The 963,081-nt window shown below is 33.2% G+C and overlaps 5 protein-coding genes and 2 non-coding genes across 15 annotated transcripts; 5 read left to right on the forward strand and 2 right to left on the reverse strand.

The window, feature by feature from the left end:
• Window positions 1-11,554: 11,554 nt before the first annotated feature.
• LOC118188372 (nuclear receptor-binding protein-like) lies at window positions 11,555-75,226 on the reverse strand. Its single transcript, XM_035358787.2, has 13 exons — window positions 74,947-75,226; window positions 52,099-52,221; window positions 47,084-47,275; window positions 46,956-46,996; window positions 43,062-43,156; window positions 42,828-42,920; window positions 36,962-37,017; window positions 36,747-36,848; window positions 33,022-33,154; window positions 31,629-31,791; window positions 24,281-24,467; window positions 15,842-15,961; window positions 11,555-15,451 (listed from the first exon to the last, which is right to left on the reverse strand). Exons 1-13 carry the CDS (start codon window positions 75,067-75,069, stop codon window positions 15,356-15,358), a joined length of 1,524 nt encoding a protein of 507 aa, XP_035214678.1. The 5' UTR covers window positions 75,070-75,226; the 3' UTR covers window positions 11,555-15,355.
• Window positions 75,227-154,418: 79,192 nt separating this feature from the next.
• On the forward strand, window positions 154,419-546,077 carry Ptp99A (Protein tyrosine phosphatase 99A). 3 transcript variants are annotated; one of them, XM_085807688.1, is made up of 25 exons: window positions 154,420-154,765; window positions 271,911-272,207; window positions 409,185-409,308; window positions 437,261-437,442; window positions 442,818-443,002; window positions 447,262-447,376; window positions 457,082-457,279; window positions 459,513-459,608; window positions 459,695-459,882; window positions 460,194-460,335; window positions 460,428-460,545; window positions 460,859-460,938; window positions 465,139-465,236; window positions 470,252-470,345; window positions 472,352-472,431; window positions 475,876-476,010; window positions 482,236-482,370; window positions 490,232-490,383; window positions 490,517-490,652; window positions 490,728-490,886; window positions 501,296-501,466; window positions 523,689-523,817; window positions 525,495-525,766; window positions 535,126-535,261; window positions 540,469-546,077. In XM_085807688.1, exons 1-25 carry the CDS (start codon window positions 154,687-154,689, stop codon window positions 540,628-540,630), a joined length of 3,663 nt encoding a protein of 1,220 aa, XP_085663814.1. In that variant the 5' UTR covers window positions 154,420-154,686; the 3' UTR covers window positions 540,631-546,077. The 3 variants fall into 3 exon arrangements, with proteins under 3 accessions (XP_085663817.1, XP_085663814.1, XP_085663815.1); XM_085807689.1 differs by lacking the exons at window positions 154,420-154,765; window positions 271,911-272,207 and adding an exon at window positions 362,161-362,215; XM_085807691.1 differs by lacking the exons at window positions 523,689-523,817; window positions 525,495-525,766; window positions 535,126-535,261; window positions 540,469-546,077 and adding an exon at window positions 505,079-505,427 and having other exon boundaries at window positions 154,419-154,765.
• Window positions 546,078-546,167: 90 nt separating this feature from the next.
• On the reverse strand, window positions 546,168-906,098 carry LOC118194027 (uncharacterized). 5 transcript variants are annotated; one of them, XM_035365210.2, is made up of 19 exons: window positions 905,961-906,098; window positions 781,424-781,476; window positions 777,544-777,639; window positions 757,708-757,902; window positions 634,254-635,676; window positions 596,891-597,297; window positions 585,764-585,808; window positions 585,508-585,648; window positions 582,704-582,796; window positions 580,906-581,043; window positions 573,574-573,634; window positions 573,137-573,188; window positions 568,058-568,154; window positions 565,466-565,546; window positions 561,789-561,981; window positions 554,411-554,504; window positions 549,274-549,438; window positions 547,175-547,421; window positions 546,168-546,835 (listed from the first exon to the last, which is right to left on the reverse strand). In XM_035365210.2, the coding sequence occupies exons 2-19, from the start codon at window positions 781,445-781,447 to the stop codon at window positions 546,692-546,694; spliced, it is 3,696 nt and encodes a 1,231-aa protein (XP_035221101.1). In that variant the 5' UTR covers window positions 781,448-781,476; window positions 905,961-906,098; the 3' UTR covers window positions 546,168-546,691. The 5 variants fall into 5 exon arrangements, with proteins under 5 accessions (XP_035221101.1, XP_035221100.1, XP_035221102.1 ...); XM_035365209.2 differs by lacking the exon at window positions 905,961-906,098 and adding an exon at window positions 867,926-868,689; XM_035365211.2 differs by lacking the exons at window positions 757,708-757,902; window positions 777,544-777,639; window positions 781,424-781,476; window positions 905,961-906,098 and adding an exon at window positions 700,253-700,384.
• TRNAT-AGU (transfer RNA threonine (anticodon AGU)) lies at window positions 663,885-663,958 on the forward strand. The gene has a single exon. It is a non-coding gene; the product is annotated as a tRNA-Thr (tRNA).
• LOC118194032 (uncharacterized) lies at window positions 716,251-734,733 on the forward strand. Of its 3 annotated transcripts, none has more exons than XM_085807692.1 (3): window positions 716,276-716,443; window positions 732,410-732,972; window positions 733,950-734,733. In XM_085807692.1, the coding sequence occupies exons 1-2, from the start codon at window positions 716,362-716,364 to the stop codon at window positions 732,958-732,960; spliced, it is 633 nt and encodes a 210-aa protein (XP_085663818.1). In that variant the 5' UTR covers window positions 716,276-716,361; the 3' UTR covers window positions 732,961-732,972; window positions 733,950-734,733. The 3 variants fall into 3 exon arrangements, 2 of the variants coding, with proteins under 2 accessions (XP_035221109.1, XP_085663818.1); XR_015038531.1 differs by having other exon boundaries at window positions 716,278-716,443; window positions 732,410-733,422; XM_035365218.2 differs by lacking the exon at window positions 732,410-732,972 and having other exon boundaries at window positions 716,251-716,443.
• Window positions 735,658-737,884, forward strand: LOC118194033 (uncharacterized). Its single transcript, XM_085807693.1, has 2 exons — window positions 735,658-736,230; window positions 737,103-737,884. The coding sequence occupies exon 1, from the start codon at window positions 735,781-735,783 to the stop codon at window positions 736,216-736,218; it is 438 nt and encodes a 145-aa protein (XP_085663819.1). The 5' UTR covers window positions 735,658-735,780; the 3' UTR covers window positions 736,219-736,230; window positions 737,103-737,884.
• A 33,656-nt stretch (window positions 906,099-939,754) lies between the features above and the next one.
• Window positions 939,755-939,826, forward strand: TRNAA-CGC (transfer RNA alanine (anticodon CGC)). The gene has a single exon. It is a non-coding gene; the product is annotated as a tRNA-Ala (tRNA).
• The last annotated feature ends 23,255 nt before the right edge of the window (window positions 939,827-963,081 follow it).

Raw genomic sequence — 963,081 nt, forward strand, 5'->3', positions numbered from 1 at the left:
ACTGATCCAATTCACAAAGATATCTTACTGAATATGAACAGAAGTTGGAAAACATATCAAGAGGACTTAAAAACATGTATTTCAGATGAGTCACCTATAAAAGTCTCTGAAAAAACTTCTACATTAGCAGAAAAGCAAACTACTTCTACCTCTGCATGTGCAGTGCTCGAGGAAATTTCTTCAACTGTAAATGAGGAAAATAAAAGTCAACCTTCCTGCAATTATGCAGTTCACAAAAGAAAGACAAGCCCACAAACATCAGAAAATAAAAAAAGCAGCAGAAATTAGATAATTTTTTTTAAAGAATTAATTCAGGTAATTATATTTACATAAAATGTAGTAGTTTATATGTTTGAAAATTTATGGTTATTAATTTTGCAAAAAAAGTAATTCATTGAACTTTTATAATTAGGTCATTCAATACTTCATAATTGTAATTTTTCATTTCTCTCCCCCCCTTCTCGAAACTCCAAAATGTCGGTAGTAAGTCCGTAAAAGTTTCAGGGGATTTTTGGGGTCCCACAAACACCCCTGGGGTTCGTACCAGTGCTTAAATTACGGCGGAGCCTGGCTCCGGTACTTCTCAATTTTTAAGATAAATTACAATTTTAGCCGGAGTGCACCGGAGCCTTAAACAAGATGAGCTCTGGTACTTCTTTTTATAAAACTGAGCCACAATTTCAAGAAAAAAATTTAGAATTCCTAACGTTTTAGTTTAACAGTAAGCAGACTTTGCAATACTCTATTTCCCTAAAAATATGAACTCATGAGAACATAAGACGTTCAAGTAAAGTCCCCTCACTCACATGCGGAAACCTTTCCCTTTAAGAAGGGCAATAAATTTGGTGGAGTTTGTTCAGGAACGTGTACATTTCTCGCCATGCCATTGTATCTAGTGTATTGTTATCGATGCTTACAGTTAATTATCATCGCAGGAAGGAAAGTTTGTGTTCTTAAATGTGCGTTAAGTGACAGCGAGTACAATAAGAGGGAAGTACTGAGATAAACTGCACAAGCACTTCCTATACAAAGTCTTCCCACAGTATCCACTAATGGGGAGGGGGAAAGCGTAACCAGCAACTTTTACTTTCATCCTTAGGAGTCAAATTCAGGACTCATTTTACACCTGACACACATCTGCTTGATGGTTATAATTATAGCAGCAGAGAGTCGCATTCAAAGAGAACGTTCTTTCTCACCAAGATTCCCCTCATTTTTTTATTTCCACCCACTCATATTCTGTTTCGCCGTGGAATTTTCATCAGCTATACTTTAAGTATATATAATTCTTGTGATGATAAAAAGAACTCCCCTCTACGATCAGAGTTTAAATTGGGCCGGAGCCCAAGAGTTCGGCTCCGGTACTTCTTAGTTTATGTAATAAATCATAATTCTAGCCGGAAGGCACCGGAGCCCTGTGAATAAGAAGGCTTTTTTATGTAATTGAATAATAATTTCAGTAGAAATTTTATCTCGAAAATTTTATTTTAACAATAAAATTATATTAAAAATTGGTTTTAAAATTTCACTTTATCTCTTTACATTTGATTTAATTTTAATTACTTAATTCTTTAATTATTTCAATAAATAATAATTATCAATTAAATTATAATTAATTATCTAATAATTGTCAATTAAATTACATAATAATTATTGATTAAATGACACTTTATAAACAGTAAATACCTATTAATTAATTTTATAATAATTAGCTATTTAATTTAAAAATTATTAATGAATTTATTGGTCATTTTATTTATTTCTTTACTCTTGTTCCTCTTTGCTGACGTTCTTCCATAGGGCTCCGGCACTTCTAATCTTAGAAATTAAGCCCTGGTTAGTACACATTTCTGCACATTGATATTAAGTACTTTTAAGGGACCATTAAGGGGAAAAAATTAAGGACCTATCAGCAAAGGGAATTTACCTATACCCAAACTTCAATTTTGCAATACTGTTCTAAGAATAAAATAAATCCGTAAGTAGGATACATTATTATTAAATATAATCTAATACTTAACATAACTATAAAACAAATTTGAGAATAAAATTAACTTTGTAAAATTTTTCAGGTAATTAGCATAAAATTAAAAAGTTCTCCAAAATTTACTTACATTATGTATATTTTACACTTATAATAGTGATATTTTAAAGCATAATGACAGTTTAATAACAATTAGTTTTATGTTGATTCTTTCTTTTATGCCTCATTTTGTCATGTACTCGCTCAGTACAGAGGTTTATGGAAATTTTATGTCAAGTGGTATAAGTTAAATTGAGAAGTAAATTCATAACCAGTATGATTTGTAGCAGAAGCCCGGCTGTTGCTGCCTTTACTGCTGTTTAAATTTAGTTGTGCTTTGTCTTTCTGACCCATTTAGTTAGCATAGTTTCGCACAGAGTTGCTGGAGTTAGAATACAGTTATCATTAGCTGTAAGGAATAGTGTTTTATGTTAATTTTCCCATTTTTGTGTTGTATCTTACACTAACAGTAAGAATTATGGAAAGAGAATAATTCATCTCAACACGTAGAGGTAACTTCTAAGGGTAAGAAATTAATTACAAATACTTATATACCTAGTTACTCTGAGTCATTATAGATTTACATAGTCACTACTTATTTTTTAATTTCTAAAACGTATCTGTTAAAAGACGCTATTCAAATCATAATCTAAGAACATTACAGTATAAAATATAAACTACAGTATAAATGCTACGCATGTAATTTATACCCTTCATTCTAAATTAGTAGATGAAAAAATGCTGCAAAACATGCATGTTTCATAGCAACAAACTATCTGTTCATCTTTTTAATTTGAAAAGTTTCAGATTTTTTTTAGCTAATTTACACCAATTTTCTTCTCTTTAACACCTTTTTTGTTTCAATAAACAAATCAATATTCCTGCTAGTCCCTCCTTCCTCCCCTAATTTGTTAGTTTTAACAATATACCTTTGAAGAATCATTTTCTTTTTCTTTATGTAATCAACAAGTTTCCTCTAAATTTTAGAATTTCAGATTTAATTGAAAATTTCTGTTAGTCTAAAGAACTGCATGTATTTAGAATGCATAGAAGATGCTAATTGTATTTCTTTAATACTACTGACAATTGAGAATAAATATGAAATAATACACAGTTACAGCACCAGAGCAATTATGGCAGAGTTTTTTAAATTAGTGAAGCAATGAACAACAAAATTTAGAGCTGGCAAAATTTTTAGAATTCAGGACAGACACTGAGCTGCAGAATGTAGGACCCATAGAGACTGCGCCTAGTGGCAAAATGCCTGTGTACGTGCAGCGAGACATATAACATGAATGTTTTAAATTGTAAGTTTTTAATTTCTTTATTAATAGAAAAATTCCTTACTGCAGATGCCTGTCCATGTGACAGGATTAGAAATAATTTTTGAAAATAAAATTAATCTTTTTGAAAATAAAATCTTTGATTAGAAATATTTTTTATGCTTGTGTCTAATGAAAAGATGAGAAAATAAACAGATGATAAATATGTTAAGAAGGCGTCTAGGATCAAAAGCAGAAAATCTAAAAACTTTGTTTTCACTGTTCTTCCAAAAATTTTCCATAAAATAAAAAATTCATCAAAAATCTCCTAAAACACACATTCATTAAACATCTTTCATTTGGTCATATTTTTCTGGAATTGTAGATCTGTAAATCTTGCTTTCAAATCCTTTTAAACCTTCTAAAATGTAGTCTAAAAATTATCCCTGCTAACTCTAAAAGGAAAAGCCAGAAGATTTTTGAATAAAAAATTCAGAAAAGAAAACTAAGTGAATTTTTAAGAGAAGGATATACGTTTGAATACTCCGAGACAACTGCGCAAGGAAAATATTCTAATGAAAAAATATAAAAACAGAAAAATGAAATTAATTTTAAAATAACTAAAGTAGTTGTTTTGCTTTTGTTAAGAAGTGTTTCATAGCATTTATTATCTTTCTTATTTTTCAGAGTCAAAATATATATAAGTCATCGAAATGGAAAGCAATGCCATTTTAAAATGGGACATGGGAAAATGTTTTATTTTAATACTATTTCTTAATTGTAATTTTAATTTACCATTTTAAATGTTATTTATCAATTTTATCATGTTTGAAAAAAAATTCGTAAATATTCGGATTAAAAATATTGTATACAAATTAGTCTTGAAATTGCCCAATTTAACACAGCATAATGAAAGAAATCATAACTCAAAGAGGGAAAGATATGTTTTCGGTATTAAATTTTATGAACTCTTCACTCTCAAAAAAAAAAAAAATGTTAATGTTTCGATCAAGGTAGAGCCTCATGCCCTATCAAGAAGGAAGAAAAATAATTCATATAATACAATCATAAAAAACGGACAGATCTGATGAGTAAAATTAAGGTCCTTTTACACAGGGTTCATAGCCACATTTTAGTTAAAAGAAAAAAAGCACCTATAAGCACCTTTCAAGCACATTTTAAGAAAAAAATAAGCACCTGTCTACTTACATCATACACAACTGCAACCTTACAAATAACTAATTACAACACAACCTTACAAATTAGACTTGTAATTTAAAATATGAGAAATGAAGTACTTATTAAGAGAGAATAAGCATTATCTCAACAATGGAAAGAAATTATTTTTTTGTTTTGTTTTTAATTTTAAATAATAGTTTAATTTACAGAACTAGTTTACAATGAGAGGAAAAAAAAAAACTATGAAGAACTAAATTATATTACAAGATTTAATGATGAAATTTCAGTTCAAAAATAGAGAAAATAAATAATAATAAGGCATATTTATTGTATTCGCTTGGAACCTAATAATAAATACAATTTATTTTTCCATTCATATTGATATTTAAATAATTTAAAACTAAATTCTAAACATTTTCTAAATTTTCATTGTGTATCAATTTTTTCTCTTAACAGATATTGCAAGCAAAGTAATTTAAGTAAAAAAGAGGAACATTTCTGAAATCAGAAGACAGAAAATTTGCTTCATGCAGTCATCTTTAAGCTTAACTAACCCGCATACTTGGAAATTGGCGAATATTCGGACAGTCGAGCGTAACTTGAATGAGCGGATGTGTGTGTGTGGGGGGGGATGGACTGTAGCCGCTCTTTAGATTTTTCCGCTAAATAAATGCTTTTGAAATTTCAATATGTGCATCATATAAAATAAACCAACGGAACTAAAAAATATCCTGCTTAGCAAGCACAGTAAAACTCTTTTAAGTGTTCATAAACAAATCTCGAACTGAGCATCAAAATTAATTATCTCTGCAAAATATCGCAAACGTTATTGCGCAATACGTGCGCCGTAATTCTTCCCTAGGTGATATTACGCAATCGGAATTAACAACTACCGGTATTGGGAGAATAAAGAACTAAATAACTGGGGTGTTTTTTATTCTAATTTTCAACAGACGGCGTTAAATTTCCGGAATAGAATCATTCTTTGGGTTGGTAGACCGCAGAACTTTTAGTCCTATTCAATCCAGATTGGGTAAAATCCTAGTATACGGTGCAGCCTTGGCGCTATTTTGAAAATTATCGCCAACACCAAAAATGACCCAAACAACGTCTATGTACTATACACTATATACATACCCAAACAACGTCTATGTACTATACACTATATACATACCCAAACAACGTCTATGTACTATACACTATATACATACCCAAACAACGTCTATGTATATACTATACACTATATACATACCCAAACAACGTCTATGTATATACTATACACTATATACTAAGTATATACTATGTATAACTATAATATATTCTTTGAATGACCCGTTTACTACTCATCGTATATGTCCCGTTTTTATTGCTCATTATAAAGTCGCCAAATCCCGTGTGCACCGGATACTAGGATTAAACCCCAGATTGGAAAGTGACCAATAAATAAATAAATAAATGAAATAAAAAAGGTCCGTTGCTTGTTTTACAGCGAACTGTAACAGTTTCAATATTCAAGATTTTGCGGAGAAAGGGGAGACCTCCCAACCTTCGTACTGTATAATGTATTGGCCAAAAAAAATTAAATTATTTTGACTATTCGATTACTTTATTTAAGACATTCCGAATATTATTCCTTAGAAAGCTAATCTGTGTTAAAACACAACCATTTTTGGAAGTTTACTACACTTCAGCAGTTACTGCAACTATGTTATTATAAACATTCATACATATGCTCATAATATAAGCATAACGATCATAATAAACGCGAATATGAACTGAACAAGCAGAACGAGAATGCAAATTTTTAAGATCTTGATAGAAATTCAAGCGTGTGTAGTATTTGGTTGGGAGGAAAAGAATGCCGAATGCACCGGAATTTTCTACTGCTTTCGCAATTCTTTGACCAATAGAACGACGGGCACCTGTCTGTACTCTTCGTGAACACTAAAGGTTATGTTAAGGCAGAGAAAGGGGGAAAAGCTATTTCCGGGAGTATGACTCACCATCTGACATTCCATATTAGACAGAAAAGCTGTTTATTTAGTTTCGGCTTTGGTACGGGGAAAATAGCGCGTTCATTAAAAAAAAAAAAAAAAAAGCACTAAAAGCAAAAAAATAAGGGCTTTAAAGAAAAAGTAAGCACCTATAAGGGCCTTTATATTTTATTTTCAAATATAAGGACTTATAAGCACTTATAAGGACCGCTACGAACCCTGTTTACAAATTTGAGCCAAAATTAAGGGCTTTCAAGGCCAAAAATCGTTTCCAAAAAACACCTAAGGACATTTAAGTACTTTTAAGGTCAGGGATAACCTTGTATAAAAGCGCGTGCATCTGCCGAAGTATGTTGCTATATTATTTCCAGAAGCTTTAACTTGAAATTTAAACAATGAAATATGCGACAGATATGCCTGCATAGCGCACTAAAAAAGACCATTTTGGCCCATGGTTGAAACTATTTGCCCATCTAAAGTAATGTGAGGGAAATTTAATTTTTTATTTAGATTTTATTTCAACAAATATAAAACGCATTTTTAGCACATTAAAGTAAACACTTGGTTCATTTCTATTTAATAGAAATGAACCAAGTGTAAATAATAAGATAAAATTGTTTTATTTATTGTAAACCTTGAAACTAAACTGTTTTTTTCCTTCTTTCTAAAAACCAAAGAAATATTCCATCACATAAAACAAAAACTATTTCTGTCCAATTAAAATGAGATTTTTTTTACTGATTTAAAATAATAAAAATATAATGAATGTTATTAAATTTTTGCATTTACAGTTTGCAGTAAATTTCATTTTAAAGAGAAAGTTAAAAAAATAGCTGCTAGTTTTGTTGTTGAGGTGTAAACACATAGTATAAGATATTTCTGTGCTATATTGTATAGATACTGAAATATGCATTATACTTATCTTTTGTATTATTTAAATTAATATAGAAATAAGAAACGCAAAAAAAAAAAGTTTAATTTAGCTTGAAAATTGAAGTTCTATTATAATGGTAGTTTAGATTCTCATGTCATTCCCATCAGAATGAAAGAAATGCTAGTGTTGAATATGCATGCATAAGGATGTTTCAGTGGAATTTATGTTCTTCCATCACATTATAATTTTCTGCAGATAATGACATATAGCACTTCTGCAATTAGGATTTGACTTATTCTATAATGAATAAACTATTTTAATAAAAGTTGTTAATCATGAAAAAGCTGAATGAATTTTAGCAAGCAAATGACATACTGATTACTTTGCAAATCTTTTTCAACTGGTTCTTGCCATAACTATTCAACTTTTGAGTAAGAAAGTATTATGAAATACTGATGAATTTAATAAAATATTTTTACGCTAGGGAGGTGGGTTCTTTTTCTTAATTATGTCCAATATATGATGGCAGCTTCCATGGAATATATTTGAATACAAGAGCTTCTAACAAGTATATGCAGGCTGAATGAGACTTGTTACGTTTTATTTCATTTCTTTGATTGTCTTGGATTCAATTTATAACTTCTTACTGGAGGCAAACAATGTTTCGAGATATCTCCATTTCTTAAGCATGAGTACTGCATTCTAAACTTAAAAAATTAAGATACTAAGAAATGTATAATTTCCAAAGATTTCAAAATACAATGTATAAAAATACATATTCAAATCTTGTATATGCTTTTAAGACTTAACAGATAGGAGAAAATTGGAAACTGGCATCAAAAAAGATAACTTGAAAACTACGCAGAATCTCAAAATTAATTTAAAATGAAATGACCGAAGTATTAGGCTTTTTATATACAGCATCTTCAGTAGCAGTGTGAAAAAAATTATTTAAATGGTTTATTAAAATGAAAAATTTATTTATAAATAAATTCTAGACCTTGTTTTACCGTTAATATTTATGAGCCTGCTTCTTTCATTAGGCACCCACCAGTGGCTGAGAGGCACTGAAAACTAGTAGTTAGACCCATGTTCAAAGCTTGGCAAATAGACTGACTGCGTGAGTTTTCATAGCTTTCTCCATGTGTAATGTGAATACAAGACTATTGCAGTAGAAAGTCCTCCTCAGAGGCATCCCTTAGGTAGATAGCCTGCCATAATCCAAATAACGAAACAATAATACAACAACAACAAAAAAAAACTTTTGTGGGTTATAAAACAATGTTTGTCATGAAAAAGAAGGCAGAGAAAAGTTACATGATATATACTGTGTTCTAAAAATGAAATTTACTGCATATTATTAAAATGCAGAAGAACAGAATTAAATCGAATTGGGTACTAAGAGAGTTCATATAATTCTAAAATTTTAGTTATCAAAAGACAAAGTTATGATCAACATAACAAAATCAAAAAGCTATTTCAAAATGAGTTGATTTCAAACTCCTACATATTATTATGTACTAGAAAAAATAATCTCACTTTCCTCACCCCACCTCTGATTGAAATCTTTGACCAATCAACTTCATAAAAACCCCAGAATTTTTCAGAATAATTTGTGTTTAACAGTTTGAAATGGAAAGTAATAAGCCTGCTATTGCATATTGTTTACTGTACAAGTTTAAGAAAGGTACTAATGCAGTCTTGATTTATCAAATGTTTAGGAAAGATGCAATTAACAGGGATATATACTGCTACCAGTTTCATAAATTCCAAGATAATAACAGAAGTCCTAAAGATGAATCATGTTCTGAATTTCCATCAGGTTTTAGTGATGCAAAAGGAAAACTTGATCATATTTACTCATACATAACATAAATTTCTTTGTCACATTTAATGTATCTGTCCCTACTTCACAAAAAATTAGACTGAAATGTATTATTACAAAATATTCATTTAGAACTTAAAAGTGTACAAAACTATAGAAACTTTTTATTCTTTAGCAAAGGAAGACATTTGAAATTTCTTTCAGCAGTACAGAATATAACTGGCATTTCCATATGTGAAATTTAATAACAGGGCTTGTAGTTTGGAAACAAAAACAATTCTTGCATGCACATTTAAAGGAAAGCCTTTACCATAAATAAAAAATATTTGGAATAAGTATCTAAATCATTTTTGCTTTTCACCAGAATAATGGAGAAAAGCCTATAATTCCTTAATAAGTATACTTGTATATGTAGATAAAAAAATCAAACAAATTTAAGTTTTAGAACAATTTTTATTCATCAAAATCTTATACGTAAACAATGAAAAAAATAACACAAAAAAGACATTGAAAACAAAATGAACATGTCTTTTAAATCTTGATCCTCATAATCAGAAACTGAAAACTGATTTTTAAGTAATCAGGTTCAAAAAGCTTATATATATAAAAAAAATTAATAAAATAAACTCATTACAGGAATGAATATATATATATATATATATGTGTGTATAATGAAAAAGATTGCAATATTGATGGTTTAGAATATCGACTCCATAATGAACAGCAGGAATTTTGATTACATAGAACACAGTTTCTTAAACTGTGAATTGCCAAAAATTTTACCAATTTTGATATTTAACTTATAATGATTTTACAATTACCAAATATTTTTACACAATGTACCTGAAAATAGATAAAACGCAAACGTTTCGACGCATTTGTTTTATAATATAAACGTTTATTTTACGTGCTTTGCAAGTGATGCTGTCATTTCATTTGTTACTTATTTAAAGTTTTCACATTGTTCTGTCTTAAAATTAGAGATTAATGACTTAAAACTGCAATAGTATATTACAGTAAAGTGAAAAAATTGACAGTTTCACTCCGGTGTGTGTGGGATTTGCGCAATGTTTATGGAGTCTTACAAAATTTTCGTAAGCATTATGGGGTCCAGGGGTTGCGGGAAAAATCTATGATAAAAAGGGGTTGCGACTGAAAAAAAGTTTAAGAAGCCCTGACGTAGAACATTGGCAGCTGAGGAAAATTAAATATTTACCTTTATTTTAAAAAACACATGGCCACAAACAACTTTGCACATTCCTTGTACCTATTTTCAAATTGTACACTTTTGACAGATTTCCAATAAGAAGACAGTAGCAGGCAGCACTTCAGCTAGGCCAAAATGTAGAAAGGAAATGTTTTGTGTTCAGGAAGAACTCTTAATTCAGACTTGAGTGAGTTTTGGTTTTCAATGCATTTTGATTGGATAATTAATACTGCTATATAATTATTATTTTCTGTTTTGAGTTTTAGTTCCATACGCTCTCGCTGCATATCTCACGGTTTCCACAGGCAACATAGAAGTAGCAAAATTTGTGCAACCCATGATTTCCGCGGAGATGCATGTTTTTTGTTTATTTAACTGTGCAACCTTTTCCCGTTCATGGTTTCATTCCGGCTTTTCTGTGATGTTTAATTATTTATTCAGATCTTGGGTTAACAGATGGCATTAGTTGTCTATATTTTTGCAAAATATACAAACACATTTTGCACCACTTTGTGTGCTCTTTTCAAAGCTCGAAGATATCTGTAGTTCAACTCTCAATCACATGAGACTAACTGCTCGACAATTTGCTAGATATATATCCCCCAATTTCATCAAGAAAGAAACTCTTAGACATTGTGCTGTTTGTTTCTAAACAAAAGAATTGAAACTGGCAAAAAAATTCTCAAAGAAATGCGCATTTGGTGCAAAGATGAGGAGTTAGGATGCCTCAAGCCTTGTTTCAAAGTTTATCATTTTACTCTTCATTTCTAATAAATGTTTTATAAATATTTTGCATATTTTCATTAGTATAAACATTTTACCATTATATTTTATAAAATAAATCATAATTTAACCAAGATTAATTTTCAAAATTTTTCTTTTATATGATTATTCTTCAGTTTAAACTTTCCGACAACCTTTTTTTATGAGCTAATTCTAAACTGGGGGGGAAAAAAAAAAAAAAAAAAAAAAAAAAACTTTTTGTATATTAACTTTAAAATATATGTAGATTTGAAATATGCAATTTTCAAACCTATTTTGATAAAAAAAAATTACGCAGTGAGAGGGTTAACATCTTCAGTCTTATATAAGAGTTACATACATAGATTAGTGTGGCAGTGCAGAAAGAAATTACTATTTTTAGAATAAAGAGTGGAAATTATTTTCGCATTAAGAAGCTATTGGTAATATAAATTATAATTTATCTTTTATTTAACTTACACACACACATATATATAGTTATGATATGATCGAAGTAAAAGACGAAAAATAACATTACCAAAGGGCAGTAAGCTACTTGTAAATACTACACAAAATAAACAATAAATTCTCTAATATAATATACAGTCCAGAATATTAAAATTTTATCTTCAAATTTAACTACCAAAAATATTTATTCAAAAATATATGAGCTCATTATCAAGGAAATTCATTTCCTTGTATCTTGTTTGAAATACAACTTAAATATAAATACCAAACATGAGCAGAAATTTCAAATTCTCTAAATCCATGTTAATTATATGAAAGTAACAAAAGATAAGTAACTTTGAAAACAAAAAATATACTATAATTCCTACAAACATTTTAAACATATTTTCAGTCTTTGCTACAACAGTACAGCAAATAACAAGATAAAATCAAGCTCTTTCATAAAATGGCATTCAAGCTCATTTACAATAACATTAAGGTTCTGTATTCTATACGCAACTCCCATTCAGATCAGTTCATTAAATAAAATGAAAAATACAAATATCACATTTCATTTATTAGTTAATGTTTCACATCGTTATTTTTTAAAATGTAACCATTTACAAGTAAATCTGCATTAAAAAAGATTACAAAATGAAGGTACAGCACATCAAGATGCTGCAAACAGCATGTATTACAAGTGAAAGACATAACATTCAGTTACAAATTCACAGGAAGCAATAAGTAAAATAACTGAAATGACTTGAAATGCCAGTTTTAACCATTAAATGCTATCATAGAATTTTTAATTAAACAAAAGTCACAAACATATATAAATTTTAACATTGATCACTATGTGATTAGCTCCACAGATGATTCATAAAATATAAATTTTCAACTATCTCACACCTAAGAATACTCTATTTAACAAATCATACACAAGGCTGATTTACATACAAAGCAAACTAGGCAATGGCAAAGGCTTCAGTACCAAAAAATACACATTTTCACACAAGCACAATGTATTTATTCACTTATTTTACTAGACGATAAATTTAATAACAGCATCCCCCCAAAGAAAATTTTTGATGATTAATCATGGCTTCAAAGTATAGTTTAAGATCAGCAAGCATGTTTACAGTTTATTCCACAATTATATTGAGGGACTTTTGTACTTTTTATTTAACATAAAAATATTTATGTAAATGTACTGCATTAATGCAGTAAAATATGTCCAAGGTTAAAGTGATTATATTACCACTTCAATATAATATATATCAAACAGTAAATAGAATTAGTAGAGAGGAAAAGGTTATGATTTATATTCTAATAAATGCTTTGAGACTTACATCCTCAGTTTCTTGATATCTTAGACACTTTTCAAGCAACGTCCTTATCAAAGGTTTTTTCTGTCATTACAAATAATTTTACTTTTTATAATGTTCAAAAACAAATCTTTTACCTATACACAAAAGTTAAGAAAATTAGTCATTTAATTTCTGAAAAGATACTTTATCGTATTTTAGAACATAAAAACATTAAGGCTTGATAAAATTGTGCTATAAGACAAACAGTTTAAAAACAGACTTCACATAATTACTGAAAATAAATATAACACACATTTCCAGAAAATTAAGAAAATATTTTACAGTATATGAATTTCAAACTGAAATCACACCAAGAATTATGATTTTAAGAAAATATTCCTTTTTCATTAACAAACAATAAGGAGATGTAAGAATAGTTCTCACTGCAATAAATTTCTGCTGCCCCCTAAAGACTTATTGATTAAGAATAGAGTAGCAATTTTATTACAACCTGCATTCCCATGACTTAAAGTCTAATTTGAGATTTTGCTGTAATTGCTCAATTGAATTTGGAAACTTGCTTTTTCCTTATTCTTCTTTAATTTCCATTATTAATACTGGGTTAGTTCAATAGATAATTAATTTTAACATTTAAAGTTTAAATATTAAGGACACAAATTTCTCCTGAAATTTTTAGTGCAATTCCTATGCCACAGAATTTTTGCACACTTGTAAATGCCCTAGAATTTCAACTTTTCGTTCCTTTGATAAAATTACTGTTTTAACCATGAATACAGCCATAAGGTTTTAAAATATTCAACTGAAACAATTTAACCAGTCTCAGTAAAACATAATTAATAACTGTGTGAACAAAAAATGAAGAAAAAAGTTTGTTAAAACTGTATACAATCTATATAAGTTAGAAAGAAATGAAAATAGGTTTTGTATCAGTAATGTAAGCAAAAGGCATTTTTACTATACTGTTCCTTTAATTTCATGTATTCATAAAAAGTAATAATCCTACAATCTTATGGTCTTGCATCAACTATTCTAAGTATATCCTTTCAAATAAAACCATTTTATACATTTCATAGTGTTTAATGTATTTCAGCTCACATATAATAAATTTTAAGCTTTGCAACTAAAATCAAATTTGGCCGATGAATGGGGAAATGTATATGAACACTTAAATCTGGTAGTCTGATACAAGTTTCAATCCTAGTGACGCAGGCTATATTCATTACTTTCCCCATGCATCCTTTACAAGCCCATTTACCTCATAAAGTCCTTCAGGAAAACATCCCTTACATATGTAGTTCTTATGTGCTTTGCCATATTCAATTAATCACACAAATAAACACAATAAAATTTTTGCAATCTAAATCAATTTTTTACACTAAAATACTTAGCATTTAAGATATATTAGCACTGTCACCCTATTGTACCTGGATAGATATCACATGGTCAGTAAATATAAAATGGCAGTCATGTAATAATGTACTATGGTTTCTCAATTATATGTTGGTTTCTCTAGAGTTCACCAAATTTTCAGGTACATTTAAAAATGCTCTATCAGATTTTCAGAAACTGTGAAAAATAATTATGTAGCTGCAACAGTAATCTATTAGAGCATGCTAAAGGCTGCTACATTCATTACATAATGGCATCACATTACTTTACCATAGTATAGTTTATAATACTCTCATTTATCACACTTTGCATTTAACATGGATTGAGGTCAATGCCAAAAAAAATGTGATAAATGCGAGACAATAGAAAAATTTAATATAACTATAAAAATTCACTGATATTATCATGCTAGAGAACATGTATGAAATTTGGGATGCCGGGTGGCCTCTAGCCTAATCTCAGACATTCCCTACCTACTTGAATATTCTTGTATAAATCTGTCAACGGATATTTGAGAGCTGAGTAACAAAAGTACAGATAGAGAATTACTTTTGTACATTAGTAAGAATGTACAAAAATACTCATTTTTATTCAAGTTATTAGTTTTAATGGTACTTTGAAAATACGTTTAGCAGGTAGTAAACATACTTTCAACACATTCTCTAAAACATATTTTATTGCATTCTGCATTTATGCAATAAAGCATAATTAAAGTACTACATTCTATACCTATACCATTGCCTAGAACCTAGCATGCTTATCTAGACAAACTGACCACACAGTAAACATATGAAACAGGTTGACTTGTCCATATTGCCAATACAAAAAACACTAGAATATCAATATACCATTGCTTAAGGCCTAGAAACTTTTGTTCAAGACCCAACCACATGGTTTTGAAAAGTACATTCAGACTTGTCCAAATTGGTAACACAAGGAATATAAATACCAATCATCTTTATAACACAAAGAATACAATACCAACCTTTCAAATGGAAGCAAATTACAAGTGTTCTCAACACATGGCACGAATAATTTTGAGCAATGACAACTACACAGATGAATATTCTAAAATGCTTGGCTTCATTATGTTGTATTACCTGGTGCTATAACAGGAAGGTCAGGAATATGCCTACGGCTTAATGTATCACCAATTAAAGTAGCAACCATTTCACGATCAGCCTGCAAAGATATATAATATATATTTTACTAACTGGAAATGTTAGGAAATAAAAGCTTATGAAAACACTGCAAGGGAAACAGTTTCTTCTAAAAGTATATTCATCAATTTAATATCCAAAAATACATCCTCATTGTTTATTAGCCATTATATTTGGAAGACTATAAGTCAGATTTTTTTTAAATGCTTCACATAAAATAATACAACAAAATAATTTTTTCTGTTGCATAGCACCAGATAATTCATGAAACCCATCATGTTAAAACTTTAAGAAAATAATTTTGACTTAAATTTTAATTGTTTTTTAAACAAGCAAATAAAATAATTTCTCTAAACTGATTACATTTATTTACTATATGGACAGAATGTTTTAAGTTCTAAATTCTACCCACCTGATTAATGAAACCATGAAATACCAATTCTTCAGCCAAATCAGAAGGCGTATCTTTTTGTGTAACTTCACATGACAGCTGCCTATTCATTTTATCATCCATCCTCAATAGAACCGTCATCTATGAAAAGCATTTTACACTTTACATATGAGACAAATACCTGATACAAGAAACTGAAACTTTAGAATTAAGGATTGCTTCCTTATATTAACATAAAAATTCACGCATGATAACATGTAAAGTATGGCTACCTTTCGATAAGGTTTACACAAAAATACTATAATTGTGAGAAAATACAGAAGAAAATTTGACTTTGCTTGCAAAGAGCAAATTTAACATTCAAATAAAAAATAGCTGCAGAAAAGGTCAAACAAAACAAATCTGTTTTATTACCTATAAAGAGATATATTCTAGCAGATATTTTATATGTCACACAAATGAGATACCATAACAACAACCAGATATTTTATAGCAATATATTACAATCAAAGGCTGCAAAATCTTTATATAAATCAAATTCATGGCTCTGTAGACCATTATTGCGATTTATAATTAAAATTTTTAAGATTTATTATTCTTCAAACCATTATAGTATCGATGGTACTATTTAAAAATTTTTCAGTATTAAGATTTACTCTATGTATTTTATTACTTGTCGCCAGTCACCGGTGGCACCCACGGTGCTGTAGCCAAGTCGAGTGCCGGTCACCAGTGACCTCCATGGCAGTCAACATGTTAAATAATAATTCATATTTTTCTAAAGTGCTGCGAATGTTCAATGTTAGATGTATTCAGCATACTGAAATATAAATTCTTGCCCTTTACTATTAGCAGTCTGCAAAGAATATAGTACATCGGATATTCAGATAATTCCCTGCTTTAAACACTTAATAATATAATTTTTTATTTATAAAAATAAATACTATTTTTTAGATTTTTATCTGGAGTGTTTTCATTTTTGTAAGCTTATCTTGGTATACTGGGGGTAATCAAAAATGAGCAGATTATTTTTAAGCATTTATATTATACTCACATATTTTGGCCCTGTTCAATCAATTCTCCACATACACTACTTCCAATGATTTGCTCACTTTTGTAAACATGAAAACCAGTCAGGAATTCTTGACACAGAATATTACTGAAAGCAAGCAATATATTTTCTTGTACCTCATTCAGATCACTGAATTGCTTTGAAAGCTTTCCTTATCCATGGAAATAAAAAAGTAATAGACAAGAAAATTCAATGAGTAGCATGGTTGAGACGTAATCACTTTGTTCTTCCTAAAGAACTGCCACATAGCCAGTTTCTTCAAAAATCTAATGAATGGTCTTCAATGATCTTTAATAGTAACTTGTCATATTTTCCTTACTGTTTTCTTTTCTGCTCACCAATGGATGAACAAGTAAAAGAAGAAGACTGCTACAAGTCTTCTTTTGATATATCAACATTTAATTTGGAAAACTACTTATGTATTTGCCATTCACTCAAAGCATCATCTTAACAGGTTTGTTAAAACAACAGCAGTCTCTACTGCATTTCATTTGACACAAAGCAAACTTTCAAGTACACTTCTTAAACTTTGTGGTCACACATAATGCCAGGATGCTGAGAACAGGAACATACAAATCAACACTCAGGACAAACCACTCTACTCAGATTGATGTCACTTCATGAATAAGTGCAGGCAAACAAGGTCTAGTGCCACGATCTGTAATTACAAAATGCTCGCTTACAGAGATATCATTCTAGAATTTCTGAGTACCTACCTCTATGCATTAATTCTTTTACTACTCAAAAATGTATGTTCAGCTTTGATTGCCTCACCTGTCTAAGAATGCCTTTCATCCACCATGAAAACTGCAAGTTTTAAATCTAACTTATCAATAAAATTTAATAAATGCAAATTAAATTTTTGACATCTATCATCTAACCTATAAATTTTAAGTCTTTAAAAACTCTTTTTAACTTTTTCATGTGGAAAATATCTAATTTTTTCTAATAATTTACATGCTAATTTGGCTTTTAATTCAAACAACTGCAATATGAACTTCTATGGCAAAAAAACTTCAGTCTCAGCAGAAAACTAATTTACCATTACATAAAATAAATGAATGTAAATGACAATGCAGAATTTTAGGGTTTCATCTGTTAAATATCAGAACTGCATAGTCATTCAATAAAATTATACAAATTGTTGATTGCAATTTTTTCAGTTATCAGTAGAATAATAATAATAATAATACAGAAAGCAGAACTCAATACCCATGCAATTACACTTACATATTAAAAAAAAAACTTTTAATTCACAGAGCTGAATAAGCAAACCTAAGCAAAAAAAGCAGAATTAACAAAAAATAAATAAACAAAAAGCATCTAAAAGATATGCCAGATGGGGGAAAATGGATTGTGTATCAAATATGAGTTCTGGAAGTAGAATTAAATCATTATTCACAGCAATAAACAGTTTACAATCACTCATTTAGAAATCAATTTTCAGCAGCTAATTTAATTATTAATCATTTAATAATACACTTTCTAAGAAAAAATTTCTGAAGCACTTTAAGTGTAACTCTAGTGATAGAAATTACAAAAACCTCTGCTGATAAGTTTTCAGCAGGAATAAAGTGACTTTGAGTAAAAATTATAGTCTGTGTTTACAGTGCTCAAGCCAAAAACTGATGACTGTTTTGGTATCACACACAATAGTTTTGATATACTATAGTAGATTTTTTTTTTTTTTAATTTATATAAGTTTAAGTACTCAAATACATTTTACTCTTGTCTCACTAAAAACAGTTTTATTGCTTCACAAATATACTCCCAGAAAAGAACAAATGAACACAGAATTCAACAAAACTCACAAAACTTCAGACTCTCAAAAAGTATTCTCATTCTTCAAATCATGAAATACAGTTTCATTCCAATTCTTCTTAAACTTAATTAGAAATTAACATATACAACCCAGAAAAATGTTACATTTAACAAGTAATAATTTTAACCAAAATATACATAAATGAAAATACTATGAAGTTAGCAGGAAGCTTCTAAAGAAATTTTGTTTACTACCTTAGAGACCATTTCCATAATGCAGGTCCATACCTCCAGAGACCAGTTCCGTAATGTATGGTTGCAGACACATATTTCCAGTTATAAAAATATTTTAAATGATAAAAATATTCATATTTTGAATACTTAAATTTAAAAGAAAATAAATAAAAAAAAATTATGAAATCTTAGCTTTTTATAAATTTTTTTACTTATATTTTGGAAAATGTTATACTTATGGTTAAAAAAAAATAAAATACAAAATGTGCAATTAACATATGACAAAAATTCATCAAGATATTTAATTTTAAAGTTTCACATAACTTTTTTTTTTTCTTTACACTCAGGGGTCATTATACAAAGTGCAGAGAGTCATACTTAAATTTTTATTTAACTGAATATTGGCTTACAAAGACATCTCTAACATTAACATATTAAATGATCAAAGCTGAAATGCAGATTGTCATGCAAAGTTGTGATAAAGACAAAATTTTTTAACATATCACAATATTTAGGACAGAATGGCAAACAGCATGAGTAAATGGCAAAATATTTCTCTAAATGAAAGAATCAATACGGATATTTTTTAGAGAAACAAAATTTAAAGATGGAGAGATATTTTTTAATAATCAATAATCAACACATTCAAATTCAAAGATTGACAGAAAAAACTCTCAGTTACTGTAAGATCAGATATTAAAAATATAAAAAAAACTCATATTTGGTAATACACAATAACAGACAAAAAAATAAAAATAATTCATGAAGCTGAAAAATAGTTTAAGCTAATATTAAAAAAGGAGGGACATCCTCATAATTCTTATCACTTGAAAAAAAATCATAAAATGAAAAATGTTAAGGAGAAAGCTAAACCAACTGAATGATTTTAGCATGATATTTGTTCAAACTGTCTGCTGTCAGCTAATAAAAGTTGTGCCCATAAAATTAAGTACTCCTGAAATTCCCTTAATAAGACTAATGCTACACACTTGCTGTTAATGTACAATTAAAGCAGGTCTAACAACTAGTTGATTCTAGCTTTGTTTTCAAAAAAGCCCCAGAGAAAAAAAATTAAGTGGGTTTAAATCAGGTCATCATGGTGGATATTTCCTGGACTCCCATCCTCGATATCCAATAATTATTAGTTCCAAATACAATTCTCAAAAAATTGTGCGGCCCCATAGTTTTAAGTGCAAAAGCAACTTCATACCAAAACTACACAGTTGATAAAACATTTGAAATAGTTAATTATAAAAATTATAAATTACAGAAGCTAGACATATATCATAAATAAATCACAGATACATATCATTGAATGACCCTAATGAAATTGAAAAGAGCCTTGTACATTATATATAATGTTGTATGATCTTAAATTCACTTAGTGCGAAATCTAGTTATTCTACTACTTGTGCAATAGCTGTACTTTGCAGCTATTGCGCAAGAAGTAGAATACCTAGATTTTGCACTAAACGAATTTAAGATCATACAACATTTGTACATAGTGTAATTACAAAGCTGTATATAATGTAAAAAGCTAATTGTCTTCAGACTTATGCTGATACTAAAAAAATGGGCCTATTTCATAATCTTAGTCTGTCAAATAGCTCTTTGACAGTGAAAATTCCTTTTTTCCTTTTCGTCCTCGTTACGACACAACAATTAGCCGGAAATTAATTCATTTCCATTCACTAGTATATTCAAAAATTTTTACAGACGGTTTCACTCAAATAAGAACTCCATAACATACATCCCTCAAGCATTCCTAGTCACTCCCTCTCCCATAAATTACTTCACACAAGCTTCGCTGACTGAAATAATTCAAAGCCCCCACTGCCGATAAAGAATTTCGGAAACACAACCCTTCTGAGTAAGACGTGAAGAGAACACTTTGCCCACTTCCCACTAGAAAGAATGTAAGTTAATTAATGCTTTTTCTGGCCTTTTATATCTTCATGTACATTCCCTTTTCTTATTATATATTTTTTAAATTTAAATTTTTATTTTTTGATTTGTTTTTGCAAACATTGCATTATATTTCGTAATTTCCTAATGTTTATTTCAATTACTTTGAGTTCTATTTCATAATGCTAATTTCCAATGTTTAATTTTTTACAAACAGTTTTTAATTAAAATGCATAAACACGAGGGTGTCAGGGGACAATTACTCAAGTAATTTATCAATTTTACTGCATAAACTGATTTTTCACTCAAAATTGAACTAGCAAAAATGCTTAATCAGAATGAGTTCTTTAGTTCTCTGCATTGGTTTTTGATCCCTTCAATTCACGGAAATATTTGGCCTAACTTAAATTGCCAGTTTAGCATCACCTGATTACTTGAGTAAAGGACGAAACACCTTTGTATTTATTTCTTAATTATTGTTCATTGAACGGGAGTTAGTTTGTTCCCCTTGAAAAGTCAACTAATTTCCGATCAATGGCAATGATTAATTGCTTTTAATTTAATTTCTTTTTACAATTGACATTTTGTTATTCATAATTTAATTCAAGTCCTCATTAAACATTTTTAACAATTTACATTCAAGTTACTTTAAAACCATTTTCTGAATTAAACTTACTATGGATTCACTCTTTTTAGATAATTCTACTAAAACTAATCTTATGAGATAATATAATCAATATTTCTTTAGTAAATATATATATACATATATACTTACAAGGTGACCAGAAAAAAATTTCCTTGACATAAAAAAACTCCTAGTGACCTATCCACTCGACCAATCAAAATGAAATTTCAGATAGCATGATGTGACAGTATGTGCTTGAGAATGTGAGGATTTAAAACAAGAGTTCTCATGGTTATATAGTGGGTTATATATCACAAGAGGTTCATACATCGAGAAAGTATTTTCATGAGCACCATGTACATGGTACTCCATCAAGATTGCATAAACTTAGCAGGGTGAGGACCTGTGCTCAAAATTCATAGAAAAATTACCTGAAGACCTATACAACCCACAGTTTCTGAGAAAAATGCAAAAAATACCTGATGTCACATCTATTGTATAGAAAATATGCTTTAGTGGAAACATGAGAAACTTTAGAATGGAGGAGAATAAAATAAATGCATGTTTTACCCATCATTAAGCTTGGAAAATGGAAAAATGTTTATAAGTAATTGATATAACATGATATATCCATTATTCATCACTTTCATTGGGCTCAAAAAAGTGGCATCTGGAAAGTGGCAGATAACAGCCAATCTCTGCATGTATTCCTTTTCCGAATATTCACATTTACTTCCTGTTTTGCCAGTGCTTTACTTTCTTTTTTGGTAACACAATGAACTATATGGGGAAAAATTCATTACATTATCGTCCCAAGTTTATTTTCAGTAGCCTGAAAAGTGCTGGAAACATTCTCCTGAAAGAAGATCTGCACCATATTGGTGGCAAAATACACGGTATTCTTCATGGGAAGTGTAACACTGTGAATCGATACTAAAACAGCTAAGCTAAGAGCTAAGCACATATGCATTTTAAGGCAAGCACTACTGTGCCTAGGCAGCAAGATTGTACCCATTTCACTATACTACTGTGTTAAATCTACATTCAAATGAGTTTCATTGGTACATTTACTTTTTGACTACTGCAGTAATATGAAGCTGACAACCACTGTACATCATGTGGACAGATGAACCATATTTTCATATGTTACAGGATCTTTCATAGTTACAACAGCTATTATGCGATCATCGCCTAAATCTCATGCAATAATAAAACAGAGCACTTTTTTCACAACTGATATTAATTTCTACTCTTAAATGAATTTCGATCAAAATTCTTTAGAAATAACCCTCAAAAACTTAAGTTATTGGATAGACGTATCAGTAATCTATGAAAAATTATCAAGAAAAATTGACACACAACATTGTATCCAACTTGTTAACCAAATACAAAATGGAGGCAAGGGTGGCAGAAGCAACTTGATAGATACATTATTGGTACGAGGTGTATTCGGAAACTAAGTACCGTTTTGAAAAAAAAAAAAAAAAAAACAGTAAAACAATTTTTTCGAATCCAATTTTATTTTTACATGAAAATACATGTCTTAAACTATTTTTCAACATAGTTTCCGCCAATGATCAAACACTTGTCATAGCGAGTGACCAGTTTTTGTATACCATCGTCAAAGAAACTTCCCGCCAGTTTCAATTACCACGATTCTACAGCATTTTTCGTGTCATCGTCAGATCCAAAGCGCTTGCCACCAAGCTCGCACTTCATGTGCAGGAACAAGTGATAGTTGGACGGCGCCAAGTCCAAGCTGTACGGCGGGTGATCGAACTGCTCCCAATGAAACTGTCGAATTAACGATTGAGTGACACCAGCAGTATGGGGCCGAGCATTGTCATGGAGCAACACAATTCCTTTACTGAGCATTCCTCTTCGTTTGTTTTAAATGGCACGCCTTAGTTTTGTTAGTCTCACAATATCGTGCCGCATTAATGGTTTCACCTCTGGGAAGAAATTCAGTAAGCAAAACGCCTTTCCTATCCAAGAAGACAGTGTACATGATTTTTTGTGATGACATTGTCACTTTGAACTTTTGTTTTTTCGGAGAATGAGTGTGTCTCCACTCCATCAATTGTTGTTTCGATTCTGGTGTGAAATGACACACCCAAGTTTCATCACCTGTCACAATTTGGTTAAAAAAGTTTTTTCCCTCATCACTGTACCGCGTGAGAAATGTCAGGGCACTACCAAGTCGCTTTCTTTTGTGAACATCAGTGAGCATTTTTGGAAACCATCGGGAACACAGTTTGCGATAATTCAAGTGGTCAGACACAATTTCGAACAAAACAGTACGTGAAATTTGTGGAAATGCCTCTGAAAGAGTTGTCATTGTGAAGCGTCTGTTCTCATGAATTGCTTCATCAACTTTCCTTACCAAATCATCGGTGACAACAGAAGGCTGACCACTCCGAGCCTCGGCGTGGACATTTGTTCGACCTGCATTAAACATTCTTACCCACTTTCTCACCATTCCATCACTTATTGCGTATTCACCATAAACTTCTGTCACCTGACGATAAATTTCGGCCTCTTTAACATTCCTTGCGTTCAAAAATTTAATCACAGCACGAATCTCACAGTCAGCGGGAGAACTAATTGTCTTAAACATTTTGAATGTGCACAGAAAACTGAAAACACAACATAGAGCAACCAAAATGGCGACAATTGAAAGTCAGTGAATAAGAAAGACTAGTGCGCATGCGTGGGACGCCTACCACAGCGCTGCGACAGCGCTAGAATGAAATGGTACTTAGTTTCCGAATAAATTGAGCAATATATAACCCACTACTACACTGACTACATATTTTACTCCAAACCTAATTTTAATTAAAAATGTAATATAAATCAGAATTACCATTAAGTTTTGGCTTTCTTCTTGAGGCTTTATGTTGCACATGATATTAATTATTCTTCGAGTTTCTAGTTCATAAGCTTCAGGAGATTTCAATTTCATAGAGTCTGACATTTCTGGTGAAGAAGTTCTTTGCTGTATAACAGGACGATGTGTGGCAGCATAGGAAGTCAAGGGATATATTCCATTCCTAGTGACAAAATACAATACTGTCCTTAACTAAATCTTACTTTACAAATAAACACAACAATGATTTATCACATCTATCAATTCTGCTGTTTGGACTAAAAAGAAATTAATTCTTATTGGTCATATTCTCACCTAAAATACAATATTGCAACTTTTCTGCATTCGGGCATTATCAAGTGGAAGGTCATCAGATTTAACATGCGAAACATGTTGATTGCAAATGGTTCTCTTTTGTATTTGAATTTTCACAAAGAAAGAGGTAAAAGGTTAAGTAACTTTTAAATCGATATTTTATGCAACATTTAATATTTTAGAGATCCTAAAAATGAATAAAGAAAATTATAACAATTTGTTAACCAACAGTGATAACAGCAGTGAAATTTCTGAAAAGTCACAACTAAAGAAGTGACTTTGATTCCTGGTTAGGTTATTTAAACATAGAAAAGCACATGAGAGCTCTTGGCCTAAGAGTAGAGATACCTTTGTGTAGCACACTGTAAAGGTTCAGCAGTGTGGTACTGGAAAGCATTAAAATTTTATTCTTTGTCATCCTCCGAGATACACTACATCATACAGTAGTATACTTACAAAATTTGATAGAGAAAATGCAATAAATACTATGAAGATTTATATGTATAATTATGCAAATTACAAGGAATACACAGTTGAAAGATCTATGTAAATGATCTGAAATGCAAGTTTGACACAAATTAGCAAGATCAAACTCTTAACTCTCTGTTGCTTTGGGAATCATGTTTTTTCAGATGTCATCTCAGAAGACGTATGCAGTTGAAGAAATAATAAGAATTCCACAAGGCAGATGACATCACAGTCAGTTTTAAGAAGAGAGAACATTTTACGATGGGTTTTGTTTCAGGCATGTAAATGCCTGCTTGGACATGCACTCTTACTGCAGTTGAAACATACCTACATGCATCCACTACGCAAAGGGTTTGGAGGAGATAGCTAGAAGAAGGGAATTTGAATCATGCCAGGGGTACTGATACATCTAGATGAATGTCAGCACACTTGGACTGACAAGTCTAAAGGCATCAGATATTTTCATATTCAAAAGCTTCATGCTGTAGAACTGTAATGTGACACTGTTTGTGTCAAAAATTGTACTTCAGATGTGTTTTATCAAGTTGAAAAAGATCTTTTAACAGAAATACATTCAATAAGTAATCTAATTGGCTATGGAAGTGATAATTGTGCTACCATGATGGATACTAAGTGTGGGATCCAGTCATTGCTGAAAAAAGGATACACCATCAGTATTCGTAATGAGATATGTTTACCATTCTTTTCATAATGGAACACTCATTCAAAGTACTATCATCACCTCTAGAAATATTTATAAAAAATACAACTTATTTCTTCCGTAGTAGTATAATACTGCTAAGTTTAAGATCCTCAAGTACATGCAAACATGTTGGCTGTCCTGCAGCAATGTAATAAAAATTATTATTCAGCAGTGGGATGCCTTAGTTCTTTATTTTTAGTCTCAATCAAAAACGGACAGACGTAGAGAGAATATCACCAAAAGAAATATGCATGTACTTCAATTTATGATTTCAAATTACATTCACTTCATTCAATTGTTTCAACTAAGTATAAAATTATTCTCAGTTTTTCAAAAAAGAAAAGAATGAAAACATTTTAAAGTTTTTTCCATAAAAGTATGAAAAATTCTTAATTTTTTTATAAAAGAAAGCATTACTTAGGGCAAGCTGATTCCAATTGATCTAAGCAATGCAATAAATCACAAACTCTGAATAAAATACATTTGTGTGGCCATTCTTTGGCCTTATTAAATTTAACGCCACTTTGTTACAGTGAAAGCAAGTTTAAAAATGATTATTTTTTCACTTTGAATGCAAATGAGAAAGAGATTTCCTCTAAATGATGGTTGACTTACTATATACATTGCAGCAATAGTAAATTATTGTACCAAATCAAACTTTCCTTAATTTTCCACTTGTAATGCCGTTCCATCACTTTGTTTCTGAAGACAAATCAGATCTTCTAGTTGATTAACCCTCTGAATGGCCAGGGTTTTCACTAAGAAAGCACAAAGTTCCCAAAATTACTATGAGGATAAATTATCTTTTTGATTTTACTGTGAAAGCTCTGCTGGTATTTCATGCCTGGATTGCAGTACTTATATATATTGCCTTAATTTCTTTGACATATTTTAATATACACGTATATATGTTCTTACAGATGTCACAAAAAATATTCTAGGCCATATTTATATGGTCTTGCCGCTTAGAGGGTTAAGGATGCATTCCATTTGTTTGGGATGAACAAAATGTTCCCAAAATTTATTCTATCTTGTTTACCACTAAAGAAAAATACATATCCCCCTTTCACAAAAAAAGGGTTGTTAATTTTTAACCAGTTAGCAATCAGCTTTGAATCTACCATTATCATGATGGAGAAATAACTTCACCTTTACATGGTAACCCAAAACTGATCTGTGGTGACTGGCTGTTTTATATTATGGCAAAGCAGAAAAACTGTCTAAAATGTTGCTCTTTTAAAGTATTTTGAATGTGTGATATGGCCATAATGAAACTCGTTCCATTTTATTCAATTTTTAAATCTCTCTTACAAACCATCCCTGAATTTTTACATTTGTTACATAAAATAAAAAATGGATTTAATAATTCTAAATATGAGATATTATCTAATTTTAAGACCAGCTTAACTATTTTATCTAACTGTTTGGCTAGCATAGAAAAAAAATCTTTTCCCAAGTAAACCATATAAAAATAAAAGCCACAAACTCAATTAAAAAAAGTTGAAAGATTGACTAACAGAAAACCAGTGGATAAATAAATGTAATTGAAATTACAGCATATGGGAACTTAAATCAGAAATAAGTCATATAAGGAATTTGGTGAAGCGTTTCCATTACCTTCTTAAATGTGAAGAAAATGACCCTTTTCAGAAGCATATGGTCACTGGTGATGAGAAATGGATTGTGTACAATAATGTCGCACGCAAGCAGTCTTGGAAACAGTGCGATGAACCACCTCAATTCACTTTTAAAGCTAACATTCGCCAGAAAAAGGTCATGCTGTCAGTGTGGTGGGATTTCAAAGTACACAGCTGAATTAATCTTGAAAGGTGTTGTGCATTTCAAGCTCTTACCAAGGAATCAAACTATTAATTCAGCAATTGGAAAAATTGAACAATGCAATAAATCAAAAGCAGCCAGAACTCGTGAATCGTAAAGGCATTGTGTTTCACCAATACAATGCAAGACCACACACGAGTTTGGTTACCCATCAAAAGTTGTTGGAGCTTGGTTGGGATGTGTTGCCCCACACACCATACTCGCCTGACCTTGAACCTTCAGATAACCATTTGTTTTGCTCTTTTCAGAATTTCTTGAATCAAAAAACATTCGATTCCGATGAGGCTATAAATCGGCACCTGGTACAGTTTTTCGCTTTTAAAGACAGGTCATTCTACCAGCATGGAATTATGAACCTTGTTGAACGATGGAAAAATGTCATCAAACAAAATGACCAATACATTATTGATTGACTTCTTATTTTTGTAGGAATAAATTAGCTTTGAAAAACATAGTAAAACTATGCCATGCTTTTCCGATCAGGTGGATAGAAACAAAATTATTAGCACATTTCAGAATAAATTCCAGGAGTAAAATCCTTACAGAAAATAATTTTAATCCTGCTGATGCATGCTTTTCTATGGCACACACAACTTTTTCCTCTTTAAAATTAGCCATTTATACAAGGTGATTTGCTACCACATGTATGAATACCTAGCCTGGATAGGTTACCAATGACAAATCCAAATCAGATCGTAGCACTGTGTTGGAAATGCCATCATCATGTGCAAGTGTGTAGAAAACATGAGAAATGAAAGAGCAACACATAATGTGAAGAACATCATTCTATTCATCAAAATGTTTAACAACTGGGATATTAAGTGCAGTCACAGAACGTGTCTGAAATTTCGGCCACCAACTGCAACACAAGCCTTAGATCAGAACAATGGATGTTTTGAAATATTTCACGACTCTTAAACATTCATAGCATCTATGGCAAATGCATATGAGAAGTTTCTCCTTACTATTGGCAGGTGTATCATACATTAGATCTTTCATGCAACCCCAGAAAAGAAATCCAGGAAGGATACATGTCATGATTATGTATGCCAACGTTTGGGACCATCATGCTCCATCTACTGTTGTCCAAGTGTTGCTAGGACCCCTATCATGTTGGAACCATATATATTATCATGGCTGCTAGATCTGTTGGTCATTTCAAAAGTTCAGACAACTTCCTCAAAAAAAAAAAAAAAAAAAACTTATAACACCAATCATCCAAATGAATAGGCAAGCTATATCGGTCTATTAAATTGTCTCTTACGATGCATAACCAAATACTGAAAGCAAATGAGCGTTGAGTTGCACGTTAGTGTCACATGGGGCTCTTCACTGCCCACATATGAGAGTTATATGAATTATAGGAATTTTGCTGCTGAATTATGACTTTTCTGTGAATAGTGTGTTTGCTGCAGTCTTCTAGATATATCAATCTTGGTAATCATCACACTGCAGTAACTATATGCACTGCTCTTGCTATGCAAATTGTTTCACTTCATAATCCTCCAAACAGGTATAGGTTGAAGCAATCCATGTAGTGCATGTAGGCATATTAAGTATTGACGGGCCTTGCTAACTGTTCAGCTTCCACCCCATTTGAATTTAGAGAAGTGGTCTGAGGGTCTCCCACTTTTCTTTCCCTACCACTAACCTCTCAAGAGGATTTCAGCTAGTTGTGCATTTTGAGTGCTTTGTTGCTGCACAGACGTTATATGCTTACAAACTTCTATGCATTCTCCTGGGTTTGAAACCAGGCCCTCAGTATGGCAGTCAGTGTCACTAACACTCCCTCACCTGGGAAGCAAAATGAATCAACCATCAAGCTGCATCATCCAGACAGTGTTTTGAAGAAGACTATAACAAGAAACGATTGCTTGTCATTGTCTGCATAACAAAGTACCATTTCTTTGATTTCAAGAAGCCTATGCCATTCATTCTCAGCTCATGGTACATCTTCTGCAGGAATCTGTTTCACAAAATCTTTGATGTAACTGTGCAAATATCTGGTAGTTCTGAATATGCTTCATCAGGCAGCAGTGACTGATACATGTGACTGTGGTTCACCCATTACATGCAAACAGTGGTTCACCCATATAAGTCGTTAATTCAGACACCCATAATCCGGAATGATCTATAATCCGGACCTCAAAGCTAAAATCTTTCTGCACATGCGGCGCGTTGACGCATGCGCATAGGCGTTTACGCGTGCACGCAAGACCTTTACGACTGCGCAAGCGCAGAATACGTTTTCGCATGCGCGTTTAATGTATAACGGACGTTATAAGCTAAAATTATCTAATTATCTGTTTCAGTTAATGTTGATAATTGCGTTGTTCCTTAATCTTCGAATTGGATCCGGCTTATTATTTTTTGCAGACTGTAAGAGCAATTTTATAAAAGTAAGCTTGAACTTTTGATTATGTCAAATAGAATTTACGATGCTGGAGCTCCCAAAGGATCTAGAAAACGAAAGTATGTTTCTATGTCCATCAAACAAAAAACAAATTGCTACAAAAAATGGATAAAGGCATATCCTTTGTTTATCTAACCGTTCCGAAATCTGTTTATCAATTTCATGCTGCTCTGCGCGGGGGGGGGGGACGTCGCGGCGCGCAATGAACTGGAAGTTGATCTGTCAGCACTATCATTATCTTCAGAGCAGATATTTTTATTTTATTTGGCTTATAATTCCTTACTAAATGTAGTATTTAATCTCGATGTACTCTGTCTTTGATATGATTTAAATCAAATTCCTCATCATTATAAATATCACGAATACAAATCAAACAGTTTTCTGGTTGCAATTTTTTAATTTCGGCTATGCGTAAGGTATGCTTTACGCATGCGCGCATTGAAAGAAATGTTTAATAAAGTAAACAAATAAATATTAAGCTTCTTTTTTTGTAAATTTTGATATCCTTTGGATCATAATTGCTCATTTTACGGTTTCATATTTTTAATTTTATAATTTCTGCATGCCATCTTACCAGATTTAAACTGATGATCTATAATCCGGAAAAATCGATAATCCGGAATAGCCGAAGTCCCGACGAGTCCGGATTAAAGACTTTTGACTGTATCAGCAGCTCCATATGCTCGATGCATATTTGCTAACTCTAAGAAATTTATCAAAGTTTTCCTGCACAGACATTTTACTGGTTCTCCAACAATTCCCATCATTGCATTAGAATTGTGCTTCTGATCCTACACTCCTATCTCATCCTAATTTGTTTTTGAGTAGCCTACCCTTCACAGAACTTTGTACATGCAGTAGCAATGTATCAACTCTAAGAGCTAGACATCTTTGTCAGAAGCATACTGAATGAAAAAATAAGGAAAACATGCAATCAGTGTGGCTTCAGAGAATAACACATGAAGAGACACACATAACTTTAGAGAATAACACACTTTAATTCCACTTTGTTGGACCTAATGAAGCAATATAAGACTTCAGGAAAAATGTTCCGATCTTAACACAACTGTCTAGAATTAATAAAGTTATGTCCTAAAGAAATGGTACAGAAAAAAAACATTTTTTCATATGATAGCATATAAAAGGCAAACATGCAGCAGTAGTCATAAAATGGTGGTGTATTTAATTATGGCAAAGCATACTAGGGCTGTCTGCCTAAGGGGAGGGATGCCTTCGTGGAGGACTTTCTAAGGGAAACTGGCTCGTATACACGTTACACATCGGGAAAACCACGAAAACGCCCATGCAGCCAGCCCGTTCGTGGGATTCGAACCTCGGACTGAACTACCAGTGTTCAGCGACTTTACCACTCAGCCGCTGGTGGGCTCAGTCATAAAATGGTGATCAACAATAAATAAAATATAAACACATGAATGCATAGCACTCCAGACATTTACTAAAAAGCTTTACATTATTATTATTATTATTATTTTGCATGCATACAAGTAGGAAGAAACATAAAAGGAAAAGAATTTTTTTTTAAAGAATAGATAAGCCATTTAAGTATTCCTCAAGCTATCTGGTAAAAGAGATGGAATAATTCATACCTCACATCATCCAGAAACTTTTCAACCTCTAGCTTTGGAACACTTGTTCTTGTTAAAGATGGGCCTGGTTTACCTCCTTTATATGGCACATAAGCTATGATATCTGTTTGATGATTATATCTGGAACGCAGTGCTTCATCAGTTAACTGATCTGGTTGATAAGCTAAAATGAAATGTTGATATAATATCAATGACAATAACTATGCAAAAAGCCATTAGCAAATATACTAAAGTAACTAGTAAGGTACAAGGTAACCAAAAAAATTCTTGCTGTTTCTGACATGACATTGGAAGAGTGAACCCCAACATAAAAATAGTCACCAAACCTGGTGATGAAGTGGTTAGGCTGGGAGTCTGGACATTGACCAAGAGTATAAAAGTGCGTTGCATCAGTACTTCAAACATAACTCACACAGCGACTGATTGAAATGAATGCGTCAAAGGCACTCATTCTGAGTTATTTGCTGTATGATTTTAAAGTGGGCCTGTCAGCAGCAAAATCAAGTCACCGAATTCACCAGGCCTTTGGGGATGATGTCGTTAATGAAAAAACCGCTAAATTTTGAAAAAAATTTTGAAAAATTCAATATTTTTAAGTATTTATGATTCTAAACATTGCATTAATATTACAAAATGCATCAAAATAAAACTGGAAATATGACAAAAATTATGAGCTAACATTTATATACTACTTGCATGTAACAAAGCAGAATGTCTTTCATTGCTCTATCACTGAGGAACTCTGTAAACAAGTGGTTAAAATTATATTTTAGAAGAAGAGAAATATGTATAAAGAAATTTTCACCTCATTAGGGTCAAAGATTTAGGGAGCTAGTGAACAGAGATCAGACTTCCCTTCCTAATCAATAACTAGTTAGAGCTCAAATTCCATTTGAGTTTTCTTAGTGGTATACTTGTTCAGCTCACATTATCAGACAGAAGCAGAAATCAATCTTCAAGAAGTTACAGCAGAGATGTCAGTCTTTACCAGAACTACACTGAAAATTTGGCACTTTTTTTCAGTCAAGAATTACAAAGTGGTGATTGTAAAGAGATTTATTTATAGCTTGAGACTTTGAAATTTTGCATAAGACCTTTCAACAAAAAGCATTGTACAGAAAATTAACCTTGGTTACCCATGATAACCTTGAAATTAATCGAGCTACTTGGAGTCGCTGCCTAACGTAGCCTGTGAAAAAGTTCTCAAGGCACTTAAGTTCATTTTATTATAATTTAAAAATAAATTTATAAACATTAATGTACTAAAAGCATGTTCTATAGTCATTAAACCATACAATAAAAAATGAAAATTAAGAAGGGATAACAAGGTAGAAATTAACAAATTTGAGAAAAGTGCAAAAATTTTTCAAAAATGTTTTAATTTTTTACTTACATGCAGTATTCACTATTACATGAGCTGCGAGCAGTTTAAGAGAATGAACTTCAAATATTACAGGATGGAATAACAATTTTCGAGCTGATGGCCGTTCTGAAGCACTTTTTCTGAGACATTGTTTTATAAAATCCTGCAAATCAAAACTTTGTTTAAGATTCATATGAGGGAGGCATGTGTTAAGGTAAATATTTAATACATTCAAATCATGCAAAAACTTGTGCCCTTGACAAAATATTTCACAATTAATTACACATAATGAAACATGTTTAAAGTTATGTTTAAAGTTATATCTCCCTACCAGACTGACAAAGCTGACCACTTTAATAAAAGTTGTAACTTCAAAGAACTAATTACAATAAACTTTTTTGTAACTTGAAATTTAAGAAAGCCTAAATTTTAAAAAGACATAAAAAAAAAGCTAGACAAGATCTAAAGCACGTATCTAGATACTTTTGCATATTCTGCAGCATGCGCCGACTTAACTCGTCCGCTGGTTTAGAATTTGAAATCTCAAAGCTCCTTATAAAAAGGTCATCAGAAAAGTGTAATTTCTTGATTATAACTCTAAAATGATCTTGTGACTTTGCGCCAAGCCAATATACAGCCCTAATGACCTAAAAACTTTTCAAAATCCTGACATAAATAGGTAAAGGTATTATGATAAATACAGCTGAACATGTAAAATATGTACAGCTTGGCCAGCTGAAGGGTAATGCCAACAGGGGCATGATCACAGTTTACATCTTATATTAGGCAACCTGATATTTCCCTTAAAAAATAATGCACTACCATACTGACTAGATTAAAATCATGCGCAAAACCTAAAGATGTGAATTCTATTGCATGTGATACCACCAAAAAGACATCGATTTTTTCATTTCAACATTAGGACTTGATTGCATTGACTAAAGTTCTTATTATCTTCATTTTAATCGTTTTTGAATTAATTAAACTATCAATGTGAGATGTTAATCATCAAAATTCACAAACTTTTGTATACCTGCGCATTGATCATCTGACTGCTGCTTATGAATAACATGCAGCATATGCCAATACTATCAACATTGGAAATGTTATCATCACAAAGATCACATGAAGGTTTCCCAAGAAAATCACATTTTCAAAAGAAGTTAACAACTGAACATGTATGTACCTGCTTCGATTGTCCACAATATACCATTTAGAAATATTTAGAGACATGACATTTCTGCATCTAGATTAACGATTGTTCTTAAATGTTGAGAGTATAGCTTGCAGTAGATATGTTCTGTTAGAAAGCTTGAATTCATCACAGTCAAAGTGTTGCAAGTATGGTTAAGCTGAAGAAACTGTCACTTGGAAGGGGAGGAGGATAAATCATTAAAGTGAGCAAAATACTTGTATGTATTCAAAATATTTCTCCTTTTTAAATCATTATTTTTTTAACCATTCTGTTCAAATGAAAGCAGAAATACAAACTTTATTATTACTACAGTAGAGGTAAGTATCAACAAATAATATAGATTTTTAAATAGTGTGTTATTTTAGTTTAGACTGTAACAAGATGCTTTATAGATGCTTTATTTTCCTTCCCTGCATTTAAAACAAGACAGACAGCTAAGTATTGCTTTAAAAATTGTCCGTTCTTCCTCTAATCATGAACTCTTTCTAAAGTTTTCCTATGCATTGGCAAAACCAATCCATACTCACCTACTTCAAAGATATAATTTTGCTCCTATGATGCTCGTATTCTTTCCATAAGCACATATATTATTTTAACATACATATTCCATTTAAACATCAGTTTACCATATAAAACTTTCTGAGAAATCTTTTTCTCGAAAGACTCAATCCATATACCTGATTCTGTGAATTCCTCTAAATTTAAGATTTTTTTTATCCGTTCTATAGAATGGGTTCTGAAATATGTGCATTCATTTAATCTCTTAAGCTACTTAAAAACAGTTTGTTTACCTCACATTTTTGGTTTAATGAATATTTGTGGCTGCAATGCAAGATTCATTTCTTACATAGCTTACCAGCTCCTCAACTGTAGAACATTAGTTTCATTTTTATTGTTCTTGTTAACAATTCTCACTCACTGACCCTGCTCATATAATTTTACACATTTCCAAACTTGCTGCAGATGTTCTGTGACCAGTATTTTTTAAGAAATTTTAAGCGTTCACTTTTTCCTTCTTTGCTTAATTTTATTATTCAAAGACAGTATGTCTCACTAGCCAAAAAAAAGGGGGGATAGAAATGTTCAGGTTTAACAAGAAATTCCTTTAGAGATAGCTATACACAAAAATAATATTAGAGATTTTATCTCACTAGGTTAAGCAACTAATGCAAGTAAAAAAATTCAAATGAGTCCATTTTTATAAACCTACAGAACTGTTTCTCTTCTGTTACTGTATGCAATGTTATGCTTCCTAACCTCTACCAACAAAATTTGAATCCACCTAATAAAAGCCTAGTTGGTTAATTAATTATGGCAAATCATAAGAGCACAATCTGCCTTAGAAAGGATCCTCCAGGGAGGACCTTTCAAAGGAAAACCTCATGTTCATGTTTAACATGAGAAAAAACATGCAAACCCTTTGCAGTCAAAAACAGTCAAAAAACCTGCTGAAAACCGAATTCACGAAGAACTACTAGTGTAAATATTAAATTATCTTCTTTTCCTTTACTAAAGGATGAACACCTGCTTCATAAAAGAAATAATTTTAAACTGCATGAATATGATCAATCCTTAAAATGCATTATTCCTCTCTTATCACTAAGTTGTTAAAGAGTCTAAAAGGAGTTAATTTAAAAGCTTCTATCAAGAGTAAAAAGATGGACCAGACAAGAGATCACATTTACAGGTTGAGTTAGCATTCATTTGGTAGATAACTGATCATTTGATTCATTTGGTAGATAACTGATATGTACTGAACAAGCAGCCACTTCAAGGGATATTTTGACATCAATTGCTTACAGCCCAAGATAATTTTAAGAAAAGTCACATAGATTATGTGGAATTCTACTAAGTAGCCACTTTCCAGCTTCCTCTACATAAAAACAACAAACAATACTAGTCACAAACTAATATATTTTTATTTTCAAAAGTCTTCAGAAATATGAATGAATTCACTAAATTAAAAGAATCATCCAGCAAATCTAGTCATGTGGATTTCTCAAAGGCCTAATGGCTTATGATTGCTAATGCTGGGAAATTTTGCCCAATGATTTAAAATAGCTGTCTTAAGACTAGTATTGACAAGGTTAATATCCTAAATGAGAGCAGCTTATCTGCCTGTATTTTAGAGATGTGCATAAAGTATTTTTTGAAAATTAACACAAATCTTAGCTAAATTTTCACAAATTTTAAATTCAAAGCCCAGATTGTCCCTCTTCACCCACATCTATCAGTGTACTGATATTAACTAATAAACCATAATGAATTACCTAAAATACGTCTTGTCATTTTAAATTTTCACTCTACAAATTCTTAATTACAGGCCCACCAGCGGCCGAGTGGTAAAAGCCGCTGAACACTGGTAGTTTGGTCCGGGGTTTGGGCTGGTTGCATGGGCGTTTTCATGGTTTTTCCCATGTGTAACGTAGATATGAGCCAGTTTCTCTTAAAAAGACCTCCAAGGGCATCCCTCCCTTTCCGTGTAGTACCTAAGGGCGGAGCACGTAATAAGCAAAAAAAAATTCTTAATTACTAATACAACTGAATTCATGAAATCTACCTTTTGTAAAGGATTTTCCAAAGCTTCAATGGTTCGATTCACAACATCTTCAGTCACTTGACTTCCACATTCCCCATTTCCTGAAATTTCTAGGGCAGCCATCTGAAACAATAAATGAACATTGAGTTAATCTACAATTTCATTATTTAAAAGCAAGTATGAATAACCTTGACAATGTAAAATTAAAAAAGTACCTGTAGGTAAGAATAACTTACCTCCAAAGCACACATGCCAAAAGCGTATATGTCAACTGCAGGAGTTACCATGGAAACTGTAAATTTACCAGGAAGGACTTGAGTAAATCAAATTAAGTAAGGTTTTAAACTGTTTCATATAACAGTTCTGATGAGAATTCATTTCATTGAAAACTAATAACTGATTTATTCTTTTCAACGGCAGTCTAACAAAAGCTCAAATTATAAAAATTTGATATTTATCAAATCTTTATATTCAGTTAAGAACCACCTTTCATTTAAAAAAGATTATCACCCTCCCCAACTGACAGAAAACATACAATTCAGCAATGAAACATAACAGAATAAAGTGAACTTAATCTAAAATATCAACATTACAACAAGAACCATTATAAACACCCCACAAAGAAAGCAAAGTTAGGAAACAACATTTTAGCAGGTTTAGAATATAGGCTGTAATGAATATTTTAAAGAAGAGTAATGCAATAATGTAAGATATTTAATTCTAAACAATCTAACAGTATTATAACTCAATTTTTAGCTACATTTAAAATTGCAGAATTCTGTTTTATATCACAAATTTAACACAAAAAGTTTCCTTAACTGAAATTATACATAACAATGCTAGATTCATGCACAGAGTAACTTAATTCCTAAACCATTTTATATACATATATATATATAGAGAGAGAGAGAGAGAGCTACAGTACAAAATTTGAGATCTGGACTGATCAGGACTTCAGTGATTCTAGATTTCGGAAATTTTAGATCATCAGTTTAAATCTACTAAGATGACAAGTAAACATGGCAACACAGAGATTTATTGCTTACGCCAGATAGAAAAATGTCACCTATCTCCCCATAGAGCCTGAGAAGGCTCAACTGCTGTGGCCATAAACAAGTGTCAGAATTTAGGGAGTAAAAAACTATGGAAGGCTGAATTCTTAGAATTTAGATGAGGCACTGGTCAGTATAATTTAAGGGCACTGAAATTTTTAGAATTTGTGGAGATACCAGGCAGCAAAATTTAGATTTTCCACACAGATTGCACCAGGCGGCAAAATGCACTCAAGGGACGAAAGCGTCCTGCCAACATCAAAACAATGTCACTCAATACATTGTTATTGGCCATTCAAGCCAGAAGGTGTTTAAAGGTGACATGTAGAAATCTCAACCAGTACAAAGAAAAATCACATTTTCAGCAGATTCACCTACTTTTGTTACTATATTTTCCATTCATAGACTTTGCAAGGGAGGATTTTTTTATTATTTATATATACACACACACATATATTTGGCTGGTGATCCGAAGTCTGGATTCTGGACATTCGGATTTCAGAATTTGTACTATAATATATATATATATATATAACAAATTAGAAATGAATGATATTACTCCTTACATAAAATTTTCTTCCATTTTTACAGATAAATCATGAAACACAATAGAAAACCAGTATAACTTACTAAGAATAAAATACGAATTATTCCAATCAAAAAAATAAAATGCAAAATTTTTATATCATTCAAACTCATTCCAGTAGTAATTCTTTCATAAATAATCTGAGAAATACATACATACATTTGTTGATTTTTTAGACAAAGTAATAAGGAAAATAATGTCACCAAAATTAGGCAACATAACATAGCAATAGCAATAGCAAATCAAAAAAATCAAACTTAATGGAAAAACAAGAACTTACTTTATTTCCAAGAATACAAATTCCTACTTAAATAAATAAATAAAAAGTTTTATTTTTCAGGTAGCTGCAAACTGAAAATATGAGGTTACCTATCAGGAATACAATTTTTGAAGATGCGAATCATTTAGTGATGCAAAGTTCTTAATTTTTTCACACTGCATCTACATACCATTTCTACGGTTCGATATAATTTCAATTCCTGCTTGTTTTTGCAAACTGAGGTAGATATTAAAATAGCTCTTCCTTGGAAGAAAGCAAAAGCTTAATTTTCACTTGATGATAAATTGAAAATTGTCATTATTTTGAATCCAAAAAAGAACTTCCTACAAGCTTTTTAGAAATTTCTAGAAATGATAGAAAACAATTCTTATTACTTGGTTTTGGATTTGATTTTTAGAGAAAATACATGAGTACTTTACAAGTATGAAGATGGACTGAAGAAAAATCTCTAATTCAAACTTAAAGCTTGTGCACAAATTTTTATCGTAAGAGAAGAGAACGCACCCAAAAAATGATGTCATTTGGTGATAAATGCCACCAAACTGGGCGATTAAAAACATAGTTACCAATTAACCAACAAATACCTTATATTTATATGCATAAAAGTCAGAAAACGATCAGAGCATCTTTATGTAAATGAACCCTTATCTTCTATGGTTTATAATTATTCAGAATATTTCAGTAAGAGATATGTTTGCCAAGACATAAAATATATATTCAGAAACTTGTACACAAAGAAAAGTGTTTGTAAATTATCTTACTACCAAGTAAAAAAAAAATAAGGTGCTACAAATAACAAAAAGTAATGCTCATGAAAGTTTTAATCACGTATGTCACTTGACTAAAACCTTCACAAAAGAAAGAAAATATAATAATGCAGAAAACACTGAATGAACCCAAAGCATTCCTGATGTGAGTCTTGTACAGAAACTTAGGGAATGGAAATGGGAAGGAGCCAAACAGAAGTTCTTAACCAAAGGGATATTAAGAGCAACTATATTTAAATGTTAGCTTAAATTTACACCAAATGAATGCAAACAATACCTTCAAAGCCAAAAATATATATTTTTTATAATAGCCCAAAAATATATTAATTGTTTTAAAATGTGTGCAAGACAATTTATTTCTACCATCTTTATTTCTACTCATATCTTTATTTCTATCTCATACTTTATTTCTACCATCAATTTCTTTAAAATATTTTCCATAAAATGAAATTTATGTTTTATCCTAAAACTTGTTTCATATTGCCCCATACAAGACAAATTTATTTGCATTCCTATGTTAATTACAAATACAGTCTGACAAGTAGTCTCAAACACATGTGGGTTGAATGTACAATTTGAAAGCAGCTAGCCAGCAAATATTTTTTCAACAAAATAATTTTAAATTATATAAATACTTATCAAAACATACATAATCATCAGTAATAATAATGTAAAAGAAAATATTCAAATTTATATTTATTTTCTACCTGCAATCTAAAGGTAATGCAAGAAATTTTTGTTGGTTATACTTTGTTATTCAAATATACAGACAGTTAAATATAAATTTTCGAATTCATAGTTCATAGCAGCATTCATTCATAGTTATGCCTCTGAGCCATAACTATGAATGCTGATCACTCTCAGAAACCACATTCACTTTAAATAATACTATAGACTGGAACTCCAACATATGTCCACCACATTTTCAATCACCAGACTTGCATATTTCTGGTACTAATGTGTGCATGGAAGTGCAATTTTGCGTTCAATTATATTTAATTAACATAAATAAGTACAACCTTGGACACTGGTTGCAACATTAACTTAGTGAGCATTTTTTTCTCATTGTCCTTTAGTTTTGATGACCAGTGTATTATATCCTGTTCTTTTTTAGCATGTATTTTGTAAAAGTATTTCCTTGTTAAAATGACTACTTTCGTCAATCTCCAGAACTTGAAAAAATTGCAATATCATAACAACAGTAAAAGTAAACTTGTAATGCATTATGTAATGCACCTAATGTTTGTGTATGTTGTATAACTCTGATTTTTTTTAACATGAAAACAGATTGCCATGTACATAGAGAGAACAACAATGATGAATCATATAATACAGTATGTATAATGTATATTTTATCATATTCTCTTTAAGCTTAATGTCTTAAGAACAATTTTTAAAAAATTAATTTCTTTTGATCTGATGTCAATCTGTCTATAAAAAAATGATACTTTGTTCTCCCCATGTGCACAGTGATCCATTTTTGCTTAGAAAACATCAGAACATTTACACAAATTCGGCATTGCATACATTAAACATTACATATATTATGCAGGGTGAGGGAGAAAGACCTTCTCGATTTGGGAAGCTAATAAAATCCAAACTAAATATAAGATATGAAGATTTTCTTTTTAATTTTTTGAAAGTACATATAATGCCCTTTTACATAATGTTTTTTTTTTTTTTTAACAAAACATCACTCAAGTGGTTTAGGGACTGATTCAGCCTTTCTTGGTAGCAATTTCCTGCTGTATCATCTCCTTCAGTGTTTTCAAACTTGGACATCCAATAGCAAGTCTTCCCCCCCCCCCGCCTCAAAAACAGGGATCAAACGAAGTCTATCAAAAGGCAAGCTGTGTTATTGGAGATACAAAAACATGATGTTCTCTTGACCAATTTATGCCTACTCTGAAATGGTTGAGTCATTATTCGATGGTATGCTCCCTCGATGGTATCACTATAACTTTTCCCGAACTCTAGTTATGCTTTTCCCAAATAGGATAGTTCTATTGTACCATGTATGATGTGGTCTTCATTTTTTTTAAGGTTGCCACAATGCTTTCAAGATTTCGCCAAATTCATTTTAAATGACATCAAATTTCGACTGTTTGTACTGGCTGCTTTATCAAGGAAGTACCTTTGCATCTTATGAATAAATTATTTCTTGAATTTTCAAAATTCTGGGGATCATAGATACTGAATCAGCAGATACATGGCATTTGACAGTTTTTTGTATTTACTGACACTATAATAGACACTAAAAAATAAAAAAATATCTAGTATTTGAAGCAGTGTGAGGAAGCTATGCTTCATCTGCTTAAAATTTCAAATGCTTTGAAAATCATGATTAATGCACAACTGAAACTACTTATATTCTAGATATGATTGAATTTTTGAACAAGACAGAGAATTCCAGACAATAAAGAGTATACTGAAACGTCATTAAAAGGATTTATGGACGACCATTAAAATGAATTTACAATGCTAAGTTTCTGACAAGTATGAAGATATTTCAGAAAAACAATGAAGATAAATTTTTAGATAAAATTGAATCTGCATACAAACTGATAATCCTGCAGTTACAAATAATAATCATAGTTCATATAAAAAAGAATAAAAAGATCTTTTAATTACAAGAAGCCTTAGTTAATCACTGTGTCAGCCACATTGAACCCTTCTTTGACTAACATTTATTAAAAAAAATAATTTAACAAACTCTTTTATCACTATGTCTTTTCCCACAGCTGGTCTCTCATGACATCTATATATCATGGGTGAATGGTCACAGGGAAACCAAGCTGCCTTCGCTATGGTTAAAATCGTCATTTACACAGTGGTCTGTACGAGACTCATAATGGTATTGTCAAGTTCGATTCAGACTGTGTGTATTGCTGCATATAATTTAGATATTATCTGGTGGGCAAGTATCCCAAATCTCTCTATGGACAGCATCGCTGTCTGGGTCAGGAGCTTGTCTGCTGGAATACTGTCACTATTTCTTAATTCTGAAGATTACAATAGCATATCATCATTCTTAGCTGAATTTTTTATCGCTCTGTATTGCCTCTAAATATTAAAGCTTTCAGATGAACTCTTTCATAGACTTTTCCTTACTACATATAGCTTTAGAAACTTTTTTTTAAATTTTGCCAAGATATATTCTTAAAGCCTGTTAAGTTGAAAATTTCATTTGATTTGTTTTATTTTGATTTAAAATGTTATAATCAATCAGATAACAAAAGCAGGGTTCTACTAAATAAAACACAGGTAACAAGGAAGCATGAGGTTGTTTTTTTCTTTTTCTTTTTCTTTTTTTCTTTTCTTTTTTAAACAGAGTAATTATCTTCAAATAATTAATATGATAAACTGGAATGAAACTTTAACAAGACATTGACAGACAATGACAGAAATTTAACATACATGTTTTAATTCCATATTCAGGTGCTATGAAATGCATATTCATCAGATCCTCCCGGCAAGTCTTAACATGATGATGGATTGCATCTGGTGCAACTAAAAAAAAAATGTTTTTAAATGCACTATTACAAAACATATTTAAAGTTACATTTTAGAATGCTTCTATTTGCATTGAAAGTTATGTTTACTGCAAAGAAACAGAAAAACTTAAATCTTCCTGAAAAATGCAACACTTACCTGAGCCAATTTTTATCAGCCCATTATGCTGAATGAAAATTGTATCACAAGTCAGATTTCCATGAAGAATAGGAGGTGCGCAAGAATGCAGGTAACTGTAAAAATAAGCATAAACTATTCTATTTAAATGTATTAAAGCACTGCTGAAGAAGGGAAAACAAGTATAGCTTCTAATGCAAAAACTCTACAATACTCAATAAGAAAAATCCTTTCTGATGAATACATAAAACTCCTTTTCACTACATTTAAAAACTAAATTTTATTTTAACAAGGTCATCTATAATTAGATTACATGTAATAATTCTTGACTCTCCACACATACTTCCCTTAGGGATATTTTTATTAAAAAAACCTGCCCAAATTTTTTGCATTTGTTACTGTATTCATAAACTCTGCAAAGGTGACATTAAATATCTTTGATTAAAACTAAATAACAAAAGCTATCAATTAAAATTATGAACACAGTCTGATAGATCATTCTCTACTTGAACAATATACTCTTCAGCAATATTTAAATTTACCTAAATTAACTCATTTGTATTCTCAGAAGAATTTTAAGAACATTTAAAGGTCACAATTATATAATGAATTCCCTTGCTATGTCTTCCTGTCAACCTGTAATATTCATATATTCTGTAAGTCTACAATAAATGCTACAATCATCAATGGTTTGGAGAAATCTTAATAAATATTCAGATATAAAAATAACTTTGGTCACAAAAACTTATCTAAAAATAAAACCACATAACTACAAGAGTAACAGCATGAGAATTTTTACTTAAGTTTCTTTTGAATGAACAAATATAGCACATGTTACCTGTACACCACAAAAAATATAATGCAGCTTAAATTTATATTTTAAAAAATCCCATCTCTACAGCTAAGCTATTACCAATTACATCATTCACGTAGAATGACAGCCTAATTCATCAGTCATTGAACTGCCTAAGGAGCACAAGTGGGTCATAGACAAGAAGGAGGAAAAACCAACAGAGCCAAATTTTAAACAAGTATCAAAACTTCACTCTTGATTTTATTGGCATTTACATAACCCTAACCAATAAACTACTGGACAGCCAAAGAAAAAAATGAAAAAAAATATTAAGTGGCAATTTCAAACTAATATCTTTACATTTTGTTTTATCAGACACCTAACGTTTTCTGATTTCTTTACGATATCATTTCCAAACTATATTATAAAGACAGAATTATGCAAAATCTTTGAAAGTACAACCCACTTTGGTCTACTATTCAGCAGATATGTATATAATTATAATCAGTTCTGAGGCTAATAATATATTACAATGTAATATTATAATAAATTGCTAATCTTGGAACTAAATTGTTGTTAAGACGAAAAGAAGAGCAAATACTGTGTTTCTTAAAATTTGCCTTAAAAATATTTTCTCCTTTGCCCTCTTAGTTAAGTAATGAAAGTAATTAACCACTTGCGCTAAAAAGACGTGCCACGCACGTCGAGATGCTTTTGTCTCAAACCGCACACAAAAATGAAAATGACGTGGTGCACACATCGCCTAACAACGAGATTGTTTATTGAGTTACAGCTCTGGATTGCACTCCCAGATGCAGAGCGGCGTAAATGAGACACTTTACCGCTTGTTATATTGTATATTGTAGCGTAATGCACCACAACCGTGAAGTTTAGTCATAGCGCTAGTGGTTAATCTAGCACATGCGGAAATTCAACAGCGTTTTAACGGAAGGTATTTGTGATCAGAACTTCTAGGGTAATTTGATAAAGGCAAGTAACACAGTAATTAAAGAGAAGTACAGACTTACATTGATGTAAATGCCTTGCACTGGAAAAAGGAAATTAAATAATAAAGGGCAGATAATATATCAATCAAAATAAAGAAATCCAGGGGAAAACATACCTTATCTATTAAAATGACATTATTTGATAACCATATCCATAATTTATCGATAATATTAGCATATGGTAAATCATGGCGATGATAATTTTGGTAGTTTCTTTGAAATCCCTTCAGAGTCATCTGGTTTCAAAGAAACTGCATATGTTTCTACCACGGGTGAAAGCTTGAAAAAGGATAGCTGAAGCACTCAAAATTGTAGCACATTCATTCTTTTGGAACACGACAGCAATAATCAGGGCTGGCAATGGAGCACATGCAACCGATGCAGCTGCACTAGCTGCCAAATATTTTTTTTTAAATTAAAGCAGGAACTGGGAAGCAGAATTTCGGAGGAAGTTTGCACTGAGCAATAAAAAGTCTAGCACCAGCTTTGGCAGCAATTTAAAAATCTTACATGCACAGAGCTGACAAACTAATGCCTAACAGGGCTATCAAACATAATTATTTTCAACCAAATAAAAACTAGAAAAGATATGAAAACTTGGTCTCAAAAAGATTTGCTGCACTCTGCTGATTAATGACTTAATCACCTGGGAAAACTTAGTGTTTATAATCCTATTTGTTTACAAGTTCACTGAGAAAAATCAAAATAGTGATGATAAGGAAAAGTTTGGTTAGAGTTGACTTTAGGGTACCCTTTGTATTATCGCAAAGTTGTTTCATTTATCACCAAGCTGTTGTTTTGTTTATCGCCAAGTTGTTGTTTCATTTATGGTAACCTGAATTGTTGAATGTTATGGTAACCTGAGTTGTTGAATGTTATGGAAACCCTATTATGACATAAGCGTTTGCATTATTCCGGAAAATTTTGAGTCATGAGATGTTTTGTAATGGCTTTTGTGGTGTGTGTTTGTGGTGAGGAAGTAAATTGCTTGTTTCATTGTTTAGATGGTAGAATGGCTGAATGTAGTAAGATTAAATTGAAGTTTCTGTACAATTTGGAACGAAAGGGAAAAAGTGCATTAATTGACTGGTGTGTAAATGAAGGTTTACTTAGCAGCCATTTTCCGGACAGTCCAGAATACGTAGGATACTTTTTACTCTTATTTTCGTGAATTTATGTGGTGACGCCAATATACGGATTCTAGTTTAGATAATTTTAGGAAGTTTTTGCATGCTGTTAAGGAATTTTGTGTGCCACATAGGTAAGTGGATATTTGCTTAGTGTAATGCTTAAATGCATAACAGGTTTTTCTTTTTTATGTTATTTTATTGTTTGGTTTAAAATGTAGTTTATTGAGATTATGTATTTTTTGTTTGCCTCTACTGTAGAATTAGGTGCTTCTTTGACTTTTTAAGTGAAAATATATCGATGTGTACATGGACAAACTCAAGGGAGTGCACAATGCCTAGTTTGTGCAATTCTGATGTTTTTTTTTAAGTGAAAATAGGTCAATGTGTACATGGATAAAGTCAAGGAAGTGTGCAATGCTATTTTTTGTGCAATTCTGGAATGTTTTTTTAAGTGAAAATAGGTCGATGTGTACATGGATACTGAGTTTGTGCATTTTCTTGTCTAGTTACTTTGTGTAGCGACGATTTTTGGCGCAAAAATCGCTGCTATGCAAGCCAAAATAACATGTCAAAGAATTGCACAAATTCGGTATCCATGTACCGCCAAAAATCGCCAAGTTTCGCCAAGGGGTACCCTAAAATATACTTTTACCAAAAGTTTAATTACATATTTGAAATTAAAAAATTAACTAAGCCAGCAAATTTACAAAAAACTGGACTTAGAATTTCTACTAAACATTCTTAAGGACAGTGTCAATATGAAGCCTTAAATTAGCTAATTTAGCAGGTATGTTAAAATGTCAGTAATTTACATCTGCTAGTCACTGAATTAAACAGAATGTTACTACAAAACTGCACTGAATCTGTTAAAATAATTTTGCAACTGTAACAATCAAAAATGTTTTGTGTACTATTAGGGATGTACTTGTCATTCAGAGCAAATTTGCAGTATAAAACTGCAAATAACCAACTGAAGAATATTTACCTCAAAGCAGATAGAATCTGTGAGCACCAACGTTTCCAAGCCTAACAAAAAATAAAGATTAAAATTTCTAAATACAAAAATTATTACACTGTGATTTAAACTTTGGGAAAGACATTAGAAATGCTTACTTGAATTGGTAATTTAATAACATTTCGCTTAGTTTTTTTCAAAAACTGTTTCAAAGAGCCACTAGACATGTACTCAGTAATAAAAATAACTCTTGGTTTTTCAGAATCCTTATCAATCCAGTACTTATGAAGCTTCACAATATTTGGATGATCGAGTTGAGTTAGACTATCAAAAACACCTCTTATCTTTTCCTAAAACATAGAAATGTAATATGTAAGATAAAACATTATACATTTGATCATTTAATACTTGAATATGTTTTGTGGCTCTTGTTTTAAGCTTAATATTTGTTGGTAGCCATTTGAGGATAATTTTTTAACACATTAAATTACTGAAATAATACAGTGAACAAGTATGTAAATTTTCCTCTAAATAGTCTCAGATATTTCATACATCATTTCAACAAAATGTATCTATTACTTCAAAATTTACACAATAATTAAAAATTTACTAACATGCACATGCATAGATTAAAAATTTATTAACATGCACATATTAGTTTGTGATTTTATATATCAAGCATAAAACTATACTGAAGACATTTTGTAAGATAATGTTACATTATTTTTGCCTTCACCAAAATTTAAAAAAAAAAAAAAAAAAAAAAGCACACAAAGTAACACATGAAATGGAAGCACATGCATACATATACAGACAATTTTAACTATCAATAAAATTCAACCTTAGGTGATATTAATTTCAATAACAAATAACATATTTCAAACTGCATTCTTTGAAATATGTTATTTGTGAAATAAAACTGTAATATAAACTTTAAACTCTGAAAAATATTACTTTAAAGCAAAACTGTATAATTTACAAGACAGTTTCAAAAATGTTCATAAATATTTTAACTCATTATTTGCAATTAACAGTCAACTATTTTTGCCCTGAAAAATATAACAATTTTTCCATTCTACAAACAAGATACTAAACAAAAGGTGGGTATAGTTTTAATTCCTTGAATACTGACCCTAGGCAGATACTTTCAATTATAATGTTTCTTAAAATAATATGCAAAATTTTTATGAAAGGAAATTCCATACTGGAGTTTAGAAGAGTTCCGTTAAAAAATTTAGCTTTTTATATGATCCTTATATAATTAAAACCTCCATTAACTTCATTACTTAAAGAAAATGTTGACCTTCATTGAATAATTTATAAAATTTTTCAAGAGAAAATATACTAATTTAAATAATTTTCCTCTATCATAAAATCCTTGAGAACAAATTCTGGAAGGAGATACCACAAAAAAAGGGGGCTCATTTAAAAACACCCCAAGCAAATTTTTCATACTTTCTTTTCTTATGAAGCTCCATAATTGACTATGTCTGTCTACAACAAACATTTAAAGAAATAACACTTGCAGCAGATTTTTTTTAATACCTTGTATGACCTTGATGCAGCCATAATGATACCTCCCCTCCTACACACACACACACACACACACACACACACACACACACACACAAACACACACACACACACACACAAAAAAAAAAAAAAAAAAGAGAGATTATAAGACAGGCTTTTATAGCAAAAGTGGATTTAATGTACTCTCATCAGGGATTTTTGTACCAGTGACAGAATGATTGGCTATAAGAAACAGTAGTTGTAGCGAGCACTAACTATACTTAACATGAAATTTCAATATGCACCATTGTACAGCCCATGGAAAATGAAAGCCCTTATGCAGAGAGTTTATCAATAAAATCATATTCAGCTGTCAAGGGTAGAGAACACACTATTTAACCACTTAGTTCTTATCACTTATAAAAAAACTCAAAGTTTGATTTTTATAGCTTCGTTCTCATATGATAAACCTGATTTTCTATGAATAAACATATTTAACTGAAAATGCAAGGTCTTTAGAAATCATATACCTGAATTCAATATATATGTATACATGTAATATATATATTTACATAATATATGTATGTAAAATTACATATATATGTAAATTTAATAAATTATTAAATTTATGAATAAAAAAATAAACTATCGAAAATTCTGCTGATGTGAGCGCAGAAACTTATAGGGCAAGATAATATACAAGAAACTATGAAGTCATGAATCAAAAATGTCAGTATACACAAACACGATTCTTACACAATTTGATGTTAAGCTTAATGATCGCCACGTGAAGCAGTCAGCCCACAACAGTACCTGAGAAAGCACACAACGGCACTAAAATGCCTTCTTATACAGTCATATATAGAAACTGCATACGTTTGCAACTAATATACAAAAATATAATACATGTACAGAAAATATTATGCAACTAATATACAGGTGAGTAATATTCAGAAACATGTAGCAGAAACATTGGAGGGTACAGTCCAGGTATTAACCGCTTCCCTTACAAATTTTTTTGAAAAAAATTGCAAAAAATCATCACATTTTTTTATTTTATTATTAAATACAACGAAATGAAACAAATCAAAATATGTAGATTTTAAGTTGAATTTTTAATTTTTTGAAGGTGTAAAAGCATTTAGTTTTAATATTAGTTTACTATCCCGAGTTATCTTGGGCAAATGAAAAAAGTTAAATATTAGTCTTTGTATGATAGTTTTTCAAACAAGGAACAACACGAAGTGATACCTGACATTCTACACTGCTATGTGGTCTCTTTTCTTACTGGCTTACAGCTGGAATCTCTTTCAAGGAAGCATAGAGTACACTATCTCGTTGGATTTCATTTTTAAAAAAAAAATTTTCCACCTCTTCATAATCACTATCTGAAAAATCATCGCTTTCTCTATCTTGCATCATCGCCATTATTTTATTTTTTTTTTAAGGCATGTATCCTTTTTTATGCATTATTAATCCACAAGCTGACGTATACAGTACAATAGGGAAACACGTAACCAGTCTTTCCAAAAAAAACTATGCAACCAACAAAATTCGGCAAACTGCCAATCAAAGCTGAATATTTCCTTTAATTTCCTCCAGGCCGAGTAAAACCGTGATGAAACAAATCGTACTAACAAATTCTGCTTTGCCCAAGTTTTCACGGGATAATAATTAACTGCAATAAATACGAACCCGAGATAACTTTGGATAATCAGGCAAGCGGTTAAAGGATGCCCAATCTATCTTATAGAAGCTGTGCAAGCAAGATTACCAACCAGTGTGCATTGTGGAGGCAGTAAGATGTTAAATGTAATGAAATTCATGCCGCTCTGCAAATTGTGAAGAACTTATCCCAGAATCCTACTGAACATACCAACCTCAACCTATTATTCAAAAAAAAAAAAAAAAAAAAAAATTATTAGCACACAGCTAATATAATTTTAATTTTCAGCACCAAAGTTGTCTTCAACATTTCCTGGCTACTGTTTGCTATGCAGATGGTACATTTTCAATATCACAACCATTATTTGCTCAAGTTTGTACAGTGATGGCAATAAAAAACAAGGGCGTCGATCCCGTATTTTATGCCTACACAGCAAACAAGTAACATATAACGAGATATTTAGTATGATTAAAGAACTAATATTAAATGTGGCACCTTCGGAAATTCACTGTGATATTGAGCAGGCAGCTTTCACAGCAATCAAGGAGAGCTTCTCAGATACTAAGATAAATGGACTTTTTTTTTTTTTATTTGGTACAAAACACGAAAAAACATTTGGATGAAATCGTTGATTACAATAATAATCCCCAATTCATATTATAGGGAAGGAAGATAATTTGCCTGGTATTTTACTTGTGGAACCGCAACCACTTCTCGACTGGTTTCAAGATAATGGATGCCTGAACAGGCAAGGCTATGGTAAGTGTCCACCACTTTTTGCTCATGACATGCTAGACCTATATCATAGGACATTAAATGGCCAAGATCAAACAACCATACAGAGGTGGCCCACAAAATACTACAGTTGGAATTAATAATGGATCATCAAATGATATGGAAATTCACCAAGCATATTAAAAGAGTTCAAAGGGACAACCTGTAGCTGGTAATTTTCCGCCCTTAAAAGTGAAATAGCATAGACTAGCATGAAAGAATTTCATCACAAGTCAATAATTTTGGAAACAATAATATAACAGAATATCTCAGAAATTTAGCCCATAATTACGAAATACGATAATTTTGTCATATTTGATACTGACATAAATTTCCAAATATGTATAATTTCATTATATCCCATATTTGTAAACAATTATAGTATATTACAAGCAACCTTCATTACGTATTTTATTTCTACTAAATGGGAAAATGGCTCATGAGAGTCATGGGCGACGGATTGCCCTGTCACCGAAAGGGTGATGGCTGAAAATCCTTGAACATATTCCTTTTAGGCAAGTGTAAATTTTAATTTTCAGCCTTGACAGAAGAGTAAAAAAAAACTGTCATATTGCCATCCTATAAAAATGAATGTTTTTGCAATGATAAAAATTGAAAGGAAAGTTAGAAAAAAATCAAAAGTATATTTCAAAAAAATCCTTCCCAGGTTTTTTTCAACTGAAATCAGTGATATTTATCTATTTATTATAGCTGTAAGACAAGGCATGCAAATTACTTCAGTCTTTGAAGGTAATTCACAATTTAAGATTCATATTTTCTGGCATTTTTTTTAAGACTTAAGATACTTTTGTGATCATTTCATTACTTATGTGTAACATTACCTTGTTACTTATTTTGAATTATATAACATCAACCTACTACAAATGATTTGGTAAGGAACATCATATAAACTCTATAGTTACATCTTTGCTTTGAAAAAAAAAAAAAAAAAAAAAAGCAATTTTACACCTTGCTGATACTATTGTTTGCTATGACAAAATTTATAAATTCTCATGCAACATATCTTTAAAAAAAATACGTAGTATATCTGGGCACGTTTTTCTACAAAACTGAGAAAATTTTGAAAATTAACATTTTAAATTCCAACTTTATGCTAATTCCCATCTTAACTGTGTGTTAACATGTAATGTTTTGTTAATCTTAAAACAAATGAATAAAGTTTAACTAATTGCACATATAAATGCTTAATTTCAAACTTACTTCTTGATATCTAAAACTCTTTCGTTCTGAAAATAAAACTTCATTCCACACAACTTCAACACCTTCTTCTGTATCCATCGCAAGATAAGCAGCATCAATACCTGGTATATCTCGCTGCTGAACCTATTAAAAAATTAAATACATGCTATAAAATAAAAATTGTTCTAATATTGCTATGGAAAATTTATTAAAGAAAAATGTTTTCGAAATATCTTTTTCAATTAATAAATATTTTATATGTGGTTCATTTATTATATGTATTAAGTCATTCCAAAAATTATGCTGTTTCATTAGCAAACACAAAGTAAATCCCGAAGTGATTACTGATATCAAATCATTTAAAAATGTCTGCCACTTTTTGACACCTCATTAGTAATTGGCTCATTTGTCATATAAACTGCATATGCATATGGATGTACCATATACCATATGCAAGCTTTAATCTATTTGGCAATTCAGCTTCAAATAACATATACCAATTTAAACTGACACAAAAAAAAAAAAAAAAAAAAAAAAAAAAAAAAAGACTGTAAAACTGTTCACACCAAAATTTAAAAAAGAGAACTTGCACTGTTTCGTTTTGAGTTCACACAAGGTCATACTGAGACTACAACTAGTCAAAATAAGTGCCAAGTGATGATCAGAATGCACAGTCAATTACGAAAGCACAATTCTGGTTTGCAAGGCCATGAATAACCAAAGTTTGGGTGAGGGACTGTCACTAATGAAGATGCTACAGTGTGGTTTGCAGAGACCAAGCCTGTAAAGAAATAAATATTAAAGAAATAACTATTCAGTTATTAAGGACAGAGAAAACTAAGCAGCCAATTCCATGCAGATTGTAATTTTTTTTTTTTTATTCCGAATGGATAATTTGTTAGCAGGCTAACAAATTGTTTTACTTTGACACCTGTCCGTTATTATTATAATAACTGAAGAAACACAAAAAGTGTTAGTAGCAACTTATGCTAGTAGATACTATTTATAAAACTATGTCATTAACTATCAGATAGGATGCAGCATACTTCTGTGTTTTGGCTTTGGCTAGGCTTTCACCTGTTAATGTAATTTTCTTTCTCAATGATGAAGCATTCTTTGTCAATCTATACTGTAATTACTTTAGTACCCTTCTAACTATAATAATCATTGTTAAGCTGGGGAAGGCTGAAGCTCCTGGAATTGGGAGTCAGGTGTTTAAGATGGAGATCCTCTGTACAAGGACAAACCAGGAAGAGGTAGAGTGTGCTGGCTTGGCTGCCTTCTTTTCCACATGCAGAGGCTACTTTTTTTCCACAGGAACTGGACATTGCGTGCAGGGAACATTCCATGGTTCTGTGCACACTTGAACAAAGTGGTGGGCTGCTTTTATTCTTTTCGTATTTACTAACGGGAAGATTCTGACAGTAAGTCATCATGTGTCCTCTTCCTGCTATTCCACAAGCACCAGTTTCTGATGACCCCCTTCATAACATCTTCCAAGGTGGGGAGGTCAGCATCTGTCTCTGGCTTTGTCATTCCTGCTTTGGCTAAAACATCTGCTCTTTCATTTCCTTTTGCACCTATGTGCACTGGACCCAGTTTAGGGTGAGTGGGTGGTTATTAGAATTTTCTTTTAGTGTAGCAGTTCCTTTGCTTTGATATGAGGGATCTTGTGTACTCTTTTATTAAGAACCAATAATATGCTCATACTATTCGTGTAGAATCTCACTCCACGTTCCTGCTCTACATGTGCCTAAAGCACTGCTTTTCGGAGGGTGAAAGATTAAACCAAGAACACAGTTGTTTAATTGGAAAATCTGTAATATTCATTATGGATTTTGTTGTTCTCTTTCAGCACACTGAGTGCCATGCCTATGTGTTCTTCCACTTTTGATTCATCTGTGAATATTTTGCACTACACTGATTCTTCATCCAGCGGATGTTATAAATCTGAGTTGGGTAGCTATGCTATGTTCAGATCTTCTTTTCAACATAGTTACTATTTAATAGGGAATGCATTCCCCTTCTAATGCAATAGTCAATAAATTATTCTTTTTGATTGGGCTTTAAGGTATAGTGCAGGTGTTCTCAAGCTTTTTTGCCCCATGCATCCCTTTCACCACTGCTAAAAGTTCATTCTCTCTCCTTTTTCAAAACTTGAAATATATATATTGGTTTAGATTATTTTTAATGTGCTTTATTAATCAAACAACAAAAAGTACAAAAACGTTAATAAATATCAAAACCTAAAAGTAGTTTTCTTTATTTTCATAAACTAAAACTAACAGTTAAATAAAAGGTTGACCACATTTCTTCCCTAAAACTGGGAAATTCCCTCTGGTTGAGAACCTCTGTTCTAATATAATGGTGCTGTTTGATATGTATTTAATATTTGCATATTTTTTGTGAATGGCAACAATATTTATATTTTATGTTTATTGTTCTAGTATGAAAACAAAACAGCATAGTTTTCTTAGCCTCACTGCGCCGCAGGCATGTTTCTGTTTAATATTTCATGTTTTAGAATGTTAGCAAAGTTTCTGTGTCTACAAAGCTCATTCGTTTAGTGCAATTATTATTGGTTCAGCAGGTGAGGCATGTTAAACAGGAAATATGCATACTTTAGAATTCTCTTTAACAAACTTTAGTAATATTGAGGATCATTTGGATGCTGTTAGAAAGACAAGTGGAAATATTTTTTACTATCCAATTACCTTGTCGAATTTATTTTATGTTTATTAATCAATATTCATAGTAATAATGACTAATTAAAATGAAGCTGATCTTAGAAGATTAAAAGGACAAGCAAAATCAACCCTAACTTCGCTTAACAATAGTTTTAATAATCAGTCAAGCCTAATGGAATTAAAAGCACAATTGGAAAGAATCAAAGAAATATTTAAAGAATTTGACCAATATGATGCCGTTTTATGCAAAGAAACTTCTGAAATTGCAGAATTCAGAGCTAAATATTTTGAAACAAAGGTAACGTATTTACCGTCAGGAGTGTTCCAATTTCAGATCTCCCTGCAGTTGAGGATAGCTTTAAATTTCCTCGTTTAAAAATTCCAAGTTTCAATGGTAAATATAGTGATTGGCTTAATTTTAAAGATCAGCACCTTACGACAGTTCAATCATTAGTAAAAATTAAAAAATTCCAATATTCAATAGGATTTTTAAAAGGATGAACCAGCTACTATTATTAAGCAGATTCCGATTTCCGAAACTACCCATGATGAGGCTTGGGACAAATTAATCAATCGTTATGATGGAAAAAAATCAAATTGTCATGTCACTTGTCAGAGCATTCCTTGAGCAACCCAGAATTGCTAACGCTGATTCCGTCAATCTAAGAAAACTATGTGATATATCTGATAAAGTTGTCTGTGGATTAAAATCTCTGGCAAAAAAGCTTCGTCTACAAATGTTTGGCTAATTTATTTTTTGTTAGAAAAGGTCAATCCTGAAATGTGCCATTTATGGTCACAAAACATTGGTGAAGAAGAATTTCCTAAATTAGAATGTTTTTCCTATATGAAAAATATTGGAAATATGAAACCGATATTGTGAAAATAGTAAAGGCATCTCGTATCAAATAGCTGGGCCATGTGTTTAGACATAATGAGGCATTTCTAAAATATCAGCACTGCAATGGTTCTCATACTTTATCAAAGTGTTATAGATTTAAGAGGGCAAGTACAGTACAAAGCCCGTAATCCGGACGTCCATTATCCGGAATGATCTATAATCCGGACCTCAAAGCCACAAACTTACGAATGCGCATAACGCGTTTACGTATGTGCATGCGCGCTTCCGATAGTGAAGAAAGTGACAGAGAGGTTATTGAAAATGAAAAAATTTCGATTGACAAGTTAGTCGGTATTCTCGACATGGCAATTACAGGACTTCAACAGTGGAACTTTGTAACTGAACAAGAAATTATGTCTGTTTATAGAATTAAAGAGAAAGTATTAGCACAAAAAATGAAGCAACTTAAACAACTTACATTATAGAAGTATTAGCACAAAAAATGAAGCAACTTAAACAACTTACATTATAGAAATGTTTATAAAATAAACAAATAAATATAAAGCTTTTTTTGTAAATTTTGATACCCTTTAGATCATACTTGCTCTTTATTTCATAAATTTCGGTTTCATAATTTTAAATGTATAATTTCTGCATACCATCTTACCAGATTTAAATTGATGATCTATAATCCGGAAAAAAACCCAATCCGGAATCCCCAAAGTCCCGACGAGTCCGGATTCCGAACTTTGTACTGTGCTACAAATAGGAAAAATATCATCTGGAAGAATTTATTGTGCTTCAATTGTTTTGGGAATCATCAAGTAAAATTTTGTTCATTGCAAATTTTATGTTTTATTTGTAAAGGAAAAGACCATACTTTACAGCATGAAGATATTAAAAGTAATAATGCAGTGTTGTCAAATTCATCTCCATCTGATGAACAACTTTGTAACTGAGCCAAACAAAATAATATTTCGAGTTTTTCTGTCCAGGGTCAGAGTATTTCATTTTTACAAACAGTGGCAGTAATAATTTGTGATTCTGCTGGTCACGAATGTATTATCCTTTTTGACAGTGGAAGTTAAACTTCTTTCATCAGTGAATCATTTATTTCACAATTAACAATTCAAAGACAAATTCCCCACATTTGCATAAAGGGACCTGGTGATTCTGAAGCAGCATCGATAAACATGTAATATTATGTCTCAAATCTGAGTTAGGAAAAAAAAAAAAAAAAACAGTGTTTTAATACAAGCAATATATTCTTAAAAAATTAACTTCACATTTGCCTTTGGAAAAAGTTGACAGCAATGCCTATTCGAATTTCAATGCGCCCAAACAGAGAGACATGATAATTGGAGCTGACCATTTCTTTTCTCTGATTTAGTCACGGAAAATTGTTGTGTATAAAATTTTAGTTGCTAAAAATACCATTTTCGGTTGGGTTGTATACGGCTGAATTAAAATAGAAGGCTGTGCTCTGCATCTCATTGGTGTTAATCACAATAGTTTGCATATTGAGGATAATGTTGATGCAACACTTAAATATTTTTGGGGGTTGTAATTAACACTCTAAAACCAGAATTCAACAGTTAAGAAGTTTTGTGAGAAGCATTTTAAGCAAAACTATCGAATACACGAAAACGGAAGATTTGTCATCCAACTGCCCATTTTCAGTAAAGCTGAGGAATTAGGCAACTCCAAACCTTTGGCTATTTTCCGTCTTCTATACACGGAAAGAACGTTTGATTTAGATAAAGAGCTTGGTAGGCAATACGAGGAGTTCATGCAAGAATTTGAAACTTTAAATCAAATGGCTCCAGTTGTTCAGACTGAAGAAAATAATCAAGTATATTATCTACCGCATCACGCTGTCGCATAATCAAGTTGCTCTACCACTAAACTTCCTGTAGTATTTGACGGATCATGTAAACCTAAAAATTCAATATATTTTCAATATTACCTGATTTTCGTATACATAAAATAAAATTTTCTTCCGACACAGAAAACATTTACCACCAAATTTTAGTAGATAATGAGGATCAACATTTATAAAGAACTTTTTGGAAAGAATCAGCTAATTAAAAAATGCAGATACATAAATTATGTACAGTTGCTCATGGCACTGCATCTGCCCCACTCTTAGCGACAAGATGTTTGTGGCATATTGCTTTGGATTCAGAACAGAATCATTCTCATGTATCCTCTGATCTTAAAAACTATTTCTATGTAGATGATTGTTTATCTGAATCAAATAATTCAGAGGAAGCAGTTGACTCTATGCTTTAAACTTTCACAATTAATACAGAAACATGGATTTAATTTGAGAAAATGGAGATCAAATTGTCTACAGCTTCTTGAAAATTCATGCATTGATAGCCAGGAAGAAAATGACCTGGGGTTTCACTCAGATGATTATGACAAACCTTAAGGGCTCTTTTGCAACTCTACAAGAGACATATTCTTATTTAACATTCCTATAGATTTTGGGACTGAGATTGCTAAAAGCAAATTCATTTATTACTCTCCTAAGATCTTTGACCCTCTTGGCTTGCAGTCGCCATGTACAGACAAGTTGAAACTGTTTTATCAGCAACTGTGGCTTTTAGAACTTGACTAGAATGCCCCACTTCCTAAAGAATAGAAAGATATGTTGCAGCGACTTCAAGAAGATCTTAAGGTTCTCAGTAATGTAAAAATTTCCAGGTGGCTTCAAACAACATCTAAGCACATTTATCTGCATGATTTTGTGACACATCAGAATCTGCTTATGCTACTGTCATCTACTGCGTTCAACCAACATCTCACGACAGAAATGAAGTCAATTTGGTGGTTGCTAAAATCAAAGGCACATCCATTAAGCAAGCATTTACACCTAGACTGGAACTCCTAGGCACATTGCTACTTGAAAGACTAATCAAAGATGTAAGGTCTTCTTCAATACTGAAATTTTCTTCAAAGCTTGGATTGACTCTAAAGTGGTTTTATGTTGGTTAGCAGCTCACCCTCGAAAATAGAAGTTTTTTGTGGCAAAAAAGACTTCAGAAATATTAGAGGATATTTTCTATCAACAACAGAACTATATTTCATTGAAACAGAACCCTGCTGATTTTGCTTTTAGGGGGATCAATCCTAAAATCCTATTAAACATATCCCTTTGATGGCATGAGCCACCTTTCTTAGCACTTCAAAGTGGCCTCTATAATGTTCTGTCAGAAATGAGATCAGAAGTGATTCAACTTTCTTAGCTGAACAAAGGGCAAAATCAATTTTTTGCACAACTTATTTGACTAATGGCATTCTGGATAACATTTCAGAACTGTTCTTTATCTAAAATAGTTAATGTAATTTCTGTTTTCTTCAAATTTATTTCTAGGTACAAAGAACAGGGCTTTGGTTCTGAAGATAATAAGTTAAAAATTCCTGCAGTAGTACCTTCATCTAACGAAAGGCAAGAAGCTATGAAGTTGATCAATAAGTGGATCCAATTTGTGCACTTCCATAATGACATAAAGGTTCTAAAAAGTAGTCGATCCTAAAGTCCTAAAAGTGTTTTAAGCTTACTTTCTGCTTTTCTAAATGATAATGGTGTTTTACAGGAAAGCCTTCTGCAAAATTCTTACTTGCTATTCAAAGTCAAACATCCTATAATTATCTCTTATAGTAAAAAAAAGTCCCCCCCCCCTCAAAAAAAAATGGAAAGAAGAATACCAGAAAAAAAGGAAATGGAAAATATGTCACCATTATTTTGCAATGGGAAAAATAAGGTATGTTTAGAAATATCGTCAAGCTAGAAAAGTTTTATTACAAAAACCATAACTTTGGACTAGCGGAAACTTCAGACAATGATTGAAAGAAGATGTGCCAGCTGTTGGCCTGTCTGATAGTAAAATAGAGGGGTTGTCCAGCAGATCATTGGCAGGTCATCAATAATTGCTTTTCTTGCACACCCCCCCACAGTATAGCCTTAAACTGTGGTTCAGTAAAATATCGACTGTTGCATAATTGAATAAGAGTTCCTCTGAGCATTGGTAAAAAAGCAGTATTATAGTACACTGTGGTAACCGGCGGCAGGTTGTGCTAAAGACTCCATGTAATGATTAGTACATTTGTTGAGGTTGCATATTACTTACTGCATTTTTTTTAACACAAAATATATTTATTACAAATTTATGAGAAACTGCTATACAATATATCATAACATGGAAACCACAGAACAATTAATGTAGGTATGATTACTGTCCTCATTATATGAGGATCTTGCTAACGGTGGGTCTCTCTAGCAAAAAGTTCCAGAGAATTCTGGCATGTTGTTCAGTTAGAAACAATCTGAAGACTGAATTAGCGATGACTCCTTAATTTTTCAGTTGTATTTTACATCCTCTGATTCATTATATCTGGAATGATATTAGAGGAAAACATGATCATTGGTTCATCAGCCTTCCTGAAATCGAGAGACTTTAATGACAACTCAGTGCAGAACACTAAAATCTCTTGACACTTGTTGTGAAGTTATGTCTCTTGTACTGTCAGCTGGAAAGAATTATTGGATCTACAATGTCAGACCATGTTGTGTCACTTATCATAACAACTTGAAAACAGCAACTTGTGGGGGACTTCACAAGCAACTAGTGGGGAACTTCACACACGATTTTCTCATCTCTGTGTGGTCCACTACAACACTGTTATAGATACAATTTGAAGTCACGATTTGTGATAAGAATATTACTCAATTGTAAGCTAATTAAGTATCGCAATTTTTTCTTCTCATTTGATTTTAACTAAAAGAAATGTACTTTCACAGAAAACAATTGCTTAATTTTGCATTTAACTCTGAATACGAAAACAAGAAAATTACAGCTAGCAAAAATTAAGAAGTTTACTTCAAACTTAGATTAAATTCTAAAAATCTAATTAAAATGGATCCTATAGCCACACTTCTCTAAGACAGCCACCTCCACTGAAGACCAAAATAATTAGAAACGTGGATGTTCATCTCAGAGAGGATTTAATATATTTTACAATGCACCAATGCGAGATCACTCTGATTCATACGATCTAGTAGTCCATACACAGTTGGCAATCACTTCTAAAAATGACCAGCATTTCGAAAAGTATAAAAAAACACTTGCACTGAACATGTTTCTAAGATGATCACCTCCACAGAAGAAAAAAATCAACTAGAAACATGGATGGATATATTAGGGAAAAAATGGGATAATTCTTAAGAACTCAGCATGGTGAATTCAGGGAAGGAAGAAGAGCTACTTAACTTGAGATGTCATCAAAATTAACAAAAATACTACCACAAAAATATTAAAATTTTGAAGATATATTAATTAAGCAATGATATTTAACATTAATGATACTTCAAATATTTTTTAAATTAATTTCTTCAATGTTTTTCTCAGTAAAAAAATGTGTATTTCTTCTGAAATACTCTAAAGAAATATATAATTTTATTTTTGGATCAACTGTTGGTATGCTATTTAACACAGCAAAAAAATCAGCATATCTGTATCATTTCCCAACCAAGAATACATAGTCTGCAAATGAGAAAAAAACAGTATGATTATGATGAAAATTTTTTGGATGTTTGCAAATTTAGTACTGAGGAACATGCACAGAGAAAACTCAATTTTGAGAAACTTACCAAACCCATGTCAAGAATCAAATAAAATAAATGCAATATTGGGGGTCAAGAAATGTAAATGAGTATCACAGACAATTTGAGTAAAGGGTTTATGAAATAGAAAAATAATTTCAACAGAAGAGAGAGAATTAAGAAATACAGTAAAATACCGAAAATCCGCCAACTCCTGAAATCCTCGTTGCCTCTCAAAATATAAACTTTTTTCTTCGACTGATGTTGGCCACCTGACTTTCACTTTCGTCTTTTTGTTTTACTGATGTTCATCAGGTGATACAGAGTAAAAGGAGGCGCTGCTTTCTGAAACTCAAATTCACTATATGTTCTTAGTAGAAAATATAAACATTCAGTTTATACGTTCCGGAAACCGCAACATTGAGTACGAAATATCAAAGAAAAAATACTTACCGAATAATGACATCGTAATTAACGAATAATAATGAGTCCTAACGGAAATACCAAATTATTGATATCATGATAAAAGTTTTTTTCCCCTCTAATCTGCATCGAGGTAAAAACGCAGATAATTCACTCAACTCTTATTTCAAGTTCACGATTTACGTTGTTGTATTTTCTGAGCTTTGTTATTTCACGAGATTATTTAGTGCTGCCTTTTTTTAATGCGGATATTTTGTGGATAAATTAAGAATATTTTAAATTTCAGCCCTTTTTAATACAATTACAGATGAGAAACACACTCATGATTGTACTGCTTGCAACGTTGAAAAACGTAAACACGTTGCATTGACGGTAAATGCAAAATGTGCAAATTCTGCAAAAGATGGAGATAGGTGACTTTTATAGTAGAATCGGTTTATAGCAGAATTATATGGAATTGCGATACGATTTTGTATGATATACGGGAAAATAAAGAAAAGCTGTTGAAATTTTACAGCAACAGTGATTCTAACACCGGAATCGGAATTCTTTGCATGAGGCGAAATCGGCAAACCTCGATGCTGTCTATATATAATACAATGAATAATATAATCAATTTATATATGTAATAATAATTTAATGCATATAATAAGCTATTGCAATAATGTATATAACAATTTAATTAAATGTATCTAATACGCCTTATTTATTTTGCACTTTTAGTCTGAATATTATGATTTATCTTTTCTGTGTCCTGAAATCCACAAAATCCTAAAATACGCACAACCTTTGGTCCCAAGCTTTGCGGATTTCTGGACTTCTACTGTATTAGAAAATTAACTTTACAACAAAAATGGAGAATATATCAGATATATGGAAAAAAAAAAAAACACCCACAAGGAGATCAGAAAGAATGTAAACAACTTTGAAATCTAGAATGAGAATTATGTGAAGAAGTTATGCACACCTCTGACACACAGGTGCTTAATGAGAACTCCCTGTTTTATTCAGAGACTAATCGTCAGTTAGAACATTGAGGAAAGGTGTTAAGGAAATCCCCTGGAGCGGTTTCCGAACATAATTACCCCATTCCAGGTATTTCCGACAAAATGTTTAACAAAACGAGAGAGGGCTTTTTGTGCGAGTTTTTTTATGTAGTGAAAGACTTGGAAGAAGACGCAATGAGCATCGCAGCTGCATTCAGCGGCCATCGTTTGTATCATGGCTGTAATGGTTGATTATGCTATTTATTAGTAATAAAGAAATTCTTATTAAGTTTTTAAAATAAATATTTAAAAGACAACTGTTCTTTCTTTTCACAAAACATGGGTGTTCAGACGTTACAGCTTTATTAAAATGGTGGAGAGGTAAAGATAAGAAAATCCATGCAGAGATTACAGACCATCAGGTTTTGAATTTCCATGAAAAGTTACGAATATCAGTTAAAAAAAAGTGAATACAGTTGTTCATTAAGCAAGTGTGATTAGAAATCTGCGAAAAGGTTACGGACAACAGTCCGGTTAAAGTGATTACAGCTCTTCGAAGCAGGTGGATTCGCAAATACACGGGAAAAGTTATGGATGCCAGATTTTCTATCTACTGAATTTTGGCCATATCCAGATATTGTCAGCAATTTTTATAATTTGTGCTTGAGAAAATTTAGTGCAGTGAAGTGTATGGGACAGTCGTTGTCCGAAGATCATCAGATTATTGTGAATTTGTAGTGTAGTTATAAAAGTGATACAGCTGTATGAATCATCAGCATCTATATATTGGTAGTGAATTGTGTGATGCGTGTGATAAGTGATAAAAGAGTCAAATATAATCAGTATTCCACCAGTGCACCAAGTGTCTACAAATTCAGGCGGGTAAGTACCTTGGATTTTTTATATTGAGGCAGTTAAGTCGTTCACTGTTTTCCATAAAACTTAAAGAAAGGTGTTGTTTGGTTTATTTTTATATTAAGAAGCATAAAATTTAGGTTTGAATCTGTGTTCATAGATAGTTAAAATCTAAAAGGTTACATGTTGCGATGTTATTAAGCTTATAAAATTGAATGTTTTAAATGTTAAAAATTTCAGTAAGGTGTAAAATTTTATTTTAAGAACTGAACATTTCTTTTTGGTTCTCTGTTGAACTGGTAAAAAGGAAAGCTAGAAACCCCAGTGTCTTATATTTTAACTGTATGTGTGAAATTAATGTTTAATTATAAGCATGTGAATATGTGTTGTGTAATTTATTGTACTTTTGAATGCATACAGTACAAAGTCCGTAATCCAGACCTCAAAGCCACAAACTTTTTTTTTGTATGCTTTACGTATGCACATAATGCGTTTATGCATTCCAGCATCAGATCTTTAATTTTTCTGATGTGGGGCAAAAGCTAAAACTGCCGCCCTAACCCATCATCCTTTAAGTTTCTCTAACAGATTTTAATTTGTTTAATAAATACAGAAATAGATAGGGTTTGAGGTAAAAACCTAAGCTCCATTTTATACTAAATTCTTCACGTGCCTCTTTTTTTTTTGTTATAAAGGAAAAATATGTACGAAAGTTACATAATTAGAAAATCGTCCCCTTCTAGGAGAATCACCTTTCAGTTGAGCTTACTTTCGGATTCAGTCCTAATCCTAAGTGCTTCTAACCCTCCATTCCTCGCCACCATTCGTTCTTCCGCTCTAGGGGGAACAGGCATCTCCTAAGATTCTCATTACTCCATATTATTGCATACTGGTTAAATTAGGTTAGGTTTATGACAAAGACAGGAAAGCTATCTGCTTAGAGGAGAGGTGCTTTCGTGGAGAAACTTTTTAAAGGAAACTGGCTCGTATTCACGCTACACATGAGGAAATCCACGAAAACAAACCATGCAGCCATCCCCTCCTGGGTTTGAAAACAGGCAAGGTCGAACTACCAGTATTCAGCAGTCTTAATCATTTGGCCACTGCTGAGGACCATTTGTCTGATTATTTACTATGTATTTCGCCATTAGGCACTGCATGGGAAAGGAGGAACGCCCAGTGGGAAAAAATTGAAAGAGAAACTAGGTCGTATCTATGTTACACACGGTAAAATCGGGGAAATGCTAATACAGACAGCACATTCACATATACTTGACCCTCGGACCGAACTACTAGTGCTCAGTAGCTTTTATTGTTCAGCCACTAATGGGAAAATTACCGAGAAATGCCTATTGTTGAAAGGAAATATCCGAAAAAGATTATACAGAATATAGGTTATTACTGAGAGTATTCGTGCTTCCTGTCTTGTTTTTCATACTTCCTATTTTATAAGTAATTTTAATTCTTACCTGCCTTAATGCTATTAAAATATCCCGGAATTATGAATGAAAATTAAAATTTTACTCTGTAAGCCTTTAGTTCTGAAAATAAATGCATGGAATCGTCATAATTAGATCTGCGGTTTGATTTTTGGTTGCCAGAATCGCAAGACTTGATAAAAGCTCCTGGCTCACCGATGATCGTAGATATTTTTTAATATATTTTAATTTGCTGAAACTTTGATGTGAACAGGTTGACGTGTTCATGATTCATCCTCAAACAGTTCATTAGATTGCTATTTGTGCTTTGGAATTTTTTCTTTGTCAGAATAGACTCAACAGCAAGTTTTTCGGCTACTGTTTTAAACTCTTGTATCCAATATTCCATAGGATTTCTCTCTCATTTTTTATAAATCCTTAGTTTTGGTCAGCTCTTTCGTTAACTACACAAAATGCGGAAGAAGAATTCCTTTTGAATATCTATATTTACTCGATTGAATTCTGGAAAAATATTTGGTCAAATTTTCAAGTAGATAGTAAATTCAAAATTTTTCACAGCATGTACGAGATATCCTACCTCGTGCTTTGATTCTGCATCGAGAGAAATAGCTTTAATTTCTTTTAAATATTTTATATTTCCGGTAAATTTATTAGAAGGACTTTCACAGCCACATATTTTGCCCAACATTTCATCTGGCTGCTTCTTTTAAATTGTATTTTGTACATTGTTTCATAATACACCATCGAGTAGTGCATCCGACAAAAAAGCGAAGTATTTTCTGAGTAATTCTAAACAGATTAACTGCTTCCGTGCATGAAGAAGCAGAATGCACACCGACAAGATATGAGGAGCGAGCCAAACATGGCACAAATTCCTCCAGCTTATTCATTTCTGTAATCCTAGCTTATACTGATTTAGAAATGCCATCCATATTAGACCCGTTATCGTAAGACTGACATCGACATTGTCCAATATATCTAAACTATCAAGTGTCAATTAAGACACTAATTTTCTACAATGCGTTCAGAAATACATTCTCCTGTCTTTCCATCAACTTCTATGAAATCAATTAAATTTCTTTTTATCTCGCACACATCACCATACGTTTTTACGTATTGAAGCACCTGGTTAATTTTTTTTCTGTATGAGACACATATTGAATGAAATTGAGCATTATTGTGTAGTATTCGGCTTCTTCAATATCGTTTAAAATGCTACTTCAGACTGTTTTGCCTTTAAGTTAATAACTTATTTGAATTATCTTTGATAAATATGATTCCTTTCCCTTTGTTAGGTGCTTTGACTGGTACCTAAGAGTTGAATTATGTTTGACAAGTGGAGAGATTAAATTCAGAAAATTTCCTTGGCTAGGTCGAGGACACTTTGTGAACAGGCTACTTGGGATTTCATCAAACCCAACAAAAAAAAAAAAAAAAAAAAGATAGTTTGTTGAAAGATACAGTCCCACATCCATGACTATATAGAATTTCTCTCCATATTTCTTTCTTTCTCTGTGTCAATGAGTTACTCAGTGTCGTGATCGATGCCTTCGCACGATTTCATTTGTTGTACTCGAATTTTCCACTTAATCATGCACCTCTGTGGATTTCAGACACTTCATGCTCAGTTAATCTTGCTAAAACTTTTTTCCAATTAATGAATCCTCAAGTATAGTGTAGTGGCAGCACCATGTTTCTGATAAATCTCGCAGGGTGTACAAAATATTGCATTCTTGTCTTTAGAATATGTAAACCAAGATCTTCTAAGCTTTTCATTATTTACTAATGTTCTGTATCACATGTCAAATGTCTGCCATCACTTTCAATGGGACTGAGGTTTATGTTTTCAGGATGTTTACCGGCTAATAATACTGATTAACTGCTTCAGAAAGATTGTTGGTGATCGTTCATTTTTTTCTATGTCCAGCCGACTGCATGGGTCCAACAAATCAAAAACTTTTAGTTTTTCGTCTTTCTGCTGCCCGCTCCCATCTAAATGAAGAGATCTTTATATCATGGTTTCATGTCCTCCAGCTATTCATTTGGTGTCGATGAAGAAGGTTGTTCTTTCAAATGCTGACTTGTAGATTGTTTGGGGATGATATATGGAGTCATGTTTGATCGTGCAAATTTCAAGAAATATTAATACCCTCTAGAATCTCAGTATAATCCGAATTGCGGCAGGGTCTTAAGGTTTACTTTTTCCGTGGAGTTATTTCTTCATCTTAGCTGAAATTTGTTTTCTTTGTTTGTCCTTATCTTTGGCTCATTTTCTATATTCCACTTTTCTCCCCCTCGGCACGCAGATGTTTTCTTTTAATCTAAATGAAATTCACTATGAATTTCCTTAATAAGAATAACTAAGAATTAACATAATTACACTGAACAGTCCTAAATAAATGGTTGCGTCTCGCTAAATATAGTGTGGGCTGTTAAAAGCAAGCATATCTAAAAAAAAGGAAAAAAGACCGAAAAAAGAGTACAGAAGAGACCTGAAAACTAAAAAGAAACCATAAAAATAATAAATCTAGCTTTAAAATCTAAAATGCGATCCAACATTCCGAAACAAACCAAAAGCGAGCCTAAGTTGCCGACTGGCTGCAAAACAATCTAAATGCCTTGCTTCATCTTGCAGACATAATGACAGTGTCTTCTATATACTCGACGAATATTAATTTGAATTATTTCATTTGTTCAGGATGGCCCAAGGTTAACCTTTTGGGGTTAGCTTTTAGAAAAAAGTTACAATGCTTCTCCATTTCCCAGCAGACATTGCTATGGAAACCAGGCGACTTCTTCAACAAGCTATCGTTCTATTTCTCATTTGAATACAACCCGCCTGGGCAGGAAACGATAGAAGGACTTTAGACGTTACTGATAGGGTCAGTCCGATTCTAACATGACGCATGGAGTCCTTTTATTGTCCTCTTTCTGATCTTATATTTATAGTTGTAATCAGCTGTACTTTATTTTAATTCATGTTCCTTTAAAAGGGTTCCTAGTATTTAATTATAAATCTTCTTAAAAGCTACGCTTACGTAAAGGGGATATTGCTTAAAAGGTTTAAGCTTAGTCCAGAAAAATTTTGCATCAAATTTACAGAATCCCAAAAAACACTCAAACCACTTGGAGAGATTTTGCTTTTGAATTAAGAAATTATTTTGAAGAATGGATTGCAGGTTTGGAAAAACAGATTTTGAACTTTTAAAAGATCTCATGAAGGGATGTGTAAATGTCGAAGTGCGGCAGCATTTTATTGACGAATGGTCGAAGATAACGACTCCAGAAAAATTAGCATAAATACTAGAAGAGTATGAATAAGTACGTGAAGCCCGGAAGAAGATCTCTCCTCGGGGAGGAGAGGGGTTGTAACATATGCAGACCTCTGAAACACAGGTGCTTAATGAGAAGAACTTCCTGTTTTGTTCAGAGACTAATCATCAGTTAGAACTTTGAGGAAAGGTGTTGCGGAAATCCCCTGGTGTGGTTTCTGTACATAAGGGACTTAGTAATTACCTCTTTCCAGGTATTTCGTTTAACAAAATGAAAGAGAGGGCTTTTTGTGCGAGTTTTTTATGTAGTGAAAAACTTGGAAGAAGACACAACGAGCATCGCGGCTGCATTCAGTGGCCATTGTTTGTATCATGGCTGTAATGGTTGATTATATTATTTATTAGTAATCAAGAAATTCTTATTAAGTTTTTAAAATAAATATTTAAAAGACAACTGTTCTTTTTTTTACCCAACACGGGCGTTCAGACATTACAGTAGTTTAAAAAAAGCAGGTGAAATAGTTAAGAAAATTGCATTTGACCAACTCCGGAAACACAGAAGAATCAAAAAACGGAAGCTAATAAAAACTGAAAAACTGCAAGGTAAAAAAAAAATATATACAGCAAGAAAAAAAAATAAAAGTCACAGAGATTCCAACAATAAGAAATAGCAAGCAATCATTTGAAGAAAGGAAACTTTGTCAAATAATGAATATTTAATTGATTTGGAAAAGAAATAGTTGAAGAATATATGTGTTTTAGGTGTATAAGCTTAACTGAAAAGACAAAAATACATTCTAAAAACAAAATTAAGTCACAAATTAATAAAATTAAGTAACAAATTAATACACCAAAATAATAACAACTGTATAATTGAATTTAATTAACGCTTGCACCCACTCTCAGCTCTATCAATAACGGCACCTAATTAGTAGAGATGGCATTCCTATAAATTCAACATTTTATCCATCTTGACTTTATCCATCTACACTGCTATTTTCTCATAAATTACAAAAACTTGCACGAAAATGCAGGAAAATTTTCTGAATCTTAAAACTCGATAAAAAGCACATATATGAAATTACCTGATCGCGAAAAAATATATACCCTTTCCAAGGATGAACATTTCCACGTATAAAATAAATAAAATATCCAAAAACTTTTACCTCTAAATTATCTATTATAAACGTCACCAACGAATTTATAACGCAAACATTAAAAATGGTTGCAAATACTTAGTGTCAAATATTTAAATTATTTCCATGCACGTTTACTTCCACTGAAACATATACCAAATTGGTACAAACATATAATTCAAAAAATAACTATCATTTAATTAAAATATAATTAAACCATGTACACGTCGACTTATTTTTACTTAAAAAAACATCCCAGAATTGCACAAAAATGGCATTGCGCACACTCTTCACTATATCCATGTACACTGCTTTTTTCTCATAAATTAGAAAAATTTCACGAAAATGCATGAAAATTTTGTGAATCTTTAAATTTGGTAAAAAGGACATATATCAAATTACCTGATCGCGAAAAAGTATATACCCTTTCCAAGGATGAACATTTGCACGTATAAAATAAATAAAATATCCAAAAACTTTTCCCTCTAAATTATCTATTATAAACATCACCTGCCAATTTATAACGCAAACATTAAATATTGTTGCAAATACTTAGTGGGAAATATTTAAATTATTTCCATGCACGTTTACTTCTATTGAAACGTATTCCAAAATGCTAGAAACATATATTTCACAAAATAACTATAATTTAATTAAAATATAATTAAATTAAAAAACACTACTTAAAATATAAATAAACACATACATTAAATTAGTAAAAATTAGCTTCAAATCTTAATTACTTTAAACTAATTCATCGCTAATAACAATTTTCCAATAATACCATATTAATTTATTTCCTTACATTTAGAACAATGCATAAAAATAATATCCTCAAATGATTAAAAATACGGTTGATCTTTACAATATGGTAACTGGTAGTTTGGCGACATTTTGGAGGCGATAAAGGTTACTACCTGGGACTTTGGTAATAATGTGAGCAGTACTCAGTTCCGATTACGCATTATTTTGTGTGAGGGAAATGAGAGATCATGGGATATGTCATGTGATATTAATGGACGAATTACGGTTCTTTAATCGGAAAAGGGGGGAAATCGGGAAAAAATCTGGAAGTTTTGTATTTGGCTTTATTCTGTGTTGTGTGAAACAGTGTTCGTGAATTTTTGGATCCCATGGCCGTAACTAAAGTGAATTCGAAATGGGTATTTATGTATGTATTAATTTAATGTATGTGCTCATTTATATTTTAAGTAGTGTTTTTGAATTTAATTATATTTTAATTAAATGATAGTTATTTTGTGAATTTTATGTTTGTAGGAATTTGGTATACGTTTTAGTTGAAGTAAACGTGCATGGAAATAATTTAAATATCTGACACTAAGTATTTGTAATGGTTGCGGTATGAATTCGTTGGTGATGTGTATAATGTAATAGATGATTTAGAGGTAAAAGTTTTTGGATATTTTATTTATTTTATATGTGGAAATGTTCATATTTGGAAAGGATAAATACTTTTTCGCGATCAGGTAATTTCATATATGTTGTTTTTACCGGGTTTAAAGATTGAGAAAATTGTCATGTATTTTCGTGAAATTTTTCTAATTTATGAGAAAAAAGCAGTGTACATGGATATAGTGAAGAGTGTGAGCAATGCCATTTTTGTGCAATTCTGGAATGTTTTTTTAGGTAAAAATAAGTCGGCGTGTACATGGTTTATGTGTATGTGTTATTTTGAAAAATGCGTAAGGAGTATGGTATTGTGCACTTTTTCCCAATTTTGCAGTGAATATTTGTCACGATTAAGCAGTTTTGTTAGATAAAATTTCTAGCATAAGTGTAATTCGGCTAGTAGATTGTTGGAAGAAGTGTTCAGTAGATAAAAAGAAAAGAAACATGTCTTTACTTCATGAAGACAAAATGGCGGCGGGAAAAAAAAATAGAGGGTTGCTGTAGGAGAGTTGGTCGCCAAATTTTCGCCAAAGAAACGCCAAGTTACCATAATGTAAAGATCAACCAAAAATACTAACTTACCTAATCTTCTTCAGAATCTTGAGTGCATAGCGGATAAACGTTTTTTATGGATTCAATAAAATCATTGAATGATTTTTTCTGGTAATTTTTCTGCCATACTTCCTCTGCTAAATAAAAAGCAATATTCTCCTATCATAATGCTTCTGAATAGCACTTTTTATAGCACCCCACGTGCCCTCAATCGTATTCGTATGTCCATTTTCACCAGATTTCTTTCACCGCCATTGAAACTTATCAGTAATATCCTTCCTCAAATTCACTTTACATAGGGCCATGACATCCAAAAATTAATCAACACTGTTTCACACAATACATAATGAAGCTAAATACCAAATGCTAAACGCAATAAAAATTTCAAATTCACTTTACATAGGGCCATGGGATCAAAAATTAAGGAACACTCTTTCACACAACATGAATACAATGAACATAAATACAAAATGCTATAAAGAACTGCAGATATTTTTCTAAATTTTCCCCCTTTTTCGATTAAACAACTGTGATTCGTCCATAAATGTCACATGACATATCTCATGATCTCTCATTTCTCTCACGCAAAATAATGCGTAATTGGAACTCGGTACTTCTCACATTATTGCCAAAGTCCTAGGTAGTAACCTTTATCGACTACCAAAATGTCGCCAAACTGCCTGTTTTCCATATTCCAAAGATTAGCCAAAAAAAAAAAACTAGCAGGTTGCTGTAGCAGGGTTGGTCGCCAAAAAATCACCGAGTTACCATAATCCGAAGATTCACCGGATATCTAAATTTTAGCAGCAAACAGCATGGTAGCATATATACATACAAAAGCACATATCCCTGACATTCCAAATTATCAACCGTACAACTCTGATATGCGCCCTAATTTCACCAAATGTGGCGATATGTGTTCTGCGCTGGTTTCTGGCGCGATTGCGTGTTGTATGGCAACCCTGTTGATGTTGATAAAATCTTTCGCTGGAGCTCGTTGGTTTGTTGGTTCGCATCTGTGTCTCAGAAGATAGGGGGGAAAGATAAAATGGTGGGAGTTATTGAATTGAAGTTTGGAACTACTCTGATATGCGCCCTCAAGTCGCCAAATTTCGCGCCAAATATTTTTGGCGAGAAACTTCACGCTGCCATATTACTATCTAAATTTTTTGTCTACATTTCGAACTTTTAGCCTAAAATGTCTCTAAAAACGCAGTTTTCGCACATGCAAAAACTATGTTTTCAACATACAATTTAGCTAAAAATCCGAAACAAAAAAAAAAAATTTAGATAGCAAAAACATAAAGTTTCTAACCAAAAATATTTGACAAGAATCCATGTACACAGCGACATGTTTTAACTTAAAAAAACATCTACGAATGGCACAATGTAGGCAACAAACGAATCTAGAAACTACGCACATCTCGCTTTAATAAATTAACATAACGACAATAAATTTCAAAGAATACCATGTACACAGCATCCCGTTTAAACTTAAAAAAAATTCTACGAATTGCACAATTTAGGCAAGGAAGGAATCTACGATCTACGCACTCCTTGCTTTAATAAAATAACATAACAACAATAAATGTCAAATAATACACAGCGTTCTGTTTCAACTTTAAAAAACATCTATGAATTGCGCAGTCTAGACACTAAACAACTAAAATAATAATAAACTAAAATAAATTTCAAACAATATAAAAAAACAACAATAACGACAGAAATTCATACTAAAGAACCAATGAACATAACATTCTACAAAATAAGAACAAGGATAAAATAAAATGCACTTACCATGAATTAATGCGTTTTCGAATAGCAGAAATATAAATTTCATACCGCCTTTAACATGCCGCCACATAATCACTATCGTATTTACATGACAGCCAGACACACTATCCAGAAAATTTATACTATGGTTCACAAATAAATAAAATTACAAATCCCTACTTCTATCATGCACTGCCATTAAAAATAATCTCCCAGACCCTCTTTCCACACTTCCAAATACCCACTACCCCTCAACAGGATAGCCACAATGATATTCCCTTTTGCCGAACTTCAATTCAACAACTACCATTTTATCTTTCCCTCCCATCTTCTCAGACACAGAAGCGAATCAACGAGCTCCAGCAAAAGATTTTTCAATGTCAACAGGGTTGCCATAGAACACGCAATCGTGCCAAAAACCAGCGCAGAACACATATCGCCACATTTGGTGAAATTAGGGCGTATATTAGAGTTGTACCAAAACGAAATATCATTGTGGCTATCCTGTTGAGGGGAGTGGGTATTTGGAGGTGTGGAAAGAGGGTCTGGGAGATTATTTTTAGTGGCTGTGCATGATATAGAAATAGGGATTTATGATTATTTGTGAACCATAGTATGAATTTTCTGGATAGTGTATCTGGCTCTCATATAAATACGATAGTGATTACGTGGAGGCATGTTAAAGGCGGTATGAAATTGGTATTTCTGCTGTTCGAAAAAGCATTAATTCATGGTAAGTGCATTTTATTTTATTCTTATTTTGTAGAATGTTATGTTCATTGTTTTTTTGGTATGAATTTCTGTCGTTATTGTTGTTTTTTTAATCGTTTGAAATTTATTTTAGTTTATTTTGTTGATTACTGCGTAGTGTCTAGATTGTGCAATTCATAGGCATTTTTTAAAGTTGAAACAGAACACTGTGTACATGGTATTCTTTGAAATTTATTAATTTATTGTTAATTTATTAAAGTGAGGCATGTGTAGTTCGTAGATTCGTTCGTTGCCTAAATCGCGCAATTCGTAGACGATTTTTTTAAAGTTTAAACAGGATGCTGTGTGGATGGTTATTCTTTGAAATTTATTGTTATGTTAATATATTAAAGTGAGGTGTTCGTAGATTCATTCGTTGCACAGATTGTGGCAATCTCAATTTTTTTGTTTTTGTTTCGGATTTTTAGCTTAAATTGTGTGTTCATAACGTAGTTTTTGCATGTGCGAAAACCGCGTTTTTGGAGACATTTTAGGCTTAAAGTTCAAAATGTAGACAAAAAATTTAGATAGTAATATGGCAGCGGGGAGTTTCTCGCCAAAAATGTTTGGCGTCTTGAGGGCGCATATCAGAGTAGTTCCTTATCATCATAACAGATCTTAATACAAGATGAGTGACACATAGTAGAATCTGGACATCGCTATATATTTTTTGAACAGTGATATGTTAACTATCAACAACTAAGTGTTCAACAGTATGTGAAACAAAATATTTTTCTCCGAAATTAAAATTTAACGGATTTCTTCCACTAAAACACCAATGTTTATTCTAGTCACAGTATTCTTTTATTAAAGAATTAATTGCGACAACACACGGACCGCAATACATTAACGTTAGTTATACCAATAGAGAAATAAATCCAGCTGGTTAGATACAAATCGATTAGACATGGTTTAGAAAAAGAGGGAGAAAAAGGAGAGAGAACTACTTAGGAGATGATAAATTCAAGGATATTTAAATTATTATTCATAATTTATCATTAAGAAACCATACATGTATCAGCGAAAAATTTCGCCAATATTAGATGACTTTACAGATGAAATACAGAATCCATTTTCAAAGAAGTGCAAAGAATCGGAAAACACTCCAGTTGTTTATGAAGAAATAAACGGTCTTACCTCCTCTCTTCTCTTCAACCAACGACCGCATGGACTCTCTTCTAAATTTTCACTTTCGTCTTCAGATTCATCACCACTCTCTCTTTTATTATTCAAATCGCGACAAATATCAATATTAGCCATGATTCTGATGATCTTAAATTCCTACAAACTTATAACTTAGTAAGAAAGAAAAGGAAAATTATTTACAACCCAGACCGTAGGTGTCACAGGTTACTACAACATGCTATTTCAACAGCGACTCCTCAGGCGACAAATAAATCTTGACAGAAGCAAAACCTTGATACCGAATCTAATGGCATCACTTCAGTTCTTATCAGCGAAACATTTCGCCTTCGCATGAGAGCATAACATACAGCTAGACTATTATTTAAAAGGAAATTCATTCCATTTGATCCTTAATTTAAAATATACTGCACCCATTAAAATACCGATTCGAAACTGTAGTAACAAATCAGTAAAATTTTCATATGTCAAACAGACAGTGGAACAGCTAGGGAAGTCAAGGATCTCTCTCTTGACACTCGTGGATAAAATGCGATCTTCATCATCGGGCGCAGTATTCAGGAGGGGCCTAATTTATGTTCCCCTTTGTATTTTGGCAAACAGGAGGGGGAGGCAAAAAATTTTCACTTTTTGAAAACCCTATTTAAGCTTCTGCAACCAGGGAACCGTAGTCTGGACCAACGAGATAGTATACTGGTAGAGAGCGTATTGCAACCTTCAACCGGTTCCAACATTAGTGTCACGTGACTGCTGCGCGAATTCCGAAAGTCCGGAAATACTTTACATTGCTTTCTATGGGACGAAAGACTGCTGCTCTGCTTGGTCACATAAAATTTAAGTAAAAATGGTTATTCGCTGCAGCGCCTACGGATGTAAAGAAAGTTTCGTGAAAGGAGGACTTGTAACCTTTCATAGGTAAGTTAAAACTGCATGATTTATTATTTTATTTTCAGTATTTTTGTCATTTTACTATCTCTGTTTAATTGGTTGGAAAGTTTCAGCCATATTGTATAAGAAAATTGCCGCCGTATATGACATTTTCAGCATGTATTATTAGCATCAAAATGTATTAAATACTGTGACACTATTTACTGGAATCACCCTTTACAAATAATTGAATTTTATATGTTTTTTCCGTGTATTCCGTTGAAATAGAAAGCTGCGCCAATTGGCGTTAACTTTTTTTCGCCAAGTTGTACGCGTTTTGATTTCATAAACAATTACTGCCTGCAATAAAGAAAAGAAAAATGCTATTATTAGCATTAAATTATTGAGAAAAGATTGTGCGATATGTTTACTTTGTTAAAAAAAATGCTGAAGATCTTGATTCATGCAACCATGAACGTAAACAGTTAAACAGCATTATTTTAAAAATCAGATTACTTTTATAAAGCTCAATGCTTTATCATTATTTTCTATAAAATCAATTAAAATAATCTGGATTATAATTCTGTCTCATCTACGATGCTATTAGAAATTTATTGTAATTGAAAAAATGTGATGTGAAAAACTTACCATATTTTAAATAGTATTTAAAAAAAAGGAGAGTGAGAGAATTTTTAACTGTAATATCGTTTTGATCCTAATAATAAATACTGAGTTGAAGTTTGTTACCGTTTGATACATATTCATAATAAAATATTTGTTATAGTTAATAAATTTAAACAAATTTAAATTTAATTTTTAACAAATACGTATAAAAGTAAAAAAGCAAATTTAAATCCTAAAAAAAGCCAAAATAGTTTTTAAAAAAAATGTGCAAACATATAAAAGATTTAATACTCGAACTAATCTACAATATCATTTAAATTCAGAAGCATAAGCAAATCAAGTGCAAAATCAATCCATTATTTGTTAAAAATTATCATTATTTGTTAAAACTTTATTAATTATTTGTTAAATTAATTAATTATTTGTTAAAATTAATTAATTATTTGTTAAAATCATCATTGTTTGTTAAAAATTAAATTTAAATTTGTTTAAATTTAAATTTCATTCCTTGCAGCAATGGCGCAAAGAATATATAATTAAATTTGTATTTAAATTTAATTTTTTTAATTAAATTCAATTTATTCTTATGAAACAATGTTATAGTTAATAAGATGTAATGATCCCCGCCATGACATGAGTGTGGAAATCAGTAATTAAGATTGCATTATTTTGTCCCAGTAATATAATCTCAAGAAAAGAGAGTGCATTATTTTGTTCCAGTAATATAATCTCAAGAAAAGAGAGGCAATCAATGGCATCAATACATATAATACAATGTGATTTTCTTTTTCTCTTTAGGATGCAATGCATTAAAATTAAACGAGATTTTTTTACCTTCTCAAATATTATAACAGTAGTGCAATTAATTTTTTAACGTTATTCAAAATTAAAGTTTCCATCTCAATTTTTTATTATTTATTTTATATTTTCTTCCTAAAATTATTTAACCTAAACATCTTAAACAATGGTGCAAATAATTTAAAGCGATTATTAAAAATATAGATAAAATATTCAGGAAAAAAGGCGTTAAGTTATATCTAAATATAATTGTAAAAAATCGAACAACCTAATTCGAGGCCGTTGTCTGCTGACTGCTAGCAGACGGAAATAAAAAGCGCTGCCTGCCATATCAAAAGCGGGCCAAACTGGCGATGAACAGCCTAAGCTATCACTCCCCAAGAGCGCCAAGAGCATTAGTCACGTGGTATATGTTGGAGACACGCTAGCAGACGAATTCTCTGTGGGTGAGCCGTCTACCTGTTATATGAAGTCGTTGGTCTGGACACCGTCGAGCTGGAAGAACGGGTCATTTTTGGCGATCTACTCGACAGAGAACGAGTCTGGTGTCATCGTTTCGATCATTACAGAGATCGAGATGCGTCCGAAATTTTTCCGTCGTCTGGGTAGCTGCCGTTTAAGTTTCTGACTGTCGTTTTAGAGCTAAACTGGAGAAGCGGAGGTCGCGGATAGTTTTTGTAAGTGTGCGTAATGGATATTTTAATTTCTTAAGATTTGCGAAAAACTCGAGTGTTTCGCGATAGAAATAACGCATTTGATGCTGACGATTCTACTTTTATTGGATTATTTCGACTTACCAAACCCATAGCATGAACCCTTATTAATAAATCAGAGCCATACTTTACCGGAGCATCCACATAAAAGACAGCAATAACTCCTGAATTAAAGGTAAGGAATAATTCGCTTGATTTCCTATCTGTATGATATAGGCTTCTGGCTATTGATCTATCAGATAAGCAATTCCTTAATTCATTTTTAGTGAAAATAATATATTTGGGTTTTTCCTTATTCACATAATAAAGAAGGAGTGCTTACTTTTAATTTAAAATTGTAATTTTTAAACTAATGTACTTAATTTCATATTTTGATGAGTAATTTATAAATTTTATGTTTTAAGTTATACTGCATTTTCCTCTACTTTTATTTTAATTTGAAGTGTGTAAAAATGTAATACATTAACAAATGCATTAAAGAATATGGAGTATATATTCAAATTATCCTAAATTCAACATTCATATTAAATTGCTTTGAGTTAAAAAATATATTTAAGTAGTTTTACCTGTACCGATATAAATGTCAATTTCGAATAGTTTTTAGAATCTCCTGTATGGGAAGGGCGCTGTGATCATCAACACAGGCCTTCGCACTTTTGTAGCGCTCCGGAAAAAACGTTATTTTTTGCAATAAATTCATATCTCCTGGAATAAATTTACTTTTTTCCTATTCAGGATTGTCTTTAGCGTGGCAGGGAAATTGTTACCCCGATTATTGTTGGCTGTTATAACTTCCAACTGTGGCTTTCATAACTCTGGAGAGATATCAAAACCAAGGGCGAGTAAGTAGCATTTCTTTTGTACCAAATTAATTGCTCTACTAAATTAGTGGTTGTTATCCTACCCTGTTCGGTATTTTTAGATTTTTTTTCCCTTTTTCCGTTTTTTTTCAGATGATTTTATCCTTTTATTTGTATGGATTTCCTCATATGCCATACCCAAACAAGGGGACCTCTTATCAGTAATGCATCTTTCATCGGCTCCCCTTCCAGGCCCCTCTATACGCCTGACACTAGAGTCAGGAACTTCTGGGGCAAGAGAGGTATCTGGGCCAAAGAGTTCTTTGTCTGGGCGTTGGCCCATGTATACCACAATACAATCCCCGCCCAAATGTTTCGCATAAATTGCTAGTTTTCCTTTCTTTTCTTTTTTTTTTAAAGTTTATTTCAGGTTTCATTTCCTTAGTGTTCTTGAATTCTAGACGACATATTCATCATGCGATTATTGCTATGATTACCTCATTCGAATTTATAGCACCTCATTTGAAAACTAGGTAAGAAAATTTTCTCATAAAATCCCCCCTTTATTATTATTATTTTCATTATTGTTACTGTTATTACTTTTATTAACATCGATCTTATTTAATGTCTATCGCTGACTCTGTATCTTTCCCCCCTCCAATGTCTTCATTAAATGGATTACTCACTTTCTGAAAAAAAAAATGATAATAAAAATTATATTGATTATGGTTTTGGTATGTATTATTTCCCTTCTCTGACTTATCCGCTTATTATTATTATCATTATTAAATTGTATTATTATTGGAGTTTTTTTTAGTCACAGTGATAAATTGTAAATTTTGGTGATATTACTATAATAACTATTAATGATGCTTGATATTTATAAAAACTACTAAGAGTAATTTTAAATTTTCTCTTTAGCTTCTATTCCTTGTATACCCCTCCCCCAAAGAAATTATTGCACTAGCTTTTAGTTATTCTTCCTGTCGATAGATGGCGCATTTTGTTCAGACGTCCATCTCCCAGCAGGATATCATCAGCCTCACCTGAGAGGGCTACGCTCTCAATGCACTGTATTTCTTAATATTTGTCATTACACTTAACGCCTACTCTCAAAAGAATTAGGCAAAAATCGAAATAGACTACTGTTTACGGTTCATTCTTTCTCACAGTTTTCTATTTATTTTTAATTCATTTCATATTTAAAAATTATAATTTTTAGAGTTGCTGATTGTATTTGTTCACTTTAAATAGCAACCATTTTACATAAATATGCTACGTAATTAAATATGAAGGTACAAAGTGCAAATTATTAATTTATTCCATCACTATTTTTATTTCCTTTTTATTTTCTCTTCTGAGCATGGTGTTTGTTCTTCCGGATCACTACGCTGTTATGAGAATTTTAACATTTTAATTAAGACACGGTGACAATTAATTTTTTATTTTATAATTTTTGTATGTGTACATTGTATTTGGACAATTAAAATGTTCTCATTTCACACTACGGCTAGCTATAACAATAGTTTTTCCTTATTCTTCACTTGTTAGCATTCATTTATGTGCAGGTGTTTTGTACTCAGGCAAACATCATACTTGGAAACCCTGTGTCACCTACAAAACGCTGACTGCGTATCGACACTTGGTAACTTTTCTACTGTTTAAGTCTTATAACGTCTTATACCCTCCCACTATATACGCCCACTTATTAAAACAACTTCAGTCGGAATTTTTAGAATGCTTTTCTACAATTTCTTTCTTAAATTTAATAACTTCTTTACACAGCTTTCCCTTATTTAGTAAATTTTTCTCATTTTCAATTTAGTAGCTTTCTTGCAACGCCTTTTCCCCCTCCCTTTACTTGAGCCCTCTTTTATAAAATACCTGCCGCGTCGAAATTTTTAATTTTTTCTACAAAATCTTTCTTATCCTTTATCTTTTTCCTCATAAATTACCTTGTAATAGGAATCTCCGCAGGTGACGATGACTAGTCAAAGCTCATGAGGCAAAATCGTCTTCCGTCTCCGGTACCCCACTCTAAATCAATGAAGGATTGGCTTCTTATTAGGAGGCGGGGCCTTCTTCTTTAAATTTTTCCCCCTTTTTTCCTGTGTAAATTGGTAAATGATACTTCTTCAATCTCTTCCTCTTTCTTTCTGCTCTCCCCAAAAAAACTGGTGTTTGATACCACTGCCTTTAGGTGAAGATCTCCAGTCTATGATTTTGTAGCAAGAGCCTGGCTTGCTTTAGTTATAATTATTCTAGTTTTTAGTTATTTTTCTGCCCATAAATGGCGCTTTTAGCTCAAATGTCCAACTCCGAGCTAGGCTTCGCGTACAAAAGGCAGCGCACATTATCCTTAATTAATATTTCATTTATGCACACTTTTAAGAGAAAAAGGCAAAAATTTAGTTTAATTTTTGTCTGCTGATTCCTCTCAGTTTCTCTATTTATTTATTAAAATTTTATATTTAATAACTAAACTTTCAAAATTGCTTTTAGTAATTTTGAGCCTTAAATAACAACTGATAAATGACCTAAACAAGCTATTTATATAAATATGAAGGTACAAAAGGTCTATAAATCACGCCTCGGTTTATTTATTTATTCTTACTATTATTTTTATTTATTGTTATTGCTATTTATTTTCTCTTCTGAGTATGCTTTTTATTCCACCGAATTATTACGTAGTTCTGAAAACTTTTAACATTTTATACGGTAAGTAAAATTTTATACGGTAAGACACGGTAAGTAAATATTTATTAATTTGTATTATCCTTTTGTGTATATTGCATTTAGTCAATACACAACTGTACTTCTACATACAAACGCTGGTTTACTAAAATAATAATATTCCTTTAATTCTCAGTTGTTAGCATTATTTTATATACAGGTGTTTCGTACTGTGTTATATTCAAGCATAATATTTAAATACCTCGTGTCCTTCATCTTAGGCAAAGCTGATCTTGCCTTTTCCTTCCGAGAAATATCGTCTGCTGATGACGTGCTGCGAGGATGTAAACACTTTTTTTTCTTTTTCCTTTTTTCCTTTAAGTGTTATTCTCTGCTTAAATGCTTAAATGCTAATTGCTTATGCTTATATTAGCCCTGTTGGGCTTTAATAAGCTATATTGATCTAATCCCCTAAGGACAATCAGAATGTCAACTATCAGCTAGTTCCCAGCCGGGAAATTGGAGCGGGTAAGGAAAAGAGGGCCCATCGGCCATAGTAACAAAGTCCAATCATCAAAGTAACTTAACTCTTACCCCTGAGACAAGAGTAATAATCACGTGTATGGAGCTATGAAGATGCAAAAGAAATGAAAATACATGAAATGTGCATAGGATACAGTGTTGAACATGTAATAAACAAATGAAAGTGAAGTAATGTACGCATAAAAATGTGTTATTTACATATTTGAAAACGAGTGGACTAAGTGACAAAATTGTGATCCCTCATTCTGTGAGCCGTGAAAGGCCTGATATTGTAGTCCTCAGGAATGCAGACATAGTTCAGTACAGCATTAAAGTTTCCTTTACTGCAATTCAAGCCTTTGTCAAAGAACTTGCTGTTAAGTTTTTGCAGATATTTGTCAATATATTCAACTTGTAAATCATCGTGCAGGAGTTTGTTACGGATGTAAAAATGCGCTCCTGTCATGGTGCGTAAGATTGTGTTTTGAGTCACCTGCAATTTGTTGATATCTGAGCTCGTAGCAGTCGCCCAGACAGGGGACGCATAACACATAATTGGTCTTAAAATGGAAATATAAATCTGTCTTTTCCTTCTCGGATCTAACTGTGAGCTGCGCCCTAGCAGTACTTGTAATTGTTGAGCAATTCCTCTGGTCTTGTTTGCAATGTAATTGACATGCGTACTCCACGTGAGTCTTCGATTCAAGTAAACACCTAAATACTTGGTCTTGTTTACCATCGGGACACGTTGGCCGAATAGGTAAAGTGGCTGAACTGAGACCAGTATTTTCTTCCTTCTAACAAGAAGTAGCTGTGATTTAGTCGCATTGATGGAAATCTTCCACCTGGAGCACCACTCCTCAATGTCCATAATTATATCCTGCATAACAGAAATTGCCTTGTTAGGCTGAATAGATCTGACCGCTACAGCGGTGTCATCCGCATAGCAGGCCAGCAATGTATTTCTGTTGAGTTTATCCCGCGGGAAATCAGCCGCATAGAAAAGATAGAGTACTGGGCCAAGACAGGACCCCTGGGGGACGCCTGCAGCGATAGTTTTGTATCCAGAATGACTTTGCTTGCAGCTAACAGCAAAGTAACGATTTGCAATATAAGATCTGGTGAGTAAGATCAGTTCTCTAGGCAAATTCATCATTATCAATTTATATATTAAGCCCTCATGCCAGACACGGTCAAATGCTTTGGCCACGTCCAGCATGAGCACTGCAGTACAACTCTTATGATGCAGAGCAGAGCCGATAAATCCCACAAGCCTAATCAGTTGTTTAGATGTGCAAAGTTCGCTCCTAAATCCGTACTGATCTTCCGGAAGTACCTGTAAATAAGGCTGGAATTTCCTTAAAATTATTCGTTCAAAGATCTTGCCTATATTAGAGAGCAAGCTTATGGGCCTGTGATTCTCCGCCTTAGTGATGTCTTTTGCAGGCTTCGGTAGTAGGAAAACTTTTGCGTACTTCCAGCAGTCCGGGAAGTAGCATAACGTAATGCATGTATTAAAAATGCTGGAAAGTCTTGTGATTCCACCGTGCGGGAGGTTCCTGATCATTAAATTTGTAACTCCATCAATACTTGGGGCTTTCTTGGGGTTCAATTTGGAGATAATATCCGTAACTTCTCTTGGATTAGTTAAACCATCGGCATTTAGAACCGTGGGAGCACCTAGCCATTCTTCTACTTTCATTCTGACTTGGGTCTCAAAGTGAATATTACGAGGTGTCTGATTGGGAGAAAACTGCTTTTCAAGATGTGAAGCGAAAATCTGACATTTGTCAGTATCTGAATAAACAGTCACGCCGTTGGCAATAATTGGCCTATCACACTGATGCGTCCTCTTTAACATTTTTGTAAACTGCCAGAAGGCATCACTGTCTAAGTTTAACTCCTCCATTTTATCATTCCAAGCCTCACACTTTAATTTATGCATTTCAAGCTTAATATGCTTACTGATCCTATTTAACTCCGTTTTAATAATTGGGTCCCAGGTGATATTATACCTCCTTCGCAGCCTGTTTCTTTCGGCTATGAGAGATTTGATGTACCTTGGAATCTTAGCGATTTTACAAGACCTTTGAGTAACCTTGGTGGCCTCATAGTAAGAGTCATTAAGACATGTAGTAAATTTATCAATCTCCTTGTCAATATCAGAAGGGCTTTTCATAGCACCTAATTTAGGGAGCCTCAATTTCACAACATTGTGGTACATTCTCCAGTCGGTATGGGTCTTAACATTCGTATAATTAATACTGGTGACCCCTAGTGTAGCCATCACAGGAGTATGATCAGAGCTTAAGTCGTCTCGAACCTGCAGCACCATATTAATTCCTGTATTAGTCAAGATGATATCTAGAATATCAGGAGTGTACCTGATGTTGCTGGGCCTGAACGTCGGCACGTCAGGCGCAAATATACCAACTGGGTGGTCACTAATATACTCTCTCAGTACTTTACCATTGTGATTGGTGCTGCGGCAGCCCCAATCTTTATGCTTACTATTGAGGTCGCCACCAACAATCATTATTGAGGAATCCGGAATAATATTTTGTAACATTTCCTCAGTTAGCCTATTAGGAGGGGGGTTGTAGATTGCCGCAAATAAGGTATCTCCAATCTTAGGCAAGCTAATAGAGGCAATCACAATTTCATAGCCCTTGTCTCTTTCAGTCGAAATTAAACAAGATGAATATTTACAATGAACGTAGATGAGTGCTCCACCTCCTCTGTGATGTAACCTATCACATCGGTAGGTTCTATAATTTTTGATGCTAACTCTGTTTCCTGGGGTGATGTGCGTCTCGGAGATCAGGCAAATATCAATGTCGTTCTCATACATAAAGTCCTCCAACTCATCTTTCTTTCCTCTCATGTTGTTAGCATTCCACACTAACATCTTGATTGGCCTAAAATTATTATCTTTCCTATCCATGATTGGGTTCATTATTGATCGCGTTGAAACTACTAGCATTTGCGCTAGGATCTAAATTTACTTGTAGAATGCCGGAAGCCTTAATAGCCTCAACAAGGTTTTTAAGCCCTTCAAAAATACTTCTAGCTTCATCTAGAGTATTCGTTGTTTGCCCGCCAACAGCGGCAGCATAAGATTTATTGATAATTACTCTATCACTGAAATTCTTCAAAGGCGGATTTTGAGTATTTATTTTGGGAAAATTCGGGCAACCCCTGTAGTTGCTTGTATGATCTAATTGGCAATTTATACACTTATGTTTATCTTCTCTTGGCTTGGGGCAGTCTTTTGAATAATGATCGCCAGCGCATTTCATGCATTTCGGGTCATGCATACATCCTGCCTGGGCATGATGAAATGCCTGACACCGAAAGCATTGTACCGGCCCTTTCCTTCCTTTGTAAGCTTCTACTTTAACATTCAGCAAACATAATTTAGTTATATTATGTATCCCTCTCGCTCTTTCATTCCTCTTCAAAATAACTAGAAACAGGGGCAGATTGAATTTTTCTCCATTTCTGCGTCTTACTAATTGCGAGACTCGTTCAAGTGGGAAACCTCTATCTATCAGTTCATCAGATATCTCTGAGGTTGGCGTGTCGATCGGTAAGCTGCGTATAACAACTTTAACCTTCTTGTTTTCGGGTAAAATAAATGAGTGATATTTCACTCCTTTGGCATTAAGTAATGCAGTTAAACTCTTATGAGTTTCTATACTGTCAACTTTTAGCTCATAGTGGTCTTGAGCTTTCATTATACCTGATTTTAGCTTAATTCCTGCATCTTTAAACATTTCCCTATATTTTAACCAGGAGTATTTACCATCTTGTATAATAATCGGGGGAGCTTTATTGCTCACTTTATTTGGATGTATGAATTTATCCACATCCTGCTCATTATTTTCGGCAGAATTGGTACCATTTTCATGATCATGAGCATCACCTATTAGCCCAGCCGGGCACGTGACCTCATCTGCAGCACCGATAGGCCGCACCATGCTTTCCGTCTAAGACGTACTCGCAGCCGGCTTTTCGGGGATCTCACTAGATGGAACCACATTAGCGTGGGCTGTATCCATATTATCCACGTCTGGGGCTGTATCCATATTATCAGAGTGTTATTCTCAATTTATGCACTCTCTATTTCTACAAATTCCAATTCCACATAGCCACGCCTTCCCGCCATCTTGGGTCGCCAGCTCGAACCGCCAATGTCAACACATTTGATTACGCCGTATCGGCGAAGAGTTTACCGCTTGTAATTCTTTAATTTTTTTTATTATTTTTATATTCCAGCGTCTCAGAGCAATCTTCCAAAACTATGGGTAAAAGCAGCGATGTTCACACCGTCTGCATCATCATGTCACAAGTACAAGTTATCCTACTTACGCCCTCCCACTGCTTACGCCCACTCATTATTACCATTTTCTCTATCGGAAATTTTTGGTTGCCTTTTTATAAAATTTCCTTTTAAATTTTTTCCCCTTCATAACTTACCTTGAAGTATGTTATAAATCCTTGCAGGTGCCGATGACCTGTAATAGTTAAGGGAATATCGGCGTCTCATACACCTTTTTTAATCCGATGAAGGCGTGGCCACCTTTTAGGAAGAGGGCCTAGTTTTGTTTATTTTTTTTTACGTATTTCTCGTTACTTTACCGCTTGTTTATTTACTTATTTCTCCTCCCTCTTACTAAAATACTTTTAATCAACGTGAATTAGCTTTTAAGAGGTTTTCCTGTTTCCCATGAAGATGCGGCTACCTTTGATGGGCGGGGCCTTATGCCACTTTCGGAAATCTGGATATTGCTACAGCATCTACTGATGCTCTTTCATTAATCTTACTTCTTTCCTTCATTGAAGGTACAACTAGCTGATATCATTATAATAAGAAGTTTTCTCTTTTTTTTTTCCGCTAAAGACCTTACTTACAGGTTCTTGATTGCTGCAATACAAAGTGCTGAAACAGCTTCAACGTTTCAGAAACCAGTCATACTAAATTATCCTTCAAACGACGAATGGGGATCTCAAGATGAAAAACAGTTTGTATAAGTATTGACTGACTGACTGATAACTTATAGCCATAATACCACTGAGATCAGTAGTTTATCTGGCTCAATCAAATTTATGCCAGATGGGCACAATGACATAGAACTATCTTCACATAATGTCCGCAGTAAGGAGGAGCAAAGACGGATAAAGAATAGGAAGACCAGCAACGCAAGAGCTCACTAGCAAGTAACCGGCCCGGTAAAGGCGTGACTAAGTGGGAGTCATAAAATGAGTTTAGAATGTGAATAAAACTAGTGAATTTAAGAAATACACAGTACAATAAATGAGTAAGATACAAAATTGAGAATGCTAATAAACACATTGGGTACATTATTTACAGGTGGGCACTAGGTGGGAAAGTTCGGGTCCCTGATAAGGTGGGCCGCAAGTGGGCGCAGTTTGGCGTCCTCATTCAATATTTCGTAGGTAAAGATATCAAAAGTTCTCATATGGTCACAGTTCAGAGCTTTCGTGAAGAATTTCCTGTTGATCTTATTCAGGTGCTCTTCTAGAGTGTCCAGTTTTAAGTCACAGTGCAGTGTAGCATTGCTTACAAAAAAGTGAGCATGGGTGATAAGCCTTAATCCCTTCGCGCCGACTGTCGCGTATACGTGCCAGCAACGAACGCACTTATCTACCGGCCGACACGCAGGCGTGCCAGAGGATTGTTGCGTTCTCTACCGACTGTCACGTATTTGTGCCAGTACTTTGGAACGTTTTTCAAACTATAATTTCTGCCACAAGATGGCACATATGGTCTCAGATACATGTAAATTAGACCTTCTACTCGAAATGAGAGAAGCATGACTCACATACACGTGTTTTTGATTATATAAACAAACGGAGAAATAAATGTTTCCGAATGGCGTGATTTATGACGTCTCTTTAAATCGCACTTTATTCGCATGTGGTAGTTGTTTACTGTAAGTAGAGAAGTTTTATTTGCTCTAAAGCGTTGGGTATTTCGGTTTGCAGTTCAGTTTTTAGAAAATAATTAGATCTTGTTAGACGTGAATTCTTTGTTTTTACCGTTGCAATGTCGAAGCGTCGAAAATGTTTAACAGAGCATGAAATAGCAGAAATGATGCAAAATATTTCAGATATTGATTCTGAAATTCTGATATTCTGATATTGATTCTGAAAGATTAACTAAAGACATTTTCCAAAACTTTGTTCAGAAGAGACTGATAAGAAAATGAGACGACGATGCTTCGTTTGTTCACATTCCCGGAAAAATCCTCCAAAACGGCAAATGAGTTATTACGAATGCAAGGAATGTAACGTAGGACTGTGTGTAGATCCCTGTTTTCAAATTTTTCATACGAAAAGAGAATTTTAAGTAATATATTTAGTTTTCAGATGTATAATGTTAAAATTCATAAAATGGTGAGTAATTAAAATAAAATGTGTAAAATATGCATTTAAATAAGAAATAAGGTAATTAAAGTATATATATAAAAATATTTATAAAGCATAAGCCGTTTAAATACTCTATAGAGCATTATTAAACAATGCGTTGATACTTCGGAAATTTCATGGATTTAGGCTTAGTAGCAAAAAAGCCCCCGGCCCTGGAGAGACGCTCGCGTAAGATACTGCCGGCCTCAGCGATGAGCGCGCGTTTTCGCTACCCGGCTCGAAGGGGTTAAGACTTTGTTTTGCATGAAGTCTTTTTATATCCTCCTTGGTAGCCGTGCACCAGGCCGGCGACGCATAACTCATCAATGGCCTAATTGCCGTGATATATACTAGCCTCTTTTTCCTGAGGTCTAAGCTAGAATAATTACCCAATATAGGGATGAGACTATTTACAACAGTGAAAATTTTTCTTCTGACCTCTGTTATATGATCTCCCCATTTTAATCTTTCATTTAGCATTACTCCTAAATATTTCGCCTTACTAACTCTAGGAATCTCTTCAGAGAATAAGAAGAGCTTGCTATTAATAGTCAACTGTGTATTTTTCCTCCTTATCAATAATAATTGCGACTTGCTGGCATTAATAGCAATTCTCCAAGTCGTACACCACTTGGTCGCCGCTTTTTCGGATGGCCCAAACTTTCCTTTTACTATCGATCGGCAGACGTATGTCATCGATAATGAAATAGCCGTTGTTTATCGATTACGAAGGTTTTAATGTTTTGTATTCGTGTATGAACTTTGTCAGATGGAAAATGAATATCGCGAAACCTTGCAATTTAAAGGAATACATTGCAGACACGATGTAGAAACTGTTAAAAAAATTTGCGTACTATAGAAAATCATTCGATGATAAGAATATGTTATGTATGATACAAGTTATGAAAGTAAATGTAAAGATAACGCTTTATTTGGTCATCTAGTTAAAAGTATGGCCATTTTGTTCTTAAGTACTTATCAACATAAATTTTTATTAATTTTATTGCCTAATATCTAGTTGATGGTTCGAGATCTGGTCCAAGTAAAAAAGTTTATAGGCGTTCATATTCATTAATTTTGTTGCATAACGTGTAATAGAGTTCTGTTTGATTTTTATTTGGTTTCATTGTCAGCTATTGCATACTTTTTTTTTAAATAGCTGATGCTTTACAAAACTATACTATATTAAACATACTATATTACACATTAAACAAGGTACACTGTGTTAGATTTGAAAACTGTTATTGTTTCTTCGGAAACTCAACAATTGCCTCAATGACTACGGTATTTTTCATCTTGTCTTATTGTATAATTGCAATCTGTTGATTTAAAATATAATAATTTAACAGTTAGTGTGTAAAGAAAATTCATTCTTTAGTTTTATCACGTACAACAATTTTCAAAATAATCTTATAATTAAACACAACCAATTCAAAAAAATATTCTGTTTAAGTTAATAGTTCACCATAAAATTACATGCATTGAAATATCAGGAAGTTATAATAATGAAGATATTGACACTTTTGGAAAACAGGAAAGTTTTCTGAAGTGTATTTATTTCTTTAGTGATCTATAAGTCAATGCTACTTAGCTTGTATAATATTACATTACTGTCTATTTTGACTGGCGCCAGTAGACTAGCAGATAAGATAGCTGCATGGGAATTTTCCTGTTTCTCCTCATGTATTATGTGAATACAAGTCAATTTCTCATAGAAATACCTTCTCAAAGGCATCCCTTTACTTAAGGTACATAGCTCTTATTGTACGTTACCTTGTTTTGTGTAACTTAGCATAGCCATCAACACCTTAATAATTTTAATACAAATATTTTTTGCTACCATATTACCACAACAAATTTCTCAGGATGCACCAAACTGTGTCAACCATGTGTATGTGCATATAACAATTCTTCAGTTTTTAATAAGCAGCATCCCCATTTTTATGTTTTTATTTTCCTTTTTTTGTATGTATTTGTCCAAGTTACAATGATTTTTATAACTAATTTTCTTAACTTCTAATTTTAAGGAATAATCATGGAGTCTATACTGTTACATAGAAGATGCTAAAAAAATACTTAACAGGAAGTTTCACATTATTCATGCAACAAAGGAGCTGAAGTTCATTGCAGTTTTAACAATATGTTAAAACTCATACAAGCATTTATTTCTTTTATTATAGATGTAAATCAATGACCAGTTCCTAAAGTATTGAAAGATAAAAGTCAAGGAAAAAATTCTCTGTTCATTGTGCCAAAGTATTTTGTTAATAATGATAAAATTCAATTAAAAAATATTACTCATGTTATTATGTAAAATTGATGCTAAAATTCTATATTAGAAAAAAATATCGATTAATTGTGTTAGGTAGAATTAACAGTCGGGCGGAAATTTATTTAAATGCATAAAACATAGCAAAAGCCAGGGCTGTATTTATTCATCCATTTAAAAAACTGTGGCTTTTCTATCCAAATGTCTACAAATCTGTAAATTCAGAAAAATCTTTAAAATTGTAATTTTTACCTGAGAAGCATTTCCATCCTCAGAAAAATAAATGTTAAAAAAGAATTGAATACAAAATTTGTGCATTTTATGCAGAAAGTGAAAAAAAAATAATTATTTCATTATAATTTTAATCATAAAACAGATCTGCTTAATATTATTTTTTGTAACAATAACAATAGAAAAAAAATATTTCTTTCTTTTAAGTATGTCCAGTGATATTAAAAATTGTTTTAAATTTTGATTTTGACTTGCAGATGCCCCAGAGGAGTTGCATGATATCTAAAATTTCTCTGAAACATAATTTAAAAACCTTCAAATTATGTGAAAAAAGAAAGGTAGATGTAAACAGCAGTGATTAAAAAGTTTTAATGACCAAAATATTTTAATTCCATCAGATTTTTCGTTTATTTTGAAAAAGACACTGTAGAGACATTAGGATTTTTTTGGAAGCAGAGAGACATGAAAAACGAGCAATGCCCTCCCGCGACTCGAACCAAGGACCTCTCGAATATATGCCGAGGCATGCTACGAAGGCAGGAGAAATAATATATATATATATATATATATATATATATATATATATATATATTATATATATATATATATTTTATATATATATATATATATATATATATTTTATATATATAAATATATTCATATTCATATTGCATATATACAAGCCTATACCATAAATTGTAACATATATAAAATTCTTGGATTATCTAATGGAAAAAAGTAATAAATGTAAATATTAATATATAAGAAGGAATAAATGTAAATATTTCAATAAATGAATGGATAAAAAATGCCCTTAAACAACCTCATGTTTAAATTACTTAGAGAAATTAATGCCAACAGAAACATTATGGTATTAAACAAATGGTAGATAAACACAAATTGCCTAATGTATTTAATTTGAATATCTGTTTTGGAACAAAAGGTGTAAACAGCCTTAACGTACTTAATAACAGAGAATAAGGAAGCCTATTTAGTGCTTGAACATACTATTTAGTGCCTTCCAGTAACAGCCACAGAGATCCTATACAAAGAGAGCTATGCATTTTGCAGGTGGTGGAGGTTGTATCTTGGGCCTTTATTACAAAGGATGGTCACAGAATTTTTAAATAGAAAGGTTTTTCTGAATAATGACCGGTTAAAAGATAAGTTATTATAATGGAATTAGCCTTTGGGTATCAGAAATGGACATGTAGTTGAAGAACAAAAGCTTGCTTTAAATTACAGAGATTTCTAATACATTAATTTAATATATTTTTAAAAATATTTTAATAATATAATACTTTTCTAATATATTTATTTTATTACCCAAAATTATTTTCTAATTAACAGAAAGGTACGGCGTACGTTTCAGTGATCAATTGTCAAAAAGGCTTCTTCTGGATGTGTTAATAATAATACAAGGAAATAAGCTTATTTTACACATGCCTTATGGCATAAGAAAAGGAACTTCTGAAGTATATTAAAAACTAAAAAGATGTACACATACCACAGAAATGATTTTTAACTCTAAACAAAATTACTGGTTAACGTTTCAGAAACAAAATTCAATACTTGCCCATAGTAAGACCAACTTGTGAAAGCTTTTTTGCTAAACTGCAAATCATTGTGTAATGAGAAAAATGTCCAAAAGCCATTTTGAAGTTTTTCATAATATGACTAATAATCATAAGATACTACTTTTTGATCAGTAACATGAGTTGTTTGAACTAACTAAGAAAAAAATTTTAACTTGTATCAGTAATATAACGAGCTAATTAATTTTAAATCACAAAATACAGTGAACCATCTGTAAGACAATCAGACACAGCTGCTATAAAAAATTTTCTATGGAAGTGGTTGTCTTAGGTAGGGGATAATTGATACCAATGTTATTTATGTTGTTAAATTACCACTTTTGTCATTCTGGTACTGTTCTCTGTCTATACATTTTGAATCTGAAATAATGCATTCAGCACGACATGCACACTGGGTGTTAGGAAAGTTCAATTCAATAAATCCAAATCTATTCAGATACAGAAATAATTGTATGATTAAAATGCACAGAAAATAATGAAAGTATATAGTTTCTTTTTTTTAATAATTATCTGATATAAACAATGCATAAATCTTAACACTAAGCAGGATTATAATTTCTAAAGAAATCAATAAAAAAAAAAAAAGAATCAACAAAATGTTTGTAAACTTGAAGCACTACAGGTCTGAGTATTAAACATACTGCTGCAAGAATGAAAAATCAGCATGTGCCTACATGAGAAGCAACAAAAAGGAACTGGAAAGTATGGTTAAATGATAAAAACCAAATCCTTAATACCACTATTTGAGAGAAAGAGACCAAAATGCAAATAAGAAGCAAATTTCCTTAAAGCTAAGAATGAAGAGGGATCAAAATTAGGATCAATGGTTAAAACTATGGGATTTTTATTGATATAAAACATCAAATGCCAAGTAAAATGGTGTCTCCCCCCCCCCGGTATAATTTTTCGATGTGGAGAAATGGAAAAAATGTTTTTTTAACTGGCAATCATAGGCAATGCAGAATTTATGAATTTCTTTTCTTTGAACATAATTTTGTGTTGTTCAGTACAAAATTTGGGACATGCATCTCTGCTGTTTGGAGGAAACATAAAAAAAAAAAAAAAAAAAAAAAAAAAAAGAAAGAACTCCGTGAATATAATTAAAAAAAATATGGGTCACTAAAATAAATAAAAATTCAGATTCTAACATATGTAATTATTACTTCAGTAGATTCTATTATTTTTTAATCATGCATTATTACTACTTAGGCAACAATACAGACATATATAAATTTTCACTATATTTTACTGTCATTACATGCACAATTGCTGTTTTTTATTAACAAGAGAACTGAACAAAGCATATCAATACTTTTGTATCAGAAATATGAGTAACTTTGTCATAACATTGCAGGGCAGATTTCTAAGTGCGTGATTATTAATACTGTCAATGCCAGGGGCCTTTTTGACTTTAAGCTTCTTTGTGATTTCTTTGATCTCACTGGGGGTAGCAGTGGCCATGTATCTCTTAGCAGTGTGGGCATTAAGCCAATCCCTAACAAAGTAGCATGCCTCATTGACAAAATTAATGTCCATGGGCGTTATGTTAGGTCTGAACTGCTCTTCTAAATGGTCCGCAAGGACCGTCGATTTGTCTTTATTATTGAGAGCAACAGAGGTTTCAGTATAAATCGGCTTATTGCATGTACGCTGCCTTTTCAAGTTACGCATGAACGTCCAGAGAGTGCCATTATTCGGACTAAGATTCTGAATTTTTTCCTCCCATACATCTCTCTTATGCTCTTCCATTTTCTTTTTAATTAATTTATTTAATTTGTTCATAGCTCTTTTAACGTGAGGGCTTCATGTAAGGTGTCACGCTTTCCTCATCCTATTCCGGTCCTTAATCATCTCTCTAATTTCGTGTGGCAGAATGCCAGCGTTATTATTTCTTCTCACGTGTCTAGATGCATTTTCAATAGCATTATTGATTGAATCAGTGAGGGTATCAACTGCATCATCTATATCTTTCCGCGAGTTCAGAGTATCAAAGATGGGCGGATTCTGACTGAGAAACTTCTGGAACTTATTCCAGTCAGTCGTACGGATCATTTCATTTTCTGCCTCTTTAGTAGTGCCTAGGTAAGCAATGACCGGTATATGGTCAGAGCTCAATTCGTGCTTTACTTCAGTATAAATAGGGGTTGAAGTATTTGTCAGAAGAATATCAAGAAGGTCTGCATTTCTTGGGTTCTGTGGTCTGTACGTATACTCCTCAGTAACATGCAAGGCAACTGGGTGATTATTTATAAATTCATAGAGGACCTTACCATTTTGGTTAGTTTTACGGCACCCCCACTCGGAGTGCTTTGCGTTGAGAACACCCGTTAGGATATACTTATTAGCGTCAGAGAGAAGTTTGGAAAGAACACTTTCCGTCAGTAGTTTCCTGGGCGGATTATAAAATGAAATGAAATTCGGATTACCATATTGCGGTAAGTACACTGAGGCTGTGACCATCTCATGTCCGTCGTTTCTATCTTGGCTAATCAAACAGGACTGTAGCGAGTTTCGCACATAAATTGCGCCCCCCACCCCGGTTACTCAAACGATCGCACCTATATGTGCGGTAATTAGGCAAATTTATACACACGCATGGCGTGGGAAAAGTCTCTGTTACAAGGGCAATATCAATATTGTGATTGTTAAGGAAGTTTAAAAACTCCGTCAACTTGTTCTGAATGGCATGAGCATTCCAGAATGCTAATTTTATGGGATCTCCTTGTGTGGTGTACCTATCCATTAAGATCTTGATTTATGGTAGTTTTGTCCTTATGAGTAGGTACATTTTGTCCTATTTGCTGTGTTAAAGAAAGCCGGAGCTTTTAATGACCGATACAAGCTCGGCCAGGTGTGCAAAAACAGTTTTTGCTTCCTTGATCGTGTCTGCATACAAACCAGTAGACAGGGCTTGTGCAAATGATTTATTTTCTATAACCCTACTAGTATAGACTTTTGGCTTATCCTGTTTCTTTGTAGGGAACATCTCACACCCCCTAAAGTTCGAGGTGTGAGATTGTTTACAGTTCGCACAACATGGTGGCAAGTCAGAGTTTTTATTAGGGCATTCAAAGGACAAATGTCCCTCTCCGCATCTCACGCACTTGGGTGCATAGTTACAACCAGTTTACGTATGATGAAATCCTTGGTACCTAAAGCATTGTAGCGTGCCCGATCTACCTTTATAATTTTCGACTTTAATTCCTAGGTCACATAAGTGAGTTTCTTTGTGTATATCTTTGGATTTGGGTTTCTTAGGCAGAGTAACTAAAAATAGCGGGAGTTTAATAACCTCCCCTTTTCTTCTGCGCGAAAGTTGCTTAACTGATTCAACTGTGTATCCTAAATGTATACGTATTTACCGGTAAGGTTTTCTTTATATTAGCATGCCTTGTCTTCCCAGTGGTGCTCAAAACTATATGATATATTACATACCTTATAAGTCACAAACTAAAACTCCTTTATATGCTCATTTACAAAATTATGCTAGGGTATCTATATATTCCAAACTTATGTTAATTTTGTTTACTTCACGTTACATTCCTAATCAGAGGAGTTTTTTAGTTTTTTTTTTTGGGGGGGGGCGGTTTTTGACATATCCATACACACACACCAATGGACGCTATAACATATCAAGATAGTTTCTACTTCTCTTCCTCTTCCTCTCGAGGCCCATTTTTTTTAATCCTTTCCTTTCTACTGTTACTACTATGGGCCATTTATTTTTAAATTTATTTTGTCCCAATTTTTCATCCAGGCCTTTTGAACTCGTATAAAACAATACGAAGTTCTTTTTACTCTTCTCTGGAAACCGAAATTGCCCCCCTTTCTATATATCTTTCGTTCCCACCTAAGCTTGATTTTTCGCCCATCGGTGCAGAGAGACTTAGCGGGTGCAAAACAAGACATCTGTCTTTTCTGTCGGTCAGAATCTCCTGTATAAATTCAAGTTAAATTTATATATACTTTTCAGTTAAATTAATAATTAATAATAACTTGTAAATATATTAATGCATGATTTCTAATTAATTATCAGATTATTTTTATGTGATCTGCTTTTAGATATTACATCAGTTCTGCGTATTTTGTATTAAGATTTAAAAAGTATTTGGTTTTACGTGTTTACGGCAAAGCCTCGAGGACTATATGATTAAGGTGAGAGTTGCCTTCGTGGAGGACTTTCTAAAAGAAACTAGCTTGCATACATATTCACATGGGGAAAAGCCACGAAAACGCCCATGCAGCCAGCCCGTTCGCGAGATTCGAGCCTCGGACCGAACTACCAATGTTTAGCGATTTTACCGCTCAGCCGCTGGTGGGATTGAATTAAAAAGGATATAACTTGTAATATGTACTGCTATTTCTTTTACTGCATATGTTAATATATTTATAATACAGTTTTATATATATATATTTAAAACAGGTTTTGTGTCTTGCTTAAACTTTGCTTCTGGAAAGTTACCAGAGATATGTTGGTAATGACAGATACATTGGTAATGACACCCATACAGCCAGCACGTTAACGGGATTCGAACCTCCGACCGAATTACCAGTGCTCAGCGATTTTACCGCTCGGCTGCTAGTGGGGTCGATTGAAAAAGTGTATAAATAGGAATATGTACTGCAATTTCTTTCACTGCATATGTTAATATATTTATAATACAGTTATATATGTATATATATGAAATGTAGAATCTCATAAATTATTTGTGTTGTGCAGCCGGGGCAACAGGAATGAGACAAATTTCGGAATATAAAGTGATACGTTTATTTTAGCATCCATCTCACAAGCATTCCTCCTGTACTTTTGATACTTGTCCAAGTTCCGAGTTCCACTTATGCCGAGATTATCAAGCATTCTACTTGATGTGTTCCGGCTGTCATCAGATGTTTGCTCTGTGGGCACTGAAGAGAAAATGAGTTCGAAGTGTGAGTCCAGAAGGGCAGGAGCTAATGGCAGAGGGGAGTGACCAATTGTCACATGGACTGCAAGCTGACTTAAGATTGGTTGCGAGTTTTCGAAGGAATACCTCGCTAAAATGGCAATTAAATACAATACAAAACATGTATGAAAAGCAGAAATAGTAAAAATAATTACATCAATCAGTCTTCTAAATTATTTACATATGTATATTAGTCCAAGTCCGTCAGAAGATAAACACGAGGCGTGGGAAGATGAGCCCGTAAGTCACATGGGTAGTCATCCACCCAAGTTGAGGCTTAGACGCTTGCTGCTTCAGTTAGGTGTCACTGAAAGTAGATATGTGGCGTTCCGACAGGTACTTCAACTTCTATTCATGAGATGGCGCCACGTGTAAAATCCAGTTCTTAATCGGAGCAGCAAAGCGACATCTTTACTCACTCAGACTTCTCGTCACACAAGTGTACGCGACGCTAGCACGAACTGTGTTCCGAGCTCTGTGTTGATCTCTGCAATGTAATTTAAATTGTAATTTAGTACTTAATATATTCTTTTGTTATAGGAGATTGTCTACTCTTATTTTCTTTAATTATATCATGCATTAAGCACACACGACCACCAAAAGTGGTGACCTTTTGACTGAGCACGCTACTGAGAATGGATTTTCAACGACCCTAAGCCACGTGCATCCAAGGCATTCTGAAGAACTGACTAAAAATAACAACGAATATGGACATTAAACGTATGCTACAACGTACCCCTTCAATTATTTCTAAAAGTAATGATATATATTGCTTGTGTTTTTTCAAAGTCGTGCATATCATCGCAAGGAGCTTCAGCAAATCATCAATGTGATCTGTTCCGTTCCGCTGACTTCGCCAGTCGTGCAATAATTCTTCGATCATTCAACGACAAATGTGCTACAACAGTGATTTTCGCTAAATGTGCCACATCAGTAACTTTTGTGCAACGTGCTACGGCAAAATTCTTTTCTCAGTGTTCGAAAGTAGTGAATTGTTTTCCCATGTGCTACAGGAGTGATTTCCTTTTTCCTTCTAAAGTGCCTTAGCAGTGTGAAGTGGTGATTTTGTGCGTGCGCAATACAAAATTAACGCATCATTTTTTCTAAAATAGGGATTTCTTTTCAAATGCATTTCGGTAAAATATTATTTGTGTGTGTAATTGCTGACCCTGTATTATTTGTGTGTGTATCGTTACGTAAATTTTTTCTGCATGGTTAAAATATTTATTGTTATCATGGTAAAATATCAATAGTGTATCTTCATGCTACAATATTTGTGCTGATAAGTGTTTATTATTTAAAGTGAAAATTATCAGTATGCCCGACGATATTCCACCAGAGCCACAAATCACACGCGTTGCGGTGAAGCCACCGCCTTTCTGGAAAAATAATCCTTCATTGTGGTTCGCTCAGATCGAAGCACAATTTTCTATCGCTCGCATTAGTGAGGATTCTACAAAATTCAACCACGTAGTTGCAGCAATTGAGTCTGATATTCTGAATTCAGTGCATGACTTAATTCTCAAACCACCTAATTGTGATAAATACTCCAAACTGAAACAGCGGCTCATTGAAATCTATTCAGAAAGTGAATCTTCAAAAATACGTACTTTACTACAAGGACTTGAACTTGGAGATCAGCGACCTTCATACTTGCTGTCACGAATGCGTGATCTGGCAGGAAGCCATTTTAGTGACGACTTGTTGAAGTCATTATGGCTTTCGCGTCTCCCTAATAACATACAAATAATTCTTGCTGCTTCCAATGAAGATCTAACCCGTTTAGCAGCAACGGCTGACAAAATTAATGAACTTGTTACTCCAGCTTATGTCAGTGCTGCTAATGCTCCACCTTCCAGTTTATCCCTCAAACAACAAGTGGCTGAATTGACCAAAAAAGTATCTGAACTCTCTACAAGCCTTCATGCTTCACGGAGATATAATCGATCAAATCAGGGCCCACGTAATAAATTTCGTGCTCGAAGCAGGAATCGATCTCGTCACAATACTCGAACGCAGTACAAAGATCCCACAAGTAGCATATGTTTTTATCATATGAATTTCGGCTCTCAAGCTCGCAAGTGTGCCCCTCCATGCACTTTTGTACAAGCGGGAAACTAAATGGGCGGTCTTCTGCTGGCCAACAGAATGTCCGCCACATCGACAGAATAGTACTGGCTGATCGTTCAACTCAGTTATGTTTTCTAGTAGATACTGGAGCTGACATATCAGTGCTCCCGAGAACTAAAACAAATGCTCACCAACTTAATAAACTTGTACTGTATGCAGCCAATGGTACCCAAATTGCAACCTACGGCACCAAACTATTGACACTTGATTTAAACTTACGCCGGACTTTCAACTGGCCTTTTATTATTGCGGATGTAACTCAAGCAATTATTGGTGTCGACTTCTTGACACATTTCCACCTTCTAGCGGATGTCAAGAATAATTGCTTAATTGATGCTACAACTCAGCTGACATCACAGGGCCAAGCTTCTCACATATCAAACGTACCTACCAACATAAGTGTTTTATCGGGCAGCACACGGTTTCATCGGTTATTAGCAGAATTCCCTGACATTTTAAACCCATCCAAATCAGGGCAGCATACTCATCAGCCAGAAGTGTATCATCACATTGAAACACATGGCCCACCTGTATTTTCCAAGCCTCGTCGTCTTTCTCCAGAGATGCTAAAAGCTGCTCGCAAAGAATTTGAATTCATGCTAGCACAGGGAACCATTCGCCCATCTAAAAGTCCATGGGCCAGTCCACTTCACATGGTTAAAAAGTCTAATGGTGACTGGCGGCCTTGTGGAGATTATCGTCGACTTAATGCCGTCACAGTTCCTGACAGATATCCAGTCCCACATATCCAAGACTGTACCCATCTTTTTCATGGAACAAACATATTTTCTACCCTCGATCTTGCCAGAGCATATCATCAGATCCCAGTGCATGCTGAAGATGTGCCTAAGACCGCAGTGACTACACCATTTGGTCTCTTTGAGTACTTATATATGCCATTTGGCCTTCGCAACGCTGGCCAAACATTTCAGCGTTTCATACACCAAGTACTGTCTGGCCTCGATTTCTGCATTCCATATTTTGATGATATCCTGGTTGCATCTACAGATGCGGAAGAACATTTTCAACATCTGCGTCAGATTTTCAGTCGCCTTAAAGATCATGGATTAAAACTAAATCCATCCAAATGTGTACTTGGTCAACCCTCAGTTTCCTTTCTTGGATGTCTTATCACCCAGAACGGAGTTAAACCTTTACCGGAAAGAGTCAAAGCAATTAACGACCTACCCCAGCCCAAAACCATCTCTGAACTGAAGCGTTTTCTAGCAATGTTAAATTTCTACCGACGCTTTCTGCCAAATGCCGCAAAAACACAAGCCTGCCTACATGAGTTTCTGAAGAATAGCAAAAAAAACGATCAACGAGCTGTCCCTTGGACTGAATCTGCATCTGCAGCATTCGTGCAATGCAAACACGATCTGGCAAATGCAGCCACACTTTCTTATCACTCACCTAGTGATCAGCTCTCTATAATGGTAGATGCATCTGACACGGCCATAGGAGCAGTGCTTCAAGCCCATACCACTAAAGGACTTTCCCCAATGGCATTCTTTTCCAGAAAACTTACTACTGCAGAAAGGAAATACAGCACATATGACAGGGAGCTACTTGCTGTGTACTGTGCTGTTAAATACTTCCGGCACAACTTGGAAGGACACGACTTCATCATTTTCACTGATCATCGACCATTAACCTTCGCTTTTAGAAAAAACTCTGACTCATGTTCTCCTCGTCAGCTTCGACATCTGGATTTCATCGCCCAGTTTAGTACAGATATCAGATATGTCTCTGGTACTGATAATTGTGTCGCTGATGCCTTGTCTCGGGTAAACAATATCAACCTCACTATCCCAGATTTCTCTGAAATTGCAAAAGCTCAATTGCATGATGAGGAACTCAAGAACCTAATCTCAAATCCACAAACCTCCCTTCAGTTACAACCGCTGCACATTGATCCAACGCTTAAAATTTACTGTGACATAGAGAACAATAGAATACGTCCCTATATTCCTGTCAATTTTAGACGTGAAGTGTTTAATGCCTTGCACAATTTGGCACATCCTGGAATCCGTGCCACCAAAAAGCTGATCGCAGACAGATTTGTCTGGCCAGCAATAAATCAAGACATCACAGAATGGACTCGTTCATGTATTAGATGTCAACGGTGTAAAGTATCCCGTCACACTCACAGCCCCATTCAACAATTTAACCTTCCAGCAAGACGCTTTGATCATGTGCACTTAGACTTGGTTGGCCCATTGCCTCCTTCAAATGGTTACACTTACCTCCTCACTTGTATTGATCGGTACACAAGATGGCCTGAAGCCATTCCTATTGAAAATATATCCGCTGAAACTGTAGCTCGAGCATTCATCTCCCAGTGGCTTTCAAGATTTGGCATGCCTACCACCATCACTACTGACCAAGGCCGACAATTTCAATGTCACTTGTTCGCATCCCTCACCTCCCTTCTTGGCATTCGCCATATTCGCACAACACCATACCATCCATCTGGAAATGGGATGGTGGAACGCTTTCACCGATCTCTCAAACAAGGTCTGAAGTGCCACAGTAGCACACACTGGACAGAAGCCTTACCCCTAGTCTTGCTTGGTCTTCGCACAGCGTTCAAAGAAGACATTGGTAGCACTTGTGCCGAAATGTTATATGGTGCAACCCTCCGTCTGCCAGGTGAATTCTTTCACCCAGAATCTACTCCAGTTATCGACCCTCCAACATTCCTTCAAAGTTTACGTGAGACCATGAGCAATATCTCGCCAACCCCAGCATCTTCGCATAACCAGCCAAGCTATTTTGTACATCCTGCGCCTGAGACATCTTCGCACGTATTCGTGCGCAACGATGCAATTAAGCCAACTTTAACACCTTCATATGATGGTAAATTCAAAGTTGTCAAACGAACACCGAAACATTTCACCATCATCTGCAATGGCAAACAATCAGTGATTGGAATCGATCGTCTCAAACCAGCATTTCTAATGCAAGATCCAACAACTTCCTCATCAACATCACTCCCGGAAGAAAGCTTACATCCCGTTAAAGAGCAACCTAAAACTACCAGATCTGGAAGAAAGGTTAAATTTAACCCAAAGTACTTATAACGTACCGATGGTACTTGGGGGGGGAGTACTGTGGCGTTCCGACAGATACTTCAACTTCTATTCATGAGATGGCGCCACGTGTAAAATCCAGTTCTTAATCGGAGCAGCAAAGCGACATCTTTACTCACTCAGACTTCTCGTCACACAAGTGTACGCGACGCTAGCACGAACTGTGTTCCGAGCTCTGTGTTGATCTCTGCAATGTAATTTAAATTGTAATTTAGTACTTAATATATTCTTTTGTTATAGGAGATTGTTTACTCTTATTTTCTTTAATTATATCATGCATTAAGCACACACGACCACCAAAGATACTATCGTGATCATTATTTAATAGACACTAATTAAGTGGAAAAGTCTTGGTTTTCTTTAATGAGGTAAGCAGCATATAGCCCGAGAAACCTATTTTCAGCAAGTATCTCGTAGTGAAACAAGTTTAAAATTCATAAGATGTTCACAATTTACTGCACCATTGAAGAAACTTGCATTAATCTTGCGAATAAATTGATTTAGTGGTTCAATTTTCATGTCTTTATGCAATACTTCGTTTCTGACATAATAGTGGGCATTTGTGCTAATCCTAAGGAACTTGTTCTGCACTTTTTTGGAGTTTCTCTATATCTTGTTTAGCGGCGATAGCCCAGGCTGGCGCCGCATATGTCATAATTGGTCTGATGGTATTAAGATAAATTAGTCTTTTCTTATACAGATCAAATTTTGAAAATGTTCCGATAATTGGGTAGAGACATTGGCTAAATCGCAGAATAGGCTGCATCAGTCGATGCTGTGTTTACTTCTCTTATGCTTGAACACGCCTTTTTATGACGTAATATTGGTTACGCCTCTCCTTAAAAACAAGTTATAAGTATGCTATAGCTTCGTATTTAAAGAAAACTTAAATGAAGTTTTAACTGAGTTGAAATGGTAGGTTTATAATGCTCTGCGCGATATTTTTTTAATTATAAATCTACTTTTATGTGGTGTGTGGTAGTGTTAGCATTTAACGCAACGAATTATCTCTGACGTTTTCAATCATTTGGTATTATTAAGATACCAAACGATTGAAAACGATCATTACCAAACGATTGAAAATATTGAATGCATGAGTTAAAAATTATAACCGTAACTTCTGAAAATACAGAAAAGAATTCTTTTGCTTAAAGAATGTTTTGATTATTGATGAGTGTGTCAAAATCGGTGCTTACTGCAGAATGGATGAGTATCTGAATCTGGATTTTTTTAATCAGTTGGAGCAAAGAGGCAAAAAGACCGTTATTGAGTGGTGTATGGAGAAAAGTTTGATTGCAATATCGTATAAGTGCCCAATTTGACGAAAAAATATGAAACTAGTAGAGAGATGGTTTTGAGATGTATAGATGATTTTGGGTGGTGCGCAATGCCGAGTTTGTGCAACTCTGAGATGCTTTTTTAAGTGAAAATTGATCGATGTGCACATGGGCAAAGCCAATGCTGTGCGCGATGCCCAGTTTGTGCAATTCCGGGATGTTTTTTAAGTGAAAATAAATCGATGTGCTCATGGGCAAAGCTAATGTGGTGCGCGATGCAGAGTTTGTGCAATTCTGGGATTTTTTGAGTGAAAATAGATCGATGTGTAGATGGGCAAGGCCAATGTGGCGCGTAATGCCGAGGTTGTGCGCGATGCCGAGTTTGTGCAATTCTGAGATGTTTTTTGAAGTGAAAATAGATCGATGTGCACATGAGCAAAGCCAATGTGGTGCGCGATGCCGAGTTTGTGCAATTCTGGGATGTTTTTTTAAGTGAAAATAGATCGATGTGCACATGGGCAAAGCCAGTGTGGTGAGCAATGACGAGTTTGTGCAATTCTGGGATTTTTAAGTGAAAATAGATCGATGTGTACATGGGCAAAGCCAATGTGGTGCGGAATGCCGAGGTTGTGCGCGATACCAAATTTGTGCAATTCTGAGATGTCTTTTTAAGTGAAAATAGATCGATGTGCACATGAGCAAAGCCAATGTGGTGCGCAATGCCGAGGTTGTGCAATGCTGGGATTTTTTAAGTGAAAATAGATCGATAAGCACATGGGCAGAGCACTACAGACCAGGCTTCCGGCCTCAGGTATAACCAATCGGAATAGTGCCTGACCTGTAGAAATTATCTACTATCTACTTCCGCCACTGCCAGGGCGAGCCCCGCAAACCAGCGGCATTTATTGAGTCTTAAGTCAGAAGTTACCGATTCACAGTAATGGTTGTTACAATGGCACCTTTGCAGACGTTGTCTGCTACATGAAAAGATGTAAGTGCTGTACTGAGCTGAGTATTATTCATACGCGCGTGTAATTACAATTGCTCTGATTGTGTAATGTTCCATCGGCAGTAATGGGTTAAGAGCACTGCATGAAATTTAGTACTTTGAGTTAGTAAGGTGTCCGGACTTCACTACAAATCGTTATTGGTGAACTTGGCTTAATCTATGCTGCGTATCTGTCCGTGTCACATACTAAAGACATACTGCACATACATACATACATAGCATGATGATATACATAGCATGAAGATTACATACATAGCATGAAGATTATACATAGCACTAAAAATTACACATAGCATTAAAAAAAATATACATAGCATCAAACATTATTACTGTTTTGCTCAATGAACAAATTATATAACCTACTATCCGCACAAATATTGTACTCATTAGTAGCTGTGCACACAGAATATTATAAACATTAAATAGGTCCTAGCAGCCACACGTTATTTACATATTACATAATATATGCGTTTCATAATATGCGCTTACATAATATATAGGATTATAAGATAAATAATAAATACTCGAATGCAGAACATTGCAAATTTCAATAGGTAAGTAAATGAATGATACTGAGATACATTAATAACGATTAATAGTGAGTAACTAAAGAATAGTATTTAATACTAAAGCTCATAAGTGCATAACAAAGTTCACAAATAGTACTATAAGTTCCAAAATTTCTTAATTTAATGCAAAACATACAGCTGTGTTTCAGGAATTTTGTGCGGAAATCGAAATGATGCAAGATGATTTTATAAGCACATGGGCAAAGCCAATGTGGTGCGCAACGCCGAGGTTCTGCGCGAATTCGAGTTTGTGCAATTATGGGATGTTTTTTGAAGTGAAAATAGATCAATGTGCACATGGGCAAGCCAATGTGGTGGCCAAAGTCGAGGTTGTGCAATTCTGGGATGTTTTTTAAGTGAAAAATTGATGGATGTGCACATGGGCAAAGCCAATGCTGTGCGCTATGCCGAGTTTGTTCAATTCTGGGATTTTTTAAGTGAAAATAGATCGATGTGCACATGGGAAACCAATGTGGTGCGCTATGCCGAGTTTGCGCAATTCTGGGATGTTTTTTTGAAGTGAAAATAGATCGATGTGCACATGGGCAAGCCAATGTGGTGGGCAATGTCGAGGTTGTGCAATTCTGGGATGTTTCTTAAGTGAAAATTGATGGATGTGCACATGGGCAAAGCCAATGCTGTGCGCGATGCCGAGTTTGTTCAATTCTGGGTTTTTTAAGTGAAAATAAATCGATGTGCACATGGGAAACAAATGTGGTGCGCTATGCCGAGTTTGTGCAATTCTGGGATGTTTTTTGAAGTGAAAATAGATCGATGTGCACATGGGCAAGCCAATGTGGTGGGCAGTGTCGAGGTTGTGCAATTCTGGGATGTTTTTTAAGTGAAAATTGATCCATGGGCACATGGGCAAAGCCACTGCTGTGCGCGATGCCGAGTTTGTTCAATTCTGGGATTAAGTGAAATAGATCGATGTGTACATGGGCAAAGCCAGTGTGGTGCACAATGCCGAGTTTGTGCAATTCTGGGATTTTTTAAGTGAAAATAGATCGATGCGTACATGGGCGAAGCCAATGTGGTGCGCTATGCCGAGTTTGTTCAATTCTGGGATTTTTTAAGTGAAAATAGATCGATGAGCACATGGGCAAAGCCAGTGTGGTGTGCAAAGCCGAGGTTGTGCGCGATGCCGAATTTGTGCAATACTGGGATTTTTAAGTGAAAATAGATCGATGTACACATGGGCAGAGCCAGTGTGGTGCGCAACACCTAGTTTGTGCAATGCTGGGATGTTTTTTTAAGTGAAAATAGATCGATGAGCACATGGGCAAAGCCAGTGTGGTGTGCAAAGCCGAGGTTGTGCGCTATGCCGAATTTGTGCAATACTGGGATTTTAAGTGAAAATAGATCGATGTACACATGGGCAGAGCCAGTGTGGTGCGCAACACCTAGTTTGTGCAATGCTGGGATGTTTTTTTAAGTGAAAATAGATCGATGTGCACATGGGCAAAGCCAGTGTGGTGCGCAATGCCGAGTTTGTGCAGTTCTGGGATTTTTTAAGTGAAAATAGATCGATAAGCACATGGGCAAAGCCAATGTGGTGCGCAATGCCGAGGTTCTGCGCGATGTCGAGTTTGTGCTATTCTGGGATGTTTTTTGAAGTGAAAATAGGTCGATGTGCACATGGGCAAGCCAATGTGGTGGGCAATGTCGAGGTTGTGCAATTCTGGGATGTTTTTTAAGTGAAAAATTGATGGATGTGCACATGGGCAAATCCAATGCTGTGCGCGATGCCGAGTTTGTTCAATTCTGGGATTTTTTAAGTGAAAATAAATCGATGTGCACATGGGAAACCAATGTGGTGCGCTATGCCGAGTTTGTGCAATTCTGGGATGTTTTTTGTAGTGAAAATAGATCGATGTGCACATGGGCAAGCCAATGTGGTGGGCATTGTCGAGGTTGTGCAATTCTGGGATGTTTTTTAAGTGAAAATTGATCGATGGGCACATGGACAAAGCCAATGTTGTGCGCGATGCCGAGTTTGTTCAATTCTGGGATTTTTTTAAGTGAAAATAGATCGATGTGTACATGGGCAAAGCCAGTGTGGTGCACAATGCCGAGTTTGTGCATTTCTGGGATTTTTTGAGTGAAAATAGATCGATGTGTACATGGGCTAAGCCAATGTGGTGCGCAATGCCGAGATTGTGCGCGATGCCGAGTTTGTGCAATACTGGGATTTTTTAAGTGAAAATAGATCGATGTGCACATGGGCAAAGCCAGTGTGGTGCGCAATGCCGAGGTTGTGCGCGATGTCGAGTTTGTGCAATTCTGGGATGTTTTTTGAAGTGAGAATAGATCGATGTGCACATGGGCAAGCCCATGTGGTGGGCAATGTCGAGGTTGTGCAATTCTGGGATGTTTTTTAAGTGAAAATTGATGGATGTGCACATGGGCAAAGCCAATGCTGTGCGCGATGCCGAGTTTGTTCAATTCTGGGATTTTTTAAGTGAAAATAAATCGATGTGCACATGGGAAACCAATGTGTTGCGCTATGCCGAGTTTATGCAATTCTGGGATGTTTTTTGAAGTGAAAATAGATCGATGTGCACATGTTCAAGCCAATGTGGTGGGCAATGTCGAGGTTGTGCAATTCTGGGATGTTTTTTAAGTGAAAATTGATCGATGGGCACATGGGCAAAGCCACTGCTGTGCGCGATGCCGAGTTTGTTCAATTCTGTTATTTTTTAAGTGAAAATAGATCGATGTGTACATGGGCAAAGCCAGTGTGGTGCACAATGCCGAGTTTGTGCAATTTTGGGATTTTTTAAGTGAAAATAGATCGATGCGTACCTGGGCGAAGCCAATGTGGTGCGCTATGCCGAGGTTGTGCGCGATGCCGTGTTTGTTCAATTCTGGGATTTTTTAAGTGAAAATAGATCGATGTGCACATGGGCAAAGCCAGTGTGGTGTGCAATGCCGAGGTTGTGCGCGATGCCGAATTTGTGCAATACTGGGATTTTTTAAGTGAAAATAGATCGATGTGCACATGGGCAGAGCCAGTGTGGTGCGCAACACCTAGTTTGTGCAATGCTGGGATGTTTTTTTAAGTGAAAATAGATCGATGTGGACATGGGCAAAGCCAGTGTGGTGCGCAATGCCGAGTTTGTGCAATTCTGGGATTTTTTAAGTGAAAATAGATCGATAAGCACATGGGCAAAGCCAATGTGGTGCGCAATGCCGAGGTTCTGCGCGATGTCGAGTTTGTGCTATTCTGGGATGTTTTTTGAAGTGGAAATAGGTCGATGTGCACATGGGCAAGCCAATGTGGTGGGCAATGTCGAGGTTGTGCAATTCTGGGATGTTTTTTAAGTGAAAAATTGATGGATGTGCACATGGGCAAATCCAATGCTGTGCGCGATGCCGAGTTTGTTCAATTCTGGGATTTTTTAAGTGAAAATAAATCGATGTGCACATGGGAAACCAATGTGGTGCGCTATGCCGAGTTTGTGCAATTCTGGGATGTTTTTTGAAGTGAAAATAGATCGATGTGCACATGGGCAAGCCAATGTGGTGGGCATTGTCGAGGTTGTGCAATTCTGGGATGTTTTTTAAGTGAAAATTGATCGATGGGCACATGGACAAAGCCAATGTTGTGCGCGATGCCGAGTTTGTTCAATTCTGGGATTTTTTTAAGTGAAAATAGATCGATGTGTACATGGGCAAAGCCAGTGTGGTGCACAATGCCGAGTTTGTGCATTTCTGGGATTTTTTGAGTGAAAATAGATCGATGTGTACATGGGCTAAGCCAATGTGGTGCGCAATGCCGAGTTTGTGCAATACTGGGATTTTTTAAGTGAAAATAGATCGATGTGCACATGGGCAAAGCCAGTGTGGTGCGCAATGCCGAGGTTGTGCGCGATGTCGAGTTTGTGCAATTCTGGGATGTTTTTTGAAGTGAGAATAGATCGATGTGCACATGGGCAAGCCCATGTGGTGGGCAATGTCGAGGTTGTGCAATTCTGGGATGTTTTTTAAGTGAAAATTGATGGATGTGCACATGGGCAAAGCCAATGCTGTGCGCGATGCCGAGTTTGTTCAATTCTGGGATTTTTTAAGTGAAAATAAATCGATGTGCACATGGGAAACCAATGTGTTGCGCTATGCCGAGTTTATGCAATTCTGGGATGTTTTTTGAAGTGAAAATAGATCGATGTGCACATGTTCAAGCCAATGTGGTGGGCAATGTCGAGGTTGTGCAATTCTGGGATGTTTTTTAAGTGAAAATTGATCGATGGGCACATGGGCAAAGCCACTGCTGTGCGCGATGCCGAGTTTGTTCAATTCTGTTATTTTTTAAGTGAAAATAGATCGATGTGTACATGGGCAAAGCCAGTGTGGTGCACAATGCCGAGTTTGTGCAATTTTGGGATTTTTTAAGTGAAAATAGATCGATGCGTACCTGGGCGAAGCCAATGTGGTGCGCTATGCCGAGGTTGTGCGCGATGCCGTGTTTGTTCAATTCTGGGATTTTTTAAGTGAAAATAGATCGATGTGCACATGGGCAAAGCCAGTGTGGTGTGCAATGCCGAGGTTGTGCGCGATGCCGAATTTGTGCAATACTGGGATTTTTTAAGTGAAAATAGATCGATGTGCACATGGGCAGAGCCAGTGTGGTGCGCAACACCTAGTTTGTGCAATGCTGGGATGTTTTTTTAAGTGAAAATAGATCGATGTGGACATGGGCAAAGCCAGTGTGGTGCGCAATGCCGAGTTTGTGCAATTCTGGGATTTTTTAAGTGAAAATAGATCGATAAGCACATGGGCAAAGCCAATGTGGTGCGCAATGCCGAGGTTCTGCGCGATGTCGAGTTTGTGCTATTCTGGGATGTTTTTTGAAGTGGAAATAGGTCGATGTGCACATGGGCAAGCCAATGTGGTGGGCAATGTCGAGGTTGTGCAATTCTGGGATGTTTTTTAAGTGAAAAATTGATGGATGTGCACATGGGCAAATCCAATGCTGTGCGCGATGCCGAGTTTGTTCAATTCTGGGATTTTTTAAGTGAAAATAAATCGATGTGCACATGGGAAACCAATGTGGTGCGCTATGCCGAGTTTGTGCAATTCTGGGATGTTTTTTGAAGTGAAAATAGATCGATGTGCACATGGGCAAGCCAATGTGGTGGGCATTGTCGAGGTTGTGCAATTCTGGGATGTTTTTTAAGTGAAAATTGATCGATGGGCACATGGACAAAGCCAATGTTGTGCGCGATGCCGAGTTTGTTCAATTCTGGGATTTTTTTAAGTGAAAATAGATCGATGTGTACATGGGCAAAGCCAGTGTGGTGCACAATGCCGAGTTTGTGCATTTCTGGGATTTTTTGAGTGAAAATAGATCGATGTGTACATGGGCTAAGCCAATGTGGTGCGCAATGCCGATATTGTGCGCGATGCCGAGTTTGTGCAATACTGGGATTTTTTAAGTGAAAATAGATCGATGTGCACATGGGCAAAGCCAGTGTGGTGCGCAATGCCGAGGTTGTGCGCGATGTCGAGTTTGTGCAATTCTGGGATGTTTTTTGAAGTGAGAATAGATCGATGTGCACATGGGCAAGCCCATGTGTTGGGCAATGTCAAGGTTGTGCATTTCTGGGATGTTTTTTAAGTGAAAATTGATGGATGTGCACATGGGCAAAGCCAATGCTGTGCGCGATGCCGAGGTTGTTCAATTCTGGGATTTTTTAAGTGAAAATAAATCGATGTGCACATGGGAAACCAATGTGTTGCGCTATGCCGAGTTTGTGCAATTCTGGGATGTTTTTTGAAGTGAAAATAGATCGATGTGCACATGTTCAAGCCAATGTGGTGGGCAATGTCGAGGTTGTGCAATTCTGGGATGTTTTTTAAGTGAAAATTGATGGATGTGCACATGGGCAAAGCCAATGGTGTGCGCGATGCCGAGTTTGTTCAATTCTGGGATTTTTTAAGTGAAAATAAATCGATGTGCACATGGGAAACCAATGTGTTGCGCTATATCGAGTTTGTGCAATTCTGGGATGTTTTTTGAAGTGAAAATAGATCGATGTGCACATGTTCAAGCGAATGTGGTGGGCAATGTCGAGGTTGTGCAATTCTGGGATTTTTTTAAGTGAAAATTGATCGATGGGCACATGGGCAAAGCCAATGCTGTGCGCGATGCCGAGTTTGTTCAATTCTGGGATTTTTTAAGTGTAAATAGATCGATGTGTACATGGGCAAAGCCAGTGTGGTGCACAATGCCGAGTTTGTGCATTTATGGGATTTTTTGAGTGAAAATAGATCGATGTGTACATGGGCAAAGCCAATGTGGTGCGCAATGCCGAGGTTGTGCGCGATGCCGAGTTTGTGCAATATTGGGATTTTTTAAGTGAAAATAGATCGATGTGCACATGGGCAAAGCCAGTGTGGTGCGCAATGCCGAGGTTGTGCGCGATGCCGGGTTTGTGCAATACTGGGATTTTTTTAAGTGAAAATAGATGGTTGTGGACATGGGCAAAGCCAGTGTGGTGCGCAATACCGAGTTTGAGCAATTCTCTGATTTTTCTTTAAGTGAAAATAGATGGATGAGCACATTTACACCGAGTTTGTGGAATTCTTTGATGTTTTTCGAGTGAATACTGATCGTTGTGTAGAAGAGAAAACGAGGTTGTGTGTGATGCCGAGCAGTAATGTAACTTTATTTATGTGCAATGTTTAACATATCGTTAGTGTATTTTAAATTTGTATTGTTTTTTTAATTGGGAATTATATTTAAGACGTCATTTTTCATTATATTGTATTTTTAATTTTTTGGCTTTGATATGTTTATAACGCTTTCCGACTTACGACATATATCGATAGTCCGACGATCTACTCAACTGTAGTAAAATTGTTAACTTTAACTCTTGAAGTAACGTTTACCTCATATTTTAATACGTAGTGTTTGGTATCGTAATTGCACTCGATAATGTGAGTTCACTGATAATATGTGTGTGTGTGCGTATGTGAAGCATTGCTTAGTCTTCGAAGTTTGTAGTATTTATTTTATTATATTATTTTCTTTCATTCTGAGAAATTAGATTTTTTTATTTATTAATGCGTAGAATTCTAGCATGCCTGCACAGAATATGGCGTGATTTAGGAATTTTAGAAACTGATATGAAAGCTGTGTAATGATGTTCATATGCAATAAAAAATATTCTTCTTTTTTTATTAATGTAAAGTTTAAAATTTTTAGAAATAATGAAAATTGTCTAATTATTTGTATGTAAAGAATTATGTCGTTACGTAGCATAGAAGGTAATTTGTAAAAATGATAAAATTGAAATATTCCACAATATGAATTTAAATTTTCAAAAAAGTATTTTATTTGTATAAATAAAAAAATTAATAAAAATAATAATAATTTAATAAAAATCTTTGAAAATATTGAAGCTCTACAAGTATTAGAGACTGCGACTCTATCGTTTTAATAATTGGTAGAATTCGCTCACTGTATCATGGTAATTTTAAATATAAACAATTTGTTATACTTATTATCAGTAACGCCTAAGCTTAAATGCTATAAATGTAAATTAAAAGTAAAGAATTTGATATTAATTAACAATAATAAACAATTCATTATTGTTATTTTTAAGAGAAAATAGAATGTACACGTAGTGTAAATGCGAGACTACATTTTGACGTCATAAGCTTAGTCACACCCATTTATGGACGTCACACAGTTCCTCCTACTGAACTTTGTTGATGCAGCCTCTTCTGCGCTTTTACCGACACATTTCATGACTCTTAGTGCATGGTTACGAACATTCTCAATATGTGCAATCCAGGTAAGTCGATTATTTATAGTTATGCTAAGATATTAACTTTATTGACAATTGGCACTGGTTCGTTAAACAATAACAGTTCCTTTTTAAGGGAGGCATTCCTCTTTCTTTTTCTGATAATGAAGAGTAGCGATTTTTGTGCATTAATCCGGGCTTTCCAGCGTTTGAACCAGTTTTTAATGTAAGGGACGTTTTCCTGTAGTTTTTCGATTGCATGATTAACATTCACTAACTTCAACGCAACACGCAACAGCAGTGTCTTCAGCATAACATGCAAGTATTGCATTATTATTGTAGTGGATTTTCGGGAAATCTGCGACGTAGAATAAGTAGAATATCGGACCCAAAACCGATCCCTGAGGAATACCACTCAGCATGATTCTTTTAGTAGAGAGGGAGTTTCCAACGGAGACTTTAAAATTCCTTTTTGATATGAAAGAAAGTAGCACAGGAATGAGTTTTCTTTCAAAATCAAGATCGATCAATTTGCAAATTAGCCCTCATTCCAAACGCGGTCGAAATGATACTTGTCCAAGTTCCGCTGTGAGCCGCGAATAGCTGGTTGCAATGCCAACTGTATTCCGGCTGTCATAAGGTAGACGCTTCTTCGAGCACATCAGGTGAGGAAATGCATAAATGTGAGTCCAGAGGACGGCTTTGCAGGTGTAGGGGGAGTGACCATTTGTCACGTGAGAGATTTGATGATGTCTGAATGGCTGAGGTAGTTTCAGGCAAGTAACTGAGAATACAGGCTACCCTCAAAATTCCATAGGGATAAACAGTTAAAATGTATTTCTTATATATACACATATGTATATAAGAAAAGTAGTCAAGTTCCTTGATGCTAATATATACGTTATTTACATGCCAGTAAAATGTGTAAGCGATAAGACGAGCTACTCAGTCAGGAGTCCATAATCATGTGATAGTCACTTGAGAGAGTTACCCTCCCGGGTCGTGACCCATGGAGGTACATCTTGAAAGTAGTAAACAGTTCATTACTACTAATGAGCATTCACAATCGAAATTATCAGAACTAGTTGGGGAAGACTTGGTTTTTGCTTACCATAAATGCCGCAAAAGGTCGAAGGTGTTTGTCTTCCGTCAGTATCTCATAATGAAACAAATTGAATGCACTGAGATGATCACACTGTTCTGCACTTTTGTAGAACTTCTCGTTTAGTTTCCGTAAATAGTCCTTGACCGTGTCAATCTTGAGGTCCTGGTGGAGGCTTTTATTTCTTACATAGTAGTGGGTATGACACAATAACACACCGAATAAATACTAATTCAGAAAAGCTGTTTTGCAGCTGAGGATGGTGGTTCGGTAAAACCATCGAAACTAGTCCTGTGAAAATTTTGTAAATATAACGCTGATTTTTGTTGTTTGACTTCTGAAATAGTAATGGGTGTTTGTCATAATCCGTAAATATTTATTTTGCAAGATTTGAAATTTATTTAGGTCTGAGTCCGTGGCGGCAGTCCAGGCTAGGGCAGCATAGGTTATGATGGACCGAATCGTGGAGAGATAAATGAGTCTTTTCTTAAATAAATCCAATCTAGAGTATTTGCCGAAGAGCGGATAGAGGGATTTCATCACTGCAGTTGCTTTTTTGCGGATATGGGTGATTGCGTTGTCCATGTGAGTCTGTCGTTCAGTATAACACCCAAATATTTTGCATGTGGGACTATAGGAACTGGTTCGTTGAAAAGGACCAGATCCTTCTTGACTGGAACGTGTCGTTTCTTCCGTCTTATGATAAGAAATTGTGATTTTGCAGGGTTGATTTGAACTTTCCAATTCCTACACCAGTCCTCTATGAGTGGGATGTTATCTTAAAGCTTTATAATTGCGTGATTTACATTTGCAGACTTTACTGCCAGAGCAGTATCGTCTGCATAACACGCTAGAAGGGAGCTGCCGTGAAGCTGAAGACGAGGAAAGTCGGCAACATAGAACAGGAAAAGAATCGGACTGATCACTGATCCTTGTGGAATGCCACTATAGATACTACCTTCGTAGAAGCTTACTTGGTTAACAGCGACTGTGAATTTCCGGTTGGTTAAGAAAGAAAAGAGTATGAGTACGAGTTCTCTTTCAAATTTCATCTGGATTAGTTTATAGATACCAGATGCGGTCGAAAGCCTTTGCGACGTCTAACGTGGGGATCGCAACTGTTTTTTTACGATGCAGAGCAGCTCCTGCAAACTCTTTGAGCCTTACAAGTTACTTCGTAGTTGACAAATTTGCCCGGAATCCAAGTTGTTCGGGTGGGAGTAGGTTGAGATATATTTTCATTCTGTCAAGAAGAATTCTTTCGAAAATCTTAGCAAATCGCGAGAGTAAACTTATCGGGCGATATCCGTCTGGATTTGTGTGGTCTTTGCCCGGTTTGGGTATCATGACGATTTTAGCGAATTTTCACTTGTCTGGAAAATAGGCAGAGACAAGACATGCATTCAGGATGCTAGCTAATTTGCAGATAATTTTGTTAGGAAGGTGTTTAATTGCTGTATTTGTGATGCCGTCCTTTCCAGGAGCCTTCTTTGGTCGTAATTTTAAAAGACAACTTGCTCCGGGTAAGGATCGAACTCACGACTTTTAGATAACTCTTTCGGCGAGATTATGAGACTGACGCGTTGCTACGGTAGCCAGTAGTCAGTCTACTGCGCTACCGAGGCTTAATGATACTTGTCAGTTAGGCTGGCCTTATTTATAGATATGTTTGCATCATGGTACTCATCCAATCAGCGATATTAATTGAAATCACGAGGTGACGCTTACTTCCCATCAGGAGTGTTCTTAAGGACTTTATGTAATATGACAGATTTATGAGTTTGGCGATTTGGCGGGTGCCAACAAGTTAACATAATTTATAATAAAGAAAGGATTTCGCCAAAATTTAGGAGCAGGGATGCAATTTAGGTAGAGAATCGCCAACACATTACTAAGCAATATGATTAGAATTTAATTTAATCAATTGATTTAAAAATGTCATTACCGCTCAGCCGCTGGTGGGATTGAATTAAAAAGGGTATAACTTGTAATATCTACTGCTATTTCTTTTACTGCATATGTTAATATATATATTTAAAACAGGTTTTGTGTCTTGCTTAAATGTTGCTTCTGGAAAGATACCAGAGATATGTTGGGTAATGACAGATATATTGGTAATGACGCCCATGCAGCCAGCCCGTTGGCGAGATTTGAATCTCGGACCGAACTACCAGTGTTCAGCAATTTTACTGCTCGGCCGTTAGTGGGGTCGATTTAAAAAGGTATAAAAAGGAATATGTATTGCAATTTCTTTCACTGCACATATCAATATATTTATAATACAGTTTTAGATATATATATAGTTATTTATTTATTTAAAACAGGTTTTGCGTGCCTTAAACTTGGAAGTTACCAGAGATACGTTGGTAATGACAGATATATAGGACTGAGCCAGAAATATGTCAGTTGGTCTATTTGAGAAGTTACAGATGCTATTTGTTGTAATTATATATATATATATATATATATATATATATATATATATATATATATATATATATATATAATTACAAAACAATTCTTTTGAAAACAAAATACAAACATGCCTATTTATCTTAGCGCATTAAGCTGCAGAAAAATTATCATTAAAAGCATAAATTAAAATAGAACTAATATTTCACAAAGACCAGAAATTAAAATTCATAATTAATAAATTTCAAATAATCATAGAAATGCAATAATAAATTAAAAATTTTTAAAACCAAAACATTTCAGACAAGCAAAACCCCTCTTCAAAAATTACGAAATTAAAAGAAAAATGAGCAAAAACAGAAGAAGAATTCAATCAGTCACAATGTCACTTCATCGGGGGGGGGGGAGGAACCTTGAAATTAATTGAAATCTCTCTTCTACAAAAATCCTTGCTTTTCTGTATCCAGAATTAGCGGATGAACCATTTCAATGTGTTTAAATTATAATAGTTCATTCGAAAATTCTGGCCCTTCCCCAAAGCAAGGGAATTTTTTTTTTTTTTTTAAATTATATACATTAGAAAAATCTTAAATAAAGGGAATTCTATCCCTTTAAAAGAACTGAAAACGAAAGTGAAAAACAAAAGCGAAAAAACAAAGCTTCAGTGAAAATGATTTTTAATTTAAATGGGAATCTTTAAACAGAAAATCCAATGAACTAAGATGTGGTTGAAAAATCTATTTAGAACAAATCTAAAATCTTGTACGTAAATGTAATTTTGAAACCAAAAGGAAAACGGTAAAATATTTCAAAGAAAATTAAATTTTTTTTTGGTCGAAGAAACAGAAAGCATACTAATTGAATGAAATTAAAGTAAAAATTTTACTGTTGTAAAATACAAAGGGAAATAAATAAAATTATTTAGTGTAAAGCCTAATAAAATTTATAGGGATAGAATTCTCTTTATTTAAGATTTTTCTAATTTTTATATTTAAAAACAAAATTCCCTTGCTTTGGGGAAGGGCCAGAATTTTCGGATGAACTATTATAATTATAATTTAAACACGTTGAAATGGTTCATCGCCTAATTCTGAATACAGAAAAGCAAGGATTTTTTTAGAAGAGAGATTTCAATTAATTTCAAGGTTCCTCCCCCTTGATGCAGTGACATTGGGATTGATTGAATTCCTCTTCTGTTTTTGTTCATTTTTCTTTTAATTTTAAAATTTTTGAAGAGGGATTTTGCTTGTTTGAAATGTTATGGTTTTAAAATTTTAAAATTTATCATTGCATTTCTATGATTATTTGAAATTTATTAATTATGAATTGTTTGAAATGTTTGAAATTTATGTTTGAAATTTATTAATTAAATATTAGTTCTAAATTTCTTACTTTATACATATATATATATATATAATTTATAGGGATAAATGTGAATCTTTAAACAGAAAATCCAATGAACTAAGATGTGGTTGAAAAACCTATTTAGAACAAATCTAAAATCTTGTACGTAAATGTAATTTTGAAACCAAAAGGAAAACGGTAAAATATTTCAAAGAAAATTAAATTTTTTTTTTGGTCGAAGAAACAGAAAGCATACTAATTGAATGAAATTAAAGTAAAAATTTTACTGTTGTAAAATACAAAGGGAAATAAATAAAATTATTTAGTGTAAAGCCTAATAAAATTTATAGGGATAGAATTCTCTTTATTTAAGATTTTTCTAATTTTTATATTTAAAAACAAAATTCCCTTGCTTTGGGGAAGGGCCAGAATTTTCGGATGAACTATTATAATTATAATTTAAACACGTTGAAATGGTTCATCGGCTAATTCTGAATACAGAAAAGCAAGGATTTTTTTAGAAGAGAGATTTCAATTAATTTCAAGGTTCCTCCCCCTTGATGCAGTGACATTGGGATTGATTGAATTCCTCTTCTGTTTTTGTTCATTTTTCTTTTAATTTTAAAATTTTTGAAGAGGGATTTTGCTTGTTTGAAATGTTATGGTTTTAAAATTCTAAAATTTATCATTGCATTTCTATGATTATTTGAAATTTATTAATTATGAATTGTTTGAAATGTTTGAAATTTATGTTTGAAATTTATTAATTAAATATTAGTTCTAAATTTCTTACTTTATACATATATATATATATATAATTTATAGGGATAAATGTGAATCTTTAAACAGAAAATCCAATGAACTAAGATGTGGTTGAAAAACCTATTTAGAACAAATCTAAAATCTTGTACGTAAATGTAATTTTGAAACCAAAAGGAAAACGGTAAAATATTTCAAAGAAAATTAAATTTTTTTTTGGTCGAAGAAACAGAAAGCATACTAATTGAATGAAATTAAAGTAAAAATTTTACTGTTGTAAAATACAAAGGGAAATAAATAAAATTATTTAGTGTAAAGCCTAATAAAATTTATAGGGATAGAATTCTCTTTATTTAAGATTTTTCTAATTTTTATATTTAAAAACAAAATTCCCTTGCTTTGGGGAAGGGCCAGAATTTTCGGATGAACTATTATAATTATAATTTAAACACGTTGAAATGGTTCATCGGCTAATTCTGAATACAGAAAAGCAAGGATTTTTTTAGAAGAGAGATTTCAATTAATTTCAAGGTTCCTCCCCCTTGATGCAGTGACATTGGGATTGATTGAATTCCTCTTCTGTTTTTGTTCATTTTTCTTTTAATTTTAAAATTTTTGAAGAGGGATTTTGCTTGTTTGAAATGTTATGGTTTTAAAATTCTAAAATTTATCATTGCATTTCTATGATTATTTGAAATTTATTAATTATGAATTGTTTGAAATGTTTGAAATTTATGTTTGAAATTTATTAATTAAATATTAGTTCTAAATTTCTTACTTTATACATATATATATATATATATAATTTATAGGGATAAATGTGAATCTTTAAACAGAAAATCCAATGAACTAAGATGTGGTTGAAAAACCTATTTAGAACAAATCTAAAATCTTGTACGTAAATGTAATTTTGAAACCAAAAGGAAAACGGTAAAATATTTCAAAGAAAATTAAATTTTTTTTTGGTCGAAGAAACAGAAAGCATACTAATTGAATGAAATTAAAGTAAAAATTTTACTGTTGTAAAATACAAAGGGAAATAAATAAAATTATTTAGTGTAAAGCCTAATAAAATTTATAGGGATAGAATTCTCTTTATTTAAGATTTTTCTAATTTTTATATTTAAAAACAAAATTCCCTTGCTTTGGGGAAGGGCCAGAATTTTCGGATGAACTATTATAATTATAATTTAAACACGTTGAAATGGTTCATCGGCTAATTCTGAATACAGAAAAGCAAGGATTTTTGTAGAAGAGAGATTTCAATTAATTTCAAGGTTCCTCCCCCTTGATGCAGTGACATTGGGATTGATTGAATTCCTCTTCTGTTTTTGTTCATTTTTCTTTTAATTTTAAAATTTTTGAAGAGGGATTTTGCTTGTTTGAAATGTTATGGTTTTAAAATTCTAAAATTTATCATTGCATTTCTATGATTATTTGAAATTTATTAATTATGAATTGTTTGAAATGTTTGAAATTTATGTTTGAAATTTATTAATTAAATATTAGTTCTAAATTTCTTACTTTATACATATATATATATATATAATGTACCAGCTTTTGTCCGGAATAAATAGATTGGTGAAGAATCATAGATGTAGTCGTAGGTTAAATTATCAGAAGATAAGTTTAAAAAACAGGATCCATTTATTATTGGTCAGGAGAAATAGCAGTTACAAAAAATCATATCTCCGGAGTAAATAAAAAAGAATTACTAATAACTTTTTGTATGAAGTTTACTGCATCGTTACCTTAAGGAAAAGACCCCGATATTCCTTTGCGAGTCCTTTTATAGCCTCTGGAAAGGCGGAGCTTCCAAGAAATGACGTCAGCCTCGTCAGCCATTCCAGTTCGCTTTAAATATCTCCAGAACATTCTATAACTGTACATGTAGAAAAGGAGGGAAAAACAACTTGACTACGGGGCTGTGGATTTAATTTCACATACTTTCAAATAAGAGACCGTCGCCATTAAAAAATTAAAAGAGCATACAGTTAGAAATTTAAGTGTATTTTTGACAATGGAATTTTATTATTACAAATATATATATATATATATGTAAAATAAAAATATATGAATCAAAATTATAGTTTAAACTATAAACATTAACTCTTCCTCTTTATTCAAAAATCGTAATAACTTCTCTGCATTGCGTCATTTCTAGATAATTCTATGGCCCGCGCAGCTCTGATGACGTAATAATTGGGAACTGAAACTGCCATTGTAAACCAAAACTTTTCTCTTCGCCGTGCTTCCATCTTTCATAACTACGCACTTCAGCTTTTGCTCTCTACTGGGCTAAGATGTAATTTCGCTGACTTGCTTTCTATCTCAACAATATCAAAAATGTAAATCTTCTGTGGAAAAGCACGACTAGAGTGGCAAGTGATTGTGGCCACAAATATCAGTTGCAAATAAAAATGGAATTAAAACTGCCTCGACTGCCAAGTTCTTTAGATATTACCAAGTTAGCATTACTAGCATACTACGCAATCAAAATCTTCTTCAATATGGGTTTAATCACGCATCTACAGTGTTCCGTCTTTTCCTTTGCTTTTATTATGACATATACATATATATGTATGTGTGTGTGTGTGCATTTATATGCAAGATGATATGTTTTGTGATTTAATCTATAGTTACACAATTATTTTTATTTTTCTTTCTATTATTTTTGTTAAAAATTTGTTATATTTTTACTCACTAGTACATCGTTTTTTAATGCATCATTCCAAAGTTTTCTTCTTAATGATATCTACGATACATAGTAATATCTATAGTTACGTGATAGGTTTAAGTCATGAATAAATAAAATTATTGATATAATCATGAGTTGCTAAAAATTTTAAAGTTTTGTTTATTCAAATTCAATACGAATATTAAACACGAGTACGCTATGTTATATTTCAATGATTTCATCTATGACATAACCCTTTAAAACAAAAAATATTTTAATCGTAAAATTCCTGTTAACAAATAGTTTACAAACATGTAACCTTTTAGAAAACCTTTTGGTAACCTTTTGTAACCTTTTGGCAAAAGATCATACATAAAATTATGCTTACGTTTCTTCACATACCTGATGTTTTGGAAAGGCCATTTTTTTTTTTTTTTTTTTTTTTTTTTCGTTTAAAATATCCATTAATTCTTCCCATTTCTTTTTTTTTTTTTTCTATGTTTTTTACTGAATACGCTATCCAGTTTATCGCTTAACAGCAGCAGAGTTTTTCGAAAAATTTCACCATTTACTCGAACTGGTTGGTAATTGTTTTTGTTTTTGCTACCGCCATCCTCAGCAATAAGCATGTGCGAAACAGCACTTTTGACAAAAAACTACCCACTTCCTCTGAACCTCGAGCCATATAGAGGTGAAACAGACTGGTAGCTATGCAATAAACGTCACTTCCGTACGGAATTTTCACTTCATTTTTCGCCCACGGAATTTGAAGGGTTCAGACCAACACCTCCTAGAACTAAGTTCTAGGAGGTGTTGTTCAGACTCGCTCTCTCGTCTGCTGACGAGTGAAAAGGGAATCCCAACTGCTTTTCTGACATCGATCTCGACCGGTGTCTAGACTAGACTCTCAGATTTTACAAGTTATACTACTGAAAAATCTCTCGGTGGAATTTTAAATTTCAACAAAATGTATTGCAGTTTTAAAAAATCCACGCCACATTTGTTTTTGGAGATCGCTGCCTGATTATTTTCTAAGATTCAAAAAATTCCCGCTGGTAAATGGAAAAAAAAAAAAAAAAAAAAAAAAAAAAAAAAAAAAAAAATTAAGCTGTGGCTATTATAAGTCTGCATTCGAAAGACTAGTAAAAGAACTCCTCGTAAATTTTAAAAGACCATAGGACCTAAGGATAACAATCAGAATTATAGCCAATAAATTTAACAAAATAAAATATATTCATTTCGGCTAGGAAGGCTATTTCATCGTTTCGCGAATCTCTGAGATTAGTATTGCAAAGGAAACGTTCTAAAATTTCATGAGTATCTACTTATTCTCGAATGTCAAACATGTATGCAAGCTTCATCTATTATTTTAATTCCTGTTTTAATTGTTAAATTATTTTTTATATTTAAATATGTTTAACCCGTATTCACCACAGCTGGTTGACTCATATATCAAAGAATCCATACACTGAAGTGACAAATGTCATGGGATGTCTCCTAATATTTTGTCGGTCCTCCTTTTGCCCGGCGAAGTGCAGCAACTCGACGTGGCATAGACTCAACAAGTCGTTAGAAGTCCCCTGCAGGAATATTGAGCCATGCTACCTCTATAGACGTCCATAATTGTGAAAGTGTTGACGGTGCAGGGTTTTGGGCACGAACTGACCTCTCGATGATGTCCCATAAATGTTCGATGGGATTCATGTCGGGCGATCTAGGTGGCCAGATCATTCGCTGGAATTGTCCAGAATGTTCTTCTAACCAATCGCGAACAATTGTGGCCCGGTGACATGGCACATTGTCATCCATAAAAATCCCATCGTTGTTTGAGTACGTGAAGTCGATGAATGGCTGTAAGTGATCTCCAAGTAGCTGAAGGTATCCATTTCCAGTCAATGATCGGTCCAGTTGCACCAGAGGACTGAGTCCATGCCATGTAAAAACAGCCCAGACCATTATGGAACCACCAGCAGCTTGAACAGTGCCTTGTTGACAACTTGGGTCCATGGCTTCGTGGGGTCTGCGCCACACTCGAACCCTACCATCAGCTCTTACCAACTGAAATCGTGACTCATCTGATCAAGCCACGGTTTTCCATTCGTTTAGGGACCAACCGATATGCTCACGAGCCCACGAGAGTCGCTGTAGGCGATGTCGTGCTGTCAGTAAAGGCACTCGAGTCGGTCTTCTGCTGGCATAGCCCAAGGAAAACAAATTTCGCCGCACTGTCCTATCGGACACGTCCCTCGTACGTCCCACATTGATTTCTGCGGTTATTTGACGCAGTGTTGCTTTCCTGTGAACATTGACAACTCTACGCAGACGTCGCTGGTCTCGGTCTTTAAGTGCAGGTGGTCGGCCACTGCGCTGTCCATGGTGGGATGTTATTACTGACATTAGACACTCTCGGCACACTCTTGACACTGTGGATCTCGGAATGTTGAATTTTTAACGATATCCGAAATGGAATGACCCATTCCAACTACCATTCCTCGTTCAAAGTCTGTTAATTCTCGTCGTGCGGCCATAATCACGTCAAAGCCTCTTCACATGAATAACTTGAACACAAATGAAAGCCCTGCCAAAGCACTTCGCATTTATACATTTTCTACGCGATACTACTGCCATCTGTATATTTGCATATTGCTATCCCATGACTTTTGTCACTTCAGTGTATATCAGAGGTAACTCACTATCTGAGCTATTGTTAGCACATTCGGTGTTCTGCATTGGTAAATTGCGGAAACTGACTCATAGTACAGAATTAGTATCACTGCCTATGAAGAATCATGTGCTTTTCAAAGAAGCAAATAATAGATTCGTGTACATTCGTGCTTTCGTTTAACGCACGGAGAATAAAGAGTTTAAACTCCATTCCGTCATCCCAATGCGCTATATGGGAGAATTTTATTTTAAGTGCTTGAACGAAATGAATTCCTTGAATTAAAAAAATCTGATGTGTACACCACATGACTTCCTTGTACGGAATATTAAATTATACGCATTTTTTCTTGCAATTCATTTAAACTTATTGGATTGAATTAAATCTACTTCGCCGACAACGCATATACCACAATAGAATAAATGCATTCTTTAAAATTCACTCTATTTGTTTACCATAGCGACACTCTGGCGCTAGGTTCGATTAACAGTATTAAATTTCGTTCATATTATAACTCAGAATGCACAAAATTTATATCATTTAAAGAATTATCTAATCATTGCCACATGTTCTATTCAAATACTATAATAAATCTAGAACGATGTATAAAAGAAATTAAGCAAACAAAACAAAAAAGAAACAGTTTTTCACAGACGATTGAGTATTTCTCATTCAATTAATTCAGTTCTCACTTCGCGACAAGACAAAAATACATAAAAACTCAAAATATCTGTATTAAAAATTACGAAGTAAATCTTAAACACTTATTTCCTCGAAAAAATTCCAGAAAGAATTAAGCATGATTTAATTCGCAATAATAAATGAAGGCATCTTTCCTGTACATTTTTGGGATTTAGTAAACAATGATATTTAATAATGATTGTGTTTGGTTGAAAGTGAACAATAAAATAATAATAATTCTTTCTAATTTAATAATGACTATTCTTAGCTTAGCCTATATAGTTCAGTATTAATAACTCTGTAACTATAACATGTATTGTCTATATATTTACTATTAAATAATTCTGTTAAGATATGTATTGTTTCTTATAAAATATCAAGTGGATGTATAAAAGTTAATAATTTATTCATTTTAACAGATTTTATTTAACTCATTTCATCTTCCTTTGCTTCCGTTGTCTTGTTTGTAACATATACAAACACTTACCAAATGTGTGATATATTTTCCGTTGTATATATATATCTATACAGTGGCTCCCAAAAGTGTTCGTACACTTGTGATTTAGGCACTTGTGAAATAGGGCTCTATCCATTAATTAAAAGTAAACTTTCTGAATGAGATTTTAATAATAAGATCTATAATCTATTCGTAACAAAATTACATGAAATATTTTTTTAATATAGCAAAACTTTATTTTTAAGAAATAAATAATCAAAAAATGACAAACATCTTATCTCACAAAAGTCTACGTACACTGAAATATTTTTAGATAAAATCAAAGTTAGAATTATCGTTCGATGCTTTTTTTTAATTTTTGCATTGTGGTGGCATTTAAAAAATCGTTTGCTTTAATTTTTTATTGTTTACATCATAATATTCTAGTTATTATTGAAAAATGGGTCGCAGTCGTAAAGAAATTACAAACAGCATTCGAAAATTGATAATTTTTCACAATAGTAGTGGTAAATCAATTCGAAATATCGCTAAATTTGTTAATTTATCCCATTTTACAGTGCAGTATGTGATAAAACGCTTTAAAGAAGAAAATCAGATTGAAAACAAGGTAAGAAAATGCCGACCGAGAAAGTTAACTAAACGTGATGAGAGATTTATTATTAGAAAATTTGTGAAAAACCCATGTTTGAGTGCTGTAAAAGTTTCTGCAGAATTTAATGCAAAGTTTTCTACCTCAATTTCACCTGAAACTGTTCGACGAGTTCTCAGAGAAGCTGGATTACATGGGCGTTCTGCCCGTAAAAAGTTTTTTTGTTAGTGAGAAAAACAGGAAGCTTAGGCTTTCATTCGAAAAATCAATCATAAATACACCCGAAACGTACTGAAATAATGTCCTATTTGCTGATGAAAGGAAATTTAATATTTTTGGTTCCGATGGTCGAATAACTGTATGGAGGAGAAAAAATGAGGAACTTCATTCTCAGAACTTAGTTGGAACATTAAGCATGGCGATGGAAGTGTTCTTGTGTGGGGGTGCATGGCAGCATCAGGACTAAGTAATTTGGTATTTCTTGATGGCATAATGAATCATTCTATTTATTTAAATATTTTAAGAGACAATTTAAAATTATCAGCCCAAACTTTGGGTATTGGAAACAACTTTATTTTTAATCATGATGACGATCCTAAGAATACGGCTCTCAACGTTCGCCTGTGGTGTCTCTATAATTGTCCACAAGTTTTTTAAAACACCAACTCAGTCTCCAGATTTAAACCGCATAGAACAAATTGGAAAGAACTGGAGGTTAGAGTACGGAAACACAACATCAAAACTAAAAGCGACTCAAAACAGTCATTGAAGAATAAATGAAGACTGATACAGAAGTTACAAAAAAAAAAAAAAAAAAAAAAAACTAGTAAAATCTATTCCAGAATGATTCCAGTCAACAGATTAAAAGCTGTTGTGGATACTAAAGGATATCCTACTAAATATTAATTTAATGAAAAATGAAAATATTTACTATTATGTCAAGATTTTTTTGAAGTTTTTGTGAAATAATATGTTTGTCATTTTTTGAATATTAATTACTTAAAAATAAATTTTCGCTATATTTTAAAAGTATTTCATGTAATTTTGATACAAATAGATTATAGATCTTATTATTAAAATCTCATTCAGAAAGTTTACTTTTAATTAATGGATAGAGCCTTATTTCAATGAAAATCACAAGTGTATGAACACTTTTGGGAGCCACTGTATATGGGGACATATCATGAGTGGCATTACATTCAAAATATGTATTTAAGTTTTAAAGGAAAATTCAATCTGAGAAATATTTTATCATGTAAGAAATGTTAATCAGAAGTAACATAGTTAGGTTATATATTTTGAAAAATCATGTTAAGTAATTATTACATTTATATGTGTTAGGTTTATTTTAGGTTTTAACATTTCCTTGAGTAATTGATTATTACTATCCCTTTAATATCAGATTTAAATAAATTATAAATATATATTTTCTTATTTGGACATAAGTAATTATCATTTCTGTAACTTTTTCTTCATTAGGAGACTGTTAGTTTTCTAACTTTAAAAAATTCTATAATTTAATAACTTGCTCTAATAAGACATGAAAAGTATATTTTATAAGTCATAATGATAGTGTTCCATTTAAAAACTGTTATTAGAAATGTGGGCACTTTCTCTGTTATATGGGCACTGCAAAAAACAGTGTTAAAATATGTGATAACTTGCTGAAGATAGCAACAATGTGATCAGCTAAGTCATCTTGGTTTTATGAGTGAACTAAGCCAAATATTCATGTATTATTATTTGTTCATTACACTTTCTTATTCTCATTAAATAAATATAATTTACATGCCGTACAGCTTGGGTTGTGGCATTTTTCTAATACTAACCATAGTCTTTGTGCATTGGACTGCAATATATAAAGCATTTGTAATGAAATCTAGAAATTGTCCCTTTTGATGTCATTTCAAAACAGAAGATGTAATTTATTTCCCAGTCCTCTATGAAAGCATGCAGAACCTATTTGTCGGGCCCTCTTTGACATTCTCATTCTGAGCATATGCCACAGAAATTAAAAAAATTATGCACGATGTTCCATCGATTTAATTTAATGTCTGCTGGACTTGTTTTTGGCTGTGCTAAGCAGCATTTCCGAAACAACAAAATGTTGTTCAGACCATGAACATCCTTGAAAAAGAAACTGTCTCTGCAATTTTTTATATCCTGTATAGCATGGCTTTATACTGACTGCTGTTAGAGATATGGTACAAAGTCAAAGATTCATGACATTGGCAATTTCAGATTTGAAATTTTGCTGCATATTAGATCTTAAGTTTAAATCCATTAAGATGTTAATTATAAAATTAAAAATATGAAATGGTGATTTATGAAATAACAAAGTATGTATGACCTATGTTTAATTTTTTGTGAAAAAACTTTCTCTTTAATTCTATAGATAGAAATTCTTGTTCAATAGCAAAGTTGCCTGAGATTTACAAAACAAAATGAGGAGGAAGGAGTGAAATTACTACAGGAAAAAGGGATTTTTCATAGCTGATAAAAATAATCCTGAAATGATGTGTTTTACCAATTATGATACACCAAAATAACGTTTTAATCTTGGATCTTGCCCAGAAAAAAGTCTGATCTCGCACTTGGTTTGAATGATCGCATCTAAATTTCCTTGGAGCTGTAAAATTTATGTACCATTGGTACCATGGACTGACCTCAGTTGAGTTTTGTAATATGCAATACAGTTGTTGATTGGAACAATTATATGCAAAAATTTTTTTAACCATTTTATATCTAGGTATGTCTCATGCTTGTTTCTGAAGTCTGTTAATAAATGTTATTTTATCAAATCCTAGCTGATTTCTCATTTAAACTACAACAGTGCACAATTCTAAATGTTGGAAATTATTTCTTACAAATTTTAATTTTTATGAAAATTGTTAAAAAATATATAGAAGCATTTATCATGCCAGCAAATTGGAGTTAATGGTAATCGTATGGACATTGAACAGGTTAAGAGAATTCTTAATCGACATAAGATTTACAACATAGAACCATTTACTGCTAGAACCATTTACTGTAAGAGAAAAATTATTTCTAATGTGTCAGCTAAGTAATTTGACAATTGTAGCTTTTAAATATTAATTACATTGGCAAAATGACAATTTTATGTGCTACCTTTCTTGCAAGAAATATATCTCATTTTAAAAGCATGAAAATATTTTAAGACTTGTTTTTAATATTTTGTTCCCTCTTATTATACAGCAAGGATTATATACACCATAAGTTTGTCATATTGTTACTATTTTAGGTTATGTGCTATTAATATGCACTATGCACTTACAAGAAATAACTATCTTGAAACTTAAAGTTTAAAAATGATGGCAATTATCTTAATTAACAGTGTCAAGCTGATATAATTACAGAACAATTTTCAAATTTTAATTAAAATGACATTTTTTAATACATAATGAAAGCAATCTTTCATTGAACATTTTTATAAACAAAATGGTATATATCAAAGGACTATTTACCATTAATTTAAATAGAAAAAGGTTCTCGGATTAGGGAAAAAAAATTAAAAAAATAAATAAAAACACTTTAAAATTATATTTAAACAAATTAAAATATAAAATATGTAATAAATACATAGTCTAATTAATAATATATATATCTAATTAATAATATATATATCTAATTAATAATATATATATATTATTAATTAGCATTTAAAAGGCCAACAAGTGCATTATAATTACAAGTGTTTGAATAATGATTATGTTTGGTACCCTAAGTTGTCAAAGATCTGATAGTAAAGTATGCAATTTTTTTATGCAGAAAGAAGAACGAGGATCATTTAGTAGTATCTTAACCATTGCTTGAGTATGTACTGTTCCTATGTTTTCTATGCCTGTTTGCTCACAGCACTGGCAATTCAGGTTCATATTGTGTTATGATTAGCATAAAATATTAAAATTAATAAATTCAATAAACAAAAATTTGTTTTCATACATGATCAAAGCATTTTGAAAAAACTGTGTTAGATCAGTATACTTTCTTAAAATTAAGGCATACATTTTTGCAGTCATTACATTAAATAAAAATATTAAATAATAATTTCACTTTTTCATTCTAGAAAAATGAAAATCCATGCTTTCTTTTACAACCCTTAGTTCTTTCTGAGAGTAAATTTAAGACCTTTGTAAAAGAGAAGTGGCATAAAGGATTTAGTTATTATAGTCATATAATTTGGGAATAATAAATTTCCAAATATTTATTAATCCTAAATATTTATTTTTAATATTTAGGAATTGAGTGTGCTTTCTACTAAAAATACAGAACTTGCCATTGTTCAGATATAATTTCATTTTTTCTTTCAAATTATTGAGGTCACATAAGAGATTTTTGAAGAATGAACAAACAGACAAACAAACAAAAAAAATTGAGTACCACATATATTTTTGTTTTGATGCACTGTATTCATATGATAAATCTGTATTTATTTTGAAAAGTTTAGAATGAGAATTAAAGGGGTGCAGGTTGGTGGCATTTAAATTTCATTTCACTTTGTGGCATTTGTGTATATAGCAGAGCTTAAATTGCTTCGGTACTTCTCAGTTTTTGAGATAAATTATAATTTCAGCCGGAGCCCTAAATAAAAGGGCTCAGGCACTTTTTTTATGCAAGTGTAGGAATTTTAACACAGAAATTTTGTTTTAATAGTAAACATGCCTTAAAAATCCGATTCTAACTTCTGAATGGAAGCCTGTCTTTCCATCGCACTAAAGCTTTGCACAGAGATTGAGAATTTTGAGGAAAGAAAAGCCTCCAATTATATGTCAAAGGCTTATTCTCCAGGCTATGCAATGAATTTATGAGAGCGGGTAAATGTTGTATTCCTCAAAGAACTAAAAGTGACACTCTGGTCGTAGAAGTTCCATGCTAGTGACTTCCTTCTGCAGAGCTGTAGACTTTCTGAATGATGTAATCAAATGGGGGGACCACAGCTGCCACTTGTACTGAGAAGTTTTATATTTATTCTCACATTGTATTCAGGAAAAGTAATCAGGGAAAATTTCTGCTTGACGGCTAGAATTATATCGACAGAGCATCGCGATTAGGTAGTCTTGAACACTTCCCTCTTTATTTTCAAAGCTACACTTTTCAGTTAAATTGCTTTCCATACCCTCATACTCTTTCTAGAATTCGCACTATTCTCCTTAGTGGAACTTTAATCGTTTTATCTTTTTTCCTTGGTGTGCTGCAAAAAAAAAGAGTGATACTTGTCATCCCTTAGAATAGTACATTGTATGTATAAAAAGGGTTTAAACTCAAACGGAGATTAGCTGAGCTGCTTCTTAGCATGTAAGTGGAATTGTAATTCCGGACAGTGCCTCACATAAGACGAGGTCCGATACATTTTTCCTATTTAACTATTCAAAATTAATTTAATAATTTATTAAATGTCTCTTTATCTTTACATTTTTCTTAACTTAATTAATTAATTTAAATTTATTATCTAATTATTAGCTATTTTAATTATTTATTTTTTTTTCTTTCTTTCGTCACAGTCTTTAATAGGGCTTCGGCACTTCTAATTTTAGAAATTAAGCCCTGGTATATAGCATGGAACAATAAGTCCTCAAGAGTTAATGGGAACGGAAGCAGGGTAGATGATCTTTGGATCTATCTCCTGGTCATTGTTTCAAAATGAGATAGAGCTGGGCAAATTCATATCGTCACCTATAATGTGTCCAAGGTTTAAACTAATGACAGACATAACCAAGTGCACTCTTGGCCAATGATTTTGTAGACGTTTTTGATGTTACTATCAGAGGAGTCTGTGATTATATTTAGAATTTAACTAAATCAAAAGTTACTATGTGTTATTAATTGCTTCAACATTCAATTAATTTATTATTAAATAATCAGTTAGTTAAGTGATTTTTCCTTCTATCGTTTCTGAATAATTTTATATTCTGAAGCTGTCATTTCAATATACATATAGAAATTATAAATTTATTCATTATTCCATAATGTAATGGATGAATTAATATTCTTAAGCATATTAATTCTAAGCAATTGAAATCTAATGTGCTTTCAGCTGTTGCAAAAAATGCCTTCAAAGCTTCTTAACTAGGGCAATTAAAATAATGCCGATATCTTAAGTAAAATTCATTGTACGAAATATGAGGTACTGAATATCACGAAAAGTAATAAAACATATTGCCCATTATTAACAACAATTCTATGTCGTCACCTTTATCATCACCATTTTGACGGTATTTACTAACAGTGAATTCTGTGGATGTATAGCAGAATAAAAATATTATATTATTAATTGTTATTTTACCGGCACGAAAGTAGTTGATGAACACTTCTTTCACCGAATCAATTGGGCGCAAGCTATTCCACGCTTCAGCTACATCACATCGATGTGTATGCCGAAATGAAACTTTAATCAAAGTGCACATATTCTTTTTTACATACTCATCACGACATCTTGTATACTTATTATTTTTTTAAATTCTGACATGCAAAACAGTTAAACATTCTTTATTTCTGAAACTAGCCTCTTTCTTATTTAGTGTTGCATGTTGACACACATGGAAGACACTACTTCGTAGGAATATTCATCAAATAAAATTTTATAAAATTCTTTTCCAACTTCGTTTGAGATACTCGCGGCCATCACAAATTTGGAACATAAACAGACAGCGTTATTTTCTTTTGCGCATGCGCTTGGTGTCATAATTTCGCCAAGACCTAATAAATCGCCAAATTTAATCGCGGGTTGCGTTTCCTAGGGCGGAAGTAAAAATACGCAGACGGGTAGCAGAGTGGATATATATATATATAAATATAAATAATTTATTTCCTAAACAGTATTGATTAATTGATTATATTATCTCTTAAGTTTAATTAAAGTAGAATTATTTTAAAAGTGTGCATCCATACTGGTAAGTTACATTTTGAAAGATGTTTTGAAGTAATTTGAAAGCAAAATGTTAATAATGTTTTAACGGGGACTGGAGTTAAATCATCACGAAGAATTATATTACAATTGTAAAAGGAAAAATTAAAACATGTAATTATTGTTATTGATCGGAAATTAGTTGACTTTTCAAGGGGAACAAACCAACTCCCGTTCAATGAACAATAATTGATAAAAATACGTAAATATGAAAGTGTTTCGTCTTTACTCGAGTTATAAGTTAAAGCCAAACCGGCAATTCTAGTCAGGCCAAATATTTCCGCGAATAGTTGCTACTCAAAGAACTTATTGAGCATTTTAGTCAATTCAATTTGGAGTAAAAATCAATTACTGTAGAGAAATCCTGTAAAACTCGAGTAACCGTCCCCGACACTATCATCTTTATGTATTTGAGTACTATATTATTTGTAGAAATTATACATTGGAAATTGTCATTATGAAATCGAATTCAAAGTAAAGTTGAAATAAACATAGAAGATTTTAAAAAAGATAAATAATGCAAACTTTGTAAAAACAAATCAAAGAAAACATAAAAATAATATAGAAATAATATAGAAAATAATATAAATAAGATCAGTGAATGTACATGAAGATATAAAGGCCAGAAAGGTATTAAGTAACTTACATTCTTTCTAGTGGGGGAGTTGGCAAAGTGTTCTCTTCGTGTCTGACTCAGAAGTGTAGGGTGTCCGAAAATTCTTAGCGGCAGTAGGGGCTTTGAATAATATCAGTCGGTAAGACTTGGGTGAAGTAATTTATGGTAGTGGGTGGGACTTGGAATTCTTGAGGGATGTATTTTGTGGAGTTCTTATCTGAGAGAGACCGTCTGTTAAGATTTTTTTGAAAATACTAGTGAATGGAAATTAATTAATTTCTGGCTAATTGTCGTGTCGCAATGATTAAGAATTTAAGAAAGGAAAAAGGCATTTTCGCTGTCCAAGGGCTAATAGACAGTCTAAAGGCAGGAAATAGGCCCATTTTTTTAGTAACAGTATATGTCTGAAGACAATTAGCTTTTTACAATATATACAATTGAGTAATTACACTATATACAAATCTTTCAACCGACAGTCATCCAACTTATACCGCCTTCTCAGGTTTAGGAATAAATTATCATATCCCTATCAGTTAAATGATTTAGAGTGAGTATTTTATATAATTGCAACCAAAATACGAGGTGCACATCTACATGTTATAGCAGTCCTAGATACAAAATTTCAACGTTCTGAGGCTACTCGTTTTTGAGTTATGCGAGATACGTACGTACGTACATACGTTCGTACAGACGCCACGAAAAATTCTCTTCAGAATTCATTTTAAAGCAGTTTTATAATTTTTTTTGGAGGAAAAGAGTCTTTTATTCTGTCCTTACGTACAGATATCACGCAAAAACTTCGTTAAATTGCATTCGATAGCGGTCAAAATGGATATTTTCGTTGAAATATGCTGCCTGAAACTTTTCGCGATTACAATACTTCCTTTTTACTTCGTACAAGGAAGTAAAAAAGCGATCATAGAAAGCAAAATAAATATGTTAAATGAAATGTATTATTTAAATTAAAGAAGTGCTCGCTTATCCAACGCCAGTTCCATCTAAATCATTAATTGTTGCTGTGAAATGGAGTAATTTGGTATTATTCGGCAATATTTGGTAATACTTATGCAGAAAGAATTAGTGGATATTCTTCGGAGAAAGGGAAAGCAAGGGAGAAACAGTTCAGTATGGTAGATCAGAATATGGTTGTCACAAGGAGGCTAGAATAGAAGGAGGGATGGTCAACTAAAACCTTGAATCTTGACGGCCATGTTACTATTACTACTATGACTTGTGCAAGAAAGTCTGTCATTGCAATATTTTTCATCATGTAGTCAATTTAGTAAAGGTAATTATAGAAAATTATATCTGTGCAAGTTATATATGTTAGGTGAAAATTAAAATAAATGCTGATGAATCTGTTCGACAGCTATACACAAAAGCCATTTTATTCAAAGGGCAGTAAGAAAAAACATACTTTAATACATATGATATATAGTTTATGGAAACAATTATCACTCTGTTTTTGGATATTTAAACTGAAATAGTATATCCCATTGGATATAAAAGCAGAAAGGTAAGTAAATTTATATTTTTTCATAGTTATTTATTTTTGTGTAAAATGTACATCTCGAAATATGTTGAAATACTTGTCAATTTTGTATGTCCCAGAATTATAAAAATATGTTTTTCTGAAGGCATTTGTATGTAAAATTATTAGGATATTTATTCCCTTTTTATAGTTTTCTTCTTAATTTTCTATAAAACATCATCTTTTCATTTAAATGGCCAAGGATATATTTGAGCTATAATTGAATATAATTTATTTTTATAAACATCTTTAGATATCTTTTTAATCTATTAGGAACAGCTGTACTGCGGTATTGTGTGTACTGTTGTAATTTTAATAAAAAATGGACATGTTTATTTTCGCTGTTGCACTTTTTATTCAATATCAAAGACATTTTCCCATTACAAGTAGAAATTTTCTGATCAGGAAAGCATTAGAAATAAGTTAGAATAGAATTTAAATACGTTTTTAATTTTTTTAATGAAACTTGAGATGCACTGAGTTGAGCAACCATCTAAATCCACCATCCCTTAATTAGCTGTCGCTTTTGAAATGTATCATGCAAATCTATTTGCTGTTTATTTTTATTTCTATTTGTTTAGCATTTTAAATTTTCCGATTCCATGAAGTTATTTCATTTAATGTAGCTGAATCAAAATTAACACTTTTTCAACTTTTCGCAAAAACAATCCCCCCCCCACACTGAAAAAAAGTCAATTTATAAATTGATAAAAGTTAAAACGTGTTTTTTAATTGTAAGTAAGTACTTAAATTTTTAAAGTATGCCAATAAATGATTAAAAAAAGAATAAAAATGAAATACTATTTGCATCAAATACCAGTCTCCTGAAATTAGCTATTTTAACAACTGCTATAGTTAATACGAGTAAAAAATATGTGAATTTCTGTTTTAGTGTATTACAACTTAAAGCTAAAGTATTAAGCCATACTAAAATAAAATAACTTTCTTTCCTATCTTTTAAACATTTGCATGTGAACTGATTCATTAATAAATTATGATAATATTGTGAATAAATCAGAAATATCACTTCTTAAAAGAAAAATTGGAAAGTACACCCAACAGGTTGCTAATAAAACCTAAACAAATCCTTGAAGTATTTAGAAATATTATTTTTAGAGGCTTTAATGTTGTACGCATGCATTTCGATTTCGAACTATTTCTTAATAATTTTCTGTACGTAATAAATTATGCATATCATCTTTATTACTTTAAAACAAAGATTCAACAACAACGAGGCATTTCATTGTAAATTTAACATATTTTTACTGGAATACGGAACAGCTTAGAAACACGTATGTTTCACTGCCGTAATGCAATGTTTTGACATTACAAACATGGACGATTATTGTTAGGTAGGGTTTCATCCCCCCCTCCCCCCGATAGTGGAGAAAACTTCTATTCTAACCTCCTTGGGTTGTCATCTGATGACGTACTTCCTCTAGGGAGACAGGCGTGATACTTTTCCCTTTCGTAGTAGCCGGGCAAAATATCCTTGCGTTTGCAATGTTATTAAGAGTATAACAAAGAGTATTAATTAAAATTGGCACATATTTGTTAGCGCATAATTATTGATAATTCAAGTAAAAATACATGTCCTGCACCTGTAAATATTTTTAATGCTTTGATTTATTTTCAGTTTTCATTTGTTTTGTTATGCTTCCCTGTAATCGTCGATGTTCAGAAATGGTTTATTCTATACCTTTTTAGCATCTGTTTATGTGCATTGCAAGTAATCGATTAAAATTTTCTTGTACATCCTCACTGATACCTAAATTTCTATACTCGTAGAGTGTAAATGCTTTGCAAACACGTGCTTCGTACACTACATACACATCTGAGAGAGGAAGAATCATAATAAATGTAAGCTCATCGTGGTCAACACATTAATATAATTAATTTGATATAATAAACTATATAAATAAATGTGCTTTATATATATAATAAATCTTCTGAAACGGGAAGTCTTATAATAAATTCTTTTATTAAAATTCAAACATAGAATACTATGAAGCTAATAAATAGCCTAATATGTTCTGTATTTTATTTCATATTTATTTTATTCGCACTTGAAGATAAATTTTAAAGTTGAAGATTAAATTTAAAATAAATCTGTAAGTATTTCACTATCAATTAAAACTAAACGTAATATTAAAATTTCAAGTTGCATATGAAACGATAAATTCTACTTGAATAGTATACATAAAATGAGATAGTCGGATGAAAATAACTTGTATAACAAAATTTTACTTTAAGATTGTTTATCTTCTACCTCAGACTTTTTCAAATGCTAATACTGGGTTCAAGTCCTGGGAAATGAGTTGGCTGTATGGTAGTTTTCACAATTTTCCCATGCACGATATGAATATGAGCCAGATTATCTTACGAAGGCATGCTACAAAATCATCCCTTTGTAGATGGCCTTCTAAAGATAGTCTTTGTGCGTTTTCCTATAATGCAGTCTAATGTATTCTAATCAAGAGTTATATACCGGTTTCAATCATTATGAAAGAAAGTGATCGATAATTTTGTTGCAAATATTACATTCACATTGCATCCGTACGTTTTCGTAATAGATTCAATGCATACAGGTACGATGATAGGTTGATAAAATGTATCTAATCAAAAGAAACACTTCAGACTTCTAAAACTTCTCAGAGAAATACTCGTACAGGTGCTCACAGTATCAGAGAGTACAATCAGTAGTAACACTTCAAAACTTCTTAAAATGTTAAACACAACGCTATGCAAAGTGCATTTAAAGAGAAAGCTAACTCGGAGATATCTCGGTAGAGAAAATTGTACTAAATTAGCTGAATTTGTAACGATATCATCTAAAATAATGGCTACCGCGAAAATGGATTTGAGAGTGTGGCGTTATGGTCCTTTTCAAGATATTAGATGAAAATGCTACTTTCACTTATCATAGCGAAGGAGTGAGCACAGTTGTTCCTATTCTTGGTCTTAAATGGAACTCTGTTGATGATACTCTTATAGTGCACTCTAAAAATCATTTTAAATTAGAAAAACCCATCAAAGCGGCAAATTATTTCTGTGACTCAAAATATATTTGATCCTCTTGGAATTTTATTTGCTTTCTGCAAATTTATTAGTTCAACAAGCTTGGACTGAAAAATCTTATTGAGATGCGTCTTTGTCTTTGGATATTCAACGTAAATACTTGCGATGGTATAATGAACTTAAGGGAATATATGATATAAAGATTTTCAAATATTCAAATTCTCAATTTTGGGCTAAAAAAATAAAGTAGCCTGAGACGATTCCAAAAATATATAATTTATTCATGTTTAGAAATTTGAAGATCGAAATCTTTCATTAAAAACTGTAAACAAGTACTAGCAAGCCCACCATTTGAGAAGGGACAGATGTTGGTGTGGCAAGAATAAAGCCATATCCGCTGGTAAAAAGTATGTTCATAAACATTCTTTGTTAGAATCTGTTTTATTAGCTGAAAAGAAGTCTTGTCAAATTGCATTCATGAAAGAAGTCAAAACGCACCGCTCAATCGGTGGAGTGGTTAGTGACGCTGACTGCCGTGCCGAAGGACCCGGATTCGAAACTCGGAGAAGGCATTGATGTTTGTAAAAATGTATAGTGTCCGTCCAACATGGAAGCGCCCGAAATATGCGGGGAGGCCTCTCGAGTGGTGGTCTCGAGTGGAGTCATTATACCATCGCAAGGTGGTAGGGAAAGAAGGGTGGGAGACCTTCGGACCCGACCCCTCTGGGGTGCTCTCTATCAAAATTGTGGCGGACCTGAGCTGAATCGCACTGTCACCTGTAAAGTGCTCAAGGCTGCGGCCAATGGCAGGTGCTCCTTGAGCTGCTATATGTCAGACAAGTGAACAAACAACAACTCAAAACCCGAATGAAAGTTTTAATAATTGCATCTGGACAAGTGTACCAAAAACTGTTTTTGTGAATGTCATCACATTAAAATTATGTTTATTAGATGCGGTAATATGTTTTAATGATGGTGCACAAAGCCGCAATAAATAATGGAATTATTTAGAATACAACCAGGGTTTTATACGGTAAATTTTTTGCGAAAATAGATTGCGATTGAATTCTTGCGACCCATCTCTCTTACCAAAAGCTTTCTAAAATGGCCAGAAAGAAACATAAGTTAATAAAACAAAAACAACTAGATGCAGAAATGCCTATTCAAGATGATTATGGTGCAGGAAAATGTTAAAATGAATTTTTTTTATAAATTATTAGTGTTTAAATTGTTTTTTCAGTTTTTCTCAAAACGTGTTTTTTTTTAACTTTCGGTACACTTTCTTGAAAAATGTTCAGCCTAGAAGGTTTAAATTTTCCACAGTTGTTTATCTTAGCATTTATTTGAAACTACGCAGGATATAAAATATATGATAATTAGTTCTGGATATATTAAAAATTTAATACCTTTTTTTTCTATGATTTTCAAAACATTTTACTAATTTATTTTTAATATTTTTTCTTTTACATTTTTATATTTTTATATTTTACATTTTGTATTTTTAATATTTTTAAGTAAAATGTAAAATACTGCTTATTATTCTTAAATTATATGTTTTTAACCATCATGCAAAATTTGAAGGTGTTTGATGCAGTATTTTTAAAGAAAAGTGTACCAAATTAGCACACTGTCACAAAAGATTCGTCAAAGGTAAGAGAAATTAAACAACTGGTTTTTAAAAACATTAAGCTTTAAATTTACATTTTATTTGTTTTATATAATCTACAAGCTGTCTATTTTAAATGAAAAAAAGAATTTAGAGTATACATTTATTTTGAGAAAAGTTATACCGTAATAATCTTTGTCCCGAAATAGTTGCATTTCGCCAGTCGATATGTCACATGTCCCCTTAAAGCACTTTATGAAGTTAAAGTACGTGCTAGAGTAGGATATCCAATCAATTGGACAATGCAAGTTTTTTTTTGTGAGGCAAGTTCAGAAGCGTATGCTACAGTGACTTTTCTATGCTGCAACGATCATGGTGAAATCACTGTGAGCTTTTTAGGATCCAAATGGAAAAGACTAACTATTCCAGGATTGGAATTACTTGTTTGCTATTTAGGTATTCGCTTTTCGAGATACATTGCTGAAGTTCTGAATGTGCGAATCAATAACATAAAGTTTTAATCAGATTCGATCACAGCACTTTCTTGGATCTATAGAAATGACGAATGGAAAACTTTCGTAGAAAATTTTAACCTTAACCGAGCCCTCGCAATCGTCTCACGTTCAACCGCCGATTTAGCCTCGTTTTTATCTCGGGGTTTCACTCCACGATAGATTTTGCGCAGGAAATTGTGGGAGGGATCAGACTTCCTGAGAAGACCTGAAGACAGATGACCGAACGTCGAAATCCTCCAGGACGAAATGGAAATTTCTACTGAGAGAAAGACTTCCTAAATACGAAAGCAAATATTCTTACAAATGGTACGATAAATTTTCTAAATTTTCAAGAATTGTTAGAGTTCTGGCTTGGATGAGAAGATTCATAAATAATTCTCAAAATACAGCCGTCTGTAAAGACCGTCTTCTATCATCTTGCGAAATTCAGGAAGCAGAAAACACATTTTGTTTAATCGTTCAAATAAAATGTTTCCCTGATAATGTCTCTACTAGTAATCTGGTAACATTCAGAGCTAATAACAACACTCAGAGTTAAAACTAAAATAACAGGAAGAGATGATAAATTTTCATTCAGATATCCTATCCTATGAAAGGATATCTGAATGAACAATTTTCATCCATCAGATTCAAATATCAGACAAGTTTCTTCCGTCAAAACATCATATGATTGACTGTCTAGTTATGAAAAGTCATGTAAGTAATTCTCATATGGGTGTTCAAACTCGTATGACTGTTTTAAGAGAGGAATTTTGGATTATATCGTCCAGACGTACTATTAGGAATATTATCAGAAAATATATCAAATATAAGAGATTCACTTCAAAGGCTCCTGTCACTCTACCCATTCAGTTACCTTCCTGCTAGATTAAGGATGCTTCAGCCTTTGAAATTACGGGAATAGATATGTGTGGACTTTTAATGCTTCGAAATAAAATTAAAGCGTGAATCATTATTTTTACAATGTGCAGTATATACACGAATCCACTTGGAACTTGTTACATCCCTTACTTTTGTTTAAGCCCTGGGGAGATTAATTTTTTTTCCAGAAAAGGAAGTCCAGTGATATATATGAAAAATGGTAGCAAGTTTACTGATATATTTTCATAATTGAGAAACTTAAAGTGGGAAGACGTGAATCATACATGAAGCATTTCAACCAAATCAAAGTGGAAATTTATACCTCCCACAGCGGAGTGGAGGGGTGAATGTTGGAAGCGATTGATTCGCTCCATCGAAAACTTGTTAGGTTTTTAGGAAATTCATCGGTGAACTATGTGGAAGCAGTCATTAATAATCGACCTCTTACCTGTGTCTCAGATGAGACGCAAGATTTAGTTCCCCTGAGTCCTTCTATATTTGTTCAGAACATAAAATAAATGGAGAAAAAAAAAAGAAATGTAAAGGAAACATAAAACACAAAAGAAGCGTTCATACATTGTCCGTATATTTAGACCAAACAGATGGTAATAAATTATGAATGAGACAACACCCTTGCTAAGAACTAAGGCAACAGTTAAGAAACAAATTACAAAAGGAATATTTGGGCCAATTAGTTCAGAAAGCCAGAGAAAGAAAATTTGATCTGAAGATTGGGAATATCGTCCTTGTCAATTCAGATAATAAAACCCGATTATCTTGGTCAATGGGAAAAAATTTTTCCGAGTAAAGATAATTCTTCTCGAGTGGCCAGAATAAAAATAGAGAATGGTTCTTTGGTGAGACCGATCCAAAAGCTTATTTCCTAGAGATCTGAAGCAAAGGAGAGTCCAAACATGAGGACACTCTAAATATCTGGCGAGCCGAAAATTCTCTCGAGAGGTTGTGGTAGGGGAACAGCGTTGGGAGACTGTCGGACCAGTCCCCCTAGGATGCTCTTCATCTCAATTCGGAGCGGATCTGAGAGAGTCGTACTGCCACCTGTATGGTGGTTATGGCTCTTGCCAACGACGGGAGAAGTCTCGCTCTCCTTGCCACAATGAACTTCATGGGCTTGTTCTGACGTTACTGTCAGACAATTGAGATAAGTCACGACACACATAGAAATCACTGTGGTAGACTTAAATAAGAAAATAATAAAAAACTTTCACAGAACATAATAAAACATAATAAAAAACTTTCACAGGCATTCACCTTGTGCTCTCAGACCTTTTCATGTTATTTTTCTGTTTAGAGACTTCATTTTCTGTTTATATGTATATATATGTAAGATAAAAAAATGCAAATAAAAATTTTAATTTTAAATGCCTCTTAATTGCTCATTTTTAATTTAGGTACTTTGTCTATAGTAGTAACTTTCTCTAAACTGCGTCATATCTGAAAACGTTTTCCGCATTATGTCATCTTGAAATTTCTGCATTGCCTATAAGTTTTAGCCAGATTAACGAAAAATTTTAGTATAAATATCGTTATACTCCTACTACCCTCCCTAATTTACAAGCGAGTTATTTTGGATAGGCTCAGGCCATTCTTAGACGTACTGCCACCGGAGCAATTCGGGTTTCGCAGTAAACTTTCCACGACGAAGCAACTTGTCAGGCTCGTAGAATTCTGCGGAGATGCTCTACATCATCGTAATAATGTTGCTATCCTCATGTTAGACATGGCAAAAGCTTTTGACCGCGTCTGGAATGAGGGTCTTAGTTACAAATTATTTAATTTCAACATTGATAGAGAATTGATTGAACTTATCGTGTCGTTCATCACTAGGAGGAAATTCACAGTTTCTATAGGTAATTATTTATCTGACACAAAGGAGATCAACGCTGGGGGTCCCTCAAGGGAGCATTATTGGACCCGTGCTCTATCTACTCTACGTTGCCGACTTCCCTAGGGCCCACCTAGACAGGAACAATTTTCTAGGATACTAAGCGGACGACACAGCTTTAGCTGTGAGGTCCGCCAATGCTAATCATGCCGTCAAGAAGCTACAAAGTATCATGCCAAAAATTGAGGATTGGTGTACTAGGTGGAGGATCTCCATTAATGCCCAGAAATCCCAACTTTTAGTAATCAGAAGAAAGCACCCTAAAACGCCTCTCAAAAGAAAACCTCATTTATTCAATGAGGAAGTTCCGCAGGTTAATAAGGCCAAATACCTGAGGCATTGTGATTAACAATAAGCTGAACTGGAACGACCACATCACAAATGTTCGTAAGAAAGCTTACGGTGTGATCAATAGCCTGAAGCCACTTTTAAACAAATTTTCCAGCTTAGACCTACGTAGAAAACATCTCATTTACATGATGAATATCAGGCCAATTATTTCCTATGCTTCTCCGGCTTGGAGTGCAGCGAAGAAAAAAGATCTGCACAGGTTCCAGGTGATTCAAAACACGGTACTCCGTATAATTACAAATGCTCACTTTTTTGTTTGAAATGATACATTGCATAGAGACTTGAAATTCGACCCAATTGAGGCACACTTACAGAAAGTAAATAGAAATTTCTTTACGAAGACATTCAACTGCACTCACCTGCAGAAATTTAATACCTTCGATTATGTCATTCTGAACGAAGACTGCGACAAGCGACCACCAGCGGCCCACCTCGTAAAAGACTCCAATTTTCCGACTTAACACATAGCATTTTATCATTGTATATTTGTACATAGCCGTACATATGTTTATTTAGCGTTTTAGATATCTGTTTGTCTACCTAAATTAATTGTTTTCTGCATCATGTTTCTTTTCCCTTATGATTTCAAAATTTTTATGATACTACTGCCTATGCTTGCTAGCTGAAGGATGTCTCTTGCTTGTCGGCTTTTGTTAAAAATGTAATGCGCCATCATCAAAATTATGGGATGCAGATTGGCTCCCATTGGGAAGTGCAACAAGAAGTAAAGATATATTAAGTGATTTTGTGATTCTTCAAAAGTTCCCATCATCTTCTGCTACGTAATTGACATTTTCAGTGATCTTCTAATTGTCAATACTCGAGACTACAAAATAATGTCTTCCATAGTCAAGCATTCATCTTTCATCAATTTACTGCATTTTACTTACTAAATCTTATCGTTGCATATATATATTAACTTTTATAATTTTTTTCAGTTTGTATATATATATTAACTTTTATAATATGTTTTAAGCTGTATAATGTTTGACTTTATGTTAAAATCGAAGATGGAAGTATATTAAATAATTGCTCACGTGCTCTAATATTATTTGATATCATGTTTAACATTTTTATTTTAGTTTAATATTTTCAAAACAATGTTGCTCAAAATGTTAGTCTAATCGCAACTGTTAGAAAAATCGTTTTCTTTTTGGGTTGATGGAATTTTGATGAATTTTTTGCTGGGTGTAGAATTCAGATAATGTCTCTGTTTCTTTAGCTGGGTGCAAAATGAGAAAAATTTATTTCTGTGTAAATAAATAACTGCGTTGATGTTATGAAAATTATTGTTTCTTTCAATAATAAGCACATTATTTTTTACAAGTAAGTAAATTATTAGCTTTGCATTTCATTAAGTAAAATACGGGTTCGTAGACGGTTAGTCACGGTATCCGAAATATCCTATATTTATGAAAATTCATGAAACTTCAGCATTTTTTCTCCAGAATCTATGAAAGTAAGGATTCCAAATAATTAAATAAACTAATACTTGCTAACCAAAGCTAATTTAGCATCTTCGGTGAGGATTAATGATTTATTTTGCGGAGATGACACAAAAATAGTTCAGAGGTCTAAAAGTAGACAGTGGGAAAGGAGAATCTGCGATACGGGATTGTGTAATTAGTCCGCTGAAATCTCAATCTCAGCTTCATTTGTCGTGTGATTATTATACTATTTGTATTCAGTTTTCTATTATTTTACTAAACGGATACAAAATTCTGAAGCGCGTGCAAAATTAATAGTCAGATGCGAAAGACTAAAATTTTTCCGGGTTGTTATGACTTATTTTTATTATCTTTATAAAAGATATGACCGATTATTTTTGGGAGGCACAAAAATTGCATTAAATTACATTAATAATATCATAAATGACATTTTACTTCTTCACTATATGTTATGTTGTAAATTCAGACATCAGCCTGACCAGAAAAAATAAAACATATGCAGTGAAATCTCTCACAGCAACCCCTTTTGATACGTATTATGCCATTGATTGTTATGATCTCCGAGACGACCACCTGTATACAAGACCAAAATCTTCTGAAGCCATAGGAAATCATCCTAGAATAAAATTTACAGAAGCCGACACTCGTGTTTGGATTTCTGATTAATTAAAGATTGCTTTTATTTTTCAATCACAACCGAAGTAAGTGTAACAAAATATTTAGTCTGAAATGATGAATTTTGAAAATTAATAATTAAAATTAAACTCTAATTATATTATTATAAGTAAAATTTTAATTTCTCTTCCAAAATAGTGAAAGAAAAATAGTCATTAAAATTCCCCCACTGAAGCTTAGAATTATGCTATCATTCAGTAGCTCAGTAGGAATGAAATACCAGATGAAATAAAAAAACATGAAAAAATAAGACTTTTTAAAATATATTTTTATAAAAATCTAGTTTTCACTTGTAATTTGTATGATGGGAATGAGAGCCAGTTTCCTTTAGAAAGTCTCCATCTATTTCTTCAAGTCAGATAGGATTTGCGTGTTCTATTATTAGAGCTTAATTAAACAAATACATTAACATTCACATAGAAGTCAGAAAAAGGATACATTGGTTGAGCATGAGATACTGGGAGTTTGTTGTTTTTGTTACCAATCTCACATGTCTGACAAGGGTCGGCGCAAAACCACAACATTCATCTTGGCAAGAAGTCAAATGCTCCTGTCATTGGCAAGAGCTTTCAGCACCACATAGGTGACAGCCCGACTTTAGCTCAGTTCCGTCACTAGTTTTGAGAGTGAGCATCTCGAGGGTGGAAGACGAGTCCGAGGGTCCCTCCCAAACTGATACTATACAAAATTATATCAAAAAACTTGCAACAATTTTTTTTTACTCTCTGTACTATTACATCCAAACAGCTGTATCAGCTCTTTGCGATGCTCACCTGTATATTCTTACCTAACATTTTGTTAATTATTTGAAGTACCTACTACCTTCCTGATCCAACATTTTATTACATTGCTGGTCTATTTTCATTCATTTCATCTTTCTTCGCCGACTGATGGCGGCTAAGTGAAATATCTCATTCTACCATCTTGATTCTTAATATTTTCCTTTTGTTGTTCCAGACATTCCTTTATCTGATGCAGAGTAAAAGCGCGCTTTCGCACGCTGTCACTCTCTTTCCATTCAACACAAGTCAATCAAGTCTTCCCCTATTACCAACCTCTTGACAGAACCTTCAGCTCGTCGCATATTTAGAGTGCCCCCATGACGCACAGACGCTATACATTAACAAACATCCATGCCTTCTCCGAAATTCGAGCCCTGGCCCTTCGCTACGGTAGTCAGAGTCGTTAACCACTATCACAGTTGGGCGGCACTGGAAGTTTCAAGTATAAGTGATTGATATATTATGGCAAAACAATTGAAGTGCTATCTACTAAAGGGAAGAGTTTCAAGGAATTTTTTTTTCCATTGAATTGTCTTTTATCATTAATTAGATTTTTTGTTGTCACATCTGATAAATGCAGCTTAATGCCATCGAAAGGCTAAGGACTTACAGAGCTTATCTCATGTATTGTCCCTAACATATCGCCTTCATTTTTTATATAATAATTTACATCTACTTAAATTTAAAAAAATAGTATAAGTCTTACCTGCTTCTATAGAAACAATACAAATTGTATTATAATTAGCTTATTTACGGCAAATCAGTCAATGGACGTCTTCTTTGAAAGATCGAATGGTAAACCGCTGAACACTCGAAGGCGGTTCCAGTCCCGGCAAACGGGCTGGCTGTATAAACGATTTCGTGGTTTTTCCTATGTGTAACGAGGATACGAGCCAGTTTCCCTTAGAAAGTCCTCCACGAATGCATCCCTACTCTTAGGCAGGTAGCCCTGGTATGCCTTGGTATAATTAAATAAACCAAAAAAAAAAAAAAAAACTTTCCTTGAAGAATGCATTAGTGGAGAGAATACAGCTCTTTTTTGCATTAACCTTCTAAAAATAAAGACACGAAATCCTATGCAGATAGCTTATTTAGCCCCCTGGACTGAAGCTAAGACCAAATATACCTGAGCTTTCTCCATCTGGTCAATTTTATTACACTTTTTATTATCAGTGTTATTATATGATTATTAATGATAAAATTTTTGAAATGAGGGAATAAAAATTTAAAATGAAATTCTGAATAACCAGGTTAAATTATTAAAAACATTTCATTTTCCTTTCTAAAATCTTTCAGCTCCTGAATATGAAAAGCTCCCACGTATGATTTATTATGCGCAGCCCATAGAACAAAATTAATGAGTTTCCTTAATTTGTTTTATTTGATTAAGGCAAAGCACACGAAGGTGATCTACCTAACAGAATGGATGTTTTCGTGGAGAACTTTATAAGAGAGACTGGCTCGTATCTATGTTATACATAGGGAAAAACCACGAGAACGCTCATGCAGCCATCCGCTTCGCTAGGAGTTGAACACAGATCGAACTACCAGTATTCAGCGGCTTACCGTTCAGTCACTTATAAGCTTCCTTAAGTTTTACACCTGATTGTGATGAATATAACTACTGTGAGTCCTATTAATCTATTCTAAGACGTCCATACACGTTTCTATTTCATTTTTGTCTGCAGTAGAGGTGATCATGCAAGACAGATGATGTTCTGTGCGTTTATTTATACTTTTGAAATACTGGTCGCTTTTGGAAGAGATCGTCTTAAAGAAGTGGTTGTGAAAACAAAATGCTTTATAAATTAATTTATTCAAATGCTTAAAATGCTATCATATTAAATCCTTAAAATTAGTTCTTGTAAAATACATTATAAATTCTTGTAAAATATATTATAAATTCTTGTAAAATATGTTAAATCTTCTCTAAGACGAGCATCCTCGTTCTAATTTATTTTGGTCTTCAGTGGAGGTAGTCGTCTTAGAGAGGTGATGCTCAGTACAAATGTTTGTAGGCGAACTAATCATGGACAAGAGGAGAGAATGAACAGTTTTTGTTAGTACCTAGCACTCCGAGCACCCGAAGGTAGATCTTTTATGCAAGCAGTTTAGTTTCAAAATCTTCCGGATCGATCTCTATCCTCAAAAGTTTGTATCTGTCAATAATATACTGTACTGTAGACTTCGATTTATTAACCATTTCATCAGTTTTTTTTATAAGTAATCTATCACTTCGTAACTCAATCCTCAATTCCCGAATAACTTTAGGAACTTCCATTTTAAGACGATCGAATAGAAGCTAGAATTAAACAATTGTTGCTATCATGTCTTCGTGATGCTTGCATACGACTTACTTTCAAAAATTTACTGCTGGTCAGTTGCAGAAAGCGTCAGGATTAATTTGCATATTGCGCTCGGAAACATTTTTTTGCGAAACATCGCAATATTTTAATTGAAACACTTACCCCGTTTTGTAAGAATGTACATTTGTAGGATGGCATCGTCCATTATAATCGGATGACGCGATAAGCTGTGAAAATAAATCTTTTACTTTCCCGATGACGACGATTCCGTCATATTAAGACGATGACAGTCAGACGATTCCGCCATATTAAGACGATGCGATTAAAGGATCTTTGCATGTAAAAGACGATTCCTTCGCTTCATCTGTAAATAATCTCATCCATTTCCTTCTACGTATGTAATTAGTTTGTGGTTTGTAGCAGTTATTAATGTTTCATTAAATATTCGAGTTATTTATAAGTCTGATTAGTCATTTCAAGCCCCTAGACAGCCACATCTGGAGTAAGTTTACAAACATCATATTCCTAGACAATAAAAACCTATCCTACACATTTATTAGTATAAACTTTAAAGACTTAAGCATATTTTAGAAATTACTGCAGATATGAAGTAAATGTTAGGAATTCTTCCATACGGAATTTTTTTTTTTAACCTGTTATAACCTCTAACTCATTTCGTTCATTCTAACAAAATATGAAGGCAAGTATCCAGATTCTTTGCTGAAATTTCTTTTGGTAAACCCAGAAGATATTTTTTCCTCAGGTTAAAAATGGGGGGGGGGAATCATTCACAGTCATCATTATTACTAGGGATAGCTTCACTTAACTATCAAATATTGTTTTTTGAACAGATTTTGCTGACGTTTTCATTTGAACTGATACACAAAAGAAGTGAAAAATGGAAATCCTTTGAAAATCTAAAGAAATGTAAAATTTGTTTTCAGGATATCTAACTGTTAAGTATGACTAAAAATCACTTGGTACTAAGTATATCAAGAAGAAACAAGAATAATTGAGAATATGTTCTAAAATTTATATTTGAGACCATATAGCAAAAGTCTCAAATTTATATTTGAGAACATATTCTTCATAAGTCTTCTCTCGGAGAAAAGTATAAATTGCTACGCTTTTAAAAAACCTTGGAATTATTAAGGAAACAAGTCCTAATAAAATAACATAAATCTAAGCAAGCATTCTTCTACAGGAAAACAGCAGTTAACAACAATAAATTAGCTGGAAAACCAGCTTTGTCTCGCTTCGAATTTCTAAGCTATGTTTTATTCTTTTTATATATGCTAATTTTATGTTCATGTATCCCTTTGGAAGTAACTGCTTACCTCTGCGGGTAAGGGTACAGTTTAAGAGCCCTTGCTTCAGTGCACAGTTCCATACAGATACTTTCTAAGACAAGCAATTTGATGTATCACGAATAGGTTATCAAACGGAGATAAAACTCGGTAGATGTGATGTACGGAAAAAGAAATGATGACAATGTCAGAAATATTGGATAATTTATTCAAGAGAAAATTAAGTTAGATTATTTCAGTATGTAAAAGCATCAGAGTCTTTTTTACTTAAGAAAAGGGATGCCTTCGTGGAGGATTCTTTAGAGGAAATAAGTTCGTTCACATTACAGGTGCGAAAATTAATCACGCAGCCTGCCGTTCGCCTGAGGTCGAAGTTCGGTCGAGTTCCTAATATTCAGGGGTCTTAACTACTTAGCTACTGGTGAAGTCTTTATTCCCGAGAAAGGCCCATTAAAGTGAGTAGGTGAATAAGGCGTTGGGCCACTTTTGGGACTTCTTGCTAAATTATCCCTAGTTGTCAGCGTCATTCGACCGCATCGTAGGCAGATTTTTGAAAGCGCCTTTTTGAGAGGCTTGTAAATGTATGAGCAAATCAAAAGTTACTATGAACGAGAAGTCTGGTGACTTAATCGACCAATTACGTATTTGGCAAGCTTGAAGTAAAAAAAACAGGCCGATTATCTTATTGGCAAGTAGTTCTGGTTCGGTGCGAAAAGATACAGAACCAATCCCAAAATTTCATCAACGTGTTACATAAAGCTGCCTTGGATGACAACCAGATGGGCTCGGCTATCAAAAGAAATGACATTTCAGACAATAACTACCTATTGATATTGCATCTTCAGGATGCTTGGGATCTCGCACATGACTTCGAGGGTATGATCTCAAAGCTGCCCTGGATGTTTCCAGACACGCCTGCACTGGTCATCGGAAATCACTGAAGACAATTTACAATTTGTCTTCAATCAGTGGTGTTCCAGATCTGTCGAGCAGCACCGTATCATTGCAGTTGCACTTGGTGGTGCTCACTGGTGACGGGTAAGCGGCATAATGGGAGCCGAAAGCATAGATTCCATTCTTGAGTTGCCTGTCAGTGGTCCTAGTGCTCATTTTTCTGGGAATCACATGTCAGATCGTTGATGCGTTTTGTGAGAGCCACTTTGACGGTAAATCTATCTTCCCATTCTAATCTCGCCCTAGGTCGACCACTTCCCTCTTGACTTTGAAATCTGCTGCTGTTCTCCCATTACTCCAAGCATTGTTTAATCGCTGCACCCCTCCCCCCAAGTCCGACGGTAGGGCTCCTTTCAAATTGTGATACATGTTCGTAATGAGCGTGAACCAGTAGAAGAGGCACTCTTACAGTTGGGATGGGTAGTCGTAATAAAGGTTAGGTTATGTGAATACGGCAAAGCATGCAAGGGCTATCTACCTAAGGGAAGGGAAGACATCGTGGTGAACGCTCTGAGGGAAACTGGCTGGTATTCTGGTTATACATGGGTAAAACCACAAAATCAAGCGTGCAACCAGCCTTTTCTCGTAAGATCGAACTCGATAGAACTCCCATGATTCAACAGTTTTAACTACTCGATCACTGGTGGAGCAGTCGCTATCAAAATCTAATGAAAGCTTTCCCCTGACTCGAATTTTGTTCATTTAATACATCTTCAGGATGCTTAGGTCCGATGGCTGGAGTTCCAGTTATTCATTTACGGTCGGTAAATTTTAATCATTTGCATATGTTGAGTCGAGAGGCATTCGCATACGAAGTTTCATTAAAATCGAATACTTTTTTCTAGCTTCACACACTTTTATGTCTAAGAATGTATATTTTTAGAGTTGCGTTCTAGGAATTAATTATGCTTATTACTTGTAAACCTGTAAATTGTTTTCTGCTTAAATATAGGTTTGCTGCGCAATGATTTGTTAATCTTTCTAAGGAAAAATGTAAATGCTATTCCTAAAAAGCCTCTTAGTGGGTTTTGATATAATTGATTAATAAAACAAAAGTAAATTTAATTAAGAAGTTCAGTACTGCAGTTTCTATATCCGGTATCGTATTCATCAGTAATACTCGTACATAACTATGTGAATGTAATATTAAATGCAGTGAATTTAGTTTCATTCCCTGAAATGCGCTGATTTATATAATGCCTCTTTCTGATTAGACCATACTTAATCATTCAATATGTCTGTGAACTGCTCGATACTAACAATGTTCTGAGCAAAATTCCTTGCGTATACTCAATAAACCTATTATTGCAGTGTGCTGGAGTACTATGCTTCAATTTAAAAATAAATATATATTTAAGAAAAAGGCGACTTACAGAAAAATACTGTTACAGTTAAATACAGTGAAAGTACAATAAGCAAAATTTTAGGATTTCGGATTTAATCGAGTTGAAACACTAGTTAGAGACAGGGAAGTTTTGGTTGAAAGCAGGGCTGAAAAGCATTTGAGGGAACAGAATACAACTCCTAGTTAAACAGAAGACTTCAATACTTTTTGATTATTTAAAATACAATCAGACTCTTTCTTTGTTGTGTTCTGTGAAAAGATAATATGCGATTAACTTCCTAACATGAATAACTTAGCTAGGTAGGTAAAAACCAATAAAGCCCATCTAAACTTTTCCGATAAATCGTTGCTAATAACAACGAAAACGTCAAGAACTATTTTTCAGACAATATAAGTACTTTTATATGATTACTTAACTCTAATGTCATAATTACCTGAATTATACGAAGTAATCCTAAAATTTCTTTCACCAACCTTATATGCAAAATTAATAGAAAAATGCCTATATTATTTTTTTTTAATTCTAGCTAGAAAACCGATGTTCCCTGTGTTAAGCAGGGATGTTTTGCATAGAAGATAAATCAGGAGACAAGAAATCGGAAATCTTCACTGAGAGTTGTTGATGAGGGAAAGGAAGACTGTCAGAAGAAGAAACGGCATAATGCTGAGCAAAGGCTGAGAGGAGAAAGGAAAGTACGTATGAACCTTTCATTTCTTCAAAGGTCTGCGTATTCTCATTATAAGGTATTTTCTCCCTTTTTCCCGTATGCCTTCGTGGTGTAACTGGAAGCACACTCGAAACGCATTCAGGAGGTCTGGAGTCAATTTTAAAACCCTGAATAGAAAAGCTGAAATGAGACTGTTTTTAAAAAGGGCCTCAACTGGGAGAGCCTGAAATGGGACATAACCCTTTTTAAATGGTATAGAAATATGAATAGAAAGATTTATAGCAGCCCACGGCATAATTTAATTACTTTCTGTAACAGTTATTTGTTGTATAATTACGTGTCCTCTTAATTAAAGTCTTGTTGAACTTACTCTCTAAATCGAAATCTGGTTGCCCTTACTGGCTTAATCGAAATCCGTCTTAAACAAAAATATGAAAACAATAATACTGAATAAATAGTTCCAAAACTAACCATTTTCAATTTTTTTAAAGCCAAAACTTTTTATTGCTTCCTTTTTTAAAGGTAATATATGCATTTTATAATATCCAAAATCAGAATTATATGGTCATTTATTTAAAGCCGGAAAGGGGAAAGATTAGCTATGCCGTCGCAGGGATTCGAGCTCCGGTTATTCCAACTGCTAGCCGAACAACCCTTCCCTTAGGTAGATGGCCTTCTTGCACTTTGTCGTAATCAAAACAAAACTTACTGAGAAGGATATCATCAGACTGGAAAATCAAATTTATCTAGCAAAAGATTTAAATGTCTTATTATTATCAATGCAATAAAAATATAAAATTTAACAAAAGTTTAACATGAATGCAGTTTATATCCCTTTATGCAAACTCAAATAATTCATTAGTTTCTTTTGGAGGAACTCAGTTTCTCCACATGGGCGTCCCCTCATTCGGAACTGACAACGCTCCTGGAAAGCAAAGTTGTTTGGAACCTTGGATGGTCTTTTTCGTGAAATCTTAGCATGTAATTTCTAAGATCAGAAAAAAATAAGCAGATGAGAGAATTATAAAATTTAAAATATCATTTTTTTTTTTTTTTCGATTTGTTACTTCCATGTAAAATAGATTGATTAATACATTATTTAATTGTTCTAATTGTAATTACAGGTTTGGTTCATTATCATTCGTTAACTAGAAAAATTTATCTCCAAAAGACCGTATTAGTCACGGAGCCCCTGGGGGCCACCACGTCCGCCAGACCCGCCTTCCGTACCTTCTCTAATTAAACTCAAAAACAGTGAAATTCTTAGTAGTTTAACGTATGCTCAGCTTCTAAATGTCTTATAAATACACACTTTATCTTGGACGGGTAAAGAAATAATCTTCAGCATATTGAATAAACTGTTATTATTACATTATTATTAGTAATTGCCTACAAAGTAATTACACCCACACTTACAAAATAATCGTTTTTAAAACATGGCGGAAAATAATGTCAACTGATATACAGTTTTATCTTCTCAACTCAATAAGCTTAAATCCTCTGTCTTCTCAACTCAATAAGCTTAAATCCTCTGTCAGGTCCCCTTCACTTTTCAGATCCCCCGCCGATAAATGGTTCTGCATAATTTTCTGAGTATTGGATAGGGTATTTATTCTCAAATCGTGCGATAGATGGCGCTCGTAACGAAACCAGAGTAACCTCCGAAATCCTAGGTCTGCTGCGGGATCAGACGGTCACAGAATATCGAGGCGAATGATGCAGAGTTTACCATCCCGTGTTGCTGAGCTTAAACTGGCGGATGTTGGCTAAAAACTCGCCTGTGAAACATTCTTATTTATAAATTGTTCGACTAGCAACTCTTTCAGATGTTACTCAAATGATTTTTCTTTTGGATTTTGAACTTAGACCCTTTCTGGGTCATTCGAGTTCTTACAGCTAACTGACATTTGGACAAGTGTGCGGATAATTAGCAAGATTAAGAATGCATCCTATTTGTTGGAGCTTGGCAGTTGTACCCATCATTTTGCAGCTGCATTTTGCTACAACAGCTTTTTATCAAGGTATTATACTTTTTTTAAATTTTTAATACCTATGTTTGTACATATGTATATGTGCTACTTGACAGGCGTCTGAAATGACTCCTTAGAATTGCACTTTTATATATGAAATTAATATCTCAAGTAAGCCAATTCTGTACTATAAAATTTTAATGCTTTCTGAGATCGTAGGTAAAATTTAGCTAATTGTCTTTGAGGACTTGATTTGCATGTAATACTGTTATCTGATAATAATAATTTTTAAAATATCAATCACAAAAGCCGACAGGACTAAATTTAAAATAATTTAATTCATATTTATTGACTAAGAAAAATGATTAGACACAGGTCTCTGACAGCAAAAGACTTGCTCTTTTTAAACTGTGAATCGTGAAGGATGACGGGAGTAAATCTGAATATAATTTAATTCATATTTATTGTCTAAGAAAACTGGTTAGGTGCAGCTTCGTTGGTAGCTAAAGAACTGCTGTATGAAAACACTATGAATACATTTCGATTAGTGTAAATTCTATCATATCCGTAGCATGAATCTGGTTTCAGTTTTTCGATATTGTTAAACCTCTCTTTAATGCTCCAAATAAAAGAGTATCATGCGTAACACCAATGCGAACAAATTTAGTTACGTTTTCGTTATAAATGAATTCGAAGAGTTTCGTGTGTTTTTGTTATAAACTCAGGGATGTTACTTTTGAAGTAGTTATGCGCACTCTTTCCGTAAGGTGTAAATTTGTGGCTTGCAAGTTAAAAGTTAGCTTTGCGATTGTAGGTAATTTAATTTTAAACTGAAAAGTCCTAATGAAATCATGTTTTGAGAGTTCATGTTCGTATAAAACTGCTGAACTTTCTTTCTCGGCGTGAAATAGGAAGTACTACTACACGTTACTTAATCGGTTAACGTCTTGCATGGTGTCAATGCCATTCATTACCTTTGTCATACAGATAAGTCCTATATTATCGTAATAAAAATGATTTCAAATACAGCGCAGCATATCATTCTTATTCTATTCAGATTTTGATGTCTAAAATATGAAGTTAGAGCCCGATTTTTATATCTTTTGTACTGTTGAATAAAACCAAATTTTACATTTATACATGCTTCTTCTGTCGGTCATGAAACACTTTTAGTGTACTAAAATATTACTAATAATTACTAAATAATGAGGCTGTTTGTAATTTAGATTCATTATTTAAAGAATTAAAGACATAATAGTAGTTTTAATTCACAGTTTTATATATAACAGAGAATTGTGAATGAAGTACTGAACTGAATACCAAGCGTTAAAATAAGAAAGATCATCCTTTGTTTAATTAATTCGTATTCAAATGCAAAAATTTTAAAGGAGGGGGGGGAGAATTACGATGGCATTATTTTCGGTTTTTAAATAAGATAGTAGGAGGGTTTTTTTTTTCAACTATTATTTTAAACCATAACAATTGTGATGTTTCTTGAACTTTCATGCATCTTCTAGTTTGTACCCAACTGATATATGTAGATGATAAATGCAATCCTTTCCTGTAGACTTTCGTGAATCTGTATTATTGATAGAAAAGGCGTAATCGATGACTTGAAACTATATCGTTATTATAGTTTTAAGTCATGCTTTTCCATTGCCCTACATTACATAAGTGTTCGCTTTTGTACGTTAGAAATTTTATGTACCCGCTATGCTTACAGAAGAATTAACAACATGAGATTCAATGAATAGTTAATGAACTGAAAAAAAAATGATAGTAGGTTTCACGATTGACCTTGAAGGCATGTTTAAATGCCTGTATTAAATTTGGCATCATAAAAAATCATTAGTGGCCGAGTGAATGGAACCTTGAACACTAATATTTCAACCCTGGTTCAAATCCTGGCGAACGATCTGGGGCCAGGTTAAAGTTTACAATACCGTCGATTAAAGTTATATGGAAAGTTATATGGGTGTTTTTGGTGGTTTCCTTCGTGTGTAACATGAGAACGAACCAGTTTTCTGTAGAAAGGCCTCCACGAAGTCCCCTTCCTTAGGCAGATAACCCTGGTGCCGGGGAAAGTGCAGAATCGCCCACTGCTTGACCCGTTTTTAAGAATTGCACATTCTCGGTATCCATGTACACATCGACCTATTTTCATTTAAAAAACATCCCAGAATTGCACAAAAATGGCATTGCGCACTCCCTTGACTTTATCCATGTACACATTGACCTATTTTCACTTAAAAAGTCAAATAAAATTGACAAAAATCCAATTCTTCTTACTCTTGTAAAAAAGCGCTAAACGCCAATCAAATAAGTGGGCGATTCTGAACTTAGCCCTCGTGCCTCTGCGTTAATCAAATAGTACAGTCCAGTACTATAAAAGTAAATAGAGCAATTGGGAACTCAGCTGACATATAAGTTACATTCTAGAGACTCGATAACTGAGTGATTCTAAGTAATTAGGTTGAAAGAAAATCGCGTTATATTAAATTGCGCCCTATTATTAAAGTAAAATAAGTATTTGACGAGTCCCTCTGCCAAAAGTGTAGTAGTTGCATTAATTGTTAAAATAATCAGCGGTATGTTTAAGAAACGTACTTAGTCTATAATGTAATAGAGAATTTTAGATATAGATTAATTTTAAATAAAAATTTGAGCTTGGATTGGGAATTGGTTAATCTAAAAGAAATTTAATCTGCTTAATTTATAGATTTTTGATTGTTATGAGTTTATATTAAATAGTTGGTGATGTAATTTTTTAATTCAATAGTTAAAAATTTCTCATTCTAGTTTCGGGCTTAAAAGAAGTAAATAAATGCAATAATAAAAATATAAGCATCCATTCAAAAATAGATTTTCATAAATCATTAAATCATTTCATCATTAAATGAATAATCAAAAAACTTTCACCATAATAAATCATGGTTATTTGTTTAAATTTCGTCCTCAATTCCTTAGATTAAAGTTTACTTCTTCCAGGAAAAGTATAAAAATTGAAAACTTTTTTTCGGGAAAAGGGGAAGAGCCCTTCTGTAATCTCTTGCTTAGATCTAATTTCATATTATAAATATGAAGTATATCTTATGAATATATCTTTCTTATTCTGATAAAATTATCTAAAGAGCTGAAAGGAAAAATTACAAAAGATTTGTCTTCAAAGTATTTGGAAAATTCGACGGGGTTGCTGTTACTCTATACAGTTTAAATTTTATTTTAAATTTCTTTCGTGATCGATGTTCGGTTTCTATCACTAGTATGTTTGCTGTTGCAATCAAGTATTGTCATCATATAACTGAATGCGAGTTTGAAATTATATGGAGAATTTGGCGGGGGGGAAGGTAGTATTCATACACTTGGTGCGATTAGAAAGAGTTAAAAATTTTCTGAAAAATATGAATTTAAATATGCTGCTGATACTTAAATAAATGAAATCATCATGTAATTTAACCCCGTAAACATGTAATAAAATTAAAGGCTAATATTATATGCAGTAGAAAAAAGTCTGTGCAAAAAAGTATTCATATACATAACATTATGCTAATATTAAAACAAAGGAATGCACTTAAATACTTAATGCAGTATCCTTTTGCGTTAATAGCGTTTAGGCACTGAATTTACTCAATTCGAGTATACTTCTTTTCTTGTAGTAAATCTTGCTTAAGTCCATATTTATTTTGATATTGGGTAGTTTTGAAGTTTCCTTTTTACTTCTTCCCTTATATGTTTGACTGAGTTAACGTATCGTGACTGTGGTGGACTTCTCAAAATATGTGGTATTCAATGTATGACAACCACTGTTTCACAGTTAATTTGCCCACTTTGTTTTTAGTTACTAAAATGTTAAAGTAACCTTATTGATTCAAAACACCAATTTTGTACAAGTTTCCGACACCATTTGCAACCACAATTATTTATTTACACTATTGCGTTTTATTGTTGTTTTTTTACCTTCTTTCTTCATAGCCTCGCCAGCTTTCTTCCGCACTACGTCCATCCGAGTGCTGAAAATTAAATTTATTTGCATCAAAAAAAATTACTTGGTGCCGAAATTTAGGTTTCTTCATGAATTATTTTGCAGATTCTAATATATTCTCTCTAATGGCTAATTAGGTGGCTATAGTTACACAGTCATGATATTCAGACATTTTTAGCCCAAAAGGGGCTATTAATCTCGAAATGGGGGAACCAGCGGCCGAGCGGTAAAGTTCCTGAATACTGGTGATTCGGCCCGAGGTTGAAATCCCCGCTAACGGGCTGGTTGCACGGGCGTTTTCGTGGTTTTCGCCACGTGTAACGTGTATCCCTTCGAAAGTCCTTCACGAAGGCATCCCGCCGCTGAAGCAGATAACCCATGAGTACTTTGTCACAAATAAACCAAACCAATCTAGAAATGAAGTTTTGCGTCGGTTCACTATAAAAGGCGTATTAGTTTTCAAAGTGTTGCTTACCAGATATTATCGTCCTGTATTACTTTTAAGGAAAATAATGAAGAATTTGCATGTACGTATGTATGTATGGGCTTTGCACTATGAAAAACGACGGCCATCAGATTTTGAATAACGTCGTCTCCTCCACCCGAACATGTGCATCTAGGAGACCGAATTGGAATTTCAAGTTCGTTTTATTATTTATAGCATATTTTGTAAAATTTAATGAATTTTAGATTAACAAACTCAACGATTTGAAAGCGAGCAGTGTCAACACTGTATGAAATAAAACATTTTTATCTCTATCGGAAGTTCTAAAGATGCGCTGTTTTTAAATGTTTTATGATTTTGCTGTTGAATTTTGTGTGACGCAAGTGCGAACAACGTGATATTTAGTACATAAAGTTAACACATAAAAAGTTAATAACAAAAAGATTTAAAAAAATTTAGCCATCTTACTAAGAAAACTGAATATTAATATGATGAACTAAGGAAGAACTGAAAAAAATATGTATAAAATTGTATGCCAGCACGTAACATTGCATTGCGAATTCTAAACATATGCTGTTATGCAGTTTTTAAAAAAAATTGTGATTTTGTTGAGCTGTATGCCTCGTAAGTGCGAATAAATCGATGCTTAATAATAAAGGTAAAAAGACAAGAAAGAGAGGAGTAGCAGGAGTAAGTGCAAAAGCTAACTGGTAGACTTCGAGCTCAGCGAAAGCGTAAAAACCTTAATAAAAAATCTTTTGGGCGGCCGTTAAATCTGAAAACTTTCGGATTATTTTTTTTTTACTCGGATTTCTAATTGTACTAGAATAACTCTCTTCTGATATCTACGCGAAATCTTGATACAATAAAAAAAGAGCTTACAAAAAGTTAGTTTTAACTTCCTTTAAAATGAATTGTTCGTCTGTGTCTGATTACTTTTGTAGGTTTTCCAAAATGATACATATTTTCTATTTTCTACAGTCCCAGTCTTTTTAAACTTACACTGCTCGACATTAAAAATGCAGCAACAAGAAGAAGTGGCTCGAAAATTATGCAAATTTCAGGGTAAACGTATGTCATCGAGTTATGCAAATGATGTGAAATGCGCACGTTAAAGGAGATATAAGGGAAGGAAGCTGCAGAATGTTCAATTTTCGTGCCGTTACTTCTGCTAGAGATATAATCGTAGAAAATTTGTTCCTGTCTATAGCAAAGAATGCCAAGCCGTCGTCAACGGAGGCAGTTACGACAGACGATTGCTAATCCTGTTAGACAGACGATTTTACTAGAGGCATGGTGATCGGACTTGGAAGGACGGGTTGGTTCATACGGCAAATTTCAGCTGACACACACCTAGACGCGTTCATAGTGCACAGCCTGTGGCGACGATGGTTAGAATAAAGAATGTGACAAGTTCGAGGGCTGCTGGTGCAGCCCATTGCAGCGTGTATAATTGTCAAGAAAAAGCTGGTTGTAGCGCCTCATTTCAGAAATTAGAATTTCTACATATTTTTATTTTTGAAATTGAGATTGATTTTTAAAAATTTAACATATTTTTCAAGCATAATTATCGTTCCAAATAATTATAAAGCTATTGCATGCTTTCAGGGCTGGATATACCTTTAGCTTTTCCTGTGCTGTAAGGAAATTTGTAACTATTTCTTTTAGAAAATAATATTTTAAATCTGAACTAATAGAAAATTTTAAACAAGCAATTTTCTCTTGCAATTTGTATGCTTTTTATTGGTGTAAATAAGTAAAAAATAATAAAATATTTAAAAATGAATTTTTGAAAGTTTTGTTTAAAATTCTAAATTGTGCTGCTTTTTTTAAATTATAGATGAGTATTATAGCACAATTTCTATAAAGGAATTTTATTTCTATTATATATCATAATACTTCATAGTGATAAACACTTTTGACTCTTTAAAAATTTTTATACATTTAATTCTAATATTAAAATTGTATTTAACGGTAATAATTAGTTTTGATTGTATTTTACAGCGATTATTTTTTAAAAATTTATTTTTAGTTCTGCATAAGATTTTTTTATTTACTGTTAATTTATTAGCCCAAAGCGGCGGTAGCCCAGAAAGGCTGTTAGTTTCGAAGAGGCATTTTGTGCTGTTTTACTGTAAATGTCCGTGTCTCCTTGCAAATTGTTGTTACCAAATATTATCGCCCTGTATTATATGTAAAGAAATTAAATAATGAAGAATCTCTATGAATACATGTATGTTTCTCGCACTGTGATAAAAACGACAGTATCTAGAGCCATCAAATTTTGAATAATGTAACCTCCTCTCGAATATGGGCATCTGGACGGCGGAATTTCGAATTTGGGTACTTACGTATTAACTAACGCAACCAGGCCAAAATTCGCATAAATCGCCAAATTTGGCGACCCTACTTACGGCAACCCTACGTGTTATACGTAGTTTTTCGTAAAGAAATTATTTTTCTTACTGGTTAGATTGAATGCCTTGAAATACTTTAACTGTGGGTATTTGGGATCTGCCTGCGAGTGAAAAAGATGCTGTTGAATTGTTACAGGAATATGGAATTATACCGAACGAACGTACTTGTAAAAATTCTCATAAAATGAAACTGTATTTTGAAAAGCAAATCTTCTGGAAATGTGACGTCGAAGAGTGCAATCAACATTTGGGTGTGAGAACCGGAAATTGGTTTGAAGGTAGCCGGATTTCATTTGTGACAGCGGTGCGCTTCATTTATTGTTGGTGTAAAGAGTTTACCTTATCGAATTTATATGGCGCCAAGCTCAAGCTGTTAATGGCGAAGACGGTTTTCAATCAGTGCTAAAAGCAATAGCCAAAAGATTTCCGCCGAAAAAATAATTCTGCACCTTATTCAAATTCGAAACCAGAAGGGTTTAATTGCTATTTTATATTTTAAAACAAAATAATATAAAAACTGTATTAAAAATTATCTGTAATTAATAAATGTACATCTTGTTTCTATTCATACTTTTTTACTCAAACTTACAAATCGCGCCAACCTGGTTGCGATAATACGTAAGTACCCGAATTTGTTTTAATCTATTTAATGTTTTGTAAAACTTTAACGAAATTTTGATTAACAAACTCAACGAGTTCTGACCGAGCACTGTACAGAAAATAACAGTTTTATCTCCAGTGCGGAAATTCTAAAGATATGCTGTTTTCAAATGTATGTGGTTTACGGTCGAAGAAGAAAATGATATTCAATATATATATATATAGGGTTACCTATATTATAGAAACACATATGCACAAAACTTTAAAAAAAAATGTTCCTTTTGGGCGTAATATAAAATCTGAGTATTTCTAGATTTTATTTTATTTTTTTTCTTTCCCTTCATTACGCTCAGAAAATTTTATGCTCCGAAATTTATGAATTATTAAAATAACTAATCCACTTTAATGTTAATTTAATGATCATACAATCAAATAAATATGATCGTTTCGTAATGTTATTATAGTTTTGAAAATAACTGCCTGAAAATGTTCATTAAATTTTTTTAAAAAAATTATCAGATCTTGTTTAATTTTACCTTTTTTATTTGAAAGCATCACGTACTATCAATCTTATTTAATTTTACTTTATTTTTACGCAAAATTAAGTTCATAAATTGTGTGCTTAGAGTTTTACAAAAGTAAAGATGTTTTTGCAAGAATTACGCCTGAAAAAATTGCGCGAAATGCATTAAAAAGTGCTTTAATAAGATGTATTCAATCCTATTTGAAAAAACTGAGTTTCATAATCTCATCACTATACAACGTATCACATTTAATAATTAAAAAGAGTTACGTGTTACAAACGCCATAGGTTGCAGTGTTAAAGTAAACCAGATCGTCCCTACTCTTTCTTGCGGACATGTCGGTGACGCGCGTCCCGCCCACTGGGTTAGTCTATCTCTTATAAGGTCCATGGTGATGGGGCAGCCAGAGTCAGCACGTGTGGATCGACGCATCCGCCGACAAGTGGTGGCGCACCGCAAGCCACTTCAACCTCCATTCTGCAGCATGTTCAAGACACCCTGGATGTTCCATTACCGACGAGAACCATTTGTTATCGATTTGTGGCTAGTGGCCTGCACTCTTGGAGTCCGTTAAGAAGACTGTCATTGATCCCATATCGTAGATGGCAACGTCTGCGATGGTGCCGGTCTCGAGCGATGTGGACGACGGAATGACACAGGGTCATTTCTTCAGATGAGTGACACTTCTGTTTCTCCAATGATAGTCGCTGCGGACGAATATGGCATCAATGTGGAAACAGGCCCAATCCAGCAGCAATTGTGGAAACCTCCACCTCGCGAAAACGTGGCATTATGGTTTCGAGCGCAATTGCATACGATTCCAGGTCATCTGTAATTCGTATCCAGGGCACGTTGACAACCCAACGATACGTGGATGATGTGCTACGGTCGGTGGCACTCCCCTGCATTAAGGAGTGCCCAATGCCCTTTATCAGCCTTTTTCTCTCTCCAGCACACTTCTACCTCCACGAGAGAAAATTTCTTTCAGGTTTCTACTCTGTCAGGCCCCACATGGGATCACATCAGGAACTGGCAAGAGAAGGACTTTAATTTCCTGCTGAAAGCCAGTATAACCGCAAAGTTCCAAAGTTCCTTTATCAGCAGGATAACGCCCAACCACACACTGCTGGCATCAGCCAACGTGTTCTGCAAGGTGTACAGATGCTTCTCTGCCCACCGTTCTCTTCTGATCTCTCACCAATAGAACACATTTGGGATGTAATTAGACGCCACTAGCAGACTCTGCCATTGCCGCGTTCAGAAGACGAACTATGGCAAATGGTTGACAGGGAATGGAGAGCCATTCCTCACGTAACCATCCTTAGTCTCATTGACTCTGTACCTAGACATGTTGCTTCGTGTATCGCCGTCCGAGGTGGTCCTACAACTTACTGAGCCGAAGATGTTCTGGCTTTGTATTATGCATATCATTTCGAAATAAAGATCACTTATTGTTCGCTGCTGTCTCTCTCTGTTTGCCGAGTTTCATCACTTTCTGGCCACTCCTCCTTGGTGTTGCGTTTTCACTGTCGATTAGTATACGCAGAACATATTGCGTAGTAGCATGTCTGCTTCTCGTAAAAATTTTCTATTTTTGAACAATTTTGCAATCAGATTTCAGACAACTGTCATTTCACTTTTTTTGGTGCTTTAAAAAAATAATAATAATTGAAATATAGATTCACGCAAGTAAGTAGTAGATTACGTAACAGATTGTGGCTATGGTGAAAAAGTTTGCATAAGAGAAGACTGAAATATTTTAAGTGAGTGAATATTTTTTTCTTTTCAATTTGAAGTATTTTTGATGTTTTAACGGTACTTGCGTACTTTCCCGTCGATAGAAATTCCGGAAATGGTCGATGGTCGATTACTGCGGAATTCTAAAGGACACGGGTCATCTATGATTGGCGCTAATCGCGCTACTTTGGCAGTCGACAGGATAATACGTAAGTACTGTGTTAACAAATACAGTGGTAGCTCGGTATACGTCTGCTTTGAAATAAGTTCAACTTGGTGTACGTCCTGTTTGGAAGCAAAAATGTTTTTCTGGTAAACGAGTTTTGTTTGAAGTGCAGCTCGAGTTGGGTGAGTCACTTATGTGGGCACTACCCTTGTTTACCTCTTTGTGTGGAAGTGCAAAATGTGATTTATGATTGTGAGAAATAAAGATGCTGTTAAATCGGCTAAGATTGCGAAAGTCGATTACCAGAGATCAGAGACATTAGATCATGTTGAAAAATTGCTTTTCCTCTGAATAAACGAAATATAGTCTTTAATTTATGTACAATATATATTTCCTCTACTGCGTTTGTATTTTAGTATTAAACAGTGTTATAATAATAACAACAGGATTTTTTTGGAAATGAAATAGTTGTTTTCCCTTTATTTCGTACTGGAAATGTCCGTGGTACTTGTGGATTAATGCATCGCACGGCGAAATAGCGCGATTTAGCCCAAATGTGGATGACCACTTCTTTGAGAATTCCACAGTAATGACTGGCGATTGGCGACAGTTGCCAAAATTTTCACCAACGGTCGACGGAATAATACGTAAGTACCAAGTTCGTTTGGTATAAGTGCAAGGATCTTATCAGAAATTTACCCCGAATCTTGTTCATAGTGAACGGGTTGGCAGATTAGGAATTTTATGTGTTTCGCATTGTGCAATGTTAATGCGAGCCAGTTTCCCATAGAAAGTTTTCCGTGAAAGCGTACCTTCTGAGAGAGACGGCACCCATGTGCTTTCCCATAATCTATTATCCAATGAGTTTTCACCCGTGGGCCATTTTTAAGCCGGGTGGTTGAAATTCTGGATTCAGCCACCATTGGCTAAAGTGACTGAAGAGTTGGGTAAATTCATCGAAATTCAATCCTTGTGCTGTCTGTATTAATGATGGTCTTGGTTTTCCCCATACTTGTATGAAACACAAATATAAGCCATTTTATTTAATGTTTGGTTTATGTTATTTTTTACTAGAATTTCGCATGTGTTTTTCAATTCAAAATAGTTGGTAGAATAACTTCCTCATATTTTTGCTGTAATCAGTTACATTCTGAAGCTTTCCTACATTCGCTGAGCTAATCTTGGTCTTTTACCATGTGCGTTCCAAATTCATCATTTGGCCATTAATTTCTGACATATTTGACACCTGTCTGCGCTCATTCAACTTTTGTCAATAAGTTCATTTCACTCATAATTTAATCTGATATCGAAAATTTACTGTATAGTTATGTCAGGCTATAAATATTCGCTACTGAAGCTGATATTTTGATTTGTTAATCATATTCCGGAACACAGTTTTATGTAGCTATTCTATTCTCGCATTAGTTTTACAGCTTGCTATTGCTATCAGATTCTCTGTTATATGTTATAAGGACTTTTTAAGTGTAGTTCTTCGTATATTACGTTAGATAAGAAGCAAGGCAATTAAATAAGGCAAGTTCGTCTGTAAAACCGAGGGTGGGCGCTTGGCGTTCTTTTGCATTATGAATAATTCAAAGTATACTGCGCTTTACGAAGAGAACAAGCTTTACGGTTAGGGTGGGGTTGGTCGAGTTAAGGGTTGCACAAAACATCCTTTTCATTTGCCTGTATTTAAAAGCCTGTTGGAAAACAGCTAATTGGACAATAAAATCAGAATTACTCTTTTTCGTGCCGACATTCTTATATTCAAAGCGAAAAGAATGGAATCTCATTGCGGGTATATAGTTTAAAATTTTTTTATCTTGTATTGCGGTACGATTTAATTTTTTATGTACGACTTTAGTTCGGTGGTGAACGCTAGAAGATACAATTGTTTGTTGCCGATTATACGTGGATGGAATTAACGTTGAGGAAGCATTTCCTTTGAAATTCCTCTTAGTTTTCTTTCAGTTGATTTTTGTAAATGATTCGGCCTTCTGTAAAGAGTTATCCAACTATTTGTATATGAGAATTACTTAACTTTCTGCTTGTATAGTACGAGTTTTGGGGGCCCAGAGCCTGTTTAAAACAATCAGATGCTATTCTTCCAGGCTTCCAGCATTGTTTTTGTAGCAAAAAATACAGGTCTGGGAAGAATGAGAGGGTGATATGGGCGCAATCTAAATTCTAGAACCTTAGGGTCTGGCAGTCTAGTACTAGGCATAAATCATAATCGGCCCTTACTGAAGCTTGAATACCACGTGTTTACCTACTACCTTTTGTTTATTTACAGAATTTCTTGTGTACATTCGTTTATTAGATTACGGTAAAAGCACGCTAGGGCTAAGGGAATGGGATGCCTTTATGAAGGATTTTGTAAGGGAAACTGGCTCATATCCATATTACGCATGGAGGAAAGCGCCCGAAACAAACCCAGGTCAAATTACCAGTGTTTAGCGACTGTACCGCTCAGCCGCTGCTGGGCCTCATGTGTGCCATACCGCAGTAAAGTTTTCATTTCATGAGCTAACAGTGCGTTCACCGTTTACCTGGCATTTTTAAGGGGTTTCAAAATAGTATTAATAACAACACATAAATTAGTTTTAAATTGAAATGATGTTATTGTAGTTTTGTTGACTTTATCCCTTTCAAAATGCTGCATGCAAGAATGAACTGTTATATGGTTTATGTTCTTAACGCTTAGCTTTCGATTGGGATAAAGTCGGTCAAGTGCTTACAAAGAGTTTAAGGATAGAAAAATAGTAAGCATACGAATTTCCGAGCATGAAAATCGTTTTGGTTGCGATGTTTTATTTTCATTTTACTACTGCTAATAAAATGGTTAAACAATCTTCAGTAAGAAAGATAGAGATTCACAAAGTTAAAATGCGCGTAATAATGAAAGGGACGAAGTTTCTTGCACATTCATTACGCTTCTAAGAGTTTGTTGCTTTTTTCATTATGTAATAGATATCGTAGATTTCGATTCGTTTCTTGTATTTTCTGTACCATCATTTTTCAGAATATTTATCGGACTTTACCTTAAAACAGAATTGGTAATTATTATATCAGTAACTGATTAGTCGTTTAGAAAAGATTTTTAAAGCTTAACTTTATCTAGGAGCTTGTAGAATCTGAGTATTCTAATTGTACGTAAATTTTTCATCATCAATCCATTATACATAGATTAACTGTAAGTATTTTTCTTGGAGGCTCTTATTAGTTTCTTGCCTCGGAGGCAGCCTGCCCAGGTCGAACTTACTGTTGCTCTACTGCCACTCGGCAACTAGTGAGGCAGTATATGAAAATGAACTAGTGAAGCAGTATTTGAAAGCTGATTTAATAAAGAATAAATTTATACGCTAATTTGGAGGTGCAGATAATGTTCTTTTTTGTTTGCTGTATCTGACATGCCTTATTTAATGACGAGAAGCCAGCTTTGTCGAACAAGAACACAGGAATCCAAGTGTTACCAGTACGTTTACATATCCCTTATTTAAAAAAAAATGAATTTCAACATAACTTGCAGTCTGATTATGAGAGACTGATTTGTTGGAAATTGGAATTACGAATACGAAACACGGTAATTTAACACGAATACGAAATAGGAATGTAACACGAATAAGGAATAGGAATGTAATACGAAATAGGAATGCAACATGAATAGGAATGCAATACGAAATAGGAATGTCACACGACTACGAAATAGGAATGTACGAGAAAAAACACGGTAATTTCTTTCTCTTAGCAAATGAAGGTCGAGGAATCAGGGTGAAAGTATATAGTATACTGTATTTTTTTAACAAAACTAATTACATATCATAAACATTATTGTGGTATGTCTTGTCGAGTAGAGGATGAAGCATTTCCTTTTGATTATGTGATAATATGGCTGGTTAAATTCTATTAAAATTGCTTAAGACAAAAATTAAATGAAAATACTATGTTTTTATCATACAGTGAAAACGGGATACAGAGCAGAATGCGAAAAGTAAAAGCCCAGCTTGAAATGTTTCAATTATTTCTGAAAGAAACCGCCCTTATTTGAATTGTCGCTGTTTGCGTCAAGCTTCTGATTTATTCAAAATGCACAGGTGAGTATTTTGTGCGCAAAAGGCCAGCGCCAGAGCCGGTGCAACCGGTACCGTCGAACCTGGCAGCAGAATTTAGGGACGGCAAGGCATTTAGAATTTAGAAAGAAACCGAGCGTCAGAATTTAGAAGTTGGCAGAGTTTGCACCGGGGATGATAGCCTTATTTATACTTTGTCATCGCCTAAACATGCATACATTCTCATTTCGATGCACTTTTCAGTAGAATGTTTCGTTATTACTCAGTTGTATTCTCTGTAAAGTTTTTAAAGGAAATGACCGTAGACAAAAACAGGGCAATATATGCGTGTTATACGAGTTGGAGCACACTTGTCCTGAAAGCGAGCTTTTATAGATATTTAATCTTGGAAGTAGGTATATTAATCTAATGGATTTGTAAATTTTTGTACGAAATCTGTTATATTTCAGCTTCTTGCAGGAAATGATATTCTTTCGGAAACTTTTATATTGTCTAAATATTAGAAGTTTTACGTGTGTACCAATTTAATAGCATTACTGATGCCTGCAGATTCAATCGTCATATATAAGTATACAGATACTGCACTTCCGAATCTCACTATGCTATTGTTATACGTTTTAATCAGGGCACTGAAATATGGACATTTTCTTTGAAATTAAACCTGAAACTTGCTCACGATGAATGTGAAAAAACAATCTTATCAAGTAATTACATGTGATTTCAAATTATTTTCTGTACATCCACATTCTCGGCTTATAAAGTAAATTCCTTCCTGTTCATTTCCATATTAAAAGCAGTACTCTAACAGTTCCATAGAAAATGTTTTCCTTGCTTAAATTTCTTTGTGAATAGCTAACAACATCGAATATTTAACAACATTTATGAATAAAATAAAGTTGTATCGGAAGAACCGTTATATTTTTAAATCTCGGGAAATAAAATGCTCAGTTACACATATAAACAATTTTTCATTCCGGTATATGGGCTTTAGCTTTGCACAAGCTTGCTGTAACATTTCATTTCTGTTCGTGCTATAGCATTCCAACGCAGTCCTGTTCAGTAAAGAAGCGGTCACGAAAGACCCCTTTTTTTTCTCCCTCCCCGTTTGTTTGAAATGCTACTGTTTGTGTATATCTTTCATGACTTTGGAGATACCACTCTCTTTCTTTCAAACGTTACGCGAAAAGATTTATTTTTGAATTTGTCCTTGGAACCTTATTTCTTGATTCTGTTGCATTGTTTATTGATCCTTAACCTCGTAAACTTGAACACCATGTTAGAGGATTTGCTCGTAGAATTATTGTTCCTTTATGATATCACTGAGCGGGAAACGATGTCTTCGATAGACAGTTTCTACATTTGGCGACTGCGCGACCTTTTCGAAATGACTTCAGGCAACTTCAAGAGGATTTTTTAGACTTGAATCAGAAGCTTGTCTTGAAAAGGAGCGTGTTTTTTTTTCTTTCTTTTCTCTTCCGGTTATCGAAAAGATTAAAAGCGTATAAGCTTGTCAGTTGATTTGCACCACTTTGTGGAAGTGTAGTGCAGTAGAATTCCAAATATCCATACCAGTTTTGGGGACCTGCAGTCCATTCGAAGATTCGAAAAAATCCGGATAATTGGCCGTCTTCCCCTCCTCTCCTTCTTCAGTTTAGTAAACATGTACACTTACTTGGTACTAACGGGAGTTCGCCGACTTCGGATACATTTAGCCGGAGCCTTTTAGTTCGAGAATTTAATTGTTCAGTGTCTTATGATGCCATCTATAGGAACTGTAACATGCGAAATTCATTCGTCCTGTTTTTTGATCTTTCAATCATAATTAAATAGCATATATTCATAATTATATGTTTCGCAAAACTAAATTTGAACTGCATTTAAAAAATTATAGTACGTATAAAGTATATTGTAATTTCTTAGTGTGGCCGCTTAACATAACATCGAATGTCTGCATACTTACAAGATCGTCTCTAGAGCTTTGTAAAATGAAGTTTCGTAATGGTATACTTAATAGTATATACTGGCATAAGATGAGTGTGCTGTACAAATCCTATGAAAGTCTGTAATCCTTCATTAGTTTATTTTCTTATAACTTCTGTCATCCTCATCTTCCTGTTCCTCCTCATCTTTCCCTATACATACGAGGTTATTTCATTGTTATCGAGGGAGAAAAAGTGAACAAAATTTTCTATGTTCAGCATCCAACCAAGCCTGGGCTTTCTCTCCATAAACACTTACTTTCTCTAACTGTGTTATGAAATCAAAAGGCTTAGGATGCAATAAATATTTTAAAGCTATGCTTTTATATTTTTTATTTATCTAAATTTAAATCTTCAGACGTGCATTGTTTTGGTATTAGCGATTAATTAAGTGCTGATTACAAGAGATTGTACTATATTAATTAATGCAAGAATGAAAATTTTATTTTCTGGTGAGCCGTATTTTGCTGCAACAAAGATCATAGAACTGAAAAAAATCTCCACAAAATCAAAATATAAAGCTCTGTTTTAACAATAAAAATACTTTTTTAGATACCTAAACAGCAATACAACTAATCTGTATTACAGCAAAACGAAACAAAAAAAAAAAAAAAAATTGGTTTAAAATGGGGAATAATATTACATTGCCTGTCCCATTACCCCAACTAGTCCACATCCTGTGGTTCGGATTCATTCTACTTTCAGTCATTCTACTTTATTAGAAATACTCAAATATAGAGTTCTTCCAATATTTATATGTACGGTATAAAGCTTGATGTAAAGTCTTGCAATAATTTGTTTCTTAAGAGTCATGATCGATGCTAACAATTTTAAATCTCTAAAAAGCTTTTAAATGCCTTGCGAAAATGATTTATTTTGGTATATTTTAGAAAAACGTATTTGAGTGATCAATTGATATTTTTACATGAGTTTGCAGAACTTTGGAACCGGATGTATTTATAATTTAAAATGAAAGACCAGTAGTTTAAATTGATGTGTACATCTGTAATATTAAGGATGCCTTTAATTTAAAAGGCTTTTTGAAAGTACTTTATCGTGAATAATAATAATGTATCTACCCTGATATTAAAAATTCACATATTTATGAAAAATAGAACATAGATATGTCAATCAATTATGTTTAGATGCTCGGTTCGAAGAGCTTTTGAAAATACTTCAAGAACTATAATGTATCTAGTCTGATATTAAAAGCTTATATATTTAGGAATTTTGAAAAACAGCTTGGTCGTAGCAATCAGTAATGCAGAAATGATCTTTAGATTTATTTACAGTAGAGATATTATTAATAAAAGGTCTTTTGAAAATACTGTATTTAGTCCTGTCTTATAGCTTGGTATTAAAAGTTTTTGTGTGTATGCATTTTGAGGCGTAGAAATGCAGTTCTCTCAGTATACAGTTACAGTATCAGTTACAGTATGAAATGAAACTTTCTGGTTAAAAGAGGAAATATGTGATTTAACCTTTCTTGTCATACACATGTATTTTGAGCACTGAAGTTATTTTAAAAATTATCCTCAGTTCCAAATAATATATCGTTTTAATGACAATTTATCAAAGAACCGCAGTGTTTTTTTAATAGATCTAAAATACAGCATTGCATTAAAATTTATGCTGTAAAGAATCGCCCTGGGTAAATGCAAATAAGGGTTGTTGCAAATAAATTGCGCTAAACTCTATACACTTCTCCATTTTAAATTACGTATATCAATAATTTCAAATTCTAAGCTGCAGTAAAATATGGGAGAAGGAAATGAATAGCTATCAGAGCGGCATACAGAATCAAGTGATTTAAATTAACATATTCAAATCCGTTAACCTTGGGTTAGTTCCCGTTAAGCATCATCACACACTGTCTGGGTCTCGATTCGAAACCTACTAACGCGGCAAAATCCGAGTGGATCATGCAATTGAGTTAAGATAAATAGTCTAATTCAAACAATTCTGGAGTGCTGGAAATAGAGATTTCTTTTTAATTTTGAACTTTAACAATCTTAAAATTTAGTGCTTCAACGTTTACCCATACAGAGGTAACCTCCGTATAACACAGTCGCTGGCTTCTTCGAAAAGCCCTTGTTACGCGAACTCGTGTTATACAGATCAAGCTAGCCTTATTATGTGAATCCGTGTTATACAGAACAAACCAGGTGCTTAAAAATATCGTATTGTGTTATATAAAACAAACTAGATTTTAAAAAAAGTCTCGCATGAAAGGAACCAAGTTCTTAAAAAAAAAAAAAAAGTCTTGCTATATGATTTTGTGATTTACGAAGCAAACAACTCAAGCAGTATCTTCGAATTTTTAAGTTCACAAAATTAACAAAACTTCACTATTTTTCATTTATAAGCTATCATAAATATGACTATTTGAACCACAAATATGATCTATTAATTTTAAACAGTGCAGACTATTTTTTTCCATCATCTTTGCTTAGAAAAATTGCGCTTAAAAATGCGTTCTTTCTGGCAGATCATTCTATTTTTAAGCCCCCCTTTTCCCCCTTCTTTAAATACTTTAAAATTGTAATTTGTCAACTTTGTTCTTATATCGTATTAGAATAAAACTTCTTAGAAATGCTGTCCTGTATGTGACAAACACCTTAACTATACTGTCGTGTAAGCAAAAAGAAATTGTTTTACATTTTTTTTGTATTGGACTTTGAATTTTACGTCAGATGTTTGCATAATGAATGGCACTATACTTGTGAAACGTTAAGTCACGTCCCTGAGTTCTGCGAACTGAGTGTTGGAAGATTCATCTCTTTTCCTGATAATTGCATTCTTAGTGTAATAATCAAGAACATCTGATAATTGCGCTCAGAAAAAAAAAAAATCTATCTTTAGCGAGAATGATTTCACACAATAGATGGAAATATCTCTTCAAGTATGCATCAGGGAAGAAAAAAAAAAAAAAAAAAAAAAGGAAAAATAAGTTTGAATTATCTGTATGAAACGAGATAGGAGGAGGAAAACGAGTCTTCATTAGAAAAAAAAAAAAAAAAAAAAAAAGCAGCAGTTCTCTTAACTAATTGTGCTTTGCTTCTAGGCTAGGTGTATATTTTAATCACACGCATCGCAATCACTTGAATACTCAATGATAATCGTATTTAAAAGGTACCTAAAAGAGCGGGATGAGCGAAGAAAATGAACACAGATGAAATGCAGGGGGGGGGGGAAATAAAAACTTGTAAGAGTCTGGAGTGTGGGTTGTATCACGTCTGGCTCTTTGCAGTATTTTAGTTTATTTTTTTTTTTTAAGATTCATTTGCGGCAGGACTGGTTTTGTAAGATTTTCGAAGCTTTTTTACAGCCAGTGAACCATTGCCACATTCGACCTTGGGTTATGTTTTAAATATTTTAGATTGGGTCTGCTTTAGAAAATGATCCTAGGATTTCATGTGAAGGAATATTTAAGAAATTTTGAACTTTTAAAATTATTCTGCTAAGCTTTCATTTTCAAATAAATTCGAACAAAACGGAATGATTTACTGCAAGTACTGATTAAAGCTTGCTATCCAAATTATGGGAAAGGGCGGGTGCACATAAATTGATAAATAAAAATGCTATGCTAATTAGTTTGCAAAACGAGATTCATATATTAGACATCACTTTTATTTCCATAAACCAAATACATGAGTTTTTACTTTCGGGGATGGGGCAACTCATATTTTCGCTCAGCATGCAGGGTGGACAAAATAAAACTGGCTAGTAAAATGTGCATAATTCTTGTCACTAAATTTACTCTTGTTAATGAACAGGAAAATTGCCCTTCACTATAAAGCCCGCTTCGTGCCATTTTGTCTCTGAGTTTTTTCATTGCATCTTTTTCTGGAGATTTTGCCAAGACACTTCCATGCTTAAACTCTTGTGCAAATAGTTCAGTACATGGTTTTCACGAATTGTGCTTCACGTAGCACTCAACACGTGTTTTTTAGGGGGATGTTCTCATTACTTTAAATGCTACTAATAGAATATTTAGGGGGGAGGAATGCAGAGATGCTTTTATTACATGCTGTTCGACATGATATCTCATAACAAATTCCTTAATACTTTTGAATTACCGTGTTTTTAACAGCTGACAATTTCAGCTGTTTATTTGAATTCGACGAGAAAGTGTTTTCCGTCTCCATGGACTTAAATTTTAATTCAAATAAAATTTATGGTTTATCCAGGAAGAAAACTGGATATTTTATCAGCTAAATTTTAAGAATCCCTATATCTGTCACCAGTGAGAACAGCCAGTAAGCCTGAAAAGATTGGTGGCGACATGTTTGGCGATTGCTTCCCGTCTATAAGAAGGAAACCTACTATATTACCTTTTTATAGTAAAGGGAGCGGTCGAGCGTTTATTTTATGGGTTATTTTTATTGCGGCTGAGTCTTTGGGGGAAAAGAACGCTTTTATTATATGCATGTGTCGTCGCCTTTTACGTGCGACCCTTTTGCTGGGGACACCCCTGTTTTCGTTCCCTTCCGCTTCAGAGAGTTTTGGGGTTTGGGCGGAGGAAAGAATCTAGTAAACTAATGAAATCCCGAATCTCCCTGAAATGAATTATGCCTATCCCCTTTTCGTTCCCCATCCTTTCAGGCTTTGTGCGGTTTAGGGGGACCATTAGGCTCTGCTGCAGTTTTCACATATACTCAGCTCGAGTAGAAGGCTATGCAATGAAAGGCGATTAGAGTCCTCTCAGCGGGTATATCCATTCATCGTTCATATGAAGGCATGAACTAGCTCGACGTATCTGTTGCATGAAATGATTGAGTTATCGGTACCTATATTCTTTTTTGGTATATGTTTCTCTGTGTCTGGTTCGTTGAATTACTCGTAGTAGTTTCAAGCTTGCTTTATGGGCCCACCAGCGGCCGAGCGGTAAAGGCGCTGAACACTGGTAGTTTGGTCTGAGGTTCGAATCCCGCGAACGGGCTGGCTGCATGGGCGTTTTCGTGGTTTTCCCCATGTGTAACGTGTATACGAGCCAGTTTCCCTTAGAAAGTCCTCCACGAAAGGCATCCCTCCCTTTAGGCAGATAGCCCTCGTGTGCTTTGCCATAATTAAATACACCAACACCAACACCAAGCTTGCTTTATGCAATTGTTACTGTAAATCTAAGATTAAATGACAATTCTTAACCTGCTACTCTACTGAAAACATCCTCTTGACAAAGGTGATTTAATATGCCAACCGTTTTTAAGCGAATGGTTTAGAAGAGGGAAGGAAGACTGATTACCTTAGTAACATATTTTAATGATTTCCAGTTTGTTAGTCCAGTGAACTGTATGAGAGTTTTCACGTGTGTAATATGGATCGATTTCATTTATTAAGTCTTACGCAAAGGCATTCCTTTCTTAGGTACATAGATCTAATGTGCGTTGCCATAATTTAATAAATAGAATCCAGTTTTATTTCGTTTCCAAATGCGGTTTATACATTGCAATTGCACAGCTTGTTGCACTTTAATGAATCAAATCGTGTTATGTTTCTATCAGTGCAACCGTATCGTTGTCTGTATGTTTTGTAACAAGACAGTTATGGCAGATTTGCACCTTTCGTCCTCCCTGAGAAGTCCCCCTCACTGAATTAGAATATCAGAAGAGTATTCCTCTTAAACGTAATTTTTGGATAATGGGGTGTAGAATCGATGATGTCCTCTTTCAGTCGAGTGAAAGTTGAGCCAAAAACGAAAACATTCTCCCTCCAGTTCGCCTCAGCGTTCTAAAGAACGAAAGAAAAAAATTTCTCCTTCGGAAGGGCGCTGCTGGACATTTAGCTGAATTTGTTTCGCCTTCCTTCCGTAAAGGGTAAGTTGTAGCAAAGAACGGATTGTAGAAAGGCACCATACATTTGCGAAATAATCTCGATGAGTAGAGGACTGATTCTTGCTTTGTCATAATGAGAAGAGGACGAGGAGGTGACGTTATACGGGACTGTATTAAAAACTGAAATTCTTTACGAAATATCGGCTTTATATCTCCAAATTCTATGATGTACTTTGGGCGCACGTGCAAATGTAGTATACAAATAACCGTGTACGTATACTGTGCGCGGCGTATATACATTTCGGGCACTATACAAGCTGACGGAAAATCATTTTTGGAGCATAATTTCTTAACAAAATTTTTAGCCCAAAGGGCCAATTTTCCCAGAAGGACTATTAATTTCGTTTTGGCATTTTGCGTTGGTTCACTATAAACTTCGTTTTACTTTTCAAATTGTTGCCACCAAATATTAGAGCCTCGCATTATATTTAATGAAATTAAATAATGAAGAATCTGTATGAATGTTTGTATGTTTCTCGCATTGTGAAAAAAACGGTACCTAGAGACATCGAATTCTGAATAACGTAGTCCTCCACTCGAATATCTGGAAGCCCAAGCTTGGAATTTGTTTTATTATCTATTTCATATTTTGTAAAACTTTAGCGAATTTTAGATTAACAAACTCAACGGTTTCAAAGTGAGCAATGGCAACACTGTACGGAAGTGAACACGCGCGCGAGGCTGTGTATCGGAAATTCTAAAGATATGCTAATTTTAAAATTACTTTGCGATATTGCTATTGAATTGAATTTTATGGTTTAAGTGCAAAGAACATGATATTTAATAAATAAAGGTAACACACAAAACATTAAAAAACGCCCCTCTGGGCGTAATATAAGGTTTTTATTTATTAATTTAATTAATTTTTTTTTTAAATATCTGCTTGAAAACACAAATTAAGGAAATCTTTAAACTGCATTGGCCAGTTTATCGATTTCTTACGCATGATATAAAATCTTTGAATTTTAAATAAAGGAGGAGTTAACGTCAAACTTCGTGCCATCCGAAATTTTCTCGTAACACGATTCTCTCTATTTGCGATCATATTTTTCAGTCTCGATATTCAATAAAAGTATTTTAACTTCAGTGAATAAAGGGACGGAGACTTTTTTATTTATTTAAAATTAAAGTCTTTTTGCGTTTATCCTTGGTTTACATTCCCAGAAAAAATATAAAATTTTAAATTGAGAAAACATCTTTGCATTATATTACCTCACAAAAGCAATATCAGATATTTTAAATTTTTTTATAATGGCTTTGTAAATCCTGTGTAGTAGTTATTTAACATCAGAGCATGAAGGGCTAGCGAAGTTATAAATTGTTAGCGAATGAAAATGTATGAAGCAACTAGTCATCTTGAATCTCAATCTTATAATGAAGATATTAAGAGAAACCATTGAATTCTGTTATAATATGGACTCATCTTTTTTTTTTTTTTTTTTTTAGCTGAGTAGATAACCCTAGGATCCACTTGTCGTCTGATAGGCCTGGGTTCGAAATTTGGCGAACGAGCAAATACGGCAAAATAGCCTTTTGAGTTCTTCGTCGTAGTCAATCAAACAGCAAGAGCAACAACGTAAAATTTTGACTTTCATATCTGATGCAAATTTATCGCTTCATTTAAGATAAGCGTTAATTCGTAAGTTAGCATGGAATGCACGTATCAATGCTGCGTGAAATCCAGCAAAGCCTGGAAATAAATGTATACCAGAGCAAAAACGTAGCTTGACCGGTGTAATTGTCTGATACACTTTCTACGCGACTGACAGCTCTTTTAATAGAATATATGTATATTTTTTTCAATAGCGGGCACTGGCCCTTATATATGTTGGCTACTACTAAGGCCGGAAGCGGTGGTCACTTTATTATGGAGGCACCTAAAAGGTGTGCCGCCATTGCCTCCTGTGAAGGAGTTGCGACTTACATCCAATGCCTTCTCCGCAATTCGAACTCTGTTCTTTCGGTATAAAAGTCAGAGTCGCTAACCACTTTCCCGTCCGGGCGGCTAGTAGAAAATATGGAATGAGTAATATTCAGTTTTTAACTTGATTATTAATTTCCAAATAAATAAAATTTATTTCATATTATAAAAGAATTTTAAGGATATTTGCCTTAAGCAGAATAGCTTCAGAGGATCTTCAAAACGACGCTCTCATTTTGATTGTACACATTAGAAAAATCAAGACGTTCCTTATGTAATAAGTAAAATATTGTATATTACCGCATACAATATTTAAGTTATAACGGAAGTTATATGCAGTTTGGAACTATTGTTAAGTTTTTCCGAGCATGTAAAATTCTTTTGTGTGGCTTAACCCGAGCTGAAAACTGGCTTAATCCGAGCCCGAATTCATACTCAAGGTCTTTTAGAGGAAATGGAGGGCGTTAACCTATTTCATGTAATCACAGATAAAAATAAATAAATAAAATAAAAATAAATAATAATAATGAAAAGTTTACCTTGTCTTAAGAGCCGAAATTCCTGCGTTACTCTTACTTAAGATATATAAAAGGAGAAAACGTGTGAAATTTTTAAATTTTATAGTAAATAAAAGTTTTATTCCGAATAGAATATTGGGCCTTTGATATTTATTTAATTAGAGGTAAACTCAGAAAGAATTTTATGTTGAATATTCTGATTATTCATTTTTACTAATGTTTAAAAATTTTCAAGTTAAGGAATCGTTAAGGAGTTTAGTTTGGGAACGAATAACTTTTTTAAGGTGTTACAATTCCGTATTTAGAAAACTAACGTTAAAGAAGACGCTGTTCTGATCCTTTAGCTTTTATCAGGCTCACGATTTATTTTAAATCAACAGATCTGGTCCCTGTTTCTTTCTTTTTTTTTTTCCTAATCGAAGAATTCCTTTTCGGAGTGCGGTGTTTTTACTCAAGTGAGTAGCTTTTTTTAACTCTCATATAAATAGAAGACTATGAAAATCAAATAGTGTTGATTAGAAAACTACCCAACCATTTGTTTTTGATCAGAAATTAACAAAAAGATCGATTTTGGGGATGAATTTTAGATTAATTTTTAAACAGCGAAGTGGGCCTACCAGCGGCCGAGCGGTAAAGACGCCGAACACTGGTAGTTCGGCCCGAGGTTTGAATCCCGCGAACGGGCTGGCTGCATGGGCGTTTTCGTGGTTTTCCCGATGTGTAACGTGCATACGAGCCAGTTTTCCTTAGAAAGTCCTCCACGAAGGCATCCCTCCCTTTAGACAGCCCTCGTGTGCTTTGCCATAATTGAGTAATCCAATCCAATCCTAAACAGAAGTCTTATTTTGGTAGTTAAGACCTGAAAGTAAATTACTTGTAACCAAAAATTATATCTTTAAGCATAAAATTCTTTTATTCTCTTTTCCGTTTACTATCCGTTTTCTATACGTCCATTTCTATTATCTCTAAAATTTAAAGAAAGTTTACTATCTTTGTTAAATTTGTCTAACCGTAGCTTTTAAAATGCTGCCCATATTGAATAAATTCATGTCTTCATTTTCTCGAACTTAGATCATTATCTTTAAATGATATTTTAAACATTTAAAAGTTTATATATATATATGTCCCTTTTTTAACGCATAATATCCAAATAGAAATGTCAGTTATAACCAATTTGTTGCATTTGCTGGACGACATGGTGTTAGCTAGTACAAAATGAGAAGGACATTAAAAATATTATTTGATATTGATAGAAAAATTAGGCAGAAGGAAAAATATTTCTTAAATTTACAAAAACATGGTCGAAAAGTTTATTGCTTCTTTCAGATCCTAGGAATAAAGCTTGTAGAGAGAAGGGAATCTCTAAGGAATATCCACCATGCGCCTATGTTTGAAAGTTTTTACGCGCCTGCGTCAAACCTAATACATTAGTTCTAAAGTCGAGCTATAATAAAGAACCTTTATAAGGTATTTCTCCCGCCTTCTTAGCATGCCTTCGTGGTGTAGTGGGCAGCACGCTTGGCGCGTATTCGAGAGGTCCGTGGTTCGAGTCCCGGCGAAGGCATTGTTCATTTTTTCATGTCTCCTGCTTCAAAAATATCCAATGTCTCTACACCCTGAATGAATTATTGTTTTCTTAAATTTGTTGGCTTATTATATTTCGAAAAGTTAACAATTCTGGGTACAATCTTAATATTCGCATCCCCGCAAAAATTCTTCAACTCATTGGTGACTTTGTGAATTGGCTAAAAACATTTGTTTGACTGACTAGCTTTACGGCTCATAGGTACTGTTCTGTTCATTAATTAAAAGAAGCATTTTGTAAGAAGCAAGATGTTTTATCAGAAAAATCTATACGGCCGATATTTATATCTTTATATCCGGTAGATACTATTCAGCATCAACTATAAAGCATGGAAATCCGTGTGTACTCAAGCACGTGTATGTGTTTGAAACTGAGGAAAATACATATTGTAGTAATTAAAGCATAGATGAAAGTTAGGGTGTTTGGATATGGCTAAGCTCAACAGGAGCTATCTGCCTAAGGATAGAGATGCATTAATGGAGGGCTTTCTAAGGAGTAACTGGCTCTAGTTTATATTAAATTTGGGGAAAACCAACCATGCAACAAGCCAATTCGCCTGGGTTCGAACCTGGGTCGAGTACCAGTATTCAGCCCTCTTAACCGCTCAAATACGTGTATGGTACGTATACTATTGTCGTATTTAAAATGAACCAGAACATGGAAATTACACTGACTGTTGAAACCGAGAGTGTGGATAATCAGAAAGTACCCAATTTTTGTTGTGAAAGCTGAGAAACAAGATCACAATAAAAGTCTTTATGAGTATTTTCTCCACTCCATTGCACTATATCTGTAGGTGAAGGAAAATTTTTGTAAATCCTTGTATGGTAGTGAACTCAGAAATTTAAATTCTTTAGAAAATAACATAGATTGCACAGTTAGATAAGTAATTCTCTCCCATTAGGATACCTCGTAGAAATAAAGTATCCTGAAATTTAACGTAATTATGAAAGAGAGAGTAATTGAGGTAGTTCTTCCAGTTATTATAATCTAAAATATTAAGCATGTCTGGAAAAAATTCTGTAAGTTCTAAAAGACTGTCGTAATGTTCTTGAAATGGTAGAGAAGTGTATAGATTCTCAAAGTCATAGCAAGTGACATTACTTACTTGGAAAATTTTAACTGCATTAATAATAAGCAAGTTTTTATAAATAATCCATCTGTAGTGGAATTTTTCGTTAGATTTTCCAAAAATAAGCTTACCGACCTTCTTCAGTTTAATTGAAATACGAAGCCGAAGTTCTTGTGATTTCTTATTCCATTAGTTATAAATCTGAATACTATCACCGTTTGTGACCGCACTGTCACCTGGCGTGGTGCTCAAGGCTGTTGCCAACGGCAGGCGCAGTTTCGCTTTTTTTGCCGCGATATATCTCGTGGCCTTGTTCTGATGTTACTATCAGACAAGTGAGATAAGTCACAACAGAGCATAAATCTGAATTTAATAGGTTGCTTATGAAATTTGGTGCAGTCTTTTATGGAAAGCATGAAGTTTATTAATAGCAGCTTTTTTTTTACATTTCGAAATACAATAAGTAGTACGTAAATTAAGTTCTGTTTTAAAGAAAAATAAAAGTTTTGGCATCTGAATTATTGCTGGCTTTATCAATTTTTGTAACGGTAAATTTTCTCTTGAGCTCAGAAATTTTCTTTTTTAAATTGATCTAAATACTTATTCCTTGGAGACTATAAACTTTGATTTTCTTCAGGTGCGATTTTGATTTTCATCAGTATTTCTTGCCTCTATTCCATAAAGGTAGAGGTTTCACAGCAATTCTATCACAGGTATTTTTAAAGTAATTTTGTAGTAATAATAGTTGCTTGTTGGTCAATGCATAGAACTGCTTAACAAGATTTTTAGCAAAACCTGTAGTATTTAAACAAATCTCGGAAAAGAATTTTCAGCTTATTAACAGTAATGGCGTTTGTTCGTGCTTTATTTCCTCCTCTAGTTTCTCTGATAATTTTGTTGCTGAAAATGAAAATACCAAATAATTCATAAACTGTAGCATTAGATTCGAAATAGTTATTGTTAATACAAGAAATAAGACCAGGCCACCCAGCCAGTATAGTGATTAGTGACCCTGATTATGTAGCGATGGCTCCGGGTTCGAATTCCGGAGAAGGCATGGTTGTAATTGTTCTAGCCTTCATAGTAGGCAACGGTGTGTCCATAATGAAACGCCTTTGCAGTTGCTTAAGGCTAATGGATATTAAATAAAGCCCCCGATCATTATTAAAAAAATATATAAAAAAAAAAATAAAACCATAAGGGTAGAAAGTTCTTTTTTTTTTTTTTTTTTTTTTTTTTAAATATATAATATGCAGCGTTTCAGTAAAAAGCCTGGTTGTTTGATGAGGAATAACATACAGTGGGTACAAAAAGTATTTGCACACATACATTTTTGTTCACAATTTATAAGAAAAGACATTAAGAAATACAAAAACTGGCATTTAAAAAATAGAATATGCTTATTTATTTAAATTAATTACAAAAAATACAATAATATTAATAAAAAACATTTTTTGCAATAATATTAAAATAGCTTATGTCAAAAAAGTATTTGCACACTCAACTCAACTTTAGCAAATTTGCATTTTTATGCTATTATTTGACAGTCATCCCGCAGTAAATAACATACGTAAGACGACTATAAAAGGAGGTGTTGTCGAAACGTTATCAGTTGATTGTCGATTTCAAACTGTAATGGCACCTAAGAAATCTGAACTGCCGATTTCGTTGCGAGAAAAAATTGTTTCTCTACGTGAAAATGGCCTAAATTATCTAGAAATAGTTAAAGAAGTAAATGTTTGCTTTTCTACTGTTCGGTATATTATAAAACGTCATAAAGAAAGAGGTTCTACATCAAATAACTTGCGCTCTAGAAGCCCAAAGAAACTTTCACTGCGAATAAAGCGAAAATTCATAAGAGAAGCATCGAAAAATCCATTTGTTAGTGCAATTACTTTAGCCAATGATGTCGCTTCAACATCTGGAGTTCAAATCTGTGCCCAAAGTGTTCGAAATGTCCTGCACGATGCACATATTTATGGGAGATCTCCAAGGAAAAAACCTCTCATAACTGAGCGAAATAGACTGAAGAGACTTGAATTCGCTAAGGAATATATCAATATGCCAATTGATTTTTGGAATAATGTCATATTCTCCGACGAGAGTAAGTTCAATATCTTTAAATCAGATGACTGGAAATTAGTTTGGAGAAAACCTTGTACTGCTTTTCATACCAAAAATGTGTTACCTACAGTTAAACATGGAGGAGGTTCTGTTATGATTTGGGGGTGCATGGCTAGCAAAGGAGTTGGTAACTTGTGTTTCATTGATGGGAATATGACAGCTCGAACCTATATTGATGTGTTGCGAGATAACTTGCCACTAAGTGCAATAAAATTGGGTATCAGTAATTCGTACTGTTTTCAGCAAGACAACGATCCCAAGCACACTGCCGGTATAACACGAATGTGGTTGCTTTATAATGTACCCAGAAAAATTGCCACTCCACCACAATCACCAGACTTAAATCCTTTGGAAAATTTGTGGAATTTTTTTGATTTAAAAATAAGAAAAAGGAAGATTTCAAGCAAATCTGCCCTTAAACAAGCCCTTATTGAAGAATGGTCGAATACTGACCCTACTGTTACAGAAAATGTAATTAAATCAATGCCAGCAAGATTACAAGCAGTAATATATGCTAAAGGAATGCATACTAAATATTAGTTATTTGAAATTTGCCTATATATTTTATTTCTTTTGTATTCAGACAGGTGTGCAAATACTTTTTTGATATGAGATATTTTAATTTTTTTACAAAAAAGCATTGTTATTTATATTATTGTAATTTTTCTGTTTGTTTTGGATGACTAAACTTATTCTGATTTGGCAATACAATTTTTTTATTTCTCAATGCTTCTTTTTATGAATTGCAAACAAAAATGTAGGTGTGCAAATACTTTTTTTACCCACTGTACAATATATATATTAGCTTTCATTGCCTTGAAGATAGTTTTAAACCTTTGCAAACTGTATTGAGAAAATTATGAAATAAGAATTACTTGTAGCTACTACGTATTTCCTCTAACTTTATAGATTATTCTGTTGTTTTGCGGAAAATGTATGCATTACTTTTATGGCAGTCACAGTATGCAGATTATTAACACCGAACCTAGAAATATTCAAGTCACATACTTAATGCAAAAATTTTCGTTTTGCGTCTGTTAAACAAAGACAGCTTTTCTGACTTTTAAATCGAAAGTTTGGAAGTGTGGGGGGGAAATGCCGATGAAAGGGAAAGCTTAATTCTATTCTTTTTTTACAGAAAAAAAAAGGGGGGGGGACTGTTGTAATTTTGTTCGACTTCCTGTCTTTCTTTGACATTGTCGTGACGTCAAATAAGGAAACAGAACGGAACTTCAAACAATTGCATCTCGGATTTACTTCTCGTTCAGTTGGAATAAAGATTCTTTATTATGCTTTTTGTTGAAGTGAGCTTGTGCGTGAGATATTGAGATTGCGAAATGCTGTCACTCTTGGCTATGAATCAGATGCCATTCTTCATACCATATGTTCGAATATAAAGTCTGATGCATTAAGTTAGTCATCTAAATGGTGGGATAGTCGCTAAACTGTGAAAGAGGTAATAGTTTGTGGCGCATTCCGTAGCATAGTCTCAGAGAATAAAATGTAAAGTTGATAAAATATATTAGACTATTCAGCAACCTATCAACAATACGTAATTCTATTAATTTCAGAGTTAATTCTTCTGCCGTTACGAAATAATGTAGGTTTCATTCTGAGCCTTTGTAATGGTAGTGACCATTTTCTTCCTTTCTAGAAACCATATTAGTGATGAATTTGGCGCATTCTACACATAACCTATATTTGGACACATAACCTATATTTTCTGTTATCAGTATCTTATAGCACGACATAAAATATAGTAATCACGATAATAATTACATTTATTAACTGATGCGCTCATTTAAAAAAAAAGATTGGAAAATTTTAGAATTTAGTAAAAACTTTGGCAATCCTTACTTGGAAGTGTTAGAATTTTTATAAATATTTAATGTTATCAAGTTTTTAATACATGCATTTGATTTGATTTTGGTTTATATGCAAGTATTTGAGATTATTCAAAAATGCCGCCATCTTGGAAAATTTAAAATATCGGAAATAACATCTTTAATGATTATGGCTTTTATATCAGAACCTCCCATCTTATAGAGTTTGTGATTTAAAAAAAAATTAGAATATAATATTTAGCTTTGTATTGGCTATTTTGATTATATAGAAATTACAAGCAAACATGCGAGCTGGGTATATAATTATGCCAAACTGCAGCGGTATTTTTTAGTTGTAGGTGGATTTTAAAAGTTAAAAGTAGCAAGATAAAAAAAGTAATACTGGTTTTTATGCCTGTATATATTAAATAGCTGAAGATTTATGGTATATCTAATGATTTGAATGCCGTGTATTACTGATCTCTAGGATAGTTAATATTTTGTTTCATGTTTCAGTTTTGCAACTTCAAAGTGTACTGTGCGAATGCATTGGGTGCTTCCAGTAATATTACTGGTAATTCTACTGATGATTTTTTTTTTAAAAGTCGCATACCAGTTTTCTGTTTAAAAATGAAAATATTTATTTTCCTGATGTTTTAACCCTTAGTTTGTGCACAATTTATCTGAGATACAGAGGAACTCATTATTTTATTCGTTTATTTTTGTTTGATTTTTGTAAGCTTTAAATCGATAGTCTTCTAAGAAGTGCATATAGTTTAGTTTCTCCCATACCGTTATGCTGTGAGCATCATTATTTTAAGTTTTGAAAACAGTTAAGCTTAATCTAAGCACTTTCCTATCCTCTCTTTGATTCTAGTTGCTTAGACTAAAAAGATATGCAAATTAAGAGCACACGAAAGACTGTGTTTAGAGTGAAGAGCCGCCGTCCTGCACTGTCTGTTTGGAAAGATTTTTGCAATTGTCGAGGGTCACATCGAATCGCGTTGCTGTTCGAGGTTGTTAAGTAGGTTGTTAGGGCAAAAACAGGCCCTAACAACAGGCCTTGTTTGTGAGGAGTTGATTTTAATAATTATAAGTACCAGGGCAAATCGCCGAAGTTATTGTTAAGAAGTAATCAAACTTCTAGTTATAAACGAGCAAGTTCATGATTCTGTAACGACTCGAATAAGCGAACGCGTGAAACTCGCTACTGTATGAATTGCTTGGGAATGAGAATGGGAGAGTTAAAAAGTAGAGAGTAAATCATTAAAGTTGTATATAGATTTTGAGACTCGGCGATAAGATTAAACGAAATTAAATAATAAATAATTAATATTAAATAAGAATTAGCCGAAGAGGTAGGTCAGTTATTTTATTGTTTCGTTTTACAGTATGACTCTGCGCAACAATGATCAGTAAAGTTAATAAAAGAAATCAATTAATAAAATTAAACAAAAACTTCGCTGTACACAATGTTTCGGGTAGAAATATTGTTAAACGTTAATGAGCATTCATCAGGTGAGTTCGTCCACGCCACACATTTTCCTTTTTCGCCTTTTCTAATACTATAAGAAGCATTAATAAGCATTCATCAGGTGAGTGCGTCCACGCCACACGCATTTTCTTCACTTCGCCTTCTCTAGTCATAATAGTCATAATACAGGGAAGACCCAATCCTCCTAGTCCCACTGGACCATATGACCATAAAGGGTCGACCCCCTCAAGACCACAAAAGGAAAGAAGAGAGAAAAAGAAGCTAATTAACTAAAAATAATTGGAGGTTAATTAACGAACTAAAGGAAGAGACATACAAACAACGAAGCACAGCACGAAACATTCAAAATCCAAAAACAATTAAAAACCCCACTGGCAAACAGAGTGGCGGAAACTATCAAGAAACATTCATTCACATGAATTTTCGGAACAGGCACAGGCGGTCCAAAAGCCATCGAGGAATTCCCAATTTAAATAACCTGTAGAAGGTCAAACCGAATTCCCCACAATATTACTTTAATAGCATATTATTTGTATAATCATAATTCTATTTAAACTATTAATTTATTTCAAAAATTTACTTTAATAGTCCTACCACTATCTGAATTCAAATGTATTAATTATCTTTAATAATCATAGAAAAGAAGCTCCAAGACTGCCAAAAACCAAACCAAAACCAAAACTGGAAAAACTGTTGCCATGTATCATATTAAAACTTTAGTAATTACTCCATTAAGAACAGAATATAAGAAAAATTTTAAAACTTTAAAATTTCAGAACATTTTAAAATCAAAAACTACAATTTAAAATTTAAGAAAAAATATAAAAATTCCATAAAATTTAAAATTTAAAAATCAAATTCCTGAAACTCAAAACCACCATTGATTTCGATAATTTAAATCTGGTAATCCATCAGGATTCTCAACATCTGCAAGGCCACATCCATGCAACAATCAACCGCATCCCCTCGAAACACCACATGCACAAAACATCCACAATGCACTAAATAAAACAATACACAAAAAAATTTCAAAATTTTCGTAGTAAACCTATAAATACTCATAACTGAGAATATAATACATATAATCAAAAGATAAATATACACAATACTAAACAAATATTCCAAATTCAACTCTATTAGAATTAATCAAATTCATTGCACATTTAGAATATGTTTTTAAGATTTCCAAGTTCCATGACTTATCTCCCAAACATTTCTTTCTCAAATTTTCCAATAAGGAACAATGATTCAAGAAGTGATCTGCGTTACCAACTTGATGGCAATGACCACACAAGTCTGAATTTTGTAAATTAAATCTCGAGAGGTACGCGGAAAATCTTTCATGCCCAGTTAAAAACTGGTTTAAATCAATATTACTAATTGGTCGCATACCATTTTGAATTTTAATAGACTTCAAAAGACCCACGCACCTCTCTGATTTATTCCATCTAGTATTCCAAATATCATCATAAAAATTTTTCATGTTTCTAATCGCATAACTTCTCGAACCAGAAATTTCTATATATTCACAATCATCATTAGTGGTCGCCTCTTTAGCCAGCACGTCGGCCCTTTCATTTCCAACAAAGCCAACATGGGCTTTTATCCAGTGTAAATGAATGCACATATTCTGCATCAAAAATTTCAATAGACATTTAATATCAAATATTAATAAATTAGTAGGACGGGCCGAGGTCAAGGATTGAAGCAAAGACATACAATCAGTATATATATGAATAGAATTAACACAAGTCAAATTTTTCTTAACCCATTGAAGGGCTTTAAGTAAAGCATAGCATTCCGATTGAAATACAGAATTTTAATTATTAAGCTTATATTTTTTATATTCAATTTCAGTTCCATAATGATAAATCACAAATGCTGCACCCAATTTATCATCTTGCCTGGACCCGTCAGTATAAATATCCAATTCTCCAATTATTGGAAGTTTACAACAATCAAATTCAAAAACACATAAATCAGAAGGATGTACCAAAATATTATTAATTCTTTCAAACATATGCCTTGTAATCAAAATATCTTTATACAATTTAAAATCAAGTCTACCAGTTCTGAACAAAAATTTTTCAAAATATAATTTATGTAAAATTGAAAGAGGCGGCGTGCCGGCTAGAACGCAAAGCACCTCAGTTGAAACAGTACGGAAACATCTTGTAATCATTAAGCACCAGCTCCTCTGTATCGCATCGAGTTTGTTCCTCAACCTGACCAAATCCCCGGCTCTGGATCCCCAGGCACCAATTCCATAGAAAACTTTAGGGATAATTACATTATTCAAAATATCTTTAAGAATGCATGATTTGTTACAAAGTGTCTCACTAGAAAAAGATCTCCTGTAAAACATTAACATATCATCTGAGAGCCGATGAATTGTTTTAAAATTTGCAATCAATTTTCAACTTGCAATCAATTTTGACTCCCAAATATTTAATAACATCAACGAACTTTATTCTTTTTCCTTGATATCTAAATCGTGGAGCTCTCACTTTGATCCCAGCCCGCGGGAAAATGATTGCAAAAGTTTTTTCTAAGTTCAATTCAAGACCCTCGCCGATTTTCCAGTTTTAACATAACATTCTCAAATGATACATAACATTCTCAATTCGCCTTCTCTAGTATAAGCTCCTCGCTTTGGTTGTAATGCGACGAGAGAGGACAAATGAAATTTGTTAAATTTTAAATTTATGTACAAGCTGATCAGGGCAGTTACTCGCCGATAATAGGATGTAACTTTTCATCTAGCTTCCCTTAATTGGGCAGGCTCCCGTAATTAAGAAGTAATTTAGTAGCAAAGTTACAATGTAGCTAATGGCTATTTTTTTATTAGTAGTAGTATTTACAAGATCTTAAACGTTTATAACAGATATACTATAATTTTATTCAGATGGAAGGTGCGATTAGCAATATTATTATTTATTTACTTTAAATATTCGGAAGAGTTAGTTATCTTTCACACCCCCACAACGTGTTTAATACTTGCTGGTTCATATTCTGGAAAAAGTATAATGTATACTTTCAATTTCTGGGAAGTCTTTGTAGATTATGACTAAAAAGACTTAGGTTTAATGGAAGTCTGTGATCCGGCAAACGCAGATAATGAATCACTTCAATTTGAATTTCCGAAATTTCTTTTCTTAAACCCAACCCTCGGCTGTAAGAGTAATCATTAAAACCAAGCATCAAAATAAACTGACACATAAGAGTAGACTTCTGCGTCGTCGTATGTTTGTGCCGAACCTAGGTGATTGATTGGTTCGACATAACACAATAGGGCTATCTGCATAACACATTAAAGCATATGGCATAATACGTTAGACATATCTGCCTAAGAAAAGGGATGTTTTCGGGGAATACTTTCTAAGAAAAACTTAATCGTGGTACACAAGGTAATCACGAAACGTGGTAATCACGCTTAGCAGCCAGCTCGGTCACGAAACGCTTAGCAGCCAGCTCGGTCACCGATATTTGAAACTCGTATGGGAGTGCCAGTCCTCAGCGGTTTGATCCACACCGTCATTGGTGAGTGCAAAGATGGATGGAACTAAGAAAAGCTCTCAACCTCTATCCTGTGTTGAAAATATACTGCTTTTTATTTTGTACGGAATTTATGCTTAATTTATACTTTTGTGCAAATGGAACTGATATGGTGGTAGAATTTAATATAGAGACATTATACAGCACAATCCATCAGAATCTGCGTGGATAAGATCGCTGAACTGCAGTAGCTCTTCTCGGGCTTGGTCCAGCGAACGGGCCTCCTTTGAAACGAATGCCTTTGTAGGTACTTGTTAGATTTACCGACGACCAGTGATTAATCGCCAAGTTTGGCGGCGCTATCATCAAAAGATATAGCATACCCAGAACATAACCAAAAGTAATAACAACTGAAATATTTTGCTGTCGTAAATCTTTATACGCCTCTCCGCTCGGATTCAAAGTGATGACACTTTTTAATTTTTCATCAAGTAAAAATGACGCTATTGTGTATACGAGCCAATTTCCCTTAGAAAGTCTTCCATGAAGGCATCCCTTCCCTTAGGCTGATAGCTCTCGAGAGCTATCAACCTAAGGGGAGGGATGAGCCTAAGGCCTATCAGCCTAAGGGGAGCCTTTAGAGCTTTGTCGTAATTAAATAAACCATGTGGCGAAAATATAAAGGCTGCGATAACTTATTAGATGCCATATTAGGTGATACTGCTGAGTTGTGGCCACCTGAAAGATAAATTACAACATCTTTTAAAGTAGGAACTTGTCTATTTGGAAATAAATCGAATTTGTTTTATTTTAAATATCTGTTAAAGTTCCATTATTTAAAAGTGTTTTTATGTAATTTATAGAATATTTATTCAACTGATATCAGTTAGGTTATTTCAATATGGTAAAGCCAGGAGGGCTATCTGCCTAAGAGAAGAGATACTTTCGTAGAGGTCTTTCTGAGGAAATTTGGCTATTGTTCACGTTATACATGGGAAAACAATAAAAAAGGGAAGGGGGAAAAAAACTATTCCTTTTGCCTGCGTTTAACCCAAATTAGGTCGAACTACCAGTAGTCAGTGAGTGGACTTGACCACTGGTAAGGCATTCACGCATATGAGATGAATGCGTAAAATTATCTGTTCTGACAATCCCGACGTGAAAAATTTATAAAAATTATTTTAATTATTTTTTAATTGGGCATAGAGATTCAATTGCTTCAGTTATTTTCTGAATGGAATAATTCTTTAAACTTTTTGGCGCAATGTAAAATATTATTTATTGATAATACTTCTTTTCGGGTATTTTTGATTTTCTGTAAGTTTTTTAATAGAAAAGATTTCAGAAATAAGGAATTGAACATGATCATTCCGGAAATACATAACCGTGTTTTAGACCATAAATTTGTAATTAACTGTACAAAGAAATAATAAAAGAATATGCATATACTAAGTGTTGCGAACAAGCTAAAAAATTCAATGGTAACTTTTATTTAACAGGAATATCTTTTCCTAACAGGTTCGTGATAGAATAGAAAGTAAATGAAATGAATAAATAAAGCGGGGCAAAACTTTAAATCAAATTGAATTCTGCGGGTAAGGGGCTAAAGTAACTGAGAAATTGCTGGCATTTGGAAATTGGGAGGTTTCGATGCTTAGTGGTATTTACAGTTTGATTATTTGCGAAAGTTAGGTTAGGTTATTTCGATATGACTGAAACACACGAGAACTGTATGCTTGAGCGGAGGGATGCCTTGCCCACCGGAGCCAACCTCCGGTATTTCTCAGTTTTGAGGTAAACAGTAATTTTAGCCGGAGCACACTGAAGCCCTAAATAAAAGGACTCGAGCACTTTTTTTTATTTAAGTGAAACACAATTTCAGCAGATAAATTTTATTTTAATAACAAATATGCTTTGAAAATGAATTTTAACTTCTGAATACATCCTGCCTTTCTCTGGGGAGCAAACTCTTTCGCGGAGGTTGAGACTTTGAAGGAAAGTTAAGTCCCCAACCACACGTCAAATGTTTATTCTCTAGGTAGTGCAATGAATTTATGAGAGCGAGTAAAATTTTTCCTTCTCGAGAGTATTAAGAGTGATTACCTTAGTGTACATGTCCAAAGCTAGTGACTACCCACTGCAGACTTTCTGCAAATACTTCAACTATGCAACCGAATGCGGAGGACGAAATTGTAACTTTTGCAGACCTTACGCTTGTTCTTATGTTGGTATAGGATTAGATTGGGGGGAATTTTTTTCGCACTCGCATTCTACTTAACAGTCAGAATTATATCGGCAGGGCATCGCGGTCAGAAAGCGTTGGACTCTTTGTTTCCGAAGCTACACTTCTCTGTTAAAAATTCCTTTCCATACTCTCACACTGTTTCTAGCATTCTCTCTATTCTCATTAGTATCGTTTTAATCGTTTTATCTTTCCCTACTGGTGTGCTGAAAAAAGAATGGGTTTTGTTTCTTTCATCTCTTGAAATAGGACGTTATACCGTGCAATTAGGCCTTGAAATCCAACCGGAGGCCGGCTGAGCTATTTCTTAGTTTTAGAATGAAATTTTAGTCAAGCCGGAACCCCAAATAACACGAGGTCCGATATTTTATTTCTTTTATTTAACTATTTATCATGAATTTAATAATTAATTAAATTTTTACTTATATTTTACTCAATTTTAATTTACTTATTAGTTATTTTATTTTTTCCCTTCTTCCTGACGGCCTTCCTTAGGGCTTTGACGTTTTTTTTTTAGAAATTAATCTCTGTTTATGGGAGACTTTCTAAGAGAAATTGGCTCTTATTCACGTTACGCTTGGGAGGACCACTAAAAACACCTATGTAGCCAGCCCGTTCGCGCGAGTTAAAAGCCTGGAGAACTACAAATATAATTACTCAGACATCGGGGGGGGGGGGAGGAGCAATACTTAATAAGGATTAACTGCAAATCTCGTACAACTATCAAAGCTAAAAATAAAAAGTTAATGTCTGTAGAAGCATATCCATTTTTAATAAAACGGAGTTAAACAATTACTTGCTAATGCATTTCCTCTTGATTTTTGTTATTGTACTCCATGGAAATAAAACCGTTATAAGTAGATAAGAAATGGATGATCACATGGACTTTTGATGATATTTCTTCAAGTGTAACAAGCCCATTTGTTGTTTGTTTGTTATTTATTCCAAGCCTACTTGTTAGAAATTCTTCTACGAAGCACACATCCGTAGGGAATGTGCGTTAAGTGCCTTGCAAACCAACTCTGAAAACCTCGAATATTTTGTCGGCAAATTATGAAAACGCGGAGTGCCTTGCCATCAGTGAACCAACCGTCAAATGTTTATTGTACAGAGTACTCAGTAGTCTTAATTGCTCAGAAATCTTTTAAAAATAAAACCTTGCCAACCAAAGAAATACTGAGCAAATACAAAATACTGAGCAGAATAGAAAAATAGAGGTTTCACCATCGAGGGGTAGAAGTCGCTGAACGTTGGTAGTAGACTCGGATTCAAATCCTGGCGAACAGATTGGTTGCATGGATGTTTTCGTGGTTTTCTCTATGTGTAACGTGGATACAAGGCCAGTGTCCCTTAGAAAATCATCCACGACGGCATCCCATCCCTTGGACAGATAGCTTACGAGCTTTGCCATAATCAAACAAATTAAGCAACCAAACCAACTAAATAATGTAGGACTTTTTAGAAGAGTGCTTTGCCAACTTCCTAACCTCGAGTGTCTTGCTATTCAACTGAAATCATAGAAAACTCTTCACAATATTGAGTACAGTAGTGTAAGCTGTGAGAAATAATATTTTTTAATCATTGCTTTGTCAATCAACTAAGTAACCAGGAAAATTTTTCAATATAAAATACACGGTAATGTAAGCGCTCAAAGGTCTTTTTAAAAGAATTGGACGTCTTTGCGTCCATTGCTTTCCCTAACATAATTAAATAATGAATAACCGTAACGTTGCATGCAGAGTTGTAAAAGATTTGCTAGATAGATTTTGTTGCAAAGAAATGTGGAAAGAGGGTAGTGACCGAACACGGGTGTCATGGCGACGTATTCGAAACCGATATAGATAATTGAAGCACTTAACGAGTAATGATTGATCGTATTTGGCAAAACTGACACACTGCCATTTTCTTTTGTTAATACTGAAAGATAGATTCGTGTGAATTATTCCTGATATGGTGTTGCACAAGTCGAGAAAGGAGACTCGAATATCATCAAGGCTGTAGCGGATTGTATGAGAAGGGCAAATTTAAATTTGTGTGAACGGAAAACATCACGTCATATCAGAATAGACTCAGTTCTTATCTAACGTTTCCTGTATCTTATCTTAAAAAAAAAAAAAACATTTCTTTAAAATTTGGGCTATTTCTCTGGTACAAGGACATCCTTTGTTTTCATGAACTGTTTAATATTTCGATTTGAAACTGAAAAAAGAACCAAGGTAACAATATAATATTGTGGCTCACAGAATTTGAAACTGGCCTTCACTTGCATAGAAATTAGCCACCAATGGCGTGAAATATTGATAAACAACGTAGAAAATGGGGGTTCACCTGCCCTGAGTCGCTGAAGCAGTGAAACGTTCGTAAATCGTCCTGGATTTGATTTCCGTTGGCTGATTAACTAGCTATATATTGTTGCGTGCGTACGGGTTCGTAATAGATTGAATTTACAAGTCCGATAATAGGTTAATAAAATTTACTTTTATCAAAAGAAATATTTCAGAACTCTAGAATTTTCCATAGAAATATTCGTACAATTGTTAACAGTATCACACAGCATAATCAGTAGTTACACTTCAAACTACTAAGAACGTTAACACAACGAAATTAAAAGCGCATCTAAAGAGAAAGCTAATCCGATCTCACGCTGAACTCGCAACAATAACAACAGCAGCTAACTAAACAAGAGGTTAGGTTATTTAATTACGGCAAAGCCTTGAGGGCTATCTGCCTAAGGGAAGGGATGCCTTCGTTGAGGACTTTCTAAGGGCAACTGGCTCGTATACACGTTACACATGGGAAAAACCACGAAAACACCCATGCAGCCAGCCCGTTCGTGGGGGTATTCGAACCTCGGACCGAACTACTAGTGTTCAGCGACTTTACCGCTCGGCCGCTGTTGGGCGCTAACTAAACAAGAGAGCAGATCTTCGGCCTTAAATAGCTTTCAACCGGCCGCGAGATATTTCTAATACTTTCTGTTTCTCGAAATTACTGGAAAGCAATACGAGGGTGGAATTACGGTTACAGCTAACATAGTGGTATTCATTTTCAATACAAATTAGTGAGATGCCCATTTACGCAATGTTAAATGCACGTGCCCTTATATTCTTGCTTTTCCGGCATAGATTTCTCTTAAAATTTGTCTTGTGCTACATTACACAGAAAAAATACAATTTAAATTATAATTCTCTTAAAATTACCTATGTAAATACAAAATTCGTAACAATATTTTACTTTCTTTTGCTATACATGCGTATTAGTTTCTTTAAAGAATAATGCACGAAGGCAGGATCTAACTTTAAGCAGATAGTCCTTGAATACTTTATTATTCGAGGGAAGCGCAAAAATTTACCTTACACTGAAGTTATTATTTGAGCTACAGTTTCTCATTTAGGTTTCTTTTCATAGTCACCCCTTATGTCAGTGCTCTTATACATCCTGTGCTGCAGTTTGTTTACAATCGTCTTATAGAGTGTTTTGAATCTCACGCCACTGAATGATCACCTCAGTGTCTTCATCGTATGTGTTGAAGTGACGCTCTCGAAGTGAAATTCTTCGTAACGGGGATTAGATGGACATCTATTCACTAATACCCGTTCTCGTTTTAGTTCTGTGGAACCCATTGAATCGAACTGGATGGATGATAATTCGCACACATTCGATCGAAATCTGCAAATATTCTCTGACACTGTTTTCATAGTCGCTTGACGATCGTCTAGTGCCGGTATTTTTCAGTGTGACTGGCGTCACAAGGCGTCCTTCTCATGGTTCATCCCAAATGCTTTCGCTTCTACGTCTTAAGTCAGTGTCCCTCCGTTTAACAATTGCAAAAGATACGGCTTCTTCATTTCCTATAGCCTGATACCGTAAAAAACGAGAACTACAAGGTTATTTTCCGCCGAATTGTCACCATGAGAACAATAAGCTGTGAAAAAAAGGTCGACTCACTTAATTTTTTCTCCCACTTCATTTCCATTTAGCATGTTTCGCTTCATGAAAAGCACGCAAATGAAGGCTGAGTTAAATAGTTTCAAAATGAGGTGTCTAAAATAAATGCTATGCAGTAATGACACGAGTTATGACCGCGTCCTAAAATTTCGAACTAACACCCTAACAAAATTTCAATTCTCTAGTTAAATCCCAAACCTTTTAAAGCTTCCTGCGCAATTAGCAAATCTAGTTCAACGCTGAAAAATTTCTAAGTGCAGCGTAAAATATGTCAGCAGTTATTGTGCCGAGAATATGTTACACCTAGTCATCATAATTTTGTGTGTGTGGGGGGGGGGGAAATTCGCCATTAGTTGGATTTATTCATATAAAAAGTGCTGTTAACTTTTAACAGATTATTCCGTTAATAATTTTCTTACCGACTGCTATATAAATTTGTTTCCATAACATTAAGAAAGAGTCGTTATGATAACAGTTGATGTCAGCATTGTTCCTGGAGTTCGCAATATTTCATATTGCATGAAAGTCTTTTGGAGTGATAATATTCGTGTCCTCAAAAGCAACCCATTTTTGGAGACCTTTCACATTATTTATCAAAACAAATTAGTTAAAATTTTGTACGCCATGGCAGTTTTCTCCCATTTCTTTCACCATGCATCATCAGAAAGAAGATGGGATTCCTTACTCAACCTTTATAGTCGAAAGGAAGGATTAATCTTTGAAGTGAAAGTAAGCGCCGTGGTGGTTTCGCTGTGTTATTTAAGTTGGTTTTTATGGCGTCGGCCCTTTTTTATTAATTCTTGAGTGAAATGATTATCAGCTGATTAATGATAATACAGTAATGTCCTCATATCCTCGAGTTATACGTTTCGGGACATTCTGCTGTTATATGACGCAGATAATAGCGAAGGCTATTATAGCGAGTTATTCTTGTAAAGCAAGTCATAATCTTTGATAAAATGCTTAGAGCAAGAAATTGCTGATACTAAATCAATTAATAAAGTGTACTGTAACGTTACAGTATATAATATTAACTCCTTTCTATGCGACGGACAGAAATAAGCTGACGGTTCTGTGTAGTGTAGTCTTCAAGAGATGGGAGAGTAATGAAAAAACATTATATTTGCAATAAATAGTATTCTATGTAGTTTGATGGGATGACTGAATAATAAATATGCGCTTCATCAAAATACTGCTTACGGCAACGAAATACCATTTCGAATGGTGCATCCATGTTTGTGCTCATAATGAATAGCCATGAAAATACAGTTATAATGGGCCAAACGGACTCAAATGGCTCGCTGCGTTTCACCATTTTACGGCCCGTTCTCATTTGATGAGCATTTTATAATTTATGAATCAGATTATTTTTTATTTAAGGTAATGCGGATACGTGGAGGTTATGTTAATTGATTAATAAAAATCATATGAGGGCTACCTGTCTAACGGAAGGGGGATGCCTTCGTGGAAGACGTTTTAAGGAAAACTGGCTCATGCTCTCGTTACATATGGAGAGAAATCTCATGCAGCCATCGTTCAGCCCACCCGAGTCGAACTGTTAGTGTTTGGAGATCTTATCCGCTCGGGCACTACGGGGAAGAGACTGTACTCTCAAGATGTCATATGTATGCGTTTATGTTGTGGAAATAAACCTGAAAACAGAAATCTGTATATAAAGCGGATTAGCATAGTCTTTTTATTTTTAAAGGTTGAAAAATAATTTGTTATTAACCGTGAACTTTTGTTAGTTCTTCGATTATAGTAATAATTGAATTTAATAATTATTTATTTATTAATCTTAATAATTTTTCCTTATAATTTCATTTTTGAGGACTTTCCCTGGAGGGGACTCAAAAGAATTTAATATGATTTGTATATTTTTGAATGAGTCCTGATAGTTCAATATCTAAAATCGATAAACGTTTGGTTAAGTTTGAATTGTTTACTGTAAGAATAAGAGAATTAAGGGGAGGTCATTCCCTTATATTATTTTGGAAACAGAAACAGCTATACAGCTGCACTGAAGAAGAAACATCATTCAGAAAAAGAATGCTGATTCGATTCGCAGCTCTGCCATTTCTGAGGTAGCAATTTAGGGAGCAAAATTTTGGGGTCTCGAGAATTTAATTCAGGTACGTGAATTTAAAATTACATTAATGATACTTTCAAAGAAATTATATTAATTAACATTAATGAGATTAATCATTTGCCATATAAAACTCGAAAGAAATTTGTGTAACTATTGAATGACTCAAATCTTGAGTTACCACAAAAATCCGTGACTATTTTGAGTCGGAGTAAGACATGAATTTCGGCCAATTTTTGAAATTTCGTTCGGAAATTCATCTGTTATTCAGCACCACATACTTATATGAAACGGCTCTTGAAGATACTTTACTTCTAAACAGTGTCAAAGTCAAATATTGAACCAATATGTTATGCTAAAAAAAAAAAAAAAAAAAAAAAAAACTAATTTGTTCGTCTCATTAAAAACGAATTCTTTTTCATTAATTTTTGTATATTTGAAACAAATCCAAAAACTACTAGATTTCGCATGCATATTTATTGTCTACTAAAGGAATAAATTATTTATGGAAACTATCTATATTTATCAGTGTTGTCAGATCGTGCCATTTTTCGCAAATATCCTACTTTTCATAAACCTGTGCTACTGAAATTTATGAGTTTTTTTTTAAATTTTCCGCTACTTCAGTATTTCCTTGTGATACTTTTTGCTACTTTAAAATTTTTTGATGTAACATAAAATGCGTATTCATTAAAATAATATATCTATTGAAATGAATTTATAATAAAAAGCAATAATTTATTTAAGCTTAAATAAAAGCTGGCAACTGACAATCCAGCGATCGTAGTGCATGGGTATTCAGTTTTCAACACTAGTCGTTGGTGTTTCCATGCATTTGATTGATTGCTTTAATATTTTTGTGATCTGTGAGTAGTCTTGTATATTATACAGATATTATATTATAGCTGCTGTCTTAACTAAAGTGTAAATTTTGAGTAGCGGAAAAAAATTCAGAACCGTCTTCCATAATGGTTGCTTAGAATAACCATGTTTGAAATCTAGCTAGAAAGACTGAGGCTTATTGCAAGCCATATTAATGTGAACTTAGGTGCCTATAAAACTGATTTAATAAAGTACGCTCGTTCTTGAAAGCATTCGTAGAATTCTCAACAAGACCTGCCTCAACATGATATAAAAAGTTGCATTTCAGAAAGTGAATAGTATAAAGCAATTTGGATTGAAACTTTCTGTATTTGTTTCTTACCATCTATCCATGGTCATCGACCCTTTGAACGAAATTTGTACTAAAGTGTCATCGAATTCATCATATGAAATTTTTCGTTTGCACGGGGCAAAATGCACACCATTTATAAAAGCCATTTTATCTGCGTTGCTAAAAGTAACTGAAATTTTTAAAAAATCACCATTTTCCGTCATGTTGAATGAGCCTACAGACGTTTCATGTTTTAAGCATGTATGCGTAAGTGCACGTTACTGTGATGAAAAGGAAAATAAAATATCGACACCGTCTTTAAGATTGATTGAGGTTGTAGAGATTTAAAAATTAAAGTTAGATCGGATTTCTAAATAACAAAACAAACAAATTTAACAACGAAACGTTATAGTTTCTATTAGAATCTGATGAAGCGAAATAAGTTCAACATTCAGAAAGGAAAATTAACCGAAAAATCTGTAACAAAGTACAGCAAAAAATGGTGAATTAATAAAAATAAACCGTAAACCCAAAGAATAAGTACAACAGCATTAACATTCCAAACGTGAGGATAAACCTAAGAATGTGATTAAATTAACTAACAAAAAAAAAAAAAAAAAAAAAAAACCTTAAGTTAACTGAGAATTAAAAGTAGAGATTTAAACAATGAAAAATTAGCAGCAGATCTTTAAGATTTTCGTCAGAATTAATATAACTGCCTATATATAATAATAAAACCGCCAAGAATGAAATTACAGCCGTAAGTTGCGGAACTAACGGAGACTGAATTTGTGATGTTATGTGAGCTTGTATACCAATGAGTTTATAAAAATCACATGATCTCTGACGTCGCATGCAAATTTTCCTTCTTCTCCTGGTACTTTTAGCTCAAAAATTTCTGGCTATACTGATCTGGGGTCGCGGAAAAAAAAAAGTCGACGTTAAAAGGGATCATGAATGAAAAAAAGTTTAAGAAGCTGTGCTTTTTATCCTGCTGAATATCGTGACGGAAGCTAAAGGTGGAATATGCTCAGAGTTAAAAATAACTCGGACTATATCATTATACTAGCTATTTGGCTTCACGCCAAGTAACACAACTGGAAATTGACTGTATAGATTTTCATGACTTCACGAACATTAGTCTGGTGTTTGCTAATAAACGAGGTAAAGAGTATTACAGGAATGCTCCTCGCATTGTAATCAGTGTCATGCAGTTCCATAAACATAATAAAAATCACAAGACATAGTCGCATTCCGTTGATTCATCTATAAGTACATTCTCTTAGGCGATGATGGGTCATCTTAGAGAATGTGACTGAAGAAAATGTTCAATATAGATTTTTATAATGTTTTGAGAAATACTGGTCACTTTCAGAGATGGTCGCTATAAGAGGTTTTACTGTGTTTAATTCTAGTTTCATCTATTTTAGTGTCATCATTCTAGTGTCTAATCAGTCAGTTAATACTTTTCTTGAAAGAAGTGAGAAGATGAATTGTTAATATAAGACGAGTTGTGTTACATTTTGTATATAGTTGCTTGAACAAATAATAAAAAATTATATAGATGGCTTCAAATCTTGTCCCACTACTTGGATAACTTAATTAATAATATTTCTGATATCAACTGAACAGAATCAAAGATAACAGATTCATTGTACGAATAATCAACAGTTTTGCCCATCATTTATAAACTACCGCTCAATCACTACCTTCTGATTTTTCCCCTTAAGACTCTCACAGTGTTGAGAGAGAGACATGCGAATTGTTGAGATCCATATATCCTATGAAATCTTCGTAAAATTTTGCATTTTATTATTTAAAATTGTAGATTACTCTTTAAAACACTTAAGTAAAAAACCTCTGTTTAGATTATTCTAGTAACTAAGTCTTTGAAATTTTCAAACCTGTTGTGCATAACATTCGAGGAAAACAGAAGTCCAATCTAAATTAGAAAGATTACTCATTTTGTTAAGTGTTTACCAGCGGCCTAGTGGTAACGCCGTTAAACACCGCTAATTTGACTCGGGTTCAAATCTCGTCGAGCGAGCTGGCTGCATGTCCAATTTCGTGGTTTTCTCCGTGTGTAACGTAGATACCAGCCAATTTCCTCTAGAAAGTCCTTCACGAAGGCATCCTTGCCCATAGACAAATAGGCCTCGAATTGCTTTACTATAATAAGTTACCCCATAACCAGTTTTTTAAATGTCTGATGTACTTATTTTTGAAGTAGATTTAGGAAATTAAAAAAATATTAGTTGTATAATAAATGAGTAGACTATATATTACTGAGAAATAGATGAAAGGATTTGCCTAACTGGAGCCATGGGAAAAATAAGTATTAAGTGTAGTATCCATCTTAAAAATCTGTAATATTTTCAACAATAATTACTTTAGTTATCAGCTAACCGTCATAACTTCTTTGTATGTTATGTGGAGTTTGCCGTGGAGTGCAAAGAAGTCAACGTGCTTTTGAAAGTAGTAATTTGTAGCAGTTCCCCTCCCTCTCATCTATCTAATTATCATTTATTCAAACTGTTGTTTTGATTTTCAGATTCTCATTTATCATATAATTCGTTTTTCATTTTCGAGAAGTTTAAACGGCTTGCATCACCTTTTTACTCTAGACTACTCGCAGACTTTGCCATTTTATAAGGTTATTCAGAATGATTGTGTCGATTTCGAAAAGTTTAATTTTTTTTTAATTTAAAAAAGAAGACGCGAAAGTAATGCATGAAATAAAAGAAAATTGCATAAAAGAAAACTTACCCAAGTTTTTGAATTTCTTAAATTAAACGAACACCATCAAGATGACAATAAAATTGGTAATTGGTGCCATACGTGCTCCATCTCATCTGTTGTAACTAGCGCCGCAACGGTAAGAATGCGGATTTTGAAATCATACAGGCCTGTGGGCAAAGGTCGCGCGAATACGTCGCCTTTTAATGTACATACATCCGAAGGAGAAGATTGCGTAGCGTTGAAATCTTGATACAGGACGTCAGCATAAGAATACGAAGTCATTTGATCTGCTGTGAATTACTGAACATGTGCGCTGATCGAAGAAGCACTCTGTTAAGAAACTAACTTTCTATTACAACATTTTGGGGGACATATCTAGTACTTGGATGGTTTATTTTTCAAATGATCTTTAACAAATTAATATGCTGTTAATAGATACGAAATTATGCTTATTTATATCTGGTCACTTATTATTTAATGATCTCAGGTATGTTGTATGCAATGGAGAAATAAGCAATTTACACGATTCATTAAATCAGATTGCATTCTTCGAGCCAAGAAATTATGGTTTCTTTCTCACCTTAAGATTAATTGTACGTCTGGTCATCAGCTTCGGAGGGGGAGGGGAGAATAGTCTGTTAGCTAGATAACTGCTTTAAAATTTCGCATCAAAGCTGCCAATGTTCCTTGCATTTAAAGTACTTTACATCCTATGTTTCTTTCAAGCAGAAAATAGTATATGTAACAAACTGTGGCAAACTGTCGGCAGTGAGAAGCGTCGTCTTATTTTCCAAGCTCAGTAGAAAAACAAGGTTTCCGACCCTCGAGTTCAATGACGTCACTTGACGTACTGAAGTAGGAGAGAAGACAAAGAGAGTAATGAATAGTTACTTTTGAGCAGGCTATGAGTCACTGACGTCATCATTGATCTCATGAAAGAACAAAACTTGTTGAATAAGTAACCTTTATATTTGCTATTAAAAGGAATATCGGTAGCTACCAGATCATTGTGCAGCATTTCCGTGATCACATCTGGAAGAGGTACGATACAAGATTATTCAAAGAAGTATTAGGGAGAGTTTGGGAGATTTAAGAATTAGGTTCTAAAATTGCTGTGAGTTTCCAAGCGTCAAAATTTCTGTGAGTCGTGAATTTTACATCTCTTCTTCTGATGGCTTTGTATAGGCATATTGATTCTAATACTACTTCGAAATGCATTTCTCGAAATTTTAGTTGAAGTAGTTATATTTAATCATATGCTCGACACTGTGAAACTTGTTTGTTTTTTGAAAGCTGTTTTATAACGACTGAGAATATAAACATTAAAACTCTTGTTTCATTCTAAATACTTGGTGTGATTTCTTTATTCTTTTTCGCTCAGGCGATTTAGTAGAAACCATTCTGATCACGTAATAAGCCGGTTTGTCTTGCTTTGATACTGTGTGAAATACTATTTTTATAGTGTCTAGTTAAAAAGAAAGAAATATCCTCAGAATTAGGGTGTCCTGAAAAGGAAAACTTTCATAATCACTCTATTAGAAATGTCAGTTCTTTTACGGCAAAGCTTCGAAGCTTTATCCATTATAAGAATTTTGATAATTTTGCTTGACTGCTTACTGATAGTTACATAATTTAAGCAGTTTTATTCTACTTTCATGCGTTTTTACTTCTTGTATCCGATACACTACCTGGTGAAATGCTAGACCGATGAATTGGTTTCGCAGGCAGCTTTCGGATGGGGCGGGCCCCTTGTATGCTTTACAACTCTCAGGTGACTTATTTAATTAATCAAATAATCCAATCTGGAGTACTTGGGGAAAGTTGCCTATACTTCCATTAAGATAAACAGCCGTGGAGTGCATTAACGTAATAAATAATGCTACTTAACCTAGCTTAGCCTACATAACCGCATCATCATTAAGAAAATTAGTTTAGTATTTTAAAATTAAAAAATAAAAGTATTTAGAAATGCAAAAGTAATTTAGGAAAAGTAAAAAATTATGTGTCAGTCTAAGTTTCGATAACGATAATAAGTGAATCAACTATTTGCAAAAGCAACATTGTAGCGATTCTAAACGATATAACTATACTAAATAAATCAGCAGCTTAAAAATGTAAATGAACACCTAAAATTCAAAAATATTTTTTTTTTCTTTTTTGATTTTAAGCATCTTCCAATTTCCGTACTTATGTTAGTTAAAACAAGCCATTTCTTTTAAAAGCTTAAACGAGTTCCGTTAGAGCGGATGAATTTATATTTCTCCTCCGCCCTCCCCCGAAAAAAAAAAAAAAAGAAAACATTGTTTTGGACTTGTACTGTTTCCTGTACCGATCCATATTTATATATATATATATATATATATATATATATATATATAAATTGATGGATCTCTGTAGTCCAATATACATGGCCCCAAATGGCACATTAAAAGACGTGTCTAACCCATCTCGTCCGTATTCCCCGTTTCACATGGAGTGTTTCCCCTCCTAGGATGGTCTTCTCCCACGATGGCGTAGCCTTTCTTTTTTTTTTTTTTTTTTTTTCCTTTTCTTTTTTCCTCTTGCGAACAGAGAAATCGGAAAAAGAATATTTTACGAGCGCTAAAATAATTGACTGTTTAAAATCATTTGCGAACTCGATCTGTCAGCTTTAATTATTTCTATCCCTCCTCTCCTGCCCCTTAAAAATATATTTCTGTAAATATTTCTGCAGAAATGACAAGTCTTGAGAAGAAATTTACAGATCTTTAATTATGTTCAATAAATCCAGATGTGGTTTCTTGAATTTAGTACAAATTTTAATGTTTTATTCTCAAAAGACAGAAATCTGTTACTATATTTCACAGAAAAATTTAATAATCTGTATTAGGACATACATTTTTTACCAACAGATTTTTGATGCTAAATTATTATTTTACGTCAGACGTTCCATCATGAATACGATGTCTCCGGAGTTTAAAAGAATAATTTTGAATCCCTCTTAAGGCATCAAATCACAGGGAAACGTACACTAGCCCCCACCCTCTGTCCGAGCGGATAAGTTTGCTGAATACTGGTATTTCGATCCCGGCTCTAATCCTATCGAAAAAACTTTCTGCATGGACGTTTACGTGGTTTTCCTTCTGTATAAATTCAATACGAGCAATCTGCCTTAAATATTCTTCCGTGACGCCATCTCATCTTTTACGGAGATAACTCTGCATTCTTTTGCCTTAATCTAAATAAAACAAACGAAACGAAACCTCAAAGAGTCTTTTATGGAAATATCCCTTCCTTAGAGAACAGCTATCGCGTGTTTTCCATTAAAAATAATCTAATCTCACGAAACGTAAAAATGAAATCCAGGTGTGAAAAATTACGGGCATACATGCGTAGCGGAAATGAAGATGACACTGTAAGAGAAATTTACTTATATGTCATTTATTTTACGTAAGTGAAATTACTTAACACCCATTAATGGATTAACAAGGAGAAATATTTCGCTTTCCTTTCCTTTTAATGCAATTAAGAGTTCTTGGTCAAGAAAGAGAGGCTAAAGCTGATTTCACCGTTTTTTTCTTGGCTACATATTAGATGTTACATAAAATTTCATTGCATGTGGGAGTAATTATGAAACTATCTGTTAAATTTTGAAAGATTAACGTTTAAAAATTAATATCTTTAATGTTGCAGATTTTTCCTTGAATAAACCTTGCTAACATACATAATAATAAATTACTCCACTACTTTATTAATTAATACCATTACTTTATTAATTAATAAATTACATAATTACTCAATAATAAAACTTTAAAATTCCTTTTAATGTATTAATAGGAAAATGATAATTTGTAAGTAACCGAAGTTTAAAATAAATTAACTAATTATTTTATCGCCAATTTAGCAGCAATCCATTTACAAGAGGGATGTAACATAATATAAAAAGAGTCGTTTGATTTAACTAATTTGGATAAGAAATAAATTTGTGATTGCAAATTGATTTCTTTATTAGTGTTATAATTTATGTCCATGGTTTCTGGGATAATCTTACTATAAAAATGCTACATTGTTTTAGCTACGGTCGTTAAGGGGTTAATTAAAAAAACATGTTTTAATATAAATAAATCATTATGCTAAATTAACATACAATAAAAATTAATGGAGCAACAATTTTTTTTTCAGTATATTATCTATAATGTAAGCCACTTTGAGGCGAACGCTGATGAGATGTACTGTAAATAAAATTTGTAATTTAGAGAATATTATAACAAAGATAATGGGCTTCTCCCCTTTTTTTCCGCTTTGCTTTGAAAATTACTTTGCCACATGATCTAGTCGCATCTCTCCATTAAGTAAATAGACTCGCCTTATTATAAAAAAGTTATAAAATACTTGAGAAAAAGGAATTCTTTTCGAAACATCAGCAAATTTAATTAATAGCGCTGCCCAAGAGAACACGCGTCACATGATAAAGAAGATGATAAACGAGTCTATGTATTTTCAGAACTTAATGTGCTTCGAACCGAGGTGCCGTGAAGCTCGAATTTCATATGTTCAAAGCGTGCACTCTCTTAATCGGAGTATGTCTAATTGCGTGAATAGATACGGTAGAAATGATAGAAATTAAAAATTTCATCCCACAGTAAATCGAAATGGCTGCCTCTCATTTTTAAAATACAGTTAATATTCTGAAATGATTTACATAAAGGCAGTCTTTTAAAAATCACCAGAAAAATGCACTGATGATAGGAATCGTAAATGATTCATAACTGCAACCCTATATTATAAATCCATTCGATAAGAGCTTATGCTGATAATTTAGATGACAAAATGCATTTCCGAGTTCAAACGAGTTTTCAAAGCATACAACATTTTGGGGGACATATCTAGTACTTGGATGGTTTATTTTTCAAATGATCTTTAACAAATTAATATGCTGTTAATAGATACGAAATTATGCTTATTTATATCTGGTCACTTATTATTTAATGATCTCAGGTATGTTGTATGCAATGGAGAAATAAGCAATTTACACGATTCATTAAATCAGATTGCATTCTTCGAGCCAAGAAATTATGGTTTCTTTCTCACCTTAAGATTAATTGTACGTCTGGTCATCAGCTTCGGAGGGGGAGGGGAGAATAGTCTGTTAGCTAGATAACTGCTTTAAAATTTCGCATCAAAGCTGCCAATGTTCCTTGCATTTAAAGTACTTTACATCCTATGTTTCTTTCAAGCAGAAAATAGTATATGTAACAAACTGTGGCAAACTGTCGGCAGTGAGAAGCGTCGTCTTATTTTCCAAGCTCAGTAGAAAAACAAGGTTTCCGACCCTCGAGTTCAATGACGTCACTTGACGTACTGAAGTAGGAGAGAAGACAAAGAGAGTAATGAATAGTTACTTTTGAGCAGGCTATGAGTCACTGACGTCATCATTGATCTCATGAAAGAACAAAACTTGTTGAATAAGTAACCTTTATATTTGCTATTAAAAGGAATATCGGTAGCTACCAGATCATTGTGCAGCATTTCCGTGATCACATCTGGAAGAGGTACGATACAAGATTATTCAAAGAAGTATTAGGGAGAGTTTGGGAGATTTAAGAATTAGGTTCTAAAATTGCTGTGAGTTTCCAAGCGTCAAAATTTCTGTGAGTCGTGAATTTTACATCTCTTCTTCTGATGGCTTTGTATAGGCATATTGATTCTAATACTACTTCGAAATGCATTTCTCGAAATTTTAGTTGAAGTAGTTATATTTAATCATATGCTCGACACTGTGAAACTTGTTTGTTTTTTGAAAGCTGTTTTATAACGACTGAGAATATAAACATTAAAACTCTTGTTTCATTCTAAATACTTGGTGTGATTTCTTTATTCTTTTTCGCTCAGGCGATTTAGTAGAAACCATTCTGATCACGTAATAAGCCGGTTTGTCTTGCTTTGATACTGTGTGAAATACTATTTTTATAGTGTCTAGTTAAAAAGAAAGAAATATCCTCAGAATTAGGGTGTCCTGAAAAGGAAAACTTTCATAATCACTCTATTAGAAATGTCAGTTCTTTTACGGCAAAGCTTCGAAGCTTTATCCATTATAAGAATTTTGATAATTTTGCTTGACTGCTTACTGATAGTTACATAATTTAAGCAGTTTTATTCTACTTTCATGCGTTTTTACTTCTTGTATCCGATACACTACCTGGTGAAATGCTAGACCGATGAATTGGTTTCGCAGGCAGCTTTCGGATGGGGCGGGCCCCTTGTATGCTTTACAACTCTCAGGTGACTTATTTAATTAATCAAATAATCCAATCTGGAGTACTTGGGGAAAGTTGCCTATACTTCCATTAAGATAAACAGCCGTGGAGTGCATTAACGTAATAAATAATGCTACTTAACCTAGCTTAGCCTACATAACCGCATCATCATTAAGAAAATTAGTTTAGTATTTTAAAATTAAAAAATAAAAGTATTTAGAAATGCAAAAGTAATTTAGGAAAAGTAAAAAATTATGTGTCAGTCTAAGTTTCGATAACGATAATAAGTGAATCAACTATTTGCAAAAGCAACATTGTAGCGATTCTAAACGATATAACTATACTAAATAAATCAGCAGCTTAAAAATGTAAATGAACACCTAAAATTCAAAAATATTTTTTTTTTCTTTTTTGATTTTAAGCATCTTCCAATTTCCGTACTTATGTTAGTTAAAACAAGCCATTTCTTTTAAAAGCTTAAACGAGTTCCGTTAGAGCGGATGAATTTATATTTCTCCTCCGCCCTCCCCCGAAAAAAAAAAAAAAAGAAAACATTGTTTTGGACTTGTACTGTTTCCTGTACCGATCCATATTTATATATATATATATATATATATATATATATATATATATATATAAATTGATGGATCTCTGTAGTCCAATATACATGGCCCCAAATGGCACATTAAAAGACGTGTCTAACCCATCTCGTCCGTATTCCCCGTTTCACATGGAGTGTTTCCCCTCCTAGGATGGTCTTCTCCCACGATGGCGTAGCCTTTCTTTTTTTTTTTTTTTTTTTTTCCTTTTCTTTTTTCCTCTTGCGAACAGAGAAATCGGAAAAAGAATATTTTACGAGCGCTAAAATAATTGACTGTTTAAAATCATTTGCGAACTCGATCTGTCAGCTTTAATTATTTCTATCCCTCCTCTCCTGCCCCTTAAAAATATATTTCTGTAAATATTTCTGCAGAAATGACAAGTCTTGAGAAGAAATTTACAGATCTTTAATTATGTTCAATAAATCCAGATGTGGTTTCTTGAATTTAGTACAAATTTTAATGTTTTATTCTCAAAAGACAGAAATCTGTTACTATATTTCACAGAAAAATTTAATAATCTGTATTAGGACATACATTTTTTACCAACAGATTTTTGATGCTAAATTATTATTTTACGTCAGACGTTCCATCATGAATACGATGTCTCCGGAGTTTAAAAGAATAATTTTGAATCCCTCTTAAGGCATCAAATCACAGGGAAACGTACACTAGCCCCCACCCTCTGTCCGAGCGGATAAGTTTGCTGAATACTGGTATTTCGATCCCGGCTCTAATCCTATCGAAAAAACTTTCTGCATGGACGTTTACGTGGTTTTCCTTCTGTATAAATTCAATACGAGCAATCTGCCTTAAATATTCTTCCGTGACGCCATCTCATCTTTTACGGAGATAACTCTGCATTCTTTTGCCTTAATCTAAATAAAACAAACGAAACGAAACCTCAAAGAGTCTTTTATGGAAATATCCCTTCCTTAGAAAACAGCTATCGCGTGTTTTCCATTAAAAATAATCTAATCTCACGAAACGTAAAAATGAAATCCAGGTGTGAAAAATTACGGGCATACATGCGTAGCGGAAATGAAGATGACACTGTAAGAGAAATTTACTTATATGTCATTTATTTTACGTAAGTGAAATTACTTAACACCCATTAATGGATTAACAAGGAGAAATATTTCGCTTTCCTTTCCTTTTAATGCAATTAAGAGTTCTTGGTCAAGAAAGAGAGGCTAAAGCTGATTTCACCGTTTTTTTCTTGGCTACATATTAGATGTTACATAAAATTTCATTGCATGTGGGAGTAATTATGAAACTATCTGTTAAATTTTGAAAGATTAACGTTTAAAAATTAATATCTTTAATGTTGCAGATTTTTCCTTGAATAAACCTTGCTAACATACATAATAATAAATTACTCCACTACTTTATTAATTAATACCATTACTTTATTAATTAATAAATTACATAATTACTCAATAATAAAACTTTAAAATTCCTTTTAATGTATTAATAGGAAAATGATAATTTGTAAGTAACCGAAGTTTAAAATAAATTAACTAATTATTTTATCGCCAATTTAGCAGCAATCCATTTACAAGAGGGATGTAACATAATATAAAAAGAGTCGTTTGATTTAACTAATTTGGATAAGAAATAAATTTGTGATTGCAAATTGATTTCTTTATTAGTGTTATAATTTATGTCCATGGTTTCTGGGATAATCTTACTATAAAAATGCTACATTGTTTTAGCTACGGTCGTTAAGGGGTTAATTAAAAAAACATGTTTTAATATAAATAAATCATTATGCTAAATTAACATACAATAAAAATTAATGGAGCAACAATTTTTTTTTCAGTATATTATCTATAATGTAAGCCACTTTGAGGCGAACGCTGATGAGATGTACTGTAAATAAAATTTGTAATTTAGAGAATATTATAACAAAGATAATGGGCTTCTCCCCTTTTTTTCCGCTTTGCTTTGAAAATTACTTTGCCACATGATCTAGTCGCATCTCTCCATTAAGTAAATAGACTCGCCTTATTATAAAAAAGTTATAAAATACTTGAGAAAAAGGAATTCTTTTCGAAACATCAGCAAATTTAATTAATAGCGCTGCCCAAGAGAACACGCGTCACATGATAAAGAAGATGATAAACGAGTCTATGTATTTTCAGAACTTAATGTGCTTCGAACCGAGGTGCCGTGAAGCTCGAATTTCATATGTTCAAAGCGTGCACTCTCTTAATCGGAGTATGTCTAATTGCGTGAATAGATACGGTAGAAATGATAGAAATTAAAAATTTCATCCCACAGTAAATCGAAATGGCTGCCTCTCATTTTTAAAATACAGTTAATATTCTGAAATGATTTACATAAAGGCAGTCTTTTAAAAATCACCAGAAAAATGCACTGATGATAGGAATCGTAAATGATTCATAACTGCAACCCTATATTATAAATCCATTCGATAAGAGCTTATGCTGATAATTTAGATGACAAAATGCATTTCCGAGTTCAAACGAGTTTTCAAAGCATACATTAGCATTTCAAAGCATTCAGGTAACTGATTTAACTTTATCACACACTTTTTAATGTAACGTTGTTGCGTGGTACAGGAACTAAAACACGCAGCCGTAGAAGTTTTCGCGAAGTACTGAAAACGAATTGTTGAGTTATAGTAGACAGTTTCAATTATAATCTGATATTTATTGAATCAGGCGTATGAAATCATTCCTCTGTTAGAAACCTTATGCAATAAATACCAGGAGGGATACGTTCAAAATTTAAATGTAAGAGGCCATAAACTGTTTTAACTTACTTGTACTGCTTTGAAACGCAGAATGTCAGAAAATGTTACAAGTTAGCTTGCAAGTTACATTTAATAATGGAAGCGGCTTTAAAAATAATTTTCACATTATTTTAATCTTCACAGAGTATAGAAATTTTATACGGCATTTTATCTGCAGTAGTATTTTCAACATTTGTTATATTTGAAATTCTTCTGATCTCGGATCGGAAGCAATTAAAATCCTGCGGCTTTTGCGGTTGTGACAATTATCCTGTCATTTTTGTTACCGGAAATAGTTACTGAATGATACGAGCGATTACTTGAGATATGTTACATTACGCTCAGTATTTTAGAACTGAAATTTTTCAATGAAGCTGTGAAATGATACGGCAGGGGTCAAAGAGCTACTAGAACTGCGCATTTGAACTTGCTTTCTTTTGAAAATAGTGTTCAATTATATGGCATGAAATTTCAAGCTGACTTTTTTAATAGATTTTATGCAATCGATATTTGCTGTTATGGATTCAAAAACAACGAGAAACTGTAAAGGTTTCTTTCTACAATGCATAGTTGTTAAGAAGTTTAATGCAAAGAGAATTGTAATTATTCTTTAGTCTTTTCCTTTACTTATTAGATTTGGCACCTGCAGACTGTTTTTATATTGAATGAAATATTGAAATCCGCCGAAATCGTCATAGAAAGTTCCCCAACGATGGCAAAATTTCCGATTCGAAACTCTGTTGCAAAATTTGATTGTTGGCTTTTTCTCTCCCTCCCCCCAATTAACGATGTCTGAGTAGTGCTCTAGGTCTAGACTATGCAATGCGTAGTCGAGCATTATTCAGACATGTTTAAATAGTTTTTTAAATCGAATGTTTAAACATTAAATTTAAGTAACTTGTAGATACATTAGGTTAAAGCCGGAAGCAGGAAATATGAAAATCCTTCGCCGGGAATCGAACCACGGACCTCTGGAATACCGGCCCAGCGTGCAGAACCACTACATCACGAAGGCACGCTAGGAAGGCGGAAGAAATACCTTATAAACTGTTTTTACTAACTTCAGTAGTTTTATCCTAAAATATTCATACCTTTTTTTTTTTTTTTTTTTTTTTTTTTTTTTTTTTTTTTTAAATTAACAAGGTTAAACTGTGATAAAAAATTTTAATAGTTTGATACTTTGTGGACGTACATCTTAAATTTGGCGGACTCGTTGTGTATTAAATCAGAGTTCCCCAGCCCGTTTCGATTCTCTCAAGTGACTGAGCGCTATGATCTCACTGCACAAATAGATTATTATTATTAACATACACATATTAATTTGAAATCTTTGTCTGTCACTTTTCGTCAAATTATTTGCATGTTGGTCGTACGTTAAAGGACATGGTTTTATTATTCACAGAGCAACATGACGACATTTTTAAGTTGCGTTTTCTCCGTTTAAATTTCTGTATTTTCTTTAAAAAAATATTGATTTCCACAAATGTAACTAGAAAACGGAAAGACAGTTTTACACCTTGTATTTAAATTAGAAAATTTCGCGACAAATCTCGTGGGATATTAAGATACACCGGTTGGATTGGTTAATTCATTATTGAGAGCATGCAAGCGCTATCTGTTAGAAGGGATATCTTCATGGAAATGTTTCTTAGTGAAATTGGCTTGTATTCATATCTCATATTTTGGAAGTTGCAGTAACGCCATGCAGCCAGCCCGTTCCTTGAGAATCTATAAGCGAAAAACGAAACGACATTTCTCGTTCATATTCGTATTCGAAAAACATTCACTTTCATATTCAGACTTTACCTATTAGGGATAAGCGTTATGAATATGCACTAAAAAACAAACATTCCGTGCTCTCTTTAACGGAATCTTTCTCCCAGATTCCTTTTTGGCTACAGGGAGGAAGGACTAATGAAAGATTTGGAGGGGGGGGGGAATTCTAATGACCCGGTTTCGCAGTCTTGCAGCTGTGGTGCTTGAATGGTAATTTGGACATCATTCCATTAGAGATCGGGCGGTTGACAAATTGATATTTGGGAAGCCCTGATCCACACTTTGAACATTGTAATTTATTCGGCACACTGTGGCTTAGCCGGTAATTAACTTTTATCTCTTTTTCTCCATCTCTTTAGTCGATCCTGTGGTAATGGGGAAAAGGATTTTTTTAATGATCAGACCTAATAATGCGTGCGAAAGGAGACAGAAATAAATGTATGAGAACCTGTAGTTAGTTTCCTACTGTGCAGTTACGTGTCATATATTTGTAATCATTAATTCTCTTATTAATGCCTTCTGATATTTCTTTCTAATTTTTGTTCGGACCAGTATATACCTGACGAGGCTACCATTTTAAGAAATAGTTAGCTCAGCTTTATCATACTTTTCTGCAGTAATATATCATACAACTTTTTAAAAATTTCTTTAAAAGTAGTAATTCCGTTACATCTCACACACTGTAAGCGAAGAGGACTTGCATCTAAGCTTTCGAAAGAAATTAAATATTTTATCTTGCATTACCCTAACGCAGTGGTAACTGGGAACAGTCTTACTTTCGTGTGACATACATCAACGACGAATTCAAATTGGTAATAAAAAATAAAGCAACAACTCTGGTGCCATCTGATGAACAAAATAGAAGGAAGTTATAATTGTCTAAGAATACTTCTTAACGTTAATACTACAACTATATAAATTAAAATTTAAATGAAATCTGACTTAAGCACTTATTTGATAAGCCTGAATTCATTGCTTTGCTTAGTTCCTGATAAGTTTGAAAAGAGAAAGGAAGCGGGTGAACAAATTTTAAGAGTTTTTAAATATTGTCTTCCTCTGGATTTATTTATTTTTTCCATTGTCAGGATTTTTGAAGAAATGCAGCAAATGTATATTGATCTTATTTCATAATTCAAACAACTTTCAGAGAAAGACGTACATTTTTTTAAAAGTTTGCTCATGAAAATTCTCATTTTCTAATATGACTGTAGTGCATCTCGAAAGCCAATACTACACAAGACATAAATAATCTCCATGAAGATGTATGGTCAAAACAATTTTGTCTGCTGCAGAAAAAAACATATCCCGCATACCCCCCCCCCCCACACACACACATACAATAGAGCCTTTCTACCTTTCACTGTTTTTCTCCTGCTTGTTTCCTTCTTTCGTTTCTTTTATCGGACAGGTTGCTGTTTACAACTAAGCTCTGAAAAATAACCCTGCACAAAGGTAACATAAATAAATGCTTGTTTTGGACAGCTAGAAATTTCTTAGTGAAGATCCCCATACGTTTTACAAATTTCCCTTGTCTTTGCGGATACAGTGAGGTTCAAGATTTGTTTTGCTGCTTTTTTGTATAAATTGTCTTCTCAGGGTAAATCGATGTAAAACTTGCGCAGAGTATAATGTTTGTTATTTCCGCGCGGTCGCTTAGAATGACACATTTTGTTTTTTTGCCATCTTACGTGCAAAACAAATGAGCTGTTTCTTTATATTTTTCTTTTTTTGGTATATAAGTAATCGAAAATAATTTTTAGTAGACGGCGTTTTTTACCTTAGCCTATGATTAATGTGATGAAACGTTTGTGAGTTACTGGAATGATCGGTTCGTACAGATCCGTAAAGTTTCGTGCTTCAATTACATAATTAGATATGCATAGAAAGGATTGATATTTTGATTATATTATTATAAAATATGCTCAAATTTCCACTGAAAATAATGAAGATGTTGTGATACTTATTATGGCGGCTACTAAATGAGAAAGTGATCAAGTGAAATTTAGTGCTTATGTTGCGGTACATAGCATACCAGCTGAAGATTAAGTACAACTTCCTATTCAAATAAAATACGCCGCTTATGGAAGTTTCGGATTTCATAAATTAAATTTTGCCTCAATGATAAAAATATTTGGTGTAAAAATGATATAGGGTGTAAAAACAGGGCATAAAAATATAGGGTATGCTTAAAAGAACGCAAGATTTGAAATGAGCACCATACTAGATCTGTCTCTTTGGCAGTTCTGTAATTTTCGTATCTGTCATGTAAATACATTGCGATGGTAATCATGGAAATGCAAATGGCAGATACGAAGTTATAATACATTAACGCTTTGTTCCTTATAAAGCATCAATATTGTAAAAACTTGTATTATAAATGTGGAGAAAACTATGTGGAAACAAATCGCAAAACGCATAGTGTTTACCATTGAAATTTGTTTCATGTTGTCAATAGTTCCAAAGACTGATTAAAGCAATCAAAGTTTACAGATTTGGTTAAGGTCATATAAACTCCGTGTGTACCGAGAAGTTGCTAGAAAAACAGTACCGCAACGAATGTTGCTGAGAACCCGTTAACCTGGCTTATTTTTCAGATAAGCAAGTAATACATCTTCGTTCAAAGCAGATGGAGCCCACCAGCGGCCGAGCGGTAAAGTCGCTGAATACTGGTAGTTCGATCCGAGGCTCGAATCCCACGAATTGGCTGGCGGCATGGGCGTTTTTGTGGTTTACCCCAATGTGTAACGTATATACGATCCATTTCCTTTAAAAAGTCCTCCACGAAGGCATCTCTCCCATTATGCTGATAGCCCTCGAGGCTTTGCTGTAATCACATACTAAGCAAACCGAACCAAACCAGAACAGATGGATATTTGAACTTTCGCGAAATATCTGCATCCTTACAAAATATGAGTAACGTAATCAGATAATTTACAGTGCTGAGGGGTTTTTAGTTTTGTTTTCGGAAATTATGGAGCAGACGAAAATTTTTTAGGAAAAATCATCTTTAACGATGAGGCATGCACAAACATATCAGTTAGCCCTGTTAATTTTTAAATGCTGCATGCATGCACACTAAACAACTATTTGATGCGGATTTTAGGTTGGGGAAGTGAGTGACTGAGTTCGAGAAAGGGCTTCAGCAGCGTCATGGACATTTGTTGGTTATTGTGCTTTATATTTAAGAGCGATGTGTGCATTTTGAACTTAAGTAATAGTATCAGCGGTTTTTAAGTGAAGACATGTTTTATTACAAATTTAAATATGCGTTCTTTTTATGACGTCTTTCATTTAAAAAACATGCAGGGTACTGAAAGAAAATTAGATCAGGAATATGTATACTATTGCAGTGAAGCTTTATTAGTAATATTAATTAGTAACAGTCCGTCATTTTTTACACTAAATCCGGTTGTTATATTTATTTTTTAATCAGAAATCTGCAGTGGCACAAAAATGTCTAGTTTACTTTGAAAACATGTGGAAGGGAAAACTGTACTTGCTTATTTGAAAAATCACCAAGCCATTACGGCTAGGTTACATGCACGATGGAAATAGATTTGCTTAAGGCGAAAAGTGCACCGTATTTGAATGCAGTTTTTTTTTCTATCCATTAGCTATTTTTCAGCCTAATCTTTTTGATGCCAAACAATTCCCTGCTAACCGAAGATAGTTTTTCACATGCGATTGAACCGTAAAGTGATCTGAAGCATATCTTTTCCCTGGAGACAGCGATAGAGAACTAAGGGGCATCTGGGAGAGGGAAAGAAAAAAGAAAATCTCGTTCTGTTTCCGATACTGGGATATTTGGAATCCGTGTTCTTTTTCGTTTTAGAAGTGTTGTTGGACTTAAGAAATGGGTCCTGGGAACAAGTTTACATTTGCTTTCTTGTTGAACAAACTGGTTAAAAATATTGGCAGATTATCTTTTCTACACCGTATTCTAGGTTCTCTAATCGCATGCTTGGCTTGTGTCTTTGAAATTATTTCCGTGACTTGTATACACTTCTATATCTAAAAATGAATGATATGAAATTTTACTGATATAAAAAATAATTGAACTCAGGTACTGTTCGAAAGCTCGCTGGAATCGTGTTCCTGGCATAATTACTTTTTCCCTGCCATGCCTCGACATTGAAAATTGTCAAATGCGGCTGCTTCATCAAATGCTTCCAATATTTAAAAGCAAAATTTCGATAGAAGCGGGAGATATCTTTTTTCATGCTCATAAAATACTTTCATTGAATTTTAGAGGACAAGATTTACTGAGAGTATCAAAGCAACTGTGGTTGAAATATTGGTCGTTTTATTGATAATTACTATCATGTAGTTTGTAAATTTCTTAGCTGTTTTTACTTCATGCTTAAGTGAGAATGTGAAACGAGTAACAGAGAGTCAAAGCAAAAATCCATAGACATACAGATTTATACTATCGTGTTGATAATGCTTGGGCTGGTTATACACGATTCGTTTAGAAAAGGCATTTGGAATAATCTTTCATGTCTAGTATTTCAAAAAGATGTATGATTTGAGAATTGGGGAAGAAACACATATTTTTGGTGCAGTAAATCTAATTGCTTGGAATGAAGTTAAAAATTTTAACCCTGATTATTTATGTCTCCGAGGAGGGTTGAATATATCATCGGAAATGAGGAAGATTCTGATGGTGATGTTACAGTACTAAGTTTTCTTGAAACTATTCTGAATCACTGACTGAAAAGTGGAAGTGAAGGTGAAAGAACAGATGAGGACGGTGGGAGTTACTGAAACCTGTAGACAAGCTGTGTGGGTTAGTAAACTGAAACTGAATTTTATGACCTTATATCTTTCGGTAATATTATCGGCATATTGAAGTTCAGATGGTGAAGTTGCACAGTATTTTTAGATTAAGGCGAGCGTCGAATCACATGATACTGAAATATCACTTGCGGGAGTGTTCTATACTTTGTTAGTTTGCTTTTTAGTGTTATATAATCTAACTGTTTCAAATATTAAGCATTTCATATTGTTCGGTGTCTGAAAGAGTATTGCTTGGCAGCATTGTTTTACGCCAAGCAGAGTTTGGCTTTAGTGTAACCCTAAAGTTATTTCGTTTTTGCTTTATTAGTATGAATGATTTCTGACTTGATGTAAGAGCATATGGTTGCTCGCTCATTAGCTAAGTTACATAGGTAACTATAAGCACATGCGTGTGCTAGTATTCAATAATGTTGTTTTTGTTAAAATAAAATTGTTATTGTTAATATTACAGTCCATTTACTGAAGTTAAGTATCATTAAATAAGTTCGAGCTATCTTCGGCAAGAACAGTTTGGTCTCACGTTAGCCGGAGAAGAAAATGGCTACTAATATTGTTTCATTGAATCGCCAACGCGGCGTAGTGAAAACGAAACTCGGAGCTTTTATAAAATTCCTTGATGAGTATAAAATGGAGGAGAATAAACTCAACCATGATGTTATTATGAAGACTAAATTGGATTCTTTGTTGGAATTAAAATCTCGGGTTAAACAACTCATAGTGGAATATACCAATTTGCCAGAGGAAATTGACTTGAAGGATAATCTAAGCATTACACAAGAATTGGAAGAAAGCATCGAAGAGTTCGAAGTAAGATTTAGAATTTTTCTTTCTAATTGTGAAACAAATAATAAAGATAAATTTGAAACCAAAACTGTTTCTAAATCAAATTTTAAACTGCCTGATTTACCTCTTCCTCAATTTTATGGTAAATATGAAGATTTTAAAAATTTTAAAGTGCAATTTATGTCTATGATTGGTAATAATAATAATTTAAATGATACTGAGAAACTGTTTTATTTGAAAGCATCACTTAAAGGTGAAGCAAAAATGTTAGAATCATGTCAGGATACATTTGAGTCGCTATTTTCTGCACTTGAAAGCAGATATGAAAACAAAAGAGCAGTAGTTGATGCCTTTATCAATAATTTGTTGAAATTTGAAAAAATAAATGACTCACCTTCTCAGTTGAGATCACTGGTAGATAATGTTAAAAGATGTTTGAGATCTTTAAGTGTATTAGAATTTGATAGAAATAATTTATCTGATGTTTTCATATTAAATATTTTATTGCATAAATTAGATAGAGAATCTAGAAAAGCATTTGAACTAAACGTAAAATCAAATGAAATTCCCAAACTTGATGAATTTTTAGAATTTCTCGAAGAAAGAATTCGCATTCTTGAAGAAATAAACAAAGTTAGTTTTCCTAAGCAGAGCTATGCTACTAAAGTATCAAATCAATTAAGTCGCTCTAGAAATTCAAAATCCTTGGTAACTAAAACAAACCCTTTTCGAAAGTGTATTATGTGTAAAGAACCACACCCAATTTATCATTGTTCGAAATTTAAGAGTATTTCTGTTTCTGAGCGGTATGATTTTGTTAAAGAATATAAATTATGCATTAAATGCCTTTCTCCATCACACGTATTATCGCAGTGTAAGGCTAAACTCAATTGTTATGTCTGTAAGAAAGACACACATCATTCGCTGTTACATAAAATTGACGAAAAACAAAATGAATCATCGAAAAAAAATGAATTGACCTTGAACTTTTCGTCAGTGAATAGGAAAGAGGACTGCTCCTCTCCCCCCCACTCAACTTTGATGGCAGCTGCAAATAAATCTAAATTTGTGTTAATAAATACAGCGATTGTTTATCTTCGCGATATTTACGATGAACGAATTCCTTTTAGAGCCGTGCTTGATTCAGCTTCGACTTCTAATTTTTGTACTGTAGGTGTTATGAACTCATTAAGAATAAAAAAAGAACGAGCATTTATTCCAGTTAGTGGAATAGGCAACACTACTTTGAATGTTAAATCGCAAATAAAGACGCGTTTATCGAACTTAGAAAAGGAAAATGAATGGGAAATAGAGTTATTAGTTGTTCCCAAAATAACTGACATGACACCATCGAAATCTATTGATATTTCGAAATTAAATATTCCGAAATGAATAAAGTTAGCTGATGATGAATTTTTCAAGGCAAAAAAGGTAGATTTATTATTAGGTGCGGAATTATTTTTTGAATTTTTAAAAACAGATAAAATACGTTTAGAAGATAATGAGTTACTTCTTCAAAACAGCTGCTTCGGCTTTTTAGTTTCTGGAAGCATTAGAATTCCAAATGTAAAAAATTATGACTTAAATTATTGTTTTTTGTCAACAGAGATTAATTCGTTAAATAACTTAGTAAAGTCATTCTGGGAAGTTGAAGAAGTAAATGAAACTAAATCTACAGTTAATTCTGAATTAAATTATTGCAACGAACTTTTTAAAAACTCATTTTACCGGCATGCGGATGGAAGATATGTGGTTAAAATGCCGTTCAAGCCAGATATTGGTGAAAACATACAATTAGGGGATTCAAAGGAAATCGCTGAAAAAAGACTGAATCAGTTGTGGAAACGTTTGTCGAGTGATTCTGTAATGAAAGAACTTTATGTTTCATTTTTAAGGGAATATGAATCATTAAATCATATGGAGAGGATGGAAGACTATTCTGAAACTGAAGGAGGATATTTTCTTCCTCATCATGGCGTGCTGAAACCTGATAGTAAAACAACAAAGTTACGCGTTGTGTTCGACGCGAGTGCCAAAACTACTAACGGTTGTTCATTGAACGACATATTATGTAAAGGTGGAATGATTCAAGAGGAACTTTTTTCCATCATGATACGATTTAGAAAGCATATTTATGCATTTACTGCCGATATTGAGAAGATGTTTCGACAAATTGAAATATTACCATCGCAGACCAAATATCAGAAAATACTTTGGAAGGAAGATGAAGATAAGCCTATAGAACTATACAGACTCAAAACGGTAACTTATGGCACAGCATGCGCTCCATATTTGGCACAAAGGACTCTTCAACAGTTAGCGAAGGATGAAGAAAGGGATTTTCCTGTAGCATCGAAAGTGGTCTTGGAAGATTTCTATGTAGACGACTGTCTTACTGGATCTTCGAATTTGAAGGAATGCATTCAGCTCCAGAAAGATTTGACAGAATTGCTCCAAAGAGGAGGAATGAAGCTACACAAGTGGTGTACTAGTTTTGATTCTCAGAACTCTGATTTACAGAATTTTTCATTTGATCGTAATAGTAATACAACTGTGAAGACGTTAGGTATGTTGTGGAATAATAAGAAGGATACATTGCAATATAAAGTTACTGTTAATGAAAAGCCTGATGTTACGAAAAGAGATGTTTTATCTCAAATAGCGAGATTATATGATCCTTTAGGCCTACTCGGTCCTATTATTAGCAAGGCAAAGATATTCATGCAAGCACTTTGGTTGCTTAAGCTAGACTGGGCGGAACAGTTACCACCACCTCTTGCCAATGAATGGAATGTGCTTATTAAAACTCTTCAGAGTATAGAAAATATACAAGTACCTCGTTGCATTTTAAAAGAGACCTTTTCAATGCTCATTTTACAGGGATTTGCGGATGCCTCCGAGAAGGCATTTGGGGCAGTGATATATCTTCAAAGCATTACAAGCCCTGGTGAATATTGTAGTAAACTTCTTTGTAGCAAATCTCGTGTAGCACCAATCAAGACTATGACTATTCCTAGATTAGAACTATCAGCATGTCTACTCCTGTCCAAACTTATGCAAAAGGTTTTAGAAGCTTTGAAACTCAAAATTGATGACGTTAAGCTCTGGTCAGATTCAAGCATTGCTTTAGCCTGGATCAATACATCACCGCATCTTTTGAAAACCTTTGTGAGTAATAGAGTCTCACAAATTCAACAACTTACTTCTAACTATCAGTGGGGACATGTGTCTTCAGAAATGAACCCAGCCGACATCATTTCCAGAGGATCAGATGCTACAACTCTTGGATCTAACAAGCTGTGGTGGAAAGGTCCTGATTTTTTAAACAAGGACAATTTTCAAGATAAAAATGGACTTAGTGATGAGCTTTATTCTTCAGAACTGAAACCAGTTACGACTTCCTTGTTGACTTTAAAAACTGATTCATTCTTTGATGACTTCCTAAAAATAACTAATGATTTCTTGAAACTAATACGAATTATTAGTTTACTTTTCAGATTTATCTACAACTGTAGGAACACAAGCGAGAAACGAACAGGTAGTATTAGTATAGATGAAATGGAGCTGTCAAGGAATACACTCCTTAAATATATCCAAGGTAGGTATTTTGCAGAAGAAATTTCTTTGTTGCAGAAAGGTCTACAGATAACATCAAAGAGTAAGTTAAAATATTTTGATCCCTTCTTAGATGAAAAACGTCTGTTAAGGGTAGGTGGTAGGATAAAGAATTCTAATTTAAGTTATAGTCAAAGACATCCCATTATTTTGCCTGCCAAGAATAAGTTAACTGAACTTATATTTATTTATTTTCATGAAAAGGATTTTCATAATGGTCCACAATCACTATTAAATTCTATTAGACAAATTTATTGGCCCATTAATGGCAGGAATATAGCTAGAAAGATAGTCCAAAGCTGCATAATTTGCTTTAAGGCAAAACCAATAATTTCTCAACAACTAATGGGAGAATTACCTAAAGAGAGAATTAATATTAACTTTACATTTAATTGTTGTGCTATTGATTACTGCGGCCCATTTTTGATAAAGTACAAAGGGCAACGCAAGGGTAACTATCATAAGATATATGTTTGTATTTTTGTTTGTATGGTGACAAAAGCAATTCATCTAGAGATTGTCAATGACTTAACCACAGAAGCATTCATTGCTTGTCTGAAGAGGTTCTTTGCCCGACGAGGTAAACCAAAAAAAATATTTAGTGACAATGCAAAAAACTTTGTTAGTGCAAATACAGAAATAAAAAAATTAATGAGTATTTTTCTAAAGCAGAATGGAACTTTAGCTAATTTTCTAGCCGAGGAAGGTATACAATGGAAGTTTATACCCCCAAGAGCACCAAATTTTAATGGTCTATCTGAAGCAGGAGTAAAATCCTTTAAATTTCATTTTAAACGAACAGTAGGAAATTCAGTATTAACCTACGAAGAATTTTTGACAGTAACAGTTCAAGTAGAGGGAATCTTAAATTCTCGCCCTCTTACACCGTTAACTTCTAATATTGATGATTTAAATGTTTTGACCCCTGGTCATTTCCTTATAGGTCGACCGATCAATTCAATAATTGAACCCAATTTAACTGAAGTAGATAATAACAGACTTAGTTTATGGCAAAGAACTACAAAAATGGTACAAAATATATGGAAGAACTGGACTAATAATTACTTGAGCACTTTGATTCAAAGAAATAAATGGATGATTGCTAAACAAAATATTAAAATAGGGGATATGGTAGTGATCAAGGAAGAAAATCTTCCTACCTGTAAATGGTTGTTAGGGAGAATTGTAGATGTGTTTTATGGGAAGGACAACCTTGTGCGAGTTGTCTCTGTCAAAACCAAAAATGGTATTTATAAACGAGCAGTTACTAAAATTGCTGTACTGCCAATTGAGAAATAATGTACGAATTTTTATGTTTATTTGAAGGTTTGAATTGTAATCCATCATATTTGTTCTTTTCACATTGTAATTACTTGTATTATAATTTGTGCATTAATTTACATTGTATCATTTTGTATTGTATGAACATTTATTACTTTTTTGAATTTTACTTATTGTATTGAAATTAATATTTCAACGCCGGGCGGGATGTTCGGTGTCTGAAAGAGTATTGCTTGGCAGCATTGTTTTACGCCAAGCAGAGTTTGGCTTTAGTGTAACCCTAAAGTTATTTCGTTTTTGCTTTATTAGTATGAATGATTTCTGACTTGATGTAAGAGCATATGGTTGCTCGCTCATTAGCTAAGTTACATAGGTAACTATAAGCACATGCGTGTGCTAGTATTCAATAATGTTGTTTTTGTTAAAATAAAATTGTTATTGTTAATATTACAGTCCATTTACTGAAGTTAAGTATCATTAAATAAGTTCGAGCTATCTTCGGCAAGAACACATATATTCGGCTTCTCATTTTTGGCTTTCTATACATTTCTTAGGCATTCTATGTACAATTCTGAATTTCATACAGTGTTGATAACATAACTAAAGAAACCCGAAAATTAAGTTTCATTCGTTGGAAGGATTATTAAATGATTCGGTAATCGGTTAACTATTTAAGCGATACCGAGAAAAATTTGCTCAAAATTGCGATAACAGTATGAAAGTTATTATATGTGTTTCTTAAGTGTTAACGCAACCAGCTTGGCAGGTAAAAGTTATTTATCGGGTCCAAACTGGTGGTTTTTTGCTCCTTTTTTTAGAAAGCTTCGCAAACAAATGATATTTATCATAAAGCAGTAAACATTATCAACATATGAAACGAAAATATATTTTAACAATGTAAAATACAAATTTAAATTATTAAATAGGATTATGTTATACATTAAAAGCAAAACACGTTCTTCTTCAAATCTTTCTGTAATTTCTTTGCGTTATTCTTCTCTCGAAGTACACAACGATCTGGTTTCTCTTTTAAAAATCATCAGAGAGTTGCGGAGACTTAGCTTCGTGCAACCGTCCACAACAGCGACCATCTAGGAAACGCATTTCCTCATTACTCCTTTTAGAAAATTTTCAGCAAAATTCTGTATTCCTGCAGAAATTTTACCGCAACTTCTTCCGTTGCTGGCAAATTCTATAAGCTGATAGTTTAAAACTAAAACAGGAAATATGACGATTTGTTTATAAAAACCGTTTGAACTTGGAATATAACGGGGGGGGGGGAAATACGAAAACGGCGGCGTTGCTTGACTGAAACGATTGTTATGAGCATGGTTGCTGGAAGAATGCACACGGTTGCCAGAGTTTGGCGAATTCTGAAAATTTGGCGACTCTGCTAAGGTATATGCGTTAATACGTAAGTACGTACCTTATATATTTTATATCATTTTATTAACCACTGAAAGGTATTTAGTTAATTGCAATGTGAGCAGTTAGTACACTTTTTCATACAACCCTTTTGATAAATACGAAACTAACCATTTTTATCGATATTTGGCGCATCAACATCGTTTTGAGTTATGCGCCATAAAACTCATCTGACCAAGCAACCTGTAAAACTTTTATATATATTTTAAAGTTGTATCGAATCAGTTGTTCTTGAATTAGTACCCGTCTCTTTTTTTTTTTCTAAACAACATTTGGCTGATTTTTGAAATGGGTCTACAAAAAGAATAGTCGAATCTGAGAGAAGGATGATCATTTTGCAACAAGCTGAAAAATCATTTCATGGAGTTGCTTTAATTTTAACATTTCCTTTACAGTAGTAAATAAAATGATACAGAAGAAGAAAGATGTTTGAATTAAAACAATTGGTACTTACTTTCTCAAGAAACAATTATTATTAGCTTTATTTGCTCAGGGCGCACTTGAAGTACCGTGCCAACCAGTGTGTGTGTGTTTGAAATATTTAGAGTATAATTGGTTATTTATGTAATGGAATGAGAAGACCTGTAGCAAATAGTAGTGGGAAAAGTAATTTAAAAAATTCCTTTCTCTTCAAACAATGCTGTTTAGTTGAAATGTTTTGCCGATTTGTTTTTCGAGTTAAGATTTTTTTTTCAGACTAATAAGAAAAGCGTGCGAAAGGCTTTATTTTTTTTTGGGGGGGGGAGAGGGAAAAAAGTTACTCTTCCGTTCCCCATTCTCATATTAGTGAAGTACGTCGGAAGGTCGAGAATTGGCTGGCTTCTCTAAATAAGCTAAATCCATTCCGCTTTGTAGAAGCCATAAGAAACTGAACGGCTAAAATCCCGACTGAAGGAACTCGGAATTAACTTGTTTTGAAAAAAGAGACTTCGAATTTAGATTCTTAGTCACATAAACCCTATGTAGCTATATTGGGATTATTACAGTTTTCAGAAAGTAATCTTTGGTTTCTTGGGTTTATATATGTATGTTTATTGTATTTTTATATATTTTTTGTTCATATTCTGCATCTGAGACCGTAAATCCATAACGGGTTTACCTTCCCAAAGCATTCTGTAATACCCAATTCCTTATGTAAACAACATTCAGTTACTTCCTTTAAATAATTCCACAATTATTAGTGCATATTCTATCTTCGAATTATGTAATGCATTGTCGTTTTATTAATGTAATAAAACTGGTATAGTTAAATATATATTAACTATATCAAACATGATATTTCTAAAGTGATATTTAAATTATATTTATATGAATTAATAGAAGTAAACATAATTAATAGTTTGTTATAAACTCTATTGCCATTTCGTTGATTGATTGAAATGCATTTATTTCAGTATTCATCGTTAAAAACGCTTTTCTTGTCGTGTAATTGTATAAAATTAACAATTTGTCAACTCTAATAACTTCTTTGAGGCTTAGTGACGATTAACAACGCATAATACCACGTAATTTTGCTTTCTGCCTTTTGATGGTTGTATTACTAATAAAATCTTTAAAGTGTTTTAAAGATCTGATTATCTTTTATCTCCTGAGTGAATGAATCGTACATCATTCTGGTGATGATATTAATTTAAATGCTACTAAATGCAGTTTGTGTATTGAATCTATTAATTTTTTGTTACTTGAATTTAACACGTTGACGGCATCGTGGATATTCATTGTTCTTTTCGTGCGGCGGCGCTTGAATTAGCGGTCCGTTTTGAGGGGCGGCGCAGCTCCAGATTATAAAATTAAAATTTAAAAATTTAAAATTATAAAATTAAAATGATAAAATATAAAATTAAAATTATAAAATTAAATTATTATATTAAACAATTATATATTTTATAACATAATTGTATTTTTTGATATACAAGCGTATTTTAGTATTTTTTGATAGCGTGCTCCCTCGATGAGTCATGCCAGCAGAACAATCAAGCATGACCCACCGGTGGGTCAGGCCGCCCCACGGAACAGACGAGTATGACCCACCGGTGGGTCAGGCCGGCGTTAACGTGTTAAGAAGAGGTATCGAGCAGTGGCCGACGCTGCAAAACACTGGTAGTTCGTTGCTCGCTCTTTTCCTGCAGTTAGATATTTAGCTTTTTCTCATATGAATAGCTCATGAATACGAGCTAGTTTTTCTTAGCCTTCCAGGAGAGCATTCATTCTCGTAGAGCTTTGCCATGGCAAAATATCCTTATCCGCGCATTGATTTCAGCCGCACCTAAATATAGTTTTTGAAATATTAGCAAAATTTTAATAAGTAGCACTTTATATTAATTGTATGTAATTTTATGTTACTTCTTATAAATATTAGCACAAAATAATCAATCATTGTACGATTAGTGTATTAAGAAATAAACACAAGGCTAACTGTAATGGCTTAACTTTTCAAGGTGTGCTGGTTTATCATCATTCGTTTATCAGTCGCAAAGTTGGCATGTAATATAAATCTGCCTGAACCCTTTCTTATCGATTTCAAAACTATCTGTTTCACTTATCTGTTTCAGCAATGCTCTCATCTAACTGTCGGAGACTGCTGAAATTCTGAACATGTTTCCTCGCAATTATATTTCGGAGCTAATGTGTCCGTGGGTAAAGTAGTTGAACCAGATGAACATGAGAAGAATACTTAAGACGACGCGGATTCCCCACTGCCGTTCGAAAACGTAGCCAGTAGTGTCATATTTAGGCCAGCCGTTGCGTTTTCATCGATTAAAGTATTTCAGCTTATCGCATTATTAAAAGAAGATAATTAGTTTTAAAATATTTTAGTTACTTTTGAATTATATATATATATATATATATATATTGTTTTGTTGTTGCTAGGAAGAGCTTAGCATACTTTTGTCTTTAATTTTACTATACTGTAATAAATTAACAGGAAGTTCATTTTTATCTCAAAGAGATAGATAGCGAGCATTAATTAGAGCAGAAATAGAATGATATACTAGACACGATAAATGCATATCTATCTGTGTGTATTTGAAATCCGTTTAGTGTGTTATTTTTATCTAAAACTGTTTTTATAAGAGGTCCACTTTAAGATAAATTTGCTAAATGGCACGTAATATTTTTGGAATATTTGCCATGAATTCTCTGAAATCTGAATAAAATTCATAATTTTGCGTATGAACATGGTAACTGCCTCATTGGAAGAAACACTGATCTTGATTTTATATTTTCGGCAGTAAACAAGTCTTATTACTTTGTTAGCAAACATTTTAAGAGAAAAACTACTGATTGGAATTTGCTGTGGAAATATGTATTTTGCATCTGATAATTATAAAAGCATGGATGAGCTTGTATCATGCTCATGAAAGTATAAAGTGATTCAGAAATAAAGTAGTTCCAGAAGGTTAGAAAATGGGACCGCTCTATTTTTTCTGTTTTAAATCAACGAATTTTTATACTGTTTACAAGGGCTAAAATAATTTAGAAAGCGAACTGTATTTTTCTGCAAATGTGTTTCTTATCCCTGCAAAGTTCTGGGACGGATGTGAAATCGTGGTTTTCTTCAATGCGCAACTTAAATACGAGACGGTTTCCCTTAAAATTTCCTCTACGAAGAAATCCCCTCCTTAGTCAGATAGCCCTGTAGTGTTTTGCTATAATCCAAATAATCCAATCATTAAGCAATCGAGGCCCACAAGAGGCCGAGCGGTAAAGTTGTTGAACACTGGTAGTTCGTCCGAAGTTCGAATCCCGCGAATGGGCTGGCTGCATGGGTGTCTTCGTGGTTTTCTCCATGTTTAACGTGTATACGAGCCAGTTTCCCTTAGGAAGTCCTCCACGAAGGCATCCCTCCTCTTAGGCAGATAGCCCTCGAGGCTCTGCCGTAATTAAATAACCTAACCTAAAGCAATTGGGATATGTCGTGTGGAGATAGAGCACGCCACTGTCCTTTTCTGAATGCACCTGTTTTCGACGTATTCATGTAATAACTCTGTGCGAATGAACACTTTCCATAAAAGTGAACTTGGGCAGAAAGCTTTTGTATTTTATCCATAAAAATGGACTTGGGGCAGAAATCTCCTGTATGTTATCCATAAAAGTGAACGTGGGGCAGTGAACTCTTGTATATTATCCATAAAAGAAAACTGAATTACAATCGGCTTTTCTGAAAAGCCTCATACAGGGGTTAAGATTTCATCTATGCTTCTTACAACGATCAGGTAACCTCATGGAAAGAGGTGGAGCGGCGTTCGTCCATCCATCATGATGCCATCTCGAATCATAACTCAGCATCACCTTTGTGGTCGATTTCTTCGATACTAGATAGATATTTAGCGTAACCTTTCTTTCTGTCTCTAGAAATGAGTCTCCGAGTATGAAGTCTCAGCTGTTCAGATGATAAATATAATACTTAGACATTCTTTGGTAACATTTTTCCATTTTAGCGTTTACACTGCAACAAATGTTTCTTTGAATTTTTAATCTCCCTTCTATGCATTCATAGTGTGATTCATCGATTCTTTTTGAAAATACTTGGTTAATCATAATGCATGAAATTGGGAAATAAATATGAAGAGACAAAAGTGGGGAACGGAATAAAGTCACATGAAGGTGTCTTTGTTGTGTGAAATTTAATTTCATTGTGTATTTATTTAGCAGTGTAATTTATCAACATAGGTATACTTCTGAAACCCTGATACTCTTTTCTTCCCCTCTTTTTTTCATTTAGAACTTTCTTTTTACATAATTTATTTTCAAAATTTGAAGAAAATAATTCAAAGATTTCTTTACTTGGTGATTTTGACCTGAACTGTCAATAAACATCCTTACTTTCTTTCGTGCATTGCGATTTATGTATTTCTGGATTAGCTTCATCTTCTGAACTTCTGCATTGCGAGCTATGATTTTAAGCATTGTGTTTGTTACAGAAGGAGAATCTCGTCACGTACGAAGAAAATTAACTTTTTCCGTTTTGTAAAAGCGGAACGCCCCACTTGTCTCTTTTCAAAACATTGAGTTGGCGCCATTTTGAATATCGACAGTTTTTTCGAGCGCTTGCAAGCATTTGCGGGGTTAACAAACTTGGCTGTCGCTCATGATGAATCTTCTACAAAGGGCGTACGCCAACCATACCCCTGAGTCGCTGCGCACGCATGGTTATGATAATTTAAAATCGGAATTTGGCTAGCGAGTTGCCAAGTGCAATGCACGTCACTTAATAGTTAGTTACCATCATACTTCATCATTTTAGCTGTAGCTGAAATAACAACTTGCTTATATTTTAAAACTATTCACATTCATTTGCAAAATATGCAGTAATTTTACAAATCTTGAGTTACATTTTTGGCATTTTTTGATATCGTCATTCTGTCACGAAACTTTTGTATTTCTGTGAAATTATTTTTGTCTTTTTAGCGTAAAATTTGTTTTGAATGATTTTTTAAACGATAATAATTATCGGTAAAACATTGGCGTTTCTGTTATGTTTTGTGCAATGAGTATACATTAACGTTTCTCTTGGGTTCTTGACATAGTTATTGAAAGAACTGGACGGTGGTAGCGCATTTCAGCTTGATTCTTGCCCTTGGAATGGAATAGCTGCATTATAGATTATATATATATATATATATATATATATATATATATACATACAGAACTGGAATACCATATAGGTACTTTTCCATTATGCCGGCGCAGGCGATAAAGTCGCCAGAACTGGTGTAACCGATACGAAGCGGTATATCCTCGCTGGTAACCTTTTACGCCTCATTTTCAAAACAAGTAGCAGCCATTTCTTATTAGATTGACTGTTTCTTTCAATACTGGAGTAAAATGAAATAGAATTTTTACCAGATAGTTTAATTTTATGCCTAAGGCCATTCGCGGTAATTAAGTCAATTAGGATGTAATCACATCGCTCACCCGAAGGCGAAAATATAGAAAAGGCAAAGTCAAGGGTTAAATTCATCAATTCTAATGACAATGCATTAGCGAAGTAAAGCACTGCGGTTTTACATAATTTCTGCGTAAGCTGTTCGTACGAATTTAAATAATTCCTGCATTTAAATTTGTTGAAATTAATGTAGATAATTAGATTTTTGTAGCGTAGTTTACGTAGATGAGATCACTTGGGGTCACGTGATATGAACCGGAGAATCAGGATATTGTACCGGGAAACCATAGTAAATTCTCAAATTAATGTCTTTCTACAAATTTATTGTCTTTTTTCAAAAATTTAAACGATATTGAAAATTTTATGCCTTCAAAATAATAAACTTTTAGCTATTTGTTAAAATTTTGTTAACATGTATACTGTATGTTGTCGCCAATAAAGTCTGTTTGGCGAGATTTGCGCCGGCGAAACGGAAAAGTACCTATATGGGTATATATATATATATATAATTTATTTCCTAAACAATATTGATATATATATAATATAACATCATTTATTTGCTAAAGAAATATAGATTATATTATCTCCTAATTATATATATATATATATATATATTCCTTTGTCAGGATATTTTATGAAATAAGACTTTTAACGTTTTTATTACTAGTAACTTAGTAACTTAATTTTATTTGGTATTTGCATTTGATACAAAATGTGAGAATCATCAAAGAAGACTATATGGGCTAAATAATGATGAAGTTTGTCTCATTTTACTCTGTATTTTGAATTTATATTATTTTCATCATTAAAATACTAAAACTGAATGTATTTTGCCATAATTAAACAATGCAATTTCTCCGTGCACATGAATGTTTCGTGATTACAGGATTTGATTTACAGATCTATTCGGATTTTGTGTTTTCAGAATTCTCTTTTGTCAGTTCAATTCATGTTCTTACGACTTACCTTGTTGTTTAAGATACATAAATTTAATATAAAGTGGTACAACGGTCATATGCTACAGAAATTTTTAAGTTTTATGATTTTCTAGAGAGATTGCTTGTAATAATATCGTTAGCTTTATAACACGACGTTAGTTTTATCGAGGAAACTTCCTTTCTCGTGTGTTTAATGAAACTGAAATCTGATTCGTGTCAAATATTATAATCAGCCGGAATTTTATAACTTAAAATTAAAGCTCGATGACAATTATTTTGCTTTAAAATTTGGTGACTGATTTGTAGAGAATTCTTTATAGTGGATGCAATAATGTTTGTTTTAGTGATTTTATAGATATTAGCAGATCTGTTTGGGAAAACTGATGTAAAAGTCTAGCTTTAAACCTTTACACTACAGAAGCACCGCAAGAGGGCATAACTATCATATTTCACAAATGCGTCGGCACCGCTGTCAGCAGCGTGGGTTACCAGTGCAGTCCATCAGCAGAATTGAATCCCGAAAGGAACTAATAATATTCATTTGTTTTAACCCTTAGGTTATTTGTGAGCTTCTGTGATGAATGATACTATGTAGCAAAAAAATAAATATCTTTATTTGGAGAAGGTGAGGATCTTAACGACTGAAGTCGTGGGGAAAAACTATCTCGGAATTGAATATCACATATCTTAGAGTCTCAGAGTGCAAAAGATTGGGATGCCTGGTTTCTGTAGCTTAATATACATAGGTGATAGTTTAGATGTTGATGATGGAGTGACAATGCATGAAAGATGAAGCAGCAGTTCTGGCTCACATTTTTATTTCTTGATAAACACACACGTTGGTGTTCTTGACTAAACAATTTCTTGACACACATAAATAAGTTAAAGCAAGACACGGGCGCGTTCTTTAAATAATCGTTACATTTATAACATAATTGCAGTTAAATAAAAAGGACCAGCGATAGCAATCTAGCAAGCAGAGAACGAGTGTGCCGATGATGCCTTGAAGGTCTGGATAAGAGTGATTCAGTTTTGATTCAGCTTCATTTTGTTTCGTTGTTTACTTAATAGATCTGAATACTGTGATTGGTTAAAGCATTATATAAGTGCCTGCATCATTAGTGTTTTCTAAGAATCATATGATACCGATTAATTTTGAAATGACACAACTTAGAGAGATTTATTATTATTATTTTTAGACCTAAAAGGTAACGTAACCAAAGTAAAAAGAAATCCTTAGAAGCCTACGGCAGATTAATATTTTTCTGGTATATTTCTTATTTTATATATTTCGGATAATAGATGAACGTTTATTTGTTAGCGTTCCGTTATCTCGTATATAGTATATATATTAGAAAAGAATCTCTAGCAAGGCACAGCGCTAAACTTTACGCCGCACGGTGCAAACTCTGCAACTTCTAAATTCTGCCACCCAGTTTGTTCTTCTTGTTTGTTAAATTCTAAAAGTTCTGATGCCCAATGCGACTGTACCGGTTGCACCTTCTCTGGCGCCGGCCTGTCTGTAACTACTATTTTTTCCAATACTAATAATAAATTTAAGTACACGTGCTTGAGAGGAGGAAGTATAGGCTCTGAATTGTAAGTATGTTAAAAGTTATAGGAAGTTACCAAATGTTAATTCGGCCCAATAGCGGCCGAGCGGTAAAGTGCTGAACACTGGTAGTTCGGTCCGAGGTTCGAATCCCGCAAACGGGCTGGCAGCATGGGCGTTTTCGTGGTTTTCCCCATGTGTAACGTGTTTACGAGCCAGTTTTCCTTAGAAAGTCCTCCACGAAGGCATCCCTCAGCTTAGGCAGATAGCCGTAGTGTCCTTTGCCATAATTAAATAAACCAAACCAAAACTAAATGTTAAATCTTCACGAATTCGAAAGGATGAAGTAGTCAGGGCCATGCGAAGTCTGTGAAAATTTCAGTTTCTTTTAGCGTAGTAATTGTATTTTCGCTAAATATTGAGGGTCACTATATCTTTCTTACTTACGTATTTTCAACGTCAGAATGACACTTTTGGTTGAATCCGAACTTTTCTGAGCAGTACTTGATCGTCTTTTGTTTATGTGGTTTTACATTTAACTAAATTTTCATATTGAACTAATTCTGTGTTATTTTTGGCTTAGTAACAGCTGTTTCCGAAATACGTGCGATTTATTGCCAAGATGGAAAACGCTAGTGGTTGAAATCTATTGGCTGAGAGCCAAGAACACGCGACAATCGATTCGTTTGGTTCTCCTGCGGCAAGGCAACTGCGCATGTGTCATGGATGCTGCGCGCGAACGGAAGATCTTCATCCTCTTGGTTTTGATATTCGTCTTAAGTAAACCTTGCAGTTATTGGCTCCCCTATTGCAACGTTGCTAAAGTAAACTACATATATATTTAATTAAATGCAAATATCAGTTTTTTTTTTTTTTTTTTTTTTTTTTTTTTTTAAAGTTCAAGTGAAGTATGAAACATTGAAAGAAAAAATCACTTTTCTGCTTTAGAAAATGTCACATGTTTGATACTTCCCTTATCCCTTTATTTTTCGTCTAAAATTTTATTTTAGCCTTTATTTTTAGTATGAATACATAGTACGTCTATCCAGATTAAATCCCATTTTTTTCAACTGGTTCTAGCGAAATTACCGGACGGTAATTAGTGGCAATAATTACTAAAATATCTCAGCTGGTTTTTTTTAGGTAGCGTCTATTTATGGAAAGAAGATTGAACTGTATTTCTCTTGATTTTATGCAACTTATAGCTGCTGTTAACGGGTTAAAATGAGACAAGTTCCCCCTGCCTTTATATTGCAATTATCTTTGAGTTGTTTTTTGCAAAATGAATGTATATATATATGTGTGTGTGTGCTTAGTTGTCCTCCTTATTCCCTAGGCTGGAACTTTTGCCCTTAAGCTCTGTGAAACTGAAAATGAGTTCCGAACTTGCGTAATGATTCAGTATGTGTTATAAGCTTATTTACGTGCTGATTATTAAAGCTTGTTTGCATGCTAGAGATAAAAATATAAAAGGTATGAATTCGTTTTACACTACGTGCTTGTGATCGAATATGTTTATTTTATTCCTTTATCGGGCCTTTTTTTAAATAAGCGTTTTTTAACTGTCTTTTCTGCAATGTAAATTTTTTGTATGCTGTTATCAAGCATTTATTAATTTGAACTTACTCAGGCAGGCTTGTGCATTGTCGTAACAAATGGGCAGACCATAACAATCGCTTAATGTCGAGCAACTCAGCACTGAGAGGTTTAAAATTTTAACAGCATTTCAAAAATTTAAAAAAAATTAAGGCTAGTATATTAATTAATATGTTTAAGAATTAGAATGTTATTGCGTGCAATATTAAATTTAACGGATTGAACCTAAAGCCAAAGGACTTATTTAATATTTGTAAATATTTTTCTATATCTAATTTAGAAGTTTCCTGTTAGTATATAGTTGTATTGAGAAATAAGTGTATTAATCATAAATCTTTTTTTTGTCTTCATGTACTCTATTTGTTTTCTGATTCATGATGTGGTGTAAAGTTTTTTCTGGTATCAGGCCTTATTATGGTTTAACATTTTTTAAAATAAATATGTGAATTAGATATTAATAGGCCAAGTGTAACTTGCATCCATTGAAGACCAATCCTCTGTAAACTTTTTCTGTGTATTTTCCTTTTGCCTTTTTATAATTATTCCCCCCCCTTGCGATGCTCGACCTTGGATCAAGTGGCTAAAGACTAAAACTGCGAAACACATGCAGTTCTTTCTGGTTGTATTTTGAACCTTTAGATCTCTCTTTTTTTTTTTTTTCTTTTGTATTAGCCAACTTCGAGTCACTTTTGTTAAAAAGACCGTCATCAAGGTATTTTTCCTCACAGGATTTTATTATGACAAAGCCCGCTACACCTGAATAAAATACTCCAAGCAATGAAAGTTTTTTTTTTTTTTTTTTTTTTTTTTTTTTTTTTTTTTAAGTTTTAAAAAATGTGAATGAATTTTATTGCCTTAAATCTGTACGTTAAAAATGTGGATAAATTTTATTGCCGTAAATCTGTAAGCAAAAATTTGTGTGTTTTTTTAACGAATTACTGTTGACGCGTCGGTGTCCTCAGATCTGTTACCTGTATTTTGTATAATCTACTTTATGCAACGGATGCGTCTGATACTTTGCCCTTGTATGACCATATAATGTCTTGACTTCGGAGTGTAAATTTAGATAGTTTCGGGATTCGGACGATACCCGATTAGTCTATGCAAGCCTCCCGGGTGTCCGAACCTGCTCTCACCTGTCACCTGTTGACACGTCGGATTAATGACAGCAGCCTTTTTGACTTAGTATTCAAAGCTAGCTCCTTAAGTCACCGGATCTCATATCATGTTCGCTGGTAGTTTAAGTCGGATTCGAATGAATAGTTTGACTTTTGGGGGTGAACGGGTTGACCTATGTGCAACCTGTTTATGAACCAATTTACTGTAAAAGTCCTTTCCAAAGACATCCTTCTTTTTCCTTAGTAGATTGTCTTAATCAGATTTGCCTTATTGAGTGAACAAACTAACTTAGATCATGAGACTTGTTTCTTTGGGGGATCGTTTAACATGTTATCTTATTTGAAGTTGTCCACAAACCTGCTAGAGGATCTCAAACCTCTGACAGCTATTGCTGTGGAGATCGAAACGAAGGATACCTTGGAGCTAGTATGGCAAGATCATGCGAGAAAGATGTCGTATAAAATACTAGTACGTAAATCTACGTTTTCCCTTTCATGTCATGTATTGCTTTTCACTCTATTCAGAAATTTCAAAAATAAAATCATTTGAGGTCGGAACAGTCATTGTAGATTGATTACCTTGTATTCTGCAATGCGAAATGCAGAACAGTATAATTTTTTCATAGGTTCGCTTATCATAGGCTCGCTGTCAAGGCAGGAAATTTCGCGTCGGTTCATTGATGCAGTTTGCAGTCAAGATATCATTTAGGAAGACTGCATCTAACACTAAACTGTCATCGTGGATTTTGCAGAGGTGCCTCACGTGAGCTACCTAAGGTGATAAATGACACAACATGGTGAACAGATTCTGGATTATGTCTCAGCAACGGTGAGTACTGAGTAAAAGTCTTGAAGCGACATGGCGATTGGGCTGATCTCTGTGGTATTTATGGAACATCACTCAGCTCACCATCGCGAAATATTTTGGCATGCCATCATCATTAACAGTTGTTCATTCCCCCCACTTTGCTTCGCTAGTACATTGACGGCATGCCGGTATGTTGATGAGATGCTTCTACCCTTGCACCCATGTTGATGCTTCTTGAACTACCGTATCTCTTGAGTAATGCACAGTTTCAGATAATTATCTGAGACCGTGCATTACTCCCTACACAACAGGCGTCCTGTGAAAGTGCCTAATTGATTCATTGGCCAGCCCTGTCCTCAGATCTCTTGTCTATTGGAGAATGTGTGGGACATTATTTGTCGAATGAATTCTCTTCATCTCTGCATCGTTGGGGATGAACTGTAGTCATAAGCAGATGGCAACCAAGTTAGTATTCAAGCCCTCACTGAATCAATACTGTGCCGATTATCACCCGTAATGTTGGCCGTTGCTGAACTCCGTATAGTTCCAGACGTAATTTTTAGCAGGATCAGGACATATCAGAAAAAAATAGTCAAAGGAAAAGTTTTTTTCATGTTTAAAAGAAACTGAATTTTTTAAATTATAAATTTCAATCATATATTTGATTGTTGAATTAATAAATAACTTGATTACTTTAATTTCGTCATATCCCTATACTTTAATAAAGGTTAGAGTAAAATCAATAAGAACTCCTTTAATTCTTCCCTTCCTCCCCACCTCCACCAGTTACTTTCAGGAAACGTAAGATTACAATTTAAAATGTGGAAGTTCATATTTTATACGAAACAGGTTCTAAACTGAAACCGTGAAAGTAAGTGCACAAAAAGGTGAAATTTTACATAACTTTGAGTGAAAAATACCGAGTTTTTTTGCAGTCTGAAATAACCAGGGTAACGGCAGAAAGATTAGCAGTTTAATTCAAGAACTTCTGGCAAAAATGTAGAGGAATCAAAATAAGGATATTTTATAATGGAATATGTGTGTAGAAATAGCGCATTGGCATGGTACGGAATACTATTAAGAAGTAGATAAAAGTATTCTGCTGGCATAATTCTTTATTTCTCGTGTGAGTATCGAATGGTATGCATCGCTACATGAACGCGGGGTTCGCCTGTAAGTATTTTATCTATGAGGCTGCGGACGGAAACGGAGCATGGTTAGCTGCTTCAGAGATAAAATTGATGTTGATGGGCTCGCGAAATTCGCACGGGGAGTTACGATTAACGTTAGCAGAACAGTTTTATCTACCGCTGAACAGCGCCCTGTGCCACTTTAACGTACCATTTCAGCACACGTATTTCTTTGTGCTTATTTCGATCCCCTGTACATTTTTTGGCAGACACTTTTCAATCCCTCTGTACGTGTCATCGTTACCTATTGGCCACCGTTTAGTTAAATATGTTGTTCGTATCGCTTATTAAAACGAATTTTATTTAAAGTGTTCTTGTTTTCAAAATATTGCCGCTAAAAGTTTATAAACTATATCCTGTAATTCTGTTTTTGTATATTGAAGTAACTGGAATAAGAGATATATTTCTTAGGAACATTTTAGCATTGTCGAAAGGAACTGATGACAAAAGTTTTCTCTTTGGATGTAACAAGATGAAGTGTACAACTTTATGGAGATTATTTAACGCATGTTGTTCTATAATTGAATTGATTATTGCTGAAAGAGCATATGTCCATTTTTGTAAATTTTACACCAGGCAATATAAACATTCTAACATTTTCCAGAATAAAGTTACCCCATATTTCGATCCCCAAATGAAAAGAGATAGTCAAAACGACATTGTAGATACTTTTTCATTGTGCAATTTTTAATCTTGTGGACATGTGCCCTTTTAACAATAAAGAGGCAAAAGGGATAATATGTATGGAATTTCCTTTGAACATTTTATTTTATTTCGATAAAAAAGGCATTTTGCAGCAATCGAAATTAGAAACATGTCACAAAATAAAACAAAACGGCTTATACTGTTTTCGTCCCATTAAAAATGACATTCACTCACTCAGAAATGTATTTTTTTTTTTTTTTCAAAAATCATTAATACTGACCATAATATTGAAACAATATTTAAAACCCAAATATAGTCAAACAATTTTAACCAGCCATATTAAACTTAAGAGTTGTCTTCGTTCTCAGAAAGTGCAGTTGTTGTAGAGGTTGGCCGTAACGTTATGGTGTTGTATAAATTCTTATATTCTCTTGGTAAGTAGTGAATAACTTTTTTTATGTCGTCTACTTTCTTTACGTTAATGACATTCATCCCAGAATAGGCTGGTGCAGAGAGAAACACTATTTCTACCTCCGGTCTCTTCAGTTTTAGAGTTTTTTAATCAAATGATTTAACGTTTTATAGGCAAATAAAACTCCTCCTTCATCTCGAAATAGTTATATCGGATATTTTAAAAGATTGCTTTGCTCCTCTACATCTTCTTTGTGCAATATCCTCCAAAGGCACAACTTGTTTTTTGAAGTATCTTGGCCACCAACTATTGAAGTCTAGGACGATCTTGTTGTTTTTCAGCAATATAGCTGAAGTTTTACCATCAGAACTGCTTTCAGAGATGAGTTTTTTTATACTGGGCTGGTGTGTATACTCGATCCGTTTTTCTAACGTGACGTTTAAAAAAACTGCAAGTCCTGTCACAGGACAGGAAGCTATGTGCCCTTACAGGAAAGTATTGCTTCACAATCAAATTTTTTCCGGTCACGGAAAGAGCTAAGAGGAACCTTAAAACGGGATGATTTCGGTTTTGACCCGTGCAAGCATCCGAAAAAATATGAATTTCTTTTGCTCACGCTGGAATATGTTGTCTCATATAGTCCTAAAAAATGAAGAAACATAAGCAAAAGGATGATACAATGTTTACAAAGACTGCCCAATAAGAGAGAACAATGGGTTTCAACAACGAGAGCTTTCACCTGCGACGCCCGCGCTGTGTTAAGTGGAGAAAAGGCTTACAGGCTGGAGATGTTCCCTTTCAACAATAAACACCATCTTCGACCGCTTACCAGTGCACACAGGAGTTGGGTTAGAGATGTGCCGCTTGAATTCTAAATGCGTCTATATTTGTAGAATGAGAAAACGTTAAAACCTCAAAATCGACAAAATATCATGTGCCCTCTCAACAATAATCGTTTCGATTGAAGAGATCTAAATATTGAATTATAAGGTTATTTCACTGAATACTTTATGTAAAATGTACTTTGAATGTAATATAATTTGTATTAGTGACGCTTACAATGCGTTGAAAAATCTAGAGGGATGGGGCCCTCTATAACAGGCTTGTCCGTGGGCTTCCAGTTCTATACATCAGACTCTGAACATGGTGGTTGGTGAAAGTTATCTTACTAAGTTAAGTTCTTAGAAATTCAAGTTCGAAGCTCGGTCAAAGCATGGATGCTCATGCTTAATGTGGAATGCTTGCCTATTGAGGGTGGTAGAGAAAGATGGATTTTTCTCAGTTAACATTCGTTTGCAGCTTGCACGAATAGTTCTTATGTACTTTGCCCTCATAAAATAACCCGTTCAATTTTTGTAAACGCGAGACTTTAAAGAACTGTATAATTTATTTTTTCGGAAAATTCATATACCGAAGTATTGATAGGAATTACATTGAATAGGAGAAATCGGTTGAACTGATTGATACCGAAGATTTTTCTGTCTCTGTCTAATGTAAGGCGACAATCAGTTGGGATCCCTGGTGTCAGACATAAAAACCAGTAGAAAGAAGGGAGGAGGAGAAAGCCTTTATCGCCGAGAACAGCCATCATCAAAGCTCAGCTCTTTATTTCAAACCTGTTCTATACTCTACCAAATCCTATTCTACAGAAGATAAGTGCGTGGCATTACCTGCACTTTCTCCTTGCTTTAAGAACCGGACGTCAGTGGACAAGTGGGTGGAATTAGCATTCATACTCCGAATAAAGAGGGGGGAAAGAAAAAAAAAAGTTGTCCGATGTAATAACGTATTTCTATAACAATAGAATGATGCTACAAGCAAAGACTGGCCTTTTCCGACCAGAAAGAAGCATTGTCACGTAGTAGTAGACATTCTTTCATGCTTTTTCCCCCCTTTTCTTTTTTTGAAAACTGGAAATGATACTTTACTGAAACTGTAAGGTCGCGTATTACACACGCACGCACGCAAGCACATACACTTTTTTAAGGAACTACTGAAGCGATACAGGTAAGAAAATTGACTTTGAAGTTAAGGCACAAAGATTCCTATCGCAGCCCAACCAACAACCTTTACCTTCGGTCATCGCTTTCTTTGCCTTCTGTAGTTTTTCATAATGCACTTTCTTGAAGTATAAATGCTTTTAGATTTTAAATTAAGATGTAGAAATCGAGTTGTATGAGTATTTGAACTTTGAGGTATAGGTAAATCTTTACCTATTATTTATACATTTTACTTTTTAGCTCGTGTTTATACACCGTTACTGCTTTGTGTTTACACACCGTTACTGCTTTGTGTTTACACATTTTTATAATTGTGAAGCCGGCTGTGGGTGAGGGAACTTCACATTACTAAATACTTAAATTTTATACAAGTGTGCTTGTGTGTGTGCTAGTTACGGCTAAATCTCGAAATCTAAATTAATTTATGAGTATTTCGAGCTTTGGCAGCCTACGCATATATTGTTGGGCCTGCACAATGACTGAATTTTGGGATTTAACCGTAACTTACAGGATACTTTCGTAATTCCTTCGAGGGTTTTGAAAATTTATAGTACACTAAACTATAACTATACAGCTTCTCTGGTGATGTGACAGATATCAATCCTGCCATACATGTGCGAACTTGGTACGATCAATGCACAATTACCTTCGTCATCCTTCCTAGCACTTGTCTTAAATCGTGTGGCAAATGGGGAACAAACACAAAATGTTCGATAGAAAACCCTAAGAAGAAATCACTCCGAGTTATGGTAGATTAGATTCTTACGGCGTTATAGCAGATTCATCCGGAGGCCACAGATAAAGTAAATTATCACGAGAAGTACATCCAAACCAACGGGCAGGAAATTAACAGTGAGCTAAGCCTAAACACCTCAATGAAAATGTGAAGAACTCCACCTTATAAAAATATAAAGTCTTCGATGTCTTTATGCTGTGATGTTAGTCATTCTTGCAGATAGTGTACATATCGTAGTTATAAGGAATTATAGAACTTACTGTACAATAATTGTCTCGTTAATATATATATTTTTAAAAAGAAAGATTAATCTTCAGCTAATTAGATTAGCAACTTTTCAGTAGTAACTTGAAAGAATTACATATACTCTACCAAATCTACAATTATGGAAATCCATGTCTTGGGGAGGGGGGAAGCAATGTACGTTCATTAACTTTTCATTTTGTGCCTATCGTGTGTAAAAACAGAGCTGTGTTTTTAAATGCATAGAAGGAAAAAGCATCAGTATTTTAAGTACTAAATCATATTTTTACATGGATTTTAACGTTGCTGATAATAATAAAATGTATGAGCTTTATGGCCTTAAGACTTACCGGAAAAGTCATTATATTGGATTAGGTAGCTAAGCGTTTAATTTTATTTTCGAATCAGTTTTAATGCTTCTTTTCCAAAATTTATTGCCTCATTATAAGCGACATACGTTAGTTTTCGGGCTCTAAAACTCATTTTGTGTTTTAGGACACATGTTTACTTGATGTGGTTCAAAATAGCATCCAGATAAATTATAAGTTATGATCCAGTATTATTTATGCACGATTTACTATACATGATTAATACTCTAATGTGATTTATCATTATATTAATTAGGTTAGAGTTTAATATTTTTGAAATAACGCGAATAGGTAACTGCATTAAGTTATAATTTTATGTGTGGAATATATGTATCAAATATTTATACTGTAACTGAATCGAAAACTAATGCAAAAGTTTTCAATAGTTTTCCTTCAAATCAGGTTCGTTCAAATTATAGCCTTTCCTCTGATTTAATTTGAATTGAATCATTGGTGCTGCAAGTTTTAAAATTTAATGATATTCATTTTAGATAATTGGACCCATGGCTGATCGCATTCATATAATTGTAAACTGCAGATATACACTGCTGTTCAAAATTAAAATTATAAAAACACATTTTCTGCGATAATTCAAAACAGTTAATATTAGTAGTTTAAAAACTGATGCCATATATAATCTGGGGAACAGAAAATGTGTAATGTACGTGTCTAGGGATCCAGGAATACAGAAGTTAAAAGAATTTTTTCTTTCAAGAAAACATGAATGGGATCGGTTTCCGAATCTGTGATATTCGTCTTCAGAATTTTATTTCCTGCAAGAGAAATCAGAAGACTGACTGATTTAAGTTAAAATGAGTTCTTGCAATTGTTTAGACGTTGGATTAACATGGAGAGCGATCGGCAGGCTTGAGGCTGGCTACTCTCAAGCGGATGTTTCTCAATGATAATGAGCATCTTGAATGGTGGTATCCAGATTGCGGAACTAGTTGTACCATGCCCGCCCAAGGACATTCAAGAACCACGAGATCTACGAAGGATTTACATTCGGCATTAAAGTGTGATAACATAGCAAAATAATGACTAGAGAGCTCTCTCTGGACTTCTCTGGTACATCTAGAACAACAATTCCCAGGCAAACGGTATATAAGCGCCTTATAAAATAGGCCCTTTACGACCAGCGGTATGTGGCCTCCTGAACAGATCACAGAAGACAGCCTGTCTTTTGTGGAGCCAGGCACATTATTCACGGAATACGATTAGGGTCATATGCTTTTGAGTGAAGAGTTGAGATTCAGCGCAAAAAATATCTGTCGGCGAGTCTTCGTATGGAGAGAACCTGAGGCTTGCTGTAATATAAGGAAAATGTTTTAAGGATGAGTTCTTGAATCTTAGTGAGACATTTTAGAGAAGTTATTGCTGTTGTTGAAGAGGTAATTTTATGTACGATAACTCAAGGCCAATCAGAGTTCAGCTGGTTGACGATTTTGTGAAATAATATGATTTTATCCGTATAGTGTGACCAGCGGACCTAAGTCGTATAAAGCTTGTCTGGAGGGTTCTAAGATGAGCCACTGCACGACGTCAGCACACCCCTAGAATCCTTGATGTTTTAATTCTGTATTCCTGGATCCCTGGGCATGCTGGCATAAAAGAGAATGAACTAACGGATATTACATCTAAATCTGCTGGTACAAAGTCCAACCTCCTGGACCATTTTGTGGATATCAGGGCGTTAATCAAACGTAAAATTCTCAATAAATGGCAAATGCAATGGATTGATCAAGTAAACAATGAGCTAAATGTTAAACTCACTGTAGAGTGACAAAGGTCTGTGCTAAACAGAAGGAAAGAAGTTCTCTTAACTCGTTTGAGAACTGGTCACTGCCAACTAACTGACGAGCATCTTCTGGAAAGTGAGAGTGATCCTGTTTGTGTAAACTGTAATGGCATTCTGACAATTCGCCATATTTTACTTGAATGCCAATCTTTTAAATATTTTCGCCGAAAACATTTTAATTCTTTTAATTTGGATGTAGAAAACTTACTTGGAAGACAACTTCATTTTAAATTGTTTGAGTTTTTAAGGCATTTTCTTCCTCTTTCGAGCATGCCTTCATGGTGTAACTGTAGCACATTCAGCGCGTATTCGAGAGGTCTAGGTTCGAGTCCCGGCGAGGCCATTGCTAATTTTTCACTGCTCCAGTTTAAAAAATACCTAATGTCCTATAAGTTTTCAAAAGATATTGGCTTTTGCTATAAAGTATAATCACTGCTAAAATGTGTCATAGCTGCATACATGCAGCATTTTTAAGATAAATTTTGTACTTTGTATTTCCTTAGTTGCTTTTGCCTGACCTCTACTGTGGTGTGTAGTGTTTGCAGTGAGAATTGCTTCATTTTCACTTAGGTTCCATTTTACATATCGTTGTATAGATTGTTTTACCATTTGCTCTGGAGTCTGCATTATTTCTTGAATCATTGGATTCCTGGCAGTTGTCGATTTTATTTCGCTTCAGCCATTGGTTTGGCTCAGATAACCTCGTTAGGTTTTGCGCCAGAAATTGCTGTACAACCAACTGATCTCAAGGCATTAAAGTCCTCGGTTTTAGAAGAATGGAATTTGATACCACGAGTTACGATCAACAACCTCATTGATAGTATGAAGGCCTATTATGAGGCAAGTAAAGCTATACACGTAACCATTATCTTGTAGAGTCATTAGGTTAATTGGAAACAGAAAAGATGAAAAATATGCAACCGCCTTCCGCGGAATCGAACTACGGACCTCTGAAATACCACTACACCACGTGCAGAACCACTACACCACGAAGGCACGCTAGGAAAGTGAAAGAAATACCTTATAATCTGACCATTTTGGAAATATAAAGTGTCATATTTTGGATATTTTGTGTTTCGTTTGCATATCGTAACTCGTTTTTCTCTTGACCGCTGCTAGTCTTTTAGTCGGCACTGTATGGCCAACGATTGTTAACCGGAGGCTCATTAACTGGCACTTTTTTTGGCATTTTTTAATGAAAGATATTTCATAGTGTCTGTTATAATAATTATAATTAAGGCCTGAATATATGCTAGGCTTACAAGGTTCGAGCTTAGAGGTCTATCCTCATGATCTTAAACCCTTATAAAAACATAGCTGCCTTTAGGAGCCTCTGGAAGAACTCAGTGTCCAGTGTTCCAGACTGTCTTAATCGGAACCTGCTTGCGTCTGTGAGTATCGAGTGTATTATGTTTGACGATTAAAAATACCTGAAATTTTTTATGCAATAATGAACGCTGATCCATGATATGCATTCTTTAGGTAGTGGCTAAGAGGTTTACCAGCAGCTATGCGTTAAAGGTGCTGAACATTGGTAGTTCAACCTGGGTTTGGTTCCAGGCGAACGGCCTGGCTGCATGGGCATTTTCATCGTTTTCTCCCATGTGTAACCTGGATACGAGCCAATTCCCCATAGAAACTCCTCTACAAACACATCCCTTCCATTACTCGGATAGCCCTAGATAGATTACGCAGATAGCTTTTCTATAATCAAATAAGCCAAACGTATGGTTAAGAGCGCAGATTCTCATTTGACTTTAAAATTTACTATTTATAATCGTTCAATAAGAGTTCCATTTGTTATTTATGCAGATATATAATGCTTATTAAAAATAACCATTTGGAACCAAATCCTAGATTAGTTTATAAATATGAATTAGTAAGAATTTATAACATAACAGAAGAAGAAATAAATAATGGATTGTATAAATCAATTCTAAAAGATGTAATCTTAGTGATGAAAAAATTAATATAATCGGGTTAAAATTAAATAAAAATTCTAATACACTTCCATATCAAAGCATAATGCATGTGAATTCAGCTATTACATTAAATATAGTAACAAGTATTTTAAATCTCCAGTTTATTATAGGAGTATAAGGATTTCTCCCGCCTTCCTAGCGTGCCTTCGTGGTGTAGTGGTTTTGCACGCTGGGCCGGTATTCCAGAGCTCCGTGGTTCGATTTCCGGCGAAGGCGATTGCTAATTTTTCATTTTGCCTGCTTCCAAAAAAATACCTAATGTCTCTACAAAGGAACTGATGCAGTAAAAAAAATTGTGAATTCTTTAAAAAAAGATACTATTGAAATTGAGAAATTTGTTAAGGAAAAATCAGAAAAATATAAAGATATTAAATCTACGACAGACCTTGATGAAAATCATTATAAAACAAGTAATACATGTCATATATGTGAAAAAGAATTTTTACGAAAAGGTAAAAAAAGTAATTGATCATTGTCATTTAACTGGGAAATACCGAGGACCAGCACACGAAGTATGTAATTTAAACTATAAAATTCCAAATTTATACCTGCAACTATACATAATTTACCTGGTTATGATGCACATTTGTTTATAAAAGAACTTGGATTCGATAATTCTAAATGAAGCGTTATTCCTAGTACTGAAGAAAAATATATATTTTTTTGCTAAAAAATTTAGAAAATATTTAAGATTAATATATTCATTTAAATTTATATCTAGAAGTATAGATGTTTTGGGAAAAATTTTAAGAGAAAATAAAATAATAAAAATTTTAAGAGATAATAATAGAGATAATCCTGATAATTTTAAAGGAATCTATATGGAATATTTGAAATCCATGTTTGAAGAAACTGCAAAATATTTTCCTGACTCCGCTATAGATTTGATAAAGTGAAAAGGTGTTTATTTTTATGAATGTATGGATTCTGAAGATAAATACAAAGAATCTAAATTACCAGCTCAGTAAGAACTTTACAATAGATTGAATGAATGTGATATTAGTAATGATGATTATAAAACTGCACAAAATGTTTAGAAAGCTTTTCATGTTAAAAATTTAACAGAATATTCAGAATTATATTAGAAAAGCGAGCTAGAAGGATCACTAAGACTCTGTCTGATAAACAAGCTGGTAGTACACGCAATGCACCTTTGACTTTGAATGATAGGTAAAATGAGAAGTTAGACTTCGTGCTTACAGAATTATTTGAATCCGAATTTATGCAATTTACATCTTAAGATCTAGTGCTTGCCAAACTGCAGTCAGTAGATATCTTTTAAGTTGCAGTTATTTTTAGTTGCGTATCTGTAAGCTACTAGTTATGGATAACCATTTTAGTCTCCTGTTACTTATTTATGTGGTTAAATGTTTAACATAACATTTTAGCTTTATAAGGAAAAAATTCGCCCAAAACACCGAGAGACTATCTGAAGTAACAGCAGTAAGGTGTTAGAACTTATCTTGAGTTTTACAGATGGTTAGCAATTTTCGAAAATGTTTTCTCTCAAAATAAGTGAAATCAAGTTACAAAAAATAGTGTATGTGAACTAGTATGTTAAAACGCTGATACATTGTGATATAAGATTATTAAAGTTTTCCAGCTCTATTTAATTTATAGAAAATCTTACAGATGCATCATAAATTGTGTTACAGTTGGAAAAAAAATTATTTTGAAGATGAAACTGTGCTAGAATGATCTAATTTGAACTTAATGCTCTGAAAGAGATGAAAAATAGCCTGTTCTGTTGTAAAATTTTTGATGCAGTACATCGTGTTTCATAATGGATCTTTGGATGACAATGAAATTATTTTGTTATTACAGGCGCAAAAAGGTCAAATTTGTTATCAGTTTTAATTTGCAGCAATTATGTGTACCTTGTATTGTGCCAAGTTTGTAATAAAATGTTATTGCTGAATGTATCTGCTTTAATTTTCTTCGGTAGTTCCGTGTTGTCTGACATACTCATCTGTCTGATCACCAGTCAGCCTCGTTTATGGCGGAAAATCAAGATTCTTTCACTATTTTCTTTTTTATTGAAGATCACATTGCATTATTTAAGATTTCATGCTTAAAAAAAATAAAGAAAAGAAAAAGTCGAATGAAACTAGCTGTTTGAAATTCGGCTTATTAGAGGCGTACATTAAGTACATACATATATAAATGCTTGTAATTTCTCTTATAATGCCTTTCAGCTAAAATTTCTACACTGTCCCGAGTAAATTATGAAGACTTTTAATTTGTTAAAAATGTCGTATTTTGTTATTTTTAATGGCCAGAACTGACTTGAATTATTTTTGAAAGTATGTGTGCTTCACAATAAAAGGGGTGTTGCATTAATATACGGTATTCACAAAATATGTGTGCAGTTTCAAACGTTATTATGTTTTAAACATCAAGGTATTTGTGAAAGAAATACGCTTTGAATTAGAAGCTTTATTACTGAAGATCCATGGCAGTTTAGAACTTTCTTAACGTTAAACGTGATCATCTTTCGTAGAAATCGTGTTGATCAATGTTTGTCGGAAGCATTCCTCGTGTATTTAATGATCCATAGACTGCTTTTGTAACACCAGTCATATTCTTTTCTGAAAAATATAACTTTTATGAATAGACAAAATTTTCGGCCATTAAAATTAAAAAAATAATGTAGTGGGGTCATACCAGGTGCACAAGATGACCGAGCAATAGGTCCAGCTCTGTCGATTCGTTTAGGTGGAAAGATGTTTTTAAAACAAAGATTCGGTGCATACTAATGCGGAAGTAAAGTTTTTGAGTGCATTTGCGACGAATTTCTGCCATGCGTAGTTAGAAAATTATTGAGCTGCGTACATTCTATATTTATTTTACGTGCATCATATAGTTCAGATAAGTAGATTCAACATTTAATATTCTATCAAAAAAAAAGGGGGGAACTATTTTGTAGACGTAATGTTTATACATCATTGATTTCTTCAGCGTCTGAAATTATTTATTTTTTGGTTCTAAAATATGTTTCACATTATTTATTTATCGCTTCTAAATTTGCTTCACTAGTATCGATATTTCTCTTTCCAAAGCTCAGCTGCGTGCGCGGAAACAGCCTATCGTGAGACAACCGATTGCAGTCGAGAGATTTTGTTAACAGGGAAATATTTTTGTTCTGAGTACCATCCAGCTCTGAAGCGAAGACCTTTAATGATTGGCAATTGCCTCATATGCGGATGTTGTAATCAAGATGAACGCTGGCAATTTATGAATCACTGAAAATGGAAGCCAACTAAAAAACTTGTAATGGAGACTGAACCTAATTATAAATCCAAAAGATGCGAGGAGAATCTATCCAACTTCGCATGTTCTATCTTGGGTTTAATTGATGGGAAGAAGAATTCATAGTTAAAGTAATTAACCCTTGAATGTTAAAAGAATTTTCAGTTTTGTGGTTTACTCATGCAGGCTAATTTTTTATCTTGATGGAAGTTAACTGATGCATTTATTACGCGATTTAACGATCAAATAAAATTTTAATTGTAAGGAAAAGAACGAAACGGTTAATTTTTGAATAGTATTTACCGTATTAATAATATTTAGATTTTTAGATTTTTCTAAGTGATAATTTGCTTTGGAAGGGAGAAGAAAGTGACATTAATAAAACAAAATTATAAATTTCAAGAATCGTAATTTTTCTTTGGTTTGAACTTTAGCTTGGGTGATAAAATTTTATTAATAAAATAAAAATAATTAACAATTTTAAGGCGAAACCAGATTAGGCTCATTTCAAATGTCTGGAGAAATTTCAGTTTAAATTTTGTAGCCGATTTGAAAGTGTCTTTGTATTCATACGGTAGCACACGTATATTGGTGAATTTTAAGGGGCTCCTCTGTGAATTTTGTGGCCACTTTTTCTTTTCTCGTTCTTTTTTCTTTTCTTCTTTCTTTCTTTTTGTTCATGTCTAAGCGATCATGAGCATAAGAGGTTCAACAAAATAATCATAATCCATTGTATGATTTATTCATTCCTTGCGAAGGGAGAAAGAAAAAGAATCTGCAGTGGTTTAACATTTGGAGGCAAGGAGTAATAAACAAATGCTGTGGCATACACGCCGCTTCTGAGTGACCCTTGCAGAGAAGAGGATAAGGAAAAAATAAGATACGTAGTAAATAACCAAAAGAATGAGACGGAGTTATGGTAACGCCTAGCTCTCCGTTGGCAAGGTGCCAAAATTGTATGTAAGGATTCTTTCCATTCTCTCTATCACTTTTGCTTGAGTCTAGTTCTGATGTTTCCGGCGTTTAGTTGTTACCATGACAACCAGTTCGTCCGTCCTCTCCTGAGTATTCTGGGCAGGAAAAGGGGCCACGGTATGACCTCTGCCGCTGATGGCGTAAAGGGTTTTCTGGGAAGCATTCGAGCTGCCCACCACTGCGCGAAAGTAATCAAATAAAACTGAAACGCCGTGGTGTTCTGCACTTCAGAGAGAGAGAGAGGGGGCATTGAATTGAGTCCGTGTCAAGATCACCTTTTGAGTCGCATTGTACGTTTGGTTCTATGCTATTTAGATGATGCGAACGTAAAAAAATTTATGGGAACGATTGAATCTTTGAGAAATTTAATTTTCAAATCTGTCGACCAGGTTTAAATAAAATATTACGTGAGTGATATAAGCTACCAAATGTTTTGTTTTCTTTGAAAATCATGAAATGAAAAATTTCTGAATAAAAATAATGACTTCAGAAGCTTCTGCATTGTTGTGATGATGAAAATAAACTGTCTTCAGTGCTGAATTAAGCCAGTCTGGGACCCTAGGTACAGCATTTTTTCAGGGGTCCAATCACTCATTTTCCCTGTTTTCAGGAGTAAAAAACAGTATTATGAGAGTCTAATAGGGTTTTGGGCTAGATATCCTTAGACAATAATCAGGTCCTAATAGTCTGATTCATATTTTATTTTATGTTAACTAAAGGAACTAAACTGAGTTTGAAATGAAAAACAAATAAATTAATTAATGTTGACACATCTGTTTAGAATGGATTTTTCTCTTAAACGTGTGGATTAGAATAGCTGGGTTATAGCAAAGCGTTCGAGGTCTATCTGTTCAAGGGGAAGGATGTTTTTGTGGAGTACATTTTAAGGAAAACTGGCTCTTTATACGCGGAGAAATTATTAAAACTCCCATTCAGCCAGTCCGTTCGCACATACTGAAACTCTGGTCGAACTACCAGTGTTCAGCATTCGATCATTTCGATTTCAACATTCTCAGCATTCGATCTGTTTAGAATAGAAAAGGAAAAATAAAATAAAAAATAATAAATAAATAAACCTGTTGTCATTTTTTTTTACGCTTTGATTTAGGCTAATGGCGAAAGATGATAAAGATGTTTAAAAAATTCTGTGAGCATTTCAAATATATTAGCAGTACTTACAGTATCTGCAACTGTTATGTCTTGCGCGGTAAGTTATTTAATCAAGTCCCTAGGTAATCATTTAAAATAAACTTTAAAGGAAAAACAAAAATCGAATATTGCATTTATTCAGCTGACTTTTTCAGTTCGGTGGCGGATGTAAGGAGTTTTGAAAGTTTTTTTCATCTGAATTGATGAAACCTTCTCGTATTCCATGAATTTAAATTTGCATTAAAATGCGCTTTTATATTTATTCGTACGTGGCTTAAATTTACTTCATCGTATTCTTTGAATTTTGATTCATGCAATTTTTTTAAAAAAATTTTATTCGTATGAAACTTAAAATTTTCTCAGAATTTTTTTTCTCTTGAATAGAAAATATTAGTCCTAATACGTTCCAAATCCAAGAGAACAGATAACCAAAAGTAAACTTTATGAATTGACTGATTGTGCACAGAATGAACTCAAGTGATACTTATTATTTGTTTGTGAGCAAACCAAAATTCAGTCAAGCAAATTTTCCCTCAAATTGGCATAATTAATTATTATTATTTACCAGATCTCTGATTATTTCGATGCTTTTTGAGGCTCTGGTTAGTGTTAAAAAGTTAGTTAGTGCCGGATAGGTTTTGTCGGTCATTATTGCTATGAACACTAATTAGCGGAATTTTAATGCTTGAAGGTAGTTTTTTTTTATTCATTAGGAGGATTTACTAAGATGCAGTCTTCAGATAGGAAAACTGTAAATGGTCAAGAAGCCTGGTTCTTTATATATTTATTATTAATTTAATTTTATGGAGACTTCAGGATGGCAGTTTAGGTTTCTTTTCTGGGACGCCATTTTATTACATTCCTGTATGTATATTTCGACAATTTTAATCTGGGGAATTAAAATATTTTCCTGAAACATGAAATTTATTATTTAGCATTTATTTTTGAATATAACTTAAATGTGGGAAGCGAAAATGGGTTAAGTTATTGTAGTTTGCAGTTGTACGTAGAAATAAAAGGTGGTCTTTCTCTCATTCTGCGCTTTTTCGCACTAATATTTTATCAGCTAAACTTTCCAGTCGATCATACATCCTTTTGTATAGTAGATATGCTTAAAATAGTTATTCTGATAACCGGGATCATGAACCTTACAGAACTTAAATAAATGATCTTGCGATCTTAAGAAAAACCGGAGCATCCAGAAATAAATGATCTTGTGCTCTTAAGAAAAACCGGAGCATCCAGGAATGTTTTATTTTCCAAAGATTTGCTGCCAGTTACTGAGCAGAAGATCTTTGATTCTGAATTTTGAACCCTCTCATGGAATCGCATGAGTCCATCAACCAAACGATGGATCGTTTAATTAAGTACATCAACCAAACGATGGATCGTTTAAGTACATCAACCAAATGATCCCTTAAAAAGTAAGTATACCTGCTAAGAGAGATAGGTTTCGCGTGCTTTGCCATAATCAATTAATAGTTTTTCTCTCATTTTGCAGCCCACCAGCGGCTGAGTATTGGGGATTCGACTGGTTTCAAGTCCTGGGCGAACAGGTGTCTGCATTAGTTCTTCCAGTAAATTACATTCCGGAATTATTTGATTATTTAATTAATTTTCCGAAATTATTTGATTATTTAATTAATTTTCCGAAATTATTTAATTCTATTTATAAATATATTTATAAATATGCTATCGTTTACGTAAAGCGTCAAAACCAAAATCCCTGTTGAATTCCTGTCGTTCATTGGTGTGTTCATTCGGCACAGCTCACAAAAGGCCTCGTCGAGTAGCTATTCGAATCTTTTGTTAGATTGCTTCTGGGTAATTACTAATTAAATTGGAGGTCATTCATCTAAAGAATGGACTCGACGATAACTTTGTTATCGTATTTACCAAATAGAAAATGATTTCACCCTCATTGTTTTTTTTTTCGTTCACAGTTCTTAGACCATAGTTCTTAGAAAATCTTAAGACCAACGCATTGTGTCATCCGGATGATTTTTCGAAAAACTTAATCGGTTGTCGCTGAGGCAGTGACACTTAAAGCATTGACGCAATTTCTTGGCACATTTCCACAGGAAATTGCTGTCGTCAGGAGCGTTAACAACGCTCTTTGTTTCAGCCGGGAGAATTATTTAAAAAATTTATAAAGTTTCCTGTTACCTGAAGCTGATTTCCCCGCATTTTTTATTGCTGAATCATCGGTGGTATATTTTTAGATCGGTGGTAAAGTTTTTGTAAAACTATTGAACCATAATCATATATGAAAACTTCTGCTGATTTTCCTTTTCAACAACCATTTTTAAATCCAGGTAGCTTCCGAAAGTTTACAGAACCTTCCTTTCATGTCTGAAATAAATAAACTGACCCATTAGGCGAAACATAATTTGTTTAGAAACCCTTATAATCACATCTCGAAGTGTATCTTAACAGCCATAATGAACACTAGTTTTAATATCAGGAAAAACATGCGCTCGCTTCCGAAAGCTTTTAGGTTTGGTTTGGTTTATTAGATTACGGCAAAGCACTCGAGGGCTATCTGCCTTGAGGGAGGGATGCCTTCGTTGAGGACTTTCTAAGGGAAACTGGCTCGTATACACGTTACACATGGCGAAAACCACGAAAACACCCATGCAACCAGCCCGTTTACTGGGATTCGAACCTCGGACCGAACTACCAGTGTTCAGCGACGTTACCGCTCGGCCGCTGATGGGCCCCGACAGCTTTTAACTGAAGCTTGAATGAATTATTCCCGGAGCAGTTATATTTATTTCATGTTAGCGTGTTGGTTTCTAAGTGAAAAAAAATTAATACACTTTGTATTGAAATTATTGTTGAAAACGCTGCAATTTTTATTTTATTGCATAACGCGTGAAAAAAGGGCAGGGTAAGCTCAATTAAAATTTTGTTGAGACTATGAAGTGTAACTTCGCAGATGGATATACTATACTGGTAGTGTATGTAATTCAGGTGTCGTTAAATAATGCTGATTTTCACACTTTCATGGTAATATATGTAAGTTTTCTTTTCAAATTACGTCCCTTACTTCTGAATATTGATGTGGAAAACGATTTCACTCGCAATCGGTGAACGCGCAATTTCACGACACTGCGTGACTGGAGGATCCTTATGGTGGGCAGCTGGAAGCGACGCCGGTGAAGCTCTTTCCCCAAACAACACGATTACTGCTTGTTTGATTCGTAAACTGACATCATTAAAGGCTGCATGATCTGACTGCCAGGTGTTTCCTCCAGGAACTGGGTCTGTTCAGGCTATTTCTCGTGGGGATTTCGTAATTTCGATGGGAGGCGCTGCTTTCATGCAATCTTAAAGCTTGATACGGAATCACTTTATGGGATTTGCGAAGACTGTTTCGATGTCTGAGAATGAAATTTAATATCTTCGTATAAAGTAACTCCAAATCAATTGCATTAAAATGATGGTAATTTTGATGAAATCTGAATGATTATTCTTACTGTGAAGTATTAATATATATTGTTGTTCCCAGATTTCATGAATACGATTATAAAACAATTTAAATTAATCTAAAACTCGAGATTTTTAAGGTACATTCAATTTCATATTAATGTAATATAGCAGGGTGATTAGGATAAAACAGATGACTGCTTCCCCGGAATTGACTTAATAGAAACTGAAGTTAATCAAATGTAGAACTTCTCTGAACCAACTATTAGTGAAATAAAGTATCCTTCTCCCATGAAATATATTAATATCAATCCTTTTTATCGCTTTTGATTTACTTCGTAATAAAAGTGGTAGTAATTGACACTAACTGACGTAGATCACTAGTACACAATGAGTAAAAAGTGGTTAAAAAAGAGAGAGTATTTCAGTGAATTAAAAAACCTATAATAGTAGTAGCAGTAACGGAGGATGTGGGCACCATCCCTCTACCATGATGGTTAATCGGTTCTGCCCACGTCCGCCTTTGTCTAGTATTTATTAATAGTTATTGAATTTTTACATGGCCATATTGTGGCTGGTTTACAAATAAAGTTTACAATAGAGCATTAGAGAAAAATGCATAAAACTGTTTTTCTTTGAAAGATTATTTTAGGTTAATTTTTTAGTTTCAATTATACCATCTAACCGGCGCTGTATTTCGGAATCTTGAATACATGGCTCATCTTTCGAATTGTTGAGCATTACAGAAACTTCTTATGAAATAGAAATTTTTAGTTTGCAAAAAAGTCAAGCGTTGGATTTTGTAACATTTATGCAAGGTGCATCATCACTGCCTGTTGCTTTTACAGTAAACAGTTTTTTGTCTCAACTCTTGGTGAGAATCGAGGAGTCCAGATCATTAGATCAGTTTTTTTTTTTTTTTTTTTTTTTTTTTTTTTTTTTTTTTTTTTAAGTTTAGGGGGTTTTTAAGTCTTGGGTATGCAGAGATCATTCATCGTATTTTGCAGCTTTGAACACGCTGTCTGCCGGCATGCAGGGCTGCTTGTTAGAGGATCCAAAGTCACGATTTATGTGTTATGACAACAAGGCACATAAGATTACGTTCAACCCAGTTAGAACTTTAAACTTGAAGGCGTCAATGCTTTCTTGTTCTAAAATCATATTCTTACGTAGACAGGACGATTCTGTAAAGGAGAATGAGGTTTTATACGTGGAACTTGTTAATATTATTATGTGGCCCTCGAAATTTGAGTTTTGTGCCCTAAAGACCGCTATTTTTAAAGTTTGAAATAGTAAATGCATATATAGAAATTTTATTAGCTTATATAACATGGGATATCGTTTTCAACGGAAGATTCTTCAATTCATAGTATTTAATGAGCTTAAATTAGCTCTAGGGACTGACCAGGCCTGAAGTAATTTGATGTGCGCCAGCTGTGGATTGCATCCAAATTGAGAATGAATTTAACTTTTATTTTACGATGGTCTGCATATCTATCGTTTAAGTCTGAACTTATGAAGAAGGCGATTTTATCTGCTGCTGATAATTTAAAAACACCTGTCAGCACTTGTAACTGCAAAAGATTCATAAACCTTTTGCAAAATAATCTGAATTGTGTAATGTTAAAACACTAAATCATCTGATTTGACGCAAGAAATTTGGTGCATTCTACTTTAACCATACGTTGATGAGTTTAGGGAGTGAAACGCTCAAATAGCTTGTGTTGTATTTGTAGAGACATTAGGTATTTTTTTGAAAGCAGGATATTTGAAAAATGAGTAATGCCCTCGATGAGACACGAACCACGAGCCTCTCGAATACTCGCCTAGCGTGCTGACCTCTACACCACGAAGGCATGCTAAGAAAGCGGGAGATATGCCTTATTATACTCCCCAAAGGGCGACTGGGATTAGGTGACCCATTCGACAAATTCTGGTGGTGGAGAATCATCATCCACCACCCTTTTAGTTCGGCCGCATGTTGCAATATGAATACGAGCTAGTTTATCTCGGAATGTCCTCCACAAAGGCATCCCTCCTCTTAGGCAAATAGCCCTAGTGACTTTGCTATGTTAAAATAACATAAATTAATCTAATACTTTCTTTTTGTACATTACATAATGTTAGTATAGTGGTTCCGAATACAGTCTGTTCAGTAACCATGCGGGATGCTGTTTCTCAAGGGTTATTATGGGAATGGTTTTATTACATTTAGGAGCTTTAGAATGTGTTTTAGACTTCAATTCCTCAGTGGTTTTGCCAGTATGAACGCTACTGTTACTTAGAACTTATGGTTTAGAGACAGTTAAGCCGCAGTGGGAATGGAATAGAGACTTATCGTATGGATACTGTTATATCTACAGAAACTGAGTAACAAAATGGGTTGGATGCAAGAACTAGTGAGGCTGCTTTATATGTACTTCGTGAGTTCTTCGTGCTTTGTATGTACTTCGTATGTTCAAGTTAAGGAGCTCATTGAAGCTACTTGGGAAAATTTATGTAGTCTGATGGGTGGGGAATAATCTCCTTTAACTCGCTGAAGGAATGCTTCTATTACTTCTTGGCAGAGGACATTCGAGCAAGCTGCCATCTATGTGTCGAGAGGACTTTCGATTCAACAGATTGTAAGTGCCAGCACACTACAAAGACAATATAGTTAATAAATATCCACACCTCACTCGAGATTGGAACTCAACCCCATAGTAGAAAAATTAAGTCAGCCTTAGCTGACTACTGTATTCTCGTAGACAGCTTTCCCTTTCCAGAACTGAACCTGAATAATTTGGCCGTATAACAGATTTTTGTCAAATTTTGCATTTATGGAATTAATGTACTTTTTTTAGATTTAGCAGTTCTTTCAAATACCTTTCGAAATGTACGAAAATTGAGAATTTAAAAGTCTAACTGATGTTTAGATACTTTAAATAACCATTTGTACGTGTTTCATTACTTAATAAATGTTTGCTAATGTGTTTTCAATTTTATTATCAGGTATCTCATACAATGCATTTTGCCTTTGCCCCTCCCCGAAAACGTGTAGAAATTTGACAGTGTTGATTGAAAAAAATACTCTTAAAGTTTTCGTCCTTAAAGCCGTTGAAGATGACTGTTACCATTACCTTTAGAATGTGTAGGAAGCACGAATCATCGGCGTCTGAGATACGAGTACTTAGCATTTTCTTCACCGCCATCCCCTTTATTAGGACATAACCGCTGTTCTGCTCTTTGTTCGTACATATTCTGAAGGTAATTGTGGAGAACGGATCTAAAATACGAGACTGCATTTGAGTACGCCAGAGGCTAATATGTTTGTTGTCTTCTGCCCCCTACTTTTCCCTCTCTCCCTTTTTTTTTTTTTTTTTTTTTTTGAGGGTAGAAGGGGGGGCAGCAACTTCAGCGATGACCTTTAATCCAATCGCCGAAGGCGGCAGATGTTGGGATCGGTAGGTCTTCTTTGCGTGACTATTTTCGAAATTACCAGTGAGTAATTGCATGACTTTGTAAGCTTTCTGAACATTACTAATCAAATGAACGACCTCAGCCAATGATGCGTTGTAATTATCATATTGGCTATAATGTGAGGGGAGGTGGAAAAGTCGATTTAATTTTAAAAAATTTAGCTAGGTAAGCGGTGCTTCGAAACCGCTTTCTTGAGTTTGATGATATGAGTCAGTTTCTTCTATAAAGACATGGCTTCTAGTACAGATATCTCCCACGTGCTTTTTTATAATAAGTTATCCAACGAACAAACTAACCTGTCAACGAACCAGAGTGATTCTTCTAAAGGTAAGTAAATCCAAAAACACGCAATTCACAGTAAATAAGTGCAGCCAGATCCAACTCAGCAATTTGGCAGAAGCAGACTGAAACGTTTAGTAGAGTTTAATTCCGGCAGAAAAATGAAGGCCATCTGTGTTTCATTGAGACCTTGTATTTGGTGGATTATTGATGAGTCATACAGACATGTCAGATAATACGTGTGTTTCGGGCAAAACAGATTTTTTTCAAAATAATTTGTTACTTTTATTTCTTAACCTACAATGCTTTAAGAATGACTGTTTTACTCAATTGTATTCACTCGATTATCTGGATGTATAAAATTCAGTGAATTAACTGGCGATCAACCTCCGGTTTCTCGAGCTCGTCCATATACTACTGGAAGATAACTGGAGCATTTCTTAATAAACACTGGGAGCTTTAGTGATAATTAAGGAATAATCTTGACGATCCTTCTCCTGTTCTGTAGTGATAATTCACTCAAAGTTAAGACAACCGTTTTCAGCTGTGCTTTTTCTTCTAATATGAATTTCAGCTGCGAAATTAATCTCCTAATTATAATAAAATTTAGGTATTTCGTAGCTGGTTGGAAGAAAGAAAGAAATCATTTATTTGACATGAGTTGTAAGTACAATAGGTATCCCGTTTTCTACATTTTGCTTTATGTTTTCCCTCAAACTTGCCTTTTAAGCCGAGACACATAAAAATACACGTTTTTGTAAATATCAGTGTGTCTAACAAAAGCAAACCGTAATTATTAAACAAGTTGCTCTGTTCAGCAGTTATATTTTAACTGGCGAAAGTAAAATGTTCTTAGAAAGTATTCGTACCGAGTCACTTTTCATTTAAAATGTAGTATATGAGAAATAAGATTTCGCTCTTAACCTTGAATATTTAATTTCTGTTATAAGTTATAGCAGCGTTTCCCAACCTTTTTTGGCCAAGGCACACTTGTCGCGGGGAAAAAAATCACGAGGCACACCACCATTAGAAAATGTTAAAAAATTAACTCTGTGCCTATATTGACTATAATAAAGTAATTCTCTTGAATAGGAATCAAATAAGCACAAAGAAAGTATTTTATAATTACTTTATTACGAAATATTAAGTAAACAGAACAGTGAAAAATTATAAAATACTTTCAGTGCGAAACCTGGGCCTGTTTGGCTGAACACAAAGCTGATATTCTGGCTGGAATCGAAGAAAGACACACACGTAGCTCTTCGTCAACAGTTCTCAGTCTCTCTTTGTGTTTGGTTTTCATAGCAATCATGCTTGAAAAGCTAATCTCACACAGATATGTAGTGGAAAAAGGAAGCAATGTCAAAATAGCTTTGTTTGCCAGAAGGGGGAACTCCTTGGCAGTATCCAACCAAAAACTGTCCAAAGGTAGATCAGCAAATCTTAGCTTGCAACCACGATTTTGTCTCAGTTCAATTAGTTCCTCCTGCTCCTGTAAAGTCATTTCCTTTCCAACAACTGATGCTGAGCTATAAGGGTCCCTAACCCAGTCAAGGCATTCAGTGGAGACTGAAGAGAAATAAAATGACAACTTCTCCTCAAGAGTTTTAAAATGCTTAACTATTATCTCACACAGTGCAGCAGTGTGAACACCTTGCCATTGCAAGGTGAGTGTGAACATTTCAAGATTGCCACTTTCCACGTGTTGATGCCAGAGTTGCACCTTTGAACGGAATCCATTTATTTTATCTGTACTTGTAAGCAGGTTTTCATTTCGGCCTTGCATTCGGGTGTTCAATTCATTCAGATGATGAAATATATCTGCCAGGTATGCCAGCCTTGCATACTTCTCATCACTTGCAAGCTGCTTTGCGTAATCTGACCCATCATTTGTCAGAAACACTTTAAGTTCCTCCGGCAGCTCATACACACAAACCAAGACCTTGCCACGCGACAACCACCGGACCTCCGTATGAAACAGCAAGGTTTTATGCTTTGCTCCCATCTCCTCACACAAAGCTGCAAATATGCGACTTTTCATGGGTCGTGACTTTACAATGTTTACCATGCGCACAACATCATCCAACACATGAACTAAGGCTGATGGTAAAGTCTTGGCTACGAGGGCCTCGCGGTGTAAAAAACAATGCGTAATAATCACATCTGGATTTCTTTCCTTCACTCTGCTTACAAAGCCTTTGGTGCGCCCGACCATGGCTGCAGCTCCATCGGTGCAGACACTTGTGCAATTTTCCCACTTAAGTCCTCCTTGTTCAAGGTATTCTGATGTGACCCGAAAAATTTCTTCTCCTGTTGTTTTTTCTGGCAATACCTTGCAAAAAAAGAAGTTTTCTCTAATTGCATCACCATCAACAAAACGCACATTAGCTAAGAGTTGAGCATGTCCACTGATATCAGTAGACTCGTCAAGTTGCAATGCAAATTTCTCACTGATACGGATCTTTTTCAAAACCACACTTTCGATGTCTGCAGACATGTCATTAATACGTCTGGAAATTGTGTTGTTTGAGAGAGGGACTTTGGCTATTTCCTTTGCTGCTTCAGGTCCGAGCATCTCCTCTACAATAGCTTTGCAGGCAGGAAGTATTAAGGTCTCTGCCACAGTGTGCGACTTTTTTGTCTTGGCTATAAGTTCAGCAACTTGATAGCTAGCTTTAAGAGCTCTTTCATTTACCTTTGTTGTTTTTCTCATAAAAGTTGCCTGTTTCTCCATGTTGTCACGCAGGCGAACAAAATAGTCCACATTCTTGTTTTGAAGCAAAGGGTGTTTCGTTTGGAGATGGCGTTTAAGTTTGCTTGGGACCATAGCACTGTTAGCTAGCTTTTCACCACACACCACGCACAGTGGAGTTGGTTTGTGTTCATCTCCAGTGAAAGTAAATCCAACTGAAATATAGCTTTCGCTATATTGCCTTGCGCCAGAGAATTTAACCATCTTTGCTTTCTTTTGACCCCCACTCATACTCGGGCTCTCATCTGGCTCCAGATTTTGTTCAGAGTCCAGTTCTTTCCTTTACAAAAACTTGTCCATCACTGCAGTATCAGTGTCTCTCTCCTCACAGCAGCCGTTGTCTCTCTGACACTGTGTGAGGCGTCTGCCTGCGTCTCATGGGGGCGGGGACACGGCGGACACTTGTCAAGATTGGCAGGGGGAGGAGTTATAGCACTGCACAGCGCCGTCACCACCTATGACACTGGCGGGGGGAGTGACGGGAGGAGTTATAGCGGGCGAACAGCACCGTGACACCCAGACCCGGCGGCACACCACGGTGCTTCAGACGGCACACTGGTGTGCCGCGGAACAGCGGTTGGGAACCGCTGAGTTATAGGATTCAAAATGAGTAGTGCTTCTTCTGTTCTGTGAGATCAGTTAATGAATATTCTGAAAGATAATTGTTTCCTTTTTCACTGACACCTAATTACGTCAGTCCCCCCCCCCAAGCTCGGCTTATGTATTTAGATGGAGTCCGTTTCGTCCCTTCCCTTTTCATCCAGTGGTCAAAATCGTGCCGTTTCATCCACTGCTATCCCCCCAAACCACAACTGAAAAAATCTTTTCCCGTTTCTTCGGCTGCTCTTTCCCATCCCCCTCATCAGTACCATGGATTTCCACGATCAGTATCCCTACTGACGGAGGGTTGAATTTTTCCCGATTCATCCCCTTTACAAAACGTCGCTGTTGAGAGGGTCATTTGAGACAAGGGAACATTATCTGATAATGGCTTTCTTTACACCAGTTACTGTGAAGAAATTTCAGAAAGATGCACAAGCGCTAAATGAAATTTTATTTTCAATCATATGTGATTATACTGAATTCATCTCGGTATTTTCATTCATCTCGGTTTAAAACGTGATCATGAGTTAATCGAAACCTGAATTCATTGCAAACAGATATTGTCATTCAGCTGTAATGTTCGATGGTAAATTATATACATTAAAAAGAAATTAAAAAAATTATCATCCACTACTCATAATGATCTTCATATTATAAGCGAAAAACATTTCTCCTTCCTTTAGTAGACGGTGTCGTGAAAGTTTTCTGTTTCTTTATCGTTTCTCATTCCTTTACAGTGAAAAACCTCATTTACTCTCAGTATAGTTTAAGAAAATTCTTTTCGATATTTTGAACTTATCAGTAGGCGATTTATACACGTTTTAACGGTAGATGCCCTTTTTAAAAACATTCTTGAGTATTCTTAAAATATCACCTTTTTTGGGGTGGGGTCAGCAAAAGTAAAATAATCGAAAACAGAAAATCTTATTTAACCTTAAATATGAAAAAATAACAGACAAATTAGACATCTGCCATAAAAGATGAAGCAAAAGTAAATTGGAAAAATATGAAAGCTTTCATATTACGCCCAAAGGTGCGTTTTTTAACGTTTTGTTTGTTGCCTTTACTTATTAAATAGCATGTTATTCTCATTTAAACCATAAAATTCAGTTCAACAGCAATATCAAAAAATATTTAAAAGAACATACCTTTAGAATTTCCGATACACAGTCTCGCATACTGGAAATAAAAATGCCCTTTTTTCCCGTACAGTGTTGCTATTGCTCGCTTTGAAATCGTTGAGTTTGTTAATAAAAAAATTCTTTAATCTTTGACAAAATATGAAATAGATAATAAAACAAATTCCGAATTCCAAATTTGAGCTTCTAGGTGCCCATATTCGAATGGAGGACTACGTTATTCAGAATTTCATGTCTAGGTGCTTTTGTTTTTTCATAGTGCGAGAAACATACATACATTCATGCAGACTATTCATTATTTAATTTCTTGAAATATAATGCAGGGATCTAATATTTGATGGCAACAATCTGAACAATCAGCAAAGTTATAACGATACTCTGTCACCAGCATAAGATTTGGGACTAGATTTCGTAACAGAAATCCCTAAATTTGAATCTTCAAAATCTTAGACATACATACACCGGCATAATGAATTAAATTTAGCTTTCAAAAGTGGGACACCAGATGATTAATGTATGCAGAACCTGAATAAGAACCTATGAAAAATCCTACTAAGAAACATTAAAATCTATCATGCATATTTATAAGAATGTAAAACGTTTTTGGTTCAGGATAAAATTTAGTGATAAATATGCATCATGTTATTACAGTTTTTAAAGATTTCAAATTATTTCACGTGTAATAGATTTCTAATAAAATTTTATTTTCTAATAAAATCTATTCTGATATGAATAGATATGAGCCATGAGATTCAATTTTAATCGTTTTAGATTCTAAATATATGTAATATTACATAAATTCATCATTCATGAATAGTATTATGTATATATTAACAGAAAATTTACTATTAATGTTTCAGATTTAAATGTTTTAATAAATTGTCTTGCATTTGTTGTATATTTGCTGAATACGCGTGTAACATATTAGTTATATACACTAAAAGTGTACAGAAAATAGTTTACTTACTTAGCATTTAATTGTGAAAGATAATTGACTGTTGTACTGCTCTTAAATCTTTCGTTGTATAAATAGTCGTTTTTTTAATTGACCTCAGATTTAGTTAATTCCATTATCTATCACAAAATAATTATAGTGAATCCTGTATTGGAGATATTGTGTCGCCTTCTGAAAGAGATCTGTATTTCTAAGAACGTAAACAGTAAACATCAGTTGGCAGTAAACATCCCGTTTCTAAGACCACCATATCCACAGAGCTAAAAAATCCTCTAAAACCGTCAATGGTTGCCTTTCAAGAGTGCTTGCTGTATTTTTGATAAAGCATATATATTAATCGTAATTATACATTTGTTACATTTTTTTTTTTCAAAACAGGGAATCGTGATTATATTGTTACAGAAGTACGTGAATAAAAAAAAAAAAAAAAAAAAAAAAGAAAAGAAAAAAGGACACTGTATTAACAAAAAGTTATTAGATTCAGATACAGACATTTTGAACATACCTGAAAGTCATTATTCTTAGAATAAAGGGAATATTTAATAAATATTAGAAATCAAAAACTATGCCATGTCAAAGTAATAAGGGTTATCTCGTCTAAACCATTTTAATTGACGAAATTAGGTGGTCGCTTTATCGTAAAGTGATTGTTTGAACAGCGGATGAAACGGGAAAGAGAAAATCGGTGGGGGAAGGCAGCAGACGGTACGGCACAATTTCGAGCTGAGAATGAAACGGGAAAAGACGAAACGGAACTAAGCCGTTTGGGCATAGCAATTTCGAAGATATGTTAAAAGAAAAAAAAAAAAAAAAAAAAAGGAGAGAGAGAGAGAGAGAGAATGTAAAGAGGAATTTCTTTTGAAATGGAAATGTGTGTTACAAATGGCCTGGAGTAAATAACATCGCAAAGTTAATGTTCTGCATTAACGTATGTGCAATAGATGAAATGAGTTAAACTAGTTTAATCGGGGAATTCTAATTTTATTTCCCATTCTAAGTGTGACATATTTAAAATCGAATGTTTTCGAATGTAAAATCGAATTTTCGAATGCATTCCTGCAAGCATGTATTTACAGACGTGTTCTACCTCTTGTTTGGTATAAGAAAACCTCTGTAAGACGACCGCGTTTCAATACAATTTTGGTACTTTGTGATGATGATGATCTTAGAGACGTCAAGCTGTCTGAAATGCCTGTTTTTTTTTCCGGGGGGGGGAGGTCGTCGTCTTAAGAGGTGGTCGAGAGAGTTCAGTGTATTTACCTGATTCGCGTTCAAACAGAAATTAGAAGAGACTGGTCATCGGCTTCTGCAGCTCGTAGATACTAGACCGAGTCCTAAATCAAAACCCATAATTCTACAGTTAACACTTAAAAAAAAGAAATTTAAATGAATATTTAGCTTCCGGTAAACAAAAACATTAGTGTATTTTGTACTTCACAAAAAAGATGAACTTTAAAAGGTAATTATTGTTAATCATTGAATTGATTCATTTATGACTTGAATCTGTAGCTCATAACATAAAGGGTAGTACAAGAAATTTTCGTAAACCCATAAATTTATAAAGAAAAACTGTTGCCTGGCAAATTTTATTATGGAAACCTCTTTTGAAATGGTATAGGAATTTAAAATATCACCTCTTCCTCAGGTGCAGGATCATAAAAGTAATTCCTTTTAAGTTGCTCATTTCCCAAACTGCATGCGATTTAAATCTGATTTAAACTTGGTTTTATACTTGAAAATTGTCTAAACATTCTATCGCACAAATTCTCATCTTTTATAAAAGTTACCTTTTTTAAATCTAACAATTTTGCGAAATCTTATGTCATATTAATAAGGAACTAAATATTTTATCCGCCATGTGCTGCTCTTCTAGGATGGCTGGAAGCTCCAGAAATGCAATAACGGCCCATTTACGGATACAGTTTTTTTGTGGTTTTATGCAGAAATACTTTCTTAATTATGCCTGCTCTTGTTTGGTGATATCGTAGGCTAATTGCCTTCTTCTTTAGCTTAAACGCTTTTAGTTTTAAAAGAAATTATTTTCAGCACTTTCGTCTGTCAGTAAAAAACTCGAATGCAATTTCCGGCAAGGGAATTTTTCAAGATCCTATATAGCTCAGAAAATCTAATGGCTCTACAATATATTGTCTGATCAATTCCTACATGAAATGGAATCCTGAAATGCACTGGATAAGTTTATAATGTCGCAGTTTGATACCGCTAAAGATTTAGACCAATTTAGAAAAGCAGTAAGGTTAAAATATGACAGCCCGGAGCAGAAAAATAAAGGGCTGGAGTGCGCTGATTTGGCGTTTCGGAGTTGATTTAAGTCTTTAACTTAGACATAAAAATTGGCCGTTATGCTTTTCTTCGGTAGCTGAAAAGCTCAAAAATAAACCGCTTTCTTTGAAAAGAGAGAAAAAAGCAGTGTATTTGAGCGGAAAGGAAGATAATTCACATGCAAAATAAACAAATTTGAATGAAAGCTTCGCTTCATCGTCTATCAGTATCTTAGTTGTGTGTTCATTCTGTTTTTCTTTCTTCCGTTTTGAAGTTTGCTGGAAGCAAAGCACTAGTGATACCAGTTTGTTTGTGTACGCATCCATCCTTGACTGTTTTCTGCTTCCTTTGCAATAAATGAGCTCACCGCAGATCTGCCCTTTTCTGTCAGGATGGCTGGAAGCTCCGGAAATGCAATAACAGCCCATTTACGGATACAGTTTTTTTGTGGTTTTATGCAGAAATACTTTCTTAATTATGCCTGCTCTTGTTTGGTGATATCGTAGGCTTATTGCCTTCTTCTTTAGCTTAACCGCTTTTAGTTTTAAAAGAAATTATTTTCAGATGCTCTTAATTCTCTTTGTTAATGCAACTAGGAAGACATTCTGCGAATTAACACGGTATTTGAATTTTTGCTGAGAAAAATTGCTTGTATTAACTAAGTGCGTAATTGAAGTAAAGCTAAAGACCAGAGTTTTTTACTTTGCGGAGAATATTCCTTTCAACAATATTAAGTTTAGAATACACATGAAAATATCAACCTTACATGTACTCTTAAAATGGATTTAATCTGGTCAATTTAAAAGTCAGGTAGTAAAACTTATTTTTAAATAAGTATAAATTAGTAGGTAATAGAAAAATGGATTTGGGCATCTATATTTGTTATCTCTTCAAATCAAGATTTATATTCCAAATTTTTTTCCGAAGTGAAAATTTTCACAGAGTTGGATAGTGTATTTGATTACGGAAAGCGCACGCGGGCTATCTGCCTGAGGTAAGGGATAGCTTTCGTAGAGGACTTTTTAAGAGAAACTGGCTCGTATACATGTTACAATTGAGGAAAAACCACGGAAACGCCCATGCAGCCAGCCCGTTCGCCGGGGCTCTAACCCCGGACCGAGTTACAAGTGATTAGCGACTTTATCGCTGGGTCGCTGGTCGGCAAATTTTGACAGAGAATAAAAAATAAAACTCGTTGCAAGGAGCCACGCGAACGATTATTCTGTACCGACATGCATCGTGACGCTAAATAATATATTATTAAATGTAGTAACGATGCAAATGTTAATAATTTTTTTTAAAATTTATTCAAGTTTATTCCAGCTTTTTAAAACACTCTTCTTTATTATATTTATCAAGAAATAACTTGAATAACATATAAAATGTCAAACTGAAATGAACCTTAAACATGTGTTTTACTGTAAAAGGCCTGAAAATTGGTAAATTCTGCCATTTACTGTAGTGAGGTGATATAACTGTGCAAAATGCTTGTAAACGCTTCCATTTTGAACTTTTGCAGAACCATTTTAGTAAATGTCAGTACTTACTAATACCAAATAGCAAGAAAATGTTTCATTTGACTCTACTTGTTCCATTTTATATAATTATTAGACCAAAGGGGCTTTGTCCCTGAAGGACTATTGTTTTCGTTTTGCGATTTTGCGATGAATCACTACGATGAATCACTACGCAAACGGCGAATCACTTTTCAAACTGTTGCCACCAAATGTTAGAATCCTACATTATATTTCAAGAAATTAAATAATGAAAAATCTGCATAAATGTATGTATATTTCTCGCATTGTGATAAAACAATGGTACGTAGAGCTATCGAATTTTAAATGACGTAATCCTCTTACGAGTATGGGCATGTGGAAGACCACATTCGGAATTTGTTTCATTACCGATTTCATATTTTTTAAACTTTAACGAATTTTTGAGTAACAAACTCAACGATTTAAAAGCGAGCAATGGCAACACTCTACCGGGGGGGGGGTACTTTTAATCTTCAGCGCGCGGAACTGTGTATCAGAAATTCTAAAGATACGCTCATTTTAAAATTATTTTGCGACATCGCTATTGAATTGAATTTTATGGTTTAAGTGCGAAGAACATGATATTTAATAAATAAAGGTAACACACAAAACGTTAAAAAATGCCCCTTTGGACGTAATTTAAAATCTGAAACCTTTCACAATTTTTTATTGTTATTTTATGTAAAATCTTTTGAACATGCAAATTTTAAAATGTTCGAAGTTTTGCATAATTTTATGAAACTCGATTTATATATATCTGATGTACTAAGTCCCCTTTTTAATTATTATTATTTTTTAAAGAAAAGTCTGTAAATAGAATAGGAAGTTAAAACAGAATTGAGATGAACTTATTATAATACTCTGTATTTTTCACCACAAAATTCACCCATTATAGCAGACTTACTGCTTATTTCGAACTGTTACGAACTTTGTACATATGTAGATAATTTCAGTGAAATTGTGATTTTATTTTATTTATTTTTGTATAATTTAACATGAAAATCTAAAAAGACGATGCTTTGCCGGAAAAGTAAGAATACAGAGTCAAGTCTAAGATTGAGTAAATAGCTATCTCGCTAAACTGGCGAGATATAGCCATACTTGGCAACCATTTGGCGACATTTTGGGAAGCGTGATCTTAACAAAAACACAGATGTATATTTACATAATTAACACACAACGTTCTACAACACAAATTATTACACATTCGCCTTCAGCATTCTAATAGGGTTATCCCAATCGAAATATTTCCGAGGAACGAGACTATCCTTCTCCTTCCTCTGAAGTTTTCTAGCCGAAACATATTTCGTTGAAACCGGTGTCCCGGTTAGTTACGCGGGATTTTTTTAATCTGAACTGAAAATATTTCGCTTGAAGCCCTATCCCTCGTATGTTTTCTCCAAAGAACCGGTTTTCCCGTAAGTCAACCTATCAGATATCTCGAAAACAAAAATTCAGGAAAATTCTTCTTCGACTCGTTGTTGAGAGTAGCTTGTAGATGTGATGCCTGTTTTAGGATTAGCATATTCGTTATTGCATTCCTATTCACAGCTATTCCACCTAGCGTCTGGCGCTATCAATTCATAACATGCCTAAAAGGAGAGATACCTTCGTGGAAGGTTTTCGAACGGAAACTGGCTCGTATTCATTTTGCAATGCAGAAAACTACGATGACTACCAGTATACTGAGTCGTATACCCGAGTAGAACTACCAGTGTTCAGCGGTCACTCAACCACTAGTGAGGTTCAAGCTTTCACGAACTGATGTTCATAAATGGCATTTACTGAAATAGTAGAAGTGTTTACATGCATTTTCGGAATTCTATCAACTGACTCTGTTAAGCGCTAGAATTTGTTAACAGATCTCGAGTTTATAATTTTGTTTTTGTTGTAACATATGCTTTCTAGTGTTTCTATATATCAGAATGGTTTATAAACATATATTTTCATTTGCATTGTTTCTGCCGATAATATTTTTTATGTACGCACATCTTTGTGTTTTATGCGTTGAACAATATGTTCATGTTAAATCTTTTAAAATGTCCGGAAAAAATTCTACGTACTTAAAACTAAAGAGCCGTAAACTGAAATTTTATGTTCGCGTAATTACTTCCTTTTCCTTTTAAACATAAATGCGACTGTAAACATCACTTAATATAAGAACTTTTTACTGCATCAATTTGTTTACAGTTAAGTGTTTTTCTGTATTTTGTTGAAAAATATGTTTTGAGGGGTCTAGAAAAATTGAATTACAAATATCTCCGATTGCAGAAGGTTAAATATGAACATTTTCTATCAGATGAACAAAAATGTAATCTTATGCGCTGAATTTATTGTCTCATTTTACTTATCTGATAGATTTTCCAAAAGACGCTTTGAATTTGCCAAAGTTGCATTTAGTATATAAAATGATCACCGAAACCGACGAAGTCAGTATTAATCCTTTTAATCAATTTTGCGTCTGTGTATGTCTCATTGGTAGTAAAACTGTTAAGTAAGCTTTCATTTCTTCTTTTTTTTTTAAACACTTCTATTTTATTTTTTATTTTCTTCGTTTGCTCTTCTTTCTGTATTTATTTATACTCTACGATTTCTTCTTCTCTGTTTTCTTAATTCTTCTTTATTTAAATATGTCTCCCTTTAAGTGATTAGCAACTGCCAGAAAAACAGTTAAATAAATATTTGCATATAGTTTCTGCGCGAATATCCGTATAAGGATTTTTGTTTCCAGAGTTGTTTAATGGACATTCTTAAGTACCGCAAATTTTATATTGCTTTCTTTTTATTTAAATTTGTATGCTTTTGTACTTGTGATCGTTTTGGTATCCTACTTGAATAATCAAATTTAGCTATAATAATTTAGCTATACCAAAATTTGTACTTTCTTGTAGGTAACGGGGACATACAGAATGAGTACATACGGACGGGCAACAACGCTACGCTGTACTGCCAGCCTGCATCAGACGTCGATAATGTCAACCGCTTGGTATGGTATAAAGAAGATAAAAAGATAATTGAAGTTGTCAACGGTCATAGGACGTTGTGGGAAGCTGGCACTCACGTCTCCCTTCAGCCCCATAACAATGCCCTGTACTTCCGAAGAGTTACTTATCAAGACAGCGGAGAATATTACTGTGAAGTGAATAACAAGAGAACTCGGAATTCCCTCGCTCGATTACTCGTTCAAGGTAAGTTTCGCTTTTTTCTGGTCGAGCTCTCTCCACTTGTTGATCACCATATGTGCGTACAAACTCTAAAGCGACAAGTGCCCCTTTTGTGTCTCTCCTCTTTGAAAACGTAAAATGGCTTTCTCTTTCTCCGAGTTGAACATGCGCTTATTAAAAGGCCGGAACATCGATAGATAAAAGGTGCTCGACAAACGAAGAGCACGCAAGCTATGCAGCTGTTCCGAAGGTCTAACGTTCATCTTTTGTTGTAAATGTTGCCTTCCAACGCCATTTCTAAATTCTAGTTAACCTAACACAGAGTAGTGTTCCCTAATATTAAAAACAGCGGAGAAATAAAATGAGTGTTCCAACAATCGATGTTTAGACGGAGATTTTCGTTAAGAATTTGAAAGACCTGCTTGTTAGATATACCCTTGCTTTATAAAATCTATGCAGAATACAGCACTAAATACACATTAATAAAATAAATCTAATAGACGTAATATCTGTTAAAACATGGCTAGCATTATCGTCTCTGCGACGTATTACCCTCGAAAAATCGAGATTCTTATATGCAAATCAAATCGGCTTTCAGTTTAGTTTATGTTTGAAAGGCATGACAGTGACTTAACGTTAATAATTCGATATAAAATCCTAACGCGTTTTGTTACGTAGGTATTTAACTGTGACGAAGCAAGGGAGGGTTATCGACCTAAGGTGAGATGTTTTTGTGAACGATTTCGTAATAGTAAATAACTTGTGTTTAATTAAACCTGTGAAAGACTGGGCAAAGCTTTGAGCAATTTTGTGATAGTGTTCGAGTTTTAATAGGCAAAAAAATCGTATTAAAATTCCCATAATTATTCATTTTTTCATATTCGGAATATTTCGCTTATAAAATTCAATAAAAAAAATTGGGATGTGTTAGAGTATAATTGCTGATAATATATATTTAATCATTGTGAAAAATGAAATGTCAGTTAAAATGGTTCGCCTTTTATGCGTGTAAAATTCCTAATATAGGGAAAAGAGCAATATTTTTATTTTACCTTCATAAAAAATAAGAAAGTAGAAGAAATTAGGAATGAGCCCATACCCTGATTTGCAAGTTAAAAAAGGGTGGGACTGCCTGTATTATTATTATTATTATTATTATTATTATTATTTTGTGTGTGTGTGTGTGTGTGTGTAGTTGATACATTACATTTATATTAAGAATACTTTATGTGAGAAGTATTACGATAAGAAAACCGACAATTGATTTTTATGCATTCCAATACTGATATAATAGAAACGTTTTCATTGTGAATTCATGTTTCTTTTTAACCCACTTCCTCACATTCGTCACTACAGTTTAGTGTATTAAGACTAAATATGTATCATGGAAAAAATAAATCTTTCCGCCGCAATGCCTCTTAAAACCGTGAGATGTCTTCATGTCTAAAGCACTTCATATAAATCATCATGTGTTGATAGGTTAATGCTTGTGTTCTGTTAGTTTAGTAAGCGGAACTAAGTAGATATGAAGTTTGCTCGAGTTCTTGTATTACTGTTTTTCTTGACAATTTTCTTCAAGTGGGTAAAGAAAAGGCGTTTTTACTTTGTAAAGATAAGGAGTGAAGCCATTCTTACTTTGTAGAAACACAAAAATCTCACTCTTTTCTATATATAATTTTTAGAAACTTCTTTTCATTGGTGCGGAGACGATATTTAGAGCGTAAACGACGTTGCCATTAAAAGCGCATCAAAATTGCAGACAGATTTCTTTGGAGAACATAAATTACTGTGAACTGGACACGTACCGTGTAGTAAAATACCTCTTATAATAGGAAACTTCGAATTTTTAATTTAATTTTGCCATTGTTGCTAATTCATTCGAATTTTTGAAAAAATCGCTTCGAGGTGCACTGGCTGTTGTCTAGATGCACCCATGTACCAAATTTCGTAGCCCTGGGTGTATTAGCTTACGCGCAGCACGAACGAAAGTCGCACAGGCTCTTTCTTTTATGATATATAGAGATTGTTACAACAAATGTTATATATACTGTTACAAAAATAAAGCTCCAAAGTTTAACTGACCGTATGCTGCGTATAAGACAAGACGTTTTGCGTGGAAAGGGAGTTAACGTAATGATGTCATCACATTTATTCACTTTGTTTTTTAGAGAAGGCGTCCTTGTAGTGATACACTGAGTAAATAAAGAACTGTAGATCTGTAAAGTAATGTAAGTATTTTCCCATTAAGATTTATAAACTGCATAATTCTAGATCATTTTAGGCAATCTACATAACGCAGACATGCGTCTAAATTAATTTAATAAATTCGTCAATATATGTGTATTTTTACCTTACTAAATTAATTTATTCAAATGTTCGAAGAAGAATAAACCTTTTAACAGCAAACTTAATTTAATTTGCATAGAAAAAAGAAGCGATCCGGATGTTTAAGAGCTCTGCGTCGTTTATTAGAACCAGATTATTTTTTTTATACGGCTAACTTATTCTTTACTGGCCGAGTAAAATTAAGCTTGTAATTAATTTATTAAAATGTTTTAAACCCCGAACGTCTTCCTGCTCCGAAGTATCTGTTTACAGTCTCTTGAGCAAATTCCTGGAATTATCGTCTCATCCTTTACTCAGAGCCTATAGCAAAAAAAATATTTTGTGTGAAATAAGATACGTGTTATCTTTGTTGTAGTTCTGCAGCTTAAATAGGACAATAACAGCTGATGGCTCATTCATTAAGCTTCAAGATAATAAAAAGAACATCGTAACGGTGAATGAATAGAGGGTTATCAAATTTCAGAATACTATAAATTGGCGTAAACATCAAGCTCATTATCTTAATAGCTGCACCCGAGATCAGTAGACAAGCATAGTAGTATAGTAATAGTAACCTTGGCTGAAGCGAACTAAATTATTTTTTGTTCGAAATGGTTGGCCTTATTTATTAGGTAGGCGCTTTGTAACTTCCGGAAATGACTGATTCATATTTACTCTTAGTGTATTAAATTTGGCATTTCCCTCAAATAACTGCATTAAGTAAATAAAATATGAAAATTTTTATTCACGTTTTCAAAAAATAACGCTAAAATAGGAATCTTCTCAAAAGCACTTAAGAGTTGTGAAAAAATTAATTATGATTATGTCTAAACAGCAAAAATTCCCTAGGAAAATATAGTGTTTCGGAAGTTTAGTATTATAAGTGATTTTCACTTTCGAAATCTAATTCTTGTTATCTTTGGAATGCTGGTTTCAAAAATGCATTTCGGCCCCCTTTTTTTTAAGTCAAACCTTTTTAAATTAAAAACCTAATAAATATTAATGACTAAATATAATGTAAATCAAAATTAATATTTAATCGTTGATTTTGTATATACTTTTGGCGTTTGTTTAGTATAAAATTTTTAACTAATTTAGTAACATAAATTTAAATATAAGCTGTAATCCCAAAATTGCATCAAATAATATGCGATGCAATCCCTATGCGACTTTCACTGTTTGAAATACGTGCTATAGCTCTTTCGTTATTTCCATAGTAATTGCTTGTACAAATGCAGGAAAGAGCTACAAAATCAAGTTACCGTCTTTATTTGCGTAATAGTCGTACTTTTTTGCCAATTTTACATTGTGAAAGTCTAGGCGCGACTATTATGCGGAGAATCTATGACACAATATTGTACACTTTAGATGATTTTTTTTCCCCTTCAAAACGAGGCTGCGACTATTACGTGAGAGTGACAATTACGCGAGTAAATACAGTATTGGGATGTAGTAGGCAAAGAAAACAGAACAGCATACTGTCCTTGAAAACGCGCTTTCATGTGAAAAGGGCAGAAACAGAAAATAATCAAATTAAATATTTGTATTTTATAGGCAATTATATTGTATTTTGTATTTATATATTGTATTTTATAGGAAAATTAAATGCTTGTAGTTTATAGGCTGTAATTTTTTACTCATTAAGATCTCAACAATAATTATGTAAAAAAAAGTTATAAGAAAAGTTTCTCGGATTTTTAAATAAGCCTATCATATTAAAGAATGCGAGTGGCAGCAGGCAGCTGTGCCTCGAAAAAGGGGTTTTACCTGAATCAATATGAAGGGTAACACGCAACACTTTACTCCAAGATCCAAATATTGCGTTAGTTTAGCTAATGAAACACACAATAGAGGATAACCTCGATCCCTCTTTCACCAATGCGAACGGTAAAGGACTTGATGGCCAACTGGATCTACTGACTAAAGAATCAACCTAATTAGATGATCAAAATCGTAAAAACAACCTTGTATTTAGCATAGGTATAATGAAACACTCAATTGATTTCGAGGGCAGCTAAAGGTCCCTCCTCATCAGGAGAAAGAAATACCTAGAAAGAAGAAAATAAAGGAGAAGGAGTCACAGAAATACGTGGTCCTTATCAGCACTGCACGTGGTTATAACTAGATGTTTAATCAGAGTTGCACTGGCCGCCTACTTTTACTGAGCCAGGCTATCTGATCGAGCATGAAAAATTAGCGAAGTTAAAATAGGGAGCGAGGGGCAAATGCACCTTACGCTCAAAATCTGAACTTCAAATAGTGGAAAGTTATTTTCTTCTTTCTAGGTATTTCTTTCTCCTGATGAGGAGGGACCTTTAGCTGCCCTCGAAATCGATTGAGTGTTTCATTATACCTACGCTAAACACAAGGTTGTTTTTACGATTTTGATTGTCACATTAGCATGTTTCTCTTCTAGTCTAATTAGATGAGTAAAGTTTCCGGAAATGTTCCATTTGATAGAGTGTTTTCTAATCTGATATTAGTTGCAGCCGAAGAAATGTTTGAATAACCAAAAAACGAATTAAAGTGTTATAAAATAACTAAAATTTAAAAAAATTAGGAAAACAAAGCGATCCCAGGAACGCAGATGAGATATCATTGACATAAGCTTTTTTGTATATAAGCCATGCATAGGAATGAAGTGATGAAATATGGTGAAAAATGAAACTAGTTTTTCAAAAGAAAGCGCGCTGCAATAGCTTAACTGGATTTTGATTTCCTTACCACTTCCATTATACTTATTGAATGGGATCTGCTCCAGAGCTTGCGTAATCCATTAATACTGAAATGAAGAAGTGTATTCTCTTTCTATTTTTTTTTTTTTTTTTTTTTTTTTTTTTTTTTTTTTTCATGCATTGCACTTGAATGCTTGGTTTAGTGTGTATAGGAGTGGAGGGGTGGATAGCACTTTTCAGAAGGTCGGCTCAACTTTATGGATCGTCTACCTGAATAAAAGGAAGAAAAGCAAGGAAACTTTACCTTTTTCACTTTTTATTCGGATGGGAAAAAATCAGGTTTCCTTTCTGTCCGTTTTTTATTCGAAGGAGAAACGTGAGGTCGTTTTCTATGTACTGATGCAAACAAATGATCTGTAAATTATCATTGTATGAAGTATGCTGATTGATGTACACTGCGGAAAAAAAAGGGGGGCAGTTCTATATTTCCCGTTGTACTGGGCCGATTGACGAAATTAAACGTGCCTTTTTCACGTCTCGAAAGTGCTATTTAGGATATTAGATTTATGTATAGCATTGTTCTAATATAGGTGTTTTGACACAAAATCGGACTTTTTCTGAAATTACATGCCATTTTTTTTCCACATTTCGATTCTACGACTCACAGTATGCCAAAGTGCCAAGTTTTATAAAAATAGTGGGGGTAGGTTTTAAATAATAAACTTTCAAAATTTTAGCTTCTCCATGTTAATTGAATTTGGCATATATTTATTTACATCTCTTTTTGTATTATACTTATTTGATTCTTCCTTCCACATTTCGAAATTTAGGTTAATTCCAAATACAGTTCGCCCATGTTTTATGATTTATTTTTTAAATTTCTATTTTTAAATAAATTTTATAAATTTTTCGAAAAAAATTTTGAATTGTAACCTATAAAATTTTTATCATTATCTTAAAACAGATTTATTTCTAAGCAAACATGCAAAAAATTAGAGTTTTTTTATTCAAAATTTTCTATGATATACGTGAATTTACATATTGGCGCATTTTGAAATTTGGCATATTTGTTGTAAGCGATAATAACGCCAAATGTGGCCAAATGTGTTAAAATTATTTGAAAGTATGAACGATGACGTTTTTTCCACTCGTGTTCACTGAAAAAAGGAAAGGAAAATAGATTGCTATAAATTAAGAAGTTCACCAAGTGAATTATTCTTGGCGCAAACTGAGGAAAAAAAAAAAAAATGCGGCAAAATAAATTTTTTAATTTTTCTGTAAATTTCCCAGCAAATTTTACAAAATTTAATATTTAGGCATAATTTTAGTCGTAGAATTGAAATATGGAAAAAAATTGCCATGTCATTTCAGAAAAAGTCCGATTTTGTGTCAAACTACCTATATTATAACAATGATGTATATAAATCGAATATATAAATTAAATCGTGTTTTCGAGACATGAAAAATGCAATTTAAATTTTATCAATCGGCCCAATACAACGGGAGATGCAGAAATCCCCCCTCTTTTTTTGCGCAGTGCACATTAAATTTTTAGCATTGAGTGACATATGCACATAAAGTAATTAAAATGCTTGTTGTAATGCTGTAAAGATCTTAAATACCTTCTAAACTCAAAATATCTAGCCATTAAAATTTTCTATTCTTTATTTCCGAAATTTTTTTATTCTGAATTTGAGCAGTTATTAAATTGTTGTATTGAATTTCACATTTTCCCCTTAAAATTCAGCTTGAATCGCTGACAGACTTATCTCGCCCTAACTTTCCAGCAACTTAACGTTTCCCATTGCATTATGCACGCGTAATATGAGGATTTAATGCTGTTGCTAAAACACTTGTAATTTGCCGCAAGCTTTGTTCTTTGATGCGAATTGGCTGCCTGCATAGATTTTATTTTTCCCTTGCGCGTAACATGTATACAACTCAATCCCATAGAAAGTCTTCCCCAAAGGATCCCTTTTAATCCTTTGCGGCACACCTAAAAATTTCCTTCTGTACGCACAGAAAAATGGAATGAAAAAGGATTTATAGTTTACTATCGGTTACTCTGAACCTTCTTTATTTATAGTAGATGGCAGCTCAACACAAACCAGTCCATATATTTTAGCTATGTTCTTGTTTTTAAGACCCTCATTTTTCAAAGAAATCTTCCAGATTTTTTTTAGGGTATGAAAGGAATTGTTTGAAAAGAAATTTCTGTTATTTTTTTGGCTATAAGCTAATCTCTTTATTCTCTATTAGTTTTAAATTTTTACCTTGAAATCTTGCCTAAAATCAAACGGCGAACCCTAGGTGTGCCCCGACCGGACTTACCGATAATCTAGGACAACTGAGAGCCTGTATTCTTTGTTTCTCCTCATCTCATTGGTCAGTTCATTGACAACAATGCTCGTTTCAGCACTCTTTTCGAAATTCAATCAGTGTGCCCACTTTGGTCACACCCACAGAATTAAAAGATAAGTGCTATCTTCACAAAATTTTACTTGTGTATTCCTCTAGGCCTAATTAGAATGCCTACCTTTTTTTTTTAAATCAAAACTCCAACTTTAAAAGGTAGCGTGCCGGAAAGGGTTAAAGCCAGATAACCTTCGCGTGCTTTGCTATGATCACTTCTTAAACCAAACAACTAATCCATGAATTCGTACGCTGTAACAATTAGCAACGAAAAACTGAATCTTCGATCTGACAGACCAATAATTCCGTTTTCGACTCTAGATAAGAGGTTAAATTTATTTTTAACCATTATTCAATCAAGGATTCATAATATGCTGTACTTCCCAATATGCTGTGTTATGTAGTAAGTAGTTTGCGAACAAAAATTATAAATATGTTTTAAAACAGAGAATATTTTCAATTTTATTTTATTACGTATTAAAAAAGGCTTTATAAATGGCGTTACTGAAATAAAGATCTTCACATATGTAGCAGGATCCATATTATATGAATTTGCTACGTTTCTCTAACTCTTTATTAGAGTCTTTCTGCTTCGTATCATTCAAAGTGGAATAATATAACTATACTTACCTCGTAAAAAAATTCTGTTCAGATTTCCTTTTTCACCATCTGAAATGGTGCCCCCCCCTTACAACACCAGAGAAATATGGTTACTATCACCTTAGAGCTTGAATTGCGCAGGAGCCCGGCTCTGGTACTCCTTAGTTTTGGGGATGAATCATAATTCTAGCTGGAGTGCACAGGAGCCCTAAATAAGAAGGCTCCGGTACTTTTTTTAGGACTATAATTCCAGTAGAAATTTTATTTTTCGTAATAAAATTATATTGAAAATCTCTTATTAAATTTTAATTTATCTCTTTACATTTTATTAAATTTTAATTATTTAACACGTTGAGCGCCACGCGTATTTCTTGGGCAATCGCGCCGCTTTAAAGTGCTGGTACTGTAGTCTCAGGCGTAATGGCCAGAAAAAAAGACTAAGTTGTCACATTTTGTAATAGCAGTAATGGAGAACCGTTTTTATATCTACCGTGTTTCAATGAAATCCATTAGTTATCTAATGAATCAAAATTAAGTAAATTTTAAATAAATTTTCTGTAATTCCATAAAATAGTGTAAATTTTATAGTTATATATCATGACACACGCTGTCAGCCAGTGGCGGTCGACGCGGCCTAAACGGAAAGTCTAGTGTCGGCCATAGATGGCTGACGCGGCCTAACGGAGAGTCTAGTGTCAGCCACAGATTGCTGACGCGGCCTAAACGGAAAGTCTAGTGTCAGCCACAGGTGGCTGACGTGGCGCTCAACGTGTTAATTACCTTAATTGTTAATTACCTTAATTGTTAAATATTTAATTATTTTAATGCTTAATTATTTAATTTTTTAATTATTAATGATTTCATTATTTATTTTATTTGTTTAGTTATTCTTGTTTCTTTTTCCCGACGGTTTTCCGTAGGGCTCTAATTTTAGAAATTTAAGCCCTGGATCTGCTCGCATTACTGCTGACATTGTAAGATGATTCTTTAAAATTTTTAGTTTAACAGGGCAAATGAAATAATTTTTTTAAGGAAGAAAAACAAAGGCGTACAAAATGAATAGGTTCTCGAAACTGATGACTCAACAGGCAGGAAAAATGTGTCTGTATTAAAAGAAAATATCTCGCTGTTCATCATAAAACTGATGAGGAAATGGGTGATGAATTGATGCAGACAGAAAAAGGATCATTTTATGACGGTTTAAATAACAGTTGGCTTCCTTACAGTTTTCGGTTGCTTAACTGTATCCAAAATGGGAAATCATTACATTTTAATTTGTTCTGTACTGCAAGAGGCGCATTAGGAAGTACAGTATCAACTATATACGGTGATTACTTACCATTAGTTAATAGTATCATTAGTTGTCCAACTTAGAAGGAATACTTGGCGTTCAAAGGTTTAATACATTTTAAAACTTTGTTAGAAAGGGTGTAACGATGCTATTAATGATATTACTTATAGTTTTTTACCATTACTAGTGGTGTAACGAGTTACAAATATTCCTATTTTATTTCAGATGTCAACAACAATGGAATGTAAAATTTTACCATTGTGTATGTGTGCATGCATATACCGGGTGATCCAAAAGAAAAAATTCAATGTTTCGAAAAATGTAGGTAACACCACGATGCGGTTTGCTTTGAAATGCATAGAATGAGATGATACATTTTTAATAACGAAAATTTTTATTGCCAGAAAAGTCGCATTGTTCACCTACATTGACACCATAACGATCCGGAGAACTGGCATTTCATATGGGGCTGTGAGTGAGGATCAGTCGGGATCCTCCTCAAGGTGCAACTTTAAAAAATCCATCTAGTACAGGAACTGAAACCAACCAATTTTAAGAGATCGTATGAATTTTCAAACTCAGCTTTTTAATGGACAGAAAACAATGGAGGATGGTTGACAAACGTCCTGCAGACTAATGAGTCCCGCCTTTGGCTTAATGGAAGTGTAAATACAACTGCCCTATTTGGACAAGAGAACCCCAAACATGACAGTGTGGTGCAGGTTCACTACGTCTTTCGTTATAGGCCACTTTTTCTTTCATGAGGTCCATAGGCAAAGAACTTTGCCTCAGTGGTACATTTCGAACTGACCACAGTGGAGCGTTATGCAGCGTTTTTGAGAGACAGCATTATTCACTCCTCCAGTAGAATGGTGCATCGTGACAACTGGGTACCTGGGCCAAAGGCCCTACCCCTTGCGGAACAATTGGTTTGAAGTTCTAAGGTTGATGAAAAATAACCTGGTGATGAACTTGAATGATTTTGACTTGTAAAATAATGACACGTTGAAAAAAGCATCGAAGATGGTCTAAGTGATGGGAAAGCTGTACAGGAAATTAAGGAAGAAGTGACATACTCGGAAAAAATCAGTTTTCGTCTTCTAAAATTTTCATGATGTACGTGACAACTCTGAAACCTGCAGTAAGTTTGTCGGCAACAGTCCTGGCTTTACGGATCCTTTCGATGAGCATGACAATGTTTTTCAGAAAATCTTGTACCTTTTCATCCAAAATCCATCAAAATCTCCACCTCTTTCAACTTGCGAATTTTGGTTATCGAGCTATTCGAAATTACAATTGTAAAGAGGTCGTCCGACGTTATTGGCTACATTGAAAGAAGTTTTACATCATGTGACAGGAATTACGGCTGAACCTCTTCGATGTTGTGGGTGAGTTGAGCCACGGCTGACGACTAATGAATGACGGCCGTCAGATTGAAGATTTCTAATCCTAGCTGCATTGAGAACTATGCTTGAACTTTTGGCATAACTAAAGCACTGCCTGTCGGTGAAAAAAAGTAACTTTTCTGGCAATAAAATATTTTATTATTAAAAATATCTATATATATATAAATCCCACTTCATTTTGTGACAGCCTTTCTGTGACAGGCGAATAGTGCTACAATTATTATTTTTTCTGTTACTTTTGTATCACTGGATGTATGAAATGAAACCATTTTTGATGGTTAGATGTTAACGATGAAAACGATTCATAAAATAGTAGATGCAACTTCAACATTTCTTTTATTGTAGACAAATATTTTTGTTGCAAACGCAACTAGCTAAATGGGCGCAGAATCGTAACATTGGTACATTTAACATTTTAAAATACATTTCAAGAGAGAAAGAGTAGAAGCAGGAAAAAACTAGCAGGTTAATGAAGCAGTGAAGAAATGCGCGAATCACAGTATGCAAGTCTAGATTTGATTGATACAGTTTTGGTTTGTTTTCATTCTTATTTTCTAATTTATTCTTCAGTTTGCAAATATTAACATTAGTTTTGGTTGAAGCATTATATAAGTATATACGTCATTAGAGTTATAGATAAGAATTATGTGATAAGGATTAATTTTGAGATGACGTTGTTTAGAGAGATGTTACAGCATGCAACAGGGCAGCAGGGGGAAATAACCAAATTAAACGGAAAGCTTCAGGAGCTTTTGTAAATTAAAGTCAGAATTTTATTTTACATATTCTTTATTTTTCATGTATATTAGAGAGAAGGAGAGACATCATGTGCGTGATGTTGATAATGTTTTTAAGGTAATAAAATTATCTGAAGTTCTTATTTCTCTGCATTGTACATAATTAGCTCAGTCGCTTTTATTTAAAAGTAGAATCTCTCTTACGTAACATATCCAAAGAAATGTACGTTTTCCGTCTAATCCTATGTTGAATCTCCATTTGAATGTAAAAATCAATTTCCAAATTGATAAGAAAAGGCTGATATGACAAAAATGCTTTTTTTTAGCTAGTGGAGCTAGCTTTTATTAGAAAGTCATCAATGAAGGCATCTTTCCTGTTTTGACACCGTCAGTTTATAAGATATTTCTCCCGCCTTCTTAGCACGTTTTCGTAGTGTAATGGTCAGCACGCTCGGCGCGTATTCGAGAGGTCCGAGATTCGAGTCCCGGCGAGAGCACTGCTCACTTTTCACGTCTCTAAGCATAAAAAAAAAAAAAAAAAAAACCTAATGTATGTTCAAGTTACCCATCCAAACGATAACAGAAAAACCGCAAATTCAAGAAGAATAAAAAAAAAGTCAGCTATCATAGTCCATAATATTTGCAACTGCATCATGTTATAAAGTCTTTAACTGATAAATAGTCATTCAAGGCCTACCTGTGAATTTTTGTATTTTAAAAAATACATGCAATAGGAAAACTAAAAAGTTTTTTTCCTCCCTACACCTACTTTTTGCAGATCTACGTATAATGTCGGCCATTGATTGTCAAGTGAATAAGACTGTTGAGCGCTTGTAGTTTGACGTTGCTTTGAATACAGAGCGAGGGAGCTGGCTGCATGTGCGTTTTCGTTCATTAACCCATATGCGGCCTTGAATACGAGCCAGTTTTTCTTAGAAAATCCTCCATGAAGCAATTATTTCAGAAAATCTCCCCTCCCACCAAAAGTTTGATTGCCAGATTCACTGAAGTTCCAATATGCAAGTTTAAATGTAACTAAAACTGAAGCTGTAAAACAAAACTTTGAATTGATTTAATAAAACAGTAATAAAGCAATAATTAGAAATCCGTATGTATATGAAAATGTTTACAATGTACCTTCATCGGGAGGTGAAAGGATTGTAATCTTAGGAGTACCATTTTGTATACCTAATTCGCTTGGGAAAACTGAAAGCTGTAAATGGTTTCATTTTCTTTTAATCCTCTGTGAGCAAGAAGAAAATCTTTCCGTTTGTACTAGTACACGATGCTGCGAAAGCTGAAGAGATTTTCCGAAGTAATTGCCAGGATTAATAAGTAATTCTAGGCTTAGTAAGTAACAATAAAGGAAAGCACGGCTGTATTCACTCAAAGGAAAAGCACGTTTCGATGCATAACTATATTGGTATTGTTTAGACAGAATTACTAGATTGCAGCCTGCATTACTCAATTATTAAGACTAATTAGTAAACGCTAACACTTATTAAAGTTAAATTAACTTGCTAAAGAATAAATTATTAAAAGCATCAGTACGGTTACAGAAACTTCCATTTCTGAGAAAATTTCTTGTTTTAAGATTATTTTTGTATTACATTTTATTTTACACAGGAACTCGAATTAATGTTATCAATATCCAATATCGTACGTATTCTCTGTATTGTATTGTAATGACACTTAAAGTCTGTTTGCTTTCTCAGATTACATGCAATAAAGATAAAACAGCAAAATTATTCTGTCATAACTTCAGTCTTTTCAGTTTGTTACTCGAAAATTGAATTTAAACTTTAAAAAATAATAACTCTAGAGAAATGTGTTTCGTAATGATCCGCATTTATGGCCGCATTAGAACAAAATACTTTTTATAAATACAAAATGTCTTTCTAATGATTTCAGCAAACAATTCAGAAAAATGATGTATATAAAACGTCTATTATGATCGAGAGAAGGTAATAGCCAGTTTTTCTAGTCTGTCGTTATCATCCTCGTTCAAAATGTATCTTCTTTCATTCATGTCCTCATTCGTTCACTTCGGTTTCCTTTTCATGAATCAAGTCAGTATTGTGTTATTGAAACCCCCGATATTATTCCCCTTCCCCTTCCTATTCGATGGTTTGGTAAGGGTGTAATTTCTAAAACGAAACTTGAACTCCACATGCTTTTAGGCTAATGGACAAAGTCGAAAACCTCATTATGGTCTGAAGGTCGTAACACTTTTTTTTTTTTTTTTCTTTTGCAATAATTTGAGGAAGATGAATGGTATGAATTTTGCTGATTATTTTCCGTTTATTTTAGCACCAACAAGGAAGAGCAGTTTTCAGATAGTAGCATTTCTTCTTCATATTTTCATTTAAAATAAATTAACACATCTAATTGTCTAAATTATAGAAATTTCTAGAAAAGGTGTCATTTGAAATGTGGATGAAATGTTGAAAAGCTCATATAAGTTGATTTTCATGAAATAGACCATGAACCAAAATTATTTATTCCAGAATTCCTGATCATTGATGCCTATGCTTCTTCATTACAGAGATGGCAATTCTTCATTAAATTGTAAATCTTCTTCATTACATGGTAGCATGGATAAAATTCATGGTAATTCTTCATTCATGCTAATTGTTCTTCATTGCATGGTAGCATGGATTAAAGGGCCCACCAGCGGCCGAGCGGTAAAGTCGCTGAACACTGGTAGTTCGGTTCGAGGTTCGAATCCCGCGAACGGGCTGGCTGCATGGGTGTTTTCGTGGTTTTCCCCATATGTAACGTGTATACGAGCCAGTTTCCCTTAGAAAGTCCTCCACGAAGGCATCCCTCGCCTTAGGCAGATAGCCCTCGAGGCTTTGTCATAATCACACACACAGCATGAATTAAAAAACAGATATTGGAAAATATTACTGAATAGGCTGTAAAACAATTAAAAAAGTTCATTAACAGGATTGCGCATGATTTCAAACTGAGGACTTAATTAGAATGATTTCTGTTGGCGTGGAATGCTGAGATATGCCTATCTTCCTTAGTCAGCAATTATCCTTCTAATGCTGTTTCTCCACGTGAGGGACCAAAAAAGAAATCCTGAAAAACTTTCGATGCTCTGTCTCAAATAAAAGGAGTTATATAACGGCTGTATATAAATATCTGTTCAACGTTTTGAAAATTGTCATTATTATCCCTAAGGTATTAAAAGTTCTTATTAAATAATGACTAAGAACTAGCGGTGATACTTTATCTAATTGTAGTTAAAGCCGCGAAAGTAAAGTAGTAGTACTTTCAAAGTTTGAAATTAGTAGCAGTACTTTAAAAGTCCGAACTTTCCGCAAAGTCCACCTAGAAGTGGTAGTTTTTCTCGAGTTCGGATAATCATCCTATGACTTCATTGTGTTTTTATTTATTTCTCCCTGTGTTTGGAATGCAATAATCTATTAGTACAATGTAAGCCTTCTTTTAGAGGCCACTACTGCAGCGATTATTCTTCGGGGACGGAAAAAAAGAAAACAAATGCAAGTCTTCAAAGGTATTTTTATATTATTAAAGGTTAAAAATTATTAAAGGGTTATTAAAGGTATTTTTAGTCCTTTCTTTTGGAAAACGCTTGCTACTGTTTTTCAGCTGTGCTCTTTTGATACCCCGGACAGGTTCAGTGGTGCTGAAATCAGAGGATTGGTGTAGGGCATGAAAGATATTCAAGCACACTTTTATATTCTTCAATTATGTCGCCTGTTTTGGGATGTAAACTGGTACATTGTTATCTTGGTACAAGGCATTTCTTTTGGGATTCAGTGTTTGAAATTAGTCTGTAGAATACACAATGTTCTTAAAAGTGATGTAACCGTGAAAAATAATCAGTGTTCTTAGAGTCTTTCACGATATTCCGACTCAAATCATCAGTTCATCTCTGTGTTCACTCTGAATATGAAAAAATCTAAATCATACACCTCTGAAAGAATTCTGAACACATAAACTCTACCAGAAATGGGAAAGGTAATTAAAGGTATACATTTTGCATTAGGTATAGTCCAAGTTTTTATCGTGACAGTACTAAAATCGGCATTTAACATGGGCGCTGGTCATAATAGACTTTGCTGTATTTGCCAGAACGTAAATATTAACCACGCGAAGCTTACGATAGGCAGTTTTTGTGAGAAAGAAGAGTTTATGAGAATGTTCAGATATGTCTAATTTGAGAAGCTGCTGTTTATGCTTTATTAATTCAGTTCTTTATTTTTTTACCTCAGCAATTACTCCGGTTGGACGAAGTTTTTCACTTATTTACTGATATGAACCTGCATACTGTGGCCCTCGATACATCTACAAGACCTGTTATCTTGGTAAGAAATTCACCACACGTCTAAGCGAGAACAATTTTTCTTCCTTTGAATTCCGATATACATCCTATAATTCTTCCATATTCTTAATAGCATTGAAAATTCAAACTTCACGCTTTGTTACTGTTGATAAGATTCGAAACCTTTCTTGGTTTCTAACCGGAAATGCGCACGCTAAATTGAAATTTGAAGTGATACGATTCCTAGGTGTTTAAATTTCATTGACTAGCGTCTAGAAATAGGAGCTACTTTCGCTTAGAAAATCTTCGGCGAAGGTATCTTTCCTCTTAAGCAGGGAGTTATGAAATTAATTAACGATGGAATTAATTAACTAACTAAAGATACTTTCCGCTAGGAGTTAAGGAGATAACACTAGTGACGAAATGTCACTCCAAGATAAAGAAAAAAAAGAAATGCAATGATCAGAATCGAGTTTGATGCTCTGCTGAATTATATAAATTCCTAACTTAAATTCAAATCGAAATAAACCCTCGATTGTTACACAGAAAGAATATTTATTAGAAATGTAGAAAAGCTATGGAAACGAGTCTCATTAATTGCTTTTAGCTTCGCTTTTTTTTAATGAACATTTAGCAGAAAACTGCAGTAATATTTTCTTATTAGCTCGGCTGCGTGGATAATTAATAAGTTTCAGGCCATAAAATTATATTTAGCTCCTCGTCCGAGAAACTGCAAAATTTGATCTAAGAGTCGAGTAAACATCGGCCGATATCGTCTATTATTGATTTTAGTGACAGTGTAAAAGATGAAACTGCGCGAAGAAATTGAATTCAGAAAGTCCCGCAATGAATAGTTAGTTGTTTTGGGTGGCAAAAAAGCTATAAATTCTGAATTCTCCTTCCTTATCCCTTTTCATTCGGAGAGCGAAGATAATTTCCATTCCTTTCTCCAACCTTATTTATTTTCCATAATTTCGAAAACGAAATTCTACAAGCACTCTGATGTACGCAGTTTTTCGAAGACTATAGTTATGCTAAATTGGGCCGTTGATGTCTAATTTCTGTAAATACCAGAGGTGTAGTAATAATATTATCTAATAATCTCATTTAAGTGGAATTTTATGAATGTCCAGGTAAATTATAACTGCATTTATTTCGTGGCTAAATGGATAAAGCCCTGGCTTCGTCTGGGTGGCTGAGTGGCCTTCTTTTTGTGTTTTTCTTCCCATGTATAGCATAACTGGCAGCCTAGTTTCCTTTAGAGAGCTCTCTGAGAAGGTATTGCCCCAAAGGGCATTGATCATTTTAAATCACAATAAATATTTTACTACCTGGAATTTTGCTGTAGGGAAATAGTATGAAAATTGTATTTTGTACTTTCAAAACAGTTTTATACGTTAGGGGGCTGAAACTATTCTTAAATTCTGTGCCTTATAGTGGAAAACACATGACTAGAATCAATATTAAAAAGATTTTTTTTTGTGAATGGTGTGCCATAAAATGGACCACAAAATCACTAATCAAAATTAACTAATTAAAATTTATAACATTTAAGTAATTTTTAAGCAGTAATACATAAGTAGTCAAAATGACAAACTAAGTCGATAAACTAAGTTGATAGAAATGATAAACTAAGTCGATAGAAAGTATAAGTGAATGTAATAAATACAAATGTAAATAATGTCAAGTATGAACCGTCAGTGAACCTTGATTAAGATGAAATCTGATTAAACGTTTCAGTTGTTAAAAATACTTTAGTTTCTGAGTTAATGTTACAAAACAACGATTTCCTTAAAATGATGCTGACATGTATCCGATTTCCCGACTGTTGTTGCCATTATTGTCGCAAGTGATCTCTTGTAAAGGCTACTAGGTTTAGGATTTCGCTTTTCTTCTTTTCAGAGACTAGAGGAAAACTGCATGGAATTTGAGAAGATATAAATGCTTTGCTCATTTTCAATTCATCGCTCTTCAATCTTTGAGAAAATAGGACCAATGACCGGAAACTACTAACAGGAAAGATTTGAAAAAAAAAAAAAAAAAAATGAAAGCCTGTACATAACGATGCTTCAGTTGGCAACTCATCATTTAATTATTCTTATTATATATTTATTTCATCGGAATAAATATATAATAATAATAATAATTAAATACCAGAGACAGTGAACTAATCAATTTTCGGATACTGAGCGTGTATCTGCATAAGGGTTATTAACTTCGAAATAGCAGTATATGTAATATTTACGGAAAAGACATTTATAAAATGAAGTGTAACACGTCTTGATACTTGTCTAAAATTTTAAAACATTAAAGCAGAAAACGTGAAGTTTAAACTTGAATATTTAATAAATTATTTAAATTCAGAACTTTTTAATTAGTGTGAACTTTTGTTTGATAAAAACACTTCTTCACATAAAATTTAAAGAAAATTTAGTGAAAGAGAAGTCTTGATATTTAATAAGGAATTCTTCAGATCGCGTTAGAGATTTCATTACATTCTTGCATTCAAATTTAAATTTATGAAAAATATTGTCCTAATTTTAATCTGGCTTACCAGTCGCCTGTTGAATAACACCACTAATTCTTCTTGTCTTCTTTAATGATTTCTTTCATGTGTAATGTGAATATCAGCCAGTTCTCCCTAAAAATGTTCCATTAGGCATCCCTCTAAATGTATGTAATTCTTGGTGTGTTGTGGTGAATCAATTAACTTAATTGCTTGGCAGGAAGATACTCACAAGTTACACATTGGTACCTCAAAGAACTGAAATTGACTGGAGGAGAAGAGAAATCTGAATAAGGATTATGTAATACAAAGCGAACCATCCTTGTTCTGGTTCTCAAACATAAAATACCTATTAATAAATGCTAATCTTAGCAAGGAATGATTCTGAAAGGAGAATATATTGCTCAGGGGTTTTATCCGCTTTGAACTAGTTGACCACAATCTGGAGAGTTTCACTCCTCTCTAAGATCTTTAATATATCCTCAAAATTAAGAAATGTTGTATCTCTCATTGCAAATTGCTTATTGTACATTGCTTTATTTTAGTGACACTGCTTTGCTTAGCTATTTATTTAAATTGCTTACCTATGTGATTTAAAAATATTGTTTTATTTATTTGTAATTTATATCTTGTCTTTAATCTTTAATAATATCTGTAATAGATATAATTCATAGTACCTCTTATTCACATGATTTATGACATATCTAATACTTTTACAAACAATTGTACCATTTTATTAATAATAAGAGCTGTTTTTAAGTTCATATATATCGTATCTAGGCTCAAAATAATTGTTTGCTCGCCGCTTCCCAACGAATTTTTAACAGCTTCTTCGCTGTCTCGCTTAGCGTAGGGAATCAATTTCCTGCGTAATAGTAATCTGATTCTCTATGCGTGAACAGTAAAGGAATTTTACCGACGTGCTTTCTTGATTTTATCGGAAACATTAAGCTGATGGACAGCATTTTAGAATGTTGCTGTGCCACCGAATAAACGGCTCTCGTACTACATGACGCTTCAACCGTAAATGTTCCTGTCTGTGGAAAAGCTTTCTGCTTTGAGACGCGCGTTTATTTCAATTTCAAGGAACTGACTTACAGAATTTCATTTTACAGGAATTTCTGAAGTATTATTGCCGTTATTGTTCGCATTCCTAGTTATCTGTATTTACATGGAGCATATATTCCAGAGTTACAGATGCATTTCCTGGGTACATTTATTTTAGAATATTGCGGTACCATGTAATTTTTTAAGTAAGTATTTATATTTTAATTTGACCGCTCTGAATGATAAAATGGTCTGTAGAATGCATGTACCATTTATGGATTTCTATGGAAGTCATGAACGTTTTGGACAGCGTTTTGTGAATGGGGCATTTATGATCTCTGTGGATCCAAAAGTGCTCTCTAGAAGTTGATTGCAGAAAATTGGTTACTTGGCTTCCGGTTTTCATCTTCTAAGGTGCTTTAAAAATTAAGGGCAGGGAGAAGAGTGTGAAGATTATGGTTTTCATGTGCTTTTGATTTAATTAAATTATATGATCGAAATTTATTTGATGCTTTAGGTGAAAGTAAATGTTGTATGAAGTTTCCGCTAGTGTGCATGTGTGCGTTTATGCATCAAATAACTGGTTCGTTGAAATGTATGAAGAGGCGAATTCGCAACGGAGAGGTGAACTTACCTATATAAGCTAAAACCCGAAATGATCGATCGTCTTTAGCATTATACTAATACCCATCATCATATGAATGAACAGCATGATGGAAGAATGATGAAGGCTACTAAGTGAAACAATCCGTGACTACCTCTTTGACCTCGCCGTCTGTTGTAAAGCTGCATTTTTTTCAATTTTTTCAAGCCTCACCAAAAAATCGGTAGTAGCAAAAGTACGTGTTCCCACCGAGGCCAAATTGAGCAGGACATGTCATCGTTGTGGGGTAAATTGAATGCATGTGGCGTGGGAGGAATGCGGCATTGAAATGTCATGCAAAAGAGTTACATCTTTCGCAAAGCATCCAAAATTGTGCTTATGAGGGCTCTCTGATGTCGTGTGGTCGCGGGTTGCTGGTTCTCATGTGGTTGATACTTGATACTACGTTTTATTGCACAGAGCTCCTTGACAGTATAAAGGCATTTTTCATCTTTTTTTTTTTTTTCTTCCCAAAAACTTGAATGGATGCCCTCTGCATTTTCGGTCGAATCGCTAATTCACAGTTTTCGTTTTTCTATGTAGTCATGTCCATCACGACTATTTCAGAGTTACTCTTACGAGAGCGACAGTTGCTCGTGAAATTTTCTACCTTTGACTACGTCTCTTTCAACGGGAAGTGCCTATTCTATTCCGCTGTTACCGCTACTTTCATTTTAAAGTACTAATAAATATCGCGCGACTAAATTCTTATTTAATTATTGATAACACTAGCATAATTGGAGCTCGTGCGCTGCTTTCTAATTTTTGATTCAGTGGTAGGTCAGAATGGCGTGGATTGTTATCAGTGATGCGTGATGTGGAAGTTAATGAAATAACTTTGTTTTACTTTGCATGTAAAATTCTTAGTGAAAGCATGCAAGTGTTTTGATAAAACAGTTAAACTAATGCAATATTTTAAATACCTTAAATGAGAAACGCTTTACGAGAAATTTAGAATGTTACATAAAGTTTTACCAGTGTGTGTGATGAATGTTCATTGTGTGTTAGCTAAATTTAATTTTATTTATTAGCATAATTAACCAAAATTAAATTTAGGCATCATCTGAAGCTATTGATTGCGCGGGTTTGTCGTTTCATGTTATCCTTATCAGTTCTGCCAAATGAAGGGCAAACCCCTGAAATGTTTTTCTTCTTTTTAATGCAAATTTTTGTTTTCTTGTTATTTGTTCATTGTTTATAGCCTATTAAATTTCAGTTAACTGCAATCTGCTGTCCGTCAGTATGTATTATAACTTCAGACTGTAGCTTTGATTTGTTGTCAGTCTGTATGAAATATTTCTTAGGCTGTCTAAATTTGTAATGCACTTTGGCATATGTTTTAACTTCAAACAGTTAGTAATTTTTAAACTGCAGAAGATGTTTTTTTATCAGTAAAAGAAATTCATTGCAAAATCATGCTTGCAGATTATTTGAAACGTTGCGAGCTAAACAAAAGCTTTAAGTGTTTACACAATCCAGAACTCGCTAAAGTAATCTGTAATTTCCCAAACAAGTAATCATAAAGCAGACCAATATACTTTTTAGAAAGAATCAATTTTATCTTTCTCTTAAATGAAATGTTGCGTGTAAAAGCTTAACAAATACCTGTTCATGAGCGATTTGTTTGTCCAGAATATTAATGGCCCATCTCTCAAACTTTGACTTAAGTGCAGAAACATGTAACAAGACCCGGCGAAAAATCCTCTTAGAATGTTACTTAAAGAATGCATCTACTGACAGCCGGCTGTCCGGAGATCCGGATATCTGCGTTTGCGGAGACATTAACTGCATGGTTTTTAGTATTATGCACAATTTTTTTTAATTCTTAAGGTTATTTATAAAAGCATATTACTACAAATGATAAGTAGGAAATATGTCAAATTTTTTAATAAACTGTTTAAAATTTATAAAAAATGGACGAGATTTTGACTTATCGCAAATACTTCGAGTGTAATTACAAAGAGAAATGGTCCGTCCCTGCAAATTTTTATAGTTAAATTTGAGTTTATGTAAATTTGAAGAAAATGTTTCAAATTCTATTTGATTGACATCACTGTAAAAAAAAGTATCATTGATTAGAGCAGTTAGTGTTTATAGCAATTCCGACTAAAAAAATATTTTAGAAGCTGCATGAATTTTGGATTGTTGTGCATAGGAATTATTGACTTCGACATATTCTGTCTTATTATGTATCTAAGAAGTCTTCGATCAATTTTTTAAACTTCTGCTATGGAAATTGCTAAATTAGATGCTGCTGCTGCTGCTACTACTAGTAGATAGAAGTTTAGTATCACTGTTTTATGTTATGCATGTTTATGTATATTTCTATGACTGAAAAACTAGTAAGCGTTTTTATTACTTTGTACATCTAGAGTAGTTTTATTACATCTAGAGTAGTTTGCTCATCAAGTAAAATTTCGAGCCTATTTAATCAAATTTCTAATCTAATGTCCTTTGTTTTTTGAAACGATTGCTTAGGAAATGATGATTCCATCGTTCATCTAATAATACTCATATAAGTATTTAATAGTTTTATATGCTTTAATTAATTTAATAAGTAAACTATGGTATTTAATGTTACATAATTCTGATTGTTATCACATCCATTATTAGGTATAATTATTTTAATGCTCACAGTAGGGTAATTAAAATTTTAACACATTAATTCCAGGTATCTGTGGGTCATTTATCGGAGAATCCCATTTAGAATTTCAGCTTTTCCTTTTCCTAACTTAATGATTTCGTTTATCGACTGAAATAAGTTAGCAATAGATATTATTTATATAATATTTGGTTGCAAATATTGTCGAAAATATTTCTGTAATCACAGTTTCTAAACCGTAGATAAAATGCTCCCATATGAATATTAATTGGTTTTTTCGATCAATTTACTATCTATATGAAACCATTTAATTAAGATAAGAAGTTTTGATTTTGAATGAAGATGCATAGTTTAAAAACTGAACATGAAAAAGCAGTCAAATTTTCTTTGCGCAATGTAATTGTCTTCAAGCAAGTTTCTTGTAAAGAAAAGTGTAAACGCTGTTAATTATTTCCTTTGGCACTTGTTCACTGCTTAAGTGTTGCTGAAATGGAAATCTGACTTGAAGAATGCCATTCCGAGAGCAGAACGGACATGTTGAATAACCTAACGAAGGACTTTGTTAAACTCGTAACTTGTACGGTGGCATCTAGAAGCTGAACATACCATGCATTTGCATTAATAGACATGTAACAGATTAAACAGTGATAATATTTTTTTCAAATATCGATTTTTTATTAACTTATTTAAAACATTTTTTAGACTCGCACTATGTATTTAGAAAATATTCCAAATCTCAATATCGAAGCAAAACAGCTGCGTAAGAGAAATGTCATGTACATACTAACTTAATTCCTTCACCATGCAGAATACAACAACATACATCAAATAATCTGCATAAATATTTTTATTATGGAAATAACTAAAAACAGGCATTCAAATCTTTGTGCATTTTTCGTCATTCTAATTCTTTGAATATTAGATTAAAAAATGAATAAATAAATTAAAAAAACCGAAAGCTTTCAGTTTTTATATTATGCGAAAGGGGCGTTTTTCATTTACACATACATACACGTTTCGAGAGCATTTCGGCTAACGCCTCTTTGGGCAAAATATATTTAAAAACAGCATAGCTTTAGAATTTCTGACTAATACTCTCGCGCACTAGAGATAAAAATATTTCATTCCGTAAGTATGTTGCCACTGCTCGCTTTGAAATCATTTTGTTTCTTAATGAAAGATTCGTTAAAGTTCAAAAAAATATGATGTGCTTGTATGAGCTTCTAAAATAAATCAATTATTATAACTAAGTTATTGACTCTTCTTATTTTCTGCAGAGAATTTAGCATTTCAAATGCAGTTTTTATCTATGTTAAGTTTTAAAATGGTTCTCTCCACTTATACGCTTGCTTCGATTTTAAGAAAAATCAGGAAAATTGTAAAAAATATGAGCTGTTACTCAAGTATTTTCTTTTCAAATTATGGCTCATACCTCAAGATTCAAGGGTTATATACTTCATTTACTGAATTTATTTTTCTTAGTAAATGTAGATTTAAAAAAAAAAAATCTTTATTCATAAATTTTGTTTTCATTAAGCGCAGATTTCAGCTATTGTTTTAATTAAAAACTTTTAGTATTTAGTTTCCTTTCTTTTTTCTCCTATTATTATTCTCTTATAAAGAACATGAGAAACTGAGGATTCAAATTTGAGAAAATTTAGTATTCGTCCCACATTTTCTAGAAATAACCGAACAATTAGGTATACAGAAGTATCATGTGAGCATCTTTTTTACATAAGTATGAAAATTCTTTCTTTCGTCTTTCAGTTTAAACCGGTGATAATATTCTTCCGCTTCCCCTTTGTTCTTATCAGATAAAAGCTTTGTGGGTGGCCATTTGAAACTATGATTCTTTAGCTTGGAGAGTTTATCTTCCATAAAATACATTTATCTGTCTCTAAATACGTAGGAGCGTCTGAAGCTCATGTTTTATCCTACATTGTGTCATTGTTATCGGTATCAGCGTATCTTTGTGGGTTCACATCCGTGGGTCGTGAAACTCCATCGTGTGCGGTAGGTTACGAAAATTTTGACTCAAGAAATTAGAACTGCCAGACCGATTAATTAAATGACTGACGACCTTAAGAGTAAAATGAGTACCTAGCAAGCACTAAAACCTTATATCTTAACATCCTTATTTAAGTATGCAGTGCTTTTATAGGGTAAATAATCTTTTACTGTAATTATTATTGAGTACAAAAGTATATGCATCACATTGCTGTAATTATTATTCAATACAAAAGCGTATGTGTCACACACAATTAAGTCTTTTAGTAACTAAAAGAAGGGAATACTAATTCAGAAGTCAAACAACAAAAATCAGCGTTATATTTAAAAAATTTTCACAGGACTAGTTTCGATGGTTTTACCGAACCATCATCTTCAGCTGCAAAACCGCAAATGAACAAGATAGGAAATAATGTTTAGATAAGATAAGAAAGCCTGGACAAGAATAAGCAAGTGGCGCCATCTGTTGGCGAAACCAGAACTAAAACATAATTTCTCTAAAAGCCGAAGGCAAATTTGGATTGGAATTAGGATCGTTAACTAGAACAGAAAGATTTTTATGAATGTGAAATGCCTCTAGAAAATCCAGTTCTCCAATGGAAGATGTTTTTTGAATAATTTTGGCAGCAGAAAAATTGAAAGTGTGATTTTCGGACCAACAATGCTGAGCAACAGAAGACTTCTGTGTTTCCTTTTTTCTAACATATGCCTCATGTTCTTTGACGCGAAATTTTAAGGCTCTCTTAGTTTGGCCAATGTAAATTAAACCACACTGGCAAGGAATCCTATAAATACCCCAGGAATTCATATCCGGAATGGGGTCCTTGAGTATAGAAGTTGGAATTTTATTGATGGGAGAGTAAACAACCCGAAAGTTAAATTTCTGCAAAATATGTGCAACTTTATAGCTAATTGATGGAAAGAAGGGAATGACAACAGAATTTTTATAATCTCCTAAAATAAGAGTGTGGCTTTTAGTGTGTTGAGATGAGAATTTTTTAACTGCTTGATTAATAATGTTGGGTGAAAAGCCCCTGTCAATAGCTATTGCTTTTAAATAATTTAGTTCTTCATCAAGGGCTAGTTTGGAGGAGCAAACTTGAAGAGCACGGAAAACATAGGAATAAAATGAAGCTAACTTTTGTTTAGTCGGATGACATGATTTAAAGTGTGGTGGAAGGCAAACCGATGAAGGTTTACGGTAAACTGTAGTACTGAAGTTGGATATGTTACGTGTGACCAGAATGTCGAGAAACGGAAGAGAATTGCAAGTCTCAAGTTCAAAAGTGAACTGAATAGCAGGATCAATAGAATTCATTGTTGAAAGAACTTTATTCAAATCATCTTTATTACCTTCAAACAGGGTAAAAGTATCGTCTACGTAGCGGAACCATGCCGGGAATTTTAAAGTTTCAAACAATTTTGATTCATAATAATGCATGTAGATATCAGCCAGGATGGGACTGAGGGGGCTTCCCATGGCTAATCCCTCAGTTTGCTTGTAATATTTATTTTGGAAACCAGAAACCAGACTTCGCGAATTTCATTTCTCTTGCATCGAAATTGATGAGCTAATTTCTCTCACTCAACTCTGTTTGAAACAAACACATTTTGTTTTCCAAAATAAATATTACAAGCAAACTGAGGGATTAGCCATGGGAAGCCCCCTCAGTCCCATCCTGGCTGATATCTACATGCATTATTATGAATCAAAATTGTTTGAAACTTTAAAATTCCCGGCATGGTTCCGCTACGTAGACGATACTTTTACCCTGTTTGAAGGTAATAAAGATGATTTGAATAAAGTTCTTTCAACAATGAATTCTATTGATCCTGCTATTCAGTTCACTTTTGAACTTGAGACTTGCAATTCTCTTCCGTTTCTCGACATTCTGGTCACACGTAACATATCCAACTTCAGTACTACAGTTTACCGTAAACCTTCATCGGTTTGCCTTCCACCACACTTTAAATCATGTCATCCGACTAAACAAAAGTTAGCTTCATTTTATTCCTAAGTTTTCCGTGCTCTTCAAGTTTGCTCCTCCAAACTAGCCCTTGATGAAGAACTAAATTATTTAAAAGCAATAGCTATTGACAGGGGCTTTTCACCCAACATTATTAATCAAGCAGTTAAAAAATTCTCATCTCAACACACTAAAAGCCACACTCTTATTTTAGGAGATTATAAAAATTCTGTTGTCATTCCCTTCTTTCCATCAATTAGCTATAAAGTTGCACATATTTTGCAGAAATTTAACTTTCGGGTTGTTTACTCTCCCATCAATAAAATTCCAACTTCTATACTCAAGGACCCCATTCCGGATATGAATTCCTGGGGTATTTATAGGATTCCTTGCCAGTGTGGTTTAATTTACATTGGCCAAACTAAGAGAGCCTTAAAATTTCGCGTCAAAGAACATGAGGCATATGTTAGAAAAAAGGAAACACAGAAGTCTTCTGTTGCTCAGCATTGTTGGTCCGAAAATCACACTTTCAATTTTTCTGCTGCCAAAATTATTCAAAAAACATCTTCCATTGGAGAACTGGATTTTCTAGAGGCATTTCACATTCATAAAAATCTTTCTGTTCTAGTTAACGATCCTAATTCCAATCCAAATTTGCCTTCGGCTTTTAGAGAAATTATGTTTTAGTTCTGGTTTCGCCAACAGATGGCGCCACCTGCTTATTCTTGTCCAGGCTTTCTTACCTTATCTAAACATTATTTCCTATCTTGTTCATTTGCGGTTTTGCAGCAGAAGATGATGGTTCGGTAAAACCATCGAAACTAGTCCTGTGAAAATTTTTTAAATATAACGCTGATTTTTGTTGTTTGACTTCTGAATTAGTATTTATTCGGCGTGTTATTGTGTTTTAATTAAAAGAAGGGAAGTCAAATAATCGTTAGTTTGGCTATCCACCAAGTAACATTCCCTTAAGTATATTTTATGCCATGGTTTTAATCCTAGCCTTAATCCTAGCATTAATGCCATTAATCCTAGCATTAGGCTCTACTGAAAGCTCAGAAAAAATTCGAATTTACAAATATGATGTTTTAAGATCGTTTTTGCTTTCAAAACAAACACCAGTGTAAAAAATAAAAAAAATCCCAATCGATTATTATTTTGGATTATAGTCATATTCAGTTCTTTTAAAAGCTATATTTAATTTCCTTACGTGACAAATTAAAATTCTGAAATGTTCATGCTGAGTTAAGAGGATTATGTTAAAAAATGTATGGCATTGTGCATCACAGTAATATAGTATCTGCGTATTAGTAAGGATACTGAAAAATAATATTCATGTAATCTTAAGGTTTGTTAATTATTTTACAGAACGCTTATTCAAATATTTGCGTAAAGAAATCTAGTGTTATAAAATGGTTAAGGAAAATAGACTAGGTATATAGAAAGGTTTGGAAACGCTGAAAGCATGCCATATATTGAATAATTTACTATACCTTTATGTTTAAAAAAGAATTATGTACTGAGAGAATGTTTTCTGTTCTTAATAAGAGAATTTTTTGACTCAATTTATTAAACTATAGATTTGAATTAGCTAAATAACGAACTTCAGAAAGCTGTAACACTCTGGTAGCACAGTATCATCCCGAGTAAGATTCGCGGTGGTTAAACAGACTCTCTAGAAAGGTGTGGTGTGGTGTGGTGGTGTATTTAATTATGGCAAAGCCCACGAGGGCTATCTGCCTAAGGGGAGGGATGCCTTCGTGGAGGACTTTCTAAGGGAAACTGGCTCGTCTCGTATACACGTTACACATGGGGAAAAACCACGAAAACGCCCATGCAGCCAGCCCGTTCGCGGGATTCGCTCTAGAAAGGAGTTTTATGGTTTTTCCTGTGAGTAACATAAAAAGTTGGATTAGTTTTTCCTAGAAAGATATGATAGCTTCCCTTAGGCAGGTAATTCTACCTTGATATGAAGTATTCAGTTAAATCAACATGTCGAATTTTGATTGCTTTCAAAAAAATTGTTTGACGTTTGATAATTATTGGACTTTATCAAATGAGGGAATAAAATCGTAATCTTTATTTAAAAGCGCACATGCGTCTTGACACATTTGCATTGGAATAAAGCTAGTAATTGAAGTATTGATGTCGTATTTCCTGATTTTTTTTTGCAGTGCTCCTTTGTATGATCTCTCTAAAACCTTTCAGCAAATATAAAACCTTTCCGAACAAGCTTCTGGATGTATGTTAAAGCCATAGACCAGCTCTGCTGATTATTTATAATTGTGGAATGGCTTATGCAACGTCATATACAAACTTCGCCTTAGAATTTGTTATTCTAATTCTTATCTATCCTGAAGTGGCATGACAGCCTTTATCTGGTCATGAGATATTTTTTTTTTGTCATTTGATGTATATTATTTTATTATTTAAAGCATTTTATTAAATGTTCTAAATATTAGTTTAATGAATGAAAGTTTATTGAAGCATAGATTAAAATAATTATGCAAATTTAGTAGACGAATGTGGTTTAAATATAGTTAGTTCTTCATAAGCAGATCCAAAACTTCGTGCCATTCAATGTTTTATTTATTTATTTTCAATGGCAAAGTATTCTCCAATTTAATATTCGTTGGGAATGACCGAACTTAGGTCACTTCATCGTTTTGTCATAGAAACGTTGCCAGAGCGCACTGTATTTCACCTGCAAGGAAAAGAGGAGGCAATCAATGAATCCTTACATGGACATCGAACCTTTGGGTGTCACTGTAGTTAAATATCATACTAACCGGAACGGTATCGTAATTTTTACATTAAGATTAGTTTCAGCAGCTTGAAATTATTTTCATTTTAACTATATGAGGATCCTGTAGGTGGTATAGAAAACTGCAAGTCTGCTCTCGACAGCTGTACGAAGAATGACAGTCAGGCGTCCTGTTCCATTCTATTTCCAAGGTTTAGCAGCCCAGGTACTTTGAGTCTAGTTTTCACCGATCTCAATCTTTTATTTTTCTGATGCGTGTTCAGAGCTGTGCCAGAAAACTCGGCTGTTTGGAACGTTGGTCAAGAGTTTTTTGTAATCATTCACTCCTCCCTTCAAACACACACCACTGATCTTGATTTCGAATAGATATGTCGACCGGTTCTTAATGTCATCTTATTCCAGTCATTCCTCCCATTGTTCGTATTTCACACAAATTCGACTTGCTTACCTTTAAATTCTTTTTTATTGCTAGTCACTCGATCTGGAGTTTGGTTCTGAGAAGATTACGCCATTGTTCAGAGTTCATGTAGAGACACAGAAAGGGAAAACTTTAGTCTGCAAATTTGTTAGAATAGAATACTAAATTGAATTTGTACGTGTATAAATAACTAAGCTGAATTCATAGATATGAAATTAGAGCAAATAAGTCAAATTTTTAAATTCAGATTATCATATTTTTTATAGCAAAAACACTTAAAAGCTATTTATCTAAACAGTCTTCATGAGGCTTTCTATGATTAACTATGTGTTATTAACGTTTTGCTATTCTGCAGCAAAATATTATCTCCAAGAGTAAAAACTAGTGGATATTCTTCATAAGGCGGTCTCCTTTTATTACAAAACTAGAATGGGTAAGACCGCTGAATACTTGCAATTTGTTCCAGGTTCAAATTCCGACGAATGAGTTGACTGCATGGGAGTTTCGTGCTTTTCTCTATGTGTAATGCAGATTTCTTTTAGAAGGTCCTCTGCGAAGGTCTACTCATTAGATACATACTCTTCAGTGCTTCGCTTTAGTCAATAAATCAGTTAGTTCGGAACGCTATAAAAGAACTATACCACCTGCCATTTTTGAGAAATATATTTTAATGGTAAAAAAGAATTTTTTGGGAAAGAAAAAGATTGTTATTGGTGCAGATGTTTTTATCATAGGCCACTAACGTGCATATCTATAATTATAATTATTTTCGTAAGCAGCATAAATTAAAATACCCACATCAAATAAAGAAGAACATAGTTTAGTAAATGTGAGCGAAAACTTCATTACCATGGATGATCAAACATTAACTAAGCTAAATTGTCATTTAACTCGATAAACTGGCTCTTTTTTATCGATTCATTCAACATAATTTAAAAAGCAATTTTACTGAACCAACCTTAATGAAAACCAACCAGTACATCATAAACAAATTACCTCTACAGGAAAATATTGTGTCTGATCAGAAAAATTACTTTACTTAAGTGGACAACAGAAAGATTGAGTTGTACCAATTTCATATAAACTTGTGCCTCGTTAAATTTTCTATCAAAGCTATAGATAAGACAACTAGTGGCCGAGCAGTGAAGACGCTGAACGTTGAGAGTTTAATCTGGGTCGATTCCACCCGAACGGGTTAGCTGCATGGCATTTTTGTGATTTTCATCATTCGTAACGTGGATATGAGCCAGTTTTACTTAAAAAGCCCTCCATGAAGACATCCCTCCCTTAGGCAGGCGTCGTCGTATGATTTGCCGTATTCAGTAACCTAATTTAACATCGCGGCGGTAATGAATCAATCGTTCACTAGGAATAAAGCGTTTACTCATGCCCTTCGAGTCGAATGAATAATAAGGTGATGACTACGTAATTAATATTCTGGTTACCAGTTGGACTAGCAAAAAGAACTAAATTTCATGTTACATGAGTGTTGTAACACATTCGACGCGAGCAGTTAAGTTCATTAATTCTGTCTCCCATATCTTCAGCACAAGATAGATTAATAATTAAAAGTGTCCATATGAGTTTTAAGTTTTTCTTTAATTTATATTGTCTGAAGGAAAAAATAAAATGTTATGAGAGATGTAACAAACAAAAATCAAAATTTTTCCTAAAAGCAGTTTTGCAGAATCCCTGGAAGTATTCTTAGAAATCTATTTTAAATGTGACCAAACTATGCTGATAGACATTTATGAGCAGAATATGCAAAGCAGTATACAAAATGCACTGTGTGTATGATTATGTGATGCATGATATAAATGAGATATCACTCCATTTGAAAGAATATTGAAAGTTAGATTAGTTTGAGAGCAAGAGTCGTGTTACGTTCAAAAAAAAAAGGGGGGGGAGTGAGCAACAAGTCGACCAATTAAATTTGCTTAGTACTATTAATTAATTGATTAAGGCAAAGCACACGAGGGCTGTCTGCTTTACAAAGAGAGGCTTTCATGAGAACTTTTTAAACGTGGCTGATATTTATATTCTACGTTGGGAAAGCCACGAAAACCCCATACAACCAGCTTTTTTGCCGGCAATTGAACGTGGAGCGAATTACAAAAGTTCAGTCGTTTTTGTGTATTTGGTTATCGAGAAATGTTTCTTACAATTGGACTCGAGTTATCTGGAGTTCGTGGTTTTCCTCCTCTTTGTAGGAAATAAAATCTAGCTTTTGAAGTTCCGATAAACCCTTTACCGTAACCAATAACATTTCAACTCATGAATGTGTTTCGGAGTTTTAAGAGCATAGCTGCGCTTTGCTGAAATTCAGAAAGCAAGCTGAGAAAGTGATTAATGACTTTCATGGAAACTAGCTTCTCCTATAGAAAATTTCGAGAACTTTCGCCCTCTCTAAGGCGTTATTAATCATGACTTGTATCCTCCAAGGAATCCAATATAAAACGTTTTCAGCAATTTCATTTAGTCTACGGGTGAGCAAAGTGTTCTAAGAGCAATAAAGTAGATTTACTGTTTTGTCTTCGTTGGATAGTGGGGCATGGAAGAATGACCGAGAAAGTGAATGAAAGCAATGTATGTATTCATAAATAATCTCTAGCATTCAGAAAGGAAAGTCATATATGTTCTGTTTTTTTATTTCGCCCGCCCCCTGAGCACGTGAGTAGATAGAAAATGGGGGTTCTGCGGCAGGTGGGTCAGTGGGTCAGGGGGCGTGGTCAATGACATCACAGAGGGCGGGGCCAAAGGCAACGTCATCACACTAGGAGGCGTGGTTTCGAGTGGAGTTGAGTTGTTCGTAGACTACTGATTGAGTTGTAGACCTCCTGCTTTTCATTTAAAGTTAGTTTTTTTTAAATTGGCAACGGGGATTTTTTGAGATATATGCTTATGGCGCCCTCTAGGGACGAAAAAAGAAAATAATCTGTTTAGGAATTGCTCATGGCGTCCTCTACGGACGAAAAAAAGAAAATAATTTATTTTAGAAATTTCTTTTTTTTTTTTTTAAATATTCTATTATTCAAAATATAGAATTGAACTCTCAAACAAAATATCTCACCAGCTCAGTAGTTTGAAGATTTTAACCACTAAGCTGATGTGATACATTCAGATTCAATTAAAAAAGCCTATTTAAGAAAATGGAATTTGAATCGACTCATCAATTTTATTCTGATACTTTTATCCTTTCTAGTTTTCCATGAAACTTTAACTTATTTCTCAGGTTTTCTGTTTTCATAATAACATATTCATTTACTGTCATATTTTTTTAATACTTAACGTTTCTAATTTATAATATTTTATTTAATTTCCACATACTATTTTTTTTTCATACCTTTCATAAATTCCAGCATACCCTGATTTTTAACTTATATGTTATATTTCACAAACGTTCCCGCACGTGCTGTTTATTTGTTACATTACTTAATTTTAGATGCAATTTCACACTTTTTTTAACGTTATAATGTTCAATATATTCTGAATTTTAACTTCATTTAGTTTTTTTAAACCACTCTAGTATTCTATACACTCTTTAACTTAGTGGTTTGAAATTCTATTTAAAAGAAACGCTTATTTTTCGTGATCTTAGTTCTTTGACTAAATTTTCTACAAAATTTCTAATTTCTTTCACATGTTCAACAATATCTTCCTTACATTACCGAATATTTTTTTTTTTAAACTTAAGTCTATAACTGTTAATTGCTTTTCTTACGTTCATGATTTCCCTTCTGTGTTTATATTTCTTAATTCTAGCTTAACTTATTTATTATAATGTTTTTATTTCTGTCTCATCACTCGTAATTCCAACATTTTATCCCTTTTTATTCATTTTAACGATATGGATTGTTTTCATTTACTCCATATTCAAACATTTCCTTACAATTTTTAAAATACTTGTTTTATTCTCCGATTATAATAGATCATCTACAGGTTTTACTCAGAAATTTCCATTCACAACTTTACAGTTTAATACCATTTATATCTAAATGTATTTCTTTCTCATATAGTTTTATGGCCTTCAAAGTGTCTAACATCACGTTTAGTTTTAAATCCCGATTACCTTTAAGTGTGTTGATAATTTTCATTTCTAATTTTACATCCACGTTCAGTGTTTCATCCACACATACCAAAATATTTCTTACATTTTCTGATATTTAGTCTATGTCATATTTCAGTACTTCAAATGAATTTACACTGCTGACACTATTATTTTTTCATGTTTTAGAGACACTGACTATACTAATTTTACTATTTTTCCTACACTAATTGCATCTATGTCAGCACTCATGATAAACTAGCAATTGTTTTGCATCACATGCATAAAGAAATTCTTAAAACCAACTTTTTCAATATCGTACTCAAATTACTGTTTTCCAGATGGGAAATACCAGTATTCTTTGGTTTTACTCTGTTACATCTTTTTAAATTTTAACATCTTACTTTTAATTCTAACACACATCTTTTGAACAGTTTTTTCTTTTAATGATAGCCTTACCTTATTTGTTCAAATTATTCTTTGATTCACCTTCTTTACTACCTTTCAGTACCTTCATAATTCACTATGCAAATGCAATGTCTTTCACTGACATTCTGTTTGATAATACTACAAGTTTCCTTAATTGACAAAAAGCGAATTATTTCTCATTTCAAAATAGAACTACTATATTTTTACCTTCATCCATTCAAGACGCCCCTTAACCTGTAACTGACGTAGCGATAGGAAAGGAGACTCTTATCATATGCTCTTTCGACATTTGAGGTTTTTAGAACTTCTTTGGCAAGTATATCAGTACCATCAGAAAATATACTTGACATTTTTACCCAGTTTAGAGGCAACATACTGTTATAAGAATGGTTTTAGTTAAATTTATCAGACAAATAAACACATTTTGTGCTAAATAGGCATAAACATTTAGATTCAGAATATTTCTTTTAAATCCGATGTAAGACTTGAATTTCATTCATGATACGGATTGTCTCTTGATTTTTTTTTTTTTTTTTTTTTTTTGTTTACCTTACACTAATAGAAAATTTTTATTTTACAAGTTCAGCTTTTAACGAAATAAAAACTACGATACACCTGTTTTTTTTAAGAAAAGGAACTTTGATACATTTCTGGAAATGTAAATGCTTTTAGAGTTTACTTTCAATAACGTTGATTTTCATTACTTTACTAACTTCAATAATTCTCTTATTAGCTAATATGAATGAAACAAGATTGTCAAAAATGTGACACAGTATAATTCTTACGAACATACGTACCTTTACCAGCATACAGATATTATCGATTGAAATGAAGAAAGATACAGATATTTTACTCCAATCTACATTATATTAAAAAAATATTTAAACTTTCATACATTCCAAAGAATAAACGAAAACTCAATAGATATTGTCATGTTTGTATATATGAGATAAAAGTTTTATGAATGGTATTTAAAGTAATGCTTAGAACTTCATAAAAGCGAACATTCACTATGTTAATACACATATCATCAGTTATTTACATTAATCAATGTAATATTAATCATTACATATACTATATGCATATATATTTAAAGTTTAATTGTCTTACAATTGAATAATTAACTATTGAGAGAAAGAGGTTCATATCTTACACTATTTAATTCACATGGAACAAATTTTTCCATCAACCACATTGAACCACGTTTATTAAATTCGCCAAAGCTCTTTTATTTCTGCATTTTCACACTCACGACACATTTTAAATGTAACTATTGATTACCATTTCAAACACCGATATCATAACTCAGTGTAAAACTACATCATAACTCATTTTTTCCCTACTAACTACAATTTTATATATTCAAGAAGTACATCTAAGACATGATCATTTTCTATGTTCTAGCAAATCGATTCAATTGCGAACATACTATTAATATTAAGACTTGCGATTTTAGAAGACTTGCATGTATTAACGATGTCAACGTTTCTTCGTTTTTGTAAGATTCGTATCAAACCATGTCGCATTCGAATGGGGTGTAAGAGATCATTTTTTCTTTTAAACACTTGTAAACAATGGATGCAATTTATAAGAAGAGAAGTATCATGCTGTTTCAAAACATCATCATCAGCATATTTCTGTTTCTTTTGACACCAGCAAAATTAAAAAAAAAAAAAAAAAGAAAAAAAAAAAGAAAAAAAAAGAAAGGTTCGTGAGATTTTCTTCAAATTCTGTTTTACTTGAAAAAATGTCCGAACATTCAATACGATGTAAAGATTCATATTGTTTTAAATTCTTATGCTCACTAAATATTTTTTATCATGATTTACTCTTAAAAGTAACTTTATAAGTTTTCATATCCTTTTTACATGAAAAGAACTTGTGATTATTCACTACAAAATTCTAAGACGAGAAGCTTCGCGACTTTTCAAACTATAAACTTAAATTTCTTAGGACATACACTACATCTGATGTTTCTTTCATGAGATTTCAAATATCTCTTCAGATTACTCGTATTCAAGAAACCTTACAAATATATCACATAAGTTCAGCGAATAATCGCTTCATAAACTCTTAAATTTTCAGCACGAGTGAATCACTTGAAGCATATACTGCACTGTAAACATACAATACTTAAAAAAATTGTTATAAAAAATAAAAATACATTCATTTCACCAAGAAGCTTTTCTATGTAAATACATTTATTTATTTCCAAAGAACAAGTTTCTGTATTACACATAAAATATACTTAGAATTTTCTTACATTAATTAACATCAAATTAACAGCAATATCCATTTACTGACATTTGATATACATGTTTGCTTTAAAATTTAAACTAAAATTTCAATATATTTCTATTAAAAAAAACATAAGGAAAAAAACATAGTCATAACATCAAACAAACACAGAAATTTAAATAGAATAGCTGTACTTATATTAATGCATTTTTATAATCTTCATAACATTTCAATTCAAAAAACCTATCACAAAATAAATGAAAAATTTTTTTCTGCCTTAAAGAATCTCTTATATTTTTAAAATTAATACATAAAAATATATCTTCACCAATATATTTAATTCTATTATCAACACTTATTATAATGCAATCATGTCTTGTTTGTGAAGGATGATTTACAATGCAACCTTCGCATTTAAATAGTTTTTTAATCACTGAATTTAATTCAGTTTTGATAGAGTTTATGAGTTCTTTAAAAAGTTCATCATCATCATCATCACTTACCATATCCGAACAATTGTTTTTACATTTGATTTTCAACGGTAAAATAATTTCAAAAATACTTTTATATAAAGTATTAGATACATCAGGAATAATTTCTTTCAATTTTTTTAAAATATCACAGTTTACTTTTAGGTATGTAGGTTTTAGTTTAAAAGAATTTTCATCTTGTTTAAAAACTTGTTGAAAAATACACTCACCTTCTTTGTTGAAAACTACCAACTCATTATTGCAAATGATGCTGGTACTCGTATAGACAAGATTAAATTCATATATTTTTGAGGAAAATTCTTGCCATGTTGCAGGAGTTATAACAACACCGCGTGTAGTAGGGTATAATATTTTATTTTGTTCCACACATTCACGTAGATGAATGTTCATTCTGTTTTCAAACTGATTTATGGACACAAAATATCCCCAACCAAGAGTCCACTGTGCAATCAACTTCGAACTTTCTTTTTTCTGTTCTCGATTATTCGGCATGAAGATATTTTCAGGAACAGATTTCATATAGTGGGCAAACCAATCATCCTCTGGAAGTTCATCCTCATTATCTTCCAAGCGTCGTTTTTTAATTTTCGAAATTTTTATGTTTCGGAATGTGATACTAATTCTAGCATCTTTAACGTCAGGTTGAGAGGGTATTCCATATTCAGGTTGAGAGGGTCCTCGATATTGCATATATGCATAAGGAGAATCTTAAAAGTATCATCCACTTATCATGATAGAGTTATGGAAAATTTCTAAAACTCTGATAAGCATACGCGCAAGAATGTATTATCTTAAGGTTGTTGTTGCTATTCCAAGTTTGACAGTACATACAGAAGTGAAGGAAGATCCTTGATAAGCGCTGTAGACTTCACGTTATCATGATAACGTGCAGCACTTATCAAGTGTCTTCCTTCACTTCTGTATGTACTGTCAAACTTGGAATAGTAACAACAACCTTAAGATAATACATTCTTTCGCGTATGATTATCAAAGTTTTAGAAATTTTCCATAACTCTATCATGATAAGTGGATGATACTTTTAAGATTCTCCTTATGCATATATGCAATATCGAGGACCCTCTCAACCTGAATATGGAATACCCTCTCAACCTGACGTTAAAGATCCTAGAATTAGTATCACATTCCGAAACATAAAAATTTCGAAAATTAAAAAACGACGCTTGGAAAATAATGAGGATGAACTTCCAGAGGATGATTGGTTTGCCCACTACATGAAATCTGTTCCTGAAAATATCTTCATGCCGAATAATCGAGAACAGAAAAAAGAAAGTTCGAAGTTGATTGCACAGTGGACTCTTGGTTGGGGATATTTTGTGTCCATAAATCAGTTTGAAAACAGAATGAACATTCATCTACGTGAATGTGTGGAACAAAATAAAATATTATACCCTACTACACGCGGTGTTGTTATAACTCCTGCAACATGGCAAGAATTTTCCTCAAAAATATATGAATTTAATCTTGTCTATACGAGTACCAGCATCATTTGCAATAATGAGTTGGTAGTTTTCAACAAAGAAGGTGAGTGTATTTTTCAACAAGTTTTTAAACAAGATGAAAATTCTTTTAAACTAAAACCTACATACCTAAAAGTAAACTGTGATATTTTAAAAAAATTGAAAGAAATTATTCCTGATGTATCTAATACTTTATATAAAAGTATTTTTGAAATTATTTTACCGTTGAAAATCAAATGTAAAAACAATTGTTCGGATATGGTAAGTGATGATGATGATGATGAACTTTTTAAAGAACTCATAAACTCTATCAAAACTGAATTAAATTCAGTGATTAAAAAACTATTTAAATGCGAAGGTTGCATTGTAAATCATCCTTCACAAACAAGACATGATTGCATTATAATAAGTGTTGATAATAGAATTAAATATATTGGTGAAGATATATTTTTATGTATTAATTTTAAAAATATAAGAGATTCTTTAAGGCAGAAAAAATTTTTCATTTATTTTGTGATAGGTTTTTTGAATTGAAATGTTATGAAGATTATAAAAATGCATTAATATAAGTACAGCTATTCTATTTAAATTTCTGTGTTTGTTTGATGTTATGACTATGTTTTTTTCCTTATGTTTTTTTTAATAGAAATATATTGAAATTTTAGTTTAAATTTTAAAGCAAACATGTATATCAAATGTCAGTAAATGGATATTGCTGTTAATTTGATGTTAATTAATGTAAGAAAATTCTAAGTATATTTTATGTGTAATACAGAAACTTGTTCTTTGGAAATAAATAAATGTATTTACATAGAAAAGCTTCTTGGTGAAATGAATGTATTTTTATTTTTTATAACAATTTTTTTAAGTATTGTATGTTTACAGTGCAGTATATGCTTCAAGTGATTCACTCGTGCTGAAAATTTAAGAGTTTATGAAGCGATTATTCGCTGAACTTATGTGATATATTTGTAAGGTTTCTTGAATACGAGTAATCTGAAGAGATATTTGAAATCTCATGAAAGAAACATCAGATGTAGTGTATGTCCTAAGAAATTTAAGTTTATAGTTTGAAAAGTCGCGAAGCTTCTCGTCTTAGAATTTTGTAGTGAATAATCACAAGTTCTTTTCATGTAAAAAGGATATGAAAACTTATAAAGTTACTTTTAAGAGTAAATCATGATAAAAAATATTTAGTGAGCATAAAAATTTAAAACAATATGAATCTTTACATCGTATTGAATGTTCGGACATTTTTTCAAGTAAAACAGAATTTGAAGAAAATCTCACGAACCTTTCTTTTTTTTTCTTTTTTTTTCTTTCTTTTTTTTTTTTTAATTTTGCTGGTGTCAAAAGAAACAGAAATATGCTGATGATGATGTTTTGAAACAGCATGATACTTCTCTTCTTATAAATTGCATCCATTGTTTACAAGTGTTTAAAAGAAAAAATGATCTCTTACACCCCATTCGAATGCGACATGGTTTGATACGAATCTTACAAAAACGAAGAAACGTTGACATCGTTAATACATGCAAGTCTTCTAAAATCGCAAGTCTTAATATTAATAGTATGTTCGCAATTGAATCGATTTGCTAGAACATAGAAAATGATCATGTCTTAGATGTACTTCTTGAATATATAAAATTGTAGTTAGTAGGGAAAAAATGAGTTATGATGTAGTTTTACACTGAGTTATGATATCGGTGTTTGAAATGGTAATCAATAGTTACATTTAAAATGTGTCGTGAGTGTGAAAATGCAGAAATAAAAGAGCTTTGGCGAATTTAATAAACGTGGTTCAATGTGGTTGATGGAAAAATTTGTTCCATGTGAATTAAATAGTGTAAGATATGAACCTCTTTCTCTCAATAGTTAATTATTCAATTGTAAGACAATTAAACTTTAAATATATATGCATATAGTATATGTAATGATTAATATTACATTGATTAATGTAAATAACTGATGATATGTGTATTAACATAGTGAATGTTCGCTTTTATGAAGTTCTAAGCATTACTTTAAATACCATTCATAAAACTTTTATCTCATATATACAAACATGACAATATCTATTGAGTTTTCGTTTATTCTTTGGAATGTATGAAAGTTTAAATATTTTTTTAATTTAATGTAGATTGGAGTAAAATATCTGTATCTTTCTTCATTTTAATCGGTAATATCTGTATGCTGGTAAAGGTACGTATGTTCGTAAGAATTATACTGTGTCACATTTTTGACAATCTTGTTTCATTCATATTAGCTAATAAGAGAATTATTGAAGTTAGTAAAGTAATGAAAATCAACGTTATTGAAAGAAAACTTTAAAAGCATTTACATTTCCAGAAATGTATCAAAGTTCCTTTTCTTAAAAAAACAGGTGTATCGTAGTTTTTATTTCGTTAAAAGCTGAACTTGTAAAATAAAAATTTTCTATTAGTGTAAGGTAAACAAAAAAAAAAAAAAAAAAAAAAATCAAGAGACAATCCGTATCATGAATGAAATTCAAGTCTTACATCGGATTTAAAAGAAATATTCTGAATCTAAATGTTTATGCCTATTTAGCACAAAATGTGTTTATTTGTCTGATAAATTTAACTAAAACCATTCTTATAACAGTATGTTGCCTCTAAACTGGGTAAAAATGTCAAGTATATTTTCTGATGGTACTGATATACTTGCCAAAGAAGTTCTAAAAACCTCAAATGTCGAAAGAGCATATGATAAGAGTCTCCTTTCCTATCGCTACGTCAGTTACAGGTTAAGGGGCGTCTTGAATGGATGAAGGTAAAAATATAGTAGTTCTATTTTGAAATGAGAAATAATTCGCTTTTTGTCAATTAAGGAAACTTGTAGTATTATCAAACAGAATGTCAGTGAAAGACATTGCATTTGCATAGTGAATTATGAAGGTACTGAAAGGTAGTAAAGAAGGTGAATCAAAGAATAATTTGAACAAATAAGGTAAGGCTATCATTAAAAGAAAAAACTATTCAAAAGATGTGTGTTAGAATTAAAAGTAAGATGTTAAAATTTAAAAAGATGTAACAGAGTAAAACCAAAGAATACTGGTATTTCCCATCTGGAAAACAGTAATTTGAGTACGATATTGAAAAAGTTGGTTTTAAGAATTTCTTTATGCATGTGATGCAAAACAATTGCTAGTTTATCATGAGTGCTGACATAGATGCAATTAGTGTAGGAAAAATAGTAAAATTAGTATAGTCAGTGTCTCTAAAACATGAAAAAATAATAGTGTCAGCAGTGTAAATTCATTTGAAGTACTGAAATATGACATAGACTAAATATCAGAAAATGTAAGAAATATTTTGGTATGTGTGGATGAAACACTGAACGTGGATGTAAAATTAGAAATGAAAATTATCAACACACTTAAAGGTAATCGGGATTTAAAACTAAACGTGATGTTAGACACTTTGAAGGCCATAAAACTATATGAGAAAGAAATACATTTAGATATAAATGGTATTAAACTGTAAAGTTGTGAATGGAAATTTCTGAGTAAAACCTGTAGATGATCTATTATAATCGGAGAATAAAACAAGTATTTTAAAAATTGTAAGGAAATGTTTGAATATGGAGTAAATGAAAACAATCCATATCGTTAAAATGAATAAAAAGGGATAAAATGTTGGAATTACGAGTGATGAGACAGAAATAAAAACATTATAATAAATAAGTTAAGCTAGAATTAAGAAATATAAACACAGAAGGGAAATCATGAACGTAAGAAAAGCAATTAACAGTTATAGACTTAAGTTTAAAAAAAAAATATTCGGTAATGTAAGGAAGATATTGTTGAACATGTGAAAGAAATTAGAAATTTTGTAGAAAATTTAGTCAAAGAACTAAGATCACGAAAAATAAGCGTTTCTTTTAAATAGAATTTCAAACCACTAAGTTAAAGAGTGTATAGAATACTAGAGTGGTTTAAAAAAAGTAAATGAAGTTAAAATTCAGAATATATTGAACATTATAACGTTAAAAAAAAGTGTGAAATTGCATCTAAAATTAAGTAATGTAACAAATAAACAGCACGTGCGGGGGAACGTTTGTGAAATATAACATATAAGTTAAAAATCAGGGTATGCTGGAATTTATGAAAGGTATGAAAAAAAATAGTATGTGGAAATTAAATAAAATATTATAAATTAGAAACGTTAAGTATTAAAAAAATATGACAGTAAATGAATATGTTATTATGAAAACAGAAAACCTGAGAAATAAGTTAAAGTTTCATGGAAAACTAGAAACGATAAAAGTATCAGAATAAAATTGATGAGTCGATTCAAATTCCATTTTCTTAAATAGGCTTTTTTACCTGAATCTGAATGTATCACATCAGCTTAGTGGTTAAAATCTTCAAACTACTGAGCTGGTGAGATATTTTGTTTGAGAGTTCAATTCTATATTTTGAATAATAGAATATTTAAAAAAAAAAAAAAAAGAAATTTCTAAAATAAATTATTTTTTTTTTCGTCCGTAGAGGACGCCATGAGCAATTCCTAAACAGATTATTTTCTTTTTTCGTCCCCAGAGGGCGCCATGAGCATATATCTCAAAAAATCCCCGTTGCCAATTTAAAAAAACTAACTTTAAATGAAAAGCAGGAGGTCTACAACTCAATCAGTAGTCTACGAACAACTCAACTCCACTCGAAACCACGCCTCCTAGTGTGATGACGTTGCCTTTGGCCCCGCCCTCTGTGATGTCATTGACCACGCCCCCTGACCCACTGACCCACCTGCCGCAGAACCCCCATTTTCTATCTACTCACGTGGTTGCTGATTTAATAATATACCGCCCAACATGAATCCCGTTTTTCAAAGTAAAATAAGAATGTTGGACAGAGTTATGCATTACATAAGTTTTATAGTGGCGGTGAAGTGTAATCTCGTTAAATGATATTATATGAAAAAATTTGTAAAAATGAAGCAAAATATGCGGTAGGTCGTCTTGGCTGTGGCCTAGAATACTTAGTCGGAATCTATAAATATTCTCGGAAACCAGTATGTGTATTTATGTATGCTAAAAATTAATAACAAGTTTCATTCATAAGTGTACTTGCATTTTAAACAACTTATGAAAAAAACTATCTGCTGTTAAACATCAGACTTTAAGATGGCTAATAGTAAAAATATTTTCTTAAAAGTATTTATGTAAACATGTTAGGTTTACAAATTTCGAAAATTATTAAACTAAAATATGTATTTATTCAACACCTATATAGTTTCTGTCCACCTATATATATATATAGTGGTAGAGTACTCAAACGGATTAGAAACGGTATTCCTCAAAAGGTTCTCCACCAAGATATATCTTCTGTGGCAGACACCTCTGGTGTTCTTTGCCTTCATTAAAGTCAGCTTCAACCGTAGCACGGTGGTGTATTTAGTTATGGCAAAGCACACTAGGGCTATCTGCCTAAGGGGAGGGATGCCTTCGTGGAGGACTTTCTAAGGGAAACTGGCTCGTATACACGTCGCACATGGGGAAAACCACGAAAACGCCCATGCAGCCAGCCCATTCGCGGGATTCGAACCTCGGATCGAACTACCAGTGTTCAGCGACTTTATCGCTCGGCCGCTGGTGGGCCTCAACCGTAGGAAGATCCTGCATTTAATACTGTGTTATTTCATCTCTAACCAGACAAAATTATTCGCATGTTATCTGTGAAATGAATGTCTGAAATCTTGAAGATAACATCAAAAATTTCACTAATGTGAGGTAAGTTGAACTGTATTGCGTGCCTTTTTTAAAAGTATTTAACGTGCAAATTTCGGAGTAGGAATGAAAAAGCCGTATATTAAAGAAATATCAAGTAATGGATTGTTAAAGTGTAAGGTATTAAGAAAGTATTTTTTGCTAGTTAATAGTTAATCTTGATCATATAATTATATTAAAATCTTCAGTTATTAACTCCCAGCCTGTTACGTATTATCCCTTTTTTTCCTCTTTATTATCCAGCGTTATTATCCCACATGTTGCTATCTTATAAAAGTTTTCGACGCATTTATTCCTTTTATTTGTGCACTGGTAAACATCAAAAAGGAATCTCAGTTCTGAATCATGTAACAACGAACATTTCACCATTGTTTTTTTTTTTAAACTGTTACAAAGCGTTTAAACTAACAAATATACCTTATTTCCCATGTCCGTCTTTATTGTTTAAACTTGTCATATTTGCATTGTTTGAAAATGTTTCTAGTTAGCGAAGTGAAAAACTCAATTAGCATTCGTTTCGCCACATCAAATACCCCACGAACTTGGTTGCGGGAATATTTAACGTCCTTGAAGAGCCTTTAATACCGATGACACAATGAGGTATTATGCTGTGCATGCCTTCACAGTTGACCTAGCTGCTCGAAAAGAAATATCACCTTTCATTAATTCTGGTATGAACTGTCATTCCAGTACCCAGAGTAGCGTAATTCTGTGTAAAATAACTATCTGACATTTAATCCTCGACTAAGTATAGACTTTTGGAAGACATTGTTTATAGTGGGCTCAGTCATGCGTGGTTGGGTAAAATTATTAAAAAAATAAGAATATCTTGTCGTTTTAGAGGGAATGACTTATTGTAAAAATTAGTTGTGTTCTCTTGTGTTAGCACTTTTGAAGACAAACCTCGCGTGTTTTGCCGTAAATGATTAAACAGACGTTACTTTTGATTGATTGGTTGGACAGCGGAAATGGCATACCTTGGGTGCTGAATATGACTGTTTTTTTAAATGGCTCACTTCCTGCTCTGTTCTTTCGGGAGCAATTAATTTCCTCTCACTTGCGCATTTCGTAAACTAGGTACAACTAGAACAGTTTTCTTTAGTTGTTGTTGTTGTAGTACCCATAGAAAACAGTTCCAGTTTTACCTACTATTCTTTGAAAGACCCTTCTTAATATGCACTGGAGTGAACATTTAAAATAGGAAAAGCTATCGTAGAGATATCATGAATTATGCCTCCGTATTTTTCGTCGTAACTGCTGTTGCAAGTTCAAAGATAGAAAGAGTGTCAGGATGAATTGGTTTAGTTTTCTGACAGAGAAAAAGGATTTTTTTCATATTTGGTGATGCCACTGTGATTCGGATCGGCTGATTGACTTAAAACTGCGCATCGAAAGGCAACAAAATTAAATAGTCGTAGTTCTAAAAAATAAAATAAGATAGAAATGTATATTTTGAACCAAATCTGCGAAGATTTATTATTTAACTTTATTTCAATTTGAATTTAATAATGTTAGAAGCAGCAGAAATTCTCGACGTTCAGAGTATTTTTCCTCCTCCTCCTCAACGTCGTGACATCATATCTTGTTTTGATATTTTTAACTGAGTTGAAAGTTTAATGAAAAGGAGAATTTGATTCCGCTTTAATATCGAAGCAAAAAATTCGAAAGAATTCATTCGAAAGAATTTTCAAATAATCTTTCATTAAGCAGATGTTTTGAATGAAGTCTCTTATTAAAGTGCTGAAATGTATCAGAAAGATACGTCAAAACGATAAGCGTTCTTTATTCTTTGAACGTGAATAAATTCCTTATGAAGGATTATAGAAAAGATGAAGCTACTTTTCATTGCAAAAATTAATGAAATTTTGATATTCTAATTTGGTCCATTTGGAAATGCCCAGAAATGTTCGCCAGCAACGAAGGCTAAGCATCTGTTTTGTACGAAAATCTAAACAGTTCATTTTGTTGGAAAAGAAATATCACGCCAAGTAAAATTGATTACGAGTCAAATTTATTTTAATGGAATCTCTTTTCAACGAGCGTGCCTTCTTCAGCAGCAACTTGCACTTCAAATAACGTTGTTTTGCTCGCATCAAATTATTACATTCTTAATTAAAAAATATTCTAGGCTCTCGGACTGTTCAAGATTAAAAAATACTTGAGGAAGAGTAGTTATCCAAAGCTCTCGCATACAACATTGGAGTAAGATAACACAATATTTATATTAATGACCGTTCTACATCTCTAGAAAATACAAAAGAAAAGGTACTTACCGTTTCTAATGAATCTAAAGTTTAATTGCTGGTAGCCAAAAAAAAAAAAAAAAAAAAAAAAAAAATAACTGAAGGTTTTTCAGATTTTATATTACGCCCAAATTGGCCTTTCTTTAAAGTTTTGTGTGTTACCTTTATTTATTAAATATCATGTTCTTCGCACTTAAAACACATACAGTGTTGCCATTGTTCACTTTGAAATCGTTGAGTTTGTTAATAAGAAATTTGTTAAAGTATTACAAAATGTAAAATCGGAAATAAAACAAATTCGAAATTACGGCCCATATTCGGTGGAGGATTACGTTATTCAAAATTTGATAGCTCTAGGTACCTTTTTTAAATCACACTGCGAGAAACATACATATATTTATGCAGATTCTTCATTATTTAATTTCTTTAAATATATCACAGAGCGATAATATTTGGTGACAACAATTTGAAAAGTGAAACGGTCATTTAAAGTTTTCGACGCAAAATGTCAAAACGAAATTAATAGCCCTTCTGAGCTAACGCCCTTTGGGCTAAAAAAACATCTTGGAACTGAATGTGATAATGTTGTGTTTGTGTTTATAGAAGGGGAAAGAAGTGAGTTTTATTTTTTTAATTATGGTAGAGCCCATATCCTTCAGATTAGGAAAGAATAACTGAGAGTTGAAAAATGTTTAATTTGTATCTGAGCTTAAATTTACCAAATCATTTTTCTTAGCTGTTTTATTTTTTAATTAACATTTGAGAGAAAAACGTCTGCGACGTGTTACTGTTTTCAGTTTTGATAGAATTACGTTCGAAAAAATAGAAATTGTCACCAACGACTATAGATTAAGATAATCTGTCTTGGATGTTATAAGAAAGTTCATTGCTTAATAATATACCTTGTTATGTATAGCTAAGTTAGTGCTTTAGTAGTACGTTGTTATTGTTAATAATTATAAAATTTTGTAACACCATGCATAATTGCGAGTTCATATAAATAAATATATATATATATATATATATATATATATATATATTTCTATATATGTGATGATTTGATACGTACAAGAAGACAGTGGAAGTTTAACAGCTTTCGATATCCATCATGGTTGGTGGTTAAGGCCTACAGATGAAGGCAACAAAACTGAATTTTGACAAATAAACTGTCTTTATTTTCACATATATCCACTTATATACACTTATTAAGTCATAATTAAATATGATAAATTCCTATATACATTATTATTTTAAAGAAACTACGTAGGCATTTGAGAAGCAAAGCGGAGCGAGGATGTCAGAGCAGCATTTAGGGAAAGGACTGGAACAATGACGTAGTTTATTGTGCGAAGGGTATTTATACTAAGTCTGATGTAATGGTAGAGACAAAGTATGATTGGTTAGTTCGAAGTTGTTACGTAACCTAGAAGGATCTCTAATTTTTGGGAGAACAGATAAATTTAGGGTGAGAGCACCAAATCTAAAATCGTTAATTTTGAGGTCGCCAGTTATTTTTAAAGCAGCTATCGTATTTTCTTATACCTAAGATATATGCAAGTTAAAATATGTAAATCGTAATTATAATTTAAATTGGCAGTAGCCCCTTAATCCCTCATTTTAATTTGGGTACTTTCCGAGTCCAGAGGAAGTTATTCTAAAAATAGTAGTAGTATTTTCTGAACTGCATCATTTCTAGATTAATCCTAGCTATGACTTTTACATAAAGATGATGGCATAGCTAATTCGGAACTAAAACCGAAACCTCTCTTTTAATAAATTTCCGTATTGGATAACTACGCACTTGCTTTCCGTACCTCAGCCTAGATGAACTACTGCTTTCTACTTCCTTTTCTTCCGCAAGCCTATCAAAACTGCAAATGTTTTGAAATAAGCACGATTATAACCAATGAATTGTAGCCGCAAATGTGAATTGAAATAAAATTGATTATTTAATCTGCATCGGCTGCCAAATTTGCCCTTCATTATGGATCAACATATTCAGCATCTACGCTATCAGTATTCCTATATCACTATATCTAAGTCTGCTTCATGCACCAAGAAGGATATATACACTCTTTTGCAAAAAAATCGAAGCTCCAAGAAGGACTTTTGCGATCGTGACGAAATTTGGTATGCAAAAACATCTTGATCGAACATGCAGATGATCAAAGTTTCAAGGCAAATGAACAGGAATTGCGATCGTAGCTCGCATTTCTTGTGCGCAATTCGCAAAGTATAAAACCAGTAACAAAGGCGGAAAATGTATCTTTTTTTTTTTTTTTTTTTTGTTGTTGTTGTTGCTGCCATTGCAATCCCGTAAAGTAAAGAAGCAACTAAGGATACCATTACGACGATGTCGAAGATCTTACAGACAACTAAACGACTTCGAACGTGGTTGCATTGTAGGGTTGCGTGAAGCTGGGTGATCATACCGAGCAATAGGCCGCCACCTGCAGCGTACAGACACTGCTGTGCAAAGATGTTGGCAGCAGTGGTTGCTACAAGGAAATTGTCGACGAAATGAAGGCTCTGGAAGACCAAGGATCACAAATGCGAAGCAAGATAGGCTGATAGTTCGCGAGGCCCGAACCGCCCCAACGGTATCATTATCGACTATTCAACGCACTACAGCCACGCCTATACCGCCCACCATCTCACAGCGCTTCTCTGAGGCGGGGTTACGCTCACAGAGGCCTTTAAAGACGTTTGCCTTTGACCCCACAACATCAAAGGAGTCGTCTGGAGTGGTGTCGCAGCCGATCATCATAGCTGCCATCAGACTGGCGATGAGTTCAGCGATGAATCCCGCTTCACTCTTTAAGCAGATGACCACCGTGTTTGTGTTTGGAGAGGACGGGACCAGCGATTCCAATCAGCCTTTGTTTTACAAAGGCATAATGCCATAACCCCTGGTATGATGGTGTGGGGCGCCATTTCTTATGACAGCAGGTCATCTTTAGTCATCCTCCGTGCATCTTTAACAGCTCAACGATATGCTGATACCATCCTGTGGCCGGTTGCATTACCTCTCATGGCATGTCATCCTGGGGCCGAACTTGTTAGCCTGGGGCCAAGCTAACAAGTTCGCCAGGCGACATACCGCTCGCATATCTCTGGACTGTCTAAGTGTGGTTGATACTCTTCCTTGGCCCGGAAGGTCACCAAACCTTTCAACAATCCAGCATGTCTGGGACATAGTAGGCCGCCAGATTCGGACACGACAAAATATTTCAGATCTGGAGCGACAATTGATGAATGCCTGGTAGAATGTGTTCGCGGGATGATATTAGGTACCTCTACCACTTCTTGCCTCGACGTATTCAAGCATGCATTGCCGCCAGGGGCGTTCGACCAACTACTAATTTGAACACTCAATGGGTGATTGTGATACATGAACAGGCACTATGACCTTGATTTTTGAATCATTTTATTATCTATGTATGAGCTATACACATACTCAGTTTCATCAAAATCAACCACTTCCTTCATGGTACTTCGATTTTTTTTTGCAAAAGAGTGTATATATATATATATATATATATATTATTTTACATAAACGGTAATATACGTTTTCAGTATTTTTACATTCTGTTTCTGCCATTTCAAGTTCCAAAAAAGAGATTCAAAAGCAAGCAGAGCTTTTGAAATTGAATTTCTTTTTAAGCGGAGTTTTATTTTTATTCATTGGTATAAGGTTTAGTTGAATGAGTGGGACTGGAATAGATTTAGATTAATGGTAAAGCGCACGAGAGCTAGCTGCTTAAATGGGAAGATATCTTCATAGAGGACATTTTAAGGAAAGCAGAGTTGTATTAACCTGTCTGGGAAAAACACGAAAATGGTCATGCAGCCAACCCGTTCGCCAGGAACTGAACTCGGTTCGAACTACCAGTGTTCATCGGTTTCCACTGCTCGACTACTAGTGGCTTCTTTTTTGAACTGTAAACATAGAAACTGTAAATATTTTGTTTAAGAGAAGAGAAACGTTTGTATGATATTTTATATTTTTACTTGATGTGTCAGACCAGAATCTGAAATTGTCAGATTGGAATTTACTCTTATTATTTTATACGAAGTGGCTGTTTTCTTTCAATTTATTTTTCCTAAAATGGACCGTTGCCCTTCCGTATTCTTATATTGTGCAGAGTGGTTGTTGGCTCCCATTGAATCAGAGTTTTCACTTGCCCGAAATTTCAATGGCTTACGTGACCTCAGATAACCTGATTCATCTGTGCGTAGCAAATATAAATCTTAATTACTTGAAATATGTGGGTGATGCTTTTGGTTTAATTGCTTTCGTAGTTCCCTGCGATGTGTTTTGATAGCTGTTTGTTTAAAACTCGCAATAAACTTATTTACGATTTCAGTTCGAAATGAATTCTCAGTGCATTAAACCTTATGTATGTCAGAAATGTTGCCAAACAAATTTTGATCTCGGCTCTTGACAGAGAAATGTCAAATAACCGGTATTTCTCTTTTCTCCCTCCCACGTGACGGTGCTGCTCGCAAGACATCAAATTTGGCAGGAGGTTCAAGGAGTGTTATGATATGGTTATTGGATCTGATCAGAAATGTCCATTGGGTCAGGAAGACTATCATTCTTATTTCAGAACTACGTATATTTGAACGACTAGCTTCCACTCGAAGAATTTAATCAGCCCACTCGAGCAACTGTTAAGCAGAAAAGCTTAAGAAGTTTTATATGTCTTTATTCTGTGGAAGTTCTAGAAGTATTCGGACGAAATTTGTCGAGTTTCCGCTAAAATATCTATAGCAAAATGGAAAAAATCAGAAAGGAAGAGATTTATTTATTTATTTATTTAATTTTTAAACTGGAACAGACTATTATTTTAATGATTGTCTGCTTACTGTGGTATTATTCACTAAAGTTAAAAATTTATCTTTCACTTCATTACAGATGAAATAAATGATTTATATAGTTAGTTACATATGTAATGGTTTTAAGAAAAGCTTACGTTTTCACAGCTGAGTGGATGAGACTGAAGTCCCGGCGAACTGCCTGGTTGTATGTGCGTTTTCGCGGTTTTCCCCATTTGTATCATGAATATTAGTCGGTATCCTTAAAAAAGGTCATCCACGCAGGCATCCCATCCCTTATGCAGATAGATTTAGTGTGCTTTGTCTTGATCAGTTAATAAAATTCAATCTAAAACTCGGCGAACTGGCTGGCTGCATGGGTGTTTGCTTAGTTTGCTCCTTCTGGTTCTCATCAAACTGATAATAGGGCCGGATTACGTTTACAAGAAGGTAATTTCATGAAAGGTCTCCAAACTGGACACTTTTCTTGTCTTAACTTGAATCAGCCTCATATAAAAATCGTTTTAACATTCTTTCCTCCATGTTTCTTTAGTATATAAAAGGTTTAAAATTTACAGTCTGAAAACCTAATTATCACACGTCAAAACGGCTTTCCCCTTTCAAAAAAAAAAAAAAAAAAATTACCTTTTGTGCACCACATAGTAGAATTTACCCTTACAAATTAAAAAAAATTAAGCTTATAAAATTATTTTAAAATTCGAATGTTATACATGCATTTTTCACTCTTCGTTTTTTTAGATAAAAACACTTACTACTGCCAGCTACTCACGGAACTAAATCTTTGCAATTAAATTATAAATGAACTCAAAAAGTATTTAAGTATTTCAGTTTTAAAAACTCCGGTGTTTTGTTTCTGCATTTGATTTATATATGTGAAATGGTATGAACAAAAAGTATGAAAATAACAGGAAAGTATATTGCCGTTTAAATTAGATATATAAAAGAAGGATTTTAATCTGTGTTGTTACGAAATTTCATCATTCCCCATTCGATCTAATTTTGGATACAGGTTACGGTGTGTAGTGGTGCCGTCCATCCGGGATGATGATTAGTGACTCTGACTACCGTACCGAAGAGCCCGCCTTCGAGTCCCAGAAAAGGTATGGAGGTTCGTATTAATGTGTGTGCGGCACGGGTGCACTCAAAATATGCGGCGAGTCTTCTCGAGAGGTTGGTAGTAGGGAAAAAGGGGTAGGAGACCCTCTCGCTCGTCGCCCGGGGTGTTCTCCTTCAAACTTAGGTGCGGACCTGTGTCTGTCATACTGTCACCTGTATGGTGCCCAAGGCTCTTTCTTGCCAACGACAGGCGCAATCTAGACTCCTAGCCACGATGAGTTTCCTTGCCTTGCTCTGTTCCAGACAAGAGAGATTAGTCACAACATCAGCAACAGAAGTAGTGGTTAGAAATTACAGGAGCATAGTTAAAAATTTCGTAATCGAAGTGATTGGGTTATTAGATTGATTTATATATTACACTTGTAGTATAAAATAACATTTGCTGCAAAATGTTATTAAGAAGTTCTGACTAAATAACTTCTATGGTGTTACTTTGATTAGAAAGCAGTTTTGTAATTTGGCAGGTAAATACGAGTAAGATTTTATCTAACGTCATTTGACGACAATGATCTTTTATATTCCCGATCTTTAGTTGCAGCGGATAAGAATTTTATGGAAAATTAAAAACAAAGTTGTTAAGAAAGCGTGTTATGTTATTTATACCACCATTCTGTTTATAATATGGCTGGTTAAAACTGAATTTTCTACTAAATAAATTTCAATCAAAACTTAAGTTAATAATTAGTTAAGTTACTAATTAGTTATGAGAAGGAATTTTTGCTTGAAATGTTACGCTGTAGTGCATTATTTTTGAAATACCAGCGCACGTAGCTTTCTTCCCTAAACACGCATTATCGTTAAAACCATCAAATAACATCTTAGAACGATTAAAAATATGCATCAGCGTCAGTATCTGGAGTTCAAAGATTTTTCGTAATTGAGTTCAAGAACACTGTTACTTTTACTCTCAGTCCTGCTTGCGTTAATTTAATAACTTGTAATTGTTTCCCATTATCAAGCTCGTGTAGTTTTTATATTCCCCCTAAGTGCTCGTAGCTTTCTAATATATTGATAAAACCGGATTAGAGGCAATTAAAGCGAGCTGTAGGTAATAAAAGTAGGGAAGAAGGGAACTTATTTTTGTTGTTTGAATTTAGGGCACACTGTGTCCTTGAGAAGGAGAAAGAAAAAAAGAAGCAGAAGCATGTAGAGAGAGAGAACTGAGGGAAAGGTCTCAAGGAACCAAATCGCGCAGTCCTGGCTAGAATCTGACCTCCCCCCCCTCTTTTTTATCAGACGCATTAAGCAGGGGGGGAACCTTCTTCCCCCTGAGTGGTTTTGGCTGTGCGGCGTTAGAGGTCGATATGCCATCTCATTTTTCAACGCTTATTGCGATAGTCTTCCGTGGTAGAGGGGGAGGCAAGAAGGGGAGCTAAAAAAAGTGCCAGCGGCACGCGCTACTCAGTTCTTTGCATGTTGGAGGAAGATTCTTCTTTATTAATGACTTTTCATTTGCATGTATGTTGTTTATAAACCCTCAAGAATAATCAAGAGCCCATTTGTAACATTATTGGGCTTCCAAGATATTGTTATATTTTTAAAATCTCAAACATGTTTATTTTATTTACAGTAGAATATATTTAGTTGTCTAAATGCATTAGAGCTAGAGTATGAATCTTACTACAATACCTGATTGAAAGCATTTTTTTTCCAGATTCTGGATTATGAAATAGGGAATTCCTTTAAGTATTTCAAATCTTTAATTTTCATACATTAATTATTAGTAAACACTTTCTTTCTTAATGCTTATTAAATTTTTTTTTAGTCCAAAGGGGCTTTGTCCCTGAAGGACTATTGTTTTCGTTTTGCGATTTTGCGTTGAATCACTATAAATGTCCGTTTCACTTTTCAAAATTCCAAATAAATGTTTTATTCCAAATTTGGAATTTCAAACTGTTGCCACCAAATGTTAGAGCCCTGCATTATATTTGAAGAAATTAAATAATGAAAAATCGGTATAAATGTATGTATATTTCTCGCATTGTGATAAAACAACGGTAGATAGAGTCATCGAATTTTGAATGACGTAATCCTACTGCGAATATGGGCATGTGGAAGCCCAAATTTGGAATTTGTTTTATTATCGATTTCATATTTTGTGAAACTTTAACGAATTTTTGAGTAACAAACTCAATGATTTGAAAGCGAGCAATGGCACCAATCTACGGGGGGGGGGGTGACTTTTTTTATCTGCAGCGCACGGAACTGTGTATCGGAAATTCTAAAGATAGGCTCATTTTAAAATTATTTTGCGACATTGCTATTGAACTGAAATTTATAGTTTAAGTGCGAAGAACATGATATTTAATAAATAAAGGTAACACACAATACGTTAAGAAAACGCCCCTTTGGACGTAATTTAAAATCTGAAAACTTTCAGGTTTTTTTTAATAATAATTTATTTGTGTAATGTCTTTTGTGAAATGAAATTTTAAACCTGTGTCTGGTATGCAGGTGATTTTAATGTATCTCTCTTTTTGTTGATTTTGTTTGAATTCTAAAAGCGCATTTGAAAAATAATTTGCACATTTTTCATCGTTGGTCCGTATGACTATGAGATACGTTATTTACCTCTACTGTCTCTTAAATATTCAGAAACTCGATAGTGATAATATTTTGATATTTTTTGACGACTGATAATACGAAAGGTTAACATGAATTTTTCTTTTTTTTGGGGGGGGGAGACGGGTGGTCATGCCGATATGCAATTTAGTGGCCTTAATTTAATAAATACGTTTTCTGTTGGCTTTTATCCCCGTAGTTTTAGACCCAAATGAAATTTCTTAAATGTTTTTAGTAGGCTCCGTGATAAAAGCCTGCTGGACGAAAGCGTACGCGACAAAAGTCCACCCCCCCAGAAAAAAATTCATATATTTTTGGGACCCACACAGATGAAAGCAGGGTAAAAAAAAGCGCACATTGAAATAAAGGGACCTATGATTTTTATCAATGTAGAATGCATGATTGTAATTATAATAAATATTGATCGTCATTATAATAAATGGAGTATTTGAGTCTGATTTTTTCATGCTTGAAAAAACATCTGTTTATAATTTTTATCATTACTTTGTTTTGTTTTATTACGTCTAAAACAAACTTTTCTGCTTTCTGATTAAGTAACTAGGGGTAACGTTTCGATGATAAATCTTAAAATTTTACTTACTTATTTAATTTTGCTTTGCTTTGTTAATTTACTTGTTCATTTTATCTGTGTGCACGCGCGTGGAAATGAAAAATATCACTCTGAACTTCATCAAAAGCTATTCTTAATGTTATATGGCTACGACTAATTATAATAATGTTTCAGTTTAAAAAAATGGGGGAAATGTTATTTAATCAAAGAACAGAATAAATTATTTTATAAGTATAACGGAATGTAAGTCTCTTTTAGTTCTTGATGTAAAATGCAAAGCTGTAGCATTGAGAATTTACGCTCATAAAAAAAAGGCATTTCATTTTCCTTAATTGTTTTTATTTAAAATCAGATTAAACGTCTATAACAAGAAGCGTGTGAAAGAAATGAGTAATCTTTGTTCTCAAAACTTTCTTTTGTTTCAAAGAGAGATTTTATTTATTTCTCTCTCTCTCTTTTTCTTTCTCAATGCTACATTATTGAGGCAGGCTTGTATGACAATGTGCATTTGCTTGAGGATTCCAACACGGGGCGCATGGACATTTATCTTCCGAATTACTGAGTGATTTAACGTTTCTTTTAATACTGCTTCCAAGGTATTGCTTTAACGGTTATATAAATTTTTAACCATATGAATGCCAAAATGTAAAATATCACTCTTGCGTAAATTTTGTCATATTTCATTTATTCAAAATAGTTCGATAGTTTTATTTTTAAACGATGCTTTTTTTCCCGATACGTCTAATTAGTTTATCAATAACTTGTTAAAGAGACGTAGTCCTATTAAGAATTGGCATATGTTTCAAGTCTGCAATATTGCCAAAATAATCGATTGCCTGCTTTAAAATGGTGGATTACTTTAAAATTACTTTAATACTTTAAAATGGATATTTCCAAATCATGTCCAATAATATTTTCATTTTTTAAATTGCTGAAAATTCCTTATTATTTGAATTATTTGAAAATTATTATATGTATATATATAAAAAATAATAAAAATTTCTAAAATCCTCTTAAAGAGTAATTTACACAGAAGAGCCAAAACAGCATCACCATATAGTCAAGGAAGCGTTGCGCGATCTTTGGCAAGGAGCGGAACCCTTCGCTCACTGAAGTCAGTCAGTTCTTTTTAACGATTCATCGCTCACTAAGAATGACCTTCATGAATGCTTTCGGAATAGGCGTCGATCAACGATTTCGTTCAACTGTACTTTTGAGATTACCTAAAAAAATTTCTACATAGAACAACAATAAAATTCTGTAATAAAAAAGGCTAAAAGTTAAAAAATAATGAAAACTAAACTAACTTTTGTTTAAGATTACATTACTTTATTACGACAATTGATATTTTGTTGCTGCTACAAAACACAGTGTGAAGATAAACTTTTAGATTAGTGGCAGATATCAAAGAACAGGGAACTGTCTGCTGACAATACAATACCGGCATTTTCCTTTTTTAATTTAATTTGACAAAATGATACCAAATATCGCTCGAGGTTCTTCTGTTCGGCAGGGTCCACATTTTGTTCTGCAACTTCGAAAAAAGTATATTATCGATAGATGGAAAAAATTATATTTATAAATATATGCTAATTCTAAAGAAGATTAAGGAGAAATTCACAGCTCTTGATTACAAGACTTGAGTAAAATAAGTAAATAAATAAAAATATAATTTATTATTATGTATAAATTTTACAGTAATATTGTATAAAAAAGGAAATACCTAATATACATAGGTATACTATGACACAGTTTTCAAAGAATCGAAATGAAACTCAAAGGAACTGCTCTGAGGAAGCGAAAAGAGCAAATAATCAAGACTCAGATTTGCGAGTAGAGCAGGAGCTTGAAAATAGCGGTTAGAGCAGGAGCAAGAAAAGTGCGGATAATCGTGACTTACCTAGGTCTGCGATCTGCGACTAGCGCCGACAGCTGGAAATCTGATAAACTAGTTCCTATAATCTACGTTCTTTAAACAGATCTTCGCACTGCCAAATGGGGGAAAAAAAAAAACCTCTATCCATTTGCAAATAGGGGTGGTCAGTTTCGCTGAGATGCGTCGGTTCATTTATTTATTTTTTAAATATTAGATGGAACACAAGCAAACCTAAAGCACACACATATATATACATACATAACACACATACACACATAAAAAATAGGTCAGAGACCTTTTCCGGTAAGTAATAAAGCAAAGAATGTTTACATTAAGAGGAATCAAATTTTTGGCACGCTTCCCAACAACAGCTCTTGGTGAACTGTTAAAGAACTGCCGTTCCGTTTTCGCCGGAGTGCTGATCATTCGTTCAGTAAAGTGAATCGGCTCCGGAACGGATCGTCCAGCTGTAGCAGTCATGAACAATCGAGATATTCCGATATGGTGGTATATCAGCTCTGAGCTGCCGCTCTATGAAATCCCAAATCTGAGCTATCGGGGTAAGATCCGGCGAGTTAGGTGGCCAGAACATTAATTGGAATCCATCCTTATGCTCCTCGAACCACTCCAACATAATTCGAACCTTGTAACATGGGGCGTTGTCATGCTGGAAGATTCCATTTCCAGTTGGAAATACAGAGAGTCGCAGGTATATTTAGATAATTCACAGCTTTCATGGTGTGTCCTACCACAACTAAGGGTCCCAGAGCCGCCCATGAGAACGTCCCCCAAAGCATAATACAGCCACCACCAGCCTGTGTATGAACTGCTGCACAGGGGGAGCAATTATTCGTCTAAAAGACAGCGTACCTGACACGACCATCGACATGATCAATAAGAAATCGTGATCCATCCAATGAGACAACTGTCTTCCATTTATTCTTGGTCCAGTCTTGTTCCCGAGCCCACTGTAGCAGTTGACAATGGCGCTTGGTCATCAAAGGCATACAAGTGGGACTCTGCTGCGCAGTGCCGTATCGAACAGTGTCCGCTAAACTGTGCATTTCGAAACACTTACACTTGGACCTGCATTGTATTGTGCTGTCAGCTGACCCACTGTCTGGCGCCGATTTTGCTGTACTAAGCGGGACAGTCTCCGACGTCCTTTTTCTTTGATGACGCGTGGACGCCCTATACCTTCACGTCTATTGCTTTTTCACCGTCATTTATCCACTTTACATGTATACTAACAACAGCATATCGTGAACAACCTACTAGTTGTGCAGTTTCGGAGATACTCGTTCCGAATCTTCGGCCATTATAAAAACTGCCCTGTATCAAATCCGCTTAGATCAGCAGCCTTTCTCATCACTCGCAAAAGAAAGTGCAAGTATGATTCCTTACTTTCTCCAGTAGCAGTTAGATACCATTTCTACTTAATCACGTGCCCTGAGCGTCATCCAGATGAGTTCAGTGAAAAATGTGGGGATGGGCATAAAGTTTTGGCTCGTCAGTGTATTTCTCACTGAATCGTAATGGCTTTTCCTATTCACCCCGTTCCCGAGGCCATACTTTGGTGACCTTTTATTTACTGTGCAGCATACAGGCCGACACTGCTTGAGATACGTTGAAATTGTATATCCACAGTTTTTTCCCTGCAGTTTCGAAAGGAATAAGGCAATTAAACAAGATTTTTATCTCTTAAACAACTTCTTCACTTAGTGCTGAGGTAAACAGTTCACCGGCTGTAACGGAATGAACACTGAACAACCAGCGGCTACTTAGAGGATTGCTTGATATAAGCCTACGAGACAAATACCCGCTTAAAAAAGATCACGAAATAAAATTAGGACTTTCTAAGAATTTAAAAAATAATAATCATTATGATTAAATCCGAAGTTTCAAGTTACAGTTAGCTAAATTAAGCAAAAGAAAAATAGCTAAAATTTATCTAAATTATGTGAAAACTTGTTTTAAATTCCTGTTAAAACAGTATTTCTGATTGCGCGCACAAACGTTTACATATAATCACACTACAGAGTACTTTTAGCTCTTTCTTTTCCTTGAGACAAAGTTTGACCTTTTTCTTTTTTTCTGCGATTCTTCTTTCTGCTTATTAAATTCATTATATGCAAAATTTTCAGGAAGTGCTAAATAATTTATAATGTAGTAAAAATTATTCCCTATATATTATGCAAGTTTACATGCAATTTATATTTCTTGTTATTTTTTAGAGTTGGGGGGGTGTTCGGTGTCTGAAAGAGTATTGCTTGGCAGCATTGTTTTACTATCAGGTTTCAGCACGCCATGATGAGGAAGAAAATATCCTCCTTCAAATGGTTGTTAGGGAGAATTGTAGATGTGTTTATGGGAAGGACAACCTTGTGCGAGTTGTCTCTGTCAAAACCAAAAATGGTATTTATAAACGAGCAGTTACTAAAATTGCTGTACTGCCAATTGAGAAATAATGTACGAATTTTTATGTTTATTTGAAGGTTTGAATTGTAATCCATCATATTTGTTCTTTTCACATTGTAATTACATGTATTACATGTAATTACAATGATACAATGACTTCGTAATTACAATGATACAATGACTTCGTAATTACAATGACTTCGATAATTTGTGCATTAATTTACATTGTATCATTTTGTATTGTATGAACATTTATTACTTTTTTGAATTTTACCTATTGTATTGAAATTAATATTTCAACGCCGGGCGGGATGTTCGGTGTCTGAAAGAGTATTGCTTGGCAGCATTGTTTTACGCCAAGCAGAGTTTGGCTTTAGTGTAACCCTAAAGTTATTTCGTTTTTGCTTTATTAGTATGAATGATTTCTGACTTGATGTAAGAGCATATGGTTGCTCGCTCTTAGCTAAGTTACATAGGTAACTATAAGCACATGCGTGTGCTAGTATTCAATAATGTTGTTTTTGTTAAAATAAATTTGTTATTGTTAATATTACAGTCCACTTACTGAAGTTAAGTATCATTAAATAAGTTCGAGCTATCTTCGGCAAGAACAGGGGGAAGCAGTCGCACCCCAAAATGAAATATATTCTGTTATTTACATTTTTATTTAATTAGTTAGCATTAATTTAATATAATTTAATTGAAATTTTATTTATATTATTTACTGAATTTGATTTATATAAACTGAAAATACTGGGAAAATTATCATCTTCCACATGACATATACTGTATTTGTATGGGCTTTCAGTGTGGGCTTATGTCTGTTGGTTTTTGGGTCGCGTAGACAATTATCGCAGTAGAATTTTCTTGTGGCCTTTGTCTTGTGCGCTTTCGTGCGGTGGACTTTTATCCGGTCACCGTTTTAATATATCCAAAAAACACCAGTTAAAAAACATTTATTCGCATTAGTTGAAATTTCTTGGCTTTATAACCCACATGGCCTTCTAGGATCTTCGTTAAAAATATTTTGTTCTGAAATGCTTAAACATTACGCCCCCCCCCCTTCTTTTTTTTTTTTTTTTTTTTTTTGAGGTGGGGATTTCTCTACCTGAACGTTAAGTTAAAAATGAGGATAAATTTAAGTGCATTATTGAATAAATAACTGATAATTTTGATGAGTTGCAGTATCTATAGCATAAATTTTTATTTATATTAATACATTGTTTTTATTAAAAAAATGTACTTAAGAGCAAAATGTTTTTAACTATTATAATATGAGTTTGTGAAAAAAATTTAAAAAAAAAAGAAATTCTCAATAAAGGTGCCAGCATGATTCTTAAGTACGTAAAGCAACTTTCACAATGGAGCCAGCACACTTTTGAAAGTAAGGGTTTAATTTGGTAACGTATACTACCAAAGTGCTCACTGAAAAACTTGTGTATTGCAGTGAACCTGATTATGCGTGAACCTGATTATGCCGCAAATGAAATCATGTACGAGCGTTTTATGTGCATGTACTTTGTGATATATGTTAAATTATGGATTTAACTTTTGTTTTCTTTTAATTATGGTTATTAGTTGAAAACAACAAAGAGAAAGTGTTGAGATTTATTGCAGTTTGATAGTTTTGAATTCAAAATATCACGTTAAGAATGTGAAACACGTTAGTTGCAAAAAAAGGGGGGGATTTTTTTTTTTTTTAAAGTCTGTTAATTACTGAACTCAACTGAAGGTCTTCTCTCTTTGCTATTGTCTACCTAAACCCGTTTAAACTTCTTTGATAGGGAGGGTAAAGATTAGCATTCTGTTGTAGACGAGGATATTTACCTTCCACCACGTTGACAGTGAAATATGGATTCGCCTTTTCTTTTTTCCCCCTTTTACCAGCTTCTCTTTACCTTGTTTTCAGTCTGTGTTTTTACGTTATGAAAGGACAAAATTTCCATATTTATTCGCCTTAGAAAACATGACTTCTTCAACGAAATGCGAATTCCCCCCCCCCTCCAAACTGGAAGAGGTTTTTTCAACCTGCAATGACAAGACAATGATGGCACAACAGCGACTTGAAGAACTCAAAAAAAGAGTGGAAGGCACCCCCCCCCAGACAAATAGCGGACCACTTTCCCCAAAGCATGAATAATTGATGTAAAAGAGCATCCAGCGTTAATACCAAATGATCTTCCGCACACTGTGAATGCTTGTGAAGCCTGCACTGGTAATGATAAAAAGATGATAGAGATTTTGAAACAATTTGCTCCTATTTCTTAAGAGATGACTCCCCCCCCCCTCTTGACTGTTTGCAGAGGATAGCCTTTTCTTTTCCGCACATGAGAAGTTTATTTTTTTAGAGTAATGGTTATTTATTTTTTTTTACGTTTTCTGAAGAGCATTTTGTTTGATTATCCTGATTCGGCAATTTGGAATGTAATGTTCTACCCGCTATTATGTGTACTGTAAGACAGAGGTTCTCAACTTTTTTTACTGTATGCACCCCTTTCACCACTGTGAGAAGTTCATTACCCCCTTCTTTTTAAAATTTGTAAAATGCATGTACATTTATTTAGATATAAATTTTTTGTTATTTGTTTTATTAGTTAAACAACAAAACGTATAGAAAATGTTGAAATACCAAAGCTTGAATAAAAGTGGTCTTTTTTTTTTTTTTCTTTTTAATATTCTTAAACTAAATACTGAACAGCTGAATTAAAGGCTGATGTTCCCCCCCCCCTGGAACTATGAAATTTTCCCCTGGTTGAGAACCCCTGTTCTAAGGTTTAGAAATTTCTTTCTTCTCTTTCTCTTCCTGCCGTTCCAGATCATGTTAAGAAACAGCAAAGGTTCTTATTGCTCAAAGCATATACAAGGTGCCCCTCCCATGATAAACACCGCACTGGAGTTATTCTTAAAAAACAATGAAAAAGGTTATACTATAGCATTTTGTAATTTCTAGAAGGCAATCACGTATTTTTATAGTACAAGATGCTCAATATAATAAATGTTGAATTCTATCACTTTTAAAAGTCGTTATCCAAAAGGGTATTTCAAATTTATGAATGAAATCATAAAAACTTCTCTTAGAAAGAAAATTCCTTTCCGAGCGTTTGTATGAATAGTTTGAATTTAGTTAAGTAATAGTTTTGAGCTAAAAGCGTTCAATTTTTTGTTTTGAACTTTGGAACATAGTCTTTTCATCTGAATTTCAAACTCTGGGAAGTAAAGCAAGATCCGCTAGCAAAGTTCTACTGTGATTAATTATTGAACAGTAGGTATGGTATTTACACTGAACTGAAAGTAAAACTAAAACTGAAAAAAATTAACTTTCCTCTAAATTTTTTGCAGTGTATTCTATACCGTTGCGATAATAACTGTTAACGTAGTGACAGTGGTGACAGAGGTTATAGCCATTTCCAGCTTCATCATTATTCGTTTGCTGAGTTTTCTTGCTTCAAAACGTTTTGGGGCATAAATTGAATCCCCCTCTACATAAGTGTTTTTTCTTTTTTTCTATACATTTTTTACGTTTACTATACATTTAGAACAAGTTAAAGGGGAAATAAAACATAAAGTAAGTTGTGAAAAATGCTTTGAATTGTACAGAATAGATATATGTAAAAATAATTTTGAGTTTTTTTTTCTTTTTTTAAATAGAAGATTATTCTCTGAGAAAGTGCCAATAATCAATGAGATATCGAAAAAAAAGTAGAATTTAGTTAAAAGGAGACCCCGCCCCCGGAAAAAAAAAAAAAAAAAAAAGTCTGTTTTACGCGCAAGAGGATTGCGTTATATCGTTTTCCTGTTCTCGAAGGGTGAACTATGTCAGATGAACCTTTTCTGTTTAATTTATTTTAATCGTCTAAACTATAATTTGTGTTAACGGTTGTTTAAAGTGTCCAGTGCCTGGTAATCGCTTTTAGCACTGAAGCTGTCAAGTGTATGCTTATTGAAAAGGACGTTGTAACTAATATTTTTTCTTTTAATTCCCTAATTTTTGTTGTAAGCACCTAACCTTTTGACTTTCTATCTATTAATCTTGCGTATTTTATTTGCAGCTTTGTACAATACCACATTTAATGGATTTAAGAGACCAGGGTTTCTGAAAAATGTGCGTCGCGAGCGGATCGGAAGATAATTTTTGAGGGCTGAGAATTAGGGCTAGTTTCATCTGATTTATTATGTACATATACATTTATAATTATCAATTAATTAATAATTACTCGTTACTTTTTTATAATTATAAAAGTTGTTTATTTTTTTATGCTTTCTTCTTGCACTGTTCGTTCTCTTCCTGTTTTCTTCTGGAGCAATTAAGGGCAGCTTCACATGGCACTGTGATAGATCGTCAGTGATATATATTAGGAAAAACTCAAATTAGTCTGCCTTTAGTATTCACCACTGGGCGAGTGGTTGAGACCACTGAATACTGATAGTTTGACCTGGTTTGGGTTCGATCCCTGGCAAAACTGCTGGCTGCATGGTTGGTTTTTGTGGTTTTTCTCATGTCTAACCTGAATACGGGTGAGTTTCCTCAGAAAGTCCTCCATTAAGGTATCCATCCCCTTAGGCAGATAGCCCTTGTGACTTTGCCATATTTCAGATAACCTGATCTATCCGACACTAATTCGAAAATTGGCGAACGGGTTGATTGCTTGAGAATTCTCTTCCTCACCACTTTTTGCAGATAACCTTGTAATCGATAACTTTGTATGTTGTTTCAGTGCATGTAATCTAAAATCATTTTCGATGCAGATAAATAGTACATGGTCATTAATAATAAGTGACTGAGTGCGTATTTCTTCTTGCTCCTCATATTTAGTTTCACTTTACGTTGAGATGAAATCAGTTTACTTAATGTGCTTTATTTACGAAAATAATACGAACTCACGAGGCTCACTGGAAATATATTACAAAATTAACGCCTACAATCGGGGCGTGCTTTTAGCCCAGTCGCTGTAGTACTCGCCTTTTAACTTGAAGGTCTGTAGTTCCAAACTCTTGGATGGAAACTACGACTCTTCCAATTCTAGTCAATAGAGGGCGCCACCACTCGATTTTCTCATGAATATCTATGTAGCGGGTCTCTACAAATACTTTAGAAGTTTTGAAAGAAATCAGTGATGCAGCAATTTATAGATGCAAGCACGCTTATTTATTTATAGAAATACGTATATTCTGCGTTCAGAAATGCATCTGATATTTGAAATTTAGTTTTTATTTCTAAAGTTTATAAAAACAATTGTAACGAACTATTGCTTGTTTTATCTCCTAACATGAAAGGCAATCATTTGGAAACATGAAGAACAGCTGTGGTGAGACCTCGGTCAAAGACACGTTTTTGAGGTAAGTTAATAATTTTTGTAATTATAATTGTTTGTTTTAATTATGACTTCCTAATCGCTTATTTAAATAAACAAAAGCATATATCATCCCTAATTTTTCAGTTTATGCTTTCCCAGTTTTAACATTTTTGGAATATATTCTAATAATATTTTCTGTCACAGTAAGAGCTGCATAACGTTCCATAATAATAATAATAATAATTCCTTCTATATTAGTTTTAAGATTATTAGTTTTCAAAAGCCTATTTATCTTTGATACTCAGATATTTTATCCAATTTCCTAATTACAGTTTTAAATCTTTAATTAAAAAATAACTTTCGAAATTAGTCTAAAATTCTTTAAAAATTAATTATACTATTTTTAATGAGGAGTTTAAAATCCTATCGGATATGTGCAGAAAAGGTAGGTTGTCCAGTAGTTGCATATCAGCTGAGCTTAACTTCTAGGTACCGTTGGTTTTCTTCTGCAGTTAGCATGAAGAATACGAGCTTCAGTAATTTTTATCAATATTCTTAAAATGTTTCTTTTTTCGTATATTTTATAGCTTTCACCGTGTTTTATTCATTAATAGCCTGCATGCATCTTCTTTTGAATTCGTGAAATATATAAATCTTATGTCTTTTGCAGATGCTGATTCTTGTGGAATGGAGTGCTGGAAGAAATCGTTTTACATTAGTCCAGCTTTTTTTTTTTATGAATCCTCATATAGAATTTAAATGAGTTTCTTCACCGATGATCTGAAATATCTGCTACGTTAAAAAAAAAAAAAAAAAAAAAAAAAAAAAAAAAAAAGAAGAAGAAGAAGAAGAAGACTACATTGTAGGTTTTTTGTGAAGAGGAATCTTGAAAAACCAACGGTCCCTTCTCCGGCAATCGAAGCTAGAGAATTTCCATTTGCAAGCTCAATGTATTAACAACTACAGCAGAAGGGCGTACGGGGAAAATACCTGTAATATCTTACAGTTAAGATGTCATAACCAGCCCTGCGCACGTCAGAGCAGTGTCTGATGAAATAACAAAAGCAAATCAGTATTTCTGATTCCGTTACTGACAGTGCATCAGGAATGAAATATATCTGTACTAAGGCTTTCGGAAAGTTGCTGCACTGGCTGAAAAAATAAATGCTCTACTTTGCTTATTCTGTTTTGGCTGTCCATCACCTTTAACATAGCTTCCATGTGAATGGATGTAATGATCCTACCAGTTTTTTCAAGTCTGAAAATGCAGTGTGCATGTCTTTTTCTTTTGGGCTGTTGAGGGCCAGGAATGTCGGATTCAACTCGGAAGTGCTCCCTTCCTCTCCAGTCTAGTGAAAAAAGTGGTTATTCGGATTTACTTGCAATCTGGAGTGGAAAAAAAAAGGAAAATCACAGGGAAATGGTTCAATAGAGTGTGTTGTGGCTCAGGCTCAAATTTTTTATTGTTATCTCTGGAATCATCATAGCATTTATGTATTGTTAGACGATGATCTTCCTGTATGTGTTTTCGAATTTTGCCTAACTTTTCCTGCCGTTTTTTTCTCACGCTTGGTCAAATCGAATACTCGTCATTAACTATATGGATCTTGAAATGCGAATGCCATTCAAAAATAGTTATCCGATTAAAAATACCATCATCAAAAACCATACGAATCCTGCCAACAGTATCGGTTGCAGATTTACAAAGTGTCATGGAAAATTTGATTTAAGCAGCTTTTGATATACGTTAGTGAACTGCAGACCAAATGAAAAGTAAAAAAGAATTCCTACAAAACCATAGCGTGCGTTAAAGAGGTAAAATGAAGGTAGTCGAATTATGATCCTGAATGGTTTTTATCTGTCTTTTCAACAATTCAATCGCAGCAGAATTTATCCAAGAATTTTTACAGTAGATGAGGTATACCAGTTTTCGGTGACAGGTAATGGAATCGGATTTTGTTATTGCAAAAAATTACCGACTCCAGATTAGTTATGTGTCCAAAATTACGTTCATTTTATGTATAAGAACTTTTTCCTTTTGACCTGTGAATTGTTTTTGTATTTTCTGTAAATATAATGAAATGTAACTGTTTAAATAAACGTGTTTTATTCATTATGCTAAATAACAAAAAAGTGTATGCTTGAATATCGATGCATTCTTTAATGCGGCTCAACAGTGATGTTCAGAAATATTAAAAGCGCACGGTGATTAAGGGGAGGACTTTCTAAGCTAAATTCATGCATATTCGCGTTACGCATGGGGAAAACCTCGAAAGCTTTCATGCCATCATCCTGCATTCGCCGGCATTTGAACGTGGGTTGACATAATTGTATTATAAGTGTCGAATTAAAAATTACATACTTTAGTGTCATGATTTTAAACAATTTATTTTTTATAAATTTCTATAGTATTTATTTGTAGTTACCAGTTGGCTGGTCATTATTGCACTAGACTGACGGTCCTTGCTTATTAGACAAGTTAACACCAGAGTGCTGTCGAAATGCGGACTCAATCTTCTTGACGTTACTAATTTACCGCATAATTTCGGCGTATAACGCGCACTTTTAATACAAAAATAAGATCATAATTTACGTATGCGCGTTGTACGCCGGATGTAAAATGATAGATTAAGAATAAGGAGAAAACATCATACAAAAATTATATTTTTACATGTACTTAAACGTTATTTATTTTTTAAAAAATGACATGCCTGATAAAACTTAAAATTTTGCTTTATGAAAAGTTCCTCAGATACGTCTTCCGTTATATCTTTAGGCATATCATCAAATTCTGTTTCATCTTCACCATCATTATTACTTTGATCCATAAATAAATAGCATTCTTCCGTTCCATCTTTCACCAACACCAGACATCCTTGCTGCAGCACGATTTACATTTTCATTCACAAACGGAATGACTTTGCATTCGAAACCGGCACTGTGTTGTTCTTTTAGGAGGCCCTTTATGAAGTCTTCCCTTCCTATAGGTAAAAATCACTAGATACCATATTCAACTAATCCAGTAGAGGCCAAGCAAATTCGTTAACTTATGTTATACTAACATCGCATTAGTCATCCATTATTATCCATCATTAGTAGCCTGCCAAATTATTTATTCTGACAGCTTTTTTTGATCTTTCAGCAGAAGATTAAAAAGCAGAAGACGCTGTAAAACTTCATGATGCATTTAGCAGCGACATGATAGTACGCCACCTAGCAATAAAAGGTTTACAAAATTTTTCTCTTTTAGAATACATATGAATATGAGTCCCTGTTAAAATTAAAATAACATAATATATACATTTCCCTTTCGAATTCGTGCGAAAGCCGAATAACGCAATTCAAATATAAGAAAAGCAAGGCAAAATGAACAAAAAACCTAGACTTTAAATATACAAAACATGAACTAAGTGAAAAGAGTGAATCACATGAATCGAATAAATCACGTGAGTTATCAGTCACATAGGTTCCTATTATAAATAGAAAGGTTGAAAAGAGGTGAAAGTCTGTAATTTCATATGTTCTGTTTTTGTGAAGGAAGGATTTAGTTATCCGTAAATCTTAGATCTCCGTGAATTTCCTTATATATGTAAATAATGAATGAATCCTAGAAAATACTATCAGGAATACATTTCTTTTAAAGTAGTAATATGTAGCATATTCATTTATTTATTTTTTATTGTATTGGTTTAAACTGGATTAGAGTGAAGCATACCAGGGCTATCTGTGTAAGAGAAGGGATGTCTACATGGAGGATTTACGTAAGGAAAAGGGCTTGTATCCACGTTACACTTGGGGGGGGGAAACCACGAAAACTCCCGTGCAGTCACCCCTTTCGCCTTAATTTGAAATTAGATTAAATTATCAATGTTCAGTGATTTTACATCTCGGCCGCTGGTGGCATTTTGCTGTGAATGTTACAGCATGTAATAGTTTATTTATGAAATTGAAGTGAAGAGACAGAAAGTGTACGTTCCATAGAAAGCTATCAGGAACGTCTCTTCCCCAATAAACACACAAACAAATGATCCAGCCCAGAGCGCCAAATTTTATATGAACAGAGTTTTTGAAGGAGCAATTTTGTTTCAAAATATTCAATAAATGGAATTTGTGTGTTCCCCCATACTTCTGGCAATTACAGTGTTATTAGCGAAGATGTATGAGAGGATTTATTTGGTGTAATTTGATGACACGAATTAATACCAATTCAGTATGAGTATTCAGTACCAACTCATTCCGAACTAAATGATTTTATTGCCTATTTACTATGTATTCTAGAAGCTTCTAATATTATAATCCTTTTCTATAATGATCTCTTCCTTTTTAATATGAATATGTTATTTTTCAGTTTCTCAGATAATTTATTTTTATGAGAGAAAAGTATCTTAAAAAATTAAATTTTGGGTGTTCTCACTCTCATGTCAATTATTAGGGATAGTGATTTAATAATTTTAGTGACCGATGCATAAAAAGGAAGATTTGCAATTTGTTTTTGTTTGCAACGTACAAAGCTGCTTAACTACTAGCTAAACTCTGCAATGTATGTCCTTGTTTGAATAAATTTTGAGATCTGAATATTATGAGCAAAACAAGGGAGTAGAATTTTGTAACGTGTAGCCAAACAGTACAAGTATTCGTGCCTGTAAACAGAAACATTTCTTATAGGCATTAAAACATTTTCACATGTATCAAGTAAATGTAAGAACGGGTGGGGAGGATATATCTATTCAATTCCTTTGAGTTGTTCTCACATCTGTCTGATTCATATTCAGATCTTTTTCGAAACATTCAAATGGTAAACTTTTCCATGTTGTCAAATTGTAAGCGTAAAGCAGTTACTGTCCGTATGGACTGAAGATTTAAATCAAAAACACATTCTACTGAGTTCAGATGAAAGCAATATAGTCTTTACAATGAGATAAAAGCAAAAGTGGGTATAGATATTGTAAAGGCAGGGATATTATTGAAGTTTTTTTAGCAAGTCTCACCTAGTTTTTTTTTTTATTTTTTTTTATTTTTAAAAACGGATTAGTATTTACATTACTGGAGTATTTTTATCGAATGTGTGAGGATAGCTGTTTCAAAGTGTTCTCGGGTACATTATTTGAGTATTTTTAGCGAATATACGAAGATAGCTGTTTCAAAGTGTTATCGGAAATTAAATGTTTATTTTCTTAATCTTGTGCAATAAGAAAGCATGGATCGCAGAAGTTTTATTTGAAGATAACCTTGTAAGTGTAGAAATTATTTCAGATTCCAAAGTTTTATGCATTTCTGATAGTTCTATGTATTCATCTGAGTGACCTTTATGATTTAAGTTTGATTTAAATAGGTCATGTCTTCTCCTTCTAAACACCTTACATTTAATTCAGTCAATGAGACAGGGTAAAAAGCACATTATTTGCGCCGACGTTCTTCGCAAGTCGTAAAAGCTACAACGTGAGGAAATGTACCGAATTTAATTGAACTTTTGAAAGTCAATAGAAATGTTGTTGAAGATGCATGTGATCACAGCAATTTCCGGCAAGCAATAGGAAGAGATATTTTGCATCATATATAGGATTTTTTGGTTTCCGAACTCATTTCGCAGAAGTAAAGAATAATATTGTGAAACCTGGGAAAGACCTGAATTTGTATCAAATACAAAAGAAAAATAATATAAGATGAACAATCAATTTGCAAAGAAAGGGAGCCGAGTTTGGATAATTATGCAGTGTTAATCAAAATGCCTTCAAAAGAACTGACAAATTAAATAATTTTTGAAAGATTCTGACGCGTTGAAAATCGTTTAGAAAGATTTTATAGAAGTTGGTCTTGGTGCGGAATGAAGTATTTTAATTTTCTGTGTTATAAACAGTGTAGTTAATAGGTAATTAAATAATAGTTAATAGTGTTATAAACAGTGTAGTTTAAACAGTATAGTTAATAATAGTAGTAATTAGTAATAATAATGTGTTATAATAGTGTAGTTAATTAACAATTAATTAACAGTGTAGTTAATATGCTACACTGTTAATTAATAATTAACACTGTTAATTAATATTACTACACTGTTAATTAATAATTAATTAACAGTGTAGTAATATTCAAACATCTGCATGAAGACAACAAACTAATGTAGAAATATGTGCTGCTAGTGCTTCTGCCATTCTTATAAACATAATAAAAATAAAATTTAAATAACTTTTGCTCTTATCATATACTAATAAAATATTTAAATATAATCATCTCGTTTTAGCATTCATTTTTGAAATACTAGCTGCAAAATGTTGACTATGAAATTATAAGAACAGCGCAGTATTCACTATAGTTAATTGTTTGCAGATATGATTTACCTTTAAATGCGTTTATATTTCTTTCTATTGTTGGTTGTACCATGGAGTCTGCATGTGCATAACGGATTTGTTCCGATATTGTGGTAGTTTTTTTTTTTTTTTAAATGATGAAATAGGCTACTCTATCTACGTACATTTTACATGCTATTCACGACATGCCTATTAATGTTTCTTTACCTGTTTGTAAGTTACGAGGTTTGCTTGATTGGTCCCTTTTCCATCAAACTGCTATAAATTTCAAATGATTATTTTAGTACCTAAAAAATATCTCCAGGTAAATAGAACTGCGTAATTCAAACCCATGTTTATACATAGATAAACATAATTTCGATTAAATAACTTCGAGGGAATTGGTTATTAGCTTTCATGTTTAATAGTTCATAGATAACAACAATTATAGTGACCAATAATGCGCTTGTTTTAAAGTAAGTTCTTAAAGCTAAAAAATATTTGGATAAATACGAGTAATATGGCATACTAGTTTTCCCAACGTTAATTTTCAGAACTTACTCAATATTTATATTGTTTTGACAGCGTGATAAAGTCCTTGGCGCTAAATATCCAGTATTGGCAAACGTATTTATCAGGAAAGCGTTCTTACGTGTTGATCGATATTCGTAACTAACCTTATCATTGAAAAACACAAGTCATCAATAGTTTTAAATCCTTCGTTCACCACAGTAGTCAAATCCAATAAAACCCATACTTAATCTTGTCAACAAAAAGCTAAAATGGAAGCAAGCGCGAAAAGCATGTTTATCTTCAACATCTGCTTCGCTTCTATCTCGTGTAAAAATAAATACCGGCAATCCGATTATGAATTAGGTTAAAAAATGTTGATGTTTGAGGATTAGCTGCTGTAAGCGTTGACTTTACCATTCGCGTATCTTCTTCCTTTGGTGTCATCCGTTGTAAGCTGCTATTTCTACAAAACCGCTCAGATATTTTAAAAAGATTTTTTACGAATTCGCTATTTTGAGTGAATTCTGTACTCTAAACTCTAAACAACCTCGCTGCTGCTTTTTTTTTTTTTTTTTTTGGTGAGTGGGTGGGTGCTGATTTAAATGTCATTTTAACTATTTCTTAATTTTAGAAATAGATTGCAGAATAAAATGTTTTTATCCCCCTCCCTCTCCCGAAGTCTTTCCGAATGGGTTGGCTTCTTGGGTGCTTTCCGTAGTGTTCTTCGAAGGCATCTCTCCTTTTACGCAGACGGCCCTCGTGCTTTGTCATATGCAAATAACCTAACCCTACATTTACTGTAAAACAATCATTACCTTCGATCCACTTGATTTCTCACCCTCCTCTGAACTTAGGTAGAAATGCTAGTATGATTTCTTTGATTTAAAAGTTTATTTAGAAAACCAAAAAGATTTCAAACATACCTCTAATGGGATTTTAAAATGAATTGGGGGACCTTGAAGGTATTTGACCTCTTCATTTTTCTGAAGGATGGAATATCATTACATGTTTAAACGCTTGTACAGAATGCGCTAAACATTCAAGACGGTAGATTGTACCATCGAGACTCATTCATTGCCTTTCGCAGAGGACGGTTCTTATGCTCTTCAATATCTTCTTTGGGATGACATCAAATTTTAAGGAGAGAATTGGAATCTTATCAACTTGATAGAAAGAATCACTGCCGCTCATATACGTAGTACTTTGGGCTTCTGTAGTGCCAACCGACTTTCTTTTCGCCATGAGCTGGACAGCTATTCCACCGGCTTTGCATAGCATCCTAATCTGTATGCTCCCAGTCCACGACGAGATGCTGCAAGAGCGCTGACTGAGGTGCTATGATTTATACTGGTATTGCAGAGAGAAAATTAGGTTCAAGGAATGCCAGGAGAAGAGGGCATAATTGCATTGTTTTAGCAAGTGGGTTGTGGCTTGGACTAATGTTATTTTCTGATGCAGTAAATTAACCTATTGGCCATACCTTATGTATGTTGGAAGAAAGTTTTTTTAAAATGTTTTTACCTTAGCCTGTGTCGTTTAACTTTACATACAAGCTGTTACTTGGAATTAACTGCTGTTTCCTTTTTTGTTACTGATGCACTTAAATTTATTGCAGCTGGTGATTTCTTTTTATGCATAAAGACAGAGTTTAAATATCTAATCATGCATGATGTGCATATATTGATGAATTTTAATGCGCGTTGCGTTGAATGTACTTTAATTCTAAAATGTAGGGCTTTTCAAAATGATAAAATTATAGATACGTTACTGAAAAGCTTTTTAGAAATCGATTTTTGTCATCAAAAACAAATAAGAGAATACTGAATTTTATGTGGAGTTAGTTATCATATTAGATCGAATATTTCATGACATCTGCTGTTTCGGAAACCGCACCCGTCTTATCTGTGTAGCGTAAATCAAAATATGTTCTGCTAATTTGTTACGTGTCCCGTAACTTTCACACAAGCGAAAACATATTCGCTTGATTTTTACCTCTAAGTATGATACTTAGATCATTTATTTATCTTACTTGTAGAATTCAAGATATTAAACTCGTACATTGAAAAAAAGGAAAATAAATGTTTTTACTGTACGTTTAACTTCTAGGCAAACTTTTAAAATGGAAACGTGGATATTTACGAAAGGTTTTAGTTTAAGTGAAAGTTTGTATTTTATAGTGATTGTATTCAGTATTCTTACTGCATGTAATTAAATAACGGATAAAATTAAGTAATTACATAGGAGTTGCGCATCGCCAGAAATATTTCCCTAAAACTCTTGATCACTGCTCTATACCGTTCATAGCTTGCTGCATTTTTTCTCATGTCTTTTTTCTCCCCCCCATCATTATTCATAAACTGATAAATTTTGAAGCAGTAATTCTTTTTGAACACTTTTCTTTTATTCGTGTCTGTGCGTTTCCCGAGTTAAAAACAAGTCTTAAAAATTGCTTAAAAATCCAAAAAGTGTTTGTGTCGCAATTTCTTTACCGCAGCAACAGTTTTGTTAACCAAGAGTAAACGAATCGGCCAGAAATTACCACCTTAAGAGAAAAGTAAGCACTCGAGATCTTTTGTAAAGCAGGTGTAAATGTACCATGAAGAGTGTTAACGGCTTTTCTGCGTTTTTAGGCGACTTAACAATGGTAGTTCTGCTTGGATGGAGTGGACACCCAAGTGCTGTGTACATCTGCTGCTTTCTTAGAAGTGCCAAGTTTTCCCAGCTTCACCGAATGCAATGAATAGCCGTGGGATTTAAAAAAATAATAAATAAAAAATAAAAAAAAAGAAATTACATTTCTGTCAAGTGTTTTTGAACATACCAAGTTCATCTAGTATTACGGTACATTATTAATATTTACTTAATGGAAAAAATGAAAACTGAAATTTTAAACTTTTTATTTTAAATCTTTTGGCTGACTGGACTTCTGAAAACAAGCATATTCTCCATCTAAACTGTTATTATATGCTCAAGGGGAAGGGAAATAGTCGCCGTTGCAAAGTTCGCAGCTTCGGCTTCAGGTATAAGATTTTTTTAAAATCACTTATCAAGCATTTATTCTTTTAAGCATTTATGTCCAAGCATTTCGTCTATTTTTCTGAGAGAACCGAGTAATAACCAACAATGATTTTTCACGTGTCAGAGGACTGACCTGGTTAGCTAAAATTTTGATCATAGTTCTTGATAATAATCCTTTTTTACAGCGGAGTTTATCTGAAGTAACGAAGTCGTTGTGTTTAAGTTCAGATTTTTCAGATGAAAAAAAAACTTTAATTTTCAACACCATGGAGCTAAGTCAGCTGTGCGAGATGTCTCCGTTAGCTCAGATAAATCCCATTGTTGACGGCTCTTAGAACAGGGCTTTCAGAAAACCATGAGATGGATCCTTATTTGTTGAGAATTGAGGCAGAATTGAGGCATATTCGCATCGAATCTTGAATGTTGGTGTGCCGAGCAGGGTGAAAGCTGGTTCGTTTTAGGAGATGATATTCTTCCACGTGATCGTGATGACATTTTGAAGGCGCATTATTTACAACTTGCTTAGGAATCGCTATAGTGCCATAAATGTTTCATTTGTGAAGTTCCCTTGCAAATGTAATGACTAATGTTAAAGTCTGCAGTACAGGTGATTTTGGTTGCTGTTGGTTACTATTTGGATGGCCAGTTTGCTTCCCCATTTGCTTCAATCATTCAACTTCTTTTAGTTGTTCCTCAGAGTATGTTTTATCATGAACTCTATTATTATCAGACATTTGGTATCGTAACTCATGAAACAGCCAATACCGTGGAAGTTGTGATGATAGATGCGCAGTCAGATCAGCAAATAGGTTTGACGTTTTTGAAAATCAAAATCTCCACGGTCGGGCATCTTACAGTATCTTACCTTAATCTTGCCTTACGTACCTTAAACTAGCTAGTTGCAGAACGTCTACAGCTTAATGATTGCTAGATGATATTAGCAAATGTCTGTGTTATTTGGAAGAAAATAAAAACAGCTTCAGTATTTATTTTTATGATTACGGTGTGTGGTGTGGTGTATTTAATTATGGCAAAGCACACTAGGGCTATCTGCCTAAGGGGAGGGATGGCTCCGTGGAAGACTTTCTAAGGAAACTGGTTCGTATACACGTTACACGTGGGGAAAAACACGAAAACACCCATGCAGCCAGCCCGTTCGCGGGATTCGAACTTCGGACCGAACTACCAGTGTTCAGCGACTTTACCGCTCGGCCGCTGGTGGGCTTTTATGATTACGAAAACTGTTCTTTTAAAAAAATGTATTGATAAAGGTTTCTGTTATTGTGGTAACGAACTTATACTGAACCTGAATATATTTCAGAACTAACTTCTGGTTCCGGGTAGATAGTCGGATCACTCATCGCCACGTCTCAATCTTCCATATAAATAACTACAAGCTCAGAAGAAGCTTTAAAATAAAACATTTCATTATCGACTGATTTATGATTTACCTTTTATTATATGAGTATCCGTACTAAAGTAGAGGAGGTGAAAAGTAATTCTCTCTCTCTTGTTTAAAACTGTTGTTTCAGCGCATTTTGGACCAAAATTCATTCGTTTTATAAAAAAGTATTAGCATAAGTTATCTTAAATTATTTTAGAATCAAAATACTGTGCAGTCAAATTAAAAGTTTCGCTAGTGTCAGATTCCCGAATTTTTTAACCTTTGCGTAATTTGAATCAGACAGGGAAGTTTATTAGTATACTTTACGGAGTTCGTGTAAAGTGATGAAAAGAAAAATTAATTTTACTTAGCAGAAAGTTGAATTACATTTCACTTCGGTTCTTAAACGTGCTTTATCTTATTTGTTCCGCTTTGTTTGTTCCATCCAATCTTATATTCAGTATTATTTACATCATATTAATAATGCTTTAATTTTTTGCTTACTGAACTCAAAAAAGTAACAATGAGAGATATTTCTTTTGTTTATCATGTTCAGAACGCTGAAAAGAATTTTATTACTACGATTTGCGTAAATCGTTATAAGTACTGTACATTTTCAGATCTGATTTTTAATGCTGCAGTATTTACGAAATTGAAATTAACGTTGTAGGAAGAGAAGGAAACACTGGGAAACACATTTTACAAAACGTTTTCAGTTTTCTGTGAATTGAATTAATCATTCTATTTATTTTCTTTCTGAACATGATGGAAAATTCCTCATCCGCACATTTTCTTATTTCCTTAAATGATTTTTATTTTAAAAGCCCCATTTCTATTATTTTGGCTAATATCCTTTTTTACCAGACATGTTTAATTTTAAATTAACTTTCGTTTACCTGCCTGTGGCTTAAAACAACTTTGTTTGCTTGATGTTACGATTAAAATTTATTTTTAAGTGCTGATCAAAAGAGTTTGTTTATGAATGCAGCGTTTTTAATTATTTTTTGTTTAACGATCTTCTTTCTCTTCCAGATATTTAAAAAAGTAACTAGATGTTATGCAGACGGATTCTGTCTTTGGAATGTTTGTTTTATTTTTTTTACTTTTATGCATAAATGAGAGGCACTGTATTTGATTTATATCAATTTCAAATGCACTGTAGACAAGTCGTTGTCTGGAGAAAGAGGAATATAATCTAAAACATACTGAATATTTTGGACATTCTGTTTTACAGGCTAATTTTAGTGATCTTTATAAAAAAATTTCTCAGCTGGCATTTTAAAGAAAATTTTGAAAGCATGTTGATAAAGTTTATTATAGGGCTTGGCTTTTACATTTGGGTGTTTACATGACGCCATTTAAAGCATAAATATTAAACGCAGGCCTGTCTGAAGTGTATTTGAAATTGCTATAAATCAAATACAATGTTTCACGCTTATGTGGAAAAGTAAAAAAATAATATACCGAGAAACAAGCTGGAACTCTAAGATATTATCAAACGAATATTAGGCCTATGTCGAAAAGATATATTTTTAATGAAATAAGTTATGTGCAAAATATTTGCTACTATTTAACGCTTCTTAAAATACGAAGGCCCACCAGCAGCGAAGCGGTAAAGTCGCTGAACACTGATAGTTTGACTTGGATTCGTTTCTAGATGAACGGGTTGACTGCATGGGCGTTTTTGTGTTCTCCCCCATTTATAGCGTGGATACGAGCCAGTTTCCCTCAGAAAGCCCTTCATGAAAGCATCCTCTTCCTAGGCAGATAGCCCTAGCGTGCTTTGCCATAATCTAATAAACCAAACCATTCTTGAAATACGTAGTAACAAATGTCTACGTATTTCAATTCTACGTATTCAGTTCTGTTGAAGTCTTCTTCATCCATCCACACCACAACATCTGAAAGAAAACTATATTTCTGAAAAGGTAAACATCTGTATTGGACATCACTTTTATAAAATGACCACGTCTACAGAAGACCGAAACTTTAGATGCTTGTCTTAGAGTAACTTAATTACATAAACTTCCAGCAGCGCTGGAGTGACTAATGATGCAAAAATTGTCATCCCCCCGCAATCTAACCTTTGAGCAATTCTGCCAAGATTAATCCCCCCTTATTTGTCTTCTTTGTCTTATTTGTCTTTAAAGGCTTCATTTCAACAGAAATTTTCTGTTTTATAGAACTTGTGTAATAATTGTTTTAATCTTCAGACGAATGTATTATTAATTATCTAAAGCGTAAAAGATATATTTTTATGCATGATTATTGAGTACATGAAGCACAGCGAATTCAATTATGAAAATGAGTTTTTAATTTTATTGAAAACAACTCCGAAAGTCTGCATGAAAAGTAATGACGGAAAAGTGCGGGCATTACGCTTATTGGGACTTAACGCAAAATTAGAGGATTGTTTTGTCCAGTATGATTTTTTTTTTAAATTTCCGCTTGGCATTTTTTTTCTCTTTGACATAATAATTCACTAGCCGAGTCAATTGGGTGCACGATAAATTATATCTTGACTTTCGATTCGAATAGGAAAAAAAGTGTTTCCATGAGAGATAAATAGTAAATATTATATTAATAATAAATAATAGTAATTATAAATAATAGGAATAATAATAAATAATAATAATAATAATAGGCCCAGTGGCGCAGTGGCTAGCGCATCGCGCAGCAGCACCACAGGTCCGGGGTTCGAACCCCGGGCTGGGCAGGGTCGACTCAGCCTTTCATATCTTGGGTCGATAAAATGAGTACCAAGTTCGCTTAGGGACTAAACACTGGGGGGGGGGGTTCCCGAGCGAACTTGGCACTGCGACCAAGCTGACCACTTGTTCAGAGCATATACTTACGCACCCCGGGGCCCACGGTCAAGAAAACAGATTTCGGGGCACTGCAGGCCTTGGCCCATTAGGGCTGTTTGCGCCCTAATGGGCCAAATTGAGTTTAGTTTAATAATAATAATAGTAATAAATGAATAAAAATGAAGAAACTTATGAGGACATTGAGAATTTGAGCGGTATTATCTCACAGTTTTGTTAATTTAATTAGTTTAATTTTGTTAGTTTAATAATAATAATAGTTAAAAAAAAGCATTTGTAGTTATAGATTTTTGGGCTTAAATATACGGTATTACAATTTTTTTAAACATATAAAGATTAATACAAGGATATGAAGCCGTTGATTACCAGTGTCTGTGCATTTGCTTTTACCTCATTATTTATCAATGTCTGTGCAGCTGTTTTACAGCATTTCAAATCCAGTAATATGAATTCGCTTAAAATGCCACATAAAAATAAAATGCAGCCAAATTTGTTTTAGAATTTTGTATTGTTCTGAATTTCATTCTTGAATTTAATGCTTCAATCACACTAAAAATTTGCACAGACGAAGAAGGAAGAGCAAAAATTTTGTTTCCAGACACCAAAACTATATTATATTTGTAATGTGTTTCCAACTGGTTTTTCGTTACGCTTGAATTTAAATATTATTTTACGCTTATTAGAGTACATTTAGTACAAAAAGAAAGTGTGTGGTTAGATATGAGTTACTCCTAAACAATATCGTCGACAAAGATTTTGGCTGGGATGCGGAACTGTAGCGAATTATCCAGCTTTTTACTTATGCCAATGATTTCTTGTTGAAGTTTCAGTTTGAGAAGCAGCTGGAAAATGTAGCATTGATCCTCGGTGAGAAGGTTGAACAAACTCTTGTTACTCGTTGCTTAAAACAACAAAGAGCTCTGGAGTCGGCAATTTCTGATCCTTTGCCAAAACTCATTTCACAAGAAAAAGGCTCGCTCCGCTACTGAGCGATTCATATTACGGCTGTGTGCTCAGTACAGATGGGAAATGTAAAATAAATAATATAATATAAAAAATCATGTTTTAGCTGAGTTTGAGTTCCTGCAAAATGATATATATTTCGCCTGAGAAGCTGTACCTATAGTCTACCGAAAGAAAGTTAAAGATACTTGTGTACAGTTTCAGGCAATCATATTTTGTTACTGACAATAAATATCTTACTTTTCCTTTTAAGAAATATTTTAATTTATCTCCTTTAATGTCCCTTTAAGTCCATTATCCATTTTTTCCTTAAAATGTCCTCCCCAAAGGTATCTTGGGAAGACAGCTGTTACACACTGGTCAAAATCAGAATACTCTTATTCAGACCAGCCTCTTTTTATGTAATATTCATGCGTTGTTTAAAAAAATTAGTTTGAGAAATATTTACAGTTTAGTGTCTTCTCATCCTGATTTTAAGGTAGCAGTGGCCAAGGGGCCTTGAGCCACGAACCACTAGTAGCTTATCTTAGGTTCAGTTCTCAGAAAGTGAACAGTTTGGTTTATTTGGAATTATGGCAAAACACAGGAAGGCTATTTTTCTAAGAATGCCTCAGTGGAGGTCTTCTTAAGGGAAATTGGTTCGCATTCGCGTTACAAATGAGGGAAACCATAAAGACTCGCATGTAGCTGAGACTCGAACCCGGTCGAACTACCAATGTTCAGCGGTTTTACCGCTCGTCGCTGGTGGTCGGAAATCTGAACGAGGGTAGCTGCATGGAGTTTTCATGTTTAACACGGGGAAGTATGCGACTTTAAAAAAGTATTAGTTTATCTTATAAAATCATTCATAAAGGCATTCATTTCTTAGATAGGTGTCCTTCGCTCTTGGATCATTACTTTGCAGCTGGTTTAAAACTACAGAGGGATTTCACCAGTAATTTTTAATTTTCGCCTTACGGCCATTCTCTTTAATTTTTTTGATTAAAGGTGCAGTTGCATCACCCAGAGGCGAAGATAGAAGACTGACAAAGTCATGAAGGGAAGTCGACAAAGCATTCTATTTGAAATAGCATTACTTTCTTATCTGATTTTTTTTTTTCCTCTCCGGTGCTGAGATCCCGTGAAAAACAAAGTAGTCAAGGTGAGGTGAGACGCTACTGCTCTCCAAGCGATACTTCTCATTCGAATGATCCAGACTTGAATGATCTAATCAGTGTGCCCTTTGCGTGTTTTGCCACAATTAACTAATCCCAAATCCTGTTGATTTTTGAGAATTTCTTTATCGCTTTCCTCATTATGTTCTTTTCCCAAGCTTTCTTCCTTAAATGTCTTTTTTTACTACTTGAGTCACGCAACTCCTTCACAGTTCTGTTATATTATTTAAAGAATTTTTTTCCTAAGCGTCAAAAACATTAAAAAAAGGTGATGAAAGGAAATTGAAAATTTTGCAGATTTATTTATACCTCTGAGATTTCCTGAGAAAATTAATATCCATCATGTGGGAAGGAAAAAAGTATCGAGTTGTATTACTTGTCTCAGCTTCATTAAACTTTCGATTTTAATTAAAAAATGTCTTTGAAACTCTTAATTATTTCACGCTTATATTTTTCACCGACAGATTTTTTTCAGTGTCTCTCGAGGACTTGCATAACCAGTAATTCGAGCTGAAAAGATTTGTTAAAAAAATAACGAACCGAGTTATTTTTAAGATTTTTTTAATAACTCATATCGCTCAGTTATTGCTATGATGAAAGAGATTTTAAAAAAATTGCAAAAGTTAGCAAATAGTGCGCCATTAGATAATTGTATTGCAAACGCACTTTTTCGGGAGTTTCCATTAAATTTAAAAGGAAATTAATTCAAAAGTCAATTGAATTACTTGGAAATTGTTTAAATCACATTTTAAAGATAACTTATATAAATGCATTAGTGATGAAAGAATAGGCGGGAACTAGATAGAAGTGCTTCTAAAAGAGGACCCGCAAAAATATGATCTATACGCCAGGTTAGGTTAGTTTATCTTTATATGGCAAAGCACACGAGGGGAAAGGATGCTTTCGGGGCTTCTCGAGGGAAAAAAAGCTGGCTCATATTCACGTAATATGCGTGAAGAAAGTCTCGAAAATCAGCCATGGAGCCAACTTCCTAGTATCGGTATCAACCACTCTGCTACTAGTGTGTATAAAATGCTAGTACATATTCATCATATTATAAATTTCAACAGTAAAACCCTGTTTTTCTTACTTCTACTCAACGAAGCTGGAGTCACATGGAACCATTAGAAGAGTATTTTTATATGCTGCTGATGAATATTTCATAAAACATATATTTAATAATTAAAAACTGAAAGTTAAGCATGACACAGTTGGCGTCTCAATTGGACTCACGTTTGCCCACAGCTGTTTTGAGATGTCCATCGAAACAGCTAATTTAATGTAAATATAACTAGAAACATATAAATAAGTAGTTTCATAGCAACTTGAATTAGGAAAATGCAAATGCTTCTTTTTGAATGCTTTATAATGCAAAAGTTCATTTCATAACATTTCTGAAAGTTATTTGACCGATGCTATATTGCTAACCTTAAAACTCGGAGAACATCCCTCATTCATTGGAAGAGAGTATGGCAAAAAAATTGAAAATTAGACAAAAATCAAGCTTAGTTTAGCATGGATTTTTTTTAAATAGAGGCAGGTGTGATGGGGAATATCTCCGAAAATATTTTGGCTCTTGAAGAAGAGAGACCTGTGTCGGATCATCCTCAAAATCGATAGAGCTATTCAAAATCTACGCCACGTTAAGTTTTTTTTTAAATTAATTTTAAATGGGTGACTAAAATCAAAACCAAGCTGTTTGGCAATTTTATTCCTTACTTGGCGATCTTTATAAACTGTTTCGGCTTTACTTCAGTTTAAAAAAGAAATTATTCTATAATATTTTGATAATATTAACCGAATCGTTGATCACAGTAAGCGATATATTTTCCCCGTTTTTCGACACAAATGGGTCGGGCTTCGGCAGTTCGACAACAATATCTGAATGATAAAAACATTAACCGTGATCACATTAAGCAGCATGTAACTGTAGCTCCGCTTTGCAAATAGATTCAATTTCTTTTCTGCTTTTATTGAAGAAATAGATGACACGATTCGTGGTAATCGTTGTTATGCATTTAAATGCATTAAAAAGGGAAAATAATTTTTTGGCTATAACAACCCACCATTTGGGTAGGATGGATAGAACATAGCCTATGTATATTTAAACGCTGGTAGTAATTTTAACGTTTACATTGAAGGCAGCTGCAGTTGAATCATTGTCAAAGAAAGAGTATTTTTGCTTGATGAAGTTTAAATTAATTCCTTTTTTTTTTTTTTTTTTTTTTTTGCGCTTTGTTTTACGTGTATTTAGGTACTTGGTATTACTTTTCCTCCTCCTTCATCATATATATTATTTCTGTTGTAAACCCCCCTTTTTTCTTTATCAGCGCATTGAAATCGGATAAAAGTGATACTCTTAGGGAGATATTTCAGAAAGATTACAGATGATTAAATATTATTTTGCATACAATCATGTTATTGGAATATATACTTTTTAGATTTCTTTCTTGCTGTTCGTGTTTGAGTCAAAATTTGATATTAAGTTTTGACCTCCTCTCATGAAATTAATTTTCTTGAAATTTTGCGCTTATAGATTTTTGGGATGAAAATATAATACTTGAAAACATAGAGCGAATTTTTTGAAAATTCAGTATAGATTTTTTTAGACTTGAATTTTTCTCATGTATGCTTGCATAGTAATTAAAATAGTTATCACAGAATTTCTAGTCTACACAAACAGACAGACAGACAAACAGACAGGGAAAATAATCTTCCAAATGAATTTTCTTCCTTATCTCCAAATAATTATCATATTTTGGCGGTTTTCTCCGAAGTCATTTGTTTTGTTTTAGATAGCTTGCGGCCGCTAATAATGATGTATTTTTAAATCTAGGTTTAAACTCTTATTATTAGCAGCCCCGTAGTTTTAAGTAGATTTCTAAATCAAACAAAAATTTAAATAAATTGAACGTTATTATTGGATAGATCAAAGGACCTTGAAGAAAAAACGTAACATTACATAATTTCTTGCTGCGCTGATTCAGAGGAAGTAATTTTCTTTATTATTTATGTTTTGTATGGACAATATAAAATACACAAACAGGGTTTCCCAGAACAGAGTCATCATATGCCAGGAGTGAATTTTGCTGCCGAAAGTGAGTAAAAGATATTATTCGATCACATAACGGGAAATGCATTGTTTACAAGTTACAGGATATTAGGGGTCCGTAACAAAAGTTTGCGGAGGCTAGTTACTTTTTCTCGTGAAGGTTATTTCATCCTTTATTATCTAACTCCATGCTTTTTCCGCCTTTTGCCATTGAATCTTGATTCCTCGTATGTGACATATTTCTTAAACATCCAGATCCTTTCTTCAGGAACTTCTGCTGCATGAGAAGAATTTTGTGCAACATTCCGCATGGGGAGGTGCATTCTCCTCTTGTCACTATGTTCAACGTCCCATAACTTAATAACTATGCGTTTCCCAATGTATATTCATAGGGCATTGTTTATCTTCAGCCGCCATTTGGTGACTTTATTTTAGGACATTCTTTACTTGTCATTGATGTTCAGCGTCTGGGTACTAGTAACTATGCGTTTTTCGCGGTATGTACCAGCCACATAACCAGCCAAGGCAATTGCAGCTTGGCTGGTATATTACCAGCCAAACGAATGCACTGCCGGCGTTTCATGTCTTTATTTTTTGGCATTCTGTATATTATGCATCCGCTTGCTATTGATATTCATCGTCTCGTTAGAAGTAAACTGTTTCAAGTAATATGTTCGTAGGACATTTCTTGTTTATCTTTAGTCATAGAATGTACTTCCAGAGTTTCCAGTATTTGACGACTTTTTTCAGGGACACCCTATATACAAATACTCTCATTTTACATTGTTATGCTTAAATGCATTAAAAAGAAAAAATAATTTTTTAGCTATGACAATATTCTTAGTGATGTATGACTAAAAATAAAACCGTGGGTTACTAATAATAACGCATTTCAAATCAAATTTATCACTGCGAAATTTAAGTGAACTGAACATAATTATTATTATTATGTAACTTATTTCTATTCTATCGCGTCTCTTATTTCTTAAATAACCTCTAGTGAGCTATTTGGGTCATTAGATAAAAAAAAATGAGCTGGATTGTAAGATACATGCTTTTTTGTAAACCGTTTTCTCCGATAAATTTTAAATTTTTAAAAATTTTTCTCCAATAAATTTTAAATTTTTAAATTTTAGAAGACATGCTAATTTAAGAGTAATGATGCATTTGGCTTCCGATTTATAAGGTTTGAATGCTTTTCGTACCGAGTTTTAATGATAAAAATAAAGTAGTTTGTATAGTTTCATTTCTGTGAGAGGTAAATATATCTGAAGTGCCGTATAGTGAGGGAAGCATCATATTGCAGAGCTTTTCTATAGCGCATGGGCAAAGAATCGAAGTAAGAGTGTTTAAATTCGATTCCTTCGAGCAAATTTTTTCCCTTGTTTCTTGAATAATTTGTTTACATTGTTTTACGTATACGTTATGTTATTTTTTAGTACATAAAAAAGTGTTATAGGTGAGGAATTAAAGGATAAAAATTAAGTGTGGTTATGTTAGGTTATTTGAATAAGCAAAGTACACGAGGACTATCTGCCTAATGAAAGGAATAGTTTGAATGAAAGGAATACCTAATGAATGAATACGGTGGAGGACTTTTGGATAGACAGTGACTCGTATTTACGTTATACATGAGGTAAACCATGATAAGAGCCACTCAGCCACTGCGCTAGTCGAGGTTCTAACCTAGCTCACGTCGAACAACGCGTGTTCAGCGGTTTTAACCATTGGTCCGTTAGTGGACATTTAAATATGGACTGATTTTTTGTTTTGCTTTAGGTAATTTCCTTAAATCCTTTCGGAAATATTTCTTTATTTATATTATTTTAGTTATATTCATTTTCCAATGCCTAAAAATATCTTATTGTTTAATATTCAAGGATGGAATTTAAGTATGGACCAAGGTATTTTTTCTCTCTTCGATAATTTTCTTAATTTATTTTAGGTGTCTAATTTTATTTTTCATTATATGTTGGCAGTAGTGATGTAAGTTAAACTTCAAAACTTCAACATCCTCGTTTTCTTTTTGCTGCTTTTTAGTGAAGAATTTGATTACGTGGAACTTCATAACTGATGGCATTCATCACAATTTTCTGCTTTTAATATTTCTATTCAACATTATCGAAGACACAGCTTTTGAAAAAGGTCATTGATATTCTTAAAAATTCTGTTTGTTGTCTCGAATTCACATTAAAGCTTCGGTTGGTTATCTTCAAATAACGGCGGGATGTTCTTGGGGACAGTGTGCAGAAGTGGCTTATTTGAGAAAGCGCTGGAAAAGTTTATCGTAAATCACTTCGAACGTCCACCTCTGATCAGCACCCTCTCGAAATCATGTTCCTTTTTTTCAGTTTCCAGGGAGCTGTTATTTCGCTTCTTCCTTCTTTGTAACAGTGTAGATCCACCTAACATTTTCTCCACTTAACCTTCCGTTCTGAGTCGATGACTTGGATACTTTTGAACTAAGGGATTCTTTGGCTGTTTCGACTATTGGAGGGGGGAAAAAAGGAAGGAGCATCATGGAGGTAGGAAAGGGAAGAGGGGCCATTCCGCGCTAGAAGTGAAGCACTGCTTTGAAGCTTGGGTCACCAGACGGGGTGTTATTTGTTTACATTCAGAAGCTCGCTTGACAAGATTCTGGAAGTATTTCGACACACGACAGTTCCATAGAAATCGAAAAAGGGACACTCTCGCATGAAAGAAACATTCATAGTGGGATGGATAATAGCAATTTGTATAGTTTACTGACATTTACGCAAAAATCACATCTTGGTTTATTTTCGATAACTAACAACAGCGATTTTGATTATGAATTTGTTTTATAAAATTCTAAGCTGTTGCACTACAAAAATATAGATTTTAAGAAAATTGCTAAAAGAGATCTGCCAAAATTTATTTTCTAGAAAATTTGAAAAGTTTGAAACTTGATGGCTAAATGTAAATATAAAATTATGTATGTTAAAATATTTGTAATTAGGCACTAGGTCAGATTAAGATTTTATTAAATAGAGTAACGCATGCAAGGGCTATCTGCCTAAAGAGAGAGATGTCGTCGTGGAGGAATTTTGAAGAAAAACTGACCTTTGAGTGGGTATTAAAAATAATACTTATAATTTTCATTCAAATTATATTCATATATATTTTTTATGTAAACTTTCGGGTGTATGCTAAATTAGTGTAAATTACTTTACACGAAAAATATAGTGAATGCACAGAAATTAAAGATTTGCACATGCCGGAAATGATAAATAGGAAATATGTATGGGTATTTATGCATGTGCTTGCAAAAAGCATGTATCTGCCTTTGACAAAATACTTAAATATTCATTAAATTATTTATAAATGTATTTGAAATGAAGAATTTATTCACTTATAAAAAACTGTGAAAGTACTGTGAAGAAATCTAATGATTAAATGTATCTAATTTATAATGATTATAAATATTATCTAAGTATATAATAACCTTAATATTGAATTGTAAACATAAATTGAAATCCTGTTGACAAATACGTTATAAAACTATTTAAGCAAGAATTGTTCGCATTGGAAAGCAATCTGTTAAAAGGTATTGTAAAGCAAATGCTATGAGATGCGCACTTAAGAACGTAATAAAGAGTTTTGGAATATGTATTGTTGAAATGAAGGGTAAAAAAAAAATCTGATAAGTATAATTAAAAGAATTATTCCCTTTACATTTTATAATAACTCAGTTACAAGTTTTAAATAATACTTAAAAAAAAAAAAAAAAAAAACTTATTTTATTCCCTTTCAGAAATGTTCAGAGAAAGTCAAATACTGTTTAATACATATTTAATTATTAGGAATTAGCGAAATACTTATTTAAAGTATTTCGCTAATTCCTAATAATTCTCTAATTTAAAATGAACCGAATAGAGCATTAATTATAAATTGACTTACATTTTTCGATTTAAAAGAAGCCAAAAAATCTTGTCATATTTAAGAAAGTATTTTAGGAAGAAGCTCTATAAATAGAAAAGAAATAATGCATAATTTTAATATTAATAATACAATAAACTTTGATCTTAATTTTTGTACCTTAACCGAATAAAATAGAATTACCTTAATTTTTTTTTCTAATGTAATTAACGAAAACTTGTGAAAATATTTCATTCAAATTAAACCATTCTGAGAAAACTGTCCTGTGAAAAGTATAGCATTTAATTCCGTTCAGAATGAAATGTTGTTTAAAAATATGTTGTTTTCACATACTTAGGACTCTGAAGTGTTGTAGAAAAAGAAAATATATACATTTATATGTATATTTGCGACGTAATTACAAAATATTTACACCCGAACGCGTAAAATCCCATAGAACTCAATGGTAAATGACCCAATGTTTTGGTCACCACGTAGGGATCGCCGGTGCTTCAGAGAAGGGTACGGAGAAACTTGTTTAGGGCGACTCCTTCTTACTTCCTACCTCCATGAGGAGCATGGAGGTAGGATTACCTCCATGGGAAGGAGGAAGGGGAAGAATGAAGATGGAAAGTTTTGTTACGCATTCGGGGAAAAGTAAGGTAGTAGTGCTGAATTTTTTAAAAACTGAGAGTAAAGTGAAGCAAACTTATTGCTGTCTTCGTTGCACTTTTAAATATCGTGACTATTGCTCTTAGCTCTTTTCTTCTCGCCTTCTCTAAACACAATACTCATAAATGCGTGGTTGTCTAGTTTTATAAATTTTTGCAGTGGCAACTCTGTTATTCGTCACTCTTTTAACCGTTATTATTATTATTCAACTTTTGCAACAATCCGTTATACAAAATAAATAAATAATTTTAAAAAGGAATAAAAGTAAGAATGAAAATAAAAAGTTTAATGGAAGGTTTATTTTCTAGTAAAACACGATTCTTTCCGCCACCAATCAGTTGTCGGTGCACATTCACAAGAAGTAATAACACTGAGCACGCTGAATTCAGCAGAATACAAAAACACATCAAATGTAAAATGGTCAGATCTTGAGGGTTTTTTTCAATTTAAAAAGTAAGAGCGCGATCACGCTGGGGATTCAGGATGGTCTGCGGCTGGGGATTAGTTTTTAATCAGCTATTTAGACAGTGTTCGATTAAACATTTTTAAGGTCCTAGCAAATATTTTAAGTCTCAATAGTCCAGATATCCTAAAATAAAGGGGGGCGCAAAAGGATTTTGCGATTCTTTTTTTTTTTTTTTTTTCATTACAGTTCTTAACATTTTAAAACATCTAGGAAACTGGGTTTCATCGACCTTCTTGAAATCATCAAATCTTACCCGCGTGTGCTGTAGTCTGTTGGTTCATTCGTTCGTTATCCCTTGTGTTAGGAAGCTCGCGTCCGTGAGAAAAATCCGTCGTATTCCGTTACCACGAGGAGATGACATTGCTACGCGAATCTTTGTTGAGATTTCTCACGGCAAACTTTCGTCCGACACGTGTACTTTCGCTGTTGTGGGAGCTGTCATCTTGCAAAGAGAGAAAGAAGCACGTGCTTTTGTAAGCTCCGAGTCATTCCCCCATACCCGCTTCTATGATATTTCCTTATTAACGTTACGCGCAGGAAGCCATCCTGTCACGTGCCTCTCCAGTAGCTTATTTGCTCATTTTTTCAACTCTTTTCTGCCTTTATTATCGAGCCTCAGTTCTTTCCATTGTTTACAAGGTTGGATCGCAGTTTGAATGCCACGAAAGAAAAAGAAAAAAGGCTTGAATTGAAATTTCGCAGTTCCATTCTGCGATGGCCCAGAAAATGTGACAGATGGCATGCAGTCTCTCAAACGTGATAGCGGAAATTCATTTTACAGTAGGTGATATTCTTTTTTGTATTATAAAAAGAAAGTGCTATAGCTCTTGTTCACCTTGTTTGATTGCATTTCCTCATTGCGGTGATTTTTTTATGCAATTCGAAGGTGTAGCTGTTATGCCTATCTCTCAGCATGATATTGTCAACGACATTTGCGTGCTTCAGTATTTCTTTAACATTCTGGTAGTTCTTAAAGAATTATATTTAAGTTCTTTCCTTATTTTATTAGGCAAAAATATACTCGAACATTGGTCTTTAGAGTATTCAGGGACTATGCAATCAGCTCCTATTAATCTGTGTAATACATCGATTACCATTAAAGTCTTTTGATAATAGACATGATTTTATCGATAACTAAAAATAACAACTTCTATTTAGCGGGTTTAAAAAAGGTTGTAAGATATTTTCTCCCTCTTTACAGCGTGCCTTCTTGGTATAATTGGGAGCAAGTCCGGCTAGTAATCGGAAACTCCGGAGTTCTCGAGTCCCGTCGGTGGCATTGCACAATTTTTTTTGTTCCCTGCTCCGAAATACCTATTGACTCTACAAGATGACTCATTGAATTGCAATGGAGTGGAACCACACCCGAGGGATGCGTGTACTGTTTTGTTTCAAGCCAGTTAATGAGAAATGGTTATCAACCCAGTTCGTTCGTTATCCCTTGCGTTAGCAATTTGCCTGTGCTTTGTAAACCACATCTGCAGTTTGAGAAAAGAAGTTTCATGACGTGATGTGCCACTTGAGCCTTTCCCTCTTCAGGAAATCTGGAGGTGACAAAAATCCTCCATTTCAGACTTTTCCTTTACCTCTGCAGAAGTCTGATGTTATAGCATAAAAAATTGCAGTCAGAATCATAAAATGTCATCGACTGAATAAGTCTTTAAAAGCCAAGCTACTTTTCTGTAGAATTACTAGGTTTAGAAACAACACGTGATCTCTTTTCTATTGTCGGAAGGAAAATTAAATTGTTTCTGCTTGCAACGTAGTTACGATTGGGGCTAAAGAAAAGAAGTTTGGGCTGCGATAAAAAATGGAAGATTTTCAGAACGTTGAAAGTCGATGTGTGTGTGATTTGTCAAGTTTCCCCTCCGCCTTCTTAAGTGTCTAGTCAGTGTAATCTTTTCGAATATGGAGGATTCAGATCTTATCACTGAAAACAACCATTCTTACTGTGTAGAACAACTGAATTCTGTTTCCTTTTTCTACTTTCCTTTTTCCCTCTGCTTGATTCATGATTGAAACTCCTTTCTTTCTCTGCAGCTCTTTTACGTGACTTTTTATAACTTGACTGCAGTGTGAATTGTGATGACGCAGGCATGCCTAATTTTTTCACGATCTATCGTTTGCGAAAGAATGGAAGTATTTACATTCTTAATCTTGTTTAGGCTTTTCAACTATTTAGATTTTTTAACATAGATTGTTCTTCATTGTTTGTTATTAAAATCTTAAATTACACTTCGTTTTTAAACATATTTTTGCTAGCCGTATTTCAGTAAATAATTATAGTGCACATTTAAAATCTTTCTTTTAGTGATTTTTTTAACTCGCAGAAATATGAACCTTGGTTCCTTTTTTTTTTAAATGTTTATCACCGTAATCTTTTAAACAGCAGATACACTGAATCTTCCCTTTTGTTTACTTTTCAAAGAATTAGTAAGCACTCTTTCCTTTTAGAAAATAATGCTGTGACAATTCTTTGGCTTCATCGTGCATAATTTCTATATGTTTCGTAGTGTTTGGCACTTCTTATTGTGTTTTATTCTTCATTATTTCTTATTGCCTGGAATGGAGTCGATACTAAAAGAAGTCTTTCCAATGAAGAATCATGCTATGCTTATCAACCAGGAGTAGACTATAGCAATCTCTTTCTCATTCTCTGACAATTTCTTATTGAGAAAGCTCCACCCGTGAGCAGGTGGATGTGACCGCTTGATACTTCTCCTTGATCGTGTTCTACATATGCAACATGAATACGAACCAACTTCCCGTAGGACCACGTTTACGTCCCTTATAGTGCAGTTTCGACTAATTTGCTTACTTTGCAATGATTATTTAACCACCTAACCTTTTGTAGAAGCCTTATATTTATTACAATTGATTCTAAAGTTGTAAACTTATGTATACAGATGATCGGATTGTGATTTGATTCCGTTAACCTTTTGTGAAGATTTAACTGAAGAGGAGTTAAAATATTTTTCATGATTAGTTAGATTTGTGAGCGCGCATCTTGTCGACGAGCATCAGATATTAGGAGTTAGCAGTAGCTTGCTCTTATGCACGAGCAGGGAATTTCTGTGGACGAGCTTCTAGCCAACAGAATTAGAATTCTTATACGTTCCTGTGCTTGCTCTTGTAGCTTATACTTATTGTAACTATAGCTGTCCTGTGGCCGAGTTCCTAATCAAGTTAAGTTCTTCCACGTTTTTCAATAGTCTAAAATAAAAAGTAGTCTTTTTATATAATCTATGATAACGAGTATTGTTTGACGTTGTAAGAAAAATACGTCTGGAATTGTCTTTAATACGTATGCAGTTATTCCAAATGAGGAAAATTCAGTACAGAATTAATTCGATGAAATAGGTACATTATAACCGTTAAAAACATTGACTTTTTAAAAAAATATACTAGAGTGCTTCCAAGTATTTCAGCCACTTTCTTAGGTAATTGGTAAATATTTTGAGTGAAAATTACATACGGTAGCGATCTTAAAGCGAGATTTACAGCTAAAGAGATTTATAAATTTTGCTTACTTAAATTAAAGCTGCTAATTAGTGTAACGATTTTCTAACTTTCCTGATTATTTTATGATGCCACTAAAAAGCTGGTGATGCAACGCGTTGAACACTTACTAGAATTTCAGAATTTGCATCAGAAGCTGAAACAATGGAATGGATTGAATTTTCCTCTAAGTTGTACCAGTCTTCTTACTAATTTTAAGTACTTCGTTGATATCTTCTGTATTTGTTTTTCTCGTCGTTCTAATCTATATAGCGTAGGGTTCGAGAACCGTTCACTGTGAAGTCTTGAACTTGTGAGATCAGAAAGCACATGTGTCATTATTTGCCGAATTACCTATGGTGTTAGTATATCGTAGAACAAAATTCAAAACAAGTGTGCATAATGTTATGGAATTACAAGAGGTTAATACAGTGGAAAGTTTTTGTTTCTTTATAATATTTTAAGACAGTAACTCAACTGTGCGCGAATTTCAACCATTCATGACTTTGCATTAAAACGATCGCCACAGAAATCAGTACTTAGCGAATGCTAATGCGATACTACAGTACAGTTTATAAGATTCTGAGTCAAAATCATCATCGCAAAAGTACAGTACTGTACATTTCATGGTATAAGAATAAGTATTGCTGTGATAGAGGTTAGTATTTTTATTACTTGACTGAGTTATAAAATATTAGATATACTCTTGCTTTGTTTTTTTTTTAATACTTCCTTTAGCAATTCCTGAATAAAGGAACAGTTCATGCATAAGAAACTGAGAAGCAGATAATACCATTCTAAGCAAAAATGCTGCCTTTCATAAATTTTTCCACGAAAAATTCATTTTGAGCGAGAAAATAAAAAAAAAAAAAAAAAAAAAATAATTCACGCCTTTTATCTCCAGAATCATCGGAAACTGAGGACTATGAATGCGACATTTGGCTTTTCTTGACATTCTCATTCAATCTGGCAGGTAAAAGAAGACAGAATAAATGCAACTATTGTTGCAGGATAGATTTTTCTTTCATAACCAACGCTAAACAGAAAAAGGAAGAAAGACTCTGTATGATGACTCTGAATCTGCCAACTCCTGTGGCAGAGAGTACTTTTCATCACTCACCGAACTCTCTCGCATTCATTGATCTCATCTCCCTCCCTCCCTCCATCTCTTTCTGAACTCCATCAATTGGAGTCCCCATCACCTCGGCATTGAAATGATGAATTATGGGTACTTTGATGTGCTATATTAGTGGAAGTGGGAAGGAGGGAAAGATCTGTCCTTTTACGCTTCAAGTGTCTCGTCTCCTTTTTTGGTAGACAGCTATTGCAAATGCTGTAGTTATTCCGAATCATTTCCATTCCCCTCGTGCAAGCTGTCTTCGGGAACTTGCTTCGAAATGAATCACATTCACGTGCAGATAATCATAGACTTTGTCAACAAAGAGGGATTCATTTATTCTTGATGAATATACAAGATTCTTTAAAGTATTCTTTCAATTTCCATTTTACGGATTTTCTATAAAAACGTTAGAAACAAAAGTTGGTAGCTAGATTTATAGAACAGTATTAGTGCTTTTTGCATGGAGGTAGGAAGTAAGATGGAGTAGCCCTAAACAAGTTTCTCCGTACCCTGCTCTGAAGCACCGGCGATCCCTACGTGGTGACCAAAACATTGGGTCATTTACCATTGAGTTCTATGGGATTTGACGCGTTCGGGTGTAAATATTTTCTAATTACGTCGCAAATATACATATAAATGTATATATTTTCTTTTTCTACAACACTTCAGAGTCCTAAGTATGTGAAAACAACATATTTTTAAACAACATTTCATTCTGAACGGAATTAAATGTTATACTTTTCACAGGACAGTTTTTCTCAGAATGGTTTAATTTGAATGAAATATTTTCACAAGTTTTCGTTAATTACATTAGAAAAAAAAATTAAGGTAATTCTATTTTATTCGGTTAAGGTACAAAAGTTAAGATCAAAGTTTATTGTATTATTAATATTAAAATTATGCATTATTTCTTTTCTATTTATAGAGCTTCTTCCTAAAATACTTTCTTAAATATGACATGATTTTTTGGCTTCTTTTAAATCGAAAAATGTAAGTCAATTTATAATTAATGCTCTATTCGGTTCATATTAAATTAGAGAATTATTAGGAATTAAATAGTATTTGACTTTCTCTGAACATTTCTGAAAGGGAATAAAATAAGTTTTTTTTTTTTTTTTTTTAAGTATTATTTAAAACTTGTAACTGAGTTATTATAAAATGTAAAGGGAATAATTCTTTTAATTATACTTATCAGATTTTTTTTTACCCTTCATTTCAACAATACATATTCCAAAACTCTTTATTACGTTCTTAAGTGCGCATCTCATAGCATTTGCTTTACAATACCTTTTAACAGATTGCTTTCCAATGCGAACAATTCTTGCTTAAATAGTTTTATAACGTATTTGTCAACAGGATTTCAATTTATGTTTACAATTCAATATTAAGGTTATTATATATTTAGATAACATTTATAATCATTATAAACTAGATACATTTAATAATTAGATTTCTTCACAGTACTTTCACAGTTGTTTATAAGTGAATAAATTCTTCATTTCAAATACATTTATAAATAATTTAATGAATATTTAAGTATTTTGCCAAAGGCAGGTACATGCTTTTTGCAAGCACATGCATAAATACCCATACATATTTCCTATTTTTCATTTCCGGCATGTGCAAATCTTTAATTTCTGTGCATTCACTATATTTTTCGTGTAAAGTAATTTACACTAATTTAGCATACACCCGAAAGTTTTACATAAAAAATATATATGAATATAATTTGAATGAAAATTATAAGTATTATTTTTAATACCCACTCAAAGGTAAGTTTTTCTTCAAAATTCCTTCACGATGGCATCTCTCTCTTTAGGCAGATAGCCCTTGCATGCGTTACTCTATTTAATAAAAACTTAATCTGACCTATGTGCCTAATTACAAATATTTTAACATACATAATTTTATATTTACATTTAGCCATCAAGTTTCAAACTTTTCAAATCTTCTAGAAAATAAATTTTGGCAGATCTCTTTTAGCAATTTTCTTAAAATCTATATTTTTGTAGTGCAACAGCTTAGAATTTTATAAAACAAATTCATAATCAAAATCGCTGTTGTTAGTTATCGAAAAATAACCAAGATGTGATTTTTGCGTAAATGTCAGTAAACTATACAAATTGCTATTATCCATCACACTATGAATGTTTCTTTCATGCGAGAGTGTCCCTTTTTCGATTTCTATGGAACTGTCGTGTGTCGAAATACTATCAGAATCTTGTCAAGCGAGCTTCTGAATGTAAACAAAGAACACCCCGTCTGGTGACCCAAGCTTCCAAGCAGTGCTTCACTTCTAGCGCGGAATGGCCCCTCCTCCCTTTCCTACCTCCATGGCTTTTTGATATACATTGACAAGTTTAGGTATTTGTTCAGTTGCTCAGGAAATTAGGACACCAGAACACCAAATTAGCTATATAGTTTTAAGAGCCATTGTTACACTTTGGAATACCTAGAAAACGTTTTTCTGAAAATAATAGTTTCATAGATGGCAATTTAACGTTTCAGAATGTCGCATTAATAATCATATTTATAACATTATATGAGTGATTTTGGAAATGAGCTCTGTGATAAAGTTTTTTTATAGGTTGCGAAGTTACTATTACTAAAAATCGAAACAATTTTGTTGCAACGCTTTTATTAAATTTACTGTTATTCAAAACTTTTTATTAAAATTTTAAATGAGAATTTTTTTAAATCTTGCTGATTAATTTTTTAATATCCATATTGAGCTGCGGATGAGACAGGTTATTCGATGCATTTTTTGAAACTACTTGTTCCAGATGAAATATTTATCAAACCTGCTTATTTTTGGAGTTGAAGTAATAGTCTGGATCTAATGTATCGTACACTTATTTGTAAGGTTAGGTTAAATGAATATAACAAAACCCACGAAGGCTATATGCCTAAGGGGAAGGCATGACTAAGGAGACAATTCTAGAGAAAACTGACTCGCATTCACGTTACATAGGATAAACCAACCATGCAGCCCATCAGTTATTGAACCAGAAATGAATAAACGATACTGTTAGCTTTGCGAGAATGTATGTATTATGTAAGCTAATATATTGAATCAGAATCAACAGAGAAAATATTCTTAACTGAAAGTAACAGAGCCAATAATTTTTAGATTATTATATCCAGAATTTTCGGACATTTAACTGTTAGGCGTTGTAATGTAGGCAGAGAGAGGTTAACATGATTTTAACTGTACACGTATTAAATGCATATGATTGTAAAACTATAGGCTGTAGGATAAAAGTAATTCAATTAAAGCCGTTGTACCATACAGCAATATTTTTTTAATATTTCTAACTTTTATCGTCTGAATAAGTTAAAAATATGTAAAGTTACAAAAGTATGTTCTACTATTGTAATGCTGGATTTGGTTTAATAATCTGAATTTTTTAGACATTTTGGTATCGGCGGAAGAAAGTGCTGTCCTTCTATTTATAATGTGTCACTTCTTCAGAACCATGATTAAAATCTTTAGAAGAAATTTAAGCTTAAAAGTTTACCACAATAGTACAGGAATTTAAAATATAAATGAACTGACCGAAGTTTCTTAAAATTCGCATTTCAGTTTCCTTATCTTTTTTTCAAATAAAAAAATTTATTTATATAAATAAAACTTTCATCCATCTCCATAATATTCCCAAACCTTTTGAAAGTCTTAGGTTCCTATTCTCTCACTCGGCCAACGGAATAAGTAAATATATTTGATTCAGTGAACTCGAGAAAACTTAAATAATAAGTATTTCCTTATTATCGCGTTGTTGCTTTTATGAATAATGTCGTAAGTAATGTTTTTCATCATTAAAAACCTATGTATTGCTCAACAAATGGTAAATATTCATATTTAATCCAAACGCCTTGTAAAACATGTGCATCGAGCATCGAATATATTTTTCTCGTATTAATTAGCTAAATTAAGCTGTTAGGTTGTTGTTTTTGGAAAAAAAAAAAAAAAAAAAATTCTTTCTGCGAACCTTATGAAAGGCAGATTTTATAATTCAATTACACCAGTTCTTATAGCATCTTCTCTTGGCGTCGTTCTTATTTAGAAGTTAAAATGCACTCGAGTGAAAAAAATAATTGATTAAAATAAGGTTAAAATTCTCATTATTCTGCTGACGGAAGCATGAAATTTGCGCGTAATGCTTACTTTTTTCCTAATGCCTGTATATAAATGTCTTGCAAGCTTTGAATATTTTTTTTAACTTGAGAACGAAAAGAGAAGGGTAAAAAAGAAAAATTAAATAACTATACATAAAAGGATTCGATGCAAAAATTTAATAAAGGCTAATAAGGTATTTATTCACAAAAGAGAAATTCAATAAGGGCCGTGTCTTACAAAATTGGAAACCATTGTTCATACTGTTTATTAGCGTTTCGAACAGGTTTTACCGTGGGGAAGTTCCACAGTTTAAGCTCACTGTTAGCTCTTGAAATGTTTTGGGGAGATCGTGGCAGTGATGTGTTTTGACCTAAAGCGTTTCGGCCGTGTTAAAACAGGACTTGTCTGAAAAGGGTTAACCGTTCTCTGTATACTTTTATTTTGCAAGTACTCAGAGATGAGTGTCATTCGATTAACTCCTGCATTGTCTTCCATTAAGAAAAATTCATCGCTGACATCACCTCTATGAAGTTTAACATATGATTCTGGGTCTCTCCTCAACTTCTCTGAAAAACATGCAAATCTGTGCAGAACTATCCCTTCACTTTTCAACTATCCCTTTGCCATTTTGGAATGCTTTGGGGAATATACCTTTGGCTTTTTATGGATAAATGTTACTAAAATTGTTATTCAGTCGAACTGTAAATTCAGTGGTGAAGAAATGTCGACTGCAAACCGTGGACCAGTATTTAGGATGCTCTTTATAGAATTTAAAATGTGACATCTTGAGGTTTACAGAGAAGAATGTATAAGCGGTGGGTATTTTCGCTCAGATCCTTGGGTGACGCAGTCCTTCATTTAAGTGAAACTTTTTGTGAGATTCTCCATTCGCGTAAGACTGCGGATAAAGTAGAATCAAATATCTTAGCCTCATGTGTCTGTTGTGAGGCGATTCGCGTATTTGTCATCGCTGTTAAATCTGTGAAAATCTCACCGGCTTAGTTGTGGTCCATGGAACCTTTATCCTAAGCGAAGACATACCTCATTTGTCTTTCTAAGTTGTTTCATAATCTAGAGACATATTTTTAATCATTTTTATGCCTTTGACTGATTCTATCCATCTTCCATTATCTCGATCATCGGCTGTTTTTCGCTATCGTTTAAATGCTTTCTCCTGGATGCATACATAAATGCGAAATTCAAAGTTTAATGTCATTAATCGAAGACGTATTTATCAGAGTAGTTTTTGTTCCACTCTCCTGCTGTGCGTATGGTAACGCATTCTTAATTTGCATTTTCGTATAGAAGCAAAAACTTTTGAACCTCTGTTTGTGTAAATCAGATAATCTTAAATTTAGTTACGGGCACCTCGGGGCCTATGATTTAACAGTCAGAGACCCGAGAGTTACTTTTCAAACAAAAATTTTTATTTCATTTTGAAAAAAATGTATTAAATTAGCATCCCAATTATATTTGCTTTTTAAATCGATCAAATCAAAGTATGTAGGTTTTATTTGCTGAAGCGGAGAATAGAGGACTCTGTAAGAGAAACTGGCTTGCATTTACATTACACAGGAGAAAATCACGAAAACGCATATGCAACCAGCTCGTTTCCAAGGTTTCAAACCTGCACCATGCAAGCTAATGGTTAGAAGTCTGTTAAAATGCACATTGTGTGAAAGGATTAATACTTGACTGCTTGTATTTAATATCGAGCATCTTAATCAGATTTTATGTAAAACCTTTTGGAAGAACATGAGTCTAGTTTTTTTCTAGATTATTGTTTAGTTTTTATTCCATTACGTGTGCATTGCATGCAAGAGAGTGAAGCTTGTATAGAGTATGCAGTGCAGAGCTTAGTTCTAAGAAATAGAAGCTGGAAATGTTTTAAGTGTTATTTTAAGTTGTAGAACCCAAATTTAATTATAAAATCCACTTGTATGACGAAAATAACCTGAAGGTGAAAAAAATAAAAGCTGCAAAACAAATTAAGGCTGGAGAAAATAAGCTCAACATTTACTTATTACGGGATGGTACTGTTACCCTCAGGGAAAGGAGGCAAGCTGGAATTTAATGCTTTGCGTTGAACTTTTAAGAAGAAAATATATTTCCTTTACATTCACTGTCTTTGCCTATGGGCTATTGGTTTCCAGCCAAGTCAAATCCAAGTCAATTCCAGCCAAATCAAATCTTTCCTTTTTTTTTTTTTTTTTTTAACCAAGGAATATAAAGAAAAAGGATAAACAAAAGTTATAGTTATTTTGCATTTTAGGTCCAGTCTCTCCCACTCATTTTTAGTCGTAAAACTGAATTTTATATAAATCTTTTTAGTAGTCATAAAATTCAGTTTCACGTTTTATTTCTTATTTATTTACCATGCTATGTGTAACTTGTAGTAAACCGAAATGTTAATTTAGCTTCTGTTAGTTAGCATCGGTGTTTCTCAAAATAATCCTTCCAGGGTGATTTCATCCCTTTAAGGGAGTCTGAATTATCAAGAGAACTCGCTATTTTAAGGAATCAACCGTACTAAAGTCTATTTTATGTCGGTATTATAAAAACATCAGGCGTAATTTATTCAACTGCAACATGTTGTATACAGAATACATTCGTGATTTCTGTTCCTCTTCTCCAAATAATATAATTTTCATCAATATATTAAGTTTTAATGCTATATGCCGTAATTTCACCATATACGTGTGAAATATACTGCCTTTGAAGAGATATATTGCAAGGTAAGACTTAAAACGTATACGGTAAGAATGAGAACTGTAGGCAGAAATAAAAGTTTAAACTACAATATAATTCCTAATTTTTTTTTTTTTTTAAATCTCAGAGAAGTTTTGAAATATATTTCAGGTCACAGGAGGTTTGGGTAAAAGATCTCTTCCCCCCAATATATCTGCCTATTCTGTTTGATATTTTAATTCATTTCTTCCCTTTTTTCTGGGGGGGGGAGGTGGATCTATTTATCGTTCTTTTCGAATCAATTGAACAGCGAGTCAGTCTGTATACAGACTGACATATATTCCCCGTCGTGATGTGTGTAGTGACCAAGTACATCTAGCAAATGAAAAATATGTTGTTCGAAACCTGGCAAGGCGCCAAGACGGGAACGTGGTTAGTGACTCGGACTACCTACCGAAGGACCCGGATTCGAATCTCGGAGAAGGCATGGTTGTAAATTGTGTGTCCCTTCAGAGGAGTTAACGGTGGCCGCCTTTTAGATGCGTCCATAAAATGTCCACCGCTTCTGGCCTTAGTGATGACTAAAGCTCAAATGGCTAGTGGCCGTAATTAACAAAATATTCCCGGCAATTGATTTTTCACCTTTTTTGTATCGGAAAAACGAATAGTCTCTGCAAACTATATATCCAATAGATTAGATCCCGAGTAACGACTTCATTCAAAAGACAATGTTGCTTGGGGCATTGAAAAGCATCGAACCGCCTATCTATGCACTGTAGAATGGATAATTAAAGTATTAAATATTTCATTAATTATAAATACGATTATCAAAATTATTGAATAAAAAACATTTGATGAAACATTTTATGAGGCTAATCTTAAGAACCCTTGAAATCTTTCTACGGAACTCTGTTTAAATATGACTGAACTAGAATGCTGTTTTCAAATCTTAAACTCCAATTCACTGTAATCTTCAGTTTACTGTGAAAGAGCAAACTGAAATTGGAAACCAGCTGTGTTTTCAAATACATGTATCTCATGCGAAAGTCGTTTTAGTTGAAGGAGTAGATAGACTGTACTGAGGCTTTATGTTTTTTAGTCTTCTAACTGCGAGGCAATTTACACCTTATGTAAAAATTAGTTTAATTCTGGGTTCCGCTAGAGAAGCAGTCATAGGTCGCTCTATTCCCCTAATTCATTCATCACCGACGAAGCGAATAACGATCTTTGACAAGGTGTTTCAAATGATCTCATCCCCCTTTCAATTGTTAACCTCGAAAGGCTGAAGTCGCGTTTTAAAGTACATTATCATGCTGTGTCAGGCCTTATAAATGGTTTCACTCGCATTGACTAGGCAATCGCCTCTTTTAAATTGGATTCTATTTAGGAAATCTCATCACTGACTTTTTTTCCTCTATATGCATTTCAAATTTGCTCTGTTGTTACTTTCATAAACAATTAAGAGCACTCGAATTTTTACTTAGTGCTAAATAAAATTTTAAAAAGTAAGTTTCTTTTAAAATTTTTATGAATGGAGCCCGAGAGTTTGATTAAATTCTTGTTTTATTCTTTGCCGACAAATAAGAGTTTATAGAAAAATTCTGAGTAAGACTTACTCATCATTATAAATTTTGCTTCTAGTTATATTTTCTCTACTTCGTGTTGCTTGGATATTTCGCTGTCTGCAGCCATACTGCTGAATAATAAGTGAACCAACAATGTTTCCGAAAAATACCTTACAATTATCTATAAAATAAAAAAAATTAAATTTGAAGTTTGATAATTTTATTATCACCTTACGAACGTCAGTAAGGACGAAACTTACGAAATTTTCATACAAACTCCATTGTTTACACTGATTTTACTACGAGAGTACTCGTATGTTTGTGTCTAATTGTATTTTACGGCATTGTTTTTAGTCTAAAGGGGCAATTTGCCCAGAAGGGCTATTAATTTTATTTTGGCATTTAATTCACTATGAACGGCGAATCCTGTTTTAAATTGTTGCCACCAAATATTAGAGCCCTGTATTATATTTAAAGACATTAAATAATGAAGAATCTGCATAAATGTATGTATGTTTCTCGCATTATGATAAAACAACGGTGACTAGAGCCATCAAATCTTGAATAACGTACCTCTCCACCCGAACAGGGGCATCTGAAAGCCCATATTTGGAATCTGTTTTATTATTTATTTTATATTTTGTAAAGCATTTATGAGTTTTTGATTAATAAACTCAACGATTTCAAAGCGAGCAATGGCAACACTGTACCCCCCAAAAAAATTATCTTCAGCGCTCGAGACTGTGTATCGGAAATTCTAAAGATTAATTAAAGATAAATTCTAGTTCTTCCTTTTAAATATTTTGTGATATTGCTATTGAATTGAATTTTGTGGTTTAAGTACGAAGAACAGGATATTTAATAAATAAAGGTAACACACAAAATGTTAAAAAGACGCCCCTTTGGGGGCGTAATACAAAATCTGAATGCTTTCAGATGTTTTTATTGTCTTTTATTTTATATTGAAATTAAAATTTTTTAATTTTGCAGAACTTCTATTTTTAAGTAATACATCTTTTGTTTCTCAAAATGTGCAAGCGAATTGGCTTTTGATTCTAATTTTCAATAGATCTTTCCATTTTTACGCCCGAATTCGATTTTAAGGATACTTTCAATTTCATGAGTTCTTCAGTTTCTTGCTGAACTCTTAAAACACATTACGAATAACCAAGACAGACGACACAACTGAGATGAAAGACTTAAGAATTAAGGTCTGTAATAATAGTCGCTGCGAAAAGCTTTCATTTTCACTGCTTTGTTCAATTACTGCGAGTAAGTTGGTACATTTCACCATCTTAAGAGTTCTTACATTAAATGACTAGAATGTTAGATTGCATTTTGCTTTCAGAGCTGCTGAAGAGCTGTCGAGAGTCATTTAAAAATCTGAACAGGCCTCTTTAATTTTAGCCCAAATGTATGAAATGTTATTCTCTTCGAATGAGCTCCTGTGAGCTCTTAATTGTGGAACAATGTGAATTGAATTGTCTTGCAGTTTTTCTTTATTAAGTTTTAATTGTGAGAGCCAACAAAAAAGGATTTTTTAGAAGTTTAAAAAATAAGCATAAAGGTCTTTTTTTTTACACCCTCCCCCCGACTCTTTTTCTTTTTTTGTATGTGTTTTCCCCCTTGGCGTTCAAAAAAAGATAATTCAGTTCTTTTTCTTTCGATTCGGGTATGAAATTTTAAGTGTTATCTCGTTTCATGTTTTCTTTGGTTCATTTATAAGGTTTGAAAATTTTTAAGAATAATAACTATTATTATAGTCGCTTAAAAGAATAACTGTTACAGTTTACTTTTATTTTTTCACAAACCGTCAATTATATCGTCATTCTTCCTTCTGCTATCGTATGTGTTAATATTTCCATAGTTTCTCCGTTTTCAAAATACTATACATATATTAAAAAAAGCTCCGTAAAAAGTTTTACTTTTTCTAAATTTTAGGAATAAAATTTCTAACATCTGGGCGGAATAAAATTCTAACATATGTGAATTAGAGTTACTGATTTTATTATCTTTCGAATTTCTACATATCTTCCAATTAAATTTTTATCATGAGCTGCTGTTTTTGTTAAGATTTTGCTCCGAGATTTTTCTGAGAACAATTGTCTTCAATTTTATTTTTGGTACAAAGGAATCGCTCTAATGTTATCCTGTTCAGGTAATAACTCGTAAAAGAAACCAGCTGATCGTCATGCTTTGATTGTTACCTGAGATATCAAAGACTGAGGAAACACTTTAATAATTGATGAAATTCGGGATTGTTTTGCTTTATATAAAACAAAAGTGCTCAGTGTATTTCAGCGACAAGTAACATGGTTATATTTTTTACCTGCCCAATAACATAATTCTGCATTCATAGTCGGTAATGCATGTTTGTATATAATATATACTATATTATATATATATTTCAGATTTATATGTGTTTTAAATATGCACAAGTATGTTGTTATATATTCATAATATTACAGTGTACATAAATCTTATAATATACAAGTATGTATATATGCAATAAATGAATGAACTTATTCGTTCATTCTTATCATATATATTGTTACGAAATGTCCAGCCGCAGTAAAATAGCTTCTCCTCAGAGCAGGTTTTGGGTTGCCAGGAAATGGCACGAAAACGCAGGGTTGCCAGATTTGGCGCAAAATCGCCTATTTGGAGACAGTTGGCAATATGCCATGGGCGGATGGAGAACATTCTAGAGAGCATTCTTACCGGGTTTGGCCCAGAATGTTCTCGAAAGCAGCCCAAAAGCTATATAAAATCTGTTTGCACGCGGAGTGAGGCAGTTAATAGTCAGTCAGTCAGTGCCTCGTCTAGTGAGTTGATCGTCAGTCTAACGTCAAGTTGGTTGTCGAGAGTATTGCGAGTCTAGCGAGTGCATCATCGAGTCTAGCGAGTGCATCATCGAGTCTAGCGAGTGTATCGTCGAGTCTATCGAGTGTATCGTCGAGTGCATCGCGAGTTGTAACGAAGAGAATCTCGAGAACACGTTGAGTTCCGAGAACGATCGAACAGAGTCGGGAGCTGTACTCTGGTGCTTTGCCGTGAAGCTGTCTTCACCGTTAGGTTGTTTGGTTGAAGGTAACACATCGTTTGTGTGTTACGAAGAAAACGTCCCTTTGGGCCTTTTCTTACTTAAATTTCTGGGGTTTCCCTGCATTCATTCATCATTTCTTTCACTTGGTCTATTTGAAAGTTCGAAGTTACCTTGTGAATCCCAATAGTTTACTTAACCGAATATTTAATAACGGGTTGGACTGACTATTTTTCCGTCTGAAGATTCTTCCTCATGAACACTTTCGGTTGCATTACGTTCCGTGTCCAAAGATTTTAGTTATGAACAGGTTCGACTACAGCATTTTCGCACCAATGTTATGAAGGGTTTCGACTGCATTAGTTTTCCTTCCAGCTATTTTTCATTATATAAGGGTTCAAATATTTAAAAAAATACAAAAACACAAATATTGCATATTTTCTAAAGTACAGAATGGATATGGAGTCTTACAGCGCATTACATGCAGTATATTTCGTGACACATTTTGCGTGCTAGATTCACATGCACATTTTTCATGGTGTTCTCTGTCTAACAGTACTAAGATATATTTTGCTTGAATAAACCCAGAACGATTTTCTGATTCGTCATTCGTTTGTTATATGATTCGTGATGGTGGGTGCTGATTCATTCTTTCCTCTGGAAGAGGGTAAATGCAGAGAACTGAGTCCAGTGGGGTTTGGATTGCCCGCCTCTACGGAGGTCGGAAGTACGTTAAAAAAATGGTATGCACTTTCCGTGTTTCTAAATGACCCTTAGTTCTCAGTCTTCCGCCTGATCTCTCTTCTGTTAGAAGAACTATAATCTATAATATTGATTTAAACGGTTTCTGATAGTCTGCTTATTTTTTTTTTTTTCGTTTGGTATGAATCACATTTTTGAATTTTTTCGTATCTTCAGACTTCCTTATATAGTGCTTTCTGGTTTATTATATACTGCTTTCTGGCCTTATTTTTTTGTTTTTTCTTAGAAATCATATTTATATAACTTTTGTTATACTTCAGATGATTTATCTGTGCATTAATTGTGCACAAATTTTAATTTAATTTTAAAGGAAATTTTCTCATTTTTCTTGTATGAAAATGTTGTTTTTAGAGCCTGCTTTTAGGTAAATTTTGTATAGGGCTTTAGGGTAAATTTTGTAGGCATGGTATTTGAACACTGAAGGTGTGATCTTTTTTATGACAGATCTGGAGCATGTCCAAATGTAAATAAGGAACTCATCATTTGTTTTTTGAAGCTAATAGTTTTAGCATGCACAGTGGCTTCAAAAATTGAGGTTATCCCTCTTTGATGTTTAATTTAATAAGGTGGGAAAAAATAGCCATCAAATGAACAAATTTCAATAGAAATCCAAACATTTCATTATCTGTATGGAAAAATAATATTAATTTATGTATGATTGGAGCTAAGAAAGTTCTAAATATTCAGCCAAAATTTAATGGGAGGGGGGTAAGGAAAAAAAAAGACTTTGAATGCATACAAAAAGAAAAATAAGTGTTTTTAAATTACTAACTGTTAAAACTCAAGTTAGATAAGTCAAATTGTTATCAAAATTTGTGAAAGACATTCAGAAATATTGAGAAAAGTATTTCTCGTGATATATTGAAAGTGAAAGACATTTGTAAGAGTTTGTTTGTTTATTTGAAAATGGCAAAGCAAACGAGGGTAAAAGATGCCTTCGTGGAAGACCTTATAAGTGAAATAAATTTTTTTATTTAAGTTAGACATGAAGAAGACCTAAAACAACCATGCAGCTTGCGTGTTGGCTAGGACTCGATAGTTGGCCGACAAAGGGGTATCGTAGATATTTTTTTTTCCAACTTGCTGGACATAATTTAAAGATAACTCGTCAGTAATGACCAGATTCCGTCAGTCATTTAGTCATCTAATCATCGAGAACGTTGTCCATGTTACACCGCAGGGGAACGATCGATATTACACATACGAGAAAGCGGCAAGAACTTGCACATACAGCAGGCTTTATGCGATGACGAACCCACACTTTAGTTCCTACCTCGCAATCAGCGTCCATTCTGTTTATAGAGAGGTCTGCAGAAAATGTAAAATGACGCAAATGAAGTAATAAAATTTGCAAATATTTAGAAGCGTCACTTAATTACTGTAAATAGACATCCAAAAATGCAATAACGCAATATTAAATATCAATTATATACCATCGGAGTTATAATTTATTAGATTACAGTAAAGTACACGAGGACTATCTGCTTAAAAGGGTAAACCTAACCTAACCTAACCTAAAGATAATAAGCCGTGCCGCCAAGCTGGCACAACCGGCAAAGTAAAACAAACCAAATAATGAAAGACTGGAACTAAAACTACAGATGAGAACAAACTCGTCATTCCACTCGCCCTCCGAAGAAGAAGTGTCGGCCTCGCCAACAGGGTCAGCTTCTCTAAAGCTCTTTATTCAGAATAAAGCATATACAAAAAAGAAATGTAGTTCAAATTACGATGTAAACAATTATATTCAGTTACAGACAGCAAGCAAGATAATAACATTAAATATTTCTATTAGTAATAACATAATCACATTTGCGAACATATTTATAACAAATAATATATACAGAGATTTTCTGTCTATATAAAATTCTTACTGTATTACAAAATAATCTAATCATTACTCATATTATAAACTTAATATTACTTAATTCTACGGAGTAATCAATCTTTGATTAACATTGAACAATTCTGGCTTCTATACGTAATTCAAATAGATTTTTACTAATATAACAGTATTTACTGATCTCCTAAAATAAAATATTCATATCTGTTTAAGTTCATCGTAATCCTTGTTAATGCCCATTTTAGCCTTGTCAGTTGTATATAGGAATTTTTCATTAATTTTCGCAATGTTTCCATAATATTCTCTTCGGATAAGTAAGACTGATAGGTTCTGTAAGTGAACAATCCCATATATAGTGTGAAATTGTTGCTAGGTGGCCCAGCTGACCACAGAGACAATTCATGTATCTTATATGAAATCTATAATAGTAATTAGGAAATTGACCATATCTCGTTAATAATTGTTTGAGCAATCTATTACAATATAGTCTTTTCGAGTTAACCTTTGGAAGAACACTATATGCATTCCTCCCAGTTATATCATAGTCCCACCTTTCTTGCCACTTTTGAAATATTTGATCCTGTAAAGTAGTTTAATTGAGTCTATAGATAATGGTGTATAAAATATTTATTAAATTCTTCTTTGTGGCGTCTTTTGCAGGTTGGTCTGCTGCTTCATTTCCTGGTAAAAGGGTAAAGGGAAGGATGCCTCTGTGGAAGCCTTTCTAAGTGTAATGGGTTCGTATTCAGGTTACATATGGGGAATACTACGAAAGCGCCCATGCAGTCATCTTTTTCACCGGGTTTACTTTTTTTTATCTCTATAAGGGAAAAAAAATATTGTTTGAGAAGTATACGATGATTTTGGGATTCCTTTGAATGAAATCTAGAGCTCCTAGACTAGGAGCCTGCTCTTAGGTTAGGAGGTTATTAGTAGGCGATAATATAGGTTTTGACTGTAATAGTAGAGACGGATAACATAAATGAGGAATATTTGCAATCCTATTGATCTACTTGTCTGGAAAGATGTCAATCAGAATCTATCGCACATATAAAACATAGTCATACGTATAAATTGTAATGTTAACTATGCATTTCTATCAAATGTGCAGTTAATATTGCATAAGAATGATATAAACAATATATATATAAATATAACAAACTGTAGACATATCTATATATATAAAGTATAAAAATACATTAATTCACATTTCTCGAATTCCATCTCATATTTTCTTTCTTATATTGAAGCAGAAAATACAGTTAGTCACAAAAGTCTGCTTACAGACTAAATTTTAAATTTAAAAAACACTTAAAGCATAGAAAATGTATTTTAATCATTGCATTTTTTTCTTCTATTAGCTAAAATTGTAAGCTTAAATAAAAAGTAAATAATATCAGCGTAATACTTTTTACATTTTTTCAAAAATATATTTTGTCAAAAAAACTCAGAAATTCCCTCCAATAAGTCTGCGTACACTTAAAAAAAAAAAAAAAAAAAAAAAAAAAAGAGCAAAATATAAGTTTTTTACATTACTTCAATACTTTGTAGGATATCCTTTATTCTTCAAAACAGCTTGCAGACGTCTGGGCATTGACTGAACTAGTTTTTCAGTGTCACCCGACGTAAATTTCGCCCATTCTTCCTGCAATTTACTATTTAGCTTATTTCGCGACGTAATATTGTGTTTTCGAATTCTTTTTTCCAATTTTGCCCACAAATGTTCGATTGGATTGAGGTCTGGTGACTGTGGAGGAGTACGCAACTGTTTTGGAGTGTGATAGAGGAGATATTCCTTCACAATTTTAGCTGTATGTTTCGGGTCGTTGTCTTGTTGGAAAATAAAGGTATTAGAAAGGCTTTAATTTCGGGCACTGTCTCGTAGATTTTTCTTCAGAATGTCCAGATAAACATACTTATCCATGACTTTATCAATAATGTGAAAATTTCCAACTCCTTTCGACGACATACACCCCATACCATCACACCGCCAACTCCATGTTTGACAGTTGGATTTAAATTTCTCAGATTCAGTTCTGTTCCTGGTTTTCTCCATACAATAGGGTGGCCATTAACTTTAAATATTGTAAATTTACTTTCATCTGACCAAATTACATTGTTCCAGAAGTCCTGCGAAGAGTTTAAATATGTTTTGGCAAAAGCAATTCTTTTCTTTCTATTTGTCTCGGAAATGTATGGGCTTAGACCTAGGTTTGCGTCCATGATAATCGGACTTTCGCAGCACTTTTCGTACAGTTTCAGGAGAAATTTCCTTGTTGCTAATCAAAAAAATGTCTTTTGCAATGCTTGCAGCAGAAAGTTTAGGATTTTGTTTAATTCGTAAAAGAATTTTTCTTTCTTCTCTCTGCGTTAGCTTCTTCGGGCTCCCACATCTTGGTTTTACAGCAAGACTACCAGTGTCAAGATAGTTTTGAATAACTCTTTGCATACTAGAAAATGGTTTTACCAATATAACGAAGAGTTTTACCTTCATCTCTCAATTTGATAATTAGTTGTCTCGTAACTAAACGAATTTCTTTATTGGTTGTCATTTTCGTCAAAGAAAATAGAAATAGCAGCTTCCAATCAACGTGAAATTTGCTTCGGAAGTCAATGACCTTGAAAGTGTAACCTTCTTCTCATTCTCAAGTTTGAAGTTTAAAAGTTAGATAAGAAATCTCCCCACCCACCTCCTTCGCATTGTACACAAACTTTATTGGCTTTGATTTCTGGCCACTTATCTTTTAAAAATTAGTGTGCATAAATTATTAGATATGAAAATATTACAGTTAAATAATTTCAAAGTCCCTTATTGAAACTAAATATTTAAAAAATAAAACTTTAAGAAACTACCCTTTTCGCACCTTAAAATTTGGATTTGATATTACTTTTCTTGATGTACGCAGATTTTATTGACTAACTGTATATTGCATTTTACTTTTAAAACGATGAGAAATTGGGAAAGAAACGTCGGAAATAATATGTTTAGGTAAAGGATAAAATTATATGTTTTACGACGTTAAGAAATTTCCCATGGATTATTCTATTTTACTGCAGTTTTCTCTCTGCTATAGAGTTTAAGGCCTGTAATAATGCAGAAATTTTTCATCGAATTGTAACAAATGGGCACCGAAATTTAATGGATTTTGTTCCGGGTTTCTCATTTATGCTATTTTTCAGCTTTGATGAATATCTTAGCATCCATTTTTCTATTCAGATCTAGAATGATTTGTTTTCTGAGAAACCTAATGGACGCCACTTATTCGTAATATACACTGCAGAAATGAAAAATGGGAACATATTTTTCATGTCTTTGTGTTTTGAAAGGATGAAAGCGTTACTAGTTTCCACTCGTGGCTAAAATGTGTGCTTACTTATTTTTTTCCCTTTTTGAGCAGCCGAAACCTCTTTTATAGATTTTGTGCATAGTTTTACTTTTTCTCTTTTTGAATTTCGCATAACATGGCAGAATTCATGGGAGTAATTTATTTATATTATTCAAGTGCACTAAGATCTGGTTATCTTTCACTGTATACTGTATGAAATTTGATGCAGTTTCTTTGCCATTGTTAATTGCTTACTCTCCCGATGTGTAACAATCTATTTGAAACTTCTTTTTATGCTACTATTATTTTTCTAGCGGCATCACCAGTTAATCTATCTTCAGTTTCTTGTGAGTAATTGTATCTCTCTCACTAATATCAGTTTCGTAGCAAGATTCAATACTATATTTATATTGAAAACATTCACATTTTCTTTATACCCTTTAAACTGTGTTAATACTCTTCATATGCTTTAAATGTTATCACCAGTACTTTCAATAGCATGAAAATTATCGCCTCATTTCTTTTCACCATTCTTAGATACCAGAGTGTCAGCTGATAAAAATGCACTTAACATTGAATATTGAAATCTTAGCAGAAGGTATGGTAGAACTTCTTAAATTAGCTTCTCGGTAAGTAAGACTGATTACGAATTGCTTCTTCAGTGCGCAGAAATATGCTGGATAACCAAATACTAGCAAAATGGAATTATACTTGAAAGGCAAATTACAAGTTTTTAAATAATAATGAGAAAGGGATGGCAAAGAATGATAAATGCTTACAATACTTATTTACAACAAATTCATATGTGCAATCACAGGTAAAGATCACACCGGAAAGAATTAATGGTAGCGTAAATCAAATAGTCAACTTCTACAAACGTTTTTTCGGTTTGCATCAGATGATGCAACTAGTTATCTAATGTAAACTAAAATATATGCAGTTTGAAATTCTCTGCATGGGCTTTTCGTGGTTTTTCCCATGCGTAAGCCAAACTAAAACCCATTCCCTCAGAAAGTCTTCGATGAAGGCATCCCTTTTCTTAGGCAAACAGATTCTAAATTTTTAGTTTTTTGAAGCTGTTTAATATATTTGTCGTTTCCATACCTTTTTTATAGTGTAATATTACATTTCAAGTCAATACAATACAAAAGTGTATTTTTAAGCTATCATTAGAAGTTAAAAGCTCGACTTCAACTTTGTGTGTGTGTGTGTGTGTGTGTGTATTTAATTATGGCAAAGCGCACTAGGGCTATCTGCCTAAGGGGAGGGATGCCTTTCGTGGAGGACTTTCTAAGGAAAACTGGCTCGTATACACGTTACACATGGGGAAAACCACGAAAACGCCCATGCAGCCAGCCCGTTCGCGGGATTCGAACCTCGGACCGAACTACCAGTGTTCAGCGTCTTTACCGCTCGGCCGCTGGTGGGCCTCGACTTTAACTTTGAAAATAAGGGTTTTAGTGCCGGTGAATTTTTTTGGGCTGTTATTTATTAAATTTATGCTGTTATTTTCAAAGTTGAATTTTTTGAATCAATGTTGCCAAAAATGGTTTTCATTCTGAAGTCTGGCCGAAGCATTGGCCTGGCCTGAACACTGGAAGTTCGATCCGGGTCCATATTCCAGCGAACGACTGGCTGCATGATGTTTTTGTGGTTTTCCTCCGCATGCAAATACATGGCAGTTTCGCTTAGTAAGCCTTGTTCGAAGAGATTCTTCTTTTCAGCAGATAACCGTCGCATACTTTGCTTTATTCAATTAACCTCAAAATATGTTGAATGCTGAAAATGTCACGGAGTAAAGGGTTAATAACGTCTCAATATTGTCGTTATATCTATCACTTGCTGTTACCTGTGATAAATCTTTGTTAAGCTAATAGTTTATTATTGTTATTTTACTTTGCAGCTATTGCGCAAGTATTAGAATAACTTGTTTTCGAACTAAGTGAATTTAAGATTATATATATATATGGCTTTATGTTCATTTGGTCATTTACAGATGTGATTTTCCACACTTTTTGTACACGAAAGCAACTGAATGTGACTTAAGTGTACGACTAGATTTCTGCATTCATAGCTTCCTATACTGTGGAGAAGCACTTTTTTTATCGACACAGTTTATTTTTGTGGCTTTTCACGCAAGTTCGTTGTAATGAATGTGTTAGAGAGGATGTGAAACGCCAAGAAACTCATTCGTAGGAAATTGGGCAGTAAATGAAGCTGTTCTTGTTTTTGTCTACATTATTAATGTTTGAAAGGCAGGACATCTCGAACAGGAAATTCCCGGAAGAGGTTTTTGAATACAATTACTTCCCCATCCCTTAAAAGTGACGCAACATAATGCATGTTTCTGGTGCGGTGAGACCCTGCGGATGAGAAATTTGAGAGGTAACATAATAGATTTTTAAGGGAGTGGGGTAGAGAGAGAGACCCCCATGGAATCCCCCTTTCGAATAACAGCAGCAAAATATGGGCCGCATTTCGTAAGTTGTCCGCTAATGAGATGTGCATGTCAATGGTGTGATTCATAACGGAACATTTGTGACGATCTGACGTGAAGATTCTAATATTCCTGGCAACAAGCATGGCCCAAAGCAGGGGACTTAAAAAATTTAATGAGGTTGTCACTCTATAGATCGAATGAAGATATTTTGAGGGGAATCTAAAATGATGGATATTGAATTCGTCAGTTCGTTTCACCACTTTACATATAATCGCTGTCTTTTATTTGTAGTTTATTTTTTAATAAAGAATAAAAAAAAGTATTTTCCATTCCCTCTTATAATTAGAAACGGAGGAAGAAAGTCGATGTTGGCTCATTGTCAAACAAACGTCTTAGTTATTTCCCCTCCCTACCTATCTCATTCTACTTCCCTGAGACTGTGTAAATGACCGACATTGAGGATGAAACCGCTTTAATTACAATAGCGCATAAATTTAAATTAATAAACCATATCAAGCATTGTCTTGTTGTTATCTCTGTCTTTTGTTCAAGGGCACGATATGAGCGTCAAAGCAGGTTTAAAAAGCAATGCTTTCTGTGTGTTCTAAACGATTAGAAAGCGATACATACGCTGTGAATAATTTGAATAGTGAACTATTTTTACTTCTGTGACTTCCTCTTCAGAAGTTTTAACCTTGATGAACTCAATTATGAGTTCAGTTACTATGTGTATTGACAATAACGTTATAGATACACTTATTTATACTGTAATTAGTTCATTTATATTACAAGTATAACTTGAAAAGTATTTCTTCTGCCTTCTTAGTATACCTTCGTGGTGTGGTGGTCAGCACAATCGGCGCGTATTAGAGAGGTCCGTTGTTCGAGTCTCGGCGAGGGCATTCTTTATTTTTCATGTCTCCTGCTTCGAAATAACCTAATGTCTCTACAAAATTAAAGTTTATGGTAATTAAATAAAAGTAAATGGTTAAATCTGTTTGGTCTTCAGAAACAGATTTAACCATTTCGTAAGATAAAGTCTGTCAAAGGTAAATGGTATTTGCAGAGATTTGCTGCTACTAATTTTCTTTTTTTTTCTAAAGGTATGGGCTTGAAACTTTAATTTCTAAATTATGGGTAATAATTAGAAACAAGTACAAAAACTGAGTCTGCCGAGGAAAAAGGCATAAAATTAATGTCATACGTTCTTGAGCTTAAACTTGCATAGGTATTCTGTATGGAATTACAAATATTTCAAACTGAGTTCTAATAATAGAACATGTGTAATCACAGTATTATTTACAGTATATCTGTATTGTATTCTGACAGTATCTCTATATAGAGTAAGTCTAAAGATTATTTATACATGTTAAGAAAGCGCAGAGAGAAGTTATTGTCAAATTTAAGGAAAGCAAGGAAAGAAATTATTAATAAATTTGAGAACGCAATTTGCCAACAGAAATTTCACGTAGCCTGTGAAGTAATCCAGTAGAAGCTTTTTAATGTCAATTTTTGCCGGGCTGTAATTATGTAAAAGAATTGCAGCGTGGGAGCAATTTGTGAAAAGTTATGTTTGGTTACAATATATGTAGACTGTAATTTGTTTCTTGTAGTACTTTCGCGTCAGCTCTTACGTGCACCTGGCTATTCATGCGCGCATGGAAATCGGCGTAATAAAAATTATATTCACTTCATTCTGTTACCGCCCCTAGGTGTTGCCGTTTTCTCCTTTCAGCAACTCTATTGTGTTTACTTTCAGACTACTTTTTCTCATTTCTGGGAAGCTTGCCCCATATTGTAGTTCCTTTGTGTTACATTGCAAAAATTAAGTTCAAAATGCTTTTCCCTATATTACTTCAGAAACCGCAGGCTTCCTATTGAAAAGTTGCTACATTCTTCTTAGGAAGCTTCAAATTGTGCAAGAAAACTACCGAAGGGAATATTCTGGATAGAATTTTATTTTCTAAGAGAAGCTTCAGTGACTTCATTCACGAATTCAAAGTAATTATCAGCACAGGACTTTATATCCATGCTGTTGCACATAAACGACCGTCTTTCAGTTCAGATTGAAATTAATTTCAAAAAGATTCATAAGGTAAAAAGCCGGCAATATATATCTAAGAACTGCCGTTACAAATGTGTACTTGTCTGCCCTTTCTCTTAACCTTCAATTCTCAGTTTTGTAAAATGACTGCGAAAAGTGGTCGAATTCAGTTGCTCTTATTTTGTGCACGTTGTATTGCAAAACATGTATAATTCATATCTTCATCAGTTACAGAACTCTTTTTATGTCTTCATCATTAATACACTGAATAATTACAGCGTAGTCTTTATTTCTTTTTTGCACTGTGTCTATTTGCGATTTATAGCTTTTAATCTTCTTTAGTTGATACGTGCAATGTAGTAAGCTGCAATTTAAACGTGATCGTGGATCTTGTTCTATAAATATACTGCTGACACTAAAGTTCTCCAACCTTAGCTTCTTTCTTTCCTTTCGACTGGTATCCCTTCTGGTAGTATCACTTTTTATTAGGAGTAAGTCTCCATTTTTTAATACTTCTTTCCTCTCAGAAGTATCAGAGCTTATTTATTACCTTTGGAGAAAGTGTTACGGGAAGGAAAAAGAAGAAAATGATGTAAAAGATTCGATGTTATAAATTTTCTCGCATTCACGTTCGCAAACTCATAAAATTCCTGTTACCGTTCATTTTACTTTTTTCTTTTCTTTTTTTTTTTTTTAATTTTGTATAAAATAGATAGCGCAAAAAATATTTCGATAAACCTCGTACGTGATATGAGGCTGAAATGGGAAATATTTTCGCAGTCCGACATGTGCGACAATTCGTCGCCAACTGAACGTGACTCCACTTTTTAGCTATCGATTTTGTAATTCTCGACGATGACCCTTCTTTACTTTACGCCGTTGCCTCGCAAAAATAGCAGTAAATAGAAACGCCCCGCGTCTAGGGTATTTTGAACTCGGCTGTAAAATGTGTATGAACGATCCTCTCTTTAAACTCTCACCCTCATCTTTCTCTATCGTCTTACATATTGGAGATCTAAAGAATTACGATACATCTTTTTCGCTTCCACTGCAAATTTAGCGTACTTAACGGAATTTAACAAAAGTCGAAATACAGTAGTTTTCTGTAAAAATTGTGATACTTAATGACTATTTTTTAAGCGTTATTAATTTTAATAAAATAGCAACTGTACTATATTAAAGTGCTTAGTTCCAGCTGTTGTAAAATATTTTTCGAAAACGCAAAAGACACAGACTGTTAACTTTTTCCATTCATATTTTCCATAGGCATGTTTATTGTATTGGCTGGAATTATTTTTGATAGCCCAAATCCAGTCAATTATTGCTAACCATGCAAATTTCATATAGATGAGTTTTCTACTACTTAGTTAGCGGATATTTTATGTGGATTTGACTTCATTGCCAAAATGGCTATCAAATGAAAAATTAGGGAAGAAAGCAAAAGCAACTTCATATTGATTTAGGCTCTTTTATGTTGAACATATCCAAAAATCTTCTTCGTTCGGTGCCCACCAGCGGCCGGACGGTAAAGTCGCTGAACACTGGCAGTTCGGTTTGAGGTTCGAATCCCGCGAACGGGCTGGTTTGCATGGCCGTTTTCGTGGTTTTACCCAAGCGTAACGTGTATACGAGCCAGTTCCCTTAGAAAGTTTTCCACGAAGGCATCCCTCCCCTTAGGCAGATAGCCCTCGACGCTTTGCCGTAATCACGTAAAACCAAACCAATGATCTCTTGGTAAATTAGGTTTAATTAAAACCTTTCACATTCACAAAAATTTTCCCTCCCTCCAATTTGTTTACAATTTACTGGTATGGTTGGCGTATCGTTAACGATATAGATAATAATTTTAAGTATGGGTTTTCTGTAATCTGGAAAGGATTGCTTGTTCTCCTCCGTGAGAGATTAGAGAGAAGTGCTTTAGAACGTCTGTTAGGAAGACATCATTTCTTGTAGAAAATAGCTGTTGAGTGTTTATCTGAAGTTAATAAAAAAATAATTATCTTAACCCTCCTTTAAGAATTAGCATTTTCTTCTGAAAGTTTCTTCAAATCTGGATTTAATCTGGTTAAATTTTTAAGTGGGATTTGAATTGGTATATTAGATTATGGCAAAGCTCTCTAGGCCTGTCTGCCTATGGGCAGAAATGCCTTAGTGAAGGACTTTCTCAGGGGAACTAGCTCGTATTGATGTTTGACAAGGAGAAAACCCCCAAAACTTCCGTGGAGCCAACCGATCATCGGAGTTTGAACCCGCCTGGCCATTTTGGGTGTCCGAAAAATTTGTAAACTGAAGAGATATGTGAATGTAGGTAATCATTCATTTGCATTTTTTTAAATATAATTTGGGGAGGGAAATACTTTTTTTTAATACTAGTCGTGTCAGCCCTTAAATTCCTTTTTACTTAAAGCCCTTAATTGATCTTTGTTTGAAAACTCTTACATTCTACTTCACTTCTGTTATTCCTCTCTATTTAAAAACCCTTAAATTTCTCTTTACTTGAAAATTTGAGTGATAGGTATATTTAAGTTAAATGAGGTTAGGTTAAGTAAAATAAGTAAATATGCCATAAGTAAAATGGTGGCCCAGAAGAGGCCGAGATGATAGGACGTTTGAACACTAGTTGGAATGTTCTTATCCTGACCAAAGGACTGGTTGCATAGGCTTGTCTGCGATTTCCCCATGTGGCAGCGTGGAAACCATTCAGTTTCCTGTAGAAAGCCCTGGACGAAAGCATTCATAATCCTTAGGCAGTAAGCATTCTCGGGGTTTACGTTGATCAGTTTTAAAAAATAACAAATAAAACATCACTGTGTAGGATCTTTATTCTAAGAAAGAGGAAATCTAAATATTTGGTGCGATTACATTTGAAGGCCTTTCATGAAAGATTGGCGCGTTGAAATTTTGAATAAATTAAAGATTTAGTAATTTTCATTAAAAACTGCCAACGATTAATAAGACTCACTAGAACCTAAAAGGTTCAGCAGTAAGGCTGATTCCTTATAGGGGGAGATTCCATATGTGCTTCGTTGTAACTGAATGCTTACTTGTTGATTTCGATTAAGCTTAAAATTTTCTGTTCCTCCGTCATTATTACCGAACGATTAGACTAAAATTATAGCTTTTAAAGGGGGTTATTCGGTATATCCTATTGCTCAATATGAGAGCGCTTTCAATATGTCAAGCTGATTTATGTTATGTGAAGACATGCAAGTTCCTCCGTCCGTTTCTCTTGTAAAACTCATGTGCTTCTACTTGGTCGTATCGGACGTCAAAGTTCCTAGAAATTATCTCTTAATATTATATTTCACCATCCTTAGTTGTAAAGAATGGCATTAAACGTCAGTTCCGCTCAAGTATTGCTTGAAATAAATGAGTTTTGACGTAAAATTTGCAGAGTAATTAATTTAATTTTTTTTAATGTTCTCAACTAGAAACATTTACAAAAAAATGGTGAACTTAATTTAGCAAATCCAGCCATCAATACAACGTCACCCCAGCTGCTTCAGATATGCAAACAGCATTTTAAAATTTCTAGAAGGTTTTGCAATAATGATCGCTTTCGGTGTGGGGTGTGGGGTATAAGGACCCGCAGTTTGGTTAAATTTTAAATCTGTCTTTGTCTATCCAACTCAATAGAAAGAAAGACATAAAGGCAGCACTAACGTGTACATATAGACACGTAAGTTTCAAACTTTTTATTCCTGCAAAGAAGACTGGGGGGGGGGGGGAGGAAGCTCGCTGCATCCAATGCGAAGAGCGAATTTTTTTATATCTGCAGTGTGTTACATTTCTTTATGAACCAAATACTTCTTTTCTATCTCTTCATGGAACAGGCGTTGATAATCAATACTTTGAGAATCGATACATCGGGAGAATTTAGGAATTCCTGAAAATGTTCTATGCGTTTTTTTAAATCTTTTTTATTCCAGTATATACAAACACAGAGAGAGGGAAAAAAATCTACGCATATGGGAGAAAATGCAGCTTGTGTGATATACTAAAAACTGCAGAAAGAAAATTTGTGCGATTTTTCTGTTTATTTTTAGAATACGTTTGCTCAGATGTGTAAGGCCTGCACTGTACACTGAACTAGTTCTCATTTCCTTTGTTTGAAAGAAACTAAATATTTCCAGTATTCTTTTAGATAGAACAAATCTATAATGTTGAAGACATTTTTTCGCTCTTTATTCAGGATAAAAATACGGAAATTCTTGAAAAGAGGAGAATTCAAACACGATGCTACCGTTCAGGGCCGTTCCTAGACCATTGTCCACACGCATACTAAGTACTTGCATATGACAAATTGTTTAAAAAGTTCTTAAATGTGATAAGTACTTAACAATGAATTAAAAATATTTAGTCGTGGTATCACCCCGAGAGTCTGGCCGCCCTGATTTTTGCCGCGCGCGTACTTCTCCGCCCTGCACTCCCGCTAGGAACGGCTCTGATACCGTCACGGCAAGTAAGAAATTTGTACGTTGGTCAATTGCGTCCCGGCAGAACATGGTATTGTTTTGTAAAATGACTCTTTTTCTTATTTTTTTTAATATGCCAGTTAATTTTTAATAAGTTTAATAAGCCAGTTAATTTTTTTTAAGTACCATGTTCTTCTTTCCTCGTTCTTAGGAATCACACAACTCACTGCGAGAATATGCAAATGAAAGACTGCGTTACAATATGGCAGATCTGAGTTGATTTATTGGGCGTCTGCCATTTTGTGAGAGTACAAGAGCTCTGCTAATCTGTTGCTGTGTGAAGTTAGGTGCATTAGATCTCTTCGGTCATTAGGCTAACCCGTTGTTTAATATCATGATTTTTGGACGTTCGTTACCATACTACTGGGCTCGGATTCGAACTCCTGATAACGCATGGGCAGTTTTGACAACAGTATTATTACAGAATGAAGGCGCACAAAGTCCCGAAAGTTCGTTCAAGTAGTTGATTTTAGAGAAAGACGAGAACAAGACCCTCCGATTCCATACTGAGGGATTTTTGATGAAAACTAGAATTTTTTATTAGTTGATTGAAGAAAATTACAAGAGAGCTATCCCTCTAAGGGAAGGCATGTTTTCGTAATAGACTTCCTAAGAGGACACTGTCTCATATTTGCGCACATGTAAAAAACCGCGAAACCAAATACTCTCATGTAGTCAGCCAGTTCCCCGGGACTCGAACCCAGGTCGAACTACCAGTATCCAGCGATCTTTAGTCACTGGGCCACTTCTGGGTAAACTGGAATAAGACCGACAAGTTTGTCCTCATATGCGTAGCTAATCCAAGCCGCTTTGTTAAGTGAGATTTAATGAACCGTTAGCTTGTTGATATATTTATTGAGATTTAAGCTAATTTATCCGTTATGGTTAAGAGCTTCAAAAACTGTTAAATTGTGCATAAATACTGGTTGTTACTGAGATATAAAACGTAAAATATCATATCGAATTATTGGTTTGTAGATTTAAATTATCGAATTACTCGAATTATTGGTTTGTAGGTTTAAGTTATTTGATTTTGTTAGGCTATTAGTTACGAAGAAATTGCTGTCTTTTTATTTAACTGAGTGGACAATTAAAAAATGAATTTTTGCAGCAGCGGTGAATCATGAGTTCTGAAGGACTAATCAGTATCCTTGTTTGAAACTGAATTTTGTGCTATTTACAGTTGAGCCTCCGCCTTGCATTAATAGTTTGACCTGGGTTCAAATCCTAGAGAAAAGACTGGCTGCTTGGGAGTTTTCATGTTTTTCTCCATTTGCAACGTGAGTACGAAGGCAGACAGCCTTCGCGTACTTTGCCATCATCTGATTTTAATGCAGTCCTTTTCATTTGAAATTTCTGAAATGAGATTACAAACTACTTTTCCTTTTCCAGGCTTCTATTAAACGTAAATCCTAAGATCTTTTTTTTTTCATTGCATTTCTCTGTCCCTCCATTTTCATATTGGGTTTCATTTTAACCATAAGCTCTGAGCTGTTCAGGTACTGGGATGGACAATTATTCTTTGCTGGAGAAGAACTGTAGTAGGGTCATGGCGAAGAACGAGCACGCCAAATCAGTGCCACCTTAACAGCATTATGGGCTTTGGGGAAAGCGAGTGTGCTGGTTCCTTATGGCAACTACACACACAAATGAAATGTAAATGAATTAATATGGGGTCCAGGCTGGTGGGACTGTCGAGCAAGTGCCCTCTGGGCCCATGCGCCAAATAGATATGAAGATGAATATTTATAGTAAAAACTGACGCTAGATTTTTTTTTATGTTTCACTTGCATACAATCTATACTTTTATCTATACTGTTATAGCAAATTAATAGGCAATGATATTATAAAAAGCTTTGCAGTCACAGCTATCAATTAATGTTGTGATGAACTGTAATGATTCCAGTTTTCTTGTGCATGCCCCCCCTTATATTTATATTTTTTTTTACCCATAGATTAAATTTGGCTGCAGCTTGTTTACCATTAACGTGTATTTCAAATAAAGTTTTGTGCAACAGATATTGCTACGTATTTTTGTTTGCGCAGTTTTATGAAACATATATCATGAATTACGCATAAAACTCATGCATTTGTCGTATCTCGTGCCGTTGGTTGTTTTGAATGGGCATTCATTTCGGTCAAGACCCGGTTAATAGCGATTAAGTTTTCAAAAGTGGGTAAAGGGAATGAAACCGAAGAGACAAGAAGCATGATTGAGGATGATATCCCGCTGGCATTAACTCATCCTACGTGTATTGTCGTTACCTCTGCTGCCCGTGAAAGCTGAAGTTCAAATTAAAATGAGGTCAAATCTTCGAAGCGTAACGTAGCGCCATCTTTCGGCATATTTATTAAATTATCTATCTATTCATTTTAAAGGTTAGTTGTGTGTAAAATAAATACTCAATACTTGAATATTTTTCTTTCATTTTTGTATTCTAAAATTTATTTCTTCGAAGATTGCTATGATAATGCAGTATATTTTTGGCGGAGGCCTTGGAAAAGCCTTGGAAATAATGAATAATAATTCGCATCACTCACTTCATTTGTGATTTTATGTTTTTATATCAATATTTTTAGTAACGTAATTTATGTGGAGAAAATTTACTTTGAACGGTTATTGAGCAGTCATCCACAACAATGTTATTTCCATACGAATTTATTTATAATTTTGCTTGCTTAATTTTTAATTCCGGTCTTTAAGTTTTAATCTGCATATCAGCATTACGTATATATTTTTTAAAATTATGTATATATTAAGATAATTATGATAAACAATTTAATTTAACTTCTGGAAGGGTTTAAAACTGGTATGATTTTTTCTGACCAATCTAACCATAAATATTATGTTACTATACTTGATAATGATTTTGTTGCACAATCTTTGAATTTTTTGCACTTCCATTCTAGAATCTTGAAATAATTTTAACTTTCCTGATTATGATTTAAGCGGTATTGAAATAGTCTTTAGTGATTTTACTGTTAATTTTAATTTAACTTATTGTGATTTAAGCTGTATTTTCCTATACTTATGTCTCACTGTAAATGAAAATTAAGTAATAAAAATATTTTTTGCCCCACGTCTTAATTTCTTTGATTAGAAGCGCCGAAACTCTATAGAGGGCCGTCAGAAAAAGTAAACAGAAGTAAATAAATAAAATAACGAAACCGATATTATCCCATCCATTGTGAAAGCTGGTTACTGTCGAATAGCGAATATCCCGCCAAAGTTGCGCCAATTGTTTCTGCGGAATTCTGAAGGAACGGACGCTTATTTGCAAACAGTCAGTATTACACCATGGACCTTATAAGAAATTATCTTTTATAAGGTCCATGTATTACACCAGCTTCGCTTTTGCGCTTTCGTCGATGTTAGACCCTCAGATTTTAACAAAAGTCACAATTTTTCACGCTACATCGCCATTTTGTATCCTTTTTGAAATAAAATACCATATTCAGTGGCGTAAATAAGGGAATGCAAGGAATGCCGTTGCATAGGGGCCCGAAGGCTTAGGGGGCCCTTAAATGTCCTGCTGAACTACATTTATTATGTTTAAACTTAAAAGACGGATTCCATTACATATATATAGAAGCGAAGCTTTAATTCATTTTCCCTTGATTAGCTCGGAATTAGAATTTCAATAAAAGAGGATTAATTATTATTTTTATATTTTTTATCTTGTATTTTTTTTTCCTTTTGCTTTTCATTTTTATTTTTAGAATTTGCACTACTATAAATTCTTATTTTAATTTTAATATGTTTTGATTTTGTGTTAAACCCCTTTTGCACGATTGTTAATATTAATATAGTTGAGGAATAGCCTTCATTTGATTCCAATTTACTTTTAGCTTTAGAATCCTTAAGTATATGTAGATAATAGAATTCGTTTACTTTTAAGTTTTTAAGGGCCCCCTACCTATATGGTGCAGTAACGCAATTTTCTGTATGACGCAATTAGGAGGCTCTTGGAAGCACCTGAAACAGCTAAATTCAAGTGTTTGCAAAAATTAAAATTCCAGTATTCGACTATGAAATAATAAAACTTCATGACCTACCCCAGTTTAGGGATAGCAGTGAGCGGAAAATAGGAAAAGTTTCTTTGTATTCCTTAGTCTCAAACCTGAAAATTATTAAAGGCGACCTCCTAAAGGAAAGGTTTCTCCTTTTCCAATCCCATATCAAAAAGCGGAGGAAGTGGAAATTAATTGTAACTATTTATAATAAAGTACTTTTTTTATATATTAATTTGTTTCTGTATAATTTGCATTATCGAATAATCAGTAGACATATTTTCTTCCTTTTCTTAAGGCTGTACGTCGACATGTTCCTTTTTTTATATAGACTTATTCATTTATTATCAGTATGCATCTCAGTGAAAGGAGAGAAAAATCTGTCTCTCGCACTCACACAAAAAGTCTTAACTGAATTAAAATCATCTGACGTCAAATACCCAGACTAAAGCAAATTTTTATTTCACCAGTTGGTCAAGGGAAATTATTTTTCTTTTTATTCTTTCTTCACGTTACGTACCTTTTAACTGGTTCCCCAAGAACGTGCTTTTATTTTTTAACAATTAATCCAGATGGGATAAAAATCATCATGAAAACATTGGCTCCTGGAATCTTTTATTTATTTTTTTTTTAATTTTCGCGTTTTTTATTTATTTTTAAGCACATTAAATTTATTGGGAAAGGGGCCCAGGAAAATTTTTTTGCATAGGGGCCCAAGAGTTCTAGTTACGCCACTGACCATATCGTATATTCCACAGCATTGAAAATAATCCAATGTTTTCTGATATGTAGAATGAGAGCTTCCCAATTTCAATAATGTTTTTCTGAATGTAAAAAAAAAGTACAACAATGACAGTTAATTTATATCGTTTTTCATCAAAACAAAACGCGGCTTATGGAGAATCAGTTAGGGCTGCACCAAACGAAAGTGCAGATGTTATGTATGGCCTTAGTGTGTTTAACTTCACGCTTATCCATAATTGGCGCTATATCCCCAGTTTCACGACCCACAGGATAATATGTATGTACCATAAATTAAAGAAATAAGTACGATATTAATAAATTAAATTAATAACGACTACTTAAATAATGAAATAAAATACCCGAAGTTCATCTTGTTTTGGATTCCGACTAGAATTACGAACTATTCAGACTGAGAAATACCGAAGTGAGGCTCCGGCTGAATTTAAGCCTTGCTTTACGCAGTTCTCAAGTTTTACTTAATGTTTATGGCCTAAGCGCCTTCAATGGCAACAGATGGGGATAATTCTTTTTGAAAAATGTGTTACAATTTATCTGAAAGTTATTTTTATCTTTTTAACTATGATCTGAACTAGCATAATTCCTATCCTCTTTTTCTCAGTTGCTAAACGGACGATTTGTCATTTGAGAAAATCAAATTTCTGTATAATTAGGTATTGGTGGAAATGTGTCGAAACTAGTCGAACAGAATGCTGGATTATGAAATTCGAAATTAATGTTACTTCTTCTCGACTAGTAAATTTTTCAGTTAATTGATTCCCCTTCTTTCTTACTCCCCTCGCATTCGGTTGACTGAAATTAAATTGGATTTGTCTTTCCACCATTTCCTTTGGAAATGCTTTAGCACAAAAATCTTATTTGCGTAATCATCGCCTTTCGTGACTGCATCATTCTTAGTCCAATTTTAAATGCAATTATTCAATCCGATTTTTTTAGATGTATTTTTCCTGTTATTAAATGTCTTTTGTAAATCTAGACGCAAATCTGAAAACTGGCTTAAGCAGCGCTGCAGAAATAATTAAATTTCTTTTCCTTTCTCGAATGAGGCAATAAAAGAAACTACAGAAATTGAAAGATTAAATGTAATAGTCTTCTACCATTGAACTATTTTTGATGGTCATTCGACACTTTAGGACCATAAAAAGCAATTACCACTTTCGCACCCTATCCATTCCTTTATCCGGTACTTTACTTCTTGCCGTTATGTAGAAAGTTTAAAGCTTTTACGTGCTTTGGCCACTTAAGTCAAATAATTAAGTTATATGTTATTTAACTGTTTTTCAAAGCCTTTTAACCAGGACAGTATAGAGATAAATCAATTACTTCGACTCGATGTATGGGGATATTGTTGCATCGAAATGCTTTTGTTCATTCAATCATCAGCATTTGTCATGACGGCTAAGAGTAAGTTTTCTAACCTAGGGTAGTTCTTGCCACGCTTGGAAATAAGATCTAAAACGCACGCCACCCTTTTTATTTATATGTATAATTAATTATCATATAGTTTTAATCTTAAATCGATGTGGAGTTATGTTGTACTGTTCAAAAAAACGGATAGTCCAGTACCGTTATTAAGTAAGCCGTAATAATAATTTATTTCCCGTTTACTTCTAAAATATCTTCCGGCATCCTAAGGGACCACTGTTACGCTGGCTGGAAATCACTGCCTAAGATAATAGCCGGATAATGGAAACTCCTTTCTTAATCCCTCAGTGGCTGAATGGTTAAGACCATTGAATACGAGTAGTTCAACCTGCGTTGGGTTCAAATCCATGTGAATGTGCTAGCTGCATTTTTGGTTTTCTCATGTGTAGCGTGAATACGAGCCAGATTCCGTCAGAAAGTCCTCCACCAAGGCTTTTCTCCTCGTGGCTTTGTTGTTGTTGTCTTGTCCTTATTACATGGAACAATGGTTGCCAGAGCCTACTCCGAAGAGAGGTTGGACTTCTATTTTCCACCCTCCAATTTTGAGAAAGAGCACCCCGGGGGAGGTATCCGGGGGTCCCACCCCTCTTTCCTTCCACCAATCCACACGAGAGGACTTTCGGTTCGCTGCATATTTAGAGTGCCGCCATGCCGCACCGACACTATACATTTACAAACATCCATGTCTTCTCCGAGATTCGAACCCGGGCCCTTCGGTACCGTAGTAGGCTTCCCTAGCCACTATACCATCTGGGCGGCCGTCGTGGCTTTGCCATATTCATATAACCTAATCTAACCTTTCTTGATCACTATTACCATCAGCGGTTGATAGTGAAGATCTATTTTTTGCCATATTACGTCGTATAATAGGGATAAAAATAAAGATTAAAACTGAAAACGAGAATCATTATTGTATCTTAACTTGCTTATTGTTTGCAGTACAAATATAATATTCCAAATCAGTTCAAAATAATGTCTAGTTCAATGCGATAGATATGAAATTAATTTTCTTGGTGGTAATTTAGATTTTTCAACTTAATTTAAAAAAATGTAGTGTTGTATTTTTTACTTATTGCAAAAGCCAAAAGGTCCGTTAACAGTACTTCGAATTAAGACAATTCATCCTCACTAGAACTATGTAATTAAAATATGTACAACGCTGTTGGAACGAGACGGCTCCCCATCTTATGCGACCTTTATGGCGCCAAACGGGATTAAAGGCCGCCCCGCCCTTGATCAATCAACCATGTTGCGACCCCACAGAGCAAGGACAAACAAAGCAGTACCAGTACGGTCCCTGCCGAGCCTTACTCTGTCCTGAGAGCCCTCAGGCTTTTTGTGAAGTCTGTTATTATGCCCCGTGGTTGAGACTGCCTAGGTACAGATCCTAACCAGTACTTCCCAGGCATTCGCCTGAGTCAACCCCCCCGGCGGGGGATTAAAATATGTACAGTAGAATGTTGTTCATATTTTAAATTTACCAAGTATTGCATAAGGTATTTCTCCCACCTTCTTGGCATGCTTTCGTGGTGCGGTGGTCTGCACGCTGGACGCGTATTCCAGAGTTCCCCGGTTCGATTCCCGGCGAAGGTGTTTGCTCATTTTTCTTCTCTCCTGCTTCCAAAAAGTACCTAATGTCTCTACAGTGGCGCCCGAAGTAAAAGGGTGTTGGACGATGATTCTCCACACCCAGGATTTGGCGATTGGGTCCCCTAGAAATCCCAGTCGCCCTTTAAAAGGGAGATTATATATAAGGTATTTCTCCCACCTTCTTGCCATGCCTTCGTAGTGTGATGGTCTGCATGCTGGGCACGTATTCCAGAGATCCGCGGTTCGATTCCCGGCGAAGGCGTTTGTTCATTTTTCATCTCTCCTGCTTCCAAAAAATACCTAATGTCTCTACAACTGTATATAATTTAAGCGTAGAGTGCTTTTAATGGAAGCATTTTTTGTGCAGTTTTATTTGGCAGTATAATACAGTGTTCTTTAAAACAGTGTTTTATTGTCTTGCATTCTAAAAACGGTGACAGAACAACCGTATTACATTACATAGTACAGTGTATTTTAAGTGACTAATTTTTTAAAAATTTAATTTCATTCCCGCTCTCCCTTTTGTGAATTTATTTTGTCTATCGTTTTATCTTAATGGCTAACGGATAGCGTTATACCTTTTCAGATTTAACCATAAATAATGTAAGCAAATGTAGCTTAGCATTTTCCGTTTCGTTTCGTAAAGACTAATTTATCCAAATGTTGTTTATTAAGTGAAAAGTTCTGAAATCATAATAGTGTAAGATATACTATAAGATATATAGAATATAAGAGTGGTCTTCGAATCTCTTTTTAGTTTTAGAATTGTACGCAATATTTGTATACGTTCTTCAGTAAATCTGCTGTGGATAATTTATTAGAAGTACCTTCAAAACTTCTTATAAGAAAGCAGTTTAGATTCAGCTTCTGTTGTCACGGACGTTTTCTAATGTTAAAACGTATTTTCCTTATTCTTGTGGTACATGTGGACTGGAATAAAAAGTTTGAAGTCAGCTGCATTTCTACAATAAACAAATAATTCTTTTTGTGAGTTTTATTGCCGCAAAGTGACATTATTTACGATGCCTTCATTTTATTGTGCCATTTATCCGTATCTTATGTATTCGCGTCTATATGTGCACGTTCAATTAGTTCACGGCAAATAGCCGCATGGGCGTAAATATACTAAAACATATGTTATAGATCTCCATTAATTTCCATTGATATTTTTGTTGAAGTTGGTTGATCATAAAGCTAGTTATTAAACAGCAATCTATAATTTTTTCATTATAATTACTAAAACTGAATTATGCCTAGAGTATTTGCCATCTGTTTCAACGCCCACCAGAGGGCGACTTGATAAAACCACTAAACGCAGATAGTTCGACTTGGGCTCAAATCTTCTCGAGAGGGCCAGCTTTCCCTAGAAAGCCTTCAGCGAAAGTATCTCGCCCCTTAGATATCTCTTACGTATTTTGCTGTTATCAGATAAATCCAATCCTTCTCTTCTAATCACTGAGGGCTACTAATTGCAGTACCTGGTGGCATCCTTAGCGGAAAATAAAAATAGTTCTCTCATTTATTTATCTGAATTAAACTGTATTATGTTATTTCTAATATGTTCCTCATTTAATTCGAATACAGTCAAAAGTCGTTAATTCGGACACCCATAATCCGGAATGATCTATAATCCGGACCTCAAAGCTAAAAACTTTCTGCGCATGCGCCGAGTTGACACATGCGCATAGGCATTTACGAGTGCGCGTAAGACCTTTTACGTCTGCGCATATGCGTGTGCGCAAGCGCAGAATACGTTTTCACGTGCGCGTTTTATGTATAAAGGACGGTATAAACTAAAATTACCTATTTCAGTTAATGTTGATGATTGTGTTGTTCCTTAATTTTCGAATTGGATCCGGCTTATTATTTTTTGCAGACTGTAAGAACAATACTATAAAAGTAAACTTGAACTTTCGATTATGTCAAATAGAATTTCCGATTCTGGAGCTCCCAAAGGATCGTACAAAACGAAAGTATGTTTCGATGTCCATCAAACAAAAAGTGGAATTGCTGCAAAAAATGGATAAAGACATGAAGAATGTGACAGAGAGGTTAGTGAAAACGAAAAAATTTCGATTGACAAGTTAGTCGGTATTCTCGGCACAGCAATTAACGGGACTTGAACAGCGGAACTTTGTAACTGAACAAGAAATTATGTCTGTTTATAGAATTAAAGAGAAAGAATTATCACATAAAACGAAGCAACTTAAACAACTTACATTGAAAGAAATGTTTAATAAAGTAAACAAATAAATATTAAGCTTTTTTTTTTTTTTTTTTTTTTTTTTTTGTAAATTTTGATACCCTTTAGATCATAATTGTTCTTTATTTCATAAATTACGGTTTCATATTTTTAATTTTAGAATTTCTGCATGCCATCTCACGAGATTTAAACTGATGATCTGTAATCCGGAAAAATCGATAATCCGGAATCGCCGAAGTCCCGACGAGTCCGGATTAACGACTTTTGACTGTATATAAGTTTTTCAATTAAATATGGGAATATTGGACTTTCATTATACCTGTAAAATTATATAAAAGCGTTGATGAATGCGTGATACTTCAAAAGCAGGAGTCAGTCCACCACTGGAAAAAAAAACCCTGAACAGTTTTAGTTCGACCCAGGTTCGGATCCTGGTGAACGGCCTGACTATATGGGCATTTTCTTAGTTTTTCTTATGTATAACTGGAATACCAGCCAGCGTCCTTTCGAAAGACATCCACGAAAGCATCACTCCGCTTAGGCAGGTAACTGCAGGGGCTTTGCCGTAATCAAATAATCCAGCCCGATCCAACTTCAAAATCAAATGTCTCGCGCTACACTCAAAAGCCACTTAGTGTCTCTGAAACGTTTTGTTCCTACTGCAACTTTTTTCAAACTACACAAAACTTCCAAATTTACAGGAGAGAAGACATGTTAAATAATAACAGTACATTAGCCTAATTAGTAAGTTGTGGTTATATAATGATCCAAAAATAACTGTCTGTTATGTTTTGAGTATAGAACTGTTTTCTACTAAGGTATTTGCCTATACTTTTAAGCATTTTTCTCCCTTTCTCTCCCTCCCCAGAAAAGGGGGTCAACCTATATTGTAAATTTACTCATTTTGTATCAAATGAATGTTTTCTTTCGTTCATTTCGAGTCAAATGAGCAATGACTATATGTTAGATTAGATCACAACCACCGACTCAACTCACCAGTCGTTATTAGTGACTAATAAACGATTCGAGTCGAACAAGTATTCATAAAAAGTACTCATTTGTTCATCTCTACATCAACAGTATGGGTATTTAAAAATGTTTATGCAGTTTTTTTTAATAATTAAAAACACGAATACGAAATTTTTTAATATCAAATCAGTTAAAAATCTTTTAAAATAATACAATAAACACAAATCTGAATTTGTGTCAGGTATGAGAGCATTTTCCAATGTTCCGTAGCATTTTCTGTAAAATGTTACAAAACACCTGAGAATATTCTACGGAACCTTGTTTGACTATCAGTGAGAGATAGGTAATTGAATTAAGCAATAGGTTATGATATAATTAATTCTATTATACAAAAAATGTCCAGTTATTCTGTAAAGTCATTTTTTTTTTTTTTTTTTTTTTTTTTTTTTAAAGCAGGAGACGTGAAAAATATACGCCCTCGCCGGGACTCAAACCCTGGACCTCTCGATTATGCGTCGAGTATGCTTCCAATTACATCACGAAGGCATGCGGAAAGGAGGGCGAAAATACCTTATAATTCTTCCTTTCACCTCCAAAATATGACAGAAATGTATTAAAAGGTCATATTTATGTGCATCTAGAAATGCTAATTCTAAGTTATTAAAAATTTCACATTTAAAACTGAAACTAAACTTTTACAACTGAAATAAATGGTATTTTAATATTCTTCCGCTAACTCAAATGCTATTTTTTCTCCTTCCTCTCTCCGTAAGACATGGAGATAAGAATAAACTTCTTACCTCCGTGCCGTAAGACGTTGGATATTATCTTTTTATAGTGGGAGTGTCTCGTGTCACTGCCTCAAAAATGAGTAGGTAAGAGTTGTTTACTGGACATTTTAGATTGTTTCATTTCTTTGTCTGTCAAGCGGTATTTTATAACTATTGGTTTCCGTGTTAAATGTGTAGGTAGATGGAGGAACATTGTAATGTGTTTCCTTCCCCATTCATTCTTGAAATGAAAAGGTATAGCATCTGTTTCTGAGTTTTTTTTTTTTTAATCTACTTCTTTAATACATTCTTATTGCTATTTCCACTAGTGGCTAAAAATTTACCATTCCGTTGCAATAAATCGCAGAGTTCAGCGAGAATTAGTCAGTTTTAGTTAGAGAATTTTATATTGGCAAGTTTAAAAATCCATAGTTTAGCCACTTCTCAGCTCTTCAATAAATAATTAAAATAAATAAATAAAATAAAAAATGTCTTTTTTTTATCTATTTTATTTCGGTGACTGCAAGAAAAGCGAGATTTTAGATAAAATAGATGTGAAAAATTTCATGGCCAAAAATAAAATAAATAAGGAGACATATAGAAATTACCATTACCCTTTTAATATTAGATTTTTTTTAACATCTACTAGTGTTAATTATAAACTAATTTTGCTCGGGCATTTCCTTTCCATTGCTCAGTTCTTAATTTCTTAATGCGAGGAGTCAATATTTCAACTCATTGTGGCATGTTTTAAAATAAGGCACAACAGGCTTCTTCTTCTTTACCATGCCTTGCAACATGATCAGCGCGAAAGTCACACGGATTTCATTTAATGTCGTTTGTATCTAATATTTTCTACTGCACCTAATCATTTCGCTGATATAATTATTCAGCGTAACGAATCATTTCCTACAATATCGTGTTTATTACGCCGTTATGAAAAATTGCTCCAAAAATAATGGTATTACCATAGTCTCATCGATGGGTAGTGCTAAAGGATGGAGTGCTAAGAAATGGATACAGTCAAGAGGCGGGTTGAGGATTTCTTACATCAGAATCATAAAATCGCTCAGCCTCTTCTAATCATTATTTGATCTAACTTCATCATCAGAAAATATGTAAAAATCCGAAGAGATTCCTATTTCGCTTGGTAAATTTTCGCTGGCGTTGAGGTCAGAATTCCCGTTGTCACTAGGCCCACCAGCGGCCGAGGGGTAAAATCGCTAAACAGTGGTAGTTCGGTCCGGCCATGTAAATATTTCTTTTAAATCTGACGCCTGGGCGACGGGGTGGGGGTTCCCTATGAGCCTTTGGTTCGTTGAACTACCCTGGGTGGATCCGGCGTTGGGCTTGGGCTCTCTGTGCGCGGCTCTCGTGTGGCCTCTTTGGCTGCTCTAGATCTTTGGGGGCGCGGTGCTGAACTGATTCACCCTATGGTAAAGGTACAGTGCTCGCGTCTTCCGTCAATGGAATGGAATGGAATGGTAGTTCGGTCCGGGTTTCGAATCCCTGTAAACGGGTTGGCTGCATGGGCGTTTTCGTGGGTTTCCCCACGTGTATATGATCCAGTTTCTCTTAGAAAGTCCTCCACGAAGACATCCCTTCCATTAGGGAACTAACCCTTGAGTGCTTTGCCGTAATTAAATAAACTAAACGAAATCCGTATTCATCCATTTTTAATGCACAAGATATATAAACTATATTAAACACAACTTAAATGTCTAATATTTTCACTTAATAAAAAGTTAATAAAATATTTGTTATTAAACTACACTAAGAAAAGTAAATTATTACCCAAAATAAATCATGTGTTTCGCACCACATAAAAGAGTGAAAACGAAAAAGCTCGTTTTACTATTGATTAAGGCCATCTGCGAATCAAAACGCAAGCTAGAATAAATGAAACAGAGTAATCAGAAACCAAAGGCTTGAAAATGAAATTTCCGTGTTATATACGAATAAAAACTCTGCGCAAAAACAAATGTGCTGCTCGAATGACCGTATGGGGAAAACTAAGCTGTTGAACTTGCTTATGTAATAGAATGAAAGGAACCACTTTAAATTATAAGGAAGTAATTTACATTTTTCTGGATTGCATACATCTTAATTATTATTAAATAAAATACACATCAGATTAATAATTCCCTGAAAGGATCTACAGTTTCGTAAAGTATTTAATCTACGTATTAATACTTAAAAACATGCATGCATACATACGTATCGAAAATCGTTCACTGGGAGGGGGGTTGTAAATCTATACGAGATAGCGCCCAATAATCTAATATGCGAAATGAAATCGTTTGAAACGTTTGATACTAAGTTACCCGCATGCTTAGATATAAAAAACACAGAATGCAGTTTTATACTGTGCGTTCATAAATGTTTTATCAAAGGCTGTCTTTAAATGCATCTGTATATACTTTACTTCTTCCCGTATTTAGCTTACTCTAATTTAAAGTTCTTTCAAGCTTAATCCGCTCTTTAATTTAAATTTTAAACTAGGTTCCAATTAAGGAAATTAAGTATAATGTCAAACTTGAAGAAGAATACGGCAGTGTAAAATTAGGCAAAAGAGCAAACTTGGTTTGGAGTAGATTTCGAATAAAACTCTTTCGATTTCGTGCGCGATCAGACGCATGCCCCCTCCTCTTCAGAAGCAAGAAATTTTTTGCTTTAAACAGTTTTTTGCTCCTGTGCATGATTGCTCTCGAAATCGATAGAGTTTTATTCAAAATCTACGCCATACTGTAAGGATCTTAAGTTTTACTAACGTTTATTTTAAAACTTTTCTGTCCTCTCTTATTTTCCACTTTCCACCAGAATAAACGCTTGAATATGTTTATGCAAATTGTACTTGCTAACGCTAAGTATTTAAGTTGTGGCTTTTCGCCAAGAACAGAACAAAGTTAGCTGGAGAGAGAGTGAGCCTCCTTGCCACTGTATTCCACGCGAGCTTTCAATCACTTCCTGTCTGCCTTTAAGGCCAGAGGTTTAGTCCTCTTAATATTTAAAACGTATTGTTACGGATTTGGTATTTAAATAGCTAATGTTAGTTCAATTATAAATTAAATGGTTTTATTTCCCGTGCAGTGCAGCACGTGACGAATATTAAAAGAAGAAAGCTAAGCCGGAAAATTAAAAATACAAGAGCACGTGCATTTAACATTAAATAAATAAATATGTCTTTTTGATTTCGAGAAAGTACGAGAAAATTCTCGCACGCGATTTAAAAATCATATAAAAGGAGGAAAACCTCTCAGTTCATAGTAGTTGCTTAGTTTGTTGTTGTTTAGAAAACTGCTCTTGTTGATTGTAGCGATTCGCGGATTAGCTTTCTTTAGCTGTTTTGAATTACGTTCTATTGGACATTTGAGTAGTTAAAAGATAACTACTGTGAGATATTGTAATACTGCATGATAATTTGAGAAAACTGAAGCATTTTTGTTGTGATAATAATAAATTTTTGTTCATTTTTCATCGGACTTGTGCATTCATTTCATAACGAACCCGTACGCACGCAACAGTATTGTAGTTTTCCGCAGTTTGCGCTCGGATTTCTCCCCCTTTCTAGATTTCTAGATAGGTATTTCTCCCCCTTTCTAGCGTGCCTTCGTGGTGTAGTGGGGGTCTGCACGCTGGACCGGTATTCCAGAGGTCCGTGGTTCGATTCCCGGCGAAGGCGTTTGCTTATTTTTCATCTCTCCTGCTTTCAAAAAACTCCTAATGACTCTACGGTGGCGCCCGAACTAAAAGGGTGTTGGATGAGGTTTCTCCACACGCAGGATTTGGCGATTGGGTCCCCTGAAAACCCCAGTCGCCCTTTAAAAAGGGGAGTATATAAGGTATTTCTCCCACTTTCCTAGCGTGCTTTCGTGGTGTAGTGGTTTTTCACGCTGGGCCGGTATTTCAGAGGTCCGTGGTTCGATTTCCGGCGAAGGCGGTTGCTATTTTTCATCTTTCCTACTTCCAAAAGTATACCTAATGTCTCTACAATATGTAATAAACTAAAAGGCCAACCTTAGTGTTAGTCATCTGTATCAAGTATTCAAAGTTAGCTCTTATTTAAATTTAGTTAGTTAGTAGTTGTGTTAGTAGTGGTTATATTTTTACATTCACACCACAAGTGGTTGGTCTTTGTATCCCGAAGCGCGGGAGCGCCTGTAATATCGCGGAGAATAAAGGGGAATTAAACCCTTCTCATCTTGTCGTCTCTTTTAACTCCATAAGACATAGTTTCTAGTCAGACTCACTGTCTCATCAGGACACTTCATGTTTGCAAAGCAGATAAGGAGGAATAGTAGTCCTGATAAGACTAATGTTGCTCTTTTGTCTATTTCTAAACATAATGTGTATTTATGATAATATAAGTATTCGCGTCAAAAGTAACCAAAATGTTTGTACTCTCAACTAATGACTAACTCAAAATCAACTCTGTAATTAACTGTCAATTTGCGAATTTTAAATTTTCACTTGTCTCACTTCATAAAATTTCCAATACTCCTTTTTGACTATCCCTCGAAAGGCTGGCTGCATGAGCGTTTCATTTGTTTTCACCATGCGTAAAATACTAAATACAAGCCAGTTTCCCTTTAGAAAGCAATCCACGAATCCGTCTTTTCCTTAAGCAGATAACCCTCATATGCTTTGATTTTTCGTATGTCAGTAATATTGGTTGGTACGTCAGTTAAGGAACCAAAAAATAGATATTGCTTTTAAATTCAGTAATAACTCTGATGACCTGGAAAATTTTCACAAATTCTGCTAGATTTTCCCGCGTACGCTACTCCAGGTAGAAATTAATGTTGCTTATATTAACTTTTAATTGTTTCATAAGGTTAACTGTCGTAGTATAAAAGGTAACATAACAACATAACGTGTAAGTAATTGTTATTATTTGATATTTATTTTCAGGCCTTTATTTAGATGATTTCATTTGAAGCCTACCACATTCTGTTTTTTCTGTTTTTTTTTTTTTTTTTTTTTTTTTAAAGTTAAAATTAGTAAAAATGTCTTTAATCTGGGATTGTAAACACTGATTCTGTTGTCTGTTAATTTTCATTATGATTGAGTGAAACTTAGGTATTATTTTTATCTGCAGATATTCCGGATCCAGCTGGAATGCCGCTGATCATGGGTTTCACGTCCCGCTCAGTTAATCTGTCTTGGGCACCCAGTGTTAACAACCACAACAGTCCAATTCTGCACTACATTATACACGTCAGGTAAGTTTTAGCCCCTTTTAACTATCCTGTCTTAGATTATGAACGATTGTTTCAGCGTTGTTATCACTCGCTTCCCGAGTGCTTCGATTTCTAAGTAAACTTTAAACATTTTTACAAATTTCTGACCAAAAAACATGTAAGGAATTACTACTTCCTTCCCTTCCCCAGTGCGTGCTCTTGTGGTATAAACAGTAACACGTCCAGCGATCAGTCGAAAGATCCGTGATTCGAGTCAATAGTTGATTTTACTTTTTTCTCTTGCTCTGTAAAACCTAACACAGTGTTACCTCGGTATACATCCATTTTAAAATACGTCCAATTCGGTATACGTACTGTTTGGAGGAGAAAAATTTTGTTTGCTATATGATATTTGTTTGGAATACGACTCGAGTTCGATGATTAACGATTGCGCCTTGTTTGCTTCTTTCGAGACAATGCCACAATTGCCCGTCAGCGTTAGTGTGCGTGTTGCTTACATTTAACGACCCGCGCTGCAACCGTGAATTTGCAAGAGATTTTGTGTTTTTCTTGTAAAATTTTTGTTGCTTACATGTTAATGCAACCACCTTGGTGCAATCTGACGATTTTTTACAGATGAAAGGGTAAAAGTCACTTATCGGGTGCAAATTGGTGATTTCGCGCCCCTTTTTTTTTTCTTTTAGAAATATTCCCAAACAATCGATATTTATCATAAGTCGGTAAACATGATTAGCATATGAAAAAAAAACATACTTTAGCAATTTAAAATACAGATTTAATAAGGAATACATAATACATTAAAAAAAAATAAAACCCTTAAGTTCGTCTTCAAATGTTTCTATAATTTTTTGCGCTGTTCTTCTCTCGAAGTACACAGGGATCTGTTCTCGCTTTAAAAACATCAGAGAATTGCGGAAACTCGTCTTCGTGCAATCCTCAGCAATCGAGTAACGCATTTCCTCGTTGTTCCTTTCAGAAAAGTTTTAGCAAAATTCTGTATTCCTGCAGAAATTTTAACCGCAGTTTCTTCCATTTCTGGCAAATATCACAACCTTATATTTCAAAACTAAGTTTAAAGCAAAAAATATCACAATTTGTTTATAAAAACAGTTGGAACTTTGAATAACAAAATTAATTAATTAAAAATTAAAAAAAAAAACTCGTACCAAAAATGGCGGCGTTGCTTGACTGAAGGATTTTTATGAGCAAAGTTGACGGAAAACTGGTTATACGCATGGTTACCAGAGTTTGGCATATTCCGAAAATGTGACAACTTCTGCTAAGGGGGTTGCGTTAATACGTAAGTACGAATTTTTTTTAAAATTTATCAACAGTAAATTTTAGGAAAGTTAATTACAAGAGTCAAGCAACGAAGAAAATTATTAGGATCATTATGAAGGCGGAAAAAAAAAAGAATCTTGGAAGGTATAAAGATAGCATGCGTATCCGAGACACAGCTGTTGCATGCTATATGCCGAGTAAGATGTTGTGTGCAACTGAAAAGAATAAAGCCGCTGTTAATTCGGCTAACTTTGCGAAGGGGGCGGAATAGATTGCCGAAGGTCAGAGATGTTAAAACGTTGAAAAATTGCTCTGGGTCTGGATAAAAGAACTTTTATGTAAAGTGTCATGTGCCGTGCTTCATTTATGTACAGTATATAGTATTTCAGCCACTGCATTTGTGCTTTAGTATTAAACTGTCTCATAGTAATAATCATCAGATTTTTTGTAAGAACGGATCGATTATTTTTCCTTTATTTCTGATTGGAAAAGTTTGTTTGGTACATGTCCGATAATCTGGAACGGATTAATGACGTATACCGAAGTACCACTGTAGTTGTATTGAGGCGTACAATTAAAATGGGATTTTTAAATCTCTCTGATCAAAATTATTGCCTTCTCGCCGTGTGTAAGTGGTAACACGTCTGGCTAGCAATCGAAAGATACGTGATTAGAGTCCTGGCGAGGATATAGCTAATTTTTCATGCTTTCTGCTGCTAAAAATGTAGTAGATCAACAGACTGACTCGAGAGAGAGATAATTAAAGTGTAGACTTTGGTGAAAGAATCATTTAGAAATTACTATTAAAAATCGCATCATGTCTTTAAGCATTTTTCTGTAACTAATATTTTGTAACAATACATATTTTATTCTTTTTTCCCCTGATTTTTCTACGTACTAATTATTTGGGAACTGCACAGAATTGCAATGCTTTGAAGTTGTTATTTACGTTAAATGGTTGATTATTTAATGTAGAAACAGTAAAAAAATTCTCTACCTCTCTTAAACGTAATATTTTATACTATGCTTTGTTCGGCTACGTTATAGGAAAGCAGGCTTTGATTTGGGGAATGAATATTTCATATTTACTTATTGGCTTATTATATTATGGGAGAGGAAGGCGGGTACCGTATCGAAGGGGATTTCCCTTTTCATCCTGTGGTCAAAATCATGCCATTTTATACTCTGCTATCCCTCATCTGCCTCATCAGTAAATCCCTACTGACAAAATCTTTCCCATTTCGCCCACTGCTGCTCCCCATCCCCGAATCAGTTCTCTTATTCTCCCCAATTCATCCCCTTTTCAAAATGTCGTTGTTTAGAGGGTCATTTGTTGAGACAGGTAACACTGTGTGATAAATGCCAGTTGGCTTGTTACACTTAACAATCTGATTAATACACCAATTGTTGTCAAGTAATTTAAAACGATGGTACAGGCTTGGAATTATATTTTTAATCATATGTGGTTATTCCGAATTTTATCTTTTGATATATTTAATTCATCTCGCTGTAAAATGTCATCATGAGTTTATCGAAACTTGAATTTACAGCATGGTCATGCAGCTGTAATATTTGAAATTAGATCATATACATTAAAAAAAAAATTTAATAACAACAAACGCTGTATTTTCGGAGAAACCGTGGATGATCGCATTTCAAGAGGGCTCACTGTACTTTCAATAAAGCATGTACAGTAAACGTACTTATACATTTGTTACATTTTTGTTTTCTTTCAAAGCAGTGAAATCGTCGTTCTACTGCTTTAGAAGTAGTACATGAAATGGAAAAAAAAAAAAAAAAAAAAGAGGACACTGTATACTATACATACCAAAACATAACTAGATTCAGATACACACATTTTGAACAAATCTGAAATTCATTATTCTGCTCAGAATAATTTGTGTAAAGGTAGTATTAAGTAAGTATTATAAATCCAAAACTAAAAAAGTCATTTCAAAATAGTAAGAGTCATCTAGTCTTAACCATTTTAATTGATGAAAACAGATGTTCGCTTTATTGTAAAGTAACTCTTCGAACAGCGGATGAAACGGGAAAGAGTGAATCGGTGGGTGTAAGGCAGCTGACAAAATGGCACTTTTAGGGGCTGGGAGTGAAAGGGAAGAAGAGATGGCATTAAGCCATATCAAATATAAGTTAGAAAAAAAGCGAATGTGTTATTCACGCTACAAATTAGAGTCTGAGATTTATTGTAGACGGGGTACGGTTTAAATGGAACTTGGGGGCAATCCGAGGCCAATGACGGGAATCACGTTGCTGAAACCCTTATTTTGGCAAGGCAAGTAATGTCCTGTGGCAAATCTGGCTTGAGCTTTTTCAGCAACAAGGGTATTTATTGTTTATGGTGATGTAGGTAATTTGCATAGCTTAAACTGACTGTTGCTACTTTGTTGATATTACAGGATATCCTGGGATTTTTCTCATACAGAAATGCATTCATTCTTGCAGTAGAGGGAATCCCTTGGAAACGAGTCAGAAAACTGCGCAATTGTTTTGTGCAGGAAAGTATTTTAGATGTGCCACGGCACAAGAACAGTATTGTACTTATATCATTGTACCCCAGAATGGCTGAAGATGGCATTAAAAAAATTCTGGAGTCGAAATGGAATCTAAGCATCTCCTTAATGGTTCCTTTTCTCCCCAAGCTGTTTCTGCTGTTATTGACGCTAAAAGTATTAAAACATAGATTTCTAACTTTATTTTCATCATCTGCCAGCTGATAGTATAAATTTAAGCATATTTTAAAGTTTTATTTTTTACGAGAATTATCTCCCCCCCCCCCCACAAAAACGCTTCACTTGACGTTCAGATTTCCTCGAAACTTTTCACGTTTAATGGAAGCGCCCACTAATGGCCGAGTGATAAAAATTATTGCACACTGATAAGTCGATTCGGGTTTGAGTAAAAATGAATGACTGTATGGCCGTTTTTTTTTTTTTTTTTTTTTTTTTTTCGTTTTGCTCATGTAAAAAATGAGTAAACCCAGTTCTGTTAGACTAGCTGAACACTGGTAGTTCGCCCCGGATTCAAATTTTGGCGAACAAGATGGTTGCAAGGGAATTTTCATAGTTTTCCCTCAAGCGTATTTTGAATATGAGCAGTTTCCCTTAAAAGTCATCCAGAAAAGCATCCCTTCCCTTAAACAGATTATCCTCGTGTGCTTCGCCATGAGTCAAATAACTGTTAATCCTTCGTGAAATCATCCCTCCACTTAGGCAGGTAAGCTTTGTATGCTTTGCCATACAGAGTTAGATAAAATGAACAAACATTAATAATCGTTTTCTCATTTTTTTTAACCGATTTGAATTCTTGTTCATCCCCCCTGCCTTTCGTATTATTCAATAATAATTAATTCGTAATTTATTTTTTTATTTTTTTTATTCGTAATTTATTTTCTTTCCTTTTTCTCATTAAATGAAATTTTGGCGAACAAGATGGTTGCAAGGGAATTTTCATAGTTTTCCCTCAAGCGTATTTTGAATATGAGCAGTTTCCCTTAAAAGTCATCCAGAAAAGCATCCCTTCCCTTAAACAGATTATCCTCGTGTGCTTCGCCATGAGTCAAATAACTGTTAATCCTTCGTGAAATCATCCCTCCACTTAGGCAGGTAAGCTTTGTATGCTTTGCCATACAGAGTTAGATAAAATGAACAAACATTAATAATCGTTTTCTCATTTTTTTAACCGATTTGAATTCTTGTTCATCCCCCCTGCCTTTCGTATTATTCAATAATAATTAATTCGTAATTTATTTTTTATTTTTTTTATTCGTAATTTATTTTCTTTCCTTTTTCTCATTAAATGAAGTTAAGTATCCCCTTCTTTACTACAGATGCAGAAAATGACAGTGCGTTGTAATTTCTCCAAATTTTCTTCGTTCCTTCATTCCCACTTCTTGGTAGATCAGTGACCGAGTGGTAAAATCGCTGATCACTGCGGTAATTCGATGTGGGTTCAAGTCTCAGCGAACGGACTGTCTATATGGGAATCTTCATCGTTTTCCCACGTATAACATCGATACCACTTTGCTTTAGAATGTCCCATCACGAAAGATTACTTCCTTTAGGCAGATAGCCTTCGTATGCTTAGCCGTAGCCCAAAGATTGCCTTCCCCTGATTGAGATAGCTGTTAAATACTTTTACATATCTAACAACTCTCTCATGTGAAATCTGCTGATGAAATCCAGTATACAGAGTGATTCCAATATACCTCGTAAAAATGTAAAGGCAGGTAGAGGGGACCAAAATAAGCAAATTTTGTAATGGAATATGTATACGGAAACGGCGAGTTGAGACGGTACTATGAGCTGTTGAGTAGTAGATAAAAACGTTTTACTGGCGCAAATCTTCAGAAGAACTGGATTTTGCAAAAACATTTCAAAATTATCTCAAATACTGTTATTTTCGGCGACGAATCCAAGTTAGAATTTTTTATCACAAGCAAGAGGAAAATTGTTTGCAAGAAAGCCCAGATCAATGCTTGATCAACACAGTCTAGTACAAAAAACGTTCGATAAAAGTTGAGATGTATACCAGCACCTGAATCGGCTACACTGGGATTTATTGACAGCATTAGGAATCAATATGTAGTATTAAAAGGGAATTTGAAAGCGAGTACTGCTAAATTAAGTTAAACGACGACTTCATTTTCCATTAGGAACAATGAACTGACATGCTGGGTTTTGCATATCAGGGTGTGGATATTTTATGTATTCCTGGACATTTTGGACTATCAGTTACCGAGTGGTTAAGAACTGCTGAATAATGGTAGTTCGACCTGGTTTGGGTTCGATCCCAGGCGAAGGGCTGGCTGCATGGTTGGTTTTGGTAGTTTTTCCGATGTGTAACGTGAATATGAGCCATTTTTCCATTAAAAGCCCTCCTCGAAGGCATGTTTCCTCCTAGACAATTATAGCCTTCGTGGCATTGAGATTTCCTAGTAACCTAACCTGAACATCATGAAACTCTCGTGTGTTTAGTCGCGAGATTTGAGCCTCATTGAAGATTTATGGGAAGAGTTGAAGAGAATCCATTCTATAAACAGAATATCTGTAACAATTCTTAAATATAATTTCTGTAAATAATTAAAAATCGACTGAAACTGTGTCTTTAAACCGAATAGAATGAAACTGTCAGTAATTTGACAGAAATCAGTGCCTTCTAGTCTTAAAGCACTCATACGTACAAGCGACAGTGAAACAAAATATTAATGGTTAAATTGATATTTTCCTTTTTATTTATTTATTTTTTTTAACTGCAGATGGACGAATATATATATATATATATTTGTATTTGGTTAAGACCTTCTTTTTGTTTTCATTTATAATTTTCTTGGACTTTGAGTTTAGTTTTTATTTTTGTATATAATATGTAATAAGTACAAATAGAGAATTTGAGATAATATATTTGTTTTTAATTTTTACTGCATTTAAAATTTTTATTTTAACATTGCAAGATTGGTAAGGTGGCCTAATACTTTCCTGACCCCATTGTATATTGATGTAAACTATAGAGGAAAACTTTTTCTTTATATATTTTATATTCGAATTCCCGAGAAAAGCCCTCACCCAACTTTTAATCTTATCCTTATTGTATATGTCGTTTAATTCTAATAATATATTCCCAAACTCATCTTTTTCATGAAACACGTAATTCACGAGAATTAAGCATAATGTATGTTAAACACTAATGTGAGGCTCAAATGACTGGGATCCATCATAACTAAAATTAATTACAATATATGTAGCATGCAATGATATATAGCCTTCTGTTAAGTACAGCCAAAATACAATAATAAATCGCCAATAAAATTAAACAATATCAGTATTAAAATATTAAAAATCAAAGATGCCAAATCGTTCGATAAATCAGGAAAAAAATGTATTATGTGAGAAAAACTTATGAATTACTTAAATTAAGTAATTACATAAATTTAAAGGAAAAACGTGAAGATTTGTGTGTAGCATTTTACTGACGGAAATTGCAACTGTAAAAGTAGCCCACAAAAATCCTCGGATATAGTGTGTTTGGTATTTGGTGCAAACAGAAAAGTTAAAAATGTCAATAAAAAGTTGGAATAGTTTGAAAATAAAGTGAAAAAAAAAAAAAAGAATTTTCTATTTTACGGCTTTTCGTGTGTTTCTTTTTATATTATTATTATTATTTATCCTTTCTTATGTTCGTTTTTTTTTATATAAACGTAATGTAAGCTGCACTGTGTACCAAAAATTATTTATTTATATTTTTTAATAGCTTCACAATGTAAGTTGTATTCTGTATAAAAAAATAAAACTAATTATTAATAATATTATGCAATTTAGTATGTATTCAACTTTAAAACAAGGTGTATGTATTATTAAGTATTAAATGTAATCAACAAGTATTAAATGAAATCATGATTATTTATATCCGTGTTTAAAAAAAAAAGTGAAGATATAACTTCAGTAAGCTTCAGTTTACGTTTTTTTCAACTATTAAGCGAAAGGTATTTTATTCAGAGTAAATTTACTTTTCCTATCTCCTACTACATTTCTCAATTACTATAATAAATTGAGTCACAAATGAGCTCGGGGAGTTTCGCGAAGCTTTCTAGGGGTATAGAAATTTGCAATTGACCTGAAAACTAATCTTGTGCTTTCTAAATTGATTGTTATTGGTCGTAGTATTTATATGAAGTAATCTGCTTCTTTCAACGGAAGCTGCGTTTAGGGAAAAGAAATTCGTCTTTTTTTGGTCGAAAGAGTAATGTTGCTAGGAGTAACGTTAATATGTCTTTTTTCGTCTTTTTTTTTTTTTTTTTTTTTCTTTCTTTCTTATTTCATGTGTTTTCTGTCGAAAAGAGATTTGCTGGAGTTAATTTAATCGAAAAAATATTTTTCACTTTCATTGTATTGTACAAAAAATAATTTGATGGATAGTCTTATTCCAGACTGTAATTTAGTTTAAAGTCATTTTAAAAATATTAGTTTTGGTTTGGATGATTTTACTATTAGCATTAGTTGAACATAAGCTGGGAATTCGAGAAATAATGGTGGAGTTTTGTGGCGCTTATGTGATAATAAACGTTGCACAATATCTTCTGAAGTAATTTTAATGCAATTTAAAAACCGATGTAGCTGCCTAACTTAGAACTTGTTTCTGCAATGGTAATAGATACGGATCTAATAAAACATTTAAAAATAATGTAAATATTAGAGTAATAATTCTTATCATACGCTTAGACTAGCATCAATAACAGTTTCAGGGATGTCTTTTTCAGAAAAAGATATTCTTTTCCTCTTGTCCATACTGAATATTACTCTGAACGACCACTTTGCAAAATTATAATCATAACACATGTTAGTTGGCTCTGAAGGTTGAAAAAAAAATCATTTTTTATTTCAAAATACTGAAAGAATATATTTTCAGATATAACTGCTTTTTAGTGCATTCGACACTTAAATTTTTTTAAACATTTAATTTTTTTAGACATTATTATATTGGACTAAATTTTTTTCTTTCCTCCCATTTCTAGAGGAGGCAGGGTTCATCGGTCCTTTACCCAAATTCGGCCTTGCAGCAGGAACACTTACTGTACTGAACTAGCCATTCCAGTTCCCTTGATATATAGTTCAGTGTGTGATAATTATTCGTGTAACCGTAACATCAGTTTATGTTCAAATTTTTCGAAGTAATCCTCCACTGGCCGAGTGGGTATGACCGCTAGACACTGGTCCCAGGCTCACTTCTCAGCGAACTGATTATATGGAGTTTTGATGGGTTTTTTTCCACATGAAGATTGAATACAGACAAGTTCCCCTTAGAAGGTCCTCTATGAAAGCATCCGTCGTAAGACAGAAAACCGTCATACGCTTTACCATAAAACATTTAATGCACCAAGAAATCAGTTTTTCAATGTAAGCTCATCAGAAGCCGAATAGATAAAGCCACCAAATGATGTTAAATTCAATGCTAAAACGATGTTCATGTTGGATTCATTTCCCGGCGACTGAATGAGCAGGTTATGCTTGTATGTATATGAGTTAGTTTCCTGTAGAAATTGCTTCATAAAGATATTTCTTTCATGGCTCTTGAGTATACTTTTTGTTGTCAGTAAACTCTAATTTAACCTTACTTTTTCAAGTGGTTTTAAAAGCAAATTATAAATTTTAATCATCTAGAGCGGTTTGATACACTAAGCTTTAAACTGAACTTATTGATTAAAGCGAAAAGAGAAAGAGAGATAAATTTGCTTTCTTGAAGGGCTTTCTAGAGGAAACTGGCGAATGTTACCGAATTTCAGAAAATTTCGAAAATCCCATGTCGGTGGTTTGTGTTGAGATCGCCCGTATAAGGTTTGGTCGTAAGGTCTCGATCTGGTCATTAACTCAAATACCTGATAAATTTGCTCAGCTATGGTAACAGTGATAAAATAATGCATCAATAGTAATCCTATAATGGTTGAAAAGGGAAGATGATCATGATACAATATAAAGTTGGAACAATGCCTCTGTTTTTCTATCAAATTTGTAAAATTTGGAAAAAGGGCCCAGCAAAATTTTCGCTGCGCGAATAATGCAGTATAAAGTATTTGTTTTTCTAACAAATTCTGAAATCGCTGGAAAGCTGACGAGAAAACATATAGATAAAACCTTTTCGTTAAAGTATGTTGCTCCAGTGTTTTAAATGCTCTATAGGCTATATTCCCTTAAATCTGATGCTTAATGATCTCATTAAGTGACTTTTTGATATGGGCTAAAATAAAATGTTATTTTGCAGAGTAAAGTGCAATGTGCTAAAAGTTTTTTACATTGTGTATGTTTCTCCAAACAGTTAAAAGAAAAGTCCACCTCTTGTGGAGTTGTTAAAGCTGCGAATTAATGTTAGCTCACTCAGTTTCGATTCCTGGTAAGGAAACGGACATGGTATTTAGATAAAGCATGGGCTTTCTATCGGTTTGTGTGATCGGTTTCTATCGGTTTTAATGTGATTATGTACAACGTGAATACAAACCAGAATTCTTTAAAGTGTTTTCGACGAAGATATGGCTTCCTTGTCAGATAGTTCTTGTGTGCTTTTCCTTAATTAACCAGCCAACCAACTCTTTTATGTGGTTATGGCTATTGTCGAACGAAACATTAATCTGAAGTTTAAGATGTGATTTGATCTAATTCATTTTGAGACGCATAATTTTTTCTCAGTCGTGATTAACTCTGCGAGAAGCTGTGTGTTTCTTTTTTACTGTACATAACGATCAAAAATTGAGCACGTGACGACCTCTTACTTCAACCGTTAATTTTTTGTTCCTTTTTAGCTTTTTCTTTAGGTTTTTTTTAAAAAGATGTTCTCATGAGGATGCACTTACCCTCTTGATCAGGAAGCTACATAATTTTTAGATAGTAGTGTAAAGCACCACTTATGAGCCAAGATGATTGTGTTATTTTGAATTAGCAGCTATTTAATTTGCACATCATGGCTATTATTTTAGATTAGCAGCCGCTCAGTGAAAACATAATTTTAAATTTTTCTTTTATTTATTTGATATAAATTTAAACTTTAATAACATTTGAAGGACATTAACTCGTTAATATTTCCTTTTCTGTAGCTTATTTATTATACATATACCAATAGCTGAGGAATTTGACTGCTACGTATTGCTTGACTGTCTGTGTTGGTTCATCCTTCATTGCGTGTGCGATATCGATCTATCCTCTGTGTTGCATTCTGGATAACTTTTTCGTTGAACTGATCGATCACATTCTGTGGCGAATACCAAATCAAATGTCCAAAAGTGCGTGCCCATTAGTGGGAAGAAACTATTATACTAAGAACAATAATTCCAGTAAAAAGATTTATTATGTTGAGAAAGTACGAATTGAAAGCAAATTTTAAAAAATATATCCACGAATTCTTTTATTTATGTGAGATAAAAATTGCTTTCTTTTATTTCTTCTGCATGTGTAAGGATTTCAGATTTGAACGCAACCTAAAATTTCACCAAATTAATTTCTATCCAGACATTTATTCATATAATACGTCGCATTGACATTTCAAGCTAGAGTTGTACTACATTAATGCATCAAAATGGGACTTGACACTATTGCATTGATATTTGCTAACGGAAACTGTTCTGTTTTCATTACAGACACATTAACATATTTTAAAACCGTGAAAAGAATATATTTATGAATACAATGTATAATCTAGGCTAATACAAAAAATACCAAATAATACGTTGTTATACGAATGCGTAATCATTTATGCGCTATAGAGCTCTTCTATATTAATTTACAAACACAAAATATATATCTCCGAAGAAAATATAGTCACTGGAAATGAAAAATGCTAAAAAATATCAAGTAGTATTTTGATACTTTAATGCCCGTGATATTTGCCAATTTTTATTTAATTACAAAGATATTAAAAATTCAAAGACCGTTTTATACTCACAAATAACACTAAATGCAAAAGAGAATTTTTTAGACTTTCTTTTTCTTCTGTTTCTTTCAACTTTCCTCAGTGAAAGTTACAAGTAAAATCCTTTTTTTATTTTGCATAATTATAGCGCCTAATCGCATAACAATTACATAGTAGAAAGGTAATTATTATGCAGTTAGACGCTGTTAATTTTCTTTTTGCATATTTAAGACTGAAGAAACAGGTTTATGAGCGGTGAAAATTTCGCTTTTTAATCAAGTGGGCTTTTTAAAATGCATCGTGTCTTGTTTTTAAATATGTTTAATGTATTTAATCGAATGATACTTCTCTCGTTAACAAGCTTAAAAAATACATTTGTTTTGATAGAGTATTTAGAGCAGAACACTTAGATTCATTTTTAACAGCTTTCCATAAATGGCGTTTTGTCTGTTTATTATTTTTTTTTTTTCGAGTTCGGCTGGCCATGTTACATAAGAAAAAGAAAAGGGGAGGTGGACTTCAATTCATACTACATTTCGAAGTTCGTAAGTCTCGATCTTATTTCTTAGAGTGATTTGGCAACAGTCGTTTCAGAGATTTTCTCAAGTTCGTCACGGTTCAGCAAAATTGGTTGGTTCTTTTTCAAATTCTATCTTGCCTCGAAAGTTGATGGAGGGAAGAAATGTTCGAACAGCCAAATAGAGGAAATAAGATTTTTAGTTTTATTTTTTTAACGTATATTTCTGTTTTCTGTTATATCTGTGTAATTAAAGTTAACAAGTTTCCGCCCCCCTCCCTATTCCTCTCCTCATTGCAAGGAACAAACTCTAATTAAAGGAAGAAAGGGAGATTCCTTTTCTAGATTAGTGTTCTTGTCACATTTATTTCGTTTCTTGATCTGTGAAAGCTGATCACGGTGTCAAGATTGAGCTTTTCTCTCTTCGTAAGTCAGATGACATGGTAGAGAGGATACAAGAACGATTTTATGTCACTCCTTATTTTTATCGGGTTATCATTATTAACAGTATTTTTCTTTTGTGTGTCGATAACATATTCTTTTCAAACACTGCATTTCCGAGATACTTAGGGTCCAAAGTAGTTTTCGAATTGGAGTTAATAACCATTTTGATTTAAATGTGTTTCAAGGAAAACGCTGAAATATTTTATTGAAAACTGTGTCGTTGCAACTTTTTTGAAGACATTTTTTTATTTAGTGTTTCAAGAACTTATGTATATTTTTATATGTGTTTTGACCTGCATTCTTTGCATTTTACACACAATTCATACCTTTACAGATATTAATTCATAGATTTTTTTCCCTTGTATTCAGACAATTTTATATATGTTCCAAGCACTATTTTTATAAGTGTTTTTGTAGTAAGTGTTCTTTACTTTATGCTCGAGTCTGTAATTTTTTGAGCGGGATTCATGGAAAATGTTAAAATTGCTTTGTAGGGAAGTATGTGGATGAGTCCTTTATAAATATATATATATATATACATTTTTTAAGTTAAAGGAAATATTAGTGTTCTGTATTAACCAGAAGTTGTTTTGTAAGGATCTTAAGTTTTACTAACGTTTATTTTATTTTAAATCTTTACTATCACTTCTTATTTTCTACTTCCGGCCAGATTAAAAGCGTTAACTTATTTATGCAAAATTTGTCTGGCGAACGCCAAGTACTTAAGTTGTGGCTTTTTGCCAAGCGAGAGAGAGGAAGGAGTTAGTCGAAGCAGGCCGCTTACCTTAGAAGTTTTACTCAGTCGCTGGTTGCCAGAGGTTTAATCCTCGTGATAATTTTTAAACGTATTGTAGTGTTAACAGTTCTCTGTACTACATACGGCTTCCTGTTAATATAAGGCCAATCTTCCACGTAGGCCCTTGTTTATTATTCAAAAGTTAAGTTAGAGTTTAGTTAAATATTTTTATATTCTTACGTTCAGACCACAAGTAGTTGGTCTCTGTATTCCGAAGTACGGAAATTATTGTAAAGAGTGAAAAATAAAGGGTTTCGTATACCCTTCCTGTGTATCTTGTCTACTTCCCACATTTATTGAACATAGCTTTAGTAAGCTCCCTGTTCCGAGTCAGGTCTGTGCATGTTCCCAAAGAAAGTAAGACGGAACATTGAACCTGATAGTTTTAGTAAGAATTTTGTTAATTACGTTATATTCCGACGTTAACTCGCACCTGTAATTTCAAACTACATTTTTTTTTTTTTTTTTTTAAATTTTCGTTATATTCTAAGATCCAGTTCACAACAATTTAAACACTGTATTCTGTAACAAGGAACAGCTTACGCTTATTTGCCTTAAAGTGGGCAAAAAAGAATGCAGATGAAAGTGAAAATTTTAAAGCAGCTTTGAGCTGATGTAGTCGATTTATGGCATGGAATAATTTAGCTCTGCGAGAAAAAACAAAAGTTTCGCAAAGGCTTCTGAAAGATTTGGACAATAAATTGATATGTTTCCTGAAGTATGTTATTGACCTACGAAGGCAAAATAATTATTGGAAATGTGGATAATATTTCATAATGTTTGATATGATAGGAAATAAAACAACTGATATAAAAGCAACAAAAAAGGTTCTCATAAAAATAATAGGTCACGAAAAATCTCACCTCACCGTAGAGATTTCCTGCTTAGTGGACGGTACAAAATTAAAACCTATGGTTATTTTTAAAAGAAAGACGATGCCGAAATGTAATTTCCCAAATGGTGTTTTCATTCATGTTCACGAGAATGTATGGATGGGCGAAATGTGTGAAATTGTGGATAAGAAATGTTTGGCAAAAGCGTCCTGTTGCCTTAGAGAATCCAGGAAGTCTTTTAGTTTCGGACACCTCCATATCCCATTTAAGGGATAATAACAAGAAATTGTTGAAATAGTGTAATACAGACATGGCAATCATTCCAGACGGATTAACTCCATTAGTTCAGAGTGTGTATCAATAAAACCATTGAAAGAAAATTTAAAACGGCACTGGAATACGTAGATGTTAGAGGGAGAAGAAACATTTACAAATGTAAGTCAAATGTGTCATGCCAGTCTAGAAATAGCGTGAGAATGGATTATAAAAGCACGGAATGAAATTAAACGTAGCATAACTGAAAAGTCATTTAAAAATGTAGTATGTATAACAATGTAGTTGGAATGGAAGATGATTATTTATTTATGAATCAGAGTAAAAGTAATGGTGAAAGATGAAACAGAATTCGATAATGAGCCTGAAGATACAATGGAAGACGAGTATCACAAACTTTTCATGCTATCAGAAAGTGGAAATTTTTAAGTTCATAAGGAATATGATTTCTTTTAAACAAACAGCATGTAGGTACATGTAGAAATTTAATATTTAATTTTTGTATGCTCATCTTTTCCTTATTTTTGAATCTATCGTTTTTATAAGCGGCGTGTAACGCCCACCCGTAAATTTCAATCTTATTTTTTGTATTAAAAATGCGCGTTATATACCAGAATATACATTATGTGTTTGCGTTTCTAAAATAGTTTTCTTTCAGTATGCTTGAGGATAGAGCCTTGAGCTGGAAGTTCGCCCGTCATAACAGTTATTGATTTGTAAGGATTAGCAATGCCAGACGTCGCGCCGTTAGAGGATTCTTTTTCATTTTTGCGTAATGTTCTTGCATAATTCTAATACTAAACCATCCCCCCCCTCTTTTTTTTTTTTTTTTTTTTTTTTTTTTTGTCTTTTTAAATCTGTCGAAGAAGGAGTAACGTAAGAAGGCAGACATTCATAAAGGGTTTTCTTCTAGCATGCATTTTTTATTTTTAATGTCTGGCATTATTTTCATTTCTCAGTTAGTTCTGTTTTTTAATTCTGATGTCTGAGTGATTAAAATTGTTGAACTTTGGTAATTCGATCCACGTCTGAATTCCGGCAAACAGGCTGGCTGCATGAATGGTTTCGTGGTTTTCTGCATGTGTAAAATGAATACGAGCAAGTTTCCTTAAAAAATCGTCCGCGAAAGCATTCCGCCGGCAGATAATCTTGGCGCATTTTGCTGTAATTAATTAAATATTTTAAAAATGTGTGGAACGTTTTTCATTTTTAGAAATATGAGCTTCAAAATTGTAGGAAGATTTGCGACATTCCTTACTTTAGTTGGTTCTCATATCAAATTTAGGACTTAAACTATTTCAACAGCTGCATTTTAAAAAGGTAGTTTTGGAATATAGCTTCTTAGATGTTTAAGGTTAATCTTTGAATGTTAAATTAAGTTGCATTAAAGACCATAAAACTAGCTGTGGAAAATAAGTGATGCCTTCATCAAGAGTTTTCGGAAACTGGCTTGTATTCACGTTATAAATGAGGAAAACTTTGAAAATGTCCACGCAGGCTGTCTCTTCATCAGTCAAATGTCAATGTGCAGCGATAATTAGCACTCGGTCACTTGGGCCAGAACTTTTAAAGTAATTTTTTTTAACCGTTTTGTATTTACGTTAGAAAGCATTTTTTTTTTTTTTTTTTTTTTTTTTTTTTTTTTTTTTGTTTTTGTTTTTTACGCACATACAAATTTGCGTCCTATTAAAATAAGAAGCTGATGCTAATCTCTTTAGCATAATACGCATGTGTCATTTTACTTTAAATGGATCTTAACGGCTCACCACCACTGACTGGTGATTCGGCCTAGGCTCAAACTCTAAAGAACGAGTTGGCTGCATAGCTTTTTCGGGTGTACAATGTGAGTAGGAGCCGGTTGCCCTTTATATATATATATATATATATAAACTTCCACGAAAACATTTCTTCCCTTAAGCAGATAACTGTATTATATTTTTGCCATAATCCAATACAGTCCTTAAATCATACCTCGTGAATTTTCATACTCTACACTCCTAATGATTTAAGTCTTACAGAGCCGCAGAGAAACAGGTGAAATAAGAACTTTGAAGGATGACAGCGTAATAATCATGAATGCATTTAGGTAACCTGAGCTGTTGGTTCCTTCTTTACTTTTTGTTTCAATGGCCTAGTAGTTCGAGTCATAGCTGCCATGGGGGTTAACTCCCATTCCGAAAGTTCAAGGTATAAACGCCATATAACAAGGTATAAGCAAACTACCATTTCCCTTAGAGAGAAAGCCTTCCTTCCTACCTAGGCAAGTAGCTCTGGAGTAATTTGTAGTGTGGTTAATTAACCAAAGAGCGGTATTTAAGCGACCAGTTAAAATTTCTATCAGTCCTGACAGAAACTGACGCCATGCGATAAATATGGAAAAAGAAATTAATAATATGACAGTGCACAAAATAAATGTGAACCCTACAATTAGATTAGTCTAACCGAGGAAAATATTACTTTTATTTGGACGTTAAATAATCTTAGAGATTGTTTAATTTTCGCTAAACACACTTTACAGTTTGCTGGTTTAACGAAATTCTTCCTTATCTCATCAGAACTTATTCGTTTTCTATTCATGAACCCTACATTGAAGCAATTTTCTATTTTGTGTGTGTATGTACTACGGTTAATCCAAGTTAACACACACTCATACACTGTGTGCATCACTTTTCCTCCCTCTAATTTAGTTTTGGCGTTAAATGTTGGGCTATAATTAGGTTAGGGTGGGTGCCGTCCGAACGCAGGCTTTAGAGGCAAGTCACCCCTCAATTTCTGTTAATCCGACACTGATTACAACAAAGCAGCCTTGATTAGAATCTCGGCTAGTCTCGTTTGTCAGAATCAACATAACGACATTGAGTAATTTTTGTTACTTGCCGTTAGTGTATTTCTTAAAGATGCGATTGCAATAAGTTTCCCTTAATTTCAATGCACCGGCAACTGGGGTGGGAATAATGTCTAACAAAGTAGAATACTATATTTATGAAATATATATATATATATATATATATATATATATATATGAAATTTTTTTTTAAAATAGAATTCGATTTAAGCTGTTAACGAACGTACTCGCGTATCAGTAGATCTGTTATTCATCATTTCCTTCTAAATTAATATCCAAATTTGATTCATCTGAGCCATGTGTTATCTTAGTCAAAACCCGTCTATTTCACATTTCCCCTGAATCGGCTTTGTACTCCAGTACTTCATTACGTATGTCTCTACTAAGCCACCAAGAGTGTTCGTGTTTCAGCATTTATTCAGTTTTGCTAGTTTCTATTTCAAAAATACACAGTGAGATTGAGTATTTCTTTTAATTATACCTCTGTTTATTTGTAAGATGTGTTTCTTCGCCTGTCTTTCAATCTTGTCTTCCATTGTACTGAGTAATCTAAAAGTCGCGCACTCCAGATTTTCAAAAATTGTGGAAACTCCAAAATGGGTATTATTAACAAGTTGTTTCAATGAACGATATTTTTTTTTGTGTGTGTGTGTGTGTGTGTGTGTGAGAGAGAGAGATGGAGATGAGTTTTTCCCAAAAAGAACGGAATTTTATTAGCATTACTTCGCGATGCATTCTTATGGAAAAGTTTTTGAAGAGAGAACAAGAACCTAACAAGACAGTGATTTTCCGCTTGGTAATCTCATTTCTAGAATGAAGTATCCGCTTGTCTCTTTTGAGTTTGGACATAATGAGCAATCAGGATAAAATGTTGCAATCACCAACAAAGAGTATGAAGTAGAAGGCATCACGATCAAATTCCTGTGCTGTGAAAGAATGCTAACTCATAAAAATTCGTTCTGCTTGAGAAAAAATCATCTCCATCTTGTATAAAAAAAATTTTTAAAGCTAACAATGTAAATTGCAAACAAATATCAATCGATTTCAAAATTTCCGTCCGTAATAATATAATTCATTGAAATAATCTACCATTGAAATCTGGGCTGGATCGCCCATAATTTTTTAAAGTTTGATGCTCACCACTTTTGAATCAGCTTGTATAAAGAACGGTATAACAAAATATTAGCGATATTTACCCTCACAGGATGTTGTAATGGAAATGAGAAGAACTTAACTGCTAATATATACCATGTGAGAATAAAATTTTAATTTGTCACAGCCTCCAATTATTATTATTACTTTTTTAAAATTTTGTTATTTTCCTTTTCTAACCTAAAAGTAGTAAAACGCTTATAAGAAGTCTTTCTGAAGTATGTCATTTTAAAAATAATAGCTATGATACGGTTCATGTATAATGCAGGAGACGGACTTACATAACAGCAGAAACGAAACTGAAGTCTACCTGATATTATTCAAACTGAAACTTTTATAAACCAGTAATAAGAAAGCGATACCGTGTCTATTATTCAGAAACAGAATAACTTCACCGTCCTTGTCTAACGTCAGTAACATAATCTTTCTCTTTGCACGCCTGCCTTCATGCGACTAAATGTAACCCGCCATCTGGTCACCAATTTTAAATACTGTAAATATGTGGAAATGTATTTTTGAAGCTGATGAACAGCTTACGCGGGTAGCGCTTTCATACTACTTCATTATGTTTGTAAATCTACGAACTATGTTTAAAAAAGATTATCTATGATAGGCCACGACTGAGCATTATCATTATCCGCGTTCGAACCCTTAGGATGTGTGTAATAACCAAAATAAAATAACGTTACTTGAAGTATTGAACAGCGTGTACAGCGCTTAAATAAAGATGATCTGTGATAGCACGACTGCGCTAATTATCATCATCTACGATCGACCTAATAATATATAACAACCAAAATAAAATAATTTATGCAATACTGAGATTTTCGTAGAGACATGCGGATTTAGTTTGGACTTTGTCGAGACTTAATGTTTGGTATAAGTATTATTTTTCGATTCAATTATTATGAAAATAAAATTGTTTTGATTTCTTTTCACTCTTTAAAGTTTGAAATTCATATCTTTGATTGAGCAGAAGGGAATGGTAAATTTTGCTTAACAACTCTTTTAAAATCAGAGATAGGACTTAACAATTCACACCGTACTTAAATTACATTTGTTCGAAAGGAAAATTATTATTTATGCGTGTAAAAAAAGTATATCTTCCTATTTTATTTCCCCAAATCTAGTGAATAAATTAAATCTGTTTATTTTAAAATTTAAGTCTTTGGAAATTCTGTTACCGTGAGCTAACAGTAAATGAATCAACATTTAGGTTTAATAATAGGAGAACTTATAAGTGAATGCGGTACTTTCCTTAACTGTACTCAGTTGAGAGGAGAATAAGGATATAATTTAGAAAAAAATTGTTACAAATCAGTAAAAAAAAAAAAAAAAAAAAAAAAAAAAAAAAAGAAAAATCATTCGTGTGGGAGTATGATCTTACACGCTCATTTGTAAAATAGTACGTGTGACCGGTTTTTGTGTTCCTGGTTTGTAAGGCTTTTAAACTTACCATTTATTTGCTTTGTTTTTTCCACCCTTTTCATTTTTATAGCTTCAGTTGCTTCAGAAGTGAACAGCTTAATACAGGATGGTAACAGTTCTAAGCAGTTTGTTTAAGAATCTTGACAGAATCGAAGAACTTTATACCATTTTCTTTTTACCATCAGTCTCTCGCAGGGAACTCCGCTTGATGTATTTTTAGTGCCTCCATACCACAAAGACATTATATATTTACATACATTCACATCTTCTCTGTATTCAAACACGTGCCCAATGTGACCCATGTGAATAGGCATATCTATCTTTTGAACGTAAAAAAAAAAAAAAACCTTTTAGAGGATAGTTCCCTCCCGCCCCCGCTGATTAAATTCTATGTAAAAGTTAGCTCTTTATGGTAAATAATAGTGCAATGTAAAATGTTCTCTTTTGCTTCTTCAAATTAATTAAGTGACATAAAAAAAATGCCTAGAATTGGCTCATATCTATCTCATCTGCTGAGCTTGTGGTTTTCTGTTGTGCATAAGGTAAATATGAGCCAGTTTCCTTTGGAAAATTCTCTACGACGTCATTCTCATCTTTTGGAAAGATGGCCTTCTCGTATTTTGCGTTAATCAATACTAAATACTGTTTGCAAAATTTCTATATTTTTCTAGTCTGAAAAGAATGTTTTATTTTAACTTCATGTACTTCTATAACGGCGTAAGCACGTAACATAATTCACTTACCACTGAAGAAATATTGAATAAATTATCGTTAGGTTTTTATGTTGGGAGACTAATTCTGAAACTGTGAATCTTAACTCTATATTCATTAATCTTTTAGCAGTAATTTCTATTCGAAATCCGGTATTTTGCACCGTCGCAGTTCGAGTGAAAGCTCGAGGTGAACACGGAATGAATGATTTTTCACCTCCTGCAACGTTGATCCTCCCTCTATTTGCCCCTCCATTATCCCTGTGATAGCTTATTACTTCGTATACATTGTTCCCACGTGGGCGACATCCCCACTGGCTAGTAAGAGATGGTGGGGAGGTTATCGACTAATTGAACATGGGAGTAATTGAGTGAACAAATATTGGGGGAATATTTTCCCATCTTTTCAGTCTATTAGCAGATGCGGAGAAATAAAAAATTAATGAAAAATGCATTGTGTTAGAGTCTAAACATGTTGGGAGTGGGGCTCAGCTAAAAATTGCCAGTACAAGTAACTTGTGAAAGCATTTAGAAGGAGGCGTCATTAGAATAGAAAGGATTTAAGGATTTTTAAGAACTGTAAAGGCTTTTATGTTGGATAGTAGTAACAGTGGCGTAGCGACGGGGGGGCAAGGGGGTGCATGATGCCCCGGGCGCTGCTCCTAGAGGGGCGCCAAATGGTTTCCAAACAATACTTTCCGGAAAATTTCAGTTTTTATTTTGATCGATTTCTGGAAAATATATTTAAAATTAATAACTATTGTAATATAATTAATTATTTATTTTCTTGATTTGTCTGATAAGATGTGTAATAAAATGTTTGCAGTACATCAACCAAAACGTTCTTTCTGACCATTTTATTTCTCCAAAGTAGAGATATATTTTTATTTTTTTAAACGAAATGCACGTATATCTCCCGCTTTTTATTTTAAAACGATAACACGACCTTGTCCCGAATTTCTCAAACATATCCAGTTTCCAAAATCCGATTCCATAATCTGGAAATAACATTTTTTGAAAATCCTAACGCTTCCGCTACAATGGATTGCGTTTGACTCTCCTGTAAACGACTGATGGCCTTCCAGTCTACCGATTCAACTAAGTCATCTTGCTAAAACATCGGACTGACTGCTACAAACAGTCAACTCTTTTTCAATTGTTGCCCACCAGCGGCCGAGCGGTAAAGTCGCTGAACACTGGTAGTTCGGTCCGAGGTTCGAATCCCGCGAACGGGCTGGCTACATGGGTGTTTTCGTGGTTTTCCCCATGTGTAACGTGTATACGAGCCAGTTTCCCTTAGAAAGTCCTCCACGAAGGCATCCCTCCTCTTAGGCAGATAGCCCTAGTGTGCTTTGCCATAATTAAATACACCACCACACCACTTTTCAATTGTTTTTAAATCTCCTACTACAAAAGGAATGCTACAGGTCGCTTGTCACTCCTTATCTTAAACACATAGTTTTCGACGTCACAGACTAAATTTGCCTATTCCCAACTTTGTAAACAATATAATTTTCCTTTATAATCTATTCTATTTCCTTTTGTTCAAAAAGATTGTCGATTATATGGTTATTTCATACCGAACCCACAACATCCCCTAATTATTTTTGAGCAGTGAATGTGACTGCATGACGTTACTCCGCAGTAGAAAAGAAACGGAACCTAAAACTCCACTACAGATCTATAGAGAAAATGTTTTTCCAAACCTAAGAGTCTCACTTCAAATACTACTTACTATTTCATTATCAAATGCTAGCTATGAACGTTCGTTCAGCTAATTAAAATACATTTTCACATATTTATAATCAACAATGGGACAAGATCCCCTAAGCCATCTAGCATTTTTAAGTGTGGAAGGAAAAAAAATTTAAAGGATCGACTTTGATGAAGTAATGATAAATTTGCTTTTCAAGACTTTGATGAAGTAAATGACAAATTGGTGGAAGATATGCTTTTCAAGAGGGTTTGTAGTTCTGAATCCAGGTGTTGTTCATCCGCAAGGGCAGCAAAGTTTATTCGCGAAGGAACGGCTAGTTGTTCAATACGAGACAAGGTGTCTGCAACAATATTCTGCGAACCCTCAATATAACGGATATCTTTTGAAAATTGCCCTATGAAGTCTAGGTGTCTCATTTGACGAGGAGAAGCTTTATCCTAACGCTGTTGAAAAGCATAGGTTAAGGGTTTGTGATCTGTTACGATCATGAAAACGCGTTCCTCTAGCATATGTCGAAAATATTTGACAGCTTCATAAACTCCTAACAATTCGCGATCGTGAGTGCTGTATCTGGTTTGTGCTAGTGAAAGTTTTTTTTAGAAAAATGTGAAAGTGGTCTCCATAATTCTTGATCTTTCTGTTGTAAAACTGCTCCTATAGCTGTTGTTGATCCACGCTGAGCAACGTCAACGTGGAGAGACATTAGGTTATTTTTGGGAAGCAGAGGATATGAAAAATATGCTACGCCTTCGCCGGGAATCGAACCGCGGACCTCTGGAGTACCGGCCCAGCGTGCAGAACCACTACACCACGAAGGCAGGCTAGGAAAGAGGGAAAAATACCTTATAAACGTAGAGTGATAATAGTTTAGATGCGGAAGGATACTGCAAAATTTGTTGCCGAAATTAAATCATTTTTGCATTTTTGGAACACTTCGCGGGATTCTGTGGTCCAGGTTATGTAACACGTTTATCGTTTTTCTTGCTTCAAACCAAAAAAGAATTTAGAGGAGCTTGTATGGTCGCTGCATAAGGTAAGAAACGTTGATAAAAATTGAGCATAGCAAGATTCTTAAGTCCTTCACTGAAGATGGTACGGGTATATCGGGGATAGCGGTGACTCTGTCTGGAAGCGGTCGAACACCATCAGCGGAAGTTTCATGACCAAGAAAGGATACTCTCGGTTGGCCAAAAACGCATTTAGAAGGATTAAGACCGACACCGTACCTTTGAAAACGTTCAAAAACTGTTCTCAAATGTGGTAGGTGTTCTTGCTCTGAAGAGGAGGCGATTAAGACATCATCAAAATAAGGTACACAAAAGTCGAGGCCGATTAACATCCGATTCATGAAGCGTTGGAATGTTTGAGCAGCATTGAATAAGCCTAAAGTCATGACCCGAAACTCAAATGGTCCAAAAGTCGTAATAACCGCAGTTTTTGGAATATCAGCTGGGTTAACGGGCAATTGGTGATACGCCCGCCCAAGATCAAGGGTTGTAAAAATAGCTCTTCCCTCTGAAACTTGCATACAGTCTTGAATGTGAGAGACTGGGTAACGATCAGGAATTGTAGCTGCATTTAACCGACGATAATGGCCACACGGGCGTCAGTTACCATTTCGTTTCCGAATTAGATAGAGCCCATGAACTTTTTGAAGGACGGCAAATTCCCTGTTCTATCATGTATTGAAATTCTTCTTTGGCAGCTTTAAGCTTGTCCGGAGGTAAGCGTCTTGGTTTAGCTGCAATTGGAGGTTCGGTAGTTTCAATATAATGTAGTACATCGTGCTTGGGTTCGAAAATACCTATAACTGGGCGCGTGTTTGTAGGGAATTCTCTGAGGAGTTGATGCCATGGGGAGTTACCCGAAATCAGTTTAATGCTCAAATCTTGACTAATGCGAATTACTCTCGGAATATATCAAACGGTGATTCTTAAGATCGACAAGCAGAAAATTTTTGAAAAAAGTCAGCGCCACTAATAGGACTTGAAACAGTAGCAATAATGAATGGCCATTGGATGTTGCGGCGCAATTCTAAATCAACAGATATCAGGCGTTCATCAAAAGTTTGAATAGGAGTTCCATTTGCTACATAAAGTTGTAAGTTGGTAAGGCGCTTTTGTTCGTGAAAATGTGGTGGAATGACAGAAACATCAGCCCCGGTGTCTACAAGAAACCTCAAGTCCGAATTCTTTTCGATAACGAAAAGGCGTGCAAAATTCCGGCCGCTGTCGTTCACAACTTCGAGCAACTTCCCTGGTCGTTATAACGACACGGTGGGCGGCATTTGTTTGCCTTGTTTCCAAATTTGTGGTGGTTAAAAACAAATACTCGGGTTATGAATACCCGGCTTTCATAACGTTTCCTCAGTGGGCTACGACGTGTATTTCGACCACGTGATGTGGAGCGGTTGCGCTGAAATGTTTCAGCTTGATGGCTACTAACTGAGCAACCTGTTTGGACAAATCATCAATTTGAGCCTGTAACGCCACAATAGCAGGAGCCTGCACTGCGTTTATTTGAGCTGGAATTGTCAGCTCGTGAATTTTATCAGCGGTTTCGGGAAGATTTTTAAGTGGCTTCGTACTGGCTGCTAAAATGGTTTGCATGTTAGATGGGAGTCTATTCATCCATATTGTTTTGAGAATGTTATCCGTTAGGTTACCGGCGGCTAGACATTTTACATTTTAGACAGCGATTGAGAAGGCCTCATATCACCCAACCGTAAATCGTGCAATAACTGCTTGATTCTGTCTCGGATTCTTCATAAACAGAAATTAATTTTTTTTTTAAAGATTTGTATTTGTCCGTCGCCGGTGAATTCAGAATTATTTCACGAGCTGATTGCAGTACCTCTGATTCTAACGCGGCGATCGCTGTATAAAATTGAGTTTCGTCGGCAGTAATGTGACTCAACTGCGCATAAAACTGAATGAACCATAACGATGGGTCTCGGCGACAAAAAGGCGGTGGCTTGCGACTCGCGAAAATTGTAAAGCAGCATCGTTGTCATCTACTTTAGATCAATCAAATATGCACAGTAATAATATCTATAGAAAAATAATCACTATGTATATAGTGACACAGTTTCTTGGTACTTGAAATCAGAGAAATTGGCGGCTCAAATACAGTAGACGATACATATATCCGCTGAAATTATGACAGAAATATGTTGAATCGCCGGAATGCGGCACAACGCTTGAAATGACAGGTGAAATGTCTTACTTGCATCTCATCACACTGGATAACTTACTGCTGCTCAGAAGTTTGACATATAAACTCCATATTCGTGCAACATTGAAGGTTGCTATTCGTAATAAATACGTGTCACCAATTATGGTAGTACAATTTTTTGAGACAGATCGTTAAATAATTATAACAATTGAATAGAGTAAATATTATTTTGTTTTTGGTTGCTATGGGTTACCAGACTGGCAGAATTGAGTTGTAGTAGGCAAGTTGCCACATATCTATTTATCTATAATGTATATTAAACTTTTAATTGTTTAAAAACTGTACTTTTTAAAAACACTTATATAAATATGTAAAATAAATAACATCTTTTTAACTAATTCTAGATCATCGTACGTCTGATTTTTGTGCCGACACAGATGCATTTCCTAATCCAAGGCTAGTAGTTAGGTAGTGATTATTCTTAATATATTTTTGAGTATTTTATGGCAGATTCAGCATTTTATTATTATTTGCATTATTTTCTTATTGAGAATATATTCTATATATTATATTACTGAAAGTTTTTAAGGGGGGCGCCAAAAAGGTATTTTGCCCCGGGCGCCAGTTATACTTGCTACGCCACTGTTTAGAAATTGCCCAGAGCATTTTCATTTTAGAGGTGGATTTAGTAAACATGAATTTTTGTTACGCTGTAATTTCAAGATGTTCTACTTTTAGAGAATTAGGCCAAAAGCGGCCAAGTGGTAAAGTCGCTGAACACTGGTAACCCGGTCCAGGGTTCGGATGCCTGCGAAGGGGCTGCATGGGCGTCTTCGTGGTTTTTCCCATATGTAACGTGTATACGAGTCAGTTTCTCTTAGAAAACCCTCCACGAAGGCATCCCTCATTATAGGCAGATAGCCCTCGTGTGCTTTGTGTAATCAAATAAACCAAACCAACTTTTTTGTTCATAGTTTTTTAGATAGATTTGTCTCACTGCCTGCTTTCTGAATTGGATTGCATTATTTCAATTCCAACAACGTACGCGAGGGCTAAGGGAAGGGAAGGGAAGGGATGTCTTCGGGAGGAATTTTCATAGATGGTGGCTCATATTCATTTTACGCGTTTAGAAAACCACGATCGCCTTGTAACTAGCTCGTTTGTCTGCATTTATCAGACTGCTGTGTTCGGCGCTTTTACTTCTGGGACGCTGGTGGGCTTGTCCGCTTTTCGAGATTTTCTTTTGTTCAGCGCCCCTTCGATTTCATTCAAACCCATCTTAATCGCTCACCTATGATATTAGATATCCTTTGAATGTATTTTGCACACATTGATTGAAAACGCATAAAACTGTTTGCGTATTTATAGCATTGCATCAAATTATTAATTGAAATTCATCATGCAGTACAGAAACACAGTGGCAGCGATTAAAGCTTTTCCAACGTATTTAATACTATTGGCCTGTTGAAGCATGCACAGGTTCTTTCAACACAGAGCTGCTATGTAGAAGGGTGTGTATTAAATGAACTTGCCTTGTGAACGTACTGAATATCACTGCAAGTTTAGATTTGTGGACATGTTTATAAAACATTACGCTGTTAGTTTTTAAGTTTCGTTTCTCTGGAATAATAAAATAAAACTGTACGCAAACTAAACGAAGTTTTGTGAAGGCTTGACTGACATAATTTGTAATTATTTTTGTAAAAGAGCCGTGATTTTGAAACATTAATTTGTATTAAACAAATTTAACGTGTTTATTTATTTATTTATTCGTCCCCAAATAGATTCAGTTAAATTCATTTCTCGGGAATGACCGAACTCGTTGGTCATTTAGCCATCTTATCACCCAGAAAGTTGCCCATGGAGCACCACATGGGGTAGATACTTGAATACTTTGTTGGTTATTCTTTCATGCAGCGGGAGATGCAATGGGGGGGGGGTAGAACGAGGTAGACCGATATTTTAACTGCACGAAGTACGAAAGGGCAGATGCAAACAGCCAGTCGTACGTGGGATTCGAACCTGCACTCAGGTGATGAGACTAGCAGTCAGCCTCCGCTAACCAGTAGCCTGTCTAAGGCAACGAAAACAAATTAATGTTTAAATGTTTGCTTGAAATGTGTTTAAGCAACCGAATTTTCAAGCACGTTTTTATCGCCCAATTGTTTCTCAGTGCCTTCTTATTGACTAACCCCTGACTTGTCCCCTTTCATCACTGAATGCCTTCCTGAAACTTCTCAGCACCCACTGTAAAGTAAAGAAAAAAAAGGGTTTGATTCCCCCCTCCCCCTATTCTTTGCTTCACTATTTTCAATTGATTTTCAATTTAAATTTATGCATAAGTTTTTGAAAATTGTAATATATATGTATGTTTCCTTTTTTATTTATAGGATTGGAGAAATGGGAGAGTGGGAATCTGCAATGGGAATCATGACTCCTGATAACAAAACATCTTACCATGTGATCGGCTTACAGCCATATACAGTGTATTCGTTTAGAGTTGTTGCAGTAAATGCTATAGGAGCAAGTGAACCTAGCAAAGAGTCGTATTATATGGTTACTCTAAGAGAAGGTAATTTATTATAATTCAGCTCTCGAGTTTCTGAAATTTTTTTTTGTAGTTGTGCATTGTCTGGTAAAGTTTTTATAAAAAGAAAACCATATATTTAAATAAAGCAGCTGTTAGATGCTACGATTTAAGAAGCAAAGAATTCGATCGTTAATTAGAAATAAAATAGCATGTGTTTTAAGCTCAAAAACACAGAGAATGGATGAAGCTCGTAAGAGGTGTTTCAGAAAAAAGCTAAAACGTAAAAGGGCTTTGTGTTTTAAATAAAGTAAATAAAGAAATGATGAATTTATTTACCCGTTATTCTCTTATCATTGAAGAAGGAGTGTGTGTAGCAAGTTAATTTATACCGAAAAAGAAATGAAAAGCTGCGTGCATACTAACAAGCTAATTTATAGCGGTAAAAAATGTAGAGCACGTACACACAACCGTATTGATCCGAATATAAGAAGGGCTCACAGAGCGGAGGACACTGCATTTTTGGAGATGTTTTTAAAAGAAAAGTTTGTCCTGTATTATTAAGGTAACGTTTGTAAAGTTTGTCCTGTATTATTAAGGTAGTTTCTTTTATGATATTTCAATTTGCTATTCTATTTCTGCTATATATTTTGCTAGTAATTATTGTAGATGGTATCGAGACCTCGTACGTTTTTAATCTACTTGAATCCTTAAATGTATACAAATTTTAAATGCTTTTAAAGAAATAGAAACTTTCTCGAAGCGTACCTGTTATTTGCTAGCAAGGAACGGCTATACCTAATAGACTTACGGAGGAGGTATAATGCACAAGTGTTGGCCATACTTAAACTTGCCCATAAAATGTATGAAAATTTTGAAGGAGTTTAAAGAAATTAAAAAAATTTTAGAAACGTACAGTATTTTTCATCGTGTGTTTTTAATAGTTTTTCACATTTTCCAACTGACCATTTCTTAAGGGGAAAAGATTTCAATTATACCTTGCACGGCTTAAATTCAGCCAAAGCGCGGCTTCAGTACTTCTGAATTTTTGAATGGAATCATAATTCCAACTGGACCATAAGTATGACCCATAAATGAGAGGTGTTCCAATATATTTTTGCGTAACCGAATCGTAATATTAATGCAAAATTCAGTTGTTAGCTCAACATCCTATTTAACAGTTAATAAAACTGATGCTGATGACTACAAATTCTGATTTTTTTTCCCTCTTTCTGACTGGAAAGAACAAAGTACACTGGAAAGCTTGAACACCCGAGGAATATAATCCTTACGTCAAAATATGATCTCTTCAAGAAGAGGAATTTTTATATTCTGTAACCGAGCAATTTCATTTGAACGCTAAGAATGCTGTTTAAAATACTACCTTTCTTTTATCTTCGGCATACCATTGCTTATTTAGTATCAATTTACCTCTCTGGCATTTGTTTTATTATTTAATATGCTCATTTTATATTTGTTTTATTATTTAATTTTTATGCTATTTAATTTAACTTAATTAATTAAAGTTTTAGTTATACCTCTATATTTATTTAATTTCAATTATTGTATTATTTATTGTAATCACCGACACTTCTAACTGTAAAAATCAAGCCAAGAGACCTCGAAATATTGCCACAATAAGAGTTACTCTTCAAAATATTACGCAAGTATAAATCTCGCAATAAAGCGACTGGAATTAATTTTCTGATTTCCCAACGCATATGAAAGTCATGTGTACATTAGACGTGCTGTACTTTATAACACAGTACGCCGTTTTTACTTTTTTTTATCTCTTGTGCTTTCGCATGGAGTCGCACTTTTGATTTCCTCCTAGAATTTTCCCTTTGTATTCACAATTTGGTTATTAGATGGAAGAAGCCTAGTTTACAGCCTGCCTTGGCATTCGGCAGTTCTTACTGTCTAATCTTAAGTATGCCTAAGTTTTGCTTTAAAGCAGCGTTACCTTAATGAGATTAGTCACCTGCCATATGAAACCCAAAAGGAATTTGTTGATCTGTCGAGTGACCCAAATTTAAAACTTCGATTTCCTCAAAATTCTTGACTGAATTCTGGATCGGAGCTCAAACTGAACTTCCCACAATTTCTGAAACGGCGTTCAGTGTTATTGTCATTGAAGCACCATATACCTATGTGAATAGATTTTTTTCAGCTCTAATGCATATTAAATTCAAATATTGTTTAATTCTGAAAAACGCTGAAGATGCTTTACGTCCGTCAGTGTCAAATATTGTGCCAAGATTGAATATGTTATGCAGCAAAAACCGAGCACATCCATCTCATTAAAAGCGTGAATTTCTTTTATTAATTTTTATATAGCTGAATCAAATCTTAGAAGTACTTCTTTTCACATGTTTCTTTTTACCAAAGTAATATATTATTTATGGCATATTATTTATTTTTATATCTTTGATATATATTTAATATCTGGGGTTGAGGAAAAACTCGATGGTAAAAAAGAGTCATGAATGAAAAAAGTTCAAGAAGCGATGATTTATATAAAGTATATTCTTTTCTAATGGTGTGTTCTGCGGGACCCTGGAGATCTATACAACTCTTTTAGGGGTAGCGTAAATCGAAATCAAAATTCGAAATATCCTTTTAATGCCAAGTAGATCGCAAAATTAATGTGTAAAATAAATAATTAATCTTCTTTATTTTTTTTATTATAATTTGAAGAGCAATAAAATTTTTGTTGAATGTAATAATAATTTTATTTTTGTTTTTCACGAAAAGTATAAGCGGCATTGATATTAATGTCTATACTTTTTGAATAATACTTACTTTCCTATTGAAGTTAAAGGATATCTTCAAAACGTGTACATACATACGTCTATACTTATATTTATGAATTTCCTAAATCGACGGAATTTGAAAACCACCGACTTCAAAATTGTATGATAGTTAATAATTGTAATTGTAATGTAACTTTATTTAAAAAGGTGAAATACTGCAGGAATTAATTCATTTATAAAAATAATGCAGCATTCTTTAAAAGAAAAATTTCCTGTGATATAGCTTTTAAAATATAATTTATTAAATGGTAGTCTTCTGAAATTTGAACAGATGCAGTACTAGTAGGTTGACCATTTTTCCGTGAATCAAAAACTGGCATTCGGATCGTACAAACGAGACGAGGGTTAATTATGGCAAAGAAAGATTTTAAAAAATGTGTTATAACTTAAAAGTGTTAAGCTTACTATTATTCTTCAGTGATAAAACCCATATAAAAATTTAGGCACACTTATTAGATGAGATCAATATTTTACCATGGTTACTGTGAATTATTTCTCTGAAAATGTTACATTGCACACATTTTGATCTTTCTAACATCTTATTGTGGTTTTCCCTATGTATAAAGTGAATACGAAACAGTTTCCTTTGAAAAGTTACTCCATGAAGGTATCCATTTCCAAATGCAGATAGGCCTCTAGTTGCTTTGCCTTAATCAATTAACCTAACCTATACTTTATCGTAAAATTTCTCACATTAGTAACAGAGTTTTATTTCAAAGTTTAGCATAATTTTACTATGTTGTCCCTTATTCTAGATTTCGCTTTTGGCCACATACAGTTTGTGGCAAAAAATATTCTTTCAACATTTCAGACATTTCAACATCAATACCTTCGTACATATCATAAAAATTCTATAATTACCGATTAATATACTGTTCCAGCGGGATAGTGGTTAGTGGCACTGAAAGGCCCGGGTTAGAATCCCGGAGAAGACATCGATGTATGTATGTAAGCGTATAGTGTTTGTGCGACAAGGGGGACCCTCGAAATAACGGCGAGCCGAAATCTTCTCGAAAGGTGGCTGGTTCCTGAAGAGGGAGGGGGGAGGTCCTTGGATTGGCCTCTCTCGGGGTATTCTCTTTCAGAATTCTAAATTGGGGCGGACGCATAACAACACTTTTTCAATCACCTATGGTACTACGGAGGTTCTGGCCTAGCTTCTACGTGTATTTATCTATTAGATAAATAGTCTGTATTCCAAACATCTCACAATTTTTATAATTCTTTGAGTTTTAGAATTCTTCTGCGGTTATAAATACTAATGGAACAGTTCGAATAATTCAACTCAACAGTTACCCTGCTTAGTGATACACGATTATTATAATGTACGAACACTAGTTTATGATTGTCTTGTAAAAGCATATTTGTAGTTTTATTAAAAACAAAACAAAATGGTCGTTTTTAATAAAACAACGGCTCGGCCGGAAAATATTAAAAAAATGATAGTGTCCCGTTCTAAACGGTACGTATGATCGATTAGCCCAAGATTTAGTCGCAGATTATTCTATGTCAATTTTTAATTCAGTTTCAATATAATAATAAAGAAAATGTTTAAAATGTTGCAAGAATCAACAAACATAAGAAGCGAACATATGCGTTCGACAAAATGTCACCGATGTGCTAGTTTGATGCAGACTGACAGAAACTTCCTTCCTCTTTGTTAAAAAAAAGTCCTGCTTGCGTTACAAAGAGGGGGGGGGGAATCATGTCAGAAGAAAGAATTGCTAATGTAGAATTTAAAATTGGGCAACAATGTAGTGTTAGGCTAGCGAAGCTTTTGAAAAAACTCAAATTTGCGAAGATAATTTGCTCCTGAAGAAGAGGTAGCTGTGCCTAATCGCCCTCGAAATCGACTTGCACAGTTTCAAAAATAGCTTATACCTGTATATCTAAAGAAAGTGACGCAGAATTGAATGGATTTTCTTATTTATAAGTTATACTTCTCACGGTCAATTCGAAAAATTCATATTTCGCGTGTTATGCCTTGGGGTTAGGTTATTTTAAATAAGGTAAAGCCTACGAGGGATATCTTTGTGAGTGAAGGGAAGGATTTTAATGGAAACTGAATTATATTCACGTGACGTATGGGGAAAAACCATGAAGCCAGCCTGTTCGCCTAGGATCGAACCCAGTATTCACTGGTCTTAACCACTTGGCAACTGGTGAAGCTTTTGCGATGATGTAAAATTCGTAGTGAAAAGCTGTTAATCTGATTTTAATTTAAAAAAATTTTCTGTACTTAGAAACGAAAATTTATAATGTTTTTGCTGTTTTTCTGAGGGAAGACTTAGAAATCAAAATATTTTCGTTTGATGATAAATTAAACCAACTGATGGTAAATTTTTTTTTGTTTGTGACATGCATACTCATGTAGACCTCAACAGGATGGCAGCTTTTCTGAAGAAAGGTTTCCTATACAAACATATTGTTATTTACGATACATTAAGCCTAGTATTTTTTAATTTTAAAAAGTACCTGCTTAATGTAATACTGTATTTATTTTAGAACTGTGTTATTTTGCTAATATTTAATAATTCATATTAGTATGCTAATATTCGCCTGCCCTTTCTGTATAAATCATTAGCGTAATGCAATTTTCATTTTCAGTTCCTGACGGAAAACCAACTATAATTAGTGCTTATAATACTAGTAGTACATCTATACGTCTCCAGTGGGCGCCACCTCCCCAAAACACGATACACGGTGAGTTTCTTGGCTACCGTATTACCTATCGGCCACGAGACCGGCCTGAAGAAGAACGTGAAATCACGTTACGGGATCCTACTTTGAGGGTGAGTGACATCTGTGCTGTAGCGTGCTATTGTTTTCATTTAGTTAATTACTTACATTTTTCTCTTCTTGCAGCGTTTGTTTTTTAAATATTTGTGCTGCGTAATGTTTATGAATTTGATGTTTTATTACCCATTTCTTAGTATTTAAGTAAGTTTATTGGTAGCGTCATTTGTCATTGTTTACTCTCTGGCTTGCTAATAAAAATAAATATATGTATGCGTCCTAGGGCATATTTGATATCTGTGGGAATAAAAAGGAAAATCGTTTATAGCATACAGGTTTTCCCCCAAAAGTAATCGAATAACCATTACTTTGGCTGACAATAGGTGTCAATATTTAAATCTGTGTTTTGTGAGGTTTTTTTTTTTTTTTTTTTAATAGTTGTTTAAAGCATTGATGTGGCTTATAAAGCAATGGTTACATGATTTGTTTTATATGTTACTAGTAAAACGAAATAAATAATATTCTGCCCTAGAACGATTTCATGATACTCATTTTTATGTAGTTTAAGGGCGATGGGATTATCTCATTATCTGAGAGAAACCTCTCTCTTTATGTAATGCAGACTTGCTGTTTATTTCATTCCTTTTTAGTCTCCTCCCCCACCAAACGCCTATAAAAACTGTCAGAAGATGTATTAAATTTGTTTCTTGTAATTTAACATGTAAATAATGTGTGACTAAAAATTCTGTTATCCAATAAATTGTGTTTTTATGAGTATGTAAAAAGAATAATACTGGTCTGCACCTGATACTAACTATCATATGTAATTTCTAATATTAAAGTAAAATCTGTGATATCTCACTTCATATGATGATTATACAGTTAAAATTTACTCCTTTGGGAAATCGTCTCTTTTTTTTGATGCCAAGATTGGCACCAATTTCAAGATGGTGCTGATCCTCCCACCCACTACACACACACACACACACAAAAAAAAAAAAAGGGGGGGGGAAAGAGAGAAAATCAGAAAGGTTTCAGATTTTAACTAACGTCCAAAGGGGTACATTTTTAACATTTTAATGTTAGCTTTATTTAAAATATCATGTTCTTCACATTTAAACCATAAAATTCAGTTCAAGAGAAATATCGCAAAATAATTTTTAAATGTTTTAAATTGAGCATATCTTCAGAATTTTCACGTGAATCTTTAGAACAGTCTCGCACGTTGGAGATAAAAATTTTTTTCCTGTACAATGTTGCCATTGCTCGCTTTGAAATCCTTGAGCTTGGTAATCAAACAGTTTACAAAATATGAAATTGACAATTTAAAATATGAAATTGATAAACAAATTTCGGTTAGAGTAGACTGAAGGGTACCCCTTGTATTATATAATTATAGCAAAGTTGTTGTTTTGTTTATTGCCAAGTTGTTGTTTAATTTATGCTAACCTTAGTATTGAATGTTTCGTAAATATACTTTTACTTAGAATTGGGTGCTCCTTTGTCTTTTCTAGAGAAAATATATCGATGTGTACATGGACAAAGGGAGTGTGCAATGCCAAGTTTGTGCAATTCTTTGATGTTTTTTTAAGTGAAAATAGGTTGATGTCTACATGGATAAAGTCAAGGGAGTAAGTCAAATAATTGCACAAACTCTGTATCCATGTACCGCCAATTTTCGCCAAGGGGTACCCGTAAATATACTTTTAACCACATTTCAAATTTCGACTTCCAGATGTCCATATTCGCAGTAGGATTACGTCATTCAAAATTTGATGGCTCTAGGTACCATTATTTTATCACATTGCGAGAAACATAGATACATTTATGCAGATTCTTTATTATTTAATTTCTTCAAATATGATACAGGGTGATAATATTTGGTGGCAACAGTTTGAAAATTGAAACTGACATTCAGAGTGATTCGTCTCAAAATGAAAAAAATAGTCCCTCAGGGACAAAGCCCCGTTGGACTAACAAGAACTCAAAGACTTACACAAACTCGCTGTTCATGTACGCATCGACCTATTTTAACTTGGGAAAAGAAAAAAAATAAAAATAAAAATTCAGAGAGTTGCATAAACAAGGCATTGTGCACTGCCTTATTTTTGTCCATGTACACATCAATCTATTTTCACTTAAACAAGATCAGGAAGTTAAAACTATCATGTTAACCAGAAAAAAATTCGCCACTGTCTTAACACACGGAGACGAAGAAATAATGAAAAATACACAAACAGAGAGTAATAACTAAAAATACACATTTCCTAACATAAAAAATATTAAACAGCAAATCTTTTAACCAAAACTAACTCATGGAGACGAATAAATAAATGAAACGCCAATTTTTTAGCATACCTTTTTTTCACGTGTATATGTTCACACTTCCCACCACCATCTCCTCTATCCTTTACATAAGCAATTCAGTTAAATTTTTCATCATTTTGGCTCTGCTGATCATCAACATTCATCCCCTTACCCACCTCAAACTTATCAAATGATGGTACCCACAGCAAAATAAGAGCAAGTTCAAAATCCAAGATCATTCCATGCACGTGCAACCAAACACAGCAATTGAAAAAAAGTGTTGCGAGACAATCAATCATTTTAACTCTACAGTTATGCGAGATTAATTGTTGTAGTCCTTGTGCTTCATATACAAAGCTGTAGCTGGGATTTTCAGTGCCAAGGGAGCAATGAAGACTTTATGCTCCTTTCTGTTTGTCAAAAATGGAAAGCATTTCAGGCTCAGATACTGTAACATGAATTTGGCATCTCCTGGATGCTGTGCGTGGAGACAGATGTTTCTCTTCCCCCTAGTTACATGCCGTTTATATATCTCCATAAAAAATAAGGTACTTGCATATTATCCCATCAAACCCTAAAAGTTAGTGGAGATCCTACCAAATATGCATCGATTGCTCCTGCAGAATTCTGAAATAACTGATGCCTCTTTGTTTATTAAAAAATCATTATCCTACCTGCTTGGCTTAATGGCCCTAATACATAAAAAAAATTGGTCCTTATAGCCCATGGGAAAGATTAAAAGCATCTTTTTCACTTCTTAACAAATCAAAAATTAAATTTTTTTTGAAAAAAATAAATAAATAAAAAGAAAAAATACTGTAGAAATACAAAGATAACATATGGTCTACTGAGAACTCTTCTGATGGTAGGAGGATTATGAGTGACTGAAGTTAAGACTGCCAGCTGTATTCTGACAGTTTACAACATAAGTTTGATCAGTAATCTTGGAACCATTTAAATAGCAGAAGCCATAATAGTAATGAAGTATACCTGCAATAAATATATTTTTTAAATGTTTTGCCAGTGCATATGGTCCCTAATTATTATTTCCTCTCTTTATATAATTTCAATAGAATAACAATTGTTCACAATTTGGCTAATCTTAGGAATATGTTAACAGGTAGTTTGGCGACATTTTGGTCAGGCGATAAAGGTTACTAGCTAGGACTTTAGCAGTATACATGGATAAAGTCGAGTGTACGCAATGCCATTTTTGTGCAATTCTGGGATGTTTTTTTAAGTGAAAATAGGTCGACGTGTACATGGATGATACCGTGTATGTGCAATTCTTAAAAACGCGGCAAGCAGTTTGCGATTCCGCACTTTCTTCCAATTTCACACCCAATCTTCGTCATGATTAAGTATTTTTGTTCCATAAAAGTTCTAGTATAAGCGTAATTCGGCTAGCAGATTGTTGGAAAAAATGTTGAGTTAAAAAAAAAAAAAAAAAAAAAAAGCCTTTACTTCGTGAAAACAAAATGGCTTTCAAAACAAAACTAGCAGTTTGCTGTAGCAGGGTTGGTCGCCAAAAAATCGCCAAGTTACCATAATCCAAAGATTAATCCACAGTTTTTATAAGTAGGAACTTTTTTTTTTTGTATTAAATGTTTTATTTGGAATGCTAAATTCCAATTATAATAATATATAACATGTCCAATTATCTAATAATTATTCACTTTTATTCAACATAATCATAAACTAAGCTAGTATATGTAAGTAGAAGCTCTTATGATTTCTTATATCCAGCATATATAAATCAGACTTTTTAGAGAATACTTTTTTGGCCTAAAACTTTGAGCTATACTCCAGAAAATGTCATATTTTATACATCAGGTTCTTTTTATGTTTTTAGAGTTAATTAAAAAATTGAATTTCTCATATGCAGTTTCATTTTTCCCCTTGAAGTATATTACGTTTTCATAGAGTTGACAATAAATTATTATCAAGTTGTAATTCTTGTGTATTGTAGTTAGCTAATGTGCTTAAATTTATATTGATTTCTTTTCAGCATTTCACCATAAGAAATTTGGATATATTTACGCAGTATTTGATTTCAGTTCAAGTTTTCAATCCTGCAGGTCATGGTCCAGCTGCGACAGTTGCAGTAATGACTGACGAAGGAAGTACGTCAGATACTGCCATTAGTATTTTTTGTATTATTCTTAATAGATTTTTCTTTTATAATTATACTGTTAGATTTTATAGTAATTTTAGTTTCACCCTCCACTAGTTTTGGACTAGTTAAAATGCTAAATTTAGAACTGTTTTGCAAACATAACATTGAAGGTGGAATGAATCCATGTTTTATATACATTATTTTAGCAGCTGTTTGTTACAAGCATATTACTTCTACATGAATCTTAACAATGAAATTATTCAAAAATTGCCATTTTTGTCTATTTTGTTTAATAAATTTAACTTTTTTTTCCTCTGTGAAATACCCCAAAATTACAAAGTCTCATATAAATATAAAATTTTCATTATATTTTTTTTAATTAAATATAAAATGTTTTGCACCTTTGCAAGTAATTTTTTTTTTTTTTTTTTTTTTTTTTTTTTTTTTTTTTTTTTTGAGATTTTTGTTAACAAATTTACTGAAGATGACTTTTTAGTACCTAAGGCCAAGCAGTTTCATGCAGATTTTCACCAAAGTTAGGAAGAAGCTACAGGATAAAAATAATTGTTTCTATGATTAATGGTTCCATACTGGTTAACTCTTGTTATTAACTTTGTAAATAGTCTCATGAAAATGTTAATAATATGTCTGAAGAGTTCATTAGCGTCTTTTTGAGTGTAACGTATTAAAGTGTTATAATCGGCATTTTACAAATTTCATTTTTTTCATTAAGGGGCTGTTAAGAGTTAAATATTGTTCTGTAAAAGCCAGGCTATCCAACATTAAACTAATAAAACATCTGAAGTTATTGGAATGTTTTAAAATTTTAGAAGCTTTTTTATGAACATCTAAGTAAATGAGAGACTTGTAAACCATGAGAAAGCAGATACAGAAATACAACTCGAACCTTGCTTATAACATCTCAAATGTGAATATAGTTACCGAGCAAGCCATCTTTCAAATGTTAATTACATCCGTTTTGTCCATCGTATTGTTTCAAGAATTTCTCCTTGAAACTGGGTGTTCATGATTGTAAGAGAAATGGGGAATTAGTAAGACGGGGGAACATATGAAGGATTCCAAATTTCACAAGTGTTTATTCGGTCTGTTGTAAGAATTATTCTCACCATATGTCAGCCGTTTTTGACTAGCAAAATCTTTACAAAATGGTGTAATGTTATTGATAAGGGTGATGTCACAATGCAATCATAATATTTTTGCCTCGGCTTTATTCCCAATTAACTCTTGATAAGACAGTTTAGTTTTTATAAGAAGGCAAAGAAGTGAGGGGTTGATCTTTACATTATGGTAACTTGGCGATTTTTTGGCGAAAATTTGGCAACCAACTCTCCTACAGCAACCCCCTATTTTTTTTCCCCGCCGCCATTTTGTCTTCACGAAGTAAAGACATGTTTCTTTTCTTTTTATCTACTGAACACTTCTTCCAACAATCTACTAGCCGAATTACACTTATGCTAGAAATTTTATCAAACAAAACTGCTTAATCATGACAAATATTCACTGCAAAATTCGGAAAAAGTGCACAATACCATACTCTTTACGCGTTTTTCAAAATAACACATACACATAAACCATGTACACGCCGACTTATTTTTACTTAAAAAAACATCCCAGAATTGCACAAAAATGGCATTGCGCACACTCTTCACTATATCCATGTGCACTGCTTTTTTCTCATAAATTAGAAAAATTTCACGAAAATACATGACAATTTTCTCAATCTTTAAACCCGGTAAAAAGAACATATATGAAATTACCTGATCGCGAAAAAGTATTTACCCTTTCCAAATATGAACATTTCCACATATAAAATAAATAAAATATCCAAAAACTTTTACCTCTAAATCATCTATTATATTATAAACGTCACCAACGAATTCATACCGCAACCATTACAAATACTTAGTGTCAGATATTTAAATTATTTCCATGCACGTTTACTTCAACTTAAACGTATACCAAATTCCTACAAACATAAAATTCACAAAATAACTATCATTTCATTAAAATATAATTAAATTCAAAAACACTACTTAAAATATAAATGAGCACATACATTAAATTAATAAAAATTACCTTACAATCCTAATTACTTTAAACTAAATCATTGCTAATAACAATTTTCCCAATAATACCAAATTCCTTTGCACCTTACATTTAGAACAATGCATAAAAATAATATCCTCAAATAATTAAAAATACTAACTTACCTAATCTTCTTCAGAATCTTGATTACGTGTCCGATAAACTTTTCTTCTTTCTGTTTCAGGATCTTTAAAATCATACTTATATTTCACAGCAAGGTACCAGGTAAAATAAATAACTTAATAAAACATCTTTATTTCTATCTCGCACAACCTTAAACAAACATTTATTACTACCCTTTTCAATACCACTAAATACCCATTTCGAATTCACTTTAGTTACAGCCATGGGATCCAAAAATTAACCAACACTGTTTCACACAACACAGAATAAAGCCAAATACAAAATTTCCAGATTTTTTCCCGATTTCTCCCCTTTTCCGATTAAAGAACCGTAATTCGTCCGTTAACATCACATGACATATCCCATGATCTCTCATTTCCCTCACACAAAATAATGTGTAATCGGCACTGAGTACTGCTCACATTATTACCAAAGTCCCAGGTAGTAACCTTTATCGCCTCCAAAATGTCGCCAAACTACCAGTTACCATATTGTAAAGATCAACCAAGTGAGGATATAAGAAGGTAAAGAAAGATGTAAGTAAAGAAGGATTAAGTAAGGAAAGATATAAGTTAACTGCTGTCTATGTTTTCTTCCTCGCATTTTGAAAAAAGTGATTAAAATTTGGATTCTGCATTAAATGGAGCATTCATGTCTTTTCAAAATCTGAAATGATCAACACAAGTTTGGCAGGATCTTTAGTTTTCCTGGTTGTTGGAATTTTGTAATCAGATAACATATTTTACTTTCATATATTCAAGACCAACAAACATATGCCATTTTTATGTATGAAATGTAATTTTTTTTCAATATCTTGCATAACATTAAGTGTAGGCTTTTGATATTCAAGATGACTTACAACTACAATAAATCAAACGACTTTTTATAATTTTAGACTGAAAATTTTTTCTTGGAAATTGCACTTTTTATACCTTCAACTATTTTTAATTTTCATGTAACTGGCATTTGCCTTATCTCAGTTCTCCACATATTTGAGCTTTTACTGTATTTACAGTTTTTGCTCCCAATAATAAAACTGTTTCCGTAAAAATTTTTTGCCTTATTTTGAGAAACTATGTACATGTGTAAGATCTTTGGAAGAACGCATGCAAGATCAACATCTATTGCAGTGAAGAATGTAGTCACCTTTTATGAAACACCGTCTTTGTTTTATTGAGAGAGAAATTATGAAGAGGAGCAGTGAAAAAGGCTTCGTGAATAATCTTACGTTAAATCTTTTGTAACTTTTCTATTAATGAGTTTCCAGTCATTAAATGTGGTAGCCTGTTATATTGTGTCATGATTGGTTTGGTTTATTAGATACTGCAAAGCACACTGCAGCTATCTGCCTAAGACAACGTGTCATGAATATATGTGAAATGATATTGTTATGAAATGTCCAGCTGCGGTAAGATAGCTACCGTGCAAAGTGGGTTTAGGGTTCTCAAAAAATGGCAAGGGAAGGAGGCATGGTTGCCATATTTGGGGAGAAATCGTCCATTTGGCGACAAAATTGGTGATATGCCATAGATGGACGGAGAACCTTCTGGAACAAATTCTTACCTGTTTGGCCCAGAATATTCTCAAACGTAAGACAAGAGCTATATAAACCCTGCTGGTATGCAGAAAGTGAGTGCCTATTCGAGTCAGTTAAGAGTCGGTGAGTGAATGTTTCGTAGCCCAGTGCCGAGTTGGTCCTCGAGTACATCAAGAGAGTCTCTTAGTGTATCGCGAGTTAGTGCATTGTCGAGTTTCATCTTAGAGTGTGTTGATCTCCGAAAACAAACGAATTGAGTCGAGAGCTGTACTTTAGTGTATCGTCAAGTGCATCTCGAGAGTGCGTAGAGTTGCAAGAACAACCCAGCAGAGTCGGGAGCTGTACTCTGGTGCCTTGCCGTGAAACTGCCTTCACAGCTATAGGCTGAAGGCTATGTTGCTGATTGTTTCAGCATGTTTATAGTAGTTCTTTGATGGCTGTAAACGTGATTTTGGAGCTGTCTCGAATAGTACCAGCTAAATAAATTGTGTTTTGATATTTCATCATGTGCTATCGTTGTTATTCACTCCAAATCTACGAACCTGTATGTGAAGAGAAACATAACAATATATTGTGAATTAGCAGGAAGAAAATATCAATTCAGGAATTTTATCTCCAGGATTTTCAGTTTCTTAAGCGCATGAATTAGCAGCTACCAGATATGAACACTTCCAAGCTAATGACAAATACAATGTTGTTAATTTTGATATAAGATGCCATGTTTAAATTGATATGATAAACTTCAATGCAGCTGTGGCTTCCATCATCTAGATTCCTATCTCATTGACTTCATGTGACGATGATTGCATCAAAAGACTCATATTTCTTCAGGAGTGTTAAATGAAATCTGGAGTTTTATGCCTCCTGTATAATCTGAAGTTAATCAGATAAAATCTATTTTGCATTTGTCTTTATATTTATTCTGGGTTTCATAAAAAGAGTCATTCTTTTCATGAAGCTTTATGCATTATTAGGTTGTGCCGTCTAGATAGATGGCACCCCATTAGCATGAAAGTACGAATCTTATCCAAACCCATAGTTAGTTGGTATGAAATTCATGGAAAACTTTTGCTGTGTAAATTACACAATTTATCAAATATTTATTTGCTGTAAAAATTAATATACAGGGTTATTATAATTAAAGTTTAAGTTTCAAACCGCTATAAAAAAAGAACCACTCATGAAAATGACGTCAAATTTGAAAGGAATGTTATTGAAGAAGGCGGAAAGCGTATGGCAGAAGAAAAAATTTAGTTTCAAAAGTTAGCAACAGATGGCGCTGCAAGCGAAAGAAGACTTAAATTAAAATGTTAGTTAAATTTCAGTGTTATAAAGCCACCAGATACCAGGCTGTTCCTCATTTCGCGTCTCAGACGTTCGCCATGGGTGTTTCACTGCAGGACTGCGCTCTGCTGGTAAAGCTGTATTACAAGAATGATGATTGTCAAGAGTAGCTCTGCAAAAATTCAGGACACTGAAGGGTATAAAAGAAGGCGTTGGTCCAATGAGTGTCGTATGTCTAAAGAAAATGATGCAAAAATTCGAAACGACAAGTTCGTTTGATGTGCAATCTGGTAGAGGGAGAAAACGAGTGCATTCGACGGTAGTTGAAGAAGTGGCCACAGCATTACAGGAGGGGTCGGCCGGTGGTGTGCAACGGTGCAGTGCACGAGGAATTGTCCGAACATTGGACAGGCCTATGAGCACAGTGCTGAAAATTGTGCGAAACATTCTGCAATGCTAACCGTACAAAATTGGCCATGTGCAGGAGTTGCTTCCGTCCGACCTGACAGCTGGGGAGACGTTTGCGTTAGAATTCCTGGCTCGCATGGAAGTGGATAATGAATGGCCGTGGAAAATTTTGTGGACAGATGAAGCCCATTTCCATCTGACAGGATACGTGAATACCCAGAATTGTCGAATATGGGCAACAGAAAATCCACTGGCAACGCACCCCGTACCACTTCATCCTGAAAGGGTCACGGTATGGTGTGGCTTTACGGCATCATTCATCCTACAACCATATTTTTTCGAGCAAACGGGTGCTTCCGGTCCTGTTCCCGCAACCGTCACTGGTCAGAGGTATGCGTCTCTTTTGTGCAACCACATGATTCCATGTCTGCAACAGCATGGATGTGTGGATGAAATCATTTTTATGCAAGATGGCGCTCCTCCGCACATTGCACATCCCGTGAAACAGCTGCTGAGGTGCCATTTCGGAAATGCTCGAATTATCAGCCGTCATTTCCCTACATCCTGGCCATCCCGATCGCCTGATCTTACTCCGTGTGATTTCTGGCTGTGAAAGCATCTGAAGGATGTTGTGTTCCGTGCTCCAATTGCAAATTTAGCGGAATTAAAGGCACGCATTTCGCAACACATTCTGAACATCACCCCGGAGACACTGCGATCCGTTGTGGAACATGCTGTTTGTCACTTTCAACTTGTTGCACACAATGGTGGACACCATATTGAACATGTTTTGCGACAGTCTCGCGACAGTCCCGAACTTCTTTGATGAATGGTTCTTATGCGGTATGTCGCCGCAAAACTCTTGAAACCGATTTGTCCCTTTCGATGTGATATGTACAGTCATGCAAATAAAATTATTCAACAATTCTAATTTTTCAATGCGTTTTAATGTGTAACTTCCACCTTAGCCATTGTTTTACGAATCATTTCTCGTTTCTCGTCGTGATTCTGCCTCTTACAGCGCCATCTGTTGCTAACTTTTGAAACTAAAATTTTTCTTCTGCCATATGCTTTCCGGCTTTTTCAATAACATTCCTTTCAAATTTCACATCATTTTCATCAGTGGTTCTTTTTTTATAGCGTTTTGAAACTTAAACTTTAATTATAATCACCCTGTATTTAAGAGAATCATTGGATTGTGAGAATTTAGAAGATTAAATGAGCACATGAGTTAATGTATTATACACTGTTTTTGTATAATACTGAAATTTACTTTTCTAACATATTTTACTTTCATATTAAGTGTACCCTTATGCATATTAAATATGAATTCTAGTTTTATTTTCTTCTTGAATTGAAACCTAACTGTATTCTGGCTATAGAAAATTTCATTCTGTTTTTTACTATTTAAGAATTTTTCCTTATTTATAACATTTCTATTTTAGTTGCAAAAATTAAATTTTGGCAACTGTACTTGGATATTATGAAAAAATTCGGTTCCTGATAATTCTGAGTTTATATTTTGTGCTTCATTACCCATCTTTATTTAAAAACCTTTCCTGAATAATTAGCCAAATCTGTATTGAATAATTTCATGCATTCTCATCTTAAACATGTTTTAAATGAAAGTAGGTCTAATTTCTAAAATTAAAAGTGCTGGTGTGCTGTGGAGAGATGGCCAAGAGTAATGAACATAAATAAGTAACAATGAGCATAATAGATAATGAGTAATTAAACAAAATTATAAAATAAGTTATACATATATGCATAATAATGAATTAGTGTAAATATAATATAATAATTATATCATGAAAATTAGGTTAAACAGTAAAAGTAATGACACTGTGGTGTGATAAATAAATGAAATTTTATTGAAATATTTCATAAATACATTTGCAATAATCTAGAAATAAAAAAATGTGTTGTGGACACCACAACTTTTTTGTTCAGGCTATTAAATTACATGCATTTTAGCTGTACTTTATTTAAACTTATTTCCTCGAATTATTCTACTTAATTAATGGATCCCTCAAGGCAAGGGCCCACCAGCGGCCAAGCGGTAAAGACGCTGAACACTGGTAGTTCCTGGTAGTTCGGTCTGAGGTTCGAATCTCGCGAACGGGCTGGCTGCATGGGCGTTTTCCCTATGTGTAACGAATATATGAGCCAGTTTCCATTAGAAAGTCCTCCACGAAGGCATCCCTCCCCTCAGGCAGATAGCCCTCGTGTGCTTTACCATAATTGAATAATCCAATCCAATCCCTCAAGGCAAGTTGAAACTGACAGTTGAATTTTTGGCATGTATTTCATCATGTTATCTTTCTTTCTCCTGTATGATTGTTTCTTTTTTTACCTTTGATTACTTAAGTAGTAATCATATAGTAAAATTGTATGTTTTACACTGTAAGATCAAAATTAATATTTATAACCAGTGTGCAGGAGTTTGCCAAATGAAATAGCTGAGTTATTATTAACTTATGTAGATGTATATAACATATGTAATGTACAGTCCAAGCAGGTTGAGACAATTCCACATTGCAATTATAAATTTAAAGAATATTCTTTGTAGAATAAATATAAACTGACATTAAATGTATTGTTAGACTTGCTGCACGTATAAACTGTTATTATATAGCTAGAACTGTAGCTAGATTTTATTATGTGACGAAACTTAACTTTTTTTAAATTTGATATTGCCAAAACGTAAATATTTTTGTCATTTAGAGTACTTCTGTGATTGGAAGTACATGACTGCAACCAGTGATTGCAAAAATTAGGGTAACATATGTATGTTTGGTACTGCTGATTGCAATAAAAAAGGAAGATGCACAACTAGATGTTATAGCAGATGTGTACGTAAATAAAATACAGGCATCATGAAAAAAGTCACTTTTAAATCCATTTTGCAAAACATTCTGGAGAAAAAGAGTCCTTTATACTGTCATACCTATAAATGTCATGCTAAAAAATTGTGCAGATGCATTCGGGAATGGTCAAAGTGGATAGTTTCATTAAAACATAATATGGAAAACTTTTCACCATTGCAATACTTCATTTACTTTGTACAAGGAAATAAAAAGATGTGAAGAATTTTACTACACAACCATAAAAATGCTCACAGAATTATTACAAATGTAAAGAAATTAGTTTTATTAATCATTATTAATATAAATTGATTAGTATTTCTTTGTTACATGAATAATAGAATTTGTTGTTTATACTGCTATTCAGATTTACAATAAAGTTTCATAGCTTATTTTATTTAGTACTGCTGTGAGCTTCAACTAGAATAATACCTCCCCAAACAAACTGCAAAGTACTGTATCAAAGCTGTGATGTGCTCTGGCAGAATATAGGCCCTAGATTAAAGGGAATTAAGGTTTGATCTAAAGAATTTAGCCCCTTTAAAGGTAGAAAGAGAAATGCAGATCACATTTCCTTACTTTTTCTAGTTTTGTGCATTTAACAAACACAGTTTAGGCATGAATTGATCACAGTTTAATGTGTATGATTGCAATGCAGCCTTTGCCTTGAAGATTTAAATTTACACATTTGTACCATTATAGATAGTTTCAGATTATATACCCTTGTTACCACTCTTTGTTTTATAAGTGATGTTTAAGAATATTTTTTATTTAGGAACTCATAAAAATCTGAAAATAGTTTCAAGTAATGAAACAGTGATTATCTTAAATTTTATATAACTAACACACAATGCACGGAAGTATAATATTCATAATCATCATTTTGCCACTCAAAAAAATTTTTCCCCTTTCTTTCCTCACTCATAATAAAGTTCCCAATTCTAAAATTGTATATTTTTGTACAAGGTATATGGTTACATGTACACACACTTTAATTTCTTGTGCAAGTCTTCATATATTTATCTTCCAGAGTTTTCATGGAATGAATATTTACATCTGGGTTTGGACTATGCAACTGTTATTAAAGTTATGCCTAAATATTTATATTATTTCAATACTTGAAAAGCCAGTAGTGTAGTTAACCAAAAAGGTAGATCTTCTGATCATTCATGCAATGATATGAAACAGAAAGATTGCTTGTATTGTTTACCATTTAGTTCAAATGATTATATTTAAATTATTGAAATAAAAATTGTTCATAATTTATTACTGTTTTTTCTGTTATGTATGTAATTGATTAAAATATTAAATTTGCATTTACATTAAACTGTAATTTTTGATAATTTGCATTAAATCTAAATATGTAAAGAGAAGAAAATTTCTTTTTTAGCTCCAAGCGAGCCAGTTAATTTGACAATTGGCAAAGTTGGTGACAGTTCAGTTAGACTTCGATGGCAAGAACCAGTAAATCCAAATGGCATTATTCAAGGATATAGAGTTTATTTTTTGCACACAGCCCAAAATCACACAGAGATGCGAAAAGCCCAACATCCACAGCCTGTTATGGATTATGTACTCCAAAACTTAAGTTAGTATTTACTAGATGAATTGGAGTTTGAATTTATTTCATACGACTTATTTTACTAAGTTACATTTAATATATAAGTTGGTAAATATTCAGGTAACCACATGGAAAAAATGTAAAATCCCAGCTTTAGAAATGCAGACACTCATCCGTTGATTGTATAGGATGCTGTAGCATTTATAGTAGTATATTAAAATCACACCATAAGGCAGTAACTGTAATTTACTTATTACCTCTTATGTCAATTAATAGTTAAAGGTATGCCATTTACTAATGTGTAAGTCATTGTCCAATGCATGGATTAATTTTTTGAATATGATACCCCCTCTGCACAACACATTCATCTCGGCGGCATTGGAAGCTTGCTATAACTCGGTGAAACGTATTTCCCGGGACATTGCCGATGGCAGTTCAGATGTGATCCTTCAACTCAAGAATGGTGGCACAACGTGTTCGGAAAACTTCTTGCCTCAGGTGCCCCCAAAGTCAGCACATGAAAGATCAGGTGAGCGGGGTGGCGAGGAAATGTCACCAAAATGGGAAATTACTCTACCTGGTAATGGATGTCGCAGTGGTCCGTCCATCTGGAACTTTCCCATAACGTCCCAAGTTGAAATGTTGCTGAAATAGACGCTGGGTAGCAATAACAGAGTACTTATTCTTGAAATAACTTTCAACAGCAAATGCACAATGCTGTGCATTCCAACGATCCGTATCACAGTCACACTGGAAATGGCAGCTCATTAGTACACGAATGCAGCATGAGCTGGCATGTAATCATGCAGTACGTCATTGTGCTACGCAAGTCAAATTACGCTATGAACGCTGCTGCACCCAGTATGTTTGTCCCAGATGTCCATGTATATGTAAAAATACATATACAGGTGTCTAAACGGCTGGAAATAGGGAAATGAAGGTATAAACTTAAAAGTGTTCTGTATAGAATCTGTAGAACAGAAAATAGTTAAAAAAGTGAAAAAGTCTTACTTGCATGTGAAATTATTGTTGCTTATATTTTGAAAATATATTTTACATCGCTTGATAGAGAAAAGATGAAAGTTTACTGTGTCAGGCAATGTATATGTTCATTTCTCATAAATTTGTGTTTATCAAAGCTGCAGGTGACTTCATGCTTGGTGCATTCTAGCTTTATATCAGGTACCAATTTCAGTATGAAAACTTTTATAGTATGGTGGGTAAGCATAACATGCAACAAATTCCCATAGACAAAAATTCACAAGCTAGTAAAATTTAGAAACAGATTACAATACATGATCATTTTTCACACTTTGACCTTCTAGCAATGGTGAACAGTTTAGTAGAAGTTCAGGTAAAATACTCTGGAATATGGCTAAATAATGCAACATAGCTGTTCTTTCTAATTTAATTTGGAGTTTTATTTTATTAAAAAAATGTACATTGTTTTGTCTGATAATTAGTGGTAATTCGTCTCTGTCAGATAAATAGTAATAATTCCTCTGTCTGATAATACGAGTAAAATGATGGATGATACGAGTGCAAAAATATTTTCATATCAGATAGTCCAAAAACAATATAAGCCTTACATTTTGTTCTATGTTCAGTATAATTTGAGCATTATCTGCTATTATCATAATTGATAATGATTTAATTGTATAGATGAAAAATAAACTAGTTTTTTCCTTTAATAAAAAGTATTATGAATGTTGACCTTTTTAACAATTTCTTGTTGAAAATTTACTGATAGCAAGGTAAACTTTAGGAACTAGTTAATAATTTGATAATGCATTTCAAACATAGTTTGAATGGGCCTGCAACTGTAAAGTTTAAAGTTGTTATAATTGTATAAATAAATCACATGTTAATTTCAGATGATGTATTGAGAGTTTAGATTTTGGAATTTTGCATCAATTATAAACATTTTTATTCTCTTTTAAACATTATGTGTATATATTTAATATGCTATTGTAAACTTTTTTATTATTAAACATTAATCGACAATTCATTATTATCAACTATTGGCAGCTTACTATCACATCAAATGCTACTGAATGTTTTATTTTATTAAAAAGTTTGGGCTTATACCTTTTACATATTGTTATATTAAGTCATGCAAAATGTTTAGAAATTGTCATTCCAAAATTAAATTATATTCACATTACTTTCTCATTAAATCTCATTAGTTTGTCTTGAATTTTTCCCATGTATTCTGTTAATATTTTGTCACATAATTTTCATGATTTTTTTTCCCTTTTAGAACCTTTCAGTCATTATAAGATATGGGTTAATGCATATACTTGGAAGCATGAAGGTGAACCAAGTAAGGTGTTAGATTTCCACACTGATGTCCAAGGTAAAGTAAATTTTAATTTAGCTGGAACTTATCATGCATTTAAAAATCTGTTAGAAATAATGACTTTTTTCTTTTTCTTCTACTAGGTCCGAGTGCTCCATACATTGTAAACTTGACATGTCAGACACTTGATAGCCTATATGTTCAGTGGGAAAGACCTCAGGTTTTTTTCAATCGTATTGATTATTATTTTGTCCATTATCGTTCTGAAAATAATTGGGACTTTGAAGAAATTGCCATGGCATCACCTCATGAAAGGGCAATTGATCATGGAGTGAGTTTAACTGTTATACTTCATTAAATGTTCCCATATGCCATTTTTTACCGTGAATAGAAAACAGTTGAAATTTTGAAATGTTTTTCTTTTATAATGTTTTTCTAATTCTGTTTTATATTTAAAATTAGGAAATTTACTCTAGATATGATTTTAATACTGTCATGATGACAGTATATTTCTTAGTTCCTCTTAAAATGGATAGTTTAGGACTAGATTTACTGTTCATATTCTCATATACTAGAGATTACAATTTACTGTTCATATTTTCCTTTATAACAATGAAAAATTGGAAATAATTCTCCATTTAGATGTTTATTCCCAATCTGACTGCAAATACAATGTATGAAGTGAAGGTGAGAGGAGCAACTCGAAGTGTTATTGAACACTCAAAGCTCTTTAAAGGACAGTTCTCCGAGCCAAGGAAAGTACTTCTACAAAACAAGTGCCCTAGTACGTAATCATAATGGTTTCCTATACTTGATACGAAATTTATTTTTCATAAGTATGAATTTATATCATATTTGATGTATTTTTCTTTGTAGTGTTTCATGGTGTTCCTTATTCATATTCTGATTCTTCACTGAGTGCTGGTATGGTTGCTGGTGTTATGTGTGCTTCTTTTGCTTTGCTTTTAGCAATTGTTTCATTCATTTTGTGGAGGTATGAAATTTTCCCCCCCCCTCTTTGTATCATTTTGTGTAATAAGCAGCACTAGCTAACTCAGTGTCACCTGCATAATTAGTATTTTTAGACAAAATATATGTGTAATATATTTTTTAATTCTGAATAAAAATTAATACAAAAATTTATAAAATTAGTAATGAGAATTCTGATCATTATGTGTATATATTTAATTTGCGTACTTCTACATTATTTGAATGTTCACATGGAATTTTTAAGATCTTATTTTGTTGTGACTTACAGTTTAAATGTAATGAAAAAATAGCATTAAAATTTTAATTATTTTGCCTAGGAAATACTTCCAAGCTGCTTATTATTACCTCGATGATCCTCTAGGAAATAGGACATCTCCTCAGCTTTCTGAAACTTTTGGTAATGTATCTATTTGAAATCAACCAACATTCTTAATTTATTTTTAAGAGCTACAGACAAATGGGAACAAACTTTGAAGATAAAACCTGTTTAATTAACAATGGCTGGAAGACCTTCTTTACAATCACAGTCTATTTGTTTACAAAGTTAAAATTTCAAAGAAAACTAATAATAAAATTTTGCCACAAAATGTTTACAATAAACATGCTAAATTATAGATGTAGAGTTTGTTGGTGTCCCTGAACAATCCTCCTAGCTTGCAATTTTCTAAAATTGGAACATTTTTGCTATTCAGAAGTTCAACTTTTGAAACTTTGCAAAAATGAAGTTGTGCCTTTGAATCTCCTGCATAAATGCAAGCAGCTGAGGCTGAAAAAGGGTCAGCTTTGTCTGGAAAAGAAAAGCCTGTACATGCCAATTGAAGACATTTTTTACTTTAAACTTTAATATCTAGAAAATTCAACAAATGTTTCAAGTTTTCAGTGTGTGCAGCTTTTTTTTAGAGTGATGACAGTGATTGCATGCCCACAGAATTTCTTCCAGCAATGCACACTCCACAAGGGAATGTAGTATAGCTGTATCAATCTCACTTTTTACCCATAACATCTCCAAAGCTCTGATTTGAGTTTCTAACTTATTATGTAAATTGGATAGAGTCATATTTCCATCTTTAGCAGCTTGAGCTAAAACCAACCTAATAGTTCGCAAACTTATATTTCCATCAGTAATACATCACTTCCAAATCTGAAAATTAGTTGCTTGATAGCTTCTTTATGGTTCGCACCTAAGGGAGTATTACTATCTCCAAGCTCTTTGCTGGGAGAAATTCAGTGGCAATAGGCTGTAATAGATACTGAAGTTTGTCATCATCTATATCTTCATCATTTTTTCTGAATTGTCCCCCAAATAACCAATATAGGGTTTCCCCATTAAATTTCTGAAGCTTCAACTTTGGTAGTTTAAAATTCCTTTTACTGGAATTTTCTAAAATACCAGGTGTAACTACAGCAATATAATTCACCATAGTATTTCCTAATTTTGTTTTTGAACCGATATATTTATTGCAATATCTTTAATTAATTTCAAAATCTGCCAAATACTCGGTTAAATTTCAGAAATTTATGATTGAACTTTTTATAACCTATTGAATTTGCTTTCTGATCGCCAGTTGAAAACTCAGAGTGGATCAATCTCCATGTCAGCCTTTGGAATTTCTCCTTCTAAAGTATTGTCAATAATTGTTAAATGAATGCCTTGGAGGCTTACGCTTTCATAATATGTCTTCCGTCTTTTCAACTAAAAATCAGATTACCATTCAATCCTGTCACAGAGGGCAATAGTTTTAAATCAACCAACCTTCTTAATTTATTTTTAAGAACTACGGCTGAATGGAAACAAACTTTGAAGGAAAAAAGGATTTTAATTAACAATAGCCAGAAGACTTTCTTTGCAATCACGGTCTGTTTCTTCCAAAGCTAGTAATTCATGGAAAACTAAAAATGTCACCAAAACATATTCACATTGCAACAAACATGCTAAATGAAATTATAAATATTGAGTTTATTTATGTTCCCGAATAGTATCTGTACTGTTTATGTCAGTTTTGTCTTTATTTTTATAATATAATAATTGAAATCATTAGAGTGATTGATTTATATAGAAATTTTTGGATACAGGTTTATTAATTTATGCAACCAGTTTTAATTAACTATCTCTCTCTTCAGATGTATTTGTTAAATAATTAATGAGTGCTAGATAAGGAATTCTTGAAAGTACATGCAATAGACATTTATTCTCCCCCCCCCATTTTTTCATTTCTGACCATATTCTGTTCCTTTATGATATGAAAGATTGACAAGCTTGTATGCGGGTTTTGTATTCTTATTGTAAATAATACATTCATTTCATTGCTTTGTTTTTCTTTAGTTCCCCCTCTGAGTGTTTTATTAAAAAAATGCTTTGAAAAATCTGCCTTGACTTTTCTGGGATCTCTTATCACTGGCATACTCTTTTAACCCGTTCTCCACGCGCTGGTCTTCAAAGGGTTAAACCTCAGTCTGAAGCAAAATTTTTCAGTTTAATCATATTTCAAATAGCCTAAGTTTTTAGGGCAATTGGAAGTTTTTTTCCTGTTTGAAATTCTGAAAAATAATTCCTGAAATAAGTAACTTTTAGTGTTAGAGACTCAGCAACATCCTATCATACCTGCCAAATCTCCCTATCTTCTGGTGGGTCACCTAATCCCCCAGTTTTTAATTTTTAGCCTTTATTAATGAGTGCTTTTCAACAATAAATAGAATTCATTGAATTAGTGAACTTTATACAAATTTCATGAATTAAATTTAATATTGCACAAATTTCATTCCTTTACCCTTAGTGATCTTCGGCATAATTTTTCTTATTACTTTTTATTTGATCTGAATTGTCTTAATATATTGTAGGCAATTGTAGAACTTTGTATGAAGATTCAACCAATGATTTATCAGTAAACATATATATTTAATTTTGTTTTATATAAATATATGGTACATTGCTAAGTTTATCCAGACAATAGTATGTGTATTAATTACTTAATTAATTTACAATAATTATTAATTTTCATCATGCTTGTAAGTAACTTGATAAATTCAAGCTTATTCAAGCTCAAGATTACAAAATGAAATTTCCCAAAGAACTTGCAACTTTAAAATGTGTAATTATATTAATATGTTTACACTAAAATCATATTCTAAATAGTTGAATTACATGAATGAGGCCTTATAAAGCAAATTTAAGTCAATTTGTAATTTTCTTGATATGACACTTATATACAGTGCAAAAACCTCCCAGATACTTCTGTTTTTTTTGGGGGGGTGCGAGAAAATCTGCTTTTCATATTTCATTATGCGTAATATCTGTGTAAAGAAAGCTTTAAACCTGTTTGAAATCGTAACAAAGTATAAAGACTCATGAAATTACAGTTAATTTTAACTTTTCAGTCAGTATTGATTATAATTTTTCCAATTAAAACTTTTGCATCTTTAACAAGATCAGCTTAATATGTACATTTTCTCCTTAATATGATGAATCTATTGCCTCAATGAATTTTTTTATCAGATTTAGAGGGAAGTCTAAGCTTAAAATGTCCAAAGTCCTGCTAAGAAATCTTCTGCCAATTTTTGATTAGCCACACATTTATAGATCTCTTCAGCTTTGTATACATGCTTACAAGTTCAGAACCATCCAGAGTGAATAATGAATGAATTTAAGGGTAATTTAATAGTATTAATGACTTTAGATGTGAACCATGCTGTATAAAATTTATTAGATTACTGCAATGTTAAAATTTTTAGTCCTGTGATATATTGAAAAAATCAGTAGTGTACCATTATTATTACTATTATACCTGGGTGGTAAATTATAGTCTGGCATTCTATAATTGACATTTTCCCCTTTTAAAAAGTCTAGTTCTACTACTACCACAGAACCTTTTCTGTTACTTTATCATTAGTAAGCTTCCATTGTTAAAACAAATCGAGAAATCTGCTCTCCTTTAAAGATCTGATGGCTTAGTGGGATTTTATTATATGCTGAATTGTTGACTCCCTCTGTATTATGTGCATTAATCCTTAGAAGCAATGAGGTAAGTACATTAACATGACGCAGGGCATATGCTTAAAATTTTATGTAACTAGTTAAAATCATGGGTGTTAGAGAAAAGATTAGGACTGGTTATTTATATCTTAACCAGACATGGATAAAACAGGTCTTATAAGTTTTGGATATCTTTTTTTTTCTTTTTACAACAAACAAAAGTATCTAACTTTTAATGGAATTGACAGAAGAGAAAACAGGAGATGAGTGTATGTGTGGGGGCTTACATTATTCTGTATTTCTGGCAGATGAATCACAAAATAATGCATAGAACATTCATTACTGTACTTGGCATATGTCAGAATTTATGGGAAAATTTTTGTCATTAATGGGATGGCAGTTATTGCATTAAAGCTCAGTATTTTACGCAAGAAAAATGTAATGAAATAAGTAGAAGTACGCATTCACTTGACTAAGTATATGTGTAGTATATTTTGGCTAATCCATGTCTAGATTTGAGATAGGTAAGTCTGTACCTACACTGAACTAATACATATTAATTTAAAGCCATTTTTTAAAAATTATATCTGTCATATAAAGCACTTATTAGTCTTCATCTTTCTACAGATGATTCAGAATATGCAGCAATTCCTGTTCATCTCTGGCCTAAACATGTGGCTGAATTACATGCTGATGGAGATATTGGATTTTCTAGGGAATACGAGGTAATTTTTATCCTAATTTGTCCAGTTAGACTTGGAAAAATATTGTTCTGGTATAATTTCTTGTTAATTTATGAAATGAGATTATGATCATGCATAAATTTTAGTTTGAAACATTTTCTTTATTTTATAAAGATGCAGATTCAACCGATTTAGTCACATATTTATACAAATGAAAATACAGTATCTTGAAATAGAAATTAACAAGAAATAAACCAGTGTAATTACAAGTTTTTCGAACGATATTTTATTTGGTTGTTTAAAGTGCAGAAAGTTGCTTTTTCCTACTTCAGCCATTAATTTCCACTATGTATTTCAGCTTTTATTTTTATTGAAGGAACATATACTTGAATTGCAAAGAAATAATCTTTTTTGGGGGGAGGGATCATTGCATTCATATGTCATGAAAATTGTGATAAATTTAATTAGCTTGTAAAGTATATCCACAAGCTCTGTTTTTCATTCTAAAGTTGACATATGCCGTTCTGCATTTTCAATTCTCTAACTCTGCTTGTAATTATAAAAGTCTATGTATAAAAAGGTCACGTTCAAATTTTAGTTTTTAAATTTTTATTATTGTTAATGCTGTTATGCTAATACTAATGCTTGTTTGCAGTTTACTCAAGTACAGTCAAAAGTCGTTAATCCGGACTCGTCGGGACTTCGGAGATTCCGGATTATCGATTTTTACGGATTATAGATCATCAGTTTAAATCTCGTAAGATGGCATGCACAAATTCTAAAATTAAAAATATGAAACCGTATTTTAGGAAATAAAGAACAATTATGATCTAAAGGGTATCAAAATTTACAAAAAAAGAAGCTTAATATTTATTTGTTTACTTTATTAAACATTTCTTTCGATGTAAGTTGTTTCGTTTTATATGATAATACTTTCTCTTTAATTCTATAAACAGACATAATTTCTTGTTCAGTTAAAAAGCTCCGCTGTTCAAGTCCCGTAATTGCTGTGCCGAGAATACCGACTAACTTGTCAATCGAAATTTTTTCGTTTTCACTAACCTCTCTGTCACCTTCTTCATATCTTTATCCATTTTTTGCAGCAATTCCACTTTTTGTTTGACTGACATCGAGACATACTTTCGTTTTGTAGATCCTTTGGGAGCTCCAGAATCGGAAATTGACATAATCGAAAGTTCAAGTTTACTTTTATAAAATTGATCTTACAGTCTGCAAAAAATAATAAGCTGCATCCAATTCGAAGATTAAGGAATAACGCAAACATCAACATTAACTGAAATAGATAATTGTATAATTTTAGCTTATACCGTCCATTATATGTTAAACGCGCATGCGAAAACGTATTCTGCACTTGCGCACACGCATATGCGCGTGCGCGTAAAGGTCTTATGCGCACACATAAACGCCTATGCGCATGTGTCAACGCGGCACATGCGCAGAAAGTTTTTAGCTTTGAGGTCCGGATTATAGATCATTCCGGATTATGGGTGTCCGAATTAATGACTTTTGACTGTATATATATAATAAGTCACGAGTTTAAATGGAGTTGCACTTATTTCTGACATGCAAAGTTGCTAGGAGTTAAGACACAAAAGAGAGAAAGTCATTCAGTAAATCGATGGTTCTTGGTTTCTAGCTTTATTATCCCTTGTCACCTTTGAAGATTTCTTACTTGTGCTGTAGTCTGAATAATATATAAAACTGAAAATTCAGATGCTTTTTCTTTATTTTATAAAGATGTGGATTCAACCCATTTAGTCATTTTTTTTTTTTTTTTTAGCTGTGCCATAACTCGTCTTTGTTGTGAGCCTTATATTACCAATAAACATCTAGATATCCAATGTTGAATAAATTCCTTTAAAATTGAAATTTCTTTTGTATGAGTTTATTTTGTTTATTCGGTTATGACAAAGCATGTGAGGGTTATCTGTTTAAAGAAAGTGACTAAGAAGTGCTTTCTAATTCTTGAATGAGAAACCCTAGTGTAAATGCATGTACTTAAAAGTTGCATAGCACAGCTTTCACTTTAAACTGTGTAAAGAAATTATAAATTTATTTCGATTCGATGCAGTCAGCATGGCAACACATCTTTCTTTTTTGTGAATGTATAAGGTATTTCTCCTGCCTTCGTGGTGTAGTGGTCCGCATGCTCAGCGTGTAATTGAGATGTCCGCAGTTCGATTCACGGCAAAGACGGTAGCTAATTTTTCATCTTGCCTGCTTCCAAAAATACTTAATGTCTCACCAGTGATGTCCGAACTAAAAGGGTGTTGGATGATGATTCTCCTCACCCAGGATTTGGTGATTGGGTCCCCTAAAAACCTCAGTTGCCCTTTAAAAGGGAACTATATAAGGTATTTCTCCCGTTATCTTAGCGAGCCCTCGTGGTGTAGTGGTCTGCACGCTCAGCGCGTAATTGAGAGGTCTGCGGTTCGATTACCGGTGAAGCTGTTGCTAATTTTTCATCTTACCTGCTTCCAAAAATACCTAATGTCTCTACAAATGTTATAAAATTAAATGACAGGTATCATTTGTGTGATAGACGTCATAAATAATTTGTAAATGAAAATAGGGATTTTAAATGTAATAATTCTTCTCTTGTAGGATGTAGGGAAGAACCCTAGCTCTAAATCTTATTATTATTTGCATTTATTTTTTGAAGAAAGTGTTTTCAATTTTAAATATAGCGTAGCTAACAGGATGTTAGGAATTATTAATTTCTTTAAATTGGTGATAATTTCTATGAGCAAGGTCCAGTTTGAGATATGTATGGGTGCTACAAGTCATACTGTACTTTTTACTTCCTTGTACAAAGTAAAAAGGAAGTATTGTAATCGCGAAAAGTTTCAGGCAGCATATTTCAACAAAAATATCCATTTTGACCGCTATCGAATGCAATTTAATGATGTTTTGCGTCATATCTGTATGTAAGGACAGAATAAAATACTCTTTTCCTTCAAAAAAATTATAAAACTGCTTTAAAATTAATTCTGAAGAGAATTTTTAGTGGCGTCTGTACGAACGTATGTACGTACATATCTCACATAACTCAAAAACGAGTAGCCTCAGAACGTTGAAATTTTGTATATAGGACTGTTATAACATGTAGATGTGCACCTCGTATTTTGGTTGCAATCGGCAGCACCAAACGTATATAAATATATTTATATATATATCCACTCTGTTACCCGGCTCAGTGATCTGTTTCTTTCCTCTTATGTTTGTAAATTGTACATTTTGTGCTTTAAAAATGATTGAATTATGTTGTTTTTATCTTCTGGTTAAGGATTTTATGCCTTTAGTAAATCTGTGTGCATTATTTTTAGAATTATCAGCAATTTTAAAGTTGTTTAATTGCCGCTAAGCCTGTTTTTAATGGTGGCCATTGATGTTTACATTTGAAACAGCAGACTAGTGGATTTGTTGCCAATCTAGAGAAACTTGGCTTCGCAACAACAAAGATAACGCATTCATTTATTATTGCCAATTAAATCATGCTTAATTCTTTCTGGAATTTTTCGAGGAAATAAGCGTTTGAGATTTACTTCGTAATTTTTAATATAGATATTTTGAGTTTTTATGTATTTTTGCCTTCTCACGAAGTGAGAACTGAATTAATTAAATGAGAAATACTCAATCGTTTCTGAAAAACTGTTTCTGTTTTGTTTTGTTTGCTTAATTTCTTTTATACATAGTTCTAGCTTTATTATAGTATTTGAATAGAACATGTGGCAACGATTAGAGAATTCTTTAAATGATATACATTTTGTGCATTCTGAGTTATAATATGAATGAAATATAATACTGTTAAGTAAACCTAGCGCCAGAGTGTCGCTATGGTAAACAAAGTGAATTTTAAAGAACGCATTTATTCTATTGTGGTTTATGCGCTGTCGACGAAGCAGGTTTAATTCAATCTAATAAGTTTAAATGAAATGCAAGAAAAAATGCGTATAATTTAATATTCCATACAAGGAAGTCATGTGGTGTACATATCAGATTTTTTATATTTCAAATTTATTTTACAGTGAAACGTGCATAAGAAAATCAAAATACCAAGTTCTGTGGTTTTTAAAGATATAAATCTTCAAATTTTAAGGCTTAAAATGTAGATGGTTGGTTGATTTTTTTTAATGGTGCAAAACCTCGAGGGTTATTATACACCAGACAAATGGTGAATAAAATTCAAAATGCAGAAACACACTGTATCAAGTGAATTTATGAAATGAACCTGAAATGCTGATGATGCTGATGAAGGCATGGAGAAAGGACTTTGAGAAATGCTCTAGCAATAGCTAGAGCAGGATAGAAGGAAAGTAACTTCAAATCATATGGTAAAAAGTGATGTCTTTTAAAAATCTTATGAGGTTGATGTGGGGGCTTCTTCCAATGTGATGAAAGGCATGGAGAAATGAGTTGAAACAGGTTGTGTTAAAGAAATTTATGTGGTCATTGTGACAAAAAAAAAAAAAAAAACTTTGTTGTATAGTTATCAATTTTGATTAGTTAAAAATAGTTTTAATGGCTTTGTATATAAAATTTGTTGAAAGATTTGAAAATAAATTTACTGGCAGATGTTACATTTCCGTAACGTCGCTGGCTTTCACTCAAAACTTTTGAGAATACATTTAAGGAGCAGCTATGAACAGAAGCTGTACATTTTGGTAATTAATATTTTCATCTCAAATAAAATATCATTCTTCATTAAATTTATATCCATCTGTTTTATGTTTGGTAAAAGTTTTCTATTAAGTCCACAAAATTTGCATGTAAAATTAGAAATTTTCATGTAAAATTGTGTAACTTTCTATGTACTATTTTAATTTTTACATTATCCACAATTTCCCTAATTAATTTTATATTCTTTCACACACTTTTCATGATTATGAATATTGGAAATGTAAAGGTTTTCTATTTATGTTAACTGTCTTTTTTAGATGCAAACGATAGTCGTGTAATATCCAGCTTTCTAGTGTAATTGTTAATCATAATACTTCAGCTTAATATATTTTCATAATTGTTTTATTTTTTTATAGACTATACAACAAGCAACAGATTTAGATCTTTCTTCTGAACATTCACAAATGATGGAAAATAAGAATAAGAATAGATATGTTAATATAGTGGCATGTAAGTTTGCATAATTTTTACTTATTAAGTAATTAAAAAATTTAACATTATTTTTCTTTGGTGTTTTATTCTAAAGACAGTTTGTTTTTTGTTTGTCTGCTTCTTTAAACATTTTAATGTGTAACTTATTTAAGCAAAAAAGTTTTTTTGTGTGTCTCTTTGAACATTTTAATATGTAAATCATTTAAGCAAAACATCTGCTTTATGTATATGCTTAATTTTGAGTGATATCATGAGATAAACATGACTATATATATTTTAATATTTATAGTTATTTTGTAGTTACGTAAATATATATCTTTATCTTTTATTTACTAAAGAAATATTGATTATATTATCTCCTAATATAAATTTAGTAGAATGTATCAAAAAAGAGTGAACCCATATGTAGGAAGTTTAATTCCGAAAATTGTGTTTTAAAGTAACTTGAATGTAAATCATGAAAAAATGTTTTAAGGAGACTTGAATTTAAATCATGAATAACAAAATTTAAAACTGAAAAAGAAATTAAAATTAAAAAACAAGTAATTATCTCTATTGATCGGAAATTAGTTGAATTTTCAAGGGCAACAAACCATCTCCCGTTCAATGAACAATAATTAATAAATACGAAGGTGTTTCGTCTTTTACTTAAGTGAGAATGATGATGCCAAACTGGCAAATTAAGTTAGGCCAAAATTGTAGTTCCGTGAAGTGATGCGATTTATAATCAAAGTAGAGTACCAAAGGAATTCATTCTGAATGAAGCATTTTCACTAATACAAGATTCTTTAGAAATTTTGAGTAAAAACCAATTTATATAGTAAAATTTATAAAATACTAAAATACTTGAGTAAATGTCCCTCGACACCTTCGCTTTTATGCGTGTTAATTCAAGACTACTTTTATAAAAAGTAAACATGATAAACAGTAGTAATCTTAATTGGAATTATGAAATAGAACTCAAAGTAATTGAAATAAACATGAGAAGAATAAGAAACAATTCAATGCTATCTTTGCAAAAACAATTCAAATAAAAGTTGAAAAATTGAAATATATATAATAAGAATGTAAAATGTGAAATGTACATGAAGATATAAAAGGCCAGAAAATGCATTAACTTATGTTCTTTCTAATGGGATGTCGTTAGATTTTCTCTTCTGTTTCTTACTCAGAATGGGTGTGTGTCCGAAATCTTTATTTTTTACATTGATATAAATTTTATACATGATATCAAACTAAAAATGAAAAAATATTTTATTGTCTGTGTAAAATACTTAGAAATGTTGCATTGCTTAATACATTCGCTGCTGATCATGCACTGATGCATTATTGGTGGTATTGCTAAAGAGCCATTCACACTCTGGCGCATAGTTTCAGGTTGTGTCTCATGTGCCAGTCAAGCACTGGCACGGGAAAAGCAACATTTCATTGTTTATTTTCAAGTTCAATCAGCATTATGTTTTGAATACATAAGCTGGCATTGTAATGCAGTGAAGATTAGAAACTAATTGTAAATGTATGTGGTTTGGAGTGAAAACAAAGTTTCATTTCATGTAATGATCATACACGAATAAGATTCTGAAATATATAATTTGCAGTAACTATCTTATAATAAATTCATTTGTAATATATATATTTGTTTGTGATATAGTTTCATACAAAAATAATTCATATTGCTACTTATTTTATTTTTAAATGCCACCCGCCAGCATGTAATGCGGCAATGCAGTTGTGCCGATCACGTGCTGACACATGGTCATAAGATTCTATGCTTTAAAGCCTTAGTAATCAGTGTGGTGCACAGAATAATCTTTTATTACCTCTTTTAAATCGTATATCTTATAATAAAGTAAGTCAGCATGTAGGTACTATCTATTTCTATGACACAACATTATCTATCAACACAACCTCACATGACCAGCAGCAAAAGTGTTAAGACGCCAAATGATTGTTAAATTTTCTATTTTTTATTTTAATAATTGATTAATGTAATTTCTGATGTAAATGAATGTTCGTATTTTCAGATGATCATACCAGAGTTATACTGAAGCCTTTGCCTGGACAAAAGAAGATGCATGATTATATAAATGCCAATTACATTGATGTAAGTTTTTTTTATAATGCTTAGAATGCAATATACAAGTATACAAAAGTTTAACTTAATAGGAGGGGGAAAAAATGGATATAGTCACATTAACACAAATGTTAAACTAAAATGTGAACACTTTGAACTATCTACATATGACTTCAAGTATGCAAACATGTTACTGGTTAGCAGATATAACATATCCAAAACCATACCCTGTCTTATTTTTATTTTACTTATTTATTTGTAGTCATCATAAGAGTTATTTTTCATGAATTTTATATGCCAGAAAGACAGTGGTTTGTCGGTGGTCATATGTACTTCAATTATGCCAAATTTTTTTATACTGTGTGTGTATGTATGAGAGATGTACTATAAAATGTTTTTAGGAGGTTATCTTACTTAACCCCTTAACTGCCACGGGCGTATATATACACCTTGCTCAGCCGATATGTTAACTGCCCCGGGTTATACGGCCTTCCAAAATACTGTCATTTGCTTTGTGCTGCTATCCGTAAAATTATTCGCAAAGCTTTGTAATGCAACACCACAATGACCTTGACAGAGTATGCGAAGGAGAATACTATTTCGGAGAAGTGTGGGAAGAAATTGGAGAGAGGGATGTGTCTAAAGCGGTGAAAGTAATGACTGTGGGGTATTGGCCGGTGTTTGAGTAAAACATACTTTTTTTTTTTTTTTTTTTTAATTCTGTGTCCTCCGTTTTCGTTTACTTTTTGTAGTAGGTTCCAGGAATAAAGAAAGATACAACGGATGTTTCAAACCCATTTATCTTTTTTGAATTATTTTTTGATGAACTGCTCGTGCTTCATTACTGAAACTAATTGTTTCGTAGACAAGTATGTGAACAAACATCTTGCAAACAAAAAATCAAGAACAAAATTGTGGCGTTCAGTTCACAAGGAATATATGTTTTTTTAGGCATACTGATTTCAAAAGGTATAACACTGAAACCTGATATGTGATTTACTTGTCTAAAAATAAATTGATCAAAACTCCATTTTAGGGATCTTTTTTATTGTACTTTCATCTTTTTATTATACTTTTACTCTAAACATTAAATTTTGTGCATTCATTTTTTTTATTCTTTATTTTGTGAAAGTAAACAGTTTTTAGAAAGTAAAACTTGCACTTATTTTCTCCCTAATACATTGCATAACTACGCGCACCTGTGTGAAAAACTGTGCCACTGGTAAATGAATCTTGTACTTTTTCTGTGGCAGTTAAGGGGTTAAGGAAAATAGTTTTATATAGAATTTGAATGTTTTTATGCCAGACTTATTCATTAGAAAGTAAGATCTCAGATTCATTAGAAAGTAAAATTTTAATTCAGCTCTCACCTTGGCACTATAAATTGATTTGTGCTTCCATTTAACAAACATATAGTTTTTTATATTTAGTTTTGAAGCGATGTTTCTGCAGTTAATTATCTAAAGTTTGAAATTTTTTAAACTTTCTTATCAAAATTATCTTGAGCAGTTCATCTCCATATGCTGCCTCACAAGCCTGTACTTTTTGTATAGGTACAGTGGTCTGTTTTAAAAATAAAATTTGGGTAATTATTCTGTGCTTTGTTTCACCATAAAAATTTCCAAGGTCTACAGTGTTAATATCTGAAAAGAAAGTTATGGAAATTGTTTCAAATTTTCCAAATGGCAGAACAATTTATGAGTCATCTTGTACAAATACATCACCAAGGTAGTCATCTTAAACAGAGCATCTTCTGGGAAAACCTAAATAGACTGTATAGAACAGGGATTCTCAACCAGGGGATAATTACATCATTCTGCCTTCCATACATTAAGGGCGAGATTGCAGTCAGCCTTTTACTTTGACACATTAAGGATTTAGTTTTAGTTTATGAATATTAAAAATTACTTTTATTCAAGTTTGGTATTTATAAACATTTTGTTTACTTTTTCTTAATTTATAAAATTTATTAATTTAAATTTATGTATATTTTTCAAGTTTTGAAAAGGAGGGAGGATGATCATCTGGCAACTGTGAAAAGGATACGGGGGGGGGTAAATGGTTGAAAACCACTGGGATAGAGCACTTAATCTGAAATTGCAATATAGAAATGACACAAGTGTTAGATGAAAATGATTTACAGTAAACCCTTGTCAAATGCAGATTTGTGGAATGTGATTTTGCCTATTCATGTAATCGTAATTGTTTCCATTTAATTTTTCAAATGCTAGAATTTCATATATATGTAGTGCATTGTGAAGTCAGCCACATTACAATAGCCGAAGAAATTTATAAATTGCAAAAGAAATTAGCAGCAAAGAATTTTTCAGTCTTGTGGAAAGATGTCAAAGAATTAATTGAGAAATGATGAAAAAGAACTGGGTGATCACATAGCACTAGTTGACCATTAAAGCAGCAATGGTACAGAAGGAAATAACTTTTAAGAAGTTAAATAAATTGATAAAAAAAGTACAAGAATTATCTGTTTTGCAATCGAGATTAACAGAATTGAATATAGAAAAGGGTACTTCAGAAGAGGTATTCAAAAACTGCAGTCCTTACCATGAAACATTTCAAGAGTTAGGTCAGTCACATTGCCCCAAGCAAAAATCACCATTTAAAAAAAAAAAAAAATTGGATCATGTAGCTACTTATTAAGCAGCAATACAAATACTGTGTCAATTAATATATGTTTCATTTTTCCCTTTTAACTACAACACTATTTAAAATTTATTTACATTATACATACTTTTTAAATCTGAACTATGCTAAGAACGATTTTTCTATAGGAAGTTAACTTTACAGAATGCGATTTTACCATGCACATAGTGTATTAATGATGTAAACCTTTCGTGACATTTTGCAGCGGCTTACTATATGTTGATGGCTAAGCTTTAACAGTTACCTTTAAATAGAAACATTCAAAAATTAGTTTCCTTTTTACTTGATAAATAGCAGCTGGATAGTTATTGATCTCTGCAAATAAGATTATAATCACCACAGTCATAAGGTACTATGTTTATTATTTTCATTATTCAAAGCTAATTTTGAGAATCATTTTATTCCTCATATACAGCTGTATGTTTCTTTAGTGTACATTAACAAATACAGAAGAGAAATTAATTATAACCACCATATGTATTGCATCAAAATTAAATTTTAAATTTTGCTTTATATATTGTATAAGACACCAAGTAGCTCCCAATGTTCTTTCAGCAAGTTATCATGATTTCCTCTCGCCATTTTATGATGATCCACGAAGGTATCAAAACTTTAAGTCAGTATCACATACATTTAGGCAAGGGCAACTACCTCATTTTTACCTCAGATTCTTGTTTCTTCATCTAAAGGTCGCTTAGTAACTGAATTCTCATCTTATGTTCTTTCTGTAAATTTTAAATAATAAAAACAAATTTGTTTTTTCACTGTGTTAGTTTTTATACAAATTGCACATTTGTCTTTGCATATTTACAGGGTTATAACAAACCTGCTGCATATATTGGTACTCAAGGACCTTTGCCTTCAACTTTTGATGATTACTGGCGAATGATTTGGGAGCAAAGAGTATACATTATAGTTATGATAACAAATCTAGTGGAAAGAGGCAGGGTGAGTTTTGTTCAATTTAACTAGCTTGACTTGATTTCTCATACATCCATTAATATATATATATCCAACTATTCATTTTTATAAAAGTTACACATGTATAAATTTTAGTGTGTATTATATTAGTATTTATTGCACAGAGACTATTTTCAATGACCATAAATAATTCTAGATTTTTCAAAGAAAATTTTACCCGAAAGTGCTTAAATGTTGCTATTATATATAATATTTGCTATTATATATACATAGTATTTGCTATTATATATAGTAAGAAGTGTAATAATTTGTGAACTTGTATTTCTTGTGATTTTTTTTTTTAATCTAATTAGTTGTCTCCTGAAATCAAATGTTGTAACTAACTTTATTCAAGTAATATACTAATATAGATATTTTAGTAGCTGTTGCCTACTTTTTCATGATGCAGTTGTAAACAGACTTTTTCCAATATGTAAATGTAAATTTATGATACTTTTTCCATTAAAGCTGAAACATGCTTTTTTTGTGTATTTCCTTCCATACATCTTTATCTCATTTTAACAGCAACAGAGAAACATTCTCTAATTTTTCAAGAAAATCCTGCAGAAACCCTCTGTAGGGAAAGAATGTATACATTATTTTAATTTTATGAATCTCTTATCAGTTTCCTTAATTTTGTTGTGTCCATCAATATCCCTCTTATTTAATTATTTCAAACATTTTATTGTGATTCATTTGATGCAAGCTTTGGTTCACAAAACTCAATCCATATTAACTCATGGCTTTATAAGTAAATGAATCATATGACAGTAAATAAATTAATGTATGATGAACTAGCAAGTTATGATTGTATTTAGAACACCTTTTTCTTTCTGATAGGAAAGCTCTTTCAGCTTTAAGTAACATTTTAATTTCATTTCGAACTTGGTTTCGCTTTGCAAATACTCCATGTGGTAGCTTGTTGCAAGCTTTGAATGTCATACCTTTTAGTAGAACAAGCAGAAACAAAGGAATTTCTCCTTCTCATTGGTTTAAAACCTGGGAATGAAGCTATTGAGGCATACTCAATGTTTCCAGGGGATAAATGGTTGAGATTCAGTTGTTCATTGCTCTGAAACAGGAACTGGAAATTCAAGATAGCAATTGATTGATGATTGAGAAGCATTGCCATCACAATGAAAAACTTCTTTTATGCCATCTTCATTTATTACCGCTTCTCGAGATTTCTTTACAAAATCCGTTAATTGGAAAATTTCATCTTTGTTTTATGATATCCGAGAAACCTTTAAAATTAGCATCTATCATCATCAAATTTAGCTATACTTCACTATACCTATTTGGCTATGCATCATGAGCTTGGCGACTAATGACAAGTTGTTCCGTTAAATTTTATCATGCTTCTATCCACTGAGACAATTAAGCCTGAATTGTATTAGTTTAGTTATTTATTATACTTATGTCTCTTTCTTGCACATGCTGAAGGCTTATCAGAGTTCTGAATAAATTAAATTCCCACATATACTTAAGCTTTATTGAAGTCTGGTGCTAGATATCTTACCACCTCTGTGGGTACTAAATTCTGCGACTTGGCACTGCCATACGAGCCCTCGCGCTAGTTCTGGATTTATGTGAATAACAAATCAGTTATTCTTAATTCAAATAGCCTTAAATGTAATCTTTGGGTCTATGAGTATCATTAACAAGATCTATTATTAGCACATGTGAAAAGAAATTTTTGTTAAATTTTTCCTCGCCAACATTTTTTAGCGAATTTAACTTAAATCTGTAATTATCGCCGAGCATAATGTCAACATAAAAGTTTACCATACTCCTTTATTATTCGATTACTAACATAAAAAAAAAAAAAAAAAAAAAAATTAGACATTGCTACATGAGAAATTACTCAAGTTGTCATGTTTTGATAAACATGCAATGATGAAAGGAAAGTATAATAAATAATGATACACCAGGTTGGCATCAGATCAACGATGTATCTATGGGGAATGTTTAGGTTTGAGATGTGTGCCAAGCAGATATGCAGTAACAGTGCTAAGTTACTGATCGTACAAGTTTATGCTAAAATGATTGTTTCTTCAATAACAAGGTATTTTATTTAGTGTGAAAGTGAAATTAAGAATCGGGAGTTTCCAGATGTTTTATTATGCATAGAAGGAGGAATCAAATGCAAGTGAGTAAAGCCTACGAGAAAACATTGGTGGTTTTGAGATCCGAATTTTAGATCATTCCGGATAATGGACATCTGGATTTTGGACTTTGTACTGTACTGCTGCTAGATGAAGAACAGTGAATTACTTCCCCTTTTAATAGCTAGACTTATTATCTGCTTTATTGGTATATGATTAGGAAAGTTTTTCTTTTAATAATATTTTGAAGATTTTCAGTTTCACTTTTGCTGTTATGTAAGTAATGCATCCTCTGTGATGTGTAAAAATTGTTTGATAAGGATTAATTTTGAAATTGTCCATTTCAGAAGGATTTATTTTAAGCACTTTACTGTTATTATTGGAAGAAGAAATACTTCCGCCCCCCAAACAAAGCATACTTTAGAAGCATGCATTAAATTAAACATTAACATTAGAAATTTATGAGTACATGTATAAATGATGTTTAGAAAAATTTAAACTACCATATAGCTTTTCAAGTTTGGTCTTAAAACAGTAGTTCCAGTTTAAGAAATGAAATGAATAAGGTAGGCTTTAGTGTTGGTAATGTGATAAAAGCCAAAGTTTAAAGTATTAATTTTATATTAAATTTTGATAAATGTTAAAATAAAAAAATTGTTAATAGAATTCAATTTTATGTGGCTCCTAAATTTGTGGTTTCTTTAGGCCTAAGCAGTGTGTTTTTTCAGTGCTAGTTTTGCATATTACATACTTTTTTAAGACCTTTATCAGGATAGAAACAGCTTACTAACTAGAAGGAGCTAACTATAAGTAACTAAATTTAATTAGCTTACTAACTAAAATAAAATTCAAATTTTATGTTTTTACATCATTACATAGCTGGTAGTCTTTTATGCACAACTTATATTTTACTGTTTCTTATATTCATTGTTCTTTTTTGTACAAAACGTTATATATTTTTTGTATGAAATATTTCTACTCTTAATATAATAAAAAGCTATTTTTGAAAATGATTCCTCAAGTTATGTGCCTTTCGTGTTCTTTGAAATCTTATTTATAAATTTTGACATTAGAATAACTTGTACCTCCATGCATAAAAATCACTTTGCAATCAAACCACATCTTAGTAGAGGGTTTTAAATATATATATACACACACATATCTTAGTTGTAAGTGGAAATGATATGATACAATATGTATCCATTAAATAGGTGATGTTATATTTGCTTTACTTGTATTTTTTAAATTATTTGAAACAATCATGTTTTGTTGCCCTCCTGCCAAATGAGAGGCACAACTTAAGTGAAATAACCCTTTAAGTCCCAATTTGGTAAAAAATAATTTATCTCTATATTTTTCTTGCATGATTTTCCATTTTGGGGACAAGGTATCTTGATTTAGCTCAAACCATTGAATGTATCTAAATTGTTTTATGTTTAAATGTCAGTCATTTAATTAATTTTAATAAATAATAAGCATTGTGCATATAGATGTATTATAATTTTAAAATTAAAACCGAAGTGAAATGAAAACTATGATGCATTATAAGTATTTTTCACAAATTCGTATATTTACTGCAAACCATCTTTCTTATTTTTGTTATTTATTTATTTCTTGACTTTAATCTCTTTCTGTACTCATTTTGCTGTCTTTTGATTTCATAATATTTAGTTTGCTTTTTTGGCTTTCTAACTTAAAATAAAGTGTGTTGCCTTCTGTTCTTCTAAGAAGTTTTATTTTAGTGAAACTAGGAGCAGATTTCTAACATAGGAATTTTCTTAAATTAAAATTTGAGTAAGATCACTTAATGGTGAACTTCGAATTTTTTTAAAAAAAAGTTGGTCCGTAAAAATAAATATACATATCATCTTGTATTTTGTCTTATTGATATTTGAACTCGCCCTAGAATCTTCTGTTATCTTCTCAAATTTACTGTATTAAGATTTAATCATGTAATTTTTCCCCTACTTGCATCTCCTTTTGCTTTCACGTGTATATATCATCTGTATTTGACTTTTTAGAAGCATTATACACTTTAGCATCATTATTTTTGTGCTGTTCATGAATAGCATGTTCTTGATTTGAGAATATTGAAGTCAATTTTATTATCTCATTTTGTTGTGCTTTAAGGGTACCGGTTTTTATTTTAGTCCTCCTCTAGCTTTTACATCTTTTGCTTGTATGCTGCATATATTATTTCATTTGAATTTTGCAAGCTCTGCGTAGTTTTCGTCTTAACAATCATCGTTTGGGTTTTTTTATTTTTATTTAAATGGAAAGTTTAAAGTAGGTGTATTCAAAAGGATATGATAATATAATATGTTCATTTAAATTAGGATGGATTGCAAGTAGCAAAAATATTAATTTACTTAATGCAACTTGTGTTATTCAAGTCATGACAGTTGGCAACACACAAAATTCTGGGACTTAAAGTGCTTTGTAACCCTCATTTTGGCAAGAGAGCAGAGAAGTGATTTAACTATACTCACTTAATATGGCACATGCTCTCTTTGCATGCCAGCTTGAACCTAGCACTTCTGATTGGGATGACACAGTAAGTACTTTGTCTTTTCCTCTTCTCCCTTTAAATTTCATTTTCCAGTTTTTCTGTTTTTCTGCCATTGTTTCTAAGCCTAATTTATATTCAGTCAACAAAAAATGTGATTTCGAATGTTTTTTTTACTCATTTTTGAAGGTTTGCAGGTTTCACTTCTTTAAAAATAGCTAATATTTAGCAAAGTAGAATTTATAATGATTGCATTGGGGCTTAAAGAGTTGTCTTGCATTGTGCTCTCATAGCACATGTCGGTATATTTATTCTAAATGTATTTTTCTGTTATTTTTTTAATGCAAGTGAAATAAATACATCCCATATGAAACCGAAAAATCATATCTTAGTTTCCGTGAAATTTCTAGTAGTACGTTTTTCAAAATAAATCTTGAATCTTACAAGTTGTGGCTTTAAATTTTTATTCGTGCAGTATGAAAGCAATAACTATGAATGAGTAACTTGTAAGATTATGTGTAACATCAGTATTTTCATTTCGTGGGTTGTATTTTTACTACAATTTGAGATTTTTCTGTTCTGTTTGTAAATAAAGAAAAAGCATAAATGTATATACTGTGCATATTTAAAGTGCATTTTTTAGTTTGAACAAATATGTGAATTTTTTGTCTTATTTTATTGCAAACATGTAATCAAGCAAAGCAGCTAATAAAATCATTTTATTATATTATATAAAACCTGACCTTAAATATCACGCAGAGGCTGTTACATACTTGAAGTTTGCTAATTTTACAGCGATATGCAAAAGTTCATTTGAATTAATTCAGATTTATGTATTTATTTTTGAACCAAAAAAATCTGCATATTTCACTAACAGTAAAGAAAAAGTAATTAAATGAAATCTATAAAAAAAATCTTAAATTGGTAACTATTTTTGGATGTAGAGTAGTTCATGAGTAATATGCATTTCAAATGTGTCATGTGTATCAATTGTATGCTATGTGTTTTGATTGAATGATATTTGAAAGCATATTAAATGCATATATGTAGTTACTTGAGAGCATTTTTTTTTTTTTTTTTTGGATAAATACATTGTGGAGAATGATTTCATTATTTTAACTCATCTCAATGAAAAAATGAAAATACTTTTATTATTTTGTTTGTATCTCAATGGTCTGGACTGATTTTGTTCACATTTACAGGGTAATTAAATCTAATATTAGTTCTTCATGAAATCCTATATTGCCAAAACAATTGCATGAAAGTATTTGAATTAGTTTTAAATATGATCATATTTAAATTTAAAATATAATATTTCTTATCAATTTCATTTTCTATCAATCTGAGGTGATTGGTTTTAGTGTTGGAATTTGCTAAATTCTGTGCTAAGTACAAACCTGCAGTTAGTGTTGTTTATGAAGATTTTGAGGTATTTACTATAGTCATAAAATTTATGTTACATATTTGTAAATATTATCATGTTCTTTTATGCAGTTTCTTTTGTTAAAGATTTAGTGAAAAATAGAATAGGGTACAATTTAAAAAATTCTGTGGTTCTGAGTTAAAGAACACCTAACTACCTATAAACTGGCTTTGTTTCAGAGGAAGTGTGACATGTATTGGCCAAAAGAGGGTACAGAGACTTATGGTATCATTCAAGTTAAGCTAATAGAGGAACAAGTTATGGCTACTTATACTGTTCGAACATTTGCTATAAAAAATACCAAAATGAAGAAGGTATGTATGACTTTCACATGGTAGATTATATTCATATAGCATTTCTCATTTCTATTTCACATGTTTGATAAAAAAAATTTACCTTCACAAAACCAATGTAATTAAATAAGACTATGCGGGTTGTGTTAAAAAATTATAATGATTATTTGCTGTTTATAAGACATAAATCAACCTTATAAAGTGAATATAATTTAACCTTCTGCTGTAGGGGTGTATTTCAGTGGTGATGATTTTAAATTATAGGATGCAATGTGAAGTGCTTGCATAACCTAAATTGTGTAACCTTGTGTGCTTTAGCATAACCTAAATCTATAGCCTGCAAGCAGCTGAACGGTAAAATCAGTGAATACTGGTAGCTCAACATGTTATCAAATCCTCGTGGTAGTGTATGTGGTTGTCCCAATCTTTAATGTGAATATGAGCTATTTTCCCTTTCCTTAGACAGTGTGTGTTCCCTTGTGTGCTTTAGCATAACCTAAATAATCAGCCTGTATTGTGTATTTTTTAACAACAGTTGAATTTACCTCTGAATTTTCATCTTTTGCATCTGAATATTTTAGTGTTAATGAAGCCCACAATTTCAATATGTATTGATCTGGAAATTGGAATACATCTATGCTTGAAGGTTTTCAAGATGATCTTTTAGCAGAAAACACTTAGAAATATTATCTTAAAAAATAGTTGCAAGACCCCACTTAATGCAAATGATGCATTCCAATGAGTTCCAGTGTTAAACAATGTCATCTGAATATGTAAATAATGGATGTAAGTGAAACAGAAGAGAAAATAAGAAGTTTTATCCTATTTTTTTTACTTTGTAACATTTATTATTAAATACTCTTTTGTTACATTAATTATAGACTTATTGTTAATATTGATTTTTATTTGTAATACATTTATGAAAATCAAAAAAGCTGAAGTACAGATATGATATGATGAAAACCCTTTCTTGTTTGACTACTTTTTTTATTGTGTGTGTGTGCGGGGGGGGGGCAAACTCATGTAGCGTCATTTACCTCTTCCTTTTGAATTCAACAAGTTGTCGATAGCAAGACACTGTATCAATGGTGCTTCATCTTGCATTATCAAAATTTAAATCATTTTGTATAAACTGATCCATAATTTCTGTTATAGTGGCTAAACTTTTCTAGAATGTCCATTGAAAGTTCCTTTTGGCTCTCATACTGAGACTGTCATTTTGTCATCTTCGTGCACTTGTTCTACTAAGTCTTTAGGATTGTCATTGAAAAGACTTTCACCAGCTGTAATTTGCAATAATTCTTCAATATTTGACATTTATGTTATCCAGCTCTCTTTCATTAGCATTCATTTGTTGTAATGTCAACTCCAGATAATAAGTGCTTCAGCATTTGATATGCCTTTATTCATTTTTTGAATTAATGAGCCTGTGTTTGGCGGCAGGAAAACTCTTATCTACTGGAATGCATGCTTTTAAGTTGGACAGATTTGTTGGATGACTTGGAGCATCATTAATCAAAAGTAAAGTTTTTAGTTCTAGTTTTTTAAATATACAGTAGTGTTTCACAGATGGGCAAAAATGTTTGGTAAACCATTTCTCAAAATTTTTTATAGAGATTCAAAATTGTTTGACTTTCAAATTACTGCTAAAGATGGTTTTGAAATTCCCTTCAGTACTCTTGGGGTTTGGGAATGGTAAACAAGCAGTAGTTTTAATATAAAGTCGCCATTAGCATTACCATACAGTAGAACTAAATGATCTTTTGCAGCTTTAAATCATAAACCAAAACATCAATACCAGCATCACATGTGATTTCGGGAAATCTCTGTACTACCACATAATAGTGATATGGCACTAAGTGAGGTCTTACTCTACTTTCATGATTGTTTTACCTATTTCCCCTCCAAGAACTGAATTTTAAAGGGAAAAAATTCAAGAGACCTTTTGTTTTTTTTTTAAATGTGTAATTTGAGATAAGAAAATTTGTCTTTAAAATTTTCATGAGTTTTGTTTTGGTTTTCTGACTATGTTTCCAAAATATACCATAGATGTAATGCAGTTCACTTCCTTTATAAGAAACTAAAGCATGAAAAGTGTGCATTTATAAGAAAGAATAATAAAATATGTATGGAACGGTGTAAAAATGTAGGATGATGTTACAGGCTTGCCATGCTACCAGGAAAACTGGAAAATGTCGGGGAATTCAAAAATTGATCAAGAAAATCTGGGAATTTAAATATTTTAGTCAAAATCTGGAAAAGTCGGGGAATTTCTTATGGCTATCCCCAAATAAGTGAGTTTTGCGCCAATGTTGGAAGCAATCACTTTCTTCGTGAATTATGTCTTGTAAGCATCCTTTGGGTAGCTTGTGTAAAGCCAATTTTTGCAGCTCCAATCAAATTGCCTTTTAGAAAGTCAAAGCTAGTTTCCAGTAACCTCAAGAATCAAGAGACTCACATGTTGAACTGAAGAAAACACTTTCACATTCTCATATATATATATAAAATAAAATAAAATAAAAAAAAAAAAAAAATTGGTTTAACACATCAAATTGGTTAGTATACGTTACACACAGGATTTTGCAATATTACGATGAGCAGTAAATGGGTCATTTTGATGTTGGTGACAGTTTTCAAATTTGTGCCAAAGCCATAGCATATACTAGGATTTTACTGAAAAATCTTTTAAACCTTTTTTTTCCTCTTTAATAAATGCCTCATTTGTCATTTTGCAGTAAAATAAAAAAAAGTAATCCATCCTCTAGGCTAACCATTTTAATATTTGCCAAAATATCGTTAATTATTGTTATTCAATTTTTAAGTAATTAACTTTATTTTTATGTTATTCATAGCATGTAATGTGGCTGCTTCCCTCTAAATATATTTATTATTAGTTAATAATACTTTCATATTTCAGGCGATTTTCTCTGGCATTATCCTGAAACTAATTCTAGAGCAGTATTATGACATACTATCACGAAATTTAATGCACATATTTTTTACTTACGTATGCTGCTAAATAAATATAAAATACCTGAATTTATTTTAAAATATCATTAAATTTTATTAGATTTCTTTCTTTTAGCTGCAAAATAACTGAAAAAGTATTTTTAATCTACACTCATGTCCATAAATTAAGGATAATTCGGAGTCACACGGAAATCGAACTCTAAAATAAATATATCACCTGTAAAATCGCTACACACATCTTCAAGAATCATATGCAAATTTCAGAAAGAAACCAGATGACACTGATGGTACGTCACAATGACGAGAGTGTAAGAGAGTGATATATAAGGAATACAGGCAAAGAAGTAAAATTGTTCGCAGGTGCTTTATAAGCATTTCAGTGCAATAACCGAATAGTTACGACACAAAGGACGCATTTGGATGATTTACGTGGTAGAATTATCAGCCGTCTGGAATGTGGGCGTACCCAACTGGAAGTATCAGACGAACTTGGAATTGCCCAGAGTGTTATCTCCAGGCTTTGGCAACGATTCCAAGATGATGGTAATGTGAGTAGACTTTACAGCACAGGTTGCCCCAGAGATACAATGCCGAATGAGGACCAGTATTTGGCAGTTACTGCTCTAAGAAACAGGCGGAGCACAGCCTCAGACCTGTCTTGTCAGCTCTCTTCAGCCACTAGTACGATAATTTCAAGGCAGACCGTGTACAGACGCTTAGGGCAGATTGGTTTATATGCTCGTAGACCTGTCAGATGCATTCCACTTACTGCAACTCACTGTCGCCTACGGTTAGCCTGGAGTAGAGAGCATGCATTGTGGACACCGCAACAGTGGGCTTGTGTGATGTTTTCCGACGTGTCCCAAGTTTAGCTTGCGGTCTGATTCTCGCCGGACTTTCATATGGAGAGCTCCAGGTACCCGTCACCACCAAGAAAACATCATTGAACGACACCGTTATGGTGGTGCAGGAGTGCTCGTTTGAGGTGGAATTATTTTGGGTTCCAGAACTGACCTGCATGTTCAAATTGGAACCATGACAAGCCAAATCTATCAGGACGTCATTCTGGAACAACACGTACGTTTGTTTCGGAGTGCCTTGGGCGTACAATTCGTGATTTTGGATGACAACGCCCGTCCTCACCATGCAAACATTGTAAGCGAATGTCTTCAATCGGAGGATACACCCGTATGGACTGCCCAGCATTCTCACCGGACTTGAATCCAGTAGAGCATGTGTGGGACATACTTGGCCGACGAGTTGCAGCCCTTCAACCTCCTCCTACATGTCTACTGGAACTTCGGAGAGCATTGCTTTTTGAGTGGTGTAATATCCCCCAAGATCAGATCAATAATTTGATACTCAGCATGCCTAGGCGTTGTACGGACTGTATTGCATCGTCTAGGAGACATACAATGTTCACACCAACCATGTAATATTGGTCTTTTGTATATAGTTTTTTTTTTGTAATTTGCTCCAGGGAGAAAAAATCGCTAATTTTTTTAATAATATCAAACATATAGCATCTTTTTTTTGTTCTTTACTTTTTGTTTAATAAATAAGCTTTACAAATAAGTCAAATTTGTTTTGCTTCTAACTCTTCCTTTGCCTGATTTTGCATTATCCTTAATTTATGGACATGAGTGTAGATTGGGAAGATTCTAATCTCTCTCTTCAGTGGAGAAAACAGCTCCTCTTATATTTATAATAGTAATGATTTGGGGATTATATATTATATATATGTAAGTCATATTTAATTTTTGTGTTTTCAAGTGGAACCATAATTTATTTACCTCTCAGTACGTGGATAGACTGTAATTTTCTTAAAACACACCTAGAAAACCTGGAAAAGTTGGAGAATTTCATTCTCCTGTTTGAGTGGCAACCTTGATGTTATGTTTTTAAAAAAGTAAGAAAAGTCAAATTTCAGGTAACAAATTTAAATATGATGAAAGAGGGTTTTTTTTTTTTTTTTTTTTTTTTTTTTTTTTTTTTTTTTTTTACACCCAGAAACAGTGTTTAATCTGTTACATTTTCCTATTACTAAAGAAGAATTCTTGGTATTTGACTTCATTTCTTCTGATGAGCTTTTAAAATGTCATGAAAACTAAATTACAGGAATTTTAAATATGTGTATTATATTCAATCTCTTCCAAGCCAGATGTGCTGAGTGAAAGTTTGTGCATATATTGTCACTAATGACTGCACTCACTGATATCTAGATAGTATCATCAGTACGCTGTGACCTATTAAAGAAGTTTGAGCACATAAGGATATACATATGGCAGCTACTGGTAACAAAATGAATGCACAATGCAATATGAGTGAGGTTGTGTTTTAGTATAATTAATTGATGCCCAATAATTTGGCCATATATTTATCTGCAAATTTTTTGGTAGGTTCCATCTAGACACTGCATTTAAGCGAGAGTGCTGTAATAGGGAAATGGAAAATTATAAAATTTCATTTGAACCAGAGAGCTGAAAAAAAATGGATAAATCGGTATTATTGATACGTTTGGCATGTGATGGAGTCAAATTGGAAGGCCTAATAAAAAATATGTCAACAAACTTTTGACAGGTTTCAAGAAGTGATGCCATCTTTTCTTATTTGTGCTTGGATTCCATGGATGGCCTCCAACACTCAGACAATAATTACTTCATAGAACATTGCCTGTGAACTGTAGTGGCGTAAAGCACTGTGTGAGTAAACTGTGAAATAATGGGAAAACCTTCGTGGATTAACCTCTTCGTCTTCCGTAACCCATTTAGCGCATTTAAGGACTTCCGCAGGGTGGCCGTAATGTGCTACAAGCGTTTTTCTACATTTTAAAACTTTTAAACGTTTAAAATGCTTTCTAAATGTTTACTTGTTTGAGCTTTTGTTTGTTCTAATACCTACCTCCTAAATGGCAGCACTAATCAGGCATTTTATTTCTAATTGAATTTGCCCCGGGTTTTATGAATATTCACGCCATTTTACATAAGATACAAGACAGTGAGAGATGGCTTCAACATCTATTCAGCAGAAAAAGAGAAAAAAATGATGTTGTGAATTGGAAAGAGAATATACGTTTGATGAGTACAGTCCATAACTTGATAATTGATGTTGGAACATGGAAAAGAACTGTAAAAAAACCAATAATTGTAAAAGATTACAACAACAAAATGAAAGGAGTGGACTGCCTGGAACAGATGTTATCAAATTATCCTGCTATTAGAAATGAGCAGAGATATTATTTTTCCATTATGCTTTTTATTTCCTTATAATTTTACTTAATATTCATTGACATTCATCCACTACGAAAGTTATGATGTACAGAGAAAACAACATTACACGCTACGAAAAACAGACGCGGCCGCTGGGGAGAAACTTTCGTGGATAGGAGAGGGCGGCGAAAGGGTTAATGAATCATGTTGCATGTTATGGAGCTCTGATAAACAAATGTGCACATTGCAGTTGCCAGAAGTATGCTACTTACCATATAATGTTGCCATTATTATGAATTTTGGTGGAAGTCTTGCATGTTCTGGTTTCTCTTAGTTTGCTCATGGTCCTGTAGCTTTTGAATATGAAAGCTTAAATCATGAGGATAATGAAAGAATTTTAAGTAACTCCATTCTGCCCACTCTGTAGCAGTTGATTGAAAATGACTGGTCTCTTATACAGAATATTAGCATACTCATTCAGAAGACGGAAATCATAATTGTTTTGAGGAGATGATAATGAATGAATTTGAGTGGCCAGCCTAAAACCCTGACCTGAACACAACTGAGCAAGATGTATTAGAGTTGCGAGGCAGACTAAATCAAATCAACACAGTGAATAACTGTGTATCCCTTGTAGGAGGGATGGTATAAAATATCTGCAGATGTGTACAGAGACTTGTAGTGAGTGCCAGACCTACATTTACTGATGTAGACCATGATTCCACATTGTTTTGAAACAATCTAATGTGACAATACAAGGTAACCCAAAAATATCTCCCAGAAATGTGAAGGCAGGTACAGAGGGCTGAAGTAAGCAAAATTTGTAAAGTGTGATGAGAAATGACACATTGAGATAATACAATGCACTGTTCAGTTGTAGATAGAAGCATTCTTCTAGTGTAAATTATTATTCAATTTGTGGATTTGTACCAGTATGCATGACTACATGAACTTGCAGCTCACCAATATGCATTTTATCTATGGAGCTGCACATGGAAATGGAGCAGCTGCTCAAAAGAGTTATTTGTGAATTGTTCTCTGAATCTCTGTATTAACTGCAACCCCTTCTCTCCACCTTCATTAAATAACATAAGCAAAGCATAAATGTAGATAAAATGCATGTCCGCTAGCTGTAACTTTAGGTTGTGTATTCACTTGAAATCTGCTCAGGAAATAACCATTTACCCAAGAAAAATACTTTAATCTATTGCTGAAATGCTGAAAAGCATACTGTACCTTATCAACGTGCCATTTCTGCATACACGTTCAGTTACAAAATCTGCTTATTTTGATCCCCTCTTTACATTTCTGCCAGATATTTTTTAATCCCCTTGTATGTGATTGGTCCATGTGGTAAGAAACAACTTCATTATATTTCTTCACTTTGTTACCTTTTGTTTTCCCTTTGAGACAAAAATTTCATAGCAAAGTTATGTGTGCATACAGCATGGTAACAAAACTTAAATCATTTTTTTTTTTTTTGTAGGGAAAGCTCATTGAAACTGTTGATTATGATACTAACCACAGTTCACTCATTAAAATGTATCTACAGCCAGTTTTCCTCTATCTGTTTTGAGCTACTTTTGGCTATGAGAAATTTTAATTCCTCTTCAGCTTTCTTATATTCAGAGTTGACTGCTTTATTTATAAGAAGAAATATACTAATTACGTTGCATTCTTTTTTTTTTTTTTTTCTATTTCAGAAGTTAATGTGTGAAAGAAATGTCTATCAGTACCATTATACAAATTGGCCTGACCATGGGGTACCTGATCATGCACTGCCAGTTTTAAATTTCATTCGGAAATCTTCTAATGCTAATCCAAATAATGCAGGTCCAATCATAGTGCATTGCAGGTAAGCAGCTGTTTCTGGCACCTTTTTTCATCAAGTGCCGAATGCAGAATAAAATGCAGAATTTTCTTTATTCCTTAATTATGCATGTCTCAGATATTTCTTATTTATAAACACTTTACATTAATGCTTTCAGTGCTGGAGTGGGCAGAACTGGCACTTACATTGTTTTGGATGCCATGCTTAGGCAGATACAACATAAGCAAAGCATAAATGTTGTTGGTTTTCTTAAGCATATTAGACAACAAAGAAATTATTTGGTGCAAACCGAAGTAAGTATTCACTTGTTTTGTCTATATAGGTAGTATAGAATACAGATATTTTATTTTTCTTTCTCTCCCACATAGGAACAGTACATATTTATTCATGATGCTCTCCTAGAAGCAATTGAGAGTGGGGAAACTGAAGTTCTCTTGCACCAGTTTGGTTCATATGTAAGTAATTTAAATAATCCAGTGAATGAAGGTGGAGAGAAAAGTTCAAGTCCTCTAGAAAAACAATTTAAGGTATTTTAACTTTTTTATTTACCAGGCTAATGCATTTTTATTTCTGGATTGAAATTCAATTATTTTGTTATGTAAATGTTATTTTTGAGGAATATTTCAAATTCAGAGTGATTAAAAATTGGTATTGTGTGATTCAAGCAAAGGATTTTTTTTAATATATTCAGAATATAACAATTTTAAACTAAAGTTAATGCTAAAAATGTTTTTCTGCCTTTGTATTTATGGCCTGCCATTGTTGTAGTAAAAGGAATGAATAATTTATAACTTATGCTAAAAGCTTTTGGAACACATGACTTCACCTTTGTATGTGGTATGCATGTGGTGATTTTCTTTAGGTACTGCTGCTATAACTTGCTTTCTTCCTTTCAAGAATTGCCTATTCATTTTTGTAATAAAAGTGACCATTTGTATTGTTCATAAGGAATTTAAGGTAATTTACTTGGTAGCTATATTTAAAATTTGAAAAAAAAAATTTTTTTTTTGGCTGAAACTATTTAAACAGTTGATACTTTTCATATTTATAAAATGCTTTAGTAGCTAGACTTCATAATTCAGATGCTTTTATAAAACAATTTCTTTTCAAATATTTAACCCTGAATTAGTGCAGCAGGATATTTTGACATTCCAATGCAACTGTATGGAATTATATTCACAAGATGCATATGAATTTTCTACAAATTCGATAGCTTACAAAATTTCAGCTTCCCTTTATTATTTTAGCGATTTTTTGGCTTGTAAGAATTTTATTGCTTTGGGATGCTGTAGAACCTTCCCGCATTAAACAAGTAAGTGATTTTAGCACAGTCAGGACTTTGTCATGGAGTTTCTTCCTCATTCTTACCACTTAATCTGATCTTATGATTGGCTTTTCTTTTGTTATTTGCTCTTCTGCAGCTGAAGAAGGTTCTATTTTTAAATCTTCAAAACTAGGTCTGCAAATTTACACTCTTAGACAAAAAAAAAAAAAAAAATTGCGCACCGCGACGCACCGAGAAGATATAAAGCATATTGGATACTAAATGATATGCATACAGGTTTCGACAGAAAATACAAAATTTTACAGTTTGGCTGCCAATGAATGAATGGTTGTCGCTATTGCACAACTGGCAGGATATTTAAGAGAAGAAATTACGATTCCAAGTCATAAACTCTTCACAAATTTCATTCTGTGTACTCAGGTAGACAGTAACTATGGCTCGCATACAGGTGCATGAGCAATATGCGCAGGTATCAGAATTTGAGAGAGGTCATGTAGCTGGGCTCGAAGCCCATTGGTCTTATCGGCGAATAGCTCGACATTTGAGCAGGGAGCGATGCCACTATTAGACGATGTTGGCAGTAATGGGTGAACCATGGCCGCACACAACGTCAAGAAGGAAGCGGTAGGCCTAGAGAAATGACAGAACGTGAAGACCGAGCAATCGTCAGAGCAGCACTCACAGCCCTAGATGCATCTTTATCATTGATTTTATGTGCAACTAGTGCTTCAGTGACCGCAAGGACCATTCATAGACGGCTCACAGAAAGGGGGCTGAGGTCACGGCGCCCCTTACGCCGACTACCATTTACCTCTGTACAATGTCAAGCCCCGTTTGCAGTAGTGTTGGGCTCATTCGCACTGGAATGTCACTGACTGGAGTAGAATAGTCTTTATTGATGAGTCCCGCTTTGAACAGAGCCCCGATGACCAGCGAAGGTGAGTCTGGAGATGCCCCGGACAGCAGTGCGATACCAACCTGTCTTCCGGCAGACAGGCCGACAACCAGGAGTGATGGTCTGGGGTGCCATTTCATTTCATAGTAGGACCCCTTTGGTTGTCATCCATTGCAACCTTACAGCACAGTGATACATCGACGAAGTTCTAAGGCGCATTGCGTTGCTCTTCATGTTACGCCACCGTGGGCTTGCATTTCAGCAAGATAATGCCTGCCCCCACACTGCACATGTTTCTACTGCTTGCCAAATATTACCTTGGCCAGCAAGGTCAGCGAATCTCTCTCCTATTGAGCATGTTTGGAGTATTATGGGCAGGACCCTCCAACGAGCTCGGGATGTTGACGATCTAAGGCACTAGTTAGACAGAATTTGGCACGATATCCCTCAGGAGGACATCCGCAACTTCTATCAATCGATGCCAAGCCAAATAACTGCTTGCATAAGGGCCAGAGGTGGACAAACACGTTACTGACTTTTTCACTTTGTGAAGCTCTATCACTTCAATAAATCATCCAATTTTTCTCAAACTGTAATCATTTGTTTTTCTGTACATGTACATCAGTTCTACCGATTTTCGTCTCATTCGGATAATTCCTTCTTGGTGTGCCGTGTTTTTTGTCTAAGAGTGTATAAATTTTGTGCTGATTCCTGTTGCTTTAACACTTCCAATAACCTTGCAGCAGTTGGAAACATTAAAATAAATAAAAAGGAATTATCTCTGGTATTTGTCAGCTTTAAAAATAGGGACTTGTATTCAAGTTTGTTTAGAATTTAGAAAGATATAATTGAAATACCATGTATAATCCCAAAAAACAAAACTGCCATACTGTTTAGCATTGTTTATCAGGGTGTGGTAATTGGTAATGATTCTCTTACACAAAAGCTAGAAAATGTAAATTTTTATAACAGTTCAAAGAGAAGCATTGATGCTGTTGATTGGAGGTGCGCCTTGTATGAGGTATCCAGAAATAGTCATAGATAGGCGCTTATAATAGTTTTCACCATGCTGAATATAACTGGAATTAATTCTTGTGTAATTTATAAATAAAAAAGTTGTGAATTCTTGTGTAATTTATAAATAAAAAAGTTGTGAAATTAAAAAGCAATATCATTTTATGAAAGAATAGACATTAAAATTGCAATGAGATCAGATACAGGGAGTGGAATCTTTTCTAAAAAAAAGATTTAAAAAGGAAAGCTCAGTGTTTTGTATGAATTGACACAGATCCATAATTATTTAAATTAAAGTGTCATTATTCCGAGTGTCCAGGATTAAAAGACTGGGCAAACAAAGAACATTTGAGATATCTGCAAAAAGTTTCTGTGTGCAGAGTAAATGACAGTATTGCTGTATTATCCATGGAAACTGCAATTTGATGATGCTTTATTGGTAGTATTGGTTTTTATTGATATTTATATGTTTTTTGACGTAAAATGAATAATTTCAAAAATGTACATTCTAAATACTATCTAAAATAATTGATGTATCATATGGAATATCCTTTTCAAATTTAATGAATAAAATTAAGAATAATAATTTTAAACTAGTAATATTTCTTTTCATTTTCTAAAACTAAATTAAAGTATGTTTGCCATTTAATTTGTCTGACATATTTTCATTTCTTTTATTTTATGTTTTGGGATGTGCTAGTATTCTGCCACACTAATGGCATGAGAAAATTAGATGCACTAATGCAGATTTCATTAATGTTCCTAAGAAGAATGTACATTATATAAAATGGATTTTGATAATACAGTACAAAGTCCGAAATCCGGACATCCATTATCCGGAATGATCTAAAATCCGGACCTCAAAACCACCAACAATGTTTTTCTGGTAGGCTTTACACATGTGCATTTGATCCCCCTCCCTTGCATAATAAAACTTCTGGAGAGTCCTGATTCTTAATTTCATTTCTACACTAAGTAAAATACCTTGCTATTGAAGTCACAATCATTTTAGCATAAAATTGTACAAACAGTAATTTGACTCCATTGCTGCATATCTCAAATCGAAACATTCCACATAGATACATAGTTTATTTGACGCCAACCTGGCGAATCATTATTTATTATACTTTCCTTTCATCACCGCATGTTTATCAAAACATGGCAACTTGAGTAATGACTCATGTAGCAATGCCTAAACATTTTTTTTGTTAGTAATTAAATAATAAAGGGGTATGATAAACTTTTATGTTGACATTATGCTTGCCAATGATTACAGATTTAAGTTAAATGCACTAAAAAATGCTGATGAGGAAAACTTTACCGAAAATTTCTTTCCATATGCTAAAAATAGATTTTGTTGATGATACTCATAGGCCTAAAGATTATATTTAGGGCTATTTGAATTAAGAATAACTGATTTGTTATTCACATAAACCCAGAATCAGCGTCGAGGCTCGTATGGCTTCACTGAGTCGCAGAAAGAAGAAAATAGAAATAAAGAAGAATAAAAGAAGTTCTTCATTGTGATGACAATGCTTCTCACTCATCAATCAATTAATGGATAGTGAAATCTGTAGTATGGTTCTAAATCTAGAAAATACCGCTACCAGATAGTGAAGAAAGTGACAGAGAAGTTACAGAAAACGAGAACATTTCGATTGACAAGTTAGTCGGAATTCTCGAAACTGCAGTTACAGGACTTCAACAATGTAACTAAACAAGAGATTGTGTCTGTCTGCAGAATTAAAGAGAAATTATTAGTACAAAAAACGAAGCAACTTAAACAACGTACATTGAAAGAAATGTTTAATAAGGCAAACAAATAAATATTAAGCTTTTTTTTTTTTTTTTTTTTTTTTTTTTTTTTTCTTGTAAATTTTGATACCTTTTACTTCATAAATACTTCATTATTTTATAAATCATGATTTCATATTTTTAATTTTATAATTTCTACATGCCATTGGTACTAGATTTAAACTGATGATCTAATATCTGGAAAAATCTAGAATCGCCGAATTCTCGACGAGTCCAGATTTCAGACTTTGTACTGTAGTGTATGATGTTCTGTACTAAACCTTAGCTTTTCATTTTTCCTTATGATTATTGCTTCATCAACTTAGATAGTGGGGAAAAAAAAGGAGAAATCATCAGTGGCTTCTCAAGTTTACTTGTGTATCTGTATAATGCACACACACACACAAAAAAAGAACTGTTCATCTGCTATGTGACATCGTAAATCAAACAATAATCAATATACTATCATCTGTTTGTTAGTATAGAGAAAACAGTGTAATTTGCTATTCAAAATAATAAAAATAATTTTTAATATATACCTTAGTACAGTTTTTTAATACTATAAAAGCATAAAATGGATAAATAAAACATAATAAAAATAAATTTAAAATTTCTGTCATAAGTTTGGTATTCATTGCTCAAATCCGAATTTTGTCTAAATAAAACATTAAATTACTCATTTAGCAAGCATTTTCTTATAATTGCAAGCAAACAATGTATATGCACAATCCAGAGAAATTAAAATGTTAGTGAAACTCCACCTTATTATGGAGGGCTCACCAGTGGCCGAGCGGTAAAGTCGCTAAACACTGGTAGTTCGGTCCGAGGTTCGAATCCCGCTAACGGGCTGGCTGCTTGGGTGTTTTCGTGGTTTTCCCCATGTGTAACGTGTATACGAGCCAGTTTCCCTTAGAAAGTCCTCCACGAAAGGCATCCCTCCTGTTAGGCAGATAGCCCTAGTGTGCTTTGCCGTAATTAAATACACCAACACCACCTTATTATGACATTAATTTAACTGAAGAATCTGAAGAATGTATTTTAGCTGTTAGATGTGCTTCTTCATTGAGATTGAGGAAGTGTTTGTTAATTAATATCGTGGTCATATGATATTGAGTAAAATGATAGAAATGTAGTTAAAAAGAGGTATTACATAAAATAGGGGTACTGTGTTTTCCTATGTCCCCATGTGCCATTTTTAGCTGCGATTCCAGGTGCAGGGTTCTGGTAAGAGAGTGGTCAGATGCACGTGGCTTGAATTGCCCAGAACTCCCTTCACACTTTACCTATACATTTTTCTTACTGAGCATTTGTGGATCCAGTTAATATACCAGTTGCTGAAGCGCTACAGTATCCAGCATTTGAAAAACATCATCTAGCAAATGTGGGGCAATTTGCTATGGGAAATCAGGAATCTGGCTCCATACTGTCTTGAATAGCAGCATGTGTCACAGTATGAGGCATTGCAACACAATACTGATGACCAGATTGCATACTATGTATCCTTCCATAATTATCCTTCTGCTGTGCTTTTTGAGAATCGTATCATTCCACTCTATCAGTCTGTGGATAAAATTTCAGTTCCTTTGTAATTTCCTTGTATGTAAGACCATATTGTTACGAATTTTGTACATAGATAATTTTAGTGAAATTATATGTGAAACTGTGGCATTTTTCTGTATAATGTAACATGTAAAGCTTGAGGGAAATGATGCTATGCCGGAAAAATAAGAATACAAGTTATTGGAAATATTGTTGCAGTTTAAGCTGTTATATTTATCTAAATGAAATTCAGAATGTCTATTCAACATTGAGTAAATGGCTGTCTCACTAATTTGGCCAGATATCCATGAGCTGGCAGTGGTTTCTGTCGACTAATTTTTGTTACCAAATTTGGTGACGAATCACCAAAAGTCGCCAAATTTGACGACATTTTGGTCTTGATTCCTGTATTAGCTGTGACCACATCCAGCTCTCATATGCCTTCCAGTAATTTTGAGAAGCAGAAAGTACTAGAGATGTCTCGGCAGCTGGGGAAAACTATACAAGACCAGAGAGAGCATGAGTTTCTTAGTTGTTAGCTGTTCAAAGCTGAAGTCGGAGTTTGGAGACATCTAAGAGAGCTTTACCCTTTAGATGTGCTTAACATTACATTGCGTTTAACATTCTTAATAGTTTGAAGTGTAATTACTGATTGTACTCTGTGAAAGTGTGAAAAGAGTTTAACGAGTATTTTTGTGGAAAGTTCCAGAACTGTGATGTGTTCGTTTTAGTAAAATAAATTTTATCAGAGTATCATCAGTTCTGTGTGCATTCAATCCAGTATGAATCCATATTCATGCAACAGTATATTTATTCCTAATGCATTTGGCACATTTTCTTCAGGTACTAATGTAGAATTCACCTGTGTATGTAATAAGCAAATCATAGAAGAGTAAAACAAGTAATTGGTAACAAGTAATTGTTATAGTTTAAGCTGGTATATTTATCTAAATGAAATTCAGAATATTTACTTGCCATTTAATGTTCCTTACTTCATTATCATATTAAGTAGTGTAAATGGAAAATCAGTATCTTCATATACATATAAATAAGTAAATTATAACATTTTCATTTAAATTCCATTACATGATTCCAAGATTTGGATTTGCTGTGGTATTTATCAAAGTATGATGATTGTCAATGACCAAGCATAACAGTAACAATTTGTCCTGTTTGGTTTCACAGTGATTGAACAAGCTGGTTACGTGAAGTTTTCTTGATGTGAATGCATGCCATGTTTCATTAGAAAATCCTGCTGAAAAGTCTTCTTCCCATTTGACCTATGGGATTATGGAGTGCTTTACTATAATTAACAAATTAATGGCATTGTAGGTTTTCAATTTGTTTTATGTGTCAGTGATGCTAGAAGAATTTAAACAGCGGTTAACCTGAATATGTGCCATAAAAACAACTGCCTTTTGTGTAAGAACATTAGTTGCATAAAAATCGGTAAATGCAATTCCTCTTTAAAATTTTAAAATGAAAACTCTTTTCTGAAAAATAATTTTCTGCTTGGGAAAATATTTTCATATTTTAATTCTGATTTTAGAACTCTGCATTTAGTTATATTTGCATATTTTATAACTATTTGAAATATTCGTAACATCGATTATCAAAATCTACTAGAAAATTATCATATTGTGCAGTCAGGCACTATTCATTTGAATTCAGAGGTGGAAGCAGAAATGCTCAAATTATCCAATTTAAGTAAAAAAAAAAATTATTTTGCTGAAATTTAACTTGGTCATCTCATTTTTATTTTATTTCTGTGGAAGTTAAGTTTTTCTTTGCATGTATATAAAAAAAGTGTAAAATATATACTGCAGCTATTTCATTAAAAAAATAGTATTTTTATTTTACTTACTGTTTATATATACATTAGAGCAAATTTCAGGTTTTGTCATTTGATGGAGGTTAAGAAAAAGATCTCTAACATTTGTACTTCATCAAATAACCTATTCCCCCCCTACCCTAATATTAGGTTTTGTAGTGCTTGGTATAGTGTGTTTTATTGTGTTAGTTTAATATTTCTCGTATTCACCTAATGAATCAGCATCTTTATTTTTATCTCTGTATTAATTTCTGTATCTGTTAGGTGTCCACAAGCAAATTCAGATATACAAATCATACAGATTATTTTTCTGAATAAAGTAGTAAAAGCTGTGATTTATTGTCTAATAAAACAAGGATTTTATCACACTGAAAACTAACTACAGGCTTTAACTAGATTGCATAATCACAATTCTTTTATTGGTGCTTACATTCTGAAAAAAAAAAATAAAGAAAGAGGAGCTGAATGGAAAATATTAAGCTTCTTTTATATCTATATGTATATTTTAAACTCACCACAAAAGTGATGATTAATTCAGTGTTTAAATTCAAAAGGAATGAAATCTGATGTTTTTTTTTTTTCATTTGATATAAAACTTTCATGGGTGCTAAGTTAAAACATTCATTTTTAATTGTTTAGAATCATGATAATGTAGTATTTGTATAAATCTGTGTTTAATTTATTTAAAAATTTTTAGAAATTAAAGTTCTTCCCCCCCATTTGATATAAAAGTTTCATGGGTGCTAAGTTAAAACATTCATTTTGAATTGTTTAGAATCATGATAATATAGTATTTGTATAAGTCTGTGTGTTTAATTTATTTAAAAAGTTTCAGAACCCTGTGCTTTAACTCAATGTTAATATCTCTAGTTTCTAGGTGTAATCTTCATATTTTCTTTGCATTTTCTTAAGATATTGTCTATTTCATGTCCTTGATAGTGATATTTTCTGAAATGCTTTCTTGCTCTTCTGAGTATTTATTCTAGTTTTCTTTGAATTTATCAAGGTGCACCCCAGAGGGACTGTGTGGCTGTTGTTTCTGATTACTTTAAGTATCCTTCTTAGATCTTATTATGTTTTTGAAAAGTCATTGACCATAGCAATAAAACTACAACAAAAACCTGTCGTAGGAACCTATTTAGGTAGTAGGCCCTATTTGACCCTATTTGGGTCGTAGGAAGTTTTTTTAGATATATCCTCACACCACTTTTATATCTCAATGTGACCCTTTTTAGCCAAAATCTGTCGTTTCTTGTTTTTATATTTGTTGAAAACAGTTTAGGAAATAAGCTACAGCAGTGTTGGGAAGCAGTCATTTTGCATCTGGTTTTGATCTGATTTGTAAATTGCTTTATTAAGCCTAATTTGATGTTCAGCAACATCTTCTGGAAATCAGTCATACTCTACACTGTAAATCCATTGACACCATAGTCTTTGTGATTAGTTCCCTCTGTGACTCTGTCTTTCTGTTTCGATTGTATTGGGTTTTCTAAGACTTGGGTTGGGTACTTGCTTCTGGTGTGAAGTAGTACAGTATTGAGATTTGTTTGAACATAGCTCTGGGAAAAAAAAAAAAAAGTGAAGAAACAGCATTTTGGGGGATTGCAGACCATTATGATAGCATCAAACCTACTAGTGCTGCTGTTAAAGATGTGCATCCCAACCTGAAAAAGATCCTCCAAAATCTCTCGACAACTTCTTTGGACATAAGCTGTATACTTTCATTCAGTGAGTATTGATAATTCTGTTGCTGAAGACTGTGTCAAAATCTTTATATTGTAGTTTGTGAGATGAAGATCTTTGTCTAAGTTATTCATTGAGATAATAAATACATTCACTACATGTATTTATGAAAATTTTGATTGAGATCATCAGCCTTGTTTGTTGATTTGGTACTCTCTTCTTCTGGTGTTTTTTGTTTATAGATGTTTGCATTGTTACAAAGATGGGATATCCTAAACGAGGAATTTGCAGAAATTGCTGTGTTATTTGCAAAAGCAAAATATAAGAAATTTTTGCTAGCTTTTTTACTAAGCTTTTGGAAAATGACACTTTATACATAAAGGAAAAATCATGATTTTTGATGTAATTTATCTTTGAAACAACAATGAACTGTTTTAAAAAAATTACGGTGAAAGATTATTTAAAACAAAAAATCACAATGCAAATATGAAAGTTTTCAGTTTGAAAAGTGTTAGAGGCAGTATTTTTTAATGGAATAAAATGATAGTTATTTATGGGGGGGATGCGTAGCATTCAGATTTTTTCCAAGATCATAATTTCTTGATTTTTATTATTTAGAGTGTAGCATAATGCAAGTGGGTTCTTTTCTAATGCAGTTCCTCCCATTTATCTAATTACTTTTCAAACCATTTGTATTTTCCCATCTATCGAATCACCAGCTGTGCCTTCTTATGTTTAGAAAAGTGCATGAAATAAAAATTAATTATAATGCATATCTATTTATTAAAGTATTTTGTTTTTGTCATTTAAAAATAAACTGTTAATTTTATTATATATGCATTTAAAGTATATAAGAGTATACATACAGGCGTTTGAAAATACTTTTTTATTGCAGTTGGTAACTTCATTTAAAGCTCGGGACTTCAATGTGGTTTCAGCATTAAAGCCTTGTAACAAAGGAAAGAATCGATCTCTTAACCTCATTCCACTTGAATCATATAGGGTTCACATCACTCCAAAGCCTGGAACTGATGGTTCTGATTATATTAATGCAACCTTTCTGCAGGTAAGAGACAATTAATTCTGTTATGTCACTGAGATTGAACCACAGTTATAAAACGACAAATATCAAGTATTGAACATTGAAGATGCTGTATATTTGTATTTAGTTTTGCAAAATGGTAGGGTATCCTCTGTACTTTTCCAGTGGGCAAAATTACACTTTAGTCTTTTTTTTTTTTCCCCATCTTTTGATGACTAATTTATGGGTGTAGTCACCATGACTATATTCATACAGTAGAATTACTTTTAATGTGTCCGTCTTCTACTGATGGGGGAGATTTCATTTTGATAAACTGGTAGTTGTAGTGTTAATGTAGTTCTATATTCAGCATATGTGTTTGTCATCTTCAGTCCAGTCACTTATTAGAGTTACTATCATAGTGCATGTTAGCCAATAGATTAAGGAGAACAGTAACAATCAATGGAAAGACCTTGGTGATTTCATGAAACACTTCAGTTGGATCCTGAAAATTTTTTAATTTATGAGGGAGATCTTTCAACCTTAAATGTTGAATGATTTTACAAAATATAAATATGAAGCTGTTATAGATACTGAAAATTATAGATATGAAACTGTTTATTGTTAACTTAACAGTGGAGTGCACCGAATGATGTCTTAAAGATAATTTACTTAATTTGCAGTACTCGGAACAATTCTTGATTTTTGTTTTAGTAACAACTAAATTAAATGACATTAATTTAAATTCAGAATTTGCATGTTCTCTCAAGAGCCAAAGCATTGTTTCCACATCACAATGTGATTATTTAATAAGATAATGATAATAATCTTAAATTTAATTTAAAATGCCAGTTCTTCTTGAATTGCCATATATTTGCAGTAAAAAAATTATGACAAAATATTGACACATAGAATAGAATCATGGTTTTGCAACTGATAGCAATTTTTTGAGCCCTCAGAGTTCTCTTAGACTGAAAACAAATTTAGTTATAAATGATTGTATCCATACAGAATCTTTCTTTGTAAATAAATATGTATATATATGTATAAATTTTTCATTGCACCAAATATACCTGCATGCTACATTCATTATTTGCAGATACTATCTTGTTTGCTTTCATCCAGAGTTTGCTTAAGCTTATAAAGTTCATAAAAAACTTTATACATTCTTTTTATCATTATATAATGTAAAATGAAAAGCTGAATAAAAATGCAGAATTCTGCTCGCCTCCTGACAAAAAATACAACCAGAATGTTGGGAACTCAGAAAGCCAGTGGTATGGGGTCAAAAGGTGGATACAAATATATCAGTGACACACTTTTTTTGAGAAACAATTTTAATGTGAAATTTTATTAAATTCTAGCGAGATTACTCTATTTTTAGAACAGCAACTTCAGAAAGAGAGATTATCTCTTTAAAATCTTTCTAAAATCTAGTTTGGTTCAGATGAGCCTCGGATGTAGTCTTTCCCAATATAGTTAATTCTAGGTTTCATTGAGAATTATTTGTATCAGAAAACATACCATGGAACTTAGTCTATCATAAATATTGGTATTAAAATAATAAATGTTATCAAGGTGCATCCTTTGAACTCAAGGGTTTTTAGCAAATATGCAGAAAAATCGGCGAACATCAGCTTTTTTATATACAAAAGTGCACTGACTTTCAAAGGGTAGGGTCCTAACAAGACCATTTAAAGATGAAGTGGTTTTTGTTTTCAAATGGCAGTGATAATGATAAAAAAATTATGCTTTTTAACTAGTGGGAAAAGGCTATGTTACATTAATTTATGTAAATGATATATTTTCTCAAGTTGAACTAATAGAATTTAAATCTTCAAGGGAAAAATTAGGTATTTTATAGCTAATGATAAAATGAGGTATTTTATAGCCTTAACCCCTTCGCGCCAGGTAGCGTAAGACACTAGCTCAAATGCACGCTTATCGCGGAGGACGGCAGTGTCTTATGCGAGCATCTGTTCAGGGCTGGGGGCTTTTTTGCTATTAAGCCTAAATCCATGAAATTTCCGATTTATTGTTTAATAATGCTCTATAGAGTATTTAAACGGCTTATGCTTTATAGATATTTTTTATATATACTTTAATTACCTTATTTCTTGTTTAAATGCATATTTTACACATACTTATTATACATATTTATTTTCATTACTCACCATTTTATGAATTTTAACATTATACATCTGAAAACTAAATATATTACTTAAAATTCTTTTTTCGTATGAAAAATTTGAAAATCAGGATCTACACACAGTCCTACGTTACATTCCTTGCACTCGTAATAATGACATTGATGATGAGGACATTAATTAATTAAGGATTAATGATGATGAGGACATCTGTATGCCGACCGAAATGGCCTCATTGTCATTAGATTTGCCAAATTCTTTATGATCAGAATATATCATAGTATCATTATCACTACTATCAGAATCTGTTTCAGAATCAATATCTGAAATATTTTGCATCATTTTTGCTATTTCATGCTCAGTTAAACATTTTCGACACTTCAACATTAACAGAAAGAATTCACGTCTAACAAGATCTAATTATTTTCTAAAAACTGAACTGCAAACCAAAATACCCAACGTTTTAGCAAAAATAAAACTTCTCTACTTACAATAAACAACTACCACGTGCGAATTTAAAGAGACATCATAAATCACGGCATTTGGAAACATTTATTTCCCCTTTTGTTTATATAATCAAAAACATGTGTATGTGAGTCATGCTTCTCTCATTTCGAGTAGAAGGTCTAATGTACATGTATCTGAAACCATATGGACATACAGTGCCATCTTGTGGCAGAAATTATAGTTTTTAAAACATTCCAGGACACTGGCACAAATACGTGACAGTCGGGGCTGAACGGGAAAATGCTCTGGCATGCCTGCATGTCAGCAGAGAAAAGAGTGTGTTCATTGCTGGCACATAGACGTGACAGTCGGCGCAAAGGGGTTAATAAAAGAAAATTGATTTGTGGTGCTCATACTGCAAGAGACAAATTTTGATACATTTCTTACTTTAGAAAGTGTTTTTATAAGAAACAAATAAAAAAGTTGTTCAGTTGGTTATTAAAGATACAGCAACTCATTCGACAGATCTGAAGTATCAATTTAATGCTTATTTTCTCTAAGACTTTTCTGACTCTGAATAGATCAAAAATCCTTTTCAGTGTGTGTTACCCCAAAATTTATTTGATTTAAGCAAAAATGAACTGAGTTATCTGATGGAGAGTTAAAATTTGTTTGTAAAGAGCTTGAATTGAGCACTCTTTGGCTTCAAGTTTGAAATTAATATCCAGGACTCTCTGATGCAGCTTTAAAGGTAATTAGCATATGCCTGATTTGGGGGTTTTCCCAGTTTCTCTAAAATCTAAATACGGAAACAAATTAGCAGTAGAGCCACCTTTAAAATTTAAATTGATCAAAATTAGAGTCATAAATGATAATGGTGGTCAATTTTTCAACTAAACATTTGGAAACTACAGAGTTGATTTTCATTTCATTGTACTTGCTTTGACACTAATGTTTGTTTTGTATGAAGTAAATAAATTAACATCTTCCTGATTTTTAATATGACCTAGTGCTAGTTTTTGAGCAATCTGAAGTATAATATTGATTGTTTTTAACTTTTCAGTCAGTATGTTACTTCAATGTCCCAAGTAAGGTCACACTGCCACAAAGTTTGAATACCACTGTTCTAGGCAAATGTGTTGCAGTCATACTCAGTAGAAACTCAATGCAAGCCGCATGTTGGTTAGGAATTAAATACGTAGCACAGGTGCATGAAAAAAATGATCAAAATGGAAAAAAAGGCTTTATGCTGGTTACATTAACATATCAAGTCAAATTACAAGTTTGGCAGTAGACCATAATTGTAGTTTTTGTCTCGAATTCCATGTCAAATGTCTGCTGTTATGTAAACATATTCAATAAGTAATCACTAACATAAGTAAATTTTAAAAGTAAAAATTAGAATCATTAAAGAAGTTTTTGTAAAGAAGGTCTATTTGGAATCAGAGTTTTTATTTATTACATATCTGTATAATCTTCAGAGATATAATTAAACAATACTCTTGTCTTTGAGTGCATGGAAACAGCCATATTTTCTTTTCAAATCAATATAATTTTAATGGCATTTCTCATTAGCAAAATTACAGAAGTTTGCTCAAATGTCACAGTAGTTGAAACCGATACCTCATTTAGTAAGAAAACAAATATTTACTATGTAGTTACCTCTAAATGTTACTCTTGAGGTAGTAAAAGGGGATTGCTGAAATCTATTAATTTTAAAATGCATACATAGTTTTAAGAACTTTTATTTTTCATTTCCTGGTATACTTTGTCAGTAGGAATCTGGTGAAGATCTGTGTTATCATCTGTCAGTCAATATAGTGGTTAGTGATGCTGGTTGTCATACCGGTGGGCTCAGGTTTGAATTTCGGAGACGTCATTAATATTTGTGTACAGAAAGTGGGTGCTCAAAATACATCACAAGCTGAGAGGTTGGTAATAAGGGAAGGGGTGTGGGAACTTTCAGATTTCAACTCCTTGCCACAATGTTTTCTCTCATAAGTTTGGCAGAAGCTTAACAGTTAGCAAAGCTTAATGATATCTAGCCTACATTTAGAAATGCACAGGTGCTGGTATTGCTTCAACCTGTGTCTGACACCATCATTTGCCATCCTGATCAGCAGAGTGGTTAGTGCTCTTGGCAGCTGCATTATTAGGCTCGTTTTCGAATCCCAGAAAAGGTGTAGATGTTTGTAAGTGTATAATGCCTGTTTTGAAGGGGGCATTCAAAATATGCAATAAGCCGTCCTTCTCAAATAACTTGTGATAGGGAAATAAATGTGGGAGACCCTTAGAGTGCTCCGTCCAAGGATGCTCTTCATCGAAATTGGAGCAGAGCTTTAGCCAGTATATCGAGACTACACAATATTACCAATGATGAATAACTGATGTCCCACCTCACTTGTACCTTTACCTACCATTACCTGTTTTTAGAATTTTCAAAATCTTTACATCTATGCTTAAAATGTTGTGCTTTGTATGTATTTTGTGCTTCTGTGTTTCTGAGTCCTAAAGATTTTTCTCTAACCTTTTGTGGTGAGAATCGCTGACAATAAAGAATATTTCTCTAGGTCTGAAATATTTCTATGTTTCTGACGTATTTATGTTATCCTGTTCTTTCTGTAATGAAATTTCACATCTGTACCATGTATGAAAATTTGTAAATTGTTACAAGCTATATTATGGAGCCATTAACATAAATTTTCTGTTAATGAAAATATAGTTAGATCCATTTTTTGTAAAGAAAATAGCAGTGGCTTTAGTTTTGACATGAAAATTCATATGCTATAGAAATCCAGATTAAATTTCATTATCTGATTTAAAAATTATAAATATGTAATATAGTCCTGTTGACATATATCATTAGACTGTGTTTCTGTTCAGAATTGTACCAGCCTTAACTGGTATAATGAAAACTTTGCAATACTGGCATTGTTGGATACTATTTACCCTTAAATAAACTTACTCTTTGTAAACACATTAAATAGTCATTCATAAATATAATTGATAACATTTTAATGCAAAGTATATTCAATGCTGTCTCTGAAAATGATTAAGCTACCAATCTCAGTAAATTGAACATTTTCTTTGATGATGTTGAGTTTGATATTTACAATGAACATAATGTTATCTAGGGCAAGTCATTATGTAAAATGTGATGTTTAGGCTCTTGCAGTTCATACCATATATGATACAGCTTAAATTGTCAAAGTAAATTTACTTGTTATAGACTGTCTATGATATATAGGTTTATTCTAGCATAATACATATACTGGACGTTTGTGAATCTTGGAATAGTTTATTGTACTTTTGCGATTCCAGTTTCGAAATGAATTAAATAAAATAGGCTGTGACTGGACATTTGTGAATCTTGGAATAATTTATTGTACTTTTGCGATTCCAGTTTCGAAATGAATTAAATAAAATAGGCTGTGACAGTAGCAGCATATGTCCCATACTATGGGACACCTGCATTTTTATTATTTTATGCATTTTGATATCAAAACACAGGCCAATTAATATTATTTTCACAAAAACACATCAATGTTACATGATTTGTAAAAGTAGTTAATTTTTTGTATTTTTATCAATCTCTAAAACTCCCTCAAAAATGTTAGACATTTTCATTAATCTTAATGAAAAAAGACATAAAATATTTAAAAAAAGAACAAAAAATAAAACTATACAAATAGTTAAAAAATCAAGTATTTTTTACATTTTTTTAAGTACTAAATTTAAGTAAAATTCAAATTAGACAAAGATATTAAAATTTAAGGAAAAAACAATGATTTTTTCATTGATCATCAACCTTTAAAAAGAATGAAAATATGTTAAAAATTTAAAAAATGAATTCTTTTAATTCTAATTCTTTTAATTTATAGATATATTGTCCATTTTGTATTCCTTTATAATGAAATATAACAATAAACAGGCATTATAGTCTCTAAGATTAATTTCATTTATGGCTTTATCAGAAATTTCTCCATGTTTTTTGGAAAGATAATATTCTTTTGGTTCATTATCGACATTTAATTTAATAATGGTTGAATCTCCAAATTTTGTCTGAATTTTTCTCAATGATATTAGATCATGCTTCCATGTTCTAAATCTTTGAATTTTAAGGTTTTTGGGTAAGATCTAAATCTGTTGAATTCTTCCATCTCTATTTGTATAGAATGATTTTTTGAATGTTTTGCTCACTGACATATATTAATAAAAATTATATTATCTTTTTGAATTTAATATTCCTGTCAACCTTCAATTTTTCCCAAACCATTTCTAAATCAAGGGAAATCATATCAATTATTTTTTTAAATTATTCAATTTCAATATCATATGTATCAAGTACATAATGGAGAGTTTCTATTGAGTTGAAAGGACGATTCCCTACAACATAATTATTCTTCTTTTAATAGTTAATCTCATTATTCTTCTTCTAATAGGTAATGTAATCTTCTTAATTGATTTTTGATTTATTGGTAAAGTAATCTGATTAATATCCAAATGGTACAGTATCATAATTATCTAAAATTCTTCTTTTATCAAAATTTAATGTATATGTTTTATTCATATTAGTTACTTTTGTATCTCTATCTTTTTGTGTGTGTGATTATGGCAAAGCCTCGAGGACTATCTGCATAAGGGAAGGGATGCCTTCGTGGAGGACTTTCTAAGAGAAACTGGCTCGTATACACATTACACATGGGGAAAACCATGAAAACGCCCATGCAGCCAGCCCGTTCGCGGGATTTGAACCTCGGACCGAACTACCAGTGTTCAGCGACTTTACTGCTCGGCCGCTGGTGGGCCTCTATCTTTTTAAATTTTAAATTGACTAATTTCTACATCTATATAGTTAGTTTTTCCTGTTATTATTTTATTTCTTTCATCAAAATTGAGTTTATTTTCAGTTTCATGACTCATTTTAAATCTTTTTACTTTCCCAAATTCTTTCTTGTTATTCAAAACATAACTATAACCTTTGGATGCACCTGATATCCATGATTTGATAAAAACCTCATCGCTTCCAAGTCCATTCACCTAACATACAACCTGTTTTCACTTTATTGGTACCACCATGAATACAAATTATAGAATCTGTATCATAATAAAGTGTTTTATCTTGCAATGTGTCAAACATTTTCTAGAGTCTTATTCTAGCTGAACTGGTGGTAAAAGCCGCTATATATAAATTTGTGTTAAAATTATCTTTTACTTATTCATCTTTCATTTTAAAATTCATTTCTACACAATCATCATTCATAAATACCATATTTAAATTTTTAATTCTATCGTATTATAGGATTTCATAAAATTTTTCCAATTGCATAACATATACAGTCTGTTTCATATTTTTTCTTTGACCAAATTTACCCCATAATGAAATCAAACAAATTTGTGCTATATATCTCTTTACCTGGATTTTCTTCTATTTTCTCTAGTTTTATACCTAATTTTTTCTTAATAACCCTTTTACATTCTTCTTTACTTTCGTATTGTGTAGACCATTTATCATCCATTTCTAATTTAATTTTCAAAAACAGTTTAAAATATTCCTTAAATAAATCCTTTGTTTTATTTTTAAAGTGCCAAACTTCATATATATGTAAAATTTTATATCCTTTTTAATAACTAATTTAACTTCTTCGGTTGTCCAAGTTCCAATAAAACTTCTTTCCTCATCATTACACTGAAGTGACAAAAGTCATGGGATAGCAATATGCAAATATACAGATGGCAGTAGTATCACGTAGAAAATGTATAAATGCGAAGTGCTTTGGCAGGGTTTTCATTTGTGTTCAAGTTATTCATGTGAAGAGGCTTTGACGTGATTATGGCCGCACGACGAGAATTAACAGACTTTGAACGCAGAATGGTAATTGGAGCTAGACGCATGGGTCATTCCATTTCGGATATCGTTGGGGAATTCAACATTCCGAGATCGCAGTGTCAAGAGTGTGCCGAGAGTATCTAATTTCAAGCATAACATCCCACCATGGACAGCGCAGTGGCCGACCACCTGCACTTAACGACCGAGACCAGCGACGTCTGCGTAGAGTTGTCAATGTTCACAGACAAGCAACACTGCGTCAAATAACCACAGAAATCAATGTGGAACGTACAAGGGACGTGTCCGATAAAACAGTGCGACAAAATTTGTCTTCCTTGGGCTATGCCAGCAGAAGACCAACTCGAGTGCCTTTACTGACAGCACGACATCGCCTGCAGCGACTCTCGTGGGCTCGTGAGCATATCGGCTGGTCCCTAAATGAATGGAAAACTGTGACTTGGTCAGATGAGTCACGATTTCAGTTTTTAAGAGCTGATGGTAGGGTTCGAGTGTGGCGCAGACCCCACGAAGCCATGGACCCAAGTTGTCAACAAGGCACTGTTCAAGCTGGTGGTGGTTCCATAGTGGTCTGGGCTGTTTTTACATGGCATGGACTCGGTCCTTTGGTGCAACTGAACCGATCATTGACTGGAAATGGATACCTTCAGCTACTTGGAGATCACTTACAGCCATTCATGGACTTCACATACTCAAACAGCGATGGGATTTTTATGGATGACAATGCGCCATGTCGCCGAGCCACAATTGTTTGCGATTGGTTAGAAGAACATTCTGGACAATTCCAGCGAATGATCTGGCCAACTAGATCGCCCGACATGAATCCCATCGAACATTTATGGGACATCATTGAGAGGTCAGTTCGTGCCCAAAACCCTGCACCGTCAACACTTTTACAGTTATGGACATCTATAGAGGCATCATGGCTCAATATTCCTGCAAGGGACTTCCAACGACTTGTTGAGTCCATGCAATATTAAGAGGTATCTCATGACTTTTGTCACTTCAGTGTATGTTGACATTCTTTATTTCTAATTTCATAACATTCTTCACATTTTCTCTTTTCTACAATAGTTTAAAAATGTTTACATTTAACAGCTTTTGAAAATGTTTTAATGCCGCAGCGCGCAATGAATTGGAAGTTGATATGTCAGCACTATCCTTATCCAGGGTTGCCATGCTACCTGGAAAACCGGAAAAAGTCAGGGAATTCGGAAACTGACCAAAAAATTCAGGGAATTTAAGTGTTTTAGTCAAAATCTGGAAAAGTCGGGGAATTTCATACAACGATCCCGCCAAAAAAGGCGAGTTTTGCGCCGACGTCGGAAGAGATCACTTTTTTGGCGAATTGTGTATCACGTGAGTGTCATTCGAGCAGCTGGCATAGAGCCAATTTTCGCAGCTCCAATTTGATTGTCTTTTTAAAAAGGCAAAGCAAGTTTCCCGCAACTTTTGGTTTCCAGTAACCTCGAGAATCGCAAGTGCAGTGCATGAACTAAAGAAAGTACCTGTTCTCGTATAAAACAAAATGGGTTTAATCCTAGTATACGGTACCATGAAGATTAGAATTTAAAAAAATATGTATTATAAAGAAGGAAAACCTCTCTGCAACAGACGTGGCTCGGTTCCATCATAGCGGGAAACAGCTGTGCATGCGCGATATATCTGTCGCCAAAGCTCGAAACCGGTGTCGAAGTTCGAAGGTCACGTTATCAAGAGTTCATAAAATGAATATCGTTTAAAATGTCTTTAAAGGAAAAGAAAATATTTTTTGGCGCAAGTAAATTAATTCATGGATTAGTTATTTTGAGGGAAGGAAAAATCTACAAAAATCCGTTTTTAAAATTATTGCGAAAAATCCAAGAAAAAATGTTCTTTGATAAAATGTTTCTACTTAGATTTTTTGCAATAATTTAAAAACGGATTTTCGTAGTTTTCTTTTTTGTCAAAGAATGTTTCTTCTTAACACGTGTTTCTCAATTTCCTGTACACATCACAGAGAGGGAAATTCTGGCTGTTCTGTCGTCAAATCCCTTGGCAAATTTTTCCTCCGCTTTTTATTAATCTCCATGTATGGTACAGCGGGATTTGGCGACAAGATGATAAGCAGTAAACGGGTCATTTTGTTCTTGGCGACAATTTTCAAAATCATGCGAAGGCCATATCGTATACTAGGATTTTACCGCAAAATCTTTTTTTTTTTTTTTTCTTTTCTTTTCTTTTTAATAAATACCTTGTCATTTTGCAGTAAAATAAAAAATAGTAATCAATCATCTAGGATAACCACGTAATATAACTATATTCGCTAACATATCGTTGATTATTCTAATTAAATTTTTATGTAATTATCTTTATTTTTATGTTATTCATATCATTTAATGTTGCTTCTTCCCTCTAAATTTATTTATCATTAGTAAATAATATTTCCAAATTTCAGGAAATTTTCTCTGTCATAATTCTGAAATTAATTCTGGCAGTATGATGACATCACGAAATTTAATGCACATATATTTTTTCCTAATGTATGCTGCGAAATAAATATAAAATACCTCAATTTAGTAAAAAAAATCATTAAATAGATTTCTTTCTTTCGTTTAGCTGCAGAATGTCTGCAAAAAAAGCCTTATTTTATTCCAGATTGGGCAGATTCTAATCTCAATCTTCAGTGGAGAAAACAACACCTATTATAATTATATTTGTGTTTTCAAGTGTTAAGGTGCCTTTTAAGAATACACCTCACACAAATTAAATTTACCTAAAATCTAACCTAACTTTTAGCATTGCGTTGTGATTTATAAGAACCGGATTAGCCTTGTGTTGAACTGGGGATGATCATGAGTAATAATTAAATAAAACGTACAGTTGTTATCCAATGTATATATCTTAAATTTTATTAAGTTTTTTTAAGTGGAAAAGTAAACAAAATTATCAAACAAAGTGAATTTGCTACACAGTACAAGTAATACCATAATTAATTTACCTCTTAGCACAGCCAACGTACATTACGCGGATAGACTGGAATTTTCTCGAAACATACCTGGAAAACCTGGAAAAGTCAGGGAATTTCATTCTCCTGTTTGAGTGGCAACCCTTATCTTCACGGCAGATGTTTTCATTTTATTTGGCTTATAATTCCTTAGTAAATGTAGTATTTCATCTCGATGTACTTCGTCTTTGATATGATTTAAATCTAATTCCTCGTCATTATAATTCGCTTCGGATAGTGAAGAAAGTGACACAGAGGTTATTGAAAACGAAAAAATTTTGGTTGACAAATTAGTCGGTATTCTCAACACAGCAATTATAGGACTTGAACAGCGGAACTTTGTAACTGAACAAGAAATTATGTCTGTTTATAGAATTAAAGAGAAAGTATTATCACATAAAACGAAGCAACTTAAACAACTTACATTGAAAGAAATGTTTAATAAAGTAAACAAATAAATATTAAGCTTTTTTTTTTTTGTAAATTTTGATACCCTTTAGATCATAATTGTTCTTTATTTCATAAATTACGGTTTCATATTTTTAAATTTATAATTTCTGCATGCCATCTTGTCAGATTTAAACTGATGATCTATAATCCGGAAGTCTCGACAAGTCCGGATTAACGACTTTGACTGTACTTGACTAAAATTAATTTTTACTTGAGTAAATTTTCTGTTAATAAATGGATTCAAATCAATTAGAAAAAGAACATGAGAAAAAAACTTAGACAGGAATTAAAGCAAAATGTTGAAAAAGTAATATTAGATAAAGAAATTAGAAAAACTGGAGATACCAATTGAGAGAAAAACAGAGTTGCCAACTCTCCCGATTTAGGCGGGAGACCCCCGATTTTCGACCGCTCTCCCGCCAACCCGATTTACAATATATTTCTCCCGACTTTTTCTTATTCTTAAAATTTCTCACGATTTTTATGGAACTTGGCTTAATTACTTTGTTATATGAACCAAAAAAAAAAGTGGATTTGGACATCTGAAAGCAATTGAATTTTCTCTAGATTATATCTAAAACAAAACCTTGCGAATTAGATAACTTCTGCTTTGTGAGTGAGAGCATATACGTATCCGGAAACTTCGTTCTCCAGTTCTCCAATGGGCATCGTGCTCAACCTGCGTGTCATCTGGCATATATTAGCCAATGAGGACAAAGCAAGCTGTTATTTGGATGTTCTTTAGTTACTTCTTCGGTAGCTTCTTTAGTTACTTCTTCTCATTTTGTCCTGAGTTGTGTGAGTACACGTGCCTTCAGGAAATAGTTTTAGAAATTATCATCTTTTGTTATGTCTGTGAGAAAGGTGAAATACTCGTGTACGTTTAAAAAATCGTGCACAGTTGACTTTCTTTCCATTATTTTCTCAAGGAAATGTAATAAATTTGCGATGTGTACCGCCTGTCGTTGCGATTTTTCGATTTCGCTTTTGGAAGGGCGGATGTTCAAAAAAATGTGCGTACACAAAAACACAAGGACAACAGGAGTTGTTTTGAAAAAAACGAAAAATTAAATTTTTCTTCGGAAACAAAGGATAAAAAAGTTATCAATGCAGATTATCTGTTCTCTGCCTTTTTGCTAGAGCACAACCTGCCACTGAATGCATCGGATCACGCTGCAGCTTTATTTAGAAAAATGTTTCCCGATAGTGAAATCGATAAGAAATACTCAAGAATTAAAACAGGTGCAATTGTTAAAGAACTGGATTTTAAAAATAAATCTTCAGTTATTGATTGCATTAAAACAGCTCCGTTCTGCCTCTCTACGGAAGCAATAATACCAATTCAAAACTATATCCAATTGTTGTTTCTTTTTTTAATCCAGAGTCTTTAGAAATTGAGTGCAGTTTACTTTCTGTCCCCACTTTAGAAGGACATTTGACAGGTTTTAATATAGCACAGCTAATTATTAAAACTTTAAAAGAAAATGCGGTTCCTCTGGATAATTGCTTAGCACTTGGTGCCGATAATGCACCAGTATTGGTAGGCTTGAAGACTGGTGTTGCAGGCATCTTGAGAAAGGAAAATTCAGATTTGCAGATTATGAGGTGCACCTGTCACCTCTTAAATTTAGCAGCTGAAAAAGGGGCAGCTTCTTTACCAATAAATGCGGATGAACACATTGTTGATATTTATTATTATCTTGAAAGGAGTTCTAAAAGGAAGGAAAAATTGAAACAGTTCCAAAGCTGCATAACAGCAGTTTACAATTAGAAAACTTGGATGAAGTTATAAAATCAGCTAGGACTGACACCCAGTGGAGTTTAATTAGAAAACTGAAAGATGCTGGTGGAATTTTAAAATATAGTGAACTGTCTAGAATTATGTTGGCCATCTTGACAGTTTCCCATAGTAATGCAGAGTGTGAAAGGATTTTCAGTGTTGTTGGAAAATGAGGATTAAATTTAGATCTAATATTAGTGATGACAAATCAGAAAAACTTTTATTAAGCGAAAGCAGGCCTATGTGGCAATTGCTAGGAACAAAATTATGAAGTTTCTTTCTTAAAGAAAGCAAAATCTGCCACTGTTTATAACATTTGTACAAAAACTGATTTAAAGTGGTGTTTTTTTTTTTTTTTTTTTTTTTTTTTTTTTTTTTTTTTTTTTTTTTTTACGATGCAAGTAATAAAAATGTTTTTTATGTGTCTGTGTTGTTTGCATTTAAGAATTAGTTACTATTTAAAGTTAATTCATTATCAAAAACTATATTTTCATCATTTAAAAAGTCTTTTTAACATTGTGAAAAATCTCCTGATTTTTGAGTGTTATAGGTTGGCAAGTATGGAAAAATTAGGAGTTCAAAAAGTATTGCAAGAATTCCATAAACCTGTTTCTAAAGAGATAGAAAAATATGAGAAATCAAATAAAGAAGTTTTAAAAAATTATTCAAGATATTTTACAAAATATATCTTTTTCTCCCTTAAAATTGTCAAGACCTGAAATTGAATATGATTTTAGAAATTTTATTTCAAGAAAAATCTTCAACATGTACATAAACTATGCTTAAAGGAAATAATATATTAGATTCTTTAATTGATACTGGTTTTGATAAAAATCTTATTAATGAATTGCGTTTTAGATTACATAGCAAATTTTTGAAGGAAAATAAGGAAAAGGTTTCAGACGCATTAAATAGGGCAAAGTCTATGAAAAGAGAAAAATCTTATGTTAAAGGATCATCTGGGTCAGCTATTGCCCAATTGAAAGACCCGCTTATCAAAGAAAAACACAGAGATAAAAACTAACTTTGAAAACATCACTATAATCAGATGGACGCTTATATAAAAAAATTGAGCCAAATTGAGTGGGTCACTTCCAAAGAAAAGATGATGACAGGGCAAGTTTTAGACAGTTTAGATATTTTGTCAGATTTAACAGATAAAATTCCTCCTATCGTTTAAATACCTAAAAGAATATTCAATCAAATAGTTTTATTGTTAATTATGTTATTAAAAAATTGTACTGTGAATGAAACAGATGTAAAGCAATATTTTAATAAATTTTTATCCTAATAAATGAGTAATTATATGAAAAAGAAAGTACATTTGAGTGTTGGACAGATTAATACAGTTGAGTGTTGGACAGATTAATAAATTGAAATCTGCAGGAGAAGAAATAGCTTTACAGGTTGATCAAACTAGAACTCTCAGTTATGATTTATATTTAACAAAAATGCAAATTATTCAACGTAATAATGGTAAAAGAATTATTCTAAGTAAAACACAACTTTTAAATCAAGTAAAAAATATAAAGAGGGTGGTTCATCATTATTTTGTATTTTGAAACAAATTAAACGACCGATTTTAAATGAACTTATCAAATATATAAATATGCCTAATCTACTTGAAATGTTCAAAAACATTTAAATTTGGATCTGGAAATCTTTCATACACAAAAATAAAAAAATCGGCTTTAGGAAAAAATGAAAGATTATTACAATTTTTCAATAATTTGGATAAATTAAAGAAAGAACAACCTGAGGTTTTTGGTGGTTTTTTTACCATTCTTAATACCTATTTTAACATCTTTAGGTGTAGGAGCTGCAAGTGGGATTGTAGCTTGGGGAACTAAAAAAGTGTTATATAAAATTTCAGGACATGGAGTTTTTCAGCCTTTTGAATATAATTATGGATATGGCGTGAATAAAAAAAATGGAATATTGAGATAACTAATGCATGAATATTAGGTAAAACAATTTATGAAAATATGAAAAAGGATTTAGTGGGGTTTATACACCAGATTCATTTCCTGAAAAAATATTAAAAAATTTAAAAATCGGGTTATTAATTTGGATGTTTCAAAAGGTCCAGGTACGCATTGGGTTTGTTATTATAGTGATCCAAAATATGAATTTATTGAATATTTGGATCCATTTAGTGAATATATTGCAGAGGCATTAGGTATTTTTTGGGAAGCCAGAGAGATGAAAAATGAGCAAACGCCTTCGCCGGGAATCGAACCACAGACCTCTGAAACGCCGGCCCAGCGTGCAGAACCACTACACCATGAAAGCACGCTAGGAAGGCGGGAAAAATACCTTATATACTCCCTCTTTTAAAGGGCAATTGGGGTTTTTAGGGGACCCAATCGCCAAATCCTGGGTGTGGAGAGTCATTATCCACACCCTTTTAGTTCGAGCGCCACTGTAGAGGCATTAGGATTTTCGAAGCAGGAGAAATGAAAAATTAGCAACCGCCTTTGCTGGGAATCAAACCACGGACCTCTGAAATTCCGGCCCAGCGTGCAGAACCACTACACCACAAAGGCACACTGGGAAGGTGGGAGAAATACCTTATAAAATATAGAACAATATAAGATTAAAAAAAAGATTACTTTTCTAAAAATATTAAAACTTTTCTTATTAAATCGAATAAAAAAACATATTGGCCATAATGATAGTTTTTTTACAAAAACCAACATCTGCAAAATGTGGATTATTTTGTATGAAATATATAAGAGAGAAATAAAGGTAAATCACCTCAAAAAGTATTATTGTTATTTATGTAAAAACCAAGCAATTATAATGAAAAATTTGTTCTAGAAAAGTATATATATATATTTTTGTTTATAATAAATGGTATGTAAAAAAAAATATTTATATTCTTAAAGAAACAAACGGTAAAGGTGGTATTAGAGGAGGAGATCTTTTTGAATATATAGAAGATAAATTTAATCCTCCTGAATTGCATTTACATGGTTATCAGTATTAAGGGCCTTATACAAAATATAAAAAAAGAGAAGAATGTGGTGATCCTGGAATCAATAGAGTTGATAAAGAATGTAAAAAAACATGATTTTGCTTATAGTAAAACAAAAGATAAAAATGAAAGACATGTAGTGGATCGGGAATTTTTAGTAGATAATATTCCTGATCCAACATTTGGAGAAAGAACAGCCAGAGGAGTCATTAAACCAATTATTTAAGCAAAATTGAAATTAGGATTGGGATTGGAAGACCTTAAGATATATTGTATTACATGTAAAGAGAAAACAGATAATAAAAATTATCATGAAATGACTTCTAAAAGTGGAAGATTAATGGGAAAATGAAATTGCGTAAAATGTGAAAGTAAAAAGATTGTTTTTTTTAGGAAAAAGGACTTAAAAATCCTTGAGTCAACCTATTATAATCCTGAAAAAAGTTACTGTGGAATTGATGAATTAAAAAGAACAAGATGTTCTAAAAAAGATGTTGAAGCATTTTTATATAGACAAGATGAATATACGTGACACAAACCTGTTATTCATACATTTAAAAGAAAAAGAGTTTATGTTTCAAATAGTAATAATCAATTTGATGCTGATTTGTTATTTGTTAAAAATTATAGTAAATATAATGATTGAACCAAATATTTATTAACAGTAAACCCACGCATTTAATAAATATGCATGGGTTTTTCCTATAAAAAGAAAAACATCCAAAAAAGTAGTCGAAGGTTTTAAAAAAGTTTTTAAAGAAAGAATACCAGAATTTATTTTGACGGATAAGGGTACTGAATTTACAGGAAAAGGTACTCTAAAACTATTTAAAGGTTATAACATAAAATGGTTTACCACCAAAAATAAAGAAATCAAGTCGGCAAGCAGAAAATTTTAATAAAATCATCAGACGAAAAATTTAAAAATATTTACACGCAAATAATATGAATACATATTTGGACATATTATCCAAATTAATTTAAAATTATAACAAATCATATCATAGATCTGTAAAAATGACACCTATCGAAGCCAGTAAACCTGAAAATGAAATAAAAGTTTATTATAATATATGCTAATCCATTGCACAAAAGTCCTAGAAGACTTAAATATAAAATAGGAAATCGTTTCAGAATATCGAAATTTAAAACAATTTTTTTCTAAAGGTCCAACTTTTACAGAAGAGATTTTTATTATATCAGATGTTATAAAATCAAAAATACATCCATATGTATACAGTTGTAGAATAAAAGACTTAAATGGTGAAAAAATTGAAGGAATATTTTATGAAAATGAAATGGTCAAATATAATAAAAAAGATGTTTGCAAGTTTGGAAAAAATATTAAAAAAGAAGGGAAATAAATATTTAGTAAAATGGTTAGGATATCCTAATGAATTTAACAGTTTGGTAATTGAACAAGATCTTTTATCTCTAATTAAATGAATGAATATCGATTATATAGAAGTAAAAAAATTAAAAATTTTATATTAACTGATATTAATAAATCAGACTGCATGAAATTGGATAAAATATTATGTAAAATAAAAGGCTCAGGATTTAAAAAATTACCTAGGTTTTATTCTTAATAAATGGAAAATTATCGTGACTTAACAAAAAAACTTTTATCATTATGATGATAATATAGAGAGTAAAGAATTCATGGTATTAGAAAAAGCAAATGCAGAATATAGTCAAGTTAGTAAATATGAATTTTTATCCAAAATAAAGAAGCAAGAATATTACTTTCAGAGTCTTATATTCAAATAAAATTTTAAATTCTAAAGAATAATGACAATTCTATAGGTAATGATAATGTTACAGCAAATTGAGGATTAGGCTTATTTACTGGTAAAAAACTGACAATAGGTGGTAAAGCCATTGAACATACTAGTGCTTACTTTTCTATTATACAACAAGTTATAAGACTTGGTGAATATACACATGATTATACAACAACACAACCCACTGATATGTTTTGTAGTTTTGATACGAGTAATCATCCTAATCGAGTAAATTATGTCATTAAAGATGATGGATCCGTAACAGACCAAATGACCGTCACTGAAATAATTAGTAAATTAAAAGCTGAAAAAAATGGAAACTATAACAAAGGATTTGATAAAAGATGGAAAATAACAAAAAATAGTTAATCCATTACAATGTGGCTATCACTAGGTCAAATTTTTGATTTTCTAAAATATTTCAGGAAAGCAATAACAGGTTTCCTATTAAAAATAGAATTTGATAGAGAAAAAAATAATGCAAATATGATATATACGGATGTTGCTAATCCTAATTATGAAATAGAAATTGAAGATTTATCTCTCATTTTAGCTCATGTTAAGTTTAAAAATAATGCAGAAATATTATGTAAGCAATTACTGTTAGCCGACCAGCCTATAGATATTCATTGGAATCGATTAAGTCTAATGTAATTAAAAAAGCACAATTTGGATCATATCCTATACACACTACATCGAAGGAAGTTTTAACATTATATGTTGTTCCCCAATATGCGAAAGGAAATGAAAATTATTAAAAAAATATGGTATTTGATCATTTAGGTATGACCGAGTGTTGGGTTATGATAAATTCAAAAGTCCTACCATCTGAAAAATATAACATGGATTTTTCTAATAAAGAATGGAATAAACTGTATGAAGTTTTTCTAGAAATTATGAATAATAGAAACAGAGAAACAGGGTGTATGATGGATTATTTATCATATGGTAAATTATATCCTATTATCGCTTTTGATCTATCCCATCATGAAAATTATATAACTGTAGGAAACTTAACACTAAATTTTCATTATAAATTAAAACAAGTAATTGCTAAAAACTATATACTTTATTGTTGAAAAAAATAAAACACAATTAAATATGAAAGAACAAAAAGTTATATTAATTGATAATATAGAAGAGTAATAGTTTTTTTAACTCTAATAAATGATTGCTATTTATCTATCTTTTAATGATAAAAGAAAAACTGGTCCACCTGGAGAATGTTTTAAATTAACTAATGATGGAAATTATGATATGGATTATAAAATTTTGAAAAATTGTAAAAATCCTATATATGATCAGGATGTTAGCACAAATATATATGTTTTGAGTGCCTTGGCAAATGTAAGATAAGTTGATTTAAATAAATATAATATTCATAAGAGTTTTTTGAATTTTGTTAATGAAACAGCCAAGAAAATACAATCATTAGATCAAAGTATTAGAAAAGAAATTGATAATTATTTACATTAAAAAAAAAGACGATGTTTTTAATGCAAAAGATAAGCGGATCGGAAATGTGAAAGATCCATTAAATGATAAACATGTATGTAATAAAAGATATTTAGAAAAGAATGCAATAACATTAATGACAAAAGAGAATAATAAAATTATAACAAATGTAGCTAATCCTGTTAATGATATGGATGCTGTTAATAAAAGATATGTAGATAAAGTGTTTCTTTTAACTGTAAATAAATTAGATGACAAAGGTAATATAACATTTAAAAAGGTTAAAAGTTATTATTTTCAGAAGATTTTAAAACTTAATATGGATATGGCCATATTAAGTTATAAAAAATTTAAAAAGATAGACATATTATTATCAATCGGTATATTTGTGTTAAGTGCATCAGGTTTATCAGCTTTTGCATATATACCTCTTACAGCTTTAAGTATAGGTGCAGCAGTTCTTGAAATCAATCGAGAAAGTAACAATATTTCAGAAAGAAAAGAATACAGACGTTGTTATAAATTTGATAAACAATTATTAAATTTACTGAAAGCTAAATCAGTTACTGAAGAAAAAGTTTATCTAAGAGAGTGAGATTTAATAAATACTTTAAAATATTTTCCTGTTGAAAAATATGTAAAAGAAGAACAATTATATGGATATAAATATATTCGTAAATCTAAAGATTTTTCATCCCAATAAATAGATGTTAACTGGGTGAAGTTCCTAAAAACTCAATTTTAAGTGAAGATTTAATTAGAAATTTTGAAAATGCAGTTAGTTGGCAATTGATATCAAAAATTACCAGAGCCATTTATTAGTGAATATAGAGATAAAGCAGATTGAGAAAATATATCAGCTTATCAGAATCTATCTGCGCCGTTTATGATTATGCATGAAAATTAAACTAAATGGGATATTATATCTAGGTCTAAAAAATTATCTGAAAAATTTATTTTAGACAATGAAGATAAAGTAAATTGGGATGGCATCAGAATATCAAACTTTAAGTAATAATTTTATTTTACAAAATTTTGAAAAATTAAATATGAAATTAGTTTCTAGATATCAAATATTATCAGAAAATACTATCGAAGAATTAAAAGATGTAGTCGATTGGAATGAAATTATGAAATATCAAAGTCTAACTGAAAACTTTAAATAAACATGAAGATAAAGTTGATTGGTGTAACCCGGAATTATATAAACAATTATCTGAAAATTTTATTAAAAGACACAGTGAGAGAATTCATATTAAACTATTGGCACATATATGTGTGGGTCTTAATTGGAATTATATATGATAAAAGAATAATTTTTAATATTTTTCAGGGGGGATATATCCCACCCTGGATTTCTTTCACTTTTTAATATATTTTCATTCTTTTTAAAGGTTGACGAACAATGAAAAAATCATTGTTTTTCTTAAATTTTAATTTGTTTTGTCTAATTTCCATTTTTCTTAAATTTGGAAAAATGTTAAAAATACTTGATTTTTTAACTATTTTTATATTTTTTTCTTTTAAGTATTTTATTTCATTAAAATTAATGAAAATTTTGTCTTAAAAATGTTTTGATGAAAATACTAAAAATTCACTATTTTTACAAATCATGAAAAATTTATGTGTTTTTGTGATAATAATATTAATTGTTCTGTGTTTTTATACTAAAATGGGTAAAATAATAAAAATGCAGGTGTCCCATAGTATGGGACATATGCTGCTGACAGTTGTGGTCACATTGTAGTAAAAGTATGAAAAATTAAAATTTTTATTTGGCTGTCTGTACAGAAATTTCAGTAGTGTCTTACCCATCTATTTTTTCGGGGAATGCCCATAACATTAAAAAAAAAAGCAGAACTTTGAAAAAGTATGACTTTTAACTGAAAAACAAAGGTAAGTATATAATTTTTAGGGCTTGTTTGAAGGAATTTTTGACTTGTTCTTTTTATACAAATGTAACTTTAAAAATCCATGCTTCTACTTTATAATACTTTTTTTCGGTAATATAAAAAGACTCCATTTATAAATTTGCATTTGAAAACTTGACATGTTCAACTGTCTTTAACATCGTTTGTATCCAAAAAATTTAGAGGATGATAAATTGAAATTTTAACTCTTAAATTTGGCTACAGAAACATTTTTCCCCCTTTAGGTTTTTAAGGACCTACATGAAAATTCAGATTTATACAAGATAAGAATTTTCATAGTCCACTTAACATTACTGATTTATTTCTTAAACTGTAATCTTCCTTGAATGATTATCACTAATCATTCAAGGAAGTCATGATTTTTTTTAAAACGTCACATATAATCTTTGTAGTTATATAAGTTTATTTTCCAGTATATGTTTGAATATTTTGATTGTTATTCACCTCAATCTTTTTTTACAGGGTTTTCATAAGCTAAGAGAATTTATAATAACTCAGCATCCACTGCCTAGCACAGTTGCTGACTTTTGGCAAATGGTGTTTGATCACAATTCACAAATAATTGTTGTACTTTCTTCAGTTGATGATAAAGTAAGTGTATTTAGCATAGTAGTATTAATAGCTTAATTGTAGAGTACTAAAAATTAGTTTTTATAAATCAGTGGCTAGTTTGAGTATTGATAAATTATGCACGTATTCAGACATAAATTTCCACTTGGCAACGCTTTTTACACACACACACACACACACACAAAAAAAAAAAAAAAAAAAAAAAAAAAACCTGCTGTAAATAGCATTTTATTCAATAATTTCTGTACAACTCTTGAGGTTTTTTTTTTAATTCAAACATATTTCGATGTCTATCTAAAACAAATATTTGAAGGGAATGAATAAGCCTGCCAAATGCAAAATATAATCTGCCATCTGTTCTTTTGAGCATTTTATTTTAGTTTCTTCTATAAAATGATTTCAACCAGCATTATGTAATGTCTCAGAACCAACATGGAACTTTGCTTATGGAATTTTTGGTTTGAAGGAACAAAAGTAAACCTAGAGGTGAAACTTAAAACATATTCATTGAGCAATTCAAAATAAGATGTGCAATTTATGTTTAGGGTGTCATACTGGTTCATGAGAATACTCAGCTACTCATGACTGGTCAAACTCAAGACATCATTCAATCATTTGACTGAAAATAAATGGATCAACCTTCTTACGATTTCTTGGCTTCAGCTGATTGTAATCATTTTTCTGCATTTGAAAATGTTCCTTGCCAAATAAAAATTTAAGGAGGAAGAAGCAGAAATTAAGTGTGTCTTTTGCTAAATGGAAAGAGTATGTTTCTCTGATAAGGGGATGCAAAAAATTGTCACATTATGATGTATGGCTGAGTTAATGGTGTAGATTAGGGTGAAAAATGGAAGACATAATAATTATTTCTTTTTGTAATCTCATTCTGATTTTCCTTTAAAGCTAAGTGGAACTTACTTCTTGAATATGCCTTGTGTATTTTAATAAGATATTTAATTGTAATGTCATATCTAATTAAAATGATCTCATGTTAATATCCAATATTAGAATTTAGATTTCTGTAAGTAAATCTGTTTGAATTCCCATGAAGTATAAATTTTTGTTTATTATGTATTATATTTTGCTTGAATTATGTTCTGAATCTTTTACTATATTAGGTATTTTCTCCCTCCTTTCCTTATGCCTTCATTGTGTAACTGGAAGTACATTTGATGCATATTTGGGAGGTCCAAAATTTGAATCCCAGCAAAGACAGTTGCGGATTTCTTCAATTTCTTTGCTTTCAAAAAAGTCTTTACTAGTAGCACTCAAACTCAAAGATGGTGGATGATAATTCATCATCACTAGGATTTGAGAATTAGTCCCCAGCAACCCTTTAAAAGGGGAAGTATTAAGATATTTTCTGCCTCCTTTCTGTATGCCTTCGTGGTGTAACTGGAAGCATGCTCAAGGTGCAGTCGGTAGATCCGGATTTCGAATCCTGGCAAGGACATTGTAGATTTTTTCAGTTTCCGGACATGGAAAAATTCTAAAAGACTATGCAGCTGTAATATAAATTTCACATATTTTGCTTTTAAGTTAAGCCATAAGTTAATTTACCATTTGCATATAATGCTAGATTTTAATGCAGCTGTATGCCAGTTATAATATTTATAGAGAAATGTATTTTAGTCTAAACTGCTTCACTAATTTTACATTTGTTTCCCTGCAGAGGTTTTTATTTTGATTTATTTTTAGGAAAATCCATGTTTTTGGCCCAAAAAGGGGGAAGAAATGGATGATGGTAGCTTCAAGCTAAAAATGGTTGAAGAATCTTCCCAAGATGTTTTTGTAACTAGAGATTTTATAATGCAAGCTACTCAGGATGAGTATGAAATGACATGTAGGATCATTGAATGCCCAGGATGGCCTGAAAGTTGTAATCCTCCAAGCAGTGTTTTTGACTTGGTACAAGTTGTCCAAAAATGGCATTTGGAGTACCAAAATGATCCTATTATTGTTGTTGACAGGTAAATATTGCTGTTATCTCATACATATTGATTAAGTTTAATATTTTTTGGTTAAGCAATTATGTTTTAATTTTTTTTGTATGTTTTTGATGTATTAATGTTTAGAATATTTCATAAAGAGTCAGTACTGTGTAAGACAGTAATGACATTATTATCAAATGGATTCATGGTTTTACCAAATTAATGCCATGAATGTGGGGGAAATAAATATTCCTACGAATTCTTAATATTCATAAGGGTAGATTCTTCAGACCATTCCTTCAGTTGTTAGTTTTTATGATCTGCTACATTATTCCAAAAGTCACCAAAGAAATAAAATAAGTTAAATCAGTTTAAGTATCTGAAGCAAATACCATGCTGATTGTGTCTAAAAAAAAGTGTTTTTAGAGCTAAAGCAGAGAGCAAATAGCAGAGCAAAAATGGAAAGTTTTATTTCGAATAACTAACTAAAGTAGAACTATATCTGTTGGAACTACAGCATAATGAAATGTAATCTCCTAATGATAGCAATACTCACTGTTGCCGCCACTTATTAAATACATTATATATTATTATTGTTCACTTTCTTTTTTTAATATAATTTAACACTTCCCCTTGTCAATAAAAAAGGAGCAGTAATAATGATAAATTAGAAGAGAAAATCACAAGAGTTCCATCTTATTACAAATAATCAACAGTAACTTGGTAACATCACTAAATAATTGCTTTAATTGAATTACTTCTCTGACCATTAACTAGCTGCAATTATCTTTGCTTCAGTTGTCGAAGTTTCTGCAGGCTATTTATTTTTGGCTAAATTATGATATAGCTCCACTCCTATGTCTTGACATATTTTGAAATCTGTGCCACTAAAGTCCTCTAGTACTCCTGGTTTGTATTTATTTTCTTACATAACATTTTTAGTAAGAGAATCTGCTATGTGTCTGAATACACATTTCACTTTGATTCAATCGTTTTTCAGTGGACTTTCAAGCAGAGCTGTGGAGTTGGTAGAGAAAATGACCGACTCCAACTCCTGGAATTTTGAAGACTCTGACTCCGACTCCCTCGTGTATATATGTAATAACACGACTCCCTCGTGTATATATGTAAATAATATGCATTGGTTACAGCTTATTTTTTAATATAAAAGAAGTAATAGATGCTACTGAAAAAAAAAAGGTGGCATAGCAAATTATTTATATTAATTAGGATTTATTATGAAATTGAAAAACTGTCATTAGTTATTTCTAAGAAACAGTATAGCTTAGGCAAGCTCTTCTTTGTTAGAGGGCCATAGATCCAATTAGATAAACTTCAGAGCTGAGAAGTGTCTTTCTACACTAATTTGAGTGGGAGGAAGAGATGTTACTTTTAGGGCTACTTCTTTTATCTTTTCAGGATAGATTTTTATAAGTTCTAAAAGAGGTGTTTTGCAAGCGCAATCATATTTTTCTATTTCTTCAAAGGCCATGTAGAAATCGTGTTTGTATTTTTCATTTTTATATCTAAAGGCTCTTGGTTCTTTATTTTCATTCGCTTTGCCTTAGCCTTTTCAATATTATCCAAAATATTTCTCAAAATCTAATTCATCACTAGAAGAGGATGATAGAGACTCAAATGCAATGTCTGCAGTTTGACTGTCCTGATTCGAATTCTCTAATTGTTCTGAGAGTAATTTCATTCTTAATAAAAGTTCATAGATGGCTTTTTGTGCCTTTTAATTTGTTCGTCATCCAAGAATATTCAGTGTTTCGGATCTACATATATTGAACCCAGCAAGATCTCATTGTCTAGCAAACTAGTTTCTCTTTTCTTGATTGAAGAAATGATTCCTTCTGCAATAAACCCTCCATTTCAGAAAGAACAAATATCACATTCTTCCATTCTCGCCTCCTGTCAGATTCTTCAGATTGCAGCTTTCTTGTGGCTTATGCGGTGTAGAAAGAAGAGTTTCCAATTCTGCAAGATAATTCCACATTCTAGTTTTCTGTTAGTGAAACATAAGGGTTATCTACATCTTCTAAAAAGTTCTTAATTCTAACAACCTCTTTATCACCAAATATGTACTTCCTTATCGCATTTCTTGATCAATAATTGCTCTTTTTTCTGCTCACTTCTTTAAAATGGCATCAAATTTGAGAGTTCTTGCTGCTATTGCTGCTTACCTAAATTTACCAGTGAAATTTATAACTAAATGAATCAGTTTAATCACTAATGGCAAATATCATATCCATCTTCCTCCCTTATATTTATTAATATGTCAATAAAATAGAAAATAACTTTTTATTAATGTATATAGTCGATAAATAAAAATAATAACTCAGCTTGTCATTAATTTTTTTCAATTCATTTTCCTTTCATTTCAAATTAAAACTGTCCAACAAAAACTGGAGTCGGAGTCGACCTGTTTTTAGCGACTCCAGCTCCAACTCCTTTTACCCCAAAATCTACCCTACTCCGACTCCACATCCCTGCTTTCAAGGTGAGGTGAAAGAATGCGAACACAGTAAGCTAAATCTGGTTTCGTACCTAACATAAGATACATTGAAGCTAGTACGCTTCTCTATAAGGGAAATTTTCTGTGTGTGGCTATCTTCCTCTTTCTTTTCAGTTAAGCTTTCCTTCAGGATAGAAGTTGACCACTGGTTTGCAATCTTCCATTCCAAATTTCTTTTTTTTTTTTTTTTTTTTTTTTTTTTTTTTTTTTTTTTTTAGCTTAGTGTTGATTCTGAATCTCCACTTCAATCCTCTGGGAAATTTTTTAGGTTTTTTATGTTGTTGCTACCAAACCATCATCTACATATAAGTATACGATTAACTTCTTGCAATTTTTGTTTCTTATATATAAGCATGGATCTGCTTCAGTTGTCTTGATGCCAAGCTGTGATACAAGTCTCTTAAATATTTCTTCTAACAGCATGATGCTTGTTTTCATCAATATAAACTGTGCTTCCACTCACAGACTTTGTCAGAGCCATCACTGTATCCTTCTGGTTGCTGCATGTATATGGATTCCATATAAGTGTTCCATATAAGAATTCTAAACAGACACCAAACTGATAAAGATGCATTTTCTCTTTGGCTGCAATATTGAGAATTGAATTAACAGTTCCTAACTCTGTTACTATACTAAATGTTTGATTGTAATCAACTTTATAATGCTGAGTAAACCCTTTGGTAATGACACTAAGCTTGAATTTATCAATAGATCCATCAGGATTCTTTTTGATTCTATAAACCCACTTGCATGATATAGCTTTAGCATAATTTGGTAATTTTTCTAAAGTCTGTTTCATTTTTCATCAGTGATGTTATTTCAGAATCCATAGCTTCTTTCCAATGTACACTTTGTTTATAGTTGTTTACTTCTTCATAAGAACCGGGCTGTTCCGAATCAGTGATAAAAATTTTACCTATGCTATCTATTATTATACAATCTATAAATACAAAAGCTGTCTATTATTATATAATCTTCAAAATGCTTAGGCTTTTCTTTTTGATGGTCTATTTCTTAGGTATCTTTATTGTTCATTATTTTGCAAATTAATATCTTCATATTTTTGGTCTTCAAAATCATCTTTTGATCTGTTTTGAGATATTTCTTCGTTGTGTTCTTTTTCTGAATTATCTTCTTCACTAAGGAAACTTTTCTGACTCATCTTATTCTGAATATTCTTGATTCTCAGAGCCAGGAATTAGTCTGTCTTGATATTGAACAGGCAACTGCACCCTGTCTTCAAAATTTGCAAGTTCCTATTTTAATATAACATCACATGAACAGATCACACTATTGCCATCTTCGATACATAGACAGTATCTTTCATCTTTGTTATTCATACCCAATTAAATAAGCCTTTGTAGCTTTATAATCCATTTTTTTCTTTGCTTAGGAGTATGAGCATGACAAACAGATCCTATTATGCATAGTTGTTTTATTTGGGATTTCTTTTTAATCCATAGCTCAACAGGAAGAAGCCTTCTACTGATGATTTGCCAGGTCTCTTTAGTACATGTGTGGCAGTGTCAACTAGTTAGCTTTCACTATGAGTTTCAAAATTTGAATACTTAAAATCTCTTGCTATTTCAGTTAGTGTACGCATATCTCATTCACTGGAGCCATTTGCTGGGCAGTATAAGCTACTGTTAGTCTTTGAGTTATTCCTTCATATTGCAAAATTGCGCACAATTTGTCTTTGTCAAACTCGCCTCCATTGCTGCTGAGAAATGCTTTGACTGAAAGTACCAACCTTATTTTGAAAACCACATTACTGTTTTACCATCCATGTTTGTCATGTGATAAACAAGGCTGTTCAAAATGATGACCTAATTTTTTAAATTCATTAATACAGTGGGATGGATGAACCGGGTCTGCAATGATGTTTACGTAGCGCACAGGCATCAGAGATTGTTCTATGTGGATTATGGGTCCTAATGTGCTCCATGAAAACATTGTCCACACCAACCACTGGTGGTCCATGAAATCTTTTTGATGGTCCACAGAAAAATTAGGACATTATTTATGATGAATTTATTTTTATGAAGATTCAGTTTAAAAAATGACGTGTAACAAAACCTACAATGGAATATGGATTATACTTTTTTTTAAAAATTTTGCTACTACTTTTAGCAAAATTCCTTCTGAATTTAGTGACTTTTAGCTATTTTTGTAGGTGTGTCTAGCAACATTTGAAAGTGAGAGCTGGCATCCATGGATATGCTGCTGTTATGAATAAAAGCACAAACTGGAATTCTCTTTTCTTTTGCATTACAAACATTTGCTATTGTAGTCGTTAATAACACAGTTTTTCTCGGTGTCAATAGGCAACTTGATGGATTTTTATAAGAACCATCTGCATTCTTGTTTACAATTGCATCACTGGAAGTTTCCGTTTTTGTTTTGTCTAACTGTTGATCGATGGCACCATTGCAGAATAAGCAATGATTATTATGTTCACAATAATTAAAAATTGGTGGCCTAACACTTTCAGTTTATTGATATGGCTTTGCTGGTTTGTTCTTGTTTATTGTGAAGTTTCTTTTCAGTGATATGGAAATGTGAAGCTTTCTCTACAAGAAAGTAAGATGTTTGTGCTTTTAATATAATTTTTCGGTGTGAACGAAATATGTTTATCAGTGAGATGTTAATAGTGTTTTAATTGTTACTCATAATCAGGGGCGCAGCCTGAATTTCCATAAAGGCATGCTGCTGAACACTAAATGTTTCAAAAATTATATTAACAAATGAAAATTAGAATTACATGTATTGGAAAGTTGAATATTGTTTTTGCATATTAATACATTGTTTTCAGGTCTGATTTTAAGGGGAGTTTTTTAATAAATAATTCATATTAGTGGTCCGTCAAGTATAAAATTATATATGTAGTAGTCCGTGAAGTTCTAAGGGTTGACGACTGCTGGTCCACACCATAATACCCACCACCACCAGCTTACCACCATCTAACTGTGCATCTGGGAGCCAGGGTTTTGTTTGGAAATTGGTTATTGGCACACGCCCGTTGATGTGATGGACCAGAAAATGTGATTCGTCGGACCATGCAACTTTCTTCCATTTTTCTAATGTCCAGTTCCGATGTTTCTTGGCCCATTGCAGATGCAGCTGGCGATGATGTGTAATCAGTGCAGGGACATGCTTCAGCTTCTGGCTGCGTAGGCTCATATGCAGCAATGTACGCTGCCCGTCTGTGTCGCCACTATCTTAGCTGGTGGTGATTTCAGCTGCTGTAGCTATTTGGTCACAGCAAACAATGTGTATCTGCTCTCCTCTGGAATTAATGCGCCTTAGATGTGTGTTCACAAAAACTGTTCGTGAACAGCCCAGTAAATGCACCATTTCTGATATTGATGCTACCAGCCGCCAAGCCACAACGATTTCACCTTTATTGAAGTATGATAAACCAGCTGTTTTCCCATTATGACGTTAATTGCACTTTGTTTGGAAAGACAATTCATAGCCGCTTTATATACTACAACATCAACCGTGCATGCGCAGTGGTTTTGTTCCTGGGTAAGCCCATTTTTATAGATGAAGGGTGATCATAATGTAATGGGTCTTCGGTGTATGTATATATATACACACACATACATATATATGTATGTAATATATATATATCATCTTTGGTTGTCATTTGCAGACTTCGATGTTCCCAACTAAAGTGAGCTTGGTGCAACTAAAGAAAGCATAATATTTTGTGCATCTAGTTGTATAATACTTGGCCTTTTTCTTGCATAAATGTATTTTTCCTTGTAGAGACATTAGGTTAATTAGAAAAGCTGGAGAGATGAAAAGTTAGCAACAACTTCGCCGGGAATCGAGCCATGGACCTCTGGAATACCGGCCCAGCATGCAGAACCACTACACCACGAAGGCATGCTAGGAAAGCGGGATAAAAACCTTATATACTCACTCCCCTTTTTAAAGGGCAACTGGGCTTGTGAGGGACCCAATCACCAAATCCTGGGTGTGGAATCATCATCCACAAGCCTTTTAGTTTGGGCACCACTGTAGAGACATTAGGTTAATTAAAAAAGCCGGAGAGATGAAAAATTAGCAATGCTTTTGCCGGGAATCGAACCCTGGACCTCTGGAATACCGGCCCAGCATGTAGAACCACTACACCACAAAGGAAAGCGGGCAAAATACCTTATATCCTTATAAAAGAATAGTCTTTATTAATCCATTTCCATATTTCTGTGTAATATACAGCATACAACATAATCATAATACAAATAATTGCATATAAGTAACCTTAAGATAATAATTAGACTAAAAATGTGAGCAGGAGTTTTGAAAAAAAAAAAGGGTTGATTAGATTTGTTTTAATAGTTTTATATAATTTTTTTAAATCTACAAATACAAAGTTTCCAGAAACAAAACTGTAAATTCTAGTTGCAGTGATGTTCGATTTTAATTAAGATTATGGCTGCACTTGATGTGATGTAACAATTTTTTTTTAATATTTGGTATAAAATTTAACTTGAGAATTAAGTTACCTTGTGTAAAAATATTTCATCTCTTTCTATTTACTACTATAAATTATTGGCTTCACTAAAGTATGCCTTTACTATTTAAGAAGAGAGAAACAATAACAAAAAAATGTTTGGTAAAAACTTATTTTGGGATATTTATCTAGGATGACTTTAAAATTCAAATCTTAGCGTACATATGCATTTTGAATAAGACTTGTGCTGCAATTAACATTTCTTGCTTCATAGTATCAAGGTAAAGTATATTGCTGTTCAGCAGTTCTTATGAGCCGTGCTGGTATTTTTTATTGCCTTAAAAGAGAACGTTACAATCTTCTAAATTTTGGGGGTGGTTAGAATATAACAATATACTCTCGGAGCAACTTTTGCATTCTTTGTATTTTTTGGTTGTGTTTTATTATTTTCCTGTGCTTTATTTTGTTATATTGTCCTTTTTTGCATGAAAAATGTGGATATTTTAAAAAGTATTAATGATTTTTTAAATATATTAAATAATGCTTGAATGTTTTTGGTCTTGTATTAATAGCTTTATATCAATAAACAATTATCAATTTCGCAGTATTGAATTTTTTGTTTAATCAGTGGGATGTTCATAATGCCGATCAATTGTGCATATTCAGCTATCAAACCCTTAATCATCACTGACCCCTTGTAAAATTTCATCAACCGCAGGATGTCAATACCAACCTCTTTGGAAATTCCTGATCTAGCCACGTGATAAAAATTAAGTACTGACATTAATAAATAATATATAAATTTAAGGATAATCGTATAGAGAATTGTAAAGATATTTAAGATTTGAAATACCAGCATTATTGTAAATTTGCATTTGCATGAGAAAATGGAAAGAAACTCTGAAGCCAATATAAATTACAGATAATTTGTTTAATTAAGAAGTAAAGTAAAATTATAAGTAAGTTTTATAGTAATGAATGAATTTTAAAAACTTTGTTTCTAATTGCTTATGTACATTGCTTGAGCATATTAGTTTGTCAAGGTTATTCATTGAAATTAGATGATGGTGATACAGTATGAAATTACAGCTTTAATTAAATCTTCTTAGATTCTTTGACCATAACTGCTGTAGGATGATGCTTTGTTTTTGTTGTTGCACTATGTGATTTAAATATTTCTTTATGATGATATCATGCAAATATTTGGTGTCTTTATTGGGTATCAAGAATCACTCCAGATAATTATGCCATTAATATAAATCTATCTTAAATTATACTGTTATCATTGTAATAGCTTAAGCTTCTGTTTTTCATTAATGAAAGATTTCTTCAGCTAGTTATGACCTCTTAAATCCTTTTTTTTTTTTTTTTTTTTTTATTTAGTCAGTGATTTACAGTTAACCTGGAAATGTTAACTGAACAATTTATCTGCCATTTATGCTATTGTCTTTTACAACCATCAAATGATCTTAAAGAAAACGTATGAGACTTTGATCCATTTTGTAGCGTATGTTTCCATAGCCTTTCCTTTTATTGTGGATTTTCTAAATTTCTTGTTAAACTGAAAAAGTTTTATTAATTCAACTAACTGTTAAATTGTGATGCCCAGATTTCAGCCCAGTTTGATGACAAGCTATTCCTTCATCATGCATCACATTACATAATTACTTTGTTTGCAAGCAACATTTCTTAAAAGAAAGTTTAAGTTGCAACACAAATTTCTGTGAGTCAGAAACTTTAAAGCAAGTATTAATTATTCTTTTATAAGCAGAATTTAGATATTGGAAAGGGCTATTGTGGATTGAATAAGCTATTTTGATTTTTTATTGCTAAATTCTGCATTTTCTGAAACAGTTCTGTGTTTCTTAACTTTTCAAATAATGCTGTTATTTTAAAAGAAAATACTCTAAATTCTGTATTTATCTTTAACCCTCTGAGCATTACGGGTTTAGCCCTGAAATTTCAAAGTTCCTCAAAATGTCACGAATAAGTGATATTTTCTTGATTTTAATTAAAAAATGACTCTCTCATTTTGTACCTTGATTCCTTTTCTTCAAATATACATCCAAACTGAAATCGGATACATTAAAAGCTAGCAGAAATTTTCATGTATAATGAATGTGGAAGGCAACCTTCTGTACAGAATTTTCTGGTCGTAACGCTGAGAGTGTTAAAGTGATTTATAATTTATTTATTTTGGTTTTGAAGTTAACTTTGAAAATACAATATGAATGCTTTCAAGAGGTGTTGAAATTTATGTATTAAGGTGTATTTAGTTGAGAATTTCCTATATGAATCCATTTGAACCTTTTTCTGATATTTTGGGGGTGTTAGTATTAATCTGTTGGATGCTTGAAGGAACATAACATTTTTGTTAGTATAAATAATTACATATTAATTTTAAAAAATTTTCATTAGGTATGGTGGAACAGAAGCTGCTGCTTTCTGTTGTCTTACAACATTGAACAAACAACTTGAATATGAAAAATGTGTTGATGTATACTTGCATGCTAAATTGTATCACATGAGGAGGCCAGGAATTTGGAAAACTCAGGTATCGTTGAACACTGTAAAACTATTTATATTAAATTTGTATTAGCAAAACTTCAGTAGTCTTATGTTTTTATTATTTACAATTTCAAAGTTCTGTACTGATTTTATTTCAGAATAATTTTCTGCTATATTCCAATTTCCTAGTTTGAATTTCTTTAATGTGGAATTTTATTGTTGAACAAATCTTTTTATTTTGTTCTTATTTTCATGCTATCAGTTTCTACAGCTGTAATGTTTTCTTTACTAAAAGTATTTAAAAGCACGTTTTTCTAGGTGTTTACATTAAGGAAATACATTGTTTTCTCATTGTTAAATAGTAAATATTTATTAAAGCTCATTCACATGGCTACATATTCAGGGCAGTAAAGTTTTCTTTTCACTGCTATGAACCTCTGTCATTGAAAATTCAAGTAACACATAGATAGATTTTGAACATGTTATAAATAACTGTGTAAATGAATAGCAAGTAAATGATGTCTACTATTCAGTGATGATCTAATCTGGTATTTATGTACATTTGTATTTGTAAATTGCATGTTAAAAGGATGGTGAAGAACTAAAAACAGAAACAGAAAAAGAAAGGGAAAAAAACTCTTAAAAGTACAAAAATGTTAATTATCAAAGTATCATTTATACAGTTTGCTGAGAAAAAGAAAAATTATGATTTTTACAAGTCTCTCTTTCAACTCATTTGATGCTGTAAGCATTAGTCCCAGATAGGCTATCTTAAAATCATTTCAGTTATAGGATTTGTTCTCCTAAGAATGTTGCATAACTTGTATATTATGTTTATAAAGCTGACATTTCAAAAATGGAATTGTTCAACATTTAAAACTTCTACATATGTGAAATTTCAGTCATCCAACCAGAATTATTAGTTCTTAAAAAAAAGCATACTGTCCATAAACATGAATCATGAAGAGAATATAATATAAAATATTTATATACTTGAACAAATGAATATCTGAAATATTCAAATATTTTTGTTGTCATGTACGACATTGTTGCTACTATGTTAGTAAAACAGTATTATAGCCAATACATGATACTAGACAGTAGTGGGTTTGATCAGTATTTGGGTATGCCTAATATCTGTACTAGTATGTGCTGCATAATCTTTTTTTTTAACAATTACTGTATGATTGATTCTAAGCAAAAAAATATAAATACAGTACAAAGTCTAAAATTAGGACGTCCATTATCAGGAATGATCTAAAATCTAGACCTCAAAACCACCAACAATGTTTTTCTGATAGGCTTTACACATTCGTATGAGTCCCAATTCTTAATTTCACTTTGACACTAAATAAAATACCTTGTTATTGAAGAAACAATTATTTTAGAATAAATTTGTATGATTGGTATTTTGGCTCTGTTGCTGCGTATCTGCTTGACACACATCTCAAACTGAAACACTCCCCATAGATACATCGTTGATCTGTCACCAACCTAGTGAATCGTTATTTATTATACTTTCCTTTCATCACCGCATGTTTATCAAAACATGACAACTTGAGTAACGACTCATGTAGCGATGCCTAAACAATTTTTTTATGTTAGTAATTGACTAATAAAGGAGTATGATAACCTTTTATGTTAACATTATGCTCGGCGATAATTACAGATTTAAGTTAAATGCGCTAAAAAATGTTAACGAGGAAAAATTTACCAAACATTTCTTTCCATATGCTGAAAATAGATTTTGTTAATGATACTCATAAACCCAGAGATTACATTTAAGGCTATTTGAATTAAGAATAACTGATTTGTTATTCACATAAACCCAGAACGAGCACGAGAGTTTGTATGGCCGTACCGAGTCACAGAATTTATTACCCAGGTCACAGAATTTAGGAATTCAGGATCAGGCGGTAAGATATCTAGTGCCGGCACTCAATAAGGCTTAAGTATATGTGGGAAGTTATTTATTCAGATGTCTGATAAACCTTAAGCATGTGCAAGAGATAGACATAAGTATAATAAATAACTAAACTAATACAATTCAGGCTTAATTGTCTCAGTGTGCGATAGAAGCAAGATAAAATTTAACGGAACAACTTGTCGTTAGTCGCCAAGCTCATGATGCATAGCCAAATGTATATAGTGAAGGATTACTAATTTTAAAGGTTTTTCTTATATCGCAAAACAAAGGTGAAATTTTCCAATTAACGAATTTTGTAAAGAAGTGTGGTAATAAATAAAGATGATATAAAAGAAGTTTTTCATTGTGATGACAATGCTTCTCAGTCGTCAATCAAATTAATGAATGGCGAAATCTGTAGTATGTTCTAGATCCAGAAAATACCGCTACTGATAGTGAAGAAAGTGACAGAGAAGTTACTGAAATTGAGAAAATTTCGATTGACAAGTTAGCCGGAATTCTCGAAACAGCAGTTACAGGACTTCTACAATGTAATTAAAGAGACTATGTCTTGTCTAAAGAATTAAAGATAAAGTATTAGCACAAAAAACTAGGCAACTTAAACAACTTACATTGAAAGAAATGTTTAATAAGGTAAACAAATAAATATTAAGCTTTTTTTGTAAATTTTGATACCCTTTAGATCATAAATACTTCATTATTTCATAAATCGTTATTTCATGTTTTTAATTTTATAATTTTTACATGCCATCGGTACTAGATTTAAACTGATGATCTAATATCCAGAAAAATCCCGAATCTGGAATTGCTGAAGTCCCGACGAGTCCGGATTTTGGACTTAGTACTGTATATTAATTTGATAGTTCTAATAACATCAGTAGGATGGTGGAATACAGAGGAAAATAATATGCTGAAAAACATAAACCAGTAAAGCCTTGTTCACAAGAGCAGATTCAACCGGTAGCAAAAACTGGCTCTTCCAAAGTGTCCCATTCACACGGCGACAAGCATTAACTGCTTCTCTGAATTGGAGGTAGAACCTCTCGGGAGCAGGGCAAATGGGGAGATTTCCTGTACTGCACTGTGCGGTTTGCTTAATTTTAAGAAAGTGGATGACTTGCAACTGAGTGCTCGCTGCACTGGCAGCGAAACAATTGCATTGGTAGATATCTGAGGATGCGATATCCTCCAAAAGAATTACATGGAACCGTACGAAATACGGAAATTTGTAAACAAGTATGGACAAGGTTATCTGATGGTGGATATTCTAGAAATACCGTTCAAATTAAAACTAAAAACGCACATATTGACTTCATCTCAACGACAGGACTGGTACCTTTGAATGATTTTTTGATTTAAAAACTTTGATCTACTTTTATGAATGTTATTAAATGGTTTTGTAAGACAAAATAATTTTAAGCTGAGAAAAAAATTTTTGCCAGTATTTTTTTTTTTTTTTTTTTTTTTCAATTTTAAATTTTTGGAAGAAAAGTTTAACAGTTAAAATGTCGTTCTTCTCCTAAAATTTTCAATGGTTTTCTCCCATATTTTCTTACTGTATTTATTAGAAAGTTTTTAATAACTTAAAGGATTGATTTTGTAATTAATGAATTAGTTTCTGAGGGAAAAAAAAAACACATTTTTATGCAAAAACTTTGAAACAAATGATCTCAATCACATTTTCACTTCAAATAAATTTTCTTCTCAGTATTTTGCAAAACCCATCAGTGTTTCTATAAAGTATATATTTTGAATAAGCGACAAAAATATTAAATAATTTAGGCCATATCTGTATAAGTTTAAGGACATTAACTAAAAAGATTTATTGAAAAAATGCAAACTGAGAAAAAGCACTTTAAAAAATATAAACGGCCTAAATCGTCATTAAATCATTTCAAATTTCTTTAAAATGTTATTACTGAATTTCAATACATATATATATATATAATGTGATGTACCAGCTTTTGTCGTAGCTTAAATTATCAGACGATAAGTTTAAAAAAAACAGGATCCATTTATTATTATTCAGGAGAAATAGCAGTTGCAAAATCAGATATCCGGAGTAAATAAAAAAGAACTACTAATAACATTTTGTTAGAAGTTTACTGCATCGTGACATTTAAGAAAAAGCCCCCGATATTCTTTTGCGAGTCCTTTTATAGCCTCTGGAAAGGCGGAGCTTCAAAGAAATGACGTCAGCCAATCCAGTTCGCTTTAAATATTTCCAGAACATTCTATAACTGTATGTGTAGAAAAGGCGGGAAAAACAACTTGACTACGGGGCTGTGGATTTAATTCCACATACTTTCAAATAAGAGAATGTTGCCATTAAAAATGAAAAGAACATAGAGTTAGAATTTTAAGTGTATTCTTGACTATGGAATTTTATTATTACATATATATATAAAATAAAACCTAGTACTATTCAGTTGGTTAATATAAACATAAATTACAAGCTTTCATTTAAAATCTTTGTTAAACAGGTTCAAAACAATTTTAATGCATGAATTAATTATAATATATTTTCTAAAATGTTGATAATCAATATTAAAACGTTTATACTTAATGTAAATAATATTAATTTGTCGGTTTATTCATTTTTTCAAAAAGCAAAGTTTGAAATTTTAACAGCCACAAAACATTTTATTTAAAACAGCTCAGCTTTTCTTCTTTTAGTCATTTGGTCTTGTATATAAATTTGCATTTAAATTGAATTGTATTTTAATTAATTAAAGAATTAAACTCCATTGGCATTTTATAGCAGTAGTAAACAATGTCAAAAAAGATGTAAGTAAACGTTAGAAATCCGCCAATTTGATTCGCGTTTGTGACATCATTCACTGGTCACAGTGGGTTGTGGAAGGGATGGAAGATGATGTGCATCTGAGCCGGTCCTGAAGGCGAAACTGCTTCATATCCCCGTTTCTCCCTAATACAAACTGTGGCTGTGCAAAAGAACTTTGCATGTGAACAGGACTTTAAACAGCAGGCTCTTATAATGTTTTTAGGCAGCAAAAGTTAATACCTTTGAAAATGTCATTTTGAAAAATATTTGTTAAAAATTCTTAATATTGCATTAAAATTTAAATCATGTCACAGAATTTAAATAATTCTAAATTCAATGGTTTGTCATATACAAAGGAATTGAAAACCTAAAATAACAGAGTGAATAGTCCCATAAATTAGTATATTAGCTCTAATTTTTAAGAGTAATGCAGTGATAGGTCATTTATTTAGTAGTTTTTTATATATTAAGTCTGTACGGTATTTTTATTGTGCTTGATTTTATTATATATTTATTACATTTCCCCCCTTTTCTGTTACAGGATGATCTTTTGTTCTTGTATAGAGCATTAGAGCATGTTATTAATGTTGGTTCAACGGAGACAGAATCTGCTGTTGGAAATGCTACTAATGGTCATGTAAACAGTAATGGACATGCCATAAAACTGCCATCTGCTTGTAGTAAAGAATCAACTGATGCATGATGATGATGGAAATTAATTCTATAAAGTTATGAAGTTTATATTTTGTTCTAAGAATCAAATCGGGACGTCGGTTGTATTGATAAAGGTTCAGATGCATTTGGTGAAATTTCATTGTCACCTTTTGCCAGCTTATTCAGAAATGTATTTCCAATAAATGCCTCATGCCATACATCAGAGATGATTTCAGTGTTGAAGGTACTATCAATGCTGATATCATCAGTTAATTGTATATCAATGTCTATGATTTGTAAGAGTATGAAAAATATACTAATGCTGATATAATTTTCTGTAAAAGAGTTTTGAGGTGTATATTTCTTCCCTCAATTATGAACAGACTATTAGAGCAATTAGGAATACTGGAGTTGTTGCAAGTGTTCCAAGAAGTTCCAGCTCCTGCACTGCCTATGTACAGTTGTGGTAGCTATGAGAAAGTTATTGATGCCATGATATGCATCTAATTAAGGCTAACTCTATTTGAGTTGCTATTCCTCTGTTATTGACATCTGATTGACGTTACAGAGATATGAGCTAGTCAAGAGCTATGTATTATTATAAGCTTTGCGCTTGCTCAAGATTATTTTTGTTTTGTTTTTGTTTCATTTCTGTATTCTCTAGGCCAGAGCTCTAGATTTCTAACAACTAGAGTGGGAAAGATTCTTTATGCAGTTTTTCATTTGAGGAAATAATAAGTATATTATGGCTTGAGTTTATTTCTAAAATAATATAATCTTAAATATCAATATATATATATATATATATATATATATATATATATATTACAATTGCCTTTGTTCTGTTATGACATGATGTGACTAAAGTAAACCATATTTTAAATTCTGTATCTTGTGTATTTATTATCTTATTGGATTAAAAAACTTATAAATTTGCTTCAAAATTAGAGATTTACCCATAGAACGTGAAATTTTTCTCTTCTGAGAAACTGCATTAGATGAATGTCCTTCAGTATAATTGCATTTATGCCTGATGATTTTTTTGTTATCAGGCTCCATTGTGATTGTGCCTCTAGTTTATGGACTGAATTTTGTAACTCCCACTCACAGTATAAAATTGTTTTCTAAATCTTGCTTATATATTAAGTAGAAATTAAATTGATTTTGAATGTAATTTTATTTAAATATGACCAACGATGCATTATAATTATAATTTCTGACTATTTGTTGCCTGCAAATCACACTAACATTTTATACACACATTATATATATATTTAAGATAAAACAAAATACAATGGCTGCTTTAAGAATAATTGGTGACCTCAAAATTAACTATTCTAGATTTTAATGTTCTCCCCCTAAGTTCATCCTTTCTCCAAAATTCAAGATCTTACCAAATTACATAACACCGCTTGAAAAAGGTAACTAAAATTAACCAGTCATGGCTCAGCTTCACATATGCACCTACATAGTATAAATATTGTGTTGCGAGCTTCCTTTTCCTAGCTTTTACCATGCTAGCAACTCTACGCTGTTTATGCTGTCTAAGATGGTAACATTGTACCGTTTAAACCAGTGTACATAAAAATTTATCGTACTCAACGAAATGATTGAAAAGTAATTTGTCTGCCAAACAGATTATTTGTGTAAAAATAAAGATGGTGTTTCTTCAATTAAGTTTTTATTAGCTACTGCATCAAGCCTTCATCCACAGCCACACAACTGCATTAAAATATATATATGTGTGTGTGTGTGTATGTGTGATTTTAAATTAACTGAACCAAATGGGCAGAAGCACATTATTATTTTTCTTAGAAATTACTTAGTTCCTGAAATGTAAATAAATTTTGTAGATGTATATCTGTTCTGTTTTGTACATATATATGTCTGTATGTCTCTGCGATGAAAACATGCATACACATAATCTCTCATAAATACATGTATATAAATACATTTATAAATATCGGTATGTTTATATATATGCACAAATTTGTACATGCATATATATACCTATATATATATATATATGCATGAAAATTTGAGTGCATATGTGTGTGCCTGTATATAAATATATGTATCGGGAAAATCTAAAATAAAATTAACTATGCAGCTATATTATTACTTCAATACCTGAATTTGTTTTGCATTGAGGGCTTAGGCGAGATGCTGGAATTAGTGGGAGATTAAAAATAATAAAACTCAGAGCTTCGTAATTTGTGTGTTTAAAAAATGTTAACTGTCAATTTCTTTTGGTGGGTATAGTATGTTTTATGTACCACTGAACTTGCATCTTGATCTTTATGTAAATGAGTTTTGTATAAAATCAAATGGATAACATTCATATTCATTACTCCGTTATATAGGTATTCAGTATTGCATGTAATTAAGCCAAACAAAACTGAAATTTTACTGTAATGTGATTTTTGACATAAAGAATTATAAGGGCATTTTTTGGCATCCAGTTGGCCTTTTTAATTTTTTTTAATCCATAGTTAACTGTGAAACTGCTTTAACAGTTTTAATAACTTTGGATACATATTCTTTCTAATAAAAAGCTTAACTTGGTGATGTTTTTATGTAATAGTAATAAGATAAGCTTATTATTTAAAATACTAATATGTCCTGTTACATTATGAGGATATTTTTTTAGGGACATACTGCTTGTATGCAATGAATATAAATAATTCCTAGCTTAGTCAAGGAGTGTAATGATATAGATTTAGTCTACAGTTGTTAAATATTTAATCTATGAAATGTTGTTTCAATTATTATTTAAGCAAGAATATATGATATACATTGCTCATTGCTGAATATTCATTTTGATATCATCTGAAGGTGGGAATACTTATCTAATACCCTCATGTGGAATTACAAGTCTGACTTTCTTAAACTGTGTTGTTAATGTGCAACACATTTATTATTAAATATGAAATTAGTATACTTCATGTCAGTGAGTTACATAAAACATAAAATGGGCTATTTTTAGCAAAGTAATGAAATATTTCTATGTAGGAAAGAAACAATTGACGTGCTGGAAAGGGAAAAATGTTTTTTGTTTTCTCAATTTATAATAGTAATTAGATGCATATAAATTATTGAATGTTTAATATGCACTTGTATAAGATAAAGATTTTCAGAAGTTATTAGAGCTAAGAATGTAGAAAAGAATTGTGAGTAAAAATTTGTACTTTTCAAATGTATATAATAAATTCATATGTAAGTGTCCTATTCTCAGCATATTTTTGTTTCCAATTTAAGAAACATGTTTTTGTCTGTAGTTTGCTCTCTTATGGCATCTAAGAAATCTGCTTTGCAGATTAGAAAGAAGGTTGATTTACAGATCTGAAATCTATTTAAAGAATGTATTTTTATAGAAAATCTCACCTGAGTAATTTTATCTGAAGTACATCTCCAGTTATTATGAAACTTAGAAGTAATTAACTCAAATTATTATAGAAATTTTACAGAAAATAAAATGCATTTTTATGACATAGAAATGCAAAGTTACTTCATTCAATAGCATGAAAGAATAGTTCATATTTTTATGCTTCACTCAGTTAACTTTATGTAAATTTTTTAATAATGTGGCACACATTTCTGCGATATTGAGCAAAACCTTAACACACAACCTATTTTTGAATAAGCAGTACTATGAAAATTTCCATGAGTATTATTAAACTTTATATAGCAACTGTGTTAATATTGCCAGCTTAAGTAATTGTTAACACATATTTTTTTGTCCTTTATCATACCTGTTTTAAACATGTGTTGAATGGATGTCATAATTTATGCTTTTCAGATTCTGCTGTATACTTTATATAAATTTTATTTTGATAGCCGAAGTTTAGCTTTCTTTCCCATTTGATTTTGTTCTTGGAAACAAGGTCTATTTTTTAATATGAAGCACATGAGATGTATTTATGTTTTATTTGTGATACGGTTTATGTTTATGCAGGCACATGAGTTTTCTAGAGCAGCTGTATCTAAGCCATGATTTCATATTTTATTTTGTGGGACCATGAAATTTTGTGATATATTGGATTTCTAGTTTGAAATAAGTTGTTCCATATGTTGTACTTTTTTTGTGTTAATTTTGTTATTTTTGGTGTGACAATTTCTAAGTGGCTTACAATGATTTTTATAAAATAGATATAAAATTTATCTAATTTTTAACTGTTAGCTTTTAGAATCTTTCATAATTGTTCATTTTAAGTTATATAAAATCACTTTTTACTGCTAATTATTCCAGCACGATTGTGTGAAGTTTGTTTTCCAAATTTGCTAATGAAAGAATGAACTTCTTATTTTTAGTGCTACACATTGCTGGGGCTATTTTATACATATATTTATTGTTTTATTTAAAATTTTAGTCAGTAATGTTACAGGAATAAATTTTTTCCTGTGTAAGGGTAGTAAAAAGGGGCATGCATATTTACATTGTTCACTTAATTTTGGAAACTTTTTATAAAAAATGTAATACACTAGAGTAAAAGGTATGTGAATGAAATTTTGTTATATTATTTATACAAACTCATTAGCTGTCATGTCTATATGTATGTATTTTATGCAGAATGTCTCAGTCAGTATCTGCTTATCATAGTCATCATTTGATAGCTTTTGATCTACTGTAATGTAATTCTTTTAAGTATTTTGTGCATTGTGAAATAGCTTGAATGTTCACAAATATTCGATTTCTGATTAGCGGTAACTGAATAATTGCTTATTCTACAGCATATGACTATCTGTTTTAAACACCTTGCATTAATTTTTTACCTCTTTTCATATTAATTATTAGTAATTGGTATGAAACTGAATTAGAAGGTGTATTTAAATATTACTCTTAATTCAGCTTTATATTGGTTGCTCATATGGAATGTGTGAATATATTTTAGAGTTATCAATGATCAGCTTAAAATATTTTTAAACTTTATCCTTGTAATTAACTGCATTATTCAGTGTAATATAGAAAACAATTTATTTTCTCTCCTGATAAATGAAATATTTAGATATGCTAGATTTTAACAAATTTTTATTAGAGATTAACTATATGAGTATAATTGCATTCATCTTATTTTGTGATGGAGAAAATGAATGAAATAATGACTTTGTGTGTCTTTTAACTAAGAAGATTTTTTGCCTTTTTTTACCATAATTTTTCAAAGTATTTTTTTTACTATCTGTTATTTTTGTAAATATTTATTGATTTTAATTTTTTTGTAATATTTTTGTTTAATTTTACAATTATCATCTTCAATATTTTTTATAAAATGTAGAAAAAATTAATTCTGTTATATAGTCAATGTGTATTTTTTTAACACATCCCCTTCCTTCTCTGTGCTGATCAAAAGATTTATGAATGCTGTAACAGAATATTAACTAGCTATGGATTTGAACTATGTGAGAAGAAATATTGGAACAGTATTATGATCAAGGCAATTGTTGCTCAAGCAGTGAAATATGTTTACTTGAAAACAAAATAAATTTATCCCTATGATATTTTGATAATGTCTGTTGTTTTTTTTTTTTTTTTTACATGTATATCTGCTCAATTGTGCATATTCCCTTCTACCGAAAAAAAGACAAATAAAATTTTTAAACGTATTTAATAGGTTACAAATGTTTATTACCCTTTAAATTTTTATTGCAAAATGCTGATTATTTTCTTTATATAGTTATTTTCTTGGCACTGAAGCAATTAAATGCTCAATAAACTATGTACATTGAAAGTCTTTTTATACAGCCTTTTAGATGCCACATCATGGTATTTCTGTTCACCTGTACATCCTCAGTTCATCTAAACTAGTAAACATACACTACATATAGGACAAAAAGCAAACCTGGCCTTTTCTTTCAGTGGAAAAGTATTTAAATTATTTATAATTTGAATCAATTGGTCAATATAAAAATTATTCAGATACCTTTCTTCATTCAAATCTGCAAAGGCTATAGTTATCAAAGTATGTCCCTAAAATACCTCACATTCGTAATAATTTAAGAACCCTACACAGTTTCTATGTTGTAAAAATGATTCAGACATGCTCAAATATTTGAAGGTTATAGAAACTGATTTGCCCCTGGCAAGAATAAACTTCTGTATTTTTTTTTTAATTTCATATGTGCCATTTCTTCACACAGGTATTTCCTTCTTTCTTCCACATTTGTTTTGTTATGCAGATGTCATCAAACTTTTCTCCTAATGCTATTTTGCAGGCGCCTATATAAGACATGTGATATCTATATGGTGATGCATGAACCTAAAAACAGAGAAACAAATATATTTTAAGAAACATTTACAAAATTCCTAATATTTTATCTTTATGAATAGTATTTCAGACCTCAGTACTTGTTGGAATATCTGATTTAAAATTGAGGTCCTCATAAATTTTCGTAAAAATATAAATAAAACCAGAAGTAATTTTCATAAACTGGAAAATGTACTTATTATTTCTTTTAATGTTACAAATTAATTCTTGAAATTTTGTTTATCTGTAACATCCAAATCATTTGATAGTTGGCACTACATCTTTTGAAATTTGAATTATTACTTAAGCTTGTAACAAGAAAATTTTTCTATTTGTGGAAGGTATACTTACTTTGGGACTTATTGTATCTGGTGTCAATTTGTCAATTTCTTTTTCAAGCCTCTCTACAAAACCAGGTAATAACGTCAAACCTCCGCTGATGAAAATACTTCGAGTCATTTCTCTTCTCAAATCTACTCCACACTCCTGGATAGCATTATGAACTAATTTGTGCAGTCCTGGATTGTCTAATCCCCATCGTTCAGGAGTAAATAAGCCTTCTGGAACATGAAATCTTCCCATATCTAGAACTATTTCACTGAAAATACAAAGATCATATAAGAGTTGTTTTAAAATACATTGGGGGACAATTTCTAAGCATAGATGACAGTAGCAGTGATAGCAGCTACACAATGGATGACAGAAAAATATGGAAATTAGCATAAGTGTGTGATACAGTTAGACATATGGTACGTATGCAAATTTTCGATTGCCGAAGTTGATCATCACATTATAGCACTGATAGAAGATTTAAGGATTTGACACGTATTGACCATTATTATTCAAAAGCAAAATTTTAACAGGAAAGAATTGGTTGACGAACTTGCAATTTTTTGTATGTCTTCTCGACATCACTTAGGTGATTTTACGCATGTTCATATATTGGCAGGTTTGAAGACGAGAAAATATAATGGATGTTGCTAGGAACTTGCAGAAGATAGGTACATAGTGCTATCGACAAAAAGGAACCGGCACTACTTCCTGCTGACTGGCAAGTGAATCTCTCAAAAAACTGTAGCCAGATGTTTGCATCAAGGAGTACTATACACCTGCCATCCTGTTGTTTGCATTCCATTTTCTAGATGTCGCCGTTCCACCCATTTGTAATAGTGTCGTTAGCATTGCAATCAGAGAGAAGATTGGGCCTGTGCACTATTCTCAGATGAACGTTGGTTCAATCTCTCATCTGATTCCAGATGACAACTGATGTGGCGTGAGAATGGTACTGTTCAGGGCCGTTCCTAACAGGTTTGCAGCATCTAAAAGTATCCGCAGGTGGCCGGACTCTTACAACACCATGCCTAAATATTTCATTGTAAGTACTTGTCATGTGTAAGTACGTTTTATATAGTTTGTCATATGCAAGTGTTTAGTAAGCATGAAATAAATATTTTATTTATCATTGAGTATATATTTTAAATTTTGAGGCGGCAATCTTAGGAAAGTTACATGGGTAGCCAATGGCCCTGGTACTACTGCATATAGTCTAGCCAACGTATGGGAAAGGGACCAATATCCTACATGTAATGTCATGGTATGGACTGGTATCATGATCAATGTCTGTGTGTCACTCTATTGCTTCCAGCTAAGTGGCCAACCATACATTAATAATGTTATGTTGTTTCATGTTTGCATGTTCCGTGGTACTGCTGGAGATAAATTTATTTTTATGGACGACAATACAACATGTTTTCGAAAAGTCTCTGTCCAGTAGTGTCTAGAGAGTGAGGATATTAAACATCCTCTATGGCCAGCACACTGTCTAGATCTGAATTCCTCTGAAAATGTTGGAGGAGGTCTTGCTGGTCTAATATGTCGTTCAATAAACAAGAACACCCTCATCCGTGCACTGATAGAAGAATGAGATAAATTATCCCAACAGATGCTGGATAATGCTGTGCAAAGCATGAGACATGTGAACATTGCATTGTCCTCCATGATGCCCATTTCTCATACTGACATAGGCCAGAATGCTTGCTGATGGTAATGGCATATTTTTCACTTTTACATATTCAGCACAAAATGACCATTTTGTCCTTTGAACACTTTTCAAAGCCTTCTGGATTTCAGAGCACAATAAATTATGTTTATTGTTATGTCCTAGTATTCTGGCATTATTTTATTATATCCAGCCACACATACTTTTTTTTATGAGGTATATTTGTGATCCATCCTTAGCAATTGTCCATTAGTTTGGTTTTCTTGATTTCTTTTTAATTCATTTACAATTTATATTAAAATTAATCTGTTATGCTACTTAATAGGAAAAGTCTAAACACTAGATTACATTTTGTTCTTAAAATAATGTTACTGTTTGTGTTGCAACCTAAGTACAGAGAAAGATTTTTCATGACATTAATTTTAGGAAAGAAATCTTAAATCATACTAACTCCCAAGGACAATCTTCTTTGAAAAAATGACTCGTGGAGATAGACATCTCAAAATCTTCTGGATTTGTGTGATACCTCTGTAGTTCTTCATTATAATCATCAGCCACATAACAAAGCTGTTCCAGTATATAACGTGCCAAATAGGACTCAACATCACTAACTAAACTAAAAAAAGAAAAAAATTGTGTTTAGAGCCTGGTAATTATGAGAATTCAAACTTAATAGTCATCTATGAGATTACTGAACTTATAATTTAAACATGAGGGATTTCTGTAGTAAAATATAAATACATTTGTAAAGATTATCACTTTGTAGAACTTATCATTTAAACATGTGGATTTCTATAGGAAAATATAAATACATTTGTAAGACACTTTGCAATAATAAATATATGATCTCGAGCAGTAGTTTCTTTGAATTTTCTAAAGTATTAAAAATGTCATCATATATTATGTCAAACTTGGTTTTAAATTTAAGAGAAACATGTTTTTCAGGGACATATCCTGAATTTCCACTAACAGCATGTTGCTTAACACCAAATGCTTAAAAAATGGCATTAATGCATGGGTGGGAGATCCAGATCAGAGCTGACAAGCCTTCTTAAATCTCTCAGTGTCTGAATTTAAATCATGTAAATTGAAAAAAAAAAAAAAAAAAAAAAATATTGCTGGAAAAAAGTGTCGGGGAAATATAAAAATTTTAATGACCAATTCTTATAACCTTAAACCGTGCAAATTTCATTTTTCCCAAGTAATTTTTTCTGGTTAATTTTTATTTGATCTGAGGTGTTTTAACATGGTATCAAGTAGTAGTTATGTTATAGATAGGAGAGTATTTTATGAAGCCTTAACAAATATTAGTAAGTAAATAGTTATATTTAATTTTGCTTTAAATGTGCATATTTAAAGCATAAAAAAATCCCTGCTAATTTTATTCACATAATTATATACACATTAATTTTATTGTCATTGTATTTGAAAGTATTTTAATGAATAATTTTTTTCTTACCTTCTCTTTCACCAGTATTAAAAAACAAAATTACAAAATTCAGTGAAATTGGCTCATAACCCATTTAGTTCTTACTTAAATTCTTGTTCTAAATTTTAAGTTAATATATTTCACATTAAAATCCTGTTTCATAATTCAAATTATGCATCTAGCCTTAAGTCAAATTTGACAGTTTAAAATCCATTTAAAGTCGCGTCATCGTGTGGCTCGAAAAACCTTTTGGTTTTTCGGACTTCAAAGATTGACAACTATGGCAGTTATGTATGTTATATTTTTCCAAAGCGTTAAAAACATCCTAATTTTTATTTCATTCAAGCTTGGATTATAAACTTTAGAAGCCCCCAATTTTTTTGGGGGGGCCTTAGTTTATGACAGTCTTAGTTTATTTAGGGTTGCTAGTAACTAATTACTGATTTATATGAGTGATATCCTTGATATACTCGTAACAACAACTTAAAAATATCAATCGTAGAAAGTGTTGTATAGTAATTAGTTTTTTATTCTAAATTTCTGGTGAGTTTTCCTGCGATTAATTATTTTAGGCCCAAATTGCTTAAAGTAATTTATTAATAAAAATCTAAGTTCTAAAATCTTGTCAAGTAATTTAATTTCTTAAAATATTAAACGGAATCGCTAATCACAAAGTTAAACTTTGGGATATCATTAAGGCTCTTAGGCACACCAGCGGCCGAGCTGTAATGTCGCTGAACACTAGATTCAGGGCTTGAATTCCGGCGAACGGGCTGGCTGCATGGACGTTTTCATAGTTTTAGCTATGTGTAACGTATATACGAGCCAGTTTCTCTTAGAAAGTCATCTGAGAAAGGCATGCCTCCTTTTAGGCAGGTAGGCCCTCTACAGCTTTGCCAATAATTGCATAATCAAATGAGCCAAACCATATAGGCTGTTAGCAAAAAGACCTTTCTTTAGTAAAAGACAGTGTTTTTAAATATGATTCCAAAGTATATTGAAATTTAAGGCAAAAATAATTGATTAAAATTGATTCATCGCTTCGTAATTTATATACAGCATTCATAAAAATGTTTTCATTTTGAAACACTTGGAATTTTATGTTCAGTCAGTTAGTTTAAACGTGCGTTACATTTAATCAGAGCTGAAACTGCGCCGGAGCTCTAAATAAGCAGGCTCCGGCACTTCTTTTATGCAACTGGAAGAACAGCTTCAGTAGAAATTTTGATCTCGAAAATTTTATATTTAGTAATAAAATTATATTAAAAACCGCTTATTAAATTTTTATTTCTCTTTACGTTTTATTAAATGTTAATTATTTCATTAATTGTTTAATTATTTTAATGATTAATTATTTGGTTTTTTAATTATTAATGATTTTATTAATCATTTTACTTATTTATTTATTCTTATTCCTCTTTCCTGACGGTCTTCCGTAGGGCTCCAGCACTTCTACTTTTAGAAATTAAGCCCTGCATTTAATTACACTTATATTCCCATTAGCTCTGAATTTTCTTAGCATCACTTTTCTGACACAGTTTTAAGATGTTCGAAATCCGCCACACTTCCGGAGAGAAAATTTTGGCGGGAAAAGGGTTGATTATTCATGAAAAAAAATTAATTATTTTTTAAAAATTCTTGGCGTTCGCGGTTGGAAAAACTCACCCTTTAAAAAAAAAATTTTTTTTATTTTTTTTAAAGTTTAAGGGAATGTGGTTAGCCATTAAACCTTTTGAGTAATTTGTTCCCTTCAGTCTCCTCGCCGATGATTATTCTTTTGATCGAGACTTCTTAATGTACCATGAGTAGCGGGATGCCGGGAGTTTTTTCTCTTTAGCCAAAGTCTGCCCTTCTGATGAAGTTACCCGATGAACAAAAAGACAATTGTGTACTGATATCTCATGGTCAGGTATCATGAGACCTATGAACTTGTGGATCAATAAGATCAATAACAAGTTAGCTTACCTTTCTGTAGCGAATGGTAACCAGAGATAAAATTGGTTTTTGATTATGATCCATCCTACAACCAAAAAACAAGACTTCTGAGTGAATGAAAATGAATTCTAATGAAACAAATCCTAATCATTTTGGTAAAGTTAAGTTATCTGAATACGGGCAAAGCCACAGGGACTATCTGTCAAAGATGAGTGATGTCTTCGTGGAGTACTTTCTGAGGGATTATGGGATTCAAGTGTTCCACATGAGGAAAATCCACCATGCAGCCAGCCCGTTCGCCTGAGTTCGAATCTAAGCCAAGTCGAACTACTAGCATTCAGCGGTTTTAACCACTTAGCCACTGACGGGATCCCCAGTACTTTGACTGAAGAGAACGCATAAATGAACAAATAAATCAGAGACAAGTACTCTCATATATATGTAAGGTTTTACGTACTATATGTTGAGTTCTACAGTAATGGAAGTTTGTGTTTAAGTCCTGCATACTCTGCTAACTGCTTGTGCTACACATAAACGTCCACTAGCTAGGGGGTATTTAAATTAACATAACAGAAAGTTAAATTTCAGATGCGGATATCACAGTCAAAAACTACTCATAAAATAGACTAATTAAAGTAGATCAGATATTTAGCGACGCGCATTTTAAACATCGGATAGCAAGACGCTAAAGGCAGAATACAGCTTAGGAGACATTAAGGCAGAGCTGGCAATACGATAAGACGCGGCTACCAGCAGCTCTAATCTTAACATGCAAAACCCTCACGAATAATAGATTTGCATTCTGTTGAGGACTATGGGAGATGTTGTATTAAAGGCTTAAACCATAATAATTGGTTAATTAACATAAAATACGTTATATATATATATATATAATGTGGTCAACTGAAATCCATTCATTGACCACTAATCCAATATGGTGTGAATGTTCAGTTTTAGTGATATATCATGACATGACATTTATCTTATGACATTTATGACATGACATTTATCTTTATTTATATACAGTATAAATTATGAGGCAGTGATTTTTGCCTTTGCGAAAATAACCATTTAAAGACGAAGTTCTGCACACACAATTCGTCCAAGCAAGTTCTACGAGCTGTCATAGAATTCTTCAGTGCTGAAGGAAGTCAATCAGCTGACGTGTTTCGTGAGATGAAGAAAGCGTATGGCGACTCAAGTGTTTTGAAAAGAGTGATGGTGGATTGGGCAATAATGCTTAGGGAAGGACTGAATTAACAAGTGATAATTCCAGTCCTAGTCAAGCCCATGTTATTGCCATAGAGATGGAACATCACTGAAGATTTTGAAAAGTCTGAGGTATCACAAGGTGTGCGTGTAGTGGGTTCCCAGGATGTTGACGGAGGGACAAATATTAGAGCGTCAGACGTTTTACTCAGATACTGAACAGAAGGCCAACCTTCAAAATTTTACATGGATGGCATTCGCAGATAGGTCACAGAATGGAACAATTGTATGATTGCTTATGGTTCTGAAAAACAAGTGCTGTCATATATTCATCATAAATGCCTGTAAGTAGTGAACACAGAGTAGTTAAATATAATTGTTATTTTTCAAATATTATCTACATAAGCATTTCTGTTGATCAAACTACATATATTTAAAGAAAGGAATTTATATCACCCGGACAGTTTGAAAAATCAAACATTTTGCCTGTTGGTAATTGAGTGCTCAAGATAGCCTCTCTTGAAATAGCAAACATTTTTCTTTGGTTCTTTCACTTTGACAGCGCGCCAAGTCACCTATCATTGGCAGTGAAGAAAGTTTCGGTTAAAAATATAGCAACGCTTTCCATGGCTTTTTTTGCTCCCAAAACTCAAAACGAGGCCATCATTTTGAGAAAAAGTGTCCAGACAGCGTCGATGAGGGCATTAAATATCCCAAATAAAGACTTTTTCCAATGCTGTGAAGGGTGGCAGTAACACTGGAATCATTGGATGTGATTCATGGGACTCCCTGTTTTGAAAGCAATAAATTCTAATCGTATATATTCAATAATTTTTTAATAGACAATTCTCATTACTTTTGGCACAGACTGTATATTCTGAAAAGTTAACAGAACATGTAATTTTTCTTCGGATCCCTCAACAAATTAACGATATATAATGCGAATCATCATTAAAGGTAGATTAACTATCGTTTTCCTTTTTTTAGTGATAAAATTAAGTAAAACTTCACTTACCTGATATTTTTTTCAGCAAGGACATGCTTTAGATGGTGTATCATTCTTTGTCCGCCATATGGTAGTCTTGTTACTCCACTTTCTATTATGTATCCTAAAATCATAAAAACGAATGAAGTAAATTTTGTGATATTCATCAGCAAAGAAAACATGATTATTACGTCTTCTTAAGTCTTGCAGGATCTCATCGGTAGGCAATTAACAATTTAAGCACACATAATTTCTTCAAAATGATTTTATCATGATGCTGCCATGAAAGAGCATAAACAAATTTAGGTGCATTTCCTTGCAATATATCAATCATTGCATTCGCAACCGTTGTTAACAAAAATTCCAACATGTTACTTTCAAAAATGTCGTAAGCACGTGAAGAATTTTTTTATTTGAAATTAACTAAGATTTTGCTGCTTTTCGGAAAGTTTCTGCACTTGGTTTGAAGGTAATGGAAGTTATACATTTCATTTAATACATAAGCATCTCATATTTTTAAATTTATTTTTTGAAGAAAATGAATTTCTCAAATATTTCAAATAAAATTCTAGATAATTTCTTCAGGAAAAATATTACTAATATATTGAAAATGTTTTACTTTCAATTAAGCAGTGTGAAAGAAAACATTTAAAAAATAACCTTAATGTTTAAGTAACCTTAATATTTTTAGTAACTAAAGAAAATTGAAATTTCTTTTAAATTTTGTTGAAACTGATATTGAATTTAGAATCTCAAACTTGGTAACTAAGCATGGTGAAATAAACGTTATCATATTTGAAGATGATATATTTTTGTTTATACACACCATAAAAATAGTAGAACCGGACCTTAAAAGTAAAAAAAAAAAAAAAAAAAAAAAAAAAAAAAAAAAAATAATAATAATGGCCGGTTAATCCAAAAAAGTACGCAAAAGTCATTTATAGCTAGTAAACCATTTAAATTCAAAATGTACGTATATACTAAAGGGGCTAGAAAATATTAAATTAATACACCACCCGAATGTTTTGAAGGTTCGTTATGGGAGCATAGAGCTGCAAAACGAGGAAATCCTTCAATATATTGGTTATCCTACAGGCAAATGGACACATAACTTTCAGCAGAATGGTCCGTAATTTGATTTTGTTTGGAAATGTAGGATTTCTGTATTCTATAGCCCGTTAACTGGCATCCCAAATGTTTTACATAATGCTAAGATCTGGTTATTAAAATGACCAAGTCAAATTCATATGACTGTTCTTCTAACCATAAATTATTATTTAGACTTGTATGGCTACGCACTGCCTCTTGTTAGAAGAGGTCAAACCTACAAGAATGAACGAAGAATAATGGGTTAACTCACCAGAAGGATTGCGCGATGCCCATTTAGTGTTCACCTGTCACAGATGTTTGTAAACGTGCCAAATGTCTCATGAATAGCAGCTAAACAACCTCATAATATTACAGAGCCCCTACAGTCTGTGTAGATTCATAGGGTTTTCTTCACACACAGCTCATTCCATCTGTCCGAAGCAGGGCCGGCGCTAGGCTTTTTGCCGCCCAGTGCAATCACTTCGATTTCTAGAATCTGCTGCCCAGTAATTTCCAAAATTTTAGAAATTTTGCCGCTCCTAGATTCTGCCGCCCGGTTCGGCTGCATCTATTGCACATGCTCTTGTAGCCGGAGCTAATCAGACCGGGTTATTCATGCGCAGTACTGTACCGCCTAATGCCGTGTGTGTACTTTTAGTAACCCTATAGCATGAACAGATTCTTGATCAATGATGTTGATCATTTCCATCCTTTTTTTTTTTTTTTTTCTTTTTGTAGGCAAAGTTTTTGCCGTAATTTCAAAGTTTTGTCGGAATTCTTGCAGTCGCGTTACACTTTTGAAATAGTCACATCCGACAATTAATATTTTGCCTGTACCTTCAAAATGTGACCCAGCTCAAGAGTTCTAATTGTTAATCGCGTTAAAATACCACTTAAATCTTAATAACTTGCTATTCTCAGTGCAAAAGTTCTAGAAGCTTTCACGGATGTTTTTCACTTTATATACACACTGGTAGACTCAATCAGTTACATGCACAGGTAGTATTACTATGTATTCTGCATTTGCCAGTTTTCAGTGTATATTTCGTACGCCGATATATATTAATTTGTCATTTAGTTAAAACATGACTAAATCAAATCAATATAAATATATAGGTAATTAAAGAGAACGACCATCAAAATTATTATAGTACACTGCTAGACATTAAAATTGCTACACCATGAAGGAAAACAGTTAGCAGAATCATATTTATATCAGAAACGCATTATAATGAATAGATGAAACGTTTAAAATTTCAGAAAATTTCGAGATGCAAAACATCCAGAAATCAGTACTCCAGACATACCATTGTGGTAGCAATAGCAGCTATTATATAGTTGGGCATTTAAATCGAATAGACTCTGGATGGTAGTTGCAGTTATATGCATCTCCAGTTTTGCGCCACAATTCATCTGTTGTACTGGTGGATGTTGTTGTGCCAGCCTTTGTGCAACCATTGACCAGAAATACGGAGAGCCTGCAAAAGCAGGAGTCAAACACCCTATATATTGAGGAAACGAGGGGTAGCATGCCGTCTCTTACTGTCCTGTCGAAAGATCCAGCGATGGAAGACCCAAAGATATGCCACAGCTATAGGCATTAAGACCTCAGTAAAAAAGTGGTTTGTCAAAGTATAGATACGTGGACTAGGGATGAACAAGATGTATACTCAGTGGTATTCCATGACTTCAATCCAGATGCTGGGACGGTATGGAGATGGAGAATGTAAGATTCCATTGTTCGTTCCCCTCAGTGCCTCCACATACAAATAGGCCATCATGATACCGTTTCTTATCCTTTTTAGTGATTAGCACCCCCGTATGAATCTGAAGGTAAGTTCTCGCTACCTCTTAAAAAATTCTTTTCTATTATATTCTTTTTATTTCAGAAATTAAATTTATAGCAAGATAATTTATTTATTGAAAACTGAATAAATACCGTATATACCCGCGTATAAGTCGAGATATTTTGGACAAAAAAAAAAAAAAAAAAAAAAAAAAAAAAAGACCTCAAAGTGGGGGGGTCGACTTATACGCGGGGCCATAAAAAATTAAAAGAATCGGAAGTTCAAAAATTTCTTTATATAATGCAGTTGTTTTCTTCCCGCACTCAAATTGGACGACTTATCAAATAAGTCACTTACTTGAAGTAATTTCATGACTTAAATTATGTGACGAACTAATCACAGAGTTTCATACTTGAACTAGAGTAAAATTCGATAAAACGTACGTATAAGTCTTTATAATAGTTATTGTTCATTCATGAAATACTTTTGTTAACAGGCGTACACGTCAAAATTAAAAAAAATAGCCCACGCAATAAATGAACAGTTTTGAATATTTCTTTTAACTTTTAAAAAGGGGAAATGCAGATAGATTTTACGTACGCGAATCTTTTCCGGAACAAATTCTAGAAGCAGGATTTTGATTTTGTTTATTTACCAAGGTATTTTTTATCGTTTATTTACTTTTTTTTTCTCAGATGATTTTGAATAAATGTAGTACTTAAAAAAATTTTTTTCGAAGTTTCTCGATCAATTTCGGAAGTGGGGGGGTCGACTTATACGCGGGTTTCTTATTTTCTACGAATTTTTTATGTCAAAGTGGGGGGTCGAATTATACGTGGGTATATACGGTACATACATTTACGTTGACATATAAAACAATGTATCAAATTTTTAATGGCTATGAAGTTGTTTATTCATAATAATACTTTAAAGTGAGATTTCCTTTTTCTTTTTTAAAGCGCCTCGATAAGCCATTACTTGCATTCAAACCATTTTCGATTTTTGTTTTTATGTGCAAAAGTGATTAAAATCCTATTTCTCACTAGTAAATGGTGGCTTATATTAAAAACGTCTGCGGTGCTGTTTTTGTCAGCAATAAATAGGATTAAACCATACACACCACAGCTGTTTTACAGCATTTGAATATGATCTTTTGAATATTGTCAGCATTTGAATATTGTCTCGTATTTCAATAATAACACTTTTATCAAATTTCTGTCGTCCATCGAATTTGGGTCAAATAGGCATGGATCCAGCATCTGCATGTAAATGTGGCTAATATTTCCTGCGGTACAATATCCACGAAATGATTCACTCTGTTGTTAGGATTGCAATTTCATGTATATTTACTATTTTCTCATTTTCTAGAACGAATGAACCACGTAAAGGAAATCTGCAAAATTCCCATTTCTAAATCGACGTCTCTAAATTTTCAGTTTTTCAACAAACGAAGATAATTTTTCACTAGCTGTTAGTATATTCTTGCATATATTCTTTGCACTGATGTGTTTAATTGATTTCAGGTTGTAGAGTTCCTCACTTTGTAAATGCTAATTTATAGTTGAACGTGAAGGATTTTAAGAACTGATATGCGAATAATCACTTGAGTTCGTGCAACAAGAAACAACAAGATGGAAGGGTAAATAACCCTTTATTATTCAGATAAGATTTAAGAGAACTCCGTCTTGGAGCGTACAGTAAAAGCCGACACTTTGGGCTTGAACTTAAGATACTAAGAATTAAACTAAACAAATCTTAACTAAAGAGATATAGCCGAAGCTATCAAGATTCTAACCGAGTTGGCCCCTTAACGCTAACTGACTGCGAAGCTATCAAGGGCCTGAGTACGGCCGAGCGTAATAACAGCTTTGAGAGACAGTAGCCAAAAAGGCGGACGCGCGCTAATCAGAATCTCTGATTCTCTCTAACTCAGCAAGCAGAACTTCGCGGTTAAATACCGCTCTACCTCATTATATATTCAGACGTGATTCGAAAATTACGTTCTGGCCGGAAGTAGTAAGTTGAAGTTAAGAATTTGACAGGAAAGAAGTTGTTTTCAAACTCAAAATTTAACTGTTAATAAAATTAGCATAACCCTTACAAGATGACTAAACATAGATTTATTAAGTAGGCTAGTCGAATGGAGTTGATTGGTCGGAATAATTTTTCACTAGCTGTTAGTATATTCTTGCATAGCATTCTTTGCACTGATGTGTTTAATTGATTTCAGGTGACTAAATATAGATTTATTAAGTAGCCTAGTCGAAAAAGGATTCTCTTTTTTCCAAAAGTTTTAACTAAACCGCAATCTTTATAAGTAAGAAATTTGTAGACTTTCGTCTGGCAGTTCTAGCATGTGGCCCTTGGAGAACTACCGTGTGATAAAGAAGCACGTTTGAACTGAAAGCACAAAAGTGTGTGTGTGATTATGGCAAAGCCTCGAGGGCTATCTGCCTAAGGGGAGGGATGCCTTCGTGGAGGACTTTCTAAGGGAAACTGGCTCGTATACACGTTACACATGGGGAAAACCAGGAAAACGCCCATGCAGCCAGCCCGTTCGCGGGATTCGAACCTCGGACCGAACTACCAGTGTTCAGCGACTTTACCGCTCGGCCGCTGGTGGGCCCCGAAAGCACAAAAGATAGAATGATTAAGCGCTATAGTATTTGACAATATATATACTGTAGAATATCTCTAAGTTCTTAAATCGTTATTTTATGCTAATTTCCTCCTTTCATATCAGCCTCGTTTCTATTTCACTCCCAGAATGTGAATTTCTAGTTCGCGTGATATTCAAATTAGGTACAAAGTAGAGAGTATTTAAAGGAAGGTTTTGGAGGATAAAATCAGAGCGTGTTCTGCCTGCTTGGATGCCAATTTTGCTGACTTTGATTATCTTGCGTTCAGTATTCTGCGGCATTGAGTTGTTCTTGCGCCGACTTCGGTGAGAGCCACCTTTCGCGCTAATTATATTGTGAAGCCATTAGGCTATACTTAAATTTCATTGGTTTTAGTTCACTCATTACCTTTGATTTAAAGCCAAAGCTATTGGCTTCTGTAAGCAAGAGTTGGTGCCGTCTGTTAAACTTTATTTGGATCAATAAAGGGTCCTTTACACCCTTTCCTTGTCTCTGTAAGTACTTACGAAACACTGTGAGAACTCACCAACAGTGGCGTAGCTAGGGTGGGGCAAGGGGGACATCTGTCCCCGGTCGCAGCCTTCAGGTGGTGCCAAATTGATGCTACGAAATTTTTTAATGAAATGTTCTTCATTCTTGGCACACAGAAAGGGGCGAAATTCTTCAGTTGTTCCCGGGTGCTGGAATCCTAGCTACGTCACTGCTCACCAGTTGTCTTTTAAAGTTCTGGTCAAATTTTATGCTACCTAAGAAGACCAGATCCTGCAATACATGCAAGTTCATGATGGTGCTATATGCAGTGCGTTCTTATAACCTGCGGTATTACTGCCTTAATGTACGAAAAAAATCAAAACCAATGTCCGTTGGCTGATTCGCTTTTAAAGCGGCTCACTATGTGGCTTTGATATCCTCTTCTAATTGTTTTAAAATACGATACTGAGATCTTGAATGCGCGATTAAATCAACATTGTTCGATAACGGAATCCAGTGAATTTCCTTTCGTGTTCTAGCAGAATAACCTATATTTGCAGTGGTAGTCCCTTAAATGAATGATAGATGGCGACAGAGGAGGGGACTAATTCCAGAGTCGTAATTTTCTGAGTGGGAGTACGAGTGAACTGGGAAAAGGGGATCGAGCTAAAAGCGACCAATCTCTATCAAATGAAAATTTACAAGTTAATTACTTATTAATTGGTGAGTGCACAAGAAGTGAAAGGAATTAATTAAGTAACTAATCGAATGAAAAATCGCATTTTAGTCTGTTTTTTTAATACGTTTTCAGGTGTCACTACACATTTCTTGCCATGCCTGCTTGGCATGAAATGCAATTGCATATCCAAACAAGTTCTTCCTTTCATGCTGATTTCTAGGTGACTGAGGGCTTTCTTCACGTCATAGTAATTTTGATGATCAGCAGGGTATGTATAGAATTACAATGACACAGAAGGGACAGGTAACAATCAATAACTGAAATACAAATTCGAAACATTTCAAACAATGATTGCTCTTTTTTCTATACTTTAATTTGTAGTGACAGACAGTAAATAGAGACATGTTTTGTCTTTGAATAGGATGAATCTCGATTTGGCAACGAAGACTTGATTTATATGAAAACGTTCTTGATGAAAATATGGCCTGTTAGATTAGAAGTTGGTTAGAGCAGACCCGAATAAAAGGGGACTGCTGTTATGTCCTGACAAGAAACTGAAAACTAGATTTCATGGAGAAAAAAGTTACAGGCTGTTTAAAAGGGAATCCTTTTACAAATGGTACTCAACTTCCATAGTTTTAAATGTTACAGCTTCTGAGTCACTTAGAATCACTATCAGTCTTAAAATTATGTGTTTCTTAATTAAGTTTCAAGTCTATTTTCAGATAAAATGTTTTACTTACCTTCTATTATGGGAATAACATCCAGTCTATCTCCGATATCAACAATTATTCCCGATTTTGAATTGTAAGCATGAAGGGATAAAATTGCTTGGTGCGTTATGTTGATGCCTTTAACTTTAAAATCATCTAGCAGCATGCGCGCTACTTTTAGCTTTGTTTGCAAGCTCAAATTCCTTGGTATGCTAAGTTGAATCTAAAATAAATAATTTATATTTGCTTGATTTCTGTGTTCACTTCATACTGAAATTAATTCATAAAAATACCATTAAAACTTTTCTATCAAAATGTAATCAAGTTGCAGATATCATTACAAAGATGTCTCAGACTGATACAATAATATACATATAAAGAGTAAAAATAATTGCCTCAATGCGTATAGTTTATAGCTGAATGGTCTTCATTTTTGTTTCTTACAAAATAAATTATAAAAAAATTCTACGTATGGGGAAAAAATCATACTTCACTTTAAACCTGTTCGAGAATAAGAGAATTATTTACGAATACGTTTGAAGGCATTTTATATTAATTAACTAATCATTATGATTTAAATCTTTAACTTCTTTCCTTTTCCTCTCACAGGATGCAGATGAGGTTGAAGAGTATTAAAGGCAAGCGTTTTGAATGTTTTATTCAAAGAGCTTCTGCCAGCGGTTCTACCGCCTTGTTCTACCTATGAATATTCCAGCATTAGTCATTTTGCTAGCGCTCGCTAAAGCGAGCCATTAAGGATTTGAGCCATCTTTGTTAGGCCAAATTTGTGTAGTATCTGGCTAAGATCTTTATTAAACTGTAAATTCAACTTACATTATTTTACTACCGCAAATGGCGTTTACATTGAAGTTAAATAAAAGTTTCATTTAAAACCTTTATAGGATTTTGTTGTATTCCCATTAGACAAAGCGATAACTTGCTAATTAGTCTACTAGGCTCTGAAAGATTGACTTAATATTACACAGTTAGGACTATATTGTTTATAAATTATTATCAAAGAACATTTCTATTACCCAGTAAAGTTGAATTTTTTTTAATGACCTCAAAAATATGTTTGGTTATCGATTTGGAAATATTTTGCTCAGAGGCCAAATGTGTTTCATGTTTTGGATATTTAATGACACGAAAACTCTACAACATGCAAGCACTGCTATCCAGATTCGTAGAGCTTCCGTACTACAGTTTTTCTGCAATGGCATAAGTAAACAATCATTTATTAAGTAAAATATTGAATAATATTTCATGGAAACTACGGTATATAAAAATTTAAATCTTTGTAGACTGAGAAACCTAAATGAGCTGAGATTTGTAAGTGTATTGAAGGTTTTCCAGCATCCTTATCTTTTTAGCTATATAGAGGTTATTCCGTGTCATTTTTACCCCTATGAAAAATGGATTATGCAATGCTGATGTATAATTTTTGTTTTATTGCTCTTTAATTTATTTAGTTTATTTCAACTATTTTTGAAGATTGTTATTGAATATGCTTCTGATATTTTCATACAAAGCCATATAATGAAACAATATGTAAAATAGCCATATAATGAATGAAGATGTAAAACAGAGATTTAAGGGCTAAGAAGTCTGCCTATCTTAAATCATCAAACTGACAGAACAAAATCCAGTGTCAGAGAACAGCTTAGGATGCTCCGAAATTAAGTGTTGTTAAACTCATATATTTTTCCTTTTCTTGTCGTTCTCGATCAGAGCATCTCTTAGAGAATGATTGATACACACAGTCCGATTCAAACAATCCGAAGTCCTAGACACAACGTTCTGTCAGTGGCCCTCATGCACTCACTTTCCTTGTTTTCAGAAGAGAAAAGAAGTTTATGAGGAGTTATCATATGATTTTGAGGACATCTTGAATCTGTGGTACTAGACACGAGGTTTGTACACGTAGGCAATAATCAAGCCCTACTGGTAACTTTAACAAAGACCTGTTTATAGTTTATTATTGACCAATATTTAAGAATATCTGAGAGCATTTATTTCATAATTGCTCTCAGATATTCTTATAATGATCTCTCAGATATTCTTAAAATTGTGATCTAAAATGACGAACTGTCACCCAAATGATGAGATGGATGAGGCATGGCAATAGAAAGGTACTGCCCCTTTCAGGACGAAGCATAAAGATAAACATACACAAAAAGCTAACTAAAATGCTTTTGATATTACGTGGTATTAAGGTGTTCAGTTACAGATGCTTAAGGACGACTCCTTGTTTGCATCCCCCACCTTCGTCCAGAAATTAGTTACACGGCCAACTTCATTTAGAGAAATTTAAATCTCATATTCTGAGACCGTGCCAAGCAATTCCAATGAAGAAGATAATCAAAATTATTCTCATGACTGAGCAAAATTCAGATAAAACTGTTTCGGGTACCAGAAGGAAAAAACCAAATAAATCTTCTAGTATCCAAAATAGTTTTCTCCGACTTTTGACTGTACCAGGAGATCAATCCAGTCATATCTTTTTCCATGATGTTCGGTAAGAAAAAGACAAAGTTTCATTTCCTGATGACAAACGTTTTAGTTTTTCAATATGCGATACAATGTAGATTTCAGTGGCGTAGCTAGGGTGGGGCAAGGGGGCACATCAGTCCCCGGGCGCAGCATCCAGGGGGCGCCAAATTGATGATACACATTTCAGAATGAAATGTTTTCCATTCTTGGAACACAGAAAGGGGCGCAAAATCTTAAGGTGTCCCTGGGAGCTTAAAACCTTAGCTACGCCTCTGGTAGATTTATAAATTTTAAAATCCTACTGACTTGGCTGATATTTATAACTGAGTTGTTTATTCGAAATGGAATCCATTTTCCCTAATATGAAAAATGTGCAATGGCCTAGTCAGGATTCGAGCTTCGAACCTGCCGACTGCTAGCCTGGCCCACCAGTGGCCACGTGGTAAAGTCGCTGAATACTGGTAATTCGACCAAGGTTCGAATCCCACCCCTTACGCAGATAGCCTTCAACAGCTTTGCCATAAACAACTGCTAGCCTAGTGCTTCTTATTACACTACGAAGGAAGGCGAACAATTCTTTGCATTCTCTCTCACTTAAAGAGCGACTGAGAAGGCAGAGACCAAGTTCCCGAATTTAGGTAGGGATGAATAATTATCCTCTCATCCACCCCGTTTTTAGTTCGGGTGCCACTTCTTCAGCAATAGGTTTTTTTTTTTTTTTTTTTTTTTTTTTTTTTTTTTTTTTTTTTAAAGTCTTAAATATTTTTATGGATAATGCCATCAAACTAAAATTTAGGTTTAGGAAAGGAAATTTCGTAATCAAAGTTCAACAAAGCAAATACATTTTCCTTTAATTTTGGAGCCGCAGTAGAAATTTTCTGATGAAATCTAACGAAATTGAACTAAATCGAAGTTTTATCAAGGAGTTCTATCAGTTTAGATTACTACTTCTGTCAAAAAGTTTTAAAACTTTATTAAAATTTTGTCGAAATTTCTATACGAAATGCTATAAAATCTGAAAGAATTTATTTAAATTTTATACTTGCCCCATTAAGACTTTTGATTACATACGTATGAAACACTTTTAAAATGGCTGTATCGTTTTGGAGTAGCCATAATGAAAATACTTCAAGTATATGCTAGTATTAAAATAAATTAAGCTTTTGTGATTTACTTAAATAATTAATTCAATAATAGCCTTAAATTATAATAATTACCTTAAAGTTTTCTGGAGAAACATTCAGCTCTTGAAAGACATGCTTCAATAAATCAGGCAAAATAGAAACATCTATGCTGTACTGAAATTATAAAAGAGAACGGTTATGCACCTTCTAAAGCATACGTCTAATTATTAATTCTCAGTTTTCTAATAGAATTTTAATAGAGATAAAATTAATATTTCTGAAATATCTGTATCTTATATAATATTTAAGAGAATGGAATATGAAAACTCTTGAAATGTTCATAACAACTTGAGAGATATTATTCTAAGGAATTACTGTGCTATAACTTGTAAAGTTGATAACAACTTTACTGAATAAAAAATGTCTTTAAATTAGCCCTCTACGTCCGTCCAGCTGAAAGGCATCGTTTAGCGATTAGAAGCAAATGAAATTCCCATTTGTCCGTGCTAATGAATGCACGGATAATCCAAAAAATGATCCTGTAAAATTCTTATTAATACACGAGTGTCATATGAAAGAGGTTTTAAATGATCAGATGATGTATAATATCCTGGAGAAGACCGAGAGTGCTATCTGTCTAAGAGTAGGGATATCTTTATGGAGGATTTTCAAAGAGAAACTGGCTCCGGACGAGCTACCAATATTCAGCAATCTCTCTACTTGCAGCGATGAAATTGCCTTCGTAAAATTCTGTGCCTCGTTTTGAGAAAATTTCTAGCCAGAAGTATTTTGTTGAACATTTAGTATAAGAGTATGAAACTTGATTAGTTTCTGCTAACATTTGTCGATAATTACTGTAAGTAATCAATGAAAATCATCCTTGTATTAAAAATATATTTGTATGAAGAGTATTTATCTATCGAAAAGTTTCAGTGTGTTCATAAATAGAATGGTGGACAGGATTCGAAGCTTTGCGATAACAAATGTCGCACCTGCATCTGAAACTGGGTCCACGAACACTTTTGTGTTTCAACTCATTATAGATGATATACAAATTCTCTAAACACATAACGTGGTTAATGCTACTCTGAGGTTCGATTCAAGGCGAACGAGTTGGCTGCATAATTAGTTTTCCCCATGTATAACGTGAATACGAGCCGGTTTCCTTTAGAAAGTCCTTAACAAAGGCATTCTTTCCTTAAGCTTACAGTCCTCGTGAACTCTGCCATATTATGTTAATCTAATTTAAGCTAACCTATTCCAGTACGTTGAGAAGATTTATTGCATTAATATGGCTGATCAGTATTAGCAGAAAATCACTGATATTTGATTGAAAATTGATGCATTGTATCAGTAGGAAGCAAAATATATTTTAATGAAATAGAGTTTCGTTTTACAATCTCATTCTTGTGGCTTTAATGATCCTTTAATGATTTACATAACCTGTACTACATAGTAGATTATTTCTGGGTTTGTTGATGAGCATCAGCTCCAAGAGGTAGAAGGATCTGACCAAAATATGTTTGATAATTTTGCAGCTGGGGACAGTTGTATCTTCTTCCTTCAAGGCGAGAGAAGTTATTTTAGTATATTATTGATGATGAAACACATATTGCTTTTTTAAATCCTGCGCGATGATCAGAATATTAAGTGAGAACACACATTGTTATTAAAAGTAGATGACATGGGTAGAAACCAATTCTGAGATAGATATTCCTTCAATGGCAAGATTACTTCATTTAATTCATTGCGTCATTTTTTAACGTAACTGTATGCATATCTCCTCAGCATTCTGCCCAAGAACGGATTGTGTTCGTTCTGTTCGCATTCTCTACACAAAAAAGAGAAGTTTGTTAAAAAAAAAAAAAAAGATAAATTAATGGGAAAAAATCATTCAGAATTTCGAGGAAATCATGAATCAGTTTATTTTCAAGAAAACGGAGAAATTTAACAAAAACTTAAACCTTTTATTTAATATAATGAAAGAGAATATAATGAAGATAGTAAATATTTCTGAAATTAAATGACTCCTAATTAAAATCCAAATAACCTTGATTTCACTTATTACGGAGAATTATTAGGTAGATCAGTATTAGGATATAAATGAACATAGCTTTTCATATTAAACTGAAATTAATAAACTTCCTTTTATGATACTTACCAAGAAAGGTATATTATTAGAATACTCTCCAGTATTATTAGAATACATAAGAATTACTTTTTACTAACCTTTTTTAGAACCAGAGATTCCTTCCATTTATATACTGTTCTCAGATTAAAGAAAAATATACTTACCTGTTCCGAATATAAATGATTCAGTTTAAAATAAAATTTTATTTTGTATAGCCTTTTGTGCTTCAAAGCCAAGCAAAATGTGACGCATGAAATCACCAGTTTGCCAGTTTACCATGCTTATTATTAAAAGTTAATTCTTACTTTCCAAGATTTAACTTAATTAGTAAAATTGCAGAAATAGAAATATAATAAGCCTAAAAGTACTTTACAAAACATATCACATGGCTTTTTTCTTCTCAAAAGAACTAGAAATAATTTTTAAATCACTTTACAGATTTATTACCTTTGCCTCAATAAAAACCTAAAAATACTTTACAAAACATTTTGCATGGCTTTCTTATTCCCAAAAGAACTAGAAATAATTTTTAGATCACTTTACAGATTTATTACCTTTGCAACTTTTCCTGAAGGACGTAGTGGAAAAGATAATTGGCAGTCTTTGCGATTACTTGGTTTAAGAGCTTCTGCACCAAACATTTTCTTTTGGCTAAAAAACAGAGAAGAGAAGATAAGAAAGAAATCTAATTTCTTTAAGACTCTTAAACTTCACTTTAATAATCATATACAGAGTTGTATCATAAAATAGGCAAAAACAAATACAGCAGTTCTGTGGCTTGTTGGCATGAATTCAGTTATACCAGCTCAATAATATGAGCTCAACAATACGAGTATTAATTGTATTACAAAATCATATACTATCTCAACAATTCGAGTTTCAAAAATTGAAAGAGGCCAACAATCCATTTTCAAAGCAAATTACAGCCCCATTTTATTTTAGTGATACGGTAATGTTGTACATCAGCCGATCATTCATTTTCAATTATTTAGCTTATATGATGACGTTTTGTATAATATTCCAGCTCATACCCCAAAATACATATGTGTAAACTCCAAATATGTTTATAATAAGGGATAGTTTATATTAGAGGCGAAAATGGAGTCTCTTTTTTTCCATGCTTGAAAAGCGAATACAACTTACATGTATAAGAAATTCAAATCTTGCACTACTGGAAATTGGCATTTAATGCTGTGGATAAACAAGTGAAAGATTTTTTTTTCTTTCAATAAAGTTTAGGTTAATCTACTACGGATCAAAACTATAATACGAATGTAATTTTTTCGCGAGATCTCTCAGAATGAAATAATACATAGTATTTTCTCTGCACATTCCTATACTGAAGGTATTTAAAGCATGGAAGTAAGATGGAGTGGCCCTAACCGGTTTTCCCCATACACTGCTTTGAAGCAATGGCGATCCCTTCGCGATGACCAAAACATCGGGTCATTTACCATTAAGTTCAATGGGTTTTGACACGATCGGATGTAAAACATTTTGTAATTGCTTCGCAAATAAATACATATATTTTCTTTTTCTACAATATTTCAGAGTCCTAATTATGTGAAAAGAATACATTTCTAAACAACATTTCATTCTGAACGCAATTAAATGCTATACTTTTCACAGAACAATTCGTTCAGAACGGTTTAATTTGAATGAAATATTATCACAAGTTTTCCTTAATTACATTAGGAAAAAATTTTAAGATACTTTGATTTTATTCGGTTAAGGATTACAAAAATTAAGATCAAAGTTTATTGTATTATTAATATTAAAATTGTGCATTATTTCTTTTCTATTTATAGAGCTTCTTCCTAAAATACTTTCTCAAATATTATAAGATTTTTTAGTTTCTGAGGCATCTTTTGAATCGAAAAATCTAAGTCAATTTATAATTAATGCTCTATTCAATCCATTTCAAATTTGAGCACCTTTTATTTGAATACCGAAATACATTAAATAGTACTTAACTTTCTCTGAATATTTCTGAAAGGGAATAAAAAAAAAAGATTACTTAAAAATATTATTAAAAAACTGTAACTGAGTTATAAAATGTAAGAGGAATAATTATTTTAATTATATTTATCAGATTTTTTTACCCCTAATTTCAACAATACGTATTCTAAAACTCTTCTTTATTACTTTCTTAAGTACACATCTCATAGAATTTGCTTTACAACACCTTTTAACAGATTGCTTTCCAGATTGCAAGTCTTTCTTAAATAGTTTTATAACGTATTTGTCAACAGGATTTCAATATATGTTTACAATGCAATGTTAATGTTATTATATATTTAGAGAATATTTATAATCATTATACATTTAGATACATTTAGTAATTAGATTTTTTTACAGTAACTTTCACAGGTTTTTATGAATAAATAAATCCTTCATTTCAAATACATTTATAAATAGTTTAATAAATATTTACGTAAAGTCAGATACATGCTTTTTGCAAGCATATGCATAAATACCCATACGTATTTCATATTTTTTATTTCTGGCATGTGCAAATCTTTAATTTCTGTGCATTTACTATATTTTTCGAGTAAAGTAAATTACAATAATTTAGCATATACCCGAAAATTGTACTTAAGAAATGCGTATAAATATAAAATTTGAATAAAAATTACATGCATTATTTTTAATACTCATTCAAAGGTCAGTGTTTCTTCGAAACTCCTCCACGATGGCATCTCTCACTTTAGGCAGATAGCCCTTGCACGCCTTATGCTATTTAATAAAAACTTAACCTGACCTATGTGCCTAATTACAAATATTTTAACATGCATAATTTTATATTTACATTTAGCCATCAAGTTTCAAACTTTTGACTTGAAACACATTTTAGGATACATTCATCATAAAATTCAAATCTTCTAGTAAATATATTGCGGCGAAATAGAAAATTTCGCCACTTTTTAATTACGATACTGAGAGCAAATATTGTAATGTGCTCCAGTTAGCCGTTCTTTGTCTATGAACGAGACCTGCGTACGTTAAGAAGCGAGCATAAAGCTCGAATTTCCGAGAAAAGAAGACTTGTGTGGGAAACATTTAACAACCTTGAATCAATAAGAGGACCATTCATGATCGGACCTCCTTTGGCAGGATACACAATTGTTTTCATCTCCGTCGATTACCCTATTTTCAAATTCTTAATAAGCTGCTTTGATGATGTGGCACGTTCACATGGTCACATCATCTTGACCATATATGGTACTTCCGCGGAATTCGCAAATGTATCCGGAACACACAAAGATATTCACACAAAGATATCTTAAATATAAAAATATATCTTAAATGTATAAATAATTTTGGGCATTAATATATCTTAAGATATTCGCCCATATACAGAACAAAGGTAATTTTTTGCGATAGCTTTTTCTCTCAGTTTTATATGCGTGTGGTATTTTTCATGCTCAACCAAGTCAGATAAGGTATTCTGCTTAAAAGCAATTGAAACTCTCGCATCATAATCCTGTAGTATGATTTTGTTCTGACGAAATCACGATTTTACTTTCAAAAAAAAGGAAAATGAGCAGAAAATAAGATTTTAATTCGAAAATTTCCTCCCGGGAGCTTGGTTATTCTCGTTTCTCGAAATAATCATCTATTTCAGAATAATCCAGTTTAGGAAACCCTGGACTAATCACTCTTCTTGCAAAAATAACAGAAAACAGATATACACATACAATAAATGACAGTGACGATAAACAAGTAGAGATTCTACTCGGCAGAAAGCGACCCACTATAATGATGGGTTGAATTTGTTTAATTATTGAAAATCACGCAAAGACTATTTACCTAAGGATGGCGATATCTTCCTGGAAGACTTTCGAAGGGAAACTATTTCAGAATAATCCAGTTTAGGAAACCCTGGACTAATCACTCTTCTTGCAAAAATAACAGAAAACAGATATACACATACAATAAATGACAGTGACGATAAACAAGTAGAGATTCTACTCAGCAGAAAGCGACCCACTATAATGATGGGTTGAATTTGTTTAATTATTGAAAATCACGCAAAGACTATTTACCTAAGGATGGCGATATCTTCCTGGAAGACTTTCGAAGGGAAACTATTTCAGAATAATCCAGTTTAGGAAACCCTGGACTAATCACTCTTCTTGCAAAAATAACAGAAAACAGATATACACATACAATAAATGACAGTGACGATAAACAAGTAGAGATTCTACTCAGCAGAAAGCGACCCACTATAATGATGGGTTGAATTTGTTTAATTATTGAAAATCACGCAAAGACTATTTACCTAAGGATGGCGATATCTTCCTGGAAGACTTTCGAAGGGAAACTGGCTCATACTCGCATTACATATATGAAAAACCTTGAAAATGCGAATGCAGACTGCCTTTTTTCCGGGATTTGAGCTTAAGTCAGAAAAATCGGCATTCAGCAGTCCTATGCACTAATAATAACTAATTCTAATAACTCTCCATCATAATTAGCTGACCATTTCGGTCAGTGGCCTCCTAATTATGATGGAGATTAAGACTTAAGTAGAATAATTAATCCATCGATCATTTACATGTTTCATCACCGGGAGTATTGCCAAAGATGGACCACAAAGGCTGACTGATAATACACCAGCGGCAAGGAGGGAAAGACAATGCACATACAGCCAAGACGCGAAGACTTTGACTTCGTGTAAGCTGTTGCTGACTGACTGTGTGAGCAGAAAAAGGAATGTACAAAGAATGGGTGAGAAGGTAAACAAACAAGAATTTCGAGGAAAAAAACGTGTCATAGAAAGGATTGAATTTATCGATTCATCGCTTCAGTATTTCAGTACTTCAGAGGTACTGAGATACTGAAGTGATGAAGATAACTGTAACTACTCAGCAGAAAGCGATAAAAAGCATTCAGCGTTGCAACGCTAAAATAAGTTCTCAGGAAAGTATTAAGATCAGTTTTTATTTTACTATGAACATGCAGAAAAGAAAGAGTTTGGTTTATATTTTGTGGCAAGAACCAATGAAAAGAAATTGAAAGAAACGGCAGTACTTTGAATCTATTTAGTCATTAGCAATAAGGAAAATTCCAAAATCATCCCCCCCCAAAGAAAGATAAATAATTTGAATATTAAATATCTAAATAAGGAGTTCTCAATAAAGCTTTAGGATTAGTTTTCATTATTACTGTAAACATTTAGAAAAGAGAGAAAGTTTGGTTTATATTTTGTGGCAGAGGAGAAAAAAGACCTGAAACAAACCGAAGTACTTTGAATCTACTTAATCATTGCCACCAAGGAAAATTCCTAACTGATATAGAAAAAGATAAAATTTCATTTACAGCGTTAAGTAATTTACAAATAATAAAATAAAATTTGAATTAATGAAATAAAATCTACATTAATAGTGTTAAAATACACTTTTTTAATGTTTTGCCGTAAATAAATTTAAACAATTTGTTTGTTTTATAAAAAAGAACATTTTGAGTATAATGTTCGAGTATAATTCAGGATTTTGTGCTTTGCATTGCTATAGTATTTTAACGATTACATTTCTTCTTAATATACTGCTTACACATCTTTATTTTTAAAAGAATCTAATTCACCTAATGGGAGTAAAGAAAGCACATAGAATAATAGTTATAAGTCTCACCCTGTTCTTGAAGTTGCACATACTGCAGGGAAGAACAGCTGAGGCAATGTGGCTGAAATTATAATTTTTCAAAATTTATCTCAAAATGTAAGACAAAATATTATTAATTACTTTCTATAACTTATTGACATTTTTCTACATAAATAAGCATTTTAATGTAAAATACACTGTTTGATAGCCATGTTAAAATATTAAACATATATGAATTAAATGTAAACGCTTTGATCATCACAGAAAATTTCAAAGGGAAGAGAAACCGCATTTAAGAAAAATGAAAAGTACATCCAAACAGAAGAATCAGTATATATATTTAATAAAAAGTAATCATGTTTAGTTGAAATCCAGTTATAAAAATCTGCGCTGAGTACAATATTGGATTACAATAACAATGTATAATAAAAAAAACTACGAAATTAAACAGCAAAGGCTAGACCTACGTGATGACATGAGGATACCAGCTCGGACAGAACAGCTACCAAAATCAATAATGATCACATCCTGCAAAATAATTAGAAAACTAGTAAGAAAATAAGGAATGGAATAAGGAACACAGATTTTCAAATATTTGTAATGTTGAATTATGAAATTTTGGGGAAAACATATTTTTCGTAAGATATTCTTAGGTATGTGTGTAAACTGGTTTATACTCATTTATGTAAATAATATTTTGTTACAGTTTCTCTAGATAAGCGATTAGGGTATACAAACACTCTCATAATGTCAAAAGCAACGTATCACAAGGAGTTATCTGAATAGGACGAAAATCGGTAGCTGTGATGCGCATGTATTGGAAATGGAACGCTAACAATATAATAGGAATTGAATGTTTTATTCAAGAAATACAGATACAAGAGGGGGGGAAAAATCAATAAATTCGTTGGCCCACCAAGTGCAACCCGACTGCAACAAACAGTCGATTAATTTTTTAAATACATTTACAGTTCGGGAAAAAAATCGTGCAATGGCACAAATATTTATTAATTAGTAATTTAATTATTTTAATTAATTTACGTGAGTAATAATTTAATCAAGTTGTCCATTGCGCACTAATTATCACAGTAGCAAATAAAATATTAAATGATTCGATTTGTGCGAATTGTAATGAGCATATTATTTTAGACCAGTCAACGGCCATCAGGACAGTTCAAAACACAAATGTAAAGGCTAATTAGAAAATAATGTGCTGAAATTTTCCCCTCAGATGTTATTTTATTTCAGGAAGTTTCTACTTGCAGTTCATCTAGTTCCCCTGCTCCTCAATAATCACGACTGAGTGCGTTTTTATTTTATTTTTTATTTTTTTTTTCCCACGGACTGCTTCGTTTATTTTAGCCCAAAGGGCGTTAGCCCAGAAGGGCTATTAATTTCGTTGTGGCATTTTGCGTTGGTTCAATATAAATGTTATAAATGTCGGTTCACTTTTCAAATTGTTGCCACCAAATATTAGAGCCCTGTGTTACATTTAAAGAAATTAAATCTTGAAGAATCTAGATAAATGTATATGTTTCTCGCATTGTGGTAAAACAACGGTACCTAGAGCCATTCAAATTTTGAATAACGTAATCTTCCACTGAATATGGGCGTCTGGAAGCCCTAATTTGGAACTTGAAATCTGTTTTATTATGTATTTCATATTTTGTAACACTTTAACGAATTTTTGATTAATAAACTCAACGATTTCAAAGCGAGCAATGGCAATAGTGTACGAAAAAAGACATTTTTATCTCCAGCGCGAGACTGTGTATCGGAAATTCAAAAGATATGCTTACTTTAAACTTATTTTACCATATTGCTATTGAATTGAATTTTATGGTTTTAGTGCAAAGAATATAATAATAAATAAAGGCGGCACAGAAAACGTTAAAAAAATGCTCCTTTGAGCATAATGTAAAATCTGAAAGCTTTTCAGATTATATTTAAAATTTGTTTTTAAAGTTTTCAAATGGCTTGGACAGTCGCTTAAGAAACCTCTTTCAGGGAGAAAACACGCAATCAAGAAAGGGACTCTTCCAAATTAGACACATGTATTTTTTTAATTAGTATTTGGTTACCACTTTTCACTTCTATCCTTAAGCAGGATAGGTTGCTTTTGTGTCTTTTTCGGCAAAATGTTTGCAACCATTCAGAATAATATGCTGCAATCACACTCTTTCCGCCTTAACCCTTAAATGCATGAATTTTTATTTTTATTTTATTTTTTAATTTAAGTCAAAAATACGTTAGAAATGATATCAAATAAAATAGGAAAAATACTAAGTTTTTATTCAATTTTTCGAAAAAATATTATTGTTGCCAAATAGCTACATTATGCGAAAAAAAAAGATAGGCAAATGTTTAATAACAGTTTTATGTGATAATACATACCTTATAAACTTGTTCAAATAATTTTAAAATATCGTACACAAATAATCATCAATCATATTTCAAAGGAAATATCAATTTTAATCGCCCCTGAATACACTTGGATGATTTTTTTTTTTTTTTTTTTTTTTTTGCGTGACTTTTGTATGTACGGACAGAATAAAGAACTATTTTCTAAAACGAATTTTAAAATGCATTTAAAATGGATTCAATAGGAATTTTTTTTCTCAATGTCTGTATGTACTTATATAATGTATCTCAAATAACTCAAAAACAATTAGCCGTAGAACATTGACATTTTGTATATGGGACTTCAATAACATCTAGTTGTGCATCTCCCTTTTTCATTACAGTCGATAACAGGAAACTTCAAATTTTCACCCGGCCTTTATTTTCGTAGTCACTGGTCTAGTCATATACTTCCAATTACAGAAGAGTTTTAAATGACAAAAACACTCCTGTTTTAAATGCCAAATTTGGAGAAAAAAAAAAAAAAAAAATTCCGGCAAATAACGAAATCTAACTACATGCATAACAACAGCTGTAAGTTATTTATTTATTTTAAATAACCAGTTATTTTGTGTTCCGAAGCTATAGTGTCACTTCTCGCTTTTCACTTTCCTGCCAGAATCCAAGTTTAAGCTTGCGCGTATTTAAGTGGGGGTTTGAGACTGGTTCAGTAATAGCGTGTTCAGCTTGCTGAAGGCCACGTTACTGCCTACGGCATTGTTTTAATCTTGCAATTAGTGCTGTCACGCCGGTGTAGGTTTGATCCAACTTGCACGTTAAATACTTCTCCGTAGCCTTTGGCTAACTGAAGACTTAGATTAAGTTTGAATTTGAATTCTACATTTTGAGTTTACGCCATAAATGCTGGCTGGTTTTGTAAGCATCAGGAGTGCCTTCTGTTCAGCTATTTTAGTTCTTAATAAAAGGTTCTTTTACACCTTTCGCGTGTTTTTATTTGCGTTCTAGACATAGCAATAATTCGCTTAGTTTTACTAGAGCCTTGACTTAGTGCATGCTACCAAAAAGAGTGATCCTCTACACAGTTTATCTAGGCAGTTAGTCTAACAATAAATATCTAAGAATATTTAATATCAGTTTATTGTAAATATCTAAAAATATTTAATATCATTTTATAGTCATAAATATCTCAGTTTATTGTTGTAAATATCTAACAATATTTAATACCAGTTTATTGTTGTAAATATCTAACAATATTTTATATCAGTTTATTGTTGTAAATATCTAATAATATTTAATATCAGTTTATTGTTGTAAATATCTAACAATATTTAATATCAATTTGTTGTTGCAGCAAAAAATGTGCATAATTTAATAAAAAAAGTCACGTGGTGTCCACATAAGATTTTTTATTTTTACTTTTTAATTCATGTCACTTACAAAATACTTTTCGATTTATTCTGTTGGTAAGCAAGTCATTAAACTCTTTTTTGAAATGAAATAAAACTTACTAATTATACAATTTATTTTATATTTAGTTTAATTTATATTTTATTTACAGATTATAAATCAATTAAACCATTTAACTTGCTTAATAAGCCCCCCCAAACCAAGATAGTGGTTGGTGACGCTGGCTATCGTACCGAAAGCCCTGGGTTCGAATCCCGGAAAAGGCATGGATTTTTGTAAATGTATAGTGTCTATGCGGCATGGGGGACTCTAAATAAATATGCGGCCAGCCGAAAGTCCTCTCGAAAGGTTGGTGGTAGAGAAAGAGGGGTGAGAGACCCTCCGACCCGTCCCCCCGCTAAAAAATTTGGGGAGGAACCAAGCAAAGTCGTACTGTCACCTGTATAGTGCCCAAGGCTCTTGCAAACGATAGAAGCAATCTTGACCCCTTGCCACGATTAATTTCGTGGGCTTGCTCTGATATCAGAGAACTGATCTGATGTTACTGTCGATCGGGTAGGATAAGCCACAACACAACATTATTGCTTAATAAGATGTGATATTAATGCTTCAAGCTCACTTCATAAATATGCAGAGTATATTGCTTTATCAGAACATAAAAATATAAAGCATAAATGAGTTAAATGTAAAGGTTTTCATTACCATAAAAATTTGGAACAAAGGTTTCCTTTTCTTAGACACCGAAACCACATCTGAATAACATATCAGAATTATAAATTCTCATCTTTTCAAAGTTTTCATAAGCACCATATTTCTTGGATTGCATAACGCACACTTTTCCCTGTTTAAGTGTCACTTAAAACAAAGTTCATCTTTATTTCCCCTCGTTTCTTTACTAAAATTGAGGAACGCATAGTATAAACGGTATAAACGATAGCCCCTTAGAGTGCAAAAAAATATCGTGAATTATTGAAGTACTTAAAAGAGGGGGAAATTAAAAGTTTCTTTGCTACACTAACACATTTTTTGCATTGCTACTTATTAAATTAGATCTTTTATGAATTCCAAAATTTGTAACTATTTAAAATTAAGTTCATTTTATAAAATGACAGTTTCTTTCCCAAAGCAGAAAATTAATGCTATTTAAAGTGATTTAAATTGAGTTAATATTTAAAAGAATTTCAAAACACGTTCCGTTTAGCGCTTTTTTATAACAATAAAAAAATTTGAAAAATAATGCATTTTTGAAAATATTTTTTATTCCATAATTAGTTGCGAAAGATAATATATTTTATTGAATACAGGGTGGTCATATAATAGCTTGAAAAACTAATGGCGACCTAGGGAGCACGGAAAGCGATATATCTATCGCAATTCTAAAGAATAATTAAGATGACATTTACAAAAACAAGAGCAAATATCTGTTGTGGTTACAATTAACGAAATTAGAAAATTTCTAATACAGACATTGAAACTGCACAGTGACACGAGATTGATCGCATGGAGTAGAGATACTACTTAGTTCCTACTGGATTTCTCTTTTTTTAAATCACTTGCACATAGATTACACACCATGTAGTGTCATAGTTACAATAATGTGTCAATACTACTCACATACAGAATTTTAGAGTTCCGCTCACGTAATGCTATGCAAAATGCTTATTCAGATGCAGGATGATGTTTCACCGCATGTACACTGCTGGCCATTAAAACTGAAATACTAGAAAGGAAAGTAAATACAAAAAATATATTTATTACGCGTAAACAGTATGGCATGAAGACAAAATGATTACATTTCTAAGCATTTTGGAGGTTTACAGGGGTGCGAAATTAATGGAAATAGCTGCCATCCCTGGCAGCTAAAACGGCCCTTAACCCATTAAGCATTCGGGTTAAGGGCCGAGTCAAACTGGGTTTGGATGACAGAAATGGACAACTCATTCCATGCTGCTTCAAGTATGCCACACTTAATCAACTGTATTAGCTGGAGAGGGGTGGCGGTCCAGTCTCTCAGCAACCTATGACCAGATGTTTTCAATGGGTAATAGATCTAGAGACCATACAAGCTAGGGAGAAATCAAATACCCTGTGTATGGAGGAAGGTCAGAACACGACGTGCAACATGTGGTCTTCATTATCTTGTTGGAACATGGCGTTTGGGGGCCTCGAAGATAGGGCACAACCACTGGACCTAGGATGTCAGAAATGTACCCATCTGCGTTCAAATTACCGTGGATCCCGACTAAAGATGTGCGTGTCGTGTACCCAATGGCAAACCATCACACCAGGTGCAGGGCCCCTGTGCCGATCACGAGAGCAAGCACGCGACATGCGGTCTCCTCGGACACTCCACGTATACGGCCATCAGAACACTGCACGTAGAACCGGAACTCATTTGAAAAGGAGACATTGTGCCACTCCTGTACTCAGAGTACCAGAGTACCAGAGTCGGCGTACCAGAGTCGCCGTCTCTCTCTCTATGCTGCATTGTCAAGGGAAGCCGAAGTAATGGTCACCCTGATGATAGTCCACGCTGCTGCAAACGTCGACGAACCTTATGAGCTGATACTGGGCGTTCTGCAAACATGCCCATTTCCTGACGAATGGTCCGTGATGTGGTCGTACGGCTTACCTCACAATATGTCTGTCCTCTCTGGCGCTAGTGATGAAAGGGTGTTGAGATCCTGCATGCCGTTCCGTATGACTCTCAGCAATCCACTGATTCCATATTCGCATGATAGTGGTTGGATGTCGACCAGTTAGACCGGCGATATTATGGAACGATAATCTACACTTTCGATAGGCAACGATCCTGTCTCTACCGAATTTCGAAACTTGCTGGTAAGCATTTCCTCTTCTTCTTCGATTTCTTCCTCTTCTTCTCATGATATTCTGACAAAATCTAACCTTACAAAGCACTTTTCGAATGAGAAATCCACTACACAACTTTTCTTTTACGCAGTGCTTCAGAAGTCGTTTTCCCCTCATGCGTCGTCTAAATGCGCTGAAATACTAAGCATTTGCATATCCCAACTTCTTCCTTTCATCTGATTTTGAAGTTCATCAGATCATTCCTTTCTGGTGTTGCAATTTTAATGGCCAGCAGTGTAATTCTGAATGTGAAGCAATTGCTTCAAGATCATTTTGATAATCCCTTAATTTCACACTTCCAACTTCAGCACTTTTCCGACTAAAACTGATGGATCTTTGGCTGTGAATTTATCTGAAGTCCTAGGTCTACTGGAATAATTCTTGTCCAATTGAGAGGCTTGAACAAAAGTATTATGAGAAAATAGGAATTATTGATCATGTGCAATTTTTCCTCGATAATACCAGCGGAAGTATGAAACATTTATAACGTTTATATGTAATTTAAATGTTTTCCCCATTTTTATTTTCTATTTGATCAGTATTTTTCCGGTATCACTGTTAGACATATTTAAAAACCAATATCTCTGTTAATTTTCGCTCTACACATACTGTTTTAATGCTTTTTTTTGTCATACAAAATGTCGGGCCATGGTGATTCTTGATATCTGTATTGAAAATTTTCTAGATACTATTATGATAACTAAAACCGTGATATATATTATACAACTGTTTTTGTATATCATTAAGGCTTATCACCGTGAGTTATTTTGCAAAAAATGTGCAACGGATTGCTCGCTTTCTACGGGTCCAAGATCACCATTAAATTATGTTTGTCAGATTATGACAACCCTGTTTTTTATACAAACCACGCTTCTTCGCATTTATTTATATTTACGGAGGTATTGATTTCATTTTTAATATAATTAAAAAATAAATAGTTTTGGGCTAAAAGAATATGAAGAAGTTAAGGAAGCTGGATTACAGTTTGAATATGCGAACCGATTAGACTATATTCCGTTTGCAGAATTATTAGTTAGGGGTTCGAGATAGAGATCTTACATAATATAGAAAGACGTGTAATAAAATGAAGCTATATTTTCTGAAAAAAGCTGAAGCTCTCATTTATTTGTCGTCATCTACTATTTTGTAATGGAGCTTACCTGGTTTATTGGCAGAGGATGAAGACAAGGACTAGTGTAAGCATTCACGAAATCTTCAGCACAGTGACTATGAAGAGCATTTTTCCATGATGCTGTTTCTTCTTCATTAGGGCATTTTAGAACAACATAGTGGCCTTTCTGAAAATGAAATACCATTTGACACATGAATGAAATAATGTTAAAATTAAAACTTTTCAATTTCTAGAAATATAAGCATTAAGGACGTTCTGCTTCTAAATGAGATAATATAACACACAACACAACACAACTCCTCAGACAATTAAAGAACACTGAGCGATTATTTAAAAAAAAAAAAAAAAAAAAAAAACTAACGGAATATACTTTTGAGACGCAAAAATTAATTTTTTATTGTTAATTCTGATTTGCTATTTTTGTTTTATTATGAATCCGATGTAGTGCAGATCGAAAGCAAAGAAAAAGAAATATACTTATTTAAATATTCAAAAACCAAGGCAAAATTTCGATTTATTTCTTCGATTAAGAATGATATAAATGCATTAATTTGCATGTAGTAATAACAATTAGTATTAAAATTATAACAACGATAAAAATACTAAGAGTATATAAGTATTAGTATTTCGCTCCTGAAATTATAAAAATAATTCTGATGCCTTTGTATTTAGGACTGTGAATGATTGCCGCTACTTTCTTAGTATACTCATAGAAATGCAAGTTAATGCTGTTAATGAAGTCAGAATAATAATTTGAAAGCATGTTTTAGCAATAAACCATAATCAAAAGCACCAGAGACTATGTTAATATTGAGGTTGAATATAACTACATACAGCAGAGGAATCAGCAATGAGTATCTGAAAGTCATACTCATTTTTTACAAACAGTGACTGTGTTCTTCCATCGGTACATATTTCAGGAGTGTAGATAATTTTTTTCATTGATCAGATATTTATGCTGATATGCGTTTTATGTGGTGCAGAAGCTTTATCAACATTGAACACGAATACAGCTCTTTCTAGCCAGACAAGCCTCGAGGACTTCGCGATAATAAATTAATCAAAGAATTAAATCGTATGAGATATGGATAGAGCTAAAATGTATAATTATTAACTAACGGATAAATAAAAAAAATTATCAGTAAATACACAGGACAGACTTAAATCGAGAGACTTGTTAAAAGCGGCTAAGTAGCTAAGGTTGATAAGGTAGTAAGTCTTAAGTTCTTTATTCTCGCCTAATGGGCCAGGTACATAGTTTGGTTGGTTTTGCTTTGTTTGATTATACAAGGCACTAGAAGGCTATCTGCCTCAGGAGAGGGATGCCTTCGTGGAGGACTTTCTAAGTGAAATAATTCGTATCCGCGTTGTGCATGGAGAAACCACGAAAATGTCCTTGCAGCCAGCCCGTTCGCCTGGAATCAAAGACAATGGCTGCATGGAGGTTTCCTAGATACAAATATAGCAGAAAGAACTTCCCGATTGATAGTAAATTGAAGAATGATAATTTATGTCTAGCAATTCATTCACATTGAGGGGAAAAAAATTCTGCTTAGATGAGTTCAACCATTAAATTCATAAAAATCATACTGAGTTTCTTTTACCAGAAAGTGAATGAATTCTCTAGAGGTACTGAGAAGAACCATATATAAATAGAAATACATAATAATTAAATGGCTGGAAAATAAATAAAGTATGCTAAACTGAATTTGAACAAATATTAAATAAAGAAGTCATAGTTCCTCATTTTTAATACCAAAAATATCAATTGACTTAAGGTTTCAATAAATAAAAAATGTACACATATCTAGAATAGAAAAACATACTTGATCATCTATCCCTAGCATGTTACTCTCTAAAGAATCAATATGGCCTCCCATCAGCTGCAATGTAGTAGTTGGCTTTTCGGATCGTATATTCTGTACAAAAGATAAATGTAAGTCAGTAGCTGTAAGAATAAAGCTTCATTATTGTTATATTTTTAATAGTTCTTCATAAGTACATTTTATATTAAGTAATTTTACCTAAAAACTCATTGATCTGCGATGGACGTAATAAAACTGATAAATACTAATCTGAAACATAATGAACTAACTTATAAGTACAAAAATTAAAACGTAAAATTTAAACTATACTGGGGAGAAACCATTACATATGGACGAATCTTGGGATGTAAGACGTTCACTACATCCAAAATTAAATGTGCAAGAAAATAAGATAATTGAAAATAAAAGGAAATATCTAAACGATGGAACACAAGAGAAACACATTATCAAGGTAGAGGTTTTAAATAACGCAGCGGATAATCGGAAAGGATAAAGAAACAGAAGGATAATCAGTAACATGAAAGGTGGTGTGGTGTATTTAATTATGGCAAAGCACACTAGGGCTATCTGCCTAAGGGGAGGGATGCCTTCGCGGAGGACTTTCTAAGGGAAACTGGCTCGTATACACGTTACACATGGGGAAAACCACGAAAAAACCCATGCAGCCAGCCCGTTCGCGGGATTCGAACCTCGGACCGAACTACCAGTGTTCAGCGACTTTACCGCTCAGCCGCTGGTGGGCGAACATGAAAAGTGTTAAAAAATCGCAGGAGTTAAAATGTAGTAATCAAATAAGTTACAACCACAAAGAACAGATAATACCCACACGCAAATAATACATCCAGTTAATGCATTGCGATTCAATATCTAAATCTCCCAATACTCAGGAAATTTACAGTTCAAATTAAAGCTTCAGTGAAATAATTTAACATTTCCCCAATGAGCAATGTGAAGAAAGGGATGCTAAAAGTGAGTTTGGATTTATTTTACACAAGGTGAAGTATATGCTTTTGAATTTGTTTAGATAAAGTGGATATTTAATAAACATAAATAACGATCGCAGTTGCCACAAAGCAGATGGTACCTCTTTTCCTTCTGGTTATCAGAGATTTTACTTTGTATAAAGTTTTCTAAACCTTTGTCGTTCCCAAGTTTTTTCGATCGGATGAAATTTTTATCAGATTCTCTCCTTCGAATATAGGCAAAATTAAACTGAAATTCAAGCATGTTTTCAAGAGAATAAATATGGTTTATTAAAAAATAAAATAACTAAAGAAGTCTTATTTAAAAAAAAAACTTCAGCGTATAAGACTTGGATTATTTTACAACAAACAAGCTTTATAAGAAGTATATAACAATAATAATTGTTTAGATAAATCTTTAGTTACCTACTTATCTATATATATAAAGGGAAGAGTCTGTCCTTCATTCGTGCTGCGAGTAAGCTAATAGACCCAGGACTACGAAATTTGCTACATACTTGCATCTAGATAACAGCCAGTGCACCTCGAAGCGAGTTTTTTCAAAATTCGAATGAGATTTTTTTTATTTTATGTTTTTTGATGAAATCGCATCAAATCGATAATTCTCTCTCATTATATCAGCAATAGTGGCAGATATCACTGTTGCCTTTGTTGCTGATATCAGCACTGTTGCCACTCGGAAAAATGAGGGCGATAATTCTGTGCAGTTTTAAAATTTAATGTTTCTCTTCGATATTGGACATTTGTCGAGAGAAGACAACGGGAAGTTGGTTAATTAATTTATTAGGATAATTAATATTTGTATCAAGGGATATTGCTTATTTCATTGTAACTGTTTTTTATATGTAATACATTTTTATTGAATTTTTCTATTGAAATTAAATTTTTATTGAAAAACTGCAGAGTAAGGTTTTAAATTTAATATCTGGTGTTCCCTTTAGGCTTTTTCGCGGTACATTTAAAAGCCAGATGAAAGTTGGCTGCATAGCGGCTACTTCATATTAAATTAAATCTAAAACCGTTCTCCAATAATTTTTACGAAAGACTTAATTGTGTGAACACCTGTGCTAAACTAGAAGCACTGAAAATGAAATGTCATCAAACCTCAGGAAAGATTTAAAATTCTGAACGAGATATTTCATTTTACATTATTAAAAGGATCAATACTAGCTTCAAATAATTTTTATAAACGTTTTTGCTTGCGAAAAATGAAAGAATGTGACTTACGGGATTTTAGAGTTAATATGTTGAAGAGCAACGGAAGCTAATAACATCTCACAAGGACATCATTTTACATTCTTTTGGTAGACAACAAAAGCATAGGATCATGCAGTTACAAGGTTCAGTTTGTAATTTGTTACTTTATTCTTCATACAAAATCATATAGTTCTGTATAAGAGATTTCTAATCTGGACCTGGATAAATCTACATGAGAGATATATTTTGCTTATGGTTTTCTGAAAGATAATTAGCTTTTTTTATTTTATTACATCTAAAACATTTTTCCACGACATGGATTCGAACTAATGATTGTATTTCGTCCAAGAGAGTATCTACTACTTAAAGTAAGCTTTTCCATTTTTTAAAGACCATACTGTTTGATTTTGTGTTCAAAGCAAGTGCTGATTTGAAAATTTGAACATCTTGAGAACTTCTTATATTCATTAAAAATGTTAGGCCTACATACCTAAGGATCGTTGTTACAAAATTTTAAATTCATGCTAACATTAATAGAATTTTTATATTTATAATATTTTATCAGTTAAGTTTATTTTGTAAATGAAGTCAGCTATGTGCAAAGCACGAAATTAGATAACTTACGTCAAAGCAATACAAAAATCCATCTTTTAATTTTATGTACTTCGTCTTCCAAGGATTCCAATAAGTAGCTTTTTTTCTTCCAGAGGGTAATTTTTCGAGGTATCCTTCTTTATTTATATATCTAGTTTGGGTTTTAAATGGCTATAAAGAAAGGTTTCAAAAATAAGATGATTTTATTCGTATTACAAGCAGATTTAATACTGCACATAAAAAATATCACAGTAAAAGAAAAGAAGTTCAAAATAAACAGTCTTACCTCATTTGGGAAGTCCAGACGATACAGCACCTTTATCAGTTCGTGCTGTTGGGGGGAAAAACATTATTAAAACGAGATAGTTTAAATTTCAAAGCTGAAATTAGATAATTAACTTTAGTGAAGTAGAATTTATTTAGCATAGTGGCTGCGTCGTAACTTAAAATCCTACATATGCAGAGTGACGTCTTGTCGTATGAGTATAGATAGCTACTGCGCTGGGGAATTGGATAGTTAATTAACTCGAAATAAGAAAAGGAACATTGGATTTTCAAGACTAGGACTTGCCCGTAAAGGTAATGGATTCAATCATACCATCGTCTTAAAATGTCCTAGACATGCTCCAAGGAGGAATACTGAAACTACTTTTGCAGTCATATGGGCGTACCGAAGAAAAAGTACATATATTTTGCAAGTATTATGTGAACATTATGTAACTGAGTAATGTCTTGCTAGTAAACGTCTTATGATAATGATCTGCAACGAAAGGTAATGCAGCAGATAAAAGGATATCTTAGACACATTGTCCTCAGTTACTTCTTAATACGTATTGGAGATGGTGATCTGATGCAAATCTTATATAATACATCATAATGCAAGATTTAAAGTTGTAAAACCGCATATTTGACATTAACATATTCTCGTGATTTCAAAAAGAAGTTTTCTGATCAACAATTATGAAGAAGATGTCTAAGATATAGTTGAAGATGATTTGATATTAACCTAAATTGCACTTTAAGCTGGTGCGGCTGCACATCGACTCCTGCGCAATTGTACAAATTAATTTTACTTCCCACGCACATAGCGGGCTCAACTACATCCATGTAAAAACATTTATGATGATGTTTAATACATGAGCAGTTATAAGAAAAATTAAGAGAATCACTGCTTTGGCATTCTAGACTATTCAAGAACTACTCCTTGTAATCAAAAAGAGTACCAATATTCTAATCAAAACGGTGAATGTAAGTTCCATAAGTACTGTAATGATCAAGAGCATCACATCTTTGTCGATGCTGAAAACATTGACAAAGATGTCATGTTAGTTGTATAATCTATGTTTTTTTCTGTCCGTTCATGATTTATCGGATTGAACATAGCTTTCAACTACTATAGTTGACACTGTCCGCTATCATTTTCATGCGATTCACATGAGCGACTAATCTACGAGCATTATAAAGATTTACTCCCAAACTCTAATAATTACAATTAACATAAATATTTGGATCCATACATACGCATTTCCTCGTATAAATGTGCCTACAGAGATCTCTTCTTTTGTAATACGATTTCAGCATGTAGCATTGGCTAATACCCCAGTCCCTTAAAAAATGACAGCTTTCAGTTTCGCGCAGAAATTTTCTTTCTTAAATTATAAAAAGTTCAAGGTATTCTTTCCATACTTTTCTATGATAAGATGAATCCGGTTCATAGAAGATTACGCGTCTGCCACCTTAGTTTTGAATGTTTCATGCTCATAGTCTTCATAAAGTCATTTCTATTATGCTATTAGGTATCGGCCAGGCATACAGAAGATTTTCTGCTCGAATCTTTGGATTCAAATATTTCTTATTCCACAATTTCTCATATTCCTTATAAATTATATGTAAAACGTTCTTTTTATGCATTATAATCGTGAGGAATTTGTAGAGTTATCAGGTTATTTATTGCTGGAGACATGAAAAATGTGCAATGCCCTCGTCGGGGCTCAATCCCCAGATCTTTAGAATAAGCGTCGAGTGCGCTTCGAGTTACACCAGGAAAGGATGAAGAAAGTAGTGTAAAAATACCTTATAAATTTGTAAACAGATTTTGGCCGCAAATGAATAAAGCAAAACAACTTTGTGCTGTAGTGTGTTGACTAAAACATTCGTTCGTAGACAACTTTTGATAGTAAAATTTCTAATGCTAAACAAACAAAAATGTTCATTGTTTTATGAACGTCATATACCCACAACCCTAGAAGAAATGGATTTTTTCTACTTTCAAATGGGTCGAAAGTTTTATAATGTGGATATTAAATAGCTGAGATTTTTAAATGACTTCAGTTACCTAAGGTGCATGCTAATTGAACCTTCATCAATTGAAGTCAATTCTTAGCATCAATTGCATAAATTCCTCACATGCTTTGAAATAACCCCGAAGGTCATTGTTCTAAATTGTTCACTATTTTTCATCTCGTATTAATAAAATAATTTAATGCCATCATACTTTCTTTGAGAGAGAATTACATGATTAAATACATTAATCATAACTGATTAAATTACATGAGCATAATTAAATCGAAACTTTTATTATGAAGTAGGTCATATGTCTGAAACCGCACTTGAGATAAATTGTAGCTTCACAATTAACCCAGATCGGCCATGACCAAAAACATGTCTTCCCACATAATTACTTAAGAAAATTACGAGTTTATTTCCCTTCCTAGAATGTACGAGTTACAAAAGTGGGAAAATATGAAAGCTATTAATTAAGGGTAAAAAAAGGCAATAAATTTTCTATACCGTTCATTTACTTATAACTAATTTTATGCTACAATGCTTAGATTTCTGAATCCAAGAACTGACTAGCTGATCTTCTGTTTACACTGTAACAACATGAATAATATAGGGTCAAAACTCTTGTTGAAATGGGAAGGTAGTGACAGAAATAAGGAGTTTATAGCATTTCGTATTAAGTAACGCCCTATTTTAATGTATTCGGGGTTTTCAACTGCAAGTAAATAATACAAAAAATTAGATTTGATCTATGAAAATTGAATTTGATTTCATATTTGGATTTGAAATAATAGGTAAAAAATTTGTAACTTCACTAATTTATCAGATAACACTTATAAATTGTTAACGTAATTTACATTCTCATGACTGAAAGAAGCTTCTCAAATGGCTGGGGGGATGATACGGGCAAAACTTTATTTCGTCCTGGATTTTATTTACGGCTTTTAAATTGGCTCATAGTTTGGGTGTTTTGATGATTTTATAAATTAAACCATTAATGCAAACACCAGACAGTTTCCATACTTTACCCTACCCGTAAACTTCATCGCAGCTTTGGCAAATAGCCGTGGAATACCTTTCAGTAATTAACCACTGCGTCCAAAAGACTAAGCCATATTGGATTGGAATATATAATTTAGCTGAATCAAACAAGGGCACTGTCACAGTTTTGAATACTTAAGCTCCATCACAATTTTCACAAAAGACACTCTGGGGCTGGACTATAAGGAGTTCTGGGTCCACTGATTTTTAAGTGCCCTATGTTTTATCGGGCTAATCCAAAATGTAGTTCCTAAGAAAAAAGAAAAGAAAAAGACCACAGTGTTGTCTAATTAATGTCCTAATTGGTTTGTTTGACACTATTTAACAAAATCTGAGGTTTAACCCATTAAAAGGCAATGTGCCTTTCCGGTACGCATATTTATATGGCTTTAAAACTGTGACAACAGTTAGCATTCTTTTACTCGGCAATTATTTATGATGTATTCTAGTTATTATATTAAAATAGCTGCAAAGCGTTAACAAATTTTGACACTAGAGGATCTCAAATGTGCATAATTTCAGCGTGATTCAATGTGACACATGTGATCGTTTTCAGTATTATGAACCTAGGAGCAAGTACTGATAGTAATGTTAGTGAAATATTTTCAAAAATCATCAGTAGATAGATATAGGAAAAAGTCAAACTTGCCATTAAAATTGGATCTCGCTAAAAATGGGCCTCTTGTTTTCAAGAATAAATGTAATTAGCTTAAAATTTACTGTAAGAATTTAGCTTAAACTCCTGCAGTACCCTTCTAATAACTGTAGAAGATGAAACAATCAATATTTTTCAAATGAACATCATATTTGAATTCCGACACTTAAAGAGTTAAAAAGACAAATTTATAGAACAACCAAACCACCAGAAATATTAATATTAATTTGTAATTGACAAGTCTTATAGTCTTAATGCTTTTATTCTTATTATACTAATAGTAAAAAAAGGCAATAAAGCTGCATGAAAATTTTTAATGGATAAGTTTAAGGCTCATTTTTATTGTTTTCACTTTTGTTATATTTTTTACGGAATACGCTGCAAAATTTGACCTTCGAGATTTACGCAACATTTCTAAGTGGTTCATCACATAAATATCTTGAACAATCTTTCACTATACCGATATAAAGTTCAGAGGATGAACTTTATCGAATCTGAATTAGTCAAACCTGAGTTCGAAGCAAGGGAAACTGGTCAGCCTCTGCTAAATGCCTGTTGTCTGGGCAACTAGTTTAAGCGAATGAAGAAACAATGGTTATCAAAATATCAGTCAGTACTCATCTGAACATTTGGAAAAGGTTTGTAAGTGTATAGTGTCTGCGTGGCATGAGGCACTTAAAATAATGGCTATCCAAAAGTCTTCTCGAGAGATTTGGTGGTAGGGAAAGAATGTTGGGAAACCTTTAGTGCAATCCTCCAGGGTCTTCTCCATCGAAAGCGGAACGGAGCTTTCCTTTTATCAAGGATGTAATTCGGTCGCCCCTTTTGGTGTAACCTGGGCAACGTTAAAGGTGCCGAAACGGCTAAATGACCGATGTATATTGGCTACTCCAAACGAGTGCATTAATCCATTAATAGAGTCCGCCATTTTAAACAACAACAACCTACCCATATGAGATTACAAATATACACAACAAAAGTGTACCGTTTTACCTCTTTGAATTACATTTTTTTTTCTTTTACGAGAAGTAAATTTAACGCCGGAAAGCAAAATATGGCTACAAAAGCCTTGGTATAATAGTATTTCGAGTTATCAAAATGATTCGTCTGATGCAAACATGATTTACCATATGACCGATTCTATGGTCCTGCCTCACTGTGTCACCTGTCACCCGCTTTATTGAAAGAGATGTTAAATTTCACCATGACAAATTACATTCTGTAAATTCTGCGAGATATTATATTATTTAAAGGAGAAACGGCATAGGCGTCTTTGAAGAAAAATTTTTCAGTTTTTTAATATACTTGTAAATACCAAAACACGATTTCGGCATAGTTCTCAGAAAGCCTGTATAAAAGTTAGGTGAGAAGTCGAGTTTTAAATTTCGGATATAAAGATGCTGTAATTACAGTAGGTAGCAGCTAAAATAAACTATGAAACGTTGGAAAAGGTAAGTTTGTAGATATTTTAGGATAAATATTAAGATTATTTCAACACCTTTTTTGATGCAAGATTTCTAGTGAAAATAAATTTTCAGCATTTGAGACTCACTTTGCTTCTTTTTTGAATGGATGTTGAATTTGTTACGTGCTCGTGTAATAGCCAGTACATTGCCAAAAATACTTCTCCTGTCTCTGATCATTGCGAGCGTTCTAGAACCCTAGAAGAAGATCCAGATTCGTCTAGAAAGATGATATTAAATTTTTTTCCCTTGTTAATTTTCTCTCTCTCGTTATTATATTTTTTTATTTTAATTATAATTTGATTTGTTCATTTTTATTCTAGTTTTCACTTTATTTCATTATTTTTATAACTTATTTATTTTGTCAGAAGAGGTTGAGAATAAAATAATAGATATCCGTTTTTTATTTCAACGTTAGTTTCATCCCAATTACAGAAAGCGCATGTCTGCTTTGTACCCCGCTCCCTTTCTAACACTTTTTCCTTAAAAAGTTCTCAAGACGACGTTTATTCGTCTAGCATTAACTTTTAACTGCAGTTTCCATCCTGCATTTATTAGATTTACTTAGAAATGAAACAGAAATCATCCATTATTTCCAGACATGTAGTATTTTGCCAAAGAGTAGCATGTTCCAGTTTTACGCAATGAAATTTTACTACATAACGCAATATACAGAATGGAAATGTTATGTAAACAACAACAGATAGAGTATTAAAATAATAATTGGGATGTGTTTCGTGAAAAGTTACTGGGCTTCTCATTAAATAGAGTTCATATGCAGGTAACAAGCACGGAGAATAATAATTAGATGGAATTTTGAACACTATTGCCGAACAATACATAGTGAAAAATTTTTTATGTCTGTTGACAATGAAGTTATCAAAATCAATAATAAATAAAAAATATGTTTGTTGATCTCCCAAAATCGAAAATATATACTTCATTGCCCAAAGGCGACAGTCGATTGTTGGCACTGTATCGGCGGGTATCGGTTAATACACAATTACCAATTATAGCTACTACTTCAGCCTTAAAGAGATTTTTCACTTAATTTGACGCTTTTTATAGTTATAAATTATTTTTTCAATAATTAAATATTTTCAGGCAAGCAAAAACAATTTCAAGGAAAAGGATATTTCTGTTTGTATGTTAAACAAGCACATCACGATCAAATCAACCTATAAACCGCCCTTGTGGCCGAATAGATAAGACATCAGTCTCTTTACACCGAGTATTGTATTTGCGAGGCCTGATGGTGTGCCATTTGCTATTTTCCTTCTGTGGATAAAACTGTCAAAATTACCCTTGTAAAGTGATTGGGGTTTTTTTGAAGCAGGAGACGTGAAAAGTGTGAAGTGCCCTCGGACCTAAACCCTGGACCTGTTGAATATGCGTTGAGTATGCTTCCAGTTAGACCGCGAAGGCATGCGGAAAGAAGAAAGAAATTACTTTATATACCCCCATTTTTAAAGGGCAACTGGGGATTAGGGAACCTAATCGTCAAATCCTGGTGGTGAATTATTATCGTCCACTACCTTCTAGCTCGGAGCCCACTTGTAGAGTCATTAGTATTTTTTGAAGCAAGATCCTGAAAACTGTGCTATGCCCTCGGCGGGACTCGAATCCAGGACCTTTTGAATACGCTTCGAGAATGCTTAACACGAAGGCATTCGAAAAGGAGGGAGAAAATGCCTTATATCATTACTGAACCTTTTGGCCAATTGGCCCAATCATATTATTCTTTCAGCACTTTGACTACATCTTTCAACAGTAATGGAAGAAAGGCAAACTAACTAAACTTAAAAGGACCTGTAAGGTCAAGAATTTTGCGAATTGAGCTGCAAAATTTGAAATAATATTAAAAAGTAAATTCTTCTAGCTATTGCCTATGAGTTAAAGTGATGAGATTCTTCGTTCCTTCTAAAGTCACTCCTCCTACAAACAACTGGACTTCGTCAGACAGACTTTCGATTCAGAAATGATGCGCTGTTTTGCTTAACATCGCACAATTTTACGGTTCCTGTTTATTATGAGCAATGCAGTTACTAACTTTCGACATTTACCTGCGTTTTTACGCCGGGTTAAAGCTATTTTGCCAGGGAATATAGTTTGCGATACTCTTATTAACTAACGTTTCAGTCCTCAAAGTTAAAATAACTTAATCTCATTATTAAGTAAATGCAGAGCTGGTTAATGACACTAGATAAAGCTGACAAAAGCACATGGGGGAAAGAGAACCAGGTTTCAAGTTCCAGACAAATTCCTCTACAGATAAATTCCTGCCGTTTTCTATTATCATCTGGGAGGAATAGCGGTTCGCAAAAGCTGACAGCTAGCCTGAAACCAACGATGTGAATGTGACTCCTATGTAAGGCTTGACAATATGTGGTCTTTCTTTCAGCTTTTATAAGTAATATCGGTCGCCGTCTGCTGTGGTGCGTCCTGAGCAACGTTCTTGATTATTAGACAACTAAATAACTGATACCTTCACCGTATTTTTCAATGCATGCTTAACCAGTAAATGCCCATCCGTTAGATTTTAAAGGTTATTTTTTCACCGTAAAGAATCAAGAGTTTTTTACTTAAGATTCAAGTTATAAATCTGGAAAAAATGCATAAAAGAAGAAAAATTAAAGAAATTTGAAGATATAGAGTATCTTGCTATCGAATTCTCAAAACATCTAAAAAGCACATAGAATAAATTAAAAGTATTTTCCGTTGGTAAATACAGGGGTTGGACAAAAATATGGAAACACCTTTAAAAAAACATGTTTCTTTGCTTAATATGGTGTAGGAAACCCGTTGGCATACAAAACAGCTTGCAGTCTTCTCGGAATGGATAAATACAGTTCTTGTATGTTTGCCAAGGGAATATTATACCATTCTTCCTGCAAAACGGTGGCAAGTTCAGATAACGATGTTGGCGGTGGATAACGAGAACGCACTTTCCGTTCCAATGTAGACCACAAAGGTTCGATAATATTCAGGTCTGGTGACTGTGGTGGCCAGGGGAGATATGACAACTCATCCTCGTGCTCAGAAAACCAGTCCTGGACAATGTGAGCTGTGTGAACAGGGGCTTTGTCTTCTTGGAAGACACCATCACCATCGGGGAACAAAGTTTGTACCATGGGAAAGAACTTAATCGGCCAAATTGTTCACATAAGTCTTGGCAGTCATGTGCCCTGACACAGTTATCATGGGGCTAGCAGAGAACCACGATATGGCTGCCCAAACCATAACAGAACCCCCGCCATGTTTCACTCTTGGCAACAAGCAGTCTGTATTATAGGCTTGAGATGGCGTTCTCCAGACGTAAACTCGGCCAGACGTGGGAAACAATGTGAAAGAAGACTCGTCAGACCATATTACTCGCTTCCACTGCTCTATAGTCCAGGCTTTATGACTTAAACACCACCTTTTCCTGTTACGGGCATTAGCATCACTGATGAGTGGCTTCTCAATTGCAGCACGGCCAGCAATTCCCTGTTTATGAAGCTCCCTTCTAATTGTTTTGGTACTCACAGGGTTCGGTAACACAACATTCATTTCAGCAGTAACTTTTGCAGCTGTGGTCTTCTTATTTTTCTTCACAATTGCCCTTAATGATCGTCTGTCACGATCACTCAGGACACACTTTCGTCCGCGCTGTGATTTAGCAGATGATGTTTTTCCGCTTTTCAAATATGCGGAATAAATCTTCGATACAGTACCTCTTGAAACACTAAACACCTCGGCTACCTTGCTTACGGAAGCACCTACCATACGTGCTCCAACAATTTGCCCACGTTCGAAGTCTGTTAACTCTGACATAATGCAATGACAACCTCACATAACAGTACTCCGACAACAACTGAACTGTTTAGCACATTTACGAAGTTGTATAGGTGGCGTCAGTAGTCAAAAACGCCAGCGATACCTACATATTTCATTAAAATCAATCTTTCTTTTTAAACATGCATTTCACAAGGTGTTTCCATATTTTTGTCCATCCACTGTATGTAAGCCGTTAAGAAGTGTTTACAATTACGTTCGATAAGCAGCAGTTCCAGGTTTTAATGTTATATGTTACCATTCGTTAATTTTTAAACTTTAAAGAGAAAAAAGTTCAGTTTCAATATTCCTTTAAACCGTATTTTCATCTGTGATAAAATTAGCACTCTCTCAAAGAAAAATAATAAACAAAATAAATAATCTTAAAAATGCTCTCTTCTTGGGATATTTCTATGTTCTACAATTTACATATTTTCAAAATACATCAAATGAAAATATTCATCATTTTAGAAAAATGGGATTTCACAGTTGCATTAAATTACTCAGTTAAGCTGCTACATTAGACTTATTAATAAGTAAAATTGATTGTATACTGTATTATTTACTGACAGGCACAATGATGATTGCTTCAATAAATCACAATCTTTCTGTTTTCCCATGTATTTACTGTTGTGTAAAATTAGTAAAAATAAAAAAAGAAAATCCTTAGATTGCATAGTTTAAAAAAAAAGAAAAGAAAAAGCCTTTATGCATTTGACTTCGAGAGGAGTCCCTCCCTTTCATGAAGAACAGGGGATCTATGACACTTGTCTTCAAATTCCAGAGAGTTTTATTTTAAATCCAATATAAGATTATTTTTGTTCTGAAAATTGAACATTTTATATTAACATGTTTCTGTTCCATATTTTCAGCATTAACAAAGAAGATTTTCAACCTGGAATATGGAATTGGTTTGAAAACATCTGGCTGATTCCAAACGCGCTAAAAGAAAGATAGTAGCTGCTGAATCCTTATCGATAACTCACAGGAAATAAAAATAAACACAAAGTTTTCGATGCGATAAAATTTCGAACGTTTTCGAGTACTACTGTATTTTCTCTAGCTGCACTGAAAATGCTTTTAGCTCATTTCACCGAAACTGTAATCTATTCTTTACAGTAAGTTATAAATCAAATTATTTACCTTAGTGTCTGCTTATTTATATATGTTCATCTAAAAGCAGACTGCTGTCATACCGAATTTGAGTTCATAACACAAACAGTTATCATTTACAAATGCCTAATTTTGATTCATTTCGGTAAATCAACTTCGTAAGATATATTTAATTTGACCATTTTATCACCGTGTCTCAGTTATATTATGCATCTTAGCTGTTATCAGTGCAATGATTGTCAAATCAAATATTTATATCGAGGGACTGTAACAGCAGTACTATCTTCCTAAAATAAAATCAGAATCGGATATTTCTTGCATTTTTCAAAGATTAAGATAGTTTCATTTTTAATTAGCTTTTTACATTACTCTTTCAATTAGTACGTACTGATAGTACCGATATAAATATTTTTTCTTAAAAGTTTGAACAATAACAGCAAATGAAAATGTGTGAAAGCATTGATTAAAATGAAGATATTTATACCCTAAGAAATAAATAATACGAGAAAGATACATGCATTTATCCATTTATTATTTCAAATTCTTGTTCCGAGAATCGACTATATGAGTTTTTCGGAAAAAGCGAACTGAAATTCTGGGAAGTTGCAAAATAATATTTCATGGCAAAATACCTTTATTATTTCTTTCATAAAATATAGCAATTTAGATTTTATTTTTTTAACCATTATGAATTTCTAGACCATTAATTTTCTATACATTGTTTTACAGAAACATATAATATTCAGGTTGAAAGACCTTCTTTTCGGAAAAAGCAAACTGAAATTCTGGGAAGTTGCAAAATAATATTTCATGGCAAAATACCTTTATTATTTCTTTCATAAAATATAGCAATTTAGAGCTTATTTTTTTAACCATTATGAATTTCTAGACCATTAATTTTCTATACATTGTTTTACAGAAACATATAATATTCAGGTTGAAAGACCTTCTTTGTAAACATACATTACTAGCATTCTTGATTAGTGTAGAGGTTGCATCTTATTTTATGCTTATTAAAAGGATTTATATTTAAAAGTGCACTTACTGGATCCCACGTGCCCGTTGTACTTCTTGTTTGTCTCGTGTCCTCACCAATTTGATCAACGTCTACCGCAATTTGGTCGATATTGGAGATAATTTCTATACTTTTACCATTTTGCGTGGAGATCTTGTAGTCATCTACAATTTTTTTGTTGAAATGCTTTTTCTTCTGAGGTTTTTTGTGGTATTCAACGTTCTGAAACATATTCGCTCGTTCGTTGTAAGTAGGAGATTCACTGCTGGAGTCTTGCAAAGGTAGAGAACCTTTTGCACTGTCCGTATCATCCTCTAAATCACATTCTTCAGTAGTACTACTGCTACTTCTCTGGTCATCTGTTAATCCAGAGTCACATTCCCCATGATTATTGCACCGCGAGTCGTCACTGCTTTGATTGGAAACTTGGAAACTACCTACAAAGAATAATAAAAAAAAAGAGTCAGCGTCACTCTAACGTGTTATCAACGTTTCTTTTAAAAAGAAACTAAGAAAAAAGTGTATGATAGAGAACTAAGTCTAAAAGATAAGATTTGAGAGACAGAAAAGTTTCTTAATATCTCTTCGCACACTGCAGTGATAAAAATCATTAAAGCAGGATAGTAAATTGAAAAATCTTATTTTATACCAAATGCACAGAATGATAGTACGGAATAAATATTGTCTCTCAAATCTTCTGTCAACTATAAATACTGAAAAGGTTAAATGTATACCATTTCTACGAATTAAACTCACTTTGCTATGAGTCTAATGTATAAGACACTTTTTAATTTTCAGTGGATACTTACAACCAATTCTGCACTGTACCATATAAAATGACATACATCAACTAAAAATGTGTTTTTGAACGAGAAATGGTTGTACAACTATTCAACTGTGATAGATATCTTTTTTATTCTCTTATCAGACAGATATATTTCTTAACGAAAACTCTAAAATCTGCAACTAATGATAATAAGGCCAGTAAAATAAAAGTTTATTATAAGATGTCAAAACTGCAGCGAGATAGTACCCATAGCAAGCCATTTCAATATTACACAAAAAGAAATCACAGAAGATATCCCAAGACAAGTCTATTAAACCATTACTAAATAATATTCGCCATGCATTTGATTACAGCAATGGTGATCCTGGTAAAGAGTTTGAGAAAGAAGACATTATTTTTGTATTAACTCGTGTGTCCGACACTTGGCCTGCACTTGACTAGAGCAGTTTCACAACTTTACAGTAGTAACCCAACCTCTCGACATTCCGAAAGCAGATTGCTCAAAATCAAGATAAAACATTGTTATAAGTGATTTATACTTTCCATAAACAGAAAAGATCAGAAGAGATAAAACAATTTGCTCTCAACATCCAATTCTAATTTTACTTTCTTTAATTTTCATGACTTCACTTTAATTTTGAGTTTTTTTTTCATTTTAAAGAGTGTTTTCAATAAAGTTGCTGCCTTTTGTAAACATTGTAAAGTCTTTAATTTTAATTCAGTTTTGAAGATGTCATTCCTAACAAATTTATATATAAAAGCATGTACGTAACGTATATTTTCAATTGCACAGATTCAGGCTCAAGTTCAGAGAACATTCAATGTTTATCATCGGTGATCTGGATATCGGCTTTCTGCACTAACTCACTGGAATGCGTTATTTTAGTAGTCTTTTCAGTTGCACAAGCAAAACGTTTAAGAAAATAAACAGCGAAATAATTCGCTCAACAAAATCAATCATTAATAGTACCTTCCAAATACATTAGACAAGAAGTTTTTTAATGTGAAAGTATTACTTAATCTTTCAACGAATATGACATTGCAACGCATTGCAATTCTGAGTTTTTTTAATCTCTGTATATGGGCTATACACTAATGGGAAAGGGAAAAAGTATAATTTAAAACTTTATTTTTCATAAAACTGCTTGAAAATTTGCTCAGTGGAAGTAATAAAAGTAATCTGTAAAAAGCTTACGGGAGAGAATATGTTTCATCCGTCGTTCGAGTTTGCTTATTTTCTAAGATGTTCTTCTTGATGGCATTCTTTCCTCTAGGAACATAGTTGTCGAAAGCTTTACTATAATTAATTGACCAAACATCTTATGCCCGTAGTCCTTATTCACTGTTTTCTTGTCGGTATAATACAATTTCGATTGAATCTCATATATTTTTCTGCATTCTTTTCAATTAACGGTTAAAATATTACGGTCGAAAACATCGCGACTAAAACAATGCAACAGGAAAACATAGCAGTAGAAAAACCCGAAGAGAAAACATAGCTGTTTTACAGTATTTGCTATAAAACATTAATAACAGAAGTTAAACCACCTTCGTGCGAAGCGTTGTGGTAAAAAAATGAACACACGTTCCAGAATATTATATGGCAATAGCATTGCAAATACTCGTTTTCAGATTTTTAAAGTTTCAAATGTATATTCTTTGTTTGAGTATGCAATCGTTTGTGAATGAGAAGAGAAATGAGGAATAATTTTACCCATATTACTTTAGAGGTTTTTGAAATAACATAAATTTTAACTGAAAAATCAAGAAGGAGCTTAAGAATTTAAATTATAAAAATGAGTATAAATTATTTTTTCCCTAATGGCAGATTGTGAACAGTTACAGCGTAACACAGTCCATTAATCTATACAAGGCCAGATGTGGTGGTCTCTTTATTTATGGAGGCACCTAATAGGCTGACCACCATGGCTTCCTATGAAGGGACGGACAGTTACAACCATGCCTTCTCCGGGATTCGAATCCAGGCCCTTCGGTATCGCAGTCAGGCTTTCCAAATCACTATACCGTCTGGGCAGCCATGAGTATAAATTATAAGTAGCAGCATCTAATCGAATTTTTAAACAAATGTATTTAGGTATTAATAGTCACTAATTACTAATTAATTCCTTTTTCAGAATTGATTTTATAGTTTTTCACAGGGGGGGGGAACTACAAACCTTTAAAAAACCTATAAACTCTTTACCTATAAAAAGTATAATATTTTGCTTCGAAAGTAACGGTTATATTTTGGAAAGTGGTTACACTAGTTAAAAAGAAGTCCTTAAGAAAAAATAATAATAAAATATTTAACAGTTAAAACATTTTAAATGATCTATAACGAATTAACTTTTATTTTATCTCCTCTCTAATGGTACATCCAACAACTAAGACATCGTGTTCATAAACAGTTGCTTGATATCAAGCAAGCTAATTTGTGAGTATTCCGTAACTTAGAAATAAATTACTTCTAAAAAATTCTTGAACTTGGAGATATATTTTGATAATTTTAAAAGCTTCCTGATATAAACTTTGCAGCAGATGCAGAGCAGTGATAGCTAACTGGTGTGTCATTTTTCTTATCTGTATTTTAGAATTCGTGATGTTGCATAGCTTAAAACGGTCACTGTATTTCTACATAAGGAAAACTTTAATGCAAAAGCTATTTATTACTGTTTATTAGATATTATGACTGTTTATTAGCTTTTTAAGTATGCATGACAGGATATGTATCTCGTACAGATGACCTTTATCTCTAATAGAATTTGCATTGCAAAATTCCAGTTCACTGAGAAAAGGTAATGAATGTGTTTTTTGTTTCCTCCTTCTCTTCAAAATAAGAAATTATGCTTTAAAATAAGAAATGATGCTCCAATACGAAGTGTGAAGAATGCAAATGTGCTTCTTTTCCTTTAGACATATTTCAATAGCTTTTATTGAAAAATGAGAAATGATTAATTCTGTTTGAATTATTGAATTTTCATATAATATGGCTCCTGATATTCAGTTAATTTTATCCTTTGATGAAATGCTAAACTTCTTTTGTCTAAGTATTTAAAAACGTTATTGCTGACAGCTATCAGTCTTCTTTAATTATAATATTTCAAAAATGTATCTTGCTTGAACATCTGCAGCTAGGCAATATTTAAGCCAAATATTGAGTTTGCCACAGCTTAATCACTGAATAAGAGAAACATTACAGTTTAATGAGAAATTAATTTAGCGTTCATAAATCTATGTAGACTTGACCACACCCGAAGAATTACCGAAGAGTCTCAGGAAGAGCAAAAGTCTCAAAATAAAGCTAAAAATTCGTTAGTGTAAAAAAGCGATGTTTTGAAAAGCTAAAATTCCTATTATTTTACTTACTTATTTATTTTTCCGTTGTGTGATTAAAATTATAATTTCATACTATATAACGCAAGCTATAGGCTTATAACTACAAAATTTTAAAATTAGTATAAGAGTACTTAACATTTTTAGTTTGAATTAAACACGTATTAAGTGAAAGATAAATTTTAATTGCAACTCATTTTTATCGATTATTTTGCAAACCAGTTAGTAATTTAAGAAAATGATTACCTTTTTGCTTTAACTCCTAATTTATTCGAAAATAACCGCATATAATGCAAATGGTTTAAACTTTACCATAAAGAGGAGACGCTAAATGTATTTTGACAATGCCTTCACCTTTCTCTTAAAAGTTTCTTCTACGAAAAAAATATATCTCCTTTTTATATATGAACCGTATCGATACATCATTGAAGTTTATATACGGTAATGTAGTTATAAAATTGAGCTCAAGAAAGCAGCTAAACAGCACATCACAGCAATGTTTGAAAGGCAGAAGCAATTTGTTTCTAATTCATAATTAATTTATACTATTGAATAATGTATGTTGAAGAGACAGAACCTAAGAGTTTCTATTCTTATCAGCAATTCGGTTTAAATTATTAATCACAAGTAACCAGAAATAATATAAATCTGCTTGGATATAAGAAGAAAGTTAGGTTTTACACTTTATAGTTAATTAATTACAGTATAGTTCGTAAATAAACAATAAAACAAATTCTTCTACGGAAATCATGAAGCTAATTATGAAAATAAATATTTTAGTAATCAAATTGTTCACCTTTCTGATAATTATTTTAATTATCAAAACAGAAGGAAGAGAAAAGAAGGTAATTATTTTAACAGTTTAGCTTAAAAATGAAAGGAAGGTATTTGGTTTACTAATGAATTTCTGTCGCATTTCTGCTTCATTATTAATTTGAATTATTAAAATAATTGAGCTTTTGGAATTGCATGAAAACTACTTCATAACTACCATTATAATTTAAACTTTACATAAATAAAACGCGCGTTATCTTTTATCCCAAAATAAGTAAAAATAAAAATATAAATATAAATAAAATAAAAATAAAAATAAAGATAAGTAAAGAAGTAAAATAAAAATTTAAGCTGCTGAAAAACACAAATAGCATATATGTTTCGGTGCATAATGCATCCCTCTGTGCCACTTCCTTTAAGATTTATTACATGACTTTTAATAATTAAATAAAGCACGTTTTCGGGAAGTGTGGAAAATTAAAAAATCATTAAAACGTAAAATATCTTCAAATAAATCTTTACCTTTAATCATTTCGGGAATGGGAAAATATTATTTAAATTTTCAAAACATATGCTTAAAATCTGCGTTTTAGTTTCGAAAACCCAAGTACAACCAGATCTGTTTCTCGTAATAGAGGGAATTTAAGTTTCATATACTTTAAATAAGGGGGACAAAAAGGTATGCTTATAAATTTTTATAAATTTCTGTGAAGCGGTATGTCATGAAAACTTATAAAGAACTAAAAGTATGATTTTAGAGACATGTAAGTACCTAATTGTTTTCTAATTTGGACACAATATTTAACAACAGGCAATCTTGATAAATCAAATTTCTGACAAGGGAGTTGTAGTTATCTGAATGCATATTGGTCATTGCGATATTTAAGAACATATTTAGATTAAGCATATTTATTCCTTAAGAAACATTTTTCTCGAGAACGTTTGCAAATTGTTAGTTTTGGGGAAGTAAAAATTAAAAAATCAGTTTTCTTAAGATTTCCTACTCAGTATTACTCAGACAAAGACTTGGACTACTTCTTTAATATAGGAAGGGATATTCAAATAAAAATATCTCTTACCTAACAGTATCAACTATTTGGAACAGGAATAAAAATAGATCAAAGAATACCGTTTTCTTTTCAACAGAAGTAATATGACAGGACTACCAGTCACGGATGAAGAATTACAAGTGGACATAATTACTATAGGAATATGGTGCAGCTGGAGTCTTTTCAATCCCACTCCAACCGCCTCCAGAGACCTTGAATCAGAAGACTGAAAAGACCGTAGGTGGGCTCGAAGCAAACAATTCTTTCATTTCCTCTAGAGCTCAGTAACTGAAGAAATTACTATACATTCAATATTTTGTGAATGTGTAATTCTCGCTCAATTTTAGTATCAAAATAAGGCAATAAGCGAATCGTATTTTTAACATTTCCGCTTAGTTTTAATACTGATGGTCTTCTATCAACCTTCCAACATTTTGTGCTCGTTGTACACTTTATGCACACTTTTCAGCGATCGGTTAGACTTGAACAAAAGAAAACTCAATAGTGCCTAAATTAAAATTGCGAGATCAGAAGTCAGAAAAATGACTATTTTGTAAAACATTACATCAATATTTTACCTTATTATGCCGTTGAAGTTAATTCTCCTTATCAGTTTCATAAAGTTAAAGTGTAAGCAAGAATGTTTTGTAAACGCTGGGAACACTATTGCATATAAACATGGTGTGTAAAAATAAACAATATCACTGTTAGATCCTTCTTGTGTTTCTGAACAGAAAATCTATTTCGAACTGCTAAACACTTTTTATTGTTTTACTTCTGTGTTTTCTATCCCAAGAACAAATATTAAAGCATCGAATACGTAAATCACATCCTTCAAAGAAGAATATGTTTGGAAAGATTCGAAAGGATCTTTGCGTAAAATTTGCTTCTTTTTAAAACTTTCTCGTTGCTTTCGCAATCTCGTTGCAAACCTTCATGAGACACAGTTATTTCAATTTATGCTGAAAACTGTATAGCACATTTCAAATAGAGGATAGAAACAGGCAGTTTACAACCCAATGAAAGAAAATACGATGTAATATTTAATGTCAAGCTAAGCAATCAGAATCCCGCATTTGTACATTTGTTGGTAGATAAGTAAAACATGTACCATAGATGACGCACGAGGTTTTTTCCATATTCGAACTAAAACAAGAACACAGCGAACGACAACTTGTGGGGACAAAACACAGATTGAGACAACAGTATATCTTGCAATCTTTATGAAGACTTTTATCACCTCTTACATCTCTCAAATAAGAAACTACTCTTTTGAAATACGTTTAAAGGTCAACTATTAGATAACAATGCACTACAAATAAAATGCATAACTATTACTACTTGAGACATGCAATATAGCAGATTATACGAATGTGTAATTTCGCCCATTCAAGAATATGAACAAGTTCGCGGTTTTCTACGTAAACAAATTTTTAAAAAAAGAAAGAGGGGGGAGAAGAAGAAGAAAAATATTTATCCTTATACGTAATAAATGTTGGATTTGATGGTTGAGAACTAAATCTTTCCAAAAATATTGTAATAATAGTATAAAATCTTTATGCATGCAATAAAAATATTTCGAGCATGTAATGTTTACATGCGCAAAGCATGTTATAGCAAGATACGTGAGTAAAAGATTGTTTATATAGTTGAACTGTAATTGACACAGAGTGGAGAAGCATTCGAATTGTCTATAAGACTAATGCCATTATAGATGCAGAATAAAATGATTCAGATAGTTCTCATTTAATGATTCTTCTATTAAAGACTCTCCTCATCAAAGTAACAGATATTAGCAACATTTTAAGATTTGTTCAATCAATGTCCCGCTTCAAATATTACCTTCTTTGAAGTCTTTAACCAGAGAAGATAATGGATAAGAAAAATTTCATTTCAGTTACAAGCCTTTATTTTAAATAACATCTTATTATAAATAAAGTATTAAGCATTTGGTTTCAAATGTTAGACGTAAAATTTACAGAGTTATTTAACCTAAATTAACGAAGAAACTTTATAGAGATATTAGGTATTTTTTGGAAGCAGGCAAGATGAAAAATGAGCAATCGCCTTCGCCGGGAATCAAACCACGGACCTCTGGAATACCAGACCAGGGTGCAGAATCACTACACCACGAAGACACGCTAGAAAGACGGGAGATATACCTTATATAAAAACTAAACTCAGTGGCGTAACAGCCCTAGTGGGCCAATGCCTACAGTGTCCCGAAATCTGCTTTCTTGACCATGGGTCCGGGGTGCGTAAGCATATGCCCTGAACAAGTGGTCAGCTTGTCACAGGACCCCCAGTGTTTAGTTCCCAAGCGAACTTGTTTCTCATTTTATCGACCCAAAGCATGGAAATCAAGGGATGAAAGGCTGAGATATACCTTATATACTCCCCTTTTAAAGGGCGACTTGGGTTTTCAGGAGACCCAATCGCCAAATCCTGGGTGAGGAGAATCATCATCCACCACCATAAATTTAGAAGTCAAACAACAAAAATCAGCGTTATATTTTCAAATTTTCACAGGACTAATTTCAATGGTTTTACCGAACCATTATCCTCAGCTGCAAAAGCGCAAATGAATGAGATAGGATATAATAATTAGATAAGATAAGAAAGCCTGTACAGGAGATAAGCTATTGGCGCCATCTGTTGATGAAACCAGAACTAAAATATAATTTCTTTAAAGGCTGAAGGCAAAGATGGATTCGTATTAGGGTCGTTAACTAGAACTGAAAGATTTTTTTAAATGTGAAATGCCTCTAGAAAATCCAGTTCACCAGTGGAAGTTGTTTTTAATAATTTTGGCAGCAGAAAAATTGAATATGTGATTTTCGGACCAAAAATGTTGGGCAAAAGAAGAATTCTGTGTTTCCTTTTTTCTAACATATGCCTCATGTTCAACATGAGGCATATGTTAGAAAAAAAGGATTCCATGATTCTTCAGACGTTTATCCGCAAATCTATTAGAATTAACATACCTTTTTCCGAAAAAACTCAAGATAAAGAATATTCTCATAAAAAGGCATGAGAAGCACGGCAAAATAACTTCATTAAATGTCTAAAATTTTTATTCGTACAGCTAATATGCTATAAACGGACTGAAATCATAAAATGATTCGAGCAATTCACCAACAGCAAACGATGACTATTCTCAACACATACGTTTTATTTAAAACAATATTTGCTCCTTATTCTTAACGATCAGAAGAGTGAAATAAAAAAAAATCTATTACTTACTTGCCGATGATTAAATATGTTAAATATTTTACAAAGCACAAATGTAAATTCCAAAAGCAAAATGGGCAAATAAATAATTTAGAACTAATCCCAAACAGCCGTCGCTGCATCCCGTTTTAAATATGCGTAATAATAATACATACAAAACATTTGCGTGAAATGTATGAATTCTTAATCATAGTACTATTGCAATTCATGTAAAATAAGTTTACAGATAACTCCCGCGGTCTTTGTCCTAATTTATTAAACACACAAACAAGTTTACAAGAAAAATAAATTTTAAAGAAGTGTACCAAATGCATATCGACCTTCACATACTTTCGGTCCCACCAGTAGATGTCTTACATAAATGGGTGAAGGTGGTTGTAGGAGGCAGATTTCGTACTAAGTAAGGAAAGAGAAGACAGTTACACAATAGCAAAACAAGCACCTCAACACAAACGTTAAAGCCGATCCAGCCTGATCCTTATAACCTGTCTAGAAAACTGCTCCCGCTTTTGCCATGAATAGCTTTGTGATTAAAGATTTTATTGCCAATTACTATTTACCGTATTGAGCCCGATATATGTGGATACTAAAGGCTTTCCTACACATTATAGTTTCGATTTTCTAAAGATTTTTATTTTTGAATTAATTTTGGCAAAGCTCTAGAGTACATCTGCCTAAAAGGAATGATGCTTTTTTTGTCCTGGACTTCCAACGTTAAACTAGATTTTATTCACGTTTTGCATACAGAAATCATCACGCAGCCAGCTCAGTCAACTTCCAGAAAATAAACGTAGAAATAGTCCCTCAGCCAATGATGAGCTGATTTTCTGAATATATTTAACAATTGCGTAAAATAGTGTGAATTCGAACAAACAAGGACATTTTTTTAAATTCTACTTATTTCTGAAAATTTTCCTCGTTTTCAGACTTACGAAATCGAAGATCAAAGTAACCACTAAATTTTGGATATTAAGAAATAACCAGTTGGTTTTCTTCGATAGATTATACGGAAATTTAGCGAAACAGTTAGGAACAAAAAATATCTAAATAAAATTCAAAACATAGAAATTGCTGTAACCGTACCACAGACCTCTGGAATTAATTTAATGATTAAAAAATTTTTTTAGCCCAAATGGGCGTTAGTGCAGAAGAGCTATTAGCTTCCAAACGACATTTTGCGACGAATCACTACAAAGGGCTGTATCACTTTTAAAATTGTCGCCACCAAATACTATCGCCCTGCATTATATTTAAAGAAACTAAATAAGGAAGAGTCTACATGAATGCATAAGTTTCTCGCGTCATGAAAAACAACGGTACCTAGAGTCATCAAATTTTGAATAACATAGTCCTCCACCCGAATATGGGCACTTGGAAGACCGAATTTGGAATTTGTTTTATTGCCTATTTCATATTTTGTAAAAATTTAACAAATTTTTTATTAAAAACTCAACAATTTAAAAACAAGCAGTGGAAATACTATAGGGAATAAACCATTTTATCTTCAGCGAGAGAGATTGTCGGAAATTCCAAGGAAATGCTGTTTTTAAATATTTTTAGCCCAGTATGCTAAAAATATTTAAAAACAGCATTCCTTGGAGCGTTATAAAAAATACTCTCAAAATCTGTATGTGCCTGTAAGAGGAAAACAAAAAAAAAAAAAAAAAAAAAAACAAAAAACAAAAAAAAAAAAAAAAAAACAAACAAACAAAAAAAAAAAAAAAAAACCGGCCGTATGGGTGTAATATAAAATCTGAAAACTTTCAGATTTTTTCTTATCTTTATAACTAGTTTTTTTGTTTGTTTATAAATTCATCTAAATTACCATTACAGGCTTAGTGATGTTTTACCCAAATACATTAAAACATTTTGGATTTTGGTAGGAATTAATAATTGTAGCCGAAAACAGAAAAGAAAATTTTTGACAAGAGAGTGAAATTTTATTTTTTTTTCTTTCAAATTTTTTTATTATTATAATCTTAGTGAAATCAAATCATTTTTTTACATGACGATCATTATGGTTCGTAGTCTAAATAAAGAAAGCTGTTTAACTGTCTTTCAAAGGTAAGGAGATCGTGTTTCGCATAAATCTAAGACTGGTTGGCACTAAATATTAATCTTTTCGTCAGTAAGCTCTAACTTAATCTGCAGAATACAGCATCAGATTATATCAAATGACTTACACCCTTAGATGATGTGATTTAAACTTTAACAGAGTAGAATCATTCAGGTGTGAAGGAAGGACAGAAGTATCAAGTACTGTCAGGGATTCTGAAATTAAGCCCCTTATGTCGTAAAACCTCTTGAACTTGGATCAGATGACCTGGAACCGTTCTCTTTATATGGAAAATACAATACGTTCGTTTGAATTATAATATCTTATTCAAAGGAGGGCAAAAAATATTCGCATTACCAATACTGGAGTTTCTGAAATAGCCCACGAAACTTTATCGACAAGAAAATGAAATAAATAAATATATAACTAGATATTTTACTCAGTGTACATTCAAGAGAATATTATATATTGGTATACTTAATATATAAACATTCTTATTTCTCATAGTTTAACTTCGCTAGTTTTATGATTTTGACGACTGTAAAATAAGATATAGATAGGAAAACTTTGATAAAAAAGATATGGGTGTAATTGATTATCCGACAACTAATTTTCCTGACACCATCAATACTGAATATCAGAAATTTTTTACGATTCCTTTGCCCACTACTTTGTGATATTATTATTAAGCTTACTTCGATGTTTTATGAAGCAATCTATTTATTTACTTGTTTATTATTAACAACTTTACTGCGTTTTTGAAAGCATGCATTACGTACAATTCTTCATAATACAAAACTAACTCTCACTGATAACACTTAAAATTAAGACCCACGAAACTGAAATGAAACTGAATATTTACCAATAGACACATATAAAGGCGACAGTTTTATTTAAGAACTATTAATTGAAATTTATATCAATCGCCGAATTAAAAACGAATTAAAATTATATGCTAGAAACCAATTAGTTTATTATTTGTAACTTCGTTTTTCTATATGTACATCCTTGCAGATTTAAGAAAGCAACTTATTTCACTTGTTTTCGTTGATGTCAGTTGTCATAGTGTCGGGAAGACTTTGTAGGATAACCGAGGCAAATGAATATCAAACAAACAATCTGATCAGTAGAGTATTGCATAAAAACTCTACTTCTGATAAAATTTTCAGTTTTAGAACAAAGAAAAAAAGTGAGCTGTAAGCTTTTCAAACATTTCTAGTGATTAATTGCTATGAAGTTTCTGATAAAAATAATTTGAAACGTTTGTATTGCACACTCTCGGCTATCAGCAAAGTCATACGTATCTTTCGTTTTTATTTTTCCCAGTCTCTTTGAATATTTCCTTATAGCATAAACTATTAAAAAAAGATTATAGGTGGTAAATAAAATTTCAATTACAAGAATTTATAAGGAAATTTCTAATGATTCAATAAACAAAATTCTTCGATTAGCATTTGATTGTGCTCACATTTTTAGCTCTTTGCAGTTAAATGTCATTTAATCCAAATGCATCCTATAATTTTCGATAAACTTACAATTTCAAACCGTTTCAGTAATACATTACCTATTCAGCTTTATGTACCTTCATGGACCTATTCATATGTAAGCCTATTGACTAGACTTGCTGTTAATTTCTTGATAGCTAACTTACATGCTCTTTAAAAACTCTTCATTTTTTATAGAAAACAGCACTGATGATCGATAATAGTTCAAATGATTTTCATTTCGGGTTTTAACAATCTTGTTTGCTTTGTAGATTAATTTCATATTTATTTAACACTCACAAATAAGCTACAATAAAGAATATTTTTGAATTAAAAATAGTAAAACAATGCTTATAAGCAGAAAGATGAAGCAAAAATTCTTCTAATACAATTTTATCGGGAGTATTGAGCAAAATGTTTATAATCCTTTTTCTTGTTAACTGTCTTCAATCGATATCAGACATCAATACCGAAAACAATACATGATTAAAGTAACACACAGCACTTGTAAAAATTAGAAATTGAAAAATATTAAGACCTGAAATACATATTACAAAAGAATGCAAAATAAATAGACTATTATCATTTCATACAAAATAAATTAAGAAGATACTTATTTATTTATTTATTTATTACGTGATACTTTATTGAGTTTGATAACGAAAGACAAAGCTATGAAATACTGATGCTAATTTCCAAAACCAAAATAGCACATTTAACTAAATTACCACATCAAAGAAAGAGATCATCAAAAATTACCTCAGAACATCAAAAATTACCTTCTTCAGGGAGAGAAACATCAAACATTATCTTCTTCAGGTTGTAGTACAATCTCGTTAGACTAAACTACCACACGTAAGAATATAAAAATATATAGATTTAAAAAATAAAGGAAGAAAATAATAGCACTTCAATATCTAAACTACAGTCTTAGAAACTTCCAGAAAATTGAATAAAAACTGCTTCTTACGAAACACTGACACTTCCTCGGTGAATTCTTTTCAAAGTTATGTAACAGACATGAAACGCAATACTACGTCGTGGTAGAAGTAATTAATTCTGAAAAAGAGCTGCAACAAAAAGATTTACCTTTTTAAACGAGAGCTCACGTTTTCTGAGGCGTCTCCTCGCATTCCTTAATCAAACTGATTTTTTAAAAAAGAGAGTGAAAACGAAATCGTCAACAAGGTAAAATAGCGTTCTCTGGAATTTTTATTGGCACAATTTTTCATACTGATTTTATTAATTTGTATTATTTAAAAGAGATATGATGCTTAGCAAGAAAAGATGTAAGAATTTAATCTAAATATTTAATGCGCAAAGAAAACCTTGTGTCAGAAATATGCGAGAAACAGTACAGTGCTTAAAAAAGAGGGATTACCTAGATAATACATTTCGCTGGCAAAGACAAACGTTAACAAATTATTTAAAAAAAATTAATATTTATCTTTGCCAGCGATATAGTTTTCAGGTAAAAGTACATTAGAATAAGCGCATAATAAGAAATTAAACAAAAGAGATAATTTTATAACGAAATTAAAGAAAATGGATACATCGGTTTTTATAAAGCTAGCACAAGTTTGAAAAGTTTTATTTATTTCTGTTTTCTACTTTAGTTTTTATCATTAACTGTATTTGATTTCATATCTTTTCTTTATTCATTTTTTAAGGAAAAATTCTCTAGCTATTCAAATATTAATTAGAATATCAAAGAAATAAACTGACTTGTTCAAATACCTTTATAAATGCGTAGACCAAAATGGTTACTTAAACAAATTGGATCTTCAAGACCTCGTTATCACAATACCAAGTGAATAATTCAGACATAATTAAAGCAACACATAAAAGAAATTAAGCTCACCGTTAGAGAAATACTGAAGCAGTTGCTTCACTTTCGACATAGTCCAAGCCTAGACTGACCGCAGCAATTGTCTTCAGCATCTGTTTCCCCAACCTCAATTGAGGCTACTGAAGAAACACTCTAGTAATCTTTAGCATCAAAGAGACAGGATTACACGTTTTTCCCAGTCAGTGACTTAGATCGTCCGCGTCCGTAAGCCAGATGTAGGCCTCACAATAGCACTATGGGACAGTGTTGTGTCGATAACCTGCCATTGTGTCATTGTTAAGGTGCGTCAGGTAAAGTCGCAATTACCGTGTTCTACATCCGGTGTCTCATTAAATATTATATAGTTTCATAATAAAGTATTGAGCTATTCAGAATTTAATTCTTTGCAGGTGCCTAAGCTGTATAACTTACACAAAAACAAGATCCACATTTCTTTTGTGTGCTATAGTGCTATAGTTGCAGCATTTTGTTTCACAATCAATTTTGGAGTGTGATAGGACAAAACAAAAATGCCGATACTTACAGTTTGTGAGGATTTAATCTGAACATATAATTGGCATGACACTTTAAAAAATGAGAAATTCATTTTAATCAGCCGTTCAGAATGAAATTCTCTACAGGATTTTAAGCTGTATAACTTACCCAAGAACAAGGCGAATCCCCCCCCAGCTCTTTGGTTGCGGCATTTTTTAGAATCAGTTTTGTACAGCGCGCGAAGAATAAATTGAAATGCTACAAAGCGCAGTATTGTCGTATAAAATGCAGAAACTTACAGTTTATTATAATTTAATTTGAAGTAATAAATGGTATGACATTTTGAAACAACCGCCAATTCATCCTATCAAACGATTTGGTGTTACTTTGATTCATATATTTCAAATACATTTAGCTCACGGGAAAAAGTGAATTAAAGCAACTCAACATTAACTGCTATTACTACGCTAACTAACGTACGCTAGTTTGTCATTATGTGCATGTAACTATCAGCCTCTACAAGGTACTTATTAAGGTATAGGTACATAAAAGCTGCTTCCACAGTCTCAGCACGGAAAACCGATTAGTTTCTAAGGGCGGGGCGATATAATTCCTATCTCAAACTGCGAAAATAGTTGTAAACCATACATCACGGTTACATGCTTCACAAATAATACTAAAGAAACAGTATCGGCATCATCAATTTATGTTTAGCATTAAGTTAATTGCATCATCAGCTTATCCAATTTTTCAGTAAGCAAGGAAATAAACTTTAAGAAGTAAATTTGATGAAAGAAAATTTTATATTTTTATTTTTGAATTAAATGCAATGTACTTTTAGTGAGTCAGTCCTCTACAACAATCTCCTGAGTTACTCTTCTCCCTGACATTATCAGCTCGAATATCTGAGGTATGCGTTTGTTACTCTGGTTTTTATCATTTTAGGGCTAGGGAAAAAACTTGCTTGTCTTATTTTACAAATTATCATGTTTCATTCTTTAAAAAAAAATTAAATTGCAAATGTAATCACGTCTTTTCATGTTCAAATCATATGTTAATTCAGCGGGAGAGAACCGAAAATTAAATAAAACTGCTTAGTTTTCCAGTAAGGAAAAACGGATGAATAAATACAATCTACAAAAGCTCAATATTTTCATATGGTAGAATATGCTTTCCTGAATACAGAAAAAAACCAGCAAGAATTATTTATTTATATTTATAAGGAAGCTACATAAATTAAAAATGCAAAATCTTTGTAATGTACTAGAAATATTTCATTCTATTCGAAAACTGTTTTGATAGGTTTAAATGATAAATTTATATTTCTAAATTTTAGTATGCTGCTCATATATATGGAGTTTGGTTAGCTTTGCCTTGAAAGTTGGTCGAACACCTGTACTTCGAGCTTAACGATTTCAGTTCAAAATAACTTTGGTTACGTGACACGTTTTAGAATAAATATTCGAAACATAACATTTTATTACTGTTTCGCAGGCACAAAATAACATTTTTTCAGCCAAAACACCATAATATAATCGAGATAATTCGAATTTTTTTTGCTAAACGTAATTCTAGTTTTATACAGCCCCTGAAACAGATATTTCGTCATTTCTTTTCTTCGGGTGAAATTAGGTTAAAAAATACAAAATAAATAAATAAAAAAACTGGCAATACTTTTAGAGCCAATTTTGCATGTAGCGGAATTTTTTAAACATTATTAGTAGAGTGGGCAACAGCTTACTTATCAGTACTGCCTTCGTAGAGAATTCATATTAAGGTGTCATGTAATCAAAACTGTAGCCTGCCATTATCGATCATTTCTTAAGGTGGAGCAATAAGCCTATGACAAATCACCCGCGTTCAAGATATACTTAGTATTGCAATCTCCTTCAAACGCAATTATAAATTTCCTGAAAAAAATTGTAGGTAAAGTTTGGAACTATGTGAAGAAGTAGCTTATGAAAATATCTTGCTTAAAGGAGCAACCCATTCTTAAACAAACGACGAAAAATTTTGAAAACGGAAGATATTTAATCTTTGAAAGTAATCTTTAAAGATATAAAGAAATCTTTTAAAGATATAATATGCAAGCCTAGCCGGTTGCTCAAGCTTCATGGAATGCATACAACACATTCATTCCTATTAGCTATGAATATTTCTCCAGAAAATTACTGTCTCCTGTTTGAAGCTTTACAGTATCTCGTTTCGGAAACAGAGAAGTCCATCTCCAATTATTTTCTTAGAAAGGAATGCAGACTCTTAGGTCACTGCGAATCAGGAACAAGAAGAACTGGTGTTCAAGGCCGTTAAATAAATCTACAAAGATTCCTCCAGGGAAAAAAAAATAAATAAAATAAATAAAAAAGAAAAAGAAAAATGCTTCACCGCTCGTTTTTGCTTTAGGCTTCAAGGTACTTTCAAAAGAAAGTAAATTACTGGCGTCTCGCATTGATTACGAAATAGACAGTGCGACTGCTTGTTTAGTAATTAGCCAAAGTAGTGATATTCGATGCAGTAGGAAATGGGAAGCAGAATGTAAACATGTAGTATTATAAACAGCTTAAAAGCCCTTGTTACGATAATTACATTTTTCCTCCGAGAAATATGAATTTATATTCTTTTCATTTATCTACTGTAATCACAAAATTAGACTTTTTCCTATGATTGTTATATTCATTTCGCATGCAACAAAAATGCAGTTAATTAGATATTGTAATAGTAAGTTAATAGGTGAGAATGAAGACAAAAAACATCATTAATAGAGTAGAGAAAAGGTTTTAGTATGCATTTTTATACGGATAGCATAACATAATAAGGCGTATATGTTGTGCTTTGTGCCGTATTTGATTTTTCAAACAGAAAAGCTCTGTCAGCAGTTGAAAATTCCGTGCTCACCTATTTGAACAAAACATAATGCCCATGAAGTTCTTTGGATAAGACCTCTTAAGACCTTTAAAAAGAATACAACTTACTATTTTTAAAGCAAATGGCAGACTGGTCATTTCAATGACACATCACGTTACCATAAATATATTATTTCTCTATGCCTTACTAATTATGGCCTAATAAGGCACTGGGCTTTGTTATATTTGATAGGTTGACTTGGAAGTATCAGCAAAAAGACTAAAGTTTAGATCAATGGTCTCATATTTGCGGCCCAGAAGCAATTGTATGTGGCCTGCGAATATATTTCAATTATGTATTTGTTGTAAATACGATGTTGTATAGCTTTCAAGATTAGTTATTTGAAGTCAGAATTTATATTATTTTCATTATTATTAAAAATGAACATAAGTAACGCACCAGAAAAATCTATAAATAGAACTAATTAATTTATAGTATGATAAAAATCTCATTTAGAGTTTTGAAGATGCAGGTTTTAATAACTTTCATTCATTACTTGTCAAAATATTAATACACACAGTTACGAACTTTTGTACTAAGAATAATCGCTTTGTTTGGGAACGCATTTGTATGTGAACAGTTTTTCTTCACAGTTGAAAATTAATAAGAAAAGAACCCGACTGACGGATGACCATCTAAAACCCGTAATGAAGATAATTTCTAGTAACTTATCTCCGAGACAACGAGCTTTATCAGAATCGAAGCGCTATCAGCAGTTAAGCTATAGTATGAAATAAAGAGTTTATAATTATTTACATGCAAGCATACGTTAAATTTTTATTTAAGTGTTAAAGAGAAATTTGATAAAAAACAGAAAAGGACTAGATTGTTATTATTTATTCTCAAGTTTTGTCGCGCTTGAAAAGTTTTCTTTGAAAACTGAAAACTTATATTAGGAAAAACTTCATAAGTTTTCAGGAAAATTATGAAGTTTTTCCTAATTTGTTTATTTAAGTTTAAATTGAAGTAAGTTATTTTTAATGATCGATTAAACATGTTAGAATTAATTTAGAAGTCAAACAACAAAAATCAGCGTTAAATTTTCAAATTTTCATAGGACTAGTTTCGATAGTTTTACCGAAACATCATCCTCAGCTGCAAAAGCGCAAAATGCCGGTAAGTGATGTTTTACTCGGTTCGTTATACCTATGGGTTATTAGAATATATTTGGGATATTCACAACATTCGTTATTAATTATTACAGACGTTCTGGTAGCGAAACTGAAGTACGTTTAGAAGCTAAAATGTGTCAAAAATTTCATAGATCTCAATATCAGAAAAAAATTTAACGACGTACCACAGACTACGTAAAATAGAAAAGTTAGAAAAAACTGCGTAAAATAGAAAATTTTTTTGAATGAAAATAAGATTACTCACATAATTCATACAAATGTTTGAAAGAGAACAAATCATTTAGCAGTTAAATTTCGTTATAATGATATAGCTCTCAAAGTTTTTCAGTATACATATTGCATTATTCTATGATCTCAAGCATAGCGTAAGATATTCGTAAATCTTTCACTTTTATTGCATCTAGTAGTAAAACATAACATGTTTTACTACAAGCATGCATGTCTTGCGAATGTCCCGTAAATTACCTAGCTTTCACAATAGAAAACGATTGCTTAGTTTTGCGTAGTCCGTAGAACCTTTTCTCCAGTACTGTTAAAACGAAATGCAGTTGCGCATGTATTTCCTCCCGTCAAACAGTGGAATTAATTTCACCCTCCCATCTTCGCCTCTTGAAAAAAGAAGGAAAATTACTTCACTTTCCATATTTGAAAGTTTAAAAGAAATTTACGCTTGAAGTTAAAATGTCGGTAACACTAAACATTTCTGTTCACTGAAGCTGTAAGTTTCAATTACAGATTACAATTTACTGACTTCATGTACTAGATTGAATTATTAGGATTTAGTAACCATAAGATTTATACAGAAAAATAAAAGTGGAGAATTTATTACGGTAATATTTTTTTTTAAATTTTCGATAACAAGGACTTATTTTGAGAATAACAGTTAAAAAAGTCAAATTACTATTAAATTTCTTAATAAAGTGAAATAAGGCATCTTAGAAACAGAATTTTTTTTTTTTTTTTTTTTTTTTTTTTTTTTTTTTACAATGAAAAATAAAGGAAGGAATGTTAATTTATTTTCAGAAGAAAGTTTTATAATCTTGTAAACATCAAGATAACGAAAGCAGGCTACAATACGTTTTTTACCTCTTAGTTTGCCTATACCGAACAAATATTTTAATTACTATATCAGCTTAGCGCAGCAGAAATGAAAAGTTTTGCCAACGCTTAAATCTTTTTAATGGATTAATAATCTTTTTAAATAACTTTCAGTTTTTAACTGGGAAAAAACATGGCTGTATCAATTTTAAAGATGATTTTCTATAGGTCCCTCTCCTTCAGGAGCAAAATATTTTGGAAAGATGGTCGCTGCAAACAACCTAATGTATAAGGAAATCAATTGACAGATCATAAAAACAAAGGTTTATATGATCTATCGAAGATAACGGTAACTGAACACTAAAATGCCGAGATATTAAAATTTTGGAAACAACGGGATAAGTGGAAAATTCTAAATGTGTTGTTCTTTTCTTCTAGCATTTTTTTTAAAAATTTCATTACGCGTTCAGTAGTTCTGAGATACTGTACGTCTCTACGACTACGAAGTACGAATTTTACCTCTGTTAAGATTAGGTATGAGGATTCTAAAAGAAATATCAACTGTTTCGGTTAGTGAAACTGAATTTAACATTTATGCAGATTAGAGCCTGGCAGAAGTCCTTAAAATAAACAACCTTGGACGATAATTAATTAGCAGTTTATTATTCCTTTAGAGGAGACAGGCGAAAAAAATTTAGTATATAGGGTAGCCTATGTGCATAAATGCTGTAGAAGCTGTAGAAATTGCAGTTATTGGGTTTGGTGTAATTTTTAATTTAGTATTTAAACGATAAAGATTTTATTACTATTATATATTGTATTCATTTTTCTCTAAAGACAATAAACCTGCAGTCGCAGCTAAATGTTAACCAACTGCTTCAGTTAATGTTCATTTACTTGCCTATTCATTTACTCTTTATGTTCTATACAGGCAACAAATCGCCCGTCATAGCTTAATGTTAACTAGTTAATAGGAGATAAGTACTTAGAGCTTACACCTCCTTATAAGTTTCCAATTCTGTGATTGCATTCATTACCGTAAAATTTACCTAATTCTCTTAAAGTATGTGAAATGATAACAAATAAACATTGCTAATATTTTACCGAGATCATTTTTGGGCTATTTCATATAAATTTGAATAATACTTAAGATTTCTTCCAGATTTCCTTTATCCGTCGTTTCGTCACGTATTCGCTCTGCTCAAAGGTTTCTGTAGATTTTAGGGTAAGCGGCATAATTTCAATTGAGATGAAGCATAGTTATCAGCATGACGTGTCATCGAGACTTTTGCTGTTCATGCCATCTTACCCTGCCGACTTGTAGTTTCGAGCATTGGTGTCTTAGACAGCTAAATTGTTATATGTTCCAGCTAGTAGAAATAAGTCAAGAAGTCTTAGATTTTATGCTTGCATTATTTTAACTTACAAGTGGTAAAAAATTAAAATGTAATACTTTATATTTATGTGTATTGCTTGCTTCCACAATCGGTTCAAACGAAAGGTGATAACTCGCCACCACACTAAAAGTAAGGTTTGAGGGCGAATGGTTGGTAGAGATACTTAATTAGTTAGAAGTCCATCTCTCAAATCATTATAACTTCAAACAGTGCTCGTTTCAAGATCATACTTTCTAAACTCTTAAAAAATATATACAAAAAGTATATATATATATACACTCTTTTGAAAAAAAAAAATCGAAGCACCAAGGAGGACTTTTGCAATCCTGACAAGTTTCAACGCAAATGAACAGGAATTGGGATTACAGAGCGCATTTCTGTGCGAAATTCGTAAAATATAAAACCAGTAACAGAGGCGGAAAATTTATCTTTTTTTGTTACTGCCATTATAATTCCGTAAAGAAGCAACTAAAGATGTCATTACGACGATATCGAAGACCTTACAGACAACTAAATGACTTCGAACGTGGTCGCATTGTAGGGTTGCGTAAAGCTGGGTGGTCATACCGAGCAATAGGCCGCCACCTGCAGCGTACAGACACTGCTGTGCAAAGATGTTGGCAGCAATGTTTGCTACAAGGAAATTGCCGACGAAATGAAGGCTCTGGAAGGCCAAGAAGCACAAATGCGAGGCAAGATATGATGATTATTCGCCAGGCCCGAACCGCCCCAACGATATCATTGTCGACTATCCAACACACTATACTTCCCGTGGCTCTTGTCTGAGACGGGGTTACGCTCACAGAGGCCTTTAAGACGTTTGCCTTACAAACAACAAAACGACTACAACATCTCCGCCCCACAACATCGGCGGAGTCATCTGGAGTGGTGATGCAGCCGATCATCAGGGCTGCCATCAGACTGGCATCATATAGTGTTCAGCGATGAATCCCGCTTCACTCTTGAAGCAGATGACCACCGTGTTCGTGTCTGGAGAGGACGAGGCCAGCGGTCCCAATGAGCCTTTGATTTACAAAGGCATACAGCCATAACCCCTGGTGTAGTGGGGTGGGATGCTATTTCTTACGACAGTAGGTCATCTTTAGTCATCCTCCGTACATCTTTAACAGTTCAACGTTATGTTGATACCATCCTGCGGATGGTTGCATTTTCCTTCATGGCATTCCTTCTTGGGCCATTTTCCAACAAGATAATGCCAGGCCACATAACGCTCGCATATCTCTGGACTATCTCCGTGCAGTTGATACTCCAGCAAGGTCACAAAACCTTTCACCAATCGGCCATGCCTGCGACATGGTAGGCCACCAGATTCGGGCACCACAAAATATCGTAGATCTGGAGCGACAACTGATCAATGCCTGGCAGAATGTGTCGCAGGATGATATTAGGAACATCTACCACTCCTTGCCTCGACGGATTCAAGCATGAATTGCCGCCAGGGGCGGTTCGACCAACTAATAATTTGAACACTCAATGGGTGATTGTGAGCCGAGAACAGATACTATGACCTTGATTTTTTAACCAATTTATTATCTGTGTATGAGCTATACACATATTCAATTTCATCAAAAATAACCACTTCTTTCATGGTGCTTCGATTTTTTTTTCAAGAGTGTATTTTGCCATTTGTACAACCTATTGGCTATTTGTTTTAAATATGCACGCATAAAAAGGTATTAGATTAAAAACTGGTTACCATTTTACTTTAAAAATGTAAGTTATAATACTTTAGTTTTAAAATTTAATGCGAAATTTGGGCTTATTTAAGAGAGATCAATTTCTTTATGTTTGGTCATAATTTCACTTAGCTTTAACCGTAAAGCAGGATCCACTTTTAATTTTGTTCTCTATTTTTCAAATATAACATGGAGGAAAATTCTTGTTCCCACAAATAGGTTGTGCAAAAAGGCAATAAAGCTTTATTTGAAATGTCTTTTCGTTCTTTTTTTTTTTTTTTTTTTTTTTTTTTTCGGTTCATCCAAAAGTTAACAAGTGTATTATTTTTTAAATCTTCAGTTAGAGTTTGATCACAGGAAATTTTTATCAGTTGTTTTTTTTTCCTTCAGACTTTTGAATTTAATTGTTAATTTTTTTTTTGACGTACCACCTGTTTTTCTCTTGCGTACCGCCGGTTGAGAATCGCTGCTCTAGGGCATTTTCAGTTTTTTTTCTTTTTTAAACAAAGTAATGGTTTCCTGCTATAACTTTGAGTATGCAGATATAAGTGATACGGAAGTATCACTTATTATTCCTACAAATCATTTATTACATTTAAATATCGCTGGTTTAAAACAGATTTCAACAATGATTTGTTCTATTCATGTTTATAAAGTTAATGTTAATAAATTTGAATATGATGCAAAAATGAAAAGATAACAATAGGATTAAGTGGCTATAAAAATTTATTATAAAATTCCATGTAAAAATCTTAACTGAAGTTGAGAAATATATTGCATCAAATCAGCTCATCTACATATATGAAAATTTCATTCGTTCATAAAAAAGATACCTGGAATTAAGTGTATGCAAAAATTAAATCAAACATCAAACAAAACATCATATATAAACGCATGTATTCTTTATAAGGTATTTCCAACATGCCTTCGTATGGTACGGTAGCATACTAGGTGCGTATTCGAGAGGCGAAGGCTCAAGTTCCGGCGAGGCCACTGCATATTTTTCACGTCTCCTGCTTCGAGAAAACCTGATCCCTCTACAGTGGCGCTCGAACTAAAAGGTGGTGGACGATAATTCAACACCACCAGGACTTGACAATCGGGCCCCCTAATTCCCAGCAGCCCTTTAAAAGGGGGAGGTACATAAGGTATTTTCCTCCTCCTTTTCAGCATGTCTTCATGGTGTACTAGCACTTCATGGTACATAGCACTTTCGGCGCGTATTCGAGAGGTCCAGGTTCGAGTTCCAGGGAGGGTATTGCTAATTTTTCAAACTCTATCTTTTATACAACCGAAAATAATGGGACTTTTCTTACTACTACGCACAATTCTTTAATCAAAATGTGCCAGTAAAACACTAAATATTTTGAGACATTAGATTATTCCAGTTTTCCAACTGCAGTATTATAGTAAGAAAAAATAAGTAAAAATATCACATAGTATCTAAAAAATCATATGAAGTGAATTAGTTTTTAATAATTGTAATGTATCATTTGGTACAGCATGAACCGTGCTCTGAACAATCATGCTTTTCTCTCTACAAACAGACAGATATTTTCTCTGAGTTACAGCTAATATTAATATAGCAGTAAATATTCCCTGCGAAGTGCATTAAATATTATTATAACACTAGATAGTTTCTATGAATTGTATTAAATGCTAATGTTAATCCAGATATTCTTTACGAATCACGTTTGTTCAATATGTAGAAAAAAAGAGATAGAGGGCGCTGCGCCGCCCGTATGTTTAGCTAATTAAGAGTTTCGGCAGAGAGGGTTGAGAGGTTGATGAGAGTGGTTGAGAGTGACATAAACTAGATACTCTGTAATCTGTATATAATATTTGTACATAGTCTTCTCTTCATTAAATAGATTTAGTTAAAGGAAAGTGTCTTTGTTTGGCCAATAGAACACAAGAACCACCGATAAAGAAGATGTAAATAAGTTATTACATACAACAAGTTTTTGGTAGCATCAGGCCAGAAGGTGAGTCATTTCATTTATCGGCATGCAATTTATCTTTGATAATGAGTTTTGAAGAAACCGTCGAGAGAAATAGAAAAATTAGAGGTTCGGTTCGTACCAGTGTAACAAAATTAATAAGGAAATTAGATGAGGAATTGCAAAGCGAGAATCCGAACCTAGAAGTGTTGCAGGAATCGCTTTCAGTGTTAATCGAGAGAGAAACTAGCTTGTTAAAATATGATGAAGTTATTAATGCTCAAAGCACTGTTCAGGAATTAGAGACAGAAGTAGAACATTGTTTAGAATACAGCGAATCCATCATTAGATGTAAATCTAAAGTCAATAGATATATTCAAAATGTGGGTAAAACCGGAACAACTTCACAAGTTTCGGAAATCAAAACTAATTATAATACTAAATTGCCTCGCATTACCTTAGAAACTTTCAGCGGCGATTTATATAAATTTACTGAATTTTGGGCTCAGTATAAAGCAGCCATTCACGAAAACAATACGCTTCAAGATGTTGAGAAGTTTAACTATTTAAGATCTTTACTCACCGGTTCAGCTGCAAAAGCTATAAGCGGATTGCCATTAATAGGAGAAAACTATATAAAGGCCATCGAAATCTTAACTGACAGATTTGGGAAAAAAGAAATATTAGTTAGCGCGCATATGAACGTTCTCCTAGCTTTAGAGCCAGTACGCCGATCAAGTGATGTATCCAGTTTAAGAAAACTATATGATGAAATAACAGTTCAAACAAGAAGTTTAGAGACATTAGATATTAATTTTAATTCTTATGGCAATCTATTACTTCCTATTTTATATAAGTGTATACCGCAAGATTTAGTGTTACAGTTTAGTAGGGAGCAAAAGGTCGACACAGAGTCAACAGTGTCAGATTTATTGTTGTTTCTAAAGAGAGAAGTAGAAGCGCGCGAAAAGTCACTAACTCTGGGTCTTAAACAACAAACACTTTCGATAACCAGTGAAAGAAATACCGACAACTATCGTAAGAGTGTTGCTCCAATTAAAAAGAAAATGGTATCAGCGGCGACGCTTAATACATCAGTCGAAAATTATATGTGCGACTTTTGTCTTAAATCTCACCTTTCTAAAGACTGCGACTTAAGTATTTCAGAGAAACACAAAGCACTATACGATCAATTTAAGTGCAAGCGCTGTTTAAAAAAGGGTCACAAAAAACCATTTTGTAAGGCAAAGTGGGTTAAATGTAATATTTGCAAATCTTTGTCGCATTTAGAGAGCCTGTGTGATGCAGAAGGGCAAGAAAATAAATCCATTAAAAATACTGCGAGCGCAGCAAAAGAGACAAACGTTAGTTCACTATTCCTCGAAACACTGAGCAAGCAAATTCCTAATGACGTGATTTGTTACCAAACATTGAGAGGTCAACTGGTAGGAAATAATTCCACATTTAACGTTAGGTTGTTATGCGATTCTGCTTCCGAAAGATCTTATGTTTGTCAGTCTATTTCCAGAAAAGCAAGTTTACCGACTATTGGTGCAGAAAGATTAAGAATTCATACATTTGCATCTTCGAATCCGCCAGTGCGAGAATTTAAAAGAAAAAGACTTTCTCTAAAAAATAAGACAGGGTTCACTCTAATCATCGAAGCACTCGAAGTAAAAACCATATGTTCCAATGCATTACCCAGGCCATCTGCAGAAATTATAAACAATCTTCGCCAACAAGGATTTCGCTTATCTGACAGCTGCGATAGTGAAGTGGCAGAGGTACAGATTTTAATCGGGAATGATTACTTGAACTGCATCTTAACGGGGAAAACACATCGGTTAACAGAATATTTAGTACTGCATGAAAGCATATTCGGTTGGACGTTGAGTGGTAGAGTGGGGGGAGAGAGTAAGAAGTTAAGTTCAGGGTCAGACTCCACCGGCTTGTTTATACACATCGATTCGGAAGAGGAATTAAAAATATCGGAACAGATTCGTCAGCTTTGGGAGATTGAAAGTCTAGGAATCTCTGAGTGCGCGTCGTAAAGGAGTTCTGGCGATGAGCGAATAATTAAACAATTTGAAGAGGATTTGAAATATGTAGACGGGAGGTATGAGGCTCGCTTGTTGTGGAATAGGAGTCCAGAGCATTTGGAAAATAATTTTGGTTTAGCGAAAAGGCAGTTCGAAAGGGTGCAGCGAGAGTTAAAAGGTAACAGCTTTGTGAGGGAACACTTTATGTAAATAATTAAATTTCAGACACAAAACAACATTATTCAAGAGTGTGAGGATACGAGAGAGGGATACTTTATGCCATTCCGAGCAGTGGTCCGTAAAGATAAAAAAAGCACTCAAGTTCGAATGGTATTTAATTGCAGCAGTAGCGAAAGAGGAAAGCTATCGTTAAACGATTGCTTAGAAAAGGGCCCAAACCTAAATCCGAATATTTTGGATATCATTCTTTCCTTTCGAAAATTTAAAATTGGATTCTGCGGTGACATAGAAAAGGCGTTTTTGATGATTGGGATAGCAAGGGAAGATAGGCAATATTTAAAATTTCTCTGGTATCCTGATAATGACAGTGAGGACTTTAAAATTATGCAAATGAACAGAGTATTATTTGGATGTAATTGTTCACCGTTTTTATTGAGTGCAACGATCAAACATCATTTAAAGACATATGCGGAAAGAAACAAAAACTGCGTCGAGATGCTAAATAGCTCACTGTATGCAGACGATTTGTGTTATGGAGGGGAAAGTGTAGAATCAGCTTTCAGTCTTTCATCAGAGGCGGTATCTATTTTGAGAGACGCGAGTTTTAATTTGAGAAAGCTAAACACTAATTCTAAAGAGCTGTATGACTTGTGGGTTCAGGAAGGGTTGTGTGAAGAAAGTAGGTCTGAGAGAGAGAGTAAGTTGAAAGTGTTAGGCTTGGCGTGGAACTTAGAAGAGGATGGTTTGAGAGTAGACGTTACATCATTGTTGAGTAGTTTAGAATCGTTGAGAAATAGTAAAAGATCGGTGTTAAGCACAGCAGTTAAGGTGTTTGACCCAGTCGGATTTATTTCTCCATTTGTTGTGCGAGTTAAGAGACTGATGCAGGAAATGTGGGAGAGAGGTTTGGAGTGGGATGCAGAGTTGCCAAAGGAGTTACGGTGCAAATGGATAAAGTGGTGCGCTGAAATTGAGGAATTAAACGCGTTGAAAATAAAGAGGTACTACTTTACAGAAGTTCTAAATAAAGGTCAGTCGGTTGAAATTCATATTTTCAGTGATGCGTCAGTAGTGGCATATGGAGCGGTGGCATATTTTAGATATAAGAATGAGAGAGGAGAGGTATGTACGTCGTTTATAATGTCGAAGAGTAGGATAGCTCCGTTAAAAAAGTTGTCCCTCCCTAGGTTGGAATTGATGGGGGCTGTAGTTGCAGCTAGGTTAGGAAAATATTTATTGAAAATGTTTCAGGATTTGGTAGGTAGGTTAGTTCTGTGGACGGACTCCGAAATTTGTTTGTGGTGGATAAAGGGGTCAGCGCGTGAGTGGAAGCAGTTCGTGTCGAATAGAGTTGCAGAAATACAAGACTGTACATCGCCTGATAAGTGGAAATATTGTCCAGGGTCGGAAAACCCAGCAGATAAATTAACTCGTGGTGAAACAGCAAATGCATTGGTGAAAGATAATAACTGGTGGCATGGTCCATCATGGTTGAAAGATTCTAAAGATCAATGGCCTGAGCAGAAGTTTAAAGTAGAAACTGATACTCAAAATTTGGAACGTTTAAGCACTTATGTTCAAGTGACTATTCCAGAAGAAGAAAATTACCAAATTCAGCAGTCTCGAAAAATTGTTGAGAGTTACAGCTTGGGTAAAGCGGTTTGTCGCCAAGCTAAGAAAACGTGCCTGTGAAGAAGGTCCTCTTACTGTATTGGAGATCCAAGAAGCTGAGGAGTACTGGATAAAACAAGTACAGAGAGCGAATTACTTTTCGGATATTCAACAACTAGAGAGGAATAATCTAATAACACCAGATTCTAAGCTTTACAGTTTAGCACCATATCTGGACAGTAGAGGTATTTTGCGTGTCAGAGGTCGTTTGGAACAATCAGAATTAATAGATGACGAAAAACATCCTTATTCTGCCCAAAACGAAGTTCACCGAACTAGTGATATTTAGTGAACACATAAAAGTATTCCATTCAGGAGTCATGGCAACATTGTCCAAAGTCAGGAATAAATTTTGGATACCTAAAGGAAGACAAGTAGTAAAGAAAGTTATTAACACTTGCCTGGTGTGTAAAAGTTCGCAGTGAAGCCCGCCAAACAGTTAACGGGTCAGTTACCCAGAGATCGTGTAGTCCAAAGTAATCCTTTCACAGTTGTAGGCATCGACTTAACGGGAGCAGTTACTATTAGAGAAAAAGCGGATAACCACAAAAAGGTGTACATAGCCTTATTTACATGCGCCGTCACTCATGCTGTACACATTGAAGTGGTTTCAGATATGTCAGCAAAAAGTTTCATTTTTTCATTACGACGTTTTTTAGCAAGAAGAGGGAGCTGCAAAGTGATTTATTCAGATAATGCCAAGAATTTCCGCAGCACATGTGAAATAATTAAAGGATTTAAAATAATCAAAGCAGATCCAAGTGTGAGTGATTTCTTGACATCCAAAGAGGTAACATGGAAATTTATAACTGAGCGTTCCCCATGGTGGGGAGGGTTCTGGGAGCGTTTGATGAGAAGCATCAAGGAACCTCTGAAGAAAATCTTAGGGAGAGCATTACTGACTTTCGAAGAGCTCTCTACAATATTAACTGAACTCGAGTGTGTGCTAAATAATAGACCTCTAACATACGAGAGCAACGAGCTGGGTAAACCTCGCCCGCTCACACCTTCACAGTTTTTATTGCCAGGACGTGGTACATTTAACTTTCCCGAGCATTTCTTGGAAATTTTTAACAAGGTATCCGACAAAGAGACTTTAACCAGGAGGAAGCTTTACCAATCTAAGCTCTTAAAATTAACATGGATCAAGTGGAAAAAGCAATATTTACTCCATCTTAGAAATGCGCATAACTTTGCTAATCCTAAAACTGAGCGGAACCTTAAGACTGGAGACGTTGTGTTGGTAGAAGGACCAAAACAATCCAAACTACTTTGGGACATGGGTGTAATTGAAAACGTGATTATAGGAAGAGATGGACATGTTCGAGCGTGCCTTGTTCGCACGCCCAAAGGACAATTCAGAAGATCGATCCAGATGTTATATCCTTTCGAGATTTAATTTAGATAGAACTTTTGATGTTATTGAGTTTTATTATATTATTAATTATTATGTTCATTTGTGGCTTTGATATACTAGTATAGATTATTCTTTTATATTATTCATTTATATATGTCATACCATTTAGTATTAATCCATTATTAATTAATGTTGATATTGTTATGTAAGTAAGTTTGTGTACTCTTATTAAAGAGTACAGGTGGGGAGTGATTTAGAAAAAAAGAGATAGAGGGCGCTGCGCCGCCCGTATGTTTAGCTAATTAAGAGTTTCGGCAGAGAGGGTTGAGAGGTTGATGAGAGTGGTTGAGAGTGACATAAACTAGATACTCTGTAATCTGTATATAATATTTGTACATAGTCTTCTCTTCATTAAATAGATTTAGTTAAAGGAAAGTGTCTTTGTTTGGCCAATAGAACACAAGAACCACCGATAAAGAAGATGTAAGTAAGTTATTACACAATATTCTCTGTTGAGTTACTTTTAAAACTAATATAAACCGAAATGGCGGAAAATAAAAATTAAGAGGATAAATAGGGACAAAACATCATGAAAAATAACTTTAATATAATTTTATATAGCTTCGGTTCTGAATAATTAATAATGAATTAAAAGAAATCGTGACAACACAGAAACATGGTTTGTATGCTGATATAGATTACAATAGTTTCAAAAATAGATGCATGAAAATCATCGGATTGCTTCTACGGACTCAAAGTCGTTTGCGGGCAATAATCAAAACACAAATCCAGCTTAATAAAATGGGGAATAATACCAAAGAGTGCAAGAAATTGGCACTGTGTCTTATCTGCTTTAGGTTTGGTCACACCCAAACGTTTAATAAAGATAAATCTCGATGATCAAAATGATGGAGGACAAGGATGCAGAAAGAACAGTTTCAAAGCCGAAGGCTTAAATTACGTATCGTAAATCATAATGCTAATTTAAGGCGGGATTTAAATACAAAATAGATTTAAAAATATTTATAATGATGTAGGAATTAAATCTGAGGAACGGACACTGTCGCTATAGCTAATTCGCCAAATTTAAGAAAACTTCCAATATTCAGTATTTTGAGAGTGCTACCAAGCAATTTGTAACCGAAAAACTGCAGGTGTAAATAATAACAAAAATAAATAATGTATCTGGAAAGCTATAGGCCGCTTTTCTTGCCTCTATGTGCAGACTGCCATCATTTGGAAAGTACTACCGGCTACAGGAGTGGAATTTAAGGATGAATGAGAACATTTAGCACTTTTATGCTTACACAAAACTTATTTCCGTTCTTCTCTGAGACAACCGTCCTTGTTTGCTATGTTCTTATTACCGCTTTTTTTTTTTTTTTTTTTTTTTTTTAATATCAAAAGAGACTGAGGAAAAAAAAAATTAAAAAAATACCTAAATCCTATTCAAATTAAAGAAACATATTTACAGAGAACTTGCAAAACTGTTTGCACAAGTTTGTTTAATCTTAATGAATTTTCTTATGCAGGTTTATGTAACATATGAACAAAGTTATTCAAGAAGGCATGCATAATTTAAAAATTAATCTTAATTAACCCTATTCAAACTGCCAAACTGAATCAAATAATTAATAATTTTGTTTAATATATAATAATAGTCATATTTTTTTAATTAAATAATTAATAATCTTAATTGAATCAAATTTAATTAATATCGATCAAATTATAAAAATTGTCAGTTAAAATTATTCGATATAGCGTTTATAACTGATATTTGAATTCACGTAATTCGGCGTTGGAAATAACTAAAGTAGCTCCTTGTTTATCTGAACTTACTGTGGCAATGCCATTTCGGAAGCCCTTGTGAACTGTCTCCGATAATTAAAGACATAAATAAATACTTATCAAAATATTAGGCGAAAGTATGTATTAAAATAACTTTACATGTCTACATTATTGAAAATAATAAATGACATTTTGAATTACATTCTTGCAACACCTATGAGCAACTATGAAGCACCATCATTTGATTAAGCGTATAATTGTATTGTTATCGTGTTATACAGTTAATAACTCCCTCCTCCCGAATTACCAAAAAATTGACGAATAGGAAAAAATGTCAGCATCTGGGGAAACAAAAATTACAGATAATATATACGAGTAAAAATGTCGCTCATGAGGTCGAGTACGAGGGAAGACCTTGACTCTCTCTGAACCGTTACGTATATCACGAAAAGCTACGAATATTTACGGCCTAATGCACGCATTTCGACAGTATTACGTAAAGGCGCAGTGAACGCACCTATTGACCTTGAGTCCATGAGAGATCAATGGTTTAACGAACTCGGCAATTTCAACATGTGAGAAACGTTCCTACCACTAATTAAAAGCAATGATAAAAAACATATTATTACGGTTGTAATTGTTTGTTCCAATAAAAAACCCGATGATAAGAAAGAAAGTGTGGGGAAAAAACAGGTTCGGAAGAATTAATTATGAATCAGTTTCCGTAATGTTTGTGCACGACGATGATAGCCGGTTCTTCCAGAAATCGTTACTTGTGGTGTATAAAAGCTTTATGCCAGAATAATAGCAGAATGCAATGAATTAAAGTCACAGAATAGCTATTTACGGCAAAATAAATGCGTAGTCTAAGCAAAAATGTAAAACTTATTAACTCGTATACATTCAAGACCAGCTTTTCTTAAAAGATAGCAAAATCTGGTATACCGCACACTTTTAAATCCGGGCACCCGTTTTCCAAGTTTACGTTTTGTTATGTTAGCTCTATAGTTTGTTATAATATAGATATTAAAATTTCAGGATAAATTTATTTATTTATTTTGTTTTTGGCTTGAGCCCTTTCTTTCTTTTTTATACTTCCTTGTATGAAGTAAAAAGGAAGTATTGTAATCGCGAAAAGTTTCAGGCAGCCTATTTCAACGAAAATATCCATTTTGACCGCTATCGAATGCAATTTAACGATGTTTTTGCGTGATATCTGTACGTAAGGACAGAATAAAAGATTCTTTTCCTCCAAAAAAAGTTATAAAACTGCTTTAAAATGAATTCTGAAGAGAAATTTTCGTGGCGTCTGTACGAACGTATGTACGTACGTATCTCGCATAACTCAAAAACGAGTAGCCTCAGAACGATTAAATTTTGTATATAGGACTGCTATAACATGTAGATGTGCACCTCGTATTTTGGTTGCGATCGGCCAGACGTATAAAAATGTATTTATATATATATCCAGTCTGTTACCCGGCTCAGTGATCTCAGTTTCTTTGCTCTTATATGTTTGTAGATTGTAAATTTTTTGCTTTAAAAATGATTGATTTATGTTATTCCTATCTTCCGGTTAAGGTTTTTATGCCTTTAGTAAATCTATATGCAATATTTTTAGAATTATCAACAATTTTAAAGCTGTTTAAGTGCCGCTAAGCCTAACATTTTTTTTGATGGCGGCCATTGCTTGTTTACATTTGAAACAGCAGACTAGTGGATTTGTTGCCAATCTAGAAAAACTTAGCTTCGCAACAACAAAGATAACGCCTTCATTTATTATTGCGAATTAAATCATGCTTAATCCTTTCTGGAATTTTTTCGAGGAAATATGTGTTTAAGATTTACTTCGTAATTTTTAATACATATAGTTAGAGTTTTTATATATTTTTGCCTTGTCGCGAAGTGAGAACTGAATTAATTGAATGAGAAATACTCAATCGTCTGTGAAAAACTGTTTCTTTTTTGTTTTGTTTGCTTAATTTCTTTTATACATCGTTCTAGCTTTATTATAGTATTTGAATAGAACATGTGGCAACGATTAGATAATTCTTTAAATGATATAAATTTTGTACATTCTGAATTATAATATGAACGAAATATAATACTCTTAAGTGAATCTAGCGTCAGAGTGTCGCTATGGTATGGTAAACAAAAATTTTAAAGAATGCATTTATTCTATTGTGGTTTATGCGCTGTCGGCGAAGTAGATTTAATTCAATCCAATAAAAGTTTAAATGAAATGCAAGAAAAAATGCATATAATTTAATATTCCGTACAAGGAAGTCATGTGGTGTACACATCAGATTTTTTAATATGGCACTTATTTCTAACTTAATTTGGCAATCAAGATGACAGCTGCATATCTTTATAATCTTTTTTTGCCCGGTTTGCAGTAGCGATAATATATTGTATTATAGTGAAAGAAAACGGATCATTGTTAATCAGAGACAGACCGGGGGGGGTGCATTGTAGCAATTACAAATATTAATCCCAATGTTCTGCTATAAGACTGCATAGCATTTCGAAGTATACGACACTGCTGTGGGGCACATATAACATTTTAAGGGAGGCTATTTAACCAACATAGAGTTTCTTAAAATACGTTCCTTATAACTGTATAAGACATTTTAGAGTACGTTGTATTTTGCTTATTCACGATACAAACCAGGCACGGCCAAAATGTGGCTCTTTGCCCCTTTAAATTCGACTCATATAGTAATAAATAGTAGTTTTATGTGTGAAAATTGACAGCCAGAAGAAAAAGATTTTTTTTGTTGTTGTTGTTGAAAAAATGAATGTTCAGTACATGTCGAAACGTTTAGTTTAAATTTACATCAAGCAAACACGTCAATTAAAAAAATGCAGTGCCATTTTTCTATTAATTGACAAGTTTCTTCTTTATGCAAAAGCCCTTTTGCTGCTTTTAAAAGGAAATAACTATCTAGTTCCGGCTCCTAGTAAATCTACTTACGGTTCTTAAATGTTTTTGAATCCTAGTATGCAGCTATCCCTGATAAGAAATTTAACCATCCCTCATATAAAGTAATTCACCTGATATAAACTAACTCTATGGCTTTCAAATCCCCTAGTTCGTTTGTTTAATCAAATGAGGCTGGGCTAAGGAAGGTAACGTAGAAATAACGTTGGCTCTGGGCATTAATTAAAAAGTACTTATAACAAACTTCAATTGCAGCAATGTTTATGATTTTCAGTACATTAATTAAATACATTTTTAAATAAAGGATATTTTATTTAACTATCTTCACACTTAGTGCAAATAATTCAATGTTAAAGGAAAATAACTGAAAGGGGACGAAATGTCGAAAATACTTCTGTCAGTTTTGGCAAAACGGGTAGGACGGATAGTATTGACCCTTAAAAAAGTACTTTATAAAAGTTTTTACAGTTAAGCAAAAGCTTACATCATTAAATATTGAGACTATGAAAAAACTATAATGATTAAAAATATATGAAATAACGATATGCACTTTAAAAACAAAATAAACCAAAGATGACTTAAAAAGAATAGAGCTGTACTTACTTTCGAACAATGTAAAACATGATAATGTAATCTCCATAGAAATCTGTTTTACAGCAAGCACAATACAGAAAAAAATACCCCTCTACCGCGAGCGAAAACAAGGTTTAAAGTGTACTGTCGCGATTTTAATGCAATACAGAAATCAGGGTTTCTAAAAATAGTTCATCTGGAAAATTAGAGATAGGAATGTGATTTGTTACTCATACCTCTCACAATAAGGAAAAAACTCGGATCATTATGCTCCAGTGAACGCATTTTGGGCATTTGGATAACGCACACCCGTCAGTCATTTCAGTTAGATGGGTGGGAACGTATTTTGAAAAATCAACGAACGAAAATTATCAAAAAAACTCAGAATACGTCTCAGATGTGTAATGACCCTTAATTCATCATAAAAAAAAAACTTGATGTACGAAGGTTTTTCTTACATTTGTTCTCTCACGAGTTAAGGTATAAAGTCAGCTATAGGATTAATATAAAACTTCGATTTGTGAAACAGCTTGCATCAGATTTAAAAAATAGCAGAATGTTTTCTTCAAAGAAATGTACTTATACCGCATTTATTAGTAATAAATTTATAAAACTAAAGATTTTCCTGTTAACAAAAACATATATTAATATTTGATTCTCATTTTATTTATTGTATAAATATTTCGGGCTATTGAGTTTTCTGCGAAGAGCCACATTTAGGCGAGAGCAGGTTTCTGTAAAAGAAATGCGAAAAGCGTTGGGGAATGAGATTCAGTTTAATCTTCTGTAGGTCAGAAACTGTGAAAGTTATACGGCCGATTGTCCTTCTAGTTTTAAGAATTGGAAGAATTGTTTGTATTGGGTGATGGCTGTTATTAAGTTTATACGCAATTTTTTGATTCCGCTATTAAGTGATTTAAGACTGAGTTGCAGTCATTTTGAGTTTATTGTATCTCACAGGGCCAGCGCCAGAGCTAGTGCAACCAGGTCGGCTGCACCGTGCGGCAGAATTTAGGGGTGACCCAATTTTTAGAATTTGAAGAAATACCTAACAACAAAATTTAGAGATGGCAAAATTTTTAGAATTTAGGGAAGGCAAAATGTTTAGAATTTTAGGACGTACCGAGCTGCAGAATTTAGGCCACGTAGAAATTGCATCGAAAAGGAGAAAGCTTGGTGCTGGGCCTGTGTATCTGACAGGGTATTAATAATTAAATGTATTTTAGATATTGTTCATTTATTTATGCTATTCCTTAATTATTTAAATTCTGTAATGGCAAAACCTAGCTCATTCCTGCTTAAAGCTAGTCAGATGCGCACAGTAAAACAGCTAAGCAGTTAAGAAGAATATTAAGCTAGAACTCACCTTACAAATCTTTGAGATAAATATTCAGCAGATTTTTTTCCCTTATGAACAGCCGACTAGAGTATTATAGAAATTTTACCAACTAAGTAATCTCTCTAAATTGATAAATCAGATTTTAATTTATCATTCATTTTTAAATCAATTTAAATTTATCATTTAGTCATTCACAATTTAAAAGCAAATCTTTAATATCGAACTTCAAACTAAGTTTATAAAATCAGAATCTATGTAATATGATCAGAAACTGATTAGGAAGTTAATTTATAATTTTTCTTAACAAGCACACGGGTGCTATCAAATACAAAAAATAATTCAGAAAGCTGTTAACTAACCTTTCTTGTGCGGAACTTCATGACTGTACATATCGTAATCATCATCTTCGATATCATTTTCATCTTCCTCGGGAATTACTTCAAGTTCTAACTCATCTGGGTAATAGGCATAACGGCGGGGATCACTCAGATATTGAGCACTGTTATCAATGAATTCTACATCCTCATACTGAGGAACATCTCCATGTTGCACTTGGTATTCTTCTTCATCACTGCCGTAATCTGGTGATGGTGTAACAGGACCATGAGTTTGTTCATCAGGATGTTCAACCTCATAGTCCTCATTAACAGAACTGTAATTATCCTCTGACATTGCTTCCAAATAATCTTCTGGAAAAGTAGCTTTGTGGACGACAAAGTCTTGAGAATCATAGTCAGACTCAAAGGAGTCGCTCTGTTTTTCAAATGAGCCTTCATCACATTCTTTTACAATAATTCCATCATCAAGAGCGGAATCAAGTTTACTATCACTACTTATTGAATCGTTTTTCAGATTCAAAGTTTTATTCAGTTCCATTTTTGACAATTTTTCTTTGCATTGACCGAATGTTCTATTTGTTTGAATATTTACAGTTTCATCTTTGTTCATCTCGGCTACTTTTTCCACGCTTTTGTCCAAGTCTTTCTGTTTGGAAATAGCATCAGCATCAGATACGGTTTTTAAGCAAGACGGGCTGCTCAGTTTCGTCAACGAAAGTGAATGTTGAAGAGCATTGGCAGCGGAATCTACCTCAGCGCTGCTGCGTTCGATTTTTGAAGACCCGATATTCGTTTTCGAATGTGTAGAATTAGAATGCGTAGAATCATGAAGGTTTGAAGGTCTTTCCTTTTCAACATTTTCTTCAGTGCCGAAGACAGGATTGAAATTTCTTAGCAATGATTGGCTTTTGCTGTGATCCGATACCGCAGTTTTATGCTTTGTAGTAATTTGTTCACTCCTAGTTACCCCTTCACAGAGTTTCTGCGGCTGATCGTCAGATGTCTGAAAGGTTACGGGAGTGATTTTGTTATAAATTTCACTACTGCTACTGCTTCTATGAACAGATGAAATTCTTGAGGTTGTACTCTCAAAAGTTTTACTGTTGCGGCTGGCACATATGCTTTTCACATTATTTAGTATATTATCAACGCTGGGAACTGCTGTACGTGGGTTTGCTTTGCTCTGAATTCCAATTTCGGTAGAAACGTGTGTTTTATTATGACCATTTAAGAGTTGGGATTTTCTGGAAGCAGGAGTGGAAGTAGTAACATGATGAACATTAACTTTGTCCACCTGGCTCTGGAAAAACCGCAGGCTTTCTCTAAAACCACTGGTAGTATCACTGCTACTTCTTACAGTACTCGAAGCCATCTTGTTATCGTCTGCGAAACAGGAAATTTCGGTACTAGAAGAGTCGTCAGCAAAGGAGGATCGCAGTGATCTCTAAAAAATAATGAAGAAACATAAATTATTTGTATTAATTTTTATTAAAAAAATTCAAAGCATTAATCAGAAAAAGGTAATTTTCATGTAAAAATCCAGTCTTTAAATAATATAATACACAAATGGGGTAATTTATGATAAATCAAATGTTTTTAAGGAGGAAACGGTAAACCTGAAATTTAGAAAATAATGCATTTCATCAGCATGGCAGATGAAATATATTACGAAAAAAAATTTTTTTTTAAGGAATTTACGGAATAATTTATTCTGTACAGTCAATGTCTCAGTATCCTCTGATTCAAAACTGTGGTTTTAATTATCCGCGGCTCACTGCGGCAAAGAAAAAGATCACATATGTCGTAATTCCGATCTGCAAGCCAGTTGACAACATTTATTACAGAACTGAAATACAATAGCTTAGAAATTCCAGTACTGTCATAACATGCCAGAGGCTCGTTCATGTTACAGGAAAGATATCATCCCAGCATTTCAATCTCAAATCGGACTTGAAGGCAAAATATTTGTTGGTATGGAATTGTGGCTATCAACGAGCACAGAGTATAATACATGTCTTTGTAATACATGTCTTTCAATGTATAATACATGTCTTTCAATGTATAATACATGTCTTTCAGATTGCATTAATTATTAATTATTCTTCAAATTTAGTGCCGTGTAATCTAATTTTTTTTATCTCAACAAGAAAGGGCTCCAAAACATAACAGTATGAATATTGCAAGTGATTGAATGAATTGAAAACTATTAGTGCGTTATCTGCGCTACGAAAATTTATGACTATTATTTCTATCGTCCTTTGGAAGTACTTTATGCTATACAATACAAGAAGAGCATTTCTTTGTTTTTTACTCATCTTATGAGGATTAAATTTAAATAATGAAATCCCTTTCTTTTATAGCTACGAGAAAGAGTATACTCTAGAATGCAATATACTTTTTTACGATACTTTATTTGGTACAGCAGTATGCAATGTATACACAACAGATTATTATTATTTTGTTTATTTTGATAATCTCTTACTATGCAAAATTTATCAATTTATTGTGTATGTAATATAAATATATTGATCTAGAGGGGAATAATAATAGTTTTTTCGTTATTATTAGCAGTTTCGTGCATCTGCGGCAAGTCTTGGGAATACGGGCTCTGTACTGTGTATATGTTACCGTGAAAGACCGAAATTGGAGAATGTCGACTTTCACCGGAGAATGTCAACATTCACCAAATACGTCGGTGAAAGATCGACTATTTCTTTACATTCTTGTACATTCGGACCCTCACCGGTGTATGTCGACAATCACAGATATCAAAATCGTAAAAACAACCTTGTATTTAGCGTAAGTATATTGAAACACTCAATCGATTTCGAGGGCAGCTAAAGGTCCCTCCTCATCAGGAGAAAGAAATACCTAGAAAGAAGAAAAATAAAGGGGAAGGAGTCTCAGAAACACGTGGTCCTTATCAGCACTGCACGTGGTTAACCGGATTTTTAATCAGAGTTACACTGGCCGCCTACTTTTACTGAGCCAGGCTATCTGATCAAACATGTAACACAAAGGACAAGAAAATTAGCGAAGTTAAAAATAGGGTGCGAGGGGCAACTGCACCTTCACGCTCAAAATAATTATTTGAAGTTCAGAATCGAAGAAGAAGATTGTGCAATTCAAAGTGTCATAATAGTTTAAGTTGTTGCAATAAATAAGATTTGAATCACATAATTTGGTAAGTTTATAACTTCTATTATTTTCCTTTCTCATTTTGAATGTACTGTGTGTTTTAAGTTCTTATGTTCTTAAGTTCTAATTCTGAGTCTCAAGTGCGTTTTTTGGCGAATGAATTACGGAGAAGGAAATATAATATTCTTATATGTTCAACATTCACCATTAGTACATGGTGAATGTCGACATTCACCGGTGTAAGTCAGAAATAAGAGTATTTGGAAAATATTTCGGACATACACCAAGCGACTATGTGAATGTTGACATTCACCGGTGAAAGTCGACATTCTCCAGATTTCGGTGTTTCACCGTAACATATATAATCAATATTCCTCTCTCATCTTTATACCAGTATTCCGCAGTATATTGAAAGCAAGAAAAATACAAAAAGAAATTAAAAGGATTCTGTTTAATTGGAGACTTCTATTGAAAACACTCTAATTATCGAAAGAGCGCATCGTAAGTTTCAGTTTCTGCGATCTTTTAACAAATCGTAGTTTCCATTAGCATTTGAGTAAAAACTTACTTGAATACTAATGAAAATGTGACAGACCTGCTTGTATACTGTTTGATGACTTCGGAGCCATTTTAAAAAGAAAGTAGTGAAAGATTACCAATAAATATTTACAGAAAATATAAAAATTTCGGAAGATGAAGTGCTATCGGCTAAGAGCTTCAATAAATGGAATACAGATGTCATATTTTAATCTTAGATATTAGTAAATTCATAAAATTTTACTACAGTTGGACGTATCAGAATATTCAGTTTTAGAAAATAGTTATATATTGTTAGTTAAAAAATAACTCAAATGTTTTGACGGATTTAAGGCTTCAGCACCTAATACGTAATAATTAAAATAACTTGCTTATAATAAATAATATTAATGTAGAACACGACAAAGCATTATTTTTCATAATTAAGACCAGCAGAGTTCCCGTTCGTACCCCAGGAGTTTATCGTTGTGGTTTAAGTACTTTTCAGACCTATACACAACCTATTAATGACAACTGAGAAGCTTTCTTTTTCATATTAAGAATTTAAAGCAGATTTAACCTTACACAATCGGCGTCAAAACACGGTAAAGGAAAATGTTGTTTACAATGCCGTCAGCTAAAACTATAAATAATACGTTCGCAGGCTTTTGGAATGTACTAAATTAATTTAAAGTAAAAATAATTACAGAACCCAGTCTTCTTACTTCCACCGGCAGTATGCCTCTTGATCTTCGAAACGAGCACATAACGTAGATTTTTATTAGTTTTCGTAATCTGAATGGAATATATCAGTGATTTGTGATATTGGTTCAAAGACTAGATAAGCTACTCAGTTTAAATTTAATAATTTCTATGTAGGTTCTAAATTAAGGGAAAGAAAATTAGTTAGCTTTTAAGTCATTTAACTCGTTTACATGGCGTATGTAGTGTAGCATAAAGCACATTAAATTTAAACCACGCTTTGAATAAATTAATGGGATATCACGGAGAAATGCCTCAAATATTGTCTGCAGAAGGAGAAAGAAGTGGGGGAGGGGAGGAGAGTGGATGAACAAAGAAAATACTAATTATTCAGAAAAATGTTTACAATACAATGAAATTAGACTATTTTGAAAGAAAGAAGTAGCGTAAAGAACAAGGGGAAAGTACAAATTCCCTTTCGACTGCACATTTTTTTTTTTTAATTACTTGTCCTCGATTTCTCTACTGCGGGAATAAGACGTTTCAGTCCGGAGCACTAAGACAGAAAAAAACTTGCAAAAACCAGTTTCTAGCAAGTGCACTACAACTAATGATTTGTGAATACTGGAAGAAAATTAGCTCGTTACGTATATGAAGAAAGCTGCAGGTGTTTATTATGCATTTTCCAGCGAAGTAAAATCAAAATAAACTAACTATTACAAACAGAGAAAGGAGGCAGGTAGTTCTCAAGGATAAAGTATTCATGAATCTATAGTGAGTCTTGATTATAAAACGAGTGTCTCATTAAAATCCATAAAGTGGATCCTTTATTCTTCGTATTTCATAATTTCAATTTTAACAAATGCAGTGACTTCTCAATAAGTCAATAGTCCATGCAAGTAAGTCGCTGCGAAAACACGAATCGAAAATTTAATGGTGCTTCCAAAAATATATAGTGCGTGTACAAAGATATAGGACTGTATCTCTTCAGCCAGTTCAGGAACATCTGTAAAAGTTTAAGCAGCTGCAATGATTATTAACATAGCTAAACTTTCTTTGCTTAAAATATCGTTCTACAGTGGGAAGAAGTTTAATTAGAGTTCTTTGTTTAATATTTATTAGGCAGCAGCTATCTGTTTTCATGCATTCAAAGACAATACAATGAGAAGCAATAAACATTTCTTCCTACACTGCAACTATCTTCGAACAGTGTTTGGCACTTATGGACTATTTTCTGTTCCCTGAAGTAAAATCTCATTTTGAGCAGCTTCATTTTTAGAGAATTTCAGAAAGACTTTAGAAAGAAAATACAGAACTCCAACAGGTGACTTCGATGAAGGCATACAGAAAAAGGTCTGGAGATAATAAAAAGTGTATAGCACTAGAAGAAATCATGTAGATGGATAAAGACTGATTTCGTTTTCCAATCTAGATGTTTCTTATCAATTTACTCATAAAGCTTTCCCTACGCAGAATGTATATCCTTAAACTGCAAGTACATTTTGAAATGAGAAACTGATAGCCTTCTCCTCAAAAATAATAGTTTTTGTTGAATTAATATGTAATCGAAACTGAGTGTAATGCAATACAAAATGAGAGGATAAATCTTGGACAAAGCATTTGTGACGCTATACATAATCGCAAACGGGTATTGTAAAGTAGTGACTTATGATTATTTTTTTTTTGCGTCGTATAAATGGCATTTTACAATATCTTACCTTCTATTAAAGAGATGACATAGTTTTAGGATATACATGAAATTCAATTTCAGCTGCGTAAACCGCAATATTTAATCTATTCGTAAATGCATTGGAAGTTGAAATAAAAATGAGACAGAGCTCAGTAGCTGACGAGGTTTCTATTTTCACAAAATAGAGGAACATAAAGTAAATTTTAAGGAATAAAGGAATTGCAACAATTTAACCAACTAATTTGTTCTTAGCTGTATTTTAAAAAAGCTTCATATTTGATATTCATATTCACAGGCATAGTATTTAAGTACTTAACTTTATAGCTTTTTTCTTAAGACTTTGTTTAGTTAGCACACTACTAAGCCGAGCATTGATTAAGATGGCTTCTTTTGTATGTGTAGGTAGGTATTATGAACTCATTCTAAATTCATTCATTGGCGAAATAAATTTTCTTTCGAAAGGAAAACGTCCTTAAAAATGGTACAATTTTGTCTCCCATTTGAATTTCAATGAGTACGGTCACAGCTGAAAATCTCCAGAACAAAAGAAAAAAGACTATTCGATGGTAAATGGATAAAAATAGGGTTTGGTGGTTAAAAATAAATTTATTATGTTACTCTTATTTAAATAATCTGACACGTAAAGCAAGGAATAAATGAGAATTTCTCGCTTAAGTATTCCGTTCACTTTCTCGTAAATGGAATTCCCACTATTATTTTAAAACTACTGCGCAACTTTCTCCTCAATTTAAATTTCAGATTACTTTCTTCGTTTACTTGAATATTTGCATCCTATATTTCTGATACTTTATTACTTCAGTCTCAAGTTGTTTATTTTTATAATTTAGAAATTTTTAAACAATGTATCTGTTTCCTGATTACATTAGATAAACTTCGAAAAGTTTCGGACAGAGACTCATCAACAATTCATTGTGCCTTTACATGAAATCATACAGCAGATCCCTGAATAACCAGTTTATTGTGCTAACCGTTGCGTCTCAAGAACACATGAGAGGAATGTCTTCATTTATTGTAACAGTCTAGTAAATTATAGAAGGTACATAAACTAATGTTCATCGGCCAAAAATGTCCTATTACGTCTTCTCATTTACTGTACGAAACTGTTAAATAAGTATATAAGGAAACAGATACATGCTAATTCCCTCTAAAATCGATGAAATTTTCTATAGAATCAACGCTAAGCCTAGGCTGATTTTTGGCTAATTTTACAAGTATGATTATTATTATATATTAATTAGTATTACTTTAAGTTCCATTATTTGAATTAAATTTGTGTCTGTTGCTGATGAGAAAAATCGAGACAACAAACTACAATGCACAATACATGACGTTTATCCGGCTGGAATTTTAAACGTTATTAATTTTGGATGTACTGAGAATACACAATGTGTTTTCTAGAGGTTATTTTAAGTTTCTAATAGTTACTATTTTAAAGTTTTAAACATGTTTTTCTGTCTATTCTCGTTTCCCACCTACTATTCCCTACCAAAATAAGTTTTTAGTACCGCGTTACATGTAGGTGAGGTAGAAAGAGTATTTAAAGGAAAGTTTCGCTTACTTCATCCGAAAAAGAGTCCTTGCTTTTTTGCGTCAAAAGAGTTTGCCGTCAGACTACTTCGTTTTTTAAAGGTAACTATGCTTGGTCGTATTGTACGTGCCTGCTGATATTCGCTGGATAATTTAATTAACGACGTTAAATAATTTTGTACAGCTTTGGCTAAGTTCAGTTTAATTTAGCAGTAGAGTAATTTCTTATTTTGATTTAAAGCCCAAGTGGAAACTTTTTTGTAAGCCCAAGAAAGGGGCCATCTGTGTTCTTAGTTTGAAATAATAAACAGTAAGTTTAACCCTTCTTTGGACTTTTCATTTGCATACATAGTTCAACAAGGTTTCTACTAAGCATAGACAAAATAGTTACAAACATTACAGTTTTATGTGAAATTTTTACTTTTAAATATATTTTATGCATTATTTAGTGTTCATTATTTATTGTTACTTATATTTAGTTTATTTTGTGCATTATTTAGTTTTATTTATGCATTATTTATATCTCATTATTTAGTGTTCCAGAGTCTTGATAATTTATTGTAATTTATTTTCAAATATTTTCACCAAACACAAAGATTTTACGCAATTATGTCAAATTGCCACTTATACAAAAAGCCTCATTCTTTAGATGATCCTACGTAACCACAGAAACTATATATGAAATAGCCGAAAGGCAACAAGAACTGAGGAATGATTTCGATGAATGATAAAGTCGGTTTGTACACCTTGTCATGAAATATGTTGGTATGTTGAAGGTTAAACATTTCAGTTGCATTTCAGTTAAAGTTTTTCTAAACAGTTTACAGAATACTTCTGTCAGGTACAGAACCAAAGTTATTAACTTTCGGAGCTGTTTAACGATTTTATAAACTCTCCTTTTAAACACATTTTAGGAGAAAGAGTACGTTTTCAGACTGAACATATTCCCCTTTTTATTGAGCTTACAACTTCAGCGTTATTATGCTAAGACTAAAAAATTTCGCGAGTTTGGAAATTTAACAATGAAGGATGTACGAGTATTTTTATGTGTTAAAAAACATCGGGTTCGATTCGTAGGCAGTCTTAGCTTGATAAAAGGAACCTGATATTCACTGTTGATAAACATTAGATGCATATGGTAATTAAGAATTGCTTTATGCTATTTTAATAGAGTCAAAGCACTGAAAACGGATGTGAACTGGAAACAGTGTGCATAATTTTTGAGAAAGAAAAAAAGTATAAGAATGTGCAGTGTGACAAATTGCTTTAGTTAAAAAATAAGAGTAGTATGAAAGTCACAGTTCCCCAACGAGGACCTCAAACTCACAGGCCCAGTGCGCAGCAAAACTTCCAAGCGGATTGGGAGTGAATCCGCACGCGGAAACGCAGCTAATTTGATAAGGAGGAAAGTTTTATGATTCTTAACATAGTTGATAAAATGTCACTGAGGAAAGTTTGAGGCGTTATGAGTTTATATGTGATAATATGTGGTTTATTATGTCTAATATAGACCTTAACAGGGGAATTAAAGTATTTGCGTGAGTTTGAAATGTAATTTGAGAAAACTATAAGTAACAGAACTCCCTGATAATGCGGATTGGCATAACAGTATCTAATCATCGTATTTCCTATTATAATATAATGAAGAAAATGTGTCAAGATCCTGGACAAATCGCAAGATATGGAGGTTTGGATGCCTTATATCTTGCTGCTCAAGTTAAAATATCAAAAATTGGCAGGAGAGTGTGGATGCTTTTTAACTCATTTGTTATATTTTACGAGCGTAATTAATCAAATAAGCGCTCATTCTATTATTTAATTTTAGATATAATTTTTAACTTCTTTCATACATCTTAACCTTCGTATTTCTTAACGTACTATAATTTTTAATTTGTTTTATACTTTTTACCCTTAAATTTTCAACATATTCTGATTTTAACTTATTTCTCATATTTTACGAGCGTAACTACTCAAATATGCACTTATATTTCTCATGTTATTTACTTTTAGATGCATATTTTAAGTTTTGCAATTTCTAACATATCCCAAATTTTTAATTAATTTGTTGTATTTTTTAATATACGTGACTTTTACTTAAATTTAAACGTAACTTTTATTTTCATATACTTTACTGTATAAGGTATTTTCCCCGTCTTTTTAGCGTGCCTTCGTGGTGTAGTGGTTCTGCACACTGGGTCGGTATTCCAGAGGTCCGTGGTTCGATTCCCGGCGAAGGCGATTGCTCCTTTTTCATCTTGCCTGCTTCCAAACAAATACCTAATGTCTCTACAGACGTTTTTAATTTTCAACATATTCTAATTTTTATCTTATTTATTATATTTATATTTTCTGACCATATCTTTCTGAAGTCATCTTTACTCAACTTGAAACATTATTTTTAACCTTTCTAGTTTCCTATATACTCTTAATTTTAACTTATTCAGTATATTTTCTCGCCATATACATGATCTCTAATTTCAAATACATTTTTGTTTTACTTTTTTTATCCTATCTACACTTAACTTTAACATATTTATTATATTTGAAGTTTATAATACACATTTATTTTAGTGTTTCATTGAATTTTGCATGATTTTTTCGTATGTTTAATATTCTTGACGACACAAAAAATTTTTCGCATTTTATTTATAACTTTGTTAATGACTACTAATACCTTTACACAGCATATCATCACCACCATACATATACTTACAGAGGGAAACAGTAAGAGATATTTTACCAAAATACATGTTACATTTTCGAATATTTTAACTTTCATCTATCCTGAATACAGAAATGTTTTCATAAATTCCTCATCTTATCAACTAATATTTATTGCTAATATCCCTTTCATGAGGAATAACATCTTTTCAGTACAAAATTAAGCCTAAATAATGTTCCATTTTCTTATAATTGTACATATTAGTTTGCAATTACAGAAACCTTCTGCGGATTTTAGAGAGCTGTAATTTAATTAATATTACCTTTTTCTCAGAAAAAGGCTCCAAATACCTAATTCATTCAAATTTTCCTACATTACATATTGCCTTAGTACAGGATACCCATTTTAGAACGATTTTTCTTAACATAAAATAATGAATTAAATATGAAATAAGCATGTTCCGCTGTATAAATTTTACTGTTTTAACCCAAATCAGGATAGAACCTCTACGGAATTTATTTATCCCTAATTCCCAGCAAGTTTAATGAGTCTTAACAGATTCTTATCGGCTTCAGATTAACTATGAGTGGGAAAAACCTTGAGTTCATTTTATCTAGCCTTATCAGTATACATGCAAAATTCATGAATCATTTTGCAGTACAATCAGCACTTTAGATACATTTAATACTGATTCAACTAACTTTAATTAACTTTCACTTAGGATTTTTAAAAGATAAGCATATTTATGTTACATATTAATAGACTAGTCTCAAGCGTTATCGTTATTGGGGGAAAATATAATTAAACATCCAATACTCACATACACACTAAAATCCTACTCATTAGAATTAATAAAACATTGCCCATTTTTTTCGATTAAAATCTTGTAATACATTATTATAAAATCTTATGATATCATTTTCTATGTACAGTATACGGTAAAAACAAAAGTATTCTTATGATAACTTATTTACCCTCAAGACATAGGATCCAAAACTTTTCCTTCATTTGTAAATTTACCTTTACATATTAAAGTAAAAATTCCTTGCCACCCTCCTTTTCTTATGATGACTCACACATATCTCCTAACAAACGAAAATCGGAATATTTACCCTTCCGTAAATTTAGACAGACTTTCATCGGGAACGAAATTTTTTTTAATTAAAAAACTAAAGTGTGTCCTACTAAAGAACATTGAAACAATCACGATAAAATACATATTTATCATTCAATAATTCAGTTTCAAAACAAACTCGGATATTTTCTTAATGATATATGCATCGTTTTCATCTCCGAGTTGAATTTTATACGTCTATCATAGATCTTTCAATGGCTTTCATACTCATATACAGTAAAAGACGTCTTGTTTTAATAATTTTAACTTATATTATTGATAAATGTATTAATTAATTTTAGAAGAATTCATTTCAGAACTACCTTTTTCCATTCTGAGACATTTGAATAAAACACTTTGTACCATAGTGACATCAAAATATTACAGTATTGATTATGAAGACATCAAAATTGTTTCCAATTCCTCATCTAGAGATGCCAGTAAATTGCACTATAGCAGAAGATTTAATTCATTTAGACACTATTTGTAAACAGAAAAACTCTCCAGATGTTTCCATAACATCATATCGTACCCATATATATTTTTTTAATTTAACCCAATTTTGGTTAGTTCATCAACTCGGATGTGGATATATTTCTGACCGGAAACGTCAGATGTTTATTTCTTTTGCTTCATAAATCATTTAAATCACCCCAGATTTCTTTAATCACTGAGGAAAATATTTAAATTTTCAATAAAATTTAGCACATCTATCCAATGCCTGAATTCATAAACTAAGAAATAATAAAAATAATAACAGAAAAAATCACTGTTTCAGAATTTAGGAAGAGATTTTCACTAAAGAGAATGGAAATATACTGAACTTCATGCACGATTTTTATCGTTTCTTACCAAAGATTTCAATATCATGTTCTTTTCCAAAGAATGTATATCATTTTACATTATTTTAAGAGTATCAAGCAAGTTTTGTTGCAAGTGTTCACTTAATGGCACTAAATGTTTTAGGAAGAAACTAAATCTTTTACTTCTTTCATGAAAATTATAAGGTATTTTTCTCCTATCTTCCAGCATGCCTTCGTCATGTAACGGTAGCACATTGGTGTATATTCGAGAGGTCCAGGTTCGAGTCCTGGCTAAAGAATTGCACATTTTTCACGTCTCCTGCTTCAAAATAACCTAATGACTCTACAAAATTTATAAATAACTACGATATATCATAAAAATTTTAAGACTTCAAGTACTATGAAAGAGCTCCAAAAACATAAAAATATTTTCAATATCTCAATTCCTATAGAAAATTTTAGATATATTTATATTACTTCAGTCGAAATTAAAGACATGTTATCCAACCAGATTTATTACATGATTTGATATATTTCCTGTATTTTTTTCCTAAACTAGAAGCTTTACATATGCAAACTATTACCCTGAATAAAGTAAATTTTATCCTCATATTAAAGAGCATTTTTACTATGCAAAACTATTTTAAGTATCATAATCAATGTTCACATGTACAATTGTTAATATAAGTCAATTTCGCTTAATAGTACAGTTATGCAACTCGAACTAGAAAAAAAAAAGAGCTGAATAACCTCTATCATATACAGAAGATAGAGCAGAATTTCATGAATGACTTAAAATACATTCAGTTGTGGAAAAAGCAACCTTATATTATATAATCATGTACTGTACACCTTTCATATATTCCACACATTTTTGAAAACAAGTTTTCACTTAAGTCAAGGCTTTCCTAAAGTCAAGTAGTAATAAAAGTTAAATTATCTGTCATTTTATAATTCTGCTAATTATTTTACCCCCCTAAAATACTATATATTCATATAAATAAATATGATGTTGGAACACACATCAGTGTTCGCATAGAACTGAAAATTCTACGTAAGTGACACAATTACCCGAAGATCGCAGCTTTAATCAACTTCAATCGTAATCATCTAATTACTTTCTCATGCGACGCAAGGTATTTTAACTAGCACATATTAAAAAAACGGTTTTATATGCAAGCCTTTCGTTTCCTTACGAAACAGCTTCAAAAATGCAGCGTTGACTTATACGTAAGGTTACAACGTTGCATTATCTTTTGTCGAATCAGATGAATAAGTACAGAAGAATAAAGATAGTACTGATAAAAGCTATTGCTGATTTATTAATTTTTTAAATAAAAAGTCTATACATATTCAGATGAATACAGTTAAAATATGGAACTATGAATTTTTCTAGCAAACGCCAGTTCATCATTTTTTAAAAAATCTTTCTGTTGGGCGCTTGTTAATGTCAGCATGCCAGCTAATAATAATCTCACGTTTTCCACATTGTATTATGGATAAAAAAATATCATCGATGAAAGATAAGAAAAGAAAAAGGGGAAAATAACAGATGGTTCACAACTTACGATGCTTCGTCTTTACGACGGAGCAAGAGAGATATATCTATCAGAAATGACTTTATGAATTTTGAATTTTGACCTCCTCTTGTAAAGATAATATAGAGCATCATGCGTTACGTAGAGTGAGGAGGCACAAGAGATTGAATCTTTCAAGAACATCGATATCTCATTGCCTTTTACAAATTATTAAACTCCAATCGAAGGCTGAATTGTAAGTAATGCTTATATAGTTCCAACGATTATACTAGCTGGCAATATCAGATTAAACTTCAGACAAATTCTTAAAAATTCATGCAAATTTCCATAAAACACTTTCCACACAGCTCTGCCTTTGAAGACAGATAGATTTAGAATGCTTTGCCACAAAAAGTAACGTACGATAACTATCTGTAAGCTATTCTCCAACCCGATAAGAAGAGACAAAGATCCACGACCTTGTTACAGTAGCCTTCCCACTATCCCAAAATCAATTAAAATTTAGTGCTTCAGATCATGTGTTGTTTCAATTATACACATTGATATTGAACACAAGCATACTGTGTTTAATTTCAGTGGAATATTCGGTAAATTAGAAGAGATATTTACCACTTGACTACAATACAAGACAGACATTGAAATTTTATTGACAGAAAACCTTTTTTATAATAAGCTTATAAAGCTTATTGCCGAACTATGGGCTATATTAAGCTTTCCGAGCAAACGCTAGGATACGTTATGGTGTTTATTAAGATAAGTACATTAGATTCGCCTTCAACTTAGTATATTTTCAAATTGTAGAGGATTTATTAGAGTGTAAACCCATCATATACCGAGAAGCATCTATCCCTTCTCTGGATAATCCTATTTCATACAGAGCATGGTAATTGAAGAAATCACACGAAAATTCTATACTTATATGCAATAATATACAACTGGAGTCTCAGAAATTAAAAGCTTTGGAAAAAGAATGCCTTCTAATACGTTCCCTGAGTACTGCGTAACTTTCCAACATCCTCACCTTCAGGGAAAATTGAAACTTCGTCGTGAGCAACCACATACAGTGCAATCGTTTAGAAAGTGCAGTTATCGATTTAAATGCATCAATAGGTTCTTTTTTGTTCATCCGTTTCGCTCCAAGAAATGCCGAAGGGTAACGCATCAGAAATGTTGAAGTTTCTTCGCCCGCTTCATTCACTCTCCCTACATTATTTTTTTATTGCTGTCGCATAGATTCCGATGCAATAAGTCATTCCGATGCAATAATTCAATTATAATTGGAAAAAAAGCGAAACATTTTGAAAACGCGAAACATTCACTAACTATAAAAATGAACGCCATTAAATTGTTTTTTTAAATTATTTCGAAAGATATTTATCGAAACTTACTGCAGTTGCATATTATTTAATTCATTAGGCATTTGATTTATTTAATTTATTCGGTATTTATTTTGAAAAATATAATTAATATAAAACACTATTTGTAAAATATAAATACTAAAACTTAATTTTATATTTCAGCAAAAAAAAATATAACTAAACCTCCAGCGGTAATGCTTATAATTTTTTTCTAGGTTACCTAGTATAGGCGTTATTCTAGCAGAACGACTGCATGAAAAAGCCTCTGACACTGGTTTAACGACTTAGAAAATGATCAGCGGAAGAAAAAGATTTTCAGAGGATCAGCCTGTTTATAACTTAGAGTTAAAATGGTTCCGGATGTTCTGACTATGCATAACTTGTTGATTTCGAGGAAATTCAATCTAGCTACCAAATTAAAGAATATTCGCACAACAGAATTGACTTTTATAAGAAATTCGAGAAATAAATGCCTGCGGAAAACTTGTATTTCATATGCTACGTAAAGCCATTTTTTAAACTCCCGAACAAGAAAGAATGCAAATTATTTTGCGAGAAGTAATCTTAGCCAAAGTCAGTAGATGAAAAAGATCAGCCTCTTACCAACGCTGACGTCACTTATTTACAGAAGAGGGAGAAAGAAGCCACAAAGGGAGTAATTGTTTATGAGCAGACTTTAAAAGTCAGCAACGTCATCCAAGAGCAAAATTCGTTATAAAGTAATATTTATCCCAACTATCAGCTGCCTCATCTTGCAAAATAAACATAATTGCATGAAACTCTTGCAAAGTTTTGAGCATATTCTACGCAAATACGAAAATATTTCTTAATCAGGCCCTCCATATAAGTATCATTCCCAAGGCAGATTGTTGTGAAACTCATCAGTGTTTCATAAACACGTCCAAAGAAAACAGCAATTTATAAGACAAGATCAAGTGACCTTTATAAGTAACTATCCTTAGTTTTTGAAAATGTTTAATAAAAATGCTCTTGCAAGAGCCTTTTAAACTATAATTTTACAATTTGAGAATAGCAACTTTTAAAGAATTGAATTATTTAATTACTGGCATCAGCTGCTCTTGTAAAAATTTTGTTCTGTACTGTGACAAAAGTAAAAGTGTTGATAAATTAATCAATCTCGTTCGTTTTTCTACTTCTGCATCAAGCACCGCCTTTAGCATGCTCCGATGGTCACCTTCGCACTACCCAAGTAAGTCAGTTTATTCTTTTCTCAGGGCTGCTCTACGTGTTGAATGGGTGAAAGAAGTTTTTATTTGTGAAATATGTTTTATTTTGAACATGCTTATATCTAGTAGATATCTTTAGTTCATAATGTTAGAGTTTTTTCGGGAGGGGGCTTCTGATAGTGCGCGGCAAATCAAAACGATTTGAATATATAAAACTCCAGTATTGAGTATTCGTACCCAAAATTTCTGTTCTAATACGGGTTTCTGTTCTAATACTGGCTCTTGATTGTTTTTTCATAATTTCCTATCGACATTGCTTGGGTATTTTTAACGTAAATGTACGAGGGCTATTCACAAAGTAACTTACGTTTCGCTGCTGCGCAGCTAGAGATAGAGCTAATATCCCCATCTTGGTGTCGAAGTGTATAGTGAATCCTTACGCATTCAGTTGTAATCATTGACGGCACATATTGTCTCTGCTTTGTGATTTTTTTTTCACATTTTCAATGTGAATGTTTAAAATAGGTGCGGCAATAGAAAATCCCGCCAGTTGTGAAGTTGTGATCAGTGATTAGATTTTTGTTCGGAAAAAACTGAGACCAATTGAAATTTATCGGGAACTTTGTACAGTATATGGAAACGACGTAATGAGTGCAGCCGGAGTGAGACAATGGTGCATTATGTTTAAAAACGGCCGCACAAAGTTTCACGAGGAAGCGCGAAGTGGCCGGCGAAGCATTGTTAATGCTGAACTCATAGAGAAAAACCGATGGAAACATTCACGAAATCCACCATTTCAAAATTTCGGAGCTTTCATTAATTTCCTCAAATTTCACGAACTTTGTTGTTTGGTGGTGGGATGCAAGATCCTAGGCTATTACAAGTTTTGTGCTGGATGGGTACCAAAACTCTTCTCAGAAGACCACAAAAAGCAGCGCATGGTAGCAACTTTGACATTTCCTCGAAGCGTACTATGAACAGTGAATCACTTCTCGATCGTGTAATAACAGGAGACGAGACTTGGGTAAAGTTCATCACTTGTGAGACGATTGTGTGTGCCTGACATGCAATACAGGGCTTCGACGATGACGAGGAACTGAATGCAAGCGTCCGTGCATGGTTGAAGTCTCAGGCGGCAACATTCCATGAGGATGGAATTAACAAGCTCGTGTACCATTATGATAAGTGTCTTAATTTATTCAAAAATTTTGTAGAAAAATAGCTGAATAATGTGCCTTTCAATGTAAGTAATAAAAAAATTTTTACTTTCATTTATTCTAAAACCCAAGTTACTTTCTGAATAGCCTGCGTACATAAATTTGAATGCATATAAAGAATTCTAGCGTTGCGCAAAGGAAGCAAATGATAACATTTCCAGCAAATCCTCATGCTTGAAATTACAATGGAATTATTTCTCAAGCGCTACGTTTATGTAAGGTATCCGAAAAAGGATTATAAACTTTTGGTATGCATTTAATAATGGTCGAAAATATTGAATGACAGACATGCTCAAGCTCTAGTTCTCAAAATAGAGAATATAGAAAAATCCGATCTTTCATGAGGCTGGAGCACAAACTCACATTTCAGAGATACTGCAAACTTTGATATAAACACTTCAGCGATTCGTTTTCCAAAACGGTGGGTTGTGATAAAAGACGTACTCACAGGCTTCACGAAATCGACATTTGATTATGTTGGAATTTTTTTCAATCGGAAGCATGTTTTAAACAATTAAGAACTACGTCTTGTCATCTAAAGAATATAATTAATTATAGCAATGCAATAATTTAGGACGATCTTGCTCGAATTTGAACAGAGAGTGAATATCAATTCGATGCCTGCTGTCCTGTTTATGGCGCACACATAGAAACAAAGCAATGCCTTTCAAAACTTAAATCATCAAATGACTGCCCTAAAATATATTTCAAGACATGTTACTATCCAGACCAACACTAAATTCCAGTCTTAATTTTTCGGGCGCGCTGTATAATTTGGGAGATATTCTAAAAGCAAAAATCTCATTTTAGATTCCCAGTATGACGAATTTTTAAGCATCTGAACACTGATCAAAGCAAACACTTTGAAAAAAACAGTTTGCTAAAATACATCATGAAAAATCCAAAGCTTTAAGAAATACAAAGTCATAAGAATCTGAAATTTATAGCTGAATGAGCGGAAAAATTTTGGTTCTTACATGCTATTTATTCTCAAGTATAATAATTTTTCCGTAATAAATTATTTTTACGCATACAAATATTTCTTACCTTTGTGATGATTAAATTGAAATAAGCGTAAAAATGAAAACTAATAATTATTGAAGGCAGGAAGCTTAGTGAAAGAAAATCAGTATCATCTATTTCTATTGCATGATAAACATCAATAGAAGAAAACACCTATACATGTAATTTATGAAGTTGTGTGATAATAATCTGGTTGAGAATTTCATCCAGTTTTGGTTCTTATTGATTGCACAAATAACACATCACGTTAATAGTAACAAACTTGAACCACATTGCGTGAGATGTCTAAACAAGAAATTCTCTCGGAAACTCACGATGCTGTTGCTTCAAGCCGACAACACGCAGAATTCTTGAAGCCCCTTAAATGATGCATCCAGAAATTCTATCTGCGCCTATGGTCCGTTGTGAGAAAGGAATGTTTCGCTTGAAGTATTAGCAACAGTTAGGATTTCCACAACACAAACTCTGTGCTCTGAGGCAAAATGCGGAAGATGCCTCAATCTCAAATCGAATGATTCTTGTCTTTAAAAGTACCCAACAGCAGGACTGCGACGAATTAGAGAGACTGGTATACGATTACAGCAGTGCAGTGGAGCGTAGTCTTAAGTTAGTCAAAGGCTGAATGAGCAAGCGGTCCTTGTTTTCTTTATAACATTTGCCTTTTGTTTTCGACTTTTCCAACCATGCCTTCGACCTCTAAGAATGCACATTAAGTCAAGCGTACTAAGTGAAACCCTTCCGCTTAATCTAAGACGAGTTTAACTCAATGCCGTGTAAGAGAATTATCTTCCTTTATAGGTCGGCCCAAGTACAATTTCTAAGTATTAGAGAAGCAGAATTACAAATCTCTCTTTTATTATGCATGTTAAAATGGAAAACTTTTCAGTCATGCACCGCTTGTGTATGCGATAGAATAACAGGTATTGCTTTGTTTCATGAAAAAATATCTACATTTGTTTCGGAATTTTACTTTTGACTTTTATTGAAACGTTTAATTACTGCAATAAAAGTCATAAAATTTAGGTTATAGAGAAATCTTACAAGGAAAATTTATTATGAAACTTATAAAATTTTAACTTTTATGGATAAGAAAATTTTCTTTCTTCAGATTTACTCGATGTTATATTGACGAATTTTACTTTATCATTTATAAATTTTCGGTTTTGCATATATTTTTCCTGGTATAAAAACTATTCTTGGAAATATGAACCAACAGAAAAATCAAAGAAGGTGTAACCATTTTGAGGAATTCCCACTTTCGTGTTGCCTTTTCTGGTCGTAAGTCAAAGGACTTTCCTCGAATGCGTTATGAGGGTGTGAAAACGCGTTGGAGTATTTTCCTCTTACTATTTAAAGTTTACTCAACTTTACAAATTTTATGATTGAAAGGTTTCTAGGAAAGACACGATTCCTCGGTAATTTATTCCAAACTATACTAACTTAAATGGTAGTAATATGGTTATATTAATATTACAGTTTCTTTAGATTATAAAAGCACAATTAATCATTTCAAAATAAATGATTTCATAGTCTCATAAAAACTTGGTATGAATATGAAGAGCAAACGTCACATCACGCTTTGCCATATTACTCGCCAAGCACTGGATCTCTCACTTTCTTTTATGAAACAATATCAGTGATTCGTTTTACGTGGAAGGGATCATGCAGTAGTAACCGTTTCATTGAAATCCAGATAGTCAAAATATAGGTACATCACTTTTTACCACCAGGATACCATCAGGGAGTTTAGGATTTTCGAACTAAGCTTTCTAATCACTGAGTCAGCATTTTATTTTTGCAGTATGAGTTATCGGCTTTATTCAGCCAAGTCAGGCTCTAACTGTAAATGAGTTTATATTCATATTTGTCTTTGCAACTCAGAAGAATCCTTCATCATGTTGTGCTTCTCACATTTTAGCAAGAATTTTCCTGCCCGGAACGAGTGGTAACTATGGTTGTAGAAAATATGAGCTGCGGGCATAAGGATCCAAGGATCTGCGCGATGTAGCAAAAGTTGTCATGAGCTTAAAAGCTCATTCAAAGGTTTAACACTGCGTTATGTAACTAGTTTTTTTTTTGTGGATGCGATTCGAAATGAAACCCTCTGCGCATACAGGGAATGTTTCAGTTTCCTGCATTCAGAAAATGCAGTCCCCTGTGTTTAAAATTTCGATGTTGCAGTTCTGGAAGATTTCTAGTTAGATAATTCTCGACAAATAAAGTTTTATGTTATTATATGTGTTGTAAGGTTTATCCTAAGTTTTTAACAGTTAATTTTGAGTTAAAGCCACTTTCCTATACTTCTTAATTCTAGCTTACAATTTCCTGCCAGAACGTGTTTTCAGAATCGCGATTAAATGCAAATGAAGGAAGAGCAAGTATTTAAAGATGAAGTCCTACTGACTTCGTTAGAGAGCCCGAGATTCTGACCAGCGCCCGTTCGCCTTTTAAGTTACACTCTCTCTAAGCTATTTCTACGCTTGGCTGTATTTCAGGCCCTTAATAGCTTTGCCGTTTAGTTAGCGTTAAGGGGCCAACTCCTGTAGGATTGTGATAGCTTCGGCTATATCTTTTTAGTTAAGTTTAGTTAAGTTTTATTTCTTAGCATTCTTGAGTTCAAGAGGTTCAAGTAGATTCTTTTCTGTATGTCCTGAGAGAGGACCGTCTGTTAATTTTATTTTGAGCAATAAAGGGTAATTAACCCTTTCTGCGTATCTGTTCTCTGTCTACTGAACTAAAGCGATTATTCACTTACCAGTTCTCAAGGTTCCACACATTTAGCTGTAAATTATAGATTGGAACATTACAGTGGGAATAACTTGTACACAGAATTTTATAAATATAATTGTATTAAATGTTAAAAAAGTTAAGAAGATATGTTATTTTGAGGTGCTTATCTAACCGTTCAATGCCGGAGCCTGTTACAGACAGGTGAATAAAGACCTAGTGATGAGAAGATTTTGAGTTTTGCTCAAGGCAGATGTGAAATTTTCTATTACAGTCATTTCAATTCTCTTTAACATATGAATTTTTACTATCATTCAAGAACACTGAAATTTTCAAATCACCCATTTTGAAAACTAACACGCATTAATCGAAAATTAAACAAATTAATTTATGTTTACTTTATATCTATAAATACTTTATAGCTATTATTTATTCACAGCATAACTAAATGCGCTATTTGCAATGCCAAAACGAGTTCTCCAATACGATGTTATCAAAAATCTCTAAATGCAGAGCATCTGTCAAAGTGCTCAGCCATCACAGTTGATGAGTGTCGCATAAAATACAGTTCGGATAACTAGCAACTCCTAATTCTAAAAAGATGAGTACGCAAATAATCTTTTACAACAAAAGTCTAAGGAACACAACATCACCCCTACTAGGAGCATCAAGAATTACAAAAGTTCTTTCATCAGGCACTGACCAACTCTATCCATATACTATAATGATTTCAAGACATTCAGTCGGAAAGTTTCGCTTGAACTTCCCCCTTATTATCAATGAGTGCCTTTTTGTATATTTTTGAAATGATATACGGAGAAAACACACTTGAGCTATTATTAAGTTTTGCTATTTTCCTAAAAAAATTCCTGCCAATCAAATAATAATTGCCATTAAATATTTTAAGATAAAATTAAGGTCTTTCATAAATCCGCAGTGTGAATCAGGATAGCGAAACGCTTCATTATGATCTAACTGATTCTGCATAATTGCAACAGTTCGTAGCGAATAATACATTAGTTCAACTTTGCATTCATCATCATATCACTTTAAAAACTATACAAAGACACTTCATTAACAATAAATATGAAGTTTAAGTAGGATTTAAAGCTCGAATTATTTGCTATTGCCTAGGGTCAAGAGTTGCTCATTGCTTTTAATAAAAGGATTTTTGAGATTTATGATGAAGGGCTGCTGCTGCATAGTGTAACGTAGAAGGCCTGCTGTTAATGCTCTCAGGTAACGGAGAATTTGCTATTGTTTTACTGCTCTCCAGTGTACCGTTTTCTCAGTGTATTAGCTAAACGTTAGAAAGGCAGAATTCAGCTTTCTTTATTTAATATTATGCTTCTACAAAAGGAAAACAGAAATTAGCGAAAACTACTCAAATAGAAGTTCAAGTGCAAAAAATTAACTATACTTTCCAGTATAATTAAACTTGTCAGTTCTTAATATTTTATAAACGGAATTAATTTGAGGTGTCTTTTCTAATGTCATAACAATGTTTCACAACACAAGTTTACTTTTGTATGGATTCTAGATTTACATAGATTAACACTGTCTAGGTTACGCCATTATGTTTTGGGATTACATATAGAATTAATTAGGTTTTGATGAAACGTTTCATCATCTATTTCTCTCCGTAGATTTCTGTAAATGAGTTGCCTTGAAATTTATTCAAAAAAATTGATATCAGTTATCAGCCCATTAGGAGCTTCCTCGTACTTCGGAAAATAGTAATGCTTAGTGGTTAAAACCTGCCTTTGTCTGCATTATCACTTTAAAAACCGTACAGAGATTTTCACTTTAAACTTTCAAGGTAAGTGCTCTAATAAGTTTGTATGCTGAATAAAGCTTGCGTCTCTTTTATTCATTTTGATTGTATCTCGCATATTAAGTAGCTGACGTCAGAAGTAACTTTGTTTTTACTGGCAAGAAGGCAACCGTGCCCGTGCCAGTTTTGGAACATGACAGCTTTCACATGCTGAAGTTAATCCATTTGGGAAATGTAGACTTGCAAGCATTCAGGTCGCTGAATCATGTAATAAAATGTTAATGGCTTTTATTCTGTGGAAACATTAAAACCTAATTATAATTTTTCTTCATGGGCATTCAAGGTAACGATATGTGCATCTAGTGTTTAAAAATAGAACTGCATTAATCAGCCTTCAAAAGTCATTGCAAACTTTTTTTTCGTGGTTATAAATTTTTCGAAACGAAAAATGAAGGTATTATTTTAAATGCAGTTTGCAGATTTGTTTCAAAAAATAACATGCCATGTATCGAGCCAATGATTTTTCGATTTCATATTTCAAAGTTTCTATTGAAAAAGATACCAATAAAATTTTATCAAATTTATAAACATCTAGAAATTTAATCTGTGAGACAACATACAAAAATTACGCTGAAGAGAAAAGAGTCTCATTACTATTTGATATGTACCGTTAAGGCATTTCAAGATTATTCAGCAAATTCAGCGCATGGAAAAATTTCTTAAAGTTCTAAAGTTAAATGTGTCAGAAGTCCAAGAACAGAAGTATATGAAACGTGAACATTTTTGGGGGAAAACTATTAAAGAGCATTTAATTTAAAACTATTAAAAATTTACTATTAAAGTAAATTTTCTCTGGGTAAAAGTACATTTAAACTTTCTGCTACATCAGAATTAAAAAAAAATTAATAAATAAAATAAAAAACTTAAGCCGGTCTGTGGTAAAATTTTAAACCTTTAAAGCGTAAGTAAATTATAAATGCAGATGAAGTCATTACCTAATTTTGCTACGATTTTCATGCTCATAAAATTATCTAAAGCATTCATTGGCATTACTACGACTACGGACAGTAGAATTTGTCTCATTCAATGCTATTTCAATCTATTTTTTTAATTTGAAAGATTTAACTCCTCTCCTATGTCTAGCTTTCGACTTTGATTAGTATTTAGTTTGTTAATTGCGCTGCCTTTCTCAAGCAATGACGGATGAGATATAAATGATACGCTTTAAGCTCTAAAGCACCAAACAAATAAATGAATAATAATTAAAATATTCATTGGTGATCATGATGTATTATACGTCTAAAACTGAAAATTATTAAAGCAACTAAGGCTTGCACTTATACACTGGTGTGCGAAAATTAAGGACGAAGTCGAAAAATTAGCATATCAGCTGAACGAAGAGGCAGAGCGGACAGAAAGACCAATCAGGAGATTAAGTAAGGTGATGTATGGTAGCACATGCGCAGCTATGCGGGTAGACGTAATGGGGGAGTGTCTGAGTAGTATAAAGCATGTTGTCGGTTAAGATAATTTTCTGGCAAAGAGATTGCACGCCGTTCATTGTCTCTCCAATTCCGTTGTCATTAGCAGTTAAAAATCACACCGAGTTGCTGCCTCAGCAAGAAATGGCGAATAATCAATCTGTTAGACGACATCTGGATCCTTTTACCCGAGGTCGAATCATTGGGAAGTTGGAGGAAGGCTGCAGTGTGACAAGTGTGGCTGCAGAGTTCGGAATTGCTCACAGCATCGTTTCACGACTTTGGAGACAATTTCAAACTACAGGAACAGCTATCCGGGGGTTTAGTAGTGGTCGTCCACGAGGAACCACACCCGCAGATGACCGGTATATTGCCTTACAGGCCACAAGAAACAAGCGGCAGACAGCGGGAGAAATCGCTAGACACACGACACAGGTGACTGGACGACCGATATCGCGTTTTACCGTGGCCAGAAGACTGCACGGTGGTGGTCTGTTTGCACGACGCCCTGTACGGTGTGTACCTCTAACGCCTGCCCATCGGAGAAGGCGTTCTCTGTGGTGCCGGGAACACCGGAATTGGAGAGACAATGAATGGGGACGAGTACTCTTTACAGATGAGAGCAGATTCAGTCTGAGTAGCGATTCTCATCGCATACTCATCTGGAGAGAGCGGGGAAGCCGCAATCATCCCTCGAACATCATTGAAAGGGACAGGTATGGAAGTGGCGGAGTTCTCGTTTGGGGAGGCATCATGCTTGGTAGTCGTACAGACTTTCACATCTTCGACGCAGGTTCAGTCAACGGGACCCGTTATTGTAACGAGATTCTTCTTCCATATGTGCGTCTTTTTAGAGGCGCTATGGGTCTACAGTTCCTTTTCATGGACGACAATGCATCATGTCATCGCACAGTAGCTGCCGAACAGCTCTTAGAGAGTGAGGATACTGAACGTATGGATTGGCTGGCACGATCTCCGGATCTCAATCCCATCGAGCATGTATGGGATTTTCTAGGCAGACGCTTGGAAGCTCGTTCCTTACCACCAGTAACGATTCCGGAACTTCGATTGGCGCTGCAAGACGAATGGGCAGCAATGCCTCAACAACTCATTGACACCCTCATTCTCAGCATGGGCAGACGCTGTGAAACCTACCTAGCAGTCAGGGGAGATCATATCCCCTATTAAAGACCGGATGTTTCTTGCTGGACACCCATCACAGGGATGTTTCGGCTTTCAGTCGCATTGCGCTCCATGCTACTTTTTCAATAAAGCTTCTTTTTATCCCTCTGATTTCTCTTTTAGTAAGTGTTGCTTACATTACTCATGTCCTTACGTATTGGGGATCTTACGGTATTAAATGTGTTGATTTGGAAAGCTTTTGTACAAAGTTATATTGAAAAAACCGTCTCGTCCTTAATTTTTGCACACCAGTGTATACAGATTCGTAAGCTACCGGTAATTGTGTATAAAGAATTACTAATTATCCTAGCCACAATTTACAACTTGAAAAAGGCTGAAATTTTTTCAGTTTCCTAATTACAAATTTCGGCTCAATCCTAAATTTTGGTTTTCACAGCAAACTCAGATAAAAGTACTGTTGTAGCTTCTTTGATTGGAAATCGCTCAGTGACTAAGGTAAGAATTATGATTGCGTTGCATTATAAATGTGCACTTATGTAATATTCAATATTACGCTCTTCTGAAGTAAGTACTATGAATCGAACGAAATTAGAATGACAAGAAAATAACAACTTATAAACCTTAACTGATCAATAAAACTATAAAAAAAGTCTTTAAAAATTGCCTAAAGTGAGCGAAAAATTTTATTTCTGATTTTCATGTGTTTCTAAGAGAGCAAGAATATCCTCTTTTTAAGATAATATTACAGAGAAAACATTTTTATGATTTTAAATGTTACGTAAGACGTGAGCATAGAGGTATGAAAATTCATTCCATGCAATTCTATGTGCATGGAAGAAGAATGCGTACATTAACATAGTGGGCGGAGGTATCATCATGCTGAAACTGGTTTCCAAATTATCGGGGGTTAGAAAGAGAAGACAAAGAAGTCAAGTGCAAAGTTCATTTTTCAAAAATTGCTTACCCTATACCAGTGTGTTGGAAACAAATTCATAAAAGCTCTCTGAACCAGAAATATAAATTAAAGTTTATTTTGTTTAAATCTCTTGTTCTTAACAGATTACGTTTTTTAAATCTCTTGCTGCTTGGCATGAATTTTTTTGCGGGGAGGGGCAAGAGATGTCATATTAAAGAACTTATGTTCATTTTAAGTATCATGACTTAACTGTATATCTTCAAATTATCTTTCAGTTATTTTTGTTATTTATTTATGCATATGTTATATGATGTTTTTTATAAATTTAATTATTATTATTTATTTTTTATTAATTAAGAATTTTTATATCAGTATTTTTTGTATGTATCATATTAATATTCTTTTCTTTCGTGCTGTTAAACATATATAAGACAACGATCAGTATATACACCTATATAGATAATTTACGAAATCAAATCGTTAAAAATACAAACATTTGGTCCTTTCAACCAGGTCGCCGTATGTGTAACCTTTGTTATGCCATTGGTGAGGCAATAAATCGAAAATAATACTTAACTTTTATCGGCTTGCGGAATAGTGTAACAGTGAGTGTATATCCTATACTTAATTCGAATATATACAAATTGTACTTCTTATCCACTGTGGCTTGATTGTATTTAGTATCAAATATGAATCACGAAGAACTGTAATTACAAACATCTAAATAAAACTAGCTGATAATACATTCCCCTTTTACTATATAAAGGTTCTTTGCCTGCAATTTGTCGCGCAGAGTCATTAAAGAGAACTAAGCTGGTCAAAATAACTATGTGTTAATAAAGACAATTATAGCTTAGCGTTTAATCCGAGTTGTCCATCGAGTTGAATCACTGCAGTCCAAGCATATTAACATAAAAAAAGACTTTTAAATGCAACAAACTTCAAAATAGCCGCTTCAATCTGATTTCATTGTGTCCTTTGTTTTCTTTTTCCTTAAGGGAGACATTTAATACTCTCAGGTATAGACAACACGAACAGGTCACGAAAAACATTTGCACCCCTATAAGGCTGCATGCCAAGCAAAAGCTATTTTCAAACCAAATATCAATCTAATCATCTTCTCATTGCAAAATACAAACTCGTTTTTGAATCATATTAACCTGGATATGAAACTTGAACACAGTACTCATGATCTCTTTCATAAGATTTAAATACAGCCTTTTAGCTCGTGACAGAACTGAAATGAAAACTGAAAACACTGTAACTGGTTTACAGAATTCCAAGATCTTTTATCGATAAAACTTTTCAGCTATGCAGCTAATGAATAAATTTCACGCTACAGTTTCTACCGCCCGACTTCCACAATTTAAAATTTTTTAATTTTTGCGAACACAATATATACACAAGCACACGAAAAAAGTGCCGCTAGGAAAAAACTATTTAAATTATACTAATTTAGAATACATATCTATGTAACTATGAAACGCTCTGTGTGAAAAGTTTTAAGAGACACCATTACACTAGTATATTCCTGTTTATTAAATGATTACTATTAGTTAATGCTTTCTTACCGCCAAGAAAAGAATTAACATAAATTTAAACAAAATACGGATTTAGAAATAAAACCCCCCACCCATGGAATTTAGTCAGTCGTTTTCTGTGATGAAAGAACTGTAGTTTTCCTTTTATTTTTTTTCCCTCGTGAGGACGGCGAATTCCAATTACGAAACTTTAAAACGAAGTCATGAAACTCTAAAATGCATTTCAACTACAGTTTTATACTTCATGAGGATAAAATTAAACTATACTGATCAGGAGGACTCTTGGATATTTGGTTTTTTACAGTTTATGCGTCCCGCATTCTCACCTCACCCAGGCATTTCTTCCTAATACCTCTTATTTCTTTAGAAATGAAAAGGAGAACTGAGTCTTGCTCTCCCAAATAAATTTTTCATCTTAAATTATTAAATTAATATTTTTATGGTAGCTTATTAGATGCCTTGTCAAAAACAAAATAATTCAGATTTAGAGCCTTAGATTAGAGACTTTTATAAAGACCCTTAAATGTTTTTAGTTTATGTCTTTTATTTCCGCCAATAAGTTAGAAAATCAGTTATCTCTATCAATACTAATTTTATAAGAGATCAATTTTAGAAGCAGTTGTTTCCCACAAACGACATTAATTGCTTAAGAACCCACTAATGTCATCTGAAAACGTACTTTTTTTTAAAATAGAAATGCGTATTTTTTTAAATTAGAATATAATTCATTTTTGTACAAAACTGAAAAGGCGCATCATACTGAAAAGGCGCTAAACTGAAAAGGCGCATTCTTACATATTCTTAGCAATAATATTAACTTTTATCATATTTTATGTAGAATAAATTTCAAAACTTTAATTTTAATCTTTTATGTGAACTTAAATCTGATTAAAGAGCTCAATAACAAACATATCGAATTGCAAATTTTGAAGTTAAATCAAAATTTTCTTAAATAGAATGTTTAATTATACTACATTAAAGTTATCGATTAATAGTCTCGTGGATAAAACTTGAAAAGCAGTATTATTTAAAAGTGTGCATGTTTACAAATGCTTACGAATAATAAGAGAGTAATTACTAAATTAATTACAAAACATAATATCTCATTACTAACGGTAAATTTCCAATTCCTAAACCCTGCTTTAAATCGAAAATTTCATCAGATCCATAATTAAGCGTAAACTTATAGTGTCAGAAAACTTGTTGTGGCGTACTGCCAAAATTTCAGATCCTGTGTATCATTCTACGAATTCTGTGTTTCGAGCTGTGAATGATGCTGCGACGCTGTTGTCAGTTATTTCTCCCACCTTCTTGGCATGCCTTCGTGGTGTGGTGGTCTGCACGCTGGGCCGGTACTCCAGAGGCCCGTGGTTCGATTCCCGGCGAAGGCGTTGCTAATTTTTCATCTTGCCTGCTTCCAAAAAATACCTAATGTCTCTACAGTGGCGGCCGAACTAAAATGGTGGAGGATGATGATTCTCCACACCCAGGATTTGGCGATTGGGTCCCTTAAAAACCCCAGTCGCTCTTTAAAAGGGGGAGTATATAAGGTATTTCTCCCGCCTTCCTAGCGTGCCTTCGTGGTGTAGTGGTTCTGCACGCTGGGCCAGTAATCCAGAGGTCCGTGGTTCGAATCCCGGCGAAGGCGATTGCTCATTTTTCATCTTGCCTGCTTCCAAAAAATACCTAATGCCACAAACGTCTCTACAAACGTTTTTAATTTTCAACATAAGAGGATATATCTTTCCATTGACATTTATGACTGATATAAAGGAATATATCACTTCTTATTTAAGACATGATTAAAACAAAAAAATTGTCTATTTTTCTTATGAGTAGCAAATGTTTCTAAGAATTTCGGGCAAAACACTTTCTTTCTAAAAACCCTCGTCAATTTAAAATTATTGATGATGGCAGAGTCGGAAATATTACTCAAAACATGTTAAGTACATTTTTTGACATACATGTTAAGTACAGCTTTAAAATTCAGAGGTAAAACGCAACAGCATTATTTCAGAAAAGTCAAAATTTGTTAAAGTAACAGCATAGCTAAGCAAACAACATGTAACATTATCTTTTGACTAATTACCTAAAAAAAAAAAAAAAAAAAAAACAGAGACATTCAGTCGTGAGCAGTTCACGAGCAAAAATAATTTACATCAAGAAAGTCGGGAAAAAAGTATCTTATAATTTGTTGAAAATAACTTTATTAGTAAAATGATATATTTTAATTATTCCTTTTACCATCAAGTGAAACTCTACATTGTGAGTCAGTCACCGACGAATTACGAACGAGATTTAGGTCACTGAGCGGCGACTGCTTGCTACAGTGGTAATTAATTTTCTTTTCGTATAATTTCTCACGCCTGCGTCTCTTATTACTGTAGACGAAACGCATGAATTATTCGCATACGAAAATACCTTGCGGTCTTGAAATCCCAAAATCCAAAAAGAAAGCATCTTCTAAATGAGATAGTGGAAACTGCGTCTTCATTTTCTGAAGAAAAAAGAAATAAAACGTTTTTTTATCGAGAAGACTGATCTTTGACTAGTACTGATAATTACCAAGTAATAATTTTCCTCGTTTCGTATCAATATCTAACGCAGCTCCAGAAAACTATCTTCAAAGCGATTCGGCCTTGTGCAGTTAAGTCCTTGACCGTAAAAAAGTTCTTGTCTTGAGAAACATAAATGATCTAACTGCTGTCAGCTCCGTTACGCTTAGAGATTATTCGGCATACAGTAACGGAGGTGTAATTTTTGGCAGAGGTACACCTACTCAAGATAGCAAGGTATTTTCGAAGAACACTTTTTGAGAAATATGTAAGTCATAATTCACAGCACGGCAAAGATGTTCGAGGGGGTTAATAGGAAACTAGTTATGCGTAATTCAAAATGATAAAACACATTTCCTTTTCAGGAATAGTCAGATTTAAAACTAAGTATTTGAAGTGCTCTCTGTCCGTATTCCAAACGGGGAAAACGACATCACTTGCCTTTAATTTAAATAGAAAAATCATGGTATATTAAATAGCGTTTTGTCCGATAACATGAAGATGGCATAACTAGAAATTTTGTAATGCTTCCAAAAATGAATTAATTTCTTAATAATATTGCTATTTTTAAGACTCTGAGTTAGTTAACATTGAAACGAATCAAAGTCAATGAATTTAACTCGAAATGAAATATAATTTGGAATAGGATTAAATTTTTTCTACTTTAAAGTGTAGAGTCAGTAGGTTATTTTAAAGCTGGAGTACGTGAAAAAGGAGCAATGTGGAATTCGAGCCTTGGGCCTCTCGAATACACGCCGAGTGGATTGGCCATTACACCACGAAGGCATGCTAAGGAGAACTACCTTATAAAAGAATCTGTTAGATTATTTCACTTCTGTTAATCGATAACTTGTAAAATGACTTCAGCAGGCAACAGATATCCAGAAGAAATGTTAGTCTAGAATTTAAGATAATCGGAATTCTGGATGAGTTAAATAACTGCTTGCTCACAGGTAAGTGGGTAGTTACAGAAATACATTAATCATTAAAAAAAATACGATAAACGAATGCTTGTAAATAACGAAGATTATGTCTGGCTCGCAAACTTACTTTTAAAAGCTACCGAATGATAATGCAAATTAACAACAATCAGTAGTTTGCTAACAACAATATTCCTTTCCAGACAGATTTATTTTAAAATTCATGTAAACCAAGAATCTGTATTAAGCTGTCTTACTTCATCTTCTTCAAATAGATGCATACAGAATGAAACAAAATGAGGAATATTGTTTAGAACAGACAAGAAGAAAAATTAAGACCATCACATAAGAATAAGTAGACTTAATACCTTATTTTTCCTAAATAAGCGTAGCATTTTGCATTTTACTCTCTATAATTAGTTTCACTTCTTACTAGAAGAAATTGAACATTAACAGTCAGTAAGAAATAAATTGGATTCGTTTCGTAGTTTACTAAAAGATTCTCGACAAACACAAGATGAATAATGTATATTTGAGAAAAAATATCAAGCATTCATATGTCTTTAACTCCGACTCTTTCTTATTATACGGTATACAGGCGATGAACATAATGTTACCATTTCTTTCGTTTACATTTCATACCTTAAAATTAGATTTCGAATCATTTTAAATAGGAGATTTTTAAAGAATAATCATTGTTAGGTAAACAAAAATAAGAAGTAATACCTTTATCTTACTCGCTCTCTCTTCAGTCATTCAGTCAGTCAGCTGTCAGTCACTCATTAATTCACTCACTCGCTCATTCACCAACCCACCCCACTCGCTCACTCATTCACCCTCTCACCCATTCACTCTTCCATAAAAAATTAAATAAAAGAAGTGACTTAAACTTTAAACAATCCATTCAACTGCAAATCTCATTCAGTTTAAACGGATTCATGTTTTATTCAACGTCGTGCAGAATAAAGAATACAGCTACCTTTAGATACAATTGCCAGTCATTTGGTACGATTAACACTTAAACGAAACATAAAAATATTCTTGAATAACATTTGAACAAAAGACATCAGATTGATAGGAAGAAGCTAGATATTCGTGAAGAACATTTTCAAAACCAGTTAGAGCCTTTATTTAGATGTCTCTGCATAACAGTATAAGGTATTCCTCCCGCTTTCTTAGCATGCCTTCGCGGTGTAGTGATCAGCACGCTCGGCGAGTATTCGAGAGGTCCGTGGTTCGAGTCCCGCCGAGAGCATTGCTCATTTTTCATGTCTCCTACTTCCAAACAACCTAATGTCTCTACAACAGATTTGTAATTCTTCACTGCAAATGGGTGTTAAGTTAAAACTAGCTTAGTTTATTCAACTATACTTTTGGAAGAATAAATCTTTCTAGTCGTATATATTATACAGTTGACCCTTGAGATAACGTGGGTCTGAACTGAGTAATTCCACTTAGATGATTATTTTTTCCAGTAATAATATTCGAACAGACAAAACATGTAGTTTACAAGCATAAAAGAAAAGTTTTAAAAAGTTAGATACGTTATGAATACATAAAATATTGTAGGTGCTAAATTTCAAATATTTCTATCATAAAATTAACACAGGTCTGCAATAAAAAGTTCAAATTTTCGATGATTTTAGCGCTCAATACGTGCAATTCCATAAAGCGCCATTGGTAGCGACAGAAATTTAAAGCTAAATCACATCTGAAAAAAAATTAGCTGCATTTCTTACATAATAATTGTTCAACCACCGCCTGTCGCAAAGTCTGCAATAAGCTTAAGTGTTGTTGTGAGTTATTTATTTAATAAGCTATATGATGCTGGTCATCTACGCTTCACTTCATTGAACTGAACATTGCAGTGAAAGTATAATCAATGGTTTTGGGTTATTTTTCATCGAGGTCTGCATAATAATATAAACCATTAGTAACGCAATAACGCCTTATTCTAATTATGCCCAAGAAGAAAAAGAAGTCTTGGCAGTTTAATTGTTAAGATTTCTTACAGTCTTCGTTATAGATTTCTTAGAGTTTGCATAGTTTCGGTTCAGCTCTCAGTTACAAATGTTTCTGTTGGCCTTTGTTAGAAAAATCTCCTTCAGTTGCGTCAATTATAATGTAGAATTTTAGGGTTGGGAATTGAGTTTCCTAAGACAAAGCATTTTTTTAAATGTTTCCAAAAATTAAGAATTTCTAAGCGTGTGAATTAGTCGACGCTCTCACAGAAAGTTCCAAATAAACCTGAGGATTTAGAGTTTCTTTTATTTCTTTATTCCAGAATTACATAATTGGAATTCTTCCTGACATGCCAACACAAGTATCGCCAGTACTTGTCGTGGTCCTGCATAGTAATATAACATCTGTTTTCTAAACCGTTATGAATTTTTTCGTCTACATTCGTATTCGCTTTGTAGCCGGTTAATTTAACAAAACCAGACTAAAACAAAATCACATAATCATCCAAATTTATCAAAAACAAAAAAAGGGGGTTTCTGTTTAATGATCGCTTAATTATTGCCTAACAACTTAGAAACTGTCTGAGCGAAACTTAAAATAAACTGATCTGCATGAGGAGCGGTAGTAATAAGTTAGGAAGATTTTATGTCATTTCCTAATCAATGGTTTGCATTGTTTACCGCTCATTAAAAACAAGTTCGCGAAACAGATGTAATTCATCTTACTTGTTAAACGTTCACTTGACGCTTTTTTTCTTAATGATTCAACGTACTTTCGCCAGTACCTGTTAACTATACTGAATTTTCGCGAAATGAGCACCAATTAGCATTTAGTTCGCCAGAAGAACTCTGATAATGCTATATTCGCTTACTGAAATTGACATGATAGTCATTTTTATGTTAATGGAATAAATTTCAATTCAAACTACTTATTTGTAATTTAAATGAAGATTACGAAAAACATATATCCTATCCATTGCTATATGTTATTCCAATGCTAAATGGATTTTGTGCTCTCTGTTAAGAAGGTTTTGCTTATGAATCGAATCTGGAATATCAGCAGACCGTAAACGCACTACCATAGCACAAGGAAAGCCTTTATCCACTTTATTATAATATTAAATTAAACTTTTGAGACTTATATGATTCGTTATTATATGAAAGCTGTGTTCAAATAATAAAATTATTAGGGTAGACTCGACTAGAAAAAAGGTAACTAAAAGAACTAAGTTTACAGTTAACAGAGCACATTTTCAAAGTACAACTGAGATTTGGATTTTCGCCTAGGCGAATAACACGTCATTTATAGCCTCCTGAAAACTCCAATGACTGTACTACACTTTGTAACGTTCTTTTATGCTAATTTAACCAGTTATTATGATTTAGATCTTTTCTGTTCCTTCTCCCTTCCGTTTCCTTACCAGAACACAAATTAGATTAAGGTATTTAAGCCGAGATTGTTGGTGTCTAAGACAGAGCGTGTTCTGCTTCTCGAGGCCACGTTATTAGGTTTTTACTAGCTTAGAAAATATTTCATTCTTCGGCTTTGCATTATAGTGTCGACATTTAAATACTTACGCCGGTTAGATTTGTGTTAAATTGAAATTTATAGTTTTCGACTACTAGTTTAATTTTAAATATGAACTTACTTTAAGTTACATCGACACAAATGGTTGGCTGTATTGTAAGCTGTATCGTTTCTTCCGGTTCTGAGTTAATAAAAAGGTTTGTTTTCAAACTTTCCAAAACTTTTGAATCTGTCCAGACATACCGGTAATTCGCTTACTATCTGTTAGGAATTTGATAATAGTTTATATTACCAGCAAAAGTCAAACTTTATAACTTAAAGTGCAAATAGTACGGTTTGCATGAAATATATACTGTTTATCACAAGCTCGAAACTCGAAAGAATGGTAAAGGAATTCTCAGAATTTGTTCATGGCTATTACATCGAATAATAAATGAAAATGAACTGTATTTCCGTTGCACACTTTTTGGGTTTTCGGAATTAGATGTCTGTTTGAAGCTACCAGAATCGGTGTAATTAATTAATAACCTTCTCATTTTAAAATTCATTTCTGCTGTGTAATTTACCCAGAGCGAATAAACAGCAGTAGTTGAGTTACTTTAAAAAAAAGAGAGCGAAAAATATATTTCGGTCTCTTTTTTTTTCTGTACATGAATATATATAACAATGCATTCAAGAGCTAGAACTCAGGTACGGAAAACTAAACAGTATGGAAACGAAAGCAGTATGCAAAGAAAAACACAGACAATATATAACTTCGTGATATTGCTTTCTTGCGATTTTGATACACCTGTATTATTAAACGGATAAGAATAATAAAAAAGTCGTACAATTAGTGGTGTTTCATTCTTCCATAATAATAACGTCATATTTTTTTGTCTTCAAGGACATTCGCAAATTCTTCGCACCAGTGACCTTGAAATGAGTATTTTGCCTGTCAGACGAAAGATGACAATCGGAAGTTCTTATCTGGAATTTTAGTTGCATGACACTCTGCTATTTTTTTTCTCCCTTCATCCGGACATCAAAATGCTGGGAAACAATCGGCAGTCAACAAATGGTTTGAAATGGCTCGTTATTATGATAAATCCTACTTCTCCAACTTAACATACAATTTCAAGCAGATGTCGAAAGACAAATTGGCCGCAAACAGCATTGTTTGACCCATCCGTGAGATTGTAATAAATATTTAGGTAATGACCACTTTATCTTGGACATGCAATTTATTAGACTTTTCATTTCCCCCCCGTAAAAAAAGCCCCTTCCTATGAAAACTACAGCGAATGATACATAATAGGCTTTAATGCAAAAATTCCTATTGAAGCCGTTACAGATATCTCTGAAAAAGATAATGGCATTCAATTAAATTTCAAGTAATTCAATTTTTTAACAGCAAAGATTACGATCAGCGATTAATATTTAAAATCCGTCAAACAAATCAGATCTTTTACTATCGCAGGAGCTGTAATGAAAGAAACTTCAGAAAACTTAAAGTAGGTTGTGCTCAACGTGTTTAGTGTATTGAAGGGACAAATTCTAAGGAATTAACGTGCTCAGAGAGCAGACTGACATTGCATTCTGTTTATCAAGATGTCAGAAACAATGAGAAATCTCTGTCTTTCGCATGATACGTAAGCATAGACATGAATGGTAAAACATTTTAATCTTTTAAAATTAATTTATGGCCTCGATGTCAGAAAAGACTAAAAGAAATTTGTTATAAAACTAGGTCAATTGAGTAATTCTATTTGATTGAAAGTGTAACAGTGACAACAAACTGAGACAATATAGGCCAGACACCTCAGGCTTGAATCACTGTTAGAGCAGCATAAACAGTTCAATCATAGTTGACAAACGACGGAAAATCAAAGTAACATTTCAGTGAAAACTCCACAAGGATATAGTTAGGCTTTCACGCTTGGAATAATGAGAAAGTTCTAAGAGTAACGTCCATGTAAATTCATAAAGAATTTATTCAGGGACGCTTCTTGCATACTAAATCAGAGATCAGAGAAGAAGTAAAACATGACAGTTGCCCTAAGAAAAAATAAAGTAGATGAGTAGATGTAAAATATTTCATTTAAAGATTTCCGTTTTTTAAAGCTGAGTCGACAAAAAAGAAACTGCGAAATTATATCTAAAATATGATAGGGTTTAACACAAATTAAGAAAAGCATAACAATTTTGTAACAATATTCACTTTTACAATTCGTATCCTATTTCCATTTTTGCTTAAAAATTTCCAAAACATTATTTAAACGAATTCTAAAGAAGTGTTTTCATGGACAGCAAATAAAAATATCTTCCGAATCATTAAATTCGGAATATGAAAAGTAATAGCAATTAAATGAATAAAAATGGTACAGATGTGCTCAGATGTTATACAATTATTTCCTGCTTCATTAGTTGAAACCAAGTCCCTTTCTGAAAGAAGAAGGAAAAACCCTTTACGTAACTTGGTACAGTCAGTTGCACAACTTATCTTCTAATTATTCTAATTATTAGATTTTCGAGTTTTACGCAAGCTAATTAGGCTTTGAAAGAACAACAAAAAATTTTAGAAAAAACGTTCACAGAGAAGAAAGAAAATTCAACATTGTAATGGAATATTATTTTTATTTCTTTGCATTAAAATTATTAATTTCTTGACTTAATCAATTAGAGAAAAAATAATAAAAAGAGTTTCACACTCTAGTCCAGCTATATTGGGAGGGGGGAGAAAAGAAAAGAGAAAGAGCGAATATATTTTATTTTGTCTTTTCTGTACATGTATGCATGTAACAATACTCTTAAGATTATGAACTTAGTTATGCAAAACTATGCAAACAGAAAAAGATATTCTGAACTTTGTTAATCAACTGCACGAAGAGTAAACTGAAATCCAGATTCCCTCTAACAAAGGACTGTATTATTGCTATCGTGTTTTTCGGTAAATTTTAGATTCCACTTCGATCTATAATGATTAGCAATATCGGTCGCCGTAACATTGGATAGAGCTCAAATACCGAAGAAAGCATGGATGTTTGTAAGCTTATAGTACTGTGCGGCATGGAGGCACCTGAAGTACTTGGTGAGGCGAAAGTCCCTCTCGAGTGCTCTCGGGTTAGTTCTCTCGGAAAGGTCTTCATTAGAACTGGGGCAGAGTATACAATTAGGACAATGAGACTATACCTGCACAACCAATGGTGAAATTTTAGTGTTCTGCCCATTCCTACCTCTTTTGCCCTGTCAGTTTCAGATGTGTACCTACTGTAACGTAACGAGCTAAAGCAATAATGAATCCTAAAATTAATTATTTATAGAAAACAGTCTTCAACCTATTTCATCAAATACCTATGGCCCACTCTTAATGAAAATACTAAAACTCTCTATATATAATCAATTTAAAATATCATGGCACGTAATGAAAATCAGGAGCATTCTATATTAATTTGAGATCTAAGTAAAATTTACGCCTGGGAATACAGTACAAAATACATAAAAGAAAGAAAAAGGGTGAAATAGTAATTTCATTTTAATATCAGCTTATACATTCTTAAGTCTCCCTACAGTGGAAAACGATATTTACTAGCTAATACAATAATGAAAATAAAAAAATAATTTAGAATACAGGTATCTCCTTATATTTATTCATTCGTTCCTTTAAGTTGTTACGGTTAATTAAGCATAATAGGCTCCCAATCTTGCCAACCACCCTCTATGGCATGAGATCGTTTTCCTTTCCAAGCTATATTCCATCCAGTTTTCTCTTTCTCTGTTTCAACCATTTCGGCTCGAAATCCTTTTTATTATAACCCTTAGTATCATTCCATCGGAAAGCCATGCAACTGCCACTCTTAGATCTTTCATGACTAGCATTCTTATTCCAAATGTTTGCTATATCTTCAGCAGTATGTTTAATTCTTCTAAAATAGGCTTTGATTTTACGCAAAATTTGATCCTGGAATAATAACACATGGACTAAAAATTTCGAGAATTACACGGAGATAATTATTTTCTTCAAGCAACTATGTCTTTATTAAACAGTGACATATTACATATTGGGTTGAACAAAATAATGTAAAAATGTGTATACTTAACCTCTAGCAGATAACATTTATAGTTCAATATACTTTTAGTTTCGAAAAATATACAAATGTAATAAGTTTTCATTGGATACATGATTCATGATTCTTTTCTTAGCGAGGAGGCATTGGAAGCTAACTACCAAACACTCAGTCATTTTTTTTTTTTTTTTTTTTTTTTTTTTTTTTTTGTATCAAGTGATCTTGTTTAAGCCCAAACTATGTTTAGAATAATGTTATGGGATAAGCTCAATTTCATCCGGAGTCCAGTTACGACACTGAATCTCTAAGAAAAACCGAAACTTCTGTAGAGACTCACATTTACTTTTGTGTTCTAATATCACTCTCCTTGCTCTTTGGATATTTAATAAATGGCGAAGCTATGAAGTATATAAAGCTCTCAGAGTTATCAATTTAAAATTATTTAAGAAAATTTGCTGTCTCTTTGTAAATGACATTTGGGCAATGTTTCCAATTTGCGAAAAAAAATTCCGGAAAGTTTCAACAGAAAAATTCAAACTTACGATTATCTGTCTGGTCAGATACGATAATTAAGAAACAAATTAAATGAAGTTTAGTTTTTAGTCTACAAATGTTGCTTGCATTAAAGAATTTTAGTCCTTGTTTATGTGTAGACTAAAACTTAAGGACGAATTTAATTTTTAATAAATTAAAGAAAATGTAGATATAAAAAATGTAGATATAAAATGTAGATATATAATATAGAGATATATTAAAAAATGAAACGATGCCTAAAAATATTCACACTTCTTTTTTCTTCTGTATCAGGATTTGTTTTATATCTTTTATTTTTTTCATTCATTTAAATTTTAAATTTCTACATTTTAAATTTACAAATGTATTGCATTTTCTCCTTATTTGTTAACCAGTATCACTGATTGCTATTCATTAGGGCTTCGACACGTTTTGTTGAAAAAATTAAGGCTGTTAAAGCAATTATTGAAAAACCGGCTTTTGTGGCAGTTTAGGATATATCTAAAAGACTGGTTTTCAATATCTTACTCATTAGAAATGCTCTTTCACATTAATATTAATTTTTCTATACACATTAATATTATCTTTTCTATTAATCAGAAAATTATTTTTTCTACAAATAAGTAGCTTCGGAAGGAGTAAAAAAAATGAGGGCTGTCGTGGAGAGTTCAGGAAAATCTTCCTGTAAATAAGCTCAATAGTGTGTAAGAAAATTAATCTTGTACAATAATTTCAAAACACCATCTGTGGAAACTTCTGTTAAATGCTCTGTACACATCGCCAACGAATAAAAACATGTGGAAGGGTCACTCTGATTCTAGTAACAATGTTTTAAAAGGGAATTAACTGCGATAAAATGTACAATAGCTCAAACAATATATATAAGAATTAATATGATAATATGTTTACGCAGGCTGCCAAGCTCCAATTAATGCAATTTCTGAAATAAGCTATGTCATTCTCCTATAAATCAAGAGTTTATGATAATGTTTTATTTTGCTCATCCCTCAAAATGAGAATCAGTTGAATTCGTGACCACATAAGGCACAAACCTCTTTGCAGCGCAAGCTTATTATATCCTGAAATTTTGACCAAACTCCCAAATTCTTATTTAAAAATCCTACTTACAATGCATAAGCACAAATGTGTGGGGGGAAAAAAAGGGAGAAATCAGGTGAGAAACATATGATTTTAAAGTTCTCTTTTAAAGTTGTAGAATCATTAGGTTATCTTGATGCTAGAAACATGAAAAATGAGCAATGCCCCCGTCGGGACTTGAATCTGGACCTCTCGAATACGCGTCGAGTGCGCTACCGTTACACCACGAAGGCGTGCAGAAAGGAGGGAGAAAATATCTTATAAAGTTGAAAACAAAAGCATATACAATTATTTTTTCTTACAGTTCACGATTCCTTTCCAATTTGATTCAACGAAAGCAGTTTGTCATACAATAATTTCTGTGTATATTCCCGGTTTATGAATGCCCATAAACAGCAAACATGCATTTCTCAACTCTTAGCCATTTATCACAATTAATTACTCCACTGAGTAAAAAGCTGATTCATGACAAGGTCATTTAAGTTATCTGTAGGCTTTCCGGAATGGTATAAGATGCAACAATATTATGAATAAGATGTAATAATGTCTTTCATAAAGTCTAAACATATTAATACAATTATTTCTCCTAGTGCTTTCTATACAGTTAAGAATAGTAAAATTCACTCATTATTAATGATAGTAAAAGGTAGAGAAATATATTCAGTTTTGTTGTGTTACAATGTAATTGTAAAATTATTTTGTGTGGTGCTGTGATAAATATATGATCTTCCTTGCTTAAAAATAATTTATCTGGTATAGTAAAGCGATTTTTACACCTCACTACCTGAGTCCTGATGTGAGCCTTTAATCACAGACATCAACTAAAAATAAATACGTAATCCAGTTATTGTTTGTACCACACAGAAGAAAATATTTAAGAAAACTTTATTCCCAATTTTCTGTTTTCAGAATCTATTAAAGGCAAAAATTTTGCAATGAATGGTAGACCTCAGTGGAAGCCCTAAATATGCGCCAAGCACCTCCGGGTGTTCGGGCACCATAGCTGAATAATCATATCTAAAGCATACGTCGTCATAGCCTAGTTTATGCAGCATTTTCAATCCTAATAGTTGTTTGTTTCAGATTATCATGGAAAACGTATTCAATTAATTAAAAATAGCTGTCAGACAGTCCAAGATATATGTAAAATTTCAGTAAATAAAAGGACCGGGAAATAAGTAGGAAGTTCAGACTTTGAAACCTGTAAAAAAATAGAAAAGTATCAAATCGAAAATAGTCACTGCTTTTCTTAGAAGTTCGAAATCACGTGTGAATTAATTTTTCCTTTCATTTCTAGGGTTTCTTGCATTAAAAAAAAGTTCTTTCAATTTTACATTAAGTAAAGAAGACATAGACGTTGTTGACAGCTTAGAAACCTTAGATAATCCTCAAGTTAGGAGTTTTTTTTTTTCTTCAAGTATCCCAGAATATCTCTCGCAAATAAGAATGTAATCGAATTCATTTAAATTCTATCTTTTCATAAACTATGTTTTCGCATAAATAAATAATTTATAGAAATACCAGCGGCTTCAGATGAATGTCTTGCAAGTTCAGAAGTGTTCAGAAATTTATTTAAAAAAACAGTTTTAGATGTAAAGTATTCAGCATTTATTAATAAAGTTTTTCCCAAATTAAAAAGTTACATTTATTTATAAATTATTTGACTCCTTAAAATATTATTAATATTAGTTATTTATGTATTTACTTAAAAATTAGCTACTTTTTATGTAAATATTATATTTACTTTTTTTAATAATAATATATATCAACAAGACGTAAAATATGCAAATATATTTACAGTTTCTATAACTTAGTGATATATTATTATCAGAAAAAGATCTATATTAATTTTAAATAAGAAATTAAATAATTGATCCGCAACTTTTTTAAAATTCTTAGGTTAATCTTCTGGAAAGATAAAATATTTCTGATATAGGTAGCTCAGAACTTCATAAATTTATATAAATAACAATAAAATGTCTCTAACATATTACACTTCTTTATGAAAGCGACAAATATGTTAATGGCATAAAAGAAAACAATTTAGAAATAAATATGTCATTTTCAGACAGAGGAAAGAAATTTTCCTGAAGTACGTATGCGGGTCAGTGTAATAGCAGTATGTAGGTGCACTGAGTCAGAGTCACATAAAAAATAAGCGAAGAGAATGAAACAGCTTATCCAAAACTCGTTGCAAACAAAAGAGTGAAAAAGTTTCACTTTTACAATCTTGCTTAATAATGTCATATAAAACGTCACATACGTTAAATAAGAAGTCATATAAATTCAAAATAGCAAAGAGCAATGCCAAAAACGTTTCTTAAATATCAGAACGCGGAGAAGAATTCATTTTGGAATATAATAAAATACCTTTTGTAATACAAGTGATCTAATTATATGAAAACTTTTTTTCTTTAGCTTAAAGATCTATTGTTCTTTGTTGCTTGTAACAAAAATTCCATTTTTTTTTTTTTTTTTTTTTTCAAATAAAAAAAAATTGAATGAAATAAGGTTTCTGAAAGCTTAAGAAATAAGTCCGATTTGTCGTTCATTGCAACTTCTGTCTCATAGTTAAGTACAGTAGACTCTTTCTTAACCGGTGGCGAATTATTCACGTTGCTGATTATTCAGGCCTGTCTAAAAAAGGGTTTGTTTTTATTACGGAACGAGGAAGAATTGCTATCCCAAACCCTTAACGTAAAACAAAATTATCTCTGTGGAAAATGCAAGAAAGGAAAAGAAAATTGCTTGGGGGTAACAGCAATGATGGCACATGATGATATTTAAAATTAAGCAAATTAGTAAACTGATTTTGGAGCAGATATTGAACAAAATTCAATTTAGAGATTTCTTCAACATCTACGCCCAAATAAAGTTGCTGTTTTGCTTAATTTTAAATTTTATATTGGCGTGTTTCTCCTCCAGTTTGAAATAATGATATATTGAAATTTTTTTTAAAATCCTGAACAGATAATTTAATTGCACTTAATATGTAATTTATTTACACTGTACAAAATAAATAAATAAACAAATACAATTTTCTTACCGACTTTTTCTGTAAAGAGTTTGAATACAATGACACCATTCAAGTCCTCTCTTAAACATCGTTCTCTAAATTCATTTATGAGTTATTTTCGTCATTCCTTATATTGCTTATTCTTCCGTTACTTACAATGTGTTCTTCTGGTTAAGAATGCTGATTTAATTTGCGATCCCAAATGGTTTTATTCTCCAGATTTAAACAGCTTCGAAATTAAGAAAAAACAGTTAATAATATCTGCTAATTATAAGGTTAGGTTATTCCTTTTTCCTGTGTTTTTAATGCTCTTGGATTAACCGCGATTTTGTCTTAACTACGAACGTCTTTCTCAGTAGTGACCGAATTAATTAGTCGATTATAATGACTTCACTTTATACTGGATTGGATTGTTTGATTACCACAAAGTGACCAAGGGCTCTCTGCCACGAGGAACCACGAGAACATTGGGTGCTCTTCCTAAAGGAAGGGCTGAATTCGTTCGAAAATTTTCTAAGTATCTGATTTATTTGCTTGAAGCGAAGTAAGCGAAAGCTGTCTGCCTTCGTGGCAAACTCTCTAAAACTTTCTGGTCGGTATTTACGTTACACGTCAGCAAACCAACATCTTCATACAACTCATCTATCCAATCGTGAGGAACAGAAAATGGGACGAATTATCAGCATTTTGTCATTTCAGCCAGTCGGCGTCTATTCATGGCAGAACGGTTTAAGTGTTTTATTCCTCCTTAACATGTGCCTTCAGGGTATAAACGGATAGCATGTCCGGCTAGCAGTCGAGAGATACGGTGTTCGAATCCCGGCGAGGGCACTGCACATTTTTCACGTCTCCTGCATCGATATAGCTTGATGTCTCTAAAAAGCTTAAAACCAAAAAAATACTGGCAACTGGAACCGGATTTAAATTCTGGAGAAAGAGCAAGTTGCGTGACCGTTTTCGTCGTTTCTCTAAAGGGATGTTTGATATAAAGACTGGCCAGTTCAGCTTAACTGCATAACAAAAAGTTTACAACAGAAATAATATTGTTCTCTTAAAAAAAAAAAAAAAAAAAAAAAAAAAAAAGCACTTTCTGTTAAAAACAAGAGGGGGACTGCGATTTTCTTATTCCTGAGCAAACATTTCTACTTCTTACTCATTCTTAGTAGTTTGTAGATAAAACAAAGATAACATTTTGCAGCTAAACTGAATAGTGCAAATCGTACACCCAAACGAAATGCATCTCATTAACCTCACGCAGAGCATATGAACAGATGATATCATCAATCTGTCTTAAAAAAAATAATAAATAAACAGGCTCTTTTTAAAGAGATTTCTTAGTCTGAATTGCAGAAGACAAATTAAAGTAGACGTTACAAGGAACCAGATATTCGATATCTTTTGGAACTATTTTTTAACGACATAATTATGAATAAATAGTTTTCATGAAATTTATCGTTCACTTTATTGTAGTACAAGTGTACACGCCTCAGTTATCGGGGTACATTTTGAAAGTTTTCTTGTTAAATACGTAAACAGAATCTGTATTACCAAGCCTACCATGTACGCTTATGATGGAAGGCGGAAGGAAAATGTACAGTCTCTAAACTTCCTTTTATGCATTCAGAGCGAAATTTTTACTCTGTAATATAAAAAATATATCCATTTAATTCACAGTCTCGTTAATTGCATACTTAATTGCAGTATTACCGAATAGCCTTGGTAATACTATTAAACATATAGAATTATGTTATCTTTCCGTTACATATTGAAATATCCTTTTTTTTAAATATTTTTTAATCAAATGGAAAAGCTAAACACTTTTCGTAGCCCCCCCCCAACACACTCCACATTAATAGAAGATATGTGTGTTCAGTTGATAAATAAATAAACAAAGCATTTGAAACTAAGCATCTTATTTATAATGAGATAAAATAGAAAATAATCATATAGAATAATACGCATCCTTTGAATTAATTAGATAGATATTTTTAACTGCGCGCTACTACTCATTCGCTTCCAATAAATTTCGAACATATATAACATATTTAAACACATGCAAGATCATATTATGCAATTTCTGATCATACTGCAATTATGATTAGAAAGACACACTCTACCTATAAAGTAAAGCATGTTTTGAAAATTCAAGGATTCGCTTCTAGAAGACACTAGTTCCCAAATAAAAGTGAAAATTTCTAGAGCATAAATTATATGACTACTTCTTTAAGCTACAGCTACTATTATCATTTTATCACTGCAGAAATGATTATTATGATGACTGATACACATAGTTCGTTAGGTTGTAAAATCAAAATAAAGAAAGGAAAAAAAATCAGGGGAAATTTTTTTACTGATAAACAGAAACTAAATTTTGAACAGTAAATAAATATGTAAACAGAGTAAGCTCTGCCATAAAGTTTCTAATGCAATGGTGAACCACAGAATCTACACCGGGATGCTATTTTTATCATAAATAAGGCTTGAAAGAATATCTGTTCATTCAATAAAATTTTAATTTTTATGAACTTAAGTTGATTTTCGATTTTATGGTAAAAATGAGATAAAGGAACAAACAAGCCCTGTTAAAAATATCCCTGTAGAAAAGGTATTTTTAATGTCTCAAAAGGCAATCAGAATTTGAATTTATAAAACAATTTAAAATGCTTGATTTACTAAAAATACCTAAACAGCAGCCCATTAAAATATTACCTATGACACTCAAATTCAAGTGAGCATGATCTTTACAATGATGCAGATAATATAACAGCCTAAGTAATTATTCTAATTCCCGAAATTGAAAGTAAAAATTCAAACTGAACTGCACAAATAAAATTTGACAGTTACATATAGCATAAATAATAGGCAGCAAAAAAATCATGTATTACATTCACCATATGATGACATAATATCTGCCTTTTTCTAAACTATCGTCCTGCAAAAATTATCCTAAATTAAATTTAATTGTTAAAATTTATTTCTTGAATATTTAAAACGGCGGTTTTCAGTATTACAGGTCATTTGTTAAAATGAATCAAACAAATGAAAATAAAACATTACGCTTACTTATTCAATCTCCAGTTTGCTGTGAGACATTTCAGATTTTTCAATTAAGGTGCAAACTTTAAGTGCCCATGCCAGATGTCAGCGGACACAGAAATCCAACTGCTTGCCTATCTCTCTGCTTGCCAACTGTTTACAGGTAAACCAAGCGACATTCACCAACTAGTAACACTGGCGTAAGTCCGGCAAAAGCCAGTTTTCGGCAAGGAAAAAATCCCTAAAATTCTTTGAATGACATGAAGTTTCCCTCCGGCAGGGAAAATGCATCATGATTGTGATGTTCGTATTATCACGATTCGAAACGAGAGATGTCTTCATTTTTTCACATCAGTTTTGAAGTAATAAAATGCATTTCATAATAATATGTTTTATAATATACGCATGTAACATGATATTTTCTATAAAAAAGATTTATTAGGCAATTTAATGTAAAAAAGAATAAATTTTGTTCTAGTTAGTGCAATGCGTTTTTTAGTGGGAAAGTGAAAGCACAAGCCCTCAGCATAGGAAAAAAAATTACTTTTCATTTAATATTCTGTAAAAGCAATATTTTATAGTACAAAAAAAGTCAATTTTATTCAGTCAAAATAATAAATAAATAAGTAAATAAAAATTGATAAACTAGTATTTGGAATTTTTTCCCCTTCCTTACATACACATGTACAGCTAATGTCAGCTAATGTCTATCTACGTGAATATCTTATACCTATCTCTATTTTATACAAATATATTTGGAAAACACATAGAATGTTTTCAAAAACTTTCATATAATCAGCAAGTCAATTTCAAATTCGGGGACATTCTTAGATCAGCCTTCGCATATAAACCAGGAAAACATATAAAAAATGTACCAGCCTGATGAAGCTAATTAAATGTAGTGTATTTTAGTATTTAAATTATATTTAGTATATTTTATTATGATGAAAATGCAAGCAAAAGTATTTTAACATTAACGAAATCCTTCTATATGAATTTCTAAATGGTGGTTAGATTAGATTTATTTATAAGAGAAAATCACTTCAACAATCATCTTCTTGAAAGTTTTCGTGTAGTATATCAGAAGTTTGGTTTATTTAATTATGGAAAAGCACGCGAGGGCTACTTGCCTGATGGAACTAGCTCGTATCCACGCTACATACGGGAAAAACCATGAAAACGCCTGTACTGCCTTCCTGTTGAGTTGGAATTGAGCACAGGCTGAATTACCAGTATTCAGCAATTTTCACTGTTCGGCCGCTGAGGAGCAACATTTTAAAAGATTAGTAGGTTAGCTAATTAATTAAAGACTATTAACACACTTGTTAGTTGCCTGAAACATTAATGAACCCAAATGATCAGACTTCTAAAATCAGAATTACACTTTTAATGGTTACGTGATATTTTATTTAAGAAAGACCAGTACACTTCTAAGTATGGAATAATATAAATAATTGAATCGGTATAAGTTTTATACTATTTACGGTTTGTTTTCGAAATATCAGAGTTGGAATAAAATATTTGTGTTCAAGTTTTGGTTTATTTAATTATGGCAAAGCACACTAGGGCTACCTGCCTAAGGAAAGGGATGCCTTTGTGGAGGACTTTCTAAGGGAAACTGGCTCGTATACACGTTACACATGGAAAAAACCACGAAAACACCCATGCAGCCAGCCCGTTAGTGAGATTCGAACCTCAGACCGAACTACCAGTCAGTGACTTTACCGCTCGGCCGCTGGTGGGCCTATTTGTGTTTAAGAAAATATGCGCAGAATTATAAATGAAATTTTCAAGGTAAGAGAATAAAAATGCTTGAAAGAATAATAAGTAATGATTGGAATTATTTAATTATAACAAAGCACATGAAGGATAGACAGAAACTGCAGTGTTATGCGGTGTATAGATGCTTATAACACATTCTGCTCGTAACTAACGTATAAAAACTAATGCTTTAGCTATTCGTAATAATTCAATATTCAGAGTAATGCGATTTATTTTAGTTTATTTGATTTGATTATTGCAAAGTATACGAGGGCTATGTGCTTTAGGGAAGCCTTTGAGGAGGGCGTTCTAAGGGAAACTGGTTCGTATCCATGTTATACATTCGGAATGCCACAAAAACGTCTATACAGCCAGCCCATTTGCCTCTGGTCGAACTACTAGTGTTCAGCGATTTCACAGTAATACGAGTATACCGTGTTAAAAGTTGGTGGTGTCTTAGAATGTGTACTGTCTATGGATCAGTTAAGATTCCATGAAATTTCTTTTTAAAAATAATGAATAAATGTGATTATGTCAAGTTTATTGATGCATTTTAAATCTGATGCATCTTGCTAGATAATACGATGCCAAGCATTTTTATTGTGTTGATCAAAATGAAAGTTTTCTTGCTAAGAATCTTAATGCTATGCAACAACTGGATCTTTATGTTATTTATTTATTTTTATATTTTCACCTTCTTCCACCACCACCAAAATAAAACCATTTGCTGAAAATTCCATCAAACTATATTTTGGAGTTAGCGACAGCGTTTTCTCTGAATTAAAAAAATTGAAGTCCTTTACAGTAACATTCATGTTCTGTAAAGAACATATTCATTCTTTACAGTTACATGTTTACATAAATCCAGTTACAATTTTCGAATGTTTATCCTTCAATGGGTATCAAGCTTAATGACTGTATCTTGTCACTGTTATTACCGTAATGACTGTCATTAACATCAAGTCTTCTAAAATTACACACCATTTCACTTTGCTTCCAGTTAGTTACGCATCCTCTATAGTTCTCGCGACAATGCATTCATAAGCATAAGATAGCTGCCCCAGAGTTGAGCACCTCACGGCCCGCACGAGCTGGAGTAAAATTCAAGGGATAAAACGCCGTTAATGTTTTCTTTTTTCCCCTTCCAACGGAATGTCACGCTCGTGTGAACCGTGTTTCATGTACATAACCTCAGCCATCGCTAAAGAACACAACTGCTGGGATAGTCGGATTGGAACTTGGCTACAACCCCCCTTTTTTTTGAATGGATTCTCCCTCCCCTTAAAGCTGCATTTTATGGAACTTTTTCTAAAACCGTCCCAGCTATATGTCTGATTCGAGCACGTAATAAGCAGAATCAAATGCTTTAGAAAAGTGCTTTTTTCTACAAATGAAAGCGCAAAGCAATTTCGAGGAACGAGTCTATGGATGGAAACAAAACATAAGATTTTAAGTAGCTTTTGAAATTGCCCAACCCATTTAGTTTCTTGTGTTATTTATACATAATTAATCATGCTTAACGGGCAGGATTCATCTGATGAACTATTATAGACTCGGCTTATGCGCATTAAAATGTTTCTGTTTTAAATCATTAACAAGACAGTATTTACGGATGAATATGAGAACGTGAGATGCCCTAGTTTATGAGAGTTCATTTTAGTTACGTTCAATGATTTTGCATGGTAAAAGTATCAATTAAACTCACGCTCGAGATCCGTTTTCATAATAACGAGGGAAAATTCTTCTCACAAATGATCTTCAAAGAAATAAGCAGACATAAAAAAATTCCAAGAAATTTTATTTTGCTTAAATTATAAAATTTGTGCATTTGTACGTGTTTGCCCTACAAAATAAATGAACCTTTGCAAAATTACGTGTGTGTAGGTCAAATGTTTAAATGCATATCAATTACAATACGAAATTATTTAACCACGCCACATAATGAACTATAATGAAGATGAATTTACTGTTAGTTACATATTTTGGCTAGTGCTGATAACATTATGCTAATCAAAAACATATCTTTCCCCTAAATAGTTTAAAATAATCTTCCAAACAAATTATACCCTTAAATGCGAAATTCATATTCTTGCCAGTTTTGCTTCGTATGACTATTTGATTGAGAAAATAATAGGTTTTATTGTATGGCCCTCTCCTTCATGTGGCGAGATCTACTTGCAACTGACATTTACTTGTGGGAAGTAGAAGACCGTGCACGATAAACGGTAGAACTTTGCTGATGTCCATATCGTCACAGCATAAATGTTTTCAAGTAAAATACTTTTTTGACATCCACTGCTGCGCCAATGCAGTTCAGACGGAAATATAATAGATTTCTAAATGCTCTTTCCAAGATTTTCTTTTAAAATAATTGATTATTTAATTACATGTGCCAAATCTTTATTCATTTAGCAAAGGCTTTAGAAAAGATATTAAACGTGTTTTTAAAGCTATTTGCGTAACAGTTGGAAGAAAAAAGTACGTATATATATATATATATATATATAATGTGTGTGTGTATAAAAGAAGAAATAAGGATTTTTTTTTTTTTTTTTTTTTTGAAAGCGAAGTTCTGTAATATATTTGTGAATGTTGAGAAATTAGTCAATATAGTAATACTGTGGTAATCTGTATTTATCATTCTATTAATATGTAGAAAACAGAGTAAACGAATCCTTATTACTCAGCGTTATGTTATATCTGATGTTAGAGTTTAAGGGAATCAGGGATCTGTACTAGCAGTTAATAAAATTTTTAGTGTACAGATGATTTCGTAGTTTGCATGGTCGTTGTCGTAACGCTTCTGCCACTTCTGATTATATGATTCTGTAAATTTATTTCAGTGTATATTTTACAGACTATTGTTTCATATGTGGTCATTTAATAAAATTCCTTTCAGAACAGAACTCTGATAGAAATGAAATATTCTTTGAAGAATAGAAGATACATACTTATGCTATAAACATTAAAATAGCATATATTCAATAGCTGTTTCCCGCAAGATTACGTAAACAAAATTGTTAGGCGAATGTTTATGATTTCAGGTGTGTATGTGTGTCAACATTTCAGTTATAGTTACTTGCAAGAAATAAAAAATAAGATTTTAGTTTCATTGAAATTACGAAGAATTCGTTAAAAATCTACTCAAATGTGTTGCAAAAGATTTCACTTTGTAAGGCTTATATCAGTTAATATATTCTTTTTATGTTAAATCTTTTCTGCAGCTTTTATTTCATCCATCAGCCGTCACCAGAATACAAATTAGACCAAGTTTAAAACAGTGAACGATTTCTAGGTTAGAAGAGCGCTATGGTAACTGTCCAATAAAGCTGTATAACCTGAACCGTTCATCTAGCTGACTTGTACATTTAACTAGCGAATTTTTGTATTTATTAAAGCGTTAGAATCTCCATTTCCAGCGAAGAAATGACAGGTAAAGTTTGATTTTTACCGTTTATTGCTTTAAGTATTTGAGGTCTTGAAATCTCGCAAACAACAGTGGTTGGTAATTGTTGCATTTTTAGTTTTACTGCCAGACATAGGTTTGATACATCTTTTATTTTACATTTACTTCTTGTTTGTATTATTGAAATCTCGATAGATTTACACTTAGTGAGAACACGAAAATTAGTCAGAGCAAAGTAAGATTAAACAAATGCAAACAGATAAGTAACTAGGTTCAGCATTAAAAAAATACATAGAACATACTTAAAAAGAAAGAAAAACAAAGAACAAGCTATAAAATTCAAAATAGAAACAAAATGAAGTTACTGTCTACTAGAATAGAGAGAAGCAGAACATAAATATGGGGGAAAATACCATTAACTTTTTTAAGAATCTAAATAAACATTTACGAATATCAAATCATAATTTTTATTACTTTAAATTTTGATATTTTTATTATTTAACAATTAAGAAATATAATTACATAAAAAGATGATTACTGAATTAAAATCCAGAAAAACAACTACCTTCAAAACAAAATAAAGCACACTAAATTATTTTTTTTTTACCCTCTTCTTTTTATTGTATATATTAATCAGTGTTCTGGAATAACGCTTAGCTCTGGAATGCACCAGACTCGCAAAAGCATACTTTAGAAAGAGAAAACGAAGGAAAAAAACAGAAGAAATGAGACATGAAAAACTACTTCATTAGGTAATAAACGATCGGTCAAAATTTAAATCTGATGCTGTTGCTCATGCTCAGTCGGTAGTAATACAAGTCAGGATTCCTAAAGTCTCCTGAAATGATGTGAACATAGAAAAAGAATCTCTCTTTTTTTTTTCTTTTAATGACCTCCTTATTTGGTTGGCCGCCCCTCCTTAACGCAGTCTTGACTGCTTCACAATAAGAATAATAGTTGGGTCAGTGACTTTGTTTAGTAAAATGCGACTCATAGCTATGATAGGGGAGATATTGTTTTTTTGTAGGTGTGTCATCTTTACAGAATATGCTATACATTCCGTTTCATACGAACGTCTTCATTCTTTAAGTAACCGTTCCTGCTTACGCACTAATGCTTCCAAAATTCTTCACAATGACAACGTTACATCCAGTATGGCATAGGAAAAATAATCACTAGATTTGTACTGAAGCTGAAGTAATACACAACGTTGATATTTCACAATGCATACAGAAGAAGAAAATGTTTAATAAAATGTTTTCATAATTGGAGTCGATGTGGCAGAAATCGCATCATATTATCAGTTGAAAATCAACTTAAACAATTTTGTTGTGATTCAGAAGATGTTATCCTTTCAAATATAACTCCCATTTTTATTGCTTGTATTGCTATTACTATTTCGGGCTCAAATAAATGACTTAATAGCTAAAGGTACCGAAATCAATGGTAATAGCGGATGAAAGTGAATTGTGAAATTGAGAGTAAAGGACTTGTGGAAAAGCGTAGTTTGTTCTCATTTAAAATAAGAAGTGAAGATATTCTGTTTAATCTACTAATCCACTTCATTTTTTAGACATGTTCTTCACATATAAGAGCAAAAAGAAATTATATGTAGCGAGAAAAGAAAAGGTTTGTCTGTCTGTATTTGTGTGTATCGTTTGGAACATATATGGGAAGTTCTGTAGCTAGAAATTCGGCATACAGATTCTCCAGGGTAAATGAATCCATGCGCACATCGAACAGACTTTTTAAAATTCTGATCCATTTTACCTTTTAGATATATTCTTCATATATCTAATATCGATATAGACCTTCACATATCGATATAGAAATTATCTATAACGAGAGAAGAAAAAGTTTATTTGCCTATGTACGTCTAGATATTGAAAGTCTCGAAGACAGAAATTACGCACAGAAATTCTCCTGGGCGAGTTTAGTTCATGTGCGTTTCGAAAAGACTTAAAATTTGATTTTTCTTACTTTAATACCAACGTAAAGGATGTGTTTAGTTAAGGCTGATGCGTACTTTTTTAGATTAAGATTTATGAGATTAAGGGATCGAATTAGTAATCTCCTAAAGATAGAATTAATAATCCTAGAATCCTATTCTTTTCACTACTGAATAGATCAGAAAGTTTTATTACAAACGAGATTTATTTCGAATTTCTAACACAATTTACCAATATTTATCGTTTTTTGAAAAAACAAAGAGGTCTATATATTTTATCATTATATCTGCAATGTTTTTTTTAATTCTGGCATCGAGAGATCTTACAAAATCTTGAAATTTTCATGGATATTTAATAAAAAGACCTTTCCCTTTTATTAAAATGATAAAATGTCTAAACTTAATTTTTTAATTTTTTTAGTGCATCTGGTTTCGATTTCAAGTACCCAGATTGATTTTTCTTTATTTCAAAGATTCAGTGCTTTCACTCGAAAAGACATGATGTCACTTACTTTGCTGCTATGCTTAATGATTTTATTTACTTATTTTATTATTATTTATTTTTCTCCCTCACTTCGTAAGACCTTTTTTTTTATGCTTCATATCTCTTCCTTAAACAATTTTTTTGGTTCATGGAAGGACTGGTTAGTTTAAAATATTTTGAAAACCAGGAAATATGAGTAATAGCATTGTAAAATCATTTTGTTAAAGTATAGGTAGCAGGATAATGACACATAACTGAAAGAGCGTAAGAGCTTTGTCCTCATTCATTTAAAGTTGAAGGAATTTTTTTACGTCTGGATGGTTTCACTTTTAAGCTGCGAAGATGAAGATTTGCTTTTAAAAAATGGAAATTAAAATTAAGCGGTTCGAAGATTGATTTCCAAAAGATTTTGTCATTGCATTTTGTTACTGGTTATTGACGATGTGTGTGTGTGTGTGTATTTAATTATGGAAAAGCTCACTAGGGCTACCTGCCTAAGGGGAAGGGATGCCTTCGTGGAGGACGTTCTAAGGGAAAGTGGCTCGTATATACTTTACACATGGGGAAAACCACGAAAACACCCATGCAGCCAGCCCGTTCGCGGGATTCGAACCTCGGACCGAACTACCAGTGTTCAGCGACGTTACCGCTCGGCCGCTGGTGGGCCTATTGACAATGTGAATAAAATATCTGCGCCTTTTCCCGACTTTAAAAAGGAAAATATATACCTAATAAAATATAAGTATCATCAATAGCAAAAACTGGTTTCATTGATTAAATGAGGGCACATCCGAAATATAAAAACATATATTGCTTCCTCTGAATTGAATCTTTTGAAGAGGCTATTTAAAAAGGTTTGAAATCAAAATGAAGGGTCCTTTTAGAAATATGCATGATACATGCCAAGATGAATATAACAAGAAAAGGGGAATTTTCTAGTTATAAAAAGATGATAGGGCATTTTTCGAAGCAGTTACGAGATTTATGTTACATATATACACTTAAATAAGGATTATAATATTTCATTTATAACATTCACCACGAAGGAAAAAACATGAAAATATACAAAACTTATCACAAACTTATAAAAACCAAAAATGCAAAATGATAACAAAAAGTTCACTAAGAAAAATAGGTTATAAGAAGTGAAATTATTTTTTAAGATATAATCAGAACGAAGTCCTGAAAAATATTCAAAGGCTAGCAGTGATTTTTTAACGAAAATTGATGTATTAACATTTCTTTTTCCACGGCAGCCGAATTATAAAGCATTCAACAAAAATCTCAACAGGTTGCGTTTCTACTTCTTAGAATGAAAAGAAAGGTTTGAAACCCCAATAAAAAAAATCTGTTGCATTTTTGAAACATTTTGATGCTTACAGTTGTTCATTCCAAAATCTACGCCCAGTGCAATAAAAGAACTTGTAAATGAATACGTTGAAACCGCAAAGTAACAGTAAAATAATATACCTGATTTAAATACATGAGAAAAAGCGAAATCAATTAAATTTCACAAAATAAGCATTGCATTTGCTCGCATATGTATTGTTCATTTTCACTAAATTCACCGCTTGAAAATCGAAAGGCCAAATTATGCCGTGCATACCATTTCTGAAAAAAGAGGCTAAAGGAAGAATCTCTCTCTTTCTTAGTAAATTAAAGTCATACAGGTCTATAATATATAGAGAGAGATAGACAGATGTCATAATTTAATAGCATTATGTATATGATTATATAAAAATCAGTTATAGTTAATGGCTTAGATTTTTTTTAAAGTAATACTTATTCCTTTATTTATTTTTTTTATTTTCCCATTGTTTTTTGCTTGGGCTAGAGATACAAAGAAAACTTCTTTTTCACCTATGTAATTTAAAGCTGAAAATTGTACAAATAAAAGTCTGTAAATAATAAAATTTAAAAGGGTCTGCAGAAGGAGAAAAGAATAATCCATTTTCTGAGTTCAGACAAGAAGTTGTAATCTCTGTGACAGATCAAAAGTGTCTAAATCCCTTGTTAAAAAAAAAAAAATTAGATGGAAGGGGACAGAAATAATCGGGTAACGTGCGGTAAAATTTTAAAGTAACTTGCAGTATAAAAATTATAAATTACAGTCTAATATACCGAAGAATAGTTTACCCTTAATTTTTTCTAAATGAAAAAATGCAAAACTAAATTAACTAATTAATTTAATTAAAGATATAAGAAATTGTTAAGTATTTCCCTTTTCTTCTTAAATAAAATTATATTTATCGCTGTCGACTTACTAAATTTTAGATTGAACAAAATTAAAGCTCAGCTCAGAACAAATTTAAGCTTTCAAAGCTCTAGCATTCTACATTCCTTAGACGTAAAATGGTACAAATAAAAAACCATCAAAATGTTAAAAATGTATTTCATCAACATAATAAAACAAAAAATAAAATACGAATAAAAAAATTACAATTTGTACGTTACTGGAAAATGTCATTATTACATTTTATTTTATTTTGGATGCTGACGATAGGATTCAAAAGAGGTAGATCTAAAGATTTTGTAATCGATGTATTTTAAAATATATTGTTTTTTTTTCATACTTATGATCCAAAGTAACATTCCTACAAAATAAATTTATAAAATATTCCTTTGTTACGCTCTTGATAAAGCACGTGTGTGATTTCGAAGAAAAATAAAAGGCCTTATGCACGTGTGTGATCAATAATGTGCACTTGTATTTCTGATTTTTATTGGTAATGATCATCAAATGCTCTGCTAACTGAAAACAATAACACTTTTTCGAATGCTGGGGAGAGGGTGAAAGTGAAATAATATACACTGACGGATAAGAAATGAAATAAGAATGAGAATTTTTATCTTATCTTTAAAGGGATCTAAGTATTGTGTAGATTTATGCTGAGTTGTACTTTAGATGAAATCCGAACTGAGGTAAAATTATTTATAGTTGCTCTATGTCTAAAAATAATGTGAAGGAAAGAAAAAGAAAAAACAGGAAGAGGTGAAGAAAAAAAAATTACCTCAATCGGGGGGTGTAGGGAGAAATTAAATAGTTCGTTTATTAGCATAAGTAACAAAGAAATGTTTTATTGAGATGTATGCAATAATATCAACCGTATGAGGACTTCTAAAATAGATTTCAGATAATCTCTTCATACATATCATGTAAAACGGATTATATTTAATTGATGCGCAGTTCTCGCACATTACATAGCTCATTACATACATTATTATGCATTACATACATTAACGCAGTTAATATATGCTAATGTATGTAATGAGCAACAGCTATAAATCTATTCGTTTTGGAAAAAAATTTACTTAATTCGCAAATCAAGAAATTTCTCTGATAAACTGAAACAGAATTTTCATCGAAATGTGACTTCATTCCGACTCTGCTTCTAGCTTTTACATGACTTGCATAAAAATTCCAAAACAATTACTATTTTGCACATATTTCAAAATACGTAAAAATAAAATTAAATTCTTAACCTGTTTGTATAGCTTCTTCGTTTATGAAAAAAAAACTGTTAATATCAGTCCCTTTATCATAAATATAAATAGTTCGAAAACGTGTGAAAAACACAGTATGTATTTTTTTTAAATCATAAAAGGAAGTAAGAACATACAGCGCATAACAATCAAATAGTGATAATGACCTATCAGATCAAATGCACATAAGCACTCTTGATACAAGGCATTTAATCGGTTTATTTATTTATTTATTTATTTTGGCGGGGTAGTGGCATATAAAGTATGCGTATGTCTATTTGCACATAGCGGAAAGCTTTCTGCATAATTTACAATAAAATTTCTCTTTTTATCCTTCCCCTCAGACATCATAATAAATGCCATACTCTTCCTTCACTTCAGTGGTTAAAGACAATCTTTGCCTTTTTAGACTTAAAAAGAATTTTGCTTCCTTATTTACGGCTATTAAACTAGTTGAAAGCATACTTAACTAGACTGAAAAAATTAGGAAATTATTCTGGTGGTGGGGTCATAACTCGTTTGGCTAGCAAACGCGTTTTCCTTTGATGCACTTCAGCCCCCCTTCACACAAGAGTACATCTTTTACTGCATTGTTTGTTTACTTATAGTTTCACTATTGGATTTTGGCATCAATAACAAATGCTTTCGAAATCTAAAAACATCATTAATTTCTCTTTTCTCTTTCTCTTCATCATTAAATAAGAATAGGCGGCTGCAATGCCTTTTAGCTCAGGTTGGAATCCTGGATAATATAAGCATGTTTGTGACCGTATTTTCTGGAACAGGGGTATTTAAGTCCATCAAGTCGAAAAGGATAGTATATTGCAGTAATCTTCAAACTTTTGCTAATTAGAGAAGCCCATAAAATTATAATTTTGGGGGACAGTTCTTGTAAAGGAGGAGAACATCTCTGATCTTCAGAAAAGCAAATGCTAAAAAAACATCGAAATATCATTCTTGCATACCCTTTAAATGGAAATTAGAAGAAAACGGTTATTTTATTAAAATTTTACTCATGAAGTCGGATCTACTTCGCATTATTTTAGGTAAAAATAATAATAGAGATAAAAATATATTATTTAATTATTTATTTTAGATGCGCAGTTTTGTGACCCAAGTGGTATTCAAAATAACTTTCGAGTTCTGATTTTGACTCTCGACGAACCTCTCGACGAGAGCCTTTGGTTTGAGCGGAATACATTTTGAAGAGATTTTCAGATAGTTTTCGTTTCGATGTACGCTACATTATATGTAGGTATTATTACAAAAATTGGATAAGTCTTCCTATTTCCATACGTGTCCAAGGCACCAACAACAAGCACTTCCTAACTTTACCATGAAAAATAATAAGATCATTCAGATCGAGACATTGGAATAAAGCCTCCAATAATTTATTTTCGTAATACCTACAAAAACTCAAACAAGCTATTTACAAGGAAGTTAATCCTTTTTTCTACTAAGATCAAAGTTTTCGAAAAAAAAAATTAAGACCTAAATAAACTATTATTACATATTATCAAAGCTATTTAAAAATATGTGAAGTTAACCAAGCTGGTTACAAAAACAAATCTTTAATCATTCGTTCGGTTCCTTAGTTTAGGTTAGCTGAATATGGCAAAGTACACGAGGGCTATCTGCCTAAAGGGAAGGAATACCTCCATGGAGGGCTTTCTAAGAGAAACTGTTTCGGATTCACGTTACACATGCGACATACCACGTAAACCAATCATGCAGACAATCCGTTCGTCTGGGACTGAATCCAGGCCGAACTCCCAATACTTAGCAGTCTTAACCACTAGGTGGAGGTAAATTCGCTACGCATTGACTCTGTAAATCAAATTATTATTAATAAGAGATCGATTATTAATTTATTTTTAATAGTATGAGAAAAGACTGAATAGAAGCTCGCGTTCTACGTTTCATTTTAATATATGTTCATAAAATACTAATTTTGGCATTCGATACATAAATTATGTATTATTAATTATACATTATATTTATTCTACATAATATAAAGTAAAAATATTAGTTTGTTGGAGGTAAGACATAAAATAATATTTTATTTCTAAACATTTATTCATAATATAAAAAGAGGTCATTTTTTTCTTTTTGAAGTTCAAAATAAAGACTGTTTTCATATAAAGCGCTCTATCATAAGACCAAATAATATCTTTGAAAGCAGCATAAGCTAAAACGTTTTGCAGAGTACTAAAATAGTTTATGCTGCGCTTTTAATTTTTTAAAGATAAATAATGTGTTTTATTAATATTTTCAAATATATGAAAATTTGCTACAGGATATATATGTATGAAATCATCAAAGTATCTGTATTTTTACTGAATGATTGTATGGAAGCTTAGGAAACTTTGTTACGAGTTAAAGAAATGGCTTTTGCGACATTAATAATGTGACTCGTGTTTTTTCTGTTTGCAAAACTAGTTGCTATGCGTTTCAACTAATTACCTGCTTTAAAGCTGTCATAAAATGGAAAAAGAGAAAGAAATCTGTAGTTGACAAGGAAGTAAACTGACAGGGAAGAAAACTAATATAATATGCAATAATGCAATGAAAGGCTAAAATTTCATACTAATTTTTAAGATCAGTTGCGTAATGACAAAACTTGTTGCGATTTGTTTGTAGAGCAAAAATATACGCATAAAATTGTAATTTTCGTACAACATACACTTCAGTATATTGGAAAATGAAGATTTCGAAAAGTGTTCCTTTCTTTGATCATAAAACTATCTTTACAGAAACAATTCACACAACATAGAAATAGAGCATTTTGTGGACTAAATTACAACATAAACAGTACCTGTACATATGTATCCTTTTCCCTAACCTTTCTTTAATTATATTAAGCAAACTGAATAGATCCTCTGGGCCGCATCATTGTAGTTTGTTTTGATAGCTTCGCACCACAGCACAGCGTTGACCTATCTTTAAAGTTTTACCTTACTGTTGAAACTCTGAACCTCTCTTAACGGTAACAATAAGTGACGTCATATCGCTTCGTGACGGCCGGCTTCCGGTTCCATGAAATCAGGTTCTTCGTGGGAAAAAAAACCGAAATGTTTTCCGTTTGTGGCCCCTGGTCTATACTTCTTTTCTTCTCTCTTAACTTCGAGGGAGAGTTATAACAGGTGCTACCTCACATAAGACTTTCAAACTCTTCAAGATACATGATAATAAAAATGCTCTTTGTAGTGTTTTTGAAAACACACGTTAAAGGGGAAACGGGGAAGAAAATTCAAAGCGTGAAACATGATAGTATTGCTTCAGGATTTAAAAGAGGTTTCGTTGTTTGTCACATGTTGTTTATTATTAATACTGAAGATGTAAGTTTGAGATTTCAAAATTAATGAGGAATTTATAGTTAGATTTTGTATGAAGATATTTAATGCTACGTAAATCAGAGGAAACAAATGAAAAAGATATGGCTAGCACCCCTTACAGTTTCCGTAAAGCCAGTTTTAAAGTATTATAGTTAACTAGTTATTAAACTAAAATTACGTAAATATTATGTCTAACACAGCTATTACATTAAAATTAATTCAGCTGTTACATTAAAAAATTTGCTAAGACATTAATTTTAGCCATCGAGTTTAAAACGAATTATTAAGTTTAAAATTATTTTGTTTACACTGTTAATTTTAAAATGAAATTATTTTTAACGTAAAGTGAAATCATAATAATTAAAATTTTGAAAGGGAAATAATTCTGTTAAATCGAGAATTTTTAATGAGAAATTAAACTGCTAAATAAATTAGAATTCATTTCTTTTGAGGTAGGGCAATACAGACTTGCGCATAGAACTTTTCTGAAAATAATAGAAAATTTTAGTTGCAATCATTCTCGAGTTCTATAACTATATACACCTAAATTAGTTACCAGTTATGTTTTCATTTTCATTATCGTTACTTATCTGCGTGATTACTTAATTCTTATGAGTCGAAACCTTGCCCCTCCGTTATAATCAAGTTATCATTACTTCCTAGGCTCATAAGCCCAAAGCTTAGGCCCCCAAATAATAAACCATGCTCAAATAATTCAATACGTTTTCATAATCCCCTTTTTATTTCATAAAAGCAAGGAAAATGTGAATTGGGGCTCCACAAAAGAATGCTGAACTTAGAATCCCAGGCGGTCTCAAATATATCCTGGATACGGTGAAAGGCTAGAATATTCATCTAGTTAAAGAGATAGAAGTAAGTACTAGACATTATAATATACGATATCAAAATCGTCTTGAAGGTTCTTAAATGCATTTCATAGGTAGCAAACATCAAAATCTGCAAACCATTAAATTCTGCTAAATAGAAATTTTTTCTGTTCGAAACAGACGAAGGAAAAAAATGAAAGGAAAACTGAAAGGGTTGCTTCTAGAAGATAATTAGTAAGGTGCTTTGTTTTCATTGCAGTCAAGGAAAAAAGAAAAAAAAATAAGTATTTTTCATATTTATTCAGTTCATGATTAAAACATTGAAATTCAAATCCTTGTCTAGAAGAATCTACTTCTGCTTGAATGAATAAAATCAATCAAAATCAATTAGCAGGTAAAAATATCAGTGTTTGCTAGACTTCGATACAAAAAGTCAGTCATGAAGCACAATATATATTATGACCTAAAAAGGTATATCTAGTTTTAAATCATAAAATCTTTTACAAATGATATAACAATGCAAATGGTTACATAGATTCCTTACGTTTTCATATAAATTCAGAGTAGATACTGTATGTCACTGAAAAATGTATAAACAATAATCAAACCCCACTGGTATTTGTCTGAGAATGTGAGTTATGGTTGCATAAATTGCCTCAATAATCCTCTTCATCTACATAATGTGGCAAAGAGGGGAAAAAAGTGATGTAAACCTCAAGACTGCTAACTCTTCATTCTTTTATTAAAACAAATCAGAAAGCATTAAGTCAGTGAACTTTTGCAGTTCTCTTGCTTTTCAGATCGTATTTCAGCAAAACCGTTCGATTCGTCACAGTATTGTAAGGATCTTAAGTTTTACTAACGTTTATTTTATTTTAAATCTTTACTATCACTTCTTATTTTCTACTTCCGGCCAGAATTATAAGCGTTAATGTATTTATGCAAAGTTTGTCTGGCGAACGCCAAGTATTTAAGTTGTGGCTTTTTGCCAAGCTAGAGAGAGGAAGCAGTTAGTCGAAGCAGGCCGCTTACCTTAGAAGTTTTACTCAGTTGCTGGTTGCCTTCCAGGCCAGAGGTTTAATCCTCTTGATAACTTTAAACGTATTGTAGTGTTCACAGTTCTCTGTACTACATACGGCTTCCTGTTAATATAAGGCCAATCTTCCACGTAGGCCCTTGTTTATTATTCAAAAGTTAAGTTAGAGTTTAGTTAAATATTTTTATATTCTTACGTTCAGACCACAAGTAGTTGGTCTCTGTATTCCGAAGTACGGAAATTATTAAGACGGAACATTGAACCTGATAGTATACTTACCATTTTACAGAAATATACAGGTATTATTCTTCATAATTTTTGGAGGTGTTACTAGTTTTGGTCCTAAAATCATGATAATTTAAAACTGATTATAGTTTTTGAGATACACTACGTTATATCATTTAATATGGTATTGGCAATAAATTTAATCTGTGTTTTATGAACTTTCATTGTTGCTGCAGCAGGGTACGTGTAAAGCAAAAGCAATCTTTCGGGGAAGGAAAGAAAAGCGCATATACTTATAAGAATTACATGTACTTGGAAGATACTTGCTCATGCTCATATTCATGCTTGTATTTTTCTGCTACCTGAAACGATCTGTAGGAGGCAAGATGTTATTTTCTGCCTAAATGGTGCCTTAGGCAAAAATGGACACTTTTGATTTACAACTTTACAAAGAAATTATTTGCAATATCTGAATTAATTTTCCTGGAAAAAAAGGAGTTTGATGCCTTCTGCGCATGAGTAAGTGTTCCTAAACGTCTAGAATTTAAAATTCAGCTACAATTTAAATAAACCTTATACATTAATATTTTATGATAAGGAAACTAATTATAGTATGATCATGATAAAAATGATAATGACATAGGATGCCATAACAATGACATGAACCTTTATGATTAGCAATCATTCTTATATTGAGCCTAAAGATCCTTTTCATCTTTCCAATCATTATACACCTAAAGAGAATAGCATTTCAGTTACAAGAATCCTCTCTTTCCCGACCAGTGACTCATAACACCAGTACTCATTTTTAAAGCTACAATCAACTCTTTGATGAAAGTTTAAAAACATAACCTTTTGCTTGGTTTAACAAATACAGTCATTGCTACATACTAAGTCTTTCTACAAGACATACAAACGACCTTAAACTCTTCTGTCGACGTCGAAGGAGTATGACCTGTAAAACAAGTTCTTGTTTTAGTGGAGGCATTGCCAACTCAGCCATTGCATCGTAATATATTAAAACACCCGTTTGAAGAAAAAAAAAAATGTCGAATATTTCGGAAAGATATTCATTCATTATGGAAAGCATTTTAGTGCATCATGGAAAGTATTTTAGTAATTCCGCTTTTAGTCATGCTTCATGACAGCTGAAATAATAATGGGATAGACACTAATAGTACTTTAGCACGTCTTTCCAGAAAGCGGAAGCATTAGTTCACGTCCGAGGCAATTCACTAAAAACTTGATGCTCGTTATCTGTAGAGGTTACCGACTCCTTGATGCTGTGGTTTTTGAACATCATTTATTTTAGACATCTATAGCAATGGTTAAGGGACAGACATAGAAAAACAATAAAACTGCACGAAGATCTTAAGTTAAAAGATACATCCGCTTTTCAATATAAATAAAATTGTTTTAGAGCATAACCCACATTAGATAAAACTGCGGTAGGCGTAATACTCAGGCTTTTAAAATGGGACATAAAGATCTATAAATATAAATATCAAATAAATGGGTTTATGATACAACTATTCAATCAGTGTTCAGCAATGATAGAAAAGTAAATATGTTAAAGAGTATATAAATAAATGATATTATTTGTTCAACTTTCAAGATTAGATTAGATATTCAAACATATCGATAGATGCTTAGGTTGAATATATTTATATATCAAAAGAATTTTCACGATAAATGTACTTTTTAAATAAAACTATTATTTGCGGAAAGGCAAAGAACAAAGGAAAGAAGGAAAAATTATCTACAGAATTTTCCAAAAACTAGGAAAAGGCAACAAGGCTTCTCACATTCTCGCTTTTATAGCGAAAGGTTATCATGACTAAATATTCAATTATGAATGACTTTCAAAATTGAATTTTCCAATGCTTCAAGTTACTTCATTCTACTACAATTCTGCTAACTTTATTTAAGGGGATAATACACATAATAATCCATTAGTAAATAAATTATTATTTTATTACTTTGCAGCTATTGCGCAAGTATTAGGAAATTTATTTCGATTTATTAATGTAATTCAATGTAATGTGTTAATTTAATTCAGTCTTTGATATATGTAAGTCAAACATACCGCCAGTGAGAAAGATTGTTATTCTCTTCCTTGTTATTTCTCCCTTTTGTTATTATTACATATAACAATTATTAAAAAATTTATTTTTGAAATTGTCTCTAGGTTTATGATTTATATTGTGTAATAACGGTTTCTCCGTTAGCGACTTATTTCATTACCTAGGGGTTTGGCTTAAGTCCAGAATTAAAACACGAACGTCCATAGATTATTTTATAAAAAATTATATATATATATATGTTGATGCTAATATATCAGTATATATAATTCATTGTTTTTATAGCCTCAGAGCTAATTTCTTTAATTTCTTCTTTGAAGTACGAAAAAAGCCCCCTTTTAAGCTAAAAGAAAAAAGCTGAAAATGTTACACCACTAGAATGAAAAGGAACCATATAAAAAGCTGTTCAAATACCAAACAGGAAACTGAAAATGGAAGAGGGAAGATTCCCAAAAGAGAAATCTATTGAAAAGGTTAAAGAAATTACTTAGGAGTCTTAAAATTTTCATAACTGAAATATTCAAATCTTTTTCGTAACTGAAGAGAAAAACTGTTAAAAAAATTAGTTAGTACAATGATTTAACAATTACCGATTAAAAGTAAGTGTTTCGTGGAATCATTAGTTAAAGTACGTAATTGAAACTCCCTTTTCTTATAGATTCGAAATAAAAATTAATACATACCATTGGTTCAGACCATTGCGTAGGACAGGCGAATGCAAGCAAAGCCCTACCCGGCATTACTTTTAGAGGTAAACACTATGTGTCGAAAGGCCACAGCACTCTTTACGCGAATCTAACCCGTTTGGTACAGGAGTATGACAAAGCTAGAAGTCGGTAGCCTACACGCAGTCGCCTACAAGAAGCACTGACTGTTAAGACGTGGGCAATAAATTACACCTTCGTGAATTTCGAAGACTCAGTACCCACATGTTCCCGCAGCTGCAAGTCTTATGCCATACACCCATCCAAAGACCGTTCCTGTTTTGATCTTTCGCGATTCTAACCTTCCTACATCATCAAACCTGCTTATTGAAAATGGCGCGTTATAGATTGCATGTTCCCTAAATCTCAGACGATGCGATAAAAAAAAAAACCGGAAGATTTACTCACACCTTTCCAAAATATTTATTAATTATATTTGCCAAGATTGAAAGAACACCGTTTAATAGCAGGAAGTTGTATGATTTTTTTAATTTTGTGGAACTTTTTTAAATTTTGTAAAGCACGTAAGAGCTGAAAAAAACCAATTATTTAGTTTTCATATCGATACAAAATATGTATCAATATATATCGATACAAATCAGTATTAATATAAAGTGCTACCTAAAACGGAATTACTTCGATGTCGATGGCTTAATAAAATTTAACAAACGCTTCTTATGACTCAATTTCATAATTATAAAGCGGCAAATAAAGAATAAATAAATAACATCAAACTCTGTTCTTCGCTTTTCTATACCAAACAATAAAAAAGTTAATAAAGAAAAAAACAAACAAACAAACAAACAAAAAACAAAACAAAAAAAAAACCCGCTGTGTTTATAACCATAGAATTCTGCATTGTTTGTGAACGCAATTATAAAACTTAAGTAAAATTTTTGAAGAGGGATGTAGAGTTTTAGAGCACTTAGCATAAATTTTTATGCTTTGATGCATATTTTTTCGTTAAAACTAGTTCTAATACATAGGCAGAGCAATGTTTTCTTTATCAACATTTTCTGAATTACTGATAATTTCAAATGCAAATTAATTACAAGCATAAATGTGTGAAATAAAGGTAAGGAAAATAAGAAAGGAAGTTCGTTTAACTTCGAATTCTTGTATGTCGGGGTAATACTGCATTGTCTTTGAGAAAGATGACTTTTTTTTGCTTTCAAATTAAAAATTAAGATTATTTTTAACAAAACAACATGGCAAGGTTTAAGTATTCAGGAAAGAATTATTCCTTTTAACAAAACATAGCTAGTTTAAGTATTCAGGAAAGAATTATTCCTTTTAACAAAACAACATAGCTTGGTTTAAGTATTCAGGAAAGAATTATATGAACGGCAGGCAGTGCAGACGACGTACAGGTGTGCCTTCTGTATCTGCATTTCTAATCTTTTTCTTCCGCCACTTAGTCATTCGTCTATCACTATTATTTTTATTACGATCTGGTTTGAGACAAAAAGTGTAAAAAAAAACTTAAGTCCCTTTCAACACACGGACGTAAGAGAAATTCAGAATAAATTTAATCTCAGTTTAGAAAATTATAATTAAATCATCAGAAATATAGCAAGCTCAGTATTGTATTAGGTTATAAGGTATTTCTCCCGCCTTCTTGGCGTGCCTTCGTGGTGTAATGGTTCTGCACGCTGGGCCGGTATTCCAGAGGTCCGTGGTTCGATTCCCGGCGAAGGCGGTTATAATATTTCATCTCTCTGGCCTAAAAAAAAAGTCCTAATGTCTCTAAAGTGGCGCCCGAACTAAAATGGTTGTGGATGAGGATTTTCACCCCCAGGATTTGGCGATTGGGTACCTAAAAGCCCCAGTCGCCATTTGAAAGGGGGAGTATATAAGGTATTTCTCCCACCTTCGTGGTGTAGTGGTTCTGCACGCTGGGCCGGTATTCCAGAGGTCCGGGGTTCGATTCCCGGCGTAGGTGGTTGCTAATATTTCATCTCTCTAGCCTCCAAAAAAAATCCTAATGTCTCTACAAGGTAGAAAAATAAGTAAGAAATATAGACAAACATCTTCACTTGATGAAGAATAAAATTTTGTAGTACACTTCCAAGCAAATTTTTACTATTTCATGAATTAATTTCTCAAGGTGATAGATGTAACATTAATGGTCTTTGAGGTAAAGTTCGGGAAATGACACTTTGAATGGCTGCTTAGGAGACATTACGTTTTTAAATGCTATATTTTTGTATGTTTATCTATTATAAAATTTGTGTAAATTTATAAGCATTAAAAAAACTGCTCTCTGTAAATAATATATAAAGCGAAATTCGATCAAAAATAATATATTTGTCGAAATGAGGCACAAAAGTGACTCATTTCCATTTTGTATGTAAACGAATCGTCTATAAACTAGAAACAAAAATTCCTTTTTTATTTCTTCTTTCCTTACAAATGCTAAAACTCTTTGATAACATTATAGAATCTTAAATATTTAAACTCGGTTTACTCATCCAAAATATAAATAAAAATAAACTTTTTTTTCTAAAGCCTTTGTGTCTTTGAAGGTGCTAAGCAGTACTCGCACTCTAATTTGTTTGACAATGTTTGCGGCTAAACACTGAACATACTTGCAAAACCAATCGGAATTTGCATAACCAATACTTGCAAAACCATACTTGCAAAACCAATCGGAAATTAAGGAAAATTCAAGTCATTTTAAACAAATTTTCATCTCTGTTAATTATGAGAAGGCATTCTGAACCCTTTCTCTTTTCTTTTGGGAATTTGACAAATATAGGCGGATAAACAGTACTGTGAGTAGGCATCTTGAGGCCAAATTACGGTTCTTACGCCTTCTAAGAAAAGGAAGAAGGTGGCAGGACAAAAATATTTGTTTAAGCTCTTAGATGAGATGGCTGGTGCTGACAACTGCGCATATTAGTGATATGGCAATACATATTTGTTGCAAGAAGGAGTACATTAATATATATGATAGCTGATGAGTTACACCATAACTAATTAAAAAGAAAATCACATCCACACTACTTATTAATTCTATAATTATCCTTTTTTTATTACGCGGAAAGGTGATTTGTATGATTTGTATGGATTTAAATGCATGTGGTTGTAAAAAGAGCGCAATTTTTTTGGCTACTTATACGTTCAGTGTTTAATTCAGTCTGGTTGTTCATATTAAGGTTAAGAGAAAAATTGAAGTATTTCAATGCATTCTTTTAACTTTAACGAATTCCTGAAGCTTGCACGATTTACTTGCATAACGCCTTTATTTTATTTACTGACAGTTAATAAGTATCCATTCCCGTCATGAAATTTCTTCATATCCAGATTATAGTTTAAACAGGCAAATAACCTTGCAAAAATTTCTAAACGTAGTACAAATGTAAGAAAAGGGCAAAACACATTAAGTATCTAATGTTGGTAAGGAAACCGAAGCCTCCTGAAAGTGGTCGAAACATAAGAGCTGAAAAGCTGTAATCAGAATTAAAAAGGTTAGGTTTAATTAACTAACTGCTTAACTTCTGTATTTACAGTGTTACAGGAAAGCACAAGGTAACTTGTAAGGAATTATCGCATTCCGGTCTGCTTGCTATCGCGGTGTAAATGGTTAACACAACCAGTTAGCAAAAACAGAAGATCAATGATTCGAATCTCGTTGAAAGCAGACACGTAATTGAGAATGCAATTTTCAACGCATTTTTTAATAAAATATTCATCTGCTGAAATTTTAAATGAAATCTGAATTAAATGAGTTTTAATGAATTTAAGCTTTAAATGTGTGCTTTCTTGAGAGGTATTAAGCTTACGAAAGTTAGACAACTACAATACTTTATCAATAATTTACATTTGCACACTGTAAACGTTATCCGAAAATAATATGAAAATATGCCCACATTAGGAATTTCAGAGTACTGGTCCAAATTATTAAAATGTTTGCACAGAATGTCTAGTACAGTGGTCCTGAACTATGAGGGAATTATCCGCTTTAGCTTTAGTCAATGAATATAAAAAAATAATTTATTAAATGTTTGGAATTTATCAGAATTTTCTACATTTTCTTTTCTTTAATGTAAGAAACACATTAAGTAGCTTCGAAGCCTTTCCACGTGCATTTAATTTGATGAAAAAGAAAATACTTTGTTTCTTAAAAGTAATGAATATTTAATGTTAATATATATATATAAACATATGTTACGGCCAAAGCCCGAAGTACGGCCAGTTCCCGAATTGGCCGACCATTTCGCACATTGACCGGGGCGTGTGGCCAATGTCCGATGTACTGGAAATGAATAGCGTATAGGCGACTTTGGCCGGCCACTTCCCAAAGTGCCCGGAACTCCTTGGCCAATATTCGATGTGCAATATTTTCAGTGTATCTGTCATCCATGTTTACGGCTCTGCCAAATGAATAGTTTCGATTGCGGGTTAGTGCGCTTTTCCCGGATAGGTAAGCCCTTTCAATATTCGTTTGTTTTTTTGTTATACTATGGATCAAACTCAGTTTCAAGAATTTGTACATGCTTTCCAAGCAGAGCAACTACAATTTTTAGAATAATTTCTCCTAACTCAAACTTCTAATGGCACCGAGTGGTGTTCAGTGCCATTAGAAGGTGCCTCAGTGCCATTAGAAGGTGCCTCAGTGCCATTAGTGGTGCGCAGTGCCAAAGTACCGTTCAACCGTCCATAAATCCAATTTTACTTCAATCATTTGAAAATTTCGATTCTAAAAAAAAGAATCATTTAAACATAAAAGACTTGAAAATTTTCTTGATATAAAAGCAACTAAAAGCAAACAAAGAATCTTGTGCTCAGATGCTTCTTAACGCTTTAAGTATCATTGTTCCCAAATGGAAACATCATATTTAAAAAATTACCGAAATTTTAAATGTATTAATTGAACTTAACTAATATTTTAACACATCAAATGATTTTTTGAAATAAAATTGGAGTGCTGATCTTACTTTGCTTATTCACAAAATATGCAAAAAATTATTTTCCGCTATAATAGATGTGTTATGTCGTGTTATTGTTTTAATTAACAAGTAAAATTTAATTGTTCAGGAAAATTTTCTGTGAAAAAGAATATATATCTAAATCCAAAATGTGCATTTTCTAAAATTATTAATAACTAATTAAATATTTTGTGCTGAAAAAATAATTTCTTTATCTATAAACACATGCCTCAAATATTCATGGGAAGGACCTATAAATCTATTAAATTTTTTTCCTTAAATGTAAGCACTATAATACTGTTTAATGAGCTATTTTCAAGCAATATATAATGGAAACCTTTATTTACACCTGACAAAAGTTTTGGTACTTAAAGTGTTGATTGAATAGGTGCTTCTTATTTATGTTAGATTCTTTAGCTTCACCTAAAACTTATACATGTACATGAACTGCTAAACCACGAAAGGGATCGCCGCGTGATTTCAGAGTATCATATTGTTTTTCTATAGGTTTTTTTTTCCCATGGCTCCTCCTGACGAAACTAGTATGCTGGGCAAAGATGACGCACATGCAAATGCGGAACCAACTTTTGATATGAGAACCGTGTTCTTAAATAAATTGAATACATTGCTGCAAGAAAAAACAGATAATAGCTGGATCCTCAGCAGAGACAAGTACTGTACTTTCATAGAGGACGCTAAAAAGGCTAAAGCAAAGCAAAAAAAAGAAAGTATTGGACTATCGTCGACTAAGAAAATATGATGTTATTGTGCCAGTAACAGAAGGCAATAGGGTTATTTTGTACTAAGTGCACACAGAAGAGTTATTCGACTTGCTACATGATACTCACTTGAAAATTGGACGTGGAGGTCGCACACGGATGGAGAAGGAGCTGCAAACTAGGTATAAAAATGTCACCAAGGAAATCATTACAATGTATCTCCGCTTATGCAAACCGTGTCAGACCAAATTATCTAATCCTAAGAAAGGTCTAGTTTCTAAACCTTTGATATTTAAAGAATTTAACTCAAGATGCCTGGTAGATCTTATCGAGATGCAAAGTAACCCAGACGGCAAATTCAAGTTTATACTCAATTACCAGGATCATTTAACTAAGTTCATATTATTGCGAGCTCTGAAAAGCAAACGAGCAGAAGAAGTTGCTTACCAGCTACTGGATGTCTTCACCACCATAGGTGCTCCAAGCGTGCTTCAATCAGATAATGGAAGAGAATTTGCGAATCAAGTTATTAATGAACTCAAGAACATGTGGCCGGAATTGAAACTAGTTCATGGAAAACCGAGGCATAACCAAAGCCAAGGTTCAGTAGAACATGCCAACTAAGATGTTCAGAATATAATGATGACATGGATGCAGACAAATAAATCTACATATTGGGCCGAGAGTAGATTCATTAAATTCATGAAAAACCGTTCTTTTCATCAAGGATTTCAGCAGTCACCTTATGAGGCTATGTTTGGCTGCAAAGCAAAAGTGGGACTGAGCACCTCAAATCTACCCATACAGGTTATCGATAACTTAGTTACAGTTAATCTCGAGAACGTCGAACAAGAAATGGATGATGCTGAAAATGCAGCCACTTTCTCCGCAAACGAACCAGCTGCAGTGGCGACGGAGACATCGGAAAGTCCAGATCAGTTGTCTGACAATAAAAATGCGAACAAATTCTGTGTAGTATGTCAACAAGAGTGTAGTTCAGCCCATTCTTGTGGATCCTGCGGAAACGTTGTGCACGCAATTTGTGGAATAAGTAATGAAGCAGATGAAGGAGGAAAAAATTAGCTGTAGACTGTGTCATAATAAACAAGAAATCACGAATAAGAGGTCAGCTGCCCATGCTAGCTTACAAACTCAAGGTGTCAAGATGCTAAAAAATTCAGATGCAAAATTTCCACCAGCGAAAGTTGGAGACAATGTACGCATCTGCGTACTAGATGTTGACAGAGGTCGCGGTGATCCACGAAGCGTCCTTGCAGTTGTCATGAACATCGAGGGCGCTTTCTACAAGCTAGGAACAGAACATGGTGTTCTCAAACAAGTGTACTCCAGAAGTGAGTTTTCCATTTTGCAAAAGAAACTAGTTACATTGGCATCCATGGGCACAGAGGAAAAATCATTACGAACCGTTGCCTCTTCACAATCGCTGACCGGCGGCCAAGGCTACACTCGATGCAGTTACCCTACCAAGTGCTCAACAAATCGCTGCAGATGTAAAAATAACAAACTGCTGTACAATTCGAAAGGGAGAGGAAATTTTCATAAGAGACCAGGAGGTATCTGGCACTGTGAGATCCTTATTCACTAAAACTTCTCCTTTCAGACTACAGCCCACCTAGGGCCACCGTACCTTCTTGGCCTTTGTTCCGAACGACGATTCTAGGCGCCTAAGAGGGGCGGATTCGTCGAAAAATTCCTCTGTGGCAGCTATAATGTGATTATCATTAGCATTACGGTATACAATGACCTTTTTCTTCTGACTTTGGCGGATCTCCCCATGCCATTTCGCTAACTGGCTGGCCAAACCCCGAAATCAAGGAAAGATCGGACATTGGCCGGTCATTGTGAGGCGATATTGGCTGTTTCGCGATTTGGCCGGCCAATTCGGGAACTGGCCGACTTCGGGCTTTGGCCGTAACATATTTTATATATAACAATATATATATCTATATTGCTGGAGAAAGTTCGAACCAATTAATGTTATTAGCATTTTCGATTTCCGACTGTGAATAAATTACGTTCTAAGTGCAGCTGTATATAAGGTTTTAAGGTATCTATGTAGTTAAGGTTCTATTGAGCTCTATTGAGTATCAAATAAAACCACATTATCATTATTTCCGTAAGTGCGTAGATTAGGATTAAAAAAAAAACTTCAAAATAACTTCAGTAGTCAATGTATAACAGAATCATTGTGCTCTGCTCAGCATTTACACTTTCGCTCGGTATCACAAAGAAAAAATTAGTGCATCAGCAATTTGCTCAAAATGCAAGTACCGATGCAGCGGCAAGTAGGTTTCTAATTAATTTTTTACATTAGAGCTGGTAAAAGTTAGTCAAATATTCCTTTAAAGCGGAGATTCGGAAGTCTGTTTCTGAATAAGTATCAAGTCTCTGAACAGGGTTAAAAAGTTCGTACCCAACTGCATACCTAAGTTAATTAGTTAATAAGTTATTAGACATTAATAAATATTTCAGTTACTCATTTATTTGCTCACTAGTTTAGTGTTTGAGATAGTTTTCTAGCATCTATAAAGGAGATAATTCATATTTTATTGATACATATTACAAGTTATGTTCTATATTCTATGAAGTTAACGCCTATCTTCTGCATCAGTTACTTTCTATGTTCCACATAATTATAAGCTAACTTCTATCTTTTATATAATTACAAAATAACGATCATCTTCTAAAATAATTCCTTTGCCACAGATTATAATTAGCTAATTAATAAAATAATTTGGGCACTGAACTGTCAGAATTCAAAGGGTGAATCATTGGATGACCTTCATGAACACTCTATACCGAATTCAGCAAAATCCCCATCTCACACAAACAAAATCCATCTTTCATGTATTCATTATGACATTCCCTTTTTTTACTTATTAGAAGAACTAAAATTTACGCCATTTACTTTTTTTGTAAAGGTGACATACGTTTTCTTTGTAACAGTTACATAGTTATTTATACTTTCCAAAATAAAATTTTGAACTTTCATTCTGACTTTTTTATACGATTTTTACCATAAAATTTTAAAGCCTTGACGTATATAGTCGAATTCGGTAGTAACGATCATGAATGCAATGTGTGTATGTGTGTGTGTATTTAATTATGGCAAAGCCCACTAGGGCTATCAGCCTATAGGAGGGATGGTTTCGTGGAGGACTTTCTAAGGGAAACTGGCTCGTATACACGTTACACATGGGGAAAACCACGAAAACACCCATGCAGCCAGCCCGTTCGCGATTCGAACCTCGAACCGAACTACTAGTGTTCAGCGACTTTACCGCTCGGCCGCTGGTGGGCCTTCATGAATGCAATGAGATCATGGCTATAATGGGCAAATGTTTATCATAATTTATGTGTAATTTCATACAGATATAATTTGCAGCAAGCAACATTTATAGCGAAGACATTTTTCAGTCTCCTAATCTATAACATTGTTATAATACAGTCTGACCTTTAAAATCGTTTAGTGTATTTTGATTTTTGTAATAAACTATAAGTTGGATTAAATATTAAGTAAAATAAATAAAGAATAACCTCATATATTGCCTTAAAGAGTCCACTCAGATAGTAACCATTGACTTGCACGTGTAAAAATATTAGCTTCATTTCGAATTCTGTAACCAAAAGATTCTGCATAGTATATAATTATGCTGCCATTAATATTGTTTTAAACCTCTTGTGATGCTAGCTTTTAAAATGCATACCAGTTAGTTGATTTTCTTCGCCTACTACTACTTTTTTACTACTACTTCTACTTTTTTAAGATTAGCGAACAAGGTTTCAGCTCCAAAACACTCTTTCAACAGTATCATTGCATTTATCTAATGCCAGAGATGAAGGCAAATTTTATGTTTCTGTGCCAGTGGTTCCTAGGCTTTTTCCACGCTACGTACTCCTTGTTAAATCATTTATACAAACAGTATTCTTCATCTTAGCAAAATGTTTCGTAATTAACGTAGTAGCATTTCATCCAAATTCATGCACTGTATCTAAATAAGTAGCTCAGTATAATTACAGCCACGAGTAGTGTCTACAGACACTACTCGTCAATATAGTTTTATTCCCCTATCCGTGCCTTATCGAGACTAAAATAAATTTCGGAAATTAAAATAAGCAAAGGTTTATTACACACGGTCCGAGCAAGAAATAGGACACATGAAATAGGTTGCTCATACCTTTCCCAAACTCTCTCAGAGTCCCGAACGTGAATCCAAATGCGAAGAAGCGATTCTCCGTATTTATGAGTATTTGGATACGCAGAAGTAATATTTCGTCATTTATATTAATGTTTTGATACAAGAAACATATGCAATACACATGTAACATGTAGTGTTTTCATGCAAGTACCATGTACGATTTCAAGGATTACAAAACAATAGATGATTTATAATGGTTTGTCATCCTTGAGTTCATATACATGTTCCCTATTTATAATTCATTACCGGTACAATATCGTTTCCTTGCGATATCTTCTTTTGATATTGATTAAATAACCAGAATCGTTTACTTATGAGGATAAGAAACATTCAATTATAAGGTATTTCTCTCACCTTCTCAGCATGCCTTCGTGGTGTAGTGATCAGCACGCTCGGGGCGGATTTGAGAGGTCGAGTCCCGGCGAGGGTATTGCTCATTTTTTAGCTCTCCTGCTTTGAAGAAATACCCTAATGTCTCTACAGTGGCGCCCGAACTAAAAATAGTGGTGGATGATGGTTCTTCACCACCAGGTTCAGCGATCGGGTCCCCTAAAACCCCAGTCGCCCTTTAAAAGGGGGAGTATATAAGGTATTTCTCCCGCCTTCTTAGCAAGCCTTCGTGGTGCTAGTGGTCAGCACGCTCGGCGCGAATTCGAGAGGTAAGTGGTTCAAGTCCCGGCGAAGACGTTGCTCATTTTTCCTGTCTCCTACTTCGGAATAACCTAATGTCTCTACACAATATACATGCGATACAGAAAGAGAGAGAATCAAATTTGACTGTAAACGTGTCACGCTATGTACAAGACACTGCTATTAATTTTATTATTTTTTTCTTATTTTTTATATTTAGCACTCAATTCCATCAGCTGAGATTTTATGTAATCCGGTAGCCCACCAGCGGTTGAGCGGTAAAGTCGCTGAACACTGGTAGTTCGGTCCGAGTTTCGAATCCCGCGAACGGACTGGCTGCATGGGCGTTTTCGTGGTTTTCCCCACGTGTAATGTGTATACGAGCCAGTTTCCCTTAGAAAGTCCTCCACGAAGGCATCCCTCTCCTTAGGCAGATAGCCCTAGTGTGCTTTGCCATAATTAAATAAACCAAACCAAACCTTTATGAAACCCGATAAATTTTAGAACCTAGACCGCCAGTATGGATCACTGAGAAAAAAATGGAAAAGAAAAATGGAATAAGATTGCCGTACTGTGACAGTGGTCTTTTTGACTGACTGACTACAAGAACCCCATACATTAGCCGCTAAATTCATGGAACTTTGTTTTGAAATCTCTAAGAATGTATTTACATCAGAGCATCAAAAGAATGATTTGTCTTGGATTTAGAAAATTTTCCTCACGCTGCGTTATTTTAATCCGCTTAGTATAATGCGTAGAGATACGTAATTTTCATACATATGAAATATATGCAAATAACTATGAGTTTACCGGTATTAACGATTAAATGTGAAATTTACCAAAATTAGCAATTAAAAGTGAAATATTATTTTTGAATTTTTCGAGCTAAATTTGTTCTTGGTTTGAAGCTATCATTTATTTATAGGAATAAATAATCTCGAAGAATATGAGATGACAATTCGAATACTAGTTTTCTAAAGAAATGTTTTGAAAATTAAATTCTATCTCGTACGGGTTCAAATATCTTTCGTTTCTAAATTCTGTCCAAAATATAAAACTGGTTTAGAACTTAGGTGATTATTTTGCGAATAAGGCAGGATGTATTTTGACAAACGAGAAACGTGAAGTTGATCAAAAACGCAATATGATGTAGATGACAGCGACAGAGAATATTTTCAATAAATTGACTCTACACCATGCTATCCAAAGCAATAAATGACCCTACACATGCTACCCAATGTAATAAAGTTATTTTTGTTAATAAATAAAGTTAGCAAGTTATTTTGTCCGTCTGTAGCCATGAGTATCCCTATATCAGCTTTGAAGGCAAATTTATTATTGGAAAAATTCTCGAAACCACGATTTTTAAAAGCCATTCCAAAGACAAACTTATTGATGGATATAATGATTTTCAGAAACAACTTCTTACAGTGGTTAGTCAAGGCACTTAGTGCATGTAATGATGTGCTACAAATTCTGTCAAAAAACACTTCTTAAAGGTAGCTATCCAAATCCTTCGTAATAACATTCATAGCGTAGATGCCGACAGATATTTTAATGAACATCTAAGATGGCAGTTCCAAGTAGAAAACAAAGATCCAAAGAAAATTAATATTGAGAACACAATGATGCTATCTTTCGATTATTTGGGGGGATGTCATATTACTGCGGTAGATTATTTCATTAAATCTGTTTCGAATAACAGTGATTTGTATTCCTTATCTATTTTTATTTTACTCCTTTGCAAATAAATACGAAATTTTCATTTTTTGAGTGTTTTTGTGCGTATGATTTTTTAGTATTTTTAATGTGAAAGTTACGTAACTCTGGAAATGGGCTGTTAACTTTATAGTTTGAATGTTTTTTAGATTATAATTAAGACAGAAATTCTTCGATTATTGGAGCTTACAGACTGTTAAGTCAATTAAATGATTTCATAGCAATCGAAAAACTATAGGCAAAAGTACCGCAACAATAGGCTAAACACCAAGAAATATTGCAGTGACACACTCCACAGATTTCTTCGAAAATTATGAAGGAAACATTAACAGCTCTTTTAAGGGGAAAAGATCACGTGATTCTCTTAAACATCCTTATCAGCTATCAGAATGAAACTAATCGGTGGTCTAGAGATCATTAAGAAAGATATTATATTTCCTTGTTTAAAGAAGAAAGAAAAAGATATTTTAGACGTATTCCTCCAATGAAAGTTATTACGCGCAAGGAACATTTACTAGATTTTTTTTTCAGTTCACGATTCACTCAATTTTCAAGCAACCTTTTTTTCATATCCTAAAGTACCTGAGTAGTCTACTAAAATTGTTACCGTGAGCTTAATAGCTACATTTGCCCGGTTATTATTACTCGGACAAAGCGATATCCAACTGCCTTGCATGGATATCGACTTTACTCAATTGGTCACATCCAGAATGCATACTGACAATAAAATATCTTCTAATACCATCACAAAACTAATCCGTTATATTTTGGTAGGTCGTATGCAGCTATAAAATAAGCAAATTTTCAGATTGGATAAAAAAATAAAATTTAAATTGGATAAAAAATAAAATTTTCAGATTGGAGTAATGTAAATTACATGTAATATTTTGCAAAGGATTCTACATGAAACCTACTTGTATTAAATTTTAAAATGAGTTTGTTTTTTACCTCTTGAACTACTTCCCTATGTTTAATTTTATGCACCAAGAAAATATCCCACCATATGGATATTGCCTGAGTTGAGATCTAGAATTATTTGCTGAAATTAAGGGATATTTTTCAGGATTAGATTGAATTATTTAAGTAAGGCAAAACATGCGAATGCTGCATGCCTGATCTCCATCCCAATTTTAACCGAGAACACCGGAGAGAATGGAATCTTAGGATCCTGCATCCCACTTTCTTTACAAACAACTTCCAGAGATGAGCTTCGGATCCCACAGATTTAAAGCACCCCTATACCGCAAAGACGCTAATAGTATAGTCGCAAGCAATCATGTATTGTCCGGGATTCGAACTCGAGTCCAATGGCGTGTCAATCAGTCAGGTAAAAAATTCAAAATAAAAGCAATATAAATTATTTAAATTTTCTAAAAAAATATAAATTCTGTTTAAATTTATTCTCATTTGCTTACACTTGTTTTAAATTTGTAAGAGAATTTCAGCTGATTATCTTTCTTTTGCAATATTTTGCTGATAACCTTTTCGGCTGTTACTTGAAAAAAAAATGAAAGAATTACCAACAATTATTTAATTTTATTTTACATTAAATTACTTTTATTTCGGGTTTATCTTTTAGTTCCATGTTTTTACTTCACATTGTTTCTAATTTGTGCCTTCCAGTTAGCTAGTTTACTACTTTGGGTGGATATATGTTCCATATATTTGACCTCTTTCTTATGTAATTAATCAATTTTGCAAAATGTTACTCGAAATTAATAGCATTTATTTAATTAAATATTCTTCAATTTTTTTATCTCTACACACACGCGCGCGCACATATATTATATACGATTTTTATCCTGTTCGTAAGGAATTTATGTAAGTAAATTTATGTAAATTCGTAAACGTTCGTAGTTCATAATGTCATAGGACTGCAGTCATGTGGATCAAGCAGATTCGTGAAATAAATACCCTCTATATTATCTTTCAGTTATTTCAATAATGCAGTGCCGTTCGCTTTGCGCATTTAAAAGAAAAAGGAAAAGGTTTGAAAAATTAAAAATTAAAATTTTATGTTACACGTATGCTTGTTTTATAGCCCCCTGTTTTTTGTTTTATAATGCATTTCTGCTTCAGAGTTTTGAATTTCCTCACTATAAAATTATAAAAAAATAAACTCGAGAAATTAGAACATTGCTGATATAGACTATAGAAAGCGGATTTTCACGCATTACATTTGCTAATAAAGTATTGTTAAGATTTCTACGATACGTACATGACTTGCAATCTTCGCAGAAAAATAATACTGCACTTCCTACTCCATATTCCAATTTTAAATCCCTATAGTTTACTGAAATTTCTTGGTTCCCTTTTAAAGCAACGAGAGTGCGGGATATCTGTGTCCCAGCCTCCAGAAAAATGTTTCAACTAAACAAAGAAGCCAGGGTTTGCCCATTTTAATACGTACAGAAAAGCGAAATAATAATACAGCAACTTTTACAAAATTTTATTTCTTAGGAAAAGACCGCAAAAAGCATCTTCATAGACGAATCAATATAAATAACCATTATTAGTGTAATATTAGTGTAATGTTAAGAAAATATTAAGAGCAGAACGACTGCTGTGCTATCATGTATATTCTTAAAAACTGCTTTCGATCTTTTAGTTAGAAGTATTTTAAGAGTAAAGCACGGTAACTCATTTGAGGAAATTCTTATAAGTATGAAAAATTGTATCAAGAGATAGCATGAAAGCAGCAAGTTTACTTTTTGTCTAGCACTAGAAAATAATATGTATTAGAACTTTGGTCAACTGAATTAATCAAAGTGCACGTCGTACTTAAGTCTGTGTTAGTAGAAAAAGGGTCTTATTTCTTTAAAAAAAATTAGTTTTGACAATAATGCTACTTTCAATAAAATAAACTTTAGAAATTTTCTGTTTTAAACGTTTTATTTCAATCACATACATTAATGCCTTTTTATGATGTATATATGAATATGACTTTTTACTTATAAGGGAAACTGTTATTAGAGCCATATCGCATAGATAAAAAAATATCTGATACAAATTTAATGCGCGGTCGTAATTTAATTACAGTATTATAAAATGAAAATTTTAAAGTGCATGAAAAAATGTCTTCCGGAATACTTTCAATCTCAATATAATTTTATTAAAAAATTTTAAAGAATATTAAAAATTTACTTGGAATGTAGTGTTATTTTTTATACATAATTAATTGAAATCTCTGATGTTTGGGGCAGTTTATTCACTTTTACGAAACACTTTTCGTGAAAAGCAAATTTTAATTGAGGTGATCCGTTAAAGAATGAAGGTGTCTGAAATGAATCTGTTAGACAAAGATTTCACAGTTCGCTGTTTTTGCGGATGTCATACCGAGGTCACTTCTTTTAGAAATAAAATATATACTTCTAAATAATGCGACATCAAAAAATTTATCTAGAAATGTTCATGTATATTGTTTTGGGACTCACAATGGAATCAACGTTAAATTTTTAACCCGTTTCGCTTAAGTGGGTTTTTGGTTAAGAGGATTTTAGTGCAATAATAATTCTAAACAAACTTCATATAACTATATTCAAATAAATTGTACTTAGGAGTATGTCCAGCACTGGTTGCAAAAATTCTGACTTGGATCTCTTCTTAGTTTGAAAATAAAAAAGTAACATACGAAATTAATAATACGAAATAACGATAAGAAAGTGTTAATCAAATGATATATATTTCGGTCCCAGTATTGCGAATAGAATGTAACATAATTCGACTTGCTGATAACTGCCATCGTTTCCCCACAGTCTGATAATAAAAAAGCTAAAAAAGAATCGGTTCTGTTTGCCGCACACAGTTCAAAAGTGGTAGCTTCCCCTTATGATAGATTGTTTTGTTACAATTTTCTTTTCCGCTTTGACATGGAATCATATTTAGTTAATTACATTACGATGCTGTGTGTCCTCCTACATTCATTAGGATGTTTAGCAATAGCTGAAATTGGTAAGTAGTGCGATTTTTTTAATGAATTATTAACCAAAATACGCCCAATTTTCAATCTCCGAGTGATAAGGATTAGGCAGTGTTATTCTTTTGCAGCTGAATGTTTACGCGTGACATTTTTCAAAACTTAACAGCCGATATATTTTCAAAATTAATAGATAGTTCAGTTAAGTAAAACAATTAATAGCCAAAGCTTTTATATTAAACTCTACATAATTATCAAGTAATTATTATTATAAATTATATAAATTTTATATGATTAATTGTATATTATGATTATTATTAACTATATAATTAATAATAATTATAATTTTACAGTGATTAATACTTATATAATTAATATTTAGTTATTTAATTTATAGCGAAAGCGTTTTGTATTAAACTCTACGTAATTATCAAAAATATAAATACATTATAAAATGTAATGTCAATAAAGCACTGGAAGACACAGATAATAAAACGGCTGCCAAAACTATTTATAATAAAACGTTTTTAATCTAAAGATTTCAAAAATTTCTTTTATAATGATACTTAAAACATTTCTTTTTATATGATGTTAGTAATAATCGAAAGATAAGGGTACTTAGAGTGATAGTAGGCTTGCATATTATACTGACAGGCTGATTACTCACAAAAATTCAAATCAAAGCTTTCTACTAATAAAAAATGAATTTTAAATGGATGCGAAATTTAAATATTGTAAGTTGACGAATTACAGCAAATTATCGATTACTCGACATACGTGGTCGTAGTAGGGTAATCTGTAATGTCGAATAATAAGGAATTACAAACCATTGATTATTAATGCAGACCGCTGAAAAAGAAAGCATATTTTATTACAAGCTTGAGACATTACAATATGAACATAATTAATACACATCAACATCTTCTGATGCAATGTTATCTTTACATGTCCACAATATTTATTGCTATAGAAAATAAAGTTAGGTCTATGATGACATCATATTCGTGCAACAGAAAAGAAATATATTGGAATGTGTATTTAAGGACGCCATTAATATGTGTTCTACTAAATTCAACAAATTCATTTTAAAAAAGTTGGTATCGTATTTAGGTTAATGGTTAATTAGTGATAATAATTAGGGTTTCTGTTTTCAGATTTGTAACTCACATGAAAGCAATACAGACAATACATCTTGAATCAAACGCGCATCGCAGTAACGTAACTGGAAGCACGCTCGACGCATATTCGGGAGGTCCGGAGTTCAAATCCCAGCGATAGCTTTGCACATTTTTCACCTTCCTGCATCGATATAACCTAATGACTTTACAACTAAATTAATAATATAACTTTTAACGATGTTTCAGATAACTGATGGTTAGCTAATCAGGACTCTACGTAATTGAATAAATAACAATATAGAATGAAAGCAGTTATAATAATAATTTTTGTAGTACGTCAGCATTGTACATAATTATCTGACATACCATAAGTACTTTATTATACCTAGCTGGAAAACAAATAGCCATGCATTGAAAACCATTCATAAATTTTATGGTTATTATATGAATTTGATCACCGATTATGCAATGTAATTAAAGACGATATGTCTTTGTTATGATATGTGTTCGTTCGAAAATACTTCGTTAAAAATTCTAAATGAGGAGCTCGAGGCATTGAAATTTACAATTCTCTGAAATCCGTAGTTTCTAAACGCCTCTCAATGATGGAAAATTTACGGATACCATCAGCAGTTAATAAGAACATATTTTGTAATATTATATGCATTTTATTCTACATTCTTTCAATAATATAAATAGAGGAAAAAATTTACTATTGAAATTATTAAGAAATTGAATATATTTACAGTACTTATCGATATCTCTGTCTTCCGTTTGCGTCATAACTCCTAAGTATGCCAGTACCTACAACAGTGATGTTTTTTCTGACGCTGTTATACGTTAAATATCAAAAACAGAAAGTTTGCATTAATAAATTTGCGTGTATTTGGTGGTAATAAATAATAAAATGTACATTTACAGATGTATTTTTCGGATTTCTAACATACTGAACTATTCCGTAATTTGTTCGATTTTTCTAACCTATACGATTTGTCTGCGATTTTTCCTACCGTCGAAAATCTACAGTAAATATTGCAATATATTTCCTGAAAAAGAAATCCATGAAATATATTGAATTTCCTGGATAGCGTTTATATAAGCGTACAGTGCGTTCACAATCCACTTTGTTCCAAGGGTTAACTTGACTGGAGTAGGTACTTTATTAACACTACCGTAACTCCCACCTATCAGTGAAACAGAAATAATATCGTAGTACCTGCGAGATAATGTTTTAACTCTTGCAAGTATAAAAACGCCATTAATTACATTATTGAAAAAAAAAAAAGCTGTAAGTTTCTGTATTAAAATTTACAAAAATAAAACAAAAAGTAAACTCACAGAAACGAGATTAAAAGAACAAATCTTTTATTATACCACTAGGACAACTGAGGAGAAAGGAATGAAATGCTGAAAATCTGTATATTTTTTATTTACAGATTTCTGCCTTTTTTACGAATATTTGAAAGTGATAGCTTTTAATACGGTTATAAATACAAATTAACATCACATATATAAATGTATATTCAAGTGAAATAATTTCACTAATTTATAATTGATTTAAACTAATTAAAACTAACTGATTTCAACTTTAACTAATTTAAATTAAAATCAAGAAAAGTGTTCCATTCAGTTATTAATTAAACAAAGGGGAAACAGCCATAAAAAGATGTAGTTTATAATGCTTAGCGAAGAAGTACTGCACGAATACTTTCATCTTTTATGCCACAACATTGTAATATTATCACGATCTGAAGATAATGTAAATTATGCTTTTTTATTTTCCTATGTCCGTGTTAATTCTCACCTTGGATTAAAATCCCAGATTCTTTGCCACACTTTACGCAGCTTTATACTTGATAGTTCGTATTGTGTACCAAGGTGAGATAAAAAATAACTAATCCATTGCCATGGTTACGATGTTCAATAAAAGGGTTTTCTGATATTCTGCTTCGGTTCTTTTGTTCTCTCGTACGGCATGTTTATTATAATGCGCTCGAAATTATCAGTGCATGAATATATCAATATTTGAAAACAAAGTCCTCTGTCTAATAGTATGCAGGAAATAGAAAATCTGAAAGCAATTCTCACTTGTGATGCTGCGTGAAAAAAAGCGCGTATCTAATTTATTTATGCAATATTCACGTAATGTTCTATTAAAAGAAAATATTACTATTGTAATAGAAGTGCTTGAAAGTTGTAGGATTCTCCACTTTGTAATTCTAAGTTACTGTTGGAAATGAAGAATCTTAAGAACTGATAAGCGAATACCTGAATTTAAGAAACTAAGAATTAAACTAAACTAATCTTAACTAAATGATATAACCGAAGCTATCAAAATTCTAACAGAGTTGGCCCCTTAACGCTAATTAAACTGCGAAGCTATCAAGGGCCTAAAGTACGGCCGAGCGTAATAATAGCTTACGAGAGAGTAGCCTAAAAAGGCGGACGCGTGCAGTCAGAGTATCTGTTATCTCTCTCGCTAAGACTGTAGAACTTCGCGGTTATATACAGCTCTTCCTCATTAGCATTCAGACGTGATTCTAAAACTACGTTCTGGCCGGAAGTGGTAAGTTGAAATTAAGAATCGATAGGAAAGGAAGTTCAACTCAAAATTTAACTGTTAATAAAATTAACATAATCCTTACAAAGTAAGAGCGTTTACGTTTGGCTTTACGATAAGGAAGCAACTTTCTATCAATCGTACACGACAAGCAACTTTTTATTATGCAAATTCACTTCAGCTCCAGAAATAGGAGTTGAAAGGTATGTCACTGTGCTTCTCACAATTCACTGATGATTAGGAACAGTTCAATCCAACTTCGTTTACGACTGTGTTTACGATATGGCTATGTAAGAATTCCATTGTTTTTGCCATACGTAATGATGATAAAAAATTAATTTTTCTTCGAAAATCCTCCAAGAAAATATTTCTTGCTGTAGGCAGAGAGCCTTTGAGAATAATGCCCTAATTAAACAACACTCCGTTCCCAAATACTGAATCTTTGAATTTATATTTTGTATTATTATGGGTATTTTCAGCAATGACATATGTTCCTCAAATGTCTCTTAACATATAGCAGTTGTTTACTTTCACGCCTCTCGTAATTAATTTACATCTATTCGTTGCACTGCATTGGCGTCACGCTTTGGAATTGTCCATAGAATTCGGTCGTTAGAATGTAGCTGACCTATAACTGTTTTTATACTTATTTTTAACTTAACTATGTTATAGATTGTTATTAGATGTTCATGTATGGATATTTAATTATTATATGTTTACAATTTGGTTTGTATAAACTGGGAATAGTTTAATTTATTAAAGTTATTTCCAAACATAACTTCTCAATCAACTTCTCCATTTGATAAACGACCAGTAAACAGCAATGTTTAAAAGGGGATCCAGCTATGGCCAAGACACAAAAGACCATTAAATATTACTAGTGTGTCTTGGAGTTTGCTGTCGGTGCTACTGAATGGGTTTTCAACCTTTTGACTAACGCGTACCATCTAAACAAAAATCGAAAACCTTTAGTACAACCACTACAAAGTACTATTACCACCACTACTCTTGAACAAAGCTCAGGTCGCGTAAATTTACGAGTGTTAGAGAAAAAAGTCAATCAGGATGTTGGGATTTTAGTGTTTGAATTTAATAGTTAAAAATAATTTGCTTCTTTGCGTACCACCTATTTTTCTCTTGCGTACCACCGATTGAAAACCCCTGGGCTAGACGTTATACCCCTGGGCTAGTCGTTCCAGTGTGTAAAGGGAATACATGTCAGGTGCTCTCAGAAAACGCTTCATGAAATCTTCCCTCTTGAGGCTGATGCTTTGATTTGTAAATAACTTAGCCTACCCATCTGGAGAAAAGTTAATAACTTAACCCATTTGCCATGGTCCTTCAGTGGTTGAGGTCCTATACTCAGCAGATACCCCTTCTTTTTGAGCCTTGGAATACAGCTCCGAAACTCTGTAAGTGACTAAAAAGATTTCAATTTACTCTAAACCAGGGGGTTCTCAACTGGTGGCACGCGTACCACTGGTAGTACGCAACAGAAAAATAGGTGGTACGTAGGTGGTACGCAAAGAAACAAAGTATTTTAAACTATTAAATTCAAAAATTAAAACCCCAACATCCTGACTGAGTTTTTTCTCTAACAATCATAATTTATACGATCTGAGCTTTGTTCAAGAGTGGTGGTGGTGGTAGCAGTACTGTGTAGTTGGTGGTACTACAGGTTTTCAATTTTTGTTTAGATGGTACGCATTAGGTAAAAGGTTGAGAACCACTGCGTCTAAACGAAAGGATATGAAGCCAGTGTACTTGCTCTCTAATGTGATTTTAAAACAGTTTTGTATTAAATCCTTGAGGTTTAAAATTTTTCTGGAATCCTTGCTTATCTAAATACTGATTGAAGACATAAAAATGATCCAAAGCGTAGACACTGGGAGGAAAGAAGATTTGTTTTTCGCACAATTATATTGAAATACCAAACACTTTTTTTTACCTCACAATTACCTCGAAATGCTAAATATTTTTTTAACTCCAATTGGCTTAAAATTCCAGTTTTTTTTAAACTTCTGATGAGTTTGAAATTCTAAATTTTTTTTAAGCTTACCATTAGCTCTGAATAAAAAAAAAACAATTTATTTAAATATACAAGTAGCTTGAAATTTCAGAAATCTCTATTTTAAATTAGTTTTTATTCATATCAACTTATTTGTTTAATTCAACCAAGAGTTTTTGGAATTTCTTTAGCACGGAACGATGAACTACAGGGATTATTATGGACTCTTTCGAGATGAAAATTAAGCTTTGCATATATTTTTACCCTAGTTGTAAAACAAGGGTTTTTATTCCTTATACCCATGAAATGTTAACATATATTGTTCATATTTTAAGAAAGAAATCTAAAAATAGATTCACTTTAATATTGTCATTCATGCCTTCTATTTCTTCTTTGAGAAAATGTGCAATAGCACAAGTATATAGCCCCAAATTTTTTACTTCCATATGAATCACCGAAAAGTCCTTTACGGCCATCCAGAAAATAGGAGTTTAAATGTCAGCATCAGATTCAAATGTTCCAAAATTTTGCGCAAAACGTAAAAAGGATATATTTTTTACACAAATGCAATTTTTTTAATGAAGTTTTCCCTTCAACTTGCGTTCAAAATTCAACGACGTTTCACGTCAACTTACACATTTACAGATCATCCACAACTTCTATGAAGTAAAAGTTCTAACTTTTGATAGACTTCATAGGAAGTCTATCAAAAGTTACAAATGAGTTACAAAGCGTACAAATGAGTTAGCGAATCCCTTTTAAAAATTAACTGTCTCAAAAGTTTTTAAATGTGAAAAATATTCTTGAGTCTTTTCGATTAAATTTTCCCTTTATACTTTTGTTTTTATAATTATTATTTTTAATTTTACCCTATCTCTTAAAATATAGAGGCTAATAGTATTATGAAATACTAGTTCCCTTTATCATATTTTCCACGATGACTTTAAATACACATGTAATAAACATGTGTGTTGAATAGTTTATAGCATTTCGTGATATATAAATTAAAAAATTGCTTCAAAATAAAAAACAGAGTATAATTTTTAAAGCAGAATAAAACGAATTTTTATTGACTTTAATTGACTTGAATTTGAAGCTTACTTCTTTAAAAAAGTAATACATTTAGCCAATAAATTTAATTATTATTTACGAAGGCATTAAAACTAAATATGTAATCTTTTTATTTTTACTTTTACTGTACTAAAATTAAACAAAGATAATATTTATTTTCAAAAAAACAAAATTCATGACTTATTTCTCTTCAGCTGAAAACACAACTATTTCTATTCAACGCAGTTTTATTAACATCTGAACAAATATTAATTAAACTAAAACAGTAATATTGGCAGTACATCGGTGTATAATAGAAAATTGTTTTACAGTTGTTTGTATGTTTGTAAATTTGCCTGCCTCTTGAATTTAGCCTATTAATTAAAATCTTCTTTAGTCAGTCTTTCAATAACAAAAGCAAAAGTTTACTTGCTTGGCAAATTAGCGACGTGAAGTATGAAATATCGCATTATTCTCCTTCGGACAATTTTTGCTGTCTATCTTCATTATGAATTAGCTTGTATCTCACATCTCACATTGTATATATGTTGTTACACTGAAATAGAACTATTCCTGCCTAGAGCCAGTTTCGTGATCCAGTACCCCCTAATGCTCCAAATCATTCAAATAATTAAAAATGAGAATACTATTCCCCTCCCTCCTCCACCATTTGGCAATAGGAAAAAATAAATAACCAGTCAGAAATATTCAATTTAAATTATGGCGAAAATCATTATTTAACGTATGATCGCAAAAGAGATTTAGCTTAGCCATATACACAGTAATATTAGATACCGATTTCATATCCGTATCTACTCCCGGCTGTAGAAAAATGTTTTAATGCCGTTTGACGTGTCTGACAAAACTGTTGTTAATCAGGTAATGTCATCATGCAGCTTAACGTTTTTACAACTGAAATTATTTTTTCCATCTTGATGGCTTCTGAAAGTCACAGATGAAATAATAAGAAAATTGTTTAACATTGTTAAAATGTAAACTATTGCCTTCATCTAAATATCCTTTAAGAAAACATATACTTCAATACCTCACTTTGTATATTAACACACCAGTAAAGACACCTTGTTAAAACAAGTCAGCCAAATGAAAAATTAACGCTGAATATTATAATTCACATAAAGGGTTTTCAGCACATTTCCTTAACTTTTTTTTAATAATCCCCTTTACTACTGTTATAACTATAAAGAAGAATGAAGAAGTTTTGAGTTTACATCCAATTCGTACACATTACTTTACAAAGGAAAAAAAGTATTTGTTCAAAATTGTTTTCATCTATGATTTCTTTTCTCTACATATAGCTTTCCACAATACTCATTCCATATTTATATTCCGTCGAGTATGCAAGCATACTAAAGGATTGGTAATCCACATTTTTTAAAATTTTAACAACGTGAAAAGATTCTCAGATATCTTCGAAATAACACATTGCTGATTTATTTTTACCTGATTATAGATTTTGCCTTTACATGCCATATTGCTGACCAGTATTAAAGAGGATACTAGCCCAATTCTTTAGTATGCGAGTCTAATAGTTTCCAAGCATCTTTTTGTTAAAACCTAATTCTGTCGTAAAGCTTTTCTATTTCTTCAGTCTTACTTTTAAAATCTCCATATGCAAATTAATCTTTAATTTTTGCATTACGATATCAGGGTTGTTTCTTAAATTAGCCTGAACTAACAATAAAAATCTTCATTTTATGTCTTCTTCTAAGGACAAAAATAAACTTAAATTTATGTTTTACTGTGAGCAACTACTAAGAAACTATCTGGAAAGCAGTGATGTTGAGGATGGAAAGCAGTGATGTTAAATGATTATTATTTGCACTGTATTAGTATTTCACTTCAAGTCAGTTTAATAATAGCTTTAATGATCATATTTAAAAACAAACTAGCAGTAATTTGCCTGATCGTTCTTTGTAACATAACGCTCGTTAACAATGTAATAGCAAAATATTGCAATTATTGGTTTCAGTGAATTTGGCAAAGCTGGTACAGTTGTGCTTTGAATAAAATCGTTTTAACTGGATTAATAAATGATGGCAATAGTTTTACCTGGAATAAGTTACATAGATGCTGCACCAATTAACATCACTGATGGGGATCAGAGCTAAGTCAATTTATCAATCGTTTGGAGAAAAAATTTGTACAGATCAGATGGGAAAAAAGCATGATCCATCTACTGATACCATTTTTAAATTCATGGTTTTCCCAACATCTTGTACAACAGCAAACATGATATTATAAAATGTATAACATTAATGCCTTTGACTATTTAGAAAAAATGTTTTAATTAAAGTAAATTACAAAATACACATTATTAAAAATAAATAAAGAAAAGTATGAAATAAATTTTTATTTGACTGTTCAATGTTTAATTAAGCTGAGTAAAGATATAACCCGTCGCTTCCACTGCTCACTTGCCTTAAATGCAAACCCGCAAATTACAAGATTCAAAGCAACATTTATTTGAATTTGTGACAGAACAGTGAAAGCCTTGCTCCCCCCTTAAGTGAGCGTTGAAATCTAATGAATCATTTGTCTACTTGTTGTAATCTTTATTATCTTAAATTAGAAATATTACGTCACTAAATTGTCTAAAATTAGACATTTTTCGCGTGAACTATGACTTTCATGAAGACTGAAGAGCGTATTAAAATAACGCATGTTGTTAAATTAGTTGCTTCGAACCTTGAACACAGTCTCGTTAGGAAAAGAATTACACGAAGTTTTGTGTCATATTAAGCTCAAGTGGCAAAATAGAATGACAGCAAAGAACTTTTTCGAGTTATAAGGCTTAAGTTATGAAGACAAATACATGAAGAGGAAAGAGTCAAACATCCATATTGATCAGTACCTTGCCAAGATTCTTCTGCCGTTGAAGAAGATAAATAAGCATGACCTTCAAACAACTTCTTGCTTGATTTTTTTTTTCAAGCTTGATTTCCTTTTCAGTTTTTCCTCGATTGTACAACAAAAAAACCTTATATACACTCTGAGTTAAAACTGTAAAATTAAAATCGGATTTATAATTTTTTTTAAATTTAAAAATTTATAATTTTTTTTAGTCTAAAGGGTCTTTGTCCCCGAAGGACTATTGTTTTCGTTTCGCGATTTTGCATTATATCATTATAAATGTCCGTTTCACTTTTCAAACTGTTGCCACCAAATGTTAGAGTCTTGCATTATATCTAAAGAAATTAAATAATAAAAAATCTTCATAAATGTATGTATATTTCTCGCATTGTGATAAAACAACGGTACATAGAGCCATCGAATTTTGAATGACGTAATCCTGCTGCGAATATGGGCATGTGGTAGCCCAAATTTGAAATTTGGAATTTGTTTTATTATCGATTTCATATTTTCTAAAACTTTAACGAATTTCTGAATAACAAACTCAACGATTTGAAAGCGAGCAATGGCAGCAATCTATGAAGGGGGGGAGACATTTTATCTCCAGCGTGCGGTACTGTGTATCGGAAATACTAAAGATAGGCTCATTTTAAAATTATTTTGTGACATTGCTATTGAACTCAAATTTAGGGTTTAAGTGCGAAGAACATGATATTTAATAAATAAAGGTAACACACAAAACGTTAAAAAAACGCCGCTTTGGGCGTAATTTAAAATCTGAAAACTTTCAGATTTTTTAAAAAAATTTTTAGTTTTATTTTATTTATTTATTTATTTTATAAATTTTTTACGATAAACAGAGATTTTGAATCACTTAAATGTATTTTTAATTGTTCACCTATCTTAAAACACACACACAAAAGAAACTCCGTTAAACTTTCTTCAGAAATGATGCATTATATGAGCATTTATGTAAAACTCTGCACGAATCTATGTGCATAGCTGTACGAGAACACGTAGTTAAAGTATAACAAAGGGACGGAATTATCAGATAATTTGAATTGATTATGAGAAGAATATTATGAAGAAAAGTATACCATTCATAAAGAGAAAAGATTCAGAGTTCACAGCAAAAAAACGAATGATCAAATCATAATCTACAATTGTTTAAACACGTGAGAACATTTTATACTTCTCTTAAGTCAAATACAGCCAGATCACAAAGTCACTCTCAGAATTTAATAAAAAATGGCATATTAAGCATATTTCGAAAGCGGAGTCAAAGATTTAAAATAGCATATAAGACTTTTTTAATTAAATTCAAAATATTATCTGCGGAAAGAAAGAAATATTCATTTACATATATTTTTTCTTTTATTTTAAATAAATTTTATATTCGATTTTACTTTCATTAACTACTCTTACGTTTCCAAAAGTTAGATCCTTATTGATTTTTTGTTTGTTTAAATCATAGAAGCGTAAAATTGCTTTTTTAGTCAGAGAAATTCGAAGCAAGGATTCTCATCCTGAATTTCATATTGCACTCAATTCAATAATATCTCTTTAATAGCAAGGGCAACGTTTAAAGGTATGTGTCGTGCCTTGGAAAGATCAGCCTTTTTTCAGGCAGTGATGCTTTCTCATAAGCATTAACTATCCCTGCTCTTGCTTTAAATGTTCGTCTTTTTACTTATTTTCAAACGTATTTTTAAATTTTATTTTATTTATTTGCTTGTCTTTAAAAAATAAAGTATGCATGTAATTAGAGCAAACATTAAATCCTTGAAAAAAAATTAATTGTATTTAGTATTAATAAATCTATTTTTCATTAGCAGAAATGTGGTCGGTTTTGAATGCTTATTGTCTGCTTCTTGGTGATGATAAAAATCTCTACTTCTTGTACTTCACCAAATGTATAATAAAAAATCCTTTTCAAATTTTCCTAATTTTAGCTGTTTTAAAACCAAACTAATATTTCACATTAAAAAGTGGAAAAAAATTTACACCCATGTTTATGGAATTTCAGCTATAGGCAATATTTCGGAAAACAGAATTAAATTTCTTTCTTTGAAATTCAAATCTTACATTAGAGATTATATTGCAGATTGCATATGCTTAGATTATTAATAAGAATATGTGAGGGTAGGAGGATAATAATGGAATTAAAATTATGGCACTGTTTATATCTTTCCGAAACCTTTTATGTGAAAAGGCTTTGAAAGTTGAAAGATTTTACTAAAATTGGGAAATAATAACGAAGTAAAAGTTCAAAATGACGTAATAAGTGGAGTTTTTCTAACGAATAAGGACAGCATAAATGGACTGAACTAAAAAATGAGTACCTGAAAAATTTGAGGACTTTGAAATGTGACGTAATTAGTGAAATGACGTATTATGTAAATGATGTCTTAAACAGATTTCCCTGCGCCACGTTTAAATATACCTACAAAATTGTTAATCCTACAAATCCAAATTTTAATTATTATTGTATGCAAACAATATTGTGAGCATAAGGCCACTAGGAAATCCAGATCTACATGACTTAGAAAATCAAAACTCTGCGAAATATTGCTTTGGAGGCTAAAGAACTGATCTTAATCAATTCAATTATTATCTTATATTTTAATTAAACATTGAAAAAAAACACAATCTAGTGTTCCATTTACATGTCCCCTCTAAAAGTATTTAAAATAAGAAAGGTTACAATGAGCCGCCCAGACGGTATAGTGGTTAAGGGAGCCTACTGCGATACCGAAGGACTGGGTTCGAATCCCGGAAAAGGCATAGATGTTTGCAAATGTATAATGTCTTTGCGACATGGGGGCACTCTGGCGAACCGAAAATCCTCTCGAGAGATTAGTGGTAGAGGAAGAGGAGTGGGAAACCCTCGCATCCGTCCCCCCCTGGGGTGCTCTCCATCAAAATTGGTGACGGAACTGAGCGAAGTCGTATTGTCACCTGTACGGTACTCGAGGCTCTTGCTAACGACAAAATCAGTCTTGCTCTCCTTGTCACCATGAATTTCGTGGGCTTGTCGGAAGTTACTGTCAGACAATGAGATAAGTCCCAACACAACAACAACAACTGTTGTAATGGTAGCACTTACAATTTACTAACTTCACAATATAAGAACATAAATATTAGCCTTTAATTTGCAACAAATCGGGTAATAAGTAAAATTCGAAGAAAGGATAGATGCTAATAAAAAGAAAGACGAACTAAATTTTTTTCAAATCAGTATAATAAAATGAAAATCTAGAGTTTCCCTTAAAAAAAAAAAAAAAAAAAAAAAAAAAAACTGCGAAGGTTCTTCCAGAAAAGTCCTGAATTTATATATATATTTATCGAAAGACCTTTCAAAAATACTATTTTAAAATGAAGTAAAAAACGTTATATTGAAATACATGCACGATATATTGTATTACTGGATTAACACAGCTAATCCCTGAAATATGCGTGTTTGATCATCTCTAGTTGCGAATTGTTTACAATAAATATATCGCAGGAAAGGTTTTAAAGACTTACAGCAATTTGGGGGAGCGGGTGAGAAAATGGTACATAAACCACGAAGTGTGACAATCGTTTTAAAAGGATTCAAACATTCGGTATTTTCTGAATGCCTAAACTGCATGAAAATTTTTGTTTTCCTTGTGGTTTAGTCCTACAAAATTAATAGAAATCTGTCACAAAAGCTACAGTTTGCCCAACTGTTAGCGCACGAATACTCAGCTTCACTTTCCCACCAGTGACTGAGTGGTAATATCGCTGGACACTGATAGTTGTACACGTGTTTCGATTCCCGCTGAATGAGCTGACTGCATGGGCGTTTACGTGATTTTTCTCATGAGTAGCGAAAAAACTAAGTTACCCTTAGAAAGTCCTCCATGAAAGTATCCCTTCCCTAAGGCAGATAACCTTTGGGTACTTAACCATAAGGAAATAAACCAAACCAAATCAGCTTCACATGGCTCCACTGGTAGTGATAAAAATGTTTTTTAAACAAACCTAAAAATAAATCATATCTGCGTAAACTTAAATGTACAAACTCCTTTTATGTAATGTTTCTTTCACATCTTTCTGTTTGTGCTGCTATGAGCGGAAGTATTGCACTTGTTTAAAATGCCATGAACACTAGTAACTTCCGCCTGAATAGTTGGACAATCCAGTAAACTTATCATAGAAGTAAAGAAAGTCTTTCCTCTCCTTCGATTCTCGGTTATTTTTCATCAGATTCAAGGCAGCAATGCAAAATTTAAATAACCCAATAACATGCACGCGAAGTGCTACCCAGTTATGTTGAATTGCTAAAGCAGAGACAGGATATCTCGTCATTGCCTCTCAGAAAATGTTAATTTGCTTAATATATGCTGTAGTTTCTGTAATATAACTGTGTTTCCACGATCATTTATAAATCTGAATGAAATAACGGTATGCCGTAAAAATTTTATGATGGCTGGTGAGTCCTTAATGTTCAAGCTAAACTTCTATGAAGCCTTCGCATCTATTGCATTTACCCGACTAAAATAATCATCATTATCTTATTTCGTTATCAGTGCACTAATCTTTAATCCTGTGACAATTTTTCTGCTCATTAGCTTGTAGGGACATTAGGTATTTTTTTTGGAAGCAGACAGGATGAAAAATTAGCAAACACCTTCGCCGGGAATCGAACCACGGACCTCTGGAATACCGGCCCAGCGTGCAGAACCACTACATCACGAAGGCAAGCTAGGAAGGCGGGAAAAATACCTTATAATCTATCCGTCTTTGATTTCTAATGCTAGTAATGCTTATAACCGCTATATAGCTTTGTATGCTATATAATAGTCTCGATGCAGATACTCACAGACAGACATTCATCTTACTAAACAGGCGACTTAAGTTTATGATAGTGACGAATGCAGTTCACTTCTGTACACGTATTTTCTCTTCCTGAGGATTTATCCTTTTAACTTTTTTTCTTTTTAACTTATTATTATAAGAAAGCATATAGTACACAAAATACTGCTAATTTACTCTTTGTGTTACCGGACTACATGTTCTGTTACAAGAAAATAAGCTGACATTATGTGCAACAGTAATGTTATAGTTTTCTCTGGGAACATGAAATGTATGAAAGACTGGAAGACTGGAAGTGAATTATCACTGCCTTGTAAGTATCACAGAGATAGGTAAGAAGGTGACCCTTTGTTTAACTTTAAAAAAAAATTAGCAGAAGCCATCACTTCTCCTTACAACTATAGCTAACAGTTATGACTTAAAGGAAAAATAATGAATTAACTTAGCTTAGTAATAGTAAGTTAGCATAATGGCTACACAATTAACGTAACGCTAAAGTTGGCTCAAGAAAATAACCTAAAGGTCGGCGTCACAAGCTTAATGGTGAGAATAACGCAGATTCGCAAAACAGTAGTATTCCAGTCGCAGGAGAATCGAAATTATGTGTGGCCTTTAACGGGCAGAACACGCTCTGTGTCTACCCTCTAAAAAGTTCCTTTAAATATTATCTTCTTTCTACCTGATTTGAATATCACGCGAACTAGAAAATTACATTCTGGCAGAAAAATGGAAATAAAGACGATAGGAAAGTTTATTATCCTAAACTAACTGGAAAAAACTAAGCGAAACCTTACATTTTCCCTTGTCAGAATTTAAGTATGCGCAATAGAGATCTTTAACGACCTCGTTAAAAAGTTAAGTTCTAAATATTTCAGATCCAAATTGCGCGTTACGTTAATTATACAGCCGTTAGGATAACTTACTATTACGTATTTAAGTCAATCCATTATCTTGAGTTAAGCCATAATCGCCCTGGCTATAATCGTAAGCACGAGTCGTGCCTTCTGTTAACTTTGAGTTAAATAAAGGGTCCTTTATACGCTTTTTCTGTCTCTATGATACTTACAAGACATACTGTTAGTTCACTCCAAGGCTTTCCAAGTTTCGTACATTTTATGTTCTCAATGAAACGAAAGGTTATAATGTAAAAAATAAATTTGTTTGAATAGCATTTCGTTAAATAAATCAGATGTAACAATTATTCAGTTTAATATACCAAAACTCAAATAATAAAAATTAGTTTACAGTTTCCCTAGCATAATACTATATTTTAACACATAAAACTCGTTCTTAAGATCAGAAGCACTCCGAACTATTAAACGATATAAAACTACCACATTAACGAATAGAAGAAAGCTGGTTTAAATGAATATTTTGAAAGATTTTGCTTAATCTGATTCATTCATTTATTCATTCATAATTTCATATTATAAAGTACTGCCTTTCGTGCCATCAGATGAAATTTACTCGGTAAGAAGGTTTTATTAAAGCAAATAAATGCATAAAATGACTACAAATATCATTAGCTCCTGAAAATTGTTTTCTTTCCATCTAGACAAATTTGACAATGATGATGCGAGGCTTCGGAGGCTGTTGAAAGTTTCAAGAAGATTGCTCTACACTTCGGATGAACACTACACTCATACTAGCGGCCCACATTACGAATACATGATTCTTGGTTGTGTCATTGTTGGCATTCTCGCTTTAATTCGATGCTGCATTAAATACGGATGTGAGGACACAGAAGACGATTTATCAGATGCAACTATTCATCCTCCACCGATAACTCATCTACCAAGTCCTCCCAGATCTGTATCCAATGCATCAGTGCTTGCACCTCCGGCAACAAGTAGAGGCATAATTCTTCACCCAGACAGCAATGTTTCCATTAATTTCCCTAATGTAATTAATGTGGAATTTGATGATTTGAGGAATATACCAAATGCTACAGTTGGAGAAAACAAAGCTGCAACAAATTTACAGGATTTGCCACCGGATTACTATACTGTTGTAAATAGCAGTACGCATTTTTCACCAGTAAAGGATACTAAAAGTCAGGAGGAAGCGAACAAAATCAAGTCTTATGAACCACCTCCAAAATACTAAACAAGTCTGCGAGTACGTAAAGTTGTTAATATATTATACCTAAAAAGTGGAGGAAAATATACAAAGATCTCAGATACTGTATGTGACGCTTGGAAATAAATTTTTAGAATATCATGGTTAAAACGCAACATGAAATTTTTCTTTATACGGACGAAACTGCAAATAACAGAGGAAGAAACAATTATTGCAGAAGACTAATCAACAAGAATGTGTGCTTATTAAATATACGTTCAAACCAGCGGGCCAATTTTGTGCATATCGCTGCATGTTATGTTACGGTTTGTGAATATTACGTTAGTCAGACTGTTCGCTGACGACGTAGCTTTATAAATTAGAGCAAACACATTCTTTAATTCTAAATCTCTTCTATTTTTGAAAGGACGTTCACTGATAAACTTGCTTAGAGTATTTTGGAGAAATATAAATTAAAATGAAATGAAGAAAAAAGAAGGAACAATAAAGGTTTTATTTTTTCCTTTTTTAAGAACTATTTTAGCACTTTTTATAGAAGTGTATCCTTTTCACACCAAATTTTTCTATGGTAATTACTGGATATTTTCATAAGTCGTAGATTTCTTTGAGTAAACTTCATTTATAGTGTCCTCAATAAATTAAAAAATACACACACGTGGTTAGACTTCATATACGCTTATTTCTGTATGCATGTTAAATCTCATAAAGCGAAATACGTCTCATACAGTGATATCATATAAATGAAAGCTTGGTTTATTAATGCTATCATATTTCGCATAATGAAACCTTAAGCAATAGTATATTAGTTAAAATAGATACCAAGTTTATATGCATGTTAAATCTCATAAAGCGAAATACGTCTCATACAGTGATATCATATAAATGAAAGCTTGGTTTATTAATGCTATCATATTTCGCATAATGAAACCTTAAGCAATAGTATATTAGTTAAAATAGATACCAAGTTTTAAAGGGTTAGATCAGAATGCTTAAAACTTCTTTTCTCCCTTATTTAGCTCAACACTGGAATAATTACGAGAAAGATTATTGGAAAGTTCTGGTGACTACCAGAAGACCTGTCATTTTGAAGATAGTTTCAAAAACCCCGATCATCTGGTTTCGAAACCACACAGACGAAGTCAACGATGATGATTACCCTGAACAAACGAATGATAAAACAATTATCCTTGTCGTTCTTTTAATCACAATTGCATTAGTTATTACGGTTAAGAGACAAACTGATTCAGAAAGAATTCCTGATGCGCGTCAAAGACCTGCACAATCAATTTCCGAAGAGTCTAACATTCTTAATGTCCTTTCAAATACTGAGCAGTCATTCGTAGAACAGGATAGAGGAATAACAAATACTCAAGAACTTGTGAATCCGTTGTTTGATCATCCACCGGATTACGCTACTGTGGTTATTAGCGATTTGAGTAATACAGGAGTTCGCTACGCAAAACCGAAGGCTGATGAGACACCACCACCAATGTATCAAGATCAATTTAAATTAACCAGAATATAAAATATTCATTCAATAACCTATGTATTATTCAAAAATTGATATGGTGATAGAAATTCTGTTTCAAAACATTCATCAACCAGATTTGAAGAGTTGCATGAATAATCAATCGCAACTAGGACTTTTATAAGTTTTCTGACTCCATTTCTTTACCATCAGTCATCAATTTAGTTCTTTTAAATCTTCTATGAAATTATTTATTTAGAATTTGCTGTATGTATATTTTAATTATTCAATAAACAAAATATGCTTTCGTGGATTTAAAAATTTGCCTCTGTGATGTTTGTAAGCATTTCTGTTTAGAAAAAACAAGTAAAGGCTTTCTATTCTCGTAGCAGAGAATACATTTTTTATTTAATGCTTATAAAAAATCTGTCATTTAATATTCTGTATTATTCTTGAATTTTGCTCTTAAGAATTCTGCCCGAATTTAAGTATACGCAATAGAGGTCTTTAACGACCCCGCTAAGAATTGAAATTCTACATACTACAGACCCAATACAGATACTGCAGATCCAATTCAGATACTTCAGATCCTTGCGCGTTAAGTTAATAGTACAGCCGTTAAATTAACTTACTATTACTTAGTTAAGTCAATTCATTTTCTTTGAGTTAAGCCATAATCGCCCTGGCTATAATCGTGAGCACGAGTCGTGCCTTCTAACTTTTATTTGAGTTAAATAAAGGGTCCTTTATACTCTTTTTCTGTCTCTGTGATACTTACGAGACATACTGTTAGTTCACTTCAAGGCTTCCCAAGTTTCGTACATTTTGTTTCCCAATGAAACGAAACATTATAATGTATAAAGTAAATTTGTTTGAAAAGCATTTCTTTAAATAAATAAGATGTAACAATTATTAAGTTTAATAAACCAAAACTCAAATAATAAAAATTAGTTTACAGTTTCCCTAGCATAATACTATATTTTAACACATAAAACTCGTTCTTAAGATCAGAAGCACTCCGAACTATTAAACGATATAAAACTACCACATTAACGAATAGAAGAAAGCTGGTTTAAATGAATATTTTGAAAGATTTTGCTTAATCTGATTCATTCATTTATTCATTCATAATTTCATATTATAAAGTACTGCCTTTCGTGCCATCAGATGAAATTTACTCGGTAAGAAGGTTTTATTAAAGCAAATAAATGCATAAAATGACTACAAATATCATTAGCTCCTGAAAATTGTTTTCTTTCCATCTAGACAAATTTGACAATGATGATGCGAGGCTTCGGAGGCTGTTGAAAGTTTCAAGAAGATTGCTCTACACTTCGGATGAACACTACACTCATACTAGCGGCCCACATTACGAATACATGATTCTTGGTTGTGTCATTGTTGGCATTCTCGCTTTAATTCGATGCTGCATTAAATACGGATGTGAGGACACAGAAGACGATTTATCAGATGCAACTATTCATCCTCCACCGATAACTCATCTACCAAGTCCTCCCAGATCTGTATCCAATGCATCAGTGCTTGCACCTCCGGCAACAAGTAGAGGCATAATTCTTCACCCAGACAGCAATGTTTCCATTAATTTTCCTAATGTAATTAATGTGGAATTTGATGATTTGAGGAATATACCAAATGCTACAGTTGGAGAAAACAAAGCTGCAACAAATTTACAGGATTTGCCACCGGATTACTATACTGTTGTAAATAGCAGTACGCATTTTTCACCAGTAAAGGATACTAAATGTCAGGAGGAAGCGAACAAAATCAAGTGTTATGAACCACCTCCAAAATACTAAACAAGTCTGCGAGTACGTAAAGTTGTTAATATATTATACCTAAAAAGTGGAGGAAAATATACAAAGATCTCAGATACTGTATGTGACGCTTGGAAATAAATTTTTCGAATATCATGGTTAAAACGCAAGATGAAAATTTTCTTTCTGCGAGCGACACTGCAAATGACAGAAGAGGCAATTTTTGCAAAAAAAGACTCAACATTTATGTGTGCTTATTCAATATACAATTCAGTGACACAAACTTGTGCATATCGCTATATATTACGTTACATTTTGTGCATATTACGTTAGTCAGAGTGTTCACTGACGCATTCTTTGATGCATCAGTGTTCATATTACGTTAGTCAGACTGATCACAAACACATTCCAAATCTCTTCTATTTTCTTGATTCTAAACCTCTTCTATTTTTTAAATAACGTTCACTCATTAACCTGCTTAGAGCATTTTGCAGAAATATAAATGAAAATGAAATGATGAAAATAGAAGTAAAAGAAACAATAAAGATTTCATTTTCTCCTTTTTTAAGAACTATTTTAGCACTTTTTATAGAGGTGTGACCTTTTCACACCAAAATCTTTTAATTACTAGATATTTTCATAAGTCATGTATTTCTTTGAGCAAACTTCATTTATAGTGACCTCAATAAATTAAAAAATACACACACGTGGTTATACCTCATATACGCTTATTTCTATATGCATGTTGAATCTCATAATGCGAAATACATTCCATACATTGATATATTATGAATGAAAGTTTGGCTAATTAATGCTATCATATTTCGTATAATGAAACCTTATGTAATAGTATATTAGTTAAAATAGATACCAAGTTTTAAAGGGTTAGATCAGAATGCTTAAAACTTCTTTTCTCCCTTATTTAGCTCAACACTGGAATAATTACGAGAAAGATTATTGGAAAGTTCTGGTGACTACCAGAAGACCTGTCATTTTGAAGATAGTTTCAAAAACCCCGACATCTGGTTTCGAAACCACACAGACGAAGTCAACGATGATGATTACCCTGAACAAACGAATGATAAAACAATTATCCTTGTCGTTCTTTTAATCACAATTGCATTAGTTATTATGGTTTCCGTATTTCAATGCATCAAGAGACAAACTGATTCAGAAAGAATTCCTGATGCGCGTCAAAGACCTGCACAATCAATTTCCGTAGATTCTAACATTCTTAACATTCTTTCAAGTACTGAGCAGTCATTCGTAGAACAGAATGGAGGAATAACTAATACTCAGGAAATTGTGAATCCGTTGTTTGATCATCCACCGGATTACGCTACTGTGGTTATTAGCGATTTGATTAATACAGGAGTTCGCTACGCAAAACCGAAGGCTGATGAGACACCACCACCAATGTATCAAGATCAATTTAAATTAACCAGAATATAAAATATTCATTCAATAACCTATGTATTATTCAAAAATTGATATCGTGATAGAAATTCTGTTTCAAAACATTCATCAATCAGATTTGAAGATTTGCATGAATAATCAATCGCAGCTAGGACTTTTATAAGTTTTCTGATTCCATTTCTTTACCATCAATCATCAATTTAGTTCTTTTACATCTTCTATGAAATTATTTATTTAGAATTTGCTGTATGTGTATTTTAATTATTCAATAAACAAAATATGCTTTCGTGGATTTAAAAATTTGCCTCTGTGATGTTTGTAAGCATTTCTGTTTAGAAAAAACAAGTAAAGGCTTTCTATTCTCGTATCGGAGAAGACATTCTTTTTTTTAATGCTTATAAAAATCTGTCATTTAGTATTCTGTATTCTTCTTGAATTTTTCACTTAAGAATCCAATAGTTATTTAGCATTAGCTCTGTTTGCGCTTTTTCTGTAAGATACGCATTATAGCTGAAAAAGACAAATATGGAAAGCCAAAACAGTTTAGGTGGTATGGTACATTAGTGGTAGTTGTATGTAGCCATAAACAACAAAAAAATGTAACTTCTGAATTGTGCCTGTATCTTTGGTTAATAATTTGCCTGCTGCTCATTTATACCATAGATCTGAAGCTCTGAGTTTAGAGGATTACTTTTAGTAGCTAAGCTGCAACAATCTCGAAAGTCTGAATAACAAAGAATATAAAAGTTTGGAGGATACTATCATCATTTTCCTTTACAGCAAGGTTCTTCCGCATGGCTCTTTGAAAAACGCATACGTACTTTTGGATTATCCTTTTCAGATTTTCAATAAAGGGTATTAGGTATTTCTCCCACTTTCCTAGCGTGCCTTCGTGGTGTAGAGGTTCTGCACGCTGGGCCGTATTCCAGAGGTCCGTGGTTCGATTCCCGGCGAAGGCGTAGCTAATTTTTCAACCTCTCTGGCTTCTAAAAAAAGCCTAATGTCTCTACAGTGGCGCCCGAACTAAAAGGGTTGTGGATGATGACTCACGACACCCAGGATTTGGCGACTGAGTCCCCTAAAAAACCCAGTCGCCCTATAAAAAGGGGAGTATATAAGGTATTTCTCTCATTTTCCTAGCGGGTTTCGTGGTGTAGTGGTTCTGCACGCTGGGCCGGTATTTCAGAGGTCCGCGGTTCGATTCCTGGCGAAGGCGTAGCTAATTTTTTAATCTCTCTGTCTTCCAAAAAAATCCTAATGTCTCTACAAGGGCACACAATTGTTCACAAGAAAGGTAAAGGATTTTTCACTATAGTTTTACAAAATGTCAGAAACTTACTTTACACCGGCTGCGAAACTTTAGATCTACACCATAAAATTAGATTGAATTCCTTTTAATTTCTGCAAGTACTTGTTTATCTGCAATAAGCTTATTTTCAATTGCATATCAAATCACGGAAAATATACACATTAGAGAGACGAGAATTGGATTATGACTTAATGTGCATCCATATAAACACGAACCTATTAAATTATTTCAGAACTATTAAACTTCATCATTTATTTTAAGAAAACAAATTTTAAATAGCTTGCTCATTAAAAGAAATCACTTCAAAATTATTAAAAGATACATTCAAAATATACATTAGAATTTGCAAAATGAGAGTTTACAATAATTACTCAAAATGTGCAGTCACAGACAACTTTAGCGCTAATTCACTTGAAGAAGCCTCCAGTCGTTTTTGCAGCACACTTACTTTAATTTTCAAATTTCACATATTCAGTTATTCCGTCATATATTCCGTGACAATTGCCAACAGTTGCGAGATCTCAATATTTAAATGAAAACTTCGCTATGAATTGCATTTATGCTCATTATAATAAGTAATCTGTTAATGCTGTTGAACTTCCACAATTAATAACCCAATAACCCAATCATATGGGTTAATTTTCTGGCTACTAAACAAGAAATATGGCTGTAAAGTGTTTTAGACTGAATGATACGTAACGAACTTTATAGGAACAAAATAGGCAAAACAGATGGATGTTACAACTATCATTTTTCAAAAATTAAAATGTTTAATTCTACTTTAATTAAACTTAGGAGATAATATAATCAATTAATCAATACTGTTTAGGAAATAAATTATTATATATATATGAACAGTAAAATTTTTAAGCCAGCATAGCTATGACTATTCTTATTTAAAATGCAAAGTGTTCAATAAACGGGCTGCAGCTTTATGCTCTTAATTATGGATCCTATTCATGTGCAACCAACTGAACCTTTTCTAAGTAAATAATTTTACAAGAGCAGTTTCAGCCAACTGTTTTAAAAATAAAAAATATAACAGTTTCTATGGCTTTCAGAGAGGCAGCATATACACTATACTTCGCAACGACATACGTTACGATCGTAAACCAGGGGTACGAGTAGCCACAGTCTAGAAGTGCCTATTTTAAAATAACAGATTATATCTTTGAAATTGTTTGCAGTTTTTCTTAAAAAGTGCGGGATAAATTATTGATTCTATTGATCAGACTACTGGTGAGTATTTTACTATAGAATCTGGAGCAGGCGTGTTATTAACAGCAATGCATACATAGCTGACGAGTTTAAATTAATTTCCATTGCCACAGAGTACTCTTACAAGTATTATAACACTGGACATAAAATTAGCGTTTAAGTAATTTATTACCTTTAGAACCTCATCTATAAAAAATGAAAGTGAAATTCATTTCCATTGCCATAAAGTACTGTTATAAGTATATTATAACACTAGACACAAATTAGTGTTTAAGTAATTTATTAGCTTTAGAGCGCCATCTATAAAAAATGGAAGTGAAATTCCTTTCCATTGCAATAAACTACTGTTACAAATATATTATAACACTAGACTTCAAAGTAGTGTTTAAGTAATTTATTAGCTTTAGACCTCCATCTATAAAAAATGTAAGTCATTTTACTGAATTCTTTACTGTGTACTCATATGCCTTGAAACTCAAGTGCAGTGTTTCCTTCCTAGTATGATTGAAGAGTTAATTCATTTTTAGGCGATATTAATAAACATTTTAACAGCATATATTATGACTGCTCCTTTTATTTTATTGATATTACCTCCCCCCCCCCAAATCGAGCATCTACCTCTTGCTTGAACTTAATGGTACATCTAAATTTCCTCTATTATTGATTCTTTGTAAATAAGATTTCAAGTAACATAAATAATAAAAATATAAAGATGAGTTCAAACAGAGGTGTAGTAATGTCAGATCACATCAATTTACCTAATCCGACATCCTCCCAAAGAATCAATCAATAAGCTCAACTTTTCTTTTCATTTTTCATTTTTTTAAAATTCTTACCGCTTTTTTTTAATATGCGTTTAGTATTTTTCTGAATCGCCAGCAATACATAATCACATTCTAAAATTTATTGACGCACCTCTTGGAGCTTTTTGACACAAAAATTTGTTCTCTCGCTGGCGACTCTCTGGTTCTCATTGATTGGAACAAATTGATTAAATAGAAATTTATTTGTTAAAATTATATATATATTCTCTGAAAAAGATGGCTATTTTATTTTGTTAAATATTGATTAAATACAGACTTGTATTTCTGGTTATAAAGTTTGTCAAAATAAAATGAACATTATGGAAACAGTTTTCGTACTGAAGATTAAAGGTATTTTTGTACATATAAAGTCTAATTTTTGTGTGACTATCGCTGAGTAAAAAAGAATTCTAATAATAAAATAGGCTTAGCTAGTCATGGTTTATTAGGTAGTGAAGATATACAAGAGCTTCGCAACTATATCAATAAATTTATTTAACATGCAAGATTTAATAGAGATTTAATAGGTTTAGAAAGAAATTAATCTAACAATATCAAATATTTATTTGTAAATAATGCTTAGAAAAAATTAAAATGTGTTAAAACTGAAATGCCATTTCAGCTTTAAAAACAAAAATGGCTATTTATCTCACTTGATAGCAATACTTGAGGTCTAATACTACTGTTTTACTTCATAGAAACAAAGAAACGATTTTACTTTCTAGAAAAAAAAATTACTTTGTAGTTACTTCTTAAATGTTGTAAAAATTTGGCTGAAATGTTTTGGCAACGGACACGAGAAAACAATTTTTTCATTTTCTTATTTTTGCATGACTTTTGCACGCAGTGGACAGAACTTCCTCTATTTTAATTTGTTACTTTAAAGCAAAATGAACATTTTAACTACTTGGATTTTTTACGCTACCAGGCTCAAATTTAAACTTAGATTTTGTATTTAGGGAAGTCCAGTATCCGTAGTACTGAAACTGGTTCCCAGAAATTCTGTACTTTATTTTTATGAAAGTATATACCCAGAATGCGTGTGTGTTTAAATAAATGAGTAAAGTTCACTTCTCTGTTTAAAGCAATAAAGCTTGCATCAATCTTCTATCAACTGTGTTTATATCTATTTTTATCAATTATTGAATAATTGAAACATTCCTTGGAAGTTTTTCAATAATTTGATACCAGAGGCTTGCATGCAAAAATTTAAATTCCAATAACTTTCACAATTCATTGAAAATTATTATTTACATTTTTTTCTTTAACAGGAAACTGATATGAGAGAAGAGAAAATCCTCTTTCACTCAAAAAATAAAACTTCTGTTAAGCTGAAAAACTTTTTTTCACTTTAAAACTTTTATCGTACTTAAGAAAGTGCGCATAAGGAAGGAAATTTTGAAACTAAGGAGAAGACAGTTAAAATACATTTGAATCACAATTCCCGACTAAGTAAAACTTTATGTCTATCTGTTATGCCTTTTCCAGTTTTCTTGACAAAATTACAGTATTACTCGTATTAATGGCCAAGCATATAAGATCTCATTTAACTAGTATTGACATGATAAAAGCCACACAGGAAATGGTCTTGCTTTGTCAAACAGAGGAAACTTTTCATGCAAAAATAAATTAAAGATTTCTTTTTTCGCCATAGGAATAGTAATTTCAAGATTGCACTGAAGCAGAGTAAAACGAAACTAGAATTCCACAAAAAAAGGAAAATGCCGTTACTTTTCTCCAGGTGCCACTTGATTCATTGTTAAACAGTGGTGCACATAAACATTAGTTTCGTTCAACTCCATGTCCTACATTGCTTGCAGTATATCCCACAAGTCAAGCAAAGTAAACAGGCAGTATTGCAATATATTACAAGCATTGATTCCAATGACAAGTTCAGCAATGACAAAATCCAGTCAAATGTTAAACACATTTCTGGTATGAATTCACGTCAAAGGCTCATTATTGTTTGCTGTACTGCAATGTCTCAGGCCAAGTACACGATAGAACGAAACTTTTCTTAATTTCCCAAACTTCCCAAATAAGATTCCACAACAATGTTAACTGGAAATACTACTCCTAAGTCTAAAAAATGCATATGCTGCCATGCATTCAAGTTAAATTAACCTTCACCTCGCACTCTAATTGCATTACAGGCGTACAATATATTAATCTTATCTACATCACAAAAACGTATGTGACGGGAGGAAATGAATGAAGTCCAGGTTCGAGTCCTTGCGAGGGCACTGTTTATTTTTCATGTCTCCTGCTTCAAAATAAAATAATGACTCTGCAGTGGCGCCCGAACTAAAAGGTGGTGAACAGTAATTCGTTACCACCAGGATTTGGCGTTTGGGTCACCTAATCCTAATCCTTTGTGAGGAAACGGTAGCACAGTCGGCCGTATTCAAAAGGTCCAGGTTCGAGTCCCGGCAAGGGCATTGTTCATTTTTCATGCCTCCTGCTTAAAAATACCTAATGACTCTACAAATTCCTTTTGTTGATCAACTTTATTAGTTAGATGCAATTTCGATGCTATCTCCCTGCTACCTTGAATGTAGTAACGACAAAATTTTGAGTTCTTCTCTCTACCTTCTTCTAAAACTTGAAAAACTGTAATATCCAGTGACCAAATTTATGTCTTCAGCATCTCGACAAAAATAAGTTTTTGGACCTTTTAGCTCTTTTAGTTAGGAAACAACTTTACGTTAAATTTTATCTTGAGGTCATTTTTGTTACCTTTTTTTAAGTTTAACAATTGATATTTCTCTCGATTTAATTATTATTTTCTTTCTGATGGAGAGATCCATCGCCTAGAATCTAAGCCAAATTCTCAGTATTCGCAGTGAATTACAAATGGATTTCATTAATTTCAAATTTTAATTTCTACCCTCTTTAGACAATTCCTAGTAAATAAATTAAGCCGAAAAAAGTTTTGTTAAAAGAGGAAATTTTAAAAGAAACTCAAAAATAATTTAAAGAAAAATATTACATATTCATAAGAACAATAATTTATAAGGTATTTTCTTTCTCCTTTCTGCATGCCTTTGTGGTGTAACGGTAGAACAGTTGGCGCGTGTTCGAGAAGTCCAGGTTCGAGTACCGGCCAGGGCATTGCTCATTTTTCATGTACTTCTGGTTCAAAAGTGTCTAATATATATACAGTTGCGCCCGAACTAAAAAACGCTGGTGGATGATCATTCTTCACGGCCAGGATTTGGCGACTAGGTACCCTAATCCTCAGTCGCCTTTTAAAAGGGGGAGTATATATTATCTCCCTTCTTTCTGCATACCTTTGTGGTGTAACTGTAGCACACTCTGAACGTATTCCAGACCTCCAGGTTCGAGTCCCGGCGAGGGCATTGCTCATTTTTCACGTCTCCCGGATCAAAAATAACTTAATGACTCTATAATTTAATTCAGTTCTTATCTTGCATTTGGTTACACGGAAAAACACAGTTAAAATTATAAATTGAAGGAAAACCATTTATAAAATTATTTTATAAATTTAATTAATCCAAAAAATGAATTAAGAATAGCCATATAATTCGTTATTTATGATAGAGATTATATTGATTGTTGATATTTTTATAATAATTTGCTACATTAATTTTATTATAATAATTATATGCAGTATAGTTTTGAATACTGAGTTAGACGTGGATAATCAAAGACTTGCCTATTAGAAACAAAGCTGCTTTTACCTTCCTCAGAAATGTCAAACATGTAAATTTGTTTTGCATGTGACTCAGACATTGTTAATCTGGAAAGCCTTTTGCCTTCTTTTATTTTTTTCGTTACTGTGTCATATAGTGCCACGTAACATCATACGTATTCGTTTTCTTCTCATCGCAGTTACTCGTGCTTTCAAGCCACTTGTGAAATTTAAAAATAGAAAGAAACGAGAAAGATGAAACTCCACTGAATTTTATTCTTTACCGTTTATCTTTAATGATCCTTTTCAACATTTTATTCAATGAATGGTAATCACTTGTTTTTTAACAGCATGTACCTTGACAATATTTTATCTTCAAGGCATATATTTAATGTTATTAGCTAAATATGTATCTTGTAGATAAAAAATTCTTCTTTATTCTTAAAGGAATATTTTAGAAAAAAATTATTTTACATGTAGGATGAAATATGCCTTAATTAGAAATACCTTGAATAGCATTCTAATTAATCACACGCGAGAAAAACCATTATTATTACAGCGCAGTAATTACTGGAAATGTGTATGGCAAAAATGAAGGATAAGTAAGATGTGAAGTAAAACTACAGACGTTATAATGATAAAAAGTTTAATACTTATTTTTTCCTAAAACTATCTATTCTGAATATGAGTGCATATCACTTCAGTAATTTATATTTACAATCGTTATATAGTTATATTAATAATTGATTGCTTTATGCTTTGATTTACTGAAGATCCGAACATGTTTAATTTTTTGTTTCTCTTTAAAAAATTTAGAATACGACAGAGTAACAAGTCAACCCTCTGGAGACAAAGATTTTATGGTGACACCAGGCAGCATCAGCAAAAGACATCCGTATTTGTATTATGCTAACATCATCTTCGCAGCTCTGATTTTGGGTACAGCAATTCTTATTGTGTTCCGTGCATGCATTCAAAAGTGCCAGAAATCCTGCCCACATCGATTACACAACAGTCAATCACAAATTCCCAGATGCAGGTCATTAGGTTATACAGATTCCATTCTGATCAATGGACGTCTGATACCCGCAGATAAACCTCCAGACTATGCATCGATTTGCAAAAGCGCACCAAACATGAAAAGCAGTCCCATCGAATGCTTTCAGTCCTTGAAAATACCTTATGATTCGCCTCCGCCAAGTTATCAAAGTATTATCTAAGATATGCTCTACAGAACCATGTTACTAAAAGAACGTTGAAAGTCAAGTATGTTGTACATTGCGTTTCTAGATAGTGTCTCCGTTAAGCTAGTCAGCATCACCCTAAATCAATCTTCTAATTCCTTAAATGGTATTACTTAGCTTGTCAATATATAATTTAGGAAAACACGCGCCAAAATTTGTAGTTTTTTCTGATCACCAAGTAATAAACGAAAGACATGTACAACAGCAAGTTGTGCATATTGCCAGATACCCAGACAAAGAAAGATTCTATATTTCATATACAATTGATGAAGAATCATCCGTAAATATAATGACTGGATATTGAATAGACAGAAATATACACACCAAGGGAGGTAGTCAATCTCTACGGTGTTGTATACTTACCTGAACACTTAGTTACAGAAGTGGAAAAGAATTTTTAGGTAAGACTATGCTGCCATAGGCTAAAATTATTCTCAAACCTGTAACCTGGGTTACTTAATAAAAGACCAAACATGAGTGACGACAAGATTTTGGTATACGATTCATTTTAAAATCCGTGAGTAATTTTAATGAAAATGTGAAACGATAATTGAAAGTAAATTAAAAGAAATAACGAAAGTATTCAAAATTACATAGATACACACCACTAGACAGAAAACGCAAGTTGTTAACATGAAGCATCAGAATAATATAGTGCCTATCAACTTAAGGTTCTATGTACGGTTTACTCTTTTTAGAGACAAACATATGAACTCTCAACTAGGCATGGAATCATATAGGGCCCGGAGAGTTTTCTGAAGTAAATTTCCTCTTCCTTTCCTTAACTGCGCCCTTAATGTAAGTGTTTAAGTAGGTGGCTGGATAGGCAATTGTTCTGGAGAACACTTTGACCAAAGTATGATGACAATGCTCTGCGTACCCATTTAACGATGGTTGCTGTCGGACACGTTTTATCATGTTTCAAAATAGTATTCAGTGTAGCTGTAGAAAGGCAAAAAAATTAGGTCTTAGAGCCTCTATGACAAATCAGTAGCCCTGGTAAAAGACAAGACGAGCTCTATAATTATATATAACAGCAGACTGCTCAAAGCCTGTAGGTATAGAGGACATATAACACTCAAGAATACACTCAAGAGCCAAAACATTATGACCACCTGTCAATAACGAGTTGGGCCACCTTTGGCGCGCAACACAGCTTCAACCCGCCTTGGCATGGATGCCACAAGTCCTTGATAGATGGCCGGAGACAGATTGTACCAGATGTTGTAGCAATGGTCAAGCAAATCCGAGATATTGCGAATTGGTGGTCTTTGACCTCTGAGCTGCCGTCCCATGACATCCCAAATGTGTTCTATCGGATTGAGATCCGGTGAGTTAGGAGGTCAGGACATTAACTGGAAATCAGCATCAAGTTCCTGGAACCACTGCAACACAATTGTAGCCTTGTGACACGGGGCGTTGTCCTGTTGGCACATTCCATTTCCAGATGGAAAAACAGAGGCCATGTAAGGGTGCAACTGGTCCGCAATGATGTTCAGATACCCTGTAGCATTCATGGTCTGCTCTACCATAACCACGGGTCCCAGAGACGCCCAAGAGAACGTCACCCAGAGCATAATACTGCCACCACCGGCCTGTGTATGACCAACTGTGCATTGAGGGAGCGACTGTTCGCCTGGAAGACGGTGTATCCTGACACGGCCATCGGCGTGATGAATGACAAACCATGATTCATCTGACCAGGCAACTCTCTCCCACTGATCCATGGACCAGTAGCGATGTTCCCGGGCCCAGCGCAGGTGCAGTTGGCGATGACGCTTGGTCAGGAAAGGCACACATGTGGGACGTTTGCTGCGTAGCCCCATATCCAACAGTGTCCGCTGAACAGTGTGCTCTGATACCTTTTTACTTGGCCCTGAATTGTACTCGGCTGTCAGCTGAGCCACTGTCTGGCTCCGGTTTTGCTTCACCATGCGAGACAGTCTCCGATGACCTTTTTCTTTGATAGCGTGTGGACGTCCAACACCATGTCGTCTTCTGCTGGTTTCACCGTCATTCATCCACTTTTCATACGTACTAACAACTGTAGATCGCGAACAACCCACGAGTTGTGCGCTTTCGTAAATACTTGTTCCAAGCCTTCGAGCCATTACAATCTGCACTCTATCAAAGTCGCTTAGATCCGCAGCATTTCCCATCACACACAGAAGTAAGTGAAAGAATGATTCTTCAGACTCTTCAGCAGCAGTTAAATACCACTTCCACCTGATCACGTGCCTTCCACGTCATCCAGGCGCGTTTCATCGCAAAATGTAGGGCTGGTCATAATGTTTTGGCTCTTGAGTGTATATACTTACCGCTAATACTAACTTTTGAGATCTTACACCTTGACATGTCCGTCTTATATAATCATACTTAATAATCTTTATCAAAGCAGCTGTTATCAAAAACATTCTATACAGCGAAAAATCCCTTATTAAATGTCACCAATGAATATTTCTCAAGAACTCGATAGGTTGTAGTTGAGGCCTTACATATTTAAAAAGCTCTATGATGTTGTGTTTGAGCTGACTGTAACTCATCGATGTAAGCTAATTGAAAATGAACAGAGACATTAAAACGTGATTGAAGATCAACCAAAATTTGCGAATTTTTTCTTTGAAACGAAAACAGCTAGACCGTTTAAAATATCAATGAAAAAGTTAAAGATAGCACAGCCCTGCTATTCTGCGATGGGACATATGGGCCAAAACTTTGTCTAAGGGATGGATAGTTTATGCATCTCCTCACTGCAATACACGAGATCAAAGAGCTTAGTACAGGTCTGTTATGTACCCCATTTAAACTAATCCAGTACTGAAAATGCACTCCTTGTCAATGTCCTGTCACAGTTTCTAGGCCCACTTATTATTTAATATTTAATAACAGCTGCAGTTATGATGTCATGGGCGGTCTTTAATTTCCACGCATTCGACATTTAACGCCCTCTGCTTAGCGTCCATCAGAGACATCTTTCATATGTTATTACACTATGTACAAACACCTTTGAGTAATTCCTTTGGGAACAAGATAGTTTTTACTTGGGTTCTACGCTTCGCATGTTCCGCTTTGGGTATCCGACAATATTATTAATTACACTGCACTAAAAATTGCGTGAAATTTTAAGGCAAACAACGGTGAAATACAAAACCTTGTGTAAGTATAGATTAAGAAATTATTCAATGCATGTTACAAAAGTTTTTTCCCAATGGCAGATTGTGAACAGTTACAGCGTAACACAGTCCATTAATCTATACAAGGCCAGATGTGGTGGTCTCTTTATTATAGAGGCACCCAATCTTAATAAATTGGGTGCCCAATTATAGAGGCACCCAATTTATTAAGAGGCACCCATTAGGGGATTACCCTCCAACACACCCATCAACGTTGTGCAGACTGCGGTTGAAGTGCTTGGTTACAAAATCCACAAGATCTCGCAACTTAAAAAATTCAAAACCAAGATGCCTATGCCTCTATTCTACCTGCAAATTCATAACAGCCTAAAAGCCTCGGATATCTACTCAGTTACTGAACTCCTAGGAACAGAAGTGGCAATGGAACATTTCAAAGGCCAGAAAGGTCCCTCTCAATGCTGGCGTTGCCAGGGATTCTTTCACTCTTCCGAAGTATGTACACTACCCCAACGATGTGTAAGATGCGCTGGTCCGCATCAGGCGAAAGAATGCACCAAGCCCTTCGAAGAGCCAAATAAATGTGCTAACTGTTCCGGGAGCCATGCAGCCAACTGGAGATCCTGCCCGAGGTTTCCAGGATCAAAGAACCGTCAGCCACCCAAACCAAGTACCAAGCCCAGTCAGACCGTTGACAACGCAAACAAATTTAATCTACAACAAAATACATTCCCAACACTGCCGGCTGCACACACTCCCAGTGCAAATAATACTCGCCCTGGAGTTTCATACTCTGCTGCCCTTACGGGTATGCAACAGGCAGCACCACAAATTATTCCAAATTTATCGGTCCTCTTAGGAGCAAATTCGACACTAAATTGTACCGAAATTCTTCTGGCTATTATTCAAATTTCTAATCAGCCTGGTATTGACCAGAGCAAATTACTTCTGGCATTCAAAAACGCCTTACCGCAGCTCAGAGTGGCTCCATCTGGTGCTGACGCGGCCTACTACATCTTTGAGAGTTATATTACTCTCCAATTCTCTGATTCCCACAATCATTAAAATTCAATACTTTGAAAGGGTTGAAAAATCTTAAACTATGCACCTGGAATGCAAATGGCATTCTTTCCAAATTTCATGAGTTTAGAGACTATGTAGAAGAGAAGGATTTTGATATCATTTTTGTCCAAGAGACCAAACTCCAGCCAGGGAGAGTTCCCAAGCTTGTAAATTATGCACTATATAAAAATGACAGACAAGCTTCAAATACGCGTGATGTTTATCATGGTGGCACTTGTATTTACATAAAAAATTCAATCCCGCATCGCAGAATTGACACACCAAATATGAGCAAACTTGAAGCAACAATTATCGAAATTTTTATTCAAAATTCGCCATCCCTAGTTATGATCTCTGCCTATCTCCCACCAGGTGGTAATTTTCCTGTGGTAGATTTTAATAATTTGCTCAATTTTTCAAATAATCTTATCATAGCTGGTGATTTAAATTGTCACCATCAGCATTGGCGTTGTCATAGATCAAACCCTGCTGGTCGTGGCCTTCTAAAATGGGCTCAGTGCGCCCAAATTAAAATTATTGCGCCGGATTCCCTCACCAGATATGGTTCACGGGGTGCCCCTTCAATCATTGATTTAGCACTCTTTCGAAACATCCCTTTTGGATATCACGTGACTGTTGAAAACTGTTTATCTTCAGATCACAACCCCGTGATCATAGACCTTAACTGTACTATTTTTAATCAAAATTCTCCGGCACTCGTCTCTACAAACTGGGACAATTTTTGTTTTAAACTTAAAAGTAAAAATTTGCCCTCCCTCGAAATTAAATCCAGCCATGATATTGACTCGGCAGTTGATCACTTAACGACCATTCTTACCGATACTTATAAGGAAGTATCAAAACCCACCCTTAGACCCAATTTTCGTAAATTACCACAAGAAATTAAACTCAAAATTAAAGAAAAGAATAAAGTACGGAGACTTTGGCAAAAAAATAGGAATCCTGGACTAAAAATTCAACTCCGTACTCTCCAAAATGAGATCAAGGCATCATGTGACCAGTTCTTCCAATCACAATACACGAATTACATTCAGTCCCTAACGACCAATGATAACAGTCTTTGGCGCGCATCAGCCCGCCTACGCAAACACAAATCTAACATTCCGTCCTTAGCTACGGACGCAGCGGTGGCTCACACAGACGCTGAGAAATCCAAATTAATTGCGGATTCTCTTCAAACTCAATTTACACCACATAATGAAGGAATTTTTGCGAACAGCGCAAATTCTTTCCCACAAGATGTTGAACGCTTCCTCTCCTCGCCTTTCGCGAGAGAAATACAATATACATCCATGAGTGAGATAAGTGATTACATTACCAAACTCAAACCCAAAAAAGCCCCTGGTATGGACTCTATTTCTAATCGTATGATTAAAAATTTACCCACCAATTATCTATTTTTCCTAGTAATGCTTATAAATTTTATGATACAGCATTGCTATTTTCCTCAAAGCTGGAAACAAGCACTTATTGTGCCTATTCCAAAACCAGGCCAAAGCCTTTCAAATCCTCAAAATTATAGACCTATCAGCCTCCTATCTTCGTTATCAAAGATATACGAATTTGTGTTACTTAAACGCCTGAATGATTTTCTCCGAAATCACAACGTTCTGATTGATGAACAATTTGGATTTCGAGCAAAACACTGCACTACGCACCAGCTGCTGAGGATAGTGGAGTTCATTCACGAAGGGTTTCGTAACAAAATGCTTACTGGCGCTTTATTTCTTGACATAGCCAAAGCATTTGATAGGACTTGGCATATAGGAATTATTATCAAGCTCATACGACTTGACGTTTCGGCCCATTTAATTCATATAATTAATTCGTACCTTACTAATAGATCTTTTTCTGTACGAGTTAATTCTTCCATTTCGACACCCCGTCCTATACTAAGCGGCGTCCCCCAAGGGTCACTTTTAGGCCCAATTTTGTTCAACATTTTCATAAATGACATACCAAAATCACCTAGTATCACTCTTGCACTTTATGCAGATGATACGGCCATCCTAGCCCAACACAAACGCCTTGAAAACTTGGTCCAAACAATTCAGAGTTACCTCTCTAGCCTTGAGCACTGGCTCATCACTTGGAAAATAAAAATTAATGTTGCTAAATGTGCTGCTATGATCTTCAAACGTAGCCCCCTCCCGTACCCTTCCATTAACATTAAATTCTTTGATGATTATGTTCCCTGGTCAAACTCTTACAAGTACCTAGGAGTTGTACTTGATTCAAAATTACTCTGCCGCCTTCACATTGAAAATGTTCTCAACAAAGCGAAAGGTGCTAGAGCCCAACTTTACCCCTTTTTAGCTCGAAAGAGCCATCTGTCAATTAAAAACAAAATTCTTTTCTATACATCAATTATAAGACCTGTCTTTATGTATGCATGTACAATCTGGGGTACTGCTGCAAAAACTCATGTGAAAAAACTTCAATCTTTTCAAAGTAAAACCTTACGTATGGCCCTAAATGCAGCCTGGTACGTCCGTACAGATGTGATTCATTCGGACCTTAACATTAAACCTGTTGATTATCTTATCAAAAAACATAGTCAAAATTTATTCCTTAAAATTGAACAGATTGATAACCGAGCACTTCAACAGATGCCAGCATACGATCCTGCTATTCGCAGCTCACAGAAGAGACCGAGAGCCGTGATTGGCCGAGAGTTCGGCATCTATCCACCATCTAAAAGGGCAAGACACGCCCTCTCTACCTCAGTTCCAGCCCCCGCGCCATGAAGGAAGGACGTCTTTTCAGCGAGCTGCCATATAATTGCTTATTTCATCTTCTACAACTGCAATCAAGATCTTCAAGCAAAGTTATCAATCTGTTTACTTAAGAATCACATCTCCCGCAGATTTTAAATCTGCCTTAGAATATTTTCATCGCGATCCCATTAATTATTTGCACTCTCCAACAAAAGCCACATGCCAATGAGCCTATTAATCGTAAACTCTTTCCTATCCGCTTTTTGCTTTAGTGTTTGTATTGTGTATAAAAAATTATAAAAAACCAAAAAAAGTATAAAATATAAAATACAAAAAAATTATAAAAACCTAAAAACTTATAAAAAATTATGATACTTAAGTTTTTATATTCTCATCTCTATCCCTAAACTTTCTCGAGCCTGTGGCTCCCTCTATTGAGCATCAAGTAAATCACTTATGCCAAATTTTTCCAATTTCTGCTCACTTTTAGTAATTCTGATGTGGAGGTAAATGGTTTTGAACCATAGGCACTCCGAAATTTGCAAATCATTAGCATTGGCAGGCACCCAATAGGTGGGCCATCATCGCCTCCTATGAAGGGACAAACAGTTACAACTTTGCCTTCTCCGGGATTCGAACCCAGGCCCTTCGGTATCGCAGTCAGGCTTTCCTAACCACTATACCGTCTGGGCGGCCATGTTACGAATGTTTCGCCTTGGAAAAATATGAATAAGTAAATGTAAAACGCATGTGATTAATGATACAGAACAAATCCTTTTGGGCTGAAATAAATTAGAAGAAAATTTTAATACAAATTATGATTTCTTTTGGCGTGAATGGAGGTTTGGCACCTCCTTTTCCTACTGTAGATTAAATTATCGGGTAGTTCTCGTGAAAACAAAGACTACAAAAGTTGTAACGCCTGTTACAACTCATTTAAAGATTTGGGAGGGTGATAAAAAGCAGTTCCTCTTTTCCTATATATGGTTCACAAGGGCTTTCTGGGGTTCAGATCTGGTGATCGAAATGATCAATCCATTCGTCATGTGCCACTAGTCATGTGTCAAAGCCACTAGTCATGTGCTCTGTGACAGCAGGCATTGTCATCCGTTAAAACAAAAGAATTAGGCCTTACGTAAGATTTTGAATATCGTCCCTGTACGTCTGAGCTCTGAAAGATCCCATAAGAAAAACATGAAGGCCAGACTGACTGCTTAAAGTGATTACTGCCCAAGTTTAGCATTGTTCTACGTGCTGTATCCTGTTCCTGTCATACTGTAGCGACTATTCGGAATCATCTATAAAGAGTGCTGGCAGCCGTTGCTTTGTGCCCCACATGGGTGTTGTATTACCCATTTCAATCGTTGTGTGAAGAAATTTGTGGATAAAGCGGCGCATTTTTCATCTCCTGACTACAAGAATATAATTTTTTTGTAGTTACAAGAAGACATCGAAACAGTTATTCTTCTTATGGCTCCAATAATGATAGGCAAAAAATTGAAGCATAGTCGTGCATCGTGGCCCTGTAGTCGAAAGAACTAGAAAGTGGGCCTCAGATGGAGTCGTTGCCCGGTGGACAGTTTGCCACTGCACACTGCGCAAAAGGGAAAAAAAAAAACTGGGACAGTTGGGTATATATCCTGCTCTCCTGGGCCGATTGACGAAATTCATCTTGCGTTTTTCATGTCTCGAAAGCGCGACTTAGGATATGTATTAGATTTATGTATAGAATTGTTCTAATATAGGTATTTTGACCCAAATCGAACTTTTTCTGAAATGACAAGCCAATTTTTCTCCATATTTCAATTCTACGACTCAAATTAAGCCAAACTACCAAGTTTTGTAAAAATCGCACGAGTAGCTTTTAAAAAATTAGCTCTCAAAACTTTAGCTCCTCAATGTTAATTGAGTTTGGTGTATATTTATTAATCTCTCTTTTTTTATTAAACTTATTTGATTCTTTCTTTCACGTTTCGAAATTCAGGTTCATTTCAAATAAAATTCAACTTTTTTATGATTCATTTCTAAAATTTGTATTTTAAAATAATTTTTATAAATTTTTCAAAATAAATTTGAATTATAATCTATAAAATTTTTACCATCATCTTAAAGTAGACGTATTTCTAATCATACCTGCAAAAAATTATAGTTTTTTATTCAAGATTTCCGAAGATATACGTGAATTTATATATTTGGCATATTTATTGTAAGCGATAAAACATCAAATGTGATTTAGACACTGTATTAAAATTATTTGAAAGTAAGAACAATGAAACTTTTTTCCCGCTCATGCGCAATATAAAAAGGTAGGAACGAGGTGCCTTTTTTCTCGCTCCTTCATAATGGAAGGGTAAGGAAAATACGTTGGCATACATTAAGAAGTTCGCCAAGTGAATTATTCTTGGCGCAAACTGAAAAAAAAATTGCGCCAAGATAAATTTTTGAATTTTTTCGTAAAGTTTGCAATAAATTTTACAAAATTTAATATTTAGGCATAATTTGAGTCTTAGAATTGAAGTATGGAAAAAAATTGGTATGTTATATCAGAAAAAATCCGATTTGGTGTCAAAATACTTAGGTTAGAACAATGCTATATATAAATCTAATTTATATCCTAAGTCGTGCTTTCGAGACATGAAAAACGCAATTTAAATTTTGTCAATCAGCCCAGTAGAACGGGAGATATAGAACTGTCCTTTTTTTTTTCGCGGTGTACATACATATTCCTTACTCTGTAGATAACACAGCAACTAATATTTAGCCGTCTTGCGGCATTAACCTGAAAAAAGCGTATTCTCATCCAAACACTTGCTCGCCATCTTACAGAATATGGCGACAGATTTATCTGGGACATCATTTATACTAATTCATTGAGAAATATTTAACAAGCACAAATGCTTTTGAAAAATCTACCCGTGTGCATGCATGAAACTTCGACACACGTTCTTGTATTTATATTTAAGTATAAACGTTCCCTTAACAAACAAAGCTGTTTCGTATATTTTTTATTATTTTTTTCCAATAAGTTTTTATCGTTTATTATTTACGTTAACTTTATTTGACGTCCTTATCATTGAATTTTGCTGTACCATTGTGGAGAAAACGTTTGTTCTTTAACATTTGAAGCGCAATATATATGCGAAAGGTTTTTTTTTTTTTTTTTTTTTTTAAATTCCGATATTTGTTTACAAAAACGTCAACTTTTCTTAGCAATTTCTAACTAAATATATTTAAAATAGTAATAATTAAAGGATCACTTAAGATTCAAGAAAATAGTTTAGACCATTAATAAGCATGAAACAGTTTTAACCGACAGATACAAATTACAAATCTATTCTCGCTGAATATTAGTATTTTTTTTTTTTTTTTTGGTACGAACATTTAATCCATACCCAACTGAATATACTAGAGCTAGCCTGTTTCCAATCTTTTAGTTCACCTGGTATCAATTCCATGGAGTATCTCCAAAATAAAGAGGAGTTGTACGGTATGTAATTAAAAGGCTTAATATTTTATTTTTGTTTAAACGAACTGCGAAGTTAAACCTCTTAAGACAACAGGCCATATTATGAAGATTGCTGTTTCCAGTTCCGCTTTTAAGCAGCAAATATCCGAGACGAGTTGCTATCTCCAGACAGCTTAAGAGTAAAAGAGTCTCTTTTGTAGATCAGAGGATTAAACTAAATTCAAATTCCAGATCCACACACCGAATTATTCTATGCGTTATTGCAAGTATATCTAAGCATGATATACTAATAATAAATCAAAAACTTGTAGCAAGAGAACATTATTGAAATATTCAGAAAATTGGGAAATACATTATTACAAAATATTATCTCTTAAATTTATTTTAAATTCATTTTTCTTTGAATCTTCTGTAAATTAAATATTACGTAGATTTCACTTATCAAACGTATTCCGCACATTAATGAAGCCTTTGGCACATGTAATGTAGCTAGTAATTCCCTTCTTCCGGATACTTTCGTTGTATTTTAACCTTAATTCGCTATTCTACATGTGTTTTCATGCGTGCTTCAGTTATATTCATTAGCTGTTTCTATTATATATTAAAATAAATTCTTAAAAATAGTTATATTATCGAAGAGGAGAATCACTTTCTACTAATACCGTAAGTTATTATTTATTCTTTGTTAATTACGTTCTAGAGCAGGGGTTCTCAACCGCTGGTACGCGTACCACTGGTGGAACACAAGACAAAAATAGGTGGTACGCAAAAAGAAGCAAAGTATTTTTAACTATTGAATCTGAAAATTAAAACTCCAACATCCTGATTGAGTTTTTTCCTCTACCACTCGTAAATTTATGCGATCTGAGCTTTTGTTCAAGAATGGTGGTGGTGGTACTAAAGGATTTCAGTTTTTGTTTAGATGGTACGCGTTAGTCAAAAGGTTGAGAACCGCTGTTCTAGAGGATTTCTATCTATTCACTCAAAGTAGCATTAAGGTATAACTAATATTTTTTTTATTTAATTTCCCCATACGGATTCAAAATTTATTTACTGAATATAACTGTTAGAATATTAAGATGTCTAAGCCTCCCACTAAAAAATAATTTAGACCTTCTGAACAAATCAGATAATAATTTTGATTATGATAGTGAATTTAAAGACTCTGATGATGAAGTAGAGAATTTAGAAAATACTACGAAGCTTGATGGGGGGGGGGAAATGAGGAACAATGTACTAGTAATACGAGTGAAAATGATAGCAATAATGTTAGTGTTGTACATGAAAGACAGCAGTTTAGATGCGTGTAATATGGTAAAAATGGAAATTTCGTATGCAACGAACATAGACAAAGTTGCTTTAAGCGGAAACACCTAAAAAGGTAAAATTCTGCTGATTTTCTGAAATCTGTAAAGCAGGTTTTTATGACATTTGTTGAATGAAGTGGAAACATAAATGAAACGAAGCAAATAAACTTTAAATTGAGACTCACCTGTCCGGAGCACATCATATGCTTGGTGCACAGGTTCGTCAACAGCCTTTGAGCGGTGCAAAGTGCTGCTGATATCTTCCTGTGTTGACAAGAGTTACGATCAGGATACTTCTGCAGCTGTATTGTCAACTGCTCAAAATGAAGCTGCTCCTCACGCATAGCTGTTTGAAGAGCTTCCATCAGACATAGGATGCCCTGCAAGAAATACAAAGAAAGAAAGGCTTAAGAAATGACAATTACAAGAAGCAGTGATATTAAGATTAATGTACAAAAAATGTGCGCTTATTAAAATTCTGTCTTGGACACTGCGCTCAGTTTCTAAAAATGTACTCTCTTTCAATTAAAATCGCCGAAAATGAGTTTTTTTATTTATATTTTTTAATATATATAGGCACACTAGAATTCTATAAAAATATTTTATACAAGCGTGCTGGAATTCTTTTAAAAATCTTACGAAAAAAAAAAATTTAACTGCTTGTCTCGAAATTTTCCTACGGAGGTGAAAGCATGAAGATATACAAAATCTGACCAAATACAACAAGCATTTTTAGACACATTAAAGTGTGGGAAGGAAAGATACTTGGAAATTATACCTATTTGCCGTTTTTGAAACAAAATTGCTTTAATGCATGTGCATAAAAACACCTATGCTAAATAAAAAGAAAGCACAATTTCTTTATTTTCAATACACTAAGCCAATTTTTTTTTTTCGGAGGAAAGAAGTTCCAAAGCAAACAAAACTTCTATAAATATTTTAGCGAACCGGAATTGAAACTACACTTAAGTCGTTTACTATTGAACTTGAATCCGCTGGTAATCCCTTTTCAATGGTTTTCTGATCCGCTTTTTATATTCTTTAGCCTAAGAGCACGTTCCTTGGAAAAACAACATTAAAAATGCAGTTCGAATTAAACAGTCACGGCAGTTTCTTGCTGAAAACTAAACTTTTTTTTAACGATTCACATGAATTAAAAAAGAACGCAGAATAGTGTATTCTGTTCATCTAACAGCCAGTTTAAACGAATAACTTTTATCATTACATGTTTACAGAACTGTAACACTGACTAGACGTTTTTGTAGAAACAAGTTAAACTTTTATCTCATTAATTTAAGCTTATTAAAGTTATTTTTATCACTTACCTGTCTGATGTTGAAATGCCATCTGATAAATGAAGAGTGACACTGACTATTAGAATGCACAACACATACAACAGAGTCCAAACTATTCGACACAAACGGGATTGAATTATTTAACAAATTATTATTTTTTTCTCGTTGGATTCTATTCACCATAGACTACTTTTCTACCCTGCACCCTACTAGCTTAGTAGTAGGAAAGCCGTTTGCCACATCATTGGACCCGGGTTCGAATCCCAAAGAAGTCATACATTTTGGTAAGTGTGTTTACTGCACAAGGACACTTAAAATATTATTAACCCAAAAGCCATCTCGAAATGCAGATGATAGTGGAAAAGATGTAGAGTTATTAGGTTATTCTGAAGGAGCAGTTGTGAAAAATGAGCATTGCCTTCACCAGACTCGAACCTGAACCTCTCGAATACGCGCTGATTGTGCTACCATTACACCACGAAGACATGCAGAAAGGAAGGAGAAAATACCTTACATGCTTCCCCTTTTAAAGGGCGACTGGTGATTAGGGAACCCAATCGCCAAATCTTGCCGGTGAAGAATTATCCATCATCCATCACCTTTTAGTTCGGTCGCCATTGTCGAGTCATTAGGTTACTTTGAAAACAGGGAATGTGAAAAATTAGCAGTGCCCTCGCCGGAACTGGAACCTGGACCTCCCGAATACGTTCCGAGTGTGCTACCGTTACACTAGGAAGGCATGCAGAAAAGAGGGAGAATACACCTTGTAGAGGGAGATCCATTTCTTCGGGATGTTTTCTATAAAAACTGGCACGGAACTTTCTTTTTCGAAGATGTAATTTGGTCACTCCCTGTGGTGTACCCTAAACCACGTACTTGATGATAAGACGACTGATCCAGAGGTGAGTAAATAACCAAGAGTTTTGGAACTGCATTAAGTTACAATAATCTTTATGCTCTCTGCACTTGAAACTGACGATTGTATTAAGTTACATGTGCCCGGCCATTTCAAACAACAGCAACAACATGGTGAGTGAAAGGGATTATTATGGAACTACCAAAGACTTGTTGCAAGGAATTAAAAGTCATTTTCCGTGTGATGTTGTGGTGTAATGCTCAACACATCCAGCTAGCAAAAGGGAAAGACCTCGGAGGAAAGGCAGTGTTTATTCTTCAAGACTAAATTAATATATATATATATATATATCGTTTTTCAGCGTTGCCCAGATATGGTGATTAGTGGGCAATAAATATCTTGATTGAATCTCGCCGCCTCTTTCCACTATTTGCTCTTTAAGTGGGAAAGGAATATAAGTAATTGAAATCCTTTTCTCCGGAACTGGAAACTGTACCCGAATATAGTCGCTGTGTGCGCTAGTATTGTATTAGTAGAAAGCACAACAAGCAATTGGAAGATAGCTGAAAACATGTGAGTACAGGGTTGATTTTTCAAGTTTCTGGCTCATTGAAACATAATGATTCTACATGTTCATTAAAATAAGGAACTTGAATAAGCGATATTTTGTAACAGCAAAATGAAAATTAATTGCAGCCTGAAATCGGTACTTAATTCCTTTCATGTAAATGTTTCAAGTAAAATTATGGAAAAGTAAATTTATGTTTCATATATTACAATGCGTAGTATAGCAATAACAAGTGCAGTGCTGACTCAAATATATGCAATATCAACATCTCTTGTGGCATTTATCAATACTGCACTCCATTCAAAATCAGGCCCGCAGGTTTTCCATCGTATAAAGTACACTGGTGTGCAAAAATTAAGGACGAGACGGTTTTTTCAATATAACTTTGTGCAAAAGCTTTCCAAATCAACACATTTAATACCGTAAGATCCCCAATACGTAAGGACATGAGTAATGTAAGCAACACTTACTAAAAGAGAAATCAGAGGGATAAAAAGAAGCTTTATTGAAAAAGTAGCATGGTGCGCAATGCGACTGAAAGCCGAAACATCCCTGTGATGGGTGTCCAGCAAGAAACATCCGGTCTTTAATAGGGGATATGATCTCCCCTGACTGCTAGGCAGGTTTCACAGCGTCTGCCCATGCTGAGAATGAGGGTGTCAATGAGTTGTTGAGGCATTGCTGCCCATTCGTCTTGCAGCGCCAATCGAAGCTCCGGAATCGTTACTGGTGGTAAGGTACGAGCTTCCAAGCGTCTGCCTAGAAAATCCCATACATGCTCGATGGGAGTGAGATCCGGAGATCGTGCCGGCCAATCCATACATTCAATATCCTCACTCTCTAAGAGCTGTTCGGCAGCTACTGTGCGATGACATGGTGCATTGTCGTCCATGAAAAGGAACTGCGGTCCCATAGCGCCTCTAAAAAGACGCACATATGGAAGAAGAATCTCGTTACAATAACGGGTCCCGTTGACTGAACCTGCGTCGAAGATGTGAAGGTCTGTACGACTACCAAGCATGATGCCTCCCCAAACGAGAACTCCGTCACCTCCATACCTGTCCCTTTCAATGATGTTCGAGGGATGATTGCGGCTTCCCCGCTCTCTCCAGATGAGTATGCGATGAGAATCGCTACTCAGACTGAATCTGCTCTCATCTGTAAAGAGTACTCATCCCCATTCATTGTCTCTCCAATTCCGGTGTTCCCGGCACCACAGAGAACGCCTTCTCCGATGGGCAGGCGTTAGAGGTACACACCGTACAGGGCGTCGTGCAAACAGACCACCACCGTGCAGTCTTCTGGCCACGGTAAAACGCAATATCGGTCGTCCAGTCACCTGTGTCGTGTGTCTAGCGATTTCTCCCGCTGTCTGCCGCCTGTTTCTTCTGGCCTGTAAGGCAATATACCGGTCATCTGAGGGTGTGGTTCCTCGTGGACGACCACTACTAAACCCCCGGATAACTGTTCCTGTAGTTTGAAATTGTCTCCAAAGTCGTGAAACGATGCTGTGAGCAATTCCGAACTCTGCAGCCACACTTGTCACACTGCGGCCTTCCTCCAACTTCTCAATGATTCGACCTCGGGTAAAAGCATCCACATGTCGTCTAACAGATTGATTATTCGCCCTTTCTCGCTGAGGCAGCAACTCGGTGTGATTTTAACTGCTATGCGGCGTGCAATCTCTTTGCCAGAAATACTGATCTTACACCGACAACATGCTTTATACTACTCAGACACTCCCCCCATTACGTCTACCTGCATATCTGCGCATGTGCTACCGTACATCATCTTACTTAATCTCCTGATTTGTCTTTCTGTCCGCTCTGCCTCTTCGTTCAGCTGATATGCTAATTTTTCGACTTCGTCCTTAATTTTTGCACACCAGTGTATATCCTAGTAGTATTCTTCAATGAACGGGGCGGGAGGTCAAAAACATAGACAGATAGATCATGAATAGCATACAACGTAAATTTCCTAAGATATAGTCACCTAAACATCAAGTTGTACTGGGTCAAAGTTCACACTGTAAAAACTGGGAAAGATAAAGCTGACACTGTGATAAAGAATAAGATAAGGCAAAGAAAAGATAAGGCCTGCAGCATAGAAGCGACTCCACAGAGAATTCTACGGCCCCATTTCTACTTAAAGCTACTACTAAAAATGACAATGACAAGAACAAATGACAAGAAGACTGCTATGATGCTAGAAGCTGCACATACTGGCAACCATAGATCTGGAATGAAAAATATCCATATCGCAACTAATTCGTTATGTTAGGGGACACAGGCCCCTCCCAGAATATATACGCAGATTCCTTATAGGATATAAAGACTAATGTGTATGCGTAAATTCATAAACGTTGGAACATTACCTAACCGCATATGTTCTTCACATCATGGTGTCATCTGCATTTGCCAGATATAAGTCCACAAAATACTATAGGTGCATGTTAAAAGGAAAAACTGTCACGACCAGGATAATAAAGAAGGCCGGCATTTTCTCTTAGCATGATCAAGATATTTGCTCAGTAATAGGGTATGTACATCTGTGCTAATGCACATTATCTTCACACCAAGACAATTCCATCCGTATTGGTATATTGAGAGAACATGCCTTCGCCGGAACGTTGAAATGTACTGCAAGAGGAATGGAAGTACCCGATACAGGAGATGCATCCAATTTACACAGCACAAGTGATTTACACAATAAAATTTTATGCAAATACTTATATAACGTTCAGCTGCCATATGTTATATCAAAAGCAGAATCTTCAATTTGTAAAATAGCAACTGTAGATACACTTATTCATTAAAGCACCATATTATTTACGTAACAGCCATTCAGGTTAATGTTATACTATATTCTAATGTGTCAAATCACTTAAGCAAGAACCATGTAGTACCATTGTAAAATTAATAATCTTTAGCACCATTTATTCAATTGTATAATATTATCCGCAACCAATCCAACTTTCTATTAATAAGTCAAAATTTAGATGCGACAATAGCGTATAATGATTTATTACATACGCTGTAGTATGTCAAAACCCAACACATATATTAACATAGAGCCCCATTCTAAATGTGCACAGTAGATCTTCAGTAGTACCTTCTTTTCATCTGTACTATATCTTCTGCAATTATTCCAATGTAACAGGAATGTCAAAATATTCATGCATGTATGGCAGCCAAATACACATATAATTGTCAAATACGTTAAGCACTGCTTCAAACAAATAAGCTAGATTGCAGAATGCAAAAATCCAGTGTTTTGCAGTTGGTGAGGTTGATGGTGTTGAGTCAGTCATACCTGTCTCGCTGTCATAGCAAAGCACTGGTGTCTCCGTCCTGTCACGTGTGATCGGCATCAAAGGTAGTGATACTATGCCCTTCGTTAAGTTCAATACGTTCGCACTTTGAAAAAAAGCTAATTTTTATTAATTTTTAGAATGGATTACATTTCTGGAGAATACAAGTAAACTGAAGGGTCAGAATGTAAAAGTAAATGGATAATTAGGACTGTATTGCATATAATCATATACTTTAGGACATGAATATATTATTACATATATACATATTCTCGTAGATACACGAATAATTGGCTAACATAGAAAACCCTTTGTTTTACGGTCTCTTTGATAATTTTGCAAACTGTAAATAGCGATTTCTAACGTAAGCAGCATGAAATAATGGCAGTTATATACAATTGTTTCATAGGTCACATACACTGCAATTTATGAATTTTAATTCGATTTTATATTAAAGTATTAGCTTAAAGCTGTAATAATTATTAGCCACCGCGTGTTTAAATTATTACTGTTAAGTTTCAAATAACTATATGAAGTGAATCATTTAATTAATTATACATGTAAAAATTCACAATTAAAATTTTTAAAAATTTCTCTTGATGTGCAGTGCAGGTATATTTCAGGCAACGCTTCATTTGAAAAGAGTACTTTTGAAAGGATTCATTCACGCGTAACTAGTTTAATATTGTGGTTCTTAATGCCGCGGCGCCTTGGGACATAATGGGCGGCTCTTAATGGCGCTGCGAGGTGTCCGCCGATAACATCGCGGCAAAAACATCGCGGATGAAAACGTGGCGGAGAAAACAACGCAAGGCGAAAACGTCGTGCAACAAAACATCGTGGGAGAAAACATCGCAGTCCTAAAGCATCCTGGTACAAAACATAGTCGTCGAAAATAAAGCGGTTCAAAACTTTGCAGTTTAAGAACATCGTCGTCGAAAATATCGTGGTAAAAAATAAAGTATCTACAAATCATCGCATGACGATAACAACGCAGACATGCTTTTTTCATACATGCTTTTCGCAAACATGCTTTAATAACTGTAAATGAATATTCCCATGATGATTTGTGAGTGCAAGATGTAAAGAAGGATAATTTTTACTTTCACATTTTTTATTAACTAATAATTTTTTGATGAAAAAGTAAGAAGGAAACTTAAGCATAGAAAATTAAATGCAACTTATAGCTTATACTTTTCATGAAAAATTACCAGTAAAAACTTTATAAAAATGATTTATTAATGGCCTTTGTTAGTTAACTATGTCGGTTTAAAATTCTATTAATTGCTATAAGTTGCATTAATTTGCTATGCTTAAGTTTCCTTCTTACTTTTTCAGAAAAAAATTATTAGTTAATAAAAAAATTTGAAAGTAGAAATTATCCTTCTTTCCATCTTGCGCTTCCAAATCATCATGGGAATATCCATTTACAGTTATTAAAGCATGTTTGCGAAAAGCATGTATGAAAAAAGTATGTCTGTGATGTTATCGTCATGCGATGATTTGTAGATACTTTATTTTTTACCACGATATTTTCGACGACGATGTTTTTAAATTGCGAAGTTTTTAAACCGCTTTATTTTCGACGACGATGTTCTGTACCACAATGTTTTAGGACTGCGATGTTTTCTCTTTGCGATGTTTTCTCCCACGATGTTTTGTAGCACGACGTTTTCGCCTTGTGTTGTTTTCTCCGCGACGTTTTCGTCCGCGATGTTTTTGGCTGTAACCCGCTGCGATGTATCCAAATACCAATATACGATTAGACATATTGTTTATGTGATTTTAGAATCACGATAATAGGGGAAAAAAACCTAACAGACACTGGACAAGCTATTGTTTTTTTAGAGAGCTTATTAGCTTATCATCTGGCTCGAAAATTGCATTTTAGGAGATAATATCATTAAATTCGCCTGAATTCAAGACCCCTTTACAGACAAAGTTCCATTTGAGTTTGCCAATTTGTAACAATCATGCTAAAATAGGCGTCCAAAGATCATTTAAGGCGGGTGGCTGTTTGGGAATTTTAATTTTGTACAACTTGTAACAAGGTAAGCAGTTAGGAGCGACTCTCTCATGTTATCTCAATATAGTTTTCTTGAAAGCACCGCGTGATGAGTGATAGCAAGTTTGGAAGTCAGTCGCGATTCATAGGAAATTTGGAAACCTGTCAAAATTAACGGATCGTAGTGTCCGCCATTGGAATGAGTCGAAACATTGCTGTTTGCTTGTGGAGTCGCCCTTGTATGGCCATGTACTTTGCCCTTGTATTGTTTTCGGAGTGTAGCTTCAGATAGTTGCGAGATCCGGACTATACCAGTACCTCCTATATACGAAGCCAAGCCTCTAGGGTTGCTTGAACGGTCTGACGTCATCTAAGTCGTCATTCCTACCATCTTCCTCGTGGCAAAGAATGAAAGAATATACTTCGGTGTCGTAGCGTAGTGAACTGACTGTTGTTTGAAAGCGTAGTGTGCTCTAATAGAACATTTTTCATTTAAATTACTTTATTTATTTTTTATTATGCCACATAAATGCTGTGTTGCAACATGCAAAGGAAATTATAAGAATGGCCCGAAGGTGGCTGTATTTAGTTTTTCTACGGAAGAACAACTGAGAAAACAATGGATTTGGAACTGCAAACGAAAAGATGGATTCAAGCCTACGAAACATTCAAAGGTAAGCATGCATTTCATTTTTAAATTAGAAAATTCCTGAAAGATTAATGTCATTGAAAGAAACATGACTTGAAAATGCGAAAACAAAAAATTCTCAATGCAAGGGAAATAATTTACTAAAGTTCCATTGCATTCAACCATAGAAAATAAAACGAAGTTTTAATTACTTTCTATACAAGCATAGTTATATATTTATTTACTAGGCAGAAATTTCTCTTATCCCATTATGAATGAGTATTATTAATGAATTCTTTCAGTAATTTATATTTTCGGCGTCGGGATCTTTATAACACGCACATTGATTTGGGATTGATTAATCTTTCAGGAATTTATGTTATACAGAGCTTATACTGAATTTTAAAGTGATTATAAAATGGACCCTTTTCTCAATAACTAGTCAATAGAAAATCCACCAGCCTTATAAAGTTCATATTATAACTTTAAGTAGATAAATATAAAATGCTTCAAGTCGTAATTTTAAAGCCGTTAATTTAAAGTTGTTTTAGATATAAGTACTTAACTGTTTGGGTATACTATTTCTTTTGATTTAGATAAGTCTCGTTCCACCTATTTTATTTATTTTTTTTTCTTTTTAAAACTGAATGTATGCAATGCCCCTTTATTATATGCTAGGAGCATTTGAGAATGCATTTTGCTCGTAACTCATGTGAACAGGAAATTAATGCTAATTATGCAATGTTCTAAACTTTATTAATTCTAAAATCCTTAAAAAAAATATGAAATATATGTAAAAGAAAACAATCGTATAAATGGACTAGTTTTGACAGTAATTATTTTAATTTCTGGAATAAGTTACAAGGTGTTTAAATTAAACTGTCTTGTTCAAATAATATTGCCTAAGATTGTAAGCTTACTAGTTTTCATTACATGTTAGCATAAATCCTAATTAGCCTATTAAATTGTTTCATGCACACACACATCTATAAAAGTACGAGTTTCTTATGCCAATAACACCTACCTTGTTACAGTGTTGCTACTGGCTACTGGCACTTGCTACTGGCAGTAAGTTCTTGTGGGCTTGAAATTTACATTAATTTCTTATCTAAAAACACTTATATAAGGGGTTTTGTTTATTTATACTTGTTGCAGTGGAATATGAAAATGTTTCATTGTATTAATAAGTTATATAACTTTTAAAATTTTTGAAAAAAGTTAAGAAAATTATATGGAAAATAAGCAATCTAGTGAGCCTTCCACAGTAATATAATGTCAAACACGATTGATGAATGTGAATATTTCACTCCAAAATTACATAAGAATAGCCTAAAATATTTAATTACTGCAAATAAACTGTTAAATATACAAATTCTTGTTTTTTTTCTTTGTGTATCATATTTTAGCACTTATACATGTTTTCAATAATTCAAGAAAAATGAATTTTTTTTAATGACTAATGATGTTTTATGCTCTTAAATATAAACATTCATAGGCACACAAGTAAATTTGTACTTCTGGTTGTGAACATATCATTTGTAAAAATGTTTAGAAAAAGAGCCAGTAACTTTATATTTGAATGGTACGAATGAATGTGGTTAATCTTATTCTTATCCATCAACTGATGGTTAATCTTATTCTTTTTATAACTGTATTATCACCATTTTGAATGTAATTCCATAACCAAGTGTTGTTTTCAAATAACTGAAGAAAGAAATATTTAGGATGTAGCAATTGTATGTTACCTGAGGATGTATCAATTAAATATTACTTATGTTATATGCATTTGACATATGACAACAAACATGTGCTAATTATTTGCACTTTTCAAAACTTTGACAGCATCCATGGCTCTTTTTAGCCCAAAAGAGTTAATAGTTTTGTTTTAAGATTTTGCATTATTCACTCTAAATGGCTGCATCACTTTTTTGCGTTGTGCACTTTAAATGGCTATATCTCTTCAAATTGTTACCATCCAAACATTATCGCCCTGTATTATTTTTAAAGAAATTAAATGATGAACGTTTTCCACAACGGTAACCCTTCCCTTAAGCAGATAGCTCTTGAGTGCTTTGCCATGATTAAATAAAAATACAATAAAACCCTTATTAGACTGTGCATGTATTTAAAGGATGGCGAATGCTTACGATTTTATAATTGTTTAACCTTTTGATACATGTTTATTTATTTGTTCTTTTTCATATTAAAAGGTGTGTGAACTTCACTTCAAGCAAGAGGATGTTCTGAGGGCAAACTGAATTCTTTGATGAGAAAACTGGAAAGAAGATCATTATACCATTGTCATATCCTCGTTTAAAGAATGGTGCAATTCCAAGTCTGTTTCCTGATGGTCCGAGTCATCTTAGTTCCAGTGTTTCATCAAGGGAATCACCAGAGCATAAAAGACTCAAAAGAGAACAAGATGCACTCGAAAAAGCCTTAGCCTGTAGCTTAGCTGAAAAGGAAGAGTATGAACGAAAACAAATGTTTTATAATTTAGATGAACTAAAAATTTGTTTTAATACTGTGAATTTACCAGATAACTGGATAGTTATACACAGGCCTATACATACTATGATTCTTAATATTTCTAATGACAATCATCCAAGAATTCTAAAATCATTATTGATTGATTGTAATTTGAATATATCTGTAGCAATTAGAAATATACCTATTAAATCACTGAAGCAATATGTAATCCCATCAAAAATTAACAACCTTAAAGATCTTTTAAGTATTTTAGAGAAATTAGACCTATTTGCCTCAAATGATTCATCTGAAGACAGTATTCAAAATTATTTACAAATTGTAAATGAATTAATGACAATTTTAAAAGAGAAAATTCCACATAAAAACAATGAAATAAATTTTCTCGTTGAGCAACTATCAAATTTGAATTCAGAAAAACAACAATATAGGTATTCTGCAGACTTTCTAATATTTTCCACTTTACTTCACACAATTTCACCACATGCATATAATTTTATTCGAAATTCAGAAAATATTATTATGCCTCATCCACGGACCATTCAGAAAATTTTTTCAGATTTTAATATATATCCAATAAATGAACAATACAACCAAAAGTTCCTAAGCTACATAAAATTTAAATTTCAAGAACTATCAGAAAAAGATCTGCTTGTTATTTTAATGATTGATGAAATTCATCTAAATCAAGCATTTGATTATAAAGGTGGTAATTTGTGTGGAATGGCATATAATTGCAAAAATGCTGCATCTAGTGCATATGTTTTCATGATTCGCAGCCTATTATCTGTTTATAAGGATGTTGTACATATTTTGCCGGTGAAAACACTTAGTGCGGATAATTTGTATATTTATATTAAAAAAATTGTTGTGGGATTAGAAAATATTGGGTTTAAAATTATTGCTATTGTCACTGACAATAATTCGATTAATAAAAAGGCTATGTCTCTGTTTTCCGAACCACCTAAAGTTAGTATTGTTTATCAAAACCCTGTTGACAAATCTAGGCCAATGTTTTTTATTATTGATACAGTGCATATTTTAAAATGCATTAGAAATAACTGGATAAATCAAAAAAATAATAATCAGAGTATGTTTTTCCCAAGTTTTGATGATGCTTCACATATTGAAACTGCATCTTTTTCTTGTATTAAAAAATTACATGAATCTGAAACTGGTAAGTTATTAAAGTATGCTTATAGTCTGACAATAAAAGCTCTATATCCAACTAACTTAGAAAAACAAAGTGTAAAGCTTGCATTGCAGATTTTTAATGATAATGTTGTTGAAGCATTATTTTCTTTTGGGCAGCAGAAAGAAATAATAAATTTCCAAGAAACTGGAAACTTTATTAAAATAATAAACACATGGTGGTCAATTGTAAATGTGAAATCTATTTTTAAAGGGGTTCATAAAAATAATGTATTTGAAACACCTTTCACTGTGGCAGAAAATGATGAAAAATATGTTTTTATGAATAACTTTTTGAATTGGCTAGATAGTTGGAAAAATTTGAATTTAACCTCTGGTTGCCTAACCAAAGAAACTCACTTTGCAGTATACCATACAACGTATGCTTTAATTGAGATATCAAGGTATTGTATAAATGAGTTGGGTTTTAAATACCTTTTACTTGGAAAAATACAAACAGATACGTTAGAGGCTAGATTTGGTAAGTACAGGCAACTGGCTGGAGCTCACCATAATATTTCTATCAGACAGGTTTATGAAATAGAGGGTAAATTAAGACTTCAGAGTACATTACCAACCCAAATAAACTCTTCAAAATTTGGAAATATTCCTCTTCATGTATCTGATTTTAAAGACACTGAAGAACAAACTTTTGATGACACTGATGTACAAACATTCATAGATGAAATAACAGTTGAAGATAGTGATATACACGACATAAAATTGGATGTACCTATTTTGACTTATACACCTGGATATTGCTGTTATAGTATGCTAAAAAAGTTAAAATGTGATGTATGTAAATCCAATATTACTATTGATAAGGAGTTAGCTTTAGAAAACGATGAAAATATTCATTCATGGATTAAGGTTTTTGATAGAGGTCTTATGTATCCTCATCCTGATATTTTACATGCTGTTATATACAATTTTATTGTTGTTAAGAAACTTATTTCAGATGAATATGAGCAAAAATTTTTATTTTCGGCAAATCCACGAGTTACAGTGTGTAAAATTACTCTAAATTTACTTCATGAAAATTTTTTTTTAGAGTTGAATGACTGTCCTAAACTTCATGACCCTCAAATTATTTTGAAAAACATCATACAAGCATCAACGAATATTTTTCTAAATAATTACTGCAAAAAGTTGAATGATAATCTTTTAAGTAACAATTTAAATAAGCAACGGAAATTGAAAACATTAAATTAAAAAAATAATTTATGCATACAGCAGAAATGACATATACTATGTTTATAAGTTAGTAAACTTTATAAAATAAGATAGTGACACTAATCTATTGTTTCTTATTATCTTCAGACTTAATTTGTAATTCATTTTATCTAAATGAATATTTTTTGCAGAATGTAGATAGTATGTTAAATAAAAAATAGTGCTTTTTCTATTTGTGTTGTGAAATCTTTACCAACTCTTTCAAAATGTATGCACACACACACAAAAAAAAAAAAAAACATTTGTAATAGTTAACTAATTATGACAGTAAAGTGCTAAAGTTGTTAAGTCTCTTATATAATATCATTTTGTGCAAAATAGGTGTATTTATTGTAAACTAGAGAAATATTGATTTTTGAAGATAAAATACTTTGCCAATTAATATTACTATTGTTTAGATTTTGAAATCAGTATTTTACAATTTTTTAATATTATTTTAATTGAAGCAGACATGTTTATTACATTAATTTTACACTGTAAGAAGAAAATAAATACAATTTGTTTTTACCTACAATTCCATATGAGTCATTTTTATAGATATTCATGCATTTTTATGGAGGAAATTCACTGTATTCTTATACAATATTTTCATTGTAATACATGCTAAATTCTGTCAAAACTAAAATTAAATACTTTGGAATTAAAATTTCTAATGATGTGGTTGTACATATACAGGGGAAAACTTATCAAAAATAAATTGAGTAAAAAAATATTTTTAATCCTTCCCAGCTGTAAGGCTTCATGCAGTTATACTAAACTATTTTGATATTAAAAAGACTTAACTGTAATAAAAAATAAGTAGCATCAAGTTACATAAATAAATAGTCATCCCACCCTTTTTCCCACTGTAGTATGCAATGCCATTTCCTATTACTTCCAGTTATAAATTTACTGGTACAAAAAATTCAGGCCAAAAAAAATAAATAAATAAAATCCTTTTTATATGTTTTGCATCCTAATTGTGTTGCTTTCCTTTAATAAAAATCTGAATTATTTTGAAAATTTTAAATCTTACTTTACATCTTAACAATCAGGCTATATTTATTTTCATTTCTAATAGGAAAATACATAAAACTTGTTATTCTTTCAATTCTAAGAATTGAGGACATTTGATCTATTTAGATGTTTTAAAAGTTCCTACTGATTACCCTGATAAAAATTCCAGTAAATACATATATAAACTTCATATTTATCATTTGCTAAAAAATTCTCAAATAAGTTACAATGAAATGCTTTCAGGAACAAAAATTTACAAGTTACAAAAAAAAAATTATATGCACATAATTAGACAAAAGGGGTGTTACAAACATTTAACAATAAGAATGAAACACAAGAATTTTGAATTCCCGCCAAGTGTCAAGTTTGTTGAATTTTTACAATTTTTCTTTTTTTTATTATTGGGGAAGATGCAGTTATGTATTCTCAAATAATGATCTAATTTAAAATGCCTAAATATATGAAATGTTTTGCTACCGTATTTTAAAACTACCAATGAATAAATATTGATAGATGCTAAAAAATAGTATTTTTCAAATCATTCTCCAGGTTTCTCATCTGTTAAGAAATTCAGTCCCACACTGAAGTGAAAAAAAAGCGGAAAATGACTAAACAATTATGTGTAAATTTGTATTTATGAGAAACAGAAAATGCCGTTAAAAATTGATTAAAATTAATTTAAGGATTTTTAGTGTTAATCAATTGTAAACTTGCTTAATTATGCGTTATCCTCTTTGTTAAGGAAGAAAATATTTAATAAAATATATATTCTTCAGAAAGCAAACCAGTATCAGCCAGATATTCAGTATATATTTATTACTACTAATCTGAAGTATGTTGAATTAATTTTTTTACTATACTGTTATTATTTTAAGCATAAAAATATATAAGGAAAGTAAGGTTAGGTATTTGAAATTAGAAAATGCAGTCGATGAAATCAAATCGGAATATATATATTTGCACACACACACACATATATATATATATTTAAAACCAAAGGATATAGTAAGCCTTATGCAAGGAAATAAAAACTACTTTTCATTTTCTCTCCTCTTAAAGGAATAACAGCGATAAGTGGTTTCATGTGGCAACCATGCTTTCTGTACATAAGGACGACTTTAGTGACGTAGTGTGCGGCGTGCCGTGGCTTCGTTTATAGGAGGTACTGACTATACCCGACTAGTCTATGTAAGCCGTCCGGGTGTCCGGACCTGCTCTCACCTGTCACCTGGGGAGTCGTCTCCAAGAGATAAGAAATGTTCGAAAATTTCTAAGTCAAGGTCGCTTATGGGCTGCTCGTGGCGTTATTTGTGAATAACTATCATTCAGAACAAGTTCAGAATTTCATCCAGCAGCAACAGCTTTTTGCAGAAAATGGAAAAAGAATTATCATCAGAAACAACTCGCAGGTGCCTTCACGCGTGTAGATTCTATACACGTAAGTAAGCTGTTTCTGCTCCAGTGACCTTCCATCATCTTTAGGACCCAAAGAAATTGGGCTGAAGAACTTCTGATAGCAGACCTACAGAATTCTGATAGCAGACCTACAGAGAGGAGACAAATTCTTCTCTTTGATGAGTCCAAATTCAGTCTAGCATTTTTGCGTTTTCCTGGATGTGATGTACTTGTTTGTATAGGGATAAACTTAAGTGGACATTCTAACCTGTATAGTACTGACTGCTCAAAGGTACAGGGGCGAAATTCTTAGACTTTTCGTGGTCGCGCATCGTTTGCATCGTGGTCATTGGTGATTCAGGCCTTCTTTCAGCATGAAAACACCTGCATTCTCAAAGCGCACCTTATGGGCGCCCGGCATGTTCCCTGGATTTGAAATCGATAGAATATGCTTGGGACATAGTAGGCAGCCGCATTGTGGCTGGACCACAACCTCCAGCTTTGGTTGCAAAATGCATTTTTTGAATAGTAGAGAAGAATTCGCCAAAAGCTAATCGGCTGACTATTAATTCAATGCGTTGCAGATGTAAAGCCGTCTTACATATTCGAGGAAGTCACAGGTCTCAGACATTTGATAAAATTCGTCAATGTTAATTTTTCTTCACCAGAAGGTATTGGTAATAATGACTTGTATGGAATCACATGAATTTCTGAAAAAATGTTCTTTGTTTACATTAAAACACAATTTTTTGTTGATCGAAGCTTTATTATCTTGCTTTTTTTCATTTTTTTAATATTACGCTTCACATTTACAAACAGCTATCTGTTATTGCTAAATCGCTTGCTTCCCTAATTCTGTTGAGCAACGCATTTCAATTCTGAAAAGCAAAGCACTCTAAGAATGAAGCTTGTAAAAAAAAATCGTAATTTATTAAAAAAAAAAAAAAAAAAAAAAAAAAAAAAAAAAAAAAAAGGGCGAAAAGAGAGAGAGAGAAAGGAAGAAAAATTTCAAGTAATTTCCCATGTAAAAATATGCATCGGTCTTTATGTTTAAAGAGTCCGAGGAAAAAAATGTGACTATTAATTGATTGTTTTCTTAAATAATTAAACATTGATCCTAGACATACACTTCCAAAGTCTTCTTAAAAAAAAATGCAGAATTTTGTGAAAAAGGTAATAACACTTTGAATAATAACACTAACACAAAAAGGTAATAAATCATTGGGTACGCCCGTTTGAATAAAAGTTTTAACATTAGTAAAATATTCATAAGGTAAAAAAATGCTTCATTCATATTTTTTTACGTAATGTTAATTATCGTTTCCTCTTTAATCTTTTGTAGTAGTATCTGTGACTAGGGCATAGTGCGATATGGTTGTAGAGAAATTTGTTTGTTGGGGACGGTACTCGGGTTCCAAGATTACGTAGGCTGTCGCCTTAGCAATCGAGCGAAGCCAGCTTCCACTGAACTTTTATGTAATACAGTAAGACCCCGCTTAACGCTGTTTCGTTTAGCGCTGTTTCGGTTTAGCGCTCTTTTATTTCAACCCGGGGATTCCACGAAATCGCTCGCAGCATACGGGGATTCCCCGAAATATTATGCAGCGATAGGTTTCAAATACATATCCGAAAGAGTGTACTTGTATTTCTTGTTTGGTGCGGTATTGTACAGACATATTTTGAAGGGGTAAATGTGGAAGATGTCGAAGAAATAATTCAAGAAGCAGCGGCTAGTCTTTCTAATGATGAGCTCAAGGAATTAACTGAACAAGAAGAAAACAAAATTGTTGACAGCAGTGATTCAGAAGAAGAGCAAAAAGAACTTTCGATGGCGTTTGTAAAAAGGAGTTTGTCAACCATAACTGAAATAATGGATCAATTCATTGAAAATGATCCGAATTTTGACAGGAGCTCAAAAGTAAGGCGTGGTGTTAGAGATGCTCTATCCGTTTATGAAGAACTTTTAAGAGAACAACGCAAAAGAAAAAGGCAAACAACATTAGATGCTTTTGTCACAAAAAGGCAGAACACTGAAAACGCGGAAGGCTAACTAAATATGACTGAGAATTTTATTTGTTTTTTTTTTTTTTTTTTTTTTTTTTTTTTTAAGAATATTCATTTTTTTATTTATATTTTGTTTTTATTTTTGCAAGAAATAATAATGTGGTATTAATTTGGGCTTTAAGAAATAAATGTTTGGTTTTATTTTTATTAAAAAAACATACTTTTTAAATTTAATACCTAACCAATTTCCTAGCCATCTTCCCCTAACCCCAATATTTACATGTAAAGATAGCCTCGTTTAGCGCTGTTTCGCATTACGCTCTACTTTGATGGAACGTATCCCCCGCGTTAAGCGGAGTCTTACTGTACCTACTTCATTCACGGCAAATGTCGTTGCAAGGTTAGCAGCAAAGACATCTGAGAGCGAACTTATTGAGTAGTTCAAGATTCAAAATTTGGGGCTTTTAAAAACAAATTAGGAAGCAATTGCAAAAGGTACTTGTTTTAGTGAATAAAAGTTTTACCTTGAGTAAAATACGTCATTAAACTTGTATGTACCCTTTATTTTGGGTGAAAATATCTACTAAAGCTGTTTCATCTAATTTTGCTTTCAAAAGAATTAAACTTTTCGTTTTAAACTAATTAAAGTATAATTCATATTTAACTTATCGGAATTTTTGATATACGGATACAGTATCAAAATTTAAATTTTAAATCTGGAGAAGGATTTTTATCTAGAGTGCAGAAAATATGTTCATGAAATGTTATTTTAAGAAACTTTGTAATATGGTTTCTAAATTTTCAATGTAAAACTACTCTCTAAAAATGAAAAATGAAGAGATTTTTCGCTACAGTATTATAAGGAAAGAATGATCCAGATAATCAATTATAACTTCCAAAAATAACAGTAAGGAAAACAGTAATATGTTTAATATCTTCTCTCATTCTTTAAATATAGGCATTTCTCTGTATAAAGTTTGATTACTGAGAATAATAATTACTTTCTTAATTTATACTTTTTAGGGCTTCCAATTTTTCTTTTATTGTCATTATTATTTTCCCGCTGACCTTTCCACTGCATAACGATGCATGTCCTAAGAATTTTTTCGGTATTATTTAGTACTTTATCTAAAAACTACAATACCCACGGATTACTCCTTTAACCAATATTTCCTATGTTGAAAATAAACATATTTCGAAAGCCCTCAGTTTCGGAATATTATCGACTTATTTGGTGTTGGTGTATTTAATTATGGCAAAGCACACGAGGGCTATCTGCCTAAAGGGAGGGATGCCTTTCGTGGAGGACTTTCTAAGGGAAACTGGCTCGGATACACGTTACGCATGGGGAAAACCACGAAAACGCCCATGCAGCCAGCCCGTCCGCGGGATTCGAACTGGTGGGCTATCGACTTATTTACACTCATGAGTGATTATCCACAAATATGAATTTTTTTACTTTCCGACTAAATCTAATGCCGCATATATATTAAAAGTAAGTTTAATATCTACACAGCGGGTACAATATTATAATCATTAGCTATTTCTTAATCATACAATTGATATTAAAGTTAATCTCTCGAGTATAAAAATAAATATTATATATGTTTAAGTATTTATGTAAAAATATGCTTACACTGTCAAACAAATAAATAAACGTTAAAATTAAAATAATAATAATAATTGTATTTACTCATTTCTTTCATTGGGAATTTTATTTTCATAATTAATTTATTTCTTCTATATATAATTAATTTATTTCTTCTCCTTTCCTTGACTTTAATATTTAAAAAACATATATATTTCTTTTAATTTATAATTATTATTTTAAAGGTTTTCATTAATATTTTTAAGCAACGACTTAATTCATGCATGAAAGCAGATGCGCTAGGAAAGGAGATGAGAAAAACTCGGGTTTGGACACCTAAATAATAATAATTTTTTCCCAAGCAACTGTTGTTACAGAAGGTATAGTGCTGCCATCTACAGCCGAAGAGTGAAAACAATTTGTTTGAAAAGATATTAGTATCTTAAAAAGAAAACTATATCTCACTCTTAAATCCAAGCCATGCACGGCCTTTTCGAATTCTTCATCGTCTGCCCACATAATCTCATAAATTACTTCCATATTCACTTGAGATTCCATATCCTGTTAGGAGAGAGAAGTACAAATTTCTGGTTGGAGTAAATCTATCTATTTAAATTTAATGCATACTGAAAATAATATGAAAATATAACATTTAATAAAAATTCATTAATAAAAATAATAATATCTAATTATTCTTAAAATTTGTATATATGATAAAATAAGGGTATGGACTAGAATGAAGTATAAATATAGGAATGGAAACAAGGCACATGATCTTTTAGTCGAATTCTCTATAGAGTTAAACTGGGAAGTTACGCAAACAAATGTTTTACATTAACAGTTTTAAAAATTATTATAACTGAAAAATAGCTAGCCTTAATATTAAAAATTACGTGTGTAAGATTTCCATCAGTTTTAAATAAGTATTAAATTTTATTCCAGTTTAAAAAGTTATTGCTCTTACTAATTTAAAAAAAAATTAAGTTTAGCAAATTGAAACAGTAGCGAAAAAAGCACCGAATTTTATTTCATCGGGGATTCGTAAGACATTTTACAGAGAAATTTTCCTGAAATGTATTTAAAAATTGAACTCATTTTACATTATTAGTTTATCTGTAACTTTAACTTCAGACTTCCACTAATATTTTAAAATCTGATTTTAAGAGAGTTCTATTATCCATGGTGACGATATTTATTTATATATGTATTGATATATGTATTTATACTATGTAACATTTATATCAAAAGGCTAGCTTCTTAAATTGAATTTTACTTGTTATAAAATATGATTTCCTTAACGTGCTTGTTTATATAATTATGCTATGGTATCTATATATTTCTAATTTAAATTATATATATATATATATATATATTTACCTATTATATTATTTTTACCTATTTATATGAATGTAGTTATTATTTCTTACATCATTTTACCTTATTTTTGGCCTTGCCGACGCTCATAGCTAGCTCAATTACACTTAGCATTACATTTCTAATTCAGAGGTTTCTCAGTTTAAGACACATACACTCTATTATCCATGAAGGCGCAGCGATCGCAAAGCAGAATCATAACATCTTTGTATAAGTTAGCTTCTCAACTAGACTTAAATTATTATGTAACCGGATCCCTCAATCTTTATTTTTCCCCCATCATCGCATCTATTCAGCTCTACCAAACACACTCATTACACACCCCTGGGAGACACTATTTAATGTAAATGGACACAGCTTCCGCCTCTTTTGACTACAACTCATGGAATCAATCGTATTTTAGGACTGTGTTTCTCAACCGCCGGTCCGCAAAAAATATTTGCCGGTCCGCGATAACGTATCGAAATATTTTACCGGTCCTTGGAGTAAATCCAGTTAAGAAACGTTTTTTTATTTTACGATATTTTCTACTTCTTTTACTTTTCTTTTTATTCTCTATTACTTTTAGGCCATTTATTTTAATTTTATTTTGTCCCATCTTTTCTTCCTGGCCTTTCGAACACCTCTAAAATGCATGAAGTTCCTTTTGACTCTCTTGTGAAATACGAAATTGCCCCCTTTCTATATACCTTTTCTTCGCACCTAAGCTTGATTTTTCGTCCATCGGTGCAGAAAGACGACTTAGCGGGTGCAAAACCAGACATCTGTCTAATCTGATGTTAAATAAATCTACATCATCAGTAATGGACATTCTGGACTTAATCATCCTGTACGTTCGTTTGCCAAATGGCTATGAATTCGGGATTGCTGAAAAGTGCAGGAGAAACAAAGCGATGAGCACTTCCCTAGAAAAGGTCTGATTTATGTGATTACCGCAAAGACTCGAGGGCTATCTGCCTAAGAAGAGGAATGCCTTCGTGGAGGACTTTCTAAGGGAAACTGCCTCGTCTACACGTTTAAATAAGGGAAAACCACAAAACGCCCATGCAGCCGGCCTATTAGCGAGAATCGAACCTTGGACTGAACTACCACTGTTCAGCGACTTTACACCGCTCGGCTGCTAATGGGCCCCCTAGAAAAGGAAACAAATCTAAGTCATGAGATGTAAGTTACAGATTTAAATGTTACTCTCACATATCGGAATTTGCATAAATCTTCTGGCTTGAACGAAACCAGTGGAGGATCTTCCTCCCCTGGGAAAGAACTTAAGAAATTAATGTAGGTATCTCATTATGAATGTGGACTGAGAAAATATTCATCAAAAACATATATATATACAGATGGAGGACAAAATAATACGAACATCTGTGAAATAATGGAAAATCTTTATTAATAGGGGGTTGGACCACCCTTTGACTGAAGTACAGATTGAATGCGACGTGGGATAGATGCATAAAGGTCATGGACAATATTTAAAGGAATATTAAGCCATTCCTCCTGCAGAGTAGTCTCTAATACCGAAAGTCCGGATGGAGGTGGAAATCGGGAACGAAGTTTGGACTCCAAATATGCCCATAAGTGTTCAATAATATTCACTGACTGAGGGGGACCATTCATAGACTGAGGGGGGCCAAGCGAGATTTTCAATTGCATCGTCATACTCTTCGAACCACTCTTGAATACTCCTAGTAGTGTGGATAGGGGCGTTGTCGTCTTGAAAAAGCGGTCGCACCCCAGGGAATACAGTCTGGACATGATCCCCTAGAATACTTAGATAGTGATTGGATGTGATTCTCCTATGCAGAATAACAAGTGGCCCAAGACCGCGCCAAGATATCTCACCCCATACCATAATGACACCAACCCCATGCTTCACAATCGGCAAGAGGCAGTCAGGATGAAACACTTCTTCGGGCGTTCTCCAGACATAAACGCATCCGGTCGTCTGAAATAGGCTAAATGACGATTTATCTCACCATATTACCTGTTGCCACTGCTGTGGGGAGCCAGCCTTTGTGATCTCTGCACCATTGGCGTCGCTTAAAAGCATTAGTTGCTGTCACAAAGAGTTTACGAATTGCCACTCTGCCATAATGTTCGCAGCATGAAGTTCCATTTTGACAGTTTTTGTTGAAACGGAGTCCTGGAGATGACTTTTCAATTTCGGATGTTATCTCGGATAACAATTGCTTGTGCTTTCGGGCTACTATGCGCTTCAAGACTCGTCTATCTCTAGTAGCCAGCTTTGACTTTTGGCCACTCTTGTGCTTTGAAGACGTCGTCTTACCTCTTTCGTGTACGCTGTCATAACGGCTGATACCGTACTCCTTGCACACCCCACAAGGTTTGCTGTTTCCGTAACCGATGCTCCAATTGAACACGCTCCAACGATCATTCCTCTTTGGAACTCTGACAGGTCTGACATTTCAACTTCTCATAGACAGTTCGATCGAAGCATGCAACGTGGGTGACTGCTGTTGAAAGACCGATACCTTCTTCTTCACGCTCACTAGGTGGCAGAATTCCGTTTCAGGTGGCGCGGCTGTACTGCAGGTGTAAAATACGTCATACTTTTTCACAGGTGTTCGCATTATTTTGTCCTCCATCTGCATATGACTCTATCTGTTAAAACATATGTGTCAGATAGATGCGACAGGTCACTGCCGTGAAAAATATATAAAAATATAGTTTTTCTTCATCTAAAAGTAATATTTTACACTCTAACTAGATTGTAATTCAATACAGAATGTGATGAATAAATAAAGAAAAGTAATAAAGGAAATAATAATGTAATAGGAAACAAAAATAAATAAATAAAATTCTAACTGCAATTGAATAGCGCGGATAACAGTAAACGGTTAATTTTTCACAAAGCTGGGAAGCATTTAATTATTTAAAGGAGGGGGGAGATAGTCCCATATTTGAAACTGAAGAAAACGGAAAGAAGTGTAAATAAATAAATATACCATACCACTGTGTTTTCTAAAAGTACCATCACATTCACTATTCAGACATATACATCACCTGAAAATAAATGGAAAAGAAAAAATAAGATTTCAAGCAGCGAAGCACAGTGAATGAATAAATTACAAGTCATGTGAATGATATAGAAGAACAAAAAACTTTTGCGAAATGAATGCCGAAAAATAACACGTATATTGATTTAATAATATAATTAAATGAAAAAGTCATTACTGAATTAAACTCATCATTTTAATTCATATATCACTCACGTAACAAATACCGTATTTACTCGTGTATTTCGTACCCCCTTTTACTACTAATTTTATCGCTTGGAAACGGGGAAGGAAAATACGCGATGTATGTTATTTCTAAACAGACGATTTAAGTAATAAACATAGCACATACATCACCGCACACATAAAAACACACTACTCTTATTATATTATATATTTAATAATATAATTAAATGAAAAAGTCATTACTGAATTAAACTCTTATCCTTTTAATTCATATATCACTTACGTAACAAATATCGTATTTACTCGTGTATTTCACCCCCCTTTTTACTACTAATTTTATTGCTTGGAAACAAGGAAGGAAAATACGCGATGTATGTTATTTCTGAACAGACGGTTTTAAGTAATAAACATAGCACATACATCACCGCACACATAAAAACACACTACTCTTATTATATTATGTACTTCAAAGAGCTTACCAATATCAACAATACTTTTTTTTTTTTTTTTTAACCTACACAAAATATTTTTACACTGTCACCATAAATCAGAAGTTTCTAAATCATACGCTGAAAAAACTACGGGGAAAAATGCGAGAGGAGAGAAAATATGCAAGTAAATACGGTTTATTTCTTAATAACTTGATTGAGGCATTCGTTAATTTTTAAATCAGTTTATAAAATATTAAACACATATAAAGTGATTTAAAAGTCCTCTATTCATTTAAAAAATGAATCATGAAAAAATAGTAGGCATAAAAAGCTCACAAAGATTACTACAACAATTAAAATAAATGTTTTAAATTTTTTAAAACTATCTGAATAGGAAGTTTTCTAACAGTAGGATTTGGTACATTCTTATGGCATTATTATATTCTGCAGATAATTTGGATCTCTTCATTTATAATTTAATCTCATCATTTCAATTTTTCTTCCCTTATCAGTGACAAATTTTGGGTATCGCAGTTAATAACACTGCGAAATTCAAAATACGAGCAAATCAGGCTTTATCAGACTTTCAAAATCAATTTGGAAATGCGTCTGGACATCGTTAGATATCGTTCTGGCAACAAAAGGCGGATATGGTTTTTAAGAAAACATTTTCAATTACCCTGACAACGTATCAACGATTTAACCTATTTAATCTTTAATCCTTGTGTTTCTGTTGCTCACACTTTTATCCTTTTATATGTTTTTTCATAGACGCTTACAAAGACGTATAAAAACCTAAAAAATATATAATTCAAATTATTAAATAACTATTAGAATTACTATTAAATACTTAACCTTAAAAAAAGCAAAATTCAAATTCAGCGATATCAAAAAGTCTAATCATACATATTATTAATAAAGCATATCAGAAAACTGTGTGTTATATAATATTTAATTAAAAAATATGTGAAAAAAAGAAAATATGCACTTTTAAATCAACCCCCTTCCCTGTCGGAAAAAAGTCAGTAAAAATGATGTTATAATTTACTTTCAGTGGATTTATTAAACTAGTTAGCATTTAATCCGAAGAAATTTTATTGCTTTTTTTTTTTATTAAAATACACATTTTATTGCATTTAATCAATTTAATTCACAAACATATTTGTCTTGTACTACAGCTTTCTATTTATTTATAACATGATATAATTAATTAAAGGTACTGCAACGTTAGTCACATACTAAAAATTTAAGGAAATTTTAATTATATTTTATAGCATCGGAAACCTATGCAGCCTCTTCTAATATTTTATCTTAATTTTCTTAAGAATTTAATTATAAGTACTGAAAAGCTCACGAAAATGAAATACTGCGAATCTTAAGATGTCTTAGATTAACATGCAAATATTTTTACAAAATCTCTTTTGCTCTGAAAAATGATGCTGATTTTTTGTAATATTACAAATTTAAAATTTAATTTTTCGCAGTACTATGTACACTTACGTATATAAGGAATAATGTGGATATTTTTCCCCGTTCCTATAGAGTTCTTGAGAATTAATATCTCATACCTATCAATTATAAAACAAAAAAAAAAGGACTAATAAAATAATCACATGATATAAAAGTGATTTAAAATCCTTTCTCACCAGTGAAACTTTTACTTCCCATTTTGACATCCTTCTGGAATTTAATGAATTCTCATTCTCATTTCATTTGCATAATCTATTAGGTTTGCCGAAGCAAGGGAACATGAAAAATATGTAATGCCCTCTTCAGGACTCGAACTCCGGACCTTTCGACTCTAGGCGGCAGAGCTTTTCAGTTACATTATAACGGTAAGCAGTACGAAGGGAGAAAAAGTGCAGTCTTCTTCATTCAAAGGGCGAGCAGTCTGTTAGGTTTGTCAAAGCAGGGAAACAGGTCCAGACTGAAGCAAGGTCGGCGCCTGTGCATCTAAGTAGGTATATCAGGTATCGCTGGACTTCATTAAATGAAAGCTTTCCGCCCGGATGGAATTCTGTAGGAGAACCTCCGGGTGGGGGTGCTGTCTGAGGCTCTCCCTCCCCTGTTTCCCTACCATCAACCTTTCGAGAAGATTGCGACTCGCCGTGTTTTTTGAGTACTCCCTTGCCGCAGACAAACTATCCGCTTAAACATCCATGCCTTCTTCAGGACTCGAAACTCAGCCCTTCGGTACGGTAGTCAGAGTTACCGCTATTCCGTCTAAGCGGCGAAGCAGGGAGACATGAAAAATATGCAATGCCTACTCTGGAACTCGAGTTCCAGATCTTTCGATGTGCTTTCCAAAAGTGCTTTCCCGTAACGACGCAAAGGTACGTGGTGAGAAGATAAAAAAAAACCTTACACATCCAGATCTCAACCAGCATAAAAATAAAGCATAGTGTTATTCTTTGTTTTTGAGATCATAGCAGCGCACTGCTCATCAGGAAAAGAAGATAATTATTTAAAAACAACGTTTTCTAATAATATTTCGATTTGTTTTATGTATACCACTTTTTGGATAAATTTTGCATTTCACTGATTTTCAGTTGATAAGGAACCGTAGACTATAGCCCTCTTAATGGCCCGGCAGTTGACAGCCAAACCCAGCCATCAGTTCACTGGCTCACAATAGATGAGCGTAAATAATCAGATGCCTATTTTGCAGCACTCATATACATTTAGGTAAGATATAAAATATGAAAGAAAATTACTAACAAATTAACGTAATTGGGCAATAGCCCTTTTGATTCCTGATTTTATTTCGGCTGCTTCCCTGTTCTGGAATCTGTACTGTGTCACTTAGTCTGCAATGATCTGCACTGCTGTAGAGCTCTCGTCCAATCACCGTTCGGATCAACTCGAAGTAATACCCTAGCTGCTGAAATACTCTCTTAATTTTCTTCCCTGCTCTCTCTTCGCAAGCATGTAATTAATCACTTTGCTATTTTCATCTATTGTTTAAAGATGTGATACATGTATATAGAATTGTGAGGCGCTAGCTGTCTGTCTACGAGAAGAACAGCCCGCCACAATGTCTGGCGGGTGGCGGTCGCTACAGTAACAGGGCTAGTATATTTCAAATAGGGGCGAACAAAGGGTTGCTTTATTGTTATTTTGTTTTTGGCGACTGTTGGCTGAGGGGAAATGAGTTTATCATTCGTCTTCAAGACACTCTTAAGTAAAATGGGTCAAGGCTCGTTTCTACGGCAACATAAAGCTGCAGACTAACTGGCGAGAGCTTTTCTTATGATAGGCACACTGTATAACATCCATAATGTTGTGTAAACCAAGAAGAGCTATTTTAAGTCGTCCAAGAAATTATTCATAAAAAAATAAAGAAATGTTGTGGCTATCAAGCTAGTTGTGTTTTCCAAAGTTCCATCTAATACGCAATTAGTATGTCTGCCATGTTTATCACTATTCCGGCCATGACTAAAAAGTTAATAGGTGCCTTCGCTTATCCAGAACTAAATCATCATATATATACTATACTGTAGACAACCAAATTAAAGTAGCAGTTATCATTCATTATTCTTATATGTATATCAATTATATACCTTCTATTTGATATTAGCCTTAGTATAGTTAAACAACGTATAATTTTATTTAACTTGTAATAGAATAAAATATTCAAATTTGAAAGCAAAGTTATAGTTAAAGTTATAGAAAGCTGAAGTTCACAATAAAGTGACTGTCTGGGTGGAAAAAGAATGGTAAACGAAAAGTGAAACAGAAATGGACGTGCCATATGGATAAAAAAGGAAAACACACATTACACAGCTGAATATTTACTTTGAACAGAACCTCCGACTCAGGTGCGTGGAAGAGTATAGGTGAACCGAAAGGAAGGCTGAGAAGTTATGACATTCGTGACAGCTAAATGTGACAGCAAATCTAAAGAAAACAAATAACTACGTCTTCAGCTATTTCTGTTATCTTCGGATTTGTTTTGACGATAACTTTCAGGTTACGGAGCAGAATTCTATAGTTATTGAAGAAGTGTTAGTGTTAATTTCAATAAAGAAATTTGATGTGAATTACATTCGGTATTTTTGATCGGCATTTCTTTTAACTGGGTAGGGCGGAAGCCATGAACAGAAGGGTTACATTTTTTTTTTTTTTTTTTTCCCTTCAACAGGCAAATACGTAATAGTTTCAAACTTCTTTCGAAACGGCCAAAATGTGTTGTGAATTTCTGTTCTGTCCAAAGTGTTATTATTATTACATACAACACTTATTTAATAAAAAGAGAGAGCGAAAATGTAAAATGATATAGCTTTAAAAATCCTTTTTTAGGTGATTTTTAAATTTTGAATACTATACCAAGCATTACGGGATATATCAAAAATCTTTTTTTTTTCGTAAATTTTGCATCAAAAATATTGTTTAAAAATTCCGTAACAAAGTTATATAAATTAAATTTGAAGAGTTATTAGGTTGGTTTCTTTCTTTCTTTCTTTTTTTTTTAAAGCAAAAAACATGAAAAATATCCGATGCACTCCCGGGTTTCGAACTCCCAATTGCTAGCCGAACGTGCTTTTCATCTACACCAGGAGCCCACCAGCGGCCGAGCGGTAAAGACGCTGAACACTGGTAGTTCGGTCCGAGGTTCGAATCCGCGAACAGGCTGGCTGCATGGGCATTTTTGTGGTTTTCCCCATGTGTAGCGTGTATACGAGCTAGTTTCCCTTAGAAAGTCCTCCACGAAGGCATCCCTCCCTTTAGGCAGATAGCCCTCGTGTGCTTTGCCATAATTAAATAATCCAATCCATCTACACCAGGAAGGTACGCAACAAGGAAGGAGGAAATCCCCTTAAATTCTCCTAATACCTTTAAACGACCACTCACAATTCTGAATATTAATTTGCACTGTGATTATACCTGTATATATTTGTGTATATTTTGTATGCTCTTTTTTAGTATCTAAATTGTATTACACTTCATTTGTATTCTTTTTCCATTGCCCATTTGCTGTGTGTACGTCAAATCCTTCAGGGATTTTTGCATCTACCCATTTCACGTTTCCTACAACTGCCAGTTGGCACCACATTGCAGTAAATCTCCTATCTGCCTGTAGGAAAATTTTCATCACTAGCTTCGACTAGCGTCTACTTCTACGGTGGAATCGAGTAGTAAAATGCTATATTAACCGCAGTAATTTGCCACAGAGTTTAATTTTTTCACCGATTACGACGACGTTTCGCGCTTATGCATACATAAAGGCAACGGTATGTATACATAAAGGCAGAGCTCTCCCAAATTCAGATAAAAACCAACTTGTTGCAAGCCTGGTTCAGAGCGACGGTCAACGGTCAAGGTGATTGATTAAAACGGGACCCAACAGCAAAAAGCAGGTTGTGACGAAATACTGTCCACTACATTTTAGTTCGGCACCACTAGTAGAGACTTTTAGAATTTTTCGAAGGTCGGAGACCTGAGAAAATTCAGCGATGCTTTTGCTGAAACTCTGACTCTTTGGACCTTCCACTTGCTAGCCGGATGTGCTTCTTATTACACCATGAAGGCAAGCAAAATGAAATAGAAAATTCCTTAAAGAGTTTTTTTTCATTAACAGATAAATTTCTTATGATGAATATGTTGTTTTTTTCTTACGATTTCGTGAATATACTATGATCTCATTAATTGTATAAGTGACCAAAGAAAGCTACGTACACATTTATTTAGTTTTCCCTCTCCACTTATAAAAACGAGAGAGAACTTCAACATAAAGGCTAAGAAAATAGCTCAGGAAAGGGGGGAAGAAAAGTAAATATCTTAAATGAATCTACAGAACCTCAATCTATTTTGATCACCTAGTAAACAAAAAACTTTTAAAAGCATTTTCGTGTTTTTAGCTAATTTAAACAAATTACATAAAGGAAACTGTTTACAAAATCTAGAGGCAATTTTTCTTTTAAATGAATAAGTAAAAAATTGTTATTGCAGCTCCATCAATGGTGCTTATCTTTTTAAATGAACGAACTTAAAATAGAAATCTCGGAATTTCACCCACACGAAAGCAGACATAACGTGCTTGATTAATATACACATTCTTTTTATGTTCCGCATTAACACCCTCAGGTTATTTCGAGGAACAACAAACAAGTCTCTTTGATAAGGAACTTTACTGATATAAGTAATCAACGATGTGAAAATGTCATCTGGAAGTAAACGAAATTATCTGCATTTTATTTTTAACCAATAGAGCTATTTTTAAGAAATAATTTAGACATGCAAGGATCAATAATAACGAATAATGCGCCGTGCTTTTTAAATGATATAGCAAGAAGCCATTGAAAGATGTTTTCCTTAAAGGATTTCTATTAAAATTTCCTTAAGATATATTTACGCAAGACTTATCTCGGAAAGAGCTTTATCAATTAATTATCAGAACGGAAGACTTGGAGCAAGATCTTTGACAGTAATGAGCTTCATTAAAAGGATCTATTTATGTATCTGGATAAACAAGTTGGTTCTTATAGAGAAATACTTCAAAGGCGGGCAAAATTATTAATAAGGTGCTCCGGTACTTAAAATTAAAGCTCCTTTTCATCGAAATTTAATTGAATTTCTGGGAACTTAGGCTTTCGGAGACTGACACGTGGAAAATTCTCTGCGTCGTCTCAGGAAACTGAAGCATAGATATTCCAGTTGCTAAATAGGTTTGCTAACCACTACACGACAGAATGCGCGCAAGGAAGAAAGGAAGATTTTTTTTTTTGAACAAATAATATCTGTTTGTGATATCATTAAACATGAGTCATCAAAATTACTTTATCATGATCATTAAACTTATTTTGTCCCGTGTGTCAAAATCTTTACAATCACTCAAATCTGTTATAAAATCAAGAGTTAACGTAACACTCATACAAAAAAAGATTATCGGAATTTTTTATTTTACTAAATTTAATAAAATCAAAGTAGCGATATTTGGAGTAACTACAGCAAAGTAATTTAGTATAATTCAAAAAACTTAAACAAGAACAAGAAAAACAAGAAACAAGAAAAAAATTTAAACAAGAAAACAAGAAACAAGAAAAGAATTTAAAGTTAATTCTCAAAGTTAAGAATACCGACTGGGAATAGAGAAATCGTAATTGGTGGGAAAAGGGTCTCTCTGCGTTTATCTTCTGAAATTTTTCGTTTTGTTTTGTTTTATTAAGCTGCAGATACATTATGAGTTGCTTAGGCTGCTATCCTACTTAATCATAGACTTTTAAGATACTAGAAATTTTAGGCGGCAAAGATATTCGAAAAATGCTTTCGACGAAGATCAGGAGAAGGTATTCAGTATGCCACACTGCTATGCTGGGAATTCCATTACAGGAAAATGTGAAAGAAATGATTTAACTTCACTACATTTAACATATCCTAAAGGGCGACCGAAAGGAGGGGGGAGAGACGATCCCAGTCTGTTGATATAAATTGGAGGTGATTCATAGGATCTCCAGTTCATAGAATTGACACTGGCATACTACCGACACTAATTAATGGCATACGATTTGACACGATAAAAAAGGAATATTGACAATGATCTAATAATGAGTAAAAAATTAATACACATGTGTCTTTTGCACAGAGTCATCATGCATATGGTTGACACCAGTGAACCGGTACATAGTCTGGCAGAACCAATGCCGGTGTACAGTATATGCGAAGCTTATAATTGATAACTGTGCATAAATAAGATGGACAGAATTTGATTAACTCATTATTTTTAGAGTACTTTCATGAGATCGACACCGGCACTTGATCGAAAGCAGTTTTTGTGCGGTTGCATTGATCGAGTGCCGACAGAAAGTTCGATTCTACAAATGTCGATACTGTGACGAATTGGTTTTGGTGAGAGCAGGGAAACGAAACCAAGTCTCCCATGTAGCGCACTCAAGATGATAACTAACTGCATCACTAAAGAGCAGCAAAAGCATGTCCTTAATTCATTACAACTTTGTATTCAAAAATAAGCTTGAGAAACATACGACTTCTGCGTTACTTGTAGGTTTTCATTTTACTCTTTTCTCTTAATGGTTTGTTTGTCTATTATTAGCATGACTAAGTTTCTACAAATTTAGTTAGCAGTTAGCGTGTACTGACGCAGGTAACCCGAAAATCGCTAAATAAACTAATCCTTCGAAATTATGTTCTCCAATCAGTATTTTCCAGTTCTCAGATTGCAAGTGCGTCACCGGTGGCCGAGTGGTTAAGCAAATGATTTGGCTGCATGGCTGGTTTTCATGGTTATTTCCATGTATAACGTGACTACAAGCCACATTTCCTTAGAAAAAACCCCACGATGGCATCCGTAACCTTGTAGGGTTTATATTTATTTTAACTAACATTTATTTTAAGTTTAAACTATCTTTCCTGTCAAGCCTTACTTTCCCCTGGAACTGCCAATGCCAGAGTATGTAAATTTTAGTAGAACGCGCAAGGATTCAAATTATCAGCGGAAGTATTCTGATTTAAATAGAAAGGAAACGAGTTCGAGGTGTGATTTTCTTACTTCACGAGCGCGGAGGTAGTTGGCCAGAAATTGAAGAACCCCGCGTTTCGGCCTGTGTGCTTGCCTGGAAGTAGTGTTAATCGTTCAAGTGATCTTCAAGTTTGCTGAATTAGCAGCGGTATTGTAAAACGCGGTGAGTTAGTTACTTTTAGAGAGCCTCGTAGTTAGAGTCTTGTCTTTAATTTCTTTTCAGGTTATTATTTTTATTTGACCGCCGAGTTGGCGCAGTTTGTGAGGGTCAAGAGCACGCACTTGTAATTTATTACGTTGAATAAAAAAGGAACTTAAACCCTTAACAAGACTCTGTCTTTTATCCAGTTTTCACAGTCACCTCTTGGTTGCGTGCAAGTTGGAGGCGCGCAACGCTACCACCTTAAGGAAGATAGCTCTCGTGTGCTTTGCCAAACTCATGTAACCTAACACAAAAGCTTTGAAACGGTAAAAAGTACTTTACAAACAATTCTGTGGTTTTATTTTCACTAATTAACGTCCGTCATAATACAGCAGAAATGGAAGCCATTATAAAAAAAAAGACTCGGTGAAAGAATTCCTCATTATAAAAAAATATTACAGGTGTTTACGGGTATCACGAAAAAGGGTGTGATATATAAAATTTAATGTTTGTTGACTTTTAGTGGTTATAAATTAACGGATAATTAGCTGCAAGCCGTTCTGAAAGTACTTGTATTCAAAGCTACGATAAAGGATATAAATTGCCAAATATAAAGGATACATAACTTTAGGCATGAATTTTGCTAATACAAAGCTCGGAATAATAAAATCAGACGCAAAATTTAAAACTTTGGGAAAAACCTTAAAGTGTGTTTACACAAAGTTGACATATTTATAGCTCGTTAGAGAAACTTTATCTAATAGTTCAAGGGTTAATAACGTTTCCTTTCATATCTTGTTTGCGATGATAGCATATTATGCATATTTGTTAGCAGATTATTTATCTTTTAACTATCTTCCGAAATTATTGAAATTTTTCTGCATCAGCTCTTTATTTGAAGCCTTTCTTTAAATTAGATTAAGGGAAACAGTTATTTCAAAGCATCAATCATCATGTACAGAAATTGTGACCCACTGTTAAAGGATTTCCAAAAATTTAGACATATTGTTAAATAATTATATTCCCCTATAAAACAATTTCGGATTTTGCCAAATCTATTTAGTGTTCTTAATTTAATTTTTCGTGAATTTTAAAAAAGGGGAAAAATACTTTTTTTTTTTTTTTGCATAGTTAAAATGTATCATTATTTTTATACTTGCAATACCTGCTATCAAAAACTTCGGACATGCAGCCCATGAGTTTCTTTGAGTTCAAATATCTTTCACAGACTATATTAGTGTTTACATCCACTCCCATGTTCTCCTTTGCAAATAGTTCTGAAATCCATTCATGTCACTTTTCTGAGTTACTAAGATGACTCCGAGTATTAGGCCTGTAATGGTGTGGCTTATTTTCCGCTGGCTTTCCTCTTTAGAATCACAATTCGACGAAATTTCGCAAATAAACGAGTTGGATTAAATTAATGATAACCGTTTTTTTTACTATATGAGGAGTCAAAAAAACCTTACAAGGATTTAACAGCGTTAATGAGGCAAACGCATTTTTTTCTTAACACTTGCAATTGATAGTGTTCTACTAAGCGAAAAGATATTCTATCTGCGAAAAGATAATGCAATTACTCGGGAATGTAAGGAATGCGAAACAAAGTTTTAGTTTCATCTGATGCAACATCGTCCTATTATAGCAAAACTGAATGCACTGTTATTATTAATTTACGTAATCTGTTAGGGTGATGCAATATTTTTCCACTTTTGTGAATAGCAACGCTCGAGACATGTTTGCAAACACCTATGCTGTGGTTAGCAGTTGAACTCAGGGACTTCGCATGAATTTCAACCATAGAACAACCAAAATAGGCAGCTTGTTTCAATTAACTTTTATTAACTTTTATTTTTTAAGGGTGAGACTCTGAGATTCGACTTTGCTTGAGGGCTCTAAAAACGTAATTTGTCTGAAAGTCCCCTTCACATGTTAAAGGAATACACGTTAAGACTAAGGTAAATATGAATAAAAATTTTTTGGCAGATTTAATTCAGAGAGATATAGATACGACAGAAAATAAGATCCTTGGCAGATGAACATTCAGTGACATCATTAAACAAAAACATGCCCAGGTAATGTTAGATAGAGATGAAGAAATTCGTTAAGTTCGTTTAATTTTACATAAAGAGTTCGGATTTTCGGTTAAATTTTTCTCTCAAATTTTAGTTATTCATCTCTTTTCAACATAATAACAATTCGTGCGTTTCTTCAGAAGAATGAGTCATTGTTCGTAGCATTTTCGATTTATCGTAATACTCGCAACTCAGATTCTGCTGTCTGTTGGAATTTGCTGTCCTTCGAGAATCAATCTGGTTCGAACTTCACCCTCTTCTGCTTAGCTGGGAGCCAGTCGATATTTGAGTTTTGATGAAAATGAAGGCTCCTGTCAGAAGAAAAATTTACGACGAGAAGTTTAATGTGTATGTTACCGAACTTGGTTGTATCCATGAACTTAAATGCACATTTTGTCTAAATTTAATTAATTTTGGAATGATATGTCAGAATGCCATATACGAAATTCTTGAGCCCGATTGTGATACTTGTAGGACAAAACGCTATTGTAATTTTAAGACACGTATAAGGTATTTCTCCCGCCTTGTTAGCATGCCTTCGTGGTGTTGTGGTCAGCAGGCTCGGCGTGTATTCCAGAGGCCCGTGGTTAGAGTCTCGGGGAAAGCGTTGCTAATATTTCATCTCTCCGCCTTCCAAAAAGTACCTAATGTCTGTACAATGGCGCCCGAACTAAAAGGTTGGTGGATGATGACTTTCCACCCCCAGGATCTAGCGACTGGGTCCCCTAATACCCAGTCGCCCTTTAAAATGGGTATTATTTAAGTTATTTCTCCCGCCTTCGTAGTGTAGAGGTCCGTACGCTCGGCGCGTATTCGAGAGGCCTGTGGTTCGAGTCCTGGAGAAGGCGTTGCTCATTTTCATCTCTCCGGCTTCCAAAACATACCTAATGTTTCTACACGTGAATTTGTTTAAATAAACCGCAGTGTATCCATTTTCTATTTAGATCACTGCTTGTGTATATTTCTGTTCCATTCCCTTGAAATATTGTCATAAAACTTGTCATATCTTCGAGTCCAATTCTGTAGTTTTACCTTCTTGGAAGTATTGTTGCACTGATTCACCAGAACAAGAGTTAAAGTTCCGTGTAGAAAGTAAAGAGCTAAGAGCTAGTTATCTGCCCTTATCTTGTGGTAATAATGTTGATTAATACGTTTTTGCTTACGATAAAATCTTTTCTATTCTCTTACTGTTTCGTCTACTTCGATCAGAACTGTGAGAAGAATTTTCAAACAAAGTAGGAACTGAGTTAAGGAAGAGGACTGAAATTCGGCCAAAATCGTAAAATAGCTCCTCTGTTTGCAATTCACGCGAGAAGGAAACCTCTGATCTGGGAAGTTTCCTTTTGGCTGTTCCTTAGGCAAATAACTAGTACGTGAAATTCATCCAGTTAAATGCTAGCATAAAATCTAACTTGCGACCTAAATACAGTTCCGAATGTATGTGTTGTCTACGAGCGGAGAAAATAAATTTGTATTAAATTTGTTCTATACTTTATTCAATTATATATATTTATTCAATCTGTTCTGTACTTTGTTCTCAGTAAATTTTGTTTTAGTTTATGCTGTTGCGGTGTTAAGTTAGCATTGTAGTAGTAGAAGACGTGGCAAGACTTTGTCCGCTATGTTTGAAAGTTAGGCTAGTTTATTTTAAGCAAACTAGAGTTCAGTCTTATAGCCTAATTTATATTCTAGTAATATCAAAATCCCAGCTATCACTCTTTTATTTAATGTGAATAAGAGAATAAAACACTTGCTTTTCCTGAAACTAAAATAACTATTTCTTTTTCAGTTCTTCATTGCTTAATTTTAATTTCAGTTTTAAAAGAATTTGTATTCCTCACTTATTTGAGCTAAATCTGTAATTATTCAGAGATAAGTTGTAACACATGAACCTAAAACATGCATTTCAATTGTTGAGTAAATCAAATCTCAAATATTTTATACCGAACTTTACATTTGTTTTCCGCAGTGTAATAAAATACCAAATAATCTTGTCCCATTTAATGAAGCAAAGTTTTATTTTATGTTTCACCGTTTAAAATAAACAGCGATACATCAGAAACAATCAAGTAGAAGAAAATGCCAGCAAAGTATACTGACTTCTCTAGAGAACAGCTAAATTCATTACGACACGTGACCTTCCAGGATTCGTTCTTGTCGGAACATTGTGCGATACATGACCTTTGGGATCAGAACTTGTTTCGCCAAGAACATAAGAGAGAACCGCTTTAGTACCGATCTTTATCTACCATCTCAAAGATATATCGATTCTTCTGCCTTCAGTTTCAAGTACTATTATTTATGTATCGAATTTCAATGAATATCTGACTGGAAATTTATGCTTTAGGATTCTTGGCAAAGCGATTTATTTTACCGGATAACAGCCGCTCTACTACAGTCACGTGCAAAAGTTTAAGACCACTAACCGTTTTCCTGTATTTTAACAAATTGCACCATTTTCGCTCGTAATTGCGTTATCTCATGCGTTGATTGTATCAAACGCTTTCTACTACTATAAATATAACGTGGACTCGTTTATCAGTAGTTCGTTATTGGATTTTGCGTACACAGTGCTGTTGTATAATTCTTGTAATGGGTAAAAAAAACCTTCACTTGCTGTTGAAAAACTGGCAAAAGTAGCGGCCCTCCATAAAGGTGGCTTTTCTGAACGTTGAATAAGTTTGAAGCTAAATATCAGCAAGACAGGCATGCATCAATTTATCAGTAAATTCAAAATTTCAGGAAATTATACGGATCTAAGAGAAGCGGTCGTCCAAGAAAAACTTGTGTACGTGATGACCGTGGGATAAGAAGGATGATCATTCCATGTACAACATCCTCCTGCAATAAAATTAGAGCTGCTGTGCCTGCAAAGGGTACCAAAGTCAGTTCGGGTACTATTTCAAGACGTTTGACTAAAGATTATGGTTTATTTTCCTATAAACCTGCAAGGAAACCTCGACTTAGTCAAAGCATGAAAAAGGAAGGACTGACTTTCGCCAGACAATAACAGAATTGGACCGAACAACAGTGGAGTACAGTGCTATTTTCCAATGAGTCAAGTGTGCAGCAATTTTCTGCACGCTCTAAATGTAATCGCTGCCCATTTGGAAAAAGATATGATGACATATATACGATTCCGACAGTGGGAACATCCTCCAAGCCAGATGATATGGGGTGCAATGTCTGCGTTTGGTACTGCTGCTGTATATTTACTGCTACCTAAAACCACGATGAACAGCAGTTGGTACATTACTTTGATACGTGACTAGTTGAAGCTTCAGTTGGATGTTCACAGTTGTTCAGTTTTCATGCATGATGGGGCTCCGTGTCACAGGGCAAAAAATGTTAAGGATTTTTTCAGAGCTACTCAAATCCAAGTGCTTGATTGGCCAGGTAACAGCCCAGATTAGAATTCCATAGAGAATGTGTGGTGTATTTTGAAAAATAAAGTCGCAGAGAAGCTACCATCCAATGCTACAGAATTTGTTGAAGCAATAAAGCATGTGTGGTGTACAGAGATTTCTCAAGTTTACTGCCAGTCTCTTGTTATAGCGTCCCTAAAAGGATTGCAGCAGTGATAAAAATAAAGGAGGTCCGACAAAATACTGACTTCAAAAACCTTGTACGTCTATTTTTTCAATTATAACATATGTTTCTGTTGCGGAATCCCCATAAATCTGATTTTTCCATGTGTGGTCTTAAACTTTTGCACGCGACTGCAGATAATGGACGCTTATATCCAATATTGTAGGAAATCTAGGTACTTTTCGCTAGCTTTTATGACTCAGCTGCATAATGGACACATAAACACTTTACAGCTGATATATATATACTATAATATGTACACTGCTCAAAAAAAAAGGGAACAGTTCTATATCTCCCGTTCTACTGGGCCAATTGACAAAATTCAAATTGCATTCTTCATGTCTCGAAAGCGCGACTTAGGATATATATTAGATTTATATATAGCACTATTCTAAAATAGGTATTTTGACACAAAATCGGACTTTTTCTGAAATAACATACCAATTTTTTTACATATTTCGATTCTACAACTCAAATTACGCCTAAATATGAAATTTTGTAAAATTTAGAGCGAAATTTACGGAGAAATTCACAAATTTATGTTGGCACTTTTTTTTCAGTTCGCGCCAAGAATAGTTCACTTCGCGAACTTCTTAATATATGGCAACCTAGTTTCCTTTCCCGTGAGAGGAAAAAAAGTCACCATCGTTCCTTTTTTCCAAATAATATTCTTTATATTATATTTTTAATTATAACTTATTATTTTTTTAAGTAATTTTTACTTTTTCGAATTTCATTTTAATTGTTTAAGTTGCATGGTTTTACCCGAATAACTGTTTTAAAAATTTCTATTTACCTATTCCAACTGCGTAAATAAAGGTGCAGCGTTTATTTTTTTTCAAATAGTTTTCTTTATATATATTTTTGTCATAGTTATTATTTTAGGTAATTTTTAAATTTTTATACTTTTATTTTAATTGTTTGTGTTGCATTGTCTCTTCAGATAATTGTTTTAAAATTTTCTATTTATTCCTTCGAACTGAGCATTTTAAATATATTTATTAATATAATTTTTCCAGACTTTGAATTTATTTATTTGAATTGCGTTTCTTTCGGAAGAATACTTTGTAACCCAGACTACGATGCGTTTGAAAAATGCATATATTAAAAGAGAAAATACAATAAAGCGCCTTTCAATGTTCCGTTTAGAAAAGATATATATAAGAGATATGTATAACTGACATTTTAACTTAGGATGACTTGCATACACTGTTTTAAACAGTTTTATCATTGTACCCATTGCTTTACACAATTTTATCCTACATTTGGTTTCTTAAAATGTTATTCATATTTTAGTCAAATATTTTATTTTTGAAATCGCAAGAATAAAATATCATAAGATTAAAAGGTTTTAAATTTAAAAAAAATACAAATACTAAATTTTACGCAAAAATTTATTTTTTCTTCTCTTTATCTTCAGGCATTCTACTTTATTCTGGGTCTTTTTTTTTTAGGCATTCCGCAACTATATTAAAAAGCATCCAACTTTTCGAAATAATTTTGATATTTTTGACAATCATTTAAATAAAGTTATCGCCTTCCATTTCATAAAGGTCCACAAACGGCCGAGCGGTAAAGTCGCTGAACACTGGTAGTTAACTCCAGGGTTCGAATCCCGGTAAACGGGCTGGTTGCATGGGCGTTTTCCTGGATTTTCTGATGTGTACCGTGTATGCCAGCTGGTTTCTCTTAGAAAGTGGTGTGGTGGTGTATTTAATTACGGCAAAGCACACTAGGGCTATCTGCCTAAGGGAAGGGATGCCTTTCGTGGAGGACTTTCTAAGGGAAACTGGCTCGTATACACGTTACACATGGGGAAAACCACGAAAACACCCATGCAGCCAGCCCGTTCGCGGGATTCGAACCTCGGACCGAACTACCAGTGTTCAGCGACTTTACCGCTCGGCCGCTGGTGGGCCTTCCCTTAGAAAGTTCTTCACGAAGTATTTGGTCAGAGCCTTTATCAGTCTTTAGAGGCTAAACATTTTGAAGGTATGAGATGAAAGGAAAGACTGGTTTCATCAAGAGGTTTTGGTTTGTTTAATTATGATAAAGCACACTAGGGCTATCTGCCTAGGGAAGGGATGCCTTCGTGGAGGACTTTATTCTGGTTGAAGTATATTCAAAAGCGTCTAACAAAGCGTCCAAAGTATATTCAAAAGCGTCCAACGTTTTGAAACATCTTGGTATGTCTGACAGCCACACTTTCCTGCAAATTTTTGCTTACTTTTCTCCCTAATATTTTTCTTTCCTTCTACAGTTATTTTCAGTGCTCACACAAGAAAATTAAGATTTTTCGATTGCTAGGCTTCCATAAATTTTTCATTCTTGTCGATTTTTTAAAATATCAATTACATGCATTGCATTTCAGCTGAAGACAGCTTTTCATTTTCTAGTCATTTTAACTATAAATAAAGTTTAAAGCGAAGTCCAAAGGATAAATATTTTAATTAAAAGATTTTGCTAATTGACAAAGAAATAAAACAGTCCAGCAGGGTGTATTCTGTACCACCGAGTAACCCGATTCTTATATCGGCTGAAATAATCTAAATCATATTAAAGATCATGTTTTTTTATACAATCTGTAACGCGAGAGAAAAATTAGCTTCTTAAAACATTCTTTCTAAGAGAATTAATATAAAAGATTATATTTATATATATTTTTTAAAGCTGGGACTTGAACCAAACTGTCAAACTTTTAAAGTTTAATTAACATGGTGGTTATAATTAAAGTTCCAATTTGAAATGGTCATAAAAGGAAAACTACCGCACCAAACGTTATCAAACTTGGGAATTGTGTAAAGGAGGTTATGGGAATTTATTTTCCGCGGGAAAAAAAAAAAAAAAAGAGTTCAAAAACTCACCACCAGGGGAAAAATGACGCTGCATACAATATTGTTAAATGAAATAAGACATGAAAACATCTGTTTAAAACGTGTGTAATAGTTTCCGAAACGTGTTACAAAGCATGTTCAATGTAGCGTCCAGCATTTTCCGAAAGCAAGTTAAATCCTGTTACTGCATTCTCAACAGCAGCTCTTAGCATATCAGGAGGAATGTTACGGACATGCCAGTGTATCACATTTTTCATTTCTGCCAAATTGTTTAGATTATCACCATAAACAGTGCTTTTGAGATAACCCCATAGCCAAAAGTCACAGATGTTGAGTTCTGGTGGGAAGAGGGGAAGTGTTGGCTTATAAGACGTTCATTCGTGAAATGTTGCCTAAGTAACTGTGCGACACACGTGAGGTGGAGCTCAGCCCTGCATAAAAATCGTAGTATCTAATATGTCACGTTACTGCAGTTCATGTATCACAAACAATTTTAACATTGACTCTAAGTGAGCTGCAATCACAGTGGTCCAGCTGTCGACTGCTCTTCAGAGAAAAATGGTTCAGTTATAAAACTAGTTGTCATTCAACACTAAACGGTGTGGAATGACTGCTATGCAATTGAATGCAGTAGGAGAATGCAATGGAACTAGATAGATAACATGAGGGATTTCTTTGGCCCAAATCGATTAAAAGCGTTTTGAATCAGTATCTTCATGTTTTAGGGCCGAATTCAGGCTTCAAAAATTACAAATTAGCGATCTGTAAGAAAACGATTTCCAGATTGTACGCACTTTTGCAAGTAATTTGCGATCTCACATTTTGTAATCGCTAATTCGTGGTTTTCACGGACGAATTTCTCACTTACACGGATGGCGCACTCGACTTTTATCGAATTTAACGCCTTTAAATGGTAATTTGCCTACTTCAAAGTTTCTCAAGGGTATGCAACATATTAAACCCGTGTAACAAAAGGTTAAGTTAGATTCCGACCCATATTTTGTTTAACAATATTGCATACAGCACCATTTCCCCCCTGGTGGTGAGTTTTTGAACTCCTTTTTTTTTCCCGCGGAAAATAAATTCCCATGACCTCCTTTACACCATTACCAAGTTTGATAACATTTGATACAGTAGTTTTCTTTTTATGACCGATTCAATGTGGAACTTTAATTATAACCACTCTGTATATTATTAAATTTTAATTTGAAGCTATGCGTTACATGTGTACCATACGTAAATTTTTTGTCTTCATGCAAAGATAAAGAATCGAAGCAAATATATTTAGGATAATGGACCAAAACTGAAAAAATTTCCCCTCCCTCCGAAAATAAAATATTGAAACTTCGACCTTGAATTTATTGGGCTTTCGAAATATTTAATTTGACTTATCTTCCAAGTCCTAGTTCTGACAACAATTAGGTTAAAAATTCCGAATTACTTAAGCTGAGGTAAAAGATTTAGTATATATTCACTGTACGTTAATAAAGTAATCATAGTGTAATAAAAATAGATTATAGAATTTACGCTGATGCAACTTTTTGTCTGATTGCACAACATGTGATGGAAGAGAAGGCTTGTAGAGATCTGTTTTTGACATGCCTCTAAAAATAGATGTTATACTCCTTTTATCTCTTCATTGTCAAAAAACTTTCCTTTGAGAGGCAACTTTAGTTTTTGGGAAAGAAAAAAAATCACAAGAAGACAAATTTGAAGAACATGCAGGACGATTGAGTACACATATTTATTTTCGGAACACGAGCGGTTCTCCGACTGTTTATTGAATAATGAAAATATGCATTGTCATGCAATACAAAACATTTGGAATACGTTTTCTGACTGAAAACCTAAGATTAAAAGTCATCTGCTTAATTCACAACCATTTACAAGTCAACTACTCGGGCAATTGCAGAATCGTTTTTATCCTGAGCTTGTAAGACAAACCTAATATCACTGGATGTAAACACTTCTTTAATCTTCCGAGAACGTTCCTTCTTTAGCTCATATTCCAAGAATATTAAGTGAATACAATTATTGCAAAAGAAATTGAATATTCATTTGCACTACGGCTTGGTAGTTTACTAACGAGTTAACAAAACTTAAATTCTGCTTTTTGTGTCTAAGAATACAACAACATTTTAAATATTTACAAATAAAATATTAAATTGGAGATTTAATTGGAGCCTCACCAGTTGCCTAGCATTTGAAGATTGTTAAATACTAATTGTTTGTTGCGAAGTCTAACCCAGGCTGCATAGTTGGTTTTCGTAGTTTTCTAGGTTCTCTTTACAAAGGTTCTCTATGAAAGCATCTTAATCAAATAGCTCTACGGCGCCAATAATTGAATTGCTGTTACGGTATACTGTTTCTAAACTTAGATGATCATTCCTTAATTAAATAGCCCACCGGCGGCCGAGCGGTAAAGACGTTGAACACTGGTAGTTTGGTTCGAGGTTCGAATCTCGCGAACGGGCTGGCCGCATGGGCGTTTTCGTGGTTTTCCCCATGTGTAACGTGTATACGTGCCAGTTTCCCTTAGAAAGTCCTCCACGAAGGCATCCCTCCCTTTAGGCAGATAGCCCTCGTGTACTTTGTCATAATTCAATAATCCAATCCAATACTTAATTAAATATAATTGATTTGTAACTTCTACTAGAGCTGAGGGTAAGAATTGAAGTGCAAATAAATAATATCGTGTGCAATCTTGATTAATATAAAATTAAAAATATTTGCATAGAAAAATATTTGCATTCAGACAGAAAGTGTTTCGAAATATTTGCAATTACTTTATAAGAAGGATTTATTAATAACCGTAATAATGACTTATTATATTATTAATGATTAGGATTCAGTTCTTGACAATTACATTCTAAATTAGAATTTTAAAGATATAATGAAAATACGCTACGAACAAAAATACATTTTAGGATAAAAAATGAGTTGATTTTTTATGTTTTAAAACTTCTTAAATTCATTTAATAAACATCGTATCCTCGTTGTTAATTGAATCCAGAATGTTGGGTGTCGTTTATATAATTATTCTTACTTGTCCACAGAACCTGCTGACTTATCCAGCCATTAAGTAGCTGCATATCATTTCTGCATAACCATTGAACTTCCATTAATTCAGTCTCTAGAGGGTTATATGTCTATATCATAATTTGACTTTTATAAAAATGATTATTCTAAATCTTATGTTTCTATAAAAATATACTGTGCTTTAAAACTATGGATGATAGTATCAGCCGCTCTTTCAGCCACTTCATAAGCAACAGCTTGTTTAGAAATAAATTATGAAGTTAATGCCATAAAATATTTTCATAAAATTCAAATAAACATCAAACGAAAATTCTCAGTTTTAGACAATTCGATTTAAACGAAGTAAAGTAGCAGAAGATATAACGTCGAAGGTAAAAATTTACTCTTATTTTTTTAAAAAAGAAGATAGAGAGAAATTAAAAAAAAATAGTTAAAAATTTGAATAATATCATCTATAATTTAAAAAAATAGCTTTTCATATAGTATTAATAGATATTTATTACGCATCATTGAGGGAAAAAATTCATATAATTAATTCTCCGTAAAATTTCACTAGAAATTTAAGGCTAAAAATAGCTGTGGCAATTCACTGTAACAAAAAGCCATAGACCACATTTGGCGTTATTATCGCTCAAAAAAAAAAAAAAAAAAAAAAAAGATCCCAAATTCCAAAACGCGAAAATATGTAAATTCGTGGATATCTTAGAAAATTTTGAATAAAAATGTCTAATTTTTTGCAGATATGCTTAAAGATACCTACTTTAAGATGATGGTAAAAATTTTATAGGTTATAATTCAAAATATTTTTCGAAAAATTTATAAAAATTATTTAAAAATAGAAATTAAAAAAATAAAACACAAAAAATAGGTAAATTTTATTTGGAATGAACCTAAATTTCGAAATGTGAAAGGCAAAATAATAAAAGTTTCATAAAAAAAGAGATATTAATAAATATTTACCAAATTCAATTAACATTGAGGAGCTAAAATTTTGAGAGCTAATATTTTAAAAATTACTAGTACGATTTTTACAAAACTTGGTATTCTGGCATAATTTGAGTCGTAGAATCTAAATATGGAAAAATATTGATATGTTATTTCAGAAAAAGTCCGATTTTGTGTCAAAATACCTATGTTAGAGTAGTGCTATATATAAATCTAATATATAGCATAAGTCACGCTTTCGAGACATGAAAAACGCAGTTTGAATTTTGTCAATCGGCCCAGTAGAACGAGAGATATAGCACTGTCCCATTCTTTTTTTTGAGCAGTACACTGCTAAAAAAAAAAAATGTAAAAGTTCGAAACCTTACCACGAGGGGGGAAATGGCGCTGTATGCAATATTGTTAAACGAAATATGGGGCGGAATCTAACTTAACCTTTTTTTACACGGGTTTAATATGTTGTATACCCTTAAAAAACTTTAAAGTAAGCAAATTACCATTTAAAAGCGTTAAATTCGATAAAAGTCGAGTGCGCCATCCGTATAAGTGAGAAATTCGTCCGTGAAAACCACGAATTAGCGATTACAAAATGTGAGATCGCAAATCACTCGCACGAGTGCGTACAATCTGGAAATCGTTTTCTTACAGATCGCTAATTTCTAATTTTTAAAGCCTGAATTCGGTCCTAAAACGTAAAGACACTGATTCAAAACACTTTTAATCGATTTGGGCCAAAGAAAGGCCTCATGTTATCTACCTAGCTCCATTGCTTTCTCCTACTGCATTCGATTGCATAGCAGTCATTGGTGTGGAATGACAGCTAGTGAACTGAACCATTTTTCTCTGAAGAGCTGTAGACAGCTGGACCACTGTGATTGCAGCTCGCTTAGAGTCAATGTTAAAATGTTTCGTGATACATGAACTGCAGAAACGTGGCGTTTTAGATACTACGATTTTTATGCAGGGCTGGGCCCCACCTCACGTGTGACGCACAGTTACTTAGGCAACATTTCAAGAATGAACGTCTTATAGGCCAACACTTCCCCTCTTCCCACCAGAACTCAACATCTGTGACTTTGGGCTATGGGGTTATCTCAAAAGCACAATTTATGGTGATAATCTAAACAATTGGGCAGAAATGTAAAATGTGATACACTGGCATGTCCGTAACATTCCTTCTGATATGCTAAGAGCTGCTGTTGAGAATGCAGTAACAGGATTTAACTTGCTTTCGGAAAATGCTGGACGCTACATTGAACATGCTTTGTAACACGTTTCGGAAACTATTACACACGTTTTAAACAGATGTTTTCATGTCTTATTTCATTTAACAATATTGTATGCAGCGTCATTTTTCCCCTGGTGGTGAGTTTTTGAACTCTTTTTTTTTTTTTTTTTTTTTCCCGCGGAAAATAAATTCCCATAATCTCCTTTACACGATTCCCAAGTTTGATAACATTTGGTCCGGTAGGTTTTCTTTTATGACCATTTTAAAGTGGAACTTTAATTATAACCACCATGTAAATTAAACTTCAAAAGTTTGACAGTTTGGTTCGAGTTCCAGCTTTAAAATATATATATATAAATATAAATTTTTATATTAATTCTCTTAGAAAGAATGTTTCGAGAAGCTAATTTTTCTCTCGCGTTACAGATTGTATAAAAAGAACATGATCTTTAATATGATTTAGATTGTTTCAGCCGATATAAGAATCGGGTTACTCGGTGATACAGACTATTATTTCTTTGTCATTTAGCAAAAAATATTTTAATTAAAATATCTATCATTTGGACTACGCTTTAAACTTTATTTATAGTTAAAATGACTAGAAAATGAAAAGCTGTCTTCAGCTGAAACGCAATTCATGTTATTGATATTTTAAAAAAATTGACAAGAATGCAAAATTTATGGAAGTCTAGCAATCGAAAAATCTTAATTTTTTTTTGTGTGAGCACTGAAAGTAACTGGAGAAGGAAAGAAAAAAATTAGGGAGAAAAGTAAGCAAAAATTTGCAGGAAAATGTGGCTGTCAGACATACCAAGATGTTTCAAAACGTTGGACGCTTTTGAATATACTTTGGACGCTTTGTTAGACGCTTTTGAATATACTTCAACCAGAATAAAGTCCTCCACGAAGGATACTTCAAAGAATTTAGGTGTTCAAAGAGAAAACACTTGGACGTGTACACCAGCAAATACCATCAATTGATCTTGTGGTTAACAGAAAAGACAAAAACGATATCATTGCAGATTAAAGTAAAGAGCGACTGACTGGTTTTAGACTATATGGTTGTATAAATTTAAATTACGTTACAGAACGTCATATCGTATCATAAACGGAGAATCCGATGATTTCTCAGTCGAATTATTTGAAGATTCAGGAGAACACTGGTAGTTCGGTACGAGGTTAGAATCTCGCGAACGAGCTGGCTGCATGGGCGTTTTCGTGCTTCTCCCCATGTGTAACGCGTATACGAGCCAGTTTTCCTTAGAAAGTCCTCCACGAAGGCATCCCTCCCCTTGGGCAGATAGCCCTAGTGTGCTTTTTCATAATTAAATAAACCAAAACCTCTTGATGAAACCAGTCTTTCCTTTCATCTCATGCCTTCTAAATGCTTAGCCTCTAAAACTGATAAAGGCTCCGACCAAAGACTGATGAAATGGATTGAATTGGAATATTAAGTTATGGCAAAGCAAGGCTATCTGCCTAAAAGAAAGGATGCTTTCGTGAAGAACGTTCGAAGGGAAACCAGCTGACATACACGTTACACATGAGAAAATACACGAAAACGACTAGTAAACATATATGTTATGTTTCCGATTCCTTTTACTTTTATTGAAACAAAACAAGAATATATATAGACGGAGAGGTATAGAGGAAATCAGAAGAAAATATTTGGTTTCTCTAACTGAAGAATAAACGCTCAGGTGCCCATTACAAGAGTCATAAAAATTTAATTTTTTTTGAGGGGGACTTAACTTTTCTGAACACAAAGCAGTAGGTATAAGATGTATTAATTCATATTTATATGTAATCATGTTAATCACATATTCATTAATTCAAAACTTGTCTCATTATTTTTCAAACAATATAAATCTGGACTTGTGGCTCTCGAATGTTCATAAAATCTATCATGCAGCTCCCATCGTGTTGCAGTTTAGCCATCCCTGCCTTATACAGTCTGTCTGTTATAAAAAAAGCTCTCGCCAGTTGGTCTGCAGCTGTCTGTTGCCGTAGAAACGAGCCTTGACCCATTTTTCGTAGAGGTGTCTTGAAGATTTACTTTTCAGTTTGCCATCAGGGCGCATTTAAAGATGAATTGGCGACATTCACTTTTTGTTTTAGCTTCATGTAAAATGCTCGTTGACCTTCTGTCGTCGACCCCGATATCCAGTTTCCGAAAATGAAAATTCGGCAGCATAGATAAAGCTTTTACAGCCAGGAAACGGTCTTTGATTTTGTCGCGTGAGGTGTCGCTGAATTTGCCGTTCCTCTAGATGAATAATGAGTAAAAATATACCAAAATAACTTGTAGGGAAATAAATTTAAAATCTATGCTTATTTTTGAAGAAAGATTTTAATTCTTACATTTCAAAATCATGCTATTATTTGGCTTTTTTTTTTTTTTTTTTTTTTGTTGTTGTTGTTGTTTTTGTTTGTTTGTTTGATTGTTTGCAAAATCAAAGATGACATCTTAGAGGTCTACTGGATTGCCTCGTTTTCTGTAATATAGTATAAACACACTTCATAAATGTAAAATAAATTTTTATATTACTTAGCTCTAGCTACTCTACTGTGAACATTCAAAGCAACTTCTTCAGTCTTTGAATGACGTTCTGCTCTGTTTTTATTTCATAATTTTCTGTTAATTTATTGCTTGTGCTCTGCCCACTTAAAGGGCGATTGAAGAGAGATAGAATGAGACTGAGTCAGCCAAATTCACATGTACGGCCTTCCTTTGTCGGACGATATTGTAGTGTCATTTTTGAAACATGAAACAGAAATTTATTCTCAGCGTTTGAACCATAGATCTTCCGATAGCCATCCGGACATGCTACAAATTACACCACCAGAACCCGCAGTGCAGAAGGCACAAATTTCTTAAAAGCTATTTAAGAAAATTGCCTGAGATCAATGATTCATTTTTCGATTGCTGAATGGCTAGTTGCTTAGGTGTTTCGTGATTTTCACCACTTATAATGGAAATAAGAGCCAAATAGTTATCAAGGAGACTCGTTTTAGGCAAACAGCTCTCAAGGACTCGACTGTAACTAACCAGTGAATTAAATAAGCGAACTACTTTGCTTATTTGGTAATTAAATATTCTTTAATAAAATTCAATGCTTTCCTTTTAAGAATCGCTGCCGTATGTTAAGTTATGTTAAGTACATGGAGGGAGGTAATGTCAAACGCTATTGATAACACCGGTTTGTAGCTAGACACCCAGAAGCATTTTCATGCTTCCAAAATAAAGCATATGAAAGATGATTCAATTATTTTCATTACGACCAAACACACCAGGACAATCTACGCAATAGAAAGGATGCATTCGTGGAGAGCTTCTAAGAGAAACTGGCCCGCATTAATGATATGTATAAGGAAAACACGAAAACATTACGTAACCAGTCGTTCAAACTCTGGGAATAGATTTGGGGGAAATCAGTTTGTAGTTTCATGATAAATGGCCGCACAGTAATATCCTTTATAAGGGAAAAGCATCGTCACACTTTGTAGTGACAACGCAGGATGAGTTAAACAGTCGTCTTGTATGGTGGTTGGATTGGTCATAATAGTCCCATTCTCTTGAAGCCCAAGCCCTATTACACAGGATTCTTCTTTATGGATCATCTGAAAATTACCCTCACGATAAAACGTTCTGCGTATTTGATAGAAACTACCTATAGGTAGAATTATTTCAAATGTTTTACTCGAACACCCACATTTTGGTAAGCATTACTTCGAATTTTTATTATCGCGTGAGACTGCAGACCAAGACTGAAAATCTTTGAGATGTCTGCTGTCCGATACGCACTCACAGAAATATTGTAATGCTTTCAGGAACTTGTGTTACTATGCAAATTTAAAAGCTGCAGTAAAAATATTTCAGAACACATTGCGTTATATCAGTTACAATATAAAGTGACAAAAAATCTATTATTATCTTTTAGAAATCCTGCATATGTAATTTTTTTTAATCAGAAGACGCTTTCCATTATACGTTTAGCAAAGATAAAAGACGCATATTTCTTTGTAATATTCAAGTCATTTTTATTTATACAACAGGAAAAGTACCAGTATTCAAGGAAACTAAACTCCAAAAAAGAGAAAAAAAAAAAGAAAATTTTGCTTTGAGCATCCCTCATATTTTACATGGCAGAAAGCATGTTTGTTCCAGATTCAAACGGTAAAAGAAGAAAACAACTGTGGTTAACGATGTAAAATTTCTAAAACACTAAGAATCGGAACAGTGCAGTGCGTGACAAGAAAACACGAAACGCCTTGTATTTTTTATTTTTAAAATTTTTTTTTCCTTTTACGGAGTTGCATCGCGGTTTTTTTTTCCACCTTCAAGCATCAGTGACTGAAACAGAGAGTAAATCTTATCGAAACTCGTGAGAATCAGAAAATTTATTTATTTATTTGATGTTAGCAGGCGACTTTTACTGCGTTTCGAAAGGCGCTTCATTCACGCTTCCTTAAAAATATGTACTGAAACAGCCGCACATAACAAAGAAACTAATGGCAGTAATGCGTTCTGCACCGGAAGGCCTTTGCACGCAAATTGTAATTTTGAAAGTTACGGGAAGACATTCATTCAGTGCTAAAACTGCTGCAGAGCTTCTTAATGCACTATTAGCATTTAATTGATTGGCCTTTTCATAGATTCATTTGCAAAGATTTATGTCAGTCCCAAAAGAGAAAAATAAATGTAAGGCATTTTGTCCTATAAGCAGGAATTTTTTATGTATGCGGGAATGTATGTTTGAGAAGATTCGCGCATTGTTTGATGCATTATCAGCAAGTAGTAAGCCTCAGATTTTTTTTTTAAACCAGACGATTTTCTTCACTCTCTCAGTTTTTCCGTAATGGTTTCTTGGATTATAAGTAGCCCACTTCTTCTTGATTATATTTTAACTTTTTTGACACATTTTGGACTACTTTTGGCACTTTTGTACAAACGTATAGCCCAACTATTACTCGCTACGCAAAATTAGCTACCTTCAGTAAGACCAGAAACACGAAAAAGGTAGCAAAATAACCAAGAAATAGTTTAGACTGTGAATGTGAAGAAATCTTTTTGTCTTATCCATCAAAATCCAAGATGGTACAAGACGGCAATGAGCGATAAAAACACACATGTGGAGTAGTATCTTAAAAACTAAGCCGGAGGATTAGATCTGGTACACATCAAAAATAAATGATTCATTAAAATCTGTTAAAACAGTTAGAGGTACTAACATATTGTTATGATCTATTTTTCGCGACTCGAAAAGTTTGATTATTTTATCAATGAATTTTTAGCACCTCAAACAGTTTTCGTGAAATCGATATCTGACGATTTACCAGATAAATGTATAATTTTGTTGTGATAATAATACTAATGTTCTGAAACCTATATTTAACTTTAGTTATCCCAGGGCTGCCTTCCCCGTGATTTAACATATTAAATAAATTAACTTAAAAAAATAAATAATAAACATATTTTCGACGAAATTTGTTTCTTAATTTGTACATTCTAATTTTGAGAATTTTAGCATCACCTGCCACTAATTTTTAATATCAGAAGAAGGTACACTTTTCCATTTCCTGTAATAAATCACAAACGAGTGTTAATTTGGAAAGATATCTGTGCAGCGTAATTTTATACACGGCAGATTTTCGATGTGTTATGACTAACTTTTTCTAAATAATTTCAGTAAATCTGCAAAATAATAACCAGTGGTAACGCGAAATGTGTGATATCTCAGTTTGTTTTCTAAAATACTTGCTCATGAAAAATATTTTAAATGGTATCTTTATTTGATTTTAATGCGGCCGATGTTAATCGCTACGGATTTCATATAATAAATGTTGCTTTTTGCTGTGACGACTTCTCCCAAATAAATACTATTGAAATTAATCGTATTTTTTAGAACGTAAGTAAACATCGGTGTTTAACATCAAATCGCTGAAAAGACCATATTCACTGAGGGCCAGAATCATCTGGAATTGTGGATGGTCTTCATAAAAGGATTTTTATTGCATTGGGAATATCGCAAGATAAACGGAACACATTTGGTTTTAAAGCTATAATAAAACTTTCAGAATGTAATATCAAAAGGTATTGAATGCAATAACATCGATTAAAAATATTGTTCACTTGTAAAAGCATGACTACTGTATTACAGAAGTTTAAGAAATATTGCCTGCTTATAAAAGGATGGCTACTAAATTGCAGAAATTCTCGAACTGAACTGTATTACACACTGTTCGGGTTATTGTATAATCCATTAAGGTTAGCTGCCTGCGAGTACGAATTGTATTCATGGCCTTTTTAAGGAAAATAGCTCATATTTACGGTACCATATGAGGAAAGTACGAAACTATCATGCAGCGAACCCGTTTAACTTCCATGAGAAAACCCAGAGAGAGTCAGTGATTTCTAGCTTTATACATTTGGCCATTGATCCCATTCTTGACTTATAAACTTGCGTTTATGCCAACTTTTGAGCAGTAACTTCAAAGCTATCATTTGTGATTATCTGGGAACAGTCTTTGATTCCATTCATAATAAAGATTCTAACAAAATAAGTTTTACACGTTCAGACTTCAGTGCTGGCACTTTCGAATCCGTTAAGCCGTTACCTTCGGGAATTCAGATGGTCTGGTCAGCTTGAAATTTACGTGATTTGAAATCATCAGAAGCGTCTGAATTTTCACCCTTTGCGCTGCACTACAAGCAAAGAATTCGTAAGTTAGTTTGAATGTTGTTCGATAACGTTGCGCTGTATTTTGTCATCATTCACATTTTTTTTTTTTTTTTAGTGAAGTATTTTAACGTAGTTAAGGTATTTTCGTTTTTAAGTTCAGATCGATAGTTAAGTTTACCTATTTGCTTTGAGAGTTTTAGACCCATTGCTTTGACTTCCATCTCATGTAAAATTATGGAGAAAATGAATTTTAAGAGGCCTCTTTTTTATTTAGATTCTCACAACCTTCTCCTGATGGAGCAATATGGTTTTAGAGAAGGACATAGCACAATTGACCAGGTGCTTTATTTTAGCCAAAGAGTTAGAGATGCTCATAGCAAGAAACCTACACATCACACTATAGTTGCCTTCCTGAACCTTTCTAAGGCCTTCGACAGAGTTTGGATGCGGAGGCTGATTGCCAAATTATATGACAAATTCGGCATACGTGGCAGAACACTGCCTTGGATTTATGATTTTTTGAGAAATAGACGAATTAGGGTGACGTTCAATGGTTCGACCTCAAATGGTTTTAAAATAAGCCAAGGTGTTCCTCAAGGCTCGGTTTTGAGCCCTGCCTTGTTTAGACTTTTTATTGTAGGAATTGAAAATGTCATTCCTGGGTACTGCAAAATTGGACTATTAACAGATGACATTGTTCTTTGGAGTTCCGGCTCTGATATTGGAAAGGTGGATCAAGGCATCCCTTTCAAGAGTATGAATTTGGCTCTAACTGACATGTGAAGCTTTGCTATAGACCACAAATTAAGTTTTAACCCTTCAAAGGTCTACTATGGGTTTCTTCACAACCAATAGAAAATTATATAATTTTCGAACAAGAATCCTGTTGAACAGTCAGCCTTTGGAAGTGGAGAAACACCCAAGGTATCTGGGCTTCATATTGGATCCTGAGATTTTGGGTAATAGTCACTTGGATCATCTTACTTTGAGAGCTAGGAAACGCATTAATATCGTTAAGTACATCTCGGGCCGTGATTGGGGTGCCGATGCTAGACCCTCAGAAAAAACTTTGTTTCCCTTATTCGACCCATTTTAGATTGCCTCTGAATCAAACCTAAATGAACACCAGAGCAACAGCCCCTGCACTGAAAGGATCAAGGCATCCCTTTCAAGATTAAAGAACTGAGACTCCAGGACCAGTCCGGCACCCCTCCCGGTCGCTGCAGAGGGAGAAACTTCCCTCGATAAAATGTAATTCATCGGAGAAGAGACCGACGGGCGACCATCACGAAGAGATCCATTGGGCCGATCTCAACTCCGACTACTCAGCACACTCTAGACGCAGATAAAATTCCCACGAGCGGGGTCACCACTCCCTCTCGCGGTACTCAGGCAAAGACAATCAAAAAGCATGAGATCATACATCCCTCCACACCGACCTAGAGGAGCCAAGCCCACTCGGACGGTCATCGCCATCCAGCCATGTAACGTCCCCACGGCCAAGGTCCCCGACAAGACTTGAACGTGTACAGCTTAGTACTGCAAGGATTATTACAGGCCTTCCTAATTCATGCCCGAAAGATATTGTGCTTTATGAAGCCAATCTGCAGGCTTCAAGTCTTAGGGGAAATGCATGTTTAGTGAAGTACTACAATAAGTTCTCCGGTCTTGGCCTCCAGAATCGTACTTCGAAATTTCTAGGGACATGGAGCAATTAACCAGAGGCTCAAAGGTGGTAGTCCCTTTGGATAGGTTGTTTCTGACCACCTTATCGCCAGTTCTATAAAACATCACAGCTTATCTCAGATTATCGGCCCCTCTGAAGGTCTCGATGGGGTTTTACTTTCATGTTAACCTTTCTGGAAAGGTTAGCAAACAGGTGGAATTGCAGTGCTACTTGAAACAGTTAGCTCCTGAAATAATCAATAATGTCCCTATGGACGCTGTTCAGATGTATACGGACGGCTGTAAACTTGTTGATGTCAGTTTTGGCAGTGGCATTTATATTAGATTTTGGGATTAAGAAATCAGAATTCAAAGAAGAAATCCAGACTTCTGTATTTCGAAGCGAGCTTATTGCAATTCTGGAGGGTCTGGACTCTATCATGTGGCTTCCTCAGTTAAAAGTTATCTGGATTTTTTTGGATAGTAAAAGTGTCATCCAGTACTTGGATGATTGGCATAACATGCGGGATATTACAAGTGAAAACATCCTCAGGAAACTAAAACTAGTTTCCCTTTCTCATCGGATCCACTTTTAGTGGATTCCGTCCCATGTCGACGTTGCTGGGAATGAGATTGCGGACAGCTTGGCTAGAGCTGATGCTAGCGAGATCGCAACGCCTGCCGCTTCTCTTACTTATATGGAGCTATTTCTAAATGTAAGGCAAAGAATACGGCCGTTTGGATGGTCCCACCAATGCACCCATGGTATCAGAGTAAGTGCCCTGGTCCCTTCTTGGTTCAGAGCAGCAATAGACGAGATCAAACTGCACTTAATAGATTCCTTATTGGTCATCTGTTATCAATGACTTTTGTCGGTGGTAATAAAGACTTCGAAATATGCACTAAGTGTTCTTCTGAACAGGCCTCTCCTGACCACACCTTATCCTGTCTGGGGTTTACCAGGCACGACCTGGTCCAAGATTTCCTTTTTGTACTGGACTCTTTCAGGATGAATGAGCTCATGGACGTGATCTAGCTCTGCTGGTCATGGGGATAAGAAACAACAACAACAACAAACAACGACAATACCTATTTGCTTAGTATTTGTTAATAAATACAGCGATCGACTTTTACGTACAGCTAAAATAAATCTTAATCAGCCAGCCTGACGTTGCGCTCAAGCCTGCAAATCCATCTACGATGGCACCAATGAATATACGTATTGGTATTCAAGTTTTCAAAAGTTACATTAAAACGGGATTTGTGGATTAAAAATATTCCAAGTTATAGCAGTGTGAGAAACACTTTCGAGGAAATGATATCGTTCGGCTCGATTATGTACCAAAAAAAGTACTGTTATTAAAATTTGTAGTAAGCACACTAAATTAAAAATCGATGTGTATCCACTTATGTTTCCTGATATACTTATCTGAGAATTCATCACCTCAGAAGATGAACAACGTGGAAAAAAGAGCTAATATAAATAAGCATATTTTTAAAGGAATTTTTAAGAAAAGAAAAAATTGCGTCATTTGAGGATTTTTCTTCATCATTACTGAATAAACTAAACATTTCAGATGATTCAGATATAATTTTACACAAAATCTGCTGATAGTATAAGGTATTTCTCCCACTTCCCTAGCGTGCCTTCGTGGTGTAACGGTAGCACGCTTGGCCGGTATTCCAGAGGTCCGTGGTTCGATTACCGGCGAAGGCGGTTGCATATTTTTCATCTTTTCTGCTTCCAATTAACCTAATGACTCTACAAATGGCGCCCGAACTAAAAGGGTTGTGAATGATGATTCTCCTCACCCAGTATTTGGTAAAAATAGGAGTATATAAAGTATTTCTCCCACTTCCCTAGCGTGTCTTCGTGGTGTAACGGTAGCACGCTGGGCCGGTATTCCAGAGGTCCGTGGCTCGATTCCCGGCGAAGGCGGTTGCATATTTTTCATCTTTTCTGCTTCCAATTAACCTAATGACTCTACAATGGAATTTGTATTTTTTTGCTTAATTTTAAACTCCAACGTAAAATTGGGGAAAAATATTTATGTATCACTTCATATGGAAACAGCAGCATCTGTTCAATCCTTTGATTCCCTCCTTATTATCAAAACATAACGATATCATTGCAAATAACTCGCTTGCTGTAATGTTGTAGCAAAAAGTATAGTTTATTTAATGTAAGAGGTAAATGTCAAGAGGATTTCAGGAGATTATTTTTTTCTGAAACTTTTGATCTGCTGTTCTTTTTATTAGATAACTGAAATGAATTAAAAATACATTTACACACTTTATAAAAACTCTGAATTATTTATAGTTTGGAAGAATTGGAAATTATTTATACTTTGGAATCTTTTCCTTCTCCTCTTTCCCCTTTCCTTCGCATTTGCGAAATTAAACCGTCAAAACTTGGGATGAATGAAATCAGTAGAAAATTTCATAAACATATGTTTCGGAATATTCAGTAAAGAGTTCTATTTACTTTAATATTTAGTGGGCGTAAGAATAATCAAACATTAAAGATTTACTTATGTTAATAAATAACAACATTTATTTATTTTAAAACTTTGCTTTTCAGCGAATTCTAAAAATTCATTACTATATAGTATGAGAACAATTGTACAAAATATCGTAAATCATTGGACAGAAAATTTTGTGAATATTTCTTAAAATAATACCTGTTACGTTATTAATCTTAACCTCAAATGAATAAATGACCTTTTATATACGTTTTTCCGTAAGTCTCCGGAAATTTAATTGTTATGCATTATTATAAACAAAAGAATTTAAACATTGAACTAAACGCCCGTATTTAAATCTGAAGCGAAGAAAATCATCGAAAGACGCCTTCTGTGACATCACTCTGTAGCTAACCAGACCATGTTTTCCAGTTGGCCGTGGTTAAACCTGCTTTAGCTATTCTATTATTCAAGAGAGCAAATTTTCCAAAGTACTATAAATGCAATACAGACAGTAACATCCTTTAGATCACCATACTAATTTAAAATGTTCCTACGTACACTAAATATAATTTATTTGTATTTTATTACCAATTAATCCAACAATAAGTGACAATTAAGCGAAGAAAGAGATAAAATACATAGAATTGATATCAACTAAGAACGGCAAGCTGTCCAACAGAGAGGAGAAAATTCAAAACAGTTGAAGTAAAAACTTGGAAAATGAAACTGAAATAAGAGTAAAGTAATAAAAAAAATGTATAAGTTTCTGTATTATAATGTGTTATAAAAATTATTTTTGTATTTCTTTTGTTAATTAATTTTCATTTCAGTTTTTGTTTTCCGAGATTTTGTTTCGATTGTGCATTTTTATTTGTGCTTTCTTGTTGAGTTTGCCATTCTTAGTTGATATTAATTCTACATATTTTATCGCCTTCTTATATATATCTATAAATAAAAATAAATAAAAATGTATATAAATAAATAAGTAAAAATAAAAACAAGTAATAGATTGTTTTATCAATCATTAGTATTCTTTCTAGCACGTTAAAGACATTAGGATAAGCTTCATCTGATAACGGGAACCTTTTATACTTTGATTTCGATAAAGGACGACGCTTCTTAAGAATTAAGAGGGGAAGATCATTTTTAAATGGATGATTGTAGATGCTGATAAAAGCTCAGCCTTGTTTTAATCATCAATGATTATAGTTCGCATCGAAGCCATTTCCCGTTCACCTCCTTCGAACAACGCTATCATTGTGGAAACGAGAAATGCAATACTCACACGACAACGATCTTTCATGAATTTTTATTTTTCTTCCAAAATTATTGAGTACTTATAATAAAAAAAAAACCTGCAAATTTACAGTAAACTCGTACAAGAAACAAGAAATAACAATGGGAAGGGCGGAAGAACCTAGAACGAAGAAGCTTATAAACAGTGCTTTTTAATAAAGAAGTTAAAAAGGAATTTAACATTAGAAATATTTGCGTCATAAATATATTACTCAAGTATTTCAAAGAATAATGGTAGAGTCTGCTGTTAGTTTATATAAGTAAAGTTACACGATATGCTCCAAAATTTAGTGATCTAGATTTTCTTGAAGCTTTTCATATTCAAAAAAATTATACCTTCTTTAGTTAATAACTTTAATTATAATCCAATTCTTCTTAAAGCTTTCAGAATTATCATGTATTAGTTTTTTCCGTTTTATTACTTTTTTCTTCGCTACACCGCGCTACATGCTATGCTCCGCCCCTCTTTTCCATATACAATGGCTTCATTCCTTCCACTTAGGTCTAATCGCCTTCAAGTCAATTAAAAGGGGAAAAAAACTGACTTTTGTTAAAATTCTACGTTAAACTAAGGTTGCTTTTTTTTTCTAATTTAAAATTTTACATTAATATGTTTCTCCTCCAGTCTGACACCCTAAAATAATTTCATGGCAGTAGAAAAATATTGCAGTTCTCATATATATCTCAAAAACTGATAAATCAAAACTGAAGCAAAAAAAAAAAAAATATCGCAGCATACTGCGCGACTTTAATAATTCAAAATCTTCATTTTCAAATTTCTAATCGCTTCTTTTTATGTACGCACGAGACACAGGATAGAGAGTGAAATGATATTCACCATCTGTCCATGCTCCAGCAAGAAACTCTGGATTTAATTTTAACAACTGCTGCAGCGATTTTTTACTTTAGATAGACTAGACTCTGTAACTATCCATTGAAAAACCATGTTTTGACAAGGATCAACACATTTGCCCAATAACGACTTCCCGACAGCGAATTCCTTATACAACGATTACATCACGATGAACTACTGTAAACCGTGGCTTATGTAATACAACAAAAATAGCAAACAAACAGCATAACAAAAATAATTACGTCAGCTAAATAATAATGAAGCTTTCTGTATAAATATGCGGGTAGTTTCAAAATAAACAGTTCTAAAAGTTACTATGAGGATGAATTCAAGTTTTCATTTCAAATAAGAATAGCAGAAGCGTAATGATGCAGAAAAGACCACGACTGAATACCAAACTAATGGACCAAAGATCGCTTCTGAAAAATAGATCAATTATTCATGTGTGTCGGGTTAACATGGAAAGAACTTGTATTCGTGACCCTGAACAGAAAGACACAATTTTATGTCTTTGAGGAACTGCCGGTTTAATAATGCAGGCTGGAACATTCGGATTTCACATTATTTTTGGCAATTTTTGACAATCCTTATCTTTAAATTCAATATGTAATTTTTAAGACTACTGTTATTATGCTACTATAGACTTACTTTTACTTTTGGTTGCTAATGTTAAATAAGATTAAAAAACAAATGTTGAAAATCCTCTCAGACCACACGATTCCAAACCGTTTCGGTTTTCAATGAAGGTGGTTATTCAAGACCAATATGAGTATCCCATGATATTCAATACTAATGGTTATTTATGCTCTTAGGAACACAATCCATTTAAGGTGTATTGAGAATATGGCAAAGCACACTAGGGCTATCTGCCTAAGTGGAAAGATGCCTTCATCTAGGACTTTCTAAGGGAAACTGGCTCGTATACACATTACACATGGGGAAAACCACGAAAACGCCCATGCAGCCAGCCCGTTCGCGGGATTCGAACCTCGTACCGAACTACCAGTGTTCAGCGACTTTACCGCTCGGCCGCTGGTAGGCACACAATCCATTTAAAGATGATTGAGGAGTTTCGCTGTATTTATCATTGAAATAGATGTCATGTTGTTCCAACCGTGTTTAATAAGAGAAGATTTCGCTCGGTTTAACTTTTATTTTCAGACAACTGTTTAATTTCTTATACATTTCTAAATACAATTCCTACTGAAGAATTTGTTACCTAATAATTATTTTTTTATCAAAATTATTTCTTTCTGAAGTTAAATTACAAAATGCATATTGGCAAACATTTATTGCAAATAAGTAATTAATTAGGGGAGAATGTTACAATTTTTTTTCAAAATATTTCATCTGAATTTTTATCTTAATAAAGAACCCAATCATTTCGTGATAGCATATGCATTATCCGTAATAGATATACCCCATTCAGTTTGCTTTTAGTAGGAAATTAATACTGTTCGTCTGCATGAAGGTTCTTGCAAATAGATATTTCAGAGTAGAGCTCCCAAAGGAAATTAAAATTCCTATAAATATAAATGAAATTACGAAGAATTTCACTCCTTTTACTTGTATAACAAAAGAATCCGTGATAGCATATGCATTATCTATAATAAATATACCACATTCAGTTTGTGTTTAGTAGGAAATTACAGAGCTTCCAAAGGAAATAAAAAAATTTAAATTCTTATAATGAAAATTCTAAATGAAATTACGAAGAATAACATTTCTTTTATTTGTGTAACAATAATTCCTCGATACCATTTTAACACTTCAGCATAACTCATATCGTCTCAAGAAAACCTGAAATTTTGAAAATGATGAATAAACAACAATTCTTTTCAACGAATGTTACGTTTAGAGTTTTCCTCGAAAAATGTACACAACATTTATGCACCTTTTATTACAGCTGTGCTAAATAATAAATAATAATTTTTCGTTTCGTAATATCTACTTCGCAGAACTACATACCATTAATAAAGTTATTATAATTGGTCGAAACATTTTATGAATTTAACATTACATTGCATTTTGAAAGTACTCGTTCATACTCTCATAATTAGTGTTTCTTTCCGAGGTTTGGAATATTTCATTCATTTAAGCCGTGTCTAATACTTAACGAAAGTTTGCATCGCACAACTTGAGAGAATTATGCTTTAAAGTTTTACTAACAGTTAGTTTGAAATTAATTTGTCTTAAGTTCTTTGGCACATCATGATAATTGCTTAGACTAGAAGTTTATGCAAACTGAAAGGCAAGCGACTTAGTTTAAAAGTAGGTGGCTAATCTTAATAGTGAGCTTATTGGAGTTTTTTCCGTGATTCTGCCACCTTGCTGATAAAAGTCGCTAGCACAGATTGGTAGAGCTACCGAAAGGTTTGACTGAACTCTGTAAGTTAGGTTCCCGGTTTGGACCCCATGTTGATGTTTGTTGATTTAAGTTAGGATATTTCGTTAATCACATCGCAACCTTATCCTAAACGCAAGCAATCTGTTGTCGTTAATTTATTAGTTTTAATTTAGTTGTCTTTTAGTTAATTTAGTTGTTGTTTAGTTTATTAGTTTTAGTTTATTATTATTTTAGTTCCGTAACACACACAAGTCGTGTTTATGTTAAGTTTTTTATTTACCAAGTTATTATTAACTTGGGTGGGAAGCCATTAGGTTGTTTAAGTACAAGTTAATCAAAATTTTAAATTTCAGAAGTAATAATTTGATACACTTATTATCTATAATTAGATTTAGCCGCAACTAGCTAAACGCCAGTAAGAGGCAGAAAAGTTCTTGTTTTAAAGATCCAAACCAAGTGTTCTCAGACTTTTTTTCTGGAAACTCTACACTGACTAGGCGTTTTCCCTTTTTCTTTGAAAAATCTTCCCCGATTCCCTGTGATCCTTTGAAAAATCTTCCCTGATTACTGCGTGATCAAAGTATACCATATTAAATAGTGGTATATTACTCCATTATTTTGAAGGACAGAGAATAGACAGAATAAAAATACAGAAAAGTAATAACGCGTAAAAGTACAAAAACAACATACAACATTACAATTCATAATCCGTAATAAATGTAGAATAATAAGAATAATATTAAGCACAAGAGAGCAGGAACTTCACGCCATGAAAATAGAACACAGCAACGTATTTAGTTCACACAAACATCTGACTTAAATTGTGCTCAGAATTTTTAATAATATTTGCGGTTGCATCATTAAAACATTTTTCTTCCTGCTTCGTGGCGACGAGTGTAGTGTGCTTTGCCATAATTAAATACACCACACACCACACCGTGGCGACGAGTGAAGGCGCAATTTCACGTCGATCCGAAGTATTATGTTCTAAAACTCGGAATTGCTGCATCTCCGAGCGCGCAACCGCTGTTAAAGTTTTCCTGTATCGTTTGATATAAGTTTCAAGTGTGTGTGATCAATTCTGCAGAAGATATTAATTAATTTGTAGTAAAACCACTTTCTGCAAAAAGGACGGTAGTGTGTTCTTCACTTCAGTGACGACCCCTCGACGGAAAGGCTTCCGCCAGCCAGGACGTGGTTACCATGATAGTGCTAAGTTCTGGAATGAACCTTTAAGTTCAGAAATTGTGGTTATCCGGAGAAAGAGGAACAAGGTAGGATTATTAAATTCTACAATATTTCACATTTATTTACTATCTAGTAGAACTATCTTGTATTCTAAGATTTAAACTATTAATTTTGGACTTTGCCATTTTCCAACTGTTTTGCATAGTGTCAGCCATCGCTACCATTCTAACAGTATTACTGTGCTAAAGTGTATTTAGCTGCGCAAGATCGATCCCTTGGTCAAGGACATTTCAGTGATAATTATTGATAGCCTCGCAGAATTGTTATTCACTACAGCGGATGCGCAAATACAGCAGTGCTATCTACTGGACTAAAGTCTAACTTTACTCCGTGATTTTTGTTTATTGTATGTTTTACAGCTGAACTTCAACTTTTCAATAGTTATCCCCATTTTCACTACATTTTATTCATCTTTCTGTTTTTAGCACTGTTTATAGCAGCATTATACGTTATACAATCTTATATCTGTGCTTACTGAATTCTAAACTTATTTGATTATAATTATTTTTGAATCTGTTGTTTCGTGTAATTTACTGCAGTACTATTATATATTTTAAAATGTGTATACTGAGTGTCTAACCGAGTTGCAGTGACATAGTCTAAGTCCAAACCCGTCTTCGATTATATAATATTCCTCTTGTAATAGTTTTTAATCATTGCTCAGTACAATCCCTGTAATTATTATTGCTCATTAATTTTGGTTTCCTGTGCACATACTGTATTTCTAAGCTCAGTTGGCAAGGCAATAACTCTACCCGTCAGTGTGCTTTATTTTCACTCATTTCATTAAGGCACAATGTCTGAATTGGAAACTTCTGTATACAATACTGAACTTGATATCACCGCCCTTTTGTCATCACACAATTTGTCATACGGAGATAAAATAGTAGCGCTTTTCGACGAAGGTGTCAACATTGCCAAGACCATGCGAGGAGACCGCCGTGAAAGATTGATTACCACTCTGGTGGCACTCAAAGACCTAGCATCACTAAGATCAGCTGGAGACCATCCCAACGTAATAGACACTGCAACCAAAACAGAGCAGAGACCCACACATAGTGTAGGGGCAAATACAGAAACTTCTACTGCTGCTAATACAGCATTAACTAGCTCCTCTTCCCCTACACAGCCGCCACCAACATTTGCAGAAGTGGTACGCCAGTCGAAGCGACCCCCCAGTCTCATAATACAAGCAAAAAAAAATAAATCCGCTGCATACCTAAAACGAGAACTCGAAGAAAAAGTTCCTCTGGGTAAGCTCCCAGTTGCCGTAAAATGGATAACACTGTCTAAGAACGGAATGGAAGTTTTTTGCCGCACGTCGCAAGATGTCGATCAACTTGAAGACTACATTGTACGGACAGAGGTGCAAGCAGACATCAAGAGACGCCCGCAATACAATCCCAGATGCGCAATACACAACGTCTCTGAACATGTTAAACCGGAAGAACTTATTGCCGAACTCAGTTCCACAACTGGTGTCTCCGCCAATGCCTTTAAGCCGCTTTTCAGGTTCAAAGAGAGAAGACCGCACAGAGTCAAATGGATCCTGGAGTGCGACTCAACCAGTTTCGCCGCAGTGATACAACTACGCCGAATCTTTATCGGCTGGGAAGCACATAACATCACAGAATTCCTAGGAATCAAACGTTGCTTTAGATGCCAGAAACTCGGCCACACCCAGGACACCTGCCACAGTGAAAAGCCGTATTGCGCATTCTGCGGCGGAGATCATGGGACTCGCGTCTGTACAGCGAAACGCCCCGAGTGTATTAACTGCGGTAACTCCAACAGACGATACGGTACCCGTTTGAACTTCCGGCACCCTGCATACCATCTGGAGTGCCCTATATACCAGCGTGTGGCAATGAACTTCCGGAGCAATATCATCTACTAATTAATATTCAGCCAACAACTCATTCCTCCACTAAAAGTTTCAGCACAAATAGTTCCAAAGAATATTACCATACGCAATACAGATTCTAGCAACATTAATATTATTAAAAAAACTTCATCAACATCCTACAAATTAATTTACAACGAACAAAAGCAGCAACATCCCAAGCCTTTGCAGTTGAAAAAGCAATAGATATACTATTTGTGCAGAACCATATGCAAAGAATGGTAAAAGCTGCCGGTTATCCTCTGCAGTGGAGTTTTTTCCAAAAGGTAGATCCTGAAAGCCCCCCTATCTTATTAAAAACTAATCATTTAATTACTTCAATTGTCTAACAATACTCACTGCCGTCTGAAGAACTAGAACAAGTCCTACAACATACACAGGACATTTTTTGTAAAATAAGAATACCAAATATGTTTATGGTGGGTGTATTACTGTACGGTAACATAAGATATCCCGTAACCGAAGTACTAAATATGTTGTGTAGAACTGTAACTTCGAACAGCACGTAATGGTAGTTATATAGCATATGCTTTTAGTTTAATTACTGAATATTAATTACATCATATATTCGTATGTAATATGTCAATGGCATAGTATATATATCCATTACTGCAGCTTCGAAATATACCATTCTAAGTGCTTTGTAAAGAAAATTTTGCCATCCATGATACCTGCAAAGTGTAATAGTCTTAGTGTACCAACCAAAAAAAAAAAAGAAAGAAAGAAAGAAAGAAAGAAATGATGCATGCATTGTACTTGTATTAAGTATAATTTACTTTTCTTACATATCGTAACATAAAATGTACATATATTGTTGTAAATAATTACATTATTTCGTGTTTTCTGTATTTATTTACAGTACGAAAATGTAAAACTGCACTTGTGCTACTAAAATTACTTAATAATACGTCTGATTAATTGCATCAAAAGAATATCAGTAACAGCATACGTATAATTCTGACAACAGCATTTTAAGTGGAAAATATAACAATACGCACCTGGTTGTAGAGAATTACATCTTTTGCATATTATTTTTTGTATCTGTCTAATGTATGAAACACGTTATTTTGTAATCGTATCAATATATATTCTTGTAAATACTATAACATAATTTGTATATTCTTTATAAAGTAAGTCTACTCTCAAAGTTTTGATTATAGCATCTTAAGGGAATCATGTAATCATGAATGTGAATATCAAATATGTTGCATCAATATGTTAGTTCTACCAAAATAGAATAATGCCATGTCTGATGATTGCATCAAGAAGAATGACTTTCGGCATATGTACTTGTCCTCAAATTCATCATCATGTATCATGCTACTGTGTCTATTTCAGTATAACCTATATTATTGTAAACATCGTCACATAGGAACCTTCTTATTTTTATAATAAAACTAATCGTATTAACTATTATATTACATAAACAGTACTTACTACCTTACGCACTGTATTATCACATAGTGAAAATTCCTTTCTCATCTGTCCCATACCACTTTTGTTTATTATTATTATTTTTAATTTTATGTGTCTAAGAAATCTATACACATAAGTAGATAAATTCACTAGTTCATTGTTATTTTATTGTTGTATGCATCAATTTATTTTGATTTATATCAATCGGTTGTCAATCAATGCAATTACTATGCATACTTGTTAGTACTCTCAAACTTTAAATCAGATAAGTTTCGACTGTAGTCGGATTTACATCACTAAAGCATGTATTGAGCTAAACAACAGCAAAGATATTATATCGTTTAATATATGTTTGTATCATACATAGTGATCACTTATCTTCTGAATATATTTGCATATATTGTTTATCATGTTATAATCTCATATGCAGTGTATGCTAGATGTACTGTAATCAGTAATTTCGTTGAATATGCTAATAAGACTCACAGTCAAGCAAATTTTAATTCATCTTTTGTCAATTTGTAGCATTTATATGTTCACATGTAGTAGTACCTTATGTTGCTTAGTTATGTTATAGTAGCATATCTTAGTATATTATATTTTCCAGAATTCTATCAATCAGTTAATAAACTATGTAATTACTGTATCTATAAGTGCTTACATGATAACTGTCCTTTTTGTATCTTATGTAGTGATCAGCATTATATATATATATATATATATATATATATATATATATTATCTAAACCTTGCATCATATATAGTGATTAGTTGTCGTCTTCTGCATATATTTGCATGTGTTGTTAGTAGTGTTGTAATCCTAATTGTTATATATACTAGATGTGATGTATTTAGTAATTTTGCTGAATATCTAATTGACATTCTTGGTCACACAAATTCTTGGTCACACTCTTTATCGATTTGCAGCATTTATATGTCCATATGTAGTATCATTTAATGTAACTCAATAATGTTGTAGAATTCAATGTAATTAGTAGTGACCAGTGTTTTGTTCAAACCATTTAAAATGCACAAAATGTCTATAAAGATTTTTGCCTATTTGAAAACAGTCGTAAATTATATTTATATTAAACTTATTTTCTACGAAAGATAAACTGGCAAATTTATGCTAACATTATCTGTAAGTACTTGACATGTTCCAAACGAAATACGAAATTTGCTGTACAGTTTCCGTGAAACCATAAATTTCTTCTGCAATCAAGTAAGTATATTCGACAGTGACATAAATTAATAGAAATAAGATCAGAGCTGGATAATGAGAAAGTAATCGATCAAGGTCATCAGATGAAACCACTGATTCTTCGTTTGAATCATTTAAGCGTAGCTTCGAGAAAATTCAACTGCACAGCTTCCAAATAGTATTAAATAATTCAATTCTATTTCCAAGAATGCATAAGATCCTACACAATAATTTGCAGCAACATATTTGCAGAAAGTAGCTTTTACATTCAATTCAACCAAATGAATAAGCGAAGAAGAAAAAAATGACAGTTGTCATGCCAGAACGACGCTGAAAATTAAAGCTTCCTCAGCTGTATTTCTTTCTATCTTCCATACCTTTAGGATGCCTAACAAACATGACGTCAGAATGTGAAATGTGAAAACCCCTACGGAACTCTAGAGAAGTGGTCTGGGGCAATCCTAATGAGAATATGTTATACAGTACCTTAAAGGATTACATAGATTTTTTTTTTTTTAACAGAACAAACATTTACTGCAAAAATATAGCCAAATTCTTAGGTGAATTGGTTATGCCACAGCTGCAAGAATTTGTAAGTCTGTTAATTGCATTGAAGACATCGCGTTAGAAATCCTGTGAGATTTATCTCTTTATTTTAACTAATAGTTCATTTTAAACTAAAATCTTTCCTATTACTCTCTTTTCACCTACGCTTTTCATGCCAGAATGTTCTAAGGTATTTCTTCCACTTTCTTCCCTTCTTCTGATTTCCGTTTTGTTTCACAAGACTAGAAGATAATTCTTCAAGAGTCCTTTTAAAAGTTTATATTCCCAAAGAGACATAGACTTGACAGTCTGATGTGGACATATGAATTGACCTCACCCACAATGCAGTTCTTCAACTAATGGAAAATTGGTAATTATTTATTTTCATTATATTATGTCAAGCATGATATCCTAAGATTGGTGTTTTGGGCTAAGATACCCATACCGAAGGATATGTATATTGATAAATTACTCGGACACTATAAAACAAAACCAAAAATACTATTCAGAGTTACCATGATTACTGCAACTATATTCAGAAAACTGTTTTTTTTTCCCCCTGCCTCCTTTTTTTTTTTTTTTTTTTAATGGTGGGCTCTTTTGCCTATAGCGGCATTGGCCACTGCTAAGGCCAGAAGCGGTGACCATTTTATTGCGAAGGCACCTAATAGACGGCCACCGTTACCTCCTATGAAGGGACAAACAATTTTACATCCAAATGGCTTCTTCGGGATTCGAACCCGAACCCTTTGGTATCGCAGTCAGGCTCCCCTAACCACTATACCGTCTGGGCGGCCTTCAGAAAACTGTACAACTTTGGTTAAATACCGTCAAACATTACCATCACTACGTATTTCCCACAAGAAAAGGTAAACTTTTTTCTTCTAGCATGGGAAGATTTTCACAGGGGAAAGTTTGGTGAGAGAATTAAAGAAGGGTAAAAAATGTACTAATTTCAATACATGGATAATTTGCCTCAGTTGAGGTTGTTTTAGTGTCTGGAATTCTGAGCTGAGTTTACGCCAGCTTTAATTTGCATGAACGGAAACGGATAATTAACTAGCAAACGATACAAAACAAATTTCCCTGTTATAGATTAATGTATCGTCACGTCACGATGAGTACATTTTGTTTTCTTCTTAGATAGAATATTCTTTAGCATGCGTTTCCTTAACTACGTTCACATTAATGTACCATCATGATGAATGTATTTTGTTTTTCTCAGTTGTATGGCATTTCAAGGGCTCATTGCTTACCTGTAAAACTATTCACCATTTTTATAGCGGAGCTTTAGAAGACATCCATATATCGTTACAGTTTAAATGAATGCGATGTTTTAGTTCCACTGTTGTTTTAGTAGAAACATACTTCCAATTATGAAATACGAAAGGTCTACGCTATTTAATATAGCATTTATAAATCAGATTTCAGAAAATAAAATAGCTGCCACTATATTAACTTATAATAAACTCGCAATCCTATTGAATTATTTTTTCACACATTTCATTGCTCATTTTCTAGATATATCTTTAAAAATATTTTCACTACTCGTCTTTGAATTAAAGATTATTTTTTATTTTTATTCCGGAGCTTAAAACAACATTTACATTTCTACCAGCTTCGACTTTTATACCTCAGAGCTCTAGGTCATTTAAGCAACTATTAAAGTTACTGACCGCGAAAAGAATTTGGTTTAGGTTCTTAATGAATACTTATAAATAAGTCAGTCCGATGAACCGCTTCAAAGTGACTATAAACAGTATCGTAATGATAAAATCTTTGTCGAAAATACAATGAAGCGTAGAATGATGTCATAATTATTCTAAAATTTTAATAGAGCTAGATAAGAAAAGAAAACATTTATAAGTAACACACATATATGTAACGCAAATATATCTGAAAAATTTTGAATCTCGATCAGTGTCTGTGATGCAGACAGAAATTCATAAAGCTATTATTCTGTAGTCGAATATACAATGCACGAAGAAAGAAACTTCTTTAATGAACTATATTAATGGTTCACGCATTGATAAAGAATAACTGTTTCCACTTTATGAATGGAATTTAAAATGAAATTAATATAAAAAATTAAAATGTACATATATTGTTTAAGAATAAAAACTGGCAATTTTCCGAGGAATGTAAAAGATACTGCGCAAAAAGGTTGACAACATCTGCAAGAAATGATAATTTCCCAGGGATAGCATAATGTAACACGACAAAGAGAAAGCTAGAACCCAAAAAAAGGGTCTATGAAATATTAAGGAAACAGACTTTATGCAGGATATTCTCTGGAAAAGGAAATCCACAGAAACTGAATGAAGCTCAGCAGTGCTCTCATGTATTTAAGCAACGGTTTCAGAAGTCTAAAACTATTTGAAGTCAAGTCGTAGAAAATCTTCACTTCGGTATTTAATAATGTCTGAATTTTTTAAAAAAGGTTTAATAAATCATGATCGATATTTATCTTACGAAAAACCGGAATGGGTATTCGTGAATATGGGAGGTAAAAATTACCTGATAATCAAAACTGCTAGATAAAATAAGACTGTTGAACGTAACTTCTGAAGAAATAACATCAAATTTCAAGGGAGTTTTTTCCCCCTCATGGTACACTCAGAGTAGTTGCTTACGAGTACGATAACATGACATTTGTTAGTATAAAAACCAATCAGTTCGCAAAAGCATGATAATTTGAAATTTTAAACAGCAGTCCTAATTATCTCAGATCGAGTGGATTTGAAGAGAGAAAGGTTAAGATAGTTAAAATTACTTTTCGGAAAACAGGAATGAAGGCAGATGAAATACAGGAAGCCGTTAGAGTACAAGAACACAGGGCTAAAGAAAAAAAGGCCCTGACAAGAACATACCTATTACTGGAATCAATGCCTCACTCGCACATATCTTCATGAGTCGGTGTTTTAGCACAAAATTATCAGCTACTATGTCAATCTTTCATGAAAGAGAAAATGTACTTTTGAGAATTCATAATCATTGGAAGGCATCCAAAATTATCAAGAAATATATATTTCTAAGATTATATTTAGTAAAGAGAGAAGTAACAAGAAATTTTTTTCATCTGAGAAAACGAACAAGTTCAAAGTTAGATGTTAGGGTACAGAATTATCTTAGGCAGGCTGTCATAGAGCTGATATATGTGGATGAAAAAAACATCAAGTCACACAGCAATGTGCTCAAGCCTCAAGCAATTAAGGGAACAGTTTATGGTAACTAGGAATGGTAGAACTGAAAAGCAATCAATCTCGATTAAAATACTTCATTTTGTGATTTCCCCTCATAAAAGAGAAGATGTTACATATTAATTAACTGTATCCGGTTGATATTACACAATTCAGTGCTTGTAACAGAACAGAACATTGGTAACAGAATATTGCAATCAACGTTAGTTTGATTGTTATAGTTGTCTTGCAGTACGAATAAAGATATAATTAATGTTAATAAATATATATGCTTCTTAGCGATTATATCTAAATAGTTTCCTTACAATAAAAATGTATTCAAAAGTTTCTTTTTTAATTACCATGGAATTGGATCTTGCAATGTTTTGCGTTATTCGGAAAAAAGTTGTGTCTTTCTGCAGATAGAAACCTAAGCTAAGAAATGCAAAATCAACAAAAATTAAATTTCGGAAGTAAGGACATGAGGTTCGAAATTCGCTTAGTAGACTTTCATATGTATTTATTTAATATTTAATAATAACCAAACTGCAGACTCATTTGGCCCGTATGAAACTCCAACCCAGTGCTAATTTAACACGTAAGCATTTAATCCATTGCATGAAAGTGCATAACAGTTACCCTTTAAATCGATAAAAAAACTAATAGAAGCATCTGGAAATAAAAGAATAGCCGTCATTGTCACGGAAGTAAAATCCAACCAAGTTAAGTAGCAGTAAAAACGTGCGCAGAATGTGATATTCATTCTTTGCACGAGTTTCACTGCTTATAATTGATGATAAATGATTCCAGTCCTTCAGGCTACTTAGTGAAAGAGCAATAACTTGTTCAAGAGCAGAGGGAAGCTAATTTTCAGAAGAATTCCTGGAATGTTGTCTTAGTTAACTAAGACAGTTTATCATACACTGAAATCACGAAGCTCATAACATTGATTTGAATTCACCGATTATTATAATTTGTTATGCCACATGGGAGAGCATCATTATTGTTAGCATTTTCGACTACATTTTTGCACTGAAAGCTAAGCCGTAACTGTCAGGTCATAATAGTTTTATTTTGTGAAACTCCTCGAATGCTTTAAATGGTTTTCAAATACAGTGGAACGTCGATCTATCATTTTATGACGGAATTGGAGGGGGGGAACAAGTATACCGGGAAGCTATCTTAAATGAATGGCATTTATTAAATGCAATATGAATACATTACATTAAAAAGATACATTTTAGCAAATCATAGATTGTCGTTTACTTCTTGGTTAAACGTTGCTCCAATTAAAATTAACTCTGCGAGACTTAAAATGTTTTCACGGTTCCCATCCCCACTGCTCACGGTGTGACGCTTTAATTTTTTGTCCGGGATTTGTAAGTCTCAATAAAGCTCGGGGACATCTCTTTTTCATTTTTGTCTTCATCATCTTCCTCCATATTGTTCGTAGGTATAAACTGAAAATTAATTCAGAAACACTTGAAAATTACATGAAAAACTTAATAAAACTAATAAAAATAGAGTTCAGAAATAAAGCTACTAACATAGGAAACAATGGTTATGGGAATAAATGAAGTTATCTGCACAGAACCCCTTCATTCGGGATCAAAAAATGGTGAAAGGATCGAGGTTCTATCTACACTTAGCTATTTACAAGAAAGCTGTTTACAAGAAATGCCGTACTTAAGAAAAATAAACTAACAAAATCGTCGATGACATTTTTGAAACATTAATGACATTTTTGACAGCTACACTACACTACTTTTATAAGTGCCACCCAAATGGGAAAGTCGTTAGCGACGCTGATTACCATACCGAAAGGCCCGTGTTCGACTCCCGGAGAAAGCATGGATGATAGTAAATGTATAGTGTCTGTGCGGCATGGGGGCACTCAAAATATGCAGCGAGTCGAAAGTCCTCTCGAGAAGGTGATGAAGGAAGAGAGGTGGGAGATCCTCGGATCCGTCCCCCTGGGATGCTGTCCTTCAAAATTGGAACAGAGCTGAGTATAAAGTCGGTCTGTCACCTGTATAGTGCTCAAGGCTCTGGTCTCCTTGCCAGGCTAATAATTCATAGGTTTGTTCTGATTACATCAGGCAAATCAGGTTAGTAACAAAGACAACAACAAAAATAAATTTTTTCTAAGTTCTTTTCACAAAGTGTGAATATCTTATGCAAATTATGAGTCGAGAAAAATATACCAAAAGAATAAAGAAGGGCGACTTTCAACTCCAAATCTTGTGGGACTCCGAATTTGTTTGTTTGTTTCTATTATGGAAACCATATGAGGGCTAAGTGGGTGACTTCGTGGAAGATTCCCTCAGAGAAACTGGTTTGTATCCCCATTAGCCACGGAGAAAACCCCGGAAACACCCATGGCAACCAGCCCTTTCACAGAGATTCAAACTGGTATCAGACCTCCAGGCTTCACTGATATATACTGCTCCTGTGAAGAATCTTTGAATACAGTATAAACAAGGTACAGATCATGATCATCTGATTTGCGGGGACTCTGCAATCATAATTTCATTCAAGAGTGTACTTCTATTATATATGTATAGGTGGTTACTGGTGAGCTCAAAAAGCTTAAAATCTGAGCATTTAAAGGTGCTGAGAACTTAATCTCACTGTATGTCTACGTTAAGCATTTATAACTTTGCTCAGTTTTAGGAGCTTGGTGAGCTCAAAACGCTTAAAACCTGAGCATTTAAAAGTGCTGAGAAATTAATCTCACTGTACGTCTACGTTAAGCATTTATAACTTTGCTCAGTTTTAGGAGCTTCATTGTTAATGCATATATACTAGGCTTCAAATATTCTGTTCAACTTCTGTTTAATCGCTTCCAGTGACAAGGTCCCTGATAACAGATTGAACTTTATCTGAATATTTCTGGTATTGACCGGTACGCTGCACACGGTTCAATTTCAGTATATTATAACATCTCCAATGAGAAACTTTTCTATTTACTTATACTGACCTCACCCCTCGCATTTTCTAGATAAAGCTAGAAAGGGTCGAATATTTTTGTCTTTACAAGAAATGCCCTTAGAACCCGTCGAATTTGCATGTTCCAGTTCAAACCCAGAATATGCAAATCTCTATTTTCTTCCTTTTCTAATTCAGATTCGAATCGGTTTCAGATGCAAATTTATGTTATGCGATTAAACTGTTGTACGATTAAAATACATTTCTCTCTATGATCGTTTTTATCCCATCTTAAGCTTAAATCATCTAAAGAGCATTTAACGTTAGCTTTTGATTTCGATGACAGGAAAAATGAAATCCGTTTCATTAACTGCTTATCCAGTGAACAAAGAAGAGAATGAACAATACCCTCTTACTGCATTATTTTTTGCTGCTTGTCTTGACGGACCGGTGAAGTGACCCCTCCAGAAATATTCTTCAGAAAACATCTTTGAAGTTTATAAAAAGGAAACATCAAAAACATCGTTTTAGGGCCGTTGTACCTTAATCTGCCCAGAAACTGACCCTAATCTGTTGATAAGGACGCTATCAATGGGCATAGTTGTTTCGGGTGACTGCGAAAGTAAGCATTGTACCATCGTTTTTGCATTCGAGTTCACTTTCTCTTCAGAGACAGCCGTGGTTATAAGTACATAGTCAGGTCGGTGTTTTAATCGTTTCTTTGTTCCGAGTACGTTAAAGATTCAGTGGTTGCACACAGCATAACAGTTTCCATCACTGTTTCTCATCTTAAAGTTACTGGCTTAGAACCGAAGATTATTTTTTCATCTGGAAAGATATTTCAAACAGTAGATAAATAAAAATATTTTTTATCTGCACCACTTTTGATTTGCTATTGAAGTGAAACTGAGTTTCCTGTTAATAATTTACAAATATGCAAGATGTAATCCAACAACATTATTTACGTTACATTTTACACAATCTCATATTTTACCGGTAGTTTCAAATGTGTAAAAATGTTTGCAAATAATATTCAGTAATTTTGATAACCTTGAAAAAAGAAGCCAGTGAGATATGAAGTATTCCGGACTTCATCTTATAGTTTAACTTTAGTAACAATTTATCAGTGACAAACTCATAATTTCGAATTATATGACAATACATAATTTCGCATGAAATATATATTGATAATCCTAAGATAAAACCTCTTGTTTCATCAGCAAGAAATTTCTATCAACGGTTTAAGTTATTGCATATATAAAGTTTGGTATGTTTTGCAATCATAAGATAGTGTCCAAACTCAGTAGACATTAAGCAAATTATCGCTAAGTCTAAAATAACAGCTGAAACTTGACAAAGGTATAAAAGACCCTTTTATTTAAACCTAAGAAAAACAGAAGGCACTCCTGATGCTTACAAATCAGCCAGCCACTTGTGGGGATGTAACTTAAGGTAACAAACAGTCAATTGTAAAATTTTAAATTCAAGTAATCTAGTAGCCAAAGGCAACACAAATCAATTTAACGCAAAGTTGGCTAAAAAATCTAACCAGTGTGGAGATTCACTGTCGGATATTATAATGCAAGGCCAAAGACTACAATTCTTATCTGAGCTAGTAACCTAGTAACGTGGCCTCAAGAAGCAAAACTGCTCTTTTGCAATCTAAAAACCTCAGCTTAAACACACACGAGCTAATTTGCATTCTAGTGTGGAAACGGAAAGAAGAAATAACAGTAAAGGCCTAAATCATAAAATAACTGATTAATTATCATAAAGGAACTATACACAGCAAAATCTCTCTTAACCAACACCCAATTAACCGGCAGTACCAAAATAAAAGCACTTATAAAGATCTAAATTTAAATTCGATATTTAGGCCTATGAGATATATAAAAAATATATAATGGGTTAAATTCAAATGCGGAAAACATTTGCATTTTTTTTTCTGTCATCCAACATAAAAAGTCTATCCAACCAATGGACCAAGGAATCATCTGTAATTTAAAGATGAATTAGCTGTTCTTTTTTATATTTCGAAATGTGAACTTTGAAAGTAGTGTCCACAACTTCCAGAAACAATTCACATTGGCAGACGCCAGATTTACTTTTTCTCTTGTTTGGGAAGACGTTAAGAATATTATATAATTGTTGTTTTTAAAACATATTCTGTGCCCTTGGCCGACATCTTGGATTAAATTACGTATTCAGGAAAATTTAGTATTAGTGAAGAGAAGATGCAAGTTGGATAGATGTAGACAATTTGGTTTTCTTCATATTCTGTCAAGGTACGAAGAAATAATCTCTCATGTATTGGGAAATCAGAAAGATGATGAAGAGAAGAGGGAGGATGGAGATGAATGCGACATGTAGAGCAAGAAAATTTCGTTTAAGGAAGCTGACGAGGGATTGCAGACTTTAAGATTTGCCAAGAAATGTTCATCTATATTAGTACATAATGCTATGAAGCTTCACTGCATATACACTGAATTTTTTAAACTACAATTACAATCTTGGAAGCAAGCAGACATTCGAAGTTATATGCCACCACACTAAGAAATTCGTAACTTTCATGTGATAAAAAGTACCGTAAATTTAAAATGTTGTTTAATTTAGTTTTCATGAAATATAAAATCCTGCCTATGTGTTTTAATTTTAAATAATCTGTACAATTTTTTATATTATTTATTTAAATGTGGATGATGGATCAAAACCACGACAAATAGACTTCGCATGCTGCAGTTTCTTCATACGCTATCACAGCGCATGAACAAGTAAGTTCTCGAAGTACATATTCAATCATCCGGAGAAATCTTTTATCTTCTGGAATCGGCTAAATCCTGTTGCTGTCGGCGAAAAAGGATTCTACTACAATTGCTTGCAGAGCACTGAATGCACTCCTTTTTCCTCTAAATTCTCAGTATTTAAACAACTTTGTAGAAAGAGCTATTAATGGCCAAGTGGATAAGACCTCTAAACACTGCTATTTTCTCTCAAGTTCAGTTCCAGTCGTGTTTTTTGATAGTCTTTATAAGGTATTTTCTCCCTCCTTCCAGCATGCCTTCGTAGTGTAACGGTAGCACACTCGGCGCGTATTCAAGAGGTCCAGGTTCGGGTCGCGGCAAGGGTATTTATTGCTCATTATTCACGTCTCCTGCATAAAAAAACCTAAAGACTCTACAGTGGCGCCCGAACTAAAAGGTGATAACAAATAATTCGTCACTACCAAGATGTGACAACTGGGTCTTGGAAAAAATGGGAATTAAACTGTGTCAGAAATGCTTAAAACATCTACATGCTCAAAAATGTTTAACTTCCCACATACAGCTCTTATATACATATTTAACTCATCGGGCACTGCTTAGTTTTCATGTAAATCGTCGTAAAATTGCCCATTATTTTATCGAAGAAATTTTACAGAAATTACTTTATATGCTCCCCGATAGATTCGCACATCTATTTAAGCAATATAATACTTGTCCGCCGAGGGACGAGAATAGAGACCAGGGGTTGGACAAAAATGTGGAAACACCTTTAAAAAAACATGTTTCTTTGCTTAATATGGTGTAGGAAACCCGTTGGCATCCAAAACAGCTTGCAGTCTTCTCGGAATGAATAAATACAGTTCCTGTATGTTTGCCAAGGGAATATTATACCATTCTTCCTGCAAACGGTGGCAAGTTCAGATAACGATGTTGGCGGTGGATAACGAGAACGCACTTTCCGTTCCAATGTAGACCACAAAGGTTCGATAATATTCAGGTCTGGTGACTGTGGTGGCCAGGGGAGATGGGACAACTCATCCTCGTGCTCAGAAAACCAGTCCTGGACAATGTGAGCTGTGTGAACAGGGGCTTTGTCGTCTTGGAAGACACCATCACCATCGAGGAACAAAGTTTGTACCATGGGATGAACTTGATCGGCCAAAATGTTCACATAAGTCTTGGCAGTCATGTGCCCTGACACAGTTATCATGGGGCTAGCAGAGAACCACGATATGGCTGCCCAAGCCATAACAGAACCCCCGCCATGTTTCACTCTTCGCAACAAGCAGTCTGTATTATAGGCTTGAGATGGCGTTCTCCAGACATAAACTCGGCCAGAAGTGGGAAACAATGTGAAAGAAGACTCGTCAGACCATATTACTCGCTTCTACTGCTCCATAGTCCAGGCTTTATGACTTAAACACCACCTTTTCCTGTTACGGGCATTAGCATCACTGATGAGTGGCTTCTCAATTGCAGCACGGCCAGCAATTCCCTGTTTATGAAGCTCCTTTCTAATTGTTTTGGTACTCACAGGGTTCAGTAACACAACATTCATTTCAGCAGTAACTTTTGCAGCTGTGGTCTTCTTATTTTTCGACACAATTGCCCTTAATGATCGTCTGTCACGATCACTCAGGACACACTTTCGTCCGCGCTGTGATTTAGCAGATGATGTTTTCCCGCTTTTCAAATATGCGGAATAAATCTTCGATACAGTACCTCTTGAAACACTAAACACATCGGCTACCTTGCTTACGGAAGCACCTACCATACGTGCTCCAACAATTTGCCCACGTTCGAAGTCTGTTAACTCTGACATGATGCAATGACAACCTCACATAACAGTACTCAGACAACAACTGAACTGTTTAGCACATTTACGAAGTTGTATAGGTGGCGTCAGTAGTCAAAAACGCCAGCGCCACCTACATATTTCATTAAAATCAATCTTTCTTTTCTAACATGCATTTCACAAGGTGTTTCCATATTTTTGTCCATCCACTAGGTACATAGGAATATAGCAACATCACAAATTCCAAATAAAGGGCTCTGTTAGTTGAATATGACAAAGCATTCGAGCATCTCTTTGTGGATGCCTAAGGAAAAGGATGCCTTTGTGGAAGACTACCTTACGGAAATTGGTTCATATTCACGTCACTCATGAGAAAAACACGAAAAGCACAGATACAGTCAGCCCTTTCGCCTGGGTTCGACTCGGGTCGAATTATCATCCCTTCAGAGGCCTTAACCATTCGATGATTGGTGGGGCTGCAAAGAAAAGGGTAATGATATAGAATGATGGTTAATGCTTATTGCTGAGTACATGATTTAGTTCGCATTAAACACTTGTTGATAATAAGCTACACAGCGGTGTTTAAAGGCCAAAGCGGTGCATTGTGTGCTAGAAAATAGAAATGGAGACAAACAGAACGTGCGGCAGTGAATTGAAAACATAGAACCCTTTGGAGAAAACATCCCAAAATCAACAACTATTCCGCGAAAAGAAAGCAAAATAGCTTTGCGCGATGAACGGCGCAGTATATTTTGCAATATTTGAAAATGAAAACTCAAGTGACACTGGTAATCAAGGTTTAAGCGAAGAATAAATATAATAGCTGTTAGTTTCAAATGAAAATATTGAGTTTACATAACAATTTTTGTATAAATATATAAAGATAATTAATGGTAATAAATTGCATTAAAATTATTATCTGGAGTGTAGGCGCAGCTTAAATTCGACTAAAAATTGAGAGTTCAAAAGTGCGGACTATATAAGCGTAAATAAAAAATAGTTCTTAAACAAAATATAAAGTTAAAATCACATATAAGTTGGTCTTGGTATGAATTTTAATAAAATTTAAAATATCAATATTCATTACCCTGGATCAATAAGCGTACTACTCAATATGATCATGTGTTGTAATGTTTTCCTATGTTCAATTACCAGCTTGGTTGTTTAGTCGACTACGATAAAATACAGGGTGATTATAATTAAAGTTTAAGTTTCAAAACGCTATAGAAAAAGAACCACTCATGAAAATGACGCTAAATTTGAAAGGAATGTTATTGAAGAAGGCGGAAAGCGTATGGCAGAAGAAAAAATTTAGTTTCAAAAGTTAGCAACAGATGGCGCTGCAAGCGGAAGAAGACAAATTAAAATGTTAGTTAAATTTCAGTGTTATAAAGCCGTCAGATACCAGGCTGTTCCTCATTTCGCGTCTCAGACGTTCGCCATGGGTGTTTCACTGCAGGACCGCGCTCTGCTGGTAAAGCTGTATTACAAGAATGATGATTGTGCAAGAGTAGCTCTGCAAAAATTCAGGACACTGAAGGGTATAAAAGAAAGCGTTCGTCCAATGAGTGTCGTAGGTTTAAAGAAAATGATGCAAAAATTCGAAACGACAGGTTCGTTTGATGTGCAATCTGGTAGAGGGAGAAAACGAGTGCATTCGACGGTAGTTGAAGAAGTGGCCACAGCATTACAGGAGGGGTCGGCCGGTGGTGTGCAACCGTGCAGTGCACGAGGAATTGCCCGAACATTGGACAGGCCTACGAGCACGGTGCTGAAAATTGTACGAAACATCCTGCAATGCTATCCGTACAAAATTGGCCATGTGCAGGAGTTGCTTCCGCCTGACCTGACAGCTAGGGAGACGTTTGCGTTAGAATTCCTGGCTCGCATGGAAGTGGATAATGAATGGCCGTGGAAAATTTTGTGGAGAGATGAAGCCCATTTCCATCTGATAGGATACGTGAATACCCAGAATTGTCGAATATGGGCAACAGAAAATCCACTGGCAACGCACCCCGTACCACTTCATCCTGAAAAGGTCACGGTATGGTGTGGCTTTACGGCATCATTCATCCTACAACCATATTTTTTCGAGCAAACGGGTGCTTCTGGTCCTGTTCCCGCAACCGTCACTGGTCAGAGGTATGCGTCTCTTTTGTGCAACCACATGATTCCATGTCTGCAACAGCATGGATGTGTGGATGAAATCATTTTTATGCAAGATGGCGCTCCTCCGCACATTGCACATCCCGTGAAACAGCTGCTGAGGTGCCATTTCGGAAATGCTCGAATTATCAGCCGTCATTTCCCTACGTCCTGGCCATCCCGATCGCCTGATCTTACTCCGTGTGATTTCTGGCTGTGAAAGCATCTGAAGGATGTTGTGTTCCGTGCTCCAATTGCAAATTTAGCGGAATTAAAGGCACGCATTTCGCAACACATTCTGAACATCACCCCGGAGACACTGCGATCCGTTGTGGAACATGCTGTTTGTCACTTTCAACTTGTTGCACACAATGGTGGACACCATATTGAACATGTTTTGCGACAGTCTCGCGACAGTCCCGAACTTCTTTGATGAATGGTTCTTATGCGGTATGTCGCCGCAAAACTCTTGAAACCGATTTGTCCCTTTCGATGTGATATGTACAGTCATGCAAATAAAATTATTCAACAATTCTAATTTTTCAATGCGTTTTAATGTGTAACTTCCACCTTAGCCATTGTTTTACGAATCATTTCTCGTTTCTCGTCGTGATTCTGCCTCTTACAGCGCCATCTGTTGCTAACTTTTGAAACTAAAATTTTTCTTCTGCCATATGCTTTCCGGCTTTTTCAATAACATTCCTTTCAAATTTCACATCATTTTCATCAGTGGTTCTTTTTTTATAGCGTTTTGAAACTTAAACTTTAATTATAATCACCCTGTACTTATTCCTCACCCCCGGACACAACCAAGATATGCAACATGACCGTACGATGCTGGGAGATTTCTCAAATGGGCTGCGCATGTGCCTTCCTTACCCACCGCATTACATGAACTCCGGCAGCGAATTGTTGAAACAGTACTACATTGATAACTACTATCCAAAAAGAATTAAGACTCACAAGGGTTGCTACAATGTAGATATACCTTCGTAAATATACCTATATGTCATCCCTCTGCTGTATGTAGATTTTACGGAGTAGTGCATCTCCCACTGCATGCCAGAGTAACCAACAAAGTATCAAAGTAGATTTTCCGGAAATACAGAATAGTCTGCCATAGCCAGGAGCAGATTTTTGTGTTAGAAGGCGCACCTCAGCTGAACTTTTTAGTTTCCCTCATCTTAAGGGAACAAGTAAGCAAGTAAAATATACTTATTCTTTTTGAAACATTCTGTACAGTATGCGAGCCTTTCATTTAGCTCTTAAGTATTTAATTTTAGCTTACGAATGCCAAAAATTAATTTTATTCAAGTTTTGCTATTTATCAATAGTTTGAATACTTTTTGTGTTGAACTTAATAAAAACACGTTAAAAATAATCCAAATAAATGTATATGTATTTTTGGAGTTTTTTAAACTCCAAAAGGGAAGATGACTTATTAGCAATGGTGAAGGGGTACATGGAGCAAAACAGGGTGAAAACAAAGGGGCTGGAGAAATATCTCAAGGCCCATCACAATAACCGTTAAGTAGTTAAATTATAATGTATATCATTTTCTGGTAATCTTTTCTTATCGCGATATGTAATTTAGCACTTAAAAGGAGCGCACTTCAACATTTTTTAATACCTGACTCAATTTTATTAATTATCAGCCGTATAGAACATATGGTAGTTGACAGAAACCTATTCAAATAATCATCCCAGGTTCATCAGGTTCATTCCAGGTTAGGATTAGATTTATTTAGCTCCTTTTCAGCCGCCTTTGTCCATATATCCAGTCAAGCAAAAATGCGCTGTCCCAGTATTTATGAGAATAACTGCTCCAACTCCTGCAGTTAAGGATACGAAATTCGAATCTGTTGCGTTTTACACAACACGCACCAAACACCTTTCTATTGAAGGATATGTGTGCCAACTTGATATTTCCGCAAAGTACACTACGGTATAGTCATGCATCATTTAATTCTTATTTGTCAATTTATATGAAGATATCGAAATAACGACAAAGACCACTTAATCAGATTTTAGGCAATATTATAGCTTATTGGATACCTTTAAATTAAATTTGTTGTTTATGTCTTACAACAAGTATTCTTGTTTTAAAAATAAGCATTGTCAGTAAAGTCATACTATTTTTTGGTCTTTGTTTATTGAAATATCTAACCTCAGATACTCTTTATTTATGTTTAAAAAAATTTAGTACCATGCTGCTCTATAATGGAACAAATCTCTAAATTCCCTTAGTTACTGTAAGAGAAGGGATATGAAGCATATTGCATGCATCTTGAACAGGGTATTTATTTCAAAACTTTCAAAAATCAAACTGGAAGTAAATTTCCCAAAATAAAAGAAGGAGTAAGACAATAGGAAACGTAGCCTCTCAGATAACGTGCGAGTGACAAGAGAGTCATTAACAAAGTTTAGGAGATTTCATATTGTCGTATGCAAACAATATCTCAGTATAATGAGTTGAAGCAGCAAGCTGAAATTCTAAACAAGTGTTTCGCAATCAAAAAAAGTCAGCAAAAACAAGAAGAGGGTTTTCAAGCAAAACATTCCTGATGATAAGTTACGCTCTTTGATTCTTCTTGCGACACACAGTAAATTAAAACTCTCACGCATCATTCACAAGAATTACCCTTATTGTCAAAAGCCGACAATGTCTTGCATTATTGACTGGAGAATCAATTTGAATTAAATAACGAAAAAAAAATCCTTTCTCCAGCAAATATACAACTGAGCCTACTCGTCTACTGTCCTACCTTCTAAATCTGACCTGTCAGGTCACAACAAATATTTCAGCAACTTCATCATCTAGTCGAGTAATGAAATGTCGAGTGTTTGAATAGGTAATGAAAGCTTCCAGTTAGAAATGAAAAGGATCGGGCAAAAAAAGAAAATTCAAACTTCAATAAGTGAGCCTTATATGTTAACATCGCAAATCTAATAAATTCTTACAGTTCTTTATGATTACGTTCAAACAAATATTCATTACTCGATAAAGCAGACTTAACGTCAATGATATTTACTTAAGAGTCTAGGAACACGGTGTATATCCAAACTTAAACGTATAAAGTTACCTATGGGAAACGTCAAATGGTATTCTAAGTTGAAATTTGTTTTATCTGCTAGGAACGACAGCTGACACGCTAACTAAAATCGTGTTACTTAACTAGAATGGCGGTTAGGTGTATATGTAAAATATACCTATGTAAAATAATTACAGTGACTCCTAAATCTGAGAATACACAAAAGTTTTTTAGATAAAGGCGGCTTCCAAAGCAAATAAACAGTTTCAAAAATATTCAATTTTTTATTGCATAAATCTAAGATAATACCATTTGTGAGAGTTACACGGAGAGCTGTAAATAACTTGAAACTGAAAATAAATGAAACTCTTTAAAAAAAAAAAAAACAGTTGCAGACTTTTGATTCGATAAATTGATTACACAGGAATGCTCTCTTTATTTTCAGCCTATGAAATGGAGTATTTAGCTGCGTTACTGTAGCCCTTTTTTAATATACAGCGAAAATTTGAATCAAGAAAGCCTTACTTCATGAACAAACTATGCGAACAAAAAACGTCTCTAATAACGAACACTCAAGTGGGTAACGATAGTTACAGACTCGAGTTACGAACACTCAAAAATATTTTAAGGTAACCTATGCCACAGAATTAATTTCTGGAAACAACATTAATTCTGGAACAACAAACTGACGGCAAAATGAGTTACAAGACAATGAATTCGGCTTGGAGGAAATTATGAAATTATGTTGCAGACAGACACTTTGAGCGCTGTGACACTTAAGAAAGTTTCTTGTTACCTATGATATTGTGTTTCTACGCAAAATCATGGGGTAAGAAGTTAGCAATGAAGATCTAAAGTAGTTACTAAATAATCATAAATATAAACTCAAAAAAGAAAACGATAACGTTTTTAGAAGCAGTGACAAAAAGAAATGTTTTCAAAACAGGAAGAAAGAAAAATGACTTTAGTCTTCTGATACGCAAAAATTTGTGCAAAATGGGGTACGATAAAATATTTTCACATAAATATTTCACTCTGATACAGCAGCAGCAGCAAAATGCAGCATAAGCATTTTCAATGACAATGTTGTATTTCACTTTAGAAATAAAGCATAGTCAACAACAAATCATACTGGGCAAATATTAACTGAAATAGAAGTCCGGTGAGTATCAAGCACAACCGAGTGGTGCTTAAAAACAAAGGGAAGGTAGAAGAAGATAAGATGTCCTGTAAAGACAGTCATATGAGGTTTTTATGGAGGAAAATTTATCATACAAACAAAAAAACCTACCTCATCATTTTCCACTTATGCCATCCACTTTCCTTTATACAGTTACAGTAAAATTAAGTTTCGTCTGTATTATCTGTTTAATATTTTGTTTAACTTTTTCTATTGTAAAGTTTAAATAAGCAATGCTCTGCGGTCCAGGAATGAATTTTACATTAAATCCTCCCGGGGAAATTGTTTCTGTTTACAAACATTCTGGTTCACGAACGAATAATTTTCAAGAATATACTGAATTTGTGAACCCAGATTTCACCCTATTTCCAAGCCTCATAGCACAGAATCTACCTTGTTTAGAGTACTGTCTGACGATACATTGTCTCATTCTTCTTTCAGGTCAAACTTCAAACAATCTTTGCTCATTGCTTTATATTTTTGCTCGATGTCTCGAATAAAAATAAAGCATTTTTATTGATACTTTAGGTCTGGGCAAAGATAATGCAATTTTTGGTTACAGTGGCAAATTTGCTACATTCTTGCATTACGAGCCGCATTTTCCGGACTGTTATCTTGTAGGAGTATAAAGTTTTCGTCCAAGCTTAACTTAATAGACATTTCTTTTTAATTTACTTAAATTATTTTACAATTTAGTTAATTTAATGAATTCATTGAAGCATATTTTTCCGATTAATGATTATATAAAACATTTTTATCTATACAAAGTAATGAATAAATTAACTGCTTCATAGTTTTGAGGAATTTTAATATACTCCATTATCTAGAATACAAATTTAAAAGAAGCAACAAAAAATAAATAAATAAACTGCCTAAATGATTAAAGGAAAACATCAGCATAATTACGACGGGGATCATTCTTTGAAGAATACACATCACATTTCCCCCCAAAAAAAATCAAGTTTCAGAAACGTTTAACTATAACATATACTGTTGTGGATAATCTTTCATGTTACCTGCAGTTTAATGACGCACTAGTTTTGAAGCACTGGATGGCTGCAGTAAAATGTTCACTGAACATCATTTCCATTCTTTGAAGCTAACGGCTTATGAAGACCCTTCACAAATCACATTACTTAGAACAGCGATAAATGGAACTTCGTAGCAAAATTTTGTGTTGAAGAAGCGAAGCATAAAAATATCTTGTTAAAAGAAAACGTATTTGAAACGGAGAATAAATACATTTATTAATTCTGTTAGTCGAACATTTCGTTGAAGCTGGGATTTTGTGAGGCAGGCGATGGTATATTCTTGTCTACTTATTTAGTTAATTTGAATGTGTAAGACACATGTTGATGGCATAGTTGTTAACGATGACAGCTGATGCATAAAGAGGTAGTTTCATTAAAGATGTTAGCAGTCATGCGGATTTAACAGTTTAAAATCTTGTATATATATATATATATATATATATATATATATATCTTATAAATACATATACACTTGATACTTGTATATACATGTGAGATATAAAAATATGACGGAAATTTATTAGCTAATTAAACTTAATTGGAACAAATTGACAGTAGATATTTATATTTCTTATTTTCGATTAAAGCACAGGGAAAATACAGATGCCTAGCAAATTAAACTTAATTGGAACAAATTGACAGTAGATATTTATATTTCTTATTTTCGATTAAAGCACATGGAAAATACAGATGCCTTGAAGGAGGCTTCAAGGCATCTGTATTTTCCCTGTGCTTCAGAAGGAGGCTTAAAGGCATCTGTATTTTCCCTGTGCTTCAGAAGGAGGCTTAAAGGCATCTGTATTTTCCCTGTGCTTCAGAAGGAGGCTTAAAGGCATCTGTATTTTCCCTGTAGCAACCGCATTGCTGTAGACTTTTGCCCAGTCGTTGCTCATGATTCTAACAAAGTGTCCAGGATATAAATAGTGCTAACTACTTATTACGTCGCTCTTTTGCTGCTTGCTGTGCCTAGAAAAGTAACATCTCTTAGCTAAGCTTCTTTTTTCTATTATCTAAAATGTAAGCTTCGTTTATATGTAATTATAAATTATACTTTAAAACCACAGTAGCCCCTTAATTTCTCTTTTTAGTTTAGGATCACCCCTTTCTCTTCTAAAAATAGTAATAACTTTTTAGAAACTGCGTTATATTTGAAAACTAATTCCGTATTATGTCACTTAAACTTCTGTCTTGCATGTAAATCTTAGCCAATCGGACTAAAAAAAAATTTTATTATAAATATCATTGCTGCGCAGTCTCTTTCCCCTTTTTCCTTCTTTTCTTTCCCGCTTTGCTTTAACTCTTCCAACACGCTGCTGACGCTTGATTTCTCTGAAACAAAAAATTATCCATTATTCAAAAATGTGTTAAGTTTATAAAATTGTGGAGAGCATCTTGCACCCATTCTGATGAGTGAATCAGATTATCGTCTCAGAATTGTTTTAACAAGAAATAAAAATCATTTTCGAATCTTCGGCCAGGTCTCTCTCCACATCCACATTATTACAACGCCACCATCTTCTAATTCACAGGGCTCTGCAATTGCATGTGCGCAGTTGGGAGTTCAATAAGTCATTTACATCACCGAATCATTACACACATACACACACATATACTATTTTTATATATACATATATTTAAAGTAAGAAATTTAGAACAACTTTACACAAAAACCAAAAACTGAACTTCATAAGTAATAAATTTTAAAAAATCCTATAAATTTAAAAAAGGATTTAATAAGTGTTAAAACTAGAATAAATACTTCAAAAAAGTACAATTCCGTTTGGATTAAGTCTTTTAACCCAAGTATTTTATAATTTTACTTACCTTTTCAATTCTTTGGATAGAGTTCTCTTTGCTTCAAGGTAAAATTTTTATATGAATTTGCTTTGTTTTTTCCTTGCTTTGGAGAGGGGCCAGAATTTTCGGGTGAATTATTATAATTAAAATACATTGGAATGGTTCATGAGCTAATTCTGGGTACAGAAGTAAAAGGAATTTTTACAAGAGATTTTAATTGATTTCAATGTTCCACCTCCTGACGAAGTGGCATTGAAATAGATTGAATTCCTCTTCTTTTACATTCTTTATATCCTTTAAATTTTATTTTTGGAATTAGGGTCTCACTTGTTTGAAGTATTGTAGTTTTAACATTTGTTAAATTCTTTTTTACATTTATAGGATTTTTTGAAATTTAATATTTATGAATTTCAATTTTTATTCTTTGTGTAAAACTGGTTCTAAATTTCTTAATGTACGTCTTTATTAGATAATTTTTCAGCAGCTTAAGGCGCTAAAATACTAGGCATGATTACTTTCTGTTAATTAAAAAATTATTTTGTAATTATATATGTATGTGTGTGTGTATCAATATTGTTTAGGAAATAAATTATTATATATATATATATATATATACATACATACATACAGAGAGAGAGAGTATAGTATATATATATATATATACTCTATATATATATATATATAGCTCACCAGCGGCCGAGTGGTAAAGTCGCTGAACACTGGTAGTTCGGTCCGAGGTTCGAATCCCGCGAACGAGCTGGCTGCATGGGTGTTTTCGTGGTTTTCCACATGTGTAACGTGTATACGAGCCAGTTTCTAGTCGTGCCTTTCCACAGAAGATTTACATTTTTGATGTTGTTGAGCTAGAAAGCAAGCCAGCGATATTACATCTTAGCACAGTAGAGAGCAAAAGCTGAAGCACGTAGTTATGAAGGATGGAAGCACGTGAAGAGAAAAGTTTTGGTTTACAATTATTACGTCATCAGAGCTGCGCGGGCCATAGAGTGATCTAGAAATGACGCAATGCAGAGAAGTTATTACGATTTTAGAATAAAGAGGAAGAATTAATGTTTATAGTTTAAACTATAATTTTGATTCATATATTTTTATCTTACATATATATACTGCAATAGACTGCAGAATGAAAGCGAAGAAAATAGAAATATAGAAATATGTAGAAGATAAATTAAATATTTAAATTTAAAAAAAATTATGATTTAAAAATGCATATAAATAAAAGGGTAATTGGGAAAACTTTTTGAATAAAGTAATTTTCAATTATAGAATATAGCAATAAAAAACTTGTATCTCGTTATAAGAAAAACTAGATTCATAAAAAATACTTAATTCAAATAAAAGCATGAATTTTAAGAACAATCAAGAATTCTAAAATAAATTAAAATCTAATATTACTTTCGAAATAAAGAAGTAAGGAAAACACTGCTAATGATTTAACGTTTGCAGATCATAGATTTTATTAATCAGGTAAAAATTATCATTCCAGTTCCAGTTCATAAAAAATAGCAATTAAGCAATAGTAATTAAGTGAGCTTGGCACTCAATGGCAATTAACGAAACTTGGCACATTTTGAATGTTTTTTTAATTTAAGAATCTTCATCTATTTTTATGATTATTATTGAATGCTTTTGTTAGTCAAAAAGACTTTAAAGCTGAAAGGCAAATTTTAGCCGGTAATATATTTTATTAACATTTTTTGAAGCAAACTTTAACAATTAAAATGTCTTTCTTCTTCCTCAATTTCCAAGATTTCTCCCCCCAATGTTTTTATTATGCTTATTAGAATTTTTTTTTGCAGCTTTAAGGGTCAATATATAAGGTATTCCTCCCTCTTTCCTAGCGTGCCTTCGTGGTGTAGTGGTTCTGCACGCTGGGCCGGTATTCCAGAGGTCCTTGGTTCGATTCCCAGTGAAGGCGATTGCTCATTTTTCATCTCTCCGGCTGTTCCAATTAACCTAATGACTCTACAGTGGCGCACCAACTAAAAGGGTGGTGAATGACGATTTCTCCCCACCCAGGATTTTTCGATTGGGTCCCCTAAAAATCCCAGTAGCCCTTTAAAAGACGGAGTATATAACGTATTTCTCCCGCTTTCCTAGTCTGCCTTCGTGGTGTATCCTAGTCTGCCTTCGCTGGGCCGGTATTTCAGAGGTCTGTGGTTCGATTTCCGGCGAAGGCGTTGCTAATTTTTCCTCTCTTCTGCTTCCAAAAATTACCTAATGTCTTTACAAATTTTGCAATTAATGAATTAGTTTCTGAGAAAAAATTTAAAAGCCTATTTATATGTAAATATTTTCGAAATATATGATTTCAACTATACTTTCATTTCTAGTAGATTTTCTTCTTAATATTTTCTGAAACTCATCTTTTCACTTTTAAATATATAATAATAAACACAGTAAAAGTATTAAATAATTTAGTCCATTAAGTTTTAGGAGAGTAAAAGGATTTATCAAAAAGTTGCAAATTGAGAAAACATAGTTTAAAGAATATAAACTCTTAAAATGTTTGTAAAATATTTATAATTTTTATGTATACTGGTGAACAAAATTAAGAGATGGAATATTTTTTCCCAAATATCTCGAGAAATACTGTACAGAAATAAATGAAATTAGATATAAATATAATTTATTGTACGAAAATAACGGGTATAAAACAACAAACAAACGCCATTCATTAGCATGAGTTATGGCCAAGAGTCCAGTGTGGTCCCAATTTGAGGTAGAAAGATGACAGTGAAAATGTGGCTAGTATGCTGTGTGGTGTGTGGTTGCATTTGACAGACAGATAGCATGCACAACGAGTATCCATGTTGCTAATAAGAGAGTTCAGGAGTACCTGTGAAAATCGCACCCACTCCTTCTCCAGAACAGTTTATAACTCCTGAATGGTTCTGGGTTGGTGTTATGGTATTGTAGTAGTCCTCCCAAGAACATTCCAAGCATGTTCAGTATGATTAAGGTCAGGAAATTTAGTCAATTCGGGGAATAGCCTTTCCTTCCAGGTAGTCATCAACCAGGTGGGCACTTTGTGGTCGTGCATTGTCGTTCATAAAAATGAACTCAAGGCCAACAGCACCCCTTAAAAGTTGCACGTAGGGCTCTGCGATCTCCTGTCTGTACCTTTGGGCATTCACGGAACCAGTATCTTGCATTATCCCTGTCCAGACAATTACTCCTCCTTCCATGATGTTGCTGGGATGGTATTGGGCTTCAAGTTCCCTGCATATCAAAAGTCGCCAAGAATCAGGTTGTAGACTGAATCTGGACTCATACGTTAAGAGAATATTAGTTCGTTGAAAAAAGCTGTGTCCAATGTTGGTGCATGCACCATTGTAACCACTCTCTTTTATGGGAGGGATTAAGTGGGATGTAAACAGTGGGCTTTCTGGCATACATTTCTGTCTCATGGAGCCTTCTGGCAGCGGTCTTCTTTGAAACTTATGTTCCTGTGGCAGTAGCGAGGTCACGAGACAGTTGTGTGACTGTAGACGTCCTCTAGTGCTTGTCTGAAAGTATCAAATACTTGTCGTCATTGGTCGTTGTGGGCTCGCAGACGACCTTGTCCTGGTCTTCTGGACATTGTCTCGTTGTTTTTAAACTGATTCCACAAATTAGAGATGACACTTGGTGTTACATACGGTTTTCTTGCAACACGGGATTGGGACTACCCTGCCTCAAGCCTGCCCACGATTCTCCTTCTCGTACCTTCGTCTAAGCGATGATGTATGCTCATACCACCAAAGAGACATCAAAAAAACAATAAAACTATTTAAGAAAAACAATAAAATTGCTATTGTGTTGCAAAGCGAAATGAGCTGAACCAGTTGGACGCAGACTTTTTTTACCTCCTGCTGGCGTAGCGATACCCACAGGAATACGTAAACTCATCTTAGCGACACCAAAAGCCACAGTGACATTATATAGCAAGCACCTGCCCAGGTTTTATATATATAAAAAATTAAACGCATTACTATTCAGTTGCTAAATAGAAACATAAATTGCAAACTTTTATATGAAACCTTATTTGATCAGAAATATTGCAAAACAAAATCATAAATTGTAAGTAGAATTTTTTTATCTGTTTTAATTTTGCTAAATACGTTCAAAAAAGTTTCAGTTATAATGAATATCAATAATATTAAATTTTTATTTAATTCATAGTTCGGTCCGAGGTTCGAATCCCGCGAACGGGCTGGCTGCATGGGCGTTTTCGTGGTTTTCCCCATGTGTAACGTGTATACGAGCCAGTTTCCCTTAGAAAGTCCTCCACGAAAGGCATCCCTCCCTTAGGCAGATAGCCCTAGTGTGCTTTGCCATAATTAAATACACCAACACCTAACTAATTAAAGAGTTTAATTTTTGTTCCAGCACAATTTTCAATAATGCCACAATCATAACTTGATCCCTTTCATAGTGCCACCTATTTTTGTTCATGTCTATCACAACTAATTTCTGTTTCTGAAGAGGCATAACAAAAATTGAGTGGTAATGCGCATAGAAATATTTGCTGAGTTAAAAAAGGGCCTAAAGTTCAAAATTGTAAAAAAAAAAAAAAAAATTTCTTAGCTTCTCTGAGTATTCACAATTAATCATATTACATATATAAACAGAATTTACTGATAGTTGCAATCATCCAAAGTGTCCAGACCCTTGGTAGATGTCAAGCGAATTATCGCTAAGTCTCAAATAATAACTGAAACTTGAAAAAGGTGTAAAAGACCCTTTATTTCAAACGCAATAAGAACAGATGGCTTGTGCTAAGAACTCAGCCAACTATTTATGTCGAGCTAGCTTAAAGTAACAGTAAGTTCAAACGTAAAATTCAAATAAGCTAATAGCGGAAGGCTACTAAAATCAGTTAACGCGAAGTTGGCTCAAAGCTTAATCGGTATAGATATGAACTATCGCAATTACAATGCAAGGTCGAAGACTGCAAATCTTATCTTATCTAGCAACCTAGTAACGTGGGCTCGAGAAGCAGAACACGCTGTGTCTTAATCCCAAACTCTTTTCTTAAATACACACGAACTAAATTGCATTCTGAAGAGAAAACGGAAGGGAGAAGTGATAGTAAAGATTAAAAAATAAAATAACTGCATAAGTAACTCAAATTTAAATAACTAAAGCTATTAAGAAGTAAAATAAACAGCCTGTCAAATTTTTAAAAGCCCTTTTGAGCCATTTATTATTGTCAGATTACTGAAATTTTTTAGTAAATAATTGAAAAATTAGTAATTTCATCGATTGTATGGTATTAAGTCCCCTTAAACACAAATAAAAATTTCATTTGGAAAAGTAGTGACGAATAAATGTTTTAAACCTTAAAAGCAGTAAATCAGCAACACTGCTGTTTTCTAAGAAAGGAAAGAAAATATGTGACCGAAAACGTTGCAATAGTCTGTCGAAAGCAGAAACAAAATGAGTCGTAAAAATATTAAGAGACTTGAAACTGAAATAGTAAAAATTAGAAATAAAAGAATAAAAAATATGAGTACTAGAATTTAAAAATAGAGAGACAGAAGAGATACATAGACAGAAGAAGAAATGTATAATAAATATACTATTTTTTTTTTTTTATATATATATATAAAGAGAATGCGTAAACACAAATTTCTGTTTCTGCTTCTACCAGATATTTTTTACTTAACTATTTAATGGCACCTACATAAATTCATTTGTTACGAGAAAAATATTTCATTTCAGTTTTGTATATGATCTGCTCATTATAGATGAAGAAACACATCGTAATTCTTCTCTTCTTTCCATCTGCACACAAATCATTAAACGATAAATTGAAAAGTGCCTGAAACGTTTTTACGGATTACTAATAGCGAGCTAGGAAGCAAATTAGTTTTTTAAAGGATCTGAAAGCTAATTAGCATTATTGCTAAAACTTACTTTTTTAGTATTACGGAATTTAATTATAGTTTTATTTTTCAACATTTGTTGCTCCTTTTCCTGCATATTCTGAATTTAAATACCGACATAAAAGGGCTAACAAAAACAAATTGTCGAAACTACCTCGATTATCATAATAATTCATGTGAACTTTAGATACCTAACTGGGTGGTACAATCGCTAAAATTTTAGGATAACATATAATATAAATTAATCGCAAATGGTCTCACACCACTGATGACATAAGCGTAAACTGTCATAAATTTATCACTATATAACGAAACATATAGAATAAATAAACACTGTTTTTTGTTGTTTAATCGATGACAGTAGAGCATACAAGGGCTACCTGCCTATGGGAATGATGCCTTCGTGGAAGCCTTTCTGACAGAAAATGGCTTGTATTCACGTTACACATAAGAAAAATTGCGAAAGACCTTCGCAATGAGTGCTTTGCGAGCAGTCGAAGGTAAGTTGAGTTAATAATGTTCAGTGGTTTTATCTATCCGATCACATAAGAGTAGATATAAGTATATTTAAAAGTGCCAATTATTGCTTTTCCAAACACAACAAAATAAGTAACAGTTGCAGGAATAATAAGAATAACTTGGATTATTTTAATACGGCAAAGTACCAGTTTAACTGCCTAAAGTAACGGATACATTCATGGAGAGCTCCACAAGTGGCCGGGTCGTTAAGACCAATAAATAATGGTAGTTCGACCTGGTTTGGGTTCAATCCCAGGCGAATGGGGTGGCTGTATGATTGGTTTTCGAGGTTTTCCCCGTTTGTAACGTGAATAGAAGCCAGTTTCCTTTAGGAAAATCCTCCACGAAGGCATCTCTTCTCTTAGGTGGTGTGATGGTGTATTTAATTATGGCAAAGCACACTAGGGCTATCTGCCTAAGGGGAGGGATGCTTTCGTCGAGGACTTTCTAAGGGAAGGTGGCTCGTATACACGTTACACATGGAAGAAAGCACGAAAACACCCATGCAGCCAGCCCGTTCGCGGGATTCGAACCTCGGACCGAACTACCAGTGTTCAGCGACCTTACCGCTCGGCCGCTGGTGGGCCCTCTCTTCTCTTAGGCAGATACCTCTAGTGGCTTTACTATGTTTAAATAACTTAGCCTAACCTAGCCTAATCTTTATGGAGGATTTTTCGAATCGAAAGTAGCTCGCATTCTCACAACACATGAAGAAAACTACTACACATGAAGAAAACTACTCCGTGTAATCAACTTCTTCGTATGGATTAGAACTCGAATAATTTAAACTACAAGGTTTTCAGCGGTCTTACACGAGCTAAGTCACTGGTGGAGGGGCCGAATGAAGATAATAGTTTTTAGAGTAAATAACACAGTTTCTAGAATTTAATTTTTCAGTTTCATTTACTGATAATATCTGCTAAAAGCGAAAAATAAGTTTAAAAAAATCATGAATAAAAATTTAATAATTAATTATTTGTTATTATTATGTTATATATAACATAATATAACAAGTAATTAATTAGGTTAGTTTGAGAAAGTTGAGGGTGGAAGGTCCTCGGAACGTTCTCCCGAGTTGCTCTATTTCAAAACTGGGGCGCAGTTTGGTAAAATCGTGCTGACACCTAGATGGTGCTCAAGCCCATGCCAACGACAAATGCAGACATACGCTCCTTGCCACTATAAAATTCGGGAACGTGTTTTGATTTGATCAGACAAGTGAGATTAGCCATAACACACCTATTTATAATTAATTATAATTGCTAATTAATTATTCTTGATTTCTTATGTATTGTATTATATTGTAGCTTATTTCCAAGGTTTCATCATCGATAATTAATTTAATTTCAATTTGCTTTCACCCGTAGCTGTTATTATTCGTAAAGGGTTAATGGCAGGTGGATGTGAAAGCAATTAAAACAATTTTAAAAAAAGCTTTTAATTTCTTTGAAAGTAATATGTTTCTGGATTTTTATTTCACTGAGTTGACAATAAATGTGCAGTAACTACAGGTTAGAAAAAATTATATTGAAAACTAGGTTGTGTTTTGTTTCGATTTTCAACTGACAAAACATTCAAGTTCAAACAAAACAGAAAAATAAAAGAGATGATTCTTCTGATTACAAAAGTGTGTTATTCGTGTTAGTTCTTTCATGAGGGTGCAGAACAACCCGCATCAAAACAAAATAACGACCTGGCCTAAATATCTGGAGCCAAATTTAGGTCGGGGGAGAAAATTACCATTGAATTCACTGCATGCAAACAAGAAATTAAGTGGAAAACGCCGAAGAAACATGTTAATGTTAAGGATATTCTATATGCGATACGCAGGTCATAGATTTATTTATATTGTCATTTAAAAGCTGATTAATTCGGTCTACAGTGGGAAGTTTAAAATATTTCGGATAACAATATAAAATGCTGCACATTACTCAACTAAAGTAGGGTTAACATAAGCGTGTTAATCTTACTCTTTTTTTTTCCCCAAAACAGAAGGCAAAGCTATTATTCTTCAGAAATTGCTTACTATCAATAAAAGAGTCGTTCTTCTAAATCAAGACACCTTGCCTTAGTTATGAGAATTTTTTTGCATATTAATTTCTTGAAAAGCGCGAAATTCTAATATCCTATTTAATTTTTATTCGGAATGTAATTTATTTCTTGTTTCGGTAAGAATTGCGCTTAATCATCACAATGTTGAGTTTTAACATATTAAATGTACTGCGTATTATTTTGTGAAGCATACTAATGAAGCTATATTACGATAATTGTTTAATTATTATTGGCTTAGGGTTCACACACACCTTTTCGGAAAGAGAGGGAGATACACCAATTTAAAACCGCTTTTTGAAGTAAAATGTAAAATTTTCTATTTCTACTTTCTTAGGAGTTCTTTTTCATATTTTCCTTTTTTTCAATTACATTTGTTCATTACATAAGCAACTGAAAACTACATTATACAAAAGCATTATGTTTAAGCAATTAATACCAAAAGGTAGTATTTTATAAATAATTAAAAGACATGGATATAAGCATAATTGGACAGTGGAGAAACACCTAGTAAGACTGAACTTCAAATTTAAAACTTAAAAACTTGAGATTCAATCATAATTAATGCAACAGCTCTTCTGAAATAATATGACTTTTATTTTACATTTGCATTTGAATAAGGTTCATTTTACAAGCTGTACTCATACTATGATCAAATCTGTAATAAAGGCATTTTTATTCTAATTATTCCAGCTTTTAGTTCTATATTAATCAGTCAGTGATGCATATGAAGTACACTGCGAAAAAAAATGGGACAGTTCTATACCTCCCGTTCAAATGGGCCGATTGACAAAATTCAAATTGTGTTTTTTATGTCTCGAAAGCGCGACTTAGGATTTATATATATCGTTGTTCTAACGTGGGTATTTTGACACAAAATCGGACTTTTTCTGAAATAACATACCAATTTTTTTCCATATTTCGATTTTACGAATCAAATTATGCCTAGATACTAAATTTTGTAAAATTTGAAGCGAAATTTACGGAGAAATTAAAACATTTATCTTAGCATAATTTTTTTCAATTTAAGCCATGAATAATTCACTTGGCGAACTTCTTAATATATGGCAACGAATTTTCCTTTCCCTTCCATTATGCCGGAGCGGAAAAAAGGGCCACTTCGTTCCCATCTTTTTACATTGTATGGGACCGGAAAAAAAGTCACATCGTTCCTACTTTTAAATAATTTTAGCAAAGTGTCTAAACCACATTTGATGTTTTATCGCTTTCAACAAATATTCCAAATTTCAAAACGCGCCAATATATAAATTCACGTATATCTTCGGAAATTTTGAATAAAAAACTATAATTATTTGCAGGTATGCTTAGAAATACATCTACTTTAAGATGATGGTAAAAATTTTATAGATTATAATTCAATTTTTGGCTGATCTTTAGAATATGGTAACTGGTAGTTTGGCGACATTTTGTAGGCGATAAAGGTTACTACCTGGGACTTTGGTAATAATGTGAGCAGTACTCAGTTGCGATTACGCATTATTTTGTGTGAGGGAAATGAGAGATCATGGGATATGTCATGTGATATTAATGGACGAATTACGGTTCTTTAATCGGAAAAGGGGGGAATTTGGAAAAATATCTGTGGCTGTATATTATTTTGTATTAACCCTTTAACTGTCAAGTTATTTTGATGATTTGGGTACACAAATTGTCAAATTTTTTTATTGGAAAAACCAAATGTAGCCGAAATAAACATCTCCCGATATATAATCGGGTATGACAATACGATGCACTCAAAAAAAAAAAAAAAATTACCCCGAGAAATACTCGGGCGTGACATTTTCGAACACCAGTGCTGTGCCCGAGATAATCTCGGGCATGACAGTTAAAAGGTTAAGCTTCATTGTGTGTTGTGTGAAGTAGGGTTGAATAATTTTGGGATTGTATGGCGCTGTCTAAAGTGAAAAATCGTATGAATGTTTGGAAGATGAAGGTTTTAAACATCTTGCTGTGAACCACAAATATTATTTTAAAGATCCGGAAACAGGTGCACATGAAATACAATAGAGGGCATGTAGAGTGCTATAAAAAGCGCCATTCCGAGGCATTGTGATAAAGAGAATTTTGCTTTTTATTTAGCGGAGGAAATGTGGAGGAAAAATTCGCAGAAAAAGTCGTTCAATAATTAAGTTCAAGTTAGTATTTTTAATTATTTGAGGATATAAATTTTATGCATTGTTCTAAATGTAAGGTGGAAGTAAAGTAATTTGGTATTATTGGGAAAATTGTTATTAGCAATGATTTAGTTTAAAGTAATTAGGATTGTAAGCTAATTTTTATTAATTTAATGTATGTGCTTATTTATATTTTAAGTAGTGTTTTTGAATTTAATTATATTTTAATTAAATAATAGTTATTTTGTGAATTTTATGTTTGTAGGAATTTGGTATACGTTTTAGTTGAAGTAAACGTGCATGGAAATAATTTAAATATTTGACACTAAGTATTTGTAATGTTTGCGGTATGAATTCGTTGGTGACGTTTATAATATAATAGATAATTTAGAGGTAAAAGTTTTTGGATATTTTATTTATTTTATACGTGGAAATGTTCATATTTGGAAAGGGTATATACTTTTTCGCGATCAGGTAATTTCATATATGTTCTTTTTACCGGGTTTAAAGATTCAGAAAATTGTCATGTATTTTCGTGAATTTTTTCTAATTTATGAGAAAAAAGCAGTGTACATGGATATAGTGAAGAGTGTGCGCAATGCCATTTTTGTGTAATTCTGGGATGTTTTTTTAAGTAAAAATAAGTTGACGTGTACATGGTTTATGTGTATGTGTTATTTTGAAAAACGCGTAAGGAGTATGGTATTGTGCACTTTTTCCCAATTTTGCAGTGAATATTTGTCATGATTAAGCAGTTTTGTTAGATAAAATTTCTAGCATAAGTGTAATTCGGCTAGTAGATTGTTGGAAGAAGTGTTCAGTAGATAAAAAGAAAAGAAACATGTCTTTACTTCGTGAAGACAAAATGGCGGCGGGAAAAAAAATAGAGGGTTGCTGTAGGAGAGTTGGTCGCCAAATTTTCGCCAAAAAATCGCCAAGTTACCATAATCTAAAGATCAACCCAATTTTTTTTTGAAAAATTCATAAAAATTATTTAAAAATACAAATTTTGAAAATAAATCATGAAAAATGGGTGAATTTTATTTGGAATGAACCTGAATTTCGAAATGTGAATTAAAGAATCAAATAAGTTTAATAAAAAAAGAGATATTAATAAATATATACCAAACTCAATTAACATTGAGGAGCTAAAATTTTGAGAGCTAATTTTGTAAAAGCTACTCATGCGAGTTTTACAAAACTCGGTAGTTTGGCGTAATTTGAGCCGTAGAATGGAAATATGGAAAAAAATGGTATGTTATTTCAGAAAAAGTCCGATTTTGTGTCAAAATACCTATACTAGAACAATATTATATATAAATCTAATACATATTTTTAAGTAACGCTTTCGAGAAATGAAAAACGCAAGTTGAATTTCGTCAATCGGCCAAGTAAAACGAGAGATATAGAACTGTCTCCCCCCCCTTTTTTTGCGCAGTGTACATTAAGCAGCAAATCTACACTGCAAATTACAACATTATGTCAGCAAAACAACCTGAATAAGTGGTTGGTTAATTTAATTACAACAAAGCACACAGAGGCTATCTGCTTTAGAAGCTTTCGTGAAGGACTTTGTAAAAGTAACTGGATTATGTTCACTCTACAGTTTGGGTAAAAACATCGAAAAACCTATACAGCAAGACCTTTCGTCGGGAACACAACACAGGACAAATTGCCAGTGTCCAAATGTCTTAAACAATCGGCTGCCAGTTCTTAAGACCATATTATGCAAAGGGGGATATATAAAATCCTACATTAAAACCTAACGATATTTATTATTATTTATTAAAATACAAAAATTCATTCAAACACATGTAATGGCCTTTTATTTATAGCAATACCTGATCAAGAAACGCCTTCGGGTATATGACCGTAAATACTAATTCGACAAAGCGGATATTCATGCTGAAGCGTATTACCACTTCAAAGAGATCAAAATGCGTAAAAACTTAATGAATGTTGTGTTGAATAATCTTTAAGAACTGCCGCTCTCATTGATGTAGTAAAATGTCTAGCCGTAAATTGCTGGATGACTACAAAATTGGCTGCCACACCCATTTATTTTTTTATGTTTTTATTCCACTCATTAGATTCCTGAGAAAGTTTTCAACAATTATTTTACATTGCTTTGCATTCACCTCAAAATACTCTAGCAGGCATGTAATCCAATTCACAGCTTCAGTAGACAATGTACAAAGCATTAGCTTGTCAAGAAAAAAAAAAATGGGTTGATCTTTACATTATGGTAACTTGGCGATTTTTTGGCGAAAATTTGGCGACTAACTCTCCTACAGCAACCCTCTATTTTTTTTTCCCCCGCCGCCATTTTGTCTTCACGAAGTAAAGACATGTTTCTTTTCTTTTTATCTCCTGAACACTTCTTCCAACAATCTACTAGCCGAATTACACTTATGCTAGAAATTTTATCAAACAAAACTGCTTAATCATGACAAATATTCACTGCAAAATTAGGAAAAACTGCACAATACCATCCTCCTTACGCATTTTTCAAAATAACACATACACATAAACCATGTACAAGCCGACTTATTTTTACTTAAAAAAAATCCCAGTATTGCACAAAAATGGCATTGCGCACACTCTTCACTATATCCATGTACACTGCTTTTTTCTCATAAATTAGAAAAATTTCACGAAAATACATGACAATTTTCTCAATCTTTAAACCCGGTAAAAAGAACATATATGAAATTACCTGATCGCGAAAAAGTATTTACCCTTTACAAATATGAACATTTCCACATATAAAATAAATAAAATATCCAAAAACTTTTACCTCTAAATCATCTATTACATTATACACGTCACCAACGAATTCATACCGCAAGCATTACAAATACTTAGTATCAAATATTTAAATTATTTCCATGCACGTTTATTTCAACTTAAACGTATACCAAATTCCTACAAGCATAAAATTCACAAAATAACTATCATTTCTTTAAAATATCACTAAACCATGTACACGTCGACTTATTTTTACTTAAAAAAACATCCCAGAATTGCACAAAAATGGCATTGCGCACACTCTTCACTATATCCATGTACACTGCTTTTTTCTCATAAATTAAAAAAATTTCACGAAAATATATGACAATTTTCTCCATCTTTAAACCCGGTAAAAAGAACATATATGAAATTACATGATCGCGAAAAAGTATTTACCCTTTACAAATATCAACATTTCCACATATAAAATAAATAGAATATCCAAAAACTTTTACCTCTAAATCATCTATTACATTATACACGTCCCCAACGAATTCATACCGCAAGCATTACAAATACTTAATATCAAATATTTAAATTATTTCCATGCACGTTTATTTCAACTTAAACGTATACCAAATTCCTACAAACATAAAATTCACAAAATAACTATCATTTCATTAAAATATAATTAAATTCAAAAACACTACTTAAAATATAAATGAGCACATACATTAAATTAATAAAAATTACCTTACAATCCTAATTACTTTAAACTAAATCATTGCTAATAACAATTTTCCCAATAATACCAAATTCCTTTCCACCTTACATTTACAACAATGCATAAAAATAATATCCTCAAATAATTAAAAATACTAACTTACCTAATCTTCTTCAGAATCTTGATTACGTGGCGGATACACTTTTCTTCCTTCTGTTTCAGAATCTTTAAAATCATACTTATCTTTCAAAGCACGATACCAGGTAAAATAAATAATATAATAAAACATCTTTATTTCTCTCTCGCACAACCTTAAAAAACATTTATTACTATCCTTTTCAATACCACTAAATACCCATTTCGAATTCACTTTAGTTACGGCCATGGGATCCAAAAATTCACGAACACTGTTTCACACAACACAGAATAAAGCCAAATACAAAATTTCCAGATTTTTTCCCGATTTCCCCCCTTTTCCGATTAAAGAACCGTAATTCGTCCATTAATATCACATGACATATCCCATGATCTCTCATTTCCCTCACACAAAATAATGCGTAATCAGAACTGAATACTACTCACATTCTTAACAAAGTCTAACTAACCTAATCTTCTTCCGAATCTTCCTTACATGGTGGATACACTTTTATTATGGATTCAATAAAATTACTGAACGATTTTTTTTCCGAATTTGATAGAATTTAATAAAAGAAAAATTCTCTTTATCACATCTACAATTCACTTTAGACAGCGCCATACAATCCCAAAATTATTCAACCCTACTTCACACAACACACAATGAAGCTTAATACAAAATAATATACATCCACAGATACTTGTCCAAATTTCCCCCTTTTTCCGATTAAAGAACCGTAATTCGTCCATTAATATCACATGACATATCCCATGATCTCTCATTTCCCCCACACAAAATAATGCGTAATCGGAACTGAGTACTGCTCACGTTATTACCAAAGTCCCAGGTAGTAACCTTTATCGCCTCCAAAATGTCGCCAAACTACCAGTTACCATATTGTAAAGATCAACCAAAAAATGTTTCGAGCTTTTTATAAAACCAGAATTTTATTGTTTTTCCTAACCAGCAAGCCTGATATATCACTGATATGATTCTTGAATACTTTAGAATAGTAAGTGCATAAAATTTTCAACAGGAGTTACTTATTTCGTTTAGAAAGAGTTAATATTCAAAGCAAAATGTTATGGCCTTGAAGACTAAATTTTGAAGTTATATGACAGCGTTCTAATTATCCGAATTAAATAGAGATATGGCTCATTTAAATCACTGCATTGTCTTAACATTTGTGAGTTATTACATATTTACTGCAATATAATATAGTAATAGTTACGTAGTTATAGTTAGTAATAGTTAGTAATAGTAATAGTTACGTAGCTAAACAGAATGTAATTCGAGTAATAGTTACGTAACGAAACATAAGAGGTCAAACTCGATTGAAATTTTAATCGAATAAAAACACATTTTTAATCGGTTAATCGAAACGTTTTGTAAATTTTCACATTAAAATGAACCAATGAAAATAGTTCTTAATAAGTGCATTCGAAAATTAACCGATCTTTCAGTGTTGGTGCAAAAGTGCCACCATAACAAGGAAAACAAAATTTTAAATTAAAACTAACATACATGTGAGCTAATCATTGCTTAAAAATAAAGTGTTTAAACATTGAAACAACATTGCAGTTATAATTGAATACTAGAAACTTGCTCATCAAATGAATTTTGAAATCACGTGAACAAGTTTAACATCCATACTGTGCTGCGGAAATGGATGGCATAATGTATTTTTAGGAAACAATTTTTTCCAGCGGAATGATTACAGTACTTGCTCATGAACGGTTTTTTTTTTTTTTCGGGGTAGAGTGACTAAGTGATCTATAATCAGTACATCGTACATTCAGTTTATTCGAAGTGAATGAATGAAAGGGCGACCTTTTCAGAAAGAAGAAAATGCATGTAAATGGTAAGGTAGTATGTTGAATAAAATAAACAGATACCACAAAAAGAAGAGAAACTATTCAGATAACATTGATTACAGTATTATTACATCTAAAATTTACTGATCAAAATTATCTTAATTGCAAGCATAATACTTTTATGCAGAAATTCCATGCAATCTGCAATATATTTCCAGGATTTTTCCCTGAACAAAAATTAGAGAAACGTTGACACAGACTGCGGAATAACATTCCTTCCTGTCCAAAATTATGAAAAATGCGTTTTTGATCATATGTCAGAGGAATTGCCGTAGGGTTGATTTTGATGGAACGTTTCTCGTTCTGCGAGAGTTCCAACTGAATGATTTTGCCCGGTTAAGATGCAGCATATTGAAAAGTACCATTTTTGGAATCTTCGCGGCGGTTGACTATCTTAAAGAGCATCTTATTTCGCAAAAATTAGAGAGTACTCGTAAAGAACGGGTTTTTTTTCTTTCTTTTTAAATTTTTACGTACAAAAGCTTATTTTTTTAGTAATAGGTCAATTCTATCTTTAAAAAAGAAAAGAAAGCTCTTCTGGCTTTAGCTTTTTTGAGAAGGTAATTTGCAATTTTCAGATTACTTTTAAAATCTTATTCAATCTTAACTTCTACAGAATGGAATCGACAGATCTAAAAGTCATTAAATGACCATTAAGATATTGTTGTTCAGGTTAACACTATAGTTTTATTAGTTATGACTTTAAAAGTCTAAAACCGCACCTCAAAGCCTAGTAGATGGATTAACATCTGCCGACTGCGTATAATGTTAAGTTATATGCTAACTTAGGTTTAACATTAAATTGCATGTTAACTGAGGAGATCCTTTAACGCACAAAAGACATGGAAGTCATTTACAAATAAGTCAAATAGCGCATATTCTAAGAGCAACTTTTACATAATATAGACAATCAAAACTAACAAAAATAACAAGCAGACCGAGATAATTATTTAAACCAAAGCACTACTAAATCAAGTCCCATTAACTTATAAAGTGATATATAATATATAACCCTTACGTGAAGTATTATCAACAGTCTCCTGCGATAGAATATATCTTCAGGCTTAAATCTTGGAATATATGAAACTTATGATTCCATTAGGAAAATTTCAACAAAGGAGGTTATTCTGTTTAAAAACCATACTTCTCTCTGAGGACGTTCATGCTTGACGGCAGGGGAATTATTCAGACGTAGGCTGCGTCAAATAAGTAAAAAAAAAAAAAATAGAAGACATTCAAAGCTCACCGACTATCTGAAGGAATAAAGCAGTTAAGGATATAACTGGTTTAGAGTACAGAAATATGCTGCAGAAAAGAGAAAGATGTGTTAACCTTTATATAATTGGATGATTATTTTCCCCTTAATATACTTTAATGGAACCCTTGTTTTTCTCTTCTAATGGTGAAGTTTTGTTCGGTCCTTAAGCATACACGTGATGACACTTTCTAATAAGGGCGAAAGCAGCACGATTTGCATTATGTTACAGATACGTTTTCAAGGTTCCAAACTTTCGCAGCGCCATTGCCAATTTATCTTGACTGCATTATAATACAGAATGCTGCATGACTTAAAAATGAGTGCGTGACAATTAGTTTGACTTTTTATTCAGTATTCGAGAAAAATCAAATCATTTTTATAGAATTAGAAATAATAGCTGTGTGTGTCTGAAACGTGAATATTGTATTTTAATAATACAGAGCATATTCCTCGTTCGACCTATTAGCGCAAAGAAATGATTCATTAATCATTTAAGTGATTTCTCTCCCAATGTTCCTCAGCTTTTTCATACTATTATTCAGTGCTTTGAAAATAGATTGCAAAAATATTATCATATTTTTATTTTAAAACTATATTTCCTTTAATAAAACAGACATAAACTTATGTGCTATAATTAAAAGATAAATCAACGATTACAGTACTGATAAAGTATAGAGTGAAGTTATTCTTCCTACTTCTTTTTCCCCTTTTGTTGTAATCTAGGAAAATTCAAAAAATTCAAAAGATTGCAAAATTCAAAATATTCTCTTTTCCCACTTATCTGCAATCTTCTTTATTAATTCACAATCATCTGGTAGAATTAAGCGTAAAAGTCTAGTTTTTCCTCACATTGTCTCCTTTTGTAAGCCAGATTAAAAAGAAAGAATTTCAGGAAATCTTTCGACGTTAATACCTGAGTTACATCTTCATTGTTAAGAAAGAAAAAGATCAGTACAGCAGAATTAACAATATAACCGACAATAACCAAAATTACGGCACGTTTAAAGGTCTAAATTTAAATGCGAAACTTATAAGATGAAAGAAATATGTAATGGGCTAACAGTTTAAAACCTTAATTAAAGAAAATATTTGTGTTCTGTTTCTGTCGTCTAACGTAAGAAACCTTATCTAACCAATAAATAATCCAGAATACGAAGATTAATTTATGTGTCGATGTGTTAACATTGCAAGTATTGTCCATGACTTTCAGAAACAATTTATATTGAAAAACGCTATATTTATTTTGGCTCATAGCTGAAACGGTTACTTTACATCTCTGTTTGTGTAAAGTGTGGCCTATGATCATGTTGGTAATTCGAGTGATGAAAATTCTCTTAGTTTTAAAACAAGTATGGTGCCCATGTCCGACGTCTTGGGTTAATTGCTTGTTCGAAGAATATTAGTTTTAGTGAATTGGAGGTTCAGGCTTGGATGAATTTAGACAATTATCTTCCTGTCACACTCTTTTCACGAAATAATTAAGCATATACTGGGAAAGGAAAAAGATGATAAGGAGGAAAGAAAGTATAAAGATGGAGAGGGCACACAGAATAAGAGAGCTACGTAGAAAGAAGCTGATGAAGTATTGCAGACTTTCATACGATTTGTCAAGCAAAGTTCGCCTATGTCAATACATGTTATGAAACTTCATTGTTTACTCAGCGAATTTTTAAAACTCCGCCGACATTCTCGTAAGCAGGCAGACATTCGAAGTTATATGTCATCGCATTAAGAAATTCATAACTTTCACGAGGTAATATCTTCGGAAATTTTTAAATGTTGTTCAATTTTATTTTTCTGAAACATAAAAATCATGCTTACAAGTTTTAATTTTTTTAAAAAAAAGTGTACGATTTTGATATCATTTATTTAACAATGATCGATAGATCATAAAATACGACTAACGAACTTCGTGTGTTGTAACTTTTACAATTGGCGTCACAAAACATGAATGAGTAAGTTTTAGAAATACATATTTAATTATCTGGAAAAAACTCTTATTCAGAATTGCTGAAGTCCTGTTGCTACCGGTTGAAAGAGATTCTACTGTATATCACTTTGCTTTTTGAAGGAGAGAAATCTACTTCGACGCTGAGAATGATTAGGATTATTTAGGTTACATCAAAGCACACGAGGACAATCTGCTGAAGAAAAGGAAGGCCTTCGTGGAGGACTCTTTAAGGAAATCTAGCTCGTAAGGAATTTACACGTGGGGGAAAAAAAAGACTACTACGAAAGTAAGAAAATCTTGCACTTCCATATATATATATATATTGCCTATCTACATATCAAAATGAATTTATAAAGTAAATATAGCAATCAAATGCACTTTTGTTATCAAATAGAAAGAAATCTGGCAAAAATAAACATCGACAAATAATTAAGGCATAGAAATAGTACCCCAGCTCTTCTTCGCCCTTCATTATTATTATTATTTATTTATTTATTTTTTATTTATTTTTATTTTTATTTATTTATTTATTATTTATTTATTTATTTATTTATTTATTTATTTTGTTTCCGCGATACCCTTACAAACACAGACATTTTAAAAAGCGGGAACTCCGCTGGTAAATAATTACATTTCAAAGTGTAGTACATGCAGTTTATTGTAAAACCAAAACGTAGATTGCCATAAAATAAGTCATTTAGCAGACAAATTATTGAAAATTTGGTGTTAATATGTTATTGTGTTAAAATAATTATTATAATAAATATAATTATTCCGTCTACCATTGCATTGCTTATTTTGCTTCAGATTCTCTAAATAATACAAATGAACTAAATAAACATATATAATACAAATGAACTAAAAAAACGAAACAAAACATTGTTGCCTCTTAGTTAAGTTTAAACACCCAGAAAGAAGTCATTATTCACATTAAGAGCTCTCGCCTCGTAAACTCTTAATGATATATATTTAAGCAAATAATTCTAATAATCATTATGCTTTATTTGTCCTAAGATGGAATTTACTTCAGTTTTTTAGCATTAGTTTTGCAATTTATAATTTGAATCAAATTTGTTATTCATTTTTAATATTTTTTCTGATTTGTTATTGAAGTAAAGCACTTTATAGTGATTTTCTTTAATAATAAACTACCTATATATCATATATACTCGCGTATTTCAACCTTTTTTAAAAAACAATTTTATCATCTAAAAACAGAAGTAGGAAAATTACTTGCTATATGTCATTTCAAAAGAGAGAAGGATTTAAGAATAGCTTAATAAAAAAGCATACTTGAATAGATGTACTAATATTACTCTGTTAGACATTTTAAAGAAATCAGTTACAGTTACAGTTCTTCGTTTCTAATCTTTTCAATCCCCTCAAATTTCATATTGGCAAACAAGTTTGGGTTATATGTACAAACAACATTCCTTTTTAGCTATGCAATTTCAATCGAAGATTCTTATTGCCAAAAATTGCATAAATTTTGGATATCTCTAGGGAGAGTGGTTAGATTAGGTTATTTAAATACAGCAAAGTATTCAAGGGTCATCTCCCTACGGGAAGGAATGCCTTAATTGAGAACTTTCTAAGGAAAATTCGTTCTTATTAAATATTACACATGGAGAAAAACCAGGAAAACTATCCATGTGAGGAACCCGCTCACCTGGTTCGAACCCCTCTAATGAAGAACAGAAGAAAATTTATCAAATTTACAATTATACAAGTAAATCAATGTTCCTGAATCAAATGTTTAATAAAGTTGGGACGGAATACCAGTAAATATGGTACGTGGCATCTTCGGACTTAAAAAATTTACCTTGTTTGCTTTTCTTCCTAAATTTTTGTTTCTTTGCTAATCTCGGAGCATGATAAACGCCTTTGACAAAATATTACTGATACTGGAAAAGGGTATGAAAGGTATTAGAGTCAAAATACTTTTGTTGATTTTTCTTGCGCTCTCAAAAGAAGTAGTTTAGAAAGTCCTCCACGAAGGCATCCTTAGGTAGATAGCCCTCGAGCTTTGCTGTAATCGCATAAACCAAATCCAAACCAAAAGAGGTATTTCTTCGAGTCAAATTCAGTACTAAAATGTCGCATATTTTCGTCTAAGTAACTTTCTCATTCGAAGTACATATTTATGCATGCAGCGATATCTGCGATTTGAGTTATCTACGGTTTACAAAGCAATTTACAAAGCAAAACGACAAGACTGATTTTAAAAAATAAAGGCATAAGCCGTTCTTAAATTGCAAAACGGGCGCCAAGCAAATATAACTGCAACATGTTATAAGATGTGGCCTAAATATACAGGATACATTTTCCCAACTCAATCCTGACCATGGGTTCAAGTAACGCATGCGCAGTTCGAACCAGACTTACATTAGTTACATAATTTTTTGATGGAAAAGCGTGTTTTTTATTGTTCTGTCATCCTTTTATATCGTGTATTACTCTTTTTAATTTGATGGATAAGAAAAAAGTAAACATTTGAAGTTCACTGCATTAAATGGATTAAAATTAATACAAGTTATGGAAATAATCAAATATCTGGAATATTTAACTTATTTCAAGCATCTTTAACTTAAATTCAAATACTACTATTTGGTGTTACATTTTCCTGTGATTATTTCAAGTGAAAAGAATATATTTCAAATCTTGTGTGCTTTAAAAATGCATGCTTAAAAGCTACTGTATATGTATTCGTTCCTCGGTTTTTCGATTTCTACTCAGAAATAAAAGCACCATAGAAACAAAAATTAATACAACTTACTTTTTGAGCTGTTTCTGATGTCACTCAAAACACCATGTTTTTGCTGACATCTCGGAATAATAAAATCACGGAAATTCTGATATATTTCTTTCCAGGATAGTAACGCACCATATACACATACACACACACGTCTTTACAACAAGCAATAAAACCACTTTCTTTTTATGCCGCGAACAGCTGCTTAATAGCCAAAGGCGTTTTACAAAATTCTTCAGGCATAACTTCGAAAAACATTAATGTTCTACATGGACTGAACGTGATGTAAGGTATGTTGTTGTTCAAAGTGAGAGTTTCATGGAGCAGATACTTTGTTCAGCATCAACAATCTGATAAATGAAGACTGCTGAAAATATGCACAGTGCAAAGTTTGTCAGGTTCTTTCAAAAACGTCGAAAACAGTGTACCGTTTTTTAATTTGATACTTTGAAGTATTGTTCCATAAACACTAAATTGCTTTTAGAGCAATGGATCTATAAAAAAACACATAGGTTCTCCAAAATTTTGAGTTAATTTTTCCGTTTGCAAAAATTTTCAAATAGCGCAAAGTAAATTCTAAAATAATGTAAATACATGCGTATCTTCGAAAACGTAAAATAGTAAACACAGTCAATCAAAAATTTGAAAAAAAGGAAAATGCTTTTGAAAAGTTAATAACTAACAAAAAATCGGTAGGTGTCCACAGCAGAAAAACAGCATATCTTCTCTCAACACACAGTGCTTCCTAAACATCAGTAACCATCAACTAACTTTTCATTCGAAAGTTTGGCCTTTCAATGCTGCTTCCCTAGCAGATAGATGTCAGACGATTCATCTCCGCAAAACGTCATCGGTCACTTCAACCAATAGAGATTCACCTCCAAACTTCTACAGGTGAATGCGCTGCGTTATTTTTTGTTTTTACATTGACTGTTATCGCCTTTTGGCGATTTTTCTTAGCCTAGAGTTTCAGAGTTTTTTACGAACGTGATAAATGCGTTGAAATATCTCGAATATAGTCACATGGAAGATCTAAGCCAGCCGCAACCGGTGTGCCGCGGCACACTGGTGTGCCATGAGTAGGATATAGGTGTGCCGCAATCAAATACATGTATTTGATATTTTGCAATTTTTTATCATGTATCTAATACACAATTACAATTTTTTCCTTAATAATATCTGTTTTAAATGTTTTTATATATTTCACTGTTGTGTGGTTGTGTGTGTGATTGTAAGTGTGTCAGCATTTGAATATAAAACTTTTGTATTCATTGAAGCAAGCGCAGGTATCACATTGATAATTATTATGACTGCATATAAATAAATATGTTATGGTTTTATAATTGTATATTTTTCAAATTAAAAACAAAAATTTATTGTAAATTTTGTGTATAAATCAATACGTATATACATTAGCTTTTGGTGTGCCACGAAATTCCAGAAAGATTTTTTGTGCGTCGCAGGTGAGAAAAGGTTGCAAAGCACTGATCTAAGCAACCAGTACACTTTTAGTATTTTTTGTAATAATTCTTACGGTATGTTCCCCCCCCCGCGCACAGACGCTCTTGAATAAACTTCATATGCCATGGCTATTATCTGCATTGCCTATACAAAGGAAAGGAAGATTATTAATGAATAAAAATTTCAAAAATAGGGCTTTCAACACTCCCTAGCTTTAACAACACATCATACATTCAAATTTAAAATAAATTATAAATTTGAATAAAAATTGCTGTAATGAAATATTTGTAAATATGAAAAATACAGAATTGAAAGAAATAGTATGTGTAAGAAAATGGAGAAAAAGCTTTACAAAATTTTTTCGAAGTTACTTGCCCAGGCCTATTATTTATAGGTATGAATATTCATACAATGAGAACCCTGCAGAGCGAGTCGGCCGTTTCTGTCCGTTTAGGTGTTCCGTTAAGTGCCTATTCCATAATGATAATACATTCGTTATTGTCTTATATAAAATATCAGGATAAAAAATACATCCAGCAATCATAATTAAGTTAGATCTAGTGAAAACTGCCTTACATTTTAAATTATTGACAGGTTTTAACGTTTTAAATAATTATGCTTTTCAGCTTAAAATTAAATGATTAAGTTTTTCAGCTCAAATTACTTCCTTTTGGCCCCCAGCTGAAAAGTTAGTGTTCGAACTGCCTATATTCATTTTTTGAAAATATTTAAAAATAATGCTTCATGAAAGTTAATTTTTACGCATTCATTTATTTGATATTGTTAGACAGGCCTATGATAATTAAAGTAAGTTGAACGCAGATAGACTAAGTTACAAATTTCCCTAACGCAAGTTAGAAATTCATTTTGCAAGCAGTATGTACTAAGTGTCAAGCATTGCAGTATGTACTAAGTGTCAAACATTGCAATATATTGCAAGCAACAATACTAAGTGTCAAAAACATAGTAGAACGGCCAGATGAAGGCAATTTTTTTCTAGAATGCCCTACAAATTAGTATAAAACAGTCTTCACCTACAAATTCTTCTAACTTGCTTTGTTCTACAAAATGGAATATCATTAACTCTTTAAAACACATTATCAAAAAATTCTTTGATTTCTTTTATACGCATATGCATTTCAAACATCTTACTAAGATATAATTTTTCTCTAGCAACTATGTTGGAATTCGTTAGTTTAAAAAAATGAATGAATAAAATAAAATTTTTAAAAATGTATCTTTTATTTAGAGATTAAATTATCTCCAGATTACGTTGGCATCTCTTTCTATTTCTTCCTAAACTGCATCAAAGCTTCGGCCCACCAGTGGCCGAGCGGTAACGTCGCTGAACACTGGTAGTTTGGTCCGAGGTTCGAATCCTGCGAACGAGCTGGCTGCATGGGCGTTTTCGTGGTATTCCCCATGTGTAACGTGTATACGAGCCAGTTTCCCTTAAAAAGTCCTCCACGAAGGCATCCCTCTCTTAAGGCAGATAGCCCTCGAGTGCTCTGCCGTCGTCTAATAAAACCAAAAACCAAGCATCAAAGCTTCAACTCGGTTTGTATCTAGAATCTAGCATGAATTCTCCGTCGTGCCACATGCAAACATGCTTTAAAGCTCTAACTTAGCTTTTGAAGTTAAGAATATCTTAATCTAATATTAGCAGTTAATAAGTTATCTAATATTAGCAGAGTTTTTCCAAACTTTTTGAGTCGTTACATTATGCGTATCAACCACGCAACTTCTAGAGTGTTGTTATTTGAGAAAGATCTTTAATTTATAGCTCAAGTCTTAGCTGTTTAACAAGTTCTGTAATTTAAAAATAATAAACATGATTCTTAACGATTTAAATCTTTAGGCCCTTTTTTAAAATATATCCCATTGATATAAATTTAAAAACCCTAATTTTTAAAAACTGCAAATGACTTGAGGGCAACAAAAATATCTGGCATTAGAAACATCTCTTTTTAACTGTAATAATGCCACGAAGGTTCATACAAATTATCAGTTGGATCTATTATAAATTAAATGTATTAATTAAATATATTATCTAAAAAATAAAGATTAAAATTATTCAGCAGTATGTTTACTTCTTTGAATTGCTTTGTTAAGCAGTTACAAATTGATTAAATACGAAAAGTAAAACTATTGGGTTTTGCGTTGTGGCTACGCTTGCTAAGTTGCGTGGAGGATAAAAGTATGAGAGGATAATGTAATGTGACGCAACGATCCGAAAAATCTACAAAAACTCTGATAAAATGTTTCTAACGGCAATACATTCAACAGATAATTCTTATGAACAATTGTGGAATTATTGTAGTTAATGAAATATATTTCTAGCGTTATATATTACGGACTTCAGTAGAGAATAATGGCTTGTTTTAATTTTTTAATTTAATTTATTTAATTTTATTGATTAGTTACTTATTTTCATTACTTTTATTTTTCTTTATTTATTTATATTTTATTTGATTTATTTATTTTATTCATAGGTTTATTTTATTTATTTATTTATTTATTTACATTCATATTTTTTACTTATTCTTATTTATTTACTTATTTATTTATTTTATTTAGTTGATTACCTCTCACCAACCTATATACATAATTAAGGGAGGTAATGTTTTCGGTTCAAAAATTCGGCAATTCAGTAAACAAGCGCAAACTAGAGTCCCCACAACACATTTCTGCTGTTTTTACCATAATGATTGTCTTTCTATGTGCAAGTGTGTGTCAGTTTTTTGGTCCGTGATAACTCCTATATCAAATTTTCAAAAATTTCCGTTTTCCATATTTAAGCTCTCTGCGTTCATATAAATAGTTGATTAGATGTTTTCGAAAAATTGGACAGCCGAAAGGTAGTACTTTACTTCAGGCCCACAATACGTTCTAATGGGCAACTGGAAGTGGTACTTCATTTGAAGCCTACAGCAGTTTGTAATGAAAAGCAATATTAATATATAATCCAAAACTTTTCAGTTTCAATATTTAAGACTTTAATATTGAAATGGAATAACATATTAGATTTTGGTTAAAACTGATAAACTGGAAGTGATACTTTACTTGAAGCTCAACAGATTTTCATGACGAAATATATTATGATATAATCCAAAACTTCTGATATTTTGGTATTTAAAACTCTTATATGCATATACTCGCATATGCTACAATAAGGATTGAAAACAATATATTAGATTTTGACAACATAGTATAATAAACCGGAAGTTCTATTTTACTTGAAACTTTTAACAGATTTTCGAGGAAAAATCCAGAATCACTGCAATCAGTTTGATCTAAAATAACACAGCACATTTTGAAGCTATTTCTGTTATATCTAGGCATTCTATTTATTCACATCAAGCGGTAGAAGAAATGATTTTTGTAACAGCGTTTCATTTGGAGAACTTTAAAACTCTTGTAATAGAAGCACGTTACGAAAAATTGCTCTTAATATTCTCTTGCACTGTTGATGATAATGAGGCACAGCAGAAAACACCAAATTCGAAAGCACCAAAAAACATATTGCTTTACTTCCTACTGGTTCCGAAAGTTATAATTACAAAACCACTCATACAAAAAATAACGAGCATTGTTTGCTTATACTTAAAAATCGCGGAGATATTCATGTAAATTAAAATGAATTTAGATTTATTCATAGTATAGGAATAACACAGAACATGATTAAATTATGGTAATCGTTTCAAAGTATTTACTTTAAATGTATTATAAACACTTACTTTTCTTTAATTATATTTTATTCAACTACCCAATTAAATAACTCTTTAATAAAAAGAAATAAAGGGACAAATATCTAATTATGTTGACACAAATTTAGATTAACCAGTTTTTACACATAGCTTAATAAAACATAACGTAAAATTTTGTATTACAGACCTTTCTATTTATTGGAATAGCAAATTAGATTTTTTTTATAAATGATTAACCGGAGGAGATACTTTGCTTAACGCCCATTGCTATTTAAAACATGAAATTGGTGGAAGTTCATGTACTAGCCACAGCAGATTTTTTTCAGTTGAATTCTACATTCAAAGCTAAATGAAATGAAAGTTAAGGAAGTGTCACGAACAGAAATTAAATATTTCATTTCTAGTTTTATATGGATGCAGAAAAGGTACGTTCTAGAATAACAAAATCTGCGTAATTAATTTAATTTTTCTTGCACTGATTATGAAGCTAAGAAAACTCTTGTTGCTAACAAAATGTGTTCCAAATAAAAAAAACTGAAAAAAAAATAGCAATGATTTCGATATTTGCCAGAAATGAAAGATTGTCTCATGCAGGAAATTAAAATTTAGCTCTATCAATGAACTAATTAATGACAATTTTATTTCATCTCTCACCACAAAATAAGTGGGCCTTTGAAATTAGCCCCAAGAGATCAAACATTAACTTGGCAGGTACTACCATTAGAACAATTTTGTCTGGCTGAAGTCTTTAACAATGGAGCTCTTATGACTGAATAAGTAATTACTCTGTTTCGAATAGATTCTATCCGTTTCAAAACAAATCGATCAAATTAATTTCAAAAGGAAGATCGAGGAAGAAATTGTTTCCACTTATGAAACAAGCTGTCGTGATATTTTTAGATGCTCTAATTCGTCTTCATTTAATAAAAATATAACACATTCCAAGGACAATGGGAGTTCAATTAAAGTTGCAAGGACAGCGTTCCGATTCTAGCTTGTGCAATGATGCAGAACCAATGTGTCCCTATTTTCTAGATTGATAGGTTTTTATTCTCTGTGAGCATCTTTCAGTCTTTCCCAAAGCTGACAGAATGGTCGAAATTGAGAGAAAAGAAACAGAAATCATAAAAAAACGTCGGATATATTTGTAATGGGATTGAAATTAGATTCCGCATCGTCTTTTAGAAAACGAAAACATTTCGGTAAGCTCACCGTTACATGAAGTGTTACGAATGCTTCAGAAGCATGACATTGCGAAGTTTTAAAAATAAATAAATAAATCATTAAACTTATTTCTAAGTTTAAAGTTGAATATTCAAGATTATTGAAACTCTGAAACCACACTCTACTCTCTTATCAGAAAAAAAAATGCCTTACGAGGGAAAAAAATGCTTCTGTTGATAGCAGTTCTTAATTCTGTTAATATATCTGAATCGAAATTAATTTGTTTGCTGAGAAAATTTGTTTATTTGCTTGCTAAGCTTTTAAAAGTTCCAGAATTGTTTTGTTTTAGGAAAACATGTGACAGTAAATTAGCTTGCTCTCTCTCTCTCTCTTCTTCTCTCTTTCATTTTAAAACATTACTTTCCGTTATATGGCATTTCTCCCGCTTTCTTGGTGTAGTGGTCTGCACGCTCAGCGCGTAATTGAGAGATCCGCGGTTCGATTCCCGGCGAAAGCGTGTAGAGACATTAGGTATTTTTTGGAAGCAGGAAAGATGAAAAATTAACAAAGCCTTCGCCGGGAATCGAACCGCGGACCTCTGGAATACCGACCCAGTGTACAGATCACCACACCACGAAGGCACGCCAAGAAATACCTGATAAGCGTTGCTAATTTTTCATCTTGCCTGCTTCCAAAAAATACCTAATAACTCTACAGTGGCGCACGAACTAAAAGGGTGTTGGATGATGATTCTCCTCACCCAGGATTTGGCGATTTGGGGATTGGGTCCCCTAAAAATCCCAGTCGCACTTTAAAAGGGAGACTATATAAGGTATTTCTCCCGCCTTCTTTGCGAGCCTTTGTGGTGTAGTGGTCTGCACGCTCAGCGCGTAATTGAGAGGTCCGCGGTTCGATTCCCAGGGAAGGCGGTGGCTCATTTTTCAATCGTTCCTGCTTCAAAAAAATCCTAATATCTCTACACAATAACTACTCTTCTTTGCCAAATTTTATAAAATCGCTGGAAGCAGGTCTGTATACCATTCTTTAATAAAGCTTCAAATGTAATTTGCTACATTGAATAGACAAACAGAATCTCTGAAAGCATCCTCTTAAGAATGTGTTTCAAGCCATAAACTAAGCAAAAATCGTTAGATTAATAATAAATGAATTTAATAAGTTAGTTTCATTTTATTTTAATCTTATTAGTGACCGACTAGATAAAACTGTTCAATACCAATATTTCTCCCAGGGTTCGGAACCAAGCTAACGTGCTAGTTGTATTGCCTTGTTTTGTTTCATGTGTTTTTCATGTGTAATGAGAATGCGAGATAGTTTCTGTTACCATAATCTACCACAGAAGTCTATTATATTTTGCTAGACACTGATTAACCGATTGCTTTGCGAGCACCATTTTGAGTTTTGACAAGCCTACATGCAAATCACATAAAAAAGAAAGCACTTACTGTTGCTACTTTTAGAAAGAGAAATTCAAGGTCATTTCGTTCGCGATGTGAAGTTATGACCAGTACTAAATTATGTGTAGTGTTCTATTTATTTTCCTTATTTCATGCGGATGCTGATAACTTTAGTAACTATTTAAAGCTATCTTGAAATTTTATATTAAAACTTTTTTCACAAATCCATAGTTTCGTTCCTAAAGCCTGTCATTATTTGTATAGCACTCACAGAAAAGTCTGGCATTTTTCAGTATGCAGGCCAGAAGACAGTAAATTCTATAGAAAGAAAAGGACGAATAGCTGCCACTTGTGAATGAGAAATGTGTTGAAAGAATGACATGTAATTGTTTCCTTTGCTGTTAATTTTTCGCCTAAGGGAGAAGAATACAGCATCACAGTCAAATATTTCTTATTTCTGCCTGTGTCACCCTAAACTAAGTTCTACCATAGTTTAATGTTTAGGCGTTTCCCTATCCGAGGAACAAACTTGCAGAAGAGGAAATATGCTTCCTCTTCTCACTCTTACCAATGCATTTGAAAATGAAAGAGTTCTTTCTCCTAGTGGCGAAATGCAGCCACATTTTACGAGAGACCGATTCCATCGGTTGCTCTGAGAAATCATGAAAAGCTGTTCAAAGAATTTCCACATGCAGCAGTTGATCATTTAACTGTTTTAAGCCACAAAATTGAAATAATGGGTACTTTTTAATTATCCAGCTAGTTTACGCACAGTTTTAAGTTTTTCCACCGGTATCTTGTAAGTTTTTGGATAGTATTCTTCTGAGCAGAGGAGAATTCCGATAAACAAGTTTCAAATCCAGTGAAGTTCACTACTCACCAAGTAGAAGGCGGAATCAAATCCACCCTTGTTCTGCCATCACAAAATCTCTCGAGTCTAAATTTAGAGAAAGGGCAATGCAATAAGAGCTATGTACTCTGGGAGATGTGCTCGCTTTTTCATGAAGAATAGTTTACTGGCTAAACCGGAACACTAGACATAGTAGTCAGCTGCTCAAGATATGGTTTTGTGGGTGGCTCAAGACTTTCCTTAAGTTCTTTCTGATTTATCGTTTCACTGAAAACAGCTCATCAGAACTACAGCGATCCTCAGCTGCCAAAGCGCAAATGAATGACATTTTCATTCACTCAAAAAAGTTTAGATATGTACATAAACCTAAACTTTTACACTATTCAATTCACAATATTTCGTAGAATGGTTGTGGAAAATTTCTTAAAATTACCGAAGTAATATTTTAAGTTTAAAGTTCTTTTCGTAACAGAAAAGATGAAAAATATCAAGTTCTTCAAAAAACAATTTTTTTAAAGTAATGCAAACACAAACGAAAGGCAAAGAAAATGTTGCCAAGTGTGAAAATTAAAGTACAAAATTAATCTTGTTCACAAACATTTAATAACAAACTAATAGGTTTAAAATCGTCTTCTGAACATCATCAAAAGTATTAAAATGAAAAATTCTCTTTTAAAGTTATTTATAGTAGCCTCTGTACTTTTAGACACCAGCTTCCGTGTTCATAAACAGAAACTTTCAGTTCCCTGGGTGACAATTTATTTTAATTTTTCTCTAAAGACTGATTTGTTATGAAGCAGCTCAATCTGGATCTGGAAGAGCTACTGAATTATTATACCAGTGAAAATAGTATTTCTTTGTTAAATGCTTCCGAAAGGTCGTTTCGCTGCAAAGCAGATCATCTTGTTCTCTCTTGAAAACACTTTGACTCCACCGAATTCGTTCTTTTCCTATGAACAACTACTTGTGCACGAGAAAGAAAGCTATATAGTAATACATTTTCAGGAATACGTCTCCAAAGGACGTTATTAATCTTGCATATAATATAATTAATATATATTTATGCAATAAAAATACGGCATTATTGTGATACGATGACTTGGTGGAACGTAAGCTACAACGGATTGGCAGTGGTTCTCTGCATCAAAACTTGAAGACAACTTGATTGCGTAGTTAGAACGATGGATGCATAAACCAAAAAACTTTCAGACATGGTCTAAATTTTACAAATAATTTTATTCCATAATAATGCACATTATCACTGTGGGTGTGCTATGCCACCCTCCCCCCGATTTTGTACACCCCCGTCTTCTTAAAAGACGAAAATTAGAAAAGTAAACTCTGCGTAGATAGCGGCAAGGCGACACAAGAGTCTAGAAGCAGAAGGGAAGGGCGAAGAGGGAGAGTTGAGACGCAATTAAGCTTTTATACCGCATTCCATTTTAGATCACATGGCAGTTAAATGTACAGGTGTTGGGTTCAGACTTCATCGATCAGAACGTAATACAGATTAGATGACAGATCTTTTTTAGTTAGAAAATTTATTGCTCTGTTATTTTTAGAATGAAGACAGGAGTTAATTTATTATTTGAAACATTTTTGAAAGATAGATATTTTATATTTTACATACTCCCCCCTTCAAGAAGAAAGTGGCAGGGTGAAAGAAAAGTTTGTTTAGAGAGAAAGTGCTAAAGCATTAGCAAATGAAGATAAATACTTTGAAAAATACAAATCCTGAAGTTTTGATCAAAATAATTATTTACATAATTGCAAAATATAAACTTTGATAATATTTTAGAGTCCTTTAAAACTTTTCATTCCAAAAGTCTATATAACGCTACTTGAAAAAGGGTAACTGAAACTAATATTAACCCATCATAGCTTGTCTTTACTATTGTATCTACTTCGATATAAATATCGCTAGTGAATTAATTACGTCATTCTTCCCTTCCCTAACTGTTGCTCTGCCAATTCTCAAATGCCTACGTAATTTCTTAAAAAAAAAAATGTACATAGAAATTTGTCATATTTAATTATGATTGAACAAGTGTCTGCCAAACTAATTGGATATGTGTGGAAATAAAGATCGTGATTTATTAAAAATCAGTTTCGTCATCGTCTCTACGCTTTCAACCGCGGAAATGAGACTGTCAGCTGATTCCTCATACGCGTTAAATTATGACATACATACACATATATATATATATATATGTGTGTGTGTGTGTGTATAAATATACATATATATATATATATGTGTGTGTGTGTATATAAATATATATTATATAATTATATTTTGTAATTATAATTATATTTTGTAATTGCGAAAGAAATATAAAAGAAACGATATAATAACTCTACATTCAAAAGTACATTTCATGTGAGTTTTTCCCCTTTCCGAAGAACAATGAAATACTTTGCTAGCCATTATATAAATTTCCGTAATGTGACGACAAAGTGTAAATTAATATTAATTCTAATTCAGATATGAACACATTTATAGACTTGACAACAACCAGTATCTCAGTGCAATCAGTTGCCCACTCTCCCATCTAATGATATAATCTGCTAACTAATTATAGCTCATTCTAACCTATAAAAGTTAAATCAAATTTCATTAAATAAGAGTATAGGCAATACGCTAACAAAACATTCTCAAGCTTCAATTTGCTTCTGCGCAGTGCGGTTGGGTAACGCTTAAAATATAAACCTTTAAAATTGTAGCTCCTCAGTTATTTTACTGATAAATGCCAGTGTTATCATATATTAACCCTTTCCGGCACGCTACCTTTTAAAGTCGGAGTTTTGATTTTAAAAAAAGATAGGCAGTCTAATTAGGCCTAGAGGAGTACACAAGTAAAATTTTGTGAAGATAGCACTTATCGTTTTAATTCTATGGGTGTGCCCAAAGTGGCACACTGATTGAACAGTTCGAAAAGAGTGCTGAAACGAGCATTGTTGTCAATGAACTGACCGATGAGATGCGGAGAAACAAAGAATACAGACTCTCAGTTGTCCTAGATTATCGGGAGCACGGTCTGGGCACACGTAGGGTTCGCCGTTTGATTTTAGGTAAGATTTCAAGGTAAAAATTTAAAACTAATATAGAATAAGGAAATTAGCATACAAGCAAAAAAATAACATAGAAATTTCTTTTCAAACAATTACTTTTATACCCCCAAAAAAATCTGGAAGATTTCTTTGAAACATCAGGGTCTTAAAAAACTAAACATGGCTAAAATATATGGACTGGTTTGTGTTGATCTACCATCTACTATAAATAAAGAAGGTTCAGAGTAACCTATAGTAACCTATAAATCCTTTTTCATTCAATTTTTCTGTGCGTACAGAAGGAAATTTTTAGTGTGTCCAGACCGGACACATTGTGCCTCAAAGGGTTAAATTCAAGCGCTTTGTTTTTTGTGCTAAGTTAATTTTCATACTTCTGGAGCACGTTACGGAAATCAGAAAAACAAAAATTAAAATTTTTAAAAATTTTTAAAAATTTTAATAGTGTAAAAAAGATATCTTCTCCTCACGACAGCAGTTCTTTTGTAGTTCTGGAGCATTCTCGCGTGGGCATGCTCGTGCCGCTGAGACTGTTCGCGAAGTGATAGACGGAGGATAGTTACTGAGCTATCTGCTGTTGAAACGCTGTTATCTTACAAGAAGGAATATTATAGTGTTAATTGTATTTTGTTATTAAATGAATGTGTATGAATGAATTAAATTAATATTCTTCCCGCAAGTTCCCCTTTCTACAAAAGAATAAGCTGTCACGATAGTTAATTAAATTTAAATCTTACAATTTTAAAATAATAGAATTCTGATATGAATGAGATGAAGCAGTTCAAAGTTATTAAAATTCAGCTGCAGGGAAATACTTTTGAAGAAATTTAATTCACATATCCATGTTATAAGTAATAGGGAAAGTACAAACAACACAGAAAGCTAATATCCTTCAACATATCACGCTTGAAACAAAATTAATAACGTATATTGATACTCTTGTTTAGTGCAACTATTCACACATTTAGCCACTGGATGAGGATGATTCACCTCATTGTCAAGAAGCACCATATAATCATCCGATATTAAGTTTCCCTTGTATTCACACAAGAGACAAATACATTTTTAAGTAGAGATGAACTTAGGAATATTTAGTAATTTTATATCCATAAAACTCATATTTTCCCATACCGAGCTTTACCAAGAAAAACTTACGTTGTTGTTGAAACGCCATTTAAGAATTTTTTAATTTTCATGGCACAATTCGTTAAGCAAAACAGACTAGCGAAGTCAAACGCAGAAATGTTTCCCTAATAAAATCGCTTTGAAATGCTATGAAAAAAAGAAATAGTACCTAGGAGATGATTCAAGGGAAAAGAATGGAAATCGTGACGAAAAAAAAAAATAAACAATACGAGTTAAATGTCACAGAGCTAAAAATGAATAGAAAAGCAAAAAAAACAGAAAAATGAAATAATTTATGACATTCGAGCATAAAAATTGAGAGACATGCGTGAACCATCGAAATAAACTGATGACTTTGTTAGTAGAGGGCATAGACAAAAACGCTGTCAACGTTTTTCATTTTTATTTATTTACTTTTTTAAGCAAAGAAAAGAAAAACTCGATTGAAGGAATCGAGAGAAAGGCTTATCTTTCGAGGCACAAAATTTATTTCAAAATCACTTTTCTGAAGAATTGCGGAAAATATTTTCAACTATAATAAAGATTTAAGGCTTATCTTAAAGCCAGGAAGGCTTTCAGTCTAAATTGGTGGCATTGGTGTATCGCAAGAGACACTGATTTGTTGGTTATTACTGTATTGCAACTCACTTGTTGATTAAGACAAATAAAATAAAAATATCGAGGTTAAAAAAACGAAAGATTCGGATATTTTTAGTTCTAACTATTCTTCTTATTACGATTTGCTTTTCCATTACAGTCTCATATTTCACAGAGGAGATTTCTTTTTTTTTTACTCGTAATAATTGGCCCAGGCTTTATTACTCTTTTACACATTGACCCTAAATATGCACTTATAGTTGCGCCGCTTTTCAAAATAAGGTAAAAAAAATATTATGATAATATTTCCACTATCAGAGAGAAAGGGACTTTAATTAGCAAAAAAATCTAGTTTCATGTGGCTCACCTTAGAATTTTTTATACTTAATAAAGTATTATTAACATTTTGTAGATGCTTGTTTTGCTTGACGGGAAACACAATTTTATGTTTGGGAAAACCTTCTTAAAAATGCTGAAACTGTTTTCATGAACCTCTACTTTATTTTGAGAAATTTCACAATTTAAAGTCATGCCTTTAATCAATGCTTAGAAATAAATTCCACGGTCATTTTTTACGTTGTAATACTTAAATACCAAATACGTTGTGAAGAATATGTTCCAAAGGGTGGGGGGCTCTATAATAGTTCTAATCTGAGAAGAAAAAAAAACAAGCTTTTTATTTTACTCCTTAGTAGCTGTGGTAGAGATATATGTGAGAGCTTCTAGATAAAAGAAAATCTGCATTAAAGAAGACAGAAAACCTGCATTTTGCAGACTTGGGTTTTTAGGAGAGGGAAACGTGAAAAGATTTGCCATATAAATCGAACCATAAATAACATACTTGCACACTGGATGTGTTAACCATTACATCATAAGAGCATGAACGGAAGGAATGGCAACAGGTCCTTGACGTTTTATGAGAAGGAGTTAAGCAAGCTTATTTGGAAAATGACTTCATACCCTCTGTATTATATACTCTGTTCATAACTTTTTGTAACAGCTAGAGAAAATAAGAGTGGGTCGTCAAAATAGCTTTCGAAAGTTAGATTATTTAATTACAGCAAAGCATTCAGAGATGGAAATTACTTCAAAAGAGAAACTACTTGAAACTGTTTTCTAAACGCAACTGGTTCATATTCAGGTTACTCATGCCTCAAATGCATTTTATCCTCAAGCCTACTGCCAATGGCTTGACTTACGTCAGTCACTGGTGGGCCATCGTTCAAAGGAACAAATGGCTGTTATTACAGAGGTACAATACGAAAACTGTGAAAATGTCTGCCAAAAAGAATTGATTTTCAGAGGACGAATTCATTTAGAGCTACTAAATTTTCTGTGGAGCTCACGTACTAGTAATAAAATGTACTCACGTACATTTTATTTGGGCAAATTTGCTCTCAACCCGATCTACCACATTCGTTTGATTTAACCAAATTTATCGTAGAGCCAATTTTCTGACTTCAAATTTTCACTAATTTTTGCTTAATTTGCATTTTATGTTTTATTGATTTTACTGATTTTATGTTTATACAGAGGGTGTTCAGACATATTTAAAGTGATTTCGAGGCCGTTTGATTACCGTTTAATAGGGACGTCTGAATCTCCTATACCGACAATGTTAAACTGTCCATTTTCAATGTATCTTTTCTCAAAATCTGCGGTAGATACACGTTTGAAATTTTTTGTGTAATTAAAGTACAGCTGTCTGATTATAGTGAATTGAGCTTTTGAAACATTTTGAATTTTAGAGTAATTTATAAAATATCGTATTAGGCATAATAAAATTTATCACTTTTCTAACACACACACACAAAAAAAAAAAAAAAAAAAAAAATCCGAAATTTTTTCGCTTAGTTTATCATAAAAATCTCATTTCAGTAAGTATTAAGAAACATAATAAATAAGCCATAAACAATTTATATACCTGTGGAGCAGTAGTTTCTGAGAAAAGTACATAGAGTATAAAATGATAATATTTAGAGAGAAAGCATTTTTATGTAAAAATATTCATTTATCAAATCATCCGATGATAAATTGAAACTAAATTTTTTACAGTTCTAATTTTCATAGAGATTAAGTTATGGTATAGAATTTTAAAATGAAAGAATCCCAAATTACCATTTTTTGAAGATTTTTGGCTTCCAACACTCCTGAAAATGTAAAGAATACTTTTTTATTGTTCTGATAGCCTTTTTTCCGGACTATGAGTCTGGGTCATGGTTTCCATGATAGAAGGAATTTTCCTAAAATTTCCAGGGGTACTAATTTCCCTTCCTCTTCCAGTAACTACTTTCCAAAGTCCATTAACAGTGCTGGGTTTGCGCTTAGAAAGAGCTCTTTTCGATATAGCAAAAGTACAACAGTTTATAGGTGAAATGTCAGGAATCTCACAGGAATACGTTGAAAAGACATATATCCAATACCTGTATCAGTCTTCATTTTTTCAAGGAATGCAGTGGTACTTTTCGAATTATGATTAGTTGAATTAGTCGAATTATGATTATGATGTCTCGATGAAGTTTCGTTCTTTGAAACAGGATAAAGAAATGGAATTACTTCTGCAAATATCGGACGTAAGGCTTTCTCTTGATAGTGCGTTGAATTAATTTTAATATTTTTTCCACTCCTCTTAAATTTAATTTCCCATTGAAAACGAATCTTGCAACAATCATAACCTTTCTTTGCATTGGAGGAAACAGGTAAGTTTTTGCTCTTCGTTTTCGATGATAAATAGAACTCTTTTTGGTGTGTGTATGGTGTATTTAATTATGGCAAAGCACACTAGGGCTATCTGCCTAAGAGGAGGGATACCTTCGTGGAGGACTTTCTAAGGGGAACTGGCTCGTATACACGTTACACATGGGGAAAACCACGAAAACGCCCATGCAGCCAGCCCGTTCGCGGGATTCGAACCTCGGACCGAACTGCCAGTGTTCAACGACTTTACCGCTCGGCCGCCTGGTGGGCGAACTTTTTTTTGTTGCAGTCATTTAGGTACAGGGTTCTACAAATTTTCTGCGCTAGTGAAAATTATACTTTTTTAGCTTTCTTTTAAAGTTGTAAATCTAGGTTTATTGTTTTATTTATTATTGCTACACATATATTTAAAGACTCTGGAATTGATTTCTACGTCGAAGGATTTTTCTCTTGTTTTAGATGGTTTAATTTTAGAAGCATTACAAACAGTACGTATATTTTCGTTTGGAGTCTTCTTTCCATGTAGAAGTAATGATTGACGGTTTTTCCTTTTCCGATTAACAATGTTTCTTATTTTGCATTTAGAAAATTTAATATCTTGCATTTTTCAACGTTTTTGAATTATGGAATAGGAACATTTCGGAAGGCGCAAAAACATATCCTTCAATACATATATGCGACGTTTTGAAAGAAGTATAAATTTAAAAGTAATAGATCATATTTCTCATTGCAAATAATAAGCCTTAGCCAGAAAATTTTATTCTAAAACATTTGCTTTCTTTTTTAATTCTTTATCGAAATGGCTCTAAAAATGTGTAAGCCCACTCTGTTTTTAATTGTTAATTTTTGATGTACACTGTATTAAGATAAAAGATCCGCTTAAACCAAAATACGAAAGTAACTGTTTACGGCGATATACTAAAATTTAATTATATTGTGTAGCAATGAATACTTAGCTTTCTGTTAATCAGCGGCAAATAAAGAAATAAAATTCTACGCACGTGAATAAAATTGAATGAATTGCAAATTAAATCATTTTCAATGAACTATTTACGAATCCATTTAATGACTCATTCAGAGATATTTTGTTATTATCTCCTTTCCCGAGAGACTTAAACGAACATCCGAAATTCGCTATTAAATGCAATTTTATTATTTTAAAGCCCATTCATTGGACATTAAGTGCTTGGCTGAATCGTTGGCGCTTTTGATATCGCATTATATTATGCTACATTGAAGCTCTGGTAACCCTGACCGTGCAGAATCGAAGAATGAGCCAGCTGCATGTAAGAAAAGAGGGGAGGGGGAACTACTCGTATTTTCATTTCTGTTTATACAGATACTTTGCATAAAAAAAAAAAAAAAGCGTTTACTTCAAAGTCTGAATTAATATTTGAATCAATTTCTCATGTACCAATAGCGCATCTTTTTAATTTTTCAATTTTTCTTACAACGATGTTTGAAAAAATCATTTTGATTATGCTGATAATTGGTTTTAAAAGGCATAATAACAGTACTTTTTTTTTTTAATTTTGAGCATTATTTGCTTCCTTTCTTTACTCAAATACTTCTATTTCTTTATTTTAAACAAACATTTCTGAAACCTTTTATCCTGAAGCAAACTGCTGTCGCAAATTGTATGGCGGTTGTCAATGTTGACATCTAAAACATTAAAATAGGATTAAAATCTAGGGTTTGCATCAACATAAAAACGTATGAAAATAAAAATTTTAATGAAAGTGTTCTTAACTGATACAGCAAAAAGTTAAAATTAAGATTTTTTTAAAAACTTTTGAAAGACTTGAAAACATTCTTTGGAACCAAGTTGGAGTATCACTGCTTTATTGTTTTGTGAATATGGCAAAGCATAGGAGGGCTATCGTATCTTTCTCTTTAACCGCAGAGTTCTGCATTATTGTATCATTTTTCCAACTCTTTCGGAAAATTTTATTCAGTTCATTGTAAAGCACGCCAAAGGAAAACGATGCCTTTTCCGAGTTTTTTCTTAAGAAAAACTGGTTCATATTCAAGTTACTCTCAAGCAAAACTACCGATACGACCACGCAGGAATTCCTGTAGTCAGGATTCGAACTGCCTATGTTTAGCGTTCTTAATACATAGCCATAAACACATCGATTCTGATGAAGATCAGAAACTTTGCTTGATAAAACGAAAGTAGTAATGTTAAAATCAATGCATTTTAACATTATCTGCTAGTGCTGGCCAATGTCCGACTGGAAAGACAGACGAAGTTCGGATCAAGAATCAAGGAAGAAATCATTTAAGGAGTAGGCACCGAAGCCTTTACCTCCACATGATCAAAAAATTGAAATTTACTTTAAAAGAAAGGTTTATTTAATAGGGGAAAAATTTTGAAAGCCAAATTAAATGGTTAGTACGAATCCCGGAGGGAGGTGAAGTAGCAGAATCTTTTTTCCCCCACATGTAATTTGAACACAAGTAAATTTCTCTTCGAAACGCCTTTCCAAAGGCATCCTTCCCCTTCCATTAACAACAACCTTGATGTGAGTGTAAGGTTGTTATCTTGATATATATAATCAAGAGGTAATAATTAAAAAAAAAGGTGGCCAACAAACTAACGGAAGAACTACGGTCATATCGGTGAAGATTTTATCTTGATAACTGAATAAAAAAATTTCCTTTGTTCTATAATATTCATTTTTATAATTTTATTTAAATTTTTTAAATTACCTTACAATTTTAATTACTTAAAATTTGTTTTTTTTTGTATGCCCTGTTTAATCCAGATACAGCTCAGAAACGTGGCTCTAATGAAAATTTTGTGGTAGCTCCTTAAAAAAGACAGTTTTGTGTGATCACGGCAATGCCTCGAGGACTATCTGCCTAAATAAAGGGATGCCTTCATGGAGGAATTTCTAAGGGAAACTGGCTCGTATACACATTACACATGGGGAAAGCCATAAAAATGCCCATGCAGCCAGACCGTTCGCTGGATTCGAGCCTCGGACCGAGACCGAACCACCAGTGTTCAGCGACTTTACCACTCGACCGCTGGTGGGCCAAAAAAGACAAAGGAATTTTTTATGTTATATTATTATATTTATATTATTTTATTGAGGTTTTTTTTCAGTTTTATTTGTTTTCTTTCTGTTAGATTGTTGGCCAACTATTTTTGATTTTTAAAATTTTGATTATTTTTAATACTGCACACGTTTAATAATTAATAATCTTATTTTTGATATTTTCAAACTTTTATTTATATACACATGTACACATAATTCAGTTACCAAAGGAATATTTGCGAAACTTATTAGTTTATTTAAAAGAGAATTCAGCGAGTATCAGCGTTTAATTTTTTTTGCATTTCCCAATCTTGTGCCTATATAAAGAAAAATATAAACCAGCGGTTCTCAACCTTTTGACTAACGCGTACGATCTAAACAGAAATTGAAAACCTTTAGTACCACCACTACAAAGTACTACTACCATCACCATTCTTGAACAAAGCTCAGATCGCATAAATTTACGAGTGTTAGCGAAAAAAACGCAATCAGGACGTAGGGGTTTTAATTTTTGAATTTAATAGTTAAATACTTGTCTTCTTTGCGTACCACCGGTTGAGAACCCCTGGTATAGACAATACTCAACAACAGCTCAAACAACAATTCTTTGCCACTATAATGATTCGAAAGCATTTGAAGTTCATTCGGGAGATGACAACCGAACGCGAAGGTTTAAAGGACTGAAATTCGAAGTGAAACATGTAATTCAGGTGTCCGCTCTGAGGAAACTTTAAAGTTTATTTGTGATTACAAAGGTTAAACTTAGGTAATCACAACTTTTTGAAAATGCAAGTTTCCTTAAAGTTTTCCTATTAAATCGGTATAAAATATCAAACCAAAATATGCTTTATATACCGAGCTATATAAAAAACGAACAAAGTTCATTCAAGGTGCTGTCTAAACTTCTTAGCACAGAAAGGTATAATGAGATTTTGTAAAGTAGATTTGTTTATAATCTCTGTATAGTTTGAAAATCTATCTTTGTATCTAAATCTAATCTTTGTATAGTTCTTTGTATAGTTAAAGAAAATCTAATCTTTGTATAGTTTGAAAAGACAGATAAACAAATTATATATAGATAGATCTGTAAAGATGAATGCAATTCGTGTTGAAGTATAGAGCAGTATGTATCGAAACTTGCATTCAGTTTTAAACTTTCTTGATAAATTTTATTTTGTAATTTCATAATTCGTGTTTTAAATCTTCGCGAACAAGTGTTGTTGAGCTGGTAGAGCTGGTTGAGTTAAAGAAAGCATTTTTACAGGCATACATTTTCTGATTTCAGCATAACATCCAATAAATTATGAACTTCTTCACTACCTAATTATAAAACAGGCTAGGTGTTAAATGATAGACCAACTGGAGGCTAATGTCTGACAATACTTAAAGTAGATCTGCGTAAAATATTATACTTGGTTATTAATACTGTATGTTTGATGCGATTTCAACGTACGATATCTTCAGCTTGTGGTAGCTTAATCGGAACATAAATTTATCATAAATCAAGGAGGATCTCTATTGAAGAACATTAAGCATATAAATTCTGGTCCGAAGTAGCTGTTAATGTAGTTTTCAAATCAAAAATAAAATATGCAATTAAAAAATTACTTTTTTAGCTTATATTTTGCTATTTATTCAATTTATCCACACGTGATTAAATTTCTGAGGACAACATTTTATACTCTAGCTGATATTAATTGGAAATTTAATAGAGAAAGCAAATTAAATTAACTTTATAGAATGCATCACTGAAACATTTTTGGCTTTTTATACATTAAAATTTTTCTCATTTTAATTATAAAAATTTTGACAAAAATCATTTACTACAATTATTACAGATTTCAGATTTAAAAATTTTTTAATTTATTTTATAAGCATTTTTTATAAATGGGGTAATCACATTGTTTTGTAACACACTCATAGTTTGATTATCGTTCAAATATTGCAGTGTGTGGATGTTTTTGTTATTTTTGCCCTTATGTAAGGTAATATGATTCTCCCTTACAACATTCTCGACGAAGGCAACTCTCCTCCTACACATATAGTCGTCAAGCGTGGCAATTATTCGACTGAACAAACAAACAAAAATTAATGCTTAATATATTATTAACACAATAATCTTATTTTTAATCCCCATTTTCGAGCGAAGAGCCACCGGAAAGCCTCATGAATGATTAACAAATGGCGTGAGAACACATCTGTCTTTGGCAAGGACATTGGTTACTAATGGTGACTTAACAACTTTATTCGGCTACATCGAAGTTTTGATTGAGAGCATCCAGGGCGACAAAAGTCGAAAATCTCTTACTCCGCCTTTCTCTAATGTCAACTTCTCTAAAAAAATTTATTTTGATGGTTTTAAAGTACCCCATGACGCGTAGACAATACACATTTGTACACAATCATGATTTCACTGGAAATCCAATCTTAGCTCAACAACATGGCAGTGAGATTTGTTCATCAGAATAGAATTCGTAAATAAAGCTTAAATTTAAAATGAACCAGATAAATTTCTTAAAGGGTTGATTGATTTTTTTGTTTGGTTGATCATAATTTAGGACTTAAAGTCGACATTATTAGTATTTATTTACTGCTTCTCACCAATGGGTGAGTGGATATGACCGAGAAACACTGATAGTTCGCCCTGCATTTGAATCCTTGCGAAGAGCTGGTTGTATGGATATCTCCGTAGATTTCTTCAAATGTAACCTGAATGATTTGACAATATCCATTAAAAAGCCCTTCACGAGTCCTCTTTGCCCTCAGGCAAATAGCCTTCGTGTGCTTTGTCCTATTCGATTAAACTCGAACTCAGTCTTAATTTATTCTTGCTTATCTATAATTATTTGCTTAACATTGAGTTTTGAGTTCAATAACAGTCAAAATACACTTAATAAAATTAAAGGCTAGTGAGAATAAAAATACAGTGAGTCCTCTCACCCACGGTTCAAGACGATTTTAATCTGCCATGGAGGAAACCGCCTTATGGAGGTATGTTCAATACCTGTACAAGTTTTATGTTTCCAGAAATACTAGTCACTTCCGGTGATGGTCGCCTCCAGAAGCTTCACCGCATTGTTTTAATGTGACAAAATTAATGGCTAAACCTGATGAGCTTTGATGCTGAAAATATATTAACTGGCATTAAGTATACAGCTCATACACGTGCACACAAGGAACAGATATGGCCTAGTGATAAAGTCGTATCCATAAATAAAATGGCAGATAATTCTGGTATAACGCGTTAATCTTGGCAGCTCTACCCTAGAGCATCAAAATCTTAAACTTCCTTTACTCGTCTTTTTAAATGGAAATTTGAAAAAAAAAAAAAAAAAAAAAAAAAGAAGAAGAAGTTAAAATTGGGTCATTTTAAACTAGTTTTAAAAAATCCTTCATGTAAACGAGTTTAAGGTATTAAATATTTAAATTTCAATACTTTTCTTTTCCTGCTTCTGTCTGACATAGTTCATCTCAGACATAAGATTAACACGGAAAGTCTTTATCGAAATTAAATAAAGATAGTCACTCCCAGTGGCATATTGGGAACGACAATAATTATTAAGTAATTTCGAAAACAAACACACACCCCCGATACTTAATGTTTATTACTCCTCGCACTGATGATTTTCAGTCTCTATTAGGGAAGAAAGATGATGTTCTGTTCCCCCTCTTGCAAAGAATTATTCAGCTCAAATTTATTTAAACTTTCTTTAATACTGAATGATATAAAGTACCTGAAACTTTAATATTACTATCTCAGGAGGAAATTCTTCAGTGGTTTTGGGGAGTATAACCAGAAAGGTTAAAAATATCTAACATTTCGAGAAGGTTTCGTTTTATTTCTTCAAAAACACACAAGAATACTGAAACATACAAAACAAATGCTATAATAAAGTGTATTTATTCCAAACATTTTAGAGTAAATAAGAGGGTTTGATTACTATGTAGATAAGCCTAGACACTCATCAACGGCAGAGTGCAAGGTCGCTCAACATTGGTAGTTTGAATCGGATTTAAATCCCGTTGAAAGGTACCTGCATGGGCGCTTTCGTGGTTTCCTCATGTGTAACGTGTTTACGAGCCAGTTTCCCTTAGAAAGTCCTCCACTAAGGCATACCTCTCCTTAGGCAGATAGCCCTAGTAAGCTTTGCCGTAATCAGCTAAACCCAGAAAACCATTTACACAACAGTAGTCGTTCGATATATTACTCTACACACGAGCTCTCAACTGAGTGCTTTCGTTGTTACATTCAGCGACGCATCCCAAACCATGGAAATGAAAGTAAAAATTTGCGTTTAATTTTCTTGTGGTAGTTAAAAGTTTGCTCTGGAAGTATGCGGTTCTTGATATGCTGGGAAAAATTTGCATATATTGAAACAATGTTTTGGTTTGGCTTTTGATTACGGCAAAGCAACTCAAGGGCTATCTGCTTAAGGGGAAGGATGCCTTCGTGGAGAACTTTCAAAGAGAAACTGGCTCGTATCCACGTTACGCATGGGAAAACCCCGTATACGCTCATGCAGCGAGCCCGTTAGTTGGATTCGAACCTCGGACCGAACTACCAGTATTCAGCGACTTTACCGCTCAGCCGCTGGTGGGCTATTGGAAGGATGTAAAAATAAAATTGCTTCTAAAAAATATAAGCTTTTTTCAAACATACACATACTTTTATAATATAAAAAGCATTACAATAAAATATATAATAAATAAGATATAAATTAAAGGCATTGCAATAATACTTAAAAACATTAATTATGAAGAATTTAAATTTATTGTGGAGAAAATTAATAATCTGTGATTCTTTTCTAAATGCAAGAATCTGCTTTATTATGCAGCGAACAACATGTTAATAAGCCCTCACATTTTCTCATTCATTTGAAACATTGCAGTACCATTCAAAAAGAAGTATTGCAAAAATTAATCAAGGTATGTAATGTGCAATAGGATATGTTTTGAGCAAATTTTCAATGTAGATATCGCTCAGGCTAAATTGAAGAAAGGGAAAATCTCTTCAATAGCATCTTATTCTTGGGATAAAAACCACAAATGGATTTCTTAAAAGATTTTAAAATTTCAGCAGTCTCATGTAATTCATAGCACTCTCATGAATGTCGTAACTTTCCCTCTATTCTTGTCAGAGGAGTTGAAAGAAACTATTCCTAATCCTAAGCACTTCAACTTCCGCATGAAGCGCTGCAGTTGTTCACAGTAACAACAGCCTTTCAATAAAGCTAGATTCAGCTCCAAACGAAAACACGGTCAGCTTTTTCTCACTTGATTATTTTTTCTTACTAGTACATATTAATTCTTTCATTCAGCTTCTCCCTTCTTTTACTATTTCATGCATGTTTAATTTTGTAATGGAAAAAATTAATAATATGTTTTTTATAGCAACCATTTTTGTTCAACTACTCTGACTACAATTGAACTAAGAGACAAAGCTTTAATTTAATCTGTTGTGTCTAAAACTAAATTTAAAAAGAATTTTGAACAAAATAGAATGGAGAAGTTGAGAACTTTTTCTCTCACTATTGAAATTTGGGCCTACTGTTCCATTTCCTTAAATATGTTTTCATAATGTACTTATTTTCTTTAGACTATTAATTTCGTATTCTTACAGAGCGCATCCTTATCTTTCTCAAGACACTGAAAAATAATAAAATCTTCTTACTTAATCTAATTGTAGGAGATGTGAATATTTTACAAAGATGCATAGGCTTTAAAAGGTTTTAAAATGCACAGGCACACTAACTGTGATCGCAAACATCCCATTTTCTGTTTACTAAGGAAGTTAAATTCAGGTATAATGTTGCAAGATGCACAGCAGTTTCACCTACATTTAGCTTTTGAAATAATTTAAGAAGAAATAAGCAGGTTCTAAAACAGATCTTCATTCTCAACAATCTTGCGAAGAAGAATTGTGACACTCTAAATGTAGGTGATAAGAAAATTTTTCGCAATCTTCAATTATACTTGTTCTTTTTGTTTTATTATATATTCGTTCACTTTTAACCAGAAATACATGAGTAGAAAAACAATTTAGTTCACCTATGTAATGCAAATAGCTAAAATGGAGCGTTAGAAGATAAATCAGTGAGTTATTTGCATAAAAAAGCGATGGTCATCTCTTTGTTTTCGAAATACGTGGACAAATAAATAGTTGAATACATCTGCATTTACTTCTGTTTGCACTTAATTTGGTATTTTTTCATTTAGATTTTTGATCCTATCTCATGAAAAGCAACTGCCTGAGACTTGTTCAATCAACAGCTATATTCAAATGAGGCGCTAAATTCGTTGTAAGTATGCGACACGCATGCCATTTGGCCTGTCCTGATTTTGAAATGCATGCAGGATTCGTTTCCAACCTTTGGCTACCATCAAAAGTCATGATATCTGCTGTGAAACAAGTGACCATCCCGTGCGTGCAGAAATGGTCAAGGCTCAAATACAACTTTATCACTTCTCCTCGTCAGCTTCTTAAATGACTTTAATATAATGCCTCTAAAGCAGTGCGTAAACAGCTTCCCAAAGCAAACAAAGCAGGAGATGTTTACTTGGGGTAAGTGGTGCCTTGAACAATGGTCTGCTGAACAATGGCTGATCTTAAAAATCATAAACATGGAAGCTGTTTTACTGCTATCGACGAATAGCTATTAAAGCATAGTTCCCTGAACATCAGCTATGGGATCACAGACTCAAGCCTAAACCGATTAAATGATACGTAGGATATTAACCTTCGCTTGAGTGATTCCATACACTGTTACCAGTTGTGTTTAGAATGTTGTGAACTACTCAGAGCTATCAGAATATTATCATTTATATAGATTTGAATTTGTTTCAGTCTGGTGCTGCTTAGCGCACGAAACTTTTACTTTCGTATCAACAGACCTGACTTCAGCATTATCATTCCAGGGAAATATATAGAGAAATTACTTAGCATTTCCTTTGGCTATAAGTATAGGCATAGATCAGTGCAAATGTTAGTACTATACTAAAACCTATACAGATCAGAACAGTTGGCTTCTCCTAAAACTTAAATATATTAAAATTTCAAACTATAGTACATTTATTTGATTAATTAAAAGGACATTCATTTTTAATATTTGTGTCTATTATAAATGCAACCTATTATAAATTTGTATGCCTTCGCAATCTGTGGTCGTTTATGATGCCAAAGTATTGTAATTTTTGATTAATATAATTTTCTATAGTTAGAACTGCAAGGGAATTAAAATTTTATTCATGATCTCAAAAAAGATTTTACAAGTATCAATACGCCTTTGCCATTAAACAGTTTTCTGCTGCAGCTGCTGATACAATTTTGTAAGGTGACTCATACATTATAAAAAGTATCTCATTAAGAGCGTGTGTGAATGAGGAAGCAATTTGCTTAGGTGTTTCTGGCCACCTCGGAAAATTTATCTCTGGTAAGCTGTGGGATTCTAGTATGGTCATCCCTTCGTAATTAATATTAGCTTGACAGCTTCTTGCTGTTGCTGAAACTTCGGATGTCGTTTGCGTTACGATTTCCCGCTAATCAGCTCCTATTCGTTTTTTTTTTTTTTTTTTTAATTCAGAAAGAAGCAACCAGTGTTTAGAAAACACTGGTTGTTTCACAGAACAAAATTGTTTTTAATTGATATGCTAGATCTTTTCTGGATCAACCCGAAGCTTGTAAGAACATTCATAATCGAGCATTTATTTCTTTCTTCAAATTCTAATGACTCTGAATGCAGTTTTAACATTTAATGTTCCAACCAAATCAATGATGTCACTTTTAAGGCATTGTTTCTAAATGGCATTTTATTAAAAGTCAGGTTAAGCCATTTTTCCCCCAGTGGCTGGTCCAAGCCGTCCATAGACGTTGGCAACTACTAAGGCCGATAGCCGTGAACAATTTACGAGTATTATAGAGGCATCTAATATATGGGCCACCGTTGCCTCCTATGAAGAGGCGGACAAATTATATTGATGCCTTCTCCAGGGTCTGAAAGCCGAGCCCTTCGGTACGGCAGTCAGAGTCACTACCCACTTTCCAGTTTGGGCGGCTACTTTAAGACTTCACATGAGTAATTTCAAAAACTGCCTTCATGGCTGCCACGTTTAACAGTACAATACATTATTTAATAATTTTATCCTTCTTGCTCCACGAAGACATCTTCACTCTTGAAAGCAGCTTGCCTGGCCTTTTTAACACTGATGCCCTAAGCGGCTGCCTGTAAAGCTTTTAAACTTGCAGTAGGACCTGTTTATCAAACATATTATCTGCATAAAAATGTTAAAATTAATTTTATAGATTTTTATAAGAAAATGAATGCTTCTGAATTACGTTGCTAGGCTTTGACTTAATTTATGAAAGTTCTTAAGGCACACAATATCTCAAAATTTAACGAACTTATTTTTGGTTTACAGGATTAGGTTAATTAATTAAGACAAAGCAACTCGAGGTATATTTGCCTATAGATGGGGATGCTTTCATAGAGAAATTTTTAATGATAATTGGCTCGTATCCTCGGTACACATGGGGAGAATCACGAAAACTACCATGCAGCCAAGCCCGTTCTCCGAGATTCTTTGGTTTACGAAACATATCATGGAAATACATAGTGTACGTAATAACAAAAAAAAAAAAAAAAAAAAAGAAAAAGAAAAAAAAGAAATATATATATATACATATAAAATATCAAGAATTTTCTTTTTCTCGTTCTATTGAGTTCATCACTTTTTGTGAATGCTATTACTATCTCGATAATATATTCGTAGGTTATTAAAAACATACCTTTTATTTCTGAAAGAAAGTTTACAGTTTTTTCATTAGACATGTGATAAGGAAATAAGATTGGCGCCGCATAAAACGGTTTCTGAAATAAATTTACGGGCTAATTGGCTAATTATACATTCATACAAAGGTAATTTATTGTTTACTGCTTCATTAAATATGCAAAATGGAAGTAGTCATTTTCTGCTATATTCCTTAATTTTGTGCCAATCTGTTTATGTACCATCCTAATTATGTGATATCCCATTTAGATTTAAACAACTGATCTTCTATTAAATTAATGCAATTTAAAATTGCAAAGAAATGCACCTACAAAGGAAATAAGTAGATTAAGATAACTATATTGTAGCATTTCCATAACATCATCATTCAATACTATGCTTTTGAATACATATATCACATTTAAAAGTTTCAGTAAGCATAACTATGTAATCTATTACTATTACATTAATTTTAAAATAACATAAAGAAGATAAATATTTCATGTCCATGGTTTTATTTATCTTTTTCCACAAATAGAAAAGCCTACCTACTTGAAGATATTTCTGAGTAACCCCCGAAATTTCATCCTTTGGAAGCAAAAAAATAGAGTATGACTTGTAACGCAATTTCCTAAATTAGAAAATTAGCTTAGCACGTTCTTTTAAAATGTAATGTATAATGTAACACGTTGTTTTACTTTTACTGAATCCAAACAATGTTATGTACAATGAATCATTTATACAGTGTAAATTACCTCTTTGCATGAACACATTTTTTCCATACTAATATTCATAATGACATATTCCAGTTTAGCAAATAAAATTATAAAACGTCAGACCGAAATAATAGGTCATATTAGTCACAGTAGAAGAAAACTACTAAGATGCTTGTGATGACTATGATAATGAAGATGATGTAACAAGTTTGATTATTTGATAACAAGTTATTTACTTGATACGGAACGAGATGTTGTTTGATGGTTATGACACATATTTTGATAGATGAGTGAATATATCTATATATCTTATTTATCAAATTTCTGTTTTAAAAAGTATTAGCCTAAAGACTAAAATTTTCCTGGAATTAATATTTGAAAGATGATCACAACAGCTTTCATTATAATCGATTTTAATTCTCATCAAATAAATCAACTTCTTCAGTATCCCAGTGTAAAATTTGAGTGCTAAGGTCGTCAGAACCCCTCCCCGAAAAAAAACATAGTTTCTTTTTTTAAATTGCAGTAGTATTATATTCAAAAGTTACAATCTGGGGTATAAGATTCAGCTCACTGTTCAATCTAATAAAGTTTTTCCTTTTTTATTCTTATTAGTTGTAGGTAACGTTAAACTTTAATTACAACTAATTCTACCTCTTATCCAGCTATGCCTGCATGATCAAAATTACACATTTTCTTGTGAGAACGCGCAACTAAAAAAAAATATAAGCATAAACGTTTGTACTTAGTGTTCGATCTTTCTCTATAGATCTCTTTCTATTTCCACTTAAAATATGCTTTTTAAAATAATTACAAATACCCCTTATGCATCATCCTTATATAAATTTTGGCTTTATAAATCCATAAATTCAATTTATTTCCGATCTGAAGGTATATGAAGATTTGTAAAGATGACTTGTAAAAGCTAATTTATTTTCAAAAAAATAATTCATTTAACTTACTTATATTCCTATAAGAATCCTTCAATGATTTGTCCACTAATGTTGAATCTCAGCCTGTAATAATATAGCAAATATTTTTTTCTTTAATTCCGATGCCTAGTTACTCATCCATACTTAAACGGAGATAAGCTTGTTACTGCAACTCAGCGCTGAGTCTGCTCTACATATAAAAAACACGCAGGTTTTCACTAGCTACAGATCTTTGAGAAATGAACGTAGTCTACTGACCTTAATGTCTTTAACTGAGTATATGAGAAAATTCACATTTTCACAAGTACTTTTTTCTAAGCTTACTCCCATTATTAGTGCCAATGGTTAAAGTGGAAAAGTATTTTTTTTTTTTTTTTTTTTTTTTACTGTTACGAAATTTGGTTGCATTTCATAGGTTTAAGAAGTGCGATATAAAGGATGCTTTACGTAAATAGTTTACAATTTTACTATCGTGGGATTAACAAAGAGCAACTAGTTTCGAAATTGAAGTTGCTACTTGAAAGATTTGTTAACTTGAATATGGAAAATAGACGACGGGTATCTGCTTAAGCCGAAGAAAACCTTTATACGGAAAATCTAACTTGTATCTAAACTTCTAAACTCATTTGTAACTATGCAGCTAGCCTAGCTTAGTGGTCTGTCACAAGGCTACTGGTGGTCCGCACGTTGAAAAAAAAATTATTAATTTAAAAACTTTTTTATGAATGCAATAATTCTTTTAAGAATTAATTAACTAAATTTTAAACATTAATTCCTTGTTACTGAAGTAACATTCAGAAACCTATTTGTCACTCATTTCGAAACAAATGATTTTCTTCACGTATGATGTGATTACTATACACTTTCATTAGAAAGTTCTTCAAGAAGGCATGCTTCAAGTAGATAGCTTTAGTGTATTTTATAGCTTTAGTGTAGTCCTATAAATGCAAAAAATCCATTCTTAAGTAAACAAATGTTAGAAAAATAAGGATTAATAACAGAAGCAGAAAAAGGAAATAAATATTAACAATTGAAAAATTTGAATGAAATATGCATAACTATATTTTTCATAATGTCCAGCAATAATTTACAACAAAACAGGAAATTCTCTTGAAAAATATCTTTTACGTAACGTCTTCAAGAGTTTCGAAACTTTCCTTAAAAATTTACCCTTTTGTTTCTTATTACATTATTTTGTTACAGTTTTGTAATTTTCTGTTATTCAAAATTTCAATATTCGTATTTTAAATTGATAAAGGGGAACCTTAAAACCTCTTAGCCCTTTTTTAACTTAAAAATTGGCGATTCATAGGAATCTTATGACTACATTACACTATTTGTTCATAAAGATCGCCTTTTAGTTTGAAAAGAATAAGTAGAGATGAAATCAAATTTGCCATGTACTCAGTACCTCATTATTTATTTGATGTGACATGAAAAAAATGAACAGTGCGGTGATTTTCTGTTCAAAACAGAGGACATACAAAACAGAACATTAGCTAATATATTAGATTAAATGAAAAAATCCTCTATTTGAAATAGCATCTCTAAGAAATGTTGTATCTTTACAACTATATTTTAGAGATCAGATTAATGTACTGTTAACATTAAATAAACTGTTCACTCGACTCCGTCTGATCTGAAAAATACTTCAAAGACTTCTCCGAAGACTAACTTAATAATACATTTTGGTAGCATGAACCTACGCTTTAATTGTCTAAAATAATTCTCAAGATGAGCAACCACAAAAGTCAAAATGCGCTTAAGGTGTCTCAGAGTGTGAGAGGCGGTACAGTGCTATTTTTTGTGCTGTTCATTTTTAAAACCACATAAAGTATAATTACATTCCGCAATTTTCAAAAATCTAATTATCTGGTAGAGAAACAAAGGAAGAAGAAAAATAAAAAAACAATACGGAACAATAGCCGATTTACTGAAACAAGGTTGAATTCTCATGGCTTCCTCTGAAAATAAGAAATCTGAAACAAATTTATTTCTTACCTTTGAATTCAATGAGCTTCCTATGTTTTCTTTATAATGATTAAAAGCTATATTCATATTTAAAGTACATGAAAATGCAAGAAAAGGCGATTTGTATTAAAATCTTTTGTATGAAAATTTTAAGGTTTTTCTTTAATTTAACTTATTACTAAAATTAAGGTATTAAATGTAATAACGAAGAGATGAAGTTCGTTGATTTTCTTAGATTCTACTCCTTCCGTAACTAATTTTAGAAGCATGCAGAAAATTCTCTGTAATATTTGCGGTTTGTACTTCAAGTTATGGATTCTTAAAGCCCAAGATCGATGCGTTTTCAGATATCATCGCGTGAGGCTGTTTGGTAAATAGGGCTGAAATTTTAAAGAGTTCTTCAAAAGTCATTAATATCTCTCTGTTGAAACTCTGGGTTCTATAAAAAAAACTTTATATACAGGGTCCGTCACAAAAAAATGTGTACAAGCTTTAACGAAAGAAAGTTCCTAGTGGTGTGTTAGTACCGAACCTGATTATAGGGTAACATAATCATACAAATAATAGGTTAGGTTAAGTTTAATACCAGCTTCCTGCATCTATACTTGTACAGTTTTAATCAGAGTGCTCAAAGTGTCAGAGTGGTGACAATTAATGACCAGACATAACACAACAGCAAGCGGTTGCTTGAACAACGTTGGTCAATGTGTCGCTGGGGATTGCTGGGGACATGCCGTTGTAAATTTTTGACGCAGGACTTCTATCACAATCAATTTCTTGCACTACACGGCGTCCTTCAAGTTCCTCCAAGGCTATTTTTGTACATTATCATGCGTCAAATATTACAGTCACGAGAGCATCGACTTGTGTTAAGTAAGCATATTGTAAAGATAAATCTTCGAAACCAGTACACAGATAACATCTATCAAAATGTGTATACACTTTTCTGACGGACCATGTGTACTGCCCAGTGAAACCTGGGATCATTAACACCTGTTATCATGAATAAATTACGTGAACACCAAACATTTCGGATGATGTCTCTAGTTACGAATGTTCAAGTCGTCAACAAATGACTCTAAAAAATATCTTTCCACAGAAGTAACACTAATGGACTTCTAGAAACAGTATTTCAGTATTCTCCATTACTTAACTCTCGTTAACCAAACTTCGCAGCAAAGGGCTTTGTAACGTCCAGTATTCTTGGGTATCTTAAACTGCTATCAGACCTACTTGAAAGTGTGTTAGCGACTTATCGCTAAGACTAGAAAAAGAATGCAGCAGGAGAAGGGTGTATTATTCGACTCAGTTATTTACAGATGGCACAGTCTTTGTGCGTATAAATCCACCATCCACTTGTAGCGATAAAGCTAAAGATTATGGTAAACTAAACTAAATTTAAAGATAAACTAGTAGTTCCAGACTACGCGAATTAATTTAATCTAGCAGGTTGATTCAGAAACCGACAACGGCATGATGTTAAACTTTGGCGGCAAGAATGCGAAGCCAAGATTCAAAATTCAAACATCTGGTAGAAACAACAGCGTGCGCACTCAATAACGAAATACGCTCTGACTAACCTTTTCGCTACTTCAGTTTAAATACAATCTCGTTCGCACTAACTCATTTACATCCTGGTGAGCAAACGCGAGAGAAACAAGAAATAACAGAAAAGGCTAAAAAATCAAAATAACTATTAGAAAATAGTATAAATCTAACTTAAGTATAATCTAACTTAAAGAACCCTGAAATCGGGTTGGAGGAAACTATGGTTAGATTGTGTTGCAGTCAGAGTTTCTTCGGGATTTGATACTATGGATGTTCTTGCTGTCTAGGATATTGTTTCGATAGGCAAAACCATAGGCTTGAAATTTAACAATGAAGACATGGGGAAAGGACTACAGAACCATAAAAAGGAGTTTAAGAAGAAAGATCTGAAACAACTTCAGAAGCCGCAACGAAAGGCCATTGTGAAGGAAACATGTTCAAAGGAAAAGGAAGGAAGACAAGATGAACTTAGTCCTTTAATACTCGAAATTTGGGCAAAGTCGGATAAGATGCAAAGTTTCATGTAATGATATCACTCCGATAAAACAGTAGCAAGCTTCAGTATAAGCACTTTCAATGGCAATGATTTCTGCCAGTGGCCAAGTTGTTAAGACCGCTGAATACCGATGGAAGTTCGACTTGGATTCGATCCCAGATCCGACTTGGAATCGATGGATAGCTGTGTGGTTTCCCCCTATGTAAACGTGAATATAAGAAAGCCCTTCACGAAAGACTCTCCCCTCAAGCAAATAATTTCGTATAATTTTCCTTATTCAAATAACCATAACCAATGACAATGTCAAATCTCACCATAGAAACATTTTAAAACATAGCTAACAACAAATTACATTGGACAAACTTTGCATAAAATGAAAGCACAGTAAGTCTCAAGCAGAGTCGAGTGGGACTAATATACAAAGAAAAGATGAAAGATGCCCCAGAAAGACAGTTATCCAACTTTTATGGAAGCGGAGTCCTCGGCCAAACACTATTTTTTTTTTTTTCTTTCCTCAACAATTTCCACTCATTACAGATATTACAATTTAATCTTCTTCTATTTTATCTGTTTAGCTTTTCCTTCATCTTCTTCTTCTTCTTCTTCTTATTATTATTATTATTATTATTATTTGGTCTTAGATTCAATGATATTTAATGGTTTTGTATGAACTTATGCGCGTAGTGTTGTAAATTTTAAATAAACAATCATTTGTAGATCAAGAACAAATTAATGTATTGTAAATTAATTCCTATGAGGAAAATAGTTTCGATTTACGTGCATTTCGGATGACGAACACCTTCAGGAGTAAATTAAATTCGTGAACCTAGAGTTCACTGTGTATATTTTGCAATAAAAGGAAAAATGAGACAGTCTTGGCATCTTTAAATGCGCATTTCGCTCTTGTCTAGTTTATTGAAAGGACAGGGAAATGTGTTTGCTTAGAAAGATTAAGCAAGGTTTTGCAATTCACAGAAATGCATTACTTTTAAAAGTATTTCAAGATGGTAAGAAACTAATAAATGCATATAGTTTGCAAAAACAAATAAAGAGAGAAAGGAAAATATAAAAGTAAACTATAAAAAGAAAGAATAAAAGAAAAAAGAGAGAAAATGTATGCATACTTTTTAACATTTCTGAAATTAAAGCAGTAATGAACAAATTACTATTGTGAAACTTCAACAGTTTAAAGCTAATTTTAATCAATACAAATTTTTAGATGATTTTGTAAAATAATAAACAAAAGTATATATTTTCAGCATACTTGGCTGTAAAGAAGTCATAAATATGCGTACATTTTTATGCTTGCGGTACTGTACACTAACATTTAATAATTAATTCCAATTTAATAATTAATTTTTAAGCGCTTAAGGTCGATATTCGCAATAACGATAGTTAATTCCACATGCTTTTGAACTAATAATTAAGTAAATTATGTTTTCAAGATCATGAACTAAATTTTGTTGATTCTAATATCTATTTTTTCCTTAAAACAATATATAATTGCTGTTAATTTCTTTAGAGAAAATATCGCTTATTATTGCAGTAAACAAGATTTATATGTTTCCTCTTGAGATTTGTAGTAGGAATAAAGTTTGAATTTCTTGATGACCGCTCTATGATAATATTTTTATTCTAGAAATTCCTGTTCTTCTGGAAGATATGCATTTCAGGAAATCAAATCGGATGCATTTCGTGTGTCAGCCGCATGACTTGAATATATATCTTCTACGTGCACATAAAGTTTACACAAGATTTTCGTTAAAATTAAATTAATTTAAAGCAAATGACCTTTTTTAAAGTTATTTTTAAATTTATTAAATAAACATTCACATATTTAATCAAAAAGATCTTTGCTAAACTGAAGCTTTGATTGAAATAGTACTGTAACTCATTTAAAAGGAAATGTAAAGATTATTGGAATTCGCTTTCAGTTAATCATAAATAAACATAGTTGTTTTGAATTATTGGTTCTTAAAAGCTATGCAGTATCGTTTCTGAGATAAAATTTTATTAGAAATGAAAAGACCGCATATTTTCTTCTTCTCGGAGATCATTTTTGAGCATCTATAAAACATGCACAAGTGTGTGAAGAAGGCCGTGACTGGAATAACATCCTGTATCTCGAATGACTTTAATAAGCGAACAATAGAAAAACGTATACGACTGCGTTGGGAATAACAAAGCCTCACAAGGAAGAGCTTGAAATTGTTGCGGTTGTTAGTTATAGTCTGGAACTTCTCGGAAAGAAATTCGTGAACGAAGGTCAGGTTAGACTCAAGGACTTAGCATTTGTCGCGCACGAAACACCACTAAAACACATTCTGTATCAAGCAGAAAATGATTCAAACAAACAGAATTAAAATGTCGAGAGAACATAGAGTTTGACTGACAGAAAACATTGGACAATTACTAAATACTTTCAAAAATTAAACAACTTTCTCTCTGCTTTTTTAAAATGTATGCGTCTATTAACTTACACAGATTTTTGTAATTTTTTTTGGTAAAGTTGATTAGATGGTTTTTTGTTTAATTTGTCTAATTGGTTTTATGATTCGCATTTTTGAGGCATTAGAATGATACTTATTCGAACAAAAACATTCCTATTCTGCTTTAACTGCTAACGGGTTCCTAACGATTCTCTAACAAGATTCCTAATGGTTCCTAAAAGCTCTAAATGATTTCTAACGATTTTAACGGATACCTGACGGGGACGAGTGCTCGTAAATTCGGATTCTTATCAGTAACATCTAGATGTCACTAAAGTCTTTAACTGAATGTTGAATGGAAATAAAATATCAGCTAATTACTGAGATTTTTAATCAGAACCCGATTACTGTGGTATTCGAAACAAAATATCTACAAGACACATAGAAAACTGATTTTAAAAAAAAAAATTTTAAAGTTAACCATCGAAAGTCAATAAAAGTATAGTGCTGTAAAACAGTCTCAAACTGCATTTAAATTGGTTCATTCGGGTTTCAGTCCACCTATTTTTGAAGGCAATTATATATTGGCATTGTTAAATATGCAGTCTGAATGTATTCTGATTCAAACCAAACTAAACTAAGCAGATCGCTCAAATTCACTGACTCTTAAATTAGAAAGGTTCTTGGCTTTAACGTTAAACATAATAAATCAAGAGAAGAATTTAAAAAAGAAAGAAAAGCGAGATTTTTTTAAGCTTAAAACTCAATTCAAATTTAATTCAAAGCTAGTTTACAACTCTGAGTCAATATTTTATTATTTGAAGCCTTTAAAACTTATGATAAAAGTGTTTCAAAATGGCTCGCTGAATATTTCAGAATGCAAACTGTAAAGTAGAATAATATTTTTTTAAATATACATAAATTTCTTAAACGCACAGTTCATAAAAACCGCTGAACTGCGATATATTTGATCTTGATATTATGATACAAGAAGAGTTGATAGCAACAAAGCAGGACGTTCAAGTACAACTTTTATTCAAAACACATAACTTTGGGATTTAAAAGTCATACAAGATAACAATTCTAAAATAAAGGTTGTTACGAAATCTCTATTACTGACTTTTCCCATTTAGTCAAGTTAATAAATTGCTACGGAAAACAAGAAACATATTGAATAGTTTTGAACTACATAATTTAAGAATTAAAGTAATTTTATGCTAAATATTTTTAAAAATTTGCATCAATACATCAAGCGAAGCGGTCACATTAATTAAAACTGACCTTGTGTGAAATTAGAATCTATGACTTTTTTAAAACTTGTTTATATTTGAAAAAATTAAAAATAATAAATCAATCTAATAAATCATTTTTTTAAAACTTTTATTCATATTCTTAGTCTAATTGTTACCTTCAAGTTATTTATATGCAGTTATTTGTATTATGATTACGTTATATGCTGTATATTATAGACAAAATGTGAGGGGGTTGAGGTCGAAAACCATTTATTTTAAAAGGGTTCGATGAAAGAAAAGGATTGGGAATCCCTGCCCTAGTAGTTACTCTAAAGCTACAATTGGTATAGCATTTGTCATAAAGGAAAAGTTTTAAGTAAGAAATTCTATTTTAATAATTATCATTAATTACTGCATAAAATTAGAATAATAATTTTATTTCTAAGCCTTTTGAACAATAAAAAACTGTACTGTCCAGCTCTTAGGCTTAGTAATAAAAACATGCCCCATATTCTTATATCTTTTCATTAAAAAGAACATGTTTTAGAAGTCACCAACTAAGAGCAATAATTCAGAAAGCGCTTTTAAGTATGAAAAAGATACTAATTCATCACTTTGATGCGTGGGTTACTCGATGTCATTCACCCATCAGTTATCAGTTTCCTCTACGGAGAATGCTTCCAATATTCTTATTAAATTGGAAGCAAATTATTAATGATAGGTCGTTGTTTCTTGAACCCGCTACTTCATACTTTAACTCCCTTTTCAGACTTTTTTCAAACGCCCATCTTTGAGAGTGATAAGCATCATAAAAAGAGATATCAGAATACATAGACAAGTACTCACGTATTATTGACAGGTTTCAGACGCTTTTCAGTCATTAGCACATTTGTCACTGGCACAGTTAATAAATAAAATACGAAGAATTTCGCATTTTGATAGTCCACATAATAAGGGTATGCTGCTTTCTGCTGAGCACTCTCTTGATATTCAACCTTGCAGTTTGTGAAGAGCATGAACGGAAGAAACCTGAAGAGCAAGATTCGCAAGGACGGTGCTTGAGGCACTATGGACTGTATCACTGGAGCACAAATGATCGAATAAAATATTAAATATAAAAGTAGAAAAACGCCATGTCTCTACTTCCGTACTGGTAGACTGGAATGGAGAACCTTGCCCAAGGGCGGCTGAAGGGTCAACGAACAGCAACGGGCTTGAACGGTATCTTTTAGTTTTAACATTGCTGATATACCGGCATATGTCTTTTAACTGTCTAAGAGGGACATCTCGTTATTCCTTTTCAACAAAGCCTCCGATGCGGAAACTTCCGTAGCCTGTGTCGCAAAGATTTACTGTATTTTATTTCTCGCTCGCGATGTTCCGATCTACTGAGTTAACTAATAATAGGAGCCTTTTTTGTTATCACTGCATAACCGGGCTGCAGATTGTATGCAGAGATCAGCTTGAGAGAAAATTACTTTTACGAATGCGTTTCTTTTGTAGCAGCGCTGCCGACAAAGCAGGAAGTTATAGAAACGGCAGTTATTTAAGAACAAAGTACGATGGAAATGTCTAGAAGTGGATACGAAAGTGAAACGGGCGTAATCCCTCGTCAAACAGAATTGCTTTAGCAATACATTGGCAAAAAGGAAGAAAATCAAACGAGGAGAACATTAGGTAAATTAAAGTATCAGAATATTCCTTGAAATGCTATTCTTTCATCCTTTCGCCTCATCAGCGGCCAAGTGGTTAAGAGCTCTGAAAGCGGCAATTTCGACCCGGATTCAATCCCAGGCGAACGCGATAGCTGCATGTTTGGTTTTCGTGGTTTTTTTCTATGTGTAACGTAAACATTAGAAAGCCTTCCACGAAGGCATTCCTCCCCCTAGGCAGGTAGCCGTTTGCCATATTTCATTAACTATAACCCTTTATCCTTTGAATTAAGGCGAAAAACTTAAAAAAGAAGTTTAATGCCCAGAATATGACTGAACCAGTTTGACTTAATAGAGTCATTAAGATTTTGTAGATGTTTCTTAAAAGCCTCGTTGTGCTTTTGCAAGGATTCAAAGTTATGGCTTCATAATAGTGCGCTATAACATTTATTAATTATTATGTATAGGAATCTTTCAGCACTTAGTGAAATATTACATTTTAAAAGAGAAATAAAAGATAAAACAATCTTATCTAATAAAAATAGAATAAAAGATAAAAATAAATAGATTCTTGATGAATATTTATTATTATTAGTTATTCAAAATAAACCATCCTTAAAGTCTAAGACAGCAATCTTCAAACTCAGGAAAACCTATAAAACAACAGTTTTTTTTATGAAACTTCTACTATCCTAAGGAGGGTAATGTTTTTTTAAAAGCATTGTTTAGGTTAGGGTATTGTTATATGGCAATAAAGCTCATGAGAGCTATATGACTAAAGAAGGATTCCTTCGTGAAAAACGTTCTAAGGAAAACTATCTCGTATGTTTTCACGTTACATGTGAAAAAAAAAAAAAAAAAACTACGAACGTTAATTATGCAGCCAGCCCGTTCGCCTGGGTTAAAACCCTGTTCGAATTACAAGTATTCAATGATCAATGAACGATTCAGTGATCATCACTCTGCCACTGGTGGGGAAATAACTCCCATCAGAACCACTGACGTTATATACCAGTGTTATTTTCGCTTTATGTTGAAAGCGAAAAGAAAATCGCTGTTTCTAGGGATGATACGTTTGAAACATCCGAAACCTACGAATCATGGAAAAGATCCGAGATTTGGAAACTCTAATTTTTACTCTTTTCTTGCGTCATTTGAATATTTCTAATTCTTTTTTTAAAGCTATTTTAATTTTCAAAACCTTGGAAAGAGTAGTTTTATTGACGTCCATTTTTTTTTTTTTTTTTGTGGGAATTTTAGAACTTAACTCATGGTGGCTCAGAGTGCTACATTCTTAGAGAATTTAAAGTTCCCTGTTCAGTGCAAATTTCAAATTTTGCTTCAGTTAAAATCTTTTAACATTAAATACTTTGTTTTTTCTCTTTAATTCCTCTTATTATTATGATATAAAGGATTCGGATTCGAGAAACATTAAGATTCGTTCCACCTCCAGCACACCAGCGGCCAAACTGTAAAATCGCTGAAAACTGGTAGTTCCGAACTGGGTTCGAATCCAAGTGAACGGGCTGGCTGCATGGGCGTTTTCGTGGTTTTTCCCATGTGTGACGTGTATACGAGGCAGTTTCGCTTAGAAAGTCCTCTACGAAGGCGTCCTTTCCCTTAGGCAGAGTGCCCTAGTGTGCTTTAACATAATAAACTAAACCACACCAAACCAAACGTCCCACTTCTAATTGCTTTGTAGAGTTTTTTTAGAATGTTTCCGAATCAGGAAGCTGAAAAAATTCGCAATGCCCTCGCCGGACCTCCCGAAGACAAGTCGTGAATGCTTCCAGTTTCAGCACAAAGACATGCGGAAAGGAGGGAGACTTACTCCATTCTATTTTAGGTAATAAAACAACAAAAATATAATATTACTCAATTAATTAATGTAGAGGTTTACTTTTTGTCGATGTGGTTTTGAAAAATTCTTTCAAAGTTTAATTTTGACTTGCAGAACACCAGATGTATTGCCTGGAACCACAGTGCTCCACAGAACACAGTTTGGGCTAATGAATTATGCTTTATAAAATTCACAACTATAGAATGTTCATGAATTTTCAAAATTATCTGTTAAAACTATTATTTGAAAAGCATTCATGGAATAAATTTAATAAATAATGATATTTTATAGAAACAAATAGTAATTTTTTTAAAAGTGCATTTCTGTAAATGAGAAGTTATCGAATGTTCGACATGATCTGGATTTCATCACTAATGAAACACCGCGGGAAAAGAAATACAGATAATATGACAACAACAAATCCCTTCAACATATCCATTCTTGAATACAGTTTTTTTATCAACAAACAGAACGAAATCACGACTACAGTAGTCACCCAACCACAAGTAACAAACAGTATTATTTAAGAAACTATCTTTAAGAGATGAGTTCTTCTACACGCATTAATTTTTGTAAAATTTTTAATACGCCTGGGAACATACAAGCTGAAGCCTTTTCCTGCTCAAAGTGCCTTTTGCGGATGACTAAAATTTATCACATCTTTTATGCAAATTTTTAAATGGCCTCAAATTCTTAACTGTTTGTTTTTGATTTTCACGGCTGAGATTTAACTCGCTGCAAGTAAAAGATAATAATATCAATATCGAAGATATATATATCACTGTAAGTAATACGAAAATACGGTATTATTCGATATTACTGTTTTCCTCCAAACATTTCGCATTTAATTTTGTTTTCAATGCTGCTTCTTACTAGTACAATCAAAATTTTTTACTTATTTCATTTGTTACTGGAATTCATTTCTTGATACAAGCTTAATTCTTCAAGATTAGAAATGACCAATTTATAAGAGCGGCAATTTAAGATGTGTTTTGGCTCTATATGTATGAAATATGCTGGCGCCACTGTCATGAATTCGTTTCCTTTATGGGCTTATCTGTCTAGAACTTTGATCAGTCTATTTCATTCGGGTTCTTTGAGTGTGATTTCATCTGCTCAGTATGCTAATGTGCGCTTTAATTTTCGCTTTGTAAAATTTGAAAAGGCATATAACTGAAACTTTTCTGTTAGTATGGAATTATCGAATTTCCTTCATGTATATTCGTGTGGTGTAACTAGTTTCCACATTCAGCTAGCAATTAGCAGATCCGTGGTTCGGATCTCGACGAAGTTACAACTGGCTCCAAAAAGGCCTGTTAATCTTGACAGTTTTCGAACTAAAATGTTCGAACAATAACTCGTTTCGATCTGGATTTGGTCGATTCGATGGGATCCTCCAGTCGTTCTAAATGAATATAGTATTCGCATCCCCCCCCGCGCATTTTTTCAGGGTGAAAGTGGTTACAACATCCACCCAGCAAGGGAATGATCTCTAAATCGAATTCCGGTGAGGTTACAGTTGATTTTTCATGTTTCCTAGTTTCGGGGAGGGGGGGAACCTAATGACCTCTACAAAATCACTTTTTACTTATGTTGAATTCGCAATAAGTTGCTAAAAATACCAACTCTCTCTCTTTCTTGTAAAGTAGATAAGAGTTTTACTTTCATTCTAAAGGTTCTCTTTGGGTGCATTTTAACTTACGATTTGCAAAAATTATTTCAAGATGCAACTAGGACGTCCACTCACACACTTAGTAGCAAAAAACTCAAAATATTAACGATTATCTGCTACAAAATGTTGATTTTTCATACATAAATTCAGCAATATGTATTTATTTTTTGCATACCATATATTACAGTTTATGCACTTTTTTAATTTAGATGATTCTTAACTGAAATGCATAAAAAGATATTTAAAAATTTCTTTTAAATAGACGAATACATAATATTTATTCTGACTATAAATATACAACGTTTTCACTGAAGAGCCTTTCATTTTCAGTATTAGGCTCGTAGCCTTATACCTAAGTTTAATTTTTGTACCATCAACCATATTATACAGGACGGTTTCTGAACAATAAACCTCAGTATAAATATAAATCTATTTAATAAAATTTTAAATCTTTCTTCAAGTTAGCAGTGCACAGCAACCAAAATAAGAACTATGACATAACAAAAATTTAAAAAGTTGGATTCTGACATGGATATCAGTCACGGTTTAAAAAATATGCAGACTCAAGTACAGATAGAAACTGCAACAAATTATATTTAACAAGAACTCGATAGGAATTACTTGATAAAGTTATAGTTATTTGAATATGGCAAGCACATGAGAGCTAACTGTCTAAGGGGTGAGGTGCTCTCTAATGTAAATTATCTTATTCACAGTTACACGTAGGAGAAACACCGCAGACCAACTGCGCAACCAGCCCGTTCGCCTAAATTCGAATCTGAGACGAACTACCAGTTCAGTATTCATCGGATCACAGTCTTGATTGCCTTACTCTGCATACCAACTTTGCTTCATTTTCCGAAACAGTTAAAACAACTAATTAATCTAAATGCACAAACACCTGAAATTTACATATTGTAACAATGTAAAAATATGCAAAATGTATTGATATACTAATTAATAACACTGATGATGAGTTTTCATGTTTTGAAACTGTTTAAAAATTAGAAAAGCACTACTCAATCTCAAAATTTATATTTTCCAAATTTTTGAAATTATACAGTATTAGGTGCATGGCAAAACATGTATTTTATTTAAAACACTTTGATATTTGGAACATAAAATAAAAGTAGCATATACACTATCAAGAGCATCGAAAGATGTACACAAATTTTCACACTTACACCAGTTAGTTATAAGGAAAGTTAATTTTAAAGTGTGTAATATTTTTGCGAAATTTTGACATTTTAAAGGTACCTTGAAATAGTTATCATTCTTTGCACATAACATAAACACTTTGCTAAAATCACTATTTTTGTAGTCCAGTAGCTTAGAATTTTATAAAATATATTCATAATCAAAATCGCTGTTGCAAGTTATAGAAAGATAACCAAAACGTGATTTGTGCGGAAATGCCACTAAACTATACGAATTGCTATTAGCCATCCAGCAAAGAATGTTTCCTTTATGCGGAAGTGTTGCCGCTTTTCGATTTGAGCGGAACAGTCGTGTAGGGAAGTACTACCAAACCGCTGTCAAGGTAATATGCTCCGGATGTAAACAAAAGTACCACACCCCCTTCGGCTACCAAAGCGCGGAAGTACTATGTCAGCCGTATTCTTTTATTCCTACGTTCATGCTGACCACAATGGGTAAATAAACTCCTCAAAACTACCTCTGTGAAAAAGGAAATTAGAAAATGTATTTAGCTACTGTGCTGCCTAGTATGCTAATACTAGTAGCCAGCCATAGTAAATAATTATTGGCTTTGTTTCAGCAATGTACTGGAACAATGAATAATATAACCTGTATTTAATCAAACGTCTTTATGATATTTTGTTTGCATATATAATACAGTTTATATGGTAATCAGCATATTCAGTATTGTGGCAACATTCATAAATTGTACATAATTGAGGCTTTTAACTGTTTTATTGTATTGTAGAGACATTATGATTTTTTTGGAAGCAGAAGAGATGAAAAATGAACAATGTCCTCGCCGGGACTCTAACCACGGACCTCTCGAATACGCTCCGAGTGTGCTGACACTACACCAAGAAAGTATGCTAAGAAGGCGGGAGAAATATCTTACATACTCCCTCTTTTAAAGGGCAACTGGCAGAGCCGTGCCAAGATATTTTTTCGCCTGAGGCAAAAAGGTGAATGCGCGCCCTATATATATATATATGGGTTCTTTAGTTTCGAAATCACAAATCATGTTCAAATAAAAAACATTTAATGAAACATTAATACATCTATAATATAGTTCATCTATTAATACAGCATCTATATCATCTTACATCTCCTCTCATAAAACAAAGTTGCGAGAGTTCTATCAGTTTCACTCGTGCAGTCAACAGCTAAAATTCAGACAGCGCTCGAGGAAAAATATTAAGCTATGGATTTAAAATCCCACATATATATATACAATATCAAAATAACTATATTTGTATTAAACCAAAATATCATAATTCTTATAGCATAATTACATCATAACTCTTAAAGTATTTTTAATCGTAGCTTTATAAATTCAAAAAACAGTGTAGTCAATTATTAATAACTTTCAAATGAAAATGTTAAAAAAATTCTCTTTTGGTTAATAAGAAATAACATCGAAATGCATATTGCATTAATTTCCAGGTTTTCTTGCAATTCTTCCCATTGTTTTATTAATTTAAATTTTCCGAAGCTTATTATTATTATTATTATTATTATTGACAAATTTAAAAACATAATTAAAGTAATTTTCGAATTCGTATAGCCAATTTGGTGCTCCTTCTAGTGATTCACCTGAGGCAAGTGCCTCACTTGTCTAACCCTTGTCCCAGCTCTGGCAACTGGGGATTAGAGGACCCAATCGCAAAATCCTGGTGGTGGAGAATCATCATCCACCACCTTTTTAGTTCAGGCGCCACTGTAGAGACATTAGGTATTTTTGAAGCGGAAGAGACGAAAAATGAGCAATGTCCTCGCCGGGACTCGAACCTCGGACCTCTCAAATACGAGCCGAATGTGCTGGCCATTACACCACGAAAGCATGCTAAGAAGGAGGGAGAAATGCCTTACATATTATATATAATCTATTACATATTATATATAATCTAGTACATATTATATATAATCTAGTTTATTTGTAATCAGTTCATTGCTTTTGCTAAAGCAGTACTGAAAAGAGAATGTTACTACAACTGTGCTCTAATTATTTGATACATAAGTAACTTAGGCGTATGCACGCGTCTTGAACTATACATAGCACTGCCTTTGTAAGCATTATCTACACTGGTAACATAAAATCAATAACTATATGTCTATATGCAATTATGATAATACATGAATTATGTAATTCTACTGCCTATGTAGCTTAACTGTATATGTAACTATTTATTTTAAATGAGCCTTGTTTGCCATTTTTTTAAACTTTAAATTTCAATAAATGTCTTCTGGATCTCTGGCCCTATCCGAGGCAAGGCTTAGTTGTTATACTGGATAGCATCTGCAGTGGTGACATTTCACTCTCAGAGTGTTGTTGAAAAAGTTAAGGTCAGCTGTCAGCCTGTTAGCATTTACGTCATAAACCACTATCCCGTCTGGATAGTGGTTTACTGCAAATATCCCGTCTGGATATTCGCAGTAGCTTTACAGGTATAGGATGAAGCAATGGCGGCATCTGTGGATCTAAGTAGGTATATCAGGCGTGGTCGCGCTTTTCTAACTGCTAAGCTTCTGCTCCGGAGGAAATACCGATGGATAACAGCCCGGATACTGTTCGAGTGTCGCCCTCCCTTCCCTAGCTCTCGAGAGGATTACATCTTGCCGTGTATTTTGAATAGCCCCTCCCGCACAGACACTATACGCTTACAAACATCCATGACTTCTTTTGTATTCGAAACTGGACCTTCCGGTACGGCAGTCAGAGTGTCTAACCACTATCTCGTCTGGGTGACGCAATGTCTCTACATTTGCGCCCGAACTAAAATGCGATGGACGATAATTCACGTTACTATTAGAATTTGGTCGACTAGGTCTTTTGTTTTTCTCCAGTCGTCTTTTAAATATTGAAGAATATAAGAAGTTATCGCATCCTCCCCATCTGTGTTCTCGTGGAGTTATCTGTTATTTTAAAATAGACACTTTAAGATCTTTACTTATCTCCTCATTTACGGATCGTAACGCGTGTCGTTATCATCGCACAACACTTATTTTTTCCACCTCATTTAAAACTGTAGTTCAGATGGGTATTCATTCGTGCGCTTATCGTGAAGGCAAATGCATTGAAAGGAAATGATGGGGGAAGAAATTAGGGGATTCGACTATTTTATGCAACTGTAGTCACCATAGTTACGAGGCAAACCGAAAGGACTGAATAACCTTGAAACGCCTATCCTAAAGTAACAGACTGTAGTAAATAACACGTCCAATTAGCATTAATGCTTCAAATCCATGCTTCAAATCGCGGTGAGGGTACTTTTCATTTTTCACCTTCCCTCTTCCAAGAAACCTGATGTATACACAAAGTAAGTCACGGTAACCGTCAGCTTTGAATTTTCTATAGCAATATCCTTTAGGATTTTCAGTTTTGGGTTTTATTTCTATTTCTATCTTTTAGGGGCGAATGTTCACAGCAGCTGTAGAACTCAATTCATTCTACTACAATAACCGCAAACATAACTAAAATATTCATTACATAATTAATATCCTAACAGCTAGACAAACTTAAGGATCGTTACAAATTAAATATGTACCACTTGCGAAGAACAAACTCTTTAATAATTTGCACTCGTGCATGTCAGTAACAACCACTTACTAATCTGTATATCCAGATCCTTATTTTGGGAAGATAATGCATTCGCCTAACAATCTCACCAAACACTGGAGTGCGAGATTAAGTTAATAATTATTGATAAGAAGATCAGCACGCCACCAGTGAGACTTGCTGACGCCTAAGTTTTCTTTATACCATATCAGCTGGGAAAAATCAGCTACTACTTACTGCATTTTTTAACTTCGCTGCTGCTTTAGTACTAGCTAAACTTGCGTGCATTTTAAAGACTGCGGTGTGATTAAGGGAAAAAAAGGAAGGAACACAAAAATGACAGACGTAGCTTAAATAGTTTATTAAAAGCAAAACTTTACAGTATCATTAGATATGTTCGAATTACATAAAAGCCTTGAATAAACACAAATTCTTTCTTCTTCCTTTTTTAATTATCTATTTTTAATTTTACTTTTTAACTTCCCGTTAAAATAAGATCTCTTAAATGCCAGCCAACGTTATTTGAATTTAAAAATTTACAAGACATGTGGTAATACGAACGTGAATATCAAATCAATAAACAGTTTTTTTTAATTAAATTTCTAGCATTAGTTGCTCATACAAAAAGCAGCAGCTATTTGGGATCAAGTGATTGATTACATACAGGATAATAAACTGTCTCTTTTTTATATCTGAAATCGTAGTTTGTTTGATTATGGCAATACTTCGAAATTTAATTTTATTGAATGTGTGAAATACTTTAAAATCCTTCAGTGGTTTACAGGCTTCCAATTCAACAAATCTTTTTAAGAGGCAATCGTATACTAAGCTTTCTAGCTCTTAGTTTGTTACGAAACAGTACTCGGTGATATCCTTCAAAGATTTTTGAATTTCGTGAGGAACAAGGTCTTGTATTCTCACAGACTACAGATGAGAACGGATTCAACAAATCAAATATAATTTACACGTTATTTTGTTCTGCACTATGACCTGTATCTGCCGAAAATAAAGAGGAAATGAGGAAAGAAAAAGAGGCTTTGGGAAGAGAACTCAATCTGTCAGTCATGTACAACCGTTAAAGTTGCGATATATAGAAGTTTGGGAATAGTAATTCGACCTTAACAATAACCGATTTCTTAAAGTTTTCAGAATATAAAGATTTAAAAGAATTTAATAAATATTCTTCTTCTGACAATAAATCTTTCCTTAAACAAAAATGAAGCTCTTTAAATAACTGAGAACTTTTCTTTAGAGTTGAATTGGAAATTTTCTTAAACAGCTGATAATTTTCTTTTAAATTTTGCACAATTTTATAAAGCTTCACGTGATGAGAAAATGCTTTTTATTTCCTCGTACGAAGTAAAGGAACTGTTGTAATCGCGAAAAATTTCGAGTCTCATATTTCAATGGAAATATCCATTTTGACCTTTCCCGAATTTTTCTGGACGATTTTTTTTGCGTGACATCTTCTGTGCGTACGCACACCGTCCCTTTCCCTCGACGTGGGGGTGGGGCTGCAACGTGAAAGCGTGCTATCCTACTTTTGCGGCTAATCGGGCCCTACCCTCCTCCTCTATATGTTGTGGTGAACAGAATGTAAATTGGAGATTTGCTGCCTTCACAGTGACTAGAATTATTACTGTTTATACGGTGATCCGGGAAGGCTCGGCAGACATTGTAAAGATATTGTCAAGTCTGCGTCGGGATGCGTGATGGCTAGATTTTCGTTTTAGATAAAATACGGGGAGTTGAATGTATGTGGACATTCGATCTTACAACGTATCCACCTTTCTCCTTCCTGCACCTGGCAGCCGCATCAGCAGCCAAATGATTCTCGAAGCTGTGTGATAAGTTAACTTCTCCACTTCTGCGCGTGAGAGATGCTGCAACGTGGTGAACAGATCCTAAAAACTATTACGTAGTAGCTAGAGCTTTTAAAAACATTCCCATTTGGTGTGAGGATTACCACTATTGCGATGATCTTAGCCAAGGTTGTCCTTCTCCCTGGCGCACTATACGTACGCTCAGAATAAAGGACTCTTTTTTTTTTTTTTTTTTTTTTTCCAAAACGGATTGTAAAATGGATTTAAAGTGGATTTTTTTTCGTGACGTCTGTACGTATGCACGTATCTGGTATAACTCAAAAACGATTAGCCTTAGAGTGTTGAAATTTTGCATATGGAACTGCTATAGCATCTACTTGTGCACCTTCCCTTTTTATTGCAAACGGCAGTACCAAACGCACACACACACATATACAAAAAAATGTATAAGGAAATATATAGAGAGAAAAATATAAAATCATTTTAAGAATTTTCGCCCATAATGCCGTTGAAAATTAGGCAGTAAGAAATTGAGCATAAAGAAAGAAATTTAGAACCAATTTTAATTACGAAGAAATTTAGAACCAGTGCCATATATATATAATCAAGTTAAAAGTGAAGTAAAAAGCCATATATATATAAGCCACTCCTTTACCAGGTTTAAAAGTCCCTATATAGCCTTTATTTTTGCAATCGTTGGTTGTTGTCACATACTTCCAGTTATAGAAGTGTTTTAAATAACGAAAATTTTCCTGTTTTGGCAATGTCAAATATTTTAAAAATTAATTTTCAACAAATAACAATATATAACTCTTAATACGTTTTCCCGGTTCCTACGCTTATATTTGAGATAGATTTATACTCACTATGAAAAAATAAAATCATGAGAAGTTTGAATCCTGTACGACAAAATTGATCTAGATACTTAATTTCCAAATTTGCAATTTTTGATATCATTTTCAACTTACCTTCAGGGATCGGCATAATTAAGTTAGAACAATTCGAGAAAGTAACAGCAAGAAACGTGTACACTTTAATAGGCCGTACAAGGAAGTCATGTGGTATCTACATCATATTTTTTATTGTTAAGTTTTCATGGATTTCTTTTTTTTTTTTTGTTCATTATTAAGTATTAGTTAAGAGCTGTATAAAACTTAGGAAATAGCCATAATAATGCATGTTCTATTTCAATAACGAAGTTTCGAAATGAAGGCTGCATACAGAAGGCCATATTCTCTGTTTTTCAAAGTCCAGAAAATAGATATCCTTGAGACATTTTCCGAAAGTCCTCATATTTCCTGCTACACTTCAAGGCCAAAATAAAAGTCACGTGCATTATTTTGAAACACTCATAATCTTCTCATTGATACGGCTGGAAGCTTCACTGTTTCAGGAAACGGAGCACAAATTTTTTCAATGTCTTTTTACATTGATTTAAGTATTTTGAACTGAAATTCCTGTATTATAGATAAATCAGGTTTAAAGGAGGCCTAAACAGAGTCGACTACAAGCATAGACGTCGGAAGCAGCTGCGGTGCTGGTTTTCAGATGACGCCAAATAATTAAGTTATTCTCTCAAGGCTACTTGAATGGGAGTTTATTTAGCTTTAAATTACTAATATGTTTAATTTATACGGGGCATCAATTGCACTACTCGCCTAAAACACACACACACAAAAAAAAAAAAAGTGCTGGTCCTAGATGTAAACTTGTGGAACATTTTAAATTTTAGCCTCCTGATAATGCTTAACCAGGAAATGTCCAGCAAATTGAGAGAGGATGAGTTTAACATTGTCTTCTACAACACAAAAACCATTCTTGGTCGTCATTACTAATTATTATAGCATGTAATATAGAGAGTCTGACTTGCTTTGGTAGCATAAACTAGATTCAAACTCCTAACAGACGTAAAGCTAATTATTGCTCTGTTTGAAATTAATTACAAAGATTTGGAAAGTTTTAAAATAACCTTTTTATTTAAACACAATTTTGTTTTCTGAGCATAAATGTACTTCTTGCGCTTACAGCGTCAACCACCACTTGTGGCGATGTAACTAAAATAATTGTCAAATCCAAATTTAAAACGTAAAATAGTAGTCAAAGACTACAAAATTTAATTTAAATCTAAACTGGCTCAGAAAACTCAATTCATAAGTCGGCAGCAATAATGCAGAGTCGAATAATTACAAACTTATCAGTGATTGCAAAATTAAGTAACGTGGCCACGAGAGCAGAAACGCGCTCTGTCTAACAATCCAAAAACCTCAGCTCAAATAGTCTCTAAATTCATTTGAATTTCTGATAAGGAAACGGAAAGAAGTCACAGTACAGGCTGAAATTATAAACAGCTGGTTAATTTAAATAATAAATGCTACAGATATAAAATCAACGTTAACTATTATACGAAGGCTGCATATCGGGTATTTAAAAAGAAGCTTGTATGCCCAGTCTAAGAAAGACACTTAAAATGCTCTTTTTCATTTTGATAACAAATTTTCTTTTGTTCAACCTCAAATAATGGCCAGTATTTATTACAAAAAATTTGTTCCACAGTAGAAGCCTAGGACAGGTATGCTAATTTCTGCAAATTATACTGATGGCAGTAGCGACTCCATCAATTCATGTTTAAAGTTTAGTCCGCCTATGAATTAAACCACCACTGCTAGGAAAAGCGTACTTCACTAGCTGCAGTGATGAATAAATTGAATAATAACAAACTGATTTTACTGAAAAATGTTGAAAATAACTCCTCCAAAAAAACTACACTTTACAGTTTACTGTACAATATGCTTCTGGAACCATCTATGACAAACCTATTGAAGTAACATCTATCATTAAAGCCTAGTATCAAATATATTATATTGAATAACTTGATTGGATCACCAGATAAAGCTAAAAATTAGCAAAATTTTATAAACTTAAATGACAAAAGGGCTTGTATAGGAATAATGTAAAGATGTAACTTATTTTTCCAAGCTATTTTAAGCCCACTAGCGGCCAAGTTGTTAAGTCGCTGAATTCTGGTAGTCCGGTCCGAAGAATCCCGGCAAACAGGACGTTTTCGTGCTTTCTCCCTATGCATAACGTGTATACGAGCCAAAGAAATTCATCCACGAAGACATCCCTCCTCTTATCAGATAGCTATCGAGTGTTTTGCCATAATCAAATAAATCAAACCACTTTAAAATGTAAACTTACAGTGTGGTTCAGCTAAGTATGTAAAAACTTCTTAGAAGGAAAGGTTATACCAAGGTCGCCAAGACAGATAAGCCTATGCTTTTCCAAAATCAAACTGTTCTCTTTATGACGCTCGATCTAGGATTTAGGATCGTATCTTTGCTTCTAGCCTCAATTACTAAGAGTTATTACCAGTCTACTGAAAATTAATACCATTTAGACTTAATTGAAAAATTTAAAGATATACAAATGTGCATTATCGAACGAGGCGAAAAACAATTATGAAAATTCATGATTTTAGTAAAGTCAAGACTTTGTAGATAACTCTCGTCAAGCGATGCTTTGGCGTGGAGACGGTCAGAGGAAAAGTCATGTGGTCTTGAGAGGGCACCTGATTGGTCGATTTCGAATTTAGCAGAATTCAGTTAAAGTTCGTAATTAAGCTAAATTTTTGCTTAATATGAAATAAATGTTTGTATTTTCCTTTAGTCCATAGTCCAGATCAATGAGGAAAAAACAACTCTGTGTGACAGGATAGCTCCCGTTCTAGCAGGCAGCCTTTCGGAATTGAGTGCCATCCCGCACTTTCTACAATTTACCATGTTGCGACCCCACAGAGCAGGGGCAGACAAGGGAGCACCAGTACGTTCCCTGCCGAGCCTTACTCTGTCCCGAGAGCCCTCAGGCCTTCTGTGAAGTCTGTTTTTATGCCCCCGTGGTTGAGACTGCCTAGGTATAGATCCTAACCAGTGCTTCCCAGGCATTCGCCTGAGTCAACCCCCGGGGGTGAGGAAAAATCCAGAATGCGCTATATACACACAATTATAAATATGAAAAATGAAAAACTTGAACTTGTAGGCGTGGCTTGGAGGAACCAATGCAGTGAGCGGTTGGAGTCCAATGCACTATTACACAAAATACACCAAGTCCAAATAAGTAAAGTCTTGAATAAATAAAAGCTATGTACAATCTACAAGTTGCAGGTTGAGTATTTACAGAATGATGATGAGATGATTCAAAAACTAATGTAGTTGCAGTTGGAGAATTATAGTTTATTAAACTAGAATTCCAAGTCAATACTTGTAAATACTTCAAGCTTACTCATCATTAATTTAGCACGGGGTGGTCTCATGGATTCTCTACCGGATGTAGAGAATTCTGCGAAGCTTTTCGCTAGGATCGGTACCTAGGCAATCTCGGCCACGGGGGTATAAAATTTATGAACTTGGTGGTTCTGAAGGCCCTGGGAAAGGCCACTTATTGGCCCGTCTCGGGGACTGGCACGTCCTAGCGCGGCGTGGTTCTAGTAGCCCGGGGAATAGCGTCCCCGGGTTCGTTGGGTAATGTCCCGATGCGACGGGCAGCCCGAGCCACTGGCAAGTAACAAATCATACTTCCAGTGCTGCCTGGTGAATTCCAGGTGGTGCTCCGCTTTTCTGGAGGGATAACAGCGGAGGTTGAACCTCTGCGACGTGCCCCAAAGAGAAAGTGGACCTGTATTGTTGTTCAGTCTAACGAGGCAGAGAAGCCCATAATTAGTTAGTTTATCCATAAGAATATGGACTTTTCATTTTCTTCTTCAGTGTCCTGATTATTCTTAGTCCAGGCTGATTTATTGGAATCATTAGTTAGGGTGGGGAAGTCAGATGCTTTAAAATGAAATTTATTAGTTGAATCAGCTTCTTTTTTGGCTTTCGCCGTGGCTATGGCTTTTTTTGGATATTACTTGGATGCTTAATGCAACCTTTATAAATTGAAACATGATTTTCCCCACAAAGGGCACAGCATGCTGGCTTATTATCCTCTTTCTTCTGTGTGCAGGTATAAGTTTCGTGAGGTTGTGCACATTTCATGCACCCACCTCGCTGTGTAATGACATAGCTCCCGTGTATGCGCATAATATTGGCATTTGTAGCGTTGTACGGGACCCTTTTTAGATCTGTATGAGGGGCCAAAAATATCTAAACCGCTAAGTTTTTTTGACATCATAGACTTTTTTGCCTTCTATGTTGCGTTTGAATTCTACTTAAAACAGCGGCAATTTCATCCCTTACTATAGTAATCTATCCCTTACTGTAGTAAGTTGGTGGACTTTTAGAACTGGTATTCCTTTATCAGCAAGTTCTTCCTTAATAATTTCAGGGTCTGAAATCTTTGGGAGTTTTTTAATGACCGCTTTTAGAGGTTTTTCATTGTTTACTTTAAAACTGTGTGTTTTCGGTGAGGTTTGAAAAAATCCCGCTTAGCCGCGACTTTGTTTCCGTACCTAGGCGGGACTTCGCTTCAGGCGGGGCTCTTTTTTCGAGGAATCCTCCCGTTTAAACAAGTGCTATCAGAGTCTCGTTTCTCAGAAATGTTCCTTCTAGCAGGGACTGTAGCCATGTGTGATAACCTCTTTAGAAGTTGAGGGAACGTTTTTATCAACCGGAACTTCCAAACGTGTTTCTTTTGCTGTTTTTGACTGGTTTGATTTCATTTTAAGTTACACAATCAACGTCTGGAGATTATCAATTTCGGACTGAATATAATTTTCCACGGCAGTACGACATTGAAGAATTTCTTCGTCGGTACGTTGATTAGCATGGCTAAAAGTAGCCGCAGAACAAATTACCTTTTTGAACTTTAATTCGCTTATTTTATTTTCAAATGATTGGATGGTTTGGTATAGGAACTGAATTTAAATCTGCCTCATTCTCACGGTTTTTTAAACCAAGCAAATGTTAGATGGCATAATTAACAGTATATTCACCAGAATTCAAGATGAACAGATCCATAGCAAAGATAAGCAATCAGCAGAAGCGGAGCTAAGAAAATCCCTGACTCGTCCTTATGGGCTCAGCGTGATGCGATAAATATATGACGCTCGAGACAGTGACGAATCTTAGTTATCTGCTCAGTGACGTCATTTTACCCGAGGAAATGGAAGAAACCTTGTTTTGGAGCAGAACATCGACGTCACTACGTTGGTTGGCTTTGGTCGAGAACAGCAAACCTTGTGGTATAGTAACCTTGGATTATACAAAGACAAATACGCTGCATACCACAATGCAGATCGGGACGCCATCTTCATGCGATAATGGTATTTGGGGACGCCAGAAGGCTCGTACCTTTTTTCCGCAGGATACCGTTATTATTAAACTAGCTACAGAGGTAATAGTATCATTGAATTTACTTAAGACATTTTGATTGTTTCTTCTGGGTTACATCAAAGAACAGGTGTATGAAGTTCGCGTTGAAATTGTTGAGAATCTTGTAGCACGCATGTCTGAAGCAACTTTGAAAGTCGAGATTTCCAAAATATTCCTAAATTCATTGGGCGTAAAATGCAAAGCATGTGTTACAGTTCATCGTACAGCAGGTTCATCAGTCCAGTTAGACGGAGTGTAAAATAACAAGTATCACTGATAAACAGAGAAATTATACGATATAAAATAGAAGAAAAGTACTTTATGTATTTTGAAGAACCGAAGCTAAACTTTACATGCCTTTATTTTCCAAGGCAGATGAAACTCACTTTCTTTTTTCAATCCTTGTTTTGTAAAATGAAGCAAAATCTCTCTTTTTTGAGAATAATCAACCTTATAAAATATTTCCTAATATTTCTTCCTCTTTCTCCACTGAGGCGTCATCCCTGTTTGGCCATCATTCTGCATATTTATTGCTCTGCGTTTTCTGTTGCAGCTTAAGAATACAAGGGAGGAAAATAAGCATCCCTCCTACTCTGCGGTTCATCTTGGCATTTTACAAATTTGCCTCCTGGAAGATTTTCCAATATCAATCAATTACGTCAGTTAATGGCTCACCAGCAGCCAAGGAATGAAGTCGCTAAACACTGGTAGCTCGGTGCAAGCTGTAATCCGGCGAACAAGGGTGGCTGCTCTGGAGTTTTCGTGGTTTTCTTCATGTGTAACGTAGATAGCCAGTTTCCTTTAAAAAGTTCTTCACGAAGCCATCCCTTTCCTTAAGTAGATAGCCATAATGTAGTTCTCCGTAATCAAGCAAGCTAAACCACATATGAGTTTTTAGTTGAACATAGACTTGAAGAGACACATTATTTATTTATTTATTTATTTATTTATTTATTTTAATTTTCGGAGAGATAACTGTAAGAGAAAGTTTTAAACGAATCCTTATATTCGAAAACTACGAAGAGGTAAAACAGCGTAGGATCTGCAGTAACCGTATAATCTGAAAATACTGCATTTTGCTTCTGCTGCTTATTTTTTGATAAGCGGAGATTCTGAATAAAAGAACAGAGGAAAAAAAAAGCTTTACTATTTTAGCTGAGCATAAATAGTTGAAAAGACGCTTAAAATTACCCTCAAAAGATATATATTCAAATTTAAAAAGTAAATAAATGAATAAAAACCACTGATGAAGGGAATTAGCAAGTTAACAAAAAAAAAATTATATATGAGGTACAATACTACAACCCATCTTTCTTGCAGCTCCCACGCTAGCTACTCAGAATTTATCGTTTAACTCTGCTATCTTGGATCACAGAATTATTTAAGGAACAAATAAAACAGAAAAACGATTTTTTTTATTTATCTAATTCCTCGCTAAATTTGATCCAAAAACGAAACAACACCTTCGAAGAATAAGAATGCTATTATCGTGGGAAAGATATTCAAAACGCAATAATAAAAGTCGTCGTCGACACGTTCAAAAGAAAATAATGATCTGTTTTGGCTGCAAAATATTTTTCTTTATTTGTCGATTGTGTGCCCGATGTTGTTCCCACCAAACAAATGAGCCTGGTACTACGTTTTGTTGAAACTAATAATATACCATCTCGTACAATAACAAAGCTTTATCAAAGAAACAAATTTTGCATTTTATGAAAACAGGATTCACTGCTGCTGGAAAATATTAATTAAATGAAGTACTATGAAAAGGATAATTTTTTCCGTTAAAAAATTTTCTATGTCAAGAATAAGATAACGCCAGCAATGCGAAATGTGGGCAGAGACGAATTTCAAATGTTAAGCCAAGCGTAATACTATACGTATACTCGTTCTTTGCACATGGCAAAGCCCCCGAGGGCTATCTGCCCAAGGAAAGGAATACCTTCGTGGAGAATTTTCTAAAGATTGTATTCATATGACACTTGGGGTGAACGACGAAAATCAATCAGGCAGTCATTAGTCCTTGCTCTTGGGATAAAACCCAGGCCAAACACCTAATATTCAGCGGTCTTATTTTATGTACGTATAATTGTAGATCACATTCATTGGATTTAACAGCGAATTACACAGCTAAACCTAGACCTAACAGCATTTTTCGGCACACTTTTTTTCTCTTCCGAATTATCATAGGCAAAACCTCATACAATAATGCAAGCACGTTTATTCTTAAACCAGACTGTGATACAAGATGGCAAAGTCATTTACATGAATTACATAATAAGTATTTTACACCAACTGCGCATTAAGTACTTTAATATTTATAAATATACTTGTTACATAAAATTAGATAATTTTGACCGTAATTAAAGTTTTGATATATTACGAATCTGACGTTTTTTAAGTCGAGTGCCCTTAGCGACTGTCTGTTTAGCCCACTTCTTATTACGGCACTGATTAAAGTGTATGTGCCATGTTTTGATACTTTAGCTAATGTTGGTGCTTTCATACTGAATTTCGTAGCTACGGGTACCAAAAATTATTTTCCTTCGATGCATTTCTAATACGTGAAAGAGGCATACATCAATTAAATTTTCAGTTAAACGCTAAATTCAAATTTCAACTGACAGTCGTCTTATAAGAAAACTCAAAGCATTTCAAGGGAGTTCTCTCTCAGATCCCTCTACTTTAAATAACATATTTACCAACTATTAATATCAGTATGTTCACCTGACGGTGCTTCGCTAAGTATTGCTTCTTAAATGTCGGCGAGTTATCTCCCTGACTTACAAAAGCAGTTTAACTTACACAAGCACAGGTTTCAATTTCAACAAACTTTATTTGACTCCTCCTTTTGTAGGTTAGAATGGAAAGATAATTTACACTGGTGTGCAAAACTTAAGCAACAGGTGTTCTTTTTGACATAAATCCACGAGATATCATCTGAGAGATATGAAACTCAGAAATAAGAGACATCATTTTGTATTTAAACGATGACGAAAGTATAACTGCGCAAAAATGAATACAATGCATACATTATGGAATTAAACTAAAACAGGCTTTATTGAACTCATATTATCGTTACACATGATTGTCTGTATAAGAGGAAGAACAACAAGCAGATGTTCCTTAGTATGGGATATTCCCTCCCTTACTGCAATGGTTACTTCTCACCGTCTCCCCATACTCAGCACCAGATTTCCAACAGATCTTGAGGTGAGAGCGTCTATTCCTCAATCAGCATCTGTTTCAGTTGTTGGGTGTTCGCCGGAGGATGTAATCGTACCTCAAGGCGTCTGCCCCAAACCATCCCACACATGTTCTATGGGATTTAAATCAGGGGAGTACGCTGGCAATCCATTCGAGTAATATCTTCACTTTTCAGTAGTTTCTGAACAGCAGGAGTCCGGTGTGGCCGTGCATTGTCATTCATAAAAATGAAGTCTGCTCCAATGGCACCTCGGAAAAGATGCACATGGAGGAAGGATCACCTCCTGACAATAGTGATCTCCGGTTACAGAACTTCTGTCGAAAACGTGGAGCTCCGTCCGCCCGTTTAGCATAATGCCTCTCCAGACGAGATCTCCAGGACACCGTAATAGTCTCTTTCCGTGATGTTACTGAGATTAAACCGTGTCCTTACCTCTCTCCAAATAAGTTGGCGTTCAGAATCGCTTGGGGCACTAAAACGACTCTCACCCGTAAGGAGGATACGACTCCATTGATGAGATGCCTAGTTTTTGCGCTCCTTGCACCACTCTAAACGGTGGCACCGATAGCCAACTTTCAAAGGGATGCAGCGTTCCGGACGACGGGCGAATAGGCCATCTTTGTGAAGGTGTCTGGACACAGTAAACCACGACAATTGTCGCCGGTTGCTGTACACAGTTGCTGAGCTGTGGAGCTTGCTGACTGGTTTTGGGCTCTTTTCGCCTATAGGACGATATATCGGTTATCTGCTGCAGTTGTTGTCCTGGAGCGGCCACCACCAACCTTTCTAATTAGCTGTATCTATGGTTTGGAAGGCTTTTCAAGCCCGCGAAACGACACTTTTGTTGACTTCGAAATCTTCAGCCACTTTGGTCACACTACGCCTCTCCTCCAGCTTTCCGATCATTCTTCCACTCGTGAAGTCATCCAAATGATTTCTTCTAGCTATATTTCACGAAAGATTTTACTTGTACTTACAGCGAATGTCTTTAATTGCGTCTCCATCCTTCCTTTTATGGTAGTCTCGAGTGGAGCGCATGCGTTTTGCGTACGATCACGTAGCCTGTGACGTTTTTTTCCCTGACATTTGCATATGCATGACCTTTCTAGTGAATTGCGTGTTCATTGTACTGATAGCAAGAACCCCTTTTCTGCAACTGCATAGTTATCTGATTAAAATTTGCATTGTTTCTTAAGTTTTGCACACCAGTGTACAAAACTAAAAGACCGATTACTTATAGACAATGACTAATCACAGTTAGACGACCTGCCTGGAAATGCACAAATATCAAAATCGAATCCTCTACAAAGGTTGTTATTTATATTTCTGGCCTAATAATGAAAAAACAAATGCTTATGGTCGAATTTGGTTTTATCGTTTTTCAGAAAATTCTCCATGAAGACCAATACACTTTTGCATGGTTTGAACCAATTTTTGAAGTACTTTTCCCGCTCCGATTGAGACAACTCCAAAACATGTGTTTTGAATGCATCAAACCGCTTCTTCCAATGTCGCAAGTCGCTGACCACGTAACTTATTTTTGATGCGCGGGAATAAAAAAAGTCATTGGGTGCCAAGTCAGGGTGGCTGTACGGCGGATGACCAATCAATTCGATGTTTTAGCCCGCCAAAAATTCCTTTGTTTGAGCCGATGTGTGACAGCTCGCACTGCCATGATGAAGAATGATTCGCCTCTTCTGCTTTTTTCGAGTTTCTCCGATGACTTCTGGCAAATAAATGCTTGTGTACCATTCGGAATTGACCTCCTGTGTTGCTCTGTCGTCAGGTGACCGTCATTGCCGAAGAAACAGGCAGCCATTTGCTTCGATGGGCTTCTTCTGCGAACAACTTTTGTTGGATTTGGCTCGTCTTGGAAGACCCATACAGTCGACTGCTGTTTTGTTTCGGGTTCATATGCATAGATGCATGATTCATTAGCTGTGTAGATGTTATACGTAACCTTTGATGCCCCTTGAACATATTTTTCCAACATTTCCTTGCATCAATGTACACGAGCCTTCTTTTGAGCGTTTGCCAGATTATGCGGAATCCAACGCAAACAAATCTTTTTCGTGGCCAAATGTTCATGTAATACCTTACTGAAGCTCGTCCAAACAAAAGATGCCTCATTCTCACAGTATGTCACATGACGATCTTGCTTTATCAGTTCATGTGCAGTATCGATATTTTCTGGCGCAACAACTGACTGTCGGAGACCTTCACGAATTCGTCCTGGAGCGAACGTCGACCACGATTGAATTCGTTATACCAGTTTTTACAGTGATATAGGATGGTGCTTTATCTCTGTATAAAGAATTAAGTTCATCAAAGCACTCTTGTCTTGATAATCCATGTCGAAAGTTATGAAATAATCAAACGAGAATGTTTACGAGTCAATTCCATTTTTTGCTCGAGATGAATTTTTCAACTTATTGTAAATAACATAAATCACGCTAAAATGGCAAAACGTTCTAAAGAAGGTTAAAAATATCAAACTTTCCATTGGAATCATCTGCGGTCGCCTAGCAACATTTACTGTTGCCAAGGCCAGAAATATAAACCTTCGTATAAGAAAGTGCCTGCTTTTATCCTTAACTAATCACTGCAGACTTATCGACCTCGAACGACTATGGGACGCTATATGGCCTCCTACCTACAGTGAGCTCTAGCAAGTGCAACAACGAGGTTACTCTTCGTACAACAAGGCATGAGTTCCAGTAAACCTTCTCTTCTCTTGCACATGCTTTAATTAGCATAACCTTCTAGTCTGCGTGTTTATATGTGACATTAACCAAAGGGAAATCAGAACAGCGTTTAGGCCCCCCAGCGGCCGAGCGGTAACGTCGCTGAACACCGGTAGTTCGGTTCGAGGTTCGAATCCCGCGAACGGGCTGGCTGCATGGGTATTTTCGTGGTTTTCCCCATGTGTAACGTGTATACGAGCCAGTTTCCCTTAAAAAGTCCTCCACGAAGGCATCCCTCCCTTAAGGCAGATAGCCCTCGAGTGCTTTGCCATAATCTAATGAACCAAACCAAACCAGAACAGCGTTTAATTTAAGCTCAATTTTTTTTTTTTTCAAATTTTCATAAAGTATTCCGCTCGGTATGATTAGTCAAAAGCGGGATGCTTTTTACCTTTGTAGAAGAGTGACATAAAAATTTTAAAATGTAGGTATGTTCAATAAAATTAATGTCGGTGCCATTGTAAAATGAATTCATTATTCCCCCCCCCTTTGACTTAGCCTTTTTGTAAAATATGCAAGTGATAATATAATATAACAGCTACAACAAATTGCTGAATAAAGTTTTGAGCACGCAAAAGAGTCATTTGAGAGTTCATCTTTTATAGCACTAAGAGAAAGCAATGTTAATTAAGAAATACTTGTTGCCGAAGTCAAATTTTCGTCAGTAAAAATAATTCAATTTTAACTTAAATTTCTTTAAATGTGAGCAAATGAGAGAAGAATTTAAGAAAAATTTAACGAGAATCAGCTGTTTAGTAATTTATGTTTAAATAATTTCAATCAAAAAAATTATTTACATCTAAGTGCAGATTTAGATTTTCAGCAGAAGTTCAAATATTTAAACACTAGTTATAAATAGCTATTTTGAACTATGAAATAGATAATATTTATTGTCGACTGTATTCTGAATTTCTGGAGCTTTTCTAACCCTTGCCTTTATTTGGTGTATAGAAAGCCACGTACGGAGATATTTTAAACATCGAATTCAACGTGAGATACAATCAAAATTAAATATTCGTCATGCAATTTAAAATAACTTTACAAACTTCAGATTTAGAACAATACCGTAAAAGAAAAAAATAAGATGAAATTTCACTCAAATATAGTTCAATTTCTTTATTGAATGAAAGTTATTGCCATTAGTAGCTTAATAAAAAAGTCGTATATTTGTTTCATAAGATAATTTTTAAACTAAATAAATTTTAATCAGTTATGAGAAATTTAAAAAAATTTATATGTTTTGAATTTAAGCATTGATCAGTTCAAACAAATCACCCAAACCCTTTTTCATAATTATAGAAATATAAATACGTATAGCAAACAAGCATGAGAAGTAATCAAAGAAAATACTGGGTATAATTTTACACTAATTTCGAAATGTTTTAGCAAATAATTTACGAGTGCAAATGGACAAACGTGATCTAATCTGAAATCAAGAAAATACTTTCTTTTGTTCAGAAGATTTTTAAAGTGTTGATTAAATCGATTAATTAATCTAACTTGAAAATTACACTTTTAAAAGGTTCATTACGTTACTCCGTTTTGCGATTACATTAGTTAGATCATGTACATTTGTAAGCCTCAAAAAATTCCGCTTTTAGATCATTGTCTTGACGATGTGTGAGCAACAGAAGTGCAGTAAATACAAATACGTAATTTATTTCTGTTAGAAAGTAATAAGTAACTTATTAAAGCTCTGAATAAGTAACTCATTATTAAAGCTTTGAATACATTTGTGCAAAATAAAATGTCTATTAAAAAATAGAAACTCCATATGTACTTCTCCTATTATTGGACTGGACCTAGGAAAAGAATACACTTACAGGGAAAAAATATATTATACTTTTCCCCATATAAAAATTTAAGTCACGATTACTCGAATGCTTTCGCTTGCAGTAAGTATTTTATCAGTCTTCTCACGGGGAATAATAATTCATATTCTGAATTTCACGGCAGAGGAACGCAATAACATGCTCAGGCAGTCAAAACACGTGACATATTCGTGTTTCTAAGATGAATAACTTAAGAATGCAAGGAAAAGTCTATGGGCAAAATTAAATAAAGAAGAATCCCACGGAATAGATGTGATGCCTAAATGGTAAAATTTACTGTTAAAAAAATAGAGTAATGCTGTTGGCTTCTGTAGTTTCTTCCTCATTCTAGGAGTTTTATACTTGGTGTTCTCCTTATTGTAAATGATACGCTTTTAAATAATACATGACGACCTATTTCCAAAAAGCTGAAGAGGTGAAAATAAAATGAGAAATTTGATAAAAATGTACACAGGTTGTCTAAAATTACCTGAAAAGGCAGGCTTGAAACTGTTTGATTTAAACTACTTTGCTAAAAAATTAGCTTCTTTATTCTTAGCCCAAATGAGCAATTTGCCCAGAAGGACTATTAATTTCGTTTTCGCATTTTGCGTTGATTCACTACAAGCGTTGTTTCACTTTTCAAATTGTTGCCACCAAATATTATCGCCCTGTATTATATTTAAAGAAATTAAATAATGAAAAATCTGCATAAGTGTATATATGTTTCTCGCATTGTGATAAAATAACGGTATCTGGAGCCATCAAATTTTGAATAACATAAACCTTCAGCGAATAAGGACATCTGGAAGCCCAAATTTGAAGTTTGGAATTTGTTTTATTATCTATTTCATATTTTGCAAAACTTTAACGAATTTTTGATTAACAAACTCAAGGATTTCAAAGCGAGTAATGGCAACGTTGTACAAATCTCCAGCGCGCGAGACTGTGTATCGGAAATTCTAAAGATATGCTCATTTAAAATTATTTTGCGACATTGCTCTTGAACTGAATTTTATGGTTTAAGTCCGAAGAACATGATATAAAATGTTAAAAAACGCCCCTTTGGTCGTAATTTAAAATTTGAAACCTTTCAGGTTTTTATTTTATTTTATTTATTTATTTATTATCCTAACCTCTTTTTCTAACTTCACCTGCATATTCCTAAAATATACAAATGAGTGATTAATTATGAAACCTTTCAAGAAAGATGCACAGATGTTTCAGTAACTAGAACAGATAACCTTGATACTAACTAATGACAACCAAAATGTTCTTGATACTTTAGACTGCCGACAGTACAACTGGTAGGAGCTAATTATTGCCTGGAGGACATAACCTCCTTTTAAGTAATTAAGTTTTAACTAAATTTACTTTGGAACTTTCAAAACTATTTATTGCTAAATTTACTTCGTGGTATGCATGAGAGTTAGGTCGATATTTAATTAATAACGATAAATTGCAAAACTTTAAAATAACCCTGTATGATGCTACTGCAAATTTAGTCATGCTTGATGTATGAAAAAAATGTCAAAAAATCTCTTTAGAGAAATTTAAAAGAATTCCAAATTTATAATAACATTTCATTTTTATTTTTCTGCATTATAGTATTAAAATGTTGAAAATATTCCTAAAATAGCTGGAAATAAAAATAATTCATTTATTATTCAGTCTAGCACATAAGCATTTCTGCATTTAAAATTTAGCTTTATACAAAGATATTGCTTTTATAGCTAAGTAAGTATTAAATATCAATAATTAAATCAAATATAAAATATCATTAGCTTATTTTTAACAGAATTTTCTTTTTTAACATACGCATGAGTTTTATCGACCAAGTCTCCAAATGAGGTTTGAATCCATAGAAACAGCTTCCACACGTTCAAACTACTTGTGTCCATTGAATTTCTACCTCTCGAAATGTTCAAACTGTTATTCACAATGATTTTGTGAGATGAAGAAGGAATGAGGAATATTTTTACTTCTATATATCTCGTATTTTTGAATTAACTAATAAATTTTTGCTGAAAAGATAAGAATGATATACAAAAACTAAAAGTGAGTAGAAAAATAACGCTAGTTATAGCAGTTAATAGTAATATTTTTAAAATATATAGTTGACTAATAAAGGTCATTAAATAATTAATCTTTGTATTAAGTTTTATTGGTAATTTTTCATGCAAAATATAGACTAAAAAGGTATAGAAAAAGGAAGATGAATAACTGCATGTGGTTACCTCTATCAAAATTTTATTTAATTACTTATCAAATAATAAAATTCTGTCAACTGCTTGCTATCAGTACCATTAGTTTTATACTCATTTTCAGTTCTTGAATACTTAAGTTTCCTTCTTAATTTTCAGCAAAAATTCATTAGTTAATTCAAAAATATAAAGACAAAAATATTCCTCATTCCTTCTTGTGCTCACAAGTCATTATGGAAATATGCATTACAACTTTTAAAGGCTTAAAATCGCATGTCTGCGATGTTATGGTCATGCGATGATTTGTGGGTGCTTAATTTTACCACGATATTTTCGACGACAATGTTTTCAAACTGTGAAGTTTTTGATTAGCTTTTTCCATAACTATGTTTTGTACTACCATGTTTTTGAACGGCGATGTTTTCTCTCACGATGTTTTGTACTATGATATTTTCGCCTTGCGTTGTTTTCCTCCACGATGTTTTCTTCTGTATAGCCGAAAGACTATGCTTTTATTGCAGATGTTTCCTAGAGCTTTCAGGTTTCGGATAAAATAGTTATACTTTAAGAGAGTTAAAAACGACAGTTGAATTATTAGACAATTTCGAATGACTTTAGAGCTCCTAGCTAAGAATTATAAGGAATACATGTTAAAGAGGTAGATCATTCAAAAAATACTAAAAATGTTTAAAGAAAGAAAACATTGATTAGTCTGTATAAAACAAGGAAATACATTTTTCTCACTTCTTGATTTTGAGTAAACACTTTTATTTCTCAACATATAAAATAACGCGAGTCGTGAAACATATTGTTTCTCCAAAATGTTAACTTATCGAAAGCTGATTTATACTTATTTATATTTTTAATCTTTTGCTGAACAATGTGCAGTTAATCAAAAACAGAAAAACAAAGTACCAGGATTTTGTACCAAAAGAAAACCATAAAACTGCAAATGCTTCAAGGCACTAACGTGTAAATTTGAAACTTTTGCCAAAATGATCATTTAATAAGATTCCTGAGGACATAACGTCAACAAGGACTGAATTGCGCAAATCCGTGAAATGCACAAATTACTTCGTTTTGACGACTGTCACTTGAGCTGACACGATTCGCAGTAAGTTTTATATGAAAAATTACCAATAAAACTTAATACAAAGATTAATTATTTAATGACCTTTATTAGTCAACTATATATTTTAAAAATATTACTATTAACTGCTATAACTAGCGTTATTTTTCTACTCACTTTTAGTTTTTGTATATCATTCTTATCTTTTCAGCAAAAATTTATTAGTTAATTCAAAAATACGAGATATATAGAAGTAAAAATATTCCTCATTCCTTCTTCATCTCACAAAATCATTGTGAATAACAGTTTGAACATTTCGAGAGGTAGAAATTCAATGGACACAAGTAGTTTGAACGTGTGGAAGCTGTTTCTATGGATTCAAACCTCATTTGGAGACTTGGTCGATAAAACTCATGCGTATGTTAAAAAAGAAAATTCTGTTAAAAATAAGCTAATGATATTTTAATTGTCATCAACTAAAGGTATTCGAATGGAACTCGCAAATCCCTCTGAGAATAATGTAAATATATGAATTTGATATCGATTAAACTAAAAGGAGTCGTTCATATGGAATACAGTTTCAGGCCATCGTTTTAATGAAACCCACAAAACTGACACACCAGCAAATTTGATAACAGGAAATGTAGTTGACGCGGGTTTGAATTGCATGGATATATAAAAACATAGAATTTTTTTAGCAGTTCGAGGAAACTATCGTATTGAAAACTCTTAGCAAATAAGCGTGAAATTCTTGAGAAAGTTCATCATGCCGAGAATGTTAAAATATATGTAGGTACACTATAAAATAAATAAAAATCTGTTGCAAAAAATTAAAAAACCTTTTAAGATGTAAGTATATAAATATATATTTGATTGCAGATTTTAAGGAAGAGTATTAGCTGTGAAAGAGATGTAAAGAAACATAACAGTGAATCATTTACGCATAAAATTTTTCAAAGTACTGAGTTATTGCCAACCCCCCTTCTATTAATATTGTGCTAAGATTAGAGCCGAGCAGCGGCCGAGCGATTAAGTTGCTGAATACTGGTAATTCCGCCCGGGGTTCGAATCCTGGCTGCATTGGTGTTTTTCGTGTTTTTCCCCATGTGTAACGTGTATATGAGCCAGATTCCCTTAAAAAGTCCTCCACGAAGGCATCCCTCCCCATAGGCAGATAGCCCTGGAGGCTTTGCCGTAAGTAAATAACGTAACCATGTGTAACGTTTATACGAGGCAGTTTCCCTTAGAAAGTCTGCCACGAAAGCATCCCTTCGCTTCGGCAGATACTCTCGAGTGCTTTTCCATAATCAAATAAACCAGAGTATTGTGGTAAGCTCAGGTGTTGTGAGTATCTCCTTAAAATGCCATAATAAACGTCATCTGTACCTAAACAGTTAGAATATCTAGCAAAGTAAATATTTTGCATCTCCTATATTTCTCCGGTTACTTTGCAGTTGTTTTCAATGTCACACATCCAACTTTTAAATGACATAATGAACCAGTCACCTGTAATTATGATGGAATTATTTCCTTCCTTATTGCGAAGTACCTCTAGTTGTTGAGAAATTGCTCCTAAAAAGCAAAGAAAGATCATAAAAAAGTGCATTGCTTGCTATGTATTATAACTCTGACATAAATTACTGTAGAAAAATTTTATGATTATTAAGATAATGAATAAAACTGAACTTAAGTTTAGAAGCTAGACTAGATTAAAAGAATCGATCGGAATGCGTTTACTTTAATGTTATAAATCAATTATATTGTTTCTGCTTTGTTATGAATGAATCATTGCATTGGTAAATAATATTTTTTTTTTTTTTTTCATTTTTCTTGTTTTCATTCTTCAGGCCCACCAGCGGCCGAGCGGTAAAGTCGCTGAACACTGGTAGTTCGGTCCGAGGTTCGAATCCCGCGAACGGGCTGGCTGCATGGGTGTTTTCGTGGTTTTCCCCATGTGTAACGTGTATACGAGTCAGTTTTCCTTAGAAAGTCCTCCACGAAGGCATCCCTCCCCTTAGGCAGATAGCCCTCGTGTGTTTTGCCATACTTAAATACACCACCACAACACCACACCACATCTTTTCATTCTTCTAATGTTTATTCAATCTTCATTTTCATTTTTCGTCTTTTCATTCTTCTAATGTTTATTCATTTTTCATTTTCATTTTTTTTAATGTCTGGAATTGGTAATAACGCAAAATATTCTTTAAAGATTAGTAATAATTTAAAGATTAGTAATAATAACTTATAACGTGTAACACTGTTAGAGGTTGATAATAATATAGAACATTGTTTTGCGTCCTATAAGACAAGTTTGGCCAAGAACGAAACATTTTTGGTGAATCGCGAATGCCAGGTAGTATTTTTATAGAATAAGCACAAACATCGTATCGCAGTATAAGCACAGTTTTATTATTAAAATAATTTAACATTATTTTATGATTCGCTTCAACCTTCTCTTCCCGTCTGTCATAGCTCAGAAATTTAAATATGTTAAATTTTGTGAATTTAATAAGTAAATGGCGGCTAAGTTTTTATGTGAAAACTAGATCTTAACAGTTGGTCATCCCCGCTATAAGAAATATTTATTAAGTGCTGATAGACAAATCATTCTTCATTTGACGACCTAAACTTTATTATTGACAAGCGCAGTACAATGGGGCAGATGAATTTTTTCTTCTTTGTGATTTTTCTCTTAGAAGTTTTTTTCTTTTTAATATCTTATTTTAATGTGTGTGTGTGATTATGGCAAAGCCTCGAGGGCTATCTCCTAAGGGGAGGGATGCCTTCGTGGAGGACTTTCTAAGGGAAACTGGCTCGTATACACGTTACACATGGGGAAAACCACGAAAACGCCCATGCAGCCAGCCCGTTCGCGGGATTCGAACCTCGGACCGAACTACCAGTGTTCAGCGACTTTACCGCTCGGCCGCTGGTGGGCCCCTCTTATTTTAATGAAAAATCTGTAATAGCTTGTATTAGGTAAAGGCCAACCAGCGGCCGAGTGGTAAAGTCGCTGAACACTGGTAATTCGGTCCGAGGGTCGAATCCCGCGAACGGGCTGGCTGCATGGGCGTTTTCATGGTTTTCCCCATGTGTATACGAGCCAGTTCCCTTAGAATGTCCTCCACGAAGGCATCCCTCCTTTTAGGCAGATAGCCCTCGAAGCTTTGCCATAATGACATACACACTATATTAGGTAAAGGATACATTCATTTTTTGTTTATATAGGTTTATTGAAAAGTGATTCAAAATAAAATCATTATATAATCTTTATCTATCCCTATATTCAGAACATTTATTAAGCTAAAATATTGTGTTACTAAGTTTTCTTTCACCTATATATTGAAATCGTAGTTAAATTTAAAAACAGTTCTTATTAATGCTTTTTTTTAAAAACTTGCATATAATACCTATTTAATTTTATATGAGCTGTAAATAAATAACATAAAATCTGATTATTTATTATTGCAATATGCAGTCTTTTCACTTCTTAATGCATAATATCTCAGAAAATAAATTATCTCAGTTAAAATAACGTATATTATGCGTTTATGTTACATATAGGTCGAAAACAAGATCATTAAAATCAATGGGTCAGTCATGTTCCGTCAGTAATTCTAGGTATGACAAAAATGTAGTAATTCTAATCTTAAATGTATTAGAAGCCACAATACTGAAAAAAATTTATTTCTCCTTACAGAAATAAAGTTCAAATTTATTATTTTCCTTTTATCTTCGCACGTCTTGTTGTCATTAGTTTGGTATCTTTTTATTTGTTTTATTATTTCATTTTATTGCTATGGTGCATTATTTTAATATAGTTCTTTACCTATTTATCAGTAGTTTAACTTAATTTATTGGCATCGTTATTTAGTTCTTCAATTTTATTTAACTGTGACTCATTATTTGGTTATTTATGATTACTATCCCTCCCTCCTGAAGACCTTCCATAGGACTCGAAACTTCTAGTTTTAAAAATTAAGGTCTTTCTTCAACTAACATTACAACAATTTTTCTTCCACCTGCTCTAAAACTTTCCAAAACTTCTCTTCTTCAGCTTCTTTCCTAAAACCGTTTCCCGATGCACAAATAGCATACAGTGGTTCCTCTGTCACTATTGAGCTTAACCAAATTTTAACTTTGCTTTTAAGTCCAAAATGGTATCTAATGGTCCTTTGCTACTTATTCAAACTACGTAGCTGACACAAAGAAATGTAAAGAGAATATTTCGTTTCCGGCAAAATGGGCGTCACGTCTTTTACCAGTTCTTCCATTGCTAGCTCCTTAACCTGATAGGCCCACAGCGGCCGTATGGAAAAGTCGCTGACAATGGATAGTTCGTTCTGTGTTCGATGCCAGGTGAACGGGCTCTCAGCGTGGGCGTTTTAGTGATTTTCCACACAAGTAACATGGATACGAGCCAGTTTCCCTCCGAAAGTCCTCCACGAAGGCATCCCCTGGTTAGGTGAGTTCACTTGCTTTGCTATAATCAAATAAATCAAACCTTATTCGTATTATTATTCAGGTTCTTTTTTTCCCTCTCTCAAAGTGTGATAGAAGTTTGATAGTTTACCGAAGATTGAAGGAAAGTACTAGAATTTCCCAGGTTATTGAGTTACAGAGGCATTACACATTTTTGCTAAACTCTTCGATATCTCCAATATCTCTTTAGGAGAGATGCGAGTAGAAGGTCCTCCGAGATAAAAGCGCTTAAAAAAAGATTAAATTTAACAAAATTGAAAAAAATTAAAGCCAAATTTAGTTCGTGCAAGGTGGAAATCTCTTCTCTGTTATATCATCAGACAGAAAGGATTGTGCAGCCGCCCCCCCCCCAAAAAAAAGGTACCTGAATAAAATCATACGCTAATTTAAAAATTTCATAAATATCCTGCATTCATACAATATTTACAAAATCTAAAAATAGTTTCAGTTTGTTTTGTTTTGTTTTGTTTCCTCCTCTCAGCATAACATTAGACTTAAACTTACAACGATTTCATATATTCCAGTTTTTCTGGAGCTACGTAGAGGGCAAATTTTCACATTGTAGAGATTAAATTTAGATTTTAAGCATTTCATCTTTATTGAATTTAATTCTTTTAAAAAAAATATTGCAGTATCAAAGAAAATTCAGAAGCGAAAGAAATAAAAACTGAACTCTTACTTCCCAGAATACGGCATTATAATTAGTTTCATTTTATTTTTCATTCTTATTTATTTTGACATACCTTACTCATTTTGGTACAAGAAAAATAGCAGCAGTTAAAGTTCATTTTCTTGCACTCATTAACAATGGTGATTTCCCTATATTCTTCGATAATTTTTTATTTATTCAGTAGATATTACTTTAATTATTTTACTACGGAATGAAATTTATCAAGTAAATTCGGTTTTGTGCTTTTCATGAATACGTTTGCTCCCTCCCCGAGCCCTCTTAATTTTCGTCATTCTATGCTTTGTTATTTATCGCTTATCTGCACAATTTGATCCTTTCACTTCAAATGCCATAGATAGAAAGTAAAATTACATAGATTTAAATTCTGAATAAGTTATAAAAGTGGGGATGTAGCTCAGTGGTAGAGCGCTCGCTTCGCATGTGAGAGGCCCCGGGTTCAAATCCCGGCATCTCCAACGTATTTTATACATGTTATCTCAGTTACTGAAAAACCGTAGTCTTATCAGCTAAATTATCTGCCATCATTTGTTGTTGTTGTCATCTAACTATTCAAATTACTGAATATGAAATAAACGGGATGAAATTTGACCATGCATTTTTATTTTCATGCTACACAACGATCGTAAAGTATCTCAAGATTACATTGGGATAAGGCAACCAGCCCAGAAACCTATGGCCTGTCCTTATTAATTTAAAAAGAAAATCTGAAAGATTTTACATTTCGCCCAAAGGGACTTTTTTTTAAGGTTTTGTGTGTTACCTTTATTTATTAAATATCATGTTCTTCGCACTAAAACCATAAAATTTAGTTCAATAGCAATATCGCAAAATAATTTTTAAATGAACATATCTTAAGAATTTCCGATACGCAGTCTCGGGAACTGGAGATAAAAATGTTTAATTTTTATTATTTTCGGTACAGTGTTGCCATTGCTCACTTTGAAATCGTTGAGTTTCTTAATCAAACACTCATAAATGCTTTAAAAAATGTGAAGAAGATAATAAAATAAATTCCAGATGCCCATATTCGGGTGGAAACGTACGTTATTCAAAATTTTATGGCTCTAGGTACTGTTGTTTTATCACAATGCGAGAAGCATATATACATTTATACAGATTCTGCATTATTTAATTTCTTTAAATATAATACAGGGCTCTAATATTTGTTGGCAACAATTTGAAAAATGAACCGACATTTAAAGTTTCCAGTGCAAAATGTCACAACGAAATTAATAGCCCTCTGGGCTAACGTCTTTTGAGCTAAAAAGAAAAACATAAATAATTTTTTAATTTAATTTTTCTTTCCTGCTTTTATCTCTCTATATATATACATAAATATTTATGTTTATGTATACATATATAAATGATAAATTATTATGAATATTATGAATGTAATATTCATAAATTATGCTTATTATAAATTATTATGAATTATTAGTTTATATATATACAATGTGAGTGCGCATATAAAATTGTTATAAGGCGCATAAATTTTTTTTGCTTTGAAGAGTCGGAAATTCTTATAGTACAAAAACTTTTCTTTAAAATTTAAATCTACAATACAAATAATAAAAGGCAATACTAGATGGCAGCACCATATAGTAAGTAAAAGTTAGCAGTAAGTAATCTAGAGTAATGATTTGATTGACATTCGAATTGCATGTGGGCCGAATGCACAGTCTGAAAGCAACTGGCGGCCCGAAATTTTTTTTAATAAAATGATCATATTTTGAACAAAGCAAACATAATTAAGCTAAATTTTAAATTTAATTTACTAAATAATTAGCAAAAGATGCAAAAACAATAGTAATAATTAAATATCTGCTTTTGAGAATGCTGCAAAACGTTTAACTGAATTTTTTTGTTAACTGACAGCGTAAATCGCTAGCGATTTCGCTAATAAGTTCCGATACCGTGTTGGCTGAAAACTAATATTTCTATATAATTGTTGTTTGTCAGGATAAATAAGCATTTGCGCTTTTGCAGCTGAGGGTGGTGGTTCGGTAAAACCATTGAAACTGGTCCGGTGAAAATTTGAAAATATAACGCTGATTTTTGTTGTTTGACTTTGAAGTAGTATTTGTTCGGCGTGTTATTGTGTCTTAATTTTAGGATTAAGTAAGTTCAACAGATTTTTGGAACCAAGATAACCTTTTGGACCTTTAAGGAATTAGCCATCAGTAAATGATTTTGATCGTTTTGCAGTGATGTATGTGAGAGCAAGACTTACGTGAACTACTGCTTCCCACATCACACATCAAAAAAAAATTTTTGTTGTCAGAAAATATAATTTTTATTTTTTTTTTCCAGGAACTGAAAAATTTCAGAAAAAAATTTCAGAAATTGTTAAGTTTCTTCACTCAGTTTGGCCTCTAATATTTCAAATTTTTCTTTATGATTCGTTTCTTAAGGGCGAAATAAACTGCTTTTTATTAGAACTAATATGCTCTTAAAACACACCGTTTTGTTGCGGATGACACCACAAAAGTATATAATTTACCATTTACCATGAAAATACGTCCTTCTTCATCCAATGTTCCTTTACTCTTTATTAAAAACACGGCTTGCAGTTTATTCTCTTAATTAAAATCACTATTATAATTTTATTTACAAGTATAATTCAACAAGACGAATTTTCTTATGAAAACAAGACTAAAATATTATGCACAAATCTTAATTGATATAATGCATATCATATAAGCCCAAACAAATAAACATGTTTTCAAAAGTCGTACGTTAGTTTTTCTCCATCTATACAGTAATAGAAATTGCACACCTGCCACCCAACTTAACCGTCCAATTAACTGGCTAAAAATATATACAGTACCCACCGCCAGTTAAAATCAATCCCATTTCAAACGTATTTAAGTTTATTAAGTGGCTGAGTTTAATAAACGGTGATTTCTGCATAGCAAACCGTGATACAGTTTGAAACTTTTCAAGCAAAATAACAACTAACACCTAATCCATCATTTAATCCAAAAATAATAATTAAAAATTAATAATAAATTTAAATTATTCAAGAAATTTTAAAACTCATTTTAAAATTTTTTTACAAAAATGTTTTGATAATTACGTTCTTGATGAAATTTTATCTTTTACAAAGAACTTTCCTCTCTAATTTTGTCCCATTGTTCAACAATAGATTTTTAGCTGTATTCTCAATTCGTAGCTTTCTAGATCACCACATTTCAATTGAATTTTTCTTAGAATTTGCATTGCTTTTCTGGATTCGGTGGGTAATGGCATGTCACCGCTTTTTCCTGTATCAATTTTGCAGTCAGTTTCTGCAGTTCTTTTGATACAGTGCTCCATACATAGTCAATTTTTACACACATTGTCTCAATATTGCTTGGATTTGACACATCTAAAAAACTGAACTCTTATAATTTCCCTCATTGATATTTGAAACATTAGTTATAGTTTGCGATTCTTTTGAGGCTTCTTGTACATAAAATCCATATTTTTTAAAACAGTTTTTGGATGATTTTAAGAGCTTAATAATACCTTGTACTGACTATAATATGCATATATCGACTTGTTTCTAGCATATATCGACTTACTTATCTCTTTCGAAGTACTTGCGTTTTCCCAAAATTCAGTGCTGATCATGATTTATTGAACATCTCTTCTGTGATGACATTTGAAAGCTTTTATAACACCCTAAAATTAAAGGTTAAACGTTTAAAGTTGTATTTGCACAAAAAGACACAAGGGTTTTTATAAAGAGGTTAGAGGTGTGTGTACTTTACAATTATCCAACTAGTAAAGCTATTTTTTCATTTTTCAATTCGCTGTCCCATTTCAAAAGAAAATCAGTAAAGAAACTCAGAGTGTCCACTGAAGATATTCACAGCTTGTTCACATATTTAGTTTTTCAGGGACTTTTTAAGTTCCTGAAGATAATTCACAGCTTGTTATTTGGCAATGGCAAAACTTAAACCTTTGGTACTGGTCACATTTTCACAAGCAAGGTTCAAAGTTTTTGTGACTAGTGATACTAGTTACACTATGTAAGCTCCTTTCTTAATTCGTTTCGTCGTGCCCTGAGAAAGATTCACCGAGTTTCATTCTATAGGTAGAAAGAAAGAAACGAATTTTACTATGGAAATAAATATACAGGGTTCTTGAAAAATTTTTACAAGTTGTTGCATATGGGAATGGAACAACTTATACCTTTGGTACTGGTCACAGTTTCACAAGCAAGGTTCAAAACTTTTGTGATAAATGGCATTAGTTACACTACCTCCGCATGTGACCGAATTACCTCAGGTTGTCGGTCCTCGAACAGTAAGAAAATGTAATTTATGAATGTATCGAGGTAAACTCTAGCTGTTATCGTTTGATCATTGAAGAAAAAGAAACATGGTCCTAAAATCGGGTTATGCTGCATCCCACTCTAAACATTCTCTTTCGGACTGTCCCTCTTCAACTTCCATGTGGCAGGAGGATTTTCGGATCCCAAAATCATCACATTATGTGCATATTAAAGCAAAGCAAATTGTTGGAGGAAAAAATTTTGATATACGTGTTACACAAAACGTTACAACAGTACTTCTTACACATTGTTCACAATAATAGGCTAAAGCTGTTCAGGAACATTAAGGCAGCCTTATGGCAAGTTAAAACTAAATTCTTGGCTCCTTTCAAAAAACATATAATTTTCATTGCTTTTGTTAATAACCAGTCTTCTTAATTATCCATTAAGTCCATATTACACGTTAGTAACGCAGCAACTTATTGCTTCTGTTTCTTAAACCAACTGCTGTTTCACTTGTGTTCTGGTAATGTTCTGTAACGCAGTCCGATTTCATCTATATTGTAAACAATTTCTTGCAGCTTGTATTCACTTAGCAGCCCAAGTAAAACGCCTTTAGCTACCAACTACATTAAGGTTCGCTTCCTCCTTCTCACGATGCAGTTTCTGATGAACAGTGTTGGATTTCTCTTTCTTCATCTCGTGAGCCATAATATCAGTTGATATAAGATTCTCTCTTAACATTTAGCGAATTATTGATGAAAGTTCCAGAAACAGAAACATTTTTTTAACTTTATAGCTTGAAACTATTCTAGAAAAGAAATTTCAGCGTCTCTCGATTTTTATGCTTTTAGTGTTTACTTGAGACGTTTACATTTTTTTCCCCACTTCCTCATCAATTATACGTCTTCGTTTAAGTAAATTACACAGTACTGTTTGGAAAATTTCCAGTTTAAATACAGCTTTTTTTGGGGGGGGGGTAGAAGGGCTACATTTACCAAGAACATCAAGGTCTTTTCAAGATTTATCATTTTCTTTCAGTGTTAAATCTTTTTTTCTTATGCATTTTCCACATGATATAAATTAAGCACACAACAAATTAAGAAAATGCTCCTTTCAGTGATTAATAAAATTTAAAAACTCTCGTTTTTTAGCCAGCAGAGACTACATTTTGTCTAGCAAGTCGATCTGCCACTTAATGATTACAAATATAACCAATGATTTCCTTGATTCCCCCTCACGATAATGCTTAGAGGCATTTTGTGATTTTTTATATAACTCTTTTTGAGTATAATGTGTCTGTCCCAAAGGAAAAATTTTGGATGTGGAAAACTTAAACTGGGATGCAGAAGTTAACTTCTACCTCCTATTAGCTGGTATTGGAGAAGGAACCCTCACTCATTTACAGTGCCTCTACTGTAGAGGATTGTTTTTGTTAATAAAGAAATTTTGTCCCTTTAAAATACAGTGCGGACAAAGAGCTCTGCAAACAGTAAGCTTTGATAGATATGAGTAGGATATTCTCACGTTAAAGAATCAGCCTTTTGCCAATTTGAGTTTCACAAGCGGCGTAAGTTATTTTAATAAACGGCGTTTTTTCTATTGATTAGCATCCATTTGTTCTGGTTCTTGAGAATTTAAACGTAATAAGTGGCTGGATTTATTAACCAGTGAGTTTAATAAGTGGCAGGTACTGTACATACCAGAGCTACCAATTCAACAGAAAATCAGAGAACTGGAATACCGAAGCGCCGTCAACTGTCGGCTGACGAATTAAATTTACTAATTACACTGACGTAGAAATTTCTCCTACCTTACTCCAGTCATGTGCCTGGCATACAAGTAAACAGTGACAAAGATTCGGTCGATATATTTATGTATAAAACTATTAGCACCATATTTACAGCAAATACATAACATAAGTGTATTAGCGGGTAGTATAAGATTGTTTCGGGGGCCACGTTTGAGATCACTAAGTTCTAAAGGGTTAGAAGTAGTTAACAGCTAAATCCTCGCTCTCTTTTTCAATAGATAAAGGAATTAATCTAATGTGGCATCAAGGCTAACTTCTAAAATTAGAAGTACCGAAATCCTATTGGAGGCTTTTAGAAAAGGTGAACAAAAAATTAATTAATTAATTAAAATAATTAATAATTAAATAAAATGTAAATAAATAAATAAAAATCAATAAATTAATGAAAAATAGTTAAAGAATAAATTAAAATGCTGGAGATCATCTGACCTGCGACTTCTACTAGAATTGCAATTTTACCAAAAACAGAAATATTGGAGCCGGATCCTGACTGAATTTAAGCTCTGCGTTGTGTAGCACATTTATCAAAATCTAAGTGAAGACGCTGCATGCATCTAAATATATGCATATATATCACATTTCATTAATTTGATTTTACATATATATATAAGCACTTTTTTTAACATTTATTAACTTATAAGTTATTTCGCCCGCCTTCTTAGCATGCCTTCGTGGTGTACAGAGGTTATCACATCCAGCAACGGTTCCTGCTAGACGTGACGTTTTTGAGAAATGAGATTCTGGTAGCCCTAGTTTAAACAGAAGGATTCCTAGAAAAAAAGAGCCCCGCTGTAAGCGAAGTCCCGCCTAGCTACGGAAACTATGTACCGGCTAAGCAGGATTTTTTGAAACCTCGCCGAAAATGTTTCGTCTGCAGCTTCGTCCCGCGTAGAGATCAACCAATCAGACGAAAGTTCTGCTTCTGAAGGATCACATGATCCTAATCTCAGCGATAATCGATTACCGTTTGGCGTTCAAGTCTTTGTAGTAAGTGAAAATGGTAACCTAGCTACGTGGATTTCCTGGAAATGTGCGGGTTCTGAGAATTGTCCCTTTCGACGCAAGTGCCTCGTAGCCGAAACATAATATGATTAGGACTTAATGGTTAGCACACTCGGCGCGTATTCGAGAAGTCCAAAGTTCGAGTCTAGGCGAGGACAATGCAGATTTCTTCCGTTTCCAGCTTCCAAAAATCCTCATGTCTCTAAAAACTGAAAAATTTTCTTAATTATTATGAACAAATGATAAATGCGACATCTCCTGAGGTAAGAAATACTTTAGTTTCCTTTTCTTGTTCTTAAGGAAAGGAGACTAAATATCCGATGTTATGGTTCTGAAGTGAAAAAGATCTTAGCATTTAACAGGTCTTTTAGAAAATGCATTAAAAGCACATCTCAGACCTCTAGATGCCTAAAAGCTTTTAATATCACTACCAAAATAAATTAACATCATTCGGTGAATAATATGTGTTTTTTCACTAATCGCTTGTCATTAGAAAACATCGCTTGCTTCCCTAAATCTTTCATCAGATATAAGAATTAATTTCCATTCTGTTTACGTTCACGCTTCAGTTGTGCCTAAGTACTTACAATTCAAAGATTAATCAATAAAAGCCCTTCTTATATAAGAAGCTTGGAAATACAGATAATCAGAAAAACCATGTGCTGACGACAGCTAATGATGGTTTAACAAAATCAATTTAGCCTCGGGGGGGGGGGAGAAAAGAAAAAAAAAGAAAAATTATGTGAAAAAGCTTAAGCAAATCTGCGATTCTTCGTTTATAAAATAAATAAATAAATGCATTTTTGCATAACTTGTTCAAAGACATATGCCTTTTTTCGCTGTCATTTTACAGAAATAAGAATGAGGTCGAGGTTGTTGTTATTCATAATAGCAGCTCAAGTTTATTGTTTATAGGTGACAAAAATAATTATACTAATGACACCGTAAATGAGACTTTATGAGTAAAATATGCTGCATTTAATGATTAATTACTCTTAAGTATGTATTAGAAGCATATTTCAGAAAGTTGGGAATTTTTTCATGCTATCAAACATAAATTGCTCTGAAATTTAAGTACTTGTTTTTGAGTTAAGTGTTTATCACACTAAGAGACTTTTAGAGCAAAGTGACTTTGTAAGAAATTTACTAAAATTTTTTGCATGAAATGCCAGGCGTCAATTGGTAGTATGGCCCGAATAACCAAGAATTATTTGAAGACTGCCATTTCATGGGATGATGATCGTATTACCATCTCCTCTATCCTAATTGATTAAGGTGCTACGAGCAACTTATCGCTAATGGCCGTTTCTAGGCTCCGACAATGAAATATTTTGTTGCTTGAGATATACCAAAGGTTAATGATAAAGTTTTTATACTCAGAGACTTTCTAATCAACTAATGCTGAAAATGGCTTTTCGAAGCAGGCACATGACTGAGATATGCCGCCACAGCTCTGAAAACTTCTTTGATTAGATGCTGACTTTCTTAAGGCCTGGTAAAGAATTTCCATATTGCTTTTATTGTATTCGGAAAGAATGGATAAATTTGTGAATAGCTCAAATATTTTAACTAATACCAGGATCAAAATCCAAACAAAAACAAAATCATGGAAGGAATATGTCATTTTTTATTAAAAAATAAAATCTGTGCCAGAGTTTGAACATGTAATTAAATTGAAACTGGGTTTGCTTGCTGCTGCGCTTGATGTATTGATGCAATTTTTTTAAATATTTAGCATAATATTACTTTAAATCTTAAATTAATTAAGTAGTTAAAAATATTCAACCTGTTTCTTGTTTTCCGTAGTAAATTACTGACTTCACTAAAGCCTGCCCCTAGTAGGTAAGAAGAGGAAAAGTTATAAATGGTGGTTCCGTAAACAACTTTTATTTTAGGATATTTCTCTTGGAAGACTTAAATTCCAAAATTTAGTACACCAATGTGTTTTGAATAAAACTTGCGCTTGGACATCTTCCTTCAATGCAATCAACTCTTCTTGCATCATAGCATCAAGATAAGATGTATTGCAGTTCAGTAGTTCTGTGATCCCTGCTAACACACTCAAATTTTCAACGTCTTCGAAAGGAACATCAGATCTTCCTCCAAATTTTGCCAGTGTAATGATATATTTTCTGAGGCTGTTTTGCGGTCTTCCTAATTTTTTGGCTGTGTTTTCTTATCTTCCTGCGTTTTACTTTTTTACTTTGTACTTATTACGTAAAAAATTTATATATGAAAAAAATACTTTTTAATTTTAAAATATATTAAATAATTTTAGTGTATTTCCCCTTATATTTATTTTATATGATTTTTTCTTTATTAAACAATATAGCTTTATATCAGTAAAAATTAATTAGAAATTTTAATAATAATAATAATGTAAATATTTTCGGTGTTGATTGGGATTTTAATTATGCCGATCAACTACCGGTGCATTTTTAGCTATCGACAACTTGGTTATCATTGGCCCCCTTTAAAATTACATCGACCCCGTTGGGAATCGCTGCTGTAGATTAAACAGTAATTAGGTTAAGGAGATTTTGAAAGGGGCATTTGTGGTCCAAAGGTAAAAAAGAAAATGTTGAGAAGCAGCTGGGCAATGAGAACATGCTCGGGGAATTTGATGCTTAGCATTTTTAAACAAATGCTTAAACATTATTAAACAAATATATATTAAGTGAACGAATACGAATGAATACGTATTAGTTTAATAATGCATATTCACGTAATTTTACATTTTTATGATACCTGGCACATGTGATTTAGCAAAGCATTTAGCCGCCCGCCTTAGACGACCACTTATGAGAATACTCAGTATTTCTGAGATTATAAATAAACATCGGGAATAAGAATTACATCTTCAAAATGATCACTTTTAGAGGAGAACAGAGAGAGGGAATGAACGTCTTACAGAGAGTTTGCTCTACGTAGTGCAAAAATTGTTGTGGAGCAATTTAGTGAAAATCCAATCAGATTTTGTCAGTTTGTAGTTCAGATATGTTAATTCAAATTGTATGTATGTAAAGTTTGTTTTTCATTCCAAGCGATCGTACAAAACGCAAGGCAGTATTTATGGGCCAGCAAAATTTTTAGAACTCAGAAAGAAACAGGGCAGCAAAAATCAGCAGTCGCAGAATTTGCTCAGAGCTGCAAGTCTAGCGCCGGCCCTGCGCTTAAGGAACAAGTTATTTCAATACATACTTCACTCAATGCAGTACTATACTACATGCCATACTTTTCAATGCAATACTATATGCCATGGCAGGAATTTGTGCATGTTTTATCGATACCACTATTAAAATTGCTTTGAGGAATCTTTAATTGTCACAATTCGGTTTCCAAGATATGTAAAGAGTTTTAATTAATAATTCAATGCAGCCGAAATGCAACAAACACTTAAAAATTTCAATGAGTGTGTAGAGTCATTAGGATTTTTTGGAAGCAACAAAGATGAAAAATTAGCAACCGCCTTCCCCAGGAATCGAACCACGGACCTCTGGAATACCGGTCCAGCGTGCAGAACCACTACACCACGAAGGACGCTAGGAAAGTGGGAGAAATACCTTATAAGTGTTCAGTCAGTATCTACACGTCACACACAACGGATATCTAACAAGCCCCCGTCCAGACGGTATAGTGGATAGGGAATACGACTGCGATACCGAAGAGCCGGAGAAAATATGGGTGTAAAATTGTCTGTCTTCTCATAGGAGGTAACGGTGGCCGCCTATTAGGGGCCTCAAAAATAAATGATCCCCACGTATGGCCTTAGTAGTGGCGAAAGCCAAAATGGATAGTGTCCGCCATTTATAATATATATATATATATATATATATATATAACAAGCCATTATTGCAAGGGTAAGGGTGTTGAACAAATAAGACTAGTCCGTGGAGAAAAAAACAACTTGGAAATGGGTAGGTAAGTTAAGAAGGTTACAGCCTAAAACATCGCGGCAAGGACCTCGCTGACGAAAACGTGGCGGAGAAAACATCGTAAGGCGAAAATGTCATGGTACAAAACATCGTGGGAGAAAAGAAAGCAAAGAGAAAACATCGCAGTTCTAAAATATCGTGGTCGAAAATAAAGCAGTTCAAAAACTTCGCAGTTTAAAAACATCGTGGTAAAAAATAAAGTACCTACAAATCATCGCATGACGATAACATCGCACACATGAGTTTTCAGGTTTTAAAAAGTTGTAATTGCATATTTGCGTAAGGATATGGGAGCGCAAGAAGGAAAGAGGTATATTTTTACTTCTATATTTCATATATTTAAATGAATTATCAGATTTTGCTGAAAAGTATAAAGGAAACTCAAACATTTAAAAAATGGAAATGCGTGGAAAATTAATGCAATTTATAGCACTTAATAGAGTTTTAAATTTACATAGTTATTTAAGAAATATCATTAATAAATTAATCCTTTTTTTATAAATTTTTACTGATAATTTTTCATGAAAAGTACCGGCTAAAAGTGTTTAGAAAAGGAAGATAAATAACTACATGAGGTTACTTAACTATGTAAATTTAAAATTCTATTAAGTGTTATAAGTTGCATCAATGTTGTACTCATTTTCAATTTTTTTAATGCTTAAGTTTTCTTTTCACTTTTTCATCAAAAGTCTATTAGTTCATTCAAAGATATGAAATGTAGAAGTAAAAATACCCCTGTTTCCTTCTTACGTTCCCAAATCATTATGCAAATATGCAATTACAACTTTTAAAATCTGAAAACTCATGTGTGCGATGTTATCGTCATGCGATGACTTGTAGGTGCTTTATTTTTTACCACGATGTTTTCGACGACGATGTTTTTAAACTGCGAAGTTTTTAACCGTTTTTTTTTTCGACCACGATATTTTGTACCACGATGTTTTAGAACTGCGATGACTCTTTGCTTTCTTTTCTCCCATGACTTTTTCACCTTGCGTTGTTTTCTCATTGACGTTTTCGTTCGTGATGTTTTCGACTGACATCGTTAAGAAGGACTCGCAGTTCTCAACCTCTCGCGCCAAATTATCAGTAATGATGGGAAACAACAAAGTATTATAAAAAATGCTGATAAAGAAGCAAACTATTTACAAAGTTTAAAATTTAATACAATGGAAATAATATGAGAGATCTTCGTTGTAACAGTTACTAATTGAAACGTGCGAAAGCAGTTGTAACTAGTCTCACCTCCACCAATCATGGTGCACGATTCCTGATGCAACGCGAGGGCCCACTAGCGGCCGAGCGGAAAATCGTTGAACACTGGTAGTTCCAGCCTGGGTTCAATTCCAGGCGAATGGGCTGGCTGCATGGGGGTTTTTGTGGTTTTCCCCATGTGTAATGTGTATACGAGCCAGTTTTCCTTAGAAAGTCCTCCCCTTAGGCAGAGAGCCCTAGTGTACTTTGCCGTAATCAACTAAACCGAAACGTGATGCAACACATGCAGCCACTTCCTTCCTCATTCTATCACTACGCATCGTATAAAACGATTGGCAGCCAATGTTTCATTCACTGTTGAGCTAGTCATCAGATGGATTATGTTATTTCTTTTTTAATATCCATCAGATGAATTAGTTCTCTTTCTTTACAACTGTTACATTCAAACCATTCTATGAAGCATTTTTTTAAAGTAGTTTTTGTTCGTTAAGATTTGTTAAATGCAAAGTGTTGCTTATACGTAGGTTGGGGCAAAAGTCATGACAACTATTTTTTTTTCTTGAAGATACCAGTCCGGTTGGAAAATGTGACATATGCAGATGAAAGAACAAGGTCTCAACTACATGTGTGGACAATGAATAGCACTAAAATATCATAACACACGAATTTATTACGGTAGTATACAGGGCAATATGGCCTTCACCGTGAAAAAGAATAACACAATACACATGAAGTTGACATGAGTCCCTGTAGTACCGTGCGGTCACTGTTCTGCCATGAGGTACAAAGTGGCAAACAATGACACCCCTGACGTCATACGCGACGATCACCATCAATCTGACTGGGAAAAAATTCTGACGGACCTTCTACTGCCTTGGTGATCCAAGATGTCGCCACTCCGCGGACTAACATTTCAGTTCTGGTTTGTATGCCCTGGCCCAAAATTCCTCGATGGCGATTATTCGTGAAAAGAATTGATCGCCGTCCTGTTGCCAGCGTGCAAAGTGGTCGGAGCATATTGCATAGCACACCCACCTTTGAACTTCCGTCAGTGCATGCGGTACCCACCGCGAAGCGATTTTGCGTAGCTGTAGCTCATTACGCAATATCCTGTGGACGGTTCGTTTCTCGATGCCACTTGCCCTCTCTAACTCCAGTAACGTCCATCGTCTGTCTTCATCCATGAGGTGCTCGATGACGGCACACTCACCAGTCGTCCCGAACGTTGTTCATTACTGGTTGACACACGTCCTTGCTGAAACTTTCTTACCCACCGTGCTACTGTACGATATGGTAGGGCATTATTCCCAAGGGCTTCTACTAATTCACTGTGACATTCTATAACATTTCTTACTCGGAGAACGGATATTTTGATGTAAGCACGCTGCTCAACACTAGTTATTTCCATCTCGCATGACACTCACCAACTGACAGAGCCTTGGCTACCACACAGCCAGCTATCACAGAGCCATCTGTTGTTCTGCATACACACTATGCCTGAAGAACTTCCACATGACACATATATGTTTTGTGATCCGTTCACAAGAACAAAATAGTTGCCATGACTTTTCCCCCAACCCTCGTATAAAAATATATAAATGGCTGAAAAATAAATCGTCACTCAGAGATGAACTTATTGTGGATAATAGCTCTTATTTGGGTTAATGGGATCGGCTTGTTTACAAATTGAAAGCCAAGTTACTCTAATAAGGAGTTAGCCGAGCAGTAGTAAAACAGTTCCAAACAGTAGCCCTCTCCATCAGAAAAGAAAATATTCTGATGAAAAATTAAAGTACTGATTTAAATCCCAGGAGCTGAGGACAGCCTCAGTCTTATTTGTCTCACACATGTGGGGCAGTTTTATCAAATGGAAACATGAAACATTCGTTCTGTTGTGTAATTTAGAAAACCAAACTCTTCAATTACAAACTTTTTCCAGCGACTGCCCTTATGTAAAATGCTATTTATTATCAGCTAGCACAGATAATGCAACTGGGAAATCATACAGAAGAAGCTATTATATCTATAAAAATAGTAAAAAACTGCAATTTGAAAATTTGATAGCTCCTTCCATTAAACATGTTCGGTGCATGTTTGAGAAGAACATGTTCGAAAAATTAATAATTCCCTTCTTAAACAATACAGTTCCCGAGAGAATCAAAGACGTGGTTGATGATATTGAATCAACAGTAATTATAAAAATAAAAAATAGTTCGTTTTTTTCTATGCAAGTTTACGAAAGTTTCGATCCTATCGATCTTCCTTTTTGTTGGAAGGTGTATATACAGCAAAACTTTTGTGAGAGAACTTTTATTGTGCTATTCTTTCTCCAAAAGATGAACAGGGAAAGACACTTTTAATGTCATTAATGCTTATTTTTATGAAAAGAACAGTAATGGAGCCAATTGTTGTAGCATTTGTATCGGTAGGGGGGGGGAATCCATGATGTTACACTGGTCTGTAGGACCCAGCAAAGAAATTGCACTCTTTGTAGTTTGCAGCCATTGCTGCATTCATGGACAAAGCCAAAATTTTACCAGATTTATTGAGAAAATTACTTAATAAGCCCATAAAAATAATTCATTTCATGAAATACAATGTAGCAAACAGCAAAATATTCAAAGCGCTATGCAAGAAAATGGATATCCTACAAGTTACACTACTTTTGAATACAGAGTTAAGGTGAGTATCAAGAAAGAAAATTCTAAATACATTGTTTCAGTTAAAACACAAGCTTGAAGTTTTTTTTAAAATCGCCCCTTTCAGTTAAACTAGAAATTTCATACTAATCAAGGGTTTCAAGGACTTATCACATATTTCTTCAGAAAAAAATAAACTCAGTTTGGGATTCTAGACCAGTTACATAGTGTCTGACAAAACTGGTTCTATGATCAAAAAGTTAGACTTCAGAAAACCATGAATTGAAAAAAAAATTCAAATCGGCATACCCAATATATTTTAGAATTTTCTAAGAAAATGAGCTTCAATTTACAAACAAAATTGACGCAAACATAGAATATTTTATATATCAAAGGAAAAATATACTGAATATCTAAGAAAAAAATATTTTTGTTAAAAGGATTCCAAGAGTCCGCCAACTATTATTTTCCCAAACAAAGTGAAGACGACAAATAGATGTCAGATCCTTTAAGCGAAGAGGTCTTTAAAGCAGCCTCAAAATTACCGTTTTTTGAGGAAGAACAATTTATTAAACTTTGTAGGGTTTCATTTATTTTTACTAATAGTTAATGTTATTTGTGAGCCTTTTCTGTTTTCTCTTATTATCCTCGCGTTTCCTCGCCAGGATGTAAATGAATGAGAGTATTTAATCTGTTGAAGCGAAAGGTTTAACAGAGTGTGATTTCTCTGCTGTTAGAACACGTTGCTAATTCTTCCAGCTGTTAACCTTAAATACCGACTACGCATTCTTGCCGCCGAATTACTATTCTGACGGTGTAGGTTCTGAGTCAACCGGTTAGCTTTAAATTCAATTGTTCAGTTTTGTACTACTTCTACCTTTAAATTTAGTATTATGTATCTTTTAAGTTCGCGTTCAATAAAAGGGTCTTTTACACCTTTCCCCTGTTTGTGTTTATCTTCAAACCTGTGCGAGAATTCGCAAGGATTAACACTTAGGTAGATCTAATCGCATTTTATGATAGCTAAAAAATTATATTCTACAGCTTTTTGAGTGACTTCTTCTTGAAGGCCGTCTTTTAAAAAATAGCACAATGGAATATCTTTTTTGATTTTAGGAAGAGGCACATGTTTGCAATCGTTTCTAAATGCTGAATTCATGGAAAGAGCATTTTCGCCTTGCACGTATGTTAAAAATAATTAATACAATATAAAGTGGATGCAGCTCTTGATGTAAGAATTTACCTTTCTAAATTTGATCCTATCTTCAAAATGTTTAGCTCAACGAAATACTTAAGGATCACAACAAGGCTCAAACGATAACTCACGACTACTTTGCTAAGTTTTTGCTTAGTATATTTATTAATTTTTAGGTATATAATATGATATTGTATTATTCGTTTTGTGTTTAACGGCTATTATTTTTCTTACAGAACGAGTCCTAATTTTTATCTTAATTTTACTATGAACGAAGTTATATATTAAATCATTTATTATAGGCTTAGTATTTTACTGTGGTACAATACTATTTCAAGAATGCTGAAGATGTGTAGTGTAAGCCTAGATTTCGTCTATACCTAATTCAATCATTTCACTCATTTTCTCATTTCCACTTTACAAAAGTTGAATTGCAGTACATTAATAATGCTATGTTTTGCTTTAAAAATATGAATTATCGCTATATTTATTTAAAGCAAATAATGTAATTATCAGACTTATTTTGAATAATTTTTTTCTGATTTTATTCATTACAGTCTATTAGTTTTATTGCAGTAAATAATACAGTAGTAAGTTATATTACCAAAATACTGGATGAGGGTGAGGGAGTTCATAGGTTCCGAAAGGGAAGGTTAGGCCTACTCTGTGATAATAAAATCTTATTAAGGAGCATGCTAAAGGGAAAATGTTCGGAATCGCTGATTTAGGGTCGTTTCGTATTCTTTACTCGTAGATATTTATATGCAAATCAAACCCATTTCAAAAGTTTCATACGAAATATATTTCTTCTAAAGCTAATAGTCAATGTGTCCTTTGTTATGATAAAAGCAAATAATAACTTTAGTATCAATTGTCAGTGGACTATTTAAAAAATATTTTTGTTCTAATTATTCCTTTCACTGTAGTTGTGGGTAGAAAAAGCTTTCAGGTTGTATTGAAAATTTAGTATAAGACAATGCTTATTTAGATTTAAAAAGAGTTAGGATGTACACCATTCTAAGGAAAAGAAGCAAAAGGAATACTCACTCTAACGAACTGTCGAGAATGTAGGCACTCGCCTAACGAAATAATGGGCTTTAAATTTTTTCAAAGCTAGGAAACATAAATTAGCGTTTCTCAGGTAACTTTCATCACTTTGGGAAAAAAGTTCATATAGAAAATAGTGCATAAAGAATACATGAAACACCGATGAAGTAAACGAATTAAAAGAAATTTCGTAAACACCAAATATAATGAAAAAGAAAAACTTTGATATAAAATCAAAGGTAAAATACTAATTAATAAAGAGAAATTCTGAAATCTTTTTGAATTATTTGTTATTAAATATGATTTACCCATCATGGAAAAGCTATTAATCACAATTATAATGGAATTTCTAACAAATTGCTCTTTGTTTTTTCTTTACGTCTGCTCTTTCATATGCGGTTTCTTATTCCGCTTGGCTTTTCTTACGTTACAGCTTTAATAACATTTTCTTGGAATAAATGGGAAAAGTTTTTCCAAGTAATCAAAATTTAACGAGAAATATTATATTGACTTAACTTTTAACGTCACACGACTGTTGACTGATATTTTAAATAATCATTTCCTTTGAATTAAAAACACAAATGCAAATCAATGTAAAAATACTTCGATTCCTCACTGGAACACTCTTTTGTCAGTTATTTCAGAACTTAAATATTCTCTTGTTATAGTATTTAACGTTTTTTCAAATCGTTTCTTTCTCTCTCTCTCTCTCTCTTTTAGTGAGTGTTAAGTTAGAATACACTTGGTTGATGTAAATATTCATTTGTACAACCATTTATATTTTATATTACTCCAGATTTATACCTACCGCCAACCTATATGGACAGGTAAGGGTGGTAATGTTTTCGGTCCAAAAATTCGAAAGTGAGCTTTACGAATTAAGATGGGCCACAATACATTTTTACTGTTTTTGAGTGATGTTTGTCTGTCTCTCTGTCTGTGCATGACCATTTTTTCGTTCACGATAACTTTTATATAAAACTTCCAAAACTTTATATTTTCTGTATTAAGCTTTCTACATTTATATAAAGAGTTGATTAGATTTGGGGTAAAACAGGACAACCGGAAAAGATACTTTACATGAAGCCCATAACAGTCTTTAATGCAAAACTATATTAAAATATAATCTAAAACTTTTTCGTTTAGTATTTAAGACTTTTTCCATCAATCCACATATTAGATTTTGGCTAAAATTGACAAACCGAAAGTGAAGTTTACTTGAAGCTCTGAACAAACCTTTCGTAAAAAATATAGTTTGAGATAATCCAAAGCATCTCAAATTTGTTATTTTAAAAAGGCTATATAATTAAAACAACGTATCACATTTATAAGCATCAAATATATTCTTGAAATTCCACTAAATGCAACGAAAATAAGCTCATTATGAAGACAAGCTCTCGTTATGAAATAATTAAATGTATTAGCTTCAGTCCTCAATTTTGCCTTTCACTCTTGTTTCCAATCAAGTTTTAAAATAAAAGTATGCTGCCGCCATCGTTATGCATTATTTTAATATAAAGATAGCGAATATTTAAAAAAACGTGTATGGCAACAATTGACACTCTATTCGGAATTCTAAAGATATACTCCTTTTAAAAATTTTGTACTAGCAATCAATAACTTAGCATATTGATTTGTGAATCCGAAACGCTATACAACACGAAACGCTATACATATTCCTACACTACTTTCAAAACAAAGCATGTGAACGAATGTATACATGGGCACGTATAGTTATCATTATCCACTTCATGCAAGAATAAAATAATAAAAAATATGTAGTATGTATGATTAACATTGAGTCATAAAGTTTATAAACAAACTAGATATTATTTACAAATAGATCCGTAGATAAATTTTTAAATTTATTATAAATACACACAATAGATTCATAAATAAATCCAAATGGAAATTCGATATTAGCATAAAAAAACTGGTTTCGTTGACGTGCAAATCAGTAATTTTACCATAAAATTTCTATTAATTCTTTTTATCTCCATCTTACCTGACGGGAAATCTATAAAATATCATATAGTCTAAATACTAGGTTTCCATCTTTAAGGCTAAGTGTATCACAAGTTGCTTATCATAATGAGGTATGTCGAATGAAGTTGAGCAAATAATTTCTGCTTAACTGTATTCGACACACCTCGTGTACGTATATATAATATAGGTGGAGATGAGTGTTAAATCTCCTATCTTCCTAGAGATTGAGTAACTCGTATTAGCCCTTATAAAAAATAAATCACGAAGTTCCAAATAAAGAAGTAGCATAAAAAGCTTTTCCTTACAAGTATCAATACAAAAGACATCCTGCCTATCACCAAAGAGAAACAGTTTACCATAAAAACGCAAGGAAGATCCTTTCAAACTACTAAAACTTTCCTTTGAAAACGTCGAAAATTTCTTTGAAAAAATGGAAGTCTTAAGATTTTGATTTTAACAAGAAATGTTCCCTCGTGTGAAAATTAATAGCCAGAAAGGTCATTGCTTCCCTTGCCAATGAGAGAAAACAAAGCTACTTGCATTATTTATGAGTCTTAGTACACATTCTGCAAATTAAAAACATTGTTCTGAATTTGCGAAATTTTGGGAAAACAAAAATTATGCCAAGATGAAAACCACTCTTAGGAGGGGGAAAAACCCCTTCCGAAGCTTTTTTTCAAACGTTCCTTTAAATAAACCCTATAAATGAATACAGATATAGATAATCCAAACGCTCCTTCTACGCTAGAAGATACTCGGCTCAGATATTTTTCCACTGAAGTTACGGATATGTGTATCTATAAATAATATGTGTATATAAACAATATAAAAAACAGAAAACACTTTTGCAAAGGCCCCAAGGGGCTTAAAGCAGTTGAAATCTTGAAAAATATGATTCAGCAAGTAAAAGTTCTAAACTTCTTTCTCTCAGGATCTGATGATAACGTCACAGAATTCTTGTTCCACATTACGGACTTCCTGTAAGACTCCTTATCTACTAATAGTTCAAAGGCTCGTGGTTTGGATTTCTAAAGTTGTCAAGCTTTGTAAACAAGAAATATTTTCGATCATAAATTTCCCAGCTTTTGTTGCTGAACTTGAAAAAAAAAAAAAAAAAAAAAAAGAGAGAGATAAAGATTTACGACGGATGCTTTCTTGAAGTTCTCTTCCAAATATATGCTTACCTTTTTCCTTTCTTTCTTGTATTAATCCTTTTCTTAAATGATTATTTTTATTATATTTCAGTTCATTTCTCTTTTCATAACTGAAACATTTTCTTTCGAGTATCCTCGCAATGATATATCAAATTCACGGAACTTTTTTCGTAAGGTCTTAGTTGCTAGTGCAAGGTAAAATGCATATTTTATTAGTGTCAACTTTTATGAAAACAAAGTATCAAAGATTGAGTTTTATTTCGAGCTCCGATTATGTGGCATGAAGATTATGTCTTCATGCTTGAAGGTGGCGTCATTCCTTAATGAAACTCTCCTACCAAGACAGCTAGCAGTTTTCTTAAGCAGAAAGCTAAAGTTTGACAAATTAAAATGTCTATCCAAGCTTAGGAGCTAATGAAAATGCTTCAAGTGATCACTTTAAATTTCACGATGTTTATGTGTGTAGATATTTAAATGGAAGATCAAAAACTGAATCTGCACATACTGCAGATTGCTACTAAAAATAATGAAGCTATGAAATTAAATATTCAAGACATAAAAACGAAGAGGAAATGTGTATTTATGGAAAAGAATGTAAACAGAGGAACTTCAGAAGAATGACTGCCGGAAGTTATGATAATGAAAGTGTGAAAACCGAGCAGGTTAAAATGAAGAAAGGAGATAAAATCGAAAAAAACTTTAAACATGAATTCATTTCTCCAGGAAAAACAGGTAAGGTGTCCAAAAGATTAGTGTAAGCAACGTTGAAGATATGAAAATGAAGTTAAATACGTGACTAATAAAAACACAGAGGAAAACTCTATTAGCTTTGACTATCATATAAATGTTGACTTCAAATGATCCTACATTAAAAAACACCTTTTGCAAAAATGCAGAGATGAACTAAGAGGAAATTTAGATTCACTTAAAGTACAAAATATTCTAAGGACAGTTATGCTGCAGTCTTGCATAGTTTTTGAGAAATTTCCTTGAGACATAATTCGATAGAGAAACCATTAAATAAATAAGTAGAATATTTTCAGTGCTGAAAATAAAGCAGTTTGCCTTGTACAGAAAGGGATCTTCCGACGCTTCCAGGATTTTCTTTGCAGGGCCCTAAGAAGTGATGGCGGAAAACAAATTTATAGGGTGCACAAAAGGTTGATAAATTGTAGATCATTTGTGATACTTGTAACTCTCTTACACATAAAATTTTCGAAATTTTAATCTAAAAAATTTTACAAAAAATGAAGACTTTTTTTTTAACATTAACTAGTGAAAAAGAGAGTTACATAAACATTTTTTCCCCCACCTTAACATAATTATGCTCATCGGATACTTTCCAGTTTAGCTCTGAAAATCTATCGTGTTGAAGCTCATATATGTCCTCAGTTCAAGTCACAAATTATGTGCAAAGCTAGGATGTTGTCCTGGAGCTTATAAAGAGCATACGATCTATTTCTGCACAAAGTCACGAGCTGTTGAATCTGGAGACTAGAATTTCAGCTTCGAGACTTTTTGAAATCAATCTTTTCCTACAAATTTGCTTTCAATTTATTAAAAATCACACTGAGATATATTATCATAAATATCCAAAGCTTATAATTTTACAATATAGAAAAATTAATCTAACGTAGCTTAAAAAAGTTATTAGATTTTTAAAAATAATGTAGGAACTTTAAATCCAGCAGCATAAAGTGACACAGTTATTGAATTTTCGTAATACTTGGAAACTTATAAGCTGAGGATGGACCTAGCACAATTTTTAACTCAATGGATATAACCAAGCGGCATATTTTAATCCTCTTCGTTGCGTTAAATGCCTGAGAGATCTTAGAACACATGTACATTATCAGACGAAGACATGGCATACCAAAAGGAGTTATTGATAATCAATAACTCCTTTTGGTATATACATATCAATATCAGAACAAGTCAGGACGTTTCACATCTTATAACGAAGCAACTGAAAATTCACGCGAAGATATCTCAAGTCATGATACAAAACTAGCAGTTTCTTGGTTATATTACGAAAAGTAAACACAAGTTTATGCTGGAGGAAGTAGGAAATTCTGCATCGGCTGTAGTAAAAAAATCGCTAAAACAATTCGTTGGAGGAAATGTTTGCTAATGAGAGATTCACTCGCCGTTGGTTTGCTAATTGACACTTATGTGATTTGAGGCTACAAAACGAACTCCGTGGACATTATACTTCCCCTATTGATTCGAATGAATTAAAGCATTTAATCGAATCAGGTCCATTACGAAACTGTATGACCCAGCTTCTTAAACGTGGACTTTTCAATTGTTTCACGGCACTTTATTATTAATAGAAAAACTAGGGAGGCTTGTCAAGTCCTCTTCACGAACTCGTTAATGAAAAGAAAGGACACTGAAATTTGGCATTTGGAAGTATGTTTCTTTCTGTTAAATAGAATTTAAGAAGGAATTCTCCTAGAAAAAATTGTAACTGTGGATATTATTCGACAAAGATACATGTTCTTCGCATTGCAAAGAAAGGTACTCTGCAGGAAGGACTCCAAAGTCATCCATAGGTGTTGTTTATTGAAAGGTGGTCTTTTGAAAGCGCTAGTGTCATTCACTACTCATTTCTTTCATACGGTGAAACAATAAATACAGCTCAATAATAGTACAGAAAAATTATGCCTTAAGAAAACAGCCTTAAGAAACCAGTACTTGTAAACAGAGATGAAGTCTTATCATTTCTGTATAACACCCGATCACATACAAAGTGTCGGGCGTTAACTACGGAGCAAATCAACAATTTTGGATAAAACATTGTGTCACATTCTCCATCATCTTCTGACCTTTCCTTAACAGATTACCATTTTTTCTGGCACTTCAGTAAATTTTTTCAAGTCATATTTTGCCAGATACACATCAATTTGTCGGGTAGTGGAGGACTTCGTCACTTCCAAAGACACTGATTTTTTAGTCGTGGTATAAATGAACTTGCGACACGTTGGCAAAAAAATAGAGGGTAATGAAAATTACTTTGATTAAAAAGGTGGTCCTTTTTCTTGTTATTCTCTTCTTTTTCAATCGTCGTCCGTCAGCGGTTAAATCGCTGAACACTAATAGTTCGACTAGCGTCCAAATAAGCTAGCTGCGTAGAATTTTTTCCTATGCGTAACATTAATACGACCATTTTACCTTAAGGAATTACGTATTTTCGCGATGTATACCTCCTTTTGGACAGACAGCCTTGAAGTGCTTTTCCGTATTCAAATAAACAACCATTTTCAAGCATCTTTAAAATTGTGCTTTTCATCTGTAACAACCTAATATCAAGTATCTTATTTTTTCCCCACCTTTTCAAAAATATTTTGCTCCTGAAGAAGAGAGACCTATGTTTGATCGCCTTCGAAATCAAGAGTTTCATTCAAATTTTATGAAAATTTAAGATTGTTTTCTTGTTAATTTTAAATATTTGTTTTTTGTTAAT

The sequence above is a fragment of the Stegodyphus dumicola genome, chromosome X1 (genome assembly GCF_044657685.1).
Source record: "Stegodyphus dumicola isolate Sdum_Otavi_A_Nest chromosome X1, ASM4465768v1".
NCBI classification, from domain to species: domain Eukaryota; kingdom Metazoa; phylum Arthropoda; class Arachnida; order Araneae; family Eresidae; genus Stegodyphus; species Stegodyphus dumicola.

Excerpts from the sequence above, each read along its gene's own strand:
- LOC118194033 (XM_085807693.1), top strand. The coding sequence starts at position 735,781 with ATGATTCTTGGTTGTGTCATTGTTGGCATTCTCGCTTTAATTCGATGC.
- LOC118188372 (XM_035358787.2), bottom strand. The coding sequence starts at position 75,069 with ATGGCTAATATTGATATTTGTCGCGATTTGAATAATAAAAGAGAGAGT. Across the intron at positions 43,157-46,955 it reads CAGATTCTATCTGCTTTGAG|TTACCTGCATTCTTGCGCAC; the intron begins GTAAATATTCTT and ends TTATTTTTACAG. Across the intron at positions 36,849-36,961 it reads TTGGCATGTGTGCTTTGGAG|ATGGCTGCCCTAGAAATTTC; the intron begins GTAAGTTATTCT and ends TTATTGTTTCAG.
- LOC118194032 (XM_085807692.1), top strand. The coding sequence starts at position 716,362 with ATGGAATCATATTTAGTTAATTACATTACGATGCTGTGTGTCCTCCTA. Across the intron at positions 716,444-732,409 it reads TTTAGCAATAGCTGAAATTG|ACAAATTTGACAATGATGAT; the intron begins GTAAGTAGTGCG and ends CTTTCCATCTAG.
- Ptp99A (XM_085807688.1), top strand. The coding sequence starts at position 154,687 with ATGCATCCTATTTGTTGGAGCTTGGCAGTTGTACCCATCATTTTGCAG. Across the intron at positions 437,443-442,817 it reads TATGGTTACTCTAAGAGAAG|TTCCTGACGGAAAACCAACT; the intron begins GTAATTTATTAT and ends TTTCATTTTCAG. Across the intron at positions 470,346-472,351 it reads ATATGTTAATATAGTGGCAT|ATGATCATACCAGAGTTATA; the intron begins GTAAGTTTGCAT and ends TCGTATTTTCAG.
- LOC118194027 (XM_035365210.2), bottom strand. The coding sequence starts at position 781,447 with ATGGTACTTTTAGAAAACACAGTG. Across the intron at positions 585,809-596,890 it reads CAACGGGCACGTGGGATCCA|CACGAACTGATAAAGGTGCT; the intron begins GTAAGTGCACTT and ends TCCCCCCAACAG. Across the intron at positions 565,547-568,057 it reads CTTCAGGAAAAGTTGCAAAG|TACAGCATAGATGTTTCTAT; the intron begins GTAATAAATCTG and ends TTATAATTTCAG.